This window comes from Aotus nancymaae, unplaced genomic scaffold, assembly GCF_030222135.1.
Source record: "Aotus nancymaae isolate 86718 unplaced genomic scaffold, 86718_ANA_hifiasm-v0.15.2.pri h1tg000057l, whole genome shotgun sequence".
NCBI lineage: Eukaryota > Metazoa > Chordata > Mammalia > Primates > Aotidae > Aotus > Aotus nancymaae.
Window position 1 is genome coordinate 47,223,997 of NW_026988471.1, and position 1,153,433 is coordinate 48,377,429.

At 39.2% G+C, this 1,153,433-nt stretch overlaps 6 protein-coding genes, 1 non-coding gene and 2 pseudogenes across 22 annotated transcripts; 4 read left to right on the forward strand and 5 right to left on the reverse strand.

Annotated features, from left to right (window-relative positions):
• Positions 1–45,300: 45,300 nt before the first annotated feature.
• Positions 45,301–123,510, forward strand: PPP1R21 (protein phosphatase 1 regulatory subunit 21). 2 transcript variants are annotated; one of them, XM_012465469.2, is made up of 22 exons: positions 45,301–45,527; positions 56,199–56,267; positions 59,736–59,882; positions 62,665–62,766; positions 63,968–64,132; positions 64,308–64,366; positions 65,340–65,434; positions 69,456–69,508; positions 70,002–70,151; positions 73,779–73,880; positions 73,971–74,059; positions 78,449–78,585; positions 83,962–84,054; positions 92,157–92,284; positions 96,267–96,419; positions 101,055–101,147; positions 103,709–103,951; positions 110,629–110,661; positions 112,158–112,274; positions 116,267–116,365; positions 118,544–118,672; positions 122,828–123,510. In XM_012465469.2, exons 1-22 carry the CDS (start codon positions 45,471–45,473, stop codon positions 122,855–122,857), a joined length of 2,343 nt encoding a protein of 780 aa, XP_012320892.2. In that variant the 5' UTR covers positions 45,301–45,470; the 3' UTR covers positions 122,858–123,510. The 2 variants fall into 2 exon arrangements, with proteins under 2 accessions (XP_012320892.2, XP_064220131.1); XM_064364061.1 differs by lacking the exon at positions 45,301–45,527 and adding an exon at positions 54,487–54,584.
• On the reverse strand, positions 107,049–107,152 carry LOC135269761 (U6 spliceosomal RNA). Its single transcript, XR_010338024.1, has one exon. It is a non-coding gene; the product is annotated as a U6 spliceosomal RNA (small nuclear RNA).
• A 13,305-nt stretch (positions 123,511–136,815) lies between the features above and the next one.
• On the forward strand, positions 136,816–200,659 carry STON1 (stonin 1). 2 transcript variants are annotated; one of them, XM_021675819.2, is made up of 4 exons: positions 136,816–136,898; positions 181,766–183,742; positions 192,688–192,890; positions 197,389–200,659. In XM_021675819.2, the coding sequence occupies exons 2-4, from the start codon at positions 181,813–181,815 to the stop codon at positions 197,461–197,463; spliced, it is 2,208 nt and encodes a 735-aa protein (XP_021531494.2). In that variant the 5' UTR covers positions 136,816–136,898; positions 181,766–181,812; the 3' UTR covers positions 197,464–200,659. The 2 variants fall into 2 exon arrangements, with proteins under 2 accessions (XP_021531494.2, XP_064220132.1); XM_064364062.1 differs by lacking the exon at positions 136,816–136,898 and adding an exon at positions 137,454–137,497.
• Positions 200,660–219,290: 18,631 nt separating this feature from the next.
• On the forward strand, positions 219,291–302,117 carry GTF2A1L (general transcription factor IIA subunit 1 like). The gene is made up of 9 exons (XM_064364067.1): positions 219,291–219,311; positions 222,419–222,520; positions 222,724–222,847; positions 243,862–243,917; positions 246,495–246,579; positions 247,587–248,176; positions 281,251–281,508; positions 283,161–283,250; positions 301,848–302,117. Exons 1-9 carry the CDS (start codon positions 219,291–219,293, stop codon positions 301,953–301,955), a joined length of 1,434 nt encoding a protein of 477 aa, XP_064220137.1. The 3' UTR covers positions 301,956–302,117.
• Positions 234,415–234,917, reverse strand: LOC105726158 (translationally-controlled tumor protein-like; annotated as a pseudogene).
• A 3,516-nt stretch (positions 302,118–305,633) lies between the features above and the next one.
• Positions 305,634–369,086, reverse strand: LHCGR (luteinizing hormone/choriogonadotropin receptor). 7 transcript variants are annotated; one of them, XM_012465478.3, is made up of 11 exons: positions 368,697–368,897; positions 350,845–350,916; positions 348,770–348,844; positions 345,375–345,449; positions 343,367–343,441; positions 343,201–343,278; positions 332,539–332,607; positions 327,402–327,476; positions 323,143–323,328; positions 318,964–319,044; positions 305,634–310,961 (listed from the first exon to the last, which is right to left on the reverse strand). In XM_012465478.3, the coding sequence occupies exons 1-11, from the start codon at positions 368,861–368,863 to the stop codon at positions 309,809–309,811; spliced, it is 2,106 nt and encodes a 701-aa protein (XP_012320901.2). In that variant the 5' UTR covers positions 368,864–368,897; the 3' UTR covers positions 305,634–309,808. The 7 variants fall into 7 exon arrangements, with proteins under 7 accessions (XP_012320901.2, XP_012320897.2, XP_012320895.2 ...); XM_012465474.3 differs by lacking the exons at positions 318,964–319,044; positions 368,697–368,897 and adding an exon at positions 369,002–369,086; XM_012465472.3 differs by lacking the exon at positions 318,964–319,044.
• A 73,034-nt stretch (positions 369,087–442,120) lies between these two features.
• LOC105726151 (uncharacterized) lies at positions 442,121–974,600 on the forward strand. Of its 6 annotated transcripts, none has more exons than XM_064364281.1 (6): positions 442,121–442,197; positions 834,159–834,243; positions 904,475–904,598; positions 952,403–952,552; positions 971,511–971,714; positions 972,344–974,600. In XM_064364281.1, exons 2-6 carry the CDS (start codon positions 834,174–834,176, stop codon positions 972,486–972,488), a joined length of 693 nt encoding a protein of 230 aa, XP_064220351.1. In that variant the 5' UTR covers positions 442,121–442,197; positions 834,159–834,173; the 3' UTR covers positions 972,489–974,600. The 6 variants fall into 6 exon arrangements, 5 of the variants coding, with proteins under 5 accessions (XP_064220351.1, XP_012320890.2, XP_064220353.1 ...); XM_012465467.2 differs by having other exon boundaries at positions 971,511–971,623; XM_064364282.1 differs by lacking the exon at positions 442,121–442,197 and adding an exon at positions 450,826–450,942.
• LOC105726153 (C-terminal-binding protein 2-like) lies at positions 526,589–527,586 on the reverse strand (annotated as a pseudogene).
• On the reverse strand, positions 578,969–773,202 carry FSHR (follicle stimulating hormone receptor). 3 transcript variants are annotated; one of them, XM_012465479.3, is made up of 10 exons: positions 772,954–773,202; positions 686,070–686,141; positions 631,433–631,507; positions 628,878–628,952; positions 605,331–605,402; positions 603,462–603,539; positions 598,301–598,369; positions 598,116–598,190; positions 585,131–585,316; positions 578,969–580,422 (listed from the first exon to the last, which is right to left on the reverse strand). In XM_012465479.3, exons 1-10 carry the CDS (start codon positions 773,106–773,108, stop codon positions 579,177–579,179), a joined length of 2,103 nt encoding a protein of 700 aa, XP_012320902.2. In that variant the 5' UTR covers positions 773,109–773,202; the 3' UTR covers positions 578,969–579,176. The 3 variants fall into 3 exon arrangements, with proteins under 3 accessions (XP_012320902.2, XP_012320903.2, XP_064220138.1); XM_012465480.3 differs by having other exon boundaries at positions 628,878–628,949; positions 772,954–773,190; XM_064364068.1 differs by having other exon boundaries at positions 773,124–773,162.
• Positions 974,601–1,153,433: the final 178,833 nt, after the last annotated feature.

Genomic DNA, 1,153,433 nt, shown 5'->3' on the forward strand with positions numbered 1-1,153,433 from the left:
AGAAACCCATCTCTATTAAAAATACAAAAAATTAGCTGGGCATGGTGGCACATGCCTGTAATCCCAGCTACTTGGGAGGCTGGGGCAAGAGAATCACTTGAACCCAGGAGGCAGAGGTTGCGGTGAGCCAAGATTACGCCATTGTACTCCAGCCTGGGCAACAAGAGTGAAACTCTGTCTCAAAAAAAAAAAAACAAAATAGAAAAATTAGCCAGGTACAGTGGTGAACACCTGTAATCCCAGCTACTCAGGAGGCCGAGGCATGAGAATTGCTTGAACCTGGGAGGTGGAGGTTGCTCTGCGCCGAGATCCCACCACCGCACTGCAGCCTACATGACAGAGTAAGATCATCTCAAAAACAAAAGAATGTCATCAGGAGCTTTATGCCAATAAATTCAACAACTTCAGCAGATTAAAATGCAACAACAAGAAAATCCAAACTAAAAATGGGCAAAATACCTGAACAGACACCTCACCAGAAAAGATAAACAGATCACACTCATTGATATTTACCCAAATGAGTTGAAAACATGTTTAAACAGAAACCTGCACACAATTGTCATAGCAGCTTTGTTCATAATTGCCAAAACTTAGAAGCAAATAAGATGTTCTTCAGTAGGCAAATGTATAAACTGTGGTACATCCAGACAACAGACTATTATTATACAGCAGTTTTTTAAAAAGCTATCATCAACACATCTCCAAGAAGATACACACATGGCCAAAAAGAACATGAAAAGATACTTGACATCACTAATTACTAGGGAAATGCAAATAAAAATAACAATGAGATACCACCTCATATCCATTAGAATGGCTACTATTAAAAGGTTAAAAAAAAAACAACCAAAACTAAATGACAAGTGTTGGCAAGGATTAGAACACTTGTACAGCCACTATGGAAAGCAGTATGGAATTCAAAATAGTTCAGTCACTGTGAAAAGCAGTATGGAACTTCCTCAAGAAATTGAAAGTAGACCAGCAATTCCACTTCTGGGTACATACCCAAAAGAATTGAAAGGTTCTCAGGCCAGGCACAGTGACTCACACCTATAATTCCAGCACTTTAGGAGGCTGAGGCAGGCAGATCACAAGGTCAGGAGTTCAAGACCAGCCTGGCCAACACAGTGAAACCCTGTATCGACTAAAAATGCAAAAATCAGCTGGATGTGGTTGTGGGTGTTTGTAATCAGCTACTTGGGAGGCTGAGGCAGGAGAATCATTTGAACCTGGGAGGTGGAGATTGCAGTGAGCCGAGATCATGCCACTGCACTCTAGCCTGGGTGACAGAGCTAGACTTCATCTCAAAAAAAAAAAAAAAAGGTTCTCAAAGAGATATTTGTTTACCCATGCTTAACCAAAAAGTGGAAGCAACACAAATGTTCATTGATAGATTAATGAATAAAATATGGTACCTACATACAATGGATTCTTTATTTTTTATTTTTTGAGACAGAGTCTCACTCTCGTTGCCCAGGCTGGAGTACAATGGTGTGATCTTGGCTCACCACAACCTCTGCCTCTTGGGTTCAAGCGATTCTCCTGCCTCAACCTCCCAAGTAGCTGGGATTACAGGCATGTGCCACCACGCCTGGCCAATTTTTGTATTTTTAGTAGAGATGGGGTTTCTTCATGTTGGTCAGGTTGGTTTCGAACTCTCAACCTCAGGTGATATGCCTGCCTCGGCCTCCCAAAGTGCTGGGATTACAGGTGTGAGCCACTGCACCCAGCCTATAGAATAGATTATTATTTCACCTCAAAAGAGAAGAGACTTTTGACACAAGCTACAACATGGATGAAACTTGAGGATATTATTGTAAGTGAAATAAGCCAGTCAGAAAAAGAAAAATACTGTATGGTACCTACAGTAGTCAAACTGATAGAGACAGAAAGTAGAAAGATGTTTGCCAGGGACTGGAGGAAGAGGGGAATGGGGAGTTGTTTAATGGGCCTGGAATTTGAGTTTTGCAAAATGAAAGAGTTCTAGAGATTGCACAACAGTGTGAATGTGCTTAACACTACTGAAGTGTACACACAAAAATAGATTAGTAAATGTTATGTACATTTTATCACAATTAAAAAAACAAAAAAATGAGATATCAAGCTATGATGGAAATTTAAACACATATTACTAAGTGAAAGAAGCCAATCTTCGACTTAGTTAAAAGATTCACTTACCGAGCCTTAGAAGGCTCACTTCTATGATTCCAACTACAATCTTATGTCGCCTAGCAACAGGAATACCTTCTGAGAAAAGTACCAGGCAATTTTCTTATTGTGGGAACATCATAGGGTATACTTACAGAAACTTACATGGTATGACCTACTACATAACTAGACTGTGTGATATATAGCCTAGAGCTCATAGGCCACAAACCTATGCAACATGTTACTGTCCCAAATACTGTAGACAATGGTGACACAATGGTATTTATGTATCTAAACAGAAAAGGTACAGTAAAAACAGTATAAAAGAACCCAGGAGGCAAAGGTTGCAGTGAGCTGATTGTGCCACAGCACTTCAGCCTGGGCGATAGAGAGACTCCATCTACACACACACACACACACACACACACACAAGCACACAAAATATATATGTATAAATAGTTTGTTATTTAATCCTCACATTGACACTATGAAGTTAATGAGGTAAACGTTACCACTTATAGATGAAGAAACACAGACTTGAGGAGTTTAAATTGCCCACAGTTACACTAGTTAGTAAATGATTAAAAAAACAAGTCTGATTCTAGGTTTTGTGCCTTAATTACCAGGCTTTACCGCCTCTGGGTTATAGGAATATACAAGCACAAGAACATATTTGACCATTGATTCATTTACTAAACAAATCAGCACGAAGCACTTTTTTTTTGAGACGGGGTTGCCCTCTGTCACCCAGGCTGGAGTCCAATGATGCCATGTTGGCTCACTGCAACCTCCACCTCCCACATTCAAGCAATTCTCCTGCTTCAGTCTCCCAAGTAGCTGAGACTTCAGATGCAAAACCACCACCCAGGCTAATTTGTGTGTGTGTGTGTGTAAACAGGGTTTCTCCATGTTGGCTAGGCTGGTCTCAAACTCCTGGCCTCAAGTGATACACCTGCCTTGGCCTCCCAAAGCACTGGGATTATAGGTGTGAGCCACTGCACCCAGCCATAACATGAAGCACTTATTAAATGCCCACCATTCTACTGGGCCTTGGCAGTTGGTAGTGAACAAAAGTCTCTGCCCTCATGGAGCTTGTATTCTTGTGGGAGGAGAACAGACAAAATAAGAAATTGAAATAAAATAAGAGAAGTGATAAATGCTATGAAGAAAAACAAGATGACGAAGAGGAAGTAAAACCAGGGTGACAGTTGCTATTTTAGATAAGTTGGGCATCTGAGCAGAGCAAGAATGGAATGATGTGCACGAGCCCATTTGCAGGTATCTAGAGGAGAAGCCTCTAGGCAGGAATGAGGGAAGGTCAAGGAAGGGCAGCCCTTTGATGTGTTTACAGGAACTGCAAGAATAATAGCTACTGTACCCGGAGGAAGCTGTGCAAAGGAAAGACTGATAGGAGATGATGACATTCAGGTTCCAGGGACCATGTCACGTGTAGAGCTCTGCAGGTACCATGATAAGAACTTAGAATCCAAGATCAGGGGAGTGAGGGAACAAAATGTACATTTCAAAGAGCCACTATTGTGTCCTGACACTTGAAGATTGCTCCTAGCAAATCTTAAATACAAATTCTTAGTCAAATATCTTCTGAGAAAACAGTATATCCTATGTACTCTAACCTGTTATAGTTACCCTTCAAGCCAAAATAACTTCTAAACCACGAAACATATAATCCAGGAAGTTAAGAAAGAGTTGTTTCTCTAAACTGGTATCCATACTACTGTACGTTATTTAATTATTTACTTTTTTTTTAAGAGACAGGGTCTTGCTTTGTCTCCCAGGCTGGAGATCAGGGACAAGATCATAGCTCACTGTAACCTCAAACTCATAAGCTCATGTGATTCTCCCACCTCTGTCTCCTGAGTAGTTAGGCCTACAGGCATGCATCACCATGTCCTGCTAATTTCTTTTTTATTTTATGTTTTATTTTGTAGAGATGGGATCTCACTGTGTTGCCCAGGCTGGTCTTGAACTCCTAGCCTCAAGCACTCTTCCCTCCCTGGCCTCCCAAAGATTACTGTACCTTATTAACAAATGGTTTTATATGATAAAATCTTACCTATTCTCATTTGTAAAAAGGGCAGCCTACATTATTGAAAAGTATATTGAAATAGATACTACTTTTAAATATAATTGGAACCAAAGCATCTAAGTTTTTTAGGACATTAAGGGAATAGAGAGGAGTAACTTTATAATTGGCCTATCCAATAGATTTCATTAAGTAATTCAAGCATTTTCTTAAGGTCTTGCTTACAGTATTGAATCTCTTAAGTAGAGTAAAAGTAAGTAAGAAGCTTAATCTTAATCAAATTATAATACAAGCAATTCTACAACATCATTTGACTCAAATGCTTACTAATCCTTCAAGTAACTGCCAGCCAGCACACACTTTAAGAACTCAGATGTTTTGGTATCTTTCTAGTCAAATGAACAACAAGCATGTCAGTAGGAAAACTTCCCCTCACATCATATTGATTTAATTTAAAGGACTCCCACCCACTTTCTGCCTTCATTTGCACACCAATCTGAATTCTTAAAGGAAATTATATATAAATTTTTTTTTCTTGAATGAAAGTATTTGAGTATAATTCCGTGTTTCCTTGCAATTTGATTCTGTGTAAATACTATCTTTCCCTTCTTTTAAATGAATTTTCCCCAGGAAATGTATGGTCAGCTTTAATTCACTTTAAGAACAATCGTTGTTTATTCAAATGAGAAATTACAATGTTTAAATACTTTCAGCCAGCTGTTAGAAGAGGCAATGGTGTACTTATATATTTCAACTGACATACTACTACTTATACATTACAGCTGACAACTGCATACTACAGGCTCTTTATCAGTGGAGGTAAAAGCATGGCCATATATAATTCATTAGTACTCTCTCTCTCTCTCTCTCTCTCTCTAATTGCTTTCTAGTAGAATTGCAGAAAGGAATTCTCACTCTCTTCTGTTTCCCTTGGGGGTTTGCTTTTGTTACGACTCAACTATAAGCTTTATATGGAGTTGCAGCTTTTGAAATAGAGCATTAATTGGAAGGAATTATTCAATTACAGCAGTTGTGGCTATACTGTATACTGAATATTTACCAAGAAAAGAAAGCATTTAACAGATGATTTAATATAGCAGCTTGGCAATAATGAAACTGCAACCGACACTACAATTGCATAGCTCATATCTTCGATGGCTGACATATTCAAGAGTACATAATATAAATTTAAAAATGAAATAAAGTCTCTTAGGCTTGATTTTCAAAGCACTGCAAAATGTGTGAAGTTGATTCAAAAGTAATCAAAGAACTTATGTTTGTTTACTATCTAAAAATGTGTGAGATTTCTCCAACTGCTTGATTTTAAAAGTAGGTATGTTTTCAACTTTAATCGATTTTAATTTTTTACTCTTTCAATGCCTCATGTATGTACTCTGCAGTCTTATTATAAGGCTGTCCTTGAAATTGATGCTTTGGAACCACTTCAGGTACTTCTCAGATAAGCACCAAGAAGAACCTGCCTTGTGTGAAATTCCACTCTGTAACCAATGGTGCGATAATGAGCTGCCGGCTAGTCATTTTCTGCCTGTAATCTATTCAGCTTTTCGAGTGCTGACCAAGTGCTTGGCAGGGAATGGCTTTGGCTGGGCTAGGATTGATTAAATGGATGTGAAGACAATCCATATGCTGTCAAAAACATTTTTATGGGCAAAAATCCACTACTAATACCTGCAATATTGGTTCTGCAAGAAATGGAGAAAATGTTTCATCAAATTTATTATCTCTATGTTAAAGAAACGAAACAAAGGAACGGAAACACTTTGCTACCAACTCTTGAGTCGTCTTATTGGTGCTGTCTTGACAAAGAGATGCCATTCTTTTATTTGCTATGATGTCACCTTTGTCCAATCATAACCTTCCTTCTGAGAGTAGGATAACTCCGGAGACAAGGTGAGTGACAGCAGCAAGCAACGCAGCAGTCACTAGGCAACAAGATCCAGCCTTCGGTGGAAGAGGATTTTAAAACATTTAACCCTCACACTGACTGGGTGTCTTGTTGCTGAAATGGCAGTAATCTCTGGACAAAGGCCTAATGTGAATAGGCAGCTTCTTTCTAAAGCCATGTTTTTTCAGGCACTGTGAGGAAACTTCCTTCTTAGACTAAGAACATTGCTCAGTTTGAAAAGACTGGTAGAGTTAGAAATCTTTAAAACTGCTTTTTCAGGGGGTCGCAGTTTAAGCCACATGAGTATCTCCTCAGTGTGTTTAGAACTGTTACTCAATTGTTCCCCGTAAGCCAGGCTGCTGCACAGGTCTGTAGGCTGTGCTCTGCACAAAGCCACACGACAGAAGGGGGTGAGTAGGGCTGAAATCAGCCTGTGCCCCTTTGACAAGACATACCCTTGTTAGGGCAGTCTGGTTTCTTTATCTAATTGGTTGCCCTGATGGGGCACCGTTTTGTAATTTGTCTGCCTGGAGGAGGCTCTTTTTCCTGATTTGCACAGAATTGCTCAGTGAGCTCTTAGGTGGGGGGCACTGGAATTACCTCGTTTCCCCCACTAGCCAAAAGTTCGGCAAGATGATCTCCTCTCTTTCATTTGACTCTTGCTGTAGAATTTAGCACAGGCTGGACAGACCCAGGTGTGGACTGGTGGTGGTGTTTCCAAACTGGATTTCCAGAATCACTTCATTCAGATTGTTTTGGTTTATTTCCAGAAAAAAATATCATTTAAAATTTTTCTCATGGAGCAAATGTTTTGTCAGTTTGTGACAGCTAATTGTTTAATATTTTTTCTGTCCCCAAACAGTTACACAGTATAATGATTTTCTTAAAATAAACCCTATTGTTTTTTAGTCGGATCAAAAAGTGATTAACAGGCATTTATTAAGTAGGCTCCTTGAGAACAGTGGGTACCATGTTTCTCTAACAGTGTCTGGCACAGAGTAAGTGTACATATCTCTTTGCATAAATGAATGAATCAATTGGCTAATTAATCAACAGTATTCACTTAGGGGAATCCAATAGGAGAGTTATATAATACATTGGAATTGTCAGGAAACCTATACTTTTTTTTGTTTTTGTTTTTGAGAAAGGGTCTCATTCTATTGCCCAGGCTGGAGTGGAGCAGCATGATCATAGCTCACTGCAGCCTTAAAACCCTGGGCTCAAGCAATCCTTGCTCTTAGTCTCCAGAGAATCTAGGACTACAGGCATGTGCCATCATGCCCAGCTAATTTTTATAGAGATGGGGTCTTGCTATATTGCCTAGGCTAGTCTCAAACTCCTCAACTCAAGCCATCCTCTTGCCTCAACCTCCCAAAATGTTGGGATTACAGAAGTGAGCCACTGTGCCTGGCCAAGAAACCTCACAGGTTATCCGGCACCACAGTTGTTTTGCAGTTGAGGAAACTGAGACCCAAATAACTAACCAATTCATACATCTAGTTAAAAATAGCCAAATGTTCCTATAATTAGCCCAATGTGGAAACTAATTTAGATTCCAATCATGTAGAGAGCAAAAGTCATTTCCATTGACCTTGCTATATACCTTACCTAGTATCATTAAACCTGTATTCAATGTTGGTGCCAATATAGTTTATGACCGTAATGAGTCTGCAAAAATAAAACGTGGATTCTGTTCAGAAATAACCAGGCTGTGCTTGGCTCACTATAGCCACTTTTCTTCTGGAACATATCTCATATTACAGTGATTATTGCTTTGCAACATGTATTTTGTTCTGTCACTGAAGGTTTTTACAATCTAATTAAGGAGACAGGACTAACACAAGATAAGTTAGAGAAAATACAGCCGAAGATTTGCTAAGCCAGGCATTTTACATCTTATCTAATCCTCACAAAGGGCAGAGCCAGGATATCAAACCAGTTTTCTTACTCTGAAAATGTTTTATCCTGAAACCAATATTTCCCAAACTTGTCCTTCATATTTTCCATACTGTCACCTGTGCTATTTCTTTAATATTTTTCTTTAGATTGACCCACATTTTATCTTAGTGTTATTCTAAGTCATAATACTCCTTAATGTGTATGACAATACATATTTTCCCTAATGTACATGAAAATAAATATATAATTCTTAATATATTTTAAAATGTTAATGTAGTAGTATACTTAAAAATGTTTATTTGTGTGCCTTCAGCAGTACAGTGTCACTCCTTGGGAAACAGCAGACTATACTGTGCTTTTAAATGTGGAATGACATTAACCATTGTTGAGTGATAAGCAATGCCATAAATTGTCCAAAAAGGAGAAAAGCCAGTACTGACTTAGAACTGATTTAATTTGACCCTAACAAGATCTTCATGAAATTATGTTAGATATCACAGTCTTGTGTTCAAATTTAGCTGCTAGTTCAAGCTTTGCCATTAAATGGCATGATCTGACATCCTTCTGTTTCCTCATAAGTCAAAGAGAAGATTGGAGTAGACAAATTCTGAAGGCCAACATTCTAGGAGCTCAAATCATCTGCATTCGTTACTTGTCTCTCCAGTCAGACAAAGGATCCCTGCATGCTGGGAGATTCCCACACAGGAACTTAAAATGTGATGGAAACACAGTGGCCATGGTAAACATCAATACGATAAAGTTCCCATTAGTGACTTTCAAATGATTTCTCTAAAGAACAAGACTAGATGTGTTGTTAACAAGACATATTTAAACAAAAATAAAAATACTAAAAATAAAGGACTAGACAAATATAGCAAACAAGCCTCCCTTGCAAAAAACAAAGGTGGTAAAATTAGTATCAGACAAGACAGCATCTAAGGCAAAAAGCTAGAAGAAGAAGAGATATTTCTTTTTTTTTTTTTTTTTTTTTGAGACTGTGTCTCACTCTGTCTCCAAGGCTGGAGTGCAGTGGCACAATCTCAGCTCACTGCAACCTCGGCCTCCTGGGTTCAAGTGATTCTGGTGCCTCAGCCTCCCGAGTAGCTGGGACTACAGGCATTCGCCACTACACCTGGCTAATTTTTGGATTCTTAGTAGAGGTGGGGTTTTGCCATGTTGGCCGGGCTAGTCTTGAACTCTTAACCCCAGGTGATCCCACCCACCTCGGCCTCCCAAAGTGCTGGGATTACAGGCATGAGCCACAGTACCTGGCCAAAAAGGATATTTCATGTTGACAAAAGTATAGCCCATGAAGATGTTATAATATTCGTGAATACTTATGGCCAAAACAATTAAAGTAAAAATTGTTAGAAATACACAGAAAATTTGACAAAATCATAATTAGAATGGAAATTTTCATAAATCTTCCTCTGGATTTATAGAATACATTGTATAGAGCAAAATAACTAAGATAAAGAAAGTCTGAATTATATATATGCCTAGTAAGCTTGAAAATATATATCCTTGTCAAACAGATATTTGAAAAGGTGAAAATTATACCTTTTTTAGTGTCACATTTTCTGACTATAGTGAAATGAAACAGGAAATCAATAATAAAAGGGGATTTCCTTCCCACTGAATTACATTACTTGAAGTTAGTCATACAAATTTAAGTCAAAGAGGAAATCAAAACTGAAATTATAGATAATTTAGATATTAACAAATGAAAATATACAGTAAAAAATATCAGTATATTCAGGGGAAATCCATAAAGTTAAATGCATTTATTAATAAACATGAAATGTTGGAATATTTGAAAGAAGGTAGAATAAACAATAAAATAATATGAAGGAGAAATTAAGAATTAATGAAAGGATAAAAGCAGAAGCTAATTTATCAGGAAAACAAAAATAGGCTTCATATGTAAAATCAGGAGGTGTTAGTTTGAAGCACAATGAAATTGAGAAACTTTTTATAAGTCTGATTATGAGAAACCACAGATATACAATGATAGAAGTGGAAAGGGAGTGTGATGATAGGCACAACAGAATTTTTGTTTTAAGAATGTATATAGTTTTACACTGATAAATCTGAACATTTAGATAAAATGAACAATTTAATAGAAAAATTGAAAATCCAAACAAACCAATTACAATAGACAAATGAAAAAGTTTGTCAAACACCTACTACTTCCATTCCCAGCAAAACACCAGTCCGGGGATTTCCCAGTGAACACTACCAGTCTTTTCTAGGAGTTTCTCTCTTGTTTCAACTGTTCCAAAGAATAGGGAAGGAAGGAGAATGTCTTAGTTTATTTTAGAAAGCTATAAATACCTGGTACCAAAACCAACAAAACATTACAAAAATGTTACAGATCAATCTCCAGAATTGTCCTTTTTCACCTATAAAACTGGCATGGCTGATGTAACTTAACACTGGCTCCATGTTGGTAGGTGCACACATTGGTACAACCTTTGTATCAATGAAATTTTGAGTGTTCACATTTAACCTAGAAATTCAATTTAAAGGAATTTATTTCAAGAAAATGATAAAGCAAGTGTGCAAAAACATATAAATATTTTAAAAGTGCATTGCAACATCCATGATCTGTTAAGTGCAAAAAAAAATTATAAACAGAATGTGTAGTACTTACCTATTTGTTTAGCAAAAATATAACAAATTTGCTTATATGTGTGTTTATACATTAAGAAGTCTAAAAGATTGCTAACAAATTAAGAGAGAACATCTCTGGTGTAACTGACAGGAAGATACTTTATATAATTCTGTATTCTTTGAATTTTTACACTGAATAGAAGAAATAAACATAAGATTACCACTTTTGTAACTACATAAGTAGGTAGCTAAGTAAATATATAAGCAAATAAATAAATGAAATAATATAAACAAATAAATAAAGCTATTAGATAGTTTTCTCCTCTCTCATGTTCTTACCCCTCAAGATCAAATATAATTTTTGACTCTACTAATTTCCATTATTATCATCATAACAATTTTGTTGGCTCTATCTTTTCCTTTTCTTGATTCCTGCTTCTTTGGAAGGTCCATCTCTAGCCATAGTCTAAAGTTTGTCCCCAAATTTTTGTTTCTTCAATTTTGTTTTGTTTGGTTTTGAGATGGGGTCTTGCTCTGTCACCCAGGATGGAGTGCAGTGGCGCCATCATCGCTCACTGCAGCCTCAACCTCCTGGGCTCAAGCAGTCATCCAACCTCAGCCTCTTAAGTAGCTGGGACTACAGGAGCATGGCACCATGCCTGGATAGTGTTTTATTTTTTGTAGAGACGGAGTCTCACAATCTTGTGCAGGTTGGTCTTGAACTCCTGGACTCAAGCAATCCTCCTACCTCAAACACCCAAAGCGCTGGGATTACAGGTGTGAGCCACCTCATCTAGCCTGCTCCTTCAGTTTTTCCAATAATGTTTAGGTCATTTAATACCCTGTAATAATTTTTTTTGTTTAAGCTAGTTAGAATGAATTATATTTCTTACAGCAAAACCCTGATCAAAACCATAACAAAAATATTTGTTCACAAATTTGGCTAATTTTGCAGATATTTTTAAGGCTGCATTATCTCAATCAATAACTGAAAAGCAAAATTGAATTATTTTATGCTACATAAAATTTGCTACACCAAAAATTACATTCAACATTTTGAGAGGCCAAGGTGGGTGGATCTCCTGAGCTCAGGAGTTCGAGACCACCCTGGGCAACATGATGAAACCTTGTCTCTACTAAAATACAAAAAATTAGCCAGATGTGGTGGTGAGCACCTGTAGTCCCAGCTACTTGGGAGACTGAGGCAGGAGAACCTCTTGAATCCAGAAGGTGGAGGTTGCAGTGACCAAGATTGTGCCGCTGCACTCCAGCCTGGGCAACAGAGGGAGACCCTGTCTCCAAAAAAATAAAACCAAAACGAAATAAAAAAGAGTTGGATGGAAATCAGTGATCATTGGGATTATGAGTAGTAAGATTCCTAGAATATGTATATGCATGGAAATTATGAAAATGGTGATTAAAAATAATATCAACAATCTTTATTTATTGAGGAAATTCTTTGCTCACTTTTTGTATAAAACAATGAGAGAGCCTGAATGGTAATGCAGAGACTCTGAGTGTGTCATGAAACTTACGTGTGTTAGGCAAAATAATGACCCCACAAACATAGGCCATGTTCTAATTCCTGGAGCCTATGAATATGTTACCATCATATGGCAAAGAGGAATGAAGGTAGCAGACGAAATTGTTTGCTAATCAACCAAATTTAAGAAAGTGATCCTGGATTATCTGGGTGAGCCAGATGTAATCACAAGTTCCTTAAATGTGGAAGAGGGAGGCAGGAGAGGGACCATGAGAGTGGTGTTATATGAGAAAGACTCACCCTGGCATTGCTGGCTTGAAAATGGAAGGGTCCCATGAGCCAACCCAGCCTCTAGAAGCTGAAAAGGGAAAGGAAACACACTCCCCTTTAAAGCCTCAAGAAGGAACACAGCAGCCTCACCAACACCTCAGTTTCGACCCAGTGAGACCCCTTTCAGACTTCCCACTTTCTGATAATAAATTTATGTTGTTTTTAAGTCATTAAGTTTGTGGTAATTTGTGATAGCAGTAATAGGAAACTAATATGATAAGTGTCTTGATCTCTTAGTAAGAAAACACATTTTCTAAGATTTCCGGCAGCACTTTGAAAGGCCAAGGCAGGTGGATCACGAGGTCAGGAGATGGAGACCATCCTGGCTAACACGGTGAAACCCTGTCTCTACTGAAAATACAAAAAATTAGCCAGGCATAGTGGCACTTGCCTGTAATCCCAGCTACTCGAGAGGCTGAGGGAGGAGAATTGCTTGAACCCGGGAGGCAGAGGTTGCAGTGAGCCAAGGTCACGCCATTGCACTCCAATCTGAGCAACAAGAGCAAAACTCTGTCTCAAAAAAAGAAAAAAGATTTCCTCCAAGAGTATCCTGAAAGTGTGGGACAGGATCACCTTTTTAGAGGTATTCTAAGCATTTTTCCAGTAGAGTTAATAATGCAAAATATAAACACATAGTATCTGTAATCATCTCTTTCAGGGGTCTTAAAATGATATGATAGCATCAGAAGAAATTATTTGCATGTTGAACTTTTCATTTTTCCCTGTTTCCTAAAATTAATAACATTTTGCATCAGCCAATGACACAGGTTGAAACCTTCCCCTTTTGCCAGTGGTAATTGGAACTTAGGTCCTGGCTGCCTGAATGTTCCTAAGTTCCCCAGTCTTGGAGGGATCATCTTTTTTAAGTGAAATTGTTAGTATTGAAGTAGAATTGGGCCTGGCATGGTGGTTAACACCTGTAATCCCAGCACTTTGGGAGGCCAAGGCAGGTGGCTCATTTGAAATCAGGAGTTCAAAACCAGCCTGGCCAACATGGTGAAACCCTGTCTCTACTAAAAATACAAAAATTAGTCAGGCAGTAGCGGCACTTGCCTGTAATCCCAGCTACTTGGGAGGCTGAGGCAGGAGAATCACTTAAGCCTGGGAGGCGGAGGTTGCAGTGAGCCAAGATTGCATCACTGCACTCCAACCTGGGTGACAGAGCGAGACCCTGCCTTAAAAAAAAGTAGACTTGACTTCACTTCTCCTGAATATATGGTGGTAAATCAACATCATTGCCAATACTTCCAGTGATTCTGAGCCCACAGGGTTGAACAAAGATGACTTTATTTTTGCCAGAGATACTGGTGACCAAATTTCCACTGATTTTTCTTGATCTCCACTCTGCATTTTGCCTCTCGTCTCTGTTCACCATTTTATATACCTTGCTACCCAATTAGATATTTTCCTTTCCAATCTCTTCACTCTCCCAAATACTACTGTGACTTAAGGCAATGGCCATAGCAGGCTTCATTAAACGTTTAGAGCAATGGAGGGTTGCACTGCATAAAACGCAGACAACCACTTAAGATTGACTATTAGAATTCCTTACTTTTAAATGTATGTTGGCCATTTTCAGGACTAGGGAACAACACCACTTTGACTGGGGCTCCAGCCTCCTGCTATGTATGATGCTGGTTCTTCTCTCTTCTTCCCTTGATCACCCCTTTCCTCTTTAGTTGAAAGCTCCCCAAACCCCAAATTACTGCATATTTCTCAGGGAGAACAGTTTACTTTCATCTCTCCCCACCTTAGGCCACCCAGCTACCTTACAAGAGTCTTATGTTTTTTTGATTTTTTGAGACAGTGTCTGGCTCTATCACCCAGGCTGGAGTGCAGTGACACAATCTCAGCTCACTGCAACCTCTGGCTCCCAGGCTCAAGTGATCCTCCTACCTCAGCCTCCTGAGCAGCTGAGACTACAGGCACCCACCACCATGCACAGCTAGTTTTTGTGTACTTAGTATCGACGGCGTCTCACTATGGTGCCCAGGCTGCTCTCAAACTTCTGAGCTCAATGTGATCCACCTGCCTCAGCATCCCAAAGTACTGAGATGACAGGCATGAGGCACCACGCCTGCCAGCCTTATCTTTTTTTTTTTTTTGAGACAGAGTTTCGCTCCTGTTGCCTAGGGTGGAGTGCAATGGCATGATCTTGGCTCACCTCAGCCTCTGCCTCCCGGGTTCAAGTGATTCTCCTGTCTCTGCCTCCTGAGTAACTGGGATTACAGGCATGTGCCACCATGCCCAGCTAATTTTGTATTTTTAGTAGACACGAGGTTTCTCCATGTTGGTCAGGCTGGTCTCGAACTCCTGACCTCAGGTGATCTGCCCACCTGAGCCTCCCAAAGTGCTGGGATTACAGGTGTGGGCCACTGCTCCTGGTCCAGACTTATCTTTTTAATAAAACTTCACAAAGGGATGTTCCAAGACATGACACTTCTTCCCAAGGGAATTTTGTTTTGTCAGCTTGCTGCAACAGTTGTTCTTCTCCCCTACCCAAGTAATTTAGTAATTTAAAACTTGTATACTAAATGTCAATTTCATAGAATATGGAACGTATCTCAATTTTTGAAGTAAAACAAGAAATTAAAAAAAAAATCTCTACTGCATTGGGGCTACCTCACACGACAACCCCAGTTCCAAAAGGTGCATGTGTACTTTTGCTCTCTTTCGTGGTTAGGGATACTTAAGTGGAAGCTTCAGAAGCATTGGTCTTTTTTTGTTTCACTTTTTCATAATAACAGTTTTCAAGCTAATGCAAAAGTAAGACACAAAAATATAATAGAGTTTTATATATTTAAAATCCAGTTTCAGAAATTATCAACATATGGCCAACATTATCTCAAACAAATCCCCCTCATTCTCCACCCTCTCCCACACTAGATCATTTTACAGTGAATTTCAGATGTTATATTCTGTCCGTAAATACTTCATTATTTATATCTAGAAGATGAAGGCAAATATCTAGATGATGTTCAAATGTCCCCAATTGTCCCATGAAAGTCATTTTACAGTTGTTGAGAAGCACTGTTTTCAGACATTATGTCCTGTTACAATCCGAAAATACACACATTTATTAAATCCTTTCATGAGAGTAGTTGCCACTCAATGATGAAGAAGAAATATTGTTCAAAGACTAGTCCAGCTTTGTTTATTTCATTTTTTTTCTTTTTCTGGAGCAAGCCATCTCCAGAATAGTCTATTCTCTAGGCTGGCTGAATGACATTTTAATTTGCTCCATGAGCAGTCTCAGCCTCACAAAACAACCAACAAACCACTTAATTGTACACAAGGCCTCCTTCACACCTGGGCCCTCTGTTGCTGAACAGGGGAGGTTTTAGAGAATTTGTGCATTCAGGAGTCAAAGAAGAGACAGAGTTGTGCAAAGGAAGGCCAACTGAGGGGATGGACTCTCCAGGGAGGGGTGACTACTACCAAGTCAAGGCTTCCTCACTACCTGAACTGCCCAGCACTGTGCACTGGAAATCAAGTGATTCTACCAAGTGAAATGTAGCCACTGTTTGCTGTGAGCCCTGAGGGACAGACACTTGTCTTGCTGACCTTTGAATCTCCAGCGCCTAGCTCCAAGCTAGCAAACAGTGGACTCTTATGAAGACTGAGGTTCTAAGTTCAGATTAGCATCCTCCTGAAACTGGCAGCAAACAGGTGCACTGGGGGAATTGGAGGTCTTGCTGGGGAGGAGGTGTGGGAGGTGGTAGCAAGGGTGGGCAACTTGAATTGCACCAGCCTGGGGAGTATCACCCAGAGAGGTGACTCACAGATCCAGCTCTTTGCCGTGAGGCAGTTAGAGGTGAGATATTGATGCAAAGTGAATGGTCAGAGGGATTCGTTGACAGTGTTTGTCTATTTTAAAGATGTGCCCTGATTTGGCTAACCCTGCAACCAATAAATAGAGACAGAATTTTTTTCTTTATTCTCTCCCTCCTTATTTCAGATGAATGCTGTATGGTCTTTTGTTCTTAAATAGCTCTTTAGGGATGGCCCGGGAACTGCCAGAATCAGGGTTGTGGTGGGGGGAGGGGCGGGCCAAACTGGAGGAGGCAAAGGCTGGGAATCCAGCCAGACATGCCAGATATGCAGGGGGAGTTAGTTGAGAATCCTCTGAATGAGAGTTAGAGGCTTTTTTCACCAGATGTAGAAATTTAGATAAATGTGCTATACTTTTAAAGTTCATGACATTAATTCTAATATGGTTCTCAGGGCTAAAAACAAGTAAACAAAAATATCTTGGAGGAATGTAGCCTTTGCATCTTCGGGGATTGGTGCAGGACTTGACACATGGTAGGTGCTCAATAAATATTTGTTGAAGGGATAAAAGGGTAAAATTAAAGAACAGACACAAAAATGCATTTCAGTTCTCAAAGCTTTTATTAAAATGGCAGATTTGCCTGTATTTGGCTATATTTGCTACAGCATGTGAACCAGTGAACAGAAAGTGGTTTGAAGTCTTGCGAGCTCTTTTAAGCAGCAAACAGATGTATAAAATAGCAAACTAATCCCAGAGAAACCCTCACAACGAAAATATCATGGTAGGGTAATACACTGTCTAAGGACAAGTCTGAGTAGATTAAGTCTAAAATATTCTTCAGTTTTACTTATTGTATTGTATTGCGATGGAGTCTTGCTCTTGTTGCCCAGGCTGGAGTTCAGTGGCGTGATCGCGGCTCACTGCAACCTCCACCTCCCAGGTTCAAGTGATTCTCCTGCCTCAGCCTCCCAAGTAACTGGGATTACAGGGACCCACCACCACACCCAGCTAATTTTTGTATTTTTAGTAGAGACCAAGTTTCACCATGTTGGCTAGGCTGGTCTTGAACTCCTGACCTCAGGTGATGCACCTACCTGGGCCTCCCAAAGTGCTGGGATGACAGGTATGAGCTATTGTGTCTGGCCTATTCTCCAGTTTTATTAATTTGAGTCTGGTTGAATAAGGTTCCTTAGAAGAGAACCTTATAAGGAAAATAGGAAAATAAATACATAAAACAAAAACCCAATGTCCCAAAATGTATGGGATGCAGATAAAACAGTGTTTAGGGGGAGGAATTTATAGCCAAAAGTCTACATTAGAAAAGAAGAGAGATCTCAAATTAATAACCTAATCTTCCACCTTAAGAAACCAGAAAAAGAAGAGCGAACTAAGCTCAAAGGAAATAGAAGATGGGTGATCATCACGATGAAAGGGGAAATAAATAAAACAGAAAAACAATAGGGAAAAGTAAAGAAACCAAAAGTTATTTTTTGAAAAGATTATGAAAACGGGTAAATCTTTAGCTAGCCTGATTAATGACTAAGAGAGAGAGAGAGAGAGAAGATACAAATCACTGAAATCACGAATGAAAGTGGAGACATCACTCCCAACTTACAGAAATTAAAAGAATTCTAGAGGAATACTGTGAACGAGAGTATGCCAATAAACTAGTTAATATAGGGAAACACTCCTAGAAAGACATGAATTACTGAAACTGACTCAGGAAGAAATTTTTTAAAAATGTGTGTGCATAAACATTTTTTCTGGAAGAGTATTTACCCTTTGAGGATTATTTTTCTTCTAACATTATATACAATGCAGGTAAAGGAATGAAGTACAGATAAAAAAAAGAGAGGAAATAACTTCATGACCAAAGGTAAGCACACTGATAACATTTTTTTTTAAGAGACAGGCTGAAGTGCAGTGGCACAGTCAGAGCTCTCTGAAGCCTTGAACTCCTGGGCTCAAGCAATCTTCCTGCCACCACCTCCCGAATAGTTGGAACTACAGGTTTGCACCACCACATCCAGCTAATCTTTTAATTTTTGGTAGAGACAGAGTCTCGCTATGTTGCCTAGACTGGTCTGAAATTCCTGGTCTCAAGTGATCCTCTTGCCTTGGCCTCCCAAAACACTTGGATTACAGGTGCAAGCACCCAGCCTACCAACAACATTTTGAAGTGAAACCTGCAAATATGTGAACATGTAGATATATAACAGGGTGTTAAAATTGGACTCTTCTCGCTTACTTTTGGTGGAAGCCCCAATACCCACATCCTAAATATCCAAATTGGGTGCCTATTCCTCCTATGTAACCTATGCAGAGCCAGCTTGAGAGATTATGAAACTGGTTCTGCAGGAAATAAGCGGTCAATGAAAAGTGAGGGCTGAAGCGTTAATGAGCAAGGATTTCATGGACAGCCTGTGAGTGGGCCGGGTCCCACCTTCCTCCCAGGGAGGGGGTGCATGCCCTCATCCCAAGCCAGTGAGAGGGCCTTCCAGAGACCCCTTTAGAGAGTTTCCCATGGGTTCCCTGAAGTTTGGGGACTGGTGTGTCTGCCTTTTGCCAAGAGAAGCCTACAGGTGAGACTGTGGCTAAAACTAAATGGGGGTGGCAACGAAGTGATAGAAGTGACTGACAAAGATGCCTGAGTTTTACCAGGAAGCCATGTGGACCTGGGAGAGAGCTGGCCTGGATTGTTTTAAAGGAGAACCGCACAAGAGGACTCCTGAGGAGGGGGTAAAAGGCCAAAAAGAGAAGGTTAAAGTAAGGGAGGCTGCTGGAAACCCTGGGCTGAGGGGACAAGTGGAAGCTTCCAGCTGGAGGAGAGACAGCGTCCTCCACAAAGGATTTTGGGGGCAACTTGCAAAAACACCTGCCAGAAACAGAGCCTGCAAAGGTGCCTCTGTCACACCCTCAGGAACCAATGATGGCTCAGGACAGTGCTTGCCAGGAAAGATGGCGTCCTTCCCCCCATCCCCATCCTCAGGGACCACCTTCAGGAGCCAGACACCGAAGGGAAGAGGACGAGCTGTGAGAGGGAAGATGGCAACCACTAATCCTAACTCCCCGCTTCTTCAGTTTGCAAGCTTGAAGTAGGCTGGCCTGGAGAAGGAGAGTCCCTTTCAGTTGAAAGCAGATCACATTGGGCTGGACATTTTAATTATTGAACACAGTCCAATCACTGAAAGGGAACAGAAGGGTTTGAGATCTGCCTAAGATTTTAACCAGGGGCAGGAAAAGGGCAAATCCCGAGAGTAAATTTAAAATAAATGTAGGAGAAAGAAAATTGCTGCTTCATTATTGCATTTGTACTTGTCTTGTTTAACAAAGTAATAACAAATATAAAAAAGGTGAGTTTTTTTTTTTTGTTTTTTGAGACAGGGTCATTCTGTCACCCAGGCTGGAGTATAGTGGTGCAATCTGAGCTCACTGCAGCTTCGACCTCCCAGGCTCACCTTAGCCTCACAAGTAGCTGGGACTACAGGCACCTACCACCACGCCCAGCTAGTTTTTATATTTTTAGTAGAGTCAGGTCTCACTATGTTGCCCAGGCTGGTCTCAAACTTCTGGGCTCAAAGTGATCTGCCTGCTTTGGCCTCTTAAAGTGCTGGGATTACAGGCATAAGCCACGATGCTGGGCCTAAAAATTATTTTTAAACAAGTTTTGAATCATACTGGGTTCTTCTATATAAATAAAATGACTTAGTATATGTAGAGCTCCTGGCATGATGTTTGGCACATAATAAATGCTCCGTAAGTGTTAGCACTATTGTTATTACTACTGTTTTGTAATCTGCCTTTTTTTCACTTAATATATCCTAAATATATTTTTATGTCAATAAATACGCTTATGGCAGATAACTAGAACATTAGTTCCACACCATTCTATTTACTAATGTATCCTTCCAGTTACAGCAGTGCTTGGCACATAGCAGGTAATCAATGAACAATTGTTAAATGAATCATTTCAAATGGATGCAATGCAGTGCTATATGGAATGTACAATATTTACTCATTGATCTGTTATGATTGGTTAGAATATGCTGGAAACAACCATATTGAGGTGGATTCTAATGTTTCATTATTAGAAACCAGACTCTAACAAACATCTTTATTTTTGCATCTTTGTGTATATCCCTAATTGTTTTCTTGGTATAAATTCTTAGAAGAGGAACTGCTAGGTCAAAGGGTATGAACATTTTATTCAACCTTTGAAAACTGTTGCCAAATTGTCCTCCAGAGGGATTTTGAGGTTAAGGAAGAAATAGAAATTTCCAAGTATAGAGATTATTTTTATTATCTTTGCATATCTCTGGATATTTCCTAGTTCCAAGAGTTTGGCATGGCTTTAGCCCAAAAAGGATTTCTGTAAGAAAGGCCTTGCAGAAATAAAATAAAAACATATTTCGGGAACTTTTTCTAGGGCATAGTTGACAGAATAAAGTGGAAGGGAAAACAGAGCATTCAGCAATAGAAGCAGCTGTAAGTAAATCCTCAGCCCAAGAAACCTCAGCTCTGAAAGGAACAGAGTTCTCTCCTGGCATCACAGAAATGAATTACAAGTCAAAATACAACTATTTTTTGAGCATACTGGGTATGGCACTGTGTGGTGGTCATGGACAGACTGTGCTCGGCACATTCCTCCCTCTGCACTGACTTTAGAATGCACTGGCCTGTCTGCGTTCCCGCTCTGTCCCCTTGCCGCATGCCTGGACTGTAAGCTCTCCAGGAAAGGGAACTTGTTGGTTTCATCTTGCATCCCTGGCACACAGCATTATATGTTTGCAAAACTGAACAGCGCTACCCTAGGACAACTCCAGAAGGATTGGCGCAAACTCTGGAAAACACACAAATTTATATGCATTTGAATGACTAAAGTCAAAAGTGTGAGAAGCTAAAACACCGCCATCTTGACTCCTCACATTAGAGACTCAAGCCATTTGGAGGGTTTTGAGCTCCTTATCCTCAGATGGGTCTGCTGTCCCCAGATTTAGTTTAGTACCAGCATCTGGTCACAATGGATCATGGTGATGCAGCTTCCCTCTGCTCCCTTGCATAAAATAGCAGCCTAAGATTGACGCTCAAATGATCTTGAGCCCATAAACCAAGCAACCCAAAAGATTCCCTACGTCTCTTAGAACCTGTGAGTTGAATCTGTATTTTGGGGCTGCAGGAGGTTCCCCAGACATTGTCAGTGGGTAAAACAATGTGGTAGAGATGGCTAGCTGCCTACCCAAGATCCCTTCACGGTGGCTTTCTCACTATAGAGCCCAATATTATTAGAGACAGCAAAGCACCTAACTAAAAAGTTCTATTTCCAGGCCTGCTTTGAGGACAGGTGTGGCCAATGAGATTTAAAGAGAGTTGCTGGGTGAGACTTCCAGGGATAGTCCTAAAGGAGGTTTATTCATCTACTAGGTGGCTTTGCTCGGCCTGCCTTCCTCCTTTTTTACTTTTTCGTACCTAGATCACATACACAATGGTTGGAGCTTCAGCAACCATTCTGTTACTGTGGATTTGAAGATAGAAATCAATGCTAAATAGGGGTGTTAAAGCAGAAAAGATAGGAGGGTTGGACAAACCAACGTAAGACTGCCAACTGTCAAGTTTATCTTATTTGAGAGAAAAACAAACCCCTATCTCATTTAAGCTATTGTCAGTTGAGGACTCTGTAGTAGTGACAAAGGTAATTCCTAATGAATGGCTTTCTGTGAGTTGAAGGGCACTGTACTAAGGGCACTTTGTAACTTTTTTTTTTTCTTTTTTTTTTTGAGACGGAGTTTCGCTCTTGTTACCCAGGCTGGAGTGCAATGGTGCGATCTCGGCTCACCACAACCTCCGCCTCCTGGGTTCAGGCAATTCTCCTGCCTCAGCCTCCTGAGTAGCTGGGATTACAGGCACGCGCCACCATGCCCAGCTAATTTTTTGTATTAGTAGAGACGGAGTTTCACCATGTTGACCAGGATGGTCTCAATCTCTTGACCTTGTGATCCACCCGCCTCGGCCTCCCAAAGTGCTGGGATTACAGGCTTGAGCCACCGCGCCCAGCGTAACTTTTTTTTTTTAAGAGAGATTGCATTTTTGGTTGTCACAATGGATGCGAAAACTACTTGGATTTAATAGATGAGAGCCTAGGAGGTTCCATCCCAGATGTTCATGTGGATTTAAAACAACAACAAAATATTTATAATCAATTACCTGTGCCTTGAACCTAACTTTATAGTTTCCATGTAAAAACAACATTTTTTTTGCATGGATTCAGACATACCTAATTTTCTGTGAGTTTAACTGTTACATAAAACAAATAAATCTTGAACTTTGCTTTTTGGACCTTTACTAGGGTTTGTTCACCATTTGCAGAGTTATGTCACCATTGGCAACACTAGCTGTATTCAGTATAACACACTTGTATTAATCTGTGTTTATACTTGTCCCGTTTATGGTGGATGTATGAATAAGTGTAGAATTTGACCCCTTCATCCTATCTTCTGGGGTAGCTGGTTCTAAGCATTTTCATATTGAAATACATATTACTTTAAGTGACTTCCCTTTTATTTCTCCTTTGCATCTTTCCAGGGAAGGCATTATGATGATTCTGTTTTTGAGAAGGTATATGTAGGTGGATTACATTATCTACAAATTTAATTTCAGGATCATAATAATTGATCTACAAATTTAGGAAGGCGAGAACTTTGATCTTGACCATGACTGTTATCCTAACTGATACCAATGAATACACACTCAGCCCTTTGTCTGCCTTCTTTGCTTTAGTGCTAAGAGGCAGAAAGGACTGGCAATAGCAAGCTGAGTGTTTGGGGTCCATATTTCAAGCACAACAGGAGTGATTTTTACATTCATCTGTGGCAAGCCTGGGTTTGGACAAAAGTGCAGAAGATGCCTCCTATGCAAGGTCACTTCAGAGCTAATTCTCTCTGAGGGTTAAGTATTAATCCAAAATCTTCCATGAACTATTCTGTACACATTCGTTTATCAGAGGACACAGATTGGGATAGGACTCTCTGCCGATATGGGGGAGGCAGGGAGGAGACACAGCTCTGGAACTCCAGGGGCTCAGAAAAGGAAGGAGGGGGAGGTGAAGAAACCGCACTGGCCATCTGGGGGTAGGAAGGAGTGCCAGGGGAAGCAGCATGCACAGGACCACTGAGAGGACCTGTGGCCAGCGATGCCAACCTCACCGTCCGCCTTGGTCAGCTTGCTGGGGTGACTGAATTAACCACATCTCTCTCTCCTTAATTGGAGCAGATAATTGGCAAGCTGGCTTTGTGCACAGGAAATGTGTTCAGATAGATTTGGCGGAGTGTGACAGGAAGAATGGGGACCACCTGATCTCATCTTGTGCCAAGGAGGCAACACAAAGCAGCAGTGTCTCCTATGGAGCCTGGCCCAGGCAGAGCAGGGGGACAGAGAGCTCTTGCAAACTCACAGGCCAGTGCTCCCTTCAGGAACCTTGCCTGGCTGGGCTGAATCGGGAGGATGCTGGAGCAGCTGACAGCCGGCCGGGAGCCCTAGGGTGGGATCTGTGGTTAGGCTGCTTTGTGACTTTGGCCATGTAATTTAACCTTTCTGACAATTTCCTTGTCTGCAAAACAATTAAAAAAGAAATGTTATAGCGCCTTTAAGATTGTGTCACTCCATCCTATGCAACCCACAGATGTTGCTTGAACGCCTACTGTGGGTAGAGCTGCTCTGGGAGCTCTGCCTACTTCCTGTTGATCCCTTGTAGGAGTAAGAGGAGGTTAAAACACAAATATAAACAATAAACAAATCACCGCAGGGCCATTTAGATCTTCACCCTCTCCCCAGAGAATTCTTCAGCACTTTTGCTTCAGATTGGAAAATATGGCCAGACCATTTCCCCCAGCCCTTTGCCCAGCTCCTTTCAGAGGTGCCCCTAGGAGAAGGATCGTTTAGAGATAGTTGTTGCCAGGACGACAGAAACCAAACACTGACAGAAGTGTCACTATTTCTAAGGATGTGGTGAGCGAAGTGCTTGCCTGATGACCGACCCCATGACCGCCAGAGGCTCTTTTCTAGCTACTTTTTGGAATCTTTATCTTAGAAAATGCTTTGTTGTGAAACGCTCTCAGGTCCAGAAAGGATGTGAGGGTCAGTCAGCAACGCATTCGCAACCCCCTAGCACACACAAGCCCATAGTCGCACACACAGCACTGTGGAATAGCAACTGTTTTTGAAGGACTCATCCTCATTTGCCCCGGCTTAGAGTTGGTCTATAAGGGCTATTTCCTGGGGATTTCCACTTGAACTGCAAAAAGCCTGGTCCCAGCTCATGCCACATGGAGGACAGAGACAGCTGTATTTCTTGTGTGACTTTCTCTGTGGCAAGAGATAGATGAAGGGAGTCAAGGAGAGAGTTTGTGTGACCTTCAGGATTGTCTACAATCCTGAGCATCAACATAGCAACAGAAGCATTTTGTAACTTGTGTTCCTAAGGGTAAGTTTAGGACAAATTACCAAAGTGCACAGAATACACATTTGTAACTGACATTATTATCATTATTTTGCTTTTAGCTTAAGATTTATTCTTCATGATCTAGCAGTTATTCAAATGAGCATTTTATTTTAGTAAAATCATTTGGCTTAGAGCTATCCATCTATTAATATTACCATTCATTACAAACTTTGAATGCAGACACGCATTTGTATTTTTAAAATTAATCTTAGTTATCATGCATAGTTGGGTTTGAATTACAGACACTTGCAAGCTCATAAAAACTGTAAAGGGGATAAATTCATAAAATTTATTTTGCAAATAAATAAGCTGTAAGAATCATCAAATATCTCCAAAGATAAAATGAATCAGGGAGTCACATGTCATTCGCATGACTGGCTTGTTAATCAGAGATTCCATAATTACATTCCTCACTGAGCTGAGTCGTTGTGAGGCTTCAATATGAATATCAAGTTCTTGGTGCCCAGTAGGCATCTAATACATGAGAGTTGTTATTAATATGTTTAATACTCAAAAACAGACATACCACATACCTACAAAGACACACACACACACAAACACACACACACACACTTCTGGTCCTTTTACAGGGATTCCATCTTTGGTGGAGACAGATGGATACCCCCTTCAGACTCTGAGCATGAACTCTGACTATCTATTCTTTGCTTTTTTGGAGCCTGGGTCATCTGAATACAGTAAATATCCCTGAGAGCCTTTGTGAGTTCAGCCCTGGCTAGGTCAGCCCCTGAACACACACTACCAGGCTAACTGGGAAAACAAAACATCTAAGTATGAAAACCAGCCCAGACTGCCTCTGAGTAAGTAATAACTATTCTGTGGCATAGGTGGAGTTTGAACTTCAAGATCCATCTGGAATACAATTGTAAGTGCTGTGCAGAAAGACTTTGTGGAGTCAGGTATAGTGGCTCATGCCTGTAATCCAGCACTTCGGGAGGCCAAGGCAGGCAGATCACTTGAGCTCAGGAGTTCAAGACCAGCCTGGGAATTATGGCAAAACCCCATCTCCACAAAAATAAATTAAAAAGTAGCCAGATGTGGTGGTGCATGTCTGTCATCCCAGCTACTTAGAAGGCTGAGGTAAGAGGATCACTTGAGCCCAGGAGGTGGAGGCTGCAGTGAGCCATGATCGTGCCACTGCATTCCAGTCTGGGTGACAGAGTGAGACACTATCTCAAAAAAAAAAAAAAAAAAAAAGACTTTTGTGGAAGAGGTATTCTTCCTGCTGGCCCTGGAGGAGGAATATCTTCAAAACTGCCTGGAAGTTCCGGCTCCTGTCTGGGGTGCACCTGAACAGGACCCTCTTTTCAAGCCCTGTCTGTTGCCTCTGCCCACATAACTGGTTCCATAGCCACACTCCTCATTTCTTTTCCCAAATAGAATACGTGCTTATGTACATGGCTTTTCACATGCTGTACCCTGTACCTAGAATGCCTTTCCTCCCATTCCCCCTAAAACTTCGATCGAAGCTTAGGGCCACCATGAATTGCTCTCCTTCACTCAAACCCTACATCTGTCTGGCAAGACATCCAGGTGGGTTTCTACATGCTGCCTTCAGAAGACACCTAGAATCTGCCTTTCAGTCACTGTATTAGTAGTGAATACCTAATCTCTGAGTATGTCCTCTCCTACCCGAATCACTATAAGAGCTTCCTAAATGTTCCCTGCTTCTGCCCTTGCTCCTCTAGCCCCCTGTCTGCTCACAGCAGCCAGAGTGACCTCCTTTCAACACAGTCAGATCACGTTGTATCTCTGCTCAAAACTCTCCAAAGCAGGGGTGGGCTGGAGTGGCAAGCATTGGTTAGTGAGGGCCAATTCTGCACATCTCTTCCCTGCTCTATGGTCAGGGATGCCAACTGATGGCCTGAAATAGGCCAAGGTGGGAGATTTACACCACAGAAATTGGCAAATGCTACAAATCAGGCCTCTTTTTTTTTTTTTTTTTTTTGAGAGCTGGTTTGCCTGCATACCACTGCTCCTATGATGGTGCATTTCTCTTAGAGTCAAAGTCCAAGTCTTTAAAACTACCCACGAGGCCTTCCACAGTCTGACCTTATCTCCTCCTTCCCTGCCCTCTGCTCCAGACACACTGACCTTGCTGTTCTTCAAACATGTCAGCAAATTCTGGCCTCAGGGATTTTTGCCCTGGCTGCTCCCTATGTCTGGATCACTTCCCCTCAATAACCATACCTGGGCTCTGTTTATTTCTTCTCTTCTGGAAAGTTCTTGCTCAAATGTCACCTTCTCCATGAGGTTTACCTGATCATCTCCCCCAAAATGCTAACTCCCTCTCCAACTCTCCTGACCTCCCTACGCCATTCTATTTTCCCCACAGCATTCTAACCCACTATAGGATGCACTTACTTACTTATTCTATTTTTTATTAATATTTATGCGCTGCGGCACCCCTCACTCCCACCCCACTAGAATGCCAGCTCCGTGAGGGCAGCACCTGTTTTCTTCCCTAATGCATTCCAGCACTTGTAACAGAGCCTGGCACATAGAAGTCACTTGGTAAGCATTTACTGGCTGACTGGCTAACCTGACCTTCAAATCCCCACCTCCTCTGTAAACCTTCCCTAAACTTAGCATCTTCCTCTTCTCCATCCCCAGAAGGTCCAGCAGGCCTCTCTATGTTATCAAAGTTCTCTTTGTACCTGAAGCTGCAAAAGTGCTTCTGTTGCACCATAATGATTTTCTTTTCTTTTCTCTTTTTTTTTTTTTTTTTTTTTTTTTTTTGAGACTTTGAGACAAAGTCTCGCTTTGTTGTCCAGGCTGGAGTGCAATGGCACGAGCTCGGCTAACTTCAACCTCCACCTCCTGGGTTCAAGAGATTCTCCTGCCTTGGTCTCCCGAGTAGTTGGGACTACAGGCACATGCCACCACTCCGGCTAATTTTTGTATTTTTAGTAGAGACAAGGTTTCACTGTATTAGCCAGGATGGTCTCGATCTCTGACCTCATGATCCGGCCGCCTTGGCCTTCCAAAGTGCTGGGATTACAGGCGTGAGCCACCACACCCGGCCAGGGCTTCTGCTTTTTATTGGAGGCCACAGGGAGTCAGCCGAAGCTGCCCCCTCTAAAGGATTTTCTTGAGGGGGAAGTAGCAGGATTAGATATGCAATTGAAAGAAACCCTCCCTCTCTCATGCTCCCCCTCAAGCCCTGTGTCCTCTGAAGGCCTGGCTCACGGAGCAGGAAGGTGGCTTGGAGCCCAGCAGGCACTCAGTGTGTGGCAGGAGGGAACGGGAGGCCCAGGTGTGTGCAGGAGAGTGGGCGCCTGGGCCTGCAGAGCTCATGGCATTTTAGAGCGGTCCCCTCATCTTCGGGGTCTTCCCTGCCACCGAGGTTTCTGAAGGTCGAGGCCCCTCGTCTGTCCCTAGTGACGCCCCTGTCCACACGGGCCAGCTCACTCCTGCTCTGCCAGCCAGACCTACCCAGGACAAAGAAGGGGCTGTGCCCCTGCAAAGAAGGGTGACTCGACACCTTTCCCAGCCACCAAGTGAGGACGAGGGGTCCACACCCAAAGCTAAGCCCCAGGGGGAGTCAGGATGTCCCAACACCGGATGTCCTGTAGAAGCCGCGTAGTCATCTTCCAGTTACGAATTGCCTTACCTGTTCTGCTCAAACAGGAATTGTTTCCCCAAAAAGACTCGGGTATAGTGGAATGAGGTCACCAGAGACGTGCCTAAACGATGACAAACACCGGTCCTGGGCGCGCCGAAACCCTGGTAACCAGTTACTCAGACTGCGGGGCTGATTTTATCTTTCCTGAAGCAGCCGCGGAGCAAATTCAGTGAGGGCGCGCCCCCTGGTGGGGATACGAGGTTCTACCAGGCAGAAAGGACCGTTCTGGCGAGCGACTCCTGTGGGTCGAACAGAGAACGGAAGGAGGAGGAGGTTTCCGGATGTTCTCAGCGGCACAGTCATGGTCAATACTCAATAAATATTGATTTGTTGATTGAGATATGAAATAAGAGTGATTAATATAACCATTAGTAATCAAGGTCTTGGAATGTGAGAATTTTAATAAAAGGTAAACCATCAGCCAAGGCAGGAAGAAAGCAGGGAGAGTTGGTCTCTGGTCTGATAAGAGAGGTAACTTTGAGAGTGCTCATACACTTTTTGCTTTGACATTGTGGGTATTATAGCCCCTCTTTGTTTACCGAAGGCAGCCAATTTTATTTTGAAAATTTTCACATATATACAAAACAGAGGAAAGAGCTATAAATCCCCATATAGCTACCACCCAAGTTCTGGAATCAAGTTTTTATCACTCTTGCTTTAAGTATCCGTTTTTATTTTTTTATTGCTATTTGTCCCCTTTAAGTATTGTAACCTCGACACCACATCACTTTACTCAAAATTCTGCAGTATGCATTGCTGAAAACTGTGGGCATTTTCTTTTTTTCTTTTCTTTCCTTCTTTCTTTCTTTCCTTTTTTTTTCTTTTGAGACGGAGTTTCGCTCTTGTTGCCTGGGCTGCAGTGCAATGGCAAGATCTCGGCTCACAGCAAACTCTGCCTCCCAGGTTCAAGCGATTCTCCTGCCTCAGCCTCCCAAGTAGTTGGGATTACAGGTATGAGCCACCACACCCGGCTAGTTTTGTATTTTTAGTAGAGATGGTGTTTCTCCATGTTGGTCAGGCTGGTCTCGAACTCCCGACTTCAGGTGATTGCCCTCCTTGGCCTCCCAAAGTGTTGGGATTACAGGCATGAGCCACCACGCCCGGCCTCTTTTTTTTTTTTTTTTTTTGAGACAGAGTCTCACTCTGTCACCCAGGCTGGAATTTAGGCTCACTGCAACCTCCACCTCCCGGGTTCAAGTGATTCTCCCACCTCAGTCTCCCAAGTAGCTGGGACTACAGGTGCACAACAACATGCCCGGCTAATTTTTGTATTTTAGTAGAGACGGAGTTTCTTCATGTTGGTCAGGCTGGTTTGGAACTCCTGATCTCAAGTGATCTACTAACCTCTGCCTCCCAAAGCGCTAGGATTACAGGCATGAACCACCGCACCTGGCTGGCATTTTCTTACCTAGCCACATGCCATTATTTCATTAAAAAATTTTGTAATTCCTTGGAGTCATCTAAACCAAGCTTGTCCAACTCGTGGCCCCCGAGCCACGTGTAGCTCAGGACGGCATTGAATGCAACTCAACACAAACTCAAAACTTTCTTAAAACATCATGATTTTTTTTTTGGTGTGATTTTTCTTTTATCAGCTTATCAGCTATCGCTAGTATTAGTGTATTTTATGTGTGGTAAAAGACAATTCTTCTTCTTCCAATGTGGTCCAGGGAAGCCAAAAGATTGGACATCCCTGATCTAAATGATCATACAAAGAGTCTACATGTAGATGTACTTGAAAACTTACTGCAGTTATCTGGTTGTTAGGTCTAAGTTTCTCTTTCTCTTTCTCTCTCTCTGTATCTCTCTGTCTCTGTCTCTGTCTCTCTCTCTCTCTCTCTCTCTGCACCTCCCATTCCTTGTCCTTCCTCTCCATCCCTCTTAATTGACTTATCCTTACATATAGTGAAATGCCCAGGCACTAAGCATACAATTCAATGAGTGCTGACAAATTTACACACCTGGAATCCCACGCCCTCATCAAGATGGAGAACATTCCTGTCACCTCAGAAAGTTACCACCTGTGCATTGGCAGCCATCTCTGTCCTCACCCTCAACCACTTCTCTGATGTCTTTTACCATGGATAAGTTTTGCGTGTTCTAGAATGCTATATAAAGTGCATGCTTGGCCGGGCGTGGTGGTTCACGCCTGTAATCCAAGCACTTTGGAGGCCAAGGTGGGCGGATCATCTGAGGTCGGGAGTTCAAGACCAGCCTGACCAACATGGTGAAACCCCGTCATGAAAAAATAAATAAATAAATAAAGTGCATGCTTGCAGTATGTAGTCTTTTCGAGTATGGCTTTTTGTTCTCAGCATGATATTCTTGAGGTCCATCCGTGTTGTCACTGAGTTGCATGCCACTGTGTGCATTCAGTACAATTTGTTTATGCATATTCCTCTTACTGAACATCTGGATTGTTTCCAACTTGGGCCATTATGAATAAAGCTGCTATAAATATGTTTGCATAAATCTTTGTATGGACATATGTTTTCAGAGTGTATACTTATGTTTAGCTTTGTGAGAAAGCCTTGTCTCTTCTCATCTAAAGCACCTCTTGGTCTCTCTTTTTGTTCAGTTGTCCAATAGTTCAACATTCTGCACACTTCCATCAGCTCCCTTTTGGTATCCCTTACCTGGTTCCTCCTCTGATCCCTAGTTTTTTTTTTTTTTTTTTTTGAGACATGATCTCACTCTGTCAGCCATGCTGGAATGCAGTGGTACAGAGTTTACTGCAGGTTTAAACTCCTAAGCTCAAGCCGTCCTCCTACCGTAGCCTCCTGAGTAGTTGGAACTACAGGTGTCTGCCACCATGCCCGGCTAAGTTTTAGAAAAAGGTTATTTTTTTTTTTAGAGATGGGGTCTTGCTATGTTGTCCAGGCTAGTCCTGAACTCCTGGCCTCAAGCAATCCTCCTGCCTCAGCCTCTAGAAGTGCTGGATTACAGGCATGAGTTACTGAGCCCAGTGAAAATTCTGAAAGAAAATGCTGGGAGTTTTTATAAACTGGAAGTTGTATCTAAAACCTGGAGGACGGAGGCAGAGGTTGTAGTGAGCTGAGATTGCACCATCACATTTTAGCCTGGGTAACAGAGTGAGACTATGTCTAAACAAAATAAATAAAATAAAATAAAACCTGTAAAAGATGCATGTTAGTCACTTTGGCAGGAATGACTCAGAATCAATGCTATATAGTTTATCCTGCATCTCATCAGAAAGCATGTAAATGGCATGCTTGCCCCACTTGCAGTTAATATGACTGATGAGTAGATCTAAGGAGTGGAAGCCTGATTGCCCACTGTATCCTCCATCAACCCCTCATCGATTGGCTCCAGATGATCTTTGCTTTGAATCAATTTCTTTGTTAAAAATTACAAAATAGCGGTTTTTAAAATTCTGTCCTCCCTCCAAATTCATTATCTGGAATTCTTCTGTAAAGCAGCTTCTTTATCAACTTTCCCTCATTGTCATTTGGCAAAGGCAGGAAAATGTGTAACTATTTGTCTTTAATTGCTACAGGTGTGTACCACTAGCAGTTTTAATTTACTAGCAATTTTAGTTGTTAGTGAAAATTTTTAACCTGGCTTATTGATTGTTAGAAACTTTCTAAAAGCTAAGACAAGAAAAGCTCTCATAATGAAGTATTATTCAAAATATAAATATGAGAGCTCCCTCATCTTGCTTTAGAAAAAAGACACATATAGAAAAACACTGACGTATCAAGGGACTTGGATCCACTCTGAGCTAAACAGTTATAATTGTAATGATAATAACTCCTAACATTTAGGGAACATTTCTTATTGATTTAAATTAATTAATAATTAAATGGAGTTAATGTTTATGATAACAGTTATAGAGAAAAGAAAAGTGCTAGTCATTGTGCAATCTAGAAGGCTTTAGTCAAGTTAGATTTAACTTTTCCCCTTGAGGAAATCATAGATTTGTTTTATTTAGTTGATATTTATTGAGCATTCCCTTCATTGGGAAAACAAAGATGAATTAGACCCAGACACTGTGAGGCCTCAAGGGGCCTAGTAGGTGAATTTCGTCTCACTGGTTCCTGGGACTTCCTTTGGCCAAATATTTATGGTCTTTGTTGTGATATGTACAAAGAACACCCTGAAGCTGTTGGCAACACAGCTGTTGGTCAGATATCACCTGCCAGGTGACAAATACATAACCAGCTCTGGGATGGGGGAAAGGAGAAGATTTGATTGGTAGCATTTGCCTGTTTCCAAGGTGCCAATACTCCCACCATGGCCCATTTCAAGCTGCCAAAATAATGTCACTGAATGCAGAGTTGCAAAGATATGCATAGCACACCATTATATAATATTTCCACTATACAGATGCAATAGAGGTAAATAACTTGGCAAGCATAGATAATGATTAAATAGAGTAAAATAAGGAAGGGATGAGCTTTGAATATTTATTATTTTTGTAATATACCTTATTTAGTTGTAAGTTTATGTAATTTAATTTTTAATGATGGCTATGTTTAACGAGTGGCTGGTACAATTTCTGAAAATTTAACAATTAGCTCTTGAGAGCCACTATGAGCCCGCTGCAGCACACCACTGCTTACACTCATGCAGTATTACCAGATAGCCACTGTAATATACTCACAGAGCTGGGGACTTGGAACAGCATGGCTGGGTTGACACTCTGAGTGGGGATGGTCAGTGGCCTTAGAGCATGGTAGAAGAGAGAAACTGGGTATAGTAATACGGGTTATTTCCTCCTCTCATCTGTTGGAGTTATTTAGTTTCCTTCTATTACTGTAACAAATTACCCCAAACTTAGTGTTTTAAAACAATACAAGTTTATTATCTCCAAGTTCTGGAGGTCAGAAGTCAGAAAGGTTCTCACTGGGCTAAAATTAATGTGTCTGCAGGGCTATGCTGAAGGCTCTGAGAAAGAATCCTTTTCCTCACCGTTATCAGCTTCTAGAAGCCACCCACATTCCTTGGCTTGTGTCCTCCTTACTCCTTACTCCATCTTCAACGTTGGTACAAAAATTAGCAGTGTTGGTCAAGTCCTTTCCCATCACCATCTCTTTGGTTTTTGATTGGGAGAGTTGATTAGCAACTTTAACTCCATGTACAAACTAAATTCTCTTTTGCCATGTAACCTAAAACATTTTTAGGTTCTAGGGACTAGAATGTGGCTATCTTTGGAAGGCCATTATTCTTCCTAACACAGGGGTGCTGACAGATATCTCCAGCTGGCTCTGTACACACTGTACTCTGGAAGGATTTTCTAGAGAAACCAAGAACCTTGGGAAGTGAAAGGCATAAAAGTATGGCGGAGGGACCACAGAGGAAGGAGATGAAGGGAAGAGAGCTCAGAGGGAGAAGGTGAAACTGCAAACCTATCCAGAAGTGGGCAGAAACACAATGGGAAAAGTAGAAAACCACTCTGTGTTTGTGGGAGTGTCATGTGACTGCTTTCTTTCTGATGATGGACCGCCCTGCACTCTTCCAGATGCTGCAGGCACAACTGGGGGCTTACTCAGGCGTCCCTGAATATACAGGGCTAACTAAGACGCAGTCCTAGATCAGCACTGTGGCTCATGCCTGTAATCCCACCTGGGAGGTCAAGGTGGGAGGATGGCTCGAGTCCAAGAGTTTGAGACCAGCATGAGGCAACACAGTGAGACCTCAACTCTACAAAAACAAAGACAAAAAAAAAAAAAAAAATAGCCAGGCATGGTGACACATGCCTGTAGTCCCAGCTACACAGGAGGCTGAGGTGGAAGGATCGCTGGAGCCTGGGCCGTCAAGGCTGCAGTGAGCTGAGATCACACCACTGCACTCAAGCCTAGGCAACACAGCAAGACGGTCTCAAAAAAAAAAAAAAAAGAAAAAGAAATTTAGTTGAGGGCACATGAATAAACCTGGTATAATAGTCACTTAAATGTCAATAATGGTCCAAATTTTAAAAGTGCTAAAGGACATCCAAAAAAGGGGAGGAGGTAACGTTTGAGAAGCAGTCACAGAGGTGATGGGGAGCAGTGAAGAGGGTGTGTGTAAAGACACAGGGAGTGCTGGAGAAGCTGGTTGAAAATCAGAACTATTGAAGTTGAGTGCAGGACACAGTGTAGGGCCCAAAAATTTGGGTCTTTTCCCCGGGAATAGAAACTTGTTTTTAATCTGTGAAGCTTCTACCTGTAGCAAGAAAGAGGATGGATTGGAGTCAGGGAAAATGGTTAGAAGGCCATTTCTAAGTAGACTAGCAACCTCAGATGAGGCTCATGATTGCTACTATTTGTGGAGCTGTGGAGTAAGGCACACCACTCTGCACCCAAAGGGTTACTTAAAGAGACCAAAAGACCTGTGCTCTCACTCTGCCTCTTTATGTGATACTGGCAAGGAATAAAACAGTGACATTTGTAGTAGAGTAAGAAAATAAACCGTGGACAATTGTAAAGCATTTTTGAAAACTGAAGACACAAGTGGGTGGGTGATGAGAAGTTGCTTAGTGGGTACAAGGTATGTTATTCGGGTGACAGATACACTGAAAGCCCAGGCTTTGCCACTACACAATATATCCATCTAACAAAATTTCACTCGTACCCCTTAAATTTATACAAATTTTTAAAAATCAGAAAACAAACCTGAGGACATAAACATGCACATGAAAATATGTTCAATATATGCATTAATTTGTTCATCACAGTGTTATTCACAATGGAAATGAAATGGAATCAACCCAGGTGCCCATCAGTGGTGGGCTGGATAAAGACAATGTGGTACATATACACCATGGAATATTACACAGCCATAAAAAGGAATAAAATCTTATCCTTTGCAGCAGCACGCATGCAGCTGGAGGCCATTGTCTTAAGCCAATTAAAGCAGAAATAGAAAACCATATAGCACACGTTCCCATTTATAAGTGGGAGCTAAACATTGGGTACACATGGACATGAGATGAGAACAATAGAGGCTGGGGACTATAACACTGGGGAGGAAAGAAGGGGGACAAGGGTTGAAAAACTACCTACTGGGTACTACGCTGGGTGACAGATTCAGTCATACCTCAAACCTCAGCATCACACAATACACCCTTGTAACAAACCTGCACATGTATGGCCTGAATACAAAATAAAAGCTGACATAAAACATGTTCAATATTACTAATTTTCAGGGAAATGTAAATCAAAATCACAATGAGAAAGCACTTCTCACCCATTAGCTCAGCTATTATTAAAAAAATTAAAAAGCATGTTCTGAATCACTAATCATTAAGGAAATGCACATCAAAACCATAGTGAGAAAGCACTTCTCATCCAATTGGTTGGCTATTATTTAAACAGTAACAACAAAAAAGATAATAAAAGAAAGTAACAAGTGTTAGTAAGGATGTGGAGAAATTGGAACCCTTGTAATTTCTGGTGGGAATGTAAAAGAATGCAGCCACTGTGGGAAACAGCATGATGGTTCCTCAAAAAAAAAAAACAAATTAAACATAAAATTACTGTATAATTCTGCAATTTCACTTCCAGATATATCCCCAAAACAATTGAACATAGGAACTTGAATAAATATTTGTGCACACATATTCATAAGAGCGTTACTCCCAATATCCAAAAGTTGGAAAAAACCCAAATGTTCATCAATGGATGAATGGATAAACAAATATGGCATATACATACAACGGAATATTATTCATCTTTAAAAAGGAAAGCTATTCTAACACATTCTACGACATGGCTGAACTTTAAAGACAATATACTCAGTGAAATAAGCCAGACACAAAAGGACAAACATCATATGAGTTCACTTATATGAGGTCCTAGAATAGTGAAATTCATAGAGACAGAAAGTAGAAGAGTGGTTGCCAGGGGCAGGGGGCAGGAGGATGACGAGTTATCATTTCAGGGATATGGAGTTTCAGTTTGGGAAGATAAAAAAAAGTTCTGGATGAGGCCAGGCATGGTGGCTCAGACCTGTAATCCCAACACTTTGGGAGGCCAAGGCAGGCAGATCACAAGGTCAGGAGTTTGAGACCAGCCTGACCAACATGGTGAAACCCCGTCTCAACTAAAAATACAAAAATTGGCCAGGCGTGGTGGTGGGCGCCTGTAATCTCAGTTATCTGGGAGGCTGAGGCAGGAGAATCACTTGAACCTGGGAAGCAGAGGTTGTAGTAAGCAGAGATCATGCCACTGCACTCCAGCCTGGGCTACAGAGTAAGACTCCGTCTCAAAAAAAAAAAGTTCTGAATGGATGGTGGTGATTGGACAATATGAATGTACTTAATACTATGAAACCATCTACTTAAAAATTGTTAAAATAGGAAAATTCATGTTGCATATTTTAACATACACATATGAACCCCCTTCCACATACAGATACAAACTGAGGACTAGTCCCCACCTCCCCACCCTCAAGGGCCAAATTTAATCTAATACATTCTGCCCCCTATATCTGATCTGGTCACTCACTGCTGCTCCATACACATATTTGTTTTACACCCAGTATATAGAAAGGACAAAATCAGAGTTTAAAGGCTGAACAATGGAAAAAGGGAAGGCCTCATTTTCTTAAGGCTTAAGAAAATAGAACTCTTTAAAATCCAATTTTAACAGGTTATCAAGTTTAATATCTATTAGATGTTGAACTAAATAACAGAGAGGCTCTCCAAAAGAAAATGCTATTAATTTGGGAATAGAACATTGCAGTGGGAATACGTATGAATGCCATAGTTAACTATGTGTGTGTTCAGGGAGGTAAAGGAAGACAAAGGTTTTTAAAAGAAAAAAAATGAGAAGGATTACACAGTTGTTTCAAAAAAATTATCTTTGGCTACAAAGATCAATGACAAGGATAACGCCAGTCCAGGGTTGGGCAGGCAGTTGCTGGGTAGCTGTCCCCCTGAAATATTTTTTGTTCAAGGTTGCAATGGCATTTGTGTAAGGCATGGTTTTTCCAGAGCCTTTTTTGCTACCAGGTATACAAGTGTGAGAACCCTCTTTTGAAGGCCTCCCCTGACTCTCTTTGTTAAGGTTTTTTGTTTTTGTTTTTAAGCACTAGTGACTCCATTTTTATTGTGACAACATAGGTTCTCAAGATTATCAAGATTAACACATTGCTAGTATGTGCCCTTAATATGATATATTGAAAATGATACTTTATATCCTGAGAGTGACAGTAAAATAAAAAAAACAAAAAAGAATATGACATTTTGGGCCGGGCGCGGTGGCTCACGCCTGTAATCCCAGCACTTTGGGAGGCCAAGGCGGGTGGATCACGAGGTCAAGAGATCGAGACCATCCTGATCAACATGGTGAAACCCCGTCTCTACTAAAAATACAAAAAATTAGCTGGGCATGGTGGTGCGTGCCTGTAGTCCCAGCTACTCAGGAGGCTGAGGCAGGAGAATTGCTTGAACCCAGGAGGCGGAGGTTGCAGTGAGCCGAGATAGTGCCATTGCACTCCAGCCTGGGTAACAAGAGCGAAACTCCGTCTCAAAAAAAAAAAAAAAAAAAAAAAAAAGAATATGACATTTTATCTGTTTTTCCTCCCAAATGTTTAACCCCAGTAATCATATGAAAACAGCCAGATCCCAATTGAGGCATACTGTACAAAATACCTGACCAGTATTCCTAAACAGTATCCAGGTCAGTAAAAACAAGGAAGTTTGAGAAACAGTCACGGCCAAGAAGAGAAAAAAAAAGTTAGAAAAAAACAACAAAAACGCCTTAGGGAATATGAATAAAGTATGCACTTTAGTTAATAATTATGTAAAAAAGGGGGAGCTCAGACTTGGCACGATGGCTCACCCCTGTAATCCCAACACTTTGGGAGGCTGAGGTGGGCTGATCACTTGAGGTCAGGAGTTTGAGACCAATCTGACCAACGTGGTGAACCCCTGTCTCTACTAAAAGTACAAAACTTAGCCAGGCGTGGTGGTGGGCACCTGTAATCCCAGATACTTAAGAGGCGGAGGCTGCAGTGAGCTGGGATTTCACCCCTGCACTCTAGCCTGGGCAAAAGAGGCAGACTTCTGTCAAAAAAAAAAAAAGAGGCGGGGAGCACTTTTCTCTTAGAGATGTATACTAAGATATTTAAGCATAAAATAATATAATGTCTGAGATTTATTTCAGATTAATCAAGTGAAGTGAGAGAACATGGATGGAGTTATAGACCTGAAGTTGGAAACGGTTGAGACTGGGTAATGGGTACATGGAGTTCACTATACTCATTTTTATTTTTGCATGTCTTTTAAAACTGTCCATGATAAAAAGTTATAAACTTTAAAAAATCTAGTATGCTAATTTATATAAATCTGAGTGCTATATGTGGCTATTTCCTGCCATTAAATAGGGAGGCAAAAAAAAAAAAAAACAGTTTTGGGAGAAGGGAATAAACAAGAATGAAGCAAAGATAGAAGGGGAGAAATGGTAAGAGTTGAGATATGAGCCGTAAAATGTTACTGTGTCTGCTTCCCACCTGCTCCCTGAGACTCTGCCCTTGGATTTTGCAAGCAAAAAAGAGTAACCCCTGGATACCTATATCAGCCCCCACCTTAACCCCCTATTCCCCTTCAAACAACTCCAACACTACGTTTTTGAGAAGGTACAAGTTCAAACAACTGCTGAGAAATATTAGGTTTGCTTTGGCACCTCACCCCGGTCTAGAACTCATTCTTCTTCTTTTTAAGCTAAAGAGTAAAGAGTTTCCCACATGGGGGTACTTAGCCTAACTTAGGGAAAGTACAATCTGCAGTAGAGGTGGAGGACCTGGGTCCTGGTTTTGGTTCTGCTGTGCTGCCATGTGATTTTACACAAGGTACGTCAGGACTCTGAGCTTGTTCCATCGGTCTTCTGTGTTGCTGTAGCTGAGATAGGAAAAGCACTGGAGCAAAGCCAAAAACAAAAAAAAGGGAGTTGCAAAACTACAAAGTACAGAATTCCTATTTTTAGTAGGACTTCTCAAAGTTGCAAATCATCAAATTTTGTTCAGACTTTTGCCTCAGTGAACACTTATTTGGAGCTAGCTGCTCAAGAGAAAATCATGTAAAGGAAAGTTCTTTTCTTCCTTGCCTGCCCTTCTCCCCTTTTCTTTTCAATTTAAGGCAGAGTGACATGCATTTTTGCACTGGATTTAAAAAAAAACACAAAAAACAAGGACAGTATGTCATAATAAAAGGCCCACCTGGTGCCTTCCTTAAATCTTCCCCTACGTCCATCTATATATACATTCTTAGTTGTTCGTTAGCCCAGTAATCAAGTTTGGTAACCAGCCATAGGGACTGTGAAACCAGGCCAGAGAAAATCTTTGCTTAGTTATTTTAGTGACTGTTTGGGGAAGTGCTGGTGGGGCTAGCTGGTCTTCCAATATCACGGTAGAAGCTGCCACATTCAGCAAGTTATCATGAAGTAGAATGCATGATTTAAAGGACGTGGAGAGAGCTCTGAAACTTGAAAGAAGCTCTTGATTTTCAAGTGTATGCAAACATGGAAAATGTATCTCATAGCCAAGATAGTAAACATGTAACTCTACTGATCATTGTTTGTATGACCAAGTTCCACACTGTTCTTGATCTATATACATTTAGTTCTCATTACTTATAGTGGTTGTGCTCTATAAATTGCAGCAAACACTGAATTAGCAAATCACATTACTCCTAAGGAAAATACAGGGTTAGGTAACTGTGAGCCTCTGGTCACAACATTTTCATCAGCTGATCAATATGTAACTTTGTTTTATGTGTGTTTCTGTTTAAAGAGACCTTACTAATATATACTGTTAATTCATTAACATCAAACAGCACTATAACTCATGGCCAAATAAAACTTATCATACATCTGTATTTTCTCCATAAGGCACATCACAGCCTTCTTGTGCTTAGGAATACCGGACGGCCCTTCAGCACTTTGCCTGCAGGCCATTTTAAACAGCAAAATCACAGACAGAAATGAAAAAAAACAGATCAGCAAAAGGATCACACATTTACAACATGAGAGCGGAAACAAGAAAATGAGCTTTGTCTTCTTTGACTGCAGCTGGGAATGTGGGCTTCCAGTGACTCAAATCTTTTCACCGCTCTGTGCATGTCTGCAAATGACCATGAAAATGTTATAAGTATTAATTTTGGGGTTACAAATAAATTTTGGCTAATAGGCAAATTTGCAGATACAGAGTCCAGGAATAATGAGGATTGACTGCAAACACTACATACTAGAACCTGCTGTATAAGTCGGCAAAATCCCATTTTTTGCTCCCATTATGTGAATTTTTAGGGATGTGAAAGGTTAAATAAGCAATGTATTCAAATATGAGTCACTCACTGTTAGATTGGGTAGATTATTTAGAAAACAACATTGCGTTTAAAATAGTCCTCAATTAAGAGTTCAAGGCCAGCCTGGCCAACGTGGTGAAACCCCATCCCTACCTAAAAAACAGAAGAATAATACAATAAATTTGCTGGGCCTTGTGGCATGTGCCCATAATCCCAGCTACGACGGAGGCTGAGGCATAAGAATCGCTTGAACCCAGTAGGTGGAGGTTATAGTGAGTCGAGATTGTACCGCTGCACTCCAGCCTGAGTGATGGAATGAAACTGTCTCAAAAAAATAAAATAAAATAATAAAATAGTCTTCACATCAGGAGTTATTCTTTAATCTTAAAGATTTGATATCCATCCTCCATATCATAGGTTCCCAAGCTTCACTCAGTATCTCACTTTTCATCTTTGCATCAGCCATTCTCTAAAATAATAAAATAGGTATGTACCCCTCCACTACTATGCAGTTTTCTATCTACTCACCCACCTGCCACATGGCTCAAAAGTATCCAATCTTTGTGGTATGGAACATCCTCCACATAAAAGTGATGTAGCCTTTCAGACAGGACCTGATGGTTCCCATCTCAGTCCCCTTTTCTGCCCCAGGGCCCAACTTAATCTCGTACAGTCTCCTACATGAGAGCTGACAAGCTGTTCTGTATCACTGTCCCTCCATGATGCATAAGGAAGCCACCAAGTCCAGTTTTATGCCAGATCTATTGATATATGAACAACACAAACAAAACTTTTTTCTTGTTCATGCTGTGTGACCACAATTGATTCATATTATTCTTAGGTATTAGAGAAAATGGAGCCCCTCCTTTCTCTATGACAGATTTAGTCTTCCTCAAAAGTCTGTACTCCACTGGAAGAGCAACACCTAACTCAATTAATACTATCCTAGTCTCTTCAGTGAAAAGTTTTCTTTTGGTTTACAACAGTCCCTCCTTTCAGAAATGCTCATTTGTTCTGAGTTGTCTTCTCCCTCTTGCCTCCCAAGATGGCTTCTAGGTAAGTGCCCTCAAGAGCAGGGCAGGGAACCTTGATCTTCATCATGTGAGTCCCAATGCTGCTTTCTGACCCTTGCTGGCCTCTGTGGTGGTGTGTTCCTTGCTTACCCTGGTGGCATCTGCCACAGAAATCTTTATTTGGGGAAAGAGTGATCTAGTCTCTATTGGCTTGGTCAGGACCTAGGGGTCCTCCCAGCTAACCTGCCTGTTCTGTGTAACTAAAACCTCAAGCTAGATCTCACTGTCCCAGGGATACACACCTGACAGAAGCAGGGCCAATCAGAGACTCTCCCTGACATTTTTCAAACTGGAGCTAAGCAATCTGGTTCCTCTCTGGAGGTAATGAAGGCAAAACCTTGAGATGGAAGGCTCAGTGCAGTGGGCAACTATGCTTGCTACGCTGTGGAAATTGATATAGACCTGCAAGAAGAGATAGAGTGAGAGCTGAAGCAGCATTTAGATTTCTGGTCTAGGTTGTGCCTGAAGTCCTGTATCTCCTAATTTCTTCCTGTTTTTCTGTGAGTTAGCCACACGTCCTTCCAGTAAATTCCCTGAGTCCAAGCTAATTTAAGTTCAGTTGCTGACACTTGCAACTGAAATTTTAAAAACCCAAGCAGTATGTTTTTAAATGACTTAATTATGATAATTCCCAGCAAATCTTCCTTCACACCATTTCCCAAAGTATACTATGTTTATAGGTTGAAAATTATTGCTGGCAAACATGAGACAATAGAGATTTTTAAAAATTTTATTGTGAAATGTAATACCAATACAAAAAAGTACACAGAACAAATATGTACCTTGTAAGGAATCATCATCCTGAAGTTAGCACAGCTATGTCAATATCACACAGGTAAAAAATAGAACACTGCCAATATCCCCAAAGCCCATCTCATTCCCCATGTGAGTAGTTACCATTTCCTCCTCCCAAAAAGTAATCATCCTCCTTTTACAGTTGTCACTTCTTACTTTTCTGTTTTATCACCCAAGCATGCACACCTGAACCTTTGAGTTCTATCATTCTTTGAACACCATGTAAACAAAATCATACAACATAATTTGTTTTTTATGATCAGACTTTTGCTTTGGATTGAGACTTATCTAAAATACTGTAGCTGAAGGTCAGTCTTTTTTGTTGCTGTTTAGTATACCATAACATGAATAAATACTCATTTACTTATCCATTCTGTTGACAGACATTTGGAGAGTTTTTTGTTTTGTTTTGTTTTGTTTTGCTTTGTTTTGAGGCTGGAGTGTAATGGCCCAATCTTGGCTCACTGCAACTTCTGCCTCCAGAGTTCAAGTGATTCTCCTGCCTCAGGCTCCCAAGTAGCTGGGATTACAGGTGCCCACCACCACGCCCAGCTAATTTTTTGTATTTTTAGTAGAGACGGGGTTTCATAATTTTTGCCAGGCTGGTCTCTAACTCCTGACCTCAGGTAATCCAACTGCCTTGGCATCCCAAAGTGCTGGGATTAGAACGTGAGCCATTGAGTCGTTATCTTTTCAAATGAGTGCGTAACACCAGATTTTTTTTCTAATTGACTGTTCCAGTTGACGTTCCTACCAGCATTTTATGTGAGTTTCTCTTGTTTCATAGCCCCGCTAACACTTGTCTCTTTAATTTTAGCTGTTTGTGTGGTGTGTGCAGTGGTGTATCACTGTGGTTTGAATTTCACTTCCTCTTGATTATTAATGGAACTGAACATCCTATTGCCTGTTTACTGGCCATTTGTCTACCTCCCTTTGTGAAGTGCCTGTTGAAGTCTCTTGATCATTTTTCTACTTGGTTGCCTTTTTTTCTTATTGATTTGTAAGAGCTCTTTATATATTTGGATAAGAGACCTTTCTATGTTGGATATATATATGTTGAAAATATCTTCTTTCACCCTGTGGCTTGCCTTTTCACTTGCTTAATGGTGTCTTTTTGGTAAGAGATTCTTAATTTTAATGTATTCACATTTATCAATTGGGAGTTTAAAACAATGCATCCTGATACAGCAACCAGATTCAGTAGCGCAAAATAAAATTCTAAATTCAGTAAAATGAACTTATACAGGCTCTCTGGCTAACATTGCACATTCTTTCTTTGGAATGTTATTTCTGGGATGGCAACTTTTTAAATAAAAAATTCCATTATTTTACATATCATTGAGATACAATACTTAATTCTGCCTCTTGGTGGTGCCATAGAAAACTAAGAGTAATAATTTTAAAAATTATTGTTCTGAAAGTTTGCTGGACAGTGGGAGCTGGCTATGAGCAAACTGACAACTATAAACATTTTTAAAAGTTTGTAATTTTCTTACACACTACAATGGCTGAAAATGCACATAGGCTCAACCCTTCACTATAAATTCCTGGCTTACTAATAGTCAAAAACAGCACTAACACTTTTTTAATCATGAAAATTTTCAAGTATTCTAAAGTGCCAATATAAATTCCTGTACCTATTACCTAGATAATAAAAGTTAAAATCTTCATATATTTACTTTAAAAAATTAAAGATATAAAGAGAAAGTTTGTGCTCCTTTGCCCTCTTCAGTTTCATCTCCTTTCTCTTTTTTTTCTTTCTCTTTTTCTCACTGAAGGCAACTGCTATCCAGAATTTGATGTGATCTCTTCCAGTTCTTGTTTCTGTATTTTTAGTACATGTGTCCATGAACAATTAAAATGTAACTTTTCATACTATAGTATACTGCAATTTGCTTTTTACATTTAACATGGTTTTGCCATGTTGATATATACAGATATATATATAGGTCTAGGTTATTAATTTTAACTGCCATATTGTAATTTCTGAACATATACCCTATATTTATCAATTTCTCTATTAATGAACGTTTTAATGTTGCAATGCATACAATACCTAGAACAGTATCTTTAAAAAATTTAAATGAATAAGGCAGGCTTTTCATTCAAGCAAAATCTGCCTAAAGTATCTGAGGCAGATTATTTTTGCTTCAATTCTCTTTTTTTCCCTGTTCATATCACTATGCATGCATAGAAGGAATCAATACCTGAAATATCTTAAAGGTTTTTTACTCAATCTACTGAAAAAACCTCTGATGTGGTATGTGTAAAGGGGTAGGAGTGGGCGGATGGAGTCGGTAGACAACGGACACAAAGAAATGTCAATGTCAAAATACAAAAGACAGTGAAGGTTTGGAGCCGGGGACAGTGGCAGCAGCAAACGTTACAAATCTGAGGGAGGTCTGAGAGTTTACAGTGCATAGCACGTCCTGTGCTATTATATGTGGATAGCAAAATAGCCGAATACACAAATCTTTCCATGCTTGTGCTGAAAGACGTAACCATCAAGCGCCAGGCGGTTGCCATGGGAACCAGGGGGTGCGTAGAGTCAGCCAGAACTCTTGATGCACTTAGAATGTTTCTTCTTCCCGCCCTCTGCTCTTCGCAATTATCGTCCCTCTCCTAGGTCCTCCGCCCATTCTATTGGCTCTCATGATTCTCTTCCCCTCTTGATTCTTTCCTTCTGCGTTCCAGGTCGCCATCTTGGACCATGCGTCAAGATGGCGCCCCCGGTCCCAGAGGCACAGCCCAGGCACGCCGGCGAGGCTACGCACGCACGTACTCGGGAGCGAAGAGTGGGGCGGTGACGCCAAACGTCGCCCCGCCTTCTGTAGTCGCTCCGCCCCCGGTTCCACTCCGCCTTCCTCCCACCCCGCGAACCCGGAAGTGGAGGAGGAGGCGCGGCGGCGGTGGCCAAGAAGGCAGAGACTGCCTGAGCTGTACCCCGGAGCGTGTCTGGGTTTGGGGGCGGGAGACAGGCTGAGCCGCCTAGGCGGCCTGGCCTGGGAGGGGCAGGGGAGGCCATGGCCTCGGCTGAGTTGCAGGGGAAGTACCAGAAGCTGGCTCAGGAGTACTCGAAGGTACCCATCGTGGGCGGGGAGTAGGGGTCCCCCGCCCTGTGGCCTCGGGTTGCCTTGGCAGCGACTTGTCGGGACCGAGGGGTACTGCGGGGAGGGGGGCACGCGAGCGCACACCACCTTTCCCCTCCGCCGCCTCAGTCCACCATTACGGTACCTCCACCTGCAGCTCCCAGGAGATGGGGCCGGGCGGTGTCTGCGTCCGTGAGCGTTTCTGCAGGAAGGAGCTGGAGTTTGATTCTACCTTTTCACTGAAGTAGTGGGCTTGGGACTGGGATGTCAGAAATTCTGGCTTCTTGCCTCTGGTGCTGGCCAAGAAGGGAAGGGAAAGGTGTGGACCACTCCTTACCTCGCTGCTTCCTCAATTTTCTCAGCCCAGGGATGGGAAAGATCAACCTTTCTCCCCTCCCACAGGGATGATATGAGGTTGAAGACATTTGTCTTCCCCCGAAGCAATTCGAGAGGGTAAACAGAGACATTCGGGTAAACTGCTTCACTAGGCATGGGTGATTGTGAATGTATTCAGTGCTATGGCAAGAGGTTGTCAGGAATGATTTTGAAAGCTTGAGTGCTACGGCTGTGTCCTTTTCTTTCTCTTGTCCGTCGGTCACCTGGAATGGGGCAGAACACCCAGCAGGTGCTCAATACATATTAAGCAACATGAGGACCTGCCCCTTTGTCGTGTTTGTGTCATCAGTCTTTTAAATGATAGAACCTTTTCCTTGGAAAGGATGATGCTGCGGTTTCTGGGTAGGGCGTTTCTAGCTTAATATTCTTATGAAGTTATTAAAGCAGATCTTACATCTTTGGAAAATTGATTCAACAGTCATTAAGCTTAGTTTTCAGTGATCTTGGCATTCATGGAGTCAGTAGGAAGATGGTAATCCCATTTTGCAATGTGGAGAAACTGAGACACATTTTATCCCTTAAGGTTTCATTCAACAAATAGCAAAATGAAATATTCTTTGAAAAATAAAACCTGTGCCTAAACATACACACTTAAGTCTTCACCATCAAATAGGAGCCTTTTGAGATACTACACTTATTTCAGTGATGCTACCATTAGCAAAACTTCGTTTCATTTCTATGTGAAATTGTCTTAAGAGCCTGTGACACAATGTTAGTGATGGCAAGTCTTCATATTTTGAGGGAGTGTTTCCTTGCTTGACGGGCCAGAAGTTGTTTGGAACAAATCCATGTGATGAAGGGAGGTGGGTGGAGGTTGGCAATGCTCAAATTTGGCTCTACTATTTTTGGTTGAAAATGTTTCACGATCAACACCTGTGAAAAGAAGGAAAAAAATAAAATGTTTCTTGAGTATAAAGGAAGGGGACTGATTTTCTTCAAGTCAGCAAGCTCTGAAGGCCATTCCCAATGGCAAGAGAAGAGTTCCAAAAATGTTTTGACATTGCTGAAATAATTGTATAGCCTTCCAGAGTAATAAAAACTGAAAAATTTTTTTGATATGTAAGCTTGTTCGATGGACACTTAATATGTGCCCCTGTGAGGAGTCCACCAGGGTCTGTTGAGTAAGGCAGGGTTCCAGCTTAACAAGTCACCTTTAATGGAATATTCTAACGTAGAACATAGTTATGATATAGTATGACAAGTATTAGTTCAGTGGGACTACTGAAGACATTGGGTAAGTGTTAAGGTTATATTGGGGATTAGATAAAAGGAAATGAAACAGTCCATGTTTTCTGGTATGAAAGCTCATTAAGATACATGGCAGAGAGTGGTGAAATGAGGTTGGAGAGGTAATTTGGACTCCATCATGAAAGGTTGTGGATGTCAAGTAAGAAGAGTGAACTTTACTTTTTGAGTAATGGAGAGATGCCAAAGGTTAAGCAGGGGAGTGACATTACTTTTAGGAAGGACACTGATAACTGTGAAGGATGAACTGAAATAGGGAAAGATTAGTGGGAGAAAAGCAGACAGTAGACTGTCGAAATAGTTTTGGGGAGAGTAATGTAGGATTATATAAAGTTAGTGACTTTTGGGCTATAGAGAAGGGGCTAGATTTAGGAATTATGGTTAAAAAATACTTTTCAGCTTTCCTTTATTTTTTGAGTGCCTGCTGTGTGCAAGGCACTAAACTTACGAAAGATATAAGGTACTCATCCTTGTGTCTCGTTCATTCTTTGGGACTTGGTAAGTGTGGGAAAACTCAGAGTTGTCCCTGCAATCCTGAGGTGAGGGAACAAGACTACTTCTGACACGAGGGCTGCAGAAAGAAGAGCCAGTTCTGAGTGAAGGGCTGGAAGAGAGGTTAGATACAGTCGAGGAGTTACAGGGTTGGAAGGCACACTAAATTTGTTATTCACCTATTAGTATGAGGTGATGTTGGAAGTAATAGCTGAAACTTTCTAATGGAGATGGGCTGGCTAAAAGTCAGGACAAAGGCCAGCACTTTTGGATTAAGTCCCATCAAGATGCCCTTTGAGAGTTAATCAGGGTAGAAATTGGGAAACACCTGTGGGAAGGATGTGCTTGGAGTAGGAGAAGATGCTAAGGAGACCGTAGGAGGCCTGCCAGACTTGGGATTATCTCCCTTGTTGGTCCAGGCCAGTTTTCATTCTGCAATGTGATGGGAATTTCAGAACACAAGAGAACAGATCGTGGTCAAAAGATTTCTTGTGCTTTTTATTCCCTGTCAATTCTAGTAGCAAGCAATTTCTAAATATGATCTATGGTTTCTCCAGCCCTGTGCCTAAGGGTATTCTACCTTTTTGTTACCTTCCCTGGTACCAGAATTGTGAGCTGATACTGAAATCCAGTTACATAATTTTTCTGCCTTATTTAGGATACAAAAGAAAAAGATGTCTTCTTAATCTTTAGAAGGAAGCCCATCAAGAGAGCAGCAAGCATGGTCCCTAAACCAAGGACATTGGCAGTCTTCTCATTATTCCTTCATGTAATATCTCAGCCTTTGTTTCAGGAAAGGTCCCATCCCTCATAATCTCTCCTCTTGAAAAGGAAGAAAAACAAACTAACAGACAAATAGTGGTCTGAGGAGCTCCCATTAAAGCGACTGAGTCTAGTTAGATAAAAGATGAACTGTGGAGATCAAAGCAGATGAGAATTGCTGAGGCAAGTAGGTTGCTGAAAGAAAGTGTTATGGAAAGGTTAGTAAAAATGGAGATTAAGACCCAGTGGTTTGGGCAATTAGAAGGTCATTTGAAGTTTTTGAAATTTCACGTTTAATAGAGTTTGGGGAGGGAGAATGAATGTGTGTAGAGGTGGGTTTTCAGACGTTTGTGAAGTTAAATAATAGATGCAAGCTACCTCCTTGAGATGTGAGGGAAAGCTAATCAAGACCTCAGTGACTACATTATAAATTAAGGATGAAAGACCATTTCTGACTTGCTATTTCTTCCATGACCTGCTCTGCCTCTGATGCTCTGTTGTATCTCATTACGGAGAAGAGAGGCAAAAAGTACTCAGTTCTGGCTTATTTGATTTTAGCCTGCTTTCTTTGCGGGAGCACTCTTGCCTGGCACCTATGTGTGTGTGTAAGCAAGTTTCAAGTTCTAACTGTCTTCCCAATGTTTGTGTTACCCTGGGTCAGTGATTCTCAAAGTGTAGGCCCTGAAACAACATCATCTGGGAATGGGTTAGAAATGTAAATTCTTGGGGTTGGGGGGATGGAGACAGCAAACCATCAACACATGTATATACCTATACAACAATCTTGCAGGATGCAGGATGTGCACATGTACCCTAGAGCCCAAAGTACAATAACAACAACAACAAAAAATGTAAATTCTTGGGTCCACCCTGCACCTACTGAATCTGAAACTAGCAGTGGGACTCAGCAATCTGTGTTGTAACAAACCTTTCCATGATTGGATTCATGTTAAAATTTGAAAATCATTGCTCGAGAAATGGCATTGGGATAGTAGCCTTGCCAGAGATAAAGATGATCTGTTTAAAGGTCTTTTTTTTTTGAAGCAATAGATGCCAGCAGGAAAGCCAGACCTCCATTATTTCTCTACAGTTTACTTTGCAACTGATGCTTCCTTTACTTACAGAGGGGATTCCCTTTGGGAACTTTTTAGACTTGTAGTCTTAGTACACAGCTACTTATACTGGGAGAGGGTCAGTTCATTTCATCCAGCATGTTTGCTCTCCAGATTGGCAGAACCTGATTAATGACCCAATCCTATAGAGAAATAGACTCAGGAGCTGGATGGGATTAAAATTGAGTATGAGTGTTTTTGTTTGTGTATTTGTTTACCCTGATATATAGACAGGATTCACCAGTAAAGTTGGGTTGAAAAATAGGTTTGTGTCTGGGCACTGGTGGCTCACGCCTGTAATACCAGCACTTTGGGAGGCTGAGGCAGGTGGATCATGAGGTCAAGATTTCAAGACCAGCCTGGTCAACATGGCAAAACCCCATCTCTACTAAAAATACAAAAATTAGCCAGGCATGGTGGCGGGCACCTGTAATCCCAGCTACTTGGGAGGCTGAGGCAGAGAATTACTGGAACCCAGGAGGCAGAGGTTGCAGTGAGCTGAGATTGCACCACTGCACTCCAGCCTGGGCAACAGAGTGAGACTATGTCTCAAAAAAAAAGAAAAGATAAATAGTTTTGTGTTTAGTGGTATCCAATGGAAGTTTCCATGAGGATGAAAATATTCTGTATCTGTGCTGTCCAGCAGGGTAACCACTAGCCATGCATGGCTGTTGAGCACTTGAAATGTAGCTAGTGTGACTGAGGAACTGAATTTTAGGTTTTATTTAATTTAAACAGCTACTTGTAGCTATTGGCTACTCTGTTGGACAGTGCTAATTAGACTCTGGGTCCGTGCATCACAGATGTAAATGTCTAAATGACTCACTTGTTAAACTGCAGATTTTGGTTTAGTAGGTCTGGGGTGGGGCCTGAGATTCTGCTTCCAGGTGATACTGTTGCAGCTGTCCAAAAACCACACTTTGGACAAGGCCCTAGAAAGACAAGGGGCAGCCTCCTCTGACTCTTTAGTTTAACTGATTTACTCACCCATTCACTGAAGGACAGCTAAACTGCAAGGGTTGGGAGTGGGGGTTTGGACCTCATGAATTTCTCTGCATGGGAGCAAGAGCAGGAGAAAGGATGCCATTTGAGGCAGATGTGAGAGTTTTTTCCTGCCTTAGTGACAAAGTAACCCCAGCTATTGCTGCATAATATGTAGCCTGCACAAACTTTATCCCTATCCTGGGATAGGAACAAATAAGTAGGCAGAAAGAAAGACTAAGTAGGATTCCCAGTAATTTGGAGTACTTACAATGTTAGAACTGGAAGGAGTTTTAGGGATCATCCAGGCCAAATACTGCAGCTGGGGTCTGCACATATCTTCAGTATACTGAAGCTTTGAATCAGGGTTTTGGTGCGGCGTAGGGTTGTCTTACACAAATCACTTCGTATTGAAGAAAAGGCTGTATGTTTAAAAGTTGATTTTATAGGGTTGTAAAATATGTGTAAATGTCAAAAAGTCCATTGCATGAAGACAGCCATGTAAAAGTGATTCTAACATAGAAGATTGTTGAGGATTAGCTGAGAAAATGCCTATGAGTGATTCATCTCACTTTCCCCACAAACTCTTCCAACAGTTTGTGATTGAAGGTAATAGCCATTTAGCCTATCACATATTGTCAAAGTGGCATGAGAGAAATCATAGTGAGCTTACCACCACTCTCTGTCCCAGGAGCAACAGCTGTGTGATAGCCCTGACTGAAGTTGGAGTATTCCAGAAGCAGAGTTATATATAGCAGGTCTGGGCACTGGTCATTAGAGAGTTAGTCTCAAGGCTTTTGAGGATTCTTGGTGTCCAGTAGGATCATGAGGTTCAAATTATTTGGAGAGTCTTAAAAGAAACTATTAAAGTAATTACAATCTCTTATATAATGTATTACATTTAAACACCTTTATATGTAGTATAATTTATTAATTTAATTAATCAAATTAACTGATATGATTAATTAAAAATTTATTGAGTTCCTTCTCTATCCATAGCGTTGATCTTTCATTGTAGGGAGGAAATACAAGGAAGTATACTGTAGTCTTTACCATGGAGAATAGTTTAAGTTGGCAGTGGGAAATAAATACAGAATTTATTTATTTATTTTTTGATTTGCTATCTACCAGGCTGGAGTGCAGTGGTGTGATCTTAGCTCACTGCAACCTTCTTCTTCTGGGTTCAAGCAGTTCTCCTGTCTTAGCCTCCTGAGTAACTGGAATTTCAAGTGGCCACCACCATGCCCGGCTAATTTTTGTATTTTTAGTAGAGAGGCAGTTTCGCCATGTTGGCCAGGCTGGTTTTGAACTCCTGACCTCAGGTGATCCTCCTGCCTTGGCCTCCCAAAGTGCTGGGGATTATAGGTATGAGCCACCATGCCCAGCCTATACAGAAATACATATATTCATAAAATGTAAAATTTACTATTTTTAGAAGTAAAATTAAAACTGAGTAGTTTAATAAAGAGATGTCTTGTTTTTAGCAAGTGTGAAAGGGACTGAGGCGCAGACTCTCGGTGGGCCAGAGGGAGTGATTAGGAAAAATTATGAAGGAAGTAGGGCCAGAGGTAAAAAGTAAGATTCTGGAGAACAGGTGGGATTTGGTTGGCCAAAGTGAAGAAGGGCTGTGCTTTCAAAGTAGAGGTAAAATGAATCAGAAGTTTACAAAACAAGGAAAAATGAGATTTAAAAGGATTAAGAGGGATTCAGAGGTACTCTTTCCCCACTGAATGGAACAGAAGAGCTTGGTGCACAGCTGTTGAAAATAGGCTCTATCATCTGCAGGAGAGTTTTTCTGTACTAATAGAGGCTTCAGGGCAGTTGTTTCTGAGTTATGTCATATGCATTGGAGTCTCCATTTTGGGCTTCTAGAGGCAGTAGTGACCATCTGGTAATCTTATGCCTATATCTAAAACAGAAGCTGTTCATTTATCTCCCTTCTGTGGTGAATGCTGGTGCAGAGAAAGATAGATTCTAAAAGACCAGTCTGGCCAGATGTGGTGACTCATGACTGTAATCCCAGCACTTTGGGAGTCTGAGGCGGGCAGATCACTTGAGGCCAGAAGTTCAAACCAGCTTGGCCAACATGGCAAAACTCCCTGTACTAAAATTACTAAAAATTAGCCAGGCGTGGTGGCGGGTACCTGCAATCCCAGCCACTCAGGAGGCTGAGGCAGGAGAATTGCTTGAACTGGAGAGGCAGAGGCTGCAGTGAGCTACGATCACACCACTGTATTCCAGCTTGGGCAACAGAGGGAGACTCAATCTCAAAATAAATAAATAAATAAATAAATAATAATTTTATAAAAGACCAGACTGATGAAAGCATCTCAGTGTTTTACAAGCTTCTCATTCAGTAATGCAGTAAGAGTGGCAGAAGTGATGCTGAAGTGCAGAAAAACGTTAAATGCCACAGAGTAGTTAAAATGGTAAGAGTATGCAAGCTTATCATTTTCCTCCTTTTCTACCTGCTAAGTAATAGAAAGACGTTTCAGATAACAGTTTCTAAGAAAGCTGCCTTGTCTGTTAAATGGTTCCATTGAAGCCATGTTTGAGTTACCAGTTAAGCAAAAAAAAATTTCCCAAGAAAATTCTAATTTTTTTGTTATAATCAGTGATATTAAATTCCTAACAGCAGTAGCTCCAAAGGTTCATTTTGCTTTTTAACAAAGTGGCCTATTCAGTTTGCTTTAAATACTCTTCAGTGTGCCTTAGAAATGATGAGGTTCTTTTTCTTAAAATTAATTGCTGTGGTTTTGGTCTTACAGGAAATTATCAGTTCAGTGGACTTTAAGCTTCATTCTTAGTCCTTGAAGTAGTCATTACGAGTTTCAAATACCACACAAAGAAGACAGGAAAGAGATTACAGATCAAAGTTAAGACAGGGGCATGGAATCAAATCTAAAGACTAAAGCAGTATTTTTTTTGGCGGGGGGGCTACGTGGGTTTGGGAGTATTTACTGAATTTTGCTATTTAGATAGCACATTATTCAAGACTATGTTGATATTTGCTTAAAAAGTAGAACACTACATCATGGAAGTCAACATTAAAGAGCTCTTTCTCTCTTTTGAACTACTAGAGCGTAAGAGGCCACACAGTAAATATTTTAGGCTTGAGGCTATGTGGTTTCTGTTGCAACTACTCATCTCTTCCATTGTAACTCAAAAGCAACCATAGACAGTATATAAATGAATGAGTGTGGCTATGTTCCAATAAAACTTTTAAAAATAGCATGGCAATTTGGCCCTCAGACCATAGTTGGCCAACCCCTGTTCTAGAGAATTTAATGTCTTCTACTTTTTTTTTCAAGCAGGAAATACTAGTATTGCTAGTTATCTTTTAATATTTTATCTTTCCTTTTAAAGTGTAAGTTCTTTGAAAATAGGGACTACATCTTTTACATCTCTCCCCCATATCAATCACGGTGTACAATGCCTTACACCATGCACACTATAATAAACAGAGCTGTTGTCGTTTTGAATCTATTCTAATGGTAAGAGCTTTATTTCCATTTGTGGAGCATTTTATAGTTTAGAAAGTTCTTCGACATAGGTTTCTTATCTGGTTCTCCCAGTAGCCTCAGAAGAAGGACTACAAGAGCTTCTAAATAACATACAAATAAGACATGTAAAAGATTACAGATCTTTACCTGTTCTAAATACCAGAAGAGGATCTGTTATCCCTTACATGTCTTCTTTGTCTGGTGTTTAGAATGGATACATTGATTTACCCATTTTTTTTTTTTTTTTTTTTTTTTTTGAGATAGAGTTTCACTCTTGTTACCCAGGCTGGAGTGCAACGGCGCGATCTCCTCTCACCGCAACCTCCACCTCCCAGGTTCAAGCAATTCTCCTGCTTCAGCCTCCTGAGTAGCTGGGACTACAGGCATGCGCCACCATGCCTGGCTAATTTTTTTTTTTTGTATTTTTTAGTAGAGACGGGGTTTCACCATGTTGACCAGGATGGTCTCGATCTTTTGACCTTGTGATCCACCCGCCTCGGCCTCCCAAAGTGCTGGGATTACAGGCGTGAGCCACCGTATAGCTGAAGCTCAGAAAGGTTAAGTGAATTTCCCAAATTTATATTGTCTAATAAATGGCAGAGCAAAGATTTGAGTCTGCTTTCTATTGTAATGAACTGTCATCTCTAACTTTCTAAAAATAGAAGAATCTCATCTTTTTAGTCTGTCTTTTGCCCAAACTGTTGAATATCCTGCAGTATTCCTGCTTTTTAATCTCAGAATCTTAGCTAAATTTTCCATTGAGTTTTAAATATTCAGTTTAAGATTTAGCATTCAAATATTCCCATTCTTTTGGCACAGAAAAGGGTCATTTCTGTTCTCTGTTCTCAGGAGACAGATCTGAGCTATGCAGAATTAGAAAGATTTTTTTTACATTTTTTATTTTTAATTTTAGAGAGAGTTTTTTTTTTTTAAAGCTCGCATACAAGAATGTCTCATTCTTTCAGTTTCTCAGAGAAGAACTGGGTCTTTCATGGTCTCTGCACTGAGCCCTGGGAATATTAGTCTGTAAACGTTTTGCTTCAGCTACAGTGAACTTACGTATTTATACTTAAGTGCTCTATGTTCTCTTTGGTGAGGATACTTTCCTCTTATTACGGAAGTAAATTTTATCTTTTAAAACCCTGCCAGTGGTGGTTATACAGATGTATACTTAAGTAAAAATGCATTTAGCTGCATATTTTCTGATTTGTATACTTTATTTAAAATAAAGTTATTCCTCAATATTTAATAATTAACTGTGAAATAAAGCCCAAGTTTTACCTCTTTCTCTAAAGGCATCTCTCACCTCTCCAGCTCACTGCTTTTTTCACTTAAATGTAGCTTTGAGAAATAGCCAATATTGTCTAATTGGCATTGTGACTCTGGAGTCCAAACTGGTAGAGTCTGAATCTCAGCATTGCTACTTAACTTCTCTGTGCCTCAGTTTCCTCATATGTAAAATGGAGGTAATTAGAGTAGCCACTGCATAGGATTGTTAGCATTAGATGAAGTAATACACGAAAGTACTTAGAATGGTGCCTGGTTTGTAGCGAGCATGCAGATGTAAGTGGGTATTATCATTAACTTTTAAATGGCACCTGCTTCTTAGTTGCTTTTGTACACTGCCCCAGCTGATGCCTGATAACAAGTCTACTATTCCTGAGGCCAAATTGTCGATGGTGACATTTGCATGTCTAATATTAGGCACAGTGTCCTGCTGGGTATGTTCATGCCCTACATTTTTATTTTCTGTGCAATTCTAACTTCATAATTAGTCCAGTTGTATATATTTTACAAATGAATGGTGTGTCACAATTTCAAGGAAAATGGCATATTCAGTACTGTATTATTTATTGTATTGGTTTTTATTTAAGGATGGGACTTGTTTTCATAGAGTGACACACTAGAAATTGGGGGACTGGATTTTAGTCCTGGTTTTGCCATTGATTTTTTTTATGACATTGGGCAACTCGGCCTGTGTGTCCTTATCTGTAAAATGGTAAATTGTTGTATCTACTACCCTCTTTAGGTCTAATACTTTTTTGTTCTCATATATATGTGAGAAGCTATTTAGTTACTTAGTGTAATGATGCCTGTAAAACTATTGTGATTTCCTTGATATAACCAATTGCTTTATATTAAAAATTGATTATTGCTTTTTCTGTTTTCAGCTTCGGGCTCAGAATCAGGTTCTGAAAAAAGGTGTTGTGGATGAACAAGCAAATTCTGCAGCTTTAAAGGTGGGCAACAGGATATTTGTGTTGCAATGGTTAAGTTAGCATTTGGTGTTGCTCAAAGCAGATCCAGTGGGTTAAAGGTCCACCTCTGACACTGATTCACTAGGGATAAGAAACAGTAATACAGTTTTTTGTGGTTAATTTTCCTACTTGCTTAGGTAAGAATATGGTGTACTTTGATTTCCTTAGCTAAAAATTACAAAAAAGGTATTAGGTGACTTTGTCTAATGTATTTCTCCTGTGCCTCAAGGCCTTTACTTAGCTCAGTTTATCTGAATTAATGGGACTTCTTATCAGTGGTCATCACAGACAGCTCTCTGGGGGAGGCTATGTCATACTCCTCTTTGAATCCCTCTTACGCTGCAGATGGGAGGCTCTAATAAGTGAGTTCGATTGTGTGAATCATATAGTCCCTAAATCTTGCCTTTAGTTGAGCTATTTAGTAGTAATAACCTGTGTTAATCAGGACGCTCTTTGAGTGATACATTTTACCATCAGCACCTTTGTTAACTAAGGGGTGATATATGATAAATGAAGGAATTTGTTTCTGCCTCTTTCTAATAGATATGTGGTAAATATTGCTTAGTGATATTTTTAAATGAATAGTTTAATTCTAGGATTTGTAGTTCTTCTTGGCCAAGTTTCAGTTAAATATACTGCCTAGCTCACTCTTTTGCTCTTTCCCTTTCTTGCTTTCTCTGCTCTCTTAAGACAGATGGGATTGGGATTCCACTTAGAGGAATCCTGTCTCTTTCTGGAGAAGCCCCTGATCACTAATATGTCTAAGATAGCTCCACTTAGGCAACGATGCCCCAGAAGTATGTCATTTTACGTCGCCAGTTGTTGGATACTACGGGAGAGAATTCTGTCTCTGAGCATCTCCTCCTCAGGTGCTGCTACCGCAGTCTCAGGGCTGAGATGATTCTGAACACCCCACCCATACTACCAGGCTTTCTGCACCCAAGCCAAGATGATTAAAAAAGAAGCTTTATAGTCAGGATTTATTAGTCAAGTTATTATTTTACAAAAATTATTGAGAAATGATCATTGTATCTCCTAATAATATTTAAACCTTTTGCTGGGGTAAGTCTTTCCTAGTTTGTCCTAGTAGCCTGCACTGGTGTTTTATGCCCTCCTGTTGCTGGTTGTGTTTGATTAACTCTGTGACGGTAGCAATGGTGAAAACAGTGGTAGGAGTGGTGACAGCTGGTTCTATTGATTGAGCACTCACTGTATACCAGGTATTGTGCTAAGTACATTATATCCATTACCTCATTTAATGTTCACAACAACCCTATGAGGTCAGATAGCATTATCATCCCCGTTGCAGAAACTAGAGTTTAGCAAGAGGCCGGGATAGATATTTTCTGAAATTAATGATTGGGTAATGGAGTTGGAGCATTAGTTCATGTTAAGAATTATAAGCATAGTTATATATTATAAAAATATAAATTATGAGAAAAATAAATTATTTTTTGTTTTACTGTTTATTACAGTAGTCATTGTAATTATTTTAAAATAAGTGACAGTTTGCCAGTTTGCTAGACAGGACTATTAGGATGTCCTGTGTTATAGTAGGCTTTAATTTTATTGGGTTTACCCCTTCAGTGAGCTGTTTGGTGTAATCAATGTTTATTGATTTGAGTTTTTAAAATTTGAAAGACATGATAATTTGGACATGGGCTAGGCCTAAATTTACCTTTGAACTACAGGTAAAAATTAAGGTTACAAAACAAACATTAAAAAAAAAATTTTCTCCTTAATTGGAGCATATTGTTCCATCCCTCTAGCAGTATTCCAACATGCCGATAATATCAGTAGAGTGCAGACACCAGCCTGTGGTTTTTAGGCTGCTGTTCCTTTTTTTTTTTTTTAAGACAGGGTCTCACTCTGTCACCCAGGCTGGAGTGCAGTGGCACAATCTCAGCTCTGCAACTTCTGCCTCCCCAGTTTAAGCAATTCTTGTGCCCAGCTTATTTTTGTATTTTTAGTATTTTTAGTAACTTCGGAGTTTCGTCATGTTGGCAAGGCTGGTCTCAAGCTCCTGACCTCAAGTGATCCACCCTGCCTCAGCTTCCCAAAATGCTGGGATTATAGGTGTGAGCTGTCGCACCTGGCCTAGGTTGCTGTTTCAATGTAGTGAAATCATCTATTTGTTAAAACGTGACCTCCATGTTTTATAATTGTTTGTTTTATAATGGGTTGTTTCAGTGAAACTAGTAAATATATAGTTCTTTATTTTTTTATTTTCTATTTTTTTTTTAAATAGAGGTGAGATCTCACTATGTTGCTTAAGCAATCCTCCTGTCTCAGCCTCCCAAAGTGCAGGGATTACAGGCATGAGCCACTATGCCCAGCCCAGTTCTTTAAATATACAGTAATATATGGCCATCTGTGTTTGATAATCAATGAATAAAAAGTTGTCAGAACATCATAAGTAAAATACAGTTAGAATAATTCTCTTAAAAAATAGAATGGAACTAAATATTTCTCTTTAGTTTCTCATTTTCTTACCCCATTATGGCATAAACAGAACAAAATGGTCAGCAGAGGGTGTGTCAAAAAAGGTTAGCAGAATATTTTAGATTTGGTTTCTATTGTCATTTAGCTTTAAAGTGAATTAATATAGAATAGCATCTAAAAATATTTTTGATATGGTAATATTGATTTTTATCTTTGATATGTCAGAATAGTTGAAGTAAAATTAAGTGTGTCACAAAGACTTTATTTTGACTAATTTAAATTCAGGGAGGATTTACAGAAAAAATGGAATACAAATATATTTCTTCCCAGTCTTGTTCACTGAAAGGAATTATCAGTAAATCTGAGGTTGTCTTTAAATATCTAAGTTTGGCCAGGCACGGTGGCTCATGCCTGTAATCCCAGCACTTTGGGAGGCCAAGGTGGGGAGATCACCTCAGGTCAGGAGTTTGAGACCAGCCTGGCCAACATGGCAAAATCCCGTCTCTACTAAAAATACAAAAAAATTAGCCTAGCATGGTGGTGTGCACCTGTAGTCCCAGCCACTTGGGAGGCTGAGGTACAAGAATTGCTTGAATGCAGGCGGTGGAGGTTGCAGTGAGCCGAGATTGTGCCAATGCCCTCCAGCTTGGGCGATAGAGCAAGATTCTGTTTCATAAGTAAGTAAGTAAATAAATAAATAAATAAATGTCTAAGTTTATAAGTTTGTAGCTCCAATCTTTGTGTCTGTTCACTGTCATAGGATGTTTAGTTGATCGTGATGTTACTTTAGTATAGTTGTTCTCATTTTTAAATTTACTTGGTTTAGCCAAAAGATGATCTTTTTACAAAGTGCTAAAAACTTAAGAAGTGAAACAATATACATACAAACTGAATTTCCTAAAGCAAGAGGTTTTGATTATATTTTGGTAAAACAAAAATAATTTTTAATAAAATATCTAAACCTTACAGCTAAACTGTGAGGACCAATCTCTTTTCACTTTGATATAGGAGCAACTGAAAATGAAGGATCAGTCATTAAGAAAACTACAACAGGAAATGGACAGTTTGACATTTCGAAATCTGCAGCTCGCCAAGAGGGTAGAACTACTTCAAGATGAACTAGCTCTAAGTGAACCACGAGGCAAGAAAAACAAGGTAGGTTCAAATACAGGCAAGTTAGTGTGACCTTGTGCTTAGTCACAGACACCTACAGGCCATCCTGGTTTTAACAGAAGACCCCACTGCTGAATTATGTTGTTGTTTGTTTGAGACAGGGTCTTGCTCTGCCGCCTAGGCTGGAGTGCAGTTGTGTGATCTCGGCTCACTGCAGCCTCTGCACCCGGGCTCAGTGATCCTCCCACCTCAGCCCCATTAGTGGCTGAGACTAGAGGCCTGCACTGCTATGCTCGGCTAATTTTTGTACTTTTTATAGAGATGAGGTCTCACTATATTGTCCAGGTTGATCTTGAACTCCTGAGCTCAAGTGATACACCTGCATAAGCTTATGTGCTAGGATTATAGGCGTGAGCCATCATGCCTGGCTCTGAATTTTTAATGTTCTGTTGTTACACATGGATATTAGATTGAGAAAGGAGACATTCATAATTAATATATATTAAATGTTAGGGACATTTTCATATGAGAGTCAATTTTAAAGAATTTATTAGGACAAATGTACATAATTCGTTTAGTGGCTGAGAAGAGGTAATGGAATATCTCATATTAGCCAAAATTTTTGACATTTTTTGGTTATACCAAGTTGCTGTTAATCCAAGGTTGAGTAGATAAATGAGGGAGATTGTCAAAGTGTTACTACTCATTTGAAAGTAGCAGTTGAAACACTCGTACCTTAGGTTTGTAAGTTTACTGCAGATATATTTTCTTAGCATTTATTCTTATGAGGCCAGTTTTGTGTTCTTGTCTTAAGATTTAGAGAGGAGTTTTTTCCCTTATGGTTTTATATGGTGAGGCAATATTCTTACTTCCCTAAGATGGATAATCTGGTACTTTTGAACATTCTGTGATTAAGAAGTTGCTTTTTTGTTTTTTTAAGGGTAGAGGTAGAGGTAGTGATTGAGTTTTTAAGTCCTGTATGTATGTAGACTAACACTCCACAATGTATGTATTTATATATGTATGTATGTATTTAGTCAGTAACAGTAGAATGGGTAGAAGGGAAGGAGAAGGCACATAGTGACTCTGAAGGAGCGTAGAACGGCCAGAAGAGCACAGGCTGTAGAGTTAAATCTAGGCTTGAATTCTTTGCTTGCCTTTTATAAATCTATGACTTTCGGCACAATTTTTAACCTTATAATCTTAGTTTCTCTATCAGCAAAGTGACAATGAGCTTATCAGGTTTGTTGTGAGGATTCTGTGGGATCATGTAAAAGTGCCTAGGGCCATATGTCCCATGTAATGGGCAGTTGCCATAATTATTTATTTATTTTTATTTTTTTCGAGACAGAGTCTTGTTCTGTCACCCAAGTTGGAGTGCAGTGGTGCGATCTTGGCCCACTGCAACCTCTGCCTCCCAGGTTCAAGCAATTCTCCTGCCTCAGCCTCCCCAGCAGCTGGGATTACAGGTGCACACCACCATACCTGGCTAATTTTTGTATTTTTAGTAGAGATGGGGTTTTACCCTGTTGGCCAGGCTGGTCTTGAACTCCCAACATCGTGATCTGCTTCCCTCAGCTTCCCAAAGTGCTGGGATTACAGGCGTGAGCCGCTGTGCCCAGCCTGCCATAGTAATATGTTAATAGTTTTCCCATATGCATTTCTCCACATAGGAGCATTTGTTAGAGTGGTAGTGCTGAAATAAAGGAGGCAACAGGGAGGGCATAACACATATGTATTAGAATCACTTAGGAAACTTTTTCAGGATATACATACCCTGGAAGTTCTGAAAGACCTCTGGGGAGAGAGTAGTTATCTGGACTTCAAACATGCCCCTCAGGTTCTTAATATCCCTGCCTAGGACTGTTTAGCAGAGGTTTGGGTGTAATACTTGAGAATTAATTTTAATTAAAGCTTATCAAAATTGGAAGCACTGAGGACCCTGAATACGTCATTCTGCGGTGTTCCTTAGGCACCTCTTGTTTTCCAAACGTGATGGATATTTAATTCCTTTTTATATGGTTACTGCATTTTCGAAGGGCTTTTAAATCACTGATTCAAATTGGATCAGTAGGTGACTTCATTTTAAGTGAGAAGTGAGACTACAAAAAAGGCAGAGAAGGGTGGTGACTGATGTCTGAACACAGTTTCATTGTTACACTGTTCCTTGAATAGTCTCAGTTCTGTGTATTTCATGGAAACAAATGCTCATTATTAGATCTTTTAAATAGTGCTATTCTTCTATGTAGAACAAGTTCATATTAGTAAAAAATTAAAAGGAAGGGAATTTTGAATAATCTTTGAGAATTTTCCTATTTATGGTAGCTTTATTTTATATATATTTTTTAACTTAGAAATTTACATGAACTTTTGTATAAACTTTGTGGATGCTGTTACAGAATTTATTACAATTTCTCATGGAGTTTAACAACTCAGACTCATGAAATTGCTATAACTCTCATTTTCCAAACCAAAATATCAAATTGAAATTGAAATGATATTTATGAGCATATTTTATATTGCTGGAGCTTTCTGGGTCTGCTCCATCCTCCAACAGAACTACTCCTGAATTCATCTGCAAAGAATAGTAAGTCTTATCTGTTCTTTTCTCTTTCAAGCTTTCCTGCTTATTACAGTATTTGCAGTTTCAACTTGTGTCACGTAGGAAAAGTTAAATGATGAACTGTATACCTTTTGCAGGATTGTTTGAGAATGATGAACACATAGAAGAGACAAGCTTCTAAGGTGATAGAGAATCTTTGTACCTTAGGATGTTTCTCTAAAGGATGAAAGTTATGTGGACATAACTTATTCTTTCCATCAGAAAAGTGGAGAATCTTCTTCTCAGTTGAGTCAAGAGCAGAAGAGTGTCTTTGATGAAGATCTACAAAAGAAGATAGAAGAGAATGAACGGTTGCATATACAAGTGAGAAAATCTTTCTGTTTTCCTATATGAATTAAAAAATGGGTCTGTGATCTTTTACTGTGGAAAAGCTAATGCAGATAAGAGTGTTTTGTGTCTGCGTGGGTATTCTGTGGTCGTCGGTGTCACTTACTCATTTCTTAAGTATCACACGTATCTTAATGTGGATGTGTGCTTTGAAGTTTATGCATTTGTTCAGAAGACAGCAGAATAGCTTTATAACTTAACAATGCAGAAATATGCTGAGCATTATTCGTTTTATATAGGAAGTGATTACATGTATAATTTAAATGGGAGCTTATCAATAAGTGGTATTTGCTTCCCCCCCTTTTTTTTTTTTCAGGAATAGAGGTATGCTTTTTAATTTACTGATATTTAGTTGGTTTTTATCTGTACCCCTGTTAAACTATAAGGTCTCTGAGGGTATGAACCATGTATGTTTTCTATACCTAGTCCCAGGACAGTGTCTCACTTACGTCAGGCACTCAGGTATTTATGGAATGTTGAAAAGTCATTGCCTGCCTCCAAACCATTGAGCATATTCTAAGAGTCATAGTGCAGAGAAGGGTGCATATATAACCTCCTGATTTTTTTTTTGTCAAGTGGTCGGAAACACACAGACACAAACACACACACACACAGACACACACACACACACATTTCAGTCTTTGAAAACATAAAGTTTTTGACCTCAGTGTATTTTATATCTGAGTATTCATAATTCTTTACTAGTATTGGACTCTAATTACAGGAAAGAGCTTTATCTGTTTTAAGAATAACACCTGTATTAATTTTGATTATTTCATGTGAAAGTTAGCTTAGTAGAAAAGTTACATTCTGATCAGTTGAATTCTATGTATGCCAGACATCGTTTAAAACAGAAATTCATGAGACTGAGAGGTAGGAGGTGCAGGCTTTACGGAGGTTTCCTACATTTAAATCTCATTTCTACTATATTTTAGCTGTGAGACATTAGACTACTTATATAACTCTTTTAAGCTTGAGTTTCCATATCTGTAAAGAGGGATAACAGTAGCTACTTCCGATATACTGTGAGGATTTAATGCGATAATGCCTGTGTGGGTTTAACATAGTCAGTGTATGGAACCATATGGAAGTTGCTCAGTGAATAGTCACTGCTATTATTTTTCTCATTTATGTATATTAGGATATTGTGAGAGAGAAAATGGTCTTCTCATTTTAGTTTTTTGAAGCTGATGAGCAGCACAAGCATGTGGAAGCAGAGTTGAGGAGTCGGCTGGCCACTCTGGAGACAGAAGCAGCCCAGCACCAAGCTGTGGTTGACGGTCTTACCCGGAAGTACATGGAAACCATTGAGAAGCTGCAGAATGACAAGGCTAAACTAGAAGTAAGCCCCATTTTGAGAGCACACTAAAAAATAGTTACGGCTTTTGTATTAATTGTCTATGCACTTTATTGAAGAGTTAGTCATTTCTGGTGAGACTGTTGCCTGGAGGGTCTTACTTAGTGTGCTCCTATCTGTAGCCTGAGCCATCCGCTTTTCTTTTTCTTCTGAAATTCAGGTAAAATCTCAGACTCTAGAAAAGGAGGCCAAGGAATGTCGACTTCGAACGGAAGAATGGTATGTGAAAACTTGAATTCCAAGAGGGTTCTGCAGTGAGACTCAGAAGACTTCAATTTTGATTGTAGCAGCTCCTCTGTCTTAACTGTCTTACATTTAAAAGGAGGAAATGGGAGTAGTAGTCTCCAGGGTCCTTTTCAATTCTCAGATATCTGGGGCCTTAAGCGTTCTAGAGTGGCCTATGCATTAGTCCTCAGCCTGCAAGTGTTTGGGGCCGTGGCAGATGGTGTTCTGGAGCTCCTGCACTGAGGACTGGAGTCTTTCTGTTTGAAACTACTCTAAACAGAAGGGGCCTCCGATAGTCCTAGGAAGGAAAACTGACTGATCATCACTATGCCAATCTTTTAATGGTACATTTTGAATGAAATGGAGGTTATGTGATCTAATTTGGAGATATATAAGTCTTAAAATCAAAATATTATTTAGACATGGTAAAGGTATATTCTAACATTTATTTGATAACATATTTTAGGTTTTAATAGGATCAATCAAATGAATTTCTCAAACCAGTTTTGTTGCATTGGTAGAATTATATGCATGTTTTAGACGTGTACCTGTGTGCATAAAACTAATTATCAGCTTTTGAGCTCAAGGGGAAAAGAAGGCTAATATATATACTCAAAAAAAAAGATGTCTGTAGCGATAGTAGGATGAATATTTATGTGTTGTAAAGAGAACATTTATGATTTTGAAGTAGCTCTAAGATTAATTTGAGCTTGGGGAAATACATGTAAGGTTGTCTAAGATCCTAGGACTATGATAAATTCCTCCAAACTTCCACATCATTCTCCAGACGTCCCTGGGATTTTGGAAGCCAGGCTAGCATTTTATCTTCATCTTCTAACAACTCTCTGCCAAGAGTATCCCAGATGTCAGGTACAGTTCTCTGGAAGCCTACTACCAGCTGTTGAGGGAACAAACAAATGAAGATTCACTCAATGATTGAATGTGGCTTTGTATTTTTTTCTTGCAGTCAATTACAGTTAAAGAACCTTCATGAAGATTTGTCAGGTAGATTAGAGGAATCCTTATCGATCATCAATGAAAAAGTACCTTTTAATGATACAAGTAGGTATTATGTACAGTTTTCCATTATTTGTAACTTTGAACCTTTCTGTGGTAGCCAACTATTTAATTTCTAATCTATTGGGCAAAAAATTTAATTGGCCTAACAGAGGATTGCTTTCTTTTTGTTCATTTGATCGGCTGTGGCAGTCATAATTAACAGGAAGATTTTAAATTGTCATATAACTACTCCAAAGCTGGTCTTCTTGGAAGAAGTCTAAATCCACATTTTTTGATGACATGTATTTAGCATTTACCAAGGTAAAAAAACAACCTTCACATAAAAAGTTGAATACATGTACAAGAAAAATTGTTGTTTGAGGTGGGGGAAATGAGGCTTGGCGGTGGGAGTTAAATCTTCTCAAACTGATGTCTTACCCCTTGGTCAATCCCCAGCAATAGTTAGGAAGCTAGATTGGTTAAGCCTTACTTCCTGTTCACGCTGGGAATGGTCTGGTAGTTACATTCCTAAGAACAACAAAAAAGAAGTTAAAAATATATTACTTTACATGTGTAATAGGTGCCAAATTTGCAACCTTTAGATAAGAATTAAGTCAAAACCTCAAAAACAGAGATAATATTTAGATTTTGAAACTTATATTCAAATTGATGCACATTTCCTTTTTCTATAATCACATGATTGAAATTAATATTTTACTCCCCCTAAATTTGTTTTAGGGAGGACCTAAAAAAAGAAAGAGGAAAAAAAGAGAAAAACAACAGGTTTTTTTTTTTTTGAGATGGAATTTTGCTCTTGTTGCCCAGGCTGGGGTGCAGTGGTACTGTCTCTGCTCACTGCAGCCTCCACCTCCCAGGTTCAAGTGATTCTCCTGCCTCAGTCTCCCAAGTAGCTGGGATTACAGGAGCCCACACCTACACCTGGCTAATTTTTGTATTTTTAGTAGAGACAGAGTTTCACCATGTTGGCTAGGCTGGTCTCGAACTCCTAACCTCAGGTGATGTACCCGCCTCGGCCTACCAAAGTGCTGGGATTACAGGTGTGAGCCACCGTGCCCAGCCAAAAAATAGCAGTTTGATTTAAGATTAAAGTCAACCCATGTCATCATTGTATAAAAAATTTAAATTCCCCTTTGAAAATAACACCTGTTTCTAGCTTCTACATTAATGTAAATACTGCTGGATTCACTGGATTTGAAACCGTGGCATTACATTTTCCCTTTAAGCTTTGTCTCAATTCATTAATCTTTAGGTTCTAAAAATTTCCTTCTGAATCTTGGATTTATCCTTCCTTTTCTAATACTAGTTGTCACCCTGTTTTAGGTCCCTTTCATTGTCACGTGTGGATTATTACTTTTAGTCCTGAAATATTTAGAGATCATTTGCTGAGTTCCTAGACAGTTCGGTATCATAGGGGATACAAAAATTTATAAGTCAAAATTTCTACCTTAAGGAATTTGTAGCCTGGTAAGGCAGAGACAGATACAGAAATGTCAAAAATATAAACTAGACTGTGCCATGAAGAACCTCCTGGGGTTTCAGAGAAGGAGATATTACTGCTGGTGGCATGGTATGGGGAAGTCTTCCCAGAAAAAGGGTGCTTTGAGCTGGGTGGGTGTGTGAGCAGGTTTTATTGGGCAAAGATAAGGGTAAAATCCAAGGAATTACATGTAGTGTGGTATATAGAACAAAAGGTGTCAATCGTGCCCTCAGGAGCAGTAATCAATTCAGTACGACAGGAGGCTTAGGGTGTGTAGGATGTGGAGGGCAAGGAAATGTAAGTTCTGAAAGGTACAGTGGGACTAGACCCTGGTGTTCTGGTCTAGGGACTGAGAACTTAATTCATAAGGCCATGGGGTTGTTGGAGACGTTTTTGAGCCAGGGGACGTCATGATGCTATGTGTCTACTCACAAGGTTAATCTGGCAACAGAGTGTAGATTACCTTGGGGTAGGATAAGGGAGTCAAAGACTATTGTGATGATAGTCCTGGCATGCTATTATGAAGGCTTAGCCTGGGTTGTTGGGGAGATGCAGAAGATCTTATGGAAGGAGAAGGAACAGATTGGTCCTTTCAAGGAGACAAGGGAGAAAGAGGCAGTGACTGGGAAGATGGTGATGCAGTTGACTGAAAGGAAAGAGGTAGACAGGAGCAGGTTTATGTGAGAGACAACAAGGTTAACTTTGTTGTTTAATGTTCTGACAGATGGGTTGATATCTATCTATCTAACTGTTGAGTATGCCTTTCTAAATGAAAGACTAGACTTCGGGAGAGAAACTGATGTCAACACTGTTGGCCGAAGGAGCCCTTGTGTTGGGATTGGTGGGTGCACAGTGCAGTCAGGCCTGTGCAGGGTCCTTGGCGAGTTCTCCATCCCAGTAATCAGGAGACGGAGAGGAGCTGTGGAAATGGGGTGGGGTAGAAGCTGGAGAAGGGAGTTTCAACTTGGTGGTGCAGGTCAGTTCTGCACATTGCATAGAGAGGTCAGAGGGTGATGCAGCAAGGAGACTGGGTTTGGTGACTGGATTTTGTGGCCTTGAGAGGACTAGTATCCTTTGCGAGGAGCACTTCTGTGCAGGGTGTAGGTGGACACCAGATTGCCAGCACGGGAAGTTGAGGTGAATGGGTGCTCAGGAAACAGGCAGAGCAATGCTGTTTTATGAGCAGTGGGGATGAAGGAAATGAAGAAGGATGAGAGCCTGACAGATGGGCAAAGTGAAAGAAAAGGCTGCATGTGTCAGAGACAGGAGTCAGGGCAGAAAATTAAGTGTGATATAAGTAATAGAAGACGCTCACTGTGGAGACAGTTAAATGAGCTGCAGCAAATGCTTTATTTGTAATGAGGAGATACTGAAGATGGAAGCAGGGAGTGATTATATGCTGAGGTCTTAAGGGGGTCAGAAGCAGCTGCTGTTAAGGGCCTGGGAGGACAGTTAGCTGAGGAAAGGATAGGTAAGCAGTAGACCGAGGTGGAGGATGGGGAGTGTAAGAACTCTTGCTTTGGCTCTGTTCTTCTTGGCAGAGTAGGGAGAGGCCATCCTATCCATTGGGTAGCAGGGAAGAGAGGAGGAATGGTATTAGAAGCTTAGAACAGAAAAGGTTTGGGATAGATGTCATGGGAAATAAAATAGGCACATAGCAATGAAATTGTGGATTGCTGAGTAGAGTTGAAGCCCTCTGGAGTTAGACAGAGTAAATTGTAGTGGACCTTACTCGGGATTTGTGTTAGCGAATGCATTGTTGAAACAATGGACCAGGCTGGGAAGCAAAACAAGCAAGGCTGAAAGATGGCTGATAGAAGCCTGCAGAGGTATTGGTAGACAGGAGACCAAGCTGGGAGTGCAAAGCCCAGTGAGTAGCAATGAAGACATAAAAGAGAACTGGGTGAGTATGTCACAGGAACGTTCCAAATCAGTTTTGGCACTGGGGTCACTCTGACTGAGAACCTGGGCAGAGGAGGGCAGGTTTGAGTGGCTGAAGGGATGAGTAGAGATGAGGAGAGATGCAGCTTATTAAGGAGGAGGTTGAGGAGGCGTGGCTAGGTGTGAGAAAGCTGCCAGAGATTAGTGACAGACCAGGGTAGAGAGGAAGACTGAGATAGATAGTGATGCCATCTGGGAAAGTTAAGATTGAGTCATTGGGATCCACAGTGGCAGTGATAGATTTTTCCAGTAGTGTAGTGTCATGAAAACGGTATTTTTGGCTGATTAGTGTGGCGGCTTTGTGTAGGGTTATTTCAGAAGGGAGAATGACTGAAAAAGCAAGAACATCATGAGCCTTTCTAAGTAGTCTTGATAAGCCCAAAGGCAGTATTTGAAATGATTTCTTAGAAATGGAAACAGGATTTGTTCGGGTGTTTTTAAGCCTGAAGTTAAAAAAAGATGGGAAGTATTACTTTTTCTGAGGAACCACTGATTCTATGTAAATTCCATTATTCTGTACTGTTGATCATTTTAAATTCTTATGTAAAGCTGATTTTGCTTCAGAGAATTCATTATTTTTTAGTTAAGTTGTTTTTCGGTATATGTGAAATGAGAGACTTAATGTACATTCTTTTTCTTTTGTAGAATATAGTCAGTATAATGCTCTGAACGTTCCACTCCACAATAGGAGACACCAGGTAAAGGATGAAGTACATGTTTTTATTTTCAGTTATGTATACATCAAACTTTCCAGAAAGAAGAATTAGTTGTTTGGGCCTCTGTATAGTGCATTCAGTCATTGTGTTTAACTGTTGCCTTACATGTTTCTCATACATTTTATTCAAATGTAGCTTGCTTTTTATTGCATTCATAAGTTACACAGATTTTTGCTGTCTCTCTTGTCTGATAACATTAGAACCAAATTATGAGATGCATTAATGTTTTGAGCCATACTTTTTTGTAGGTTGGTAGAACTTAAGTGGTCTGGGTTAAGTGCAGGAGGTGTATTTGCCAAAACTGGTGGCTTTCTAATTTACTTAGATAGAAATATTAAAATTCAAGTGGGAGCAGATGAATTTAAATTAAGGAATAATCACACTAGGATTCAAATGTTTTCTCCAGAACAGACTCGATAAAGTTCTTTTGGGATAATAATGTGATAGTTGACTTTGTGCATGTTTCATTTTAAAGCTAAAGATGCGTGATATTGCTGGGCAGGCCCTGGCTTTTGTTCAGGATCTGGTGACGGCTCTTCTGAACTTTCATACCTACACAGAACAGAGGATTCAGATTTTTCCTGTTGATTCTGCCATCGACACCATCTCTCCATTGAATCAGAAGGTGAGTTTAATTCAGAATACATTTTGTTTGCCCTGAGCAAAATAGGGAGATATTACTTGTTTTTAGACCACTTCTGTGCACCATCCAAGTACTGCAAAGGACATGGAAAAATAAAAGTCATAGATTTTACTCTCAAGATAAAATATGGCAAAAATGGAGAGTCTTAAGAAATTAAATACTAGGGAAGTGTTTTAGTCCATTTTTATGTTGCTGATAAAGACATACCAGAGACTGGGCAATTTACAAAAGAAAGAGGTTTATTAGACTTAGAGTTCCACATGGCTGGGGAGGCCTCACAGTCAAGTCAAGGAGGAGCAAGTCACATCTTCCATGGATTGTGGCAGGCAAAAAGAGTGCTTGTGCAGGGAAACTGCCATTTTTAAAACCATCAAATCTCATTAGACCCATTCACTATCATGAGAATAGCATGGGAAAGACCCACCCCCATGATTCAGTAATCTCCCACTGGGTCCCTCCCACAACATGTGGGAATTATGGGAGCTAGAAGATGAGATTTGGATGGGGACACAGAGCCAAACCGTATCAGGGAGGTTTTTTTTTCTTTTGTTTTTTTTATTGAGGCGGAGTCTCGCTCTGTCGCCCAGACTGGAGTGCAGTAGCGCAATCTTGGTTCATTGCAACTTCTGCCTCCTGGTCCCAAGCAATCCTCCCACCTCAGCTTCCCAAGTAGCTGGGACTACAGGTGTCCACCACCACTGTGGCTAGTTTTTTTTTTTTTTTTTTTTTTTTTTTTTCATATTTGTAGTAGAGCCAGGTTTTCACCACGTTGGCCAGGCTGGTCTCGAACTCCTGACCTCAGGTGATTTGCCCACCTCAGCCTCCCAAAGTGTTGGAATTACAGGCATAAGCCACTGTGTCTGGTTCCTAGGGGAGTTTTTTAAAGACCTCAGTATGAATGAGTGGTATGGCCAGTAAGTGGTATGAGATCACCAGGGAAAGGAGGTTGCTGTAGGTGGTAAGGTCTGGGAAAGATGTTTTGGAGATTTGAATTGTCTTGAAAAATTAGCAGGGTTTGAATAGGAGAGATGTGGAATACACTTTTTCCCCCAGAAGAGAGAATGACATGAGCAAAATCATGGAGGAGGAAAACATAGGGAGTGTGGCGGGCGGGGTAGTGGGGGTGGTTGGGAGAGGTGAGGCATGGGGAAGGAATAATGAACAAACTGTCTTGTCTGGAATGTGAAGTCCTTAGATGGAGAGGAATGGGAAGTAAGGTTGAAAAAGAAAAAATGACTCCAGGTTCTGAAAGGCCCGTAAGAGCAGGCCAAGACATAGACCTTCACTTTGTTTGTAGGATTGAGGCCTTTGTAGCTTTTTGATCAGGGGGTGACATAATGAAAACTGCCATTTTATTGTTGGAGAAATTAATTTGCTGGCCTTTCTCTCCCTGATTGTACTCACAGTGTAACTTCCTTCGTGGGGCATGTTTAGGAGCAAAACAACCTGTGTGGTGTAGTTGACTTTTTCCTTCCTGCTGAGTTATGGAGTGGGAGGCAAACTGCTTTTCCAGTTGAGCTTGGGGGGCATTTTCAGGGTTAATGAGGCTCAGACAGGGTTTAAATGTCACTTCCTTCTGTCCATGTGCTTTTTTGGGGCCATTAGATTTTGTTCTTTTCTTTCCTTTTTTTCTCCCCTGCTAATCCTGAAAAACAATTTAAGGTAGCTTACAAAATTTCATTTAACTGAAAAGGATAAAATAAATCTTAGTGAGTATATTAGCTATGTATTGCTATGTGATAAATTACCCTAAAACTTTGTAGTTTAAAACAACAAACATTTACTATCTCACAGTTGCTGCGGGTCCAGAATGGAGGAGCTAGTTCGCTGGCTCATGATCTCTCATAAGGTTTCAGTCAGGATGTCACTGGAGCTGGGGGATTTGCATCCCAGGTGGCCCACTCATGTGCCTGGTGAGTTAGTGCTAGTTGTTGGCTGGGAACCTCAGTTTCTTATTGCCTGGACCTTGCCATAAGGCTCTTTGAGTGTCCTCATTAATGGCAGCTAACATTTCTCATAGTGAGCGGTCTAAGAGAGAGCAAAGTAGAAGCCCCAGTGCCTTTTATGGCATAGCCTAGGTAGTCACACATCATCCTTCTGCAATATCGTATTAGTCGCACAGATCAGACCAACCTTGAAACAATGTGAAAGGGTAACACACAAAACCAGAAATACTAGGAGGTGGGGACAATTGAGACCATCTTAGAAGCTGGCTCTCACAGGGTGGAAATTAAGGGAAATTGCTACAGATATGTGCTCTAAGTGCCTTGCGATGTGGCAGTCTGAAATATGAGTCATGCTACTTCTTACATAACCTGATTCTTATTCCCTACTTCTTTTGTGCATCATGCAGTATTTTCAGGGTTTGAATAGTGTTTATGCCCGTAGGTCCCCTATGTGCCTATTAGTGCAGCAAAGACTTGGACTCAGGAGTCAGACTTCCTGGGTTCCAAGTCCAGTTCTGCCACTTTCTCAGTTATGTCCCCTTTGGAAATATACCCTCTGCGCTTCAGTTTTCTCATCTTTAAAACGGGAGATATACCTACCTCACAGGTAAGCATATCTGAGGATTAAATAAGATAATACATGTAAAGCACTAAAAACAGTGCTTGGCATATAGTAAGTACCCAATAAGGATTAGCTCTTAGGATCATCATCGTTATGCCTTACACATAGGAAGCCCTCAGTAGGTGCTTGGCTTTCATCAATTTTGGTCTGACTCTACACATCTATTGAAGTTTGTAAAAATTAAACATTGGGCCTTTGAAATACTCTTTAATATCACTGTGGGAAAAAGCTTTCAGAAGACCTGGATAGGGAAGACAGTACTGCAACACTTTAATGTAGTCATGCTTTCTTTTATACTTCCTGTAATATTAAAAAAATACTTTCTGACCAGGCATCGTAGCTCATACCTGTAATCATAGTACTTTGGGAGGCTAAGGCAGGTGAATCGCTTGACCTCAGGAGTTCAAGACCAGCCTGGGCAACAGGTTGCAGTGAGCCAAGATTGTGCCACTGCACTTCAGCTTGGGAGACAGAGTAAGATTCTGTCTCCAAAAACAAAAAAAAAATGTTTTTATGCCATTTTGATAATTACATTCTTGGAATTTGTTAACCCCAAATACTATATACAATAAAAATAAGCTGTCCTCAATAGGCTTGTTTTTTAAAAATTAGGTATATAACACAAAAACTTTTGTCATACAGTCTTATTTATTTTTCTTTTTAAACTGGAAACCCCCTATGGAGAAGCAGGTGTTCAGGGAAGCTGACCTGTTGGTCCTAGGTTCTAATGCAATATCCCCTCCCTATTTCCTCTGATGCCTGCTTATTAATTGTGTCACCTCTCTTCTAGTTCCTCAATTTAGAATGGGATAGGGACTTGTGGGTATCATCTGGGACTATTAGAGGGGAACATCTGTGTTTGGCTTTTAAGCCAAATTTCCAAAAAAAAGTTTCCAAAACTTGAGCACAGGAGTTCAAGGCTGCAGTGAGCTGTCATCAGGTTTATAATGTATGTTTATTATTCGGTGGGTCCATTTAGAAATGTGTTGATGTTTGTTATTTTCTAGTGATTTAATTCACAATTCTTTCCCTCCTATTTAGTTCTCACAATACCTTCATGAAAATGCATCCTATGTCCGCCCTCTTGAGGAAGGAATGCTTCATTTATTTGAAAGTATCACTGAGGATACTGTGACTGTCTTGGTAATTTTCTTCTTGTTTTGCTTCTGGAACAGTGGGAGCTCCTCTTTGTCCAGTAGCACTTTTAACTTGGAAATTATTTTTCTTTTCCAGGAGACAACTGTGAAATTGAAAACTTTTTCAGAACATTTAACCTCCTACATATGTTTTCTTAGGAAGATTCTTCCCTATCAGTTAAAAAGGTAGTTACCCCTGGAGGCCAGGGAACGTGGGTAGTTGTGGGTGTAACCTGATCTGGGCTGGCGTTAATAAAATAGTAACTTGTGCCTCTTGTGATTTGCCAGACTTTTCTGCACCACACCCAATTTGGACTTCCATGAAAAAGGAAACGCATGGTTGAGCAGCATGAGCTTAAATTTAAGGAAGTTGAATTGCAGTCAGTTATGGATTTTCAGTTGCTCTGTACTGTGGTTACCATTGTTATCCCTTTGCGGTTAACATCTAGATGGGTGTTAATAATAGTTTCCTTCTACGTTAGGATCTATACATTTTAGGTTTCTTTGAAATGGTATATTTTCTTACTTTTGTTATTAGTGACTTGTTATAAACTAAAAACCTTATCAACTCTAGCCCTTAGAGGATACGTCATTTAGTAACCTTTGATATTCTACCTTAAATTTCCAAAAAGGCAGTGAAAATAATATATATTACTGGAAATTTTATAATATTGCTTGTAAGTTTTGATACTTTTGTTTTAAAAATACCGAGACAGCTATTCCATTTAAATTTTTTCATTCTAAAATTTAGCCTCTTTTTAAAAAAATCAAGCCTGGGAGTGGTGGCTCACACATGTAATCCCAGCACTTTGGGAGACTGAGGTGGGTAGATCACCTGAGGTCAGGAGTTCGAGATCAACCTGGCCAATATGGTGAAACCCTGTCTGTACTAAAAATACAAAAATTAGCTGGGCATTGTGGCACATGCCTATAGTCCCAGCTACTTGGGAGGCTAAGGCAGGAGAATCACTTGAACCCGGAGGTAAAGGTTGCAGTGAGTTGATATCGAGTCATTGTACTCTAGCCTAGGCACCAGAATGAGACTCCATCTCAAAAACAAACAAACAAAAATCAAAGAACAATACAACTGGAACATAAAAGACAGAATATTTTACGGTAAAATAAGGTTTAGAAAATAAGTGGGTTGGCTGGGCATGGTGGCTCATGCCTGTAGTCCCAACACTTTAGGAGGCCAAGGTGGATAGATCCCCTGAGGTCAGGAGTTTGAGATCAGCCTTGCCAACATGGTGAAACCCTGTATCTATTAAAAATACAAAAATTAGGCCGGGCGCGGTGGCTCAAGCCTGTAATCCCAGCACTTTGGGAGGCCGAGACGGGTGGATCACGAAGTCAAGAGATCGAGACCATCCTGGTCAACATGGTGAAACCCCGTCTCTTCTAAAAATACAAAAAATTAGCTGGGCATGGTGGTGTGTGCCTGTAATCCCAGCTACTCAGGAGGCTGAGGCAGGAGAATTGCCTGAACCCAGGAGGCGGAGGTTGCGGTGAGCCGAGATCGCGCCATTGCACTCCAGCCTGGGTAACAAGAGTGAAACTCCGTCTCAAAAAAAAAATACAAAAATTAACTGGGCGTGGTAGCACACGCCTGTGGTCCCAACTACTCAGGAGGTGTGAGGCAGGAGGATCCCTTGAACCTGGGAGGCGAAGGTTGCAGTGAGCCAAGGTCACATCACTGCACTCCAGCATGGGCAGCAGAGTTAGACTCTGTCTCAAAAAAAAAAAAAAATTGGTTTATTACAGATACTGAATATAGTAGGCCAGGCATGGTGGCACATGCCTGTAATCCGAATACCTTATGAAGTAGAGGAAGGAAGATCACTTGAGACCAGGAATTTGAGAACAGCCTGGGCGCTATAGGGAGACCTGTCTCTACTGAAAATAAAAAGAAAACTTGCTGGAGGTGGTGGCATATGCCTGTAGTCCCAGCTACTTAGGAGGCTGAGATGGAAGAATTGCTTGAACCCAGGCGTTCAAGGCTGCAGTGAGCTGTTACTTCAGCCTAGGTGATAGAATCCCCATCTCTTGAAAAAAAAAAAAAAAGAAAATATATAAGTAATTGTAGTACATAGGTCCTTGTAAAACTAAAGTAGTAAGTTTAGCATTTCAAAAATATAAAATTTTATTATTAAAAAATTTACACACACACACACATACAAATATGTGTGTGTGTGTGTGTGTGTGTGTGTGTGTGTATATATATATGTATGTATTTTTTTTTTTTTTTTCAAGACGGAGTCCTGCAGCACTGTCGCCTGGGCTGGAGTGCAATAGCACGATCTCGGCTCACTGCAACCTCTGTCTCCCGGGTTCACACGATTCTCCTGCCTCAGACTCTCAAGTAGCTGGGATTACAGGTGTATACCAACACCCGGCTAATTTTTTGTATTTTTAGCAGAGACGGGATTTCACTATATGAGCCAGACTGGTCTTGAACTTCTGACCTTGTGATCTACCTGCCTTGGCTTCCCAAACTGCTGGGATTACAGGTGTGAGCCACCATGCCTGGCTAAAAGAAATTAATATATATTAAGAGACATCTTTCCTAATTCTAACCTAACAAGGCATTTCAGTAACCAAATTCTATGATTTGTGCATATGATAGGATTTTGGGAATCAGAGAATTATGGTTTAATAATTATGAACTAATAGTTTTATTTTAGATCCTTATATGTTAATAGTTCAGTATAACTAAAGATTTTTTGAAAATCAGCTCTAGAATTTAACATAAAAGTTGAATATAACTTTGATTTGGCTTTAAGAAGAATTCATTTAAGAACCATTGCACAGGCCGGGCGCGGTGGCTCAAGCCTGTAATCCCAGCACTTTGGGAGGCCGAGGCGGGTGGATCACGAGGTCAAGAGATCGAGACCATCCTGGTCAACATGGTGAAACCCCGTCTCTACTAATACAAAAAAAAATTAGCTGGGCACGGTGGCGCGTGCCTGTAATCCCAGCTACTCAGGAGGCTGAGGCAGGAGAATTGCCTGAACCCAGGAGGCGGAGGTTGCGGTGAGCCGAGATCGCGCCATTGCACTCCAGCCTGGGTATCAAGAGCGAAACTCCGTCTCAAAAAAAAAAAAAAAAAAAAAAAAAAAAAGAACCATTGCACAAACATTTACTATTTGAAAAGGTTATGAATTTTATCCTGCTTCATTTTTTCCATGATTATATTTTTTAAAACACTGGATGAATTCTTTCATAAGCCAAGATTTCTACTTTTGGAATATTTTGTCCCATATGCTTTCAACCCTGCTTCATGAGTTATTCATGTTTTTCGGCAATTTTGGGAGCATTGGTTTAAATACCACTTTATAGCCAGTCAACTTGGCTTCATGCCTGTAATCCCAGCACTTTAGGAGGCTGAGATGGGTAGATCATGAAGTCAAAAGATCAAGACCATCCTGGCCAACATGGTGAGACTCCATCTCTGCTAAAAATACAAAGATTAGCTGGGCGTGGTGGCACGTGCTTGTAGTCCCAGCTCTTCATGAGGCTGAGGCAAGAGAATCCCTTGAACCCGGGAGGCGAAGGTTGCAGTGAGCTGAGGTCGTACCACTGCACTCCAGCCTGGTGACAGAGTGAGACTCCATCTCAAAAAAAAAAAAAATACCACTTTAATTGACAAGATGACCTGTTATTGAGTAGTAAATGGGCTTAGAGTGGAATGAAGCTGTCTGCTGTAGATAAAGTAGAAGAGAAGTTGCAAGGGAGAGGGAATGAATATGATTATGACTCCTATGCTACCTTTTTTGGCTTTGTATGAAAACCTTTTTTTTTGCTTGATTACCTCCATATTTTAAAATGAATAGTTAAGACACTATTTTTTTTTAAAAAACCTTATAATTAAGTTTTCCCATGTAACTATTTAAAATTAAAAATGGTAAAATGCATTTTATGAACATTAAGCATTTGCTTTTAAATTTGAGCCTCTAGATTGTAAATCTGTTTGACTGTATTTTGATCGGGCACAGTGGTACATGCCTGTAATCCCAGCACTTTGGGAAGCCAGGGCGGGCGGATCATCTGAGGTCAGGAGTTCGAGTCCAGCCTGGCCAACATGGCAAAACCCCAACTCTACTGTGAAAATACAAAAATTAGCTGGGCGTGGTGGTGGGTGCCTGTAATCCCAGCTACTCAGGAAGCTGAGGCATGAGAATGACTTGAACCTGGGAGGTGGAGGTTGCAGTGAGCTGAGATTGTGCCACTGTACTCCAACCTGGCGACAGAGTGAGACTCCATCTCAAAAAATAAAGAAAGAAAGAAAGAAAGAAAGAAAGAATAAAAATATTTTAATGTTTTGTGCTACTCTCAGGATAAATAATGAACATGTGCCTTTATCTGTTATTCCATTGAATCCTCTCTTATTCCATTGGTATTTGCAGCAAGCAGTGTATGTATCATTATGTAAAAAAATGAAGCCATACAAATGAGATCAGATTCCTTTTTCTGCAGTATCTCTCCTTGGATATAGTTATTTGAGAATTTAGTTGGCTGCTAATAGCTAATTGAAAATTGTTTGGGATGCTCACTTCTTAAAAATCTGCCTATTCCTAGTTTAGAAGAAGAATGTGAATCCTCTCTTTGCACATCTGCTTTAAGAGCCAGGAATCTAGAGCTGTCCCAGGACATGAAAAAAATGACAGCTGTGTTTGAGAAGCTGCAGACTTACATAGCTCTTCTTGCCTTGCCAAGTAAGTATGTTTGTTGCTCATGGGTCAATTTCAAGAACTTAAGAGTACAAGAAGCCAGAAAAGGGAGATGGTTTAGCTAAGTAGAGTGAGAGGAGCATAGGATCTGGCATCAGGAAAACTTGAATTCAAATTCTCTAGCCCTTTATACATTTATGACCTTGGACAAAACTCTTGGCCTGTCTGGACTTCTGGTTTCCCATATATACAATGGAGTTAAGTGTTGTGATTATTGAGTTAAATGAAGAATGTACAGACAGGGGAGGTGACTCACATCTGTCATCCCAGCATGTTGGGAGGCTGAGATGGGATGATTGCTTGAGGTCAGGAGTTTGAGACCACCCTGGGCAACACAGGGAGACTCTATCTCTGCAAAAAATTTAAAAATTAGCCACATGTGGGGACACTTCCTTGTAGTCCCAGCTACTCTGGAGGCTGAAGTGGGAGGATCATTTTAGCCAAGGAGGTAAAGGCTGCAGTGAGCAATGATCACACCACTGCACTCCAGCCTGAGCAACAAAGCAACACTCTGTTTCCGAAATAAATAAGTAATAAAAATAAAGTATGTAAAATATCAGGCATTGGACATGTGTTAAATATTAATTCCCTTCCTTTCCTTCCTATTTTTGTATAGACGGGAAGAAATCAAAAGAATTTGTAGCAGCTTTCCAACAAATAGCATAGGGGAGCTTTAGTCGTAAAAAAAATGCCATTTGTTCCCCTTTGGCCTAGCTTAAAAAACAGTGTTTTTGGGTAACTGAATGGACTTCAGTTTAAATGACACTTTAAGGAATGCCATAATTTTTCTGGTACTGTGATCTTTTTAAACAGCATTATTGTGATATAATTTACATACTATACGTGTATTAAAGTTTACAATTCAGTGGTTTTTAGTGTGTTCACAGGGATGTGCAAGTCACTACAGTCAATTTTGGAATGTTTTTATCACCTAAAGAAGAAACCCTCTGTGTTTTAGCTATCACCTCCCCCCACATTCCCCTGTTCTACCCCTCCCTAGAACTTAAGTACTAGTAATTTACATTCTGTCTATATATTTTCCAATTCTACCCATTTCGTATAAATGGAATAGTATAAAATGTGGTCTTTTCTGACTTCTTTCAATTACTGTTATGCTTTTAAGATTCATAAAAGTTGCAGCATGTATCAATACTTAATTCCTTTTTATTGCAGAATAATATTCCATTTTATGGATATATCCATTTTACTTAGCCATTTGTCATGTATGGACATTTGGGTTGTTTCTACCTTTTGGCTATTACAAGTAGTGATGCTGTTGACAGTCATGTACAAGTTTCTTTGTGGACATCTTTTTTCATTTCTTTGGGAGTATATAACGAGGAATGGAATTGCTGGGTCATGTGGCAACTCTGCTTAACTGTTTGAGGAGCTGCTAGAGTGTTTTCCAAAGTGCTGTACCCTTTTACATTCCTACCAGCAGTGTATGAGGGTTCTAATTTCTCCACATCCTCTTCAGTGCTTATTATTATTTGGTTTTTTGATTTTAGTGGGTATTAAATGGTATTCATTGTGGTTTTGACTTGCATTTCCCTAATGGATAGTGATGTTGACTATCTTTTCATGTGCTTATTGGCCATTTGTATTATCTTCTTTGGAGAAATGTTTATTAAGATCCTTTCTCCATTTTTCAGTTAGGTTGTCTATCATTGAATTTTAAGAGTTCTTTATGTGTTATAGATACAAGTCCCTTGTTGGATGTATGATTTGCAGTATTTTCTTCCATTTTATAGGTTGTCTTCTAACTTTCTTGATAGTGTCCTTTGAGGAACAAAAGTGTTTAATTTTGATGAAGTCCAATTGTCCATTTTTGTTTTTGTTGCTGATGGTTTTGATGTCATACATAGCCAAGAATCCACTATTGGCCAGGTTTGGTGGCTCATGCCTGTAATCCCAGCACTTTGGGAGCCCAAGGCAGGTAGATCATATGAGGTCAGGAGTTCAAGACCAGCCTGGCTAACATGGTGAAACCCTGTTTCTATTAAAAATACGAAAACAAATTAGCCAGGCATGGTGGCACATGCCTGTAATCCCAGCTACTTGGGAAGCTGAGGCAGAAGAATTGCTTAAACTTGAGAGGTGGTTACTGTGAGCTGAGATGGTGCCATTGCACTCCAGCTTGAGCAACAAAAGCGAAACTCTGTCTCAAAAAAAAAAAAAAAAAAAAGAATCCGCTGTCAAATCTGAGGTTATGAAGAAGACTTACTCCTATGTTTTCTTCTAAGACTTATAGTTTTAACTCTTACACTTAGGTTTATGATTCACTTTGAGTTAATTTAATTTTATTTATTTTTGAGATGGAGTCTTGCTGTGTCGCCAGGCTGGAGTGCAGTGGCACGATCTTGGCTCACTGCAACCTCCGATGAACCCAGGTTCAAGCACTTATCCTGCCTCAGCCTCCCAAGTAGCTGGGACTACAGGCGTGTGCCACCACGCCCAGCTAATTTTTGTATTTTTTGTAGAGATGGGGTTTCACCGTTAGCCAGGATGGTCTCCATCTCCTGACCTCATGATCTGCCTGCCTCTGCATCCCAAAGTGCTGGGATTGTAGGCATGAGCCACCATGCCTGGCCCAATTTTTTTTATTTTTTAGATAGTGTGTTGCTCTGTCGCTCAGGCTGGAGTGCAATGGCGTGATCTCAGCTCACTGCAACCTCCACCTCGTGGATTCAAGCAAGTCTCCTGCTTCAGCCTCCTGAGTGACTGGGACTACAGGCATGTGCCACTGTGCTTGGCTAATTTTTGCATTTTTAGTAGAGATGGGGTCTTACCACGTTGACCAGGCTGGTCTCAAACTCCTAACCTCAGGTGATCTGCCTGCCTCATCCTCCCAAAGTGCTGGGATCACAGGTGTAAGCCACCACACCCAGTCTCATTTTGAGTTAATTTTTGTATATGGTGCAAGGTAAGGGTACAACTTCATCTTTTGCCTGTGGCTATGCAGTTGTCCCAGCACCATTTGTTGAAAAGTGTATTCTTACTGAACGGTCTGTGTACCCTTGTGGAGAATCAGTTGACTGTAGATGTATGGATTTATTTCTGGACTCTCAGATCTGTTTCATTGATCTGTCCTACACCAGTACCATAATATCCTGATGATTGTTGCTTTATAGCAAATTCTGAGATCAGGAATTATAAGACTTCCTACTTTGTTCTTCTTTTTCAAGATTGTTTTGATTATTTGAGGTCCCTTACAATCCTGTATGAATTTTAAAATCCTCTTGTGTTGATTTCTACAAAGAAGTCAGTTGGAATTCTCATAGGGATTGCATTGAACTTGTAGATCATTTTGGGGAGGGTTGTGGGTTGAATTGTGTCCCCCAGTGTAATATGTGGAGTTCTGACTTTCAGTACCCATATATGTGATCTCATGTGGAAGTAGCATCTCTGCAGATGTCATCAAATTAAGATGAGGTCATACTGGATTAAGGAGAGTACCAGATCCAGAGAATGGGATCCTTATAAGGAGAGAGAGATTTGGAGAGACACAAAGAATTTGGAGACAGAGACACAAGGGGGAAGGTCATATGAAGACAGACATAGGGATTGGAGTTATGCTGCCACAGCCAAGTAACATGTAGGGCCAACAGAAGCTGGAAGAGGTAGGAAATAATTCTCCCTTCAGACATTTGGAGAGAGTGTGACCCTGCCAACACCTTGGTTTTGGACTTCTGGCCTCTAGAACTGTGAGAGAATAAATTTCTGTTGTTTTAAGCCACCTTGTTTGTGGTACTTCATTACAGCAGCCCTAGGAAATTAATACAGGGAATATTGCCATCTAAGCTTAAGTTATCTGATTCATGAACATAGTATATGTTTTTCCATTTATGTAGCTCTTTAATTTCCTTAAACACATCTTCTAGTTTTCAGCATATAAGTTTTGTGCCATGATGCTTCTCAGAGGATTCAGCCTTGAGATGTACACAGTCACCCTGGTATGATGATGGAGACATGGCTCTCCTTCATCGTCTCCTTTCCTGATCACACCCTGGTTTAAGCTCCACTGATTGCTGATTGATTGCTCTCATTTTCAAAATGCCATAGAGCATAAATTGTCTACTCAGGATATCAATTCAGTTTGGGCTCTTTCACAGGTATAGTTATAGACCTAGTGTATACCTAGCAGATGTAGCTTTTTGAGGTTAGTGTTTGAGTTTCATTCTGACCCCAGGAGGGCTCTTCTTAGCCATTTCTGTTTCTGGTTCTCTCTGGTGAACAAGCTAGCCCACAGTTTAACTTACATCTCTAATAAATCTACCAATTTTTTCTTCATTGCTTTCACTACAGCTATAATTTTTTAGAGTACACCCTTAGGCTTGAACTTTTCCACACACTATTACACATTAAATCAGTTCCTTAAGAAGAGATTCAGAGCTCTTGTTTTAAAGCTTGCTTATCTCCTGGACTAAATCTCGGGGCTGGGGACAGTGGCCATACTTTTCTCTAAGTGACACACCCTTGTTAGAAACTGAGCAGTTAGTGGAGGGGGAGGGTAGGGCAGCAGCCACAGATCTCCCTGGTCTACCTCTTTCAGTGTGGAACTCCTGTTGATGAACTGGGGCAAGGGTGACCAGGGCCCCACTTTTCTTCGCAGCATCATGCCCAAGGTAGAGCCTCCATCCTAGGAGTAGGGGCTGAGTGTAAGAAGGGAATGTTTCCCACTGTCCACACTTGCCCAGATCTTAGCGTCAACAACAGGTAGCTGGGGGCAAGAGGAGAAATCCATACCTCTCTGGGAGTTGGGAGAGAGGAAGTCCTGTGTTCTTGGCTATACCTATTGGGAATGGAGTTTCTGTCTCCCTGAGCTGGTGGAGGGAGGTAGTGATTCTTGGTTTAAATACCATAGACTCTCAGTGTTCTTACTGAGCTGTTAGAGATTTTCTTGAGTAAATCATGTGCTGTGTTGCTCTTAGAACCATTTCCAGAGACTTTAAGTGATTGTCCTTTTTGTAAATTTTACCAGTTTTGTGGAGAGCAAGCCGGTCCATAGAGCTCCTCATGCTGACATGGCAGAAGTAGAACAAAATCTGTTATATAGTAACAAGATAAAAATTCACAGAGAATTTCATTTTACAAAGAATCATGACAGACTTAATCCTGCTTAACGACTTAATTTTGTTTCACAACCATTAAAAAATATTTGTGGACATAGGAGATTCAAATCAGTTATATGTGTTTATGTTTATCACTATTATGTCTGAATGTATCTGCCAAGATTTTAAGAGCCATTATTTCTAACACATTACAAGCAGTCTTCATTCTCTATCTTCCCAAAAGTAGAGGGATACAGTAGGCAGTCCATTTTTCAGGAAAATGCTTAGATTTGTGATTTTGATTTCCTAGGTACAGAGCCAGATGGACTACTTCGGACAAACTACAGTTCTGTCTTAACGAATGTTGGTGCTGCTCTGCATGGATTTCATGACGTTATGAAAGGTGAGCCTTGAAAAAGAACATAAGCTTAAAACCTTTGCCCCACTTTCTTCGATCTGCCTGAATAAGATTTAAGCAAACATTGCCAAGGGTAACAGACCCCAGATAAAGGCTTAGTAGCATTTGGCTTATGTTGAGTGCACAGCTCACTGCCTTCTGCTTTTCCCATCTGCTTTATTTCTGGAGGTAAACAAAGTACTGAAGAGAAATCCTTGTATACAGTCCTTTAATCACAAATACATTACACTGACTTCAGGCAGGTGTGTGAATTGTACAAAACCAGACATGCTATTCAGAGGCCTTTAGCAAAATACGTTGTACTTCTTAGACCCCAAGCACAAAAGAATTGAGGAAACTAAGGCTTCAAGTCCCCAGAAAGAATACACTAACTTTCCACCATCCTGTGCATTTTAATGTTTTAAATGCCTTTTTAAAATTTGTCTTGTTGGGCATAGCCTTAAGAAATGAAAGTCTGATTTTACACTTTGGTCAGCTTTCAATTGCTTCTGTGTTCCTAAGAATATAGTCCGAAAGGCAGAGGGGAACTTTTTAAAGCATTTCATATGCTTCTTAGTGTGTGATTCTGAGTCCTGACTAATCTACAACTTTGCAATTGCCTCTAGGTTTTTTTCCCTTTCTTTTCCTTTTAGAGACTGTTAGGGTAGGGAAAGGAGGGGAAGGAGAAAGGAGCAGGAGCAATCACTAAGGACTACTGGAAATAGTCCAGGTGTCTAGATGATTCATTGTGTTTAGTTAACAATTAGTGACCAATTACTAATTGCACAGAGAATAATTTTTAAAAACTTAAAGCTGTGTTTCAGAACATGGATAAGAGAAATATATGGGGGGCACCTAATCTATGGCACGGGGGTTCATTCTTCATCTCAGCAGTATTACCCAACATCAGTTTACCATTCAGTCTAGAGTATGGGCTTTTCTGTGGCTTGTATTCAATTATAAGGAACGTTATTTTGTTTTATCTTTTTGAGATTGAGTTTTGCTTTGTCACCCAGGCTGGAGTGTAGTGGTGCGATCTTGGCTCACTGCAACCTTCACCTCCTGGGTTCAAGTGATTCTCCTCCCTCAGCCTCCCGAGTAGCTGGGATTACAGGTGTGCACCACCGTGCCCAACTAATTTTTATATTTTTAGTAGAGATGGGGTTTCACCATGTTGGCCAGGCTGGTCTTGAACTCCTGACCTCAGGTGATCCATCTGCCTTAGCCTCCCAAAGTGCTGGGACTACAGGTGTGAGCCACTGTGCCTGGACCCAATTATAAGGAACTTTGAAAGTTCCTGTACTTACAGAATTAGGCTTGGTTTCAGAAATCACAACTTAGATAGGCAGTATGTGTAGCAGTTAACAATATTCAACTCTAGTCCTGCAGAACTTAGTTTGATCTATAGAAAACCCAAGAGATGGTGCTTTTTTCCTGTGCAGCTTTTGGTTTGAGGAGCTGAGATTTAGTCATAGTCCTCAGTTCCAGAACTTTACTTAACCTAGAACCAGGCCATTGAAACCACAAGTACCTCTGTGTCTACAAGTTTTTTAGTTTTGTTTTAAAATTTTTCCTCTGCTGGCTGGGCGCAGTAGCTCATGCCTATAATCCCAGCATTTTGGGAGACCGAGTGGGAAGATCGCTTGAGCCCAGGACTTTGAGACTAGCCTGGGAAAAATAGGGAGACTCTATCTCTACAAAATGAAACAATAAAATAAAAATAATAATACATTTTCCTATGCTAATAGAGGTTGAGCATCCTTAATATGGAAATCTGAAATCCAAAATTCTTCAAAATCTGAAGCTTTTCAAGTACCATCATGACACCACAAGAGGAAAGCTCCACATTTGTCCTCACATGACATGATAAAGTTGCAGTCAAAACTTAGTTTCATGCACAAAATTATTAAAAATATCGTACAAAATTACCTTCAGGCTATATGTATATGGTATATATGAAACATAAATGAATTTCGTATTTAGACTTGGATCCCGTCCCCAAGATACCTTCTTATGTATGTGCAAATATTCCAAAATCTGAAGAAATCTGAAGTCCAAAACCCTGCTGGGCCTAAGCCTTTTGGATAAGGGATTCTTTTTTTTTTTTTTGAGATGGAGTCTCACTCTGTCACCCAGGCTGGAGTGCAGTGGCACGATCTCAGCTCACTGCAACCTCTTCCTCCTGGGTTCAAGTGATTCCCCTGCCTCAGCCTCCCAAGTAGCTGGGATTACAGGCATATGCCAGCACACCAAGCTAATTTTTGTATTTTTAGTAGAGACGGGGTTTCACCATGTTAACCAGGATGGTCTCGATCTCCTGACCTTGTGATCTGCCTGCCTCAGCCTCCCAAAGTGCTGGGATTACAGGTGTGAGCCACCATGCCCGGCCTGGATAAGGAATTCTTTTTTTTTTTTTTTGAGATGGAGACTTGCTTTGTCGCCAGGCTGGATTGCAGTGGCACAGTCTCGGCTCACTGCAACCTCCACCTCCTGGGTTCAAGCGATTCTTCCACCTCAGCCTCCCGAGTAGCTGGGACTACAGGCGTGTGCCAAAGGCCCGGCTAATTTTTGTATTTTTAATAGAGGCGGGGTTTCACCATGTTGGCCAGGATGGTCTTGATCTCTTGACCTCGTGATCCACCCGCCTCGGCCTCCCAAAGTGCTGGGATTACAGGCATGAGCCACCGCACCCGGCCAGGGATTCTTAATCTATGGGTTGATAGATTGGTCTCAGGGTAAACAGGGATTTATAAAAATGTGTATCTTACATGGAATTAAAACAGGAGTGACTTAATCATTCAACAAGTGGCATTTTGTTTGGTAAAAGAGGAGTATATGTGCCGGGTGCGGTGGCTCACGCCTGTAATCCCAGCACTTTGGGAGGCCGAGGCGGGTGGATCATGAGATCAAGAGATCGAGACCATCCTGGTCAACATGGTGAAACCCCATCTCTACTAAAAATACAAAAAATTAACTGGGCATTGTGGCACATGCCTGTAATCCCAGCTACTCAGGAGACTGAGGCAGGAGAATTGCCTGAACCCAGGAGGCGGAGGTTGCAGTGAGCCGAGATCGTGCCATTGCACTCCAGCCTGGGTAACGAGCGAAACTCCGTCCCCAAAAAAAAAAAAGAGGAGTATATGTAAAGTCACCCCCAAATGTTGAAGGAGCTGAGAAACCAAAGAAGGAGGCAGATAAATCCCATTTGTTGGTATAGGGTAATTTGTTGGGGGAGCTTATAGGCAGAAGAATGGTCTTGGGGGCAGTTATAAGACAGGAAGATCTTCATACTGCAACCTTCCAGACTCAGGGCTTATATCTTGAGGGAAAAGTACATATACTCTGGAAAGAATGTGTAGCTGGGTAGAGCATCACAGCCTGTGATTTTTGTAACAGTATCAAGGGTGGTTTGGAGGAAACTTATAGTGAATACATGTTTTTATATGAAGAGTGATATATCAACTAGACATTTTGAAGGTATTCCCAGACTCAGGGTTAGCCAGAAGTTACATGGAGGATTAGTATTTAAAAATAAAGACACTCAGCTGGGCGTGGTGGCTCACGCCTGTAATCCAAGCACTTTGGAGGCCAAGATGGGCAGATCACCTGAGGTCAGGAGTTCAAGACCAGCCTGACCAACATGGTGAAACCCTGTCTTAAAAAAAAAAAAGAATTAAAAGAAAAAAAATAAAAATAAATAAAGACACTCTTTTTTTTTTTATGATTCCTACTTTATTCTAAAGTGGCTATAGTATAGTCTGTAGTTCTAGTTATGAAAATATATAGACCAATGTTTCCCAAACTTTAGTATGTATACACATCATCAGAAGACTTTCTTTTCCCCCAACTTTTATTTTAAGTTCAGGGGTAAATGTGCAGGATGTGCAGGTTTGTTATATAGTTAAACATGTGCCATGGTGATTAGCTGCACAGATCATCCCATCACCTAGATATTAAGCCCAGTATCCATTTGCTGTTCTTCCTGATGCTCTCCCTCCTCCCATCCTCCACCCTCCATCAGGACCCAGTGTGTCTTGTTCCCCAGCATTCTCATCATTCAGTTCCCATTTACAAGTGAGAACATGCGGTATTGATTTTCTGTTCCTGTGTTAGTTTGCTGAGGATAATGGCTTCTGTCTCCATCCATGTCCCTGCAAAGGACTTGATCTCGTTCCTTTTTAAGGCTGCATAGTATTTCCATGGTGCATATGTACCACATTTTCTTTAAAATAAAGATACTCCTTTTTTTTTTTTTTTGAGACGGGATATCACTCTGTCACCCAGGGTGGAGCACAGTAGTGCAATCTTGGCTCACTGCAACTTCTGCCTCCCAGGTTCAAGCAATTCCCCTGCCTCAACCTCCTAAGTAGTTAGGACTACAGGTGTACTCCACCATGCCAGCTAATTTTTTTTGTATTTTTAGTAGAGTCGGGGTTTTGCCGTGTTGGCCAGGCTGGTCTCGAACTCCTGACCTCAAGTGATCCTCCTGCCTCAGTCTGTCAAAGTGCTAGGATTACAGGCATGAGCCACTGCACCCGGCCCAATGTTATTTTTCTATGAGAGTTAAAAAAAAAATCCTAAAATTCACAGGAAACCGAAAAAGGGTTTCTGTTTTGCAGCCAACCAAGACCATGCTTCTGTCTGTAAGTTCCTCATAATAAAGCATCCTATGCCAACAAACTGGATTCATCTGCCTCCTCCTTTGATTTCTCGGCTCCCTCAGCATTTAGGGGTTGCGTTGCAAATACAGCCTTTTCAAGGAACATATTCTAAGTTGGCCTGAATAGCCCAAGCAAACAGCACAAAGAATAAAGCTAGAGGCATCACATTCGGACTTGTACTGCTTTATAAATTCATTTAGCAAAATAGTGCACATAGTATTTTACCCTTCTCTACCCTCTTCCTTGTAAAATACAATGAGAAACAGAACAAAGTGCACATCGTTCCAACCCAAAGTGCTGGGATTACAGGTGTAAGCCACCACACTTGGCCCACAGTGTCTTTATTTTAAATGCTAATCTACCATGTAACTTCTGACTAACCCTGAATCTGGGAATACCTCCAAAATGTCATATTTTATTTTTTTAAATTTCTTTCTTTTTTTTTATTTTTTTAAATTTCTTTTTTATAGAGGTGGGGTCTTTCTATGTTTCCTAGTCTGATCTCAAACTCCTGGGCTCAAGTGATCCTTCTGCCTTGGTTTCCCAAAGTGCTGGGATTACAGGATGAACTACCATGCCCAGCCTAATGTATTACTCTTTATATAGTAATACCTGTTCACTGTAAGATTCCTTCAAAACAACCTTTGACGCTATAGCAAAAATCTTAGGCTATGACTTCTGTAGCCACCCACACGTTCCTTCCAGAACACACATACTTTTTCCCCAAGATAGAAGCCCTGCATTTCAGGGGTTGCCATGCAGAGATCTGTTTTGCAGCCACCCAAGACCATGCTTCTGTCCTTCTAATAAAGCATCCTATGCCAACAAACTGGATTCTTCTGCCTCCTTTGATTACTCGACTCCTTAAGCATTTGGGGGTTGTGCTAAAAATACAGCCTTTTCAAGGAACATATTCTAAGTGAGAATTGTCTGATCTTTGGTCTCAGAGGTCTAAAGTTGGGTAGACTCATAGGAAACATGAAAGGAAAAATAAATCTGTGGTCTCAGTCACATGATTCTTTTGTACATTTTGGAGTTAAAATTTAATGTCAAGAAACACTCTAAATAATTTAAATGTTTGTACTAAAAGAATAAACATTTATTTATTTATTTATTTTGAGACTGAGTCTTGCTCTGTTGCCCAGGCTGGAGTGCAGTGGCATAATCTTGGCTCACTGCAACCTCCCACTCCTGGGTTCGAGCAATTTTCGTGCCTCAGACACTCGAGTAGCTGGGATTACAGGCACATGGCCACCTCACCCAGGTAATTTTTGAATTTTTAGTAGAGACATTATATTTTTGCCATGTTGGCCAGGCTGGTCTTGAACTCCTGGCCTCCAGTGGTCCACCCACCTTGGTCTCCCAAAGTGCTGGATTACAGGCATAAGCCACTGCTTCCAGCCAAGAGTAAACATTTTGATTTCAAGAATGACTATAATCAAGCTACAATAGCATTGTTCTTAGTATTGTAGTTTTTTCATGAGTACCTTAATTACTTACCATCAACCAAGATGGCCAACCAACCAAATTGTATTATAACATTGTATACTTCCAGTAAAATATTGAGTAAAACTGTCTCTGATCTGTAGAAAGAAAATGTCTGTTAGGGATGAGGAAGTTCAGTATACAGAAAGCATTCAGTACTTATAGACTGTTGGTGGAAATGTAAATTAGTTCAACAGCTATGAAAAGCAGTTTGGAGATTTTTAGAGTTCAAAACATAGAACTACCATTCGACCCAGCAATCCTACTACTAGGTATTAACAATCCCACTACTATGTTTACCGTTTGGGTGATGGACTCAATAGAAGCCCAAACCCCAGCATTACACAACATGCCCATGTAACAAACCTGCACATGTACTCCCTGACTCTAAAATAAAATATAAAAAACAAACATAACAAAAAAGCATTCAGCATCCTAATTGAATTTTTATACACTTGGATATCTTATGACTATATTGAGGATAATCATTTCTTTTCAAAAATATATTGAATGTAATAGTAATGTGCCACCAGGCACAGTGGCTCACGCCTGTAATCTCAACACTTTGGGAAGCTGAGGTGGGCAGATCACGAGGTCAGGAGTTCGAGACCAGCTTGACTAACATGGTGAAACCCCTTCTCTAATAAAAATACAAAAAAATTAGCTGGATGTGGTGGCACACACCTGTAGTCCTAGCTACTTGGGAGGCTAAGGGAGGAGAATCGCTTGAACCCGGGAGGTGGAGATTGCAGTGAGCCAAGATTGCTCCACTGCACTCCAGCCTGGGCAACAGAGCAAGACCCTGTCTCAAAAAAAAAAAAAAATAGTAATGTGCCAATTGGTTAGTTCCTTTTCTGTGAAAACTGTACCACAGTAATGTAATATGTTAACAATAGGAAAAACTGGCTAAATGGTATAATGAAATGCCATAACTTTTCTATAAGTTTAAAACTATCCTCAATTAAAGGTGTATTTATACAAGTATATATAAATATAGGAATATATTAATAATTTTAAAATTCTCTAGCCTAGTTTTAAAATGTTAGTGAAAATAATCTCATTCATGAACCATACTAATTTTGAGTTAAAATATCATGATCATGTCAGGTTAAATCTCAAATACTATTTCTTTCCAAATAGTCTTATTTCCTCCATTAATTATCTGTAGTCTAAAATCAGCTAAATTTCTTGATTCTGAATAAATGATGTTCTGTATGTACAGAATTGCTATAAAATGTTCATGTTTTGTAATTTAAATATATATAATTACAAGTGTGTACGTTAATATGTGCTAATTGTGTATATTAATATGTACAATTATAGATAATATAATTACTATATATGTGTATATATATTCCTCTTCTTTGCTTTCCTAACCACAGGCCTGTATTGTAATATTCTTGGACTGGAGATGGTAGCACAGGAAGCCAGACGTTGGAGTATCCAATCCTTATTTGGCTGTGCAGATATTTCTCATTGCTAATTAGGGTGTGCACTAGAAAACTAGCTATGGTCCAGTAAGGATTGTGAGACACTGTGGTTGTGCTGTCTATTCTGTTCCAGCCTCATGGGTTGTTCATATAAGTACAAGATAATTTCTCCTTAGTGCCTGTTACACTATCAAAACAGTGGTTTTAAACTGGGAAATACTGGTGAGGATCATTTACTCAATGTTAGAATTAATACTCAGATGTGGGAATCAAACCTGTGAGCTGGTGACTGTAGTAGAGACAGCCAAGATGTTTTCAGTGATCCTTACTTCTCTCTGTTCTTTCCATGTAGATTTGTGACCTAATTGATATTCAGTGCAATCCTGACATTTAAGACGGTTCTTTGTCAAATTTACTTTATAAATTTAGAGGAGTAGATATGAGAAGTGAATGGGCTGGTTATCTGTATGTGACTTATATATAGATAATAATGATTAGATAATAATCAGTTTTCATTTAATTGCTTTTATAGATATTTCCAAACATTATAGTCAGAAAGCTACAATAGAGCATGAACTTCCAACAGCAACACAGAAGCTGGTAACAACTAATGATTGTATCCTGTCATCAGTAGTGGCATTAACAAATGGAGCAGGAAAGGTAATTCTTTTCTGGCCTATATTGATGTTAAAATTCTTAAATATGTGATTTTTTTTCTGAATGAGATAGGAAAATAGAACTGTAAAAGGATTTTGGAATATAAGGCTTTTTTGTAAAATAAAGTTGTCTCCCTTTCCTCTGCTTTCTACCCAGTATTTGCTCTGACTTACTGTTATTATTTTAAGAGAGGGGTCTCTTGCTATGTTGCCAGGCTTGACTCAAACTCCTGGACTCAAGGGAGCTTCCTCGGTGGCAGGGACTATAGGCACATGTACTGCATGCTGCTTCCCTACCTAATGTTTAAAACCATGTGACAGTGACGGTTTAGCATTTGTCTTGAGTGCATAGATCACTCCCTGTTTATGTTTTAATGCAGTATTGGATGATTAGAAGATTCTAGGTAGTCTCAATATAGATCCTTATGTATATGAAGGGTCATATAGAACACTGTGCACATACAAAAACAGAAAACAAACCCACCACAATATACATTCCATTAATATTTTGTTTTTTTCTCTCCTAGTGTTTTTGTATGTTTGTTTTTTGTAATTCTCGTGATAATGCTACCTCTGTGGTTTTTTATCTTAACAAGTACTTTAAAGTGACTTCAACATGTGTCTTTTCATTGAATCTTTAATGGTAGGTCATGGATTATTTAATACTTAATTTTCACTATAAACTGACCAAAGAGCAGTTTCTTTAAGAATCCTTTGATAAGCCAGGTGCGGTGGCTCACACCTGTTATCCCAGCACTTTGAGAGGCTGAGGCAGGAGTATTGCTTGAGCCCAGGATTTCAAGAAGAACCTGGGCAACATGTCAAGACCTCATCTCTACAAAATTAAAAAATTAGCCAAGCATGGTGATGTGCATCTGTGGTCCCAGCTACTTTGGAGGCTGAGGTTGGAGGATTGCTTGAGCCCAGGAGGTTGAGGCTGTAGTGAGCCGTGTTTGAGCCACTGCACTCTAGCCTGGGTGACAGAGCAAGAAAATCCTATCTCAAAAAAAAAAAAAAATCTTTTCATCATGGATATTTCTATTTCAGCAGAAGTTATATTCTCAGATTGTGTGTTCATGTATCTGTCATCAACACCTTTAATGATTGAGATTTCTCTGAGAACTTCCTATATGTATGAAACCAAAAGGACTGTATTCAGAACTATCTTAGCCCTTTTATTTCAGCAGACTCAGCATGATTTCCAAAGGAAATGCTTATCTCTGTATCTGTATTTATATACTATTCTGCTTCTGACAGACTGACCATAATAGGAACAAATTTTCTTCAAGTGATTTAGAATAGTCAGAAATAATCACAGATCATGTTAGACATTCCAGTGTCATCTTTTCCACAGTTAGACTAGTCTTGTGACCACTTGCTATAGCTTGGGGTCATGATTAAAACATGTTATCTTTAGATTCTGTCAGCTTAGATCTGTGTGGACAGGATTCCTGAGCCGAGGACCATCCCCATTGCCTCCTCTTTCACCTCCTTCATCCATGGCATGCCAGATGCTTTCTGAGAATAATCCTAACTTGATTCAGTTGAGAAAAATTCTGAAAAGAGAGAACATTGGTATTATATGAGTCTCTGTATTTGCCAACTTTAATGAGAACTCTGAAATATGGTATATTTCATAGTTTATTTTAGCTTTACTTTGCCTGAAACCATAGAATGTCATCTCAAGGAAAGGTATCTGATCTTCACTCTGAAATGTTAATAAATGGTTTTCAACTAAAATATTTGAACTAACATTAGTTGGTGTCAGCTTAATATTAAATACTTAGCTGATATGATTTGATTAATCTAATTTTACAGTTTGTAATTTCCTTAAGAACCCAGTAGGAAAGTATAGTATATTCATATTAAAGAAAGTTTGGAAAATGTAGAACTATTAGAAAGAGGAAAGAAAATAAACCTTACAATATACTACCATGATCCAAATGCAAACACTGCGTGTATCCATGTCATTCACAAGGACTATATAGCCCAAGATTTTTGGAATCCTCACTTTATTGAATAACACCTAATACAGAATTTCATTTGATATAGTAAAATATCAGTGAAAAATATAACCTTTTAGACCATTAGTGATTAATTTTTGAGCAATTTTTTGCCAAAGTAGAATACTCTGTTTTACAAATCACTTTTTAAAATTTATCAAAATACAGTATTCTTTAATGTATACAAGACTGTAACTTTTCTGGCCAAAACATTTGGCTGAGGTGAGAGTATTGCTTGAGCCCAGGAATTCAAGACCAGCCTGGGCAACACGGCAAGACCTCATGTCTACAAAATTTAAAAATCAGCCAATTATGATGGTGTCCCAGCTGCTTGAGAGGCTAAGGTAAGAGGATTGCTTGAGCCCAGGAGGTTGAGGCTGCAGTGAAGCCTCGTACCTGAGCCTCCCAAGTCGCTGGGACCGCAGATGCACACCACCATGCCTGGCTAATTTTTCAGTTTTGTAGAGATGAAGTCTTTCCTTGTTGCCCGGGCTCGTCTTAAACTCCTGCACTCAAGCAGTACTCCCACCTCAGCCTCTCAAAGTTGGGATTACAGGTGTGAGCCACCGCACCTGGCTTATCAGATTTTTTTTTTTTTTTTTTTGAGAGGGAGTCTCACTCCGTCACCCAGGCTGGAGTGCAATGGTATGGTCTTGGCTCACTGCAACCTCCAACTCCAGGTTCAAGGGATTCTCCTGTCTCAGCCCCCTGAGTAGCTGGGAATACAGGTGTGTGCCACCACACCTGATTAATTTTTATGTTTTTAGTAGAATCGGGGTTTCACCATGTTGGCCAGGCTGGTCTCGAATTACTGACCTTGTGATCTGCCTGCCTCAGCCTCTCAAAGGTCTGGGATTACAGGCATGAGCCACTGTGCGCAGCAAGGAATTGTTAAAGAAACTGCACTTTGGGCTGGGCACAGTGGCTCATGCCTGTAATCCCAGAACTTTGAGAGGCCGAGGCGGGTGGATCACCTGAGGTCAGGAGCTCAAGATCAGCCTGGCCAACATGGTGAAACCCTGCCTCTACTAAAAATACAAAAATTAGCCAGGTGTGGTGGTGGGTGCCTGTAATCCCAGCTACTTGGGAGGCTGAGGCAAGAGAATCATTGAGCTCAGGAGGTGGAGGTGGCGGTGAGCCAAGATTGCGCCACTGCACTCTACCCTGGACAACAGAGTGACTCCGACTCAAAAAAAAAAAAAGAAACTACCCTTTGCCCTTTGGTAAGTTTATAGTGAAAATTAAGTATTTAATGGTCCAGGTGATCATGACCTACTATTAAAGGTTCAATGAAAAGACACGTGTTGAAGTCACTTTAAAGTACTTGTTAATATGCAAAATCACAGAGGTAACATTATCACAAGTATTACCAAACACTGTAGATTCAAAATCATGGCTGAGCAAAGTTATAGTCATAGATCTTTGTGGCTGCTGACATAGAGTTAACAACTGTTAAATCTGTAAATGGCAGTCTACTGAATTTTCAATCTTTTTTTTTCTGTATTTGTAATTTATAAATTGAGATTTATAGAATTAAATTTAAATGGAGGTTGCATATTCAAGATTCTATGTTATATCTTCTGTTAGAGTATGAAATATTCAAAGTTAAAATACAAATGGAATCTAGAAATCCAAACATGGATATTTTGAGAGCACTGGTAGAAATTAATGAGGTAAAGAGCTCATGAAAGTCACCTACAGAATAAATCAGAATTGGTCTTGGTTTTCAGGAAGAAGAGAAATTGTCTACAAAAGGACATGTCAGAAATCTGTTCTGACTATTTATACTGGTGTCCTCTTTTTATTATAAACCATTGCCTAGGTATTCTCAAATAAATAAATGTGGACTTTGGGGCAGGTGTTGAAATTTCATTTCTGTTTCCATTCTCAGCATCTTTAAACTTTACTGCAAAAACTATTAGATATATATTTTAGATATATTGTTGGAAAACAAAATCTATTTTCTTGTCACACTTTATTTAGATTGCATCCTTCTTCAGCAACAATTTGGACTACTTCATTGCTTCACTGAGCTATGGACCTAAGGCAGCGAGTGGATTCATTAGTCCTCTTTCAGCCGAATGCATGCTACAGTATAAGAAAAAAGCTGCTACCTATATGAAGTCTTTGAGAAAGGTTTGTTAGCTGCTGTTAATATTTAAATCAGAGGAAACATCAGAAATTATTCTAGAGAATGGCAAGATTTTTTTCTGCAGTTTATATTTTTGACATTTTTTACGATATTGGGGTATAGGTTGTTGGTGGGTGTTGGGGGAGGCCTGTGGGGAAGAGGAAGTAATAGGACCCAGACTTTACCTGATAAGCAGCATTGCCTGTATTCATAGGCCATGTTGGACTCATGTCCCGAGTGCTTGATAGAGTGCCTGGGCTGAGGTAGCCAGGCAAACAGTAAATATTGAACTTTAGAAACTCTTAAACTTGTAGAAACAGAAAAAAAAAGAAATATGTGTATGGTTTTTTTTCTGAATAAGAATATGTAGTGTTGCAATAAACATCAGAAGATACTGCAGTACATTAAGAAAATTGTGGGCTGGGCACGGTGGCTCACGCCTGTAATCCCAGCACTTTGGGAGGCCGAGGCGGGCAGATCACCTGAGGTTAGTTCAAGACCAGTCTGGCCAACGTGGTCAAACCCTGTCTCTACTAAAAATACAAAAAATTAGCTGGGCATGGTGGCAGGCACCTGTAATCCCAGCTACTCAGGAGGCTGAGGCAGGAGAATCACTTGAGCCCGGGAGATAGAGGTTGCAGTGAGCTGAGAGCACACCATTGCACTCCAGTCTGGGCAACAAGAGCAAAACTCCGTCCCCCAAAAAAAAGAAAAAATTGTGGTCACCTGTAATCCCATTTAGAAAACAGTATATTTATATCCAAAAAATGTTAGTGTATGTTTGCCTGCACATGCACACACATACTATAAAAAGCAGAATGTTGGTCGGGTGTGGTGGCTCACGCCTGTAGTCCCAGCACTTTGGGAAACTGAGGTGGATGTATCACGAGGTCAGGAGAGCGAGACCATCCTGGCTAACATGGTGAAACCCTGTCTCTACTAAAAGTACAAAAAATTAGCCAGGCATGGTGGCATGTACTCAGCTACTTGGGAGGCTGAGACAGGAGAATTGCTGGAACCCAGGAGGCAGAGGTTGCAGTGAGCCAAGATCGCGCCACTGCACTCCAGCCTGGGTGATAGAGTGAGACTCCATCTCAAAACAAAACAAAAACAAGCAGAATGTATTTGGGTGCATGTACTGGCACATGTATGCACATACTATAAAAAGCAGAATGTATTTAGGTGCGTGTACTGTTTTAGAATTTTTTTTTCTCAATGCATTGTGGATATATTTATATATATCTCTCAAAAATTGTATCTATACATGACTCAAGGGACATCATTAAAAAAGAATGAAAGGAATAATAAAATATGAGATTTATAAATTACTATTATCTTTTTTTATTTTTTAGTTACTCCTTGCAGGGCAGGGCTAACTTATAGACAGTGTGCCCAGAACTGCCAACTTAGTATTTTATTCTGTAAATGTATAATTTAATGTATTCATTGCTGGTAGATATTTAAGTTGTTGCCTGTTTTTCACTGTTACAGTGCAGTGCTACAGTGGATATTCCTGCACATGCAATTTGTGCATTTTACTTTTTTCTCTTCATTCCTTTAAACATTTTAACTATGCAGTGTACAGACATGTTCTTATATTAAATTAGATCATTACAGCTGTAAATTATAATCCCTAATTCCAGGTCCTCTCTAGAGGTAGCCGTAATTATCAGTTCGATGTGTAACCTTCCAGGCTCTTTGAGCAATTATAAGCTTGCTTCCTTCCTTCACTTTTCTTTTATTCTTTTCTCCTTTTTTCTTTCCTTGTCTTTTTTTTCTTACTAAATGCATGTTTCATTGTGCAATTTGCTTTTTTTGTTTAAAATATGTTTTAGAGACTGTCTATATCATTACATGTTGTACTCACTATATTCCTTTTAGATATGGCATAGAATTCTATAATGTGGATGTTCCATAGTTCGTTTAGGTTTCCCTTAACTGGTAGGCATTTAGGTTAATTCCACTTTTTTACATTCACAGTAATACCGCAATGGATAGCCTTGTAAATGTTTTCTTGGGCACGTAGGTGGAATGTGAAAAGTAGAATAGACCATGTCACTTGTACATTGAAGTTTTTTATTTTTTATGTATTTTTTATTTTTTTAATAAAGACAGGGTTTCACAATGTTGGTCAGGCTGGTCTTGAACTCCCGACCTCAGGTGATCCGCCTGCCTTGGCCTCCAAAGTGCTTGGATTTCACGTGTGAGCCACCACACTCGGCCGCATTTGAAGTTTTAATAGTCATTGCCAAATTGTCCTTCAGAATGGGCACTCTGAAGGATGCTTCCAGCAGTATAAAAGCTACCTATCTCCCTATGTGAATTGCTGGTTCAGAGTCTATGAATGTTTCCAATTTTGGCATGTTTTTCCAGACTATACTTCAGGAAGGTTACCTATTGGTAGTTTACCAGTAGTAGAAATATGAATTTAACCCATAAATTTAATATTTGTCAATCTCAGAGAAGACAGGTTTCTTGCTGTTGTTTTGGTTTGCATATCTTTGCTTGTTAATGAGGTAGAACGTCCTTTCATAGTTATCATTTGTGTTTATTGTGTAAATTATCTGTCCAGCTCTTTTACCTATTTTTAAATAAATGTTTCTCATTAGGGTTGAATGAGCTCTCTCTATATGAAGAATGTTAATTTTGTGTTTATGTGGGAAATATTTTCCTCTAGTTTGCTGTGGTATTTTTTTCAAAATAGAAGTTTTTATTTTTGTGTCATCAGATAGGTCTTTTTCTTCATGGTGATGATTCTTAGCCAGGGTTACTTTCCAAGGTAGAAATATTCACCTATATTTTCTTCCAGCATTTTTACAGTCTAAATTTTTGGATTTGTACGGGCAGCCTACAGTAGCTGGAAAAAATACATAAATAAATAAATTTTTAGATTTGGATCTTTAATTCATCCAGAATTTATTCTGATATAAGATGTCAAAGAAGGATCTAAATGATTATTTTTCTCAATAATTAACTGGTTGTCCTTGTACCATTTATTTAGTCCATGTTTTCTCCATTCACTTAGAAATGAAATATTTGCCACATAATACATTTTTATATGTGCTTTTGTGTGTTTCCGGATTTTCTGTTCTATTCTTCATCTGTCTGTTTTGATGCAAGTTCATAGGGTTTTAGTGTAGCTTATATAGATGCTCCTTGACTTATGATGGGATTATGTCCTGATAAGCACATTGTATGTTGAAAATATTACAGCCAGGAGTAGTGGCTCATGCCTGTAATCCCAGCACTTTGGGATGCCAAGGTGGGAGGATCACTTGAGTCCAGGAGTTGAAGACCAGCCTGGTCAACATAGGGAGACCTGGTCTCGCCTGGCATGGTGGTGCATGCCTGTAGTCCCAGCTGTTTGGGAGGCTGGGCTGAGTCAGGAGGAGCCCTTGAGCCTGGGAGGTCAAGGCTGCAGTCAGTCGTGATCACACCAGTGCACTCCAGCCCAGGGCAACAAAGTGAGACCTTGTCTCAAAAAAAAAAATCATGTTGAAAATGCATTTAATGTACCTAACCTACCAACCATCATAGTTTAGCCTAGCCTACCTTAAATGTGCTCAAAACACTTACATTAGCCTACAGTTAGGCAAGTCATCTAACATAAAGCCTATTTTATTTTATTTTATTTACTTATTTATTTATTTTTGAATCGGAGTCTTGCTCTGTCGCCCAGGCTGGAGTGCAATGGTATGATCTCAGCTCACCACAACCTTTGCTTCCCAAGTTCAAAGGATTCTCCTGCCTCAGCTTCCCGAGTAGCTGGCATTACAGGTGCCCACCACCACTCCTGCTAATTTTTTTTTTTTTTGTATATTTAGTAGAGACAGGATTTTATCGTGTTGGTCAGGCTTGTCTCGAACTCCTGACCTCAGGTAATCCACCCACCTCGGCCTCCCAAAGTGCTGGCATTACTTGCATGAGCCACTGCACCGGGGCCTTATTTATTTTTGAGATGGAATCTCACTCGCTCTGTTGCCCAGGCTGGAGTGCAGTGATGCAATCTCAGCTTAATGGAACCTCTGCCTCTGGGGTTCAAATGATCCTCCTGCCTCAGCCTCCTGATTTGCTGGGATTACAGGTGTGCACCACCACACCCAGCTAATTTTTGTATTTTTAATAGTGTCAGGGTTTCACCATTTTGGCCTGGCTGGTCTCAAACTCCTGACCTCAAGTAATCCATCCCCTCGGCCTCCCAAAGTGCTAAGATTACAGGGGTGAGGCACCACTCCCAACTGATTTTATAATAGTGTTGAGTATCTCATAACTTATTGAAAACGTACTGAAAGTGAAAAACAGAATGGTTTTATGTATGAGTACTCAAAGTATGGTTTCTGTGGAATGCATTGCTTTTGCACCATTGTAAAGTCATTCAATCGAACCAAGCTAAGTCAGTGACTATAATTGTTACAAGTTTTTAATTATTTTTCTTTTAAAAAAATTATCTTTCTTTTCACATGTATTAAAATAGTCTACTTTGACATCTGAATTTATTGTCACACCTTGTTTAGCATTCTTTTTGTATGTTGGATGCAGGGGAGGGCATTTATAAGCATGTAGTAAATGCATGAGTATTTATAAGCATGCAATCTATAAACAATATTTTTTCTTTAATTCTCCTGATGCTTTCTTCATAGCCCCTCTTGGAGTCTGTGCCTTATGAGGAAGCACTGGCAAACCGCCGCATCCTTCTCAGCTCTACTGAAAGCAGAGAAGGCCTTGCACAGCAGGTATGGCACTGGGAAAATCATGAAAATTGTTAAAGAACAGAAATGTTAAATTCCCCGAAGAAAGTTTTTAAGACATATAGAATGATTCAAAAGTCTGCATAAATAGACATGTGAAATGAATTGTTTAATACATACTAAAAAGCAAATAGACATAATTTGTTGAAAAACATGTTGACACTCTAAGTCATCTTGATTCAATTGGTGTTATAATTGGACCTAAAGTAATATCAACACACTTTGGCCACGATGATTAATTCTTTTTTTTATGTACTAGATTTAAATGTCTGAAATGCTAAAATAAAAGAGGGGGCAAGAGCTAGTGACTCTGAGTTATTTTCATTTCTTAAAGGAGCAGGAAAGAAATATTTGCAATATTTAGTAGTCAGTTGAATTTGGGGAGTTGGTGAGAGTGGGAGGCACTGTCTTTTTCAGAAAAAAGGAAAAAACTATATATATATATGTATTTGTCCACGGTTGCTGGCTTGTAACTCCCATCGTCCTTGTTACAGTAAATAGAATCTCTCTCTCTTTGACCTTCTTTTGCCCTCCTTTTACTTGCCTAAGGCAGGACTCTAATCAGACTATAGGGCATTAGAGAGCATAAGACCCTCATTCTAGAGGAGGTCCTGCCCCATACCCTAGAGGAAGAAGTGCTGCTGCACAGAGAAGAATCTAAACAGACAGGGCTTGTTGGGTTTTGTTTTGTTTTGTTGAGATGGAATCTTGCTGTGTCACCCAGGCTAGAGTGCAATGTCGTGATCTCAGCTTGCTACAACCTCCATCTGCTGGGTTCAAGCCATTCTCCTGCCTCGGCCTCCAGAGTAGCTAGGGTTACAGGCGCATACCACCGTACCCAGCTAATTTTTGTATTTTTTATTTTTAGTATAGACAGAGTTTCCCATGTTGGCCAGGCTGGTCTTGAACTCCTGACCTCAAGTGATCCCCCTGCCTCGGCCTCCCAAAGTGCTGGGATTACAGGCGTGAGCCACTGCGCCCATCAGGGCTTGTTGGGTTTAGATCCAATGACATTTCTTCATGGTTGCCAATCATGCCTATCCAATGCAGTATCCATAAAAAGCCCAAGAGGGCGGAGTTTCGGAGCTTGTGAATAGCTGAACACATGAGGTTCCTGGGGGGTGGCATGGCCAGGGAGGGCATGGAAATTCTGCACCCCTTCCTCTACTTCACTCTGTAAATCTCTTCATCTGTATCCTTGGTAATAAACCAATAAACGTGTTTCCCTGACTGTTGTGAGCCACTCCAGCAAATTAATCAAACTCAAAGAGGGAGTCATGGGAACCTCAACTTAAAGCTGATTAGTCACGAGTTCTTAAGGTCCAGACTTGTGACTGCTGTCTGCAGTGGAGGCAGTTTTGGGAACTGAGCTCACGATCTGTGGAATCTAACGCTATCTCTATGTAGATAGTGGTGGAATTAAATTAGAGGACACTCACCTGATGTCCACAACAAAACCGACGACTTGTTTGTTGGTGGGGAAATATATCCACATACTTTGGTGTCACAAAAGTCTTCTGTACTGATTGTACAGTGTGAGAACAGAGAAAAAATGATTTGAGAGTCTTTCATAGCAAAAATATACCTTAAAAAGTACTAGGACCTTAGAAGCCTTCCTCATGCCCATTTCCAGTTACTACTCTCCTCTCCCCCAAAGATAACCATTCTCCTGCCTTTTAGCACAATAGATTAGGTTTTCTTTTTTTTTTTTTTTTTTTTGGCCTGATACTGAATTTTTTATTAAATGCAATTATGCTCTTTCAGGTCTGGCTTTTTTTGTTCAGCACAGTATATGGTATTAGGTTGGTGCAAAAGTAATTGCAGTTGTTATTACTTTAAAAAAAATGGCAAAACCACAATTACTTTTGCACCAACCTATAGTTCTAATTGTTCCACAATTTTTGTATTCTCTATTTTTTAAATTTTAATTAAATGGTTGGTTTAAGTTGCTGTGCTTTGATAATTAGTGACGTTGCATACCTTTTAATTTGTTTCTAGTCTTCTTCAAGTCTGTTGTTGGTTTTCTTTTTTTGCCTTTTTCTGTGTTGAGTTGTCTATCTTACTTTCTTTTTTATTTTATTTTATTTTTCTAAGACGGGGTTTCACCATGTTGGTCAGGCTGGTCTTGAACTCCTGACCTCAGGTGATCCGTCCGCCTTGGCCTCCAAAGTGCTTGGATTACAGGCGTGAGCCACCACGCCCAGCCTATCTTAGTGATTTTTGAGAATTCTTTCTATGTTCTAGTTATTGGATCTCTGTTGGATAAATGGTTTACAGATTCTAATTCGATTCCGTGTTTCCTTTTCTCTTTTGATGTTTTTTGATGAGTAGTTTTTTTTAAATCTTACTGTAGTTTAATTTCTCGATTTATGGTTGTGCTTTTTGTATCCTGTCTAATAAATCTCTCCCTATTCTAAGGTCAAGGTTTATTATTATATTTTTACCTCTGTGGGGTAGTTTTGGTTTATATTCTGTAAAATAGTTTTTTGGCCACTAAGTTTTATCTGCTTTATTCCCTAAGATACAACACTCTGTTACTTTTCAAGGTTCAACAAAGTTTGGAAAAGATTTCTAAACTGGAGCAGGAAAAAGAACATTGGATGTTGGAAGCACAGTTAGCCAAAATCAAGCTAGAGAAAGAAAACCAGCGAATTGCAGATAAGCTGAAGAGTACAAGTAGTGGCCAGTCGGTTGGGCTGGCCCAGGAAAATGCTGCCGTGTCAAACGCTGCTGGCCAGGATGAAGCCACAGCTAAGGCTGTGTCGGAGCCCATTCAGAGCACCAGTCTAGTGAGTGTCTTCTTGGTTGCCCTCAGTTTTCTCTTAAATGCTAATTGGTAATGATCTAATGTTCAACATTAACCATTGTGTTAGTTCATTCAGGCTGCTATATCAAAATACCATAAACAGAGTGTCTTGTAAACCACAGAAATTTATTTCTCACTGTTTTTGAGGCTGGGAAGTTCAAGATTAAGGTGCTGGGAGATTCACTGTCTGGTTAGGGTCTGTTTTCTGGTTCATAGACACCAGTCTTTTCATGGTGTTCTCACATGGCAGAAAGGTCAGATGAGCTCCCTGGGGTCTCTTTTGTAAGGGGCACTAATCCTATTAGGTTACTTCCCAAATGCCCTACCTCCTAATACCAGCACCTTGGAGGTTAGGATTTCAACATGTGATTATGGGGGTGGGAGGGGACACGAACACCAGGCTACAGTAACCATCTTAATTACACATTAGTTCATAACAGGAGTGACCCATATGCTTTAGAAAAAAAGCAGGGTAGTAAGCAGGATGTCTCCTTCAAAAAGTAACCATTAAATTTCCTGTGATTTTACATGAGACTTCCTCATGGTGAGGACTATGTTCCTGGAAAAGATACAGTAAGTTAAATTTAAGATGATTCTGAGGGACCAGGCGCAGTAGCTCATGCCTGTAATCCCAGCACTTTGGGAGGCTGAGGCAGGTGGATCACGAGGTCAAGAGATCGAGACCATCCTGGTCAACATGGTGAAACCCTGTCTCTACTAAAAATACAAAAAATTAGCTGGGCATGGTGGCGCGTGCCTGTAATCCCAGCTACTCAGGAGGCTGAGGCAGGAGAATTGTCTGAACCCAGGAGGCGGAGATTGCGGTGAGCCAAGATCACGCCATTGCACTCCAGCCTGGGCAACAAGAGCGAAACTCCATCTCAAAAAAAGAGAACCACAGAAAGCCACGAGTGGTGGCTCATGCCTATAACCCCAGCACTCTGGGAGGCCGAGGTGGGTTAATCACTTGAGCCCAAGAGTTTGAGACCAGCCTGGGCAACATAGTGAGACCCTGTCTCTACCAAAAGTGAAATAAAGCCAAAAGAAGTAATATTAATAAAAAAGAAATGACCACAAATACAATTTTTACCCAATTTTATATGATATATTCCTAGAGAGTATAAAGCTTTGTAATATACATATATTATAGAAACCCATCAGGTTGTTTTTCATGAGACAGAATGTTGGCGCATAATCTTGCAACTTTGTATTTCTTGCCTTATTGGTAATTGCAGTGATTTAGAAAGTGAAGAAACATTTCTGTTGATGTTATAGAACTTTTTACTTTCAAAAATGTTTTCTAATTATACTATTCTGCTCACTGAAAAAATTAGGAAAATATAGAAAAAGAGAAATCAGGAAGGAAAAACCCTCATAATCAAAGGAGTCTTTTAGGTGTATTTTCTTTAACAAGCATTTTTTTTTTACAAGCTTGAGGAGCTTGAGAGCCACGGTGCTTCTTGAAGATCCTGTCCTAAGGCGTGTGCTTTTCTGCTCACTTTACTCCTGTAGCTCACTGATGCTATTGAAGAGCAAGTCATGGTTCTTCCACTTAATTCAGAGCATACCTGCTAGTTAAATATACAAACCAGATTTTATCTTCAGACCTTATCACATCTTAACAGTGTCAGAATCTCAGATGATTGTGAATTTTCCTAGATATGGTAATGATATTATTATTTACCTTTTAGAGATGGATTTCAGTATACTTACGGTAGGGTATCAAAATGTCTGCAACTTATGCTCACATGTTTAGAAAAAAATACATCCACCCAGATCAGTAAAGCAAAATGAGCATGCTAATAATTATTGAATCTGGATAGTAGATATACAGATGTTTACTATACTTTTCACCCCCAACTTTTCTATATGTTTAAAATTTTTTATAATAAAATATAGAGGAGAAAAAAGAATTATTGTTTGTTCTTGCAGGTATGGGAAAAGAACAAGAATTAAAATTTTTAGAAAAGCAAAAAATAGAAAATAATAAACATTTAAAAATAAAAACGAAACAAAAACCCCAAAACAACAACAAGAGTTAAAATTTTTAGAAAAGCAAAAACACAATCAACAAATAAAAACTTCCTAGTTTGGTTGTCCATGAATGTTCGTGACCAATGGTCATGGTGACCTTGAATGGTCACCATGCTCAACAGGGCAGCCATGTAGTGGTCACCAAAGGCAAGTCTTTGTCCCAGCCACAGGTCCTGCATGTTGGCTCTAATAGGGCAAGATGACAGTTTTTACCCCCATATCAGTGGTTTAGCGTTAAGCTACAGTATGTAAATGAGGTAATGAGAGGGACATTCAACAAACAAAAGAATTCCAATATCCATCCAAGTGGCATTTAGGATACTGCCCCCATTCACTTGCCTTTAGACTTTTCCTTCAGAGTCTGTCTCAAATGATGGGGTCTCACCCTTCATTGTGTCTGATTTCTTCTCCCCCAGCTCCATTGCCTGCATTCATTCCTTCCTTCTTCTTACACTTTCATTAGCCGAGTTGGTGGTGGCCAGACTAGACCAGGGAGTGTGCTGCAGACAATGACATTGTAATTATAGTAATCGTGTGGCTGACACAGGTCTAAGGACTTTCCAGAGTATTAGTCAATCAGTCAATCCTCACACAAGATTACAGGTATATCATAACTCCATTTTATAGTTAAGGAAACCAAGGACCAAAGAGAAATAGCTCACATGAAGTCACACACTTGATAAGTGATGGGATGTCTGATCCCGTGCCCTGCACTCTTAGCCAAGATGGCCTTATGTCTGATCCATGTTAGAAAACAATTAGATGGCATAAACTCATTTGTTAGCTGGGTATGGTAGCCCACCCCTGTTGTCTCAGCTACTCCGGAGGCTGAAGCAGGAAGATCTTTTGAGCCCAGGAGTTTGAGACTGCAGTGAGTTATGATTGTGCCACTGTATCCAGCCTGGACAACAGAGTGAGGCCCTATCTCTAAAAAAAACAAAAATTAAAATTAAATAAACTCATTTGCTTACTGCCTCCCTTACTGAGGTTAATAGAATTGGTAACACTGGTGTATATATATATATTTTATAAATTAATAAAAATTTTAAAACATGGGATGCTTCATGAATTTTCATGTCATCCTTGAGCAGGGGCCATGCTAATCTCTGTATTGTTCCAATTTTAGTATATATGCTGCTGAAGCTAGCACAATGCTGATAATATTTGAGTTGTTAATGTTGGTTGCTGAAAGTTTAGGATTATCTTTTTATTTGAACATTTTCAAAGGAAAGCCCTATTCTTACATATGTAAGTGAAAGATATTTCTAGGGACATGAAAAATATTTAGTACTGAACACTATTGGGCCATAAGTGATAATGACCTTATTTGGGTTTGGTGACTTTAGAAGTTGCTATTTAAATCAACTAGTTAGTGTAGGGGCAGAAAGGACCTGATACCGTTCCACCTATCATAAAGGTCACAGCCAGCGCTCCTGTAACAAAAGACAGGTTAACTACCAAAAGCAGATTTCTACCAAAAATAACTTGGAATCTTGCCTTGCACATAGTGCAATAGAAATAAAAAGAGATGGAGTTTTCTGCTTTCCTTGTTGTTTCTACTTTTCAGCCTTTCTTTTTACACCCACACCCCTTAAGTGACCCTTAAGTGAACTAATTGTGTAGTTGTGTGTGTGTGTTTGTCTTTGTGTCTTTTCTGTCTTCTTCCTTTTGGGTGTTGGGAGCAAGTTTGTGCCCATTTCAATGTTAATAGATTAACAAAGGAAACTCATCTTACAGGGAGATTACTTTGGTTTAGACACTTTGAGGCTGAAAAAGTAACCTCAAATGGAAACTTATTTAACTCTTGAAATGTTACAGAGTTAGAAATGTTTGTTATTTTTAGCGAAATACCTAGTTTTATAATTTGAGTATTCAACCACCTATTATATATTATTAAAAAATAGCAATAATCTTAAAGTAAAAGTACAGAACAATACACATTTCTGTTTTTTGCTGGAATTGAAAATTAAATTAATAGATTTTTTTTTTTTTTTGAGACAGAGTCTCACTCTGTTGCCAGGCGTCAGGCTGGAGTGCAGTGGCTTGATCTTGGCTCACTACAACCTCCGCCTCCTGGGTTCAAGCAATTCTCCTGCCTCAGCCTCCCGAGTAGCTGGGACTATAGGCGCGAGCCACCACCCCCAGCTAATTTTTGTATTTTTGGTAGAGACGGGGTTTCACCATGTTGACCAGGCTGGTCTCGATCTCTTGACCTCGTGATCTACCCGCCTCGGCCTCCGAAAGTGCTGGGATTACAGGCATGAGCCACCGTGCCTGGCTAAATTAATAGAATTTTTAAACATATATTTTAAGTATAAAGATGACATTATCAGGCCAGGCACAGTGGCTCAAGCCTGTAATCCCAGCACTTTGGGAGGCCGAGGTGGGTGGATCACGAGGTCAGGAGTTAGGGAGCAGTCTGGCCTACGTAGTAAAACCCTGTCTCAACTAAAAATACAAAAAATAATCTGGGTGTGGTGGTTTGTACCTGTAATCCCAGCTATTTGGGAGGCTGAGGCAGGAGAATCAAGTGAATCTGGGAGTGGAGGTTGCAGTGAGCCAAGATCGTACCATTGCATTCCAGCCTGGGCGAAAGTGCGAGACTTCATCTCAAAAAAAAAAAAAAAAATCCTGAATAATCAAGCCACTAGTGTTAACATTTTTTTCCTACTAAATGTCATATATAGTTGAGATCGTACTACATAAAATTTCAAATCTTAGCATAATGTTAAAACATTGGCTGGGCATGGTGTCTCACACCTGTAATCCCAGCACTTTGGGAGGCCAAGGCAGGTGGAACGTGAGGTCAGGAGTTCGAGACCAGCCTGCCAACATGGTGAAACCTCATCTCTACTAAAAATAGAAAAATTAGCCAGGCGTGGTGATGCACACCTGTAGACCCAGCTACTCGGGAGGCTGAGGCAGGAGAATCGCTTGCACCTGGGAGGTAGAGGTTGCAGTGAGCCGAGATTGCCCGATTGCAATCCAGCCTAGTCACAGAGTGAGACTCTGTCTCAAAACGAAAACAAAAACAGACCATAAACATCATTATGAGAAACTCAGTATAAACTTATTGATTTCATAGTATTCCATATCTATTATACCTTAGTTTACCTATGATTGGACATTGGTTATAACTTTTGCTACTTTAAATAACATCTTATTTCTATGTATAAGATTATTTCTGCATGTTAAATGATTACCTCAGGATGTATTCTTAGGGTTGGAATTACTAGATCAGAAGACATGAATATTTTCAAATTCCTTGATTTTTATTACCAAATTATTTTTTAAAAGGACTATCAGTTTATACTCTTGTTAGTATCATATAAGAAAAATGTTGAAGTAATCTGTGTTAAAAGTTTTCCTTGCATTTATACAATACCATGCTTTTGAAGAACTTGGGGCTGTACCACGTTTTCAAATCATAACCCGGGAGTAAGGGGGTGAGGGTGAGCAGGTGAAATGGATGTTTCCTTAGAGTTTAGTTTACAAAATGCAGTCATATTGGAATATGTAAAATTAAATTATTAGAATATTATTGCAAGCAATTTTTAACTAAAAGAAAATAATTGCTACTTCCACTTCATTGAGTAGAAAAATTATGGCTCTTCTATTTTAAAAGATCTTAGCAAAGACTCTTATAGAGCCAGGTGGGCATAACATTCATTAGTACACATTCAGTTGATACACTCTCAGTGTTCAGACTAATACTCTGGAGGATATTATTTAGAATACATTAAGACTGTTTATTGGATGTCATCTCTTATTTACAGAATCCATTGACAGTGAGTTTCCAGTAGTTTCCTTGTCATTGTACCCAAGCACATGCGGCACCTCCACCTTGAACAATAACCTGAATTTAGTAATCATGACTATCTGTTTTTGAAATCTTAAACTGTAGAAACAAACTTTAAAAAGATCTAGCAGCAGCCAGGCATGGTGACTTACACCTGTAATCTCAGGAGGCTGGAGAAGAGGTTGACTTGAGCCCAGGAATTCCATGCTGCAGTAAGCTATGATTGCGCCAATGTACTGCAGCCTAGGTGACAGAGGGAGACCTTGTGTTTAAAAAAAAATTAGAAAAAAATCTAGCAGCATTTTAATGTGTTTAAAATTACATTTTTGTTTTTATTTAAATCTGAAATTTATGCTTAGTCATAATAACATTATATCAAAAGTAGATTTATTTATTCTTTCTCCTTTTGAGTTTTCAACCAGTGTTTACTATTTGCATTTTCTGTTTGGAATGTTTAATTACTATGGTCATCGTAATTTACCCCTTCTTGGCTACTGCTTTGGAAATAGATGAAGGATTGTGGCTAAAAGCTGATCTCCTCTCTCCCAGATGATTTGTTGGGTTTCAGTGAGAATGGCTCATCAGCATTTTGATAGAGGATTTAGTGATGACAATTACTGGTTACTGCCTCATGGCAGAAATAGTAAGTGCAGTTACTTATCTCCGTGTCCTGTAGTAAAAGACAGTCTGAGAATGATCTTCTAGTACTGTACCCTCAATGCTCTATAAAACAATGTGAACAGAGAAGAAAAAATATTACAAGTGTATGACCTATTGTGCTTGAAATGTACATACTGTGTTCTAATATTTTTTTCCTTATGTTCTAGATTGGGACTTTAACCAGGTCATCTGACAGTGAGGTAATATGTGCTTGTCATCATGTTGTTTCTTAGTAAATATCTAGCAGCATGTCTGTCAACAAAGTCCTGCAAAAGCCATCTTGGTCCAATTGTTAGTATTTTTTCCTGACACTTCTGTCAAATGTGGAGGTAGTGTTTTCCACCTTCATCGATGGATCCATGTTGCTTTTCTCTCGTTTTGTTTTGACAGTCACCAAAAAATTATAGCCTGTTTTTGTAATTGCCTTTTAGAGGGACTTGCCTTGGAAATTTGACACGGTGTGGCTCCTGCTTGGGCCTTCATTCGTTGGCCTTCTACATGAGGCTGAGAGTGTGTTAGTCCTCCCATTGGGCAGCCAGGAAAGCACAGCTTAGCAGGCCTTCCCAGGGCCTTGATGAACAGTCTACCTGGTAGCTCTTTCTTGCCCTCAAAGCAAGTGATCCCAGGTCAGATTTGGCCTGTGATACAGGTTTGCACTTTTGAATTTTGAAATATTCTAAGATGTAACTTTATTTTTTTAAAAAAATATTTATTTGTTTATTTTGAGACAGAGTCTTATTCTGTCACCCAGGCTGAAGTGCAGTGGCATAATCTTGGCTCACTGCAACCTCTGCTTCCCAGGTTCAAGTGATTCTCCTGCCTGAGCCTCCTAAGTAGATGGAACTTCAGATGTATGCCAACGGCCTGCCTAATTTTTGTATTTTTAGTAGAGACAGGATTTCACCATGTTGGCCAGGCTGGTCTCAAACTCCTGACCTCAAGTGATCCACCTGTATTGGCCTCCCAAAGTGCTGGAATTACAGGTGTGAGCCACCACACCAGACCACTCTAAGACATAACTTTATAAAGAACTGTTAAATAAACACTGAAGTCATCCAGCTTACCACTGGCAAACTGGTTAATATAGTTCAAGTAAGCTGGTAAATTCTTTGATTGCTGTATTTATTCTTACAGATAATCATGAACTTCTGCATGTATTTTTAAACTAAACAGGATGTCATTGTTTGAGTCATTAGTAGAACTATCAGTCTGGGACAAAGGCCACAAACCGTTCAATATAGAAATAGTTTAATTTATTAGCGTGTTTAAGAGCATTAGCGTTGTCTTAAGATAATTTTGGAGAAAACAAGAATGTTTGGATTTTAGTGATTCCAATTAATATGCCCCTTTCCCCTGCCCTCTTCCAATTGGAGGAAGGCATAGGAGTCAGATACACATTTTGAAAGTCAGGTTTGTGGCTAATAAAAGCTTGATGGAGGGGCATGGTTCCAGTGGGCTTCCCAATACTTCAGTTCTGTTCTCTTGAAGCCATAACTTCATTCTGAAATAGAAAGGATGCTGAACAAAAGAAATTTGGAATATAGACTCACCTGATATTTCTGAAGTTTCTTTGAGGGGTAGGAAAACTGATTCCCCATCAAAGTTCAAGTGAAAATGTATGAAATGTTATCTTTTATTTTTTCTAGAAATGGTTCATCTCACTGGCACTGTGTATTTGTATTTGTGTTCTATTTAGGTTCCAGATATGGAATCTCGTGAAGACTTAATCAAAAATCACTACATGGCAAGGATAGTGGAACTTACGTCTCAGTTGCAGCTGGCTGACAGTAAATCAGTGCATTTTTATGCTGAGGTGAGTGTAGATTTAATTCGATTGGTGGTTTTTTCCCTAACCCCTGTAGGAATTAGGTCACTGCCCTGTTTTCCTGCTATTCACTGTAGGAAGTCAGTGTCTGTGTGTTCTACATCTGTACATGTCTATAACGTTGGTCAGGGTTCATATTGACTAGTCTGTACCCAATCAAAAATCTTTATTTCGATAATATAAGACTGATTTGAGGCCAGGCACTGTGGCTTATGCCTGTAATCCCAGCACTTTGGGAGGCCGAGGCAGGTGGATCACCTGAGGTCAGGTGACCAGTTTGAGACCAGCCTGGCCAACGTGATAAAACCTGGTCTCTACAAAAAATACAAAAAAAATTAGCCAGGCATGGTGGCAGGCGCCTGTTAACCCAGCTACTCTGGATGCTGAAGCAGGAAAATTGCTTGAACCTGGGAGGCGGAGATTGCAGTGAGCCGAGATCGTGCCATTGCACTCTCCAACCTGGGTGACAGAGACTTCGTCTCAAGAAAAAAAAAGAAAAAAAAAAAGGACTGATTTGTCATTTCCAAGTTCTTACAGAATAGCTGAGAGACTTACAGGTAGCCTTTCCTATGATACATTATATATGTTTTGGAGGATTATTATTAAAGATTACTTGCTTTAGCATATGGACAGATAGACATTCATAGCTCAAGGAATTTTCATATTGGCAAGTTAAAAAGCAAAATATGCCTCATTTTAAAAAATACTCTTCAATAGCTAAATGATAGCTTTGTGGAAATGAATTCCTGTAACTGATAAAATGAAAAATCTTAGATTTTAAAACTTTTAAAAGATACAAAATCTTAATTTTTGTTTCATTTTCTTCTCTTACCAAATAATTCATTTTTATAAGAGAATTAGAAAACCATGATGTGGGCCAGGTGCAGTGCCTCACACCTATAATCCCAGCACTTTGGGAGGCCGATAAGGTGACTCACTTGATGTCAGGAGTTTGAAACTGGCCTGCCCAACATGATGAAAATTAGCTGAGTGTGGTGGCGCATGCCTGTAATCCCAGCTACTTGGGAGACTGAGGCATGAGAATCATTTGAACCAGGGAGGCAGAAGTTACAGTGAGCCAAGATTGTGCCACTGTACTCTAGTCTGGGCAACAGAGTGTGATGCTGGCTTTTTTTTTTTTTCTTTTTTTTGAGATGGAGTCTTGCTGTGTTACCCAGGCTGGAGTACAGTGGCGTGATCTTGGCTCACTACAACCTTTACCTCCGGGTTCAAGTGACTCTCCCACCTAAGACTCCTGAATAGCTGGGATTACAGGCACCCACCATCATGCCTGGCTAATTTTTGTATTTTTTTAGAGACAGGGGTTCTACCATGTTGGCCAGGCTGGTTTTGAACTCCTAACCTGAGGTGATCTGCGCACCTCAGCCTCCCAAAGTGCTCAGATTACAGGTGTGAGCCATCACACCCGGCCGAGACTCTGCCTTAAAAAAAGTTATTTCACTATGCAATAGCATCTATAAAATTATGTACAATTCATAGAATTGTCGGGGGAATGAAGATAGAAAGTAGAGATATCAAAGAGTAGGAAACAATGATAAGATAGAATGGATGCGGCTCAACATAAAAGAATGCCTTCAAGGTCTCTGATTTAAAACTTTATATTAAAAGGTCCATTATGGATGGCAGATAGACAATTATAATGCTTAAAGTTGGGCCAGGCGCGGTGGCTCACGCCTGTAATCCCAGCACTTTGGGAGGCTGAGGCAGGTGGATTATGAAATCAAGAGATCGAGACCATCCTGGTCAACATGGTGAAACCCCATCTCTACTAAAAATACAACAAATTAGCTGGGCATGGTGGCGCGTGCCTGTAATTCCAACTACTCAGGAGGCTGAGGCAGGAGAATTGCCTGAACCCAGGAGGCGGAGGTTGTGGTGAGCCGAAATCACGCCATTGCACTCCAGCCTGGGTAACAAGAGCGAAACTCTGTCTCGAAAAAAAAATAATAATAATGCTTAAAGTTGTTAAAAAAAAAAATGGAAAAGGAGGTCAGGCATGGTGGCTCATGCCTGAATCCCAGCATTTTGGGAGGCCGAGGAGGGCAGATCACGAGGTCAGGAGTTCAACACTGGCCTGACCAACATGGTGAAACCCCATCTCTACTAAAAATACAAAATTAGCCAGGCGTTGGTGGTGGGCTTCTGTAATCCCAGCTACTTGAGAGGCTGAAGCAGGAGAATCCCTTAAACCCAGGAGACGGAGGTTGTGGTGAGCTGAGATTGTGCCATTGCACTCCAGCCAGAGTGAGACTCTGTCTCAAAAAAAAAAAAGAAAGAAATTGAAAAAGAAAGGATAAACCCTTTATTGAGGCCTGACTTTTTGATTTTCTCTTATACTAGAGTTGAAGAGGTTGATAGGAGACCAGCTGCTGAAAAGTAAAGAGGTGCTTTGCATCTTTTTCCTGCTAAAATAAATCATGTGCTTAGCTCAGTGTTGTTCACAAGCAGCCAGTGCATACATGTTTGATAAGTTGATGATCAATAGTGACAGCTTGTTGGAATGCATGAAAGGGGAGGACAGCAAACCGAATGACTAGCTGTGGAAATGCTGAATCACTAAGCCAGCAGCGCAGCAGGCATGGATCCTCATTGTTTGGTTCCCTGAGTTAGTGTCTCAGACTCGATTGTCCTTTTCATGAGGACCCGTGCCATGCATGTCTGTTTTCCTCTTTGTCAGGTTCATTGCTGAGCACAGAGTAGATGTTTGGTTAATAGGAGGCAGTTGATTTGGTTGGCTAAACTGTCCTAAAATTTTGTAAGAAATGCAATGAGTAACAGGAATTTTTTTAGGCTGTTTTATTTCCAAGAGATTTAGTTGTTTTAGTAAATATCTTCTGTGCAATTGTGATTCAAGAATTTTTAAACTATCCTGTTTTTCCTTATCGGTAAACAGGAAGTGGTGACCCCCTGCATGACTTTACTGCTCTGAGCGCCTTATGTTGACATAGCATTTGGATGTGTCTCATGTCTCAACAGATCCTCCTTGTCAGTGGTCTTATCAGAAAGTTTAGTGAGGCTTTTAATCTCCCACCCGCTTTGAACAATATTTTGAAATAGCATTTTTCTTTTTTTGTTTTGATCTACAGCCTCTCTGGATAGAGTAGATAAAGAAAGCAGCCTGGGATCTTTGCAATCCTGTGTTCATTTTTTCCCTTGCAGGTAGCATGTAATCCGTAGGGTAGGTCCGTAAAGCTTTTATTGCTCCTATAATGTGGTCTCTAATGAAGGACTTAAAACACAAGAAAAGTACCTTAGGATCCATAATGCATGGTCAGAAGCTCCCAATAACTTTTGAAATAATCACTTCCCTTTTTATCTAGTATAAATATAAATGAATCCTAGATAAATGTAGAAAGTTCTTACGTTTAACCAGGCATGGTGGCTAATGCCTGTTATCCCAGCATTTCAGGAGGCTGAGGCGGGCAGATCACTTGAGGTCAGGAGATCGAGACCATCCTGGCCAACATGGTGAAACCCTGTCTCTACTAAAAATACAAAACTTAGCTGGGCGTGGTGGTAGGTGCCTGTAATCCCAGCTACTCAGGAGGCTGAGACAGGAGACTCACATGAACCTGGGAGTTGGAGGTTGCAGTGAGCCGAGCTCGTGCCACTGCACTCCAGCCTGGGCAACAGAGTGAGACTCCATCTCAAAAAAAGAAAAAAAAGAAAGTTCTTATGTATTATGTATAACCACTGGTCATCAGGCTAGAGCAAAGAAAAAAAAAGCATTGATCTTAAGTTGGTAGACTTCTTCCCTTACTGAAATGACAAAGATGGGGCCACTTCTTTCTTATGTGTACTCTAATGTGTGGCACAATGCCTGTAGATATTCAACAGGTTATCTGTGGAATGAATCAGTAACTTTGGCTTTGGGAAGTGTTTTTTAACAACCTTTCCTGAAGCAAATTGGGTTTTAGAAAATGTTCCCTCTACTAATAGAATGTTTTCTGATTTTGCAGTGCCGAGCACTCTCTAAAAGACTGGCCTTGGCTGAAAAGTCTAAGGAAGCATTGACAGAAGAAATGAAACTTGCCAGTCAGAACATCAGCAGACTTCAGGTGAGTTAAGTGTTACCTAAACGGTATTAATGTTTTTTCATCACAAGTTCTTTGAGGCTGGGCGCGGTGGCTCACACCTGTAATCCCAGGTCTTTGGGAGGTTGAGACAGGTGGATCAGGAGGTCAGGAGTTCGAGACCAGCCTGGCCAACATGGTGAAACCTGTCTCTACTAAAAATACAAAAATTGGCCGGGCGCGGTGGCTCAAGCCTGTAATCCCAGCACTTTGGGAGGCCGAGGCGGGTGGATCACGAGGTCAAGAGATCGAGACCATCCTGGTCAACATGGTGAAACCCCGTCTCTACTAATACAAAAAAATTAGCTGGGCACGGTGGCGCGTGCCTGTAATCCCAGCTACTCAGGAGGCTGAGGCAGGAGAATTGCCTGAACCCAGGAGGCGGAGATTGCGGTGAGCCGAGATCGCGCCATTGCGCTCCAGCCTGGGTATCGAGAGCGAAACTCCGTCTCAAAAAAAAAAAAAAAAAAAAAAAAAAAATACAAAAATTAGCCAGGCATGGTGGTGGATGCCTATAATCCCAGCTATTCAGGAGACTGAGGCATGAGAATCTCTTGAACCTGAGAGGTAGAGGTTGCAGTGAGCCGATACCATACCACTACCCTCCAGAGCAAGACTCTGTCTCAAAAAAAAAAAAAAGAAAGTTATTTGATAGCAAAGCAGCATTTCTTTTCCAAAGGTATCTGATCTCTAGATATGCTTTTCTAAGTATAATCTGATCTCTGGATATGCTTTTCTAAGTAACCACTGTATTTCTAATTGATTTTGAAATAACATCTTCCTGGGCATGGTGGCTCATGCCTATAATCCCAGCACTTTGGGAGGCCAAGTGGGCGGATCACAAGGTCAGGAGATTGAGACCATCCTGGCCAACATGGTGATACCCTGTTTATATTAAAAATACAAAAAATTAGCCAGGTACTCAGGAGGCTGAGGCAGGATAATTGCTTGAACCTGGAAGGTGGAAGTTGCAGTGAGCTGAGATCTTGCTGCTGCACTCCAGCCTGGGTGACAGAGCAAGACTGACTCTGTCTCAAAAAAAAGCAAAAACATGTGGTCTGTTTGGGCTTTAATTTAAAAAATTAAAAACAAACAAAAACAAAAAACACAACATCTTATGTTAGGCAAAAAGTAGTTGTATTGTTTCTCTGACTCGATTCTAATTTTAAATCATTTTATAGTCAGCATTTGCTTAAATAATACTTTACTCAGAATCTTTCTTTCCCCTTCCTTGTACATAACCATCATGGTGGGTAGGCTTGTTCTGTACATATTACTCTGTTTCTTTTCTTTCCTCTTTCATAAAATGGATCTAAACTGAAGGGTGGGGCTATAACATAGTTCTACTTACCGCCTGGTTTTAAACATTTGTTTTCATGTTAATAAAAACATGATGATAGGCAAGGAATAAACATAGCAGTACAGCAATACCCATTTCTTCTTTGCTTCAGGTTCGTTTATCAAATTAATTAGGCACACAGGATTAGATTTTAAGTGGTGGAAGATAGCATGAGAGATGGGAAGAGAGATGAAGGGGGCTTCTTTCAGGAAAGGTGCTGCCGGGAGGGCTGTAGGCCATTGAAGTGTAGGACGGGCTATGTGTTGTAGGCCTCACCTAGGGCTTGGCAAAACCTGAGGGCATTTGGAAAGATAATGAGGGCCTATGGCTTTTCTTATATTTTATACCTGGCATAGAAAGAAAACCTTAAATTTTTGCAAAGACGTTATGGACATATTTTGAAGGCTGAGAGAAACTTTTTCCCATTTCTTTTAACTTTGTTCTCTTGCTAGGCCTGTGCCATAACCTTCGTGTTAATTGATCAGATAGACTATCTTGATAGGTTGCTTTTCCAATTAAAATAAAAATTTTTAAAAATTGATTTGAGTTGTACATGTTTTGGGGGGTACATGTGGTATTTTGATTGTTTTGATACCTGTGTACAATGTGTAATGATCAATTCAGGGCAATTTGGATGTCCACCGCCTCAAACATTTATCTTTGTGTTGAGAACATAACAATTCTTTTATGTAGCTATTTTGAAATATACAACAAATTAGTATTAACTGTAATTTCCCTACTCTACATTTTTCTTTTGTGAATTAAAACTTCAGAGTGGTATGACTAGTGAGGTATTGATTTTTCTCTCTTTCTTTGCTATTTAGGATGAGCTGACAACTACCAAGAGGAGTTACGAGGATCAGTTAAGTATGATGAGTGACCACCTGTGCAGCATGAATGAGACATTATCCAAACAGAGAGAAGAGATTGACACACTAAAGATGTCCAGTAAGGTATGTGAGTCTCTCCGAAATATAATATTTAATGTAAAGTGTTTTATTGTTATGCATTTCAGGAACAAAAGGACATAAGATTTAAAGTGTTTGTAAGGGCCAGGCACAGTGGCTCAAGCCTGTAATCCCAGCACTTTGGGAGGCTGAGGCGGCAGGATCCCTTGAGGCCAGGAGTTTGAGAGCAGAGTGGGCAACATAGTGATACTTCATCTCTACAAAAAAATGAAAAAATTAGCCAATGAGGGTGTGCGCCGATAGTCCCAGCTACTTGGGAGGATGAGGTGGGAGGATTGCTGAAACCCAGGAGTTTGAGGTTACAGCAAGCTATGATTGTGCCACAACACTCTAGCCTGCATGACAGAGTGAGACTCTGTCTCTAAAAAAGAAAAAAAAAAGTATCTATAAATAATTTTCCTTACTATCATTTGTCCTTTTTTCCAAAAGTATGTGTTTTTGGCTGAGTTAGAAGCTGAGAAAGTCTGGCCTCTAGGGCTTTAATAGTGTATCAGCTGTTTTTTGGCATTTTTGGTGTTTCTGCTCCTGTTGCATAAGAGTTTGGGAGACTCACAAAGGGCTTTAGGAGGGGGACTGCTCTTTATTATATAAGACTTAAAGTGGTAGTGTTGAAGAGTAAACTTTAGAAAATTTGTTCTCATAAATATTCATGTAACCTTGGAATGTCATACCATTTTAACTAGATTTCCTTTGATTTCATTTCCCATAATCCCTCTGCTTGCCCAGACTGAGATAGTAGATGTTGGGTAATATGTTTAGGCTGAAACGCATATCCACACACTGTGTCTTTATTACTGTAACACTGTATATACTGTTTGCCATGAAAGGTAAACTTTGAGAGGCCAGGTGCTCACTCAGTTGGCATCATATCATGTGCTTAGCCCATTTTTGTAATTCAGTATTACACCACCACCAGCTGGGATTTACCATCTCCAGCCTGCAGTCTTTGAGATCTGCTGCTGCCCCTTTTTAATTCAGCAGGCGTTTATTGAGTTCCTGCTGTGTACACTGGGGAGAAATAGAGATGAAGAAACCATGGCTTTATTTTAGCAGCTGCTAGTGGTGTAAGGACAGCATTCTGTTCATTTGGGGTCTTCTTGGAAAATATATCATGTTAATGCATTGGCATCTGCATTACATGATTTTGTTTATCAACATAGTTTCATGATATTCATTGACTTCTTGCTGCTTTGGAGGGTGTCTCTGATGCTTTTCTGGGCTGTTTCTGTGATAATTGTAACCATCCAATGTGATTCTCATTATGGTTCTCCAGTTACTTGTGGTTCAGGAAACTTGAGCTTGTGGGTAGGGAGTGGGGGGTGAGGAGCTGGTCCTTTTGAGGAAAACCTCCTTTAACCTTTTAGTTCCTTGATAATCCATATTCCAGCAGAGAGATATCTAACTCACAAATTATATTCTTTGGCCGGGCGCGGTGGCTCACGCCTGTAATCCTAGCACTTTGGGAGGCCAATGTGGATGGATCGCCTGAGGTCAGGAGTTCAAGACCAGCCTGGCCATCATGGTGAAACTCTATCTTGATTAAAAAAAAAAAAAAGTTAAAAACAAATTATATTCTTAGTAGTGGTAGAAAACACACACATTGGCCTGGTGCTGTGGCTCATGCCTGTAATCCAGCTCTTTGGAAGGCCAAGGCAGGTGAGTCACTTGAGGTCAGGAGTTCAAGACCAACCTGGCCAACATGGTGAAACCCCGTCTCTACAAAAAATTAGCCAGGCTTGGTGGCAGGTACCTGTAATCCCAGCTACTGGGAGGCTGAGGCAGGAGAATCGCTTGAACCCTGGAGGCAGAGGTTGCAGTGAGCTGAGACTGGGCCACTGCATTCCAGCCTGATCAATAGAACGAGACTCCATCTCAAAAAAAAAAATATTGAGGTGTACAAAGTGAAGATACAGTCTGGGCGCGGTGGCTCACACCTGTAATCCTAACACTTCCTAACACTTTGGGAGGCTGAGGCAGGCAGGTAGCCTGAGCTCAGGAGTTCAAGACCAGCCTGGGCAACATGGTGAAACCCCTTCTCTACTTTAAAAAAAAAAAAAGAGAGAAAACACACACATTGAAGAGGTCACGTTTTGGGTTTTCTCATGGTATGTATAATTTATTTTAGCGTAGTAGTATGAGAAAGCCTATATTATTAGCACCTAACATTTGAAAAGAAGTAGCATAATTTTAGAAAACTTTCCAGTCTCTGGAACTTCAGAAGTATTGGTTTTGAATTGAGAAGGGTACTGTTGAATACAGCAAAGCTCATTGTCCTGAAGGTAATTGGATTGCAGCTACTTCAGAAGTTAGGGAATTTTCTTTTCTTTTTGTTTTTGAGTTGGAGTTTCAATCTTGTTGCCCAGACTGGAGTGCGCCTGAGCTCACCACAACCTCTGCCTCTTCAAGCAATTCTCCTGCCTCAGCTTCCCAAGTAGCTGGGATTACAGTCATACATATCACGCCTGGCTAATTTTTTGTATTTTTAGTAGAGACGGTGTTTCTCCATGTTGGTCAGGCTGGTCTCAAATTCCTGACCTCAGGTAATCCACCCGCTTCTGCCTCCCAAAGTGCTGGGGAGTGCTGGGATTACAGGCTTGAGCCACCACGCCCGGCATAAGTTAGGGAACTTTCAAGTTTTCTTTGACTTTTTTTTTTTCTTCAGATGGAGTCTCGCTCTGTCACTCAGGCTGGAGTGCGGTCAGTGGCAAGATCTTGGCTCAGTGCACCCTCATCTGCCAGGTTCAAGAGATTTTCCTACCTCCCTAGTAGCTGGGACTATAGGCATTCATACCACAACTGGCTAATCTTTTTTTTGCACTTTTGCAACAGGGTGTCACCATATTGCCCAGACTGGTCTCAAACTCCCAGGCTCTAGTGATCTGTCTGCTGCAGCCTCCCAAAGTGCTGGGATTACAGGCATAAGCTACTGCATCCAGCCTCTTAGAGCTTTTTGATCTATTCCTTAAAATACTTGCCATTAATAAAACTCTAAGAGACCCTTCTTCAATTTGAATTTATATTGTTCATCTTTCTTTGATCATGCTGTAATCCTGTATTTTGCTTTTCTCCGCTCATAATTTACATTGCTATAGCATCATCTTATGGTTGACATTGTCTCCATTGGATACCAAGTAAACATCCTCAACCATTTGTTTGCTATGATCTTGCTTTTAGTGTTTGTATTCTGCAAGCATTTCTTCCATGAAGAAAATATATTTATGCCTAAGAGTTAAATACATGAATTTAAATAGAATGTATTCCTAAGAAGTGAGCCTCTCCAGAAAGAAGAAAAATTAGAAAATCCAAACGTCCCTATTTGAGGAAACTGGGAATATGTTATCTTCCCTCTGATTTGTTCTCAGCCAGTATCCAGCTGACTTTTGACATAATCAGTGCCATTTGGGTGTGTGTTAGCACATATTCAGAGTTATCACCTATTAAGACCTTTAAAAGATGTTTAAATAATAACAAGACATGTTTAGGCTAACATTCTTTTATTCGACTTCTTGAAATCTTCGACTCTCTTGTCTTTGGAACCAAGTGAATTTTTGCAGTTTTGATAAATCCAAGATAGTAGCTTTTTTTTCTTTCTTTATTTCCTGTCCTAGGCCCCCAGAGGGATAGGGTCTGTGGAAGCAGAGAGTAGAGAGAGTTAAAAGTAACAAACTGGGCTGTGCCTGGTGGCTCACGCCTGTAATCCCAGCACTTTGGGAGGCCGAGGCGAGTGGATCACCTGAGGTCAGGAGTTTGAGACCAGCCTAACCAACATAGTGAAACCTTGTCTCTATTAAATACAAAAAATTAGCTGGGCTTGGTGGTGCGTGCCTGTAGTCCCAGCTATTGGGAGGCCTGAGGCAGGAGAATCACTTGAACCTGGGTGGTGGAGGTTTCAGTGAGCTGAGATCACACCGTTGCATTCCAGCCTGGACAACAAGAGTGAAACTCTGTCTCAAAAAAAAAGTAACAAACTGCTTTGTGATTATTGAATAAAAGTTAACATGAAAGGTTATCAGCTATTCTCCCTTTTGGAAGCTCAAGTGTTCAAAAGTGAAATATGGCTTTCAGACAGCTTAGTTTATAAACTTTGTTTTTGTTTTTTTGATGTTTGTGTTCTTATTGTTGATATTTTTCTTTGCACAGGGGAATTCTAAAAAGAACAAGAGTCGATAGTTTTCAAATAGCTGGTTGGCGACTGTTCTTTGCAGAGCTGCTCCTGCTGCACAGAGCCGCAAGGCTGCGACCACGTCCATGCTGGCTGCCTTCAGGAAGCTGAAGTATTGTTGGACCTAGTACACTAGTCAGTGTTGGAAATGGCCTTGAAATATTTAAAACACATTTGTAACCAGTGAGACAAATATAGAAGTTGATGTCAGCAGTAAATGGAAAACAATACATATATCATGGATATTGTAGGTTTCCTTATGCTGTTTTTACTGTGCACTTTTTAAAATTAGGTTTTAATTTCAGTATGTAAGAACAACAAATATTTTGTATACTTTCAAACTCAATTATATGGTAATCGATTTGGTATATATGGAATAGATATATGTTTCTGGAAAAAAATGCATAAATTGTCAAACTGTCATTACTACTTACTATAGTTGAAAGCATTCTCCAGATTCTTTTTAAAAGATGTGTTCATATTTCTCTCTCTCTCTCTCTCTTTCTCTCTTTCTCCCCCTCTCCCCTTTCTCTGGTAGGGAGGGAGCCTTGCAAACTTCAGATCCTGTGGGTTTAGCATCATTGTCTTCAGCTCTTTGATACCCTGTGTTAGAATAATAGCTAAAGGAAGTTCATGTCAATAAATTCATACTTATATCACACTTTCAGTCTCTATGAAAATTTGTTACAGGAAACTGAACCCTATTAAAGTCAGCCTTTACAAAACATATCATGCCAGTTGACTTAGGTGTAATCCTCTGATTCCTTAAATTGGAATAATTGTACAGTTAATCCTTTAGTACAGCTCTTGAGTTTTGCCTTGAAAGCTCCTTTAAACCACACTTTAAGCAAAGAGCCTGAGCCCTTGAAAGCTTTCCTTGGCTTATATCGTAAACATTGTGTTGTATCAGTGTACATCTCAGGAGTGGCTCTGCCAGCACTCTCCACCCCTACTCCCGAGGCCCTAAATACATTACTCCTTTCTGAACTGCTTATAAAGTCCCATTTCACCCCTGTGTCCAGGTCTCCAGATTAGCTGAGGGTTTCTGAAACCCCTTCCTCCTTACCACCCCACCCGTGGCTCCATCTCCCTTGAGGCTACTCTAGGCAGTTGCCAGTCACCCTCTTAAATGCTTTATTCTGGAGTTTACCTGAGAAGCCATCACTGGTTTCCCTGTGTGCTCAGCACAAAAGCCAACTCCTTGCCCTCTGCCCTAAGTCCTCAGCTGCCTGCCACACAGAGAGACTCTGGTTGTTAGGCCCAGTCCTCACCACAGTGAAAGCATTTGGATCCTGAGTTGGGGGATCTCTGGGTTGGTTCAGTCCCATTCTTCGAAGCGCTTCATGTCCCTAGCCCCCCTGCCCTTTCTCTTTTCTCTGCCCTGTCCATTGTCAGTTTTCTATTAACTCAGCCAGCTGTTTTCACTGCAGCTGTGATTAGGCCCCCAGATACCACCAGGGAAACATCAAAGAGCTATGCCGGGCCTGGCGCGGTGGCTCATGCCTGTAATCCCAGCAATTCAGGAGGCTGAGGCAGGGGAATCACTTGAGGCCAGGAGTTCAAAACCAGCCTGGCCAACATGGTGAAACCCCATCTCTACTAAGGCTACAAAAAATTAGCCAGGCGTGATGGCATGTGTCTTTAATCCCAGCTAGTTGGGAGGCTGAGGCAGAAGAATCACTTGAATCCAGGATACGGAGTTTGCAGTGAGCTGAGATCCCGCCAGTGTACTCCAGCCTGGATGACAGAGTGAGACTCTGTCTTTTAAAAAAAAAAAAAGCCATGTTGATTAGCTCCATCATGAACTTAGGGTTTCGAGCCCCTGCCAGCCTTTCATTGTTCCAAGACAGTCCGGGTATTTTTAGTCCATTTTTATCCTAAATTTCAATAATGGCTACACCACTTCTCTCCTTACAGTCTGCCCCCTTCAGTTAGGATCTGTGTCATCAAAAATCACAGCCTGTCAGAGTACTTCTCAACTGTCTCACTGCTTTATATATTTACCTATGCTTCCCGTTCTCCCCTGCTTCAGAGGCAGAGGTGTCTCTGCTACCCTAAAGCTATAGTATTTGATGCCCTTAATGCCAGACCTTTTCTACTGCTTGTTTTTCACTTTCAGATCTTCAATTTCTCATTCTACCGATTCCTCTCCCTCAGCTTCCAAACAAATTGAACTTACCCCATACTTTTTTTTAATTAATTTAATTTTTTTGAGACAGGGTCACACTCTGTCACCCAGGCTGGAGTGCAGTGGTGTGATCACAGCTCACTGCAGCCTCAGCCTCCTGGGCTCAAGTGATCTTCCTGCCTCAGCCTCTCAAGTAGCTAGGACTATAGGCATGTGCCACCACTGATACAGCTTGCTGACAAGATTTGTCTAAGATTGCAACTCTTATCCCTTATGCTTCTGTTACTCTTCCCAGCTTTATTTTACTCCTTAATACTTACAATCTAGCGTATGATGTATTTTGCTTATTTTTCTTATTTATTACCTGTTTCTCCCTCTAGATGCAGCTTCAACAAGGCAAGTGTTTTTGTCTTGCTGCGCTCCCTGTACTTAGCACACTGGCTAGCATCAGTGAATATTTGTTGAATGAAAGTTGATTGGGCGGGATGTGGGGTGTGAGAGAAATAGAGAAGTCAGAGATGAAGCCAAAGGCTTTGGTCTGAACAAACTTTACTGAGCAGGAGGGTTGAGAGAGGAGCAAGTAGCTTCCACCTGCTTGTAATGGAAGCTGGAGTCCTAGAAGTACCTTTGATTCCTCCTCACCTCACACATCTCATTGGTCATCTTACTGAATCTTACAGCCTTTACAGGAAGGAAGTTTCTAGATACTTTTCAGATATGGTTCCCAGCAACCGTATCTCATACATACTATTACTATCCCCAGTTTACAGAAAACCAAGGCTTAGAGGGACTAAGCAACTTTTCCACAGTCACATGGTACCTGTTGGAGCCAGGATCAAACCCAGTCTAGTCTGACTCAGCTTGGATTATTGACTACTGTGCTATGAGCCTTTGAAATTGGGGCTTTTCCAGCACTTTGGGAGGCAGAAGGAGGTGGATCATGAGGTCAGGAGTTCGAGACCAGTCTGACCAACATGGTGAAACACCGTCTCTACTACAAATACAAAAATTAGCTGGGCATGGTGGTGGGTGCCTGTAATCCCAGCTACTCAGGAGGCTGAGGCAGGAGAATCTCTTGAACCTGGGAGGCAGAGGTTGCAGTGAGCCAAGTTGTGCCACTGCACTCCAGCCTGGGTGACAGAGCGAAACTCTGTCTCAAAAAAAAAAAGAAAAGAAAGTGAGGATTTTCACCTCCTTCAGGTACTATATATTTGGAACATAAAATACTAAATTTTGGTTGGGTGTAGTGGCCCATGCCTGTAATCCCAGCACTTTGGGAGACTAAGTCAGGAGGATCGCTTGAGCCTAGGAGTTTGAGACCAGCCTGGGTAACATAGGAAGACCTCGTCTCTACAAAACATTTTAAAAAATTATCTGGGGGTGTTGGTGCATTGCTTCGGTTTGAGCTACACAGGGGGCTGAGGCAGGAGGATCTCTTGAGCCCAGAAAGTCAAGGCTGCAGTGAGCCATGTTCACACCAGTGCACTCTGAGTGACAGAGCAAGACTCTGTCTCAAACAAAAAAGGGGGGGGGGGGCGGGGGGCGGTGGCTCACGCCAGTAATCCTAGCACTTTGGGAGGCCGAGGCAGGCGGATCACCTGAGGTCAGGAGTTCAAGACCAGCATGGCCAACATGGTGAAACCCCCATCTCTACTAAAAATTCAAAAATTAGCTGGGTGCAGTGGCATGCACCTGTAATCCCAGCTACTCGGGAGGTTGAGGCAGGAGAATCGCTTTCACCCAGGTGGCAGAGGTTGTGGAGAGCTGAGATCATGCCACTGCACTCCAGCCTGAGTGACAGAGCAAGACTCCATCTAAAAAAAGAAAAAATATATATTAAATTTCTCAGCAACTCCAGCAGTATTTCATTCAACATCCCCCTTCTACATCTTCACTAAGTACCCCTGAGACTCCTTTCAGTCAGCTTTTTTTTTTTGAGACGGAGTTTCACTCTTGTTGCCCAGGCATGTGCTACCATGCCTGGCTAATTTTGTATTTTTTTTATTTTTTATTTTTTTTTTTTGAGACGGAGTTTCGCTCTTGTTACCCAGGCTGGAGTGCAATGGCGCGATCTCGGCTCACCGCAACCTCCACCTCCTGGGTTCAGGCAATTCTCCTGCCTCAGCCTCCTGAGTAGCTGGGATTACAGGCACGCACCACTATGCCCAGCTAATTTTTTGTATTTTTAGTAGAGACGGGGTTTCACCATGTTGACCAGGATGGTCTCGATCTCTTGACCTCGTGATCCACCCACCTCGGCCTCCCAAAGTGCTGGGATTACAGGCTTGAGCCACCGCGCCTGGCTAATTTTGTATTTTTAGTAGAGATGAGGTTTCACCATGTTGGTCAGGCTGGTCTCGAAGAGACCACTTCCATGACCTCAGGCGATCCACCTGCCTCAACCTCCCAAAGTGCTTGGATTACAGGTGTGAGCTACCGAGCGTGGCCAATATCTGTATTTGTAATCAAAGTTTGTTTTTTTTTTTTTTTGAGACAGAGTTTCGCTCTTGTTACCCAGGCTGGAGTGCAATGGCGCGATCTCGGCTCACCGCAACCTCTGCCTCCTGGGTTCAGGCAATTCTCCTGCCTCAGCCTCCTGATTAGCTGGGATTACAGACACACACCACCATGCCCAGCTAATTTTTTGTATTTTTAGTAGAGATGGGGTTTCACCATGTTGACCAGGATGGTCTCGATCTCTTGACCTCGTGATCCACCCGCCTTGGCCTCCCAAAGTGCTGGGATTACAGGCGTGAGCCACTGTGCCCGGCCTGTAATCAAAGTTTTGAACTTACTTTGAGTTGGGCTGTTCTTAAACAGTTATTACTAAGATAAAATAAGGAAAAACAAACAAAACAGACCCCCTGATCCTCCCCCCATTTCATGCGCCCCACAGAAAAACCACTTCCATTCACTATTTTGTTATCTATGTTTCCAAAATGGCATGCTACCTTTGCTCTTCTTAGGCATTATTAATTGAATTTACAGTTGGAAGATAAGTATTTGTCTGTTTCATCTGCCTCCTCTTGGCATCTCTTACATACACATACATACACTCACTGTTTAAACTAGTTATGCTGACATTTGGGTCTAGGTGTGTGGCTCATGCCTGTACTCCTAGCTACTTAGGAGGCTGAGGCAGGATGATTGCCTGAGCCCAGGAGTTCGAAGGCTGCAGTGAGCCGTGATTGTGCTGCTGCCCTCCAGCCTGTGCAACAGAGTGAGACTCAGTCTCTAAAAAGACATGGAAACCAAAGGTCAAGTTCGGTAGCTCACACCTGTAATCCCAGCAGTTTGGGAGGCCGAGGTGGGCAGATCACTTGAAGTCAGGAGTTTGAGACCAGCCAGGCCAACATAGTGAAACCCCTACTCTACTAAAAAATACAACAAGTAGCTGGGCGTGGTGGCATGTACTTATAATCCCAGCTGCTTGGGAGGCTGAGGCAGGAGAATCACCTGAACCTGGGAAGCAGAGGTTGCAGTGAGCCTAGATTGCACCACTGCACTCCAGCCTGGGCAACAGAGTGAGATTCTGTCTCAAAACAAAAAGTCAAAAACATTTGGACTCGGTCAGCATTCGGCATATACTTCAATTCAAATACTGGTGATAGCTGAGTCATGTAATGTACTGTGATTATTTTTACTTTCCTGTACAACTCTGTTTTCCCTGGAGTCTTTTTTAAAAAATTATTTACTATGTTTTCTATGGTACTTAGCACTAATTTATTCCTAACTTCTCTCCCAGGTGTATAGCGCTCCTCGCAGTGTGGTCAAATTCAGTTGGGTGTTCAGCCAACTTCATTTTCTTCAGGAAGTCTCTTCCAGAACCCATTGACCTGCTCCAGACTGTCTCGTTTGATCTCTGGGCTGGCAGCACTGCTGTTGTCTTGGGATTTGCCTTCTTCAGTATCCTGGGCATCAAGTATCTCTCACCCTTAACCCTTTCTTAACTCCATGAGCCCTTCCAGTGACTGCCCTGTCCCTCTACTTGTGTTTACAGCTTACCTCTTGAAAGAATTATCTCTCTTGTCTGGGCCTCTCTTGACATGGCAAGTGAAAACTCAGAGGAGATTCTCAGTCTATACACAGAATAGGGATTGAAATCTGCACAGGAGTGAAAACCAGAAAAAAAAAAAAAAAAAGACTTTTCGTATAATTAATCATTTATTGCAGGCCAGGAGCAGGGTTCATGCCTGTAATCCTAGCACTTTGGGAGGCCAAGACAGGTGTATCACCTGAGGTCAGGAGTTCAAGACAAGCCTGACTAACATGGTGAAACCCCGTTTCTACTAAAAATATAGACCTCAGCTGAGCATGGTGGTGTGTGCTTGTAATCCCGGCTACTCAGGAGGCTGAGACATGAGAATTACTTGAACTCAGAAGGCAGAGGTTGCAGTGAGCCAAGATCACACCACTGCACTCGAGCCTGGGTGACAGAGTGAGACTATGTCTCAAAAACAAAACAAAACAAAATCATTCATTGCTTTCTGGAGAAGATGGAATTTTCAGAATTGACTGAAACAAAACTTCCTGCTTTTTCCTGATTATATCTTACACGCCCATTGTTGAAAATTTGGAATGTTGGGCCAGGTGCGGTGGCTTACACCTATAATCTCAGCACTTTGGGAGGCCGAGGCAGGAGGATCGCTTGAGCCCAGGAGTTTGAGACCAGCTGGGCAACATAGGGAAATTCTATTACTATTAAAAAATACATATTAAAATTTAAAAAAATTTGGAAAATGAGGAAGAATCAAGAGCAGAGATTTAGCTATTAACGTTTATGTTTGTTCCTGCTTTTTACTTCATGCATATATAAATGTGTTTTTAATCAAAGTTGGACTTATAAGAAATTCCAAGTGAGAAAAAAAGTTGGATTATGTTATAAGAAATTTCAAATGAGGCCTGGCATTTTGGCTTACGCCTGTAATCCCAGCACTTTGGGAGGCTGAAGCGGACAGATCACTTGAGGTCAGGGGTTCGAGACCAGCCTGGCTACATGGTGAAACCCTGTTTCTACTAAAAATACAAAAATAAACTGGGCTTGGTGGTGCTCACCTGTAATCCCAGCTACTCGGGAGGCTGAGGCAGGAGAATTGTTTGAACCTGGGAGGTGGAGGTTGCAGTGAGCCAAGATCACCTGGGCAACAGAGGAAGACTTCATCTCAAAAAAAAGAAAAGAAATTTCAAATGAGGAAAAAAAAGTTATTTAATAGGAAGAGAGGGAGTAAATAACCTGGTTGCATAACTCTGGAGGGCACCATCCACATCGTGTTCAATAGAAAACCCAGCAATCCTGGGTTGAAGGGGTAAGAGTCTCCAGGCACAGCTTAAGATACTGATAAATAGCATTTGTTTTGTCATACCTTTTGTCACCAACCACCCCCAAATTTAGTTGTTACATGCAATACTACTCACTTTGCAAAGCTGATACAACTACTGGATTCTTCATTGCTTTTGGTAAGAAACTAACTCTATCAGTTCAACTAACACAGATTTTTTGGGTTTTTTTTTTGTGGTGGGGAGACAGAGTCTTGTGCTGTCACCCAGGCTGGAGCGAAGTGGTATGATCTCAGCTCACTGCAACCTCCACCTCCTGGGTTTAAGGATTCTCATGCTTCAGTCTCCTAAGTAGATGGGATTACAGGCAGGTGCCACCATGCCTGACTGATTTTTTGTATTTTAGTAGAGATGGAGTTTCACCCTGTTGTCCGGACTGATCTCAAACTCCTGAGCTCAGGCAATCTGCCCAATCCACCCGCCTTGGCCTTCCAAAGTGTAGGATTACAGGCATGAGCCACCATGCCCAGATGAACTAACACAGATACTTTTTTTTTTTTTTGAGATGGAGCCTCGCTTTGTTGCCAGATGAGTGCAGTGGCACGATCTTGGCTCACTGCAACCTCCGCCTCCTGGGTTCAAGTGATTCTACTGCCTCAGCCTCCCAAGTAGCTGGGATTACAGGTGTGCGCCACCACGCCCAGCTACTTTTTTTTTTTTTTTTTTTTTTAATTTTAGTAGAGACAGGGTTTCACCATGTTGGCCAGGCTGGTCTCTAACTCTTGACCTTGTGATCTGCCCACCTTGGCCACCCAAAGTGCTGGGATTACAGGTGTGAGCCACCGTGCCCAGCCCACAGATACTTTTTAACAACATGACCACTTTTTAAGTTCATTACCCTTTGAAACAAAACGAAACAAAACTTACCTACAGGATTTCTAAACAAAAATTTTAAAAAGAATTACAAGGCCGGGCGCGGTGGCTCATGCCTGTAATCCCAGCACTTTGGGAGGCCAAGGCGGGTGGATCATGAGGTCAAGAGATCGAGACCATCCTGGTCAACACGGTGAAACCTCGTCTCTACTAAAAATAGAACAAATTAGCTGGGCGTGGTGGCGCGTGCCTGTAATCCCAGCTACTCAGGAGGCTGAGGCAGGAGAATTGCCTGAACCCAGGAGGCGGAGGTTGTGGTGAGCCGAGATCACGCCATTGCACTCCAGCCTGGGTAACAAGAGCGAAACTCTGTCTCAAAAAAAAAAAAAAAAAAAAAAAAAAAAAAAAGAATTACAAAGAAGACACAGTTAGCTAAGAAAACCACCAAAAGAATTGGAACAAAAGACTCTCACCAAATGGCTATGAATTTAAGCCTTTATAATTCATAAAGAACATATGAATTCAGACAGAAAAACATGCAGTTTATAGTTTTATGTAGCATTAACCCTGGAAGTTGCTCTCAGATCTTAAAAGGCTTCAAACTCTTCTGTTACTTTTACATATGAATATAGCAACATAGTTGGTTGATGATGGCTAAGAAAACATCTGGCAGAGCCATATTAACAAGGGAATAGTTTGTTTTATGACAGAAGAGGAAGCTTCTGTTCTCGGCTAAGAGCCATGTCCTCAGATACCATGGCAATAAATGGAAAGCTTGTTGGTAAGTGGTTGCCTCTTTGTCTTAAATTTTTAAGCAGTTTAGTAGTTAGCTCCAAATTAGGAAATTAACTGGCAATCAAAGCATTGGAGCAGGAAAACCCATTATAGCTCTTCCAAATCTCTGGGAAAAAAAAAAGGTTAGAGAGCATTAGGATAATTCTTTATAAGAAGAGGAATATAGCAGGGTGTGGTGGCTCAGGCCTGTAATTCCAGCACTCTGGGAGGCTGAGGTGGGCAGATCACTTAAGGCTAGGAGTTTGAGACCAGCCTGGGCAACACGGCAAAACCTCACCTCTACTAAAAATAAAATAAAATAAACCCTAGCAGGCTGTGGTGGCATGTGACTGTGGTCCCAGCTACTCAGGAGGCAGAGGTGGGAAAATCACCTGAGACCAGGGAAATCAAGGTTGCAGTGAGTCAAGGTTGCAGTGAGCCAAGATTGTGCCATTGCACTCCAACCTCGGTTACAGAGTGAGACCCTGTCTCTCTCTCACACACACACACACACACACACACACACACACACACAAGATTAGAATAATCGACTGGTAGATGGGGAAGCATGCTGGAATCTGTTGGCTTGTTTGCAGTTATAGGGGCCTCAAAAAGTATCTCCCCATTTAGAACCTTTGTGCTTGTATTACCAGTGGCTTTAATTATCTCTCAACTCAACCCCACTGCTTCCCGAAACACTGGATAGTTGTGGAATAGCTAAGTGGTGACATCTTATAGGCCCAAGAATAGAAATAGTGCAGATCTATAACTCGATCAAGACAGTTTCAGGTAAAAAGAAAAAAAAAAAAAAAGAAATAGCACAGACCAGTTAACAAAGAGCAAAATGTCATTCACTTACATCTTGCTGAGATGGTGGAGAATATTCTTACTTTCTTTGGCTTTCCTGTATTTCTTTAGGACACCACTTGTATCGTGGTCAACTGTCAACGTATCTCATGTAGTTATTGTCATGCATGCCATTTCCTGAACAGCAATAGATGCTGTGAGGCAGGAACTGTGCCTTATACTTACTCCCCCACAGTGCCTAGGAGAATGTCTTGTACACAGTAGGTTTTCTTTCTTTTTTTTTTTTTTTGAGATGGAGTTTCGCTGTTGTTACCCAGGCTGGAGTGCAATGGCGCGATTTCGGCTCACCGCAACCTCCGCCTCCTGGGTTCAAGCAATTCTCCTGCCTCAGCCTCCCGAGTAGCTGGGACTACAGGCGTGTGCCACCATGCCCAGCTAATTTTTGTATTTTTAGTAGAGACAGGGTTTCACCATGTTGACCAGGATGGTCTCGATCTCTTGACCTCGTGATCCACCCGTCTCGGCCTCCCAAAGTGCTGGGATTATAGGTGTGAGCCACCACGACCGGCCCGAAGGTTTTCAATAAATGCTAACTTTGATACATTTTAGAAATCAGGCCAAGGGACTGGCCAGCTGTAGCAATGGTCAATGTAGCTCAACTACGTTCAAGGGTATCCCATCTTCAGGACAAAGGACAGTCAATTTGAGCCATTCTGAACTGATTATCCTACTTCTAAGTATTACTGATTTCAACTGGCATTTCCAGGGAAGATATAGGCTTTTTATTTATCACTGGAATTTTCCATCCAAAGAGTATTTGGGTTTATTTATAGAAAAAAAAACCGTTTAAAAACAGTGTGCTTGTTTATCAAATATCTGAGCAAAATGCGTCATGCTCTCAAGATGGTAATTTTTTAATTTTTTCTATTTCATTTTAACTATTGTTGAAGCCATCCACTGGGTAATTTTATGGTTTTCAAAAGAGCCGTATTTGTTTTGTTTGTTTTTTCTGAGATAGAGTCTTGCTCTGTCGCCCAGGCTGGGGTGCAGTGTTGCTATCTAGGCTCACTGCAACCTCCACCTCCTGGGTTCAAGCGATTCTACTGCCTCAGTCTCCCGAGTAGTTGGTATTACAGGCATCTGCCAACACACCCTGCTAATTTTTGTATTTTTAGTAGAGATGGGGCTTCACCATATTGACCAGGCTGCTCTTGAATTCCTGACCTCAGGTGATCCGCCTGCCTCAGCCTCCCAGAGTGCTGGGATTACAGGCGTGAGCCACTGTGTCCGGCCAAAAAGCTGTGTTTTGAATGAGTGTTAAAATGTAAATAGAGATTTGCTGTTGCCAAATTTTTAGAGAGGAATGTTCCTACCAAGCATTAGGACTCAGCGTGTCCCTCCCCTTGGATGTATATTAAATGATCCTGACAGCTTCAGCTGACATGAGTTTTGAGGAATTCGAAGCCAATCTATTAGGTCATATCTACAGATACTTTGGAGACCTCTTGTTAAACAGTGGGGAAGTTCTAAATGTTTCCGTGAAAAAGCTGCCAGGAAGAGAAATCTGCTAATAAAAAGGAGAATGGCATAGTTCGAGGGTCTACTTATTGTAAAGCAGGGCAAGAACAGTAACTGGAGTAAAATGAGGTCACAGCTGTGATGAACGGCTGCGGTGGCTTAGCTGTTGAGGCCAGGCTAAGCTGTTTACCACCAGATTTTGATATGAAGGGACACTACCAGAAAGGATCCTGTGGACATACGTGGTGAAGTTGCAAGAAATAAATCTTCATTCATGAAACTGGCAACCTTTGGGGCAATGTTGAATCACACAGAAGGGGAGGACCTGTCCTTTGCAAAAGATAAAATGGTTTTCGACCAACTGTATTTGGTCTTTAGAAAATTATAGGCCTATTTGTTTTGCAGAAGTGTCAAAGTTTCCAGAAAAGATTTCTTTCACCAGGTGGCTACCCACTAATAAAGGCCATACTCCTTCTTTCAAAGATGACAGAATTTAAAAGGTGCATACAGAACTCTATGTAAATGCAATGATGATTACTGTTTGTCATATGTGTCACTGCTTCCTGCATGAGTCCTGTCTCCAGTTAGCAGTGGCACTTTCTGAGATGGGCTGGTCTCTTTGGAAGGCCCACTGGTGAAAAGTGGGCTGGACATAGGACCCAAAATGTTCAATTTGGGGGTTCAATTTGAAGACCCCAAAATGCCTGGGGCCAAAGCACGAGGACAACGAGTTGCCACTTCTCTTTTTCTTCCCTTCCTCCTGGTCCTGTTTCCTGCGTCCTCCTTGCTCCACTTCTCTCAGCATCTTACCGGGAGCCTGACTTAGGGGCCCAGTACCTGTCTGGTTCCATGGAACAATCTCTGACAAGTCAACCAGCCAGTCAGTTGACTGGAGGAAGGCAGCTGGACGAAATGAGAGGCTGAGAAGAAACCAGTCTTTTTCTGTGTTTAGGATATATTAAGCATAAGCACAATTAGCAGTTTTATCTGAGAATAAAAGTATCCTAAATAGTTCCTGGCTGCGTGATTTCAGGCCCTCAAGGAGTGCCCTCTTGGAATGTCAGTTTTCGTCCTCAAAGCCCTGAGCACAGGTTCTTAACACTGGCTGGGGGTCCAATAGGGTACTGAATATATTTCCAGTTCATCTGGGAACTCCAAGGTCAAAAACAAGGCTACACCTGAAAGAACATTTAAAAGAGAATTACTGTTCTGCAAAAGAGTGTTCACACATTTTCACCAACTCTGGGTGCACCGCCTATGAGTTAGCCCGGCTTCTCAAGGAAATTTATGGTTAAAGAAAAAAGAATTCTCTCATTTCCTTTCCATCTGCCAGCATAGTAGTACTTCAAGTTGAGATGCTCACCAGGGCCTCCTAACCCTTCTCCTTGAATGCAATTCCTCTCTTCCCAGGTAGTCCATCCTGCATACCTTTGAACCAGTATTTCTTTTTCACCATTTAGATTCCTCAAGGATTCACTGGCTGCCCACTGTACGCCTTCGCTTAAAAACTTTCAGGGATTTCCTATATTCTGCTTCGTGCCCAGTTCCACCTTCCCATCTAAACATTGCCCACTTCCCCTAAGCCTTCCAGTCTGGCCAATCTCCAAAGCACCATGCCCTGGGGCCTAAAATGCCCTCTTCTATTCCCTCTGAGCCTATTCCAACCCAGCTCAGTCTCTCATCCTGGGTTTGGTGTCCCTCCAGGGTAAAGGGGTTGGGAGGGAGGCAACTTCTTTCATTCTAACTGCTCCCAGTGAGGCATCCCTACTTGAGGAAGACGCTGAGATGCCAAGTGACTTGCCTAGAGTCATTTGCCAGCCGATGATGGAATAGGGACTACAAGCCACCCTGCAACCTCTCTTGGGAGAACAACTCCCCTTCTCCCTCTCTCTGCACTCTGCAGGCAGCACAGAGGAGGCATCTTACCGCCTCCCCGCCCCCATAGCTTGGCCCTCACTAAGCTATCTTGTGTCCTTCCTCCTGCTTAGATTGATTCGCCCAGGAAGGTGGGGCTTCATCTTTACCTTTCAAAAGTAATTCTTTAGTTCTTCCGATCACAAGGTGGGTGGTGGGGTGGTGCGGGAGGGGGTACAAAACAAAACAAAACTCCATGAAGCAACTTAAAGCACGACCACAAAGGCCCTCCATCACCGCCACCCGGAAGTGAGGACAAGGTCTGGGGGTGCTGGGTGGCTTCGGACCTCCCAAGGGTCCAAGCTATCTGCTTCAAGGGGGCATCGAAGAGTAACTCATATACCTACACTCCGTCCCCGCACTTTTGCAGGAGGGAGGGCTCTCCTTTCCTGTGGGAGGCTAGAGACTCCGGGACAGAAGATGCGCTGGAGGGAAGAGAATGGAGAGTCGGACACCAGAAAAACTTTGGGCGATTCAGGGTGGGAACGAAGGCGTGAAGAGAGAAGGGAGGCTCAGCAGGGGAGGAGGGGCGGGCGCGGGAGTAGGAGGAGTCACTGCGCTGCGGCCGCCCCTCCCCGCCCTCCACTCGGCGGCCCGGGGCCCTCCTCCCCCTCCCCCTCCCCCTCCTCCCCCTCCTCCCCCTCCTCCCCCTCCTCCCCCTCCTCCCCCTCCTCCCCCTCCTCCTTCTCTTCTCTCTCCTCCTTCCTCTCCCGGTGTGGATGGCGGCGGCCAGATTCGGAGTCCCAACCGCGCTGCCGGTGAGTGACCAGCCCCGGGGGACAGAGACGGGGAAGTCTGGGAACCCCTTCTCCAGGGTGGGGCCTCCCGCCGTCTCTGGGAAAGTTTGCGGGCGCTCCGGGACACGGGCATCTCCGGGGCCGCTCGGCGCCTCCCCATCTCCCCGCGCCCGCGCTGGCCGCCCCCAGAGGCGCCCTGGGGCCCGCAGAGGGGTGGCCCCCCAGGCAGGGACTCCTCGCCTCCCCTCTGTTCTGAGGCTGCTGCTGGGACCAGGGTCCGACTGTAAAGAGAAAACTCAAACTGCAAAGAAAAGAATATCGTCTCAGTTCTGCAGGTGGGGGCCGGGGCTCGTTCTCACCCGCGCGCGGCCCCTTGAGCTCTCGGACCCGGCCACCAGCTCTGCGCCCTTCACGCCTCCCTCGAGGCCTCTGTGTCTCTCGCCCCCAGACTCCTACTTCTTTCTGGCTGCTGTTATTTGAGCTGCTGCTCCCTCCCTTCTCCCTGGGACTTCAGCTGGTGCCTGCAGCCCGGGAGTCCCCTCCTGCCCTGGAAGGCAAGGAGTCAGGCCAGGGGGCCACAGCCGCGGGGGCCACCACACTGGCCCGCATATTTCCTGAAGGTATGACATTCACTGGGTATTGGGGTTGGACCCCTGGGACCCACAAACTGAGCCTTGTGGGTACGGGAAAAATTAAAATATATTCCTCCTTAGGATGTACTGCTTCTGTTGGTTTGGCATCTTTTTGTTTTTAACCCCCTGTGCTTTCTTATAATAATAATGATACTTAATGTAATTAGCATTTCTAATATCTAAAGACAGAAAAAGGAAGAAAATAGTAAACGGAAGAGATAGAATTCTTGCTAAAAATACTCATTTTTGACTTCAGTCCACACTCGACTGTTTTCCTGAGAGATAGAATTTCAGTGGAGCTTGTTTTCAGACTAACCCCAAACATGATTACAGCCTCCTCCAGGCTAGAAGTTTGAATTTGCCTGACATGCACCACACTGTTGGTATTCCCAGCCTGGCATTCCCATCTGCATAGCTCTAGTCTCCCTCCCAACTCCCCCCCACTCCCATCTTTCTCATAAAAGGGAGCTGTGAAAACAAGGCAATGGGAGAAGCTCAAATGAGCTGGACCACGTAATAAAAACAGCCCTACTTATTTTAATCCTGAAGCTATGGCCTCCCCTAGACTCTGATTGGGTGGAAGAAATGTTTAGTTCATTTGTGTGGTTTTTATGTCAGTAGTTATTATGATTGAATCAGTGTTTCCATGGCAGGCTTGCTTCTCTTGGCACCATGGGGAGCCTATTAATTCTCAGATGGGTCTGGACAGATAAGTCTGGAGAAATTTTTTTTCAGGGCTTGACCTGGGCTGATATTGCAAACCTCTGCACACTCAGAACCAGAGCAGCCGGGAACAGCCTAAGCTGGGGTTTTCTTTCACATGACCTGGGAAGAAAAAGCTCTACCAAGGAGTGAACAGGGTTGCTGGGGGATGTTGGATGTTTACATTTTTAGGAAGAACACACTTCTCAAAAACTTTAGCCATTTCTGTTTCCATACAAACAATAAATATGGCTGTAACAAATGTAGTAGATCAGATTCTGAACAACCCCTTAAAAAACAGGTCCAAGTATTGAACCATTTGGAAATAAAGATTTTATTTTATTTGAATTCCACTGGAAATAAAAGAGTTTATGTTAAAAAGGATGTAATTCACCTCTCCACTGATTCAGATTGACAGTTCCCCATTGGTATGAATCAGTTAGGTTTTACTGTGGTCTCAAAACATCATTGAGGCAGGGCACGGGGGCTCATGCCTATAATCCCAGCACTTTGGGAGGCTGAGGCGGGTGGATTACTTGAGGTCAGGACTTTGAGGCCAGCCTGGCCAACATGATGAAACCCTGTCTCTATTAAAAATACAAAAGCTAGCCGGTCAAGGTGGTGGGTGCCTGTAATCCAGCTACTCAGGAGCCTGAGACAGAAGAATAATCTGAACCTGGGAGGCAGAGATTGCTGTGAGCTGGGAGATCTTACCACTGCACTCCAGCCTGGGCAACAGAGCGAGACTCTGTCTCAAAAAAAAAAAAAGCATTGATAGGAAAGTGTTGTGCCTTCCATTCAAAAAGTAAGTCCAAAAAAAAAAGCAAGAAAAGGAAAAAAGTGAAGTTCTGAACTTGTTTGGCCCTGTTGCTTAGAAAAACAATGTACTGTGTTCAGATAAAAATCATCAGTTTCTTCCTCTTCCTGAGAATTTTTAATAGTGCATTTAATATCCTGGAAGTCAACCTTATACTGTTTAGAGAAAAGTTGCCTTTCTGCCTTGTCCAGCTTTTGCACCACCTCATGAACTATTGTTAGACTGGATGGTTTGCCATGGGCACAAGAGTCTGCCCAGCAGTCTGAGGAAAGGCTGGGGATGTAATGAAGGCCATGGGGGCCTGGACCTAAGAAGCAGGTGGTCTGGATGGTGAGATGAAGGTTGCATCTCCAGACAGCCATAAAAAGCAGCTGGTGATCATCTGGACAGGTCAGATGAGTTGGAAATATCAATACATGAAGTGTGGGACTGGTGGAGAGGAAGGTAGGTAGAGGTGGTTAAGAAGCAAATGACACAAATAACGAAAAGGCCGGGCACAGTGGCTCATGCCTGTCACCCTAGCACCATGGGAGGTGGAGGCCGGAGGATCACTTGAGGCTGGGAGTTAAGACAAGGGCAACAAAGTGAGACCCCATCTCTCTCTCTCTTTTTTTTTTAAAGATGGGGTTTCACCATGTTAGCCAGGCTGAACTCCTGACCTCACGTCATCCACCCACCTCGGCCTCCCAAAGTGCTAGGATTACAGGCGTGAGCCACCATGCCCAGCAGAGACCCCATTTCTTAAAAAAAAAAAAAAAAAGGAAAAAAAAGCTGGGCTAGGTGGCTCACGCCTGTAATCCCAGCACTCTGGGAGGCCAAGGCGGGTGGATCACGAGGTCAGGAGATTGAGACCATCCTGGCCAACATGGTGAAACCCCATCTCTGCTAAAATACAAAAAACTAGCTGGGCATGGTGGCACACACGCCTGTAGTCCCAGCTACTTGGGAGGCTGAGGCAGGGGAATCTCTTGAACCCAGGAGGCAGAGGTTGTAGTGAACCAAGATCGTGCCACTGCACTCCAGCCTGGCGACAGAGCGAGACTCCATCTCCAAAAAAGAAAAAAAAAAAAGAGATGTAGGCTGGGCTAGGTGGCTCATGCCTGTAATCCCAACATTTTGGGAGGCCGATGTTGGTGGATAACTTGAGATCAGGACAAGATGTCTGATCATAAATGATTGTCATTGTATTATAATCTGCCTTCTCCCTGGTAGCTTTTAATATTTTCTCTAAAATGTTCCACAGGTATGTCTAGATATAGATTTAGAAAATTTTTCCTACCCAGCAGTCAGTGAGCATTTGTGATTACACAAAATTGTGTAGCTGGGCATGGTGGTGCACACCTGTAATTCCAGTACTTTGGGAGGCTGAGACTGACTGATCGCTTGAGCTCAGGAGTTTGAGACCAGCCTGGGCAACATGCTGGGACCCTGCCTCTATGAAAAATATAAAAATTAGCTGGGAATGTTGGCGTGCCCCTGTAGTCCCAGCTACTTGGGAGGCTAAGGTGGGAGGATCCTTTGAACTCAGGTGGCAGAGGTTCCAATGATCTGAGATCAGGTTACTACACTGCAGCCTGGGTGACAGAGTGACAGCCTGTCTCAAAAAATAAATTTAAGAAAACCTAAAAAACACATTTGTGAGGATTTGTGATTACTCAGTGAGCTGTGTGACCTTGGGAAAATTGCCAGTTTCAGTCTCATCTATGCAATATAAATAATGATAGTATGTATTGCAGAGATATTGTAAGGAGATAGTACATGAAAATGTTAGAATAGTCATGGTGCAGTGGCTCATGCCTGTAATCCCAGCACTTCGGGAGGCTGAGGTGGGCAGGTCACCTGAGTTCAGGAGTTCGAGCCTGATCAACGTGGCGAAACCCCATCTCTACTAAAAATACAAAAATTAGCTGGGCGTGTGGTGGGTGCCTGTAATCCCAGCTACTCGGGAGGCTGAGGCAGGAGAATCGCTTGAACCCAGGAGGCGGAGGTTGTGGTGAGCCGAGATCGCGCCACTGCATTCCAGCCTGGGTGACAGAGTGAGATGCCATCTCAAAAAAAAAAAAAGGAAGAGGAAAGAAAAATGTTAGAACATATAAGGAAGAAGAACACAAAAATTGTTAGCTATTATGATTATTTTTATATTTTTTCAGAACTTCTGGGCCATCTTGGATTTGACCAGTTTATAAAAATGTTAGTTTGTCTAGTTGCACACATACAGAAACTCCTGTTGAGATTCTCTTTGAAACTGCATTCAGTTAATACTGACATCTTTACGATGCTGGCTCTTCCCATCTTCTCCTTTAATTCAGGTGAATGGTTACTGGTGATTTCCCCTATAAATGTCTTCTACAACTTTTGCTGTATTTATTTCCTATAGGTTTTGCTGATATTTTAAACAATATCTTTTGTCCTAGTATATTCTCTTAGTTTACTTGCTGGCCCATAGAAACAAATATTCCTGATTTTTGAATTTTGTTTTTTTACCCAGCATCCCAGCTGACTTCTCTTATTAGTTCTAATAGTCTGCATATAGATAATTCTTGAATTTTCTATGTAGACCATTGTAAAACAACAATAATTTATCTTTTCCATTTCCGTGACTCCTACATCTTTTTCTTTCCTTGTTGCATTGGGGTAGGTGGATGCTCCAGTACAGAGTTCGATAGAACTGTGATGGCGGGCACCCTTGTCTTACTATCTTTAACTTAAAAGAAAAAGAAAAAGAAAATTGTTCTTATATTGTTTGGTATCAAGCTTACATTGGCCCTATTAAGTTGAGCGACTTTTCCTCTTTCATATATGTTTTTCTTTCTTTCTTTTTTTTTTTCTTTTGAGATGGAGTCTCACTCTGTCGCCCAGGTTGGAGTGCAATGGCACGCTCTTGGCTCACCGCAACCTCTGCCTCCCGGGTTCAAGCAATTCTCCTGCTTCAGCCTCCCAAGTAGCTGGGATTACAGGTGTGCACCACCATGCCTGGCTAATTTTTTGTATTTTTTCTTTTTTTTTTTGAGACAGAGCCAGGCTGCAGTGCAGAGGCGCGATCTCGGCTCATTGCAACCGCCACCTCCTGGGTTCAAGCAATTCTCCTGCCTCAGCCTTCCGAGTAGCTGGAACTGTAGGTGTGCACCACCATGCCCAGCCAATTTTTGTATTTTTTAAGTAGAGACCAGGTTTCACCATGTTGGTCAGGCTGGTCTTGAACCCCTGACCTCATGATCTGCCCACCTCAGCCTCCCAAAGCGCTGGGATTACAGGCGTGAGCCACCGAGCCCAGCTATATATGTTTTTCTTAAACAATTTGTAACAGATAAAGATTATCTGTTTATTTAATTTTTTTTTTTTTTTGAGAGGGAGTCTCACTCTGTCGCCCAGGCTGGAGTGCAGTGGTGCAATCTCGGCTCACTGCAACCTCCGCCTCCCAGGTTCAAGCAATTCTCCTGCATCAGCCTCCCAAGTAGCTGGGACCACAGGCTCCCACCACCATGCCCTTCTAATATTTTGTATTTTTAGTAGAGATGGGGGTTTCACCATGCTGGCCAGGCTGGTCTTGAACTCCTGACCTCGTGATCCACCCACCTCGGCCTCTCAAAGTGCTGGGATTACAGGCGTGAGCCACTGCGCCCGGCCCAGATGATTTTTTTGTTTGTTTGTTGCCAGGCGCGGTGGCTCACGCCTGTAATCCCAGCACTTTGGGAGGCCGAGACGGGTGGATCACGAGGTCAAGAGATCGAGACCATCCTGGTCAACATGGTGAAACCCCGTCTCTACTAAAAATACAAAAATTAGCTGGGCATGGTGGCGCATGCCTGTAGTCCCAGCTACTCGGGAGGCTGAGGCAGGAGAACTGCTTGAACCCAGGAGGCGGAGGTTGTGGTGAGCCGAGATCGTGCCATTGCACTCCAGCCTGGGTAACAAGAGTGAAACTCCATCTCAAATAAATAAATAAATAAATAAATAATAAAGACGGGGTTTCACCATGTCGGTCAGGCTTGTCTTGAACTCCCAACCTCAGGTGATCTGCCCGCCTTGGCCTCCAAAGTGCTTGAATTACAGGCATGAGCCACCACGGCCAGCTGATTTTTTTTTTTTTTTTTTGAGACGGAGTTTCGCTCTTGATACCCAGGCTGGAGCGCAATGGCGCGATCTCGGCTCACCGCAATCTCCGCCTCCTGGGTTCAGGCAATTCTCCTGCCTCAGCCTCCTGAGTAGCTGGGATTACAGGCACGCGCCACCGTGCCCAGCTAATTTTGATTTTTTTTTTTTAAGAGATGGGGTCTCACTATGTTGCCCAGACTGAAGTGCAGTGGCTATTCACAGGCGCGATTCCACTACTGATCAGCATGGGAGTTTTGACCTGTTCTGTTTCTGACCTGGGCCGATTCACCCATCCTTAGGCAACCTGGTGGTCCCGCACTCCCGGGAGGTCACCATACTGATGCCGAACTTATTGTGGACACCTGATTGGTATAGCCACTACAGCCCAGAACGCCTGGGCTCAAGCGATCCTCCCACCTCAGCCTCCCAGGTAGCTGGGACTACAGGCACGCGCCACTGCGCCTGGCGATATTTTTTTAATCATATTTTTGTTCAATGTTTTGAAGTGTCTGAATGGGAGGATATGGTATTATGATATATACTGGTTTTTATTCACGGTTCCTGGCTCATAACCACCCCCGCATAGCCCTTGTTACAGTTTTTTTTTTGGTTATAATATTGGGTGTGTTAAGCCTCAGAGGCAGTCCTCTGACCTTCTCCTGCCCTCCTTTCACTTACCCCAAGGCAGGACTGTAATGAGAGTGTTCCACCCAATGCCCTGGAGGAAGGAATGCTGACCCAGGAGGCTCATGGAGCTTCTGGATAGCTGAACACAGGGAGGTTCCTGGAGGTGGTACACCCACGCAGAGCATGGAAGGGCGTGCCCCTTCCCTCATACTGCCCTACACATCCCCTCATCTGTATCTTTTGCAATATTTTTTATAGTAAAACAGTAAATCTAAGCAATTTTCCCTGAGTTCTGTGAGCCGCTTCAGCAAATTAACTGAACCCAAAGAGCAGGGTCTTGAGCCTCGACTTGAAGCGGGTCAGTCAGAAGTTCCTGAGGCTCAGACTTGTGACTGGTGTTATACCTGAGCGAGTCAAGGAATGCACCAGACTCTGAGATTGAATTATGAGTCCTTTATTTTAGCTGGTGACCAAGAGGTGACTAATGCCCAAAATTCTCTCGGCCCCGAAGAAAGAGTCGGGGGGTTTTTTATACCCGTTTGAAAACGGAGTGGGGAGCCTAGCTGAAGCAAGTTTTTCACAGAAGAAGAGTAAGCAGAAAGTTAAAAGATAAACTAGTACATGAGAAATAAAACAGTACCAGGTGCAAGGGCTAAAGCTGTCATAAAAAGACATACAACTTACAGATATGGGGGCTCTGGGTACTCGACAGCACCTGCATTCCCAGGCTCTGCTGGTGCCACTTAACTCAGCCTCTTATCAGCAAATGCACTCCTGGATGTGCCCGGTGTTACCTGCTCCAGCTACGTACTACAGTTACATACTTAATGAGGGGAATAACTAATATGAAGAAGCTATGATGGAGTCTGTCCGGTTCAAGAAGCTAACAAGAAGCCTGAACAGCTCTCAGCTAAGGAAGAGTCAGTTTAAGCTAACAAAAAGCAGCTTATCTCACTGGCATGTGGGGAGGGGCAGTCTTGGGAACTGACCCCTCAGCTATGGGATCTGACACTATCTCAGGGTGGATAAGTCCTCAGAGGACACCTAGCTGGTGTCTGTTGCTTTGTGTATTTGGAAAAAGCCCCCACACTTTTGGTCACAAGAAGTCTTCTTCTGTGTTGGTGATTATTGTGGTGTGAGAGTGGAGGAAAAACATGGCTAGAGAGTTTTTCTTACACAAAGGGGTATTTCCAACCCAATCCATCATACTGACTGAGGTTCTTAACTCCTAATTTAAAAGTTTATTTTGGGCTGGGCATGGTGGCTCATGCCTGTAATCCTGGAATTTTGGGAGACTGAGGCAGGCAGATCACTTGAGGTTAGGAGTTCAAGACCAGCCTGGCCAACATGGTGAAACCCTTCTCTACTAAAAATACAAATTTAGCTGGGTGTGGTGGCACGTGCCTGTAGTCCCGGCTCCTCGGGAGGCTGAGGCAGGAGAGTTGCTTGAACCTAGCGGGGTGGAGATTGCAGTAAGCCTAGATCTTGCCACTGCACCCCAGCCTGGGCAACAGAGTGAGACTCCATCTGAAAAAAAAAAAAAGCTTATTTCGTTATATGTAAAATGTAATAGAATACATCGAAGTAGGCTGGGTGTGGTGGCTCACGATGTGATCTCAGCACTTTGGGAGGCTGAGGCGGGTGGATCACTTGAGGTCAGGAGTTCAAGACCAGCCTGACCAACATGGTGAAACCCCATCTCTACTAAAGACAAAGCAAAAAAAAGTTGTAGTGGTGCATGCCAGTAGTCCCAGCTACTTGGGAGGCTGAGGCAGGAGAATTGCTTGAACCCAGGTGGTGGAGGTTGTAGTGAGCCAAGATTGGGCCACTGCACTCCAGCCTGGGTAAAAAGAGTGAAACTCTGTCTTAAAAAAAAGAAACCCAAAACAGGATACAGCAAAGTAAGTACATATGCATTGGCTCCTATATGGAAGTCTCCTGCTACTGAGAGAATGCACCCAATAAGAGGTCTGAATAAATAATACTGTGTGCCACTGCTACCATCTGGGACCCTGCACCCTTACTGGGGTGTCTCACCCTCATCTGGCCAATGTTCTCAGGCCAGAAAAGATCTGAGTTTCCCAACCGTGCTGCTCGAATCCCTAAATGCTGTCCTTTAGATTCTCTATAGTAGATCAAAACCTCATGCTCAACTAGCATCTTAACTCACATCTATGTTGAAAGGAAAAAACTTGTGGAAAAGTTCCTGTTGTCCTTGGAGATGAAGATGATGTTCTATTTCTGCTGGGCATGCCTGTGTACATTGTCTTTTAACAGTGCAGAGACTTTTACATTGAGCAATCGATTCTTTACTTGTGGCTGATTCCATCTCTGGGAATGTTGATTAATATCAGTGGAGCCTATTTATAGTGCTGAAAGAAATCTACACAAAGATATTTTCCCCATAGTCCTTGGCCTTCTCCTCTGGCCCTTTTAACAGCTTTATCAGTGTCCCTCTTTGTAGTCAAGCAGATCTGGGTTTGAATCCAAGCTTTGCCACTGATTAGATGTGTGGCCTTGGGCAAGTTACTTAACACCTCTGAGGCTAAATTGTCTTCCTTATAAAACAGTAATAATAAGATCTACCTCAAAAGGTTGTTCTGAAGATTGAGATAACTGGAAATAATATAAGCATTATTAGAAACATTATAAGCTTACAAATGTTAGTTTCCTCCCATCATCTCCACTACCCTACTCTGATTCTTTCCGAGTAGAAATGTGCTTCAGGAGGTCTAATCAGTTTAGGTATGGTGGCTCATGCCTGTAATTTTATCACTTTGGGAGGCTGAGGTGGGTGCATCACTTGAGGCCAGGAGTTCGAGACCAGCCTGGCCAACATGGTGAAACCCCATCCCTACAAAAATACAAAAATTAGCCAGACATGATGGCGCACACCTGTAATTCTAACTGCTCAGGAGGCTGAGGCACAAGGATTGCTTGAGCCTGGGAGATGGAGGTTGCAGTGAGCCAATATCACATCACTGCACTCCAGCCTGGGTAACAAAAAAACAGAAGGTCTAATCAGAGACACTTTTGGGGAGTGGCCATGGTTACACCTAATTTCTTCTTCTTTTTTTTTTTTTTTTTTGAGATGGAGTCTCGTGCTGCCACCCAGGCTGGAGTGTGGTGGTGCGATCTCTCCTCTTGGCTCACTGCAACCTCTGCTTCCTGGGTTCAAGCGATTCTCCTGCCTCAGCCTCCTGAGTAGCTGGGATTACAGGCATCTGCTACCACACCCAGCTAATTTTTGTATTTTTAGTAGAGATGGGGTTTCGCCATGTGACGTCAGGTGAACCACCTGCCTCAGCCTCCCAAAGTTCTGGGATTATAGGTGTGAGCCTCTGCACCTGGCCATATTTGGATTTTTTTTGGTAATCAATTTAGATTTATTTTGGGGTGAATTTCTGAAACTTTTTGGACAGCCAGTTTATTTTGCTTCTGTACCAGCTGTTAGTAGCCCTCCCAGCCTATTGCTGGATCTTTCTATAGAGTAACTATGTTGTCACTTAAGAACCATGTCCCTCTTAACCAGAAATATCTCTTTGCCTTATTTGTTGGTGCTTCTGCCTTTTATTAGATAAAAATTCTTTATTTCATTCTTAATGATAACTGTTTTTTTTTTTTTGAAATGGGGTCTTGCTCCACAGCCTAGGCTGGAGTACAGTGGTAGGATCTCAGCTCACTGCAACCTCCGCCTCCCGGGTTCAAGCAATTTTCAGCTTGCCTCAGCCTCTCCAGTAGCTGGGACTACAGGCATGCACCACCACGCCCAGCTAATTTTTGTATTTTTAGTAGAGATGGGGTTTCTCTACGTTGGCCAGGTCTGTCTTGAACTCCTGGCCTCCGGTGATCCACCCGCCTCGGACTCCCAAAGCTCTGGGATTATAGGCGTGAACCACCACGTCTATAACAAAGATAACATTTTAAATGCAAAGACCCCAGAGAGACTATGTCAGGTGTAAATATCCCATAGATCCACTTCTGGGACTAGGTTTTCCCAGGAGGGACTATGAAGTCCCTGAGTGATTGAGGAGTAGGTAGGGGTAGGGAATCAACAAAGAGGTGGCCAGAGGAGACAGAAGAACTGAAGGTATTTTTTTGAGAATTTTACAAGACCTAAAATCTGTTTTATAACAGTCATTTATCTGGGCCCTGTGGAATCTGTATTTGGCTCAGAGCATGTTGCTTTTTACAAGTGTCAGAAATAATAATGATGATGGCTATGACTATTCTTTTTTCTTCTTCTTTGGAGTGTGTGTGTCTAGACCTCTGATCATGACTTTTTAAGTAGAAGAAAAGACTGTCATGAAAATAAAACATAATTGGAATTATGGATTTGCCTTCATATAAATATCTGTGGCTCAAAGCACAAAAATAGCTTTTCCATTGCAGAGCGAAGTCAGGAGTTTCATGAGATATTGAGCATTGATAATCTAATTTAAAACAGCTATGGCCCAGAAATTCAGAGACAGGGCTGACACATCGGCCTCTGTTCATACCTTTGAGTGTTTTCTTCCTAGCTTATGGTAACTCATATTCAGGGACAACTTGGAGGGCCGGGTAGGTAATAAGGCCATAAGCGTTTTTGTTTGTTTGTTTTTTTGAGACAGAGTCTTGCTCTGTTGCCTAGGCTGGAATGCAATGGCATGATCTCGGCTCACTGCAACCTCTGCCTCCCGGGTTCAAGTGATCCTCCTGCCTCAGCCTCCCAAGTAGCTGGGATTACAGGCACACGCCACCATGCCTGGCTAATTTTTTATTTTTAGTAGAGATGGAGGTTTCACCATGCTGGCCAGGCTGGTCTTGAACTCCTGACCTCAAGTGATCCACCTGCCTTGACTTCCCAAAGTGCTGGGATTACAGGCATGAGCTCCTGAGCCCGGCCATAAGGTTTGATGCTACAAACCTTGTTTTTGTTGGCCCCAGTTTAGTGTTAACAAGAATGTAGAGAAACATTTTAATCTCAAAATTTTGCAACCAGGAATCCCTCCTAGTGCAGCTCCAGGCCTGTTGCTCATTCGTGGCTTGAGGCCGAGCCTTATAAATTTTGTGAAAATCCCGGTACCTCTGTTAGTCTTGGCTTTAACAGAAGGTGCCTAGTTGAGGTCATTCTCAATAGAACACTGGTGGTCAGGTGCTCCTGACTTTCAGAAGAAATTACCTTGTTGAAAAAATGTGATGAGGCTTTCCTGGGAACTGTCTGATAGGCTCGGACTTGCCTAGGTCAACAGGTTTCTTCAATACGGCAGGAAATTGTTAGTTTAGGCATCTGACATCATCTTTATCGATCATCTGACTATAAACTCCAAGTGAGAATGACTCTATACCACATGCAATGGGGTTTAGCCAGCTTTCAGCAGCCCCTGCTTGTCGTCATTGGCCTCCTCTGCACCCACACATTCCCATCTCTGCTAGGTGTTCCAACTTAACTGCTCACACGTGTGCACCCATACAGGTGTGCAGACCCCGGCCAGCCCCGTGTCCCTGCTACAGACTCCTGCCCCTAGCGGCCTGCTTGCCTTCTGTCTGACCAGAGGGGCCCCCTTTCTGTGATTCTCCTCAGGGCTGCCTCAATTTGCTCCCTTCCTTCGGAGACGGAGACACACAGAATCTCCTCACCAGACAGGCACTGGCTCCTTAAGCAGTTTCCTCATCTGCCTGTGCTCCTCACTCTCCATGGCTGTGAACCACCTAGTTCCTTTAACTTTATCCCTCCTGGAACTTTTATGTTTGTCTTCTGATTTGTTACTTTGCTTGGACTTGACTTCTGGGTGCCTCCTGGGCACTGACCTCACTTTGTTTAGGACTTCTCTACCTCCACCCACTTTTGATGTATGTGGCTTATGCATTCAGCCCCCACTTACTGAGCAGGTGCTCTGTGTCAGGCACCTACATATCGCAATTGGTCATGATGCCAAGGCTGACATTACTTTCTGGGGCCACCCAGTCACTGTGGAGAATGATAAGGGTGATGTTGCAGTTCTGCAAAACTTTGGGGAGATTTCCCCATGCCATGAGAGAGGTATATGAAAAACAATTCCTTCTCTCCTCTTATATTTCATACTTAAAATATAAATGTGTGGGGAAAGAGTTGTCAGGTTTCCAACCTTGTCTTTCCTGAGTTCCTGCCATAGCCTCCTATCTGACATTCTTGCCGTCAGTTTTACCATCCTCTGGTCTGTCCTTCACTCTTTCTAAAATTCTGATTTGATCCTGTTTATTGTCTCTTTTAAGTCTTTTCACTGCATCCTCATTTTCTTTTGGATAAAATCAAGCTCTATTGTGAGACAGAGTGTCTTCTTTGACCTCACTTGGCTGTAGTTCTCTCTCCCTGTGTCACCTGCATCAACTCCTGGCTCTAGCCTGCTGTCTACCTCTAGTCAAGCTGTCTCCTGCCTCCCTGTCTTTGCACACGCACTCAGCTCTGTGCACTCTGTTCTGCCTGAGCATATCAGCCTTCAAGATTTAGCTCTGAAGCTCATGCTTCCTTGAGGCCTTTGCAATATTCCAGGACCTACAGCTTTGTCCCCATATCACAATTATGGACACTTGCCACCGTCATTCCTGCCAATCTTGATTAGACATCTGGCTTTGGGTCCTCACAGAACCCTGGATTTGGCTTTATCGCATGAACAAAGTACTTCAGAATTGTCTCCTAGACAGAAAATGCCCTAAGCTAAAGGACTATGACTGTATTTTTATTTGCAGCAGTGTATAGTATAGTTTTGAGTTCTTAGTCGATGCTGTTGAATGAATACATGGAAGAATTATTATTATTTAGAGATGGGGTCTCGCTATGTTGCCCAGTCTGGTCTGGAACTCCTGGCCTCAAGCAATCCTCCTGCTTTGGCCTCCCAAAGTGCTGGGATTACAAGTATGAGCCACTGCGCTTGGTCATGCAAGAATCGATTAACACACACCTTCCACTAGACTGCATGAACACACACTAAGACGTAGATCCTAATGGGAAGCTTACTTCAAATCTTACTGAGAATATTTACAAAGCACATAGTAGATGCTTAGTGGGTTTCTGTTGAGTCAAATAAAGAATGAATGCACATGCACACAAACTATGGAAAATTTACTCCAAAATACACTCAGAATGCACATGCACACAAACTATGGAAAATTTACTCCAAAATACACTCAGAAGAGAGGCATAATGTAACCTTGCTTCCTTTTTTTTTTTTTTTTTTTTTGAGACGGAGTTTCGCTGTTGTTACCCAGGCTGGAGTGCAGTGGCGCGATCTCGGCTCACCGCAACCTCTGCTTCCTGGGTTCAAGCAATTCTCCTGCCTCAGCCTCCCGAGTAGCTGGGACTACAGGCACGCACCACCGTGCCCAGCTAATTTTTGTATTTTTAGTAGAGACGGGGTTTCACCTTGTTGACCAGGATGGTCTCGATCTCTTGACCTCGTGATCCACCCGCCTCGGCCTCCCAAAGTGCTGGGATTATAGGCGTGAGCCACCGCGCCCAGCCACCTTGCTTCCTTTTAACTAACTACTGTATAAAGAATATGGGGCTGGAAAATAAGATTAGAGCTCATGTTTATCTTCTCAGATGTGTTACTCCAAATGAATCATTTGATCTTTTGGGACTCTTATTTCCTTATCTCTCAAATGAAATGTTAGAAAAGATAATATTTAACGCCCATTGAACATTCTAACTTCAATCATTGTTAGGCTTAAAGTCAAATGACCACTGCTTTTCATTAAGTGTCATGAATTTGGGACTCTCATTTTTTTTTTTTTTTTGAGACGGAGTTTCGCTCTTGATACCCAGGCTGGAGTGCAATGGCGCGATCTCGGCTCACCGCAACCTCCGCCTCCTGGGTTCAGGCAATTCTCCTGCCTCAGCCTCCTGAGTAGCTGGGATTACAGACACGCGCCACCGTGCCCAGCTAATTTTTTTTTTTTTGTATTAGTAGAGACGGGGTTTCACCATGTTGACCAGGATGGTCTCGATCTCTTGACCTCGTGATCCACCCGCCTCGGCCTCCCAAAGTGCTGGGATTGCAGGCTTGAGCCACCGCGCCCGGCCGGGACTCTCATTTTTAAGCCTTACCATGGACCATGTTCATGACAGGCCCTTAACACTGGGCTGCAAAGATGAGACCAAGAGATGGACCAGAGTTTGCCTAAAGTGAAGCAGGAGGCCAAGACCTAACAACTGTTAAGCAAACACAGAGCTACGGGGCATGGCCAGGATGAGAAGCCCTGAGTGAGGCAGGGACAGCAGTCAGTGTCCCATGGCAGTGTGGGGTCAAAGCGGGCCTGAGATCACCAGGAAACAAGCGTGGAAGTAGGCTGGGCAGTGTGCTTTCAGGGATACACTGAAAATGTGCCCTGCTCTCAGGAAAGACTTCCAGAAATCTCAGTGCAAGCCATCAATGCCAGCTGTTTGTCTCAAGTTATCTGAAGGCTGGGTAAGTGAAAAGTGTTCAGATTTAGTTGATGTCCCCCAGAGCATAGATAGAAGCCAGGAGGAGGTTAATTTGGGGTTAACAGGAAGGAGAAGAGTTTAATCTTGTCCACATGATAATGAGATGAACTCACTTACACAGTAATGAGGTCTCTATCATTGGAAGAATTTACACAGCACTGGGTAATTCCTCATCAGAGACGTTGTGTTAGGGATTCCTGAATTGTGAGGGTTGGACTAGATGTGGCTTAAAGTTTTTTTCTGCTTCTCATGTCCTTACCAAATCAGGTCTAGGTAAATACTTCCAGATTGCATAGCTCTTCCTTTTGTGATATGATCTCGGCATGCCCTGATGTTCTGGTGGTCAGCCTTTGGGAACTCTTTAGTCTTTGAATGTCCCCCTTAAAGTGGAGTTCCTTGAGTGGGACCTCTTGTGCCAGGATGTGGCTTGGCCAGGGCCTTTCTAGGGACATGACACAATTTTTACAGGTAGTGGACTTCTTTATTATTTCCTCATCTGTTTTCTTGCTCTGAGCTGAGCTGTGAAAGCACATGGGATTGAGCCTCGGCTGCTTCTGGTACATGCTTATGCCACCTCAGGTGATGGGAGACTTTCTTTCCCTCCATTTTACTGGAGACCCTGGGGTAAGTGGAATCTACACACTGACTCTGAAGCTCTGTGCTGGAAACTTCCATGGCCTTCCATTCTTGCTTTCTCAAGAGCCTCACATTTTACCCCAAATGCTTGCTTTCTCTGTCTTTTGTTTCTTTTCCTCTTTCATTTTTCTTTCTTTCTCTTTTTATCTTTTTCTTCCTTGAGACAGGTCTCCCTCTGTTGCTCAGGCTGGAGTGCAGAGGCACGATCTTGGCTCATTGAAGCCTCTGTCTCCTGGGTTCAAGCGATTCCCAAGCCCCAATCTCCTGAGTAGCTGAGATTATAGGCATGCACCACTATGCCTGGCTAATTTTTGTATTTTTAGTAGATATGGGGGTTTCCCCATGCTGCTCAGGCTGGTCTTGAACTCCTGACCTCATGTGATGTGCCTGCCTTGGCCTCCCAAAGTGCTGGAATTATAGGCATGAGCCATTGCGCCCAGCCTCATTTTTTTTTTCATCACTTCTTTCTCAACCCTCCGTGCCCACTGAATACTACAACATTTTTACTGTGCAGTGTTTTTCTTTTCAAACTCTTGGCCCTCTTGGTATCCTAGTGAATAGGAATGTGGGCGGCTTCAAAGCTCCTTTGTGTACATGAAGAAAAATGCCCAGAGAAGTTAGTGATTTGCTTAATTTACTGGCAGAGTCAATGAGCCCGGAACCCAGATTTCTTGACTTTCCTCTCAGCCTCTGTCCTAGAGATCACAGTGCATTTACTAATAGCACTGGAGTCACAAAGAGCAGCAAGCTGTTTTCCCTCTGTGTGGTCATTGTACCAAAAGAATTTATCCGGGAAATAATCCCAGGCCTCCGTAGACTCAGTGAGACCACACTGAAGTAAACTAAAAAGAATAGCAAGAGCAGTAGAATTTATCTAGTGCTTCCTATTTTTCAAAGAAACTTTCCAGTCCATCACCTTACATGATGCTCCCCAAAGCACCCTGAGGTAGAAGAACCCATCCTTGACCTTTGTAGGTGAAGGTCAAGGATGGAGTCCAGGCTTTGGGTGTGTAGAGGAGGCTATTGGTCCGCAAACCTTCCATGGAGCTATGCTTCAGAAAACCAGGGAGAGGGAATGAGTTGTTTCCATCTGGTATCAAAAGTGTGGAGACCCTGAGTGCGGACCTAGGGTTCTGGTTTGTCAGTTGGTTTAAGAAGCAGCCTAGCCTGGGTGCGGTGGCTCACACCTGTAATCCCAGCCCTTTGGGAGGCCAAGGAGAGTGGATCACCTGAGGTCAGGAGTTTGAGACCAGCCTGGCCAACATGGTGAAACTCCTTATCTACTAAAAATACAAAAATTAGTCAGGCATGGTGGTAGGTGTCTGTAATCCCAGCTACCTGGGAAGCTGAGGCAGGAGAATGACTTGAACCTGTGGGACGGAGGTTTCAGCAAGCTGAGATCGCGTCACTGTACTCCAGCCTGGACAACAAAGTGAGACTCCACCTCAAAAAAAAAAAAAAAAAAAAAAAGCAGCAGCAGCCTAGTGCCAGGTTTGGAGGTAGGAACTCGGCTGGGGGTGGGCAGGGGTGGTGGGGTAGTCTCTAGTCCACAAGATCAGGCCAACTCCAGCTGAGCAGGTTGGGAGAATATAAGTCTAGACAGGAGGGAAGAGTGCTGGCTTGGGAGCCAGTTGTTAAGACATGGGACAGCTGGGCAGTGGTCCTCTGGGCAGTGAGGTGGCTTCTAGGATCTAGTAGATGCTCTAGTTACGGATTCTGAAGTGTGGAGCAAGACTTGCTCTCACCGCATGGGAGTCTTGTCAGAATCTTAGGTTATTCAGTCGTTTATTCAGCACCTATCAACAAGCACTCAGTAAATAAATAACATCTTAAACATATTTATAGGCTGAGTGCCGTGGCTTACGCCTGTAATCCCTGCACTTTGGGAGGCTGAAGCAGGTGGGTCACCTGAGATCAGGAGTTTGAGACCAGCCTGACCAATGTGGTGAAACCCTGTCTCTACTAAATACAAAAAAATTAACTGAGTGTGGTGGTGCATGCCTGTAATCCCAGCTACTTGGGAGGCTGAGACAGGAGAATCACTTGAACCTGAGAGTTGGAGGTTGCAGTGAGCCGAGATTGCACCACTGCACTCCAGCTTGGGCAACAAGAGGGAAACTCTGTCTCAAAAAATCGAAAAACCAGAAAACCCCATATAACTGTTCTTATGAAGATATATATGAGATATATATTTATAAATATTCTAAATTCTAAGTAAATATAGAATGTATGTATTCTTTTGAATGCACATAACCACACCATGGGAATACATAATATTATCCTGTATTTTATGAATTAGGAAACCGAGGCTCAGGATGATAATTAGTTTGCTCAAAGTCCAAAGTTCCTGTTTTCTGAATTCTTTCACTGATGTTCATAGTTGCTTTCCACATGTTACGCAGTTCCTAGATTTCAAGGTGTATGTCTGGAAGGAAAAAAAAGAAAAATGCCTTCAGAGTTATTGCTCAAGGCATTACTTTATCTTTAGGGACTGGAAAACCTAAATGCAGAATTGAAATTCAACTTGAGTCCTTTTTGTTAAACCTCCAAGTGAGCATTATATGGTTGGCGTTCACTCTTTTTCTTTTTTTTTTACTTAAAAAAATTTTTTTGTAACTATTTTTGTCTTTATTTTACTGGTTTCTGTATTTATTATTATTTTTTCAACTTCCAGATCATTTTAGATCTGGGGGTTACATGTGCAGGTTTGTTATCTGGGTGGCATTCACTTTTTTTTTAAAGATGGGGTTTCACCATGATGGCCAGGCTGGTCTTGAACTCCTGAACTCAGGTGATCCACCCACCTCAGCCTCCCAAAGTGCTAGGATTACAGGCGTGAACCACCACGCCCGGCTCTGGCATTCACTCTTTAAGTCAGTCAAGAACAAGTCTTCTTCTTAAACTTGGAATTAACATCTATGCTCTGGTGTGTCCTGACCTGTGTCAGGCACCCTAGTTATGTGGCCAAGTGGATCATCACAACAGGGAGAATGGGTTGGGCTATTACTGGGGGTTTCCTGGGTAAAGTGGTAATGAGTGAGAGGCTTGGGGACAGAGTGCAACTAATTTGAGTCCTCCTGCAGTGAAGGGAGGTCACTGCTCCAATGCTCCTAGGGTTGAGGTATGCAACTGAGCTCAAAAGTCAAGTACTCTTCCCTATCTTCCATGGCCTGTGCCATGACTAAGGGCCAAGCTCCTCTGCCCCTGCCCCTGCCCCTGCCCCTGCCCCTGGCCTTGTCCTGTAGGCTCAGCTCGATGCCCTAGATACCTTCCTAACCTTCAGATAGTAAAGCCTCTGCTCCCTGTGGCTGCCTGCCTGACTCTGGGGGCGGGGGTGCTTTGATGGAGATCCTGAGCTGTCTGGCGGTGAATTTTCCTCTGACAGAATGTCCTTTTGCTGCTTCCTCTCCCTTTCCTTTCCAGTCAGAAGCAGCTAGTCTCCCGCACTTTCTTTGGCATGGCTCTTGCCTTGCAAGGAGCATGTAAAAAACTCTGGGATGAGTCAGAACCTGGCTGAAGTGTCAGGTACATTTACCAAACATTTATTGGGCTCCAGGCCCTCAGCCTATGCCAGGGCAGAGAATCCAGGCATGAATAAGATCCTATCATCCCCTGTGCTGGAGCTGCTCTCAGCCTAGAGACCTGAGGAGACACCCAGTGCCCAGTGTGACAAGTGCTGTTGGGATCTCCAATCTGGATTCTTGGTTAGTCACCAACTTCACCTGCTCTGAGGGTTAGTTCCCGGTGTCCTGTGTTCTGGGTGGACTCTTCAGGTCCTGACATCTGCTGTGGAAACCCAGGTCTGCTTTCTGTGGCTGCATCGCCTGCTGCTCCAGTGATCTGTTGTTGTAGAGCAGGTACTCCAAAATGTTGAGGTTTTCATCAACAGATGAGTGAATAAACAATGGGGCATGTCCACACAATGGAATGTTATTCAGCCTTAAGAAGAAATGAAATACTGATGTAAGCTCCTGTATGGATAGGCCTTAAAGACAAAATGCTATGGGAAATAAGCCAGACACAAGAGGACACGTACTGTATGATTCCATTTATATGAGGTACTTAGAGTAGACAAAATCATGAAGACAGAGGGTAGAATGGTGGCTGCAGGGGCTGGAGAGAAGATGAATGAGGAGTAATTGTTTTATGGGTACAGAGTTTTCGTTTGGAAAGATGAAAAAGTTTCAGAGATGGATAATGGTGATGGTTACACAACAATGTGAATGTATTTAGTGCCACTAAAGTGTACTCTTACAGGCTGGGCGCAGTGGCTAACACCTGTAATCCCAGCACTTTGGGAGGCTGAGGTGGGCAGATCTCCTGAGTTCAGGAGTTTGAAATCAGCCTGGCCAACATGGTGAAACCCCGTCTCTACTAAAAATATAAAAAAATTAGCAGGGCATGGTGGCGCGCACCCGTAATCCCAGCTACTCAGGAGGCCAAGGCAGGGGAATCACTTGAACCTGGGAGGTGGAGGTTGCAGTGAGCAGAGATGGTGTCACTGCACTCCAGCCTGAGTGGCTGAGAGAGACTCCATTTCAAAAAAATAAAATAAAATAAATAAAAGTGTACACTTACAAATGGTTTAAAGGGTAGATTTTATCACAGAAAACATGCAGAGGTTGAAAACCACAATTTAATATTTTCTCTTTTGGTTCTGTGGGTTGATTGGGCTCAGCTGAGTGGTTCTTGCTTGGGTTTCTCATGTAGTTGCAACCTGATGGCAAATGGACATCCAAGGTGGTGCCCTGGAGTGGCTGCTCCATGTAGCTTCTCTATCTGGAAGAGTAGCTGGGCTTCTTACATGATATCTCAGACTCTGACAAGTCAGAAACGGAAGCCTTTGGGTCACTTCAGGGTTGTGACCAGAATTGTCACAGCATCATGTCTGCCACATTGTACTGGTCAGAGCAGTGACCAGGGCCCACCAGATCCAAGAGAAGGGGAAACAGAGCCTTCCTCTTGATGGAAGAGGGACAAGGTGACATTTCAAAAGAGCTGGGGATGACAGATATTGTTGCTCTACCTTGGAAAACCTCTGGCCTGAAGCACGGTTGCAGGAGTGCTCAAGAGTTTAGGCAGAAAGGCAGCTTCAGGGGGACACATACTTCTCTGTAGACCCTTTCTTTCTTTCCTTTCTTCCTTTCCTTCCCTCCCTCCCCCCTGCTTTCTTTCTTTCTTCTTTTTCTTTTTTTCCTGGAGTTTTGCTCTTGTTGCCCAGGCTGGAGTGCAATGGCAGGGTCTCGGCTCACTGCAGCCTCTGCCTCTTGGGTTCAAGTGATTCTCCTGCCTCAGCCTCCTGAGTAGGGGATTACAGGTGTGTGCCACCACTCCTGGCTAATTTTTGTATTTTTAGTAGAGGCAGGGTTTCACCATGTTGGGCAGGTTGGTCTCAAACTCCTGACTTCAAGTGATACACCTGCTTCAGCCTTCCAAAGTGCTGGAATTATAGGCATGAGCCACTGTGACCACCCATTGACCCCTTCTTAGGAGAATTGATCCTCATAGATTGTTTGAGTTTGAAGGGACCTTGGAAACTGCTTGCTAGCAGTGACTTGTTCTTAAGGCAGAGAGAGAAGCAGAGTTAGAAGAAAACCTAAATACTGGCCTCATGGTTCCCAGGAGAGGCAAACAGCTGTGGGGACTTCACCCAAAGAATTTCTACATGCTCTGAGCAGGAGTACAAAGTCTGTTGGAGAGATGGGTTTGGGGAGAGAGCAGAGCCCTGGGTGGTGTCCAGTCAAGATCAGCCATCACCTTAGAGGTGGTGTGAGCACCTGGTTCTGCTGGGCTGGATCTGTTAGGAGCTAGTGAGCCTTGCTGGGCTGGGCTGTGCATAGATACCTGAGATGACTTGGGCTTCCTTAGGAGACTGAGTGTTATTCCTTTATTTATTTATTTATTTATTTTTGAGACAGAGTCTCTGTTACCCAAGTTGGAGTGCAATGGCACGATCTCAGCTCACTGCAACTTCCACCTCCCAGGTTCAAGCAATTCTTCTGCTTCAGTCTCCCAAGTAGCTGGGATAACAGGCGCCCACCACCATGCCCAGATAATTTTTTGTATTTTTAGTAGAGACAGGGTTTTACCATGTTGGCCAGGTTGGTTTCGAACTCCTGCCCTCAGGTGATCCGCCCACCTGGCCTCCCAAAGTGCTGGAATTACAGGCATGAGTCACCGTGCCCACCTGTTACTTCTTTAAATTGGACTCAGAGTTGGAAGGAAAGAGGCTAGCCTACCAGGGGCTCAAGCGCCCAAGGTTGAAAGTTAGAGATCTGTAAATTTACATATAGGCTAACGTTGAGAATGTCAGTTGGCAAATCTAGTCATTGGCTCCCACGTATGCGTTTCTACTCAAACTTTGCTCTAAGTGCAAAATTCTTTGGTAAAGCCTTTGGTAGTCTTTGAAATTCAATAAAGTTCACAAGCATTTTGCAAGCCCTCCCCATAGATTTAGAGACATGAATATTTATTTTTGTGTGTGCTGAAATCTGCATTTGAGACTAAGACATCACTAAAGTAAATGCCAATCTTTTATAACTAGTTTGGTTTAATAAAGAATTTTAAAAATCTTTCTCTATTTTGAGTATTGTTCAAGTTGTTACATATTCGTACACATATATATCAATGGAATTCCATGGAAGTAGAGAGGAATAGAAGCAGACGTGCTGTTCTCTGTAATTCAGCAGTACTTGCCCATGTCCACAGTGATGCGGACATTTCTAGGTGAGCTTGATGGTCAGCAACAGCTTAGGACTGGCCATGGACAAACCAATATGCCTTTGATTTTGTGGCACACACACAATACTGTGAATCTCTGATCAGTGGCTGTGGCCCAATTTGGGCTGCCAGAGAAGAGACCTGCCATAGCTATGATCATAGGGTGTGTAATTGGATTTTGTGTCTGCTTACTGGGGTGAATAAAGCCAGGTGGGAGAAATTCTTTTATGCTGGTGTTAACTGGCACAAGACCAAATAACAGAAACATGAGCAGAGGATACAACGGCGAATGGCTGGTTTGCTGCCCCATGTGTTTGTTTACTCAAGCAGATGTCCTTTCCACATGGAGCCTTCCTTGCTCCTGAGCCGGGGCTGCATGTGATACTGTTCACTCCTAACCTTCCAGCGCACTTTAGCAGAGGAGGATGAGGACATTTTATCTTTCATTTGTTGTTTTCTCTGGTCTTTCCTACCAGGTTATAATGAGCAGGAATCTATACAGGTTGAGCGTCCCTAATCCAAAATCTGAAATCTCCAAAATCAGGACCTTTTTGAATGCTGACCCGAGGCTGAAAGGAAATGCTCAATGGGGCATTTCAGATTTTGGACTTTCAGATTAGGGATGCTGAACTGGTAAGTATAATACAAACATTTCAAAATCTGAAAAAATCTGAAATCTGAAATGCTCTTGGTCCCAGGCATTTTAGATAAAGGATATCCAACCTGTAGTAGCAACAGCTTCTATTTAACATCTCCCCCATGTACCTGGCACTTTACAGATGCTACTTTATATAGTATGTGCAAGAACCCTTTAACATAACTGCCTTACTCCCTTCAGGTTGCTATAACAAAAAACAGCTTAGATTGAGTAGCTTATAAGAACAGAAATTTCTTGCTCACAGTTCTGGAGGCTGGGAAGTCCAGTATGAAGGCTCCAGTGGACTTGATGTCTGATGAGTTCTTGTTCCTCATAGATGGCACCTTCTGTGTGTTCTCAGATGGTGGAAGGGACGAACAAGCTCTCTGGGGCCTCTTTGATAAAAACACTAATTTTATACACAAGGGCAGAGCCCTTATGACCTAATCAACTCCCAAAGGGCCCACCTCTTGCTACTATAACATTGGGGATTAAGTTTCGGCATATGAATTTTGGGAGACATAAACATCCAGAGCATAGAAGTAACTAAGGTTATCTTTGTTTCACACCTGAGAAGACAGGCTCAGGGAATTGAAGTAACTTGCTCCATGTCGTTGCTAGGCAGCGGCAGGGCTAGGATTCAAACACAAATCTCTCTAACTTCTAAGCCCTTTCCCTGCCATACCACCACAGAATCAGACCTCTGTGGTTTCCATGGTGCTTAACTCAGAACCCGGCACTTAGGAGATGTGGTCTTCACTGAATGAATAAGCAGGGGATGTGTAATACAAGAATTTGTAACAGAACCTTTGGCCAACATTTCCCCAAGGCCCAGCATCCGAGGGTAGAGATCCTGGGTGACTCTCTCTGCAGATGTAGTCCTTCACTTCTCATACAGGCCATTCCAATCTGAATGTAGCTTGTTTAGTGTGTGGGAAGGAATTACATTTTAGGGTATTAGATATCCTTTCTGGGTCATTTAGCTACCCGTCTCCTCTCAAAACACTAAAAACAATTACACAGTAATTAAGATAAATTACTTGACCAATTTTCATAGCAAAGTGCTTGGTTTCATTTACCACCCCCTCCCCTGCCGCTCCCCCTCCCCCTCCCCCACACACTGAACTGTTAAGTCCTGATATCCTTTTCATAAACTTCAGGACTTTCTGCTCATCTTCAGGAAGGACAGTGGGCCTGCAGGAGAGAGAGGGAAAGGAGGAGATTTGCATATTTAAAATGTGTGGTCTGAGCCAAACACCCTTCAGCTAACTTTATCTCACGTCTTTTCCCCGGCTTCCTTTGAGAATTCAGAATCAAAATCCGGGCATCACCATCTAGTGACCACGGGCCCTGCACCCCAGCCCAACCCTGGGGACCCTTTGGGGATCATGCCCTTTCTCATTTGTCTCTGAGTGCCCTGCCCTTTCCACTGAAGAGCCCACGGAACACATGCCAGCAGGCAGCCCTGAAAGCAAGCCTTGTTTGCAGGTCTTTGCCTGAACGAAGGCTGCTTGTCTGCCTCCTTCTGAAGGCCAGGGGTGGGCTACATTTTTTGGAGAGTAGGAAGCCCTGGGGTCCTCTTTGTGCTGCTCCTGGGAACAGAAGGTAGGTAGGGTATGAAGAGGCAGCCATTGCTAGGGCAGCCAGAAATCGGTCCACACAGGAAACAGCACAGCTCCACAGCTGCAGTGAGCAGAGCTGCAGAAACCCAGGAGTTGGGTGAGAGGGTCGGGGGTAAGATCCAGGCCTCTTCCCTGGGACCCAGCATCCATACTGGGCAAGCAGGCCACATGCTCCCTTGCTTCCAGATGGGCAGCCTGGCCTCCCTAAAATTGGCCTCCGCTATATCGCCACTCACCTAATGAGCGAGCCCCAAAGTCTTTCCTTGTCTCTGCTCTCTGCGGTTCTTCAAAGACCCGTGAGGAAACTTTTCTGCCCTGGGGGCTCCTCCATCTCCTGGTTTTACCTTAGCCTTTCCGGGTGTGTCTTACTTTCTCCTTTTCATTTCCTCTTCATGTAAAGTGACCCCACCCTGGGGCATTTCCCATTGTCTTGCATTCAGCTCTCATTTAGCCCTGAAAGACTCTCACTCTATACTTCTAGCCCTTGGTTTTCTCTCTGGGTACGGCCTCTTGTCTAGCTTCTTGAATGAGGTTTCCATGTGGGGGTACTTCAGAGCTGACCAATGTGTGTAAAACCAACTCCCTGTCCTGCTGGTTTTAAGCACATTGGTCAGCTCTGAGGTGCCCCCCACATGGACTCTGTCTTACTGTCACTCAGGCTGGAGTGCAGTGGTGCGATCTCAGCTCACTGCAACCTCTGCCTCCCGGGTTCAAGTGATTCTCCCGCCTCAGCCTCCTGAGTAGCTGGGACTACAGGTGTGTGCCACCACACCCAGCTAATTCTTGTATTTTTAGTAGAGACAGGGTTTCACCATGTTGGCCAGGCTCATCTCGAACTCATGACCTCAAGTAATCCACCCACCTTGGCCTCCCAAAGTTCTGGAATTACAGGTGTGAGCCACCACAGCTGGCCTCACGTTACTTTTGATTAGTCTTTTTCCGAGTTATTTTTGACATCTCCGTGTGCTGTTTTGACTTGCTTGATGAAGTAGTTCTTTTCATTTTACACATTTTTCAATTCAGAACACACTGGGATTGCACCATGACAGTCTGTTGTCAGAGAATGAGAGACCAATTCCGAGTTGTACAGAGACCTCAGAACTCTCAGTGGAGGCCCCTGCAGGCTCGGCATCACCTTGCTGCTCAGGAACCCCAGGCTTGTAGCAAAGGTGAATGCAGATTTGAACACCCTGCCCACACTTGGGACAATAATTTGTTTAAAGTGCCTACTGTGAGCAATTTTGCTAACGTTAATTTATTTGGTCCTTGTGAAGTAGGTGTTACTTACTTTCACTTTACAGAAGAGGAAATTGAGGCCAAAAGATCTGAAGCAACACTGCCTCAGAGATGCTAAGTAGAAGACCTGCCATGAGAGGCCAGGAGACTGGCATGAAAGCCAGTGATGCTAAATCCCTTTGCTCTTCTGCCTTCTTGGGTTGAGCCTTTGCATTGGCCAGAGCACAGAAGCCTACGAAGGAGGAGCTCCTTTTTTATTTATTTATTTATTTATTTTTTTAATTGCATTTTAGGTTTTGGGATACATGTGAAAAACATGCAAGGTTGTTGCATAGGTGCATACGTGGCAGTGTGATTTGCTGCCTTCCTCCCCTTCACCTGTATGTGGCATTTCTCCCCATGCTATCTCTCCCCAACTCCCCACCCCCTGCTGTCCCCCCCCCACTTCCCCCAACAGACCCCAGTGTATAGTGCTCCCCTCCCTGTGTCCATGTGTTCCCATTGTTCAACACCCACTTATGAGTGAGAACATGCGGTGTTTGATTTTGTGTTCCTGTGTCAGTTTGCTGAGAATGATGGTTTCCAGGTTCATCCATGTCCCTACAAAGGACGCGAACTCATCTTTTTGATGGCTGCATAATATTCCATGGTGTATATGTGCCACATTTTCCCTGTCCAGTCTATCATCGATGGGCATTTGGGTTGGTTCCAGGTCTTTGCTATTGTAAACTGTGCTGCAATGAACATTTGTGTGCATGTGTCCTTATAGTAGAACAATTTATAATCCTTTGGATATATACCCAGTAATGGGATTGCTGGGTCAAATGGAATTTCTATTTCTAGGTCCTTGAGGAGTCACCACACTGTCTTCCACGATGGTTGAACTAATTTACACTCCCACCAACAGTGTAAAAGTGTCCCTATTTCTCCACATCCTCTCCAGCATCTGTTGTCTCCAGATTTTTTAATGATTGCCGTTCTAACTGGCGTGAGATGGTATCTCAATGTAGTTTTGATTTGCATTTCTCTAATGACCAGTGATGATGAGCATTTTTTCATATGTTTGTTGGCCTCATGTATGTCTTCTTTTGTAAAGTATCTGTTCATATCCTTTGCCCACTTTTGAATGGGCTTGTTTGTTTTTTTCTTGTAAATCTGTTTTAGTTCGTTGTAAATTCTGGATATCAGCCCTTTGTCAGATGGGTAGGCTGCAAAAATTTTTTCCCATTCTGTTGGTTGCGGATTCACTCTAATGACTGTTTCTTTTGCCGTGCAGAAGCTGTGGAGTTTGATTAGGTCCCGTTTGTCTATTTTGGCTTTTGTTGCCAATGCTTTTGGTGTTTTAGTCATGAAGTCCTTGCCTACACTTATGTCCTGAATGGTTTTGCCTAGGTTTTCTTCTAGGGTTTTTATGGTGTTAGGTCTTATGTTTAAGTCTTTAATTCATCTGGAGTTAATTTTAGTGTAAGGTGTCAGGAAGGGGTCCAGTTTCTGCTTTCTACATATGATTAGCCAGTTTTCCCAACACCACTTATTAAACAGGGAATCCTTTTCCCATTGCTTGTTTTTGTCAGGTTTGTCGAAGATCGGATGGTTGTAGATATGTTGTGTTGCCTCCGAGGCCTCTGTTCTGTTCCATTGGTCTATATCTCTGTTTTGGTACCAGTACCATGCTGTTTTGATAGGAGCTCCTTTTAATTGGGGTTCAGAAGTTGCCCATCTTGCTACCTGCAGGTTCTGTGGGTGGAGAGCAGACCTATAGGCCAGGCAGATGGCTGGTTGAGACCATGAGTCCTAGCACTATGTTCAACACAGGGAAAGCTTCCATTAAGAGAGCTTCCTCCTTGATAACTTGGACAACACTTGATTGTCCAACATATTGGGTGCTCACTTTTCCCAGAGAGAATAGGCCAAGAGTTCAGTGCCACTTACTCATATTGTAGATGAGAGGCTGAATGAGCTCACCCTCTGTAGTAGGAAACTGAGGAGGGTTCCCAGAGGTCTGTGAAGGGCAGATGACCAGGTGTGGTGACATGGTCAGGTTGAGGGGAGACAGACTGTGGCCCCATGGCCCTAGCCAGAGTGCCCACTCTGCAGCATTGCAGAGACCCATTCCCATGGGAGAATCTGAGCCCCCTGATTTCTCCACCTTAGCCAGGAGAGGCCTGGGGCCTGTGGGTGGGAGGCTTGAGTGCTGACAGTCAAGAGGGACTGTGATGAGAGCTGCCAGGTGCCACTCTCAATGACCAGGAGATGCTCTGGGGAAGAAAGCCCTTGCATGTTTGCCAAGGTCAAAAGCAAGAGCTCATTCCAGTCATGGTCTGTGTGGAAGCTCTTTGGTCTGCTGTTTGGGAAAGCAAAGGTAGGGATGTCCTCCTATGAACACTGCTGGTGACCCAGGGAAAGAATCTGTGGTTCTTGCTTGTCCTGAGTGATGCTAAGAAGCTGCTCTAGGTACAGAGCCAGTCCCCATGGTCATAGCAGACAGTTGGCAACAGAATACAAAGACCAAGGTATCCAGAGGTAAAGGTGGACTATGTGTTCCCTGGTCTCAGACACTTGTATCTTCAGCAGGCTCCTGAGGGTTCTGAGGCACACCCTCCGTGTGTGTGTGTTTTTTTTTTAGACAGGGTCTCACTCTGTCATCCAGGCTAGAGTACAGTGGTGTGATTTCAGTTCACTGCAGCTCAACCTTCCACGCTCAAGCAGTTCTCCCACATTGACCTCCCAAGTAGCTGGGACTACAGGCACCTTGGCCTCCTAAGTAGCTGGAACTACAGGCACATGCCACCATGCCTGGCTGATTTTTTTTTTTAACTTTTAATAGAGATGAAGTCTCACTATGTTGCCCAGATTGGTCTTGAACTCCTGGACTCAAGCAATCTGCCCACCTCAGCCTACCAAAGTGCTGGGATTACAGGTATGAGCCACCGTGCCTGGCCTCCATGTGGGTTCTTAAGGAAACCTACCTGTTTCTCCTTCCTCTTAGAGGCCCATGACAGGCTCTGGGAAGGATTGCCATGAAGAGACCTGTAAGCCCTTTCTGATAAGGATTTCTCAAAGGCATTTGACCATGGATCTTTCCCCACAAACCGATTAACTTTTCTCCATTTAGAAGAACTGGTCATAGCAGACAGTTGGCAACACAATATAAATACATTCTTGAAGATAGTATCTTGAAGAATGTCTTCAAGTTTAAGTTACTATCACAAAATGCCATAGACCAGGTGGCTTATAAGCAACAGAGATTTATTTCTCATAGTTCTGGAGGCTGAAGTCCAAGATCAGGGTACTAGCATGGTTGGGTTCTGGTGAGGACTGCAGATGGCTGATGTCTCATTACCTCCTCATGTGGCAGAAAGAGAGTGAGCTGGATCCTCTGGCTTCTTCTTCTTAGACGGGTACTAATCCTATTTATGAGGGCTCTACCTTCATGACCTCATTACCTTCTAAGGGCCCTACCTCTAAATACCATCACATTGGGGTTAAGGTTTCAACATAGGAATTTTGTGGGGACACAAACATTAAGCTTAGAACAAAGGAGGATCCCTAAGCAGGGAATTGGGCCCAGGGATCTAAGACAGGGCAATGTATGATCAGATCCCCAGGGCAGAACAGAGGTATGGTAATAAATTAGGCAGAATGGAGACACAGTTCTAGAAAAGGATTCATAACAAGTTGTCTTGATGGTAAACCAAACTCCAGAGTTGGGGCTCTTTAGCTTCCTCCTGACTAGAGAAAGCAGGTGTTCTAAAGGTTAGAGTAGGGACAAAAGAGAAGAAAGGAAAACTAACATATATTGAGTACTTTTATGAGGTGTTTTACTGAGGTAAAATTAATATTGCCATTTTACAAATGAGGAAACTGTGGCTCAGGGACCTGCTTAGCAAATTTCTCTAGCATCTATGGCAGTGACACAAACATGGTATAGATACATCATGGAAATGTCATGATAATAAGGATAAAATTCTAAAATCAGAATGCCCACCAACTTTAAATCTTTTCTTTGTTCATGTAATGACCATTTCCTGGGACTGGCCAATTTGGGTTGCATTCTCTTCTTATTACTGTCAAAGGTAAACACAGCTGGACATTAGTTAAAATGGTGAGAATTGATTTTAATTGGTAATAACTATTGCAACAGGGAAAAGAGTCTAGCTTGAACTGAACTCAATTTCCATTTGTACAGAGGTGACTGGGCATTTTATTTTTTATTAAATTTAATTAATTAATTAATTTCCAAGATGGAGTTTCACTCTTGTTGCCCAGGCTGGAGTGCAGTGGCGCCATCTTGGCTCACTGCAACCTCTACCTCCCGGGTTCAAGTGATTCTCCTTCCTCAGCCTCTCAAGTAGGCGGGATTACAGGCACCTGCCACCATGCCTGGCTAAGTTTTCTATTTTTAGTAGAGACAGGGTTTCACCATGTTGATCAGGCTGGTCTCGTTCTCCTGATCTCAGGCGATCCACCCATCTTGGCCTCCCAAAGTATAGGGATTACAGGTGTGAGCCATCGCGCCAGGCCTGTGACTGGACATTTTAAAGGGGGAATGAGCTCAGGGGAGTCAGGGAAGTGAAAAATTACAAAAAGCGGGAATGAGGGGTTGGTTCATGTAAAATCCGTCTGGGTTTGCAAACTGGCATTTATCAAAGTTAGGCTCCTATCCTCCCACTGAAGCTGGAAGGCAGGGGCCCTATCTTCAGGCTTTGATTGAAACAAACGTTGAATTCTTCAGGCAGCCTTACGTTTTCTCAGGCAGGCACTTTAAGAGGGTCTGGTGTTGTAGGGGTGTGGTCTTGAGCCGTTACAAACTATATTAGTGTTTGTTCAAGACGTACGGGCTGAAGTTGAAAGGCCTATTCAAGAAGCAGGCACTGTGCCTGACTAGAATTTGGTCGAAGAGATAATTTACATCACTATTCTCTAAATTTAGGAAATAAACAGATTATTATGAGAAGCTTTTTTTAAAAAAAGCTGACACCAAATTCATGTGGAAAATTGAAGGTTAAATGCCATAGGGGAGGGGCAGTGTTGAGAAATTGAGCTGGAACCAACACTGACAATATTTGAAGGCATGGTTAGGTTTTGCTGGGGTTTAATATTTTACAAATGTTATTTCCTGTACATAGCTGAACTAAATACCACACATGTTTGTGATTAAGCATTATGAGCTGCAGAACATACGTGCTAATTATATGGTTCATGCAGCCTGTGGGCACTTTTCCCATGATCTAAGATGAAGGTGAGGCTTCTTAATTTTCCTTAAGGTTTTGGGTTTTCTGATGATTCCTTTTTGTTCCAAACTTTTGCTTTCCCCTTTAGAAGGAAACCTCTTATAGGAATGATATTTTATTTATTTATTTTTTTGAGATAGATAGAGTCTTGCTCTGTTGCCCAGGCTGGAGTGCAGTGGCATGATCTGGGCTCACTGCAACCTCCGCCTCCCGGGTTCAAGTGATTCTCCTGCCTCAGCCTCCTGAATAGCTGGGATTACAGGTGCCCACCACCTCGCCTGGCTAATTTTTGTATTTTTCGTAGAGACGGGGTTTTACCATGTTGGCCAGGCTGGTTTAGAACTCCTGATCTCAGGTGATCTGCCCACTTCGGCCTCCCTGTAATTCCAGAGTGTTGGAATTACAGGCGTGAGTCACTGCACCCGGCAAGGAATGATATTATAAATACTGTCACAGCAAGTCCTTAAGAAAATCTTCACAGATGCATTTTTACAAACTGGCCTGCCCCTGACTTTGGCTTTGTTTCCAGGATGTACAGTCTGGAATAACAGTGAGGGGAGCTAGATTGCAGACCTCCAATCATACAAAACCAGATTGAGGATTTGGAAATGCTGCTCCAGTTTAGTTACAATGTTGCTCTTGAGAAGTCTGGCGCTATAGGGAGTCTGAGAATTCCTTATTTGAGAATCAGCCAATGGAACCACACAGACACTGACATTAAGACATTCTTTCTCAGATTATGCAGCATTGTTACAGAGCAAAGAAAAGCCACAGGCATAAAGGACTCAATTCAGCCCTCTGCTGAAGGAAGAGAGGGTATTCCTGAGGCTTGGGTAGGAACTGGCCTAACAGGGACAGTTTGGTTGGGTTGATACCAGGAGGCTACTGAAAAGTGCTGGTGAAGCCTTCCTGAGCTCTGGTGAATACCTCCTCAGCATCAGTCCTTTCCCAACATCTGGCAGATATAGAGGAGTCAGACGTTAGGGACCACATTGGAGGGTGCTTTTCCCCACAGATACATACTCAAGTGGGGACAAAGTCTTCAGCTGCAAATGCTGTTTCGTCACCACATGCATCTAATCTGACTTCAGCAATCTATAAGAGAAGGTAGAACTTCATATTTACATTTTATTTGAGTGGCTTATGAGGAAAAATAGAGGAAAACTGCAAAGAACAGCAGAAGTAGACCCTTGAGGATGGAGGGGAGTAGGGGATGATGGTGTGGGAGGGATGGACTTTGCAGGGAGTTACACAAAGTTTGGAAAATTAGACAGTATACCAGTATCGCCACTAGAAGAGGAGTAGGGCACCTAAATATATTTATTAGACAACAATTCTGAGAAATTGTTCATCACTAAGGGTAGGACAGCCCATTGATGCAGTCAAGAAAAGGCAGGAAATAGGGCGAGCTGAGTTATGAAAGCCATTCTCAGAAATGACCCAAATTTATACTGAGCTGTTGTTCTTGAGCAACCTTGGGGAAAATTATCACAGAGTCTGCTTTTCCCACAGCCTGATGTCCAAGGGGCAGATACGTGTGGTGGGCTTGCTGGAAAAATAGGCTCTTCTCAGGTGAGAACAGCATCCTTCCAATCTAGAGCTCCTGGCTCCAGGAAGTGGTGGTGCCTCTACCCTGGTGCTGTTTCATTAGTGAAGAGTAGGGTGGTGGAAAGTGCAGAAAACGCAGGACCCGGGATGCTAGCAAAGCATTGGATCTCTCTGGATCTCTGGGATGGTGGACTTCGGGATCAGACAGACCTGGTTACAGTCTAGGTTCTACATCTTACTGGTCGGCGACTTTAGGCAAGTAGCTTAACTTCTCTGAACTTAATTTTCCTTTTCTACAAAGTAATGATAATATTACTCATGAGATTGTGATTATTAAATGAGATCATGCCTATACAGTTCTTAGCACACCATAAGCACATAGCTATTTGGCAAGTGTTTATTAGTGTAGTTAATTGAACAGAATGCCTTCAATGTCTTCCTAACTCTAAAATCCAGTCGTTCTTTGAACTGGGGAAGGCAGTAGAGAGATTTAATTTGTGGAAAAGTGAAAAGACCATTTAAAATTATTCAATCAGAAATGTATTAAGCTATGTGTATTTGTGTCAGGCATTTGTAGACAGTGTGGAAAATGTCTTAATAAATGAGACATGCTCTTTACTTGAAAAAGCTTCAGTCTGACTCTCAAAGAATATATGAAATTTTTCCTATGATAGCTTGAAAGACTTTATCCTTAAATTCCTTTTTGTGAAATCATTTTTCCATACCAGTGCTTCTTATTTATAGGGCTTGTTGCAAGTAATTTGCAATATTATTACAGATTGAGTTTCCCTTACACCAAATGCTTAGACCAGAAGTGTTTTAGATTTTCTTTGGATTTTGGAATATTTGCATCCCCAAACCTAAAATGCTGCAGTGCGCCTTTCCTTTGAGTGTCATGTTGCCATTCAAAACATTTTTAATTTTGAAGCATTTCAGATTTTGGGTTTTGGAATTAGGGAATATTCAACCTGTAATAATATTTAAGGTATTATTGTTTGTGAAAGATGTATTTTTAAACGATTTAGAGTCAATTCATGATAATCTCCATAATAAGAATTCCAGGCTGGGTGCGGTGGCTCATGCCTGTAATCCCAGCACTTTGGGAGGCCAAGGCAGGCAGATCACTTGAGGCCAGGAGTTTGGCCAACGTGGCAAAACCCCATCTCTACTGAAAATACAAAAATTAGCCAGGCATGGTGGTGCATATCTGTAATCCCAGCTGCTTAGGAAGCTGAGGCAGGAGAATCACTTGAACTCGGGAGGTGGAGGTTGCAGTGAGCCAAGATTGCACCACTGCACTCCAGCCTGCGTGACAGTGAGATTCAGTCTCAAAAAAAGAAAAAGAATTCCAGTATGATTTCTTAAGTGGGAGAACGGTGGAGTGTAAGAACTGTGTGCAAGTGCAGCCTTTGTTCATGTTTCCTGTGAACCCTCCTATTACTGATCACCACTTAAAGTGGTAGGGACAATTAATTAGTTCAGGGCTTCCCTAAATATGGGGAGTGCTAAATTCTGGGTACATCCAAGAGCATGTGCTAGGCTTCTAAATGCCATTTGTCACACATGTTGAGGTCTAAGTTTGCAAACCACTGTTTCCTAGATCCTTGTTATTCCTGGTGTGAATAAGTGTGTGTGTCTATTTTTAATTTCTTCTTCAGTTCAGTGCTTTGAAAACACGCAGCTGAAAAAAATGTCTAATAGTTTCAAGAGGAAGCAAATGCTTCCCTAGAAACCTTTGAACCTCAGAAATGGATTTCTAGAAATTCTCGTCATAATATATTCTTCTTTTCTTTCTGGGCCCCATTCAGAGTCTTAATGTTTTGTCTGTCTCTGAATTTTTTTTTCCTTTTTTTTTTAGACAGAGTCTTGTTCTGTCCCCCAGGCTGGAGAGCAGTAGCTCGATCTTGGCTCACTGCAACTTCCACCTCGTGGGCTCGAACTGTTCTCCTGCCTCAGCTTCCCAAGTAGCTGTGAGGAGTGCCACCACACCTGGCTAATTTTTGTATTTTTGGTACAGACAGGATTTCACCATGTTGGCCAGGCTGGTCTTGAACTCCTGGCCTCAAGTGATCTGCCCGCCTCAGCCTCCCAAAGTCACATAGGCATGAGCCACTGTGACTGGCCTTGTCTCTGAATTTTGTGTGGAATTGTCCTCTAGGAGTTTGCAGGGTATTCCAGATTGAAAACAGACCTTTGAAAAGTATGGGGCATGCAGGCTGGGATGGAATCCACAGCTAAGGAAAAAGCCAGGGAATCAGAATAGAGGAATCTTGGCTATGGAGAAAAGCAGCTGGGGACTTGGCGCCAGGAGTCCTTGGTTCACAGCTCTGCACTAACTGGACTTGAGACCTTGGGGAAAGTGCCCAAATGCTGTGGTCAGCTCTGTATTGTCACGCAATTTAAATGAGATGTTGCCTGTTGTTGGAAATAGATGCTCGGTACTGCAAGAAAAATTAGCACTGAGACAAAGGATCTTTCAGCAACGCAATTATTACTTCCTGGACTGCGGGAAGGGTACTCTTGCTAGCCATTTTGCCACAAGAGTACAATGAACAAAGGAAAACACACACATTTATTCATTACACATTTGGGGTCATCCTTACTGCTGTGTCCGCTCTCCGTTGGCTGGAGTCAGACCTCACAATTTAAACTAAAACCCGATTGGCTAACAACTTAAAACTTTTCTTAACAGGTAAAAGCAGTGGAGAGCTGGGACATGCCTGTGAGCATATCCAGCATAGATATCTTGGTTAAAGTACAAAGACATAGAATGTACTACCTGCCTGTAAGCATGGCATGTCTAACAGCTACATAGGATAGGGCCTAACAAAGTTATTAGCACACTTATTTTTTAACAAGAAAGGAAACTTTAAAAAGGAACTTTTCTACTTCCCACACCTGTGAAGGGCCTTCTGGGAGGCACAAGTACATATCTAGACCAACTCTACTTGTAACGCAAGAACAAAACAAAACTTAAGTTACATAGATGTTGCCACTTGAATACTTTTGGATTCCAATGTCTCAAAGTGCATAGGGTAAAGTAGCAGATGACTGAAAAAGATGCATCTAAACTTCTCTGAGTGTTCTTATCTTTTGGAGACCCAATAGGCTTCTAACAGACCAAGGCTCTGGACAGGGTGTGGCCCTCCTTTCCTATGAGAGGATTAGGAGGGAAGGAAGCTGCTGCACGGAACTGATCTTAGTTGCTGACTTTGTGCCAACTGGCTGGTGGGGTTTTGAGACCAGAATAGAAAGATGAAGTCATATAGAGGGAGGAGGTGAAAGAGGTGAGAGAAATGGAAGCGAGTGTAAAAAAGATTGATAGGCTGGGCATGGTGGCTCATGTCTGCAATCCCAGCACTCTGGGAGGCTAAGGCGGGTGCTGACCATGAGGTCAGGAGTTCAAGACAAGCCTGGCCAACACGGTGAAACCCTGTCTTTACTAAAAATACAAAAACTAGCTGGGTGAGGTGGTAGGTGCCTGTAATCCCAGCTATTTGGGAGGCTGAGGCAGGAGAATCGCTTGAACCTGGGAGGCAGAGGTTGCAGTGAGCCAAGATTGTGCCACTGTACTCCAGCCTGGGTGACAGAGCAAGACTCTGTCTAGAAAAAAAAAAATGATAAAGGAAGATAGCAAGAGATTCAAGAGGAGAGGAAGAGGAGCACAGTGGGAAACAGGCCTCCCCTTGACAGTGGGAAATCAGCTGCTGACTCCAGAACATTATCAGACTTCTAGGACAAAGGTTTGGGTTCCTGTTGGGCACCATATGAAGTTCTGTTTGTTTGAATAAAACTCACATCACATTTGCCGAGTGCTTTCTATGAAAGAGTCCTATACAGGGGTGAAAGGTGGACAGTGAGGGGGTAGGAGTGCACTTTACATAGATTTGGGGTTCAAGGTAGGAGATTTTTTTTTTGAGACTGAGTCTTGCTCTGTCGCCCAGGCCGGAGTGCAGTGGTGCGATCTTGGCTCACTGCAACCTCTGCCTCCCAGATTCAAGCAGTTCTCTGCTTCAGCCTCTTAAGTAGCTGGGATTATAGGTGGCTGCCACCATGCCTAATTTTTTATTATTTGTAGAGACGGGAATTTCACCATCTTGGCCAGGCTTGTCTTGAACTCCTGACCTGGTGATCTACTCATTCAGCCTCCCAAAGTGCTGTGATTACAGGTATGAGCCACCATGCCCAGCTGAAGTAGGAGATTTTTGTGTAAGGTTTGCTTTCAAAAAATTCAGGGCTGCTTAGAAAGTAATGGGCTTGATTTTCTTTTGTCCCGCTTATGGAAATTGGTTTATTTGCCTCATAACAACCCAAAACTGAAGACACCAACACTACTGTTGCAAATTTTGAAGCTACAAGAAAAACTGAGGAGGCGAAATTTTTGGCGTACATCAGAATCGTATTCAGTCTGAAATGGAATTATTTCTTCTTTTTCTTTTCTTTTTAATAAACCCAACTAAAGTAAATATTTTCCCAAGCTCTCACCCTATAGGAGGAGTTATTTTGGCTGGATGCCTTTTGAAGACGGTGAGATGGAGATGGGTCAGAAGTAGTGTTGCTGATTTCCCACCTCTGAGCCTCTTGGTGGGTCCCCTTGAAACTGTGCTCTCTCTGCTCTGAGGGACGGTGCTTCCTGGCAGCTTCAGTCTAAGAACAGTGACAGTGAAATGGCTTCCAGAGAGCCAGCAGCCTGGGCCACCCTCCACTGTGTGTTTTTGTGCCCTCAGGAATGTGTGGATGCAGCAAATGACAACAGTGAATGCTCTGTCCCTAGCGAGCCCCAGGCCCTCTCACTCTTTGTGTTGGCTATTTTCCAAGGTTGAATGACTGCATTGGTTGAAGCTTCATTATCCACAAGGGGAGGCAAGACAGTGGGCTGGAGGGAGAAAAATAGGCCTTTCCCATGGGCATGATTCCAGCAGGTTTTGCATTTTTACATCAGTAGGTCTCAGGGAGTTTCATTTTCTGTCAGTTTGGACATTTGCCCTATCCCAGCTATTTGGGAGGCTGAGGTAGGAGGATCACTTGAGCCCAGGAATTTGAGACTGGTCTGGGAAACATAGCAAGATCTCTCCTCTGAAAAATAAATATCCCAGCACTAAAGCCCATGTACTTAGTGGTAATACAATTTCTGCTTTTGACAAAATTTTCCACTGGGTGTCAACCACCATAGCGTCGCTTTAGAATTGGAAAGGACCATAGAGCTCATTCTAGTGTAATCACTGAATGTCTGGGGAGGCTGTGCACACAGCTAGTGAGTGACAGAGCAGTGCCCAGAATTTGGGTTACCCAAGCCCCACATCAGTGTTGTGGTCCTTACACTTCATTGCCTCTGGTGTTATTAGAATAATTTCAATAATTTGTTGTATCAAGTTGGGCTGAAGTGATCCTGGTTTTTCCATGCCTAGGTATATACTCAAGAGAAATGATCACATGAAACTTATACAAATAGAGGTTCAGAGCAGCATTATTCAAAATAGCTAAAAAGTGGAAATAAACCAAATGTCTATCAACTGATAAATGGATAAAGTGTGATATTTCCATGCAGTGGACTACTATTCAGCCATAAAAAGAAAGGAAGCACTGATATGTGCTACAACATGGATGACCTTGGAAACATTATGCTAGGTGAAAGAAGCCATATGTTGTATGATTCAATTTATATGAAATGTCCTGAAAGGTAAATTCATAGAGACAGAAGTTAGTTTAGTTGTTTTCAGGGCTGGTGGGAAGGGGAGTATGTGGAGTGACTATAAATAAGTATACAGGGTTTATTATCAGAACGATAAGAATGTTGTAGAATTTGGCCAGGTGTGGTGGCTCACGCCTGTAATCCCAGCACTTTGGGAGGCCCATGTGGGTGGATCACTTGAGATCAAGAGTTCAAGACCTGCCTGACCAACATGGTGAAACCCCGTTTCTACTAAAAATACAAAAATTAGCCGGGCGTGGTGGTGCGTGCCTGTAATCCTAGCTACTCAGTAGGCTGAGTCAGGAGAATCGCTTGAACCTGGGAAGGTTGCAGTGAACTAAGGTCACATCATTGCACTCCAGCCTGGGTGACAGAGTGAGACTCCATCTCAAAAAAAAAAAAAATTGTTGTGGAAATTGATAGTTGTGATGGTTGTACAATTCTGCTAACATACTAAAAGCCACTGAATTGACACTTTATTGAGAATTATATCTCAATAAAGCCGTTATTTAAAACATCCTGGCTCTACCTCTTATTTATGTATTTATTTTTTTTTTTTTTGTCTTTTTGTTTTTTTTCTTTTTGTGGAGAACAGGGTCTCACTATATTGCCCAGGCAGGTCTCAAACTCCTGGGCTCAAGCTGTCCTCCTGCCTCTGCCTCCCTAAGAGCTGGGATTACAGGCATGAGCTACAGCTCCCGGCCCTGGCTCTACGTCTTACTGTCTGGGCCACTTTAGGCAATGAACCTAAACCCAAGTCATCTCAGCTATGAAAGAGGAATAATAATACACTTCACAGGGTCTTTCTGATAACTGAGATTGTGAATTTGAAAATGCTTCTAAACTGTAAACTTCACGTATTTTTGGGCTGTCAGTGGGTTATAAATTCATTATAAATTGGATTTTTAATCTTCTCCTCTTGTGTTTTTCACAATAATAACAAGATCTGGGTACATAGTGATCACTCAGATAAAGATTTATTGAATTAGGCCACTGCGGTGGCTCACGCCTGTAATCCCACCACTTTGGAAGGCCGAGGCCGGCGAATCACGAGGTCAGGAGTTCAAGACCAGCCTGGCCAACATGGTGAAACCCCGTCTCTACTAAAAATACAAAAATTAGCTGGGCATGGTGGTACCTGTCTGTAATTCCAGCTACTCAGGTGGCTGAGGCAGGAGAATCACTTGAACCCAGGAGACGGAGGTTGCAGTGAGCCGAGATCAGGCCATTGCACTCAAGCTTGGGCTACATAGCAAGACTCTGTCTCAAAAAAAAAAAAAAAAGATTGATTGAATTGATTCAAATGTATTCCAGTTTCATTCAGTTGTGGTAAATGAAACTACATAACAGGAGAGCTACTCTTTTAAGAGTTTTTAAGTGTACAAAACAGTATTATGAACAATATGCACATTGTTGTACAGCAGATCTCTAGAACTTTTTCATCTTCCGTAACTGAAGCTATATCCATTGAACAGCAACTTTCCATTTTTACTTCCTCCCAGTTCCTGGCAACCACCATTTTACTTTCTGCTGTATGAGTTTGAGTACTTTACATACTTCGTATAAGAGGAGTTATGTAGGATTTGTCCTTCTGTGATAGGCCTACTGCACTTAGCATAATGTGCTGAAGGTTCATCTATGTTGCAGCCTGCATCAGAATTTTCTTCCTTTTAATACTGAATAATATTCTGTTGTATGAATAGGCTGCATTTTCTGTATGCATCCATCCACTGATGAACATTTGGGTTTTTCCATCTGTTGACTATTGTAAATAATGATGCAATGAATATGAGAGGGCAAATATTTTTTCAAGACCTTGTTTTCAGTTCTTTTGGATAAATACCCAGAAGTGAGATTGCTGGATCATATGGTAGTTCTATTTTTATTTTATTTTTATTTTTTGATATGGCATTTTGCTCTTGTTTCCCAGGCTGGAGTGCAATGGCATCATATTTGCTCACTACAACCTGTGCCTCCTGGGTGCAAGCAATTCTTCTGCCTCAGCCTGCCAAGTAGCTGAGATTAACTGGGCACCCACCACCATGCCCAGTTAATTTTGTATTTTTAGTAGAGATGGGATTTCACCATATTGGCCAGGCTGGTCTCAAACTCCTGATCTTAGGTGATCGGCTGTCTTGGCCTCCCAGTGTGCTGGGATTACAGGCATAAGCCACTGTACCTGGCCCTATTTTTAATTTTTTGAGGGCTTTCCATAGTGTTCTTCATAGTGGCTGCACCACTTGACATTCCCACCAACAATACACAAGGGTTCCAATTTCTTATATCCTTGCCAGGATTTGTTATTTTCCTTTTTTTTTTTTCTTTTTTTTGAGACAGAGTCTCACTCTGTCACCTAGGCTGAAGTGCAGTGGTGTGATCTCGGCTCACTGCAACCTCCACCTTCTGGATTCAAGCGATTCTCATGCCTCAGTCTCCTGAGTAGCTGGAATTACAGGCACCCGCCACCACACCCGGCTAATTTTTGTATTTTTAGTAGAGACGGAATTTCACCATGTTGGCCAGGCTGGTCTTGAACTCCTGACCTCAAGTGATCCACCCACCTCAGTTTCCCAAAGTGCTGGGATTGCAGGCGTGAGCCACCTCGCCCGGCCATATTTTCATTTTTTAAAAAGAAAATAATGGCTATTCTCAAAGGTATGAGGTGATATCTCATTGTAATTTTGATTTGCATTTTCCTGATGATTAGTGATATTGAACATATTTTCATATACTTTCTGGCCATTCGTATGTCTTTTTGGAGACATATCTATCCAAGTACTTTGCCAGTTACTAAATTGCATGATTTATTTTTTTGCTGTTGAGTTTATTGAGTTCTTTATGTTTTGGATATTAATTCCTTATCAGAAATACCGTTTGCAAATGTGTTCTCCTATTCTTTATGTTACCTTTTTACTTTGTTGATTGTTTCCTTTGCTGTGCAGAAACTTTAAGTTTAATGGTGTCTTACTTTTCTGTTTCTGCTTTTGTTGCCTGTGCCTTGCTACCATATCCAAGAAATGATTGCCAAGACCAATGTTATGAAGATTTCCCTCTGCGTTTCTTTCTAAGAGTTTTATAGTTTTGGCCGGGTGCGGTGGCTCACCCTTGTAATCCCAGCACTCTGGGAGGCTGAGGTGGGTGCATCATGAGGTCAGGAGTTTAAGACCAGCCTGACCAACATGGTGAAACCCCATCTCTTCTAAAAATACAAAAATTAGCCTGGTGTGGTGGCACGCACCTGTAGTCCCAGCCATTCAGGAGGCTGAGGCAGGATAATCGCTTGAACCCAGGAGGTGGAGGTTGCAGTGAGTCGAGATTGTGCCACTGCACTTCAGCCTGGGCATAGAGCAAAACTCCATCTCAAAAAAAAAAAAAGTTTTATAGTTTCAAGTCTTATGTTTAAATCTTTTATCCATTTTTTTTTTTTTGAAAGTGCAGTGGTGCAAACTCAGCTCACCACAACCTCTGCCTCCCAGGTTCAAGCAATTCTTCTGCCTCAGCCTCCTGAGTAGCTGGGATTACAGGAGCAGGCCACTAGGCCTGGCTAATTTTTTTGTATTTTTAGTAGAGATGGGGGTTTCACTGTGTTGGCCAGGCTGATCTTGAACTCCTGACCTCAGGTGATCTATCCACCTCAGCCTCCCCAAGTTGTTGGGATTACAGGCGTGAGCCACTGCACCTGGCCTCTTTGATCCATTTTGAGTTGATTGTTGTGTATGGTATAAAACAAGCTTCTCCAACCTGCAGCCCACAGGCCACATGTGGCCCAGGATGGCTTTGAATGCTGCCCAACACAAATTTGTAAACTTTCTTAAAACATTATGAGGTTTCTTTTTTCTTCTCATCTTTTTTTTCAGCTCATCAGCTATCATTAGTGTTAGTGTATTTTCTGTGTGGCCCCAACACAGTTCTTCTTCCTCTTCCTTTTTTTTTTTTTTTTTGAGACAGAGTCCCTCTCTGTTGCCCAGACTGTAGTACAATGGTGTAATCTCAGCTCACTGCAATCTCCGCCTCCCAGGTTCTAGTGATTCACCTGCCTTAGCCTCCCAGGTAGCTGGGATTAGAGGTGCCTACCACCATGCCTGGCTAATTTCTGTGTTTTTAGTAGAGATGGGGTTTTGCCATGTTGGCCAGTCTGGTCTCGAACTCCTGACCTCAAGTAAACTACCTGTCTTGGCCTCCCAAAGTGCTGGGATTACACTTTCAGGTGCAGGTGTGAGCCACTGCACCTGACCTCAATTCTTCTTCCAGTGTGGCCAGTGGAAGCCAAAAGGTTGGACATCCCTGATACATGATAACAGGTTAGTTTCATTCTTTTGCACATGAATATTGAGTTTTTCCAACACCATTTTATTGAGACAAAGTTTCACTCTCGTTGCCCAGGCTGGAGAGCAATGACCCAATCTTGACTCACCGCAACCTCTGCCTCCCAGGTTCAAGTGATTTTCCTGCCTCAGTCTCCCAAGCAGCTGAGATTACAAGCATGTGCCACCACGCCCAACTAATTTTTTGTGTTTTTAGTAGATATGGGGTTTCACCATGTTGGCTAGGCTGGTCTAAAACTCCTGACCTCAGATGACCTGCCCACCTTGGCTTCCCAAAGTGCTGGGGTTACAGGCATGAGCCACTGCACCCAGACATCTTTTCTTTTTTAATATAGGCATTTGTGGCTATAAAATTCTGTCTGGATACTGCTTTTGCTGCATCCCATAAGTTTTGGTGTGCCGTTTTCATTTTTTTTTGTCTCAAGATATTTTCTTATTTCCTTTTTTATTTCTTCTTTGATCCATTGGTTGTTCGAGAGTATGTTGTTTAATTTTCACATATTTGTGAATTTTTAAGTTTTCCTTCTATTATTAATTTCTAGTTTTATTCCATTGTGGTTAGAAAAAATGTTTGTGTGATTTCAATCTTCTCACATTTGTTAATATTTGTTTTATAACCTAACATATGATCTGCTTTGGAGAATGTTCTGTGTGTGCTTGAGAGGAATATGTGTTCTGCTGCTGTTAGGTGGAATGTTCTGAATATATCTAGAGTTTCATTTAGTTTATAGTGTTCAGGTCCTCCGTTTCTTTAGTGGTCTTCTATCTGGATGTTCTATGTATTGTTGAAAGTGTGGTGTTGAAATCTATTATTAATGAGTGGCTATTTCTCCCTTCAGTTCTGTCAATGTTTGCTTCATATATTTGGGTGCTCTGATGTTGGGTATATGTGTGTGTGTATATATGTGTGTGTGTGTGTGTGTGTGTGTGTGTGTGTGTGTGTGTTTTGAGATGGAGTCTCACTCCATCATCCAGGCTGGAGTGCAGTGACACTATCTCAGTTCACTGCAACCTCTGCTCCCAGGTTCAAGTAATTTTCCTGCCTCAGCCTCCCGAATAGCTAGGATTACAGGTGCCTGCCACCATGCTTGGCTAATTTTTGTATTTTTAGTAGAGATGGGGTTTCACCATTTTGGCCAGGCTGGTCTCGAACTCCTGACCTCAGGTGACCTGCTTGCCTTGGCCTCCCAAAGTGCTGGGATTACAGTTGTGAGCCACTATTCCTGGCTGGATTAATGTATATTTATAATTGTTATGTCTTCCTAGTGAATTGACTCTTTCATCGTTATATAATGTCCTTCTTTGTCTCCAACGATAGTTTTTGACTTAAAGTTTATTTTGCTTAGATATGGCTACTCCTGCTCTCTCTTGGATATCATTTTCATGGAATATCTTTTTCCATCCTTTCACTTTCAGCATATGTGTGTCTTTAAATCTAATGCGAGTCCCTTATAGACAGCATATAGTCGAATCTTGTTTTTTTATTTATTTTTAATCCACTTAGCCAACAACAGAGTTATAATTTTTTTTTTTTTTTTTTTTTCCGAGACAGAGTTTTGCTCTTGTTACCCAGGCTGGAGTGCAATGGCTCAATCTTGGCTCACTGCAACCTCCGCCTCCTGGGTTCAAGCAATTCTCCTGCCTCAGCCTCCCGAGTAGCTGGGACTACAGGTGTGCGCCACCATGCCCAGCTAATTTTTGTATTTTTAGTAGAGACGGGGTTTCACCATGTTGACCAGGATGGTCTCGATCTCTTGACCTCGTGACAGAGTTATAATTTTTAAGCATTTCTTTGAACTTGGTTAATCTGTAAATCTGGATGCCTTTATATCCAAATATTTATCAGAACTAAAGACCTTTAGTAACTATTCCCCCCTTTATTTTATATGCCTATTTTCTCTTTATTATTATTTTTTTAACAGAGACAATATATTTGATTCCTTGACAAGACCATAATCTGATCCCAAAGATGTGCTCCACAAACCCAGGCAACTGGGTCACCTTTGATGATGATCCTTCTTTCCAATCTTCTCAAAAGTCGAAGAATTTTCCTCTGGAGAATCAAGGTGTCTGTAGACCAAATGGACTGAAGCTGAACCTTCCTGGCCTCAGGGAATTTCCTAGTGGATCTTCTTCCACCAGCAGCACCCCTCTCTCCTCCCCCATTGTAGACTTTTATTTCAGTCCAGGACCTCCAAGTAACTCTCCTCTTTCTACACCTACCAAAGACTTCCCAGGTTTTCCTGGCATCCCCAAAGCGGGGACTCATGTGCTTTATCCCATTCCGGAATCATCTTCAGACAGCCCACTCACAATACCAGGAGGAGGATCTTCCTTACTGCCTCCCAGACCAACCTGTTTATCTCATGCCTTGTTACCTAGTGACCACTCTTGTACACATCCAGCTCCCAAAGTTGGCCTTCCAGATGAAATTAACCCTCACCAGGCTGAAAGCCTAGAATTCCAAAATGATGATCTTCCCCAGTTTCAGTATTTTCGAGAGGACTGTGCTTTTTCAAGTCCATTTTGGAAAGATGAAGGCAGTGATTCCCAGTTCACCCTTGACCCACCAGGCAGCAAAAAGATGTTCTCATCAAGAGACAGGGAGATGCCTATTGATCAAAAAAGCCTAAATAAATGTTCACTCAACTATATCTGTGAGAAGCTTGAACATCTCCAGTCAGCTGAGAACCAAGACTCACTTAGAAGTTTGTCTATGCACTGCCTATATGCTGAAGAAAATGCCTCTGCCTTTGTCCCCCACACACTCTTCAGGAGTCAGCCAAAAGCTGGATGGTCTTTCATGCTGAGAATTCCTGAGAAGAAGAATATGATGTCTTCCCGACAATGGGGACCAATTTTTCTGAAAGTTTTGCCTGGAGGAATTTTGCAGATGTATTATGAGCAGGGATTAGAAAAACCATTTAAAGAGATACAGCTTGATCCACATTGTAGGCTTTCTGAACCCAAGGTTGAGAACTTTAGTGTAGCAGGAAAAATCCATACTGTGAAGATTGAACATGTGTCTTACACAGAAAAAAGGAAATACCATTCTAAGACAGAAGTGGTTCATGAACCAGACATAGAACAGATGCTGAAGTTGGGGTCCACATCGTACCATGACTTCCTTGACTTTCTGACTACTGTGGAGGAGGAGCTGATAAAGTTGCCAGCTGTTTCAAAACCAAAAAAGAACTACGAGGAGCAAGAAATTTCCTTGGAAATTGTGGACAATTTTTGGGGTAAAGTCACAAAAGAAGGAAAGTTGGTTGAAAGTGCTGTGATAACTCAAATTTATTGCCTCTGCTTTGTGAATGGGAACCTGGAATGCTTTTTAACCTTGAATGATATTGAGTTGCCGAAGCGAGATGAATCCTATTTTGAGAAGGACTCAGAAAAAAAGAGGATTGATATTCTTGACTACCATCTTCATAAGTGTGTGAAAGTACAAGAATTTGAGGAATCAAGAATCATTAAGTTTGTATCTCTGGATGCCTGCCGTTTTGAGCTGTTGCGTTTCAAGACTTTGTATGATGGGGATGATCTTCCCTTTTTCTTGAAGTCTGTAGTGGTTGTCCAGGGAGCATATGTGGAACTTCAGGCTTTTGTCAACATGGCCCCATTGGTGCAGAGGTCATCCCATGCTGGTTCCTTAAGGTCCTGTGACAACATAATGATACACTTTCCTGTCCCATCGCAGTGGATCAAGGCCCTTTGGACCATGAACCTCCAGAGGCAGAAGTCTCTGAAAGCCAAAATGAACCGCCGGGCATGTCTGGGGAGTTTACACGAACTTGAATCTGAACCTGTCATTCAAGTCACTGTGGGGTCAGCAAAATATGAGAGTGCCTACCAGGCAGTGGTATGGAAGATAGATCGGCTTCCAGACAAAAATTCAAGTAAATATTCAACACCCCGTTTATTTTCATGGGAAATAGCTTAAATATTTTCACCTTCCTCCTTGGGTTGAAACCAGGTAGAGACAGCTGGCAATTTGTCAGCTGAAGCCATGCTTTGGGGTGGGAGAGGGAACATTTAGCTAAACAGCTAGTTTATTTGTTTCCTTTTGCACCCATTTCTACCAGGTAAGTTTAACTGTTTAACATTTAAAAAAATATATACAAAATACCATGCTAGGCTAGGAATTTGTTGTGGATGGCGGCACTAAGAGAAAATTCACTGATATCCATGGTTGAGATTAACCCATCAACTTCAAATGCTAAAAATGTTTCTAATATAGCTGAGATTCCCTAATTATTCTTTGAAGATCTGTCATTGTGAATGTACCAGAACTTTTTTGCATTCTCAGCCAATACCACTTCTTCCTTAGGTTTGCTCTCCGCTCTTTGAAATAAGACTGCTTTCATTTTTACCCAAATTGATTTTTGTTGACTGAATTCACCTGGTCATCTCAACTGGTATTGCTTTTGTATTTGAGACAGGATTTCACTCTGTTATCCAGGCTGGAGTGCAGTGGCATGATCATGGCTCACTGTAGTCTCTACTTCCTAGGCTCAAGTGATCTTCCTGCCTCAGCTTCCCCAGTACCTAGGATTATGGATGCATACCATCGTGCCTAGCTAATTTTTTGTTTGTTTGTTTGTTTTTTAGTAGAGACGGTGTCTTCCTATGTTGTCCAGGCTGGTCTTGAATTCCTGGGCTCAAGGTATCCTTCTACCTTGCTAGGATTACAAGTGTGAGCCACCTTGTATGGCCTTAACTGGTTGTTTTAGAATTAGGTGGACACATTTGAGTGTTAAAAATTCAGTTAATTTTTAAAAATTTTGCAAAGAAAACCATTATCTAGAAGTCAGAACTTGAAAAGACAGTTATAGTACCGCATTTATTTTGGAGTAGTAAGTTATTGGTAGGCATAATAGAATAAAGTCAAAAACCAAATTTTAAAATTAGAGCTGTTCCCTATTTTAGTTTTGAGTTTTTTTTTTTCCCTAGCAGAGTTTTTTTTTTTTTTTTTTTTTTTTTTTTTTTCCCTAGCAGAGTGCTGGTCACTAGTCTCTTGAATTAAACTGGGGGCAGGGTTGGGTGCCCTGAGTTGATCCATCCATCCACCCATCCATCCAAACCTTTACTGAGCATGTACTGTGTACCAAATGCCACATCAAGTGCTGGGGATAAAGATAAATAAAAATCGGATCCCTGTTTCCAGATGGCTCACAGCTGCTGTAGTCCTTCAGAGAAATTTAAGCTTGCCCCTCCAGGTTGTGGACTTAAGAGGAAGCGTTTTTCTTTGGGGTAGCCTTAAGGCAGTGTTTCTCAAACCTGACTATATTATTATTATTATTATTATTATTTTGAGACGGAGGCTCACTCTATTGCCCAGGCCGGAGGGCAGTGTGATCTCACTGCAACCTCTGCCTCCCGGGTTCAAGTGCTTCTCCTGCTTCAGCCTCCTGAGTAGCTGGGACTATAGGTGTGTGCCACCATGCCTCGCTTATTTTTGTATTTTTAGTAGAGATGGGGGTTTTGCCATATTGGCCAGGCTGGTCTTGAACTCCTGACCTCAAGTGATCCACCTGCCTTGGCCTGGTGTTGGGATTACAGATGTGAGCCACTGCACCTGGCCAGACCTGACTATATTAGAATAGCTTGAGAGCTTTCAAATAATCTCAATGTTCAGACTCCACTTCACGCTAGTTAAATCAGAATCTCTCGGAGGGGAGGGAGCCAGGGGCCAAGTATTTGTTTGAAGATCTCTCCAGGTGAAACTAACATGTAGTCAAGGGGAAGAACACTGCTCTCCAGGTGTTGTGAAGTTGTAGAACCAGAAGAGCAAGCCCCAGACTACAATTGACTTGGGCAGCAGGGACCGTACCCCGGAGGCCATGGGACCACCTTGTCTGTGACTCTCTGTTTGCTGGTTTAGCATCTGTTGACTGTTGGAGCTTGAGCTATGGGCAGGATCTTGCAGGTGAGAGACACAGGTCTGGTGAGCTGAGGAGCTCCAGGACGCTGTGCAGAGGGAAGTTCCTATACTGTCTTCCTTCCTAACACCCCACACCCTTCTTCATTAATGCCAACTTTCACCCCACAGCATTCTCAAGACTTGCATTAATTATGTTCTGTTTCCCCAAACTGGCAAGGATAGCTCAGACTTAGGGCAGGGTGAGGTGGTGATGGTGCAGTGTGGTCACACTGAATGGCCTCAAACAGCATCTTCTGATTAACTCCGCTGTGTTGGGAGGGAAGGTCAATATCTTCCATGATATAAGCTACGAAATTAATGTCTCCTGCTTTCTTCTTTTTTTTTTTTTTTGAGATGGAGTCTTGCTCTGTCGCCCAGGCTGGAGTGCAGGGGTACGATCGGCTCACTGCAACCTTTGCCTTCCGGGTTTAAGTGATTCTCGTGCCTCAGCCTCCCAAGTAGCTAGGATTACAGGCATGCACCACCACACCTGGCCTAATTTCTTACATTTTTTTGTGGAGGCAGGGTTTCATCATGTTGGCCAGGCTGGTCTCTAACTCCTGACCTCAGGTGATCTGCCCACCTCAGCCTCCCAAAGTGCTGGGATTACAGATGTGAGCCACCATGCCCGACCCCTGCTTTCTTGTATAACTTGGCTAGAGAGGCAAACTGAATCATGTGCAGATTATCTTTATGCCAGGGAAACCAGTTTTGAGGTCTTCATACAAGGTTCATAATGGTCTATTCTAAAAGTTATTTGTGCTAGTTTTAGGTTAGAGGGGTTAAACAAAATCAGAGTATTGGCTTTCATTTTGCTAAACAAAAAGGGAAAGAGAAGCAGGCAGAAAGGCAGACAGGCTGGAATGGCTACTGGAACCTCCTGGATCTGCAGGCTTCCTGTGAAATATGGGTGATAAACTAACTCCTGCTGTTTTCCGTTGATCCTAGAGATGGTCACAGGGACTGGAACAAAAGGTGCAAAGCAGTTTGCATAGACTTGAAGTGGTAATTATGCTATTGAGAGAGCAGCACAACTGGCTCAGCCTGCAGGCTTGTCCACCTGGTGTCAGAGGCCCCGTCTGTAGTCCATTCCTATTGCTCTACTTAGAGCAGGTGCATTCCAGGAGGCCCTGAAGGAACTAAGCCCTTGGCTAAGCCTGGCCAGGGTAACCACAGTTTTTTTTTTAAACTGAGAACCCATACCAATCATCTTTCTTAATTTTGGAAGTACAGACATGCATAAAGCTTCTTGTGAAAATAATCCTGTTTATAACCCTGCATTTTTTTTTCAGAGTTAATGGTGTAGTTAACTGAGTCAATTTATTGAGAAGGAGGCTCACTCATTTATTCCACAAACATTTACTAAGTTTCTTCTAGTTATAGGCTGTGTGCTGAGTGCTTATGAGATACAGACATAAACATGATTCCTATTCTACCAGACACTTAACTGTCTAGAAGGTAAGACAGACTCCGAAGCAGCTACCCAAAGGTACTGTGGGAAAGTGCAAAGTTTCAGGCTTGTACAAACACGAACACTTATGGATCCCAGAGGAAAGGGTAATAAACTGCCTGGGGACTAGGGAGGGCTTCCTGGAAGAGCTGATGCCTGGGAGAGTCAATAGAGTTTCCATCAAAGAAACAAACAGCAGAACAACAGGTGTGTACATGGGGGATCTTGCCTAAGTTTTAGAGCCGAGGGAGTGGTGGGGGAAACCAGTGGGCCATGCTGTGGGATGTGAAGTTTGTGTGTCACCAGGTCCTCAGGGTTGTTTTCAGGCATGACTGCTACAGAATAATATCTTGTTTCAGAAAGGCTGGCGTGCAGTGCAGAGGAAATATTTAGGAGTAGATTATAGACACACGGAAGTTGGGAGGAGGTGAGGGATGCTGAGCAAAGGCAGTGGCAGTGAGAGGCAAGGGATGGGTGAGTGAATTCAGAGGAGGTGCCCCCAAATGATGATAGATTCTCTATGGGCATGAGGGGAAGGGAGGGGATGGGAAAAGTTCAGGGGCTCTGACTTTGGTGAATAGGTGCGCAGTGGTGCCATTAGCTTAGATAGCCTGGGCTCTTCTCATCATCTATCCTTTTAGAATCTGTTTCCCAGCCCTGGTCTCATGTTAGCATCATTAAAACTTCAAACACATATCCATATTTGGGCCCCATACCCTACTAATCAGGCTCTGTGAAGGTGAGGCCCAGTTATTGATGTTTATAAAGGCTCATGTGGCCAGAGTTGAGAACTACTGACCTGGTCCCCTAGGCAGGGATCATTCTTGCTCTTCGTATCCTTGTGTCTTCTAGAGCTCTATTATTGTTCTCCCATGAGTGTTTATTTTTGAGATGGAGTCTTGCTCTGTCTCCCAGGCTGGAGTGCAGTGGCGCCATATTGGCTCATTGCAACCTCCGCCTCCCGGGTTCAAGCGATTCTTCTGCCTCAGCCTCCTGAGCAGCTGGGACTACAGGCGCATGCCACCACACCCAGCTAATTTTTAGTAGAGACAGGGTTTCACCATGTTGGCCAGGCTGGTCTCGAACTCCTGACCTCATGATCCGCCCACCTCGGCCTCTCAAAGTGCTGGGATTACAGGCGTGAGCCACTGTGCTCAGCCTCCCATGAGTATTAGCAGTGGAGCTCACCAAGAACAATGACAAGAATGGACATTTCCAGAGAAACTGGCTGGACTTGATCTTTGCCTTCAGGAATTCTTTTGTAAGACCGTCATATCACCAGGCCCACACAGAACATTTTACAAGCATTTCAGTCAATTACACGGTGATAATTCACTGAACAAATCCTTTGGGATCACAGCTGCTTTATTGAGATCAGGTCTGTGCACAAAGAGGAGGCCCAGGGAAAACGCAGTGGGGCTGTGTCAAGTGGAGTCCAGAGGGCATGGTGCAGCTGTGAGCCTGGCTTAGGGCAGGACATTTCTGGGATTACAGGGCCCTGCCCCAGGCTTCTCTGTTAAGGGGGTGGGGAGAGTAATGCAGAGTGAGAGGGTGCCAGGGCAGGCTATAACCTAATTTGCCTCTTGAGAAGTATGGAAAGAATAAGGTTGGAGCAGAGGGGAAATCTGTCCTAAGGCAGTGCTTCCCAAACTTTTGTGTGCCCAGGAATCACCTTGTTAAAATGTGGATTCTGACTGAGCAAGTGGGATCTGGAATACTGTGATTTCTGGCAAGTGCTGATGTGATGCCAATGCATCTAGCCCAAGGAACACACTTAGAACAGCAGGATCCCAGAATGCATCTCTATTTTTCTATATGACTTTTAGGTCAGTTGTGCATTTAGAGAACGTAAAGTTTTAAAAAGCTCTTTACAATTTTATCCTTTTCAAGGTAGCTTCTGAAAAACTTGCATTATTTGAAAAAATACTTCAAAAATGGAAACTGAAAGAAAAAATATATTTTCTGCCTCAGCCTCCTGAGTAGCTGGGACTATAGGCACTTGCCACCATCCCTGGCTAATTTTTTTATTTTTAATAGAGATGGGGTTTCACCTCCTCTGAATTCACTTACCCATCCCTTGCATCTTACTGCCACTGCCTTTGCTCAGCATCCCTCACCTTTTCCCAACTTCCCTGTGTCTATAATTTACTCCTAAATCTTTCACTTTCAGCACTGGAGTGCAGCAATGAGATCTCAGCTCACTGCAACCTCTACCTCCCAGGCTCAAGTTATGCTTCCACCTCAGTCTCCCAAGTAGCTGGGACCACGTGCCTGGCTAATTTTTTGTATTTTTGGTAGAGATGGGGTTTTGCCAGTTGCTCAGGCTGGTCTCAAACTCAGCTCAGGCAATCCACCCGCCTTGGCTTTCCAAGTGTTGGGATTACAGGTGTGGGCTACTGTACCTGGCAAGAATATATCCACTAGTCTACACTCTAATTATAAAACCGTTTTTTGTTTTTTTTTCCTTCCTGGGAATTTGAGGGATCAGGACTGACCTTTTTTATTGGGGAAATCACTTACCTGTGATTTCTGGAAAGGTGGGGAGGGTTGCTGGTCCCTTAATGTCTCTTCTAACAGCTTGTCAATGCTTAGTATTTCTTCAATAGTGGGCAAGTCTTTCATTTTACAACAAAGGTTTGCCTGAGGCAGTAGCTCACAGACTTTATTCATACTAAAGTGTAAAGGACAGTAGAGGAGCTTAGGCTTCGTTGGGCTGGTAGAGAGAGAGAGAGAAAGAAAGACAGCTGAAGACAGATGAGGATGCTGGTTAGCCAGAGGATGTGTAAATAGTGGCACAGAATTAGAAAGAGGAATGAGAGAGGTGGAGGATTGATTAAATATATTTACCCCTAACTTCCCAATTTTTCTTTTTCTCTTTTTTCTCTGCCCTGTCATCAGCATATTGGTTGCTCTCTCCTCCTCCACTTCTGTCATCCTCTTGCCATTCATTCCCTTCGGCCCTCTAACAATTCAGTTTCAGATGTAAAATATTTTGGTTCAAGAGGGACAGATATCAGTTAGACCTAAGATTCTGTAATTTACATTCCCTGTCCTAAGGAAAGGAATTATGTTGAGAGAACAATGACCAAAGCTCGACAGTTCCCCCTGGTGGTCAGTACTGAGACAACAGGATTTTCCTCTATCTTTTATTCATTAATGGGTGAATTTGACAAATATCCATTAAGCCCCAAACATGACTGACATTGTGCTAAGGACAGACCTGATACCTGTATCTATGGAGCACAAAGTCTGGACAGGGAGTGTGTTACTAAATACTGTAGAGGATTTAGCATTTTCAAAAGCCATAAAAAATAAGCCAGAAAACTTGAAAAAGGCTTTCTTTTACCATTTTTAAAGAAAAGCGAATAGAAAGGTTTTGTTTCTGAAATTTTTGGAGCACTAAGTCTTCAACTTGGGTTTAGTTTTTTTCTTCAATTTTCATCATAAAATTTCCCCAAATGGTTTTTTCTTGTGAAGTGTATCAAATCAGATCATATCTAGTATCATTTTTAACTCTGAATGTGTAGCATTCACAGTCTCTATATGAGCAAAATTATAGTAACTAAATAATACTGGCTTTAGAATTGAATAGCACTTTGAAAAATAATATGTCTAGCTCATCTGTACCGATATAGAATGCTACTGCCTCAGTTCTGTATGCCTATGAACTGGTTAATCCTCACAACAACCTTTATAAGGTTCAGGTTATCCTCATTATCCTCATTTTCAGATGGAGAAACTGAGGCTCAGAGAGGTAAGCAATTTGTAACCCTAGCCTTAACCACTTTGCCATAACAAGACTGAAAGAGTGCCTGCATGAAGTGTTAATGAACTTACTGTATCCTCACTGTAGACAGAGGACTAGAAAGAGTAATGGAGTATGGAATCTCTCTGGGTGTGTGTGTATGAGAATGAAGTTATCACTTGCCTGCAGTGATCTGGGTTGTTAAGGGCACCTCAGAGACCACTGTTGTCCTACCCTACCTGTAAGTGGTAGAGATGGCTAATGAACATCTGTTGGTTAATTAACTGATGACTTCTCAAGGCTGTTTACAGCCTTAGAATCCTATTAGTCTCTCTACAAGAAACAGGTTGTATGGAAGAAAAGGCAATTTATCTTTTAAGAATTAAGTGAAATCCTTTAAACTCTTGTTTTTGTGCCTAAAGCTATATTCAGATGGAAATGCCTTTTCTCCAGCTATGTCAGTGCTACAGTCATTTAATCTGCCTCTGGAAATTACTCTTATTTCATACATTTATTTAAGTAAGGATAGCCACATTGGATATGGAGATGCTATGAACAATGCAACAGAATCACAGAACATTTGTAAAGCTGCTACAGTGATTACAAAGAAAATACTTTTCATTTCCTTATAACACACACACGCACACACTTTCTCTCTCTCTCTCTCTCTCTCTCTCTCTCTCTGTCTCTCTCTGTCTCTCTCTGTCTCTCTCTCTCTCTCTGACCCTCATCTATAATCTTTGAGTATATCCAGTATCTCTGGATCTGGCACCGAACCTGGCCTGGCATAGCATAGATGCTGAATAGGTGACAAGTTGAATTGAGTGAAAATCAATATTAGATTAAAATATTAAAGGCCAATATGCCCATCTCTACTCTGTATAGCTGTTGCAGTCAAAGTATTTTGGAAAGATGAGTGAGAATTTTGAAAGATGAGTAGGAAAAATAATTTGTTCCACTGAAAAAGGAATTCTTGGTTTGGAACGTTTTCTGAAAAGTTGTTTAACTTTTAAAAATAAGAGTTTTAAAATAATATGATTTAATTTGGGCTAGAGTTTATTTTTGAGTTATCTATAAATAGATGGTAAGACAATGAAAAAGTTAATAATTATAAGATGTTATTCAGTCTAAGAAAAATCTGCTTGTACAGGCTTGAGCACATTGTAGCCAAATTATGTTTAATATAAATATTACTTTTATCTTTTAATTAAGGAAAACTTAATTAAGTTTAACAATATTACTATATTGTTTAATATAATTTAAACATTAATAGTAATTAATATTTTTAAATATAAACATTTAGCAGATTATATTAGTATAACATAGTAATTATAGTATAATATATACTAATATTATAATCTGCTAAATATTATAGTAATATTTCTAATTAATAGTAATATTTCTAATTGAAAATGTTTTTAGGAGTTTATCTGTGCATGCATATAGTAATATATTTTTTATTTTTTTATTTTTAACTTTTACCATTCTTATTCAAAACAGTAATAAAGTCATACTTGTTTTAAAGCCGGTACTTCAAAATCGCAGACAGCTTCCCCCTAGTTAGTGCAAAATTGTAGATTTTCATGGTATGTTGTTTAAATGAAATTTGCACTGTTGCAGTGCTAATCAAATTCCTTATTAAGGAGATGAGTGCCTTTTTTATTCAAGAAAAGTGTTCAATGGCCATAAAAATACTTTGACTGTTTGATTTTTTTTTTCCCTCAAGGTCTTGATCATCCCCATTGTCTGTCATACAAATTAGAGCTTGGATCAGACCAAGAAATTCCCTCTGATTGGTATCCATTTGCTACCGTTCAGTTTTCCATGCCTGACACCTGTGCCTCAAGGACAGAGGTCAGGTCTCTGGGGGTGGAGAGTGATGTCCAGCCACAGAAACATGTTCAGCAGCGAGCTTGCTACAACATCCAGGTACATCCCACAGCTTCCAGAACTGTCACCTGATTTCGCTTTAAATATTTGTTTTGCTGTCTTTTGTAACCGTGTGTGTGTATGTGTGTATATGTTTGGTGAGATTTGCCCTAGAGAGGATCTCAATTATGGAAACTTGAATGGCCACCATTGAACTTAGTTCTTCCCATCCATTCTGTAGAATGTTGGGAACACTTGATAATTTAGCTCTTAATGAAAAACAGACATTAAAAATGAATCTACATTTTAGAAGCATATTTATTTAAAAAGTTTTGGTGTTAGATAGAATACCATTTCTCAAAATGTGTGCTGCAGAACATATGTCCCATATAATTACCCAAGAGAAAAATAAGTTGGGGAATGCATATACTAAATTAATGTTAAAGGCCCCGAGAAGTCCTGCAATAAAGAAAAGTGTTAAACTTAGTTAACTCAGCTCTCTCCAACTCATTGGCTATGGTGTCTTGTCTATCTGGGTATGTGTATGTAAAACACTTATCCCTATCTTGGGGAATAGTATTCTGTGGAGCTTGCTTTAGGAAATGCTGAGTTACTCTATTATGGTAGTTTGAAGGTTTTTTTTTTTTTTTTTTTTTTTTTTTTTTTTAACGATGGTGTCTCACTGTGTCACCCAGGCTGGAGTGCAGTGGCCATGATCTTGGCTCACTGCAACCCACACCTCCTGGGTCCAAGAGATTCTCTTACCACAGCCTCCTAAGTAACTGGGATTATAGGCACCTGGCACCATATCCAGCTTTTTTTTTTTTTTTTTTGTATTTTTAGTAGAGATGGCGTTTCGCCATGTTGGCCAGGCTGGTCTCGAACTCCCAACCTCAGGTGATCTGACTGCCTCGGCCTCCCAAAGTGCTGGGATTCAGGTGTGAGCTACCACACCTGGCTTATGGAATTTTTAAGTTTTATTTTAAATTTTTTAATAGAGATGGGGTCTCATTATGTTGGTCAAACTGGTCTTAAACTCCTGGCCTCAAGTGATCCTCCTGCCTTGGCCTCCCAAAGCTGCTGAGATTACAGGCATGAGCCACTACGCCCAGCCTGGTATTACGGTAGTTTTAAATGTTTGCCATCAGCTCTTCTGAATTCTTAGGCAGATGAACTAAAGGAGGACATACACTTACATCTGTTTCTAACCTTGTTTTCCTTTCTTATCCTCAAGTTTAGTAGATATGTGGATATTCTTTGCCACATATTTCTCACAGTATCTTGAAATGATGACATATCTTGCTGGTTTTAAGTTTTATGATTTTTTGTTTGTTTGTTTGTTTTTGAGACAGAGTCTTGCTCTGTTGCCCAGGCTGGAGAGCAGTGGCACGGTCTCAGCTCACTGCAGCCTCTGCTTCCTGGGTTCAAGTGATTCTCCTGTCTCAGCCTCCTGAGTGGCTGGAATTACAGGCATGTGCCACCATGCTCGGATAATTTTTTGTATTTTTAGTGGAGATGGGGTTTCATCATGTTGGCCAGGCTGGTCCAGAACTCCTGACCTCATGATCCGCCCGCCTCAGCCTCCCAAAGTGCTGGGATTACAGGTGTGAGACACTGCGCCTGGCCTAAAAGTATTTTTTAACTAGAAAATATTCCAAAAATCACAAAGATTAAACAGTGCATTACAGACAGGTGGTTCAGTTTAGAATTTATGTTTCCATTTTGACTTTCATATGAGCAATATTTTATGATTTCTAATAGCATTTATTTTAAAGAATTTAAATTTTGCCTGTGACACAGCCTAAGAACGTGTCCCTCGAATAGCCTTTAAAATCTATATGTTGCTTGACTTGTAGCAATGATTAATGCCATTCTGATTTTCTACTCATTTATTTCTAATAAAAATAGTGATATTATACATGACATCATTAATACCAAGTGGGGCTCCTATACTATAGTAATACAAGTCAGGATTTTTCTTTATTTTGGACTATCTGTTTAGAAGTCTATGTTTGGGTCCAGTTACCTTTTTCTTTTTCTTCTTTTTGAGACGGAGTGTCACACTATGGCCCAGGCTGTAGTGCAGTGGCACGATCTCGGCTCGCTGAAATCTCCACCTCCTGGGTTCAAGCAATTCTCCTGCCTCAGCCTCCTGAGTAGCTGGGACTACAGGTGTGTGCCTTCACACCCAGCTAATTTACTTTGTATTTTTAGTAGAGACGGGGTTTCACCATGTTGGCCAGGATGGTCTCGATCTCCTGACCTTGTGTCTGCCTACCTCGGCCTCCCAAAGTGTTGGGATTACAGGCATGAGCCACTGCGCCTGGCCGCCAGTTACCTTTTTCTATTATAAAAGTAATGGGGGCTGGGTGCGGTGGCTCACGCCTGTAATCCCAGCACTTTGGGAAGCCGCGGCGGGGCGGATCACCTTAGGTCGGGGGTTTGAGACCAGTCTGACCAACGTGGAGAAACCCCCTCTCTATTAAAAATACAAAATTATTAGCTGGGCATGGTGGCGCGTGCCTGTAATCCCAGCTACTCAGGAGGCTGAGGCAGGAGAATTGCCTGAACCCAGGAGGCGGAGGTTGCGGTGAGCCGAGATTGTGCCATTGCACTCCAGCCTGGGTAACAAGAGCGAAACTCCGTCTCAAAAAAAAAAAAAAAAAAAAAAAATACAAAATTAGCCGGGCTTGGTGGCACATGCCTGTAATCCCAGCTACTCAGGAGTCTGAGGCTGGAGAATCACTTGAACCCAGGAAGCGGATGTTGCAATGAGTCGGGTTTGCGCCATTGCACTCCAGCCTGGGCAACAAGAGTGAAACTTTGTCTCAAAAAAAAAAGATAGGTAGTGCTATCCCGTTGCAGCCCCTTCAGAACTGAAGGATGCATTTCCCTATAAGCTGGGAATTGCCCCCGGCTGAAGATAGCTGCCTTCCCCGAGGTCACGCCTCCTTCCTGGAATAGATGCTGAAGTGTACAGACCCTTTTGCATCAACTTGGGCTAACTCTGTAGGGTCAGCCCAGCTTCAGCTCTCCAGAGCCTGGGCAGAAGCCTTCATTATGACTGCATTGCAGCCCAGCTTCTCTCTCTGCCCCTTTAGCTTCCCTTCCTGCCTCACTTCCCCACTAGTGTTGACCTTGCACTCTCCAGTAAACTTTCTGCACATAGATCTCCATCTCAGCATCTACTTCTTGGGGAACCTGACCTATTATACTAGGTATATAAAATTATGTGTGACTGAAACGTGGGTCCAGTGCGCATGGAGACTGCTTTTATACTTATTTTCCTAGTCACAGGATATGCCAGATTCATGCAGTTTTAGTGGACAATTAAAAATTACTTTACAAGACTGGGTGCGGTAGCTCACGCCTGTAATCCTAGCACTTTGGGAGGTCAAGGCAGGTGGATCACGAGGTCAAGAGATCGAGACTATCTTGTTCAATATGGTGAAACCCCATCTCTACTAAAAATACAAAAATTAGCTGGGCCTGGTGGCTCATGCCTGTAATTCCTGCTACTCAGGAAGCTGAGGCAGGAGAATTGCTTGAACCTGGGAGATGGGGGTTGCAGTGATCCGAGATGGTGACACTGCACTCCAGCCTGGCAACAGAGCAAGACTCTGTCTCAAAAAAAAAAAAAAAAAATTAATTTACAAAGTATCTCTAGCTTTAATAGCATTTACTAGTTGATCTGCACCTGGTGGCAGTTTCAAAATGTTTTCTTCCATTTAGTAATTATCTGTTGTAGTTTCAAAGTGCCAGATACTGCTCCACATGCAGGGACACAGCAGTGTGAACAGAGAGACAAGGTCCAAGGTCCCTGTCCCTATGGAGCATAGTTTCTAGTGGGGGTAAACAAAAAATAATTAGTAGATAAATAAATAAATAAATAATATGATTTCAACTAATGAAAAATTCTAAGAAGATACTGAAATAGGGTAACAGGATAGAAAGTGACTGGAGGGCTTTATCTGGGATAGTCCTGCAGGACCTCCATGATGATGTGACATTTGAGCTGAGATAAAAATGACAAAGAGCAGATGGTTTGGCCCAGCTGGCTCACTATTAGGTTGCTGCAAAAGTAATCACAGTTTTTGCCATTAGTTTTGCACCAACCTAATAGTTTGTAAGCTGGTTTCTTTCAGTTAGAGAGAGAATTTTGGGTATATTATAAATCTCAGGGAGCCAATGGCCGGATATATGATACAGCCATATATCCAGGGGGGAGGGATAATTGATCACATGTCTGTTCTAGCCAGATCTGTGTTTTTCTCAATATATATATTCTGTATACATTTTATAAAAACCACTTTTGACTTAGAAGACAGCTTTGGTGCTCTTGAAGATTTGACCCTGGCGGGGAGGATCTGGGGAGACTCTTGTTCAAAAGGAGAGCAGAGTGTTCACTTGGAAGCTACTGCAGGAGGGTAGAGGGCTGTGTCTGTGTCCAAAGGGCGAGGTTTTTGCAGTCTGTGCTGGATGTATAAAATAGGACTGAAGAGGCGTGAGTGCTGTGTTGCATTGTTAATGTTGCCTGTGTTTTGCTTTTGCATAACAGGTGGAAATAGAAAAGAAGTGGATTAAAATCGATGGCGAAGACCCAGATAAAATTGGTGACTGCATAACTCAGTAGGAGTAGCAAGAGTTTATGATGACACCCCACTTGTCAGATATGTAATTCAATGAAACCACACACAAGTCCTGCTACTGCATCACGGAAATGACTTCTGAATAGTGGTTTTAGGACAGGTCTGATGGCTGTGTTTAGAGAAGTTTAGATCTAAAACTGAACAATCTGTATTTTATGCTTTTCATATGCTTTTGTCCTAGGGGTTTGATCTAAAATGTTTCTATAATTTGTGTGATGTTTAGCTTCCTGTAGAAACTCAAAAGCACTGTTACTCGTTGTGTGACCCCACAGCCAGTTTGATTTTTGATTACTCAGTGGCTGATTGTTTTGCACCCTGGATTACTGAGCTGCCGTCTTTATTTTTTCCCATCTCTTCTTGCTGCTTAGTTCCTGTACCAGAGGGTAAGGCAGTCAAAGGAGACATGAACCTAAATATTAATTTTCCCTCTTGCTTGCCTCTGAAATGTGGCTAGGTGTAGAATGATGTTGAAACCACAGGCTAAAATGTAGATCTGGAAGTATCTATGCTTTTGAATTACTTATTTTCCTGTCTTCTTACCACATTGCTAAGTAATAATTGGCTATATTTGGTACCTGTCTCTCTCCTACTGTATTGTTATTTTCAAAATGTGTTTGTATTCTGGTGTGTGCTGCAAAGAAGCTATTTCTGTTGTCCTACATATTTTAGTACAAATCACTGACATATTTCCTTTCACTTGGCAGGATTCCTTTCAAAATGGAATCTGAGTATTGGACACTAGTTAGCATATTTATATATTAAATATGAATTTTTAAAATTTATGAATATTATTTTCCAAAAGTACAGACTCTAAGGACGTATTTTGATAAAATATTATTGTAATGAACATGCGCCTCTCTTGAGTAGAAGTTTAAATCACATTATGATTATTTTATACTAGTTCTGCTATCGTGCTATTTTATGCTAATTCTGCTTAATTTAGAGTATTTTTCATTAAAAGGTGAGCAAAGTGAAAGATACTTGGTTATTTTACCCAGATTTCTAAGAGGCAACATTTTTATTCTTCAGAGTCAGGTAAATGACTGTAATAGTTTGGTTTCTAATGAAAAGTCAATAGCATTAGCAGTTATAATTCTGTTCATAATTTCCTTTTAGCATTTACAGTAAAAGGGGAGAATTTTAAAATTTATGAAATTTATATTCCAAATATCATTTTTAGTCTGAAAAACAAACTCCCCCATGTGGTATTAATATACCTTCAATTTATGTTGAATCTTAAATAAGGAGATACTTTTCTCTATTGGCTAGATTTGTTTTGAGTAAAAACTGATGTAATGTTCTTCCAAAGAACATTTAGGTGTTGGCCTATAGAGTTTATTTCATATGTTTTATTTAATATTATATTACATTCATTGTAATCTGTTCAAAAACAGATTAAGACAAACATGATGGTCTGTATCAATCAGCAGATTTTATTGCTCTTCATTATTTTACTGCAAAGGCAAAGAATGCAAAAGGTAATAGTTGAAAGGAATTGCTATTGCTGTTTTTATTTTTTATTTTTTTTGAAATGGGGTCTCACTCTCTTACCCAGGTTGGAGTGCTGTAGTGCGATTTTGGCTCATCTGCAACCTTTGCCTCCTGGGTTCAAGCAATTCTTGGGCCTCAGCCTCCTGAGTAGCTGGGATTACAGGCGCAAGCCACCATGCCCAGCTGAAATTCTTTTGTATTTTTAGTTGAGACGGGGTTTCACCATGTGGGCCAGGCTGGTCTCAAACTCGTGACCTTAGGTGATCCTCTCGCCTTGGCCTCCCTAAGTTCTGGGATTACATGCATGAGCCACTGCGCCTGGCTGCTATTGCTCTTTTTAACTTCATTTAATGCATTGCTTATAATATCATATGCTTGAGGCGCACTGTTGATATATAGTAGGGCAAATCTGTGTGTGTATGTCATTTAAAAAAATTCCATCACCTTTTCTTATCATCTGGTGTGGGCGCACTCTAGAGTGACTTCAGTCTGCTCAAAACAAATATGGAGGCAGCCCGAAACTGATGCTGCCCACAGTCTCAGTGAAGTTAGCTGGGTTAATTACTACCATTCCTTTCTACGTGTTTTGTGGCATCCTGCCCACAAAGAACTCACAGTCTAATTAGGATGAACCTAATGACGATTTACACCTCAAAATATATTCAGCAAAGGGTTCACTTAATCGCCCCTTATGCTTCACAGGTTGACTAGTATCTGTGGGTACCTCCCTGCCAGGGTTATTCACTCACAAGCCACTGGGCCTTCAGGACATCTCAAGATTCAGAGTTGACAATATAATAGCAAAAGCTGGACTAAAGCCCAAATGGAGTGTCTGTGGCAATGCAGAGGCTGATAGCATTAACAGCAGGGTGCTACAGCATAATTGTTAATTTGCATATCTATTAGGATTCTTAAATATTCATTGCTTAGTATTAAATTACCATTTTGTGTAGGTAGGGGAGGCTTATTCAATTCTTCTGACCTCAGAACAGGCAGGAGGTCAAATGTGACTACAGAACTCTAGGTGAAAAATCAGGTAAGGTTCAAATTAAGCAGAATTGCCCTTGCCAGAATAGCGATCTTCAAAAAACTCCTGCTTTTAAGGGAGGGGAGAGGGAAAGGAAAGGAATAAGGGAGGAAATATTCCTTTTCTAGTATTTTGCTGTAGATCAGTCCATTGTGAGTTTAACCATTTTGGGGTCAAATGGGCAGACTTCCAAGGAGTTGACCAGTTTGTGACTAGTCTGGTCACCTTTCCAGTTATAGGATCATATTAACTATGTAAATGAATTTATGGGTAGATTATTACATGATCAATTGTGCAGATCTGAATTTAAGGACATTTCCTTTTTCTGTGGGAATCACAGTTTATTATCCATTTAAAAAATATGTGTAAAAAAGATACTTTCCAGCACATAAAAAAAGGCTGGAATTTTCAACCTGACATATATATTAGACAGTTCTAGGATGTTAGTTCCCTTCATTCTAGAGCTGTGCTTGTGATACAGCCCCTTTTCTTATAAATTCAGTTAGAAGGCCTTCCTTAACAATGACTATTATGTTTTACTTAAAATACGGTTTTATATTCTGTCAATACAAATATAAAACAGGTTGAGCCTTAATCATGTAACAAAATATTTTGTAGATTACATATTGATTTTTCAAAAATTAAAAATGTATTTCAAATGATTCTTACTGTGCTATGAATTTATATCTTATGCAAGACCTGGGGCTATTTTTTTTCTTAAGGTAGGAAATCAATTTCAATAACCGTAAACAATTGACTCTCTGTCAGGCATATGTACACAGCTTGACTATTAAGGAGTCAGTGACCATGACCTCCTGGCATATACTGGAAAAATGACACCATCAAAGTATAGTTGATAATGTTATAAAGGATGATTTTAAAAATAGGGTATAATCATGACTCATAAAGATATGAAATGAATATGTGCATAAGATTTTATTTAACTCATTAACTAATGAGGGAACTGGTAAGATGTTACAACTGGTTCCAAGGAGAATTCAAAGAACAGAGACATATATAAGAAGTAGGGAATTCTGAAATGAATTTGCAAATAGATGTAAATTGGATCCATCCATAGGGCAATGAACAATAATTTCTCCTACCCTAACACAATCAATTTGCATTTATCTGGACAAGGATTATTTACATTATCATCAGTTTTCTACAATTTACAGAGTTGTAAAATAACTCAAAGACAGTGACAGTGTTGATAACCTGGATGAATAAGCTAGACGGGACTTCTATTCAAAGTCTTTCACAACTTTTCCCTGAATATAGGAAAAACTTTGTCCACAGAACCCCATGGAATTTTCAAACTTTGGCAACTTGTAGAGTAGTCCTGTAGAATTAATTGGCACTTAAGAGCTGCGTTTTTAAAGTTTAGAAAACCAGTTTTACATAATTTTACAGAATATATTTCAGGTAAAGTGTACCTGTGGGTGGTAGGGAGTTGGGGAGAATGGAGGGGAGTTGTGAGGGAGTGGAGGGGAGTTGTGGGGGAGTGGAGGAGAGTTAGGGGGAGTGGAGGGGAGTTGTGGGGAGTGGAGGGGAGTTGTGGGGGAGTGGAGGGGAGTTGTGGGGGAGTGGAAGGGAGTTGTGGGGGAGTGGAGGGGAGTTGTAGGGGAGTGGAGGGGAGTTGTGGGGGAGTGGAGGGGAGTTGTGGGGAGTGGAGGGGAGTTGTGGGTGAGTGGAGGGGAGTTGTAGGGGAGTGGAGGGGAGTTGTAGGGGAGTGGAGGGGAGTTGTAGAGGAGTGGAGGGGAGTTGTGGGGGAGTGGAGGGGAGTTGTGGGGAGTGGAGGGGAGTTGTGGGGAGTGGAGGGGAGTTGTGGGGGAGTGGAGGGGAGTTGGGAGAGTGGAGGGGAGTTGTGGGGGAGTGGAGGGGAGTTGGGAGGAGTGGAGGGGAGTTGTGGGGGAGTGGAGGGGAGTTGTCAGGGAGTGGAGGGGAGTTGGGAGGAGTGGAGGGGAGTTGGAGGGGAGTGGAGGGGAGTTGGGGGAGTGGAGGGAGGCCCTAGTAGATATGAAGGTGAATCAGTGCTTATAAAAGACCAACCTAACAAGGTCTCCACCCTCCTTTTTACAAGAAATCTGCCTTGTGTTGAAATTAGATTTTTATTTAGCTACTAAAGTTAATATTCCAAAATGGCAACAGTACTTCATAGAAGCCAGATAATTAAGCGCCATTGTAGCCACTTCGAGCACTCAACAAAGATTGGCCCTAGTTCTTCAAGAACAACAAAAGGAATGAGTGGCAAAAACTGACCATATCTGTAGCAACAGTCCTCAAAATGCCATCAATCGGTTCTTCTCTGTTTTTTTTTGGTAGTTGGTATGTAGCTAAGTTCTTTACTGTTTTGTCTCAACTCTGGCTAGACTGTCCCACCACTTTTGTGTGGACACACGGTGGATTTTGATGTTGTCTTTCCTAGACCCTCCCCATCCTCTCCAGCTACTGTATTCCAAGGAGCTTTTGTGCCCTTAGCCAGGGCCCTAAAACGTAGGGTTATGTGTATTCTGTTGAACCATAAATAATCGCCAATATTTACCTTTCTTGATGGGAGTTTCACAAGCTCAATTTAATTCTCCGCATATTTCCCTGGGTCATATGATACAAGCATTTTTTGTTATTCTGCTTAGAACTGGCATTGAAATATGAATGTGACTCTAATTTTTAAAGCAAGACAGAGTTGCTGGTCAAGAAGCAAATAGTTGAATTACAAAAAAAAAAAAAAAAAAAAGAAATTACCAGCCTGGGTAACAAGAGCGAAACTCCGTCTCAAAAAAAAAAAAAAGAAAAAAAAGGTAAAAAAAAAGAAATCACAAGCTACAGGTAATATTGTGCCTTTAGAATCTTGTTTCATCTGTAAGAAAGAGGACTACTGATTAGATTAATTGCCCCATGTTTTAAAGTATTTCAGTTTATTTCCATGAGACTTCCTGGGAAAGAAAGGCACAGCATTGTTATACTCTGGGTTTTGCTGCTTCCCCTTCATGTATCTGCACTCGCACAGCCTTCCAAACGTCAGAGGGAAGAGTGGCTTCTTTAAATAATATGCTTGTGTGTGTTGACATTTTCCTGAGAAGCCGCTTTTGTGGAACCCAGAATTGTGAACGCCACGAAATGTAATTTGCAGTACACTCTTGAAACAGAAGAGGGTGCTCTCAGGCAAGCTAATGCTACCCAGTGCTAGAAACATTAGCATTTGAATTTCGTGGTGCCTGTATTATGATTAGTACAAGATCTTGGGGGCATTTAATAAAGCATTTCAAAGCATTGTGAGTCCAGTGGAGTATAATTAAAATTAAAGCAGTAGACAAACACATTAAAGTCTTCTTAATGCCTAGTCTAAAAATGCTGTCTAATACAATTTTACACATCCCAAAGATTTAAATACTGTGCTTATCTCTAAAATTTCGAACTGTTACAGAGACAGAAAAACAGTGTCTTCCTTCTCTGCAGATTTCAAACAAACTTTTTCTAATGAGAGTTAATAAACTCAACATCTTTCTTTAAAAGATTTATAAGATATTATAATTAATTCATCCTGCTTTGGCATGTATCAAGGTCAATGTGTTCTCTAAAAATCTCCAGTCCAGGATTTTACTTTCAGCTTCTTAGGTAAGAATAAGAAGATAATCATATATCAATATAGCATTTCATGCTACCTTGACTCAGGGACAAGCCTTAGTACTGTTTCAGTCCTCAGAAAACAGTAATGAGCACTGTCCTTTTCAAGAGTGGCTCTATATTTCTCTCAGAAATCTTTCTGGGTGGATGTTGTCATTCTTTTATAAAGCCTGTTAGGACACTGTCTTTCCAAAAGTCTTATATCATGAGTAAGTTTGTGAGTATAGCTGCATTCCCAAAGACGTCTTCTGAAGTACAGAAGGCTTCCTTAAGACATTGGCTGCCACACTTTGCCACTCTGAGTCACCTCAAAATGGTATGTGACCTTCCTTCCAACTAGTCATCTTGCTGATCGTTTCAATTTTTTTAAGTGCTTACTATATGTCTGCATTTTTTTAGGTACTAGGGATAAGGAATTACAAAGACAGTTAATTCTTGCTCTTATAGAGAGTATATAATAGTGGGGAAGTCAGACAATAAATATCAAGTTGTGATTATTGCTGTGCAGAAAAGTAAAGCAGGGTAAAACAGTAAAGAGTAGTAGAAGTGTGCCATTTTAGATTGGTAAGGGATGTTCTCTAGGTCATGTTATCTCTAGGATGAGGTGACATTCTAGCAGTGAGACTTGAAAGAAATGAGGTTAGAGTGCCACCCAGATCCCCAGGGAAGAGTTTGTCCAGCAGAGGGCTCCACTAGTGCACAGGTGCTGGACTCTGGGGGTGCTAATCCATCAGAGGAACATCACAGAGGACAGATGGCTGCTGGGTGGCTATATCAGAGTGAGCAAGTGGGTGGGACGGAGGTGGAAAGAGATCAGAGAGATTGTGGGGAGGTGGGGGAGGCAGACCACCTAGGGTTTTGTGAGTCATGGATTTTATTCTGAGTGAGATGGGACCCCCTGGAAGGCTTAGTGCAGAGGAGTGATAGGAACTTCATTACATGTTAAGATGATTCTATGCTCATAAAAAGGAAGCAGAGAAAGTTAAGTCTTGCAATAACTCAGGTGTCTTAGTCCTTTCCTGCTGCTATACCTGAGACTGGGGGATAGCAGAAATTTCTCACAATCCTGGAGGCAGGGAAGTCCAAGATCAAGGTGCCAATAGATTCAGTGTCTGGTGAATGCCTGTCTGTTCCTCATAGTAGGCATGTTCTTGCTCTGCTCTCATATGGCAGGAGGGGCAAAAGGGCTCCCTGAACCCTCTTTTATGAGGGCACTAGTTCCATTCATGAGGAGAGAGCCTTCAAGCCTAATTATTTCCCAAAGGTCCTACTTTTCACTACCATCATCTTGGGGTAAGGTTTCAACATATGAACTTTGCGTGGGACACAAACATTCAGATGATAGCACCAGGTGAGAGGTGATGGTGATTGAGGGTGGCAATAGGAGATGAAAAATGGTTGAAGTCGGAACATATTTGAAATGTAGAGCCAATAGGATATGCTGATGGATTAGATGTGGGGTGTGAGGGAAAAGAAGGGAACCAAAAACAACTGCCAGATTTTTGGCCTGAGCAACGAAAGAATAGATTGTTTTTATGGAGGCGGGGAAGAGTGTTGTAGGAGCAGGTTTTGTGGAGAAAGATTGGGAATTCATGTTTGGATGTGTTAACTTTGAGATGCCTATTAGATGTCCAATGGAGAGAGTAAGTAGCAATTGAATGTACAAGGCAGGAAAGAGTGCTGGGATAGAGATGCAACTCTTAGAGATATCAGCACTTTCAGCCGGAACTGACTGAGATTACCTGGGAGTGAATATAAAATAGAATAGAAGTGGACTGAGAATTGAGCCCTTGGGCTCCCTGGAGTTTAGAGGTCAGGAAAATGAGGGCAATGCCATAAATGACATTGAGGAATAGTAGCTGGAGTAGAAGAAAAAAGAGAATGGTATTTCAGCAGCCAAGTGAAAGAGGATGTAATCAGTTTCCTCAAATGCTGCTGCTAGAGTAAGATGAGGACTGAGGGTTGACTACTGGATCTAGCAACATGGAAATCGGTGACATTGACAGAAACAGTGTCATTGACGTGACAGCAATGGAAGCAAACTCAAGCAGATTTGGACCCAGGGAGTAAATGGCTTTGTAGCAAAATTTCCTTCTACCCTCTTCAGTTCTGTGGTTGGTCCAATAATTAAACTGACATAAGACAGATTAACAGGAGAAAAGCATACCAATTTTATTTAATATTTTTACATGTACATGGCAGTCTTCAAAAGGAAAATGAAGACCCTAGGAAGTCATTAGGCCATGAAGCTTGTATGCCATTTCATGCAAAGAACAATAAATTATGGGGGATGTGACAAGACAGAGGGGCTTGGGCTCGGGGCATTAAATTGTAGGACAATGCCTAGGAAATACATGGGAGAGACTAATGAAAGACGAGGATCATTTTAGTTGGTTTGACGTGGAGGTCCGTTTCAGCATCAACTGCTAGTCTCTGGTGCTAGGAATGTTCTTCTCTTCCTAGTACAGGGAAGGCAGCTTTTTCATGGAAAATTTTATGATCTGTTTTTAGGTAGAAATGAGGAGGTCAGAGAGCCTGTGTTAGTTCATTTTGCATTGCTATAAAGGAATACCTGAGACTGAGTAATTTATAAAGAAAAGAGGTTTAATTGGCTCACAGTTTGGCAAGCTGCTCAAGCATGGAACCAGCATTTGCTCAGCTTCTGGTGAGGCCTCAGGAAGTTTTTACTCATGGCAGAAGGCGAAGAGGGAGCAGGCACGTCACATGGTGAGAAAGAAGCAAGAGCAAGAGGAGGAGCTTCCAGGCTCTTAACCGGCTCAGCATGAACGAAGAGTGAGAACTCATTATCGCAAGAACAGCATGAAGACATTCATGAGGGATCTGCCTATGATCCAAACACCTCCCACTAGGCACGTCTCTAACATTGGAGGTCACATTGCAACGTAAAATTTGGAGGGGAAACATCCAAACCATATCAGAGCCGTCCTGCATGAGCTGTTTCTCAAGCACCTTCAGCTTAAAATAATCGATATGCCAATAAGCATATTTTGGGGTGGCATATTCTGAATCCCTTCAGCACTCCCCCTTTTTTTGGAGATAGATTCTTGCTCTTGTTGCCCAGGCTGGAGTGCAGTGGTGCTGTCTTGGCTTACTGCAACCTCCACCTCCCAGGTTCAAGTGATTCTCATGCCTCAGCCTCCCGATTAGCTGGTATTACAGATGTGTGCCACCAATGCTGGCTAATTTTTGTGTTTTCAGTGGAGATGCGGTTTCACTGTGTTAGCCAGGCTAAACTCCTGACCTCAGGTGATCCACCCACTTCTGTCTCCCAAAGTGCTGGGATTACAATCATGAGCCACCATGCCTGACCCCCTTCAGCTCTTTTGAGGAGTTTTGCTGTCAATGTGAACACTGGGACAGTAGCTGGGAAGGATGAGATTTTAACACTTCCCTGACATCCCTTAACCTTGATTCTTTGTCTGCTCTTCTCACTCCTTGTCATTATTATTATTTTTATCTTCTTGATGTTAACTCTTGCTAAAATTTTCTCTTCCCTATTGTTAATGCTTATAGAAAATGATTCCTTGTCATCTTTTAGCCCATGTCATCTGAATCATTTGCTGTTTCTAGGATAGGTTCTTTGACTATGCCAACTTGTATTTCTTCAGAATTTTCATTAACTATATGTGTGGTGTTGCAGGCATTACACATTTTAAAATAAATTTAGCCATTGCTTCAATCACATCCTGCTTTGTTTTAAAATTTTTCTTGGTTGAGTTTGACAGGGTCAATGTCATTTCATATTAGGATGGCAATCCCACTTCAAATTTTGTTATGAAATTCACAATAATTATAAACCAGTTGCTGGTTTCATAATCTTAAGAATGCCTATGAAGTGCCTGCAGGATAAAAAAAGCACACCTACTTATTCATAGTTTTTATAACTACCTAATGGTTTGAACTTTGATTATTATAGTTGACGTGATAATATTCTATGTAAGTAATTGTTCAGTAATTAACAAGTGAATTTTAACAAAATTAAAGTATCTGTGAAAGGTACAATTTAGGCTACTGTGAAATCATTCTATTCATGTGATATTTCATTGTTTTGATTCATTGTTTAAACTGTTTTGTATGGTTTAATTAAGGAGGGCATCGAAATATGATTTCATGACTCACAAGGCTTATAGCCATACAAAGGGAATTTCTTTTCCACAATGCTTAAAGATGGGAAGAACCACGAGAACAAATATCACAGAGAATACACTTGATAGATGAAGTACATTAACCATATAGTGAGTGAGTTCCAAAATTACTAAAGTCTAGTTGCTCAATTAGGATGAAAGCAGGAAAGTAAAAGCTAGTTGAAGTGTGAGGTATGAGTGTAAGAGAGGATCTTGGGAGAGATGGCTTGACCAACGCAACAGAGATCCCTGAAGACACGGGAGGTCCCTTCATGCCAGAGTGCAGGTGTTGCTGGTGAGGCGTCGGAGATGGGCCCAAAGGCTAACAGGATGTAGCCCTGCCACACCTGGAGCTCATGATGTTCGGAGAAGCAACTCAATAGAGTGCAGTCACGCCATGGTCTACGCTCTCAAAGTATCTGTCAAACTCTTAGGTTTGTAGGTAAGTCATGCATTACTTACCAATGGGAAAACGTACAACATGAGAAATGTGTTGTTAGGACAGTTCATCGTTGTGCAAGCACCATGGAATTTACTTACACAAACCTAGATAGTATAGGCTTTACCTTATAGTCTATTGCTCCTAGGCTACAAAGCTGTTTTCAGTAACAGCATGTTACTATACTGAATCCTGTAGGCAGCAGTAATACAATGATTTTGTGCATCGTAACATATCTAAACAAAAGATACAGTAAAAATGTGGTATTATAATCTCATGGGGCTACTGTTTTATAAGCAGTCCCTCATTGACAGAAACATTGTTATGAAGCACACGACTGTATTTTGGAGTCCAGTACTTGAAGTCAATAGCTCACATACCGGGTCTGACAAGGTGTAATGTAACATTCTCTAAGAAGTGGGAGTACATTGCAAGTTTTTATCACAGTAAAACATATGTCACTCATAGCAAACTGTATATGTGTTTGGAATAATTTCAAAGCTATGTAACAAAAACAACTCTCAATTAAAATAGAAGAATAAACTTCAATTTAAAAATATTATTACTCAAATATGGTAAATATTTAATGTATAAAGTAGTGAAACAAAACTTACTAAACAAAAATATTACATCTTGCAATTCATACTCCATTTTAGCCTTTTAAATTTAAAGGTAAAAGTAAAAACTCTAAATAGACAGAATGACAGAATTGAAGTAATGTAAGTTTGGCCAGGCACAGTGGCTCCTGCCTGTAATCCCAGCACTTTGTGAGGCTGAGGCAGGCGGATCACCTGAGGTTGGGAGTTCAAGACCAGCCTGGCCAACATGCTGAAACCCTGTCTCTACTAAAAATACAAAAATTAGTCATGCATGGTGGTGGGCTTCTGTAATCCCAGATACTTGGGAGGATGAGGCATGAGAATCATTTGAACCCAGGAGGCAGAAATTGCAGTGAGCCCAGGATTGCAGAGATTGTGCCACTGCACTCCAGCCTGGGTCACAGAGTGAGACTCTATCTCAAACAAATGAACAAAAATATTGGCCAGGTACAGTGGCTGACACCTGTAATCCTAGCACTTTGGGAGGCCAAGGAGGGTGGGTCACTAGCGGCCAGGAGTTTGAGACCAGCCTGGCCAACATAGTGAAACCCCATCTCTACTAAAAAAAAAAAAAAAAAAAAATTAGCGGGATGTGGTGGCAGGCTCCTATAATCCCAGCTACTCTGGAGGCTGAGGCAGGAGAACTGCTTAAACTCGGGAGGCAGAGGTTGCAGTGAGCCAAGATTGCACCACTGAATTCCAGCCCGGGAGACAGAGCGAGACTCTGTCTTAAAATAGAAAAAAGTAACCTAAATTCTATTTATCTTTACAATCACAATTTATTTTAAATCTATTGTTTAAATCCAAGAATACATAGTACCAAAAGGAACAGAGACAAAAATTTCACCTGGATCATTATGAATCCTCAGATGAATATGGGTATCAGTCCACATGGGTCAGAAGGGTATAACTGGGAGTTCTCCAAATTAACTTCTACGTAGGATACGATGTTTATTATATGCTAAGAAACTAAAAAAAAAGTTGCTGATTTGAATCTTTCATATGCATTATTAAAACTCAACAGTAATTGTACCCATTGTTTAGAATGTATGACAATATTAAATAAAAAATTGGTGCAGAGGGGAGGTAGAATATTTAATTGTAGACATTCCTTAGAATTGCCAGAATGTGGTGATAATCAAAAGCAGACTGACTTTCTGTTGTTTTATCATTGTATTTAAATTATCAACAAACAATGCTTCTCATTACTGCCTGTGCCCAGGACTGCTCACTTCCCCATAGTTGGTACAACACTGGATGACAAATACTTCTGCAAATTGGCAGTGATCCAGTGGTGAAAGGAAAATTAGTGATGCAGCCAGGCATGGTGGCTCATGCCTGTAGTCCCAACACTTTGGGAGGCTGAAATGGGTGGATCACCCGAGGTCAGGAGTTTGAGACCAGCCTGGCCAACATGGCAAACCCCATCTATACTAAAAGTACAAAAATTAGCTGGGCTTGGAAGTGCATGCCTGTAGTCCCAGCTACTCTGGAGGCTGAGGCAGGAGAATTGCTTGAACCCGGAAGGCAGAGGTTGGAGTGAGTTGGGATCATGCCACTGCACTCCAGACTGGGTGACAAGAGTGAGATTCCATCTCAAAAAAAAAAACAAAAAACAAAAAACAAAAAAAAATCAATGATGCGAAGGAGAGAGAGAGAGAGAGAGACAATGGCTAGGGCCAAGTCTCTGGGCACATGAGAGGAGAAGGGACCAGAGGCACCAGCAGGTGAGCTGACAGATCAGAGCACAGACAGTTCATCCACAGCAATAAGAGGCAAGACAGAGTCTATAGGTACAGATGAATGCAGGCCTGTCATCTAAGGTGTTCTTTCTTGGTTTCTTTCTCAGAAGTGGAACTGGATTCAGAGACTTTTCACAGTCCCAGAGACAGAGGATCCTGTTTCTTTAAGGACCCTTTATTACCTACTTTAATTTTCTTTTTTTTCTCTTTTTTTTTTTTTTTTGTTTGTTTGTTTTGTTTTGTTTTGAGGTGGAGTCTCACTCTGCCACCCAGGCTGGAGTGCAGTGGCACGAACTCAGCCCACTGCAGTCTCTGCCTTGCAGGTTCAAGCGATTCTCCTGCCTCAGCCTCCCAAGTAGCTGGGACTTCAGGTGCCTGCCACCACGCTTGGCTTATTTTTGTATTTTCTGTAGAGATGGGATTTCACCATGTTAGTCACGCTGGTTTCAAACTCCTGACCTCAAGTGATCTGCCCACCTTGGCATCCCAAAGTGATGGGATTATAGGCTTGAACCACTGCACCTGCCTAGTTTTATTTTCTTGAAAAGTTTAATCACTTTTAGTATCTGTTCTTTACTGGTATTTTTTTTTTCTTTTTTCATGATAGAGGTTGCCATGGATGTCACTGGTATTAATGCTTGACTGGTATCAACTATACTGATCCAAAAGAAGACATTCTTGTGATTTTGGAACTAAGACGATCAATTCCCTTTAACAGGGAATAAATGGTTAAGGCAGCTCTGATTTGGGAAATCCATTTGTGAGCACTCTAGAATTTTCTTTTTTTGCTTTTCATCTCTGAGAGAGACGCTACGGAGCTGCGAGTGGCCGGGTGGGGTGGGAGATGCCGCCTCGGAACAGTGCTTGTCCTTTTCTGTAGAGTTTTATTTTGATATTTTCACATTGCTCAGAGAGAATTCCACCCAAAGGTCCTCAAGTGCCATGAAAAGGACAAGGAAAGAGCATCTTTGAACAGTGGCATTGTTAAATGCCAAGAGCCTGCCTCTCCAGTGGATAATTTTGAGATATTCTGAAACACTTTTCAAAGGCTTTGCTAAGTACTCATTGTGGAAAAGGACACATTCTATATTAAACTCACACTGGGATCAGAGATGGCCTTGGGTAAGACTGTGAACTAGACGATATCTGTAGCCCTCTTTTTGTTGCTTCTTCCTCCATTAGTGATGCTCCAGCCCCTTCCCCCATACCTCTTCAAGGCTTCTGGGGTCTTTCCCCCTCCGTCTTTTTGCCTTATATGATTGAGTGCCATGGAAGGATAGATATCAGTAACTTAGATCTTGGTGTTCTGCTGCAGACTTTTCCAGTGTTGCTGCTTATTCCTCCATACCCACAGACCTTTAACTGCTTCTCTGCCTTCAGTGTGGCTTTCCTCCATCCTCCAGTCCACCCTTTGCGCTGCAGTCAGTAAGGGACATATTATCTTGCCTTTGCTTATCAGTGAGCCTTAACTTTTGCCACATCTTGCCTTTTTCTCTATCCTCCAGCCAAATCAAACAAAGTGCTGTCATTTCCTCAAACCCATCATGTTCTCAACACACCGCCCCCCGCCAACCCCGTGTTCTCAAACCCCAAGCTTTGGCTGATACAGTGCCCTCTCCCTGGAATACTCTTCCTTGCCACCTTCCTCTGTCCCTTACTCATTCTGCATATCTCAATTTAGGGACCAGTTCTAAGAAGCCTTCCCTGGCCCTCCCCATTCAGGTTAGATGAAACTCACAGGTAATTTTTTTTGTACTAATCCCCTTATATTGTAATTACTTGCATCTTTTTCTTTTCCCTCCACCTTCTATGAGATTTTGATTGGGGTGGCTCTGCCTACAATTATTTCTCTTTTTCTAGGAAGGGAACATCTGCAAGGGTGGTGGTAGGTGATGGTAGTAGCAATGCCAGTGGTATCGGGCTAATCCCCTGGCCAGAGATTATGACCTATGTGTTCAATAAGAAACACTACATGAAGAATGATAGGATAAATTTAGATGAATGCACTACTTTTCTCCCTACAATAGTTGCATTTTAATCCCTAACTTTATCCCACCTATCGGCTAGAAATTCCATTTTTTAACAGCTTAAGAATAAATTCATATCAATAATAACTTTGAATGAATGTTTTTCATATTTGAGGTACTATGCTAGGAACTCAAGGGGCATATAAGAATGAATAATACACAGCCTAAATCCTCAAGAAATGTAAAATCTATTACACTTATGGTTGCAAATGCCCTTTAAAAATAAACACATACACATATCCAAGGGGTTGAAAAAGATTAAAATATTTGTTTTAAAATTTGATTTAATCCTGTTTTTGAAAGCTGGTAAAAGTGGAGAGGAAGCATTCTTAGCTTTATAACAACTACTGTTTATCTGGGATTGTTTTCTAATACCCTGCATCTTACAAAAAAAGTGTTATTTCTCTCTCTCTCTCTCTGTTTCTTTCTTTTTTTTTTTTTTTTTGAGACAGAGTCTTGCTCTCTTGCCCAGGCTGGAGTGCAGGGGCATGATCTTGGCTCACTGCAACCTTTGCCTCCTGGGTTCAAGTGATTCTTGTGTCTCAGTCTCCCAAGTAGCTGGGATTACAGGTATGTGCCACCATTGCTGGCTAATTTTTTTATATTTTTAGTAGAAAAGGAGTTTCACTATAGGCCAGGCTGGTCTTGAACTCCTCGACTCAAGCAATTCAACCACCTTGGCCTCCCAAAATGCTGGGATTACAGACATGAGTCACCATGCCTGGGCAAGGAGTGTTATTTCTCATTGTGAAATGAAAACATCTGTCTCTTGTTAAAGGTATCTTGGAACACTTGTGTAACTGTAGAACACTCTTTTTCTGGCCAGGCCTGGTGGCTTACGCCCGTAATCCCAGCACTTTGGGAGGCCGTGGCGGGTGGATCACAAGGTCAAGAGATCTAGACCATCCTGGCCAACACGGTGAAACCACATCTCCAAATTAAAAAAAAAAAAAGAAGACTTTTTTCTTGTATTTGAAACAATATCCCCTGCTTAATTTCCTTGACTTGTCCACATAACAATAAAATGTAACTTCAAATGAAAAACATTCGCATAAAGAATCATTCGCTAGCTCATCCCATGTATATACCTATAAGCAAACACAAGTATTTGTTAGGAACCTTTCATGTGGCCAGCACAATCCTAGGTACTATGATTTACGGAATAAATGGAACTGTACAAATTACAGTGTACTTAAATTTACAGGACCACGATGTTGCCCTCCTTTAAAGATGAAAGAAAATGCAATCATAAGTAGGGATGATAGTGGCGGGAAAGAGGCCACAGTGGTTTTCTGTAGTGTTTGGATAGAATAGAGTGGTTACTGTCTAAAAGTTTTCTGTCTTGATGACCCTTTCTTGGTCCTTTGGGTAGATAAAGCAAGCACTTTTTATGATTCCTCTCTGCGACCATTGGTATTTCTGGGTTGCCAGCTTCTCCAGCACCCAATTTGGGATATGGGAGGCAAAAAGAAAATCGGAGAACTCACTGCTACGTGGTTCTTGGGATTGCGAGGTCCATAATTGGTCTGCCACCTTCTCCCCACTTTTCAGAGTCTTCTTATGTTTGTTTAGATAGATAACATTTTAGCTGTTCGTAGCAGAATGAATAGGAAGAAATGTGTTTATGTTGTCCCTGCCTCTCCCAATATTTGAAGCATCTAAGACAGCAGAAAAGAACAGTCATGATGCTGCCATTTACCCCTTATAAAATAAGACAAATTAGGAAATAAGAAAAGCACAGGTATCTAGGGAACAAATCTGGTTGGTTTTCTGCCTTAAGTTCAGATTATTTGTCTTTATCTCCATCTTGTCCAGGGTGGAGAATTAACTGGAGACAATAAACATTATCCTTGCTAATATTTCGTGTTCATGTATGATAATATGCATTATGATTAAAGAAATGAAAGTATAATCATTTGTTAGCTAGGAAATTACTGAATCCTTATCAAGACCTTGATGAGAATGTTGAAAAAGTAGTGATGAGGAAAATTGTGTTTGAAGTCATCCTGCATACTTTTAATGAGTTAATTATAATTAGCAATTATATACATCTCTTGAATATTAAAATATTTTGAAGTAGGCAGTCATATACTCATTAACAGTGTTCCACTATGTGATGAGGTCACCAGTGGGCCATTGCATTGCATCATATGGTCACTTTAACTGAAATCTTGTTGGAGTGGGAGGAGGAATTAATCATGGTGGAATAGAATCTGATGTTCAAATAAAGCAAGTTGATTTTGGAGCTGTATTAGAAAATGGAAAATGTTACAAAAGTGCAGAGTATAAAATAAATCAGAACTGCCAACACTGTCACCATTTCAAAGTTACAGGGTGAGGCAGAGATTATTTGGATTTTCATTTCCTATAAGATGTAAAGGATGAAACAGAGTCAGAGAAACACAATACTTCTGGGTTTAGTTCACTGGTTACAGATGTTCAGAAGTTAATTATGAATATTTGCTACCTTAAGTCATATGCTGAAATACTAACTTGTATTTTGATCACCAATAAATAATTATTTAGGGAGTATACAGTTATTGAAATACTTTGTATTTGACTATAAAGTTTACTATGTAAAAATGGGCTGTCTGTAAAATATTTTTTCTTGAATTTTTGTTTTTTTTGAGATGGAGTCTTACTTTGTCACCCAGGTTGGAGTGCAGTGGCTTGATCTTGGCTCACTGCACCTCTGCCTCCTAGGTTAAAGTGATTCTCCTGCCTCAGCCGCTTGAGTAGCTGGGATTACAGGGATGCACCACCATGCCTGGCTAATTGTTGTATTTTTAGTAGAGCTGGTCTGACCATGTTGGCTAGGCTGGTCTCGAACTCCTGACCTCAGGTGATCTATCCGCCTTGCCCTCTCAAAGTGCTGGGATTACAGAGGTGGCCACTGCACCCAGCCTTTCTTTACATTTTTATCCAACAAAAGGACTTCATCAATATGGCCTTTGCTCACAATAATCAAAGTAAAATTATTTCTTTACTTTCAGAGAGTATCACTAACACCTCCAGACAAAAGTTATGAGAACATATGGGGAAGAAAATTAATCTGATTATTAAAATTTCCTTAATGTTGCAAAACTGGTATTGATTATCAGTGATAAATATATATTATATATTATGGTCTCTAAACAAAGTAGGAGAAAAATGAAAATCTGATGCTCCAGACTGTGTTGGCCAATTAAGGAGGAGCTTTATGCTTTGGCAGAGGTGTAATTTCAAAGGAATAAATACTCAAAGAAGGACTAAGGTTTGGCATTTCTTTTTTATTCTTTATTTGCTAACAAAAAATATTCACTGTAAAATTGCCTCACTGAGGCTTTAGGATCGTGAAATTTCAATTTTAGCATCAAAAGTAACTTGTGGGCTGGATGCAGTGGCTCATGCTCATAATTCCAGCACTTTGGGAGGCTGAGGTGTAAGGATTGCTTGAGGCCAGGAGTTCGAGGCTGTGGTGAGGTATGATCATACCACTGCAGTCCAGCCTGGGTGACAGACCTAGACCCTGTCTCTCTCTCTAAAAAAAGTGGTTTGTGTATGCAATGACTTCCCCTGTGAGTTTAAAAAATTGACAAAAGAAATGTAACCATCATGACTATAATATTCTGCTTGTTTCATGATAATTTGATAAGCTGTCAAACAAGTTTTAAAAGATTCTTTTACATACTTTACAAATGCTCTTTTGACTGGTGAGGGCACTCAAGACACTTGAGATCACAATGAGGGACAGTTCAATCAGAGAATCGACCCTGTTTTAGATATCTCACACTGTGTAACAAATTATCCCAAAATATAACTGCAAATAAAATTACAAATATTCATGATCTCATACAGCTTCTGAGTATCAGGAATAATCTAGGAGGTGCTTAGAGGGTAGATTTGATTCAAGATAACTCAAAGATATGTAGTCAAGCTTAATAGGGCTGCAACCATCTGATAGTTCAACTGGGGAAGGATCTATTTCCAAGCTTATGTGACTGTTTGCAGATTTCTCATACTTGCTGACTGTGGACTGCAGTCTCAGTTCCTTGCCACATAGACCTCTCCATAAGCTACCTGAGTATCCTCATGATACAACAGCTGGCTTCCTCCAAACTGAGAGAGCTGAGCCCAAGAAAGAATCCACAGCCACAAATAACCTTATCTCAAAAGTGATATGCTATTGCTTTTTCTTTATTTTACTGGTAAACCATGGTACAAGGTAGGAGGGGACAACACCAAGTAGTCAATACTGGAAGGAAGGATCACTGGCCCCCATGATCCTTGAAAACTGGCTACCACAGGTTCATGTGGCAGATTTGCAATTTGGATTCACCTAGAAGTTACATTAAAGCATACCTCCTCTAGTAGTCATTACCTGTTACTGGGAAGAAATGACTAGTGACCATTCAGACTGCAAGGGGCAAATGGAAATTTGCTGTCATTTCTCTGCTAGCATTATATAGCCTCTCCATAACTTAAGTGTACTGAGTGTACTAAGAAATAACAACTCAACTTTTAGATACACTTTTCATGGGTACCAAGATCCAAGAATAATTTTAAAAATATACATGATCTACAATATAGTTCTGAGAAGGGTATAATGTATAATAAAGTAAAACAGTATGCTGTCACAGAAAGTTAGGTGATTACCAATCCTATGCATTTAGAAATCAAGCTTTAAAACCTTGCTATGAAAAAGATGGAAAACAAGAGACCCTTTTAGCTTTCTTATTTCCCAGCTTGAATAATTTAATTGGATTTTATAATATCAGTAGGAATCAATGACTGCTTTTAGCCTTCCTACTTTGGGTGAAAGATAAGTCACTTTGAACATTCCTGGTAGTAAATTTCCAGGTAGAGAGATATAACCATTAAAAATTACCATATATACTTCTTGGCTTTTTGTAAAAGAAATTTCTAATAGTTTTCAATGTGGGAAAGTTTTCTAATGGGTGTCATATAAATCAGCTACTTGAAACTCACAAACCATAAGGTACCTGACCCAGGCAAATCATATACCGAGTGATAGGACATAAACAGCTCTACTGCACTTACATGCACAAATACATAAATAAACAGCCAATTTAAAATCTAATAGGATTTTTAATCATCAAATAACTTATCCATCTAGTTAGGTCTAGACCTATCTGCAGGCTAGAAAGGCTGTTTAAAAGGCAGAGTTGTGGGCCGGGCGCGGTGGCTCAAACCTATAATCCCAGTACTTTGGGAGGCCGAGGCGGGTGGATCACGAGGTCAAGAGATCGAGACCATCCTGGTCAACATGGTGAAACCCGTCTCTACTGAAAATACAAAAATTAGCTGGGCATGGTGGCATGCGCCTGTAGTCCCAGCTACTTGGGAGACTGAGGCAGGAGAATTGCTTGAACCCAGAAGGCGGAGGTTGCGGTGAGCTGAGATCGCGCCATTGCACTCCAGCCTGGGTAACAAGAGCGAAACTCTGACTCAAAAAAAACAAAACAAACTAACAAAAAAAGGCAGAGTTGTGGACAAGTGCGGTGAGCCATGCCTGTAATTCCAGCACTTTGGGGGGCCGAGGCTGGTGGATCACTTGAGACCAGCCTGGGCAACATGGTGAAACCCTGTCTCTACAACACACACACACACACACACACACACACACACACACACAGCTGGGCGTGGAGGCTGAGGTGGGTGGGTTGCTTGAGCCCTGACTGCATTCCAGCCTGGGCAACAGTGTGAGACCCTGCCTCCAAAAAAAAAAAAAAAAAAGAGTTGTGCCTACAGATGGTGACTCCTTCCCTCCAGGTTATGTGTGCTTACATCTTCCCTCAGCCTTAGCTAAGTAAGAGATGCCCTGCCCTTCAGGAGAGAGAATTATTGCAGGTAAAGAGCTGATGATTTCTGCCCAAGGAAGAAAAGGAGACAGGAAGGTATGGGCTGCTGACTTTATTTTAGCAGTGGTTTACCACCTTGGCTGTATATTAGAATCAGATTCTGCCGAGTGGGATTCAGGCACTAAACGTTTTTTAAGCTCCCCAGGTGATTTTAATGTGCACCCAATAGTGAGACTCTTTGTCTTAGGTCAGAGGTCTCATTTCAGCACTCATCAGAATCACCTGGAGAGGATGTTAAATTTATAGAATGCTAGGCCCCATCCTCCAGTCAGATTCAGGAGGACTAGGGTGGGACCCATCATTTGCATATTTAACAAGTTCCCAGATGCTGCTGATGCTGCTGCACCACGCCGACAAGTCTTAGAAAAATTTGGCTCTTGTTATATTTTTATACAACAAAAAATGGAGTTCAGCTGTGAGTGGGGTGTAGGGGGAGGAATGAAAATTGGTAAATGCAGAGGACAGATACCACTAGTCTCCCTTCTTTTCTTCCCCATCTTCTTCAAAGCTGAAGTTAGACTGAGATCTACCCCTGCACTGCCCCTCCTCGATTTTCTTCATTTTTCACAGATTGAGGAAATAACCTGTGAACGGCCCAAAGCTGGCTAGGTCCAACCTAATCATCCGTTTTAGCTGGTCTCTTCGCTCACACAGGCCGACTGCCTCTCCGCCTTGGCCCCCGCCTCCAGTTGAGCCCAAGCCATCCATTAACTTTTCTCTCCTACCCAGCCACGCCCCCGCCGTCCTCCGCGGTTGCGCACGTGATGTGTGCATCGTTCAAAACGTGCCCCCTGTCTCCCTCTTCGTGCGTTGCCTGCTGCGCAGGCGCAAACGGCCAGGTGCTGGAGGTGCTGTCATGGCCTACCTCAACCCGGTGGTAAGGAGGGCTTCAGGCTCTGTGTAGAGGGAGCGCCCTAGGACTCTGGGTTCACGGCAGCTGAACCCTGCACACCCTTTTGTTTCCCCTGACACTTTACAGACTGTCATAAACCCTCTTCCTTGGGGGCTGAGGCTCTTCCTCACCTCTGTGTCGGAGGAAGAGGATGAGGGCCGGTAATTCAGCAGGAAGTTGGGCCAGCCCCGCTGGAAGAAAAAGTGTCCTTTTTCTCTTTTCACCCAAACTGAGGCTATCTAGTTGGGTGTTTGTTTAGAGGTGGAACTCACCCTCAACCTTGCTTGTTTCCTAGATGTTAGTAAAACCCCAAGTTCGGTTGTATTAATTTTACTGTGGACAGTGTTAATTCCAAGCTGTATTGTTTACTGCTTGAAATAACAATGTGATACCTTATGTTAGTTACCTCCCCGCGTGATTTTAGTGTCTTCCCCTACCCGCCCATTTCGTCGTCCTTTAACATCTGAATGCTTAAGTGTACAACCTATATACATTGCCCTCCTACCCCTAACGGACACTTAATTTGCACAGTGAGAATTTATAGTCTCAGTGGCACTTATGAGACCATCAGTCTTAAAAACCTGAATCAAAGAATACAAATTGAGGATTCATCTTTAGTAGCAATTCATCTCAACAGACTTCACATTTCGTGAAAGGCAATGTGCTTGTCCAGACCTATGTAATTTTATGGGTTCCGAGTATAATATTTGCAGTATAAAAGCTCCATTTTTAGAGAGTTGCTACTTTAATTATATCTGTTTTATGATAGCGTGTTTTAAGATACATAAAATACGTATACTCTGCCTGAATATAAGCTTACTGGCTATGCCAATTTACCTGATGTGAATTCTATGAAGGAGTGAGTGTCTGTGTTTTAAATAGAGAAGTTGACATGGACTAGATATGGTTTTAATAAAGGTAACAGGAAAAGCAATACAAAGTCTGTGGTCCTAGAAGAGAAAATATGTTCAAAATCTATTTTGATTTTTGAAAAATTGTGTTCTAATGGGTACTTCTTGACCACTGCTGTGTAAAGATGTTTTCAGCTCTAGGAGTTTTTTCCTTCAATGTTAAGTGTGATCACACTAGCTGGGACTACCACTGATGCATCAATTTAGTATGCCTTTATCATGATAAACTGTTTTACAAGAAGCAACTAATTTAGGGGCATTTAGTCTTAGTACATATGCTTGTGAATAACATTATTAAAATGTTACTGATTGGCCTATTCATATAGGCTTACCCTTGGTCTTTAGAAGGATTAGTTTAAAGCATAGCTGCTTTTGTGGGCCGGGGACGGTGACTTACGCCTGCAATCCTAGCACTTTGGGAGGCTGAGGTGGGCAGATTACTTGAGCCGAGGAATTCAAAACCAGCCTGACCAACATAATGAAACCCCATCTCTACTAAAAATACAAAAAATTAGCTTGGTAAGGTGGCATGCGCCTGTAGTCCCAGCTACTCCACAGGCTGAGACAGGAGAATCACTTGAACCCAGGAGGCAGATGTTGCAGTGAGCACAGATCATGCCACTGCACTCCAGCCTGGTGACAGAGCAAGACTCGTCACAAAAAAAAAAAAAAAAAAAAAATGCATAGCTACTTATGGCATGAGCAGGAGTATTTTTTTGTTTTGTTTTGTTTTTTAAAGACATTCCATCTTTTTATTTATTTATTTATTTATTTTTTTAAAGACGGAGTTTCACCATATTGGTCAGGCTGGTCTTGAACTCCTGACCTCAGGTGATCTGCCCGCCTCAGCCTCCCAAAGAGCTGGGATTACAGGCGTGAGCCACCGCGCCTGGCTGAGCAGGAGTATTTAAGAGTATTTATTTATAGGGTAGTATGAAAAGGCAGTCCTAGAGTTTCACAATTTTCATTTTCATTTTGGCCTGATTAAGCAATTTGAAATAAAAGCAACTCAACTAAATTCTTGCTTTGCTGTTTCTTGCCCGTGGAACTTCCACTAGGTCAGTATTGTCAGCACATAGCATTGCCGTTTTGGCCTGGGGGCATAGTTTATATAGATTTGAAGGGCTGAGTGTTTTCACGTACCCCTTTTTTTGTTGCCATAACTAGTGTTTAATCTGGGTAGAAGTCTGCTTAATTTTGTTGTCATGGCATGTTTGACTAGGAGGTATTTTAGAAAGTTATTTAGTCTCTTCAGTATGCACGGTGGATGGGTAAGGTTCGTTTGTGCCCTTCTTAGGTTCTGTTAGGAAATCCATTTTGGAACAGTTGTATTTGACAATGGTCCAGAATATGTATTTTTTGGACTGGGTGTATTTTGGAAGCGAGATGGACTTTGATTGCTCTATTTTAAATGCTTACCCAGTCTTCTGGCTTGGAGTTTATTTACATTTGTGGAAATAATACAGTGAACCCTAAAAAATCGCCTTTGGCCACTTTGATCAAAAGGTAAATTGAAAACAGAAGGCCTATTTCCAGCTGCCTTGCATTAATTTCTCTTTTTAAAAGGAGTTGAGGATGTTAAATACTGACACAAAAGGCAAGTAACATGACAATAACCATACATCTTTGAGATTATTAGCTCGTATGTTATTGTGTTCCTGTAATTCAGTCTTGTAGATAGGCCGAGATTATGGGTCTGAAGCCAACACAATTTATGGAAAGCTAAGACTGTATTGGGAATAGGAATGTACTTAGTAAAAGTTTTTATGGTGACTTTACAAGACTAGTAGGCATACTGCATATATTTTAAGGCTAAATATGTTCAAACTTGAGAAGTTAAAACTTTTAACAGGTGGGGTACAGTGGCTTATGCTTGTAATCCTAGCACTTTGGGAGGCTGAGGTGGGTGGATCACAAGGTCAGGAGTTTGAGACCAGCCTGATCAACATGGTGAAATCCCGTCTCTACTAAAAATACAAAAATTAGCTGGGCATGGTGGCATGTGCTTGTAATTCCAGCTACTTAGTAGGCTGAAGCAGGAGAATTGCTTGAAACTGGGTGGTGGAGGTTGCAGTGTGCAGAGATCATGCCACTGCATTTAAGCCTGGGTGACAGAGCGTGACTCCATCTAAACAAAACGAAGCAAAATAAAATAAAACTTTAACAATTTCTTTTATATAGCCTAAACTCTACAGATCTGTAATCGAAGATGTAATTGAAGGAGTTCGGGATCTATTTGCTGAAGAAGGTATAGAGGAACAAGTTTTAAAAGACTTGAAGCAGGTTTGTAGCCAATACAACTTTTTCTTCCTGTCTTTTGTTGTTTTTTCAGTGCACAAAATTGATATAGTTCTGATCTCTCAAATTATAGTTTAATACTTTATTCATTGTACCATCAGGATGACAAGTTAATTTTTTAAAAACTTAAAAAAATAATTACATATGTATATCTTTTTAAAGCAAACTTTTTTTTTTTTTCTCTGCAGCTTTGGGAAACCAAGGTTTTTCAGTCTAAAGCAACAGAAGACTTCTTCAGAAATAGCATCCAGTCACCTCTGTTTACTCTTCAGTTGCCACACAACTTGCACCAAACACTGCAATCGTCAACAGGTTGGGTACAATTAGTAAATGAGTACTATTTGTATCTTCAGAATAAATTCTCATTTGGGGGTGTTTTTCAATTAGACAAGGTAATGTTCTTAGGGTGAGAAGGCTTGGATACCTAAATCATTTCTGTTAAATGAACACAGTATAAATCATTGCTCCATGTAATTATTGATTACAAACTCAGGTTGTTCAAACTAGTTTTTAAGTATTAAATTCCACAAAGGTGATAAAGCCTTTCTTTAGAGGAAAGTCACATAGTTTGTTGGCTGTTGGGAGCACCCATTGGTAATTTCAGATAATTTGATTGGGTCTAGTCAAGGATTTGAAGTAGCATAGGGAAAGGTGAGTGCTTGCAAGTTTGTGTGTTCTCTTTCTCTTACTTTTTATATGTATTATAAATCCATTGTATTGGAAGCAAAATGGAGAGTTAACCAGAATATGGAGATTATCCAGGCTACCTCACTGTTTTGGATATATAAAATGATGGCTAGAAATTGACCATATGTATTTATTTTTATTCTTGGACTTGAGAAATCTAGGACTTCTGCTTTTAAGGGAAATATTTGTCTATATTATGTGTATCAATTTAAACTGGAAAGGACTAGCTAATAAAAGATAAAACACAAGAGTTTTCTATCTTTGTAGGCTTGATTTCTCCTCCGATTCTTATAATCTTTATGCTACTCATGTGTGTGGCTCATGTGTGTATATATAAATGCATACTCACATACAGACAAGTTTTATTGGATTTAGCTGAAATTCAGCAGATTAGTCTGCAAGAAGTGAGGGGAGATTTTGGATTAGATTGTCAATAAGTAGATAGTTCTTTGCATGCTTTGGAAAATTCACATGAAAATCACACGGGCCAAGGTGAAGAGAACATTGTAAGGATACTTGTACTTCTTTTACAAAATGGGAGAATTTGCATGCAGCAGCAATTCTAACATATAAAAATGAATAAATTGACAATGAATGTTGAATTACCAAATACAAGTTTCATCGAATACTATGCTTATAAAGTATAATTTTGCTCTGTAAGAATTAGTCTTGGCAGTTTTAATTGTTAAGTTGACACATTGAAACATTTTTCATCAGTTGGGTTTTTGGCTATGCTTTAATTTTTAACTACTGTTTCATTGGGACATCCCTTTTTCTGTTTAAATAGCATTCTTTTGGACTTTTGTTTTCTTTATCACTGTTTTATTTATTACAGAATGTTAACAATTTTTTTTTAACTTACGGTTGGCATGAGGGTGTGGTGGGTATGGAGGAGGAAAATACTTGACTGTTTTTTATCAAAAGAGGCTGAGGTGGGTGGATCACCTGAGGTCAGGAGTTCTAGACTAGCCTGGCCAACATGGTGAAACCCTGTCTCTACTTAAAAAAAAAAAAAATACAAAAATGAGCCACGTGTTGTGGCTCATGCGTGTAATTCCAGCTACCTGGGAGGCCAAGGCAGGAGAATCACTTGAAGCTGGGAGGTAGAGGTTGCAGTGAGCCAAGATCACATCATTGCACTCCAGCCTGGACAACAAGAGTGAAACTCTGTCTCAAAAAAAAAAAAAAAAAAAAAAAAGCATGGTTAACACTTCTAAGATTCTGTCATTCAAAATTGCAATACTTGATTTTGTCGCAAGATGGTAATATTACCAGTGATTTAAATAACAAAATAGTCTTGCAACTAATGTATCTACTAGCTTGTTTTTACTCAGCACCTTATTCTGTATCTTAGCAGTTAGAATAATAGAAATAATTACATTTTAAATGGTTTTTCTCCTTATTCTCTTCTACATCATTTATAAAGAAGAGGTTTAAGAGGAAGTACATTTATCCCTTAAAAGTACGTTATAGGCCTGTTCCTGTCTCTCTTCGTCTTTAGGTACTGAAGAATAAGATTCTTGAAATAAATAGTCTCATAAAATTGAAGTACTTCTTAATTATATCTTCTCATGGTATGCTTTTAAAAGCCTGATTAAAATAATTTCTACACCCTTTTTATCTCTTTTGATAACAAGTTCACATTAAATCCACAATTCAATAAGTCATTTACCTTTGTTCTATCTTAAAATTTGTTTGCCAAATCAAAATCACAATGAGATACCATCTCACACCAGTCAGAATGGCTATTATTAAAATGCTGGAAAACAGATGTTGGTGAAGTTGCAGAAAAAGGGCACCACTTATGCACTGTTGGTGGGAATGTTAATTTGTTCAGCCGCTGTGGAAAGCAGTTTGCAGATTTTTCAAAGAACTTAGAGCTACCATTCAACTCAGCAATCCTATTACTGGGAATTTACCTGAAAGAAAATAAAGTGTTCTAACAAAAAGACACCACACTTGTATGTTTATTGCAGTGCTGTTCACATTAGCAAAGATATGGAATCAACCCAACTCATAGATGGTGGATTGGATAAAGAAAATGTGGCACATATATACCATGAAATACTATGCAACCATAAAAAACAGAGAAAGAATTGTCCTTTGCAGCAACATAGGTGGTGCTGGGGCCATTATCCTAAGTGAATTAACACTGGACCAGAAAACTGTATACCACATGTTCCCACTTATAAATGGGAGGTAAACATTGGGTACATACAGACAGAAAGGTGGGAACAGTGGGGACTTCAATAGGAGAGAGGGAGAGAAGAGGACAAGGATTGAAAAACTACCTGTTGGGTACTATGTTCACTATTTGGGTGATGGGATCAATAGAAGCTTAATCCTCAGCATCATATGATATACCCATGTATCAAACCTGTACACATGCCCCCTGAATCTAAAAAAAAAACAACCCAGAAACTTGTTTGCTCTATCATATGTTCTTTGTTTTTGATTTGTTTAGTAATTTCCTGTATCTTCATTTCTCAACTTTGGTCTCAGGACTCCTTTAAGCTCATAAAAATTAAGGACCCCAAATAGCTTTTAAAATATGGATTGTAAGTATCTATTTACCATATTAGAAATTAAAACAGAAATTTAAAAAATATTGGTTTATTTAAAAATTCAATTACATATTAACATAATAGCATATATTTATGAATAATAACTCTCCTTAGAACAAAAAATAATTAGTAAGAAGAGTGGCATTGTTTTACTTTTCTGCAGGTCTTGCTAATGTTGCTTAATGAAGTCTGCAGAATTGAGCTGGATTCTTATCTATTTCTGTTTATTTTAGATACTTTTAAAGTACCTAAAGTCTACTCTTTTAGCAAAAACCCCAAGTGCAGTACAACATTATTAAGCAGAGCCCTCGTGTTATCTATTAGATATTTAGACTTACTGATCCTATGTATCTGTGACTTTGTATCCTTTAGCCTACATCTTATTTTCTCCCTTCCTGCCTCTGGTAACTGCTATTTTATTCTCTATCTCTGAATTTGACTGTGGGGTTTTTTTTTTTTTTTGACATATAAATGAAATCATGCAATACTTTGCTTTTTGTGTCTGGCTTATTTCACTTAATATAAAGTCCTTCACATTCATCTATGTTGTGACAAATGGCAGAATCTCTCTTAAAAAGCTGAATAATATTTCTGTGTGTGTGTATACAGACATACCAGATTTTCTTTATCTGTTTGTCCATTTGCAGATACTTTGGTTGTTTACAAATCTTGGCTATCATGAGTAATGTTGCATTGAACATGGGAGTGTAGATATTTTTATGAGGTAGTAGTTTAATTTCCTTTGGGTATATATCCCATAAGAAGGATTGCTGAGTCATGTAGTAGTTCCATTTTTAATTTCTTTAGGAATCTCTGCACAGTTTTATACAATGGCTGATCATTCTGCATTCCCACTAACAGAGTACAGGGGTTTCCTTTCCTCTGTACTTTCACCAGCACTTGTCATCTCTTTTCTTTTTGGTAATAGCCATTCTAACAGGTATGAATTGATATCTTAATGTAGTTTTGACTTGTATTTCTCTGATGATTGGTGATGTTGAGCACCTTTTCATATATTTGTTAGCTGTTATTACGTTGTTTTTGGAAAAAGATCTATTCAGGTCATTTGACAATTTTTGAAAAGGGTTATTTGTTCTCTTCTGTTATTGAGTTGTGTGAATCTTTTAATATATTTTGGATATTAAGCCCTTCTTCAGATATATCGTTTGCAAATATTTTCTTCCAATCTGTTGGCTGCTGTTTTATTTTGTTATTTGTTTTCTTTGCTGTACAGGAACTTTTAAATGTGATGTCTCTATTTTATTTTATATTTTTTGGAGACAGGGTCTTGCTCTGTCATCTAGGCTGGAGTGCAGTGAAGTGATCACAGTTCACTGTAGCCTTGACCTCCCAGGATCAATTAATCTGCTCATATCAACTTCATGACTAACTGGGACTACAGGCACACCCTGTTATGCCTGTCTAATTTTTAATTTTTTTGTAGAGACTGGGTTTTGCTGTGTTGCCCAGGCCAGTCTTGAACTCTTGGACTGAAGCAATCCTCCCACCTCATAGATACCATGAAATATATATACTCCCACAGTGCTGGAATTACAGGTATGAGCCATTGTACCTGGCTTATTTATTTCTGCTTTTGTAGCCTGAGGTTTTGGCATGATATCCAAAAAATACTGCCAAGGCCATTGTCAAGGAGGTTTTCCTCTGTGTGTTTGTCTTGGAGTTTTATGGTTTAAGGTCTTATATTTAGGTCTTTTATCTGTTTTGAATTGATTTTTATGTATGGTATAAAAATAAGAGTACATTTCATTCTTTTGTGTGTGGAAATTCACTTCTCCCAGTAGCAACCATTTATTGAAGAAACTAACCTTTTCCCATTGTGTCCTCTTATCACCCTTGTTGAAAATTAATTGACTATATGTGTTTGGGTTTATTTCTGGGCTCTCTATTCTGTTCTGCTGGTCTCTGTGTCTGTTTTTATGTCAGTACCATACTGTTTTGATTACGATAGATTTGTAATATAAACAAGAAAATGTGATACCTCCAACTTTTTTTTTTTCTTCTGAATTGTTTTGGCTATTTGATGTGTTCTGTGGCTCCATATGAATTTTAGAATTGTTTTTTTCTTTTTCTATAAAGAAAATCATTAGAATTTTGATAGAGATTTTGTTGAATCTGTATTTTGTTTTGAGTAGTATGGACATTTTAATGATATCAGTTCTTCCAGTCCATGAACACCAGTATGTTTCCATTTATTTGTGTCCTTCAGTTTCTTACATCGATGTTTTATAGTTTTCAGTGTATATATCTTTTATGTTTTTTTGAGAAAGGGTCTGGCTCTCTCATCTAGGCTGAAGTGCAGTGGCACAATCGTGGCTTACTGCAGCCTCCACCTCCAGGCACAAGCCATCCTCCCACCTTAGTCTGCCAAGTAGCTGGGACTACAGGCATGTGCCACCACATCTGGATAATTTTTGTATCTTTTGTAGAGGCAGGATTTCTTCATATTGCTGAGGCTGGTCTCAAACTTCTGAGTTTAAGCAATTCACCTACCTTGGCTTCCCAGAGTGTGCCTATCTTTCACCTTCTTGGTTAAATGTATTCTTAAGAATTTTATTTTTAAGATGCTTTGTAAATGAGATTGTTTTCATGATTTTTTTTGGATAGGTAGTTATTTGTGTACAGAAATGCCACCGATTTTTTATGTTGATTTTGTATCCTGCAGCTTTACTGAATTCATCCTCTTTGAATATTTGGTAGAATTCAGCCATTAAGCCATCGGGTTCTGGGCTTTTCTATGTCGGGAGATTTTTAGTTACTACCTCTGACTCTTTATTTCTTATATCTGTTCCTAAATTCAATCTGTTGTGATACGTTGTTTTTGTGAAAGTATATGAAGAAAATCTGGCCGTCCACAGATATATAATTGGGAAAAAGAGAATAATTTTAATAGTATTTTCAGATAATTGATACTACACTAAAACTCAACAAATGGTAGTTTCTGAGAGGTTAGCTGCATAATGGAATCTGGAACAACAAGGAACTTTTTGGAATATTTTATTGGAGTTTATTGGTATATCTTGCACTCTGAATGGCTCTTTAACACATGTGTGATGTTGTAGTATACACTGGTTTATTTGGAAAATATTGGTTTGCTGTCATGCAGTTGAAACAGTGTTCATTATACAAGATAAAAAAATCATATTCATTGATGTAACTATGCATCTCATCCATTGTGGTTGATATGAATTTCCCAAAGTTAAATTTTTGCTTGAAAACTTGAGTTTTATCATTGGCAAATACATGCTGTTAGTTTTTCTTGAAGTGGTGGGCATGCTTAGTTTATGTTTAAAAAAAAGTCTGCCAGATACCCAGTTTGAATAATTATAGTTGCTGTCAGTTATTCTTTCAAGTAAAAATGGTGTTTCTTGAAAGAAGAGGCTCTGTTTTTTTCTTTTCAACTTTTATTCTAGCTTCAGGGGTACATAGGCAAGTTTGTTACATGGGTATGTGTCATGATACTGAAGTTTGGTTTACAAATGTGTAGTACCCCCAGGTATTAAGCATAGTATCCAATAGTGAGTTTTTCAACCCTTGCCCTCCTCTCACCCTCATCTCTCTAGTAGAGACCAGTTTCTCTTGTTGGCATCTTTATGTTCATGGGTACTCAATGTTTAGCTTCTACTTGAAAGTAAGAATATGTGATATTTATTTTTCTGTTCCTGCATTAATTCACTTAGGATACTGGCTTCCAGCAGCATTCATGTTTCTGCAAAGGACATAATTTCTTTGTTTTTTATGGTTGCATAGTGTTCCATGGTGTATATATACCACATTTTCTTTATCCAATCCACTGTGGATGGTCACCTGGATTGGTTGCATGTCTTTGCTATTGCGAATAGTACTGCAATGAACATGAGAGTGCATGTGTCATTTTGGTAGAAAGATTTCTTTTCTTTTGGATATATAGCCAGTAATGGGATTGCTGGATCAAGTGGTAGTTCTATTTCAAATTCTTAGAGAAATCTCCAAACTGCTGTCCACAATGGCTGAACTAATTTACATTCCCACTAACAGTGTACAAGCATTCCTTTTTCTCCGCAGCCTTGCTAGCATCTGTTGTTTTTGACTTTTTAATAATAGCCGTTTTGACTGGTGGTATCTTGTTGTGGTTTTGATTTGTATCAAAATCATTTTGAGATGGTATCTTGTTGTGGTTTTGATTTGTATTTCTCTGATGATTAGTGATGTGGAACATTTTTTCATGTATTTTCCACTTCTATATCTTCTTTTGAGAAGCATCTGTTTATGTCTTTTGCCCACTTTTTATTTTTTCATTTATTTTTTATTTTTTTCTATTTATTTATTTTTGAGATGGAGTCTTGCTCTGTCGCTAGGCTGGAGGGCAGTGGTGCGATCTTGGCTCACTGTAACCTCTGACTCCCTGGTTCAAGCCATTCTTCTGCCTCAGCCTCCCGAGTAGCTGAGATTACAGGCATGTGCCACCATGCCCAGCTAATTTTTGTATTGTTTTTAGTAGAGACAGGGTTTCGCCATATTGGCCAGGATGGTCTTCATCTCCTGACCTCGTGATCCGCCCACCTTGGCCTCCCAAAGTGCTGGGATTACAGGCAGGAGCCACTGTGCCTGGCCAAGAAGCATCTGTTCATGTCTTTTGCCTACTTTTTAATGGGCTTATTTGATTTTTTGTTGAATTAAGTTCCTTATAGATTCTGGATATTACAACTTTGTCAGATGAATAGTTTGCGAATATTTTCTACCATTCTGTTGGTTGTCTGTTCACTCTGTTGGTAGTTTCTTTTGCTGTGTAGAAGCTCTATAATTTAATTAGGTCTCACTTGTCAATTTTGTTTTTGTTGCGATTGCTTTTGAGAATTTAGTCATAAATTATTTCCCAAGGCCAATGTCCAGAATGGCGTTTCCTAAGTTTTATTCTAGGATTCTTATGGTTTGAGGTCTTAGATTTAATTCTTTAACTTATCTTTGCAACTGAACGCAAGTTCAGTCACTCACTACTTGCAGAGTCCAGTTAACAAGAGAGAGGTGTGGTAGAAAGAAAGTGACTTTATTTCCAAAGCTAGCAAAGAGGAAGTGGCTTGATTCCTATCCAAAGCAATCACTTTCAGTTTTGGTGGGGGAAGTCAAGGGTTTAAAAACATAAAACTTGATATGAAAGGCATGCAAGAATTATACTGAGTACAATGTCTGTGTGTCTTGTTCTATTGGCTTTCTTGGGTTCTAGTCCACCTGGAGCGTGGGCTAGAGTCATCTCAACAATGGTGAGGTTGTGGACTAGGTGCCTTGAGTTTATTGCTGCAGTTTTGCAGCTGGGTCCCCAGGCTTGGTCTGTTTGTATTAAGATTAGCCTCTAGAACTTCTAAGTAGACACGTAATTAGATACTAGCATACAGTTGGATAAATGTGAAGGGAATATATGCAGTGAGAAACGGAAGGACATGGGGTCTATTTTCAGGCTAAGGGAAAAGGCTTTTGTAGTTTGCTTCAAGGTTAGGTCTTGAATCCCAAGGGAAAGGAAAAAAAAGTTTTAAAATGTATTTTGAAGTTAGGCTTCCCAGTTATATCTTGAGTTAACTTTTTTTATATGGTGAAAGGTAGGAGTCTAGTTCATTCTTCTTCATATGGCTAGCCAGTTACCCCATCACCATTTATTGAATAGGGAGTCCTTTCTCCATTGCTTATTTTTGTTGACTTTGTCAAAGATCAGATGGCTGTAGGTGTGTGACTTTATTTCTGAGTTCTCTATTCTGTTCCATTGGTCTATGTATATGTTTTTGTTTTTGTACTGTTGCTATGCTGTTTCGGTTACTATAGCCTTATAGTCTGGGTTGAAGTTCTGTAATATGATGCTTCCAGTTGTGTTCTTTTTTTGCTTATGATTGTTTTGGCTGTTCAGGCTCCTTGTTGGTTCCATATGAATTTTAGAATAGTTTTTTTTTCTAGTTCTGTGAAAAATGACATTGGTAGTTTGATTGAATATGCAGATTGCTTTAGGATGTATGACCATTTTAAATGATATTGATTCTTCCATTCCATGAACTTGGAGTGTTTCTCCATTTGTTTGTGTGATCTGTGATTTCTTTCAGCAGTGTTTTGTAGTTCTCCTTATAGAGATCTTTCCCTCCTTCATTAAATGTGTTCCTAGGTATTTTATTTTTGCATGTGGCTATTGTAAATGGGGTTGTGTTCTTGATTTGGCTCTTAGCTTGAACGTTGTTGGTGTATAGAAATGCTACTAATTTTATACATTGATTTTGTATCCTGAAACTTAACTGAAGTCATTTATTAGTTCTAGGAGTCTTTTGATGAAGTTGTTAGGGTTTTCTAGGTATAAGACCATATTGTCAGCGAAGAAAGATAGTTTGACTTCTTTTCCTATTTGGATGCCTTTTACTTTTTCTCTTGAGTGATAGCTCTGTACTTCCAGTATTATACTGAATAGGAGTGGTGCACTTGTCTTGTTCTGGTTCTCAAGGAGAATGATTCCAGTTTTTGCCCATTTAGCATGCTGTTGGCTGTGAGTTTGTCATAGATGGCTCTTATTATTTTGAGGTATGTTCCTTCAATGCTTCATTTCTTGAGGGTTTTTTTTTTTATTTAATCATTAAGTCATGTTGGATTTTACCAAAAGCTTTTTCCATGTATATTGAGATAATCATAGGTTTTTGCTTTTAATTCTGTTTATGTGTTTTAATTCTGTTTATTGTGTTTGTCAATAAATCACATTGATTGATTTGCATATATTGAACCAACTTTACATCCCAGGAATAAAGCCTATTTAGTTGTGGTGAGTTAACTTTTGATGTGCTGCTGGTTTCAGGTTGCTAGTATTTTGTTGAGGAATTTTTGCATCTATGTTCATCAGGGATATTGGCTTCTACATTTCTTTTTTCATCATGTCTTTTCCAGGTTTTGGTATAAGGGCAATGCTGGCTTCATAGAATGAGTTAGAGAGGAGTCCCTTCTCCTCAACATTTTGGAATCTTTTCAGCATATTTGGAGTAGTATCAGCACTTCTTTGAACATCTGGCAGAATTCAGCTGTGAGTCCGTCTGGCCTGGGGCTTTCTTTGGGTGCTAGGTTTTTTATTGCTAATTCAATTTTGGAACTTGATATTGGTCTGTTCAGAGTTTTATGTTTCTAGGAATTTATCCATTTCCTCTAGATTTTCTAGTTTGTATATGAAGAGGTATTCAATAGCTTCTGAGGATCTTTTATATTTCTGTGAGATTGGTTGTGATGTCATCTTTGTCATTTCTGACTGTGCTTATTGGAATCTTCCTTTTTTTCTTTGTTAATGTAGTTAGTGTTCTATCAATTTTTTTTATCCTTTCAGAGAACCAGTTTTTGGTTTCATTGATTCTTTTTTCCCCCTTAATGATTGCTGTAAGAAAATCATTGGTTCTTTGTATGGATTTTGTGGTCTCAATTTTGTTAAGTTTCACTCTGATTTTATTTGTTTTCATCTGGCTTTAGGGTTAGTTCTTGTTTTTCTAGTTCCTGTAGGTGTGATGTTAGCTTGTTAATTTGAGATCTTTCCAACTTTTTGTAGTAGCCATTTAGTACTATATGGTTTCTTCCTAACACTGCTTTTGCTGCATCTCAGAGATTTTTGGTATGTTGTCTGTGTTTTCATTTATTTCAAAGAATTTTTTGATTTCTGCCTTAACTTTGTTGTTTATCCAAAAGTCATTCAGGAACAAGTTTTAAAATTGCCATGTAATTGTGTGATTTGGAAAAATCTTGGCATTGATTTGCTTCTTTGTTGTCTTTGTTGTTTTTTGCTTCCAACTGTATTAGTCTCTTTTTATTCTCTTGGTAGTGTCTTCCAGAGTTAACTACTTCTGTTGTGGGTGATAAATGTATAAGACTCCACTTCAGATGTTGATTCTGCTATGAGTGTGGTCTCTTCCTTTACTCAACTGAGAATTAAAACTTTTTATTCTTTTTAATATTCCAGTCTCAGAAGTAATTCCCTCTATAGAGGTTATCTAATGATAGTCTTATTCGTCCTAGTAGTGACTAACAGCCAGGCTCTAGCCTCTTCAGGAACGCTACAGGATGGATTTAGCATAAATGTGTATTAAACTAAAAAGGCATTATTTCAAATGTGTTTAAGTGCATTGTATTTTTAGACAACTTACATGGAATGTTTTTCTTAAAAACAATGCTTCCAGTGGTTGGGCGCGGTGGCTCACTTCTGTAATCCCAGCACTTTGGGAGGCTGAGGCAGAGATTGAGACCATCCTGGCTAACATGGTGAAACTCTGTCTCTACTAAAAAATACAAAAAATCAGCTGGGCGTAGTGGCACTTGCCTGTAGTCCCAGCTACTCGGGAGGCTGAGGCAGGAGAATTGCTTGAACCTCAGAGGCAGAGGTTGCAGTGAGCCGAGATCGTACCACTGCACTCCAGCCTGGTGCTTGGTGACAGAGCAATACTCTGTCTCAAAAAACAAACAAACACAAACAAACAAACAACCAATGCTTCCATGCCAAATACATAATGGTCAAAATATATGAAGAGCTCAAGATGACATCAGTCCAATTTGTCTTGTCATTGTGTTCATGTGGATGATAGGCAGCAGGCAGTTATGATGACAGGTGTTAGAGCCAAAGTAATTGCCAATTTGTTAACATTTTTCCATTTCTAAACCATCTTTAAAGAAAATCACATATGGGGTCATACCATCTTCATGGTATAGCAACCATTTCATCTGGATTCACATTTTTACCAGTAAAAAACTGGTAGTTGTTGAAATTAGTAAGCTGTGCTTGGTTTCTTCTGTAGCTTCTGTCATAAAAGGTTTTACTATTTAGGTCACTGTTCTTCAAGTTGGCCTTTGATTGATTTTATGTAATATTTGATGTACTTCTTGTAGGCTTCTTTTGTGAGGTTTGTTTCCTGCAAGTGGTGGTTCATGACAGTATCAACATAAGTGATTAATGTGCTTTTGATACCTTCACCCTCAGGGCCTTCTGTGGAGGCATTTCTGTCAGTGTTACCCTCTGTCCTACTGACCATCTTTCCCCCAACCCCCCACCCCACTTCCAGGCATAGCTCATCTGCAATCTCCCAGATACTGTAAATGTTGGAGAACATCTCATGTCTGGTAAGGTCTGGGTAGATAATCATGATGTCGGCTGAAGGGAGACAACAGTGGTGCTGGCTTAGCAGGATCCCAGAGATCAGAGTGAACATGATGCAGCTGGAACAGTGCTTGGTAGGAGGGAGGAGCGGGTGGAAAAGATGATTTCTATTTTTATTCCTCTGTGGTCCATGAGCATGGTGTGATGTTAATTTTTTTGAATTTATTGAGACTTGCTTTATGGCTGAGCATATGGTCAGTTGTGGAGTATGTTCCATGTGCAGACGAGAAGAGTGTGATTCTGTGGTCAATGGGTGGAGTATTCTGTAGATGTCCATTAGGTCCAGCTGGTCAAGTTTAAATTCAGAATTTCTTTGTTAGTTTTCTGCCTCGATGATCTGTCTAATGCTTCCAGTAGGGTATTGAAGTCCCCTACTATTATTGCATGGCTGTTTAAGAGTTTTGTAGGTCTAGAAGTACTTGTTTGTAATTCTAGGTGCTCCAATTTTGGGTGTGTGTAAGATAGTTAAGTCTTCATGTTGAATTGAATGCTTTATCATTATATAATGACCTTCTTTGTCCTTTGTTACTGTTGTTGGTTTAAAGTCTGTTTTATTTGATAAAATAATAGTGACCTCTGCTCTTTTTCTATTTTCTATTTGCTTCGTGGATCACTCTTTAGCCCTTTATTTTGAGCCTATGAGTGTTGTTAACATGCGTCTTGTTTTTTATCCAACTTGCCATTTTGTGCCTTTTTAGCGGAGTGTATAGATCATTTACATTCAAGGTTAATATTAATATGTGAAGTTTTGTTTTTATCGAGATGGAGTCTCGCTCTGTCACTCAGGCTGGAGTGCAGTGGCACGATCTCAACTCACTGTAACCTTCCTCTCTGGGTTCAAGAGATTCTTCTGCCTCAGCCTCCCAAGTAGCTGGGACTGCAGGCGAGCATCACCACACATGGCTAATTTTTGTATTTTTAGTAGAGACGGGGTTTCACCACGTTGGCGAGGCTGATCTTGAACTCCTTACCTCAAGCAATCTGCCTGCCTCCGAAATTGCTGGAATTACAGGCGTGAGCCACTGTGTCTCTGGCTATGTGAGGTTTTGAGCCTATCATGAAATTGTTAGCTGATTGCTTTGTAGTTTCTATTGTGTGGTTACTTTATAGGGTCTGTGGGCTTATGTGTATTTTCATGGTAGCTGGCATCATTCTTTTGTTTCCATGTTTAGAACTTTCTTAAGGTGCTCTTGTAATGATGGTCTAATGGTAACAAATTCCCTTAATGCTTGCATGTCTGGAAAAGCATTTATTTCTCCTGTGCTTGTGAAACTTAACTTGGCAGGGTATGAAATTCTTGGTTGGAATTTCCTTTCATTAAGAATGCTGAAAATAGGCTCCTAGTCTCTCCTGGCTTGTAAAGTTTCTGCTGAGATGTCTGCTTTTAGCCTAAAGGGTTTCCTTCTATATATGATCTGATATTTTCCTCTAGCTGTCTTTAAGATTTTTTCTTTAGCATTGACCTTGGATAGTCTGGGAGGGCAGGGGCCATGAAAGGTGGGACCAGACGGGGCAGATCCACCTGCAAGTCCCCCAATGGCAGGTACAAGTGGCGGGTACAATGCTGAGGGATAATCCAGTGGGCAGCTACCAGGTGCCCAGGGTATATCTAGGCATGGAACTGGGAAACCTCCTTGGCCTCAAGGTCACTGCACAGTGATAGGGGGCAGCCTAAACTTCAAATCCAGGGTAATGAGTGCTCCAATACCTGGAGATCTGCTTGGGAATGGAGTGGAGTGGGCCCCCTGCATCAAGATCTCTGCATAGGAAGGGTGGGATGACTCAAGCTATTGGACCAGGCAGGCAGGTGCTATGAATGCCTGGAGATCTGCTTAGGTGTGCTCTTAGCAGAGAGGGCACCCTTGTATTAGGATCTCTGCACAGGAAGGGTGGGTTAGGTCAGGCTGCTAATCAAGGTGAGTGGGTACTCCAAATATCTGGACATCTGCCTGCGCATGTAGTGGAGATGGCCATGCTGCACCATGATCTATATCCATGAAGGATGAATGGTTCATGCTGCTGGGTCAGGCAAGAGGGTACCCTGAATGCCTGGATTTCTGCCTGGATGGAGCAGAAGGGACCCCCACTTCATCTTGATCCCAGGGGAACAAGCAGGGGAACAGAGTGATGGCACATGCAGATCAGTTTCAGGTTGCCAAGCTGGCCCTGGCTGCAAGTCTCATTGCCCAAGAGAAATTGCAGCTGTAGCAGTTTTCCTCCCACTCCAGGCTTGCAACAGGGAAGAGTATAATTCCAGCACCTACTTCTGAGGTGCTTTTCACCTCAGAAGTGGTTGAGGCTGTGGAGGCTACTACCCTGCTCCAGAGTAGGCAATCCAGTCTCTGGCCGAAGACAAATGCTTGTGTGACCATGCAGCTGGGTTGCCTAGAATGACTGACTTGTATGTACCCACATTAAAAATGGCATCCTGTGCTTGGTCCTATGTCTGGGAAAGTGTCTGCAGCTTCTCCTAGTGTTTTTCCCTCACAGTGTCTCCAACCCTCTCCCCAGGTTAGCTCCAGGGTTTGGGAGAAAAAAAAGTTCTCCCTCAGCCTGGGTTGCTTTGATTCCCAGTGGAAAGGTGAGTCACTGAAGGAGGCTGTCTTTCTCTCTCATGTACTGGGGTTTCACTTACTTTTATCTGTCAAATGCCATCATAGTGGCTGTTTGCTGGGATTCTCGTCTCTGGGATTTGGAGTGTCTTTCACAATTCCAGTGGATTCCTATTTTCCTTCTTGAATTAAAGCTCACACCATTGATATTTACTGTCTTGTTATTTCCAAATGGCTAAGGCATGCTAAAAGGCATTAATTTGCCACCTTAGGATAAAAAGGCCATATTAACTCCCATCTTAAACCATGGCACAAATGCTTTTCCTTGTACTTTTTGTGTACATTTGTATGCTGCAGAAATGCTTCTTCCTTCTATTTCATCTCATAAAATATTAAAAGGAAGTATACCTGCTAGTTGAAATTTAGTATAATTAATAATTCTTAGATTATGCAAAGGACTTTCTTATCTTAAGTGAAATAGGTTTGTGGTGGTTTCTGCTGTTTTTGTCTGTTGTGTTTTTTAACTGTGAATAGCAATGGAGAATACAGTGACCACTTGCAAGGTTTGGTGCTACTCCCTTAATTCATGCTAAGATGCCTATAGTTTTACTTGTTATTGCTTTTGCATTATTACTACAAATGTCAACAAAACCAAATAAAAATACTAAATAAGAAAAAGGCACATTTTGTTTTGGTATTATGAAAATAGTTGTGACTTTATGAACACCATGGAAAGGGTCTTAGGTACCCTCAGTGGTTTGTATACTCTGAGAACTGTTGTTCTGCACTTAGGGTGACTATATGTAATTTATAATCTAGTTTTGAGAGAGAGAGAAATTGGATTCTATTAATAATTACCCCAGAATAACAGGTATAAACTGAAACTGTTCTGGGAAAACTGGGACGTGTAGTCACTTTATGATTGCCTTATTTCTAGGGAACTTCAAGTCATCTTCTGTATTTGGTCTTCATGTCACATGATCTTTCTAAAATGATACTATCAGTCATTATGGAAAGAAGGAAAGGGAAGAACAGGGAGAAGAGGTTGTGATGGCTTTCATATTTGAGCATTAAAACTCCTAAAATATAGGTGCCAACTATATGTCCAACTGTTCTTGCACTTAGATGTATTGAAAATTTCAGTAATGTGGTTGGTTCTTTAGGTGATTTGAGAGTTAGAATATTGTTTGGTCATCAGGAGACAAATTTATGCTAGCGAGTAGTCATAAAGAAGAAATTCACCTGTTTTTATATTTCCTGAATTGTGTAATTTAAATATTAAGATTTGGATTGGTTCAAAGCAGATCCAAGAATCATAAAAACGTAACTGCCATTTTGTATCAAATAATTTTTGATGTTGAATAAGAAACAATACACTTATGAATGTGGATATTGCTATGCTATATTAGTGTATTACAAAATTTTTAAAATTATGTTTATGGAATTGAATTCTTGCTATGTTAAAATTTATTGTTAAATTTAGTATTTCTAATGAGAAAAAAGATGCAATATACCAGAATCTCTGGGACACAGCTAAGGCAGGGTTAAGAGGGAAATTCATAGCACTAAATGTCCACATCAAAAAGTTAGAAAGATCTCGAAGTAAGAACATAACATCACGATTGGAAGAATTAGAGAAGCAAGAACAAATCAATCCCAAAGCTAGCAAAAGACAAGAAATAACCAAAATTAGAGCTGAACTGAAGGAAATCAAGACATAAAAAAACCATTCAAAAGATTAATGAATCCAGGAGTTGGTTTTCAAAAAAATTAATAAGATAGAGAGGCTGCTGGCTAGACTAATACAGAGAGAAGATCCAAATAAACACAATTAGAAATGAGGAAGGGAATGTTACCACTGACCCCACAGAAATAAAAATATCCATCAGAATCTATTGTGAACAACACCTCTACGAACACAAAACTAGAAAACAGAAGAGATGGATAAATTTCTGAACACATATACTCTCTCAAGACTTAACCAGGAAGAAATTGATTCCTTGAACAGAACAATAAGTAACTCCAAAATTGAATCATTAATAAATAGCCTACCAACCAAAATAAAAGCCCAAGACCTCATGGATAAACTGCTGAATTCTACCAGATGTACAAAAAAGAGTTGCTACTATTCCTACAGAAACTATTCCAAAAAACTGAGAAGGAGGGACTGTTCCCCAGCTAATTCTTGAGGCCAGCATCATCCTGATACCATAGCCTGGCAGAGATATGACAAAAAATAAGCCTTCAGGCCAATATCACTCATGAACATTGCTGCAAAAACCCTCAACAAAATACTTGCAAACCGAATTTAGCAGCACATCACAAAGTTAATCCACCATGCTCAAGTGGGCTTTATCCCCAGAATGCAAAGTTGGTTCAACATACTCAAATCAATATATGTGATTCATCACATAAACAAAACTAAAGACAAAAACCAAGTGATTATCTCAATAGATGCAGAAAAGGCTTTATATAAAATTCAACAGCCTTTCATGTTAAAAACTCTCAATAAACTAGGTATTGAAGGAACATAACTTGAAATACTATGAGCTGTCTGTGACGAACCCACAGCCAACATTATACTGAATGGGGAAAAGCTGAATGCCTTCCCCTTGAACACAGCACAAGACAAGTATACCCTCGTTCACCACTCCTATTCAACCTAGTATTGGAAATCCTAGCCAGAGCAGTCAGGCAAGACAAAGAAATAAAGGACATCCAAATAGGAAGAGAGGAAGTCAAACTGTCCCTATTTGCAGATGATATGATTCCATATGTAGAAAACTATAGTCTTGACCCAAAAGCTCCTCCAGGTGATAAACAACTTCAGCAAAGTTTTAGGATACAAAACCAATGTACAAAAATCATTAGGATTCCCATACACCAACAGTAGCCAAGCTAAGAGCCAAACCAGGAAGGCAATTTCATTGCCACAAAAAGAATAAAACACCTAGCAATATAGCTAACCGGGAGGTGAAAGATCTTTGCAATGAGAGTTACAAAACACTTCTCAAAGAAATCAGAGAAGACACAAACAAATGGAAAAACATCTCATACTCATGGATAGGAAGAATCAATATTATTAAAATGGCCATACTGCCCAAAGCAATATACAGATTCAATGCTATTCCTATCAAATTACCAGTGTAATTCTTCACAGAGCTGGATAAAACTATTTTAAAATTTATGTTGAACCAACAAAGAGCCTGAATAGCCAAGGCAATCCTAAGCAAAAAGGACAAAACTGGAGGCATTACATTACCTGACTTCAAACTATACCATAGGGCTATGGTAACCAAAACAGCATGGTACTGATATAAAAACAGACCCACAGACCAATGGAACAGAATAGAGAGTCTGGAAATAAGGCTGCACACCAATAGCCATCTGATCATTGACAAAGTAAACAAAAATAAGTAACGGGGAAAGGACTCCCAATTCAATAAATGGTGCTGGGATAACTGGCTAGCCATATGCAGAAGACTGAAGCTGGACCCCTTTCTTATACCACGTACAAAAATCAACTCTGGATGAATAAAAGACTTAAATGTAAAACCCCAAACTGTAAAAGCCCTGGAAAACAACCTAGGCAATACCATCTTGGACATAGGAATAGGCAAAGATTTCATGACAAAGACACCAAAAACAATCACAAGAAAATCAAAAATTGACGAGTGAGGTCTAATTAAACTTAAGAGTTTCTACACAGTGAAAGAAACATCAACGGAGGAAACGGCATACAGAATGGAAGAAAATATTTGCAAACTATGTATCTGATAAAGGTCTAATATCCAGCATCTATAAGGAATTTAAAAAAATTTACAAGAGAATACCAGTCCCATTAAAAAGTGGGTAAAGGACATGAACAGATAGTTTTCAAAAGAAGATATACATGCAGCCAAAAAGCATATGAAGAAAAGCTCAATATCACTGATCATTAGAGAAATGCAAATCAAGACACAAGGAGATACCATCTCACACCAGTCCGAATGGCTATTGTTAAAAAGTAAAAAAACAATAGATACTGGTAAGGTTGCAGATAAACGGAAATAGTTATACACTGTTGGTGAGAATGTAAATTAGTTCAGCCATTGTGGAAAACAGTATGGCAATTCCTCAAAAAGCAAAAAGCAGAACTACTATTTGACTCAAGAATCCCATTACTGGGTATATACTCAGAGGAATATAAAGCATTCTACTGTAAAGATGCATGCGAATGTTCATTGCAGCACTTTTCACAATAGCAAAGACATGGAATCAACCTAAATGCTCATCAGTGACAGATTGGTTAAAGGAAATGTGGTACATATACCCCATGGATACTATGCAGCCATAAAAAAGAATGAGATCACGCCTTTTGTGGGAACATGGATGGAGCTGGAGGCTATCATCCTCAACAAACTAATGCAGGAAAGACAACCAAATACTGCATGTTCTCACTTATAAGTGGGAGTGAGGTAATGAAAACTTATGAACACAAAGAAGGAAACAACACACACTGGATCTACTTGAGAGTGGAGGGTGGCGGGGGTAGAGGAGCAGAAAAGATAACTACTGGGTACTGTGCTTAATTCCTGGGTAATGAAATAATCTATAACAAATATCTGTGACATGAGTTAACCTGTGTAACAAACCTTCACATGCACTTCCGAACTTTAAATAAAAGTTTAAAAAATTTAGTGTTTCTAGAACATAGACGTGAAGACCAAAGTTATGACGCTTTTAGTTTGAGTAAAAACACATACTCATTTAAAACTTGTTATTAAAACCATCTCGAATATTAAAATTTTTTTCACTTACATTTACTGGCATATATAACTTGTGAACATATAAAAATACTGTATATAACTTGTGAATTTAGTATGAAAATTAAATAGGAGCTGCATGAAATTTCATTATAAAACTATTCAATGCATTTATTCCAATGTCTACAAAGAAACTTTAAAAACTCTGTTATAATTCTGTTTAATTTCTTTAAATATAGTGAATTATCTTTCAGGATTTATTGCAAGGTATCTAAAAGAGGATGATTGTTGCTATTTTTTCTCAAGAAGTTCATTTAATTGCTTTAGACAATGTGTTAACAGATTTTTGTTTCCTCTCAGGCTATGACTTAAGCTGTAGCCGCTTAAGCTTTGCTCACTTCAGCTAATGAAGACTAATACCATTGTGTTCCTGCCAGTCCAATTCTTTCTATTTTAGCTGTTCTAAAATAAGCCTGTTAATAAGCATAGTCATAGGTGAACAGAGAATATAAGTAATTATGTGCTTCATTAACCATCATTCTGCAGCCTTTCTTCTGTTGTTTTAACGCAGAAGGAATGGTTAATTTAAAAAATGTTTGCTTTTATGAGTTGTTTGTTTTACGTGGTGGAGTCATTCTAATGTCAGAAACAGATCTTTAGGGCAATTTTCCTTAATACAGTATGTGAAAAACAGGCAATAATAAATATCACATTAACACATATACATGCTAAAAAGTTCTTGTTTTTATTAAAGATGAGGTGAAATGACATTCTAACAGCCATATTTAGTCATGTTTAGGTAAAATGAACCTTGAGTATCTAAAGTATATTGATCAGCTGAGACCCATCTACTGTAGTTATTAAGTTTTCTTTACACTTGTTTTTAAATGATAAATTACATTTACAACTAGCTGGTCAATCTTTTAGATGTATTATAAATGAAAGGCTGGTTAGTATAGAAAACTGGCAGATAATAAAGGAAAGCTATATGAGATTGTAGCTTTAATGTAGATCCAGTTGTCATTCTCTTGGGAATTTGTTTTCTTACATATTTTTAGCAGTTGAACCTGTTTTATTGCAGAGACTTTAGGAGACATGTTCTTATTCATTTGTTCCTAAAACTATGCAGCTGTGCTTGCTTACTTGACTAAAGTACCTTAAATAACTTTTCATAAAATAATGAGTTGGAATTTATTTTGAATGTATACAATTTAGAATGGGTTAATGTTGGGTTACATATTTATGCCCAATATTGTAATTTCTTGGAAATGTGCCACTTTAATAAATATTACTTTTTCTCTCCAATGAAAGGTTGTAATAATAGATTTGGTGTTTCCTTGACTTACTAAGGACAATCTAGGTGTTTTGTTTTGGATTTCCAAAGTACAATGTAGTTCATTACAATGAGATATTTTCTTTTGGCACTTAAAGGAGTTTATTTGTAAAGTCTTTATCTAAAGTTGTTGGAAAAATATAATTACTTTTTACTTCACTTGGAATCAGGAAGTTTAGAATTCACCATGGTTTAACCTGTTAGTGATAGAAAGTATTTTTTAAAAAATAAGCTATAGTTAGTGGTTTTATTAAATTGGTAAATTCTAATGAATGTGTATTTATTTTGTTTTCTATGCAGCATCATTAGTTATTCCTGCTGGTAGAACTCTTCCAAGTTTTACCACAGCAGAACTGGTATGTAGCTTACTTGAAATGTATTTTAAAAGACATGCCCCACTTTTAGTGAGTGGTAGCAAAATGCTGAACATAGATGTAATTTCTAATCCTCCAGTTGAAAGTGAAAAGATATGGCTGGGCGCGGTGGCTTATGCCTGCAATCCCAGCACTTTGGGATGCTGAGGCAGGTGGATTGCCTGAGATCAGAAGTTCAAGACTAGTCTGGCCAACATGGCAAAACCCTGTCTCTACTAAAAATGTAAAACTTAGCTGGGTGTAATGGTGGGCACCTATACTCTCAGCTACTCAGGGTACTGAGGCAGGAGAATCGCTTGAACCTGGGAGGTGGAGGTTGCAATGAGCTGAGATTGTGCCATTGCACTCCAGCTTGGGCGACAAGAGTGAAATTCTGTCTAAAAAAAAAAAAAAGATGTGGTAAAGGGTGGAGAGACAGAATAGCATCTATAGCATAGAAGTAGTAAGACTCAGAAGTTCCAGAATTGACATTTTCTTGCCAAGTTTTCCTGTCTTTCAGAGCAGTTGTTAGCATCTTCCAAGACTATACCTACAAGGTTAGGAAATGTCTGAAGTGATGTTGTATGGGGTTTTAATACACTGTATAATGTTATATGCTTGTTACATCCTAAATAGATAATTTTGAGGGTTTTTTTTTCTGATTTTTTTTTTTTTTTCCCATCCAGAGTGGAGCAACATCATAGTTTTTACTTTAATTAAACTGGAATATTTTGGTCATTTTGTACCTTTGTGAAATACAGCTTGTTTATATTTTTCCCCTAAGGACTTAGAGGCAGAAGATAAATTGACAAGTTAACATAGAAAATCAGGTAGTTTCTTGGGTAGAGAAGAATAGCAGCTTTTCACTTTTATCTTTCTTCCATGATACTGGCAGTATATAATCTACTGACTGTTTTGTTTTTTTTTTATTTTCTTTCAGCCCATAGGTTGCCTTTTTAGGGCAAATGCTTAGTGGGCTAGTTATCCATTTCTTCACTAGGAACAGCCAAAACCACACTGCTTAATAGGATTTTTGGAAAGAATAGTGCTGCTTTTGATAGGAGACCAATGAAGAAATATCTCTGCCTTTGGAATTCAAGGAAATATCTTTTTTCCTGTTTAAATAAATAATATGCTTGTATGAATAAAAAGTAAAAATAGGCTAGGCATAGTGGGTCACACCTGTAATCCCAGTGCTTTGGGAGACTGAGGTACTGGGCAACATAGCAAGATCATATCTCTACAAGTTTTTTTTTTTTTTTTTTTTTTTTTTGACAGAGTCTCACTCTATCGCCCAGGCTAGAGTGAGGTGGCATGATCTTAGCTCACTGCAACCTCTGCCTCCTGGGTTCAAGTGATTCTTCTGCCTCAGCCTCCCGAGTAGCTGGGATTATAGACGCCTGCCATCATGCCCAGCTAATTTTTTGTATTTTAGTTGAGACGGGGTTTCACCGTGTTGGCCAGGGTGGTCTCAAACTCCTGACCTCAAGTGATCCACCCACCTTGGTCTCCCAAAGTGCTGGGATTACAGGTGTGAGCCACCATGACCCCTCTACAAAATTTTTTTTTTAAAATTAGCTGAGCATGGTGGTGTGTGCCTGTAGTCCTAGCTACTTGAAAGGCTGAGGCAGGAGGATCACTTAAGCCTAGGAATTGGAGGTTATAGTGAGTTATGATTGCACCACTGCACTTCAGCCTGGGCAACAGAATGAAACCCTGCCTCTTAAAAATAAAAGAGCAAAACAAATTTATAAATAAAAAGGAAGAGCTCTGTAGTATTACATTCCAAGAATAAGTGTTTTAACTGTTTGATGTTTATCCATCCAGACTTCTTTCATGAAAGCTATATTTTCACAGTAAAAAGTAGGAATAGTTTTTTGTTGTTTCTGTAATTTCTGTTTTTCAATTTAGTGATGTAGATGGACTGGTTTCAATTTCAGTTAATACAAATTGGCTTTAGTGGATGTAACACAGTTTAACAAATGTTTGTTGGTGCACATTTGAATTATTTCCAGCATTTTTCTAATATAGTATTCCATGATTATGCTTGTATATATGTCTGTGAGTTTGTGTAATAATCAGGATAAATTCCTGCAAGTAGAATTCCTGGGTCAAAGGTCATGTGTGTTTTCTGTTTTGGTTTATATTGCAAAAATTATCCTCCAAAAGGATTGTACCAATATACATTCATACCCTGTTTGAGAGAACCAGTTATTTATCACATTGTCAACAACACTAGATGTTATCAATCTTTCAAGTTTTTTCAGCTCTGAGAATCAGTGGCCCTGCAAAGCTATGTCTTGGGAAAGATTTTTGAGTCAATGTTTATACTGTTCATTAGGACTTACTGGCTTCATTGCTAATAACTGTAGAATAGAATTCCTCTTGATCCTTAATGGGATGAGCTGAAAACAATATTAAAAAGCTATTTTATTCAAATAATTCAGCCCTAATGTTAAATGTTAAGTACTGTCAGACTGTTGTCTAGAATCAGATTATTTGACCCCTTATGAGATCAGGGAAAAAAGGATACAAATAAAGTCCTTTTCTAACTTTCTAATATAAATTTCTTATATCTAGGGCACTTCAAACTCCAGTGCAAACTTTACTTTTCCTGGATATTCCATTCATGTGCCAGCAGGTGTGACACTACAGACTGCATCTGGTGAGAGTATATTCTAAGAATATTTTTATTTTTAGCATTGGTACTAGTTTTTGGACATTAAGGTTCATGATTTTTAAATAAACTATATACCAGAAGTTATATAAACCTTTAATCGATTTTAGAAGTAATGATAAATGGTGGTTGTTATTGTTATGGAGGCAGTCTGCCACAAAAGACGCTATATAGGCCTGTCCTGTATTTCATTCTCAGTTCTCTTTCCCAACATTGTATAGAGGTTCTTTGTATATATTTTTTCTAATTCAAGTCAGTTATCTAAATTTTAACCAATACAAAATAAATAACTTACCTGCATTCCTGCTAGCTCTAATTACAAATTAAAGATTAGGTTGATCAATCTTTGCCCCCTTTCTTATTAGAGATTGCATGGTCTGATAGATCATCCAAGAGTTTGGAGGTTAACTAATCTCTGCTTTTCAGAGCACCATCTCTTGATTTTGAAGAGGAACATACCTCTTCTTTGGGTTGTTGTAAAGTTTAATTAAGTAAAGCACCTAACTCAATGCTAAAAAATTAGTCCTTTTTTTTTTCTTTTATAGTGTTATTTTAAAGGAAAGAAGAAGAAGAAATTTGATTACTTTTGAAATCATTAAACTCTATTTTGAGTAGCATTGTCTTGTTATATGGCATTTTAAATATATGAAGTATATTTTACATGATTATGTTTGTTAAAATCCAGGTTTTGATTGATAACATTAATTTATCAAACAATGGAAGAGGTTCATGGATTAAATATCGGTGGCCTTTATGTATCTCAAAGTGTGCCATATAAGCAATTGTGGAAAAAGGCTGGAATTAAAGCAAAACATACATAATTAAAAAAATAAGAATTATATATTGATTGAAGAAAATCCAAAAAGTCCTAGAGATAACCACCATTAACATATTGGTATATTTTTGCCAGCCTATTGTGAATGAGATTTTTTTTGGTTGTTGTCAAGAGAAATTTTAATTCTATTATACTTACAATTTTGTTTTCTCCTTTTAAGGTCACCTTTATAAAGTCAGTGTACCAATTATGGTGACACCGACTTCTGGAAGAGCAGATATTCTTCGGCAACCAATTCAGCAAGTATTTCAACAGCTTGGCCAGCCTTCAGTAATACAAACTAGTGTTCCACAATTGAATCCATGCTGTCTTCAAGCAACTACTGAAAAGTCACAGAGAATTGAAACTGTGCTACAACAACCCACAATTCTGCCTTCTGAACCAGTAGATAGAAAATACTTAGAAAATGCCACCAGTGATACACTTGTATATCCTGGAAATGAACATAAAATCATGCCTGAAGTTTTGTTGAGTCATCAGGAAAGCTCTCACTATGTCAGTCTTCCAAGTGCTGTATTTTCTCCACAGGTCTCTCAAACAAATTCTAATGTGGAGTCAGTGCTCAGTGGTTCAACTAGTATGACTCAGAATCTGCATGGTGGGTCCCTCTCCATGAGCCCTCTTGGGGCTCTCCACCAGCACGTGACTCATACTCAGCCTCATATTCTTAAAAATAGGACGTATGGACGTGATTCTGTAAAGCAACCAAGAAATATACAGGAACCCAGCAACATACTTGTATCAAAGAAGGTATAGTTCTGTGTCCAACTTCTTGGTATCAGGAAGTTTTTTTTTTGTTGTTGTTGTTTTTTCCTTTAGAAGATTATTTTGTTTTTTCCTTTAGAAGATTATTTCGTTTTTCTAGTGATTTAAAAAAAATTTTAATTGTGATAAAAGACACATAACATAAAATCTACCAACAACCATTTTAAAGAGTACAGATCAGTAGTGTTAAAAAAAAAAAGTAAAACAAATTGAAAATAGATTAGTTAAGGGATATTAATCAAGAATCGATTAGGGGGTAGTGGTTGAGAACATAGACTTTGAAACTACAGTAGGTTCAAATTCTAGGTTCACTACTTACAAGCAAATTATGCAACATTACTCTCTGAAATTAATGTTAGTCTTTAAATTGGTCCTAATGCCAATTCACATGTGGTACAACCTAGAATATTGTTTCTTTATTGTTGTTTTTAATATAACCATCAGTTCTTAAAATATTCATGCTCAGCATTTCTAAATTTTTCATTTCAATAAATGAATTAGAACACTTCTTTAGAGAAAATACAGTTGTTTTAGAAGGTAATCTATTTACCAGTCTCTTACATTGGGAAACTTATTTTTTGTCTGCAGATAAAAATTAAAAGACCCAGAAATCCAGACCAGTAGTTTACGGAATGTTTTGAGATAATTAATTATCAAATGTAATATACAACAGAAGCCCACAAAGTACTTTTTTCTTTGCTCTACCTAATTTTTCTGAATTCCTATATGGAAAGTTTTCCCTACATGAGGGATTATCTTGCTAGTAATTTTGTTTCTCTCTGCCTACTAAAATGCAAGTTTTACTTGATTCCTTTTGGAATTGAAACCATTAAAAATTGGCTTCTAGTTAACTTTTGATACTGAAAATAGGTCTGAGTTATTACTTTTCAAAGAATTCAGAGTAATGGCAGACAGATTAATGGAGAATTTTGGATTATAAAAATTAAAGAAATATTGTATTTTTTTTTTAACAACTATGAAATACCTCTTGTGACTAATTCTATTTATACAATTTAGGACATGTGACAAATACTTAAAGGTTTTTGCTCCTGCTAGTGGTTTAGCCATCATCTAGAGCCAGTGTATAAATCTGTAGCAATAGACAGTTAATTGTCACCTTAATATTTTATTTTCAGGATATTTAAATTTTTCTAGTTAGGGAAAGATATAGGGGGTATAGTGAAAGGCCATGAACAAAGAAAATGTCAGAAACTATTTGACCTGTTTTAGAATGTTTCAGATATTTAATGAAACCTGTTCAAGATCTCCTAGCAAATCTGATTTTAGTTTTTCTATAAGTATTCATATTAAAATGTTTTATTGAGTATTTTTAATTATTTTTAACATAATAGATAAAACTTAGTAAATAATGTAGGCTAAACTAATTATGAAACATTTGGTTTTGAGGTAAAACTAGTTGCAAGTGTAAAATGTTTGTTTTTACCACTGCTACTTTTGGAGACATTTTTCACCTGGATTCTGTATGAACTTGGCAGATTTTTGGTGTGATGAGTCAAGAACTTATTCTACTGTTATGTATTGTATGTCATCATATACTTTTTCTGCTATTTGGAAATAGATTAGTTAAGGGATATTAATCAAGAATCGATTAGGGGGTAGTGGTTGAGAACATAGACTTTGAAACCACAGTAGGTTCAAATTCTAGGTTCACTACTTAGAAGCAAACTATGCAACATTACTCTCTGAAATTAATGTTAGTCTTTAAATTGGCCCTAATACCAACCTTGTAATTTTGAGAATTATCAGAGATAATATATATGAAATATTTAAAGCTTCTGGTACCATAGAAGATTTAGACTAGTACTATTATGGCCTATGGGCTTGTACTATATTGGGTAGCTTTTCATGTAAGTTATTTGTTAGTTTTAAAATAGGTCTATATCTAAAACACAAAAATCCAAACATTCAAGAGTATATATAAAATGCTTATTTATTTAAGTTACCTTTAAGATAGTAAGCAATTTGGTAAGTTTATGCCGAACTAATTTTCAAAGAATTTATAAGTAGTTTTTCTTTTTATATGTAGCTTAAAACAAGTTATAATTAGTATACTTGTTTAGTTTTCCTGTGTTGTAAACTGCTAGAGAGCTTATGGATCTATAGGTTTAAGAGATAAGGATCTATGTGGGTTTAACATTCTGTTTCACAGAATATATTCTTGACAGCTTTTGATTCTGCCCCTGGTAACTTCTGTTCTATTTTCATTGTATGAATTTGACTATTGTAGGGACTTTAAAAGTGGAATCATACAATATTTGTCCTTTGGTGACTGTCTTATTTCACTTAGCATAATGTTTTCAAGGTTAGTCCATGTTGTAGCATGTGTCAGAATTTCATTTCTTTTTAAGGCTGAATCATGTGAGTTTGATAACTTTTAAATTTTATAAATATTCCTGGAATCTGTTCCTTCTTCTCCACTCCTGGTGCCGTTGTCCTAATTCTTTCTCATGTGGGATAATTGTTTTCTAACTAATTTATCAGTGTGTAGTCTCTTCTACTTCTTACTCTGTTCCTGCCAATCCATCCATCCTAGAGGTCAAAGGCCTAGTTTTAGGGATCAGAATTGTTTTGAATCCTTTCTCTATTCCTTAGTAACTATATGACTTAGACAAGTTACTCATTTGTAAAATAAAGATAACAGAATCCACCATATGATTGTGGTAGGGATTAGTCAAGACAATCAATGTAAAGTGCTCAGTGCATGTTAGCACTCTCTTCCTGGTGGCTTCCAGAGATCTGTCCGAAATGCAGCCTGATTGTGTCTTTTCTCCACTTAACACATCACTGACTGTTCATCACCTATAATAAATAAACTTCAAGTGCCTTGATATGCATAGAAGAAGCATATTATGCGTTCTTTCTCTGCCAAAATTTCCTATTTACTCTTCCTTCCTCAAATGCATAGTACTTTATTGTGAACACGAAACTGTGAGCGATTCTTGATTTTTAACCTTGTTGTCTCCTACTTCTCTTTTTTTTAAATCACAGCCCATGATATAAAGAACCAATGTTTCCTACTTCTCTTTTTGCTTTTTGTTATTCTCTCTATTTGATGCCTGGATTTTCTTCCCACCATCCTTTCCTCGGGTTAATTCCTGCATATTCATTACTTCCTGCAGAAATCTTCAGTACCTCTCCACTTAACTTTTCCTTCATTATTAAATTGGATGTTGCTCTTCTGTGTTGTCATAGCACCTGAAACATGTGTCTGTCATAATGTAGCTCAAAGATATATTGAAATGTTCTGTTTGCATTGACAGGCATATTTATCTTTGTATATGCAGTAACCTAAGAATCTATGCACACTCATGTGTACTAGAGTATAAGCTTTTAAGGATAGGATCTAGAATTAGTTTATTTGGCTCAGTGGTTCTCAATCCTGGCTGAATGTTAAAGTCATTGGGCCATTAAAAAAAAAATGGAGGTCTACTCCAAGAGATTTAAATCTAATTGATCTGGAATGGGGTCTGGTCATCAATATTTAAGGGCTTCTGAGGTGATTGTAATTGAAAGGCTAAGAACCACTGATTTAACTCAAAATCAATGTCTGAGTGAAAAATGTAGAGGATAAGCAATATATAACTTCTAAGTAAGAATTTTCATTTTTCTTACAAGTCCACACTGATATTCCTCTAAAAGATAAAATGTTCTATCAATAATTATTTGACTTTAGAATTCATTTAAATTGAGTAAATACTTTTTGAGTCACTATTGCCATTATGAAATTAGTATATCAAAATCAGAGATGTTTAAACCAGATATGTGACTTTTTCTTCATTATAAGAAGAAAGCCAATTTAACAAAATAATTTTTTACATCTTTCAAAATATATTAAGATATATTTCATTCCAAATAAGAGTGGAGTAGCATGGGATGCTACTGTACATGGTCAGGTAATATATAATTATCATTGTTACTATATTGTAATAGATTAAATTCCTATTAAGAATTAAAATATGCCCTGTCATTACAATTATAGACCACTGAATTTGACATAGTTTAGGTTGAAAATATGAAAAGAATGTGTCTTATAGCTTAGGCTTATCTTATTTTACATATTTCTCCACCTATGGGTATGAAGTTCTGTGAATCTTTACTAGCCATTGGAAAAATATGGTTCTTTCATTGGAGTAAAGCTTAAATTGCAAAGACTGGAAGCTGGATTTGGCAAACAAAGCTTTATCATGAGACATCCTATTTACTTATTGTACTACCCAGTCACAGAAGCCACATACAATCAAAGACACCTTGGTTAAGCTGAGAATATTGGACATTATTGAGCTGGTTTGTTTTAGAGCAGAGAAAGAAAACGGAAGCATTTCCTCTGTCAGATGACATCATCTGCATTAGAATTGTTGACATTTATTTCATGTCTGGCTGGAATTTATAGAAGTATCAGCAGCGACTTTCCTTTAACATTCAACAGTATAAAAATACCAGTGCTTCTTAGGCTGCCAACATCTGATTTTAATCATTATTTGTACATTGATACCATCAAATAATTTTTATGTTGTGAGCTCTTTTTTTTTTAATTGGAAGCTGACATCTTTGTAATAATGAAAAGTTTGGCTAGTAAAATTTGATACTGTACATTATTAGAGCTCCTGAGATGCTTGGCAAAATATGGTTTTGCTGCTTTAGTAAAGAAAGCATTGCTGTCTATTTCAGTATATGGCATGCATTAGTGCTAAGACACAGCCAATAATTCTAAAAGAAGACTCATCTTCTGACATAAAACTCAAATATATTAGAGCCAAGGTTTTGAATTATTGTGTTTCCCAAGACATTTATCAAAAAATGTAGGCAGAATATTAAATTCTTTATGCAGAATTTTTCTGGCTTTCCAAAGGACAATGCTTGAAGCCCTTGCTTGATCCTTGGGGAGACATTTACTATTTTTGAGAGGGAGCAAAAGCCCCCTCATAACAATTTGACCTAGAGGAGTTCATTGATAATCTATGTGGTGGATATTTGGCTGTATGAAAGACTTAAATCTTTCTTTTCATGGTCCTGCAGCATCAATTATGGATGTTTCTGCACAACTCCTGGCTATTTTGGTCAAACTACCACTTCGGAAGAGATTAGAGTCAGATAATCATGTGAAGTTTTCAATACTTGGTGGAAGTGCTTCTGAAGAAAAAAGTTGAGAATAACTCTTTTGCTGTTATTGAAATTAAATTTCATTTGTAATTTTAATCCTCTCCCAGAGTAAAGAGGATCTCACTGACTGAAGGAAAATAGAATGAGGCTACATAAATTCAAGTAGAAGAATCTTGGAATCTTCAGTATTCCTTCATAAGCTTATGCTTATCTGGCAAAGTAACATAGAAGCTCTGATTCATTTTTCAACAAAAGATCTTGTGGCTTAAGGTTTTCAGTACTTGTTGCTATTAAAATGAAAATCCATGTCGGGTGTGGTGGCTCACACCTGTAATCTCAGCACTTTGGGAGGCTGAGGCGGGTAGATCATTTAAGGCTAGGAGTTCTAGACCAGCCTGGTCAATGTGGCAAAACCCCATCTCTACTAAAAATATAAAAATTAGCTGGGCGTGATGGCAGGCACCTGTAATCCCAGCTGCTCAGGAGCTGAGGCAAGAGAATTGCTTGAACCTGGGAGACGGAATTTGCAGTGAGCCAAGATCCTGCCACTACACTTCAGCCTGGGCAACAGAGCGAGACTCTATCTCAAAAAAAAAAAAAAAGCAAATTTCAACATATGGTTTCGGCCTAGGACAAATCTTATACTAATTGACCTTACTATTATTATTTTGTTTATTTATTTTTGAGATGGAGTCTCTGTCACCCAGACTGGAGTGCAGTGGCTCACTGCAACCCTTGCCTCCAGGTTCAAGAGCTAATTTTTGCCCAGCTAATTTTTGTATATTTGGTAGACATAGGGTTTTCACCATGTTGGCCAGGCTGGTCTCGAACTAATTGACTTTAAAATAACTCAGATTTAAAGAGGTATGATATATATACAATAAAATTCATCTTGTAAAAGGTATATAGTTTTTAGATGTACCATATGAATTTTCACAAATAGGAAGTTATATAACCCTACCTGACATAGAGAACATTTTCATTTCGTCAGAGTTTCCTCATGTGTCTTTTTTAGTCAATACCCTCTTTCTGTTCCCAGTTCCTGGCAGTCACTCACTGATCTGTTTTCTTTTGGGTTGGGTTTACCTTTTCCAGAATATTAGATACAATCATGTAGCATGTATTTTTAGCATAATGCACTTGAGATTCATCCATGTTGTTGCATGTATCAGTATACTATATTGTATGGTTGTACCACATTTATTTACCAGTTAGATATTTGGGTTGTTTCCAGGTTTGGTGTTTGTGAATAAAGCCCCTGAAAGGGCTGGCACTGGGTAATCCCAGCACTTTGGGAGACTGAGGTGAGTATATCACTTGAGGTCAGGAGTTCAAGACCAGCCTGGCCAACATGGTGAAACCCTGTCTCTACTAAAAATACAAAAATTAGCTAGGCATGGTGGCACACGCCTGTAATCCCAGCTATTTGGGAGGCTGAGACATGAGAGAGGATTGTTTGAACCCACTGAGCTGAGATCATGCCACTGCATTCCAGCCTTGAAGACAGAATGAAACTCTGTCTCAAAAAAGGAAAGAAAGAAAAAGAAAGAAAGAGAAAGAAAACAAAGAAAGGAAAGAAAGAAAGAAAGAGCCCCTGGAAACATTTCTATGCAGGTTTTGTGTTTGTATGTGCTTACCTTTTATTTTGAGTGAAAACTTAGGAATGGGGTTGTTAGGTAAGATGATAGATGTATGCTTATGAGAAACAGTCAAATTCATTTCCAAGGTGGCTGTATTTATTTCCACCAGCAATGTATGGTGGAATTTTGCATTTCTACCAGCAACGTATAACATTTGTTGTTACACCACATCCTTGGTAGTCAACACTATCTGTTGGTAAGGAGAAGTTTTTAATTTGATGAAGTCCAGTTTATTATTTTTATCTTTTGACTTCTACTTCATGTGTCTTACCAAAGGCTGCAAAGATTTTCTTATATTTCTAAAAATTGTATAGTTATAGGTTTTACATTTAGGCCTATGATTTATTCTGGCTTAGTGTTGTATATGGTGCAAGGTTAGGATTAATGTTAATTTTTTTTTTTTTATTTTGGAGACAGAGTGTTGTTCTGTCGCCCAGGCTGGAGTGCAGTGGTGTGATCTCAGCTCTCTGCAACCTCCACCTCCCAGGTTCAAGTGATTCTCCTTGTCTCAGTCTCCCAAAAAGCTGGGATTACAGGTGCCCACCACCATGCCTGGCTAATTTTTTGTATTTTTAGTAGAGAAGGGGTTTCACCATATTGGTCAGGCTGGTCTTGAACTCCTGACCTCAGGTGATCCACCTGCCTCCACCTTCCAAAGTGCTGGGATTACAGGTGTGAGCTGGTGTGTCCAGTCAGCTCATTTTTTTTTTAATATATGGATATTCAGTTGTTTTAGCATTGTTTGTTAAAAAGACTACCCTATCTCACTGAGTTAGTTGTCTGTGCATATTAAGTATCTAACGCACTTCACCTTTAGTGAAAATTACTACATCTGGGTTGGTTTATTACTGAAGGTTTGTTCTGTTTCATTAATTCATGTGACTATCTTTTCACCGGTACCACACTGTCTTGATTATGGTAACTTTATAGTAAATCCGAGCGTGTGAATCTCTTAAATTTGTTTTTTTTCCCAAATTGTTTGGATTATTCTAATTCCTTCATATTTCCATGTAAATGATAGAATGTGCTTGTTAATTTTTTTTTTTTTTAAAGAGAGAAAGAAGGAGAGAGAACAGGAGTCTTGCTCTATTGCCCAGGCTGGAATGCAATCTAAAAATAGGTGTTAAAAACCTCTTTTTTGCCGATAATTGTGCTTAACAGTGGGGACAGGAAGGAATAAGAGAAGAAAATAACAAACAAACAGCCAACCAATATTTCACTTAAGTCTGTGAAATGCTGTGCAAATACTGAAGAGTGATTTACTTCCAATTATGTGGTCACTTTCAAAATAGGTATAATGTGATACTGAGAAAAATATGTTCTGTGGACCTGAAGTGAAGAATTCTATAAATATTCACTGAGTTTACTTGTTCCAGGTCTGAGTTCAAATCATAGATGTCCCTGTTAATTTTCTATCTCGTTGATCCATTGAATATTAACAATATGGTGTCAAAGTCTCCCGCTATTATTGTGTGGGAGTCCAAGTCTCTTTATAAGTCATAAAAAAGTTGTCTTATGTATCTGGGTGCTCCTATATTGGGTGCATATATATTTATGATCATTGACTCCTGTTGTTGCATTGATCCTTTTACCATTATGTAATGTCTTTCTTTGTTTCTTTTAGTCTTTGTTACTGTTAAAGTCTATTTTGTCAGAGATGAAAGTTATAACTCCTGTTTTTTTTTTTTGCTCTCCATTTGATTGGTAAGTCTTCCACCAACGCTTTGTTTTGAGTCTTTGTGTGTCCTTGCTTATGAAATGGATCTGGATACAGCGTACCGATGGGTTTTGACTTTTTATTTATTTTGCCTATCTGTGTCTTTGATTGGGTCATTTAATCCATTTAAATTTAGGATTAATCTTGATATTTGTGAGTTTAATATTGTCATTTAATGCTAGCTGGCTATTTTGCCCATTAGTTGATGTAGATTCTTCATTATGGAGATACTCTTTACCTTTTGGTAAGTTTTGGGGATGACTGATCCTGGTTGTTCCTTTCTGTGTATAGTGCTTCTTTCAGAAGCTCTTGTAAAGCAGGCCTGGTGGTGATGAAATCTCTGAGTGCTTGCTTGTTTGTGAAAAATTTTATTTTTCCTTCATTTATGAAGCTTAGTTTGGCTGGATATGAGATTCTGGGTTGAAAATTCTTTTCTTTGAGGATATTGAATATTGACCCCCACTCTCTTCTAGTTTGTAGGGTTTCTGCTGAGAGATCTGCTGTGAGTCTGATAGGCTTCCCTTTATGGGTAACCTGACCTTTCTCTCTAGCTGCCCTTAGAATTTTTTCCTTTATTTCAACCCTGGTTAACGATTATGTGTCTTGGGGTTGCTCTACTTGAGGAATATCTTTGTCGTGTTCTCTGTATTACCTGGAGTTGAGTATTGTCCTGCCTTACTAGGTTAGGAAAGTTTTCCTGAATAATATCCTGAAGAATATTTTCCAGCTTGGATTCATTCTCTTCATAACATTCAGGTACACCTATCAAACGTAAATTAGGTCTTTTCACATAGTCCCGTATTTCTTGGAGACTTTGCTGATTCCTTTTTACTCTTTCTTCTCTAATCTTGTCTTCTTGTTGCATTTCATTAAGTTTGTCTTCAACCTCTGATATCCTTTCTTCTGCTTGATCCATTCAACTGTTAAAACTTGTGCATACTTCGTGGAGTTCTCGTATTGTATTCTTCAGTTCCATTAATTCTCTTATATTCTTCTCTAAATTGTCTATTCTCATTAGGGTTTCGTCAAACCTTTTTTTAAGGTTCTTAGTTTCTTTGCATTAGGCTAGGACATGTTCTTTTAACTCACAGCAGTTTCTTATTATCCACTTTCTGAAGCCTAATTCTGTTATTGAAACATACTTGTTCTCCATCAGGCCTTGATCCCTTGTTGATGAGGAACTGTGATCCCCTATAGAGGGAGAGGAATTCTGATTTTGGGTATTCTCAGCCTTTTTACGCTGGTTTCTTCCCATCATTGTGAATTTATCCACCTGTTGTCTTTGTAATTACAGACTTTCAAATTAGGTCTCTGAGTGGATGTCCAACTTGTTGATTCCAAGTGCCGGAATCTGAGCAACCCACTGTGCCGGCTAAAACAGCAGCATTAAGATTGATGGTGCTTTTCTGCCCGGGAATCTCCGGTCTGGCTTCCTTCTTGAGTTCCCTTTTTCAATCAGCTGAATAGACGACTCTGCCTTCCCAGAGCTCCAAACGTTGACCAAAAGGGGACCCAGTCCCGTTTACTCTGCACCAAGAACTGCTGCGCCAGGGCACTGGCAAAACCGCCGTGCCAGCCACAAGAGTCGTGCTAGTGACCTGTGGGGCTCCTCCGCTGGGAATCTCCTGGTCCGTGAGCAACAAATATTCGTCTGAAAGTGTGGCATCCTCTCATTCTCTGCCCTTTCACTGGGAGCTACAATCCTGAGCTGCTAGTAATTGGCCATCTTGGATCCCTCTCCGTTTGTTAATTTATAAAAAGAAAAGTTGCTAAGACTGATTTGGGTTGTGTTGATTCTGTAGATCAGTAAAGGGAATTGACATCTTCACAATATTGAGTCTTTCAATTCATGGACCTAGGTTTTTTTTTTTTAATTTAGGTTTTTGACTTCTCTTACTAATGTTTTCTCATTTGCAGCATATACCTATTGTACATATTCTATTTTTACCTAAATATTTCATGATTTTGGGTGCCATTATAAATGGTACCTAAAAATTCCATCAAGAACATTTTTATTCTTATTTCAAGCCTCTTTTGCATTACATTTTTAAAGATATATTTTAATTTTTAATTAATTCATTAGTTTGTGGAGACAGTCTCACTGTGTTATCCAGTCTGGTCTCGAACTCCTGGCCTCAAGCACTTGTCCCATCTTGGCTTCACAAAGTGCTGGGATTGAAGATAGATGAGCCACTGTGCCAGGCCTAAAATAAATTTTTTAAAAGGTAGAAAAAAACCTAAAAATTTCTAAGTCATTCGAAGTACATTGCCACAATATTTTCAAAAGAGGTTGTGCTGGTTTTTCCTGCCACCAGTACTTTGATCAGTTTTGCCACATAGTTGACAGTATATTGCTACTGATTTTTAAAAATTTGATTTTTCTCGTGCTAAAATACACATAAAATTAACCATTTATTTTATTTTTAAATTGTTTTTGCAATTTTTAACTGTATAGCTTAGTGGCAGTAACTATATTCACATTATTGTTCAGCTATCACCACTACCCATATCTAGAAAATTTTCATCTTCCCAAACTCCATGCCCATTAAATAGCAACTCCCCATTTCTCACTCTCCCAGTCCCTGGCAAACAACCATTCTACTTTCCATCTCTATGAATTTGACTACTTTAGTTACCTCATATAAGTGGAATCAGACAGTATTTGGCCTTCTTCATTTAGCATAATATCTCAGGGTTCATCCACGTTGTAGCATAGTATTCCATGGTATATGTAACACGGTTTCTTTATTTAGTCCACCACCTGGGCTGATTCCATGTCTTTGCTATTGTGACTAGTACTTGAATAAACATATGAGTGCAGATATGTTTTTGGTAGAAAGACTTCTTTTCCTTTGGGTATATATCCAGTAATGGGATTGCTGGATTGAATGGTTGCTCTGTTTTAAGTTCCTTGAGAAATCTCCAAACTCTTGTCCATGGTGGCTGAACTAATTCCCACCAACAGTGTACAACCATTCTTTTTTCTCTGCTTGCTGGCATCTCTTGTTTTTTGACTTTTTAATAATATCCATTCTGACTTGTGTGAGAATGTATCTTACTGTGCTTTTGATTTGCATTTCTCTAATGATTAGTAAGATGTGGAACATTTTTTTCATATATTTCTTGGCTGCTTCTATCCCCTCTTTTAAGAAGTATCTAGTCATGTCATTTGCCTACTTTGTAATGGGGTTATTTGATTTTTGCTTGTTGAATTGTTTAAGTTCCTTATAAATTCTGGATATTACAACTTTGTCAGATGCGTAGTTTGTGAATATTTTCTCTAATTCTGTAGGTTGTCTGTTTACTCTGTTGATAGTTTCTTTTGCTGTGCAGAACCTCTTTAGTTTAATTAGGTCTCACTTGTCAATTTTTGTTTTTGTTACAATTGCTTTTGAAGACCTAGTTATAAATTATTTCTCAAGGCTGATGTCCAGAATGGTGTTTCCCAAGGTTTTTCTAGGATTTTTTTTTTCTTTCTTCAATTTTTTAAAATTGCATTTTAGGTTTTGGGGTACATGTGAAGAACATGCAAGATTGTTGCATAGGTACACCCATGGCAGTATGATGTGCTGCTTTCCTCCCCATCACCTATATCTGGCATTTCTCCCCATGCTATCTCTCCCCAGCTCCCCACCCCCTGCTGTCCCTCCCCTATTTCCCCCCTATAGACCCCAGTGTGTGATGCTCCCCTCCCTGTGTCCATGTGTTCTCATTGTTCAACACCCACCTATGAGTGAGAACATGCAGTGTTTGATTTTCTGTTCTTTTGTCAGTTTGCTGAGAATGGTGGCTTCTGGGTTCATCCATGTCCCTACAAAGGACACGAACTCATCGTTTTTGATGGCTGTGTAGTATTCCATGGTGTATATGTGCCACATTTTCCCTGTCCAGTCTATCATCAATGGGCATTTGGGTTGGTTCCAGGTCTTTGCTATTGTAAATGGTGCTGCAATGAACATTCGTGTGCATGTGTCCTTATAGTAGAATGATTTATAATCCTTTGGATATATACCCAGTAATGGGATTGCTGGGTCAAATGGAATTTCTATTTCTAGGTCCTTGAGGAATTGCCATACTGTCTTCCACAATGGTTGAACTCATTTACACTCACAACAGTGTAAAAGTGTTCCTATTTCTCCACATCCTCTCCAGCATCTGTTGTCTCCAGATTTTTTAATGATCGCCATTCTAACTGGTGTGAGATGGTATCTCAATGTAGTTTTGATTTGCATTTCTCTAATGACCAGTGATGATGAACATTTTTTCATATGTTTGTTGGCCTCATGTATGTCTTCTTTTGTAAAGTGTCTGTTCATATCCTTTGCCAACTTTTGAATGGGCTTGTTTGTTTTTTTCTTGTAAATCTGGCTTAGTTCTTTGTAAATTCTGGATATCAGCCCTTTGTCAGATGGGTAGGCTGCAAAGATTTTTTTCCCATTGTGTTGGTTGCCGATTCACTCTATTGACTGTTTCTTTTGCCGTGCAAAAGCTGTGGAGTTTGATTAGGTCCCATTTGTCTATTTTGGCTTTTGTTGCCAATGCTTTTGGTGTTTTGGTCATAAAGTCCTTGCCTACGCCTATGTCCTGAATGGTTTTGCCTAGGTTTCCTTCTAGTGTTTTTATGGTGTTACGTCTTATGTTTAAGTCTTTAATCCATCTGGAGTCAATTTTAGTGTAAGGTGTCAGGAAGGGGTCCAGTTTCTGCTTTCTGCATATGGCTAGCCAGTTTTCCCAACACCACTTATTGAACAGGGAATCCTTTCCCCATTGCTTGTTTTTTTCATGTTTGTCAAAGATCAGGTGGTTGTAGATATGTTGTGTCGCCTCCGATGCCTCTGTTCTGTTCCATTGGTCTATATCTCTGTTTTGGTACCAGTACCATGCTGTTTTGATTACTGTAGCCTTGTAGTATAGTTTGATGTCTGGTAGTGTGATGCTTCCTGCTTTCTTCTTTTTGCTTAGAATTAACTTGGCCATGTAGGCTCTCTTTTGGTTCCATATGAAGTTTAAGGTGTTTTTTTTCCAGTTCTGTGAAGAAGGTCATTGGTAGCTTGATGGGGATAGCATTGAATCTGTAAATTACTTTGGGCAGTATGGCCATTTTCATGATATTGATTCTTCCTAACCATGAGCATGGAATGTTTCTCCATCTTTTTGTGTCCTCTCTTATTTCGTTGAGTAGTGGTTTGTAGTTCTCCCTGAATAGGTCCTTTACGTTCCTTGTTAGTTGTATTCCTAGGTATTTTATTCTCTTTGTAGCAATTGTGAATGGCAGTTCCTTCTTGATTTGCCTCCCTTTAAGTCTGTTATTGGTGTATAGGAATGCTTGTAATTTTTGCACATTGATTTTGTATCCTGAGACTTTACTGAAGTTGCTTATCAGTTTCAGGAGATTTTGGGCTGAGACGATGGGGTCTTCTAGATATACAATCATGTCGTCTGCAAATAGAGACAATTTGACTTCCTCCTTTCCTATTGGAATACCCTTTATTTCTTTTTCTTGCCTGATTGCTCTGGCTAGAACTTCCAGTACTATATTGAATAGGAGTGGTGAGAGAGGGCATCCTTGTCTAGTGCCAGATTTCAAAGGGAATGCTTCCACTTTTTGCCCATTCAATATGATATTGGCTGTTGGTTTGTCGTAAATAGCTTTTATTATTTTGAGATACGTTCTGTCAATACCTATTTTATCGAGGGTTTTTAGCATAAAGGGCTGTTGAATTTTGTCAAAGGCCTTCTCTGCATCAATTGAGATAATCACGTGGTTTTTGTCTTTGGTTCTGTTTATGTGGTGAATTACATTTATAGACTTGCATATGTTGAACCAGCCTTGCATCCCCAGGATGAATCCTACTTGATCATGGTGGATAAGCTTTTTTTTTTTTTTTTTTGAGATGGAGTTTCGCTCTTGTTACTCAGGCTGGAGTGCAATGGTGCGATCTCGGCTCACTGCAACCTCCACCTCCTGGGTTCAGGCAATTCTCCTGCCTCAGCCTCCTGAGTAGCTGGGATTACAGGCATGCACCACCATGCCCAGCTAATTTTTTGTATTTTTAGTAGAGACGGGGTTTCACCATGTTGACCAGGATGGTCTCGAGGATAAGCTTTTTGATGTGCTGTTGCAATCGGCTTGCCAGTATTTTATTGAAGATTTTTGCATCTATGTTCATCATGGATATTGACCTATAGTTTTCTTGTTTAGTCTTTGCCCGGTTTTGGTATCAGGATGATGTTGGTCTCATAAAAAGATTTTGGAAGGATTCCTTCTTTTTGGATTATTTGGAATAGTTTCAGAAGGAATGGTACCAGCTCCTCTTTGTATGTCTGGTAGAATTCAGCTGTGAACCCATCTGGACCTGGGCTTTTTTTGGGTTGTAGGCTCTTAATTGCTGCCTTGACTTTAGACCTTGTTATTGGTCTTCAGGATTTTGACTTCTTCCTGGTTTTGGCTTGGCAGGAGGCAAGTGTCCAGGAATTTATCCATTTCTTCCAGGTTTTCTAGTTTATGTGCATAGAGTTGTTTGTAATAATCTCTGATGATGGTTTGAATTTCTGTGGAATCTGTGGTGATACCCCTTTATCATTTTTTATTGCATCTATTTGATTATTCTCTCTTTTCTTTTTTATTAATCTCACTAGTGGTCTATTTTATTGATCGTTTCAAAAAACCTGCTCCTGGATTTATTGATTTTTTGAAGGGTTTTTTGTGTCTCTATCTCCTTCAGTTCTGCTCTGATCTTAGTTATTTCTTGTCTTCTGCTAGGTTTTGAGTTTTTTTTGATCTTGCTCCTCTAGCTCTTTCAATTTTGACGATAGGGTGTCAATTTTAGATCTCTCCTTGCTTCTCATGTGGGCACTTGTTGCTATATATTTTCCTCTAGAGACTGCTTTAAATGTGTCCCAGAGATTCTGGTATGTGGTGTCTTTGTTCTCATTGGTTTCAAAGAACATCTTTATTTCTGCCTTCATTTCATTGTTTATTCAGTCAACATTCAAGAGAAAGTTGTTCAGTTTCCATGAAGCTGTGTGGTTCTGGGTTGGTTTCTGAATTCTGAGTTCTAACTTGTGCACGGTGGTCTGAGAGACTGTTTGTTATGGTTTCCATTCTTTTGCATTTGCTGAGGAGTGATTTACTTTCAATTATGTGGTCAATTTTAGAGTAGGTGTGATGTGGTGCTGAGAAGAATGTATATTCTGTGGATTTGGGGTGGATTTGCTTGGTCCAGGTCTGAGTTCAAGTCCTGGATATCCTTGTTAATTTTCTGTCTCGTTGATCTGTCTAATATTGACAACAGGGTGTTAAAGTCTCCCACTATTATTGTGTGGGAGTCTAAGTCTCTTTGTAAGTCATTAAGAACTTGCCTTATGTATCTGGGTGCTCCTGTATTAGGTGCATATATATTTAGGATAGTTAGCTCTTCTTGTTGCATTGATTCTTTTACTATTATGTAATGTCCTTCTTTGTCTCTTTTGATCTTTGTTGCTTTAAAGTCTATTTTATCAGAGATGAGAATTGCAACTCCTGCTTTTTTTTGCTCTCCATTTTCTTGGTAAATCTTCCTCCATCCCTTCATTTTGAGCCTTTGTGTATCCTTCATGTGAGATGGGTTTCCTGGATACAGCACACTGAAGGGTTTTGGCTTTTTATCCAATTTGTCGGTCAGTGTCTTTTGATTGGGACATTTAGTCCATTTACATTTAGGGTTAATATTGTTATGTGTGAATTTGATACTGCCATTTTGATGCTAGCCGGCTGTTTTGCCTGTTAGTTGATGCAGATTCTTCATTGTGTTGATGCTCTTTGCCATTTGGTATGTTTTTGGAGTGGCTGGTACTGGTCGTTCTTTTCTATGTGTAGTGCCTTTTTCTGGAGCTCTTGTAAAGCAGGTCTGGTGGTGATGAAATCTCTGAGTACTTGCTTGTTCACAAAGGATTTTATTTTTCCTTCACTTATGAAGGTTAGTTTGGCTGGATATGAAATTCTGAGTTGAAAGTTCTTTTCTTTAAGGATGTTGAATATTGGCCCCCACTACTCTCTTCTGGCTTGTAGGGTTTCTGCAGAGAGATCTGATGTGAGTCTGATGGACTTCCCTTTGTGGGTAACCTGACCTTTCTCTCTGGCTGCCCTTATCATTTTCTCCTTCATTTCAACCCTGGTGAATCTGATGATTATATGCCTTGGGGTTGCTCTTCTTGAGGAATATCTTTGTGGTGTTCTCTGTATTTCCTGGACTTGAATATTGACCTGCCTTGCTAGGTTGGGGAAGTTTTCCTGGATAATATCCAGAAGAGTATTTTCCGGGTTGGATTGATTCTCTCCGTCACATTCAGGTACACCTATCAAACGTAGATTAGGTCTTTTCACATAGTCCCATATTTCTTGTTGACTTTGTTCATTCCTTTTTACCCTGTTTTCTCTAATCCTGCCTTCTTGTTTCACTTCATTGAGTTGATCTTCAGTCTCTGATATCCTTTCTTCTGCTTGGTCAATTCGGCTGTTGAAACTTGTGCATGCTTCGTGAAGTTCTCGTGTTGTGTTTTTCACCTCCATCAATTCACTTATATTCCTCTCTAAGTGGTCCATTCTCGTTAGCGTTTCATCAGATATTTTTTCAAGGTTCTTAGTTTCTTTGCAGTGGGTTAGAACATGTTCTTTTAGCTCACAGAAGTTTCATATTACCCACCTTCTGAAGCCTGATTCTGTCATTTCATCACACTCATTCTCCATCCAGTCTTGTTCCCTTGCTGGTGAGGAGTTGTGATCCCCTGTAGGAGTAGAGGTGTTCTGGTTTCGGGTGTTTTCATCCTTTTTGTGCTGGTTTCTTCCCATCTTTGTGGATTTATCCACCTGTTGACTTTGTAGTTGCTGACTTTCTGACTGGGTCTCTGAGTGGATGTCCTGTTTGTTGATGACGAAGTTATTTCTGTTTCTTAGTTTTCCTTTTAACTCTCTGGTCCCTCTGCTGTAGGACTGCTGAGGTCCACTCCAGGCCCTGGTTGCCTGGGGATCACTTGCAGCAGCTGCCGAACAGTAAAGTTTGCTACCAGTTTCTTCTTCTGCTTTATCCCAGAAGGATACCTGCCAAATGTCAGTCTGAGCTCTCCTTTATGAGGTGACTCTTTGGATATACAGGGGTCAGGGAGCTCCTTGAGGAAACAGTCTGTCCTTTATAGTAGCTCAAGTGCTGAGCTGTGAGCACTGTTGTTCATTCAGAGCTGCTGGGCAGGTAAGTTTATGTCTGCAGCAGCAGAACTCATAAACCCCTTTTTTTCCCCAGGTGTTCTGTCCCAGGGAGTTAGGGCTTTATTTATGAGTCTGCTGTGCTGCTGCCTTTTTTTTTTTCTTCAGAGCTGCCCTGCCCGACAAGGAGGCAGCCTAGTCACTCTCTGCCTGCAGAGGCTTCGCTGAGCTGCTGTGGGCTCCGCCCAGCTGCCGTGTGATCTTCCCTGCAGTCCTGTTTATATGGGTGTAGTTAGAACTGCCTCGGCAATGGTGGCCCGCCTCTGTAATGATGGACTCTCTCTGTAATGGTGGGTTGCCTCAGCAACAGCAGGCTGCCTCAGCAATGGCGGACTGCCTCCGTAGTGGTGGAGTGCCTCGGTAATGGCAGACACCCCTCCCCCAACAAGCTGGACTGTCTCTGGTTCAGCTGTGCTTGCTGTGAAACTCTCAGCCCAGAGCATTTCCAATTGCTGTTTTTTTGTTTTTGTTTTTGTTTTTGTGGGGGTGGGACCAGCTGGGCCTGATCACCTGGCTCCCTGCCTCAGAGCCTTTTATTTGTTAAGTGAACAGTTGGCTCTCTCCCAGGTGTCCTGGTCTCCTGTTGAAAAAGCACCAGGATCTGTGTGATTTCCCATGCGGCGACCCACTGCGCCAGCTGAAACCGTGGCTCTGAGATTCATGGCGCTTTTTTGCCAGGGAATCTCCCGGCCTGGCTCCCTGTTTCAGCTCCCCTTGCTGGCTAAGTGGGGACACAGTCCCATTTACTCTGCACTGGGAACCGCTGCGCCGGGGTGCTGGCAAAACAGCTGCGCTGGCCAAAACAGCTGCACTGGTGACCCATGGGGCTCCTCCACCTGGGAAATCTCCTGGTCTGTGGGCAATAAAAATCCGTCTGGAATTGTGGCGTCCACTCACTCTCTGCACTTTCACTGGGAGCTGCAATCCTGAGCTGCTCCTAACTGGCCATCTTGGATCTTCCTCCTGCTATATATTTTCTTCTAGACACCGCTTTAAATGTGTCCCAGAGATTCTGGTATGTTGTCTTCATTCTCGTTGGTTTCAAAGAGCATCTTTATTTCTACCTTCATTTCATTATTTATCCAGTCAACATTCAAGAGCCAGTTGTTCAGTTTCCATGAACTGTGTGGTTCTGAGTTAGTTTCTGAATTCTGAGTTCTAACTTGATTGCACTGTAGTCTGAGAGACTGTTATGATTTCTGTTCTTTTGCATTTGCTGAGGAGTGATTTACTTCCAATTATGTGGTCAATTTTAGAGTAGGTGTGATGTGGTGCTGAGAAGAATATATATTCTGTGAATTTGGGGTGGAGAGTTCTGTAAATGTCTATTAGGTTTGCTTGGTCCAGGTCTGAGTTCAAGTCCTGGATATCCTTGTTAATTTTCTGTCTCGTCGATCTGTCTAATATTGACAATGGGGTGTTAAAGTCTCCCACTATTATTGTGTGGGAGTCTAAGTCTCTTTGTAAGTCATTAAGAACTTGCCTTATGTATCTGGGTGCTCCTCCTGTATTGGGTGCATATATATTTAGGATCGTTAGCTCTTCTTGTTGCATTGATTCTTTTACCATTATGTAATGTCCTTCTTTGTCTCTTTTGATCTTTGTTACTTTAAAGTCTATTTTATCAAAGATGAGAATTGCAACTCCTGCATTTTTTTTGCTCTCCATTTTCTTGGTAAATCTTCCTCCATCCCTTTATTTTGAGCCTTTGTGTTTCCTTCATGTGAGATGGGTTTCCTGGATACAGCACACTGAAGGGTTTTGGCTTTTTATCCAATTTGTCAGTCTGTGTCTTTTGATTGGGGCATTTAGTCCATTTACATTTAGGGTTAATATTGTTATGTGTGAATTTGATACTGCCATTTTGATGCTAGCCGGCTGTTTTGCCCGTTAGTTGATGCAGATTCTTGATTGTATTGATGCTCTTTACCATTTGGTATGTTTTTGGAGTGGCTAGTACTGGTCGTTCTTTTCTATGTGTAGTGCCTTTTTCAGGAGCTCTTGTAAAGCAGGTCTGGTGGTGATGAAATCTCTGAGTACTTGCTTGTTCACAAAGGATTTTATTTTTCCTTCACTTATGAAGGTTAGTTTGGCTGGATATGAAATTCTGAGTTGAAAGTTCTTTTCTTTAAGGATGTTGAATATTGGCCCCCACTCTCTTCTGGCTTGTAGGGTTTCTGCAGAGAGATCTGATGTGAGTCTGATGGGCTTCCCTTTGTGGGTAACCTGACCTTTCTCTCTGGCTGCCCTTATTATTTTCTTCTTCATTTCAACCCTGGTGAATCTGACGATTATGTGCCTTGGGGTTGCTCTTCTTGAGGAATATCTTTGTGGTGTTCTCTGTATTTCCTGGACTTGAATATTGGCCTGCCTTGCTAGGTTGGGGAAGTTTTCCTGGATAATATCCAGAAGAGTATTTTCCGGGTTGGATTGATTCTCTCCGTCACATTCAGGTACACCTATCAAACGTAGATTAGGTCTTTTCACATAGTCCCATATATCCTGGAGACTTTGTTCCTTCCTTTTTACCCTTTTTTCTCTAATCTTGCCTTCTCGTTTTATTTCATTGAGTTGATCTTTGACCTCTGATATCCTTTCTTCTGCTTGGTCAATTCCGCTGTTGAAACCTGTGTATGTTTCACAAAGTTCTCGTGTTGTGTTTTTCAGCTCCATCAATTCACTTATATTCCTCTCTAAGTTGTTTATTCTCGTTAGCGTTTCATCAAATATTTTTTCAAGGTTCTTAGTTTCTTTGCAGTGGGTTAGAACATGTTCTTTTAGCTCACAGAAGTTTCTTATTACCCATCTTCTGAAGCCTGATTCTGTCAATTCATCACAGTCATTCTCCATCCAGCCTTGTTCCCTCACTGATGAGGAGTTGTGATCCCTTGTAGGAGGAGAGGTGTTCTGATTTCGGGTGTTTTCATCCTTTTTGCACTGGTTTCTTCTCATCTTTGTATATTTATCCACTTGTTGTCTTTGTAGTTGTTGACTTTCAGATTGGGTTTCTGAGTGGACTTCCAGTTTGTTGATGATGAAGTTATTTCTTTCCGTTTCTTAGTTTTCCTTCTACCAGTCAGGCCCCTCTGCTGTAGGACTGCTGAGGTCCACTCCAGGCCCTGGTTGCCTGGGGATCACCTGCAGCAGCTGCAGAACAGTAAGGGTTGCTGCCAGTTTCTTCTGCTATCTTTGTCCCTGAAGGATACCCACCAGATGTCCGTCTGAGCTCTCCTTTATGTGGTGACTCTTTGGATATATGGGGGTCAGGGAGTTGCTTGAGGAGACAGTCTGTCCTTTATAGGAGCACAAGTGCTGAGCTATGAGCCCCGTTGTTCATTCAGAGTTGCTGTGCAGGTACTTTTAAGTTTGCTGCAGCTGAACTCATAAACCCCCTTTTTTTCCCCCAGGTGCTTTGTCCCGGGGAGTTATTGCTTTATTTATGAGTTTCTATTGTGCTGTTGGCTTTTTTCAGGGCTGCCCTGCCCAGAGATGAAGCAGCCTAGTCACTGTCTGCCTGCAGAGGCTTTGCTGAGGTGCTGTGGGCTCCACCCAGCTGCCATGTGAACTTTCCTGCAGTCCTGTTTTTATAGGTGTAGTTAGAACTGCCTCGGCAATGGCGGCCCACCTCTGTAATGACGAACTCTCTCTGTAATGGCGGTCTGCCTCAGCAATGGCGGGCTGCCTCAGCAATGACAGACTACCTCTATAGTGTTGGAGTGCCTCAGTAATGGCGGACGCCCCTCCCCCACAGTGCTGAACTGTCCTGGGTTCAGCTGTGCTTGCTGTGAAACTCTCAATCCAGAGCGTTTCAGATTGCTATTTTTTTGTGGGGGTGGGACCAGCGGAGCCTGATCACCTGGCTCCCTGCCTGAGAGCCTTTTTTTTTGTCTCCCAGGTGTTCCAGTTGCCTGTTGAAAAGGCACCAGGATCTGTGTGATTTCCTGTGCGGCAACCCACTGCAGTGGCTGAAACAGCCGTGCTGAGATTCATGACGCTTTTTTGTCCAGGAATCTCCTGGCCTGGCTCCCTGTTTTAGTCCCCTTTTCTATCAGTTGAATGGGCGACTCTGTCTTCCCCGAGCTCCAATTGCCACCTAAAACGGTGCCTGGACCCGTGTATTTTGTATGGAGAACCGCCACGCTGGGGCACCGGCCGAAACGATGGCTCTGGCCGAAAGAGCCGCGTTGGCCAAAACAGCCGCGCTGGCAACCCATGGGGCTCCTCTGACTGGGAATCTCCTGGTCTGCAGGCAATAAAAATCCATCTGGAAATGCGGTGTCCACTCACCCTCTGCGCTTTCGCTGGGAGCTGCAATCCTGAGTTGCTCCTAATCGGCCATCTTGGATCCATCCTTTCTAGGATTTTTTATAGTTTGAGGTCTTACATTTAAATCTTTAATTCATCTTGAGTTAAGGTTTGTATATGGTGCAATGTAGGAGTCCAGTTTCATTCATCTGTATATGGCTAGCCAGCTATCCCATCACCATTTGTTGAATAGGGAGTCCTTTCCTTATTGTTATTTTTGTTGACTTTGTCAAAGAGCAGATGGCTGTAGGTGTGTGGCTATATTTCTGAGTTCTCTATTCTGTTCCATTTGTCTACGTGTTTGTTTTTGTACGAGTTCCATGCTGTTTTGATTACTGTCACCTTATAATATGGGTTGAAGTTAGTAATGTGATGTCTCCAGCTTTGTTTTTTATTTTTGCCTATGATTGTTTTGGCTGTTCAGGCTCCTTGTTGGTTGCATATGAATGTGAGGATGGTCTAGGATTTTATTTTGGTTGATAGGTTTTTTACTGATTCAATTTCATAATTAGGTATTTGTCTATTTAGAGTTTTAATTTCTTCCTGATTCATTCTTGGGAGATTGCTTTGAGGAATTTATTAATTTCCTGTAGATTGTCTAGTTTGTGTGCATAACTGTGTTCATAATAGTCTCTGAGGATCTTTTGAATTTCTATGGGATTGGTTGCAATGTCACCTGTGTCATTTCTGCTTGTGCATATTTGATCTTCTCTTTGTTTTTCTTTGTCAATCTAGCTTGTACGTGCTTGTATGAGAAAGCTCTTATATCTCCTTCACTTATGAAGCCTAATTTGGTGGGATATGAAATTGTCAGTTGGAATTTCTTTTCTTCAAGAATGCTGGAAATAGGCCTATAATCTATCCTGATGGGTAAGGTTTCTGCTGAGAAGTCTACTGTTAACCTGGTGGGTTTCCCTTTGTACATGATCTGACTTTTTTCTCTAGTTGCTTATATATGTAGTATTGACCTTGCATAGTCTGGTAGCTATATGCCTTGGTAATGTTGATTTTGTATAGTACCTTGAAGGTGTTCTCTCAATTTCTTGTATTTGGATATCTACCTTTCTAGCAAGATTATGGAAATGTTCTTGAATTATTCCATCAAATATGTTTTCTAGTTTGTGTAGTTTTCTTCTTTCTCTTTCAAGGAATGCCAGTAATTCATAGATTCGATTGCTTTACATAATCCCAATACCACACTGTTTTTATTATTGTAATTTTATAGTATGTTTTAAAATCAAGAAATGTAAGACTTTCAACTTGGTTCTTCTTTTTCAAGATCGTTTTGGCTATTTGGCATTCCTTGAGATTTGAATTTTTGGGTAGATTTTTTTCTTTTTCTGCAAACACACTTGTTGGGTTTTTGATAGACATTGCATTGAATCTTTAGATGGCTTTGGATAATAGTCACATCTTAATCACATTGATTTTTGAATCCATAAACACAGGATGTCTTTCAATTTATTTTTGTCTTTATTTTCTTTCCGTAACTTTTTGTTGTTTTCAGCATATACAAGTCTTTTGCCTCCATGGTTCCGTTTGTTCCTAAATATCCTATTCTTTTTGATACTATTGAAAATGGAATTACTTTCCTAATTTTCTTATTAAGTTTTAAACTATTATTTATTGAAATGCAGCTGATTTTTGTGTGTTGATTTTGCATTCTACAACATTGTGGAATTTATTTATTAGTCCTAAGAGTTTACATGTCTATGTGTATGGAAACTTTAGGGTTTTCTATATATAAAGGCATATCCTCTATAAACAGAGATAATTTTAGTTTTTGCTTTCTAATTTTGATGTCTTTTGTTTCTTTTTCTTGCCTAATTGTCCTAGCTAGTGCTTTTAGTATTCTGCTGCATAGAAGTAGTGAAAGTAGTTGTCCTTCCCTTCTTTCTAATCTTAGAGAAGAGGTTTCAGGCATTTACCATTGAACTATCTTTGCATCCCAGGAATAAATCTCATTTGGTCATGGTGTAGGATTATTGTAATGTGCTATTATATATATTTGCCAATATTTTATTGAGGATTTTTGTGTGAATATTCATCAGAAATATTGGTCTGTAATTTTTATGTTTTGTCTTTGTCTGACTTTGGTATCAGGGTAATGCTTACCTCATAAAATAGGTTTGGAGATATTCTGTCCTCTTCCATTTTTTGGAAGAGTCTGAGGATGATTGGTATTAGTTTGTCTTTAAATGTTTGGTATAATTTGCTAGTGAAGCCAGTTGTCCTGGATTTTTCTTTGTAGGTAGGGTTTTGATTATTCAGTCTACTTTCCAGTTAATAGACTTATTAAGATTTTTATTTCTTCCTGATTCAGTCTAGATTGTGTATTTCTAGGATTTTTAAAATTTTAAAATAGATTATCTGATTTGTTGTGGTGTAAGTCACAAAAAGTTTACTCCTTTACAACTTTGCCCTCCCCTACTTTGTCTTATTGCTGTTACAGATTACTTCTTTATATATTATTTACCCATTAACATAGTTTTTTATGCTTTTGTCTTTTAAATGATGCAAAAGAATAAAAATAATTATGAACTAAAGTTACATTAATACTGATTTTTGTATTTGTCCATGTATTTACCTTCTCTTAAAGTTCCTTATTTTTCTGTAAAATTGGTAATGATGTCCCCTCTTTTATTTATAATGTTATTTTATTATTATTTTTTTGAAACAGGGTCTCACTCTGTTGCCCAGGCTGGAGTGCAGTGGTGCAACCTTGGCTCACTGCAACCTCGGCTCACTGCAACCTCTGCCTCCTGAGTTTAAATGATTCTTGCGCTTCAGCCTCCTGAGTAGCTGGGATTTCAGGTGTGCTCTACTATACCTGGCTAATTTTTGTATTTATAGTAGAGTTGGGGTTGTGCCATGCTGGCCAGGCTGGTCTCTAACTCCTGGCCTCAAGTGATTCACTTGCCTCAGCTTATCAGAGTGCTGTGATTATAGGTGTGAGCCACTGCGCCTGGCCCTTATTTATAATTTTAGTTGGGTCTTCTCTTCTTCTTATCAGTCTAGTTATAAAAGTTTATCAATTTTGTTGATCTTTTTGAAGAAGCAACTCTTGGTTTTGTTGATTTTTCTCTATTTACTCTCATTTCTGTGTTTTCTTTTTCCTCTAATCATTATTGTTTCTTTTATTCTGTTAGCTTTAGGTTTGATTTGTTCTTTCTAGTTTTTTAAGGTGTAAAGTGAAGCTGTTAATTTGAGATTGATCTTTTTAAATGTAAGTATTTATAAGTATACATTTCCCTCTTAGCATTGTTTTCACTGCATCCCCATCCATTTTTTTGTTTTTGTTTTTTTAGGTGGAGTTTTACTCTGTTGCCCAGGCTGGAGTACCCAGGTGCAATATTGGGTCACTGATTCTCTTATCATTATGTAATTAAAATTTTTTTTTTCCTTTTTAAATAACAGTTTTTGACCCAAAATCCATTTTATCTGGTGGTAACATAGCCACTGAAGCTCTGTTTGTTTTGATTTGCATGGAATTTATTTTTCCATCTTTTCACTTTCAGCCTATTCATATCCTACATCTTTAATCTCTGATAGAGAGCATATAGTTGGATCTTGTTTTTTAATCCATTCTTTCAAACTATGTTGTTATTGATTGGAAAGTTTAATTCATTTACATTTAGAGTAATTACTAATAGGAAAAACTAAATTGCCATTTTGTTGTTTTCTACATGTATTTAGCTTTTCTGTGATTTCCTCATTTATTACCTTCCTCTGTGTTTAATTGATTTTTGGTTTCCCTTGTCTTTTCCTTTACGTACATTCCATAGATATTTTCTTTGTGGCTACTCTGGGTATTACATAGAATATTTTAGGCTTATAATGATCTATTTTAATCAGATACCTACTTAAATTCAATCACATACAAAAAGTTTACTCCTTTGCAACTTTGCCCTCCCCTACTTTGTCTTATTGCTGTTACAGATTACTTCTTTATATATTATTTACCCATTAAGATAGTTCTTTATGCTTTTGTCTTTTAAATGATGTAGAAGAATAAGAATAATTATAAACTAAAATTACATTAATACTGATTTTTGTATTTGTCCATGTATTTACCTTTACCAGATAATTTTACATTTTGTGTAGTAACATTTTGTTACTATCTAGCATGTATTCATTTTAATTTAAAGGACTCCTTTTAATATTTCTTGTAGGGAAAATCTAATGGTAATGAATTACCTTGTTTTTTATCTAGGAATGTCTTAATTTATCTTTCATTTTTTAAAAGATGGTAAGGCAGAGTTTATTCATGGGGATCAATGGTAGTAGGAACTACTCTAGCTGGGTTTTGCAGTGGGAGAGAGAGACTGGACTCAACCCCCTCCCTTATTTTTGCAAGATAATTTTGCTAGATACAGAATTCTTGGTTGATCTTTTTTTTTTTTTTTTTTAAACACTTTAAATATGTCATCCTACCTCTGTGGTCTTGAAACTTCTGCTGAGGAATCTGCCAAAACACTTATTGAGGATTCCATATACATCGATCGATGAATTGCTTTTCTCTTGATGCTTTAAAGTTATTTAAAAAATTTATTTCCGACTACCGCATATTCTCACTTATAAGTGGGAGCTAAACAACAAGACCACATGGACACTAGGAGGGGAACCATGAACATGGGAATAATTAAGGGTGGAGAGTGGGAGGAGGGAGAGGATCAGAAAAAAATCCGTACTCATTAAATACTATGATTATTACCTGGGTGATGATATTATCTGTAAACTAAACCCCTGTGACACATAGTTTACCTACATAACAAACCTGTACATATATCCCTGAATCTAAAGTAAAAGTGAAAGAAAAAGAGCAAAGTTCCATTTAGGAAAGAGATCTCCCTTGTAGATGCATTAAAATATTACACATTCTAAACTGAAACTTGGCTGGGCACAATGGCTCATGCCTGTAATCTCAGCACTTTGGGAGGCTGAGAAAGGAGGATTGCTTGAGTCCAGGAGTTCAAGACCAGCCTAGGCAACATGGCAAAACCCCACCAGTACAAAAAACACAAAATAATTAGCTGGGCATGGTGGTGCCCTCCTGCAGTTCCAGCTACTCAGGAGGCTGAGGTGGGAGGATCGCTTGAGCCCAGGAGGTCAAGGCTGCAGTGAGCTGAGATTGGGCCACTGAATTTCAGCCTGGACAACAGAGTGAGACCCTATCTTAATCAAAACTGAAACTTAATCCTTCAAATATGTTTATTTTACTTGTCGTAAAACAATCTACCTGTAAGTATAAAACTGTAAAACACTATTATTTTCCTATTTCGAAATCTCTAATATAAAAATGTATCATATGAAAATAATTTTTTAAAACATGAAATGCTATATAATAAACATTTAAAAATTATTTTTATTTTTATTTATTAGACAGGGTCTTGCTGTGATGCCCAGGCTGGAGCGCAGTGGCAGGTCATAGTTCACTGTAGCTCTGATCTCCCGGGCTCAAGTGATTCTCCAACCTTAGCCTCCTGAGTAGCTGGGACTATAGGCACACACCACCATACCTGGCTAATTTTTAAACGTTTTTATTTTTAGTAGAGATAAGATTGGTCTTGAACTCCTGAGCTCAAGTGATCTTTTTGTCTTGTCCTCCCAAAGTGCTGAGATTACAGGCATAAACGACCACACCTTGTTTAAAGGTATTGTTTTTAAATTTTAATTTCTAATTATTTGTTGCTACTATACAGCTATACAGTTGAATTTTGTAAATTGACCTTATATCCTGTGACCTTGTTAAACCCACTTAATTTTAGTAGTTATTTTGTAGACCTTTCGTGGTCTACATAAAGCTATGTAGACTGTAATCTATTTTGATGAATAAAAAATTATTTCTTCCCAATCAGAATCACTTTTTTTTTTTCGTGGCTTATTGCACTGATTAGGACTTTCAGTACAAAGTTAAATAGGAGTGCTGAGAGCAGAGATCTTGTTCCTGATCTTAAGAGGAAAGCATTCTATCTTTCATCAAGTACTATGTTAGCTGTATGGTTTTAATTTTTTTTTTTTTTTTGTAGATATCCTTTATCAGTAGAGAAAGTTTTCTTTAATGTCATTTTTTTGTTTTGTTTTTGTTTTTTTGTTTTTTATCATCAGTTGATGTTAAGTGAAAACAATTTTCCCCTATATCTATTGAAATCAATGGATTTCCTTCTTTCATGTTTTGATATGGTGAGATACACTGATTGACTTTTGAATGTTCAACTTTCAAATGGATTCCCAAGATAAACTTCCTTCAGTCATGTTGTGTTATTCATTTTGTATATTGTTGGATTCAATTTGCTAAGATTTTGTTGTGGATTTTTGCCTCAGTGTTCATGAGGGTTACTGGTCTGTAGGTTTCTTTTTTTGTGCTGGGTATTAGGGTAATAATAGTTTCGTAAAATGAATTGCTCTGTATATATATCTCCCCTGTTTATATTCCCTTAAAAACCTTCCCACAAAGAAAAATTCAGAATTTTTCTTCATGGGAAGGTTTTTAAGGTAATATAATTTCTTTAACTGATACATCTCTTTAGGTTATCTGTTTCTTCTTGATTAAGTTTTGGTAATTTCTTTCAATGAATTTATCCATTTTAAGTTGTAAAATTTATTGAAAATTGATAATACATTCTTTTAATGCCTTCAGGATCTATTTAACAACCCTTCTTTAATTTTTAATACTGTTTGCTTGTGTCTTCTGTCTGTCTCTCTTGCTCTCTCTCTGTCTGTCATGCTAGAAGTTTTTCAATTTTTTTTTTTTGAAACAGAGTCTCACTCTGTTGTTCAGGCTGGAGTTCAGGTGGCATGATCTTGGCTCACTGCAACCTGTGTCTCCTGGATTCAAGTCATTCTTGTGCCTCAGCCTCCCCACTAGCTGGGATTAAGGTTTGTGCCACCACATCTGACTAATTTTTGTATTTTTAGTAGAGACTGGGTTTCATCATGGAAGGATGGTCTCCAACTCTTGACCTCAAGTGATCCACCTGCCTTGGCCTCCTAAAGAGCTGGGATTACAGGTGTGAGCCACTTCGCCTGGCCAGGTTTTTCCATTTTATTGAGAATTTCAAAGAATGAACTTTTGGCCTTACTGATTTCTCTCTCTCTCTCTCTTTTTTGGTTTTCAATTTCACTTTTTTCCCTTTTAAACTTTTTATTGTTTCCTTCCTTCTGTTTACTTTGGACTTATTTTGGCCTTCCTTTTCTAGTTTCTTAGTGTGGAATATTAGGCAATTGATTTGAGATGTACTTATTTTCTGATAAAATAATTTAATGTGATATATTTCCCTCTAGGTACTGCTTTGGGTATGTCTCAAAAGTTTTGACATTATGCTTTCATTTACATTCAATTAAAAGTATTTTCTAATTTCTCTTATGATTTAGTCTTTGACCCTTGGGTATTTAGAATTGTGATGTTTAATTTTTAAATATTTGGCGGATTTTCCAGATATCTTTCTGTTATTGGTTTTTAGTGTAATTCCTTTGTGGTCAGGGAACATACTTTATGTATTTTAAATTTGTCAGTGTTTGTTTTACGTTTCAGAATACAGTTTATCTTGGTGAACATGATGTGTGCTCTTGAAGCTATTTGGTTATTTTTGAGTGGAGTGTTCCATATATATATTAATTAGGTCAAGTGGGCTGGTTGCATTGTCCAGGGTTTCCATATCTTTACTGAATTTCAGTTCACTTTTTCTATTGAGTACTGAAAGAGGAATGTTAAGTCTTCAGCTATGATTGTGGATTTGTCTATTTCTTTTTTTACTTTCATTACTTTTTAGTTTATGTATTTTTGAGGCTGGGTTTATAGGTGTGCAAGTATTTAGGATAGTAATCTTCTTCAGTTGATCCCTTTATAGTTTTGTAATGTTTTTATTTATCTCTGGTAATATTTCTGGTTCCAAAGTTTATTTTTTTCTGATATTAATATAGCAGTTTTAGGTTTATTTTGATTAGTGTTTGCATGATATGTTTTTTTTCTGTTAATTTACTTTTAACTTACCTGTGTCATTGTATTTAAAGTGAATTTGTTATAGACAGCTTATGGTTGGGTCTTGGTAATTTAATCCAGTCTGAATGTTTTAAATGAGATGTTTAGGCCATTTATATTTAATATAGTTATTAATCAACTTGTCAGGGTGTGTGTGTGTGTGTGTGTGTGTGTGTGTGTGTGTGCCTCCTTTTTTTCTGTTTTCCTTAGTGCTTTTGATTCTTTTCTTGGCCATGTCACATCTACTGATGACCCCTTCAGATGAAATTTTTGCCGTGATATTGTGGTGTTTATTTTTAGAATTTTGTGCTGAAATTCTTATTTTTCTTTTTTCTTTCTTTTCCTAACTCCTCAAACTTGTTATCTAGGCTGAAATTCTTTATTTGTTTATGCATTTTTTCCCCGCTTTTTTCACTAGATTATTTGACATATCAATCATAGTCTGACAATTCTGAGTCTGGTTCTCTTGATTGCTTTGCTGTGTGATGGTTGGTTTTTGTTGCTTTTTTGTTTATTATTATTATTTTTGAGAAGGGTCTCACTCTGTCACTTAGGCTGGAGTGCAGTGGTGCAATCACAGCTCACTGCAGCCTCAACCTTCCTGGGCTCAGGTGATCTTCTTGCCTCCACCTCCTCAGCATGCACCACGAGTCCCAGCTAATTTTTTTTTTTTTGTATTTTTTGTAGATATGGGATCTTGCTGTTTTCCAGACTAGTCCTGAACTTCTGGGTGCAAGCAATCTGCCAGTTTTGGCCTCCCAAAGTACTGGGATTACAGGCTTGAGTGGCCATGCCCAGCCTCATTATTTTTGATTGAATGTCAGACATCTTATATAGGAAAGGAGAGACTGAGGTAAATAGTATTTATAGTTGGAAATGGGCATTACTCTTCTTATAGAGAGATAGTTTGTATGTCTCATCTGTAAGGGCTATCCCTTCTTGGATTTCAGGCTGCTTCAAGAAAAGTTGTGATTTTGTAATTTATCCAGCTTTTATTCATTCTTAGTGTGGTAGAGGCATTCTTTTCAGCTTTTACATTATGGGCAGTAGGCCCTCTAAGATTTCTCTTATTCTTAGCAGACTAAAAATTTATTTTATTTATGTAATTTGGACTTGTTTTCATTTTTGGGCACATAGCCATTAATTTTTGCATTCATGTGATATTACTTATATTTCATCTGTGAAGGAAATCTGTTTCCAATGTAGTAAAAATTAATTACATGTAAACATAGAATTTTAGTCTATTAATTTGAATTTTTCTACACAGGATTATTTGTTGGGAATACTTTTTTGAGGATAATTATTGGTAATATTCATATGGGTTTGAATCCTAGAAGGGCAATTGTCCACTCAGAAAATAAGTTGCATATATGCATATTAATAAAGTTGTATCTTAAGTTATTGAGATGTGTATTATTAAACATCACCTATGACTTGCAAACTCAGAAGAAAGATGAATAAAGGGCATCTGTTCAAACCTTAGTAAAACTTCTTGGCTTTTATTAGGGGTCTTCTTGACCCTGCAGATTCCCAAGACTTCCCAGGCTGATATGATGAAGGCTCTTTGGGTGCTGTATTACTCTTCATTCCTCTCTTCATAGCCCCTAGCAACCTTCATTTTACTTTCTGTTTTTATGAACTTGCCTGTTCTAGGTGCCTTGTATAAGTGGAGTTGTATAAGATTTGTCCTTTTGTGTTTGCCTTATTTCAGTTAGTAAAATCCTTTATATTTCTTATTCCTTTCCATATGCTTGGGCTACACTTCAGTACTCCAGTCTTAAAGCTAATGTAACCTGTTATTTATGCAATATGTGTGTCAGTATATGTATGGGTTTCCAAAACAACCAGCATTATAGCATCTGGAGCTTTCACCAAGTTTTCAAGGGGCCTCTGACTTCTCCAAAGAGGTTAAGAATTACTACTATAGATTCTGTAGCATATATAATCATATAAAACAGCCCCTGATCTTAAGGTGCTTGAAATTATATTGATCTTTGTCCTGTCTATGACAAACTAATGGGGGGAGGAGTAATATAGTATGACCAATATAGAAGCCTACATAGAAGAGTGAAGAGTGTAGTCTCCATAATCAAACTTGGGTTTGAATCCTGGTTCATGTTTTCCTGGTTTTGTGAGCTTGGTAGGCCATAGTATCTTATTTCTCAGTGTATTACTTTCAGGTTTAAATTAGAAAATTCCTATAAAATACTAGCAGAGGGGTTTATTTGTTAACTGTGCTAGATGAAGGTAATGATAAAAATAATAGCCGTCTATGTGACCAGAGGTGATTACTGAATTTCCTTTGTATATTTTTTATTTTTGTTGTGGTGAAATATATATAACGTAAAAATTTGCTATTATACCCATTTTTAGGTGTACATTTCAGTGGTACTAAGTAATTCACAGTGTTATGCAACCATCACCACTCTATTTCTCTTTTTCATCTTTTCAAATAGAAACTCTGTACCCATTAAACAATAACTTTCCATTCCCCTATTCATAGCCCCTAGCAACCTCAATTTTCCATTCCCCTATTCATAGCCCCTAGCAACCTCAATTTTACTATCTGTTTCTGTGAATTTGCCTATTCTAGGTGCCTCATGTAAGCAGAATCATATAAGATTTGTTCTTCTGTGTTTGGGTTATTTCACTTAGTATAATTATTTACATTTTTATTTATCCATTAAGCACAATGACATTTGTCTTTTCTCCTTCATTGAATTATTTTTTAAAGTCAAATGAAATAGTTAAAGCCTAATAGGTACTACATAAATTTAAGATGGTATGTATAAAAACTGGTAAATATTATCTGAAAGTAATGAACTCAATTGCTGTCTCCTTATGATTGTGAGTTACTTTATAATTTAAAAAATTATTCCTACATTACATAGAAATGCTAGGGGTATTCTAAAATTCAAAGTTAGGTTTCAATGTTTAAGGCAGAAATTTGCTTGAAGTGACCATTTGTGGAATGTCTGTTAATTTTAAATTTGGATTCAATATTTTATATAACTTATTTGACCTGAACTTTATTGTATTTCTTTCTCTTTTTAGGATTCTAATTGTCAGGTAGATTTAAGCATTCAGGTTACCGATGATGATATTAATGAAATAATTCAAGTAGATGGAACTGGTGATACATCTTCCAATGAAGAAATAGGAAATGCAAGAGATGTAGATGAGAATGAATTTCTAGGGATTATTGATACAGGAGATCTGAATGTACTTGAAGAAGCTGACAGTATTTCAAATGAGGATTCAGCCGCAAACAGTAGTGATAATGAAGACCCTCAAGTAGACACTGTAGAAGAGGTGAGGATGACTTTTGAGTTGAGACTTTATTAATTTGTAACATTTCTATTTTATTATGCTTTGGAACCAAAAGGAATAGCAAGATTAATCTTGACTTACTCTTCTAAAATAAGACTTATTTGGGGCAGGGCATGGTGGCTCATGCCTGTAATCCCAGCACTTCGGGAGATGAGGCAGGTGGATCATTTGAGGTTTGGAGTTCGAGGCCAGATTGGCCAACATGGTGAATCCCCGTCTCTCCTAATAATGCAAAAATTAGCTGCACGTAGTGGCACATGCCTGTAAAGCCAGCTACTTGGGAGGCTGAGGCAAGAGAATTGCTTGAACCCAGGAGACAGAGGTTGTAGTGAGCCAAGAAGTGCCGCGGCACTTCAGCCTGGGCAACAGAGCAAGACTCTGTCTCAAAAAAACAAAACAAAACAAAAACAAAAACAAAATTATTTATATGGTGGGATTTAAACTTTTAATTTTCAACTGTAATTTAAAACCAGTATTAAGTATTTGGGAATGGGCTTCTCTATTGGTCTTAACTAGAGGTAGTAGGTGATCTAGGGAATGGGAGTGGCAGTTAAAGAAGGCAGCCTGGGTAGAAACATATAGTATCTGCTCTAATTCTAATAAATGTCATAAAATCCAGGTAGAGTGTCCTTATTAAAAAGTATATAAGTAGTATTAGCTATCATTTATAGTAGCCTTACATATGTGCCAGGTATCATACTAAGTCTTACCTGCCTTATCTTAATAGTCCCAATGTCCTATGGGTCTTATTGCTAGCCTGATTTTACACATGAGGAAACTGAGATATGGAGAGTTCTAGTAACTTGCCCAAGGTCAGTTTTGTAATTATTAAGTGGCCAAACAAGGATTTACTTTTTAATTATTATTATTATTTTTTGAGATAGGGTCTCGCTCTGTTGCCCAGGCTGGAGTGCAGTGGTATGATCTTGGCTCACTGCAACCTCTGCCTCCTGGGTTCAAATGATTCTCATGCCTCAGCCTCCTGAGTAGCTGGGATTACAGGCACACCACCATGTCCAGCTAATATTTATATTTTCAGTAGAGATGGGATTTCACCATGTTGGCCAGGTTGGTCTCAAACTCCTGGCCTCAAGTGATCTGCCTGTGTCGGCCTTTCAAAGTACTGGGATTACGAGAGCTCGGCCTTTCAAAGTGCTGGGATTACTGCACCCAGCTCAAACAGGGATTTAAACTCAGGCTGTTTAACTTTTAAGTACAGTTATTTTCTGCTCCAGGTTCCTTTATTTCTTTGTTTTGTTTTTTGAGATGGGAGTCTCGCTCTGTCGCTCAAGCTTGAGTGCAGTGGTGCAATCACGGCTCACTGCAGCCTCAACTTACTGGGCTCAGATGATTCTCTTACCTTACCCTCCTGAGTAGCTGGGATTACAGGTGTGTGCCATCATGCCAAGTTAATTTTTTGTATTTTTGGTAGAGATGGGATTTCACCGTGTTGCCCAAGCTAGTCTCGAACTCCTGGCCTCAAGCAATCTGCTTGCCTAGGCCTCCCATAGTGCTGGGATTATAGGCGTGAGCCACCGTGCCCAACCAAGTTCCTTTATTTCTATGTATCTCTTTATCTTTAAAAAATTTAAAGTATCATAAAATTCCTTAATGAGATCATCTTTCATCTTTAGGACCCTTTAAATTCTGGAGATGATGTTAGTGAACAGGATGTGCCAGACCTGTTTGACACGGATAATGTAATTGTCTGTCAGTATGATAAGGTACTGTATTTATGTTTTGGACTTTGGGTTCTTTAACTTCATTTATAGTAAAAAGGTATGTAAAACGATGGGAAATATGGTGGTGAGTTACACTTCACAGTTAATAGAAACAGCAGTTTAATTCTGAAAATTCTGAGTATGTGTTTTGGGCCTAGCACTGTGCTATGTGATCTCAGTGATATCAAAAAAAGTGATAGTCCTTAAGGAAGTAATTATCTTATTGAAATAAGATGTTTCTTTTGGAAAACTAGAAAGACATACAATGAGATGGTAGGTAAATCAACAGCTAAAATATGTGACAGGTAAATCAAATGCTAAAATATGTGGAATGTAAATCAAATGCTAAGATGAGTGACATGTAAATCAGATGCTAAGATATGCAGCACAGATAGTAAGCCCTAGAAGTGGCTAGGAAATGTAAGAAATCATTCGTAGTTGGATTTCACCACAAATCCTTCATGGGTAATGTGGGGTTTTGAAATGGACCTTGAATGATTTGTAGGATACAGGTAAATACGGAGAATAAGCATCAGAATAGAATAGCCCAGTGAAAAGCAGATAAATGAATGGATATGGTATGTACAAGGGACACTGAAGAGACAGCTCAGGTTTGAACAAAGTGTTCTCTTATTAGATGAACAGTACTAGGGAATGAAGCTGGGTTGGGAGACAGAGTAGGAAGCAGATTAGAATATCCTGCATGCTAGTTGGAACAATCTAAATTTGCTCTGAGGGACATTAGCCTTCTGAGAAAGTTATTGAGAAAATCGTAATTGGGTTTCAAAGCTAGATGTGTTTGATTTGGAAAAAGCAAATGGTAAAAGTGGGTAGGGCAGACATGAAGTAACCAGAGCCCAGACTGAAGATGGCAGGGTAAGAACATGGGAAAGTCAGAGGTAATGATGGAAGAATCAGTGAGACTTGGTCATTAGTTGAAGGTGTCTCAGGTTTCCAGCCTAGAGATTAAGTTAGTAGAAGTTTAACTCTAGCAACTAAAAATAATACTGCTTTTGTTCTTTTTAAAAAACACTACAGCTGTGATTATGTAGTCAAATGGGGAGTTTTTGTTCTTAATTCATGGATATTTATATTCTTAAAGTAGCTTTGAGATATAATTAACTTAGTAAACAATTCATCTATTTAAAGTATACAATTCAATGTTTTTTTTTTAGTATTATTCATGGATATGTATAACATGTATCACAATTTTAGAACTGTTTTGTCATCCCCAAAAGAAACCTCATACTTTTAATTCTCAGTGCAGCATCTCCCCATTTTCCCCACTCCAAGCCCCTAAGCCTAAGAAACCACTGATTTACTCTCTATTTCTATGGATTTTCCTATTCTGGAATTTCATATAAAGGGAATTATATAATATGTGATCTTTTGTTCCTGACTTCTTTCACTTAGCATGGTGTTTTTAAGAGTCATCCATGTTGTAACATGTATCAGGTCTTCATTTTTTTTTAAAAAAAGCTGAATAATAGTCTATTGAATGGATATACCACATTTTCTTTTTCCATTTGTCTGTTGATGGACATTTGGGTTGTTTCCACTGTAGGGGAGAAAAAAGTAATACCTTTTTCTCAGCCATTGCTATGCCCCTGACTGAGGCACCTATAAAAAAGACAGATTAACAAGAGAAAAATCAAATTTATTTTAATGTACATTTTACTGACACAGGAATCTTTAGAAATGAAGACCCAAATAAACAGAAAACTGTTTTTCTGGACAGACATACTGAAGTATGATTGCAGGAAAAAAGAATATGACCTAATGGCAATAAACTGGAGGGAACTTAGTAAGGCCTGTTTGTTCAGATTATTTGTGTCTCTGTGTCTTCAGAAATAAGGATACTTATTTTCCTTTGTGTATAGGATAGGGACTGCTGTAATAAAGATTTCATGACTTACTTTAGAGGAAGATCAGATAATTCTTTTATGGCCTGCTTCAGGGGAGAAGGGTGAGGGCAAAATTAGAAAGACTTCCCTGCTACTGCCATTTTTTCAAATATTAGGATACCAGAACACATATGGGGTGATGTGTTCTGAACCCCATAGATACCTTTTTGCTACTCTGAATATGCCTCTATGAACATTTGTGTACAAGTTTTTGCATGGATATATGTTTTCAACTGTCTCGGTATATACTTAGGAGTTGACCTCCTGGCTTGTGTGGTAACAGTTTAAGGAACTGCTAGACTATTTTCCAAAGTGGTTGTACTATTTTACATTTCTTGCTAGTAGTATATGAGGGTTTCAATTTCTTCACCTCTTGGCCAGCACTGGTTGTGATCTGACTTTCTAATTCTAGCCATTCTAATGGGTGTGAAATGGTATATCATTGCAGTTTTGATTTGTATTTTCCTGATAACTAATGCATATTTATATGTTTAGACTTTTTTTTTCCAGTCACAATTTGAATATATTTGGGGAAAACAAGAGGTAATGTTTTGAATTGCTGTAAAAAGAAATCTTTTTCTCTGAAAATAAGGTGACTTTCTCCCCTATAACATTTTATACAAATAGAAAAAAGCAATTTAGATACTGAATAGAAATATAAACATAAGAAGGAATAGGGGATAGAAAAGGAACAGTTCTTAGTGTGTAACTTGTTTTAGTTTCTTATAAACAACATATTGCCTTCTATAAAGAGAACATTATAAGGCACTTAATTATATATTCATTCCATAAAGTCTCATGAAGAATTTTCTAGACCATTCTGGATATGATATCCTTTGTTTGCTGCAATGTGGAAGACGGCTTGTAATTAATTACATAGTACTTTGTATTTTTTCGGTGTGTTTTCTCATATATTATCTTTTGCTGCTTATAATAACCTTATGGAATAGATAGAGGTGATATTAAATATACACTGCTAACAAATCCAGTATCTGACAACACTTCTAATTAGTGAATATTTTAAGAACAATGGTAAAAAAAATAATGGAAAGCAGGGCATTGGGGAACCATTGAAACATTTTAAAAAAAGGAGTGATGGGCCGGGCACAGTTGCTCACGCCTGTAATCCCAGCACTTTGGGAGGCTGAGGTGGGCAGATCATGAGGTCAGGAGTCTGAAACGAGCCTGACCAACATGGTGAAACCCTGTCTGTATTAAAAGTACAAAAAATAAAAATAGCCGGACATGGTGGCACACGCCTGTAATCCCAGCTACTCAGGAGGCTGAGGCTGGAGAATCTGTTGAACCCAGGAGGTGGAGGTTGCAGTGAGCTGAGATTGCACCACTGCACTCGAGCCTGTGCTACAGAGCGACACTCCATCTCAAAAAAAAAAAAAAAAAAAAAAAAAGGGAGTGATAATAGTCAGAAGATAGCCAAAAGAATGTATCTATAAGGTCAAAGTGGGATGAGAAACATTGTTATAGTGAATCTTTGTAAAAGAAAAACTTTCCAGTGCTGGTCACTGGTTGATTTGTTTGAAATAGTATTGAATGCATTCCAACTCAAGTGAATTGAAAGAACTTTCAGTAGTCTTTTTTAGAGTTTTACTATTCATTGTGTTTTATGGGCTCAGCACACTTTTGCTGTGCCATTCTGCTAACTTACTCAGCTTGTTTTAAAGACAGGTAGTATCAGTTCCTCTGGGAAAGTATTACAAATGCAGAATCCTGAGTCCTACCCCAAAGTATTGGATAAGAATGTATATTTTAATAAGACTCCTAAATGATTTGCATGTCCATTAAATTTTGAGAAGCACTGTTTGGTTTCTTTGTTATATTCTATTTGGATTTGGTTAACGGGTGGAATTTATCTTTAAAATTTATAGGTTAACAATTGGGGAAAACTTTGAAAATATAAACATGTACAGTGGAAAAGGGCTAAATGAAGGCCACTGGTTCACATACTGGGTGAGAGTTAGTTAAAGAGTATGGATATTTTATTTCAGAGGCCTAGAAAATGTCTAAAGTTAATATAAAGATTTAAGTAATAAAGATATAGGGAAAATTAATGGTGAAATGAAACCTTTTACTACAGATAGTAGTGTTCCGTGCTACAAATAGGACCCTATTTATAGTGGAATATGAAACCATTTGAATATCCTGTCTCTTCATTTGACAGTTTAGCAGATTTGCTTATAGCTGACTTTATCCCTTAGAATGCTATACAGTGATTAATTTCTAGGTGTGTAGCATGGTTTCTTTATAGATACAGAGAGAGATACGTATACATGTGTATTTATATATAGTATCTCTATATATCTGTGTATCTCTATATAATAGTCTCTTTATACATTTGTACATTTCCTTCTGTGAATAGATAGTGCATACACATGTTTAAAAAATCAAAATACTATAAAAAGGTATACAGTAAAAAGTCTGGTTCCCATTCCTTCACCATTTGTGCTTTTTATTAGTAGCTCCTTTTCCTGTCTTGAATGCAAATAAGTAGTTATGTTTTCATAGAATTTCTTTATTCAAATATAAATACAAAAGATAACATAGTTAACCCTATATTCTGTACCTTGCTTTTTTTCTTTTAACAACATATCTCTCAGATCTTCCCACACAAGGAGGCTTTCTTTGTGATGATATTTTAATAGTTGTATAATATCCTATTGTAGGATTATTAAAATTTATTTAATCCTCTACTGATGGATATTTGTGATTTTTCAGTCTTCTGATTTGAATTACTATGTACATAAGATATTTTCATAATGTGTGCACATATATCTATGAAATAAATCCTCAGAAATGGGATTCTGGGTCAAAGAGCAAATGTATCTGGTTAGGTATTCCCAAAATGCTCTCTAAGAGGATGTTCCAGTATGTACTCTCACTACAGTGGTTTTAGAGTGCCTGTTTTTCTCTACCCTTCCAATAAAGTGTGATAAAAAAATTGGATCTTTGCTATTATGAAAGATAAAAAGTGATACCTTGTTGGAATTTTTCACTTTCCATGTGTTAAAGGGTCATTTGTATTTACTTTTTGTGAACTGCTTATTCATAACCTTTGTCTTTTTAAAACATTAGATTATTTGGTCTTACATTTAGTGATCTCTTAGAGCTCCATATTATTTTGGGGAAGATGAGATTTTTGTTATACACAGAAGTATTTTTTGCTCAGTTATTTTCATTGCTTTTTGTTCTTAATGTGCATATTTTGAATCTGTCAGTCTTTAATTTTATGTCTTCTGAATTTTGAGTGAGGAATAAAAAGTTCTTTCTTACCTCAGAGTTTTAAAGGGAAGCTCATGTTTTCATCTAGTATTTCTTTCTTTTGTTTTTTAAATTGTACTTTAAGTTCTGGGGTACCTGTGCAGGTTTGTAGATATACACATGCCATAGTGGTTTGTGGCACCTGTCAACCTGTTACCTACATTAGGTATTTCTCCTAATGCTATCTTTCTGCTAGTTTCCCATCAGACCCCGACAGGCCCCAGTGTGTGATGTTCCCCTCTCTGTGTCCATGCATTTTCATTGTTCAACTCCCACTTATGAGTGAGAACATGCAGCGTTTGGTTTCCTGTTCCTGTGTTTGCTGAGAATGATGGTTTCCAGCTTTGTCTATGTCCCTACAAAGGACATGAACTCATCATTTTTTGTGCCTGCATAGTTTTCCATGATGTATATGTGCCACATTTTCTTTATCCGGTCTATCATTAATGGGCATTTGGGTTGGTTTCAAGTCTTTGCTATTGTGAACAGTGCTGCAATAAACATATCTGTGCATGTGTCTTTATAGCAGAATAATTTATAATTCTTTGGGTATATACTCAGTAATGGGATTGCTAGGTCAGATGGTATTTCTAGTTCTAGATCTTTGAGGAAACGCCATACTGTCTTCCACAATGTTTGAACTAATTTACACTCCCACCAACAGTGTAAAAGCATTCCTATTTCTCCACATCCTCTCCAGCAACTGTTGTTTCCTGACTTATTAAATGATCGCCATTCTAACTGGTGTGACATGATATCTCATTGTGGTTTTGATTTGCATTTCTCTAATGACCAGTGATGATGAGCTTTTTTTTTTTTTTTAAATATGTTTGTTGGCTATATAAATGTCTTCTTTTGAGAAGTGTCTGTTCATATCCTTCACTCACTTTTTGATGGAGTTTTTTTTTTTTTTTTTTTTTTTTGTAAATTTGTTTAAGTTCTTGGTAGATTCTGGATATTAGCCCTTTGTCAGATGGATAGATTGCAAACTTTTATTCCTATTCTGTAGGTTCCCTGTTCACTCTGATGATAGTTTCTTTTGCTGTGCAGAAGCTGTTTAGTTTAATTAGATCCCATTTGTCTATTTTGGCTTTTGTTGCCATTGCTTTTGGTGTTTTAGTCCTGAAGTCTTTGCCCATGCCTATATCCTGAATGGTATTGCCTAGGTTTTCTTCTAGGGTTTTTATGGTTTTAGGTCTTATGTTTAAGTATTTAATTCATCTTGAGTTAATTTTTGTATAAGGTATAAGGAAGGGATCCAATTTCAGCTTTCTGCATATGGCCAGCCAGTTTTCCCAACACCATTTATTATATAGGGAATCCTTTCCCCATTGCTTGTTTTTGTGAGGTTTGTCAAAGATCAGATAGTTGTAGATGTGTGGCATCCTTTCTGAGACCTCTGTTCTGTTCCATTGGTTTATATATCTGTTTTGGTACCAGTACCATGCTGTTTTTGTTACTGTAGCCTTGTAGTATAGTTTGAAGTCAGGTGGCATGGTGCCTCCAGCTTTGTTCATTTTGCTTAGGATTGTTTTGACTATGTGGGCTCTTTTTTCGTTCCATATGAAATTTAAAGTAGTTTTTTTTCCAATTCTGTGAAGAAAGTCAGTGGTGGCTTGATGGGGATAGCATTGCATCTATAAATTACCTTGGGCAGTAGGGCCATTTTCATGATACTGATTCTGCCTATCCATGAGCATGGAGTATTTTTTCCTTTTGTTTGTGTCCTCTTTTATTTCCTTGAGCATTGGTTTGTAGTTCTCCTTGAAGAGTTCCTTCACATCCCTTGTAAGTTGTATTCCTAGGTATTTTATTCTCTTTGTAGAAATTGTGAGTAGGAGTTCACTCATGATTTGACTCTGTCTGTTATAGGTGTATAGGAATGCGTGTGATTTTTGCACATTGATTTTGTATCCTGAGACTTTGCTAAAGTTGCTTATCAGCTTAAGGAGATCTTGGGCTGAGATGATGGTGTTTTCTAACCATACAGTCATGTCATCTACAAACAGACAATTTTACTTCCTCTTTTTCTAATTGAATACTCTTTATTTCTTTCTCTTGCCTGATTGCCCTGGTCAGAACTTGTAATACTATGCTAATAGGAGTGGTGAGAGAGGGCATCCTTGTCTTGTGCTGGTTTTCAAAGGGAATGCTTCCAGTCTGTATGATATTGGCTGTGGGTTTGTCATAACTAGCTCTTACTATTTTGAGATACGTTCCATGAATACTTAGTTTACTGAGAGTTTTTAGCATGAAGAGCTATTGAATTTTGTTGAAGGCCTTTTCTTTTTTTATATATATTTTATTGCATTTTAGGTTTTGGGGTACACGTGAAGAACATGCAAGATTGTTGCATAGGTACACACATGGCAATGTGATTTGCTGCCTTCCTCCCCATCACCCACATCCGGCATTTCTCCCCATGCCATCCCTCCCCAACTCCCCATCCCCGCTGTCCCTCACCTAGTTTCTCCCACAGACCCCAGTGTGTGATGCTCCCCCCCCGTGTCCATGTGTTCCCATTGTTCAACACCTGCCTATAAGTGAGAACATGCAGTGTTTGATTTTCTGTTCCTGTGTCAGTTTGCTGAGAATTATGGTTTCCAGGTTCATCCATGTCCCTGCAAAGGACATGAACTCATCATTTTTTATGGTTGCATAGTATTTCATGTTGTATATGTGCCACATTTTCCCTGTCCAGTCTATCATCTATAGGCATTTGGGTTGGTTCCAAGTCTTTGCTATTGTAAACAGTGCTGCAATGAACATTCATGTGCATGTGTCCTTATAGTAGAACGATTTATAATCCTTTGGATATATATCCAGTAATGGGATTGCTGGGTCAAATGGAATTTCTATTTCTAGGTCCTTGAGGAATTGCCATACTCTCTTCCACAATGGTTGAACTAATTTACACTCCTACCAACAGTGTAAAAGTGTTCCTGTTTCTCCACATCCTCTCCAGCATCTGTTGTCTCCAGATTTTTTAATGATTGCCATTCTAACTGGCATGAGATGGTATCTCAATGTAGTTTTGATTTGCATTTCTCTAATGACTAGTGATGATGAGCATTTTTTCATATGTATATTGGCCGCATGTATGTCTTCTTTTGTAAAGTGTCTGTTCATATCTGTTGAAGGCCTTTTCTGCATCTGTTGAGGTAATCGTGGTTTTTGTCATTGGTTCTGTTTATATAATGGATTATATTTATTGATTTGCATATGTTGAACAAGCCTTGCATCCCAGGAATGAAGCTGACTTGATCGTGATGGATAAGCTTTTTGATGTGCTGCTGGATTCAGTTTGCCTGTATTTTATTGAGGATTTCACATTGATGTTCATCAGGGATATTTTTTCCATTTGAAAAATTTTCTTTTTTTGTTGTGTTTCTGCCAGGTTTTGATATCAGAATGATGCCAGCCTTATAAAATGAGTTAGGGAGGAATCCCTCTCTTTCTGTTGTTTGGATTAGTTTCAGAAGGAATGGTACCAGCTCCTCTTTGTACCTCTGGTAGAATTTGGCTGTGAATTCGTCTGGTCCTAGACTTTTTTTGGTTGGTAGGCTATTAATTACTGCATCAATTTCAAAACTTGTTATTGATCTATTCAGGGATTTTATTTCTTCCTGGTTTAGTCTTGTGAGGGTGTATGTGTCCAGGAATTTATCCATTTCTTCTAGGTTTTCTATTTATTTGCGTAGAGGTGTTTATAGTATTCTCTGATGGTAGTTTGTATTTCTGTGGGATTGGTGGAGATATCCTCTTTATCATTTTTTATCGTGTCTATTTGATTCTTCTCTCTTTTCTTCTTTGTTGGTCTGGCTAGTGGCCTATCTATTTTGTGTATCCTTTCACAAAACCAGCTCCTGGATTTATTGATTTTTGGAAGGGTTTTTGTGTCTTTACTCCTTCAGTTCTGCACTGATCTTAGTTATTTCTTGTCTTCTGCTAGCTTTTGAATTTGTTTGTTCTTGATTTTCTAGGTCTTTTAATTGTGATGTTAGGGTGTCAATTTTAGATCTTTCCTGTTTTCTTTTGTGGGCATTTATTGCTGTAAATTTCCCTCTACTCATTGCTTTTAATGTGTCCCAGGGATTCTGGCACAGTGTTTCTTTGTTCTTTTTTTTTTTTTTTTTTTTTTAAGAAAGAAAGAAAGAAAAGAACGAAGAAGAGGAAGAAAAAGGAAGAGAAAGAGAGAGAGAGAATGGGAGTATTTCTTTCTTGCCCAGGCTAGAATGCAGTTTAGTAATGGGTATTGAAAACCTCTTTTATACCAATAATTATACTTAATGATGTAGACAGGAAGGAATAAGGGAAGAAAATAACAAACAAGCAGCCAACCAATATTTCATTTAAACCTATGAAATGCTATGCGATTACTGAGGAGTGATTTACTTCCAATTATGTAGTCACTTTTGGAATAGGTGTGAGGTGGTAATGTATGTTTTGTGTATTTGAAGTGGAGAGTTCTATAAACGTTTATTAAGTTTACTTGTTCCGGGTCTGAGTTCAAGTCCTGAATGTCCTTGTTAATTTTCTGTCTCGTTGATCTATAGAATCGTTAGCTCTTCTTGTTACATTGATCCTTTTGCCATTATGTAATGTCCTTCTTTGCCTCTTTTGATCTTTGTTGCTTTAAAGTCTACTTTATCAGAGGCGAGAATTGCATCTCCTGCTTTTTGTTTATTTGTTTATTTTTACTCTCTGTTTGGTTGGTAAATCTTCCTCCTTCTCTTTGTTTTGAGTCTTTGTGTATCGTTGCATGTGAGATGGGTCTGGATGCAGCATACTGATGGGTTTTGGCTTTTTATCCAATTAGAATATATATAAGTTTAATACTGGCATTTGATGCTAGCTGGCTGTTTTGCCCATTAGTTAGTGTAAATTTTTCATTGTGTTGATGCTCTTTGCTTTTTGATATATTTTTGGAAAGGCTGGTTGTTCCTTTATATGTCTAGTGCTTCTTTCAGAAGCTCTTGTAAAGCAGGCCTAGTGGTGGTGAAGTCTCTAAGTACTTGTTTGTTCGCAAAAGATTTAATTTTTCCTTCACTTATAAAGCTTAGTTTGGCTGGATATGAAATTCTGGGTTGAAAGTTCTTTTCTTTAAGGATGTTAAATATTGGTCCCCACTCTTTTCTGGCTTGTAGGGTTTCTGCTGAGAGATCTGCTGTAAGTCTGATAGGTTTCCCTTTATGGGTAACCTGACCTTTCTCTCTGGCTGCCCTTAGTATTTTCTCCTTCATTTCAACCCTAATAAATCTGGCGATTATGTGCCTTGGGGTTGGTCTTCTTGAAGAATATCTTTGTGGTGTTCTCTGTATTACCTGGAGTTGAATATTACCCTGCCTTGCTAGGTTAGGAAAGTTTTCCTGAATGATATCCTGAAGAGTATTTTCCAACTTGGATTCATTCTCTTCATCACATTCAGGTACACCTATCAAACGTAAATTAGGTCTTTTCACATAGTCCCATATTTCCTGGAGACTTTGCTCATTCCTTTTTATCCTTTTTTCTCCAATCTTGTCTTCTCGTTTCATTTCACTGAGCTGGTCCTCGACTTCTGATATCCTTTCTTCTGCTTGATCAATTTGACTGTTTAAACTTGTGCATACTTCGCGAAGTTCTCGTGTTGTGTTTTTTGGCTCCATCAATTCACTTATATTCCTCTCTAAATTGTCCATTCTCGTTAGCATTTCATCAAACCTTTTTTCAAGGTTCTTAGTTTCTTTGCATTGGGTTAGAACAAGTTCTTTTAATTCACAGAAGTTTCTTATCACCCACCTTTTGAAACCTGCTTCTATTATTGGAACACACTCGTTCTCCATTAAGCCTTGTTCCGTTACTGATGAGGAATTGCAATCCCCTGTAGAGGGAGAGGCATTCTGATTTTGAGTATTCTCTGCCTTTTTAGGCTGGTTTCTTCCCTTCATTATATATTTATCCCTCTGTCATCTTTGTAATTACCGACTTTCTAACTAGGTCTCTGAGTGGACGTCCAACTTGTTGATTCCCAGCGCCGAAATCTGAGCAATCCACTGCGCCAGCCAAAACAGTGGTGTTAAGATTGATGGTGCTTTTCTGCCTGGGAATCTCCGGACTCTGCACCAAGAACTGCCGCGCTAAGGTGCCAGCAAAACCGCCGCGCTGGCCACAAGAGTTGCCCTGGCGACCCGTGGGGCTCCTCTGCTGGGAATCTCTTGGTCCATGAGCAACAAATATTCGTCTGAAAGTGTGGCGTCCTCTCGTTCTCTGCACTTTCACTGGGAGCTATGAGCCCGAGCTGCTAGTGATCAGCCATCTTGGATCTCTCTCTGTGTTTCTTTGTTCTTATTGATTTCAAAGAACATCTTTATTCCTGCCTTAATTTCGTTATTTACCCAATAGTCATTCAGGAGCAAGTTGTTCAGTTTCCATATAGATGTGTGGTTTTGAGTGAGTTTCTGAATTCTGAGTTCTAATTTGATTGCACTGTGGTCTGAGGGACTGTTTGTTATGATTTTCATTCTTTTGCACATGCTGAGGAGTGTTTTACTTCCAATTATGTGGTCAATTTTAGAATAAGTGTGATGTGTTCCTCAGAAGAATGTATATTCTGTTGATTTGGGGTGGAGAGTTCTGTAGATGCCTATTAGGTTCGCTTGGTCCAGAGCTGAGTTCAAGTCCTGGATATCCTTGTTAATTTTCTGTCTCATTGATATGTCTAATGTTGACAGTGGGGTATAGAACTCTCCTACTATTATTGTGTGAGAGTCTAAGTCTCTTTGTAGATCTCTAAGAACTTGCTTTATGAATCTGGGTGTTCCTGTATTGGGTGCATGTATATTTAGGATAGTTAGCTTTTCTTGTTGCATTGATCTCTTTACCATTATGTAATGCCCTTTGTCTCTTTTGATCTTTGTTGGTTTAAAGTCTGTTTTATCAGAGACTAGGATTTCAACCCCTCCTTTTTTTTTGTTTTCCATTTGCTTTTAAATATTTCTCCATCCCTTTATTTTGAGTCTGTGTGTGTCTTTGCATGTGAGATGGGTCTATTGAATATAGCACACTGATGAGTCTTGACTCTTTATCCAATTTGCCAGTTTGTGTGTCTTTTGACTGCAGCATTATCCCATTTACATTCAAGGTTAATATTGTTATGTGTAAATTTGATCCTGTTATTATGGTAGTAGCTGGTTATTTTGCCTATTAGTTGATGCAGTTTCTTCATAGCATTGATGGTCTTTACAATTTAGTATGTTTTGGCAGTGGATGGTACCAGTTGTTCCTTTCTGTGTTTAATGCTTCCTTCAGGAGCTCTTGTAAGGCAGTCCAGGTGGTGACAAAATCTCTCAGCATTTGCTTGTCTGTAAAGGATTTTATTTCACCTTCACTTATGAAGCTTAGTTTGGCTGGATATGAAATTCTGGGTTGAAAATTCTTTTAAGAATGTTGAATATTGGCCCCTACTCTCTTCTGGCTTACAGGGTTTCTGCTGAGAGATCAGCTATGAGTCTGATGGGCTTCCCTTGGTGGGTAACCTGACCTTATTCTCTGGCTGCCCTTAACATTTTTTCCTTCATTTCAACCTTGGTGAATCTGATGTTTATGTGTGTTGGGGTTGCTTTTCTTGGGGAGTATCTTTGTGGCATTTTCTGTATTTCCTGAATTTGAATGTTGGCCTGTCTTGCTAGGTTGGGGAAATTCTCCTGGATAATATCCTGAAGAGTGTTTTCCAACTTGGTTCCATTCTCTGCATCACTTTCAGTTACATTAATCAAATGTAGATTTGGTCTTACTGCATAGTCTTATATTTCTTGGAGGCTTTGTTCATTTCTTTTCACTCTTTTTTCTCTAATCTTGTCTTCTCACTTTATTTTATTAAATGGATCTTTTATCTGTGATATCCTTTCTTCTGCTTGATCGATTTGGCTATTGATACTTACGTATGCTTCACGAAGTTCTTGTGCTATGTTTTTCAGCTCCATCAGGTCATTTGTGTTTTTCTCTAAGCTGGTTTTCTAGTTAGCAATTTGTCTAACCTTTTTTCAAGGTCCTTAGCTTTCTTGCATTGAGTTAAAACATGTTCCTTTCGTTTGGTGGAGTTTGTTATTACCTACCTTCTGAAGCCTACTTCTGTCAATTCATCAAACTCATTCTCCATCCTGTTTTGTTCCCTTGCTGGCAAGGAGTTGTGATCCTTTGGAGGAGAAGAGGTGTTCTGGTTTTTGGAATTTTCATCCTTTTTGCGCTGGTTTCTCCTCATCTTCATGGATTTATCTACCTTTGGTCTTTCAAGTCGGTGACCTTCAGATGCAGTCTCTGAGTGGATGTCCTTTTTGTTGATGTTGATACTATTCTTTTCTGTTTGTTAGTTTTCCTTCTAACGTGCAGGCCCCTCTTCTACAGGTCTGCTGGAGTTTGCTGGAAGTCCACTCCAGATTCTGTTTGCCTGGGTATCACCAGTGGAAGCTGCAGAACAGCAAAGATTCCTTCTTATTTCTTCTTCTGGAACCTTCATCCCTGAGGGGTACCCACTAGATGCCAGCCAGAGCTCTCCTGTATGAGGTGTCTGTTAGCCCCTACTGGGAGATGTCTCTGAGTCAGGATACAATGGGGTCAGGGACCCACTTGAGGAGGTAGTCTGTCCCTTATTAGAGCTTGAATGCTGTGCTGAGAGGTCTGCTGCTCTCTTCAGAGGTGGGAGGCAGGGATGTTTAAGCCTGCTGAGGCTGCACCCACAACCACCCCTTCCCCCAGGTGCTGTGTCCCAGAGAGATGCGGGTTTTATCTGTAAGTTCCTGACTGGGGCTGCTGCCTTTTCTTCAGAGATTCTCTACCCAGAGAGGAGAGGCACTCTGGCCGGGTCTTACTGAGCTGCAGTGGGCTCTGCCCAGTTCGAATTTCCTGTTGGCTTTGTTTACACTGTAAGGGTAAAACCACCTACTCAAGCTTCAGCAATGGTGGACTTCCCTCCCCCCACCAAGCTCGAGCGTCCCAGGTCAAGCTCAGGCTGCTGTGCTAGCAGTGAGAATTTCAAGTCAGTGGATCTTAGATTGCCGGGCTCTGTGGGGGTGGGACCTGCCGAACTAGACCACTTGACTCCCTGGCTTCAGCCCCATTTCCAGGGGGAGTGAATGTTTCTCTCTTGCAGGGATTCCAGGCATCAGTGGTGTATGGAGAAAAAAATCCTGTGGCTAGCTTGGTGTCTTCAAATGGCTGCCCACTTCTGTGCTGGAAACCCACGACCCTGGTGGCATAGGCATTGGAGGGAATCTCCTGGTCTGCAGGTTGCAAAGACCATGGGATAAGCACAGTATCTGGACAAGAGTGCATGGTGTAGTCCCTCATAGCTTCCCTTGGCTAGGAGAGGGAGTTCCCCAACCCCTTGCACTTCCTGGGTGAGGTGACACCCCACCCTGTTTCGACTCACCCTCTGTGGGCTGCACCCACTGTCCAACCAGTTCCATTGAGATGAACCAGGTACCTCAGTTGGAAATGCAGAAATCACCTGCCTTCTGCGTCGATCTCGCTGGGAGCTGCAGACCGGAGCTGTTCCTGTTTGGCCATCTTGCCAGCCTCTAGTATTTCTTTTTTTCTTTCTTCTTCTTCCTCTTTTTTTTTTTTTATATTCAAGTGTTCATTCATTTGGTGTTTGTCTTGGTTTATAATGTAACATATGGTTTCAACTTTTTATTTTTTTTTTCCAGGTGGATACTCAATTTTCCTAACATTTTTTGAGAAGTCTATTTTGTCCCTAATGTTACGAAATGATTCATCATCCGCTACTGCATTTCAAAATGTATTTGGGTCTACTTCTTGATTTTCCGTTTTGTTCCATTGGTTTGTCTGTCCATAGGCCTATGCTACTCTGATCTAATTATTAAGATTTTTAATATTTGGTAAGGCTAATAATTCTTTACTAATTTTTTTTTGCAGAGTTTTCCTGGATATTCTTGTTTATTTTTCATATTAACTTAATAGTCATCTTGTCTGGTTTAAAATAAAACCCTGTTGATTATTTTCATTGAGATCACATTAAATGAATCAAATTTGGTATTTTAATAATTTTGGCAAGGAATAGTTTGCAATTTTGGATGGGGTGTCTGGGGGAGTGCTTATTGAGAATGTAATAGGGTAAAGGTTAGAAGGAGGTAAGGGAATGAACTGTGAGGCTATTAGGGTTTAAGCATTTTAGACAGAAGGAACAAGAAGTACAAAAAGCCTGAAGTAGGAGAATGCCTGTGTCTTCAGGGAACAGTGCAGAGGCCAGAGCAGTAAGTGAGGAAAAATGAAAGATCTTGTAGTCCATTGTAGGGACTTCAGTTTTTGGATGGGAAGTCATTGGAGAGTTTTGAGAAGAGAAATGATATCTGATTTATGTTTTTAGCAGACACTCTGGGTATCCTGTTTACAGTAGACTGAAAGTGGGTATTGTCAGGGAACAAGGGTAAAAACGGGAACTAGTTATGAGGCTATTGTATTTATCTGGGCAAGATAAGATGATGGCTGAGATAAGAGTAACAGTAGTGGAAGTGGTAGAAGTGTTTGAAATATTGATATATTTTGTAGATAGAACTAACATTTACTGATGGATCTGGTTATGAGATGTGAGTAGCAAGCATAAAGAATACCTCTAAGATTTTTGACTTGAGCTCTTGGAAGAATAAGTGGTCATTTCCTAATGTGATGGGGAAGATTGTGAGGTTTGGGGAAGAGAGTATAGGTGTCATAGTTTTAAACTTGCTTCAGATGTCGATTTGACATTCAGGAGGAGATGCTGAAGCAGTTGAATGAGAATTTGGGATTTAGGGGAGAGGTGTGAGCTAAACATACATTTTTGGAGTGAACAGTATATAGATGGTGTTTAAAGTCATTAGACTAGGGTCACCGAAAGTGAATATAAGCAAAAATAAGAATTCTGGTATACTTTAAAATTGAGAGGTAAGGGATATAAGGAGGATTCAGTAAAGGAAATTAAGGAGTGGCCAGAGAGTGAAAAACCAGAGGGTTCTAGAAGCCAAGTGAGGAGAATATTTCAGAGGAAATAGTGTTGAGTACTACCAGTAGGTCAAATATTTGTTCAGTTTATTCCTATTTATCTGTTTGATTGTGGTGTTCATTGGCTTATTCCTTTAGAATGTCTTCTAACTGTTACTTCTATGTGTGAAGGCTACGAATTTCTGTATATTAATTTTATATCCATATTCTTAGTAATTTTTCATTGATTATTTTGGATTTTTGAGACATGCAATCACTGTATTTGTAAATTTATTCCTTCCCAATTTTTATATCTCTACTTATCTTTTCTTGTCTAATTGCATTGGCTAGTACCTCTAGAGTGTTTAAGAAGTTGAATAATAGTGGGTATCCTTGTCTGTGTTCTGACTTTAGTGAGAATGCTTTTAGGGTTTTTTCCCACTAAGTGTATCACTGGCGTTTGGGCTGAGATATGTGTGTGTGTGTGTGTGTGTGTGTGTGTGTAAGACAGTCTTTTATTCTTTTTTTCTTGAGTTTTAAAGAATCTAAAATGCAATAGTTTTATTAAATACTTTTTCAACATTATTAGAGATGATTATATGATTTGTTAGTAACTCAAGTAATGTGATTTTTATATTAATGAATTTCAAACACTGAGCTATTGTTGTATATCTAGAAAAAACATAGTCACTAGATAAAGGTACCACAATGAGTTGTTGCTTCTCTTGTTGTTCTCCTCCTAATTCTGGTCATATTTTATTGCCTGTGCTGAGTTTGGGATTTTGGTTGTCACTGCTGTATTCCTAAGAGATTTTTAAGACATGTGCAAGTGCCTTTGCAAGACAATTTGGGAATAAAACTCAGAAAAAACTGTATTAGGACTTAAACCCCTCTCCCCCACAAAAATAGGGGTTTTTCTTGTGTGTTTTCTTATGCTTCACAAAATGCATGTGAATACCAGTCACAGCTTCTCTTCCTGGATTTGACTATTTGCAGTCAACAACTAGGTTTAAATTTTACCCTTAATATCAGATCATATATTCCTAAGGCTTTTAAACAGTCATTTGCAGTTTACTTAGAGGTAGCAATGATTTTATGGCTTCTTACCTCTTGAAGAGTAAAATTTCTTATTTTTTAAAAATTTTGTCTGTCTAGGCTGATTTATGGAATCTAGAAAACAGCCAGCATAATCTAATATATTATAAGCTGTATCTTCTGACCTTGTTCAGTGCTTTATTGTGACTTTCTTTCTCACAATGAAGTATCACTTTTTCATTTCTGATAATATTAGCTACATCTTCTCTGCTTATTCCTTTGCAGACATACTGGACTCTTTGCTGTTCTTGAACAATCCAGGCATGCCTCTCTTCAGGACTGCTCACTTTATTATTATTATTATTTTTTTATTTTTTATTTGTACCTCATCAACATTTTTTATTTTGTGGAGAGAGTCTAAGGTTAATTGGCAGTATAGTTGTAATAGTAGATCGAATAATGTCTGTTTTACAAACATTAACATCCTACATTACATGTATGAACCCCAAAAATCTGAGACAGGTCTCTTAAGATTTTTTTAAAATTGCATTTTAGGTTTTGGGGTACATGTGAAAAACATGCAAGATTGTTGCATAGGTACACACATGGCAGCGTGATTTGCTGCCTTCTTCCCCATCACCTATATCTGCTCATTTCTGTTCCTTTTATCTGGAATGCTCCTGAGTCAATATCTGCCTGGCTTTATTCCTTATCTTCTTTAAGGTTTTTGCTCAATTATCACCTCAAATGACAGCTTAATATTCTAAATAATTTACTTATGTATTAGGTTTCTGTCCATCCCTATTAAAATGTAAACTCTTAAAAGGCAGGGATTTTTGGACCGGGCGCGGTGGCTCATGCCTGTAATCCCAGCACTTTGGGAGGCCAAGGCAGGTGGATCATGAGGTCAAGAGATTGAGACCATCCTGGTCAACATGATGAAACCCCATCTCTACTAAAAATACAAAAAAATTAGCTGGACATGGTGGCGCGTGCCTGTAGTCCCAGCTACTCGGGAGGCTGAGGCAGGAGAATTGCCTGAACCCAGGAGGCGGAGGTTGCAGTGAGCTGAGATCGTGCCATTGCACTCCAGCCTGGGTAATAAGAGCGAAACTCTGTCTCAAAAAAAAAAAAAAAAAGGCAGGGATTTTTTTTTTTGGTTTTGCATATATAGGATATATGTTTTTATATATAAAATACACAGTATAGAAAAAATTATATGTATCTTTAATATATCTCCAATGCCTAAAACAGTGTCTAATACATAGGAACTCAAATGTTTGTGGAATGAATAAACTATCTTGAGGAGGTTTTAGTTTTAAGGTACTCACTTTTAGGGTGAGAATAATCTCATTTACTGTAGCAAAGAAATGCAGGTGATCCTTTAACTTGTAAAATTAATTAATTTAAGCTATTTTTCTCCCCCCAGATTCATCGAAGCAAGAACAAATGGAAATTCTATTTGAAAGATGGTGTTATGTGTTTTGGAGGGAGAGACTATGTATTTGCAAAAGCCATTGGTGATGCAGAGTGGTAAACCTTGTGAGCTCAGTACATTTTGTGAACATCAGTTGGACTATTTGCATATTGTAAAATTCATTTTTATTTAAATATAGTCCAGCACAGAGCTGCTCAAATTTTTAGTTCACTGTATGGAATTTAATAAAATTAAAATTCAGATGCAGATGCAAATACACAATTTTATATGTATTTTGTTTTATGTCTTAACAGAGTTTTTAAAAACTCTCATTCTATACCATTACAAAGCATAGATGCATTAGGATAATGGAACATGAAGAAGTATCACAATACTTTTTTCTTGAAGTAAAATTCAAATCACACTTCAGTTCCCCTTCATGGTAAAGTCAGTTTCAGTTATTAGATTGGGACCAGTATTCTTCCCACCTCTCACCAAACCATGTTATAGAAGGTCCTTGGAAGTCGTTTAAGTAGTGGGATATTCAAGAGGTCTTCTTTGGGTTTTTATTCTGCACTGATCATTGGAGACATGCTGATTGTTTAAGCCCAGATGGTCCCTTGGAGGCAGATGCCTATAGTATTATTTGAACATAAAAATCTTTGCTGAGGCTAGGATCCCTGTAGCTAAGGATCTGCCTCTCTGGACTTACCATTTGGCTAGGCCATTCTTCTTTATATTTCTGGGGAATTGTGAGGAAGTAGGTTAGGTTCCTTTTCTACTTCTTGAAATTTCAGACTTCTGTATTTTTCCTAATCATGGTGAGTTTTTCTTTCTCCCTACTTTTTCTGTTTTTTTGTGTAGTGGAAGACCCCTTTGCAAGCCCTTAGCTCTTTGAAGGCAGTACCTCACTCTCTTAACAGGGATCTCCTATTGATTTTAGGCTTTCTAAAACAAAAGTCAAGAAGAGATGTTCTCTTCAGGAACTTCTGCTTTGGCAATCTTATCTGAGATACAGAGGCCTTGAAATCACAGAGAGAAAACAAAACATCGAAGAAATAGCCCTCAATTTCCTGTAGCAGTAAAAACAAAGCAAACTAATATTCTAATAAATTATTCTATAATACTGTCTTCCTTAGTAGATTCACATCTCTCAAAGAAATATTTTTCCCATCACTCTGCTGCTCTTAACAGGTGGGGCACATATGCTTTCTACGTCTAGGAGCTCTATTTTTATCCCTGAATGGTGTTTTTAGGGACATTACCTATCACACAAAAAACAGTGCTGGGATGAGTAGGTTATGGCCTATTAAAGCTCCTTAAGGATTTGATACCTGGATCTGACATCTTTTTGAAAAGTAACCCTATTGGGGAATTTAATTTTTTCCAACACTTGTTCTTTCTAACGAGGAGGCTCAGCTATTGGTATATCTTCTCAAAATCTGGATGGATCTCTTCTGGGCCTTGGGCAACGTGGATGGGGTATTGTCTCTGGCCTAAAGTTGACAACTGCATGAGGATTCAGTTAGTTCTAGTGAGTGGGCTGGTCTCCTAACTGTATTCTCCCACTAGGCCCACTTCATCCTTAGAGTGATTGACCTTTTCTTTATTACTGCTGCTATCCCAGATCCTTCTCTGGATCTTGAGAACTCCTAGGAGCTATGGGTTGTTTTCAAGGTGTTGCCTTCCATGAAATGTCTGTATTCTCTACATGGAAAGCGAAAAGAGAGCTGTTTGCATTTGTCTCTGAAATACCCACTCCAGGGCTGAGGAGTGTACTTTCTTCTTCCTGTTTTCTTCCAGGCTCACCCAGTCATTCTGTGTTTGCCTTAGGCAAATTTTATTGCAAATTAAGGGCTGAATTTATTGATAAGGTATACTCACCTGGGAACTGGGAATTAATGTGTTGGTTCAAGTTCCTGGCGGAGGCAATAATATTTGTTTCTAAAATGCCTTTCCTCTTTTTCAATGTGAACTTTAAAATCTCATTTTACTTTAGTGATTTTTTTAAATGGCGTATTACAAATGCTGTTATTATATTGGGCCTCTTTATTTGTGTAGTGAATTTTATCATTAAAGAACACAGTCATGGTTGTTCATTTGTGTCTCTGCTTGCCCTCATGCCCCTTGTCTTTTAAAAATGGAAAAAATCAATTTAAATGTATGCTTACCACAAAACAATAATTTTCCTTGCATGATAACATAAACCGATTAGATAGTTTCAGTGGTGACTATGGAGCTAATTAAAAGATCACCAAATTATTTTGGATCTGTTACTTTTTTATTAGTCTCAGATAATGCTAGGAAAAATCCTAGTTCTTGAGAAGTCGTCTCAACAGTGACTTTCACGTTTTTTGGCCAGAATCTACACTAAGAAATAGAATTTAACAACTCAGTATATATTTGCATGTCCATTGTCACACGTAACACAAATGAAGCAAAAATTTCAGAAAATCATGCTAGCCTTTAGCATGCGATAGCCTTCTGACATCATCTATTTGATTCTGTTTGTTTCATTAAAAAAAATTGATGGTGTCCCACTAAATTGATTTCACTATCTACATTTTTAACCTGTGTAGTAAAGATAAAGAGACACTAGTTCATTTTAAAAGAGAAAATTATTTTTCAATCCCTATAAGTCAGGAGAGTTTACCTGAGACTTGGCTTTGTTATATTACTTTTACTTCAGGAACCTCTTTATTATGTCTAAGGTAAACATTTCCTATTGCATTTTTGTAACGAAATACTTAAAGTAAGTTTCTTAAGTTCTGATAAAGATGGTCTCTTGGCAAATGTCATTTCTGTACTCTTTTATAGGTAGAGAGATTTCTATGCCAGTATACTTTGAGAATTTCTCAAGTGTTTTTGTTAGCATGCTGTAATTCTTTCTTTCCTCCTTTCCTCTTTTCCTCCTCTCCCTCTTTTTTTTTTTTTTTTTTTGGCAACAAGGTCTGGCTTTTTCACCCAGGCTGGAGTGCAGTGGTGCTATCTCAGCTTACTGCAACCTCCGCTTCCCAGGCTCAAGAAATCCTCATGCCTCAGCCTCCTAAGTAATTGGGACTACAGGCATGTGCTACCATGCCCAGCTAATTGTTGTATTTTTTGTAGAGACGGGGTTTTGCCATGTTGCCCAGGCTGGTATCAAACTTGTGAGCTGAAGTGATTTGCCTCCCAAAGTACTAGGGAGCTCAATACCCAGGCTGGTATCAAACTTGTGAGCTCAAGTGATTTGCCTCCTAAAGTACTTGGCCTCCCAAAGTACTAGGATTACAGGTGTGAGCCACTACACCTGGCCTATGCTGTAGTTCTTTGTTGCGTACTTTTCTCTTCTCTCTGTAGACTAAGAAGGTCTGGCAGAGTTTGCACAGTTAGTCTCTTAGGGACTGACCAACTGACCTTGTCTAGTACCTTTACCTATTTTATTCAATGTGCGAAACACCTCAGTCATGGTTATAATATATGTAAATAATCACCTCTCTGGCTCAGACTCCATAGAGCAACAAGACATTCTAATTGACACACTCAGTTTTAGTTACTTAGGTTGTGCAGGAAAATGAATAACCTAGAGTGAATAGCATCAATTAATTGTGGTGCATGAGGCGGGAAGGGATTTAGTGGGAGATTTTATTCTGACTCACATTAGTAGGTTAATATTATCCTGGTTTTCATGTAAATACACTCTAAGCCAGGTGGGAATGTTGTGATTTATAACTAGAAAGCTAAATTGTTAGTAGAAAGCCCTAGGTAATAACTCTTAGGGCGAAAAAGATAAAAGTATTGCTCCTTTTGTGGAAAAGATTATTTCTAATTATAAACACATTTATTGAAATCTTGGTGACAGAGATACTCAATTTACATATGGACTTACTACAATTTGAGGAAACCAAAATCATGCCCTTTACAGCAAATGTTATAAATGGAGGAAAAAATACCATTGCCTTTTAAAATTGTTTTGTAAATTTAGATGAGTTATTCCAGATGAATTAGCCCCTCTTAGCCATTTTGCAACCTGCCAGAGATAATACCAAATGTTTGTTAAAAAACTACAAAACAGAAATATAAATTTATTGAGTATTGCATTTTTATGACTTAGGTATGAGAAATTATACAGAATAAGAATATGCATGCTTTCGATGAGACTGTCTCCTATAGGAAATACTTCTTAACTAGGACAATTTTATTTCGGTCATAAAAATGAATCAGCTTAAAACATTATTAATCATCTATGATGTGTAAGATTCTAGATGTAGTCGGAGACAGAAGAGTGTATCACTAAAAAAATTCCTATCATAGGTGAATAAGAGGTGTACTTGTAAAGATAATTAATACTCAGCAGTGTAGGGTAAGTGACAAATGAGTGATGCAGAGGAGAAATGCTAAAGAAGTCCAAAGAGAGAGACCATTGTGAGTTATGTATTTATTATTTATGCCCTACTTTGTTTTGGATAAAGGAGGAGTCTTGACTATAGTGGATTAGGGAGAAAGTAAAGAGAGTTTAATTTTTTAAAAATGAAAAAGATAGGGCGGGCATGGTGGCTCATACCTGTAATCCCAGCACTTTGGGAAGCCAAGGCAGGAGGATTACTTGAAGTCAGAAGTTCAAGACCAGCCTGGGCAACATGGCTAAACCTCATCTCTACATGGAGAAAAAAAAAAAAAAAAAGCCAGGCATGGTGGTACATGCCTGTAGTTCCAGCTACTTGGGAAGCTGGGTGGGAGGATCACTTGAGCCCAGGAGGTAGAGGCTGCAGTGAGCCAGAGTAGATACTGGAGCTCTCTGAATATTAGGCTAAGCTCTAAAATTTAAATTTATAGGTTGGATGAATTGCTCAGGATTTTTTTTGCAGGTATATAATAAGGTGAAATAGGATTTTATAAAGATTAATCAGTGGTAGTGGGTATAAGAGTATGGACATGGGAAAGATTGGGTATGAATACAAATTAGGGAGACTGTACAGGAATAAGGGGAAAATGACCTGATATGTGGATGTGGCAGTAGGAATACAATTTTTTTTTCAGTTTATGTTTATATGGAATTTTTTTTTCTTTTTGAGACAGGGTCTCACTTTGTTGCCCAGGCTGGAGTACAGTGGCATCATAGCTCACTGCAACCTTGAATTCCTGGGCTCAAGCGATTCTCCTGCCTCAGCCTCCTGAGTATCTGGGACTACAGGCATGTTGCCACCACACCTGGTGAATTTAAAATTTTTTATTTTTGTAGAGATGGGGTCTTGCCAAGTTGTCCAGGCTAATCTTGAACTTTTGGCTTCAAGTGATCCTCCTGCCTTGTCCTCTCAATGTGGCTGGGCATGAGCCACCATGCCTGGCCCTGGAATATAAACTGGTGTAGAAGACAATTCAAAAGAATAACTGATAGAGCTTAGTAACTGAAGAATATGGGAATGAGAATGAGGGAGAGAATAAACTGTGACTCCCTGTGTTAAAACTTAAAATGTAGACAATAAACATCAGTTTTTGTGCAAAGGTAATGAAAGTTATCGCCAGAGTATCTGTACAAGTATCTTGGTCTCAAACTGCATTTGAGTGTGTAATTTAAATAAAGTTTCTCCACAAGAATAGATTTTATTTTCCCCTTTATGCTTTTTTGCTTACTTAGCTGTTCTGGTTCTGGGATTTATATATGAATCAGAAAGTTTATGTTAGGTATACAGCAACATGACTAATTAGTATTCTGTTATATTGCTGAGACAAATCTTAAAACACTAGCTTGCGAGAGAGGCCTGCATCTAAATAAAGACAAGTGACTTGTTATGCAGCAGAAAAGTCAGAGATGTGAAATCACAGTACAGGGAAGAGATTTTATAAAATTTATAATGTTAGGATCTCTTTGAATCACTTTGCACAGTGGCATAAGGATTGAAAACAGATTGGATGTGTAGAGTGTCTAGTTATGTCTATACATTTATATAATAAAATCTCAAAGGAGTTAAAAACAGGAAATAGCACAGATATTAATTGATAGAAGAATAGAAACAATGTTCTATTTATACAGCGTAACACTAATCAACAATGAAAAGAAATGAACTACCAATTCAAGCAATAACATGGATGAATAGCAAACACATTGGGTTGAGTCAAAGAAGCCTTAAACAAAAGAGTATATACTATATGGTCTGTTTATATGAAGTTATAGAACAGACAAACTAATTGGAGGGAGAAAAAAAAAAAAATCCATCCTTACCTCTGGGGCTGGGTGTCAGGAATTAACTGGGAAGGGGAATGAGGGAACTTTCTGAGGATGATAATATTCTATTAATGTCTTGACAGTAGTTTGGGTCACATGGTGTATGTATTTCTCAAAACTCATTAAATGGTATGCTTAAGATTTGTCCATTTCTCTATATGTAAATTTTATCTAGAAATGTAGATAAATATCATGGCTAGTAATAAGAGTGCTAAAATGGTTAGGGCTGAGTACTGATGTCTGCAAATTACACTGAAATACATAAAAAAATAAGATGATAAATAATGATAATTATATATATGTAATGAAGCTAATATGGTAAAATATTTTTGAACCTAAATGGCGCTGTATGGGGTGTTCACTGTACAATTCTTTAAATTTTTCTGCACATTTAAAAATGTAATAAAATGTTAGGGAAAATTTAAGGAACTTTGAATTCATATTGAGCCCTTGGATAACTGTTTTACCCATATGGGAATAAGTAAAATACAGTGATTAAGAGGCTAGGGTCCTGAATCAGATTTGAGTTTAAATTCTGTTAGTTGTATCTTTTATTTGTTTTGAGAACTTTGGCAAATTATAGGTTTTGCTTTCCTACAAAATGTGAATAATATCTACATTGTAGAGTTTTATGAAGATTAAATGGGTTAAATTATATAACATTTATCAAGATGTTTGGTGTAGCTTTCAGTAAGAGTTACTTTAAAAAAAAGTCAGAGGAGCATAGAAAAAACACTAGTTAAAACCATAATTTTGTTGTCCTATAAGATCCAATTTCATAAGTAAAAATATCTTCTAGCAAATACTGAACGTATTTTTCTATATTCTCCAAAGGATAAAAATGATGAAGCTTAATTATTTTTAAATATTTAGACATTTTATTTTTTTATGCAAATAAAAATATAAGCTCTAGAAAAAATTGTTTTCATTATGTGTTTCATAACTTCAGAGTAATTGTAATTCAGCACATTTGTAGTATACCATTGCCAAGATCTTGAGGTAGGAAGCAGGAAAACAAAATGGACTGAGACAGGATTCCTACTCACGAGGAATTCATAGTCTACAGCTTAGTGTTTCAGTAAGCAAATAGGCTGAAATGTGCTTTTAGATGTTTACTTTAAATAAATAAGTAGAATCCCGACAGGGGATAGATAAAAGTCTGTATAATAGCACAAATAGAACTTTCTGTGGTGACAAAAATATTCTGTGTCTGTGCTGTCCAGTATGATAACCACTAGTCACATGTAGCTATTGAGAACTTGAAATGTGGCTAGTGCAACTGAGAAACTACATTTTTCATTTTATTTAATTTTAATTTAGCCACATGTGGCTAGTGGCTACCATATCGGACAGTGCATCTCTAGAGTGTGTTTTTCAAGCTACCTGAGGAAAAAGGCCAGTTATTTTAAATTTCTGATCTCTTATGAACTAATATTTTTATAGAATGTAATACAAATTACAAAAATGAAAAAAAGATATGCAAAATACCACCTCAATTTTTAAAAATATTAGATTCATCAAACAAAATTATAAATTTCTATAAAAATTTCTAACTTCAGTATTTATGTCATCATGTACCAGTGACAGATAGTTTTTAGAATGGTAGTGGTCATAGACTACACTTTCTGCTAGGTAGAGGTCTCTTGTCCAATGTACCTACAAATAAATAATTTTCTAAATCCAACCCTTTATGATAAAATTACTGGTACAGGTAATTTTTTTTTACAGGTTTAAGAACAATTCAATAAGGCAGTTACTGATGTAACGGTTAATATTCTTTGTAGCAAGTCTTGTCTAGGAGAGCTGTACCTTGACAGTGCAATGCAGACAACTTCAAGGTGGACTGAGAAGGCTTATTTGATCCAGTGAAGCCATTTTTGTAGTTGGAGGTATACACTGAAAAATCCTTCCTTCTGTAAAGTTCAGCCCGATGTTTACAGCAGCCAAATTTGCCTAGCAATAGAAAGAAGTCTCTTCGGAATGTCTTAGTGAATATTGCATACAGAAATGGATTGGCACAAGAATTGATGGGATAAAAAAGAACCAGTAAAACTTTAGAGTTGGTTACTGTGATAAGAGGCATTTTGAAGGCAGCTGAGATGGCAAAAAAAGAGATAGGTGCCATGCAGGTGAAATCGGTGAAGATGAGGATTGCCATCTTCTTAGCGATCTTTGTATCTTTGTTGGTAGCCATTAATTCTGGGTTTCGAACTGCAAAATAAATTTTAATGTAGCAAGCACAAATTATGATGAAGGCCACCACATTGAGAATCAGGATGGTTAATACATAGACTTGTGAGAGAGTAGTTTCCACATCCATGGGGAAGCAAATACTGACCTTCATGTAATTGCTGACACCCACAAGGGGCAACATAGCAATTAGAGAAGAAAAGAGCCATCCTCCAAGCATAATCAGAATGGCATGTCTTAATCGCAGCTTTTGGTCCAGGTGAATAGCATAGGTGATGGTGTGCCATCTTTCTAGAGTGATGACGGTGAGAGTGTAGACAGAAAGTTCACTTGCGAATACAGTGAAAAAGCCAGCAGTGCTGCACCCACTCCCTGTCTGCCAATCTATGGCATGGTTATAGTACTGGCCTTTGGTTTGGGAATCAACTGAGGCTATGAGCAGCAGATAGAGCCCCATGCAAAAGTCTGCAAAGGAGAGATTGCACATGAGAAAACGAGGCACTGTAAGTTTGTAACGACTTGTCAGGAGAACAAAAAGGACAGTCATGTTTCCCATGATGGCTAGAATATTAATCAGCCAAATCAAGACTCTAAGGAAGTCATAGCCCATAATATCTTCACAGGGATTAAAAGCATCTGGTTCAGGAGCACATCGGGGTGTCTTGGGTAAGCGGAAGCCATAATCATAGTCCCAGCCACTCTGTTCACTCTCAGCAAATATGGCAGGATAACTGTAAGAAGAATTATTGGCTTGATGTAAGAGATTTTCTCTGAGTATTAAAACATTTCAAGAATTATTCATGTGTTTTTTTAAAGCCAAAGAAACAAGGAAACAGCCACAATAACCTCAGCCTTACGTTTATTTGTTAAATTATTTGAGAACTCTTATTTGATGTCGGAGTTCCCTAAGAAGGGAATGAAAAGCCATTTAGACTATATATACATATATATATTACATTGATGCAAAGACTTAATGAAGCTGTTTACAAAGGATGATTTTCTTTGGAAAAGAAGTTTAGAAAGACAATCTATGCTTGCTAAATCTAAAGTAATCCTTTCTTGGCATTTTCTTAGCTATTTATCTCTCATTTAGTTGCCAGCCAAACTGCTACCAAGCTGTTTGTGTGTTGCAGAACACAAATAGAACTGGAAGGCTCACGTTGAAAATCATTAGCTACTGGTGGACTTGTTTGTACTTAAGTCCCTGGCTAATCAAATAGTCCAATCGAGAAATAGAAACCAAGGATAGATTATTAGAAATTTAGGAGCAGAGGAAGAATATAGTTGTGGACAATAGGAAGAGGTGGTGAAAACATTACTATTTAGGGGTATGAGTCAAAGGCAGAGGGAGGATGACGAGGTAGTCTTGTCCCTAGTAGAAGAACAGTCCTTTCTTTGCCACTCCTTTCCAACCCTACTGCTACTTTCTGAGTTTAGGTTTTTGTCCTCTCTTATGGAGCAATTAGTTTTCTTCCTGATATCCTTTCTCCAATTTTAGCCCTCTCCCTAGTCCATTTTGTATGTTCCTTCTAGAATGGCTTTTCCTGAATTCAAAGTTATTAATTTCATTTACCCAAATCAAACCTGCCCCAGGTTCTCATTGGTTGAGATAAAATCCAAACTCATTGTGATGACTTCCAAGGCTCTCCTTGATCTGGGTTCTGCCTATCTCTCCAACCTCATCTCTAAGAAGCACTAGTGCTGCAGAATTCAGAGAATGGGCTCGAGTGAGACTGTCAGGATCCAGTCCTAGCACAGCTCTTACAGGCTGTATAATCCCAGGAGAGTTAATTTATATCTGTGTGCCTCAGGTTCTTTATTTGCCAAGTAGGGATAATAATCATACCTTCCATGTTAAAGTTGTGCTAATAATTGAATGCGTTCATACATGTAGAATGTTTAGAATAATTCTTGAAGCAATAAATATTAGGGATTCTTAACATTATCTCTTGCAGATCCCTCGTGCAACCTTCCCTTTGGCCACATAAAATGACATGTAGCTCTCTGAATAAATTCTACTGTTTCACTCCTTTGTCTTTGTACATACTTCTGGCTGGAATTTTCTTCCTTTTCTCATTTCTCTGGTGAATTCCTCCTCATCTATAAAGATAAGTTCTCCTATAAAGGCTTTCTTGATTATACTCCCCGAGTTTTATTTATCCACCTGCCAGAGCTGCAGTTAGTACAACTGCAATTATCAAAACATATTGCAATTAAGTGATGATGCATATCTATCTTCTTTAATTGTCTATTTGCCTCTTGAAAACAGAGCACTAGGTTTTACTTATTTCTGAAATCCCAGTTCCTAGCACAGTTTTGGCTCAGTGTTCATTCAATAAATGTTTGTAGAGTGAATAATTCTAAACCAGGATGATTCTTGCTATGAAAGGAATTGAGAAGATACAGGGACAATGAGCACACAGCATCATGCATGTAGGCTCAAAAGACATTTTTGTTTTTACCCATCTTCTGTTAATATATTAGGAACTGGAGAAATGGGCACAATTTTTCTGTCAAGGACATTACAAATATATATTTGTAATATATTTTTGCATACTACATGAGGAACCTTATGGTTCTTACACATTAAAAGGATATTTTTCTCTACTCTCAAACCTAACTTCTCATGTTCTGTATTTTAAGTGCATACCTAGTTCAGTGAGTGGAGGAAATAATAAATTGGAAGAATACAATACTGATGAGAATGAACACAGATTTAAAAAAAGAAAAAAATCTGTGACCTGGGACTCCAAAAATGTGTTAGAGTATTGTGAAGCCCAATTTGGAACTAGAGAAGGGCTGCTGCTATGTACAGAAGATCACATAGGAACCTCCCTTGTTTTATTATTAAATATTGTTATAACCAGCACATTTGTTTGTCCTCTTCTCACAGACATCAATATAATTACCATTTTTAATCTTTAAAGGGAGAAGATGGTTATGAAGAACTATTAAAGAAAATAGATCATTATTTTCTTAGCATTAGAAAGGTTTTTAGGCCAGGCACAATGGCTCACACCTGTAAACCCAGCACTTTGGGAAACCAAGGTGGGCGGATCACCTGAGGTCAGGAGTTTGAGACCAGATGGCCAACATGGCGAAACCCCATCTCTACTAAAAATACAAAAATTACCCAGGCATGGTGGCCTGTAATTCCAGCTACTCAGGAGGCTGAGGCAGGAGAATTGCTTCAATCTGGGAGGCGAAGGTTGCAGTGAGCTGAGATTGCGCCACTGCACTCCAGCCTGGGCGACAGAACAAAGCTATCTAAAAAGAAAAACAAAAAGGCTTTTAAAGACCATCTCATTGAATCCTTTCACTTTATTGGTAAGGAGACCAAGATTAAAGGAGGTAAGTGACTTGCCCAAGGTCTCTCGGGGATAGTGACAGTGGCAGCATGAGGTCTTCATAACCACAGTTCAGAGACCTTTCCCTTAACTTTACCCTCTCTTACTGTTTTTCAAAGTGTGGTCCTTGGACCATCTCCATCGCAATCACCAGGGTATTTGTTAAAATGCAGAATCTTGGCTTTACCCCAAACCCTGAATAAAAAATCTCTAGAGACAGAGCCCAGAAATTTGCATTTTAAGTACGTTCTCTGGATGATTTATACAAAGTAATAACCTTTGTTAAATCAGGTGAAAACGTTCCAACTATTCCGGATTTCCTTTACTCCTTTTCCCTTATCAAAACTACTTGAGCTGTTAGAAACATTATTGTAAAACTTCTGAAATTTCTGCAATGATTTCTGATTAAATTTATGTCAATAAGAGGTCAAACATGTTTCCTCACTTCCTCTTGCTATCTGGTCCTTTGTCCTTTCTTTTTTTTGCCCTAATGGGCATGTGTCTAGCAATTTTTCTCCTTGGTGATTTGTCTTCAGACTAAACACCCACCTGCTGTTATTAGATTTGTGTCCTGGGATTGCTCCTGAGGGCAGCATCATACTTAGTGACAAACCCTAGCATGGAGCTGTTGTTAGTATTGGGGGCTATGCAGGGAGTATGAATGGACTCACACGGGCTTAGTAATATTGAATCAGAGGAAGGAGAGCTGTAGCACCGCTGGTCCAGTCACAAGAAAGAAAGGAGAAAAGATAGGAATTTTAGGAGGACAATAGGGCCAGCCATAGGGGTAAGAATGCATTATCTTGGGGAGAATAGATAAGGCTTAGTGGTGAGCTCTAGAATTTCTAAACTCTAGGGACTGAGGAATGGCTATCTGGTGGGAAGTAGGAGGTAGATTTATCATAAAATGCTTTCACAAGGAGAACGCTCTTTTTACTTAGATTTTATGTTAATTTCAGTCAGTTTTGGAGATGCTAGAGATTAGGGACTTGTCTTAAAGTAGTGTTAGCATAACAAACTCAAGGTTATATATTCTCATATATAACCTGGTGAGGATTATATTGAAGATGGGTTAAAGTTTCCCTCAAACCACTCCTTGGTGCTATCATTAACTATACCCATAAATGCTTTCCTGTTGATAAGAATTAAGCCACGTGGTTGCAAAAGAGTTGTGTAGAAGGTTACTGATAGAATACTGAGTAAGAAGAGTGGGAAGGGTGAAGAAAGGCTGCTGGAGGATACATGGTGTCAGACTTAATGCGAGAAAGAGAAAAGGAAAAGAAGGAGACAATAATACTTATTTACCCTTGGTGTTGTCACATTGCTTAGAGGAGAAAGGTCTCAAAAAGGATAAATTTTGCCAGTAATACTCAGTGTTACTGGAAGGTTACTGCCAAGGATTCATATCCTTGGAATGGAACCCCAAAGTCCAGGGTCATTCCACCACACCACCTTGAAGCATCTGTATTACTTGGAGATTGATAGGAAAAGAAAAGAAGAGAAAATTTCAGAAAGAGATTGGCAGAGTGTCTTAAAGGAGCACTCAAGGGGATATAATAAAACTTCTAAATCTTAGTAAATGTGGCATAGGGACACTGGGATTATCTTATTTTTAAAATATATTTTATTGCATTTTAGGTTTTGGGGTACATGTGAATAACATGCAAGATTGTTGCATAGGTACATACATGGCAGTGTGGTTTGCTGCCTTCCTCCCCATCACCTATATCTGGCATTTCTCCCCATGTTATCCCTCCCCAACTCCCCACCCGCTACTGTACCTCCCCTAGTTCCCTCCCACAGACCCTAGTGTGTGATGCTCCCCTCCCTGTGTCCATGAGTTCTCATTGTTCATCACCCGCCTATGAGTGAGGACATGCAGTGTTTGATTTTCTGTTCTTGTGTCAGTTTGCTGAGAATGATGGTTTCCAGGCTCATCCATGTCCCTACAAAGGACATGAACTCATCGTTTTTTATGGCTGCATAGTATTCCATGGTGTATATGTGCCACATTTTCCCTGTCCAGTCTATCATCGATGGGCATTTGGGTTGGTTCCAAGACTTTGCTATTGTAAACACTGCTGCAATGAACATTCGTGTGCATGTGTCCTTATAATAGAATGATTTATAATCCTTCGGATATAAGCCCAGTAATGGGATTGCTGGGTCAAATGGAATTTCTATTTCTAGGTCCTTGGGGAATCGCCACACTGTCTTCCACAATGGTTGAACTAATTTACATTCCCGCCAACAGTGTAAAAGTGTTCCTATTTTTCCACATCCTCTCCAGCATATTTTGTCTCCAGATTTTTTAATGATTGCCATTCTAACTGGCATGAGATAGTATCTCAATGTGGTTGTGATTTGCATTTCTCGAATGACTAGTGATGATGAGCATTTTTTCATATGTTTGTTGGCCTCATATATGTCTTCTTTCATAAAGTGTCTGTTCATATCCTTTGCCCGCTTTTGAATGGGCTTGTTTGTTTTTTTCTTGTAAATCTGTTTTAGTTCTTTGTAGATTCTGGATATTAGCCCTTTGTCAGATGGGTAGATTGCAAAACTTTTTTCCCATTCTGTTGGTTGCTGATTCACTCTAATGACCGTTTCTTTTGCTGTGCAGAAGCTCTGGAGTTTGATTAGGTCCCATTTGTCTATTTTGGCTTTTGTTGCCAATGCTTTTGGTGTTTTAGTCATGAAGTCCTTGCCTATGCCTATGTCCTGAATGGTTTTGCCTAGATTTTCTTCTAGGGTTTTTATGGTGTTAGGTCTTATGTTTAAGTCTTTAATCCATCTGGAGTTAATTTTAGTGTAAGGTGTCAGGAAGGGGTCCAGTTTCTGCTTTCTGCACATGGCTAGCCAGTTTTCCCAACACCATTTATTAAACAGGGAATCCTTTCCCCATTGCTTGTTTTTGTGAGGTTTGTCAAAGATCAGATGGTTGTAGATGTGTGGCATTGCCTCTGAGGACTCTGTTCTGTTCCATTGGTCTATATCTCTGTTTTGGTACCAGTACCATGCTGTTTTGATTACTGTAGCCTTGTATAGTTTGAAGTCAGGTAGCGTGATGCCTCCAGCTTTGTTCTTTTTGCTTAGAATTGACTTGGCTATGTGGGCTCTCTTTTGGTTCCATATGAAGTTTAAGGTGGTTTTTTCCAGTTCTGTGAAGAAGGTCATTGGTAGCTTGATGGGGATAGCATTGAATCTGTAAATTACTTTGGGCAGTGTGGCCATTTTCATGATATTGATTCTTCCTAACCACAAGCATGGAATGTTTCTCCATCTTTTTGTGTCCTCTCTTATTTTGTTGAGCAGTGGTTTGTAGTTCTCCTTGAAGAGGTCCTTTACATTTTTTGTTAGTTGCATTCCTATGTATTTTATTCTCTTTGTAGCAATTGTGAATGGCAGTTCCTTCTTGATTTGCCTCTCTTCAAGTCTGTCATTGGTGTATAGGAATGCTTGTGATTTCTGCACATTGATTTTGTATCCTGAGACTTTGTTGAAATTGCTTATCAGTTTCAGGAGATTTTGGGCTAAGATGATGGGGTCTTCTAAATATACAATCATGTCGTCTGCAAATAGAGACAATTTGACTTCCTCCTTTCCTAATTGAATACCTTTATTTCTTTTTCTTGCCTGGTTGCTCTGGCTAGAATTTCCAATACTATATTGAAAAGGAGTGGTGAGAGAGGGCTTCCTTGTCTAGTGCCAGAATTCACAGGGAACGCTTCCAGTTTTTGCTATTCAGTATGATACTGGTTGTGGGTTTGTCTTAAATAGCTTTTATTATTTTGAGATATGTTCTGTCAATACCTAGTTTATTGAGAGTTTTTAGCATAAAGGGCTATTGAATTATGTCGAAGGCCTTCTCTGCATCTATTGAGATAATCATGTGTTTTTTTTGTCTTTGGTTCTGTTTATGTGGTGAATTACGTTTATAGATTTGCATATGTTGAACCAGCCTTGCATCCCCAGGATGAAGCCTACTTGATCATGATGGATAAGCTTTTTGATGGGCTGTTGCAATTGGTTTGCCAGAATTTTATCAAAGAGTTTTGCATCTACGTTCATCGTGGATATTGGCCTGAAGTTTTCTTTTCTTGCTGAGTCTCTGCTGGGTTTTGGTATCAGGATGATATTGGTCTCATAAAATGATTTGGGAAGGATTCCCTCTTTTTGGAGTGTTTGGAGTAGTTTCAGAAGGAATGGTATCAGCTCCTCTTTATATGTCTGGTAGAATTTGGCTGTGAACCCATCTGGACCTGGGCTTTCTTTGGTTGGTAGGCTATTAATTGCTGCCTCAACTCCCTGTTTCAGTCCCCTTTTTATCAGTTGAACAGGCAACTCTGTCTCCCAGGCATTCCAGTCACCTGTAGAAAAGGTGCCCGGATCTGTGTGATTTCCCATGTGGTGACCCACTGCGCTGGCTGGAACAGCTGTGCTGGAGATTTGTGGTGCTTTTTAGCCCTGGAATCTCCTGGCCTGGCTCCCTGTTTCAGTCCCCTTGTTATCAGTTGAATGGGTGACTCTGTCTCCTCCGTCTTTCCAGTCCCCAGCTGAAAGGGCGCCTGGACCCGTGTGAGTATTTTGTGTGGAGACCCGCCGCACCGGCCAAAACAGCTGTGCTGGCGACCCATGAGGCTCCTCTGCCCAGGAATCTCCTGGTCTGTGGGCAATAAAAATCCGTCTGGAAGTGCGGAGTCCACTCACCCTCTGTGCTCTCTCTGGGAGCTGCAATCCAGAGCTGCTCCTAATCGGCCATATTGGATCCCTCCCTCGGGATTATCTTTTGAGGCATGCTCTTTTACAGTTGAAGACAAGTAAAATGCCATGGCAGCCAGCATTTATAGCAGAAAAATGTTAAAAATTAGTCAGTAAAACAGGAATGTAGCTTCCATCCAATGTATGTTAGTGATAGCATTAAGGCTAATTTTAAGCTCAGGAGCATAGTGGTCAAGGTGGCCTAAGTCTTCTTTAAGAGAAATGGCTACTTATAAGCTACGTTTGCAGTTAGTTAATCTTTGTGGAATGCTGACCATGTGACTAGTGAAAATTCTTACAAATGAAGCTGTCAGTTCTATGAGCCTTTAGTGACATCAAAATACCTGCAAATTTTTAATTTTTGAGGAGGATTTAATATATTTGTAGAGTAAATATTAAGGAACATTTTAAAATCGTTTGTTTAAACAGTTTAAACAGTTAAAGAGATACCTGAGTAACTTGATGCCAGTTGCAAAGAAAAAATTCCCATTTTAAAACTATTAAAAGATGCTTTGCAACAGCTCCCCAACCAAGATTTGTATCAAAAGAAAATAATTGAGGCTGATAATAAGGTGCACACAGAACAAGATATGACTTCTGAATTTCCTTACATGCAAATACTTACAGTGTTTCATTATTTTGTTTCCTTACTGTGCTTTCACATTGTTTGGAAAAGTTTTTAGAAATGGAAAATGAAAAATTCTGTCTGAAAGAGAAGAGGTTATAAAAAGCATTTGAGCTTTTGGTCTTCAAACTAAACCTGATTGTGCATCTATTTATGCTTTGTTCATGCAAATTCTTTACCTATTACACCAGCATCTTGTTCTGCACCATTGTCCTAACTGAAATGTTTCCTGAGGAGAGAGTAAAGGCTTCTGAATTGTCGTTAGAGTGCTTCCAGCTTAGATGAAATGCTTCTGAATACTAAGCGTTTTGTGTGGGCACTAGAGACGAAAAAACTTAAATTTGTCATATTGAATCAAGGATTTTTCAATGATTACTAAAAGCTGCTTTTATGGTGTATTAAGTTTTGCTCCTTACCACTCTCCCTTCCCCATTGGCTTTGATTAACAAATAATCATTCCGAGTTCAGGGTTTTGAGTTGTAACTGGGCATCTTTTTTGTAAGGATTTGAAGATACTGGACCTGACATTGTGATGTGAATTTCAGGTTATTTTTTCTTATGTGCAGAAACACATGTAGGTGCTCCTTACTCCTCCGTCTTTCCAAGAAGTTTGGCCTATGGAAAGGGGAAAAATACCAATGAAATAAAACGAGGCCCCTTCTTACCTAAGGGAGCACTTACCTAGGGATGAAATTTAAGGGAGATACAAATGAATAAATAAATAGGGTACAAGCATTCCCTTTTCTTTGGCAGCCTTGCCAGTGTCTGTTGTTTTTTTCATTGTGGTTTTGATTTGCATTTCTCTGATGATTAGTGATGATCAGCATTTTTTCTTTAGAAGACATACAAGCAGTCAACCAACATATGAAAAAATGCTGTTCTGTTCATGCCCATTGCCCATTTTTTTAAATGGGGTTATTTATTTTTTTTGCTTGTTCATTTGTTTAACTTCGTTATAGATTTTGGATGTTAGACCTTTGTCAAATGCATAGTTTGTGAATATTGTTTCCCATCCTGTAGATTGTCTGTTTACTCTGTTGATAGTTTCTTTTGCTGTGCAGAAGCTCTGTAGTTTAATTAGGTCCCACTCATCAATTTTTGTTTTTGTTGCAATTGCTTTTGAGGACTTAGCTAAAACTTCTTTGCCAAGGCTGATGTTAAGAAGGGTATTTCCTAGGTTTTCATCTAAGATTTTTACAGTTTGAAAAAAGGGAACACTCATACACTGTTCCCTTTTCTCAAATTAGTTCATCCACTGTGGAAATCAGTTTGGAGATTTCTAAAAGAACTTAAAGCAGAGCTGTTATTCAACTCAGCAATCTCATTACTCAATATATGCCCAATGAAATAGATCATTATACCAAAAAGACACATGCACTCATATGGTCATTGCTATGCTATTCACAATAACAAAGACATGGAATCAACCTGGGTGCCTGGATTGGATAAAGAAAATGTGGTACATATATACCATATAATACTATGCAGCCATATAAAATCATATCTTTTGCAGCAACATGGATGGAGCTGGAAGCCATATAAACGTAATTCACCGCATAAACAGAACCAAAGACCAAAACCACATGATTATCTCAATTGATGCAGAGAAGGCCTTTGACAAAATTCAACAACCCTTTATGCTAAAAACCCTCAATAAACTAGGTATTGATGGAACGTATCTCAAAATAATAAAAGCTATTTATGACAGACTACACCAATATCATACTGAATGGGCAAAAACTTTGAAATCTGGCACTAGACAAGGATGCTCTCTCTGACCACTCCTATTAAATATAGTATTGGAAGTTCTAGCCAGAGCAATCAGGCAAGAAAGAGAAATAAAGGGTATTCACTTAGGAAAGGAGGAAGTCAAATTGTCTCTATTTGCAGATGACATGATTGTACATTTAGAAGACCCCATCATCTTAGCCCAAAATCTCCTGAAACTGATAAGCAATTTCAACAAAGTCTCAGGATACAAAATCAATGTGCAGAAATCACAAGCATTCCTATACACCAATGACAGACTTGAAGAGAGGCAAATCAAGAAGGAACTGCCATTCACAATTGCTACAAAGAGAATAAAATACATAGGAATGCAACTAACAAAAAATGTAAAGGACCTCTTCAAGGAGAACTACAAACCACTGCTCAACAAAATAAGAGAGGACACAAAAAGATGGAGAAACATTCCATGCTTGTGGTTAGGAAGAATCAATATCATGAAAATGGCCACACTGCCCAAAGTAATTTACAGATTCAATGCTATCCCCATCAAGCTACCAATGACCTTCTTCACAGAACTGGAAAAAACCACCTTAAACTTCATATGGAACCAAAAGAGAGCCCACATAGCCAAGTCAATTCTAAGCAAAAAGAACAAAGCTGGAGGCATCACGCTACCTGACTTCAAACTATACAAGGCTACAGTAATCAAAACAGCATGGTACTGGTACCAAAACAGAGATATAGACCAATGGAACAGAACAGAGTCCTCAGAGGCAATGCCACACATCTACAACCATCTGATCTTTGACAAACCTCACAAAAACAAGCAATGGGGAAAGGATTCCCTGTTTAATAAATGGTGTTGGGAAAACTGGCTAGCCATGTGCAGAAAGCAGAAACTGGACCCCTTCCTGACACCTTACACTAAAATTAACTCCAGATGGATTAAAGACTTAAACATAAGACCTAACACCATAAAAACCCTAGAAGAAAATCTAGGCAAAACCATTCAGGACATAGGCATAGGCAAGGACTTCATGACTAAAACACCAAAAGCATTGGCAACAAAAGCCAAAATAGACAAATGGGACCTAATCAAACTCCAGAGCTTCTGCACAGCAAAAGAAATGGTCATTAGAGTGAATCAGCAACCAACAGAATGGGAAAAAGGTTTTGCAATCTACCCATCTGACAAAGGGCTAATATCCAGAATCTACAAAGAACTAAAACAGATTTACAAGAAAAAAACCCATTCAAAAGTGGGTGAAGGACATCAACAGACACTTTATGAAAGAAGACATATATGAGGCCAACAAACATATGAAAAAATGCTCATCATCACTGGTCATTAGAGAAATGCAAATCAAAACCACATTGAGATACTATCTCATGCCAGTTAGAATGGCGATCATTAAAAAATCTGGAGACAACAATGCTGGAGATGATGTAGAGAAATAGGAACACTTTTACACTGTTGGCGGGAGTGTAAATTAGTTCAACCATTGTGGAAGACAGTGTGGCGATTCCCCAAGGACCTAGAAATAGAAATTCCATTTGACCCAGCAATCCCATTACTGGGTATATATCCAAAGGATTATAAATCAGTCTATTATAAAGACACATGCACATGTATGTTCATTGTGGAACTGTTTACAATAGCAAAGACCTGGAACTAACCTAAATGCCCATTGATGATAGACTGGACGAGGAAAATACGGCACATATACACCATAGAATACTATATGGCCATAAAAAACAATGAGTTCGTGTCCTTTGTAGGGACATGGATATATCTGGAAACCATCATTCTCAGCAAACTGATACAAGAACAGAAAAATCAAACACTGCATGTCCTCACTCATAGGCGGGTGTCAAACAATGAGAACACAGGGACACAGGGAGGGGAGCATCACACACTGGGGCCTCTTGTGGGGGAGTAGGGGAGCGACAGCAGGGTGTAGAGGGGCTGGGGAGGGATGACATGGGGAGAAATGCCAGATAATGGGGGGATGGAGGCAGCAAACCACATTGCAATGTATGTACCTATGCAACAATCCTGCATGTTCTGCACATGTACCCCAGAACTGAAAGCGCAATAAAATATATATATGAAAAAAAATGATGCTTTCTGATAAGGATTAGAACAAATCATTTGAGATGCCAGTTTTGTATTCTATTTTGCAAATGCTAAAGTGGCCTCTAATTCAGTTTACCCATAATTGGCTACAAAGGTCTTCTAGCTGCACAGTGAATCAACTATTTGGCAGCAGTTTTCACAAGGAAACAGAAGAGTTTGTTTTCTTTTTATCTATCTGAAAGTGATCCCATGTCTATGGAGTTGGGCAAGAAGGCAGGGAGTGAAGGGGAATGGAACTGTCTACTCACTGAGTATTTCAAAATCTGAATTTCTGCCACAGCTTGGGCAGGCTTTAACTTTTATTTTTTACTTACTCTTTTGTTGGCACGTTTCTAAAAGCACAGCAGTGGCTGGGGTAAGTCAGTGTGGCATCCAGGAGATTGACAAATTTTTCTCTCGATGGCAATTTTTTTAGAGAATAGGATGACGTCGCAATTAGCGTCTGAATGGACTCTAGGCCATGGCTCGGCAGGGCCTGCAATTTGGTGGAAGAAATATCCCTGAACAATAAAGAGGAGAAATGCTTTTTATTTATTTATTTTATACATTTTATTCAGAGAATGGAACCTCCCTCAACAATAGTATCATTTTAGGCTCTGAGAAATCTTTCTTCATTCTGCTTTTCCCTTAATTCTCCATTTCAATTACTCTCACTAAGATCTGAATTCAAAAAAGCGATTCTGTATTTTTTCTCATGTGCATCTCATTATTGTTTTCAAGGTTAAGTATAACTCCTTGTACCTACCATACATTAGCATTTCTCTTTCTCTCGCCTCTTCCAACTCCTTTACCCCACCCTCTCTCTTCCTCTACTTCTCTCCACTTAGCAGAAATGAAATAATCACTTGCTTTATGAGACAGCCAGCACATGCAGTTATATCAGCTTTTGTGCTCTACCCCAGGGAGAATTATTTAGGGCTTCAGATGCTTCAGTCTTTGATTGATTAAGCCCTGCAGGAGAGGTTTTCATGAAGCATAGGCTGGTTACCTTATTAAGAGCTGCTGTGTGGCATTAGCCATCATCTACCTAGGAAGTGAATGCATGTTCTCTAATGCAAACTTGATTCATCTGTTCAAAGCAAGCAAACACTCAGCCTTGCAAGCAGAACTGTGTGGAAAGCTCAGGCTTTTTCAACAAGGTCCTGAACCCTTTGGTTTTACTAGACTTGAGGCAATGTCCAAGAAAATTCCTAGCACATTAAATGTTAGGAGAAGGAAGAGTCAATGGAAATTAAACAATTCTGCTCATCTTCTAAGTGGCTGCTGCTGATGCCCCACAAAACTTTTCTGGCAGCATAGGTCCCTTCAGCAATCGTCCCCAAACTTGGTGCTCAGCGCATGGGAGGGACCAATAGGTGGTTGATGGAAGATTAATTTGACAACATGGAGTGATGATGGTGTAGGCCCTCAATGGAAAAATTAAGGCAGCAAAATTTGTCCCAGGGGCTTCAGACTTCTCTGCTTTTGTGTCCCTGTTGATTAGGTAACCAGGGTTCTCATTCTGCTTTATAGGGTTTTTATCTCAGGGCTTGAACACGGGACTCTTTGAAGATCTGGTGGATTTTTTGTTTGTCTTTTGAGTGGGTGCATTTAAAATTAGGTTCTTAGAAATGGTATGGCCTCATTACAAGGCAGTGAACCTCTGATAGTGGGTTTTCAGTCTTAATGACAGACTAGTGGATGGGGGAAATACTTTGTGAGTGAGGGTGGAGTGGATGCTTTCAGATACGATTCAAATCCTAGGAATATAATGAGAACAACCTCTTGGGAAGGAAGAGACCTGGGTCTGGTGCTACTGTTTTGGACATGAGAGTGTAGGGGTCTGTAGTGCCCACGGTCACTTCTAAGCAGCTGATAAGCAGCTCTTTAAGCAAATACTGTCATGCAGAGGTCTTGGGAACACAGTGACTTTATTGTGTTTTGTACCTGAGCCAGAGGGAACTCTCTTTGTTTTCCTAGTGACCAAGTAGAGGGCCAGCTTGCTGTAACAGCTCTGCCTACAGGATGTGCTAAACTGGAGAGTATTTAGCCAACCTACACGATTTGGAGTCTGGTATACTTTGCACATGAGACATACAGAAAAAGACTCCTGGGATAAAGTTGCCAGAAGTTGAGAGAGGAGAAAGCAGTGGGCGGAGCCACAAAATAGTGGAAGTCGTAAGTAAACAGAAGTTATGAGGTTGAGTGGAGATTAGAGGGAGTTAGGATTGACAGTGGCAGAAGTTAGGAAGCAGAAAGATGTAGGAATTTTAGTGGCAGGAGTTAGGAAGTATAGTGGCAGGACTTAAGAAGTAGACAGTAAGAACTGGACAGTAGCAGGAGCTAGGAAATAGATGAAGTCAGGAGTTGACAGTGGGAGCTAGGAACTAGCACAGTCAGGCTCAGTAGTGGCAGGAACAGGAAGTAGACAGTCAAAAGTGGATAGCAGGAAGGAGTTAGGAAATAGAGTGAGGGGCTGAGAGGGGCAGGAGCTAGGAAGTAGACAGACTTTGGGTTTTATAATGGTGGAAATAGAAAGTAGAGCCATGAGTTGATCTTGGCAGGGTCTACAGTATGAAGAATAACCAGGACAGTTCATTTCCTTCCCTTGCTGAAAACTCCAAAGCCTCCCCATCTCACTTAAAGAAAAGACAAAGTCCATATAGTGACCACAGCCCCCCAGCCTCCGCCACCCCATGGTCCAGCTCTCTGCCACAGCTCTGTCCTCATATTCTATGACTCTTTTCTTGGCTCACTCTGCCATATTGGCCTCCTTGCTGTTCTTCAAATACACGTCGTAAGATCCTGTCTCAGACCTTTGCTTTTGCTGTTCCCCCTCCTGGAACACTTTTCCTGCAGATAATCACATAACTTGCTTCCTTTAGGTGTTCGTTCACATGACACTTTTTCAGGATAGTCTTCCCTCACCATCCCCTTTAAAATGGCAATTTCCCCCTCTAGGGAATGAGTTTTCCCCTCTACAACCAATAGCATTTGGACCACTACATATTTTATTTACTTATTCAATCCATGTCTATATTCCCCTTTTTATGAAGGCAGAAGTGTTTGTCTCTTCTCATTCTCTGCCGTTTCCCTGATGCCTAATCCAGTGACTACCACATAAGTGGGTTCATAAGTTAGTGAATCAATGGATGAATAAACAAATGAAGTGGTTACCCTGCTCACCATTTTTCTAGAACTTTCGTTCATTGTAAAATGACATGCCTGTTTATTGCTTTGCCTGTTTGCTGTTGTCTCCATTATGTGACTGTCATCTCGTTAAGGGCAAGGACCAGGGCTATTCTGCTTACTACTGTCTGTTCACAATGGTGCCTGGTACATAGGATAGGTTCAATCAATGTTTGTTGGATAAATAACAGCTGCTAGAGCAGAGCGTCGTGGACTGCCGCCTCTATGATGGGGTAACCAGTCGCACTATGTTAGAGCAGTGCAGTATCTGGAACTCTGTTGTGTTTCTCCCTAAAGCCTGACTGCAGCTTCAGGTCTCTGCAGGATGTTGGAGGTTTCAGGCTTCTCAAGGCTTTGTCAGATTCCATGTTCTGTTCCTCCTAAACCCCTTTTAACTGAGAAAGCCTGGCCCTAATCCTTGCACCCTCAGAGAGTCTGATAGCAGTTCAGCCCGGTCCAGCCAATTGCCAGGGGCAAGCCAGATCTCTGGCCTTCGATTTCCATGAGTGGATTCCAGGTGGGTAGCCAGCCCCTCTGCCAGCACATGAGGCCACTCCCCACCCATATTTGATGTTATAGGTTGAATTGTGTCCCACACTCCAAAAGTTCGTATCTTGAAGTCCCCAGTACCTGAGACCTTATTTGGAGATAGGGTCTTTACAGAGGTATTGAAGTTAAAATGAGATTATTGGGTGGGCTCTAATCCAATATGACTGCTATTCTTATTAAAGGGGCAATTTGGGCCAGGTATGGTGGCTCACACTTGTCATCCCAGCACTTTGGGAGTCCGACGCAGGTGGATCACGTGGTCAGGAGTTCGAGACCAGCTTGGCCAGCATGGCGAAACCCTGTCTCTACTAAACATACAAAAAATTAGTTGAGCATGGTGGCGGGTGCCTGTAATCCCAGCTAATCGGGAGGCTGGGGCAGGATAATTGCTTGAACCCGGGAGGCAGAGGTTGCAGTGAGCCGAGATCGCGCCACTGCACTCCAGCCTGGGCGACAGAGCGAGACTCCATCTCAAAAAAAAAAAAAGGTTGCAATTTGGACACACACACACACACACAATACCATGTGAAGAGTGGAGTTATGTTGCCACAACTAGAAGAAGCTAGCACGAGCAAGGAGAGGCCTGGAATAGACGCTTCCTTCACAGCCCTCAGAGGGAGCCAAGCCCTGCTGACACCTGGATTTTGGACATCTAGCTTCCAGAACTGTAAGACGAAATTTCTGTTGTTTAAGCCTGTCAGTTTGGGGTGATACACTTGGTCTTTCCAACAGCAGCCTTTTCAGTTGTAGAGACTGATGCCCCACATATCAGCCTGGAGATGACATGGAGGGATGCCCTAAGCCGTCCTGTTGGGGTGCACTGGGCAAGGAGGGGAGGCAGCACCCCTCTACTCACAAGATGCTGGGCCCCGTGGCCCCACGGAAGGCTCCATTGTGTATCCTCTCCAGATGTACATTTTCCTTTAGTACCCTGTGGGGAAGGACATTTTCCTTAGTGGAGTTTGTACCTCATGTGTAAGCGTTCATAGCTGCGTCTACACATGTTTAGACCAAACTATGTGCATGGTATATAGGGTTAGAAGGGAAAAAAGGGGGAAGTGGAGGGAGAGTGGAAGAAAGACAAGCTAGTCCTTGATGAAATTACGAAATTGCTGGCATGTGTGTTCGGCTACATCTGTTTCCTTCCATTCCCCCGTCACTTGGTAGAACTCTGTTCTACAGCTTAAAGTCTCACCCCCTCCTGTCTTGGAGTTCTGAAAGTTCACCACCAGGCAGCCAGGTAAGGATGCAAATGCTGCTCCAAGAGGCCAAGGCTGAAGGGCTGAAGTGCAGCCTGCTCTTTGTTAGCCTCTCAGCCATTGTGACCTTGGATGTCTCAGAGTGTGCTAATAGTTATATACTGAAGTTTGCAAATACTTGAAAAAGTAGGGTTCGTTGAAAGTTATCCCTTTTCTCCTGACCTCACACAGACAAACTGTTGGTTTTCCTCCCATCTGTTTTATTTTGCTCTGCTTCTCTTGCTCATCTTGTTTCAAAGTTATACCTTTTGTAGTGTAATTTGCATTCTTTTTCTTTCAGACATGCATTTCTCAGTGGGTGAGAAAAAGAGGACTTACAGCCTCTGTAGAAAATTACCCCATAACCTGAGTGCCCCATGGGGCTATGCAGTGTAAATGATCATTGCCAGGTGTGTGTGAGTCATGGAAACAAAAGTGTTGAGGGCCACTACTCTCAAGGCTGTGGAAGAAGCTCCTGAGGGCTCTGCTGCCTTTAGCTCAAAGTCATTCAAGCTAAACTTCTTAGGAGCAGCACATCCTGGTCCTGCTAGGCAGCCTCTGGTCTGGCCCCTGACACTGGTATCTCCAAGCACAGGCCCTTCTCTGGGTAGCTGAGGGAGCTAGACGAGGAATCCCTGGGCTCAAGCCTGCCAGCCTTCTTCTGAGCACTTCCTCTCTGTAAGAGAATGGTCATGACTCACAGTGCATCTGAAGCACCCCGAATGGTGGGCGCAGTATGCCTCTATCATCGGTGTGATGATTTCAAGCATAGGAACGTGATTCTCTTACCACCATTACAGTATACACAGCAGAGCAAACACAGTAACACCCACTCCCCACCCCCTTGCCATTTAAGAACTGCAAAAGCCCTTGCATCTCACTCTCTGGGTGGCTGTTTTCCACGTTTCTACTAAGCATTTTCTTTGGAAACCCTCAGCCGTTTCATCAGAATGCACCTGTCAGTCTCACATTATCCCATCCCCTGGGTGTATTTCCACTTTCAGAGAGATGAGGTTGTCAGAGTCAATTGCTGTTTAAAATCTAAATCAAAAGAAATTTTTCTTCCTAAACCTCCATGGCTCTTCTTCCTGAGGTTTGTTTTAATTATGTTCAGTTATAGTTATAAATCATGGAAACTGGGCTCTGTGAGAAAATTGTTCTTGTGTCAGCCCAGTCAGACTAATTGTTCAAATTTCAGAGTATTTCACATATTTTATTAAAACCCAGATCTTTCTGTATACTGATAACTCTGTATTATGTAACTTGGTCAAAAAATAAATCCATTTCCCCCCTTTTCTTGGGGGTCACTTTTGAGAATTCTCCCAATGACGTGACCTTGCTGGTGTGAGACACACATGCAGGATGACCTTTTGAAGCACAGTGGAAGAACCCACAAGCGCCACCAAAGCTTTCCCAGCTGGGTGCTCTGGGAACAGCAGACACTGACTCCCGCACCCCTCGGGTGCCTCAGGGCAACCTTCTGGGACTGCTCCTGTCTTTCCCTTGCTGCTTAGTAAGTCAAATGTTTGCTAACTTTGCAGGACTTCAGTATCATTGTGTTCTGAACAACTTTGAACAGGTCTATTTATGAGGAAGGGCTGAATGTATAGTTTGACCATTTTGCTTGACAGTTTTGAAAACTCCTCCTCCCTCCCTGCTTAAACTCTTCAATGGGTGGCCTTGCCCTTGGAAGAGAATTCAGACTCCTTTCCCATGGCTGCTCAATCCTGCTCCATCTCCTCCATCACCAGTCACCTCCTTGCTAAAGACCCTCCAGTCACACTGGCCTCCTCTTAATTCCTGGAACTTACCAACTTAGTTCCTTTTCAACTCAGGACCTTTGCACATCTGCTCCCTCTTTCTGTAGCGTGCCCCCCTCACTGTTGCCACAGTGGAACCCTGGTCATCCTTCAGGCTCAGCCTAAATATCATGTCCTCAGTGAGACCATCCTGAGTACCTTGCCTAAATCAGTCACCCCTCATACTCTCTCAGATCTCAGTAATGGGTTATTTCCTTCATAGTATATATTACTCTTATAATAATTTTATCTATTATTTATTGCTTTTTTTGTCTGTCTCTTCTGATAGAACAGAAACTTCATAAGGGCAGGGACTGTGTCCACTCTACCATCACAGACTCAGTACCTAACATAGTACTTAGTATGTCAGTGGTGCTTAGTAAATGTTTGTTGAATGAAATGAAGTTTGTTCTTGGCAAACTGACTTATGTTCTTGGTTTCCTCTTTCTTGCAACAGTGAGATACAGGGTATACAATATGTTGACGAATTGGACTTTTCACAGTTCATACCCATTTTGGCATCTCTGTAACAGCTGAAATTCTGCTAACCACCTGAAATCTTCCCTCCTAAATTTCTGTTTTTCCTGAACTCACACAGACATACTGTGTTGGTTTTCCTCCCATCTCTTTTATTTTGCTCTTGCTTCTCTTGTTCATCTTGTTTCCCTTTAATTTAATATTAAGTTCTCTTATTTTTCCCCTGTTCAGGTAACCTCAGCCACACAGGACTTCAGCCATCCCTTCTATTCAGATGACCCTGGCATTTGTGTCTCTAGCCCTGCCCTATCCCTTCCATCCTTCCATCCTTCCTACTCACAGATGAACCTTCTTAAAGCACTCATCTCATATTTCCATCTCAGAACTTTCAATGGCTTCTCATTTTCTGCAAAAGAGAGTCTAAACTCTTTACTATGGCATCTAAAGCCCTTCCTGTTTTGTCCCTAACTCACATCTAGAAAGTACTATTTGATGGTCTATGAACACATCCTATACTTCCTCATCTGGACCATTCTTCTTGCTGTCCTCTGCTTGGAAGGCATTTTCCCTCTATTTTTGCCTAAGTTATGCCCAGCTCAAAGCCCCCCCTTTCTCAGAGCCTTTTTATAATTTCCTTTCTTCTTGCCTTTGAAATACCAGAGGACTTCACCTCTTTCTTGGGAGGCTTCATGTTTTGGCTTCTGTTTTAGTTAGTATTTAATGTGCAGTTGATATGCCATTTGGAGATGCTTCCTCCTAGGCTGTAAGCTCCTGTAGGGCAACACCAGGACTTAATCATCTTCATTTCTGCTCAAAATATAGCATGTTTCTTTAAACACAGCTGATGCTTGGTAAACATTTGTTGAGTGAATAATGGAATGAGGCATCTGAGAGGACTGTGCCAGGAGATTATCTAAATGCCTCTGGTTTAAATTTGGCAGAAACCGATTCAATTGGCCAGACTGAACCCTTCATTAACTTAAGGGTTCTTGTTAATGAACCTTTCATTAAGTCATCAAGTCAACAAGAACATGAGGGCAAATTTACCCCATAATAGGAGAACAACTTAAAAAATTTTACCATTTCTTGGACACTTAGTATGTGCTACTATGCTGTGCTAAGCACATAAAAATATAATCTTGTTTAATTGTTTACCCATAATTAATTACGTTATATAGCACAAAATAAATAAGCACCTACTATATGCCAAGCACTGTGTTAAGTACTGAGGATATGAAACAGATCTTTTCATTTTGGTGGGGGTATCTTCAAAACAAGCCTATTAGTGGATCCATTTTATGAATGAGGACACTGTGGCTTAGATAGGTTAAGTAACTTGCTCAAGGTCATACCAGCTGTTAAATAGTGGAACTGGAGTTTGAGCCCCCATCACTGTCTCTTAAGTCTATTCTTTTAGCCACCAAACTATATAGCACGAAGAATCTTTGGTTAGATATCTATAATTAATAATAAATAGAACATTGTAGTAAATTGTGCTACCCAACTTTAGACTGTACTACCCAACTTCAGACTGACAGCATCAGCATCTCCTGAAGCTTGTTAAAACTGCAAATTCTCAGGCCCTACCTAGTTCTACCGCAAAATTTTTGGGAGTAGGGCCCAGGAATCTGTGTTTTAACAATCTGCAGGTTCTTCTTAGGAGTGTAAAAGTTTGAGAAGCATTATTACAGATCATGTTTTATACAACTTAATTATTTTAAAAGCCTTTTGTTTATTTTCCTTAATTTTGACTTTAATTGAACTTTCAATGTGCTCTTCGTTTTTATTATGCACAAATTGTAGGGTGACTGTCACCTCATCCTGTACTTGCTATGGTTCAAATGTCCCCAGCCCCACAATCTTTGTGAATGTGCTACTCTTTTAGAAGAGGATCCATAGAAGGAAAGAGAGGTTGAGAGCAATGAAGGAGACAGTGGCGATGCTCTTCTTGAGTGAAATGCTGTTAACATGAAGAACTGAGTAGGGTGTGGTGCAAACACAAATCTCCCTACCTTGTGGAAAATGAGCTTCCTCCTGCACTAGCAGCACAGAGATGGGACTCTCTGAGTGGGTCTGTTGTGGCTGATTAGGCTAGTAGATGGTGGTGGTATCTGATTTCTCTGCAGTGGGGCTAAGGGAAGAATTTCTTTCTGAAATTCTGTTACTTGTAACACACCATCAACCTGAGTGAGGGGGCTAGAGAGGGAGGCACGGAGTTGGAGGAGGCATAAAGTAGGGTGTTGAATATTTCAGTAAACTGTCAACTTCAATGTATCCAGGCTGCATCTGTCTTTGAAATCAGGGTGCTCTGGGGTTTCCAGCCACCCGGTTGCCTAGTAACATGCATGAAACACTGAGGGCTAGCCACTTGAAAGTTTATTTTTGCCCTGAGTTAGTTGCTGAAGATTGAATGTGATCTGGTAGCAAGAGTAATATTTCATTTTTTATTCGTGAGCTGGGGAAATAAGCAAATACTTACAGTGAAATCACTGTCGTACCATTGAACGCATGACTTTGTACTTCTTCAAATCCATTTCCATATAGTTTGCTGAAGGAGGGAGGAGAGGGTTTAGGAATGGGAAGAAACTGAAAGAAACAGTTTGGAAACACACATTCTTCCTCCTGTAACATTTATTACTAAGACCATTACAGGCATTTATAATATCTAGTTCTGTTTCTCTAACATTTTAGATTCTAAGGGCCTGGGTGGATGAAGCTGGTCTTTTTGCTCTAGTTTATCTCTACCTCCATCCTCACCACCACCATCAATTTACGAAGTTTTATTAAGTGCCAGATACTTCATCAGCCACTCTGTGTGTATTTTATGACTTAATCCTTATCATTATTTCCATTACACTGACAAGAAACCTAAGCCTCAGTGTGGTTATGTAGTTTGCTTAATGTCAAAGGAAAACAGTGGCATAGCTGGGATTTGAGGCCAGAGTTGTTTAACACTTAAGCCTTTCCTCTGGTTTTGCAGGACTGTGTGGGCATATGAGTTTTCTGGGTGTTGAAAGCTGAGGGCAGAGGCAGCCTCCAGCACTGAGCCAGCTTTTTTTTTTTTTTCTTGGTTGAGTAGGTAGTTTTGCCGATGTCAAATATGGCTCTACAACCAAGATTTCAATGTCTGTAAACAGTTTTTTAACGACATTAGTAGACAGTGAATCAATTTATTTGGGCATAACCAGCATTTAAAAAAACTGCATAGAAAAGAATGAAAAGTATTAGAGCATTTTGCAAGTAATTAGGGTGTCAATTTTTATGAAATTTTATCCCACCATTTTTATGGTATATACCTATAAATACACACACGCACATGCACGCACACACACACATATATATACTTCTATCTGGAATAAGACATAAGAGGGTCCTTAGAACACAGATACTGGAAAATGACGCAAAAGGGCCTCTAGAGAGGATCAAGCAGCACATCTTCATTTTGCAAAGAAGGAAATAGGCTCAGCAAGGGAAAGTGACTTGTCTAACGCCCACAACTGGCATAAATGCAACCAGAACATGCTTTGGCTGGGGCTACTTCCAGCATATCGATTTTGCTGATCCTTTTTACTTTTCCTGCCCTGATGTCCTCATAGCCTAGCCATCCCCTTCCTGCAGGATTGTATTCCATGTCATGTTCTCAGTGGGGCCTTTACTGGCTGCCCTGTTTAAAACACCAATTTCCTATCCCCGTGCTTTTCCTATCCTCCTTCCCTCATTTGTTTTTCTTCCATTGCTTTATCATCATCTGACTCTTGATTATATTTTACTTGTTTATTGTTTACCTTCTCCAGGAAAACATATCCTCCTGTATCTAGAACAGGGCCTGGCACCTGGGAGTATTACAATAAATATACATTAAATGAATTAGATGACCAAATGGGAGTATGTCAGATGAATTTCTTGCCATAAATCATAGCCAAACAAGTTTGAAAGCTACTGACTTAGATGGAAATATTTGTATAAGTCCTTTGTCAATGATGAGGTGAAACCCACATGAAAAAGGGCTGTCGTGTGATGTAAAGTTAAGCTCCTTGCCGGGGACAGGCTGTGGGGTGTGACTTGAGAAATGGTTCAGAAACATGCTTCACTTTTTCCTGCTCCAGGGAGCTGTTGTCTACAAGGCCTCTCTAGTCTTTGTTAAATAAAATGAGCATGGAACTTCACTTTGGGGGGTGTGTGTATGCGTGTAATATCAACAGCATGTATGTACTCTGTGTATATATGTATGTATGCTCTCCTCCCACCAACCCATAACACAGCTGAGACTAACCAATATATAAATAAAGGTATGACTCATGTTGAAATACAATATTTAAACTCTGAAATTCAGAAAAGATAATTAGAGATTACAAAATAGTTCTTAAGTCTCCTTGTTAGATTTAGTTCAAAGAGGGCAGGGGAGCATATTTAATTCATTTCTTAAGCCCCTGGGGCCTCACAGAATGCCTGGTACCTAGCTCAGTCAATAGCCTGGGTAAGGCAGCAGCTTTGCCCGACCCCGGGATGGGAGGCTTCCAGGGCTTCCAGGGCTTCCCATGCTCTCATATGCTTCTTCCAAAATTCTTCAGAGTTTACAGCTTCACATACTAGCTCTCCCATATTGGATTACTGGATGCCACTTTCAATAGTTTTCTTCTCCTTCTATATTGTAGAATCTGAGAACATAGGTACAGGGTTGATACCTGGTGTCTTGTATAATTATGCACAACCTTGTTGCCTCCTTAGCAACTCCAATTCCCTGGAATTCTTTTTTATTTTACACTTAGGATATTATTCTTTGGCAGTCTCCTGCCTTTTAGGGGTTGAATTCCTTTATAGCAGTCTCTTTTAGATAAAGGAATCACACCCTTTTAAATTTGATTTCTTAGACTCTTGCCCAGTATTTGTCAAAGCTTTCTCTTCCATCCAATGAATTAGAATCACCTGGAGCTGCCTGTCAAAAATGTAGACTCTGACCTATTAAATCAGAAACTAGTAGTGGTATCCAAAAACATGCAGTTTTATAACAAGCTCTCCCAGTGAAGCCTTCAGTATGCCAGTTTGAGAACCCTTGCCCTAGGGTATATCATAGGATGATACTGTTCTCATCATTTCAATGGGGCAAATCAGATGGTCGTTGCTTAGAATTGTGTCCAGAGTCTAGTCCCTGAATTGCTTTCTCTACCTTCTAAGTGATAGCACTACATGTGTAGTTGATGAGGAAAAAGCAGCCCTTGCTTTGTTTTCACCAAAGCTGCTAATAGTAATCTAGATGCCCATTACTCTTCATGGTTGCATGTTGCCCTGATCCTTGTTTAGATACATGTTAGGATTTTATGCTTTTCTCTTACACTAACAGTGTCATTGCTGTAAATGTACCCTTGTGGTTAAGTCTGCAGGCACTGAACCCAATTGCTTGAATCCCGGCTCTGCTACTTACAATCTGAATTACTTGGGGCAAGTCACTTACCTTCTCTGTGCCTTAATTTCCTAATCTGAAAATATAATAATAGTATCAACCTCATAAAGCTATTATAAGGACTAAAAATGTAAATACATGTTAAGCACTTATAAGTAGGTTCTGGAACACAATAAATGCTTAATGTGTTGGTCCTATAATTATTATTATATTTTGCAGTAGCCTCCAGCTTTCTGACCAGAACAGAGGGAAAGGGTCTCCCTTTCCAAGCTCTGGACAGGATTTCTATCAAATACGGGCATCTTGTTTAACTGAACTATCATCTTTCTCTACTGAGGTAGGCGGTCTTTCTCTTTCTGGGTAGAGCAAGTCAGGTCAGTGGCTTGGGCTGCCCAGATGTACTCACACACTAAAGAATCTGTGCTAGCATCATGGACTTTTTTGCCTTTAGACATTTTCCATGTCTTTTTTTTTTTTTTTTTGAATAGCTTCGGTCCTGCTTGTCTCAACTTTCCAAACAATGTGGCCCACTGTTTCAGTCACACACAATAGAATGCACTGCCTTGTTTTGATTAAAAAAGAAGCTTCCTTACTTTGGAGAAATTACAAATCTGAGTGGGAGACCTCATGCTGTCAGACTTGAACAATGCTTTTAATGCCCTTAAAAAAACATCTGGAGAGTCACTTCAGATAACATTTTTCTAAAACATCATGGTGTCAGAATTAAATAAGTAGGGCTTCCTTTGCTTTACTTTGAGGATTTTGTCACAGGCACAAAAATGAAGATTTTCACCTCCCCTAACTTCTCCTCTATTAAAATAGCTGTACCTAACTTGAAAGCATCGTCTAGGCTCTTTACTCAACTGCCAATAATTGTGAATCAAACAGACAGAATGGCACCTTTTTGTTCAAAATAAGATTTGGGCTTTAGATATTAATCACAGATGATACTCTGGGTCTGAATGAAGCTTTATAATGAACTCCAAATACTCCTGGGGCTCTAAAAGCATTTCTGGGGTTCTAATATGAACAGTATCAGATATTCTTCTATAGTTTCCTTTTGGATCACCTGGTTTCTGGATGATTGCAAAGAAGAAAGCTTAATTTATGTTTACAGATACTCAGGGTCTCAAAAAAGCAGCCCCATTGCTGAAAGGCAAATCATACTGTTTTAGAAAATATCTTTTAGAAAATATGGTGGTATATTTGTAAGCAAATTTTTATCAAATGACTATACAAACAGCATTATAAAGAAAGGGAATCCTAAATTCACTTTCCCTGTATGGAACTTCACTGAAGTCCTTTTACAGCTGAATAATTTCTCATGTATGAAGACACTTCTCTAGTGGATGTGCTGGCAATGGTTAAATGAGTAACTGTCTATGTGCTGCTGTAACCCTAGTTATGAATCAGAGTCCCCCCATTTCTGGGGGCTCACAGTCTCTATAGCAAGGGATCCCTCTCCCCGTATGGCTGTGCCTCCTGCCTCTCAGAAGCACTGAGTTTTCATGTTTCCTTCTACCTCAGCCATGTTCATGTCAATTTATATGACTTTACTGTATGTAATAATAAAAAGAGTAACAGGCATCAGAAAGAATGATAACATTAAAGGATTCTAATATGTTGAATAAGTTTTTTTAAAAATCCACATTCTATAATGATACTCAAAAAGCGACAGACCAAGAGAGAATGAGGAAAAGGGGAAAAAAGGGAGGCATCTTCTTTGCAGAATGTTGTTGGCTAATAAATGTAGAAGAATGATAGCATGTAAAAACTACCATTTTGTAACTCCCTTTGTAACAACTGAATAATCAATGGAGGCTGAAACCATTGGATGAAAAGTTGTCGGCCAACTGAATAGTTACAGAAACTCAAAGTGTACTACCACAGTTTACTTAGTAATGACAGAGGAAAATGTGCTCTTACAATAGAGATCTGGCAGTCACTGCCTTAACCAAGCAGCCAAGTAGTGGAACAGTGGGGCATAATGTACTTCCTGGTTTGATGTAGTGGCAGAGACACAGCACCCCTTTGCAGTGTTCTTGTAGAAATACTTGACCTGAGTCTAGTCATGGCAATGTAGTCAGCTGCATCCCGACAACTGTCTTGGGCTTTTCAAAGGATCCTATGTCATACAGAATGGAGAAAGGAAGCTGGACAGTTCAGGAGATGCGGGGAGATGCGGGAGGTGAGGTTGGGAGGACAAAGGGAAATAACAGCAAAAAATGCAATGCATAAACTTTGATTGTTTTAAGAAAATCTATAAAAGACATTTTCATTTGAATATGGACTGTAGGTTAGATAATATTATTACGTTCATGTTGATTTTCTTAGGTATGACGGCACTGTAGTTATATAGAATGTCCATGTTTTAGGGAGATACATGCTCAAGTATTTAGGGATGAAATGTCATGATGTCTATAAACTTCTTTTTGATGGCTTAGCTAAAGGGTAGTGAGTGGTATATACTCACATACAAAGAGATGGAGTGGGTGTGGCAAGCTGTTAATAGTTGATGAATCTACATAAGGTGTATAGGGGTGTTCATCACACTGTTCTTTCCATTTGTCAATGAAAAGACAAATGGAAAGTGCCTCAATTTGTCAGTTAAAAATTTCTTTTTTTTAATTGCATTTTAGGTTTTGGGGTACATGTGAAGAACATGCAAGATTGTTGCATAGGTGCATATGTGGCAGTGTGATTTGCTGCCTTCCTCCCCTTCACCTATATGTGGCATTTCTCCCCATGCTATCTCTCCCCAACTCCCCACCCCCCGCTGTCCCTCCCCTATTTCCCCCCAACAGACCCTAGTGTATAGTGCTCCCCTCCCTGTGTCCATGTGTTCTCATTGTTCAACACCCATCTATGAGTGAGAACATGCAGTGTTTGATTTTGTGTTCTTGTGTCAGTTTGCTGAGAATGATGGTTTCCAGGTTCATCCATGTCCCTACAAAGGATGCGAGCTCATAGTTTTTGATGGCTGCATAATATTCCATGGTGTATATGTGCCATATTTTCCCTGTCCAGTCTATCATCGATGGGCATTTGGGTTGGTTCCAGGTCTTTGCTATTGTAAACTGTGCTGCAATGAACATTCGTGTGCATGTGTCCTTATAGTAGAACGATTTAAAATCCTTTGGATATATACCCAGTAATGGGATTGCTGGGTCAAATGGAATTTCTATTTCTAGATCCTTGAGGAATCACCACACTGTCTTCCACAATGGTTGAACTAATTTACACTCCCGCCAACAGTGTAAAAGTGTTCCTATTTCTCCACATCCTCTCCAGCATCTGTTGTCTCCAGATTTTTTAATGATCACTGTTCTAACTGGCATGAGATGGTATCTCAATGTAGTTTTGATTTGATGAGATGTGATATTTTCAAGATGATCTAAAACAACTGGCCTGCTCCAGGTTGCTATGTATGAGCCTTTAACTGTGATTAATTGTAATTGTGGTAATTGTATAGTTGACACAAAGTGATTTGATTCACACAAGGAGGTAGTAATCCCATGGAACAGGCAGAGACAGAGGCATGTCAAAGTGAGTATGTCAGACTATGACCTGACTAAGGCTGCTTGGCTGGTCAGACACAGAGCCAGGACTGAAGCTCAGGCTTCCAATTTCAACACAGTAGAGAGACCCAGTAGCCTCTGTGCTGTGGCTTGTCATGGGTACAGCCTGGAATCATCATGCCTTTCCAGACATCACTTCTCTGTAGGGTCTTAGAAAATTAATTGCCATGACCTTTCCTTTTATTTGTGGAGTTGAGATGTGAATCAAGATTGTCTCTTTTTTTGAGACTGGTATGACCAATCATGTAGAGTATTTTAAGGTAGTGAAGCTAAATCCTGCTTATTTGGGGAGGAGGGGCATTTCAAGGTGGCCTCTTGAGGAGATTTAATAAACAACTAAAGTGGCTATGAAGGGACATAAGAGCATAATGCATAGTTTTAGCATTAGCCCCACTGAGTTTCTCCAGCATAAGTGACTTCACTTGTTTTCATTAAATGAGCTCACAGTTGGTAAAGATTTGGGTAAGGGGAGGGCAAGACAGGTTCTACAAAAAGCAAAATCTCAAGTACCACTAATAATGAAAAGAGAAGGCTTGCTTTCATTATTTTCTAATTAGAGAGTTGAACTTTATAGCTGAGAAAAGAAGGCTTTCCTTTCTAAGTGTATTACCCTTTTTCCAGCAGGGTGCTCCACATGATCCTTTGCTTATAGAAGGGCCCATTCAGCAGAGAACAAGTGCCAGGCAAGTGACTAATCACTCCCCTTCCAGATGAAGGGCCAAGAATGAGAAGGGGGATGGAACTACAATGTCCCACAGGCTCTCTGTGAGACACGGAGCCTCAATCTTTATTAACTTCAGAGTGGGGCAATTACACCCTACAGGCATGCACTATTGTTCTTAAAATCATGACCAAAATAAGTTAATGGCCCTGTCACAAGAAAACCATGAAGCTCTCTGTGTACATTCTGAAGTATGATGTGTGAGAAGGAATCTCGTTACTCCTTGAGTCTGGTGGGGTGGCCCAGTCGTGTGAGCTCATAGTTACCTATGGATTATCCCAACATTCATTTTCTTCTTCACCCTCCTCCATGTCTTCTGCCCTTTCATTCTTACTTCACTTCGCTCCCGTCATTGTACATTTACTTGGAGGAGTACCTCTTGGTCCCTGATTATTTTTAGATTTAGGTCAAAATCGAAGAGAGTTGTGGATATTTGTGATCTTTGAATAAAGGCTACTTTATTGGGTGGATTCTTTTATTACTTTTTTTCAGCATTACTTCCAAGCCTGTCCCCTTGTCCTGGCATTTAGGAGTCTCTGCAATTCAATGTCCTCTCCATCTCAGCCAGTTATCTAAACTTACTTTCTGTTCCTTAAATAGCATGTTTACACCCAAGAAGTAAGCCTCACTCTGTTCTCCTCCTGCCATGCTTTTGCTCCTGCTGTCTTCTCACTTGGATTCCTTCCAAGACAGAGAACATGCCTTTCTCTGCATGTGGCACCACATAATGGTTAAGAACATGACTCTGGAGCCAAACTGCCTGGGTCCAAATCTTGGCCTGGGATAGGATAGTGATGCTTAACCTCTTGGTGCCTTAATCTCCTCATCTAAAAGTAAGGTCTACAGTTCCTACCTCATAAGGTTGCTAAGACTTAAAAAGTACTTAAAAACAGTGCAGGTATTTAATAAGGGCTACATAAATATTAGCTGCTATTACCACATTTACCCATATAAATGTTACTGATTCTGTGAGGTCTAATTCAAGTCTATCAGCTCCACTGTGAAGCCTCTTCTGACTTTCCCAGCCCAAGAGGACTTCTCTAAGATCTTATTTCTAGGTACCACACACTCTCATAGTGAATATCTACTAGCTTGTATTATTCTTTCATTCTTTCATGTTTTTCCCCTCATAGAGATTATGAATTTCTCCAGGACATAAATCTAATCCTATGTCTTTTGTGTTCTCAATATAGACATGAAATATCCCAAATCCTAAGGCATGTGATACCACCTGATTCGGAGTTTGGTTGGTGAATACCTTGTTTTTGGTGGGGGACATGATGAATGAGTAGTTCCAGATCCATTATGCAGTGGTTAGTTGAAAACACTTTATAAGCAGCTGGTAGAGCTGTGGTGTGTGAGGAAAGTGGCAGGGGTAGAAAGACTGTTGAGAAATATTTCTAGGATCAACAGGGTCTCCTTCCCATTGTTCAAGAGTTACAAGTAAAGAGTATGGGTTATTTTGAAATTATTTGTGGTTGCTGCTCTGTTTTCTTTTGATTGCAGTAATCTGAGCTGAAGCTACATGGTCACAGCTTTGTAACATGACAATTATACATGTAAAATTATACCTATGAAAAATAAAAGTACTATACAAAGGCAGTGTACCATGGATACCAATTTTTAGAATCCAGTGATATAAAAGAGAGTCCTCTGAGATGGTCTCTTCTTTTGTTTCACATCTATCTCTTCATTTCAGAGTCATTCCAATCCATGTTCTTTCTCTTTTCTTTAAGGGTGAGCTCCTTTATTCCCTCATCACAATTTTGCCATGGGCTGTAACCAAAGCAGAAAGAGTGAGAGGGATATGGATTTGAGGAACAGAACGGTCACTGGGCTTTAGGTATAAAGAAATGAGGCCAGGCACTGTGGCTCATGCCTGTAATCCCAGCACTTTGGAGGGCTGAGGTGGGCAGATCATGAAGTCAAGAGATCGAGACCATCCTGGCCAACATGGTGAAACCCTGTCTCTACTAAAAATACAAAATTAGCTGGGTGTGGTGGTGTGCACCTGTAGTTCCAGCTACTCAGGAGGCTGAGGCAGGAGAATCGCTTGAACCCAGGAGGTGGAGGTTGCAGTGAGCCGAGATCTCGCTACTGCACTCCAGCCTAGTGACAGAGTGAGGCTCCATCTCAATAAATAAATACATGAGACATGGTGCCCAGGATACTGCTTCTGAATGGTGGGGCAGTGGAAGGCACTCATGTGAAGATGTATGGCAGGGATTCCAGAGGGAAGGAAGTCAAACAAGTGTACTGTGAAGAACATGGATTGAGTTACTTTAGTGCAGTGCTCCTTAAACTTTAATGTACCTGTGAATCACTTGGGATCTTGTAAAAAGCATATTCTGAGTTAGTAGGTCTGCAGTGAGCTATTTATAACCAGAGGATATAGTTTAGATCTGTGTTTCTACCCAATCTCATTACAAATGATAATCCTCAATGTTGGAGGTGGGGCCTCGTGGGAGGTGACTGGATCATGGGGGTGGTTTCTCATGAATGGTTTAGCACCATCCCCCTAGTGCTGTTCTCATCATAGAGTTCTCATGACATCTGGTTGTTTGAAAGTGTGTGACACCTCCCTGCTCTCTCTGTTTCTACTGCTCCTGGCCATGTGAGGTGCTGGCTTCCCCTTCACCTTCCATCAGGATTGTAAGTTCCCTGAGACCTCCCCAGAAGCTGAGCAGATACCAGAATCATGCTTCCTGCAAAACCTGCAGAATTGTGAGCCAATTAAACTCTTTTCTTTATAAATTACCCAGTCTCAGGTGGTTCTTTATAGCAATGCAAGACAGCTCTCAGAAGATGCTAAAGATGATGGTTCATGGACCATACTTTGAATAGTGAGGCCCTAGGAAACACCATGAAAGGGATAGCCTGGTAACTGATAAGTAACTGTCAAATAAAAACACGTTATTTTTAAGTATTAAGGGATAGAGAGAATGGGCGTAGATAGAGTTCAGAAACAAAGTGAGAGGGACCCAAGAGGAAGGCAAAAAGGAGAGAGACAGAGCAAGGTCCATTAATCAACTACTTTTCCTACTTGGAGAATATCCTTCCAAACTCTCCTCCATTGAAATCTTGAAATTTCTGTGCTTTTTTTCAGCCAGGAAAGCCACTCCTCTCTAGACTGTCTCTTCCCAGCCTTAGAGCATTCTTCATTAATGCAGTGAACAATTTCGTAAGTTTGAAACTCAGTCACTAAAAATCCTTAGGGCCTGTTTGGTTAACTTTAAACTGAATTGGTTGGTTGGTTGTCACGTGAACATATGACCCAGCTGTGATCTTATACAACTCAGTTCACCCTTAGCATTTTAGGTCAAGTAGAATGTCACCAGTGAGTGAGGAATGTGGTAAAACACGAGAAAGAGCTCACCTCAACCTAGTAGTGAGAATAGCAGGAGGCTGTATGGCAGAACATGAATCTGGGAGTTTACTCACAGTGTTATGGATTCATTATTCATCCCTTGAAAAGCATTTCCTGGTATGGTGGTTATGTGTAAGTTATCACAAATTTCCCTTGAGGAAAGAAATGAGAAATATTTACTTTCCAAATTTTAGCTGCAAATAGGAAACTGTTATGCATAGCAATCAGCCTGTTACTTACAGAATGAAATTAATTTCAGAGGAGAAGATCTTCGTAACATCTGGAAACTTTCTGATGCCTGTGTTACAGATGCTTCTGTGATTAGGGACAGAGTAGTGGTGTGGGGAGAGAATGGGTAAAAGTGATTGTTATTAAGACATAAAGATAACAAGGGAGAAGAAAGGCACTTAGCAAATACGACTGTCACATTAAATTTAAAAATATTGAGTTTGGCGTTACCAGGACTACTTTTAGCTGAGAAAGATTGTTGGAATTCAGAAGTCCCTGATGCTATGGGAAAAGATGCTCTAATGACTCCTATTTAGATATCTGGGGACTGGGACCAAACTTAGAGGTCTTTTTCATTTATATTTCCAGCCTTTCTTTTATTAAATCAATCACATTTTCCTACTGTATTGTATTCCATTTCCTTTTGGTAATTAGTTTATTACATGCTCTTGATAGCTCTAGACAGTATCCTTAAATTTTGGAGTTTTGATTCAAATACTTCAAAAAGATTAATCTTATAAATCCATATTACTCATTATTAAAAATCTTCCCTTACTTAGCTACATTACAATTCAGGAAGTTCTTCTTTGCATCTCATTGAAATCACTAAACATTCTTTTGGTGTTTGGAACTATTCAAGGCTCTTCTTTTCATCCCACCTTTTATTTAGCCTCTGAAGAGGAGAGAGGCTTAAGTGACAGGTGAAATTGAAGAATATTTTATTACAAGAATGGGGCTCCTTCAGAGTCTATGCATCTGGAGTTCCACCGAGTTTTAGATTCACCAGTCATGGGTTCTGGACAACTGATGTGAACTGTCTGCCATCCTGGTGACAATGAAACAAAGCCAGGTTTCTCTTCTGGCTCTCTCTGCTTGTCCTCCTTATCCAAAAGCCCAGGTCATACTGGATCTCTGCTGTATCTACAGCTGGGGATTAGACTGCAATGTGTACTTGGGTTGGGAGAATATCACAGTTTTGGATTAAAATACTATCTAATGAAGACAATGATTCTTAGATAATAAGTGGCCAAATTTGGTTCTGGGGTTTTCTTTTTTTTTCCAAAGTAGTTGATGCTATAGTATGCTTATGTCCTCTGTAGATGCCCTGGAGGTTTGGGAAAGCAGAACACCCGAGTTTGGAATTGTTCAGTGTTAGAATTAACAAAGGAACTATACCAGTTCCAATAGCAGCTTTGTAGGAGGCCCAAGAGCAAGACTGATGACGTGAAATAGCAGAGAGATGTCCCTTCTCTCTGTTTTCCTATTTTCTGGGCAGTGATGGGAGGTGGACTTTACAGTCACTGAAGAGTTTACAAAATTTAAGAAGAAAGAGAGGATGTCTGTGTTAGGGGGACTTAAATTTTTCTTTGTGAATAGGGATGACTTGATATGTGAGAAGATCCATAGTGATAAATTCATAGATTTCAGGAATTTTGGTACTGCTGGCAAGTTAATGATTGTGGCAGGCTACAGTGGAACTCAATTTCTAATGTTAACTGATAGAGTTAATGGGAAGTAGAAAATAGTGATTGAGTTTACATGGCACAATGTCTACCTTAAGGCAATACTAAAACATTTTTATTTAGTGAACAAATGAAAAAAATGAGATAAAGGAGATCAGTAATTCTCAACCAGTGATAGGAGTCAAATCAGAATTGCCACTTTCCCTTTCACCTACTCTCTGTTCACCTTAGAGATTCTGATTTACCCTTTTTAAAGTGTTGTGACCTCCATCTCCCATGCTCATTGTCAATGCTGAAAATCATTGCAAAGGAGTGATGTTCTTCTCAGGTGTATAGGACAGATAAAATGTTGGGAATCACTTACTTGTATGCAAAAGCACCCAGCATGGTGGCTGACAAGAAATGCCAATTAAATTTAAGTCAGAAGGCTGAAGAGGAACATGCAAATAGTGCTATGTATATGGTTAAACAAAATCTTCCCAACCTCTTCCTTGTTTTGATTTTCATCAGATGCCCATCTTTTCCTCCCCAATTGCTTAAAAAGGAAAATTTCTCACAAGTATTTTAATTGGGGAAGATTTGTAAATGCTCCCGGCTCAATGTGTATCAGATTTTTGGTGTTCTGGATCAGTCTGTAAAGAGAGAGGGGAAAAAAGGCAGCTGTTTAATACATGTGAATTATTTGGAATGTGTGAGATCGTGGTCACCAGAAGTTGTTGACTGAAAATGGCATCAGCCAAAGGACCTTCATACGATTGTGAGGACCTCTAGCAACTCTGGGGGTGGAAATGGCTTGGTGAGAGCCGGTTCGCTATTTCCAGGAAGCACAGCTCTCAAGCTTCTGAAGAGGCAGGTATAAGGATCAGAGCAAGGAGTCTGTCTCTGCACCCTCCTGCCCCCCTCCCCAACGTCAGATAGCACCAACATCCAGGGCTCCTGGCTAAGTATATTCTGTCCAACTGTGGACCGTGCACGCTGAGGATGATGAGAGATTCCTCTTTCAGGAGAGTTGAGCAGATTACCTACTCTCCCTTGTGAGCAAACTGGTCCTCTTCATACTGGCTAGCAACCACATGAGCAGTTATACAGAGGGGCACCAGTCTGTGGAATGGCACAGGGCAAAGGCCGGGGGCTTCTATTTGGGGAGATTTTATGCTCATTCTGTAGATAATTTGCTATGTGATGATGCCCAGCCTCCTAACTTCCTTGAGCTACTGTCTCTTCTGTAAAATTGGTATAATAATATTACGTAGTTTTCCTGCCTCACAGGTTAGTAGGTATTGAGTAATAGAGTAGGTAGAGGCAGGGCTTTGCAAAGTATAAAATACAGTCACATACCACTGTGTTGTTATTCCTCCCCTCCAACTCCCTCATTCCTCTGACTGTGACCCTATAAAAAGTAGTCAATAAAAGGCCAGTAAATGCCTTTGGCTTTCTTAATCCAGGTGTCAGCCACCTGAGGAAATCATAATTCCTTTGTTCTATAGAGAAAATGTAATGTATTGGTTAGGAGCATGGCCTCTGGAGTCAGCTTGGTTTTTCATTCTGATTTTACTAAGCATATGACCTTGGATATGTCACTTAAAGTTCTCTGTGTCTTGGTTTCCTCATAGTGTTGTTTTTGGTAAATAAATATATGTGTCTGGTTCACAGTAAGGCCTCAACCAGTGTTAACGATAGTTATAATGGTTGCTGAAATTAGGAAGCTGAATGATTTGTCTTCGGTCACACAGCTGAGAAGTAGCAGAAATTGGGTATGACCCAGTTTTCCTGACTCTAAGTTTAGTGCTTGTTCCACCGCACTACACTTACCCACCGCTTGTACCTGTTTCCATCTTCTCAGTCCTTTTGATTCTTAGATGTGAGTGATTTTTTGTTGTAATTATTTCTACAACAACTGAGTCAAGCAATCATAGGCCATATAGGGCCTTATGTGGGTGGGATGGAAGGGACTTTTATCTCTAAACATCTTTTGGGCTGGGTGTGGTGGCATACATCTGTAGTATCAGCTATGTGGAAAGGAGGTGAGAGGATCACTTGAGCCCAGGAATTTGAGGTCAGCCTGGGCAACATCGTGAGACCCTGTATCTTGAAAGAAAGAAAGAAAGAAAAAATTAAAAGAAATTTAATAAAAGACTTTTGAGGCCTGACCCTAGCCCAGGCATTCATTCATTTAACAAACATTTATTGGGCACCACATGTGGCAAGCATTGTTCTACATGCTGGGAATACAGCTGTGAACAAAGCAAAAAGAGCCTTCATGGAGCTAGCACGCTAGTTTTAGGACCTTCTTTGGGAATCCATAAACTTTTCATGAGAATGCTTCATGTTTCTTTCTGTTGATAAATGTTGCTTTGCATCACGAGAAGCTTTATTTATCATTAGCTGTCCTGGTGGTTCTCAGTATAAGTTGTGTTTTAGCATTACCTGGGAAGTCTGTTAAAACTGCAGCTTTCCAGGTCTGGGACAGGACTATCATCCACAATTGTAATAAGCCCCGTGTGTGATTCTGCCTCTCAGCTAAGTCCAGACTATGTTTTTGCACTTACTCATTATTTTGGATTTCTCTGTAATTGGTGAGTAATCTCACTTCCCTGGCTACACTGTTATCTCATGGTGGACATTTGTATTTTACCTCCTCTGTATTCTAGCAGCATTTGGCCCTGTATTGGACACATGGTAGTTGCTCATGTACTTACCAATTAATTATTCTCTTTAGGTAATTATTCACTGGATCATAAAGAGGAGGACCTTGTGGTATAGTGATAAATGCAGGAGCTTTGAAGAAAGACAGCCTGGTATTGGATCCCAGTCCTGCCATGGTCTAAAACAATCTTGTCCATCCCACAGCCTGTGTACCACATGCGGCCCAGGTTGGCTTTGAATGCGACCCGACACAAGTTTGTAAACTTTCTTAAAACATCATGAGGGTTTTTTGTTTGTTTTTTTGCTCATCAGCTATTGTTAGTATAAGTGTATTTTATGTGTGGCCCAAGACAAAAGACTGGATACCCCTGGTTTACAGTGTCACACTGGTCAAATTTCTGTGCCTTTCCAAGCCTCCATTACTTCCCCTGAACAAAAGGGATAATTACCTCTACTCTGCATGGTAGCTGTGAGGATTAAATGACACAACATAGAAGAAATGCCAAGCGCAAGAGCTCAAAAAATGTTTGATGCTTTTCCCCTTCCCTTACTTTTGAAACTCCAAAGTAGGTGAAGTTTGAGTGCTCTTCTGGAAGCTCAGGTTTGGACCACACAAAGCAGCAGTAGGAGGCCTGGTTTGGAAGTCACCTGATTTGATTTCTAATTCCATCTCTGGCACTAACTTGCTGTGTGATGTCAGGCAAGTTAGTTAACCTCTTTAGGCCACAGATTTATCTCTTGAAAAAACTGAATTGAGCCAGTTTTTTCCTGTCCTTTTTGTGATTTAGGGGAAAAATGAGACTTTGGCAAGGTTTGTTCCAAAACATCACAATAACAACAACGAAACCCAACAAGCCCAACACACACATGCCTGTTACATAGCTTTTACATTGTAGGTATTCAAGAAACATTTACTGAATAAGTGAATGTACCCAGACAGCCCCCAATGAACCAATTTGTGATCTCTAGGCTCTTTTCCAAAGTTTTCCACTATCCCAAGTACTCCATACCCTCCATTCCATAGGCAAGAGCTACTTGGCAGGACTTCACAATGTCAATTTTGATTTCTATCTTTGTGTTGTGATGTTTCAGAGTTTATACAGCTCCCAGGGAGAAGCAGTTGTCACCATAGCAACCTACAGGCCACTGCAGTGAGAAAAATTAGTGCCTGCCCAGACCTAGTAATTGCTGTAGTATTTTCCTCTTGGATTCCAAGCAGTGGATGCTTGAATACAAATACCAAGGGGGCTCCAGCCAGCGAGGGTAATAGTGTACAGCAATAAACTGTCTATTAGCTGATGCTTACATTTCAGACAAATTGAGGAGGTTGTCAAAGGCATTAGCTTCTATCCTTTCCAGGGAATCACTCTGAGAGATTTCACTAGGGAAGAGAGGGAGGGAGAAAAGAGAAAGAAACATGAAAGAAATGACTGTGTCTGCATGATAATGAGCTGTGTGTGTGACCCAACAACTGGGGATTCCACTGTGTCCCCCTGAGAAAAACAGGGATGTACAAATTGTCCTCACATCATACAGTGCTAACATCTCCCTTTAGGAGCACTGACGGGCACCTACAACCCAGGTGTAGTTGAAATGCAAGTTTTAGTAACCCCTGTTTATGTGACAGGTTTTTCTCTTATTTATCTCTGACTCAGAGCCACAGATTGTTAGAACTGCATAGGCCCTTTGAGAAAATCTAGTCAGATTCCTTTGTTTTACAGCTCTGGAAATTAAGGCCCTGAGAGGAGAGGCAAATAGTATTTATATTAAGGTTCAAGACTAGGATGTGGATCTCTGGGTCTTAATTCTGTCACTCTAGTGAAGCTTTAATATGGGTTGAATTATTTCAAACTCTTAACCCTTGGTTTCTCAAAATCTTGTGTTGAGGCTATTGCAAGGTAGTCAACTCCTGCACATGATATCCATCATGAATTATAATTATCTGCTTCCTTGACTGTTCTTCTCACCTGTGAGCAAATTGGGGACAGGGAGTATATTTTATTCACTTCTGAATAGAATATTCTGGCTTCATATTGCTTGACACAGAGTTAAAAGTACAAATGAATGAATGAACAAGTGAATGGAGTAATGAATAATTGATGTTTTTGAAAAAGACACAAAAATAAAGGAACCAGCTTTGTTATATACGATTTGCAAGCATGTAGGTAATGTCAGTGTTTCCGTCAAATCCCAACATAAGCTACCATTTCCTGCCAGTTGAGAAAAATGTCTCAAACTCACAAAGTGTACATTTGCTTATTTCTAAGGTTAAGACTCACTGAAGACTTCAGACTTGATGAGAGCATTAGCCCACAGAAAGGCAGAGCCTAAGATACCTAATGTCTTTTTTGAACAACACAGGAATGGACGGCTCTTGGTCTGGTTCATCTTATTCCTGCCTAATGGTTTGCTTATTTAACTGTAGCTGCTTTTCTCAGTAGGAGGTCTTAATGTATTAAAAGTTATCAAAACTCAACATTCCAACCTGAGAGCAGAAGAGCATGGGTTAGGCTCAAGTAAACTGACATGTCTGTAACCTGCAGTGAATTTCCTATAATATGCACTAATTCTTGAAGAATTATTTTAAATATTCTAATTGCTTACCAATACCCTAAAGGGCAATAGAGGTTCCACAAGGAGCTAGGATTGATAGTGTAGCATCTTCTTTAGAAATGCAAATCTGCTTCCAAAGTTCAGTGGATTAAGATTAGAGATGCACTGTAAGAACTCAATAGCCATGAGGTCCTTTGACTCAGGCTATTATTAAGAAAGATGCTGGAATACTGGGCTCTTGAGAACATTTTCTCTCCAAGCATGGGAACTTTGGTCCTAGAAGCTGAAACCCAGGGGCGAATGATCGAAGTTACATCTGATAAACATGAGATCATACGGCATTATCGGGGTGCTTTACACTTTTGATAAGTGCCTTTCATCAATATAATTGTAAATATTGTGTTTTGTCATATACTTTATATTTTAGATAAAAAGATTATCTTCTGATGCACAATAAACTTCTAACACATTTTTTTCTATGTGGGTGTTATCTAAAAATGTGACACAAGAGAATAGCTGCTCTAGCAGAAGGAGACTTTTTATGATTGGAATCTATCTTTTTCTCTGCTTAAAAGGTATATTATCACTTATAAAATACATTCAGTTCTTTGAAGCAAGGTTAATTATCTGGATTTTAATGACTCTTAAAAATCATACCTTTTCTTCGAAAATCTCTAGTTATTATTTATATTACAAAGAAAAAATATTCAAGTATCTTAAATACAATTTCTCTCCTAGAAAAATTATCCCCTTTCAACTGTGTTTTCTTTTAGAAAAAATTCATTATTTCAATTATGAATGTCTTTTGATATGCAGTAACTTACTTACATTTTTATGACCTCATTAAGTCCTCTGAAAGCTTGAGATGGGATCACTTTGACAGGGAGGTAGGCGAGTGATCTAGAAAAGAAAAAAGGAAATCCAAAAGTTTAAGATTTATGATTCGGTGCCTTTAAAGTTCATGAATTAAGTGTGTATGTGTATGTGTGTAAGAGAGACAGAGAGACTTCAGCATTTCCAACAACTGGATTCAGGCTGAGGATTCTAACATATCAATGAAGAGATGTGCCATGACTTATTCTTGGTCTTTATTAAAGAGTATGTAGTTTTGTGGTTAAGATTGTGAATGTTGAGATCAGACACACCTGGGATCAGATCTTCACTCTCCCACTACTTGGCTATGTGATTCTAAGCATGTTATTTATGCCCTCCAGTTCAGTTTCTTTGCCTGTAAAATTGTGATAATAATTCCTGCTTCACAGGGTTGTTGTGATGATTAATCAGGATTATCCATGTAAAGAACAAGGCTCGGTGCCAAGTATATAGTTAAATAGTTCTAGAGTGGTCCTATAGACTTGATTGGGAAGATGGACAAAAACTATGTTGAGTAGAGTGGAGAAATGAATGGTGAAAATGCAACTGGAAATTATGCAGGCAGGAGAACAGAAGACTTATTAAGAACATGCCCCTGTCTTGATCTCTACTATCTTTCTCAGGTAGCCTATTTCAATATTATCCCAAATAGACAACTTTAATCCTATGGTTAACTCACATGGGCATCTCATGTCACTTGGGGGGAATGTCTATGAGATCATTTCCTTCAGGAATTCACATATACCCACGGGAACAATCTAAGTATTCTTGAAATTGAAATGAAAGCTATGCCGTACTTAAGATTTGAGAAAAGAGTGACACTCAGAAATCTAAAACCAGCATAGGATGATGTGTGAATGCTAAAGGAACTGGAGGTTAAGATAACTCAGGAGAAAGCAACTGCAAGGCAGGGGTGAACATGCGGCCAACATTTATTGAGCATCTACAATAGTTTAATGTTTTGGCCCAAGGACTGGCAGAGAAGAAGGGAGTGGGCAAGGATATTTCAGATGGGAAGTGTGTATCAGGAATATGAGAACAAAGGTGAGAGATGTTGTCTTGTTTTTAACATGTCTATGCAGCAAAGACTGTTTTAAGCTGCTAGGAAAGAACACCTCCATGATGGGCAGATGAAAGTAAGCTTTCTTACAGTCCCAGAAGGGACTTGCTACAGGTGTAAGCTGCTGTGTGAATTATACACCATTTGTGACCTTATTTTACCCACTCAACAATGGTATGAGGTGGGTATTTCCCTTAGATAGCAGAAGAAATTGGGTCACAAAGAGATTAAGTAAGCTGAACAAGGTTACAACCAAGCAGAATGACTCCAGACACCCATGCCCTGTGCAATACTGGGCCAAAGCATATCATTCTTAACGCACTGTCTTGGTGAACAAGGTGGAGGGACAGGCATTGTAACCTTGCTTCTCCTGAGAGGAAGCATGTCACATTCTCTCTATTCCTTCCACAAAGCAGTTTACTGGCCGTTCCTTCCTAGGTGCCAATGCAGAGGAATTTCAGAAATTTCATTTCAGAAAAATATTTTCACTCAACAATCTCTTAGAAATGATACAGCCTAGAGAAAATAATCCAACTTTGGTCTCTGATTCTATTGCCGAAGTCATTCCCACCAAGCACATTGTTCAACACCCAAACTTAAAAACAAAGGATCTAAGAAGAACAGGGACAGTGTGGGGACAGGTCTTCTTGTGATGGCATATTTGCTTTCTATATTTCTTCTGGAATCATGTTCGCTTGGCTTCCTGATTAAAAACACAGTTTTATTGCTCTCTGCACTGCCAAACCAATAAATTTCCAGAAGAGAAAGCTGTATTCCACTGTACCCCATGCAGCATCAATAAAACTGACAGCCAAATTCTGATTCCAGAATCTTTATTGCTGGGGATAATGCAGTGCGGAACATATTTTGGAGAGTGTTTACATAAAAGCTTCAACAGAACCCTTCAGAGCTGTTTATTCATGCAAATGGAGCCCAGAAGCTGGAGTCTCTCAGCAGGCAGCCGCCTCCTCCAAATGGGAGCATGGTGTGACTCCCAGAGGAGCAGTTTGGTTCAGATTTGACCAGGGAGGTTGCCTGAGCTTTTGATTGATGTAGGAAGGAGGGATGAGGAGCAAAGGTTGGACAGAAGTACGAGAAACTGTAGATCATGCAACGGCAGTCTCCAGTGGCTACAGAAGCAGCCCTGGTGCAAGCTGAAATTTTGCAGCATTGACATTGATGCTGCAGAGCAGGAAAGGCAGCAGTGGGGAGAGTAAAAATAGAGCCTCCCCTATAAAAGAGACACTAAAAGAACAGCAGGTGACTTTGTGGATGTGACTGGGTCAAGAGAGAGGCTTGGGGGCCAGGGAATGGGGAGAGAGGTGGGGTTAGACAGGTGCACTGTGCTTGTCACAACAGAGCGTTCTCATGAAGCAACACAGAGAATGCAGTTCTGTGAATCCAAAGCCATTTTCCCTACTGACTTATGTTTTTATTTCAGAGATGTTACATCTTCATTTCTGATTTGTCTTTGGTTGGTCTCAGTTCCTAAGCATTCAAGTGTCTGTCTCCTGAATTTATTAATAAATTTTATGATTTGTTAATAACTATTTGAATGTACTCCCTTTAAAGGTGCCCCACTCTCTAACGGATGCGTCTGTAATTCTTTCCATGATGCCAGAAACTTTTACCAATGTGAACAATGATCTTAATAACCCTGCAATTCCACTTCTGTATACACTGAGAGAAATTATCAAACTGATTCTCAAACTGGCACAAGGAATCTTTTACAAACGTTTTCTTCACAGCATGGGGGCATTAGGGGATTGGAGGCAACCTGGGTGTCCATTACTAGGTGAGGGAGTAGGTAATATTTGAACAGTGCACACCTAATTGAATAGGAGAGCATGTAGAAGTGAGAGTCTAAAGGCACACAGAGTAGCATGGGTGGATCTTCAAATCATGAAACTGAGATAAACAAGTGAGAAGTTACTGAGATATACTATTTGCAGAATTAAAATATATGTACATAAAACACTAGATGTTAACCTCCTCCTGCACATCAACATACACTAGGATTGTTATCTAAGGAGTTGAGAGGAACAGAAGTGGGAGAAGGAGAGCAAATAAATAACTAAAAACAGAGATGTACTTTGAATAGACTAGTGATAATGTTACTTAAATGAAGAAATATGACCAGCTTAACCCTCTGTACCAGAGAGACAAATGGAAAATAAAAAGGTTTTATTTTGATGTATTGACTACCTGCTTGCTTACCTTTCTTCCTTCTCCTTCCTCTCTCCCTCCTTCTGTCCTTCCTTTCCTTTCCTTTTTTTTTTTCTTTGAAGTTAGGCATACTCGTATTCCAATAATTTTGTGAACTACTGTGGAAAGGTCTAGCTGATATCATTTGATATAGAGCAGAAGCCAAGGAGAGCTGAGGGCAAAAATGCCTAAGGCAAGGACGTTCAGCAGCTCTGCTGCCCAGGGTCAAAAAAGGAATGAAAGCTATGCATATAGCAAAGAAAATAAAGGAAGGGCAGAGCCCTTTCTGTCTCAGCAAAAAAGGGTGACACACCACAACTATGCACCTCAGATGGGTGGTAAATAATTAGGATTATTGGGCAAATATGAGGTTAAACTTGCAGGGTGGAGAGTTCTCTCTTGAAAGGTGACAGCTGTGAAAAATATTGCTCTAGAACTATGCAGCTACTTAAATTTATTATATTTTCACAGTCCTTTTTACTGTTTTGAAGTTTTGTTTTTAAATAAATTGACGATGTAATGCAGGTGGCACCTTGCCCAAGTGCCTTTGCCACAGATGTTGAAACAAATGCTTCAATTGGATTACAAAAACTGCATTAGTTTCCTCAGCTCTGGAACCTCCATCTATTCATTAATCCCATCTGCAGGTCCCCACCCCTTTTAGTTTTGAGTTAAAGTTGAAATAGAAGCAGTCTGTACTCCTTAGGGCTGGAGTTAAGTCATTTACCCTAGTGTTGGGATCTTGGGATTGGTCATAACTCTGGTGAGGCTCGTGCATTGTCTAAACTGGACCCAATAATATTAATATTTGGAGGGCAGGAGTGCACCCGAAGTACCTACCCACATGCTATGCTGGTGTTTGTTTTTGTCTCGACTTCTTATCCTATAGCTTGCTTGGTCTCCCCATCCTAGGAGTCCATCTAGGAGTAGGGCTCCTTCTAGTTCCTGCCTTCTCTTCTTCTGAGTCACCGGATCCTGGTACCTCTATCTCTACTCCTTAGGGGACAGTGCTGCCCTAGAACACTTCCTGGTTGCTGTCTGGTTAGGATCAAGCTAGTATCTCTTACTGCTTGGTTCTGACTTTCAAACTGGGGCCCTTGGCACAGATGGTGACCCTATTTTGGTACTACCCAGTGGAGTTGGGCTAGTTTCTGTAGTGGATTCTGTGGTGGGCTACCCAAATCACTCTTCAGTACTGAGGCACCAATTTCACCAACTGCTAGGAGAGATTGGGTGGCTGAAGCTCTCAGCTCAGTTGCTCTCCTAGAATTATGCTTGCAGACTGATGTGGTTTCGGTCTGTGTCTGCCCAAATCTCATGTCAAATTGTAATTCCCAACGTTGGAGGTGGGGCCTGGAGGGACGTGATTGGATCATGGGGTCAGATTTCCCCTTTGCTGCTCTTACGATAGTGAGTAATTGTGAGATCTGGTTGTTTAAAAGTGTGTAGCACCTCTCCTCTCTCTCTTCCTCCTGCTCTGGCCACATGAAAATGTGCTTGCTTCCCCTTTGCCTTCTGCCATGATTGTAAGTTTCCTGAGACCTCCCAGCCATGCTTCCTTTACAGCCTGCAGAACTGTGAGCCAATTAAACCTCTTTTCTTTATAAATTACCCAGTCTTGGGTATTTCTTTATAGCAGTGTGAGAATGGACCAGTACACAGACCAAGATTGCTACCTTGCTCAAGATTATGTCTTCTCTTTTGGGCAGCCTTCATCCAATGACTGGACAATATATAGAATAAAGGCCTAGCCCCATGCCTTCAGGTGGGACTACTCAGAAGGACCGTCCTATCTTCAGAGCTTCTTCCTGTCAACTCTTACCTGGGCCCTGACTTGACTCCCTTCCCAGCAAAATCCAACTGCAAAGTACTCAGTGCAGCTGTGTCAGAGTCTAGTGACAGGAAAATTTATAGCATCCAGATAAATCTAATTATTTTAAAGAAGATAATGCCACCTTATCATGTCCTCCCTAGTGGTTTCAAATGTCTCCTGGGTACCCAGGATTGGCTCTTGGGCCCCTCTTCTTTTTTTCCTTTTGAGTTTAATAACACAAATGGCCTTGGAAGGAGCCAATTTGCCTAGTTTAATTTTTATCAATGAATCCTCAAAGTCATGTTACCTGGAGAGCTTCAGTCAGGAGGGCTCTAGTGTCTCCCTTTAAGAAAACAGAAGATTTGTTTTGTATGTTATATGTATTAAAAATTAAAAAAAAATCTGGAAATCCTTGCTTACAAAAACCTATCAATTGGAAGACAGGCATTATCAAAGATTTCTTTGTTCTATTGAAGAATTTACTGCAGGGTTACTTTAAATAGCAAACTCCTTGGGTTAATGGAAAATAGAGTTCAGTGGACACACTCTTTTTAAAGACAGGTATTGCATAAAGCAAATAACTGTAGGTTTCTCACCTCCCCTTGGTTTTTCAGAACTTGAGTACAAGATGTTTCCTAGGACAGGACGGCCTTCTGAGGCCCACAGGCTGAGCAGGTGCAGAGGGAAAGAAGAGCCAGGGAAGAAATCTAGCACCAATCTGGGGTCCCCAAAGACTGTATAGGGTCTTTGGTCACTTACCAGAGCATTTACTTTTTCTTCTGCCCAACACACGGCAGAAGTGAAGTGTTTTTATTCACTACCTTCTAATTGTTTTTCTTAAAAGCTATCTATATTATTGATTTAAGAAAGCTGCAAACATCCATCCATTTTCCACAGATAATTAGTTTATTGCCAGAGCTACATCCTGAATTCTAAAACACTACAAAATCAGATGAAGGGAAAAAAGAGAGAAACCGGAGACAGTCAAAGCTTTTTTGCCTAATGAACTTGTTGAAATGGGAGGAGGTTTATTTAAATATTTAAATTCAAAAGAATTTGGTGTTTTCGTATTTATTAAGATCTTGTTTTACACTTAACAGTGTCTTAAGAAGTTCTGTGTTCTTTTCAAAGGTGCTCACAATTATAATAAACTTGCTTTCATCTTATAATAAAAAATAGCTTTCTTCTTTTCAAATGATTTTAAATATTCAAGCTTTCAAAGGCATCGATCTATTTGGTGGCTTCATTATAGGGCGTGTCTTCACTTACTGGCCTATTGTTTTCAGCATTTACCTAAAGGGAACTGAGGCTTCAATGGTAACTGAAATACGAAGTTAGTATAGGTGAACATCCAATATGTGAAGCGTTACAGCAGAAAACTTTGGAACATGCTTTAAAAATCCAGGTGGTTTTGATTATTGTTGACTACTCCCTGCACTTATTGTATTAGGCTCAAGGAATCAGAGTGAAAGGGTTGCTTACAAGCATTTGGTCCAACCCCTCACTTCACAGAGAAAGAATCTTAACTTCAGAAAAGGGAGATGACTTTTTTGAAACCACATGGCAATTCAGAGGCAAATCTGGACTAAAGCAAAGGTTTCTTCATCCCTGGTTTGGTGCTGTTGTCCTCCACCAATCAAGTCACATCAGTACTGTTCATTTGGATGTTTGTTGATACACTCTACTACATGATCCTCTATTTTTTGTGTGAAAACTTAGACTCCTGAACAGAGCCATCAGCTTCTTGAGGACATAGCTCAGTTTCAAGATGCACCTCAAATCCCTGTTTCTCCATGAAGCTTTGGAGCCTACCAGAATGGTTTTTCTCTTCCTCTATCCTCCTCTGCACTTAATGACTACACTATTTTTTCCCCTTCAGTATTTGAGAATTTACTGGATGCCAGGCATGAACGTTTCCTCTGTTCTCCCATTGAACACCCAGTCTCTGGTAGATTCTGCTTTCACATTATCTCTTACTTCCAGCCCCTTTATTCCTTACCCACTGCCACTCTTGGCCATTATTTTCTCCATATGGACTATTCTAGAGTCTCCTAATTGGTTTCCCCTCACTCCATCATTGCTTTCCCCTGATTACTCTTCCTGACAACTCCTGCTATGTCATTCTCATGTCGAATAGCTTCTGTGCCTCCCTCTCAGCTAACCTAACTATCTACAGAAGTCTTAGCCTTGCATTCAAAGCTCAATCTTTATTCACCAGTTGTATATTGCCCTTATGTAACCAACACACTGGACTTATACTGTTTCATATGGCAGCCATTAGCCATAGTGGCCACTGAGCAGTTGAAATATAGGCCAGTCTGAATCAAGATGAGCTGTAAATATAAAATGTATACTGGCCAGGCGTAATGACTCATGCCTGTAATCCTAGCACTTTGGGAGGCCAAGGTGGGTGAATCACAAGGTCAGGAGATTGAGACCATCCTGGCCAACATGGTGAAATCCCATCTCTACTAAAATACAAATAATTGGCTGGGCATGGTAGCCCATGCCTGTAGTCCCAGCTACTTGGGAGGCTGAGGCAGGGGAATTGCTTGAACCCAGGAGGCAGAGGTTGCAGTGAGCTGAGATCGTACCACTGCACTCCAGCCTGGTGACAGAGCAAGACTTCATCTCACACACAAAAATAAAAAAATAAAGCATACCAGGTTTGAAGACTTGGTAAGAAAAACAAATGTAAAATATCTCAGTAATTTTTGTATTGATAACATATTGAAATGAGAATATTTTGTACATACTAGACTAAATGAAATGCTTTATTAAAGTTAATTTCACATTTTGAAAACATTTAAAATGTGGGCACTAGAAAATTGAAAATTACTTGTGTGACTCACATTATATTTCTACTGAACAGCACCTTCCTAGACAAATCAAACTATTTGTACTTCCTGAACTTGACTCACACTTTCCTGACGTCATTCATGGTTCCTGCTGTTTGGCACATCTCCCTTCTTTGCTGGTCAAATTCTACCCTGGATTAAAGGTCCATCTCAGGCACTACATATTCTATGGAAGGGGACTTCGTCACCAGTTGCACTTGCTTTCTCTCTTGGAGACACATAGTGTGGTAGTTAAGAATGCACACTCTGGAGCCAGCCTGCGTTCAAATCAAAATTATTCCACGTCTATAAAATGTGTATAAGCTAAAAAAAAACAATGTTTACATAATACTAATACAGCATGCAGTACAAGATAAGAACTCAGTAAGTATTTTTATTCATAATTCACAGCTGCTCACTGTCAAAGGGTTAGGCTACCTAGGCCATATTTAATGACATATCTATTTCCTTGGCGGGGGTAGGGGTGGGTGGGTTCCATACTTTGGAAATGATTTTTCTGTTTGTCATGGGTCAGTCACCTTTAAGTCTATGGCATGCCTATGGCTTGTTCCTAACTCTTGACTCTCCTCTGATTAGTACAACTGAGAGGGAGAATAAACACTCCCAACTGGTGCCTTTCTTTTGGGCTCAGATATCTCTTTTAGGCCTTGTCTGATAGTCTTTTTAAGACATGATAAAGAATAACCTTCCATTAAATATTTCAACTCTAGAGAGCCACTCTGCAGATTTTGCATTTGAGCATTGATTGTTTCAAAGTTAAGTCAGTTGAAACTTTCCCATTGGAAAATACAGTTCGAGTGACTGTCCTCTAAGACAGCCATTCCAGAGCACCCAAGAAGTTGTGAGGAGTTTATGTTTTATCATGTGAACCAAGATGTTAAGAAGATTCTCGGATAATGGATTTTTCAAGTCATTTGTGCAACAAGTAAATTAAAAATATAAAGCCTCAGAGGAAAGTAGTAAGTATATCTAAGCCCTTACTCAAAACCCATTTAAGGTTTTCTAAAGAAACAAAATAACCCAATCTCTGTCTCTTTAAACTAGAATTTGAAGAGCAATAATATAACATGACAAGAATAACTCTGGTAAATAAAACTACATGTTGGATTCTCCCTGGGGAATGTCTGCATCATCTGTAATGATTTCTTGAAAATATTTTTCAGAAGCAGAGAATATTATGTTGTCAAGGCAGTGACATTACAGATATGGTTCAGGAAGCTCTTTCATTAAAAACTTTTCTTTCCCAACACTGAAAAACTTTTTTTTAAGTAAATGTGTAAAATCTGGTTGCAACTGATATGCTACATACTTTTATTGTTTCTCATTTCTCTTTCTTTCTTTCTCTCTTTCTTTCTTTTGTTCTTTCCTTCTTTCTTTCTTTCTTTTCTTTTCTTTCTCTCTTTCTTTCTTTTCTTTCGTTCTTTCTTTTTGAGGCAGAGTCTCGCTCTGTCGCCGAGACTAGAGTGCAGTGGTGCAATCTTGGCTCACTGCAACCTCTGCCTCCTGGTTCAAACGATTCTCCTGCTTCAGGCTCCCAAGTAGCTGGGCCTACAGGCATTCGCCACCATGCCCGGCTAATTTTTTGATATTTTTTAGTAGAGACGAAGTTTCACCATGTTGGCCAGTCTGGTCTCAAACTCCTGACTTCAAGTGGTCCGCCCACCTCGGCCTCCCAAAGTGTTAGGATTACAGGTGTAAGGCACTGTGCCTAAGAATGGGTTTTAAGTGCCTGAAATTACTGGTGTGTGTGCCTTCACTTTTTACTAACTCATCCTCTCTGGTAGCCACCATTATCAGGTTGCCTGTATCAAAAACGTCCCCTTCTCTGGAAGTACCTCAGAGCTGGTTGCATTATGGTAGAAGAATCTTGCTGACTGAAGATTGATTCTATGCTGGGTGTGCATGGGTCAGTCAGTTTCTCCTTTTAGGAATTTGAAATTTATCATAGAGGGACAGAGAGGAGTCGTCTTTGGAACGGACTCACTGTAAATCTAGGGAGAAGCTCCCTGAGCTCCTTTTGCTAAGATGCCAGATATTCTCCTCACATCTTCACAGCATACTTCTACCTCCCTATCCTTCTATTAAGTTAATCTCTTATGATTAAAATTGTCAGAATTGATTTCTGGTGCTTGCAAATGAAAAGACTTAGCCAGAGCCCCACTCAAGGTTTCCAGGGTGAAGTAATCCACTGTTCTATGGACAGTCCATAACACAGGGCACATGCTGGTGCTCAGTGAGACGATCGAAGGCTTTGAATAGTGATTCCTCAGTGGCCTCTCTAAGCTGGCAAGAACTGAGCTTATAGGGAGCCATGTTAGCCCCACTGCTCCTATAGAGAATGACCCTTAAAGCACTACACAGTTCAAATGACACTTCCACCAAGGCTTCTTTGTTATTCTGGCTAGAAGAGATGATTCCCTGCTCTGAACTTCTATCTTGTTTATAACCTTTATCTAGCATTTATCACATTCTCTATTTCTCTGTAGTCATTTGAGAACAAGATCCCTCTTCTACAGCTGGAAGACTATAAGCTTCTGGAGGGCAGAGATGGTGTCTTTGGATCCTGTATGCTATCTTGTACATTTCAGTACACAGTTCCTGAATGGCCAACAAGTCTCACCTGAAGGTTTTTTGTGTGTCCAGTCTGAGGCTTAGGGATGGGGAAAGTGGGGTGGGGTGGTGGGGGGCAGCGGGGAAGATCCAGAATGGGTTTGGATGCTGTAGCTGGGCAGACAGGACCAAAATCAGCCTATAATCAGGTATTAGGAGGTATGTGTCAGGGGCAGGGACAGCTCAGTCTGGGCTGAAAAGGCCAGAAATTAGACTCAACGCAATAATGAGCTCTGCTATTTTGGGATTCTAACTTACTTACTTTCCAGGTTGAGAAGATATAGTGGGTCATTTTCTCTAATTAACACCTCCCAGGAACAAAACTGTTCCATCAGGCTTGCCCCTTGGATGACAGATACTTACTGTTCAACCTCACATATGGGCTGTGGGTTTTTTAGTCTTCTCTGCATCATCAGATTATTACAGTAATACCTTGTAGTTATGTGAAAACTTTATTTCCATAGTTCTGGCTTTTTTTTTTTGGTCTCATTTATCTTCACTATATCTGCCCCCTACTCAGGGTCAGGAATCATCATGTCCCTTTTACAGACAGCAAAGAGATTTTATCATTGAGCCAATACCTACAGTACAGATTAGGGAAAGGGGACCTGGTGCTAGAACCCAGTTCTGCCCAGTCTGTTCTACTTATCAGTTTGAATAATTTGGGGACTGTGTTGGACCCTATCCTGTCACACCAGAGCATCCTCACCTCTGTGGACAAATGCTGTCTGCTGCTGCTTATGAGGTGGAATTAGGAACCCAGGAGTAGCGTAACCTGATTGCATCAGAGTCAAGGACAAATGTAACAGCAGTAAGGGATTAAATCTTCATTCTGAAAGTTGAGTTTTATTTATAAATTGTACTTTTCTGAATTTGGCTCAGGTGGCATTAAAGAGCTGAGGTTCAGGGCCACATAGCAGCTGTGAGTGGTTTGCTAGGAGGGGGTGTCATCTCCCAGTGAGGCAGAAGCTGGGAGTAAATGAGGACCCTGTGGAGAAGCAGCTAGAAGCTGCCCACCAACTCAGAAAGCCCACCTGCCTGGTGGGTGGGATTATTTTAATTCCTTTCATAAGAAAGAAAGCTGGTGGGAATTTGCTAAAATCTGCATTAAATATGATTTTTCTGCAGCCAAGGGGAGCTGCCGGAACAAAGCACATATGCTCCCATGGAGCCAGCCCTCTCGGCTGTGGAAGTGAGCAGCAGGGCTTCTCTTCACCACTGTGACTCAACTGGCTTTAAAACCTCAAGTGTAAGATCAGAGTTACACATGGCCGCCAAGACACCATTTGGTGCAGTCACTCTGGGAGATTATATTTTGGAAAGAGACCTTTGTTGCTTCATTTCAAGACATGAAAAGAAGCCAATTGAGGGGCTTAGGAAGAAGATAGAGGTGGGCAAAGGAGCAGAGCTGGAGCCTTGAATTAATCTGATTTACTGCTTTTGAAATAAAAAAAAAAAAAATAGAAGAAAAAAGCCCAAGGAATTATTGCTCTCCAACGAGGGAGCTGGGTCCAATGCCAAGGGGATCTGTGTGTGAACCTTTTGGCTTTACACTTGCGTTAAGATTTTGGGAACTCTGTTGCTTTTTTTTTTTTTCATGTCTTGCTAGGGGCTATCATTCATTTTCCCCAAAAGAGTGATTTTTAAACAAATAAAATCTAGTGCTTCCTGAGCTTGTCCCGAGGAGTCTGTGTATCAGCAAGGTCAGGTTTAAGAGTTGCCTTGAAGGCATGGCTGGGAGAGCTGAGTCAGAACTAAGGTTCAAGATTAACCTCAACCTTGGGCCTTTGTTTCTTTAGGGGTGGTTGTGGTGGTGGTGGGGTGGGCTAGGGAGGTAGGACATGAACTTTCTTAATTCAGAGATTTTTTGGTTGGCCCAGCTTTAGGAAAGCTGAGGGTAGGGCCACGCTGTCTTACTTCCAAGACTGTGGTAGTCTTATTTCTGTCTGTGGATTCTTTCCTGGGGGCTGTTACCTTGTGTCCTACAGCGGGAGCCCATCTTTGTCAATTCAGGCTGCCTTGGTGGTTTTTGTTTGTTTTCAGTTTGTTTTTATTAAGGGATCTTGGGCTAGGAATTGATTCTTCCCTACTGAGTGAGTCTAAAAAATAAAATGAAAACAATCTAGATGGAATATACTAATATAGGTAAGTTTCAAAGTTGATATTTCTGCTATTTCCCATTCAAATGATAGACTGGAAGCCTACAAATTCTATTATAGGACCTGGATGCTGACATAACACAAATAGCTCCCTTCACAACCTATAGCATTTTCTCACTTCCCCATGTCTAAAATGGAGATTTAAAAAATGAGATATAGATGTAATACATGCTACCTAATGTAGGCATGCTTCTTTTTTGTATGAGTTAATGTTCCTATTCAGCTATCCACTCAGTTTAATCATGAAACTCAGTAAACACTTTAATTATACACATGTGAAATTCTGGGAACCCTGAGTTGAATAACACCTCTTTAGGTGGTTCTTACTCTGGCACAATGATTCTAAACCAAGGGGTGGGGGAGGAATTGCCCCCTGCCCCCTCCAGGGGTCATCTGGCAAATGTCTAGAGATACTTTTGGTTGTCACAATTTGGGAGGGCAGCGCTCCTGGCATCTGTCAAGTGGCCACGGATACTGGGAAGCATTCTACAAGGTACAAAACAGCTCCCATAACAAAGAATGATCTGGCCCCAATTGTCAATATTACTAAGATTTAGAAACCTGCTCTGGCAGAAGAGGCACATGTTGAACAAATGGTTGCATTATGGTGGGATATGTGCAAAAATATATGTGAGCCCAGGATATTGAAGTGACTATGTGGAGGGGGAAGCTGGAAGTGGAGTGGGGTTGGGGCGGTGGGCATCAGGTAAGGCTTCATGGGGAAGTGACTCCTAATCATGGTTTTTACTTAACGCCTTTGCAACGAATCATCAAAGAATGACTTTCGTTGAAAGCTTATTAGTCAAGAACTCCATACTGGAATTTTTCTTTTTTATTTTTTTGGCACAACCTCTGGGTAATCAAAGCTCTCTAATAACTTTATGTCTTCTCTTAAAAAATATTTCCCCCTCAAAGCCTGGGAGAGGGATACAGATGAAAGAATTTATTCAGCCTTGTTCCTTGCTTCTTAGCAGGGATCTCTAGTTGACTTTAACCTGTAGTTCTTCCACCAGGACTCCTCTTTAAAGCTTCTTAAAACTTGGCCCATGAAACCTTCCCTTGGAGATTTCCGTTCATAGTGATTAATTCATTCTCTGAATTCCTTGGACCCTGTTGACTCTCTCTACACCTACACCAGTCTCTTGGGGATGTGTTTCCACCGAGATTGTGGGCTCCTCAGGGACAGGAACCACACCCTTTACATGTACATCCCTCTACGGCATTGAACATTGTTTTGGACCCTGACTTACACTGCAGGTGAGAAGAAGAGGAAGATACTCAAAAAAGATGTCAGGAAAGAGTAACACTGGATTGATATGAACATTGTATTAGGTTGGTGCAGAAGTAATTGTGGTTTTTGCCATTGAAATTAATGGCAATTACTTTTGCACCAAGCCAGTATCTTGCCAAAGCCTCTGGATTATGTCTTATAACATAGTCTAAAAGTTTAATTTCTGTTCAGTAGGTACAACATGCAAAAAAATAAATTGCCATAATTATTATTAGCATTTTCTTACTAACAGATTTTTCAGAAGCTGTTTCCATATCAAGCAGATCAACCTTTCTGTTGTCATAGAGACAAAGATCTTTATATAACCATGGGCAAGGTGAGAGCTTTTTCTTCTCCTCTTTCCAGTTGCCTAGAACTAATAAGAAAGGAGAGGAAATTTTTTAAATCGATTTTTTTCTTTCTTTTTTTTTCCCAATTAAAACAAATGAAATGTGGGAGGCCATTTTTTTTTTTTTTAAATCACATTTTGGATTTTAAATACCTATGTTTTTCATAAAATATGGAAGGGGAGGAAAGATTTGGACAATGCCATTTTCAAAATTTGTAAGCAGTGGGCTTGTCAGTGTCAGTGATAAGCAGTTATAATCCATGTACCTTGGGTTTTTTTCTTCTTCTTAAACCAAATAGTGAACTTCAGATGAAGGTCTTAGGTTACTAGGGGCCCAAATGACTAAAGCATAAACTAGCATCTATTGAGGGGTTGATGCTGAATTCCAAGGTGCTCTGTGGAATTGCCTCCTCCAACCCTGAGAACTTGGAGTGCTCCCCTTCTCTCTGCAGAGGCTAAGTCTATAATAATTTAGTGCAAGACCACATCATCTTCTCTTGGAAGCCTTATCTCATAATTTAAGATTTCTTTTTTTTAATGAACTGATAACTTGCCATTTATAGCAGTTTTCTGTGGCATAATTACTGTTCATCATTTCATGCATTCACCATCAAGAAAAGAGGATTTCAGTATGAACCTGTCCACTTTTCCTGTCCTTTGCCTTAATACTGAGTTATTTCTTTACCCAAAGGTCTTCTTCCCTCAGGACTCAAAAGTATCCTTATTCGTTCTAAGATTAACATGTCCCCTATGTTGTTAGACTGATGCTCTCCTCCTACCCCACTGAGATTTAACTCTAACAATTATTAGTCTTTCCTCATTCCCTGTATCTTTAGTCTGTCCTCCATGGATTCCTTCTTCCAGTCTTCTTTGAGGAAAAAATAATCTTCCTCAATTCTGCTTATTTTCCATCTGCCTCTGGATTTAGGATTTTAATTTTTGCCTTTTTGCAATAAATAGATGTTATACGTGCTTTGAGGGGATGGGGAAGGGAAGTGTATGGCACAAAGACATTTAAAATATACGTTTTCCTGTCTCCCTGGAGAGCTGTGCCTTGGTTCTCAAGCTTTAGTATGCATCAGAATCACTTGGGGAGCTTGTTAACATGTAGCCTGCTGGACCCCAACCCTGGAGTTTCTGATTCAGTAGGTTGGGGCTGGGGCCTCAGAATATGCAGTCTAACATTTCCCAGGTGATGTTCATACTGCTGGGCTAGGACCATACTTAGAGAAATATTGCCTTAAAGTAACAACCCTCTCTTTGCTTAACATGCACCTCTCTCGTCATATGGATGTTGATGTTGTTACGTTGTGCCAAAAGTCATCCTGTTTTGGCTTGCATAGGCTCAACCTCCACAGAGTGACAAGGGCATCTCTTGAAAGATGAGGGCATCGCTCAACCATCTGGTGCTCAGGGAATGCAACCTTGTGAGGGTCAGCATGCATGGCTAAGGAGGCTAGATGACTGGCAGAGGCTGTTCCTGGTGGATGCTCAGGGTCTCCACCCCTAAACCTAGTCAGCCCTGTCAAATATTTCTGAGGGGTTCTAGGATTCCTGAAACCCTGCTGGGAGGCAGCAGGAGAAAATGTTTTTTTTTTTTTATTTTATTTTATTATTATTTTTTTTATTAACTTCAGCCTTTTCCAGGGAAGGGGTCCCCACCTGAGAACAGCATGTGGCAGCAGGAGCCCTTAAGAGATCTCTCTCACTGAAAAGCTGAATTGAAAAGGACCTGGGGCTTGGCCCACCCAGTCATGCCCCCAATGGGAGTTCTTCACTGAGTTCTAATTTTGGAGGAACTGAGTGTGTAAGTGTGTGTGTGTGTGTGTGTGTTTTATTAAGAAAGCGGTAGTTTTCTTACAAAGACAAGCAACTATAAAAAGATAATGAATAGATAAAATCCTGAATTGCTACTCAATAGCTGTGGGACCTTGAGCAAGTTTCTCTTTGGATCTCAGTTTCTTCTAATCTGCATGATAAGCAGCAGGCAAGTGAGAAAGTCTGCTAGTGGTACAGTCATTCATAGAAACAACACGGCAGCTTGTCGGGGATGGACCAGGGCTGGAACTTGAAAGGCCTGTGCTATGGATTTGTGAATTGATGGAAACAAATTCTATCAGCATGGTCCATTCCTTCAGGGAATGGAGCTGGCAAGATAATTAATGGAAACTAATTAATATGAATCCCTCAGTCCTTAAACTGTGTCTCTCAACCACAATCATTCCCAGGCCTTTAACTTTTCCGCTGAAAGAAGCCTGGCCTTCTGGGAATGATTGTGGTTGAGAGGGTCAGGGAGGGTGAGCCTCCTCTATGAAACAGGCTGTTGGGGGTTCAAAGGAAATGGCAGAGGGGGTGGTCTCCTTCCTTCCCCAGCACAGAATTCCATCATGTCTAATGGTTAGGAGATGATCAAGACCTCTACCAGCCTTTTAGATATTCTTGTCTTTTTTTCTTTCTTTTCCTTCCTTTGAAGGAAAAGAATTGAGATGTAAATCCTATAGTATAGAATTTAAAGTGGACAATGCAATGGTTTTTAATATGTTCACATGCAATTGTCACTACAATCTAATTTTACAAAAGTTTCATCACCCGCCACCCCATACCCATTGACTGTAGTCACCCATCCATGTCCCCACCTCCGGCAGCAACTAATCTACTTTCAGTTTATCTGGACATTTCATGTAAATAGGATTATAAAATATGTGGTACTTTTTTTTCTAAACGGGAGAAAGGAGACCTGATGACACCCTGATACACTAGCACTAAAGGCTCCCCTTCTCCTCTTGACCTCATCACTCTGGAATGAACACCCTCCACCTGCTTGCTGGTGTATACAATCCCTCAATCAGGCCTGTGAGTGTGGAGGTGGTGGTGGTGGTGCATGGGGTCCGGCGTCTGGGCACGGGGCCTTTGGTCCATTTGACCATGAGACTCAAGTGTAAGCACATCTGGGCCCGGTGGAGCAGCGGCTTGTATGCTCACTAAGAGGCCCGTGTGACCGCACCAGCAGTTCCAGTTGACAGATTAGGTCACCCTTGGCCATAGGGCCTGAGCACTCCATTCCTAGAGGACCACAGGGTGCCAGAGCCCACATTCATCTTCCCTGACATGGCTGGCCCAAGGCTCATAGGCCTGTGACTTCTCTGGCAGAGGCAGCTGCTGGTTGAGGAGCATCACACCCATATTCCCTTCCAGCAGCGGCAGACAGCAGGCCTTCTCCTGAGGCTCCTGAACAGTTCTACTCCCGGAGCCGCAGCCCCAGCCAGCGGGAAAGAGCCGGGCTCTCAGGGGCATGGGGTTGCAAAAACAACCACCAAGCTTTGAGTTCTCATCACCCTAAAACGTGGGGGAAATTTGATAGGGCAAAGCGTCTTTCTCCAAGCTTCTAGGGAAAGGGGGCCACAAGAGAAGGGAGGGAAGGTGACACAGAGCGACTGAGGGTCCTGCAGCGAGGGGGCCGCGACGGGAGCGCTGTGTACTCACAGTCGAGTGAGACCGGCCGCGGGGCCGGGGCAGCGCAGGGCGCCGTCGGGCGTGCAGTTGCAGGGCTCAGGGCAGCAGCGCGCCTCGCGCAGCGCTCTTGGCAGCGGCGGCAGCGGCAGCAGCAGCAGCAGCTTCAGCAGCTGCAGCGCCAGCAATCGCTGCTTCATGGCCGGCGAACTGGGCTTCTGCGGCTTTCCAGTGTCTTGGACGGCCTCGGAGTGCAGCCCGCACTCCTCTCCCCGCCTCTTGACCTGCCCTTCCACACACCCTTCCCTGCCGGCCCGCCCCTGCCCTCCCCTTCTTACCGCGCACCCCGCTGAGTCTGCTCTGCCTCGATCTGCGTGCCCAGTGACCCCATCACCTCCTTCCTGCTACTTTCCCTTGTCTTGTCCCCTACCATCTGCAAATGGTCCTCGCTATAGGAGGCAGAGAGATTTATTTGGCTTGGTCCTGTATCTCTTTAATAGATTAGGAGGTCACTGACAGCAAAATACAATTCCGATTTATTTTTATATTCCCCTGGCTTCTACATGACAAGTCCTCAGTAAAGATTTGTTGAATGAATGAATGAAACTGCATAATACTGGTAGCGGTTGCCCCATAGAAGGCCCAGGATAGGCTAGACCTTGTAACAGGTGCTCTGCCTCACATCATGTCTAAGCTCCACATTGAACTAGCAGGGTGTTTACAATGAGAAAAATGTCCTGAGAGGTATGTGGCTTCCCTGAAGTCACATGGTTTTTAAGTAGTGAAACCTGGAACTCCTGTCTATCACTTAGCATCTCTCACCATTGTAAAAAACTGCTATGTGATCTACATACCAAGGGACTTAGAAAGGAGACAAAATTTTATGGTAATCATGGGGATGCATAATATCGCCTCTTTGATTTGACCATTCCTTCCTTCCAAGGACTCTGTTTGGATTCTAGAAATCCTAGCAGTTTCGCAGGAAGAGGAGGGCTTTGAAAGCTGGGAAGGCATCTGAGGCTTTAAAGAGAGGAAACATAATAGATTTCTTTCATTCTGAAGCCAGCTTTCAAGAGTGGGCTCCCTCATTCACCATTCTACAGTCTCTTGCTCAAGGAGGGTAGATTATTATTATTTAAAAAACTCGTTTGGCTTTGCCCATATTGTGCTAGATGGCACAAAAACAATGCTTATGTCTATAATATTGTTTTCTCTGGATCCTCTCATCAACTGCTTATCTGATGACTCCTCACCCTTTAATACCTCTGCATGGGCTGTTCCCATTATTTTCTCTTCCTTTTCTGTTATTCCATTAGATAGACTCCTGATTGTCTTTCAAGACTCAGTCCAATGTCATTTCTACTTTGCATCTTCTCTGACTCAACCTCGTTGAGTAGTTGTGGCCTTAACACCTGGTTCTACAGCCTGTAATCTAACACACTGTAATTATGGGTTTAATTCTGCTTTCTCCTGTCTATTCATCTTATTGTCACCCGAGCATGTCATAGCTTCTAGCTCCTAGTAGGTGTTCCATATGTATCTGTTGAATAACAGAGTGAATAAGTAAAACCCAGGCCCAGATTTGTAGCAGATGCTCAGTAAATTATCTGAGAAGAGCTTAACAGCCTCACTTGCTTTATTCTCAACCATGCTGGATCTGTCTGGATATGTATAAAGTAATTATCCATGACTGCTTTGGGGTCATGTTTTCTGTTTGCTTTTAGTTTTGTCAGATTTTGGTAGGGAAGCTGGGGTAGCAATGGGATTTTTAAACATTTCCACCATGTGTCTTGAATGGAAGAGAGAAGGAATGAATAACTCAAGGTGACTGAGTGGCGTTTCTTTCAAGTCTGATGTTTATGTGACTTTTTTTTTTTTTTTAAACTCTGTAGCGTATCTGTTATATAAAAAAAGTTTGCTCCTACCTACCCCTGAATCTTTGAGAACCAGGGATATCCCAGGAAGAATCATTTAATTCTGTACTCTAATTGGAGGAGCAGGCAATCAGAACACTAGGATTTTCCTTCTGGTTCTGCCGTCAATCATGAGATTTGCTCTTCAGTCTCTTCATCTGTAAGAAGGATTGAAGTTCACTATCCCTAAGGCTCTTCTGGCTCTAAAATGCAAGGACTTTCTAAGCAGCAACTCTAGCATTGCTAGTGGGAAGAATTGGATTGTATATGTTGACGTCTTATAGCTTGTCTTGGATTGGAAATAAAATCCTGTTTATGGAGAGCTGAGGTTGTTCATTTGGAAGAAAACTCACAACTGTAATGAGTTTTCACAAAATTTTACTATCTAGATTATTTTCAGTTGGATCTTAATTATCACATCAGTTCTTGCAATGTATCTATTATAATAAAATCATATTGATTCATTTGTTATAATCACAAAAGTTTGCAACAATAGAGTTTACCTATCTTATTCATTAATACTCATTAGAGTATTTTTAAATCCAAAGGACTTTATTTCATTAACTATGGTTATAGCTACTTTGTCACAGAACTTCAAACCAGCATGACCCACAAAGATTGCTAATTACATTTTAATGATAAAATAAAATTCACAGAATTCACAAGTATTTTATTCTACTTTAGAGATAGAAAAATATAGTATCTGACACTGTAACTCAGAAATTGCAATTAAAACTCTCCAATGTTTTAGAACAGAGCTGCTCATATTTTAGGGTGCAGAAATACCATTTGCAAAGTTTTAAATACAAATATTCCTAGAACTTTCCCCAAGAGATTCTGATTCAATAGATATAAAGTGGGGTCCAATAATCTGTATTTTAACAAGATTTCTCATGTAATTTTGATGCATGTAGTCCTAGAGCACAATTTGAGGAATACAAAAATGGAAATTCTAGAATTAAATTTGCCTTAAGAAGACAAAGCTCAAAAATCTTTATTAAGCACTTCGAATGAAGCCTAATAATTTCGATGCATTTTTTTTTTTTTTGAGACAGAATTTCACTCTTGTTGCCCATGCTGGAGTGCAATGGTGCAGTCTCAACTTGCTGCAACCTCTGCCTCCCAGGTTCAAGCAATTCTCCTGTCTCAGCCTCCCGAGTAGCTGGAATTATAGGTGCCCACCTCCACACCCACCTAATTTTGGTATTTTTAGTAGAGACGGGTTTCACCATGTTGGTCAGACTGGTCTCGAACTCCTGACCTCAGGTGATCCGCCTGCCTTGGTCTCCCAAAGTGTTGGGATTACAGGCGTGAGCCACTGTGCCTGGCCTTGATGCATCTTAAAAGAAACCTTGATGTGTATAAGTACATGCATAGAAACAGTATATTCTGTGTGCATGTGTTTAAATGTCTAAACTTATTTAATTGGTTTAATTGCCAAAATTTATTTATTTACTTATGGAATGAGCAATGTTACAAAATCATGGAATCTATTTTCTTTATGCCACACTAGGTCAAAACTCAATAGCACCTGAAGTTACACTAAGACATTGGAGTTGAAAGACATTAGCAAAGTAATTTTTAAAAAAAATTTACTTTAAGTTCTGGGGTACATGTGCAGAACATGCAGGTTTGTTACATAGGTATACACATGCCATGGTGGTTTGCTGCACCCATCAACCCATCATCTACATTAGGTATTTCTCCCAATGCTCTCACTCCCCTTGCCCACCCTGCCAACAGGCCAGTGTATGATGTTCCCTCCCTGTGTACATATGTTCTCATTGTTCAACTCCCACTTATGAGTGAGAAAATGCAGTGTTTGTTTTTCCATTCCTGTGTTAGTTTGCTGAGAATGATGGCTTCCAGCTATATCCATGTCCCTGCAAAGAACATGAACTCATTATTTTTTATGGCTGCATTGTATCCCATGGTGTATATGTGCCACATTTTCTTTATCCAGTCTATCTTTGATTTGTATTTGGGTTGGTTCCAAGTCTTTGCTCTTGTAAATAGTGCTGCAAAAAAAATATGTGTAGAATGATATATAATCCTTTAGGTATATATACCCAGTAATGGGATTAGCAAAGTAATTTTTAAAACCTTAAGTAGAATAGGCAAGGTTTTTTTATTCCTGAACACATACCTTGTTAGTACAATAACTGATATTTCTTCTCACTTAAAAGCAGTGGTTTTACCTTTCCTTTGGAGGAAAAGGTGAATGTAGGCAGAGGAAGAAAAAATTGCTTAAGAAAAGAAAAATACAGTTACACCTCTGAGCTGTTCACCTTTTTACCTGGGGTAAAAAAAACTAAACAAAACAAGGAGAACAAAAAAGTACTGAAAGTTACACTCTGAAATTTCATGCAACTTCTTTATTGCTTGTTTGGAAATTTCATCTCTGTTTCACTGTCTACATAATGTAAAATCAGAGCTGTGATCATCTGTGCCACCTCTAACACTGCCCTGGGGTTCTTGTGGATCTCAGGGGGAGTTTGAAGCTGCAGGCTGATAGGCAGCTGGGCCAGTAATTGGAATGTGATGATTGGTCTGGGGCATGAGAATTCTTCTCTGAGACTGATGGAGAGAGAGTTGGAGAAGAGGCCTTGCATTTTTGGTCATGTTGCTGGAAGGATGTGAAAGAATTAGGGGCTGCTGTCCTTCTTGTCTCATGGAAAAAGCCTATTTGTGCTGGCAACACCTGGAGAAAAGTAGAGATGAGAAACAGATGGGGGCAAACAGTCTTGTTAATGTCCTTTTACTTCATGGAACTGGTCATGCCTGAGGCCAGCTCTATCCTTGGACTTCATAAATAATGAGCTGACACACCCCCCTCCTGCTTAAGCTAGTTGGAGTTGAGTCTCTCTCACTTGCAACCAAAATGCATCATCTCTACTATCAGCCTTTGCTGTGAACTTTATTTAACCTGCCGACTTCCCTCATCCCTTCACAGTTAGGAGAGAAATAGGGCTTTTCTATTCTTATCTCTGTCATAGGACTCATTGTAGTCATAGTGAATTTTCCCCTTTGCATGGACAGCCTTTATCACTGTACTTTTGGGAATAAACAAGTCAAATGAATGAGTGAATGAATGAATGAATGAGGCTTGAAGAATGAATTATTGCTTGTCTGGAAATTTCATCTCCGTTTCACTGTCTACATAATGTAAAATCAGAGCTGTGATCATCTGTGCCACCTCTAACACTGCCTGAGGTTCTTGTGGGTCTCAGGAGGAGTTTGAAGCTGCAGGCTGACAGGCAGCTGGGCCAGTAATTGGAATGTGATGACTGGTCTGGGGCATGAGAATTCTTCTCTGAGACTGATGGAGAGCGAGAGTTGGAGAAGGGGCCTTGCCTTTTTGGTCATGTTGCTGGAAGGATGTGAATGAATTAGGGGCTGCTGAATGAATTAGAGGCTTTAGAGTTGGGGGTCTTACTCTGTCACCCAGGCTAGAGTGCAGTGGCATGATCATAGCTCACTGAAGTCCCAAAGAGGCAGTGTGGTAGAACCACATTATTCCTCTTTATAGGGAAACTGCATTTTGTTGCATAACTTACCAAACATCATTTTTCTTTTAGGGAAGGCCTCTTACTGAGATCTTGGTTTAGCAATTAAACTTCAGGCTAAAATATTAGACGGGGCAACACAAGGAAAGCAAGAAAGCTTTCTGAAATGATGATATAAATCAACAAAGAAACAAGATTTGATTGTTTAAAATTGGTGTCAAATTTATGAAAGCGTGTGGTACAGCATCTGTCCCCAACCTTTTTGGCACCAGGGACTGGTTTTGTGCAAGACAGCTTTTCCGTGTATGGGGTGAGTGGCTGATTTCAGGATGAAACTGTTACACTTCAGATTGTCAGGCATTATATTCTCATAAGGAACACAGAACTTAGATCCCTGCATGCGCAGTTCATGATAGGGTTCGTGCTCCTGTGAGAATCTAATGCTGGCACTGATTTGACAGGAGGTAGAGTTCAGGCAGTAATTCTTGCTTGGGGGATGCTAACTTCCTGCTGTGTGGCCTGGTTCCTAACAGGCCACCCAATGGTACCAGTCCAGGCCCCAGGGTAGGGAATCCCTGTACCACAGCATAGTGTTTTTCTGCCGTGCCAATTGGCAGTATTTAGGAAAAAGGGATCAAGGCTCAAGAAATTTGGGTAAAATTACCTCCTTCTCAGGTTTAAAAAAGTTAAATGAAGTTCCTTACTAAAGAGTTTCCCAGAACTATTTTTATTTTTACTTTAGAGCTGGGGTCTTACTCTGTCACCCAGGCTAGAGTGCAGTGGCATGATCATAGCTCACTGAAGCCTCAGCCTCCCAAGTAGCTGGGACCACATGTGGCTAATTTTCTTAATTTTTAAAGTTTTTGTAGAGATGAGGGTTTTGCTTGTTGCCCTTGCTGGTCTCGAACTCCTGGTCTCAAGCAACCCTCTTGCCTTGGCCTCTGAAGGTGTTGGGATTACAGGTGTGAGCCACTGTGCCTGGCCTCACAGAACTTTTAGTATGCATTCTGGATCTCCAAGAGGGCCATAGTTATGCAGGGACTGGTGTTTCTTTAAGAAACCTTAAGAATACTGACTTGGGAATATGCTTTGAGAAAATTAACTTTTTCACAAATTTTCAGGCACTTGAATTTTATGGCAAAGAACCCCTTCATTGGCCTGGAAGCCAGAGCTGACCTTGACATCCATTTAGCAGACTGATGTGTGGACCTGGTGAGGATAAGAAAGATCATCTGGATCCCTATTCTTCTCCCCTCCATACCCAACACAGATATTTAAGGTCTAGAAATTCCAGTGTTATCAATACATTCCTTGAGGCCATCGCCCTTTCCAGGCTCCTTTTTGAAATGAAAACAACACAGGGTGGGAACATTTTGAGTCAATTGTATCTTCATCTGAATTATTGATTTTTAGAATAAGTTTGGAAGACCCCAGGGTGGTGTGAGAATACTGGGTATGTAGTGCATAGGAGGTGGGCCCTCCAGAAGAAAGGGAGGAATCCCCATAGGAATTTCCCCCATCAGAGCTGGGCCAGGAAGTGGACCCTACATACAGCTTGCTCTCAGATGCATTCAGAACCCAGAGATTAGGGAGAGTGAAGAAAACCCATGTTTTACTCTTGGCTTGCTTTGTGTGGATGCAGTGGCCCTCTTTTCTCATTCTCATCCTCAGCCTATGCAGGGTCTGCTTTCAGGCATGCTGAGACGCTGCTTGCTTGGATGCCAGCTCTATTAGAGATGCACTATGCGTATGCCTGCTGCTGATAATATCTGTCACATTGAATTATGCCTTCTGGACATCATGTAGCATGCAGACAGAGAGGCCAGTCATTACCCTAGGACTAATAAGGTCCTTACAGAAAGGGGAATCTCCTTCAAAGAATAGTTTAGAAATAGCAGGGGTACTGAATTGTGCATGTGGGGCTGACAGACTGTGCAAATGCTGCTCCTGTTTTCACGAAATGAGAATTCTTTTGGCAAAAGGAGGAGCTGATTTGCAGAAGTGCTGAGCATGCCCGAGAGAGATGGGAGTGACCAAGACCAGGAGTGCCATTTGGATGTACAGAGTTGGGATGACCATCTGCCTAGAGAGATTCAGGAGGCAGCTGAACTATGCTCATGTAAAGCAAGAGAAACACTAAAATGGGAGGGACAAATCTGGGAATCCTACATTCGTGATTGTCAAAGTTTAAGAATCACTTTTGGTAAATTCCTTAAGAGATGGATCTGGAGGGCGCATCTTGGGAGATTCTACTTCTGTATACTTGACATTGAGACAGGAAATGTGCATTTAAAAGGTGTCCAAGGTGACTTTTATGCAGGGAGAAATGCCTTCTGGAAAACACTTCTTCAGAGTGATAGAGAAACCCATGGAGAAGAAGAAAGGGCTAAGGACGGCACCATGGGAATATCTGTACCCACAATGGGGAAAAAGAGGAATCCAAGGAGCCAGGAAAGAAGGTGGAGGGGCCATCACAGAGGTACGAGGAGAGTGGAATATGCAGTGGAATCCACCATCCACCTAAGAAACAATACAGAGGACAGGCAAAAACAAAGAAGTTTATTCCTCCTTGAAATGGAAGACATGAAAATTAAAGAAAACCTTATGTATGACTTTATTCCTAAATTAGCCAAGAGAAAAGTCACTTAAAGGAAGCACCAAATGGCAGAGAAATAATTATAAAACATATACTCATGCATTTAAAATGATTTAAGCCTTTTGGAAAGCAATATGGTAATTCCCATCTAGAGCCAGGCATATGCGTATATCCCGCAATCAGTGATTCTAGCACTGAGAACTTTCCAAAGAAAATAACTGAATGCAATAAATAAGCCATAAGAATGAAAATGTTCATTATAGCAGTATCTATATGACAAATTTGGAATACCCTGAATACTCAGCAAGATCACAGTGATATAAAGACATTATGATTCACTTAATGAAGTATGTAATAATTTAAAATAATTTGGCTCATTTAGCGATACAGAAAGGTTGTATATTGAAAAACGTAGAATACAAAGTAATATTGTAAATACAATAATGTAAATGGTTTTTGAGAAAAAAAGTGGACGGTAATTTCCTGTCCCAATTTGGTACCTTTAAGTCAGTTAAGTACATGTACCATTTACCTGGTAGCCTATAAAGCAAGCCAAGGCTACTAATGGGTATTCCTGGCAGTAATAAGGTGCTCAGATGGCCAAAATAGCTGTGTAAATATCCTAAATCCGCTCCTCTCCAGGTTCCTTATTGATTTGGTTTCCAACTCTTCTCCCTTTGTCTGGTTTATGATGCTACCACTGACTCCATACTTTATAGTACAATCTGTTCTTTCACAGTCCTTTTACCTCCTTCTCAGACTGCTTGGACCAGCTCTCCCAGTTTCAGACAATCTCGGCTATTAAAGCCCACGCTAACAGCCCAATAATGAAAATACTTCTGTTTGTTTTTACTTATGAAAAATTGCATCAAAGTAATGTTCATGCTAAAACTAGCCAAATGGCTTTCAAAAGCTAATATTGTCAGATGTGGTAGCTCACACCTGTAATCCCAGCACTTTGAGAGACTGAGGCAGGAGGATTGCTAGAGCCCAAGAGTTTGAGACCAGCCTGGGCAACATAGGGAGACCACATGTCTGTAAGACATTAAAAAATTAGCTGGGCCTGGTGGCACAAGCCTGTGGTCCCAGCTACTTGGGAGGCTGAGGTGGGAGGGTCATCTGAGCTGGGAGATCAAAGCTGTAGTGAGCCATGATTATGCCACTGCATCCCAGTCTGGGTGACAGAGTGAGACCCTGTATTAAAAATAAAACTAATAATGAAAAATATAACACTTGCCTGCACAGTTTCTGTAGATCAGAAGTTTGGGACAGCTTAGCTGGTGGAGATGGGCAGGGTCAGGGAGAGGATCTGGTGGTCTTTGTATATTCTCTGTATACAAAGTTTCAATTAATAGATCTGTTTTTAGCTCCACACTATATCCCTACCTTATGCAATAACTTGAATCTCCAAGACCTGAGACTTTCTGCTAATCCAGTTCAATGCTTATCAGATCTTATAGATTCTTTCTGTAGGGCTTTCAGGGCATACTGCTACATTAACTACTGCTTCTCCATCTGCGTACCTTCCAAACATTTGTTAAAATCTTTCACCCACAGTTGTGCACTAGTTCAGGTCCTCCAAGAGGCAGATACCAAGATGATAATAAATGTGCAAGGATTTTATTAGGGAACTGCCTGTTGGAGAGAAAATAGAGGGGAGCCGGAAAAGACTTGGAAAGCATCAGACTGAGATGAGAGTGAAGGAGAGAAGAAAGAAATGCCGAGTGGAAGTGTCCTAGACCACAGTGCAGTCTAAGGCAAGTTCAACAAGGCTGACAAGAATACTTGAGTCAAAGCTGGCTGACCCTGGGAATGGACCTGCCTTGATTTCTCTGGCATACTCATTGAGTAATGATTAGCTGAGAGCTCTCCTGGGAAGCATGGCTTGGATCAAGATCAGCTGTGGATTTGGCTGGATTTCAGAGCCCAGCAGTGGGGATCCTTGGTCAATTTGACTCCCATAGATACAGGCATGAGTAGCCTCATGGCAACGAAAGACTGTTTTTTCTCCCTTTATCTTTTGGGTGTGTTCCTTTTTTGTAGGGGAGGGTATATTCTTTAAAAAAAAAAATCTTAATTGTAGTGGTGTTTAGGAAAAGACAGGAAATAAATGGTTACCTTTCAATGTTCATTTATTTCAAAATAAATTAAAATATTTAATACATATTAAAATTATTTAATTCATTTACTAGATAAATGTTTAATAACTATTTAAATAAATTATTTTATTTAAAATAATTTTCTCCAACATTTCTGTAATATGTTCATACTTTTAAAAAAAGTTTAAAAGAGGAGACAGTGATTAGAAGTGTCACAGGCAGAAAGCCAGGGGACTTGGGGGCGGGGGAAGATGGAGGCTGAGAAAGCTTGTGTGACTTGCTAATTAGGAGACTGGTTATTGGTGAACTTATTGCTGATTCCACTGTTATGGGGTGAAAGCCACCTTGAAAGAGACTGAGTAGATATAGAAGAGTGAGTACATTTAGACCAGTCTGCCAAGGAATCTGGTAGTAAAGGGAGAACAGGGAAGAGAGCATTAACTTAGGGGTGTGCTCAGTATTTTAAAACATATTTCAAAAGAAAGGGGATTTTTTTTTTTTTTTTAGGTTAGGAAGTTCCTAACAGTTTTATCAGTAAACATGAAAAAGAGCCAGAATGGAGGGAAAGACTGAGTATGCAAACAAGAAAAGACAAGATTGTAAGAGCATGGCCTAAGAGGAGGTGGAAGAGGGAATGAGGTCAGTGTGAAAGCTAATTCAAAAGGCAGGAGGGCAGCCGGGTGCGGTGGCTCATGCCTATAATCCCAGCGCTTTGGGAGGTCGAGGCAGGCGGATCACGAGGTCAAGAGATGGAGACCATCCCGGCCAACATGGTGAAACCCCGTCTCTACTAAAAATGCAAAAATTAGCTGGGCATGGTGGCTTGCGCCTGTAGTCCCAGCTACTCGGGAGGCTGAGGCAGGAGAATTGCTTGAACCTGGGAGGTGGAGGTTGCAGTGAGCCGAGATCGCGCCACTGTACTCCAGCCTGGTGCCTGGCGACAGTGCCAGACTCTGTCTCAAAAACAAAAACAAAACAAGAAAAGAAAAAAGCAGGAGGGCTATCTCTCCTTCAAAGACAGGAGAAATGAGATGCAGACCTAAAGATGTCTCAGTAGTGTATCAGTTAGGTTATCTTTTAGTTGCATGAAGCAGAAAATTGACTATTGTGGCTTAAATAAGTAGGGTCTAGGAGGTAGGTAGTCTAGCATTGATACAACAGCAGTAAGATGCTGCCAAGGATTCAAGATGCTTCCATCTTTTTTGTTCTATCATGTTCCATGAAGGAATGAATGAATGAGCAAAATAATGGAAGAGAACTAGAATACTTCCATTGAGACTTTTTTTCTTTCAGTGAAAAACAATGTGAATGATCAAACTGTAGCAAGTTGGCTAAATAATCTAGTGTGTTAACAATTTGAATATCACATTGCTTTTTAAAAATATGTGAATGAAGTAGGAACATGAAAAAATATAGATTGTATTATATTGAGTGAAATAAAACCTTAAAATAATATGGGCATGTTGACTGCAATTATGAAAAATTTCTATCTTACAATATTAAGGCAAGGAGAGGCCATCTTGATTCTCACTTAGGTTTTGTGTTAAGGAGGGCTAGATTTTTTCTTTTTTCATGATTCTGTTTCTAGTTCACTGTAAAGTTGTTAAAATAGATAATTACAAAATTTAAAAGCCCATATGAAACTTTCCTTGAGCTTCTCTAGAAGAAAGACACTCCAAAATGCAAGCATGGCCATCAAAATATCATTGTATTTTACACACACACACACACACACACACACGGATAGTTACTACATTCTGATAACTAATTAGCTTCCAACCGAAATGTTGGTGTGATTGAAATCTCTTGCGAATTTACTTGGCTGGTGATCAGTCTGCAATGAAGACTAACTTAGTTTCTGGGGCTGTAAGAGTTGCTGGACAATGTGGTACCACCATGTGGTTCATGAAGGCCCCTTTGCCAAATCTCTGTCTACCTCCTTCACAGGCCTGAGATTCTTTTTCTGGGGAGCAATGCTTTTCTTTATTAAAGGAGAGGCATCATGACCTTTACACTACATGTAAATGATTATGCCTTTCTAAACGAAGAGTTTTAATATCTGTGAGGGACAAAGGGTGCCAAAAGGAGAGGCTGGGTACGCTGAAATCTAGCCCCTTTTACTCATGCTGAAGTTAAAGCTAGATTCTCAATTCAAATGATTTTTCATCCCTCACTTCTGAATTATCTTTCTTCCTTTTATTGGCGCAAGGAATTACGGGACTGGAAAGGGCTGGGCATGGCCTTCTGTTTATCCTCCTTCCCTCCATCAGTGACTTTAAATCATTCCAGTGAAGTAAGTATCTCCTATTTTTAAGCACTAGAAGAGGATTTTCTTTAACATCTCTCAATCATACATTCTTTGACAAGACTCACCCTAGAAATACTTCTTTAAGCCAAACTTCTTAAATTCCTCACTTGCAATGTTACAGCTTGTTTCTTGTTGGATTGCCATCAGAGATTAAGAATTCTTAATCACATTCCTTCAGCACTTTTAACTGGAACTCTAGCCTGGTGAAGGATTATCTAACCCTCCTTTACTGGTGAGACTCGAAAGTCTACCAGTGTGCTCAGAGACCCAAGAACTCAGAGGCTGATGGATACTCCTTGTAGGTTTTGGTTTCCATATCTGAAAAATAGGAGAGCAATATCTACCCCCACCCACCCCCACATGGACTTTGTAAAAACCCAGTAAGATAATATGACTAAAAATACTCTGGGGAATACCAACAAATGGGAGTTATTATTTAAATACTTCTCTCTTTTCCTTTGAGTTTTGCTTTGCCACAGTTTTCATCCTCCTCTTCTACAGCACTGGCTTTGCTGTAGAAGAGGAGTGACATGGCATTCCATCAGGAGCCACACAGCTCTCCAGCGCCCTCCCTCTGCAGCTAGCTTTTCTACTGACAAGGGAATATTTGGCAATGTCTGGAGTCATCTTTGGTCATCACTGCTGGTGGATAGTGCTACGGGCATGTAATTGGTAGAGCCAGGGATGCTGCCAAACATCCTAAGATGCATAGGATGGCTCCCCTCCCATGACAAAGAATTATCTGGTCTAAAATGTCAGTACTGCTGTTGTTGCGAAGCTCTGCTATAGATAACATTCAATGAAGTACATATCCTTCTTTCCTTCCTTCCTTCCTTCCTTCCCTCCCTCCCTCCTTTTCTTCCTTCCTTCCTTCCATCCTTCCTTCCTTCCTCCCTCCCCTCCTTCCCTTCCTTCCTTCTTTCCTTCCTTCCACAGTTTTACCAGGTATAAAGGCATAATTCATATACAATGACATGTACATACTTAAAGTATACAGTTTGATGATTTTTGATTTCTCCACATGTAAAACCATCACTATAATCAAGAAAACGAACCTATCCATCACTCCCAAAAGATTCCTCCTGCCCTTTTGTAATTCTGCTCTCGTTGGGCCACCCATCTCAGCTTCCCAGCCCCAGTCAACCACTGATTTGCTTTCTGTCACTTGAGATTAGTTTGCATAGTCTAGAATTTTATATAATTGGCATCATACATTATGTACTTTTTTTTCTGGCTTCTTTCACTCAGCATAATTATTTTGAGATTTATCCATGTCATTGCTGAACTACTTATTCTTAAGGAAAGATAAGCTTATGGTTAAGAACAAAGGGTCATGACTTCTAGGTTTTGGGGTCACTACTGGACGTTATTTTGATGATTTTGCTTTCTGGATGGATGCCTCACTTAGCTGTTCCTTCACCTGCCCCCACAATCACTTTTCCTTATCACAGTCCTTAATACCTGGCCAGTGAGCTACCTCAGTGGTCTTCTAATAGGAGACTCTGTCTCTAATTTCTACTCCCCTTAACTTATAAAACTTCATTCTTCTTTTCTCCTCAGAGAGAATCTCAGAGAGCTAATTTGTGGGATACCAGTTTGAGAAATGCTGCTGTTTTGTTTTTAAAATTCTGCATTTCAGACTTAATCCATGTGCAGTATACACACACACACAGAAATAAATCTTGAGACACCATCTCTAATCAGCACAGCTTACCTGGTTTCTGCCTACTTTGGTGCTAAGAATCTTTCCTGGAATTATATCTAGTTAAGGTATCCGTATTTAATAATGGGAAGAATTCTTTCACCAGGGACTTTGAAGACTATAAAAAAATAGTCAACGATAATTAAACCCACACATTATTATGAGAAGTATGTAGATTTTACTACATCGTTAGCCTAGACATACTTCTATACAGCAATGACATATGGTTTTGAAGTGGAATTCTTGAATAAATCTCAAGTTGCTCCTTTCAAGATAACTGAGAAAAATCTTTATTCTTAAGAATACAGTCCTCTTTCTCATCTGTTCCACAGTTTTCTTTCCCATTTAGCTTAGTTATATAGGATATGGCTTATTTTCTCTTCCCACACAGTCCTCTGTGGGGTTGGTCATTTCTTTATATTAATGCTTATATCACTTTTCTTCAGTCACTTCTTGGTATTTGCATCTGTAAATGCTCCAAGTTCATTTTAAGCATCAAGTATAATTAATATTGCTGAGGAGGCTTTGCTCTCCTCCTGGCAACTTGTTACCTGGAAATGCTCTCTTCTGTTTGCGATAGGCATTAGTTGTTTTGCCTACTTAGTATCCTCTTCATTTGGTAATAGTGCTGTGTTCTTTTTTGGTGTGGGAGGACGCTGTGTCCTCTTTTTAATGTGTTTAGTTAACCTATTGATCTAAGTGCTCCTTGACCTTCGACTCCCCTACCCAAGAGGTGGCAAGCACATACCTGGATTATTCTATAAGATGCTTTCCTGGGATTTTGGTCTTCAGTGGAATGACTTGTAGATAGAGGTGGCTGGAGATGAGTCATTCTTCTTTCTTCTGTGAGGTTCTGACTGAAATTCTTGGAACTGCTGTTTTCCTATCCTTCTTGAGGGCTGACTGTTCAGATGTTTTTTCATGTATAGGACATTACCCAATGTTCTCTCCTCCCAATAAACAATTTTTTTCCGTTTTCCTTTAGAGTAAGTTTCAATTGCTTACAACCAAAGAACCTGATGGTTGTATAAAGTCTCTCTACTTTTCTTTCCACATGTGATCTTTTCTGTTCTTTGCTGTGTTGCCCCAAGGTGGAAAGGATTGCTTTATTCTTTTAGCAAGAAGTTTGACTTCCTAATTGTGGAAGCCAATCCAGTAAGAGATTTCCCCAACCTAACTGGCCTTAGTGACCTCACTGAAGAGACTCTGTTGAGTGCCCTTGAGAGCAAAAAGAGGAGAGGGAGAGTGCTTTTCCTCAGAGTCTAACAGGACACCAGGACTGGAAAGGAGGAAGTGAGGAGACTCGGGCTCAGCAATGTAAGAGCCCCTTGCCTAAAGTGATGGCAAGATTTCAGAGAGAGGGTGAATGGTGAACCTAGGGATGCCTGACTTTAGGCCCCTGTGCTCCCAATGGCATTTAAAAAAAAATCAGCAGAGAGATACCAGAGTTCATCATGGGCTGGGATAATGAGGCTGCCAGCAATGACTATGATGGACAAGAAGATAGAGGCCCTGATTTTCTGAGCACCATGGAAGACCCCTGGATAGGGAGACCTTGAGGAGAAAGAAGACTCCTGTAAATGCCTGACATTGAAATTCTTGCAAGTCTAGGAGCATGTGAACTCAAATGGAAAGTAATTTGATTTAATGAAAATAAAGAAAGAAGATTATTTTTGGCACATCCCAGTTTGTAGATTGAGATTCATAATGGTTGTAGGCACTTAAAAATCATCATCCATGGCCGGGCATGGTGGCTCAGCCTATAATCCCAGCACTTTGGGAGGCCGAGGCGGGTGGATCACGAGGTCAAGAGATCGAGACCATCCTGGTCAACATAGTGAAACCCTGTCTCTACTAAAAATACAAAAATTAGCTGGGCATGGTGGCACACGCCTGTAGTCCCAGCTACTTGGGAGGCTGAGGCAGGAGAATTGCTTGAACCCGGGAGGCGGAGGTTGTGGTGAGCCGAGATTGTGCAATTGCACTCCAGCCTGGGTAACAAGAGCAAAAAAACTCCATCTCGAAAAAAAAAAATTATCATCTAGAAAGTAATGAGTCTACTGAGTGTCAACTCTACTCCAAACATTAGCAAGACTTTCCGTGGGTAAAGCAAAGACTTATATGGTCCTGCCTCAGTCTTCTGAGAACATGTAGCCTACTTGGAGACAGAAGATTCTAATAGCTAGGAGGAAGTTAGATCCTTACCAGAGATAATCCATCAGGGTCTGATAACAACTTAAGACCTACCACCTGTACCTAATGGCAAATAAATGGCCGGGTCAATGAGCAGTGAGTTCAGCTGCTATTATATTAAAGGGAAGTGAGAGAAAAAAAGAAAAACAAGAATTTAATGTCTTTTGTTTTCCTAAGAGTGAGTTTGCAGGGCTGATTGTTTTAAGGAAAGGAGCAGTTTATTTCTGCAGCTCACCACTTCCCAGGGAGCACATGCTTTGTGAGCCTGTGGTCTCAAGATTCCCCCATCCAGAGTAGGGAGTCAGGCCACTGGAACAGCCTGCAGAAATCAAGCAGGTGGGTAATGTGCTCAAAGACGTTTTGTGCTTACCCTTTCCCCTGTCTTCCCAAGTATGCAGCACTTGTCCAGATCAATGTCAGAGGAGCAATAAGACCCAGCAGGCAGGGAATTGCTGTGGAATTAGGGGACTCAGAGTGACTTTGTATGTCAGGGATGTGAACCTCTGCTTCCATGCCAGTATCCAGCACAAGGTTGTTTGAAAGCCTTGCTTAAAAAAAATCTCAAGATATGCCCAACTTGGAGCTCTTGGCTCTGATGTAAGCAAAGTGAAGAGATCAGATCAAGTCCCTTGGTTCCTTAGAGATCCATACTATGAAATTGTGTAAGTAGGGAAGGGATTCGAGTCATGATAGTGTGGAGTTAGTCTTAGGGTGTTCTTGGACAAGACATGATATCTTTTTGGAGCTTGGTTTCACTGTCTTAATTTTATGGTAAAATGACTACAAGAATGTGGGCAGAGCTTTAATCAAAACTGAACACAAACATCTAATTATCCTACATTAATACATTAAGGAGTGGTTATTTGCTTTACAATGAAAGGATTGTCCCCTTTATTATAATTCACAATAATATCCATTTATAGGGCAATTGAACTTTCATTTGAAAATGGAATTTGGTTACTGCATGTTCTTGCTCATAGGCAGGTGTTGAACAGTGAGAACACATGAGCACAGGGAGGGGAGCATCACACACTGGGGTCTGTTGGGGGCAGCTAAGGCAGGGACAGTGGGGGATGGGGAGGTTGGTGAGGGATAACATGGGGAGAAATGCCAGATATAGGTGACAGGGGGATGAGGCAGCAAACCACTGTGCCATGTATGTACCTATGCAACAATTGTGCATGATCTGCACATGTACCCCAGAACCTAAAGTACAATAAAAAAAAAAAAGAAGAAGAAATGGAATTTGGTTTGCAGAATGTGATTGTGTTTTCAGCTTTTAAAGAAAGTACCAGTTATAAAAAGGGAGTTCTGCATGTCTTCTTGCTCTATTCCCCTTTTACCCCTCCACGCACTCCCTCCTTCTCATGAAAATTGTAAAGATAATGTTTACATGGTGCTCAACAAATGTTTAAGATCTGAGCTAAAAATCCAAATCGATGATAGGCTCATCACGAAAGATGTACTAGGGCTCATCCTCCAGTGGCTTCTAGATTGGGAGGGGAGAAACCTGGGGTCTTGTCCAAACTTTGCCTTGAAATAGCTGGGTTCCTTTGGGTAGGTCTTAGAATTGCAGAAACTTTGTATTGGAATAAAATTAGGGATCATCTTGTTCAACCTTCTTTTGATGAAAGCATTTCATCTACAATATCCCCAAGTGAAGAGTATCCAGTCTCTTCATGTTCTGGGCCTAAGTGTGTTCATCTGTACAGTGAGAGGAACTGATCTCCAATTTGAATCAGGGCTGAAAGTGAGGCTAGGAGAATCGAGAAACTGGAGGCCAGGACTCTGAAGACTAAATGTAATGACATCACAGTTTGTCAGGGGCCAAGCCCTAGGTATAGGGTCTAAGGAATTCTCTCTGGAGAACAAAACTCTATACATACCTTCCCTCTTCACAGGTCCACCCTCTTCCGGTCAATAGATGGGGAAGAGTTCTGAGACTTTTAGACACTTAACAGTGTCTACCTCAGCATTTCTGAAGAAACACAAAGTTAGGATGTCGAGTGAGCTCTCTTCATATTTGAACTGAACATTATTCCAAGGTTGTGCAGCCTCAGCTGGCCTCTTCCCCTTTGCGTCGCATCCTACCTCCTCCTTATACCCTCCCACCCCCATTTCCAGCTTTTTTACAGCACACAAACTGCAAACCTCAAGGGCATGCAGTTGAGTCTGGCTGAAATCCGCTGAGTATTTGCAGGGTTTATCTGAGGAAGAACCCTTGGGTCATTGTCATGGCAATTTTGATAATCCTGACAACGTGCAGATGTGGCTGTTCATGGCAATCTGAGAATGCCTCCCACTTTCCAGCCTCAGCACTGCTTGGGGCAAATGGGGCTTGCTTACTTGCTTACTCCTTTTTGCATTTTTTGTGCCAAAAAATAAAATAATAAAATAAAAAAGAGTTCACAAAATGTCAGTTATAAAAATCCTGTGCCAAAAAAATTTCATCAAAAACTTCATCTGGAGTGAGAAAAAGACTCTAAGAGGGTTGGATGAGTCACCAATAGGACTGGAGTCCATTTCTGCATATTGCTTATTTGTTCTCTGTTAATATGTCTATTCACCTTCTCCAATACCACCCACCCGCCTCTTCCACTCAGATCCAGAAAATGAACTCAAGGTCACAGATCTTTTCCAGTCATCTCTTGATGTCTCCAGTGCTCAGCCCTGTGCCTAGGAATTCAGTAATGTTTGCTGGATAAATGAAGAGGAGGGCATAAGATAGCAGAGAGATTTGCAAGGTGACTCCTGATAGAGATTGAATGAAGGTAGGGATTAGTAGTGTGAAGAGACAGGGGCTTATAGGCTTTGAGTGTTAGCCAAAGCTCTTGATGTAAAAATGTGTGGAGAATTAGACTTGTAGAATGCTTAGAGGCAGGGAGACCAGTGAAGAGCATGAACCTGTTTTCTTGAAAAAGTACAGAGTGGAGAAGAAAGTGCTATAGGCACTTTGGGAGCCTGTGTTATTGCAGGTCCATTCATCTGCCCAGGACCACAGCCAGGAGAGATTCAAATGCCTAAAGAGTTGGGCACCAACTTGTACATGAATGTTCACAGGAGCATTATTTAATAGCTAAAAAGTGGAAACAGAAACAACTCAAATGTCTATCAACTGACAAATGGATAAACAGTTTGTAGTATATCCATGTAATGGAACATGATTTTTCAATAAAAAGGAATGAAGTACTGATACATGCTCCAGCATAGATGAACCTTTAAAACATTATGCTAAATGAGAGAAGCTAGTTGCAAAAGGACATATGTTGAATTTTTCTATTTTTATGAAATGTTCAGAATAGGCAAATCCATAAAGACAAAAAGTAGGTTAGTAGTTGTCAGGGGCTGGGGGAGGGACAAATGGGTAGTAACTGCCTATGTGTGTGGGGTTTCTTTTTAGGGTGATGAAAATGTTCTAAATTACATAGTGGTAATGGTCGTATAACTCTGTGAATATGCTAAAACCTACCAAATTATACACCTTAAAAGGGTGAATTATGTCTCAATAAAGCTGTTATTAAAAAATAAAAGAGTAGGGCTGGGCTGGGGCCATGACCACCATCTTCACAGATGTCAGTGAGTCAAGCACCATGTTTTAGCTGAAGCGTGTTTTTGAAGGCATCCTGAAATGGCTGCCTGACTAGCAACCACCGTACAAGGGTGACCAGCTCCTGGTGATGGCAAGACGATGCATGAACTTGGCTTCCCCAGCCACAGGCCACAGCTACATGTGGCTGGCTTTCTGGGTCAGGTCAAAGACTCCTTTGAGGCCATGCATATCAATCCCTTCCTTAGCCTGCCAATGCTGCCTGATGTGATGAATTCCCAGGACTCAGGAAGCATCACCAATAAATAAGCCTTCCAGTGAAGACATGTGACCTAGCCCAGAAAGGCCTCAATAAAAGAGAATTGGGTATCTAAAAAAAATAAGTAAATAAATAAAGAGTCATCCACCTGACCTAAGAGTTTAAGTCTCTTGGGCTTGGAGAAGAGTCATCAGGGATCACAAAGAATGAGAATAAACTATCAGACCCTTGAAGAAGGTTGTTCATGTTAGTAAATAATGTGTGTGTGCAAACTAATTCACAGGTCCACAAATGGCTGTCTCATTTTTCTTTCCATTTATTCCAAATGTGAGCTAGTTCAAATCCAGCTTGGGCAGGGTCCACTTGATTCTGCAGAGTACTCTACTACTTGCCCTAGCTTCTGCTAGCTGCCCGCCAGTAAAGGAACCTCAGGGATACCCTGGGCTCTTGTTCCATGTGGCTCAGGAATCTTTAAGAAGCATCTGCTCTTCATTATAGCCCCTTGTTATCTAGGACTCACTCTCTGCTGGAGGACAATTTTGAGTGATGGACACTGTTTTGTCTTCAAAATGGCCTTTTACTTAGGTTCTCATCCATGGTCTTTAAGTCGAGCTGTGAGCCATGATGCCATTAAAAAGTGAGACTTCTTGGAAGCTGCCAGTGCTGTGCTGGTAAACCAGCTTTCTGGAAAAGAGATTAAGTAACTAGGAAATGGCAGAGCCAGACAGGACTAGAGCCTCTGTCACTCTGACTCCAAAGCAGGTGATTTTAATCACTGGACTGCTCATAAAACACATTAGTTCATAAGTTCCCTTACTGAAAGGTCTTCAGAAAGGAAATCGCTCAAGCCATGAGACATCTTGGACTAAATTAAGCTGAGAAAGTGGATGTCATTCTAAAACTATGGCTGATCTCAAGCTACTCACGTGATGTCATTGAATGTAGAGTGTGGATGAGAGGAACATGGTTGGCTCTTGAGAGGTGAAAAGAGCCTTCTCCAGCACGTCACCGCTTTCAGCACAGCCTGGTGGCTCTTTTACCAGCTCTTCAGATACATTCAGATGGATTTATCCATGGGTATTCAGAACACATGAAAAGTTTCCATTTTATTTCATATTGCTTATTTATACTTGTGCAGGCACACGGAACCAGGGATAAGTTATTAATGAGGAAATAATGTACAGGTTTTGTCCTATAGTAAGCTACTGGCAAAGATGGGGATTACATTCCAGATTTCTGATGGAAACCATTTGTTTGTTATCCTGTAAATTTTTGAAAGCATATGACTATATAGAGTAGATCCGTCTAAGTTTATGTGGAACACAAATGAAAAAGAGTGGACTTATTTTTACATATTTTACCAGGTTCCTGCTTGTCAGTGTGGTTAAGAAACCTGAACTTGGGCATGTCATCAACTACTTTTCTTAGGTTTTCATCAACCCTTTGTGTTTTTTTGTTCTAAATTAAAAACTCAAGGAAAAACTATCATCAAAATCTAATTTTAGAACAATTTTAAGAACCCCCCAGCAGAAACTCTGTGTACATTAGCACTTACTCTTTCTTCTTGCTCCCTCCTCTCACTCTCCTGATCCATCCCTAGGCACTACACTATGTTCTGTTTTTATGGATTTGCTTATTCTGGACATTTCATACAGTATGTGTATTTGTGTGTGTGTAGCTTTTCTTCACACAGCATACTATTTGCAAGTTTCTCCATGTCATAGCATGTGGTAGTACTTTATTCTTTTGTATTGCTGGATTATGTTTTATGGATATACTTTATTTTGTTCATCTATTCATCATTCAGTTGAGATTTGGTTTGTTTCCACTTTTTTTCTGTCACAAGTAATGCTGCTATGAACATTTGTATACAAACTTTTAGGTGAATGTAAGTTTTCATTTCTCTTGAGTGTATATCTAGGAGTAGAATTGCTATGGTAACTCTATTCTTAACTGTCTGAGGAACTGTCCAACTGTTTTCCAATATGGCTGTATCAGTTTATAGTCTACCAGTCGTGTATGAGGGTTCCAGTTCCTCCACATCCTCAGCAACACTTCTTCTTGTCTCTGCTTTTCATTATAACCATCCTAGTGGGTGTGAAGTGGCATCTCATTGTGGTTTTGATTTGCCTTTCAGTAATGATTAATAATGTTGAACATCTTTTTATGTACTTATTGGCCATTTATATCTCTTCTTTGGAGAAATGTCAATTCAAATCCTTTGCCCATTTTTTTTTTTTCTTTGAGACAGGGTCTTACTCTATCACCCAGGCTGGAGTATAATGATGTAATCATGGTTCACTGCAGCCTCAAACTTTCAGGCTCAAGTGATCCTTCCCACCTCAGCCTATCAAGTAGCCTGAACCACAGGCTCACGCCACCATTTCCAGCTGATGTTAAAAATTTTTTTTTTTTTAGTGAACATGGGGTTTCACTGTGTTGCCCAGTCTGGCCTCCTCAAATTCCTAAGTTTAAGATATCCACCTCAGCCTCCCAAAGTCTGGGATTATAGGTGAGGGCCACAGTGCCTGGCCCCCTTTGCCCATTTTTAAATTGAGTTGTTTTTCTGTTTACTGGGGAGTTGTGAGTGTTCTTTATATATTCTAGATACAAGTATCTTGTCAGATATGTAATCTGCAAATATTTTTTCCCATGCTGTAGGTTATCTTTTCACTTTCTTGATTGTACCATTTGGTGCACAAAAGTTCTTAATTTTGCTGAAGTCTAATTTATTTTATTTTCTTTTATTACTTGTACTTTTGGTGTCATATCTGAGAAACCATTGCCTAACCCAAAGTTACAAAGATTTCGTATTTTTTTTCTAGGGACAGGGTCTTGCTCTGTTACCCAGGCTGGAGTGCAGTGGCATGGTCAGAGTTCACTGCAGTCTCCAGCTCCTAGACTAAAGTGATCCTCTGGCCTTAGCCTCCTGAGTAGCTAGGACCACAGGTGCATGCTACTGTGCCCAGGTCCCAAAGTTACAGAGATTTACTCCTATGTTTTCTTCCAGTGACATTACAGTTTTAGCTCCTATATTTAGGTTTATGATCTATTTTGAATTAGCTTTTGTGGATGGTGTGAAGTAGGAGTCCAAGTTAGTATCCAGTTGTCTTAGCACCATTTCTTGAAAGACCATTTTTTCCCCACTGAATTGTCTTGTCACACATGTATAAAATCATTTATTCATAAATGTGTTTATTTCTAGACTCTCAGTTTTATTCCATTGACCCATACACCTGTCCTTATGTCAGTACTACACTCTTGACTACTTGGTTTTGAAATTATTTTACCATTAAAGGTAAAATAATACATTAAAGGTCAAATACTTTTTATGCATCTATTGATATTATCACTTGGTTTTTATACTTTATCATATATTAAATCGATTGACTTTGGTATGTTAACCCAATTTTGCAACTCCTTTCTGCTTTCAAGCCTTTAGGATTTGCTATGCCCATGAAAAGTTGAAAAAGCTTGGTTGCTGTCTTCTGTTGCTATTTGAGGTTTTGATTTTAAATTAGGCTTAACCTAAAGGTAACCATGTATAAATATCTCGCCAAACCTAATCTTGGGATTTACTCCCAGGGGAAACTGGGATCTGACAACTCTGCATCCTTTAGGGGCAACAAAATGAACAGTTATCTTGTCCAAGGGATCAGGAGTAGAGGTAGCAGAGCTAGATCTGGTATATAGTCAAAGGTGTTGAAGCTGGGAAATGATAATGGTCTGAACATCATTGAGAGTCACAGATGTGTAAAGCTGGGCTTTGGGCAGGGGCCAGAATGGAGGGAAGAATGGGCAGACTGGAGCAGGAGACATTTGGTAAAGTCATAAAAGGAAAATCTGGGACCATATTGTTTTATACCACTCACCTGGGATTGATTGCCCCTGTTAGGCTTTTAACATATTGTGTCCCAGTCTCTTCTCTAGGGTAACACTGGACTTGTTTCAATACTCTGCTCCTAGCAACCTTGGCTTTGTCAGTTCATGCATATTCCTTATATCTGTCTTTGGCCACTGGGTTGGTCTGTGGCTCAATGACTGGGAAGGTAGAGGCTACTTCCTCTGAGGCCTCAGACTATTGATGATCAACCCCTTTAGGTCCCGGGATTTGGTCCTTTCACCTCATGCCCAACATGACTGTGGGTAGATTTAAAATGGCGTCCACTTTCTTGGCTTAATTTAGCCCCAGACTCCTCTTGGCCTGGATCATTTACTTTCTGAAGTATGTACAGCCAAGGATCTTGCAAAGTAATGTGAGTATTTTAATGGGTGAGTTGGCAGTCCAGTGACTGAGAGTATCAACTTTGGAAACCAAGAGACAGGAACCCTACCATTTGCTACTTAACCTCTCTACATCTCAGTTTCCTTATCTGCAAAATGGAAATCCTGTGAGTATCTCCCTCACAGGTTTTATTCAAGATGTAGTGTACATGGAGTTCCTAAACAGCGCTTAGCTGTTCAATAACAGCTGTTGCTGTAGCTAATGATGATGGTGGTACAAGTGCTGTGGCCCCTCACTCTCCTCTGATGATTATCTGACACAAGCCCAGTTCACTTTGGAGAGTAGAGTAAGTGGCTTTCTAGCATGCACATAAAAGTGGAAAAACAAGAAAAGAATGGAAAAATTTGTTGACAAGTTTGTATGGCTGTGCATAGAAAATAAGCTTGCATTTGCATTTGATTTAGTTCTCCAGTCAAGAAAATGCTAATGAGTTTGATTAAATGGTGGTGCTTAATCTTGTAGCTTAAAAGGGAAAAGAAGTCATTAGCAAGTTTATTATTATTATTAATACTTACGGTAATCAGGCTCATTTGTAGAGGCTGATTAAAAGTAAATGTCCACATGAAAAACACCTGGATTTAAATTAATGAAAACTGGAGCCCCAAATACTTCCAAATATTTAAGATACTCATGTGTGGTACCACAATAAGATTAAAGTGATTAAGTTACTGGCAATATTTAAACAGGAACATGTGTATGTTTTATCTTTGTCTCTCCAAATAAGAATAGGGAGTAGGGATTTCCAAGTCTGATTCCTCAATAAACACTTTCCAGTTTTCTTACTCACATATTTGTAGTTTCATTCACAACTTTTGTTCCTTCTCTGATAGTCACATGGATTTTCACACATTCTAACAAGACCTTATAGAAATGCTTCAAATGAAGACTCCTTTGAAGCAGCTTATCATCAGTCATTCTTTATTAGCTTATAGTTATACTGAAATTAAGCACTTAATGTCAACTTACACATGAGATGGTAGATCCTGGCAGGTCATAGAGCTCTTGGAAGAAATATATTGTCTAATTTTTGGCCATGCTGCCATTTAGTCACCTGCCAAGACATCAAATCTCTTAGCAATGGCATACCCTCTTTTAAGAAATATGTATTTTCCAAAAAAGGAAATGTTTCCAAGTTCAATGGGGTAGGGTAGTTCTCCCCTTAACTTCATTATCTGGTGCATCTTTTGGAAAGAGCTTCCAAGGGTTCCTATTTCTTATGCCTTCAGTTGTTCCTTTCTCCTGCCTCTACCCTTTCTGCCTGGGAAGGTGCTCAGGTGATTCCAGCATCCTAACGTCACTCCCTTGACAAAAGGGCTCCTCTTGTTTTCCTTCCCTCATACTACAAGACCTCTCAAAAGAGTAGCTTGTTCCTGCTGCTTTCATTCCCTCTTGCTTCATTTACTCTTCCTTCTCTCCTCACCAAACGTGCTCTTGAAAATATCAATGAACTCCTCTGCTCAAACCACTCCTTCTCCTTCTTGATCATTTGGTCCTGCTCAGTACCCCCTTCCTTCTCAGAATACTTTGTTCTTTTGAACTGAATACTGCCCTCTCCAGGGATCCTCATGTGAGAGGTGCCCTCCCTATGCATGGAGGAAAGAAGCTCACTTATCCCTGAAGACAACACAGGATTGCTAAGAGAAATCTGATAAAACAAATCTCTTTGTTTCCCCCAGTTTATTACACTTACCTCATACTCCCTTTGTTCTATTTTATATCTTCACAACTTTCCACTCTTCATCAAACCTAGTACAAAAACACTCAGTTTTAACCACTTCTTCAGGTCTTCATTTTCTAATAAAAGCTCCTGTGTCACATAGACACATGTTAAATAAATTAGTATGTTTTTCTTTTGTTAATCTGTCTCTTGTTACAAGGCCTCAGGCAATGAATCTACAATGGGTAGAAGAAAAAATCATTTTCCTCCTCTACAAAGGAAAAAAGCAGAATATGAGGTTGAAAATGTAGATTGGGCCCACATCCTCCAGATATGCTCAGATATACTGTACCACAGTAGAAAAATCTCCTTCCAGCATTCTTACATAAAATGGAGCTGATAAAATCCTACCTCTCCTATTGATGTAAGCATTGGATGAGGTAACATACACAAAGCAGCTAGCATGGTGTCTGGCACATGACAAGTGTTCAGTGAAGGTTTGTGGTAAACTATGAATAGAGAGTGTTAATGAGGACAGTCGTGATCAGGACTATGCTTCCAAAGTACTTAATTGATGGCAGTGGATGAAGGAGGACGTAAGAGTAGATGGTACAGGAGACTGTGGTGAGGGGCCTGGTAAAGAAAATAATGCAAGAGAGACAATGAGCAAGACTTGGCACTGGGTTGGAAATAAGGACAAAGGAGAAGGGGTCAAAGGTGACAGTGAGGTTTCAAGTTTGGTGACTGGGAAGAAGACAGTATAATTAGCAGACAGAGAACATGTGACTTCAGTGTTGGTTATACCAAATCTGAGATTGTTCTGGAAACTTTAAGAAGAGATATCTTGCATGCAGTTAGAAGATCAATCTAGCACTTGTGAAAGATTTCTGGAATATAAATAAAGACGAAATGAAACCACTCTCTCTTCACACATGTTCTGTGTTCTCCTGACTTTGTGCTTTTGTTGGTTCTGTTTCCCCACTTAGAATGCCCTTCCTTCCTTTCTCTACATATATAAAATCTGGCCATCCTTCTGGGCAGTCTATTCTAGGAAGTGTTCCTTAACCCTCACTATATAAAAGCTGTCCCTTTTTCTTCCAAATGGTCATAGGGCTTTATCTGTGCTCTTCTCTGCAGACATAATTATCTACTTGCATTAAAAATACCAGGATTCTATGCATCTGTATTCTCCCCTGCTAGGCTGTAAGCCCATGGAGAACAGAGTCCCTTATTTTCCATCTTGATATCATCCTGCAATAGTGGGCACACTGCCTTGCATGTAGTAGGAATTCAGTAACTATTTGTAGTATGAATGAATGAATGAATGAGGAAATGTCATTAACTAAGTAAAAGATTGAGTTGTAGGGCAGTCCTCCAAATTTATTAAGTCATTAAAATTTATCTTTGGATGATATCTAGATGCTTCTTGCTGGGCCCATTATTCTTTTTCACAGTGTTTCCTTGCCATTCTTTAAGCACTTAGGACCCTCCTACTCTCCCCATTTCTACAACTTTGTGACCCAAGGCAAGTCACATAACTTCTCTCAGCCTCATCTCCCCAGACATAAGATAAGCATGATGTCACTATGTCCTGGGTTGGTGTGAGGACTAAACATATGACTCCTACATAAGTACATGTATTATGTGTCTAGCATAACACTAAGCATATAGGGCACACTCAGTGATTGTTGTTTATTTCCTCTCAATTTTTTCCCCTAAAAAAGTTGCTTTCACAGAAAGGTTTAAAGACTAATAAAGATGCTCATCGAGTTACCATTCTTTCAGGTATTTGCATTTTAGTTAATTAGCTCAATCATTCATTCCTTTATTCCATATTAATGGATTTTTTTTTGTGTGGGCCTCTGTGTATTTCAGAGACTGTGTTAGCTTTAACAATTAAAAATTAAATAACAAAATATTTGGGGTCAGATGTCACTGAAATTTTACCTAGTAGTTTGAACCCAAGCACACAGAACTAGAAGGATATTTGAGTTAGCAGTGTACTATACTCTATATATTAGAGTATCTTTTGAGTTAGCAGTGTAATATACTCTATATATTAGAGCATCTTTCCTGTTTGAAAATTTCACTATCGATGGAATTCCTAATTTGAGAACTTTATTATCTCTGAAGGCAAGGACGGAAGGAAACTCAGGGAAGGCAGCACTCTAAACACCATAGTCTTTCTAAATGTTGCTGTTTTGTCTTAACAGGCCTCTGTTTTTGTAGTAAAACTATTTGATGGAGGTACATTTAGCAAACTTCTCTAAGGTTTCTGGGCCTCATGATAAAATGATTCTGAATATCCTGTGCTGAGAAACACTGTGAGCAGCCAATGATTTCCTTGGGACTGTTTAAGCCATAACAGAGATAGGTCTACGTGCAGAGCTGGGGGAATTCAGGAGACAAGACATTGAAGGACCAGGGTTGCAGGAGGGTGTTGGTGATTAGAGCAGGGACACAGCCCTTCTGGATTTCTTAGCACTTTTTATACATCCAAGGGGTGGCGTAATTTCTACTCACTTTACAGGTGGGGAACTTAGAAGCATAGAGAGATTCAAGGCATCTTTTATCTGGCTCCAGCTTACCTGTTCATCTTTATCCTCAGTCCCTTAGTATCACCATCTGCAGCAATCACATCACCTTTTTTATTATTCCCTAATTGTACCATGTTTCTCTCCCAACTTTGCTGTAGAAGAGGGAGATATACTGATCCCAATTTACAGATGAGAAGACTGCAGCTCAGAGAGCTTACACAATGTGTGCTAGCTTACCTGGTTGGTCAAGGCAAATCTGGAGCAGAATTTAGGCCTATTGGCTGCCAATCCATTTCATTTAACCTCTCTCCTTTCAGATCTTAGGAAAGCAGAGATCCTAGGAGGACCCTTCAGTGCACATTTAATCTCTACACCCAGGACAGCAGACATAGCAGATGGAAGAAGGAAGGAAGCACTACCTATCACGCTCTACTTATTCCTTGCCCAAGGATTCTCCTTTTGGCAACTTAACCACTTTCTAGAGTCAGCATTTAGTGATGGTTGTAAAAACACAAACAATTTAGCACACGACACTCTGAACTGTAAACTTGGTAAATAGGATCAGGGGGAAGATTTAAGTGGAAAGGACAACTGCTATAAAGACTTAACAGGAATTCATTAGGCTTCACAGATAAAGCAGATAAAAGATCCATAACCACAGGCAGGAAGTGAAAGGAAAATCCTAAATCGTTAAGATGCAATGAGGTCCTGCCACAATTCATTAATCAGATCATCCTCAGGGACACTGGCTCAAGAATTCAAAGGAAACCAGAGCAGGAGGGCTTCAATGGCTGCCATTTTAGATGAGAGCAAGGTCTTCCTGGCAGGCACGGATGTGTCAGAGGTTTACTATCATCCTCTCAATACCACCATTCCTCCTTTGACCAATTCTTTCTATTCTTTATGGTACTATTATTTGCTTTGTTGCTGTCATTTATGCTTGCTCCTTTTCTTTGTCCTCTCTACTTCTTCACTTTCCTCTCTTAAAAAAATTCCTGGGAGGCCGAGGCGGGTGGATCACGAGGTCAAGAGATCGAGACCATCCTGGTCAACATGGTGAAACCCCGTCTCTACTAACACAAAAAATTAGCTGGGCATGGTGGCGCGTGCCTGTAATCCCAGCTACTCAGGAGGCTGAGGCAGGAGAATTGCCTGAACCCAGGAGGCGGAGGTTGCGGTGAGCCGAGATCGCGCCATTGCACTCCAGTCTGGGTAACGAGTGAAACTCCGTCTCAAAAAAAAAAAAAAAAAAAAAAAAAAAAAAAAAAAAATTCCTGTTCTTTTTCTTCTCCACCTACCTCTGCCTTTACCATCTCTCTCTCACCTTCTCTCTACATATTTCAATTTCCCACCCTCGTCAGACTCTCCTTGGACTTCCTTTTCTCTCTTCTTCACCCTCATCTCCTCCTGCCTCGCATATTCTCCCTGTAGGATGCAGCACTTTCTCCAGCCTGCTGTGTGCAAGCTGTGTGTGGGGGCGAATCTACTCAACACTCTTCTTTGTCTTTCTCACATTTCTTTTAGCATTTTTGTATGACTGAGAGAAGCAGAGGGGTAGAGCATAAAATAACCAGTTAATTTGGTCCTAAATTGTTTGCTTTTATCGTTAAATTAGATGTCCTCAGATTTCTTTGTAAAATCCAAACATAAGTAGGCTGAAAACTATCTCACTGTTCCTTTGGAAATTTAAAGGGATGCAGTTGAAGAGAATATTAACTATTATGAAATGTATTTTTCTCCTCACATTGATTAGCCCAGATTTTTTTCTGGAAAGAAAAATGCTGGTATGACTTTTCACTCTCTATTCTGTCCTTCTCCCAGGAGGGATGTAAAAGATTTTCAAGAATTGAGTAATATTTTATTGCCATTTTTATACAATTTTCAAAGTAATTGCCTGTAAGTGGAAAGGAACAACTAAAGAACGTAGGAGCAATGCAGTGTCACTTTTAATAAATCAAAAGGGAGGGAGAGTGGGTATTGTCAAGTGGCAGAAGGGAAACTGCTCAGAGAACAAGCTGTGTGTGTGTCTCTGTGTGTGTGTGTGTGTGTGTGTGTGTGTGTGTATTGTTTCTGCAGCATCTTGAAGATCCATTCTAGTCTCATGAGTTTTCTACTGTGCTCCCTTTTCTATTTCTGTGCTCCCTCTCATAGTAAAGCTCTGGATGAACCCAGCACACGTTTGGCTGCAGTAAAAAAGCAATTTTTCATACACCAGGGGGCTGCAATTTGAGTTTTGTAATGATTAGTGATTTCCTCCAGTTGCAGTTGACCCCCTGCTCATTTTTATATAGTAAATGTAAAAAGGAAAGGGAAAAACTTGACAGTGCTGGTTGATTGAAAGTCCAAGAGGAACTTTCATGCAGATAATACATTGAGAAAAGCCAGGGTGCTGGGAACTTCAGGATGAAAAAAGAGAGAAATAGAGAAAGAAAAAAAAATCATCAAAGTTCCCTGAAGTCTTTCTGATTGTGAATAAAATGTATGTATTTTTCAGGCTGTTTGATGTGCTATCTCCACATTTAATGGATTTTCACCTTCTTCCTAGTATTATGTTTTCTCTTTTCTTACTTCTTTTCTCCCTTATTTTCCCCACCTGCCTATCTTTCTCCTTCTCCTTGCTTTCCTTTCCCTTCCCTCCAGAAAAAAAGCTGTAAAATGTCTCTTGAAGAGGCAGACTCTGTAATGGTGCCTGGTTGTCATGGAAACACACAGATTGCAAGACCTTGAATCTGGCCACAATGATCTCGAATCAGACCCTCATTGGGTCAGAGGCTAAGGCTGTCACTAGAATTTCTGGATAAGGGAAACCAGGAAATGTAAGGTTTTCTGAGGCATAAGTCGGTGCCCACAGAAAAAAGCTGGAAAACGTGGCATCTAAATAGTTGTTTCTTTTGTTTCACACTCTTCATAATTACATTTGCTGTTAAGAATATAGATGAATGTGGCTGTCAGTGTGACTGAAAAAGAAGCATAATAGCAGTATTTTCTTATTATTCTTTATTTATAAAATGATACGGTTTATATTTCTGAGGAAGGGTCACAGTTTGAAGACATTTTGCCAACTCTCTCATATCAAACCTGGTGCAAAGTTTTGCTTTTTCAATAGAATAAAAATGTTTGGTGATTTTATATATGCTATCGTCATCTTTCTTCTCCTAAATCAGTAACATCACATTTTCCAAAGTATGTCAAATTTTATTGAAATTGTTTCATATTAGCCTAGTATTTCAAGCTAGGTAATATGGGTGCCACCTCTGTCTCAGACCAGGTCTCTAGAACACTCAGTTTTCCTTTCTCTCCACAGCTCCATATGGTGTCAAAGGTCATATCACTCTGAGAAATTAGGTACTGTTATGGATAGAGGCCAAGGGAATGGGCTAGTTAGGTGAGGACTGAGCAAGATTTACTAAGACCTGTGACCTCTTTTTAGTTTGGAAAAAATCTCATCTCTCTTTTGATTTATCTCAGAGACACTCTTCTTTTCTTCTTTCACCTCCTCATCCCCCAAACTGATTCTCCTGTTATTCATTTGCAATGGACTCTGATGACTCCGGAAGCCAAAAGCTTAAAACCATTCAAAACTGGTCCTTTTCTCATGATGGCCAGAGAGTTAGCTCTTTAAATCATCCTAGAAAATAAGGGAAGTCTTACAGTCCACTCTTTAGAAAAACAGCAACAATGAATGCAGTCAAGTTTCCTATTAAAACAGATAATCAATATTTTGACCATACAATCTAAAAAAATACTCTTTCCTTCAATTAGTTGAGCAAGCAGACTGAGTGATGAATGCGTAAATGGTAAGAGATTGGTGAATGCTCCTGTCAGGTGACATATTTTATTCCCTAGGATTTTGTGAGGCATGTATGATTTTGCAAAGCTCTCAGGAGTGGAAGGGAGTCATTGCTGCAGTCTGTGGCTGCTCACCAAGGGCTTACTCAAACTGTCTTTAGCACACACCAGGGTAGGCAAACCTCAATTGCCCAGATACTCCATTAGCAGATGCTTCTCCACCAGTTATTCCCCCATCAGCTGTGTCAAACCTCAGCTTTATACTGGTTCTTTTCACTTAGCGCATAAAAGACTCAAGACTTCTCTATTTTTAAGAAGAAAAAAAGAAAGAGGGAAACAAACAAAGTCCAGTCCTTAGCTTCATGCCGCTCTTATTAACCACTCTCTTATTAAATACCTTTCTTTCCCTTGGTGGCCAAAAAAATTTTTTTTTTCTGCAGTACTTATTTATTTATTTTTTATTGTGGTAAAAAAATATATAAATTAAATTTACCATTTAATCATTTTTAAGTGGATGGTTCTGTGTTGTTATATATATGTATATTGTTGTGCAGTCATCACCACTATTTTCAGAACTCTTTTATCTTCTCAAAATGAAATTCTGTACTCATTAAAAAAGAACTCGAGGCTGGGCACAGTGGCTCACGCCTATAATCCCAGCACTTTGGGAGGCCGAGGTGGCCTGATCATGAAGTCAAGAGATCGAGACCATCCTGGCCAACATGGTGAAACCCCATCTCTACTAAAAGTACAAAAATTAGCTGGGCGTGGTGGTGCACGCCTGTAGTCTCAGCTACTCAGGAGCTGAGGCAGGAGAATCACTCGAACCTGGGAGGTAAGACTCCATCTCAAACAAACAAACAAAAAACTTGGCTGGATGCGGTGGCTCACGCCTGTAATCCTGGCACTTTGGGAGGCTGAGATGGGCAAATCATGAGGTTGGGAGTTGGAGACCAGCCTGGCCAATATGGTGAAACCCTGTCTCTACTACAAAAAAAAAAAAAATTAGCCAGGCGTGGCACACACCTGTAATCCCAGCTGCTCAGAAGGCTGAGACAGGTGAATTGCTTGAACCCGGGAGGCAGAGGTTGCAGTGAGCCAAGATCGTGCCACTGCACTCCAACCTCACCATTCTCCCTTTCCCACCAATCCCTGGCAACCACTATTCTATCTCTGTTACTCTGACTATTCTAGGTACCTCATACAAGTGGTATAATATAATAGTTGTGTTTTGTCTTGTGTGTCTGGCTTATTTCACTTAGCATAATGTCTTCAGGGTTCAACCATGTTATAGCATGTGTCAGAATTTCCTTCTTTTTTAATGTTTAATACTATTCCATTATATGTATACATCAGATTTTGTTTATCCACTCATCTGTGTGATGAATATTTGGGTTGTTTCCTCTTTTGGCTGGTATGAATAATGCTACTATAACATTGCTATATCTGTTGGAGTCTCTGCTTTTAGTTCTTTGGGGTATATATTCAGAAATGGAATTGCTAATACAGCCAAACATTTTACTTTTGTTTTGCTTTTCAAAGTAGTCAAATTTCATAGTTTTAAAAGTCAAAAAGTTCTAGATGGCTTAAAAGAACAGCAGTCACCTGTCCTGCCTCTCTTCACCCAGACCCCTTCTTCAAAATCATCCACTTTAAACTCTTCAGCTATTTGTTCTGTTAACCATATTTACAAATTTCATATGGATTTGTTGATTTTCCTACATTAGACATTGCACTCATTTCCCACTATAGAAAATAAAGAGTTAGTTCTTACATATCATTATGGTAGAATGTTTGAAAAAGTGGCTACAACAAATTCTCCCATCTCGCATACGCCTTTCCAAAGTGCCTTTGTAGCTCCTCCTATCAAGAGGTAGGATCTATTTTTCTATCCTTACAATCAAGATTGGCCATATGACTTCCTTTGACCAACAGAGTATTCTGGAAATGACCCTGTGGGGCCTCTAAACCTAGACTTCAAGAACCCTTTCACCTCTGCTGTTGGAACACTGCTCTGAGGCTGTCATGTAAACAAGCCTGATCTAATGACTAAAGGGTGATAAGATACATGCAACACAGACAAGGTGTCCTAGCTGAGATTCTTAGGCCTACCAGTAGACAGCCAGCACCAGTCCCAAAACATGAGCATGAGGTCATCTGGAGTCCCCCAGATAGCAGCAGCCATATGAGTGAAGAACTGTCCTAGCCCAGTCCAAATTGTTAAGCTACAGATTAGATTCATAAGTAGATTTCAGTTGTTTTAACTAAGTTTTGGGATGATTACACAGAAATAGATTTCTGATATTATTCATTGCTTATGCATATTTCATCACCTTATATCTTCTTCATATAATTTTATAATGCATTTGATCACATCTATATTCATTATTTTCATAATTAATAATTGTCAACATAACTACTGTGTTAACATTATTCAATGCTGAGCCCAGAGCGATGTTATGAATGCCTCAACTTTTCGTTCTTTTTGTGTTTTTAAATTTACTTACCTTTCTTCCAGTCTCTTGCTAAGTCTTCCTACATCTTTCAATAACTCTATAAAATTATTCTCAATCCATTTTTCCACACTATAAGCCTATCAGAAAATCTATCACTTTTATTTTCTTCTGGAAATCTGTCTCTCAGAGCCTTTTTCTTTTCTGCTTTAATCTGGACTGGCTGCTCTATAAAATGGCTGCCCAGCTGTTGTCATGGATTTGCTTTCTTATTATAGTGGGAATTCTACTGACTTCCTTTATCCTGTGTCCGCTGTTATGTGGATTCCGTATCTTCCTCTTTCTTTTTGGCAGTAATTATTTTGTTTTGTAGGAGCTTATCCTCTGGAAGTTTCCTGAGAAAGAATGCATAAGAAGTATATTTTTTGAGACCTTGCATATAAGGAAATAGCTCCATTTTCACTCTTGATTCATAGTTTGGCTGGGTATAGAATTATGTTAGGCATTTTTTTTTCTCAGATTAGTTTGAAGACATACCTCACTGTCTTCTAATTTACAATGTTGCTGTTGAGAAGTCTGATACCATTCTTATTTCAAGCTCTTTGTATGTCATTTGTTTTTCTTCTTAGAATCTTTTCTTTATACTCAGGATTCTTAACATTTATAGTCATGTCATGCTGTGAATTTCTTTTTCAGCATTATATGAGGCCTTTTGACTTCTTTATCTGAAAATTTGTTTCCTTCAGAAATACTCTCATATTTTTTCTTTGACAATTCTCCCAACCACCCTGTATTTTCTCTGTTTATTAAGAATTTAATAACTAGATCTAAGAGGTCAAACATCTGAAATGAAGAATTCTTTATTGATATGTCTTTTTAATTTACCTCCTATGAGATATCCTCAACTTTGTCTTTTAGTTATTTCTTTTTTTATTTAAATGTTAGACCCACATATTCAACTGCTTGCACATCTACACATGCTTGTTTATTCAGACTTTTCATATTCAACCTGACCAGGATTAAATTCATATTTAGCAAAAGTCCTTGTTGTCTATTCTCTGGCTGAATGGAACTACCATCTTTCAAGGAAACCCAGCTCTCATTGACACCCTTCATACTCATACCCTAATTCAAATCCTGTTTATTCTGCTTCTTTAATGGTTCTTTAATATTAATTACTCTTTAACACCCCTACCTCTGCCCTAGCTCAAGCCATTGCTGTATTGTTCCTGCATTATGACAATGCCCCCTCCACTTATATCTCTGATTCCTGGGTGTCTCCAGTCTAATACATTTTTATATTGCAACCAAATCTCGACATTAAAGTCGAGCATCACTTTCCCCACCCTTCACTATGCAGCCTCCTGTTCTACATTTTTTTCTTACCTCTATTACACTTTTCTTTTTTTTTTAACCTTGAGTATTGTAGTTGCCTATTTCCTTGCTTAGCTTCCACTACAGGCCCTGAATGAATTTAGGGCAGGATAATTGTTGTTACTCAGCAAGTTCACAATAAAGATTTATTGCAAAAATCTCTACCTACTGAGGTAGAGCATTTGGTTTTTGGATTACTGTTTCTGTTAGAATATTTTCTCTCATACTGAGCTGGAGTTTATTATCCTCGAATTTCTACTCATTCATTATAATTGTATTCTATGACTATAAGCCCCAGGTTTTCTAGAACATAATATCTGAGTTAGAATATTTGCTATTTTATATGCTATCACAGGGTTCTGGAAACTTTCAGCTCTCAGTATTCAAACCATATATCCTAGGTAAACTCTTACACTTAGAAGTGGCACAAAAACTATCTGTGTCTTGATTTTTGGTTTGGAGAGTTTGGGAACTGCATGGTAGAGAACCAGTCTAATCCCACCTGCTTAGCACAGATATTGAAGTCAACAATTATGTTCTTCTTTTCCCTAGGTTGATTTTTTTTTTCAGGTAAAGGCTCATAGATTGCTCTTTACTCACCTCTGGATCTCTGTGCCCCTATTTAAAGCATGCGGTGAATCCACATGATGCTACCTGTGCAGAACAGATGAGACAATCTCTTCCCTGCCTCTGGATACTGACCTGCTTTTAACACAGCCCAAGTTTGCTTTTGCTCTCTAGGTACAATCATACTATATTTATGACTTTTAGGTTTTTCTATTTCAACCTATGATATCAAGACATATTTCTTACATTGTACACTTGAGCATTGAGTTTACTCCTGTTAAAATGCATCTGATTGGTTTTGAACCATCATGTAATGTCATATTTTGCTCTGGATCCCAATTCTACCACCCAGTGTATTCTCCTGCCCTCTCAGCCTTGTAAGAACAAAATAATGTTAGTTGGAGTTATTGGCCTGTACCCAGTGTGGCTGGAACTTCCAAGGACATTTGTTAAAATAGAATTCTTCTTGTAAGTTGTTTTCCTCTGATGCTGTTTGCCTTGTGAATACCTGTTTATGGTTTGAATTTCACCCAGTATTATATTTCAGAGCAGGAACCTGGGTCAGAAAAGTATCTTTTGAGCTAACATGTAATTAAGGAATATAGTTCCCTAAGAAATAATTTTCCTCCGTAATAGAATGGAGGCTGTAGTCCTATTCAAATAGCAATTCCAATATTTTCTCATAGTTTTTCTGTCATGTAAGCATTTGCAGGTCCATTTTAGTAATAAGACAACTAGTTATAAATCCTCTATCTCTAGTCCGAATATATTTTTTAAAAAACTATAGACTTCGATGTTCTCAGGGGCAGGGCCAGGGGCAGGGGCAGGGATGATGCTTTTTGTTTCTCTATGAGGCCATTCTTTACCCCCCATTCCCCTCCACAAAAAAAACTTCCCTAGATAAATAAACATTTTTCTGTCTCCTATGCCTATACCATCTCATGTGTTAGCTTTTCCTTCTGGAATGTCTCTCCCTTCCCCATTCACTGTGGCCTAAATTCCTATTCTTTCTCAAAGCCTAACTTAACTTCTTTCACATCTTTTGAGACTTCCTTCATATTCAGTCATGCCTCAATTTTTCTTCACCTTGAATTCTTAAGGTACTCATTATGTTAACTATTTTTTCTTGAAACTGACTTAAATGGCTGGGGACTGTGGCTCCGCCCATAATTCCAGCACTTCAGGAGGTCAAGGCAAAAGAATTGCCTGAGCCCAAGAGTTTGAAATACTGACTTAAATGTCACATTGTTTTCTTATTTAAAGGATCTAAATATGCTAGTATTATCTTCTGAGATGGATTATAAACTCTCTGAGGGTGGGGAATGCTTCTCCTTTTTCTATGAGTCTCCCTACTACTCTTTGCAGAGTTTCAGGCACATTATATTAATCTAGTTGGATTGAAATTTTGGAAATCTTGAGGAAAGGAAATGAATCTAGGAAAACAAGGCTGAAGGATCATTACGTTTCTTTAAAAACAAGCACATGGAAAGAATATGCTCTTTGAAATCTTTAGAGGAACATGTCTCAGAGCTGCTGCAATTTTTCACAAAAGCATTCTAATTTGAACATCTGCCATCACAAGAATTTTACGTTCCTTCTATGGGCTCATCAAACAGTGAAAGGGCCGTGAAGGAGAGGCTGTGATGGATGGTCCAGGGAGCCTAACCCTAGCCTTGGCACAGGGCAAGGCTATGAAACTGCGTTTTTCAAGACCTAGTGGGGAACATTTGGAATTTCTCCTGTTAACACAAGGGACATATAATTTGATTTTTTATGTTTTGTACTTGTGTTTTGCCAGAAAAAAAGGAGAGTCCTTGGATATATTAGGAGGGTTTTATCACCTCCAACCATTTGGTTTCAAGGTAACAATACATGCTTCTTTTTTCTATTACCCTCATTCATTTAAACCAGTCTGGGAGGTCAATGCTAACGGATCAGGTCTGACTCTGTTTAAAAAGCCCAGTTTATAGTTGGCCTCAGCAGGTCATTTTCTCCTCACAGAGCCCTACTTAAGCAATGGAAACATTCACTTTCTTCATTAGATGTTTGACATTTATCAAAATATTTTATTGTGCTATGTATTATAGTTGAGCCTGCTATCCATTATGAGTGATTTATACCTTTTAAATACATTTCATATATATTTTTAGGGGGTTACTGTAAAGAATTAAATTTACTCAATGAGAGGTCTGACCTTTGTCCCTGCTTCTGGAAGACAATCTCTAACCCTTGGACTTTCCAGAGTGATAGGAGTGTCTTTGCTATTTATAGTGGATTCCTCAGACTGCACCTGACCTGATAGTGAATGCCAATGAGAGGACTCAAGGGGAGGCTGTCTACGCTAGAAAGACCAAGCATGTGATTTGATGGTTTGGGCTTTTAGCCACCTGATATCAGCCTTACCTTTTGGGAGAAGAGGGAGGCTGGAGATTGAGTTCATTCAGGAGGGTGCTGATTCAATCAATTATGCTTGTATAATGAAATAAACAACAACAACAACAAAACCCTGGGGACCTCTGAATTTGTAACCGGTGTCTTAAGTGAGAGCAGTCTTATGAGGACTGTATCCAAAGGCTGGCCTTTCTCTGACTCATTGTAGTAGTCTATCAAGAAGCAGCAAATAGAAGAAGACAAAAAATATTTACGTCAAACTATGAAACTCAGGTAACTCAACGTAATTTTTTTAACCCTATTTTTTTTTTTTTTTTTTTTAAAGTTCCTTGTATTTTATTTTGTAAGAAAACTTGTACAGAACCACTGAGAAAGAAACAAAGCAGTGCATAACAGAGACTAAACAGTACCCCGGATGACAGGATGAAAGACATGTAATTTTAAACAAGGCATTCAATTTTTTATTAAACCTGTTAGGTATACAGAACAGACCTGTTATTAGTAGTCTTATTGCCTTAGCAAAAGGTAATTTTATGATTTTATTAGATGACTTCTTCACTTGCATCACATGAAGTAGACTTACACCTTAATTCCTTTCTGTTATAGTGTATAAGCATTAGAAGACAGAACTCAAATGTCTGTTGGCTGTAAAAATACTAGAGAAACTCATCTATAGCATGTAGAATACGTATTCAGTTATTTATTATTTTAAGTAAACCACAAAACTATTTTACACAGTAATGGTGACCACTTAACTTTGCATTTAATCTACAATATATAGTTCATGTTACATTTCCCTTCACTTGAACTCACAAAATATCTGTAAAGCGAATGAATGTGAGTACAGTTAAAATATTCTTACTCAATAGTAAGTTGAAATTTTTTTTTTTTTTTTATTGCATTTTAGGTTTTGGGGTACATGTGAATAACATGCAAGGTTGTTGCACAGGTGCACACGTGGCAGTATGATTTGCTGCCTCCCTCCCCTTCACCTATATCTGGCATTTCTCCCCATGCTATCCCTCCCCAACTCCCCAACCCCCACTATCCCCCCTCCCCCCCAACAGACCCCCGTGTATAGTGCTCCCCTCCCTGTGTCCATGTGTTTTCCTTGTTCAACACCCGCCTATGAGTGAGAACATGTGGTGTTTGATTTTGTGTTCTTGTGTCAGTTTGCTGAGAATGATGTTTTCCAGGTTCATCCATGTCCCTACGAAGGATGTGAACTCCTCCTTTTTAACGGCTGCATAATATTCCATGGTGTATATGTGCCACATTTTTCCTGTCCAGTCTATCATCGATGGGCATTTGGGCTGGTTCCAGGTCTTTGCTATTGTAAACTGTGCTGCAATGAACATTCGTGTGCATGTGTCCTTATAGTAGAACGATTTATAATCCTTTGGATATATGCCCAGTAATGGGATTGCTGGGTCAAATGGAATTTCTATTTCTAGGTCCTTGAGGAATCGCCACACTGTTTTCCACAGTGGTTGAACTAATTTACACTCCCACCAACAGTGTAAAAGTGTTCCTATTTCTCCACATCCTCTCCAGCATCTGTTTTCTCCAGATTTTTTAATGATCGCCATTCTAACTGGCGTGAGATGGTATCTCAATGTAGTTTTGATTTGCATTTCTCTGATGACCAGTGATGATGAGCATTTTTTCATATGTTTGTTGGCCTCATGTATGTCTTCTTTTGTAAAGTATCTGTTCATATCCTTCGCCCATTTTTGAATGGGCTTGTTTGTTTTTTTCTTGTAAATCTTTTTTAGTTCATTGTAAATTCTGGATATCAGCCCTTTGTCAGACGGGTAGGCTGCAAAAATTTTTTCCCATTCTGTTGGTTGCCGATTCACTCTATTGACTGTTTCTTTTGCCGTGCAAAAGCTGTGGAGTTTGATTAGGTCCCATTTGTCTATTTTGGCTTTTGTTGCCGATTAACCCTATTTCTCCTACAACAAAGCTGGGTAAAGACTGGAGGGTTTTTTTTTTTTTTTGGTTTGTGTTTCCTATGTTCAACTTAATGCATAAAGCTTTTGAGAAAGCACCCTTATTTCTAGGCAGGGGACACAGCCCACACCCTCTAGGAATTTAGGATAAAAAATGTTGGAATCCTGAATGGCTGAAGGTGGTGGTGATGGTGAAGTAATTTCAGATCTCTTCTCAAGGTGGAGCTAATTGGGCATCTCCTTTTTTTGTAAATGTAAGTGCAATGGGAATCATGGGATTCACTTCTTTAAGGTAACTGTAATTAGTCAATGGGAGAGGCCAAGCTGCTATTTAAAAGGTAGGTGGAGTGGTAAGGGATGGAGTGGGCAAAAATGCCTCCCTAGTGTTCTCTGCTTTGTCTTCTAACCTCTCAGCCCTTGGAGGACCTCTTTCCTTATTTTTCTTCTTCTCATATTTGCCTTCCCCCACATTGACCTTTTGCTATTTACTCTCTCTTCCCTTTCTTTCTTTCGTTCTTTCATTCTTTCGTTCTTTTCTTGACCTCTGTTGCCCAGGCTGGAGTGCAGTGGTGCAATCTCGGCTCACTGCAACCTCCGACTCCTGGGTTCAAGCGATTCTTTTGCCTCAGCCTCCTGAGTAACTGGGATTACAGGTGCCCACCACCACGCCCAGCTATTTTTTTTTTGTGTGTGTGTATTTTTAGTAGAGATGGGGTTTCGCCGTGTTAGCCAGGCTGGTCTTGAACTCCTGACTTCAAGTGATCCACCTGCCTCGGCCTCCCAAAGTGCTGGGATTTTAGGCATGAGCCACTGTCCCCAGCTGATACTTGCATTTTCACAAGGACAGAAGTCTTAAACCTAGAGGTCAAGCATGGAAGGTGGAATTTCCAACCTCATTTGCTGTGAAACTATAGATGCAGAGGCCTGAGAACTGCTCCGTGGAAGTCTCCTGCCCAGGTTGACTTCCACCCCTCACTCACCCTAATGCTGCATTTCAGTGAGGACTCAGGCTACAGAAGGGGCTATTATTCTTCCTTGAGATGGCCTGGAAAAGAAAAATTAATTTTGGTAATACTTTAGACAGGAGAATATAGGAAATTTGTAAGTGATTCATGAATCATGTTGGCTCTCAGCAGCAGAATTGTGAGGTGATTCTGGAGAGTGTGACCTTGAGTAAGCCCTTCAGAGAAAGTGGCTTGAGGCCACAGCTAAATATATTGAGACTGAGTGAAATCAAGTTAAGGGCAATGGAAGCCAGCCTTAGAGGCAGCAGATCTCTTGTGTAAATACACAGAAAGGCCCGTGTGTTTCCGCAAACAACTGTGGAATCTTGGACAAATCACTGTTCCTTTCCAGACTTGGTTTTCTTTGGTGAGTCAGATGTTCTTTAAAGACCTTTTAAGCTCTAACAATGTCATGATTTTTAGTTCAGGGGTGAGATTAGGAACAAGACAGATAGCCATCAAAGAATAAAAAATTTACATGAGGTAGGCTACTTTGGAAGCCCAAATATAGTGTTTGTGGCCTAGATATTTTATATACATACTTTCTGCTTTGGGACAAAAGGAGAAGAGCTATCCATGGATCTGAAATCCAGTGCTTCTTGATGGTGGGGCCAGTGGAGAAAGTAGAAAGTGGGAGTGAATGCAATTGGCAAGGAGAAATATGAGCCATTCTTCAGCTTTGCTTCTCATTCTATTGCTGCTACATAGAGAAACTCACCTGTAAAGAGAAGAATATCTGGAATATTTTTTTAAATTATTTTATGAATGTTTATTGTGATGGTATCTTCTAACCAATCATTTTATGTCCAGGGACGATCCTCTGAACTGTGAACAAGCTAGTCTTTATCCATCTTTGAAGTTGTCCTACCTCTTCTTGTGATCTCTCTCATCATGCATTCTCAGTGCTCCCCTGAAAGGAAGCAATACCTTCCTATTTAATGGCAGCAACCTCTAGTTTTTCTGAAGTTGGTGCTAAGTGGAGGAGAATCTCTTGTGGGCTAGGGCTTGGGGGATTAGACTGTTCACAGATTCATCTTGCTTTTAGGGTTTGTTTCTTGGATAAAACCAACACAAGTGGCCGCATGAGTACTCTGATCCAAGTGAGATACAAGTTTTTTTCCCTTGCTTCTCAGTAGTCAAGCTGAGCCAAGACTATATTTTCTCACAAAGTAGGACTGGAGTAGACCTAACCCCACAAGCAGGATAGTAGTGCAGTGCTCTTCCATCTGATTTATCTTTGGAAGTGATGTATTTGGGGAGCAGGGAGAAATACTTGTGGTAGTAGTGCTTAGCCTTTCCTTGATGATCCCTGAGTAATTTAACCACTAACCCACATCTTTATAGCCAATTCAGAAAGTCAAAAGTCCAGTGATTAACCAGTTTTACCATTTTTGGAAGACCTGACCCTTAGAGTCTCTCTCAATCTTTACTTCCCAAATGATTTTCAATCAGTAAGCTTTCTCTTTTAGAGGAGCTTCAGTAAATACAGTTTACTCCTTGCTGAATTTCTGGTGGTGGTGTAGCCCCTTCAAGAGAGACACTTCAGGCAGTTAGTCACTGATTTGGTCTCTCACCAGCTGAGGGTCAAGTAACTACCATACAAAGAACACTATGAATCTAGACAATTTTCTTTATAAATACATATTTTTTGAGTGCAGACTGTTCTTACCCTCTTCTTCAGATATCCTTGGGAAAAGACCTAGCCTGGCCCCTTTCATTTCAAGCTCCTGGTCTCTCTTTATGGGAAGGACATCATCTTTCACATACCACCTAGGGATGTCCACCCAGACATCTAGACTCTGATGTGTAGATCTTTCATTTCTTCTCATAGATTAGCCTATACCTTTATTACTGAACACTAACAATGACCCTTCATGAGACCGTTTTTAGTTCCAGGAGTGGCCTTCAGAGAATAATCAGTCTTCATGGAGTAACCATAACAGAACATAATGTCATAACCCTAATAGTCATATCACATTTACGGTAATGAGGAGCATTTTTCTACTCACCCCACTCCCAATGACTGCCTAGAGCAGTCAAGATGCCTTCACTGCTGCTGTTCAAAACTTCTTTATTCCTCTTGCACCACTTATAGCAGAACCCAAACTCTTTTTTCTTTTTTTGGAACTAAGCTAATCTATCATGTCAGGACCAAACTCTAAGTGGTTGGAAAAGAACTGATAAACTAAATTCCAAGAAGGTGCTCCTGGCTAAAAACAGCTCAAGGGATAATTTAACTTTGGAGTAACAGTGCTTTCAACCCAAATGAGCCAGGCTCTTAAAGTGAAGTTTAGTGATTGTTGCAGGCCACTAGGAAGATATTTTGGGTCTGAGAGACTTTCCTGGTTCAACTTAAATCACACATAATAAGTAGAAGCTTATTCCAGTTATGCCTGTATGATGTCTGCCTTGAGGCTAGTTGCTTGGGCTATTCTTCAATAGAGTGAGGGGTATTTGGAAGAAGTAGATTCCTACTAGGAAGTCTCTCATTCTGCCATTATTGAGCTTCTTACAGTGCTGTGTATGTGGTAGTATACGTTGGGAGGTGGTAGGTGGTGGTTCACTGCAGTGTGCTAGAAGATATTCCAAACCTTAGGTAAACATGGCAACCCTTCTTGGAGCATACATTGTTTCTTGAATATGTGGGAAACAGTGAGATTATTTATTGAAACCTTAATTTGTATTTTGTGTTTGAAGACATGGAAGCATCAGAAAGAATGAGAACAATTTTTTTTTTTAATTTTCCTGAATTCTGAGAAGGTGATTGTGGTCTTGCTGCAGTAGCAGCTTGAAGATGATCTATCTTTCAGTCTTTTCTCAAAACTCTAAACTCTTTGAAATTGTGCTAAGGGCATGTGTGTGTATATGCAGGGGTGGAAGGCTATGAAGAAAAGAGTTGGAACTGACAGAGAAAGGAGATTCTCAGAAGCTGGGAAGGGATGCAGGGCTATGAGGGGCCTGGTCCCCTTTCCTTGATTGGCATCTGAGAATGGCAGAGGGGAGGCTGGCCTTGGGTGCTGGGCTGTAGCCTCAGCAAAAGTCCCAGTGGTAGAGCTGAAGCTTGGCATGGAATGTATGGAGCTTCCTCACCCTCTAACTCTGAGGGCCATGCACAGTTGGGTTATGAGCCCAGTAGTGGTAACCTGTACAAACTAGGAACTGGAGGCCCTTCCTCAAATACCCTGTCCCAAACACCCTGAGACCTTGAAAGTACTCTGGGAGATATAGATGTGCATATAGAGTTACAGGATTGAATAAGATAATGTCCTGCCAATCTGGCATAGAGAGGAGGGGGCCTACATTAGATGTAGTTTTGCAGAAAAAAATGGAATGTTTGTGGAAAACTTGGTGTATTGGTTATCTATTCCTGTGTAACAAATTACCCCAAAATTTGGTGTGTTAACAAACCCTGTAATCCCAGCACTTTGGGAGGCTGAGGTGGGTGGATAATTTGAGCTCAGGAGTTCGAGACTAGCCTGGGCTACATGGTAAAACCTTGTCTCTACCAAAACTCCAAAAAAAAAAAAGAAAAAAAAAATCAGCTGGAGTAGTGGCATGTGCCTATAGTCCCGGCTACTAGGGAGGCTGAGGTGGAGGATCACTTGAGCCTGGGAGGTGGAGATTGCAGTGAGCTGATATTGTGCCACTGAATTCCAACCCAGGTGACAGGGTGAAACCCTGTCTCAAAACAAAACTGAATGCTTAGTTAGATGTCGCTGGCTCAGGGTTTCTCATAAGATTGCAATCAAGGTCAGCTGGGGTTGAAGTCATCTCAAAGTTTGACTGGGGGAGGATCTGTTTCCAAGCTCACTCATGTGGCAGGCCTCAAGTCTTCTCTGGATATTGACTGGAGACCTCATTTCTTGGCCCTGTGGACCTCTCCATAGAGCTATTATTCACAACATAGCAACTTGATTCCCTTAGAGAAAGGGCAGAGAGAGAGACAGAGAGAAAGAGAAAGAGAGAGAAAGAGAGAGAGGAGAGGCGGATAGATTGGGAAAAAGAAAAGACAAGGTGTGGAGAGAGAAAGAGAGACGAATACAGAGGCATATTCTTTTTGTAACCTAATTTCGAAAGTGGCATCCCATGGCTCTACCACATTCTATTAATTAGAAGCAAGTTGGTAGGTACAGGTCATACACAAAGAGAAGAAATTGTACAAGGACATGAATACCAGTCTGTAAGGTGATATTCACCTTACAGACTGCCCACTACACCTGGGTTTGAGACGGCAATTTTGTTCCTTCTATACATAACCAAACATAATTATGTTATGGCATAGAGTATGTGATTCTGGGGTTGTTAATTTATGCACTTGCAGTACAGAGCATTTTGGAAGCTTTGCATTCATATGGTTCCTATACTTAAGGAATTGGCCCAAGTAAGGCTTCTACCCGAAGGACCTGGTTACTATTGGGGGCTGTGGAAAGACTGTAGGTAGGTGAGAAGGAAAAGAAAACATGTTTTACAAAATACTTTATTTTGCTGAATACGATAGAAGAGAAAAAGGAGGAATAAGACATGGCCTTGCTCTCAGATATGACACGGTTAAGTTGGAATCTAGGAGACAAAAGAGAAAATAGTGCTAGGTTGAATTTAAGCCAATGGTCACAAGAAATGTTCATACCAAATAGTGATAGATGGGTGAGGCAGGGCAGAATGTCAGAGGGCTCCACCTCATACTGAGGAAAGATTTTGAAGAAAAGGTGAAATGTGACCTGCATTGGAAATTGTGGGGGTGGTGGGGGTGGAGGTGGGGGCAAACAATGTGGGCAGGGGCTTAGAAAGAGGAAGAATGATGTATTTGGAAACTGACTTAGTTGGAGGGCAGGTTTATGTGGAGCCTGGGTCCTGGATTTTTCATCATTGTTTTGTTCCTCATCTTCAGTGTGTTTTGGGGGCATATCCTGCCTGTATAGCTCTGTCCTTAGTGGCAATGGAGAGGCCGGAGCACGGGGTGACCCCGGAGAACATGGCCCTTCTTTAGGTAGCTTCCTGGGGGGCCCAACATTCCCTAATACCCTATCTAATGTCACACTGCTCACCATTGTGATTCTGGGATGGAAACCTGAATATGAAGCATTTTTTTCTTTCTCTGGAAGGGATAGCCTTTGGGGGCAGAGGGGAAATTAGCTAGAAAAAAAATCAAATAGTCTCATCTGAAAAAACAATGTTTAATCAAGGATCTTGAGGAAATAACCAGCTGTTTTATGAGCAAATTGGCTATCCTTTTGGAAAGAGTTAATGTACCACAAGGAACACAATTATTTTTAGAATCCTGAGGAAGCAGGGATTTGTTTGAAGCTCCAGATTAAAGGTGGATCCAAGGTTCTATGAGGTGATGGGCAAAGAGACCAAATTAAAAGTTTTCTGAACTTTGAATTTGTGTGATTTGTAAGAAAGAGGGGCTGTCTTATTTTATGCATTTTATTTCCTAGATGGCTTGTCAGAGCTTAGATGTCGCACTTTGGGGATTTAATGAGTTGACATTTTCACAGGCTGATAATTAATTTCTGCTCAGAATGGGGCCAGTGTCAGCTCATTCTTCCTTTCTGATCCAGAGCCAGGAGTGTGAGGTCTGCGTTCTGTTTGTCTGACTTTCTCAGGAGCTGGCACCAGGCAGAAATGGATGCCCATAGGCTGGGTCACTTTTGTGGTTGGTTGAGAGGTGAGTCTTGCAGAATGAGATGGACCCTGGAAAATTTAGGGAGTTGGAATCTTTTATCTCTGTTCACCCAAACAAACAGAGTTACTTTGCCTTTTCCTCTCCTCATAGTAAAGAGTTGGTTAAGTCATGAAATTGCTTTTAAAAGAATCCAGCAAATATACATTAATATTCATCTATATACTATTTGCTTACTCACTCACTTACTTACTTAAAATACTTATTTTAATTTTAATCTGATTTTTTAGGGGAACTCTTGTCTGTTGATGTAGAGCCAAGACTCCTCTTTAAGAATGTATTGCTAATTATAATTTTGTGTTTTCTTTCTTGTATAAACATCTCCCCTAAATGCATCATCTCTGATTTCTAATTTTAGGTTTTAAAAAAATGGAGTGGAAGTTATAGACACTTGCAAGGTAAAATCTTAATATTTTATGATTATAGTTGTCTCCACACCTGACTCACCTAGTTTTTATTAGCATGGTGTGATGTATATTTTTCAATGTATTTTGCTTCACTTTTTAAAAATAGAAACATTCTTCCTTTTAACACTTATTTGATTAATATACACCATATTTTATTGAGTTAGATATTTATATCAACACCTGAAACTGACAAAACACATTTGGGAAAAGACAATTTACTTTTTGAAAGAATACAACTAAATTGGTAGGATGGAAGGATGTATTTTTGTTTATCACTTGTTAGCTTTGAACTCAGGTGCTGTATGTTTTAAAGGGAATGAAGGATGTCAGCTCATCTAGAATAGGGATTAGCAAACTTTTTCCATAAAGGACCACATAGTACATGTTTTAGGCTTTGCAAGATCTACAGTTCCTTCTTTTTTTTTTGAGATGGAGTTTTTTGCTCTTGTTGCCCAGGCTGGAGTACAATGGCATATTCTTGGCTCACCACAACCTCCACCTCCTGGGTTCAAGCAATTCTCCTGCCTCAGCCTCCCAAGTAGCTGGGATTACAGGCATGGGCCACCACGCCTGGCTAATTTCATATTTTTAGTAGAGATGGGGTTTCTCCATATTGGTCAGGCTGATCTTGAACTCCTGCCCTCAGGTGATCCACCTGCCTTGGCCTCCCAAAGTGCCAAGATTACAGGCGTGAGCCACTGCACCCTGCCAAGACTCTACAGTTTCTATGGGCAACTGCTCAACTCTGCCATGGTAGCAAAAAAGCAGCCATAGACAGTGTGTAAATGAATGAGTGTGGTTATATCCCAATAAAACTTTATTTCCAAAAACAGGCAGCAGATGGGATTTGGCCTGAGGACCATAGTTTGCCATCTCCTGATCTAGAATACTAGTTAAGCTGAAGTAGATTAAGAGAGTTGCTATTCCTCTTGATTCACTCTACCGAATGTTTATTAAACATAAATTGCATGCCTACCTTTTCGTATCTGTGATAGACAGAGTAAGGACGTGGCTCATTCTTCCTAGCTATAATGTGATGCATGCCTTTGAGTTCATTCTGCTGTGAGCTTGATGTCCTTTCCATGTCCTTTTCATCTCATGGCACATTTCAGCCTATCTTTCAAAACATAACTCAAAAATTACCTCCTCAGGGAAGCCTTCCCTGTCTTCTGGGCCAACTTCAATGGCCCTTCTCTGGGTTGTTGCAGTTATCATCCCCTGCAATCTCCCAGCCTGGTGCTTATCATGCCGTATTGCAGAAGATGGGCTTCATGTCTCTCTCCTTCAAACCTGTAACCTTTTTGAAGGCATGAACTGAGACTCAGTCATGTCCATATACCTTTGTACAAAGCAAGCATTCAATAAATGTTTGTTGAATAAAGGACAAAATCAATGTGGCAAAGCATGAAATAAATAGACTATATGAATAGCCATTGCTATTTTTTATGTGTATGTATTTTGACCTTATAACTTTTTTCTTTTATTTATTCACTAAGAAAATGGAGGGAGTGTGGCAGCAGATCTTGATAAGTTTTTCCATAATTTTCTCATAAAAACAAATATACTTATTTCTTATTTATATACATTTTAAAATTTACATACATTAAATCATAAATGTAATATGTGTATATAGCTTTAAGGTCAAATTGTGCCACAAGGTTTGTGAGGCAGGCACTTGTTTGGCTGTTCGCAGCCACTGTCAATCCCTTTCTCCGTTGCTTGCTTTCTACCGCAGAGGGCGAGAATCCAGATTCTCCCTTTACCAGCCTCTCTCATGGGTAAGGGTGGCCATGTGACCCAGTTCTGGCTAATGAGATGTAAGGGGGACTCTACTCAGGGTCTTCCAGGAAAGATATTTTCCTTTCTAATTGTGGTGAAGACTGCCAGGTATCTGTTTTTTTGTTCCTTCCTTTTTTAAGAACTTTTAAGTTTTAGCTGTGCATATGGCTACTAGGAATAAATACTGCATTTGCCAGCCTCTTTTGTAGCTAGTTGTGACTTTGTGACTAGGATATAAGCAAAAGTGTTTTGTGGCAGCTTTCAGGAGATTTCCTCAAAAGAAAACTCTCATGTGCCCTTTTTATTCCTCCTTCCTCCCTCCTGCTGGCTGAAATGTTGACATGATAGCCGGAGCAGCTGTAACCTTCTGGAACCATGACGTCACCTTGAGAAAGGAAGCTGTGACTAGAATGACAAGAGAGAAGGAGCCTTGTTATCTGAAGAGATCACAGAATAAGTAGAACCTCATATCACCTTAGACTACCTACCTCCTCTAGAGTGGCTAGAACAAGATTTTGCCTTGTACTAGACATTTTAATTTTGGGTCCCTATCACTCATCACCAGAATGAATCCTAACCGATGCACTAATGACAGGAAAGAGTTGCATGAAGACAACTTTCTCGCTCAGTCATGGGCAATCTGTCTCCCATGTTCTGCCTATGAACATAATGTTTGCAGCTGTGGCAGCCACCTTGCAGCCCTGAGTGAACAAGGTTGAAAAGCAACACACTGAGAATGGTGGAGCGGAAAGCTGGAAAGCAGTGAGTCCTTGGTGATGCCCTGAGCTGATGAGTCCATCTATTTCTGCACATTTTTAAAAAGTAAATAAGTATCCTCATGTAGTAATCTACCGTTAGTCCAGTTTCCTGCTACTAGTATCTTAATTAACTTAGTTTACACAAATCCGTAGTTCCTTGTCTCATGCCTGCTCATCCTGATTCTGTCTCTGGCAGGGAACGACTTTCAACTCTTAGCTGCTTTCCTTTGCTGTTTAGCTAACTGTGTAAAATAAAAAGATGACAATTTTGCTCTCTTAAATCACTCCTTTTACACTCTTCCTTAATGTCTTAATGTCTCTTCTTCCGTCTCGCACTATAGCTAAGCCACTATTTTTGTTCGTTATGACTTTGTCAATATTATTTGCAGCTGAGACATAGTGTTCTACAATTTCATTTCTTTTCCTTTGCAACTTTGGCATTGGAATTGTTAATTGACTTCCTTTATCTTTCCTTAATTTTCTATATATCTATCAATAGTTCATTCCCATATATTTCACTAAAGTTGTAAAACTCATTATTCCATTTAAACACATGAAGTAATCAAACAGTTCCTTTATCCCTGTAGGAGACCTCTCCCTGGGAGCCTTCACTCAACTACCTCAGACTGGCTGCTATCTCAGTTTGCTGCCCAGTTATCATCCCAGGATTCTTTTGACCTCTTTCCTGTGTTGGAGTCTCTATTCTTGATCCTCGTGTCTCCTTCTTTCCTGGTTTTCTCAGTTGTTTGGCTGGAACACATTTTGCTGAAGCTTTCTAAAAAAGAATACATGGGAAATTTTCATTTTTTTTTTTTTAAAGATTGAGCATGTCTAGAAATATCTTTATCTGACCTTCTTACTTGATTCATGGTTTGGCTGGCATAGAATTCTTGGCTGGAGATTGTTTTCCCTCAGAATTTTGTAGACATCTTCTTTTAGATTCTGCTGCTTTTAAGAAATAGGATGCTATTCTTACCTGCTCTTTTTATTTGTCTGGAAGCTTTCAGCATCTTCTCTAATCTCCAGTGTTCTGGAATTTCATGGGGATGGCTTGTGTCTTTTTTTGGTTTATTTTATAGGATATTTACTAGGTCATTTCAATCACCATTTTAGTTCCAGAAAGTTCTTTGCATTATTTCTTTTATTGTTTCCTTTCCTCTGACCTTCTGTGCTCGATTTCTAGAACTTACATAAATCTGATGTTGGATTTTATCTTCTGGATTGACTATTTCCTCTTTTCTCTCTTATCTTCTACCTATGCCTTTTTGTTCTAATTTCAGAAATATTTCTTCAACTTTGTCTTCTAATATAGTAAATTGTATCAGTCCATTTTCATGCTGTTTATAACATACCCAAGACTTGGTAATTTATAAAGAAAATGAGGTTTAATGGACTCACAGTACCACGTGGCTGGGGAGGCTTCATGATCATGGCAGAAGGTGAAAGGCATGTCTTACATGGCAGCAGACAAGATAGAATGAGAGCCAAGTGAAAGGGGAAACCCCTTATCCAACCATCAGATCTCATGAGACTTATTCCTTACCATGAGAACATATGGGGGAAATTGCCCCCATGATTCGATTATCTCCCACATGGTCCCTTCCACAACATGTGGGAGTTATGGGAGCTACATTTCAAGATGAGATTTGGGTGGGGACACAGCCAAACCATATTATAAATTTAAAAAGTATGCCTTTATGTTTTTAATTTCCAACACATCTTTCATGTTCTCTAATTATATTACTTTATATGGCATTTTGCTATTCTTTCATAGATTTTTTATTGTATCTTTAAGATAGCATTTTTTGAGTGTATTTGAAATTCTCTTCTGCTTCTTGCATTGTCTCTTTTCTTTTGAGTTTCTTTTGTTTGTTTGTATCTTTGTCTTTTATGTTGGAAGTTTCCCTCAAATACCTGTCCATTTTAAGAGGAAAATGCTAAAAATATAATTAGAAGATGCACATGAGGGAAAAGGGGTTGTACCAAAATATGGGTGATGACATGCAGACTTAGCTGTTTCACTGGAGGACTCCTAAATATCACCACCGCTAGATTTTTTTTTCTTGAGCTGGTTGGTTTCTGCAGAGGATGCTCACATCTTCTTCCTGGAAGTATAATCTTGGTTCCTAGGGTTCCAGAAACTGGGGATGGGGTGATGTCTCACCACTTAGTATGCTAACTTCCAATTAATTCTTTGTCATTATTTTTTATGCGTGTGGGGTTTTTTGTTGCTTTTTTCATTTTAACAGATTTATTGAGGTGTAATGGACATATTTCTTTGCATTGTTTCACCTCCATCCTCTGTTGTATAACCCTCTCCTCACTTCTTCCCTGGAAGGGGAATCTTTAGAAGTCCATGGTGATTTCAATTCTTATGTTTTTCTGAGGTCTACAGCAAAAGCCACCTTGACTCCTAGTTTAGGTTTCAGCTTTCTGTGGTATGACAAGTAATTTACCAAAGCCCATCTACTCTCCAGTTTTCACAATTTGAGTATTATCATTATTTTAATGTGATTTGAGAGGAAGTGGAGAAAAATGTACATCTTCAATCTGCCAAGTTTAACCAAAAGCCCTAAAATAAATAGTTATATTTTACCAGCATTAATACCATCAATTCTTACTACTTATATGTGGGTCTCTGGAGCTGTTTGAAAGCTAGGGGTTAGGAGTAAAGGATGTACGTACATGTGTGCTTTTGTCTGTTTGTATATATGTAAGGTTATAATATGAGATTATGTGTGTGTGTATGTGTGTATTGGTTAAAATGGAAACAAGTGTGTTTTCTGGGTAACTATAAATAGAATTAAAATGATGAGTTCCAGGAGTTCGAAGAGTGAGAAGAAGAGCAGAAAAGAGAAAGGAAGCAAACCTGTAAGTTTTGGAGTGTTGGGGTTCAGAACATGCTACCCCCAAATGTGGTACTTTGGCAGTTGAGGGAACAGCAGAAGAAAGATCTCTTTGACTTTCTCCTGCTCTTCTCCCCTAAAGCAGGTCATAAAAGAGTTCTCTGATCTTCCTCTAAAGTAGTTCATAAGACCCTCATGTGAGAAGTGCCTACCCTATACTCAGAGGAAAGGAATATCCTTATCTTTGAAGCCACGGGAGCACAGAGAAGAATCTGAACAAACTGGCTTGGCTAACTAAGTTCCCCTAAATCATACTGCACTAGTCTAATCAAATGCCTCTACAACTATCCAGTTCTTAATCAAACTTGGCATAAAAATACAGAGGTTTCCCTGATTCTTTGTCTTTTCATTCTGAAGGTGACTATGTTATGTAAAACTTGTATTAAATAAATTTGTATGTTTTTCTCTTGTCTTTTGTTATAGGGGCCTCAGCCATGAACCTAGAGATAGGTGAGAAAAGCAATCTTTTTTCCCCCTACAGGGGTAACGTTCTACCTGAATGAATGTTTCCTTTTCTTAACCTGGCCCATTAGCTCATTTCTTTAAAATATAAACACTGTGAGTAGGGAACTCTCTCTACTACCTCACTTGGTGACTTTGGACATTTTCTTAGAGTTCTCGAGGTGCCCAAACTTCCTCTTCCTTCTTACCTTCTATGTAGGGATCTGTTTCTGCCTACTTCTTGAATAGATTCTGAAGATACAAAATGCTGCTGCCCACCTCCTCCTCCTCCTCCTCCTCCTCCTCCTCCTCCTCCTCTTCCTGCTCCTCCTCCTACTTCTTCTCTTTCTCTCTTTTTCTTTTTGAGACAGAATATCACGCCATCACCCAGGCTGGAGTGCAGTGGTGTGATCTCAGCTCACTACAACCTCAGCCTCCCAGGTTCAAGCAATTATAATGCCTCAGTCTCTTAAATAGTTGGAATTACAGGCACATGCCACCATGTCCAGCTAATTTTTGTATTTTTTTTAATAGAGACAAGGTTTTGCCATATTGGTCAGGCTGGTCTTGAACTCTTGACCGCAAGTGATCTGCTCTCCTTGGCCTCCAAAAATGCGGGGTTTACAGGCGTGAGCCACAACGCCTTGCTTGTCTTCTTCTTTATAAGCATTCAGCATCTCATTTATTTTCTCTAATAACTTATAATGTAGGTCTAGTTTTTTTCCATCTTATAGATGGAAAAATTAATATTTAGATAGATGCAGTCTTTTTCTCAGACACAGAGATAACAAGTAGCAGAGCTATGATTTGAATTTAACTGCTCTGGGTTTAAAGTTCATACTTTAACTAACATACTACACTGCTTCATTGTACTAAATTGCACGAGTATTCATTTATAAATATATAAAATGAGAACATCAAAATCAATTTGATGAACACACTGGTATTTGATGTACACATGTTGGAATTTGATGTACAAAGTAAAATATAGATTCTTGCTGAGGTAGGAGTACAGCTCTTCTTTTATAAAAATTTCAAACTTTTATTTTAAGTTCAGGGGTACATGTACAGGATGTGCAGGTTTGTTACAAAGGTGAGTGTGGACCGTGGTGATTTGCTGCATAGATCATCCCATCACCCAGGTATTAAGCCCAGCATCCGTTAGTTATTCTTCCTGATGCTCTCCCTCCTCCCACTCTCACCCCCTGATAGACTTCAGTGTGTGTGTTCCCCACCACGTGTCCATGTACTCTCATTATTCAGCTCCCACTAATAAGTGAGAGCAGGTGGTATTTGGTTTTCTGCTCTGGCATTAGTTTGCTAAGGATATGGCCTCCAGTTCCATCCATGTCCATGCAAAAGACATGATCTCATTCCTTTTTATGGAAGGATTGCAGTTCTTTTTTTTATTAAAAAATTATATATATATATAATTGCCCTTTAGGTTCTGGGGTACGTGTGAAGAACATGCAGGATTGTTGCATAGGTATATACGTGGCAATGTGATTTGCTACCTCCATCCCCATCACCTGTATCTGGCATTACTCCCCATGTTATCCTTCCCCAACTCCCTACCCACCACTGTCCCACTCCTAGTCCCCCCCACAAAGACCTCAGTGTGTGATGCTCCCCTCCCTGTGTCCATGTGTTCTCATTGATCAATACCTGCCTATGAGTGAGAACATGCAGTGTTTGATTTTCTGTTCTTGTGTCAGTTTGCTGAGAATGATGGTTTTCAGGTTCATCCATGTCCCTACAAAGGACACAAACACATTGTTTTTTATGGCTGCATAGTATTCCATGGTGTATATGTGCCACATTTTCCCTATCCAGTCTATCATCGATGGGCATTTGGGTTGGTTCCAAGTCTTTGCTATTGTAAACAGTGATGCAATGAATATACATGTGCATATGTCTTTATAATAGAACTATTTATAATCCTTTGGATATATACCCAGTAATGAGATTGCTGGGTCAAATGGAATTTCTATTTCTAGGTCCTTGAGGAATCGCCACACTGTCTTCCACAATGGTTGAACTAATTTACACTCCCACCAACAGTGTAAAAGTGTTCCTATTTCTACACATGCTCTCCAGCATCTGTTGTCTCCAGATTTTTTTAATGATTCCATTCTAAATGGCATGAGATGGTATCTCAGTGTGGTTTTGATTTGCATTTCTCTAATGACCAGTGATGATGAGCATTTTTTCATATGTTTGTTGGCCTCATGTATGTCTTCTTTTGTAAAGTGTCTGTTCATATCCTTTGCCCACTTTTGAATGGGTTTGTTTTATTTTTCTTGTAATATTCTATTGGTTGCTGGTTCACTCTAATGATTGTTTCTTTTGCTGTGCAGAAGCTTTGGAGTTTAATTAGAACCCATTTGTCTATTTTGCCTTTTGTTGCCAGTGCTTTTGGTGTTTTAGTCATGAAGTCCTTGCCTATGCCTATGTCCTGATGGTTTTGCCTAGGTTTTCTTCTAGAGGGGTTTTTATGGTGTTAGGTCTTATGTTTAAGTCTTTAATCCATCTGGAGTTAATTTTAGTGTAAGGTGTCAGAAAGGGGTCCAGTTTCTGCTTTCTGCACACGGCTAGCCAGTTTTCCCAACACTATTTATTAAACAGGGAATGCTTTCCCTATTGCTTGTTTTTGTCAGGTTTGTCAAAGATCAGATGGTTGTAGATGTGTGGCATTGCCTCTGAGGCCTCTGTTCTGTTCCATTGGTCTATATCTCTGTTTTGGTACCAGTACCATGCTGTTTTGATTACTGTAGACTTGTAGTATAGTTTGAAGTCAGGTAGCATGATGCCTCCAGCTTTGTTCTTTTTGCTGCGAATTGTCTTGGCTATGCCGGCTCTCTTTTGGTTCCATATGAAGTTTAAGGTGGTTTTTTCCAGATCTGTGAAGAAGGTCATTGGTAGCTTGATGTGTATAGTGTTGAATCTATACATTACTTTGGGCAGTATGGCCATTTTCATGATACTGATTCTTCCTAACCATGAGCATGGAATGTTTTTCCATCTGTTTGTGTCCTCTCTTTTTTTGTTGAGCAGTGGTTTGTCGTTCTCCTTGAAGAGGTCCTTTACATCCTTTGTTAGTTGTGTTCCTAGGTATTTTATTCTCTTTGTAGCAATTGTGAATGGCAGTTTGTTCTTGATTTGGCTCTCTTTAAGTCTGTTATTGGTGTATAGGAATGCTTGTGATTTCTGCACATTGATTTTATATCCTGAGCCTTTGCTGAAGTTTCTTATCAGTTTCAGGAGATTTTGGGCTAAGAAAGAGGGGTCTTGTAAATATACAATCATGTCATCTACAAAGAGAGACAATTTGACTTCCTCCTTTCTGAAGTGAATACCCTTTATTTCTTTTTCTGGCCTGATTGCTCTGGCTTGAACTTCCAATACTATATTGAATAGGAGTGGTCAGAGAGAGCATCCTTGTCTAGTGCCAGATTTCAAAGGGAATGCTTCCAGTTTTTGCCCATTCAGTATGATATCGGCTAGGGGTTTGATGTAAATAGCTTTTACTATTTTGAGATACATTCCATCGATACCTAGTTTATTCAGAGTTTTTAGCATAAAGTGCTGTTGAATATTTTCGAAAGCCTTCTCTGCATCTATTGAGATAATCATGTGGTTTTTGTCTTTGGTTCTGTTTATGTGGTGAATTATGTTTATAGATTTGTGTATGTTCAAACAACCTTGCATCCCTGGGATGAAGCCTACTCGATTATGATGGATCAGCTCTTTGATGTGCTGTTGCAATCGGTTTGCCAGTATTTTATTGAAGATTTTTGCATCTATGTTCATCATGGATATTGGCCTGAAGTTTTCTTTTCATATTGAGTCTCTGCCAGGTTTTGGTATCGGGATGATGTTGGCCTCATAAAATGATTTGGGAAGGATTCCCCCTTTTTGGATTGTTTGGAACAGTTTCAGAAGGAGTGGTACCAGCTCCTCTTTGTGTGTCTGGTAGAATTCAGCTGTGAACCCATCTAAACCTGGGCTTTTTTTGGGTGGTAGGCTATTAATTGCTGCCTCAACTTCAGCCCTTGTTATTGGTCTCTTCAGGGTTTCGACTTCTTCCTAGTTTAGACTTGGGAGGGTGCAAGTGTCCAGGTATTGACTTATTTCTTCCAGATTTACTGGTTTATGTGCATAGAGTTGTTTGTAGTAGTCTCTGATGGTAGTTTATATTTCTGTGGAATTGGTGGTGATATCCCCTTTATCATCTTTTATTGTATCTATTTGATTCTTCTCTCTTTTCTTTTTTATTAATCTTGCTAGTGGTCTGTCTATTTTGTTGATCTTTTCAAAAAACCAGCTCCTGGATTTATCAATTATTTGAAGGGTTTTTTTGTGTCTTTTTCTCCATCAGTTTTGCTGTGATCTTAGTTATTTCTTGTCTTCTGCTAGATTTTGAGATTTTTTGATCTTGCTTCTCTAGCTCTTTCAATTTTGATGATAGGGTGTCGATTTTAGATGTTTCCTTGCTTCTCATGTGGCCATTCATTGCTCTAAAATTTCCTCTGGACACTGCTTTAAATGTGTCCCAGAGATTCTGGTACATTTTGTCTTCATTCTCATTGGTTTCAAAGAACATCTTTATTTCTGCCTTCATTTCAGTGTTTAACCAATCAACATTCAAGAGCCAGTTGTTCAGTTTCCATGAAGCTGTGCAAGTTAGTTTCTGAATTCTGAGTTCTAATTTGATTGCACTGTGGTCTGAGAGACTATTTGTTATGATTTCTGTTCTTTTGCATTTGCTGAGGAGTGATTTACTTCCAATTATGTGGTCAATTTTAGAGTAGGTGTGAGGTGGTGCTGAGAAAAATGTATATTCTGTGGATTTGGGGTGGAGAGTTCTGTAAATGTCTATTAGGTTTGCTTGGTCCAGGTCTGAGTTCAAGTCCTGGATATCCTTGTTAATTTTCTGTCGCATTGATCTGTCTAATATTGACAATGGAGTGTTAAAGTCTCCTACTATTATCATGTGGGAGTCTAAGTCTCTTTGTAAGTTGTTAAGAACTTGCTTTATGTATCTGGGTACTCCTGTATTGGGTGTGTATATATTTAGGATCGTTAGCTCTTCTTGTTGCATTGATCCTTTTACAATTATGTAATGCCCTTCTTTTTCTCTTTAGATCTTTGTTGGTTTCAATTCTATTTTATCAGAGATTAGGATTGCAACTCCTGCATTTTTTTTGCTCTCCATTTTCTTGGTAAATCTTCCTCCATCCCTTTATTTTTCACCTATGTGTGTCCTTGCACATGAGATAGGTTTCCTGAATACAGCACGCCGATGGGTTTTGACTTTTTATCCAACTTGCTAGTCTGTGTCTTTTGACTGGGGCATTTAGCCCATTTACATTTAACGTTAATATTGTTATGTATGAATTTGGTCCTGCCATTTTGATGCTAGCTGGTTGTTATGCCCATTAGTTGACACAGTTTCTTCATTTTGTTGATGGTCTTTACCATTTGGTACATTTTTGGAGTGGCTGGTACTGGTTGTTCCTTTCTATGTTTGGTGCTTCTTTCAGGAGCTCTTGTAAAGCAGGCCTGGTAGTGATGTAATCTCTCAGCAATTGCTTGTTCATAAAGGATTTTATTTCTCGTTCAGTTGTGAATCTTAGTTTGGCTGGATATGAAATTCTAGGTTGAAAGTTCTTTTCTTTAAGGATGTTGAATATTGGCCCCCACTCTCTTCTGGCTTGTAGGGTTTCTGCAGAGAGATCCACTATGAGTCTGATGGGCTTCCCTTTGTGGGTAAGCCGACCTTTCTCTCTGGCTGCCCTTGGCATTTTTTCCTTCATTTCAGCCCTGGTGAATCTGACGATTATGTGCTTTGGGGTTGCTCTTCTTGAGGAATATCTTTGTGGTGTTCTCTTTATTTCCTGCACTTGAATATTGGCCTGCCTTGCTAGGTTTGGGAAGTTCTCCTGGATAATATCCTGAAGAGTGTTTTCCAGCTTGGATTCATTCTCTCCGTCACATTCAGGTACACCAATGAAATGTAGATTAGGTCTTTTCACATAATACCATATTTCTTGGAGGCTTTGTTCATTTCTTTTTACTCTTTTTTCTCTAATCTTGCCTTATCATTTTATTTCATTGAGTTGATCTTCAGTCTCTGATATCCTTTCTTCTGCTGGTCAATTTGGCTATTGAAGCGTCACGAAGTTCTTGTATTGAGTTTTTCAGCTCCATCAATTTATTTGTATTCCTCTCTAAGCTGTTTATTTTCTTTAGAATTTCATCAACCCTTTTTTCAAGGTTCTTAGTTTCTTTGCATTGGGTTAGAACATGTTCTTTTAGCTCAGAGAAGTTTGTTATTACCAAGCTTCTGAAGCCTGTTTCTGTCAATTCATCAGACTCATTCTCCATCCAGCCTTGTTCCCTTGCTTGTGAGGAGTTGTGATCCCTTGGAGGAGGAGAGGCATTCTGGTTTTGGGTGTTTTCATCCTTTTTCTGCTGGTTTCTTCCCATCTTTGTGAATTTATCTACTTGTGTTCTTTGTAGTTGGTGGCTTTCAGATGGGGTCTCTGGATGTCCTTTTTGTTGATGATGAAGTTATTTCTTTCTGTTTCTTAGTTTTTCTTCTAACAGTCAGGCCCCTCTGCTGCAGGACTGCTAGAGGTCCACTCCAGACCCTGCTTGCCTGGAGATTACCTGCAGTGGCTGCAGAACAGTAAGGGTTGCTGCCAGTTTCTTCTTTGGTTATCTTTGTCCCAGAAGGATACCCACCAGATGTCAACCTGAGTTCTCCTTTATGAGGTGTCTCTGGATATATGGGGGTCAGGGAGCTGCTTGAGGAGACAGTCTGTCCCTTATAGGAGCTCAAGTCCTGAGCTGTGAGCTCTGTTGTTCTATTCAGAGCTGCTGGGCAGGTATGTTTACGTCTGCCACAGCGGAACTTATAACTGCCTTTTTTTTCCCAGATGCTCTGTCCCAGGAAGGTGGGGCTTTATTTATAAATTCCTGACATGCTTCTGCCTTTTTTCAGAGATGCCCTGCCCATCGAGGAGGTAGCCTAGTCACAGTCTGCCGGCAGAGGTGTTGCTGAGCTGCCATGGGCTTTGCCCAGCTGCTGTGTGAACTTCCTTGCAGTTTTGTTTATAGGGTTATAGTTAGAACTGCCTCAGTGATGGTGGTCTGCCCTAGTAATGGCAGACTGTCTCTGTGTGGCGGACTGCCTCAGTAATGGCGGACTGTCTTGGTAGTGGCAGACTGCCTCAGTGGTGGTGGACTGCCTCGGTAACAGTGGACGCCCTGCCCCCCCTACAGAGCTGGACCGTCACGGGTCCAGGTGTGCTTGCTGGTCTTTGTGGGGGTGGGACCGGCTGAGCCAGATCACCTGGCTCTGTGTTTCAGCCCCCTTTTTTTTTCAGTTTTATGGGTGACTCTGTCTCCCAGGCGTTCCAGTCGCCAGTTGAAATGGTGCTGGATTTGTGTGAGTTTTTGTGTGGAGAACTGCTGTGCCGGCTATTTGCTGTGCTGGAGACTCATGGTGCTTTTTTGCCTGGGAATCTCCTGGTCTGTGGGCAGTAAAAATTCATTTGCAAATGCAGTGATCACTCACCCTATGCATTTTCACTGGGAACTGCAATCCAGAGCTGTTCCGATTTGGCCGTCTTGGATTGTCCTCACTCAGGAGTGCAGTTTGTAAGGGAGAAAGGCATAGCTCTTGTCTTCAAAGAACTTACCTTCTACCTCTCATTGTCAACATCTAGAATTGGGAAAGACAAGACTTCAGGACTTCAGGTATAGTGTAAAATCTTGGTTTAAATAGTAGTTATGTTACTAAGAGCCAAACCTCTTATGGGCTTCACAGGTGTGAAGATCAGTAAAGAGAATGAAAAAGAAGGGTTTACCACCACCCTATATAATAGTTAATTATATCCTATGTAGATAATGCAGTATCATATTCTATATGTTAAATGCAAGGAAAATGAGGACTGTAAAGCTGAGTGCCTTAACCAGCATTACATGACTAAAACTGAGTCTTCTGAAGATCAGCCCAAGGTTTTTTTCTTTCACTGACATATTTATCCAGCCCTATATAGTTTTTAAAGCAGCTATAATGTAAATAATGAAGGTAATATCATTGTCATTTTACAGATGGACAAACTGATATGAAGAATTATTTTCAAAGACACTTTTAGTAAGTGCTATTTTAGGATGCATCTGAATGGTACCACCAATTTCTAAGCAGCTTGGGTCTATAGGATGGAAGAAGGGGTCTCAAGATGGAGGGAGGAGCAACCAACATTAATTGAACTTCTACTGTATGCCAGACAGCCAGACACTGTACCAGAGGTCACATATGATCTTGTTTAAACCTTACAACTGTACTGAGAGGTTATTATTTTTATCTTCATTATGTGAATGAAGCTCAGAGAGGCTATGAAACTTTCCCATTGTCACACAGACCTTCAGGTGTCATTAAGTGGGTTCATTTTATTAACACTTGACAACGTTGATATTCAACTCCAGGACTATATAATTTTAGAGCCTGCAGGAGTATGTGTTGATAACATTTTCCCCAGTGTCTGTGACTTAACATTGAAATTTCTATGGCTTCTTAGAACTGAAACTGAAGGTAAGCTTCTCAGCAACCACTCTGCAGAGATTCCTCTCATTTAAAGAGTACACTCATATCTTTTTCTCTCTGTTCTGAGAAAAGGATAAATCGTGTATTTGAGCAGATGTTTCTTCAGTGGCTACTCAAATGATGGCTTTTTTCTTTTTTTCTTACTGCTAAGTCCATAGACATATTTTTAATTGCTCTGCTTTTTTTTCCCCTTGCATTATAAAAGCCATGCTGTGAAAGTTATCAAAGTGAAGAAATTTTATTCATCTGATAAACTCTCTGCCTCAGAGATATATTTTGTTGGTTTGGATTTACTCAAAAGTATTATAAATAAAAGATTTAAATATAAAATGTATTTTATATGGAAATTCAATAGTTAAGAGGCCCACAAAATTTGCCAGATGTTTGGTGAAAAGCTAGCAGTTCAGGTGGGTAAGTATTTATTGCTTCCTATAGGGCCATATGAGTTACTTGGGAGCCATGAAATAAAAAAGAGACCCTTGTCTGCATTGGAGAAAGACAGTGTAGTGGCATTGACTTCGTAATTAGGGGAAAAAACCTAACTATGAGGATGTTCTAACATACATTTCTCCCGTCTCAAAAATATCTTCTTATTCTAAAGATAATGACTTTGTATTTTCTTTTGCTTATGATGCTGTTTTTTCCCAGGGAGTTCAAATTTTATGCTTGGAGGGTGACCTGGGGAGAAGTTTACTAGACATGAGTTTTAGAGTATGTAAATTTTAGGGCCATTTCTGGAAGCACATATTGGCTGTTGTCACGGATGAGGTGAATGAGCTGCTGCCCACGTCCGAGGGCAGCCTACAAACAGCACCACATAGTCCTCCCAGGACTAGTAACTGAGATCCAAGTGGGAATTAGTTCTTTTCCCTTCCTGTACTTCACAAAGCAATTGAAGTGCATTCCTCAGCTTATCATATTAGAAGTGCTTTCCAATGGACTTCTTTTCTTTTCTTCTGCTTAAATTGAAAAAGCTGCACATTTTCATTATTTTGGTTTGCTTTCTAATTGTGCTGAAATGACAGCTAGTTCTGGATTTTCCCCAATTTTTCTCTATTTGTTTCTTCTTTTTTTTTTCTTTGGATCACACTAGGCACATGTTCACATATGGGCTTTAATTGATACTCTGCCTGGGAATTGGTGTGGCATCATGGGAAATATAAAGGAAGTGAAGTGATCACCTATATTAGAGTGATGAGATTAATATACTCAAATAATCTGAGGAGAAAATAAGGAGTAAGTACAACTGGATTCTTATGCCTGCAGATATTAGGTGCTCAAAAGCATTTATCGGTTTAGTGATTGAGAGAAGTCAACGATCTAGAAGCCTGAAATAGAAAGAGGTTCAAGCAAGAAGAAGGATTTAAGCTGGATTTTGAAAGATCAGCTGTATTTAGATAGATGAGAGGGAATTCCTACCCAGCAGGGGAGAACATTGAATGAAACTGAAGAGTTGAGCAGTGGCTTGATTCGTGAAGGGGCAAGTTAGAGGATCTATCTGAATCAATTGGAGTGTCATCTTGGGGAGAAATGAACAACATAGCTGTAAAATCTATACATTTCTGCACAAGTCATCCTGGTTCTTGTTAGTTACTGTTGTTTCCTGTCTGTTGGCACTCCTAGGCTTTGGGGAGCTCCCTGCAGGATTTCATCTATCCCTGTAAGCAGCAGGGTCAGAGATATACTTGTTTAGAAAAGCAGCAATATAATAATAGAGGAAGTATCTTCAGGTCCTATAGGGTGTGTGTGTGCTAATGAAAAGAGGAATTACTGAGTCCCTAACCCCTGGCACCAAACACAGGATAGCTTGTGTCAGCATTTCTTTGGCGTAAATTTCCTCCTTGCAGAATCTTGCATTGTATTTCAAAATTATGCAAAGAGGTTTTGAGAAGCATAAAAAGGATGCTTAGTTATCCCTTTATTGGTGAGTAAATTAGATGGTTATAAAGTTAAATAAAACCCAGAAAGTTCCAACTGCGTTTTTCTTAAAATCCTTTGTCAAAACAAATAGCCTTGAAATGAACATAAAAACTTAAATGGCATTGACTCTAATGAAACATGGAACTTAATGAAGTTGAAGTGCTATGAGCATATTGGGAAAGCAGGGCTGCTTTTATCTTACCGGAATGTTTATGTCCTTGCATGTCTCCTAATCACACTGTGGTAACGTCATTTGGAGAAAATGCTTCAGGAAAGATTGCGAATAAAAACCAAAAATAATACAGCCGCAAGTTAACAGAAGTCAGACCAAATCTCTTGTTAGTATAGAGGGCACTGGGCTGGAAGAATACTATTGGAGATGTCTCTGATCATATATTTGGGTATGTGAATGTTTGGCAACATGCATACAGGGGCTCTCAACTATTCCTGGGATAGCATCTCAAAATCTACCTATTGGAAATGAATGCCTTTATCATTCTCTGAGAAACCAGCTTCCTATCCACTGTTTCTTATTTCTACAAGTGAGTCTCCCTCCAGGCACTCGGACCTGAGGCTTTGAGTCACCCTTAGTTCTTTCCTCTCTCCTCCTATACTCCAAAGTTACTAAATTTTATCAGTTTTTCTCTCAATGCTTTAAAATCCTTCTCATTCATTCCATGGCTATAGCCATGACTCAGCAACTTCTACCTCATCCTGCTCAAAGTGGTCTGATTAATCATCCTAAACTCCGTGTCACCTGAATATAGCCCACAGGCTAATCCTGATAGTCAAGGATTTGACTTTACCACCCAGTTCCAACCTGCTTTCCAAGCTCATCTCCTGAAATTTCTGTATGAACATGAGTCCAATTCTACCATAAGACTGATACTGCATATTTTCTACTTAAACATGACTTGTTCATTTTCTCACCATTCTCTTGTTTTTTTGTTCCTCTAATTAGGATGCTGCCTTTATTCCTCACTACTTATGCAATTTCTTGCAAAGCAATGGTTTGTAAATTTTTTGGTTATCCCTTCGAGAATCTGATGAAGGCCATTAACTTTATCCCACAAAAATGTATCTCTAGAGGGTTCATTGAGACCTGAAACTCCATTCAAGTACTCCTTAGGAGAACACTGATCTTAAATTAAGAATCCTCGCTCAAGGTCAAGTTGAAATTCGCAAGCCTCCATGAAACTTACCTAAATCACTCTGGCTAATGGTGATAACTCCTTTACCTTTCCCCTCTCTTCTGAACTTCACTGAAATTTTTCATTTCATTTGGTACTTACTGAAGACCATTGTGTGTTGTTTGTTTTCTTTCTATGCACATGCCCTATGTACTCAAATAAACTAAAAGCTCCTTGACGGTAAAGCCCTGCTGCGTATCTCTTGGAATTGTATATACTCAGTCTTTGTTGCTTTGATTAGTCAAAGAATACAGTCAGGCATATATGGGAATCAGCTTTTTTCTTCTTCTACTCTAGTTGCTGTAGAACAAGTTCTAGAGAGTCCTCTTACGCTCACTATGTTCACTGGGTCAATTAGAACCTGAAAATTCTGGAAGATCTCTTGATCTGTAAGTTTACTGGAATGATTACCAGAGTGACCACTGGTTACAAAATTCCTGATCTAGAAAGAATAAAGGAAACTGGCAATGTTGATGTTTAAGGACCTTTTCGGATGTCACTTAGTATAAGATACTGGCAAAATTGTGAAGATGATGCATGTGTTCTTGCTGTGTCCCCTTTCCTTTTCTCTATTTTCAAGGCTCACTCTTCTCTGACATTATGTACCTGAAGTATCCCCTCTCCTAACCTGAATCCTAGGCTTAATGGCAGATTCTTTATTCTTTATCCTGGGATTACACAATTAAAATCTTATTTCTAATTATGGCATGAAAAAGATTTCTAGTTAAGATAGTCCAGGCATCTGATAGTGTGTAAGTATGGCTCATACTTAAAATCACACCATGGAATTGAACATCTGTACCATTTTCTTTCATTTCTAATACACACACATATAAACACAAACACATATGGAACTGCCTTCTGTGTAGCGGCTCTACAGTCTTAATAACACTGGTCATTGATTGAGGAAACCCTTTCCTAATTTTCTCAAATAACCTGAACCATGAAGCCTCTACCACAATCCCATCGTGTTCTCTGGTAGAGAACGAATATGCAGTAGTAGGAAAGAGGTGATAAGGAACTAGAGGAGTGACACATTCTAGGTTTAAATTTAAGAAGAGTTGGTGTAGATGTAAAAGTTGAAGGAGTGCTTGACTTACAAAGCCTAACAGCAGCAAAAGCTATCTATCTATTACAGGCAGCCACAATCAGCGGCCCTCAAACTAGTCTGGGTGACAGATCACCCGGACAGGCCAGTGTTCGTTGCTTACACCATACTCTTTATGGAGCACCATAAAATGGTGATTTATTTCACTCCAGCAGGCAAGCAAGGAACAATGTTGCTAGCAGAAACCATACTTGTATTATATGTATGCAATAGAATCTCACCATCAAAAACACACTTGCAACATACAAAATGAAGCATGACACCTCAGTCTGGAGTAAGGAAAGAATGACTTCTCCAGGCTGCTAACAGAGAGAGAAGGCCTGCAGATATTAGGCATGGCTGCAGCCCTCCTAGAGCAGTGACCTGAGTAGAAGTAAAGTCAGTGGCCAGGGCCATCTGGAGGACAAAGAGCCCTTTCTCCCCCATCCCCCACCACCCCTTTTCTTTGAAATTTTTAATTTGTATTTTTGTAGAACTATATAAGTCTCCGGGTTCTGATTTAACCAAGGAAAGATAGAGAGGGTGTCCTAAATAATTGCACCCTGATTTCCCGATCACCAGGTGGGACTGTTTAATTTGATTTAAAACAATAAAGAAATATGATGTTTCTTGCATCCGGGTGCCATGGGGCAATTCTTATCTTTATATTTTTGGTTCTGATTTCACAGTTGGGACTGGTCATTGTGAACATTGCCTATATGAAGTCATGATTTGAAGAATTCCTCCCATCACTGTGTTGGACTTTGGCTTAAGTGCACCCTATTGTTACATTTCTGGTGATCACATAAGCTGCTCTCTGTCTGGGTGTGCTAACTAGAACAAAGGGACAGCCTGTAGGGGTTAGAACATGATGAAGAAACACTTATGTCATTTTTTTTTCTGTGAATTGGGGCAATATTATCATCAATCAAAGTCACTTGAGGAATGCCTGGGTTCAGTTCCCACTGGATAACACAGAGGTTGAGACCTATAAAGACAGAACAATGCTTCTCAAACTTTAGTGTGCATGTGAATTACCCCAGCATCTTGTTAAAATGCAGATTCTGACTCATTAGGTTTGGGGTGGGGCCTGTGAGTTTCCATTCTTAACCAGCCCCCAACTGGGGCGGTCCACAGACCACACTTTGGGTAGTAAAGATACAGTGTTTGACAAAATTTCTGTTCCATCTCTTCCTCTAACGTGCTCTTTGATCTTTAAGTTATTTAAACGTTCTAGATCTCAGCTTCCTTAACTGTAAAAGAAGAGAATTGGCTTTTACATTTCCAGGAAGGACATTAGTTATGTTTTGCTACTCAGTATACATTGCCTTTTCCTAATAGCACTTCGATTTCCTTTAGGGAAATTTACTGCCCTCCTTTGTGTGCAGTTTTGATGGGTAGATAAGTCTCAGGGCCTTCTGTCCATCATGACAGCTGAAGGAAATTCTAGAAGCTCATTTCCTAAGATCTCTCTTTCACAGCCTAGGTATAGCAAGAGGCAGGTGAGGACCAAAACTTGGTGTGTTGGTTTCTTTTTCTATCAGAACTTTGGTCTTGAGTAGAGTGAACCTAAGGTACAGGAAGAGTCAAAGTTCAGCTCTTCCAGCTCTGGGGCCTGGGCTCAATTGACAGTAAGACCTTCTGAATCTCCTCATTTCTGTCTTTCCAAACTTGGTTCCCTAGTCTTGCCTTCAGTATTGTGAGCAGCACCATAGCTTTCCAGAATATTCTCTTTTTACTTACATTACCACTTAATCTAGAAAGCCCATTTCTGTTGCTTGCAACCAGAAATTAATATACTCCTCTCAGCTTCTGGCTAGAGAATTGTAGGATTTAAACCCTGAGCAGCTTATTGATGAATTAGATTACTGTTTTCAAAAAGAAAAGGAAAAGGCGTGAGAATATTTTCCCTAAGGAAAATCAATGGTTTTGAAATCTCAGCTGTGTAGTTGAGAGTAGGTTACCAGTGCTGGTGAGGGATGTAGATTATTTTCCAGCAAATCATTAATTGTAGTAAGGTAATGAGGTTATTCTTGAGAAACAAGTGAAGATGGAGATGGAACTTGTGCTTCAGAAGCAAGCAGTGAGGCTCCTAATGAGGCTTCTTGGACCTAATTATACTTGGAAATGCCAGGGAGCATTTATAGTCTGCTTACTTTGACCCTAGTGCAAAAAGTTTTCTGAGAAGCCCCAGTGTTTGCTTTCCAAAACTGAGAATAGTAGCTAAAAGCTGGCAGAGAAGATTCTGAAGAGCAAGACCATGGCTAAGCAGTTACAGAGCTGATGGCTCAGTCATCTTGAGTTGCAGTTTAAGGAATGAAGTGTGGGGTGGGCTGCCATCTTTGCAATTTGGGAGACTTAGCCATTCTACCCTTCAGGCTTTGGAGAGTCTGAGGCAACTGAGACTCAATGACAGAAATAGGATTCAGAATATGGGTAGGAATAAAGATCATCAAAATTCAGAAGAACAGAAAAATCCAATCCAAGGAAACTAAGAATCAACAAAACAATATAGGAGCTGAAGGATGAAATAGCTGGTATTAAAAAGGAACCTAATGATCTGAAAGAGCTGAAAAACACAATACAAAAATTTCACAATGCAATCACAAGTATTAACAGCAGAATAAACTGAGATGAGGAAATAATCTCAGAACTTGAAGACTGGCTCTCTGAAATATGTCAGACAAAAGTAAAGAAAAAAGAATGAAGAGGAATAAACAAAACCTCTGGGAAGTATGGGATTATGTAAAGAGGACAAGTCTGTGAATCACTGGCATCCCTGAAAGGGAGGGAGAGAAAGCAAACAACTTAGAAAACATATATCAGGATATCATCCCTGAAAATGGCCCCAACCTTGCTAGAGAGGTGAACAATCAAAAGGTCAAAATCAAATCAGACCTGCCTTACAAGAGATCTTGAAAGGAACACTAAATATAGAAAGACTGCTACCAGCTAATACAGAAACACATTGAAATACACACACCAGTGATATCGTAAAGCAACCATACCAGTAAGCCAGGATAAGGAGATGCCATCTCATACCAGTCAGAATGGCTATTACTAAAAAGTCAAAAAATAACAGATGCTGGCAAGGTTGTGGAGAAAAGGTAAAGGTAATACCACCATGACAGGATCAAATCTGATAGACACATTTAATACTAACCTTGAATATAAACAGTTTAAATGTCCCCACTTAAAAGGCACAACGTAGCAAGCTGGATAAAAAAGCAGGACCTAATGATATGCTGTCTTTAAGAGACCCATCTCACATGTAATTACACCCATAGGCTCAAAATAAAGGGATGGAGAAAAACATATCAAACAAATGGAAAACAGAAAAAAGCAGGTGTTGCAATCCTAATTTCAGAATTAAAACAAACTTTAAATCAACAAAGTTCAAAAAGACAGGGGCATTACATAATGATGAAGGAGTCAATTCAACCAGAAGACCTAACTCTCTTAAATATATATGCACACAACATAGGAGTATCCAGATTCATAAAGCAAATTCTTAGAGATTTACAAAGAGATGTTGGCCTCCACACAATAATAGTGGGAGACTGCAACACTCAACTGGCAGTATTAGACAGATTGTCAAGGCAGAAAATTAACAAAGATATGTAGGACCTAAACTCAACATTGGATCAAATGTATCTGATAGACCTCTACAGAACTCTCCACTGAAAAACAACAGAGTATACATTCTTTCCATCGCAATGTGGCACATACTCTAAAATTGACCACGTAATTGAACAAAAAACAATCCTTAGCAAGTGCAAAGGAACCAGAGTCACACCAAACACACTCTTCGACCACAGTGCAATAAAATTAGACTGAAAAAATTGCTCAAAATCATGCAATTACATAGAAATCAAACATGTTCCTGATGCATGACTTTTGGGTAAATAATGAAATTGAGACAGAAATAAAAATAATTCTTTGAAATTAATGAGAACAAAGATACAACATACCAGAATCTCTGGGACACAGTTAAGGCAGTGTTAAAAGGGAAATTCATAGCACTAAATGCTCACATCAAAACATTAGAAAGATCTCAAATTGACAATCTAACATCACAACTGAAAGAATTAGAGAGGCAAGAACAAATCAACCCCAAAGCTAGCAGAAGAAATAACCAAAACCAGAGCTGAACCTAAAGAAAGGGAGACATGAAAAACCATTCAAAAGATCAATGAATCCAGAAGTTTGTTTTCTGAAAATATTAATAAGATAGGCCACTAGCTAATAAAGAAGATAGGCCACTAGCTAATAAAGAAGAAAAGAGATAAGATCCAAATAAACACTATTAGTAATGGTTACCATTGACCCCACAGAAATAAAAATAACTATCAGAAACAATTATGAATGCCTTTATGTACAAAAACTAGAAAACCTAGGAGGGATGGATAAATTCCTGGACAGTACATTCCCAAGACTAAACCAGGAAGAAATTGATTCCCTGAACAAACCAATAATGAGCTTCAAAATTGAATCAGCAATAAATAGCCTACCAACCAAAAAAGCCCAGGACCAGATGGATTCGCAGCTGAATTCTACCAGATGTAGAGCTGATAGAATACTACCAGTTCTAGAGAAAAGACCTGGTACCTTTTCTACTGGAACTATTAAAAAAAATTGAGGAGAAGGGACTCTTCCTCAACTCATTCTATAATGTCAGCATCATCCTGATACCAAAACCTGGCACAGGCACAACAGAAAAAGAAGCTTCAGGCCAGTATCCATGACAAACATTGATGCAAAAATCCTGAACAAAATACTTGCAAACTGAATCTAGCAGCATGTCAAAAAGCTAATCCACTATGATCAAGTAGGCTTTATTTCTGGGTTGCAAGGTTGGTTCAACATATGCAATCAATAAATGTGATTCATCACAAAAACACAACTAAAGACAAAAACCATGTGATTATCTTAATAGATGCAGAAAGGCTTTAGATAAAATTCAACAATGCTTCATGTTAAAAACTCTCACTCCCAGCCTCTGGTAACAATCCTTCTACTTGCTATCTCCATGAGTTCAATTGTTTTAAGTTTTAGCTTTCACAAATAAGTGAGAACATGTGATGTTTGTCTTTCTGTGCTTGGCTTATTTCACTTAACATAATGACCTCCAGTTTCATCCATTTTGTTGCAAGTGACAGGATCTCATTCCTTTTATGGGCTAAGAGTACTCAATTATGTATATTTACCACATTTTTAAAATTCATCCATCTATTGATGGTCACTTAGGTTGCTTCCAGATCTTGCCTATTGTGAGCAGTGCTGCAACAAACATGGTAATGCAGACATCTCTTCAATATACTGGATTCAGAGTCCAAAGTGCTCACCATGTCACCTCTTTTCAATATAATAATAGCTTTTCTTTTTGGTATACACATATAAATGGGATTGCTAGTTCATGTGGTAGCTCTATTTTTAGATTTTTTGTGGAACCTCCAAACTGTTCCCCAGTGTGGTTGTACTAATTTACATTCCCACCGACAGTGTATGAGGGGTCCCTTTTCTCCCCATTCTTGCTAGCATTCATTATTGCCTGTCTTTTGGATAAAAGTCATTTTAACTGCGGTGAGATGATACCTCACTGTAGTTTTGATTTGCATCTCTCTGATGAGCAGTGATGTTGAGCACCTTTTCATATGCCTGTTTGCCATTTGTATGCCTTCTTTTGAGAAATGTCTATTCAGATCCTTTCTCCATTTTTAAATTGGATTATTAGATATTTTTCCTATAGAGTTGTTTGAGCTCTTTTTATATTCTGGTTATTAATCCTTTGTCAGATGGGTAGTTGTCAAATATTTTCTTCCATTCTGTGGGTTTTCTTTTTACTTTGTTGATTGTTTTCTGTGATGTGCAGAAGCTTTTTAACTTGATGTGATTTGGTTTGTTCTTTTTTGCTTTGGTTGCCTTGCTTGTGGGCTATTACTCAAGAAAATTTTGCCCAGACCATTGTCCTGGAAAGTTTTCCCAGTGTTTTCTTGTGGTAGTTTCAGAGCTTGAGGTCTTAGAATTAATCCATTTTGATTTGATTTTTGCATATGGGAAAGATAGGGGTCTAGTTTCATTCTTCTGCATACGGATATTCAGTTTTCCCAGCACCGTTTATTGAAGAGACTGTCCTTTCTCCAATGTACATTTCTTGGCACCTTTGTTAAAAATAAATTCACTGTATTTGTTTCTGGTTTCTCTGTTTTATTTCATTGGTCTATGCATTTGTTTTTATGCCCATGCCATGTGTTTTGGTTAGTATAGCTCTGTAATGTAATTTGAAGTTTGGTAACATGTTTCCTTCCATTTTTTTCTTTTTGCTTAGGATAGTTATGCTTTGGCTGTGTCCCCACCCAAATCTCATCATGAATTGTAGTTACCATAATCCCCACATATCATGGGAGGGACCCAGTGGGAGGTAATTGAATCATGGGGTTGGTTATCCCCATACTGTTCTCATTATAGTTAGTTCTCATGAAAACTGATGATTTTATAAGGGGCTTTTCTGTCTTTGCTAGGCACTTTTTTTTCCTGCTGTCTTGTGAAGAAGGATGTTTGCTTCCCCTTCCACCATGATTGTAAGTTTCCTGAGGCCTTCCAAGCCATGCAGAACTGTGAGTCAGTTAAACCTTTTTCTTTATAAATTACCCAGTCTTGGGTATTTCTTCATAGCAGCATGAGAATGGACAAATACAGTAAATCGGTACCACGGGGAATTGGGTGCAGCTCTAAATATACCTGATAATGTGAAAGCGACTTTGGAACTGGGTAATGGGTAGAAATTGGAACAGTTTGGAGGGCTCAGAAGAAGACAGGAAAATGTGGGAAAGTTTGGAACTTCCTAGAGATTTGGAGGGCTCAGAAGACAGGAAGATATGGGAAAGTTTGGAATTTCCTAGAGATTTGTTGAATGGCTTTGAGCAAAATGCTGATAGTGATATGGACAATAAAGTCCAGGCTGAGGTGGTCTCATGTGGAGATGAGGAACTTGTTGGAAACAGGAATAAAGGTGGTCCTTGCTATGCTATAGCAAAGAGACTGGTGGCATTTTCCCTCTGCCCTAGAAATCTGTGGAACTTTGTACTTGAGAGAGATGATTTAAGGCATCTGGCAGAGAAGTTTCTAAGTGGCAAAGCATTTAAGAGGAAGCAGAGCATAAAAGTTTGGAAAATTTGCAGCCTGATGATGTGATAGAAAAGGAAAACCCATTTTCTAAGGATAAATTCAAGTCCACTGGCTCCAAGCTCAGCACAGCACCAGGACTTGCCTAGGAATCACAATCCTTGTGGCCTAGACTGTCTTTCAAGTTTATTTATTTATTTATTTTTTTGAGACAGGGTCTCACTCCATCACCCAGCCTGGAGTACAGTGGCACGATATTGACTCACTGCAACCTCTGCCTCCTGGGTTCAGTGATTCTCCTGCCTCAGCCTGACAAGTAGCTGGGATTACAGGCATGCACCACCATGCACAGCTATCAAGTTTATTTGGAATACCAGAGCACTTTAGCCCATGGTGGCAAGGCTTGCTGAACTCAAGTTCCAACTGTTGAGATGGGCGATTCCCCTCCGGCTGGGGCTAGTCTAAATGCTCCCTTCTCTGGGAACCAGCTGAGTTCCGTCCAGTGTTGCTTTCTGCTCTTATAGGGCAGCACTGAGTTCCAAAGCAAAGCCTCACAATCACTGTACTCTTCCTCCCCAAAGCACAGAGATTCTGTGCCACGTGGCTGATGCTGGGGTGTGGGGGAGGGTTGGCATTGGTGATTCAAGCCTGCCCTTCCTACCCTCTTCAGTGCCTCTTTCAGTTGTATAAAGGTAAAAACAGGTACTGTGATTACTCACCTGATTTTTGGTTCTTATGAAGGTGCTTTTCTGTATGGATAGTTGTTCAATTTGGTATTCCTGTAGGGAGGACGATTGGTAGAGGCTTCTATTCAGCCGTCTTGCTCTGCCTGTCTGCTCTGAGATATTTTGTGAAGTGACAAAAAGCATGAAAAATATGTATAATGACCCCATTCATTGCAAAAAAGTGTGTATATGTTCATATATGATTGAAATACGTAAGTAAGTAACTTAAAGGAAACCTTAAGTTGTCATCCCTTTGGAAAGTGGCATGTATTTGGATGCGTTGGGGGGGGTGACAAAAGAGACAATATTCTGTTTTACACTATGTATCTATACTTATAATTGTATCTGCATCTATACCTATGTCTTGTCAATGTTGATATAGATTTCTAAATCTCTATTGTTTTGGGCTTTGAGTTCATAGAGTACTTATGTAATAAAAATGACCTTTTTAAAGAAAAAAAATTAAGCAAGCATTTCTTTTTTTTTTTTTTTTGAGATGGAGTTTTGCTCTTGTTACCCAGGCTGAAGTGCAATGGTGCGATCTTGGCTCACCGCAGTCTCTGCCTCCTGGGTTCAGGCAATTCTCCTGCCTCAGCCTCCCGAGTAGCTGGGATTACAGGCACGCGCCACCATGCCCAGCTAATTTTTTTGTATTTTTAGTAGAGACGGGGTTTCACCATGTTGACCAGGATGGTCTCGATCTCTTGACCTCGTGATCCACCCGCCTCGGCCTCCCAAAGTGCTGGGATTACAGGCGTGAGCCACCGCGCCCGGCCGCTTAAGCAAGCATTTCTAAAGCCTCGGCCCTTCAACCTAGTCCTGACCTAGTCCTGGATTCATTCAGAAAATTATCACTGTCAGTACAATGAAGGGGATGGCAAGAAAAGTCTAGAAAGGAACAAATGGTCACTTCTTGGACCTGGTTCCGTCTTTCATCTCCCATCTTTCCAGTGTAACATGTAGAGGTATAGAGCATCTGGCGGCACCTGTGTGTGCTTTCCCAAGCTTTTCATAACTCCTAGTCAAAATACGCCTGAGATTATATCTCTAAAGTGGGTGGTGTCCAATTTGCAATGTTTTTCCAATGCCCTGTGTTCCTGTGCTTGGCTGATGTCCCTGGTGCTGCTCAGCATGCTCGCTTGCTTTCTATAGGTGGAATAGCAATCTGTCTTGCACTCTGCTTTGTACTTGCTTAATGGAACCACAAAGGAGAGCTTCTCATGCTGGGACCAGGACTGCAGACCATGAACTCAAAGCCTGTACTTTGTTTATCAAATGGAATAGCTCTGTCAAAGGGATCTGTTGGGGATGTTGGCCTTATTTCCCAGGAAAAAAAGATAAACAGCCCACATTCAGCATTTGGAGTGCTGTGAATTGGCTCATGCTAATTAGAGGTTGGGGCTGGCATGGCACCTATACCTCAGGATGTGAATCACACCTTCCACACAGGAAATGTGTGGAATAGAGAAGTCAGAAAGACAGAAGCTTAGGGTTGTCCCCTCAGCTTTTCTATGGGGATATTCATTTATTCAGCAAACACTTATTAGCTTTATGGACTCTGGTCTGCGTATGGAATTAGTCACTAGGCACATATCAAAGCCCACCACTTCTACAATTGTTCTCACATTGCCGTCCCTTGCTTGTTTTGATTCGTTGTTCCTGGCCTGCTTTCTATTGCCCTGGCTCTCTGCTCTGTTGGTTGCACCCTTGCTCCCTTAAGTGAGTGTTCTAGGACCCACTTCATTTGAAGGACCGCCTAGATATAATTTGCCTTCCCCAACCCACAGCTCTGTTCCTGGATTGTGATTTGCCCTTGGTTCTTTGGCTTGTTCCTGGCCCACAGAAACCAAATGAGCCTGGTCAATCCTTTAGGATATTCTGGGCAGTGGAGGGGATCAGATAGTTCCGTAGCCAGGCATTGTACTGGGGACTATTGGGAGTGGGGGGAATTGGGGCTACAAAGATTCATTATTCATTCATTCAAAAGAGAGAAAAGTTTTAAAATACATAAAACATATAGTCTGTCAGATGTTGAGAAGTGCTTTGAAGAAAAATAAAGTATAAAGGGAATAAAAGGTACTGGGGTAGGAGGAGGGATAGAAATTTAATAAGGGATTCAGAAAAGGCCTCGCTCAAAAGGCACCAGTGAGAGTCAGCATTGTGGATTTCTTGGGAAGAAGATACTCCAGATAATGGGAAGAGTAAGAGCAAAGGCTCTGGAGTGAGAGCCTGCCTGGAATGTTGAAGAATGAGAAGGCCAGTGTGGGTAGTGAGAGGGGAGAAGAGTAGGGGCTATGAGCCCAGTAATATAATGGGTAGCCAAAGTGTGTGGGGCTTTGTAGTCCCTTAGGAGGACTTCAGCTTTCATTGCCAATGAGGTAAGGAAGACAGTCACTACTAGTGGCAGTCTTGTGAATCAAGATGAACACTTTGCAAGTATACTACATTTGGATCATCTCATTTGGGTTGATGAAACATGTGTCTTTGCAAGGCTGATGGAGAATAGCCATCTCTGCCTGGGGTTGTTGGGGAAGAACTGAGCCTGGAAGTATGAGGTGTTTTCCAGGCAGAAGAACTAGCGTGGACAAAGACTAGTATGTGTGACATCATGATATCTTCAAAGAATCCATAATTTTAATAGTTTGCTCAAGAAGGCAGAACAAGGGTGGCGAGGCAGGAAGGGAGCTAAGGGGAGCCTATTGAGTAAGCAGGCAGCAGATTAGTCAAGCCTTATATGATGTAATAATGTGGTTAGATTTAATCCTACAGCCATGAAAAACCACGAGGGGTTTACAAATAGAGAAATGTAATTTACTCATTGGGAAAATGAACAGAATTTTACTCTTATACCTCAGTTTTCACATAAGAGTAGTCAGGCTCAGGGTCTAGAAAAAGAAATGAGATTGAGTTCTCACTTCTCAAACTGTCTCACTTTCCTGATTTATCAAATGGAGTTTTTATCTGCTTTATATACCTCACCAGGTTGCCATGAGGAACAAAAGAGATAGTGTATATGAAAGGGCATCGCTGTCTGCAGAGTGCTCATTATCCCCGTTTTCACATCCCCGTGATCCAAGAGTGGGATTGGTGGAGTTGGTGAAAGAATTGGGCAGTGTACTCAAGTGGAAAAATGCACGGCTCTTGAGTTGGACATTAGTTGGAATCTTGGCCCACCACACACTGGCTTTGTGACCTTGGACCATGTGAAAGACCACTCTGAACCTCACTTTACCAATCAATAAAATGGGTTTTTGCTTCCCAGGATTGGTGTAAAAACTGGAGACAGAGTGTTTGAAGTGCCTAGCCCTGTGTGAGGTCCAGAGGAGAAGCTCAGTGTTGCCTGTTATTTTCTGAGCGTGATCATGGTAAACACACGATCAGAAGGACACTTACAACAGCCCTCCTATGGGCAAGAATCTGTGTCTGGTGCTGTGAGATGGAGCTGTTGAGCTGCTTCTTTATTAGTGAGGATGTATTTGTGCTGGCCTCCACCTCACCTGGGCCTGTTTGTGCCTGTGGCACACTGTACATCTGTGGTCAGGGTACATTTTGGATACATGGAGAAAGTGTAGCTAATGGGCCTCCAGGGCACCAGGCTCATGGCTGATATGATGAAAACTGCAGGCTCTGCATGTCTAAGCTAACTAGCTGCAGCCCATCTTAATGGCCTTCGATTCAGACAGGCCAAAGGGAAATGGAGGCTGAAACACGAGTTCATAGAACTAGCTCATAATTTCCTGCTACTGAGGGAGAAAGGCTTATTTTGTCTGAATTTAACAGAACAATTGTCCACATTGATTGAATTTTCTAAAAATCTTCTCATCTCCTTCCTCTGTTTTGTTTCAGAGCACATGGTTTCACATTTAAAAGACAGAAAGAGAAAAATTACTGTCCAGCTGCAATTTCTCATTTGGCAGGCACCCAGCCATTTTCTCAGGATTTGACAGAATATGATCTCTCACTTAACTCACTTCTTAATACTGCCCCTGGGCAAGACTGAATTGAATCAGACCCTGGTGCCAACATTATCTTGGTTGAAGCTTCACACCTACGGTTCTTCCTAAAGATTGTTCAGTGTGGCCACAGTGGACTCTGAGAAAAACAATCAGAAAACAATGCACTTGCCAAGCTGAAACAGGGCTCGCTGTCGTTTCCATCAGGGATGCCTTTTAACAGTTCTCCACAGTCATTAGTTATTCATTCATTCGATAAATAATTAAGCACCTAGCCTGGTGCATAATGCAAATAGTATAATCTATGGCATCTTCCCTCAGGGAACTTGCAATTTAGTAGAGAAGATAAGATGTACACAATTAACTAGGCTCTCATGTGGGAGCACTAAGTGGATGAGAAATAGTAAAAGTAGGCTTTGAAAGCAGGGAAGACGACCTTTTGCTAGGAATTATTTCATGGAGCAGGTGGAATGGTTTGGGTGGGGAGTTGAAGGAGTGGGGTATGCAGAGGTCAAGATGAGTAGGGATTGGTTGGTATCCCAATCTTAAGTGTTGGGAGGAATAAGAATGGTGTGCTCTATAATGACTTTTAAAATTAAATTGAAGTGGTATCATTTGGAGTAATGCAGTCCAACAGCCTGAAACTTTTAAAGAGCATGCATAGAGGGAGATGGATTAGGAAACTAAGGGTAGCGATGGATGTGGTGAGAAAGGGTGGGATTCTAGGCATATTTTGGACATTCCAGAATCATCTTAGCTTCTGTATGTGCTGCCTTCCTAGAAGATCTTTGTCTTTCAGTGTTTTAAAAGATACTATTGCGGGTAATTGCTATGTGTGACACAGACATGTTCCCTCACTCCACCTATGGCACTATTGCCCTTTGAGTTATGGCTCTGCACCATTTCCAGCTGTGTTTCCTTAGGATCATAGAACCACAGAATGAGAGGGCTGGGTCCTAGGGAGCTTATTGTCCAATCTCTCATTTTACAGATGAGGAAAATGAGGTTCATGGAGAGGTAAACTGGCTGATCTAAGGCCTGACAGGTAGTTAGTAGTAGAGTGGGACTAAAACCAGGTGTCCTGATTCTGAGTCCCATGACCTTCCTAGATCCTCCCCCTGTATCTCTAAAGAAAGCCAAGATGTGCTTCTTTGTGGCAATGAAGAAGAAGCACATGTATCAAACTCATTTCTTCTTGTTCAATCTAGTCTTTCCAGTTTTCTTTGCAATTAGGTGTGGCCATGTGGCTGAGTTCTAGCCAGTAGAATGTCTGTGGAAGAATGAATGCTAACTCTCAGGCTTGGCCCATTAAAGGCTTCCTTACACAAACCTCAAACTCTTTCCCCATTTACTAACTAGATATTGATGCCCAGGGCAACCTTGGAAGCAATATATTAAAGATGGAAGAGCGTCCGTTATCCTGGAACCTTGAATGACTTCATGGAGGAGACACTCCTACCCCACCTTCCCATCCTGATTATAAATTCTATTGTGTAAGCCACTGAGATTTGTGGGTGTGTTAAAGCAGCTATTATTATCTTAACTAATTGCACCTTGTGACTTTAAATCTGGAGAGAAGGACTTCAGTGAGACCAACTGAATAACTTAATATGTGTCCCCTGCAGTTGGACTTGGGTTTGACTCTTCTCCAAGAAATCTAGAGAACAAGACTCTTTAGGAGCAGCCTGGGATGGATGGGTTGAGATTGGCCTGCATTCCAAGTATTTATCAGGGCCAAAAGGGTAAGTGTGGGCCCAGGTGACGAGGGGCAGACATATGCTGTCTCTACTATTACTGATTAAACAAATATAAGTTTGATTTGCTTATTAACTTATAGAGTTTGAGGTACACTTAAATTTATACCCTGAAATAAACAATACTGAATGAAAAGCACAGCACAAAAGAGAACAGCCTGTAGCTTGTAAAAGCACGAGCAAAAGCGGTGATGGGAGGCCTAAAATTAGACCATCTGAGAGCGTCCCATTAACTGTGACACATCTGCGGTGTGGTTGCAAGGCAGGAAAACGCTGCCTTGGTCCCACGAACTCCTTTCCAACATAGGGGTCTCGTAAAGAGGGCTTGTGTAAGCATCTGGGAAAGGTCGGTGACCTCTGCTCACAAGATCTGGGAGGGTCTTTGCAGATGGAAGCTGGCAAGACAGGAGAGCATTGCGGACGGAGATAGTTGAACACCTCCTGCTCTGCCTACATTCTCAGAATATAGGGTAATCGTGGTTGCCTTATGTCCACAGTGCTTGGGAGATAAAAGCCCCTTGATGCATTGTGTGTGGTCAGACTTGGTGGCACCCTACCTGCTGCGTTCCAGTGCAGCTGCGTATTGGTAATGATCAGTGGTAACACTTGGTGTACTAGATTAGCTTCTTTTAGAAGAACCACCTGTTTCATTGTATTCTAATAATGCATGCCTCTCCCCCTGGCTATCTTGTCCCACAATAGTTTCAATACCTCCCCCATAACTCCCCTACCCCCGCTTTCCACCCCTCAATTGATGAGTGTGTGCACCTAATAAAAACCCGTAGAAACCAGAACTCGGGGCCAAGGTGGTCCTTGCACTTTACCTTGGTACACTGGACCCATGCTGTGACACTATTTCTGTGTCTTTGTCTTTATTTCCTTTCTCAACCTCTTGTCACTGCCAGGGCTCGGGGAACCCATGAACAAGGTTGGGACTGGTACCCAACGGGTAAGGACCAGATACTGGCCATGCAGGAGAAAAAATATGCCTGGAGCTGTTCTGACTCCTGTGCAAGTGAACTTTAAGGGAAGAAGACACTGATATGAAAAGAGTCTCTGGGTGGTGGGAAAACCTCAAGTGGAGGAAGAAGCAACAGTAGAGGAACTAATGGCAGTGCCCCAGCATTCGAGCTGCAAGGCAGGAGGAGCCTCCAAAGAACCCTGAAATCACTCACAAAGAAAGACTTAAGTTTAAAAATTAGTTAGGCCAAGGGTAAGATGCCACGTTAATATCCTATCAGTCAAAAGCTTTCTGAGTCCCTTTCTTCTTCTCTCTCCCTAATGTTCCAACTGTGGAGAGGTCAAAGAGAAATGAAGCCAACTGTATGTCTTTTCTCAAGGCAGGAAGCCTGCCTTTCATAGGTTTCTAACTGGTAAAGAAATGGAAAGGAGTCTTAACTAACCATCAATGAAGATGGAAGTGCGGATTAAGATATTGGAATGGAAATTCTATTTTCTCAATCGAGTTTGTGTTTTACCACAGACAAATTGCCTCAGAGACCAAATTACATCAGAAGCCCTAACAGAGTTTTTATCCAGTGGCATGGAAAAATTCCCCAGATGATAAGTTTTTCAGGGTCAGTGGGAAACAAAGAATAAAGGTGATTAATTCATCAAGTGATAGTTTAAGGTGACACCACCAGTTCCAAGCAGCATGATAAGCTCTTGAATGGAGTATGGGCTGGATGTTAAGGAAGCACATGTGAGAGGCACTGAATCAAGACCTGCTGGAAATGACATCAAACTGGAACCTAATGGAAGAAGCAGACTAGAGGTGGAGAAGGGTTGTCCTGACACATAAAACAGTGAGCAAAGGGGACTTTAAGGAGCTGGGAAAAAAAATGCACCATGACTGGAATGCAAGAAGCAGGTGGTCCAGAGTGTTGCAGAAGCCAGCTGGTAGTAAACATGTTGAGAAATTTGAATAAACCTGAGGGACCTTGGAAAGTCTTTGAAGGATTTTAAACAGAGGAATGACATGATCAGATCTGTGTTTTAGAAACATTTCTCTGGCTGCCATAAATTGATTGGAGGAGGTAGGAGTGGAGGCTGAGAGACAGATTAAGAGACTTCACAGGTGTATGATTTTTGCCAAGAGTGCTCAGCTGCTAGGTGGAAGATGTTTAGATTTGTGTAGTGTCATGGATTGGTCCAGGAGGTGTATTGGAAGAATGAAGGACATAGAACCTTGTCAACCCCTACTGCTCTGTCTTCTGGAACTTCAGCTCTCTGACCACAAATTCCTCTATATCAGATATTGGGAAATGATGGCCCATAGGCCAAATCTAGTTTGTTGCCTGTGTTGTATAGCTCTCAAGAATAATTCTTACATTTTAAAGTGGTTAAAACATGATTTTTTACTGTACGAAAATTATATGAAATTCAAATTTGTGTCTATACACAAAGTTTTATTGGAACACAACCACACTCATTTGTTTATGTATCATCTATGAACCTTGAATGTTTTACACCTCAGTGGCAGAGATGAGTAATTGTGACAGAGACCTATGGCCCTCAAAGCCTAAAATATTTATTATCTGGATCTTTAACAGAAGGTTTGCTCACCCCTGCCTTGTATCCTCAATCTATACTTAAAGTATTTCTTCTTTCACTTTCTCGTCTTATTAGAATCAACTTTGGCTTCATATTTTACTCACATGGGGATCTTAAACAGTTCTAATACGAAGAATTCATTCTGAGAGAGATTCAGATTTAATTGGCCTGGGGATATGGCCTGAGCACTGGATTTTTAAATATTTATCATGTGGTCCTAATGTGTATCTAAGCTTGGAACCCTTGCATAATAGAAACCTGCATGCCCCAAAGGGCATCTCTTAGGTGGACGCTGTTTTGTTCCACATTTCACACACCTCAGGGCGGGATATGGGTTAGTATCTATCCTGCTTCCAGGCCATGAATTCCTTTCTGTGTTTCAAAAATGTTAGGCTTGAGAGTTAGCCACTCAGCTCTGTATACCCTTGCCATTTACTGGTTTATCATGGAGATTTCTTCACCCCTTTTATTCATTAATTTTACCATCTGACTTATAGTCTAATTCCTCTTATAATTCTTGGTGACTTAATCGTCAACATAAATAAACCATCCAGTGCTTGAGACCTTGAGTAGTTAACACTACTCATCTTTTTTTTTTTTTTCTTGAGACTAGTTCTGTCTGTTGCCCAGGCTGGAGTGTAGTGGCACAATCTCAGCTCACTACAATCTCTGTCTCCTGAGCTCAAGTCATCCTCCCACCTTAGCCTCCCGAGTAGCTGGGACTATAGGCACACGCCACCATGCTCTGCTAATCTTTGTATTTTTGGTAGAGATGGGGTTTTCACTATGTTGCCCAGGCTACTGTAGAACTCCTGAGCACAAGTGATCTGCCTGCCTTGGCCACCCAAAGTGCTGGGATTACAGGCGTGAGCCACTGCGCCTAACCAAACCTACTAATCTTTAATGATCATTTTCTTGCCTCCTCCTCAACCACAAGAACTTATGGCCACACCTTGGACTCCAGGACTGCCATCACATATAAAATCTTAAGTTGTGCTACTTTCCAACTTAACTTCCCACCCTTCTAGCTTACTTGCAGAAGTGTGCCCATTGCTTTCATTTCAACCTTACTTAAATCTTCAATCCATTCATCCTCCCTCTTCCTCCTCCACCACTTTCTTACTGTCCATCAACTTATAGGCTTTTCATCCTTCTTTGACTTGCCTAGATGCCGTATTTATCTTTATAATCACTCATCTGTAACTTAGAGATGATAATGACAGGGCACCCACCTTGTAGAGTTGTGATGAGGATTAAGAGAGTTAATTTTTTTAGAGTACTTATGACAGTCTTTGGCATACATGAAGAAGTTCACTAAATGTTAGCTGAATGTCACTGGAGAAAACATACCCCACGCTGACTCATTTTATTCAAAACTTGTGATCATAAACCTTAAGTGAATATTCTACTCTGCTGGTGATCCTACTGTGTTTCATTGGTAAATTAGCCTTTCACTTACTCCTTAAGAGGACTCTTTCACACCACCTGTTTTCTCAAAACTCATTTATCGTCACGTCTAGCTGATGACCTTACCTCATATTTTAGAATACATCTAGAATAAAATCCAGACTTCTGAATATGACTCATATGGTCTGTCTACAGAATCTTGCTGTGACTTGTAACTTCCTATATGTGGCTTTCCCCCTCCGTCTCTGGTCACCTCTGTAATACACCAAGCTCTCTCCCATTTCAGGGCTCTTGCATTTCAGGGCTCTTGCACATGCCCTTTACTTTGCCTGGAATACTTTCCCTCCAGTCATCTCATGGCATTTTCTCACGTTTTGGGGTCTATTTTGAATGCCATCTTTTTAGACAGACTTTTCTATTTACATTAGTTTTCTGTTGTTGCCATAACAAATTTCTATAAAATATAGAGGTTTAAATAATGCAGATTTATTATCTTGCACTTCTGGAGGTAAGAAGTCTAATATCAAGGTGCTGGCAGGACTGAGTTCCTTCTGGAAGCTCTAGGGAGGGATGTGTTTCCTTTGCTTTGCTAGCTTCTAGAAGTCGCCTACATTCCTTAGCTTGTAGTCGCTTTTATTCCACCTTCAAGATGTGCAACAGTGAGTCATGTCCTTCTCATGCTGCCATATTTTTGGTTCTTCTTCCAATTTCCTCTTCCACCTTTAAAGACCCTTGTGATTACATTGGGCCAACCCAGGTACTCTAGAGTAATCTCCCAATTTGAGGATCCACTGATTAGAAACCTTAACCTCATCTGCAACCTTAGTCTCGTAACCTGACATATTCACAGGTTCCAGGGATTAAGATATAGCCACTTTGGGGTCCATTATTCTGCCTATCACACTACCTAAAGTAGGCTTCCCTAATATTCTCTTGCTTAGCTCTTGTTTACTTTCATGAAACTAATCACAAATTTGAATTTATTTCATTCTTTTCTTGTTCTCTTTTTCTATTCTTTATCAGAACGTATTCTCTAGTAGGGCAGGAACCTCTCTGTTTTGTCTTTGTGTCTGTAACAATTAATACATTCTCAGTAAACATCGATTTAGTTGATGAATGAACAAAGGAAGAGTTGTTGAAAGGATGGAGCATGGAATTTAAATTGGAAAGAGATGCAGGTGAAACCTTGAAGAGGTAGTGGACATTCAGACTTCAGAGGAGTAGCTAAGGAGAGCTGCTGGAAGGTGGGAGGCTGTGCACTGAGAGTAGGACATTGGAATACAGATGAAAAACACTTAGGGCAATTTTAATAGCTAGGGAAGTTATTCTGAATTATCTTTGGGGAGGTCATGGGGTCCTTTGAAAATAAAATAGCAAGTATGGGCTCTCTCTCTGGGAAAATACGCAACTTATGAATAAAATTTTGCATTTACTTTAGGAAGCCTAAAGTTTTCCTCATCTTCAGTGAATGAAGGAGTGACTTGGAGGTCAAAAATGACATTATAAGGAGGATAGAGTTATCGTGGTTAATGGTATGAGCCTTAAAAGATACTTCCTTCCAACACTCCATCATAGCACTTTAACTTATGCCAGAGCTGGTAATAGTGAGTGGGTTGCAAAAAAGAGACATATGGGCCACTTATAATTGGTTACTGGGCCAAGATGGGACAAAAGGAAGTGAGATTTTCACCCCCTCTTTATTTTAGTATAGAAAGTATAATGTATGCTATAAAGCGATAAAATAACTACTCAAGCTATCAACACTGTTCTTTTGGGACTGCATGCTCTTTGAAAATGAAGCTAGCGGGGAATGGGTAAGATAGCTGTAGCCATAGACTCATGCAAAGGAGATGATAAATGTTGAATCTGGGGACAAGGATCTTCTGACAACTGTTCTGAAAAGCTTATATTTCACAATTCTCACCACAAAGCATGGAATGGAATTTGAAGCTTTCATGTGATCCTAAGGAAAGAATCTCTTATTGTTTATTAACTTTACAGGGTTGAGAATGAAACACAGAGATAGCATTTATAGTTGCTAGATTTCAGTATCAGTTAGATTTATATCCTTGCCAGGGCTGTGGCTAGTTAGAACATTGTTTGGGAAGGAGTGGAATCTAGACAACTGAGATGAGGGTTTCCAAGGAAATCCTGGGCATTTGGAGACTCTGGTTCTCCAAACTGCTCTAGGCATACCACACGACCCTTTCCTTAGGGGAGAAAACTGGCAGTTCTCCCTCATTCTCAGTGGCAGAGACCCTGGTTGCTCCTTAATATTCTTTCTCCCTTTCTTCTAGACAAATGAAAATTCCAATTTTTTTGAGGGTCCCCAGGTTTCCCAGAGTAAAGATTCCATTTTCCACACCCCTTGCAATTCAGTGGGAATGATGTAGCTAAATTTTGGCAAATGGGATAAGAGTGATTGGTGCAAATTCCAGGAATGGATTTTTCCCTTCTCCTCTTTTCTCCTTCTTACTGGCTAGAATTCAGTTATGTTAGCTTAGACCAAATCAATGTATTGAATCCTTAGGAGCCTATTGGACATAATGGAACAATAAGATAATAGAATCTGGGTTCCTGGCACTATGGAATGCTATATCAGCTCTGGGTCACCTACCTAGACTTTTACATGACAAAAATATAATCCTGTCTTGCTTAAGCTATTGTTATTTGAGGTTTTTGTTACTCCTATCTGCCTAATTCTTATCCTTCTTGTCATTCACTCAGTGAGGTAGGGGAGGAATCTGATGATTTTGTCAAGTAAACTGCTTTATGAATTATGGTTCCTGTTCCTGTGAATCTTCCTTCTGCTGATTTAGAGGTCTTGATATCTAAAGGTGAAATTCTTTCATCAGTGACAGGATGAGGTCTGAAGAGGTTGAGACTGCCACCTGGCTCGTGTTAGGCTCCTCACACCATTTGCAACAGGAAAACGTGGTTATGAAGTTGACTGGGTGACTCACCTTGATTACCGAGGAGAAGACAGGTGGCTACTACTTAAAAAAATGCATGCAATCTGAGGAAGGCTTTATGGTGTCAGGCCACGTGGTCAAGGTTAATGTATAATTGCTGTGTCCCTCTACAGGAAAAACCATCAGGGGCTCAAACCCCTTAGAACAGTCATTCCTCCTGTCACGACAACCTCAGTTGGTTCTTCAGAGGTTCTGGTTAAAGGTCAGAGGAACATGGAGTGGATACTAGAAGTCATGGAAAACTAAACATCAGCTGTAGTATTATGTCAGCCAGAGAGATGAAGTTACAGCCTCTACTTGCATCTTCTCTCTTAATGTATAACATTAAAAAAAAAGTTTTTCTTGCTTTTTCTTTTTTCTTCTCAGGTTACTTGGGGCTGTTTAACATTTGTTTATCATTTAATACATAAGGGCAGACCGTAGAGATATGATCATGAGAAGTTCTAGATCTAGAGCGTTCTAGACCGTGTGTGTGTGTGTGTGTGTGTGTGTGTGTGTGTGTGTGTGTGTGTGTCCTGGGCCGCTACCAGGCAATGGATCATGGTAGTTATTTATTTTTATCTGCTGATTATACTTTCCTGACTCCCTTCCCATTCCTTTTTCTGGTAACAGATGCTGTTACCCCGATACCATTCCAGGCTGGGACTTCAAATAGTATCCCACGCCCTGGTTCCAGGGATAAGTTGGGCCAATTACAGTCTTTATTCCAGAACTTCTAAACTTCAGCCAAGGCATGGGCAGATGGAAGGCTGTTAGAGCTGAATCACCTAGGGTAATGCCTTTGAATGAAGCGCTGCAGGTTTCTGCTCTTGAGATTTCTAACACTTTGATTTGTATCTCCCCATGCCTGACAGTTCAGTTCTTCTTGCAATTTTGTAAATGATCTCAAGCTGTTCTCAATTTTGTATTTATGTTAGGCAGAGTAGTTTTTTGTTGCCTGCAACCAAAAGACATTAACACAGGATCCGTGAAGTCCAAAGTTAACGTGGGCTTCACGCCTTATCTAGTAAAGTTCAGATACTCCCACTTTACAGATAAGAGAAGGCAAGTGACTTTTAAAGGCCAGCCAGAATATTGGCGGAGCCAGCACTGGCACCAGCTCATTTGACTCTTTGTTCAGTACTCTTTGAACCTAATTTATATTATGCTCAAACTGCTTTCTCTAATGAAAACACAAATGGGTTGCCTTTTTCTTCAAAGCAAAGTGAATGTAAATACGATGGTACGGGCTGTGAAACAAGGGAAAATGTGAATCATCTTTGTCCACATTGGGCTTGGAAGCAAAATAGCAAAACATTCAAAGAAACACAACAAAACCTGCAAGTGTTGATTAAAGACAGAACAAATTGTCCCCAAAGTTTACAATGTAAAAACAAGGCAAATCCTGAAAATTAAGTTGACAAGCATATACAGCAGCGTGATTTTTTTCTTAATTAAACTGACAAAGATCCCCAGTTCCACATAAATCAACAAAAAAGCAACAAAACTCAGCTCTAAAAGGGAGGATACTAAGAGCTGCTGAAAGGAGAGTGCAAGAAAAAAGGAATGTAATGAAATCTACACTTTACTGACTTGATATCCCTGGAGTAGGTGGTTGGCTGGGGGCCAGGTGGGCGGGGGGAGGTGAAGCAAAGTGAAGTGAAGTGACAGCGAAATAGTGGGCTCTACAAGTTAGTTTCTAGTGTCATCCCTGGCAAGAGGTACATGACACAGGCACAGTGACTACCTTTTTCTACCTTTTGAATAAAAGAAATATGAAATAAAAATAAAGATGAAAAGAAGTGTTACAAGAACAAAGGAGAGCTGACCCCACAGAGAAGCCTGCTCTGAGATAAGAGGGTGGGCTGTGAAAGGGCTTGGCATTGTGTCCATCTGTGTCCTCCTGGCACCACTCTGGGTGGGGGATCCTGTGTGCATATGCTCCTCTTCTTCCTCCATTCATTGCCTCCTGCCTCCCTCAGTGGCTTGATTCTTAGGAGATCCTCCTGATGGATTCTCTTCATGGCTCTGTTGAAACATTGCACAAATTCAAACCATCTTTTAAAATTCATTTTACTATATATAAGAAATAGCTTAATTTTCAGTAAACAGATGCAAAATACATATGCCCCCTGTACTCACCAAGTCATCACCAATTAATAATGGCACTGTTTCTCAATGAGTTTTTTATTGCATCAGAATTCTTTTTTTTTGAGACAGAGTCTTACTCTGTCACCAGGTGCTAAGCTGGAGTGCAGTGGCACGATCTCGGCTCACTGCAACCTCCGCCTCCCGGGTTCAAGCAATTCTCCTGCCTCAGCCTCCCGAATAGCTGGGACTACAGGCGCATGCCACCACGCCCAGCTAAATTTTGTATTTTTAGTAGAGATGGGGTTTCACCATGTTGACCAGGATGGTCTTGATCTCTTGACTTTGTGATCCGCTTGCCTTGGCCTCCCAAAGTGCTGGGATTACAGGCATGAGCCACCACACCCAGTCCTGCATCAGGATTCTTAACGCAGCTTCTAGCTAGCCATACAAGCCACTCAGAACTGGCCTATGTTGTAAAACATGTTTGCCATTTCTGAAAAATTAGAAGAGTAGGCTTTAGAGACAGATGGGTGAGAATTTACCTGCTATGTAGCCTTGAGCAAGTAATTGAACTACTCTGAGCCTCATTGGTAAAAACGATGCATATGTTGTACTAAATCTTACCCTGGATTTGTTTTAATCAGGTATGGTAAGACACACAGATATGGGAATGATTGTCATGAAGTAAGACTTTTATGTTTAACATATCACTAGCAATAGGAGGTGTATAGCACACCATGCAGGGCCATGTGGGGGAAGTGCCAGACTGGGACAGGAGGCAGAAGGAGGGTAAAGGGAAAGAAAGTGCAGGACAGAGCATTTGTTGTGGTTTTTGTGGGAAGGAATGGGTGGTTATGTTGACCAGGTTTGGTATTGCCCAGTTTGTAAAATTTTAGCTGGCTCCAGGGTGTAGGGGCTGTTCTAGTTGTCTGATGCTTGATCCTGGGATAATTTGGGTAGAGGAATATTACCTCCTGGTGTATCAAAGCCACATAAAGGAGCTAGTTCAGAGTATGGGCTCTGGATTGGTTGGTTTGCCTATCACAGGCATGCCCCCAGTGAACAAGTCCTTTACTGGCTCTAGGAATTAGCTAGCCCTAGGAGGGGCAGTCTGTCAGGATTAGCAAGTTCCCAAGATGTGAAACCAATATAAATTACAAAAAATGTTTAAAAAACCAACAAGATTGATATAGTTGTCCTAAAGCTTAAGGAAACACATGCAGCTGGATCGTATTTATAGCTATTAATTGTTTTTTTCCTACCTGTACTTTTCCTTCACCTCCCTGTTTCCTATGCATTGAGCACAGTGCAATACCCAAGAAGAGCTAAGTGAGGGGAAAAGAAGCTGAAGTAGCCTGCAGAGGGTTTCCAGGTTTTGTTTTTAAATGTACAAGCCTAACAGACAATGTAGAGGTTTTCCAGAGGAAGTAGAAGAGAGAGTTGTGGAAGAAACAGAGTGGTTAGAAAAAGCAAAAGGAAGGGAGGGCTTTCTTTAGGTGAAAAAAAAAAAGATTCCCTACTTCCTCTAGAGGTTCTACATGTCTTTGAGAAGCTGGGATCTAGGACCTACTTCCTGATGGGACCCCAGAGAAGAATGGCTGCAGGTTCCCTGCATCTCTAAGTGGGGTTCCCTGCATTGGCCCTGTTTAGTATGCATTGGAAGATGGAGTGAGCTACCAGATGAGAGATGCCTTGTCAGCTGGGACAATGGATACACCTGACGGAGGCTGTGTGCACACATGACCCAGGCTGGAGGGCTCTAAGTACCTTGGCACTGTGTATTGCTCTTGGATTGTCAACACCCAAAAGATGACTGAGGTGAAATTCTATGCCAGCCTGGTAGGATGGGCGCTTAAAATAAAAATTGATTTATAGGATCCAAGATGGCCGAATAGGAACAGCTCTGGAGTGCAGTTCCCAGTGAGAACAGAGAAGAGGGTGAGTGATCACCACATTTTCAAACGAGTTATTACTGTCCACAGACCAGGAGTTTCCCAGGCTGAAAAGTGCCGTGAGTTTCCAGCATGGCTGTTTCAGCCAGCACAGCAGGTCTCCTCACAAAAACTCACACAAATCTGGGCAGCCGTTTCAACTGTCTCCTGGAATGCCTGAGAGACAGAGCTGCCCTTTCAACTGAAAAAGAGGATGCAGAAACGGACCCAGCTGATCTGGCTCGGCAGGTCCCACCCCCACAAAGATCAGCAATCGGAAAGGCTCTGGATTGAGAGTTTCACAGCAAGCTCAGCTGGACCCAGGATGGTCCAGCTCTGTTGGGGGAAGGTTGTCTGCCGTAACTGAGGCAGTCCACCACTACTGAGGCGGTCCACCATTACCGAGGCAGTCCACCATTACCTAGGCAGTCCGCCATTACTGAGGCAGTCCACAATCACCGAGGCAGTCCGCCATTACTGAGGCAGTCCGCATTACTGAGGCAGTCTGCCACTACCCAGGCAGTCACCCATTACCAAGTCAGTCAGTCATTACCGAGGCAATCCACCATTACCAAGGCAGTCCGCCATTACACAGGCAGTCCACCATTACTGAGGTAGACTGCCATTACCGAGGCAGTTCTAACTATACCTCTATAAACAAAACTGCAAGGAAGTTCACACAGCAGCTGGGGAGAGACCACGGTAGTTCAGCAATGCCTATGCTGGCAGACTGTGACTAGGCTACCTCCTAGCTGGAAGGGCATCTTTGAAAAAAGGCAGCAACATGTCAGGATTTTATAAATAAAGCCCCACCTTCCCAGGACAGAGCACCAGGAAAAAAAAGGCAATTATGAGTTCCACCACAGCAGGCTTAAACGTATCTGCCCAGCAGCTCTGAATGGAACAACGGAGCTCACAGCTCAGCACTTGAGCTCCTATAAGGATCAGACTGTCTCCTCAAGCAGCTCCCTGACCCCCATATATCCAAAGAGACACCTCATAAAGGAGAGCTCAGACTGACATTTGGTGGGTATCCTTCTGGGATGAAGATAAGAGAAGAAGAAACCGGCAGCAACCCTTACTGTTCTGCAGCCACTACAGGTGATCCCCAGGCAAGCAGGGTCTGGAGTGGACCTCCAGCAGTCCTACAGCAGAGGGGCCTGACTGTTAGAAGGAAACCTAAGAAGTAGAAAGAAATAGCTTCAATATCGACAAAAAGGATGTCCACTCAGAGACTCCATCCAAAAGGCACAAACTACAAAGACCACAGGTAGATAAATCCACAAAGATGGGAAGAAACCAGCACATAAAGGATGAAAACACCCAAAACCAGAACTCCTCTCCTTCTCGAAGGGATCACAGCTTCTCACCAACAAGGGAACAAAGCTGGATGGAGAGTGAGACTGATGAATTGACAGAAACAGGCTTCAGAAGGTGGGTAATAGCAAAATTCTCTAAGCTAAAAGAACATGTTCTAACCCAATGCAAAGAAACTAAGAACCTTGAAAAAGAGTTTGACGAAATGCTAACGAGAATAAACAGCTTACAGAAGAATATAAATGACCCAACGGAGCTAAAAAACACAACACAAGAACTTTGCGGAGCATACACAAGTTTTAATCGCTGAATTGACCAAGCAGAAGAAAGGATATCAGAGATTGAAGATCAACTCAATGAAATAAAATAAGAAGGCAAGATTAGAGAAAAAAGAGTGAAAAGAAATGAACAAAGCCTCCAAGAAATATGGGATTATGTGAAAAGACCTAATCTACATTTGATAGGTGTACCTGAATGTGACAAAGAGAATGATCAAAGCTGGAAAACATCTTTCAGGATATTACAGGAGAATTTCCCCAACCTAGCAAGGCAGGCCAATATTCAAGTCCAGGAAATACAGAGAACACCACAAAGATATTCCTCAAGAAGAGCAACCCCAAGGCACATAATCGTCAGATTCACCAGGGCTGAAGTGAAGGAAAAAATGCTAAGGGCAGTCAGAGAGAAAGGTTGGGTTACCCACAAAGGGAAGCCCATCAGACTCAGAGTGGATCTCTCTGCAGAAACCCTACAAGCCAGAAGAGAGTGGGGGCCAATATTCAACATCCTTAAAGAAAAGAACTTTCAACGTAGAATTTCATATCCAGTCAAACTAAGCTTCACAATTGAATGAGAAATAAAATCCTTTATGAACAAGCAATTGCTGAGAGATTTTGTCACCACCAGACCTGCTTTACAAGAGCTCCTGAAAGAAGCACTAAACATAGAAAGGAACAACCAGTACCAGCCACTCCAAAAACATACCAAATGGTAAAGAGCATCAACACAATGAAGAGACTGCATCAACTAACGGGCAAAACAACCAACTAGCATCAAAATGGAAGAATCAAATTCACATGTAACAATATTAACCTCAAATGTAAATGGGCTAAATGCCCCAATCAAAAGACACAGACTGGCAAATTGGATAAAAAGCCAAAACCCATCAGTGCACTGTATTCAGGAAACTCATCTCACGTGCAAGGACACACATAGACTCAAAATAAAGGGATGGAGGAAGATTTACCAAGCAAATGGAGAGGAAAAAAAAAAAGCAGGAGTTGCAATCCTAATCTCTGATAAAATAGACTTTAAACCAATAAAGATCAAAAGAGACAAAGGAGAGCATTATGTAATGGTAAAAGGATCAATGCAACAAGAAGAGCTAATGGTCCTAAATATGTATGCACCCAACACAGGAGCACCCAGATACAAAAAGCAAGTTCTTAACAACCTACAAAGGGACTTAGACTCCCACACAATAATAGTGGGAGACTTTAACACTCCAGTCAATATTAGACAGATCAATGAGACAGAAAATTAACAAGGATATCCAGGACTTGAACTCAGACCTGGAACAAGCAAACCTAATAGACATTTACAGAACTCTCCACTCCAAATCCACAGAATATACATTCTTCTCAGCACCACATCACACCTACTCTAAAATTGACCACATAATTGGAAGTAAATCACTCCTCAGCAAATGCAAAAGAATGGAAATCATAACAGTCTCTCAGATCGCAGTGCAATCAAATTAGTACCCAGAATTCAGAAACTAACTCAGAACCACACAACTTCATGGAAACTGAACAACTGACTCTTCAATGTTGACTGGATAAACAACGAAATGAAGGCAGAAATAAATATGTTCTTTGAAACCAACGAGAACAAAGACAAATGTACCAGAATCTCTGGGACACATTTAAAGCAGTGTCTAGAGGGAAATTTATAGCAATAAATGCCCACATGAGAAGCAAGGAAAGATCTAAAATCGACATCCTATTATCAAAATTGAAAGAGCTAGAGTAGCAAGATCAAAAAACTCAAAAGCTAGCAGAAAACAAGAAATAACTAAGATCAGAGCAGAACTGAAGGAGATAAGACACAAAAAACCCTTCAAAAAATCAATAAATCCAGGAGCTGGTTTTTTGAAAAGATCAACAAAATGGACAGACTGCTAGCCAGATTAATAAAAAAGAAAAGAGAGAATAATCAAATAGATGCGATAAAAAACGATAAAGGGGATATCACCACCAATTCCACAGAAATACAAACTACCATCAGAGATTACTATGAACAACTCTAAACCAATAAACCTGGAAGAAATGAATCAATTCCTGGACACTTGCAGCCTCCCAAACCTAAACCAGGAAGAAGTCAAAACCCTGAATAGACCAATAACAAGGGCTGAAGTTGAGGCGGCAATTAATAGCCTACCAATCAAAAAAAGCCCAGGTCCAGATGGGTTCACAGCCGAATTCTACCAGACATACAAAGAGGAGCTGGTACCATTCCTTCTGAAACTATTCCAAACAATCCAAAAAGAGGGAATCCTTCCCAGATCATTTTATGAGGCCAACATCATCCTGATACCAAAACCCGTTGGAGACTCAACAAGAAAAGAAAGCTTCAGGCCAATATCCATGATGAACATAGATGCAAAAATCTTCAATAAAATACTGGTAAACTGTTTGCAACAGCACATCAAAAAGCCTATCCTTCACAATCGAGTAGGTTTCATCCTGGGGATGCAAGGCTGGTTCAACATATGCCGGTCTATAAATGCATTTCACCACATAAACAGAACCAAAGACAAAAAAACCACATGATTATCTCAATAGATGCAGAGAAGGCCTTTGACAATATTCAACAGCCCTTTATGCTAAAACCTCTCAATAAACTGGGGATCAATGGAACATACGTCAAAACAATAAAAGCTATTTAGGACAAACCCATAGCCAATATCATACTGAATGGGCAAAAACTGGAAGCATTCCTTTTGAAATCTGGTACTAGATAAGGATGCCCTCTCTCACCACTCCTATTCAATATAGTATTGGAAGTTCTAGCGAGAGCAATCAGGCAAGAAAAAAAAATAAAGAGTATTCAATTAGGAAAAGAGGACGTCAAATAGTCTCTATTTGCAGAAGACATGATTGTATATTTAGAAGACCCCCATTGTCTCAACCCAAAATCTCCTGAAACTGATAAGCAACTTGAGTAAAGTCTCAGGATACAAAATCAATGTGCAGAAATCACAAGCATTCCTATACACCAATAACAGACTTAAAGAGAGCCAAATCAAGAACAAACTCCCATTCACGATTGCTACAAACAGAATAAAATACCTAGGAATACAACTAACAAAGAATGTAAAGGACCTCTTCAAGGAGAACTACAAACCACTGCTCAACAAAATAAGAGAGGACACAAAAAGATGGAGAAACATTCCATGCTCAAGGTTAGGAAGAATAAATATTGTGAAAATGGCCCTATTGCCCAAAGTAATTTATAGTTCAATGCTGTTCCCATCAAGCTACCTATGACCCTCTTGACAGAACTGGAGAAAACCACCTTAAACTTCATATGGAACCAAAAGAGAGCCTGAATAGCCAAAACAATCCTAAGCAAAAAGAACAAAGCTGGAGGCATCATCCTACCTGACTTCAAACTATACTACAAGGCTACAATAATCAAAATAGCATGGTACTGGTACCAAAACAGAGATATAGACCAATGGAACAGAACAGAGGCCTCAGAGGCAATGCCACACATCTACAACCATCTGATCTTTGACAAACGTCACAAGAACAAGCAATGGAGAAAGGATTCCCTGTTTAATAAATGGCATTGGGAAAACTGGCTAGCCATGTGCAGAAAGCAGAAACTGGACCCCTTTCTGACATCTTACACTAAAATTAACTCCAGATGGATTAAAGACTTAAACATAAGACTTAACACCATAAAAAACCTAGAAGAAAACCTAGGCAAAACCATTCAAGACATAGGCATAGGCAAGGACTTCATAACTAAAACACAAAAAACATTGGCAACAAAAGCCAAAATTGACAAATGGGATCTAATTAAACTCCAGAGCTTCTGCACAGCAAAAGAAACAATCATTAGAGTGAATCGGCAACTGATAGAATGGGAAAAATATTTTGCAATCTACCCGTCTGACAAAGGGCTGATATCTAGAATCTACAAAGAACTAAAACAGATTTACAAGAAAAAAGCAAACAAGCCCATTCAAAACTGGGCAAAGGATATGAACAGACACTTTCCAAAAGAAGACATTTATGAGGCCAACAAACATATGAAAAAATGCTCATTGTCACTGGTTCTTAGATAAATGCAAATCAAAACCATGTTGAGATACTGTCTCATGCCAGTTAGAATGACAGTCATTAAAAAATCTGGAGACAACAGATGCTGGAGAGGATGTGGAGAAATAGGAACACTTTTACACTGTTGGTGGGAGTGTAAATTAGTTCAACCACTGTGAAAGACAGTGTGACAATTCCTCAAGGACCTAAAAATAGAAATTTCATTTGACCCAGCAATCGCATTACTGGGTATATATCCAAAGGATTATAAATCATTCTATTATAAAGACACATGCACACGTATATTAACTGCAGCACTGTTTACAATAGCAAAGACTTGGAACCAACCTAAATGCCCATCGATGATAGACTGGATAAGGAAAATGTGGCACATATGCACCATGGAATACTATGCAGCCATAAAAAACGATGAGTTCGTGTCCTTTGTAGGGACTTGGATGAATCTGGAAACCATCATTCTCAGCAAACTCATACAAGAACAGAAAATCAAACACTGTGTGTTCTCACTCATAGGTGGATGTTCAACAAAGAGAACACATGGACACAGGGAGGGGAGCATCACACACTGGGGCCTGTTGGGGGGAAGAGGGGAGGGACAGCAGGGGGTAGGGAGTCGGGGAGGGATAACATGGAGAGAAATACCAGATATAGGTGATGGGGGGATGGAAGCGGAAAACCACATTGCCATGTATGTATCTATGCAACAACCCTGCATGTTCTGCACATGTACCTGAGAACCTAAAGTATAATAATAATAAAATAATATATATATATGTAATTTATTTTTAGAAAATAGAAAGGTACACTATTTCATGTACCCCTGAGTCTGGACTGAGATTTATATCTGCTATGTCTGTGAAGCACTTAGAACAGTGCCAGGCATACAGTGAACACCTTCAACCATAGGTAGTTACTAGGAAAGTTACTTGAATGCTTTTGAAAAAAATTCATTATAATTTGCATAACTGTCCCAGTAAAACTACATTTTTTTCTTCATGCTCATTGTCTGCCTGTTCCTACCCCAGTCTCATTTATTCCCACTTTTCTGCAGCATTCTGTCCCAGAAAACTGACTTTTATGGGCTGCCTGGCCCAGTTTCCTTTGCTGTTCGGCTTCAGGGTGCGGCTAACCAGGGGGAGTCATGAAGGAGCTGGGAGTGTGGCAGAGAAAGAACTGGGGGCTTTCTTACCAACTCCTCCTTGCTAGTCACCAAGGGTCTGGTTGCATCCCTGGGTGAGGACACCTCCTGCTGGGAGGCTCCCCCTTCACCTATGATTACAATGATTTCTCCCTTGCTTGTTCAGGCCCCAGAGTGGGCATGGCTTTCTCCAGTGGTTAGTTCCTTAAGCTCTCACTCTGTTCTCTACTGCTGCCTGCTCCTCTCAGGGCAGTCCTTTCATTAGGTTCTCTCCATTTGAAACATGTAAGTAGAATTGTTTTTTGCTAAGACCTTGACCAATAACATAAGCAAGATTATTCTTTTGGTTGTTTTTCTAGCAATGGGAATGGTTACAGTGATCTGGTCACTTTGTCCAACTCAGATTCCATTAAGACCCATGGCTCCTATCAGTCAGCATGAAGGCTGATTGAGACTCTGGGTCAGCTGGCACTGACAGTGTTTGGTGGAACATGGGAAGATGTATACCCAGGGCCTTAAAAGGTCTTAGCAGCAGTTTGACTGGGTTCAAGTTTTATTTCTCCCTGTGATTTACTTATACTTAGATAATTTAAATAGCCTAAGTGTTCATTTCCTCATCTATATGAAAACTATTTAGTATTCATCTCCTAGGGTGCATACTCCTAGGGAAGATAAATAAGATAATGACGGAAAGAGCTGAGCACATATGCATTAGCTTCAAGTATGTGAATGTGGTTAGAGGTGTTGCTCTTTGGTAACAGCAATTGGTTTCCGTAAAGTCAAGCCCTTGTCTTAGCTGCCTTAACATCTTTCTCTAAGTTAAAAAGGTGCAGGTTCTCCCATCCTGGAAATGCCTACTGTAGAATGGGACTAACAGTTCAAAGCCCTCGCCTTATCTGTCCAGCGCAGAAACTTCTAGAAACAGAGAATCTTTCGGTTCTTGGTGGTCACTTCCTGGGTGTGACTTTTGAGGCAAAATGAAAGTCTGCTCCAAGCTTGATAGTTTCATTAAATCTCTGTTACCTCGAAAGCCCTTTCATAGATTGTATAGTGAGAATCTGGGCCCAAGGTGACTCGTGGTTGAAGAAACAACCCAGCTCATAATTCTCACTACTATACCAGTGACCTACAACTAAGCCTCTCCTAAAGACATGCTGTGATGAAGCCCTGGAGGAGAGGTTTGGGGTACTAGCTGCTCAGAGGGGTGGGGATCGTGGAAGGAATAGGCAGCTTCTCTAGGGATTTTTCTAGGAGTAAAATCCTTGAGGTAGGCTAACTCGAGGTTCATTTTGGTTAACAGTGTGGCACTGGCAGTCTTTTCTATGCAGGAAGAGGAGTCTGGGAAGTGATTCTCAACACTGCTGCACCTGGGAATCATCTGGGGAGCTGTAAGAAATTAATTCTTTAGTTCCACTCCAATTCCTAGAGGGCAGTGTCTACCTTGTATTACTAAATAATAGCCCTCTCCTTAGGGCCCTTTATGTATAAATATCTGTTTGCCTTTCAGGTTTGTATCTCTGTTCACTTCACAGGAGGAAGTAAGTCTTGTTTTGAGGCCTTATTAATTCTAGTGAAGATCAAATGTTAGTCAAATATTGACATAGGTTGGATATTTGTCCCCACTAAATCTCATGTTGAAATGTGGTCCCAGTGTTGGAAGGGGATCCCTCATGAGTGGCTTGGTGCCATTCTCATCCTTGCAGTAATGAGTGAGTTGTCACTCTATTGGTTACCATGAGATCTGGTAGTTAAAAAGAGCCTGACACCTCTTCTCCTTTCTCTTGCTTTCTCTCTCACTTTGTGATACACTGACTCCCCTGTTGCCTTCTGCCATGTTTGTAAGCTTCTTGAGGCCTCATCAGAAGCAGATGCTGGCACCATGCTTCTTGTACAGCCTGCAGAACCGTGAGCCAAATAAACCTCTTTTCTTTATGAATGACCCAGTCTCAGGTATTCCTTTATAGCAACACAAAATGGACTAACACGAATGCTAATGGAGACAACTCATGCCTTTGCTGCTTCTTGCTGTAACCTGTCATGCTCCTCTGACTTTAGGACAAGTAAATGAGTAGGGAAAAATAGGGAGGAGGAAGAGCTTTGTCATCTGATAATCAACAGTTATTCCATTCTTCTCTGTGATTTCCAAGCACAGAGGTCATCTGAGCTGGTGCATCTGTGTGGGCACTCCTGTCTCTTGGCTATTCCTGGTGTTAATTGGTTTCTGGTTTAGTAGCTGGAGTTTTGCTTCCTTCCCCTCCTGCATGTTCCCTTTCCTCCCCACCTATCTCCCTCCTTAGATTTAGCAGCCTTCAACACAGTCCTTGGTACTCAGCAGAAAATGAATGTATTCATGAGTGAGTACATGAATGCATATGCCTGTCCTCCTTGCTGTGGGACTCTCGGGGGACTGCACTCCAGTGAGTTACTGCCCTTGTGTGCTGGGCTCATCATCACCAGCATATAGATTCTCAGCAGGAGCTCAGCCCCCAGTGGGAGCTTCCTTAGGTGAGGTCCTTGTTACCTGATCCTCTTTCTGTCCTGGCTAATATTCTCTGCCATTCACTGCCATGGTCTGTCACAGTGACCAGCTTGTCAAGCCCAGCCAGATGGTGACCATTGGTCCCACTGAGAGATGTCAAAATGACCATCCCATGGGCCTTTGCTAAGGCAGGGAAGATGCTTTCCTTTAAAATGATGATTTGAGACCAAAAATACGAAGTGAAACAAAGCCTGACAATCAAGCTGGGATTCTAAGCTAGGTGAACAGGAAATCTTCTTGTCTCTGGGTGCTAATTAGTTCTTGTGACCTTGGGCAAATAGTCACCATCTCTGGGACTCAGTTTCCCAGTATGCACATTTAGAATAATGAAATACATGATTTCTAAGGTCTCTTCCAAGATTTGTTCTCTGTACTGCTCTGCTACTGTGCCTTTTAGACAGATGTTACTTTGTTGGTTGCTAACCACCCGCTGCTCTATTTGGGGCCCAGGAGCCTGTAGTGGGAAAAATGCTTAAAGTGTTCTGTGGGAAGACATTCCCAGCCTGACGATCTCTGTCTCTGATGGAGGCCACGGAGCCCCTGTGTCATGCCCCTTGCTTCTGGGGCTAAATGTTCTTGAAAGGGAGTTCTTTTAGAAGCAGAGGCTTAGATGAGCTGAGAAAGGTGACTGGGCTTACAGAACAGAGCTTGATTTGGAGGAGATTTAGGGCTTCCCCCTCCCTCAGTCCTCCATCCATCCATGTCTTTCCTACAGCACAGGTAGGCCAGTGGAGACCAAACTCCAGGTCTTGTTTGTCTTTTTTCTCTCTAGATGCCCTGGCCAAGACAAGGATACAATTCAACTGAGATAGCATTTGGCAGCAAATCTTTAATATGTCTTTTCTACTCATTGATATTATATCTCTGTTAGAGTAATTTACTCCTTACAGTAATTTTGCCTCAGTTTGTTCTACAGAGAGTGTTATTTTAATCATCCTTTCAGTTATTATTAATGAGGGCTCTTGGAAAAAAAACAGAAGATTCATTTAAAATTATCCCCAGTGAATTTAAAAGAATAGGGATGTGAATACAGACGAAAACAAATCAAGGTGTGCCATAGATGTATTAAAAGACTATTGTTTGATAAATTGGGAACATAATGGTAGCACTAATGGCAAGGTTCAGGCACACTCTTTCTTACTGAACTTGTCCTGAATTGCCCCTTCCTCTCTCCTGGCTCCTGTCTCTTCCCTCATTGCTGCCTTTGTGCCTCTGTTAACGCTCTTTCTTTGTTCTGTTATGCTGGACCCATATCCAAAGCTCTCCAGTCCAAAGGATTCTTTTGATTCCTACCTTTCCCAACTTTCTTTAAAACTGATGTCTCCATCTTCAATGATCAGGGCAATATTATCTGTAAACATGCCCATAATGTTAAGAGGTGCTACTATTAGTTTCCCAATATACTAATAGTTACTCTGAGAAGGGCATGGAGTTTTATGAACAAAGGTCTCTGGGGAATGCTGAGCTAAAGGTAAAAAGGTTTCCCCCCACCAGGATTTACCAGAACCTTTAACATACTATTGTGCTTAGTTGTTAATCTCCCAATAGGAAGACAGAGTATGCGGCTTTTCCGAGTCCCTTGGTTTAACTCCAGTAATGGGGATACTTAATGTAAGCATTCATGGAATAATATGGAAAACATAAATCTTTCTAAAAATTATATAGTCACACTGCTGGAGCTTATGGAGATTGAAATGTCTTTCAAGATCTGGAAGGCTCCAATGAGGTTTCAAGTTGTTTATATCCAGAGTTTAGGGACTTTGGTATCCATTTGGAAACAGAACTCACATACTCACTGGGATATACTCCTGTGCTGCTACCATGCTTAATTCTCTATCTCCAATTCAACTCAGTTTTCATGAGAAAGTTAATTTGTCCGAATAAGCTAATGACTGCTATCTCTGGTTGAACACAGTCTTGTTCCAGGCCATGACAAAGACAACTAAAATAACATTGAGTGTGCTCCCATTTGGTCTCTAATACAATCAGTGGCCCCTTCTGCACAAAGTCGGCTTTAGCACCACTTCCATAAGCAGGGGCTATCTGCCAGGCAGCTTTAGTTAAGGGAAAGATTGGGAGAGGCTGTCTCACAAGTGAACTAGGATAGTACACTTCTTGAGCACAAAATACACATACACACACACACACACACACACACACACACACACACGCACCCCTAATATGTTCTAACTATCAAGACTGTAACTGCAAAGGCACTGTCATCCCATGTGGGAAGAAGCACAAAGTCACGGCAAATAATGTATGTTGAGATTCAGTTGTCATGAAGCCTCAGGTGATCAAGTCCACAGTCTCCTGGTGATTTGCTTAAAGCAAAGAATCTCAGCCCAGGAGGGGTCTGTGAATTATGGTCTTAGTGTTGAAATGCACCTTGTGTCTTTAAGATAGTGAGTGCCTTGATTGCTTTGCATCTGGATTAGTGGGTATCTAGATGGTACTTGAAAGTGTGTAGCAAATTGTTGTGATAAAACACACCTTTTCAGTCAAGGAAAAAATCTCTTTCTAGGTTTGAAGGAAGGAAAGACTGATTGTATTGTAGGTTCTTTGGTAGATGAGTGCTTCACTTTGGAGCTTCACGACAGGAGTTTGGATGAGTCAAATGCCTCTTTGCTTCTTTACTTCCATGTGGCCTCGGCTGACTCTCTGGGAAACATGCTGCCAGAGAGGCGCAGCATTGACTGTCTTTTTCAAAACAGTAAACTGACCCAGCATTCAGGCTTTGTAAAAGCAAATTTTCTCGTAGTCTTAGTTTTAGAGCAGTTGGAGAATGTGATCATATACGTGGGTTTGAATTCATCAAGGAGCTTCAAGCTCTATTATGGGAGAAATCATCTTACATGTCATAAAGTGCATGTCTCTCGTTTCTAAGCATGATGGGATATTCAGGGGGAATGATGGGGGAATTTGTATCAAGTGCTGATAAATAGAGAATGGGATGAGGAAAGCTGACCTGGACAGCAGAAGTTAGCCCTCCAGGCCAGGGGATCCAAGACATTTTGACCATTGCCTATCCAGATTGTTTGGTGTCAGTGTCCAAAGGGTCTGATTTATGGGTTCAGATGTGCCAAAACACAACTTTGAAGTTTTATTAAGCAGTGGTGATTCTGATTGATTCTCTGTGTTAAGTATGTTTCTGGTGGAAGCTATATAGCATGGCTGAAAGTGAACGCATTTGGGAATCTGACAGACCTGAAAGGGAATTTTTATTTTACCACTTGCTACATATTTACCCTGTATTAGTCAGTTCTTGCATTGCTCTAAAAAGATACCTATGACTGGGTAATTTGTAAAGAAAAGAGGTTTAATTGGCCCATGATTCCACAGGCTATATAGGGAGCATGATGCTGACATCTCAGCTTCTGGGAAGGCCTCAGGGAAACTTTCAATCATGGCAGAAGGCAAAGGGGAAGCAGGCATTTCTTCTAAAGCCAGAGCAGGAGCAGGTGGGTAGAGGTGCCATATGCTTTTAAACAACCAGATCTCATGAGAACTCACTATTGCCATGACAGCACCAAGGGATGTGGTGTTAAATCATAAGAAACTGCCTCATGATCCAATCAACTCCCACCAGGCTATACCTTCCACACTGGAGATCATGATTTGACCTGAGATTTGGGCGGGGACATAGATCCAAGCCATATCAGGCCCTTAGATTTATTTTTGCATAAATTTCTAGGAGGCCCAATATTCTCATCTGCCAAAAGAATATAATAATACCCACTTCACAGGGTTTCTTGATTATATTACAAGATGCTGTTTATGCAGAGGTTTAAAAAAACACCAGACACTTCCCTGGCTTTCAGTAAACTTCTCTCTCATTTCTGATCAGCATTGTGGGGGGTTTTACCTTTTAGTTTACAAAACCAGTAGACTTATATTGGTACACACATCTCCTCTCACTTCTCCCTCTCCACCTCATTCCTTGTCCTCTTTTACTAAAAGGGAGAAAAATAATGGGGAAACAGTTGTAGCGAGAAGCTCGAATGTTGCTTGATGTGTTTTGTTTTTTCTTTTGAGTTCTGATAATTCAGTTATTGCTGTTATTATCCTGTTTACTTTAGGAATATGTCCTCCTCTCCACCATTCCCTAATTTTAAATTGCCCCACCTCAGACATGGATATACTCAAAACTCAACTTGGAAGTTTTACTTGTACATGACCTAAGAAGACATTCTATGAGAAGACATCTTTCCCAAGAAAATAAAAATCATTTCTCTCGATTCTCTTAGCACAGCTGAAGCAGCTGGAATTTTTAAGCACTACTAAATATTAGAGGACAACAAATAGGAAATGAAAACAGAAGGATAAAAAAAATGTTGGTTTACATACTTCAGATTTCGGATCCTGCCGCAAGTAGTTTGCGCTCAAGGTTTTCAGGCCCTGTTCTTTAATTCTTCCTGATAGTCAACAGAACGTTGTGTGTGTGAGGGCAGGGTGTGGGGAGGACAGAAGGATGGGAAACAGCGTGTATGCGGTGGAGGGACTAGCGCAAATTTACAGGCTGTGAGCTCCTCATTCTCGCATCCTTGTTTCTCTTCATTTGGAGGTGACAGCTAACACACGCCACCCAGATATATCACAGCCACTTTTCTACTTTGTTTGTTGTCCCCTGAGGGTTCAGACTTCCAGTTTAACAGGCAACAGCTTACATTCCCAACTAGTTAAAGCCAAGAGTGATTGAGTCTGTAGGTGAGCTCCTTCCCTTTTCACACAGAGAAAGGTCTTCCTTTTGTGAGCTCTAATGATAATAGTCGTAGCATCTATATAATTACAATATTCACACACGGCAACTCATGTCTTCCCCAAGATTTCTCAAATGGATAGCAAAGGATGATCTAGAGGAATCCATTTGTGGAGTCCAGTCAGAGGAGAGACTAGAGAGATTAGGCCAGAAGGTCAGAGATTCCCTGTGGGAAAGTTGTGGTTAAAGGAGAAATGGACTTGTAGTTCCAGAGACAGGTCACCCCTAGGAGTGTTGGTTGTCATACAGGTGTGTCACGCAGGAGCTAAAACATTATCATCCCCAAGTTAGAGACCCGGTGCTTGGGGGCCAGACCATGCATGGGCCTCACTTGATGGTAGGGTAGGGGCTTCGATAGAATCAGTAAGTATGAACTTTGTGGGCGCAGGCCTTGGCAGGGCTGACCTTGAACTTTCCAGGGGCAGAGGTTGTTAATGGCAGCTGAGAGGGAGTGCTGAGGGAATAACTGGTCCTCTCTCTTTTGGTCTTGCTCTTACCTCTCTGTGATTCTTTCTAGAAAAGATTCTAGTCTTTTCTCTACTTTCCCAGCTCTTCCTTAGGGCTAGATGCATAAAATTCCCTTGAGTGCCTATTAAAATTGGTTTCCTGGGACCCATTCTAGTGATTCTCATTCTTTAGGTCTGGGCAAGTGCTCAATAGTCTGAAATTTTAACAGCCACACCAGTTGACTATGAAACAAGTCTTTGAATCCCACTTGACAAAGGTTACCTTAGGGGACTACAAAATCTAGACCTGGATTTTATTTGCCTTTATTTGAAGGAGTATTAAACTAATCTGTTCTTAAGAATGTCCACATGCCATTTATAACTCTCGGCTAAACATGAACTTGCAGTTGACTTTCTGACTACGTCATGGGCATTAGTCAGGAGTTAAAACTGGTGTGAGAAAAAGCTATCATTGTAATTCATCAGATACATACGTGTGTAGTTCATGGCATTACACTTATCTGTGTGCACACACAGGGTTCATTTATCCTGAGTCTGAGTAGCCGAGATTGTCATTCAGGAATTAAAACCCATTTCTATAAATTGATAGTGGCTGCTGCTGCTCCTGACTGTGGAGTGAAATGAACAATCAGAAATGTTAATGTTTCTCTGTTTGTGTCGTTATTGCTGCAGTGCGATGTTTCCCAGCCCCCTCAGCTCCAAACTCTCAATGTCTTTGCAATGTTTTTATTTAGTGAGGATATGCATAGCAAATGTTTCCAAGGTATTAAGATGTACCAGGCTTCAAAGTTTACTAATTTCTTCTTTCAAGTGTGGAGCAGAAGAAATGTTTAAGGAGACTGGTTGACTCTCTTCAGGTAAGCGATGAGCAGCCTCTGGCTTCCTTCCTTGTGATACTTGCTGAGATGCTTCTGGAAAGTCAGGGCTCTTCTGAAAGGGCATGGTGCTGCTACAGCCTGCCATGGTGGTGCTGCTGGCTGATTGTGCTGATTCTAGCTTAGCCTTGTGATTTAATTCTGTATTATTATTTTTTTTCAGGTCTCTCTTTACGTCATTACATTTAGAGGTCATTTGTTATGTGGTTGATGAAGGCCAATTCTACATATGTATTCGTTGGTAGTACTGATGTCTGAGATCTTAGACACTAACCAGGTGTGTGACTTTCGACAAGACACCAAATCCCTGAGTCCTTAGTTTTCTCACCTTAAGACTGGGGATGGTACTTGTCTTATCTTCAAAGTCTTTGGGAGGTTCAAATGAGAGACTGGGTGGGGAACTTCTTGGGACAACATTAACTTGACCATCCAAACAGTCCTGTTATTTTAGGCCTGGTTTTAATGGAAAGCTATGGTGAGAAAATGCATCACAGACTTTATGTTGATGCCTGATGACCAGAACCCAGTTCAAAATAAATATTTTTATAAAGTTAAAAAATTAGAACCAGCAGCATTTGGAATCTCCTTTCTTCTTGATAATGATCTGTTTCTTGGTTTTCAAAATATGTGATTCCCAGGAATCTCTTATCTGAGGAACTCAATGTATGCATGAGTCCATTTATCTGTACCATCAACACAGGAAGTAACCAATAAAATCTAAAGAACGTTAAAGAATCATAGCTCTAGAAAGAACCGTGTTCCAATGGTGACAGCAGAGATTAAGAACTTGCTGTGATCTATGAGGAACTTAAACAAATTTACAAGAGAAAAACAAACAATCCCATTAAAAAGTGAGCAAAGGATATAAACGGACACTTTTCGAAAGACATACATACATGCAGCCAACAAACATAGTTTAAAAAGTTCAATATTATTGATTATTAAAGAAATGCAAATCAAAACCACAATGAGATACCATCTCACACCAGACAGAATAGCTATTATTAAAAAGTAAAAAAATAACAGACGCTGGCGAGGTTGCAGAAACAAGGGAACAATTACATATGGTTGGTAGGAGTGTAAATTAGTTCAACCATTGTGGAAAGCAGTAGGGCGATTCCTCAAAGAGTTAAAAGCAGAACTACTGTTCAACCCAGCAATTCTATTACTGGATATGTACCCAGAGGAATATAAATCACTCTACTGTAAAGACACATGCATTCGAATGTTCATTGCAGACTGTTCACAATAGCAGACATGGAATCAACCTAAATGCCCATCAATGACAGATTCGATAAAGAAAATGTGGTATATATACACAAGGAATACTATGCAGCCATAAAAAAGAATGCAGTCATGTCTTTTGAGGGAACATGGATGGAGCTGGAGGCTATTATCCTTAGCAAACTAATGTAGGAACAGAAAATATGTTTTCACTTACAAGTGGGAGCTACTTGATGAGAACTCATGAACACAAAGAAGGGAACAATAGACATGGAGCCTACTTGAGGGTGGAGGGTGGGAGGAGAGAGAGGAGCAGGAAATATATCTATTGAGTACTAGGCTTAATACCTAGGTGATGAAATCATCTGTACAACGAACCCCCGTGACACGAGTTTACCTATATAACAAACCTTCACCTGTGCCTCCAAACCTAAAATAAAAATTTTTAAAAAAGAACTTGCTGTGGTATGCCAGTGTTGTCATTGGTCATTTGAAATGTCCAGTTTCATGGAATATTTATAGCAGGAACCATAAAGCTATTTATCAGCTGGGTGAGTTGTGGTTTCACACACACCCCTTAGGCAATTAAAAAGTCTACAATTTAGCATATGCTAAGTATATATCAGTAGATTAAATGTTGCAATATCTGTCCCATCACTGGGAAATACCTGTCTCAAAGATAGGTTGTTGGCTGGATGCGGTGGCTTATGCCTGTAATCCTAGCACTTTGGAAGCCTGAGTGGGGAGGATCGCTTGAGCTCAGGAGTTCAAGACAAGCCTGGGCAACAAGGAGAAACCCTGTCTCTCCAAAAAAAAGAAAGAAAGAAAAGAAAAAAAATTACATAAAATTAGCCAAGCTTGGTGGCCAGCACCTGTAGTCCCTGCTATGCAGGAGACTGTGGTGGGAAGATCACTTGAGCCTGGGAAGTCGAGGCTGCAATGAGCCAAAATCACGGTACTACGCTCCAGCATGGGCAACTGAATGAGACCCTGTTTCAAAGAGAAAGGAATAGGTTGTTTAATGTCTTTGTCAATATCTGCAGAGTTGAATTGCATTAATATTAGGTTCATCCAGGTGGGAGTAATTAAAATACTGCTACTAGATTAGGAATTGGTGGAGACAAAGGTTTTGGTATAGAATCTACCACTAACATACTATGCAAGTTACCTTTTCTCTGTTCTAAAAACAGCACATTGGCAACTCAGCCTATCTCAAGATTTTTTAGTGTACTGAATGTGAAATTGCCTAGAAAAGTTTAAAATATGGGACAAATATAAGGTATTATTTTGATCTTTCTAAGAGTTGTAACATCTCTGAGTTCATTCTTTAAAACAATTGTTTTTTTTGAGATATAACATGCATTTCATAAACAGCATACATCTTAAGTTACATGAGCTCATTAATTTTTAAAAGTTTATTTAAAAATTTGAATTCTTTAAAAAATCTTCTCTGCTGCACCTTATGTGCTTGACCAAGAAGGTGTTATTACAGTAGGTTATGTATTAAGATTGGATTCATCCAGGCATTAAAGCTAATGTAATAATGTTACTGGAACAAAAACTAGCTTCATGTACACATGTCTCTTATCAGTATTGTGTATGTGCATTTAAGTATTTACATTTGTGAGCATATGGATGTTAAAAGACCAAAATTATGAGTTACAATAAGTGTGTGTGAGACCAAAATAGGAGTTATGATGTGAATGTGTGTGTGTGAGTGTGTAGGGTTATTTCAACTCTAAAGGGCAAAGACCCAATGAAGAAGTAAAAGGATAAGGCTACATGTTTCTTGACCTCAGCTGGAATGGGAAACATCCCAGGTTCTGGGGTGCAGATTCTTCATCATCATGGGCTGCTGCCTGGTGTCTTTTTAAGAGTTTTTAAGACATGGTATAACTGCTTCTCTATTCATTACTCATAGTTTCTTCTCTTTCATAACTATGTGCCTTGCCCATGAATTCAGCATGCCTTGACTTTACCTTTCCATTAAGGCATCTTTTCAGCTGTGGCTTTTACTAATAATGGAGGAATCTTTTCCTATGTTTCTTAGTTCAAATTTCAGAGAGAGAAAATGTTTTGTATAGGCTGCTATCCAGCCTACTGTTTGTCTTTGGGTTGAGAATTCCACTACTGGCCCCATAAACTATGACTAAGGGGTGTGTGGGGAAGTCACTTGTGGGACAAAACATGGCAATCTATGTCTGTCTCTTGAGCAGGGATCATAGGCTGCAAAGTGTCACTAGAACACATGGAAATTAACAGCTTTATTTTTAATTATTGAGGGTCATGCTCTGTCACCCAGGCTGGACTGCAGTGGCGTGAGCATGGCTCACTGTAGCCTCATCCTCCTTGGACTCAAGTGATCCTCCCTCCTCAGCCTCCCAAGTAGCTGGGACTATTATATACACACTTTTTAAATTTTAGAGATGGAGTTTCACCATGTTGGTCAGGTTGGTCTCGAACTCCTGACCTCGTGATCCACCTGCTTCAGCCTCCCAACGTGCTGGGATTACAGGCATGAGCCACCATGCCCAGCTATATATATATATATTTTTGTAGAGACAAGGTTTTGCCATGTTGCTCGGACTGGTCTTGAACTCCTGGGCTCAAGTGATCTGCCTACCTTGGCCTTCCAAATTGCTGAGATTACAGGTGTGAGCCACTGCACATGGCCAACAGCTTTAACATTAGTGAAACTGGAGACTGGGGTATGGGGTACCCTTAATGGTCACGGTAGATAACAGGACACTCTGATAAAAGAAGGAAAGGATAGGAAAAAAAGAATGCTACAATAAAGGAGATTAAATTTCTCCCACTCATTCTGTAGAAACAGGACTGTGTGTTCAGTGCTGAAAAATCATGAACCAAGATAAGTCAGCTGAACAGGTCACTATGGTGGCATAGCTCATGGGTTTACCATAGGGTGCTAGCTGCAGCAGAGAGGAGCTCATATTGTGAGAAATGAGTTAGCCCTGGCAGATGTTGCTTCATAAAGAAAACTGTGACTCATAAAGCAACATTCAGATACGAGTGAGATGGATGGCATCTCCAGGCTCAAGTATCCAGGAATTCCCATGTCTCTGTGTAGTTTATCCTTACTGTTGAAAATACGTGTGTGTAGTACTGTATTTTCTAATTATCTTAACATAATTCTGTGACATGAATGCTCCCAGTATTTTAGATGTACCCAGGAGAAAAAGGAAAAGAGAGTAAGCTGGAGAGAGGGCATTATCCCTGGCATTATTCCAAGAAACAGAATGCCTGGAAGAATTCAGAAAGTTAACATGGAGGGAGGTGCTGCCTGGTTATATTTCTAACAAAGTAATCTAGATTTGACATTGAGTATATGCATAAGATTAGAGGAAATTAACTAGAGGCTGTGGCAAGAGATACTTTGAATGTTTGCTTAGCCAGAGACAGGCACGTCCCTCATGAGGCTTTTGTCACTGAGATCCCATTTGTGCGTCAGGAAGAGGGAGGTCCCTTCTGTCCTATTATACAGCTTTGGGGGATGAGGGCAGTGCTGAGAAGTCTCAGCTGCTTGTTTCCAGCCGTAGTGCTCAGGCTCTCTCTTCTTCCATCTTAGCTTGCCTTAGGCCTGCCCTCATTCTTGCTCAAGAGCAACAGCCAGGTTAATGCCTTGGTTTACACTGTCTGTGCCAGAAGCAGCTCTGGATGTCACATGGCTGCACCAGATTTCCCTGGCAGCATGTGTCTGGAGGATTACCTATCTGGAAGTCTTACAGTTGCCTAAAGCTCTGGAATATTCTCTTTTCTGGAGCATCAAGGAGTTTAGGAGACAGGGAAGAAAGAAGTAGTTAAAAACTCTTTACCTATTGTCAGAAGCATTTACCACCTGTACATGTGAGTGATTTTAAATACATAAAGCCATGTGGGGGTGCTCCGGTTATGAGAGATGCAGGTTCCTTTCTTTGGCCTGTCTGCTGAAAGTCCATGGTAGGTCGGGGGGCTCACAAGCAATCAGACAACATTTAAGTGATAGCTCCTCCAAGCCAGTAGATGTGCATGGCAAAGTCGGTTTGTCATTTTGAAGCCACTGGCCAAGCCTGTGTTTTTTTTAGCAAACTCCAGGAGCTCAGTGGAAAAGCCTTCTTGTGCTCTGTCTTCAGCTGGACCTTTGCTAAGGGAGGGTAAGGATGGGCTATTTGGCAAGCATTTTCCTTAGCAATTGCAGGGGTGGTTTTTAGAATTCATTAAACATGAGCTGAGGAGACCGGCTTAGGTTTGCCCTGTGATGTTAACTTATGGGGCAAGGAGAATTGGGAGATAGGGCGAAGAGAATCTGAAATTAGGAATATGAAGGGAGCAAGGCTCTTTCTACCTGAGAACTGCAGTGAGCAATAACCTGTGGTTAGCGATACTCCTCAATTTTGAAAACAGTCTATATAATCTGTACCAACGTTTTGTCTGCACCCTGCTTTCTCCTGCTTTGTGCTGCACCTGCTCCCTCTTTCACTGACCTTGCATGCCCACACAGCCTTTTTTCTTTTGTCCAATAGTTTAGTGACCACATCAGTGTAACTCCATTTGTTCACTATCACTTTTGAAGGAGCTGAGTGGTTGGCTCCTGTAAGCTATTTTACCGAGTCACCCAGCTAACGTTTCTGAGATCCTGCTGTCCTCATCTCTCCCCTTGCTCCAGAACCTACCACAGCCACCCATGACTAAATCATGAAATCTGTACTCCTCCATCAGTCTCTCAGTGTCTCCCATGATCTACCTATTCCCATGCCTCTGCAATTCTTTTTCCCACTTCTCCCCAAATAGCACTGTCCATTTCAGTCACACCGTCCCCACCTCTGTTCCTTTACAGGGGATGAGCTCTCTGTCTGCATCAGCCCACCTGGTAAAGGCTAATCCGGTCTGCCAAGTCTGCCTTAAATCTTACTTTTGACAAAGCTCCTGTCTTCTTCTCCCTGTATTATTTCTCCTTGCCCTGAGTAGTCAAAGAGCCAGCTGCTTGAAGAGAAAGTTATTGTTTTTAAATTTGAAAAGCTTTGCATTTTATATATATATATATATATATATATATATATATATATATTTATATATATTATATATATATATATATATATTTATATATATTATATATATATATATATATAAATAATTGCACTTTAGGTTCTGGGGTACATGTGGGGAACATGCAGGATTGTTGCATAGGTACACACATGGCAATGTGGTTTGCTGCCTCCATCCCCATCACCTATATCTGGCATTTCTCCCCATGTTATCCCTCCCCAACTCCCTACCCCTCGCTGTCCCTCCCCTAGTCCCCCCCAGCAGACCCAAGTGTGTGATGCTCCCCTCCCTGTGTCCATGTGTTCTCATTGTTCAACACCTGCCTATGAGTGAGAACATGTGGTATTTGATTTTCTGTTCTGTGTCAGTTTGCTGAGAATGATGGTTTCCAGGTTCATCCATGTCCCTACAAAGGACATGAACTCATCGTTTTTTATGACTGCATAGTATTCCATGGTTTATATATGCCACATTTTCCTTGTCCAGTCTATTGTTGATGGGCATTTGAGTTGGTTCCAGGTCTTTGCTATTGTAAACAGTGCCGCTATGAACATACATGTGCATGTGTCTTTATAACAGAATGATTTATAATCCTTTAGATATATACCCAGTAATGGGATTGCTGGGTCAAATGGAATTTCTATTTCTAGGTCCTTGAGGAATCACCACACTGTCTTCCACAATGGTTGAACTAATTTACATTCCCACCAACAGTGTAAAAGTGTTCTTATTGGGAAATAAAAAGCTTTGAATATTAAGAGAAATATGTGAATGTATACACCATGGAATACTATGCAACCATAAAAAAGGATGAGTTCACATCCTTTGCGGGGACATGAATGAAGCTGGAAACCATCATTTTCAGGAACCTAACACAAAAACAGAAAACCAAACGCTGCATGTTCTCACTCATAAGTGGGAGTTGAACAATGAGAGCACATGGACACAGGGAGGGAAACATCATACACCAGGGCCTGTCAGGGGGTGGGGGGCTAGGGGAGGGATAGCATTAGGAGAAATATCTAATGCAGATGACGGGTTGATGGGTGCAGCAAACCTCCATGGCATGTGTACCTGTGTAACAAACTTGCACGTTCTGCAGATGTACCCCAGAACTTAAAGTATATATATAAAAAAAGTTAACTGAAAAAACCCCACTCTATCTAGTTTATGAAAATGTAAAAAAAAGAAAAATATGTGAATGACTTGAAGCAAAAGTTTTGTTGTTATTGTTGATGTTTTGTGAGAAACATTAAACACAGAATAGGAGAGAATGCATGATGATTACTGGGGAGTTTTTGGAGGTAAGAATTTTTTTCTGGGCTGTTGGTGAGGAGTTTTAAGAGAAATAGGAGAGGAAAACAAAAGAGTTAGAGCTACTCTTGGGCCCTGCTCAGACCCTGGGTTAGGAAGATGGAAAGTAGGCACTTCTGGATAGATTTGGAGTCTGAGACCAGAGGAGGCACACACCTCACTTCCTGGGGGAATTTTGGGAGGAGGAAGCTCAGCAGGGTGCCTTGCCCACAGTGTGATGGCTTCTGAAGCATAGAAATGGCAGCAGGTAGTTTTAGGCTGAAAGAGGGCCTGCATTAGACATCCTCCTTCCCTTTCCACTGTGGTCTCATTTGGCTTCTATAAGGCATGGGGAAGATCTAACAAGTCTCTCAGATAATGACTGTTAAAACCTGTGATAAGGATTCACCTTGGGATAGGTCAGGGAGCCCAAAGCAGATGCTGCAGGGTGGATATTTCAAGTCTGAGAATAAATTAGGGAGAAGTGACTGGGGCTGAGAGGGCCAGCAGAGCCAGTAAAGGCCAAGGTGTAGGCTGGTGAGAGAGAAATCTGTCTTTCCTGGGGCAATCCCAAGCTTTGCTTATGTTAAGAGAAATGATGACAAGATACTCCTGAGGAAAGTGAACTTGGACCACTCAGTTATTAAGTATGATGAGTGCTATGAAGTAAGTGAATCAAGCGTGGAGACAGAGGATTATAGGTGTAATGAGCTGCACAGGTGGCATTGAAGTTGCGGGCAGGATGAGAAGAAGGCAGTCGTGCAGAAGAGGAAGGGTTCGAGGCAGAGTGAATGGCACATGAAGGCTCTGGGAGCAGAGGGAGCAGGGAAGCAAGTTGAGTTTGGGGAACTAAAAGAACTCACCAGCATCTGGGCTGCAGTGAAGAGACAGATGGAGGCAGGTCAGGCAGACATTGTGGCCCTGGAACTGAGTTTGGATTTTTGTCCTCAGTGCAGTGGGAAGCTTTCAAAGCAGTTTGAACAAAGAAGTGACATGGTCTGCTGGGCTTTTGAAAGATTACTGTGGCCGTTCTGTAGAGCCCAGATTAGAGGGGCATTGAGAATGGAAGCCTGGAGACGAGATCCTCCCACTCATACAGGAGAGCCTGATGTATTCAGTTTCTTTTCTTTTTTGGTTCCTTCGCCCTGAGCATCCTTTCTGACCTCTGGTTTGGTATGAGACTGAAGTGCCTTAAAAGACTTTTAGGAGTTCAGTTCAACTCAGTTAATATTTTATTAAATATTTACATGTATGTGTCCCTGAGCAAGGCACTATAGGGGATGCAAGAGACAAAGATCTGATGTCTGTCCCCAAGGAGCTTTTTCCAGAAAAGTTTGTTCAATGCAGTTAATAGTGGTCTGTGCTGAGTGCTAAGGGATGGGTCTTGCTGTGTGAGGCCAGAACACTTCACAGAGGAAGTTCATGTTGTATTTTAACCACATGGGATGGGTTGGGGACAGAGGTGAGAAAGGGCATTTTAGGCTAAGAATTAGTCCTATTCAAAAGTAGGCTGCTGAATGCTATGCTCAATATGGGTCAACAGTGTGAGCTGGCTGCAGAGAAAATGTCATTTAGGTTGCCTTAATGAAAACAACTATTTCCTCCTTCCTTTCTAGAAGGAAGGAGGAGATAGTTGTGAGGTGTTCTTCTGACCACACACAGTTGTTATGTGAAGATTAAGGTAGCTCTTTTATTTATTTATTTATTTCTAAGACCGGGTCCTACTGTCACTCACCCAGATTGGAATGCAGTGGGATGATCAGGGCTAACTACAGCCTTGACCTTCTAAGCCCAAGTGATCCTCCCGCCTGAGCCTACCAAGCAACTAGGGCCACAGGCATGCACCACCACAACTGGTAACTCTTTTAAAGAGGGTTGTAGACATAGAATTGGATGGATGTGTTAGTCTGGGACCTCTGAGAAGCAGATGGTCATATGGGATTAAACATGTAAGGATTTTTTTTTCAGGGAAATGCCTTGAGAGAATATTAGGAAAAGAGCCAGGGAAGACTGGGAGAGCCATCAGACCACAATACAAGTCTGACCCAGATTGCAAGAGGGAGGGAAGGCAGTTGGATGGAAGCATTCCAGACTACCATGCAGGCTAAGGAAGGGTTAGCAAGACTTTTAGGGAGTCCTTGAACTGGCAGAGGTGTCCTGAGTTTCTCAGGATTTTATATCACTGATCCACTTAAGCATTGAGTAGAGACAGCCTAGGGCAAGCGTAACCTGTGTACAAACATGGTAGTCGATATCTGAGAAAGGAGCCATAGGCATTGGCAGATTAAACTCTGTAGCTAGGAGACTGAGAGGCTCACAATTATGTCTGCCTCCATAGGGTGGCTGTGGCAATGGGAAAATTCAATGCCAGACGTGCTGTGTACAGAGCGTGAAGACATCTCAGAGGTGACCTTTATTATTCATTATTTCAAAGAGTTTTTTTAAAAAAATGTGACATTTACTTATTGATATACCATATGCCAGGGATACCAATAGGAAAGAAACAGACCCTACCCTCAAGGAGCTCGTAATCTAGAGGAGAACAACAGTTTTTAACGCAGGCTGATGTGTGTACCAAGATGGCTGTATGACAAAGAACACCAGGAACACAGCTTGATGGTGATATTGGTGGTTGATAGGGTCACCAGATTCCTAGAGGGGCTTGACCTGGGTTTTATGGACAAACCGCAAATCTTTAGATACAGGTGGGGGAAGGGATTCCACTAATATGAAGAGAGGCATTGTATATGGAATGACATTTAATTTTTATGTCAGTAACATAACTGGGTTATTTTGGCCCAAATTTTTGGAAACCATGAGAAGATAGATTTGGGATAAATATAAGCAGAACTTTCTAAAGGACAGAGAAAGGTGGGATAGGCTTGCCTTGGTGAGTTTCTAGTGCTGCTAAGATCTAGCTGGGAAGCTGTTCACAAGGACAGAGTCAAGTCAGGAAAGGATAGTTTTGGTTTTGGAGAGGACTTGAATCCTTAAGATTTTGTATTCAAAGGAGCCTTTTCTGCCCTATAACACCCAGAAGAAGGGTACCATGACCCTTGGGAAAGTAGGCCACTTTCTGTCTATGACTGTCTGTCCTCCCCCAGCCTCACACTGCACACTGGCCTGCAATTTTCTTTTGGCCAGGAATGGGGACAAATGGGCTTATTTCTTGGAAAGGCCAATTTTAATGCCCAACTTGTGCCATACAACAAAGGCCAGGAGTCCCAAGCCATGACTCTTTCTCTGGCTGATCAGAACAGAGATTTCCATCAACACTTGCCTTATTGTCCTCTCCAAAGAAGAGAGTGAGGTCATGAACATGCATGATGCAATATAATTATAGCAAAGGCCTCCCAAAACTCTATCCTTCCTGGAGAAGCCTTCCCTGGAGGCTTGGTAAGTATGAGAGGCAATAGACTGCTGATCAGCAAAGAAATTATCTCACATATGTTCCTGACAGGGTTCATTTTTAATAGAATCATATTCTAGTTTAAATCTGTCAGAAGAACCCATAACCAAAAAGATGTTCATTTTTCAGAAGAAAAATCAGAGAAGTCACTAAAGTGACAATTTCACATCAAGTGACATAGTCATAAGATATTGCTGGTAGTTCTAGAAACTGTGTGTCTTGGAAAAAGCAGTGGTCTTAGTCCCAGCACAGCCATGTGCTGGTTGTGGGGTCCTGAAAAATGTCAGTCTTTCTGGGCCCCATTTTTCTGAGCCCCATTTTTCTGATCTGTAAAACAGGTATCAAATACCTCCTTGCTCCACTGCTGCCCCTGAATCATTGTTAATTGCTTCTGTGTCTGTGGGTCCCTTTCTGTGGACCCAAAGCTCCAGGAAGGAGCATCCCATTGCAGCATCCAGGCCCTATGCTTAGCCTGTGTTGGTGAAGGCTGGAAGAAACAAGTCTGCCCTTTCAGTCTCTACAGTTTCTCCTGAGACTCCCAAAGAAAGGAATTCCCCTCAACAGGAAGATTTTGGGATCAATAGATGGCCAAACATAAAACAAAACAGAACAAATGGCAAGAGGTCACTATATTTTCTCTCCAGAATTTGTGAAATTGATAAATGTATATGAAAGTATTTCATGCCACTAAAGTACTCTGCTAATACCAGGATTTACTGAAGTGATGATAGTTGTCTTTTCACATGTTTTATCTCACAGATAGCTTTCATTTTTTGCTCTTCCATTTCTTTGCTTTAATTAACCTTTCCCAAAAAGCCCTTCTGGACTGGCCATCTCAGCTTCCAGTTCTCCCTGAATGTCTTCAATACTCCAGTCTTCCCCAGTTTGTCCTGTTGTGTTTGAAGTCTTGAAGAAATGAATTGATGATTTTCACGCTGGGTTCCATAGAGAGTTAGGGTTTAGCCTAGCCAGGGGCTGTTGAACATACGGGTACAAGAGAGACTGAAGGGTGTTGCAGCCCAACACCAGCATCTGTCTGCTGAACAGGAGTCTGGAGCTAGGATGGTCTTCCATAGTTGTCCTGAGTTGGGCCAGATTGAACCAAGTTAGCTGGACCGTTAATGCCAAATGGTTATATTTGATCAGTCTTTGAAAGGGGGCCACCCAGAGAAGGGAGTATAATTTTGGTTGAGGGGCTCGCAGCAGCTGAGGCAATCTCTGGAGGGCTGGTGGCTGAAGGCTGTCTGCTGTCCTCAGCCCCAGCAACTGTGGCAATAAGTCCTCCCTTAAGAGGGGATCTGAGTAGCACATGGCAGTGTCCACCCCAGCCATCCTGTCTGCTTCCCCACCCAGCTTCAGCAAGAGAGAAGCAGCTCTGCTTTGATCTATTTTATAGAAAGATGTGTTCTCTTGCTTAAAAACTTTGGATATCACTCCTCTTGTCCAATTGTTTTACTTTTTAGGTGAGGACATTGAGGACCAGCTTGTCTGATTCCCAACAAGGTATCTTTTCCATTATACCTTGGCTGGCACCTCTTTTTTTGGAGGGGAGGATGGAGTCTTGCTCTGTCGCCCAAGCAGGAGTACAGTGGTGCGATCTTGGCTCACTGCAACCTCTGCCTCCCAGGTTCAAGCCATTCTCCTGCCTCAGACTCCTGAGTAGCTGGGATTACAGGTGCCAGCTACTGTAATCCACCACACCTGGCTAATTTTTGTGTTTTTAGTAGAGACAGTGTTTCACCATGTTGGCCAGTCTGGTCTCGAACTCCTGACCTCCGATGATCCGCCCAGTACCTCCTTATTTCCTGTCTTTATCTCTGACACCCCTAAGGACAGACTAGCTGTGGCAGACACTGTTGGTTTCCTGGAAATACTTATTCTCTCTTTCTTTTTTACTAACAGAACATCAGTTTGTGCTCAGTGGCATGTGTCTAGCTAAAGAACTTGATTTCCCAGCCTAGCTTGCAGCTAGTAGTATGGGAAATCTGGCTCATGGGAAATATGCTGAGGGTTTCTAGGAAAACTCTACTTTCTTAATTTAAGCACCATCCCTTTACTTCTTCCTGCCACCTGGAATGCAGACATCATGGATGGAGATCTTGCAGCCATTCTAAGAATGAGGATAAGGTTTGTATCCTAAGAATGGCAGGGCAGAAAGCTGGAAGTGCCCAGGTCCTAGATAACCTTTGTGGAGCTCTCATCTGTCTCCTCTGCCCTTATGTTATGTGAAGAAAATAAAAAATCCCTATCTAGTTAAGGCTGTTTGGAATTTGGGCTGTTAAACACAGTTCCAGATAGATAACACCAAGTTAAATGGAGAAGGCAGGATCTTGGACCTGATACATTCAGATTAATATCTTTAATGGCCCTTGTCTCTGAGGCATCCTTGGCTTCCTGCATGAAGACTTGATGTAGGTAAAGGACAATGGATTGGGAATTTAGAAAATGGAGCTCCTACTCCAGTTCCACCATTCACTAGTTGTGCAAATTTGTACAGGTCAGATAGCCTTTAGGGGCTCAATTTCACTTATTATAAAGAGAGAGAGTAGATCTCAGTTTCCTTTTATTGCTCTAAGTCAGTTTCTCTCGTCCTATGACTCAGTCTACACTGAGAATGGATCACGTAGAGTCATACTTAGGCAATAGTTTCAGGTTAAGAAGTTGTGAGTGTGACAAAAATGTGTGAAATATTTTTGCTTTTAAAGGTTATTTCTTGCTAAGTATTGAATATAATACAGTTTACTAAGGATTTTCTTCATAAGAATTCTTTGTATTTTTTTGTGGGTTACTGACTTAATTAGTGTAATTAAGCACAATTACAAAATTAGTGTAGATCTATATAATTGGGTATAATTAGGTAACTACATCATGTAATTAGAGACTTGAAAATGTAGTACCATTTTAGAGTTTTTATTCTACTTTGTCAAAAATTGTACCAAATCTATGTAGATCATTTAAGAAATCCAATTCACCTTACAGTTGAATGGGTTTTATTCCTGTAAATTACTAACAGCACTTCCCCCCACCCCATTAGGTAAAATAGCTTTGTATTGTTTTTCAAATCAAACTTTTTTTGGTCATAGAGTTAAAATAAATTTCTTTTATACTTTTTTTAAAAAAGAAGCATACGACTAAAAGAATCAATTAGGGGGTTTGAAACATGAAAGAATTCCTGGTTTCCTTTTAGAGCATGTAAAATAGAACGTGATGAGCTTAGAAAGAGTGATTTGAATTCTGAAAAAGGAAATCCAGATATAGTATTTCATGAGTGGAACTGAAGTTATATCATCAGTATTTGGAATTATATTGACTAATTTTTGTGTACTTTAGATGTAAATAAGTTTTCTTTTTTGACAAATTCATTGTAGGGGTTTCAAGATGTCAGAAATGCTTCATATTTGTGAGTCCTCCAGTTATACAAATGGATTTGCAAGAATGGTTCTTAAGATAGCATCCAGAAAACTTCAACATGAATCTTTTGCTTCCTTTTCATTAGAAAAAAGAGCATGTCTCACTTTCCTGTGAATAGACTAAGAGCTGTAAGCAGCTGCCATATTGGTGGAGTAGGAAACCATAAAGAACGGCTCATATTTGAGGCACATTGAAGCAAATGACATGGCCTCTACTGCTCCCCTTCCTTAGAACTTGAGAGCAGCCCCTATGATGTAGAGAAAGTGTCCTGAGCTGGGAGTTCACATACTTAATTTTGATGCCAGTTCTGCCATTGACAAGCATTGTGATTTTTCTGTTTTTTTTTTTTCGCTTGGAATATATGTACCTAAAAAGTGGTTCCTTTAGTTTGTTTAGTTGTATCAAATGGACAAAGGGTATGAGAAAGGGAAAAGAAAACCATACAGTACTATATTTGTGTTAGGTTTAATATTCTATTATTATTTGGGAACAGTGGGTATCTTTTTGGTGCCTTTCCATTTTCTTTATGTAAATCATTACTTAATCCTCTTACTCATGCAAGTGTAGCTTTTTAAAGCTGTCGGGGGTCTTGATAAAATATCCTTATTGTGCAGTTGGAACTGAGGCCCAAAGAAGTCAGATGGCTTGCCAAAGGTTGAAAGTTAGTTTGCAGCAGAGCCATTTTAGAATGCAATTCTTTCGATTCCCAATCAAGAGCCCTTTCCAGTCACCCTTAGTACACATGGCTAGTACTGTTCTTGGGAACTGAGTGGAGTTGGGGACACCATCTGCCCTCACTGGAATATCTCTGGGAGGAGAGCAGACATTTTCTCGTATCGACATTTTCCCTAGAGAAGATCTGAATGTTGATGCTTTTCAGTAGTTCCCTTTCCTAAAAGGTGGGAGGAGGCAGGCATTACATTTGGTGAGCTAATACAAAGCTTTCCTGGGGGAATTATGAAAACTTGGGATGAAGATGAAAAGCATATGGTGAACTGGCTCTGCTTTCTGCTGTGTATGTGGGCTTATGCGGTGGGTGGTACTCTGAGGATTTGAGATGAGAATGGAGGGGGAGAGGTTGTTACGGTTGTGAAAGAGGCTCTGTCAGGTAGTTTTTTATCCTGTGGAGGGAGGTGGCTTTGTGGCTTTGGCTAGAGCAGGCTGAGTGACAGATCCAGAATGATGGGCTGTAAGTATAGTATCATGTTCTTGTAACACTATGACTTCTTGTGGTTAGTTCAGTGCTAACTCCTGAGATGGTTAGGTCTGCCAATGTGCCTCAGGAACTTTTTCTTACAATGGGTAGAGAGTACTTTTCCCTCAGAATTTGTTAAAGATAATAAAAAGATTCATTTTGGATGACTAAGCCCACACTATGGAGTGGATATGTAACTTACAGAGGAGTTAAATATAACTTATAGGCAGAACTACAATCATTTATAGTATGATTTTTTATTACCTCATCTCTCCTTAATAAGAATTGGAAAAACGCTAGCCATCCCTGGTTTCTATTCAGCTTCTCTTCTTTCAACACTTTGCTTTTTAATTTCTTGTCTGTGTTCATTGCAGTTCACATTCCACGCTGAATTGCCTTAGAATGGTTTCTTTATTGAATGACGGACTTTATTATTAATTAAGGAGACTTTTCAGCATCTTCTCATAGAATTCTTTAAGTTAAGACTGCATTTCTAAATGGACTGCATCTCTGAAGCTCTAGTTATCTTAATGCCCATTCCCACTGTTCCATGCCATACTAAATCTTCTAATTCACACTTTAAAAAATTCTTGCCACTTTCTCATACTGACAAAGTCTGTTGGGCTTCTATCTCTGCACAGAGCTGGACTGCCTAGACTCGTGCTATAGTAATAAGAAGTTTTTCAGCCCTTAATAAGAAGGTTTTTTTGGCCAGATAAGAACAAAGGCCAGGGAGTTTAGTCACTGCCTGTAAAAGAGTGTTAAATCTTTTCATATTTGGTTTGCTGAACAGTGAAATTATATATTTTTTCTACTCTGAGTCAATAATATTGTGTTTTTTGTTTAATTATTTTAAGCCCACTATATTGTTAAATCAGAAACTGCAAAGGGTCTGGGATTTTACTCTACCTGCAAACTAACAAGTTAGCCAGCCACAGTGTGTTGTACACACGCGTGCGCGCGTGCGCACACACACACACACTCTGCAGAAGATCTCTGAGTTAGAGAAAAAGAGTCATATATACAGCAAAAGCTGTGGTCAAGGTAATTTCTTAGCACTAGTTCTCCAAGCCCCATATCCACAGGTGACATGGTGAAGACCAGATTGTAGCTATATGTACAGTGGGGTGCATTACAGGAGAGGAACCCCCAAATTAGGAAGTTCTAATCTTATATTTGGGTGTTGACAATCTGCCTATCCTTCATTTCTGAGTTGGCAACGTGCCCATCATTCATTTCTTAGTAAAGACCTTATGTTTAAGAAGTAAGTCAATCTTCTCCAGGTTGTGGTAAGAGATACTCTGGAATATCTCTGGGGAAGGGTCTTTAAGCTATGCTACGTTGGTCAGGAGACAATTCCTTCCTCTGACCTGAAGAAATATATCATCTCTAGTTTCCAAGGTTGTTTGCTATTCTTGGAAGAGATAGCTTGGGATTTGCAGACAAGCCAGACTCATGGAGGATTATTTTCCAACATACTGGTGGGTAACATCTTTTCCATAAACAAATAAATAATCACAAACCAAAAGCATGTAAACATTTGATACCCCTCACAACTTACAGGATAGACTCTAAACTTCTGAGCTTGGCATTCAAGGCCCTTCACTTCTTGTCCCTTTCTACAGTTCTCCATTTCTAATCCTCCACTTGGACATGCCTGGTTTTCTCATTGCTGGCTTTTTCTCATTACACAGTTTCCCTTCATGGCCTTTGCTCACTCTTTCTCCTACTCTTGGAGTGTCCTCTCTCATCTCCTTTCTGCCTTTCTGAATCTTCCCCATATTTCAGGAACTACGATTCATCATCAATCAAACATCCATTCTTTCTAGTTGTAGGCTAAGTACATCTTCCTATTTGAGCTTATGTTAAAATTTGAAATCCATCCTCTGCCAAGAAGAGAATGTGATCTGATTTCTGTACAAGGAGACTAGCATCCCTGAGGCCTAGAACTCACCTATTTTAAGGTCAGATTACAATTGAGAATAGGGTGAACCACACTGGTCTGGGTCCTGGATAGCCTAGTGACTCAACTCCTCAAAGCCTCCTTAGATTGAAACAGGATTCTGAGAAGGCCAGGGCTGTGGATACTAGTCTGGTTGTCTAAGTCCAGGATTAAAACATGCCCCCAGAATCTTTACTTATGTCACACCTCCAGCTTTAATCTGACTTCTAGAGAATGGCTTCTCTGGGACCCTGATTCAGTAGGTCTGAGAAGGAGACCTGAGAATTTGTATTCCTAACAAGCTCCCAAGCAATGCTTATGCTGCTGGCCCACAGATTCCTCTTTAAGAAGCGGAGGTCTAGATAATTTTTAGTGATCAAGATGTGTGTGGATATGTGTGCATGCATGTGAACCTCTGCAAATGATATTTCCCTAGAATTAGAATCCAGAAAAAGAACGGATGTTTTCTGAGCATATTACGTTACTTAATCTTCACATGAGAAGTAGAAGTTTTTTTTTCCTTTCCATTTTGTGCCTGTAAAGACTGATCTTAGACAGGATAAATGACTGTGTGAAACAAGCTAGAGAGCTGGGATTGACATTCATTTCCCTTCATTCCAAATCCCAAGTCTGCCCATAGCACTAAGTTCAAGCCTGATATTTCAGGTCTCTGACTAAGAACTTGAACTAACACCCTGAGACCATGGACTCTAACTAACTAGGCAGTGCTTTCAGCTGAGGTCCGCTGTGGAGCAGGCAGTCGAGGGTATGCATGTGGTCAACTTGGCTCTAGTTGCTGAGAGGCCCCTTGCAAGGCAAGATATCGCATGCATGGAAGGGTTCCTGAAAGTTCACAGAGCTTTTCACCTACTTTGTAATTTTCTCCAAATTATCCAGACAACTTTATCCTCTGTAATTTTCAGAACCTAATACCTTTTAAAGTCTTTTCTCAATATTTTACTCATTACTCTCTTGATTGGGTTGTTTAGCTTTTCTATTTTGAGATGCAGTCTTTTTTTTTAATTGTATTTTAGGTTTTGGGGTACATGTGAAGAACATGCAAGATTGTTGCATAGGTACACATGTGGCAGTGTGATTTGCTGCCTTCCTCCCCTTCACCTATATCTGGCATTTCTCCCCATGCTATCTCTCCCCAACTCCCCAACCCCCGCTGTCCCCTCCCCTATTTCCCCCCAACAGACCCCAGTGTGTAGTGCTCCCCTCCCTGTGTCCATGTGTTCTCATTGTCAACACCTGCCTATGAGTGAGAACATGTGGTGTTTGATTTTGTGTTCTTGTGTCAGTTCGCTGAGAATGATGGTTTCCAGGTTCATCCATGTCCCTACAAAGGACACGAACTCATCGTTTTTGTTGGCTGCATAATATTCCATGGTGTATATGTGCCACATTTTCCCTGTCCAGTCTATCATTGATGGGCATTTAGGTTGGTTCCAGGTCTTTGCTATTGTAAACTGTGCTGCAGTGAACATTCGTGTGCATGTGTCCTTATAGTAGAATGATTTATAATCCTTTGGATATATACCCAGTAATAAGATTGCTGGGTCAAATGGAATTTCTCTTTCGAGGTCCTTGAGGAATCGCCACACTGTCTTCCACAATGGTTGAACTAATTTACACTCCCACCAACAGTGTAAAAGTGTTCCTATTTCTCCACATCCTCTCCGGCATCTGTTGTCTCCAGATTTTTAATGATCGCCATTCTAACTGGCGTGAGATGGTATCTCAATGTAGTTTTGATTTGCATTTCTCTAATGACTAGTGATGATGAGCATTTTTTCATATGTTTGTCGGCCTCATGTATGTCTTCTTTTGTAAAGTGTCTGTTCATATCCTTCGCCTACTTTTGAATGAGATGGAGTCTTGCTCTGTTGTCCAGGCTGGAGTTCAGTGGCCCTATTTCGGCTCACTGCAACCTCCACCTCGCCATTCTCCTGCCTCAGCCTCCCCAGTAGCTGGAATTACAGGTGCCCACCACCGCACTCAGCTAATTTTTAAATTTTTAGTAGAGACAGTGTTTTGTTATGTTGGCCAGGCTGGTCTTGAACTCCTGACCTCAAGTGATCTGCCTGCCTTGGCCTCCCAAAGTACAGGGTTTCCAGATGTGAGCCACTTCACCTGGCTGGGTTGTTTAGCTTTTAACCAAATGGCATATACAGGTGGGCAGCGAATATCAGGAAATAAGAACCTCTTGGGGTTGGACAGAAGTACCACCCCTCTCCCTTGGCCTCCTTCCATCTCTACTCCTTCTCCCAGTCATACCTTTTCCTGACCACACCCGCAGTCTCTGTGTGATCTCAGCAGGGTGGAGTCTGGCCAGTAAGCCATGAGGAGGAGATTATTTCATGTGCTCACCTTCTGATTCTCCCTTTCATACTCCAGGGGATCCCTAAAATGGCATCAACTCCCTGGGCCATCGACTCCATGGAGGCCCCACCAAGAACAGTATGGTAGCCACTGACTCTGCCTAGAAATGTGTCAGAGCCACTTGGGAAGCTTTATAAAAATGCAGATTCCCAGCATTACCCTGGTGATTCTATATTTCTGTAAATGGGCACCTACAGTGTTTATTTTTAGAAAAGCTTTCCGGGTGGTATTGATACAGCTTGTTCTTTGATCAAGGTTTGGGAACCTTGTGTGTAGAAGGAAAAACACCCTCATATCAGGCTGGCAATCAAAGCTGAACCTTGTCACCACTTATTCCTGGTGCCCTGGGCAGATCATTTCCCCTTTCTTAGGCCACTGTTCTCACACCTATAACATGAGGAGTTGGGTTAGGTAATTTATTTGACTCCTCACAGGTTTAATTTCCTAAGACTCAGTTGGGTTTGCTTGGCCCTAAAAAAACCCATCCTAACCTCAAAATCACCACATCCTGTAAAGCATGGCTCCTTGTTTAGCCCTCGCTTATTTCATCCTCAGATGCAAGACAGATGGTCTTCCTTTCTTCCTTTCAAGGTTGCTGCAGTTGTTTATGTCCACTTTGAGGACTTACCTTCTTCCTTATCAGTCATGTGGTGACACTAGACATTATCATTTTCAGAGTAGTACTGTTTTAACTGGCTTAATTCAATTTAGCTTAAATTGACTCAGCATTACGATATGTCTAGCACTCTGCAAGAGTTTATGAGCTATGGTTCCTGCAGATGAGTGGTTTGTCATCTGGCTGGAGAAACACGATGTCAGTACGTTGAACTTGGCAGAGACTACAAATGGGATTTTAGGTGCTCAGGGATGGGAAGATTGGAGTGGGCTGGAGGAGTTGGGAGGATTCACAGAGAAGCTCCCCAGCTTGGTTTCAGCCAAGTCTTTAGCACAGGTAGAGGTCAGGTGGGCAGAGAGAAAAGGAGAGGCTGATACAGGAAGGAAGATCATCCTGGACACATATCCGGAATGATCTGTAGAACAGAAGGGAGACTAATTGGAAGGAATGTCCTGTGGAGTACGAGATGAGGATGGGGAGGCAGATTGGCGCATTAAAGGACTCAGAACAGAAACCATCAAGAGAGTAAACAGATGACCTACAGAATGGGAGAAAATATTTGCAAACACTGCATCTGACAAATGTCTAATCTCCAGCATCTATAAGGAACTTAAATAAATTTACAAGAGAAAACCCCATTAAAAAGTGGGTAAAGGACAGGAACAGACACTTCTCAAAAGAAGATATACATGCAGCCAACAATCACATGAAAAAGCTCAGTATCACTGATCATCAGAGAAATGCAAATCAAAACCACAATGAGATATTATTTCACAGCAGTCAGAATGGCTACTTTTAAAAGTCAAAAAAAGACAGATGCTGGCAAGTTTGTGGAGAAAAGGGAACACTTACACACTATTGGTGGGAGTATAATTTAGTTTAAACATTGTGGAAAGCAGTATGGTAATTCCTCAAAGAGCTAAAAGGAGAACTACCATTTGACCTAGCAATCCCATTACTGGGTATATACCCAGAAGAATGTAAAGCATTTTACCATAAAGACACATGCCTGTGAATGTTCATTGCAGCACTATTTACAATGGGAAAGACATACAATCAATTTAAATGCCCATCAGTGACGGACTGGATAAAGAAAATATGGTACATATATACACCATGGAATACTACATAGCCATAAAAATGAATGAGGTTATGTCTTTTGCAAGAACATAGATGAAGCTGGAGGTGATTATCCTTAGCTGCAAATCTCCTGGTATAATATAAAGAAGCAAACAACAGACGCTGGGGTCTACTTGAGTGGAGAGGGTGGGAGGAGGGAGAGGAACAGAGAAGATATCTATTGGGTACTGAGTGATGAAATAATATGTACAACAATCCCCCGTGACATGTGTTTACCTATGTAACAAACCTTCACATGTGCCCCCAAACCTAAAATAAAAGTTAAAAAAAAAATAAAGGACTAAGACACTGTCCCATAGCAAAAAAGGATCTGAAGCAGATTCTTGAATGAGGCAAGGAGTGATCAAAGCATTATATTTTAGGAATATAGTTTCAGGCGGAGGCTTACACGATGGTCTAGAGCAGGGAGATAGCAATTGTAATATTAGTCAAGGAGCTAATCTGTGGCTGTGGCTGCTACCCAGCAGGGAGCCCATTTCTGGGTCTGCTCTTCCTTCTTTGGGCTGATGAAAACCCCTTGTCTTGTCCCCTGGTACAACAGGATCTCAGTCAATTTAGTACACACGCAAACACTTATTTGTTTGTAGCACTCAGGCTGCATAGGGATATGAAGACATCAGAAGAGGTACCCTCATTTCAAGAAGACTGTAATCTAGTAAATAGCTGTGATCCTGATCAGTAGGTCCTGGCGCTCTGCCCGTGAGGTTTGAGAATTGTCTGTTTCTTTCACACCCATTCATCCACCCTTCTTCTGAGCACCTCACTGTGCACCAAGAACTATTAAAAGTGCTAAGGGAGGCCGGGCGCGGTGGCTCACGCCTGTAATCCCAGCACTCTGGGAGGCTGAGGCGGGCGGATCATGAGGTCAAGAGATCGAGACCATCCTGGTCAACATGGTGAAACCCCGTCTCTACTAAAAATACAAAAAATTAGCTGGGCACGGTGGTGCGTGCCTGTAATCCCAGCTACTCAGGAGGCTGAGGCAGGAGAATTGCCTGAACCTGGGAGGGGGAGGTTGCAGTGAGCCGAGATCGCTCCATTGCACTCCAGTCTGGGTAATAAGAGTGAAACTCCGTCTCAAAAAAAAAAAAAAAAAAAAGTGCTAAGGGGAATTCAAGTCAAAGTAACCATCACCTGCTAAATTGTGAGATTTCACCATAAGTGAAATGGAAGCCTAAGGAGGAAGAGAACATTGTGATGAGAGAGGTCAGAGAAAACTTCTTGGAGAAAGTGAGTCTTCATGTAGCAAGGCAATAGGAGGTGCCCAGAGCAGCACAGTCCAATAGTCTACGATACAAGTCACAAATGCCATTTTTAAGTTTTCTAATAGCAACATTGAAAAGTAAAAAGAAACAGGTACAATTAATTTTACTATGTTTTTTAACCAAATTATTCTTTAATCTATATTATGTTGACATGTAATTGATATAAAAATCTTCGTGATCTAGGGCATATTTTGCACATACGGTACATCTCGATTTGAACTAGTCGCATTTTGAGTGCTCAATAGCCATATGTATTGGGCAGCACAGTGGGGTGGGTGGGTGAGCAATTCCATATAGCTGTTGATCCCTAAATGGCTGATCTGGAGGAGGGGACTCTGGGAATCGGCTAGGTGGGCACAGCTGTTGTAGGAGGGAAAAGACTGGTCCATGAAAGAGAAGGCTGTAGGAAAATGAGGAATAAAAGTAACTGTTGAGTTCTAGGGAGTTAAAAGACTTGGTGCAGGGAGGTATGCTCATTTTCTGACACAACAAACAAATTCTAAACGGCTCTGGGAGAAAAGAGGCCCTGAATAGGAGCTGCATTTCTAGAGAAATGAGAGTCCTTAAAGCTGTCTGAATAGAAAATAAGGTTATCATTATGCCTTATCATTAGAAGAGAGAAGAATATTAAAAGGACTCAGTTCAGCTTGAATAAAAAAGATAAATTTCAAGTAAACTGGCATACAGTTTATCCATGACTGGATTTGCTGTAATAAAGTCAGTGAGGGAATAAGCTGGGTGATTTACAGGGAGCCTGCTTCTGTAAAATTTACAAACTGCTGTGATAAAATGTCACCTTTTATGATGCATTTCACCCTGGTTGCATATATAAAGGGCACTGCAATGGAAAGAGTTGCAAAAACAAAGCAGCAGCCTGGCTCCCCAGCTGCCTCTGTCTGCTTTTCCAGCAGAATTGGGGATTTATGGAAGATGACCTCCCCACTCGCCTTTTCTGGTTCTCGCCTTTTCTTGCAACCAGTGAAATTGCACCATTTCCTTTAGTTTTTATTTTGTGACCTGGGGTGAGGGGGACTGCTTTCAATAATGTAGACTAGGAAAACTTGAGGCAGGGTAGGGAAGCATCAGATGAGGGAGGAGAAGACTATTGATTCTAGAGGTTTCCAATCCAGTGGGGAAGGCAAACACACACATGAGTGATTGAACACCAATGTAGCAGGGTTGAATTTTTCATACAATCCATGCCATAATTCTTTAATAGATCAAAGTGTATCTGCTATGAGTCTCCATCTACCTGTTTGATGGGAAATTAAATCTTAGTCATTATTAGGGTTTCCTCCCTGACTCTGTGAGATCATGGAAGAGTCCGGGGCTTACCTAGTTCCCCAGACTGGGGAGGAGCCAGATCCTTGGTCCATGGTGTTTTCATTTTCACATTTGCCCTCTTGTCTACGCAGTGGCCATATAGAGAGTGATCCTGTCCCTCTGTCTCCCAGTCATGATGCTCTGGAGGAAGTCACAGAGATACGCCTCTTATGCCTCCCCCAGTGACTACAGACTGCCATCCAACAGCCCCCAATCTCCTACCCCACCCATCCAGGGCACTGCCTCTGAGTGAGGGCACTAGAATCTTGCCTTAACCTCTGTCTCGAAAGAACTTCAACTCCCCTCACCTCTGTTGGCTTCTCCCTTTCTCCTCACAGCACTCATGTCCATGTCCATGCTTCTCCTGCAGCCACCTGACCTCAGTCTTCCTTAATGGGTCTGAAACTTAAATCCCTTCCCTCCTGAATCTCTTTTTCTCTCTCTCTCTCTCTCTCTGTGTGTGTGTGTGTGTGTGTGTGCATGCACAAGCATGTTGGTGTTTGTAAAAATCAGCTTGGATCTTGGAAAGAAAACATTGTTATTCCCCTTATTCTCAGGTGGATATAGGGAAAACAATGTTCATACTAGTTTCTTTCTCAGTAATTCTCCCATTTATACTAGGTAGACAAGGATAAATGCTTTAATGGGACTAGAAGTATGGTGCCTTGGCATACCAGGGATGCAAGATTACTTCAAACATGGTGGAACTAAGGAAGGCTGCATGGAAGAGGTGAGACTTGATCAAGGTTGTGAAGGCTGGGAGAAGTTTGCTTTGTGCAAGAGATCATTTCAGGTAGAGGGAAAAGCTTGAATCAGGCCTGCAGTTTGGGAGATGGAGCCTGGGAAGGATATTTATTTGGTTGGTGTATGTGGGTGAGGTAGGGGGCTGGGGGAGGTGGGAGTGGGCTGGGGTGTGAATGAGTGGAAGAGAGGTGGGTGGCTATTGTGTGGGGGTGCTAAGCAGTATAAAAAGTAACATGGCTCTATCGAGTCTTTAGGTAATTGGCAGTTTTCAAGTAGTAGAAATAATTTCATTTATAAAACTGGATATGTAGGTGGCACTGAAAACAAGAATGCTTTTCTGAGATACTGCCACAAAAATGCTTGTCCACCAGACACCAGAGAAAATCCAGGCAGTCATAGCCAAACGGGTACTTAGATAACTTTATCCAAAGTGCACTCCTTTACGTTCACTTACCCAATACCTAATTCTTCATTGCACTAAGGGCCTGGGGCAGCATGTGTACCTTCCAGTGCCCGCAACCCTGTCCATTAATAGTTCTGTGTGCAGCAGTCAATGTCAAGTCCATGCTTATTGACCTGCATGATCCTAGGAGGGGGAGGACTGGTCTCTCAGAAAACAGAGCCCAACAGAGGCCCCCGGGGTTGCATTGGCTTGGGAGGTTGGCAGCTGCAGGCAGGCTTGCTGGAAGGAGAACCTCAGGATATGGTAGTGGAGACCCATGATGTAGTTAGTAAAAGTTGGAAACAGACAAAGCAAAAAATCAATCCCTTTAGAAGCAAAGAGAATTGGGAGAAAATTAATCCAGGGATTGGGTAAGGTAAGTGGTTTAGAACCAGTGCTGAACCAGCAAAAGCATGCTCGCATTCCTCAGCTACCGGCTGCTTGGTACATACGGTGGTGGGTGGGTGTGGAGACTTGCAAGGACTACAGACCTAGTTTGCTGATGAGGGCATAGAGTTGTCTGGTTTGAACTTTACCTTCCCCTGAGTTGTGAACTCTCTCTTAGCTGAAGGAGGGAAACATCAGCTTCCTTGTTCCACTCCGGCTTTGTCAGAAAGTGCCTGGGGAGTCTCAGAGAGTGGCCTGGACAGTCCCCTCTGTGCAGTCACAACCAGTCACATCTGGATAACATCTGAAACTCAAATTGTTGGGCTCAGCACTTCTATGCCTCGGTTCCCTGTTTTCCTAAGTCAAGTCAGGCTTTGGGAACTGTCTATTAAGTCCCTGTCAATTGCAAATGATATATCTCCCAAATTAAGAGTTTAACTAGATTTCATTCTGGGAATTGAGCAAGAACTAGCAATAATTTAGCTTATAAAACTGTGGTTTAATGAAAGTATAAGACAATAGGCCTGGTAGAGGCTTTTTACTATCATAAGATGAGAGTTTCTATGGGCTGTTCTGACAGATTTACTGTTGTTTTAACTTAATAAGCTATTTCTGTTTTAGCGTTGTTATTGCTTCTGCGGTTATAGGACACTCTGTATTGCTTTATTGTATTATTTATCCCTCCCTCCCCCTCAATTTTTGTGATGGCATTTTTCTCTTTGCTTAGCTTGTAAATATACAAATTTTCTCTGATCCTCCCGACTCTTCCAAGCACATGTAGAAACAGAGCAGCTTGTCAGCACATGGGGTAGAATTTGCCTGGTCTGCCTGCCTGCCTCCGTCCGCTCCCCCTTCCTTTTTTCCTCCCTCCCTCCCTGCCTCCCTCCCTCCCTTCCTCCCTTCTTGCTTCCTGCTTTTTTCTTTGCTCCCTTCTTCCTTCCCTCCTTTCTTTCTATTCTTTCAGTTCATAAGGGCAGCTTCTTCTTGAAGTTGGCACCTTCCTCTCAAATACTTTCGATTAACTTCTTGACGCTATCCAGATAAAAATAACATTAATAAGGTCTTACTCTTGTAAAGCATTTTTAGCTTTTAAATCTGTTGTGATCTTTATGACTACTTTCAGTGGTGGGCCAAGCATGTTTATTATCCAAAGCATGTCTACACATTGGAAAATGAAGTTCTAAGAGGATAAATTAGCTGCCCATGATAATCTAGCGGGTAAATGGCAGAGTATAGATCAGAACTCAGGTTTCCTGGAGAGTGGTTGAGGTATGTCCAAGAATAGAGTGTTGGGTTGAGAGAAGCAGCACCTTCCAGCAGCAAGGACTAATAACCAAAGTGGTAGTCTGTTGGCTGCAGAATCCTCTATCACTGGTTCCATTATTAACTCAGATGATACAGACTTTTCCCCCAACAACCCTTAAAATTCCCCAAGAATTGTAGCTGGGAAGGAAAAGTAAATCCAAATCTGCTTCCTTCACTGTCTTTGGACAGAGCTGGTCAACAATTTGATAGGCAGAAAGGCGGCCACAATTAAGTAGAGTAGGGTAGTTAGAATGTTGGCCTACAGCTCGTTTAAGGAAAAATATCAAATCTAGTAGGGAAAGGAATAGAAAGAGAAGCAATACTTACTTGTCCCAGGTACACTGTTTTAGTCAATCCTTTTAACAGTTCTGCAAGGGAGGTGAGTCCCAGCTTACAAAAGAGAATCAGAAAGATCAAGCAGCTAAGCATGTGGCAGAGCTGAGATTCAAACTTTCCTCTAAAACCAATAGCCCTGGGCACCTGTCCATGTCTGTTTCTGCCCTTTCTTCTCTTCAGGTACTCAGAAGCTATATCCTTAGTGAGAGTCTTCATTCTCTCCCAAGCCTAGGGGTTAAAAATTTAAAAATGTGGCACATATACACCATGGAATATTATACAGCCATCAAAAATGATGAGTTCGTGTCCTTTGTAGGGACATAGATGAACCTGGAAACCATCATTCTCAGCAAACTGACACAAGAACAGAAAATCAAACACTGCATGTTCTCACTCATGGGTGTTGAACAAGGAGACCACATGGACACAGGGAGGGGAGCATCACACACTGGGGTCTGTTGGGGGGAAATAGGGGAGGGACGGCAGGGGGTGGGGAGTTGGGGAGAAATAGCATGGGGAGAAGTGCCACATATAGGTGAAGGGGAGGAAGGCAGCAAATCACACTGCCACGTATGCACCTATGCAATAATCTTGCATGTTCTTCACATGTACTCCAAAACCTAAAATGCAACAAAAATATATATATATATATATATATAAAATTTTTAGCAGCATCTGATTGTCTCTGAAAGAGATGAAGGGTCAACAAACCCAACCCTTTTGGCTCTGTTTGAATTTTAAAGCCTATGACGTAAATTAATCTGTTAGATTAATTTCTTTTTAGAAGACGGTAAGGTGTGAGATAAAGTGAAATGACTGTTCCTGGAGTTTTAGGCAGTCCATCAGGCTCCAGTCCTTGCTCATCTGCGTCTGTCAGCTTCTGGTTCCTGAGATAGAATGTGAAGATATGTTCTGGTTTTAACATTCTGGGTTTTTATGACTGAAATCATTGACAATGATTCCTATCTGGGCCTGGCCTCTGTGCTCTGTTCAGGAAGGGCATACACTCATGTGTGCTGCCCATCTGTAGATTTTCTATTTGTTGGAGCCGGCTTCTACCCACCTCACTTTCTGCTTTCTGTGGATAAGTCACAGCCTTCAGAGAATTTCCTGCCCCAAAGTCCCTAACCCAGCTGAAAATCCATGATTAAGGGAAGGGAGCTTCAGCCTATCAGGCTCACATTCTCTATTATGTCTCCTTTTGTTTTCCCTTCCCTCTATAGACTTCAGAGTGAAGATTTCTGGGATTTGAGTATCAGAATGACAGGGAGAGGGTGATTTTTTTAGAGATAGAAATTCTTAATCTGAAAAGACCCAGTTTATCTCTGTAGTTTACTGAGCTGTCGTGTAATGTCAATTTTCCCCTCACCGTGTTCCTTCTTTTCTTTTTCTTCCTTTTATCCCTTTCTTCCTTTTTAAATCATTAATATTGTTTTTATTGAGAATTTTCCTTTGGGGCCCCTATGAGAGGGAATGCTAAACAGGATAGATCATGGAGGTCCTCCCAGGAGCCATTCTGATACTTTTAGGGTCTGTTCCCAGTGTGGTTTAGAAGTGTCAGCACTGCTAACTTGGTGTTGTCCTTCTTGATTTCTTATATTCTAAAAGACTGTTTTTACTATTATTATTGGTATTCTTTTTTATGCTCTTTCAGCATCAGCATTCCTAGTTCCAGATGACTACCTGATTTATCACCAATGTTTTAATTTTAGCCAATTCTGCTATTTCTTTGAGCCCCTACTTAGCAGCCCAAGTCTCAGCATCGTAACTCTGAGAAGAGAATGTATAGGGTATGGGCCCAGGCTCTGATATGGCTGGTTGCAACTCAAAGTAATTATTCTATAAGCACTAAATTCAGTTTGCACCAAAACCCAGCCCCCAAGATCAAGAATATAACCAGTTTTTGGCAATGATTACAGACCCCAGACAAAGGACCTGCCAAAAGTTTTGAGAAGGAGACAGATATAGTCAATGTATTATTTTATGAAGTATTTACTGAGATTTTGAGATAATTCAGGTCTCAATTGTGTTTTATTAATCTATGAATCCCTAGTGTAGAGCTCAGCACCCAGCATGTAGAAGCGTGAATACTTTGAGTAGCATTAATGAATAAATGAATGAATAAGTATGTGCATAGCACTGATTGTAAAGAGGAGAAATCAGAGGTTGGAGCATTTTCGAAAGGCTTTTGTAATAGTGAGATAAAATGACAGTGATTGATCACATATGGAAGGAAGAAAATAATAAAAACTGATTTTAGGTTTATTATTAAAACTTTAGAGAATGGAGATATTATGTCTTTAGAAATGCAGGATTTAGATAAGGGACCAGGATTGATATGGGGAAGGGAGACGTCAACATTTGTATAGGCATGTTGGGATTGAAGTGATACTGGGGCATCCAGATGAACACAAAGGAGACTGCAGGAGAGAAGATAGGAGGTCAGAATAGGAGGTCAAGACAGAGGTCAGAGCTGGGGGTGAGGATGCTGGAATTCTCTTCTAGTAGGTATGATATTTGCTGTGGGAGAAAATGAGATATCTGAGGGATGGAGTGCAAAGAAAATCAAAGAATGGCTGAAAAATGTGGCTTGATGAGAAAGCAGTCTTTATATGAATTTGGTGGGTCTGACTAAATATACTTTAGTCACATAGAAAGCTAAATTAGTTATGGTACCATTTCCAATGCCATATGCCAACTCCTAATGACCACTGTTTAAAAATATACTGTCTGAAAGGAAAGAATAAATTTTTCTTTGTGATATGGAGATCCACCCATTTAGCCACCCATCTATCCATCCTTTTATTCACCTACACCTGCATCCATTTACCTGTTCATCTCTCCATCCACCCATCCATCTTTCTATTCATCCATCCATCCATCCACTTATCCACCTATACCCCACTTACCCATCCACCCACTTGCCTATCCATAATCTCTACATTTATGGCTGTTCTAGAATAAGCCAAGGAATAGGGACTTTTTAGCACTACTGATAAATCTTAACACTCAATTGATATTAAAGTGAAATTTTACTTGGAGCAAAATTGTCAAACAGACCTAAACATCAAAACTGATATTTGGACATTTTCCCTCTTACTTCTTCAGACCCTGAAGAAATAAACCTGAAAAAGGGAAATAAATCTGAAAAAGGGATTCTAGAGCCTTCAGAAGTCAGATGTCAGTCTTAAAAATGTTTTACAAACCTCAACAGTGAACTTTACACACTTTACTCTTTTTCCTTTCTCTCAGCAATTCCATTCTTCCTTCTTTGTGTCTAGGGTCTAGATCTTGTTTATTTCCCTGTCTATGGGAAATATAGTGATTGACAGTTTTTAATATGGGTGGGTGATCTAAGAGCAGAGAGAGTCCCATTGTGGTGGTTGGTGGGAAGGAGTGGGTGGATGAGCTGTTTTATGGGTAGAGTTTTCATTCCGGATTCTGGAAAGGGTAATATGAAAAATGTTTAGGGGTAGGGGCATCCAAAAGAACAGGAGAAGAAAACTCCACCTGGTCTGTTGCTTAGGTCTGAGATGGTGGGAGATCCCTCTTCTCTTCATTCTCTATCTCCTCTTCTCTCTTTCTTCTCCTTCTGGTCTCTTCTCATCTCTCTATGCTGGAGTGAAATCACTGACCCACTCCAGTTCAGCTTTCTTAGAGATTTGGGGTCAGCTATGTTTCCTCTTCAGTGGGGATAAGGATGGGTCCAGCTCACTCTCTATCTCTCCTGTGTTCTTGGTCCCTATCCTGTGATCCCAGAGGAGGAAGGTTAGAATGGTCTGTGCTTATAGCATGGTAGAAAACTTACCTTGTTCCTCCTTATAAGTTAGTTTAAGGAACCAATCATGAGGGGCAATTCTGAAGGGCTGCATTTGCACTGAGTCTGTCCACATATGTGTTCCAGTGGTATCACCTTCTCACCATCTCTGCCTGCTTTTTCTTCTGCTCTAGATTGTACAAAAATATGATGCCCCACAATCTGCTGTATCCTTATGATAATTTTCCTTCTGTAACCACTTCTCCTTTGGAGTCCTCATATTACCAGCTCAGTGCAGCTCTGCCCAATCCTGATCTTCCCAGATGATAGGTTGGTCTCCAGTCCAACCCCCCAAATAAAACGAAACCTAGAATAAAATCAGCCTCAGAGTTTCATTCTCTGGGGATCCTTTTGTAGCTGGCCATCTGTATTAGTCAAAGGGGTTCTTACTTTATAAAAGGAACTTGGAATGATGTTTTACCTTGAAAGGCCAATAAACACTGTACTTGGCTAGTAGGGATATATATTGGGCAGAGGCTCTTCCCATAGTCCCTCTAGGCTCCTTGTGACAGTTACTGTGGCAAGGCTGGTCTTTGCACAAGTCTTAGCAGTTAAGAGCATGGATTTTGGAACTGAACAGCCTTGGTTTGAATCTGGCCTTGTCAGTCCTCATCTGTATAACCGTAGATGATGTCTTTTACTTTTTAAAGCCTCAGTTTATGCATTACCAAAATGCTGATGTTACTTGTCTCATAGAGTTTATTGATGTGAGGGTTAAATGGGATAGTTACAATAGCTATTTACCTATGGATGCTTAGTGGGTACCAGGAACCAGCCTAAATGGTCTCTGCAGGAGCCACGTAATTTTGTGCTCACAATAACTGTATTATGCCCATTTGGTAGCTGAGGAAGTTGAGGCTAAGAGGGGCAAATAACTTGCCAAAGATTCATAATTAGCAAATGGCAGAATTGGGGATAACTCTAACAGTATGATTCTGCAGCTGTGCTCTCAACTAGTTCACCGTATGGCCTAGATTATGAGAGTCCAGACTTTTGCATGTGGTTAGGACTCAGTAAGTGTCAACTATTATTGTATACTGCTCCCTCAAGCCCAAATTTATTTGGTACTTTTACTCATTAAATTTCTAGAATGTAAGCTCGATGAGGGCAGAAATGGGATTTTTGCCTGCTTTGTTTACTGTTGCATTCCCAGTCCCTAAAACAGTGTTTGGTATAATTCTATACCAAGTCAAAACATTCACAAAAGAATGCATTTACTCACTCACTCATCCATCCATCAACAAAGATACTGAGCATCTACTATGTACCAGACTTTATGTCAGGTGCTAGGATAAGATAGCATCCCTTACCTTGTGGAGCTTATAATCTGGTGAGGGAAACAGATTTATGAACCAGTAACTCAATTTAAATATAATATATTTCAGGGTGTTACCAAATGCTAGGGCAAGTGGAAGGGACCGTTCTCTTCTCTTTTAAGCTGCTGCCTAATTTTTATTTAGTGTTGCCAGCTGATATTCTTCTAGTCAGCAAATTCCTATCAGAGTTATCTTGCATTCAGCTGGATGAGGTGTAATTTCCTGCAAACAGAAGGCAGGAGACAGGGCTGTGATTGAAAGTGCTTTGCCATGCTAGTTGTGCACTGCCCAACCCCAGGGGGTGACATTAATGTAGACTATGATGGGAATGGTGCCATCATAGTTTTGCAATGTGGTGGGCCTGTGAAAGCTGCCTTTAATTCAGGGCCTGGGAGATTGGAGATGATTTAGATAAAGCCTTTGAAGGTACTTACTAATGCACTTTCTGGGTTGCAGTGACCTGTCTAGAGGGCAGGACATGGTCAGTCAGTAAGCAGTGTGAACAGACTGCATTGCTAAAGGAAATAAGCTCTACTGGGGTATCATTGCTGCTTAAGACCAATTGAGTGTGGGCCACAGTGATATCATCAGGGACCTGACTATGACTTCTAGGTTTTTTCTTATGCAAACTTGGGCCTCTTTATTTGCCACATATCCCCACTCAGCACTATATTGGAGTCTGGCAAAGTGGGATGCAAGCCCAGCCTTTGACAACCTTCTGGGATTGAAATTAGCAGGATTTTTTTTTTTTTTTTAAACAAGTCTTCTTATGCTTTCCCAGGTCTCTCTTACTGGGTGGGGAGGGGGAAGGGGTGAGAAACTTCTGAAATTCATTACCCTGGGGTGGCAGGGACTCAGTGCTCAGGGTACACTGAAATTTTAGCAGAAGACTGGAAAAGAGCAATACTTGCTCCTAAAGGGAAGAGGATGCTGCAAAAGGGATTTAAGTCTTGCTGACTAGGCTGTGTCCCTTACGTTACATTAATTTGTCTAATGTAGTGTGTCCCTTACATTAGAACTTGTGGATCTGCCCTGTGTCTGGATATAGGGTCTCTTCATAAGCCCTATAAGGGGACCCCAAAAGGGGTCAATCCTGACCCCTTATATCTAGGATCTGATGCCACCGTACAGGGTTTTGAGGCACACCCCAAGCTTAGCCAGTGTTTTTCACCTGGCTCAGTCTCCTTTTCTTATATTTGGATCTTCTCCCATGGCAACTTAGTTCCTGTCTTCTGTCTTGGGGACTCCAACAAATGGGTAAGAATTTCAGAGTATGCTGAAAAGAACTCTGCTTTGGAAAATTAGAAAAATTAGAATATGCAAAATTCTCTCTAGATTTGGGCTCTGCCACTCATTGACCACATAAGTTTTGGAAAAGTTAGTTTTCCTTTGTGGGTTATTATTTCTCCCATATCTTTAAATGATATTACCATGTAACTTAGGAGGAGCTCCTCCTCTCAGACATCTTATGAGCATGCAATGGTCTGAATTTCTGTGTTCCTGCAAAATTCGTATGTTGAAATCGAATCCCCAAAGCAACAGTATTAAAAGGTAGGGCTTTCGAGGCAACGATTAGTTCATGAAGACCCAACCATCAAGAATAGGATTTGGTGCCTTTATTAAAGAGGCCCAAGGGAGCTTACTTGCCCCTTTCACTATATGAGGACACAGTGAGAAGATGGCCGTCTATGAATTAGAAAGCAAACCCTCAGCAGACACTAAATCTACTGGCATCTTAATCTTGGACTTTCCAGCCTCTTGAGCTATAAGAAGTCAATTTCTGTTTTCTTGTGAGTTTATGATATTGTTATTGAAACCTGAATGGACTAAGATAGAGGATAAACCAACATAACAAACTACAAGATGTTTGAAGTGGTATTTGTTCTATATGTGAAATATGGTGGCTTGTTTGCTGTTTCAGCACAGTTTGGCTTGATTCCATGGATCTATGGACACAGAAAAGTGCCTTTTAGTCCCCAGACATCAAGGATTGGGCCCTACCCATGGAAAGGAAATAGTGGCAGCAAAAAGCAACTTCAGTCTGCTTTGGAATAAAAATGAAAATATTCTATTAGATCTGGATTCCCAATGGACTACCTTAGTTGGAATAATACTGGCTGCTTTAAGAAATAAATTTCCAAAGTATCAGTAGCTTAACATAGTAGAAATTTATTTCTCTCTGTTACAGTCAAATGTACGTCTTCATTGTTAGCGAGTGAGTTTTCTCCTTGCACTGTTTAGAGACCCAGGTTTCTTCCACTTTGCAACTCACCATCCCCCTAGGGCAGTGGTTCCCGCCTTGGCTGATCATGTGAATCACCTGTGGAGCTTTAGCAACTGATACCAGGATCCCACTCCAGAGATTCTGGTTTAATTGGTTTTCGGTGTGGCTCTTGTAATGGGATTTAAAAAGGCTCAGGGGTGTCTTATGTGTAGCCAACGCTGAGAACCACTAGCACGTTTTGGAGTTTGTACTTTTGGCCTTCAGAAAGGGAAAGAAATGGTGAAGATGGTGAATTTACTTCTTAAAAACCTCAGCCCGTGGTCGATGAGGACACTACTTCTGCTCACATTCCATTGGCAAGAGTAGCTACGTGGCTGTCCTGGGTGCAAGGTAGGCTGTGAAATGTAGTTTCAGGTTGGGTGATATTTTCTACCAGTGGCTTTATACTATGGCAAGGGGACATGCATTTTGGTCATTTATTTATTTGTGTCCTGGGTCCAACAGGTTGACTTCCCCAGACCCTGTGAAACCTGACCGGTGGCACAGAAGCTTAGGGCTGCTGTTAATTCAAAGAGCCCTTATGCGGGAGTAGATTGGGGGGGATATCACCTGATTGCCCTGGATTTGGCCCACCCCACATTCTTGTCTACATCCAGAGGGGAGTTTGTTATGTTTGTTGTAATAGAGTGTTGTTTTCGCAGGTAGGCAAATGTGGTTAAAATCCTCACTTACTGCTTGCTAAACTTGTGATTCTGGGTATGTTAACATCTTTACTCTTCGTTATTCCCAAATGTATATTATGTATAATTACGTCGATGCTGAAATGCTTTATTATAGTACAAAAATGCCTACCTTGTTTTTAAATAAGAGAATGTCTGTCATGGTGCTGGAAAGGACAGGCATAGAGCAGGGGTGGGATCTTTGCAGACTCTTCTCACTAAAGGGAGTTGGGAGGGGCTCTCTGTAGTGGCTGGGAAAGAGGGAGTGAGGAGAGAGGCTGTGTTTTACTCACAGGTTAAGAAACAGCCTCAGGACCACACTTCTCTTATAAGATGGGTCAGGATGCCCCCAGCAGGCTAGAACCTCCTTTAAAGTTGGGGATCAGGCTCCTTTTATCAAGCCAGGGACACCAGGTATGAGTTGCCATCCCTTTTCTCTGCATCCTCCCAGTGCTAACTGCCCCCAGTAAGGAGAAGACCTTACTCCTGGAGTCCTGTGCAGCTTGGGTGTGAGACCTCCTTCTAGAAACAAAACTGTCTGAACAGGGGAGGGGCCCATCCTGAGTCAGGCTGGAGGCACCTGCTGGGGCTGCTGAGGCTGCCGCCTGGGGCTGTAGATAAGGAGAGATGGCAGAGATAGTAGGAAGCCTTCCTGTTAGTGCCAACAAAAGAATAGCTAGGCACAGATAATGCAGCCTGTCATTTCCTAGCCTGGAGTGTGACAAGACTGGCTTTGTGTGACTCAAATTAATTCTCTGTGTGTCTGTGTATTTGGCATGGGGGAAGGGGTGGGAGAGTCCGTGGAAGGAGGGAGAGGCTGGGGCAGGACTTGGAAACTGACAAAGAGTCTTTTGGGGCTTTCCCATTATCTGTTTCTACACCTCTTTCCTCTTCAGCTACCAAGCACCTTTGGAATTCCTCTATATCCCTTCCCTTGGTTGATCTGCAGTGAGCTGGGAGTGGGATTATCCCAGGTTCTTCCTATAATGATTATCTCCTAAGATCCCAAGACAGGAAAAGTGAAGCAGCATCTGCTCAGGGGCCACTGCTTGCCAGCTGATGCTATGAGTGTGTCTGACATTCCAGGCAGATGGTATCAATACCCATTGGGAAAAATCTTGCTCACATTGTAGTTTGTGTTTTGGGGCCCTGAAGCCCTCATCTTTTTGCTTCTCCTGGTATTGAGAGTCTGTAGGGAAAGCTTCTGTCATAAAATTGCTGAAAATTATATCAAACACCTACTGTGTGCAATGCACTGTGTTCAAATATATTTTCTAGTGATGATTAAGGCTTCACAGCAGATATTCAGGATATCTATTTTTATCCCATTTATACCACTGAGGAAAATAGTTTCAGAGAAGGTAAGGGATGTGCCCAGGGTCATGTGGCTTGTTAAAAGGTGCAAAACTGTCTGGTTTCAAAGTTGCCTCCTGCGTGCTCTGATTCCCAGCTGGTTTTCTAAAACATCTTTATAGATGAACAATGAATTATTGTATGTAAGAAATGGGATGCTATTTATGAGACAGAGTTTTACAGTCATAAACCCAAACATACCACTCTCTGTCCTTTTGGAAAAAATCATGGTTCTGTATCAGAAGTCAGAAAATTTAAACCCTAAGATCCCGACGTGCCTGCTGTGCCTCCTTGACCTAAGATGACACCCTATTATTTTGGTACCATCATCAGCAAGCCTGTTCCCTTTTGTCTGCTCCCTCTGACCAACCAGTATGGGGCAGTTATGCTTTTTTTTCCTCTCTCTAAACTATGCTGTCTTCCAGTTCTAAGCGGGTATTCCACCACGAGGATGTGGCAGTGGAGGCGTGAGCCCCCGCATATGGAAGGATCAGAATTTCTGAAGAGATGTGTATTTTTTAAAGCATATTCAATATTATATTTGATTTGTTTAGTCATGATACTTAAATTGTGGTGATAATGTGTATTAGTCCATTCTCATGCTGCTATTAAATACATGCTCCAGACTGGATAATTTATAAAGGAAAGAGATTTAATTGACTCACAGTTCTGCATGGCTGGGGAGGTGTTGGGAAACTTACAATCATGGTGGAACGGGAAGCAAGCACATCTTTCTTCATATGGCAGCAGCAAGAGGAAGTGCATAGCAAAGGTGGGGAAAATCCCCTTATAAAACCACCAGATCTTGTGAAACTCACTCACTATCATGAGAACCTTATGGAGAGGTAACCACCCCCATGATTCAATTACCTCACACCAGGCCCCTCCCATGACACTTGGGGATTATGGGAACTACAGTTGGAAATAAGATTTGGGTGGTGACACAGCCAAACCATATCATAATGTTAAATAATATTAAAGGAATACATGAAATGTAAGTTTATCAAAAAGGACCATAGATTAAAATTTTAAGAAGTATAGTAATTTAAAATAAGGTTTGAAAGATGAACATAAAGTATCTCACCTTTCTCAGAGTATTTTAACATGTGGCTATGACAAAGGATTGACGGGATTTCTACAGTGGGTCAGGTCAATGAGGGAAATGGGGGAGAGACATTTTAGGAGTAGGAGACTTTTCAGCAGCCCCAAATTGTACTCCATGGGGCCCAGTGAAGGGGTTGAAAGCATATTGGGGAGATTCAAGTCCTTTGTGCCCTTCTTGACCCTCTGAATAGTATCTTTGACTCCATGAAGGTTCTTTGCTCCTTGGGAAGCTGCTGCCAGGCCAGAGTGTTTGTGGCGAGGGATGAAGATGTGAAGGACAGAAGACCTTGTTTGGAATGGAGAGAGAACCCATCAGATCATTTTGCTCTAATTGTCTGAGAGACTGAACTAGACTATTGGTTATAGCCATTTTGCTTATAACCTGTAGAAGGAAGAAGCAGGACTTGTGAGGGAAAGAGAAGAACACCGCCTTCTCTATATCTAGACTAACTCATTGGGGAGATCCGTTCTCTGCCCCTAGAGGCAAATGCTGGCAGGCTCATGGCCTCCATGCTTATCTTTAGGAAGTAGGTGGTCCAGCAGCCCCTATCATTCACACAGACTCAGTTCAGGAATGGGAACAGCCAGTCTAAAGATATATATCAAAATTCTTATCTAGACCAACTGAAATATTTCCCTGCTCTGCCCTCAAGATTGCACCTCCTCACTTCGGGAGTTTTTGAGTGGGAATGGGGGATCTTGCCCTATGTTCCCCTCTATTCTCTCACTACCTTTTTGCTGCTGTTTTGATTCCCCCATGAATTGGTGTGAGAGGGAGGGACAGAAGAGGACAGTTTTTACTGGCTGGGTGGATATGTGCTTCCGGGGCCTGGAAAGTGTCTCTCTGTTGAGTGCTTTTGTAGGTTCTTTGGGGTTTTCCTACTGGGCCCCTCTCCCTGTCCTCCTATTTCAGGTGTTCCTTGGGACTCCTGCCTCAGCTTCTGGACACTGGATATACTGCCAGCCTCTTACTGGCATCCCTCTCAGGGCCCACGAAGACCTCGTGTCTTTTTTTTTTTTCCTGAGTGGCTCACATGTCACTCATGGGCTTGTTCCTTTGCAGCAGCCTCTCTCAGCTATCACCACGCTGTTGCTTTTTTTAAAATCAACTTCTACATTTCCTGTGCCAGAGTCAGACCTCAGTCTATAGTCCTTTGTGATCTTTCTCAGACATGAGCCAGGCACCAGTCCCCAGTGTTCTCTGTTGGAGAAGCCACACAACAGTGCATCCTGAGTGGTTGCCTTGGAGACCCTCTTTGGTGAGTTATTAGAGGCAGCTCATCCCTATCCCTGAAACGAGAGTGGAGTGGTGAATCACATCCTAAAACCACTCCCTTCAAAGAAATTTTTAACTTTAACATGTGGCTATGACAAAGGAATGCTGGGATTTCTACAGTGGGTCAGGCCAATGCGAGAAATGGGAGAAGAGGCATTTTAGGAGCCTCTCTCAATCAATTTAAGATCCTTCTATGACTCAGTTTTGTATCCGTAATCTGGTTGAGGCCTCATGGAACAGATTCGTCTTCATTCTCTTTGTAAATTCTTACACTGTGCATGTCTGCCTGGGAGGCCTGCCTTCCACTTCCTTTGATATACTGCTATCTGTCGTTTTGGTGCCTCCATCAAAACTGAGGCAGATGCGTTCTGTTCTAATATCCTGTGCATGATCCATCTGATGTTGGCTATTGTTCCTAAAGTACCCTGTCTCTCCGAGTGGAGACACAGGAGTCCTAACAGTGCTCTAAGCATACCTACCACACCACGTAACTGCCATATCCACAAAGCAGTGGGGTTTGGGGATGATGCAGCTGGAAAGGGCAGAGGATATCAGAGTGGGATGGGGGGATAAGTGGATGGAGGAAAGGGACCTCATATCCCCCATGGTGATAGAGTCCTTTGGATGAGACTTTGACCCCATATGAGCTGACTGCAGTATCCTAGGGAAAGGGTATAATCTTTGGATCACATCAGCCTAAATCCTAAACTCATTGGGACTTAGCAAGGACAAGCTGCCCACCTAGAAAGAGCAGGAGGCAGCTTTTTGTGATGCTAATGCCTTGGCTCACACTGTGGAACCTCCAAAGCCTATCTTCCTCCCTGGCCTTGATTCAGCCTTTTCTCAGCTCCTTGCTGAGTTACAGCTCTGTGTCCTTTGAAGTAGAATATAAAGGTGGACTGAGCTGCCCAGGCTTACGCAGCTTTCAGAGGCAGAGCCCAGGCAAGAGCATAGGTTGCTTGCCACCTGCTGCTGGAAGTCCCAGGGAATGTGCCCATTGCCAAGAAATGCCTCCCATCGTGTATGCATTCTGCCTAGTGGAAAAGTCCACTTACCCGTTAGGGTGAGGGCCTCAGTATAGAGCTCCAACGAGGCTCATAATCTCCTTTAGAACCTCGGAGCTTTGGTCTGTTGACTCCTTGCCTTTGAAGCAACACTACACAGGGGCTGGGAATCCTGTCAGGGATTGAAGTGAGGGGACCTACATTTGAATCTCTATGTTTAAATTGCAAGTTGTAACATGGTGAAACCCCCCTCTACTAAAAATACACAAATTAGCCTGGGTGTGGTGGCGGGCACCTGTAATACTAGCTACTTGGGAGGCTGAGGCACGAGAATCGCTTGTACCCGGGAGGCAGAGGTTGTAGTGAGTCGAGATGGCACCACTGCACTCCAGCCTGGGCGACAGAGTGAGACCTTGTGTCAAAAAAATGTGATGTGATATGATATAATACAATATAATACATACATTGCAAGTTGTATAACCTTCAGCAGGTGATTTTTCCTGGGCCTTAGTTTTTCTGTCTGTAATTTGGGAGTAATGGCAACACAATTATGAGATAATCCATGTAAACCATAAGGCACATAATTATCTCTATAACTGCTAACTTTGATCAAATTACTCAGTGGCAACCCATAAAGAAATATACTTGGCACTTAGCAAACACAAAACAACTGCAACCAAACACACACACATACAACATGCACACACACACGCACATACACGCCATTTGCATATATAACACGTTCTACAAATGACGGAGGTAGTGTGGGAGAATCTGTGTTTGGAAAAGACCCTTAATTTGACAAATATAGAATTAATAATCATGCTCATGTAATTTTAACACAGTGGAGCGCTGTCCCCTTCCAACAAGTACGCATTGTTTTGTCTTTCTGGAAACAGCATTTTCCTAAAAGTAGCTTGGATTAGCAAGCAGGCGTCAGTGATAAGGAATCTCGCTTAACAGGACAATCCTGTCTTGGAACCATGTCTGATGCCCAGTTTCCTTACCCCACACCTCCCAACCCCTCAACCCCATCTTGTTAATATTTACAGTTGCAGTTTACTGTTCTAGTACAAAAAAGCCAGAAGTGCTCTCAAATTGCCTCATAAAATAAACTCAATTTAGAAAGTCTTATTCACTAAGGATTTATTAGCTCCTCACACTCTGGAAGCCTGGAGTTTTATTTTGAGCCAGTTAGTTGTGCACCCAAACCGGCTGAGTAATTCTACCCTTGAGACAGCAGGCCAGTTGGATGCAAGAGTTTTTAAGCTGCCAGCAACTTCCCCTTTAGCTTACGGTCGTGTGTGTGTGTGTGTGTGTGTGTGTGTGTGTGTGTGTGTGTGTTGTGGAGGTGGGTGCTGCTTTTCCCAGGGTGTAGCCATGACCCAGAAAGCCCAAAGTTTTAACCACTAGATGTTGAGAGTAAGGGTGGGACAGACATTTCTACAAGATCATTACCAAAAATGATTTTCAGTAAAATTTACAGATAATACAAGCTCCATATGTGGTCAGAGGGAGGATGGTGGTAATGCAGAAAGGTTGCAATGTGAAGAGTTAAATCCAAGTGGGAGGCAATCTTGCCGGTGTGGTCTCAAGAGGCTGGATGAATAACTGAGCCAAGAGTGGAGAAGGACAGGTCAGGGTGCACTGGGTTGGTCAGGAAAGGCTTCATGTCATAAAAAGACAGGATTTTAACTGGGCCTGCAAGCTTGGGTTTATTTGGACAGGCAAATAGGAAGAGGAAACACTTAGAGTATTATTAAAAAGACCTCCATTTGCTTTGGTGTTCAGCCAGGACTTGTCTGCCATTTTAAGGGGAAACTTACTGATTTCAGAACTATGCTCAGTGTTAGCTACAAATACCCACACCAAGTATTTGGGAACGTAAGGATAAAGGAGAATTATCAGAAAGCTATCTCTATCTCTTCCTACTTTTTACTCTCCCACCTAAGGCTAAAAAACTAAGTAACTCATGCAGGCTAAAGGAAAAATACAAGTTGTAAGTTACACATGTATTTAGCAGCAACCTATCTCCTGAATTTTTTTGGGGGTGGGGAGGTAATTCAACATCTACGAAACTCACAGATTTGGAAGTCAGCTCCAAACACCCCTGAGGACAAAGGAGAGGACATGCCACAAGGCCTGTCTGTGAATATCACTCTGCAGGAAATAATAGTGGGGGTGTCTTCTGGCCAGAATCTATTTTGAATTAGTTTTGTGAAAATTGAGATTGCTGATGTGGCAAAGTCTAGGTGGGGATTGGGGAGATGGGGGGTGGGGGATGGGATAGTGTGGTGGTGGGGCAGGGTTGGGGTGGGAATAAGGGTGGAAGGCCGGAGTTCTGCTTGAAGCTGATACTCTGAAAAGTTCCCCAAAAGAGGAAGAACATAATAGAATCTACAGTCAGGAGCCACTCAGTGTAGAAGCAGTCTGGCATCTCAGTTATGACCCTGGAATATCAAGAAAAGGCTAAAAGATGTACATTTTGTTCTGTGTAGTAAGTTAGAAAAGAGTTTTTAAAAGTTTATAAAAGTTGGTCAACAATGTTGACACATCAAAGGGGAAGTTTGGGATGTCCACATCTGGGAGAAGAGAGTGGGCCTGTCCTGAGAGCTTACTCTGTTAGGTGCTCTCAGCCATTGCATCATTTGGTCATCATAGCTCTGGTGAGGTATTCTTTATTCCATTTTTCCTTTGGGGAAACTCAGGCTCAGAGATACTAGGTAACTTGCCTGTAGGCAAATAGTAGCTGAGGAAGGATTTGAACCCACTTCTTAGGGCATTACAAATCATATCACCATTTATGTAGAAACCTTGTTTTTCAACAATGTGCAGGACAGGTTTCGTTACTCCTCTTTGTGGGTCCTCTTCCAGGCTGCCTGAAATAATGCCATCTGAGGACAGGCACTGGCTTGGTTTAATGTGAGTAATCAATGCCTTGTGCCCCCTGATATTTAATAAATGTTTTCCAAGGCTAGAAGGAGAATGAGAAGTGGTTCATCTACAGTGACTTGCCCATAATGAGAATTCAATAAATGTTATCTCTCATCATGATGATGATGATAATGAAGATGATTAAATAATCTCTGCCCAAAAGGATTTCCCCTGACAGACTATTGATTTCTGCAAGAGAATCAGCCTAATAGGATAAAGATTGTCATCTCAGCATCATTAGTTATGAAGCATTTATGAAATGAAGATGAAGAAACAGGCTCTGTAGCCCAGAGCTTAACTCCCTGATCTGCTGTATCCTGATAGTGCTACGGGGCTCTCATCTTATGTCATGAAGGGCAACGTATATCTCTTAGTAGTTTTTGTTCTTTTATGCAATGAGAAACATAAGAGGTTCTTCTCCTTCTAGAGCTAGGATAACTTTCTAAATGCTCTAGTGGAGGTTTTCTTTAGGAATATACACCGCTTTTCAATTCTGCTGAGCGACAAATGTTTTCTTAGCTGGTAACAAGCTGTCCCTTTGCATAGCTGAAGCACATCCTCACTTGACCAACTCCTCCATTCCTTTTGTGAAGGTGAAATACTATGCAGAGTGAAGTTCCCATCTGGGGCTGAAAGAAGACGAGGGGACAGCATCTTTTAACCTTGATTTCCACACAAGAACACCAGAAGGGGAGTTAATTACCAATTAGATTGTGCTGAAAGTAATTGCTAGAAAACTTCAGTGGGGACAGAGTTGATGCCTGGGTTGATGTGGTCAGGCAAGCTTCTTGGAGGACATAGTCCTGAACTAGTGGGGCCCGAGATAGTCCTCAAGGTAGATAAAAGACTGTTTAGCTTTGAATCTCAACTCTATCACTTACTCATGACCTTGGTAGCTTTCTGCATCTTTCTGTGTGTCAGTTTCTTCATTTATTAAATAGGGATAATAGTAACACCTACCTCATAGATTGCTTTGAGGATTAAATGAATTGGTAGATCTCAAGTGCTGAAAACAGTGCCTGACACCCAGTAAAAGCTGAATAAATATTAGGTAATTTTATTAAAGACTGGGGAGGTTTGGGTAGTCAGGGAGGAGAAGCCAGATCTCAGAGGCAGGAAAGAGAATTCAGGTCAAATTTACCTTCCCTCCCAGCCAAGGCAGGAGACCTGACTCTTCCCATTCCCTACTGACACAGCCGAGGGCAAAATGTTTTCCTTTTGACATCCCTGAAGACATAAGTGCGTGACTCCCTTGGTGGCTACAAGCTGGTAAACAGTTTTCTAAAGAGCTTAGTTTGCTTTTTTGGAAGATATTTGGGCCTGGGGAAATGCTGGCCCTGAGGGGGACATTTGTTTCTCTTAGAAAACATGGCTTGTTGGAAATTCAAAAGACTTGACTGCTCAGCTTCACTCAAAGCTGTGCTTGAGCCCAGCTACTGGTTTCCATATGAGACTTGAGGGAAGACCTGGGTCTCACCTGAGGTTGGATCTGTTCTTAAGACAGCACGTGAGTTCTTTTAAACATGCAACAGGCATTTATTGATCATCTTCAATGTGCCATGTTTCTGCCTTTGTGGAGCTCACAATTTATTAGGTGACATAGACAAGTAAAGAGGCAATTACATTGTAGTGTGACAAAAGCTCTCATGAGAGAAGCGTAGAACACTATGGAAGCAAGTGGGAGACACAGCTGGCCCAGTCCCGGATGGTGGAAGAAGAAACATGTAAATGAAGACCCAAAAGAGGGCTGGGTGTGGTGGTTCATGCCTGTAATCCCAGCATTTTGGGAGGCCAAGGTGGGCGGATCACCTGAGGTCAGGAGTTTGAGACCAGCCTGGCCAACATAGTGAAACCCCATCTCTACTAATATAAAAATTAGCTGGATGTGGTGGCACATGCCTGTAATCCCAGCTACTTGGGAGGCTGAGGCAGGAGAAATTGCTTGAACCCAGGAGGGAGAGGTTGCAGTGAGCCAAGATCTGGCTACTGCATTCCAGCCTGGGCAACAAGAGTGAAACTCTGTCTCAAGACACCCGGAGGAGGAGGATTTAGCCTATAGCTGTGGGTTTAGGGAAAGGGTGGGAGTGTGGGAAGTAGAAGGAATGTCTAAGAGGCTGTGAGTACTGACCTGTGGACGTGGGCCAAGGTTAATACTGTGTGTGCATATATGCAGATGTGTTGTATGTGTGTGTGTAAGGCGAAAGAAACATGGGATGGGGTGGTGCAGTTTAGGATAGTCAAGAAAGACCTGATCTGGATTAAGGAGGAAAAAGTCAGCTTTTATAATGTCTGACTGGCCAACTTTGGGTAAGTCCCTTCACTTGTATGGAACTTGTAAAATGGAGAGAGTAATAATATAAATTTGGCCTATTTCCCAAGGCTATCTCATAATAGTACATCTGAAAGAGCTTATAACATATAGTAGTACACATATTTAAAGAATTATTATCACGTTATATTTCATTTAGGAATCATGTTATGATTTCATTTAGACTATAAATCTGTAGTACTAGGAATATGTGAATGTGAATGATTAGGAATCATGAACAGTATCTTTAATATTTCCAATATTATTATTAGAGGCAGAGAGGTAGGGCCTCTGTTTATGATGGTGGGCAGTGTTTGCATGTGGTCAACCAAGCTGTCCATCCCTCCTGCCTCCACCTCCTCCACCTACTTATACACAAAAGGTGGTGACTGACAGAATATATTAAAAAAATGGAGGCTATGTTTCTCCAAATCCAATTTACAGAACAGCAATTCTTGTGATTACTTTTCCATTATTGGTTTACAGTTATTACTTGTCCAGATGGGTCAGGCAGTGGTGGGAGCATTGTGGATGGTGGGATAATATAATACAGTAGGGAGACTTCCCTGCAGAGGGATGATGGGGAGGACTTCAAAGACAAGCTCCAGAAATAGGGCATATGGAAGCCAATCTGGTCATGAGAAAAGTCAATTAATCTTCCATTCTGACTGGAAGGCCATAATGTGAACTTGGCAGGTTACTCTCCTTCTCAAAGTCTCAGTTTTTTAATCTGTAAATTGGAGATAATAATACCAATTATATATATAATAAGTATGTCAGATTTTATATAACATCAATAAATGAGTGAGGTGACATCTATATAATATGTCAGATTTTATATAACCCATCGAGAAATGAGTGAGATGACATAACTGGCTTACAGGATAATTCAAAGAACCACACATAATATAGGCAATAAGGAATGCTGAAATGAAATTTACAAATAAGTGCAAACCGAGTCTATTAAAAGGCAACAATCGATTGCATTCCGCTGAGGAGATTCATTTGCATTTCAATGGATGAAAGTTATTTGCATCGTTGTCAGTTTTCTGCATTTTACAGTGTCGTAGAATAGCTAAAAATAATCATAACCTAGATTATGCCTTGTTTTCCATTTATGACACCCAGTAATCTTTTCGGTCCATTTTAGTCTTTCTTACAATTTTCCCTCACTTAATTAAATAGAGATAATGCATACAGAGTGCTTGACAAAGAGTAAGTGCTCAATCAATGCCAGCTATTATAAAAATCATTGAAATAATAGTAATAATAAAAATTTTCTGCACTGCTGGCAGAGTTCTCTCTCCAAAGTACAGCTTTGTTCATGATAGCTTCTTCTCACATTCAGTGACTCATCATTGTCTCTGAAATAAATTCCACACTTCTTAGCTAGATATTTAAAGTTCTTTGATCTGTTTCCATCTAAACTTGCCAGTCTGTTTCCTACACATAACTTTCTGCAAGGTCTGTCATGATGCCTAGAATTTTACCACTTGGGTTTGATCTTTTTTGATATTGAAGAGTTTGGGGTCTTTAAGTGCTCCCTCGGAAGATGCAAATGTCACCAAGAGGGGATTTTGCCTGGAAATGATCTGGCAGCAACATAGTTGCCCAAATTAGCAAGCGTATTAATATGCTTGGGCTGCCCTAACAAAATGTTTAAGCTTGGGTGACTTAAACAACAGACATTATTTTTCTCACAGTTCTAGAGGCTGGGAAGTCCATGATCAAGGTGCTAGCTGAGTCCATTTCTCATACTGGTGCTCTCTCTAGTGCAGATAGCTATCTTCTTGGTATGTCCTCACATGGCCTTTCCTCTGTGCATGTGGAGGGGGAGAGAGTTTTCTGATGTTTATTCCCCTTTTGATAAAGGACCCAAGTCCTATCATATTTAGGTCCCCGCCCATATGACCTCATTCAACCTTAATTGCCTCCCTCAAGGCACTATCTCCAAATACAGTTACATCAAGGGGTTAGGATTTCAACTTGTGAATTTTGAGGGGACACAATTCAATCTATACAGCAACATACTAGAAGATAGAGTGTAGTCAAAAATGGAGACTGGGGCTGAGTGCAGTGGCTCACATCTGTAATCCCAGCACTGGGAGGCCAAGGTGGAAAGATCACTTGAGCCCAGGAGTTCAAGACCAGTCCGGGAAACATGGCAACATTCTATCTCTACAGAAAACACAAAAATTAGCTGGGCATAGTGGCGCATGCCTGTGGTCCCAGCTACTCTGAGGCCGGGGTGGGAGGATCACTTGAGTCCAGGAAGATGAGGCTGCAGTGAGCCATGATCTTGACATTGCACTCAAGCCTGGGTGACAAAATGAGACCCTGTCTCAAAAAAGAGAAACGGGGAAGGCTGGCTTCACCATTGCTCCACAGAATTATTCTGCTGAGTTTTCTTTGTGATGAGATCAACACAGCTCTTACTTAGAGGACTCTGAACCTGACTCCCATATCCCAGAACAGGAGCCCTAGCTGGGGAAGATGAAGTGTGGGATTAGGTTCTCTTCTGCCAGTCTCAGCCTCCAGTGGGTATTTTTTCACTTAAGCTAAAAACTGGGGACAGCTGCCTAGGACTGACTGAGCTTTTCACTGGAAGACAAATGCCCAGAAATGCTACTAAGTTCTCTTGAAAGATTCTTAAGCTTCTGTGGTTTGCTTTTTTGAGTGGCTAACACATATGATTTTCTTTGTTCATACTTTTGATTTTTGTTCAGACATGTTTGTTTTAAAAACATTTTCCATTTGTACCACTCTTTAGGGGCATTAGAGGGGATCATTTGGCTTAATCAGAATGTCTAATCCGTCACATCACTAATAGGTTAAAAAAACTGCAAAATGGATGCCTGATTTTGGGGTAGCAAAACACTTGGAATTAGCTAATGAGGTTTTCGATTTGGGAAAAGTATTACTTCTTTTTCAAAGTGTTATATGCAAAACTCAATTACTAAGATTTATAGGAAGACTTTTGGGTAATTTGAGTAGCAATTTCAGTAGGTACTATCATATGAAATTGTCTGCTGAGTGGGTAGATATCACTTTCTATTATTACGGTTTGTTTATTGGGAGCCATGTGGGATGAGAGTGTTCAGTGGTGTGCACATTAAGTTGAGGCGGTGAAACATAGTGAAAAAGAAAAAAAAAATGACCTGCTGGATTTGGAGGCTAATAGACCACAGCTTGTCACTAACTAGCTCTGTGACATTGGTTAAGTCCCTTAATTTTGTAGGCCACAGTTGCCTTCTCTGTAAAATGACTGTTGATAACCTCTCAAGTTCTGTAGTAGTTAGAGTAGCTTTAGCTGTTGTAACGAACTCCACAATTCCAGTGGCTCAATCCAATAGAAATAAACTTAAAAATACTTTTGGCTGTTGATGTTTTTTTTCTTTTTTAAATGAAATTTTTAATTGAAGTAGGGCATGCATGCTGAAAAATTCACAAATCAAAAGTGTATAGCTCAATTAAGTTATGAAAAAGTAAATACCTTTGTAACAACATTCCAGAAACATTTTCTTTAGCTCTCAAATCACTCCCACCTACAAATTCTTCAAAGCAACCACCATTCTGACTTTGAAAATCATAACTTAGTTTTACTAGTTTTCATATACCATATAAATGAAATAATATATTGCCACCGATACGCATAAAGTACGTATACTTCTGTGTTTAACTTCTCTGAGAGAGCTATAATCATGAGATTCATACATATTGTTGTATGTAGCAGCAATTCACTAATACTGATTGTTTTATGGTATTCTATTATATGAATACACCAAAATTTATCCATCCTCTGTTAGTGGATATTTGGGTTATTATGGATAATGCTACTATGAACATTCTCAGACATTCTTCTGGGGTGTGTGCATGTGTGTGAGTGTTGCCCATTTCTATAGGTACAGATTTAGGCATTGCATTGTTAAAAAGACACTATTTTCAAAGTGGTTGTACAAGTTTATTCTAACAGCAGGATATGAATGTTCCTGTTCCTCCTCATTTTCACCAATGCTTGGTATTGTTGATCTTTGTAATTTCAGCTACATTGGTGGGAATAGAGTGACATCTCATTGTATTTTTAACTTACATTTCCCTAAGGAGCTCATAAGGTTAGGAAGCTTTTCAAACGTTGATAAGCCATTTGAACATTCTTTTTGTTAAGTGACTGTGTAAGTTTCTTACCTATTTTTATATTGGGTTGTTAAATAAACAACCCAATATAAAATAGGCAATCCTTATCTATTCTGCATATGGGCTCTTTGTCAGCTCTATGCCACTATAATTTCTTTTACTACTTTTTATTAAAAACGGCAGTGAATGCTAAATGTCCACCTTTATGATAAACAAATACTTGAGTGTGAATCATGGCAACTCACACTAAAACAAAATATACTTCTGATAGCCATTATTTTTCTGTTTGGGACATTTTAAAATCTCTTTTTTCACAAAACAAGAATGTATCTATACGGAGGCTCAAAATAGGCCATCCTTTTAAACAAAAAGGCAATGATTCACAAAAGGCTATGAATAGAGCATGTAACTAGTTGATACAAATCTAATAGGATTTGTTAAAATCAGTCACATCTAATTCATCTGAAGTGTTCTTGTATGAAATATCACATGAAGAAAAGACTTTATTAATGTCTAAAAAAGTGGGTTTGCTCATAGGCAATCTGACAAATTTCCTGAGACATAAGGAAATGCAACATTATCTTCTTGAACCCTTTTAGTTCAAGACTTTCCACTCAATAAAGAGCAGAGGATCTGAAACTGAAAAAATATGTTTGAGTACAAACAGCTTGTGAAACTTAACTTTCTTTTCATTATTAGAAGGTTTTACTGAACTTAAACCAACTTATCCGCTCAGTATGTAGTTCAGATGTGAGAAGACGCTTCTCTGTACAGGAGCCTGTACTGTCTTCAATCCTACGTGTCAAGTGTCTACCACAGGCAAATGGTTTTCTCCCGATTTTGTAGTAATACAATCTTCGTATTAGCAAAAAGAGGTAACCAGCTCCTGTAGACCAAAGGGAACAGAGTCACAGGCTAAGGGATTTCCTCTTAATATTTTTTATTTTGATGTTTGAACTCTTGATGCAACATTCTAGAACAGGGTGTTCAGGACCTGCTATGCCTAAGGGACTGACAAAGGCAAAAACTCTGTTTATTTGGTGTGATTTGATGCACAGATGAAAAACATAACACACAGTAACAGAAGTTGGTTGTTAATAAATCACATCCTGGTCTTTCAGCGCTTCCGTAAGCAGATGACATTTTCAGTTTTCTGTATTTTTTATTTTGATGTTTGAACTCTTGATGCAACATTCTAGAACAGGGAGTTCAGGACCTGCTAGGACCAAGGGACTGACAAAGGAAAAAGCTCTGTTTATTTTGTGTGATTTGATGCACAGATGAAAAAGATAACCACAATAACAGAAGTTAGTTGTTAATAAATCACATCTTGATCTTTTAGCGCTTCCGTAAGCAGATGACATTTTCAGTTTTCTAGCTCTTGTAGTTTTAACACTGCAACATCAATGATGCATATGTCCAGAATCAGTTAAAAAGACTGTCAAATTCTTTTAGTTCATCTGATTTTCTGTATGAGGCAGTGTGAGGAATAAGGATGAAATTCGGGGTAACTTTCAATGGACCCTGAGCAAAGCTAAAGGGCTCTGATTCGTGCATGTTGAGGGCTGCGCCTTATATCCTGCTCTCTGTGAGGGCCTGTTCTAAAGCTTTCTCATCCACCAGGCCACCACAGGCTGCATTCACAAGTAATTCTCTCTGTCTCATTTGCTTTATAGTAAAGTCATTGGTGAGGTTGTGGTTATGTTCGTTGAAATTGCAGTATAAGGAGAGGCAGTCATTCTGATGCACCAAATCCTGCAGGGCATAGACCCTCTGCAGGCCTAGGGGTGCTCTATCCCACCCTGCAAGTAGGGGTTATAAAATATGACACTGAATCCAAAGGTCTTGGGTTGAACTACAACGGTCTGCTCCGTGCTACTGAAGCAGATGAGGCCCAGCATCTTCCCAGGGATGTAGGCTGCTCCTGATCCACCTCGCAGATCTGCTCCACACTCTGTACTGGCGTGCCTTCTCGCAGTGCCTGGTACAGCCACAGTTCCTCTGGTACAGATTGCTGATGTAGCAGATGGTGGAGTCGGATGTTTCTTTCTCGGCTTTGGAAGGGATGTTGCACACAGCAATCCCAAGTTCTCAGGTAGCCTTGATGTCCACATCGTCCTGGCCACTGCCTAGCCACACAATCACTCTCAGGACCTTGAACTTCTCCGGGTCCTCCATGGTGACAGTGATTTTGTGGTAGGTCATAGCACCCAAGGCTTCATCTAAAACCTTCTGGTGGATCTCTTGCATGGACTGTGCATCACAAAAGGTGACGGTGGCCAGGTCCTTCAGGATGGGCATCTCCACGGTGCATTTGCAGTGGTCCAGCAGTGCCGCAAGGGGTGGGGTACCTGGGGGTGGATACCTTGACAGATTCTGTCCAATTGCTGTCTTTTGACCTTGTGCTTATCCACAGGGGCCATTCTTTATGGAACTGTGCAAATCTCAGATCAAAAGACAAAGCGATCCTCTAAGAACTTAGGGGAACTTGCAGGAGTCTGTGTGCATGGTGCCATTATGAACCCAATATAAATATGTCCACTAACTCTATAGACTGATGACTGATGTGATTTTCTCTACTTCACTTTGAATGTCCTAAAGATTTTGCTTTGTATTACTCTAGAGCTCATATATATTCACATTGTTTTATCCTCATTCAAATTTATACCCTTTGGTATTACAAAATACCCTTCTCTGACTTTTTAGCCTGAATTCAACTTTACACAATATTCAGATTGTGATTTTTTTCTTTTTGTATGTGTTTGCCTAATATATTTTTGTCCATTCTATTATTTTCAGCTTTTCTGAGAATTTATATTCAGCACAGAATTCAATTTTATGTTGTGATATAATCTGAATATATCTTTTTAAAGAGGTGAGTTTAACTCTTTCACATTTATTAATATCATAAATCTAATGCCCCAGTCCTCTATTTCTTTACATAGTACCTATTAGATATGGCCAATGGATAGAATGAGGGCATATCTTTTCTTCTCTGTTTCCTGCTCTGCTTCCTGGTACTACAATTATATTATCTTTCTTACTGTTTGCCTTTGTATCGTTCCATATAATTAGGTCTTTGATCTGATTTTTTAAAAGTGTATCCTTTATCCTCAGCAGAATCATTGTGTCTACCATGCCTCTCATCTTTTTCTCTTCCTCTGTTGATTTTTGTTAGTTATAACAATTCTACATTGTCAGGGCATATAACATTTGCATTTTGTACTGTCTTCACTTGGCATTTGTTTTATGCTTAGTAATTCATTTAAGAAAAGGGGACGTTGTCTTGTCTTTTCTAGTAATCTTTTGGTTGGATGAAGTTTGGCTTCTAGTAGATTCCTGATGCAAATAAGATTTATGCAAATAATCCAATTTGTAAAACTACATCACAGTTTCAATAAATATAAAAATCCTTGGATCTCACCTTCTTTTCAGAAGGTTTCATAGGTATTGTGCCACTCTCTTCTACCACTGAACATGGCTATGAAGAAATGTGAGGCCAGGCTATTTTCCCTCTTGACTTTGTGACTCTAATTTTTGTTGTTGTTGTTTAGCCTAGTCAGTAGCTTAACTAGAAGTGGTATGTTTTATGATTGGTTTGGGGAGTGCAGTGGCGCAATCGCAGCTCACTGTAACCTCCACCTCCCGGTTCAAGCGATTCTCCTGCCTCAGCCTCCCAAGTAGCTGGGATTACAGGCACGTGCCATCACGCCTGGCTAATTGTTTTGTTATTTTTTTTTAGTAGAGATGGGGTTTCACCATGTTAGCCAGGATGGTCTCGATCCCCTGACCTCATAATCCTCCCACCTCGGCCTCCCAAAGTGCTGAGATTACAGGTTGAGCCACCATGCCTGGCCTCTTTCAAGGAGTATATGTTATCTCACACGTTTTGGAAGCTGCAGTTTAGACTTTCTCTCTAGAATCTGTTATTCAGCTCCTTCCTGCATGGCCCCTTCTAAATTACAGTTGTTGTTTGCAGCTCTTGAATTTTTGTAGGGAGAGGTGGTGTGCATTTGGGTGTCTGTCTGTGCTGCTATAACAGAATACTCAAGACTGGGTAATTTATAAATGATAGAAATTTGTGTCTCATAGTCTGAAGTCTGGGAAGTCTAAGATCAAGGAGCTGGTAGATTCAGTGTCTGGTGAGAGCCTGGTCTCTGCGTCCATGGTAGCTTCTTGTTGCTGTGCCCTCTGGAGGGGAAATAATGCTGTGTCCTCACATAGCCAAAGAAACAAAAGGACAAAAGAGTCAAATGCTATATAAATCCCCTTTAAAGGCCTTAATTTCATTCACAAAAGAGGAGCCCTCATGACCTAATCACCTCCTAAAGGCTTTATCTCTTAATACCGCTGCATTGGAGATTTTGAATATGAATTTTGGAGGCACATAAACAATCAAACCATCCCATTTCACCCCCAATCCCCCAAAATTCAAGTCCTTCACATATACAAAATGCATTGTTTCTATCTCAGTGGCCCCTAAAGTCTTAACTTATTGCAGATTGAACTCAAAAGTCTGAAGTTCAGAGTCTCATCTAAATATCATCTAAATCAGATATGGCTGAGACTCAAGGTATGATTCATTCTGAGGCAAATTCTCCTCCAGCTGTGAGCCTATGAAATCAAACAAGCTATCTGCTTCCAAGATACACTGGTGGAACAAGCATAGGATAGACCTTCCCATTCTAATGGGGAGAAATAGGAAAGAAAAAAGGGGTAACAAATCCCAAATAAGTCTGAGACCTGACAAGGCAATCATTAAATCTTGGGGCTTGAGAATAATCTCTGACTCCAGGTCCTTTTTAGACACTTGAATGGGGGTTGGGTGCCCAAGGCTTCAGGGAACCCTGCTCCATGGCATTGCTGGGTACAGCCCATGCTACAGCTCTCATGGGTTGAGGCCTAGAGCCTGTGGCTCTCCTGGGCTAGAGTTGCACATTGGTGGCTCTACAGTTGTTCAGTCTTGGGGGAAGCCACACCCCCATGGCTTCACAGGGCATCCCTTTAGTGGAGACTCTCTGCAGTGGCCCTGACCCAGTAGCTCTAATGGGCATTGCCTTAATGGAGACGCTCTGTGGTGGCCCACCTCTGTGGAAGTTCTCTGCCTGGACCCCAGGTCTCTCCAAGGCACCTTTTGGAATCTAGGTGGCAGTAGCCATGCCTCCTCAGCTTGTGCATTCTGTGCACCTGCAGAATCAGTACCACGTAGACACCACCAAGCCTTATTGCTTGTGCCCTCTGGAGTGGTAGCCCAAACCACACCCAGGATGGCTAAGGATTGCTGCATTAGCATATGTGGAGCAAAAACTTGGGGTGGCCCTGGGTAGCAAGTCCCAAGTCCTATGGATGCCCTGCGCTCATCCCTTAAAACCATTCTGCCTTCAAAGCCCTGGTACTCTGACCTATGGTGAGAGTGGCAGGCTCAAAGATCTCCAAAATACCTTTCAGGTCATTCTTCCATTATCTTGATGAATAGCACCCAACTTTCTTCTACTTATACTAATCTCCTTATCAAAATGTTTGCTTGGCTGCATCTTTGGTGTTCTCTCCAGAACATGCTTTCTCATTTTTACAGGCTGAGAATCTTCCGATTAAATTCTAGATCCCTTTTGGTTAAAAATTGTGGCTTTAATTTTTCTCTTTGTACATTTTACTGTTAGCAGTGAAGAATAGCCAGGCAGCCCCTTCAATACTTTGTTCAGGGATTTCTTCTGCCCAGTATCCTAGTTCTTCACTCTTAAGTTTCATCTTCCATAAAACACTAGGACAAGGACACAATTCAGTCAAGTGCTTTGCCACTTATAACAAGGATGGCCTTTCCTCCAGTTTCCTATATCATATATGAATACCTATTTCCCTCTGGTCTTTAGTGTCTTTATTTCTACCAACATTCTGTTCACAACCATTTAGATAATCTCTCAGAGAAACGAGGCTCTTCCTAAACTTTCTTCTTGTGAGCCCTCATCAGACTCTCCTGTAATGCTCTGTTCACATCAATATAGGCTTTTTCTTGCCTGTTCCTCCAAACTCTTCCAGCCTCTGCCCATTACCCGTTTCCAAAGTCACGTCCACATTTTTAGTTATTTATTATAACAACATCCCACACTCAGTATCAATTTTTGTCTTTGTTGTGTTGCTATAATGAAATGCCTGAAACTGGGTAATTTATAAATAATAGAAATTTATTTCGCACACTGTGGAGGCTGGGAAGTCTAAGATTAAGGCACAAGTAGGTCTGATGTTTCGTAAAGGCCCAGTCTTTGTCTTGTAAGATGATGCCTTGTTGCTGTGTTCTCACATGGCAGAAGGTGGAAGAGCAAACCGGGCCTGGCTAGTTTCCTCCAGCGGAAAAACCTTCCTAATCCTATTTACAAGGGAGGAGCCCTCATGACCCAATCACCTCCTAAAGCCCTACCTCTTTGGAGATTAAATTTCAACGTGGATTTTGGAGGGGCACAAACATTCAAGGAAGGGATCTGAGGTTTTAACTACCTTCCACTTTTGCTGAAGGTGGACTTGCTTTTTGTTTCTCTTTGTTTTTGCTACTTTTGCATAATTTTGTATTTTTTTTCCCAAGACAATAAGAAGGAAATATTGCAACCTCCTCTGAGATCAAGATCCAGCCACTCTGTTTCAAAAAAAAAAAAAAAAAAAGGAATTGTTGATTCTTTTGCATCATGTTCAAATGATCATTTCAAGGTTCCTATAGGAGGACTCCGGGACGATGGCATCTGGCAGTGACTAGAAATGTCCCTCAGCATGGCTGACTCGAAAGAAGAAAGTCTACCACTCCTGTGACTAATTTATCACTCTGATTTGTTTCTCCACTTCAGCTGGCATTTAAGTGATCACATCCATAGTCTTAATTTTTAAAAATCTGATGTATAAGATGTAACAAGTCTCTCTTGTTTTCTTCTAGAAAAAAAAATAACTTCTTTAACTTTTTACTGTCAGATGGTAGAAAACAGACTGTGAATCAGTGTTTGAGATAGTATTTTGGAGAAAACCTGGGAATAAAGTTTGAACTTTGGTCATGCTTGATTGGTAGCATGATAGCAAAAATATTTTATGATTTTTTTTTCTTGAGTCAGCTTTTCTTATAAAATGATCTAAGATCTAGCCTGATGAGAACAATGAAGAGATGAAGAGAAAGATGAAAGTAACCTCTGGTTTGTGATTTTTGAGAGGTTCTTGAAAACATCCCTGATCAAAAATGTGTCCTCCATGGGCTTTTCTTCCTGTTTGACTTTGCAAGGATAGCAATGATTTCCTTTGAGCCTCCTCCTGCAGTCCTTTTTCAAAATGCAGGTTTTCACAGGTGAGGCAATGCACCAAGGACATGTTTTTAAGCAGCAGTGAGCTGTCTCTGAGCCTGTCTTCTCGTCTGATTCACACGATAGTTTTTTGCACAAGATTTCTCCAAGAATTTTTTGGCTCTTGCCTCAAGAGAGGCGGCCACATTTTGTGATTGATGCTGGACTAGCCTATCAATCCAATGGATTAAGCTGTAACATGAAGTTTGGGTACAAAGGTGGGGTTGAATACTTTTACCTCTCTCTTTCTGTCAGGTTTCAGGTTTCAATACCATCTCCCTTCTGCTCAGGTGATTGGTCAGAGCCCGAAACTGGTTAGCTTCAAAGAGAGGGGTAGAATGGGGTTAATCAGGTCTAAAACAATCTGAACCCAATCTTTTTACATTTTTTAATGGTCTCAGCTGTTTCTCTCATTCGAAGTTGATAGTCATGAGTATCTTTGCTGCAATATGTAGATAAGGGAGAGAGTAACTAAGGGATCCTTTCTTTGACCTTGAACATTGATCCCACTCAGCCTTTAATCAGAGCTGTGCACAGGCGTAAAGCATTCTTGTGCAGCTGGGAACAAAATGGTACTCTGATTTCCATTCTGCATTTGTTTTCTGTGAATACCTTCCTAGAACTTTGCTGGGAGGGGCTGCAGTAATTAACTGGGCAAGATGAGGTCATTCTCTGGTTCCTGACCAAAATATTGTTATACGTAATAATAGCACCTGGTACTCTCATCCTAACTTCTAAGGTAATCTCATTGAGACATAAAGACCAAGGGCAGGAAATGCTCTGTAGAAAGGGGGAAGAGGCCACCAGCTGAGAGAAAGAATTCCTGGAACATGGGGTAGTGGACTAGGAGAGCCTTTGGGGCAGATGAATGTGTGTGAGGATGTGGGTGGTGGGGCTGATGGCAGCAGAGGATAAACTTTTTAAATCACTGCATTACCTTGTGAAAACATATGGCTGATAATATTATCTTGTTTACAACTCTACAGTGCCTCCCCATTGCTTGTTCTGAGGATCAAGTCCAAACTCTTTAGCAAGAAACCTCAGGCTGGGTGTGGTGGCTCACATGTATAATCCCAAGTGGGCAGATCTTTGAGGTCAGGAGTTCAAGATCAGCGTGACCTACATGGCGAAACCCTGTCTCTACTTAAAAAAAAAAAAAAAAGGAAAAAAATTAGCTGGGCATGGTGACATGTGCCTGTAATCCCAGCTACTTGGGAGGCTGAAGCAGGAGAATGAATCCCTTGAACCCAGGAGGAGGAGTTTGCAGCGAGCTGAGGTTGTACCACTCTACTCCAGCCTGGGAGACAGAGCAAGACTCTGTCTCAAAAAAAAAAAAGAAAAGAAACCTCTGCTTTGATGTGGACACTGTCTCATGATGTGTCACACCTCACCCTGTTCCAGACACACTGACCATTAATTCTTAGGCTAAGCAAATCCTGCATTAAGGGTCTCAACCTCATTTGTGCTGTTCCCTCTCACAGTGTGATTCCCCTGCAAATACCTACTTTTCCAGTATGTCCCTGTTTAATGTCCCACTTCAGAGAAATGTAGTAGGTGTCCTCTGTTTAACCCAAGTTTGCACATAACTCAGGTGTGTAACAGATATGGACTACTGTATATTCTATATCTCAACTATCTTAACTTTTAAGCCTTATTTTGTCTAATGGTGGGGAAGAACCCCCGCAATCTTGTTAATCCATTAAACCCAATCACTTCCAGGATTTTCTCTGTAATTCCAGAATTAAATTTAGTCATCTGGGATGTTTTTTCTCACCTTTAGGTCTCCATAGGGATATGTCTAATTTGTGGGGGTGCTTGCAAATTGTCAAGGCATTTGGGAGGGTATCAAGTCCTTGGTCTCTAGCCACACAGTGTTTATTTCTGTGACTGCTTTGAGGCTTATCTCTAGTTATGGTGTTTGTCCTGTTGGCTTCTATCAAGGTGTGCCATCTCGTCGGATCATGGAGGGGTGGTCATTTTCAAGAGAGAATTAAGTACATTCTCATATCCTCTGTAGTAGGGCAGTCCACCACCCAACCCCTGATAATATGCTGCTTTTCCTGGTCATAAGACATCCACGAAATGTGCTGACTTTCCCTCTTACAGTTAACTCCTGGGACCATGTAAATATGTAAATTCACTCTTCAATTATTTTCCTTTTAAAGCATTATCATGGAGTAATCTGATACTCTGAGCCCTTCATGTTTTCTGATTGATCCTCAAGTGTAGGCTTTGAGAACTCAGAAAGCTTTTATTTCTCAAGAAACCCAGCTCTTGCCAACGAAAGCTTTGGTTTCAAAGTCAGTTTGCTCTTAGAGCAAATTTAAAAGTGTATTTTGGGACTCAAAACCTGTGAATGGACTGTTTCTTTGTCTTTGTATTTCTATAAAAATTCTGTTCATTTTTTAGAATATAGAATTCTGACTGTATAGGGGAGAGTCACTCTAAGAAATTGTAGGATATGGGGAGGAGTACTTTGTTCAGGAAATTAATCCACCACGGAAGGAGCTCCAATGTCAGGACTGGATCAGGCCCCACTGTTTTAGTCTGAAATTATGTACTGAAGTGACTTGGGTCTCTATTCGTGTAACATTTGTGCGTCCCAACAAACTCTGAGCTTCACGAGAGATCTAAGACTGTGTCTGTCTTGCTTACCACCAAAGCCCAAGCTCTAAGTACAGGACTTGTCAGAGTGAGCTTCATGAGAGATCTAAGACTGTGTCTGTCTTTCTTACCACCAAAGCCCAAGCTCTAAGTACAGGACTTGTCAGAGAGTAGGTGTTCCACAAATTCCCAGTAAGTAGTTGAATAATGTGGGGAGAGAGAAGAGATCAGTGAGGTAGCAGGAGGGTTCTGGAACGCAGGGGCAGAGTTGGGGGCTGAATGAACAAAAGTGGGAAATGGCCGCAAGCTAGTTTCTCTTGATGAGTGCGGTGATGTTTGTAGTACAGTGAGGGCTTAAATATTGCTGTGGAGCCCATTGGTTCAGAATCTTTGTGCTCGACATAGATTTCAAGTAAGCATTGGAGTTCATCTGGGAAGAAACTCTGGGTTAGTACTCATGTTCATGTAATGAAGGACAATAGCAGAAATACCTCATCTGCCTGTAGGCAGCATTATTTGCATCCAAATGTGGAAGGCTACTTAAAGGATCCTCCCCACCCCCACCCCTTTCCCTAAACATGGACCTAGCGCAGTTCTGGCTCACTACAGAGAGGGCTGTAGGTTGCCATGGTGAGGAGAGGGCTTTGTAAAGTTCTGCACTCCTCTCTGTAGCACTGAGGTCAGGGCTTTCCTGCAGAACACGCAGGCTGGCTTGAAGAAAACAAGTAAGTTAAAAATAGCAAGTGGGTAATTCACCTTCAGGAAATTTGTGAGTGTTGTGTGTGTTTTTGTAATTTGAAAAGCATATCTGACTTTTATCTTGTCAGAATTGATTATTTTGGGTTTTAAAAGGCAATACACTCAATCAGGGAGCTAAACTGTGGAAATTCCTGATGTGAAAGCAGATGGTGCAATTTCTTACTCATTCGGTTCTCAGGGAATCCTGGCACTTTGCTGGTACTCCAGAAAGAGGGATAATGTCATTAGACTTGCTGTGTCAATTTATTTTTCCCCAGAAAAGGACACAAGAGGAAAATGGAAGCACGGCTTAGCTAAATCTCTGCATGACTCAAGCTCCAGAGGTTGGTGGCATGACATTGGCCTTGGAGCTTGACGTCAGAGAGAGATCTTTAGAAAACGGATTCAGAGACCAGGAGGGGTTCTCCAAGGCCAGGTTCCCAGCCTGTTTATTTTACAGTGAGGAAACTGAGGCCCAGAAAGTGAATTGACCTGATCAAGCTGGCACAGTTACTTGACTAGGGGCAGAGCTATATGTTAATTAAACCATGGCTTCTCAAACACTTATTTTCATACAAATCACATGGAAAACATGTTAAAAATGCAGATTCTAATTTATGACATTAGAGTCATGGTCTAGAATCTGCATTCTGACATTCTCCCAGAGGATATTGATGTTTCTCTATGATGTTTCTACACTATGATTTTTTAAAAAATTATGTTACCGGGACCTAATCGCAAGCCATTTCTGAGTACCTCCTTCAGAAAGGATTGTGTTAAGACATGGGAGGAAGGCTTGGAAACTCAAGGCTAGTGACCTGGCATGGATTCTCACCAGGGCATGTCCACTAAATAGAGTATGTCCCGTAAAATCAGAGAGGCCAGGTCTGGCTTATAAGGCTCTGACTGTTCAGTTCATTTTTTTCTCTTTCATTGTTGACTTTGTCACTGTTTTCCTGCTTCTCCCATGGAATACAATCTGAGAAAGATAGGATATGTGTTAATTGTAGAGACTTCACAATAATCCCCTCCAAAAAAATAAAAAAATAAAAGAGAGATTACTAGGTATTCTGTGGGATTCTAGGTATTCTCTAGTATACCCATCTGGATTATCTGATGCTATCGTGGTCTTTTCCTCTCATTGTTTATGAGCTGGTTTTGAATCTCTTTTAAGTTGTATAATAGAACCTAAGCATAATGCCAATGATTCTTGCCCCATGAAATGCAATGCATTATTACCATGTGGATATTGACCACATCTATTTTAAAATTTATTTTGGCATTCCTGATTGTCTATATGTTATTTGAATTATTTGCACTGAGTGTAACATTTTACTGTTCTCTCATCAATTAATAAGTTATATAAAATATTTGACACAAGTTCCTTTTATGTTTTATATTTGTGCAGGAGTTACAACTTTACCCTTAAAACACTGTCCTTTAAAATGAACTTTGATTATTTAGCTGAATACCTTTTCCAAAAGAGGTAAAATTGAATTTGCTCTTTAATGTGAAAATCTAGGGTCTTAATTTTCAACATTTATGTGACACTTAGAGTCACACCATCTTGTGGAGCCTCAAAGGGTCTTAAGTTACTGATGAGCCAATGAAATCTCAGGAAAATGAAGAGATTTACCCAGGGATACGTGGCCAGGTGGGATAGAGAAAGGAGTCTCCTTTTACTCACACTACCTTTAGTTTTTGTGTATTTGAATGACCCACATCTTTCTTCACCATTGTCCCAATCGGTGAGTTGACTAAAGGTAGAAGAAACACAGACATGTGGGAAGGGGCCCAAAGAACTGGTGCTCTCTGCCTGTTTTATGGACCCTTCTGGAGAAGAGGTCAAGAAAAATGGGGAGGCTGTGCCTTGCTGTGGATAGATTTGTGTCTCCAGTTGTTTACCTGAGGCCTGTGGCCTGCAAAGATACAGCCATGAAAAGTCTCTCTATAGCTAAATGGCTCAGTGCCATTGCAGATGGACATGGCCATGATGACAGTGATGACAGTCATAAAAATTCTTGGAATGAGCATGTGCTCTGGAGTCAGATGGACCTGAGTTTAAATTATGCTCTGTTCATAACAAATTGTGCACCCTTGGTAGAGTTGCTTAACCTCCTCAGAACTTTGTGCTTTCCCATTTTACAGATTAAAAAACAATCTCATAGAATTATTGTGAAGAATTTTTGAGATAGCATGAAAAGCACAATGTAGTTCCTTGTCAGTGTTCATCAAACGTTCTTTTCCCTTTTTTTAATCTTCACTTTTGCCAAGAAATACGTTCATTTACATTCAACTCTTTACCCAGAACAAAGTTAACTGCTCAATGACATTTACTGAACACTTGCTATGAATCCAGCCTGTGGTAGGGACTATGGGGTATACAGAAATGTAAACTTTCCCTCTCCTGCTTTCAATGAACGAACAGTCTAATTAAGGTGAGGGTAGTAACTGACCTGGAACAAATAAAGACATCAGTGCATTGAGAATTTGGAGACGTGAGGCATCAGTGAGGGTTGGAAAAGCAAAGGGGAGGTGGTGGGAGGGAGCATGCTGTGGGGAAGGAATTGGCTTAGCCCTCAGAGAGGGTGCTAGTGGAGAGCAGTGGGAGCCCAGGTGGGGAAAGCAGGCCTGTGCAGGCTTGGAGAGAACCTTGGATGCAAAGCTGAGTAGCTAGGTCTTGCTACAATAGATGACAGCAACCCCTGGCGGGTTCTGAGCAGAAATAACTGACTGTGCTTTGCAAGCCCAGATGTTGCCCTCTGGAGTTTCTTTTATGGGATTTTATTTGTTATTGAGTTCCCTGAATTTCTCCTGGAGGCCAGAGATGTCATTTGCTGGTCTGACACTGATTCGAAAGTTGACTCTGAGGAGTGCTGAGGAGGAAGCTGATTTTTGTGGGAAGAGATGACAGTTTAAATGCCCCATGGAGGCAGCTCCCTCAGATTCCTCTACATCACACTGTTTTTCCTCTGAGTGTCTACATTTTCGATTACTTTGAGCAGGAATATGTTATCTGTAATTTTTCATTATAAGTCTGATTAATTTTTTTTTGCTTTGCAGTCTCAATTTAATGAAACAATATAATCTTGACTGCTAAAAATTGAGCTTTGATACTCTAGTCAGTATTTTTCATTACCATTGTCATTTCTAGATAAGACTCTTGATAATAGAATTGCATATGAGCACTTTATGAGAATTTTGACAAACCTCCATTCAAAACCAAGGCAATTTTCAATGACTTAGGGAGCCGATGCTGTGAGCCTTGGGTGAAAGGGATGAGGGCGACTACCTTTATATGGACATATAACTGCCAAGGGTTAGCGTCAGTGCAGGTACAGTGGCAGATCATCATGACCATGCACACATATTTGTCAGTGATTGAAGTGGGAGACACTGAGCCCTGGAGCAAGGGGAGATAGAAAACATGTACATGAGCCACTTGGGAGGGGAGACAAGGGGCCATTTACGGAGATGAGACGTAGAATGCAACTGATAAATGATATTGATGGAAGCAAAGCCAGTATAGCTGCCAGCCCCTAGAGTGACCAAGATGATAAAAAATAAAAATAACAGATATCCTTGCTGAGTATTTTACATATACTATTTAATCTGATTTTATAGATAATGACAGATCTGCATTAAAACCCTGGTCTTTGTGAGGCTGACAGCTGACCTCTTCACAGCATTGCACTGCCTCCCTAGGGAGACATATTCTAAGTAGAAGGGATCTTGGCTTGAGATTAAACTATTACCGTAGGGTTCGGATGAGTCCCAAGGAAAGGTGGGTTGTGCTTGCCGAAAATCTATTTGTGTGGGAGACTGGAGAGTGTCTGGGAATGAACAACTTCTCAGTGAAAGAGAGAGAGAGCTAAGTCTTCTCTCTCTCTGGACAGATCACTCTCCAACTGAAATGGGGAACTGATTTTGAGTATAGACACAGACCTCAGGCCATCTCTGGTTCGGTCTCCGTAGAATGATACCTAGATACTAGGAATAATAGGATGATTGCATATGATGATACCAAGATGTTAGGGATAAAAAGATTAAAGACTGGGTTAAATGTATCCTCAAGACCACAATAAAGTGATGAGGAAAATAAGATTCTTGTGACAGAGGTGGGAAAAAGTTCTTTGAAAGGTTTGGAGTAGAGGGACCCTCTGTGAACTGCCTATGTGAGGAAAGTGGATGGGGAGGGAAAGGGAACCTTATAAACCATGTCCCCATTCAGTGTTTCATAAACACAAGCAAAATTATTTTGAAAATACATTTTGGTTTCCTAGGCTGTATCTCTTTAACTGTGACTTCTCTCTGAGGTGTCTGCTAGGTTGGTCATGGTTTTGTAGATTTTATGCCAACACACTTGGTATTTGCCACAATACATCATGCTCACAAGACACTTTTGTATAAGTAGGCATTTTTAACCAGGAAAATGGGCCTGGTTCAAAGGGTTATAAGTATGAAGTATCAGCAAAATTGAGAAAACAGAACCCTGTCTCTTTTTTCTCTCTTTTTAAATTTTTCTGAGATAGAATCTTGCTCTGTCATACAGGCTGGAGTGCAGTGGCATGATCATGGCTCACTATAGCCTCAAACTCTTGGGCCCAAGTGATCCTCCCACCTGAGCCTCCCCAGGAGCTGTGTGCCACCACACCCAGCTATTTTTAAACTTTTTTTTTTTAAATCAATATGGGGTCTCCCTATGTTGCCCAGTCTGATCTCAAACTCCTGGACTGAAGTGTTTCTCCTGTCTCAGCTTCTCAAAGTGCTGGGATTGCAGGCATGAACCACTGTGTTTCCTCTCATTTCTCATAGTGATGCTAGTCGATGTTGCAGCATAGTAGCAAATTACAGAAGTTTGCTGTTGCTTGAATTTCATCGAAGTATAATTTTACTGGTCGTACATTACCCGCTATGGAAACAAGAAACAACTTTGTCTTTTTCTTGAACTCACCAAGAGGTGACCAGGGTCAGTTTTACTTCCCACCACCAATCTTCCATCCCTGTAGAAAATGTAACCTTGACCCAAATAGAAAAATTTCTAAGAGATTTTTGGATGAGTGACCCAATATTCATTAAGTCCCTTCTCTATTTGAGTACCAGCCTCTGTGCCTCCCTTCTTGCTTTAATATTGGGGACCACATGTTAGGCCTTTGATAAATAACTGTACATCAAAAGAGAAGAGACCTTGACAGTCATCAGAAGCATCAGAAGGTGGGACCCATCTCTGTCTGTCATATGGCCATTGCCCTTGTAACAAACATTCTTTTGTTATAATCAGACACATCATTTGGGTAACTCAATACCCCTAGACTCAGTTTACCTGTAAAATGAATGGGCTGAACTAGATGGTTTCCAAACTATATTTTTAGGCTTTAATGTTCTAAGAGTCCATGGTTTCAGGCATAAACAATAGGCAATGAAGGTCTCCCCCTTATCTTCCATTATGCCACAGCTGACTGTAATTCTGGCACTGTTTTTGAATCTTGTATTTAACATAGAGTCCAACTTGATTCTTGATTCTGAGAAAACTGGTTTCCATAGAGAACTGGAGTGAACAGTTCTCTCTCCTTAAATATTTTTGGCTAATTCTGTAAGAATACCCAGCTGTCCAAATCTCTCCTGGGTCCTAAAGGAAATATGAGAGCTCACGTAGGCACAACAGGTCAAAATTAGGAGAATTTAGCTGAATAATGGCAACTGGTGGGACCAGCCGTTGATGTTGGTTTACACTGGTCACTTTCCCAGTGATTGTGGCAGTAAGTCGGGAACTCCACAGAACCAAGATCATAGAACACATGGGCACTGCAAACCTGGGATGGGAGAGGAGATGCCACAGAATGTTCAGCACGAAAGCAAACACAGGTGCTAGAGGTAAGAGTCTCTGGCTTCCTGTTAAGGGACAGAGTTAGGACCCTATGACCCAGCACAATGCTGGGTAGCTCAAGGGTCCTATCTCAGTCTCTTTAGGTCAGCTCTACCCACATGAAGCCAGGGACAAGACCAGCTGTTGGTCACTTTGAACAATCTGACATAACTTCTCCTTCTAAGCCCTATTGTGGTCGCTGAAAAATATCACTCATGCGTCGAGATGCATAAATGTTATTTGAAAACCAGCACTTATTTTCTGGTGATAAAAGAGTTGTCTTTCTTTCATTATTGTTCCATCAACTCCAACTCACAAAGGGGATCAGATTTCAAACAGCACTCAGATAATTGCCTGCTCTGGTAATAAAGAGGTTATAGTCTCTTCTGTTGTGATGGCAACAGAACATTTTAGGAATTTCAGCTCCCCTCTGGCTTCTTCACTTGTGTTGTGTTTTTGGGGAGGGATTCTGGATCTGACTCTCTTTGTCCATTTTCTCCAATTAAATTCCCCTGTAACTTTGTTCCAAATAATTTAGATGAAGGATCAAAATCATGTGCTAACTGGTCGATAGCACTAAAGTTTCTGTCTGGTTTTGCCTGGAGGGACTTTTAAACCACTTTCTGGGAGAATTGGGGTTTAGCTGTTGTACTTGGTTCTGGCTTTTCGAAATACTTGCCTCTCCTTCCTGTTTGTTTCTCCATAGTGGAAGGAACTATCCTTAATTCAGCTCACTGCAACACTGGCCCATCTATCCTTCCAGCATGAAGGCTGTTCCACCAGCCCCTGGGGCCTCCCCAGGGGTTCCTTTTGCTGCAGAAAACAGGTGGGCTGTGGAGGTGGTCACTATCTTTCTCCCTGTACATTCCCTTCCAAGTCCTGGCACAGACCACACAGGGGACACTTTTTGAGAATGTCTGTTGACAGGTATTGATAATTACACCTGGACTATAAGAACAAACCAGGACCATTCTAGGCAAACGGGGATGTATGGACCCCACACCAATGGGCTAGGCATTCTTTGGCTGTAGGTCTTTAAATATGCCATTCTGACTATCTGGAATGATCTTCTCATATCTTATCCTGGTTAAGTCCTCTTCATTCATTCTTCAGGTTTCACTCTGGATGATGACATTTCTTCTAGGAAAACTTCCCTGATCCTCCCCAGGGCTGATTAGAGACCCTACTTCCAAAATGTCCCCTTCCTCCCACCAAAAAAAATAATTAGAATCAATAAGACTTAATATTTGCTAGCACAAGAGGGTAACAATAATCAATAATAATTTAATTTTACATTTACAAATAACTAAGAGTATAATTGTATTGTTTGTAACAAAGGATAAATGCTTGAGGGGATGGATGTACCATTTTCCGTGATGTGATTTTTTTTTATATGAAAATGTTTCTTTGATTCTTTTTTTATAAATATGAAGATTTTTATTACCCAGCCATTTTAAATATTATATATATAAATATGTATATATTATATAAATATATATGTATATAAATATATATATATTTTAAAATGGCTGGGTTAAATATATTTTAAAACGGCTGGATTATATTTTAAAATTAAATATATATATTTAAATATATGTAAATAAATAAAAAGATATATAAATATATAAAAATAAATATAAAACATATATAATTATATATTAATATATATGAATTAATATATATATTATATAGTATATATACTATATATGTATACTATATAATATATATACTATATTATATATATTTATATATATTATATATAAATATATATAATATAATATATATAATATATATAATATATAAATATATATAATATAATATATATATTATATATATTATATATTTACATAAATAATATGTATTATATATTATATATATTATTTATATATAATATTAATATATACTATATATAATATATATATTTTAAATGGTTGGGTAAAAAATAAAAAATATATATTTTATTGCACTTTTCTTGGATACATGTGCAGAACATGCAGGGTTGTTGCATAGGTACATGCAATGTGGTTTGCTGCTTCCATCCCCCCATCACCTATATCTGGCATTTCTCCCCATGTTATCCTTCCCAACCTCCCTACCCACTACTGTCCCTCCCTCATTCCCCCACACAGACCCCAGTGTGTGATGCTCCCCTCCCTGTGTCTGTGTGTTTTCATTGTTCAACACCTGCCTATGAGCGAGAACATGTGGTGTTTGATTTTTGGTTCTTGTGTCAGTTTGTTAAGAATGATGGTTTCCTCATTTCTCCATGTTCCTACAAAGGACACGAACTCATCGTTTTTTATGGCTTCATAGTATTCCCTTATGTGCTACTTTTTCCTTGTCCAAACTGTAATCAATGGGCATTTGGATTGGTTCCAGGTCTTTGCTATTATAAACAGTTCCACAATGAACATACATGTGCATGTGTCTCTATAATAGAATGATTTATAATCCTTTGGATATATACCCAGTAATGAGATTGCTGGGTCAGATGGAGTTTCTATTTGTAGGTCCTTGAGGAATCTCCACACTGTCTTCCACAATAGTTGAACTAATTTACACTCCCAACAATAGTGTAAAAGTGTTCCTATTTCTCTACATCCTCTCCAGCATCTGTCGTCTCCAGATTTTTTAATGATTGCTATTCTAACTGGCGTGAGATGGTATCTCAATGTGGTTTTGATTTGAATTTCTCTACCAGTGATGATGAGCATTTTCTCATATGTTTTTTGGCCTCATAAATGTCTTCTTTTGAAAAGTGTTCATGTCCTTTGCCCACTTTTGAATGGGCTTGTTTTTTTCTTGTAAATCTGTTTTAGTTCTTTGTAGATTCTGGATATAAGTCCTTTGTCAGATGGGTAGATTGCAAAAATTTTTTCCCATTCTGTTGGTTGCCGGTTCACTGTAATGATTATTTCTTTTGCTGTGCAGAAGCTCTGGAGTTTAATTAGATCCCATTTGTCTATTTTGGCTTTTGTTGCCAGTGCTTTTGGTGTTTTGGTCATGAAGTCCTTGCCTATGCCTATGTCCTGAATGTTTTTGCCTAGGTTTTTTTCTAGGGGAATTTTTATGGTGTTAGGTTTTATGTTGGAGTCTTTAATCCATCTGGGGTTAATTTTAGTGTAAGGTGTCAGGAAGGGGTCCAGTTTCTGCTTTCTGCACATGGCTAGCCAGTTTTCCCAACACCATTTATTAAACAGGGAATCCTTTCCCCATTGCTTGTTTTTGTGAGGTTTGTCAAAGATCAGATGGTTGTAGATGTGTGGCATTGCCTCTGAGGCCTCTGTTCTGTTCCATTGGTCTATATCTCCATTTTGGTACCAGTACCATGCTGTTTGATTACTGTAGCCTTGTAGTATAGTTTGAAGTCAGGTAGTGTGATGCCTCCAGCTTTGTTCTTTTTGCTTAGGATTGTCTTGGCTATGCAGGCTGTCTTTGGTTCCATATGAAGTTTAAGGTGGTTTTCTGCAGTTCTGTGAAGAAGGTCATTGGTAGCTTGATGGGGATAGCGTTGAATCTATAAATTACTTTGGGCAGTATGGCCATTTTCACAATATTGATTTTTCCTAACCATGAGCATGGAATGTTTTTCCATCTGTTTGTGTCCTCTCTTATTTCCTTGCATGATGTGATTATTGCACATTGCATACCTGTATCAAAACGTCTCATGTACCTCATAAATATATACACCTACTATGTACCCACAAAAATCAAAATTAGAAATTAAAAAACCAACAAAACTTCCCCTTCCCTGTCACAGCCATCACATCATTGTGCATGTGCACATGTTCTTTCTCTCGTATGCACACAGGGCTCTGGGGCTGGGCACGCTATTTACCTTGACTCTGCGGCATAGCAGCTAGCTTCTTGATTGCAGCTTAGTAAACATTTATTGAATGCTTCACTGATTTCCCTCCTCCTTTCCCTCCCTCCTTCTCTCCTTCCTCTCTTCTGGTACCTTGAGTCTTGAGTGTCCTCTATAGTATTTTCTGGTATTTAGTTTTGTTATGGCTTACTTCTGGTTCCTCTGTTCCTTAGTTTTCCTCCTCATCCTTTTTACTTCCAGCAGCCTTATTCTTTTCTCTTCTCTGCTTCCACTGTGTCCTGTGCTACATAGCTCAAATTCTCTTCTCACTCTTTCCCCATCTTAAAATAGTGACTAAGCTGAGTAGCTGCCTCCTTTTGTGAAAGTGCACTCCAAGGATAAAAGTGTCTAGGCGATATGACCTTGGTATAAGAAAAATAGGAGCCCAGAATTTGCTAGCCTCTAAGATCTCTGCTTGTATTTTGAGTCAGTGATGAATTAATTCCCTTTAGCAGGTGTGCTTGCTTGTAAGTCTTTACCTCTGCTATCTCCCTTTATGATTTGGTCCTTTTCATGACTGTAGGTTTGAAGTAGGATGGCTGCTGGGGTGACTTCTATTCCTTTTTTTTTTTTTTTTTTTTTATTGCATTTTAGGTTTTGGGGTACATGTGAATAACATGCAAGGTTGTTGCACAGGTTCACACCTGGCAGTATGATTTGCTGCCTCCCTCCCCTTCACCTATATCTGGCATTTCTCCCCATGCTATCCCTCCCCAACTCCCCATCCCCCCACTATCCCCCCTCCCCCCCAACAGACCCCCGTGTATAGTGCTCCCCTCCCTGTGTCCATGTGTTCTCCTTGTTCAACACCCGCCTATGAGTGAGAACATGTGGTGTTTGATTTTGTGTTCTTGTGTCAGTTTGCTGAGAATGATGTTTTCCAGGTTCATCCATGTCCCTACGAAGGATGTGAACTCCTCCTTTTTGATGGCTGCATAATATTCCATGGTGTATATGTGCCACATTTTTCCTGTCCAGTCTATCATCGATGGGCATTTGGGTTGGTTCCAGGTCTTTGCTATTGTAAACTGTGCTGCAATGAACATTCGTGTGCATGTGTCCTTATAGTAGAACGATTTATAATCCTTTGGATATATACCCAGTAATGGGATTGCTGGGTCAAATGGAATTTCTATTTCTAGGTCCTTGAGGAATCGCCACACTGTTTTCCACAGTGGTTGAACTAATTTACACTCCCACCAACAGTGTAAAAGTGTTCCTATTTCTCCACATCCTCTCCAGCATCTGTTGTCTCCAGATTTTTTAATGATCGCCATTCTAACTGGCGTGAGATGGTATCTCAATGTACTTTTGATTTGCATTTCTCTAATGACCAGTGATGATGAGCATTTTTTCATATGTTTGTTGGCCTCATGTATGTCTTCTTTTGTAAAGTATCTGTTCATATCCTTCGCCCATTTTTGAATGGGCTTGTTTGTTTTTTTCTTGTAAATCTTTTTTAGTTCATTGTAAATTCTGGATATCAGCCCTTTGTCAGACGGGTAGGCTGCAAAAATTTTTTCCCATTCTATTGGTTGCCGATTCACTCTATTGACTGTTTCTTTTGCCGTGCAAAAGCTGTGGAGTTTGATTAGGTCCCATTTGTCTATTTTGGCTTTTGTTGCCAATGCTTTTGGTGTTTTGGTCATAAAGTCCTTGCCTACGCCTATGTCCTGAATGGTTTTGCCTAGGTTTCCTTCTAGTGTTTTTATGGTGTTACGTCTTATGTTTAAGTCTTTAATCCATCTGGAGTCAATTTTAGTGTAAGGTGTCAGGAAGGGGTCCAGTTTCTGCTTTCTGCATATGGCTAGCCAGTTTTCCCAACACCACTTATTGAACATGGAATCCTTTCCCCATTGATTGTTTTTTTCAGGTTTGTCAAAGATCAGGTGGTTGTAGATATGTTGTGTCGCCTCTGACGTCTCTGTTCTGTTCCATTGGTCTATATCTCTGTTTTGGTACCAGTACCATGCTGTTTTGATTACTGTAGCCTTGTAGTATAGTTTGAAGTCCGGTAGTGTGATGCCTCCTGCTTTGTTCTTTTTGCTTAGAATTGACTTGGCTATGCGGGCTCTCTTTTGGTTCCATATGAAGTTTAAGGTGGTTTTTTCCAGTTCTGTGAGGAAGGTCATTGGTAGCTTGATGGGGATAGCGTTGAATCTGTAAATTACTTTGGGCAGTATGGCCATTTTCACGATATTAATTCTTCCTAACCATGAACATGGAATGTTTCTCCATCTGTTTGTGTCCTCTCTTATTTCGTTGAGCAGTGATTTGTAGTTCTCCTTGAAGAGGTCCTTTACGTTCCTTGTTAGTTGTATTCCTAGGTATTTTATTCTCTTTGTAGCAATTGTGAATGGCAGTTCGTTCTTGATTTGGCTCTCTTTAAGTCTGTTATTGGTGTATAGGAATGCTTGTGATTTTTGCACATTGATTTTGTATCCTGAGACTTTGCTGAAGTTGCTTATCAGTTTCAGGAGATTTTGGGCTGAGGTGATAGGGTCTTCTAGATATACAATCATGTCGTCTGCAAATAGAGACAATTTGACTTCCTCCTTTCCTAATTGAATACCCTTTATTTCTTTTTCTTGCCTGATTGCTCTGGCTAGAACTTCCAGTACTATATTGAATAGGAGTGGTGAGAGAGGGCATCCTTGTCTAGTGCCAGATTTCAAAGGGAATGCTTCCAGTTTTTGCCCATTCAGTATGATATTGGCCGTCAGTTTGTCATAAATAACTTTTATTATTTTGAGATACGTTCCATCGATACCTAGTTTATTGAGGGTTTTTAGCATAAAGGGCTGTTGAATTTTGTCGAAGGCCTTCTCTGCATCAATTGAGATAATCATGTGGTTTTGGTCTTTGGTTCTGTTTATGTGGTGAATTACATTTATAGACTTGCGTATATTGAACCAGCCTTGCATCCCCGGGATGAATCCTACTTGATCATGGTGGATAAGCTTTTTGATGTGCTGTTGTAATCGGCTTGCCAGTATTTTATTGAAGATTTTTGCATCTATGTTCATCATGGATATTGGCCTGTAGTTTTCTTTTCTTGTTGAGTCTCTGCCGGGTTTTGGTATTAGGATGATGTTGGTCTCATAAAATGATTTGGGAAGGATTCCCTCTTTTTGGATTATTTGGAATAGTTTCAGTAGAAATGGTACCAGTTCCTCTTTGTATGTCTGGTAGAATTCGGCTGTGAGACCATCTGGGCCTGGGCTTTTTTTGGGTGGTAGGCTCTTAATTGCTGCCTCGACTTCAGACCTTGTTATTGGTCTATTCAGGGTTTCAACTTCTTCCTGGTTTAGGCATGGGAGGAGACTACTGTCCAGGAATTTATCCATTTCTTCCAGGTTTTCTAATTTATGTGCATAGAGTTGTTTGTAATAATCTCTGATGATGGTTTGAATTTCTGTGGCATCTGTGGTGATATCCCCTTTATCATTTTTTATTGCATCTATTTGGTTATTCTCTCTTTTCTTTTTTATTAGTTTGGCTAGTGGTCTGTCTATTTTGTTGATCTTTTCAAAAAACCAGCTCCTGGATTTATTGATTTTTTGTAGGGTTTTTCGTGTCTCTATCTCCTTCATTTCTGCTTTGATCTTAGTTATTTCTTGTCTTCTGCTAGGTTTTGAGTTTTTTTGATCTTGCTCCTCTAGCTCTTTCAATTTTGATGATAGGGTGTCAATTTTAGTTCTCTCCTTTCTTCTCATGTGGGCACTTATTGCTATATATTTTCCTCTAGAGACTGCTTTAAATGTGTCCCAGAGATTCTGGTATGTGGTGTCTTCATTCTCGTTGGTTTCGAAGAACATCTTTATTTCTGCCTTCATTTCAGTGTTTATCCAGTCAACATTCAGGAGAAAGTTGTTCAATTTCCATGAGGATGTGCGGTTCTGGGTTGGCTTCTGAATTCTGAGTTCTAACTTGATTGCACTGTGGTCTGAGAGATTGTTTGTTATGGTTTCTGTTCTTTTGCATTTGCTGAGGAGTGATTTACTTCCAATTATGTGGTCAATTTTAGAGTAGGTGTGATGTGGTGCTGAGAAGAATGTATATTCTCTGGATTTGGGCTGGAGAGTTCTGTAAATATCTATTAGGTTTGCTTGTTCCAGGTCTGAGTTCAAGTCCTGGATATCCTTATTAATTTTCTGTCTCGTTGATCTGTCTAATATTGACAATGGTGTGTTGAAGTCTCCCACTATTAATGTGTGGGAGTCTATGTCTCTTTGTAAGTCTTTAAGAACTTGCCTTATGTATCTGGGTGCTCCTGTATTAGGTGCATATATATTTAGGATCGTTAGCTCTTCTTGTTGTATTGATCCTTTTACCATTATGTAATGTCCTTCTTTGTCTCTTTTGATCTTTGTTGCTTTAAAGTCTATTTTATCAGAGATGAGAATTGCAACTCCTGCTTTTTTTTGCTCTCCATTTGCTTGGTAAATCTTCCTCCATCCCTTTATTTTGAGCCTTTGTGTATCCTTGCATGTGAGGTGGGTTTCCTGGATACAGCACACTGATGGGTTTTGGCTTTTTATCCAATTTGCCAGTCTGTGTCTTTTGATTGGGGCATTTAGTCCATTTACATTTAGGGTTGATATTGTTATGTGTGAGTTTGGTCCTGTCATTTTGATGCTAGCTGGCTGTTTTGCCCATTGGTTGATGGAGATTCTTCATTGTGTTGCTGCTCTTTACCATTTCGTGCGTTTTTGGAGTGGCTGGTGCTGGTTGTTTTTTTCTATGTGTAGTGTCTCCTTCAGGAGCTCTTGTAAAGCTGGTCTGGTGGTGATGAAATCTGTGAGTACTTGCTTGTTCACAAAGGATTTTATTTTTCCTTCACTTATGAAGCTTAGTTTGGCTGGATATGAAATTCTGGGTTGAAAGTTCTTTTCTTTAAGGATGTTGAATATCGGCCCCCACTCTCTTCTGGCCTGTAGGGTTTCTGCTGAGAGATCTGCTGTGAGTCTGATGGGTTTCCCTTTGTGGGTAACCCGACCTTTCTCTCTGGCTGCCCTTAGTATTTTCTCCTTCATTTCAACCCTGGCGAATCTGATGATTATGTGCCTTGGGGTTGCTCTTCTAGAGGAATATCTTTGTGGTGTTCTCTGTATTTCCTGGACTTGAATCTTGGCCTGCCTTGCTAGGTTGGGGAAGTTTTCCTGGATAATATCCTGAAGAGTATTTTCCAGCTTGGATGCATTCTCTTCGTCACATTCAGGTAGACCTATCAAATGTAGATTAGGTCTTTTCACGTAGTCCCATATTTCTTGTTGACTCTGTTCATTCCTTTTTACCTTGTTTTCTCTAATCTTCTCTTCTCGTTTTATTTCATTGAGTTGATCTTCCACTTCTGATATCCTTTCTTCTGCTTGGTCAATTCTGCTGTTGAAACTTGTACATGCTTCGCGAAGTTCTCGTGTTGTGTTTTTCAGCTCCATCAATTCATTCATATTCCTCTCTAAGTTGTCCATTCTCGTTAGCATTTCATCAAGTCTTTTTTCAAGGTTCTTAGTTTCTTTGCATTGGGTTAGAACATGTTCTTTTAGCTCACAGAAGTTTCTTATTATCCATTTTCTGAAAGCTGATTCTGTCATTTCATCACACTCATTCTCCGTCCAGTCTTGTTCCCGTGCTGGTGAGGAGTTATGCTGCCTTGTAGCGGGAGAGGTGTTCTGGTTTTGGGTGTTTTCATCCTTTTTGCGCTGGTTTCTTCCCATCTTTGTGGATTTATCCGCCTATTGACTTTGTAGTTGCTGTCTTTCTGATTTTGGTAATTTTAAGTCTGCAGCAGCTGAACTCATAAACCCCCTTTGCTTCTCCCCAGGTGTTCTGGCCCAGGGGTTTAGCACTTTATGTTTTTCAGCTGTGTTGCTACCGTTTTCCCTGCCCACAAGGTGGCAGTCTAGTCACACTCAGCCTGCAGAGGCTTCGCTGAGCTGCTGTGGGCTCCACCCAGCTTCCGTGTGAGCTTCCCTGCAGTCCTGTAGGTGTAGTTAGAACTGCTTCCGCTATGCTGGCCCGCCCCTGTAGTGACGGAGTCTCTGTAGTGGCGGGTTGTCTTGGTTACGGAAAATTGCCCCGGGAACTGCAGGGTGTTTCCCGATGGAGGACGCCCCTCCCCCACAGAGCTGGACCATCCCGGGTTCAGCCGTGTTTCCAGAGGGACCCTCTTTGTCCTGTAATCTCTTGGCTTGCCTCCTTGCCACAGTTCCCCTTGCTGGCCCAGAGGGGACACAGTCTCATTCACTTTGTTCAAGGAGCCGCTGCTCCCCGCCCCCCGTGCAGGCCAAGCGGCTGCTCCGGTCCAACCAGCGGCGCTGGGAATGCGGGGAGCTTCTCCGCGCAATTAAAATCCGCTGCCCTGTGTGCCGCTGCGTCAGCTGAAGCAGCGGCTCTGAGATTCCTGGCGCTCCCTTGCCCGGGGGGTCTCCTGGCTTGGCTCCCTGCTTCAGTTCCCCTTTCTGGCTCAGAGGGAACTCTGTCTCTCTCGCTCTGCGCAAGAAGCCACTGCCCTCCGCTCCAGGGCGTAGGCTGAGCGGCCACTCCGCTCAAACCAGCGGCGCTGGAGACCCGTGGGGCTTTTCCTCCTGTGAATCTCCTGGTCTGTGGGCAGTAAAAGTCCGTCTGGAAATGCGGCGTCCACTCACCCTCTGCGCCTTCTCTCGGAGCTGCAATCCCGACTTCCTCTTAAGTGGCCATCTTGGATCGATTCGACTTCTATTCCTAATGATAAATTTCATGTGAATCTTCAAGCATTCCAGATCTTAGAATTGTGCAACATTGTTTTTGGTCTTCTCAGGCACCGGAAATCTGAGATGCATGGAAAGATACCCTGCTTGGCCTAGATAGTCCTCAAAAAGATGAGGCTTATTTGGAAGGAGGCTATTCTGTAGAAATCAAGCTTTCTTCCCTGTGCTGCCCCTTTCGAGTCCACTTTCTTCTTTAGTAGAACTCTGTTTTTAGGCAGTTTTGCTCTTTGTATTTGTTCTCTTTTTCTGACTTAATTCAGAGCCACAAATGAATCTGGTATCTCTGCTCACTGCCGGCTTATCTAAGCTTCTTTGCCACCTTGTATGCTTTATGACGCGTGACTGCTAAGGAGCCTGTATCCCCAAACAGAAGGCTAGACATCGGTATGCCGCAGCCAGCTGGCACTGGCCCATGAGCACCAGTCCCGTGTATCTCTCAACTCAGCATTTGGTGACATCACATCAGTGGTTTGAAATCTGCCATAGTGGGAGTATTTACACCATGGAAATCAGCAAACTTGGCAAACACTACAAATCGAGGGTTATGTGCGTATTCATGCGCCCACCTTGTTATTAAACATTTGCCAGTGCACCACTCACTGGCTAAGGCATCACAATTCTAGCTCTGTGCTGTCCAACATGGTAGTCACTAGCTACATGTGGATATATACATTTAAATTAATTAAAATGGAATAAAATTAAAAATTCAGTTTCTCAGTCTCCCTAGCAATGTTCAAAATGCGTAATATTGTAAGCACATGTGGCTAAGTGGCTACTGTATAGGTACAGATATGGAAAGTCTCCATTATGACAGAAAGTACTGGGCAGCCCAGACTAGCTGTTTCGTCTGTTAGATGTTTGGTATCGTGGTCCAGTCTGAGGTAGTAGGATTAGAGTTGAGTATGTGTTGTCTCCTCAATTCACATATGCCAAAGGCAGTTTACACTGCAATCTATAGATTAGGGGGTCAGCAAGTTTTTTCTGTAAAGGCTTACGAGTACATTTTTGGCGACTGGACCATACAGTCTCTATTGAATGGTCTGTAACTATTCAACTTCGCTACCATGGTACAAAAGCACCTACAGGTGGTACATAAAAACATAAGCCTATCTGTGTTTCAATAAAACTTTGTTTACAAAAGTAGGTAGTAGGCCAGATGGGACCCATGGGCCATAATTTGCTAAGCCCTGATCTGTACAGAGATCTAGTTTTTCAATGTAACTTAGAAATATATTTGAAAAATCCCATTTGGGTACATTTTAAAGTGACCAAATTCATTCAATTTTAAAAACTTCACTATGCAAAATTTCAAACAGACACTAAAGTAAAGACGGTAGTATAGTGAGTTCACATGTACCCTGTCACCCAGTTTTGACAATTACCAATATAAGGAAAATCTTATTTTGACTACCCACCTCATTATATATTATTTTTGTGTATGAGAACATTGTATATTAAAATACAATAAAAAATTCAAAGAACATTTAATAAAATAGGAGCTTTTTAATCTGCACAAATCAAACTTTGGATATTTTCAAAAGCAGGCTTATCTTATGGTATTTGATTATCATCAGTGACTCCTGGGAACCAGGCATTCTGAATTCATGCTCTAAAAGCATCTCTTCCTCCCAGGACAAGAGGCTCTCTCCACCTTGGTAGTATGAGGCAGAATTGCACGTCATGAATTTGCTTGCAATATTAAAAATGAAATGGGCTGTGTGGAGCATGCAGGAAAATGCTTTTGCTTCTTTGTATTATCTCAGCCCCTGGGCTTTTCTTTAAGCCCAGTCCTTGTCTCTAGGGAACAACACAGGCATATTACAACGCTGCTGTTAGCTTGGCAGCTGTTCAAATGCAGAACCCTCCTCTTGTCCTTTCCCTTGCACATCCCCCTGACTTTTGCTGTGAAGAGGTCTCAAAGATGGGCTTTCTTTCAGTAGAGAGAATCATAGAGTCAAAGCAAGTTAGAATGGAAACGGGCCTTCATGAGTATATAGCTCAACTCTCACAATTTACAAATGCTTCAGAAGGGCTCAGAGAAGTAGATAATTTCCCCAAGGCCACACAGCTAGATTCCAGCACAGCAAGGTCTAGGATTGAGTCTCCTGATTCCTAGTTCAGCACTGGTAAGGAAAAGAATATGGAAGAGGGAGTCTTGTACCACATCACCAGCTACTTCTTTGCTCTGAGTTCCACTCACTTGGGCCCTGTTAACCTATCTTGTTTTCAGCTGACTATTAACTAACTACCCAATCCCTGGCTAAAGCATGTCACCAACTCGAATAGCAGCTGATGGTGTTACATCTCTCAAAGAAACTGTGTTATAATGGCAGTGCCTTGGGCATAAGATTGATGCACTGATGCTAAGGAGAGCAAGTGAGGGCTTTCAGCTTGTCCTTCCTTCTTGCAGTATCTTTCTCTCCTCCTGGCTCAAATCAAGCTCTTTGAATGAGAAAATCTACCTCTTCTCCACCACATACACACAGAGATACCACCTCCACTAATAGTTTAAGAAGCTTCTTGTAACCCTAGGATAAGCTCTGTTCCCCAATGAATGATTCACCCCTCCCCGAATAGCAAGAGTCAGATTTCAGTGACTCATGTGATGTTTAAACATTAACCCAAGTGGTTTCTTCCTTCTCTGGACTTCGATTTCATTAGAGAATGGATCAGTGACTGAATCAGCAAATTTGATGAGTGATTCGCAGGGTCCTCTGCTGTTAAAATGATAGATGATGGCACTTCTCTGCATAAAAAGCTCCAAAAGCTTTCTATTTTCACTGGAATAAAAGGCAAATTTCTTCCTTTGCCCTCAAGGCCCTGCATGCTGCTCACCCCTCCACCTCTCCATTTTTCCCTCATGCCTGCTCCCCATTGCAATGCATCTGTTCAGGGTCTGAAAGCTGTTTCTCATCTCAGACCTTGCACATGCTCTTCCTCTGCCTAGAACGCCGCTCCCTGGCTTTTCAATGGACTAATGTCACGTCCTGAGAAAAGCCTACTCCAGATCAAAAATTAAGCTTCATTAGGCTCCATAACACATGTTCTCTTTTGTGCCACTGATCACGTATACTAGTTTGTGTTTTTGCTGATTTAACATTTTTCTCCCTGCTTTGACTTCAGTTCTATGAGGAGAAGGGCCACAGCTTATTACTAAATACCTAAGCCTACCATTACGCCTGGCCAATCAACATTAGATATATTTTTCTAATTGTCTCATCCCTGCCCCTTGCAATTTTTAATTTTTCCCAATCACTTTGCAAACTCTTTGTATTTAGGAACCAAGATTTCTACTTCTTGTGTTTTTATCACAGTACCTAGTACAGGGCTTATTCAATAGCTGTGCCCACAACTTGAGGAGAAAAATGCTGTCCCCCAAAAAAGCGGACATACCCTGACCATGTGTATGGAGGTACATGGGGCAAATAAACTCATTCTCGGTAGAAATGAATTTATAAGACCTATATGATGTACTCCCAAAGCCAAGATTTGGTAATAATATGGTCCCCAAAATACCTGAAAGTTGTGTTTAAAAATGGGTAAGGCTGTAACTGAGGAAAAAAAAAAAAGAAAAACTCAAACACAGTTTTTACTGTATAGAGAAGGGACTGTGGGGCTCACAGCTCAGTGAGATGTTCCTTTAGTTTTGGAGTTATTCTATGTAGAATGTAATTTAATTTTTTTTGAAAAACTAATTTTTAGAGCAGTTTTAGATTCACAGCAAAATTAAGCAGAAAGCATAGGGCAGTACCATATACCCTCGCCCCACCCACCCGCAGCCCCCCACCACATCCACAGCTTCCCCCACCAGAGTGCACATGTGTCACCATCGGTGGACCTACACCGACACATCATTATCACCCAAGTCCGTCGTTTACATTAGGGTTCACTCTTGACGTTGTGCATTCCATGGGTCTGGACAAATGTATAATGATGTGTCCACCATTATGGTATCATGCAGAGTATCATGATATGGTACCATCCCTAGAATCCTCTGTGCTCTGCTCTTCATTTCTCTTTTGTTCGTAATCCCTGGCAACTGTTGATTTTTTTACTGTCTCCGTAGATTTGCCTTTTCCAGAATGTCATATCATTGGAATCATGTGGTATGTAGCCTTTTAAGATAAGCATCTTTTGCTTAGTAATATGCATTTAAGCTTCTTCTGTTGATACAGTTTTTTTAAAGCTATAAGATTATCTAACCCAGCCTTTTTTCAATGTGTGTTTCATGGAAGGTCACTGAGCCCCTAGGTGAAAAAGTGATTCATGGTCAATTAGGTTGGAAAACCTGACAACCCTTTTCTCCTTTGGGAGGGTCAAGTTCACATCGGCATTATTAGCATCACTTAACCCACCGTTTGCCTCAGAGACTGTTCCAGAAAGAACTATTGATCACTTGCTACAGGACATGGTTCACGAAGCTCTCCTCTAACCCAGTGCCTTATTTTATCCCCCTTTCCGTTTTGATTCCTGCTCAGACAGTGGCTCCCTTATGCAGGGGGGAGATCCCCTAAGTGCCAGGCAGGCGCAAAAGGCCTCAGCCTAATTCCATATAAATAATGAAGAAGAAAGTAACTAGAAATATAACCATAGTTATTAGTTATTCATAGGTGATCTTACTTCTTTTACTAATGCCTCTCAGGTCAGAAGTGTGAACCTGGTGCACCATTGTGAAATGAATGATTCTAAGTCAAGTTGCTTTAAGCCCTCTGTCACGCCCACATAAGGGCTGCTGGAGGGCACCTTGGCTGTGGGGCAGCGCCAGTGCTGGGAAAGCGCCCGCTGTTTAGCCAGCTAGGGAAGGAGATGTCCAAAATGGCCGAGACGTCTCCTTCCTGGGGAAGTTTGGAGAAAACTCCGCTTCTCCAAGCTCTTGTGATAAGGCCTGATAGCTGTCGGGTGGACCCATAGACATCCGGGGCTTAGCTGTCTCTCTGCGATGCTGTGCTTCAGTGGTCACGTTCCATGTCTACTCTCACGTTCTGCTTCTGCATCTGGTTCCATTTTTCTTAGAAAAGATACTCAGTAATAGTAATATAAATCTTAATGTTTTAGTTCTTTCTTGATAAGTATGGAAAAAGTGCTGATGCATTATGCTCCTTACCTCACTTGGGGTGCCAAAAATTCCTGAGCCCCTACCTGAATGACACGTGGTGTACTTGACCCTATCACTGCCACGCCCTATCTACCCTGCCCCTAGTCTCCAACCACCAAGAACATGCCCTACCTACCCTGCCCCCAGATTTGCAACTCAATAAAAGTGAGAGCGTCCTGGCATTTGGACCCACTGCTGGTCCCCGCGATTTGGGTAGCAGTGGACCCCAGGACCCAAACTCTCTTTTCTCCATCTCTGTGTCTTGTGCCTTTTATTTCTACAATTTCTCATCTCCGCACCGGCTGGGAGCAGCTCACAGACCCCTGTAGGGCTGGACTCTGTACCCTTACATTATCTTTGACTCTCCTGGTGGAAATAGTACCAGAAAGTACTTCACAAGCAGTATTTTAGCAGTACCGCATGGTCTGTGCCAAATTTATCTGTCCAAATGTTGCTGTGGTAACAACACAAACAGCCAAACAGTAGATAACACAAACTGGCAGGGAGAACAAAAATTTCTTTTAATAAATGCATGGCTGCCTTAGACCGAGCACACTCATGGTATGTTAATTTAAGGTTGTGGAGGAATTAAAAATGTTTAAGACAGACTCACTAGTCTGAAAGTTTACCAGTGACTTATGCTTTTGGAATAGATTCATGTATATGTCTTTTCATATTGCACGGTTGTTGGTCATTTGAGTACATGTCAAACAAGCTAACATTGGAAACTGGCCAATATCTGCTAATTTTGTGCAAGTCTGACACTGTATTGATATTTCTGCTCAAGTTTGGTAGCTGGAACATTCCTCCTCTGTTGTCTGAAGTAGGAGCTCTTATCATGTCGCCTATTAGCAGTTGCCCCAATGGACAACGTTCTGCTGTTCCATGCTCTGAGTACGTACAACCTCTTCCTTCTGTCTGCAGTATTCTTCTTCCTCTTGCCTGAAAAATGTTCCTCCTTCAAGGCCCAACCTGGGTGTCTCTTTTTGGTGAAGATTTGTGGGACTCCAAATTACTGTCTTCCACAGAACCTTCTGTGTAGAACCTTGTCTGATTTGTATTTACAGCTTTCATTTTTCTCACTCTTTCACAATTTCTTGTCATGTTAGAATGCAAGTTTCTTAAGGATAATTACAACATCGTATTTCTCTACCCCAGAAATCAACCCCATACCTGGCACATGGGTAGACATGCTATAAACATTTGTTCAATGAATGAAGGAAGGAATGGATAAATCAATCACACAAATATATAAGTCCTTAAAATCAGCAATTAATGTTTGGGTATGAACAAACACAAGTCTTGCTGATTGCTTTTTAGGCTCAATAAGCATCAATTTGATGAGCTAATCCTTTCAAGTATAATAAGCATAATTTAGATTTTTAGGTTTCCAACGAAATGATCAAAACAGGCACACGCTACTAATTCTCCTCCTAATATCAAAAGCTTGTTGTTTCGCAGTTTTAGCTGTGGCAAGGCACACATACCCCCCTTTTTTTTCCCTAATTAACTCCATCTACCCTCAAAAGTTTAGGAGTTGTTTCCTTATAAAAATGACTTTATAGGCCGGTCGCGGTGGCTCACGCCTGTAATCCTAGCACTTTGGGAGGCCGAGGTGGGCAGATCACGAGGTCAACAGATCGAGAACATACTGGCCAACATGATGAAACCCCATCTCTACTAAAAATACAAAAATTAGCTGGGCATGGTGGTGGGTGCCTGTATTCCCAGCTACTTGGGAGGCTGAGGCAGGAGAATTGCTTGAACTCAGTAGGTGGAGGTTGCAGTGAGCCAAGATCGCACCACTGCACTCCAGCCTGGCGACTGGCGACAGAGCGAGACTCTGTCTCCAAAAAAAAAAAAAAAAGACTTTATAAAGTTAAGCAAGAGTTAAGGTTTAGGGAAACAATGTAGGTATTTGCTTTTCCTCTTTTTACCGTTAGCTATGTAAAACATCTCTCAAATTTCCTGGGTTTCATTACAGTTCACTTTAGTGCAGAATACAGTGTGAGACGGTGATAGAGAATACGGTGTGAGACGGTGATAGAGAATGTTGAAGTTTTTCTTTATGCCTTTCTTCACTCCTCTGGTTTTTCTTTCCCTACAATAACACAGAAGCCCCATCATTGTAAGGCTGCTGTCTTGTTTGGTTCCTGGTATATTCCCAGTGCCTAGTCAGTGTCTGCTGTCTGGTAGTTTCTTCAGAAAAATATATTTAGAACAAATATGCGCTGAAAGATATGGTCAGAATAGGAGGGAATAGGCACATGAATACAAGTAGTGACCCTAGAGAGAGATGGAGAACTGGGATGATTCGCCATCACTGCAGATACAGCGCTGACTCCCCTGGGAAACAGTTAGATACAGGGCATTGGGAAAGGAAGGGGTTAAAGTAGCAGCAAAGTGTGGAGCCTGATGGATTGAAATGATGAGGAAAGAGAAATGAAGTTGGGAGCAAAGTTGTGATCTCTGATTTGGGTATGTTGAGTTTGAAGTTCCAATGGGAGATAATCCACAAGACAGAAAAATGTGAAACAGAGCTTAGAGTAGAAGTCAGGAATGGATATACAGCCATGATGGTCGAAACCATAATGTGATAGATTGTCAAAATAAAGTCAAAAAGGGAGAGAAAGGGAGCCCCAAGTTAGATCCTTGGAGGGCACATACGTCGTTGGGAGGCATGGAGAAACTAAAAACTAGAAGCGTTATCAGAGGGGTACAGGTCAAAGAATTCAAAATGAGAGAGAGTACCTCGTCAATGGTGTTAAGAGCAGCAGAGAAGCTCTTGGTGTTTGTTAAAAATGATTATAGAATTTTGCATTTAAAATACATATATTTGTTTACTATGATGGTAGCAGTTTCCATAAAATAATGAGTAGCGGGCAAAATCTAGATTGCTAAAGGACTGTTCAATGCTTATCTAAGATACTTCACATTGTTATTTGTAGCTTATAATAGATGTTCAAGAGATACTTGTTGTTTGTGAAATAACATTCACATTCTTTTTAGAAGCAGATATTTTTGTTGGGGAGTACTTGCTTATATTGCCTCTGGAACAACTTTAATGAACGTGAGTCCAGCACTTACCTGAAGCTGTGATTATCTACACTTGTCTGCATTCTGGTTTGTTTCTGGTTTTCACCTGGAGCCTCACTGGATGTCAAGCTCCAGGGTGCTAAGAGCAATGTGAGTCTAAGTATATTTATATTGACTTAGTAGATGCCTAAATCTCCAAGGAATTTTAAAATTATATCATGTTTTATGTAATGTAAAGTTAATGATTTTATTCATAAATTATTTTTGGAAGTTTGCTGAAAATAACATAAGCAGTGGCTTAGCTCACAGGTAGTAGGCTTGCGGTTAAATCTGGGGCTTGCGGAGAAGTATCTAAGATTTACTGTGTAGCCTGCAGTTACTTGATTTTACCACTAGATGGCGATCTTGTATTAGCCTGGCAAGTTGCCCACTAAAAGCGGGGAATGAAGTCAACTACAGGTGGTTGAAACCTATTACATTGGAGTAGAGAAGGTTTTTTGATGTTGTGAAATAAAATGATTGATGATATTTGAAGTAATAAAAATTAGAGAATGTTAATGTTCTGACTCTGTACAGACTATGATGAACTGAGAACACTTGAGTATCTGGTTAGAAACCTACAGTGGGGGAAATATGGAGAATACGGTTTTAAGAAGCCCCAAATCTGCGTTCTAGTTCACCTCTTGCTGCTTGCTTGTGGCATATTTGGCAAGTCATTTTATTTCTAAGGGCTTCAGTTACTTCACCTGTAAAGTGGGAGACGATGATATCTACCTCGTCAGGGGCTGTGCCAGTTTTCCCCAAGACCTTTTCCTGTTATTTCAGTGGTGGGGGAAAAAGAGATGGACGTTTAGTGTGTCTTCAGGAAGAGAAGAAAGAAGTCACTAAGGAATCTTGGATGGTCATTGTTAACTTTTTTTCTAATTTTAATTTTCTTTTTTGGTCAGGTGGATAAAGTCTTAGTAAATGATGTTTCTCTCATTGGGAGAATCAGAACTGAGAGACTGAGAGTCTGCTACAGACGGAGACTAGAGAAAGGAATAGAGAAAAAAGCTGAAAGGAGAAATGTTCTATAAAGGCATTGTGGGGGGTGTGTGTGTGCACGCGCGTGTGTGTGTCTGTGTCTGCATGTGTGTCTACTTAGATCTAGAGCCACAGAAAGGTGGAGAAGTAGAGTGTTCATTGTTGCTGGGAATTCCATTATTATTGATTAGCTGAGTCTTCTTAGCTGTTACTGAAGTCTCATAAAAAACCATGATGATAGTCTTGTGCCCTAATTTTACAGTTGAGGGACTTAAAAAGGGCTTGTAATATATCTTTATTTAGTGTTAAGGCCTTATTTTCAACCTCAGAGTCAGTATAATTAATAATGGCAGTGGGTTTTATTTCATAATTAATCAAAGGGTCTTGTATGAGGGACATCTTAGCCATGTATGCAGAAATTACTTGGCTTATAAATTGATATTATTTCACTAGGAGAAAATAATATGTTTAGTGGGGTGAATTTCTTGGAGGCTCAAGTTACGACTGTTTTTCTCAGTTTTCCACAGGATGCTATTCAAATGCTAAACTGCCTTTGGCAGAGAAAAGGATTTTGATTCTGTTCTCTCTGATCCTGAAATTCCATCATGAAGCCATAGAAAGTGTCTTGCTCAATTTCAGAGTAATTAGTGATTACCCAGACTTTATTGAAGGAACTGGATTGTATCCTTTCTGACAGGAGAATCCATGAAAGACTTTATCCTAACCATTGTCTCAATCTTACTGGAATAGAACAAAATCAAAATAGATAAAGATTTGATCATTCCTGGAAGGAAAGAAAAGATAAAGACTTGGGAGTTTGAAAGCATACACTGAGATAAAAAAATGAATTAGATGAGGGCAGGAACTGTACCCTACAGAGGATATGGTTTTGTGGCTGTCTATTCAGTCCCCTCATGAGTTTCTGCCTTTGAGAAATTTTTGGTTTTTGTTTATTTGTTTTGAGATAGGATCTCACTTTGTTGCCCAGGTTAGAAATAGTCTACAGTGGCATGATCATAGCTCACTGTAACTTTAAACTCCTGAGCTCATGATGCTCCTCCTGCCTCTGCCTCCCAAGTAGCTAGGAATACAGGCATGCACCACCACACCCAGCTAATTAAACATTTTTTTAGAGACAGGGTCTTCCTATGTTCCCCAGGCTGGTCTTGAATTCCTGGCCTCAAGCAATCCTCTCACCTTGGCCTCCCAAAGTGCTGGGATTATAGGCATGAACCACTGTGCCTGCCCCGAGAAATGGCTAAAAGTGGTCAAATATTCTCTCTCTAATACCTCTTGTGAACTTTGATCAAATTAAATTGATTCTGAAACTCTCTCTTTGGATTGAGGATGGTCGAGAAAGCTGTGTAGCCTGCGTTCAGCTAGAACATACTTAGCTCTGTACTTAGCCAAGATAACTTTTTAAAATAAACTGTAGAATGGAGGGTATTAATGACAGAGTTTTTATTAAATAGCCTTAGTATTTTTGGAGTCCCATATGGCTCAAGTCTTTGCATATTGTTGGTATTCTTTTCTGAACCCAACAATGGAGAACAACAGTGGAGAAAACATTGGCAGATCTCAACCATTTTCATTAGCTAACATGAAAATGTGAGGACTCTTAGGAAGATGAATGTATTTGGCTGTCCGGCTGGGAGAAATGGCAGCCTGGAGAGGAGGAAAGCCAGGGACATCCAACGGATTAGATGAAACACTAGAAACAGCTTTCTAGTGTTTGCTTTTTTCCCTCACATTACTCTGGGTGACTGGTTGCCTAGATCTGTGGGCAAGAAAGCAACAGAATCAGGCAGAAGTGGCAGGGTAACATCAGGGCAGCTCTGGAGCCAAAATGTGAAGCCAATAGTCACTTTCCCTGGGTTCCCCCTGAGCCTTCTTGCCTTCTTCTTCTACCCAGTGGACTAGGAAATTACACAGGCTTTCTGTTCTTAAGAACACAGCTGGTGATGAGAGGTCAGAGAATGCTTGGTGGAGTGGTGGTAGGGACTGGGGAATGGTTAAATTCATATTGCAACCTTTGAGACTTTCTACCTTGAAGACGATCCTCCTCCAACTCACACAGATAAAGGGCAAGGCCTAAGGTTTTACCCCTCTTCCAAGTAGACATTATTGGCAAAAGCAGTCATTATTTGCAAAAGAAATGGAAGATGAGCTTATGAGAAAAAAATGGTAAGATGTGAGTAGTAGGAGTTCTGTCAAAGTAATATAACAAAATAAACAAGCTAAACCAGAGGAAACAGAATGGACAACAACTTAAAAAATAAATATAGTAATTATTCTTAAGGACATAAAGGAGACTCTTCAAACAAACAGGGAGAAGCAAATATGAAGAACAAATTGGAGATATTGAGTGTCTAAATATAATTGCTGAAATTACTCAGTAGATGGGCCACATATCAGAATGCATACAGCGAAAGAACAAATCAGTAGACTGAAATATTGAAACAAGAAACTTTCTCGGAAGACATTGGAGAAGGATAAAGAGATATAAAGACTCAAGTCAACAGATATGGAGGACTGAAGTTGAAGAGTAAATATCCTTCCAAGAGGTTCATGTAGAAAGAAAAAAAGGCCTCAAATGGAAAGGACATAGGGAGTTGACTAGAGAATAGTTGACTACTTTTAGCCATTTCTCAGGGTGGGCACCGTGGTACATGCTCCTGAATAGGAGAGGTGACCTCCTTACATAGGGATGTTCTACAGTAACATTAAAGAATATTAAAGAAAAACAGAAAAATTTAAAAGGCTTCAAAGACAAAAAGCATATTACCCAAAAGGAACATGAAAATTAGATGACAATCATAGTTTTCAGCAGCTATGTTAGGTGTGGGAAAGCAATGAATTAATATCTTCAAAGTGTTGAAGAAGAAAAGAAGACAGTAAAACTAACATTTCATAATGGACAAAATTATTACTTAATTGTGAGATTTGAAATACAGATATTTTGGGACGTAAAATGTCACAGAATAATTGCTATCAAGGAATTTATTTTGAAGGAACTCCTGGAGGATGTATTGCATCTAGAAAGTTAAGTGCATTTTAGATGAAGCAATTAAATCCAAAAGGATGCAATGACTCCAGGAGGAAAGGTGAATGAATAGTGAACAAACACAGAACGCACATTGAGTACACAAAATTTATTTTTAAAAATTAACCATGAAATTAGCCCACAAAGGATTTATCATTGAATCCAAAGAGTCAGCCTCATACAGACCAGTTTTTCTCCTCTAAGGAAACAGTTCAACAATCAGAAATGATTCAAAGCAACTTAGGTATTTATTGGCATTTCTTAAAGAATGGTGCAATGGTCATTCTTATACGTGTCTTCTTGTGCATAAGACTAAGTCTTCTTTGGGGCATATTCCTAGAAGTGAGTAAGTCTTATGTGCATTTTTACTATAGCCAAATTGATCTCTAAAATTCTATAAATCCCTACCCATGAACTAAAATTTGGAATTTCATTGAATTGCATTAAACATTCACGTGGGAGTGAATTGATATATTTGTAATATTGAAAATTCACATTGGTGAACATAATTTATCTCCTCATTTACTTAGGTCTTCTCTCAATAAGTTTTATATTTTCTTGTGCAAGTCTTGTCCTTATTATTAGATTTACTCTTGTGTACCTTATAGTGTTATTGTGAAGATTTTTTTCCCCTTTTCTACTATATTTTCTAACTGTTACTAAAGAAACATAATTAGATTTCTTTTGTGGATTTAAAATAAGTTGAGATTTAATTTGCATACAACAGAAGGGATACATATTAAGTGTTCGTTTGATTGGTTTGATAATTGTTTACATCTGTGTAACTGCCAAACAAAACATAGACTATTTCCATTATTATAGAAAGTTCTCCTTCTCAGTCAATGCTCTATCCCCGAGATGACTGCTTTTAGACTGATATCATTACACATCAGCTTTTTCTGTTCTTGGACTTTATATATATGGAAAAATACAGTATTTACTCTTTGGCTCTGGCTTCCTTCACTTAACACAGTGTTTTTCAGATTAATTTATCATTCTGTGGTATATATCAGTAATTTATTCATTTTTATGGCTGAGTAGTGTTCCATGGTATAAACATATCACAATTTATTTATCCACCTTTTGATAGACATTTGGATGCTTTTCTAGTTGGTTTTTATGAATGAGGCTGCTGAATACCTAACTTTCTGTTATGTATATTCAAAATTTCTCTTGTGTAAGTAACTAGAAGTGGAGCTGCTGAGTCCTACATTAGATATGTTTGTCCTCCGCTCTTTGTTGGGTTGTTGATCATTTTGTTGTTTATTTGCAGGAGTTCTTTATGTATTCTGGAAATGAGTGCTGGGTTAGATCTGTGTGTTGAATGTTTTCTCTCAGGATTTGCCTTGCCTTTTCATTTTCTTAATGTGTCGTTTGATGAACAGAAATATTTAGTCTTGATCAAGCCCAATTTATAAAATTTTTTAATGTTAGCACTTTTTGAGTCCCGACTAGAAAGTCTTGGCCTCCTATAAACTTATAAAGACAGTTTTCCCTGAAAGTTCTATAGTTTTAGCTTTTAGAAGCTAAAAAGATATACTTTTATCTTTATTGTGTTTTCATTCAGTTATCGCTGTTTTATTTTTAGCATATATTCTTAACTAATGTATTTTTTCTACATCTAAAGTTATGATATCTCTTCTCTTATCCGAAGCATCACAAGGACTTATATTTATCTCTTAGAGCCCCTATTTCCCTCTGGCTTTACTTCTCTTCACAGGTCTGGGGTGGACAACTGTTTTAGTCATCATATTCTGGAAAACCTTCTCTGTCCTTGCGTTTGACCAATGTTGGCAGATAGGGGTCACAGTTGTGCCCTCTAGGGTTACAGCTGCATTTTGCTAAGGTAGTTTCTATGGCTAATCATGCCTTGCTGCCGGATCCTCTGTAACCCACTGTTAGACAGGGGCTCACACTGGGCTCTGGCACTAGAGGAGTGCAAGTCATGTGACATGGCTGGGTTGCTCTTTAATGCTCCGTCATTTCCTTTTGGCTGTTTCTTCTCCTTAAGCACCCATGTCCCCAGAGCTTTAACACTGCCCATCTGGCTGCCCAGTAAGCTCTAATTCCACACAGGTTCACTCTGGCTCCCCAGTGCCCTGACTTTTCTACCTCCATCACACAAGTCCTGTGCGCTCGCATTCCTTAAGGTAAAGCAATGTGGTGCGAGGAGCTAATTAAATCACATTAAAGACTGTTCCTAACAACCTTTATATTTCAGCTGGACCGATATTTGTGATATGTGGGCAGTTTCTGACGTTCTTTCTTATACTCCAACTCACACATTCTTTCCAAAACTAGGTGTTTCCCTTTCACTATTCATGTGATCTTGAAGAAATTACTGAGAATTCTAGACAATTGTAATTTCTTCAGTTGTAGAAACAGTGAAGGATAGAGTTCAAACTTCAAACTAGTTTAAACTAGGTCTTTGGACATGTTTCATGCTCTTTCCACCATCATGCATCTGACTGATAGGATGGGGATTTCCGGTGTTGTAAGGTACTGATAAGGAGATTCCTTTTTTTGTTGTTCTGTTTTATTTTATTTTTTTTCTTGAGATGGAGTCTTGCTGTTGTTCCTTGGGCTACAGTGCAATGGCATGATTTTGACTCACTGCAACCTCTGCCTCCCAGGTTCCAGCAATTCGCCTGCCACAGCCTCCTTAGTAGCTGAAATTACAGGTGTCTGCCACCACACCTGGCTAATTTTTGTATTTTTAGTAGAGACGGGTTTTCACCATGTTGACCAGGCTGGTCTGGAACTCCTAACCTCAGGTGATCCACCCCACTTTGGCCTCCCAAAGTGCTGAGATTACAGGCGTGAGCCACCATGCCCAGTCATGGAGGAGATTCTGAATTAATGTGAGGAAACAGGTAAGGGAAAGAGGAGAACTCGGGGTGGGAGTAGTGAGCTTTAACCTCCTCTGAATCACAATGGCACAATGGAGGACACTGCTGAACAGACATTTAACTCGTAGATCACAGTGACCTAACTAATTCATCCACGGTTGGCAAAATGTACATTAATTTGTTAATTGTAAATTTCCTTTCTCTTTAGTCATTAAGTGATATAAGCACAGACCTCCTTTTTATTCTATTGAGGCTGAGAAACATAAGGATTCTGGAGGATCTTGGGGAAATATCTGAGATTCGTAGGCAATGGTAAGTTTTGCAAATGTCTGCTAGACTTGAAGTAAGTGGTAGAATACCTGAAATCAGAATTGGTTGTCATATGTACTGCAGAGGCACACTAGAGGGTAGAAGGGATTGTGGAAAGTCTAGTGCTTTGCAACTTGACAGATCCTTGACCGTCCTGTTTCAGGTAGCATCTGCTCCTTCCCAGATTCTCCTGATGACATCCCTCCTTCATTTACTTATATTAATAGCACTGTCCCAATCCGTTATATTGCTTCTTTCTTGTTTATTGTCTGTCTTCCCCACCAGAATGCAAGCTCCATTTGGGCAATGGCCACCTTGTTTATTGTGTATCTGTCTGTATCCAGGAAGTCTGACATAATACACTATGAACTCAGTAGCTATTGAGTGAATGAAATAATGAGAAAATCCTGTGTGATCACTTGCCAGCCATATAATGCTAGTCAATATTTTCAACTTCAGTTTCTGCATCTGTGAAATTGGATAACACAAATACTCACCTTGCTCCATTGTTGGAATAATTACCTGAAATCGTGATGTAAATTCATAGCATGATATTGCAAGTGTTAGGGCTCAGAATGTGAGACCCCCACAGTATAGTGTCTTGGCGTGATAAGTAATGTGAACTGGAGGAAACTGAAAGAGCCTCAGAAAAAGTCTTTCTGGACTTCTCCCACCTTTCTTTCTCCTGCTCGCCTTTCTCCCCCAAGGGAGACCAGAGAAACTAGAATTCCTCTTCACTCCTCTTCCCTAAAGAGAGCCATAAAACCTGGACATGTTACTCTAACCTTCCCCTGACTTTCTGTGAAGGAGCTAGCCATAAAGAAATTCTCTGACCTATCTTGTCTGATAAGAGATCATGAAGCTCTCATTCCACAATGAGTCCTGCCCTATACCGAGGAGAAAGAGGTGCCACACAGAGGCCAAGAAGAATGCGAACAGACAGATCTTGCTGGGTTTCCTCCCTCTGCCTGCTACCATTAGCCCATACCCTTTTTGTCCAAATTTGACACAGCTGTCCATTCTTCACTGAATCTGAGCATACAGATGGACAATTGTCTTTGATACTTGGGTCTTAATTTCTGAAGGCTCCTGTGACATGTACAACTTTGATCAAATAAATTTGTATGTTTTCTCCTATTCATCTTTCTCTGCCAACCCTAGGCGGGTTGAGGAAACTTTCTTTTTGACAGATGCATGATAAGAGCTGAACTAATATTAGCTCCTTTTTCCTAAGATGAACCTCTGTCTGAGTGGATGTCAGTCAGTAGAAGAAATCAGATGAGATATTGCCATTTTGCCTCCAGTGACTATGTTTTGAAGAAGGTAAATAAATGTGTAAAACTCCAGGTAGGACATCCTGCTCTCTCATTGGGCACAGTGCCCTGCCTGGTAAAACTGAATTTGGTAAAACCCTCTGTGCTCTCACAGTAACTTGTTCAAATGAACATGCAGGTAGAATTATGTTTCCTTGTCTATTTCCTGAGCTAGTCTGTGTGGGGGAAGGAAGACATTTTACTAATTTTTGTAATCCTGCTGCCTAGCACAGTGCCTGCTTCTTAGTAGGTGCTTAATCAATGGGCATTGAATGAAAAGTGATATTTGAGCTGAGTTTTTATAGATAAAGAAGGCATATCCAGGGAAGACATTCTAGGCAGGGTGCATATCATGTGCAAAGGCATGGCAGCCTAAAAGGCAAGGCATGCTCCAGGAGGAAAGCTGAGGGATTTGGTAGAATAGCAAGGGAGCAGGGAGTCAGCTTCCGAAGGTGAAGACTTCAGAGGTGAGGGGGCTATTTCTGGAAATTTCAAGATCAGGATTGTGGCTACAAGTTACCAAAGTCTATGAAAGTGTAAAGCACTGGGAATGGGTAAGCCAAAGCATCATGAGGCTAAGATCCAGGCTGGGTGATCCACAATGTTGCTGAGGTCTTGGGGAAGGTGCAGCAGTGGGGAAGGAGATGGCAACTGAGTTAGGTGCCAAGGGTGCTAATAAATATTGAATGATCTGAAGGACAGAGCCAGGGCCGAAGTGCATGTGTCCCAAGTGAACGTGACAACACTGGCCTGCAAGCTGTGCTTTGAATGGTTTTCTCAGCCGTGGGGGATGGAGAACACTGACTCACCTCTACTCCTTCATGAAGATCACCACTCACATCTGCAGGACTCGGGCAAGGGCGGAAGCGGAAGTCCTGCCCTGCAGAGCTTCTTTGCTCTGTGTGCCCTGGTTGCGCTGAGCATGCATTATGCCACTCCAGCCTGCACCTCTGAGTTCTGTTTACACCCTGCAAACAGCCATCCTCAGGCCTGTGGTGTGCACACTGCAGGTATAATCCACCCTTGGGCGCGGAGGGTCAAGGGAGATCTTGAGTATTCAGGTAGGAGATTTTGGGGCCTCAAGTATCAGAGCATGTTCAGTGCACGTTTGTGTGCTCGTGTCCCGTTGGCATCATGGCTCCCAGATTCCTTGCCCGTGGATGGAGCATGGCCAGAGGAGGGCAAGAGAGAGCAGGGTCCTCTAAAGCATGGTGTCTAGGAAGGGGGCCACACTTCTGCCTGCATCTTGCTTCATTACAGACCGGCACTCAAATGTGAAATGCCTGAATGCAGCAGAGAAAATAGCCACGGCCATGCAATGGTCTTATTCATTCCCAGAAAATGGTGTCTTTTAGGGATGAACAAAGATACACTTAAAGATTGTTCTTCTCTGGAGGAAACACCTTAGAGCTGTCAAATTCCTTCTTAACTACACTGGCTCACAGTCAAGTTTGGCTGATGAGTTAGGGCTCTCCTGAGCCAGAGTACATTTCATGGACTTTTATTTTTCTCTCTCCCTGGCTTCTGCTGAGCTCAGCTGCATTCCAGTCAGGGGGTGGCCTGTGCCTGGGATCAGGAAGAAAAAAGGCATCACAGGGAATTAGAAAAAGTTCTGCTCAGTGGAGCACTGAGCTTTGCTTTGTGACTCTATTTTCCTTGTTCATCTGATTAAATTCATATCATCAAGGCTTCAGCGTGGACAGTGAGCATCAGCTGTGTGATAATGCAGTACCTGGTCAGCTGCTGGCCTAGTGTTGCTGCAGTAGTGTCTGATCTAGGCTGCTGCCCTTATTCATGTTAAGGCTAGTGCTTCTAATACCTCTACTTTTATGTAACCCTAGGAAGTGGATGCATTCAGTTGTGGCAGTCATTAAAGCGACAGTCCAGACTGGAACCAAGGGATTTGAATTCTACACGTGTTCTGCCATTGTTTAGCTGCATAACCTAGATAGGTCACTTAACCTTTGAATGGTAATTTCTTCTTTTATAACAAGGGAACCGTATCCTCCTTTCCACCTACAGGAATGTTTTGAGGTTCTAATAAGCTGATGTCTTCTGGAATGTGTAAAAAAAAAAACCCATTGAAATATAGGAGATTATTATCACTATGGTGTGAACCATTTATCATATTATTTGAAAGTGACAGCCCCACAGGAAAGCAGCTTTGCTGTGGGGAGGGCAGAGAGCTGATGGTGGGAGAGAATTGGAGTGAGGGCTGGGAAACTGGGAGAGTGGAAAAGGGGGAGGATGAGGTGCAGCAAGCCGTTAAAGGAAATGAAAAGTGACTGAAATTCAAGATCTAGTGTTAAATACTGGGCTAGGCGATCTACACATACAAGCTCAATTAATACTTATTACAACCTTTCAGGTATCTTTTTTTATTCTTAATCATGCTGCTTCCACCCCTTTAGAAACAGAGAAATTGAAATGATTCAGTTTCCTGTACTTTTTTGTCTTCATTTCTTGCCACTCTCCCTCACCCCGTCTTCTCTGCTTCAGCCACATGGACCTTGTTTTTCTGGAGCAAACCAGGTTCGCTGTCCCTTGGCTTTTATGCTTGCTGTGCCCTTTGCCTGGAACACTCTTCCCTCAATATCCGCACGTCTCACTTTGCGTTCCCTGCAGGTCTACTCAAGTCACCATCTCAGGGAAGCCCCCAGTGTCACACATCATGTCCCTCTTCCCTGATTTATTTTTTTGTCACCAGCATTTGTCACTGCCTAACATCCATGCATTTTACTTAGTTTGTGTGTCACTGGTCACCTCTACTAGAATATATAGGACAGCAATTTTTGTTTATTTACTACTGTATTTCCAGTGACTGGAATAGTGCTTGCTTTAAAGTAGGCACTCAGTAAATATTTGTTGAATGAGGGAATGCATAAATGGAAAACAGAATTGTGTGGGCTTGTTCAGAGTTAGTTTTTGATTTCTCTAGGTGGCTTCCAGTGATATAATTTATCCCCACACCAAATATTTGCATAGCTCCAAATACTGACCCTTATGTCTTTGGTTAGGCTCCCTCTCACAAATAAGTTTCTTGACTGTTGATCTAAAGCTATTCACTGAAATACACAGAAAACTGCCTTATACATTCCAGACTTCCTAGGAAGGAGGGCTTGATACACTAGCCTGATGGATCTGTAGTCAATGCTCCAACAGTGCGAGGTGGAGGGAGGGCTTCCTGGGCCATTTCCTGAAGAAGCCTTGGCTTGTGGCACTAGGAAGCCTAGGCTGGTTGCAGAGCATACTGCACGGGGAATAGATGAAGGTGAGAATTTTTCAGGGGTCTCTGTAGGGATGTGGTATATGAAGGTTTCCCATTACTTCATAGATGGAGGCAGTCTATTCTTCATGACATTTTTCACATTTTCTTTCTTCTTTCCCTCCCTCCCTTTCTTCATTCATTCCCTCTCTTCTTCTCTGCCCTATTCCTTTCTTTCCTTTTTGCTCCTTAGTTCCTTTTCGCTTCCCTTCCCTATGCTTTCTGTGGCGAGGAAATGACCTAAATCTCTTCTGGGTAGAGAGCATTTGCGATTACCTCAAGGATATAAGAGGAGCATGCAAGAGTGGAGTTAAAGGCCAGGAGTTCTGTACCTTCTATGGCAGTCATCAGAAGTCAGTGCACCCAACTTGTTCCCTCCCAGTGGTACATTCAGACATTAGAAATCAATACAAACAGATGTGGAAGAATGCGAATTCTCATAGTTCTTTCAAAGTCTTAAAAAACCAGCCCTGATACTAATTACCTAGAATGGGAAGTTTTTAGGCTGACTCCTCAGTTCAAGAGGGCTGGCTCTGTTTAAGTGCGGGCTGCATGTTTGTGTGTGTGTATTGGCGGGGCAGGGTCATGAGCATGCTGTATGTATTCCCAAGTCCCATGACTTAAGGGGGAAATTATAAGGAAGAACTCTTGTTTGAAGTCACAGCTGGATTCCAATCCATACTTGATTAGTATTAATTATATTACCTCGGACAAGTCATTTCTTCTCTTCATTCTCCTGATTTCTCATCTTTGAATGAGGGCCTTGGATAAGTAAGTTTCTTGCGGTCCTGAAATTCCATGACTGTGCAATAGGGAGTTAAGCCAGACTGTCCTTGGTAGTGGATGGTGCTGGGCACAGTTTTCACACTTCCTAGGCTCATTCTCCAACCCAAGTTGCAAAGACACATAAGAATAATTCTTCCAGCTCCTGGGCCACAATGCCTTCTAACTTGTTCAGTTGCAGGAGGCAGGTAGTTATTTGGGTGGCCAGCTCTTACTAGGTGCCCTGGGTGGCCTTCACCTTCACACTCTGCTGGCAGCCTGATTTCCAGAATAGAAACACAAAGCTGTTTGGTAGCTTCATTCTTTTGAGATAGAAATCTTGTGGTACAGGTTTTGCTGCCTGTGAAACAATAACTTTTAAATCTTCCTTGGCCAAACTACATCTTTGAGCAACTCATTAATACCTGGCAGTTTAAACGACCTTTGCTAATGATACATGGGGGAAAATTGTCTGACAGTTCTTTAAGTGCAGAGCTGACAATGTCCTTTTCATCTTACTGTGTGGAAAATATAACCACAAATAAGATAATTGTTTACATTCTTCTTTTGTGTGTGTTTAAGGAATGTCTCAGGATTCAAGGACTCCTGTGATACAAAATAACAAAAGGAAAGGAAGCAAGAGCACAACAAATAGATTGCTCCTACAGACTTTGGGATTTAGTATATTTTTGAAGCTTATCTATTCCAAATCAAAATGATCAGGGGCTGTGACTAATGCTGTTGGGAAGAATAGAATATGATGAAGACCTTGGGTCATGAAAAGGATCAAGCTGTCTTTACAGTTTATGTCTGACACGGGGAGGTGTTGGGGTCATCACCTGCGGGGGTCTGTTCCACAGATCCCAGCTGCATGACAGATGAATAAAGTACACTGACAAACAGATATTATGCTTTGCCAGTTTGGCTGAGGGTCTGTGGCCACTTACAGTGCTGTAAACAGTTGTGACTGCTGGCCCCCACCAGGCAGTAAGACTCACACTTATTCAAAAAAGTTTAATTGACAAAGGCTTGAGTCAGTACCACTAGAGTGAAAGATTAAAGAACAGGTTCCCATGCTCAAAGCAAATACCATTAGAGGGTAATCTCCTTGGTTGACTCCCAACCTTCCAGAGGCCTATTTGGCTCAAAGGTTAGTTTTAAGACTACATGAGTAAATAAGTTATTTAGGTAAACTCCCCCACATACTCTAGCTGTTTGCTTTACTATTAACTAAATATAAAGGGGATTTAGGCTGCCCTCAGCTGAAACTTCTACTGAAACTATGAAAAAACCCTTAGGCCTTCCAAAAGGGTTTGAGACTATATTCTTTAACTTTCTCTAATATTTTTCCCTTAATATTTTTTGCCATCACCCTGAGTGAATTCCCACAAGGAGGCTTTAAATATCTTCAGAAATATTTTCCATTACTCATTTTTTGAACTAGATCTGGGGACCCCAGACCATGGTATGTGGAGGTATGGGAAACCTAGACCATCATGGTATGTCCATTGGGCTTTTCTGCTGGTATCTAAGACTGAGCTCATTCAGTGTTTGGAGTTGAACTCTTTGCAACAAGTTTAATAGGTTTTCTTAAGACAAAGAAGAACAAGTATTGGCACAAAGAGACGCAGTTAGGACCTGGCTTTCTTTCATGTTGCCCCTCTCCTTGATATTTGTCTTGCTATTCTCTTTTTCCCTCATGTCTCCTCTTTCCTATCCTGGTGCATTTCTTTTATTTGTTACTTCTTTTTTCTTTTGTCTCTTTTCTTTCTCCTTTTCCTTTTCCACTCCTATTCTCAAACAGGATTTCATGGACAGTGTAGGACTCTAGTGGTTGCCTTTAGATCTAAGTAGTTTCTAGGGTTTGTTTCAGGGAGGGATGGAACAGACTACATGGAGAGAAGAAGCTGTACTGCAGGTTATGGTGGAGGAAGGAGGAAAGAGGGATGAAGACAGGAGATGTGAGGTGTAAAGTTACCATATGTATCCTGATCTTGAATCCTACTGGCTTCACCCCATGAGAGAGGATTTGGGTTGACTTGGCTTGGAGGATGAGGTTGCCTACCCATTCATTCCCCCTCTTCTAGTACCTGCTTTCACCTTCCTGCTGGCAGACCTGCCTTCCACTTGAGGCTGAATGTGGCAGAGGCTCATTTTGTGACTTCTCTTGATCAGGGCAGCAATCTTAGGTAATGATTAGAAAGGAAGGCTTTATTACAGCCTTTAAGGAGAAATTTAATCCCTTTGAAAAGAGAGATGCACAGAAGAAAAGACATCTCTTTATTTCTGGATTTGGTCATGTCTGCCTGTTGCATCTGGAACTGCTACAGCAACATACTATTATGAGGGAAGACATGGCTGAAGATTCCAAAGATGGCAGAGCAAAAAGATGGAAAGGTCCTGGGTGTTCGAGATCATTGAGCTACCAATCCAAGCCTGGAGCATTTTATGTGTAACTGGCCTTTTTTTAGAGTTCTGCTTTTTGCCACTGAAAGCATTTTGATGAGGGTCAGCAAATACAACCTAATAGTTGAGCTTTATTTTGTGTGGACTTTTATTTAGTCTCTATAATGGATTCAGTTACATTTTAAACAAACAACACATCCTATATATTTGTCTTCTTTCTTCAGTGTCCCTTAGTATGCAGTAGCTGAAAGTTTTTTCCCTGCTTGTGCCTTTACCAACTTTCCTAATAAAATAAAATACTTTATGAACCTAAAGCTTGTGGCCATCAGTTTCAATGATTTTTTTTTTTCTAATTTTTCTAATGACATGTGATACCGACTTAAATAGGCACAGTACCGCCTGTGGTAAGAGTTGCAGTATCTTGGTGATGGAAGTGCCGGGGGCTTTTCCTCTTATTCTCTTCCTTTCTCCATTTATTCTGTCAGAAACAAGGTCTGAAGGGTTCCCCAAGATTAGCGCATGGAGCCTTGTAATGAAATAGTACTCTCCAGTGCCCCCCATCCCATCCCCTTTACCAGAACTACTGCATCTGTATGCGACAAGATAAAAATTGATTATCAACTCGTGTATCTAGTTCATCTCTTCTCTCTGCCCCTTCACTCTGGATTTACTCATTCAGTCTCCTTGCTCTGACCCCGCCAAGGAGGATCCTACCTTGTCAGATATTCTTGGGATTTAGTCAAAGGAGTATGTGGAGGAAAGTGGGGAGAAGGGAAGACAAAATGAGAGGCTTTCCAGGATGGGGCTGAAGGAATTTATGATGGGTGAAAATTTGAGGAAATAGACATGGGAGCAGGTCCAGTGTGTGGTCAGGGATAATAGGCAAGGATTTCATTGAGTTTGTACCAGGATGGCCAAATGAAATGTTCACAGCCGATATCCATCCTGAGAGATCAGCACTTGTTATTAATATTTTCAGTATTACCCATGGAGATATGGGTACTTTAAGGAATCTCTGGGAGCTATTGTCCTCTTCATGGTTTTTGAGATTTGCAATAAAAACTTAAAAAATAGAAAAAACCAACTTGTATTAATCTGAAACGTGTGTGTGTGTGTGTGTGTGTGTGTATGTGTATGTGTATGTGTGTGTGTTCCCTCTGGGTCACCACTCTGGGACTGGATCGCCACTCCAGGAGGTACAACTTTAGAGGTGTTACCTGTATAATTGCCTTTAGGGGGAAGAGTGATTGATACACTGGCTTTCAATAGTTTTTATTATAATACAGGAAGTGTAGGATGTTTGTCTTTCCTTTCAGATTTGTCTAAAGGATTTAGAAGCACTGAATTTAGCTTACCCATAAATATGTTTGCTTATTTGAGAAAAGTTTCATCTCTTACAGGAAGTATTATAGTGAGGGAAAAATGTCTTCTGAGTGTCTCTTGCTGTATATTTGTCTCTGAACACATTCTTGCCTATCAGAGCCACGATTTCTTAAAGTGATGTGTCATCAGCAGCTATGTTGTAGGATAATTAATACTCTATTGTATTTTTAATTTAGCTGCAACTTGCTTTTGAGTCCAAATTCAGAAATATGTAGCCTGTGGTCGAAAATAAGGAAGATGAATGACTGCAGCTGGAGCTGGGACAGCCCAACAGTGCAGCAAATGAGTGCACAGGGGCTGGGAAGAAAAATGCTAGCTGAAAGCCCTTTATTTTTGTATAGTTCTAGATCAATGCTCTCCAATTGAAGTGTACTGTAAACCTTAAATGCAAGCCACATATGAAATTTAAAATTTTCATATAGCCACATTAAAAAACATTAAAATAAATAAGTGAAACTAATTTTTAAATGTATTTGTCCTGATACCTCCCAAACAACATGGTCCTAGTATGCAATCAATAAAATGATTATTGAACTATTTTCCTTTTTTTTAATACTAAGTATTTGGAATCCAGTGTGTATTTTACACTTACAGCACATCTAAGTCCAGGCTAGCCACAGTCCAGGTGCTCAATAGCCACATGTGGCTAGCAGCCACTGTGCTAGACAGTGAAGCTCTAGACGATTTACAAGAACAATTATTTTATTTTGCACTTGATGCTCACAATATATGGAAATGGTGCCAGTTCACATGGGAAGAGATGATTGCTTTTTCTTCTGGCTCTATAAGGACTTCCTCATTAATGCTTTTGGGATCAACTTTTAAAATGTTTGCCAAAGGGTAAGAGGAAGAAGGACTGGCTTCTGACATTGAAAGAGGAGACTCAGAGCTTTGTGTGCTAGCCAAGGCACAGAGCTTGGTGAAATTTATAGTAGATATTTATGACCTAAATTATCCAGATGGGGTCATTTATAAAATAGATGTGGGTAGTATGGTTATTTATCAAGAACAATATGCTATAATGGAATGAGTTCTAGACTGAAGATCAGGAGAGGGCACTAGTTCAGGCACAGGTCTGGGACGAGAGAAGTAAACTAACCTTTACCAAGCCAGTTACAGAACTAGGCACTTCACAACCATTTTCTTATCCACTTCTTACAGTAGGCTCAAAAGTTAGATATATAACCAGCTCTAGTTTACAGAAATCGCAGCTGAGCCTAGTGAGGTCAGGTCCTGGCATATTGTGGAGGACCTGCTGTGTTCTTAACCTTACAGTCCATATGCATGTCATATAATAGGTGTTAGGTTCAAGTAGAGAAGCAGAACCAGTCATATACTTGCATGCATGTAGATATATGTAGGTGGTAAATATTTATTACAGACTTACACATTTGTGGGGAACTGGTTAAGCTGTGTTTGTAAGGATGTCTCCACAGCTGATGCTGGAGCTTGATGTCCTCAGACTGGGGCGATCATAAAGGCAAGATCACAGCATGCTGGAAGCAGCAGCACAGGTAGAACTCCACAAGCACTCACTGAGCCCTGCTTGCATTCTTATTGCCTCTGACCTTGGTGATAAAAGTGTCCTGCAGAAGTTGGATCCTTTATCATGGAGTTTAACAAATACACCTGGCCCAGGACCAGTCTGCGAACCTGAAGGAGGATGCAGGGAAAGGTGGAGCAATTGCAGACCCAGCTGCTGCTCCACAGGTAGTGAGCTGAATCAGCATCAACAACAAAGTGTGCCGAGCTACAAAATGGCTGCCATTTCCCTCTGCCCTCCTCTTTTCCTAGGTCTTCACTGTGGCTCACCCTAGCTGGAAACACATGAGGAAGGGAATTCTGGGAAAGGTATTTCAAACCTATCCACGTTGACACCTTACAAAGGCTTCACATGGGTTTTCAATAAATATTTGTTGAATGAATGAATAAATGAATGAATACCATGGTGCTTCTCTTGGAGATTCTCTGGGAGTCGGAATACCTAATCCTGGCTCTGCCTCTTACAAACCAAACAATTTTGAACAAGTCATTTAACTCTTTGAGTCTTGGTTTCCTCATTTGTAAAACTCTAAGAATATTCCCTGTCCTGTTTATTTAACAGAGATTAGTTGAGATAAAATGAACAAAAGCACTTTGAACATAATGTTCAAAACCAACATACATAAGGATAAAACATATGATGTAGTATTGTATTTTTTAATGATTATTGTTGTTACTAATATTTCAGCTTCCCAATGTATCACATGGAACTAATAGTTCCTGACCAATTTACTCTAAAGGTATGCCAGGAAGATTAAATTAGATGAAATATGTAAAAGCACTGTCAGCTATCTGTGGCATACTCTTCAAAGGCAAGACTGAGGTATCATTCATCACTCAGATACATTTTCACATTGTGTTTTGCTTTTGGGTCAAATGACTTAGAGGGACAAGTATGTGACTGGAACCATTGGTGACTCTGGGAGCTGAAGAGCAGTGGCCATTCCTTGGATGGGAGTTGTGGGCAGTGGACGAGGTTTCTGTCTTATAAATTTGGGCTTGCATTTCATAGCAGCCAAACTTGCTCAGTAGAATGAAGAAATCTCTGCGGAAGTTTTTGGTAAAGATGGCATAGAGGAAGGGGTTGGCACAGGAGTTGATGGGGTAAAACAGGACCAGGAGGATCTTTGCCTTGGACACAGTGATGAGGGGCACCTTGAGGGAGGCAGAAATAGCAAAGAAAGAAATGGGTGCCATGCAGACAAAGTCGGTGAAGATCAGCATGGCCATGCGCTTGGCGATCCTGGTGTCACTAGAGGAGGACACGATGTTGGGGTTCCGCACTGTGAGGTAGATGTGGGTGTAGCAGCCACAGATGACCACAAAGGCCAAGACATTGAGCACAAGAAGGGACATGACATACAGCTGTGACAAAGGGCTGTCAATATCCATGGGCAGGCAGATGCTCACCTTCATGTAACTGCTGATGCCAAAGATGGGAAAGAGGGCAGCTGCAAAAGCAAAGATCCAGCCCACCACCATGACACTGGCAGCATGACGGAGCTGTACCTTGCAGTCCAGCTGCATGGCATGGGTGATGGTATACCATCTTTCCAAGGTGATGGCTGTCAGAGTGTAGACTGACAGCTCACTGGCAAAGACAGTGAAAAAGCCAGCAGCATCACAGCCTCCTCCAGTTTGCCAGTCAATGGCATAGTTGTGATATTGGCTCTTGGTGTGGATATCAACTGAGGCAATGAGCAGCAGGTAGATTCCAATGCAGAGATCAGCAAAGGCCAGGTTGCACATAAGGAACCGGGGGACTGTGAGTTTATATTGGCTGGTAGTTAGGATCACTAGCACTATGATGTTCCCAGTGATGGCCAGGATGCTGATAAACCATATCAGGATTCTGAGGATGTTGTACCCCATAATATCTTCACATGGGTTGAATGCATCTGGCTCAGGGGAGCAGGTCACATCAACCACTTCATTGCATAAGCCATAAACAAACTCACTGTACATCATGTCAAATTCTCTGCTGTAACTGGACTCATCGTATTCTGCCAGGGAGACTCTCTGACCCTTAGCCTGAGTCATATCATCGACTTCTTGCCTTAAAATAGATTTGTTGCAAATTGGATGAAGCACAGAGCTAGAAAAATACAAAAAGAAATAGAATCAACATCTCAGATCCAGAGTAGCAAATACATCATTGTCTTTGTGCAGGGTAGAAATGATGGGTTTCTTCCTGAGATTTTTTTTTCTTATCACATCATATCTGCCCTTCAGGCTAAGCTCAAGGGTTAATGCTGCTTACTGTAAGTGAATATAACAACTTGTATATATATTACTAGAGTTGGATGACCCACTGGGGAAACCATCTTGCCACAACCTGAATGTGGGGAGGAAGGCGCCTGAGACTAAGCCTTGCTGTTAAGTGAAAATAATTTATAGACCTGGTATCAGCACTGCCCTTTTCCTTCTCCCATCTCCATCCAGCTATCTCTTAATATGCCTGGGTAGCGCAAACTCCTATTCCTTTACACTCAAATCACTGGGAGATCCAGACTGTTCTCTCACTCAAATGAGAACTTATTTGCTTCTCTTATCTGCATAAATTAGGGGATCAGAATCTGTAGTTATTTCCCAGCCACCCCCTACTCCCTGGCTCTTTGGTACTCAGGCTATTCGGAGGCCAGCTAATTCGCCTGAAATGTTATCAGGGTCTTTCCTGTTCTTTATTATCTCACTTTCTGGGGGCCACAATAGGCCCCAGGCATGTGTTTGTCTGCAACATAAGCCTGGCTCTCTCATATTAGTTTTCTAGTGAGTTCCCCAGAGAGCAAGTACAAGTTGCAAAAGGACATAATTTATTCTGAGAATGTAACTCATCCTCTGGGGAGCCTAGCTGTCCTTGGGCTCACTTTACTGCCTTTAAACCCTAATGTACAAGAGGCCTTGTCAACAGGATAGAGGTACGTACAGAGGGATTTGAATGAAATCCAAGTGATAAATACTCAATCCATGAGTACACCCATAAATATTCTACTCCAGAGTAGTGTCTCTCAATACTCTGCATGTAGAGTTGTGGAAGGTAATACTGCTCTTTGTAAGTAAAGGCTTATGAAATGGGACTATTTTACACTGGGACCTTTTTGGATGGAAAAAAAATCACACATACACATTCCTACCTTTCTCTCCTTCCCCAAGGGGTAAGTTCACAGCAATATTAAGTGACTGTTTTCCTTAAACCTTGACATAATCTCAGATATAAGTAGGGAAGTGAGCACTAAAACCCTCATAAGAAGGAAAGAGGTTGCTGGGAGAGGGGAGGAGGTAGACTCCATCTGATGCTAAAGGATGAGTCCTGCCAGGAATTCCAACCTATTATACATGGACTGAACCTTTCCTTATCCACCTGGATGAAAAGGGGCTGTTAGGAAGAATGCTCTCCTCTCTCACCCCTAGAAGAGTGAATTGAATTGCCAGGAAGTCATTTTCCCTTGGTCCAAGGGATTTTTTTTTTTTTTTTTAAAGACTAAATGATTAACATATACAGAATTGCAAGCGAATGGAAACAGAGCCCAGAAAATGTTTTGGTTTCGTCAGCAGTCTTCCAACAAAGGTGAGGCAGGCTCCATAATGGGCATAGAGGGGGTAAGAGGGTTATCCTGTGGTCCTTAGGCTAACTCTGGACTCCTGAACCCTGTCGGTGAGTTAGCTGCAGCCTGATTCTAGGAAGAGAAAGTAAGTAACCTGGTACTTGCTGACTGCAGTTTGGTTCATTGGCCTTAGATCTGACTTAACTCTCCAGAAATAGCCTTCACTTCCTGGGGCTTATGGTCAGCATCTGTGAAGATTTTTATTGTTGATACAGCTGTCCACATATTTTAAATATTGTGCTTCCCTTTTCTGAAACAGAGGTGACCCACTGACATGAAGTAAGGAGAAAGGTAAATAACTTATGTCTCTGAGACAAGAACAGAAACAGAAGTGGAAACTGAGGGACGTCGGGTCTTGCCTCTGCAGTACCTTGGAAAATCCTAACTATCATAAGGAGTTGGGAATTCAGTTTAGGGTCAGTTTGAAAAGTGGCACTCTTGGACTCCGGTCAGTCAGTGAACAGATGCTTGGGGGAGGCGTGGCAGTGTCCCGCAGCCTGAGCTTTGGAGGCAGCAGACCAGATTTGGACCTGTTTGCTCAGTGTAGGTCAAGTTATTTAGTATCTCTGAGCCTCAGTTTCTGTCTCTGTGAGAAAGGAGTAATAATATTACCTCGTGGAAATTAAATGAGATAAAGACACAGAGTGTTACAGTGCTTGTCAGTGAGTACTCAGCAAATGTCAACAGTATGAACCGTTTTGTATTGTGAAAATGTGGATGCTTCTACAAGTTCCTCTTCGTGACGGTGGTTACTTATGGAATTCTTGTCAAGGTCTAGGCCCTATGTGCGTACTTAGAATCATATGCCACAGCACATCAATTTAACTCTTCTTTGTGAAGAAATGGTCTTCACAACACTGAGTTGTGAAGAAACACAACTTTTATTGTATTTAACAATAAAAAATAATAAAAGCAAAGTAATGCAAATTGAATACAGAATTGTGACAGGGAAATATCTGGTTCAATGACAAATGAAGAGTGTAGTTGATTGGAACTTTTGGAAAGAGTCCAGGAGGACCACGGGCCAGCGTTTTAGTCACAGGGGCCTCATGTTTACACTCTGGGCATTATTTCCAAACCAGGATCAGAAAAATAATTTCATCATACAAGTTAAAACTCGAATCCCACTACCAAACCACACTCACTATGATATACAATGAAATGACACTATTGAAAAAATACATCTGAAATTACCTTCTGAATAGCATAATTTGTGTGTGAATTTGATAAAGTCAAATATTCATTGCTAAAAATAGAAAATAAAAACCACCCTTTGCAATTGTTGTTACTTCATTTTGGCATGTTGTGAAAGAACCATGTTCCTCTCCCTTGCAGTACCCTGACAGGCCTGGATGGTATGAGCGCTGAGTGGTCTGGAGGGATCAGAGGAGGCCTCATGTCCTGGGACAATAGAAGGCAGATGTGGAGATTCTGGTGGGGAGAGCCTTGAGGCCATGTCTAGAGGAATCTGAGCAACACTATGAGATAACAAATTGGGGTGTGTTGGAGTTGGGCCAGATGGCACACGGCAAGCTGCTCTCACAGTGATCTTAACAATTCTTTACTTCGTTTTTTTTTTTTTTTTTTTTTTTTTTTAAGACAGGGTTTTACTCTGCTGCCCAGGCTGAAGTACAGTGGCACGATTATGGCTCACTGCAGTCTTGACCTCCCGGACTTGAGCAATCCTACCATTTCAGCCTCCCAAGTAGCTAGGACCACAGGCATGCGCCACCCCACCTGGCTAATTTTGTTCATTTGTTGTAGAAAAGAGGTCCCACCACGTTGCCCAGGCTGGTCTCAGATTCCTGGGCTCAAGGAATTACTCTGCCTTGGCCTCCCAAAGTGCTAGGATTATAGGTATGAGCCACCTTGCCTGTCCACTCTTAATGTTCTTTATTTCTCCTTCAGGGTATTCAGTTCCAGGGACGTGGTGGAAAATTGGTATCTTTCTCACTCTAGATAGAATAATTCTTGTCTGCAATATAAAAGAGGCAAGCCTCTGCTTCAGCCCAGGACTGTAAGAATTCTGGTTATTGGGAAGACATTTCCTGGCTCTTGAGCTAATCTATGAAGAGTGCCCATTCTGGATAATATCCCAGTGATGCATGAGAATTCTGAAAACCAGCTATTTTTCTATAAATCCTCCAAAAGGGTCTGAATAGAGACTGACAGCTACTTTGAAAATATTTTAGAGTGTGTGCTGTTTTGTTGCCTTTTTTGTTTTGCTTTTGAGCAAGAGAGATGTTCAAACAGACCGGTCAATGTATGTTAAACGTTGACTAGTAGAGGAGATTGTTAAACAGTGAAATAATATCATAGGAAAGCTGTATTAGTTTTAGGCTACTGTATAAGAGTAATGAAAAGCCATCATTTGATGAGTGCAACTACATGATATGGCTTGTGTAGGTGAGCTCAGGAGAGTGAGAGAGCTTTGAGAACTCTGATACTCAGTAAGTTCTTACGTCCAGTGGATTGTTTCAATGTCTGAAATGTGTATGCAATCTCTAAGGCGACTTTCTCTTCACTGTCTCCAGATCCTGTCGATGATTACCTCACTTTTTTTTTCAACCAGTTAGCCACTAGGACTTGTCTCTGTTTAGATTGTCCTCTTTAAGACTGGGCTTCCTTGACCTGGCTTTCTTTGAAAGCCAAAGTAACAAGATGTCTTAAACTTTGTCCTCCCCGTGAGGTCGTAAGATCCCGAGGTGGATTTGAGAGGCACAGTGTGATTGGGATGTGCTGCTGCAGACATGTACATCAGTCTCTGGCATGGGATTTATGTATCTCCCTGCCAAAGATGACATGGATGAAAGTAGGCTGGGGCATTTATCAGGTGCAGAGTTTGGGACTTGAAGGATTAAATCCATAATGGTACGAAGGAAAAAGGGAACAGATATTATGCACCAACTCTGAGTCAGGCACTATGCTTAGGATTTTTAACATTTTCACATTTAGTATTCGTATATGTTCTGTCCCATGGGTAGCCATCTCCTGTAAGCCCATATTCAAGGAAATGAAAGAATTCAACCATTTCTCACTCTCCACAAAACTGAATTTTTGACCCAGAATGTGCCAAAGAACTTGAGACAGGGAACTCTCTCCGCCGGTAGATTCTCTTCATGTCACAGATAGGTAGAAATTGTGGAGTAAGTTCTACACTGGGGAAATGCCCAAGCAGGGCTCGAAGGATGGACTCACATTTGTCGTCTCCAGTTTGCAAAGGCACAGCAATGGCTGGGATAGGTGAGGCTGGCTTCCATGAGGGCGACAAGCTCTTCCAGACTAGGAAGTCTTTTTAGGTTGTAAGTCGACTTGGCCCTCAGCTTCTTAAGATTTTCTAAGCCATAGCTGGGCAGGGAATGGATCCTTGTTCTTGAAATATCTCTATAAAGAGAAAAGGTAAATATAACAGGATTATTATGGACTTAAAACTTTTTGTTCTTGGTTAGCAGGCAAAATAGCAGACACTCTAGTGATTTTCTTATGTGGATGAAGGAGAGAGACTCTGGTTCCTCCATCACGCCTTGGCCAGATCAATATTTGGCTAATAGGACATTTGGTTCTGTAGGAGTCCTGGTCCTTCTGTTCCTTGTGGGAGGAGTTAGATAACAGGCCACTCTGATTCCTGGATATACTTATATACTGGCTAATTTGGGGCATAAGTGTTGCTGGTGAGTAGAATTAGCCACCTTCCCTTCTACAGTCTATTTGTACCTGCTAATTTGCATGGGACTAAGAGATTGAGACCATTTGCCTGTACCATAAAACCAGCTATAAAAATATTTCTGATGAGCTGGAGTAGAATCTGTGGCCAAATTTCAGAAAAAGGGGCAAGAAGGAAACACACAAGGGGAAGAAGAGTCTGGCAGGCAGTAGGGGCAGTCTTAGCACAAAGTCCGAGTGGCAGTACAGAGTGGTGGTTATGAAGTTGGCATCTACAGCAGACCTGCCTGCATATGTACCTTGCCCCTCTCCCTGTTAGATTTATAACCTTGGTCAAGTATGTCACTTCTTCGTGGTTCAGTTTTCTCAGCTGTAAAATGGGAAGATAAAAATCGTATCTACCTCAGACAATTGTTGTGAAAATTAGATGAGTTAAAGTACATGAAGAACTTCCTAACCAACAGACAACACTTAACGTCTGGCAACTATTCTTAGTAAACATTGCACAGAGTGTGAGAAAGAAACAGTTGTTCTTGTTTTGTAGGAAAGTCTGCTTGTCCATTAGACCTCAGCACAAATGGCCAGTTTTAACCAGATCCCTGCCCCTGATGGGCTGCAAGTTCTATCCTTTCTGGCAGCAACACCAGTGATGTGGGTGCTTTTCTGGCAGCACCGCTGGTAGCTGCAATCCCCAAAACCAAGACAAGCTGGTGAGAATGAGGAGATTTAAATGGCACCAGCTTGGACCTGTTGGGGCCAACAGCTTGGCCATGAGTGGGTGCTTCTGATGGGGATGGAAGCAAGTGATGACCAGGATGAGTTCATTTCAGCATCCCTGGGGACCCTTGGATATACTTGAGGAAGAAGAATCTTTTAATGTTGGCATTCCCTGTAAATCAAAGCAGTAGGCACTCAGAGTAATGAATCTTGGGGGTGTGAATATATATTTGCTACCCCATATGCTCTCACAATCTGGTAAAAATTTCATTTTCAAAGTCTTCTTTTCATTGTGTAATTATCTTGCTCAAAAATTTATAATGGCTTCCTATTGTCCGGTGAAACCCATCCCTAACTATTGCCCTATTTGTCACTTCCATTTCCCAAGCCAACTTATACTAGTTTGTTCGTACTTGATGTCAATATTTCCTCATCTCACAATCCAACTGAGTTTCTCCCAAACCTCGGGAGAAATAATACTCACTAAGTCCATGTCCTAGTTCTGATCTCCCTGATTTTGCAATTATATTTCACAGGTAAAATCCTCCTTCTTTCTGAGATACTGTCTTTATTGGCATCATATTCTCTTTGATACATTTTCCTCTGACATCTCCTTTGACTTCTATTTGATATTTTTTGTTTTACTTCTCTTTTATCTGTTCTTTAAATATTGGTATTTCTCTAAACCCAGACCTCTTCTGACTATACCCAATCTTTTCAGGTGATCTCACTCATTCCCTTAGTTTCAGGCACCAGTCATGTGCTGATGGCTTCCAAAATGTGTATTTCCATTCAGATCCTGCTCCTGAACTCCAGGTCCAGATAATCAATTCTTTGAACCCCACCATTTTGATGACTTGTAGGCATTAAAACTGAACTTACCATCTTTCTTGTAAATATGTTTCCTCCTTGTTTTTTTCCATCTCAGCAAATGACTCTTCCAATTTCCCCTGTTGTTCATAATGGAAACCTGGGCGCCATCCTTGACTCCCTCATAGGACATCAGTCTCTTGTTCTCTCAAGCCTAACTTTTAAATGTGTTTTGAATTGGTCTACGTCCCTCCTCTCCTGTTACTTTGGTCTAAGTCACTATAATCTCTGCCTAGACAAACACAATGGTCTCATAACTGTCCTGATGACCATCGATTGCAATCTTTATACCACAGATGTAAAAAGTGCCTATCAGGTTGTGACTTCCTGCTTCAAACCCTTCAATGACTCCTCATTGCTCCAAGGATGAAGGACAAGTCACTGGATAGAGTGTCGGTCATTTGCCTGATTTCTCTCACATCCATGTCATGCCCTTCTCTGCGCTCTGCTCTGTGTTGCAGGAGGGATAATCCCTGCAGTTCCGTTTCCCAGGTACCACCCTATCAATCAGCTTTCAATTGGATTTAGCAAATGGCACTGGTGGGAGATTGAAGGGTAGGTAAAAGGGCATATCTCATCCCTCCTTTGACTCAGGCAGCAACTAAGTCTTTTCTGTGACTCCAGCTCTCACTGAACAGATTCTCAGAGGATCCAGCTTCTACCAGTTGCCCTAGTTCCTGGACATCAGTAAGATGATTTCCTCATTTGTTCCTCAAGTCCTAGGGTTAGTAGTGATTAATATTGCCATTCTCTGGACTGCTGTACTTCCAGACTTACATTCAGGCAGACTTTCATTTTCAGAACTAACAGTTACTTTTATGATATATATACACACTCACACACATATGTGTGTTTGTGTCTGTGTGTGTGTGTATGTGTGTTTTACACATAGTCCCCTCTTTGTTAGATGTCAATTAGATCAAATATCCCATATACTTATTGATTTTTTTTTGCTTCTTTGTTCTGTCACTACTGAGAAAATTGTATTATAATCTCCAACTATGATTTTGGATTTGTATACTTCTAGTTTTGTCAATTTTTGCCTTATATATTTTTGATGACTTTTTAAGGCTCATACAAATTCAGAAATTTTATACCTTCCTGGTAACTTTCTTTATATCCAGTAATACTTGTTTCCTAGTTCATTGGAAGTTCCTTCTTATTTGCTGGTTCCTCCCTGACCTCCAACTTTAGGAGCACCCATGAACTCAGCACCCATACTTTTATTCCTCCATCTTCACTTACTCTGTAGGTAAGCTTATCCAGTCTTATGACGTAAACACCATTTATGTGCTGATGGCTCTAAAATTTGTATTTCTAGGTTACCTCTTTCTCTTGAAATCCAGACTCATATTCAATTGCCTTCTTATAATCTCCACTTGTATGTCTAATAGGCGGGTCAGGCTTTGGATAATAAAAATGGCCTTCTCGATCTTTTCTGAAAACATGGCCCGCCTTTCCAGTTGTTTGTGTAAAAACTTTGATGCCATCCTTGACTCCTCTCTTTCTCTCATAACCCATATCAAAACTCTCAGAAAACCTTCTTGACTTTATATAGCACATATGTCTGGAATCAAATTACTTCTCATAACACTCATTGCTGTCACCAAAGGGTAAACGTCCTGGTGTTCCAGGGCATCTTATCTAGCTCCCTCCCTTGTATTATGATTCTTCAGATTTGGGGTCCCTGGAGATCAGAGTCTGGCCCAGAAACCCTGTTTCTGTGAAGATTCTTTGCTCTCTGCTGCTGTCCCTGCCTTCTTTCCATTTGTACTTAACATTGTTTTAGAGATTGTCAACTTTTTTCTTTGCTACAGGAGATCTGTCTGGTTTCTCTCTTTTGGCTATCTCTCTTCTAGCCAGTTCTGTTAGTGACACTTGCCCTGTTTTCTGTGACCAGGGTCTTATCTCATCTGGCATTTGGCTTCCTCTTTTTTTTTTTTTTCAAACGTGGAAAGAGCAAAGGCTGAGACCCAACTCCCTGTTTTGTCTCTAACAATTCAAGACTCCATCCAAGAAATGAGATTAAAAGATTTTAAAAGTCTTTTAGGAACAATTTAGACCAAGGCTATCATTTCCTTTCATGAATATTTTTCATATTTTTCCAAATGAGGAATACAAAACAGATGATTTTTCTTAATTATGCCTCCTCCTTGAGTTTATGATATAAAATTGGATTAATTGAAGATTCTAAAGAAAAACAAGTTTTTATATTTCATGGAATATCATTGTATTATGTCATAAACTCTGTGGTGGATTAAAGATGACTGCAAATTCTTTGACACTCTTTCTTATCAAGGGAAGAGTGTCAAAGAATTTGCAGTCATCTTTAATCCACCACAGAGTTTATTTATTCTCCCCTTGAATCTGGGCTGAACTGTGATGTCTTTGGATAAAAGAGTATGATAGAAGTGTTGCTATTCATTATAGACTTAGCCTTTAAGAGCACTGATATCTTCTACATTGGCCTTACAGAGTCTTTGGCTGCCATGAAAGATCTCTGAATACCCTAAAGCTGACACATTAGTAAAAGCCTAAACCATGCAGAGAGGTCCTGGGGAATGAGATGCCATATGGACAGAGTTAGAGAAGGCACCCCCCCCACACACACACCCCAATAAGCACAGATGTGTGTGCCAGGCACACAAGTGATGGGGACAACTTGGAAGTGGACCCGCAGACAGTCAGCCACCCATGCTGACAATGCATGGATCAGGGACAGCCATCCAAATGTCTGACACAAAATTGTGAGCAAAATGGAATGGTTGTTTTAAGCCATTAAATTTTAATGAGGCAACAGAGAACCAAAACAGACTCTGTTGAGGTCTTCATAACGTTTAACAGTTGAAGACGTAATTTTTCCTTGAAAGCCAGTAAGAATGCAATAGCATTACAGCCTACATACTTTTTGCCTCTCTTACCACTTACTATCTTTTGTTTTATGTACCAGCTATTTGTGTTTTATCTCTTCTTGAAGGTAGAAGTCTCTAGCATTCTCAGAAGTACCTTTCATATAGTAAGTATCTAGAAACTTATTGCTTTGTTTGAAGATATACTGGGGAGTGACATTGTAGAAGGATTAGGAGAGGAAATAGATCACCCCAGCTGACTGATGTCCTCTGACTTCCAGAAATTGCAGAGTCTTGCACCTTGTGTTATGTCTTCAATTGTTTCCTATGGTTGTCTTTTCATGTATGTTTGTCTCCTCAGTCAGATTTCAGGTGCCCTGAGAGCAGACATTATTAAGACACTTTTGTGTTCTGTACCATTTCTGGCATAGATTTGGGCTCATAAAATCTACTCAGTAAGTAGTTGTCTGATAAGCAGAGATGCTTCAGCATTGTAATAGAAATGAGAGGCTGGAGAAAATTTTATAAAAGAGCTAATTCTAAGGGGAGATGAATGGAAGGCAGACTCAGAAATCCAGAAATCTAGACTTGAAGTGAGCTCAAGAAAATGGTTCTTCTGCAGCAGGTGATGATATGGGACTGAGAATATCGAAGTTACCAAGAAAGGGAGCAACCTTGTGCAATGTCAACAGAGAGACAGACGTGCCTTGTGGAGTAAGTAGAATGATACACTGGGTGGATTGACTTGAATGCAATCCAATGTTTAGGTGTTAGATTGGGAAGCCTCCTTGGTAAACTTCATTGCCTTTCCATTTGCTCAGTGTTCTGGAGCTAGCTTGTTATTTTGGATTCCTTCTTATCACAGCTACAAGACATATGTGCTGCTGCCATTTGCACAAGATGGGTTTGCTGCTGTGAGAAGAGGCATCTTGTCAGTGTCCTGGGATTGAGATCTTTCATTGGTAGATGTTGAAGGAGGGAGCTCTTGGTAGGAAAGAGGCAAAGTTACTTAAAGTTCAATAAAGCAAATTTTTAAGCAAAAGTGGTTCCTGGATGACAAGGAAATAAGTCTTTGTGGAGGTGTTTACTTAAAGCTTACTGTCTGAAGTGATCAAACATAGGACCTGTCAAGACTTCCAAATTTTGGACTGACAGAAAATACAACATATCTCTAGTATCTCTATGGATTAAGAAAATTCCGTAGTAATTTATATTAGCAGGGACAAAGACAAGATAAGTAGATCTCGTTCAGTGTGACTTGAGACTTAACTACAATAGATTCCCTTTTTTGCTCTCTGTTCTCCTAAAACATGCACACACACTCATGCACACACGGGTCTATTTGCTGGCTACAGTTCTTCCCCATGGCCTAAAAATCTTATGATTGATTTTAATTCCTTTGTGAAAACACTCTCCATTTTCATGATGCAAATATACATGGGGAGAATAACAAAAAAAGACATCAATTATTCACATCTTTATGGGAGTACATTATTGAGACCCTGATAGTTAATTTTTGTCAACTTGAGGGCATTAAAGGATATTCAGATAGCTGGTAAAGCACTATTTCTGGGTGCCTGCGGGTATTTCCAGAAGAAATTGGCATGTGAATCCATGGACTGAGTAAGGAAGATGTGCCCTCATCCAGAAGCTGGGACCCCCTCCTTCTCCTACCCTTAGACATCAGAACTCTAGGTTCTCAGGATTTTGGACTAAGAGATTTGTACCGGTTCCCCTCCCTCACCCCCTTGGATTCTCAGGACTTTGATCTCAGACTGAGAGTTATACCATCAGTTTCTCGGTTCTTGGGCCTCTTTCTTGGACTGAGAGTTATACCAGTGGCCTCCCTGTTTCTGAAGCTTTCAAACTTAGACCAAGTCAGGCTATAGCTTCCCTGGTTCTGCAGCTTGCAGAGAGCCTCTCCTGGACTCCTCAACCTCCATAGTCATGTGACCCAATGTCCGTAAGAAATCCCCTCTCCTCTCTCTCTCTATTGTTTCTGTCTTTGAAGAACCTTGACCAATACAATGACCGTTCGCTAAAGAGAGGCTTGGAGAGAGGCCCAGAACACAAATCATGGCACAGTGAGGGGAATTTAGAATAGTTATTCTGGGCAATCACACTTTGAGGAGTAAAGGGAACCATGGGATGGGATTAGATCTCTGAGCCTTGAAAGTCAGGTGGAAGAGTTTAGGATTCACATGAGCAGAAGAATGGTTTATTCAAAACTGGATTTTTATAAGATTAGTCTTGATAACCTTGATACCAGCATATAGTGGGTGTTCAATAAATACTTGGTAAACTAATTGGAAAAAGAAAGGATTGAGGGTAAGAAGGGGACCAGGTGGCTATTGACAAAATTCAGGCCTAGGATAATAGAGGCTCTCTCCTCCCACACTATCACTTCATGTGTTAAAAGCCATTGTGTCACATGATGACAAGAATTTATTAGGCATTTGCTCTATATTACTATAGCCATTTGTGGACATTTCTGCAGCAGTTATTGTACTGGGAAGCAATATTCATCCCTTGTCCAGATGCATAACAGTAGATACTGTTGCTTTTACATCTGTTTCTTACATCTTGCCAGACACACAGTAGGTGTTCAATCAACATCCACTAAATGTATGCCATGTAAGACCTGATGCTCTTAATGAGTACCTGAGAATGTGTACTTTGTTCCTGCCCTTGTGCCTGGAACTGGTAGGCTGGACAAGGGGGAAGGGGTAGTTGTGGGCTGGTGTTTTTAAACTTTACCTTTCAAGCTGGTCTGTTCTAATGATTTTTTTTTTTTTTTTTTTTTTTTTTTTTTTAAGACGGAGTTTCGCTCGTTACCCAGGCTGGAGTGCGATGGCGCGATCGCGGCTCACCGCAACCTCCGCCTCCTGGGTTCAGGCAATTCTCCTGCCTCAGCCTCCTGAGTAGCTGGGATTACAGGCGTTCGCCACCATGCCCCACTAATTTTTTGTATTTTTAGTAGAGACGGGGTTTCACCATGTTGACCAGGATGGTCTCGATCTCTTGATCTCGTGATCCACCTGCCTCGGCCTCCCAAAGTGCTGGGATTACAGGCGTGAGCCACCGTGCCCGGCCCTGGTCTTTCTTTTAAAAATATCATTTCATTTAAAATTTCAACACATGCTATATTCAGACAGTGAGTGATTTTGTGAATTAAAACCTGAAAAGTACCAATGGAGACCCCATGGGATTATAACTTGCACATAAGAGATTAAGTAATTTTAAATTGTTTCAACACTGTTAGAATTCTTTGTTTTGAGATACAGAATAGCGACAGAGACTGCATGGATAGGTAGGTAATAAGAGGCTGAGGCAGGAGAGGCAGGAGTTAAAAAGCACTCCGTGCCCCATTTAATAAAGTGTGTTATAGCCAGTGCCACACATTTGATTTGAACAATTTCTATTTTTCCCAGCAAAGATGTTATTACAGGTCAATCATTTCCATAAGTGAGAGCACATTTCTGGTGTATACTACACCGACAGATGGCTAGAAGACCTCTTTTTCATGATCCCAGGCTGGATAAAAAGGCAATTTACTATCTATAGGACTGTGGGTACACTGGTAATGGAAGAGAATCATTCTTATACAAATAACTCAGTGTTTGAATCTGAACTATCAAATGAATCTGAGCTATAGCCAAATCAATTTGATAAACCATCAGAATATGATTGTACTGACTCCAGCCTGCAAAGGCAATGCATTAAATTTTCCCCACAGGAAACTGTTTCCCAAAGAAACAGCGATTGCTCGATTGCTTAAAAAAACAACAAACAACAACCTTGAGTGAGTTCAGAATATCAGGTAAAAACTCAGATGGCTGCTGATGTTCAAGGTCAAGACCCATAAGGGGAAAATGAGGATGCTGAGCTCCTCCTCTGAAACTCGATGAAGCTTGTTTGTGTGCCCCTGGCTTTCTCTGCATCTATCTTTCTTTGCAATGGAATAGTGCAACCTTGCACCCTCAGGTGTTCAGAGGCTTCCTATTCTTCACTCAACTAGAAATTTTGCCTTCAGGAAAGGTGCCATCATCAGTTTGAATGTTTGGCCCTTAATTTTCTTAGAATTCCTTGCATATATCCACTGGGGAAAAAGGACTGAGCCAGTGAGGGAGAAAGATTCACCACAGTTGGCTTGTGGAGGAGATATTTTGGAGACTAAGCAAGACTTCCCAATTCCCAACATGGGTCCTAGGGCAGTGATTCTCAGAATGCTCTCTGGACCAGCAGCATCAGTTTCACCAGGAAGATATTAGAGATACAAGTTCTTAGGCCTCAACCCTGACCTGCTGAATCAAAAATTCTAAACATAGGGGCTGAGTGTCATGACTCATGCCAGTAATCCCAGTGCTTTGGGAGGCTGAGGCAGGAGAATCACTTGAGGCCAGGAGTTTGAGACCAGCCTTGGCAACATAGTGAGTCCCTTTCTCTACAACAATGACAAAAATGGCTGGGTGTGGTGGTGCACGCTTCTAGTCCCAGCTACTCAGAAGGCTGACACAGGAGGATCACTAGAGCTCAGGAGTTTAAGGCTGCTATGAGCTATGATTGCACTGCTGCACTCCAGCCTTGGTGATTAAAAAACAAACAAACAAAACAACCCCCTAAAACCCACGCAACTCTGAAGATGCTGCTCTGGGGCAGCTGAGAACCACTCACAGCTGATGTGGCTCATAGCTGAGTCTACTGTGGGAGTTGCCCTCAGCTGACTTACTCCTCCACAGGCATTTGGCTCCTCCCCAGGGACAGCCTGCACCCAGTGATTCTTGATATAGAGGACTTGCCCCTTACCTTAATTCAGTACAACTTTGAAGGACCATCTTAACTCCAGATCTTCCCATGAGATCAGCTGAGCCTTTGGTTGCAAATGAGTTACCCTGATTCTGCTTCCATCAAGCATTCCCTGTACATTCTGAGAGCACCCTCTAGTAAACCTTCTGCAGGCAGCTATATCATAGTCTTTTTGTGTGTATGTGGGAGGGGAAACAGCAATCTGACCCAAGGCTCAGTCATGATCAGCATGATCTCCACTTACTGTGGTCTGAATGGCCTTTGCATACCTCCTACTCTCATCTCTTAACTCAATCACCTGAGGTGGGCTGGTCTACTGCACACCTGCACAAGCACCTCTCAGGCCAGGGTTTAGATGGTTTAGTGTATCTGGTTGCAGAAGTGGGACATGGAATAGGCCAGTTGTCTTCTTGCATCTCAGGTCAGCAGAAGGAGAAGCTTGAAGGACATCTGTGGACTAACCTGAAGGCCTCAGAGAAAAGGTGGCTTGATGTTAAGGTGAAAGGTGATCAGTTCTTTTGGCCCCAGGGGGAGGAGAGGAAATTAGTAATTGTAGGCGGGGCTTCCAGCCAGGATCCTGCACTGAGATGAAAATATATGGGAATGCATTATCCCTCTCTACCTTTTTAAGTCATTAGGAGTGCTTCATAATTCCATGAATTTTCTGTAAATTTTATTCACTTAATTCTAGACAGATGTGTTCCTGTGGTAAGAAGGATAAAACAATAGGCCTATAACTTGAGGACCTTGCAGAATTGTTTCTGATGCTTTCACAGAGGCTCTATGGCCTGCATTCACAGTGGGACTGGATGGGGGAATTCAAGTTTTGTGTTCTCTGTTAAAAATTCTTAGGAGATACATTGTGCAGTGTCTTAACCTGGAACCTGCTTATGCAGCCTCAGGAGATGTTCTTCTGTGCCATGTTTATGTATCATTGACCGGCGTTCTTAGACTGGGAGGCTGGTGTTAATAGTTATTTTCCTCTATTTTAGCTCACAACCAGTTGCAGGGGGGCTCAATGAATAACTTTTAGATGTTCAATTAAACCTACTTATGGCAACATGGTATGATGGGAACACATGGAATGTGAGGTAGAAGACCTAGTTTCTGGTCCAAGCTCTGCCCCTTCTAGTAGCAGTATGATTTTTAACAGGTCACTTCCATCCTCTGGTTCTGATTTCTTCAGCTGGATAATAAATGAGTTGGGGGATCTCATCCAAGTTCATTGTTCTCAGGAGCAGACAGTAGGTTAAGATGCTATAGATTCAATATTGTGCCTGGTACAGGTCACATATGGAAACACACCCATCACTGATATATTCTGCCATGAACAGATAGAGTTGCCTACTTAGGAACATTCAAAACTCTTAGGGCTTTTTGCTAATGGAAACTGACATGCTGCTATTGTAGGGGGTCAAAGACATCAAAAGTACTTTGTCAAAATTCATTTGTCTCCCGACTACTCTAAGAACGGGGAACATGAACTAAGTAGTACAGGTTCTGAGTACTTTGTATACTTGAGTACATGGTCTACATGCCCAACACTCTCCATTGTACTTCTTAGGCGTATCATGACTTGATATTTTAAGTTGTATATTTAATGTATTGCCTGACTCCCCTCTGTCCCCACCACCAGTGAGAATATACGCTTTCTATGAGGAAGGACTTTACTTTGTTCCCTGCACGTTGTATAACACATGGCACAGGACTGATGCTTTAAAATTTATTTGATGAGTGAAAAAATATTTGTGTGTGTGTGTGTGTGTGTGTGTGTGTGTGTTTTATGCTTCAAATAGTATTAGGAAATAGATAGTGTTTTTAAAGCCATTTTTTGGCAAGGAAACAGAAGCTTAGAGAGGTAAAAGAACTGGTCTAAACCAAGGCAGTCTGCTCTGTATCTCTGCTTTAATCACACTATTGCTCCATTTGCACAGGTGGCCTATCTCTAGCCAGGCATTCTTGAATAATCTTTGAACATGGTCAGGGTGACAAATCTACCCTAAAGTGTATATTTCTTTCGTCAAAGCAGCAGAATCTCATGTACAGATCACAACACACCCTTTATCACGAATAAAAAATACTTATGGAATTCTCACTCTCCATACCAGATCTAATTCTAGAGGTATACAGGTTCCAGCCTGAAGGAGAATATTAGCTATTTGGTGAAAACAAGAGTGATGCAGATAGATGGTTGGTTGGTAGGTGGGTAGATGACCACACATGGTAGCCTATGCTAACTGCCAAATAAGAGGTTCAGTGGGTGGCTTCCAAATGCCTGACTTGACTCTCGGCAGGCTACGTAAGGATCATCTAGTAAAACTGTAGATCTATTAACATGCCTATCTGTTTCTTTGCTCACCATTCCTTCTTGTACCTCATTCCCTCTTTTTGGGTTCCTTTGTTTGTCTTGAAGTACTTTCTTCAGTAAGTGTAGTAGGTCTTGCTTAGAGCCCAGGAACACAGTTTTAAAAAGCCTTTTGGTAATTGTGATGCAGATTGTCCCCCGACCAAAGAAGCCATAAAGGCCACGAGAATCACAGGAAGAAGTCACTGATGGCTGAGGTTGTCAAAGAGACTTGAGGAGGTAGAACTTCGGAATGATCCTTGATGGAAGGGGCAGTGTAGGTAAGAAGAGAAACGGAGAAAGTCACTTTTGGAGGGAAAGATGGAAGTGAGAAAATGACAAGAGGAGACATCCTCATGAGGGCTATGAGGCATGGAATGTATCCCAAAAGATTTGAAAAGAGGATCCAAAATAATGAGTATGTAGGTCTCATTGGGTTGAAGGAACCTTCTGGTGTTGAGGATGATAGAGATTTGTGTTTTCCTTTCCAGGGAAGAGACATGTAGTCAAGTGGATGTGAGTCTGTACCATGAGTCAGATCAGTTTAAATCCCTGCTGTAACTCTTGCATAACCTTGAGTGAGTGAATTAACCTCTCCAGGGAAGCCAGTTTTTCATTCTGTAAAATGGGAATAATAGCTCCTACCACAAAGGGTGATTTTAATAATTAAATGAGAAAATGCATCTTAACTTCTTAGAACACCATCTGACACTGTACGTGCTCATTACATGTTATTATTAGTGTTGCTTTTTTTATGGAGAGTTAGATTGTGGATAAGCCTTAAATTGTCTCTATAAATCTTTGCAGATGACATGAATAAAAATTGAACTTGCTGGCCAGCCCTGCCTTGGAAGTTCTCCCTTAGCTGCAGAGAGTTGACTTCTAACTTAAACAAACTGAGCTCTTACACACAGAAATGGGGAAAGCTACTCACAGAACGACTGGTCCAGAGGCTCCGTGGAAAACATCATTAGGCAATTCTTTTAAATTATTGTTATTGCTTAGATTCCTGGGGATGGGTTGAAGAAAGAGGGAGGAAAACATAAAGCCACATAAATATTGCTGTTGTAAGAGCCATTTCCCTTTAAATGGGCTGGAAGAATAGTCAGGGCTACTTACAGCTCATCTAGTTGGGTTCCATTGAATGCACAGTTGTGTATTTCTTGAATCCCATTCTTATTCAGCCATCTGAAATAAAAGGCCTATTAAAAAACCAATAATGTCAGATGCAAACAATACAAGGGTTTCATAATTGGAAGCACTGAGCAAGGGCAGACAGCACAGGTTAGTGGAATAAAGAAAATGCCACCTTTTAAGCTTGGGGATGTGGCTGGGAAGAAGACTGATTTATTGCTGCATAATCATTTGTAACTTTTGAAGTTTGCATTATGTGCATGTATTGCCTATTCAAAGGAATAAATGAAATCCAAGTTTGAAAAGGCACACTTAGGCAGAGCAGCCTGAATTCTTTCACTCTAAGGTCTTCACACACGTCATCTGTGTGTAGAGATGCAATGCGGGGAGCAGACAGATCTTTCTCATCCTGAAGGACAGGAATCGTACAATTACTGAACAAGTGTTTATAAGACAGAAAAAGAACATTCTATGTCACCTTTCTCTAAGGGCTTAAGCCTTTCACCCACAATCACCCACAGCAGCAGGCCTGGCTGTCGTCAAAAGTGATCTAATTAAGTTGTCAGACAACCTGAACATCTCCCGTGACCCGTAGGGACCTGGTTATTGGAGGTTTGTGGAGGTGGCTCTGGGTTAAGCCAGAAAGGAAGAGAAATCAATTACAGAGAATGTGGGCTGTGGCAGGGCGAGGTAATGTGAATGGGTAGGGGAGGAGGTTCTCGGGGAGGTGGAGATGGGTATAGAACAGCTATCCTGATTGCGCTAAGAAGGTCAATGAGCAGGGTTCCCTGGACAGGGGAGCCCAAGGACACCTTGGGCTACAGCTCTGCCTTGCTCTGCTCCTGAGTGGATCTGAGAACAAAAACAGATACCAAGGTCAGGAGGGCTTAGCCTGAAGAGCCTCTGACCACCTGCTCTTGTTTTGCTGTCAGGTTCTTTTCCCTTTTCCCAGCTTAGTGGGTTTGCAAGTAACACTGTTCAGAAAGCTGACCCAGAGAAGCTCTTGTGTGTCCACCACTCTATTTCTTGGGCTGCCGTGGGTAGCCAGAAAACACTTAAAATCACAGGAGAACAACTGTATGTCTTTTTCCTCCTCTTGAAAACTAATTAGCTAAAAAATCCAGAGAGGAGCAAGGTAAATCTTTTAAGACATTCACAACCAACTGGTGGGTTCTGATGGCAAAGAAGTGGCTATGCAACCTCATGCCGTTTGAGAAAGCATCTCCCAGGCACATCCGGACTCTTGACAGTTGCAGAGTAGTAGGAGTTGCTGTGGCAGCTGCCCCCAACCTGTGGGATGTAGATCCCTGGGGGATTTGGATCAAATACAGGATTCAGCAAACTTTTTCTGTAGCGGGCCTGATACTAAAGTTTAGGTTTTATGGGCCGAAAGGCAAAAATAAAAAATATTATATAAGTACCTTAGGTACTTATAAAACAATTTCCACAATTTTTTTATTGACCAAATTTAAAGTGTAATAATTGAATACTTCTTTTGTAATGTAGGTCTAATATTATAAATAATGTTTTCTGGGGGATAACATTTTGCTTAATTTAGATCCCATGTTAATGTTTCCTGTCTTAGCTCATGAGCTGGGTTTCCTCTGGGTTATATGTAGTTGGCTGGCCTTTAATTTAACATGAGGGGTGTACAAATCCATACAGCCTCCACCTATTTTCCTAGAGACTAGATAATTGATATTTCCTGCATATAACTGTCCTGTTAATCGATGTTGCTATAATCAAATAAAACATAAACTAATTTTAAATAATTATTGTATTCAAATATCCCTTTGTCTTTATGGATTATCTCAATCAACAGATACCTTCATGTGGGGAGGAGGATGGTATTTCTTGATATCAACAGTGGATCATCACACAAAAAACAAATTATGTTCAGAACTGCTGTCCTTGGGTTTATGTTAGTCTGTGGGAATCTCAAACTAGTACCATAGGGAAACCCACATTTGTCACGCACAACCCTGCTCTCTTAAGAGAGGAACTACCTATTTTAAAACCAGATGATGATGATGATGACGACGACGACATTAAGGATGACTACAATAACTTGGCAGAACATCAACTAGGGAATAACTGAATCACAGGCCTACCTTAACCCTTTTGTGTCTTTGGGGACGAGACCAGTGTGCTCACTCAGCAGAGGCTCAGGAGGCTACAGAAGCACACTCTGCTGTCCTCCTAAAGAGTGGAGGTGCTGGAGACTCGGCCCTTTAAAACTCATTGAGGGGCAGGCAGGGGAGACGAACTGATTGAGGAACAGAGGAAACACGCATGAAGCAGGCCTCTCCTGAGGCCAGAGTGTGCTGGGAGCTGTTACTCGTGTCATGTTTTATTTCTTCGGATTTAGGATATTCTCCTGGCTGGCCATAGCTCGGTGCTTTCCCTATTCATGCTCTCTGCTTACCAGGGCAGAGTGGCGGTGGGGAAGGGATCAGAAGCTTCTGCACAATGGGTTTTTATTGTTCATTTCTTAGATTCACTAGGCAAGTGTCTGATAATCCTTCATTGCTGGCTACTTTAAAACTATATTTATATTTACTTTTAGAACAGGGCCTCAGAATTTTTTTTAACTTTTAGTTTCAGGGGATCATGTACAGGTTTTTTATATAGGTAGTCTGCATGTCATGCGGGTTTGATGTACAGATAATTTCATCACCTGGGTAATAAGCATAATACCCAATAGGTATTTTTTCTGATCCTCTCCCTCCTCCCTCATGTAGGCCCCAGTGTCTGTTGTTCCCTTCCTAAAATCCATGTGTTCTCGTTGTTTATCTCCCATTTATGAGAGAACATGTGGTATTTGGTTTTCTGTTCCTGTGTTAGTTTGCTTAGAATACTGGCCTCCAGCTTTATCCATGTTGCTGCAAAGGGCATGATCTTGTTCTTTTTTTATAGCTGTGTAGTATTCCCAGAATTTTGAAAATTGCTATCGATAGAATACTTTGTCAGTCATCAGTGCCACTGTCACGCTTTTTTTCCTGAGTGTGCTCAAATGTCCCCAGGGGAAGAAAGCAACCCTGCATCAAAGCTGCCAGACTAGAAACAATTGGAGACTTAAACTGTGTTGAGTATGAATGATCTGATTTTATTGTCTATAGATTAAGGGACAGCCACAATAAGAACAATATATATTGTTTCTACAAATAGGAATTTATCCTTTAGAGATGTGTCTGACAAACATTCACCCTTAAAAGAAAACTCCTTTCCTGAAAAATGTGTTCCTAAATTCTGAGAAATCAGTGTCCACAAACAGGAGTTAGTAAAGAGCAGACAGAATCTGTATGTTCCTTTTGTAGCTTTGGGTTTGCAAAGGTAAGTCAGAATTTCTTATTTCCTCAGGTTCTTTGGCTCTAGTTGGGGAGAGTTGAGAGCAGGGCACTTAGAGTGCTTTGCCTTCTGTCTTATGGTCTGGACAAAAAAACAGGTCAATGATACTGTGAGAATGATATGAGCACACTATGCAAAACTATGAGAATGATATGAGTACACTCCCACTTAATTATATATTTTCTATAAAAATGAATGAGTTTGCCATATTATAACATTCATTTTAAGTCTCTGTATTTAAAATAAACATATATTTCAGGCAAGATCCAAATAAACATAAACATCCTGGTATAACTGATTACATGTATCACTAATCTCCCTCTGTGATGTAGCCCAGAAATCCTTTTACTGTTGTGTTTTGCAACAGGCCAATAAGACTCATGTACTCACTGTTTTCCACAGCTCTTTGTGTTATAGTTTTATTTTTATAAAAGGCAGGTAGCCTTCACAGCCTTGATTATTCTGTTCCCTCTGCATGCCCTTTGCCAACTCCCTAGCTAACTGCCCCTCATCTTTGAAACCCATTTTAAAAATAACTTTTTCTCAGCTTACTTTCCCTTATTTAACTCTACCTTTAACTCTGGCATCACAGGCTAGTCAGATTAAATTATTCATTCTTTACTCTTAGAATAATTGCTTTTTCTTTTACTTTGTGTATCATTCATTCTGCTTGCATTTTTTGCTTTCTCTTTCTCTTTTCTGCACTCCATCACCTCATCTCAACACACACACACACACACATCCCTTCACTTCAAATATGAGCTTAAGTGAAATGATTCAGTATTACTCACCTGTAGCTTTTGTCCTAATACCTATGTATTTTGAATGCATGCCTTATTCTATTTCTAAGCTAATCTGTTTTCAAACTTTTTCTATTGTTCTCTACATCAAATACAGAGTTTAGCTTTACTGATCAAAGTGTCATAATCTGTCTACTATTTCTTTATCTTTTAACTGCTGGGTCTCTGAATCATATAATTGAAGAGGGCTACAATTCTTTATGGACTGGAGCTTATCTTTTGTACATATAGGCATATTTTAAAAACTCATATTGGTATATGTTTTAAAAAACACAACAATTTGTAAAATATATAAAATGCTTTTCATATCTTACAGATGTAATTGCAATTACTGGGTCCCCCAAAAGTCATTCTGTGCATCTGAGTTTCATGGATCCCAGGCATACTTAGGTGGCCCATATTCTCCTATTTCTTGGCCATCCTGGTGAGTGGATAAACTGCTACAGGGGCTACTGGCATAAAAGATTAGAAGGTCTTTCATTAACAAGACAGAGTGCATTTAAAAACTCTCCCAAAAGTCAGAGAGAGTAACTCAAGCTCATTAAAAAATTTAATCGTTTTAAGAAAATGAGAAGTCATCTTATGCTCAGCATGGGCCTGAACAGGAGCTGCTTGGAATGGTTATGAGGGAATCACCATATCTTCCTGATTGGGCTTCCTTCCTGATCTTTTTCTTTGGGCAACAAAAGCCTTGCCAGGCAATAACTAGCTTTACTGATGCATGAGTTATTCTGTCTTTTGGAACAGATGTTGTATCACAGGACTCCATCATTCAAACAGCAATTTTAAATAGTTGAATCACACCACAGAATCATAAATTATTAACATGACTCCACATTGTGATTCTGAAATGTAAAGACAAGAGAAAAAAAGAACCAGAGCGTGATTTAAGTGGAGAAATGCCAAAGTTACCCGAATAAAAAAGGAGCATCCAATTATAAGAGATCACTAAATGAAAAAGCAAATGTTACTCTGTTGGATTTTTTCCCCTTACTTACAGAGTCACACTTTCAAAACTCAGCCCCGCGAAAGAATTTCTTTCAATTGTGTGGATGTTTATGTTATCTTGAATGTCTCTAGAAGAAAGTACAGACAAATAGATATTTACATCAGTCCTACTCATGTAATCTTCCCACATTTAGTGTAACTGGCATAATGTGGTCTTTAGCTTAGGTAATGTATTAATGTAGTTAGCTGTTGTTTAGCTCAAAGTTTGGGGATAAAATTGTCTCTAATTTATATTTAGTATATTAGTTCTTACAAATGGAATTGTAGATATTCAGTGTCCTCCCTTTTTTTTTTTTTTTTTTTTTTTTTTTGAGACGGAGTTTCGCTCTTGTTACCCAGGCTGGAGTGCAATGGCGCGATCTCGGCTCACCGCAACCTCCGCCTCCTGGGTTCAGGCAATTCTCCTGCCTCAGCCTCCCGAGTAGCTGGGATTACAGGCACGCGCCACCATGCCCAGCTGATTTTTTGTATTTTTAGTAGAGACGGGGTTTCACCATGTTGACCAGGATGGTCTCGATCTCTTGACCTCGTGATCCACCCGCCTCGGCCTCCCAAAGTGCTGGGATTACAGGCGTGAGCCACCGCGCCCGGCCCCCCTTTTTTTTTTTGAGACATGGTCTCTTGCTCTGTCACTTAGGCTGGAGTGCTGTGGTGCCGTAACAACTCACTGTAGCCTCGACCTCCCAGGCTCAAGTGATCCTCCCACCTCAGCCTCTGGAATAGCTGGGACTACAGGTGTGCACCACCATGACCAGCTAAGTTTTGTAATTTTTGTAAAGTCAAGGTTTCACCCTGTTGCTCAGGCTGATCTCAAACACTTGTGCTTAAGCGATCCGCCTGCCTCGGCTTCTCAAACTGCTGGATTACAGCTGTTGGCCGCTGTGTGTGGCCCACTTTTTTCTTCTGAAGGTTTTCTTAAATAATTTTACCCTAATGTAACAAAGCTTTCACCTCCTAACTTCTATGTTCGTCTTAGTTGGGCCTTCTCCCCATCTCAATCCCCTTCTTACAGCTAGTTTCCTTCCCTCTGTTCTCCTTGGGTCTCAGAACAATTTTATCTTTGATTTTTCTTTTCCTGAATGAAAGGATGGGAAAAGTCTCATTTTCTGTTTGTAGTACTCATTTCCCCATCAACATTCCCTCTTAGGTCTGATCTAACATGTAGAAGTAAATGTAGAAGTAAGGGCTATAGCAGTAATGTAGTAAACACCTTGGAACAATATGAGAAATTCTGAAAGATTTTCAATGTTTTTCTCTTTCTCTTCTCCCTCCCTGCTTAGCTCCTTCCTCCCTCCTTAGCTCCTACACCCCTTCCCCATCTCTTCCTTTTGGGTCTGTCCATATTCTTACAATTTCGCTATCGGAAATAGTTGTCGTGACATGCTACCTTTTCTCTTCCTTTTTTCAAAATACAAATACCTTGGGAAAAGGCAAACGCAGCCTGTCATTAATTCTTTAATATGAATATGTGTGTTAGATAGTTTCTTTATGCCCAGGGTAGCATAGAAATTCTGGAAAGAAGAGGAGAGGATGCTGGAATACAAAGGGTGTTGTGTATGTGTGTGGGGGGCAGTAATTAAAGCACTAAATAGTGAAAAAATGAGCAACTTTTTGATTTTGCTATATGCTGGTTTGGTGAACAATGCTCTTATTGAGGGGTCTGTCAGTTTCCTCCAAACTAATATTGACTGGCCTGCAGGTAAAATCAGGGACCTCACTTCTGGCCTCCTTATCTTTGCTAACCCAGAGCAATGCATTTGGAGGATGTAGACTACACAATGCATATTAAAGGCCCACATGGCTGTTGGCCAAGACAGATACTGAGTAAAGAGTTGGTAGTCAGGCAAGGAAAAACTTACAGTATAACCTTTTGGAGAGAATGAATCTTGTGAACATCGGGAAGGTGCTTAATACCTGTGTTGGATATTAACCTAGAGAGAAACAAAATGAGAATGAGTGAAGATGAAGCTGGCTGTTTAAACAGTTGTTAGAGCATGAACTTTCCAGGATCAAAATATCAATTTTGAACCATCAGAAAAACCTATAAGAAAAGCCCATATATACCTGAATTATGCTCATGTTTTCTATTTTAAGGTCATTCCAGGGTCTTAAAAGCTGGTGATTCCTTAGAGAAAAGAAACTTACACTTCAGTCACAAAGAGATTAGGATGCCACAGTATACATTAAAAAAAAAAAATGAAGATTGATAAGTTAATCCAACCCTAAAGCACCTTCCAACTAGTAACAAAATTTTCTTAAATTATCCTGTTTCCAACCTCATCATACTTGTTGGAAAACTGTGCCTTCTTCGCTCCAAGTGATTCTCTCGGGATTAGAGCGTGAGATTTCATGCCCTATGACCCTAGGGTATACACGTGACCTGAGCTGGTCCAATCAGACTCTCTCCTGGGATGTGGTTGGAGGTTGGTTAGAGCTTCTGCTGTCATCACCCTTAAGAGAGGGTTATAAATTTCTACAGCTGAAAATTGCAGACCTACCCTGGATCCTTCCCAAGGTCTGGTTTTATTGGCCTGACTTTCCCAGGAAGCAGAGCCTGAGAAGAAGGCTAGCTGTAAGTATATATTTCATAGTAAGATTTCAGAGCAATCAGGACAGGGAGTGAAACAGGGAAGGAGGGAAGCTAAACAATACCAGCACTACTGACGACTAGTTCCTAATTCCAAGGACTTGATTTAGGATATTTAAAAAATGGATCTCAGAACTGTTGATTGGAGTGGGGGATAGTAGTGAGGGAAGGATATGTCCATTGACTCCTATTTCCTATTGGTAAAAGCTGATTCCATGGTGTTAATTCCCCACTTATGGCTTGCACATTTGTGAATACCCAGCAAGTTCCTGATGAGCATCTCTCACAGTGGTGTCCAAGAAGCCCCAGAGCAGGAAAGAAGAGGTGTACAAGGCTAGGCTGGGTGTTGTTCAGTTGCACTTGAATGAAGCTGGATGAAGTTTGGGTGGAACTGGCTGCCATAATAATGGTGAGGGTTTTTAGAGGCACATACAAATTACTGGACACATTGTTCTTTGTCATTTTCCTCACTCCTGTGAGTTATTTAAAATCCTGCTATCTCTCTACTCCCATTTCCCTTTTCTATATGTGGCTATAAGTTGGAGGTGGTGATAGTTACATGCAATCTAAAGAACCCTTATTGATATATTCATCATTGTGAAGGACCATATGTCCTTTTGAGGTTATGACTCAAGAAGATTTGGTGCCTTGTTCTCTGCTTCTGTATTTAGAGAGGAAGTGACTCCAGTTTATGGGTTCTAGGTGATGGTTCTCAGAGTTTTTTTCCACCGTCTTGGTTCCCTGACATCGACATCAAAGGTCTCTTGGGCAATTCTTTTAATTACTTCAACAGCCCTTGAGTTGGTCTCCCTTTGCTTTTTATCCGGGAAAAGAGGTTCTTTATGAAGAATTTGTTGTGGTGTTAATTCACTTAAAAATTATATACAGAAATATAAACTCTTTTGAGTGTAGAGGTCTATGAGGTAAGAGAAATACCTATGTAACCATGAGCACAGTACAGATATAGAACAGTGCCATCACTCTCTAAATTCGCTCGTGTTTTCCCTTCGTACTTCACCTCTTCATCTACTTCATATGCCTAGCAAGCACTGATCAGTTATCTGTTTCTCTAATTTTGCCTTTTCCAAAATATTAAATTAATGGAACCATCTATGATCTTCCCCACTAGAGCTCAAAGATGCTCTTCACTCCACACAGCCACTGCCAGGGTACGCTGGAGTGGTGATGTCAGTGATTCAGGACTGTTTTTTCTATCTCTTCAGTGCCTCTTTCAGCTATATGAGGTTAAAACCAGGTACTGTGACTGCTCACCTAATTTTTGGTTCTCATGAAGGTGTTTTTTTTCTGTCTAGATAGTTGTTAATTTGGCATCTTTGCATGGGGGACAGTTGGTGGAGCTTTCTATTCTGCCATCTTGTTCTGTCTCTCTCAGTGGAATCATCTAGAATGTAACTTTTGGGTCTGGCTTTTTTCACTTAGCCTAACTTTCTATTTTTCTTGATTCATTCACAGCAAAGCTTCTAGAAGGAGTTGTCTGCACGTACTGTCTTCATTTTCTCATATCCCATTGATCTTCAACCTGTTCCAATCTGTTTTCATCCCATAACTCTTAAGTGAAACTGTGATTGTCACGCCAAAGTCTACAAATTCACTAACTACCCAACTCACTAACTACTACAAACACTTTAAACGGTCACTTTCTTAGACCTTTCTGTATCATTTAGTATTTTTTTTTTTTGCTGAACTCTCTTTTCTGTTGGTTTCTGTCATTTTGCACTCTTTTGTTACTGCTGCTTCTCCTCTGTTACTCCTTGTTAGCATTCTTTGTTGATTCCTTTTCCTCTCTTTGTACTCTGGGTCTTTTGTGTCTCTTCTCTATACTCTCACTACATAGAGCTTGTTTCCTGTGATATTAAGTAGTATCAATATTGTTACTACTAGATTCATACTTGCTCTCTACCTCGCTAGTCTATTGCTAATTAAAGCTTATTTTGTGTATCCTCCTGAATGTCTCACTGACATAGCCAACTAAATTTGTTCCCCTCATTATCATCTCCATCAAACCGCTTCTCCTCAATTATTCTCCACAGGTAGAATTGCCATCCATCAATTGTAATTTGACAGTTAAAGTTGGCTTGGCTTCTTCTTTCTTAAGTTCCAATATCTAGTCCGTCTCAAAGTCCTCTTAGATTCCATTTCCAAAATATGTCTTGACTCTATGCAGTTTTGCCCATCTCCACTGAAACCATTCTAAAAAAAGCCCTAGGAATTTCTGTAATATTATCCTCCTTTCTTTCCCAATTCACTTTCCATACAGCATACTCTGGGAATTTTTTTCAAAAATGTAAATCAGACTGCTTTACTCCTTGGCTGCTAAGGCTTTAGTTCATTCCCATGACACTTAGAGTAAAATTGACACTCCTTACTGCCTCCTCTTGCATCTTTATCTTGTGCTATTTCGCCAGTGCACTTTATCCCCAGTGGCTTTCTCTCAGTTCCTCAGATATATTAATTTCTTTCCTTTCTCCAGATATTTGCATGTACTTTCTCTAGAAGGCTAACCATCCACTCTTTACCTGGTCAACTTCATCTCACCCTTCAGAGTTTAGTTACACATGTCACTTTTTCAGAAAGGAGCTCCCTATATGCCAATAATCTAAATTAGGGCCCCTGATTTATTCTCAGTATAACTGTGTCCTTTTTAGCACTCCTCAAAACTCTGAGCCATATACTATTTTGTGATATTTATTCAACATCTGCCTCTTCAATCAGATTGTGACTCATATGAGGGCAGGATTCATGTTTTTCCTGAAAACTCAGTGTTGGCACAGTAGTTGACACATATAATGGGCTCAGTGTTTATCAAGCTCTTTATTCCAGCTAATATGCTATGTGTTGTCAAGAGATGAGTTTACAAGGAATTATTCACTGCCTATGTTTATTACACCTTACTCATTTGATGTTATATGGGTAGCAGTTTCCCTGTCTCTCTTAGTGAATGAATAAGTTTTATATAATTGAAGGAATGAAGAATTCATGATTGTGCGATAAGAAAGTTACAAATGCATCACTTAACATCAACAGCATGAGCTTCCATAGCCCCTGTACTTACGGAATATCTATAGATATCTGTAGATGCACATTGAGATTTTTGGTCTTTATAGAAAGAAAACAGACTGCAAAAAATGGCTAAATTTATTGCAAAAAATGGCTAAAATTATTCCAGTAGTGCTGAGTTTAAGGTACTTAAAAAGATCTAGTGACCATCTAGTGAGATGGATTATTGGTGATAATTCTGTAGCTGAGACTCTCTAAAACCCCAAGATAATACAGGAAATGGAGTTCGGATGAACACTTAGTTTTCAATTCATTTTTCCCCTCTGATCAATAAATTCATGTCTGATGGAGGCTGGAAGTGGGTAATCAGCTAGGAACTGTATGTCTCAATGGGTTTGCTTTTGTCAAATGACTGTTTGCTGCAAAATTATTTTGATTCACTCAACCATGGTTTATCTTCAAAAACCAGTTAAAGGCCTGAGGGTAAAATGTCAGTGAATTTAAGTTCTGCAAATGGGTCTTTTAGAGAAAGGTAACTGACTCAGAGTTTTCCCTCTCTGCAGCCAGTTTTACATTCTAAGCTAGTGTTAGCATCTCTAATGCCTGATTGTCCTTAATCTTTAGGTTGTAATAATGAAAGTGAGCTTCTCTCCCATCAGGATGAACTTAGTGGGGTCCTGTAATTGCTGGGAAACATTCTCACCTATTCTGCACAGGATAATATGCTTGCCTTTCATAAACAGGTGACCCTGTGGCACTGAGGCTCCTTGTCCTAAACATCATTTGTGCTTTTATTAATCTTCAGTACTGTTTATGGGCTATTATTTTTTCTTAAATTAACAGGGTCTGTGTTTGCTTGTGTTGCACTGGACTATGTGCCATCCTTCCATAAAACCTCCATTTTATACAAGGAGGAAGCCAGAGACAGTGTGCTGGTTTCAGGGAGTTTGTGAGTGAATTAAGACTAGCACAGATGAAACACTTAGAATGGTCTAGTGGCAAACTGTATGCTACTGATTGTGAATGCCTTATGAGTTCAGAGAAGGGGCTGGAGGAACAATATGGGCTGGAGGAAAAAAGTGAGATATCTTAGAAAGTATAGAGCCTACTAGCCTAAATTAAGAGTAGCAAGTGTGCATATTTGGACCACACAAGGTGGTCGAAAGGATGGGAAGCAGAGGAAAAATAAAACTAAAATCAGGGAGGAGGCAGAATTTCAGAAACTTTAAAGCTAGATAAAGAAGTGTGGTAAGGACAGCATGGGCTTGATGGGCAAGCATTAGAAGCCACTTTTGGGGGCTGCAAGGGGAAGCAAGAAGACTTGAGGGTTCCCTGAGCAGAGGTCGCCCATGTTTTTGCCAGCCCATCACCTCAGGACTTCACAGTAATAATGAGACCAAACAGATGGTAGCTGAGAACCAGCTGTGGAGGTGAACTCCTAACTTACTGGAGTAAGAAAAGTAAACCAGGAGAAAGGACAAGACATCCCTTCTTATTACACATGACAACCAAGTACATATATATATTTTTAACCTCTATTCCATACCAAATCTGCCATGGCATGGAATGATCAATTCTGAGACTGTGTGAACCAGCTCTCTCTTAGTCTAGGACTTAAGGCAGCCACAGAATTCATGCTATGGCTTGAGTAGATCTTTGAGATGCTTTAGGCAAATTTGATTAAAGGAGAGGATGCTGCCAGTTGTGTGTCCAGTTTATCGTTTTTGCCAAAGCACATTTCCTAGTAACCAAGGCTGAGGATTTGGAGTTGAACTCTTTTCTCTACCTACTAATTGGTTTCCTATAAAATAGGATTTGTTTGCTTTTAAGCCATTTGATTCTTTTATTCTCTTACATTTTTAATTACATTTTTAAAGTCTCTTGTGTAACGCTGAAGTTGACTCCTTCCTCCTGACCATTCTGAGAGAAGTCAGGGTGATGATGGATAGGAATAGGAAGAGTGGGCTGATCTTAATAATATACAGTTGATTCTCCTTATTCACAGCAGTATGTTTTAAAAGTCACCTCAAACATGGAATTAGTGAATCACTGGCCTCAGGGGAAATTCAGGGTTAGATTCCTTTGAGCCTTTGGTCAAAACATATTTGTCATGGTTTGATCAACATATAACCTTGTTTTATGTGTGCTTCTGTTTAAAGATACCTTATTTAATACTTATTATTGATTCATGAACACGGAACTCATGTTCTGGAGTACTATAACTCATATCTGAAGGAAGCTTATCTAACACACATATTTTTGGCACATCACGGCCTTCTTGAAGTTAGGAACCTAGATGGCACTTCAGTACTACACATGGAGGCCTTTTAAACAGTAACATCACCAACAAAAAGCACAAGCAAGGGGAGAAAAGGCACCAGATAGACCATGCAAAGGGCACTTGCTTTTGAGCATGACAGCTGAAACAAGGTGTCAGCATGCAGGCTTATTCAACCTCAGTTGGGAACCTATGTCAAGACACTCAAATTTTTGTCTTCCTGTGCAAGCACATGTCTAAGAATAGTGCAAAAGTGTTTCAGGTATTGATTTTGGGTTGCAAAAACATTTTAACAAGTAGATTAAATAGCAAATATAGAATCTGCAAATAATGAGGACCATGGTATATGAAAAGACTCCTTATTTTATGAGGTTTGCTAATATTGATATTTCTATTAATTACAGAGCCTTCTTAACTGGGAATTTGCATATCTATATACAACATGGTAAAAGATGCTAACATATGCTTTCTGAATCATTAAATAAACATTTGCTAGGTATAGTATCACAGAATCTTGGAGTTAGATGGCAGAGCATGTAAGAAGGTGTATTGAAAAGTCTTCGACTTTAGGTTTAGAGACCCTGGCTTCCAGTGTTGTCCCTCTAGCTACTGGATAACACCAAACAGTTCACTTAGCTTTTCAGAGTCTCAGTTTCTCTCTCTAAAATGATTTTGTGTAAGAAATTATGTTAGAGAGTAGGAGAGCCCGGTTTCTTGCCTTTTCAATCTCAATTTTCAAAACTAGAACTATTTAACTCTCATATTTAACTAGGACTCTTTGTCTCAGTCTCCACGGAAACCAGACTCCCTAGTAATCAGGGGAAATTGAAGGAGCTCTAGGGTAACATTTCCTAGAGGTCAGTCCTATCGGCCTGGCTGCAGATTCTCTTTGGACCTAGCATCCTAGATTAGCAATCAGACTCTGTTTTTGAGCAGGACATAGCTTCAAAGGTACTAGCTCTGGTGCCAGATGGTTTGGTTTCAAGTCCTGGCTTTATCATTTTTTAAGATGTGTAGCTTTAGGGGTTAGTTGAAGTCTCCAGGGCTCAGATCTCTTACCTTTTACACAGGGAAATAAGATTTACCTTTTAGGAAAAATTAGCCCCATGTCCAGGCACTGTTACTGCTGTGGTCATGTTCCAGCCTTATATTCCAGTTGCTGTATCTGAGACTCTGATTTCCTCGATCCACTAGGACCTGGGTCATGTCTTACATCTCCCTAGTTCTCTTGGGTGCCGAAATACTGTTTCCTTGTCTGAGTCCCTGCGCGACCTATAGGACACCTGAGTAGGCTGATGGCATAACTGGTAGAAGCCACAGTGGAGTTTCCCAGATTCCTCCTGCCCTCTTTCTCTAATTGCCTTCTGCTTCCTTCTGATAAACCTGCCTGGATCAACCTTTCTATCTGTCTTTAGCCTCTGGCTCCTGGCTTTTCTGATCAGGATCATACTATCACTTAGAGGTTTGTTGAAGTCAAGGAAAATTACTACCCAGAGTTGATAAACTAAAGATGACTTGCACATTTTTCTATAAAAAGACAAGTGATCCAAATTTGTTGAGTTTTTCTAATACAAGTGGCTGTCAGAAATAAGGGTACTAAGCAGATATTTTCTAACTAGACACAATTGATTTGTCTTTTTAAGGGAAAGGTAATATATTAATAATTGGGAGGAAAGCAACAGTTTTGAAAAAAAAATCTGTGCTATGGAAAAAGCACTAGGAAAAATGTATGGAAATTGCTTATTTATTGCAGAAAGTGATGTATTTCCTCATGTATGAAGGCTCTCATGGTATGTGTTTTCAACATAAGGAAATGCAATTTTCCAACAAGTTTAAGTTTTTCATGGAGTTTTGGATGCTTTCACTAAAAATATAAAAAAATTCAACATTTTCCAGGTAGTTTCCAGGTACTAGTAAAATTCAGCTGGTCTATTTTTTCCCTAACGTCAGCCAGAACATCTGATTGATGTTAGGGAAAAAATATACTAGCTGAGTTTTATAAAAGTTTGCATAGAAAGATATAAACACTAAGTATGATGACTCAGCGAGTATATGTATGGAGCTGTTCTTCCATTGGATCTACCTATTTTAGTGAAGTTTCGTTCTCAGCTTTGACAGCCATTAAAATCTAATATTACAATGACCTCTTAAACTAAGGATTAAAAAAAAAGCACATCCCATGAAATTTCTTTGTCTAAAATATTGTTATTATATTTAGTGAGAGCAAAACAGGTTTTTGTGCTATGTGAACTGGTATATAATAAGATAAGAGGAAAATGTAGAAGCGTTTTATTCATCTTGATTTCATTCTTTAAAATAGTATTTTTACATGTGTGTGTAATGCACACAAGATTGCAGTCATGTGTATCTACTTTATCAATAAACTTATTTGGGGACTTATGCTTTATTTGTTTATTTGTGTGTGTGTGTGTGTGTGTGTGTGTTTGTTCACTAATGGGGTGAGGAATCAAGATCCTACTGTCCGATGTATAGGATACTTGGTTTGGGAAGAGAAACTTGTAATTCTGAAGAGCTGCCAGGTGGAAATGGTAATAGATATGTGCTGTTCTGTTCTGGAAGTAGATATAGGATTTATAATAATAATGGTCAACATTTATTGAACACTTCCTATGTACCAGGTACCGCACCAAGCACTTACCATCGATTATTTTATGTATTCCTCTTCACTACCTTAAGAGATAGGTAGCACTACCATCCTCACATTAGAGTTGAGGATGCTTAGCTGAGAGAAGTCCAGTAGCTTTCTCAAAGCCACGTAAGGAGAGGCAGAGCTAGAGGTTGAATTTAGATCTTTCTTAATCTAAAGCATGGGTGGTTATTGTTGTCTTAACTTAAAGACAGATTCTAATTCATTATGGCAGTTGCCCAACAAGAAATGGATTGTTGTGCTAAGCATGGGCTTCCCACCTCTGCAACCATAGAGTTACTATGTCCAAGTAACTGTATGGAAGGCTTTATTCCTGAGGAGGGCCTTGGACTCTGTGACCTCTAAGATGCCTTCCAGCGTAGAAACTGAACATTTCTCTAGAAACAGTATTTCCAGAAGATACAAACACTTTGCTTATGAATGAAATGCTACAATGGTCAAATAAGTTTGGGGAATGCTGGGTTAATAAGGTTAAGCAGCTTCTTTGCTGCAGGATTCTCAGAGCCTTTACCATGATATTACTCACTATAAATTTTTAGGAGAAGGAAATACTATGCTGGCTTTCCCCAGACATGCTGACTTTGGACTCCCACTTCACTGTATAGTATATCCTGAGTTTGATGTTTCCTAGTTCAACCTTGGAAGCTCTGCTAAAAGCTAAAGCATTTATGCCAACTTCTTTTACTGTAGACTAATTCTTTAAAGATGCTATTACTATTAGGACATGGTTGGTAAACTTTCCTTAGGTAGAGTATTCCATCAGTCAGCACACTCCATTCTTCTACCATGCTGTACATCAGAACGTTCACAATATACAAAATCAGAACTATATTGGTGAAAGGGCAGACTATGTCCAGTGAACTTTGGTTTACTTTCTAGCAGCAAGTTTGCATACTTTAGGATGGACCTCTTAGATTACAACTAGGAGAGGTAAAGCAAAGGACTCTGTATAAGTACACTAGGCTTGTAAATGATGCCAGTCACAAGGTCAGATTCCTACTCCTAGTCCAATAATGAACTTCTACATGTAACCAGATTAGGATAAAAAGAATCATGGCAAAGTAAGTCAAAAGGGAACTAAACCGAGGAGAAATCTTTGACAAAATAGGCCTGACTTGCATGTAGAAAAATAAATAAATGAAGTTTGTGATGGGCTGTCACTATTGATGTTGTTTGTACTTTTAATTGGGAGCAAGCTATGGGATATCTCTGTGGCTAAGGCAGAGCTCAGTGTAGCCGATGTCATAGTTGGAGTTTTCCCTGAGAAACAAAGGTAGAAAAAATGTTACATTTCAGGTTTCCGGAAACCAGTTACACAATTCTTAATCTCTCATGCACACTGGGCATGAAAACAGTGTGGAGAGTTGAATTCGGGGAGAGATTCTGTGAGCAGGGTTTCTGGAGAAAGCTGTGGATTTTCCCCTTCCTATCCCTGTGCCAGCGCTGCTTGCTGCTTCACTTAGGTTGAAAGAGGGACTTTAAAAAGACCATGTAGAAAGTGTCATAACTGCCCCCTCAGGCTTGGGGAACACAGTGACCAGGGTCTGAATTTGGGCTGAGCGAGCAGCTGGCTAAAGAAACACTGCTAACTGAAAAGAAACTGCACTCCTAGGAACTGGTTACACAGGTCACAAATCTGACCCAGATTTTTCTCCTAAGAAAAAAAGACTCAAAAATAAACTTGCCTTGTTATTTGTGTAGCACATACCGGACAAAGGCATTTTATAGGATTTCATTTGACTTCACAGTAGGCTTCTAAGGTGAGCATAATTATGATTACCATTTTACTGATAGGAGAGGCAAGGCTCACAGAGAGTAAATGACCTGCTCAAAATTTCTAGATCTGAATCAGAAGTAGTAATGGTTAACACTCACCTATTTTATTGCCACAAGCTAGACACCATTGTAAATGTCTTACCTGTATTAAAGTCATTTAATCCTGCCAATAATGCTAGGAAGAGGTACTATTATAATCTTTATTTTATAGATATGAAAACTGAGGCTTAGAGAGTGGAAATTATTTAGCTTGTCTGATGGAAGGTAGGGCAGATGGAACCTGAACCCAGGCACTCTGGCTCCCCTGCCTCTTGGTGACGTTGCTTCCATCATCCTGTACTGGCTGTATAAGAACTTCTAAAACTTAAAGCTACCTCTAGGTGAGAGTCACAGCAAACAGAGTTGCCAAGCAGCAACCTTTTGAGACCTTCTTGGATGCTGATGTTAGAATAACTTTAATCAAACTACCAATTTGTGGCAAGCAATTACTTTTAAATTACATAAGGGAGTTGCAAAAGAGTTAATATTTTAAACAGTTTGCACACCCTTCCCACAACTCATTTCTAATATTAATTATTTAGAAAGCTCTTTCTTATGTACACTTCAACTTAGCCCAAGAAGATGATCACAAATTCCTAGTGGCGAACATATTAATAAAGTGTCAATGTTGTGCGCTGAGCACTGGGCATGTTGGCGTTGGCTTCATCCACATCCTACATCCCTCTAGCTGTGCTGTGTTGGGAGGCAGGATGAACTGGGTTGGAGTCTGACATTCCTGGGTTCAGTTCTTAATTCTATCAACTATGTAATCTCTGAGTTTCAAAGACCTCCTCTGTAGATTGGGAAAAATGCATACCTCACTGTTCTAGAAGATTGGAACGTAATGTGTGTGAATAGAATGCTTAGTTCAGAGTCTGGCATCTGGTAGACGCTCAATAAATTCAGTTGCCCTGAGCCTTCTTCCCCAGTGTAATTTCTTAATCCCATTTTGTAAGTTTGGGCCAATACAGTCAGCATTTCTGAACCTCAAGCTTCTTATCTGTAAAATGGAGCCACCAGTAAATATTTCACAGGTCTTTTGTAAGACTAGTTAATTAATACAAAGTGAAAGTGCTTTCTGCATTAAGATTTCTGTTACTCATGCCCGTATCAACCAGCCATGCCTTATACAACTAGCAACGCTTGCATTTGTTGTTTGCTTTTAACTTTGAAAATGTTCCCACACCCAGTTTCATCTTGCCCCTTCCTTCCTCATCTCTCTTTACAATAACCTTTTACTAAGAAATGAGGGAGTTATGGTTTTTCTCCATTTTCCTTGAGGCCCAGTGTATTAGTCCATTCTCATGCTGCTATGAAGAAATGCCTGAGATTAGGTAATTTATGAAAAGGAGAGATTTAATCGATGCACAGTTCCTCAGGGTTGGGGAGGGCTCAGGAAACTTACAGTCATGGTGCAAGGGAAAGCAAATGTGTCTTCTTCACATGGCAGAAGCAAGGAGAAGTGCCGAGCAAAGGGGAAAAGCCCATTATAATACCATCAGATCTCGTGAGTACGCGCTCACTATCACAAGAACAGCATGGGGGTAACAGCCGCCATGATTCAGCTACCTCCTATGAGGTCCCTCCCCAACACATGGGGATTACAATTTGGATTACAAATCAAGATGAGATTTGGCTGGGGACACAGAGCCAGACCATATCACCCAGGGAGGCCCTGTTACTTGCTTACAGGTTCTCACAGGCAGGGCCAGGGCTGGAACCTGGGTCTTTGGCTCTTCTGTAGAGAAAAGAGCTTTTCCCTGATGGCTTGCTGAATGCATCTGTGTCCGTGTGGGTCCCGTGATTTGGTCCTTGTCCAGAGAGACCATGATGGTTCCCCTGCAAGTCCTTCAAGCATGCCAGGCTCTTTCTTCTTAGCACTGCTCTCTTTGAATTCCAAATGGGTGATGGAAAAGCTCATTGCCTCTTGAACTAGATGTTATTTGTGGATTGTTTGCTGTGGGTGAGCTCGTGATTAAACCACAGCAGAACGTTTTTGTGATGTCTGTTGAGGACGAAAATATTCTTCCGTGGAGCATTTGTCTCTTCAATGTTCATACTCTGTGATGCCCCAAGATATTTCTCTAAAAACAGCAGCTGCTCCCCTTTCTCTACCCAAACAGAAAGGTTCCAACCACCCTGCCGATATTCTTATGAAGGGCCACTGTGTGCAGACCCTGTACTCTGTGGTGGCTGAGAGATAAATAGGCCATAGCCTTTGCTCTGGATTGGATGTCAGTGGAATCTAGCGGGGAAATCTCCAGCTAGTTCATGGCTTCCTGGTCCTGATCTGGCTAACTGGTGAGTCCCTGGATGTATTCCTCCTGCAGACTTGCCCTTTGGAAAGACAATGTTCCTCCCAGAAGGACAAATCAAGAGTTTGGGGGCAGCTGGGACAATTCAGCTAGAACATTCCTGTACCAGGATCTTACAGCCTAAGAACACATGTTATGAAAGATAAAGTAGATGAGATGAACAAATACATGGAAGCAAGGAAACAGTGGATCTCTCCCAGCAAGTATTTTGGAGTGGAGTGAGAACCAGGTGCAAGCACCTGCATCACAACCAGGTTTCTATGAAAGAAAAAACGAGTAATCCTCCCTCCCTGCACTGGGGATATAGTGATGTAGACAACCTGGTCCCCCCCCCCGCCCCCCCCGAAGTACTGCAGAATCTGGCTGAGTTCATTTGAGTGACACTCTCCCTTCTCTCTGTGTCCTTACGACCCTGGCTGCATGCTGCCCTGCCCTGCCTCCTCTAGCCCATCCCATGGAGATGGTAGCTGTTAATGTGTGGCCTGTCCCAGGGATAATTGCAAATCTAAAAGGGTCTGAAAGGACAAAGATATCTTTTAAACCTCCCAACATGAGTCTTTAGTGATGGAATAAGAGGCAGCAGTTTATTTTCCGTGGGGGTGGAGTTTTGCCTAAATTCTCTTCAGTTTGCACTGTCCAAGCTGTCATTCTGCCTGTGCCCCAGGCAGGCCCTGCTGAGGATTTCTCCTTCCCAGGCCAGCTCTAATGGCTGCTGGGTGCTTTCTACCTCTTAAACATCATTTTCACATCCAGTGCCTCTCAGGCTCTGCTGAGGTGGTTGTGAGAACAAATTTGTCAGGGACTGAGGTGACAGGGATACATCCGTGACTGTCCTTTAGCTCTAGGAGCTGTACTTTAGCAGTCCTTAATTTATGAACAATTTATAGCTGATTTAAGTTTCTTACTGCTTCTGCAGGATCTCAGCGTTTAAAGGCTCTGTTTGAATCCTAAGGAAGGATTTGAGCCTCATCTGGGAAGTGAAGTGGCTGCAAGATGCTGAATGTTCTTATCTTGCAGAATCACTTCCTCTTTCCATATAGGGCCCCTCGTGTTGGGCCTGAATATGCTGAACTCAGGACAGGCAGTGACACCGGGAACCCCAGATTCATGAAGGTCACAGTTTGGAAACCGAGCACTGGAGGGCTAGAGTAGATCTGAGAAGATTTTTCATTTTCCGCATTTGACTCACCTCTTGAAGCATATTTTGTTATTTTCAGTTTGCAGATGAAGAAACCGAGGTCTGAAGGGATTAGTACATCGCTGGCTGATGGGGGGTATCTGATGAGGATGATACCAGCGAGAAGAAATAAATCAGAGCTGAGCTTTACTAGGTTAATCTGAGACTTGCTTCTCACCTAATCCTCTTTAGAGTTATCCTTATATCTGACTTCTGGTGATGAGAGAGACAGGTCTTATTTCAAAATTAATGAGGTAAGGATACACCTACCTTGTAAGAAGGCATATCCTATGAAAATTAAATTGCAGCAAATCTGCAAATGGGCAGAATAGATGATCACCTATGTGCTATTTGAGTGGGTCCTGTGGAGCTTTTCTCTCCCTCTTGGAAGTCCCCCTGTCAGGGAGTCCATCATTACCAACTCTTGTGTTTAGCATTACCTTTTTCAGGTTCCTCTTTCAAAAACACAAATTCTGCTTGAAAGGAGACTATCAGAACCTGAATATGTTGATATGAACTGATGGATCAAGTGATCTCTTTGCTGATGGAAAGGAATTGGGCTTCTTGCAGGAGAGAGAATACTGAACAGGTTAGAGGAGAAGAGGGAGGAAAGGTTAGCAGCATGAAAATGTCACCACCTTTACCCTCCCTGAAGATGACAGGCTTACAGTAAAATCTCACCTTGAACATCAGTGTTCTGGAAGGAAGAGCTGGCCACATTTTCCTAGAGTTGACAATGGTAGGCAAAGTTGGCTCTGCCAGACAGATTACTGAGAAAAGAAGCAATTGTAAATCTTGATTGTGCCCAAATATCCTCGTAGTCATGGCAACATCCTTAGATACTTGCAACACTGACAGCAGGGAGATGGCTAACATTTTCTTCACTATAATCACAGTCCTGTATAAGATGACTGAATTCTTGATGAGTGATATCTGCAGGATGACTCTGTGTGGGAGGTGCTAAGGGGAGGGTATTGGGGGAAGAGAGGCTTTTAGGGGTTACTAAAAGTAAGTGGACAAAAAAAAAAAAAAAAAAACCACTCGACCACTTGGATCCATGTCTAACCCAGAGGTGAAACATATTCCAGTGATTCTGTCTTGGAAATGTGTCCCATTGAACCATGCCTTTCTAGCCCTCTAGGTGCCACCATTACTGTATCCCTGGATTATGGCAACTGCCCTGTGATGGTTAATATTGAATGTCAACTTGAATGGATTGAAGGATGCAAAGTATTGATCTTGGGTGTGTCTCTAAGGACGCTGCCAAAGAAGATTAACAATTGAGTCAGTGGCTGGGAAAGGCAGACCCACCCTTAATCTGGGTGGGCACCATCTAATCACCTCCAGTGTGGCTAGAATATAAAGCAGGCAGAAAAATGTGAAAGGGTTAGACTGGCTTAGCCTCCCAGCCTACATCTTTCTCCCATGCTGGATTCTTCCTGTGCTCAAACATTAGACTCCAGGTTCTTCAGCTTTGGGACTCAGACTGGCTTCCTTGCTCCTCAGCTTGCAGATGGCCTGTTGTGGGTCCTTGTGATCATGTGAGTTAATAATAGTTAATAAACTCCCCTGCACATACACATCTAACCTATTAGTTCTGTCCCTCTAGAGAACCCTAATACATGCCCCTTAACAGGTCTCCCTGTAGTATAGTCTGTATCCTGTTACCCGGGCAATTTACAGTCCAAATCATTCTCATTATGTCACTCTGCTGCTCAAGAATATGTTATAACTTGTTTCTTCCTATGGTGTTAGGCCTACATTTCTCTGCCTTAATTTTTCTCCAAATCCTATCCAACCCAATTCATCTAAATCTAGTCATCATCCTTCCCACTACACACCTTCTTTTTAGTTGGGACTCAGCTTCTTTCCATCCTTTATCTTCTCCATGGTTCTTGCATTCTATGCATTTAAAGTACTCATTTCTTTCTTTCACAGGAAATTTATTCCTTTAAATCTTTCCAAATCATATTTATCACTCAAGTTCCAGCTACGTTACCCCCAAGATGCCCACAAGAATCTTTCCCTGACTAATCTGGACTGAGGCACAGGGTCAGTCTTCTCATTCACAATCTGCGCCATACAGCTCTCCAGAGGCACTGCTATTTCCAGTTGTCAACATTTGATAGTCTTTTCTCCCCAAAAGACTGAGCTCCTTGAAGTGAGAGCTGTGCATTGATAGCTCCTATATCTCACACAAGCCATTCCTTTCATTCTTTCTCAACCACACTTTCTTTTTATTTTATTTTTTATTTTAAAAATTTAATTAATTTTTTAAATTGAACTTTAGGTTCTGGGGTACATGTGCAGATCATGCAGGATTTTTGCATAGGTGCGTATATGGCAATGTGGTTTGCTGCCTCCAGCCCCCATCACCTATATTGCTCATTTCTCCCCATGTTATTCCTCCCCAGCCTCCCTACCCCTTGCTTTCCTTCCCCTATCCCCCCACCGCAATAGACCCCAGTGTGTGATGCTCCCTCCCTGTGTCCATGTATTTTCATTGTTCAACACCTGCCTATGAGTGAGAACATGTCTCAACCACCCTTTCTAAAACATGACTCCCTGCTTTATTTTTCTTCATAGCATCATCACCACCTGACATTACCCAACACTGTTTGACAGGACAGATAAAGCCTCTGCCCTTATCGAGTTTACCTTTTAATTGGAGAGACTAATAGCTACAGCAAAGCCTGGGGTGTATTATGACCTCAGTAATTGGCTGTTGAATGATCGGTTGAGTAAATGAGTTCTTATTGATTGGCGAATTCACTTCAAAAAGGATGAAGGAGAAATGGGGAGCCACCAGGCCTTTCCACCATGCACATGCTACCATAACTTCTAAAAATGAACCCAAATATGGCTCTTTTTCCACCATCATAGAGAAGTGAACATAGGTAAGCACCAAAGGTATAAGAATGATTCATTCTGTAAAGACATTGCATCCTCCTGTCAGAAGAGCCCTATAACCAAGGACTGTAACAAGTCAGCTTACATCTCCTGTAAAATGGCTGTGTCCTGCTTACCCTGTGGATTGTTGAGTTCAAATGCAACAAAGGATGATAAGTGTTAAATTATAAATAAACATAAAAATGGGAAGTATTATTCAACCAGCTGTTTGTGTGAAAAACTGGAATTATCTTGAATGGGATTGGCAAGGGAGGTTGTGGACCACTAGTGTCGAAAATAAACATAAAAGTCAGGGTTAAGAACTATTAGAACTCTGCAGGATAATGTAGTTTTGCTTGTTGGAAGGACCTTTTTGGATATGTCAGGGGTTCTGTAAGAAAGTTCCTTTTGTCTTTTGAGAAACATGAATGGTGTATTTCCATGAGAGAATGCTGAGTGGTGGATTTTGTCCAAAAAAAGCAGTTAAAGAGGCCTTCAAAACCTTAGGAATAATGGAAGGGAAAAGAAACATCATCACTACCATCACCACTATCATCATGATGATCATCATCAAATCAGAAACATTTCTTATGCCTGGATGATGTACCAGAAGCTTTACAATCAGTATCTCATTTAATCCTACACTGGTCTTAAAAGGTAGGAATTACCATAATTTTATTTTTTCCTTTAATTATTTTTTTAAGAAGAGGAGAGAGCTGAGGTACAAGGAGATGAAGTCTCTTGCATGGGCACCCTAACTAGTAAATCACAGGGTCAGGAATTTGATAAGAATGAATAATATTTGTTGTGAATTTTCTAAATGTCGATCATTTCGCTAAACACTTCATTTGTTTTAATTTAATGAATACAATTCAATGATGCAAGGAATGTTAAGATTACTACTTTTCAGAAAAGAAAGTGAAGCCAAATACGCAAGCTTATGCAGCAAAAGAGGGAAGGAGCTGAGACCTGTGCCCAGACAGGTGGGACTAGAGTCTGGGTGCTTCCTCACCGCTCTCAGCTGCCTCTTGACTCCCTGCCCTCTGTCCGTTTGCCGTGCTACTCCAAAAAACAGTTCAGCTTTTATAACCAGAAAAGCTCCTTTCAATACTCCTACTAGACCAAATTAAAGGGAGGAATGCAGAAAAGAGAGAGAGGGACCTAGCACAGGGTTGGGAATGAAACAGCCTGGATTGCTGAGGGGAGTCCCAGTGAAAAATCTCCTGGAATTGTTCCCAACTGGAGAAAGCAGATGGCATTGCAGCCATTAACAGGCATGGTAAGGAGGTCTAACAGGCCGACATCTGGGTGGAAGATGGCTGTTAGTGGGGCATGGGGGTGGGGCCTACAGCACTGTGTGAAAGGTTTGCTAAAATGGCACTATGGTTTATTGAGCAGCAAAGCAAGAGAAACATCCAGCTGCCTGAGAATGACTGTGACAGGATGCAAAGGCAAGAAAATATTGTGTAAACTTTATTTACAGATCAATAGATAATCTTTCATACACAAAAGGTCAGCTCCAGGAAGGCAGAGCAGTAAAGAAAGAAATATTGCCTGTAAATACAATATTGACTTTAAAAAATCCACCCAGATGAATCCTTTGATGCATATTCTTCAACTTAAGGAACATTTCTTTATTCATGAGGTTTTTTTCCTAACCACTTCAAGTTCCTCAGCGAAGCATGAAGGCATTGATGAAGAGCACTGATTTCTAGTTGTCTTGAATTCTGTGCCATCAAATGAGCAGCGTGAAATGGCATCAACAGGGAGAACTTCAGAACAACATTTTTAAGGACGCATGTGCAGCAATTAGGACGTTCAAGTCAAATAGCGACTCACCCCTACCCCTTGCAATCTCCTGCTTCAGTGGCTGTGATGATTAACATTTATCCTGGCTTAAGAAAAAAACAAAATGAAACAAAACAAACAACTCAATCCTACTGGTACCCACTGGATTCCTTCATCCATTTTGCATTTTTTCTTTGTCTTGAAGCAAGTAGTTCATCATCCCAAAGAATATCTGAAATCATTGCCATCTACCTCTACCTCGCTGCTGGATTATAAAGCTGTTAAGACTGCTGCTTAGATGAAAATAAGCACAGAAGATGTGCTATGGACTGAACTGTGTCCTCACAAAACTTAACTGTTAAAACTCTCATCCCCACTGTAACTGTATTCGGAATGAGGTCATAAGAGTAGGGCTCTAACCTGTGGGGATTATTGTCCTTATATAAGAAAAGACACCAGAAACTCACTCTTTCTCACTCAAGTCTCGCTCTCTCACTCTCCTCTTCTCACTCTCTCTCTAACGGTACACAGGGAGAAGGCAGCTGTCTGCAAGCCAGAAACCAAATTGGCCAGTACCTCTTGGACTTAACAGCCTCCAGAACTGTCAGAAATAAATTTCTGTTGTTTAATCTATTCAGCCTATGGTATTTTGTTAGGGTAGCCCAAGCTAACTGCTGTAAGATGGAAGCTTAACTAGGTTTCGTTTCTCTGACAAAATCTTTCCAATTTAGAAGACTACCTATGAATTTAGGTAATCCCTCTTAGCAGTTTGGAAAATATTTCAAAGGGCTAGAGAGTCTTAGCCATATATGTATATGGCAACTCTGCCCTCCAAAGGCACTTCTACATGCTATATATATATATGCTATATATATATATGCTATATATATATATGCTATATATATATATGCTATATATATAAACCTGACACACACACACACACACACACACACACACACACACATATGGCAGGCAGAAGTGCCTTTGGAGGGTAGAGTTGCCATGCACTGAGGAGGAGCACACAATTGGGAAAAGTCCACCTTTGGCAATAAGTCAGAGGCTTAAGATAGAACACTCTTAGTCTCAACTCCCTGATGGGAGATCTACATAGCAGTGGATGTGCAAACATTTTGTACAGTGTAGAATTACATAACTGCTATGAGCTGAACATTTGTGTCCTCCCCAAAGGTCTATGTTGAAACCCTAACCCCCAATGGGGATGATATTTAGAGGTGGAGCCTTTGGAAGGTAATTCCAGTTAGTTAAGGTCATGAGGGCAAGATCCTCATGATAGGGTGAATGATCTTACAAAAAGTGGAAGGGAATGGGATCTCTCTTTCTGTCTGTGTGTATGCCCCAAGGTCAGGCCATGTGAGGATATAATGGGAAGATGGCTGTATGCAAACCAGTAAGAGGGCCCTGACCAAGAACTGACTAGCTGGCCCCTTGATTTTGGACTTCCAGCCTCCAGGACCATGAGAAACAAATGTTTATTGTTTAAGCTACCCAAGCTACAGTAGTCTGTTAGAGCAGCTCAAACTGACTAAGACAATGATATGTTATTTTTCAGAGCAATCAAGGAGAATCCCTCGACAATGACATAATCCATCCCAAATACTACTTGTGCTTTTCTTTCCTCAGGTGTAGTTAGAGAGCAGGTTTAAAATGCCCTGGGAACAATAACCTTCTCTCAGAAAAAGATGTGGCTGGAATCAGTCACCTCCAGCTTTGTGTGAACTTGATACAGGACTGAGGACTACTCAACACCCCAAAGTGAGACAAAAAGATACAAAGAGGAGGATGGACTTAGTGGCAGATGGCACAGATTTCAACCTTTTTCAGAGGCAAAGGCATAGCTGTGTTTTCTCTGTTCTGCCAAGGATCTCCCTCTCTCCCTTCCTCTGTCTGTAGCTGTGCTTTCCATGCCCACATCCTTACAAGTTCAAGTATTTCTCCTGCCCTCATCACCTAAGGGAAGGGCCAAGGGTCCTCATTAATAAGAACAAATGGTGCTGGCTGCAAGGTGTTGGCCAATATTGAGGTCAAATTCTGGATCCTTGGTTTCAAATTTTGCAATGATCCCTCATTTCTCATTTACCTGTTCCCAATCCACCATTCTCAGATATGCTATTATTACCTTGGGCTAGGGAATATCTCTATGTGATGGGCTGGTTTTATTCTTGGGTCTGTCTTTGGTAGGGGTGCTTTGCATTAGCCGTTTTTAATAGTTTATGAATGAAGGTGCCTCTGGGATGCCTCTCCATGTCCTAGAGAGCATTTTTTCTGTCACTGAAGGCTCTAGGGTCCCCATATTCCACCCTGGCATTTTCCAAAACAAAGAAAGGGAAGGATCTGGAAGGGAGAGATGGAGTTGAGAGAAAGAAGGAAAGAAAAGAAAGAATGAAGGAAACTAACTTGGTAACAGGTGCTAATAATTTTATATTTGTATAATTCTCTGTAGTTTTTATACAAAAACAATTTGCAAAGTGTTTTTTATTAAAGGCATAATCTTATTTGGTTTTTACAACCACTCAATTTATAGATAAGGAAACTGAGGTTTAGAGACAGTAATTAACTAGCTAGCTAATAAATATCAATGTTCTATTTGGATTCCAGTCCTTCTGAAGTCATAGTTTTTCATATATAGGTTCTTTTTCATTCTGTTCATCTAAATGCAAAGGCATGCTCCAACTTCCTCTTTTTGAACCTATGCCAAGCACTTGCAGGTAAAAGCTGAAGGTCTTAATCGGCAGCATAATTCTCTATTCAATACTTACTAGAATTTTTCTGAGGATGGGATGGTAGACTTTGAGTAGTTGACCAGAAATAATTTGTCTACAAATACATTTATTAATGTTTTTGAGCACTTTGTAGTTGACAAATTATTTTCATATCTAAATCTCATTTGAGGCTCATATAAGTCACGTGCATCTCGGTAGTCCAGTGATTGGCCCAAGATTTCTCAACTATTGAGCGCTGGAATCAGGATGAAGCCTTAGATTTTCGGATTCTGAGGTTCATGCTTTCTCTGTTGTCACGTTTCCTCCACTGCTGTGTGCCTAGGCAGGTTAGCCTCTGCAGAGAGCATAGCAAAGCCTCTGTTCCTAAGGAACATGATCAACTTAGAGATCAAGACTTCCAAGCCTGAAACTAGAAGAGCTCATAACCTTAACCTCTAAGCAGGACTGGCTACATAATTTGTAGGATGCAGTATAAATGAAAATGCAGAGCCTCTTGTTTAAGCATTTCAAGATGGTAATAGCAGAGAATGAAACCCAGTGTGCAGTCCTCTGAGTGTGGGGGCCCTTCTGATCACAAAGTTCTATGTGCCCATGAAGCCAGCCTACCTCTGACAGTAACTCAGAAGCAGATGACCTTGTTTCTCTTTTTCAGACCCTTTTTGGGGTACCTATCAGAGAGCAGAAGTTTCAGGTCATATGGACTGTCTTCTATTAAGTCTTTTATTCCCTAAGTTCTCATTCAGAGAGCTAAGGCACAGGATGGCCCAGTGTTTTCTTATTATACCTGTTAACTCCAGTTCTTATGAATGAAAATTTAGACACAGAATCATATCATCATTAATAGCTAATATTTACTGAGCATCTACTATGAGAGGCACAGTGCAAAAATTTTTAAATACTTTAAACTGATTGCAAAAGTGGCTTCAGTTCTGTATCTTCTCTATCCCTTGTGTTGTGACTTTGCAGCTTTTCCCATCAAGAAGTAACATCTTCATCTTTTGAATTTGGATGATTCAGTGAATTGTTTTGGCTAACGGAATGCATCAAAAGAGATGGTGTCCTAGCTCAGAATTTTGGCCTTAAGATGCATGCAATCTTCAGCTGTCTCTCTTAAAACCCTGGGATTGCCATGAAAACAAGACTACTCTACTACCCTGTTAGAAATGAGTGCCTCTTGGAGGAAAGCTGAGTCATCCCAATTGAGACCATCCAGCGGGGCCAACCTCCAGTTGACCTGCCAATTAACAGTAGATGCATGAATGAGCTTAGCTGAGGTCAGGTAGACATAGTTCAGATCAGCAGGACTATTCCGCTGATGAACTCACAGACAGATGAAAAATCATAAATAGTTGTTGCTTTAAGCCTCCATCTTTGGGTAGTGGTTGATTTTGTATGATTATGATGCTAACAGATAACAGGTACACATGCATTATTATTATTTCCATTCTCTTGATGAGGAAACAATATTAAGTCCATACCTATGATCACTAGCTAGTAATTGAACCCAGAAAGTTTAACTCCAGAGTCCAAATTCTTATCTGTTATTTTGTGGGGTCCCATTATAACACTCATGGCTCTGTCAAGCCCTCAGCTAATCTGAAAGCCATTTGGGTGGAGGAAGCAGTGCTTTTGCTGATAAGGGCAGGCCCAAAGGACAGAGCCGAAACACTAGGAATCTCTGCTGATAAAATACCATGTCTGTTATTAACCAAAACATACAAAATAAAATGCTGTAATTTGTCAAAGGAAAAATGCATGTATGCAGAACAAGAGAGACAATGACTTTGAAGTCAAGGTCACAAGCTAAATGCTAGCAGAAATTTTGGCTGCATCTCATTAACACTAAATTATGACTGAGTTCTGGAAGAGGTCCATGTGACAATCCCATTAATGCAAATGGCATTTCTTATGTCTGTTTTTGCAAATGAAAACAAAATGCAATTATATTAGTAGAATTTGCTCATTAGACTAAACTAAAATCCATCACCAAGTATCTCTCCACCTCCACTTCTGCCCCTACGACCATCCTTGATAAAAAGCAGTTGCTCCCCAGAGACAAGTGAGCCTTTTTGTAAAATAGGGTTGAACAATGTAATCATAATGGGACTATCAAAGTACATGAGTTCTTACAGATATCGAAGGTTGGGAAGGTTCTGGAAGGCCTCAGCATTGATGTAGAGCAGGTTGTTGGCTTTTTCAATTCTACTGTAAAAGAAGAAAAAACATGCTAGTGATCTCAGTGGTAAGGAATGCTATAGTATTTTTTCACATTTTGCAGAGTACATAGTAAATCATTCATCCCATCCATACATCCACTCATCTATCCATCCATCCATCATTTCAACAAATATTGAGGAAGCATTCATTCTGTGCCTTTTATTACACTAATCTGTGCAAACTAAATGTTTAATTCTCATTACCTGGGCCCTGTCCACTGGAGGCAAACAGAGCATTGGCTGGGTGAGTTGTCTTCACCCAGAGCAGAGCTGCATCTTTTAGCAGTAAGACTCTTTCAGGATTGGAGGAGGCTAAGAGGGTAGGAATGAGACTGATATAGGGAAATGAGCTTTTGTCTGGTTGGGAGGCAAGAGAAAAAGGAATGAAAAAGAGCAAAAGTAGGTGAAAAGAAGATAAGGAAAAAGAGTAAGGGGCAAAAATATATCGGAGGGAAAGAGAGTGAAATGGCAAAGAAAAATGAAAGTTGGGAGAAAAACAATATCTCTTTGCTTTTAACGATGAAATCCAAGCATACAGTAGCTGGGAAAGGCCATTGATTCCCTTTATGCAGTAGACTGAGGCTGCTCACTCAGAGCTCATGGAAAGGGGTGACTTCTGCCCTGTGTTGGCCTGTGCTGTTTCTTGATCAACAGTCTGGAAGTGAGCATGTTCACATTTGGATTCCAACACAGAGAGCCTGCCCTTTCCTTGTCTTGCTGGATCAATGTGTATTTGCAGAGATGCTCTCTGTTAATTATTTCCTTCCTGTTTCATTAGCTTTTATGTTGCTGTAACCTGTAGCTACCCAGATCTAAGTACTAGGCAATTAATCATTTTAAGTGCAGTCAGTGCTACATGGAGGTGAGCACCTCTTCATGCAAGAAAGAGATGAAAGACCCAAACCATTACCTTGACTGTCCATTGAACTGTATCAAAGGATGCCTGTCTGACCTTGCCCAGAGGCCTGGCTGCCCTTTGGTTTGTTTCTCTGATAATCTCTGTGGGTTCTTCCCAACTAGGCCAAGCAGAAAGAGAAGAAAGGAAGAAGCATGAAGATAATGAGGAAAGAGAGGGAGAACATCAGTTGCAGAATGCAGAGGCAATGAGGAAAAATGAAGGTGGGAGACAGAGAGGGTAGAGGAAAGGAAAAGGGAGAGTGGAATTGCCAAATGAACAGAATGAGTATCATTCCTAAAGAAATTCACACACACATATGCACACACATACACACAGTGTGTATGTATTTGTCCCCTACTGATATTTGGCAAATGCTAAAAACAAAATCCATCCTTGTTAAAAAGATACAAAGAGTCAAAAGATTAATGTTCAAGTTCTTATTCATGTGTGGATTTAGGCGGGTGACTTTAGATAAGCCTTACAACTTCTCTGTGCCTTTCCTTCTTCATCTGTAAAATCAGGAGGCAGTTCATTGGCCTTCCTAAATGTGTTCCATGGGAATTTTGTGAGATGGTAATCAACAATCTCTAAAAGAAAACTTTCCAGGAACATTCGTTGACAAACATTTATACAGTATCCTTCTTGGAGATTCTAAACGTGTACTAGCATATTATAGACTCTGAAAAGTTTTCTTAAAATAAGCAAACCTATCTAATTTTATTTACCTAATGGTTCTTAGTCTCATTTGACCCTAAAATGTTTTCCTTTTGTAAAAATACTTAATAATTTCCTGAGTTTTTAGTGATACACAGAATATACATTGAAAAATTGTAGACCAGTCCCTAAAGTCTCTTCTGGCTTTGACATTCTGTGATTCTATGAAATAATTTATAGTAATTATAAACTGGTATAAAACAGAAGTGGATCTGTGTGAGCAGTGCTATTACATAAAACTGAAACATTAAGAAGAGAAAGTAAATTTGCTGGAGTATTAAAGGAACTAAGGATCATTATAACATACTCACTCTAGGCCAGTCAATATGCTAGATCTAATTGACATTTATCATTTCTTTTATTCATCACAGCAATCCTACGACATATGTAATTTTATTATTTCAGTTTTATAGATGAGGAAACTAAGTCTCAGATAGTTATCTATCTTGGCCAAGGTTTCATGGTAAATATATGGCATAGGCTAGTAGTCAGACAAGGTCTAACCAACTTTAAGTACATCATGTGGGACTTATTTTGGGCTTTGACTGGAATAACTTTGAATGAAAGGATGACATAGAGGTACTTGCACACAGTCACTGGCAATGTTCTTGGGTCTATGATGCAAAAAATGATGACAGGCCGGCACAGGATGAGACTAGGCTCTGAGCTGTGGCCTGCATCACTAGATAGAGACACATTACAGTGCCTTTTAGGCTGACTTAGACAGCCTAAAATCTTATAATGACAATCTAGGGATCTGAGGCCATGGCAGAGCCAGGGCTTCCTAGGAATATAGGAGAACTTTAAGGATATTTTCAAGAATGGCCATGAGCAAATTCCCCAGGCTTCTTGCTTACATTTCATGTAACTTGGGAAGGTTGGAGAACACATCTGCCTCTATCACCTCCAAGACGTCATTCTGAGAGATCTCTCTGTGGAGAAAAAAATATATAATTCAATCCAGTTAAGTTACACTCCATGAATATTTTTAGGGCTCAGCATAGAGCCTTGTGCCTTGGAGGATTCATGAGACACACAAAACTCCTTTCTGCCCTCAAAGAGGTCAGCTGTAGTAATAAGACAAAACTAACATGCTAGATGCTAACACTTAAAGAACAATGGGAGAATAAGTCGAAGGCAGTGGTTCACCCTGGAGATTATCCAGTCTACAGATGTAGAAAGTGAGGTCCAGGAAGGAAGAGATTTGCTTAAAGAAATTTAGGGAACATACAGGATGAGAACAAAATTTAAGTTCCCCAGACCGGGGGTCAGTAAAGCTTTTTTACAGGGCTAGATAGCAAATATTTTTTTGGCCTTTGCTGTGGTTATTTGTTCTCTGTCACAACTGCTCAACTGATGTTGTACCTCAAATGTAACCATAGGTAACACATGAATGAATTAGCCTGACTGTGTTCCAATAAAACTTTATTGATAAAAACAGGTGTCAGACTGGATTTGACCCATCGGCTGTAGTTCAGTAACACTGCCCTAGATCGTTGAGTTGTTTTCTCTCTGCTGATCTGGCTTTTGGAGATGAGAACCTCAATCTAGTCTCTTTAAAATAAACATATGTTTGTCGGCCACATGAATGTCTAACGCAGGAACAGAAAACTGCATGTTCTCTGCAGTGGGAGCTGAACAATGAGAACACATGGACACAGGGAGGGGAAGAACACACACTGGGGCTTGTCATGGGGAAGGATTGAGGGAGGGAGAGCATTAGGAAAAATTGCTAATGCATGCTGGGCTCAATACCTAAGTGATGGGTTGATAGATGCAGCAAATGACCATGGCACACGTTTACCTATGCAACAAACCTGCACATCCTGCACATGTACCCTGGAACTTAAAAACTAAGAAAAATAACAAAATAAACATAGATTTAAATCCCTTCCCACTCCAAGCCATAACTTAGGTGGAGGTTGTTGCAAGGCTGTTGGCATTAATGATGTCTTAGCCTAGAATATCCAGAAAAAGATTCTTCAGGTCTCAGCTTTTTTTCTCCCAGAGTAATCTGAGGGCAGAGGAGAATGATGTCCACTATGCAGAAGCCCAGAGGTTATGAGGAGACAGGGCAGCGTAATCAGTTAATATTTATAAAGTGTCTCACAGATGAAATGTGCTATTATTAGGCCTCCTGAGGAAGACTCTTATGCAGTTTTAATGCGGCAGCTGAGAGTGTCTCAGGAAATCTCACAGGCAGCATGCACTCAAATTGGCTGAGGTAGAAGTGCTGTCTGCTGGCCTAGGATTTAGCGGAAGAACTCTAGAAAGGCTCTTGAAGAAGAGAAAGGCCTGGAGGGGAGGGAAAAGAGAAGGCCCATGGGGGAGGGGAAGTGTGACTGTGAGCAGCACCAGTGTCTGTGAGGGGGGCCAGTGACATCTGTGGCTTGTTAACCCAGTGGTGGCAGGGCTGTTTCTCACAAGCCTCGCACGAATGAGGAGATATTTTGTGAGAAGAGTTCCTCTTATTCCATAATAACATCTTTCATGATTCATTTGGCAAATTAAAGTCCTTACCATTTGCACAGTTGAACATGGATAAGGGTAGTCTATGTGTGTTTCTAATTATGTTTATATCTAATTATATATTTTAATATATATTATATTCAATATATTCTATATATAATATATAATCATCTATATTATAGTCTATATAATAATATAAAATTATATATTATTTATAATTATTTTTAGTAATTATTTTTAATATATATAATAAAACCTAATTATATATATATGTAATTACATATATGTACACGGAGTTCTGGGAGGTACAGAATTGAGAAGGAAGGGGAAAGGAATGGAAGAAGAAAGCATTTATTTGAATACAGTAGAGTGAAAGAATAGCATGGGGTAGAGAATAAAGCATGCAGGAAAAGGCGACATAACAGGAAGGGCTCAAATGCAAATAAAACCATCTCCTCCAAAAGCTATCTCCAGGTTCACTAGCAATTAGCACTACATTTGGTCACCACTCAGAGAGACATATGTTCTTGCCCAAATTCATGTGTTGAGAATTCCCTTATCTGGATTATGTTTCAAAAAGAAAAAGAAATTATTAGAATAAACAAAGTAAAGAAACACTTCTAAATTAGCGATTTCAGAAAGTAGTCCATATTTTAATGGTCTCAACTTCAGAGACAGTACTGGGTGTTAGGGTTGAGTAGGGGGATGCCTTTGGCTAGATGAGGACTGGGGGCAGGTGAACAGGGTACAGTCATGGAAAAGTACTTCATTGAGAAATTTAGACATCTTGTTCTGATCTAACCCAATTCTGTCTCTAGTTATTACTATTAAAATTTATTGAGTGTTTACTGTTTATCAGTCACTTTACCTGCATAATCTGCAATCCTTTTGACAAGCCTGTGAGGTTGGAATTTGTGTCACTACATTAGTTAAATGGCCCCGCCTGTATGAGGGACCAACTGTGGCTAACAGAAGGATTCACAGACTTTCTTCTACCCACCCTGCCTCCTGCACCATACCGAGCACCCCTCTGGACTGGGAGTCTTTGTTGTAAAACAAGGGGATAGATGAAATGATTTGTAAAGTCTTCTCCAGAACAGTGCAAGGAGCCTTCATCCTCAAGCACAGAAGCACTGTAGAAGATGATTTTCAGAGATGAGTCTCTCCTTTCCTCATCTTCTAGGAGAGTGCTTCTCAAATGTTAACACACATGAGATCTTTTTAGAATACAGATTCTCACTGGGAAGGTCTCCAGTGGGGCCTGAGGTCCTGCATTTCTAATAGCCCAGGTGCTGGCCGTACTTTGTATTGCAAGGTTCTTTAGGGAAATAGTAATAATATGCTACCAGGCTTTTTGCTGCAGTGTAAATATTCATGGGTGGATATGAAAAGTGTGATAGAGGAGCTCCAGGGGAATGAAGTACTTGGTTTACAAAAATCTGCATTCCCTCTGAAAAGCCTTCCTTTACTCTACCACCATTGAAGCTTTCCTATTGTTTATGTTCTCACAAGACCTTTTTCATTTCTCAGTTAAAGCAATCACCACCAGGTTTTGTTATTGCTGTTTTTGGTACTTGTATAATTCATCTTTTTTTTGTATCTCCAGCATCTAGTGATAAGTTGATATGTAGTTAGTGCTCAATAAATGATTACTGGATGAATAAATGGATCAAAGCATAGACTAAGGAAAAGAAATCTTCAGGCCTATGAATGTCATCTGCTAAACTGAGGGAGGTGAAGTTTGTCTTCATCTAGTTTGTCTAGCCCAGCCTAGCTTATTTATAACTTAGGACTTTGTTCCAGGGAATTTTACTAATGCAGAGTATAACATGCAAGTGACATGCACAAATATTTGGTCTGCTGACCTAATAGTATCTGAGTACCTTTATCTGTGCCTCTCTGGGTCACAGCTCTCTCCCTAGGCCTTCTCTGGCTATCAGATGAGGTCCTTGAATTGACAAAACAGCCATAGAAAAATTGAACAGGAGAAAGGACTGGCCTTCACATATTACATTGGGTTTGCATTCTGCTTTTTCTCCCTCAGTAGGCTAGGAACTGCTGGAGGACAGTGACATTGCCTTGTATCTTAATATTCCTGCTCCCAGTCAAGTGTTTGCTGAATGAATGAATGATCTTTGAGAGACTATAAAAGATTTTCCACCTTTGCTTTTGTGCAATAAAGGGGAGAACTAATTCAACGAATGTTTGACAAATTTTGATTAAGTAGCTTCTGTGTTTCAGGCACTGGGAATCTAAAGATGAATAAACTGGATCCTGGGTTTCATCAGTCATCTCTAACTCAGTGAGACTAGTATTCCAGGCTTTCCTAAATGGATGCTATCTGTATTTGATGGGGTACATTTGAGTTACTAGAAAAAGTAAAACTTTTGGTATATTGCTTTTCAGTATAACAAGACAGAATATGTGTATATAGTAATTCATACTGTATATGTAACACATATATGTGCTATATCTTGTGATATTGAAATGCAATATGCATATAATGTAATTGTAGCTATAACATTTCTAATACATATATATCACATATAAGAAGGCAGGTAAAAATTCCTATGAAAATATGTTCCAAAAAGTTCATAAAGCTCTCAAACCATACATTTCCACCTTCCTTTAGAATTAACTGAACAGGAACTATCCAAGATGGCTGAATAGGAACAGCTCTGGAGTGCAGTTCCCAGGGAGAATGCAGAGGTCGAGTGATCACCACATTTCCAAACGAATTTTTACTGCCCACAGACCAGGGGATTCCCAGGCAGAAAAGTGCCATGAGTCTCCAGCATGGCTGTTTCAGCAGGTGCAGTGAGTCCCTGCACAAAAATCCACACAAATATGGGCTTCTTTTCATCTGGAGCCTGGATGGTCCCACCCCCACAAAGACCAGCAATCTGAAATGCTCTGGATTGAAAGTTTCACAGCAAGCACAGCTGGACCTGGGATGGTCCAGCTCTGTGGGGGTAAAGTGGTCTGCCATTACCGAGGCAGTCCACCACTACCGAGGCAATCCACCATTACTGAGGCAGTCCGCCATTACAGAGACAGTCTTTCATTACTGAGGCAGACTCCCATTACCAAGGCAGTTTTAACTATACCTCTATAAATAAAACTGCAAGGAAGCTCACACAGCAGCTGGGCAGAGCCCATGGCAGCTCAGCAATGCCTCTGCTGGCAGACTGTGACTAGGCTACCTCCTCGCTGGGCAAGGCATCTCTGAAAAAAGGCAGCAGCACATCAGGAACTTATAAATAAAGCCCCACCTTCCCAGGACAGAGCACCTGGGAAAAAAAGGCGGTTATGGGTTCCACTGCAGCAGACTTAAATGTACCTGCCCAGCAGCTCTGAATGGAACAACAGCGCTCACAGCTCAGTACTTGAGCTCCTATAAAGGACAGATTGTCCCCTCAAGCAGTTCCCTGACCCCCATATATCCAAAGAGACATCTCATAAAGGAGAGCTCAGGCTGACATCTGGCGGGTATCCTACTGGTACAAAGTAAACAGAAGAAGAAACTGGCAGCAACCCTTACTGTTCTGCAGCTGTTGCAGGTGATCCCCAGGTAAGCAGGGTCTAGAGTGGACCTCCAGCAGTCCAAAAGCGGAGGAGCCTGACTGTTAGAAGGAAAACTAAAAAACAGAAAGAAATAACTTTGTCATCAACAAAAAGAACGTCCATTCAGAGACCCCATCTAAAAGTCGCCAACTACAAACACCACAGGTAGATAAATCCACAAAGATGGGAAGAAACCAGCACAAAAAGGATGAAAACATCCACAACCAGAAAGCCACTCCTCCTCCAAGGGATCACAGTTCCTCACCAGCAAGGGAACAAGGCTAGATGGAGAATGAGTCTGATGAACTGACATAAAACAGGCTTCAGAAAGTAGGTAATAACAAACTTCTCTGAGCTAAAAGAACATGTTCTAACCCAATGCAAAGAAACTAAGAACCTTGAAAAAAGGTTTGACAAAATGCTAATGACAATAAAGAGCTTAGAAAAGGATATAAATGAATTGGTGGAGCTGAAAAACACAACCCGAGAACTTCACGAAGCATACACAAGTTTCAATAGCCAAATTGACCAAGCAGAAGAAAGGATATCAGAGATTGAAGATCAACTCAATGAAATAAAATGAGAAGGCAAGATTAGAGAAAAAAAAGCGAAAACAAATGAACAAAGCCTCCACGAAATATGGGACTATGTGAAAAGAGCTAATCTATGTTTGATAGGTGTACCTGAATGTGATGGAGATAATGAATCCAGGCTGGATAATACTTTTCAGGATATTATTTAGGAGAACTTCCCAACCTAGCAAGGTAGGCCAATATTCAAGTCCAGGAAATACGGAGAACCCCACAAAGATATTCCTCAAGAAGAGTAACCCCAAGGCACATAATCATCAGATTCAACAGTGTTGAAATGAAGGAAAAAATGCTAAGGGCAGCCAGAGAGAACGGTTGGGTTATCCACAAAGGGAAGCCCATTAGGCTCACAGAGGATCTCTCGGCAGAAACCCTACAAGCCAGAAGAGAGTGGGGGCCAATATTCAACATCCTTAAAGAAAAGAAATTTCAACCCAGAATTTCATATCTAGCTAAATTAAACTTCATAAGTGAAGGAGAAATAAAATCCTTTATGAACAAACAATTGCTGAGAGATTTCATCACCACTAGGCCTGCCTTACAAGAGCTCCTGAAAGAAGCACTAAACATAGAAAGGAACAACCAGTACCAGCCACTCCAAAAATGTACCAAATGGTAAAGGACATCGACACAATGAAGAAACTGCATCAACTAATGGGCAAAGCAACCAGCTAGCATCAAAATGGCAGGATCAAATTCACACATAACAATATTAACCTTAAATGTTAATGGGCTAATACCCCAGTCAAAAGACACAGACTGGCAAATTGGATAAAAAGTCAAAACCCATCAGTGTGCTGTATCCAGGATACCCTTCTCACATGCAAGGATACACAAAGGCTCAAAATAAAGGGATGGGGGAAGATTTACCAAGCAAATGGAGAACAAAAAAAAGGAGGAGTTGCAATCCTAGTCTCTGATAAAATAGACTTTAAACCAACAAAGATCAAAAGAGACAAAGAAGGGCATTATGTAATGGTACAAGGATCAATGCAACAAGAAGGGCTAATGATCCTAAATATATACACACCCAATACAGGAGCACCCAGATACATAAAGCAAGTTCTTAATGACCTACAGAGACTTAGACTCCCACACAATAATAGTGGGAGACTTTAACACTCCATTGTCAATATTAGACAGATCAACAAGACAGAAAATTAACAAGGATATTCAGGACTTGAACTCAGATCTGGACCAAGCAAACCTAAGAGACATTTATAGAACTCTCCACCCCAAATCCACGTAATATACATTATTCTCAGCACCACATCACACCTACTCTAAAATTGACCATATAATTGGAAGTAAATCACTCCTCAGCAAATGCAAAAGAACGGAAATCATAACAAACAGTCTCTTAGACCACAGTGCAATCAAATTAGAACTCAGGATTAAGAAACTATCTCAGAACCACACAACTTCATGGAAAATAAACAACTGGCTCTTGAATGTTGACTGGATAAACAACGAAATGAAGGCAAGAAATAAAGATGTTCTTCGAAACCAACGAGAATGAAGACACAACATGTCTGGGACATATTTAAAGCAGTGTCTAGAGGAAAGTTTATAGCAATAAATGCCCACATGAGAAGCAAAGAAAGATCTAAAATTGACACCCTATTATCAAAATTGAAAGAGGTAGAGGAGCAAGATCAGAAAAACTAGAAAGCTAGCAGAAGACAAGAAATAACTAAGATCAGAGCAGAACTGAAGGAGATACAGACACAAGAAACCCTTCAAAAAAATCAATAAATCCAGGATCTGGTTTTTTGAAAAGATCAACAGAACAGACAGACCACTGGTCGGATTAATAAAAAAGAAAAGAGAGAATAATCAAATAGATTCAATAAAAAATGGTAAAGGGGATATCACCACAGATTCCACAGAAATACAAGCCACAATCAGAGATTACTACAAACGACTCTAAGCACATAAACCAGTAAACCTGGAAGAAATGGATAAATTCCTGGACACCTGCACCCTTCCAAGCCTAAACCAGGAAGAAGTCAAAACCCTGAATAGACCAATAACAATGGCTGAAGTTGAGGCAGAAATTAATAGCCTACCAACCAAAAAAAGCCCAGATCCACATGGGTTCACAGCTGAATTCTACCAGACATACAAAGAGGAGCTGGTACCACTCCTTCTGAAATTATTCCAAACAATTTTAAAAGAGGGAATCCTTCCCAAATCATTTTATGAGACCAACATCATCCTGATATCAAAACCTGGCAGAGACTCAACAAGAAAAGAAAACTTCAGGCCAATATCCATGATGAACATAGATGCAAAAATCTTCAATAAAATACTGGCAAACTGATTGCAACAGCACATCAAAAAGCATATCCATCACGATCAAGTAGGCTTCATCCCGGGGATGCAAGGCTGGTTCAACATTCGCAAGTCTATAAACATAATTCACCACATAAGCAGAACCAAAGACCAAAACCACATAATTATCTCAATAGATGCAGAGAAGGCCTTCAACAAAATTCAACAGCCTTTATGCTAAAATCTCTCAATAAACTAGGTATCGAAGGAACATATCCCAAAACAATAAAAGCTATTTACGATAAACCTACAGCCAATATCATACTGAATGGGCAAAAAGTGGAAGCATTCCCTTTGAAATCCAGCACTAAACAAGGATGCCCTCTGGCACCACTCCTATTCAATATAGTATTGGAAGTACTAGCCAGAGCAATTAGACAAAAAAATAAATAAATAAATAAATAAATAAATAAATAAATAAATAAATAAAAACCGTGTTCAGTTAGGAAAGGAGGAAGTCAAATTGTCTTTATTTGCAGACGGCATGATTGTATATTTAGAAGACCCCATCATCTCAGCCCAAAATCTCCTGAAACTGATAAGCAACTTCAGCAAAGTCTCAGGATACAAAATCAATGTGCAGAAGTCACAATCATTCCTATACACCAATAACAGATTTAAAGAGAGCCAAATCAAGAACGAACTGCCATTCACAATTGCTACAAAGAGAATAAAATACCTAGGAACACAACTAACAAAGGATGTAAAGGACCTCTTCAAGGAGAACTACAAACCACTGCTCAAGGGAATAAAAGAGGGCACAAACAGATGGAGAAACATTCCATGCTCATGGTTAGGAAGAATCAATATCGTGAAAATGGCCATACTGCCCAAAGTAACTTACAGATTCAATGCTATCCCCAACGAGCTACCTATGACCCTCTTCACAGAACTGGAAAAAACCACCTTAAACTTCATATGGAACCAAAAGAGAGCCCGCATAGCCAACTCAATTCTAAGCAAAAAGAACAAAACTGGAGGCATCACGCTACCAGACTTGAAACTATACTACAAGGCTACAGTAATCAAACAGCATGGTATTGGTACCAAAACAGAGATATATACCAATGGAACAGAACAGAGGCCTCAGAGGCAATGCCACACATCTACAACCATCTGATCTTTGACAAACCTCACTAAAACAAGCAATGGGGAAAGGATTCCCTGTTTAGTAAATGGTGTTGGGAAAACTGGCTAGCCATGTGCAGAAAGCAGAAACTCGACCCCTTCCTGACACCTTACACTAAAATTAACTCCACATTGATTAAAGATTTAAACCTAAGACTTAACACCATAAAAACCCTAGAAGAAAACCTAGGCAAAATCGTTCAGGAAATAGGCATAGGCAAGGACTTCATGACTAAAACGCCAAAAGCATTGGCAACAAAAGCCAAAACAGATAAATGGGATCTAATTAAACTCCAGAGCTTCTGTACAGCCAAAGAAACAATTATAAGAGTGAACCAGCAACCAACAGAATAGAAAAAAATTTTTGCAATCTATCCATCTGACAAAGGGCTTATATCCAAAATCTACAAAGAACTAAAACAGATTTACAAGAAAAAACAAACCCATTCAAAAGTGGGCAAAGGTTATGAACAGTCACTTTTCAAAAGAAGACATTTATGAGGCCAAAAAACATATGAAGAAATGCTCATCTTCACTGGTCATTAGAGAAATGCAGATCAAAATCACAATGAGATACCATCTCACGCCAGTTAGAATGGCGATCATTAAAAAATCCGGAGACAACAGATGCTGGAGAGGATGTGGAGAAATAGGAACACTTTTACACTGTTGGTGGGAGTATAAATTAGTTCAACCATTGTGGAAGATAGTGTGGCAATTCCTCAGGGACCTAGAAATAGAAATTCCATTTGACCCAGCAATCCCATTACTGGGTATATATCCAAAGGATTATAAATTGTTCTGTTATAAAGACACATGCACACATATGTTCACTGTAGCACTGTTTACAATAGCAAAAACCTGGGACCAACCCAAATGCCAATCAATGATAGACTAGACAGGGAAAATGTGGCACATATACACCATGGAATACTATGCAGCCATAAAAAATGATGTATTTGTGTCCTTTGTAGGGACATGGATTAACCTGGAAACCATCATTCTCAGCAAACTGACACAAGAACAGAAAATCAAACACCGCATGTTCTCACTCATGGGTGGGTGTTGAACAAGGAGACCACATGGACACAGGGAGGGGAGCATCACACACTGGGGTCTGCCTGGGGGGGAAGAGGAGAGGGACAGTGGGGAGTAGGGAGTTGGGGAGGGATAATGTGGGAAGAAATACCAGATATAGGTGACAGGGATGGAGGCAGCAAACCACATTGCCATGTATGTACCTATGCAACAATCCTACATGTTCTTCACATGTACCCCAAAACCTAAAGTGCAATAAAATATATATATAGATATAGATATATAAACAAAAAAGAATTATCTGAACATTAGATCCAGAAACTTTACAATAAAGTTGAGACCTGAGTTTGAGTCCTGCCTCCATTTTCTCCTAGCTGAATAACTGTGGGCCACTGTGAGAGTCTTCTGAGCTTTGATTCCTCATTTATAAGATGGGAATAATAACTACTTCAAAGGCTTGTCAAAGGGATAAAATAGGAAGGGGTGTGTGAAAGTACAGTGCTTGTCACATGGTAAACTCTAATGTTAACATGCCTGGGATTGCCTGCCTTCCTCTCTTTATGGAGTTTCGGACTGAATTCATCTGCAGCTGGGAGATCTTGTGCCAGTTGACCACTGTGCTGTGGTAAAACTCTCCAGCAAAGGTCCTAAGAATGCTGCTTTAAGCTTTACATAGAGGAATTCAGGTTGTTCCCTTAACCTCACCTATAAAATCATTTAAATTCTTAAACCAGGCTATGTTATTATCCTAACCCCAGCCCTGTTCTAGGTCTTACAGTGAGATTGCCCATCTGGTCCACTGGCCACACAAAGGAGATTAGGTAGAGCAGGCATATGCCTCAACGTGGATTGTCTCCACCACTGAAATCATAACCTAAAAAGCATGCTTTTTCCTTTAGGAGAGGGTCAAGATGTGGTGAGGATGTTGCCAAAGAGCTGGTTTCGCCTCCTTAGATGATAGTTGGGAGTGCTGCCCTTTCCTGACATGCCTGAGACTGTCTGGTCTTCCCAGATCTGCTTCCTTCCCATGGGCAAGATGAGTCTTTGATGGAGTCATCCTAAAGATACCCCAAAATGAGACGGAGATAAAAGTACCTTCAGTGGCTCAGCCTAATTCAGAAATTGGAATTAAATGCTCTTGCTTTCAAATACGTCAACAACAAACTATTGTGTTCATTTTTAGTTTTATCTTAATTTAAACTTTAAGTAATCTAAAATTTGATATAATACATCTCCCTTTCTTCCCTCAGCAGATGAGAAAAGGGACTAAAAATCACAGTCATACTAGCTAATGTTTATTAAGCACTTAATGTGTCAGGCAATTTTTCTGTGCTTCATATTTATGAAGTTGCTTAATCCTCACATCAAGTTTGTGAGCTAAGTGCCATTCTTAGCCCCTTCTACAGAAAGGCTGGCACACAGAAGTTAAGTAATTTCCCCAATAGCACAAATAAGTCAAAGTTCCAAGCAGCAACTCATATAATAAACACCTTTTAGTACATTTTCCGTGCAAGTATAAAGCATATAAGATGGTAAATAGTACTGCCTTTATTATATACATCTGCAGTTTGGTCAGATGTATGAAAAGTTGTGAGTGCAGAGTCAACAGAACAAGTGGAGGGCAGTGTGGGAAGGATGCCAGGTGCCCAACACAGCCGAGTAAACAGTGGGGCTTCAGTACATTTTATTGTAAATATCCCTATACACCGCATTTCCCCCATCACACTCTCTCTAAATGTCAGCATCTCTTAAGCCTGTCTTAGTGTCCCTCAAGCTTTTCCTTTTCCTGTTGACACACCCTGGGGCCACCTTATTCCCCACAGCCTCTGTTAGGACCTCTCTGCTGATGAATTATACATCATCAGAATGAGCTTCCCTCTGAGACCAGCATCCCTTGTCTGCAACAGCCTAAGACACACATGTTTTGTGAACCCATCACAGACAATCGGTCTACAGCAGCTTAATTCTTTTCCTCTCCCAACTGTCTTCTCCTCCCCAGTCATGACCCCAAGCCAGCAGCTCTGTCTGACATCCCTGCTCGCCCACTGGACTAACCTGTTTTGAATTCTGGGGTCACCTTTGACTTCTTTCCACCATTTAGTGTTCAAACAGATCTTAAATTCTCTCAATTAATCACTTCTGTATTTCTTGCAACCCTTCCTTGTTTCCCACCATCATTGTCAACACTTGGAATTTCCACTAGACCAGCAGTTTTTGACAGTCATGTTAACGACTCAGAAGTACTCAAGAGTGGTATGATGTTGGTCATGGGTCATCTTTTTTCAAACAAATTAAGTGTATCAATTATTAATATTTGGGAGAGATTTAAGGTTATGTACATAACATGCATGACTAAGAATGGAGGGACAAGTAGAGAAGACTGTGAATTGGAAGCTATATGAGTCCATCCCTACCTGGACACAGGAGTGCAGCTAGTTCTTGTGCTTGGGAGCCATGCACAGGATCATTATTTGGGAAAGCAAATGGAATTGAAAGAGGATGATAAAAAGTGAAGGAAGGGCCCGGAGCACTGGCTCATGCCTATAATTCCCGCACTTAGGGAGGCCAAGGTGGGCGGAAAACTTGAGGTCAAGAGTTTGAGACCAACCTGGCCAACATGGGGAAACCCTGTTTCTACTAAAATTACAAAAATTAACCAGGTGTGGTGGTGCATGCCTGTAGTCCCGGCTACTTGAGAGGCTGAGGCATGAGAATCACTTGAGCTCAGGAGGCAGAGGTTGCAGTGAGCGGAGAACATGCCACTGCACTCCAGCCTGGGTGACAGAGCAAGACTATCTCAAAAAAAAAAAAAAATCGGTGAAGGAAGGACAAAGAGATTTTCTGGCAGTAGAACCAGATTAGAGTTGGAAGCTAGAAAAGGTAGTCAATTTCTTTTTTAAACAGGAATTTACTGAGTTCCTAGTGATGAAAGACAAGGAGTTTGGCAGGTAGTAAGGGAGTGGATATCCTGTGTAGAGGAGAAAGAAAAGGCAGGTTGATCAGGTCATTTGGGTTTGATGTGACCTGACAGCTTTGGCAGAGGCAGAGGAAAGTGAGGTGTGAGGTTGGAGTAGCCTTTGACACACAAGGGACAGGGACAGTAAATTGTGCATCGGTTTGGGGCACTTGTAAGTTTGAGTTCTATAACTCAAGGCTGAAGGAATAATGATGACAATGATAATAATTAATCTCTATTGGATGTTCGCTGTGTAGCAGGCACAGTGCTAAATGCTCTGCATGGGTAATCTCACTAATGGCTTTGTCTCATCAGGGCCCTGCTGACTCATATTTGCCTTGGTTTACACATATGTGTGAATAGCACAATGAACCTGGAAGACAGACAGGCCTGGATTCAAATTCTAGCTTTATCATTGTCCAATCATGTGACCTTGGACAAGCCAATTAATAGGCATGACATCTATGTTAATGGAGATAATTAATATGCATGACATATTAACCCACCTGTTAGGATTTTTTGTGAGAATTATGGAGATAATATATGGCATGGAATAGATTGCTAAGTCCTCCAAAATCAATTTCCCTCCTCTTATTCCTGGGAGCATAGCTGGACTACATTTCTTGACCAGTCTTACTGTTAGCTGTAGCATTGTGAGAAGAAAGCCCTTCCTGTGGAAGGTGAGTAAAAGTGACGTGTGCTATTTCAGGCCTGGTCCTGCACCCACCATTGTGCTCCTCCATACACTGCCTCCTTTTTAGCTTTTGCTTGGAGGTGCCCAGAACAACCTTGAAAGCCACAGTTGAAGACAGTAAAGCTGCTTTTGCCCTCGGGTCCTAAATACAGTGCTGAGGAATATCAACCTGACCTGGACTTCTCAATGAGAAAGAAAGAAACTTGTTCTGAAAGTCCCTGACATTTGGGAGTTTGTCATCATATATCCTACTCCGATACCTAAGGTGAGAGTCTAGCCCCGTCTGTGGTTGTTAGTACTTGTTCAGCAAATGCTCCTTACGTCCGGGCAGGGTAAGAGTTTTACATCTACCATCTGGTGAAAAGTGGGTACATACATTCGGTGTTAAATCAGTTTTTATTGATGGATTAATTAGTATTACTTGGCCAATTTGAAGAAAAGAAATAACCAAAAAGTCTTCCTCAAAACTAATTCTATATTTGACCTAATTTAGCCAGAGACTGCTCTTCCTCAGTGACACAGTATTTGCCACCTGTGATTGAGCTGCCTGGCCTCTCATGAGCACATCAGGCAGCTGTTGTTGAATTACAGGCATTGGCTATTTTATTCCCTTTTTCAAATGTTTCGTGAAAAAACAACAACCACAACAAAACTCTGGCATGCCAGAAAGAACTGTTTAAGATGGGGACTACTAAATCCATTAGCGCACAGAGCCTGGGAGGGTGTTAAGATTAAGACATTTGAACCCCCAGCTCTCTAAGCTCCAGAAATGCACAGCTGCATGAGGATAGGTCTCTTGAGTGGTCAGAAGGAAGCCCTTCATCACTTTGGCAAATCACTGGAGCTTTCTGAGATCCATTTTCCTCTGTAAGATGTTGCGAAGGTCCTCCGTCCCTCAGTACATTTTATACTCAATCCTTTGTAGTTGGCTGGGCTGTTGAAGATCACATGAATAATGCATGTCATGCACTAGGAAGAAAAGCACATAATGTTATGCAAAGGTCATGCTGCTTACTATTATTTTTATTATTTCAGTGGAGTCAGGGGGCCTAGGTTCTAGTCCTGACTGCCACTAACTAACCACTCTCCTTGAATCAAATCAGTTACCTTCTCTGGGCCTTTGTTCCTCATCTATAAAACAACACTGTTGATCCAAATGATCTCCAGGGTCCCTGTTAGTCCTGGAATTCTGTGATTTTAATTATTTCTGTGATTCTGTTATTAAAAGGCAGCCAGCCTCATCTCATTGGCAGTCCTCCATGACAGCCAGCTTTCATTTTTAACAAGCTGGGGTGCGGTGGGGCTCCATGAAGCCTCCTTCTTAAGGCGCTGCATCTTTGGGAGTAGCTCTGTGGCGGACCTATGAGGGAGCAGCAGCGGGGTAGCCAGCAAGGGCCATTTACCACTTGAAGCGCTGGACAAGGGTGAGAAAGGACCCCTGACCTGAGCCATTATTCTCCTGAAGACAGCATATGTTTTATTGTCAGCTTAAAGAGGGATCCATTGATACCCACTATAAGCCAGTAAGCCGGTGTTGATTTCCTCCTTGACATATGTCTTGAGTCTCTTTGCTAAAGAAATAGCAAGTGTGTGTGTGTGTGTGTGTGTGTGTGTGTGTGTGAGTTATTGGAGGCTGTCTTGTCCACTGCTGCCACCTCAGAGCACCCCAAAACCTTCCTTAATAATTCTCTCTAGGTTTGAATGTGTTTTTTTGATACCATACCTGTAACATAATCCCCCCTTCCCCCAATGGCTTTCTTCCTGCTTCCAGCCTCTGTTTTCACTCTGTAATTCATAATTACTCAATTTTTTATGGCCCTCCATTTTCCACCTCATTAACTCTTATCTTGGCATGAAAGAGCTTCTTTATGAGCCACAGTGAAGGAGCAACAAGGAGCTCACATTTGGCTACTTTTGTATTTGAGTCACATTGATGGTCTTATTTTCCTCTTTGGAATCCTTGAGTGTAGCACCCCATAAGTGCCCTGCATGCAAAGCTGTTATCCATCCTGCCCTTGGCAACCATTCAGAAATTTAGGGGTCTGTATTCTCTGACTTCATATTTAACTGGTTTTATATCCATTTCTGAATAGTAGTTATCCCCCATCCCACTCTCAAATTATAGGCAAAAGTCCTATTCCTGCACCTCCTTTGCCTCCTATCGATCCTGAGACTGTCCATATTTTTACAGTGAAGGGACCTGCAAGGTCAGGAAAAAGGAATGGTTTTTAAAGCCTTCCTTTTTTATGAGACTACCAATGCCTAGAGAAAAATGCCATCATTCTAGGGAGGAATAAGAAGAGTGGATTAATTTTTAACGTGCACCTTTTATGTGAGTGATTCAGCCAATTAAGCCACCCAAGATGTTGGGGATCAACAGCCTGGCTCAGTATATGTTCAGGCCTTTGCTGTGCCTTGGGACCCCTTCTTTAAATAAAAGCTTAGAGAGTAGCATCGAAAACAATGGAATAGCTCCTATTGAGGATGGAGGGGTGCTGGTTGTGTGGGGAGGGTTGGGAGAAACCGGATCTCATTTCTCATGTTAGCAGCTTCGGAAGGGGTCCTCTGTACCCCTATTGATGTGCATAATTTAATTGTGAAGTACACATTTGTCCTTTACTAACATAATTTCAGGTAATGGGGATCCTGTTAGAAAGACGCCTTTTAGAAATTTTGTTTTGTTTTTTCAATGACCCTGAAATTAGAATTTCAGAGTAATCGGCACAGGAAGAGATTTTATCAGCTATCTCCTAGATTGATTTTCCTACATATGCCCCACCTTCCCTTTTTTCAACACATAAAGTAACAAAGATATAAGAAGCTGTAATTACATGACTAATTAATAATGGAGCTGATCTAGGTTAAGATGCTCTTGATCTATGATGGTAGGAGTGTATTTTCATTAATCTGCTCAAGTTCCATGGGTCTTGCTGGAGTTGTAGAACCAATGGGTCAAAGCTATTACTTCTAGGGAAGGGGTTACCTAGGTTATGAGCCAGGCAGCAGAGGCAGTATTATGTAACCATATAAGCACTTACTAGCTGTGTGAAGCTGATGAAAGTTATTTAGCCTCTCTGAGCCTTGGTTTTCTCATCTTTGAAATGGGGATAATGGTATTTACCTGTATAAAACTTTGTGAGAATTATTTATGAAATAATTACATGTTAAGTATCTGAACCTTAGTAATTGCTAAAGGAATGGTATTTATTATTATTGTTGTTATTTTCTATAAGAGTCTGGTCTAGTGACTATAAATCCCTTAGGGTCAAGGACTTTGTTACATTCATAGCTTGCATTGTGCATGCAGCAGGTACTCCATAAATGTGTGTTGAATGAACAAATGACATCCTCAGGCTTGAAGTCCTTTGCCTTATATTGAGTAAAGTAAAATCCTTAACGCTCCCACCTGAGCAGTGGAGTAGGAAGAAAACCCCATTCCAATTTTAAGGCCCAACCTTTAAAGTTTTCTCCAAGGAAGCCTTCCCTTATCCTCCAGAATTAAGACATTTTCCCTGCTCTGAGCTTGCCTAGCACATTGCTTTTGCCTTTATCAAAGTATTTTATCATAGTCAGGCTGTCACACCAGCTGCACTTATGTTTGTAGGCCCCTGAGTGCTGGAGCTGTGGCAACTGTCACATTCTCCATAATACCAGGCCCCTCAAATCACACTTGGCAGTCTCTCAATTTTTATTTAGTTGGAGGGAACAGGAATGAGCAATACTTTATTTCTGGTGCCAAATCTCAAATTCCTTTGCAGGCCTCTTCTTCATACATATTCAGAAGAACATAGTTTCTGCCTTCAAGGAGCATCTAATTGAATAGAAATTGTACTCTCTTTGGAGTATATAGTGACCAGAGAAACTGACTTTCAGTGTTTCCTGCTAATAGCTTGGAACATAGTAGGTGCTCATTGTGTGATCATTGACGGGTAAAATGAATGAAAAAAAGCAAAAGCGGATATTTTGTTTGCTAGTGAAGAATAATAAGGCACATAAAAGTTAGGTGATTTACCCAAGGCTACACAGCAAGTTAAAGATAGAAAGAGGAGCAGAATCTGGGTCTGCCAACTCCCATGCTGGTGTTCCTTCAAGCACGCAATGCAGCATCCCAGTGTTATGGATCCTGTCCCCAATTTTCAGCTGTGAATAGCCACTCCCTTCCCACTTGTCCGTAATACGTTGTCTTTATTTTTTTCCTAAAAATACAAGTATTTGGAGAAAAAGAATACCTTCTGACCAAATGTGCCTTTGGTGGAAATTCTGGGACCAGTTTATTACATCAAATCCTTATTTAGATTTCAGAATTCATTTGAATACATTAGTTTTACAATTTGCATATCTAATTATGTTTTCCTCTGTCACCAACCACAAGCAATTTTCCTCTTTTTAGTATCATTGTGTCTTTAAATGCAAGACATAAGACACAGGAATTACCATAGCAACTTGCTTTCCAATTAGACCGCAATTGCTGACAATCAATATGATTAGACAAGGTCACTGACTAAGTAAGCCCAATAGTCCTTAAAGAGAGCTAGAGATGTGTAGGGACTATGAGGAAATGTGAAAACTACTGGAAATCTCTCCCAGAGTTGAATGTGATTTTTTTCATTGCTTGCTCCTTGTATATCCTAAAGATATGTCTTACAGTAGCAACAGTTTATAACCTGCCAATAAGAACCTGGGAAAGGATGCTAAAGGATGTTCGGTTATGGCTGGTTTTTCTTTTCTTCTAGTACCCAAACACTGTGCAAAACTAAAGAGAGAAAATGACCAATTTGAAAGCGAGAATAAATAGTAGCTGAAAGGGGAGTTGATGAAGAGGCCAACGCAGGAAGGCTGTTTTCAGCTCAGATAAGGAACAGGGGTACTTGAGAGGAAAATGGATGGAACACAACCGAGCTGCCTGCACTGGGGGCTGTGTGCAAGCTGCAGCCTGGCATATAGCATCATGGGAAGCATGGCTGACCTTTCACCCAGCATCCCTGGGTTCCTTTGAGAGCCCTCCTCCCCGCTGTTTCCCTATACTAGTCTCTGCTGTAAGAAAAAAAATATTTGCCCCCAAGTGTCAGTGTCTGAGGACTGATTAAAGTCTGATTGGAGGGGAGGGGATTAGATTTTAATAGGGAGCAAAGCTTTAATAAGGGGATTCTCAAGAATATGGGGCATAAACGAGCAGGGACTGGCGGTATTTTGAAAGCTTTAAGTCCTTTCTGGAGTCCCTTATATCACATCTGTCACCTACTATGATTTCATAGCAGGCTGGATATAAATGAGCTTTAGGTCCTCAGCCACTGGAGGAAAAGATGAAGTGAGGTAATTGTTCTAGCGGCTGAATCGTCGACGCCTCTCAGGCACAGTGTAACACCACAGAAAATAAACGCAAAGCCAGCTATCAGGGAGTATTTGTGTTGAGGAAACAAGACCCAGAGTCTGGAGGGCTCAAGTGTCTAATATCTGTAGGAGAACTTACAGTGATGGACTTTCTGGCTGCCACTCCCTCAGGCCTCTCCCCTTCCCCAGTTATTCTTAACCTGAAGACTGAGTAGGAAGAAGCCAGTTCTAACACATGGGAGGATGAGGGCTGGAGCTCATGAAAGCTGGTGAGATGAGGCCTTGGATTTTCTGAGTATTGCCTGACCCCCTTCCAAGATCCCAAGGAGTTAAGAAAAGTCTGATGAGCAAAGCCTGTGGTCAGCTTCCCCAAATCTCCTCTATTATGGCGTCACTGTGTCCCTGTGGATACCTTTAGAGCAAAGCAGTGTATGCAGGTGTCAATAGCCAGCATCTAGTTTTAGTTTTCCATTTGCTTATTAGTGGTGTGGACTGGGACAAGACCCTTTAGTTTTCAAAATCTCATGTGTACAGTAAGTAAATAACTGTCTCTTATCTATTTCATACAATCAACATTAAGATTAAATTATGTCTGTGAAAGCATTTGGTAAACTGTAAAGCATTTAGCACATAAACACCTTTTTGGAATGATTAGAATGATTATTATCACTGGTGTTACTACAGTTAGTTTTCTTCGATGATATTGCGATTCCATGCCCCAATCTATATTCCTCTTTCAACTTTCCATTATGCTTTTCTTCCCATTTTTGAGATGAAACTCATAATAGACTTGATAAATGAACTTTCAGATCTATTAGTCTAGACCTAGCATTTCTTTTTTTTTTTTTTAATTTTATTTTTGAGATGGAATTTCGCTCTTGTAGCCCAGGCTGGAGTGCAGTGGCACGATCTCGGCTCACCGCAACCTCCGTCTCCCAGGTTCAAGCGATTCTCTTGCCTCAGCCTCCTGAGTAGCTGGGATTACAGGCATGTGTCACCATGCCCAGTTGATTTTGTATTTTTAGTAGAGACGGGGTTTCTCTGTGTTAGTAAGTCTGGTCTTGAACTCCTGACCTCAGGTGATCTGCCTGCCTCAGCCTCCCAAAGTGCTGGGATTACAGGCGTGAGCCACTGCGCCTGGCCTAGACCTAGCATTTCTTACCCCTGGAGAAATATATGGAAGGGTTAGATGGAGGGTGACATTTAACACAGAAGATGGTGTTAGAAGGTGGAATTTATGCATTAGGGATAAGCCAGCGAAGGTATTTTATTTTAACATTCTCTTCTGGGGCAACAAGCCCTCCCAGTGCCCTTCACGCAATGCTGCAGATGGGGCTCCTTCCTCTACTTACACAGGTGGCTATCTAGTGTTAAATTCTACATGTTTCAATGTCTTTAAGCATTGAATGAGCATTCAATGTCTTTAAGGCTGGTCTTTATAGGCTTGATACTTTATATGAAGCATTGCTCTTTTAGAAATTGGGATGACTCTGTTAAACTATGTTCTTTATTGCTGCTGAAAGGCAAATCACTGGTAATTATAGGAGAGGGAGGGGGACAGAAATGTTAACAATGTCCTAAAGAGGTCCTTGTATGCAACTTGCTCCCATGGGCATGGTTTTCTTACGTGCTTTATTTGATTTCACATTGCCTTTCATTTTCAAAGGGCCTTTGCCAGTGACAGAAGAGACCAAGGACAATTAGCATTTTATATGTATATTAACATCACGCCCATTCAAGGGGCAAAGCCGTGGAGTGTAACTCCTCAGTGGTATCCTCTTCTCTGCCTCCCACTAGGGAAGTGTTTTAGATTCAGAGAACTTCGTGGCTATGCCTGTCTTGGCTCTAACCACCCCTCCGTTCCACTCCAACTTCCATAAGTCGCATTTAAGGCTCATGTTCCACCTTGACTTCCTAATCCTCTATCAAAACATCAACCTGTGAGATCATCATATTATGGAATTACAGAACTACAGAATAATGCTTACTGAGAGGAGGGACCTAGGAGATGATTTATTTTGACTCTCTCAGGAATCTAAGGCTTCAAAAAAGTGACTGGTCCCAGTTGTTCAAAACCACTCATGGGTGCTGGCGGTGTATATGTTACTATTTCCAGGCAACAGCTTTGCATTTTAAGAAAGGACTATAGTCATTAAACCATGAGGAAGATGAAAATTTCAGGCACTCTGGCAAGCCAGTAGGAAGAGAAATCTTTGAGCAAGTAGAGCTTTAGATAGGTATTTCTTAGATCATAAGATGTAGAACTTGAGAACTTTCACTTGAGGTGAACACCATTAGCAAGTTTAAGCATGTAGATTTCATTAGAAAAGTTGAGCAACACTTCTCTTACTCCCTCTCTTTCTTTTCTCTCAAACCCATGATCGATACATGGATAGGTAGATATAGATACTATACTGCTAAATTCTAACAAAAAGAAAGGTAGATATATGTACCATATATTTTAGATTCTCTATTATGGACATTAACCAACATCTTTAGCCATGATTATACTACATAGACACTCCCACTGGAAACATGTATCCAAATTGTGATGAGAGGCACAGTGGCTGATTTTGTTCTCAAAGAAATTATTTTCTTCCTCTTTTGGGGTCTGAAATTTATTACCACAAAACAAAAAGTAGACTTGTTATCTTTGATCTCTGTTTCATCATCTCCAGTCATCCTTTTCTATGTTCATTTATTTTGTTTATTTATTTACTTTCCACTCTCCACTTAAACATTGGGCCACTTTGAAGCTTTGAATGTCTTCCAAAGCTTTACTCAAAAAAACCTGGATAAATTCTCTTCCTAAGGATTTTTGATGCTGGCTATCAGTTTTACATTATTTTGCTTTAAAATCTCAGCTTTTAAAAGCCCATTGAACATTGGAATTTCATATTCAATCATGGTTTCCCAAGTTTAAAATATGGTTCTTCATCGATGCAAGAAATCCTCAATAAAATACTGGCAAGCAAATCCAGTAGCACATCAAAATACTTATCCACCACAATCAAGTTGGATTCATCCCTGGGATGCAAGACTGGTCCAACATATGCAAATCAGTAAATGTTATCCATCACATAAGCAGAACCAATGACGAAAACCACATAATTATCTCAATAGATGCAGAAAAAGCCTTTGATAAAATTCAACATCCCTTCATGTTACAAACTTTCAATGAACTAGGTATTGATGGAACATACATCAAAATTAGAAGAGCTATTTATGACAAACCCACAGCCGATATCATACTGAATGGGCAAAAGCTGGAAGCATTTCCTTTGAAAACTGGTACAAGACAGGATGCCCTCTCTCACCACTCCTATTCAATATAGTATGGGAAGATCTGGTCAGGGTAGTCAGGCGAGAGAAAGAAAGAAATGGTATTCAAATTGGAAAGCAGAGGTCAAATTTTCTGTTTGCAGATGACATGGTTCTCTATCTAGAAAACCCCATTGCTTTTAATAAAGGACTATAGTCCTTAAAACATGAAAAAGATAAAAATTTCAAGCACTCTTGAGAGCACTCAGCCCAAAAACTCTTTAAGATGATAAGCAACTTCAGCAGAGTCTCAGGATTAAAAATCAATGTGCAAAAATCATAAGCATTCATATACACCAACAGTAGACAAGCAGAGAGCCAAACCATGAGTGAACTCCCATTCACAATTGCTACAAAGAGAATAAAATACCTAGGAAAACAGCTAACAAGGGATGTAAAGGACCTCTTCAAGGAGAACCACAATCCAGTGCTCAAGGAAATAAGGAAGGATACAAACAAATGGAAAATCATTCCATCCTCATGGATAAGAAGAAGGAATATTGTGAAAATGGCCATACTGTCCACAGTAATTTATAGAGTCAATGCTATTCTCATGAAACTACCACTGACATTCTTCACAGAATTAGACTACCTTAAAATTCATATGGAACCTGTTAGACAAGATGATACTAAGCAAAAATCAGAAAGCTGGAGGTATCATGCTACATGACTTCAAACTATACTACAAGGCTATAGTAACCAAAACAGTACGTACTGGTACCAAAACAGACATACAGACCAACGAAACAGAAAAGAGACCTCAGAAATAGGACCACACATCTACAACCATCTGATCTTTGACAAACCTGACAAAAACAAGAAACGGGGAAAGGATTTTCTATTTAATAAATGGTGCTGGAAAAACTGACCAGCCATATGCAGAAAACTGAAACTGGACCCCTTCCTTAAACCTTATACAAAAATTAACTCAAAGTTGATTAAACACCTAAATGTAAAACCTCAAAGCATACAAATCATAGAAGAAAACCTAGGCAATACCATTCAGTACATAGGCATAGGCAAAGACTTCATGGCAAAAACACCAAAAGAAATTGCAACAGAAGCTAAAATTGACAACTGGGATCTAATTACACTAAAGAGCCTCTGCACAGCAAAAGAAACTATCATCAGACTGAACAGGGAACCTACAGAGGGGAGAAAATGTTTGCCATCTATCCATCTAATAAAGGTCTAACATCCAGAATTTACAAGGAACTTAAACATATTTACAAGAAAAAGGTAACCCCATCTAAAAGTGGGCAAAGGATATTAATAGTCACTTCTCAAAAGAAGACATTTATGCAGCCAAGAAACTTATCAAAAAAAAAAATTACTGATCATCAGAGAAATGCAAATGAAAGCCACCATGAGATACCATCTCATGCCAGTCAGAGTGGCAATTACTAAAAAGTCAGGAAACAATAGATGCTGGTGAGGCTATGGAGAAATAGGAACCCTTTTACATTGTTGGTGGGAGTGTAAATTAGTTCAACCATTTTGCAAGACAGTACGGTGATTCCTCAAGTATCTAGAACCAGAAATACCATTTGACCCAGCAATCTCATTATTGGGTATATACCAAAAGGAATGTTAAATCATTCTATAAAGACGTGCACACATATATTTATTTCAGCTCTATTTACAATAGCAAAGGCATGGAACCAACCCAAATGCCCATCAATGATAGACTAGATAAATAAAATATGGTACATATATAACATGGAATACTATGCAGCCACAAAAGAATGAGATCATGTCCTTTGCAGGGACATGGATAAAGCTGGAAGCCATCATCCTCAGCAAACTAACACAGGAACAGGAAACAAAACACCATCTGTTCTCACTCATAAGTGGGAGTTGAACGATAAGAAGACATGGACACAAGGAGGGGAACAACACACATGAGGGGCTGTAATTGCAGGGGGTGAGGGGAGGGAGAGCATCAGAACACATAGCTAATGCATGTGTGGCTTAAAACCTAGGTAATAGATTGATAGGTGCAGTAAACGACCATGGCACACAAGTATCTATGTAACAATGTTCTGAACATTCTGCACACATATCCTGGAACTTAAAGTAAAAAAAATTAAAAAATTAAAAACAAAAAGTAATAAAATAAAATGTGGCTCTTGCTTTTTCCCCCCAAACACAAAATCCTCATAAATGTAACATACTTGGAGATAGAGAGAGGAGAAAGCTAGAACAAGACTGATGCTGAGGAAGGATGATGCTGAAGAAGGATGCTGAAGAAGTCTGAAGGTCAAGCTTAGAAAGGCAGCAACCATATGCCAGACATGCCTTTGTTCCATCTTTGGATCAACTTCTCTCCAATGGTACCTTCTGTAAACTGGAAAAGACAGTTTACTGCTATGTTAGACAGAGAATAGAGTCAGGAGTAGGAGAATCACATTCTAGTCCTACCTATTCTACAAACTAGTTGTTGGCTCATGGGCTAGTACATTAAATGGGGCCAGGTAATTTTATGATTTACATAAATATGATAATACCTATATCACTTTTCTAGGATGATGTGAGGATCAACTTAGCAACATGTGCTGAATAGATAGATAAAGAGTAGGTAGGGAAGTGTTTTGAAAAGTCAGCTGTATTCTGACAAAGGCAAAGTATGCAACAACTGTAAGCCTAATTCTCTCACCTGGCTGTAGAGCTGCTATGGTGGTGTGACTTGCTCAGTTTGTGATCAGACTTACTCAGTTCTAATTTGTATTTTCTTATATTTAAAGGAGATGGTGATAAAGTATCCCATAGACTAAAACAATGATGTTGGGAGTTCTGGCTGACATGAAAATCTGAGATGAAAACCTCTCCAGATCCAGATCCACAGAAATGCTGAATCAAATATGTCAAACATTTAACAAAGTTTTAGAAAATTTAGAAACTCCATCTTCAATATGGTCAGAATGCGGAGCATACACTGAAGCCAAAAACAAACGAAAATTTTTAATTAACATAATGGCTGGGTCTTGGAGCTTCAAAACCCACTTGGGAAGATGAGCCCAAGTTCCAGACTTCTTTGAGAAGAACTAGAGATGAACTACTTGCATAAAGTCTGAAATAAGGAAAAGCTTCCCATTAGAGAAACTGGGGACTTTAAACCAGGGGAAACATCAAAGGAGTATCCTGAGGCCCTTGGTGGAAATAGTCACCTGCAAATATTTTTAACCTCAGGCCAGTGACACATGATTATGTTGGGTGAGAATTCACAGCATCCACTGGGTACAGTGACCTCAAGAAACTAATTTAAATGTTAGAACTGGAGAAAATTAAAATGCTTGATAGCAGCAAATGTTAGGATATTTTCATACCTAGAGCTCCGGATTCCCATTGAACAGGCTTCATCCCTCCTGCTTCTCACCCATTTCATGGGATGAGGGTAAATGTTATGAACCATAAAAGGAATTACCATACTAGAGAGCATATTTATGCTTCATTAATTGAGAATTGTTAAGAAACTGTAGGAGATTTTTAAATAAGTGCTTTTAAGTGCTCAAAGAGACATAGAAAGATAAAAGAAATTAGAAGAAAAACAAGGAAGTATGAAAAAGAACCAATTTGAAAAAAGAAGTAATGGAAAATACTAATAGAAGAATGTAAAGTTAAGGTAATTAGACACTCAATAAATGAATAATAGAATAAGTATAAACAATGAAATTAATGAATTGGAAAATGGATGAGGCAATCACTCATAATATTGCTCACAAACAAAATGATGTTAAATTGGAAAGACAAGTGAAGAAATGTAGAGGGTAGTATAAGAAATTACAACATAGTCCTAACCGGATATCCAGAAAGAGAGAATGACAAAAGAGAAAGAGGATAAAAATAACAATAAAAACATTTCTAGAATGGAGGAAAGACTGCCCCAGTTTAAGGAAACCACTAAACAACAAGTATTAAAAAAATCCACACTCACTATTGAGACTACAAAGAAAAATATCTGAAAACCCACCAGAGAGGAAAGACAGATTACTAAAAATTAGACTGACAGCTGACTTCACATAAGCAACAATAGATATCGAAAGATAATAGCTTTATGTGCTGGATAGAAAGTATAGTTAGCCCAGATTTATGAGTTCATTAATAGTTCAGGAGGGGTAAAGAAGACATTTTCAGCTGTGCAATAACTGATGAAAGCAACCACTCATAAATTTTTTTTTTTTTTTTGAGATGGAGTTTCACTCTTGTTACCCAGGCTGGAGTGCAATGGTGCGATCTCGGCTCACCGCAACCTCCGCCTCCCAGGTTCAAGCAATTCTCCTTCCTCAGCCTCCCAAGTAGCTGAGACTACAAGTGTGTGCCACCATGCCCAGCTAATTTTTGTATTTTATTAGTAGAGACAGAGTTTCACCATGTTGACCAGGATGGTCTGGATCTCTTGACCTCGTGATCTGCCGGACTTGGCCTCTCAAAGTGCTGGGATTATAGGTGTGAGCCACCGCGCCTGGCCATAAATTTTAACTAAAAGGACAATTAAGCAATTTTATTCAACAAGAAGTAAATTATACCCAGAAGAAACAAATAGAGTTTAAGAAGCAAAGTCTCTGGTAAGTTATAGTAATATTAAATACTTACGCAGTTAAAAATAATACTAGTTTTGGGGAACTTAAAAACTAGATACAACTAAAATACTGAACAAAAACGACATAGAAAATTGCAAGAAGGACACTAGAATTAAAGCATTCTAAGGCTCTCATGTTGTTCAGATAAAGCAAAGTGACACTGATTAATTTTGAGACTTGATAAATATATTTTTAAGAATTGTAAAGCAACTATAACATATTATGAACAGAACATATAACTTCCAGAACAACAAAGAAGGAGAAAAGGAGGGCTAAAGAAATTGTAGTAACATTTCAAGCCCTAACAGGAAAGATTCTATTATTGTATGTGTATTTGTGAACATTATGTGCATATGTGCTGGATGAGTATGTCTTCTGAGACTACAAAAAAGGTCAGGAGATTGAGACCATCTTGGCTAACATGATGAAACCCTGTCTCCACTAAAAATACAAAAAATTAGCCAGGTGTGGTGGCACTCACCTGTAGTCCCAGCTACTCAGGAGGCTGAGGCAGGAGAATCGCTTGAACCAGGGAGGCAGAGGTTGCAGTGAGCCAAGATCATGCCACTGCATCCAGCCTGGGCAACAGAGCGAGACTACATCTCAAAAAAGACAAAAAAAAAAAAAAAAAAAAAGCCTTCTCTATTTCTGTGAGGCCCTGTACATGTCCTAACTCAATCTGAAGTATAGTTTTCACATCCGTAGACTCAGAATGACGTCTTTTTTTTTTTTTTTTTTACAGGTTATTTTGTTGCAGGAAGTACAATTATACATGTTGCCGCACTCAATAGATTCTTTTTCTCTGGGAAACCAGGCTGCAGGTGCCTCTAGGGGCGCTTTTACATCTCTGTTTTCTGGTCAGGTTTTGAAGGAGCCCAAGGCCTTTCTTTTTCTTGTGTTGCCAAGCTTGTATTCTGAAGATGTGATGTCTCTTACATTGATTTCTCTCTAATGATATTCAACATCCATCGACTATAATGACAACCTATCGCAGAATCCCTTTCAGAGAAGTCTCCATCTGCAGCACTGTCTAGACTTAGCCTTTGTGGAGGAGGGCACAGAGCGGCATAAAAAGGTCAACAGGGCTCTACTTTCTTATTATCTTTCCAAAATGTTTAACCAAAATTTACTTTTCTCATGAAAGTGACTTCTTGCCAATCTGTTTTTATTTGGCAAGGCCTTCAGTTCAGACTAGACGTAACAGGATCCTTGCAGGATTCTACTGTTTTCCACATTGGAATCTGAATTCTTTCCACTATCAGTCATGAGTGAGTTCTAGTTTTCTTGAACTATGAATTCTTTCTTGTCTCTTTTAATATTTTATTGGCCATCGGTTTCCCCTAAAACATTTTGTCAACATACATTTACGTGAAAAAAGTAGGTTATAAAAGAGCATGTGTAATATAATCTAATTTTTTAAATATATATGTAAATAGAGAAAAGGTTGTGGAAAGCTGTTCATCAAAATATTAACCATGGATATCTTATTGTAGAATTATGTAAAATTTTTGTTCTTTATAACTTTCTACATTATTTGGTTGTTTTTTTCTATAGCGGGCATATATTATTTTAATAATCGTTAAAAAAATCCTTTCTTAATTGTGAAAAACAAAATCTGAAGCACTTCTATAAGGGGCAGCAGCTTGGATCCACAGCTTGGAGTGTCTATAGGTTCTGGTTAACAATGTGTATACTGGAGTTTGGTGAGCTTCTTGAAAAACAAATTTGATGGCTACTTTGCTTTTCCTATTCAATTGCAAGTAGGTTTATTTAAAAAAAAAGGCCTAGTGAAGTGTTTCAGAGGTGGCCATGGACATACTGTGAGATGGTGAGACCAGCATGGACTTCTATCTTGTAGATTGTGTACCTCAGACCAGGGGAGTGAGCTTTCTTAGAACAGTACCTCCCTATCCTAACCCTGCTCTAATTTTTCTCCCTGACCATCTCCGGAACTTATCATCTTACTTTCTATATAAGCTACTCAATTTTAAAAAAAGAGTTATTGTTCATTTGTCTGTCTCCTGTTCCAAGAATCTAAACCATATGAAGGCAAGGATCTCTGTCTGTTTTGGTCAATGTTGTCTGTGGTGTCTAGTACACAGCATGTGCTCCGTAAGTATGGTGTTGAAGGTAGGAAGGAATAAATGTGAAATGGTTGTCTATGTGGAGAGAGGTATGGTACAGTGCAGGCAAGGGACTGGCATGAGTGGAGATAAGAAGGTAAGAAAAAGAATAGCATGGGCATGGGGCCATGGGGAGTCTGACCTGGCTGCAGGGAGGGTCCTTGAAGATGAATAGTAGCAAACAAAGTTTAATGATTAGACTGGGAAAAGATGATAAAAAGGGCTGGAAAATAAAACAGAAGAGAATCAAAATAAGGGGTGAGCAAACTCAAGGGGATGGGCTGAGAGCAGTGCAGGATTTCCTGACGTGGCCTTAAATCAGGGCTCCGGCATTGATTGATACAGAAGCATTGATTGATTTACTGTAAAGGAAAAGTGGACACTGGTATGAGATTTGGAATAAGAATGGGCTAGATGGTTTCTTTCATTGTCAGTCTGTGATCATATTACCTGAGGCAAACATTCCGAGTTTAAAGGCTTTGCATTTGGAATTATTTTCTCTTCAAACTACCTGACAATGCAAGACAGCTATACTTATGCAGAAACAGAACACTTAGGGAGACATAGACCTTTTTCTTCAGGCTTCTTTGAAACTCTAATTAAATGAAATGGATCTGTGCCTCGTGCCTAGCTCTGATGTTTTTCATACAGTGCATTTGGGAGGCACACCGTGAATATGTATTTGAGTATTTTGGTGGTGCTCATTTGTGATGAGTTTGGATAGAAATGGAACTCACTCAGGATAAAATGTTTACATGCTACAATGAGCACGCCTTTGCTGTTTCTGAAAAGAGACAGCAAGCCTTTTTGCTTAGCTGAGCTTCTGAGGGTGACATGTCAGAGAGCTCTTCCTGCCATGCAGAAATCATGAATTATACTAGAAAATGGAAATTGTAATTAGGATGGGCAGAACTGAGACCCTGTCTTCTTTCCAGATATGTGCATATCTGTTATAAGATTTCCAAGCTCTCATGAAGAAGTATTTTAGTCTTCATCTTCTTTGACTGATGGTCCTAGAGGATTTTACTTTACTATTTCTAGATTATTCCAAGGGAGGCCCAAGATAGGTCTTTCCATTCTAGAACTGAAAGGAAGTCTGAGGAGGTCTATACCAGGCAATGCATTATTTCCTTGAGATTATCCCCTTGACATCCTTACCTGAAGGGAAGAAGATAGACTCTCTCAGCCTTAGGGAACCTGTCTCAGACATTTAAAGAAGCGAAGAAAAAGAAAACACACTGGAGAAATGGTGCAATGATAGTAGCTTAAAGGACCTTAAGCTAACCAGGCTGGGCGCGATGGCTCGTGTGTTTTATTCTGTCATGTTGGGAGGCCAAGGCAGGCAGATTGCTTGAGTGTAGGAGTTCGAGACCAGCCTGGCAACATGGCGAGACCATGTCTCTATAAGAAATACAAAAACTAGTTGGTATGTGACCGTAGTCCCAGCTACTTGGGAGGCTGAGGTGGGAGGATCACCTGAGACCAGGGAGATTGAGGCTACAGTGAGCTGTGATTGCCCTGCTGCATTCCAGCCTGTGTGACAGAGCAAGACCCTGCCAAAAAAAAAAAAAAGGACCTTAACCACCTGCTCACTAGGTATATATCCATTCATTTTAGAAATATTTCTAGGGGCATAGACAAGAAAAGTTTACATTCTTCCATATCATATTGCATGCTATAGAGTCCTTAATATGAAAACTTACCTTCCAATTTTTGGAAACTTACCTTCCAGTTTTTTTCCCCCAGTGACTTAGTTCTGAGGTATTAACCCTGTGACTCAAAGCTGGTCAGCCACCCCTGTCATTAAGGATTATTTGAAATGAGAAACAAACCAGACTATTATCAATGGGGGAAGGAGAAGATTTTGCATGCTAAAGAAGGAATGATAAAACAAGAGCAGAAAAACACAATATCCTGAAAACAGAATTATCAGAGCAATGGGCTAAGTCTCACAAGGGGCAGGGAAAATAATTTGACAAAGGTGGGAGTCAAAATTCAATGCCATTAATAAAAACCTAAAGAATTCATTGCCATTAACATTTTCTCCTCTATTTAGGATGATCACAGAACCTCCACATGGGTTTATATATTACTATATCTTTTGAATTCTTTCAAAAGACATAGTTTTGCTTTTAATCACTCATTAGTGAACGCTGGAGCAGTAATTTCCTTTTTTCATGACTTCAAATGGTGCATAGTAAGCTCTAAAGAGCCACATGTATAGATGAGGTTTGTCATTCCTAGATTCCAGGGACAGGAGCAGGTTAGTGACAGAGGCAGAGGTTAATGAGAAAGGCCTGAAGATGTGGCATATTTGGTTCAGTCAGACTTTTCCATTTTCATATAAATAGAGGATTGCTAAGAGGCAGAGACTAGCTATAGTGTATGTACTGACCAGACAGTCTATTTTTTTATGCCTAACATTGACAACAGTTTATGAAAAAAGGAAGAATATAGCAGATTCTATAGCATTGGAAGAAGCATACCAAAACCATCCGATTTCTACAACTGAGAAAACCAAGCTTGAGAATAGCCATTATTCACTTGACTTTCTCTAGAGAAGATCAGGAAAACACTGTTCCTTTTTCAATTGGAGCAGACTATGTCTTTTTGTGGCTTCATTCCTGTCCGAGTTTAAGGAAGGATTGAGAAATTTTACTCTATCCTCAGCAAGGGGAAGCACTTCTTAGAGCTAAGAGCTCTGGTTGCGCTAACCTATCCCAGGAATGGTTTGCCACTTCTCCTATATGTGCTTCTGATTGGGATGGACAGAGTAGGGGGTGGGTAAGTGGTGTGCACATTTATTATTTACTCAGTGAATGCAATCCATAACAAAAGAGAAACTGAACAATTAATAATAGCCCTAAAGTGAATTTTATATGTATCCTGATTTGGCTATGTAATTAGGCTGAGATAAATGGCATATATGAATCTCTGATTTCTCTGGTTCTCATAAGCCCAGGCTAAGGTATGTCCATTCTTTGGAGGCCTGACTTGACTTCAGCTCTCCAAGTCAATGACAGCAAGCAGTTTTAGATGTAACTTGAATCTGTCTATTCTGCAGAGACTACTGTGCTATCAGGACATTGATGGACACATTCCTAGCATCTTGCCTAGATAATCATGGGTGGGGCATAAAAAGAAAAAAAAAAAAAAACACATGTTCTGATGAATTCAGATACAGTTATCCCAGTGCATGAAGCAGCTTCTTTTCTTCTGTTCCTCTTTAAACTTTCAGAGCTCAGTGGGAGCCACTGTGCATAAACGTAATCAAATGACAAGGATTGTGGAAACCTGCAACCTCTTTAGGCAGACCTCACATTCCCAGTATGACTTTGAATCTGATCATTAATATCTGCCACTCAGAACACTTTCCCCTCTCTTCTTTGATAATGAAAATCCTACTGTCTCCATAAAAACCTTCTCCTGCTTCTCTGCCTCATATAGATCTAACGCCCACCTCTTTCACCTGCTTGAGCACTCAGGATCTGGACAGCAACATTTGGGGGTTGCTGATATTTATCCTCTATTTTACATGAATTCCAATTCTATAACTACATTATAAATTTCTTAGGTGTTAGAACCAAATCCTATCTGTTCTTTTAACTCCTCATATGGAAGACTGGCAGCAATGAATGGATAGCTAGATTGATAAAAACAGTTTAGGAACTACTAATAAGAATGCATATAAGTATATAAGTGATGTGCTGTTTTCTTTCTGATTATATAAAGTCATAAACAGCTGGGTGAAACTCACATTTTCAGGTGGTGAGGAGCACCTATTTTGTTTATTACCGTTTCCTCCAGGAACCTTCTCGCCCTCCCACCTTCCCTCATTCCTTTTATACACCACACTTAAAATTGGAGGCATAACCTTCTTCAAGAATGTGCAAAACGGGAACATGGTAATGAACTCTTGTTGCCGCTATAAACTTGATGAATGGCTTGTGGAGGAAGGGCATTAAATGGCAATCTCAGTCCAGTGATTAGCTCTGCGGCATTCCTCCTTTGGAACTCATGCAGACCAGCGTCGATTTCATTCTGCTCTAGGTTTCCTGTGGGCTCCATCAGGTGTGCAGAAATGCTACTGGGCCTTGGCTGGAGGGGTGGAGGGGAAAGGAGCAAAGAAAGTCTTCCTGTTTTTTTTTTTCCCAGCACTCTTACTGCCTGCCTTCATCTCACCTCCCCCAACCCACTTCACTCACAATCGTAGCTGTGTTTGATCTGGAAGAAACCTTATGTGCTACATTGACCTGCACTTTTTCTCTGACCTTTGCCCACCTTAGACTGCCAGGACATAAATGGCTATATTTAAACTCCTGCTTCTTGCCTGAGATACAGATTTTCTGTCACAAGAGGGAGTGCTCAGGCTCAATTAGCCCAGATGAACCATACAATGGGCTCCTGAAACAGTTTTATGTGAATTGTGTTTTTCAGTGTCCAGCTGTGTTTCCTGAGCACCAAGAGAGGGGCTTTCAGAAACTGCAACAGTACTTTTATAAGTGACTAATCGTACTAAAAACTGAGGACCATTTTAACAATTAAATATGATCTGACAATGACAAAGAGAATACAAAAACTGTTTTTTTCCCATACTCTATCATTCGGCTAATAGCAGTGAATTACATGTTTGTTCTGTGCTTTTCTCTAATTGTTTCCTGTGTATTTTATCAACAGGAAATGAACAGAGGGTGTGTGCCATTTCTCTTGTATCCTCTACCACACAGGTCCCAACACTGGAATTGTATTTCACAGACCAGCAGCATTGGCTTCGCCTGGGAGCTGGTTTAGGCAGCAGAATCTTAGGTACCACCCAGACCTACTCAATCAGACTGTCCACTGTAGTTAGATCCCCCAGTGATTTGTATGCACATTAAAATTTGAGATGCTTTATGTAGGAGACATTGAACAGGAACTCATGAAATGCTCATTGAATTTAACTATAAGAAAAATCCTCTCTCGCAGAGATGAAATCTTGTATCTTGGCTAAGAGGTTCTGGTTGAATCTACATGTCACTAGAATGTTAATTTCAAGCCAAGGCAGAGAGAGGTAGGCAAAAACAAGAACAAAGAAAGTCAGCAAGCCTAGTTAATTTAGGAAATTTTCTTTAAAAAAATATTTTGTTGGGACAGCTTGGGTCCATTTTTATTAATGGATACACCTTATTGGAGCATTTTCCCTATGGCGTGGAAAAGGCCAGCTTTGCACTTGGATTTTTACTGCTTGAATTAGACATCCATCCACTTCTAAACCATTCTTCTTTTCCCCCAGTGCCACGTGCTCAAGGCTGAGTGGGAAGTATGAGAAATGCTGAGCAAAAACATCTGCATATGAAGGTTGCCTACTTGGCAGAACTTTAAGGGTTACTGATTTCTTCAGACTTGGACACACTATTCTGTACTGATGTGACTATAAGACGCTCAAGATCTAATTTATTTTCATAGATGAGAGGCAACATGGCACAAAACAAAGCATTATATGGAGAAAGTACATAGGATGTGGTGTCAGAGAAAACTCATCTGCATGATTTCCTAAATGTTAGTCTCAGGCCAGTTACTGCATTTCTCTGAGCTTCATTTCCTCACCTGCGAGACAGGCACAAATACTTGCCCCAGCTACTACTTAAAGGTTGGTGTGGGAGATTAATAAGCTAATAGGTATATGAGATGTTTTGAAATTATAAAACAGGATAGCCACATGAAGATATTAATGCTACTACTACAAACAAAATTACTCTGAATAACTCTGAATTTGTGTTTGTATATGTCCTACTTCTTTCCGTTAGGGAGCAAGGTTATCATTGTCCTATATCATATATTATCTGGGCTACACTTGTTGCATTCATAAATATCTCAGGACAGATTAATGCATGAACTTTGGAGGAAGAATGCCTGGGTTCAAATCCTGGCTTCATCGCTTATCAACTGGGTGCTGTTGGGCAAGTCACATAACCACTTTGGCTTCAACCTGCTCACTGTAAAATTTGGATGATAATAAGATTCTTATGATCAGATAAGACAATGCACATAAAGTGACTTAGCTCAGTTTCTGGCAAAATAATCACGCAACAAATGGCAGCTGTGATTATTGTTGTTAAGCAATATGAGAACTCCTTGAGTGCAGGGACCATGTATCTTCATCTTTATTGCTCACAGCATCTAGCAGTGACTAGCACATAAATTTCATCAAATCCTGTCCTCATCTAATTAGCACACATTTCGTAGCTCAAGAAGAATTTGTTGAATCATTGACTGGTGGATGGATTATTCTTCTCTTAGTTCTTGGTGTCTCTTACAGTTGCTCACAAGTAGACCCGAACAAACACTACAGTATATTTGTGAGTCAGAAGGAGGTGTACTCAGTCAGAGGAGGCTCATTAGCTCTACAAGCCTCATCTTCACAGATATGCAGGGACTGATGGAAGTCGCAATCTTTTACTCTGTGAACCTTGATAAATCACTTGATGGATTAGCTGGTGTCATTTATCAGCCTGCACTTGTCTTGACTATTTAACTCACGTCTATAAATCTCCTCTTAAAAAGCCTCAACCAGTGATCTCAGATTTGGGCCTCACATCTTTAAAGTTGGCATGGAGCTTACTCTCTATGTAGAATTGTTTTGTTTTGTTTTGGGACTGGGTGCTGCAGTAAACCACCACCCTTTTTCTCCCAAATCAAATGTTTGCTTTACTAAATGAAAAGTTATATCTCAACTGCCTTGATTGGACTGAGAGGTTATATGTACATGTGAAGAGAAGCAGAAAAGGAAATTTAAGGGAAAGTATGAAAGGAGTACATTTTAAACAAGTATGTGATGACTGGCACCTCAATTTTTAACATTCAGTAAAGAAAAAGAAAAATAAAACAGCCTGAGTTTCTACCTGGTCAGAGAGTGAAGAGCCCATCCTCAATAGATGGGATCTTTATAGTACTAATGTCAGTGTGCTTATGGGATGATCATCCTGCTCTCAAATCTAAGTGTATGTACACACAGACTTTGCAGTCCAAACAAGTAAGTCAGCCGGATATGGTTTTTAATGTATTAAAGCAAATGTATTTAAGCATATGTTCCATACTGACTAAAATCCCACCATTAGCAATTCAGTCCTTTGGATTGGGCATTACCCACGTGATGATTTTTGAAAAAGCCAAATTGTGTTGGAGGAGGCAGTTCCCAAACTCCTTAGACTTTTGGTGTCAGTAAGTTACTCAGATGCTGCTATGCTTACTGGGAAAGAAGAATTACAGACAAGATTTAAAAACCTGAGAGCTTGTCTTAAGAAAGATAAGGTGATAAACATTTTATTAGCTTGATTGACTACCATTTTTCAAATCTGTACATATATCAAAACTTCTCATTTTCTAGCTTATTATTACTATTATTTTCTTTTTTGAGATGGAGTCTTGCTTTGTTGCCCAGGCTGGAGTGCAGTGGCATGATCTTGGTTCCTGCAACCTCTGCCTCCCAGGCTCAAGTGCTTCTCCTGCCTCAGCCTCACGAGTAGCTGGGTTTACAGGTGCCCACCACCATGCCCAGTTATTTATTTATTTTTTTCTGTATTTTTAGTAGAGACGGAGGCTCACCATGTTGGTTAGGCTGGTCTTGAACTTCTGACCTCAAATGATTCATCCACCTCAGCCTCCCAAAGTCCTGGGATTACAGGTAAAAGCCACCATGGCTGGCCTGTACAGCTTAAATATATACAATTTTTACATGTCAGTCATATCTCAGCAAGACTGGAAAGAAAAAGTTTGGGATGATAAAAAAAAAATAGGAAAACAAAAAATAAAAAGTGGTTTTCTTAAAAAAGTGGGGCTCTGAAAAGTTGGGAAAGGAACCAAGAGGTAGAGACAACAAATTAATAAACTTCACCTGCTGTTATAATTCCAGTGTGCCTAACCCTGTGCTAGGTGCTTTGGAGGAATATGAGAAGAGGGAAGGGGCAGGATTAGTAGTCAATGTATGTGTAGTTCAGGCTGAGATACTATGAATGGGAAACAGAACAAACATGCTCTCCTTATTATTCATACCTTGAATTTGTATGCACTTTTAACTATTCAAAGCGTGCGCACATCCAAGTGCAAATTATATGTTTATAAAACATTTGGCAAAACAGTTGCTATCTCTCTGCCCAGACTCTCTCAGAACCTGAGACCCACTGGGATGGCTAACTTCTGCTTCATTCGTTTAGGCTCCTCTGGCATTTATTCCAAGCTCCTGTACTTTTCCTTTCTGCCTGTTTAACTTCTGGAATGGTCTGAACTATAAAACACATCTTTGGTTATTTGATTGCTGCGTAGGCTGGCCAGGATAACTCTGAGCACTGAAGGGGAGATTTATGAAGTATAAGATTCAGGTAATTTATTTGTTGGAAGGTGGACAGGCAAGTGGGTCCATATTCCATTTGAATCTTTTACTGTTTAAAGCACCTTATTAAGTCATAAACAGCCCAGATGGATGTGGTTGTGATGGGCATGGGCTAAATGAGGAAATAAAAATAAGTAGTTTGTGCATTGATTGGAGCTTACCTTTAGATTGCTTCTTTTTATTTTAAAGCCATCTATTTGAAAAAAATAAAAGCTAGCAAAGTCCCCAGAGCATAGCCACAAGGATATTTTTAACTTGAGTATTATGCTGCCTTAATTGTATCTTCACTGGATAGACATTGAGTTACTGGCAAGGGGGAAACAAGGCCAGTTCATTGTCTGGTATATCTCTGAGCACCGACAAATATAATTCACTGGAAGTTCTCACACACAGTTTGCTTTGTCAAGGAGAGTCCAAAGCAAAAGTGTGGCTGAAACAGAGATCGTAAAAGATAAGATAACCTCACTTGGTTGTTGATTAGAAAATGGAGGAAGATTGTGTTTGATGGCAAGTCAGAAACGCCTTGAGTAACCTCTGTTCTATCGTGGCACCTGGAAGTCTTAGCTGCTGAATGAAAGTACCAAGCAGAAGTCACCAGGACCATGAATGCTTGGAGTATCAAATAGCCAAGAGGGTGGAGAATATTAGAGATTACTGATGTAAATAAGGGCATATCTGTGCTCTCTCAAGCCAGGGAGCGTCTATGACATACATCTTTATTACCATAAGCTTATTAGCTCACAGTGTGGTCCTCTTGCTTGCATTCTTCCTATATTTTCTTCCTTGTAATCTCTTCCAGCCAAGGAAGTCCCACTCTATCCTTATGGATAAAGCATAAGTGACTGAGGTGTGAAGAGTTAAAATGAGTATAGGGTTGGGGGCATCTATAAAATTACAGATCTCAAAAACTCTGCTTTCTTTATCAGACTCATAAAGCCCCTACTCTAATATATAAAAAGGAATAAAAACAAAACCCAAATAAAAGAAAGAAGCAAAAATCCAAACATATAAATAAAAAGCTAGTAACTTATTCCCGTTCTGATCTGGGCAGTTCTTAGATGTTGTAGAGTTTATTTTAAGGACACACCTAGCAAGTTAAAAATAAGGAGACTTAATGGAAACACTAAAACCACATCAACCCAAAAAGTGAGAAGAAAAGAGCTTCTTGTGTTCTTGGTTGAAGCAATAAATACAACAAAAATAGTTATTTTCGGAATATTTATGAAGAACAGGAAATGACATAAGGACTTTCACCTTCTAGACATAACTCATGTTGGACCTGGGTCAATAATAACAACTTGATTGGCCCAACTCCTACATTTCCCAACTGATAACTAAGTTAATTTGCAACTTAACAGCCAGCTCAGTTTGCAAGCCCTTGGACTACAGCTACTCTCAGCAGGAGCTTTACTCAGAAATGAGTTAGCAAGCTGGAACTTGAAAGTAAAATAGCTCCGAGAAAAGGTTTCCTTCACTCTATGACTATAGCAGTAGAAAATGACTCTAGGTTCTGGTTTATGGCAGTTTCAAGGGCTTAGGCACAGACATCCTCTCCTCTAATAATAAATGTCACCAAAGGAAGTTAATAGCTTCAATTTTCCCATCAATCCCTCTTTCACTTTAGTAGGAACAAGAAGGAAAATGGTAGATTCCAACTAAAAGAAGCCTTGTGTAGCAGAAAGGACCAGACTACCTTGGGTTTAAATCCTAGCTTCACCACCTAAGGATCCTCTGATGTTGCTTGGTTTCTTACCTTTTGTGAATGTCAGTATCCCTGTTGATGAAGTGTGGATTAACTGAGATGTAGTATTTAAAACACTTGACCCAGAATAGGTGTAGAATAATTGTTGATTTAAAAATCAACTTTGTTGAAGTATAATTTGACAAATAATAAAATGTGTTCATTTTAACTCTTCCATCTGTAACTACTACCACAATCAAGATACAAAATATCTTCACCACCTTAAAAATGTTTCCTTGTCTGCCTTCCCAGACAATCCTCATCACTACCCTGGGAACCAGGCAACTACTAATCTTTCTGTTACCATAGATTAGATTTTCTTCTTTTTTGAGTTTCATATAAATAGAATCATATGGTATACCTTCTGTGTCTGGCTTCTTTGCTTACTGTAATGCTTTTGAGAGATTTATCCATGTTGCTTTACATATTAGCAGTGTATTCTTTTTTATTACTGTTTAGTATTAAGTTGTGTGACTATCATACCATTTGTTTACCCATTGACATGCTGATGGATATTTAAAGGACTTTCTGTTTGGGGCTATTATGAATACATCTGTTAAGAACATTCTTGCAGTCTCTGTGTGGAAATATATGTATTTATTTATCTTGGGTCAATATAAGAAACTTACCAACTGTTTACCAAAGAGGTTGTACCACTTTAAATTCTCACCAAAGATGTATAAGTGTTCCAGTTGCTCCACAGCCTCACCAATAATCTAGTATTATTAGCTTTTACTTTTGGCCATTTTAGTGTGTATGGAATAATATTTCATTATGGTTTAAAATTGCATTGTGCTAATGACTAATGAGCATTTTTTCATGTGCTTATTGTCAATTTGTGTTTCTTCTTTTGTGAAGTTATCTGTTCAGATATCTTGCCCATTTTAAATTAGATTGTGTGTCTACTTATTTTTTACTCCTTTAGATGTGTAAAGATACATTCTTGATACAAGCCCCTTTTCAGATATATATATTTACAAATATTTTCTCTCATGTGATTTGGTTGTTATTTTTTTGATGGTGTCTTTTGTTCCTTTTTTTTTTAATTGTGTCTTTTGAAAAGCAAAAGTTTTTCCTTTTAATTAAGTCCAGAATAACACTTTTATTTTTAATGTGTTCTACTTAAGGAATCTTTGCCTATCCTGAAATTGTAAAATATTTTCTCCTAACAGTTTTAAAATTTTAGTTTTTGCATTTAAGTCAATTATCTACTTAATGTTAAATTTTGTGTATAACATGAGGTAGGAGTGGGGTTTATTGTTTTTCCTATATGGATACAAAGTTGATTCAGCATCATTTGTGGGAAAAAACCTATTCCTTCTCTATTGAATTCTATAAAATAAATTCCTTCAGGATATAGATGATGAGAGAATTTTCCCAACTCATTTTATAATACAGATAGAACAAAATCAAACAAGAAATGACAAGAAAATATACAGACTGATACTGCCACAAATATAGATAAAACATTTTAAACAAAATATTAGCAAGTCAAAATTTGTTAATGTGTGTGGACCATTTTTAACAAATACAAATCAGATCATGTCACTTTGTTGCTCAAAACATCCCATTTAATCTCAATCACACTGACACCCAAATGTGTCCCCATGGTCTATCAGGTCCTATATGACCTCACTTCCAGCTTACTCTTTGATCTTATGTCCTGTGAATCTCCTCTTTGTTTTATTCTTCTCTAGCTACAACATGTAGATACACTTTACATGCTCATGAATGTTCTTTGTACAAATTGGATTCTGACTGAACTATCATCTACCTCAGTGGTTTTAAACTCTAGGTGTACATTAGAATCATCAAGGGAGATTTAAACAATGATTAATGTTTAGACCCTGCCCTGGATAAATGGAATAAAAATCTCTGGAAATGATATTTGGGTATGTACATTATTTTTAAAGTTCTCCAGGGGATTCTAAAGTGCAACGTAAGAAGAGAACCACTCAACATCATTTCCTTGTTATTCCCAGGGTCTCAAATCTCTTCCCATTTGAAGATCTAACCAGTCTAATACTGGATTTCCTTTTTTTTTTTTTTTTTCTTTTTTAACCAGGAGCCAGTAGAATCATCAGACTCTCCTTTTTGCTTTCAGTAAGTAGGACTCAAGGCTGCTTTGCCATTAACTCCCAGAATCACAGAAGGTTGGTTTAGGAAGGAACTTAAGTCATCTAACAAGGAGATTCTCTGAGGGGCAAAGCTGAGTGGAACCCATATTTTCTAGCACTGTTGCAGTTACAGTTACTTGATTTACTTTCTTTCCTTTTATCTGTGCTGAGTGATCCTAAAGAACGGAGAATTGGAGGCTCCTCAACTTTTTTAATGTGCTTGCAACAATTCTCATTCAATAAATCTCTTTCTCTAACAGTCCCTCTGTTAAGTTAACTTTTCTTTCCCCAGTGATCTGGGGGTGGAAGCTGGAGTGTCAGACTAGTGTTCTCATTTTTATATGCAAATAAATCACTTGATTATATTTTTTGTCCTTATGTTATCATGAATATTTCAAATGAATTTTATGTGGTTCATATTTATGGTTTGGGAGCTATTTCACATTTTGGCTCATCGCCACCTCATCTGCATATACCATATCTCAGCTGATGTTGATTGGTCTCATTTACATATTCATCATGCTCCTATTTTGAAAGATATTTTGTTATAAACTAGCTTTTCCCCCCACCTCCAGTGTTATAATAACACATAGATGTGTTTTTAAATTGAACTCATTTCCATACATAATTTTTCTGGTTACCATAAATCACCGTATTGTCACCTACTCCCCCAACCCTATTCAGTGTAATCTTCACACTTTATACCAAGCTGACATATGGCTCCGAAGTAATTAAAGACAATGTAAACAGTTTACAGTGCACTTTGCAAAGCCACTTCACATTGCAGAGTTTAATGATTTCTTTTTTTCCCAGCAAGTCTCAAAGCAGTGAAGAATAGGGAGGTTTGAGATAGTGATGCAGATAAAAGCTAAGGTGTGAACAGTGACCATTTCATTTCTAATGGAGAAACTTCTGTTCTTGGTTCTTCAAAAAAACAAGGTCCTTTCCATGTTGACTTCTGATAGAAGTAGAAGAGGCTGGGTTAAGCTGGGCTGATGAATAAGGAAGAATCATCAGCAAGGGTTGGGGCATTGTTTTCCTAATCATTCTAACAAGATGAATAGGGGAAATATAAATTAATCAAATGCCCATATTGTGTCAGATACTGAAGTTGAGTATTAAGGGCCATGACAACTCTATTAAATAGACCTTAGTATTAGCATTTTACAGATTAGGGAGATGAGGATTAGAGAGGTGGAAACATTTGTACTACATAGAGACAGATCAAAAGAGAGAAAAAAATAAAGATGTGTGAAGTCAGCATCTCTGCAAACTAGTCTAGTTCCATGTAGGTGAGATGCATTCTATTTTGCAATATCTTTTCCTATTGTTTACCCACTGTGTTAGCTTGTACAGAGAATTTGATCTATTTAAGCCTGCTTTCTTATCCATAACATAGCACTAATGAAGTTACCTATCTCTTGTGTGTCCAGGAGGATGAAAAAAGTGATAAATGTAGCTCTGTGGGTGGGCCCCAGCAGGTATGCTCCCAGGCCAACCTAGCAGCTGTGTGCCCATGCCTTGGTATAAGAAATAGCCCACAGGTTGCTTTGCTACTGGCAGACATGCCCCCAGCCTGGCCAATTAGCCTTGCACCCCATCCTGGATCAAGAAACAGCCCCACAATCCACTCAAAGAAGGTACACAGCTGCATGTCAGCCAATAGGCCATGCAACCATGTCCAAGGCCTTCAAAACATCCCTGTGCGCCACTCCAAGCAGACATACCCCCAGGCCAGCCAACTAGCTATGCACATATATCTGGGCCTGAGAGATAGCCCCATGTAGGCATGCCCTTAAACCAGTGGAGAAATCATACACCCATGCCTTTGGTCAGAATAACAGCCACATTAGCCCCAACCCCAGTGAGCCAGACCCTGAGTTGGTCAACCCATTGTTTGCACACATGTACCCGTGACCTGAGGAACAGCCTGGCAAGCCTACCTCTAGTGAAGCCACAGCACAACAACCACAGACTCTCTCAGATTAGGCTGCTGAGACTGTTGCAAACATCACTAGTATGGATTACAGCAAAACAAATGACACAGAGACTACACTATTGTATCCACCTAGAACCAAAGTCAAAGCACGTCACCAAAACAACACCCCAAGACCCATCCAAATGAATGTCTTTCCTTATAAAACCTATTTCATAAAATTGCAAGAGGTGATTGTTTGACCAGATGCATACAAATCAATGTAGGGATACATCAAAGATGGAAAAGCAAGGAAACATGACACCTAAAGGAACACAGTAATTCTCCAGTCACAGACCTTAACTACAAAGAAATATATAAAATGCCAGAAAAGAACTGAAAATAATAATTAAGGAAACTCAGTAAGATATAAGAGAATATAGATAGACAATTTAATCAAATCAGGGAAGCAACTCATAACTTGAATGAGAAATTTGGCAGAGAGATGGAGTCAAACAGAAATCCTACAGCTGAAGTTGATTAATAAACATATAAAAGGAACCAACTGAGAGCTTTAACAACAGATTGACCAAGAAGAAGAAAAAATATCTGAACTTGAAGACAGGTCTTTTGAAAGAACATAGGCAAAAATAAATAATAAAATATAATAAAATCTATAGAATTTATAAGGCATTGTTAACCACATAAATATTCATATTATAGGAATTCCAGAAGGAGAAGAGAAAAGAAAATGTATAGAAAGCATATTTAATGAAATAATAGCTGAAATTTTCCCAAGTCTTGATAGAGAGATGAACATCCACTTCCAAGACTTGGGGAAAAAAAAATCCCAAAAAGAGTAACTCCAAAGTCCTTTCCAAGGCACGTTACAGTCAAATAGTCAAAAATCAAAGAAAAAGAGAAACTTGTGAAAACAAGAAGGGAAAAGCCTCAAATCACACACTAAAAAATCCACATTGGATGAAGAGTAGATTTCTTAGCACAAACCTTATGGGCCAGGGGAGAACAGGATGATATATTCAAAGTATTAAAAGAAAAAGCTGCAAGACAAGAATATTATACCCAGCAAAGCTACCCTTCAGAAATGAAGGGGAAAATAATCTTTCATAGACAAGAAAAAACTAAGGGAATTGATCACAACTAGACCTGCCAAACAAGAGACTCTCTGGAGTCTTCCATTGGGAAGTAAAAAGACTGAAACCAACATCATGACAATATGCAGAACTCTAACACTCACTGTTAGAACTGATACACAAAGGACAATGAGAAAGGAATCAAGGCCATCACTACAGAAAACCACCTAATTGCAATAATACAAATAAGAGAGGAAGTAAGAAGCAAAGGATGTATATAAAACAAGCAGAAAACAATTAATGGTTGGAGTAACCTATTAATAGTAACTAATAGTAATGGTAATCTTGACCTATTAATAGTAATCTTGAATGTAAATAGACTAAATTCACCATTTAAAATATATAGACTGGTGAAATAGATGTGTTTTTAAAGACCCAAATATATGCTGTCTATAAGAAACATACTTTACCTGTAAAGACACATAGACTGAAAGTGAAAGGATTAAAAAGAGATATTCCTTGTAGACCCAACACAAAGCAGGAATAGCTATACTTACATCAGAAAAACAGAGTTAAGTTAAAAGATGTAAAAAGAGACAATGATTAACATTATATAATAAAAGGATCAATTCAGCAAGAAATTATTACAATTGGAATATATATATATTATGTTAGGTATATGTTAGGTATATATATATAATCAATATATATATATAATCTTTATATATATATAATCATATATATATATAATCTTTATATATATATAATCAATATATATATATAATCTTTATATATATATATAATCAATATATATATATAATCTTTATATATATATATAATCAATATATATATATATACACCTAACACCAGAGCATGCAGATATAAAAAGCAAATATTGTTAGACCTAAAGGGAGAGATAGATCACAATTCATTAGTAGTTGAAGACTTCAATACCCTACTCTCAGCATTGGACAGATTGATTAGAGTGAAAATCAACAAAGAAACATTGGATTTAAACTGCATCACAGACCAGAAACTTACAGAACATTTAATCCACCAGCTGCAGAATACACATTCTCATCATTAGCAAACGAAATACTTCTCAGAATAGGCCATATTGTTTCTGTCAGGACAATAAACAAGTCTCAAAAAATTTTAAAAAATCAAAATCATATCAAGTATCTTAGAATGCCACAGTGGAATAAACCTAGAAATCAATAACTAGAGAAACATTTGAAAGCATACACTACATGGAAATTAAACAGCACATTTCTGAATGATCAATAGGTAAAGAGGAAATTAAGAATAAAATTTAAAACTTTCTTAAAACAAATGAAAATGAGAACATAACATACCAAAACCTATGGGACACAGCAAAAGCAGTATTAAGAGGCAAGTTTATGGCAGTAAACCCATATATCAAAAAACAAGAAAGATTTCAAATAAACCAATTAACAATGCAGTTCAAGGAACTAAAAAAGCAACAAACCAAATAAAAAATTATTAGAAAAGTAATAAATATCAGAGCAGAAATAAATAGTAAAATAACATAGAATACCAATGAAACAAAAAGTTACTTTTCTGAAATGATACACCAACTTGAACAAACCATTAGCTAGACTAAGAAAAAAGGGAGAATACCCAAATAAAATCAGAAATGAAAAACATACACAATCACAGTAGCAGTAGTAGTAACATTACAATGGTTACCACAAAAATACAGAGGCTCATTAAAGATTGCTATGAACAAGTATACACCAATAAATTTGAAAATCTGGATAAATTCCTAGACAAATACAACCCACCAAGGTTGAACCAAGAAAAAATACAAAACCTGAACTGACCAATAATAAGTGACAAGTTTGAACAGATAATTGAAAATCTCCCAACGAAGAAAAGCCCAGGACCAGATGGTGTCACTGCTGAATTCTATAGAACCTTTGAAAAAGAATTAATACCAATTCTTATCAAACTATTCTAAAAGTTGAATCAGAGTGAACTCTAACTCATTCTCATAGGCTGACATTGCCCACATACCAGACAAGCACATAGCAAAAAAAAAAAAAAAAAAGAAAAAAGAAAAACCACAGGCCAATAACCCTGATGAAGATAGATGCAAAAATCCACAGCAAAATACTAGCAATCCCAAACCAACAAGACATCAAAGAGATAATACACCGTGATTAAGGGAGGTTTATCTGGGAAATGCAGGAATGTTTTAACATATGCAAATTAATAAACATGATACAGTACAGCAATAGAATGACGGACAAAAGTCATATGACCATGTCAATAAATACAGAAAAAGCATTTGGTAAAATTCAACATGATTTAAAACTCTCAATAAATTAGGTGTAGAAGGAAAGTACCTCAACACAATAAGGGCCATATATGACAAACCTTCAGCTAATATCATCTAGATTGAGGAAAAGCTTTCAAAGGGAGGGAGGACTACTTGAAGTGTGGGAGGATTTGCTCTGTCTTTTACTACTACACCCCACTTTGAGAAAACCGTATCTTGGAAAAACCCTAAATTAAACCAGCCCAATATGAACTGAATGTTTGCAGTAACAAAGGAGTCTTCTCTTTTCAAAGGAAATCTTCATCAGTGCTGTAAATATGTCAAAGGCCTATTTGCATTCTGATGTTTATTGTAGCAATATCCGCAATAGCCAAGGTATGGAATCAACTCGCATGTTCACAAAGAAATGGATAAAGAAAATGCTATGTGTATTATATATATATTAATTATATTATTTAATATTAATAATTGACATTAATATATTAGTATCAATATATTACATTATATTTATAATATATATTATAAATATATATGACACACAATGGAATACTATTTAGTGATGAAAGGGAGCAAAATTCTGTCATTCACAGCAACATAGATAATCTTGGAGGATATTATGTTAAGTGAAATAAGTCAGGCACAGAAAGGGAAATATTGCATGTTCTCACTCATAGGTGGTAGTTAAAAAATTCGACTTCAAAGAAGCAGAGAGTAGAAAGAGAGTAGAAGAGTGGTTATTGGAGGCAGGGAAGTCTATATGGGAGAGGGGATACCCAAAGACTGGTTAATAGATATAAAAGTACAGCAAAATAGGAGGAATAAGTTCTAGTGTTCTCTATAATTAACAATTACTGTGTATTTTGAAATATGCAGAAGAGGAGATTTTGAATGTTTCCAAAACAAAGAAATGATATCCATGTGAGATATGTTAATTACCCTGATTTATTACCCAATGTATATATGTATCAAAATTACACACTGTTCACAATTATTGTATGATTATGTGTTACCATGATTATAAATAATATAATTATATGTTAATTAAAAATAAAAGAAAAAGGAAAACTGTGGAACAAAAAACAATAGAAAAAAGAGGTTAGACATGAAGAGTTTTTTAGTGTATGTGGGTGCATGGTAGGGCAAATGTGGGAGATGACATGATCAGATATAAATTTAGAAAATATTACTGTATGTTGAACATGGATGAGAAGGAAGAACATGCTGGTAAATGGGGACAGCACAAGTTGAAGGCTGTTGTAGTCACACAAGTGCTCTGGTTTAAATGTTTTTTCTCTTCCAAATTTCCTGAAAACTCAATCTCCAATTCAATATTGGGAAATGTGGCCTTTTGAGAGTGGTTTAGGGCCCGTAACACAAGGGCCTCATCATCATGAATAGATGAATAGTTGCTTCTGCTGGCTTTTCAATTTTTCTTGCTGCTTTAGTTCTTTTAATTTTGACGTTAGGGTATCTATTTTAGGTCTTTCCTGCTTTCTCTTTTGGGCATTTAGTGCTATTTTCCTCTATACACTGCTTTAAATGTGTCCCAGAGATTCTGGTATATTTTGTCTTCGTTCTCATTGGTTTCAAAGAACATCTTTATTTCTGCCTTCATTTGGTTATTTATCCAGTAGTCATTCAGGAGCAGGTTGTTCAGTTTCCATGTACTTGTGTGGTTTTGATTGAGTTTCTTAATCCTGAGTTCTAATTTGATTGCACTGTGGTATGAGAGACTGTTACAATTTCCGTTCTTTTGCATTTGCTGAGGAGTGTTTTACTTCCAATTATGTGGTCAGTTTTGGAACTGGTGCGATGTGGTGCTGAGAAGAATGTATATTCTGTTGATTTGGGGTGAAGAGTTCTGTAGATGTCTAGTAGGTCTGCTTGGTTCAGAGCTGATTTCAAATTCTGGATGTCCTTGTTAATTTTCTGTTTCGTTGATCTGTCTAATACTGACAGTGGGGCATTAAAGTCTCCCACTATTATTGTGTGGGACTCTAAGTCTCTTTGTAGGTCTCTAAGAACTTGCTTTATGAATCTGGGTGCTTCTGCACTGGGGGCATATATATATTTAGGATAGTTAGTTGTTTGTGTTGCATTGATCCAGCCACTCTCAAAAGGCCGTATTTCCCAATGTTGAATTGGAGATTGAGTTTTAACAGGAAATTTGGAGGGGAAAAAACATTGAAACCAGAGCACTTGTGTGACTACAACAGCCTTCAACTTGTGCTGTCCCCATTTACCAGCATGTTCTTCCTTCTCATCCATGTTCAACATACAGTAATATTTTCTAAATTTATATCTGATTATGTCATCTTCTACACTTGCCCCACCATGCACACACATTCACTAAAAAAACTTCATGTCTTTCTTTGTCTCTTTTGAATTTTATGGTTTAAAGTCTGTTTTATCAGAGAATAGGATTACAACCCCTGATTTTTTTTGCTTTCCATTTGCTTGGTAAATATTCCTCCATCCCTTTATTTTGAATCTTGTGTGCCTCTGCACATTAGATGGGTCTCCTGAATAAAGCACACCAATGGGTCTTGACTCTTTATCCAATTTGCCAGTCTGTGTCTTTTAATTGGGCATTTAGCCCATTTACAGCTAAGGTTAATATTGTTATGTGTAAACGTGACCCTTCTGTTATGATACTAGCTGGTTGTTTTGCCCATTAATTGATGCAGTTTCTTCCTAGCGTCAATAGTATTTACAGTTTGGTATGTTTTTGCAGTGACTGGTACTGGTTGTTCCTTTACATGTTTAGTGCTTCCTTTGGGAGCTCTTGTAGGGCAGGCCTGGTGGTGACAAAATCTGTCAGCATATGCTTGTCTGTAAAGGATTTTATTTCTCGTTCGCTTATGAAGCTTAGTTTGGCTGGATATGAAATTCAGGGTTGAAAATTCTTTGCTTTAAGAATGTTGAATATTGGCCCCCACTCTCTTCTGGCTTGTAGAGTTTCTGCCAAGAGATCCGCTGTTAGTCTGATGAGGTTCCTTTTGTGGATAACCTGAACTTTCTCTCTGGCTGCCCTTAGCATTTTTTCCTTCTTTTCAGCCTTGATGAATCTGACGATTATATGCCTTGGGGTTGCTCTTCTCAAGGAGTTCGTGGTGTTCTCTGTATTCCCTGAATTTGAATGTTTGCCTGCCTTGCTAGGTTGGGGAGGTTCCCCTGGATAACATCCTGAAAAGTGCTTTCTAACTTGGTTTCATTCTCCCTTTCATTTTTATGTACCTCGATCAAACGTAGATTTGGTCTTTTCACATAATCCCGTATTTCTTGGAGACTTTGTTCATTTCCTTTCACTCTTTTTTTTCTCTAATCTTGTCTTCTAGCTTTATTTCATTGAGTTGATCTTCAATCTCTGATATCCTTTCTTCCACTTTATCTATTTGGCTATTGAAACTTGTATATGCTTCATGAAGTTCTTGTGCTATCTTTTTCAGCTCCATCAGGTTGTTTATGTTCTTCTCTAAAGTGGTTATTCGAGTTAGGTTTTCATCTAACCTTTTATCAAGCTTCTTAGCTTCCTTGCATTGAATCAGAACATGCTCATACAAGTTTGAGCTTTAGCTCATTAAAGTTTGTTATTACCCATCTTCTGAAGCCTGCTTCTGTCAATTCTTCAAACTCATTCTCTGTCCGGTTTTTTTCCCTTGCTGGAGAGGAGCTGTGATCCCTTAAAGGAGAAGCAGCATTCTGGTTTTTGGAGTTTTCAGCCTTTTTGCTCTTCTTTCTACCCATCTTCATGGATTTATCTACCTTTGGTTTTTGAGGTCAGTGACCTTTGGAAGGGGTCTCTGAGTGGACTTCCTTTTTGTTGATGTTGATGCTATTTCTTTCTGTTTGTTAGTTTTCCTTCTAACAGTCAGGCCCCTCTGCTGCAGGTCTGCTGGAGTTTGCTGGAGGTCCACAACAGACCCTGCTTGCCTGGAAATCACCAGTGGAGGCTGCAGAACAGCAAAGATTGCTACCTGTTCCTTCCTCTGTTGCTATTAAAAAAAGCTTTTGGGAATGGGTTCTCTCTCTTCTCCTCTGCCATGTAGGGACATGTTTGCATGTTTGTCCCCTTTTGCCCTTTTACCTTCCACTATGTGAGAACTCAGCAAGAAACCTGTCACCAGAGGCTGGAGCCTTGATCTTGACTTTCAAGTCTCCATAACTGTGAAAAAATAAATTTCTGTTCCTTGTAAATTATCTAGTCTATGGTATTTTGTTACAGCAGCACTAATGGACTAAGATACCAAGGAAAGATCGTGGTAGCTGGAGAAAGACATGAGTGGACAGGCTAGACAGACTTGGTCTTATACTGTAGTTCAAAGTTGCTACATTCTGATCTTGGCCTAAAAGAATAATCAAGGGATCTGATAAACTATAAATTCTGAATAAAATCTGATAAATGCGCTGTTAATATTATGAATATAGAATTCTGGTTTGGAAAAACTTGGAAAGTTCTGGAAAAGCTCTGCAGAAAAGTAAGCATTTCATCTGGTCCCTGACTGACAAGCAGGATTTTATGAAGTGAAATTTTAGACAGAGGGACAGCATCTACATAAGAACAGTGTGAAAGTATATTTTGTTCATTTGTTTATTTATTGTTTCATTCCCCTGAAATTATTTTTAATCTCTTTATGTGCCAGACATTGTCCAAAGAACAAGCTGTTACATTCTAAATATGCAATATGATGTCTGGTAATAATAGTGCTTGGGGAATAGAAAATTGTCCCACCTGGTGAGAGTGTAAGGTACACAGTGCATATGATGTGAGATAAAGGGTTTTGATTTCTGTGCCAGGAACTTATGACTTAAGTCTGTAGCAAGGAGGATCCATAGAGGTTCTTCTGCAAGAGAATTTGAACAGTGCAAATCTGGCAGCAGAGTGGCAGGAAGATTGCAGCTGGGATAGGCATGGCAGCTTCATACAGTAGGCTATATAAATGCTGAAGAGATTTTGGGTCTAATAGCAGGAATGAGAAGAGGGCTGGATACCAGAGTACATTTGAGAAGCAGTCAGTAGGACTGGAAGAGCACCTTGGCATAAGGCATACAGAATGCACCTGCATCAAGGAAGACTGGATTTTCCTTGCTTGGGAACCTGGGCAGATGGTGACATTATCACTGGGCGATTTGGGAAGATGAGAAATTTAAGGATAAAGATATGCTAGTTCTGAGTATATTGAATTTCAGGTATTTGCAGTTCACTCAGGTGTAGATGTTTAGGCATTTTTCTAATTTAAAACAAGAATTATGGTCTCAAAAGAGAGGTGAAGGTTGCAGATGAAAGTTTAGGAACCCAGGTATTAAGACATTATCCGACAACTGGCCATTCAGGGGTGGAGTTAGAAGAAAAGAAAATTCCCAAAAGTAGAGCTCTAGAATTCCTAAATTTTTGAAGGGCAGTTAAAGAACAAGAGAGATGAAGAGAACTGGATATGGAGCAATCTGGGAGGTTAATAGGGAGGCAGGAGAGTGTGGTGTCCCAGAAGTTAAGTGGGGAAAGGGTGTTGAGAAGCAGGACATTAATGGTTAATGAAATAAGCTACATATAAGGTAAGCAGAAGAGGATAAAGGAAGTCATTGGATCTTGTAGCTATGGTATTTTTGAGATCTTTGATAGAATAGTTAAATAGTGTTGAAGAATTTTTGGCCAAATAGCAAGTGGGTAGGCTAAGAAGTGATTGAAAAGAAAGGATAGAGAAGCAGTGAATGAAGGCAGCTCTTTCAACACAGTGGTCTTGATGGGGAAGAGAGAAAAAGGTAGCATGATAGGAAGGTGGAATTTATACAGAAAACTTTTCCTTTTTTTCTTTCCAATATGGATAGGTGAAAGTTGGTCACATGTGCAGAATGAATGAAAGGGACTTTGTGATTTGTGGAGAAGGAGATAGTGAAGAAAAGGGCAATAGTTACTAAGTTCAGGAAACTGGTTAACAACTGGAAGAACACGAGTGAAGGAGGTAAGTCTGGAAAGGAGATGAGAACTTTTTGGTGACCAACGTAGAAGGCAAGACAAGGGACAGAGGTGAGCATGGAGACTGAGGGATACCAGAGTCTCCTCAGGTTCAATCCAATGCTGGGCCCTTTGCTAGAAAATGCTTTAAAGCCTAAGGGTATAAAAAGGGTGAAATAAAAAAGACCGATTTTATTTTTGGCGTCTCACTGTGTCAGTACGGGCTGATAAATAAAGCCATGAGGTAAAAATGGACAAGCTCTGTCTGGGCAAGTTGAGTTACTGAGCCAGCTGCTGTTCTCTTGGATCGTTGCTTTGTCAGCTCAGTTCCACCATTCGTATTGCTACGGAAGGTCTTGTCTGATGCTGAATACCCGGTGAGGGGTCATTCACACTTGCTGGATTAAATTTGATTAAAGTAGCTTATTTGTGACATCTGAAATGCTTGTCTTTAGAATTTGATGTAATTATTGTGATGTTTAGGGACACAGGGATATCCAATAATCATTTAGTCTGTGTTAGCTACAGGCAAGGGAATGGTGAATTCATCCAGGAATACATCTTAAGCATAAGCTCTCGAACTGTACTCTTTCCCTGATTTCCTTGGTGAACTCTGTTTAGTTGAGTGTCCCCATCTTCTAAGCCCTGTGATAGTTGAATGTCTTCAATGAGGTAAACCCTGGAAGATTACAGATCTTAAATTGGGCTCTCCTCCAGCTTGGGGATAGAAATTGGAAATCACGTAAGCCCCTTTTTAAAACTCCCCTCTTAATACACATATGAGGAAACCAAGGCCCTAAAAGATAAAATGCTTTAATCAAGGTTATGCAGTAATTTTATATTAAAACTAACACTGAAACCAGGATTCTGACCACCCTCCTTTAAGCGGGTGGCTTAATTGCTGGACATAATGACATCTATACTTTGTGATTCTTTTGTTAAAGGATTCCTTTCTTACTTCTTCTGACTTCAGCAAGTACTAGTCTTAAAGGGATAAAAACAAATGAAGACGATAAATTTAATGACTTCAACAAAGAGAAACACATGAACTGAAGGTTTGCTTTCTTGCCTTGCTTTCATTCCCTTCTGTATATACTCTGTTTATTCATTGCTATACTTACTGGCATTAAAGTCCTGAATCGTGGCTGTCTCACTGCAGAGAAGAACATATCTCCCTGGCCCTAAATGCCCAGGAGGTGGTACCAAGAGCTTTCAAAGGGAGGGTGGATTACTTTAAGTGTGGGAGGATATCCAATAGTCTTTTACTGTCTTTTACTACTGTACCCTACTTTGAGAAAACCATATCTTAGAAAAACTAAATAAAACCAGCCCAGTGTGAACTGAATGTTTGCAGTAACAAAGGAGTCTTCTCTTTTCAAAGTAAATCTTCATCAGTGCTGTAAACTTTCCTAGTACTTTTAAATGTTTATATATCAATTATTACTTGCCTGCATGCATACCTTGGGAACAAGAAGGCTAGAGAGTCCCTACAGCACAGATGTTAAATCCTGCTGTCAATTAAAAATCAATCATAAATAGTAGAAAGTATTTTTGAAAGAGATTGAGTATCTGCAGAAAAAAAAGAGGCTTTGATTTATGAAAATTCCACTCACAGGTACTCTGGGAACAACCCCTTATTTGAGAAATGAGGAAGATTGCTTGGATTGCTCTTTTGCTCATTTCAATGGCCTCACTGAAAGATTCCACACTATCATTTAGACACCATGGTGAGACAAAAAAATGTGAGGAGATGCAGAAAGTTTGGCTGGTCATGTCAGTCTGGCTACTAAGTACAGTTCATCCTACTAGATGTGATCTGAGGTTACTTTCTCTAGCCCCCTTGAGGCATTCACTCACAGCAGTGTCAGGTACATACATTCTCTCCAGGTCCCCAAATCCTGAAAATGCACCTTTTGGGATGACTCGAAGCTTGGTGAGGACAAACCTCCTGCAAAGAGAGTAGAAATAAAATATCACAACCTATCCACTAATAAATAATTGAGTTGCTAATGTATTAAGACAGTATCAGCTAACAGCTAACAACACATAGTAAGTGCTTGCCATAAAGTAATGTTGAAATTACTTTTACACTCTCTTAATCCCCTCTACAAAGTGGCGATATTGGCACTATTAGTCTCTCCATTTTGTGTAAGGAAACTAGAGTTTAGGGAGAATAAAAAACTTACCCAGGGTCATATGGCTGATACATGACAGAGTTGGAGTATGAACCTTGCTGGTCCCCACACCTTATGTTGCCTTCGGTAGTCCTGTGTGAGGCCTGTTCTCTTTCTCTACTCCACCCCCCATTGCCTCTTCCTTTATTGTAATTCTCAGCTGACCTTGCCTCCTATTCCAAGATGAAAATAAAATCGATAGAAGAAAATATCCTTATGATCTCCTAGGGCTCACTGACTGATCAACCTGCCTGCACCTGTGCTTTACACACATTGCCTTCTTTCCTGGTGCAATGAGTGAACTGTCCAGGGTCCTGTCTAAGAATAGCTTCCCCAATATGCAGTAGATCTATTTCCCTCTCAGCTAGTCCCAGTAACTGCTATGACAGTTTTCCATTTTCTTCACACATTTCATTCACCTTTTCCCCCTTTCTTTCTGGATTCAGCTTACTAATATAAAAACATGCCATAATGTTTCTCATCTAAAAAAAGTCTTCTCTTAACCTCAGCCGCCTCCAGCTTTTGCCATTTTCTTCTGCTTGAAATATTTGTCTCACGCCTGCCTCAGAATTCCTTCCAATGGCTCCTCATCTCACTAGGGGAAAAATCAAATTTGTTTACAAAGGTCTTCAGTACTCTACACGAGCTTTCTGCTTTTTATTTCCATAGACCCTGTGTTCTCAATTTTGACAACAACCCTTTGTTCATCCTGGTCTTGTCACAGTGTCCTTTAGCAATTCCTTGGACATGCCAGGTTCCTTCTGGCTTAATGTTTCCACTTTTGCAGTTCTCTCTGATTGGAACATTTCTCTCCCAGATATCCTCATGGCTTGTTATTTGCTCAAATGTTACCATTTCAGTGAAGCTTTCCCTAACCACCTATTAAAATAATAATCTCCCAAACTTGGCCCCAACCCCTCTTTCCTGCTGCTTAAATTTTTTTGTCATAGCAATTCTGACATGTTGTATCTTCTGTTTATCTTTGTGTATTTATTTATTTATTTATTTAACTAGAATTCAAGTTCCATGAGGGCAGAAATGTTGGCTTGATTTGTTGTGACTGTATACCAAATGCCTAGAACAGTGCCTGACATGATAGGTAGTCAATAAATATTTGTTGAATGACTGAATTAATGGCTATTGAGCATTCTGAAAATTCTGGGTTTGAGATTGTAGTTACAAGTGACGCTTTGGAAATCTTCATAATAAGAATATTATTCTTTCCCCAGCCTTCTTCCCTCTGGCTTTTTCTTGATTTGTAACTGATTATTAGGGATTTGGTTTTCTTTAATCTTTAACACTTCCTTTTATAAGGCAGTCTGTGAGCATGAATTGTAATCAAACACCATGGACTTGGATAATTTTATAAACATTTTGTTGCTTTAACCGTCTATTATTTATTGTTGTTAGTGAAATTTCTGTTTCAGATAGAGCTGCTACTCAGGCAATCAAGTCTTTCTTTTTCACCTTGCTTGTGCTTGGCTACAAGGTGTGCCAACCCTATGGTGAAGAATCATGAGAGAGAACCTTGTGTGCTATTGCTGTCCTGTAGGAGTTTATATTCTTGCTGGAAAGGCAATACCAGAAACTTTGGAACTGCTAGAAAACAGTTGAGGCCTATAGTTGATATAATAGCAATAAATTTATACAAGGAATAAGATGAGAAAGATCCCAAAGTACACAAATATATAACAGAAAGATTGTTAAGGGTGAATGAATTTTGAACCCAAGCCTCAAAAATATTAGTTCATACTAAAAGCATTGTCTTGGTTAAGCCATTTAAATAAAAGGTGATTTAATTTAAGATCACAGAAGAGTATCTACTTCTAGAATATCCATCTAAAATGAATCAAAGTTAGCTCAATACTCTACCTTAGTTGTACTCACTTAACCTTGGTTAATACATACAAGTTCCTTTTGTTCCTGTTTAACACAAGACAGAAGAATGATGAAAATAAACAAATAATTAAAGGTAATAAAATTGCTTTAAACTACTCAACACTCTGAAAGTGTCAAGGAAATTGTAACATTAAAGTAAAATATTAATTAATGAGATGCATGGAGAGTGAGGTCTTGAATAACTGACTCTTGTATTTAATAACATCAACTAGAAAGCATTTTTTGATTCAGCCCAGTAATGTGCATGTTTTCTAAAATTTTCAAGGACTGTGTCTGCATTAAGCAGTTCAAAATTATTAACATAATTAAATATTTTTGATGCTTAAAATCTTCATTGACCTCTATTTCCTAAAATGTTATAAATTAGATAATTTGAAGATATTTTCACAAAAAATTACCCAGAAGTCTTCTATAAAACATTACAAATATTATTTTAAATGCATAGCAGAGCTTGAAAGGATATGAGAAATCCCCAGGGGCCCAAAGTAAAGCAGCTGAATACCAGACGGACCCCTGAGCAGTGGTGAATGCAGCCAGAATTCTAAGAGGGTAAAGTAAAACCAAGGTATCCTGGGGGAGTTTCTGAACTTAGAGGCAAAGGGATTTATGCTTTAGTGCCAAACTGGTACATGAGATGAGACGTGGAGAACAGAATGTGAAGATATCTTTTCTTGTCATCTCATACACATTCTAGAAAGGTATAGAAAATGGAGAACCAGTTATTTAAATTAAAATGAAATAACATCCAGAAATGTTTCATAACTTATGAAAGATATAAATCCTCAGATTCAGAGATCTCAACAAATCCCAGGGAGGAAAACAAAAATCCACTGCCAGATACCTATGAATTAAAACTGTAGAGCCATTAAAGAAGATGTTTTAAATGCAAATGGAGGGAAAAAGCCTGTCTTCAAATAAAAAAATAATTAGAAAACCTTGTAAAAATATCTCCAAACCTATTAGAGAAAATAACTGCCAATTTAAAATTCTATAATGTAGAAAATTATCATTGAAATGTGAGGGTAAAATAAAATGATGTCTGAACAAATTTAATTAGCTATGAATAAACTTTTAGAGAAAGAATTTCTTTAAAGGATAAGAAAATTTAATTCAGGAGGAAGGCGCAAAACACAGGAAGGAATAGTGGATGAAGAAATTAGTGTTTTCTATTGAATAGGTGAGTTTCTTAGTTCATTTGTGTAGCTACAAAGAAAAACCTGAAACAAATTTATAAAGAAAAGAGGTTTATTTCACTCATGGTTCTGCAGGCTTCACAAGAAGTACGGCATCAATGTCTGCTTCTGGTGAGGGCCTCAGAAATCTTCCACTCATGGCAGTAGGGGAAGGAGAATAAGCATCAAGTGGCAATTGACGAAGGATGAGGAGGGAAAGGTAGATGCCAGGCTCTTTTCAATAATCAGCTCTCGTGAAAACTAATAAAATGAGAATTAACTCATTACTGCAAGGATGGCACCAAGCCGTTCATGAGGGATCTGTGCCTATGACACGGACACCTCCCACTAGGTCACTTGTCCAACACTGGATATCAAATTCCAACATGAAATTTGCAGGGAGCAAATATAAGTGAGTTGTCGTAATGGCTGGAAACCCTACGAAGTCAATAAAGAACACTAAAAACATACTGACCAAGAACTAGGTTATAAAGAAAATTAGTATTTAAAAATTACTTTCTTTGATGGTGATGCAATTAAATTACTTAGAAATCAGTAATAAATATAATTAACTCTCCTCCCCTAGTACACATACACCCATATGGAAAAAACAAAAACAAAACCAAAAGCAAAGCAAACCAACCAACAAACCAAACAAACAAATGAACACGCTTTTAAATCATATATGGGTCAAAAGAGAAATTACAATTAGGAATCATTTAGATTGAACTATAATGAAAATACATATCAAACATATCAAACTCATGAAATATCGTTAAATTGCTACCTATAGTAGAAATTTATAGATGTAAATTATTGTACCAGAGAAGGAAAGAAAAGAATTAGATAAGAAATTAATGAGCTAAGCTTCAAGTACAATAAACTACTAAAAGAAAAATAGAATTGTGGAAACAGAAAATTATGAACCCAATATTTTTTTTATTGCATTTCTGGCTAGAACTTAAAGTGATACTTGAAAGATGTTTAATAAGAAATGGTAAAAGCGGAGACTGTTGATAGAGATGTTTGAGAAGGTAAACACTCAGATAGACATTATAATTTCATATTAGATAAAGCTTAAGTTTAATCTACACTAACTTGCTATTTTGAAATTATAAGGTTAAGTTTTTCTTTGAGTTTATTACTGAGATGGGTAAGAAGCTTTCTACTAGTAGCAAAAGGCTTACTGAAATGGTTTAATGGACTCTTGACCTATGATTTTAACACTCAAAATGATTGTTATAGAGAACTAACTTATTTGAATGTTTACTGAAGAAAACTGGATTTACCACTTAACATTGTAAACTCTGCCTATTATAGAAGGCTTATTTTAACCAGCAACCTTTTGATATTTCATTATGACATTGTTGATCTAGTCCTGATTAACAAATTCAAAAGGTATGCACACATTTCCTTTAAATCAGAAATATAGGTAATGGTATTGTACTTAATAAATTTTCATTTTTGAAACAAAGTAAATGAGAGTATAATAGATAAAGTTTAGAATACGTTGCACCACAATTTACATCTTACTGATGCTTTCACATTTTTCTCTCAGAACTGGAACAAGACAAAGATGCTTACTCTTACCACTTTTATTCATAGTTATACTGGAAGTTCTAGCCAGAGCAATTAGGCAAGAGAAAGAAACAAAGGTCATACAAATGGGAAAACAGGAAAGCAAATTGTCCCTGCTTCCAGATTGCATGATCTTATATGCAGAAAAACCTAGACTCTACCAACAAACCCTTAGAACTGATAAATGAATTAAGTAAAGTTGTGGGGTACAAAACTAATATACAAATTCAGTAGCATATCAATACCTAAACAGCAAACTGGCTGAAAGAGAAATCAACAAGGCAATCTCACAATAGCTACAAAAAATACCCAGGAATAAATCTAACCAAGGACATAAAAGACTTCCACAAGGGAAACTACAAAACACTGATAAAAGAAATTAAAGAGGATACAAATGTTAAAACATCTCATGCTCATGATTCAGAATAATTAATATTGGTAACATGACAATACTACCTAAATCAATCTACAGGTTCAATGCAATCCCTATCAAAATGTCAATAACATTCTTTACAGAAATAGAAAAAAATCTTAAAATTTGTATGGAACCACCAAAAACACTGAATAACCAAAGCATTCTAAGCAAAAAGAACAAAACTATATGCATCGCATTATCAGACTTCAAAATATACTACAAACCTATAGTAACCAAAACAACAAGGTATTGGCATAAAAATAGACACATAGACCAGAAGAACAGAATAGAGAACACAGAAATTAATCAATGTATTGATGTCCAACTAATTTTTGACAAAGATGTCAAGAACACTCATTAGGGAAAGGACAGTCTTTTCAATAAATGCTGCTGGGCAAAAATGGGCGAAGGATATGAACAGATACTTTACAAAAGAAGACATACATGAGGCCAACAAACATATGAAAAAATGCTCATCATCACTGGTCATTAGAGAAATGCAAATCAAAACTACATTGAGATACCATCTCACGCCAGTTAGAATGGCGATCATTAAAAAATCTGGAGAAAACAGATGCTGGAGAGGATGTGGAGAAATAGGAACACTTTTACACTGTTGGTGGGAGTGTAAATTAGTTCAACCACTGTGGAAAACAGTGTGGCGATTCCTCAAGGACCTAGAAATAGAAATTCCATTTGACCCAGCAATCCCATTACTGGGCATATATCCAAAGGATTATAAATTGTTCTACTATAAGGACACATGCACACGAATGTTCATTGCAGCACAGTTTACAATAGCAAAGACCTGGAACCAGCCCAAATGCCCATCGATGATAGACTGGACAGGAAAAATGTGGCACATATACACCATGGAATATTATGCAGCCATAAAAAATGATGAGTTCGTGTCCTTCGTAGGGACATGGAAGAACCTGGAAAACATCATTCTCAGCAAACTGACACAAGAACACAAAATCAAACACCACATGTTCTCACTCATAGGCGGGTGTTGAACAAGGAGAACACATGGACACAGAGAGGGGAGCACTATACACGGGGGTCTGTTGTGGGGAGGGGGGGATAGCAGGGGGGTGGGGAGTTGGGGAGGGATAGCATGGGGAGAAATGCCAGATATAGGTGAAGGGGAGGGAGGCAGCAAATCATACTGCCACGTATGCACCTATGCAACAACCTTGCATGTTTTTCACATGTACCCCAAAACCTAAAATGCAATAAAAAAAATAAAATTAAAAATAAATAAATAAATAAATAAATAAATAAATAAATAAATAAATAAATGCTGCTGGGAAAACTGTTTTATTACTATGCAGAAGAATAAAACTATATTCCCACCTCTCATTCTATATAAAAATGACCTCAAAATGAATCAAAGACCTAAATGTAAGACCTGAAATGATAAAACTACCAGAAGAAAATGTAGAAGTGCTTCAGAATATTGGTCTGGGAAAAGGTTTTATGAATAAGACTTCAAAAGCACAGGCAACAAAAGCAAAAATAAACAAATGCAATTACATCAAACCAAAAGGTTTCTTCACAGCAAAAAAAAAAAAAAAAAAAAAAAAAAAAAAAAAAAAAACAGAATGAAAAGATAACCTACAGAATGGGAGAAAGTATTTGCCAACTACTCCACCTGACAGAAGACTAACTCAAACATCTCAACAGCCAAAAAAACCTACAAAAAAGTCTATTAAGAAAATAAGCAAATGATCTGAACAGACATTTCCCAAAATAAAACATATAAATGACCAACAAATATATGAAAACATGCTCCCTAATCACCAGACTGCAATGAGGTATTGTCTCACCACAGTTAGGATGACTATTCTCAAAAAGACAACAAAATAGCAAATGTTGGTGAGGATGAAGAGAAAAGGGAACAATTAAATACTGTTGTTGGGAAAGTAAACTAGTACAGACTCTATAAAGAACAGTATGAAGTTTCATCAAAACAAACAAACAAAAAAAAAAAAACTGCAAATAGAGCTACCATATGATCCAGAAATCCCACTACTTGGAATTTATCCAAAGGAAAAGAAATTACTATATCGAAGAGACATCTACACTTCAGTAGCCAAGATATGGAATCAACCTAGTTGTCCAACAAGAGATGAATGGATAAAGCAAATGTGGTATATATACCTAATGGAATACTATTTAGCTGTAGAATAAAATCCTTAGCCAAAGAATAAAATCCTGTCATTTGCAGCAACATGGGTGGAATTGGAGGGCATTGTGTTAAATAACACAAGCCAGGAACAGAAAGTTGAACACCATATATTCTCACTAATATGAGGGAGCTAGAAAAAGTTAATCTCAAAGAAGTAAAAAGTGGAACAGAGGATACTAGAGGCTGGGAAAGGTACGGGGAAAAGGATAGGGAGAGATTTATTAAAGAATACAAAATTATAGTTAGATAGAAACTCTAGTGTTATATATTATAAACTCTAGTTCTATATAAACTCTGGTGTTCTATTTCAAGTAGCAAAAAGGATATTGACATTCCCAACAAAAATAAATGGTAAATGTTTGAGATGATGGGTATGCTAATCACTCTATTCTGATCACTTTACACTATATGCATTGAAACATCACTATGTTCCCCATAAATATGTGTAATTATTATTTGTTAATTATAAAAAATACATTGCAAAATTTATGTTTACCTTGAGACAGGAAACCTAAAAGAGTAGAGAGAAAGAATAAAGATAAGAATAGAAATATTAGGACTAGAAAGAATATTTGTTCATAATCAGCAAAGAATAAAAACTGAGAGAGAAAAAACCTCCCAAACAATTAGAACCATGAAAAGTGACACTTAACTAAAGATATAATGATTTAAATTAGAGAACACTAAGAACAATTTTATTACATTACTATTTTTCTTTTTTTTTTTTAAATTATACTTTAAGTTCTGGGGTACATGTGCAGAATGTCCAGGTTTGTTATATAGGTATACACGTGCCATGGTGGTTTGCTGCACCCCATCAACCTGTCATCTACATTAGGTATTTCTCCTAATGGTGTCCCTCCCTAGCCCCCATGCCCCAACAGGCCCTAGTGTGTGATGTCCCCCTCCCTGTGCCCATGTGTTCTATTGTTCAACTCCCACTTATGAGTGAGAACATGCAGTCTTTGGTTTTCTGTTCTTGTATTACTTTGCTAAGAATGATAGTTTCCAGCTTCATCCATGTCCCTGAAAAAGGACATGAACTCATCCTTTTTCATGGCTGCATAGTATTCCATGGTGCATATGTGCCACATTTTCTTTATCCAGTCTGTCATTGATGGGCATGTGGGTTGGCTCCTAGTCTTTGCTGTTGCGAACAGTGCCACAGTAAACATACATGTGCATGTGTCTTTATAGTAGAATGATTTATAATCCTTTGGGTATGTACTCAGTAATGGGATTGCTGGGTCAAATGGTATTTCTAGTTCTAGATCCTTGAGGAATTGCCCCACTGTCTTCCACAATGGTTGAACTAATTTACACTTCTACCAGCAGTGTAAAAGTGTTCCTATTTCGCAACATCCTCTCCAGCATCTGTCTCCTGACTTTTTAATGATTGCCATTCTAACTGGTGTGAGATGATATCTCAACGTGGTTTTGATTTACATTGCTCTAATGACCAGTGATGATGAGCTTTTTTTCATATGTTTGTTGGCTGCATAAATATCTTCTTTTGAGAAGCGTCTGTTCATATCCTTTGCCCACTTTTGAATGGATTTGTTTTTTTCTTGTAAATTTCTTTTAGTTTTTTGTTGATTCTGAATATTAGCTCTTTGTCAGATGGATAGATTGCAAAAATTTTCTCCCGTTCTCTAGGTTGCCTGTTCAGTCTGATGATAGTTCCTTTTGCTGTGCAGAAGCTCTTTAGTTTAATTAGATTCCATTAGTCAGTTTTGGGTTTTGTTGCCATTGCTTTTGGTGTTTTAGTCATGAAGTCTTTGCCCATTCCTATGTCCTGAATGGTATTTCCTAGGTTTTCTTCTAGGGTTTTTATGGTTCTAGGCTTTACATTTAACTCTTTAATCCATGCTTGAGTTAATTTTTGTTAAGGTGTAAGGAAGGGATCCAGTTTTAGCTTTCTGTATATGGCTAGCCAGTTTTCCCAACACCATTTATTAAATAGAAAATCCTTTCCCCTTTGCTTGTTTTTGTCAGGTTTGTCAAAGATCAGATGGCTGTAGATGTGTGGTGTTATTACTGAGGTCTCTGTTCTGTTCCACTGGTCTAGATATCTGTTTTGGTACCAGTACCATGCTGTTTTTTTTTACTGTAGCCTTGTAGTATATATTTTGAATTCAGGTAGTATGATACCTCCAGGTTTGTTCTTTTTGCTTAGGAGTGTCTTGGCTATGTGGGCTCTTTTTTGGTTCCATATGAAATTTAAATTTTTTTTTTTTTAATTCTGTTAAGGAAGTCAGTGGTAGCTTGATGGGGATAGCATTGAATCTATAAATTACTTTGGGCAGTATGGCCATTTTCATGATATTGATTCTTCCTATCCATGAGCATGGAATGTTTTTCCATTTGTTTGCATCCTCTCTTATTTCCTTTAGCAGTGGTTTGTAGTTCTCCTTGAAGAATCCTTCATATCCCTTGTTAGCTGTATTACTAGGTATTTTATTCTCTTAGTAGCAATTGTTAGTGGGAGTTCACTCATGATATGGCTCTCTGTTTGTCTGTTATTGGTGAATAGGAATGCTTGTGATTTTTGCATATTGATTTTTGTATCCTGAGACTTTGCTGAAGTTGCTTATCAGCTTGAGGAGATTTGGGGCTGAGATGATGTGGTTTTCTAAATATACAATCATGTCATCTGCAAACAGGGACAATTTGACTTCCTTTTTTCTTGTTTCAATTCCCTATATTTCTTTCTCTTGCCTGATTGCCCTGGCCAGGACTTCCAATACTATGTTGAATAGGAGTGGTGAGAGAGGGCATCCTTGTCTTGTGCCAGTTTTCAAAGGGAATGCTTCCAGTTTTTGCCTATTGAGTATGATATTGGCTGTGGGTTTGTTATAGATAGTTCTTATTATTTTGAGATACCATCCATCAATACCTACTTTATTGAGAGTTTTTAGCATGAAGAGCTGTTGAATTTTGTTGAAGGCCTTTTCTGCATCTATTAATATAACTGTGTTTTTTGTCTTTGGTTCTGTTTATGTGATGGATTACATTTATTTATTTGTGTATGTTGAACCAGCATTGCATCCCAGGGATAAAAATGACTTGATTGTGGTGGATAAGCTTTATGATATGCTGCTGGATTCAGTTTGCTAGTGTTTTATTGAGGATTCTCACATCAATGTTCATCATGGATATTGGCCTGGCATTTTCTTTTTTGGTTGTGTCTCTGCCAGGTTTTGATATCAGGATGATGCTGGTCTCATGAAATGAGTTAGGGAGGATTCCCTCTTTTTCTATTGTTTTGAATAGCTTCAGAAAAAATGGTACCAGCTCCATTTTCTACCTCTGGTAGAATTTGGCTTTGAATCTGTCTGGTCTTGGACTTTTTTTGGCTGATAGGATATTAACTGCTGCCTCAAATTCAGAACTTGTTATTGGTCTATTCAGGGATTTGACTTCTTCCTGGTTCAATCTTGGGAGGGTGTATGTGTCCAGGAATTTATCCATTTCTTCTAGATTTTCTAGTTTATTTGCATAGAGGTGTTTATAGTATTCTCTGATGGTAGTTTGTATTTCTGTGGGATTGCTGATGATATCCCCTTTATCATTTTTTTATTCTGTCTACTTGATTCTTTCCTCTTTTCCTTCTTATTAGTCTGGCTAGCAGTTTATCTATTTTCTTGATCTTTTCAAAAAACCAGCTCCTGAATTCATTGATCTTTAGAAGGATTTTTCATATCTCTATCTCCTTCAGTTCTGCTTTGATCTTAGTTATTTCTTGTCTTCCACTAGCTTTTTCTTTCTTTCTTTTTTTTTTTTTGAGACAGAGTTTCGCTCTTGTTACCCAGGCTGGAGTGCAATGGCGCGATCTCGGCTCACCGCAACCTCCGCCTTCTGGGTTCAAGCAATTCTCCTGCCTCAGCCTCCTGAGTAGCTGGGATTACAGGCACGCGCCACCATGCCCAGCTAACTTTTTGTATTTTTAGTAGAGACGGGGTTTCACCATGTTGACCAGGATGGCCTCGATCTCTTGACCTCGTGATCCACCCACCTCGGCCTCTGAAAGTGCTGGGATTACAGGCGTGAGCCACCGCGCCCGGCTTTTTCATTTGTTTGCTCTTGCTTCTCTAGTTCTTTTAATTGTGATGCTAGGGTGTCGATTTTAGATCTTTCCTGCTTTTTCTTGTGGACACTTAGTTCTATAAATTTCCCTCTATACACTACTTTAAATGTGTCACAGAGATTCTGGTAGGTTGTGTCTTTGTTCTCAGTGATTTCAAAAAACATCTTTATTTCTGCCTTCATTTCATGATTTGCCCTCTGCTTGTTACCCAGTTCCAAAGTCAGTTTTATATATTCAGGTGTCTTTTCAGCAATGCCTCACTCTACTCTTAACAATTTACTGAATTAGTCCATTTTCATGCTGCTGATAAAGACATATCTGAGACTGGGCAATTTACAAAAGAAAGAGATTTAATGGACGTACAGTTCCACATGGCTGAGAAGGCCTCACGGTCATGGTGGAAAGCAAGGAGGAACAAATCACATCTTACAAGGATGGTAGCAGGCAAAGAAGGAGCTTGTGCAGGGGAACTCCTCTTTTTAAAACCATCAGATCTCATGAGACTTATTTGCTATCATGAGAACAGCACAGGAAAGGCCTGCCCCATGATTCAATTACCTCCCACTGCATCCCTCCAATACGAGCCAAACCATATCAGCTAGTAAAAGAAGGAATGCTCTCCAACTTTTTATTATGTGGTTAGTGTAACATTGGTAACAAAACTAGACAGGGACAATAAAAGAATGAAAATAATATATGGACAGTGTGCATTTAGTAGAATCTAAATAAATAATACATTATTATCAATATGAATGTGTCATAGCATTCAAGAGTTGCTAAATATTATAAAGCTCTATCAAAGAAAATTTTCATATAAATAAAAGAGAAAGCATCATATGATTTTCTTAATAGACATAGAAAATGTATTTGGTAAAAATGGAAATCGATTATTATAAATGTTTTAAGACAAAAGAAAATTCTTAATCTGATAAGGGGTAATTCTATTAAACACTAAAATAAATATCATCCTCAATGGAGAAATTTTAGACACTTTCCACTTAAAATTGGAATGAGACAATGGTGCTCTTACCTCCTCTATTTCATATTGTGCTAGATACCCTGGCCAACACAATAAGAATAGAAAAAGAAAAAGTTATGTCAGAATTACTGATGAAAAACTACCATTACCCACAGAAAACATCACTGTCTACACACACACACACACACACACAGAAACTGTACTCTGTTACCAATCTAAGACATCACTGTTAGAACTAATAAGAAAATCTAGTCAGATAGCTGGTTATATGATTAGTAAACAAAAATTATCCACCCATATTACTTTAAACTATTTCAGTTACAGTGACCACAAAACAAATATAGTAACATTAAGTATATTAAACCAAATATAGTAATATTAAGAAATTAGTCTAAGAAAAAACATGCTCCAGGATTTAGGAGAATTAATCAAATACTTAATTGGAAAAAAATTATAAACCCCAAACAAATAGAAATAAGCACACTTATAAATAGGAAGTTTCAATATTGTGAAGATAATCAGTTTTAATCCACATTAATATATAAATTAAATGCAAGGCCATCTAAAGCACAGTTGTTTTTTTGCTTATTTTTGTATGGTTATCTGGAAATTGACTAGCTTATTAATAGTCACATGAAAGAGCAAGTTGTAAAGAATAGCTAAAGCAATTTTAAAGAAGTAGAACAAGATTGAAGGGATTGGCATACAAGGAAAAACGATTTTTCTAAAGTGAGAGTGATTAAAATATTGTGATATTGACAGAGATTTAAAAAAAAATAGACCAGTGGAAGAGAATAAAGAGCACAGAAATAGACCACAAACAAAAGAATACGATAAATGACAGTGTATAATCAAAAATCAATGGTGAAAGATATGGACTAATCAATAAAGGATGCTAAGACTATTGATTTTCCTTGTGGAGTAAACTAAGACCTTTACTTATTACCATATTAAATCTCAATTCCAAGTTTACTAAAGATATAAATGGGAAAAGTCAAGACTTTAAAACTTTTAAATAAAACATCTGTTCAGAAGACTTTCTTTAAAAAGGACACAAAAACTGTGCACTAAAAATGAAAAGTTAATAAATTTAACTACATTAAACTTAAAATTTCTGTAAAACAAAGATACATAAACTGAACTGTAGTTTATGTATAAGCTTCAGATTGGAGAAAGATATTTGCAACACATGCAAGTAAAGTATATAAAGACATTTACTAAATAATAAGAGAAATACAACCTAGTAGAAAAATTGGCAAACGATATGAACAGGTGATTTATAGAAGAGAAAATGCAAGAGATCAATAAACATACATAAAAAAGATGTTCGACTTCACTAGTAACCAAGAAAATGCAAGTGTAAACAGTATTTGGATACTATTATGCACCATTATATTGGCAAACATTGAAAGGAAAATCTCACAGTATCCATGCTGGTGAGGCTGTGGAACAGTAGGATATTTTCTACAATCTTGATGGAAGGGTAATTTGCTACAACTGCTTTCGAGAGTGATTTGTCAATATGTATTAAAGTAGAAGATACAAAATGCTCTTGGACCCAGTTATTGCATGTCTTTCTCTCTGCCACATGTGCACCTGGGGACAAAGAAAACATTAATCATAGCAGCTTCATTACTGAGAGCAAAAAATTGGAAACACCTTAAGTACCCTCAAATAAGAACACGAATACACATTAATATACTGTGGTATACCGACACAGTGTCAAATTTTAAAAGAGAAAAAAGGCATAAACTGAGATGCATGGAACCAGTTGGAAAAATTCCCAAAGTATAATGTTCAGAGCAAAACCCAAAAAGTTGATAAGATATATCTACAACATGAACAGAACGATACAATTTTGATAAAGGTTAACAGCATGCAAAATAATATGGTATGTTGTTTTGTATTAATCATGTCTTTTTATTTTGTATTTTTGATGCTTTGACATCTTTGGGCTTTGCTGACCCTGGAGAACCTGCCATTCCCAGTAGTGGTGGCTAATTCCCAGAGACAGCAAACAACCGGTTCGAGAATGCACCTTTCATATGCAAACCAACCAAACCAAAGTCTATACTCCCAGCCACCTCCTTTACAGGGTTCTTAACACTCAAGGCGTTATTCCCCTACCTAATTACCTAGGTCCCGGGTTTGCTAAAGTCATTCAAACCTGCTTACCTGGTCTTTGGCCTGTTCCTATGGAAAGCACAATGAGAATTGTACCCACGCTTCCCCCTTACTTTCTCTACCTTGTGATCGACCCTGTGCTTCTTTGTGTCCCTCTCCCTGCCCCGGGGTATGAGTCCTTTCTCTTGGTATCTGTGAGTATAACAAATGATCTTTTCAACAGTAGTTGCCTCTTGATCTGTTGACCTCACCATTATACATGAATAATAATAAAGTCTGTATTTTAAAACATGTTTAAATATGCATGTATATATATCAATTAAAAAATTCTGGAGATGACCAACACCAAAATCAGTATAGTCACTTCTGTGACAAGAAGAGAAGAGATACACAATTGTATCTAAAACATCTTATATTTTTTAAAAAATACCTAAGCAATTATGACGAAGTGTTATGATCTGGCGAAGCTAAGTGGTGTATTATGGGTGTTTATTCTAACATTCTCTATATTTCATGCTTGAAATACTTCATAATTAATTTTTCAACATTGAAATTCTCACCAGGGCATATCCCAAGCATCATTTATTAATTCATTTGTTTTTAAACAGCTGTTTAAAAGTATCACCACATCATTCTTGTCAGATAATACCTTTACCCCACTCTGTTAGGGACATAAAGTGCCTGAGTGAATTTTGTAAAGATTAAATAATTCACCAAGATGACACTAAAAATTTTTTTTTGTCACTGTACTGCAGGTTACTTAATGTCTCTCCCATGATAAATGAGGTGAATGGAATTTACATTTTCTTCCCTGAAATTGGGAAGCTTTAGGATTCCCTTAAACTCTGTCTCTGTTAGAGATATTTCATATTTTGGGCAGCCCATTCACCCTTGGCCAAATTTAATTTCCCTTTCTGGCTTAAAGGAGAATGGTTTAAAAGATTCCATAAAAAGCTTTCTTGCAGTCTGGAAAACAGCCAATATTCTTTTTGAGAAAGCTGCCTTTTTATGATGGTCCAAGTGTAAATGACACTGGGCTCTGTGTTCTTTGAATTTCACACAAGTTTAAAAGTTAAAGTGAGAACAGCTTGGCAAAGGATTTACAGAAACACAATTGATTATCTTCTTGGCCTCAAAATGCTAAGGAGTTTTGTGCTTCACACTCTTTAGGTCACACTCTTACTCTTATTAACTTTCTGGGAATATATTTAGGAAAATGATGCAAAGAGGTAGATTGAACTAAATTAGGAAATAATCCAGATAAAAATAGAATGTAAATAACTAGAATTGGCTATTTATCATGACCCAGCAGATGATTACCCCACTTACAAAATTATCTGGGCATCTAATTGGTTGGATTTCTCATGTTGTTACACATGGGTTTTGAAGCCAGGTGGGGCAGGGAAGAGCAGTTGTTAGGTAGTAAGAGGGGCTTCCATATATAATTTGACCTTAAATTAAACAACAGGATTAGCTATCAGCCACCTTCAGGGTATGCAAGTAAATGCAGAAGATTCACCAGGGACGCTGCTAGGGTTCAGATATTTGTCCCCTCCAAACCTCATTTTGAAATTTGATCCCCAAGGTTGAAGGTATTTGGATGGTGGGAGGTGTTTGGATCGTGAGGGTGGATCCCTCATGAATAGATTAATGCTTTCCTTTGGGGAGGGTGAGTGAGTTCTTGGTCTTTTCCCCCAAGCTGGTGGTTATAAAGAGGCCGGCACCTGCCCCTAGTATCTTGCTTCCTCTCTTGCCGTGGGATCTCTGCACATGCCAGCTCACCTTCACCTTTTGCCATGAGTGTAAGCAGTCTGAGGCCCTCAGCCGAGGCAGATGCCCTGAGCTTTCCAATTATCGGAATCATGAACCAAATAAACCCTTCTTTCTTTATCTATTCCCCAGCCTCTGGTAGTCCTTTATAGCAGCACAAAATGGACTAAGACAGGTGGCAGTCTCCCAGTGAGGATTCTAGAAAGAGAAGTGTCATTGTTCTCTACATCCCTTTCATGGTATAGAAGTGGTGGTTGTCATTCACCTTTAGCCACATGTGGGAAGTATTAGGAGAACTAATTAAAGAGGGTGGCATGTATTTCCTGCAATTTGGGGGTGCAGTAGTGGAACATGACCCAGGTCTGACCTCTAAAGATGATAAGTGGCCAGTTGCTTTGAGAGTGTTTCAGGTCCACAGAAAATTGGGAGAAGATGTGAATTTTCCCTTGAGCCAGACCTGGAATCAGTAGAAGGGATCTGGATTGCTCATCCTAAGAAAAATGGATTTGTCTGTACAGTTGATTGATGCCAAATTAGTGGTTGTGTGGAGTGGACTGCTGGCAACCAGTGAGAAGAGATATTACTCTTTTCAGGAATTGCAGATGGAGTGGGGTCTCCAGTATGAGGAGTCCAGAAAAACTCACAGGAGCTCCTATGAAAATAAGAATTTGCTTTTGGGTATCTGCTATACCCAAAGAGCTCCAAAGCCAGATGGCCACTGTGCCATTAGTGTTAAATCCATCTCCTTTTCCCCTCTAATCTTCCTCACTCTTTGGTCCAACCTAGGTGGGGCCAGAAACAACAGCAACTGAATGTAGGATGGGGAAGAAAGAAAAAACTTCTTCTTCCTCACCATCAGTGGGTTTCCAAACCTGAAGCAGGCCCATATGGTAGAATACAGAAGTTCAAAATAGAGTGAAAGAGGAGGGCTTTAGTATTAGATGGCACTGGCTTTTACTGCACTCATGAAACTGGAACAGCTATGGTGCTTGCCCATAGGTTCTTCTGGGTATGAAAAAACGAGTCGACAGAGTAGATTATGATTTTTGAGTTGGTAAAAAACCTTCTCCAAGCCATTCTTTGTAATCCTTTATCTGTGGGAGAAAAAGTATCATGGGCTTAAGTGGGAGAGGGGATAGAAAGACCTGAAAAACATTCTTACTTCTATTTTCCTCTCTCTTATTTAGCTATTACATGGGCTGTTGAGCAATTTAGAAGAGAGAGGGAAATTGGACTTTACCTCTAGGCAGGATTTCAGTTAGCCAAGAAATGTTTGCAAGTCAGGGCCCCAGCCACAGGGATTTTCCACATAATACCAGAATGGTTGGCCAAAGGAGGGAGAATCCAATCGTCTAGATATTCAGTTTCCATCAGATCATTTTTTTCAGCTAAACATTCAGTTAATCTGTCTCATGTAGGTATGTCCACAGGCTACTTAACTTATTACAGGATGTTTTGTATTGGAGAGAAAATTTATGTTTACGGGATAGAAACACATGAGGCCGGCACCACTCCAAGCCCGGTTCTAACCACACCTCGTTGTCCCTGAGTCTCCCTCCATGATTTTCCCTTAGAAACCTTTCCAGGGGGGTGATTCTCCACCTTTATTGCCTCCCAGTGAACAAATGCTTTCTATAGCTGTTTTGAATCTGCTTTCCTTTTATTTCCATTTATGTCCCCGTATCTCAACATCTGTGCTAGGTTGATGAAAGGGATGTAGGCACTACTGCTTGCTGTGTATCACTCCTGACTTTATTTCCTCCTTCATACACCCTTTACATAGAGGTTGTGGAGACTCTTCTTCCTGGCTACTCCCTCTCTTGTTTGCATTGGCTGGTTATGGAATTGCTCTCTTCACCACTTTTAATCATCTGATCACCTTCATCTTCTTTCCTGAATCTGATACCTGATTTATAAGCCATTTATTTTTAAATAGCTCCTGGATGAAGAAGCCACATGGTGAAGAGAAAACATCAGTAGGGTTGAAAATTAGAAGTCTGAGTTCCATTCTGGCTCTGCCACAAGGTACATACATGACTTGGAAAAGTCAAGTCCCCTTTGTAAACTGTGGACGTTGGACCAAATGCTCTCTAAGGACTCCAAGATAAATTTTACGATGTGGTTATATAGTGGAATCCTCTTCAAGTGCGCTCCCATTTCATCCTTATTCTGTTTAAAGTAATAAAGATAATTTTGTGTCAAGTGCTCAACACAGAATGAGGCCCATCCTAGGGGATTACTGAATAGTAGCTAGCCCTTTTACTCTTGTCAAGGTCAACATCTCCTGAGCCTGCACCTTCCTTCCCATTTATCTGTTGCCACCCAGGACTGACCTTCATGCCCTCATGTCTTCAGCCTTGGCTGTGCCTACCAACAGGTCTTCCTCCTCTGGTTTCTAGTATCCAATCTGCCTCATCTACCATGATTAGCGTGTTCCTCCTAAGCACTTTTGCCACAACACTCTCCCACTCAGCAATGAGACAAAACAAAAGCCCACAAAAATGAAAAACAAAGTCCCTTCATTTGCTCATGACTGCCTCTAAAAATCTTAACTCATTTGTCATTTACTTTAAACACACCACAATCTGTCTCCACTTTCTTTTCAACTAAAAGTTCTACTCCTCCTCCATATAAACTCAACTCTAGCCCTGCTCTCACCATTTATTGGCTTGTGTTTTATTTGTACCAAAATCCCATGGGTTTAGATTCTCCTTCCCTGTGTATATGGGATGGTTCCATAGAACAGGAATTTGTCTTGATTCCCGAGGGCCTAGTCAGTGCTTTGCATATTTCAGGTATTAATAAATATTAGAAAATGGGGGGTTATGTTTATACTGGCAATTGCTCTAAGCTGAAGACATTTTAGCATCTCATTCTTTAAACCATAGAAATTTTTAGGCCCTTAAAAATTATCCTAAACATATAAATCAGTTTTGTTTGAAACATCATCTAGAGCATATATGTATTATGAAAAAGGAATCTAGCTTTCAAAGAATTTAACACAGACTTGATGAAAAATATAGAAAGGTTTTCTTAGAATATAGGAGAACAGTTGGTATAAAGTAAAAACTATGAATTATTGGCCCATGAATGTAATCCAACCCAAGATATGTTTTTTTTTCAGCCCATACCACATTTTAGAGACATTTGAATAGGTGCCAGCACTTTACATTGTAAGAGTTCATCTGAAATTGCAGATTTATGGCTTCTCTTGAAGATACAGAAGATCTAACAACACTGAGCTGCATTCTCACATAATCACAACTGGCTATAGTTGAGTGATGGGTGACACCTTATACATGGCATAAGTTATCAGTCAGAGTCCCTGCTGATCTGTTCTTCTGTTTTGTAACTTAGGACTTTGAGTTTGAGATTTCTGGTACCTGGAAAGCTACAGTCTGAATGGGCTTTTGAACTCAACGATTCTCAACTCTGGCTTCATTTTATAATCACCTGGGGAAGATTTTTTCTTACTATAAATGCCTGAGCCTCTCTTCTTGAGGTGGGTGCTATCAGGCATCCTTATTTTATTGCTTTTTATTTATTTATTTATTGAGATGAAGTCTTGCTCTGTCACCTAGGCTGGAATGCAGTGGCACAATCTCGGCTCACTGCAACCTCTACATCCTGGGTTCAAGCAATTCTCCCACGTCAGCCTCCCAAGTAGCTGGGATTACAGACGCCTACCACCATGCCCTGCTAATTTTTGTATTTTTCATAGAGACAGGGTTTCACCATGTTGGCCATAGTTGGCCAGGCTGGTCTCAAACTTCTGATCTCAGGTGATCTGCCTGCCTTGGCCTCCCAAAGTGCCGGGATTACAGGTGAGGCACTGCGCCTGGCCCAGGCATCCTTATTTTAAACGATCTCCAGATGGTTTTCATGCGTAGTCAAGATTGAGAACCTGCTTTAGTAGGATGGCATAAAGAACCAGCAGCAAGTTGCTCTGATCAGTAGTTTAGGGTCCCTGTGGGCATGATGGAAACGTTTTTTTTTTTACAAAGCTACTCCTATCTGAAATTTCTCTCCTTACAGTCATGGGTCAAGGCATTGGAATAACAACACAAATAAATAGGATATATACATATTCCATTGGAGAGCCTCTTCTTTGTTCAATGGAGGTTAGGCTTTTGGGTAACCGGGGCCATATCAGGATGGAAAGGACTCTTATTTTATCTCAGGTGTATATAGTATATAAATAAGGGTAGTGTATATAACAGTAAAGAAGAGCACTGGATGGAAGTGAGACAAGAAAGCCAGAGAGAGGAGTTCACAACGAAGGACCAGAAGAGATATTGAAAGAGTCAGAGAGCATTCACTTGTTCTTTTGACAAATATTTACTGTGTTCCTGTTCATATGTCTGACACTGCTCTAGGCTCTGAGGACATGATGATAAAAAAAGACAAAGTATCTGCCCTAATGAGCTTATGTTCTAGCCAGAGAAATAAGCAATCAGAAATAGTTTGAAAAAATAAAAATGTGTATAGTCAGGAGGCAATTACTTTGAATGAAAAGAGGATCAATCATGCATAAAGTAATACAGATAAAAAGAAACAGTCCTTTAGAATTATCTACATGCATATGCATAGATAGGTGGTGGATGGATGGATGGATGGAGACGGAGGGAGAAAGGGAAGGAGAAAGATGTGGGGGACTAACATATACTGTTATCCATTTACAAATTATTTATTGAACATCTACTAAATGATACACATTATGTTTCTCAGAAAAAAACAGTGATAAGACAGACACATTTCCTTCTCTACCAATTTTAATTATATTGAGAGAGATATATGTGTAGTCTAATAACTATAGTATAGAGTGTGTGGGGATGATGACAATGGTGGCATTTAGTACTTGCTGTATCAGGCACTGTGCTAAATATTTCACTTGCATTATCTAATACAATCCTCAAAATCATCTTGTGAAGTAGGTAACTATCCATACTTGTGTCCACTTACAGATGAGGGCATTGGCTAAGCACAGTTTAGTAACTTGATGAAGGACACAGTTAGAAAGTGGCAGATGTAGTTCCGAAACCCAAGGCTGGTCCCTAAGCCCATGCTCACAAGTCTGCATGTGTATATGGTGCAGAGGGATAAGAGAATGGGACCCAGGGCTGGTACAATTTTAATGAGGGCAAGCAGAATGAGTGTTAACCAAACAGTTCTGGAGCTTAGATGTTTCTTTCAAAAGTAGGACCAGGTAAGCTAATTCGAAAGAAAGACAGCAGTTGTCTGAGGTTGTGCTGGGACTGAGGAAACACAAAGATGCCCCAAGAAGGGGAAAGGAGAAATTTCACCAGAAATTTTTCAGAAAGGCAGTCTGGTGTAAAATTAATTCAGAATTGGATTTTTGTTACTCTAGATTCTGCACCTTGGTCGGGACAATTCAGGGCTGCCCTTACTTTTACTCTGTCAGTGTGAGTAAACAGAATTCGACTTTAATGATTCCCTGTAGTTTCAGGCAGAATGACAAATGCATTATGCCTCTAAAGCAGTTCTTTAGGTGCCCTCAGTTAATATCCGTCCGATTTAACTGTGAATTTTATTGACAATATTTAGCTCAAGATGCAATAATGTGAGGTGACTGTCACATAAAGGTCGGTTTGGGTTTACTTCTGCTTAGATATAGAAGGATTAACTAGGGGTAAACTTCCTTCTAGAATCCACGAACTCCGGCTGACTGACAGTCACCGAGAATGAAGCCACAAGGAAAGCTGATCACTGCTCCATGAACCAAAGATAAATTTAGGTCTTTCATAATGCACTTAAACTAATTTCCGTATTCTATTTCAAAGTTTTGCACATTTTATCAGAAAACATTGCATCGAATAATTATCTTTTACTGACTGTGTGAAATACAAATGTCGAACGCTCAAATGAACCATTAGAAATAAAAACCAGTGCATCAAACTATAATAGATTCAGAGAAAAGTGAACAAGACTTAGCGCTCAGAATGCAATCATACATTCAAATTCACTTCTAAGAGAATAAATATGATACTTATTATATGAGTTTGAGGAATGATTTATTTAATTATTTAATCTTTGTGATGATAACCTGATGATATCTATACCTATCCCTTAAGAACAACATGTATTTTGGCAGAGGGAAAGATTCCCTGAAAAATTTAATTTCCTCTGTAGGGAGAGAATGAAAGTATCTTTTTTTTTTTTTTTTTTTTAGCATTGTTTCTTTCAAATATGAACCAGAGATTTTTACCAGAAATCAAGATAAATAACTGCTTTGCATCAGAAGAACATAAAATAATATCAAGGACACATTCTGCTTCTTTAGATACTATTAGCACAGAGCAAATCCTTTAGCATACATGTTGAAATAGAGGAAAAGCAGTTTATCTTTTATAGTACTTAATTGGTAAAAATAAGTAGCGATGGCCAACTGAATCTCAGAGACTCTTCATTAAAAAATACTGAAATCTATAAATTCTCATCTCTAGAGTAACTGTGTGTGACAAAACAACAGCTCATCCAGGCTCCAGTGCAACAGCGATATAATAGGATCAAAGCCTTGCATTTAACAAAGAAAGCGTGTCTCCAATTTCTAGAAAACACTGGTATATTTCATGTTACTCTAAGAATGAGATATGTGTCTTGATTTTTGACAGTTCATAATTTGACAGCAGCTATTAATCTAAGAAATAAATATTTCTGTTAAAAGGGGCCTTTGCACTAATGTAAGTCTGAAAAATGATAGTGAAGAGCTGAGTCACTGCTGCTGAGGATGCAGGTGTACATAGTCTGCACCAGGCTTTTCTAATTCTGAACTGTGTGTACAAAGCATGTAGATTCTAGCTAGTGGGGACACTGACCACTTGAAAAGGACTTATCTGTGGCTAAGAGGCAAAAAGACCAGGGGAAATGACCTACCATTTATCTAGGACCTACCGTGTACGGTCATTGTCCAAGGTTGTTTATCACGTGATCTTGCTTTTAGTTCTCACTGCAGTGCAACAAAGCAAGTTTTATTTTTTTAATTAAGCTCACACACAGTAAAATTGAGTGCATGTATACAATTCCATGAGTTTGAACATGTGCATAGATTCATGTAACCACCACAATCAGGATACAGAACAGCCCCATCACCACAAAACTCCCTTGGACTGACTTTTTGAGGAAACACTGTCCCTCCACTTTCAACTCCTGGTAATGGCCAATCTGTTCTCTGTTACTATACCTTTGACTTTTCTAAAATATTATATAAATGGTATCATACAGTATATAACATTTGAGAGTAGCTTCTTTCAGTTCATTTGCGATTCATCTGTTTTAGTTGTATAGGTCAGTACATAGTTTGTTCCTTTTTGTTGCTGAGTACTATTCCATTGTATGAATATACCACAGCTTGTTTACCCATTCACCTGTTGAAGTATGTTTGGGTTGTTCTTGTTTTTGGTTGATTATGAATAGAGCTGCTATAAACACTTATGTGGAGGTTTTTTATGAATAGAACTTTTCATTTTTCATGATAAATATACAGGAGTGAAATTACTGGGTCGTATGGTAAATATGTTTAACTATATAAAATTTTCTAAATTGTTTTCAAGAGCAGCTGTATCACACTCGACTCTCAGGAGGTATTTATGAGAGTTCCAGGTGCTCTACATTGTCAGCATGCAGTAGTCAGTTTTGTTTTGAGCTGTTCTGATAGCTATCAAGGCTCATCACATTGTGGTTTTAAGGAATTGCTTAATGGCTACATTATTTTTTAGTGTTGAACATTTTCTTTTGTGCTTATTTGCCATTCTTGTATGTTTTTTGGTGAAGTATCTGAGTCTTTTCCATGATTAAAAAAATTATTTTTTCTTGTTTTCTTTCTGGAGTTTTGAGAATTCTTTATATATACTGGATACAAGTCCTTTGTAGACATAGGGTTTACAAATATTTCCTCCCAATCTGTAGTTTGTCTTTCATTCTCTTGAAAGTAGCTTACATAGAACAAAAGTTTTACATTTTGATGAAGTCCTACTTACCATTTTTTTAAATGGATCATATTTTTGATGTCATGTTTTAAAACTCTTTGCCTAAAATCTTGGAGCTTTTCTCTAATGTTTTCTTCTAAATGTTTTATAACTTTTATGTTTTACATTTAGATTTATAATACAATTTGGGTTAATTTTGTGTATGGTATGGGGGTTAGGACATTAAAAAAATTTTTTTTGAGACACGATCTTGTTCTGTCACTCAGGCTGGAGTGCAGTGGCATGATCACTGCTCTCTGCAGTCTTGACTTTCCAGGCTCCTGTGAAATTTTCCCCTTAGCTGACTTAGTAGCTGGGACTACAGGTGCATGCCACCATGCCTGGCTAATATTTGTGTGTGTGTGTGTGTGTGTGTGTGTGTGTGTGTGTGTGTGTATGTCACACCATGTTGCCCAGACTAGTCTTGAACTCCTGACCTCAAGTGATCCACCCAACTTGACCTCCCAAAGTTCTGGGATTACAGGCATGAGCCACCATGCCCAGCCAGTAACATTTTATTTATTTATTTTTTATTTATTTTGTTTTATTTAGTTTTTTTTAATTGTATTTTAGGTTTTGGGGTACATGCAAAATTGTTGCATAGGTACACATGCAAAATTGTTGCATAGGTACACACATGGCAGTGTGATTTGCTGCTTTCCTCCCCTTCACCTATATCTGGCATTTTTCCCCATGCTATCTCTCCCCAACTCCCCACCTCCCACTGTCCCTCCCCTATTTCCCCCCAACAGACCCCAGTGTGTAGTGCTCCCCTCCCTGTGTCCATGTGTTCTCATTGTTCAACACTCGCCTATGAGTGAGAATGTACGGTGTTTGATCTTCTGTTCTTGTGTCAGTTTGCTGAGAATGATGGTTTCCAGGTTCATCCATGTCCCTACAAAGGACACGAACTCACCGTTTTTGATGGCTGCATAATATTCCATGGTGTATATGTGCCACATTTTCCCTGTCCAGTCTATTATCGATGGGCATTTGGGTTGGTTCCAGGTCTTTGCTATTGGAAACTGTGCTGCAATGAACATTCGCGTGCATGTGTCCTTATAATAGAACGATTTATAATCCTTTGGATATATACCCAGTAATGAGATTGCTAGGTCAAATGGAATTTCTATTTCTAGGTCCTTGAGGAATCACCACACTGTCTTCCACAATGGTTGAACTAATTTACACTCCCACCAACAGTGTAAAAGTGTTCCTATTTCTCCACATCCTCTCCAGCATCTGTTGTCTCCAGATTTTTTAATGATCGCCATTCTAACTGGCGTGAGATGGTATCTCAATGTAGTTTTGATTTGCATTTCTCTAATGACCAGTGATGATGAGCATTTTTTCATATGCTTGTTGGCCTCGTGTGTCTTCTTTTGTAAAGTGTCTGTTCATATCCTTCGCCCACTTTTGAATGGGCTTGTTTGTTTTTTTCTTGTAAATCTGTTTTAGTCCTTTGTAAATTCTGGATATCAGCCCTTTGTCAGATGGGTAAACTGCAAAATTTTTTTCCCATTCTGTTGGTTGCCGATTCACTCTAATGACTGTTTCTTTTGCCGTGCAGAAGCTGTGGAGTTTGATTAGGTCCCATTTGTCTATTTTGGCTTTTGTTGCCAATGCTTTTGGTGTTTTGGTCATGAAGTCCTTGCCTACGCCTATGTCCTGAATGGTTTTGCCTAGATTTTCTTCTATGGTTTTTATGGTGTTAGGTCTTATGTTTAAGTCTTTAATCCATCTGGAGTCAATTTTAGTGTAAGGTGTCAGGAAGGGGTCCAGTTTCTGCTTTCTGCATATGGCTAGCCAGTTTTCCCAACACCATTTATTAAACAGGGAATCTTTTCTCCATTGCTTGTTTTTGTCAGGTTTGTCAAAGATCGGATGGTTGTAGATATGTTGTGATGTTGTGTTGCCTCTGAGGCCTCTGTTCTGTTCCATTGGTCTGTATCTCTGTTTTGGTACCAGTACCATGCTGTTTTGATTACTGTAGCCTTGTAGTATAGTTTAAAGTCTGGTAGTGTGATGCCTCCTGCTTTGTTCTTTTTGCTTAGAATTGACTTGGCTATGCGGGTCAGTAACATTTTTAAAAATGTATGCTCCAATCCTATTTGTTTAAAAATACTATCCTTTGCTGGTGAATTACATTAGATTCCTGTTCAAAAATTAATTAATTACAATTGTGTGGGTTTATTCTGTTAAAAGGATAGTTTTATGAGTCTATCTTTTTGCCAATGTTACATTTTCTTGATTATTGCAGTTTTATAGTAAGTCTTTAATTTGATTAATGTGAGTTCTCTGATTTGGTTTTTCTTTGTCAAAATTATTTTGACTGTTTTAATCCCTTTTCCTTTTCATATAAATTTTAGAAATCAGCTCATTTGTATCTACAAAAAATCCTGCAGTGATTTTGTTTGGAATTATATTAACCTACGGATCAATTTGGGGAGAATTAGCATCTTAACTATGGTGAATTTTCTGATTGTGACCACAACACAGTATGGCTTTCTGTTAATTAGGTCTTCTCTGATTTTTTTCATCAGCATTTTTAGCTTTCATGATACAGGTCCTATATCTATTTTATGAGGTTTACAACTAAGTAAGTGTATGTTTGTGAACACTAATAGTAATAATGGTAATAGTTCACTTTCATAGTGCTTGCTCCATTGCATGCTCTTTTACACATATTAACTTATGTGATTTTCACAACAAACCTATGTAGGTACTATGATCATTCCAAGTTTTTAGATGAGGAGGCCTAAGCACAGAACATCCAAATGACTTGCCTAAAGTCACAAAGCTAGATAGAAGATGGTAGTGCCAGAATTCAGTTCTAGGAACATGCTTGCTCTAGCATCCATGGTTTTGGCATTTTGCTTTCCTGCTTTTAAGAGTAAATTGATACAAAAAAGAAGGTGGAATTATACTCAGAGGCAGACAATGAGTATTAGCTAGTCAACTTCAGAAATTCACAATACATCCTCTTTTGATTTCTTCAGCTTCAGAGGCTGCAAAATAAAAAACTGTTCAGTCATCATTGCAACTAAGGTGGCAATATAAGATACTTCTTATGGAAGTCTTTGGAAAAGAATTCTCATTCTGAAATAAAGGAAAGTCTCAGGAGTAGAAAGTCTTTGTGTTTCTCCCAAAACCCTCAGCTAATCTTTCTACCTGGATGAGATGCATGTATGCAGCTCCCATCCTGTGATCCTGAAGATGGGAGACAAACGCTAAGTAAAAGTGGAGTGGAGAGAGGGATAGATCCCAGATTCCTGATAAGATCCTTGTATAGGCTGGGTGCAGTGGCTCACGCCTGTAATCCAAGCACTTTGGAGGCCAAGGCGGGCGGATCACCTGAGGTCGGGGTTCAAGACCAGCCTGACCAACATGGTGAAACCCCGTCTTTAAAAAAATAAATAAATAAAATAAAAATTAAAAAAAAAAAAGATCCTTGAATAGTTAGCTCTGGGTTGTCTACAGCTGGGCCTTTTGTTATGTCAGAAAAATGTATCTCTATCAGTCTAAACCATTATCATTCTAGGTTTCTATCACTTGCACCTGAAAGCAAATCTAACTGATACGCTGGGAGAGTGTTTACAGTGAAAGAAGCACTGAGGAAAGCTGACCCCCAAAAAAGGCACCATGGAAGAAAATCAGTGAAGGAGATTGAGAAAGAATGATCAGGGAGCTTCAAGGAGAACTGGAAAGTGTTGTGTTAAGAAATCAAAGGAAGCCGGGCGCGGTGGCTCACACCTGTAGTCCCAGCACTTCGGGAGGCCGAGGCGGGTGGATCACGAGGTCAAGAGATCAAGACCATCTTGGTCAACATGGTGAAACCCCATCTCTACTAAAAATACAAAAAATTATCTGGGCATAGTGGCGTGTGCCTGTAATCCCAGCTACTCAGGAGGCTGAGGTAGGAGAATTGCCTGAACCCAGGAGGCGGAGGTTGCGGTGAGCCGAGATCGCGCCATTGCACTCCAGCCTGGGTAACAAGAGCGAAACTCTGTCTCAAAAAAAAAAAAAAAAAAAAAGAGAAATCAAAGGAAGTATAGAATTTTTAAAAGACTAGTGATAAAAATGGCAAGTGCATCAAAGAGATATAATAAGATAAAAACTGAAAAGTATGCATTGGGTGTAACCATTGAGAGGTCATGGGTGACTTTATTAAAAAAAATTTCTGTGCATTGTTGAAGAAAACATTTGATTGCATTGTTTTGGTGAAAGATGTGCAAATGTTAAGGAAGTAAAGACAACACATGTAAAATAACTTTCTAAAAATTTTGGATGAACCAGGGAAGAGATGTTGGAGGGTAGCTAGAGGGAGAGAAAGTCAAAGAAAAACTTTTTTTCCTGCCAGTTGTGAGTGACTCAAACATGTTTATAGGCTGGAAAAGAAAGAGCAAGTTAGGAGAGCAGGGAAGTATGATAATGTGGAGTCCCTCTAGAACTGGGAGTGAACGGCAGATTGGAAGAGACGCTAATCTTGAACAGAACTGAAGGACTGTTGTCCACTGAGACTAGAGAAAATTAAATAGAGAAGGGTAAGATTGTAGTTAATTCTAATGATAAGAAAGCGGAAAACGAAGAGAAAAAGAGATTATGTTGGAGGGCTCAATTTTCTAAATTACAAAGAAGGCAAGAACATTTACTTCATTTGTGCGGGTAGGGTTCAGAAGAACATATGAGAAGAGTAGTAGGGATTTAGTTCCTGAATGAAGAGTGTCTTTGTACATTGTCTGTTGATTATATCAGAATATCTGAAACAGAATATCTGAAACTTTTTATAAATTTCAGGAATCTGAAAATCCATAATGAATCTGAAGGAATCTGAAATCTATTAAAAAAAAAGAAATTTACTTCTTACAGTTATGGAGTCTGAGAAATCCAAGGACAAAGGTCCGCATCTTATGGTGGCCTTTCTGTTGGGGACTCTGTAAAGTCCTAATGTGGCACAGGGCATTATATGGCAAGAGGACTGAGTGTGCTAGCTCAGGGGTCTCTTCCTCTTCTTCTAAAGCCATCAGTCCCACTGAAGCTCCCATCAGAGCCCTCATGACCTAATCACCTTTTAAAGGCCCTACTTCTCAATACTGCCACATTGGATATTAAATTCCAGCATGAGTTTTGGAGGGGACAGATATTCAAACATAGCAAAGGTAATCAACAAAGAAGCTAATCAAGGGAAACTAAGTATGATGGGCCATGTGGAGGGCCACCTATAGTCCAGGATTATATACAAAGTTTTGTATTACTGGCTATTTGCCCAGGTGTGTGCATTTCTACCAGCAGTGAATAGTGACCTGGGCATGAGGGGAAGAAGTTGAGCTGTGGCAATGATCCATAGTCATCCTCCTTTGGGACTTTACTGGGAAGGTGTGGGACAGCAAAGAAGTACAAAAAATTAATGCTGACGAGACAGTAAAGTGGAAGTTTATCAAGGGAGTCTAAGTCTATAAAAGGGAGGGAGGCCATGAGGTGTGTGACAGCCTGGAAAAAAACTAAATCACTATGGGGTTGGAGTTTGGCTAGGAGGTCAAAATCAGGACATGTAGTGTTAACAGCAATGTGAGAGTTGGTAAGTTAGGAGGTGTGGATCGTAGAATAGAGAAGTGCAGTTAAATGCTCATTAGGGTAGACCAGTACTGGGCAATAAATAGAATGATATCCTCTGAAAGTGAGTGCTAAAGTTCAGTAAAGTGAGTCTTTAATAGAGTTAACATAGTCCAGTAAATAGAAAGTCAGTTATTGAATGGATTAGCTTCATGGGCATTGAAATCCAGGATGATGTATAATCTAGTATAGCACATAATCTATTATTGAGTTGTATCTGAAGTAATATAATAATATATATTTATTTATTTAATTCCATCATGTAAATATTTCTATAAAAATCTCCATGATTTTCAGGATTTCTGCCACCTAAACCATTTGCTATTCTTTGACTTAAAGTAGAGTGAGAGAAAGGATGGAAAGGCATGTTGAAATCAGATTGTAAAAGTTGTTAGTTTATCTCAGTGTTTCTCAACTTTTTCTCCCATTATTGCTTCCCTAAGGCACTTTTTCTACATACATTTTTTTCTCTAATCCTACCCCCTTTATTCACCCATGAAAATTTAATACCACAGTTATATTGTATATCTGTTTATGCACTGTATGTATATCTGTTCTTTATAATAAAAGGCATAAGGACTGTCTTACCTCCTATCCCCTCCCCAAAACAATTTTTGCCTCCTTGGGAGGAATTGCTCTATTGAGAAGAAATTTCCTAGGTTTGGATGTTGCTTGAAAGGAAATAGGAGCCCCTGAGCATATCTAGGAAGGGATTAATATAGAAACATTGGTGTGGCTTCTCTTATAATTTAAAAGATCCTCTCTTTTGTAGAAATTAAAGGATCATAAATAAACTCAAGCTTACCTCAAAAAGTAGTATTGACAAATCTCTCACAATACAGTCACAAGACAAGATTTAGAAACAAAGGTAAGACCTGTTTCAGGTACAACTACAGAGGCCTCCTCTGCTTGTGTTCTTCAAAGCCAAGTACTCAGAATTTGCTTTGCAGAACCCTCTGTGGGTAAATGTGATCCTCAGCATGGATCTGGGGGAAGCGGGCAGCCAATAACTGACATCTGTGGATGTCAAAGGGCACATTCTGAGATGGCATCCCTATAGAACAGATGGCCTGCCTCTAGTAGCTGGCTCATCGGTACAGTGAGGTCCTATCCATATCTTTTAAATCGAGGACAAAAATGGCAGGAAAGGGAGGGACAAAGTCTCTAAAGAATGTGTCTGATTCTCTTGGCCTTACTGGAATAACCTACATAAAGGTCAGAGTCTTCCTCTCACGATAATCAGGGATAAGAAAGAAAGACCACAGTGATGGCTCTGTCTATGCCCAGGAGGAAATTTGGAATAAAGACAGATCATTTTATTGCATTGTGAGTAGAGGACAACAGGTGCTTTGTTTTGTTTTCTTTTAGTGTGACTTGGTGCCCACTGGTTTTCCCCAAAGCTCAAATGCCATGGATTATTGTGACTAGGTGGGCTATTTTTTTTAATCCTCTAAAAAGATATCGAAAGAATTCACTATTATCATTATGATTTCAGTGTGTAAAGGCTTCGGGGAGATGATAGTATCAGTAATCATGCCAGAGAAGCGTATAGAAAAGGTCATTATCTAGCAAACTCTTACCTGGAGGAAGATTAGAGTAGATTTAATCTTTGCAAAATGCTGACCCCAGGCTCCGTGGCCCTTGGAAGAAAAATGGTGATCCTTGAAACTGGAAAGTTGCTTTTCTTCAGCCTCTCAGCAGGCTGATCAGATTAAAAGGTACCTTGACTTTCTGGTCAGCCACTGCCACTTCCTGAGCATAGGCAGAGGATTGCTATGTGTTGGGTAGAAACAGGTGGTGCCACAGAGAGACCCCCCTGAACCAGAACTCTTTGTGAAGGGGGAAGAGTTTCCTTTGTTTGGTCAGAGTTCAAAACAATTCACCATGGAAAGTTGTCCTGAAAGCCATTCTGCTTCCTTTCTGTTTTATATCCATCAAGGCTTTTCTTTTAGATAGAAAAGAAGAAAAGCTTAAGAAAAAGAAAATGTTCTTGTTCAGTCTTTTCTTTGCATACTAGTGGAGCTGTAGTTTCGACAGAACTAGGTTGACTTGAGAAATTAATAAGGGAAAAATGGTTTGCAGAAAGATATCACGTTCCAAAGGGCATGTGGAGTGGCATGAGAAACAGGTTGGAAGATGACAAGAATGTAAAGAGAACCAATGTTGCTTCAGTTGGGTGTTTTTTTGGTTCTTCTCTATCTCTGATTGTCATCCTCAATACAGCAGGGTAGAGAGAGAGGGGAGTAGTCACCTGCACCCCAGCACAGTATTTCCACCAGTTCTGCTTAGCCCCAAGGTGCCCCCTCTTGGTATGGGGTGGGAAAGGGATGGGGGGCACAGAACTCACTTGTGACAGAGAGGAGACCAACTTTCTAAAAACTTCTGAGGGCATGTGGAGAATGAGAAGGGCTTGGCAATGGAGACTTGTGAATTAGAGGTAAGAATAGCCAGGTAACAGAAACACCTGCTTTGAGCTGAGAAATCCATAAATATGAAAACTTTGGGGGAAGGGTCTCATACCATCAATTCTGGACTGGGTGAGGGAAGGGAGTGAGGACTGAGACCAATGACACTTTGTACTTTTCAAACAAACACAAGCACAAAGCACAAAGCTTGAGTGTTTTCACCAGTGTAATCTAGGTTATCTGCATATTAGGAACAGCCTTGAAAAGTGAAAAAGGGAGCCTGTATTGAAAACAAGGGACAGTTTTCTCCCCTTTGCCTTGGTGTGCTTGGGGAGTGCTGCTTGCATTGCTGTATCTTAATCATGTTGCGTTGGCAAACTCCCCTCCTTAGTTTACTCCACCACCTGCTGCCTTCCCAGTTACTCCTGAGCCTGGATGCGTGTTTCTGCAGTTCCAGGGCAAGGTGAGGGTTCATTACTTAATGCCTTAGAAAGTCAGGCCCCTCCCCTTTTGTGCTTAAAAAACAAAGGTTGGCAATTAAACTTCAAAAGTCTTGAGGCTGGGCAACAATAAATAAAAAAGATTTAAATGAGAAAAACAACTAAGTTTCTGCTCTCTCAGAAAGATCGGACTCTGTGAGCTGACTCTCATTCATGTGCCCTGTTGGCTCTCATTTCCCAGAGGCCCATCCCAGTCTCAACATTGATACATTCAGTTTTTTAGGACAAAGCACTGCTGTCTTTGTGAGCCATGTTCCCCTGCCAGCTAGCTGGGAGCTGCCCCTCTCAAGGCCGCTGAGCAGACAAACAAAGCTCTGGGAAGAGGTGCATCTGGGTGTTTTGACCTCTCTCCACCACGTGAGGCTGGCTGTTGTTTCAAGTCAATGACGTTGAAGAACATTGACTCAGACAAGATTTCATGACAAGGTGAGGGTTCTCCCCTTCCCTCCCAGTCGGCAAGCTAGACCTTACTCCCGAAAGCAAACTGTGCAGTCATAAACAAATCACTTAATCCCTCTGGATCTCAGTTTTCTTCCCTGTAAAATGAGCATATGACTATCTGCTCTGCCTTCCAAGCAGCTTATTAGGAAGGCCAAAGGAGGCAATATTTAATAGCAATTAGAGACAACTTTCAAGTGCAATGTAGGGAGTATGAAGAGAAGACTCTCTACCTGCCCATCTCTCCTTCCTGAGACCTCAGGCCTGAAATATCTTTAAAAGGAGGCAAGCCTTAATGCTCAGCAACAAGATGACATTGGAAGTGGGAACACTCCAGGGACGAGATATACAAGAGCACACTTATACCTAGGAGTGAGTGAATATATCAGTGATGTCTCTGGGAGCCAGGTTTGATGGAGGAAGGAGAGAGAAAAGCTCCTGCAGTTGGCCCACAGATAGGGGATATGGGTGCAGGGGGAAGGGCAATGATGGGAAAAAGCTAAAATTCCAGAATAAACTGCAATAATTTTACTGGGAATGGATCCTGCCATTCAGGGATTTTCTTCAGAGGTAGAAGTTGAAATCAATTAAGAGAGAAGAAAGACATATTTTACCCTATTCTGCTTTTAATTTTATACAATATAAAGAGACAGCTTATTAAATTCAACCAAACTGCAGACTCATGAGCATGAAGCAATGTTCTTGACACTGAATCTATGTCACTGGCTGTTCCCTGCATTTTGCTTATTAGGACTCGTCCAGACAAATAAATTCAGTGTGCTTAATTCTCCAAAGCATTGCTTGCCTGATGGTTGTGGCTCCCTCTAATCCAGAGCTTCCTAACCCCTGTACCACTTCACATTGGTGGGCTGCGAGGAGGCTACATATGTGCAAGATGGCCAGTCCCTCAGCAATCTGCAGCTCTGTGGGGTGTGGGGCAGCCTCTTGCCTTACGCATCCTGTTGCTGACCATAATGAACCATACCTTTATTATACTAATTTGCTTGTACCATTGTGTGGGGAAAAAAAAGTTGGAAAGCATTATTCTAATCTGTTTTCTACAATATCTAAAGACAGCTCTTTCTAAATGAAAATCCTATCTCATCATCTCATCATTACCTTTCCATGACTCCTTATCACCTGTAGAATAAAGTTCAAGCTCCTCAGCATTTATGAACAATTCCTGTATGATCCGGTTCCTGCGTTAGTCCCTAGTCCTGTCTTCTGCTCACCTCAAGCTGCTTGCTCTTTCTTGAATGCACTATGTTACTCTTAGCTCTAGTTTTTGTACATGCTATTATTCCCTCTCCTTGAAATGGCCTCCTTTCCTAGTTCTCATGGGGATGTCCTCCCTTCCTTTAAAATTCATCTTCCATATTTTCTCCTCTGGGCAAGTGCTTAGGCTCTGCTAAGATCACCATGCTGCCTTGTGCACACCCATCTTATAGCCCTTATCTTACTGCCTTCACTTGTGGCTGGCCCAGCTGTTTCACTGTTATAATTAGCCCCAGGAAAGCAGGCTCTGTATTTCACTCATCTTGTGTCTTAAAAATTACAGGTGTTTCATGAATACTTACTGGAAAATAAGTAATCCATCTATGATGGTAAAGAGAAACAATTTGGTTATGGAATGAAAACTGATTGACAATGGTTAATCACAAAATTAATATTAATAGTCATTACCTTTTATTGGGAATCTACCCTGTGGCAAGAACTACTGGTAGCATATCTTCTTATGCTGTAGTCATTCTGATAATCCTACAAAGTAAGAACTACTATTCCCAATTTTATAGGTGAGGAAAATGAGGTTGAGCGAGACCAGGTGACTTTCACAAATTCACATAATTAATTAACAGCAGAGATGAGTACAGACAAAGTATTCCTGATTCTGATGACAGATCTCTTTCTTCCTCCCAACCCATGGCTTTCAAATGAATACTGAAAATATTTTGAGTACACATTCTTTACCTGGAGACATGAATATTATGATCATGAATGTTTTCTGTCAACCAAGAGGCGCCCAGTGCAAACATTATTTCTGGGTATGTCTGTGAGGATGCTTCTGGATAAGATTAACACTGGAATCAGTGGGCTCAGTAGATTGCCTTCTCTAATGTGAATGAGCATCATCCAATCTGTTGAGGGCCTGAATAGAACAAAAATGTTGAGGAGGATATATTCATCCCTTTTGTTTCCGGCATGCCTGCTTGAGCTGGGCATTGTTCTTCTCTTAACTTTTAACTGTGATTTATATCAATTACCCTGCTTCTCAGGTCTTTGAATTCAAACTGGTACTATACTACTGGTTTTCCCGGGTCTCCTGATGGCAGATTGTAGATTGTGAGACTTGTCAGCCTCCATGATCATGTCAGCCAATTTCTCATAGTAGATTTCTTCCTATATGCATGTTCTATTGCTTCAGTTTCTCTGGAGAACCCTGACCTAATACAAATACATATCCATACCTGGGTGTATTTGCTCTCTGTCTCTTACATGTCTTTTGCTCCTCTCACTCCTTATTCTTCCCTACTCTGGCCAGCTATGCCCAGCTTAGAGTTCTGGCATCTTTAGATGTGGCTATAAAGTAGGCAGAAGTTGGGGGCCCACTGAGTTTCAGCTATATTCTGCCTATAATTCTCCTGCCAAGAGCCTCTCATGGAGAAACTGAGCTTGGGAGTTTTCAAAAATGGAAGCAAAACAGAACGAGGCGTGTTTGTAAAGGGAGAGTAAAGAGACCTGCATTCCTGCAGGGTGTGCTTTTGAGAACACTGAGCAGGAGTGGAGGGGTGATTTGTGGCCTGGAGGCAATGGAAATGAATGAGAATGAATAGGGTTGAGAGGATATGCTCAAGGGATAATTAAAAATGAGTCAAAAGTTTAGATCTCTAATTAGGTGTGAGTCTTTAAAGAGTCCTTTATATATTCGTTCTCTAAACATATATAACTTAATATGTGTCATAAGGAGAACAAAGGAACAATTAGGACCAAATTCCTACATTTGCGGTGCTCATAGTCCAGAAAAGTAGATGGCATTAAACACACCTGCTGGGTTTAAAATGTCAGAGGACATGTCCTCACCAAGGGAGGAGAGGGCAGAGGAAGTGTATCTGCCTGGGATTCTGGGAGTGAGACGGGGAAAGGTATGCAGGGGATATCTTGAAGATCCCCATAGACAAATGTGAGTATATTTGGCTGTGCATAAAAGGAGGAGCAGAAATTCTCTGGGCCAGAAAGATGAGCATTGTGTTCCAGGCCAAGGGCAAAGTTGAGAACTTTGATGAGACTGGGAAGAGTGAGCAGCTTGGTGTTGCAGGAGCAGAGTGGGTGGGGGACAGAGGAGAGAGACAGCTGAGAGGGGAGCTGGTGTGAAGAGCTGCCTTTTATGCCCATAGAAAAATGTGAACTTTCTACCATGAGAGATGAAGTCTCCTTTAAGTGTTTTAGCTGGGTTGGGGAGAGGAGGTGCCATGGCCAAATTTATGCTCTTTCATACAGATAATTCTGACTACAGTGTAGAAACAGATTGCAGTGGGCAAAGCTGAATGGTGAGAGAGCCTCCCCTGAGGTTAAGGGCATGGAGGACACAGTGGTCGTTCTGTTCATAGAAAAGGTAGGGGACTGGGGAGAGAGTGTAGTGAAACAGGCCATGTCCAGTTTTAACTATGTGGACCAGGCACACTGAGAGTTGGTCCAATAAAGAGACAGCCATGTGCCATGGAACGTTTCCTGCACCTACCACAATCCTGCATAGTTCTGTATCACATCTTCTAAGAACCTTCTCCAATATCTCAGAAATTGCTTTTTCCTTTACGCCATTATGATGGGGAGATGGGAAGCAACTCTGCTAAATTAGGAACATGAAAATAAAATTTTAAATTGGGAAAAGAGTAAGGTATCCTTCTGTGAAAAAGATTAAAGTCTTTCCACTTCTAAGAAATCAAGACAGATCTGTTTCAATGGGACTAGAGGTAGAGAATAAGAAGAGAGCCATCCAGAATGAGAGTTTGGGCTGTGCAGGTGTCAGATCATGTGAGAGCATTTGAGAGGCAGGGTCAGGACAGTTGCAGGAGGAGGTCAAGAGGAGTGCATTTGGGAGCAGGGTTTGCATGTGGATATTTAGTAAACTGAGTCACGCAGGATTTCTCATGTTTTTATGTTGCTTATGCCCTTCATATTTAATATGTCATTACCCAGGAACAACAGCCTACATTAACATGATGCTTCCTATATGCCAGGCATGGTCCTAAGTGTTTTTACCTTTGTTAGCTTATCTAATCTTCTCCGTATCCCATGAGGTATGAACAATCTCCCTCATTTTATAAGTACGAAAACTGAGGCCCAGAGCAGAGAAATCCTGGGAAGTGTCAGTCTCAAGATTTAAACATGGGCTGTCTGGCCTTAATGCTGACTCTCTTAACCACTTAATATACTGCCTCTGCACATTAAAGTTCAGTAAAACTTTATGTGAAGAACACTTGAATTGTAAATCATTTATTTCTAGGTGGGGATATTACATCCGTCAATATTCCATAAAAGTAAATCAGCTGGCACAGTTCAAGGAAAGGAAGGGATGGAGTTTCAACATCTAGTTAGTTGTTAGTTGACTGCATATTTGTCACCCTCATCATGTTTTCAGCCTCTCGAGGATCAAGAATCCTATTTCCTCTGTTTCCCTGTCACAGCTGGTATAGGATTTTGCAAAAAGTAGGTGCTTATAAATGCCTATTAGTCAATTTTTCACAATTTCCCACTCTTGTCAGACTCAGCAAGCTGCAATTTCTCCCATGGTGTGGAGTTGCTGCTGGGCAGTGACTGTCCAGCCAACATTTCCAGCCCCCTTGTATCCAGCTGGGGCTGTTTGGAATTCTGGCAATGGAATTGGGTGGAAGAGTCACCCAGACAAATGTAGACTTTGTTGGAAGGAAAATTAATTTTTGTTACATGAAGCCACTGTAACTTAAGGGGACTGCTTGTTACAGCAGCTAGCCTACCTTTATTAACATGCTGTGGTTAATAAGGTTTTTCAAATGGAAGATTATGAATGGAATAAGTTCTTTAAATGGAAAACTGGAGCCCTGCTTTATGTATGACCTATGGCCATGTGGCTTGACTGTAGGCAGAGACCCCCCTGGGGGCTTGGCTTTGTCTGGATTAGTTCAGTTATCATTATCTTGTCCTTATCAAGCCATTAGGACACGTGAGAGCCATGTTCTATACGTTGGAGAGAATAGCAGCCCCAGAGCGCTTCTCTGGCAGACAAAGGGCCATTGTATAACCAGGCATTACTTTATTCCTTCCCAGTAGCTGTTCTGCCTCCTGAGTTCTTTTTTGGCCTGCCCTGTGAGGGAAACAGGTGAGGGAAATTTTTGTTTTAATCCACTGTCCATTCTTCTCCCCAGGTGTTTTCGCCTTTAAAATGCTTTTGGTCTTTGAATTCAGACCGATCATCCTTTTTGCCAAAAGAATAATCATCTACTTGCGGCTCAGCTGGTCACTTCATTTCTCCAGTCGGCTGAGGAAAGTATTATTATTAGACAATTTTTCTTCTCTCTAAGGGGAAAGAGCAGTGATTTGTTCCTCTGTTCAGGTCTCAAAAGAAGGTGAAAAATATCCTTTTTCTGGTGGCTTTTGTCTGAACAGTGCGCACAGTGGTGGAGGAAGCCGTTGTTGCCTGGATGGCGGGTTTATTGATTGAGATCATATATGATGGGGCCTCTCCTGACACAGCTCTGCAGCTGGTGCTCCCCATGGCTCTTCAGCAAGGGTCCATTATGAGTTTTCACAGAAGACTCTGGGAACCATAATGGCTTAGTTGGCAGGGAAAATCTCCATATTCTTTATGCTTTCCTACTGAGCTCTGCTTCTACAACGTCTCTTTATCCTCTCTCAGTAATTATTTCTTACTCTCCAACAGTACATTGTCTTTACAAAGTGATTCCATGTGAATCATCCCATGGGATTCTTAGAAAATCTTGGTGAAGGAAGTGGGGCTGACGGTATTGCCCCTAACTTATATAAGAGGGAACTGAGGAAAGATCAAACAATTGACTCAAGGTAACACAGCTTCCAAGTGACACAGTAGCAACTGGAATCTCTTATACATTCTTTTCACCTCATGGTGTCACTTCTCATGGAATATGAAATTAATGCTTTGGTTATGTATGTGAACTTCCTTTAGTTGGAGTCCTAAAACTCAGCAAAGAGAAAAATCCCATCCTATTACATTTCCATTCACAAAACTGTAACTAGGTATGACCAAAGTACTTCAGGGTAATGTACATGTATTGTAATAGACAGTGAAGTTGAGTAAGGGAAATGCCATTGTTTTTTCTAATAGAATACACAAATAGAACACACACAATAGAATACGCACGCAATAGAACACGTAAATATTTATGATGAAACAGTCATGTCTGGGACTTGCTTTAAAATAATGCAGTACAGGAGGATTTGGGGAAAGTTGGCAAACATAGATGAAACAAGATTAACCATTTACTGATAATTATTGAAGCTGGGTCTTCGGTACATTGGGGTTATTATGTTACTTTTTGTACGGTTTTGAATATGTTAGAAATTTCAAACAAAATGCTAAATGTATAAAGATACATTGATAGGTAGAGATTTCAAAACAAAATGTTAAATGTATAAAGATGCATTGATAGGTAGAGAAGCCCATGTCTTTGAAGTCTTTAAGCAGAAGTGGCAGATCACTTTGTGAGTATATTAAAGAGAGTATTAGGAGAGAGGATCCCTGCAACCACTAGAACCAAATGCTGACTTCCATTTAATTTTTATTTTGGAGAGAGAAACATCCCAATAGTTAACTAAATAACAAGGATAGTAAGACCTTCTTGCCCCTGTAAACTTTTGTGAACAATGCTTTATTAAGTTTTTAGGTTGCACCAAGATATTTTAATGAGCTTCTCATGCTGCATATTTGAAAGGTACATTAGTGCAAAATGGGCCATTAGAGATCCAGTCATGAGAACTTTTATTCCTGAGACAAGTCCCAAATGCTCAGTTGGGAGGAAGCAATTGGAGGGAAAAGAAAAGCCTCCATGTATGTGGAAGGGAAAGAAAACGGGCCAGTTAACAGACCATGTATGAGGAACAGGCAGAATGGGAGTCAGGTCAGGGCTCTAGGGGTTATGACTAAGGGGTGACAATGGAGACACTGTGGGAAGGGTGTTCTTCACTACCAGCCTTGACTACCAGTGACCTTGAGCAGATGCCAGCACCTCTATACATGTGAGGCTCCAGGTCCCCAGAGCGAGTTCTGCCAGACAGGGCTAAGCCATTTTAACACATTGCTTGTCCCACTGCCAAAACACAATTGGAAATCTCTGGCAGATGGCTGCATGCAGCTCTGTGCAAGTCTGGTAGGCACCAGGGGTGAGAGGCTGAGCCCTAAAAAAAACTAAATTCTAAGCTTCTATGAGTTCTTATAGCCTTGGTGCTGGAATTTAAAAGGATGATTATTAATGAAAATAGTTAATCCAGCAACATACCCACTTTATGTTCTAGGAATCTGTGGATTTGCACAGACAAGAAGAGAGCTAATGTTAGCTCAGCGGGTTAAGAAATGAGATTTAAATGAAAAAACCATTCAAATCTTTTTTTGTTTTGTTTTGTTTTTCTTTTGCCCAAATGCATTTTTCCCTTTTACTTTAACCCATGAGAACAAGATTTTATTCATTTTTTCATTTTCCCTATTAACAATTAGTTTTAATTGAATTGAATAATCCTATTAGAGACATAGCTTCTGGTTTTCTATTTTGACAGTGACATTCTTGTAGACAGTGGTTTCTGAACTTAAACTGTGCCCAAAAAGGCCTCAGGACACTTTGAGGGAAGTCTTGGCACCCAGGTACATAGATCTCCACGAGTGCCAGATGTGTTGGCAGTAAACGCTGCCCTTCCATTGATCATCAGCAAAGTTCCTTAAATGTTTTTATACTCATTGCCTCCTGTCATCCTCAAGTGACCTCAGAGTTGTCTCAAGTGAGCCTTGTCACCCTCATGAAGAACATGGAATAATTAAGGCTTAGAGAAGTGGCAGTTTGTCAAGAGCTCATTTTTCTGGCTTCCAGGTCACACCAGCAAAGCATGCTGCTTCTCCACCTGGCAGGATGGTTATCCTCCCAGCCTCTCTCACTAAAGACTTGCTTCCCAGAAAATCTATCTTCTTACTCCACTCCTTGGTTACCACAGGATGACACAGAGACCACTGTGCAAACAAATAACTTTGGCATCCCAGCATCTCCACATCGCCAGATCTACCACCTGCACTTAGGGAGGTTTGCTGGCTTTCACACCACAGGGCTGAGCATTATCTAAATGCTAAACATGGTGATTAGGGACTTATCAACTCTACATCCCAGGGAGCTTCTGTGAACTCACACATTCATTCTAGACCAAAACAGTATTCTCCCAATGCATTACTTTTACATAACATGTCAGAACCCACTTGCAAGGATTTCCTTTGTTTATAAACCATAGTCTTGGCCATTGTGGAAGTGCTTCAGAGAAAAAAAAGAATGAATGAGAAGGTTTTCACATTAACTGGAAGTTCTGTTTTCAGACTGGCTGTAATACTAAACAGCCATATAACCCTAAGTAAGTGAACTACTGTTTCTGAATCTCAGTTGCCACAACTATGAAAAATAAACAGGAGAGTAAGTACCCTTGTAGGATTACTGTGTTACTCAAAAGGGATAATATGTGTAAAAATGCCTTGGAGAGTGTAAAAAAGACAATAGCAACAATCACAGTACTTTTATACTATTGAAGAAGCCAGAAGTTGGGATGGTTTATCTTTCACTCTGCCTTACGGAAACTGAGGCACCCAGAATTCAAATAAAAGTGGAAATTGTTTGAGGGGGGCATTCAAAGCATACTAGGCCCAGAGATGAGTATTGTTACAATGATCATACAACCTTTGATTATGGTAGAATCAATGTGGCATGAGGAAATGAGGATCCTTTGAAAGGTAAGGCAACATACAGAAAAAGCGATCAGTGCCCAATGCTGAAAACCAGAGGGCTAGAATTTGGTTTAAACCATTTGGTCAAAAAGTTTGTTTGGCCCCATGCCTGCCCTTAGAACATGATCCAATGAAAGCCCAGTTCTAGTGGACAAGATTGTGCATGGAAACGAGCTGGTTCCCTTAAACCTTAGAGTGGTGTGTGGAGAAAACCTGGCATACGGGATGACAGGGAGAGAGAAGAAGGACTTGGCCACTTGTATGAACCTTCAGGATCATACCAGGCCAAGCTGATCCTGAAGGGTCCTGTTGGATCCAACAGGATCCAACCAGGCCACCTGGAGACACCACAGCAGAGAGAGAATGTAGCATCTGCACACACTTCCTTAATAGCTCTGGAAATGTTTTGAACACCAGCTCTGAACACAGCGTTTTTTACATGTGAAACGTGTCCCTGTGATGCTTACTATTTTCTCACTCCTAGGTCAAGGTCATTCAACACATGTTTATTGAACACCTTCTGTGGACCAGACACTATTCTAGCTCTGTGGAAAGATGGTAAGACAGCCAGCATGGTCCTGATTTTTATGGACTGTGTAATCTGGTAGAGCAATACTCGTAATTTGGAATAAGTGCTAGGGTGAAAACAAATATGGGGCTGTTTTTGAGAAGACGAGGAAACTGTAAGGAAAAGTTTCTCTTGGATGTGGCTGATTTTAGGTAACTTTTAGTGATGGAGCTGGGATTTGAACCTAGGTGCCACATGCTGCTGGAGACAGTCTTCTTAAATCGTGCTCTGCTGTATCATGAAAAGAGTAAAGAAATCATGCTATCATGACCTGCTGGCCCTGTTGCGTCATTTGTGAGAATCAGCTGTAGTGCCATGGTGTCTTCATTCATTTTGCTGACTGATGGAGGTCCAGTTATGGTGCAAAGTGCTGGAACTAAAATGATGAATATGATATAAATATTACTCTCTAGGACCTCAATCAAGGTACAGGAGAGAAAACTGCAATTTGGTGTGATATGTGCATGATATATGTGAAGGGTTGGTTATTGGCGCCCCGGATAAAGGGCAGCTAACTGAGCCTTGTGGGACTTGAAGCTTTCTTTCTTTTTCTTTTCTTTTTTTTTTTTTTAAATTGTACTGTAGGTTTTGGGGTACATGTGCAGATCATGCAGGATTGTTGCATAGGTACATAAATGGCAATGTGGCTTGCTGCCTCCATCCCCCTGTCACCTTTACCCGGCATTTTCCACCATGTTATCCCTCCCCAGCCTCCCCACCCCCATCCCTCCTCTAGCCCCTCCAACAGACCCCTGTGTGTGATGCTCCCCTCCCTGTGTCCATGTGTTCTCATTGTTCAACACCCACCTATGAGTGAGAACATGCGGTGTTTGATTTTCTGTTCTTGTGTCAGTTTGCTGAGAATGATGGTTTCCAGATTCATCCATGTCCCTACAAAGGACACAAACTCATCATTTTTTGTGGCTGCATAGTATTCCATGGTGTATATGTGCCCCATTTTCCTTGTCCAGTGATAAATCAAAGAGTTTATCATTGATGGGCATTTGGGTTGGTTCCAGGTCTTTGCTATTGTAAACAGTGCCGCAATGAACATACGTATACATGTGTCTTTTTAATAGAATGATTTATAATCCTTTGGATATATACCTAGTAATAGTGGGAGACTTGAAGCTTTCTGAGAGGAGGTGACACTATGCTGAATCCAAATCCTACATTTGTATCAGAATGAAACAAGTCATCAGGACAAAGGAGAGAGGGAGGAGACTATTTTTGGTAAGGGGAGTATCTCATACAAAAACCTGCAAGTAAGTGAGATCTTGGCAAAAACCTGCAAGTAAGCGAGAGCTTGGCATTTTTTAGTAACTGTAGCAGAATCATCTTGGGTAGAGCAGAGGGGTGGGGAGTTCATAAGAACTGAGTCTGATGTGTGAGCAGGAGTCAAAGCAAGAAGACTTTTTTTAGTCATATTGGTAAATTTGGACTTTGTCCTGGAGGAAAATAGGGAACCCTGAGAGGTTTTAAGCAAGGGACTGAAGCAATCAAATTTGAGTTTCCAAAGTTTTCTCGGCTGCCATATGGTGGGGATGAGATAATGGCTGACCTAGGAGTTTGAAGGCTCCTGACACTCATGTTACCTAGAGGCAGTATGGTAAGGTGGAAGATGTGGGCTCTAGCCTTAGGCAGATGAGAGTTTTAGTCTTTGTTAGGCTACTTATAAGCTACCTGTTCTCTGAAACTTAGTTTTCTCCTCGTAAAATGAGAATAAAAATAGGACTTCCTAATAAACCTGTTGTGAGGATAAAATGAGGTAATGTAAATGCACATAAAGTTCTCAGCACTGTGCCTAACACATGGCTAAGTACTTGATAAATGATAGTTGAAAATGTCAGCTAGAATTTTTCTTAACCTCCAAGTATGTAACCAATAGCTTTTTATGCACCCACATTTTGCTGACTTTATTCTTTAAATTTTTTAAATTTAAATTTTATTTTTAATTGAAAAATAATGGGGTATAATGTGATAGTTTGATGTACATATACATTGTAGAATGGTCAAATCAGAGTTCTTAGTGTAACTCTCATTTCAAGATTCTGGCCTCTTTTCCCAACACCTGCTTTGTTGGCTCAATTAGAAGGCAAAATGAAAATAAAGGAGCATTCACACCCTACCCCATTCTATTTCTGTTTGAGACTTTGATATGAGTGGAAACATTTTCAATCCAGCTAACTCTAGGAGGAAAAAGAGAGTGTGGGAGAGGGAAGCATCCTTCCCTTTCTTTGTCTACCATTGTGTAAAACTTGGCCCTGGCACTTAGTGAACCCAGTCAGTGTTAGCTAGAATTGTTACAGGCCTGGTTAGAGTTTGGCCATCCTAAGAGCAGGTCAAGAATAAAGGTTGACAGGAGGAAATTCTGTTTTAGATTAAAAAAAAAAAATCACCGAGGGCAACTGTGGAATATCTAACTTCTGTGTTTAATATTCACCCTTCCAGACTTCTCAGTTGTACTTTCCAAATCAAAGTAATCCTTTCCCTGACCACAGCACACATCATTGCATCTCTGGTGTGTCATCACTGTCATTAGGGAGAACCTCTCTAGTGAGTGGGACATATCCTACACATGTACTGTGATAGAGCTTGCTCTGGCTCTACTGTCTGCATAATAAGAGTGTACTGATGACAAGGTGGATACAAACAATAATTAGTTTCTAAGTGGATAGTCATGTTACCTTTTGCTTTTCTGGAATTCAATATGACTCATAAAAATGAGCAGTGCTCCTGTGTATCTATGCTGAGGACCATAAGAGTTCTGAAGGCTGGGGTTTTATTTCAGGTAAATGGAGTGTCCTTTTTGGAAGCACTGTGCCATAAAGCTGAAGAAGGATCAAAAAGGTTCAATGATATCAAAAGCCCAATAATTGTGCACCAATGAGATTAAGTATAGCAGCACCAAGGAAAAATCATTTAACCTTCTCACTCCTGCCTCACTTTCTGTTTTTCAAATTTCTTTGCTGTGTGCTCTTATCTTTGTCTTTGCTGTTTAATTTTCTTGACCATTCTTGAGAGGGAATTATTTCATTTGTTTCACTGAGATCGTGTTATCATTTGTATGTACCTCCATAAGCTCTATTTTGCATGACAGTAATGCTCACCCATTGCAGCAAAGGGATAGAAAACCCAACACAAAGGAGATGTATAGAATTATTTTAGGAAATTATAAAGGAGCACCACAGTTTAATCACTTAGCAAATATTGCTGAGCCCTGAAGTACAAACTGGGGTATGGGAATCAGACGATTTAAAGGTGTCTGGGCCTACCTGATGAGTAGGTGTAGCCAATAGCCCTGAGACATCTCTTGGGAAATGTTAATTTGATGGATGGTTGGGTGGAAAGAGAAAAAGCTAAAAGGGTGTCTCCACTCCAAGGTGGTGGACTTGTGCCTGAGCATTCTGCAGAGAGGGTCTCCAGGTAGAAGCTGAGAGAGATATTCCCAAGGAGGAAAGGATGAAGGAGTGGAAGGGAGAGCAGTGGGGAGGTTTCAGAGACACAGCCAAGTCAAGAGGCTTCTGTGACTGGCTGACTGAATGGGGTTAAATGGGGGAAAAGATGCTTTCTCCCCGCCTCAGCTCAACTAGTGAGCTCAGTCACAAAGGGGTCCCAGCACTAGTTGCACCTTGAGAAACAGTGGCTTTGGCACCCTTGTGGCTCTCACTTGGCAGCAGTGGGACTGGAGAGGTTTCATGTGAAGTGGCTTCATGTGAGACAGGAATAATACAGGGTGGTCAGGGGAGAATAGAAAATTCCAGGCAGCAGTTTCACGTGACTACAAAAAGAGAGCTGTCGAAATAGCTGTATAAGCTAGAGGCTGATTAAACCCTGAAAACCAGGATGTGGGCCATGCTGGCTAAGACCGACTGGACCCAAAGTGGCACTGGACTTGACCTAGGTTTCACCTAGGACCTCATTATATGCTCATTAACATACTCAGTCACACACCCACCAGCACCATGTCAGTTTCAAGAACAACCATATTTGGTGTAAATGTGAGAGGCACCACAGTTTTGAGAACTCTTCACCTTTTTCCAGAAATCTTCATGAATATTCCACCCCTTAGTTTTAAAGAAACCCATAAAGATAGAAGCCAAACCCCTTTGGATGGGATTCTCTCTCTTGAGTACACCCGCACTCCTCTTTCTTAACTATGTACTTTTTGCTTTGCAATAAATCTCTTTACTTTCTCTATTTTCCAACTTGTCCTTGAATTCCTTCTTGTGATGGTGTTAAGAGCCTAGACACCAACAGGATGGAGGTTCCACCAGTGTTTGGGGACCTCCACCAGTTACAAGGGCAGTGGACATCAGTGAGTAGGATAAGACTACTTACAGACATGTGATCTGGACCCCAGAAATGTCCAGTGTAATTCAGGGACCCTTTAAGAATGAAGACTTGACATTATTGGGGAATAAGAGAGTGGGGAAGGAAGCTAGAGCCTTTATAATTCACTGTTACTTCAAAGTGATTTTTTGCTACTGTGCTTGTAAGTGTGAGCAAATTTAGGTTACATATATTGGTAAGCAGTGTTCCAAAAGCAAATAATACGTACTTTGGCCAAATGCTGAGACAAGAAGGACCATCTTTTTTTTTCCATCTTAGTTCTCTAGACACTTACGTGCTGGAAACCTAAAATATTTTCTTAATTTCCGTTTCACGCCCATCAATTCAATTTGTCTTGCACCTGCAAATTATTTCTTTTTTTTCTTTTTTGCAATGACACATTTTAGATCACTGGTTTGGTTTGCTTTCTTTGACAAAACCTGTTATCACAGAATTATCTTGCAGGATTTTTGTGCAAATATTATATAAACGTTTAGAACAGATTGCCACTGAAATCCCAGGTAACATACACACCTTTGGACACTCTCCCTTTACAGTTGTTATGATTTCAGTTTTCAACATGAAACCAGTGGACAGAAGTACAAAAATGAGGAAAGGAATCCAGACTCAGGGTGTGTTTCTGATTTCACACGTAGAGCCAGCATGTTGCACAACCTTGCTGAACCTCAGTTTGCCCATCTGCAAACTGGGGCTAAGAATAGTCTACATTGTAGGGTTACTGTGAGAAATTAATGAGAGAATGTGATTACAGCAAGTGGCAGCAGCAGGTATATAGTGGGTTCTATGATGGTTCTTTAAAGAGGAAGGAGGCCAGGTGTGGTGGCTTACACCTGTAATCCCAGCACTTTTGGAGGCCAAGGCAGGTGGATCACTTGAGGTTAGGAGCCCAAGACCCACCTGGCCAACATGGTGAAACCCTGTCTCTACCAAAAATACAAAAAATTAGCTGGGCATGGTGGTGCACACCTGTAACCTTGGGTACTTGGGAGGCTGAGGCAGAGGAATCTCTGGGACTAGGAGGCGAAGATTGCAGTGAGCTGAGATCGTGCCACTGCACTCCAACCTGGGGGACAGAGTGAGATTCCATCTCAAAAAAAAAAAGGAAAGGAAACTGTTGCAACCCTTTATTTTAGGTACAGAATTTCATCTCCTAAGTCGGGATGGTAGTGAAATTCATTATAAATCAAAACTTGAGGAAAATGTATTATGTTCCCTTGTGGATAATACTGATGAATTCTGGTTTCTGTTGTTGGACAGGATGGTCTTGTGTAGTTGGCTGACACTTAAATAAAATAAGTCAGGGAAGAATGTAGCACTTCAAATTGTATTGATACAGTGATATAATATTATGTCCTTGAAAAAGTTAGAATTTGTTGGTGTAAGTTGCATTCCATAGCATTCTAGCAATCTCTAGAATCAAGAGATATTGTGGTCTAGCTGAAATAGGACGGACCTGGAGCTAGACACGCTTTCTGGGTTCAAATCCTGGCTCATTCTCCTACCAATTATGCTTTGGACATATCATAAAACCTCCCTGAGCCTCACTCTCTTCCATGAAAAGAGTTGCTACAAGGCCAGCTCTTCGAAAGTTGTTTTAAAAAGGCTTACCACGGTTGCTGATCTTTAGTGGATGCTGAGTATATCTTTGTTCTTTTCCACTTTGCTTCTATATTTTTAGGTCTAAACCAACATTATACCCACACAGGTTGAACAAAGAATATAAGAGTGAGTTGCTCTGCGATATGCTAGAACACTAGCGATTTTTGGTTTTTCTTATAGCTTAATAAATTATTAGGAATAAGAAGTTCTTTTAAGACTTTCAGACCGCAAGTGATAATAAACCAAATTATTCTATCTAAATGGTCATCCTTTGAAAGAAGAATTGCTGAAGTATGTGACAAGTTGTTTTGGATAATAGGTGGTCAGTAAAGTTCTTGTGTGTTAGGGAATAATGTGCTGCTATTTATTGAGCAGCTTCTATGTGCCAGATGCTGCTGAGTGATTTCCATAACCTACCTTTGGCCTTCAAAGTTTTACCACTTTGGATCAGAGTCTATTTCATTATTTACAAAGTGTATACCTTTGGGGAAGTCATTTAACATCTCTGACCTCCAGTGTTCTCATCAGTATAAAATAATAATCTCTATCTTCCTTTGTGGGAACCAAATAAGTTAATGCCAAAGTGCTTTGTAAACTGAAAAGTACCCTGTAAATGGCAGCTATTATGAGTGAAAAAAAACTCTCAGGAACAGAAATTTGGCATGTATTGATGTCTCTCAAAGCCCCTAGTCCTGAGCATCTTTATAGTGGAAAGCAGTGCAGGAAGTGGGCTAATTGTTTATTAGGTGTCTGCTAGATTCCAGATAGTCTCTGGGGGCTGTCCTTACCTAGCTGAGGTTCTGGGTATCAGTCCAGACTTCTGTGTGACTTAATGACTTCCTTTGCCCTAAAGTTGTCATTCTGGATATCCTGGTGCTTATATAGATAGCAGCTCAAGGAAGAGCTATGTGCATTGCAACCTGAACTCCAACATTGGAGCCTGTCAACAAAAGACTGGTTGCCACCACATCAAAGTCCCTGAGTCTTTCATTTTTAATAGCAATGATTTCTTTTTCTTAAGAAAAATATCCATAAGGTAGTATTTCTTCTCTGCCTCATCTTTTTGTGATCTGTGTCTTCAGGACAAAAATAAACCAACACCCTTTCTCTTGAACAGGATGTTTCACCAGTTATTTATTTATTTGAGAAAATTGTCATCCAAAGCACTTCAGTCAAATATCCTTTTGTATTTACCCTCCAGATACCTGTTCAGTCAGGCAACATGCATGCCCCTGCAAATTGCTCCTAACTAAAGAATCAGAGCCCTTGCGGTAGCCTATTTTCTTTTATCCACTTTTTGGTGCTTTTCAAATCCTGGCGTTGATGGTGAGAGAGGTGAACTTTTCCTTTTTTCAGCTTTAGGATAAAATATGCTTTGCGTAAAGCATGTTCTGAGCATTTTCCTTTGTTCCTTCATGATAGAAAGAAGGAGCTGAAAACAGACTGACAGACCTACATGGGCATATTCTTGGCTTACACAGCAATGAGCTGGAGCCTTACTGATTTTGCTGACAGAACTGTCATCTTCCTAATGCATAAGGGGTGGGGGGAGGTGGCTCTAGCCTTCTCTACAAATGGATTCACAGGGTGACAACAAGCTTATGAAACAGTGAATCAGCTTCCATGGTTACTACAGTCGGGGTCTTCTTTCACTTATCTCTTGCTCTCAATTCTCATTACCCAAAAGTCTGATCACTTCTTCCTTGAAAATGTGTCTTGGATACATTATTTCTTCTTAACTTTTAGTTTTATCCTGGCTAAGAGTCTTGGACTCCTCACGACTAAATAACCTTACGGCCTGCATTCTGTCTCCTCCATTTTACTAGTCTCTCCCTTTTCCAATTTGTCTTGGACACTTACCCTCAAGAGAACACTCCAGAAACATGATTTCCAACTCCTGCTCCAGGATGTGCAATAGCTTTCCATGGTCTGTTATATGGAAGCTATTATTCTCTGCTTCACTTTAAAGTCCCTCCTGGTGAAGAGGGCTGACTCACTTCTGCTGAAGATTAACACTCAGGATCTTGGGTTCCAATCTTGGCCTTGCCAAATCCTGGCTCTGTATCTTGAAAAGGTCATGTCACCCTTCTAAATTTCAACTTCTACATTTATGAAATGAAGGGTGTCTTGGGGTTATGAAGACATATGGAGTCTGTCTCCCTAGCTCACTATCATCCCCTTCTCCAAGTACTGTAGTTTTCCTCTTCCCTTGCTTTCCTCCCTCCCTCCTTTCCTTTATCCTTCCTCTCCTCCTTCCTTCCTTTCCTGCACATTTTGGTTTGAGATAAGACACATGCATAGCATAAAGAATTTAAGAGACTTATATACCTGAGTCATATAGAGTCTATTTTCCCTATTTTCAGGTCTGTTTTCAGGTCTGTAAACTCTGTTTTAAAAGGAATCGTGATTTCATGTTTTAAAATAGCTAAAAGCGAGAATTTAAAATGTTTTCAGTCAGGTGCGGTGGTTCACACCTATAATCCTAGCACTTTGGAAGGCTGAGGTGGGCAGATTGCTTGAGACCAGCCTGGGCAACATGGCAGAATACTGTCTTTACAAGAAATGCAATAATTAGCCAGGCATGGTGGCTCACGCCTGTAGTCCCAGCTACTAGAGAGGCTGAGGTAGGGGTATTGCTTGAGCCCAGGAGGTTCAGGTTGCAGGGAGCTGTGATTGCATCATTGTACTCCAGCCCGGGTGACAGAGTGAGACCCCATCTCAAATTAAAAATAATAATAATGATAATAAAATGACAAATATTTGAGGTGATGAATATGTTAATTAGCTTGATTTGATAAGTCTACAATGTATATGTGTATTGAAGCATCCATCACATTGTTCCCTACATGTTTATATAATAATTATTTGTCAATTAAAAATAAAATACAAGTTTCAAATCAAAGGAATCATGCCCTTCAAGCAAGATTCAGATACCAGAGACCTCCATTCAGTGTTACTCCCCAGGGGAGGGAGATGAGGGATTCAGCAGAAGCACTGGGAGAGGACAAAGCAAGGAAGAACTATGCAGAATGTTGACAATAAAATGAGCAGTTATCATCAGGGGAGAGAGGGTTCTCTCTGCATCTTCACTAGACATACTAGAGTACGTGGCTTAAGCCTGTAGCTGTAGGGATCTTGCTTAGCTATTAGGAGAGTTTTTTAAGCTATTACTGAGGTATAATGTAACTCTTCAAGAGCTCTTGAGTTTTCTTGAAGTGTAAGTTTTTAGTGTAATGGTCTAAGGGCAGGGGATGGGCAAAAGTTTAACCTGGGTGGCATCAAAAAACCAAAATGTAATTAAATATCCAAATCACAATTTTTAGGCTATAGAATTATTTTTGAAAGTATAAAGACTTGTTCCTAGGTTAAGTCTGTCTCACGATCTTCATCCTCCCTGCTTTGTTTCTCCCGCATTCTTCCTCAACCTCGGAAATGGTAGCTTCATTTTTTTTTAATCGTTCAGGTTTATAACCCTATAACCATTTTGACACTATTTTCTCTCATGTCCCCAATCTGATTTGTCAGTAATCTTGTTGTCACTATCTTCAAACTGTGCCCAGAATCTGACCCCTTCTCATCACCTTCTCTGTTATCACATTTATATGATCTATCATCTCCTCTCAGATGGATTATTTTAATAGTCTCCTAAGTGGTCTTCCTGCTTCTCCTTTGACCTCCTTTAGTCAACAGTAATTTTCTTAAAGCTTTAATCAGATCACATCCTTTCAACCGCTTCCTGCCTCACCCTGAAGGGAAACTGGTGTCCTTACAAGGGTCCACCAGCCCCTCATTACATGCAACCTTCTCTGTTACTCTCTGATCTTATCTGACACTAATCCCTGTCCACTCATCCATTCCCGTCACCCGTCACTAACTTGTTTGTTGTTCCTTATACAAGCAAATGTGTTCCTGCCTCAGAGTCACTGCTCTTGCTTGTCTGTCTACTGGAATGTTCATCCCTCAGATACCCACATGGTTCCGTCCATCACCACATGTAGGCTTTACTCAATTGGTTGTTTTTCTGCTGGGCTTCCTGGACAATGTATCTGCCATATCTGACCCTCTCTATTCCCTTTCTTTGTTTTATTACTTTTTTAGTAGTGTACATCATTGTCTAGCATAGGGATGCTCAATCTTTTGGCTTCCTTGGACCACACTGGAACAAGAGGAACTGTCTTGGGCCACACGTAAAATGCAGTAACACTAACAATAGCTAATGAGATTTTAAAAATCACAAAAAAACTTATAATATTTTAAGAAAGTTTACAAGGTTGTGTTGGGCTGCATTCAAACCTATCCTGGGTCTCATGCAGCCTGTGAGCTGCTAGTTGAAAGCTTGATTTAACATATTATATATCTCATTATCTGTTTTTCATGTTCGTTATCAGTCATCTGCTATAGAATATCAACTCCATGAGAGCTGATCATCTCTTCCTGTAGTCAGCTGTGTTCTCTGCTGTATCTACAGCATGTAGAGTACTGCCTCACACACAGTAGTCAATCAATAAGTATTCGTTGAATTAATGAATGAATTGATGATAAACAATCTCTGCTTTCTTCTTTCCTTAGGAAATAACATTCAATTACCCAAGGAATCTAAAATCTATCACTGCCTCAAATTTGTAGGACTGTTGTTGGTTGTAAATATTGGACTTAGATAAGGAAAGCCAGGACCAGCTATGCACTTCAATTTAAAGTGTTCCTAACTCCACGGTCTTGCCACTAGCTGTTGTGGTACAGTTGAAATGTCAGTTTCTAACAGGCTTAAAGACTAGGAAACTGTGGATGGCTGATGAGCTCAATTAACCTCTGCTATTCCTCCTCCTGGGGTTGGGTTTAGGGGGCAAACTATCCATAAGTAGACACTGGGTATTTCTAGCTTATTCCTGCTGCCACTTAATCATAACAAGCCAGAAGAAAAAGCCTGGTAAGAGAAGCACAATTTCCACTACCCATGTGGGATTCCTAGAATCACAAATGACAAAGCGGTAAAGGATCTCTGGAAATGGTAAACTGGAAAGGTGTCTTAGTCTGTTTCATGGTACTATAACAGAATATCTGAGACTGGGCAATTTATAAAGAACAGAGGTTTATTTGTTACAGTTTTAGAGACTGAAAAGTCCAAGAATAGGGGTCCCATGTCTGGCAAGGGTTTTTTTTATCCCATGGGGGAGGGTGGAAAGGCAAAAAAGGAAGAGATGGGAAGGGGAGAGAGAAGGCCAGAAGGGATTGAACTCATGTTTATAACAAACCCCATTCCTGCAATAATGCAATAATATAACAATATTAATCCATTTATGAGAGTTCTCTGCCTTCATGACCTAAACATCTCCCATTAAGCCCCACCTGATACAATTGTTGCATTGGGGATTAAGTTTCCAACACAAACTTTGGGGGCCATATTCAAATAATAGCAAAAGAACAGTAAACTAGACATGAAGCTGATTGTAGTATCAAATGATTGAGTGACCTCAGGTGTAGTAATCTCCAGGGCTCAAGTTTTCCTTCTGTTGAGTGGGATTGGAAGGAACTGGGAATCACTGTGTTCAATTCTGTCACTGTATAGGGGAGTAAACTGAGGCCCAGACAAGTTCGATGCTTTTCTTAGGTTGTATAATGATGTACTCTTGGTACTGCAGTCACTGCCCAGGTCTTCTCACTTCTAATCTTGGGTTCACTCCTTGTCCTAGGACATAACTCTCAAGATGGAATGTGAAAGTGACAGAGATGGCTTTCAGGCCTCCCTCACAATGAGGCATTCATGCAGTATCTCTGCTTCCTAAATTCATCAGATAGAAAGAGTATTCACTTCTGTAAGCTGGTCCAAGGATGGATATGGGAAAACTCAGTAGAAGGAAAGGGAAACATGTGGGAAAGACAGAATAATAATCTTGGATGAAAGAGTTGGGTGCAGTGGCTCACGCTTGAAATCCCAGCCCTTTGGGAGGCCGAGGCTGGTGGATCACTGAGGTCAGGAGTTCGAGACCAGCCTGGCCAACATGGTGAAACCCTGTCTCTACTAAAAATACAAAAATTACCTGGGCATGGTGGTATGCATCTGTAATCCCAGCTACATGGGAGGCTGAGGCAGGAGAGTTGCTTGAACCTGGGAGGCGGAGGTTGCGGGAGCCGAGATCACACCACTGCCCTACAGCCTGGGCATCAGAGCAAGACTGTATCTCAAAAAAAAAGAAAAAAAAAGAAAAAAAGAAAAAGAAAAGAAAAAAGGGTAAAAGAGTCTTACAGTAGCAAAATAACTGAAATATCTAAGCATATAAAATAATAGTGATGAGAAGTAACAAGAAAAGTGCATCACGGAGAAGGAGGAAAAAAATTGAACCTGTCCCTTCGTTTCTCCTGAAATATTCCATTTCTTTCTCAGTGACCATCATCACACTAAACACACACACACACACATGCACACACACACTCTATCTACACACAGATACATCTTTTTATCTTCCCTTATCTAAATCATCCAAGGTAAAGGTCTACTGACATCCATACAATGAAGTTTCCTTCTCTGATACACGCTCTCATCTTGCCAATCCTGCCTCTGCTATATGTCTTCTCTGAATTTCCCCAAGAATTTTGTATCTTTTGCGGCAGATTGATTTGTGCTTTATTTATTTAGAGATGGAGTCTCACTCTGTTGCCTAGGCTGGAGTGCAGTGGTGCGATGTCTGCTCAATGCGACCTCTGCCTCCTGGGTTCAAGCAATTCTTAGGCCTCAGCCTCCTGAGTAGCTGGGATTACAGGTGCATGCCATGATACCTGGCTAATTTTTTGTATTTTTAGTAGAGATGAGCTTTCACTATGTTGGCCAGGCTGGTCTCAAACTGCTGACCTGAACTGATCCACCTGCCTTGGCCTCCCAAGTGCTGGAATTACAGGCGTGAGTCACCACACCTGGTCAGTTTACTCTTGAACTCAGATCTGTGTCTAGTTTTTCTGTGCTTCATGGTGACTATCTCAGTGCATGCTGAATAGACTATTGTTGAATAAATGAGTGAATAAATGGGTGAATTTTCTTAAAGTAATAAAGTAAAATTATAAGAATTTATAATTGATACCACATGCACACAAATGGACCAAATACTGAGAAAAAAACTTGAAAGATATTGTATTAAGAAAGCTATTCATGAACAAAATAAAGGAACATAATAATAAGGGTAAAGAAAAATGAGTAGCAGGAACCTAAACCCTACAGTGAGCTGGAATCTTGAAAAAAAAAATGCTAAGACCTACAAAGCTGACTTTTCATCTTTATTCAGGTCAAGCAGCAAAGCAAGGGATGATGAGCCTGCTCTACTGTAACACTCACAGATAACAACACTAAAGTACCTGTCTTCTGTTTGACTTCTACCTTCTTAATCAGGGAGAATTGTCCAGCAAAGTGTCGAATAGTCTTTTTTTTTCCCTATAAAAATGAAGTTCAATATGTGGGAGGAGAGAGAGCAGAAACAGCTGCTTTAAATGAGTATCTAATTCAGACACAGATGAGTGACATCTCAAAGCTCTGGAAAAACTTGGACATGTGAATAGGAAGCTTCTTAATCATTGAAGGATGACAAAGAATAGAAGTGATATCAGAAGACTGGAGAATAACATGTAATGTTTCAATTTTTCAGAAGGTAGAAAACAGAATTTAGGAATTTTAGACAAGAAAATTTAACATCACTTTATTATTTTTTCATAATCCTAATTTCACATTCCCATCTTTGAGGGTTGTTAAAGCATATGAATCATCCTGATTGTTTATCTGTTTTCTGTTTTTTTCCCCAGTTATCTGTTTCAAATTCCTCTAAAATTTTTGTCCCAAACTATACTTTTGTTTTCACTATCCCTTTCCCCTGACTGTCTTGCTCCTCACACAGCCCCATAAATGCCTCTGTCTTCCACTCTTCCTCACACCTCACGTCATCCATTAACTCCTAAGGATTCTGAGTCATCCCTTGCCTCCCTGCCCTCACAGCCAGGCCAGAGAGCCTGATTTCTATTTAGTTTCTAGTTAGTAGGGGCTGCTAAGTAACCTATCCACAGGATGACTTCCATGTCCTCAGAACTCTATGGAATGCAGATCTTCAGTACTAGAATAGTCAATAATTAGAATCACTTGTGTATTTCTGATTCCAATAGGATGATAAGTATTTCTCGATGTGCAGGTCTCATTGGAAGCACTCAATTAGTCCTCACCGATGTGAGCAGCAGATTCAGAGATAGATGGGCCTTTTTGTGTACAAGGCAGGGAAATAACACCATGTTAGGATTGCTGACCATTCTGGAGCTGAGGATGTAGCATGGTGTCCATCACTGACCGGGGCCTACAAATCCCAAGATACTAACTGAACATTTTTAACATTGTGGAGCTGTGTTTTCAAATATAAATGATACATATATATAAATGTGAGATGATGTGTTATCTCAAAAGCCTTTAGTTTATATAGTATTCTCAGAAATTAGAATCCTGACACACCTCCAAGATTCTGTACAATATGGTCTGGCAGAACCCACTGAGGTCGAAATTCAGGAAACTTAGAGTTGTAAAACCTGGTTATTTTAAAATACTTAAGTTCAGGAAATTAGGACAATTTATAATTTCAAGTTTTCCAGAGGGAGAAAATTCTTCTATTTCTCCATTTCTTTAACATGTTTTATTTTATTTTGTTTTAAATCTTATTTGTGCTATGCTATAAACTCTCTTTCTCAAAGGACTGTGATGTCTTTAAACAGATATGAGCAATGTCTTGAGATCTTACTTCCTGGGTTCAAATCCTGGATATACCACTTAGGCAAGTTACTTAATTATTTTGTACCTCAGTTGCTTTATCTGAGAAAGAGGATAATAGAGGGGTCTACCCTGATGTGTTGCTAGAAGGAATAAATAAGATGGTACAAGAAAGCACTTAGCGCTTTCTTGTAATAATTGGGCTCACACATATTAAGTACGTACTATACTTAATATTTGCCTATATTGTTATCATGCGTGGAGTCTCTGCTCTACTTCCATTTTGCTATATGTCCTTGGGTAAATCACTTAATCTCAGTTTCCTCAATGGCCAGGATCTGGACTCCCTGATCATTCCAAGTTCTGGTCTTGATTATCTGGTAAATGGAACACTCTGGCCTTCCTTCTGCTCTCGTGATAGTCATTCTGTCAGCCTAGAGAAGTCAATTTAATTTAGTTCAATCCAGTCCAATTTAATTCAACTCATTAATTCAATTTAGTGCAAGTCATGAATTTCATTTATTCAAAAATATCTCTTGAGGTTTAAGACATGCATAATACTTTCAGACCTATGTTCTTACAAATCTGAATGCCTTTTGAATCTTTACATCTTTCTTAGTGGAGAGAAAATAAGACACTTTGTCCCTCAGGGACTTAAGGGACTTATCCTTTAAACAATCTTTAGGAAAATGACATTTACCCAGTTACTCAGAAATGTACTTCTGATTTCTAAATGGTTCTAATTATTTCCTACTCCAGGGGGATGTTCCTTGAGGCTGATCAGTCTTCCCTGGAGGGTGTAGCAGACAAGCTACTCAACTTATGTGAAAATAAGAAGGGGGCTGTTACAGAGTTCAAACTACAGCAAAATAAACAAAGCTCCAATTACGATTCTGGGGAGGTAAATGGGCTTTTCCATTTAGTAAAAAAAAAAAAAAAAAAAAAAAAATGATTTCTCCTGGAGTGTTACTTATACCATAATGATTATTAGAAGGAAGACAGCTTAACAAAGTGATGCAAAAATGAAATTAAATGAGCCACATATCAGTATCTGGTGGGCTCACCTGAAAGCAGAGTTAGAAAAACACAATAAATGGGGAGATAGGATATTTAAAACATATTTGTAATATTTATTATTTATACTCAGTCCTTTATTCATTTGTTATTTTCTTTCTTTAAAAGAAAGATAAGTTGAAGACCAATAAACAAGATGATAAATTCAAGTTAATTTCAGGAAAAGTTATTTATATCTAATTGGAGCTTATTTGCTTTTATGCGTGAAAGACTAAATTAACACTATGTTTAAGTAAGTCAGAAACATATGATGTTGAATCCAAAGACCCTCTAGGTATAGTGTGATCTGAGCCAGTCCCTACTCCAGGCAATAAAAATAAATAAATGAATAAAAAAATCAATTCTTTGCTAAAAGACATTTGTATTTCTCAATTGCAAACTAAGGCAGAGTCTATATTCAGTTATAGAGATTTGAGAAGCCATTTATTTCACCTCAGCAAGTTTCTCTACACCACTTTTTGGTTCTTTCTACCCAAACCTTCACACATTTTTAAAGGAACTGCATTATTTGTTGCTGTATTATCTTGAATGTAAAGATATGACACGGCAATGCTTCAACTACCTTCTCCCCACTCAAGCACTGTACTTGGCACATTTCTAGAAATAAAATAGATAATTCAGAGAAATAATATTTTCTTCAGGAGTGAAAATTATGTCATTGATTTGCTGCTGTTTGATTCGTTCTCCAGAAGTTCTTTCTACCTACTATGCATTCTCTCTTACTATCATATATGTAAGTCCTTTTTTATACCCAGCACATGTCTCACCCCTTCAAGGAAGTGTCCCATCCTATGTTTATTCTAGTGTAGTTACCTCTTCTTTTAAAGAACTTCTGCAGGACTCAAATATTGCTCTGCCCTTCCTATCCTTATGTTATCATGTGACAACCTGAAAAGCTTTGTTCTATTTTTCTGTGTTTGTGCGTGCGTGTGTGTGTGTGTGTGTGTGTGTGTGTGTGTATTCTCTTTAGCTGCGTTAAAAGGGTTTTTGTGTCAGGGCTGAATCCTTGGCTCTTAAATCCCAGCACATGGCAGTATACACTGTAAGTGTTCAACAAAGATGTGTTGCCTGTAGTTACAGGTCTTGGATGATGTACTGCTTTGTTTAGAGTCTCACTGATTTGCTGTGAAGATGCTGAACTCGGAACTTTGATATTCTTCTTTTGGCTTGTTTTCCATTTGGTACAACTGCCTGCTCTCTGTTGCTGAAATTACTTCAGTCAAATGGTCAGGCTGTAAATACTCAGGCAAAAGGTCATTTTTGTTTCTATCCTGCTCAGAAGAAAATAAATCTGTTCTTCCCCTTTAATCTAACAAACCAAAGCAGTACTGGAAAGCATCCTTTTTTTTTAGTTGTAATTCTATTTTAATGTTTTGCTCACCATATCACACTATTTAAGAAACTGTTATGTCTGCCAAAAAGAGCAGTTACTGGCCTTATTTTGCAGGTGATAGAGCCATTACCATTCACCAGATCAGTATTTAGGACATGCATACTGAATTATTTAACACTAATAATGCACATGGAAAACATTAAAGTAAAAAATGGTATAAGTAACTTCATTGCAATACCATTTATTTCCTTCTGGCTTGCCCAACTATTCTCTTTTGTTCAAGGGCACACCAAGAACTTCAGAGATGATAATCCTGGGTACCTAACTGCTTTGCTTCTTTCGACCACAACCCACTTACTCTATTTTGCTTGGTCAAGAACGTAGTTGTGGGATTGACTTCCAGCATGACAGTTTAAGAGCTCTGCTGTCCTTGTTCCATAGAGAAACTGATAAAAATTATAAACACCAAACAAAAACTACTCAGTTTCTCGAAATTATCCTAAGGCAAAAGAGCAAAGGAGAACACGTTTATTCAAGAACATTTATTAAAACCCAGTAAAAAAAAAAAAGGCAAGTTTGTGGTACTTGAACCAAGACCACTTGCTCCCTTTCTCCTCCCACCTCAGAGTGGGTGAAGACCCCACTCCAGACTGCTGCAGTAAAGAACACAGAGTTCCCTCTTCCCTAGCTCCTAACTATAGGACTTTCTTCCCAAGATAAGGAAGACTTCAGCATGTCTCATTCTTCCGTCAGCTGCCCGTTGCTAAGGCTAAGTCCTGTGCAACTGCAGTTAAGAGGGGAAGGTTGTTCAAGCCACACTTATGTAAGCAAGATTCTACTGTGACCATGACTTGCTAAAAATATGGGTCTCTGATACCTCTTGTCCCAGTTTATGTGGCAGCAGATCCATGTCAGGAGAGTCAAGTTAGAAGATCTCAAGCTAATAACCTCTTCCACTGAGTGCTTAGCTCCTAGACTGGTGGTCTCTGAGAGAAGCTTGCCATTTCTGAGCCCAGCTAAGAGATTTTGACTTGGAGGAGAGGCAGGCTGTACAACAGATTACTGGTCTTTTTTTTCCCCTCAAAGGAACAAACTTTATTTGCAATAGAATGTGGAGAAGTTTAAGCCAGAGAGCATGCTTGAGAACAATAGAGGTTATGGTGACAGGCAACTGGAAAATTCATTGAGTTAATGAAGCTCTAATTTAGGCCAGGTAGATAGAACTGGGTAAACCATACAACTGTAAGGAGCCATCTGGGAGACAGAACAAATATTAAGCACTAGCGTCAGAATGATCTCTTTGAAGGAACCATGATCGGATTAAATTAATTTGCAGAGAAATTTATACCCCAGGGAATTGTTGAGAACAATAGCACTGTCTGATTGTGATTAGTGAAATCTAACAACTGGGTGTGGTCAGGGAAACAGTGGAAGAGAGCCCTATCTGTACCACCATTATCCCCCATGACTGAGCAATTCGAAGCTATACGTCCTTGAAGAGTAACATAAGAGGCTTTCGCTAAAGTAACCCACAAGGTCACTAAATAAATAAGTATGTAAATAAATAAATAAATGAATAAATAAATGCCACATAAGGGGGAACCAATAAGCAGAATGCTGCAATATATTATTTAAATGTGAAGTTTTCAGCAGAAAGTTGCAAGGCATGAAAGAAACAAGAAAGTATGACCCATAAACTGGAAAGAAAGCAGGCAACAGAAACTGCCAATGATAGTGATCAGATGTCATATTTAGCCAACAAAAAATTCAAAGTTGCCATAATAAATATATAAGTAAAGGAAAACATGATTAAGGAAATAAAGGTATAAAAATATTGCATCAGATAATGACTATCAATGAAGAAATTAAAAATATTTAAAAAAACAAATAAAATTCTGGAGTCAAACAATAAAATAGCTAAAATTTAAAAAATCACTAGAGGAGCTCCAAAGTAGGTTTGAACTTGCAGAAGACATATTTAGCAAACTTGAAAATAGATCAATAGATATTTGCAAGCCAAAGAACAGAGAGAAAAAGGAATGAAGAAAAATGAAAAAGACTTAGATAAATGAAGGGCAAAATTAAGCACACCAATATAGGCATAATGGGAACTGTAGAAGGAGAGAAGAGAAAGAAAGAAAAAAATGAAAAAATAATGTCTGAAAACTCAAAAATATTTTAAAAAATAATGCCCTACACATCTAGGAAGCTTGATAAGCTGCAGTAGGTGATAACACCAAGAGACACGTAGACAAACACATCATAGTAAAAATGCTGAAAATCAAAGAAAACCTTGAAAAGAGCAGGAGAAAAATGACATTACTTGTAAGGAAATCCAGTAAGATTATCAGCTCACTTCTCTTGAAAATATTGGAGGACAGACACTGTGCGATAACATATTTAAAGTGTTCAAAGGAAAAAAAGTCAACCAAGAATACCATATTCATATTCACTATCTTTCAAAAATGAAGGCAAAATATTTTCCAAGATAAATACAAACTCAGAAAAATTGTTGCCAGCAGACCTGCTTCATAATAAATACTAAAGAAAATTCCTGACACTAAAGCTAATAACCCCTAATGGTAATTTGAATCTACACCAAAAATGGTAATGAAGTAATCTAAAAGGACTCTATAAATACATATTTTTCTCATTTCCTCTCTGATAGGAAACAGAGTTATATAACAATCTCTCTCTCTCTCTCTCTCTCTCTCTCTCTCTCTATCTATCTCTCTCTTTCACACACATACACACAAAATGGAATTAATCTATTGAAAATCTGAAGCTTATCCTCATGAGATGATGTATATATGGTAAATCTTAGAGCAACTATCTCAAAAAAAAAATTAAAACACATAGTAAAAAGTCATTAAAGAAATTAAAGAACAACATTAGAAAATATTCACTTAATGATAAAGAAAATATTAAAGCAAGAATAGAGAAACAAAAAAAAGATGAGACATAAAAACCAAATGGTGAATGTAAATCCAACTATATCAATAATATAAAATATGAATAGATTAAACATTCAATTATAAGGCAGAAATTTTTAAACTAAATTAAATATGATCCAACTGTGGTTTCAAAGGGACGCACATATTGGATTCTATAACACAAATAAATAGGTAGGTATGTCATGCAAATAGCAACTACAGGAAAGCTAGAGTTGCTAAAATATCATCTAACAAAAGAGACTTTAAAGCAAAAAATGTTACTAGAGATAAAGAGGAATATTTTATAATATTAAAAAGTCACTCCATCAAGAAGATATAGCAATGATAAACATATATGTACTTAACAACAGAAAATAACTGAGGCAAAACTCAACAGATATTAAGGAAGAAATAATGTAAAAATAATACTTGAAGGTGTCAGTACTTATTTTCAATAATGGACGCAACCACTAGACAGAGTATCAACAAGGATATAAAAAACTTGTACAATGTTATAAATCAACTAGACCTAACAGACATATATAGAATAGTTAATTCAACAATAAAAGATACACATTCTTCTTAAGTTCACATGGAATATTCTCCAAGATAGAATATTTGCTAAGCCATTTAAAAAAACGGCAATAATTTTGATTGAATAGAAATAATACAAAGTATGTGCTCCAACTACAATGAAATGGAATAAAAAATAAATATTAGGAAAATATTTGGGAAGTCACAAATATGTCAAAATTAACAAGCATAGTACTCAATAACAAATAGATGATAAATTAAAAAAAAAATGAAAACAGAAAACATGAAATGAGAAATCCTCCAAGATGGCTGAATAGACACAACTCTGGCACACAACACCCAGCAAGAGAGACACAAAAATCCAGAGATCTCCTAGCTCCAACCAAGGTACCAGGTGCATTTCAATGGGTCTAGTCCAATGGTGAGAAAAGCCCAGGCAGGGCAGACCGAGGTGGGGAGGGGTGCTGCTTCACCCAGAAAGTGCATCTGACCAGTGAGTTGGAGGCTCCTCCTCTGGCACTCTGGTCCAGATACAACACTTTCCCCAAAGCCCCAGCAATACACAGAACAGGGGATCTTTGCCAGTCAAGCACCAGGAATTACAAGCATGGAGTTGAATAATAATCTAGGATGGTGTCCCGAATTGGTGCACAGACCTAAACAGACACATAAGCCTGAAAGTCTACCAGGAGAGCCTCCAGACCGAGCTATCACCTCCTGCCCCTGCCCAGAGAGAGAGGGAGCTGTAAGCAGGAGGACGACAGACAGAACAGCTGGGTGGGCCCCTACCCCATGACTGGAAGAGAGGACGCTGAAAGGGGGAGATGGCCAGGTGCAGCTGGGTGGGTCCCTCCCCTCCCCCACAAACCCCAGAGGGCTGAAGCTCTGACTCTAGCAGGTTGCGCAGCCAGTACCACAGTCTGAGCTGAACCCTGAATGATACAACCCAGCAGAGGAAGGGCACAACCCACCATTAGAGGGGTGGGGCTGGGCTACATATTTTAACAAAAAACACAGGAAGCCTACATAGCAATGGGACGGCATTGTTGACCACCCAGCAACACCTCCAGGTTAGTGGAAGAGGTGGTCCTAATCTCCCAGGTAAACATAAAAGGAAGCTTCCCTAGTAACCTGAAGGAGTCCCTAGAAACCCAGTAGTGCCTTGGCAGGCAGACAAGCAACCTCATCAAGGATCTTCCTGAGACCACAGCCAGGTAAATCCATGAAGATGGGAAAAAACCAGTGCAAAAAAGATGAGACCATCAAAGACCAGAACACCTCTTCTTCAAGGGATCACAACTCCTCAATAACACAGGATCACAACTTGACCAAGAAAGAGTGCAACGAATTGACAGAAACAGGCTTCAGAAGGTGGATAATAACAAACTTTTCTGAGGTAAAGGAACACATTCTAACTCAATGCAAAGAAACCAAAAACCTTGAAAAAAGCTTAGATGAAATGCTAACTAGAATAACCAGCTTAGAGAAGAACATAATTGACTTTATAGAGTTGAGAAACACAGCACGAGAACTGCGTGAAGCAAACACAAGTTTTAATAACTGAATCGATCAAGCAGAAGAAAGAATATCAGAGATGAAGATCAACTCAATGGAATAAAAAGAGAAGGCAAGATGAGAAAAAAGTGAAAAGAAACAAACAAAGTCTCCAAGAAATATGGGATTATGTGAAAAGACCTAATCTATACTTGATCAGTGTACCTGAATATGATGGGGAGAATGAATCCAAGCTGGAAAACATGCTCCAAGATATTATCCAGGAGAACTTCCCAAGCCTAGCAAGACAGTCCAACATTCAAATTAAAGAAATACAGAGAACTCCACAAAGATATATTCCTCAAGAAGAGCAACCCCAAGGCACATAATCTTCAGGTGCACCAGGGTTGAAATGAAGGAAAAAATGCTAAGGGCAGCCAGAGAGAAAGTTCAGGTCACCCACAAAGGGAAGCCCATCAGACTCATAGCAGATCTCTTGGCAGAAACCCTACAAGCCAGAAGAGAGTGGGGGCCAATATTCAACATCCTTAAAGAAAAGAACTTTCAACCCAGAATCTTATATCCAGCCAAACTAAGCTTCGTAAGTGAGGGAGAAATAAAATCCTTTATGGACAAGCAATTACTGGGAGATTTTGTCACCACCAGACCTGCCCTATAAGAGCTCCTGAAAGAAACACTAAGCATGGAAAGGAAAAATCACCAGCCACTGCAAAAGCAAACCAGCTGGCAAAGACCAAAAATGCAATGAAGAAAACGAGTCAACTAACGAGAAAGAATACCATCTAGTAACAAAATGGCAGGATCAAATTCACACATAACTATTAACATTGATAAATGGCCTACATGCCCCAATCAAAAGACACAGACTGGCAAACTGGATAAAAAGTCAAGACCCCTTGGTGTGCTGTATCCAGGAAACCCATCTCACATACAAAGACACAAATAGACTCAAAATAAAGGGACGGAAGAAGATTTACCAAGCAAATGGAGAACAAAAAATAGCAGGGGTTGCAATCCTAATCTCTGATAAAATAGACTTAAAACCAACAAAGATCAAAAGAGACAAGGACAGTACATAATAGTAAAAGGATCAATCCAACAAGAAGAGCTGACTATCTTAAATATATATGCACCCAACATAGGAGCATCCAGATACATAAAGCAAATTCTTAATGACCTAAAATGAAATTTAGACTCCCGCACAATAATAGTGGGAGACTTCAACACTCCATTGTCAATATTAGACAGATCAATGAACCAGAAAATTAACAAGGACATCCAGGACTTGAATGCAGAGCTGGATCAAGGGAACCTAATAGACATATACAAAACGCTCCACCCCAAATCCACAGAATATACATTTTTCTCAGCACCACATTAAACTTACTCTAAAATTGACCACATCATTGGAAGCAAATCACTCCTCAGCAAATGCAAAAGAATGGAAATCATAACAAACAGTCTATCAGACCACAGCACAATCAGACTAGAACTCAGGATTAAGAAACACACTCAACCCGCACAACCACTTGGAAACTGAACAACTTGCTTCTGAGTGTTGACTGGATAAACGATATGAAGGCAGAAATAAAGATGTTTTTTGAAACCAATCAGAATGAAGATGCAACTTACCAGAATCTCTGGGACACCTTTAATGTAGTGTCAAGAGGGAAATGTATCATAAAATGATAAAAGCTATATATGACAAACCTACAACCAATATCATACTGAATGGGCAGAAGCTGGAAGAATTCCCTTTGAAATCAGGCAGTAGACAAGGATGCCGTCTCTCACCACTCCTACTCAATATAGTATTGGAAGTTCTAGCCAGAGCAATTAGGCAAGAACTAGAGATAAAGGGTATTCAATTAGGAATGGAGGAAGTCAAACTGTCTCTATTTGAAAATGGTATGATTGTATATCTAGAAGACACCATAGTCTCAGCCCAAAATCTTCTCAAACTTATAAGCAACTTCAGCAAAGTCTCAGGATACAAAATCAATGTGCAGAAATCACAAGCATTCCTATATACCAATAACAGACAAACAGAGAGCCAAATCAAGAGCGAACTCCCATTCACAATTGCTACAAAGAGAATAAAATACCTAGGAATACAACTAACAAAGGATGTAAAGGACCTCTTCAAGGAGAACTACAAACCACTGCTCAATGAAATAAGAGAGGACACAAACAGATGGAAAAACATTCCATGCTCATGGTTAGGAAGAATTAATATGAAAATGGCCGTACTGCCCAAAGTAATCTATAGATTCAATGCTATCCCCATCAAGCTACCAATGACCTTCTTCACAGAACTGGAAAAAAAACCACTTTAAACTTCATTTAGAATCACAAGAGAGCCCGCATACCCAAGACAATCCTAAGCAAAAAGAACAAAGCCAGAGACATCACACTGCCAGACTTCAAACTATACTACAAGGCTATAGTCATCAAAAGAGCATGGTACTGGTACCAAAACAGAGACATAGACCAATGGAACAGAACAGAGGCCCCAGAAGCAACACCACACATCTACAACCATCTGATTTTTGACAAACCCGACAAAAACAAGCAATGGGGAAAGGACTCTATGTTTAATAAATGGTGTTGAGAAAACTGGCTAGCAATGTGTAGAAAGCAGAAACTGGACCCCTTCCTGTCACCTTACAGTGACATAACTCCAGATGGATTAAAGATTTAAACATAAAACTTAACACTATAAAAACACTAGAAGAAAACATAGGCAAAACCATTCAGGATATAGGCATAGGTATAGGCAGGACTTCATGACTAAAACACCAAAAGCAATGCCAATAAAAGCCAAGATAGACAAATGGGATCTAATTAAAATTCAGAGCTTTCTGTACATCAAAAGAAACCATCATTAGAGCGAACCAGCAACCAACAGAATGGTAAAAAATTTTTGCAATCTACCCATCTGACAAAGGGCTAATATCTAGAATCTACAAAGAACTGAAAGAGATATACAGGAAAAAAAAAAAACAGACGACCCCATTCAAAAGTAGACAAAGGATACGAACAGACACTTTTCAAAAGAAGACATATATGAGGCCAAAAAACATATGAAAAAATGCTCATCATCACTGGTCATTAGAGAAATGCAAATCAAAACCACATTGAGATACCATTTCACTCCAGTTAGAATGGCGATCATTAAAAAATCTGAAGACAACAGATGCTGAAGAGGATGTGGAGAAATAGCAGCACTCTTACACAGTTGGTGGGAGTGTAACCATTAGTTCAACCATTGTGGAAGACAGTGTGGTGATTTCTCAAGGATATAGAAATAGAAATACCATTTGACCCAGCAATCCCACTACTGGGTATATATTCAAAGAACTATAGACCATTTTACTATAAAGACACATGCACATGTATGTTCATTGCAGCCCTGTGTACAATAGCAAAGACCTGGAACCAACCCAAATGCCCATCAATGATAGACTGGACAAAGAAAATCTGGTACATATACACCATGGAATACTATGCAGCCATAAAAAGGGATGAGTTCATGTCCATTGTAGGGACTTTGATGAACCTGGAAACCATCATTCTCAGCAAACTGACACAAGAACAGAAAATCAAACACTGCATGTTCTCACTCATATGTGGGTGTTGAACAATGAGAACTCATGGACACAGGGAGGGGAGCATCACACACTGGAGGCAGTTGAGGGGGGTAGGGGAGGGAGAGCAGGAGTGGGGAGGGTGGGGAGGTTGAGAAGGGATAACATGGGGAGAAATGCCGGATATAGTATGCAACTAAAGTAAAATTAAAAAAAAACAAAACAAAACATGAGATGAATGAAAATTAAGACACAACATACTAAACTTATGGAATCCAGCTAAGGTAAAGCTTATAGAAAAGTTTGTAGCTATAAATACCTATATTTGATTAAAAAAATCTCAAATTAATTCCCCAACCTTTATCATAAGACCCTGGGAAAAGAAGAGCAAATTAAATCTAATGCAAGCTGAAGGAAGGGAATAATAAAGACTATAGTTGACCCTTGAACAATGTAGAGGTCAGGGTTATCAACCCCCATGCAGCAAAAAATTTTTGTGTAACTTTGAATCCCCTAGCACTTAACTACTAATAGTCTACTGTTGACCAAAAGCCTTATTCATAATATAAAAAATTAACACGTTTTATATGTGTATTACATACTGTATTCTTACAATAAAGTAAGCTAGAGAAAAGAAAATATTATTGAGAAACTTAAGGAGGGTGGGATATCTATTTATTAAGTGGAAATCGATCATCATAAAGGTCTTCATCCTTGTCATCTTCACATTGAGTGGGCTGAGGGGAGGAGGAGGACAAGGGGTTGATCTTGTTTTCTTGGAGGGCTGGCAAAGGTGAAAGAAAACATACATATAAGTGGCCTCATATAGTTCATAGTTACTCAATCTGATAAAAAGGCATCTACGAATAAACCACCGCTAACATCACACTTGATGGTGAGAAACTGGATGATTTTCCTTAAGATCAGGACAAAGACAAGGATGTGCACTCCTACTACTTCCATTCAATACTTACTGAAGTTTCTAGCTAAAGTAATTAGATGAGAAAAAGTAATAAAAGGCATACCGACTAGAAAGAAGTTAAACTATTTCTATTCATGGATGACATATTCCTGTATATGGAAAGTCCTATGGAATCTACTAAAAACTATTAGAACTAATAAATGAGTTCAGCAAATCAGTATACAAATCAATATATAAAATGAATATACTAAAATCAATTATATTTCTCTATACTTGTAATGAACAAATTAAAAATAAAATTAAGAGAAAAATTTCATTCATGATAATATTATAAAAAGAACTCAGGAATAGATTTAACAAAAGAAGTATAAAACTTCTCTCTTGAAAACTGTAAAGTAATGATTGAAAGAAAATTAAAATAGACAGGACAACATTACATATTCATAGATCAGAAAACTTAACATTGTTAAGATAGCACTACTCCCTAAACTAGTCTACAGGTTCAATGCAATCCCTGTTAGTATCCCAGCTGATTTCTTTGTAGAAATTGACAGGCTGATTCTAAAATGTATATGAAATTGCAAGAGCCTCTAAATAGCTACCATCCTGAAGGAGAACAAAGTTGGAGGATTGTATTTCCTGACTTCAAAACTTACTAAAAAGAAACAGTAATCAAGATAGTGTGATAGTGACACAAGGATAGATATGTAGGTAAATGGAACAGAAATAATGACAGTCCAGAAAAAACAAAACAAAACCCTATATCTATGGTCAAACTGATTTTCAATAAAGTCCCCAATTGTTTAGTAAGGCACAATTAAATATTCACATGCGGGATTGAAATTGGACACTTATCAAACATCATATACAAGAATTAACTAAAAATAGATCAAATACCCACACGTAAGAGCTAAAATTATAAAACTTCCGGAAGCCATAAAGATGTATATCTTCTTAATCTTGGATTTGGCAAAGGATTATTGGATATGACACCAAAAGCACAAACAACAGAATTTAAAAAATACTTTGAATGTTATCAAAATTAAAAACACTTATGCTTCAAAGGACACCTTCAAAAAGTTTAAAGGCTCACATAACGGGACAAAACATTTGTAAATTATACATGTGATAAGGGATTTATATCTAGATTGTACAAAGAACTCTCACAAGTTAATAATAAAAGACAAATAACCCAGCTGAAAATAAAGCAAAGAATCGGAATAGACATTTAGGGAAGAGATATAATTGTCCAATAAGCACATGAAAAGATGCTTGGCATCATTAGCCATCAGGGAAAAGCAAATAAAAATCCACAATGAGGTAGCACTTTATTCTCAAGAGGATTGCTGGAATCAAGAAGTCAGATATTAAGTAATGATAATAACGTGAAAAAATAGTAAACTTCATCCACTATTCATGGGAATGTAAAATGGCTCAGCCACTTTGGAAAAACAGTCTGGTGATCCCATAAAGGAGTAAACATGAATTGGCTATCGTACTCCTAGGTATATACTAAGAAAACTGAAAACATATGCCAATGCTAAAACTTGTACACAAATGTTTAAAACAGCATTATTCATAAGAGCCCAAAAGTGAAAACAACCTAAATGTCCATCAACAGATGAATGGATAAACTAAGTGTGGCATATCCATACAATTGAATATTTTTTGACCCCTAAAATAATAGTCCTGATAACATTCTAATTTGAATGAACCTTGAAAATACTATGCTAAGTGAAAGAAGACACTAACAAAAGACATTATATTGTATGATCCCACTTATATGAAAGTCCAGAATAGAGAAATCTATAGAGGCAGAAAGTAGACTAGTGCTTGCTCAGGATGAATGGAGGATGGGTAGGAAGGAGGATGATAGCTTACATGTATGGGTTTTTCTTTTCAGATAATAAAAAAGTTTTTTTTTAAAAAGCCATCGAAATGTAAACTTTAAATGAGAAGATTGTATTGTATGTAAGTTATATCTCAAAGCTGTTTTTTATTTTAAATAATGCAAAAGTAAAACAAAATACCAGTGGAATTCTAATGCTCATAATATCTGGAAGATGTTTCCTTGGGTGTGTGGGGTATGAGGTAAAGGTGGTAGTTGGAGGTCATCTGCACTTCGTATGAGTAGAAAAGTGTTTTATCACCAAGTCTGCCCTAGAAGCTTAGAAATAGCATGTTTAAAATTATTGGCTTTGGCAATAAAGGGCAAACAATGCATTTAACTACCCACATGATCTTAGACAAATCATTTCATTTCACTGGGCTTCATTTTTCATTCCTAAAACAAGGGGAAGGGGGTAGTATATACTGTCTCAAGTTCATCTTGCAAAAAGTTTTCTAATTTGAAGAACAATGTGGATTTTCCCAGGAGACTTGGCCCACATGGAACTTTAAAAAGGGATTTTGGTGTCTACCATCTATTTTAGGTTGTCTATAGTACCTTTTTTAACCCTTAAGTTCCTCTGGGTGTATATGGAGACCCATTTGCCAAAGCGTATTTTCAGTTAGCTACGTTTTATTAAATCAGTTTCCTGAAGTGTGGAAGGTAGAATACTTAGAGTGATACAAAATTGGAGTGCCTCTGAGCACCTTTAATATGTGTGTGCATGTGAATCGCTAGAATGGGGGTATAGCATGCAGCATTTTCCAAACCAAGCTGACCATGGAAGACCTTTTAAAATTTTACTTTTTATGGAATGTCCCATAAAATTAGGGTTCTGAGGAATATACTTGGAGAAATGCTAAAGGGCCAGGCTTTAAAAGCTTACAATTTTTAAGTTCCAAGAAATTTTATGTTTCAAATACAGAGTACTGGAAATTAGGGCAAACTTTAAAGCTCCAAGGATTGATTTATTAATGGTGGTATTGTGATAAGTAGCAGAGGATATATTTGGGGGCAACTGAGCCAGTTTTGTGCTTCTCAGATTGTATTACATAGGGAACTATGGATTTGTCAGGCAGCTTTGGCCTGAATATTAAATCACATCTGATGTAGTTTGGATATTTGTCATCATCCAATTCTCATGTTAAAATGTAATCTCCAAGGTTGGAGGTGGGGCCTGGTGGGAGGTGTTTGGGTCTTGGGGGTGGATCCCTCATGAATGGCTTGGGTCATCCCCTTGGTTTTAAGTGAGCATTGCCTCGAGTTCACACAAATCTGGTCATTTGAAAGTGTGTGGCATTGCCCTATCCGCCGCCCCAACGTTCTTTCTCTTGCTCCCGCTATTGCCATGTGATGCACAAGGTCCCACTTTGTTGTCTGTCATGAGTAAAAGCTCCCTGAGGTCTCCCCAGAAACAGTGATTTCAGCTCTATACTTCCTGCACAGCATGCTGAACTGTGAGCCAATTAAACCTCTTTTCATCATAAATTACCCAGTCTCAGGTATTTCTTTATAGTACTGCAAGAATGGCCTAATACAAGATCCAAAATGAGAAGACAGAGGTTCAATTGCCCATATCTAGAAATAAATCTTAGAAAAGGCTATAAGGTCACAATAGATCAGTAATTTTTTTTTCCTGAACTCTATGGGGTTTTTGAAATACCATCATCAAGGTTTATCTAATTCAGTGAGGAGCGTTTAGGGAGTATTTACAGTGATTTCCTGAGCCTCCATTATCCTCCATTTTCACATGGCATTCACTTCTGCTAAGCCTCTACATCTGCAGAAGATCAGCTATTCAACCTGCTGAGAGTCAATTACTTCTGGGCACCATCTTCATAAGCAATGTGTAAAAGACAACAGAAACTTAGAGCTAGCCCTATCTATTGCCTGCTCTATAGATAGGCATACATATTGCCCAGACAGCTTCTTGACACTTGACATTAGACTGCTTCTGATTACTTTGTAATTTATTTCTGGAAATGGTCATTGCATTTACTTTTTAGGCCTTCTACTTATTCACAATCCCACTGATTCAATCTCTATCTCTCCTCCTCATTGAATAGTTGCTCGTATCCATGGGTGTTAGGCTGTTCTTGCATTGCTATTAAAAAATATCTGAGACTGGTTAATTTATAAAGAAGAGGTTTCATTGACTCAGGTTCTGCAGGCTATACAGGAAGTGTGTGATGTGGCATCTGTTTGGCTTCTGCAGAGGTCTCAGGGAGCTTTTACTCACGGTGAAAGTTGAAGAGGGAAAACAGGCATCTCACATGGCAGAGCAGGAGCAAGGTAGGGGGAGATACCACACTTTACAACAGCCAGAGTTCACGAGAACTCACTCAAGAGAACAGCACAAAGCCATGAAGGATCCGCCCCCATGACCCGAATACCTCCCACCAGGCCCCACTTCCAACAATGGGGATTACACCACAACATGAGATATAGAGGGGACACACATCCAAACTATGTTGCCAACCCTGGCTAGGTGCAGGAAAAGAATATAGTGCTAACCCTCAGTTTACTATATATGGGAGACAAAATAATACATAAGTTCTGTATCAAAGATGAGTCCAGCATTGTGCATATGTAAGTGCTCAGATGAAGAGTTTAGACTTTTACTTTAGGAGTTCAGAATAAAAAGAAGTCCTCTGTCTCTTTTTTTTCCTGGTTTGTACAAAGACTGGGCATTTTAGAATCAGGTATATAAGAGATGTCAGTTTCAATTCTGATACTGAGAAGCTGAGTGACTTTGGACTAGTTCTTAATTTTATTTTCCTTATTTTCAAAATGAGACAGTAATAGCTACAGTGCAAAATTGTTGGGCAAGATGCTATAGGTGGCATGCGGCATAGTGACAGAGTAGGACTTAGTAGATGTACGTTACATTCAGTCTTTCCTTCTAATTATTATTTGCTTGAGAAGCCCTTTCATTTATTCTTTCAACTCATATATGTATCGACTGTTTACTCTGTGCCAGGGACTATTGAACATGTTGAAATCTTTGCCATCCTTCAACTTTAGTTCTAGTTTCTAGTGACGGAGTGGTGGGAAGGAAAATAAATAAATGAAAACATTCAAGTTATAGTAAGTTCATGAAGGAAATAAAAGTGCCACATGCTACAGCAATGGATGTGTTACTATAATAGAGTGGTCAAAAAGACTCTTCTAAGGGGGGTGACATTTGGGTAGAGTCTGAAAAGATGAAAAGTCATCTCTTATCATCTCATCAAGCTGAAAGATGTGAAGAGGAGTGAGAAAAATATTCTGGGCAGAAAGAAAAGTAAGTGAAAAGATCTAAGGTAGGAAAGAGCTTAGTGTATCTGAAGAGTAGAAAGGGTCCAGGGTGACAGGAAGAGGTCAAATCATGGGGTGCCTTGTAGTCAAGGCAAAGCACATTGGCTCCGCAAGGAAAGATAATTTGTCTGTTTTGCTCACTGCTGACTCTCCAGCACCTCAAACAGTGCCTGTCATAGTAGGCAGTCACAAAACATGAGTCTAATAAATTTTATTCTAAATGAAGTTCTATGTAATTGTATGCCATATGCTTTTGAAATGTTTCTCTAGCTGCTGCATAGGGGATAGACTATTAATTCAAGTGAAACAGGGAATAGAAAAGGTGGGGGGATATTGCAGTAGCCCAGGTGAGGGATGATGGTGGATTAAGCTAGGGTGATGGTAGGGGCGATATGGATAAGTGGAATCTTTGGAGCTGTATTTTATGTGTCAAATCTCCAGCACCTGTTGATGGATTGGATTTGGGAGTGAGAGTTTGATGACACGTGCATTTGTACAGATAATGAAGCTTGGAAGAAGAGATTCTGTGGAGCTTGAGGGAAGGCAATTAAGTGTACTATTTTCTATTTACTGGTTTTGAGATGCTTGTAAAAGAGTCAAGTGGAGAAGTCAATGTTTCAGTTGAATATTACATGTCTCAGGCTCCATAAGGCAGTCAGAAATGGCACACATATTCTGAATATAAGTTATATTTGAAGCTGTCTGAATGAGCTCACCATACAGAGAGAACAGATGCACGACAGAAGAAGGTCCAGGATGAAGCCTGGGCACTTCAACATTTAGAGACTGAAAAGCAATAGAGAATTCAGCAGAGAAGACCAAAGTTTGGCCTGAGTTGTAGGAGGAAAACTAGTGTGGTTATCACAGAAACTGAAAGTCAAACGAGGAATGTGTGTCAAGTACTCTAATGGTGGCTTGCATGGAGTGTTCCTGAGAGGTGTGTAACATGTGAACAGAGAAGTGACCACTGAATCTGTCATATGAATTGTGCACATTCCCCTTACATTCAAAGTTGTAAGATGCAAGATGTAATATAACCACCATATAAAACACATGGAAAATAAAGAGAAGTTTATTGGTACCTGTGACAAGAAGAATTTTCAGCTCATTGGAACCATGGAGACAGAGTCAGATTGAGTGGGTGAATAATGAATGGGAATTCCTGGGTAGAAATGGCATATTAAACAAACAACTATTTGTTTCCTCCCGAAACTCCACTGAGAAGACAATAAGGGAATTTGGTTTTTAAATGAATAAAGCAACAAGGACAGAAGGACAAGAGCAGGAAGATTTTAGGATTGCAGAGATGGAGGAATATGGTTCTGGAACTCGTACTGACAGCATCCCTGAAAGCCGAATTAGAATCTGCTTTTCACAATGTGTTCCTCTGCTATGCAAGCACATTAAAGGTTGACAAGTGTTAAATGGTAGATTCTAGAAAATGGAATCCTAAGCCAAAGTGATTTATACTGCCATCCCTAAAACACTCGGGATTGGAGACGCTGGGTATCTCTAGGAGCAGGGCAGGGGTGGAAATAGGGTAAAATGGATAAAATAAAGAGTATATTTTATAAATATATAAAGTATATTTAAGAGACATCCAGCCTTTTCCCTCGGAACAGTCAGGGGAGTGCCCCTACCCACCTGAGCAAAACCCCAAAGATTTACTCTTTAGAGAGCATAAAATGGAGTTTCTGGACTTGAGGATGCCAGGTACCACTTATGACTGCTGGAGGCTGAGGCTCTAGTTCTTTTCCCAGCCACCAGAATGCTGGTAGTCAGGACACCATCCTCCAGTAGGAGTTTGGAGGAATCTTCTCCAGGAAATTCAACCACTCTGAGTCAAGACATAAAGATTTTGTTGCAGCAATTCCCCCAACAAACAGCCTAGCGGTTTCTTTTATTGAGGTTCTTACATCTGCTGCTCTTGTTGCTCCTCTTCCTCCAGAATCTTACCCCAGACATCTGCTTCCAGGGCTACTTTGTAATTTTCCTATCTGACAGCGTAACTGCTTGTGCTTCTTTCCCCTTGTTTCTAGTATTTGTTTGGGGGAATGAGATGCCATTCCAAGACTGTGTGTTCTTATTAAAGGAGTTCAGTAGATTTTCACAATCAGGGGTGTGATAAGCAATTTTGCTACTGTATGCAGGATTCCAGATGACCTCTTTGCTGTTCATCATAATTCTCATATTTTCTCTCATTGCTTTTCCAGTTTGTTTTCTAACTTAAAACAATGTTTCGTGTTGCGTTTTCTACTGTCCCCTCCAATGTATTTACTTACAGAAATGCTACACTGCTTGCCCACAAAACAAACAGCAATTAAATGAATGTTTCTTCCTTTCCTGCCCTGACAAGAAATTTGCTTTGATGGTACATGGCAGTGGCAAGGGTTTGGTGCTGACTGTGGATACCTGCTCAGGCTGTGATCTGATGGTGGACAGTGATCATTCTTTTGCTTTTAATTTATTTTTCTATCCTAAAGCTAATATAATCAAGCAAAATAATTTGAAATTTAGAGGACAAGGAAATTACTTATAAGTTCAAGATCATTCAGTATTACTGTCCCCTTATGCCAAAGGAGAATTTTTTAAGGGGTGCCACTTTTGGAGGCCTATGGGTTTTGTTAAGATTAGCTCTGGTCTGTTACTGGATTCAGGATTATCCCAGCTGCTTTGGGGGAAGCTGGCATACACAGCCCATTGACAGGTAAACTTTTACCCAACAGACATAAAATAGTATCTGTGAATACAAGCAGTTTTGGAAAAACGGGGAAGTTGGCAAAGGAAACAATGCAGCCTCCGTTTCCCCTTTGGTGCTCTTTTCTACCTCTGTGTTAACCTTTTATCCAAACTCAAAAGATTCAGTCCATTGCATTTTGAAAAATTGAAAACTAGTTAAATATTTGGACATCTTTCCATTGAACCCCATCGTTAATTTGCTGCTTGTTCATTACATTTTAGTTCAGGTCTGTGCCCTTCTTGTAAAATAAAGCAAGGATTTGCTAGGTTTAAAGCAACGGAGTATTCTGGAAGTGACCCTGTATAGCTCCTGAAATCATCCCAGGGTGGTCAAAAAGACAAATCTAGAGGGGACTGGCTAATGGCCGTCTTCTCATCACCTCTCTTCTGGCATTAGGCAGGTTCAGATTGCACAAAGTAACAACCAGTTAATTGTCAAATTAATGATGATTTTGACAATGACTATTCTGAATTCCAAGAGAGATAGTGATAGTTGCGGGTAAGAGCAAGGAAAAACATTGTTATTGCTTGTTTGAGTTCTTCTTCAGCAGCTTCATGAGAACAGGGAGTTTGCCTTTCCTGTCAATTGTTTTCTCTCCAGTGCCTAATGCAGAATCTTGTACATGTATAATTAGTAAATATTTGCTGTACAAAAAATCTTCATGAAAAATGAGCATCTTTTCTTTGGTCTCAAAGGTGAATAATACTGGAGTAGGAGAATATAGTCAGGCTGGAGAAAATAATAGTACTTGAGTAGGGGAATATAAAACATATTTGGAAGCTGGGGAGTAGAAAATAGCACAGAGAGCACAGGGTTGAGAGGATGGAGAGAAGAGATGAGACAGAAGAGTTAATTTGAGGCCAAAATACAGTGGATCTGAATGCCAAACTTGTGACTTTGGATTTTTGTTCTGAATTTGCGCCATTGGTGCCTACAGAGGAATTAAACCAGGATGAGATTTCAGAGCAGGGATCTGGTAGGAAAGAAGATGGCAGTCTCAGAGACCAATTCAGAGGCTACTGCTGTGAGATGATAAGGAACCACAAGAGGCAACGCCATCTTCTAGGGATGTATTCCTATCTTACGAACCAAAATTTTGTAGACTTTATTAAAAGGGACAGAATATTTGAAATTGAAGCCACTTCAGAAATCCTAGTGTTCAAGGATGTGGCCCTTTCATATAAGGAGCCTTTCTTTCTTGTGTCCTTATTCCAGGAAAATTCATGAGGGATGCAATTCTCAGTGATGAATCAGCCCCTGTTTAGTTATTAAATCATTGCTGGAGATAGGAGCCCTCACAAATTATTTGTTAAAAAACCCTCACCAAATTGAAAATAACAGGACAGGTTTGTGTGGGGGTTTTCCATGCTGCATCTCAAAATAACACAACCATTCAGCTCAAGGGAAACATACTTACTCCCTAAATCCCCCAAGTGATATCAGAGGAGCTTAAGGATTACACACAGCTGCTGGAATCTGTCTAAGGCCTGGACAAAGTCTTTTGGTTTTAGGAAGTTTGGTGCCTGAAGATGTTTGTAAAATTAAAGCATTTGAGAATTGAAAAAATCTCAGCATCATTTTACATCAAACTTTCATCAGTCTACTGATGAGTTTTCTCTCAATATCCTCGATTTGTTGATCTTTCTGTTTCATCGAAACAGTTAAACGTTTGAGGTCCCTATTTCTTAGAAGTTTTCATCAAGCTTGCCATTAGAAAGATACAAAAATGGGCTCAGCTGTCCATTCTTCATGGTTTCTGACACAGGACTCTGTGATAACTATGTTGGCTCTTGCTGAAAAATGTCTGAGAGAAGATATGAAAGAAAGTGGACTCATGTCACTCTGAAGGCTAAAAATGTAATTGAATTCAAGTGTATAGCACAGGTTTGGCTGCTTTATTCAAATATTATTTTGCATATCCTTTGAAGATTTTCAGATCAGCTAGCCTATTTCATACCAACGAACAAGGTAATGGCATGTTCAGGTCAGAGATACAAGACATGCTCTGACATACTTCAGTGAGAGGTCAGATTAAGAACAAACATCTATATCTCATTATAATCAGGTCCTCGGCAATTAAAAATAATTACTCTCTTTTCTAGCTGACCTTGTGGGCTATATAAGTTAGAATCTAGTCTAAATAAAGCTAAATTGAAGAGTCTAAATCTAAGAGCCTAAAAAAAAGTATAGTCCAATCAACCACAGTGACTAGATAACCCAATTAGTGGCTTTGGAGAAGGATAATCAAAAGTTAAATGAATTTCCCATTTGCTGCCAAGATGTCCTACTTTTGAAGCATAGGCTTCTTTAGTAGAGGACTCAGATGAGGAAGGATAGCATGCACCTTTAGGTAAACAAGGGGGTTTTATCATCACCAAGCAAGTACACTTCTGTGCTATCAAACCCCTATTCTTCAATTGCTAATAATGACTCCGTAAATTATAGCTCTTAGCCAATTCTCAGGATAAAGTTCATCTTCTACTTTAAAAGATTCTTTCCCTGCAATGTAATTTCCACTGTTTCTCTTTCCAGGTACTGCATTCTCTAGCTATTCCTTTAGTCGTTTTTCTGATTCTTCTGCAGGGGATATAAACCTCCCTTTCCCCCAGCCCAATTAAATTCCAAATGTTGGACATAGATATATCATTTTTCACAAAAGTAGGTGCAGGATTTTATGTCGAGAGAAAGGATTATGTATATATTAGTGTGAACACAGTGATGTTTGTTTCTTTCAAAGAAGTATCTAAACAAGGCTATAGGAGACTCCAAACATGGGCACCCAGGGCAATTTGCACAGTGGGGTGTTTGGTTTTGATAATCACACAGAACTACAGCAATCAAAGTACATCCAAGGAATATAGAAAACTTAAAACTCAGGGTCTAGAATCTGACCTTAATTGGCAAAAATGATTTTTTTTGAACATTTCTGTCTGGTTTAAAGTGATTTTGTTTGGGCAAAATCACTTTCCTCTTTTCAATAGTTTTGTTAGGTATAGAGAGGCAAGTATTACTACGTAAGTCAAAAAAATTGAGTGATGTGCCTGGAGTATAGAATATTCAACTTTTAACTTAGTAGACCTTGTTTCTAGTCAATGTATCTTTCTTTCTGTATAAATTAATGGATTCTGGAATCACACACAAGCATTTTCTTAAAACAAAAACATAAAAAAAACAAGGAAAATAATAAAGCTATCAAATCCTATACTAGTTCACTGCAGGAGAAAGCAATAATCATCTTTTATGAGAATCTTTTATTCAATACTGAGGAGCAGAGCAAATAAACAGATGTAATACCTCCTGATTTATTGAACCATTTGTTCTACATGTAATTGAAGGTCCAGAACACACATTGTATTGAACCAGACACACTAAGGAGTACAAAGGAAATTTTCACTGCAATTGAGGAAATAAGACAGATCTGAAAAATTAAATGCAAGGCAAGATTGATTAAGTGTGAAATGAACTGCACCAGTGTTTGAATGAAAGCAAGTTTAAATAAAGACAGAGTGGGAAGGGAAGACTTCATGAAAGAGGCAACCTTTGAGCATGATGATAATAAGTAGGTTGGATTTCAAGATACAAAGAATAAACTGAGAATAGTACAAACAAGAGGCATTACATAAAGACACAGAGAAGTGGAAATGCACCAACTCTTCTTGAGAACAAGGCCATATCAGCTTGTGGAGTAGGCTCCTGTTGGAGAATAAAGTCAGAAAGATGAGCTGTTGAATGATTTTGAACTGGGAAATCACAACATGGTGGATGTGGTATTTTATGGAGAAAATAGAATGATGGTGTGCAGGCTAGTTTGGAGGAAAGAGGGATTGATAGGAAAGAGATGAATTAGAAAGTAATTATATAATCCAGAATTTAGATTGTCAAGGCCCAAGCAAGGATGATGGCAATTTTTTTAAAAAAGAATATTATTATCAGTAGTAGAAATACGAAAGGAGTTTGTAAACTGATTAGGTGGATGATCGGAAAAGTTTGAAACCTATATGATGAGAAGTAAACTGTTGACATTCAAAAATGAGGAAGTTAGGAGTAGTTTTCATAGTTTTGTAATCCATTGTTTGATCTTTTCTTTCTTCACCTCAGAACAGGTAATACCTGGTTACCTCAGGGTTACCAATAGTCTATACTTCAGAACCATCTCCTTCATGAGAACACAGCACATTTTAAAATACTTACTTCTCAGGCACAAAGCAATAAAAACCCACCCAAGGGTCCTTTTCTAGCTGTGATATTGAGAACTGAATTGGAGAGTCAAAAGGTCTGGGTTGTGGTTCAGACTTTAGAAGGAATTTATCCTGGTGCCTGGGGTTGGATAGACTACCCTTTCCCAAAGTGCTCTGTAGAATGTTAGCCCTCAGAATGCTCTTAGAAAATGGTGCAGTTAAGCATGTTTATAAACATCAAAAAATCTGTTTCACTGTTGGACATCACAGAACGCCTCAGTACAGCAAAGGCTACCCTTTTTGTACACAACTGATACAGTCCTCAGAACTAAGGACCTATCAAAGCCTCACCTAGACATTCTTTAAAATTCATAACTAAATAATGTATGGTTATGGAATATGGAGATCTAAACCAGGACAAGAAAACAAGGAATATAAGGCAAAAAAGAAAGTAAAGGGGGGAAAAGATAATTAGAAGTAAATGCTAGTGAAGTGAGATTGCAACGAGATATGGGAACTTGCTATGAGGACAGGGTTTAACACAGGTAGTCTATAATATAATCTCAGGACAGGTTTCCCTAAGACAAGAATGACCATCAATAGACCCTTTTCTTCTTCAGTATTATAATCATCTGAACCTGCTGAAGAAAAAGATCATTGCATCCATACTGTTGCTTAGACTTCAAATTTCAGATGTAGAATGGGTGTTTGCATTCTCTTTAGGAATTCTAACTCCAGGAAGAATAAAATAAGATCAAAGGCACTTTTCTAGATTCACTGACAACCTCTAGGTAAAGCTGAGTTTCTAGGATAAGTCAGAAACCACAATTCCTTTGACTATGGTTAGAATGAACCTGCTCCCTGAGTTCTTGGCAAATATCGACAGCGTTAAGGGACACATTCTCTTATCCAGAAAAGTAAGTCCATGGAAATTAAGTGCTTCATACACTGGGGGGAGATTATTCTTAAACAAATCGGAGGTTGCAAACTACCTCAGAGTTACAAAGATCTTTATATCAATTTTCCAAATCAGTCTCATACCTCTTGACTGACTTGATCCTCATGAAAGCCCTCTGTGGTAGGCAATTTTTGCCTGATATTCTACAGTTGAGAGCAACATTATCCTCATCAACAATAACAACAACATGAGAGATATTGTACCAAGGGTTTTACCTGTATTGTCTCATGGAATACTCATAGCAACTCTGCCAGGTAGGCATATATGGTAATTTCCATTACACAGCCAAGGGTCCAGATAACAGGGTTAAAATTTAATGGCAAATCCTGGGTTTAAACTCAGTATCTCAAATTTTAGACACTGTGCTCTACCATCTCTGACTCATCAAAACCATTTTAAGGCTGCCCATGAGTGACCCTGCTCACCTAGATTAGTAGTTTCTCCATGGTGCCTGTGGCCTTAGGCTGCCTAAATCCCACTCAAACCAGTAATATTTACCCAATCTCTCAGCTGTAGTCTAAATCAGAAGCGGGCAATATATAGTCTAGGGCCAAATTTGGCTTGCCCATGTTTTTTACGGCCAATGAGCTAAAAATCTTTCTCAGAGTTTTACATGGTTGAAAAAATAAAAATAATGCTTTCTTTGTGACATGACAGTTATATGAAATTCAAATTCTGTGTTCATAAAGTTTTCTTGGAACAAGTCTATGTTCATTAATTTACATGTTGTTTATGGCTGCTTTTCCGTTACTGTGATAGAGGTGAATAGTTGCAAGAGATTGTATAGCCCATAAAGCTGATTTCTGGTTTAAAAAATAAAGGACTAGGCAGGGCGTGGTGGCTCATGCCTATAATCCCAGCACTTTGGGAGGCCGAGGCGGGTGGATCACGAGCTCAAGAGATCGAGACCATCCTGGTCAACATGGTGAAACCCTGTCTCTACTAAAAATAACAAAAATTAGCTGGGGATGGTGGCGCATGCCTGTAATCCCAGCTACTCGGGAGGCTGAGGTGGGAGAATTGCTTGAACCCAGGAGGCGGAGGTTGTGGTGAGCCGAGATCGCGCCATTGCACTCCAGCCTGGGTAACAAGAGTGGAAACTCTGTCTCAAAAAAAAAAAAAGGAAAAAAAAGTAAAGGACTACTTTATTTTTCCCTAGAATAAGAAAGGTACAGAGTCAAATGATGTTCATGTCATATGGCATGCAGAGGAGATATAAAAGACTCAAGTTTGGATCCCAGCTCTGCTATCCAGGAGCTGCAGGGATAACTGCCCAAGTTACTCACCCTGTTTGTGCTTTGGTTTGTCTTATTTGAAAAACAGAGCAATAATACCAAAATTGCAGTTTTTTGTGAAGTTTTAATGAAGTAGTATATGCAAAACACAGTGCATAAAGCAAATAGTAGGAGCTCCCTAGTAAATGAAATCTACCTTCCTGTTGATGGTGCTTCTATTCTTTTAGCATTAAGATCAGCATGTGCAGATCATAGGAAATTACCAATGTTTGTGACATCTAGCAGATATATCAAATGAAATGAAACTGCTGCAAGGTGAATGGAACGATAGGATAAAAATGTACATAGTAAAATGTAGGATTGGTTTTCCACCAGGTGAGCCTGAGTGACAGTGAAGCTGTGACACATTGATGGATTAAGCAGTTGTGGTCAATGAAGTCCAATAATCCATCTACCTACATTTATGCAATCATCATTAAAGTCGATACCCAAACCTGGAAGTCTATAAGGTGAATTAGAGATACTTAGTTGAGCAGGCCATTTCATCTTTCTTCTGCCAGTGTCTTAGATAACCTTGATTCGGTCTTTTTAAGGAAGCAGAAATAAAGGCAATTGTGCTTTCATTCTAACGGTATGTCCAAGTTCTAATTCACTTGACATTTTATCTGCTCTTCAGTGATTAACACACTGACCTCAAAAAATTTTCCTTTTTAAAAATTTAATAGACAAAGAAAAATTTCTCTTCTTAGTACACCTTTCCAAGAAGATTACAAAGCCAAACTCTAGGATGGTCCAACTCAAGCCCTACCAATGAGTGTGGAGAGGAGAGAATCTTGAGGAAATTGGGTATCTGGGAGAGCTTCTAAAGCTCTTAACTATACTACTTCTATAGGTGGGAGAAAATGGTACCAACTGCCAAACGCTTTCTTTCCCTTTCTTAGTTTTATGCAACTTTGTCTTCTGTTACATACACTGAAGTAAGGGAATTGACCCAGAGCTAGCCTTTGTCAAGATTGTGAAATTTGTTTCTGGTGCTCTGTCCATCATGCTCTTTCCCACAATCTGTTTCCATACTATCTCAATACCTCATGCTTTCTTTCCTTAGTTGCAAAATGCTCTTGGCCAGAGATATGTTTTAGTCATTTATATCTTAGTATTATCTTTTTTCAAAAATTCATTATCCTGCTCCTCTCATAGTAATTCATACAAATATACTTCCTGAAGGTTTAAGGTATAGGGGTGAATTTTCTTTCTTCTCTTTCTTTTCTTTCTCTTTTCCTTTCTCCCTCCATCTCTTCCTCTTTTTTTTCCCCTATATTTTCTTTGCAGAATAAAAAAAGAAAATTTCTCTTCTGGTAATGACATTTCAGAAAGCAGACAGGCTAGTGTGGAATCACCCTAAAATTAAAACTTGTTTGAGGCTATTTGCTTTATCAACTGGATGGCACTGATTGGCCCACATAGAAACATTGGAAGAAGTGGAGTATGTCCCAGAGAGGTGGAAATTTTGGTGCGGGGGGGGGGGGGGGCATCTATATCTTTTAGTGTTCACAACAATTTAGCCAAGCAGGTTGCATTAAAATGGCTTCAGAAATGAGGAACTTGAGGCTCAGAAGGGGTTAAGTAATCATTCAGAGTCACTTAGGAGCAAATGACTTTTAGGAGCTCAGGTACATTGGCCTTCTCCAGTGCTTATATTTATCTAATAAACCAGACTGTTTTTGTACATGGGCACATTCTTCAGCATAATCAGGAGTAACTGTCTAATCTGAGACAGTGTAGCCAAAACACAGAACTGGCCAGCTATCTGCCCTGCCTCTGTAGCTGCCTCTGGATACGAACTGAAGACTTGAGATGTTAAGGGGAAAAGTGGCAAGCAGAGTCAACCAGGTCTGTAATTCTGCAACTCATTGTCCCTGGGTGAAAATCTGAAATGCAACACTAACATGTTTTAGTGTAAACATGGTAATTGGTGAACTGAAGAAATTACCATCTTCTTCAATTAAATACAAATCGTCCATAGGTTTAAGTGACAAAGATTGAAACAGGCTTCTGTTTAAAATCCTTGGAATAAAAACAAAGAGGGTATCTAAAGTCCCTGAGTCCCAACTTGCCAGTTCTCAGAGGAAGCAGTAACTGGACGATTTGCCTCACTTTTGCTCTAATGGAGTAGGACACAAGGGATTGAGAAAATAAAACAAAATAGTAGACTGTGAGTCAAAAGGCCTGATTTCCAGTTTTGGCTCCATCTTAATTCATCATGAGAGTTCGGAAAGTCCTCTTTACTCTTCAGACACCAGCTTTCTAATTTACAAAAGAAAGAGATAGAGTGAAATCGTGTCTAAATTCCTGTCCAACTCTAGAAGTCTACTTCCTGTTAAAATAGTTAAGTAAGTTTCTAAATTATTAATCACATTTTTTCCAGCTGTGTAAAAGATTATCCTGTATTTCTCCATCTCTCTGCTTCTTTCCTATCTTTCTTTCTTCACACACTTTCTCCTCTCCACCACCTCCTTTTTACCACCAAAAGTAGAATCTAAGTTCAGGAATTATTTGCTGGTATCTTCAAAGCTGCAAAGACTCTGGCCTTTTAGATTCAGTGTCCTGAGGCGACATACCTTGTGTATTCTGCTTACAGCAAAGCCACCTTTCTGCCTCCAATTCTAGGTCTCCTAAGTTTCTACTTTGCCATCATTTTCCTTTTCTGGTTCCACTAAAGAGAGTATGAAACCAAAGAGCAAATGCAGTGAAAAGACTAAAAACTTTTCCCTTTGCCTTTGGATTCAGGTTTTTACACTGCTGTTCCCTGACAAACTCTCATCTAAGATTTTTGGAAAGCCACAGGCAGAAGGGTTGGGCTGGGGAGTCTGTTGTTTTATTCAGGACTTCGGTCAAGGGGAAGAAATGTTTCAGCCTGACAGATATTAGCCTAATGTAAAAATAATAATAGTACCCAATGCACAAATGCCAGCCATGCAGTTGTTCCCACTCCCTCTGATACTCACAGCTCAACTGCATTCCTCGGGAGGTCAGAAGGAATCTCTGTCACCTTGCTTTCTTGGCAGAGAAAAACCCTGTTAGAGCAGTGACAGATCCGATGATGACATCCTGATCCCAAGCTCAGGAATGCCAGCAAAGAGGCCAGAAGCAGGGCCATCATTATGCATTCATTCACCTGCTTTCTTCCTGTATTTGCAGAGAAAACCTCCACAGATCTCAGAAGCTCCACACAGTGCCCTTATGAAAAGAGATCTGACTTGAGAACTGGTAGGGTCATGTGACCCAATAAGGGATTGTTTTTTTTTTTTTTTTTTTTTTTTGGTTACTTCCAGCTGAATAGCCAAATCCCTGTGTACCAGCAGTGATTTCTGGGGCAAGATAAACTACTGCATTTTCCTTCAAGAATGGGTTTCTTACACCCTGACCTAAGGAACACAGCAAATAGAACCGTTATGCATGCCTGGAATAGTCTGCAATATTTCATTGCAAAAGTCTCCTTGCTGTTCACCATTCTCTTCTCAACAGAGTGACATGATTGACTTTCTCCAAAGAAGACACAACCCGCCATATGACACATCACTAAGAGGGCTAATAATAAGTGAAGGGCTGGGGCTATTTTCAGTCTTCAGCATGAGTTTCGTCAGACCACCTGAGAGAAAACTAGCCCTTCTGGGTTGTATTCAGTGATCCTCTTTTTTTTTTTGTGCTGTAATTAATAACCAAAAATGGCACTATTCAGAAACAGGCAGGTGGGTTAGCAAACCCTAGGCAGATTTCTGTAGGTGGGAGGTACATCTGATAGGGTTATCTGCAGGGATAATTGACTGAACTGAGTGATCTAAGAAATCGGCTATGTTTCCAGCGGGGATTTAGTAAATGCCAGAATATCCACCCCCTCATGCATATCTTGCCTGCCTTCTGTCATTTCCAGACTCTGAAGATTGCCCTTGCCTTTTGGCAGTTGGCATAAATGAATTTATTTAATCTATGCTTTTAACTTAGTTTTAAATGTTCCCTGAGGTGACAGCCCAGCACTTTTGTTGGCATTCCCCTCCTTGATAGTGAAGGATCCGAGGAATGTTTGGCAACGCTTTCAGAAAAGTGACTTTCTACTTTCAGTTCTAGAACCTATGAAGATTAAAAGGCAGAATATTCTCTAAGATCCTGCCTAAACTTATTACCTGCTAAAATTAGCTTCAATACTATCTTTAGATAATTAGTTGCATAAAACTGAGCTTCATGAAAATGCTAAAAATATATACCTATCCCACCCCTCCTTTCCTCTCCTCTGCCTTACCAAGGAAAAACATGTAACGAATGATTAAATTATTAAGAAAAAAACAGAAGCAAGTGATTTGCTGGGTAAAGTTGATCCCTAGTTTTTTCTGGGAGCAACTGATTTATTCTAATTCTGGAATTGGCAGACAAAGGCAGTATCTATCTGGACTTCATATTTTTAACAAATTGGCTAACGTGAACAGTTAAATTAGTTTGCTTAACAACTGAACCAAGAAATTATAGTATTTCAGATGTAGATGGAAGTTAATTCAATCAACCAACTAATACTTAAGTTTACTTTAAGTATTCATATTAATTTAAAAGGGTTTTCTCCTCTGTACTTGAATAATTCCAGTGACAAGAAACTCACTACCAATTAAACATTTTACCCAATTCCTCTGCCCCAAAAGCCCCCACCTAGCTTTTGGAGAGCTCTGTAATTAGTCTTTATATAATAAGCACAAATCTTTTTAAAATTGAAATTTTTATTTTAAAAGCTATGTCATATTCACAACTTACAGATAACATAAATGTAATTTATTAAGCATAATAATGCAACAAACAGTTGTGGGCTAGAGAATAAAGGACATAGCCAGTGCTGTTGCATCTACTTGGTAGATTTTCCTTTATTACCTTCTTATGTTCCTATGCCCAAGGTGACCATTAATCTGAATTTTGTGTTTATTATTTCTTTTGTTTTGTAAAATTAATCTTGTCACCAATGTATGTATCTCCAAAGAATAAGTTATCTAATTTCTTGCTTGTTTTTAGATTTTATACAAAGTCTATGACTCTTTAAGTAGTCTTTTGCTACCTACTATTTTAAGTAAATTTTCTTCTTAAATTTATTGTTATGTTTTTTTAGGAATTTTTCATTTTACTTAAGTTTTAAAAATCATTGTCACAAAGGTTTTTAGTATTCCCTTTTTAAATCTATTCTAAACAATTTCTAGTATTGTTTATTTCTGTCTAATATCATTTTATGAATCAACCTTACCAGAATTCTCTTTATTATACTTGTTCTTTCAAAGAACTAACTTTTGCCTTAACCCTTTGCTGATCCAATTCTATCTTTATGCTTTGTTTCCATGATTTTTGCTTTTATTTTTCCTCTATTTGTTTGTTCCTTTCTAAAACCTTTTACTTATATGTCAGATCATTAGTTTTCAGCCTTTCTTCCTTTCTAATAACATATTGAAGCTGTAAATTTTTCTGTAATTTCTGCCTTGGCCCTCTTCTACAAGTATTGATAGGTAGATCTTTCATTACAACTTATTTTTAAGTATTTCTCAATTTCCCATTAGGATTTCTTCTTTGGCACATAGATAATTGAGAGGTGTGTTTTTGAAATTTACAAACTTCAGAAATATTTAAATTTATCTTTTTTGTTACTGACCTCCAACTTAATTGCATAATGATTGGAGAATGTGGTCTGTATTGATTCTATTTTTCCTCTAAACATGTTGAGATGTGCTTTATGGCTTAGTACACGAGTTAATTTTTACAAATACTTAATGTGAGTTTGAGAAGAATCAACAAATTCTCTGTTTACTTGTATCCAGGTTCTATTTTTGCCCCATAAATTCAGCTTATTATTTTCCTAAAATCTTTATATTTACTAACATTTTAAGTTTTACTTAAACTAATTGAGATATTTCTATTGAAATTTTACATGATCAGGATGATACAAATCTGTATAGTCCTGTCGGTTTTTCTTTTTTTTAATTATACTTTAAGTCCTGGGGTATATGTGCAGAATGGGTAGAATTGTTATACAGTTATACATGTGCCATGGTGGTTTGCTGCAGCCATCACCCCGTAGATCTGCATTAGGTATTTCTCCTAATGCTATCCCTCTCCTAGCCCTCAACCCCCTGACAGGCCCTGGTGTGTGATGTTCCCCTCCCTATGTCCATGTGTTCTCATTATTCAGCTCCCACTTATGAGTGAGAACATGCAGTGTTTGGTTTTCTTTTCTTGTGTTAGTTTGCTGAGAATGATGGTTTCCAGCTTCATCCATGTCCCTGCAAAGGACATAAACTCATCCTTTTTATGGCTGCATAGTATTCCATGGTGTATATGTGCCACATTTTCTTTATCCAGTCTTACCTTAAAGTCTTTGTTATCTGATATTAAATATAAATATACCAGCTTTTTCCACCTTTGTACTTTCAACCTTTCTGTGTCTTTATGTTCTAGGTGTGACTTTCATAATCACTTAACTGAATTTTGTGGTTTAATCCATTTCTACAGTCTCATTCTTTTACAGGTAGGTTTAGTCATTTACATTTTATTGAACTATATATAATATTGATCTATATAAATGCTTATTTTCTACCATGCAACATGCTGTTTGTTCTAGTTTTACATGCTTTTTTTTCCTTTTATGCTTTTTGCTTTATTCATTGAGTTTATGTGTGTGTGTGTGTGTGTGTGTGTGTGTTTTGGTATGTGTGCTGTTTTTAAATTGCTTTCTGTTTCGTTTTCCTGTTTCATTTTGTTCCATTTACTGTTTTGCGAGTTTTAGAACTTTCTTTACAAATGTTTATGGTTACTCTCTGACTTTTTATCTTTGACTTTTATTCATGCTTTTACTGTACACTTAGCCCTTTTACTTGATGAAGTTTAATTTTTTCAGTATTCTGGCTCTCCTTCTAATAAATACATGAACTTTACATTTTTAAGGCTACTCACTGGTTAGGTAACATGCATTTATTGTTATCCGCGATCTTAGTTTTGCCATTATTATATACACTCATTATTTTATACATTCAATATTTGCTTAGATTCCTTGCCACTTTGAAGCATGTCACTGGAGTTCCTGGGAGTTTATTTTCATTTGCCTTTGCAGATACTATATTGCAAAGCCTTGAGAAGCCTTATAAGCATTCCTTATAACCAAATATAATCTCATTCCAAAAAAAGCCCGCAAATAACTGGAGACAGCTAACTTCACAGATATGTTAGTAAATGTTCAACAACCAGCTCTCCAGAAAAAAACTCATTTGTAGCACTTGTTAATTTCCATGGTGTAACTTCTCCCTCCACAGCTTATATCAAGCTACCCACGTGATGTCAGCCAGGCTGCAAAATTCCCAAACATTTAGCAATCTGCTCTTGTGAGCTGGTAGGAGCTGGTTCCAGCACATCGCCAGCTATTTTGTACTTCTTGAATCATCTTTTTTATTGAATCATCTTTTTTACTTGTTGAGGCAATCTCCATTCCTTATCTGATGTAATTTTAAATGTGCTGCACTTTATCTGAATTTTCATTCTAGAATAACCTCCAACGTCAGTTGCTTTACCTCAGGGGCTAGAACTTACAGTGTTGTTCTGGGTTGTTTAACTCCAGCTAAGTGGTATGCGCTTTATGAGCGCTCATACAGACAAAGTGTTTTAGAGTGTGAATATATATGGCCTGCTCTCAGAAGCAGCTATCTGGAGTTGCATTCTTTTTCCAGAATGAGGAGAAAGACTATTCATACTAGAATTAGAGAACTGGGCATAGCTGTTTGGCTGCAGTATTAAGTGCAGAAGGCAAAGAAAACCGAGGCTTTAACATCTTAGTAGGAGATTAGTGGTGATAAACTGGAATTAAATGCCTTATTACTAAATGTTCAACCCTTAAAAGTTATGTGGAATACAGATCTTTTTTCTACCTCTGTAAATCTCCCACCTGACCACCTTCATTCTTTTAAACTTATCACTGGCACTCTTTGCGTGTCCTCACAATTTTTCTACTTTATGAAGAAATTTTTTTTTGAGGGTATTTCCTAGTTCTTCCTTATCTCAGATGACACCTTGCATTTGGTACCACCTTCAGGTTGCTCAGACTTCCACAGGGATTAAGAACTATGCAAACAACAGGTGGTGATGATTATGATGGTAATGTTGACATCTTAGGAATCTATCTGTTAGGAATTGTACTAAAAAGTCAAGGTCCATTTTAGCTTCATGATTTTATAACTTAAAGTTTCTTACATCTCAAAGATCTCAAATCTCAACACTGAGGCAGTAGCACGTTTTTACACCACAGGGCTGGAAGACTAAATAGATCTTTCAGGCAGATTTTATTCCTAAGGCTTTCATGGTTTCATAAAACTGTATATAATTCTTAATCAGGGAAAATTTGTCACAGGTTAGATAATTGAAATGGTTTATAAACAAATCTGTGAAATTAATTTCCTGGTCAGTTTTTCTTTTCATGGTAGTCATGAGAAGCTAAGGTCTCTGGGGTCAATGGGAAAGCACTTGTGTATCAATTTGGCTGGAAAGAAAGCCATCCTAACAGTGATGAAAGTTACTATACAAAGAACAATCTTCTACAGGTAGGAGAGTAGAATGAGTTGAGGTAGAAAAATTTGTCCAAGGACTTTTCTGTCTAAAGGAAACTTGATCTAAAGAATATAAGACGATGTTGTTTCCTTCCTTGTATATTGAAACAGTTGCATTTTGATACTTAACAAACAACAATCATCATGTCTGAAAACAACCACTATTCATTTCGTTTGTGATTCTGGAGGCTAGCAGTTTGGTCTGGGCTTTCAGTTGAGCTGTTTTAGACTTGGCTGTGATCAGCTATTGAGTCATTTGGGAGCTAGCTGGTCCAAGATGACTTTGCCTGGGATATCTTAGCTGTGCTTCACATTCCCCAGCAGACTGCCTTGGTGGTATTCATCTGGTGGCATTCCAAGAGGCTCAGAACTGCCACACTACACGTAACTTTTGCTGTGGTCTGTTGGTCCCACCAAGTCACAAAGCCCAGAACAGATTCAAGGAGTCAACTGGATTCTGTTGACACCACCTCTTGAGGAGAGAAACACAATGTCACATTATAAAGTGGTGTGCAAACAAAGGTGGGCATAATGACAGCCACTTCTGCCAACACTTTACCACAGGCACCCCAGCACTTAGAGGACATCATTGTCCATGCTAGGCAATCTTTACTTTCTTTATTACTGTTTTTCAAAGTAGAAGTTAGGCGAGCCAATAGAGAGACTGACAGCAATAATGTCGAAGACTCATTTTCAGCCTATAGAAATTTGTTCAATTACTAACTAAGCATGTTGCTATCCCAAGAGGGAAAATAATGTAGGTTGGTCTTTTTAAAATTATGACATTATGAAGTGACCAAAGACATTTATTTGCCATTCAGAAATTCTTATTTGGTAGGTTTTTATAGTTTAAAAAACAAATTCCTTTTCTATTTAACACATTATTATCCTGTAATTTCAATTATTTCTGTGAATCTAATGTAGGCTTACTATAATATGATAGGCTTTAGTAATGTATACTATGAGATTTATGGCAGGAATAAAAATTCCTTGTAATATGGAGAGACCATAAAGATATAGCTTGTGAATTTTTAGTACAACACGATGATCTTTGAACACTAAATCTTTCAAGTTAGCCTCCTTAAATTCACATTATTATTATTAGAACATTGTAGTTCTTAGTACACTTGTTCTTTTACACATTAAACTTTCATGATATTTTATTGCTCTATCACATAATTTATATTATGCCATATAATATAAATTATACCACATAATATAAATTATATTATTCTGTATAATACAAATTAAGGATAGAGCATATAGATGGAATTAGATGGGATTATGTAAGTGTAGCAGGCTATCATATATGAGCCTAGCATACTAGCAGTACAACCAGCCACACCTGGCCTCTTGGGGCATGGCATACCTTTTCCTTACTGAGACAGGACAGTCATGTAAGCCATAATGTTGATCAACCCTCTTTGCTGAGCAGGGCACGACCTACACAATGGCACCTGGTGGCCCTGCACTCGGGGGCTCAGGATGAGTGCTGGTGATGAGTGCTAGACCTGGGGAGGATAAGTTCATTGGATACTGGCAGTAGAGGCTGAGGAGAGGCACCTGACAGACTACTCAGAGTGTTGGGAGGTGGCCAGCAACCAGCAAAGGAAGGAGCAGTATGCTGGAGATGGAGACCTCGGCTCCAGTCATAGCTTTGTCCTTATTGTAGAATCTCAGGACGTTGCAGTTATCTGGAAGTGCGTTTCTTCTTTCCAAAACGGGGGTGTTAGCACTTAACTTAAAGGGCTCTCACAAAGATAAAATAAGAGAAGCATGCGGAAGTACTGTAAGAGAGCCTGGTGTGAATGTATTATATTATTCTCCTCCCAGCTGTTGTCATGACAGGGAAAAGTAGACTGCTCATCACTGCAAAAGTAGGCCTTTTCAATGGCAATTTTCCAGTTTGCCTATGTAGTGAAGGGGTGCGTGGACTACTTTGGCCCTATGGATGTTTGGACCTCCACACCACTGACCCTGCCTGAGCTGGCCGCCACAATTCTGCCATTGGTAACACGTACCTCCACTCACCTGCACTTCCCCTTTTGAACCCATTCTCCCACTCAGGACTAGAGGAGGTCAAGGCCGACCTATTGCAGGCAGAGTGAAGATTCACCTTATTGGACTTGTCCTTGATCTCTTTGGATAACAAGTGAAGTGTATGGACCAATTTACATAACAAAAATGTTACTGTGAAAACTAATCAGAGGTGGGGGAAAATGTAATTGTATACTTGTTGGGGAATTTGGTGCTGCTTTTGGTTGAACAAAGTGGATTCTGAAATTCTTGTATTAGTTTAATTTCTTGCAGAGAGACAGAAGCCTTGGTCTCTTTAAAAAATAAGATGGCCTATAATCCTAGCACTTTGGGAGGCCGAGGTGGGTGGATCATGAGGTCAAGAGATCGAACCCATCCTGGTCAACATGGTGAAACCCTGTCTCTACTAAAAATACAAAATTAGCTGGGCATGGTGGCATGCGGCTATAGTCCCAGCTACTCAGGAGGCTGAGGCAGGAGAATTGCTTGAAGCCAGGAGGCAGAGGCTGCAGTGAGCCGAGATCTTGCCATTGCACTCCAGCCTGGGTAACAGGAGCAAAACTCCGTCTCAAAAAAAAAAACAATAAGATGGAGTAAATCTGCATCACATTTTAGCTGTAGCAAATGATCTGTAGGTCAGTGTTCTTATTCCCACATTTCTATATTTCAGAGTAAGCAGAAATTGAAGGGGGGGCATGATTGAGAATTGGGGTACACTAATATGGAAGTCTTATGTTTTGACATCGGGAGTCAGTGGGAAGAAGGGAAGCAGTAGTCCCTGATTTGACCAGGGAAAGTTTTATAAAAATCTCAGGGCAAATAAGTGTTCTTAGAAATACTTGTAGTAAGACCAGTATTAATATAAATCTATACCCAATACCTGCAAAAGAAGTTGGGTCCTGGGAGTTGATATGTATCCATCTAGAATTGTTAAGCATGCTCTGAATGAAGAGACCGCCTCAACAGGCTTTGTGTAAGCAACAAGGCTGTTTATTCACTTGGGTGCAAGCAGGCTGAGTCCCAAAAGAGAGTCAGCAGAGGGTGGTGGGATAGGAGCTTGTTTTATAGGTTGGGGGTAGGTAATGGAAAGTTACAATTTAGGGCAGTTTTTTTGCAAGCTGGAGGGGTGTTACAGGATCCAATGTCACAAGGTTGACCTATCAGTTGAGGCAGGAATGGTGGTAGAATGTCACAAGGTCGGTTAATCAGGCACTGCAGGAGCTAGCTGTTTTTCTCCTTTTGTGGTTTTTCTGTTACCTTAGACTTTCTGGCTCTGGGAGGCCATCCGGAGGTGTACGTGTGGGTCACAGAGGTCCATGGCTTCACTATGATATAGTCCATGGTGCAGTCAGTTCAAAGAACCTTGCAGAATACCGACCCTTCCCTTGGAAAACTCAAACATTTAACTGTGACAACATGACTGAATCATGTAACATTCTTTCCTTCACAGGCATATAATCAAATTAAAGTATAGCATTATACTTAGTAGCTAGCTATGTATGCTGTAGTGCTTGAGGAAACACTGATTTTAAGCTGAGCTGGCAGTGAAGATAAATAGATTTGGCAATTTTCTAGCTTATCTGGTTCTTGCACTTACTTAAACCTCTCAATCAAACTCCTAGTTAAACAAAATATTTTAAATATGTATATATATGCAGCATATACACATATTCAAGACATAACAGCATCTCAGGGTAGGGTCATTGTTTATGAAAGCGGGAGTGTCAGTTGTCAGCAACACAGCACTGCAAGCTGAAAATCCAAGGCCTGTTTTCTATTTTTATACTTTGGAATGAAGAAAAATAATGCTGCGTTTCCATTATTTATGAACATGGTTAAAAAAAGAAGCAGTGAAATTTCACTGCTTTCAAAGAATAATTTATTTTGATTCCACACGGGGCCTTTTGCCTTTCTTCATAATCTCCCCTTCCCTGTGGGTACCTCAGGCAACCTTGGTGGTATGAAATCTTAGCTCCTGCTGGGGAAGGGGAAAGAGAGCTGGTGAGCTCTGACTGGGAGTGTTCACTCAGCTTGGGAGGCAACCGATTAATTGATCAGAAATGTATTGAAGGGCTGCAGGCAAAACTGAGGTATAAAATGGAGACTTTGTCCTCAAGGGATTTACTATGAGAGCAAGGAGTATAACAAGAGGAGCCCATTTATAAGACATGGAGCGTCACATACCTAAATTGTTTGGAATTCAGATTTAGGCTATGAAACAGCTTCTACTTATTTTGTGCTAATTTTGTGCTGGACATCAGGCTAAATACTGTACTTATATAATCTCTGATCCTCATTCCAACCTTACAATCCAGCCGATTATTCTCATTTTGTGGATAGAAAGGGTGAGGCTTAGAGAGGTGAAGTGAATGTGCCCTACCTAGGTCACACAGCTGGTGAGTGATAAGCATAAGCTTCCAACGCAGGTGTTACAGTTTTCAAGCTAGCACCCTACTCCTTGGGGGCAGCTCTGTCCTAGAAAGCCAGAGCAGCAGGGAGAGGGACCTAGGGACCAGACCAGGAAGCAGCAGGCTGAGGCTGGTTGACTGGCAGACTGACACTGACTTCTGCAGGACTGCACAGCCACCCTTTCTGGGGAGAAGACCCCTCCCTTGGTTGCCTTGGTGACCCAAAAAGACCTTGGTCCTTCTTTTGTTTCTGCCAGATGGTCCTGCTGAATCATTCCCACCTCACTGTAGCTAAATTACCTGCCTTAATTCTATATTTTTATTTCTGTGGCTCTGACATAATGGGAAATAGCTCAGTTTTAATGCTAGTTTTTAGAGTGAGATTTCTAAAGAAATGATTTAACTTATTTTGTAAACCAGAACAATTTTGAGAGTGAAAGGAGACTCTGTTAGTAATTACTGCCAGGACTATCCCAGGCATCCAGGACTTAAATCATTCTACCAATATGGGATCAAAGGATATAGTTAACATGGAAATGAGACCCACATTATTCAAACAAGAACATCTTTAGGGCATCGAGCAGCCAAGTGGAAGTGAACGCCATTAACAGCAAGAGTGATTATCTGCTGCCTGATATCAGGGCACAAATTTGGGCAACTCAGTCTTCAACCTTCACCCACCCCTTACTAAGCCAAGGCAGCGCTGATTTACTGTGTCAGGGTGACACTGTTATGTGGAAACCTCTTGCTTACTGCCAGAGTTAGTGAACTTGCACTGTTCTAACTTACAGGATTTAAATAATTTCTAATCTTTGAAGACCTTTTAAATCTTTTCTGCTTAAAATTTACAAATTGAACTGCAACCACAAATACTGATGTTTACCCAAACAGAAAATCTGGCAAGAATCTGAAAAAAATCACATAATGACAAGCTGGGCTCCAAAAGAAAGAAAGGAGGTGAGGCATGGGGAGGGAAGAATGGGAAGATGGGAGGAGGAAGGGAGGGAGAGAGTTCAGTCTAGGTGGTTTTAAACCAACATGATCCAGGAACATCTTCCAGTGTGACAGTGGCCTTCTAACACAAGACTCCTCTTTTCAATCCCTGACCCCCTTGTCATTTGTTCTTTTTGGGCTGACACATGGGTGTTGGTTTATGACAGCATCATTGATCAAATGACACGTTGTCTTCTATTATGTCTGGTAATAAAAAGAGACATAAAAATGCTTCTTGGAATAACTTGACAGTGTCAATTTAGATAGTAACTTCCAGTCCTAAATCTCTCTGGGAATGAAAACAAATTCCATTTATCTAAAACCAAGGTGTTTTTCATTACTAATGATGAAAATAATGCTTACTCTGAGATGAGAGGGTCATCAATAATTCTCATCAAACTACCTTTAATGAGGAAAGAGTTTTCCAAAGAGAGCCCAAATAAGGTCAACATTTCTTTGGTGTCCCTTATTTTATATTATAAATGTATGAACATTTTACATTCTCTTTTATAATATAGTCATGTTTATTTTACTATCAAATTTCTCAAAATATTTTTAGTGAGAGATATGTGCAGAGATTAAAAATGAGCCATTTTTATTCTGCGGCTTCATGTTTCCCTTTGGCATCATGCCAGCCCCTTCATTCTGAGAATGTGGGGATAAAACCACCCCAGAGCAACTAACAGAAGGGAAGAGTTAATTATTTTAAGAGTTATAGACACAGATTTTTGATGATAAAAGTCAACTGAGAATCTAGAAATACTAATTTAATTTCAAAGCTTTAAAAAAATAGTTTATTAAACCAGAAGCACAGTATTGAATAAAGAAGTTACTCTGATGATGTTACTACACATATTGGCTGACAAGGAAGATAGGGAGAGGATACACAGAGAGAAATGTATACTAAAGTCTTTGTAAGGACCAAATAAAACCTTTAGTGACCCTTTTCTTCCAAAATATTCCATTATCCATAAGTATTCTCTTGGTTTTTATCAGAAAGATAATTTATAATTTTGAAATTCAGGATAAGTAGAATTAAAATGAAGAATGAAGTCACAAAATTGTATGTGAAGTTTGTTTTTGTTTTTGTTTTTTGGAGATGGAATCTCACTCTGTTGCCCAGGCTGGGGGACTGAAGTGCAGTGGTGTGATGACAGCTCACTGCAGCCTCCACCTCCCAGGCTTAAGTGATCCTCCTGCCTCAGCCTCCTGAGTAGCCAGGACTACAGGCATGTGTCACCATGCCCAGCTAGTTTTTAAATTTTTAGTAGAGTTGAGGTCTATCTGTATTGCCCAGGCTGGTATTGAACTCTTGGCCTCAAACAATTCTCCCACCTTGGCCTCTCAAAGTGCTAGGGTTATAGGTGTGAGCCACCACACCCAACTGAGGACTTTTAATAACTCTGAATTTACTTTTCTTTTTCTGTTGATGGAGACTTGTTTTTATTTCTTGGAGGTAAGGACAGATGAGTATAAACTTGAGCATTCTTGAAGTAGACTTAAAACAGAAAACGGATGTACTTTCAAACATTTTGATTTTCTGATAAGAACAATTAACCTCAGGATAAATTTGTTGACATAATATGGTCTTTCATTATACATTACTGTCAGCATCCTAAAAACAATAGCAGCAACAAACAGAAAACCAAAAATGAATGACCACCTTAAAGTCAAAATGAAACACAATAAAACTGAAGATGTTGATAACATTAAAGGAAAAAGGCAAACTTGATTTTATTTAACATTGTCTTACTTTTTGAAATTTCAAGTATGTTGATGTATATAATTAAATTTATTTTCACAGTGGAATTGTTTTACAATCATTTAGTCACTAGAGTCCAGTCTTGCTTGACACATGAGAGATTTTGTACCCAAGAGTGCATAGCACCATTTCCACCATATGCTTTGAGAATGATTGAAAACACAAAGGCCATATCTGCCATGTTAGTGCTCGTCATTCATTGTCCAGATCTCTATTGAGTTCTCCCTATGTCTTAGGCACTGTGCTTGATGCTGAATAATTTAAAATGGATATAACATACTCCCTATCTTCTTATTTCACAGTCTGGAGTACAGACTGTGAAGGTGTGCTGGATTCTGTTAGGTGAACTTAGCCAAAGATGGAAATTTTATTTCCCAGGACAATAATTTCTCTGACTGGTTTTTTGAAAGAAGAACTTGCTTGAAATCTGCTTGCAGAAATGAAGTAGAAATCATTACTCTCAGAAGGTTGTTACCATGGACTATGGTGATAGATAGATGCAGAAATGCCCAATGGGCTCCTCCTCTTTCCCTCCAGCTTGTCTTCAAACAGTGACCCCAGGTCCACCACCGAGTGCTTGGCTGGGGACACACCAAAAGTGCATCTCTGCATAGGCAACTCTTTCCAGGAGAAACAATTTTCACAGCTCTCCTTCATGAGCTCTCCTTTGGTGGTCTCACTTTGATGGCTTTTTCAATTTCATTTCAAGTTCCTGCTGGTTGATCCACACCTTTGCTTCAAAGCACCTGTCTGGTGACTATTTTTTTTTTTTGACCATCCAACTCTCCCTTCTAGATTTTCTTTTCCTCAGCTCCTCGCATATTTGCATAAGGGCTAACTCCTACAATAAATTCTTTATTCCCATAATACTTATAGTGAATCAAATTTTCTGTCTGAATGCTATACAAACCCTTACAAGAGGATATTATAATGAAGACAGCTAGGGGGCATTAAGGAAGATCAGAAAGGAATAATATCTCACCCATATTTGGTGGTGCCATGAGCCTGATCAGGGAAGGCTTCTAGGACTAGGTGAGGCAGGCCTGGCAAAGCTGGTAAGGGCATTCCAGAGAGATGGTATGTGATATGGTTAGGCTCTGTGTCACCACCCAAGTCTCATCTTGTAGCTCCCATAATTCCCATGTATTGCGGAAGGGACTGGTAGGAGATGATTGAATTATGGAGGCGGGTCTTTCCCATGCTGTTCTTGTGATAGTGAATAGATCTCATGAGATCTGATGGTTTAAAAACATAGGAGTTTCCCTGCACAAGCTCTCTCTTTGCCTGCTGGCATCCATGTAAGATGTGACTTGCTTCTCCTTGCCTTCCACCATGATTGTGAAGCCTCCTCAGCCATGTGGAACTGTAAGTCCAATTAAACCTCTTTCTTTTGTAAATTTCCCAGACTTTGGTGTGTCTTTATCAGCAGTGTGAAAACGGGCTAATATAGTAAATTGGTTCCAGTAGAGTGGGGCATGCTAAAAAGATATCTGAAAATGTGGAAGCAACTTTGGAACTGGGAAACAGGCAGAGGTTGCAACAGTTTGGAGGGCTCAGAAGAAGATAGGAAAATGTGGGAACATTTGGAACTTCCTAGAGACTTGTTGAATGGCTTTGAAAAAATGCTGATAGTGATATGAACCATAAGGTCTAGGCTGAGATGGCATCAGATGGAGATGAGGAACTTTTTGGGAACTGGAAAAAAGGTGACTCTTGTTATGTTTTAGCAAAGAGACTGGTGGCGTTTTGCTCCTGCCCTAGAGATTTATGGAACTATGAACTTGGGAGAGATGATTTAGGGTGTCTGGCGGAAGAAATTTCTAAGCAGCAAAGCATTCAAGAGGTGACTTGGGTACTGTTAAAGGCATTCAGTTTTAAAAGGGAAACAGAGCATAAATGTTTCAAAAATTTGTAGCCTGACAATGTGATAGAAAAGAAAATCCCATTTTCTGAGGAGAAATTCAAGGTGGCCACAAAAATTTGCATAAGTAAGAAGGAACTGAATATTAATCACCAAGACAATGGGGAAAATGTCTCCAGGGCATGTCAGAGACCTTTATGGCAGCCCCTCCCATCACAGGCCCAGAGGTTTAAGAGGAAAAAGTAGTTTCGAGGGCCAGGCCCAGGGTCCCTGTGCTGTGTGCAGCCTAGGGACTTGGTACCCTGCATCTCAGCCACTCCAGAAATGACTGAAAGGGACCAACATGCAGCTCAGGCTGTGACTTCAGAGGGTGCAAGCCTCAAGCCTTGACAGCTTCCATGTGATGTTAAGCCTGTGAGTGCACAGAAGTCAAGAATTGAGGTTTGGAAACTTCCACTTAAATTTCAGAAGAAATGTGGGGTTGTAGCCTCCATAGAGTCCCTACTGGGGCACCACCTAGTGGACCTGTGAGAAGAGGGCCACCTTCCTCCAGACCCCAGAATGGTAGATCCATAGACAGCTTGCACCGTGTCCCTGGAAAAGCCACAGGCATTCAATGCCAGCCCAGGAAGGCAGCTGGGAGGAAGACTGTACCCTGCAAAGACAAAGGGGTGGAGTGTCCCAAGACTATGAGAACCTTCCTTTTGCATCAGTGTGACCTAAATGTGAGACATGGAGTCAAAGGAGATCGTTTTAGAGCTTTAAGATTTGACTGGCCTGCTGGATTTCAGACTTGCATGGGGCCTGTAGCCCTTTCATTTTGGCCAATTTCTCTCATTGGGGTTGGCTATATTTACCTAATGCCTGTACGCCCTTAGTATCTAGGAAGTAACTAACTTGCTTTTGCTTTTACAGGCTCCTAGGCGGAAGGAACTTGCATTTTCATGAATGAGATTTTGGACTGTGGACTTTTGAGTTAGTGACTTTGGGGGACTGCTGGGAAGGTATGATTGGTTTTGAAATGTGAAGATATGAGATTTGGGAGGGGCCAGGGGAAGAATCATATGATTTGGCTTTATGTCCCCACCCAAATCTCATCTTGCAGCTCCCATAATTCCCATGTCTTATGGGAGGTACCTGGTGGGAGATGATTGAATTATTGGGTGGATCTTTTCTATGCTATTCTCATGATAGTGAATGGGTCTCAAGAGATCTGATGGTTTTAAATGGGAGTTGCCCTGCACAAGCTCTCTCTTTGCCTGCCACCTCCCAAGTAAGATGGTACTTGCTCCTCTTTGCCTCCCACCATGATTGTGAGGCCTCTCCAGTCCAATAAAACCTCTTTCTTTTGTAAATTTCCCAATCTTGGGTGTGACTTTATCAGCAGTATGAAAATGGACTAATATGGTAATGCAACCTTGTGGAGCTGCAAATAATTGTGCATGACCTGATCATGAGGAGAGGTGTGGTAAAAGTTAAGTTTGGAGAGGTGAGACAGGAGCCAGATCATAAAATTATTTTATGACTGACGAAGGAGTCTGTGTTATATGGACAATGGGGTACCTTGGAGTGCTTTAAAGTAAGGAAGAGATTGATGAGGTTTACTCTGGAAAATTTCTCTGGCATCTATATAGAGGCTGAATGGTAGACAAAATTAAAATCAGAGGGGCAAAGAAGAAGCCTGTTACATCAGTCCAAATTAAAACAAAATGCAAACCTTACTAACGGAGGGACAGAAGAGAAAGAGGGAATGTCACCCTATGATGGGCTGAAGCATGAAATTTGTGAAAGATGCTGAGAAGGAGAGGTCAGAGAAGTTGTAGGAGAATCAGAAAAGAGTCTGAACAAAGGGAGGGGAGAACTTTAACAGAGGGAAATGGTCAATAGTGTAAGGAAATTAGGAGGACAGAGAACTGCCCATTCTCTTTTAACCATGTAGATATCATTGGTGACCATAGGTGAAGTAGTTTCTGCCATATTTGTTTTATTATTCTTTCACTAGCTTTCTGGACATGGGAACTCTTGAGAAAACTGCATTGCAAATACAGCAAACCTCTGCAGTTAAGGGAACAAAACACCCTTAGCTCCAGTGACCAGTTAACTTTTCTTAATAACAGAGTCCACTTCTTCCAAATACAGAGGTTGATCAAGGCATCAGAAGCCTCCTTTTCCTCTGACCCTTTGCCCTCAAGTAGAACTCAATTCTGACTTTTTATGTGTCCAGCCATTTAAAACCTTTTAATAACTTGGCAATAAACTGAATGATGATGGGGAGAGGTGGGAAAAGAGGTGGCTTTTCCTAAATCTGAAGTTTACTTTGTCTTGACCTCTTTAGTCAGAAATAGTGTGTTTTGATTCTCTGAATGAGCCATCATCATTTTTCATGAGGCCATGCATGGGGTGATTCTCCATTGCTCTCTCTGCTGTAGAACTCATAAGTGGCTGCCCTCTGCCCAGGTGACCCTGAGGAAGAAACTTCACCATGTTAATGGGAAAGACCACAGAATCTGAAACCAGAGGATAAACTTCCTCTTCTTTACTAGTGGTTGAAGCTAATTATTCACGCCACAGAAATTCATTTTATGATTTGCGTTCTCCTGATATTTTTAACAAATGTTAAATTAACAAATGTTAATTTTGTCTTTTTTCTTTCTAAAACATCTCTAAAAATCTATCTATTTAGTTTGTAAAGAGTGGAATAAGCTACAGTTTCCATGGAGCAATCTCTTCCTCCCACAGAACCTGTGACTGAGGAGTGGCTTTTGCTATGTGCTTGTGTGTTAACCCGGTTGCTTTAGGTTAACCAGTAGCTTGTTACAGAGAAGGAGCAGTTTGAGGCGCCAAAAACTTTCCTCTTACACAGACAAATTATGAGCCTGGAAATGGCCATTCATACTTTGAAATCCTGCTGTTAAAATGCAAACCTCCTAACCTAGGCAACAACATTCACCAACACATGGCCACCCAATAGATGTGAACTGCTTTGAGAGAAGTGGCCATGTTTTATTTACCTTGTATCTCTAATTCCAAGCACTGTGTCTGGCACATTTATCAGATAAATGGTAAATGTTACTGGAGTCCCCCCCCCCGCCCCCGCCCCGTTATTTTGCTCCTAAAATGGGTACAAAATGTTTTATGAATAAATTTTTTTCAAAATCCATCTTTCTCCTAGTTTTTTCTTCCAGAGGGGCTCCCCAAGGAAGGCTTAGAGGTTCTTCAAACTAATCTTGGTAGTCACTTGTTATCCTGTCCACCAACTCAGCTCTAAACCATTGGTTTCCCCCAATGCCACATTATCATGTTATCTTATAATTCATTTCTCCCGGCTGCAAGTGAGCACAGTCTCCTCTTCAAAAGTACAGCTAAGGCCAGATTCATTTATGGATTGCTGATGAAGTAATAGAAGAATCACCCCAAGTATAATGTGCATTGTCACAGCAGTGGCCGCTTCTGTGACCCACAGACACTAATCCGTGAGCCTGAGAAGGTTTTATTTCCTCTTCCATTTGTTTCAAGGGAACTCTAGATAAGTCACTGGCAATAGTCAACAATGTATTTTCCCAAGTCGGCAGTATACTTCTTTAAACAATGCCATTTAAGGAGCATTAATTATTAAACCTGCTTTTTAGAACAGTTATCACAATCTTTAAGGGCACATTCTCACTTACTGTGGATGGATCAAATTTACCCAGCCAAAAAATGCAAACTTCAGCCTACACCATCTGCATTCACATTTGTGGGGGAATAACAGTTTTCTCTGAGAGCAATTGTTGGCATTTATATGATGTCTGAGTAATTCTGTTGATTTCCCCAAAACTGAGGAAGTTGGTGTCAAAAGTTTCTGATTCCCGAATAGCAGTTTTGTCATTAAAGTACAATTAAAACATTTATCTTGATTGGAACCCCATTATATAAGTATATATTGAATTAAATGGATTTTAGAATCTTGTGATTAAGGAACCCTTTACTCTTAATAATTGCTTCTCAAACAATGGCAAATAGAGAAAACGGTAATGGTTAGAGAAGTTCCTCTAAAATTCTGCATCATCAGCACATTATTGTTGCTGTTACTTGAAAATAGGAAGTGGTGGTATTTCATCTTAATAGAGAAGAAAAATGGCTCTTGATTCTTCCCTGTTCTTGTGTATACTCTTCCCTTTCGAATCATATTCATAATATGAGAATCCCCTGCTTCTACAAATCTTACTCAGATGAAGCAGTGTGTTTCCATGAGAAAAGCATAAACTGGGAGATCTGTAACTTCTTCTCATGATTTTGGACAAAAATATTTGGGCTACAGTTTCCTTATTCAGAGGGGGTGATAGGTTTGTCTTCTCACAAGTCAATGTAGGACACAGAGCTATTCCTTTACTCACTGGTGAACCTCTCTTGGGGAATTTTGGGTGCTGGGAAATAGATGGTTCTGCATCTGTGGGTAAGGCACACACAAACAGGAGTGTGGGCCTATGTTTGGGTTCCAGTGGAAAGGGGCTGAGAATGGAGGCTCTGCATGTATCTGAGAGTTGACTCCAGGACCAAGGTTTTCAATAGTGGAGAATCCTTGAAAGAGCTGTGCTACTCCCTACTTACTGGATGCTAGGAAATGAGCATACATGATCTGTGAGTCTCAGACTGGAGCTCATGGACAAAAGCTTTCAACAGCCCAAATGTTTCATAAAAGAAGGTTTTAAAAATTATGTTGCATTTCAATTATAATGCAATGCATGACAGGCATATTTAGGCATTTTAAAGATCACTCATTCCAAGAATGGAACACACTTCCCATGCGGACATTTACATTTGTTTTTATAAATGTTATTTTCACTAAATGAAAGTCAAATGGTGTCAGGGAGTGATGCATTAATGAAAGTATCACAGGAAGACACGTGATGGGAGAGCTGAGCCATCAGAGGGCGTAAGGGCAGACATGCCCATCAAATTCACAATATGCTCCTGCACAGGCACTCCAAAATTGTACAGACACCCTCTACAGATCCCATCTTTGAACAAGCCAAACTGTCATTGCTCATTCCCTGTAAGCATGGCCAGGCACATGAAATGAGACCTGCTTCTGGCAATCAGGATTTATTTAATGAAAATTTCAATAATGCTGCAATCATAACCTTCTTTTCAAGCAAACAAGACAGCATTACAGAGTTATCAAATGACACTTAATTAAAATTGGCACTTGAAGATGGTTTGTTCGCAATGTTTTGGAAAAATATGAGGACTATTTGTTGTGAACCAGCAAGCAAAGCTTTGAAATAATTAATAACATACTTATGCTAACGGGCATTATCTGAATTACTGAAGCCAAAATACCAACAAAAAATTATTCAGTACAGAACCTGACCTGAGGCTCATCTTTTTCCTATTAAAACCAACACTGAAGATCTAGTTTCAGCAGGACAACATGCTTTATCACAGTGAATTAATGGTTTTAATTTGAATTTTATTGGTCTTATAGTTTAGTTATTACATGTTTTTAATGTATATGTTTGGTTGTGGTTTAATGATTTTTGAAGGAGTTTATAGCTAGTTTTAGTCAGTACTGGAAATCCACAGGAATGTTTTTCTCTTTTAAAGGGATCTATGCATCATTCAAATTTTGGAGGTACTGGTACAGGGGTTAAGAGCACAGAATTTAAAATCAGACCTGTGTTCAAAACCTGAGCTCTCACTCTTAAAAACTGTGTAAATTTGAATGTGTTATTTAATTGAATTGTGTTTCATTTTCTTGATCTGCTAAAATTGATATACTGAAAACAATAATCACATAATTATAATTACAATAGCTTACATCATTGGAATAAATAAAGTAATAGCTCCCCAGTGTAAAGATTTCTGGCATAGAGTAAGTGCTTAATAAAAGTGAGTCATTGTCATCATCCTCATTTTTTAAACTTTGGTCTGAGAGACCCAAGAGTTGGCACAACCAGATAAGAAGGTAGAGATGCAGGCGGAGCATCTGCTAGGAGTCATTGCTTTCAACAGGAACAATTTTTTAAAGGTTATTGGACTGCAGAAGCTGCAGGAACTACCATTGTCTCTGGAAGCAAATGAGGGTGTGTGTCTGTGGAGACCGCATTGCCCGGAGGTCCCACCCCCGCTAACAGCACTATAGCATTAGTCACCTCTGGGGAGGAAAGCAGTTGTTTCAGTCTTGTTGTCTCTTAGACTGATGCATCCAGAACTGTGTTGACCTTCTCAGCACAGCTCCCTGCCCTGTACTCTCACAGTCACCCTTGCATCTATCCCTTTGTGTAGGTTTTCAGGTCTTGGCTCTTGATTTTCTTCAGATTATGTCTGCTGTGTCTATTCAAGGGACATCCTAGCCTCACCCATTGTGTTTCTTGGGACCCCTGTGGCTGTCATTCCCTGTGGGTTTCCCCAGATCCCAAAAGGGGAAATCAGAGCCTTCCTGGGAATGAGAAGGCTGGCGGGAGGAATTCATGGTGTAAATTATTTTCTCCTGTTGTTCTCCTCCTTTAATGCCCAGGGTTTGTTGAAACATATCTTGAAGATATATTTCATAGAACTAACAGAAGTCCTGATCGATTGTCCAGTGGGGTTCCTTCAACCCTAGCCTCCTCCTTCAGTTGCTGTTATCACAAGTTTCTCAGATTTGGTTAGGACATCTCAGAGCTACTGCCTAGTGAATCTGGGGAGAGAATGGGGGCCAAGGTTGGGTAAATATCAAAGAGCTAGGCTGATCTTGATGAAAAGGAGACAGGATGCTATATGGATAATGGAGAGAGAAGTAAAAGGATAGGCTGTTTCAGCTTTGCAGACCACATAGAATGTTCACTGTGATGATTTAAAACAAACAAAAAAAACACTTGCAAACCTGGTTGAAATCCCATAGAAAGCCAGCCTGATTCCTTCTCATGTGGTCTGTGGTGAGATCTGCTGATGTGGGCATCTGGTTAGAGTTGCATTAGCATGTAGTACACATACCCCTCTCTTCCCAAACCACAAAACCCTCTGGACAGATTTTTTCCTCTCCTTCTTTTTCCAAGAGCATCTCAAAGTCTTTCTGTGATCCCAAAGGGCATGAATTATTCACCGTATATAGCATCAAGCTTTCAAAAGCTTACTTTTCAAAAAGTAAAACTGCCCAAACCACCCAATAATTTGCTTCTGCCTTCATTTTCATTAGCTGAACAACATCTTTAGAATTATTACGCACTTTCCTTCCGGGCCATCTTTTTGTTGGTTTGGTTCTCTCTCACTTTAACACCCGCCCTCCCCCTGCACCACCAGTAATGTAGAGGGTTCATCCTGTCTTGCCTCTGGCATGTCCAGGCCAAGGCTGTGGTTTATATATGTCATCAGGTTTACATGTAAATGTCACCATCTTCATTTTAAATACCTTCCTGACCATACATGGAAAGATATGATATTGTTCTTGCATAGTATCAGCCCAGCTGCAAATTCTAATGACAGAAGGTATTGACCACCTACCTGCATCCCTTTAGCATTTCTTAAGATTCAGGAAGCACCACAGCTTAAGTTTGTATTCCCACACTGCCATTAACTTAAGTAGGGACTTTGGCCAGTAGTGAAGTCTTTCTGAGCCCCAGTTTTCTCGTCTGCAAAAGACAATAATAACTATCCAGCAGCATGGTGAAGGTTAGAGACACAATGTCTACCCAGCACACAGCATAGAGAAAGTATTTAACTAGTGGTGTAAATATATATATATATTTAATTTTTTTTTTTGAGACAAGGTCTTGCTCTGTTGTCCAGGCTAAAGTACAGTGGTATGATCATGGCTCACTGCAGCCTCGACCTCCCAGGCTCAAGCTATCCACCTACTTCAGCATCCTGAGTAGCTGGGACTACAGCCAAGAGCTACAATGCCTGGCTAATTAAAAAAAAAATTTTATAGAGAGGAGATCTCACTATGGTTGCCCAGGCTGGTCTTGAACTCCTGAGGTCAAGTGAGCCTCCTGCCTTCGCCTCCCAAAGTGTTGGGATTACAGGAATGACCTACCACATCTGGCCTAAATAATTTTCTTGATCAAGCTGGGTGTGGTAGCATGCAACTATAGTCCCAGCTACTTGGGATGCTGAGGTGGGAGGATCGCTTGAGCCTAGGACTTCAAGTCCGGCTTGGGCAACAGAGTGAGACTCCTCCTCTTAAAACAAAATTGCTTTATTTATTATCCATAGTCCAGATTAATGTTACTTTAGCTCCTGGCTTCACTGATCGCAGCCTTCCCATATTAAAAAAATAAAATCTGGCATGATCCTTTTGTGTTTGCAACAGGATGCAACATATGCTAAGTGCATTTGTAAGTAAATACTAAGACCAAGAGACAGTAGCAACTTGAGAAGAAACATTGTAGCTTGATTGTTAGAAGTTCAGGAGCTAAGAGTCATCAGATGTGAGTTCAAATTCTGTCTGGGTCACTTACCTGACCACGTGACTTTGGACAATTGATTTCATCTGGGATTAATTTCATCTTCCTAAGCTGATTTCCTCATGTGTGAATTGGGGAGCTTAGAAGCACCTACCCAGTTGCTTTTGTGATGATTAAATAAGATATTGGATATAAAGTATGTAGTCCAGTTCTTGACACATGATAAATGTTTGCTTTTAAACTGTAACATTTACACAGTATGGCTGTCCATTTTGTGTTTTCTCCACAGCTATAGAGAAATGTTGAAAATGTGCGAAGGGGAAAAAGGAAATGCCACAGGCAAAGTGATCTGGTGTTTTCCAGAACAACTTCTTTATTTTTTTCCTCATTTTATTATGATGCATTTAATACTTACAAAATAATCAATGCATGAGCTATGAGTCAGAATAATAAACATACAACCTAGGAAAATACCTTTCAGAATAGTTGATTCAATCCTTGAAATGTCTGTAATTTTTCCTGATTGCATTTCTCTTCCTTACTCAGAGGTAACCACTATCTTTGTTTTTATTCCCCTGCTTTTCTTCATAGAATTACCACATATGTATGTATCCCTAAACAACATATTGTTTAGTTTTGTTCTTTTTGGGCTTTATGAAAATGGTGTTACACTGTATATGTTCCTGTGAAATTTGCTTTTCTCAGACAACAGTTCTTTCTAAAATTCCAAAAGGAGTGTTTGTGGCTGTCATTCTTTCATTGTATTGCTGCATAATATTCCATTATATGGGCAATCTATTATTAGACTAACTACCCTCCTGTCAATGTAGATCTAGAGTGTTTACAGGCTTTTTTTGTTATGAATTGCCATAAATATAAACCTGCTGTACATGTTTCCTGTGATTCTTTTAAGTTATTGTGTCCAATAGGATAACCACTAAACACAAAGCTATTCAGCACTTGAAATGTGGCAAGCTGGGACTGGTATGTGCTCTACATATAAAATACACATCAGCTGCTAAAGACTTAGAACAGAAAAGGAAAATGTCTAATTAATATTTTTTATACTGATTGCATGTTGAAATGATACTTTGGTTATGTTGTGTTAAATTAACCGTATTTATTATTGAAAGTTCACTTTTTAAACTATTTTGAATGTATCTATGGAGATTTCTAAATTTCTTGTGTGGCTTGTATTAAATTTCTATTGGACAGTGCTGCTTTAGGGTATGGATAATGTATTCTTAGGAGTGGAACTTCTGAATCCAAGGGTAATCTTCATTATCAGTTTTGCAAGATGAGGTTAATTTTACTTCCAAATGGTTATTTGAATTCTCATTATTAGTGTATAATCCTCATTGCTCTACATTCTTTTCATACTTGGTATTATCTGATTTTTAATTTTTTGTCATATTGGTGATTGTAAATTGTATTTCATTTGGCTTATTTGAAGTTCTCTGATTACCATTTCAGGTAGATTTTTTCCCCACATATTTATTAGTCATTTATTTTTCTTCTTCTGGAAAATGCTTGTTAATATATTTTGACTATTTTTATGTGGGTTTTTTGCCTCTTACTTGTTGAATTTCTGTAGATATTTTAAAATGGAATCTCTGTTCTAATTTTCCTCACAGTTTATGGCTTGTATTTTCATTTTCTTTCTGGAATATTTTGATGAGCAAAAGTTCTTAATATTAAAGGAGTTGTTAAAATTTTTTAAAACTCTAATGAAATATTTTCCTTTTATGGTCAATCCTTGTTTCTCTAGCCCAAAGTAATAAATATATGGTTGAAAATTTTACCTTCTACATTTAAGTCTATAATTCATTAGAAATTGCTCTGTGTATGTGTCTTGGAGGTATAATTTCAAATTTTCCATATGAGTAGCCATTTTTTTACATCATGTATCAAATAGTCCCTTGTCTTTCCACATGTAATGCTACATCCATAAGTATAGTAAAATACATCTATGTAAGGTTTTGTTTCTTGTTTATCTTTTCTGTTCTAGTGTTATATTTATCAGCAAATTCCCATTGCTTTATTTATTATAATTTTATGATAAATCTCTTTCTCTAGTAGAGCAAGAACCCCTTCCTTAAGAGTATTAGTTTTTCTTGGCCTTTGGTCTGTCACATAGATGTTAAAATGAGCTTACTGAATTTATTTTAAAAACGTCTTGAGATTTTGATGAAATTGCATTCAAACTATGTGTCAATTTAGGGTTAATTTATGTCTTCATGGTATTTAGTCTTCTAATCCAAAGTCATTGTATATCACTGACCTCCAAGATCACTTATGTAGTTCTTCTTTACTGTCTTTAAAGCAGGTTTTATAATTTTTTTCAACAAATGATTTACCTATCTTTTATTCATTGTGTTCTTAGGCAAAACATGTATGTTACATTACTGTTTTTACTATAAGGATATCTTTCTAAAATTATATTTTCTTACTATTGTTGGAGTAGAGAAATGAAATAATTTTATACCAATATTTTTATCTAATTATATTTTTAAACTCTTACTACCATTTTGTCTGTAGACTCTTTTTAGTTTTCATTGTAAATAATGACATAATTTTTAAATAATGAGGTGTTGTATCTTTCATGCTAATCCTATACATTTTACTGTTTTATTCTTATTTACTGAGATCACTAAGACCTCCCATACAATACCTAATAGAATACATTCAATAGTAAGCATCCTTACCTTATTTTTTATTTTAAAATGACAGTTCCCCTATTTGAATATCCAGTGGATCATGGCTGTAGATTTTTTGGTGGACACAGTCAGGTTAAGGACTGTTCAGTCTTTTATCACTTTGCTGGAAATTGTTATTATAAATGAATGTTGAATTTTCTTCAGCTATTTTCTCCATCATTAATATGATCATTTGGTTTTTCCCCTTTTAATGTTAATATGGTAAATATATGAGTAGATTTTCTAATGCTATATTAGTTTTGCAGCCCTGTGAAAAATCCAGTTTGATCATTACATTATTTCATTTTCAAACAATGCTAAAGGTAATTTGCTGTTACTTCATTTAAGGTTTTTGCATCGATATCCAGTTATCCAATTCTTATCCTACTTAGCCTATCAACTGCATTTGATGAACTTGGTCACTCTTCTTTTCCTCCTGCATGTCTGGTTACTTCCTCAGTCAGCATTGCTACCTCCTCTTTAGCTTCCTAACTCCACTAGTGAGTTAGCCCCCAAATCAGTCCTTGGATCTCTTTTCTTTTCTATCTACACACACACTCTTGGTAATGTCACCAAGTTGCACAGCTTTATAAACCAGCCATTGACTGATGACTGTCAAATATATAATCTCTAACCTGTGCCACTCCTCCGAATTCCAGACTCTTATATTGAACTGCCTATATAATATCTCTCCTGCATGTCTAATTGACATCCAAAGGTTGACCTATCCAAAATGGAGCTTCTGTTCCTCCCACAGCCTCTCCTTTTAGGAGATGGCAATCCATCTTTCTGGTTGCTTGGACCAAAAACCTTGGCATCTTGCTTGACTTTAATACTTTGCATTCAATCTGTCAGCAAATCCCATGGACTCTCCTTCACAATAAATCCGGAACCTAGCCATTTCTCATCACTTTGACTGCTACCACCCAGTTCCAAGCCACTGTGATTTCTCACTTATGTTTTGTGATAGCTTCCTAACTTGTCTCCTGGCATTTGTTTTGCCTTTTCAGTCTATTGGCATCATAAATGTCAGAGTGGTATTTTGAAAATACAAATCAGGCCAAATTCTCTTCCAATATTACATTATATTTTAAAACTCTTACTAATGTTTTGTCCATAGACTCTTTTTGGTTTTCATTGTAAATAATGATTTAATTTTTAAATAATGAGGTGTTGTATCTTTCATGCTAATCTTTATACATTTTCCTTTTTTATTCTTATCTACTAAGATCACTAAGACCTTTTATACAATGCCTAATAGAATACGTCCAGGCCACTTTCTCACTCATAGTAAAAAATGAACATTTCTTATAATATCTTTTGTGTCCACCTGATCTGGCATCCCATAGCTGTCAGATCTTATTGCCTGCTATGCTCCTTTGGGGTCATTCTGCTTCAGCTGCATTGCCCACCTTAGTGAAACTATCTAGGCATCCATCAATCCCAGGCCCTTCTTGTTTTCTGTTTCATCTGCCTGGAATGCTTTCCCTCCAGGTAACACATGGCTCCTTCCATGACCTCTTCCTGGTCTTCACTGAAATCTTTCTCCATGCCATACCTATCTAAAATTAATACTCTTTCCCACTCTACTCCCTTTCCTCATTTATGGTTTTATTTATTTTCCTTATTTATCATAATCTAATATACTATATGTTTTATTTACTTATTTATTGTCTGTCTTCTTCCAGCAGAATATAAGCTCCATGAGGTAGGTGTCTCTGTTAACATTTGTAAAAATTACATGTGTGCCTGAAAACTAAGTGTTAGTTACAACATTCTTCATATTCATATTCTTCATTCTTCATATTCATTAATTAGGCTGGCTAATATTTAAATCTTCTCTATGCTTACTAATTTTTGGTCTATTTGATTTATACATCACTGAATATGTTAATATCTCCCACAAATGGAAGAATTTGCCAGTTTTTCCTCATAGTTCTTTCAGTTTTTGTGGTATATTTTTTGGGATATCTTACGGTAGTACAAATTTAGAATTATTACATCTCTCAGGAAAACTGAACCTTTTTTTCATTATGATGTAATCTTTAACTCTGGTTTTACATGTATTTGTGGGAAAGCCTATTTTGACTGATATGATACAGATATGCCAGATAGATATCTAGGCTAATTTGCCTCATATGTTTATTTCATCTCTTTATTTCAACATTTCTGCGTCTTTATTGTGAGGTTGCTTCATGTAAAGGGCGTATATTTCTTGAATTTTTGTAATCAAGTCTGACAGTTCATGCCATTTACTCAGAGAGTTCAGTCCATTCTCACTTACTGCAATTTCTAAAATATTTTATTTTTACCACTTAATTTTTAAGCTTTCTATTTGTGTCCCTCTGTCTCAGATTTTCATCCTTTCTTGTTTTATTTGAATTGATTTATTCCCCCTATTCCATTATCTCCTCCTCCTCATACATATTTGGAAGAGATATACTCTACTTCTATTTTTAATTTTAAAAATTCTAACATCCACACTTTATATACTTAAGTGTAAATTTAGAGTTTTTCCTCTCCTTCAAAAATATAAAAACTGTAGAATAATTTTCTATTTATTATGAGATAAATTTATAGAGAGAATGCATGGACTGTAAGAGAGATATGAAGGAATAAGAAGGTTTCCACTGACTCTCTCTCCTTCTATATTTTTCTTCTATACTTCTCTTCTATATTTTTCTCCATAGAATTTATCATCATTTGAGTTTGTTGTTTATTGCCTGCCTTACTCCTCTAACATGCAAATTTCACAGGGACAAAATTTTTTAACAGTTTGTTTACTCTTGTTTACTCAATGCAGCAAATAGTTTTTGCTTATAATAAGTGCTCAGCAAATATAGTTGCTTTTATGAATGCTTCAGTTGCAAACACATACTTCAAACCCACGTGATATTGTTGTTTAGCCTTTTAAACTCTTTTATTTATTCTTAACATCACTAATTACATCCCTTGGAAGCTTTAGTATAGGTCTGTGGATAGCAAAGTCTCCAGAGGCACCTGCTCAGGTGAGGCAGGGACTTGAATATCTGGAAGGAGGGATGAGGAGCTGGACAGTGGTGCTATGGGAGTCACAGACAAAACAGGACAGTGGGACCCAAACACTTCCATGACATAATGTTGGTACTTTAACACCTCCAGGAGGGGGTGCCCATAGAAACCCCTGCTACAGCTGCATTTCTGACTGTACATGTATTTAAATTTTTGGCCCCACAGATCCTATGGCATTGCTCACTAAGCCTTCATTCTATTTGGCTGTCAGAATGCCATCCAATCCCTATCGGTTGGCTCTGGCAAGAAAGCTTGTTTATTCAAATAGCAAAGAAGAAAAATATCTCTTGCTGCCTCTCCCTCCCCCACTTGTTTTCTCCATGTGTCTACTTATTTGTTTCTCAAAGGTAGGGAGAGGGATAGGCTTGCCTTTTCCAGCACCCCCTTAAGGTCCTGAAACCACTTCTAAAAGGGGAGGTCCAATGGATAAATATATTTGCATAGTTCACACAGATTTTTGGAAATTGTTTTTTATTTTATTTTTAAATATTTATTTTTTCACACTCTGCTTGTCAGCATGACTACTGATGTTTCTTTGTGTGGCAGGGCTGCATTTGACCCAGGCAAAGAGATAAAGCTGTGTGGTCAATGAGCCACATGTTTACAGCCTTTTGCAGAAATGGCTATAGCCTATCGGTGTTTCTTTCTTCAGGGGTTACTACTGCTGCCTAATCCCCACTGACAATTGAACTTATAAGAATTATTTCCCAGGTCTTAGTTGTGAGCATCAAGGAGGCAGCCAAGGTTGTCTAGGCAATCCCCTCCTAGCTTTATAATAAGGGATTGTTTCTATCTTCAGAGCTGCTTCTAAACTTAAGGAAAGCACTCATAATTTATCTGAGTGTTAAGAGTCAAAGGTTCATTGAGTCATAGAGTATTTCAACATTCAGACTGATATTTTGGCAGTGGATATCATACCTCTGGGAACTGGGAAACAGAAGAGAGAGTGCTCTTCTTCCCTGATCTCTTTGCCTTGTTTTTGTGTATGCATGTGCAATTCCTTCCCTAGTCATTTGGTTCCAGGATGTTCCAGAAGGAAGAAATATCAGAAGCCATTATGCAGTTAATTTTTCTCTTTTAAGAAAATTCAATTTTACTACACTCCGAATAAAAGAAGCAAATGCATGAGGTGGAGATGTAATTATAGATAGTAAGTAAGCAAATAGCTGTGAGTCATAGAGGAAACTCATAAATGTGTTGACCATGGATATGAGTTAGTAACTTGAGAGGTACAACAGACCTAGCTAGAATTTGCAGAAATTTTGTTGAATATAGATCCAAATGACGGTACAAAAAAGAGTGTGACTTGTTGATAAAGGATGATGGAAAGCAAAGTAAATGTCAAAAATCCCCAAAGCACGAACTATGTCACCTTCAGATTGATAGCTATGCCATATCTGAACTGTTATGTACCCCTATTCTGGCCCATGTGTCCTTTGCCCAAAATACACACTCTTAACTGCTTAGAGTGCTATTGGCCACTTACAGTATAGCCAAATAAAAAATTAACTGGGAGTTAGTCTTAGCAACAAAAGGTCATCACTTTCCGTTGTCCCTTTTCTTTGTTTGCTAGTCCCCAGATGGTTATTATAACATTCAGTTTCATTGCATTTCCTTTCCTATCTCATCAGTAAAGAGTCTTGGGAGGGAGTCTCTGGAGTCAAGACAAATAGGAGACTGGAAGTTCTATGAGGCTAAACATATCATATGTGAAAGCTGTGGATGTTAGACATGCAGTCCTCAAAAACGTATCTGGTCATGCCTGCTTTGTCTAGCTCAGCAGAGTTGTGGACTATGGATGAGGGGTTAGTCTACCCTGACATCCTCTTTTCTCTGGAAATTGTTCTTTCTCCACTATATTCTGTGATCCTAGTAGGACTTTCTATCATAGCACCCAGTCTCATTGGCCATTGGTATAGACATGTGACCAAGATCAGCAATTTTCTTATAGTATCCATAGTGCCTGGTTGAACTGCCTCTGCATTTATAAACAGAAAACTATGAACTGAGGTTTGGCTTTCCTGCCTTAGAGGGTACCACTTTCTGTAGAAGGAGGGAACAAAATCAGAGAAAGTAGATTTAAGAGCTGGATGTACATGTAAATGATTGTATCAGCATCAACTTCTTATTCTAGTTCTCATTGGCCCCAGAGCTGCCCTTGTTCCCTTAGTGACACTTTTGTTTCTGTGAGCCCGTCCAGTCAAATGGGATGATAAGCCTCTTTTAGTGTGAGCCACTTTCTATTGACTTTCTGTTACATACATAAAGATTCCTGAAAAAATATAAATCACTCATTAGAAGTAGGGTATTATCAGGCCCTAGAATTCGGAACTGTTTGACTTCAGGTGGTGTATGATTGATAAGATTGACTTCTTGTGGGGTGGGAAAGTGATTTTATTGTTATTTGATCCCATACCAGATGGGTGAATGCTTGCCTTTTATCTCTTGGTGTCATGTATCAATTAAACATACCAAGACAGAGCCATTGAGGGCTTGGGAAACTCTTGTAGGTTTATTAGAGGGTATTGTTTTTTTCTTAGTTATCTGGGAGTCCAAGTGAAGAAACAAGTCTTATTAGTAGCTAACATGACTAAAACTATAAAGCACCCTTCTTGGTCCTGTCCAAACTCCATCCTCTGCATGAAGCATTTCCTAACTACTCCAGCCCACACATTTATTTATTTATGGGTTCATTCTTCAAATATTAGCACCTACTGAACATCAGAAATTGGGCAAGGTGCCAGATATTTCTACTGCCTCTATTGTTTCTAGAACATGGTCTTTTAATAATACAGTTTCTTTACCAATGTTGCCATTTAAGAACATAATGAAACCTGAAATCAGTGGCAGCTGAATGAAGGAGCTCTGGCCTTGTGATAGTCCTATTAATTCAGAAGAATCACAAAAAGCAAGATACACATTCAGCAACATTAATTGAGTACCTACTATGTAAATTTGACATGACTTCTGCCCTCGGGGAGTTCTTAGATTCTGGGAGAATTGTTAGAATCACACATGGGGGTCATTGTGAATTATCAGGAAAACTGGCTTCTGGGTTTTTTTTCACAGAGATTATATTTTCATATTTTCATTCTCTCCTAAAAGCAAATCAGGCCAAGAAACATGATATATTCTGAACATTTGGGCAAATGACAAAGCCACAAAATCACCCTGTGAACAGAAAGAAACCTTTTTTTGCTGCTGAATAAAATTTATTTGCAGTGTTGGTATTCAACTCTCTCTACTATACATTTCCTAGTTCTCTGTGTTCTTACTATAAGATTACCAAGAGTCCATTCCAATGGCCAAATAAATTTATAAGTTTACTGTCTTATTCATTCATTTATTTGTTCATCAAGTATTTATTAACTCATGTTACGTAGCAAGTTGTATGTCAGGTGAACCACAGGCAGCATAGAACTGAGAGTGAGGAAACTTAAATTACCGATCCTGTTTTGCAACTGTGTTTCTGTGTGACCCTGGGTGAATCATGAAAATGCTTTGAATCTCAATTTATTTATTTGTACTTCACAATTACATAATTAGCCAGGAACATACATGAAATAGATATCTGTGAGTTCAAAATGATATAAATAAATGGTCAAATAAATGGAGGAAAAGAAGCAGATTAGAATAACTTTAAATAACAAATGTAGAAAGACTAGATAAAATTATCATTAGATGATTGCTGCAGACAAGATCCACAAGTAAATGCTGAAACTTTACACGGGATATTTGCATAGCCTCAAAGTATCTCCCCCCAAGTATTTATTAAATAGATTGGTGGTTTTAACATGTCTGCAGATTCTTTCATAGTCCTTTTTTCAGGAAGTGGACCTTAATTCCTCTCTCCTACAATGTTTGCTGGACTCAGGCTCCCTCTAATAAAGGAAATAGGAAAATATATCACTTTCAGGTGGAGAAACCCGGCAGATACCACTGTACCTAAGTGATCATGGTTAACGTCACCAGTACTGTCACACTACATTGTGTAGCCCCTGAAGAAGAAGTCTTCATTAATGAAATGAATAAGATACATTACTTCTGTGGTATTTTTCCCCCAAATCTATAACTTAACCCCACTCTAATCATGAGAAAACATCAGACAAAGCCAAATGGAGGGGCATTCTGCAAACACTCAACTAGTTCTTTTCAAAGGTGTCACAGTCATGAAAAATAAAAACTAAGAAACTGTCACAGATTGGAAAAGATTAAAGAAAATGCAATGTAGTATTCTATATTGACTTCTAGAACAGAAAAAGGATTAGTGGAAACCAGAAAATTTTGTAAAATCTGAATAAAGTCTGTAGTTTAATAGTACAGCATCAACATTCATTTCTTAGTTTTGATAAATGTTTCTTAGTTACATAAGATGTTAATATTGGGGGAAGCAGGGTGAAGGGTCGATGTGAATCCTCTGAACCATCTTTGGAACTTTTCTGGAAATCTAAATCTACATCAAAATAAAAAGTTTAAAAAATATTGTATCTTACAAAGTTGTTTAAGGAACCTCTTCAATAATATTTGAAAATGCCTAGAAAAGATCTAGTATTATACTTAAATATAAAAAAGCATTTTTCTTATTTTATTAGAATTTAAGTTCTGGGGTACATGTGCAGAATGCGCAGGTTTGTTCCATAGTTATACACATGACACAGTGGTTTGCTGCATCCATTACCCCATCATCTACATTAGGTATTTCTCCTAATGCTTTCTCTCCCTCAGCTCCCCACCCCAGAACAGGCCCTGGTGTGTATGTTCCCCTCCCTGTGCCTATGTGTTCCCACTGTTCAACTCCCACTTATTAGTGAGAACATGCAGTGTTTGGGTTTTCTGCTCTTGTGTTAGTTTGCTGAGAATGCTGGTTTCCGGCTTCATCCATGCCCTCAAAAGGACATAAACTCGGACTGTTTTTGTATATGTGCCACATTTTCTTTATCCAGTCTATCATTGATGGGCATTTGGGGTTGGTTCCAAGTCTTTGCTATTGTGAACAGTGCCACAATAAACATATGTGTGCATGTGTCTTTATAACAGAATGATTTATAATCCTTTGGGTATATACCAAGTAATGGGAATGCTGGGTCAAATGGTATTTCTAGTTCTAGATCCTTGAGGAGTTGCCACACCGTCTTCCACAGTGGTTGAATTTATACTCCCACCAACAGTGTAAAAGCATTCCTATTTCGCCACATCCTCTCCAGCATCTGTTGTCTCCTGACTTTTTAATGAATGCTATTCTAACTGGCATGAGATGGTATCTCATTATGGTTTTAATTTGCATTTCTTTAATAACCAAAGATATGAGCTTTTTTTCAGCTGTTTGTTGGCTGCATAAATATCTTCTTTTGAGAAGTGTCTGTTCACATCCTTTGCCCACTTTTTGATGGGATCGTTTGTTTTTTCCTTGTAATTTTGTTTAAGGTTTTGTAGATTTTGGATATTAGCCCTTTGTCAGATGGATAGATTGCAAAAATTTTCTCCCATTCTGGAGCATGCTTGTTCACTCTTATGATAGTTTCTTTTGCTGTGCAGAGCTCTTTAGTTTAATTAGATTCCATTTGTTTATTTTGGCTTCATTGCCATTGCTTTTGGTGTTTTAGTCATGAAGTCCTTGCCCATGCCTATGTCCTGAATGGTACTGCCTAGGTTTTCTTCTAGGGTTTTTATGGTATTAGGTCTCATGTTTAAATCTTTAATCCATCTGGAATTAATTTTTATATAAAGTGTAAGGAAAGCTTCAGTTTTCTTCATATGGCTAGCCAGTTTTCCCAACACTCTTTATTAAATAGGGAATTCTTTCATTGCTTGTTTTTGTTAGATTTGTCAAAGATCAGATAGTTGTAGATGTCTGGTGTTATTTCTGAGGCTTCTGTTCTGTTCTATTGATCTATATCTCTGTTTTGGTACCAGTACCATGATGTTTTGATTATTGTAGCCTTGTAGTATAGTTTGAAGTCAGGTAGCCTGATGTCTCCAGCATTTTTTTTTTTTTTTTTTTGCTTAGAATTGTCTTTGATATGCAGGCTCTTTTTTGATTCCATATGAAATTTAAGGTGTTTTTTCCATATGAAGAAAGTCAATGGTAGCTTGATAGGGATAGCACTGAATCTATAGATTACTTTGGGCAGTATGGCCATTTTCACAATATTGATTATTCCTAACCATGAGCATAGAATGCTTTTTCATTTATTTGTATCTGCTCTTATTTCCTTGAGCAGTGGTTTGTAGTTCTTTTTGAAGAGGTCCTTCACATCCCTTGTTAGCTGTATTCCTAGGTATTTTATTCTCTTTGTAGCAATTGTGAATGGGAGTTCATTCACGATTTGACTCTTTGTCTATTATTGGTGTATAGGAATGCTTGTGATTTTTGCACTTTGACTTTGTGTCCTGAGACTTTGCTGAAGTTGTTTATCAGCTTATGGAGATTTTGGGCTGAGATGACAGGGTCTTCTAAATATACAATCATGTCATCTGCAAATAGAGACAATTTGACTTCCTTTCTTCTTAATTCAATACCCTTTATTTCTTTCTCTTGCCTGGTTGCCCTGGCTAGAACTTTCAATACTGTGTTGAATAGGAATGGTGAGAGAGGGCATCCTTGCCTTGTGCTGGTTTTCTAAGGGAATGCTTCCAGTTTTTGCTCATTCAGTATGATACTGGTTGTGGGTTTGTCATAAATAGGACTTATTATTTTGAGATGGTTTCCATCAATACCTAGTTTGTTGAGAGTTTTTAGCTGGAAGGGCTGTTGAATTTTGTGGAAGGTCTTCTTTGCACCTATTGAGATAACCATGTGGTTTTTGTCATTGGGTCTGTTTATATGATGGATTATGTTTATTGATTTGCGTTGTTGAACCAGCCTTGTATCCCCGGGATGAAGCGAACTTGATTGTGATGGATAAGATGTGCTGTTGGATTCAGTTTGCTAGTATTTTATTGAGGATTTTGCATCAATGTTCATCAGGGATATTGGCCTGAAATTTTCTTTTTTAGTTGTGTCTCTGCCAGGTTTTGGTATCAGAATGGTGCTGGCCTCATAAAATGAGTTAGGGAGGACTCCTTCTTTTCCTATTATTTGAAATAGTTTCAGGAGGACTGGCATCAGCTTCTCTTTGTACCTCTGGTAGAATTTGGCTGTGAATCCGTCTGGTCCTGGGCTTTTTTTGATTGGTAGGCTATTAATTGCTGCCTCAATTTCAAACTTTGTTATTGCTCTATTCAGGGATTTGACTTCTTCCTGGTTTAGTCTTGGGAGGTTGTAAGTGTCCAGGAATTTATCCATTTCTTCTAGATTTTCTGGTTTACTTGCATAGAGGTGTTTATAGTATTTTCTGATGGTAGTTTGTTTTTCTGTGGGATCGGTGGTGATATCCCCTTTATCATTTTTTATTGCATCTATTTGATTATTCTCTTTTCTTCTTTATTAGTCTGGCTAGTCTTCTATCTGTTGCATTGATCTTTTCATAAAACTAGCTCCTGGATTCACTGATTTTTTTTTGAAAGGTTTTTTTTGTCTCTATCTCCTTCAGTTCTGCTCTGATCTTAGTTATTTCTCATCTTCTGCTAGCTTTTGAATTTGTTTGTTCTTGCTCCTCTAACCTTTTAATTGTGATGTTAGGGTGTCGATTTTCGATCTTTCCTCCTTTCTCTTGTGGGCATTTAGTGCAATATATTTTCCTTTACACACTGCTTTAAATGTGTCCCAGAGGTTCTGGTACATTGTGTCTTCATTCTCATTTGTTTCTAAAAACAACTTTATTTCTGCCTTCATTGCATTATTTATCCAGTAATAATTCAGGAGCAGGTTGTTCAGTTTCCATGTAGTTGTGCGATTTTGAGTGAGTTTTTTAATCATGAGTTCTAATTTGATTGCACAGTGGTCTGAGAGACTGTTATGATTTTTGTTCTTTTGCATTTGCTAAAGAGTGTTTTACATCCAATTATGTGGTTACTTTTAGAATAAGTGTGGTGTGGTGTTGAGAAGAATGTATATTCTGTTGAGTTGGGGTGGAGAGTTGTGTAGATGTCTATTAGGTCTGCTTGGTCCAGATCTGAGTTCAAGTCCTGCATATCCTTGTTAATTTTCTGTCTCATTGATCTAATATTGACAGTGGGGTGTTAAAGTCTCCCACTATCATTGTGTGGGAGTTTAAGTCTCTTTGTAGGTTTCTAAGAACTTCCTTTATGAATCTGGCTCTTATATTGGGTGCACATATATTTAGAATAGTTAGCTCTTCTTGTTGTATTGATCCCTTTACCATTATTTAATGCCCTTCTTTGTCTCATTTTATCTTTGTTGGTTTAATGTCTGTTCTATCAGAGACTAGGATTGCAACCCCTGCTTTTTTTTTCTTTCCATTTGCTTGGCAAATAGTCCTCCATCCTATTATTTTGAGCCTATGCCTGTATTTGCACATGAGAAGGGTATCCTGAATACAGCACACCAATGGGTCTTGACTCTTTATCCAATTTGCCAGTCTGTGTCTTAATTGGGGCATTTAGCCCATTTATATTTAAGATTAATATTGTTATGTGGGAATTTGATCCTGCCATTATGGTGTTAGCTGGTTATTCTGCCTGCTAGTTGATACAGTTCCTTCATAAGATGGTCTTTACAATTTGGTATGTTTTTGCAGTGGCTGGTACCAGTCATTCCTTTCCATGTTTAGTGTTTCCTTCAGGAGCTCTTATAAGGCAGGCCTGGTGGTGACAAAATCTCTCAGCAGTTGTTTGTCCATAAAGGATTTTATTTCTCCTTCACTTATGCATCTTAGTTTGTCTGGATATGAAACTCAGGGCTGAAAATTCTTTTCTTTAAGAATGTTGAATATTGGCTCCCACTCTCTTCTGGCTTGTAGGGTTTCTGCCAAGAGATCCACTCTGAGTCTGATGGGATTCCCTTTGTGGGTAACCTGACCTTTCTCTCTGGCTGCCCTTAGCAATTTTTCCTTCATTTCAACTCGAGTGAATCTGAGGATGTGTCTTGGGTTGCTCTTCTCAAAAAGTATCTTTGTGTTGTTCTCTGTATTTCCTAAATTTGAATGTTGACCTGCCTTGCTAGATTGGGTAATTTCTCCTGGATAATATCCTGAAGAATGTTTTCCAACTTGGTTTCATTCTCCCTTTCACTTTAAGGTAAACTGATCAAATGTAGATTTGGTCTTTTCACTTAATCCCATATTTCCTGGAGGCTTTGTTCATTTCTTTTCACTCTTTTTAACTCTAATCTCATCATCTTGCTTGAGTTGATCTTCAATTTCTGATATCCTGTCTTCTGCTTGATCAATTCAGCTATTGAAACTTGCGTATGCTTGATGAAGTTCTTGTGCTGTATATTTCAGCCCCATCAGGTCATTTATGTTCTTCTCTAAACTGGTTATTCTAGTTAGCATTTCATCTAACCTGTTTTTAAGGTTCTTAGCTTCCTTGCATTGGGTTAGAACATGCTCCTTTAGCTTGGAGAAGTTTGTTATTACCCAACTTCTTCTTGGAGAAGTTTTTTTATTACCCACCTGCTTCTGTCAGTTCATCAAACTCATTCTCTGTCCAGTTTTGTTCCTTTGCTGGCGAGGAGTTGTGATCCGTTGGAGGAGAAGAGACATTCTGGCTTTTGAAATTTTCAGCCTTTTTGCACTGGATTATCTCCATCTTCATGGATTTACCTGCCTTTGGTCTTTGAAGTGGGTGACCTTTGGATGGGATCTCTGAGTGGACATCCTTTCTGTTGATGTTGAAAGTATTTCTTTCTGTTTGTTAGTTTTTCTTCTAATAGGCCCCTCTGCTGCAGGTCTGCTGGAGTTTTCTTGAGGTACAGTACAGACTCTGCTTGCTTGGGAATCACCAGTGGGGGCTGCAGAACAGGGAAGATTGCTGCTGTTTCTTCCTCTGGTGGCTTCATCCCGGAAGGGTACCCACAAGATGCCAGCCAGAGCTCTCCTGTATGAGGTGTCTGTTGGCCACTTTTGGGTCAGGGAGCCATTTGAGGAGGCACTCTGTCCCTTATCAGAGCTTGAAGTTTGTGCTAGGAGATCTGCTGCTCTCTTCATAGCTGCCAGGCAGGGATGTTTATGTCTGCCAGAGCTGTACCCACAACCACCCCTTTTCCCAGGTGCTCTGTCCCAGGAAGGTGGGAGCTTTGTTTAGAAGTTCCTGAGGGGCTGCTGCCTTTTTTCTGAGATGCCCTGTCCAAGGAGGAGGAAGTCTAGAGAAACAGTCTGCCTGCAGAGGCATTGCTGAGCTTCTGTGGGCTCTGCTCAGTTCTAACTTCCCAGCAACTTTGTTTACACTGTGATGTTAAAACTGCCTACTCGAGCCTCAGCAGTGGCAGATGCTCCTCCCTGCACCAAGCTTGAACATCCCAGGTTGAACTCAGACTGCTGTGCTGGCTGTGAGAATTTCAAGCCAGTAGATCTTGGCTAGCTAGTCTTCATTGGGGTGGGAACTGCTGAGTCAGATCACTTGGCTCCCTGGCTTCAGCCCTGTTTCCTGGGGAGTGAATGGTTCTGTCTTGCTGGCATTCTAGGTGCCACTGGGGTATATATATATATATATATATATATATATATATATATATATATATATATAAAACTGCTGTGGCTAGCTTGCTGTCTTCCCAAACAGCCACCTAATTTTGTGCTGGAAACCGAGGGCCCTGGTGTTGTAGGCATTGGAGGGAATCTCCTGGTGTGTGGGTTGTGAAGACCATGGGAAAAGCTCAGTGCTGGGCTGGAATATAGGGAACAGTCCCTAATAGCTTCCCTTGGCTAGGAGAGGGATTTCCTTGACCCCTTGCACTTCTCCAGTGAGGCGATATCCCACCTTGCTTCAGCTCGCCCTCCTCGGGCTGCATCCGCTGTCCAACCAGTCTGAATAAAATGAACCAGGTTCCTCAGTTGAAAATGCGGAGATTACCCGCCTTCTATGTCAATGTTGCTGGGAGCTGCGTACTGAAACTGTTCCTATTTGGCTATCTTGCCAGCAATCCAGATTTTTTCTTTTTCTTATGGAGAAACAGAAAGAGTATACAGTCAGGATGGCTGCTGGAAAATGTAAGAGATAAAGGAAAATATTTTAAATAACATTCTTACAAGGTCCAAAATCATTTTTTAACTCCTGCTTATAAGAATGTCAGCTCCGTGAAGGGACATGATTTTGTTTCGTTGAAGGCTGTATACCTAGCCCTGGAGCAGTGCCTGGCACACAGCAAGTGCTCCATACTCATTGTTGAAGAATAAATGAATAAATTAATTAATCAATGCTGTTCTATATCGGTCACCAGGTGAGGCAGTATTGGAATGTGACAATAGCAGTGAGGAGAGATTATAAACCCACCAAATCATGCTTAGGATGTGGGAGAATAATCCCAGTCTTAGTCTGTTTGGTAGGGGTGAGGGGTGAGGTTTAGGTCAGAGCAAGATGAGGTTTATTAAAAACAGGAAGAGTGCGTGAGTGAGATGTTTTGGGAGAAGCCGGATTAAAAACAGCCAGAAGAAAAAAGAACAGTTAAAATGCAGAACTTGAGGTGACTCAGCATCTGGAGCAGCTCTCAGGACCTTTGGCCTTTTCCAGAAGTCAGACTGCTCCTTACCAAGTTCTCAGTTCCTCATATGAGGAACTTAAGGGTATCCTCCCCTCCACAGAAGTCCCCATTACTGGAGGTATGGAAAAACTGCTATCTGAATATAAACAAAACCCTCTTGTTACAATTAGACAGGGATATACCCAGGTACACAACACACTTCATCCCAGTACAATTAGGAATATGGATTTATACCCCAAAATGGGTTCCAGCTCCTCAAAGAAAGCATCTTCCACACTCATTTGGGGACGAGGTGGAGGATATATTTCACCTGCCTTCATGTAGTTGTCTAAATTGTAGAGATTGCTATGTTCTTTCAGAGTTGGGATATGCCGTTTAGTATAGCAAAACAAAGTGCAAGCAAGAGGAATAAAAGCAGAGTCCTGAGTCTTAGGCAGGCAGTTCCTTAATTGCAGGGAACATTTCAACCGTGTTTTCTAGTGCACAACTGTTTACCAGGGCTGGGGAGCTCATTCTGCAGGTCAGCCACTGGTCAGGTCCTGGCTGTAGTGTTTTTTGGTGAGGGGGACTCTGTCCCCTACAGAGCCCATAGCAAGAGCACAGTGGCTTTGGTACCGTTATCAGAGGCCCCACAGAGGAGTGTCACCATCTCTTTCTCCATTTATGTAACACAGAATAATTAGCTCTTCCTTTGCCTTCTTCAGATTGATTTCATTTCTGAGGCTGAGCTCCTGCTTCCAGGCTATGACCATTAATGTTGAGTTGCAGTTTCCAGCAGAAAGTTTTTCTGAGAGTTGGTAGCTCAGCTGTTTCATTTCATAATGGGTGGGAATGTGGCAGGCGGGCTGTCAAACCTGATGCAAATGATATTTTATAAAAAGTGGTTTAAATTGGCTGAAGCTGTTTTTAGACTGATCAGTTAAAAAATATGTAGGGCATCTTTCTGACTTGCAGGAACACAGCTCCCAAGAACTGGATTTTTCATCACATACTTTGTGAGAGGTTTGTAGGTGGGCACGGGCTCATCAGAAAAAGCAAATGAGGACCTGTTAATATGGGAACATGTAAATTGGGTTCAGGCTGCCCTCCGTTAATTGAAAAGGATATGTGAGCTAAGAAGGGAGAAAAGGAAAGCTGTATTGGAAGGAATACACTTGCATGCCCTAGAGAAATAAGCCTTGTACTTGGTTCTCCCCAGGCTATTAGAAGAGTTGCAGGAATTCTGCCCCAAGACACAAGAGGCAGTGTTTCTTTAGCTCCTGGGATTACAGTTGCTCTCATTTTTGGCAGGACCTGAAGAAGCAAGTGATGTTTTGACCCCTGATAAACAGATTTCAAGAGTAGCAGCAGCAACTGTGGAAGGTTACCTTTCTGAGTTTTGCAAAGAATAGTGCTCTTGAGATAAGCAGAAATTCAAAATTCCACTGAGAAACTTAGGAATTTTTTTTGAGACAGAGTCTTGCTCTGTCACCCAGGCTGGAGTGCAATGTTGTGATCTTGGCTCACTGTAACCTCTACCTCTCTGGTTCAAGGAATTCTCATGCCTCAACCTTCCGAGTAGCTGGGATTACAGGCGCCCGCTACTGTGCCCGGCTAATTTTTGTATTTTTTAGTAAACACGGGGTTTCACCATGTTGGTCAGGCTTGACCACAGGTGATCCACCTGCCTCGACCTCACAAAGTGCTGGGATTACAGGCGTGAGCCACTGGATCTGGCCTCGAATTTGTTTTATATTAATATATAATTATCTAAATGCTTTTCTTCTCCTCCTTTCTACTCAAATCTTCCTTTCAGCCATTTTCCTGGGTCTGGGCCAGTCTAGATACAGCATGCATGCTGTATCTTGACCTGCCAACTCAAGAGATACGCTCCTGAACAGAATGCAACTATTGCTTTGCCACTCTTATTAAGTCTGTGGAATTCGACTCTTAGGAGCCCATCTCTTGTATATAAATTTAGATGAGATGCAAAATATCGAACATACATATATTTGGCTTCACATAAATATTGGAAGTTTGTGTGGAAATGGTTAATATGTAAATGCCTACAAAATCTCCCTCCTCTTTCCTATTCTCAGAAATTCTGTGTTGTTTTATTTGGTATTGCTCCGTTTCTTTTATGGATTCTTTCTGGGACTTAGAGAATGGAGAATTTGAGAGGCAGAGGAAGAGAGGACCAGAGGGAGATAAAAATAAAGTTTTAAGGGTGGCTTCAGGTGGTTTTGAGGAGAGGTGTGAGAACAAGGGCAGAGTATGCAGTTTGCAGACTGCAGAGGGAAGGTTTTCATTTAAAAATTTTAGGAAATGTTGCTATTGATTACAATCTTTTGCATTGTGTTAGGTGTTAAAGAACGAAATAAGCATTGAAGCTGAACTACTTTTTAATTATTTTGGTTGCATGGACTATGTTTTTGTTTTTAACTGCAATCCCATTTTGATGCCAAGCCATGTGGATCACAGCATTCTAAGCATTGTACTTGTTTTAACTAGTTGGCCAATCCACGTGCATCATGTCCACGTGTCTACTCTCTTCCTTCCTTCAACTTATGTCAGGCAGAGTAAACGTTGTGGTTTGGGACTTAGAGAAAGGAGAAATTTATTTGGGAAGATAAAAGATGGGAACAATTTATAGGAGTTTGGGTGTTCACTATGATGGTAACCAGGGGTACAAGAAGTATTGGGAGAAAAGACTAACTCACACAGGAGCTTTAGTAGATCCAGTTTCTTGCCATAGCTGATCTCCTGTCTGTTTGGCATTGCAGCGTATCCAAATGCTGGCCTCAGCCTTCCTGGTGTTTCTTCATGTTCTATTGCAGCACTCTTACTTGCTTCCTTCGGGCTGTTCTCTCTCATCCTTGCACTTCTTCCTCAGTTCTGGTTATGTATCTGTCTTGGCTCATGCTATCACCATCACTTGGAAACATATTCTCAAGAATGTAAACTCCAGTGATCTATGAAACTTTTTCAGGTTCCCAAGTCCTCAGGATCTTTCTATATTCATTGTACTCCTTTAAAGTACTCATTATTTTACACAGTTTAATAATTCGAATTATCAGATGTGAGAGTTGAAAGGACCCTTAGAGACCATATCTAGCCATCTCCTTTCATTTGTTAGATGGGACACCTGAGCTTGGAATATATGTTAACATGTCTATAAACTGAAATTTGCTGTAGAAATAGTAGTTATTATTCTTTGAGTGGCAGAGCTGCATCTAGAAGCTCAGTCCCCTGACTCTTTTCTGCTCTGTTATATCAAGCTGCCTCTACTAAATTGCTCTCATTCTATGTAAGCCTTGTCTGCCCAGCTTGTGGTGAGAGAACGTTTAGAAAGAAGCCTCATCTAGCACCTACCATGTAACAGCCACATTTATTACCGATACTCTGTCAGATAATATATCATTCTTATTTTTACAAATCAGGACAGTAAACTTCAGAGAGGTTTAAACATTTTCCCAAGGTGACACAGAAATCTAAAGACTCAGCATTCAACTGCAGACTTGCATAATTCAAAGGCGGTGTGTCTCCTTTTTCTTTCCTCTTTATCATGCTCCTTGAGGTCAAGATGATTTTTTTCCTTTTGTTTCTCTCAACATTTATGTCATCTTTGACCACAATGTATTATTAACCTTAATATTCTACTTCATTGATGGCTGAGTCATCCACGGGAAGTCTCTATGAACCTTTTCTTTTGTTTTCAATGAACAATTTCCAAGGAGGATTCATTTCACAAATTCTATTTTCTAACAGTCCATAATCATTTAAAAAATCATCATCAGATTAAAATAACTTCATGTGCTATGGCTCTCTGGAGAAAGATGTGAGAATTTGGCTCATGCTTTGTACTCTTTAGTTGAAAGTTACTCTTGAAATATAAAGGACAATTCATCGTAGTTTATAATGGTTGAATTCTGCATGATGATTGGCAAACACAGAAATGGTGTCGGGAGCTTTAACAGCTCACACTGATTGGAAGATGAGTTGCTACCTGCTCCATCACAAGAATGTAGATACTGACAACCTCCCTTCTGCACAGTGCGTAAATGGCAATGACCCGCGAACGGTGGGCTTTGGTCAGCTCAAGGGGTTTCCCGCTTTCTAGTGTCATTTTTCTTTTCTTTTGAGACAGAGTCTCACTCTGTCACCCTGGCTGGAGTGCAGTGGTGCGATCTCAGCTTGCTGCAACCTCTGCTTCCTGGGTTCAATCGATTCTCTTGCCTCAGCTTCCCGAGTAGCTGGGATTACAGGCATGTGCTGCCACACCCAGCTAACTTTGTATTTTTAATAGAGATGAGGTTTTGCCATGTTGACCAGGCTGGTCTCGAACGCCCGACCTCAGGTGATCCACCCATCTTGGCCTCCCAAAGTGCTAGGATTACAGGCGTGAGCCACCGTGCCCGGCCTCCGGTATCATTTTTCGTCTCCTTCAGAGGACCTTCTTACTGAGCCTGGACATTTTTTTCCCTGGATCCCGCCAGTTGGCTTCATGAGATGAGATGCACCACATGACACCTTATCCTGAGGCGGCCCTAAAAATGTATTAATGTTTCTGTTCTAGGCCAAACCTACACTTTAAGAGGGTTGTTAGAGGTGATGCCTTTAATCCTAAAGACTGAGTGTAATTTCGGATTCTTGGTAGAATGAGAGGCTAGTGAGAAGGTTGTTTTTGGATGAGTCTGTAATTAAGCAGAGGAAAGGGAAGGAATATATATTTTAGGCCACAGTATCCATTGATTACTGTACATTGAAAACATACCCTAATTTGTAATAAAGTAATAGTGGCGTGAGCTAAGTGGAAAATGTCCAAATTAGGGGGCATTTAACATCTGACCAGAGTCATTTTGAGTCATCCTTTGTCCTGCTTGCAGACTGTACTCTATGTGACTCTGGCCTCTTTTTGTCATTTGCCTAGGTAGGTATCACTGCTACTGATGAGTAGCAGCCACACATTCACCTGGTCTCTTATCCTTTCCTTATTTTCTTTTATTCTTTCTGTGGCAATGACTAGTGAGTGATTTAACCTCAAATGGCAATCTACACATTCAGGAAGGACCCTCAGGCATTCAATATACATAACAGGGTACCCTTCATTCAATTTTATCTGTCACCTATCTTTTCACCTAATGGTATGAGAGTCTATTTGCCAGACAATTGCAGTTTGGACTATGATTTTGAATAATATCTCTGGCAAATGGGTTTCTTCAGCCTCTGGGAATAGCATCTCCTTATAGCTCCCCTAATGCCCTAGTGTTTATTCTTATCACTGCCAAAGTGCTCTCCCATTCATCTGAACCGTCAACTTTCCCAATAGCCTGTCTTTTAAAATAGCAACCATGGTCTCTCCATGTCGCCTGAGGACAGAAAGGTATAAAGTACATTTTCTGCTTCTATAGCATGCAGCTGCTAGGAGAGGAGTTGTTGACCAGGGCACTTCTCTATCTAAAGTGATACTGCAGAACCTTGGCTAATTAAAGAAAATTGGGTAGCAATCATGCATTCTCTTCCTTTAGGTTGGAGGGTTTGTCCCTTGACATTCTGTCACCAACCATTTATTTATCCTTTAGTGTTCTTTTCTCTATCTTGGGTGCTGAGGGGCTCTGAAGCAACTTAAAACATATCCTTGCCCTTAAGAAGTTTATGCCTGTAATCCCAGTAATCCCAGCACTTTGAGAGGTGGAGGCAGGCAGATCACGAGATCAGGAGATAGAGACCATCCTGTCCAACATGGTGAAATCCCATCCAGGCGTAGTGGCACATGCCTGTAGTCCCAGCTGCCTGGGAGGCTTGTGAGGCTGAGGCAGGGAAATCGCTTGAACCCAGGAGGTGGAGGTTGCAGTGAGCTGAGATATCACCACTGCACTCCAATCTGACGACAGAGGGCAACTCCATCTCAAAAAGAAAAAAAAAAAAAGTTTACAACTGAATTCATCTATTCAAGAATATGTGTGTAGGCTACCTATTATACACATCACATATGTCAGGGTATTAAGTGAGTAATATGTGGGCTTATTGAGGGATCACATGTAGTAAGATTAGTTATACACAAAACATACAATACCTTATGAAATAAATGACACAATAGTGTATTACAAATGTTCAGAGGCAAGGATTACCTAGCTGTCTTGCATATACACCACATTTTTCATGTACAACGTCAAACTTATTTTGCTTTCATCTTTCCTACCCCAATTTGCTTCTCCTTTTGTCTTCTTCAAATAATGTCAATCAAGCCAATGGGACTAAAATATCAATCTTTGCCATCTTTCTCTTTTACCTTCCTTTTTTAATCCAATTTTGTCAATTTTATATTACACTTGTCGCACGAGATAGTTTCCTTCTTCTCTTCATTACCCTCCCCTTCTCCAAGGGTGTTCTCTTTTCATCTGTAATTTGGGTTCTTGGAATAATTTCTCAATGATTATCTGTATATATGGTTATGGTTTTGTGGGCCACACAGTCTCTGTCACAGCTACTCAACTTTGCCATAGTAGTGCAAAGCAGGCATACTTAACACATAAACAAATCGGCGTGGCTGTGTTCCAATAAAATCTTATTTATGAACACATATAGTTTATATTTGTTCTTCCTTTGTTTTTTCAAAGTTAAAAATGTAAAAACCATTATTAGCTCGCCGGTCATACACAACAAATGGCAGGCCAAGTTTGGTCTACAGGATAATTCCTGGCATACAGAGCCTTGATCCCTCCTAACCTCCCCGATGACTCAGTACTTTCATTTTTTCATCTTCTTCCCAATCCTTTGTTTCTGCCACAAAAGACCATTAGCCTATTTCTGTGCATGCCATATACGTTTATATTTCTATGCCAATGATTTTTAACCTTAGGTGCCACATGGGCAAGAATATCCAATAGTGAATCACCGAGAATCTTCTCATATCCTTGAAACTGACCCAAGAGACTGTGTTCCCTGTTTCAGAAAGCTACATCCCTGTGAACATCCCATTGTTACCTCCCAAATTATCAAGAACAGTAAAGGGTCTGAGATTTTATCCCTTTTGCATTCACCCACGATCAGGAGTTTGTAAAACTTTCTCCCATTTAGACTTTATTCTTAAAACAACCTGCTGAGATTTCTAGTGAATGTCCATGCATTATTTTGAGGCTTTTATGAATTCAGTTATGCTGAGAGTTCCTTTTCCTTGCCTTTGTGTACTCCTGCAGAGTTACTAATACACAGGTCCTATTGTTAAGTAGTTTAAACTCATTTACTAGTATTTTGGAGTTCCTAGTGATAGCTCGTCACCTCATTTTGCAGCAGGAATTGTGAGTTCTTGGTTTTCTAGATGATCTGTTTTTATGGGGGAATTTGAGGAGGCTCAACAACTATGATGCTGTGTAGTCTTCTCAGAGTCCCATCATTTTTTTCTTTCACTTTTAAAATCTATTGCCCTTCATTATTTTTTACTCTCTGAAGTATGTTCAGCCTCAGGACCTTGCTTAGAACATTTCTTATTTTCTTTTGTTCCATTTCTAGTTTCTACCCAGGCATCTGTCCCAGAATATGGACATTTTATAAGATGCTATAATATGAAATGTCATAAATGGTAACATCTTAATTAACTAAAATTCAATACCACCTGAAGTTATTGTTCATTTTATACTAAATCTTCTCTTTTAGGAATGAATTAAATAATTTTCTATAATGTGTTTCACTATCACTCAATGAAAGCTAAAAAGTAGCCTAATAACAATGATAGAAAAAATTGTCAAGTTATACTTTATGGTGAGTATTAGTGTCTTTAGCTATTTGTAAAGTTAATGAATGGCCAAATCACCTTTGAAAGGCCATTGAAACGGAGAAATACCATGGTTTTTCTGGCTTTTTATCTAGCTATTGGAACCTAACTTATATGCAGAAGCATGTAGATTCTTTCAAGCCTCATTGATTTCTTGAAGATAAAAAAAGTACTGAATATTTATATCATAAAAGTCCTCTTTTAAAATATAAGCTTCTATAATATTATTTTTTTATGTTGTAAAATCTCTGAAGATATGCTGAGTCCAGTGGATCTGACTATCTATTCTGAGTAAGATGAGGCTTTATTAGAAGTATGACCTGTTTGAATATTATATTAGTGTTCTTTGGTGCTGTAACAATTTACCACAAATTTAGTAGATTAAGACAACACAAATTTATTGCATCATCACAATTTCTATTGGTCAGATGCTTGAGTGGGCACGACTGGATCTTCTGCTGAAGTTTAACAAAGCCTAATTCCAGGTGTTGGCAGAGCTACATTCCTTACTGGCACTTCTGAGGAGGAATATGCTTCCGAGCTCATTCAGTTTATTTCTTGAATTCAGTTTCTTGCAGGTTTTTGAACTCAGGTCTTTGTAACTTTGCCGGTTGTCAGCCAAGGACTGGTATTTGCTCCTAGAAGCCATCTGCATTCTTTCATGCTTTCCAAGTAGTTCTAAACATGGCAGGCTGAGTCTCTCTCCTGATTTGAACCTGTATGACTTCTTATTCCACTTTTCTCTTGCCTCCTGCTAAAGGGCATTCTCTGCTTTTAAGGACTCACGTGATTAGATTTGGCCACCCAGATAATCCAGGAAAATCTCCGTTTTAACATTAGTAACCTTAATTATATTTGCAAACTTACTCTTGCTGTGTAATATATTCTGATACCAGGGTTTTGGCATGGACCTCTTTGGAGTACCATTCTGCCTACCACCAATATTGCTACTATCTTTATTTCTTCATGGCTAGAAAACCTGTTGGGACAAGAATAATAATTAACAGCATGAAAATAACTTTTTATTTATCATGACACAAGAATCTTCACATCACCTTCTCTTCGTCATCCTCATGAACATTCCATTTCAGACTATGTGTCTGATATAGATTAGATAGTTAATAGGTATACCAGTAGGTAGCAAGGAAGGCCTTCATAGAAACCATTCATTGGTCAATGTTTCCTATAAAGGCCACAGACAACTCTACCCATATGGTTTCTTTTCAAAACCTCTTACATCTTTGTTATCGAAAGAAAGGATGGAATATCAAATTCCCCTGGCAAATGACAAAGACATTTGTTTCTAATTACCCTAGGGAATAAAAATAATGGCTAAAATGTATTGTGCCCTTAATATTTACCAGACTGTTTGATTAATTCTTCACATTTATTATCACATTTGATACTCATAACACCTCTGTTAAGTAGATATTATTCTCTCCGGTACAGAGATACGGAGACATTAAAGAAGTTCAGAAATATGCTCAAAACTAGTAAGTGGCAGAGCTAAGATTTTAAAATCCAGATGTAAATTCCATGCTGTTTAGAAAACCAGTATTTATTTTTATTAAAGTTATACACGAAAATATTTTAAAGAGTTATATAAGACTTGTTGCTTATCTAACTTTGCAGGGACATGGATGAAGATGGAAACCATTGTTCTCAGCAAACTAACACAGAAACAGAAAACCGAACACCACATGTTCTCACTCATAAGTGGGAGTTGAACAATGAAAACACCTGGACACAGGGAGGGGAATATCACACACTGGGGCCTGTCAGGGGGTAGGAGGATAGGGGAGGGATGGCATTAGGAGAAATACCTAATGTAGATATGTAGATAATGGGTTGATGGGTGCAGAAAACCACCATGGCACGTGTGCACCTATGTAACAAACCTGCACATTCTGTACATGTATCCCAGAACTTAAAGTATAATAATAAACCAGAAGTCTTTTGTCCACATGACACCATGTTCAACTCTGAAAGCTTTTTTAAAAAAGCCCCCATTTTACACTTCTGTTGGAGAAATTCTCTCAACTTTTTAAAAACTTCTATTCTCTCTATTGAAATTTTAAATGCATTCGATCATAGTTTTAATTTCCAAAAGATTTTTTTCTTTAAATGTTCTTTTCTATAGCATATTGTTCTCAGTTCTCTGAGGATATTAAGATATATTTGTATATTATTTTCTTCTTTTCTCCAAGTTGCTCTTATCTGTTTGTTTTGGTTTCTGCCTTTCAAGTCGAGATTTTTCTTAGTTTTCTACTGATTCATGACTCTGTTCCTATTTAAGAGGATAGAAGCTGCGTTTGCATGGACTGGTAAATTGTGGGCTTTATTGCATAGTATTATAATGAGACTTTTTTGTGGGCTTTGTTGAGTGGTGTTATAATAGGGAATAACTCATGTTACGGACTTAGGCGTTTTCACATTTCTACTCTTACCAGTGCTACTGTCCTCCAGATCAGAGATTCTCCTCTCTGGAGGATAAATCTCTAGTCTTCTTATAAGGAAGGACATTCACTAAGTCAGAGAGATGATCTTGGGATCCAATCACTTTGTATCCGGACTTGGAACTGACCACTTGCAGGCCCACTTTACCCCCACTTCTAGGGAACAGAAGGTAATTGGTAATAGATGATGCCCCTTTCTGAGCCTTTCATGGTATTCTGCAGTATGCATCTGGTTGCTTTTAACATTCTTTTCTTCATTTAAAATTGAACTTTTTGGTTTTGCTTCCATGCTTTCCAGCTTTCACAGTGTTTTGCCACTGCCTCCTCTCCTTGTCTTTATGAGTTTATGTCTTGTGAAAATTCCTTTTCTATCCCTTCAGCAAGTGACAGACTAGGAGCAGAGGGGAACACTTGTGCTCACTCTGCCATCTGCCATCTTTCACTGGCATCTGAGCCAATTGCATTATTGACCCAGGCCTGTTATCCTCTCATGCCCTACTCAGTTGACATTGGCAGTCTGAATTGTTCAATTTGATGAACAAACAAGGATAAAGGGTAAGGGTAAGAAGAAAGGCACTTACTTACTCAGGGCCTGTAGAATACACTGGTGTTGAGCGCAGATTTTCAGATGCAAATATCGACACTCACACTTTCCTCCCCAACAACGGCCTTTAGAAGCAGCTGTCATGCTACCACTCCTCTAAGTTTAGAAAAGGCTCATACAAGTAGTATAAAGATTGTGGTCGAGTATTCTCTATGCTCTTTAAGGAAGAGAACCAGAGTCTTGACTAATTGTGCCTCCTCAAGAAGAAAGAAAGCTAATTACGTGTATAAATCTAATCTAAGCATTAAAGCAAGATATCCAGGTTTTTCTCTCCTCAGCAGGAACATGCCATTAAAAAGTTACCAGGGATTCTGAAGGGAGATTGGAAATTGGTGTGTTACAGTAATCAGTGGAAAAATTTTAATGGAAAAGCTTTAGTTCCTTTGATTCTGTACTTTTTCTTGAGCTGATCAGTTATTTAATAACTGCTCTCTAAGTACAAGCTCCAGGCCGGGCGGAATGTGAGGCCCATGGTGTGAGAACTAAAAAGAGATACAGAGTAGCATCTACCAGAGTGCTTGGAACATTTTGGCCCTTGCTAATCTTTTATCAAATTCAGAACGTGGGCATTTTTCCCAAATAGCATACTGTCTAAACAGTGAAGCAAAGGCCTTTTGTGAGACTGCATAGATGCAACAAAGATTTAGATAGTTCTAAAAAAATTAGAGTAATAATCAGATAAAAGTTAATTGCTAGCGTGACTCTCTTTTTATGCATGCCTAAAAAACTTGACCAAGTTGGGGGGAGAATAAATAATTGTCCGTGGAAATGTTACGTAAAATATTCAAGGCACTGAGTATTGTCTGGTATGGCTGGAGATGACAGGATTGTATACGATGACCCTTGAACAACATGGGTTTGAACTGCATAATTCACTTATATGCAGATTATTTTTCAATAAATACATTGGAAGATTCTTTGGAGATTTGTGACAATTTGAAAACATTAGCAGATGAACTTCATAGTCACATTATGTCCTGATTATATAAAACATACATAGATACTAGTCATTTTATCATTTATTACCGTAAGATATATACAGATCTATTATCAAAAAGTTAAGTTTATCAAAACTTAGGCACACAAACACTTACAGACCGTACATGGTGCCATTCGCAGTCAAGAGAAATGTGAACAAATGTAAAGATGCTTTATTAAATCATAACCACATAAAATTCACTGTAGTACATAATGTGCTATTATAATAATTTTGTAGCCATCTCTTGTTTCCCTTGTGGTGAACTCAAGTTAGCTCAAGTGTCTGCTTAAAATGCTGTGTGAAGCTAATCATCTCCTTGTGAGCAACTTCTCCAGTAAAAAGTTTTTGCATATTTTTCATCTTTGTTTAGTGCAATACCGTAAACTTTGAATAACACCATGGTATCCATACAAAGTGCCATTAGTGATGTTGGAAGTGTTCCCAAGAAGCAGAAAAAAGTGCTTTACAAGAAAAAATTGAATTGTTTCACATTACAAGAAAAGGTTGAATTATATATATATTTTATTGCATTTTAGTTTTTGGGGTACATGTGAAGAACATGCAAGATTGTTGCATAGCTACATACATGGCAGTGTGGTTTGTTGCCTCCATCCCCATCACCTATATCTGGCATTTCTCCCCATGTTATCCCTCCCCAACTCCCCACACCCCGCTGTCTCTCTTCTAGTTCCCCCCTACAGGCCCCAGTGTGTGATGCTCCCCTCCCTGTGTCCATGTGTTCTCATTGTTCAACCCTTGCCTATGAGTGAGAATGTACGGTGTTTGATCTTCTGTTCTTGTGTCAGTTTGCCGAGAATGATGATTTCCAGGTTTATCCATGTCCCTACAGAGGACACGAACTCATCATTTTTTATGGCTACATAGTATTCCATGGTGTATATGTGCCACACTTTCCCTGTCCAGTCTATCATTGATAGGCATTTGGGTTGGTTCCAAGTCTTTGCTATTGTAAACAGTGCTGCAATGAACATTCATGTGCGTGTGTCCTTATAATAGAATGATTTATAATCCTTTGGATGTATACCCAGTAATGGGATTGCTGGGTCAAATGGAATTTCTATTTCTAGGTCCTTGAGGAATCGCCACACTGTCTTCCACAATGGTTGAACTAATTTATACTCCCTCCAACAGTGTTAAAAGTGTTCCTATTGCTCCACATCCTCTCCAGCATCTGTTGTCTCCAGATTTTTTAATGATCACCATTCTAACTGGCGTGAGATGGTATCTCAATTAGTTTTGATTTGCATTTCTCTAATGACCAGTGATGGTGATGAGCATTTTTTCTTATGTTTGTTGGCCTCATATATGTCTTCTTTTTTAAAGTGTCTGTTCATATCTTTCACCCACTTTTGAATGGGCTTTTTTCTTGTAAATCTCTTTTAGTTCTTTGTAGATTCTTTGCCAGATGGGTAGATTGCAAAAATTTTTTCCCATTCTGTTGATTGCCAGTTCACTATAATGATTGTTTCTTTGGCTGTGCAGAAGCTCTGGAGTTTTATTAGATCCAATTTGTCTATTTTGGCTTTTGTTGCCAATGCTTTTGGTGTTTAGTCAGGAAATCCTTGCCTATGCCTATGTCCTGAATGGTTTTGCCTAGGTTTTCTTCTAGGGTTTTTATGGTGTTAGGTCTTATGTTTAAGAAGTCTTTAATCCATCTGGAGTTAATTTTAGTGTAAGGTGTCAGGAAGGGGTCCAGTTTCTGCTTTCTGCACATGGCTAGCCAGTTTTCCCAACACCATTTATTAAACAGGGAATCCTTTCTCCATTGCTTGTTTTTGTCAGGTTTGTCAAAATCGGATGCTTGCAGATCTGTGGCATTGCCTCCGAGGCCTCTGTTCTGTTCCATTGGTCTATATTTCTGTTTTGGTACCAGTACCATGCTGTTTTGATTACTGTAGGCATGTAGTATACTTTGAAGTCAGGTAGTGTGATACCTCCAGCTTTGTTGTTTTTGCTTAGAATTCACTCGGCTATGCGAGCTCTCTTTTGGTTCCATATGAAGTTTAAGGTGTTTTTTTTCCAGTTCTGTGAAGAAGGTCCTCGGAGGCTTGATGATAGCGTTGAATCTATAAATTACTTTGGGCGGTATGGCCATTTTCACAATATTGATTCCTAATCATGAGCATGGAATGTTTTTCCATCTGTCTGTGTCCTCTCTTATTTCATTGAATAGTGGTTTGTAGTTCTCCTTGAAGAGGTCCTTTACATCCTTTGTTAGTTGTATTCCTAGGTATTTTATTCTCTTTGTAGCAATTGTGAATGGCAGTTCCTTCTTGATTTGGTTCTAAGTCTATTATTGGTGTATAGGAATGCTTGTGATTTTTGCACATTTGATTTTGTATCCTGAGACTTTGCTGAAGTTGCTTATCATTTTTAGGAGATTTTGGACTGAGACCATGGGGTCTTCTAAATATACAATCGTGTCATCTGCAATTGGTTTGCCAGTATTTATTTGAAGATTTTTGCATCTATGTTCATCATGGATGTTGGCCTGAAGTTTTCTTTTCTTGTTGAGTCTCTGCTGGGTTTTGGTATCAGGATGATATTGGTCTCATAGAATGATTTGGGAAGGATTCCCTCTTTCTGGATTGTTTGGAATAGTTTCAGAAGGAGTGGTACCAGCTCTTCTTTGTATGTCTGGCAGAATTCGGTTGTGAACCCATCTGGACCTGGGCTTTTTTGGTCGGTAGACTATTAATTTCTGCCTCAACTTCAGCCCTTGTTATTGGTCTATTCAGGGTTTCAACTTCTTCCTAGTTTAGGCTTGGGAGGATGCAAGTGTCCAGGAATTTATCCATTTCTTCCAGGCTTACTGGTTTATGTACATAGAGTTGTTTGTAGTAATCTCTGATGACTTGTACTTCTGTGGAATCTGTGGTGATATCCCCTTTATCATTTTTTATTGCATCTATTTGATTATTCTTTCTTTTCTTTTTAATAATCTGGCTAGTGGTCTATTTCGTTGATCTTTTCAAAAAACGAGCTCCTGGATTTATTGCTTTTTTGAAGGGTTGTGTCTCTATCTCCTTCAGTTCTGCTCTGATCTTAGTTATTTCTTGTCTTCTGCTAGGTATAAGTCTCTTTGTACGTCATTAAGAACTTTATGTATCTGGGTGCTCCTGTATTGGGTATGTACATATTTAGGAACATTAGCTCTTCTTGTTGCATTGATCCTTTTATCATTATGCAATGTCCTTCTTTGTCTCTTTTGATCTTTGTTGGTTTAAAGTCTATTTTATCAGAGACTAGGATTACAACTCTTGCTTTTTTTTGCTCTCCATATCATTGGTAAATCTTCCTCCATCCCTTTATTTTGAGCCTATGTGTATCCCTGCATGTGAGATGGGTTTCCTGGATACAGCACACTGATGAGTTTTGGCTTTTTATCCAATTTGCCAGTCTGTGTCTTTTGATTGGGGCTTTAGTCCATTTATGTTTAGGGTTAATATTGTTATGTGTGAATTTGATACTGCCATTTTGATGCTAGTTGGCTGTTTTGCCTGTTAGTTGATGCAGTTTCTTCATTGTGTCAATGCTCTTTACCATTTGGTATGTTTTTGGAGTGGCTGGTACTGGTTGTTCCTTTCTATGTTTAGTGCTTCTTTCAGGAGCTCTTGTAAAGCAGGCCCGGTGATGATGAAATCTCTGAGCAATTGCTTGTTCGTAAAGGCTTTTATTTCTCCTTCTCTTATGAAACTTAGTTTGGGTGGATATGAAATTCTAGGTTGAAAGTTCTTTTCTTTCTTTAAGGATGTTGAATATTGGCCCCCACTGTCTTCTGGCTTGTAGGGTTTCTGCTGAGAGATCCGCTGTGAGTCTGATGGGCTTCCCTTTGGGGGTAACCCGACCTTTCTGTCTGGCTGCCTTAGATTCACCAGGGTTGAAATGAAGAAGAAAATGCTAACGATTTTGTGTCTTGGGTTTGCTCTTCTTGAGGAATATCTTTGTGGTGTTCTCTTTATTTCCTGGACTTGAATATTGGCCAGCCTTGCTAGGTTGGGGAAATTTTCCTGGATAATATCCTGAAGAATGTTTTCCAGCTTGGATTTGTTCTCTCCATCACATTCAGGTACACCTGTCAAATGTAGACTATTTCATGACCATTCACCCTCCGCGCTCTTGCTGGGAGGTGCAATCCAGAACTGCTCCTACTCGGCCATCTTGGATCCCCTCCAGTTGAATTATTTGATATGCACCATAGATTGAGATCTGCATTTGTAGTTGCTCATCATTTCAAGACAAAGGAATTCAGTGTAAGGACCATTACACATAAAACAAAATGAGGAAATTAATAAAGCCATTGCTGTAGCTACAGCAGCAGGCAAAAAAGCCTTGTAGTTTTTGCAAAATACCTTTTTAATCTCATATTAAAAATATAGCTTTCACATGGGTGCTGGATTGCCATAAGAAAGGTATAGACTCTAGGTGTAGACTCTAATATGATTTGGAAAAATGTGAATTCATTAAATGACAACTAAAAACCAAAGCAAAGTGAAGAATCTAAAGCTGGAAGATTTAATGACAGCAAAGGATGGTTTAGTTTTTTTTTTTTTTTTAGATGGAGTCTTGCTCTGTTGCCTGGCAGGAGTACAGAGGTGCCATCTCGGCTCATGGCAACTTCTGCCTCCTGGGATAAAGTGATTCTTCTGCCTCAGCTTCCTGAGTAGCTGGGCCTACAGGCTTGTGCCACCATGTCCAGCTAATTTTTGTATTTTTAGTAGAGATGGGGTTTCACCCTGCTGGCCATGATGGTCTTAATCTCCTGACATCATGAACTACCTGCCTCGGCCTCCCAAAGTGCTGGTATTACAGGCATGAGCCACTATGCCTGGCTGGTTTAATATTTGTATAAAGAGATTTGGCTTAAGAAAACATGTCACGATAACAGGAAAAAAAGCAGCTTCTGCTGATCAAGAGGCAGCAAAGTTCCTAGATGCCATTTAAGGAAATCATTGAGGAGAAGGAATATCTGCCTGAACAAGTTTTTAAGGCAGACAGAAGTGCCCAATTTCTGATAAAAGCAACACAAAATGCATTTATTAGAAAAGAAGGGCATACACACCAGGATTTAAAGCAGGAAGGGATTAGTTAACTGCCCTTATCTATAAAGCTGCTAGCAACTCAGCCTTAAGGGGAAGAGATAAACATCAGCTTCCAGTCTTTCAGTTGTACAACAAGAAGGCCTGGACAACAAGAACTGTTTTTCTAGATTAGTGTCATTGATGCTCTGTTCCTGAAGTCAGGAAGCACCTTGCCATAAGAAACTGCCTTTTAAAGCTGATTTGATATTAGACAATGCCCTGGCCACTCAGAACTGCATGAGTTTAACACCAACATTAATGAAGACTGCTTTTGACTTCTTTTAGAACATGCATCCTTCTATGACATGGGCACTGAAACTAAAGCAAATAGTAGATAAAGCATTAGTACCTACAGAAACATTTTTAGGGAAATGAAAAAGCAAAACGTCAGGCAGAAATTATGATGTATTTCCATAAAGCTACAGGGAGTGTGCCTGCCTCTCCTGCTCCCCCTTTCTACCTCTTCCACTTCGTCCATCTCTGCCACCCTTGAGACAATAAGACCAATTCCTCCTCTTTCTCAGACTGCTCAGTGGAAATGACAAGGATGAAGATCTTTATGATGTTTCACTTTCACTTAATGAATAGTAAATATATTTTCTCTTCCTTATTATTTTCTTAATAACATTTTCTTTTCTCTAGCTTACTTTATTGTAAGATACAGTATATAATACATATAACATATAAAATATATGTTAACAGACTGTTTATTAAATTGGTCAAGCTTGTAATCAACAGTAGGCTCCTAGTAAGTAAGTTTTGGGAACCCCTAACTCCTGCATTGTTCAAGGGTTGACTATATTTGGAATCTCAAAAAATTTTTATGATGAACAAAGGCAAAAAAAAATTGTATCTTAAAGCATTCATTTCTAATTCATTTTTCCTACTTTTTCTCAATGAAATGGGGTATAAACATTGGCATACCAGGCTTATAAAAATTATATATAAGGCATTTCTGAATAAACTGTTTTGACTAGATTAACTGTATTGTTCAGCCAAAACCCCACTAATATAACAGGTTTGAGTGGCCTTTGGAAATCTTAAATGCTTTAACTTCAACTTTGGTGAAATCAATGTATTCATGTTGTCTTGTTATCATGTGAATACAGTGATAATTTAGGGCTTAATTTACAAGACTAATATAAGTTGCCTGAGAAATTTTATACCATGAATCTTGTGATAATTTTAGTCTTGAAAAATATATGCCATTGTTCAAGAGAAAATATTTAAACTGGCTTAATATGAGTGGCAGACATTGTTTATTGGCACTTAATCTACATCCACCATTCTATTGGTAATACTTTCATCAGACCCTCTTTTTAGCTGGGCTCAAGGGAAAGTCTTCCCATGGAAGATCTCCAAGAAGTGTTAGAAGACAGAATGGTGGTAGAAGTCAGTCTGCCTCTGCTGCAACTGAGGTAGAAGCACCAACCCTGGTTGCAGTAGGGTTGTACTTCCTGTTTAGTCCTTTGGTGGCACCAGCAGCAAGTATCATCCTTTGGGCTCTTGCAAGGGCACTGGAAGCTGCTTGATTTCTGGGCAATATCACCCTCTCTCTTATGCGGCCTTAGAACTTCCAACACTTTTCTAATTTCTTGCATAGTTAAATTTCAAAAATTTAACTATGGAGAGTTGAATTTTTCTCTCCATAAGCTATGTACACTGTTTTCTGTTTACCTCCCTGAATACTGGCTGATCAAAACCAGAATTCCTTAAAACTAAAATCATGATTTTTCTGTATCCATAGAAAAGTGTTTTTCTATGATTTCTGGGTGTAGGCTTGATGCTCTGGTTTCTCTACCTATTGGTCTTCTAAAGAAATTGATTTGGTCTTTTTTGAAGGTAATATATTTAACTACATAGATATTATTTTTATGTAATCAAATAGTCTTCAACCTTATTCTAGTTTATATTGTATACAAATATACCACACTTTATCTACTTTCCTACTATGTAAGATAAATATTTAAGTGTTCTTGATTTAGTTATCTATTGTAGCATAATAAATTACCATCGAATTTAGTGGCTTAAAACAATATTTGTTATCTCACAGTTTCTGTGGGTCAGAAATTCAACATGGCCTAGTTGGGTCCATTCTTCATCTGGGATTCTTTCAAGGCTGCAATCGAGGTATTGGCTGGGGCTGTAGTTGCTGGCAGGATTCAGTTCCTCATAAACAAATGGACTGAGTGCCTCACTTCCTCATTGGTTATTATCCAGAAGCTACTCAGTTTCTTGCCACATGGGTTTCTTCATAGGAGGGCTCACAAAATGGTGGCTGGCTTCATGACAGAGAGCAAGAGAGGAGAGAAGAGGAGAAAAGAGAAGAGATAAAGAGAGGCGTCATGCTCTTTTATAGCCTAATCTTATAAGTGACATCTCATCACTTTTTTCATATTGTATTTGATAGAAGCCAGTCACTATGTGCAGCCCACATTCAAGAGAGGAGGGATTACACAAGCACTTGAATGACAGAAGGCAGGGATTGTTTGAGCCATTTCAGAAGGTGCCAACAACGTTATTTTCCTAACTAAACGGTCAATTTCTTGCTTTCTCCTTTAGTTAAATATTAATGAAAGTTGGGCTTGTGTATGGTATAGAGACAATCTATTTAGTTTCAATGACTGAACATATAAACTTATAAGCAGTAATAACAGAAAGCAGAGCAAATAAAGCCACCTTTCTTTTTTTTTTACCCTGGAATATAAATTTATGTCTTGTGATTGCAGTTAAAACATCATTAGTTTTTACTAAAATCACCACATCAATAAATCACCTTAGCTATTACCAGTTTATCTGAGAGATTTTCTGTTGTTACAAAGGAAACTTAGGATCTTCAAGTCAAACTTCACTCTAGGATTCATCCTCTAATGGCTATAGAAATAGAAAATGTGCCACCTGCAGACTTTTAGATAAACTGATCCCCATTTCTGCTGGGCGTGGATATGTCTGCTTTTAAAGGGATCTTTTAAAATTGCATCATGCTTGCACTTCAGTCTCTTCCCTAAATCCTGATAAATAGCAAAGTGCTCTCTTTGGATGGGGGCACGTTTCTACTGTTAAAGATGTTCACACGGAACCCCCGTGCTATCTCTTAGAAGTCCTGCCAATGCTTTCATCATTTCAAATCTAAAAAGGGCTTAAAGTGACTTTGTTAAAACCCTCTCTATGAAAAGCTAAAATCCTTCAATAAGTCAGAATGAGATGTACAGCTATATAAAGACACAAGAGTTACATGATTTTCCAGGTAGGAAATGTGTTAGCTATGTTTTACAGTATTACGTTTGAAGAAGAAAGTTTTAATATAAATTTGATATATCTGAGATATCACCACACATATTTTAATTATACACATAAAAATTTGGTGCAAGCATTTGCCCTGCATGAATGCAGAGACAGGATTACATAGGCAGTTTAATTTGAAGAGCAGTGGGCAAACCAATACCCTAAAAAATCTGTACCGTAGTTCCCTCTTATCTGCTGGGAATATGTTCCAAGACCCCCAGTGGATTCCTGAAACCAAGGATAGTACCAAACCTTGTATATATACTTATGCTTTTCAATCTGCTAACCAACATGGCTGCTAAGTGACCAGTGGACAGGGAGGTTATACATTGTGGATGTACTGGACAAAGAGAAAATTCATGTGGGGTGGGGTGGAGACAGAGCAGGAGGGTATGAGATTTTATCATGCTCTTCAGAATGATGCACAATTTACAATTTATAAATTATTTCTGTAATTTTCCATTTAATATCTCTAGACCATGGATGACCATGGATAACAAACCATGGAAAATGAAACTGGGTGAGGGGGGAATACTGTACTTCCAGTTTATGTCATTTATGAGGCAACCCTCTGGATGAATTCATTGTCTCCTTTGCAAATGCAAATGCCTCTGGAAAAAGAAAACAAGTAGTAAGTAATTTTCAGAATCTAGTATCTTTGGGTAATTTTATCTTTTTTTTTTTTTTTTTTTTTTTCCTATAGGACTATTCTTGACAGATGGCAGAAGGTGAAGGGAAGGGAGCTGATTGCTTTCCTCAGACGACGAAGAGTGAGACTCATGGGGCAGGTAGGTCATTAGAGGTAGATGGCACACTAGAGGGAGATGAGTCCGGCATTTGTTTCTGAGTTGGATACTGTGTTAAGTGTGATATACACATTGAATAATTCAATCCCACATCTGTCTTGCATGGCTAGATGGGGCAGAGCTGGGGTTCAAGTCCAGTTCTGACTCTAAAGGCCATGCTCTTTTCATAACCCTTTCTCAGAATAATTCTGCATGCGAGGTGTGAAGCCCCAAAGATAGAATTGGCAACTTATTTTGTTAAGTGTATGTAAGTTTAAAGTCAGAGTGAGAGAACCATCCCAACAACTTATTTTGTTAAGTGTATGCAAGTTTAAAGTCAGAGTGAGAGAGCCATCCCACACTAGAAATAAAATGTCTGCATTACTGCCTTAGAGAAAATAGAAAAACTACTCACATTTGAATCCACTTCCCTTTCCCAGGGAAAATAATTTGTTTGTTTGGTTCTTGTAAATTTTCTGTCTTGCATGGTCTAGGCCATTTGGCATAGATGGCTCGGAATGGTGAGGGGCCACATTTGCTTCTGTGCCTCCTCTCCTTCCTGCAATTGTCAGACCAAACTATATCCTCAGAGGCAGAAGCAAACAATAATTGATGCTTATATGATAATCCAGAGACATCAATCAAATGTCAAATTGTGTTCATTGGCTTATTTATAAGAAGGCAAAAATATGCATCCCATATTTCAGAAATAATTTTAATATGTTTACTTTTCTAAACACTGGTGCCTAAATACATCAATGTTAACTCATGCTTTGACATATTGCTTAATTATAAAAAATGTCTACGAGACACTTGGCTTGATTCTCATCCTCAAAGATTACTACTTTTGCTCATTTAAAAAGTATTTATTGGAATTGGCTGGCAAGATGGCCGAATAGGAACAGCTCTGGTGTGCAGCTCCCAGTGAGACTGATGCAGAAGGCAAGTGATCTCTGCATTTCAACTGAGATACATGGTTCATCTCATTGGGACTGGTTGGAAAATGAGTGCAGTCCAAGGAGGGCAAGCTGAAACAGGGTGGGTTGCTGCCTCATCCGGGAAGTGCAAGGGGCTGGGGAACTCCCTCTCCTAGCCAAGGGAAGTCATTAGGGACTGTCCCCTCCACTCTGGCACAGATAATGTGCTTTTCCCACAGTCTTCACAACCCACAGAACAGGAGAATCCGTCCAGTACCTGCAACACAAGGGCCCTGGGTTTCCTGCACAAAACTGGGCAGCCATTTGGGAAGACACTGAGTTAGCTGCAGCAGTTTTTGTTTTCATACCTTAGTGGCCCCTGGAACACCAGCAATACAGAACCGTTCACTCCCCAGGAAAGGGGTCTGAAGCCAGGGAGCCAAGCGATCTGGCTCGGCGGGTCCCCCTGTGATGAAGACCAGCAAACTAAGATCCACTGGCTTGAAATTCTCACAGCCAGCACAGTAGTCTGAGTTTGACACGGGATTTCTGAGCTAGGTCGGGAGAGGAGTGTCCACCATTGCTGAGGCTCAAGTAGGCATTTTTAACATCACAGTTGGGAAGTTTGAACTGGACAGAGCCCACGTTAGCTCACCAAGGCTTCTGCAGGCAGACTGTGTCACTAGGCTCCCTCCTCACTGGGCAGGGTATCATCTCTGAAAAAAGGCAGCAGCCCATCTGTGACTTCTAAATAAAGCTCACATGTTTCTGGGACAGAGCAGCTGGGAAAAGGGGCAGTTGTGGGTACTTCAGCAGTATTAAATGTCCCAGCTGTGCAGCTCTGAAGAGAGCAGTAGATCTCCTAGCACAGTGTTGGAGCACTGATGAGGAACAGACTGCCTCCTCAAGTGGCTCCCTGCCCTCTGTGTATCCTGACTGGGAGACACTTCCCAGAAGCAGCCAGCAGACACCTCATACAGGAGAGCTCTGGCTGGCATCTGGCAGGTACTCTTCTGGAATGTAGCTACCAGAGGAAGGAACAGGCAGTAATCTTTGCTGTTGTGCAGTGAGCCCTTGCTGGTGATTCCCAGGCAAGCAGGATCTAAACTGGACCTCAAGCAAACTCCAGCAGACCTGCAGCTGAGGGGCTTGTTAGAAGAGAACCTAACAAACAAACAGAAAGAAAGAAATAGTTCTGACATCAACAGAAAGGACATCCATTCAGAGAGCCCATCCAAAGGTCACTGACTTCAAAGACCAAAGGTAGATAAATCCATAAAGATGGGAAGAAATCGGCACAAAAAGGCTGAAAATTCCAAAAACCAGAACACCTCTTCTCCTCCAAAGTATCACAACTCCTCACCAGCAAGGGAATGAAACTGGACAGAGAAGAAGTTTGATGAATTAACAGAAGCAGGCTTCAGAAGGTGGCTAATAACAAACTTCTCCAACCTAAAGGACCATGTTCTAACCCAATGCAAGGAAGCTAAGAACTTTGAAGAAAAGGTTAGACAAAATGCTGACTAGAATAACCAGTTTACAGAACAACACAATTGACCTGATGGAGCTGAAAAACACAGCACAAGAACTTCATGAAGCATACACAAGTTTCAATAGTCAAATCAATTAATCAGAAGAAAGGACATCAGAGACTGAAGATTAACTCAATGAAATAAAGTGAGAAGATAAGATTAGAGAAAAAAGAGTGAAAAGAAATGAACAAAGTCTCCAAGAAATATGGGATTATGTGAAAAGACCAAATCTACATTTGATGAGTGTACCTGAAAGTGAAGGGGAGAATGAAACCAAGTTGGCAAACACTCTTCAGGATATTATTCGGGAGAAATTCCCCAGCCCAGCAAGGCAGGCCAACTTTCAAATTCAGGAAATACAGAGAACAACACAAAGATACTCCTCAAGAACAGCAACCCCAAGATACATAATCATCATATTCACCAGGGTTGAGATGAAGGAAAAAATGCTAAGGGTAGCCAGAGAGAAAGGTTACCCACAAAGGGAAGTCCTTCAGACTCACAGCAGAAACACTATCAGCCAGAAGAGAATGGGGGCCAATATTTAAAATCCTTAAGGAAAAGAATTTTCAACCCAGAATTTCATATCCAGACAAACTAAGCTACATACGCGAAGGAGAAATAAAATCTTTTAGTTACAAGCAACTACTGAGAGATTTTGTCACCATCAGACCTGCCTTACAAGAGCTCCTGAGGAAGCACTAAACATGGAAAGGAACAACTGGTACCCACCACTGCGAAATCAGCACTTGTAAAGACCATCTACACTATGAAGACACTACATCAACTAACAGGGAAAATAACCAGCTGGCATCATAATGGCAGGATCAAATTCCCACATAACAATAATGAACCTTAAATGTAAATGGGCTAAATGCCTCAATTAAAATACACAGACTGGCAAATTGGATAAAGAGTGAAGACCCATTAATGTGCTATATTCAGGAGACCCATCTCACGTACAAAGACACTCATAGGTTCAAAGAAAAAGGATTGGAGGAAGATTTACCAAGCAAATGGAAAGAAAGAAAGAAAAAAAAAGCAGAGGTTGCAATCCTAGTCTCTGATAGAACAGACTTTAAAGTAACAAAGATCAAAAGAGATAAAGAAGGGCATTACATAATGGTAAAGGGATCAATGCAACAAGAAGAGCTAGCTATCCTAAATATATGTGCACCCAATACAAGAGTACTCAGATTCATAAAGCAAGTTCTTTAGATACCTACAAAGAGACTTAGACTCCGAAACAATAATAGTGGGAGACTTTAACAACCCACTGTCAATATTAGATCAACGAGACAGAAAATTAACAAGGATATGCAGGACTTGAACTCAGATCTGGACCAGGTAAACCTAATAGACATCTACACAACTATCCATCCAAAATCAACAGAATATACATTCTTCTTAGCACCATATAGCACTTATTCTAAAATCCACCACATAATTGGAAGTAAACACTCCTCAGCAAATGCAAAAAAATGGGAATCATAACATTGCCTCTCAGACCACAGTGAAATCAAATTAAGACTCAGGATTAAGAAACTCACTCAAAACCATACAACTACATGGAAACTGAACAACCAGCTCCTGAATTACTACTGGATAAATAATGAAATGAAGGCAGAAATAAAGATGTTCTTTGAAAACAATGACAACCCAGACACAATGTACTAAAATCTCTGGGACATTTTTAAAGCAGTGTGTAGAGGAAAATGTATAGCACTAAATGCCCACAAGAGAAAGGAGGAAAGATCTAAAATTGACACCCTAATGTCACAATTAAAAGAACTAGAGACACAAGAACAAACATATTCAAAAGCCAGCAGAAGACAAAAAACTAAGATCAGAGCAGAACTGAAGGAGATAGAGACACAAAAAACCCTTCAAAAAATCAATCCAGGAGCTGTTTTTTTAAAAAATATATCAACAAAATAGATAGACCACTAGCCAGACTAATGAAGAAAAGAGAGAGGAATCAAATAGATGCCATAAAAAAATGATTAACGAGATATCACCACTGATACCACAGAAATACAAACTATCATCAGAGAATACTATAAACACATCTGAGCAAATAAACTAGAAAATGTATAAGAAATGGATAAATTCCTGGACAGATACACTCTCCCAAGACTAAACCAGGAAGAAGACAAATCCCTGAAGAGACCAATACAACGTCTGAAATTTAGGCAGTAATTAATAGCCTACCAACCAAAAAAAGTCCAGGATCAGATGGGTTGACAATCAAATTCTGCCAGGGTACAAAGAGGAGACCAACATCATCCTGATACCAAAACCTGGCAGAGAACCACTGAAAAAGAAAATTTCAGGCCAATATCCCTGATGAACATTGATGCTAAAATCCTTAATAAAATACTGGCAAATCGAATCCAACAGTACATCAAAAAGTTTATCCATCATGATTTTGTTGGCTTCATCCCTGGGATGCAAGGCTGGTTCAACATACACAAGTCAACAAATGGTAATCCATCACATAAACAGAACCAAAGACAAAAACTACATGATTATCTCAATAGGTGAAGAGAAGTCCTTCAACACAATTCAACAGCCCTTTATGCTAAAAAATCTCAATAAACTAGATATTGATGGAATGTATCTCCAAAAAAAAATAAGAGCTATTTATGACAAACCCACAGCCAATATCATACTGAATGGGCAAAAACTGTAAGCATTTCCCCTTGAGAATGAGCACAAGACAAGGATGCCCTCTCACCACTCCTATTCAACACAGTATTGGAAGTTCTGGCCAGGGCAATCAGGCTGGAGAAAGAAGTACAGGTTATTGAAACAGGAAGATAGGAAGTCAAATTGTCCCTGTTTGTAGATGACATGATTGTATATTTAGAAAACCCCACTGTCTCAGCCTAAAATCTCCTTAAGTTGATACGCAACCTCAGCAAAACCTCAGGATACAAAATCAATGTGAAAAATCACAAGCGTTCCTATACACAATAATAGACAAATAGAGAGTCAAATCACAAGTGAACTCCCATTCACAAATTGCTACAAAAAGAATAAAATGCCTAGGAATACAACTAACAAGAAATAGGAAGGACTTCTTCAAGGAGAACTGCAAACCACTGCTCAATGAAATAAGAGATGACACAAACAGATGAAAAAACATTCCATGCTCATGGTTAGAAAGAATCATTATTGTGAAAATGGCCACACTGCCCAAAGTAATTTATAGATTCAGTGTTATCCCCTTCAAGCTACCATTGACTATCTTCACAGAATTGGAAAACAAACAAACAAACAAAAAAAACCCTAAATTTCATATGGAACTAAAAAAAGCCTGCATAGCCAAGATAATCCTAAGCAAAAGAACAAAGCTGAAAGCATCATGCTACTTGACCTCAAACTATACTACAAGGCTACGGTAATCAAAACAACATGGTATTAGTACCAAAACAGAGATAGAGACTGATAGAACAGAACAGAGGTCTCAGAAATAATGCCACACATCTAAAACCATCTGATTTTTGACAAACCAGACAAAAACAAGCAATCGGGAAACGATTCCTATTTAATAAATGGTGTTGGGAAAACTGGCTAGCCATATGCAGAAAGCTGAAACTGGATCCCTTCCTTACATCTTATACAAAAATTAACTAAAGATGTATTAAAAATTTAAACATAAGAAAACCATAAAAGAAAGAATAACTAGGCAATATCATTCAGGACATAGGCATGGGCGAGGCTTTCATGAGTAAAACACCAAAAACAATGGCAACAAATGCTACAATAGACAAATGGAATCTCATTAAAGTAAAGAGCTTCTGCACAGCAAAAGAAACTATCATTACAACCAACAGGCAACCTAAAGAATGGGAGAAAATTTTTGCAATATACCCATTTGACAAAGGGCTAATATCCAGAATCTACAAAGAACATAAACAAGTTTACAAGAAAAAGACAACCCCACAAAAAAGTGGGCTAAGAATATAAACAGACACTTCTCAAAAGGAGACATTAATGCAGCCAAAATATGAAAAAAACTCATTATCACTGATCATTAGAGAAATGCAAATTAAAACCACAATGAGATACCATCTCATGCCAGTTAGAATAGTGATCATTAAAAAATCAAGGGACAGAGAACCAATCCCAGATGGCCAAAGAAACAGCTCTGGATTGCAGTTCCCAGCAGAAACCCAGAGGGTGAGCAATAACCACATTTCCAAACAAATTTTTACTGCCCACAGACCAGGAGATTCCCAGGCAGAAAAGCACCATGAGCCCCCAGCATGGCTGTTTCAGCTGGCACAGCAGGTCTCTGCACAAAAACTCACACAAATCTGGGTGCCTTTTCAACTGGCAAATGGGAACTCCTTGGAGACAGAGTTGCCTATGCAACTGAAAAAAAAAAGGGGAGTGAAACAGGGAGCCAGGTAATCTGGCTCAACCAGTCCCACCCCCACAAAGACCAGTAATATGAAACGCTCTGGATTGAGAGTGTCACAGCCAACACAGCTGGACCTGGGATGGTCCACCTCTGTGGGGGAAGGGCATCCACCATTACGGAGGCAGTCTGCCACTACCCAGGCAGTCCGCCACTACCCAGGCAGTCCGCCATTACAGAGGCAGACTGCCATTACTGAGGCAGTTCTAACTATACCCCTATAAACAAAACTGCAAGGAGGTTCACATAGCAGCTGGGCAGAGCCCACGGCAGTTCAGCAACACCTCTGCTGGCAGATTGTGACTAGGCTACCTCTTTGCTGGGCAGGGCATCTCTGAAAAAAGGCAGCAGCATGACAGAAACTTATAAATAAAGCCCCACCTTCCAGGGAAAGAGCACCTGGGGAAAAAAGGTGGTTATGAGTTCCACTGCAGCAGACTTAAACATACCTGCCCAGCAGCTCTGAATGGAACAACGGAGCTCACAGCTCAGCACCTGAGCTTCTATAAAGGACAGACTGTCTCCTCAAGCAGCTCCCCGACCTCCGTATATCCAAAGAGTCACCTCATAAAGGAGAGCTCAGGCTGACATCTGGCGGGTATCCTTCTGGGACAAAGATAGCAGAGGAAGAAATTCCCAGCAACCCTTACCATTCTGCAGCCGCTGCAAGTGATCCCCAGGCAAGCAGGGTCTGGAGTGGACCTCCAGCAGTCCTACAGCAGAGGGTCCTGACTATTCGAAGGAAAACTAAGAAACAGATAGAAATAACTTCATCATCAACCAACAGGACATCCACACAGAGAACCCATCTGAAAGTCACCAACTACAAAGACCACAGGTAGATAAATCCACAAAGATGGGAAGAAACCAGTGCAAAAAGGATGAAAACACCCAAAACCAGAACGCCTCTCCTCCTTCAAGGGATCACAACTCCTCACCAGCAAGGGAACAAGACTGGATGGAGAACGGGTCCGATGAATTGACAGAAACAGGCTCCAGAAGGTGGGTAATAAGAAACTTCTCTGAGCTAAAAGAACATGTTCTAACCCAATGCAAAGAAATTGAGAACCTTGGAAAAAGGTTTCATGAAATGCTAACAAGAATAAACAGCTTAGAGATGAATATAAATGAATTGATGGAGCTGAAAAACAGAACATGAGAACTTCGTGATGTGTACACAAGTTTCAATAGCCGAATTGACTAAACAGAAGAAAGGATATCAGAGATTGAAGATCAATTCAATGAAATAAAATGAGAAGGCAAGATTAGAGAAAAAAGAATAAAAAGAAATGAACAAAGCCTCCAAGAAATATGGGATTCTGTGAAAAGACCTAATCTACATTTGAGAGGTGTAACTGAATAAGCTGGAAAACACTCTTCAGAATATTATCCAGGAAAACTTCCCCAATCCAGCAAGGCAGGCCAATATTCAAGTCCAGGAAATACAGAGAACACCACAAAGATATTCCTCAAGAAGAGCAGCCCCAAGGCACACAATCTTCAGATTCACCAGGGTTGAAATGAAGGAAAAAATGTTAAGGGCAGCCAGAGAGAAAGGGCAGGTTACCCACAAAGGGAATCCCATTAGACTCACAGTGAATCTCTCAGCAGAAACCCTACAAGCCAGAAGAGAGTGGGAGCCAATATTCAACATCCTTAAAGAAAAGAACTTTCAACCTAGAATTTCATATCCACCCAAACTAAGTTTCATAAAAGAAGGACAAATAAAATCCTTTATGAACAAGCAATTGCTTAGAGATTTCATCACCACCAGGCCTGCTTTACAAGAGCTCCTGAAAGAAGCACTAAACATAGAAAGGAACAACCAGTACCAGCCACTCCAAAAACATACCAAATGGTAAAGAGCATTGACACAATGAAGAAACTGCATCAACGAATGGGCATAACAACTAGCTAGCATCAAAATGGCAGTATGAAATTCACACATAACAATATTAACCTCAAATGTAAATGGGCTAAATGCCCCAATCAAAAGACACAGACTGGCAAATTGGATAACAAATCAAAACCCTTCGGTGTGTTGTATCCAGGAAACCTATCTCACATGCAAGGATACACATAGGCTCAAAATAAAAGGATGGAGGAAGATTTACCAAGCAAATGGAGAGCAAAAAAAAAAAAGTAAAAAAAAAAAAAGCAGGCGTTGTAATCGTAGTCTCTGATAAAATAGACTTTAAACCAACAAAGATTAAAAGAGACAAAGAAGGACATCACATAATGGTAAAAGAATTAATGCAACAAGAAGAGCTAACGATTCTAAATATATACGCACCCAATAGAGGAGCACCCAGATACATAAAGCAAGTTCTTAATGACTTACAAAGAGACCTAGACTCCCACACAATAATAGTGGGAGACTTTAACACTCCACTGTCAATATTAGATCAACAAGACAGAAAATTAACAAGGATATGCAGGACTTGAACTCAGATCTAGACTAAGCAAACCTAACAGACATTTACAGAAGTCTCCACCCCAAATCCACAGAATATACATTCTTCTCAACACCACACCACACCTACTCTAAAATTGACCACATAATTGGAAGTAAATCACTCCTCAGCAAATGCAAAGGAACGGAAATCCTAACAGTCTCTCAGACCACAGTGCAATCAAGTTAGAACACAGAACTCAGAAACTAACTCAGAACTGCACAGCTTCATGGAAAATGAACAACTGGCTCTTGAATATTGACTGGATAAACAATGAAATGAAGGCAGAAATAAAGATGTTCTTCAAAACCAACAAGAACGAAGACACAACGTAACAGAATTTCTGGGACACATTTAAAGCAGTGTCGAGAGAAAAATATATAGCTATAAATGCCCACATGAGAAGCAAGGAAAGATCTAAAATCGGCACCCTATTGTCAAAATGGAAAGAGCTAGAGGAGCAAGATCAAAAAAACTCAAAAGCCAGCAGAAGACAAGAAATAACTAAGATCAGAGCAGAACTGAAGGAGATAGAGACACAAAAAACCTTCAAAGAATCAATAAATCCAAGAACTGGTTTTTTGAAAAGATCAACAAAATAGACAAACCACTAGCAAGATTAATAAAAAAGAAAAGAGAGAAGAATCAAAGAGCTGCAATAAAAGATGATAAAGGAGATAACACCACCGATTCCACAGAAATACAAACTACCATCAGAGACTACTACAAACAACTCTATGCACATAAACCAGTAAGCCTGGAAGAAATAGATAAATTCCTGGACACTTGCACCCTCCCAAGTCTAAACCAGGAAGAAGTCAAAACCCTGAATAGACCAATAACAAGGTCTGAAATTGAGGCAGAAATTAATAGCCTACCGACCAAAAAATGGCCAGGTCCAGATGGGTTCACAACCGAATTCTACAAGACATACAAAGAGGAGCTGGTACCACTCCTTCTGAAACTATTCCAAACATTCCAAAAAGAGGGAATCCTTCCCAAATCATTTTATGACACCAACATCATCCTGATACCAAAACCCGGCAGAGACTCAACAAGAAAAGAAAACTTCAGGCCAATATCCATGATGAACATACATGCAAAAATCTTCAATAAAATACTGGCAAACTGATTGCAACAGCACATCAAAAAGCTTATCCATCACAATCAAGTAGGCTTCATCCTGGGGATGCAAGGCTGGTTCAACATAGTCAAGTCCATACATGTAATTTACCACATAAACAGAACCAAAGACAAAAACCACTTGATTATCTCAATAGATGGGGAGAAGGCATTTGACAAAATTCAACAGTGCTTTATGCTAAAAACTCTCAATAAACTAGGTATTAATGGAACATATCTCAAAATAATAAAAGCTATTTATGACAAACCCACAGCCAATATCATACTGAATGGGAAAAAAGTGGAAGCATTCCCTTTGAAATCTGGCACTAGACGAGGATGCCCTCTCTCACCACTCCTATTCAATATAGTATTGGAAATTCTAGCCAGAGCAATCAGGCAAGAAAAAGAAATAAAGGGTATTCAATTAGGAAAGGAGGAAGTCAAATTTTCTCTATTTGCAGATGACATGATTGTATATCTAGAAGACCCCATCGTCTCAGCCCAAAATATCCTGAAATTGATAAGCAACTTCAGCAAAGTCTCAGGATACAAAATCAAATGTTCAAAAATCACAGGCATTCCTATACACCAATAACATACTTAAAGAGAGCCAAATCAAGAACAAATTGCCATTCACAATTGCTACAAAGATAATAAAATACCTAGGAATACAACTAACAAAGGATGTAAAGGACCTCTTCAAGGAAAACTACAAAGCACTGCTCAACAAAATAAGAGAGGACACAAACAGATGGAGAAACATTCCATGTTCATGGTTAGGAAGAATCAATATCGTGAAAATGGCCATACTGCCCAAAGTAATTTACACATTCAACGCTATCCTCATCAAGCTACCAATGACCTTCTTCACAGAACTGGAAACAACCACCTTAAACTTCATATGGAACCAAAAGAGAGCCTGCATAGCCAAGTCAACTCTAAGCAAAAAGAACAAAGCTGGAGGCATCAGGCTACCTGACTTCAAAGTATACTACATGCCTACAGTAATCAAAACAGCATGGTACTGGTACCAAAACAGAAATATAGACCAATGGAACAGAACAGAGGCCTCGGAGGCAATGCCACAGATCTGCAAGCATCCGATTTTGACAAACCTGACAAAAACAAGCAATGGAGAAAGGATTCCCTGTTTAATAAATGGTGTTGGGAAAACTGGCTAGCCATGTGCAGAAAGCAGAAACTCGACCCCTTCCTGACACCTTACACTAAAATTAACTCCAGATGGATTAAAGACTTAAACATAAGACCTAACACCATAAAAACCCTAGAAGAAAATCTAGGCAAAACCATTCAGGACATAGGCATAGGCAAGGACTTCATGACTAAAACACCAAAAGCATTGGCAACAAAAGCCAAAATAGACAAATGGGACCTAATCAAACTCCAGAGCTTCTGCACAGCAAAAGAAACAGTCATTAGAGTGAATCAGCAACCAACAGAATGGGAAAAAAGTTTTGCAATCTACCCATCTGATAAAGGGCTAATATCCAGAATCTACAAAGAACTAAAACAGATTTACAAGAAAAAAACCCATTCAAAAGTGGGTGAAGGACATCAACAGACACTTTACAAAAGAAGACATATATGAGGCCAACAAACATATGAAAAAATGCTCATCATCACTAGTCATTAGAGAAATGCAAATCAAAACCACACTGAGATATCATCTCATGCCAGTTAGAATGACGATTATTAAAAAATCTGGAGACAACAGATGATGGAGAGGATGTGGAGAAATAAAAACACTTTTACACTGTTAGTAGGAGTGTAAATTAGTTCAACCATTATGGAAGACAGTGTGGTGATTCTTCAAGGACCTAGAAATAGAAATTCCATTTGACCCAGCAATCCCATTACTGGGTATATATCCAAAGGATTATGAATCATTCTACTATAAGGACACAGGCACACGAATGTTCATTGCAGCACTGTTTACAATAGCAAAGACCTGGAACCAACCGAAATGCCCATCAATGATAGACTGGACAGGGAAAGTGTGGCACATATACACCATGGAATTCTATGCAGCCATAAAAAACGATGAGTTTGTGTCCTTTGTAGAAATATGGATGAACCTGGAAACCATCATTCTCAGCAAACTGACTCAAGAACAGAAAATCAAACACGGCATGTTTTCACTCATAGGCAGGTTTTGAACAATAAGAACACATGGACACAGGGAGGGGAGCATCACACACTGGGGTCTGTGTGGGGGAACTAGGGGAGGGACAGTGGAGGGTGGGGAGTTGGGGAGGGATGCCAGATATAGGTGATGGGGAGGAAGGCAGCAAACCACATTGCCATGTATGTACCTATGCAACAATCCTGCATGTTCTTCACATGTACCCCAAAACCTAAAACATAATAAAATATATATATAAAAAAACAAGGGACAACAGATGCTGGAGAGGATGTATTGAAATGGGAATGCTTTTACACTGTTGGTGGGAGTGTAAATTAGTTCAGCCATTGTGGAAGACAGTATCTCAATTCCTCAAGGATCTAGAACTAGAAATACCATTTGACCCAGCAATCCCATTACTGGGCATATACCCAAAGGATTATAAATCATATTATAAAGACACATGTACATGTATGTTTATTGCAGTACTGTTCACAATAGCAAAGACTTGGAACCAACCCAAATGCCCAGCAGTGATAGACAGGATAAAGAAAATGTGGCACATATATACAATGGAAAACTATGCAGCCATAAAAAGGGTGAGTTCATGTCCTTTGTAAGGACATGGATAAAGCTGGAAACCATCATTCTCAGCAAACTGACACAAGAACAGAAAACCAAATACTGCATGTTCTTACTCCTAAGTGGGAGTTGAACAATGAGAACACATGGACAAAGGGAGGGGAACATCACACATCGGGGCCTGTTCAGGAGTTGTGGAGCTAGGGGAGGGATAGTATTATGAGAAATACCTACCACAGATGATGGGGTGATGGATGCAGCAAACCACCATGGGACGTGTATACCTATGTAACAAACCTGCACATTCTGTACATGTACCCCAGAACTTAAAGTATAATTTTTTTAAAAAGTATTTATCAGGCACTTATTGGATTCTGAATAGAGGTGTAGAGGCTAGAGATAAAGCAGTGAACAAAGTCATCTGAGACAAGAAGAAAAATAAGGCAAAAAGTTAAAAAAGGCTAGATGTGTTGTGCAGACTTCTAGTACTATAGGATTGCAGGGAGGAAGACCAGGGGGTAGGGGAAAATTGGGCTTGGAGAACTTTTCACTTGGCCAAATAGAGACAGATTTTAATTTCCAGAAAGGTCTAAATGTAAACTTAAAAAAAATCTAACTTATTCTTTCATAATGGCTCATTCACACATCCATCTCCACAGGTATATCAGCCTGCTACCATCCATCCATCCGTCCGTCCATCCATCAACCTTCTATCCATCCATACAACCACCCACCTATACATTCATTCTTTCAATAAATACTTGAGTGCCTACTATATGCAGGACAAAAGGTTGAGTTCTGTTAATATAACGGAGAACAAAAAGGGAAAACCTGGCCCTCATTGAAAGACTTACATGTAGCCAAGTGCTATAGAGGAAAATAACAAAGGGTTATTTGACAGAATACCTATTGGAAGGCTTATTTTAGGAGGTGGCATTCATGCTTGAAACGTGACACATGAGAAGGGGTAGCTAAGTGAAGACAAGATAAATGCATTGCACACTCAGCATCGAGCCTTCATAGAGAACAAAGGTGAGGATGGGATTGGCATGTTTAAGAGGGGAAACAAGGCCAGTGGGGTAGATACATTGGGAGTTAGGGTGGCAATCATACGGGATTGGAGAGCGGGGCGGGAATCAGACTACTGTTGTTTTGTGAGCCTTGGTAAGGGGCTTAGAATTTTATTCTAAATGCAAAGGAAGTCACTGAGTGGTTTTAAGCAGGCGGTGATCCAATTTATGTTTATAAATATCCCATTTATTTTTATAAATATCATTTTGGCTACTGTGTAGAGAATGGATTGAAAAGGGAAGAGACTGATGAGAGACTACGTGGAGGTTTTAGCTACAGACCAGGTGAGAACATCACAAGCTTTTCACCTGGCAAAAGTAACATCATAAAAGTAGAGTCCATAGTCTAACTTGCTTCCATTTATCTGAAGCACTTTTTAAATTCAGAGATCAACTGAGCAGTGGGAATTGGCTTTTCTGGAGATCATTCTGACCCAATAAATATTCAAAGTCAGTATCTAACCCACACTGGGGTCTTCATTCCTGGCTGTCCAATACTACTTCTCTTCTTTTGTCCTCCTCCTCCTCCTCCTCCTTCTCTTTGTTGTTGATATTTTTTGTCCTCCTCGATTCCACCAAATAATATTTTTTATCTCATGCCACATCTACTCTCTCATATTCCAACTCAAACATATTCTCAGACATCCTAGTCAAGTCAAAGGGTAGAGACTAACCACAGTATGTACTATGCACAGAGCGGGAGAAGAAATAGTTCTTATATGATCAGTGAGATTATATCATATTCACCATATAACAACATGCATAAGAAAACAGCTAAGTAATGAGAATTATGATTGCCAAAGGAGGGTGAAGTCAGTGGGTGAACTAGGAGGTGAGAGGAGGCAGTTGTTATAGACAGGAGGAAGGTTGGCCTTGAAACCGTCTTATATCAATCATGGACCAATTACAGGGCCTATGAGAGAAGAGAAGCAAATCCTGTTTTACTTTAAGGGCATCTACACCAAAGAGAGGCGGAGGAGTGGATGTCTAGGACACAAATTCCCTAGACCGTGTCTTAGTCTCTAACCCCCATCATGACGGGCTAATCTTTATGATCTCATCTAAACTTAATTACCTTCCATGAGCCCCATATCCAGATACCACCATTATATTGGGGGTTACAGCTTCAACATAGAAATTTGGAAGGGATACGATTTAGTCTGTAGCAGGTTGTATCAGGTCCTCTAGGACATGTCACAGCCCTTTATACTTTCTTTTCACAATAATTATGAAATATGAATATATATTATGTGATTATACTTGTTACATAAAATGTAATATTTATATTTATTTGTAAAACTATTTAATTCATGTCTGGTTCTTCCATAAAACTAAGCTCTGTCAACACAGTGACTGAGTTCTTTGCTCATTATTCTGTATCTAATGGTTTAAATGATAGGTGCTCTACATGTATTTGCCTAATGAATACGTTTAAATATGAAGCATAATATAAATTTATATTTAAAAACATTTTGTAATTCTTCATTAATATTTTACTCTTTACATGTGTTGTAATACATGTATTTCATTGCTAAGAAGCTTTGAAAACACTGACCTATAGAACTACCCAGGAATTCCTCTCTCTATAAACTCTTCTATCATTTGCATTATGGGCAAACTGACAAGAGTTTACAGTGTTACATAAAACTCACCATAGCTTGTATTTGACAGCTTCTATTATAAAAATCCCTTTTAGTCCTTCGGGCTAGAAAACCCTAAAGGCACACAGGACCCCCCTACAATCTTGTTTCAATCTACTCTCTAACTCTCTCACTTGTTCTCCTTCAGTCTGCTGACTCCTCTGAAGACCGTCTGCTGGTTTACCTGTTTCAGAAACATACCCTACAACGATGTCTTTGCTGCCTTCCTTGTGCTGAGCTTTCCCCAAGCTTCACATCCAGAATTCTATTTAATTTTCTCAATGATCCTATGAGATAGATATTGTTATACAAATTTTAGCTGAAGAAATTGTAGGTCAGAGAAATGAAATAACTCACCCGAGATAATGACATGGCTAATAAGTGGCAGACCCGAATCTCTACCCTAAAGCCTGTATTCCCCAACATAATAGCTTCACTTTTGAAAGAAAGTCTCTACCCAAGTCTACCGAAATATTTGAGGCCCAAAGTGGATCACATTTCCTCTATAAAGCTATTGCTATACACTTTAGTTCAGTGAGTCATCTCTTTTTAAAAACAATAAAACTTACCATATGTACCCTATGCACTAGAACTTCTTTTAAATTCTTACATATAAATTATTTTACTCAGTGCTCTCATTGACCTTATGAGTTAGGATAACATTTTAACAGACAAGAAACTGGTTTCAAAGTGACGGAGTCATTTCATTGAAGTTCTCAGAGTTAGCATAGTTCAGAGAAAGGGCTTAAACCCAGATCTGTCTGATCCTCGATCTAGAGCTTTTACCCTCTTGTATAACTTCCCGTTTTAGCAGCACCACCTGCTCCACCAGGCCTGGCTGGTTATGGGATAACATTGAGCATTTAAGTCATTAATGTTTAGAAAAAAATAAATAATGACAAAGGATGACCGACACAAACAACACAGATTCATGTTAAAGAGTATAAATTAAGTGTTCATATTAATTTCCTGTTGATACTATAACTACCACAAACGAAGGGACTTACATTGTCACACGGTTGTTATCTTACAGTTCTGGAAGTTAGAAGTCCTAAAAGCAAGGTGTTGGCAGGGCACAGTCCTTCTGGAGACTCTAGGAGCGAATCTGTTTGTTTGCCTTTTCTGGCTTCTAGGGGTTGCCCACATTTCTTGCCTTATGGTTTTATTATCTGTCTTCAAAGTCAGCAGTGTATTATCTTCTAATCACTTTGTCTCTGACCTTTATGCCTTTTTCTTAAAAGGACTCTTATTACTTTGGGTTCATTTGAATAGTCCAGGATAATCTCCCTATCTCAGAATTCTCTGCTTAATCACATGTCAAAGCCCCTTTTGCCAGATAAGGTAACATATTTATGTTTTGGGGATTAGGACGTGAACATCTTCGGGGTCCACTGTTCATCCTACCACAGCAGTGGTGGTGTATATGGCATTCTGCTGTCAGTGGCTAAGGAGGAAGAGTTATGGACTCTTTATTGGATCCATATTATGGCATTGTTATTTTAGGGGAACAGAGTAACATGAATAATGGGAATATTCCACAGGGAAAATAAAGAGCTATAATGGTGAGATTTTAGGCGCTGCTACCTGCAACATTTTCCAAAAAAATTTCCCGTTGTACTGACTCAGAACACCAACCTAGGAAAAATACCCAGAGAAATTTCTCAGTAATTCCTTGCTAGGGCTATAAGTACGGTGATCACACATCCTCTTTGTGAACCTCATATTGGAGTGCTAGGATTAGAGATGTGGCCAAATAGCAGGGCTGGGTCTGCTTAGCACCTCTCCAGCTGAAATGGGCACACCCGTTTTTTAAGTTGTAGAGGTGTGACATCCAAGGGACTGACCTACTTGTCCAAGTTTTCACTGAAAATAGGTTGAATGGTTGGAACTAAATCTGTGGTTACTCAACTCTCAGTCCAGTGCTCTTTTCCAGCTGACTCACTGAAATCAAGAAATGTTTTAAAATGCAATGGAGAGAAAAGAGGTGTCAGCTAGGAGAGAACAGAACAGAGTACAGAAAGAGGACTTGTGTGGGGAGTTAGTGGAACACCAGATTTCTTTCTGTGCTTCAGTTCTAAATAGGGCCCCACTTTCCATAATCTCCTCTTGGTTCCTTTTTCCTCTCCAAGAAAATGACAGTCTATGGTGGGGCCCATGGTATTAATGCTTGGCACAGGAAAGGCTAGAGTTGATGGAGGAGTACAGCAAATGCTTTTGCTCTCACTTCGAGTCCTGTTTGAGTTGTTCACATGACTTAGAAGTGAAATGGTTAGAGGGGCAGACAAGTTTCTTCAGCCAAAGAGAATGTTTCTGTTTGTTATACAGAATGTATCATGGTATCCAATTTCCACGTGATTAATATTTTTGAAAACTGGACTCTAAACCTGAAGTTACTTTACCCTTTCTAATTCTGCAGCACAAGCAAAATGCTGAATACTGATATTTTGAGGTTTCTATATCAAGCACTCAGAACAAAGATATAGATGTAATTCTAACATCTTGCAAATAGAGATGCAAATAGTAAAAGAAATAGATGACAGGCATTTGCAGAGCAACTTAAAGGAAATAAATCTCTTAAAGAATATTCAGGTAGTTAATTTTAACTACAGAGGTGTTCTTGGAGTTGTTGGGTATCTGATTATTGCATTTAAGATCCTGATATCCACATTTGGTGAACTGGGTAAGATAACACTTGAACAATGTTGGTTTAACAAAATGTATTTAAGTCTTAAGAAGCTGCACATTAACAGTTTCCACTCTGGAAGACAGTTATGGCTACAGCATAAGATTTGCTCCAGCCTGTACAATGTTTCCTAGATATATTTATTTTATCCACACTGACACAGGCTCTCTTATTCATCCATAATGACATGGCAGGGCTGATGGGCTTCCCATTCCAAGGGAACTTGCCTTTAAAAGGAGTCTGAAGGGAATGATAGTCTACTGTAAGTAATGCAGAATCACAGGTAACAATGGAGAAGATATTTGGGAGGAAGAGGATTTTCTCCTACAAACTGTATCTTATATCCTGGTATCCTGGTATTACATTCTTCCTTACCACCAAAAGGAATTTAAATGTTCATTTCTTTCAGTGCAATATGTAAGTATTTTTCTAATGCCTCAAATGCTGGAATGCATACTGATCTGTTAACAGTTGACTTGGGAATGGACTACCAAAGACTGATCAGCTATCATTTTCCAGTGCTAGGGCCAGGGCTGAATCAGCAGCCTAACGACCTACCAGCAGCTGGAACATCTGGAACGACATCAGAGGTGTAAAGAAAACAATTTCTCATGGCCAGGTCTCAGACTAATTCAAACACAAACAAATTCGAACTGATGATAAATTCACTTTGGCTCTCACTCTTGTGTTAGAAGCATCGAGTCTCTGCCAGGACAACTAGTATGGCTGAAGGCAGAAAGTTAAAACAGCAATTAGACGGCACTAATATGGCTCCAATATAATCTCTCTCCTGGTTTGGAGTCTCTGCCTGCCAGGGCTCTTGGCCACCTTCCCAGGGCTTAATTGCATTTTGCAAGTAGCCATGGCACACTTGCCACTGTATCTCCCTAACTAATTTCAAACACAGTCCTCATATCCAATTCAGTAAAAATGAGCTGAAATACCTCTGACACAAAAACGAAAGTGTTATCTAGTTTAAAATTGGTTCAATTAAGAGAATAGGTGGTTCTGGAGGGGAAAGAATAAGGGGGCGAAATAGACAAATCATAGCCTTGAATTCTAAAATTTTCAGTAAAGCACTGTAGAGGCATGGTAAATGATAAGATGTTTAATTTAAACATTAAACATGGCCATTGTTTAATGTTTATGTGCATTTTTAGGTGGAAAGGATTTTAAATGTGATTTGACCTTGTGGTAATTGGGAGGCATTAGCACTTAGCAGAAAGCACACTCTTCTTATTCTGGCGACAACTGGCTTTAAGCCAGATAAACTGAGTTTTGTCTCATCTGTGCTACTTACTAAGTATATGAACTTGGCGAAGCTCCTTGGAAATGCTGTATCTGCCTGGCATGGTGGCTCACGCCTGTAATCCCAGCACTTTGGGAGGCTGAGGCAGGCAGATCACCTGAGGTTGGGAGTTCGAGACCAGCCTGACCAACATGGAGAAACCCCATCTCTACTAAAAAAAAAATAGACAATTAGCCAGGTGTGGTGGCGCATGCATGTAATCCCAGCTACTTGGGAGACTGAGGCAGGGGAATCCCTTGAACCCGGGAGGTGGAGGTTGCAGTGAGCTGAGATTGTACCACTGCACTCCAGCCTGGCAGCTGAGCAAGACTCCATCTCAAAAAAAAAAAACAGAAAGAAAAATGCCATATCTCCATTTTTTTCACCAACATATTGAGGATAAAAAAAATGTCTCATCTAATCTGTGGGGCTGGTTACTAAAATACTTATGAAATTACAAAGTAAGTTTAAGGTTTTATATTAAAATCTAACTAGTAAATATTTTCAGTATTTCTTGCAAAATAAATACATGTCCATCTACTGCAGTCATCTATAGAATGATGCGGAAAGCTGGAGGAAGGTAAAGAAAATGGATGAGTTTTATGGAAGACAACAACATGGCCAAGAAAAGCACACTGGGAATTTCACCTCTTTGTGCTAATTCTAGTAGAATAGGCAACAGTACAGCAAAATGGAGCTGCTAGTCCACCAGTTGACAACATCTATTGAGCACTTATGGTATATTTAACACGACACTACCCATTGTGGGAATTATAGAACATTCTAGTTTCTTTCTTTAAGGATATTATAATCTAGCTGAAGAAATAAGACCCAGACACTATGTCATTAAATGAGAAAATATATAGTAATAATTAAGTATACATTTCAAGAGGAGTAAGAGTTAAAGTCCTAAAGAGAAAGAAAAAAAATTAAAAGAAGGTTTAAAGAGGCATCAAAGAGAAGATAGGATCTGAATAGAACCTAAAAAGATGGATATGATTTGAAAATAGAAAATATGTAAAAGCTTAGATATTTCAGTAGAGGAAAACATAGTGAGTAAAAGTATAGAGGAGAGAATAAGGATGATGGAAAGAGAGGTGGCTATATTAAATAAAATGTGACTTATAAACTTCGTTTATAGTTCCTATGTAAGCAGATATGGGGACGTTTCCTATCAAAAAGGCATTGTCTGTTAAAGACCTATACCAAACACCGACTATGTAATTCATGAATGTCTGAATCTTCCTAAAAGATAACAGGAAGGATGGATAAAAAGACTGACCTGAACATAGAATATTTCAAATGCAAATGAACAGATGAAAATTAAAAGACCAAATCTAAAAAGAGCAAGAATCAACTGTCAAAGTCAAGTTAAAGAAGCAAGAGTTCAAAGTTCTGAAATCAAGGTCTAATGAGTTCAAGTAAGAGCAGAATCTTCAGAGAGAGGCGGTGCTGGGGGGGTGGGGGTTCCTGAATCTTTGTCTTCAAGGCCAGCTAATCATCATAACTTGCATTTATGAGCCAAAGGAAGATATTTGAGAGTCTGACTCAAAGACCTGGGGTGGGGCTGGAAGGGAGACCATTAAGTTAATAATAGCTCTCACTAATCAAATTCCTCATTGCAACATTAACCCTTTAAGATCCAAGACATAGGAAGAATGTTTTTATGCTCACAGAACCCAAAAAATCATAAAGCCTGAAAGAGGCCTTAAATAGTCTTATTATATTTCAGACGCATTGTAAATACTAGTATGTTTGGAGGAATCTGTGGAAAGATTTAACTCTATGGTCCAGAAGAAAACAATAATTAAACTATGTTTTGGAGCATCAAACTTTGACTTCTAACAGTTACAGGGAAATGTTAATCCCTATAATCTCCCAGATCATTTGAGATAATGGGAGACCTTTAGGGAGGAAAACAGAATTTTACAAAGCAGAGAGTGTCTGCAATGAGTGTCTACAGGGTAGTCTTAGATAGATTTAGAAATTCTCTGTGCAGCTTTCTCCAGAGAGACCAGCATAGTTATGTGGAGTCTATCAACGCTTTTGCAAAGGTAATGCTTACAGTACTTGTGGTCTTCTTACAGCAACCTCAACCTGAAGACCAAGTTTGGCAGAGGTAAAAAGGAATAAATTCAGGGAAATAGTTGTGACAAAGCCTATTTGCCTCATTAACAAATGTAGGGAAGACAAGTCAGAATCTGTGAATTAGACTGTTACATAAAATAATGATCTGGATTTAATTAATCTGGGTAACCTTTCATCCTTGATACCTTTGGTTCTATCTTAGCCGTAAAAAACCAAAGAATAGATGAGCAGCCAACACATCAATTGAATTAACATGTGAAAAAAAAATCTAGATTCTTACTGCATGCCTTAAACCAAAATAAATTCCAGATGGACTGAAGTTTTAAATATAAATAACAGAAGCTTGAGAGCAATAGAAGAAGTAGGTAAATAATTATGTTATACTTGGTAAAGGAGAACTGCCTAGGCATATCTCCCAAAACAAAGCTCATAAGGGAAAGTAGTGATACATTTGATAACATAAAAATTTTAAATTTACTAAGGCAAATAAACTCACAGATACAATGAAAAGGCAAGTCACAGTCTGGAAAAGCATTTATAACACATATAAGAAATTGATTTTCTTAATATTATGTATTCATTTATATATATATATATGAGATTATAAAGATTTTCCTTAATATTTAAATAAATTGTATAGGCCAATGAAAAATGATAGCCCTAGAAGCAAAAATAAATCAAAAGAAATAATATTGTCACTAGTGATCAAATAAATGCTAATTAACAATAAAATCATATTAAGGCTTTGAGATTATAAAAGAAAAATACCTTGTGTTAATAAAGGTATGGTGAAAATACAATTTCATATACTGAAACAGTAATAGTTGAATTTTATTAAGTGCTATGTATCAGATCCCATTTTATATTTGTATGTATATTTTCTCTACTTCAGAAAAACGTGATATTTTATACAATATGATATTTTACCTATTTTTCAGATGTAGGTACTAAGGAAAGTTCCAGAACTTGCCCAGTGCCTTCAATCAGATGAGGTTGAGCTAATATTTGGACTCAGAAGCTACTAAGAGGCCATGTTTACAGCTTTCATCACTCAAAAGCTACTTTCAGTTCTGGAAAATATAAATGGGTAATGCCTTTCTAAGAGACAATTTGGCAAAAATCAATTTAATTACAAAGGTTGTTATACTTTTAACCCACAAATTCTTCTTTTAGGAATATAATTACGTGAGAAAAATATAAAATTACGGGCCGGGCGCGGTGGCTCACGCCTGTAATCCCAGCACTTTGGGAGGCCGAGGGGGGTGGATCACGAGGTCAAGAGATCGAGACCATCCTGGTCAACATGGTGAAACCCCGTCTCTACTAAAAATACAAAAAATTAGCTGGGCACGGTGGCGCGTGCCTGTAATCCCAGCTACTCAGGAGGCTGAGGCAGGAGAATTGCCTGAACCCAGGAGGCGGAGGTTGCAGTGAGCCGAGATCGCGCCATTGCACTCCAGCCTGGGTGACAAGAGCAAAACTCCGTCTCAAAAAAATATATATATATAAAATTACATGTGCAGAAATATTTGTTATAGTATGGAGCATAGTGAGAAGGTAATGAAAATATGAAAGAATTAGGAAATGGCATGTAAATGTAAAGAACAGCTATAGTGGAATATTATGTAGATATTAAAAATGATGTTGAAATATATTTAATGATCAGAGATACACACTTTGAGTTCCAAAAGCATGGCACAAGCGGTTCCTGTATTCAAATTGCTGCCAAGTCCAATTACAAGCCCTATTGATGGTAATGACATTCTTCTTATTACTAACATGTATAGAGCTCTCTATGTACTAAGCATTTATAAACAAAAAGTATTTTCATTGCCATGGACTTTATATTCTAGTGGAAGAGACTGACTAGAATAGAATAAAAAGGAAATATACAGTGTATGATAAGGACTAAAGAGAAAAACATAAAGCATATGCAACATTGGTAAAGACAACTAAAATAGACAGAGAATGACTAGGGGCTCACAAAAGAGTCAGCTCACAAAAGAGAGCTCATAAAAAAGTCAACTTTTTAGCCAACAGAGAGGAAACGGAAATACAGCATCATGGACTAATTTTCCTGAGTTCTGACACCTAGTTAGAACAAAAGGTAGAACACAAGTACTCTGATCCTACTATGCTATAAATGGAAACTTCAAAAGAATATTATCTAATTATTAAGAGTACTTATTTATGGATGTTGAGACATGCTGATCTTTTTGAAAACTACCATGTTTGCTGATGTATAAGATGCATGTTGTCTTTTTAGTGATGCTTTGCATGAGCATTACATTGGTGAAGAAACAGAAGAGTGGCCTATTAGACAATTTTTGAGTAGATTTCAAGGCACACTAAATCTGACTCACATCTTTGGCTTCTGCTGTAGTTGCTGTACTCCAGCTCCATACTTTAATTTTTATAATGATAACATTTATCTCCTAGGTATGAAGTCTCCAGAGTGGCTTCTCCTGTGGACTGCCCGTACAATGACACCACTATGACTAAAGCCACTGGATTTCCCCTTTCTATGCTCTCTACTCCTCATGGCCCATGTTGAATTAATGGCCAAATTGAATCACTTTTACTTTCATCATTTTCACACATATGTCCTCTGTTTTCCATTGTCATGACCATGGTCTATTTAGGCTTTAAATTTCTCTCTCTTTACTTGACATAGGCATGACACCAGTCTCTCTGTTCTCTCACAATTTATCCAGGAAACCACCTTCAGACCTTCCAGTTAACAGCTAGATTCTCACCAAACCCAATCAGATCATCCTCCTGACAATGTCGCCCCAGTTCCCAGGGTTAGTGTAAATTCCTCATCGTGACACTCACGACTAGAAGTGGCTGACATTTTTCACCTTATCTTTTACTTTCCATTGCATATGTTTCATAGCCCAGCCATGCAACAGATAACAATGCTCGCCAACTAATCTCCTTTCTCCCACTTTATGAAGCTTTTTGCCATTGAGCAGGCCATATGGCTCGTTCCGGTTAATTGGCTGTTAGCAGAAAGAACATACGTCATTTCTGTGCCAGGGCCTAGAAGAACAGGTGTGAGTTCTCCATGCTTCTTTATTCTCTTTCTGAAGCAACAGGAAAATTGCACGTTTTGGATTCTGCAGCTACAAAGTGGTGGAATCTGAGACCTTGTTGATCGATGATGAATATAATATGTGAGCAAAAAACAAGTCATTGATGTACGTTGGTGTGTTGCGCTACTGGGATTCTGAAGTTAATTTGTTACTACACATAATCTAGCCTCTTTAAACTAGTACATCAACCAAAGTAGATGAACTCACCAATTCCTGCACCACATTGTGATTTCCCTTATTCTTACCATTGCCTTTGTGTATCTCTCCACTGAGAACATCTTTCTCTGAATGATCAATTCCTCCATCCCCACATTGCCTTATTCTAGTTATTGACATATTTACTCACCCTTCCAGAACCATCTCTAACGTTAATCATGTCTAGGTGTTTGCCCAATCAGATGTCATTTAACTTTCTTCTAATCATAAGGAGGCTTGATGGTTAACTTTTTTTATTGCTATTCACAAATTCTGTCTCATCCTATGGTTATTGGTGTACTTATTTTTCCTCTCTGTTAGAAAGAAGGTCCTTCAGAGGACTTGAGTTATACTTATATGTCTCACCTGCACAGGCCTTTGTATCTAAGTTTCCTGGAAAATATTTGTGAAACTCAGTTGAAGACTCAGAGTGTTCAATATAATTTTCAAAAATTCTACCGCAGTAACTAAAATATATTTTTGATATTTAGAGAACTATCACCTACACATTGATTTTTACACAGATTCTATTACTTTCCTGTTTCTTTTCTGTTTCCATCCTGACAGGGTGAACTCTTTTTTCACTATTGTCTTCTCTGGGCCTAGCACATTGCTTGGCACAAAATCAAGTGCTAGATAACTTACGGGTGAATAAAGAAGGATTCAGTACATAAAACACTACTGTATTAAAAATTAAGTTAGCTAACACCTTATTGTTTACAAGACCTCCACAGCTGAAAAGAGCATTTGATATATAAAATCAGAGTTTTAGAGGTAATAGTGACTTCAGAATAAGAAAAATGAAAACTAAATTTAGAAGAAGTTGTTATATTTTATAAAGGATTCTCATGTATGTTCTCTTAGTTGATTGTTGAAATCATCGTCTGCAGTAAGCAGATATTATCCCCACTTTGGAGATGAAAACACTAAATCATAGAAAGCTTCAGTGGTGACTTGCATAAGGTCAAACAGCTGGTTAAAAACTTTCCCAGGTCTCTTAATTCCTGGTCCACTTCTCTGCATTCTACTTGTTATCACCTTTATCTAAGTTCAAGACAAGGGACATCTTTAGCATCATCGTTATGCCTGTGTAACGTGTTATCTTGGCAGCAGAAGCTAGGTAAGTACTGTAGCTGAAGAAGGCATATATGTACGCACACACACGCACACAAACGTAATTATACAAGCCTCCTCCAGTCTGGGCCAAAATAGAATTAATCCTGTGTTCGTTGCCGGTGAATGCGGAATCCTTCCATCTCAGTGTTGTGTTTAAGAATAAGTCAGTTTACATGCTCTGTAATTGAATGTCAGGAAATATGAAAATATATTGTTTTATTGCTACTGTTCATTGATTTATCGAAGTGATTTATTGTCGATGGACATGCAGTACAACAAATCACTTTGCTGACACCATCAGCTGCCTTAACTAGGTTGTCAGTTCACGACATTAAAGGTAATGGATAGTGATTATTTTACAGTAATGGGTTTAATCAGCACTTTGAATGACTTAGCAGTCATGTCAGAGGAGAGCCAACTCATCATTTATCAAGGCAGCATTTTGTTTACCAACATCATCTATAATTCACTTGATTGTTGACAATCATCAGCAAATACCTCTCAGGCAAAGTTTTATCAGAGATGGAAATCTGCACAGCTGCAGCATGCTATGTTACCCCAAGGGGCTGCCTCAGCAGACACAAGTGGGGAGGCATGCTCTTACCCCGGCCCAGAGAGGTAGATTCCACCAAGTGGACTTTTAGTCTTTTCAAAGAGGGTAGGATTCTTTATGTTTCCATCTCCTCAACCCCGATCCCACAGGATCTTCAGTAATGCAGAAAGTTTTCAGGTACAAAATCTATGAAGGTAGGAAAGTGAGAGGCACATGATCTTGTGTTAAGCTTGAGTCCGTTTAACGTAGCTAAATACATCATCCTGGCTCTGCCACTTGTCACCGTAGAAGCCTGAGCTGATCCTCTACTGAAATATCAGACATGTTTAGGCAGGTTTGGTGACCCAATGGGACAGACGTAGGAGTCTGTTTTCATAAGAGATTGTACAGTTTCCTACAGGAAAGCTCAACAAAATGCCAGGACTTATTTTAACCCTTTGAGCACCTGAAATTTATCTCTAGGGGGAAAAACACATGCATGCAACATTCTACATATAATTTTAGTGATTTTTCTCTAAGTCTAGCCCTGGGCAGTAAGGTAAAGTAATTAGGACCTTGGATTCTGGAGGAAAGCACACTTGGCTAGCACATCTGCTTTGCCTATTGCCAGTTGTGAGACCTTGGGCAAGTGACTAAACAAACGCCTTTCAGTTTCACTTTCTACTTGGCATGTTATGCAGCGCATGCACAAATCATACTCTCTTTGGTGCTGAAGGGAGAAGGAAAGTGTGGAGACAGTCTTTCCTGGGAATCACAAAGGAGATATTCCAGAAATTGGAGCCTGAAGTGTTGAAGACAACTTTGCCTGCTTCACCATGTAATTGGGGGCAGGCTCTACTTTTGAACCTGGACAACTCCTTTTGGCCTGGATAAGTAGTCTTTTATCTATACAAATCCCAAGGAAAGAGGATCACGTCCAAGAAGGAGGGACTGTTGAGAATGGCTACCATGATGCTGAAATTACCCTCACATTCCTGTGCCGGGATCAGGAGACAAACATGTACTGACCCCTAAGGAGTGGCATCCTCTGACCCCTGGAATAGTGGCAGGGATTTTTTAAAAAGGTGAAAAAGAGACCGCTAAATCCCGGTAGAAGAAAGTGATGATGCAGCTCACCTAACAGCATGCACTTTATTAAACATTTCTTTCCACCTATTTCATCATCTGCAAAAAGCTAGAAAATATTCAGATTTAAACAACCAGCGTAAAAAAGAGAAACCAATAAAGGAAACTTTTATTGCTTTTGAAACAACCCCATTTCTTTATACCTCCATAATGCAACACTAGTTGTCTGTCTCTGCCCTGGCTCCAGGAAATATTAACTTGAAAGTTTTCCCTCTATCAAAACCATCTTGTCTCATCTCCGGATGATAAGCAGGACACTCGGGAAGGAGGTAGAGGAGAAGAATAAGGGGTCTTCAAAATGAGTTTGTTCACAAGTAAAAGCTGCTAGTGCAGAGATGTTTTCTCATTTACTAAACTCCTTCCTGCCACAGGCTCCTCAGAAGTCTCCAAAATGAGAATATGCCCACTCAAACACCAGTACATCCCACTGGGAAGGAGTGTCCCTTAACAAAAGCAATGTCACAGGTCAGAAGAAATGAGAAGTTCTCATAATCAGGAAGTATATACCCCTTTCTCTCCTGCTGCAAGGGAAAGGATGGAAGCTGGGCTTATTAGTCCCTTCTCATGATGCTAATAAAGACATACCCACAACTGGGTAATTTATAAAGGAAAGAGATTTAATGCTCTAATAGTTCCACATGGCTGATGAGGCCTCACAATCATGGCAGAAGGTAAAGGAGAAGAGCAAAGGCACGTCTTACATGGTGGCAGCCAAGAGAGGGTGTGTAGGGGAACTGTCCTTTATAAAGCCATCGGATCTCATGAGACATACACTATCATGAGAACAGCATGGGAAAAACTCACCCCCATGATTCAATTACCTCCCACCAGATCCCTCCCACGACACATGTGGATTATGAGAGCTACAATTCAAGATGAGATTTGGGTGGGGACACAGCCAAACCATATCACTGGGCTTGCCCTTTTTCTCTGAAAATCCAAATGCTCCATTAATTAAAATTTGAAGAAATTTAAATAACCAAAGTTTTCTGTTCAAGTGCTACACACAAAGCTCAGAGGTTCTGAGAGATTTCAAATCGTCAATCACTGTTTTGAGAGGCTGCACATACATAAGAAGAGCCACAACATAACCAGGTGATCAAACAGATTTACAAAGAGGAGATATTAGTGTGGGCTGAACAAGCCTTTGAAACAAAGTGGGCCTTGAGGAAACAATCGACCACAAAAAAGGTGAGGAGAATCAAGAAGACAAAAACTGTATCAGCAAAGCTTTGAAGATGGAATGTTTTGAAGAATAAGGTGGTCCTCATGAGGATAACTTGATTTGGCTACAAGTGTGTGTATTTGAATTACTTCCTGAAAGCATGTGAATATTACTGTAAGTTTTGATGAATAACACATGACTCGTATCTAATTTTCCATCCTTCAGAATTGACTGGATGGGTGCAGTAGAGCAAAGTTGTGACAAAATAGTAATTGCAGTGTTGCAAATTTCCTTTCGGAAAAATGAGGGCGTGACCACTGTCTCCAAGTGGTACTTTTGCTATCAAACATGGATTCTTTAGATGTTTTAACAACTGGACCATTCTACATTTTGGACAGGATATGTTAACAGTTTTTTTCTGAACTAATTATAAAATTTTAATAGAAATAATGCATCCTATATATACTCATTGTAGATTTTTAAGTGAAGATTAAAAAATGAAGAAAAAAATTTGTAACCTTACCCTTTTCTCTCCCAAAGATAAATATTTTTGTGTATTTATTTCAGACTGTGTGTGAGAGAATGTATGTGTGTTAGAATATGATGACAAAGGATGTGCAATGTGTGGTAGATTGTATGTTTCCCAGTGTGTCAACCCTCCATGTATGCTATCCCCTGGTAGAGTGTCCCTTCCCACGCTGACTCTGGGGTTAGCTGTGTGACTTGCTTAAATCAATAGGACATCAGCAAACAGAAGACTTGGTCATCAGCTCCAGATCTAGTTTTCTTGAGAATAAAAGACCACATTTATAGAAAAGTCCAGTCATCCCACTTGTCCCAGATGAGCCAGGCCTCGAGTACCCTGTGGCTGCATTGCATAGCATTGCTGCATGAGTCATCCCACGAGAATCCCACGGAACGGCTTCTTAGCCAACCAAGAAATTATGAGATATAATATACTGTTATTTTAAACCACCAAATGTTAGAGTGTAACTGATGCAGTGTTTTAAACCTGATTTTTCATTTAGTGTACTGTGAATATTTGTTTTTGCTCTTAAGTAGAATTCAGAAAGCTAATTTTTAAAATGATTTTATCACATTCCATTACAACATGTACCATAACCTGTTTAACTAATGTCTCATTGTTTGACATGCTTACAATTAATTTTTAATACCCCATTGGTGACTCCCTAATGCCAGTTCTACTATGTCAACTTATTTTAAAACAAGTTTATATATAATTACCTTCTAAGCTCTTTGAGAACAGTAGCTATGAATAAATAAGCGTTTCTCCCTCTTAAGCTCTTCCACTGTGCATGGCAAACAGTGTTCAAAATATTTTTTGAATGAAAAAATGAATAAATATGCTTATAAATCAGTTAGAAAAATAGCATTTAAGAATAGCCTATACATTTTAATACAATGTTACATTCAGGCAAGAAATTATAGAGAAAGCTTGCTGTTGGTAGACTCTTTTCTCCCACTTCAAACTTTCATGCTGTCCAAAACACTAAGAAATGAGCATTTTTATGAATTCATTGTCGTGGCATGAAAACCTATTAGCCCCCTGCCCCATTCTTTCAACGTCTTGTTTAGAGTAGAGGTGACAACCAGCTAAAACGATGAAAACATTTCTACTAAATTGATACTCTGCTCTGTTTACCATCCCCAAAAATGTGTATGTTCATGAAGAAATAGTTTGTATTTCCTCAAATCGTACTACATTTACCCATGTTCTGACATTTATGACAAGAAAATAATTCGAGACATTTACTATTTTAGAGTTTCTGTTTCTTTAGTTCACTCTGTAAATAAGGATAATTCAGAGATGGGCATATTGTGTTTCTCAGTAAATTATCATCTATCATTAAAGTTAATCCAATATTCAATTTAGGTTCAAATTGAAATGTTTTAAATAGGTAAAAGAATCAAGATGACAATTCTTTTCCCATTAACCTTTAGGGCAGTTTCTTTTATATTTTGTTTCCATTGGATAAGGGAAAGTACATTGTAATCTTCATTTTAAATTAGGTTTTAAAGCATATTTAATCCCCAGGTTAAAGCATATTATTCACATTTAAAAGAGAAAATGAACAACCTTAAAGATGTCAGCTTCGGACTGAAACCACAGTGGAAATAAGCTATTTGGATAACACTATCTAAGAGGTACCAAAACTTCAAAAGATATCCCTATAGTTTCAAACTCTGACCCAGAAAACCCTTTTTCTTCACTGCTTTTCATGGTGAACCATTTTGAATATCTACTCGTTTTACTTTACTTTCCCACAATGTCATTCTCTCCGTTTGAGAGGCAGGCCCAGGAGTGGGAAGGAAGGCTCAAAAGGAAAAACTAATTGAGCACAGCTTGTTGCCACCTTAAATAGAATCTATTACCAAATTTTACAGCTAACAAAACTGAGACTTTGGTGATTACAGAAGCAATCAGTTACAGAGTTGACACTCAGACCTCTCTAGATCCAAAGTACATTCTTTCTTAAACTGAGCAATCAGAAAGCCTAGATTCTAGTTATGGTTCTTGCAATCCTTGTGAAGTCTTGAGAAGATACATAGGCTTCAGCTTCCTTATCAGCGACATAGAGATTAAAAAACCTTTCTTTCCTATTCATGAGGATAACCTCACCTTTCCTACCTATTTCGTGAGGTTAGTATGATATGGTTGAGAATATGTTTTAAAAATGGAAACATCATATGGAAATACATTGCCTTAAGTTCCAGGTTCTGAATGATGGGGAACACTTTGGCCATTGCTTTGCATTATGGCGGGTCAATTGATTTTTTAGTGGTCATTTAAACTTCCCACCTGCGAAATGGGGATATGGCATTTGCTCAGGTCTCTTAATCCTGTATATTAAAAAGGTGTTTAAAAAACCTTTGGGTTTCTTTCAATGATACTGCTTGTTTATAGAACCTTTTTTTTTTTAAATGGCAAATACTAGTTTAATATTCCAGCACTTGGAACTTTCTTCTCCTCCAGAGGCAATATTCACTTAGACAAATAACATGCTCCTATGAGATTGAACCATATGCTCTTGCTGTGTTTATAGGGCAAAAAGGTTAAATACCAGAAATTTCATATAATTCAGCCTCGCATCTCAAATTATTATTTTTCTGTATACATGTCAACCTCCCTTCAATTCTTCCTTCTTTCCTTCCTTCCTTCCCTCCTTCCCGCCCTTCTTTCTTTCCTTCCTCTTTTTCTTTTCTTCTTTTCTTTTTTCTTTCTCTTTCTTTCCTCTCTCTCTCTTTCTCTCCCCACCCCACCCTTCTGCCAGGCTGCCATGCAGTGGCATGAATACAACTCACTGCAGTCTTGAATTCCAAGGCTCAAGCAGTCCTCCCGCCTCGGCCTCCCAAAGTGTTATTACAGGTGTGAGGCACCACACTCAGCCCATGTTTACCTTTTAATGTGTAAACCTATATCTATTCTGCTTCCCCAAAGATAAATAATATCATTATGTTTTACTGTTAACAAATATTATGGAGTAATAACATTTTCTTTTTCTTCTGCAACCTAGAATGCTGACTCACCAGATGATACAGCTCAGAAGCTTGATACAGATGATACAGTCATGAGTAAATACTGTATCCCCATTTTGCAAATGGAGATTTGTGGCATTTCAGTGCTTGGGGTAAGAGAAACCAATGCAGACCATTCTTAGGAAGAAAGAAGAGTAGGGAAAGGAGGACATTGTGACCTGGGCCAGGTAGGAAAGAGAGAAGGGGTACCAAGAGGATTCCAGGGCTGTTTCTCTAGGGAATCACTTTCTGTAGGAATGGAGTTCTGACTGTTGAGAAGATAGCCATTGAGAGTAGGGAAGGCCAAACTCTGAAAATTTCAGGGCCTCTCTCCCCAAATCCCATTTTACCACTTACTGCAAGTATTACATCATTCTCATGGTGAAAACAAAGGTTAGTGATTTCACTATGATTTGTAATCTTCAGATTTAAAGTTTACATATTATATGCTTTTTTCATATTTTTTCTACAATTTAGTTCTCAAAACTGAGAGTATAATACTAGAATGCCCGGTGAGGTAGATATTTCTAGATCTGTCTGTGAAACAATGCCAAGGAGAGTGGAGTGCCTCCGAAACTGTGGAGGAGGTCCTGAATGGCAGCTGTAACATCTGTAAAGGCAGTAGTGGTTACCCAGGGTCATTTCATGAAAGGTGAATTTACTACACATTACAAAGCAAAGATCTTGGGAGGAAATAAATGGAAAAAATGGGTGATCCATTTTTTTTTCTTTTATTTCTTCTCCCAGTTGATTATGTGTTGAATACTGCTGGACTGTTTTTTGCTCATAGGCATTGCCTGTATAACATTAATGATTGCAAAAGTGGTATCAAACACATATTGAGCACTTTTTATATGACAGGTTCTCCAGGCAAAGATGAACATGTATATCTCATTTATTCTTACAAAATTCTTGCATGAGAGGTAAGTCCCCATTTTGCAGAAGAAAAACATCGAAATTTAGAGAAGTTAATTACATGCATTTCAGAAGCACAGAACCAAGACTTGTATCATGATCTGTCTGACACCAAAGGCAGAATCTTCAAAACGATGCTCTGTGACCTGTAGGTCATACCACTCTGATAAGCCTATGAAAGGAAGAATCTGGCCACATGGTTCCATGACTTAGGAAAGAAGGATGGGAGCTAATGCACGTAGGGAGACAAGACTGGTGAAATAGCCAAGTATTCTTACAGTTTATATATAGAAACAAATCTCCATATCCCTACAGCCATTGTATCAGATAGTCATCTTCATTAATTCCAGATTAACTGCCTGTTCATCTCCAGGTGATTCTCTGTTCTTCCCTTTAGAAATCTAAACAATTTTTTGAGTCAAATAAAATAGAGATCAACACAAACCTTCATGCTCTTTCTCTTAAAGTTGGAAACATTGGCATTAAAACTTAAATATTTCACTGGTCTTCACTGGCCTAATATTTCTTCTCCTACATTGATTTTGCTCACCTTGGAGGTGAATTTGAAAGTGGATTAATAATATTAGAACTTATGTTACTATGGTGACCCAGGATAGAAGGGAGATTTCCTCCCTTCAGAGCTCGATATTGAGAAGTCTGCCTATTTGTCCCTGTCTTTTACAAAAGCTCATGGTGTGATAGAAGGGATAACGTGTGGGAAGAAGCATTATTACAGACACATTGAGAGAAACGCAGCTTTAGAACTGGCCATTCTCTGCTTCTGAAAGGTCCAGCTGCAGATAATTCTGTAGCTCATGTTCAAAGACTAATAAAGTCTTGGATGGTTTGAAATCTGACAACTGTACTGAGTTATTTATTTATGGATGTCTGAAGTATATCCACAGGTCTCATCTCTTTTCTGTCCCTATTCATCCCTAAGTAATATCAGTCTCAGTTTTAAAATACATCATATTAAAATGGCTCCTAAACTTTTATCTCCATCCAGAAATCTCCCTGAACTTCACTTTTAACCCAAATGCTCTTTGGCTAGTGTTGTCAGGTGAAATATAAGATGCTCAGTTAAATCTGAATTTCAGATAAACAATACGTTATGTTTAATGTATGTCGCAACATTGTATTTACTTATGCTAAAAGATTTTCATTGTGTATCTGACATTCAGATCTAACTGGGCATCCTTTATTTCATTTGATAAATTTAGTAATGCTAATCTTCAGCGAAAGACCTCTACTTGGATAACTAACAAATGCTCGTAGCTTAGGATGTTGAAAGTGGAACTCCCACATTTCCTCACCCAAACATGCATCTCTCATGGTCTTTCTTGAACTTGAACTTCTGACCTCAGGTGATCCACCCACCTCGGCCTCCCAAAGTGCTAGGATTACAGGCGTGAGCCACCGTGCCCGGCTCACGGTCTTTCTTAATTCTGTGAATGACAACTACATTCTTCTGATTACTCAGACCAAAACTCTTGACTCATCTCCTTTTTTGTGTACTTTATTGAATCTAAATATAAATGGTTTTGATTCTACCTTTATTATCTGTCTAAAATCCAATCACTTTTACTGCATTCATTGCTACTACCTTGAATCAAGTCACTGCCATCATCTGCTGGATTATTTAAAGAGTTCCCTTCCTTTTGCCCCTGTAGTGCTTTTTCCACACTGAAGCCAGGGTGATTCTTTTAAACCAGAGCACATCAAAGAGCTCTAATTGTGAGTAAAAGCCAGAATCCTTAAAATTGTCTACAAGGCTCTCTGTGCCCAGCTCCTCCACCGCCGCCATTGCTGCAGCCTCTCCTACCTCATCTGCCAACGTTCTTCTACTGACTTGCTCTGTGCCCTCTGTGGTGAATGGGGAGGAGCGGGGGAGGTGGGGTGGGGGGTGGGGCAGTCTACTTATTGTTCCTCAAACCCAACAAATCTTTGCTCTGCACTCTTCTTTATCTGGAAGCATCCTTTCTCCTCATATCCATGGCTTGCTCCCTCACAATGCCCTTCAGGTTTTCAAATATCTTATTAAAGAAGCCCTCCTTCCTCTTCTACCCCTCAACATTCACCATTCCAGTTATGTATGTTGTTTTATTTTTTTGCATATATGTTCACCGCCTGACATATATTTGCTTTTTTTTATTTTCAAGCGTGTGAATATAACCTCTATGAGGGTAGGAACTTTCTGTGGTAGCCCCAGAACTCAGGACAGTGCACAGCTCAAAGTTGGTATTCCAGGAAAATGAGTTGATTTAATGAATGAAATCAACAATTGCTTTGCAGCAGTCATATGCAGAAAAATCCCACATGAAGGTTAAATAGGCATATTAATGTGCGTGTAAATTGGAATATGCACATTTGTGTATTTAGACATATAGGAATAAACATCTCTGTGCTTAGGTGTGGGTCTCACATAATCTCGGTATGCTTCATGAGAAGAATACCATCAAACATACCTTTCCTTCTCTGCTCTTAAGTCTGGTGTTACTACCAGAAATCCATTTGTGCCTCTGTCTAAAGCTTTATGTGTCTATAGTTGGATTTTTTTTTTCTTTTTGCTTACTTTTCTAGAGGAGACTTTAGTGAGTTCTTTTCCTTAGTCTTTTAGGTAATGCCTCCCTGAGTCATATATTATGCAGTGATAACTGTTTATCTGTCTCTCCCTCTTTCTCCTGGCATCTGTATGATTTCTTTTAATCACATTCCCATTATCCTCTAATTATGGAAAATTGTTATATTAAATATAATTTCTACGGGTAGCCACAGGGTGGCATTCATGTTCTTTGCTATCATTTTAATGACTGATAGATTACAAGGTCACTTTGAGTAGATAAATAGCCTATAGATTCTTTCCAGTGAGGTTCACATTCTGATTTTTCATATTAACACTTGCAAATTGCAGAACTTATTATGCTTTCCCACCCATACCTCATTTTGCTTCCAGCACCTTCAGTCCCTTCCTGCACGAATCCAAGATGACTCTATCAGGTGGCTTTGTTTTAATATTCACCTCTGTCAAAGAGAATCTAATGAAAGCCAGAGCAGACACTGCCTCGGTATTCATTTCAACTCAGCCATCATGGGAAGATTTGCCAGCAGCCTTTAGCACAGGGCTCCTACTGAATGCTTGCTGGTGAACACTAAACTGAATAGCAAGTAGGATCACTCACCCCAACAGGCTTGTGCCAGTCAAGGTGGACCCTCCAGATGAGCAGAGTCCTCACTAAGGCACTAAAGCCATCTACGGAATATTTAAACATCACTTTGATTATCAGAACACACACACACACACACACAGAGAAATGTTTATATGGGAATTTCAGCTCTGATAAAGCATTTGGAATGTATTTTAGAGATGCAGAACTTACTCCTTTTGCTCTAGAGGGGGGCATTCTATTCATTCATTCATTCATTCATTCATTCATTCTTTTAGGTAATCTAATTATCCTTCATTCACTTATGGTGAGTTCATACATCATTACATATTTTATCACATTAATTTATCAAATATTTTTCCCATTTTGGAGATGAGGAAAGTGAGTTAACAGTTAACAATTGAAAGCAACACTGAGAGAAAACTACAGAGGTGAAATAAACATAAAGGACTTTTGACTAATTATTTTTTTGCTTTTCACTCCCCACAGTTGTTACCTGAGTGATGTAAACACCTCTTGCCCTCAGGTACCGTATAGCTTGAAATATCACCATTTTCTCGCTATCTTGCACGGAATTCTTATAAAAGGGGCTCTCCCGGCTTTCCTCACTCCAACTTCATCTCCATCTAGTCCACCCTACATGCCCTTTCTGGAACCATCTAACTAAAACTCTGCTGTCATTTTTTTTTTTTTCACTCAGAAAAGTAGAATATCATACAAAACTCAACTGTATTTTTACTCCTCATTCACCCTTTAGAATTAATTTGCTGAAAATTTCTTTCTCCCTTTCTGAATAAATATCTTAGTGATCCTCTGTGAATTTTCTGGGTACTTATAGGTAATAGAAAGTCCTATGCTTTCCTTAAATCACAATTATAAACTCAATACAGAAACCAGGATATCCATCCCAGTATATTAAGTAAGACTTTAATCCACATTTAATAGAAATGCTTCTCTCCTTTCACCTACAGCTAAGCTTCCTGCCTTCAAGGAGTGGAGTGCAATCCGATTCACTTTTTTTTTTTTTGAGACGGAGTTTAGCTTTTGTTGCCCAAGCTGGAGTGCAGTGGCATGATCTTGGCTCACTGCAACCTCCCTGTCCTGGGTTCAAGCAATTCTCCTGCCTCAGCCTCCCAAGTAGCTGGGATTACAGGTGTGTGCTACCATGCCTAGCTAATTTTTTTTTTTTTTTTTTTTTTGTATTTTTAGTTAAAACAAGATTTCACCATGTTGGCTAGGCTGCTCTCAAACTCCTGACCGAAGGTGATCCACCCACGTGGGCCTCCCAAAGTGCTAGGATTACAGGTGTGAGCCGCTGCACCCAGCCTCAGATTCACCTATCTTACTGCTCACATTTTCTCTTAGTTGCAAGATGCTGTTAATGTTTTTCAGGATAGTGCATATAAGAAGAGAAGTAGCGGAACTAAAAGTTCTTACTGACTGGCGTAAGAAGATAACTTTACTTTCCCAGGCCTGGAAGATGCATAAAGGCAACTCTCTAATGGCATTTGTGGGTTCTCTAGATGCTCCTTGGCTTGGTCCTCTATTTTAACTCACAGCTCCAGATGCCCCTCAGTTTCTGTCTTTTTTTTTTTTTTTTTTTTTTTTTTTTTTTAAAGCTGTCCACTCTAAACCCTCTGCTGAAATGCCATTGCCCCAAAAGCAAATCTTTTGACCCAGGATCATTTAAAACACGATCACAGGCTCAAATTCTCACCATAGTTCCATATCTGGCCCCCAGGATTCATGCATCTTTGACCATCAGTGGGGAATAGTAGTTACTCCCTCAAGAATTTTACTCTGCTCCCATGAGATGCATTAGCTGGTCTCTCATCTCTGGAATCTTTCAGACTAAGTCAGCATCCTTCCTTTATATTTTCTTTTCTTTTCTTTTATTATTATTATTTTTTGAGACGGAGTTTCGCTCTTGGAACCCAGGCTGGAGTGCAATGGCGCGATCTCGGCTCACCGCAACCTCCGCCTCCTGGGTTCAGGCAATTCTCCTGCCTCAGCCTCCCGAGTAGCTGGGATTACAGGCACGCGCCACCATGCCCAGCTAATTTTTTGTATTTTTAGTAGAGACGGGGTTTTACCATGTTGACCAGGATGGTCTCGATCTCTTGATCTCGTGATCCACCCCCCTCGGCCTTCCAAAGTGCTGGGATTACAGGCCTGAGCCACCGCGCCCGGCCTCTTCCTTTGTATTTTCTAGCTGCAGAGAATGCTTTCAAATTCTGACTAGTCTCATAGATCACTTCTCTAGTTTTGAAATTAAGGCTCCCTCCTCTAAAATCCATTGCTTTGTTGCATTTCGTGCAACACATTTTTGTCTTCCTTGTGAACCAGTTGTCAAACTGACTTTCTAGAATCTTTTTGAAAAATCTGCTCCTTTGTCACCTCACTTTTTAATTTGATACCTATTTTTTGGCCTTCAAATTTTAATCCCAGTACATATATATATTTTAAAAGATTATTTAGATTCCAAATTGTGAAACTGGTAGTTCAGCCTAGCCATCTCACTGAAGATAAAACACAAAGCAACTTGGAAACTCAAAACTCTGAAAAGTGATATAGCATATTTGAAAAGAATCCAATATAAATTCTTAACCTAGAAACGTAGTAAGCAAAATTATAAACTCAGTGGATTTAATAGTATATTAAACATAAAGAGAAAATTAGTGGAATGAGATACAGACTGAATAAAAAATCTATAAAGAAGTACAAAGAGACAAAAAAATGGAAAATTCAGGAGACTGGGGAAGAGAAAGATGACCCAGTCTGGGCTAATACACACTTGAGACAAAGGGAAGAGAGAATAGGACAACCACATATATTTGAAATGCTAATGTCTAAAAACTCTCCAAAATTGATGAAAGACCTCAATCTATAGATGAAAAAAATTCAACAAGATAGTAAAAAATATTTACTAGTTAAAAATTAATACCTAAACAAATCATGATGAAATTACAGAAAATAATAGAAGACATCATTTTAAAAATAACCTGAAGGTGGGTGGTCAAAAGATTTCCTTCAAAAGATCAATATTTTGACTGAAATCTGATCTCTCAAAAGCACTGCAGCTTTTGAAAATTAGACTAAGGCAATGCAGTAATATTAAAATGGTGGAGGAAAGTAACTGAAAACATAAAATTTGAGCCCTCTGACATACCCTTTAATAATAAAGGTGAACATGACAACTAAATGCACTGTTTGATCTGGGACTAATTCTGGATCAGAAAACACCATGCTATAAAGGATACTATTAGACTGGACAAGGAAACTGTGGCACATATACACCATGGAATACTATGCAGTCATAAAAAACGATGAGTTCATGTCCTTTGTGGGGACATGGATGAATCTGGAAACTATCATTCTCAGCAAACTGACACAAGAACAGAAAATCAATGCTGCATGTTCTCACTCAGGCGGTTGTGGAACAATGAGAACACATGGACACTGGGAGGGGAGCGTCGGACACTGGGGTCTGTTGTCGGGGGGGCTAGGGGAGGGATAGTGGGGGGTGGGGAGGGATAACATGGGGAGAAATGCCAGATATAGGTGACGGGGGGATGGAGGCAGCAAACCCCCTTGCCACGTATGTACCTATACAACAATCCTGCATGATCAGCACGTGTACCCCAGAACCCAAAGAATAATTTAAAAAAAGGATACTATTGATTCCTTGCAAATACTTGAGTATGTACATTAGATACTTGCTACTCACAGGACCGTCTGAGGATATGCCTCACCTGTGAGTTTGTTAAATTATGAGCATAATCACAGGCATCATTCCAGACCTAGTGGATCATTTTCGTATTTTAACAAGATCCCCAAATGGTTTGTATGTACGTTAAAGTTTAGGCAGTACTGTAATAATTATATTGTATTTATGTTAAATATCCTGAATTTGATGAGTAAGAAAATGCGATACATTGGAAAATGTCTCTGCTCTCTTGAGGTGTCTGCTGATATATTTAGAGTTGAAGGATCATGATGTTTGCAACTGAATCTAAAATAGTTCATCAAAATAATGAATGACAATAAGTAAAAATATATAGCAATAAGAAAATGCATTGTTACTGTGAGAGACAGTGTAAATATGGCAAAATGTTTCTAATTGGTGAATGTAGGTGAAGAGACAGGTGTTCATTGTGCTATTTTTGCTGTATGGAAAAATAGCTTTGGAAAACAGTTTGGACAACATATTCATTAGGATTCAAGATACACATAATGCCTATCCCAACATTCCACTGCTAGATGTGTATCCAAGAAAAATGTTTGTGCAAGTCTACTAAGACACGCATGCAGGAATATTCAAAACAGTTATTATTTGCCGTGATCACAATCTGAAAACACTCAAAGGTCCATCAACAATGCAGTGAATAAACTGTGACATATATAATGGACTATTATAGACTATTACAAAGCAGTGGAAATAAATTATCTATAATTACAGATAATATTCATGATTCTTATAAATATAATATTGAATGCAAGAAAGGAGAGCTAAAAGAATGTATGCTGTATTTTATTTCAGTGTGTAATTTTATTTCAGCTGACAGAGGCATAAGTGCTAAAAGTATAAATAAAAGCTAGCAATTTATCAATGCACATGTCAAGATAGTGGTTACCTGTAAGAGAGAGGGAGATGGTTGCAACTGTGGAGGAGCATGTTTAAATTTTATATTTTGGGAAGAGTCTAACTTTTGAACTGGGGGCTGATTCTATGGATGTTTGGTTTACATTAATTCATTGAGCTGAACATTTATGTTTTCTGTACTTTCTGTATATGTGTTTTATTTCCAGACAAAAGAAAGTTTTAAAAAATGAGAAAAAATGATTACTCTGGTTGGTATGTGGGAAATGTACTTGAAGAGATAAAAACAAAAATGGGCAGATAGGAGGAACTCGTCATATTCTATGAGATAGATGGTGATGACAGGTACCAGTGAGGTAACGGGAACAACAGAAAGATGTGGATAGATTCCAGACAGTCTGGAGATAGAGTCAATGAGACTTGTCAGTGGAATGCATGTGCAGACTCAACCTCTCACCTCCAAAACACTGTATAAAGAATAGCATCTTGGTTTTTGGATGGAGTAACTATGCAGATGATGGGACCATTGACTGAAATGGAGAACAAGGAAGGGACAGTTTTGAAGGGAGAAATCAATAGTGTATTCTGGGATGCAAAGAGAGGAGACAATGGGATCAAGACCAAACGTTGGGGCATTCAGGTGAATATGGTATCATAAAAGCAAAGATAAAAGTATGTTTCGAGAAGGAGGAATTCATTGAGCAAGATGAAGATAGATAAGTGTCTTTTGATTTTGGCAAGATGATGATTATTAGTAACTGTATTACAATAAGAGCAGTTTCTGTCGAGACATAGGTAAGAATAGTAGCCTCCTTGAACTGGGTAAAAAAGACACTGGAAATGAAGAGTCAAGAAATCAAGAATTGTAAACTCTTAAGACATATTGCTGTGAAACTGAAAAGATAAATAGTGTTGTAGGATAGCTAGAGTATGACATAGGGTCATTTTTTTTTGATAAAAAAGAAACAAGGACACATTTCTAGTTGATGAGAATAATCCAATGAAAGGAAAATTATGATGCAGAAGAAGAATGGAATACTTCTAAGAATGAAGGATGAAATCCTTGAGTACAAAAGAGAAGAGAATACAGGTGATAGTGAGCATTTATTATGTGGTAGTCATGGCTCAAAGAGCTAGAAGTATACAGCATAAAAATTCATTTTCTGCCTTTAAGGTCAGCATAGAGCAGTAGTAAGACAGATGAGTAAACTAACAATTGTAACATAGTATGCTGTTAAAATACAGGAACGCTTGGAATTACTCTAGGATTACAGAGCTCAGCCTTGGAAACGGGATGGGGAAGATGTTCTCAAGGAACTCAAAGGATGCATCTAATCTAACCAGGTGTAACAGGGATAAGTAAACGTTCTTTCACAAATTCACCACTGCTAAACTTATCAGAGCATCCCTTCCTCCAAACACGCACGTCTGAACCTTCACCTACATCAAAGCATCTGTCATTTGTCTCGCGTCGTGCTACGTTGTTATGCATGTGCTGTTCATTTTCTGTGAAATGCTTTTTCCTGCCTTGTGAATGTCTACATATCTCAAAACTCAGCTTAAAGGCCAATTATTCTCTAGTTTGCTTTCTAATTCTACAGGCAGAAAAAATTGCTTTTGACCCTGGGCTCCTGTGGCACTTTCAGAGTGCCTTCATGTCATGGGTGATTTGTGACTTTTTAGGGAGTACCATACCATGGTTAAGCATGTGGACACACGGTAGCTATGCCATTTACTAGCTGTGTCATGTTAGGAAAGTTCCTCCATCTCTCTGTGTCCCAGTTTTTCCCTTTCTAAAATGTGGATAATCAAACCAACCTACCGCGGTAGAAGTGAGAGGGATATAAAAAGAGAACGAAGGCGCAGAAGATGTAGAAACAAGAGACACCCAAGGGGAAAATTCCAGACCCTGAGGGTTTGCTTGGAGGTCTGCCTTCCTTCCTTGACCAGCCTTGCCCAGCTTTCCTAAGGAAGAGATGAATATATGTGCTGGAGGGAAAACTGGTCCTGGTTTCTATCTTTGAAAATATAACTGCATTGCCTATGAATTATGTGGATTATGTGTGATTCTAGAAATGAAACCAATTTTATTTTTGACAAGGTCTTTTTTGTCTTCTGCATTCTCTCCCTTATTTTTTTAAGTGCACTGTCCATTTTGCCAATTTGTTCCCATAGAAACCACTGAAAATTTATAGCTTGTTTAAGTGGATCTGAGAAGAGGCACAGGTTGTTGTGGGTATTAAATTAGTTTACAATTCAAAGCACTTAAAGTGGTGTCCAGCAAGTGAAAATATGCTCGCTAAATCTTAGTTATTATTATGATAATTATGTTTTTTCCACTACGTTGATAAAAACCCCTCTTATTTACTTTTATTTATTCTTTGCATCCTGCCACTCTTCTACCACCCACCGACTTGCTCTTAAATGACATAAAGGAGCACAATAGAGACAAACAGAAGAAACAAATGAGCGGGTTTCCCTCCCCACTACCCAACAGGTTTTTATAGCAAGGCTGTTTTCTTGGTGTCTCCTTTGGGCTTAGCATAGATTTGGACATAAAGCACACAGGGCATAGTGTTATTTTAATAATTGTTATAAGTACTTGCCTCTAAAGATTTCTAAAATAGCAGAACTATCAGGGGCAGTGCATTAAATCCTTAACACTTCAGTGCAATTGCTAACAAATCAAAGGTTGGCAGAATAAAATATGGAGCTAAAAAAGTTGAGTTTCCTTGTTACGGAATCTTTTCTCAGCATCCATGACCATAGTCAGTCATTTAGTCTCTGCCTAAACCCCAAATTGGTTATCAGGAAACCTTTCTGGGGAGAATTTGAACACTGGGTGCCAGAGAGGAAGTAAGAGACAAAGAGGAGACAGGGACAGAAAAGACGGAAGGAGGAGACACCCAGGACAAAAATTTCAGATTTCTGTGGGTTTGCCTGCCGGTCCTGCCCTGCTTGGCCAGCCTTAGCCAGCTTCCCCAGAAAAGGAGTAATATATGGACTGGAGGGAAAATTGGTCCTGATTTCTGTCTTTTGAAATCGTAAGTGTGATGACAGTGACATCTCTGTGATTTTAGGAAGGAACATGGTTTTATTTTTTGACAAGTTCCTTTTGGTCCTTCGCATTCTCTCCTTCTATTTGTTTGTTAAGTGCACTGTCCATTTTGCCTATTTGTTTCCATGGACACCATTGACAATTTACAGGTTGTTTAAATGGATCTGAGAAGAGGGAGTAGTAATAAATAAAGCTCTGACATGCTCTGGACTTTCATCCTCCACCTCTCTACTTACCATTTAGCAAATCAACTCTTACAGTAATAATGTAAAAACAATTTGACTTTTTTCTTCCTCTGTGACTGGCGGGAGGGAGGTAAATACACACCAATCCTTATCTCTTTGGAATTTCAGTGAAAGTGGTGGCCAATCTAAGGAGAAAAAGGCATTCTCGAAGGAATCTATGGATTATTAGTTGGTGTCTGGCCCACACACAGCTGTTAGCACTTACTCTTTCTCAGAGTAACTAGGGAAACTAACTATGGCTCCTGATATGATTGCCAACAGCAGGGAAGAAAGAACTGAGGATTTTGTCATTTTCACTGATAGTGAAAAGGGGTAGATGGAGCAGAGAAGAGATGGTTGCTGAGAAAGACAACAGACAGATGCCAAGAGTAGGAGGCTGAAGCCCACAAGGGCAATATCTGGCTCTGTAGGGAGACCATCTCCATAGCAGCCACAGCAGAGGGGGCAGAGCAGAGAGCAGGGGCCTGGGCCACCAGAGACTAAGGCTGGCTCAAAGGAAGGCGGTTGCCTTTATTCAGAGAAGTGCTGCTCAGATTTAAATTAAAAGAGGGAGAAAGTAAGGGAGGGCTGTGACTCATAAGAAATTTTAAAAGGAAAGGGAAGCGAGGTGAGAGAACAAAAAGAAATGAATACAGTAGACATAGACATAGAGATGTAGAAATTCAAAGCTATGTTCAAGGAAAACAAAATCAGTATTTTCCAAAGGTACATCTTACAAGATTGACTCATACAAAATTAGTGATTGTCTGTCTGCCATTTTTCCAGCATTCTGCTAGGCACACTGGGGAAAAAAAATATAAAGGTCAAAATCTCTACCCTCCAACATTTGCAATGGATGAAAGAAAGCTTGAAAAACAAGTTTCTCCATCAAATATCATAGGTCTTTTCTGTTAGGGAAGAAAGTGACAGCTCAAACAGAAGTTGGTAGTTGGGTGAAGCCCGACATCGCTTGAGAATGTAGCCATTCTTGTTGCTGTTGATTAGTGCTGAATCAGTTTCAACCTAGAATGTCAAAATGGCTCTGGTCAAATCCTTTGGAAAATAAGGAAGTTGAAGAAAATGTTTTACGATTTCTGACATGGTAATTAGTTAAGCAGGTTAGCTTTACAATCAAGTCTGTTCCCAGCCTTGAGCCAGATATTTGCTCTAAGGCTTAGTTTGAATTTTATCTACTAAGACCCAGGAGGTAGGAGACCTGGGGAACCAAGAAGAGGCTACCAGGCTGAACAGCTTAGAGCTCTACTCACAAGTTGGATATTCCAATTGGCTCAGTGTAGAAGAGGGGTGGAATCTTGTCTGACTCCTCTCGCACTCCCATATACAGAGAGATTAGAATTTTTAGGCAGAATGGAGATGGCACTTTTACAATTTAGAGTGCTGAAAACCACCATGGCACGTCTATACCTATGTAACAAACCTGCGCATTCTGCATACGTACCCCAGAACTTAAAGTATAATAATAAAAGTAGATTTGTGGCTGATAACCCTAATCAAAAGGAATCTTTAATAGTGGAATCTAGAGTGCCAAAAAAGAATAAACTTTGCACCACACATGTAACCATCAATTTGTGAAACTTGCCTTATAAGGCATTCTATGGAAAATAAAAACAGTTTAGAATGCTGAAATACATAGAGTTTGATGGGGTATTTTAAAGAATAGCAAAGTACTCAATCTATGTATCAATTCAAGTAGCCTCGAATTGCCCTGTGATGATATGATGTAAGGTGCTCTGAATAAGTCAGGTAACAGAATAACTGATTGGAAAAATTAGATAGAACTAAAGGTCCAATAGGGGTCTAATAGGAAGCAAGAGAAACTTTTCAAAAAAAGCTGGTAAATATGGGCCACACCTTTGAGAATCTCAAGGAATGAGCCAAGTAGACCAAGTAGATAAAGTATCCAGCAAATGACATATTTCTATACAAGATGCTGAGAAACCTGTCTATTGACAACCTTATCAGTTGGACAGAAGAGACGAAAACAGATGAATAGTCAGATAAATATTGCATATAGTAATTATGCACCAGCTATAAATATGGTAAGTTGATGTTTTCTGCCTCCAGGGAAGTGCAGTTAAAATTGGGATAGAAATTTTGATGAGAGGGGAATCAGAATTCAGGGAACCCGAGTTCAGAATTTTAAATAGCCCTGGAGATTGGGTCATGATCATAAAGCATTATAGACCACCAAGGAGAACTTTATTTTCTCACGTCACTCCTGTGAGGTTTGCACGTGAAGAGGTTAAGATTCTTTTCTGCCTTTTTGTTTCTAGCAGTAGGATTCCTTGGGCTATGATGTCCATTTGTGTTAAAGTATTTAGCCACAGGCAATCTGGTCTGGTTGCTTTTTCTTTGCTTAGATACTGCACTGAAGTAATAATAAGATTAGCTCGAAGAAACCAAAAATCTTGACCCCTGTCTTTGCTGAAAGTTGTTCTCTAATGTTAGGGAAGTGTAAATTCCAAAGCTCAATCCTGTGATATAGACAGAAAAAAGAAGCCTAAGCATACCTCAGAAAGATATCTCTGCTAGTGATTTATGTTTTCTGCTTTGTAAGCTGTGATAGAAACATGGTCTTAGATATGAGGATCATGTGTAATAGCCTAGTGTTCAAAATATATATCCCCAGTGCAAGCTTTCCCCACTCTGAGTTGCTGTAGTTTTGGTTAACTGTTTTCTTTCTTTTATTCCTGAAAAATCTGTTTCCTAGTATATGACACATATAGGTCAATATGATCCTAGGAAGTGGCTGCTCTCCCTCCATCTTGATAAGGCAAACAAGTAAAGGAAGCAATTCCCAGTGGTATGCTTTGTTGCAAATTAGTCCAGAACTTGTAGGGGAGGGGAACTTGGACTCTCTACCTCATGCTTGCATTGTGCATTCTTGTGCATCCCTCTTCTGGAATTCTTCCTTAACATCAAAGTGCTCAGGACACATTTCTACTTTAAAATATTACCTGGGGCTGGGCACAGTAGCTCATGCCTATAATCCAGGCACTTTGGGAGGTCGAGGTGGGTGGATCACCTGAGGTCAGAAGTTCAGGACCAGCCTGGCCAACCTGATGAAACTCAGTCTCTACTGAAAATATAAAAATTTGCCGGGTGTAGTGGCACTTGCCTGTAATCCCAGCTACTCAGGAGGCTGAGGAAGGAGAATCACTTGAACCCAAGAGGCACAGCTTTCAGTGAGCTGAGATTGCATAATTGTACTCCAGCCTAGGAGACAGAGGGAGACTCTGTCTCAAAAAATAAAAAACATAAAGTATCACCTGAGTTTCTTATCACTTGCTAGTTTGAGTCTAGATTTCCTAGCATAGCATCCAAACCCTTTTGTAGTATGACCCCAAACATGCAAAGCTTCTCTAATCCTGTGTGACCACTGATCGTACATCCCTAGAACTACACCCAGCCCACCACACTTTCATTTCGTTTTGCCTTTGAATAGTCTGCCTTCTCTGTTTGGAGTTTCACTATTTTGTTCTCTGTATCATGTTTCCTCTCCAAGTCTTCTTCCTGACCTACTCATTCTCAAAAATCCAGCTTAAAAGTCATCTCTGTGAAGTCTTTTTGAGTAACTCTCTTGATCCTAATGTAAAAAAATGATCTCTTTACTTGTCTCTTTTGTTATAAATTGGTTCATTCAAGGTCAAGGATGGTGTCTTCTTAACTTCTATATTCTCCAGTGCCCAGAAGAGTGCTTAACACATACTAAGTACCAGTAGAAAAAAAAAGAGAAAATAACGGATACTAGTGAAATACAAATATTGGTAAAAAGATACTACCTTAAAATTTCATAACTACCTTTTGACTACACAATCATATTTCAATTTACATAATTACATTACCAGATTCACTTTGTTACTGGAAAATAAAACTATTGAAACTCAACAGTAAATCACAAAATTCAATCTTTTTTGTTAGTCTATGGAACTTCAGATTTACATGATATGGATCATTGTTCTGATTATCTCTTTCTGCATAACAAGTCACCCTACTGCCTAGATGCTTAAAATAAAAATTTATTGTTTTATTTAAAATGTTGTAGGTCAAGAATTCAGGAAGAATTTTACTGGACAGTTGGTCTCTATAGTTGAGAGTGTAGGATCTCCTTATACGTGGGCATTTTGGTGGTCCTTGGCTTCTTTCTATCTCTCCACGTGACATCTTACCCTCCAGGGCCTCTTAACATAGCCTGGAGTTCTCCCATGATGATTTCTGAGTAGTTATACTTCTTACCTGGTGGCTGGTCTCCCACGGGCAGGAAGTGGGTGCTGCCAGGCCACTGAAGGGCTATCCCTAGAACTGGCACTGGTGGCTTCCTCCACATATTATTGGTCAGAACAGTAACTAAGTCTATCAAGTTCAATCCCTCTTAATGGGATGTGGTGAAGTCACATTGAATAAAAGCATTTAAGATGGAACATGATGTTGTGGTTATGTATGAGAAATACAGCCAATGACACAATTAATATATATTTGATAAATCAGTGACTAAAGGTCCTTGTCATAAACCTCAATTAACCCTCTAGAAATGTTCACTGTCTCTCACGCTCACCAAGTGTAATCCAGTATAAGCTTCTTTCTGTAGCCTCTCTGCCATAGAGATGGAATCTCTGAGGTAGAGAAAGAAATCCGAGTCTGCTGTTCTTCACCTTGATGTTTCGATTGCACATATATTATGAAGTATACTACAGAATACAAGTAAAAGTCACTTTTGCTTCATATTGTGAGTATTCACCCTTGCATAACTAATTTTCCCACAAGGCGGCTTTAGGTAAATTCATGAGTAATAGAGCCTCACTGGGTTAAATAGAAATAGGAGTGTTACCTCATGTTTTCCCTCATAAGTGGGAGTTGAACAATGACAACACATGGACACAGGGAGGGAAATGTCACACACCGGGGCCTGTCGGTGGGGTGGGGGGCTAGGGGAAGGATAGCATTAGGGGATATACCTAATGTAGATGACAAGTTGATGAGTGTAGCAAACCTCCATGGCCTGTGTAACCTGTAACAAACCTGCATGTTCTGTACATGTATCTGAGAACTTAAGGTAAAATTAAAAAAAAATTTTTAAATAAAGAAATAGTACTGTTAGAGACCTATCCCTAGCCTTTGAGGCTGACTGCAAATAGAGCAGGTTTTTTAAGCTGTGAGTTGTGATCCTATTAATGAGCCATGAAATCAGTTTAGTGGGTTGGGGCTAGTAGTTAAAAAAAAAAAAGAGAACAGAATAGAATACAAAGTGTTAGTTTTATATACATAAGTATGTATAGGTGTGTTTTTGTGCATGTGTATGAGTGTGAGAACTGGATTACAATGTGATCTCTATTTCTAACTATGAGCCACAGTCAAAAATGTTTTAAAGCCAGTAAAATAGAGCATCTGTGTCCTCTCGTGAACCCTCCCTTGGTACCACTTTCAAAGGCAAAACATGGGACTAAAGGGACCATTGGTTTGATCCAGCATGGCATTTCTGATGTTCTTATAAAAAATATTCTGTTTGGGGCCCAGAATGACAAATAGCTCAGAGTCCAATAGAAACATCGTTTTCTAAGAGAAGGGGTTGCTTTACAGACAGTGTGCAGCAAAATAAATATCTCACCTCTACAGCTTGTGCCCTCTATTACCAATAAAGAGTTTTTATATAAGATTTTTTCTCTTTCTCTTTTCAAACTTACATTTAGTTGAATAGATTTCCCAAGAGCTTAATTCTTCACCTATCCAATGTTTCTGACCCTTGACAGGCTACAAGAGATGGTTCTGGCTAGACTCTGCAGTACTGAAAATGCCTGGTTGTGCAGTGACAGCCATGTCTGATTGGACTAGTTGATTCTTCCTGCACCATTCTCAGCTCAAGTATGGGAGTCTTCACTTAGAGGTGTTTATTTAGTCTCTGCTCTGCCATCTGCTACTCAGTCTCCTTCCTTCCTGCTAAATATTTTACCACTCCTATCTTATCTACACCTATAAAGGAAGAATGCTTTATTTTAGTGTCTATTTTTGACTCTCCAAATTAGGTCCCTTTAAGATCATAATTTGTTATGAATAGTAAATAGAGTTAATAATTTCCTTTTCAAATATGTGGTTTCACTTCATATTCAAAACAATCTTGTGTGCTGGTTATTACATTTTCATTTTAAAGTTGGAGAAGTTGAGGCTTAAAGAGGTGATGCTGCTTGTCCAAGGTCATACAAATATATTAAGCAGCAGACCTAAGACTTGAGTTTTGGCTTCAAATCCTGTACCATGCTGCCTTTGGCCAGAAAGGAAGAGGTCTGAGCTAACTTTCTGGACTTGTGAATTTTCTTGACTTTATTTTTAGGTTTCTTTCCTAAGGATGCCTTTAGGGCATTCATCCCTTTATTAATCCAGCTCTCAAAATCAGGAGATAGTTCAGATTTTGCCCTACTTCTAGAAGTCGATGTCACTGCAAAAAAAAAATAAATAAAAGTTATATTAAGGAAAGTATGTAATGAAAGCCAAGCAGAGATAGTTCACATAGAGAGATGTACCTTGTTTGTTTTGGGCCTGCTAGACTTTTAGACTTCTGTTCTTAATTTGATTTTTTTTTTTTTTTTTTTTTTTGAGACAGAGTCTCAAAACTCTGTTGCCCAGATTGGAATGCAGTGGCATGATCTTGGCTTACTGAAACCTCCACCTCCCAGGTTTAAGCAATTCTCCTGCCTCAATCTCCTGAGTTGCTGGGACTATAGGAATATGCCACTACACCTGGCTAATTTTTGTATTTTTAGTAGAGACAGGGTTTCACTATGTTGGCTAGGTTGGCCTCAAACTCCTGAACTCCTGACCTCAGGTGATCCACCTGCCTTGGCCTCCCAAAGTGCTGGGATTACAGCATGAGCGACAGCACCCAGCCTTAATTTGAGAATGTGGTGAGTGAGCCCCCAAAACATTGGTATATATCTTAGTCCATTGTGCTGCTATTACAAAATACCCAAGACTGGGTAATTTATAAAGAACAGAAATTTAACTCCTTACAGTTCTGGATGCTGGAGGTCCAAGACACCAGCAGCCATGGTGTCTGGTGAGGACCCATTCCTTACATGGTGCCGGTTAGCAGTTTGCATATATGGCAGGAGGAATGGAAGGGCAAAAGGGGATGAACACTGCATCCTTTCATGGTGGAAGAGCAGAAGAGAGTGAACCCACTCTTCCTCAAGCTTTATAATATGGGCCCTAATTTCATTCATGAGGTGCCACCTCCTAACTTAATCACCTCCTAAAGGCCCCACCTCTTTATACTGTTATATTGGTGATTACGTTTTAATATATACACTTTGGGGGACACATTCAGATCATAGCATTCCATCCTCCCACCCCACCCAACAAACTTTGCAGATGCTGATGGATATTGCCAATATCTCTGCTTTGGCCTCTAACGGGGACACTGCTTTTATTGGAGTTACTTTTAAAATATAGACTAGGTCTTCCAACTGCTGCTGTTGCTGCTGCAAAAAAGAGATGATTCCTAAAGACCATACACCCAAATCAGACTCCAGAGTCCCTTGGTGGATGATTTCCTTACGTAGCTCTCCTGCTATTCATCACATGACAATAACTAGCCTACCTTATCCTCATTTTCCATCAATTACTAAAAATCTCCAGAACTTTCTACACTTTAGAATTCAAACTCAGCAAAATTCCCCTGATCCAGAAAGAGCTGTTGTTACCCCTAAGAAAAATAGTTAATGCTTGCCTTACATCTGTGTAATCAAATGGGCTTTGCAAATTATTCTTTCCTAGAACAGAGAGATTCTCTGCCCTAAAGGCAAAGCCCAGAAGCAGAAATGACTTATATCTTTTAAAATGGCAATTTGTTTTGTTTTTTGTTTCTTTGCTCTCAGAAATCGGTTGGCCCAGTCTTTGCTGGATTCTCCGTTATGCAGAGCATTTTACATCTTGCCACTGCAATTGTCCATAAATTCACAATCTTCTCAACTGTTAGCCAGTTGTTTATATATTTGTAAGTTGAGTGAAGTTGGGAACACCAATTTCCCTAACATTTGGGTCATGAAGAAAGCACATGTGTTCCTGTAAGCCAATAGGCACTAATCTTCAACCTCTTACATTCCCGAAACTTTCCGTTAAGTTTTCATTTGATGTTAGTTTTGACTCATCTCCTATCTCATATACATAGCCTCCAGCTTGTATCCTCAGTAAGGTGCAGAGCATGTTGGCCAAAGGCCAGAGGCACACTGTTCCTTTTCTACTGTCTCTTCCTCCAAAATTCTGGAGCCTAAAGATAAAAGTTGGGAAAGCAGCTTTTTAGTGCTCCCACCTAGTCTAAGTTCTGTCTGCCTTAGGCCTGGAAGTCCATCAGCAGACCAGTAATCTTGCTCAGCTGTATATATTGATCAGATTACCAAAATAACAGCGGAATTGCCAATTCATTTCTGTCAACTTTGTTCCTTGCTCAGGTCATACCACCTGGAAGGGGTCCAAATTGTCTTTCCTAACATTTATTGTGAAAGACAGCTGTCTCTGTAACTTCCAAGATTCCCTCTTACCAGCTAAGCTGGGATCCTGGACCAAACTCCTATATGCACTTACACCAGCTAGTGTCAATTTGCTGACAGCTGACATTTCTCACTGCCAATCATTTATGGTAGCATAGCCTATTTGGTTAAGAAATAATAGGTCTTAGGAAAGGAGGAGAAATAAGACTGAGTGAGAGACGAAAAAAATTGTGATTCTAAAATTATTTAAAAAAGCAGTAACTAAAATGACTGAACACATAAGGGCCAGGCTTTTGGATTATACTTGCAGTATGTCTGTTTGATTCATGTATTTCTCTCTCTCTCTCTCTCTCTTACACACACACACACACACACACACGGCAAACACAAATAAAAAGTCTTGTCATAACACAAGGCCACTAAACCCACCTTTGTGATTCACAAAGCAAATTCAATATTACCACAACATTCTTCCTTGCTTACCTGGCATCCATCATGATTCTCATTAGGCTTGTAGCCTTTTGTGAGATTTACTAATATGAATGAGGACTAGATTGGTAGATAACAGATTATAAGTCCTTTCTCCCTTCCCTTCCCTTCCCTCCCTTCCCTTCCCTTCCCTCCCTTCCCTTCGTTCCCCTCCTGCCTTCTCTTCCACTCCTCCCTTCCCTTCTTTTCCCTCCTCCCTTCCTTTTCCTTCCCTCCTCCCTTCCCTTTCCTCCTCCCCTCCTCTCCCCTTCCCTTCTTTTCCTTCTGTCCTTTTCTTCTTTTAAAAAATTTTCATTGAACACCTACCATTCATGTTGTAGTATATAAACTATATTACATTTTGCCACTGAATGTTCAATAGAGGGCCTGGGACCTGTGAGCGTGTGGTATATGATGAAGAAATGCTGAATGCAAGGATAAGATTCCCAACAAAGCCACAAGAGGAGCTACACTTAGTTTGCTTGGGCACACGTGTGTGTGTGTGTGTGTGTGTGTATCTGTATATTTTAATATGGAAGATTTAGGGAGCAGTGATTTGTTTTCTGCCTTGCTTTGACTACGTCTGTAATGGCTACTGCAGAGAGAGCTGTAAGCCACTGTCAGGAAAGAGAAATACTTTAAGGGAAGATGAGCAATAAAGACAGGGAGGTTTACTGCTCACAACTTACACAATTATAGACCCCAAACAAGAAGCTACTTTATGGTCCCAAGCTTTCTAGTTGTTTTTTCAAGTAAAGTGGAATGAATAAGCTTCTAACATTCCCTTTTTAAGAGCTGTTCCTGAATTTGGAATATTTCTTTTATTACAATCAAGGGAACATATATCAGGATAAAGTAGTTTGTCCAATTCTACCCCAATACCACAGCCAGTAGGTCTATGAGGGAAAGCGGACCCAAATCCACATCTGTCCAAGTTTCCAACTTGGAAAAGTAAATTTAAGCCACAATCTCTCAAACTGTTCTATTTTACCTAAGATTATGGTAGCTACAGAGGAAATAAAACACTGATATTCTCTACCCTTGAGACTTTTTTTTTTCCTTGTAGTGAGCTTGGTTCAATTTAGATGGAAGAATTGTCTTTTATCTTTCCTGCTTGTAAATAGTAATATGTAATCTGATTGGTTCAGCTGTCAATACCTTTACATTTCTTCCGTGACAGCATAGTTGCACATATGCCCCAAAGTTTGAGATCTTATTGCTAATTTGCCAGATTTATTGGGTTATTTTTTTATTACACTCTTCAGGGGCAAAAGTAGAAAAAAAAATCCAATTTCTGATGCAGCTTTAATCTAGTGAATACTGCTGGGAACTAATAGAAATGCAGCCATAAATTCAGCATGCACAAAGAGTGCTGGATGGGGGGATGGAGATAGAAAGGAGATTTGTTCATGTCAGACTTAGAAAGCTGGCATCCACATTTCTCAATGATCAGGGATACAATATTTACAGAGGGGCACAAATGGCAGGGCAATTTATGACTAATCCATTTATGTTCTTGGGTCTGCAACAATTATTACATGAGCTTGATATTATGTTCTTTAATTATGAAGCTTCAGGTCCCAGAGTGCCCAAGGAGCCATCCTACTTCTGAAAAGACTCAGGTCAAGTGGCTGCTATTGTCATCTAGACCTGCAATCTTGGGTAGCTCTCTTCAGTAATCTTGGCTATGAGGTGATTGTGAAGGGAAAAGACAAGTCATCCTGCTCAGTGGCCTGAGAACCTGCTTTTTTTCTTTCAGTATCTGCAGTGCCTAGAACTGTGCCTGGATAAAGAAGACATGAAGTACACATTTGTTGAACTGAATCTCTCTTAATGTCTAGTAGGGGCTGCTGCTGTAACCTTACCCTTATGAGTTCCACAAATATTCATACACTGAGAGAGTCCCCAGAAAAATGAGTACTATAATGATTAAGAGTATTATTATAGTTTGAACTATGATTTGTCAACTTGACTGGGTCTTCACCCAGATACCCAGATAGCTGGTAAAACATTGTTTCTGGGTGTGTCTGTGAGGGTGTTTCTGGAATAGATTAGTCTTCAAATCAGTAGACTGAATAAAGATAATCCAATCCCACTCCCTTAGGTGGGCAGACACCATCTAATTTATTGATGGCCAAATTAAAACAAAAAGGTAGAGAAAGGTTAAATTTGATCTATCTTTCCTTAACCTGAAACATCCATCTTCTGCAACCCTCAGACATCTAGAGACATTTGTGGCCCCTCCTTGTTCTTGCTCTTTTGGCCTCAGACTGTTAGAGCATCAGCTCCCCTGGTTCAGTCCTTTGGACTCAGGCTGAATTATACCACTGGCTTTTCTGGTTCTCCAGCTTGCAGATGGTATGTCGTGGGACTTCCTGGCCTCCATAATTGTGTAAGTCGATTTCCATTATAAATCTGTATATATGTGTATGCTGTGTGGTTCTGTTTCTCTGGAGAACCCTGACTACTATAAGTACTATTTAATGTCCCATTTTCTCTAACTGGGCTGGAAGAAGTAGAAAAACAGATTCTTTTTTTGTCTTCTCTATCAGAGCTTTACGTGAGTCCTGGTGAATTGCAGAATCCTCAAAAATGCTATTGCTTTTATAGAATGTTTTTAAATGGCCTTTTCCAGTCCTGATCCTTAATCTACTCATTGAAATCATGCCTCTGGCCATCTTTAAAAGTCCTAAATCTACACCAAGGAAGCTAAGTTTCTAACGTTCATGTCCAGAATACCCAGATGTAGTGAGAGAATATGCTGTTCTGAGGCAGTTCCCAGATGCTCCCTGCTATTGCACCCCTGTTCCTGAGCACAAGCTCTGTCTAGAACTCCAGACCCTGCTGGTTACTGCCTCTTAGTTCCACAGCACTCAGCCCAGGCTCATGTTTCCTGGGAACCTTTCGGTGCACTCCACTCTGGGATAGGCACCATTCCCTTGTACTCCTATAAATTTCTTTGTGTTCACGAACTCTATTACTTGCTTCTCTGATTAAGCTATTGACTTTAGTTTCCCTTACACATATATATATACACAGAATTATAAACTCTTTAAAAGCAGGTCATGAATTTTATTCATCTCTATTGCCTGGGGATGCAATACATATTTTTGAATAAAAAAGTGAAGCTGTTCCAAAGACATTATCCACTATGATTAGGCAAATGAAAATATGGTAGAAGAAGATAAAGAGTGGAAAGGCTGCTTTGGGTACTTGTTGGATTGATCTGATTTGTAAAATCACTAAAGTCCTAGGTGAAGGATGGGCTGGGCTTTCTAGTCACTGGGATGATGCCTCCCCTTCTTCCAAAAATGGTTCCATTCCTGTGAGAAGAATGGAACAGTTCTGGTCACTTTCCTGAGCATAGAGATAAATACTCCCCCAGATTATTCTGTACACAGGAGGCTTAAGGATCAGTATATGCAAGGCCAGACTCACAATAAAGGGCAGCACAGCATCCTTTAGCCCTCGGTCCCACTCTACCATCCTGAGTGCATAGCTACACTGGATCTGTCCAGATGGGCTGACTACCACTAATGGGAAAAGAAGGTATAGTGAATTTCATAGAACAAAACAACTTTACAACCCTGAGGGAAAAGATAATACTGTTCCCACAAGCATATTAATACCTATTGAGCCTCTCATTCAGATCTGTGTGAGGTATTATTCTATAAGTTATGTGAGGTTGCATAGACAGGCAATAGTAAAAGATATATGACCCAGTTCCTTCTCTCCTGGGGCCCTGAGCTTACAATATGGCCAAAGACAGGGAATAGTACAGAGCCACATATGTTGACATATTTATTGAAAGGCAAATAAAATCAAGTATCATAAATGCACATTCATTAAATTACTATGAGAAGATCTGATGAAAAAAGTCAGTAATGAATGAAGTTATCAAGAGTTGAGAGGTGAACTTACACTCTTCAGGTTCCAAGGACATTGCAGCCCTTCAGGCTTTGTTTGATTCTTACCATTAGGCTTTCTCATATATGCCTCCAATCTTCAAAGTTATCAATTATCTGGCATCTGGCTCATAGCTGCTATCTCCACCCCACTGCCTGCCATGTTTTGGGGGTGATTTCAAGGTCTGTGTGAGCAACTTGCTTCAAACCTTGTACTCTTTGTTTCTTAATCTCCTCAATCTTAGTGATGTTCATATCTACCCATCTTCAGAAATGCTTATGTAGAAACACTGGGGTGCCACAGCCTTCAGACATTGAGTAGAGGGGAAGGAGTCAGCAAAGGACAGTGTGATAGCAAGAAAACCAGGAGGGCATGATATCACAGCAGAAGAAAACATGGTTTTTGGAGACACAGTGGGGTCAATTGTGTCAATGCGACTGACAGATTAAGAAAATGAGAGAAAAAATGGCTGTTGGGTTAATTAGTATGTTTGAGGTCAAAAGACAAAGTTACAACAAATTTAAAGATTCAAATTGGCTTTTATTTGTTATTCTAGAATAAGGCAACACCTCATTCTAGGTGTTGAGATTTTTCTGATGAATTTTTCTAGAATGATTTTTCTGATGAGCTAACCAGAGGAGGTTGGTTTTACAGACCCAAAAGGGCAGAGGAAAGCAGAAATAGAGAACAAATAGCTGATTGGTCATTTCCAAGTTACTTTTCTTGTAAAGGCTGAAGCAGAGGAGACTTCCTTATCACACCCACTAAAACTGGCCTGTTTAGGGATTTGGCTATTATTTCTCTCTCTCCTGATTTCTTGGAAGGTCAGTTAAACAATTTAGTTTCCACTTGGTGGCATGGAACTTTAGCATGCATGACTCCATTTTGGTTTGGTCTATTGGGAGCTCAGTCCAAACCAATGGCCTCCTGTAAATTTTATTTAACATTGATACTCTTGTCAAGTACAACTTAAAGCCTTCAGAATGATATGCTGAACCAAGCAAACCTCTGAGTAAATGCTCCTAGGAAGGTGCTACTGACTGGGGGCAGAGGGAACAGGAGGAAATGAGCCAGCTTGTACACCATGGGGAGTATGATTTTTGACAAATTGAAATGACGAATCAGTTGAAGAACAGATCCCAGGAGATCATACTGAAGTCTTTAAATAATACTCTAAAAATGTTGGAGGAAAGTTAAGTAGCCTAAGAAGGTCAGGATGACTAAAACCAGTGTCAATTGGGTAGAGACAGGTAGATAGTAGAAACAAACTGGAATTCAAATGAGGATCAAAACTGAAACTAAATATTTCCTGAACATATGCTGGTCATTGCTCATTAAACAAAGAGGAACTGAAAATTGGATTAGAAAAACAACTTTAGGGTGAGAAAGGGATATATAGAAAGGAAGAAAAAGATTTGAGGCTACAGAGGAATTGAGTAGTTAATACTAGACTCTGAAAAGGTTTTGTCACAAGGCAGAACAAATAGATGGAATGTATATAATCTCCTTAGCTGACCACGACCCTGTGTTCAGACTTTCAGTGTTACGTAGAGAAATAAGAGAGATTAGTTAAAGCACTCTGCCTAAACAGAGCAGAAGAGTCACACTCTTTCCTGAATTATAATTAGACCCACAAGTACAGTGTTGCTTTGGGCCAACTATTGAATTCTCTGAGCCTCAATACATTTATATGTAAACTGAGGGGTCATTTACTCAGTAAGTCCCAGGAAGCCAGTTACTTTCTCATCTTTTCACTGGCCTGCCAGAAGGAAGTTAATTATCAAACTGGCCAAACCCAGAACAAACTTTGTTCCAGTGAGGCATATATACATTGCAATGGAGCTGTGGGCCCAGCAGAAGGGAGCTTGAAATAGCAATATCCAGAAAAGAGGTGCTGCTGAGACTCCATCTTTAGCCTCATGCATTATGCCTTTGTTTTAAAAAGAGGCACAAATCTAAGGAAGGAACTGGAACAATTTGCTCTGGGCTGGTGACAAATCCTGTGGGCTGGTTCATGGCAAAAGGAGTTGCTATGTCGTTGTCAGTTCCCTCCTCTCTCTTTTCTGATGTGTCAGGACAATACACAGGCTTCTTGTTTTAACTTATGTGATCCTTTATTAAACATGAATTGGAAACCTACTGTGTTCTGGAAATAGAAAAATAAACTTGGATGCCATGGTCTCTGCCCTTGAGGAATTCCCAGTCCAGTGAGGAGGATAAATATACATAAGAGAGAGTTAAAATAACTGTATGTACTATAACACCTGTATAGTCCATAATGTCGGTATCTCTCCAAACTCCAGTCCACCTGGCCTGTATGGACACTATAGATAATTGACTCTTGGGAGTTCTCTTGTTAACTCTGCCCACATCTGTGTCTTCACTGGACTCTTTAACATTGTGAGTTTGCCATCTGTAATTCTGGAAGAATTTTCAGACTGATATGAGTAGCAAACATTTTAAAGTACCTACTTTAAGTCATGAGTAATCCACAAGGCAGGTTATTAGTGTCATTTTACAAATAAGTAAACTGAGGCTCTGAGAGTTCATATATTTGAACTGAGAGTTCAAATAAATTATCTGATTCAGTATATTTCAGAATCATTTAGAAGGTTTTTTAAAGTAAAGAGTGCTGGTCTTTACCCCCTGATTCATTAGGTCTGGGGTAAACCCTTAGAATCTGCATTTCTAACAAGTTTCCAGATGATACTTTAGTAGTCTGGGGACCACACTTTGGTAACCATGGCTCTAGTGTTGAAAGCGCCTTCACAAAAATTAAAAAACAAAATGAGAAGATTATGACAGTGAAAGAGATCTGACTTAACAAACTCTATCTTGCCTGTACCTCCAAATTGCCCTAGGTCATTCCTGAACATGGACTAAGCTTACTTTAGGAGAAATTTAGTTTATAGTTAAATGATAATAGCTCTTTCCAAAACTACATTAGTGAAACTAATGAAACACTACTAGGTTAGGAGAATGAGAGGGGCCTCAATTCTGTAGGTGTAGCTAAACAATTACCAGCCATGATTCTGGAGGTCACAAGATTTGCAACTTCCCCAGTTACTCCTGTAAATAACATCACTATTGAAGAACCTAAGATTGACCTTTTAAGATGTCTTTTCAGGCTTTTGCATTTCTGACTATGACTCCACTCAGACCAGCAACTCTTCTGTGGCTCCTACCCAAAGGTGGACTCAGTGCATGAGGACTGTTTTCCACACTTCCATGATTTCATCCCCAACCAATCAGAAGCACTCACTCCCTAGCCTCCTGCCTGTCAAACTATCCTTGAAAAATCCTAGCCTCTGAATTTTGAGGGAGGCTGATTTGCATAATAATAAAACTCCAGTTTCATGTTTTACCAGTTCTATGTGTATCAAATTCTTCCTCCATTGCAAGTCTCTTGCCTTAATAAATCAGGACTATCTGGGCAGTGGTCAAGAAGAACACATTGGGTTGTTACAGTATTTGTTAGTATCTGGCACAGTGGTTTATGAGACCAAGTCTGTCTGCCTGTGATAACTATGTCCTTCTACTATGCCATACTTTCTTTTCTTGCGCAAGTATTGTTCTTAATGTTTCTTTTATGGAAGCTTAGCTTAACAACAACAAGAAGTTACATGGAATTAATTTTAGCAAAGAGGGACACTTTATTGCCTTTTTCAAATGGAATTTCCATACATTCCAGGATGCCTAGGATAGTTCTGGTTTTTGTCTATTAATCTGGCATATGCATATTAGTTTTCCGTTTTCCTCCAATAAGTTTTCAAAATTGGATAACACATTATAGGGCCATTCTACTTTCAGAGATTCACAGCTCAACAACTCACATTCACATTTAAAGACTCCAGAAAGTACTTGAAAAGGTTTTTGAACTTTATTTAACACAGTGTTCTCAAATTTATGTAAGTATGGGACCCTTTTATTCTATACAGGTTAACACCTTTTAATACTTTGGTGAATGCTGACCTACATGCATTTTTTTGTGTTATCTTTTTACGTATGTGTACAGCTAAAAAGTGGACTCATAAGCATTATATCTGACACTCTATATCCTTCCATGGCACCTTGCTGGGTGCATGCCAGGCTCCCAGTCAACGTTTGTTAATTAAAATTGATTTAGGCAAAAATAAATCCCATATTTTTTGAGTAGAAACATTACAGGACAGGGAGATATTTCAGTGTTACTCACACTCTACAGAGATGTGAGCTGTGAACAAAGCATTACATCTGGGGGAAGCAAACCTAAGGGGCCATATCATCTTTCAACTCAGCTTTAATCTTCTGAGGTGAGATAGACAAATAAGAGCTTCCTCACACTAATGGGCTTATGATTATGAAACTCATCACCCTAGAAACTTCCTCTTAGTAAGCCAATGAGAGAGAAGGGAGTCTCAGCTTTGGACATATCTGTATCCATGCTGGTTCCTGGGTGACTTTTTTATTTACCACCTGACTGCTGACTGATAGGCAGAGACAAAGGGCAAGGAATGCTATAGACCTCACACACTTGGGGTTGGAATGGACTTTGTTCACTGACGTTATTCATTAAAATAAACTAATAAATCTCCCACTTATATAGAGCTTGCTAGGTGTCTGGTACTGTGAAGAACTGTTATATATACATGCATACACACACACACAAACACACACCCAGCCTTATCCTATTTATAAAAGTGGATTTGTAAAATATTTCATAGGTTGTACAATTACTATACATATAAGCCAGTTGTATTTGCAAAGACAGAAATCTTTCTTGGTCCCAAGTCTACTTCTTAATACCCATAGACAATTCTCAAATGACTGTCCAAATGCCAAGGCCTAATTCTACAGCCATTCCAAAATCCACATTCTCTTTAAAGATGAACCTAACTATCCACTTTACTTTGGTTAACTTTCTTAACCTCATGAAACGACTTACACACCCTCTCTAGGATGACTTCCTTCAACCTCTGTCTGGGCTGATAACCCTTCCATATGGAAGGAGAAAATCCTGGGCTAAGCTCTAATGTATCACTTATATTATATTGAAATTGTCTGTTTGCAACATCTGTCTCCAGTGAGTGCCAGACAGGGATGGTGTATTACTCATTTATGCACTATGACCAGGGTCTAATGCAGTACCTGACATATAATTTCTGTTCATTGAATATGTGTTGAATCCAACTGAGCTTTCTATAAGGGGTCTCACCTGCCATTGAACTCCTAGAACACATATTTCAACAGGGGTGAAATGCTCCCTTAAGAAGGTAAATAGACATACTTAAAAAGTGATGATAACCCAGGAGGCGGAGGTTGCGGTGAGCCGAGATCACGCATTGCACTCCAGCCTGGGTAACAAGAATGAAACTCCGTCTCAAAAAAAAAAAATGTGATGATAATGTAGAAATTAAAATGATTGTATCTATCAAAGGGCCACAGTACATAAACAGATGTACAGTATATTTTGGAATTACATTTTCATGGCAGAGTGTGATTTTTTTTAGTAAAATGGTAGAAAAGGCTGCTTGGCCAGTGATTGTTAAAAAAAAGTTGAGAAACACTGCACCTGAATAGTGTTTCCCGAAAAATGGTTGAGAGGTTCTCTCTCCAAAACCAGCTTGAGAGTTTGCTAAAATGTGGATTATAGGCTCCACTGCAGATTTCCTGCCTCACTCACTTGGAAGGGGACACAGACTGACACACAGCAGGTGCTCAATAAGTGTCTGCTAAATAATTGTTTGCTCTCCTAACTTCCCATTTTCAGAACAATGACAGGACATCTTTTTGTAAAGATTCTTTCTTGTCAAGTAAGCTTTGCATCTTGCTGACTGTCTTATATTCATCACATTCATTACTCAAGGAAAACAAAATAGTCTTAGTTGATCTATTGACAATGGAACAGCATCCACATTGTGGGAAAAATCATGCTCACTCAACTTTGCCTGAGTTAAAATGTTAAGCTGGGACAGACACCACATTCTCAGGCCCCACTGTAACTTCAGAATGTATGGTAGGAAAGAAGTTTCAAATTGCTTTCTTTCTATCCTCAGCCAGAGGTCACTACTTCTAGAAGTTCCTACTTGCACAGTTACCACATGGCTTAACTGCTCCAAAGGGCCCCAGCTGAGCCAGGGAAATCAGCTTTCTAAAGGCATTACAAACTTGTGTGAATCACAAAGAGACACACTGTCTCTTCAGAGGATTAGGAGATTATGAGCTGCTTCATTTCTATCTCCAGTTATTAATATTCCTGCCAACGCTAGCAGTACCTTCTTGCTTTTCTCCCTTGGGTGAGCTCTTTCATCTCCTTCTTCTTCAACTCTAGTTTTTCCTTCTGCTATATACCTTGATCTATTTATTTCCTTCATTCCCATTCAGTGTGTCTGCTTTCCTTTGGGTAATTATCCTGAATTATTTAATAGTTGTTCCATTTTTTTCCTGTTCATTTTATCCCCTTGTTTTTGTTCCTTCTTGGTTTGTCTGGGTTTCCTTCTGCCCGCATATGCAACTCATCCAGAATTCCTCCTCTTTCTAAACCATAAACCATGATGGATTGCATCTGAACACCAGAGAGGAGACGCAGCCCTAGATGGGCAGTTAGGGGAGGAGCATGCACCAGTGACTGGCTTTTAGGAAATAACTGATGTGATCATTTTTCGGGGAGCACAGTAGGCAGTCTATAATTCGTAATAAAGATTCCTCTTTCCGTGATCTTGCTAGACTACACAGAACTTGGGTTCACTGTGTCTGCAGTTTTCAAACTTTTTTACTGAGCTTTACTCCTGGCAACTCTGGGTCAAAGTAAAAGGGGAAGTACTTTTGTTTTTAAGAATAATTCTATTCTAACTTTTTTAAGTTTTTATGTTTGTCAACAGCTGGGAAAGTAGTTTTCAAAAGGAGGAAATCCTTTTTCCACATGGCTCCACACAAATATACACACCCTCATAGACATCTGGGAAACTTGTGACATTAGATAAGTTAAGCCTTTGGTAATCTCTTCCTAAATGTTGCCTTTCCTTTCAGGAGCCTACCCATGGAAGGCACCCAGTGCATCCTCTAGGCTTCTCTCTCCAAATTGGAAGAAAAGAATACTATAGGATAAAAATGGCTAGGTATGGAATGAGAGCCTCCTACCAAGGAAGACTGCAATTAAGAAGCACAGAAAGGGAGCCTAAACTACTATAAGCATTTCAATCTTCCGGCGATCCAGTTGGGGAGAGACTTTAGCGGTAGCGACAGGTCACATTGATATTCCCTAAATCCTTGCTGTTTTTTTCCTCCTTGAGCAGTACACAGAGGAGGAAACAGCCATGGGCATTTTGATATCCTTTGTCAATTGCTGCTTAGACTGCTCTTCGGCCTAACTTTGTGATAGGGATGCTACCCAGTTGGGTACTTGCTTCATCCAAGTTGACATTCCTTCTGTGGCCATTTACATCTATTTAATCAAGTATGAAGCTTATTCATTCACCAATATTTTCTCAGTCCCTATATGCAAAGCAAAAGGAAAGTTTCACTGAATGACACAGATGAAAACAAAATCTAGTCTTGCGTCTCTGCATTCATGGCCAAGTGTCTGTCCTCTAGTAGGAGAGAAAATGTATTCCAGTATTCACTAAATTATTGTGTCTTTAGAACAGTAAAGCCACATGGTGGTGTTATTGCGTATTTGGTGGGATAGTGAGTTCTAGGATGAAACAAATGTGGGAAACATAAAACAACACTGGGAAAATCATAGGGAAGTTAAAAAAAATGGTTTTTCACTGCAAAGTCTTGCAGTGAAATCTTTGACTTGCTAATGACATAGGAGCTGATTCTTCCAGAGTTTTTCCAGATTTTAACTTGGGAAAGGCTGCCTAGTCCAATGTGGATCGTGGTTAAGTATTACAAGAGAGACATTACAAATTTGGTTTGAGTGAGTAGATCATTTTGATGCCTGGAAAATCAGTAACTCCAGAGAGGGTTGTATTTAATTAAGTTGAACTCTTAAAAGATGGGTAGAATTTGGAACTGGAATTTGTGAGGGCACAACATGTAGAAGAAGGGCACCTGAAGATAAAATTAAAGAGGTAGAAAACTACACAGATGTAAAAGATTAGGTGAGGTAGACAGAAGAATAGCTTATGGAAAAGTCAGTGGTCGTGGATGAAGGCTGAAAAGATAAATTAAAATTCTGGAAGATTTGACTCAGATGAAGAAGCCTGTGTGTGTGTGTGTGTGTGTGTGTGTGTGTGTGTGTGTGTGTGTTTGTGTGTGTGTGTGTATTTGTTTTGCAGTAAAAATGATAAGCACTTCCTCTTAATAGTCTAAACAATCCTCCAGGAACAATGATCAGCACAGAGTTTAAAAGTGTAGTCAATGGAAAGAGACTTAGTAGTTTGGGTCCTTGAACGAGGTGTTCATATTGTACTGATCCCCTATTTTCCATCTGAAAACAACGTAGAGGATCATAATGACTCCTTGGGTTACTGTGGACACTAAATGGATGTTCCATGTCATATGTTCAGTATAGCGTCTGATCTATATTTGTGTGTGTATATTTTCTCTCTATATATAACCTAGTGAATATTAGTTGCTTGAGTTCATAGTTTCTGTGAAGGGAAGAAAAGTATAAACAAAGACTACAAGTATTTTTTTTAAATGTAAAACACTGGTCGATTTCATCTGCTTTGACCAGTATTTGTTAATTCTTTCATTTGTAAAGATTTCCTGTGACCCAGATTTACATTTATACTTACAAATTTTAAATATGGAAATCTGAACTTGTCACATCTCATTTTCTGTCTTTTGAAATTTTACTTTTGGTAATATCTGCTCCAACTTTAGTGGGTTTGTGGCAAATATTTAACAAACAGCTCTCTTATATGTCCTATGACACACACACACACACAAATGCGCGCACACACACACACACACACACCCCACCACAAGATTATGAATCTTACTGACATAAGGGATGTGTGGCACATGATTTACAAATCATAGTAAAATAGCCAATATTCTTTATGGGAAATTCCATAAAGCCAGTTGATTAGCATAGAACATTTCTGTTGAATTCTTTTATCTGTAGACAACCTATGGTTGTAATTGATGAACAAGTATACTTCCAACCTAAATACTGGCTGAAATTTCTCTTTACATAAGAGAAAGATGAAAGTAAAACAATGAAAATGCATATAAAAATTTGTTTATCAATGACATAAGAAACTGTTGAGTCAGATAAAGTTTTTGAATATTGAAAGAATATTTCCTAAAGTTTTTGTGCCACTAAAAATGTGAAAACTAGAGAATGACACACGTAAGTAAATGTGCATTGTTACTATTTTCTCTATCATTTTAAAAGATCTAGACAATCAACCAAACAATGAACTAAACTTTGATTTTAAGGTTTGCTAATTTCTGTAATGTAGGTACTCCCACCATGGCCAATTTGAATAAAAGTAAAATGTAGTGAGTTAATAGGAAGTGATGGGTTTTAAGAATTTGTTTTAAATATAATTTACTTGTAAATTTACAGAATTTAATTTGAAATAATGACTGTGTTTAACAACTGACTTTCGTAATTCCTAAAAATTTAATAGTCAGATATTGAGGGTCATCAGATATCGAGAGTTTTTGCTAAAACTGAATTTTATAAGGAAGTGCACAGATGGGCCTAGGAGAAGGTTCTGGAGTCTGACTAGTTTGGCCGACAAAAGAACCTTTGTCACATTGAATTAGCTGGAGTTGGCACTTATGTTTATGGTACTGGGAAAATGTTCTCATTGTGAGATGTTGGAATAGCCCTCTCTCCTGCTCTTCCCTCAGCAATTTCTTGTGTTGTGAAAGAAAGATTTTCTGCTTTGATTTTCCAGCACAGACCTGCCTCCACTAGCGCTATTTTAATTTGGTTCTACAACACCCCTCAATCCTGCCTGCTCTAATCTCATCACAGTATGTTCCAATAACATTTCTTGGCTCATCTTTTGCTACTTGGCATCAGCAGTTCTAAAATGAATGCTGTATTTCACGGAGAGGCACATGATCAAGTACTAGTTAAAACATCACAACTATGGTCACTGTTTTGGGGGTACTCAGCGTTTAGGTTTCTGTAACAAATTTCATGCACGGAGATTTAGCCATTTCACTTGCTTTATAATTTTGCTTAATGATTAACCTGTAGTTCCAATTTACATCATCAAAATGATTCTTTCCAGAAAATGTCAATGATAACCTGCCATGAGTTATTCTTAGGACCTTCTCAAAGATGCTATATGCAAATGAGGAACATCTGAGTTTGAGGGCATCATTTCTCCAATTTGATACTTTTTATAAAGCTGCATCACTCTTTTCATAATGCAGAAGTGACTGAGGCCAAATGGAGGAATTTTTCAAAACCATTCTGAAAGCATAGAAATACAATTGTCTGTATACCAACCACATCCTGCTGTGGTTAGAGTTAATTCCCATGACTGAAAATGGAGATATCAGTAGCAATTGCATAGGTGTGGCTATCCACAGCGTATTTAAGTTATGGAAATATTAGTCCCCAGGTTTAAATACCTCTGTATTTCTCCCAGACTGCTCTTCAAATGATACAGTAGGTTATTGGGACCAGGATTCTTTAGTTGGCTGTCCTGCAGGACAATATTTAAAGGTATATTTCTGTATCTAGACTACTTCCACTGGAATCTGCTGAACTGATCGGTTTTTATTTCTTAGAACATACTTGTGTTTTTCAATTTAAACTGTTTTTTTTTTTCTTTTCAGTCCACTATTGCAAGGGCTTTTCTGCATTGTCATTCCAAACTACAAGACAGTGATTATTTATGTCATTGGCAGCTTGTCAATGCCTCTCATGTGTTTAGGGTTCTTTTCGTTTCCCTCTTCCCATCTTACACAAAGACAAATGTTATCCCTCATCTTAAAGGTTAATATGGGTTATAAAATCCCATGATGTCAAAGGCAGGGCAGTAATTTTTATGAGCATTAATACCCGCATTGTTTACAGAGTACAGCAGGGATGAGTTTGCTCACCACCACATGCAGGCTGAGAAAATTAGGACAAGTGCATGCTTAATCATTTCCCAAAGAAACAGAAATGCTATCTTTCTCAAATGTTCCGCTGAGAAGGATGCACTGAATGTTAAAAATATAGGTATCCAATTACCAAATGAAAACTGAGCTATATATTCACTGTATTCTTCACCTAAAAAGTTCCATACATAATAATCTTGCCATCTTTTCAAACTTTTTCTCCTTCCTTTCTTCCTCCTTCCAGGTATCCTTCTGGGCAAGTAAGTGATTTGCCTATTGGCAGCTCAATAAGCTTTTCATAAAATGGAACCAAATGTTACAAAGAAATATGCCTAAGGTTCCCTCTGGGACTCAATGCTAAGGCATGGCTGGTGTAAATATAATATATATTGTGTAATGGTGTAAATATAATACTCAAATGTTGGAGCCAAGTATTTACCCATCTCCTTGAACGATTTTTTTCTGACCTATCAATTGTCTTTGCAGACATAAAACAATGGCCACTATAAAAATGGAAAATATTGAATACTCATTTTTTTTTTTGAGATGGAGTTTCACTGTTGTTACCCAGGCTAGAGTGCAATGGCATGATCTCTGCTCATCGCAACCTCTGCCTCCTGGGTTCAAGCGATTTTCCTGCCTCAGCCTCCTGAGTAACTGGGATTATAGGCATGCGCCACCATGCTCGGCTAATTTCTTGTATTTTTAGTAGGTTTTCTAGACAGGGTTTCTCCATGTTGGTCAGGATGGTCTCGAACTCCTGACCTCGTGATGTGCCCACCTCGGCCTTCCAAAGTGTTAGGATTACAGGCGTGAGCCACAGTGCCTGGCCTAAATTCTCATCTTAAATCTATTTCTCTCAATCTCCATAACCAAACTCATCTGTATTATTGTAATAACGTTCTAGTTTGTTTGTTTACTGTTTACATTTGTTGTTTATGAGAGATTGGTTTCTCTCTGATCACAGTGTAATTCAATGACATGGGGTTGTTGTGCATTAGTGCGTAGAGGTTCCTCCACCACGTCTATAGCTGTACACATTTCATATTCTATGGTTTGCTTAACTGGTCCTTATTTGTAGCTACCTATTTTCAATCAATTATTGTTACAAAAAATGCTATAACTTTACATACACATAATTTCATATAGATATAAATGTATATAAATTTCCCCAAATAAGGTTGTTGGGTTAAAGGGAAACTGTATGCTTTGTGTTGAATTGTGGCTCTAGAAAGATATGTTCAAGTCCTAACATTTAGAACCTGTGAATGTGGCTTTAGTTAGAAATAGCATCTCTGAAGATGTAATCGTTAAGATGAGGATGTACTGGGTTAGGGTGAGCCATAATTCAATGACTGATGCCCTTATAAGAAGAGACAGAATTGGACAGAGATACACAGGAAAAAACACCGTGTGAATATGAAGGCAAAGACTAGAGTGATGCATCTGCTAACTAAGGAAGAACAAAGATTTCCAGCAATCACCAGAAGCTAGTAAGAGGCAAGGAAGGATTCTTCCCCAGCACCTTGATTTCAGACTTCTAGCCTCCAGAACTGTGAAATAATAAATTTCTGTTGTTTTAAGCTACCAAATTTATGGCACTCAGTTATGGCAACCCTAGGAAACTAACACAATACCTTTGTAATTTTGATAACTTTTCCTAGATTATGCTCCATGGACACTGTATCATGCTGTCCTCTCACCAGCAAAGAATGGCAATGGTTCCTGTCCTTCAGCCTCACCAGCAGAGGATGTTAAACTTCTGGATAACTTATCATCATCTATCGGGTAGGCATCAGGGTAGTTTTCATTAGTGAGTTTTAATTTATCATCAGTGTAGTTTTAACTTATATTTTCCTTCTTATGAGTGTTTTGTCATATGTTTAAGGGCTATTAATATCTCTTTTTCTGGGAATGCTTTGTTTATATTTTTTGTCATTTTTCTCTTTGGCTATTGTTGTTTTGTTTCAATTCATAATTATATTAGAGGATTAATTCTTTGTGGCATATTTCGTAAATATCTTTCCCAGTTTATCATTTGTCCTTTGAAATACCAATTCACTAAATTTTTGTTTACACTAATTTATTAATAGTTTTTCTGGCTTCTGGAATTTGAATCGTAGTTAGGAAAGATTTTCCTACTCCTAGCTTATAAAGGAATTCATCTATGATCTTTTATTTTTTTTCTTCATCAAAGCAGTTCATTGGAAATTTTGAAAGGATAAAGTTGGATTCAACTTTATCTTTTTACAGATGGTACATAGTTTATTTCAACACCATTTATGCTTGAAATGTTACCTTTATCATATACTGAATTCTCATATATGTTTGGATCTATTTCTGGAAATTCTATTTTGTTATATTGGCCTGACTTTCTATTCATGTGCCAATAGAAACCTGCCTTACTTTGTGAAGTTCTGAAATATGTTTTAATATGTAAGCCATCTAGTCAATTTCACCATTAACTCTCTCTAATGAACCTACTCCAATTAAGCCTCCATCTACATCACTTTACCCAAACTGCGGTCATCAAGATTTCCAATGAACCCCATGTGGCTAAGACAAATGGTTGCTGCTCAGTCCTCAACTAAATAGATTAGTCATTGATGTTTGACACAGTTGAAGAGTTCCTCTTGAAAATACTTTCTTCAGTTACAGTCTTCTCTCTTGGTTCTCTTACTACTTCACTGGTTGTTTCTTCTTAATCTCCTTGCATATTCTTTTCATTTCTCTGACCTGCGCATGCCCTATAAGCGCCATGGCTTAGTCTTCTGACACCTCTGTTCTTTCCATACTCATTTTCTGAATGATCCCATTTAATCCATTAATTACCAACTGTATCCTAAAGACTGCCATAGTTTATATCTTTTACCAGGTCCTCTCCCATGAACTCTAGACTCATATATCCAATTGTTTATTCAATATTTCTACTTGTACTTAAAAACTACTCTCTTCAAGTCTCAATTCATGGTTTCCCTCTACCAAATATGTGCTTGTTTTTTTCAAAGAAACCAAAAATCTTAACTCTTCTTTCCCTCTCACAACTCACATCTATTACATCAGCAAATTCTGTCAGTTCTAACTTCGAAATATTTCTGGAACCCAATCTCTTCTCAATGTCTTCACTGCAATGCTCTGGTGAAAGCCCTGGCTTCTTTTGAGAGGATTTCTGCAATACCCTCCCTGCCTGGTCTCTGCCTCTCCACATAGTCTATTCTTTCCACTGCAGTCAGATAGATTCTTTGTAAGTCATAAGTCAGATCATGTTGCTTTCCTGCTTAAAATTCACCACAGGAGTATCCATCTCACTTAGAGCAAAGGAAAGGCCAGAGTCTTTGCCATGACCCAAAGGCCCTAAGACAATGTGAGCTTCACAGTGATCTGATCTCCTTCCACACTTTCATATTCATTTCCAGCTGCAATGCCTCCTGGTTGTTCCTCACACCTGCCAGCTACTCTCTAATATTTTATTTCATTAAATCCTCACAAACCTACCATGTCAGGATTACCATCCTCACTTAGCAGATGATAAAGGGACACACAGAGTATACTATTCTTCCCAAGTCTGTACCATTAGTAGAAAACAAGGCCTCTGATAGGGGTTGGCTCTGTGTCCCCACTCAAATCTCATTTTGAACTGTAATTCCCCAGATCCCCACATGTCAAGGGCAGGACAAGGTGGAGATAATTGGATCATGGGGGTGGTTTCCCCATGCTGTTCTTGTAATAGTGAGTTCTCATGAGATCTGATGGTTTTATAAGCATCTGGCATGTTCCCTGCTTGCACTCACTCTGTCCTGCTGCCCTGTGAAGAAGGTGTCTGCTTCTCCTTTGTCTTCTGCCATGATTGTAAGTTTCCAGAGGGATTCCCCAGCCATGCAGAACTGTGAGTCCATTAAACCTCTTTTCCTTATAAATTACCTAGTCTCAAGTATTTCTTCATAGCAGTGTGAGAATGGACTAATACAGGCTCTAACCCATATCTCTTGGACGTTAATTCTAAATGCTTTACTTTCTTTTTTGATGGGGTGGTGGGATGAGGTCTCTCTCTATTGACCCGGCTGGAGTGCAGTGGTGTGATCACAGCTCACTGCAGCCTTGTCCTGCTGGGGTCAAGCAATTCTCCCACCTCAATTTCCTAAGTAGCTGGAACTACTAGCATGTGCCACCACACCCAAATAATATTTGGGGGTGTGTGTGTGTGTATATATATGTGTGTGTGTGTATATATATATATGTGTGTATATATATATATAATATATAATATATAAAAATACATATATATTATATATAAATACATATATTATTTATAACCACAAATATATTATATATACAAATACATATTATATATATATATACGTAAAAAAGGAAGTATTAGTGATTTTGGTAAGATGCGGATTATGCAGCAAAATATAAGAAGATGTTGTTGCAGAGGAAAACTTACTATAGCAGAAGAGGTACTAAAAGCTTGTTTTTTAATACAGGAATTCTTTTCTAGATCTTTTCAGAGAGACTATTGTGGGGCATTTTAATTCAGTGCCCATATGTGAATAAACTAATTTGCCTTTACATGGTACCCTTGTCATCACCTCCGTTGTCAGATCAGACAGGATGTGGAGAAAGGTGAAAACTTATTTTTATCCAGGCTCATGAAGCTTAAAAAACTGTTTTCATTTCTTAAGTTTAGAAGGTTTATCTAGCAACTCATCTCCCTAATTCTGCTTATAGTCAGGATAAAAGTTAAGTCGCTCCAAAAGATAATGGTGTGCCTATAAGCTACCATCCCAGTATCAATTCCATCAGCAGGTCAAGGGGACAGCACATTGGTTCCCGACTCTGAGTCTATCCACGCTGTCACACCAACATTCCTGCATCCTCCTCACCTCAGGCAACTCTTCCATAGCATCTCCAGGGTTAGTCGAGTGGCTATGGCATCATCCACTTGGGTTTAGTGCTGCTCCTGCTATTTCCTTGTGACGTCATCTGCTCTGTCTATAATTGGTGCTCCTCTCTCCTAAGACCTGACTCTACAGACTGGGGGTAAGTCTTCTCCAGCTTTCTCTGATCTGTTACCTCTAGTCTCCTACAGTGCTATTCATGCTAACATTCTTTATTTTACTTATTCATGACAGATTGTTTTTTCCTTCTAGGAACCTAAATAGTTTCACTAGAGACTATGATAGAAGCTAATTTGATAGAGTATAATGTATTACTGCTCCATGCTTCCGTGGTAGAAATAAAACTACTCAACTTTGGGAGTACACAAGAATTGCTACATATTTTTTTTTGTTTCTTTTCAAGCAGATTAAATCTAACTCAGAGCCTCAATCCCCATACGTAACAAAAAATGTAAGCTTACTTTTCATTGGGAGCCCTCCATGAACTGAAATAAGCCAGGTTTCTCATTTAGAGATTTTGCATGATCAAAAGAGTACCTAGGTCCCGCTTTCTGAGATCTCATGGCTGCCAAATAGCTAGTCAGGGAGCTGCATTTCTATGCATTGTGATGTGACTAGAAGCCCTGGGGATGAGCAAATATTTAATAAAAGTATATGTAGGCCAGGCGCAGTGGCTCACGCCTGTAATCCCAGGACTTTGAGAGGCCGAGGCAGGTGGATAACCTGAGGTCAGGAGTTGGAGACCAGCCTGATCAACATGGAGAAACCCTGTCTCTATTAAAAATACAAAATTAGTTGGGCATGGTGTTGCATGCCTGTAATCCCAGCTTCTCAGGAGGCTGATGCAGGAGAATTGCTTGAACCAGGTAGGCGGAGGTTGTGGTGAGCTGAGATCACAACATTGCACTCCAGCCTGGGCAACAAGAGAGTGAAACTCTATCTCGAAAAAGAAAAAAATAAAATTATATGTAAAATAATAAATGAAACAATGAGCAGATAATTCCAGATGCTCTTTCCTATATCACTGTGACCTGTGATCCCCACTTTCCTTTGGAATCAGTTCGAATTCCCCGCATCTCTGCTGTAGTCTTCACAGTGGTAAATGACACAGTAAGAGAGGATCAGAGAGCTCTGTGCTTTACCTGTCATAGTCCACTACCCTGGTAGGTAGGTGGGGGCCACTGTTTCTCCCACTTTACAGAGATACAGAGATTTTAAGTAACTGGTGCAAGGTTGCACAGAGATTAAATAGCAAAGACAGGATTTGAGCCCAGACGCTGTGGTGCCAGAGTTTACCCTCTGAACACATGCCATTAATCTCACATAAGCCCAGGAAGTTGTCAGTCTTCTGACTCCCACTTTACAATGGCAGAACTGAGGCAGGTGTGAGCTCTTTCTCTTGCTTATGATTACTCAGCTATGAGAGGGAGAATAGAGTCCAGACCCGAGCGTAGACCTTCCAATCACATAGCCCTCGTTTTGGTTTCTCTGTAATCCTATAGACTGGTTGTTTAAACAAACAAAATTTATATGTTAAATCCTAATCCTCAATGTGATCATATTTGGAGGCTGGGTCTTTGGGGGTTGATTAGGTTGTGAGGGTAGAGGCCTCATAAAAGGGATTAGTGTTCTCATAAAAGAGACTGAGACGGCCTGCTTGCTTTCCTTGCTATGTGAGGACACAATAAAAAGACTGCAGTCTATGAACCAGGACACTGTGCCAGTGCCTTGATATTGGACTTCTCAGCTTCCAGAACTGTGAGAAATCAATGTCTGTTGTTTATAAGTCATCCAGTCTGTAGATTTTGTTACAGCAGCCCAAACAGACTGAGATACCTGCATTTCTCTTAGTTGAGAGGGTAATGGGGCACTCTTGAGAGGGTAATGGGGCACTCTGTCTGCTGTGTATCTCAGAGCTCCCTCTTACAGGCAGAGATGAGCCCAGGTGGGAGCAGCAGGGCTAGGAAATGTGCACAGTGGAGGAGCCCAAGGGGATCGAGTGATTAAGGTCACCTGTGCCTCGTGCATGCTTCACCATGACCCTATTTCTTAGCATTTATAATCGGACACAAGCCAACAAGATGTAGACAAATACCCAGAGAGATAGAGACATCCCTTGTAGAGCACACCAAGAGAGAATACTCTGTCTCAAGCCAGGCTAAAAATATACTGTTTACAGCACACACCCTCCCTCCCTCCCTCCTTCTGCAGTATCTCAGAAACAGAGGCAGAATTTAATCATCTCATCCTCCGAGGTGAAGGTCTCTATGGTTTAATATGCACACATCACAGATTTCAAATTTTGCTGCTGAAATTCAGTCTTCAACAGAAACCTAGCTGTCTCTTTGACTTGAAATGTGTTCTAAAATGTATAATAAACGTCTATTGAAACCAATAAAGAATCTCCAGAAAATGCTGGTTTAACCCACACAGCCAATTCTCTTTTTCATAAATTCAATTTGTATTATTTGGTTGAAGAGGCTGTTCTCTGAGCCCTGACATAAGTGAGTGCTGGGGCTGCTGACACTCAGACCAGAGTTTGCATGGAAAAAAATCTTGGGGGAGAAAAAAAATCACGTATAATAATGGATCTCATTTGTTAGGTTTGTCAGGCCGAGCCTGGCTCCAACCTTCTGCAAGACTTTCCTCTCCACAGCTGAAAGCTCGGGATCAACAGGATTGGTCCTTCCATAATCCCTGGATCCAAGATACTCCAGCCCACCTCTGCTTGGGATGGGAGTGTGTGTGTGGTGGAGACAGCTTGGCCCTGGAAGGAGACTGCTTCTGGAGTGTGCCCAGTTCTCATAAATAAACTCATGTCATTTGTTTCTGAAAACTAGTCTTCACATTGTTATCTTGATTCTAGCACAGAACTCCCAGCTCCTTATGCTCAAGTCCCTGTTTGCCTTCCTGTTTAGTTCCCTAATTTTTCACAGAATGGAGAAACCCACCTGCTTATGCTAATCCTCCTATTCACCAAATCCAGAGTTTCTCAACCTTGGCACTATTTGTATTTGAGGCCTGATAACTCTATTGTGAGAGCTGTCCTGTGCACTGCAAGCTATTTAGCAACATCCTGGCTCCTACCCACTAGACACCGGTAGCATCGTTACCCTAGTCATGACAGTCAAAAAACTGTCTTCAGACATTGGCAAATGTTCCCTGGAGGAAGCAAAGTAAATTGGTGCTGGTTAAGAAATAGTGTTTTGGCCGGGCGAGGTGGCTCACGCCTGTAATCCCAGCACTTTGGGAGGCTGAGGTGGGCGGATCACAAGGTCAGGGGTTTGAGACTAGCCTGGTCAATACAGTGAAACCCCGTCTCTACTAAAAATACAAAAAATTTGTTGTGCTTGATGGCTCATGCCTGTAATCTCAGCAACTCAGGAGGCTGAGGCAGGAGAATCACTTGAACCCAGGAGGCAGAGGCTGCAGTGAGCCGAGATCATGCCATTGCACTCCTGTCTGGGCAACAAGAGCGAAACTCCATCTCAAAAAAAAAAAAAAAAAGCAAAGAAAGAAATAGTGTTTTAATTCCATTCAGGGATAAGTGCACTGTTTTTGCACCCCAGTGTGGTTCCAAGCAATTGCCAACAGACTTCTATGACCTCAGGGCTGACTGATACAAATATAACGTAAGCCTTGAATGTGCATCACCAATGTCATTTTCAATTCTCTAGTTACTGGGCGTGGTGGCTCACATTTGTAATTTCAGCAGTTTAGGAGGCCAAGGCAAGAGGATCGCTTGAACTCAGGAGTTTGAGACCAGTCTGGACAACACAGTGAGATCTTGTCTCTAGGAAAAAAAAATTAGCTATGTATGGTGGCTCATGCTTGTAATTCCACCCACTTTAGAGGCTGAGGCAGAAGGAATGCTGGAGCCAAGGACGATGAAGGTGCAGTGAACGGTGACCACACCATTGCACTTGAGCCTGCGTGACAGAGTGAGACCCTGTCTCAAAATCAAACAAATGTAAATAAGTAAATAAATTTTCTAGTAGATACATTAGTGAAGCAAAAAGGAACAGGTAAAATTTATTTTAATATTTTACCCAACACATCTAAATTATTATTCTTATTTCTATTCGCAATTCTTTAACACTTGGTGTGTATTTTACATTTACAGCACATCTCAATTTGGATTAGCCACATTACAAGTGCTGAGTAGCCACATATGGACAGTGGCTACTGTATGAGCAGCACTAATGTAGATTTCTAAAATATCCACTCCTCTTCAATTCATTCTGAAAATCAGAATCTTAAAGTGATAAGCCCCAATAAGCATGGGACTTTGGTCTCAGCAGTACCTGGTTTGAATATTTCTATATCTCATTCTGACATTGTGAACTTAAAATAATTGATGTCTTTGAACCCCAGCTTCAATATTTGTGTTAGGGAAATAATAATAGTTGCTCTTTAAAGAGCTGTTATGGTAGTGACATGACATAATGTACTCAGTGCCTGGTACAGAGCGGGCACTTAAGAAGTGGGATAGCTCTGTTTTCTGAACCTGTGCTATCATCAGAGAGAGAATTTGAGTATTCAGTTCCCCTAGTCTAGCCTCATTGCTTGAAGCAACACTCATGCTCCATCTTTTGGACACAATGCCCTGTGCCTAATTGGACACTCGGCATGCATGCAAAAGACTACATCATCCCAAATAATTCAAGATTATTTTTTCTTGTTCCTGTCCACTGGCTGTTAATTAAGCCATGGTTAGCTGTGTCTAAGAAAAATTGCAATTAAAAAAATTACTGAACTTTCTATTTTTATTTAAACTGATATTTGCTCTTGTTACTACAAGTCAAATAACACAAGGTAAAAAAAAAATAATCTTGAATGCATCTTCTCCATCAATCAGGGTCACTTGTACAGAGCAACCTATTAAGCCACAGTAACAGTGCTGTATTACTGGCAGATTTCCTTTGCAAAGACATACAGTCAACATTCTGGCTAGTGTTAAGAAGAGAACAAATGGCTGGACCAATTTGGCTACATGGTTAACTAATCCATCCATTTTGTGTTCTAATGAAGGGGATGCATAAAAGATATAAACTTAGTATCATATCAAAGATGAAAGTATATCTTTAAAAAGTATAGCTATTACATTTTCACATACATTTAGTTCACAACTCGTAACCAGGAGTTGTGGTGTCCAATGCTTATGATAGGAAGCTTATAGTCTTTCTGTGCAGTATTTATTTCTTCATAGTTTTCCTACCTGTGCAGGAGAATACCTCCTTCCTTCTGTGTCAATCTCTTTTCACTTGTGTGCAAACATGAACTGCTCAGCACAATGTGCTAATTAAAACACCCATTTTGCTTGAGTTGTCTTTGTCGAAGGCTTAAAGAAGGCTTGTGTTTCGCTTGGATCGCCATGAGGTTATTGTGAGAAACGTATCAGGATTAGTTGAGAGACATATTCTAAGTGTCTACCATGTGTCAGGCACTGGGGTTAGCCAGATGATTAAAGGACAGTTTGTACTCTCAAGGACCTCATGGTCCAGGAGGAAGCAGCATGTAAATAAATGATCAAAAGCGGATATGCAACTCATAATGTACAGGCCATTGGGAGCACAAACCGAGGAGCAACTTTTTATTCATTCACATCTTTATTGAGCACCAAGTATGGGATAGACAGGCACAGGGTGGTAAGGAAAAGTGACAGCAAAAATAAAAGATCAAAGGTAAGAAAGGCATATATTCTGGCTTCTTTTTCTTTGTAAAATTGTTCCTTTTTCCAGGAAGAAAATAGTAAATGAAATCTTCTGATCTCTGTGTTCCACCATATAAATATTTTTTAGATTATCCCTTTTCTAACAGCTATTTGATTCTGAATTTATGTGTGTACTCAATTAAACCAGACAGTCCTCCACCCTCCCCCAAAAAACCCTAATGATTTACCTAAACATTTAAGGCTACTATAAATATTAATTTCCCTGGCCAAATTAATAAAGAGGGGGCTCTGGTTAATAGAGTTGCATGTATGCAAAACATAATTTGATAATCCACTTTCAGTTAAATATTATAAGACAATCAACTTAACTTTAAATCTCTCTTAAAATTACTTTATTCTCTTTTTGCTAAATTAAAATGTTCTTCAATATCTTGGAGGGTCTTAGAACTTTACCATACATACTACTACTAATAATAACTTCACAATAGAAATGTGGACTTCTAGTAGACATTTAAAATATGTCTCTTTAGAAAAGAATTGTATCCTAGATAAAGCCTTTATATAGCAAGCTTTTCCTCTTCAAATTTGTTTTTAATTTAGTCTCACAGTAGTCCTCTGAGGTTAAAACATTATTACAGTATTATTTTTCTCATTTTACGAATAGATCAACAGACTACAAAAGATTAAGTGACTTGCCTGGGGTTATGTAAAATAACTTTACTGGCAAAGCCAGGACTGTATCACAGGTTTCCTGAGTCTCAGTCTCTGAGCCTAATCAGAGAATTTCTACTTATTTTACCTAAAATGTGTCTAACTTTTCACTGATTCTTCGGCAAGTTTCTATCCTTTAAATATTCTAATATCATTCCTATTTACCTATTAGTTGAGAAACTTCAGAGTTTGAGGTAATCGATCATTGACTATCTATTAGGTATAGGATGGCTACTTACAAAACAGGCAGAAGAATTGCTTTTCTCAAGAAACCTGGAATGTAAATATTGATGTATAAGATTACGTTCACATGGGTTAGACTAATTATAATGCCTAGCATGAAACCTGTTAGTTGTCGTAACCAATGAGAGTATTATGGTTGGAATTCGCCACACAGTTATACCATCTTTGGTCCTAGAGTTGATGTAATACTGGCAAGAGGACAGACAAATAGACCAATGGAACGGAGTAAAGTGTTCAAAAATATACTCATGTCCACAGTCATCTGATATATAGCAAATATGTCATTACAATTCAGGAAGGAAAGGATGGTCTTTTCAGTAAATGGTGCTTACATGGGTTACACGAATACTCATATGAGTTACATGGATACTCATATGTGAAATAAATATAACTTGACTTCTGCCTTATACTATAGGCAGAGTAATTTGGGATTAACCATGGACCTAAGTGTGAAAGGCAAAGGAATAAAGCAGCCAGATGATGTAGGAGAATGGCTTGGTGTCTTTAGGGAGGCCCAATCTAATCATACAGGTCCTTAAAAGTGGAAAAGAAAGGAAGAAGAGTGGTCAGAAAGATGAGGCAGGAGAGGGGCTCAATCCACCATTGCTGCCTTTGAAGATGGAAGGAGGGGGCTTTGAGCCAATGACTATGGCAGCTTGCAAGGTGGAAAAGACAAGGAAACAGATTCTTAGAACATCCAGAAAGCAGTATAGCCCCAATGACAGTTTTATTTTAACAAACCGAGACTTGTGTCAGACTTCTAACCTAAAGGACTATAAAGTTATACGTGTCTGTTATTTGAAGACACTAAGTTTGTGGTAATTTATTATGACCACCGTACAAAACTAAAAAACAAAAAGGAATTTAAAAACAAAACACTCCTATTCCTCCTTTATGAAGAATCTTAAAAGTGACAGTTACCTGCTTCATTTAAGCCTATTTACTCTATCCCTGGAGAGCTCACAGAACTCCATTTTACCACCATTCATCTTGTTTTAACTTATACTTCTACTGGATTGTGAGTTATCTGTAGGCATCTTTATATCTTCCATTGTATACATGCCAGGCACTGTACATGTGTACATTTTATATACTAGGTGCTCTATGCATGTTTGTAAATTAAATTGAATGATTTATCTGCATGAGAGGCAGTGACCAGGAAAGACATGATTCCACTAATGTGTTCGCTTAGCTTGCTTAGCAAGCTTTCCACTGCAAAGATACATTAATGCTAGTAGTTCTGAATAATGAAGCTGAGGCTGTTTAAAACAGGAGGCTGGCATCAGATGAAACATTCCCATATCATTCTACATTAAATAAAACATTTACCATTTCATGCTTCTTTCCTGGTAATTTTGCCTTGTCCTTCACATTAGTGATTTGTTCCACATGGCCACTCATTTAGGATAATAGCAGGCCAAGAGGCGTGACAAACGGAGACGGGCCATACCTGATCACCAGTATTCCATTATGCTTCCTTGAGCTGTAGGCCTGGTAAAACTATCTGTATCTTAAAACAAAGGAACTGTGCTTGAGTCTACATATTAGGAATTCAACGGCTGCAGTAGCAGCGATCGCATTATATAGCAGGTGGACAGACATGGCTATAAAGGGAGACCACAGTCAAAATGAACTGTTTTTCTGTGTCCAGGCAAACAACAAATATTTTCCAGCACCTATTTTATGTGTAGCCCTGCCATAAGTACTGTAAGGGGATAGGAGGGAGAGAAGAAAGATGCTTTATACTTCACAAATATATAATACAGTGGGGAAAGAAAACATTTAGGAAAAGGAACACAAGGGTGAAACCAGCATATGTAATAAAAATTCAGAGCAGGGAGAGAGCATTTCACCAGGAAGGCTTTGGAGAGTTGGTAGGAGTAAAGGCAGTAGTAACATTTAACCATTAAGTTGGACAGCTAAAGATGTATGGTGTTGATATGTGCAGGGAACACTCTAGGAAACGCTCTCAGCCCCATTTGTCTCTAGTAGGGTTTGTCAAGCTCTGCTCTATTGACCTTCCAGTCTGTGTAGCTCTTTGTTGGGGAAGGGGGTGGGGCATTGTAGGATGTTTAGCAGCATCTTTTGCCCCTACCAACTACATGCCAGTTACTTTACCTCTCTTTGAAGTTATGACAACCAGAAGTGCCTGAGAAGCAAAACTGCCCCCAGTGGAGAACCACTGTGCTGGAGTAAAAAGTTCACAGACAGGAGACATGAGAGTTACATGCCATGTCAAAGAGGTGGGAATTTCATTCTAAAGGTAATGAGGAAGCACTGAAAACATTTATGCTGGAGAATGGCAAGCTAAAAATTGTTGTTTGAAGGCAATTTATTTGACAGAAGCACCCAAGAAAAACTGGAGGGAGGTTTTGTAAGGAAAAGAAGAACAACCTAAATGCTGTCACAGTAGTCCAAGCATAAAATGATGAGGTTTGGTAGCAGCAGAACCAGAGAGCACTCAGGGGCTACAGGTCTTCTTTTTATTTTTAAATTTTATTTTAAATTCAGGAGGTACATGTGTATATTTGTTACTTGACTATATTGCATACTGGTGGGAACTGGGCCTCTAGTGTACCCACTACCCAGATAGTGAACATTGTACTTGATAGGTAATTTTTCAACCCTCAACCCCTTCTTCCATTCTCCCTACTTTTGGAGTCCGTAGGGTCTATTATTCTCCTCTGCATGTCCATGTGTACACATTGTTTAGCTCCCACTTATAAGTGACAGTGTGAGGTATTTAATTTTGATTTTCTGTTTCTGAGTTAGTTCCCATAGGATAATGGCCTATAGCTCCATGCTGCAAAGGACATGATTCATTCTTTTCATGGCCGAATAGTGTATATCTATTCCATGGTGTATATCTACCATGTTTTCTTTATTGAGTCAATCACTGATGGACCCGTAAGTTGGTTCCATGACTGCTATTGCAAACAGTGCTGTGATGAACATATGCGTGCAGATGCCTTTTTTTCTATAATAATTTTTTTTCCCTTGGTAAGTACCCAGTAGTAGGATGGCTGGGTTGAATGGTAGTTCTATTTTTAGTTCTTTGAGAAATCTCCATACTGTTTTCCATGGAGGTTGAACAAATTTACGTTCCCATCAACAGTGTCTAAGTGTTTTTCTCCACGTCTACACCAACATCAGCCACAGACAACATCAGCTACAGATACTATAATGCCCTACAACTTCAAAGTACTTTTATATTTAGATCAGCTTTTCAATACCATATTTTATATGAATACCAGGTTCTCTGAATGACTTTTTCTTACAGGAAAATGAAGCAGCAGAACTCCCTGGACCAGCGTGTAAGCTTCCCTGAAGAGAGGAACAGCCACAAGCAGCATCTAAAGCAATCTGTAGCTCGGGAACCTTGGCTAGGAAGGATTCACAGATTGCTGGTTAGAGAAAAGCAGTGTAGCAGCATAGAACCAGGCATGTGGTGCAAATTTCTTTGGGACTATCTTTCAGGCCCATGGAGAGAAACTAGCAGCAACTTCCAAGCCACTGGAAGCCTCTAAAACAATACATTTTCACTTTCACTCCATTCTGTCTATACATTTAAAATTCATATCCAATTATGGTAAGACTATTTTAACAAGATTTTTTATAGTGAAATAGCAATGAAAGGAAAAGAAGGGGACTATATCCTTGGTTCTCCATTCCATGGCCATTTTTGAAGCTCACTGAACCCAGCTTAGAATTTTGGAAAACCTGTTATTGTGGCTAAGCTCCGTGGAAGGTCACTTCCTTCATGTTTTAAAAGCAACACTGAAACTCAATAGATAAGTGTTCATGTTAGGCTACAATGATATAATTAATTAGGTTTCCTCAATTGAGTAAAAATTCCATAAGGGCAATGACCACATCATATATTGTTATTCTCTACATCTTTATACAGTAAGATATGGGCAGATAACAGCTTACACTTGTTACCTGCCTAGAGTTAAATTCACTGTTACTCATCAGAAAAAATGACACGTGAAAAGAATAAAGTTCTTGATACCACAGGTTGAGGAAGTGTTCTACCTGAGAGAGATACGGTGTATTACCTTGGAACACAGTCTCGGGAATCAAACTGGGTTCAGTTCCTGCATTCACACTTTTATGTGTATGAACTTGGGAGATTCGTTCACTCTCAGTGCCCCAGTTCCCTTCTCTCTTGTTATAAAATGGGGCTAAAATGATATCTACCTTACAGGGGAATTATAAATAATTAAGGGATTTATATATACATATATGCTTGATAGATGAAAACTATTAGAATGGTGAAGACAAATTAAATATATATATATATATATGTTTCAAAACAATTATATATATATACATATAAAATTAGTATTTTAAATGTGCTGGCTAAAGGGACCCCCTAGAAAATCCTTTGGTATTATAAAGAATCACCTTATAATTTATTATTTAGTGGTAGTGGATACATATTAATTTACTGAAAACACAGATCCAACAAATCATGGATCATCTAGGAGTCAGCAAAGGGCAGGAAAAGCAAGCTTTGGGGTCAGGCCTCAGCTGTGACACTGATTCTCTCTATGATCGTGCTCTCTTAAGCCTCATGTCCTTACCTATGACAAGGCCATGATAACCACCTCCCTTATTAAGAAAATTAATGTGTATAAGTCACCTACTGCGGGGTTTGGGACACAGAGAAGTTTAGTGTCTTACCAACCTGTCTCAAGAAAAGAGACTTTGGTCTGTGTGACTACATATGTCTCTCCTAATCTTAGAAAACATTAAAAAAATCTGAGAACTACTGGTAGAAAAGTTCTCATTCTCCATATAAATGCAAAAATATTTCCATCTCAGTGACAATCAATCTCAAATGCATGTCTCTTAATCACCTTTACTTTTTCCATCATATACATCAAGTAAATGGGCCTGATTCAAGTGGGCTACAAAGCTTGCTAGGGAAAGGAGCAGCTAAAACATTAGAGAATGAAGTCCTGCATTATGATTTCTGAGGAAGAGCCGTATCTGCTTTGCAGCAGTCACTTCCATAGCCCATGAAACTCATTTTTTTATTGACTATGGAATGTAGACATACAGTCAAAGGATTTAAATCAATTTTTACAATCGCTTTCTTGAACTATCATTACCTCAATAAGATTCATAGCTGTAGCTGATTTGGAGAGAATTGTGACTAAAATATCAGAGCTGCAGCTCTTATGGAAAAAATTCTCTCTGTAGATTGTTATTTTTCTGACACTTAAAAGCCTAATGCCAGAAAGAAATGAAATCCCATTTTGCATCTGCCTGTTTAAATGTGAGCTTTTAACTATCATAATTCCCAAGCCTGGCTTCACACGTATCACCTTACTCCAAACAGAACATTGGGATTAATGGCCTGGTATTAAAAGCAGAAACAAAAAGCAATTGCTTTGGGAGGCACTTAAGTACAGTAATACCTAGCAGAAGAGACGGGTTTGATCCACAGCTGAAAAGCTAGTTTTGCATTAGTTATCAATGCAACAATGTTGAAAAGTAATAGAACATTCTTCTGTTTACTGGCATTCTGAAACTATGGATGCAATTTATTGTTTAACCCTTGAAAAATTGGATTCATTTTCTGAAGCATTGAAAATCAATGGAAAAGATCAATCTAGGTATCTCTCCAACTTCACTCTTTGCTAAATACTAAACTTCTTGACAGGTGGGATTCCATGTAATGTTATTAGCCCTCATAAGAGCCACAACACTCAACTGACAAAAGTCCTCACTATGCCTGCACAAGGAAGTAGGCAGGAACTGGGGACACGCAGAGGAAGAAGAAATGATTCCTGCCCTCAGGTACCAGTAGGAAAGGGCAAAACAGATGTCTTAAAGTACAAGTAATAGAAAACTGATGTCTAATTCTAGACTAATTGGAAAACAAGTAGACTACTGGCTCCCTTCTTTAGATATTGGAACTGGCACAAAAGGGAAAAGGAGGGGAATGGGTTCCAGAACAGTTTTATCAGACACAATTAAAATACTGTCAAACACTTTGAGAATAAGATGATTTGACCTCTGGATGTTTGTTTGGTGGAGGGGAACTGAAATTGGGCTGAAAACCAAGAGAAGGATGTGGGAATATAAAATAGACTGCAACATGAGATGAGGAAGTGGACATTGAGGGTTATCAGAAATCATTTCCTAATCATTCTCTTTCCCCTCTTTTATATTGAGTTGAGTGGATCATCGCATGCCTAATAGCTACTATGGGAGAGAGAAGTAGCAGATCTAGTCCAGTACCAACCATATATAGCAAGCTCATATCAGCATGGAAATTAGCTGATGGATAGATGCTATACCCAGGACCACAGGCATGCTGTTCTGATGCAGACCACCCTTCACCCTGCTTGCTAGTACCTCTATCTACAACCAATGGAACCAATTAAATAAAAGGTTGGTGAAGGACCCCAGAAAAGAGTAGTGTCTGAGACTGAGGTATTAGGAGATTTTCTGGAGTCAAGAGATTCCTATGGGAAAGGTGAGCGATGTAAAAAGGAAAGGTTAAACTGGTAATCTCAACTAGCAGGCTAGACAACTGAGTTGACAAACTATTGCAGGAGACATCAAGAAGAGACAGATAAAAAAATTCCACCATGAGCACAAAACTCTAGAATCCTCAGAGAAACAATCATAACTGGTGAATATTATCATCTATCTAACCACTTAACTTCTCTGGCAATTGTCCTGAGTGCTTACAACAAATGAGGAAGTGTTCATTAGTGAAACACTAGTCGTGTACAACTACTCTGGTCAGGTGCAGCCAAGAAGACAGGGCTCTATCTCTCCTCAGCTCCCAATCAAGGGATGTGGTGTCTCACTTAGAGGGACAGGACACTAGCAGTTCTCATTAATCCTAGTTTTAAGTTGCAGAGGCTTATGTCCTGGTAAGTATGGTTTAGAAGCTAGGGGTTCTCTTTCACCCATCTCAAACTTGAAAAGTGGAGGCTCTATCCCAGGTGTGTTAGGCTGAGAATGTTGGTCCTAATTTCTCTTGCCCCAGCTTGTTTATAGGGCCTATATTCCACACCGGGTTAGGAAAGCTAAAGAAACCATAGTCTAGTGCCTACACCCAGCATCCAGCTAGTAAAGCAGGCTGCCATATAAGAGAAGCCAGCCACTGATTCTACCATCAACTTCAGGGCTGTGTGGTTCAGGGATTCTTATCAAATAGGATAAACACAAAATGAACTACAAGTAGGATAAAAACAAAGGGATCCATACCCAGACATATGATGGTAAAAATGGTGAAATTCAAAGACAGAAATTTTGAAAGCAGCAAGAGAAAAACGATCCCTTGCAAACAAGGAAAATTTAATAAACTTAACAGCTGACTTCTCATCAGAAACAATGGAGGCCAAATTGCAGTAAATGACATATTCAAGTACTGAAAGAAATAAACTGTGAACCAAGAATCTTATCTCCAGCAAATATTTTTAAAAAATAGTCAAAGTAAAAGTGTACTGAGTAGCTAAGAAAAAAACAAATCATTCCTTCAGATCTACTTTATTAAAAAACACGAAAGGAAGCTCATTAGGCTGAAAGCAAGTAAACCTAAATGGAAATTCACATCCAGATGAAAAAATAAGAAGCAAAGGTAATTATATAATTCTACAACATTATATATATATACACACATACATTATATATAATATATATACACATATAATGTGTAATTATATACACATTATACATATAACATATACATATATATATATAATGTGTGTATATCTATAATGTGTAGAAATTATATATACACATTTTATATATATATATACACAAAAAATATATATGCACACACACACATATATTTCTTCTCTTTTCTTAATTGATTTAAAAATAATTTTTACAAAGGCTGTCCCTTCTCCCCCCTCTTTCTCCCTCTCCCACCATGTGACATACCGACTCACCTTTCCTACTGCCATGACTAAAAGTTTCCTGAGGCCTCACCAGAAGCTGAGCAGATGCCAGTGCCATGCTTGTATAACCTGCAGAATCATGAGCCAAAATAAACCTATTTTCTCTATAAATTACCCAGACTCAGGTTTTCCTTATAATGATGCAAAATGAAATAGGACTAATACAGTCAATGAGTGAGTGTTGAGTGAATATGAAGACCTAGAACATTACTGTATGCTACTATAGATTTTGTAAACACTGTACACTTAGACTACACTAAATTTATGAAGAAATGATTTTCTTTCCTCAATAATTGAACTTAGCTTACTGTAACATTTTTACTTCATAGACTTTTTAAATTTTATATTAGTCCACTCTCAGACTACTATAAAGAACTAGCTGAGACTAGGTTTATTCATAAATGTATGAATAAAAGAGGTTTAATTGACTCATAGTTCTACAGGCTGTACAGGAATTGTGGCTGAGAGGCATCAGGAAACTTACAATCTTTGTGGAAGGGGACGCAAGCACATGTTACCAAGGTGAAGCAGGAGAGACAGAGAGAGAGAGAAGGGTGAAGTGCCACATGCTTTTAAACAACCAAATCTCATGAGAACTCACTCAATATCACCAGAACAGCAAGGGGGAAATCCACTCCCATGATGTAATCATGTCCCATCAGGGCCCCCACCCAACATTAGGAATTACCGTTTGACATGAAATTTGGGTGGGGACACAGAGCCAAACCATATCAAATTGAAATTTTTTTCACTATTTTATCATAATAGTTTAATAAACACATTGTGTAACTAGACAAAATACTTTATTTCTTTATATCCTTTTTCTATAAGCTTTTTTCTGTTTCTTATTTTTTTTTAATTGCTAAACTTTTTTGTTAAAAAACTAAGACAGACACACACATTAACCTAGGCCAAACAGGGTCAGGATAATCAGTATCACTGCCTTTTACCTCCACATCTTGTCTCACTGAAAGGTCTTAGAGCAATAACATGCATGGAGATATTATCACCTATGATAAAAATGCCTTTATCTGGAATATCTCCTAAACAGTCTGCCTGAGGCTGTTTTACAGTTAACTTTTTTTCTTATAAGTACAAGGAGTATACTCTAAAATAACAATAAAACATACAGTAAATACATAAATCAGAAACATAGTCATTTATTGTCATTATCAAGTAATATGTACTGCACATAATTGTATGTGCTTTGCTTTCACACAACTGGCTGTATAGTGGGTTTATTTACACCAACATCACCATGAACACATGAGTAATGTGTTGCTGTGCTACATTATGGTGACTATGAAATCACTAGGAAATGGGAATTCTTCAACTCCAATTATAATATTGTGGGACCACTGTCACATATGTAGTTCATTGTTGGCCAAAATATTATTTACTGGGTGTAACTATATTAATATACATATATTTAAATATTTAACTTCAGTTTGTCAATTGTACTATTCAAATATTAATTATCCTATCTTATTTTTCTCTGCTTTATCTAACAGTTACCAAGAAGGAGATACTATAATCTATAATTATAATTGCTGATTTACCTATCTCCCCATAATTTTGTTGATTGTCACTTTATGCAATTTGGGTCTATTATGAGGCTACATATATATGATTTTTGACTTATTCTCTTGCTCCACTTATAAGCATAAAACAGTGTATGCTGTTATATGTCTATATAATATAAATAATTTCACTTTAATTTTGTAAGAAATATTTTGTTTTTGATATGCCTGGTATACTTTTTCTATTCTTATATTTTCATACTTTCTAAGTTTATCTCCGGTATTAAACATGTTTCGGTATTTTTTACATTAATTAAAATTCTATTATACAGTCTATAGTACTTTATTCGCAAATTCAAAATTTAAATATTTCTGAAAATGGAAATCTTTTTCATAACTTATGCAGCAGCGATACCAAACTATCTTGAATTAATGGTGGCAAAATCAAATTTAAACTGTCAAGGAATTGTTTCCAGTAAAATAAAGAAACATTGCTCCTATACAGTTCTATTTCTCTTCCATTTTTTTTCTTTATGCTAGTGTTGTTAAGGATATAACATCTATACCTGTTCCAAACCCCAAAATACTCTGTTATATATACTTTATATCATTTTGTGACTATTAAATAAGCTGAGAAAAGAAAGGAAAGCAAGGATATATTTATAGACTTTGTTATATTAATCTTATTTACTATGTCTAGTTCTCTTCATTTGTTCTTGTGGATTCAAATTACAGTCTTGTGTCATTTTCTTCCTCCAATAGAGCTTGTTCTCACCAACCTTCTTTGTGCTACTATTGTCAAATATATTGCATTTCTGTATGTTACAGACCAAACAATCTAATTATATACATTTTTAAACAACCAGATTTCATGTGAATTCAGAGTAAGAACTCACTCATTACCATGGGACAACACCAAGCTATTCATTAGAGATCTGCCCCAATGACACAAACATCCCCTACAAGGCACACCTCCAACATTAGAGGCCACATTTCAACATGAGATATGGAGGGGATGAAAAATATCCAAACCAAATCATTGACTCACCCAGAGCAACTTCCAGTCCTGCAATCTCCATTTATAATAAGTACCCAATGGGGTATACCATTAAAAAACATCTTTCATACCATATTTTTACTCTACTTTTTCTATGTGTAGCTATGTTTATATATAAAAATAGTTACCATTGTGTTACAGTTGCCCACAGTATTCAGAAGAGTCACATGCTGTACAGGTCTGTAGCCTAGAAGCACTAGGCTATACCATATAGGTGCGTAGTAGGCTCTACCACCTAGCTTTGTGTAAGTACACCTTGTGATGTTTGCACAATGGTGAAATCACCTAATGACACATTCTCAGAATATATCCCTGTCATTAATATTCAGAATCTATAAGGAACTTAAATCAACAAGGAAAAAAAAACAAATAATACTATTAAAAAATGAGCAAAGGACATGAACAGACTCTTCTAAAAAAAAAGATACATATAGCCAAAAACATGAAAACATATTCAACATCACTAATCATCAGAGGAATGCAAATTAAAACTACAATGATACACCATCTCATACAAGTCAGAATGGCTATTACTAAATAGTCAAAAAATAATAGATGTTGGAAAGGATGTAGAAAAAAGGGAATGCTTATACACTGTTGGTGGGAATGTAAATTTATGCAACTCCTATGGACGACAATGTGGAGAATTCTCAGAGAACTAAAAATAGAACTACCATTCAACCTAGCAATCTCACTACTGGGCATCTACCCAAAGAAAAATAAATTCTTTTATCAAAAAGATACCTGCACTCTTTTGTTTATCACAGCATTATTCACAATATGAAAGTGTCCACCAACAGTGGATTGGATCAAAATAATGTGGTACATATACACCATGGAATACTACACAACCATAGATAAAATGAAATCATGTTCTTTGCAGCAACATGGATGGAGCTGGACACCATAATTCTGAGTGGAAAAAAAATGTGGAAACAGAAAGTCAAATACTGCATCTTCTCACTTATAAGTGGGAGTAAACAATGGGTACACATGGATATAAAAGTGAAAACAATAGACACTGGGGACTTCAAAGGAAGGAGGGAGGGAAGAAAGGTTGAAAAACTACCCGTTGGGTACTATGTTCACTATTTGGGTGATAGATACACTAGAAGCCCAAACCCCACCATTACATAATATATCCATGGAAAAAACCTGCACATTTACCTTCTTAACTTGCAATGGAAAAGGAATAAAGTACACTGGAAATGTAAATACGTGGGTAACTATAAACAATTTTAAAAATAAAAAACAAAACAATGACATTCTTCACAATAAAAAGAACACATCCCTATTGTCAAGTGAGGCATGACTGTATATAATTTAAAATTAATACAAAGAAAACTTCTTTTACATATATACATACATATAAAATTAATCAAAGTTGATGATACATTTGGCCACATGTTAAGGGACAGAAAAGAAACACATCAAAATATGTAAGTTGCTGATAATTTTCTAGTTCTTGCATTAGATGGAGGGCTCCAAAGTGTCTATTATACATAAATAAATTAATATGTAAATAAGCAGACAAGAAACCAAACCAACCAATAAAAGTAAGCTATGCATGGAAAAATAGTTATAGTGTATTATGATCCAAGGATTAGAATTAATCAAAATTTCTGTATCTGAAGTACAAAAAAGTAGAACAAAATTTTAAATGTAAGTGTTGGACATCAGGGAAGACAGGAGAGAAAGAAGTGCCAGTTATCCTTAGCTCATCTAGACTCAGACAACAATTGTAGTGGTAGAAGCTGTTGAATGTGACTATTTTGGAACTCTAAAGTCTATCAAAGGCTTGTAGCTTCCAGAGCAAGGCATGGACACTGAATCATGGTTGATTTTGATCAAGTTCAGCTTTTTGTGGATAACAGCTACTTATCTCTTTGTCCAACTCTGTGTCAGGCAGCCATGTTTGTGATCCTAGAACAGCTTATCCACAGTTTGTAGGAGTCATCATGGGCAATAAGGATCTTGTCCTTTGCATATTGGAGATGTGTTTTCTAATTACCGATTGCTACTTTTGATCATGGAAGTGCAGACATAGAGGCAGGCTGCCATTGCTACAATGCCCTCTGCTATTTTTACAACATTTCTGGCTGAAGTGGATTCCAGAAGATATAAAAGGCCAGTGCCTATGTTTTGTTTTGTTTTTTCCCTTTATTCTTTTTTGGAAATCAAACATTTAAGGACTAGGACATTCCAAACCAACCATATACAATGGGGAATTTAGAGAGTTATCACATATGTCTAGGAAGGAAGAGAGGTTCAGAAAACCTTAATTATACATCTCAGGCTGATGCCTGGCACAGAGACATCCTCTAACAATCAGCAACAAATAGACAACAAAACAAAACAGTAAACTCTGGGAAAATACAGGAAGCTTTTCTTCTAAAATTAGAAATAACAAGATAAGGATGCTTCCTTTCACCACTTCAATTCAGTGTAGAAGTTCTAGTCAGTACAATTAGGCAAGAAAAAAAAAAGAATTCAAACTAAAGTAGAAGAAGTAAAAATCATTTCTGTTTGCTGGTGACATGATCTTATATATAGAAAACTCTAAAGATTTTACAGAGGAAAAATATTGGAACTAATAAATGAATTCAGAAAAGCAGCAGGATACAAACCCCACAAACAAATATCATTTGTGTTTCTATCCACTAGCAATAAATAATCCAAAAAGGAAATAAAGAAAACAATTTCAGTTATAATAGCATCTAAATAAATAAAATAATTATGAATTAACTAAAAAGCTGAAAGACTAAGAACACTGAAAGCCATAAAACACTGCTGGAAGAAATTAAAGAAAAAAATGAATAAATAAAAAGACATTTCATGTTCATGGGTTGAAAGACTTTATATTGTTAAGATGTCAATGCAACCCAAAGCAATCTATAGATTCAATGCAATCCCTACCAAAATCCCAACATCTTCTTGAAGAAATAGCAAACTTCAATCCAAAATTTATATGAAATCCCAAAGGACTTCAAATAGCTAAAACAATCTTGAAAATGAATAAAGTTGGATTACTAATACTTCTAGATTTCAAAATTAAGTAGTAAGCTAAAGCAATCAAAGCAGTGTGATTTTAAGATAAAGGCAGATGTATATACAAATAGAATAGAAAGTCCAGAAATTGACCCTCATTGCATACGGTTGGATGATTTTTGACAAGGGTGCCAGATTCAACAGAGAAATTATAGACTTTTTAATAAATGGTACTGGGAAAAATGGAAATCTTTATGCACAAGAATGAACCTTTATGTACAAACTTACACAAATATTAACTCAAAATGTATCACAGACCTACATGTAAAAGCTAAAATTATAAAACTTTAGAAGAAAGAGTATGAAAAAGAGTTTTTGGACATTGGATTTGGCAATGGTTTCTTGGCTACAACACCAAAGATAGGCAACCAAAGGAAAAATAAACAAATCAGACTTCATCAAAATCTAGATTTTTTTTTTTTTTTGCATCAAAAGATACTATCAACAAAGTAAAAATGCAAGCCACAGAATGGGAGGACATATTTGCATCACACATGTGGCAAGGCAGAATATATACAGAACTCTGAAAACTCAACAACAATAAAACAAACAACCTAATTCATAAATAGGCAAAAGACCTAAAGAAACATTTATCCAAAGAAGGTATACAGATAGCCAATAAGCACATATAAAATATCAATATGCTCAACATCACAGGTATTTAGGAAAATGCAAATCGAAACAACTATGAGATACCACTTCACAACCATTATGATAGCTATTAAGGGAACAGAAAATAACAAGTGTTGGCATGGATGTAGAAAAAATGAAAACCTTGCACATTGCTGATGGGAAAGTAAAATGGTACAATTGCTGTGAAAAACAGCAAAAATGTTTGGGTTCAAAAATGAACCCAAATGTCCACCATTAATAATCAAAATATGATGTATATATATATGCAGTAGATATATATACCTTAAACAAGGAGATTCTGTTACATGCTATGACATGGATGAAATGTGAAGACATTATGATAAATGAAATGTCAGACACAGAAGAAGAAATATGTGATTCTGCTTTTATAAGGTACCTACATTAGTCAAATTCACAGAGACAGAAAGTAGAAGTTATTATTGGGGCACAAGGAGGGGAAAAATGGGAAGTTATTGTTTAATGGATACGGAGTTTCAGTATGAAATGGTAAAAAAAATTCTGGAAATAGATAATGGTGATGCTTTCACAACAACGTGAATGTATTTAATGCTCTTGAACTGCACAGTTAAAAATGGTTAAATGATAAACTTTATGCTATACATATTTTACCATGATTTTTTTAAAAAAGAAAAAATGTAAGCCTAAATTTTCACAAATGAGCAACATAAATGTTCCTTAATTAAATGCTATAAAATTTAAAATTATAACAAAAGCATAACAAAAATGTCTATTTCTTGAAATCAAAAAAACCCTCTTACCAAGTAACACTTTAAAGAAGAAAATTGAAATAAAAAATACATAGAGCTGAATGACAATTAAAACGTTAAATGTCAAACTTTTCAGAATAAAGCTAAAGTAGTTATTGGCTACTGGTTTGAATTCAAACATTAGAAAAGTAGCAAACAACAATAGCAGCAAAATAGTGAAAAAGCAAATGACCTAAGCTTTGTACTAAACTAGAAAGATAGCAAAGGAAGGAAAAAATATTAAAGTTAAGGGTATAAAACAAGAAATACAAAATATCTCACAAAGATAATTAATAAATTAAGAAACTGGTCCTTTAGAAGATTAATGGGATAGAAAAATTTTTCCAAGACTTAAAGGAAACAAAAAGTTGATACAAATAAGTATTTAGAGTACTAAAATGTATGTATAGAAATATCTATAAAGTTTGAATAACACCATGATTTGTTTGAAAAATAGAATATAAACAAACTTCTAGAATAAATATGAAATAATATTTAAAGAAAATATGAATAGACCTATAAACATTTATGGAATTTAAATGGAAATCACAACATTTATTTACAAAAAGACTTAAACCCAGATAACTTTATGGTTGAGCTCTATAAAATTTTCAGAAATAATCCTTTTTTAATGAAGGTTTTTACCAGAATAAAGATAAGGCAACCTGAACAAGTAAAAAAAAAATCTAGTAAAACAAAAGTAAATTTTACAGATATCTATAAAAGACAAAATCCTAAATGAAATATTAAGTACCTGAGGATAAATGTTCACATACATATCATAATCAAGAGGGATTTGTCCCAAGAATGCAAGTCAGAAAATGTGGTTGACATTATTTTCCCCATTAAAAGATAAAGGAGAAAAACACACAATTATGCTAATCAATATATATAAAGCAAGTTCAAAAGCTATTATTATTTTTAAAAAACCCAACACATAAACTTTTAGAAAACTGGAAATAGGTGGTAATTTTCTTATCATGATAAAGATTATCCAATCCGGGCCTGTAGCAAGTACCGCATTTAGTGAAAAAACTGTAAACATCATCTTTAAAGTGAAACTATGACAAGGGTGTTTCCTGCCATTCTTACTGATTGACAGAGTTCTTTCTTTCTCTCAATCCCTTTCTCTCTCTCTCTCTCTCTCTGTGTGTGTGTGTGTGCATACATATGTATGTATATATGACTTAGAAGGTGTGGTAGGCATAGAGATGGACTGTTCATATTCTCCTTCAGCAAAAGCCTTGCCACCAGCTGTGGGGAGTGTAATCAGTAGACAGCCTTCAGCAATCTGCTCCTTTAGGGCTTTGCTCACTTTCAAAGAACAGAGTCACTTGAGGTCATGCCCTTCTTTGATCACCTGTCACATAGTGATTGAACAAAGCAGTACATAAAAAGGCCTGGCTCTTTTGACCCACCAGAGGGCAATTCTGATTAGGAGTTCACATTTTAGACCTCCTTGTTGAGATGACTGGGGCTTTGTTGGATCTGCATAGCAGTTTCAATTTCTCTCCTTCCCTTATGCTGAGACCTCCTCTTTCCTTTCACAGGTGTTGATTCCCCCAACAAACATCTTGATTTTTTTTTTTTTTTGAGACAGAGTTGCGCTCTTGTTGCCCAAGCTGGAGTGCAATGGGGCAACCTCAAATCACCGCCATCTCTGCCTTCTGGGTTCAAGCAATTCTCCTGCCTCAGCCTCCCAAGTAGCTGGAATTATAGGCACGTGCCACCATGACCAGCTAAGTTTGTATTTTTAGTATAGGTGGGGTATCTCTATGTTGGTCAGACTGGTCTTGAACTCCTGACCTCAGGTGTTCTGCCCACCTCAGCCTCCCAAAATACTGGGATTATAGGAGTGAGCTACCAGGCCCAGCTGAATTCTTAACTCTATCCCAGAATCTTCTGCAGATGAACCCAAAAGAAACAAATATATGATCAATGACAGAAAACATAATGAAATTAAGTGTGTTTAGAAATGTTGCTGATTAGAGGATCAGTATTTTTTAAAAATCAATTTTCTGGCTATGTTGGACTAGCAATTTACAGATTGAATTTCTCACCAATAACAACTAAGAAGGCAGGACAAAATTGCAAGACATATGTTTGAAAGAAAGAGAGAATTGAAAAGACAGTAATAAATCAAGAGGCCAGGATAAGCCAGCTTTCCCTTTGTTGCATTTGCAAATTTATTATTAGTGCAACCAGTGAGACAAAGGAGCAGTGCATAAAGTAGCTGTTAAGAGTCAGAGAATCTTAACAGAAATTTTAGCAGTCCCACTTTTAGGGGAAAAGAAAAACCACAAATAAACATCTGTTTACTAAGGTAGAGTTAAAGAAACTATGTGCCACTAACCCAAGAACCAATCAATAGTAATCAAATAAAATAGAAAGCATAGGATCAAGCCTACATCTAAAGAGGACACCAGTGTGTAATACAGGCATCACATATTAGTGGGGTAAAGAATGGATTTCTCAAGAAATGATGTTGGAAAAATAGGTTCACTGTGCTGAAAATCATAAAAACAAAATTTTACCTTTATCTCCCAACTGAACTCCAAATGGATTAGAAGCCAAAATGTATAACTCTAAGTTAACATAAGAAAAATATAAAAAATTGTGTCATCTTGGAATAATAAAGAAATTTTTAAAGAATACACAAAAAATACTTTCAAGGAGAAAAATTGATAAATTTTCACAAATTCAAATTGCACAGTTCTCTTCACTGAACTATAATAATAGACAAAGTTACTGATTATGTGACAAGAGTTGAAGGTGGTATTTGCTTCATTTAAACAGACAAGTGATTGATAGCTGTAATATAAAACACCACCTGGAAATAAGTAAATGACAGAAAACCCAATAGAAATTTAGGGAAAGCATATGAACAAGGAAGTCACAGAAAGAGACCAAATGACAAACATGTAATGATAATGATGAAAATATTGATAATACTTTGGGAGGCCGAGGGGGGTGGATCACGAGGTCAAGAGATCGAGACCATACTGGTCAACATGGTGAAATCCTGTCTTTACTAAAAATACCAAAAAGTTAGCTGGGCATGGTGGTGCACACCTGTAGTCCCAGCTACTTGGGAGGCTGAGGCAGGAGAATTGCTTGAACCCAGGAGGTGGAGGTTGTGGTGAGCCAAGATTGTGCCATTGCACTCCAGCCTGGGTAACAAGAGCAAAACACTCCGTCTCAAAAAAAAGAGAAAAAAAAATTGATAATAATAGTGATGAATAATACTATTGTATTAGTCCATTTTCACACTGCTATAAAGATACTGGGTAATTTATAAAAGAAAAAGGTTTAATTGACTCACAGTTCCGCATGGCTAGGGAGGCCTCAGGAAACTTACAATCATGGCAGAAGGTGAAGGGGAAGCAAGGCGTGTTACATGACAGCAGGAGAGACAGCAAGCGAAGGGAGAACTGCAAAACACTTTTACAACTATCAGCTCTCCTGAGAACTGCCTCACCATCAGGAGAACAGCATGGGAAAATCGTCCCTGTGATCCAATCACTTCCCACCAGGTCCTTCCCCCTCAATTACAGGAATGACAATTTGAGATGAGATTTGGGTAGGGGGACAGAGCCAAACCATATCGATTATGTTCCTAGGAACAAAGTACATATATTAATTTTACATATATTAATCTATAAAGCACTCATCACAATCCTCTGAAGTAAGTACTATCATAGATAAGGACCTGTCTTCATGAATATCCTAATTAGATACCACTTTACAAAACTTGCATTAGAAAAAATAAAAGAAAGTTGAAGGAGACCAAGTGTTGAGAATATGAGAAAGTAGGAGTGCTAATGTACTCCTGTGGAAGTTTTTAATTGAAGGATATATTATTGAGAACAATGGGTCCGCACTCAGTGAAAGTAAGTATGTGAATACCCTATGAGCTAGTATCACAATCTCTCCTTTATATCCCAGCTCCACAGTGAGACCTGCACAATAAGGCACATTTCATAATTGCTTATGGTAAAAGTAGGTTAAGAACACAGGTAATCCTCACTATAAAACAAGAAAAATGTAATATGTGCATGTGGTAGAATACCATACAGTTAAGAAATTAGACATATACATACCATCGTGGAAGAAAGTTGAAAACAGCAGGAAATGCGTACACAATACCTTTCATGAAAACCAAATACATACACGTAACACCAGTTTTAAGTTCACATGAATATCTAAACATATACGTTAAGATGAGTTTGATGATTATGTACTCAAAACAGTAGCGCTTAAACAGGCAGGAAAATCGGAAAAGTGACAGGAAATGACAAAGGGGTGCTGCATTTAAGAGACAGAATAAATATTGTGCTATTATTTTGAGTATATTATACATTCAGTTTTTTTAATAAACATTAGGGCCTAAGTGAAAAAAGAAGGAAGGAAGAAAAGGAAAGAAGGAATGAAGGAAGGAAGGGGCAAGGGAGGAAAGAAAGGAGTTAGGGAGTGAGGAAGGAAATCCTATCACAAATCAATTTAAACAGGAAAGTTTTATCTCACATACTTGGAAGACAATCCAGTGGCTCTGTCTCCATGTCACTGAGTGTCCCCTGGGATGCTCTACTCTGTATGATATTCATGCTCAGGCTGGCAGCAAGACAGTTGCAGCAGTTCCAGTTCCACCTGTACCCAACAATGTTCAGAAAGAGAGTGAGACGATAGTTTTCGGAGGCTCTTTTAGGGAAAGAATGCTCCCCAAATACCACAGGAGACTTCGACTCCAGTCCCATTGGCCCAAATTTGGTCACATGTTCTTTCCTGAAACAATCACTGGTAAGGTGATCAACCACTTTTATTTCTAAAAAACTGGTTTTACCAATAGATCTAGAAGTGGGGCTGGCTCCCCTAAGGCTGTGGTTCTCAACGGGGAGCAGTTTTGCCTTTCAGGGGACAATTGGCAATGTCTGGAGACATTTTAAAAAAATGCATCACAACAGGAGGTCAGTTGCTATTGGCATCTAGTGGATAGAGACCAGAGATGCTGCTAAATATATTGCAATGCACAGTATAAGCCCCCAAAACAAAGAGTTACCCAGTCCAAAATGTCAGTATTTCTGCCCTAAGACATACAGCCTCTAAAATTGCTGAAGAACATAAATGGAATCTCTAGATAGGAAGAACAAAGCATAAATAATTACTTGCAAATAAAATGTTTCGGAATTTTAAATACAAGGGGAAAGACTACAGTGGGAAAAAAAAAATGTTTTACTCCATTTGGTGGAGGTGATGGATAGATGATTTTCAAAGCTATTTAGAGGATAATTAAGGTCACCGTGTCTGATGTTCCACAGATGTCAGTTTGTACCCCAACCTTGAAATATTCTAGCTATATAAATTTGGCAAACTATTTAATTCTTCTGTAAATTTGCTAGATACAGCATCAAAATATAGAATTCAGTTGCATTTCTCTATATAACAATAAATAAATCAAATACGAAATTTAATCAAAGTATGATTTACAATAACATCCAAGAAAATCCTATAATCATATCTAGAAAAATACGTATAAGAATTCTACCTAGGAAGTTAAAACAATTAATAGTAAATTAAAAAAAATTAAATGGAAGAATATACTCATGTCATGGTTTGGAAGACTCAAAAGTAAACAGATTAAATGGAATTCCAAACAAAACACCACCCTATTTTCTCTTAGGTGGTCTATAGTTTTAACTCTTGACTTCCTTTGGGATATATCATCTATAAAATGGGAATAACAGTGTCTATCTTATAGTCATGGTGGTGGTAGGTTTAAATGAGATAATCATGCAATGATATCACCATACTGTCTGTGATACATTAAAAAATCAACAAATGCTAGACATAATTATTAGACATTAGAATAAAGACACTGCACTAAAAATAATTCTTGAAAGAGGGAGAAATTTTCCAGGCTTTCAATGACAGATGAAGAGCATTGCAAATAATACGTTAATCCTAGGCAAAATCCTGAGCCCTGAAGTAATATTCATTAAGGGAACTATTAGTAATTTTGTTGGGTTGAAGCTAAGGTTGAATGGTTAGAAGTGTCACCTGTAAGAGGTTGGAGGGGTGAGCAGAGGGTACAGCAACTACCTTCCCACACTCTTAAATTGCTATTTGGCTTTATTTTAGTTTTAAATGAATGGCCTCCTTTTCCTTTTAAAACTCGATTCTAAGTCATCTCTGATATCCTTGGATTTTCAAAACTGACAGAGGATATATCTGGGGAGTGGTTTAATTTGGAGACAGGGTGGTGACTGTAAGGAAAATTACATATTTTCTGAATAAAATCAAGTCTTAATTCTGTAAATTTGGTGATGGAAAGAGGTGTTGCCCATGTTGTCAAAGTCCGTATCAAGAGATCAAATGGGGCAGGTAAAATCTTGGGGTGATCTATAATTTCCAAATCACTGACCCCTTCTCACATGAAAATGCTTCAAGGGATCCAGAGGTATTATTATTTGGAGCCCAGATGGAGAGAAGAATGAGAAACCATGAGACTGAATTAAGCCCAGTGAATTGTTTGGCTTTAAAAGGACCAAAAAAGGATGTAGATTTTTGAAAGAAACAAGGTCACCTATAAGAACAGCTTTTTAAAGCATTTAATGGGGGAAAAACAAATTACTAGATAGAGATTAACCTTTTTCATTTTCCTTAAAATTCTACATTGCAAGGATGAACAAAATGTGGAAAAATGCAGCAGAATGGACATTATCTTGTATTTTATTCCAAGAGAGTAGAGATTACAAATTTCAGAGCTGAAGAAAAAGACATTTATCCCGCCAGCTCTGGGGTGGGAGGCAATATGCTTTATACTTCATTTCTATTCTAACCATCAGGTCTCCAACAGTTTTCCCTTAAAATACAAAAATGAAAATAAATTGCATTCAAATGTACAATGAAAGATAAGAAAGATCTGGTTTGTTTTTGCTATTTCTTTATAGTTCAAATATGTCTAAGCCTCTTTTTTTCAGAATGACAAGTGCTCACGGTCTAAGATGTAGTCAGTCTGTGTCTCCCAGACGGTTTAGCAATCAGCAAGTTGCTGTACTGTATTTTGAGGGTAAAATGAAGTCAGGTCGGCGGCGGGCAGGGTCATGCGAGCATTCTTGTACAGACTACACAGGGGACAAAACACACAACCTGATTGGGGTTAGAATCCACATTCACTCCATGGCATGATGAAATCACATATTATTCTCTGGGGTCCTTCCAGAGATACTCCAAGGAATTGCATGCTCCACTCTATTCTCACCACTCTGTAAACATCAAGTCCAACCTAACATAACACTGGAAAAAGTCAAGAATTTTGACTCCTTTCAAATATGTCTTCCTGTAAGCTTCACAGCAGTTGGTTATTACTTAGGGGCTATTCCAGAGTATACATATTGGAGGAAGAACACACACAGTGTGTGTACAAGTGGGATTCTGCACTGCTTTTGATAGTACTGATTCATATTCAAAGGCTACGCCTCCTGTGCCTCCCCAGGGATAGGACCCGTGTTTTTGTTTTGGAAATGCTAATAATTGCTACACAATTTTTTTGCAGCATGTTTGTACCACCTAAACTGATGTTTCCTTAAAACATTCTTCCTCCCTCCTTTATTAATTTTTCTTCTTTTTTATAAATAAAATTTTAAAGAAAGAAATTATATGTCACTACATTACTTGACAATAGAAAGTAAATTTTAAAAAATGAAAACAAAAACTGTTACTAACTTTCAGCCAGATTCAGCTGCCTACCAAAATCTAAGCCTGCAACTTGACCTTTTTTTAATCAAAAAGGACATTAGTAAATGTTCATGAAATTTTAATCTCCAAAGAATCTCATCTTTGATGTAATTAGAGGGAATGGAAAGAGAATATATACATATTTTTAACAATGTGACTCAGTGTTGGCCACTGCCCTGTCCATGTGACACAAAACAGTTCCTATTTGGTAGCACCAGAACAGAAAAACACTGAACTCAGTATATTTTTACAAAATCATGGTCTCAGGGCCAGCTCATGACAAATCTGCTTGTCCACGCAGCAAATACTCACTGCACATATACTCTGTGCTGGTCACTGTTCTAGACTCTGGTGATACAGTAGAAAACAAAACCCACAAAATCTCTCTTCTCATGGAATTACACTGTAAAAGTTGAAAATACACAAATAAGTTATAAGAAAAATACATAGCAAGTCAGGAGGAGATCCATGTCATAGAAAATAACGAAACAAGTATTGAGGATAGAGTGCTGGGTGGTTATAACGGGAAAGAGTACCTCTGGCAGCAGGAACAATAAGCGCAAAGTGCCTATGTGCTCTGCTGGAGGAACAGGGAGGGGGATGCTGGCTGGAGAAGAGTAGATGAGGATGGTAGAGTGAGGAGTGGTGGAGTAAATGGTAGAGATGAGGAGAGAGGGGTAATACGAAACTGAAATATGGACAAATCATGCATAGCCATGCAGGCCACTTTGGCTCCTACTCTGCAGAGTGGAATAACAAGTTGACTGAAAATTGCTTGACTGCCCAGTATCTCCTTGTAGCACTTTTCTCCCTCTTAATAGTGGTATTTCCACTCCTATTCCCCCTCAGGTGGTCTGCGGTTTTAACTCTTAGTTTCCTATGTGGTCGTGTTCTCAGGAACAGATCTGAAAAGCATACTCAAGATGAAATGAAGGTCTATTATCTCTGGAAAGTTGGTGGGGGGCATTGCTTTAATGCAATTTCTCTTCTGATTGGATTCATGCTGAGTTAGTTAGGTTAATGCTCTGCTTTTGTGTCCCAGTGCAGAGTCGAAGAACAAAACCCTTTTGCAATTTCTATTTTACATATCCACACTTGGGTGCATGGATTAGTTATCTAACCAGAAGGACAAGGGAAAAACTGTAAGGAAAAATGTGCAGAAAAGGCACGTTAAAATAGCTTCAAATGTATGCAGAAATATAAACTTGGGAAAACTATACAAGATGAGTCAGAGTTGAGCTATAAACTTTGTGATTTCTAGGTTGGAACAAGGAAGATCCTTGCAGATAATAGTTTTCCATGGATTTAAGCAGTGAAAGAGCTGGCTACATAGTATGGTGGCTTAAAGAGAGTTGAAAGTCTCCCCTGGTTGCCAAATACATCTCATATTCTATTATAATGCAGGGAAATTGTATAGAAGGAATTGATTATCAAATGAGGGTTATCTGGGAGTAGTGGCTTAATACCAATTAAGTAATTTATACCATAGCTGGAATTAATCTATCTGATTATTTTATCTTCTAGTAGGAGGTAAGACCCAGCATGTATTATTTCAGGAAGAGAGGAAAGGGGGAAGTTAAGGGAAGTTTCAAAAAATAAGACTTTATCTATGTGGGGCTTTCTACTGAAAAGTCATGACTAAAGCAAGTGTGTGTGTGTGTGTGTGTGTGTGTGTGTGTCTGTGTGTGTGTAGAAAAATAAGAACCATACTGTGATAGGGTCTTGCTTATTTTCTCAGCTCTGAAAACAGCTTAGCACATAGTAAGTGCTCAAAATACATTTTTGAATTAATTTACTGAATAAACAAACAGGGAAAAGGTGAGAGGGAGAAAGTAGGATATAAATGCCTCTAGGGTAGGGAGTTTTTGACCAAGGAGAAAAATGACTACTTGAAGGAACTTTCTGAAGACAGGAATGCTGAAGTGTGTTAGCAAAGGGTGATAAAACAAAATGCATAGGGACAGTGTAAGGATAGATGTCATCTTTACAATCTGTCCCAGATAATAGAAAACACTTTGTCTGAGTATCAACTAGACATGACATTGACACCAAGAGTCCAAGGGTGGGTCGGGCCTAGGGAGTCCTCTGTCTCCCCATTGCCTCTGAGTAAATAATGGGCTGTGATCTTGTTTCAAGAGAGTGTTTTTGTGGCTCAGGTTTCATAGGGGTTTAAGAAGTTGTTTATGTTTGCAGAAACAGAGAGAAAGAGAGAAATCCATTAGAAATATGCTTTGGTAGTATTTTTAAACGTTGAGTAAACAGCACTGTTCTAGAATTCTAGTATTATAAATGGGCTGACTACTCTATCAGGCAAATCTAAATTTGCACGATGCTCGTCATCTGTATATTGGGGAAAGCATCTGAATTGCCTGGGGACCTTTTAAAAATATAGGTCTCCAGGCCCACTGATTTATATCTTCTGAATTATAACTTGTTTCTCATTTTAAGTTGAATCCCTCCATGTATTTCTGAAGTTGGCATCCTGGCAATAGGAAGCTACCTGGGTAGGAGTCAGAGCCACCTTTGGCAAATCTCTTAGACTTTCACATTTTATCTTTCTCCCTTGAAAAACAGAAACTCTAACAGCAACTTCCCTTATCGTATGCAATACTGCAATGTCCCATACACAATATACAGTTAGCGTACAGTTATACCTTGTCATGCATCATCTCTATAACCTTGGTTCCATTGTCCTCTTAGTTATTAACGTGTTTGGTATAAATGACCACCTATCTCAAGGGACAAGATTGTTAAAAGCTTGGACTTTGGAGTCGGGTATTCAGAATACTACACTGCCAGCTATTTGCTGGGTAATTTATTCAAGGTCCCTGAAGCTGGCTTCTGTGTGTGTGTGTGTGTGTGTGTGTGTGTGTGTGTGTGTGTGCGCGCGCGCGCGTAGGGTTTTTTTTCTCACCTGAAAAAGGAGGATAACATTCATACTTATATCACAGGGTTGGTAGGAGGATTAATATAGTTATGGTGCTCTGGAAGCACTCAGTATCATGCCCAGCCAGAACAAGAGCTCAAATTTTGCGTTCACTGCTGTTGCATTGGTATTCGAAACCACAGTCACAGTGTGAGACGAAATTGTGTTTTAGGTATGAAAGGAACATACAACAAGAGGAATCAGTAGGGAAGTTACGATTGGAGACAATTTTAAGTGTAGGGTCAGAAACCTAAGTTTCTGAAAATAGTATGTTTAAGGTCAGGTGATAGGGGACAGGGAGTTTGGCTATGCATTTGGATATAAGCAGCCTATAGTGAAGTTCATCTCAAGAAGGCATTCTCAAAGTCTGCTCAAAACATTGAAATTTTAAAGAACCTATAAAGCAAGGCCAAGCATGGCTAAATAATTTGCCTGAGGTCTCAGAGTTAGTGGCAGACGTAAGATGAGCTGAATTCTAATATGTTGCACTGATGTTTAACATAGTCCAAATGAGTAAGAAATAACTATAGCAAAAGTAGTTACTGAATGTATCCACATTTGTGCTCCACATCCATAATTTTTAAGCCTGCTGAACTGCCACCCTATACCAATTTGGTCTCTTTGGTTTACAGCATATGACAGTAACTGAAATATGGGGGAGGAACGTCGGTAGAGATTTATCAAAATCAGTTGAGGGAATACCATGCCATTGAGGTGTGTAAGAGCATAGAAAGAGTTGAGAACCACTGTTTATGTTTGGTCTTGCCTTGAGATTTTTTTCTATCAATTTTTTTTTTTTCAGTAACCCATTATTTTGTGTCTTGAATGTAATTTCATGCCTGCCCTTAGTACCTGAAGAATGATGTTTGTGTGTGCTAATGAATCCTGGACTGACATTCCCACCAGGATGGGCATAGTGCAGAATGCTGAGAGGCCAGGCTGGGTAGTCACTGGAGCATTTGAGATGCAAATCCAGTCCACATTCTGAGAAAGAAAAAGCAAGAAGTTCTGTGAGGGTGGCATCTGGAATTTACTGCCTTGACACTCCAGTTGACCGTGTTGCCTGAAGAGGAGAATAAGAGCCCTGCTTCTGGTTCTGAAGGCAGCTGTCAGTAAAGAACCAAGCTGGAGAGAGTTGGAAAATAGATACTCATGAGACTGGGCTGTTTCTGTGTCTGTTTCCCAGCTCTTTCCAGGTGGAATGAAAGAGAAAAGCATAGAGGAATCATTATTCAAATTAAGAGCCAGAGTCAGACCTGAACTGCAGCAGCTGAGCAACAAATGGCAGTGGGCAGTCCTTGCAAGCGGTCTTCACAAATTAAACCAAGCACCCTTTATGAGAGCTATGCAGAGAGAAAGGCCAGTGCACGTGCAGGGCTTACTTCACCACGGCACCTCCTCTGCCCCTCATCTCCATTCTCAGATCTGTTTTCAGGCCTTTATTCCCTAAGAAGCAACTAACAACAATACAAACAGCTAACAAATTTTAGCAGTTGCTGTGCTGAGCCGTTTGCATGCAAGATGATCTCCCTTGGAAGACACCATTTTAAACCTTCATTCACAAACAAAGGAACTGAGACTTCAGTAGGATAATTCCTGAGAGTAGGTTGTGGATATGGGGAGGGAAATTGACGTGTGAAGGTGAAGAGACATTAAAAGGTCTGAAAGTGGTTTGTGTGAGCTTTTTGTAGGAGGTGCTTACTACCTTTTCTGCTAGAAATGTGTTGGTAAAAACAAAGGAAATATGAATAAACTGTGGACTTTAATCATCATGTACCAATATTGGTTTATTAATTATAACAAATGTACCATAGTAATGTAAGACGTTGATAGTATTAGGAATTGGGTGAAGGGTTTATGGGAACTCTTTGTCCTATCTTTACAATGTTTTTGTAAATCTTACACTGGTCTAAAACATAAAGCTATTTTTTAAAAATAAGCATGGTCCCTGACCCCATAATATCATTATGGGGTGCTGGGAAAGACATACTGGTTGCTGAGAAGTAGAGGTGGTTGAATCAGGGGACTATTCAATACTCTTCAAGAGATTATGGCACTTTGGATTAGAGTGATGTGCTATAGATGTAGAAAAGAATGGATTTCAGATTTATTCAGAAGTAAAAAGAGCCGAATTGGTGAATGTTTGGAAATAACATTAGTTCAGACTTGTGCAGGCTGATGAATGGTGATTCATCAGCATTGAGAAGATATGAAAGGCTTATGATTCCCGGGATGATCATGATTTAGATATATTTACATACATATAAATATATATAACATATAAGTATATATATAAAATATATAATATACATATATTTTTAGTTCCCTCATATAAAATGGAGCTAGATGAGAAAAGGAGTCCTTTTTACCAGGAATTTCCCCTTTTCAAGACTCTGGAGCAATGCTGAGGAACTAAAAGGCCAAGATGGCAATTTGCAAACCACTGAACCACAATAAGCCACCTCTTCAGGAGGCCATTAAGTCCTCAGTATTAAAGACAGTCATGGTATTCAATGCCCCCTCTTTACGGGAGGGGTCTGGCATGGAGGTAGATGTGATGCAGAATATATGTTTGCATAGACAGCTTATGAAATGGCTGGAATATGAAATGAGTCATGGGAGATCCCAAATTCAAGGGTCCACAGAGACCAAAAAGAATTGTGGAGGACTCTATGGAAGCAAATAAGGCTCCAGCTACTTCTAGTACGTGTCAGGGAGAAAGATATGGGAGTCTACAGTGACCATGTGGCATTTATATGAGCACACTTACTTGCCTGCAATATCATGTAAAATGTTGGAATACCATTTTTAAAAAGGGAGACTTTAAAAAGAGAATAATATCATCTAAGAGAGAAATAAGTTAGTTGTAAACATTTGGAAAGATAAACTATCTAGCAGAATCATATGCTTTAGCCTGATTTCTCAAAATAGAGTTTTTCAAGATAAAGATCCAATCATTAGCATTTTAGATTTATGATATTCATTAGACTATAAGAGAAGGTCTATTTCTCAGAACAGAATGAATCAAAGACAGCTTTCAGGCAAAGACTAGGCAAGTGTATTAGTTTCAAACAACAATGACACCCTATGGCAACAGATAAATCAATAAAAGGTTTCTTAAGATAAATTCTTATATATTATGCTTAATTAGCTCATATATATTAAAAGTGTTTTTATGTTACGGATGTAGTGAATGTGCTTTAAGTGCAAGAATGATTTAAAGCACCCCAGGGTGAGGAAAAAGTAGAATGTAGCAAAGGCAAAGGGTGTGAGGTCATCCATTAACCTACTTACATAAACAGGCTGCCTCATTCATTCACAGAGCCAGTTTGCTATGTATGTATGTGATGTCAAGGGACACAGCAGTATCAGATGCCCTGTCTTCCCCTAGCCGATACCCCTCACAGAACTTTAGCATACACAGGCATGACAATGGTCCCTCTCCAGTGTTTCTGGCTAGAAAAATTCTACCCATGACCCCTGCAAGAAAGGAAACTTTGCTCAGGAGCTGCCACTGATTGGACCAAGAGTGGATACCTTCCTCAAGAGCAGTGTCCTCAAGAACACCTATGAACTTACTGATTAGCCTCATAGGCCTCATAGCCTAATCAGTAAGTCCACAGGTGTTCTGGTGCAAGTCATTGTAAAAATGGTAAGAATGATGGCATGGGTTATAAGGTCAGGTGCTTACTGAATTTTCATAGCCAAATTTTAGAAGATTTTCTAGTTAAAAATTAGAAGACAGAAAAACAGATCCAATTCTAAATCTGGAAACTTGAATCATCAAAAGCCAGGTTAGCAAAGCACAAATTGATAGTGATCCTTTTGCATACTACATTTCAAACAAACCATTTTGGTTCCCTCTAGGCAGGCCTACATGCTGGCTGTAGATGTAATATTGACTTCTTAAACTCAGAAATTTATATTGCTTTTTGTTCTCAAGTATCATCCAAGGCAGTTTGAATTCTAGATCTACCTTATGAGGTTACTGCTCTTCCCCTCCTCCCCAAATTGAGATAATATCTCTGAAAGAGGTAGAAGTGATGTTCCTCTAGGGAAAAAAGGAAAAACACCTGAGGACTCATTATAACCCAGTGGCACAATGGTGTGGAATATAAATTTTAGGCCTCAGGCAAACTTTTGCAAAAGTTCATCTCCTTGGCAGAAAAATTATCTCCAGTGGATGAGCCTTTCCTATATATATATATCTTGTACCTCTAAATGACTGAATTTTAGTGCTAACAGGATATCTCATTTGTTTCTATCCTTGTTTGTTTGAGATAACTAAAGCACTGATATGATATCACCCAGGCATTTGGGGGCAGAGGCAAAACTACATTCCAAGTTTCTAACTCCCTCCTGATGGGTAATCTTTCACACTACCACGCTGTCTCTAAGGCCAGCTCTCCTAGTTCTACAGGGCACCATGCATCAGCTTCATTCGACCCCATCCTATTGTGCATGCCAGAAATTACTCCTGCCTTAGTTTAGTTGAACTCCTCCCTCTAACAAGGAGCACTTATGTAGACACTGTTCCAGGATCTCCTATCTCAACCAAATATGAGGTTCTTAACCTGGATTAGTCTTTCTTTCCTTAGCTTCAAGGATTACAAACCTCTTTCAATTTTATGCACAGTTTGTGCCTAAGTGCCCCCTGTGTAAAGAACCCATGATTTTCATTAAAGATATTAAGAACCATGGCTTTAAAATGCATTGTAAGCCTAACTTTTGGCTCTCCTGAATGTAATGAATAGTATGCCTCCCACTATAGTCTACTAGGAGTCTGCATTGATTAGATATGACAAAACCTTTACAGAGAAATAGAGATATTATTACATGGTGCCTCAGTTGCCATTGGAGTATTTGGCTCCAAATATTTCTTGCAAATATGTCCTGTTTCTTGCTTGAATCTTATGGTAGATGGGACCTTGTTCCCTGATGAAAATGTATGGTAGGCATAGGAGGTAAAGGAGAAAGCAGCACCAGAAGCTCACGTATCCACAAAGATTGAACCAGACTTGTCTAATAAACCTCCGAGAAGCCTTTCCTGGTAACTCTTAGAAAGCAACAAATCGAATCTATTTTCTCTAACCATAAAACTTGATCCGTTCTACAGAACACAGCTAATTTTTATTTTTGGGCAAGACAGTCCTTCTGCACAATTTGTTAACAACACAAAATGATAGCACTTAAGACATGCAAGGCTAATCTTTAGTCCTCTCATCTGGCAGGGGAGATAACTGGGACCCAAGTCACTTCTCACTGAGCACCTACATATCTTACCCTCCTTAGTAAAACCTAAGGACCAAATAAGGGAATTACCAATTAATATTTTGAGTTTAATACCAACCTCATAGTGTTCACTTTAAATTGTGAGGCTACATTCAGAAAATGGACAACTTGTTTGGACCAAAGGAAAGGGTGAGAATGGATTTGTGCAGAATGAGTTCTACAAACTCCCTGTGCTCTGACACCTCTCACACATCAGTCCCAATGGAGAAACAGTGTCTGCACTACGTTTAGGAAGCATTACAATCACTTACTGTGCATCGTTAATTTCTAGTAAGTATTTGTTGAATACATACTAAAGGCCAAGTGACATGCTAATGTTAAAGATAATACATATAAAACAAAATCAAAACCAAACAAAAATTACAATCTTTGCATCCAAAAGTTCATAATCTAGTAATGGTATTTATGCCTGCTATTTATTGAACACTTACCATGTGGTAGGGACTTCCTTAACAATTTCAGCCTTTTATCTCATTTAATTTTCTTAATACTATGAAACAGTTTAAGAGCAAAACTTGTTAGGCAAATTGACCTTGACTACATGTTGAGGTTTTTAAAAAATTTGTTAACATAGAAACTAACAAAGAGAAATAAGAGAGCTGAAATTGAGTTAACAATGAAGGAGAAATTTTATATGTTCCATAGTTGGGGTTCCCAACCCCAGGGGCACAATCAGGTACCAGTCTGTGGCCTGTTAGGAACTCGGCTGCACAGCAGGATGTGAGCAGTGGGTGATCCAGTGAAGCTGAGCCCCACCTCCTGTCAGATCAGTGGCAGCATTAGATTCTCACAGGAGTGCAAACCCTACTGTGAATTGCTTATGTGAGGGATCTAGGTTGTATACTCCTTATGAGAATCTAATGATAAATGTAATGTGCCTGAATCATCCTGAAACCATCCCCACCCCTACTCCTGTCAATGGAAAAACTGTTTTCCACAAAACCAGCCCATGATGCCAGAAAGGTTGGGGACTGCTCTTCTACAGCAGTGTTTCTTGTTGTGTAGTCTAGGTATTAGTATCAGTCTGCAAACTGTTACTTGTCAAGTCCAGGTAAGTTTAAAAATCGAGACAAAGTTTAGAAACTTTAATAGAAGTGTGACATTGCTGTGACATTCAGTGATTCATTGAAGGTCTCATCTCATTGAACAGGACATAGATCATTTGTGTGTTTCTGGACTTACATGGTGAATTGTTTGTAGTGGAGTGTAGGTAAACTGACTTTCAAGAAAAAGCAGCAAACCACAACCAAAAAACCTCACTTTGACTTGTAGCCTTGGCAAATTTATAATGTAAATACTCCCACATGGTTGATTTCAAGCTACCAATGTGATAGAGAGAACAGAAAATTTAGCAATCAGCATTTCTGAGCCAGCATAAGCTGACTTCAACACATCATTGGGTGGTATGAGCTGTATATTCGTCCTGCATGATAGGACCACTTATTAACACATGACAGATTAAAGGAAAAAGAACTTATCTTTCAGAATTACAAAAAACAAATTATTGGCTAATTGGACATTGTTGTGAATTCTTCCTGTTTTTATTAGTAGGCCTAAGTTAACCCTAGATGTAATGGTTTAGGGCCATCTTAACAAAGACGCCAGGTGTGAAGATGAAAATTTAGCACACTTATCAGGATCCATTCCTCTACTTTCTCCCTGTTCATTTTATGACAGCTTTTTATTTTTATTTTTACATTAGTTTCCACTGTTTACTTCATTAAAACTCAGTAGGTAGTTTTCACTGTAGAGCCAAGAAGTAGACTAACTGGAGGTCAGTGGTCTCTTTCAATCCAGAGATTCATGACCTTCAATTCTGCTAATTTTTTCTTTTTTCTTATTTTGATAATTTCCTCTCCTCTATTTTTTTCTCTACTGTTGTTCTTCTAGAACAACAGCTTTCTTGCCATTTTTTTTCTCTTATTTTCTATCTCTGAGTCTTTCTTTTCAACTTTCAGATAGATTTCCTCCACTATATATCTCAACATCTCTATTGACTTTTAAAAATTCAGCTAGTATATTTTGATTTCCAGTAGCTCTTGATCTCTGTTCTTTGATTTAAAAATAGCATACCATTCTTCTTTCAAGAATGCAACATTTCCTATTATTTCTCTGAAGATTCTACATTAGTCTCATTAATTTTTATTTCTTCTGAGTTTATTTTTTTCTGTGTATTATAAAAAGTCTCTCATGTTGGAAGCTTTTTAAACTTTTGGTGATTCACTGATGCTTGATCTTGTTTTAGAGTGTGGCTCTAGAGATCCAGTTGGAACCATTGTGTGTATTTGCAGGGATTATCAACTAGTGAGTGCCTCTGTGGGGCAATGAGGAAGAACAGGCTATCCTGATAAAGAGGCCCACAAATGTAAAATCTGCAGGGTTTATTCTCTGGTTCAGTTTCTCTAGAAAAAAACATCCTGTACTTTCCTGCCTAAGGAATAATATTGGGTCTCAGTGCTCTTGGATCTGAAGGGCACAAGGTCCCTGGGAGTTTTCTCCATTTTCTGCATAGGCTTTCACTTAATTCCCTTGTTTTCAATGTGGTATCTTTTTTGCCTTCCTATGTAACTGTATCAGTGGATTGAAGTCCCCCTTTGGTTCAATTTCTTTTCGTAATATATCTCTGATCTCCTTCCTGGATTATAGAGAGTTGTTTGTGTAAGATGACTAGGGGGCCACAAGATTAAGCCTGCCCAATAGGCTTTTAACTACTTTTGATTTCTGGGATTCTGTAGCACAAATTTATGGGCATCCTCATCTACAGTGATGTAAGGTTCAGCCTTCTCCGTTTTAGTAGCTCTTCTATTTGATTTTCATTAAACAAAATTTGACTTCTCATATATTTTATTAAAAAAATCTTTCCCATTAAACATTTTCTCATTTTTCTTGTGGATTTATGCCTCTTTTTGTACTTTTCTTCTTGGTTTTAGAAGAATATGAATAAAAATGTGTTTAGTTCCAACATGTTACCAAAAGTAGGGTGTTTTTAAGTTGTAATTCTTATGTCATAAGACCTTGACCAGCTTATGAAAATGAGCCAATTTTGTACTTCATTTTCAGATAGATATTATTAAGGCATGCGGTTCTACCAGCTTAATTGCTGAAAATCAGTTCTCTAAAGAGCTTTTCTGTGATTTCTTAAGGTACTGTTTATTTAAGATCTGGAAACCTACAGTAACCAAAACAGTATAGTACTGGTACAAAAACAAACACAGACCAAATGTAACAGAACAGAAAACCTTGAAATAAAGCCGCACACCTACAGCTAACTGATTTTTTACAAATTCAACAAAAATAGCAACAGGGAAAGGTCTAATCATTAAAATAATGCTGAAATAACTGGCTATCCACATAGTAAAAACTTAAATTGAAGCCCAGCTATCACCATATAAAAGATTAAATCAAGATAGATTAAAGACTTAAATAAAAGATGTTAAACTGTAAAAGTTCTAGAAGAAAACCTATGAAATACCCTTCCACACATCACCTTTTGCAAAGAATTTATGACCAAGTTATCAAAAGTAATTATAACAAAAAATTGACCAGTAGGACCTCATTAAAGAGCTTCTGCACAGCAAAATAAACTATCAACAGAGTACAGAGACACCCTACGGAATGGGAGAAAATATTCACAAACTATGCATCCAATGAAAGGTCTAATAACCAGAATCCATAAGGAACTTAAATTAATGAGCAAAAACCAAACAACCCCATTAAAAAGTGGGCAAAGGACATGAACAGATACTTCTCGAAAGAAGAGATACATACAACAACAAACATGACAAAATGCTCAACATCACTAATCAGCAGAGAAATGCAAATTAAAACCATAATGACATACCATCTCATACTAGTCAGAATGGTTATTATTAAAAAGTCAAAAAGTGACAGATGCTGGTGAGGATGTGGCAAAAGGGAATGCTTATATACCATTTGTGGAAATGTAAATTAGTTCAGCCACCATGGAAAGCATTCGGACATTTCTCAAAGAACTAAAAATAGAACTACCATTCAATCCAGCAATCCCATTACTGGGTATATACCTAAAGAAAAATAAATTGTTTTATTAAAAAGATACTTGTACTTGTATGTTTATTGCAGCACCATTCACAATAGCAAAGTCATTGAATCTACCTAGGTGCCCATCCACAGTGAATTAGATAAAGAAAATGGGATACGTATACATCATGGAATACTACTATTCAGCCACAAAAAGGAATGAGATCATGTCCTTGCAGCAACATGGATGCAGCTGGAGAGCATTATCCTGAGCAAATTAACGCAGAAACAGAAAACCAAATACCTCATGTTCCCACTTTTGTAGGACCCAAACATTGGGTACACATGGACATAAAGATAAGAATAGTAGACATTGAGGGTGGAGGCAGCGGGGCAAGGAATTGAAAACTACCTGTTGGGTACTATGCTCACTACCTGACAGGTTCAACTGTACCCCAAACCTCAGCATCACACAATGTATCACCCATATGACAAACCACATGTATCCCTGAATCTAAAAAACAAAGAGTTGAAATTTAAAAATAATATAAATAAAATCTTAAAAATGATCTGGAAACCTTGTTTTACAACCAAATCTCTATTCTGATTGCCAGCTGTTGTCCTGAGAAGGAAATGGGGTGGGCAAAGCAGGCCTCTGCCAGGCAATGACTGGCCTCCTCACTCTGGCTGTGGAGATGACTGTGATCCGCTCTGATCTTCCCAAGACATACTTCATGCTCTCCCTAACTCTCCATATACAATTGCAACCAGTGAAATATGTTGAAAGATAATGTGATTTAAGTCTTAGATATGACAGAGCTACAACAAAGAAAAAAAAAATTATCTCAAAAAGTTCACAGGTCTAAACCTCAAAAGGTTCTGTTCTACACTTCTGGTGTGCCATTATTGGGTTTGGGCCAGTTCACTCCCTACTTCTAATCAGTTCCAGTATTTCAGAGTCCAGTGGAAATTGACCCACATTGCCCAGAGAGGATATTTTCCTTCAATATTTAAAGACAGCCTGATTTCTGGCCCCGTAATTAATCTCCCGTTTTATGATTAACACTCATTTCAGGGGAAGCCCCGTCAGTGTCACTCACTAGAGTGTGGTCTGACTTCACAGACTTTAGGTTTCCATAGATTGAGCTACTCAGACTTACCCCATGCCTATGCAGAATACCAGCTAGCCAGTTCACACTGTGTTTGGCCAGGTTCATCAGCAAATTTTCTGAATCTTTACTCTAAATAAGGAAAGCCAGGATAAGCCTTTCAGTCTCCTCTTACTGTAACTCTCTCTCTCTGCTTCAGATCAAAACAAATAACCCAATTTTAAAAAGGGGCAAAACATACTTCAGCAAAGAATAAAGAAGGATGGCAGATAAATACAAGAAAAAAACATATAAAAATTTTGGTAACTAAAGAAATGTACATAGAAACAACATGGCTACCATCTCTTATCCACTGCAATAGCTAAGATTCAAACAATAGCAGAAACATCAGCTGATAAAATCAGGTGCTTACAAGATTGCAGAACACTGGATTTCTAATACATCACTAGTGGGAATGTAAAATGGTATCACCACTCTGGATAACAGGCAGTCTCCTATAAAATTATTATAAATCTACACTCAGCATATGTTGTCATAGCCATCATACTCATAGGATTTTACCCAAGAGAGTTGAAACTATCCATACAAAATCTGAACATGAATGTCTGTAGCAGCTTTAGTCATAATTGTCCCAAGGTGAAAATACTCCAAACGTCCATCAACTGGTGAATGATTAAAAAGATTAGATACATATCTACAGAGAGAGTACTTAACAATAATAAACAGTAAAAAGGAACATGCTACATATAGGTAACAACATAGATGAATCTCAAAAATATCGTGCTAAGTGAAAGTAGCCTGACATGAATGCCTGTATGATGCTGTATAATTTCATTTATATAACTTTCCAGAAAAGGCAAAACTACAGGAACAGGATAGATGACATGTCAGTGGTTGTCAGCAGCTGGGAAAGCAGAGGAAATTGATTTCTAAAGGACATGAGGAAACTTTGTGGAATGACAGAACTATACTGTATTTTGGTTGCAATGGGGGTGATACATATTTGAAAGTAAATACTTCAGCCCTAATCTAGCAGCTTGAAATGAATGTAGCCCAGAACAGCTTGACTACAGCTTCATGAGGGGCCTTGAGCTAGAACCACCTAGCCAAAGTGCCCTCAGTTTCTTGACCAACAGAAACCATAAGATAATAAATTGTTCTAAGCTGCTAAATTTGGAGGTAATTTGTAATGCAACCATAGATTAATATATGTTATATATTAAATATATTAATATAGTATCACACATTAAATTTATCCATGTGTTATATTAATATATTTATTGCATATTATATAATGTTATATATTAATATATTATTCTAGTATATGTTATCTTTTTTTTTTTGAGACAGGGTCTCAGTTGCCCAGGCTGGAGTGCAGTGGCATCATCTCAGCTCACTGCCACTTCAATCTCCTGGGTTCAAGTGATTCTCCCACCTCAGCCTCCTGAGTAGCTGGGACTACAGGTGCATACCACCATGGCAGGCTAATTTTTGTGTTTTTTGGTAAAGGGGGGTTTCATCATGTTGGCCAAGCTGGCCTTAAGTGATTCACCCACCTTGGCCTTCCAAAGTGCTGGGATTACTGGTGTGAGCCACTGCACCCAGCCTTATAGTATATATTGTCTAATATTACTTAAGTAGTGGACATGTCAGACTATGTTGGATTTTTAAGTCATATATATGTATTAACTATTTTTTTGTTATAGCTTATCTACTGGCCTATCTACCTATCTTTATTCCAACATAATCTGCATGGGTTTAGATCCACTGAAAAATATACACACTGACCTTTTGTAAACAATACTTTCAGTCTGAGTCCGAAATATTATAATTTGTATTATTTTAGTTTGCTTCTTTTCCATGACTGCCTTTTATATGATGAACCTAAGAAAGAGGCTTGTCACAATGATTCCTTACGTAATTAAGAGAGGGGTTTTCTTCAAAATGCAGTATAGTATTTGGCATAAAAAGCTATAGTTTTAAACTAGTCATAATTTTTAAATGGCAGCACATTTATTTAATCATTGTTTTGTGAGCATCACTTCTGTTTCAGACACCAAGCCAGACATAGAGGTTATACTGCTGTAAGACATAAATGTCATCTCCACCTCCATGAGACTTGCGGTCTAGAAGGGAAGAGAAACATTAAAGGAATAAGCCAACAATTGAATATCATTGTGATAAGATGCCATGAAGGAGACAGGTAGGATTCAAATTTTTCAGTTTAAAAATAACTTACGGTTTTTATCAGTTATTTCTGTATAGAGGAAAACATTAGTTGGTTCATGATTATAAAACATATTTATGCTGATTTGACCAAAAAAAAGAGAAAAATTTAAACAGATTTAGAGAAAAAAGTGAAAGTTACTCCAGAAGGCCTTATGTCCTTTTGCCCATAGAGGCGTTCCTTCCTGCCTTTTTTTTTTTTTTTTTTTTTTTTTTGATATTTAGTTTGCAAACTCCATTTTATTCATAGTTTGTGGTTTTTTTTTTAATTAGTTCACAAATCTAGTACATACCGGGATTTAAAACTGGTTATCGCTTTGATAATCAGAAGCCTCTGGTATAACATAGTCTCCATGAAAACATATTGTAAAACAGGGAGAATACACAGTAATAATCTCTTTGAAAACAATGGTTGCAAATATCCATGTTTCTAAGAAAATTATACATATATATGTGTATTTTAAGCAAGTTATACCTCTTACATAAATTCACACAGTAGAAGGAGTGTGCAATCATAATGCTTATTTTATGAAAACAGTGAAAATAATTAGGACCTAAATGCTTTTTAGTAATTAGAGTCCTCTTGTATTGGATATAGAATATAAAGATATTTTCCCTAATTTGCAACTATACTGGTCACAAAGAGCTGAAAAGTGGGTCAGTAAGTAGAATTGCCATTACTAAGTAAGTTTAAAATAAATTCTTCAAATTTAAAAATGTAAACATTGTGAAGTGTTCCAGTCCCCCCAGCTAATTTAGGAAACTGAGCAAGAAGAGTCTTCAGTTTTTAAATAACTTTTTTTTTTTTTTGGAGATGGGGTCCTGCTCTGTCGCCTAGGCTAGAGTGCAGTGGCATAATCAGTTCACTGCAACCTCAAATTCCTGGGCTCAAGCAATCTTCCCACCTTGACCTCCTGGGTAGCTGGGACTACAGGTGTGCACCACCATGCCCATCTACTTTTATAATAAAATTTCTTTGTAGAGACAGAGCCTTGCTATGTTGCCCAGGCTGGTCTTGAACTCCTAGGCTCAAGCCAACCTCCTGTCTTGGCCTCCCAAAGTGCTGGGATTTCAGGCATGAGCCTCTACACCCAGACTTAAATGAAGATTTTGTAAACTAAACTTATTTTTGTGAGATGGTCATTTTGTTTTAACCTAACATGGTTTAGAGATTATTTTATGAACTCTAAGCATTCTGGTTCCTCAGTTTTCTGGTTCCTCACTTTTTTAAGTGGGAGGAACTGGTTCTGTGGCTGACACTACAACTGAGGTTCCTCATAATCAGCAGCTGTTACATTGTGACCTACATCCTGCTCCACACCTCGATAGGCTCAATTAGGTATGTTGATCTTTCTGTTAGCAGCCACATGGGTCTGCTATCAGCAACCAGCAGCCATTTCTAAGGGCCCTGAATGGCCTTCAAGTTGTTTATGAGGTTGATGTGAGCTGAAGCAGGATGGTGAGAAATCAAAGAGGTGGCTGCCCTGGGACTGAGCCGCTGTTGTCTAGGCAACTTTATTAAGAACCTTCTGTTCCTGGGAAAAGGAAGCCTAAATTAACTCTTGAGTTCTTAGAATTAAGACTTTTAATTCTGTATTGGTCTTTGGCATTTAAGAACTTTCTACTCTTTCTAATGGAGTTATTTTTACCTTGCTCCGGGCCCTAACACATTTATCAAGTTGTATTGGTTTTAAAGATCTCTTAATCCTTCATATACAATTTAAAACAAAGTCTTTTACGATTCAGATGCTGGTATATTTATAGAATTAGCTCTAACTTCAAATTCAAAGATCAAGTTCTGATTTAACCTCCAGTTCTAAGATTTTTCATACAAAGAAAAACCCACAACAAGTGATTTTTTTAAAAGCATGTTTCTTCACCTAAGTATAATGTAAAAAAATCATATGCATTCCCTAAGTTTTAGCAGTGGCAGCCTCACGATTATAAATTATAGCATGCAATGAGTTATGTGCTGCATTGGAAAACAACATATCTTCTTTCAATATTTCCAACATGGAGAGTTTCTTCTCCAATGTTGGAACAGGAAGCTATTTGTTCAGTTGAGCAGGAGACAGTAATACTTGATCTTTTATGTAAATATTTACTGTGCACCGGGGACTGTGTTAGGTACTTTGAAGGTATGAACTCATTTAATCCTCGTAACAACCCTAGGAGATAAATGTACTTGTATCCTTATTTTATAGATAATGAAGTTGAGACAGAGAGGTTAAGCCCAAGGTCACACATGAGTATGATTTGGAGTCAGGACTTAAATTGAGGCATTCAGGCTCCAGAGTCTATGCTCATTATTCAGTACTTCCCAAAGTGGCCAGCTTGTGCTTAGAAGTTACAGTATAGGAAAAATTGCCACTTTTAAGTGCTGGAACACACTTAGCACACTAAATGCTCACACTAAGAGAGGTGTATACAGAGACTAAGACCAAATTATAAAATTGCAGGTCAGATTCATATCTCCCAGCTCAGTTTATTTAGGACATCTTCCCATTGAACCGTTGAGTAAAATGGTAGCCTGGATGGTCAGCATTATTAAATTTTCTCCTCCTCTCTCTCTTACTTGACAAAGCATAGACTCTGGAGTCCACTTTGAGTCTTGGCTTTATTTTATGGTTTGTCTTTTTTTTTTTTTGGTCCATTATCTTTTTGATTTTCACATCTATGAAATTGGTCTGCTATTCCCACTGCAAATTCAAAGGAGGTAGAATATGTGAATGTTATGTAAAATATAAAACACAAATAATTTCAGGAACTGATTTTTTCTATCTATATGTGGAGCAGGTGACCACTTATCTGGTGAAATTTGAAATCTTCCAAGAAGGCCTTGCTTTCTTCTAATATATCTCAGTTTTTAAAAATCAGTGCTTGAAATCCCACTATTAGTGAGCAATTGTTTTAAGTGTTGAAGATTTTGAAGAACTGATTTTTTATAAAGCTAATACCAATGACAGGCATAATTGTTAAACCTATTCTGCCAATGCATTGGGAATTTTTCAACAGATACTAGACTGGCCCTGTAAAAGACAATCAGTCACCAAACAGGAAGAGGGCAATAGGAAATATACACCTTACGGATAGTACATTGCTGCTAAATCCCAGCCTTGAATTATTTGAAAGCCAGATCTCTGTGTCTCTTCATTAATAATGTCACTGTGATAATCTTTATAATTCTCCTATTGCAAATTTGATTGCAACAGTCTCATTATAATCATATTTCTGTTCATTTACTATGTATAGGTGCATACTGAGCACACACTCTGTGCTGTGCACTGTTTAAGATGGAGCACATACAAGGGTGGGTAATAAAGACAAGGTCTAGTGAGAAGAAGGGACCATAAGCAGGTGACTGTTGCACAGTATGATGAGGGATAAGAGAGGTGACAAGTGCAGGATGCCCTGGAACCACACTGGAGGAAAACCTAACACTGCCTTTGAAGGTCTGGAATCCTTTCTCAGAGGAAATGATATCTACTGTAAGAACAGAAGCAAAAGAAAAAATTAGGCAAAGCTATGGAAGAAGGGGAAGTGGAAGATTGATGTTTCAGGAATGGCACATTCAGTGTTTCTGAGTTGAAATAGAGCAATACAGATTCAGAGAACTGAGAGTTCTCCAAATGACTTAAGCATAGAATGTAAAGATAAGAAATTTGATTAAAAGGTTAATAAAGATAAGGCCAGTGAAGACCTGGTAACTCAAACAAAGAGATTTGAATTTTACCATTATTTTTATGAGTATTGATCTAGGAGGCCAGATTAGATTTTGCATCTTTCATGGTTCCAAAGGCTCTCTGATCTCATCTTCTACAATTCCCTCCCCTGCTACCCAGCACCGTGCTGTAGCCAGCTACATTCTCGTGTTATTACCCCTGCAGTTGTGTTCTATCAGTCTTGCCCCTTCCCCAACCCATTTCCTTCAGGACTTTGCTGAAATACCAGCTTCTCAGTTAGACCTTCTATCTTCCTCTGATTTTAAGACCAAACTTCCTCCCTAACCTTTTCTACCTGTACTTCTCCTACTGACTTCCCCTCTCAATTGTATTTGCCACCTTTTGATAAAATTCGTAATTTTTTTTTTTTTTTTAGTTTTTTTCTTGAGTTTCGCTCTTTTTACCCAGGCTGGAGTGCAATGGCGCGATCTCGGCTCACTCCAACCTCCGCCTCCTGGGTTCAGGCAATTCTCCTGCCTCAGCCTCCTGAGTAGCTGGAATTACAGGCACGTGCCACCATGCCCAGCTAATTTTTGTATTTTTAGTAGAGACGGGGTTTCACCATGTTGATCAGGATGGTCTCGATCTCTTGACCTTGTGATCCACTCGCCTCCGCCTCCCAAAGTGCTGGGATTACAGGCATATTTATTTATTTGTTTATTTACCTGTTCCTCCACTCCACCTCCAGTTAAAAAGGAGGTGAAAAATGTAACCTCCATGAGCTCAAGGACTTTTTTCATTATGTCTCCTGGATATAGAACACTCCCAGGAACATGGTATGAGGTAAAATATGTATACTTGCTAGATGAAAAAAGAAAAGATTTTTAGAATGGTCACTTTAGCTTCAATGTGGAGAAAGGATTGGTGGCAGGCCTGAACAAGGAAGGCCAGCTGGAAGCTACTAGAGAAATCGAGACAAGGGATGGTGGTGAACTATACCATAGAATTAAACAGTCTTCAAAATTGAAATCAACAGGGCTTAGTAATTCATTGGGAATGGTGGTAGTAGTAGAGTTGGTGATAGTGTAATAATAAGGAGGAAGAAATACTTAATAGTGATATCCCAGTATGACAGATTGAATTATTTGTAGAGAAATGTTTACTCTCATCCCCATTAATGTTGGATTTGGTGCTGAGGCTCATTTTGGCCACTGGAATATTAGCAAAAGCCGTAAATGTCCTGGTGCAGTTTTGTGTGGCTCTTGCACTTCAATAACCCGGTATCTGAAGGAAACGCTCAGGGTAGTCCCCAGAAGATGTACCTGTGGAGCAGACCTGGTTCCAACTCATAACTTGAGCCATACTAGTGGATCTCTAACATGAAGCAGAGCTGCCTAGCCAAGTTCACACAAGATTAGCCAAGTGAAAATCAGCCTTTAGACCCACAGGCATGAGATTAAATGCTCGTATAAACCAATGAGTTTGGAAATAGTTGTTATACAGATCATTTTTGCAATAGCTGACTAATACACCCAAGGTTCTGGCTTAGGTAGTTACTAGATAGTTGGTGCCTTCTACAGATACAGGAAATCTACAAGAAGGAGCAGGTTTAGAGAAAATAATCAGTTTAAATTTGGACAGACTAGGTTGAAAGTGCTTCTGCGGCATCCAAGTGCTTTTGTCATTAGGTAGATGGATAATTTGGTCTGTAGCCTAGGAGTAAGAACTGACCAAGAACGATGTTTGGCAATCATTACAAAATAGCAGATGATGGAAGCAATGAAAGACAGTGTAGAATGAGAAAAGATCCTAGGACAGAGACCTGAGAGGCAGTTCACTTTATAAAGGATATGCAAAGCTCTTTTGAGCTCAAGTGCCTAAAGCTGGATTTTCTATGCAGGTTGAAGGCAGCAGGGTATAGACTGAGAGCATATGTTCCACTGTTCTGGTTTGGGGGCTAAATTCAGCAAGTGTGTCTTAGGTCCAGAGAGTAGTTACACCTCACAATTTCTCCGAGTTTGATTATGTCCTGTTGGTCACATATGCCACAGCTCTCAACAGATATAACAACAAGCACAAAGGACTGAGAAGGCCACTTTATATTGCCTTTTTCTAGGCTATATGCAAAGGCCATTTCTGAACTCCTCGTTACGGAAACACATAACAAGTTGCAAGTTCCTTCTGATTATCGAGAAGGACAAGGAAGGGCAGAAGTGTTCTTCTCTGCTCAATGATCCATGCAGTTTGAACAATATCTATCGTAGGCAAATTCAAGGCAGAGATAAGCTGAGATGTATAGCTCGGCAGCTCTCATAAATGAATTTAGTTCAGGTTGAATTAAGGTGATCTGGGAAAATGTGTTCCAAAACGATTCTCTTTAGTATTGGGGACACCAAATCATTGTGAAAAATGGTTTAGCACTTTTGGTAAATGTTTCTATTATAGCCTCATAATTCTATAGAAGTTAGACTAGGGACCTCTAATGAGCTTATTGAAATGGTGAGCCCTAAATGCTATTTAATATTTGCTGTCCCTTTTCTGAAGGCAAAAAGATCTCTTCATTATGTTTTTGCTGACTGTTCTCAGCTCTCTAGTGAATGAGTAGAAGGACCGTATTTTCCAGGCAGGGAACAAAGCAGTCTGTTAAAACTAGAAATTACAAATGATTGTTCTTGGTGAATAAGGGTGATGGCACTTGAAAGAGACAGGGGCTTTTTCTGCTGGAGAATTCTACAAGCAACATTTTCAGATTTTATGGAAAAGGTCAGGTGCCAGATTTCTCTCACTGTTTACTTATCAACCTAGGCCAAATTCAACTTAGAACTGTCTGAATCCCTCTTCATAATGTGTTGCAGGGATCAAGGAGATGTCAAGGCAGCCACGGAAGGTTTCAGGGCATGGCACACATCTGGAAAAGAACTAAAGAAGTATGATTTAACTGGAGACTGAAAGGGAAGGGATTAGATATCTACATTCGGTATAATTGGGAATCATTAAGTATTTCAAACATTTGGAAAGCATGAAAAGATTTATCTTTGGAAAAGATCACTTGGGTAACTGATTGAAAGGAAGAAAGAGTTTGTAAAAGTCAATCAGTTAGGACCCTATTGCAATTGAGTTGTCCAGGTAAGAGAAACTGATAGGTTTTATTAATGTGAAGGTGGTGGTTAGTACATAAAATGATGTATTTGAAACATAATCAATAGGTAACCTAGGCAGGACTTGAAAACAGATGCAGAACAAAGAAGGAAATTGTAAGAATCATCTCGGGAGGCTGCCCAAACTCTAGAAGAGGTCCAGTTTCTACTATTTAGTTAGTTAGTTAGGGTGCAAAGTGGGAGAAGTTGGTACAGAAAGATTATTGATTTGGTTTTGGACATTTTAAGAATAAGTTATTATTAAGACATTAAAGTGTAGATATCAAGTACGCAGGTGAATATATTGGTCCAAACTGTAGAAGGTAGTCTGGCCTGGAGATAAAGATTGGTGAGTATTTTGCATTGGTGGTAATTAAAGCTAAAGGCATAAATATATTCTTGTAGGGGGAGGATACTGAGTAAAGGTCTTGGACAGGACTAAGGGCCTGAAAAATGTAATGCTTAGGAGAGGAGGAGATGTTAGAAAAGAGGGTGAGCAGTGAGAAGGAGAAGAAACAGGACAATGAGATACCTCAGAAGCCGTGAGATATCTCATTCAATTAGTGTTCTATGAGTGTTGTAAGAAGAGGGAAGTTGAGCTATATCGATTAAGATCAACATTGAGACACATCCCCTGGATTCAGTGACATGGAATCATTTTGTGAAGCAATGAAGAAAAGAAAAGAAAGCACATTTGAGTGGAATATGGATAATGAGTACATGTAACATCTTATGAAATTTGACTCTGAGGGAAAAGAGAGAGACAGGGTATTAGACGAATCAGGAGGGAAATGGCATGTCAAAAGGGGTTTTTGTTTACTTGTTCTTTATATGGGATACATTTAATCATGTTTAAAAGCAAATAGGTTAAGAATGATAATAGTGTAGTGGGAAAAAGGATTTCCATTATTTCTAAATAATGGAAATTATTTAGAAAGTGGTATACTTCAAGGGTCTAGCAAGCGCAAAGGTAGAGCAGGGCGTGTGCACTGAAGATGGAATGGCAGTGTAGGTCACTGCAGGAGGAGAGGGTCAAGGAAATCAGTGGTCAGGGTGTTGGACAGGGAATTCATGTGGATGATAAAGTGCTCAGATTTACAGCAGGACTTGGAGTGGAGAGAAGGGCTGTGGACCAAGTGCCAAAGTCTATAACTCATAAGGGAGCACAATCAAGCATGTGCTAAAGACAGCAGTGAGGAAGGGACAGAGTGGTATTGCTGTACGGCCTAGAAATCAAAGCAGCAGAAATTTTCATTAGAGGCTCAAAGAAATGGAAGAGAGTAAGGAAGACACCTCCACCTCTGAAGCCTAAAGTCACAACTGAGAGGGCTGTATGAGAAGTAGGATCCTCAAGGAAGGTGCATGTTCAGTTAAAACCAGGCACCCTGGGATGTTCAAGGGTGAGACTGGATTTTGGGGATATTTTTGCTATATGTGAAATAGCAGACCCACTGCTTACTATGAAAGGATTAGCATTCCAAAAATAATAATTATAAAATTGTAAGATTATTCCAAAAATAATCTTATAAAATTTCTTTGCTAAATACTTAAATTACTAAAACCAACACATAGTAAATTTTTAAAAATTGATTTCTCAAAATTTATCTAAATTTGCCTTTGGTCAATTCAAATTGAGTTTTTAAATTAATGTGTCTTATTTCTCTGTATACTACACTTTAGAAACAAGTTGTTTCTGTCTGGGATATTCATGATCTTGCTATTTTCTTAATACTGAAAATAATTATAATCACATTTTCCTTAAGCATTATACATGGCATATCTAATTGTGCAGCTGGAGGACTTCATCAAACAGCCACTTTAACAAAGAAAGCACAGCTTTTATTTGAATGGGGATTTCCAGTGCACTCAACGCCAATGTGCATGGTGGACTGTTATGTAAAAATGCAAGGTTGGGCTTCACCCTGAAGGCAGTGGGTCTTCTAAATGGATACAGTTTGGTAGGTGTCCAATGGCTCCCTACAGATGCACACAGTAACTAGAACCTCAAGAACTCCTACCAACTCAACCAAGTAGGAGGACTGAAAGGCAAAGTGTTAGCACCCAGATGGGCATACTTTTCATTGTTACTTCTATATCTATCTGTATTCATTTCTCTTCCTTGGAATGTACTCAGCTCTATTCTGGGGAGCTTAGAGAATCTTATCCTATCATCAGAAAGTTGATGAAGGAATGAGAGATACTGAAGAGTGGGCAATTTTAATTAGAGACATTTGAATAACATGGAAACTGAGGACAGAATTTATAAAATGAGTTACTTGTTGAACCAGAGCTTTCTGGATCTCAATTTGCCAGTTAGCTTTGGGCCTTAACATATCATATAGTGTCATTTTCATTTCCATTTTAAATGCCTAGAAGTGCTTTATTCATAGACACCTATGTTGCCAACTATCTTTTTAGAAACTGGCTCCAATTTTTTCCCCTCTCTCCAATACATAACAAGCATGTATGCTATAAATTGCCAAAAAAGAAACAGGCACCCATCCCTACAAGATTAGCTCTAAAAAGCCACAATCATCACAGCCAGTGATACAAACTTCTATTCCTAATTGGCTATGGGGAGTAGGGATATGGTTCTTGAGACCTGAAAGTCACACAGACACTAGAAAAATGAAGAGAATGGTAATTTTCCAATGTCCCTGATTAGAGCCATCTGTGCTTCCCCAGTGTGGTTCCCCTAATGTATTCTAATGCAAAATATCCTCTCCCTTTGTTTATTTTGGAACACAGCTGTTGCCTTAATTGAGCCTAACAGATAATGGAAATACTGTTGCTTTCCCTCCCCTTCTCCAAACCAGCAGTTTGTGGGATTTGAGGGAGATGGAAGGGAATCATCTTTGCTGCTGGGAATCTACATGTTTGTTTTAATTTTGCTAATTTTGTTTTGTTTAAATAAAGAGGGATGGAATATATATGTATAAATGTGTGCACATACATGTGTGTATCTGACTTCTCTTGGAATTTGAACTTTGGATATATGCTTTTCCCTGAAGTCTTTTGATATATATATATATATATATATATATATATATATATATATATATTTTTTTTTTTTTTTTTTTTTTGCCCATATTGTTATCACATGATCCATTCAGTGATTCAAGATGGACTTTCAAAGACTTTTTTTTCTAGCATTTATCTTCTCCAAACAGAAGGAGATACAATAATAAAGACTGGGTGGTTTGCTCTTTTCCCACTTCCTACCCACTCACCTGCCCACCTCCCCCACCCCAAAGTCACTGCATGCTGCTTTGAGCAAGTTAAACTATTTCAAATTCTATTGTTGTCTTGATCTCTAGCAATTTACTTATATCATTACAGGATACTTCAGACTTCTGAAATTTAGGTTTTGTGGGCATGAAACATATACAATCTTATGGGCTCTCATGAATGAAAAGAATGCAACTTTTAAAAACTAACCAGTAGCACAAAATTTATAATTTTAGAAAAAAAAAAAAACAGAATATTCTTATTAAGTTCCAAAAACAGCTCTACAGAAACTTTTTCCTGTACATTTTCACTTCACACCTTTTACTTGTTCATTAGATAATGAGTTTTTAATGATTTTCTGTTGGGAGAATAAAAAGACAATTCAGTCTTTCCTAAAGGTTTTTAAAATTATTATAGTTAGTGTGATACACAAAAAGTGTGACTTCACACAAAATTGTACTTACTCTTTCTAGCCTGGCTACAAATTTGTGCTGTAAAATACAGAAATTCCAAAAAATTTATACTATATGAGTTTCAGCAAAAAAGAAAAAATAAAATGTACAAGGTTTCCTACACAATGTAACTGGTTCTGGAGTTGACCTCCTGCCGTAAACTATAACACTGGACAAAATATATGAGACTGACATTGGTATTAGGAACAACTGCAATTCCTGAGAGAAAAAACATCACACAAAATGTGCCTCACATTCACCATGGCTCTCTGATTGGGGCTGGTTTCCTGAATCTGGCAAGAGATAGAGTCCAAGCAAAAGCATAATGAGTGCTATTCCTGAGGTGAGAAGGTAGAGATGGAACTGGGGAGTGCTGAAGCCCATGGAACTTTCTAGGCAGGATATAGGAAAGGACAGAATTCTACATATGGGGGACCATAGAAATCTGTGTGGAGTTTCCTGTAGGACCTTAGTGAAGGCTTGGGCTGCATATGTATGGGGTGAGAACCCTTGACTACCAGCAGAGAACAGCCACCATGGAGTGGAAAAGTGAAATAATGATACCAAGGGTCACACAATGCTGGCACAAATAGGTGCTCTAGCCCAGTCAGAATGGCAAAATCCTGTAAAGATCCAGTCTTTTATCTAAGACACTAGAAAGTACATACCTTTGCAGTAAGAATACCCTAGAATAAGGGCAACTCTAATGAAACTTAAAACCAAATCTCAACAGGATCATAGTTGCCAAACTATTAACTCCCTGGCCCCCAAAACAAAACAAAAATAGCAGCAGCTCAATACTCCTCAAGTTGAGATTTGGGTGGGGCATAGCCAAACCATATCGTATCATTCCATCCCTGGCCCCTCCAAATCTCTTGTCCTCACATTTCAAAACCAATCATGCCTCCCCAACAGACCCCCAAAGTTTTAACTCATTTCAGCATTAACCCAAAAGTCCACAGTCCAAAGTCTCATCTGAGACAAGGCAAGTCCCTTCTGCCTATGAGTTTGTAAAATCAAATGCAAGCTAGTTACTTCCTAGATACAATGTGGGTACAGGTATTGGGTATACACAGCCATTCCAAATGAGAGAAATGGGCCAAAACAAAGGGGTTACAGTCCCCATGTAAGTCTGAAATCCAGCAGGGCAGTCAAATTTTAAAACTTCACAATTATCTCCTTTGACTCCATGTCTCACATCCAGGTCACACTGATATAAGAGGTGGGTTCCCATGGTCTTCAGCAGCTCTGCCCCTGTGGCTTTGCAGGATACAGCCTCCCTCCCAGCTGCTTTCACAGGCTGGCATTGAGTGTCTGTGGCTTTTCCAGGTGCATGGTACAATTGTTGGTGGATATACCATTCTGGGGTCTGGAGGATGGTGGCCTTCTTTTCATAGCTCCACTATACTGTGTTCCAGTAGGGACTCTGTGTGAGGGCTCCGAGCCTACATTTCCCTTCTGCACTGCCCTGGCAGAGGTTCTCCATGAGGGCCCTGCTCCTCCAGCAAACTTTTGCCTGGGCAACCAGAAGTTTCAATGTATCTTCTCAAATCTAGGCAGAGGTTCCCAAACCTGAATTCTTGACTCCTGTGCACCTGTAGGCCCAACACCACAGGTAAGCCACCAAGGCTTAGGGCTTCCATACTCTAAAACAACAGCCTGAGCTGTACATTGGCCACTTTCTGTCATGGATGGAGATGCTGGGACACAGGACACCAAGTCCCTATGCTGCACACAGCCTGGGGACCCTGGGCCCAGCCCATGAAATCACTTTTTTCTCCTGGGCCTCCAGGCCTGTGATGGGAGGGGCTCCTGTGAAGGTCTCTGTTATGGGCTGGAGATATTTTCCCTATGGTCTTGGGAATTAACACTAGGCTCCTTGGTACTTATGCAAATTTCTGCAGCCAGCTTGAATTTCTCCTCAGAAAATGGGTTTTTCTTTTCTATCACATAGTCAGGCTGCACATTTTCTAAACTTTTATGCTCTGTTTCCCTTATAAAACTGAATGTCTTTAACAGCACCCAAGTCACATCTTGAATGTTTTGCTGCTTAGAAATTTCTTCCACCAGATAACCTAAATTATCTCCCTCAAATTCAAAGTTCTACAAATCTCTAGGGCAGGGGCAAAATGCCGCCAATCTCTTTGCTAAAACGTAACAAGAGTCACCTTTGCTTCAGTTCCCAAGAAGCTCCTCATCTCCATCTGAGACCACCTCTGCCTGGACCTTATTGTCCATATTCCTATCAGCATTTTTGGCAAAGCCATTCAACAAGTCTCTAGGAAGTTCCAAACTTTCCCACATTTTCCTGTCTTATTCTGAGCCCTCCAAACTGTGCCTATTACCCAATCTCTACCTATTACCAGTTCCAAAGTTGCTTTTACATTTTCAGGTATCTTTTCAGCAACACCCCACTCTCCAGGTACCAATTTATTGTATTAGTTTATTTTCATGCTGCTGATAAAGATATACTCAAAACTAGGAACAAAAGAGGTGTAATTGGACTTACAGTTCTTTGTGGCTAGCAAGGCCTAAGAATAATGGTGGGAGGTGAAAGGCACTTCTTACATGGTACAGCAAGAGAAAAATGAGGAAGAAGCAAAAGTGGAAACTCCTGATAAACCCATCAGATCTCACGACACTTACTCACTATCATGAGAATAGTGTGGGAAAGACTGGCCCCCATGATTGAATTACCTCTCTCTTCGTCCCTCCCATAACACATGAAAATTCTGGGAGATACAATTCAAGTTGAGATTTGGGTGGGGACACAGCCAAACCATATCACCAAGTATAAAGATGAGTTGAAAAGAGTAAAATATAAACTGGCTACGATATTAATTATATGTAGACTTTGATAAGAATACGATCACTAAAAAGTAATAAAAAGAGATATAACTAAAAACTACAAAGCCAACATGGGAAATAAAATGGAATACAATGGATGCTTAACCCAAAGACACCTGTAAATAGTGCAAAATAGGGTAAAAAGAATGACATGGATAGAAAAACTATCAAATTGTTACACTTAAATCTGACCATATCAATATTACATTAAATGTAGTAAACTAAATACTCCAATTAAAGTTAGATATTGCCAGACTAGATAAAATAGCAAAGCCCACACATATAAAAGTGAAGCACCTTAAATATAATGACAGAGATTATCTGAAAAATTTTGGAATATAATATGCCATATAATAGCACAAGAAAGAAAAAGAATATTACACATAAATATGGCCACTTCATAATGATAAACAGGCTAATTCAATGAAAAGACAAAATAATTATACATTTGTATGTAACTAAAAACAGAACTTCAAAATTTTTAAAGCAAAAGTGGACAAAACTAATGGAAGAAATAAGTCAATCTATAATCATAGATTCACCATATTGGCCTGGATGATTTCCATCTCCTGACCCTGTGATGCGCCCACCTTGGCTTCCCAAAGTGCTGGGATTACAGGCGTGAGCCACCGCACCCAATCAAAACACATCTAAATAACTCATGAGTCAAAGAATAAATCACTTGGGAAGTCAGAAAAATTTTCAGAATGAATGATAATGCAAATATAGCTTTTCACAATTTGTGGGATGCAGCTTAAGCAGTTTTAGAGCTGTGTGTATAGCTATAAATGAATATTTTAAAAAAGAAATTAAGTTTAAAATTAGTAACCTATATTTGTACATTAGAAAGCTAAGAAAGCAAAGGAAATTCAAATCAAAGTAATCAGAATAAAGATAAGAATAAAAAATGGAGTAGAAAAATAAAGTCAACAAAAATAAAATTTGGTACTTTGAAAAGATTACCAAAATTGACAAATCCATGCATATCTTAACAGGAAGAAAAGAGGAAAAATACAGATTGCCCATGAGATGAAAGAAATAATCCACTACAGATTTCAGAGCCCTAAGAAAAGAATGGTAAAAATATTGTGAATAACTTTTTCAATAAATTTAATAAAATAGATGTAATGGAAAAGTTACTTAAAAGCCCTTCTTGCTAGTATTTATAAAGGTGAGATAGAAAATATGACTATTATATTTCGGACTGAAATTGAATCCATAATCAAAATCTTTCCTGTTACTATAACTTCCCATGTAATATAACATTATTTCATTAGTAAACTTCATCAAACATATAAAGAAACAAAAGGAATCTTAAACTCTTCAGATAAAGGAAAAAAGGAATACATACCCATATTTTTTATTATACCAAAAACTGTCAAAGCATTATAATAAATCAATACCTCTTATAAACCTAAAAAAAATCTTAAAAATCTTAGAAAATTGAATCCAACAATATATAAAAAGGTAAAATGTCATGCTCTGTCAAGTGGATGAATAATACAAAAATTTCATATTAATCATTACTCAACATTAATCTTTCTAAGTTAATAGAATAAAAGAGAAAAAAAGCCTTTTATTATCTCAATAGAAGCAGTAAAAGCATGTTACAAAACTCACTTGGGATAAAAATTTTCAGCAAATTAAAAATAAAAAGAACTTTCTCCATTTAATAAAAGGGATCTGTGGATATATTGAATGTTTTTCCCTAAGACTGGGAAAAAGCAACAATGATCATTCTTAACTATTTTATCCAGTATTATCTTGGATATTCCAGTGTGTATAATAAGGCAAGGTAAGGGGTAAAGATTAGAAATATATTTTCTATATGTTCTTTCATATGGAAAATATGAAATAATGTCTCAAAATTATGAAAATTAATAAGCAAATCTGATGTTATACATAAATGAATAAACAATTGGCAAATATGGTTCTTATAATAGCATCAAATATCAAATATCAGATTCTTAACAAACAAGAAAATATGTGCAAAACCTCTATAATGAAAACTATAAAATATTGCTGAGAGACTTTAAGGACCACTTAAAAAGTAGAGAGATACACCATATTTGTCAATTAGAAGATACTGTTAAGATATCAATTATTTCCAAACTGACCTATGCAATTCCAGTCAAAATCCAAGTAGGCATCTTAAAGAATAATGGGAGCTAATGAAAAAATAAATTGCTCTGCGTAAGTAGAAATCTTCTCTTAAGAAAAAAAAGCAGCAAGAAACCGATGAAAAATGACAACTGCCACTAAGTTGTGTTTTCCATGACACAATAGAGGTGATGGCGTCTAAGGTGAACTGAAGAGCAGACCTGTCTCTGAAGGGTCACACCTACTGACTTAGTGTTACTTGATATGTGGAAATGGTAGTAATCAGTATTATGAGTTTCTGAATTTTCAAAGGAAGCTAGAAATTATTTATGTGAAAGTTTCTAATTTTAATTTTCAGAATAACTCAACCCACTTTTTTCTCACCATGAGAATGGGAAAGATTAGATGTCTGAGAATCTGAGGTTCATATTCCATCATTATGTGTTCCAGTATAGACTTTAAGAGATGGTGGTCTGCAAAGAAAATAGTCATTGGGGGATAGAGTTGAGTTGGAATGTAAAGATCTAAGCTCATAATTTTTAATATGTATTTAATACTTTCTATGTGTCAGGCAGTAAATTTAGTAACTATTTGTGTTTTAGAAAAGAAAACTGAGTCTTCAAAAAGTAGCACATACAGGTAGGAGCTGACGTTTAAACTCAAATTCGCATGATTTTTGAGCATAAGCTGTCAACCACAAAACTGTTTCTCCCCCATACTGAGTAGGTATCTAGAAAAAGTCCAAGTTAAGGAAGCAGCACAAGTATGGGGTGGAAGTTAGAACTCAGCGCAAAGCATACCTCTCATCTTATTTGTGTTGTTTCCTCCCAATTGCCACCAACAAGAAGAGCACAGCTTTGTATTATCATGTCAGAACCTAGACAATCAGCACAGTTACTCTTCGCATTGAGAACATCCTCCGGGAATGTCATTCACTGTTTATGACTTATCACTATCTCTGCAAGCAAAGCTCATATTCTCAGCTGACCTCAGTGAGCATAGTAATTTTCAGACATGGAACTAATAATCCACTTGAGCGTCTGTGAGTCCAGTGGAGTGAAATGCATTATCCACTACTGTGTGTGATTAAAATCAGAACAAGAAGGCAGGCTCAGGAGGCATAGTGAAGCCCAGGTATGCACAGGGGAAAACTGGTTATGTTTTCCAGCTTGCCTGCCTCCCAGGTCTTCCACCTCCATCACTTCCTGGGAACCTCCACCACCTCTGCAAGGATCCTAATGTGGTTCAGGGGATGAAGACCCAAGGATACAGAATATTGTTCCAAATAAAGATGGATCCTTGTCCTCAGAGAGCCAAGGGGACACTCCTGCTCCCAGAGGGCTCTAACCAGATAAACAGTTGAGTTGGTATTTATTAGTACAGCATGATGGTAGGAAATCCATAGACAAATGTGGATGCTTAGCCAACTCCAGTAGGCATGGGCTCTTGGCTTCCCAAGATGCACTGCTGGTACCTTCCTTTCTTTAATGCCTCTCTCCCATCCCTGGCTGCACCAATCCCTTTATTATCCCAAGTCTTACATGGGAAATATCAGGAACAAAGGCAAAGCAAAAATAGTCATGAGATGTTTGAAAAATGTCACTAAGAGGAAGACTGTTGAGTGTGTTTGTTTAAGGCAATTTTTTGCCTTAAACTAATTCGGTGGACTAGTCTTCAGAACATTCACAGCTAGTGGGTAGAACACATACTGCTGTAATATAACAAATGCCACACAGAGATGTACACCCAGTGCTTTCCTTACCCCCACCTTCCAATTGGCTGCAGGTAAAGGTAATCACACTCTAGAAAGCCTCAGACATTGAAGTTGGGGGCAGGGCAAGACAGCTTGAGCTCTGCACGTGCCAAGAGGGCCATTTTCCAGCCCCACACCCTACTCTGTTGTGCAACGCAAACTCATCTATAATCTCCTACCTAAACTGGAGCCGTTTTAATGGTAGGACTTTATTCCCTGTGGTTGGTACATTTAGATTTTCACTGCCATGAGATGCCTTCTCTTGGTTCAGTCAAGCAGAGGCATCTCACAGGTTGATTGGCATGTGCCTTAACAGGAGAGTGGCCAACATCCAGGATAGCAAAGGAGTGATGCCTGACTTGCAGATGTTTCACCTTGATGGAGCGTCTGATGCTTTGCTGGTCCAACTCTTCCTGTTTTGTAGAAGAGGTGAGCTTCCCAATCAGATGAGTCTGGGTTTGAATTACAATAATGAATGTCCTTGGGCACATTACTTAAATTCACCAAGTCTTAATTCCTTCACATGTAAAATTAGGACAATAATACTTGCACTACTTAAATCATAGAGTTGTTGTGAGTAGTTAATGAAACCATGCCCACAATCTGCTTAGCACAGGGTCTAAAACATAGTGAATTTTCAATAAATGTTACTTATTGCACCAACTGCCACCCAGTCACATATAATAGATGTTCATTAAACACTGTGCAAAAGTAGCAAGGGAAATAGACAACATGAGAACATGCAAATGTACATCCTTTAAAGCTGAAGTTACACTTATAAATCAAACTCATTGCATCTTTTCTTCTCAAAACTACCTTTCCTGGGACAGAGAGACTATATGGTACACTGGCAGGAAACAGACTATATGGTACATTGGCAGGAAACCTGGCATGGCTCTGACTCCTGCTTTGTTAAAGAATGGAAACCTTAAGCTTTAGTTGTGCTGAATCTGTGAGATCTGCCACCTCTGGATGCACAAACACAAAACACAACCACATAATGCGGTGTGGAAATTAAGTATGATACGCTATATCAGTTCTAGGCACATTAGCAGATATTGAAAATGGTTTCACAGTTAGACATTTTCAATGGATGATAAATAAGGTTAATGGATTGTGACTGAAATACTCCTGCCCTCTTAAATCTTCCAGGAAGCTTTTAAAACTGGTAAATACATATTCTTCATGATGGCTTGCTAAAGTCTGCTCTGATTCAATTGCAAGCTGCTTAGGACTGTGCAAAATGCAAAAACCTGCTTGCAGAAACATCCAAACCTTGGCACTTAAAAAAAAAAAACATTGAAAATTATGCTTTAAATCATTAAGCTTTCTAGCGTTTTTTGAAGTCCTATACATTAGCATTGGCCTGGTGTTAATCTTTTAAGAATAGAATCCGAGCAGAGTATTTTGTTTGCCTGTTTATCTCTGGAAGTTTCGGAACGCTCAGGTATGTTCCTTGGATTGATTTGTGTAATACTCCACATTATGTGGAAAGTCAGAGAGATTTTGAGCCACAGATCTTGTCATCTTGTAGGATGCAAGGTCCCCCACTTTAAGACACTTAGCCATGAGTGAACCAAACTCACTTGGGTCAAAGGAGGAATAGGACAGAAAGCACTGTCACACCGTGTGAAGTTACCTATCATTGTTTCCTTAGTGTAACTACAAAGGCTCACAAATATATTCCATGAAGAGCATTATGATCCAGTTATTTTTACCAAAGTATTCAGTAGTTATCTGCTGTGTTGCCCTCTAGTGATAAGAAATCATCAATGGCAAGAAACCGGTGGCAGTGGCATCTCAGCAGGATAGATCAAACACCAGGAACGAAGAAGAAATCAGAGGCAGCTGCAGTTTGCCGTGGAGCTGGTGAGCCCGTGATGGAAGAGTTTCATGGAAAGAACAGTGAAGCACGAGAAATATTAAGACAGGAAGGAGAATTCAAACTGAGACTAAATGGGTGTGTCTTACTTCCCGAAACTTTCTAAAGCGTATTACCTTTGAGGCAAAAAGGGAAGAAAGCCATTATCTTTTAACCCATATCCTGGGGATTACAGAAGTGTTTCTACTGGAAGACCAACATAGCTGTGCTATACAGAAGGATGCTTTAATTTGTGTGGAAACTCTGGGTTCAAGCCACTTTCCAGCTAGATGGGTTTTTTGTTTCTGTTTTATAAACATTTTTTTTGGTCTTGAGATTTTAATTGTATCTTTTGAAAAGGGGAATATTCAAATCTGCCTCACAAGATTTCTTTTCTATACTCAGTGAGATATAAATATTTTATAAACTTCAGTTCTATACAAATGTCAATTATTTGCACCAACACAATCATTAATTTCTCATTAGAAGATAACCCAACAAGACAGAGTTTCTCCTTCAAAGGAGCTCAAGTCCAGAGACCTTAAACTAACATGAGTACCAATTCCTGGTGGATGGACTGGAGAAGCAAGTTCACCTAAGTCATGCTTTCATCTTATTTCAGTGTAGCCTCCACAGCATCCATAATAGTAAATTAACTAAAATCAATATTTCTAAAATGATTTGCTAACAGTAATGGTGAATAAATTATTGTTTTTTTTTTTCCTTAGGAATATTCTCAAAAGATTTAAGAGATTTAGAAGAAATGAGTCCTGGAGACCAAGCATTATACAGCTCGGAAGTGGTTCCACTTTTTTATTTTTATTTTTTTGTTCAAAAACCCTTAACATCTCTGCCAACCTGGGGAACAGATAAAGAATTACCAGTGCTTTGTTTAAGCTAGACTTGACTACAAAACAAAACAGAAAATTACTATCTATTCTTATTCTCATTTTATAAAGGCAAGATCATTTTAACACCCTTCCTTCAAAGTTGGAAGGACATAATCACAGTGTTTTCATTTTTTTAAATAGCATCAAGAAAAGCATACTTAAAGAAAAGTTAAACACTGCCAAGGCTGGTAGTGTCTGCACACCTGCACTTGAAAATAGTTTACATAAATGGTGCTGGGTACATCGGTCTTCTAAGACATCTCCCAAACCCAGTTACTTCTTGCCTTCTTCTCTCCTATAAGTAGCTACATCATCTCAGAAGCAATAAGGACAGATGAGACTATAAAATTTATATTCTTAGAAGCTTGTAACCCTTGTTATGGCACTTCCTGGATTATTTCTCACTGCACCGGGCATTTGACAGCCACACTTTCCCCCATGCATGTCTTTCATCACATAGAAAGCAAACCACTCAGGATAATGGAATAAAGTACCACATTAGGATCTGTAAGCATATGTGTATTTATTCATAACAATCTTGAAAATAATTTAAGGCATTTAAATCAATTGCACATGTATTCACCATATAATTTAATTAGCGATTATAGAAGGTACCATGAGAGCTTCTATTACACTGTTTCTATCACAAATAATTACAAACAAAAAAATATTTGCACCATTAGGAATGGTATTCTCTCTGTAGACTGTAAGAGGGCAATTTGTTTAAAAGCTTCACTGATGTCATATATGCAATAGCTATTTGTCATTTCAGTGAAATGCTGTAGGTCTATCTCTGTTAAAGGGAACACTGTCACTGTAGTGCTTCACATGATATAAATATACATAATGAAGCCAATAGAGTTAGGCAATCGCTATCTACTTAAATGGTCTGATTTTAAAATCAAATGGAATTTGGGGAAAAGGAGGGGGGAAATATTAACCACGATTTTTTATATTTACCATAATAATATCCACCACCATTTAGTATATACCCATTTGTTCCGGGGTAGGGTACTGGATTTAACATATTTGATGCCTCCAGTTCTTCTTACGAATAACTCCAATTCTTACAAGTAATCCCAATGTTACTCATGAGGAAAGTAAAACTCAGGCAGTACTTTATGTAAATTGTACAGGGTCAAGTTAGATGCATCAGAATGTAAAATTGTATAAAAATGTCCATATTATTTCCACTATAGCACATCACTAAGGTATAGTACTTTAGTGTAAATAATAAGTGAAAAATCCACTGTGACCTGCTTTTGCATTTCCTCTTAACAAGAGCCAAAAGAGACTAAATTATACACTGCTAGGTGCAGATGATCCCATGAACAGTTATATAAATTCAGATCTATTCACTGTTTCTAAATTTCATTGCAAATATTTTTGACTACCTTAGTGAAAGCAAACAAAAAATGAATTTCTGTCTCAACAATGTTCATAAGAAAAAATGAAAGACATTTTTTTCTTCTTCCACAGTCAGAGACCAAACATAGTCAAAAGACCTTTTCATTCATGCAAACTAATACTGAACTTGATTGAGACGGTCAGCATATGACCTTAGTTACTTCCTCTTTCCTCTCTCAAATATTTTTGATGAGTTCCCAAAAGTATAGCAGGCTCACCTCCCAACCCATTTCTTTGGAAAAAGCACAAATTCATCTGGTAAACAACTGGCGAGTTTTTCAAATTGATACTTCAATACCTTTAAAAGTAGTCCACTTTTGTTTTTTCATAATTTTATCTTTTACTTTAGATTCAAGGAGTACCTGTGCAGGTTTGTTACCTGTTATCTGGGTATATTGCATGATGCTGGAGTTTGTGATATGAATAATCCCTTCATCCAGATAGTAGGCATAGTTCCCAACAGTTTTTCAACCCCTTCTCCCCTCCCTTCTTCCCCCTTCTATTAGTCCCCGGTTGCCATCTTTATGTCTATGAGTATCCAATATTTAGCAATGTTCTATTGTAGCTATCTTTATCAGTATCCAGTGTTTAGCTCCCGCTTGTAAGTGAGAACATGTGGTATTTGGTTTTCTGTTCCTGTATTAATTTGCTTAGGATAATGGTCTTCAGTTGCATCCATGTTGCTGCAAAGGGCGTGATTTCATTCTTTTTTATGACTGTGTAGTATTCCATGGAGTACAGTCAACTCAAATTGTTAATTAATAAAAAATTACATCTCTAAACAAATTCTAAGAGTGACTGCTTTATTTGGAGCTAGTGTATTTCTATGACTCTGAAACTATTATTTATGTTGTTGGAAAGGGTTGCATATCTGATATATTTCATTGTGTATATGTCCCTCAGGAATAGGACTTTACCTGAGACTTTATCATTGTAAGAAAGATACTATCTGAATGGAACAGTATTTTTTTTCAATTGGTATAAACTGAATAAAAATATCTGAAAGATTTGTCGTTTGGCTCTAGGGAACCACAATGCATATTAGTATTAAAAAGGCTCTGAGAAGTTCTGTAATAAAAAAACATATTTACATTTCTTTAACTGAGCAATTATGGTCTGAAAGTATTGCACTATTTTCCAGCACTTCTGTTAACATCCTGCAGAACAGTTACAGTGGACACAGAAATGTGCTATCCAGATACCCCTGTAAGGAAGGACTTCTTGATCCAGCTATCAGCTCTTTTAGGGTTTGCCTCAGCGACAGAGAGATTTACCCAAGGGTCTGCCTCTTCCAGTGGTAAGGAGGGGAGTGGCTCTGTATCCAATAGCTTACTGAAGTGCCAGTGTAAATGCCTAGCCATTCTGGCCAAAGGTAAGATAGCTTTGACCTGCTGCATATAATTCCAAGGCTCTCCATGAGGTTGAATAAGGTTTTATTGTGCTTGAATGGCAGTTTGACTTTTCCTCTGCTTAATCCTTCTTCATCTCCCTCCTTTCCATGGGGTTGATCTCAATAATACCTTAAACACCAAGCTCCACTTCCGAACTGTTTCTAGAGAATCCTACATGTGAACTTGTTACCAGGAGTGGTCTGAGAAAGCAAGGAATAAGATGGGATTTTGAAGCCAGGTAATTTAGTACACAGCAGGCAATGGCGACTCTGCTATTGGTGGTAGGGAAAACACAGAGGGCTTCCAGCACCAGATGCTAGTGAATTGTTTAAATTCCTTTCAATACTGAACCAGGATGATGTATTGGTGAAAAAGAATGCAATGTCTGGTGTAATTTATCAGGTGTATGAGAAAACCAGAGGAAGTAGGAACTACATTGATATGAGATAGGATGACTATTGATTGCTTAGCTCCACTGGTATCTACCACCCATCCCCCTAAAAAATAAAAGAAAGTTATGAATGGCTACCAGGCAAATGAAAGCCAATTTTACAGTCAGATTCCCTGGTAGCTTATAAGGATTCTCGTATCTTTTGAATTTGGAATGAGGAAGGGAAAGTTGTAGACAGGACTAGGACTTACAGTCACAGTGGCCAATCTGTGACTAATCAGAGGAGGTTAACTGCTCAACCAAGGCACGTCTATTACTCCAAGGTCAAGACATTGTCTGGGAAATATGTGGATGATGGATATCATTCTACTCTGTTAATTGGGGCACAGGAGCAAGAAGAGGATAGCACTCTGGAGGCCTTAGTAAAACACAGAATCTTCAGAAGATAGGAGATGTATCTTAGGAAGATTCAGGGCCCTGCCAGATCAGTAACATTGTTAGTCAGTTAGTGTTCAAGCGTATTTTATAATATCTCATACAAGTAAAAGACAAGTTATTGCACATTGTACCTCCACTGTGAAGAAGGAAGGACAACACCGGGAGGCCTCTTCAGGTTCTGGAGGTAACATGTCCTACACTCAGGAATATAGCTAAAACCCAAACACCTGATGGCATGAAAAGCTACCAGTTTTGAGCAAAACCCAGAATAGGAAAAGACTGCACATCAGGTCGAGATTGTGCCGTTTGGGCTATATGACCAGACTCTATGGTAATGGAGGCACCAGTGGTGATGTCACGTGCAACTATGGAGACCCAAGTAGGAGTCTTCCAGTGAAGATTCCTGGGGTTCTAAAGTGAGGCCAAGTCATCAGCAATATCAATTTTATGTTGACTCCCAGTTTGCTGTCTCATCCTGCTGGAAAAGGAATACCTAGTGATGAGACAGTAAATGGCCATGCATCTGGATTTCTTATCAAGAGCTGAGTTCCTTCAAATCCGCCAAGTCATAAGGTGAGGCAGTCCTGGCGTTGCATCATAAGATGGGAATAGCACTTGATATATTTGGGATAAAGTATTTTTGTCATGAATGGGGCACAAGCAAACTGGTAACCCTAACTCCCATGTTGTCACAATGGTGCAACAGAGCTTCTTCCTCAGCTCATCTATATGGTCAGATGAAGAATTATTTAAGATCAGGTAAGAGAAGAACAAAAAGCCTAAGTTTGGTTTGCAGATGTGTGAACTTAGTATGTGAGTGTAAGCCAAAACAGATGGCAGCTGCACAGCAGTCTTGCTTAGAAGTGGCCTTGAAGGACAGTGGTAAAGGTAAACATCTCAAGGGCTGGAGTGAGGAAATTGATTTTCATCTTGTGTAGAAAGAGAAGTGGTTTGAGATTAGCGTATACATAAACTCATGGAAGGGGTAAAAGGTCTGGTCAGCTGACCAGGAGCTTAAAAAAAGAGACTTGGAATTTGGGGGACAAGATCTAAGCTAGAGGGATGTGGAAAAACAAATCTAGGAATGAGCATGAAGTGGGATCTCTGTGTTAATACCCACAAAAGAGTACTCAGCAGGGAAGAGGCAACATGTGACTGTGTAGACAGAACGACTTGACCATTTTTACCAGTCAGCCTCATTCATTGCCCACCCCAGGGTTGGCCCAATAAGCATATGAATGGAGTGGTCAGGGTTGGAGAGATTGAGGCTGTTCAGGGGCTTAAAAGCATGAGCTTCTGTTTACAAAGGCTGATTTGGTTATTTTGCTGCTGAGTATCCACCTGCCAGCAACAGAGATGAACACTGAGACCCCGACGTAATGATATTCCTCAAGGAGAGCAACTAGCCACTTGATAGCAGCTTGACTACGTTGGAACAGTTCCAACCTGGAAGGACCATGTATTTGTTCTAATAGTAATGGATACATATGTCAGGTATAAGTTTGCTTTTCTGACTGTTTCATAAGTCAGTACCAGTTTTTCAGAGGCTTATATTTAATCTGCCCAAATAAAATCTTAAATACAACCATGATGTCAGACCACAGGACTCATCTTAGACAAAGTAAATGTTTAAGTGGGCCCATTAGCATGGGATACATTGGTAAATCACATACTATACCATCCAGGAGCTGCTTTACAAATAAATAATTGGAATCATTTGTGAAGGTCAGCAGAGATGCTACCTGAGGGTAAGAGAGATTGAGAATAAATAGCAGAGGGAGGGAAAAAAAAATCAGGGACTGTTGTTTGCAGAACTAACTTTCATCTTCAAAGATTCATCCAGAGAGAGGGGCCTGCTCGAATGCTAGAGAAGCTGCTTCCTGAAGGAATATGACCCATGTCTGAGCAGCACAAAGGGACTCCCTGTGAGAGATAGAGATATGCTGTCCAGATGCCTTTTCAAGGAAGAAAATTTTGCCCTAGCTATTAACACCTTCAGGGTTTGCCTTGGCCACAGAATTTTGCCTCTTACAAAGGCTAAACCTTCCCAAGGCAGCCCATATGCAATGAATGATGGAACACAAAGTACAGTGGCCTGGCTCATGCAGACAAATGCAAGACAGTTCTGATGAGCTGCATTAAACATAAACCTTCCAAAGGGGTAGATTGAAGGTTTTTTGGACCTGAATCACAGTTCAGCTTTTCCTCAGCCCATTCTGCTGCCCCACTTCCTTTCAGAGTGATTGATCCCTAACCTCCAAACTCAGTTCTAAGCATCTGCTTCAGGAAATGTCACCCATGACAAAAACTGGTGTATAAAACACTGAAGTGGGAGAAGTTGTACTAGAAGATTGTAAGAATGAATTGTGTTCTTCTTACTAATCAACCCCTTAAAAATAGTAAGTATCTTAAGATTATTACAGCCTTATTTCTATTTAAAACCTTTTCCTGAATTTTATTTTAATTAGGTACATGTGGATTAAAATAAGTTTAATCTTTTTGAAAGGAAGAAAGAAAACATTGTATACTTTCATGCAAGGTATTACTAAATCTGGAAACTAATATAAGGATTTTTATGGCAGTGTAGGTTGCCATGTTGACTGTAAGTGGCTTAGAATCCTATTGAGGGGCAAGAAATATGTGAAAAAATAATCAGAATTACAGTTACAGTACAATGGTCATAAGGCAGTACACGGTTAACTTCTAAATGAGGGAGTAGAGCAAATATATGCTGTAGGAGCTGGAGTCACAAAGGGAGGACACTCAAAAGACTTAAAAAATTAAAAATAAGAAAATAATAATCTCAGACTGAAGTGTTTGGAATCGCTAGAAAAATAGAGGGCTTTGAGCTGAATTGGCCCCTCCCTTTTAAATATAACTACTCCTGTATAAGAGATCAAAATGCTTGCAAATTTATTGGAAAACTGCACATTTGTAAGACACAGTACAGTATTCTACAGATAGCATTTGCTATGTGCTGAATCGTGTTCCCCCCAAAGGTTATATGTTGGAGCTCTAATCCCCAATGTGCATGAATTTGGAGATAGGGTTTTTACAGGATAATTAAGGTTAAAGGAGGTCATGAGTGTGGGGTCTTATTTGATAGGATAGGAAGCTTATAAGAGGAAGAGTGAGATCTTTCCCTCCCCTTGATGGCAGAGAAGAAAAGCCAATATATAGGACCTGGCGGGTAGGGACCTAAAGCAAGCCTAGGGAAGAGTCCCCGCCAGGAACCAAATTGGTCTCAGCACCTTGGCCTTGGACTTCCCCACATCCCACAGAATTGTAGGAAAATAAATTTCTGTTGTTTAAGTCACCCATTTTATGATATTTTATTATGGCAGCCTGAGCTGACTAAGACAGAAGTTGCCCTAAAAGGAGAGGCGGCCTCTTCCCTGTCAGAGTTTATTTTCTGCCAGAAACAGAAAACACTGGCAAGACCCATGTCAAGAAGGGAAATGTTCCAAACGCATGTGTTTTATATGAGTAGGAGAAGAGAAAGATAAAATACACACATATAGCCCACTTTATTTTCGTTTGATATACCAAGTTTATTTGATTATATTTTAATCCTTTAATTCAGTAAGTACAAAATAAGCAGGTTGTGTGAGAGACATAAAGAAAGGAAAATACTCTTTAAGCAGGAACAAGACCCTACAGAGAATGTACGGCGGTTTGGAGGGTAGGGCTAGTGTAGGGGGAAATTGATGATATAATCTCTTGATTTAAGTAAGAAAGAGCAATTAAAATGAACAGAAGCCACAGGACCTAAATGCAGAGCTGCATTTACATAGAAACAAGAACATTTCATGTTCAAGAAATGTCAGTTTTCTATAAATACAGAGGTTCAGTCATTACCACCAGAATTATTCATCATACTATGATTCAAAGCAAGATGAATATACTGGGCCATCATTTGGACTCCAATCCCAAAAAAGGCCTTTAATGCATTTTTCAAAATCTCTTTGTCCATTCAAAAATAGAAGTTTGCTGAGTATCAAATAAGGTCAGAAAGAAAATGCACAAATTTCTTTCTCAGTTCAAGTGAGTAAGGACTAGTTACCAAAAACATTTGGGGCATTTAACTGACTTGCATAAATTCTCATTTTTAATTTATTATAATAAATCTAAAATGTGGTAGTGGAAGAATATTAGTATCTGAGCTCTCATTCTAATTTTCTGATTCCCATCCAGGCTTCAACATTTTCTCTTTTTTCTTTCTATAATCTACCTCTCTATGTCATATTCATTCTTCAAGTCCAAACTGAGATTCTCAGTTCTTCCACAAAAGTATTATGATTTGTTTAGGAATTTTTAGGGGACTGTGTGTGCGTGCGTGTGTGTGTTCAAATACCCATGTGCATTCTTGTGTCTTGCTCAGGGTTTAGTGTACACTTTAAAATGTAAATCTCATTCCCAATCTTGACTTTCAGGATTCGTTTAATGTATTGTTTCTTTCATTATTTCTTTACTACCATCGCCTTTATTCTCTCAGTCTGGAGCTCCAATTAGACACATTATATTTATCTTGAATATATGATCCAGGATTTCTAAATTTTTCTCTTAAATGTTTCATCTCATCTCCATTTGATTCCACTTTTGCTACCAGGCCACCAATTTTGTCTTCAATAGTGATCATTCTAATAAGTTAGTTCAGTTATAAACACATATTTATATTTACTTTTCAAATACATCTTCTTATTTTCTATTATTTTGTCACAGCATGCTAAGTTTATATTACATATAAATTACTTTCTCTAATCTGAGATTCAATAGGATTGTTTCTAAAATCTTTCTCTGGCATCTCAATTATTTTTCTTCCAGGACCAGTCTTTGTGTTCTCTTTATTTCATGGTTTTGGCTTTATTCAAATGAGTGGTGGTTCTTGGTGGTGTTTGTTCATACTGACACTTGTACTGGGTTAATGGAGCCACATGACATGATGTGTTCCTGAATTTCTTCTACTCTTTTCTTCTATAGATGTCTACTCTGAATGGAAAGGCATAAATAAGTTCTGAGTGTGTAGTCAGGTTATTTCAATCAACATCCTGTTCTTTAGGCACATGGCATGGAGTTTCCTCAGGTTTAGATCTACTTATTCCAAAGAAGAGATTTATTCTGTTGGTAGAGAAATTTCATATGTTTCTCTCATCAGTAGAGCTGTTGCTGTCTCTCTCATAAGAATTGGGAGTTATCCCTCGTATTGAGTCTGAGCCCTCCCCTGGTGGTCAACATATTTTCTTCACTTTTTGGATTTTAGCCTGGGGCAAAATGTTTTTATGTCCACTGCTCAGCGTGTGTGTCTGTGTGTGTGTGTGTGTGTGTGTGTGTGTGTGTGTGTAAAGGTCAAATAGCACAATTACTTTAAATATAATTCTTTAATATTAAAAAGTTCTAATGGATTGCTCCAGGGACACTTTTTATATTTTTATGTTTTGTTTCATGTATTTACTTTGAGCTTGGTATTTCTCTGTGTCTGTGATTATCTTCATGATAATTTTCACTTGCTTTTGTGTTATGCTGTGATTTACTGAGTTTCATCAAGTCTAATCCATCTGCTTTTTATGTCAAGACTCTCCTAAATATCTTCAATTTTCTTGTTTTCCATCTGTTATGAACCATGTCTTCATCTCAATCTGATATGAAAGTGTATATTTTTATAATTTATTATATTTACTTTATTGACTGGACAAATATAAATGAGAAAATACATCTTTTTTCTCCACTAAAATGTTAATATCTAGGTATATGTGAAAAATAGCAAAAAGGAGGCAATTTTTTTATTATTTTTATGCAGAATTAGATCTTGGCCATATCTTAAAGCTACATGGAGCCCCAGGTTGTTCATTACTGGCTTAAGACGGTTACACTCCCAGGGGTATTTGCATTTTAATAGGGAACTCTTGTAGCACAAAAGCCTTTAAGACCAAAAGAAATTAATCTCTAAAAGTGAAATTTGAGATATTATGACAAAGCTCTTGGGGCAAAAGAGAGTGAGGAATTTTTAAATGGCAGAATTTCTCTCTACTTTCAAATTACATGATGACTATCATAAGACAAGCTTTAGTAGGGAAAAGCAGGAAATCCTATGACCCCCATATTTCCCACAGGAAGTAAAATTTATTTTTAAATAGTCAAAAATATTAAAGGACTGTCAAAAGCACACCAAATTATTTACATATTTTGAAAAACATACACTATGGCTCTTTTAATTTTTATATAGTGTATCACTGTATGAAATGCTACTTTGAACTATTATCTAGTTTATATAATCTTCTTTCTTCTAAAACTCACCAAAGAGTTTATTCAGATGATTTGTATTAAGTGTGCAATATTAAATGACACCATGCAATATGAAATGACATTCACACCCATATAAACTGATACAGTGCTGCATGTGACTTCATGTATTTTAGAAAATTAATAATAATTAATTTCCCTGAGTTAGGCAAACTTCCAAAGTGCCAAATGCCCACAAATGAGACTGAATCCATGATTCTAAAACATATGATTAAAACTAGATTTTTCCATTAAGACACAGTGGATTAGATAAATGACATGTTTTAAGCTATTATAGACTCTAGGTTACCCACTACTTTTTCTTTTCTCTTTGATTAAACCATATACAAGAGTAATACATCTTAGGTTTCCTTTTCTCCTTATATTCTTGTACATTTTACTCCTGAACCTGGCAAATAAGTAGAAATGGTGAAAAACACCCTCTAACCCTAGCACTTATTGTGATTATAGAAGATAAATTCCTTACTTTCTATTTTGATTGAAGAAATAATAGAAAACACTGAGTTGAGAAACAGCAAGAAAGAGAGATAAATAACATTTCTGTCCCTAGTCAGAGAAACCTAAAATAGAATTGTGACCCCAATGCAACTAGAATAATTGCTTAGTGAGAATATATACATGTTGTTTTGCAAAATGATAAACATTTTTCCTTTTATTTAAGCAACATAATTGTCTTTATTAAAAACCCAGTTAGGAACTGGAGAAAGATGCTTTTTTTCCTCATTATGAAATATAGACTGGAGTATTTAAATATCCTACTCACTAAATGGAAGGAAAACATATTAAAAGTTGTATATCCTCAAGTACTTACAAAGACAAACATTTTGGGTCATCTTAGGCAACCTGTTGTCTGAACTCTCTAAGTCTTAATCATAACACTTTCATATTTATATTAATTAAGACACAGCAATTACTGATTTTACTCCATCAAGTAGCCATTTTCTTAGAAAAGTCTCCTCTCCATGAATAAATGAAATATTTTTACCATCAAACAATTAAATACAAGATTTTGGGACTATTTTTTCTTTTTAGCTTAGAAGAATTATCTATCTGGCTTTTTGCTTTTAACTTTAAGAAGCATTATCACAGGCTGCTGTGGAAATAGCAGATGTCACAGATAAGAAGAAACTCTTTAAGTCATGTGTCACAGAAAGAGCAGGTGCGCCCTCAAGGAAAAAAAAAATCTTGTTTTCATGCAATTATCTTTTTTAATGAAAATAAATGAAGGAGAAAAACTCACAAGACCATATCAACATCACCATCTTCTCTCTTTCTCCCTCTCCCAATCATTTTCCCTGAAAATAAAGCAGCTCTTGAACCTCTTCAATTCTTGAATCATCTACTAAGTAAGCACTCACCAGGATAAGTACTGAAATCTGAAAAGAATCCTACTGATTGAGTTTCAAAAGCAGCCATTCAACCTTATAAGAGTAACTTCTTTTTAATTAAGAACTGAACAGTAGGTAGATTACAAGAGGCTGGTAGAACAGATAAAAGAAGGCATTAGAAATGCAAAGAGAATCTTAGATAATAGATGTGAGAAAGCATTCTAAATATACTGGCCTTAAATGCATTTTATGCTATAATTCAAGAGATCAGATGAGGAGAAAATTAGAACATTATAGTCCAGAATAAGAAATTAAGATACTTAGATCAGAGAAGAGGCTGAAGTATTTCATAACTGTGCTCTTACTCTTTTACAGAAAAAAGAACAATGGGAAAATCGAAGTGGTTTGAAGAAAAGTGTAAAAACAGTAGAATCCCTGCAAACCAGTTGGCTGATACTGAGAAATTTAAGTGTCATAACTCAGTAAGCCTAATCTGTGAGTGGTATGAGTTGTAAAGTGTTGAGGATTAAACTCTTCATTTGTGCTGTGCATGTTAAATAATCCCAGCTTTCCTCATTTCTTCTCCCATCAAGAATTCTTTCTCTTTTTCTACAGTACTTATTTATATTGTAACATTCTTCATCTTCTAACTCATCTCTTAATACTCATCCTTCTTTTTTCAGTCAATGGTATCAAAAGAAAAGAGAGAGATGATTAAAAGGAGTCAGTTTGTCACCCACTGATGCTTCCAGTAGGTGTTTTAAACAAAATACACTTCAGACTGGACCTGAAGAGTAGCATGTATGTTTTTAAAAATATAAACATGTAAGTTTTAAATTCCTGTGTATTATGCAAGTCAGAAAAAAAGAAAGGATGTCTAGAGTGGTTAGGAAACACCAATGGAGGAAGATGGACTGAAATTTGTTTTGAAAGGTAGAGAAGACAAGTGGTAAGCAGAGGGACAGGAGGGCAAATCAAGGAAGTTGAAGATCAAAGGCATAATGATAGGAGTATGAGGTATTCTTCGAAGGAAGCCTAGGCTGAACTTCCAGAAATGTAAATCAGATCATGACTCTCCTTTGCTTAAGAATCTTCAATGATTTCTCATTGTAAATAGAATAGAATACAAATCACTTATATGACCCTCGAGACCCTATATGATCTAGTTGATGTAGTTCCTACCCAGTGCTGAGGTATCATCTATTATTTCTTTCTTGTTCATTCCAGTGCAGCCATTGGCCTTGTTTTTGTTTAAATTATTGATTTGTTTAATTGATACATTGTAATTGTACATATTTACGGAATATGTTTGACGTTTCTGATGTTTCAATACATATCTATATAGTATCATAACCTAATCAGGATAGTTTGTGTATTCATCACCTCATGCATTTATTATTTCTTTGTGGTGAGAATCTTCAAAAGCCTCTCTTCTAGGTATTTTTTAATATACAATATTTTTACTCTTAACCATAGCAACCCTACTGTGAAGTAGAACATTAGAATTTATTCCTCCAATCCAATTATAACTTTGTAACTGTTGAACCATCTCTCCCGGTCTTTCTCTCTCCCCTCTCTTCCCCAGTTCTCGTAACCACTGTTCTACTCTGTTTCTATTATATCAACTTTTTTTTTCTTTTTTTTCTTTTTTCTTTTTTTTTTTGAGACGGCGTTTCGCTCTTGTTACCCAGGCTGGAGTGCAATGGTGTGATCTCGGCTCACTGCAACCTCCGCCTCCTGGGTTCAGGCAATTCTCCTGCCTCAGCCTCCTGAGTAGCTGGGATTACAGGCACACACCACCATGCCCAGCTAATTTTTTGTATTTTTAGTAGAGACGGGGTTTCACCATGTTGACCGGGATGGTCTTGATCTCTTGACCTCGTGATCCACCCGCCTCGGCCTCCCAAAGTGCTGGGATAATAGGCGTGAGCCATCGTGCCCAGCCTCAACTTTTTCTTTTTTCTTCTTTTCTAGATTCTACATATAAGTGAGATTATGCAGTATTTGTCTTTCCATGTCTGGCTTTTTTCATTTAACATGATGTCTCCAAATCCATCCACATTGTCACAAATGACGGTATTTCATTCTTTTATGACTAAATAGTATTCCACTGTGTATATATACCACATTTTCTCTATCCATTCATCCACTGATGGACACTTAGGTTGATTCCATATTTTGGCTATGGTGAATAGTATTGCAATAAACACAGAATGGATGTATGTGCAGATATCTCTTTGACATAATGATTTCATTTCCTTTGGATATATATCCAGTAAATTGGGATTGTTGGAAAGACGATAACACACTTAAGTACACAGACCAATGACACTATAAAGCAACCATACAAACAAGTCTGCATAGTAACCAGGTAACGTCATAATGGCAGAATCAAATCCACACATAACAATACTAACCTTTAATATAAACAAGCTAAATGTCCCCCAATTAAAAGGAACATAGTGGCAAGCTGGAAAAAGAAGCAAGACCAAATGATATGCCATCTTCAACATATCTGTCTCATATGCAATGACATCCACAGGCTGAAATTAAAGGGATGGAGAAAGATCTAAGCAAATGGAAATCAGAAAAAAGCAAAGGTTGCAATCTTAATTACAGACAAAACAGACTTCAAACCAACAAAGATCAAAAAGACAAAGAAGGCATCACATAATGATAAAGGGTTCAATTCAACAAGAAGAGCTAACTATCCTAAATATCTATGTACCCAACAGAGAAGCACCCAGATTCATAAGCAAGTTCACAGAGACCTATGAAGAAATTTAGATTACTATAGAATAATAGTGGGAAACTTCAACACTCCACTGACAGTATTAGACAGATCATTGAGGTGGAAACTTAACAGATATTCAGGACCTGAACTCAACACTTGACAAAATGGACCTAATAAACATGTACAGAAACCTCCTCCATCCTAAAACAACAGAATATACATTCTTCTCATCACGACATGGCACGTAGTCTAAAATAGACCACACAATTGGACATAAAACAATTCTCAGCTAATTCAAAAACAAAAACAAAAAACACAAAATCAAACCAACCACACTCTTGGACCACAACAGAATAAAAATGAATTCAACACAAAGAAATTCTCTCAAAGCCATACATTTACATGGAATGTAAACAACCTGTTCCTGAATGAGTTTTGGGCAAATAATGAAATTAAGGAGAAAATAAAGAAATTCTTTGAAGCTAATTAGAATGAAATTATAACATACCAGAATCGCTGGGACACAACTAAAGCAGTGTTAAGAGGGAAATTTATAGCACTAAATGCCCACATCAAAAAGTTAGAAATATCTCAAATTAATAACCTAACATCACAACTAGAAAAACTAGACAAGCAAGAGCAAACCAACCCCAGAGCTAGCAGAAGACAGGAAGTAACCAAAATCAGAGCTAAACTGAAGGAGATTGAGACATGAAAAATCATTCAAAAGATCAATGAATCCAGGAGTTTTTCTTTGAAAAAGTGAATAGGATACATCACTAGTTGGACTAATAAAGACAAGAGAGAAGATCTAAACAAACACAATTAGAAATGACAAATGGGACATTACAACAGAAATACAAATAATAAAGACTACTATGGATACCTCTATACACATGAACTAGACAAACCAGAATAAATAAATTCCTGGAAATATGCACCTTCCCAAGACTGTATCAGGAAGAAATTGAATCCCTGAACAAACCAATAACAAATTTTGTAATCAAGGCAGTGATAAATAGCCTACCAACAAGAAAAAGCCCAGGAACAGATGGATTCATAACAAAATTCAACCAAATGTACAGTAAAGAGCTGGTACCATTCCTCCTGAAGCTATTCCACAAGATTGAGAAGGAAGAATTCCTTCTCAATTCATTCTGAGGCCAGCATTATACTATTACCAAAACCTGGCACAGACACAACAAAAAAATAAGACTTCAAGGCCAATATCCTTTATGAACATGGATGCAAAAATACTCAACAAAACACTAGCAAACTGCATCCAACAGCACATCAGAAAGCTAATCCACCATGATCAAGTAGGCCTTATCTCTTGAGATGTAAAGTGGGTTCAACACACATAAATCAATAAATGTGATTCATCACATAAACAGAAGTAAAGACAAAAACCACATGATTACCTCAATATAGGCAGAAATACCTTTTGATAAAATACAACATTCTTTCATGTTAAAACCCCTCAGTAAACTAGTTATTGAAGGAACATACTTCAAAATAATAAGAGCCATCTATGAGAAACCCATAGCCAACATTATACTGAATAGACAAAAGCTGGAAACATTCCCTTTGAAAACCAGCACAAGACAAGGATGTTCTTTCTCACCACTACTATTCAATACAGTATTAGAAGTCCTGGTCAGAGTGATCAGGCAAGAGAAAGAAATAAAGGGCATCCAAATAGGAAGAGAGGAAATCAAACTATTCCTGTTTGCCTATGACATGATCCAATATCTCAAAAACCCTATAGTCTCACCCTAAATCTCCTTCAGCTAATAACTTCAGCAAAGTTTCAGGATACAAAATCAATGTATGAAAATTAGTAGAATTTCTATAAACCAACAACATCCAAGCTGAGAGACAAATCAGGAATGCAATCCCATTCAGAATTGCCACAAGAAGAATAAAATACCTAGGAATACAGCTAATCTGGGAAGTAAACGATCTTTACCACAAGAATTACAAAACACTGCTCAAGGAAATCAGAGGTGGCACAAACAAATAGAAAAACATTCCATGTTGAGGGATAGGAACAATCAATATTGTTAAAATGGCCATGCCACTCAAAGCAATTTACAGATTCAATGCTAATCCTATCAAACTACCAATGACATTCTTGACAGAACTGGAAATATCTATTTTAAAATTGATATGGAACCAAAAAAGAGCCTGAATATGCAAGTTAATCCTAAGCAAAAAGAACAAAGCTGGAGGTATTACAACACCCGACTTCAAACTATATTACAGGGCCACAGTAGCCAAAACAGCATAGTACTGGTATAAAAACAGATACATAGACTAATGGAACAGAATAGACAGCCCAGAAATAATGCGACACACCTACAACCATCTGATCTTCAACAAAACTGACAAAAACGTGCAATGGAGAAAGGACTCCCTATTCAGTAAATGGTACTGGGATAAATGGCTAGCTATAAACAGAAGATTGAAACTGGACCGCTTCCTTGCATTATATACAAACGTCAACTCAAGATGGATTAAAAACCTAAATGTAAAACATGAAACTATAAAAACCTCAGGAGACAGTCTAAGAAATAGCATTTTGGACTTAAGAATTGGTGAAGATCTCATGATTAAGATGACAAAAGCAATTGCAAAAAATGTAAAAAGTGACAAATGGAATCTAATTAAACTAAATAGCTCTGCATAGCAAAAGAAACTATCAACAGAGTAAACAGATAACCTACAGAATAGGAGAAAATACTTGCAAACTATGTATCTGATAAAAGTCTAATATCCCTATAAGGAACTTAAACATACTTATAAGAAAAAAAATAAGAACCTCATTAGAAAATGGGCAAAGTACATGAACAGACTTTTTTTTCAAAAGAAGACATACATGTGGCCAACAATTATATGAAAAAAATGCAAATCAAACCAAAATGAGATACCACCTAACACCAGCCAGAATGGCTATTAAAAAGTTAAAAACAAAATGCTTGCAAGGTTGTGGAGAAAACGGAATGCTTATACAGTCAGTGGGAGTGTAAATTAGTTCAACCATTGTGGAAAGCAGTGTAGTGGTTCCTCAAAGACCTAAAAACTGAAGTACTATTTAACCCAGGAATCTCAATACTGAGTGTATACCCAAAGGAGTATAAATCATTCTATCATAAATACATATGCACACACATGTTCATTACAGCACTAGTTACAATAGCAAAGATGTGGAAATCAACCTAAATGCCCATCAATGGTAGACTGGATAAAGAAAATGTGCTACATATACACCATGGAATACTATGTATCAAAAAAAAAAAAAAGATTATGTCCTTTGAACATGGATGGAGCTGGAGCTCATTATCTTTAGCAAACTAAGGCAAGAACAGAAAATCAAATACCGCATGTTCTCACTTATAAATAGGAACTAAATAATGAGAACCAATAGGTACAAAGAGGGGAACAACAGACATTGGGGCCTACTTGAGGGAGGAGAGTAGGAAGAAGCAGAGGATCAGCAAAAATAACTATTCTGTATTATGCTTAGCACACAGGTGACAAAATAATCTGTACAACAAACCCCTATGACACAAGTTTACCTATATAACAGACCTGCACATGTACCCTTGAACGTATAATACAAATTAAAAAAAAATCATTTGGCTGTAGGTACATGAATTTATTTCCGGGCTTTTAATTTTCTTTCATTAGTTTATGTGTCTGTTTCATGCCAGTACCATACTGTTTTGTTTACTATAATTTTGTTATATATTTTGAAGTCAAGTACCATGATGCTTTAAGCTTTGTTCTTTTTGTTCAGGATCGTTTTGGCTATTTCAGGGTCTTTTGTGGTTCTATATAAATGCTATGATTTCTTTTTTTCTATTTCTGTAAAGAACATTATTGAATGTTTTGATAGGGATTGCATTAAACTATATATTTCATTGGGTAGTGTGGCCATTTTTACAATAATAATTTTCCAGTCCATGAATACAGAATATTTGTGTCCTCTTCCATTTCTTTTGCTAAAGTTTTAAATGTAGAGATCTTTTCCCTCCTTGGTTAAGTTTATTTCCAATTATCTTCTTTTGTTGCATCTATTAAAAACATAATTTTTTGACTTCTTTATGAGGTAGTTCACAATTGGTATATAGAAGCATTGCTGATTTGTGTATCTTGATTTTGTATTCTGCAACTTTCTTGAATTTGCTTGTTACTTTTTTTTGGTGAAAGTTTTAGAGTTTCCTATATATAAAATCATGTCATCTGCAAATGGACAGTTTGACACCCTCCTTTCCAATTTGGATGCCTTTTATTTCTTTCTTTTGCCAGTACTCTGTTGAATAAAAGTGGTGAGAGTGGGCATCCTTGCCTAGTCTCTGATCTTAGAGGAAAAACTTTCAGATTTCCCATTCAGTATGCTGCTACCTATAGAATTGTTATATATAGCCTTTATTGTGTTGAGGTATATACCTTCTATTCCTATTTTATTGAGAGTTTTTATTATGAAGGATGTTGAACTTTGTCAAATACTTTTTCTGCATCTATTGAAATGATGGTATATGGCTTTTGTCTTCCTGTTAATGTGGTATATTACATTTATTGGTTTCCATATGTTAGATCATACTTGAATCCCTGTGAATGAATTTCACTTGATTATATAAATCTTTTTAATATGCTATTGAATTCATTTTCTATATTTCTTTAGAAATTTTGCATGTATGCTTATCTGAAATACTGGCCTGTAGTTTTTTTTTAAGGTTGTGTCATTGTCCTTGTGTCCAGTTTTAGAGTTGAGGTAATGCGAGACTCATAAAATGAGTTTGGAAGTATTTTCTTCTCTTTAGTTTTCTAGAATAATTTGAGAATAACTGGTGTTAGTTAAGTGTTTGTTAAACTTCAGCAGATAATCCATTAGGCCCTGGGATTTTCTTTGATGGAAGACTTTCTCTTACTGATTCAATTTCCTTACTCATTATTGGTCTGTTCAGATTTTCCACTTCTTTATAATTTTAAGGTTGTATGTGCCCAACGATTTGTCCCTTTCTTCTGTTACCAAATTTGGTGGCAGACAGTTGCTCATAACAGTCTCACAACTCTTTGTATTTTTTTATATTTTACTGTAATGTCTCCTTCTGCATCTCTGATTTCATTTATTTGAGTCCTCTCTGACCTTTAATTTTCTGGGCAATACCAAATTGTTTCCACTTTAAGGTTATATATTAGACTTTTCCTCTTACTGGAATGTTCTTCCTTCCACCCATCTTTTCATGCCTGGCTTCTTGATATCCTTCAAGTCTCATTCCAAATATTGCCTCCTAGGCAAGCCTTCTTCCACCATGTCTGCCAGTTTCACTCCAACCCATTAATTTTACTTTCTTCTTAGCAGTTATTATGCTTAAAATTTAGCAGCTTGTATCATAGTGTTTAACAGTGTCTCCTTCATCACTCCAAATTCAGGTAGAAGATGGGCAGGAGAGAACAGATCTTTTTGTTTTTAAATCTTTCCCAGTGTTGTATCTCTAGCATCTAGCCCAGGTTCTAGCTTGGTGCCATAGTCTGTGAACTGCTTGTTACCAGTTTGCCAAAAGATAAACCAACACAGAACTTTCTATTAAAAAAAAATCAGCTAAACCAAACAATGTTCCTAGTGACTTAGTTGGTTTATATTCTGACACAAACTTCCTTTCTGCCCACGGACCTCTAACAGTTTCTGGACTGCTATGTTCTACTGACTACACCTTGAGTAGCATTGACCTAGTTTCTAAGAGGGGCTGGAAGATTTCATTTCAGCAAAAGCTAAAAGTAACAAAATGTGAGGGGTTTAATAAAATACTTGATAGTTATAGTAGATTGTTTATATTTCAGGTATTATAATCAGTTATAATTTCTTAGTAAAAAGAATTGCTTGTACTTAGCTTGTGAGAAGTAGGGTGGTATCATCAGAAAAGTCTATTAATAGCTATTAGAACCAGGTGAGAATAGAGCATGAGAGGAAAGGCCAACCCACTGAAGCAGCAGATAAAGCTTAATACCAGAAGTCCTATTAGAAGGTAGGACAGACATGGGAATGTTCTAATGACAGCTAAGGAGAGCGTTATTTCGTCTTCCCACAGAGATTAGCATACGGTACACCAAATAGAAAAAGAATTCGAGGCCGGGCGCGGTGGCTCAAGCCTGTAATCCCAGCACTTTGGGAGGCCGAGGCGGGTGGATCACGAGGTCAAGAGATCGAGACCATCCTGGTCAACATAGTGAAACCCCGTCTCTACTAATACAAAAAAAAAAATTAGCTGGGCACGGTGGCGCGTGCCTGTAATCCCAGCTACTCAGGAGGCTGAGGCAGGAGAATTGCCTGAACCCAGGAGGCGGAGGTTGCGGTGAGCCGAGATCGCGCCATTGCACTCCAGCCTGGGTATCAAGAGCGAAACTCCGTCTCAAAAAAAAAAAAAAAAAAAAAAAAAAGAAAAAGAATTCGAAACTCAAAACGGTTAATGAGCTTGAAAAACACCTTTCTATACCTACATAATCAGAGGCAGTGAAGATTTCCATAAAGGAAAATAAAAAGTTTAAGATTCCAATAAATCACTAAAATTCAATTGTTACAATAACTTGCATTTATGGAGTAGTGCCTATGTACTAAGTACTGTGGCATATCCATTATATCAATGAATGTCCTCAGCCATTCTTTAGGGCAGAAACATATGTTATTCACTTTAACTGAGGCTTAAACATGTAGGAGGTAGCAGAACCAGTATTTAAACAAAAGGAGTCTTAAATGAGAGTCTATGCTCCTAAAATCTATGCATACAGCCTTCCTATATAAGAAGCTTAATCCCAAATAGTCACAGTAAAAAAAAAAAGTCAGAGAAGGAGTCAAGAGTAAGATTCTAAATACCAGGTCATGGGTGAGATATGAGATTGAATGCAGGGTGATAAGTGCTGAAAAATAGCTGTTTACCAGAAGACCCATGAAGCCCAAATGTCTACAATTAGGGATTATTTTCTTTGGTTCTTGAAAGTTTTTCCTATTACCAAGGTCTTGTAATAACAAGGGAGAAATAAAAAGTTCTGAAACTTGCCTCCTACTGTATCAGAATCTCTGAATTTATGAATCTGAATTTTTTAAAAGCTCCCCATGTGATTCTGATGAACAGACAAGTTTGGAAACCATTGCCTCAAGCTAATCCTTTAGAAAAAATGGTTGGGAGTTTGCTCAATGACAGACTGGTGGTGTTTGGACAGTGAGAAAAAGGTAAGAAACAAGAAAGCATTAAATAGAAACAACATGATCTTTCCTTGCCAAGAAGAATTTTTTTAAACACTTTCTTATCTCTTTCAGGGCACTGAGGGACTTGTAGCAGACTGACCCAATGTACTAAATAGAAGAGTAATTGCATATTTGACAGGTCCTACTTTGTCTCTTGGAGGAACAGGTGTCTTAGGGATAGAAAACTCAAATGAATACAGTATCATCCTGTGGACACGGCTGGAAGACAATGGTAAGTGTCACTACACGTGGAATAGCATCAACAATGTCCTGTGCTAAAGAGAATGGACATGGTTTACCAGTAAGTTCTTCATATCAAAATCACATATATTGGGGACTTTTTTTTTCTAATGATGAATTGATATTCTGCCTGCTATTTTGGCATGTCACTGTGACTCTTACACTTATACAATGGAAAATGCAACTACATGGCAAGAATCCTTGGAAGATTGTATTAGTCTGTTTTCACATTGCTATAAATGACTACCTGAGACTGGGTAATTTATGAAGAAAAGATGTTTAATTGACTCACAGTTCTGCAGGCTTAACAGGAAGCATGACTAAAAGGTCTCAAGAAACTTACAATCTGGTGGAAGGCAAAGGGGAAGCAAGGACCTTGACCTTCTTTACATAGTGGCAGGAGAGAGACAGTGATGGTGAACTGCCACACACTTTTAAAGCATCAGATCTCATGAGAACTCCCCTACTATCATGAGAACAGCATGGGGAAAACCACACCCCTGATCCAATCCCCTCCCACAAGGTCCCTCCCCTGACATGGGGGTTACAATTCAACATGAGATTTGGGTGGTGTATTAGTCTGTTCTCACATTGCTCTAAGGAAATAGTCAAGACTGGATAACTTATAAAAAAAAAAAAGTGGTTTAATTGACTCACAGTTATGCATGGCGGGAAAGGACTCAGGAAACAGAATCATGGTGGAAGGCGAAGGGGAAGAAAGGCACCTTCTTTACAGGGCAGAAAAATGGAGTGAATATAAGCAGGAGAAATGCCAGCTGCTTATAAAGCCATCAGATCTCACGAGACTCAGTAACTATCAGGAGAACAGCATGGGAGAAACTACCTCCACGATCCAGTTACGTCCACCATGGGTCCCACCCATAGCACCTAGAGATTATGGGGATTATGAGGATTATAATTTAAGATGAGATTTTGAGTGGGGATACAGCTAAACCATATCAAACATGAACAAATACTGGGAAAATCTCAGAAAGCAAGTAGGTCTCAAATTGAGGCTCAGCTTCATGTTCTTCTCTATGCCCATTTGTGGCCCTGAGTACAGCTGAGATTTTTTTTTTTTTTTTTTTTTTTTGAGATGGAGTCTCTTTCGCCAGGCTGGAGTGCAGTGACATGATCTTGGCTCACTGCAACCTCTGCCTCCTGGGTTCAAGCAATTCTCCTCCTTTAGCCTCCTGATGGGACTACAGGTACCTGCCACCACGCCCAACTAATTTTTGTATTTTTAGTAGAGATGGGGTTTCACCATATTGGCCAGGCTTGTAGCGAACTCCTGACCTTGTGATCCACCTGCCTCTGCCTCCCAAAGTGTTGGGATTACAGGCAGGAGCCACTGCATCTGGCCTGAGAACAGCTGATTTTCTATCAACCTATGTCCACTGGTCAGGTGTACCTGTTAAAATATGCCATGAGACTCATAATGCCTTATCTAACATTGGCAATATCCATTATATTCAAGTATTGTTTTCAAGTTAATTTAACCTAAAAGAGATCAGGAGGAGCAGCAAGACTATTTTAAGAAAGTCCACATTATAATGAAATATGAATTATCCTTTATCTGTAGCTCTTAATGCAGTACAGAAGATACTAGTTCATTTGTATCATTAGATAATGATGATGCTGGTAATAACACTTCATATTTGACATAAGTGAATTCTAAATGGAAGTCTTAGAGAAACAGTGAAAATACGTATATTTTTTACCGAGTTTCAAAGTATTTACACAAAATTTATTGATTACTTAACTCATAACTATAAAAGTAGAAACAAGAGGAAGCTTATGCCAGATGTTTGCCTAGGATTGGCATATATTTATTGGAAGATTATGAGAGTTATTGAGAGCAAGTCTAGCCATTGTCTGTTTAATTTTTTAAAATTATAAGTATCAGAAAAGTTTACTTGATTTAGAAGGTTTAAAAATGTCATTATTTGCACAGTACATGCAAGCAAGAAGATTTAACTGTCAGTAGTTTCTAAGAAAGTGTAACATTAGGTTATACGAGTGTGGGGGAAACAAAGACATTTTCATTCATTAAATGTGTGCACTATCATGTTGCATGATATTTAATGGATGAAATGTGAGATTCATAATATTAGCATGGGTTAAATTCAGATATTTATGTTTGGATACTCACATGAAATCTATGTGCACAGTCTGTGCTTTCAGCAAAATGGTGAGAAAATATATCTAATTTATTTTAAAATAATTGATATATATGCTTCATTACAGGTGAGAAAGTAGAGGAAAGTACATGAGAAGAAAGACTGAGGAAAAATAATAAATATTTGTAAACCTGAAATTGGTTTGAGGTTTGGCACAAGTGCAAGATAGAGTTTAAGATTATTTCTTATTCCATCTAAATAAATCTTCTTAGGCTGGGTGACAATATATAAGGGGATATAATCTATAAAATGTTTTAAATCGAAGCAGGTGCCAAGATGGCCAAGAGAAGCCAGAACTGGAATGCAGCTCCCAGCGAATGAGACACAGAGGGCTAGAGGACTTCACGATTCCAAACGAGGTGCCGGGTTCGTTTCTGTGGGACTGATAGGGCTCTGAAAATAGGCCCAGGGAAGGAGCCACAGGGCGAGAGCTGCCCAGGGGGGCATATCAAGACAGACTGGGGGGGAAGGGGGCACGTGTCACCACCTGAAACTTGCAACCAGCTCGGAGCCTTGGGGGACTTAACCTCCTCAATGCTCCAAATCGGATTCTGTGCTTACCTCATCCGTCCTGCAACCCATGGTCCACCAGAGCCCTGCCAGATGGTGGGGCGCCATGGGTAGTTGACGCAAATCTGAGCAGCGGCTACCACTGGGCGCAGCAAGTTGTCACAGGGACCTGGGCGGGAGTTTGAACTAAGGCCAGCAGGATGGACCGTCCCACAGAGGGAGGCAGAGTTGAAAGCAGGGAAACAGACCATAAGGCTGGCAGGCCCCACCTCCACAGAACTCAAAGTGAAGCCCTCGCTAGAAAGCTTGGCAGCAAATACACCAGCTTCACCCCAACCAGGAAGATCCAGCTGGGGAAGGAGAGATGCCATTGGGAAGGCGGGGCCAATCTCACCTGCAAACACTCCAGGAAAGGATAACCCACCCAGCAACCTGACTGAACCCGAGAGAGCCCAGCAATGCCCTCTACAGGCCAAAAAAGATACAGCTACAACCTCAACAAAAAAAAAGTCCACTCAGAGATGACTCCTGAAACCACCAGCTTCAAAGATTAAAAGGAAATAAATCCACAAAGATGGGAAAAACTAATGCAAAAAGGATGAAATCATCAAAGAACAGAACACTTCTCCTCCCAGGGATCACAACTCCTCACCATCAAGGGAACAAAAAAAGACAGAGAATGAATGTGACAGATTGACAGAAGCAGGCTTCAGAAGGTGGGTAATAACAGAATGAATGTGACAGATTGACAGATGTAGGCTTCAGAAGGTGGGTAATAACGAAGTTCTCTGAGTTAAAAGACCATATTCTAACCCAATGCAAAGAAACTAAGAACCTTGAAAAAGAGTTTGACGAAGTGCTAACTAGAATAACCAGCTTAGAGAAGAACATAAATAACTTGATGGAGCTGAAAAACACAGTACGAGAACTTCCCGAGGCATACACAAGTTTCAACAACCAAATCAATCAAGCAGAAGAAAGAATATCAGAGATAGAAGATCAAATCAATGAAATAAAATGAGAAGGAAATATTAGAGAAAAAAGAGTGAAAAAAAAATGAACAAAGCCTCCAAGAACTATGGGATTATGTGAGAAGACCTAATCTACATCGGCATACCTGAATGTGACGGGGAGAATGACTCCAAGTTGGAAAACACTCTTCAAGATATTATCCAAGAGAACTTTCCCAACCTAACAAGGCAGGCCAACATTCAAATCCAGGAAATACAGAGCACACCACAAAGATATTCCTCGAGAAGAGCAACCCCAAGGCACATAGTTGTCAGATTCACCAGGGTTGAAATGAAGGAAAAATCCTAAGGGCAGTCAGAGAGAAAGGTCGAGCTACCCACAAAGGAAAGAACATCAGACTCACAGTGGATCTGTTGGCAGAAACCTTGCAAGCTAGAAAGGATTTGGGGCCAAAATTCAATATTCTTAAAGAAAAGAACTTTCAACCCAGAATTTCGTATCTGGTCAAACTAAGCTTCACAAGTGAAGAATAAATAAAATCCTTTATGGAGAAGCAACTGCTGAGAGATTTTATTGCTACAAGACCTGCCTTACAAGAGCTACTAAGTACTAAATAGGGAAAGGAATAACTAGTACCAGCCACTGCAAAACGTACCAAATGGTAAAGAACAATGATGCATTGAAGAAGCCACATCAACTAACAGGCAAAAACAATCAGCCAGTAACAAAATGGCAGGATCAGATTCAAACATAGCAATATTAACATTGAATGTAAATGGCCTAAATGCCCCAATCAAAAGACACAGACTGGCAAACTGGATAAAAAGTCAAGATCCATCAGCGTGCTGTATTCAGGAGACCCATCTCACACACAAAGACTCACATAGACTCAAAATAAAGGGATAGAAGAAGATTTACCAAGCAAATGGAGAGCAAAAAAAAGCAGGGGTAGCAATCCTAGTCTCTGATAAAATGGACTTTAAACCAACAAAGATCAAAAGAGACAAAGAAGGACATTACATAATGGTAAAAGGATCAATGCAACAAGAAGAGCTAAGTATCCTAAATATATATGCACCCCTTGCAGGAGCACCCAGATACATAAAGCAAGTTCTTAAAGACCTACAAAGAAACTTAGACTCCTGCACAATAATAGTGGGAGATTTTAACACTCCACTGACAATATTGGACAGATCAACGGGACAGAAAGTCAACAAGGATATCCAGGACTTGAATGCAGATTTGGACCAAGCGGACCTAATAGACATTTACAGGACACTCCACCCCAAATGCACAGAATACACATTCTTCTCAGCACCACACTGCACTTACTCCAAAATTGACCACATAATTGGAAGTAAATCACTCCTCAGAAAATGGAAAAGAATGGAAATTGTAACAAACAGTCTCTCAGATCACAGCACAATCAAATTAGAACTCAGGATTAAGAAAAGCACTCAAAACTGCACAATCACATGGAAACTGAACAACTTGCTCCTGAATGATGAATGGATAAACAATGAAATGAAGGCAGAAATAAAAATGTTCTTTGAAACCAATGAGAATGAAGACACAATGTACAAGATCCTATAGGATACATTTAAAGCAGTGTCTTGAGGGAAATTTATAGCAATAAATGCCCACATGAGAAACAAGGAAAGATCTAAAATCGGCACCCTATCATCAAAATTGAAAGAGTTAGAGGAGCAAGATCATAAAAGCTGAAAAGCAAGCAGAAGACAAGAAATAACTAAGATCAGAGCAGAACTGAAGGAGATAGAGACACAAAAAACCCTTCAAAAAATCAATAAATCCAGGAGCTGGTTTTTTAAAAAGTTCAACAAAATAGAAAGATGGCTAGCTAGACTAACAAAAAAGAAGAGAGAGAAAAATCGAACAGATGCAATAAAAAACAATAAAGGGAATATCACCACTGATTCCTTGGAAATAAAAACTACAATCAGAGATTACTACAAACAACTCTTTGCACATAAACCAGTAAATATTGAAGAAATGGATAAACTCCTGGACACTTGCACACTCCCAAGACTAAGCCAAGAAGAAGTTGAAACCCTGAATAGACCAATAACAAGGTCTGAAGTCGAGGCAGCAATTAATAGCCTATCGACCAAAAAAAGTCCAGGTCCAGATGAGTTCATAGGTGAATTCTACCAGACATACAAAGAGGAGCTGGTACCATTCCTGTTTAAACTATTCCAAACAATACAAAAAGAGGAAATCTTCCCTAACTCTTTCTATGGGACCAACATCATCCTGATACCAAAATCTGCCAGAGATACAACTAAAAAAGAAAACTACAGGCCAATATATATGATGAACATTGATGCAAAAATCTTCAATAAAATACTGGCAAACAGAATCTAACAGCACATCAAAAAGCTTATCCACCACGATCAAGTAGGCTTCATCCCAGAGATGCAAGTATGGTTCAACATATGCAAATCTGTAAACATAATTCACCACATAAACAGAACCAAAGACAAAAATCACATGATTATCTCAATAGATGCAGAGAAGGCCTTTGACAAAATTCAACAGCCCTTTATGCTAAAAACTCTCAATAAACTAGGTATCGATGGAACATATCAAAAAACAATAAAAGCTATTTACAACTAACCCACAGCCAATATCATACTGAATGGGCAAAAACTGGAAGCATTCCCTTTGAAATCTGGCACTAGAGAAGGATGCCCTCTCTCACCACTCCTATGCCATATAGTATTGGAAGTTCTAGCCAGAGCAATTAGGCAAGAAAAAGAAATAAAGGGCATTCAATTAGGAAAAGAAGAAGTCAAATTGTCCCTATTTGCAGACGACGTGGTCGTATATTTAGAAGACCCCATTGTCTCAGCCCCAAATCTCCTTAAGCTGATAAGCAACTTCGGCAAAGTCTCAGGATACAAAATCAATATGCAGAAATCACAAGCATTCTTATACATCAATAACAGACAAACGGAGAGTCAAATCATGAGCAAACTCCCATTTACAAGTGCTACAAAGAGAATAAAATACCTAGGAATACAACTGACAAAAGAGGCAAAAGATCTACAAAGGAGAACTACAAATCACTGATCAAGGAAATAAGAGAGGACACAAACAGATGGAAAAACATTCCATGCTCATGGTTAGGAAGAATCAATATTGTGAAAATGGCCATACTGCCCTAAGTAATTTGTAGATTCAATGCTATCCCCACCAAGCTACCATTGACCTTCTTCACATAACTGGAAAAAAACCACTTTAAACTTCATATGGAACCAAAAGAGAGCCCACATAGCCAAGACAATTCTCAGCAAAAAGAACAAAGCGGGAGGCATCACGCTACCTGACTTCAAACTATACTACAAGGCTACAGTAATCAAAAACAGCATGGTACTGGTACAAAAACAGAGATATAGACCAATGGAACAGAACAGAGACCTCAGAAGCAACGCCACACATCTATAACCATCTGATCTTTGATAAACTGGACAAAAACAAGCAATGGGGAAAGGATTCCCTGTTTAACAAAGGGTGTTGGGAAAACTGGCTAGCCATATGCAGGAAGCTGAAACTGTACCCCTTCCTTACACCTTATACAAAAATTAACTCCAGATTGATTAAAGATTTAAACTTAAGAACTAACACCATAAAAATCCTACAAGAAAACCTAGGCAAAACCATTCAGGACATAGGCACAGGCAAGGACTTCATGACTAAAACACCAAAAGCAATGACAACAAAAGCCAAAATAGACAAATGGGACCTAATTAAACTTAAGAGCTTCTGCACAGCAAAAGAAACAATCATTAGAGTAAACTGGCAACCAACAGAATGGGAAAAAATTTTTGCAATCTACCCATCTGACAAAGGGCTAATATCCAGAATCTACAATGAGCTAAAGCAGATTAACAAGAAAAAAGCAAACAAACCCATTCAAAAGTGGGCAAAGGATATGAACAGACACTTTTCAAAAGAAGATATATATGAGGCCAACAAACATATGAAAAAATGCTCATCATCATTGGTCATTAGAGAAATGCAAATCAAAACCACAATGAGATACCATCTCACGCGAGTTAGAATGGTGATCATTAAAAAATCTGAAGACAGCAGATGCTGGAGAGGATGCGGAGAAAAAGGAATACTTTTATACTGTTGGTGGGAGTGTAAATTAGTTCAACCATTATGGAAGACAGTGTGGCAATTCCTCAAGTATCTAGAAATAGAAATACCATTTGAGCCAGCAATCCCATTACTGGGTATATACCCAAAGGATTATAAATCGTTCTATAAAGACACATGCACACGTATGTTTATTGTAGCACTATTCACAATAGCAAAGACTTGGAACCAATCCAAATGCCCATCAATGATAAACTGAATGAAGAAAATGTGGCACATATACACCATAAAATAATATGCAGCCATAAAAAAGGATGAGTTCGTGTCCTTTGCAGAGACATGGATGAACCTAGAAACCATCATTCTCAGCAAACTGACACAAGAACAGAAAACCAAACACTGCATGTTTTCACTCATAGGCGGTTGATGAACAATGTGAACACTTGGGCACAGGGAAGGGAACAACACTCACAGGGCTAGGTGGGTGGGTGGAGGGGAGGGGAGGGACAGCGGGGGGTGGGTGGGGGAGGATAGGGAGGGATAACACCCAGAGGAATGCCTGACGTAGGCGACAGGGGTGGTGGGGATGGAGATGGCAAACCACCATGGTATGCATGTACCTATGCAACCATCCTGCAGGATGCAGGAGGTGCACATGTACCCCAGAGCCCAAATATAATTAAAAAATAAAATAAAATAAAATAAAAATGTTTTACATCACCTAACTCTTTCACCCAGATGCATTTAGTGTGGCTGGAAGGCTCTGTTCAGGAAATGAAGGTTTCTAAATTGTGACTGGTTTTATCAGAGGGTGAATCTTTCCAAAGAGAGAGGACTGGGGATGTGAGGAAAGGTTCTGGCTGGCAGCAGTAGCAGACTGTTTCACACTGCCAACAGCAGCAGGAGAATAAAATCTAAAAATGAAATGTGTTTTTGAAGGATGCATCCTCTTTGTCTTTTCCCCAGATGTACTCTCTTCCCATTGGTTTACCATACTCTCTTGGCTTGGATGACCACAGTGAGGATGAGACATAGAAAGGAAAACTAAGTCTTTGAGCCACTTAATAAAATGCTTAATTATTAGTGATGCATAATGTTTTCATTCTTATTGCTTTATATAGAATTTCAGGAAAGATTTTGGAGGGGATAGATCTCTGGTCCTTGTATCTGATTTCTGCTTAAGCAGACATCTCTCCCAGAACCTATTTGGGAGCAAGGAGAGAAATGGAGTCAAAGGTGAAAGCTAGCATGAAGATGATTTATTCCAGTAAAACTTGGGCAATGCATCCCCGTCACCCTGTCAGCTGTCAAAAATGCCACTGGTCTTTTATTTAGTTGTTTCAGTACATACTCCTGAAAATCATCAATCTTTGGAATTGGCACTTTAATTAAAACCTCAAGGGAAGGGGTTGGTATGAATTTGTGCACAGGTTTAAGTGTACATGTGTGCATTTATATGCTTTTGGAGTTTGTGTGTGTGCCTATATGTTAATATATTTTTAATATATATACATTTCCTAATGTCTTTATACACTTAGGGTTTATTTAAAGCCATATTTATGGTTTTGAGAAACCTATTTATAATCATACTGAGATACATCAAAAATTGTAATACATAAATGCATTCTTTGAAGGAGACCTATTGTAAATCCCATAAAAACATTTATTCTAAAAACAAATGTTTATTTCTAAGCAAAATATATACATATATATATTCAAAAAACCTCAAATATTTATTCTAAAGGTAGGTTATTCTGGATAATCTAACTTTTTGTAATTCTTAGGCTTTTTTGGTAACATTTTAAGTTTTAAACAAGAAACCTCTGTATGACAATAATGACTAAGGTCAGGCAAAAGAACAGTTAGAGATGAAGACCCTCTGAAATGGCCCAGTGTCTAGAAAAACTAATGTCTTAGGTCTCTACCTCTGGGAGAACTCTGGTTAGATTTTCCACAGATAGCTTTGCCTTAGCAAGATGATAGTATTTCTGATTTCCTTCTCATCTTCCTTATTAGTGGCATTCTTCATCTTGGGCCTGAGTCACCCTCTTCTGCTATCCCCTGGTTAACCAGTCAGACCCTTCTCATCTGGTACCTAAATGGGTGCACACTTTTCTAAGACGAACTTCTCTCTATAAACCCCAAAATCCATGAGAAACTTCCTTTCAAGGAATTGTCTTTAGGTAATATCCATGCTGAATAATGCTAATCACTGTAAAAGTCTGATGAAATATTACAAGGGGAATTTCCTTAGCTAGGGAAGAGCCATGACCCAGACAAGAAATTGTCTAAAGGAATGTCAGAGTCCAATAACATGATCAGTGAGACACATAAAGAGAAAAAATAACCAAGCTCCTTTCCTCCAAACAGCTCACACTCTGATTGGGTTATCCCTCCACAGTGCAAAGAAATATGTGATGCTTTTTCAATAGTGCAAAAAAAGTATGTGATTGTCAAGACTGTATTCTAAGTTACATAAACTGGAAGGCCAAGCTGACTATTCGTCCTGACTGTTTAGTGTACACACCATGAAAATTCATCCAGCAGGACCCATGCCTGCTCTAAGGGACCCTTGTTTGACAAGCCACAGTTGCCCTCCAGATTGACCCCCAAAACCAGTGATTCTGAAGAGGAAAGTTCCAGACCAGTTTTCTTGAGTCAGTAATAAACTAAGAGGGACATTGTAATAGCTAATAGAGGAATCATCTGCAATTAGGGTCTTCTGGACAACAGAATATTACAAAAGTAGGGATATATGATATTTTAGGAAAACCACCAGAAAAAGCAACTCTGAACGGCAATGAAATAATCAATGGTTCCGCTTTGCTGTGCATGCCAAGGCTGAATATAGAAAAAAATGTATATGTATGTTATATTTCTAGAGTCTCCATTCTTTGTCTCACAGCGATGGATTATCTTTGGCAAACTGTGGCATGTTGGCAATTGTCACCTTGCATACAGATGCAGATAGGTATGGGCTGGTGAAGATAAAATAGAGGCGCTGTGAGAATGGTGTGTGTGAAAGTAGGATAGGACAAGTGCTTTTCAGAGTCACAAGAGTGAGGGGACAAACCTTGTATAAGGCCAAGAAGAGACTATTGTAGGGGCTCTACTGTATTAATTTGCTAGGGGTGTCATAACAAAATATTATGCCACCAATTTGGTGGCTTAAACAACAGAAATTAGTCTTTTCATGCTTCTGGAGGCTACAAGTTCAAGACCAAAGTGCTGGCAGGGCTGGTTTCTTCTGTGGCCTCCCTCCTTGGCTTGTAGATGGCTGCCCTCTTGCTGTCTCCTCACGTGGTTGTCTCTATGCACACATGTTCCCATTGCCTCTATGTCCTAATCTCTTCTTGACAAAAACACCAGTCAGATTGAATTTGCATCTCCCCTAATGGCTTTGTCTTAATTTAATCACCTCTTTAAAGACCCTGTCTCCATATACAGTTACGTTATGAGATACTGGAGGTTAGCAATTTAACATACGAATTTTGTAAGGACACAAGTCAGCTCTTAACACCCACATTACCATATGCTACAACATGCTATTGTCAAATCCAGAGATTAGCTTGGTCTCCGTTAACTACGCAGATGACCAAAGCACTAAGGCTGATTTTTTTTGTTTCTTTTTCAGCATTTTAGCAATAATGGCTCCAGGCTGACATATCTGGGATTTTATTCCATGTATTTTCTATTTCTACCCATTATGCTACCTCTACTTCCAGTTTTATCACACAATTATTAATGACCACCTCTGTAGTATATCTCTGTCCTCAAATGTTGGTGGACATTTGATATTTGGTTTAGATCAGGAATTACAAATTAAATCCCTACAGGGAATGAGTAGACAGCACAAATGATGAAGTTGGCCCAGCACAGTCTAATATGAGTGTTGAGATATGTGGTGAACTGGAAATCAGAAAGCACATAGCCCTTCTAAAGGGAGATGTGCTGCTGATCCCTACTTGCTTGGAGCCATGTGGAAATTCTGGTAGTGCTAGGTTTTCTGATTGTTCTGATGAAGTTGGGAATATAGATTTTAATTGAATACTTATATATATTTTTAAATTTTTGAACTATTTCAAATAAAATACTGTGCTGGCCCCCAGTCTGTACTCCTTCATAAATATTGTACTTTACATCTACAGGTGAGCCAGTGAGATAGAGAAAGGTTGTATCTCAGAAGGTGAGAGTGAGAAACCATCCAAGCCATCTGAATCAATGCAGAAGGCCTCATGGAAGTGGGGGTGCTTGAGCTGGGTTTCAATCATGAGTAAAAAAGTGACTTCTAGTTTTAGGATGTGGTAAAGGCAGAAGCACATGTTACATTTAGGAAATAGTGAGGACTAACTCTTAATTGAGAATGAAAACTATCCTTCTATAATGTGAAACCAACGGGTATTCATAGTTTGGTGTCATTCCTGGTTGCATTTCCTAACTTCGTGATCTTTGCCTAATCAAGAATAGTAGGTGAGAGAAGAAAGGAACACTAAAAAGGACTGCAGAGTAGAAGTTCACAGGCGTTTTTTTCCCTGTTAAGGACCATCATATGATCTCTGCAAGTACTCAACTCTGTGGTAGCATGAAAGCAGCCATAGAGAAATGAATGTGGTTGTGCCCCAGTGACATTTTATTTACAAAAGAGATAGTAGGCAAGACTTGAGGGAAAAGAGACACTAATGTAGGCTAAGGGTAGGAGAGGAAGGAAGCAGCATCCAGAGAGAGGCCCTAAGTAGTGCCAAGCACAACTCTGGACACTCTCGAAATGACCAATATGTTTTTTTTGAAACTCTGTGGAAGTATAAGAAGTGAAGGAACCAGTATGGTAGAGAGACGATGGATAGGCGACTTCTTTAAAATGCAGATGTAAGTGAGGGTCACTATATGAAAAAAATAAGATCCAAATGAAATGAGACACCAAGTCTATCTGAGGAGGCCAAATGGAAGAAGAAAAATCAGAGCATGGAGGTCAAACCATTCAGAAACATATCAAACATTGGAACAGAGAGGATCCAGTGGTGTAACAGTAGGTGATGATAAAAGCCCACTGCAAAAAACAGAGCTCATAAAGGGGATATGGACTCTTATTTTACTGCGACTACTTCTTTAAACAAGGAGCTGATCAATCTCATTAACCAAGCCCTGTTTTTTCTTTCAGCAGCAGCCCCAAATTTCTTTCTTCATCTCTAATCAACTATTCCAGCCCTGAGAGGCATCCAGGACAATGAGAAATGATGAGGGGACATGAGCCTCTGTAGGTGTTTCCGTGCTTCTCCCTCAGCACCAGGCATACTTGCCATCTCTCCTTATTTTTGAAAGCTTTGTCTATTCCAGTGAGGTATGAATGATCCCACAGGCACAGTATGGAGTCTACAGAGTATTAAGCCTTGCAGATGTCATTAAGGCAAAGTTCCCAGCTGAAGTAATGAATGCAGCCAGCAGGAGACTCAGAGAATTGAGTTTATTGAGGGGATTGTTGTAGTCTTATTATCTAGTTTAACAATTTGGGGATCACCAAATCACATATCATCATAACTCTCTTCTTGCCAATGTTTTCCCCTTCTCTTTCGAGACCTGCCACTGAATCATTTCACAGTATGCTTTAATGACAGTGGATATGGGATGCACTGTGGTTTTATAATAAAGCTGCAGCTGCCAGGCTTGGCTAAAGAATTACAAGGTCTCTTTTTCAAGCATAGTGAAATGAATATCCCATCAAAAATAACACCTTGGATTTAAAATAAGGGTGCTTGGATACAAGTTGCAAGAACCAAATTCTCTTTTAGTTTTTCTTCTGGAGTAATTCCTAAGCCCTGAGACAATGCCCTTTGTGTGAAGTACAATATGAGGTGCTCACTGGCTTAGGGTAAAACTGACTGTACTTGTCGTCTCCATCTTCCACAAGCCCAGCTGATGTTTTATTAACATCCCTGTGCAGGCAGCACCTGGCTCAGTGCCTCGCACATAAGAGTTGCTCAGTAAGTGGGAGGCAGGTTGGAGGGATGAATAATTACTGATTTCCCTTGTGTTTCCCAGGTCTTGGGAGGAAGCCAGTTAATGTCCTCTTCTCTTGTTATTTACTTTGCAAACTACCATTAGAATTGGGATACGTTCCAGAGAAAGCTTTTTATTTAGCAACATGAAAACCAGGCAACCTACTTTTTTGTTCTCAAATTTGAACCACTGCTATGAAAATATTTTGAATTGATAGACAACTAGAACTTATTTTCTGTACACCAAGCTATAGGCTATCAACTTAAAACTTGAGGGTTTTTAGTGAGGCTAGTTAACGTCCGTTCTATGACCAGTACTGATCACAACTTTATAGTTACACGAGGACCATCATGTGGTTGGACATTTTCTCATTCTGAGAAGCACAGATAGGCTCTTTTTGAGCATACATTCTCTATGTTTCTCCTTTGTCTTCTCTCTGCTGTTTCTGCTAATAATTAAAACTTATGAAATTCAGGACTAAATCCAATAGTTAAATAATTTATTGTATATTTAACAGACAAGCTGTACTCTTCACTTACTGAAGGTACAATTAAAAATACATAAAACTTTAATTCATACAATGTTTAATTGGTAGGTTTGAAGCCAATTACAGTACCAGTGTACTCTTTCCCCAATTTTAACTCCTACATTAGTTTTCATTAAAAATGTTAAATTAAAAGAAATTGCCATTAAGTATCAGAGAAAGCTGTCACTGAACCTAGCAGGTGGTATCTGTTAGCAAAGCTATGATCACTTAGGAAAATTCTTCCAATGGAATCATGTCTTGATAACTGCCGTTAAGCAACAACAACCCTACGGCCCCCAACACATACATCCTGCGATATCCTATACTAAAAGCTAAAGCATATATCCAAGACAGAAATTGGAAAGTCTTAAAAAATAAAAAAAATAATGAAATAAACACCAGTTAACAATTGTATGACAATAAAACTGGCAACCTTTGGAAAAGACAAATAATGTTCCCTAAGACCCAGGATTACCCAGCTTAAAATTTTAAATGCTGCTGGGTAGTGTCTTCCATACTCTTGATTTTCTTTCTTTCCCAGAAGGTCTTTCACATTTCAGAAAAAGGAAAACAGTCAAGGTCATTAATAACATTGAACCCCTGGTCTGAGGCATGAAAGTGATCTCTGCTCCTTTCTGTTTCAGTATATCTCAGGAAAGGGCTATAATTACTATTAATAATCTGAATCAAAGAAATTCTAAAAACTGTAATACTCTCTTTTTGTCTTATTCTTTTTCTCCAATTTCTATACTCTCTGTACTTCTTTATCTAAAGGCACTGAGTGAAAAAATATTTTGTACTGGAGGGTGAGGAAAGTGGCACACTCTTATGGTGAGAATATTAAAAATTATTTTAGCCATTTTGAAGTATACATTATTGTTGATTATAGTTACCCTACTGTGTAATAGAACACCCAGAACTTACCCCTCCTATCTAATTATCTTTGTACCTGCTAACTTCTTCTCATCCTCCTCTCACCCCTCCCCAGCCTCTACTCTACTTTCTATGAAATCAACTTTTTAAGATTTCACATATGAGTGAGATCATGCAGTATTTATCCTTCCATGCTTGGCTTATTTCACTTAATATAAAGACTGCCAGTTCCATCCATGTTTTTGTAAGTGGTAGACTTCTCCTATGGCTAAATAGTATTCCAGTGTGTATATATACCACATTTCCTTTATCTTTTATCCACTGGTGGACATTTAGATTGATTTCGTATCTTGGCTATTATGAAGAGAGCTGCAATAGACATGGCAGTGCGAAGTGCAGGTATCTCTTCGACATAACAAATTTTATTTTTTGGATATATACACAATAGGATTGTTAGAGCCTGTAGTAGTTCTATTTAAATTTTTTTCAGAAGCCTCCACGCTTTCGTCCATAATGGCTATACTAATTTGCATTCCCACCAACAGGGTATAACAATTCCCCACATTCTTGCTAGCATTTATTATTTTTTGTCTTTTTGATAGCCATTTTAACCGGAGTGAGGTAACATCTCATTGTGATTTTGATTTGGATTTCCCAGATTAGTGATGTTGAACATTTTGTCATATACCTGCTACCCATTTCTATGTCTTCTTTCGCAAAATGTCTATTCGGATACATTCCCTTTTTTAAATTGGATTTTGCTATTGGATTAATTCTTTATATATTCTAGTCATTAATCCCTTGTCCGATACATAATTGATGAATATTTTCTCTCATTCTGTAGGTTGTCTCTTGATTCTGTTGATCGTTTCCTTTGCTGTGCAAGAGTCTTTTTTGATGTAATTCTATTTGCCTATTTTTCCTTTAGACACCTGTGCTTTTGAGGCTTCACTAAAAAAAAAGAAAGAAATCCTGTGGCTCACATCTGTAATCTCAGCACTTTGGGGCAGAGGTGGGCGGGTCACCTGAGGTCAGGAGTTCAAGATCAGCCTGACTAACATGATGAAACTCCATTTCTACTAAAAATACAAAAAATTAGCCAGGCGTGGTGGCACGTGCCTGTAATCCCAGCTACTTGGGAGGCTGAGGCAAGAGAATTGCTTGAATCCAGGAGGTGGAGGTTGTGGTGAGCCAAGATCACACCATTGCACTCTAGCCTGGGCGACAAGAGTAAAACTCCACCTTCTCAAAGAAAAAAAAAAATCCTTGCCCAACCCAATGTCATCAAGCATTTTATCTGTTTTATTCTAGTAGTTTCATAGTTTTGGGCTTTACATTTGAATTTTAATTCATTTTTATTTTTTGAAAGCGGTGAAAGATAGTGGTCTAGTTTCATTCTTTTGCATGTGGATATCCTAGTTTCTCAGAACCATTTATTGAAGGCACTGAATATATGTTCCTGAATATGTGCTCTTGGAGCCTTTGTTGAAAGTCAGTTGGTTGTAATTGTGTGGATTGTTTTTCTGGATTCTATCTTTTTAGTACTTCTTCTACTCATTCAACACAGACTCTCTAGAACTTCCTGGTAAATTCATTTAAAATAGATAGTTTTAGATCTCTGAAGAGAACAGGGATTAGAATCCCTTAGTCTAAGGATTATGTGGTGATGCTCACTGGATCTGCTATTACATTTTCATGATAGCAAGTGCCCACTAGACTGGGGAATTGGACTAGATCGGTAAGTTTCTTTTCACTAAAATTCTGTATTATATTCTGACTTTATATATTATATAATAAAAAAAGTTTTAAAAATGAGACACCACATCACCCCTGCCATAGCTTAGCCTGGCCTACTACTTCTTAGACAAACAATCTGAATTTTGCTCTTAGTTGGTCTTTTTGCTAATTATATGCCTCTTGTTCTATTCCTTCATACTAACTTTGAAAACCTACGTGCATTTTTCTTAGAATTGTTATTGGGTTTTGTTTTGTTTTTGGTGTTTTGATTAACAAACTATGTAACTGCGCAAGGAAAATAGAAGTTTGCCCAAGTTTTGAGTAGTCTTCCTCAACTCTATTTTTCTCCATAAGCACTATCATTTTTAGTGATCAGTTTTGCGGATGGTAAGATTTTTCAGGAATGTATATATTGTGTTATGTTATGACTTATAGTTTTGAAAAAACTCAACTAGTGCCAACAGGCTTATAAAAATGCATTGGATTTCTGTCTCAAAACCTTTAGAAATTCTTCTTTATCCCTGGCATTCTAAGATTTCATGATTTGCCTTTTCGTGGGGCTTTTTTCATTCATTTTGTCATGCACTCAGTGGGAACTACTTTTTATCTAGAGTTATAGGCTTTTCAGTTTAGGAAAATTTTCTTGTATGATTTCTTTGATAATTCTCCTCTTATCTTTTTTTTTCTAGGACATCTATGACTACAGTAAAAATGGATGAAGATTTAAATGAAACTTCCTCAGTTATATAATCCAAACTACAAAAATAGAAGTCAAAGGAGATGCCAGGTGTTAGTCTAAGAGTTGGCATATATTTTTGAAAGTGCTGTGAGGTGCATTACAAGTCTTGCCATTATTTGTTTACATTTTTCAAAAGCTAAAAGTCGTCGAAATAACCAAAATAACTCAGACTATTTCAAAAGCTCATTATTTGCATAGTGTGTTCATTTGAGCAAGAGGAAAGTCTGACTGCTAAGAGTTGCTAGCAAAGGAGAAAAGTGGACTATATGTATAAAGAAGGGAACGAGAAGGTTGCACACAAGTAGTAATGCTCTCCACCAGCCAGTGCTGCTATCCCTAGTTGCTGGGAATATGGGCTGATATATAACAACATCCCCTTTCCTAGAAAATTTTCTGGTCAACCAGGAGCTTCCTCTCCTCAGGTGCTATGCAACCACCCCTTGGAGTTCAGAATTTAGATGTTAACTGATATCAAGGTTTAAAGGCTAAATGCTTGTGTCAAAGTGAAATTGATTCAGTGGTGCAATGTGTACTCTAGAGTTTTCACTATGAGACCAGACTTAAAGAAGTCTCTGAGACGAGATTCTTGTGTAGGTTTTTTGTCTTGCCTATCCTGCATTCCTTCACTCTCCTGAAGGCTTTCCCTCAATCTGTCACTTGAACAAGAATCCCCTCCCAGGCTCTGCTTCTGAGGTACCTGACTTAAGACCACAATTATACTTTTAAATTCAAAGAGCTTTTCCCCGCTCTGATTACTCTTGTTTGTAGTGTTGTGTTCTTGTTGCATGAATGTGGAAATTTTAAAGATCTCGTTCTGTCTACTGCATAGTTTCTATTTTCTTTTTATATGGTTGCTTTGATCTCTATTTCATAATTAAGTGTTTTCTCAAATGACTCGTGACTTTTGGCTATTCATTCCTATTTAAGGTAAGGATACCATAATTACTTTGGAAGCTATATTAGTCAGGGTTCTCCAGAGAGACAAAATCAATAGGATAGTGTGAAAATTGTCAGAATAAAAATGGAGTCACTTGTGTTAATTCAAAATAAAACAAAACAAAACTCTGACAAATAGAGCCAGGGAAGACTGTGAAGAGAATGTTCTCATGTAATAACAAAAAACTGCAAAAATTACTTGCACAAAGGTCATTGCAACCTTACACAAAAAATACTTTTGTAAGTACATCTGCCTAGCAACTGCCTGTCCAGCCTTGGACTGGCTTCACTCTTGTTACTGATCTTTGTAGCCATGGAAAATAATTTTAAATCAATATATAATCCTTCTTATTTTTCCTTTAAAAGCCTTTGGCTTCCTTTGCCTCCCTGAATATGCACACAGTTTACTGTGACATGTGTATTCCCACTGCAATGCCATACTCCCAAATAAGTACCTTTTTATTTTAGAGATCCTCTCTTTGCTTGTTATTTAGATTGATGATAGACAGTAGATAGAATGATTGATAATAGATGAGAGGGAATTTATTTAGGGGATTGGCTCATGCAATTATAGAGGCTAAGAAGTCCCACAGTTGGCCATCTGCAAGCTGGAGACCAAGTGAAGCTGGCAGTGTGGCTCAGTCCAAAGCCCAAAGCATCAGAACCAGGGAAGCTGATGATGTAACTCTTAGTTCAAGGTCAAAGACCCGAGAACCCAGGGGACAGCTAGTGCAAGTGTCAGAGTCCAAAGGCATGAGAACCTCAAGTTCTGATGTCCAAAGGCAGAAGAAGAAAGAGGTCCAGCTCCAGGAGAGAGAGTGTGTGAACACATTCACCATTCCTCTGGCTTTTTGCTCTGTCTGGGTCCCCAACTGGATGTTATCTGCCCACATTGAGGGTGGATCTTCCCCATCAAGTTCACTGACTCACAGTCCAATCTAGTTCAATCTCCTTCAGAAACACCCTCATAGACATCCAGAAATGATGCTTTATCAGCTATCTAGGTATTCCTTAGACTAGTAAAGTTGACATCTAAAATTAACCATCACAGAACCTATGTGTGAATGGTGGACTCCTCCTTGGTGGACATTATTTGTAAACAACTTTAGTGGGCACTGGCTTATCACTAGGCATGCCAAATTGCTTGTCTTTGGGTTGGTTCAGCTTCTCTGGAGAAGTGTTCCTTTTTTCTGACTTAGGTTGTGGAAGCTCGCCTGCCTGACAGACATTCTGAAGGGCCTGCTGAATCATTATTCAGGGGACAGCTTTCATTTTGTCCTCTTCTTACAGTCTGCTTATCCTTGCCCTTTTTAAACATAATATATTTGTCTCCCAAGCTTCTCCGATTTCATTTTTCTAGAAAACAAACCTACCATCTCCTGGTAAGAGACAGAGTAGGTAAGGGGTAATCACAGCTCCAATTGTTACAGTAACTTTCATATAAGCCCCTTACTTTTACAGCTTTACCCCTTTAGTACAGCATCCCAATAGCCCTGCTAATCCTCATCAGCACACATGTGTTTATAATAGATCTTTGACAATATTTTGTTTAAAAACTTATGTAGTGCTATCTGCTAGTGCAGGTCTAAGCACTCTATAAATACAACTTTTTTCAATATCACAACAATCTATGAGATAATATTATCTTCGTTTTATAAATGAGGCAACTGAGTGAAGGGTAACTTGCCCAAGGTCACATAGCTACTAAATTTTTGATTTCAGGCAGTTTGCCTCTAAATCTTTGTTCTTAGTTTGCTGTATTGTTCCCCTAATGTTGGCTCACTTGCCATTTTGCCAAATCTTCATTATGACGTGGGGTTATAAATGTCCAAGTTTACTGAAGGTAGAATTTCTGTTTCCAATATTGTTCCGGGGTAAATTACATGAGAAAGGGCTTACCATGATCTTTAAGTTGCTCCTGTGGTTAAAGTTTTAGGGTAGACATAATTATTTTCCCTACAGACTTAAACATCTGGTTAAAACGGCAGGAGTATTAGAATAGTATAACTTGGAAAAAGAAGAGAAAAGTCATATGCTTGCATTGATTAATTCCTCAGGGATTTTTATATCCTCTCTGAGTCTGGGCAATTCACCTGACTCTTTAAAAACCAATTTTCATGAATATATAGTTATACTAACAAACTATACATTTAAAGAGTACAATGAGTTTTGACCAAAAAACAGTGAAAACTTCAAAACCTAGATGATGAGTATATGTATCATATCAGTATTCTCTTCATTCCCCTTTGCAGTCCCTCCCTTTTACTCCCTTCCCTAACTGTCCCCTGCCAAGCCAACATCCCCTTCAACCAAAACCCATCTCCCAGGATTTTCTGTCACTACCAATTAGTTTGCATTTTTCTATAATTCCATTAAAATGGAATTATGGAATCACAAAGCATGTATTTTTTTGATTCGTTTTCTTTTTCTCAGAACAATTATTTTGAGAGCCATCTATGTTTTTACATGTATTAGAATTTATTCCCTTATTTTTAATTTTCATACATTTAGTGTGTAAGTTTTGTTACATGAATATACTGCATAGTGATGAAGTCTGTGCTTTCAGTATAACCATCATGCAAATAGTGTACATTGCACTCATTGGGTAATTTATTCCTTACCTCCATCCCACCTTCCCACCTTTTCTAGTCTCCAATGTCTGTTACTCCACTCTCATTGCTGACTAGTGTTTCATTATATGGATATGCCACATTTGTTCATATATTCCCTTGTAGACAGATATTTGGTTTATCTGCAATTTCAAGCTTTACAAACTAAGCTGCTATGAACATTTGTGTAGAAGTGTTTGTATAAGCACATGCTTTTATTTCACTCGGTTAAACATATGGGAGTGGAGTGGCTGAATCATTGGGTAAAAATACAATTAACTTCTTAAAAAAGTACCAGACTTCTGTAATGTGTTTATACAACTTCATATTTCCATCAGCAGTGTACGTGCATTCCAGTCTCTCTACACCCTCATTAACATTTTGTATGGTCAGTCTTAATCTTAGCTATCCTAAAAGGGATATAGTAGTATTTCATTGAGGTTTTATTTTGCCTTTCCCTAATGACTAGTAACATTGAGCACCTTTTCACGTATTTATTTGTCATCTCTGTGTCTTTTCTGGTGACGTGATGGTTGACTTTTTTGCCACTTACTATTTATTTTCAACATTGAGATTAGAGAGTTATTCTTTATATATTCCAGACACAAATCCTTTATCAGATGTATGCCTTGCAAATGTTTTCCTTCAGTCTGCAGTTTGTTTTTTCATTTATCTTAATAGTGACATTCAAAGAGCAGTTCTCAATTTTGACGAAGTCAAATTTACAAACTTTTATTTGTCCCACTGAAGGGTAGGTTCAGAGTTGTACTTAAATCACAACCTAGTGCATTCCCCATAAATTCTGTCTCTCAGGAGTAAGATTTCCACTTAACCTATCCTACATAAAAAGATACATTCTCTCATCCCAAGGGATCCAGAAAGAGTAGCCCCTAACTCTCACCTTCAAGAGCATTTTTACTAGTGAATTTACCTTACAGTAAATTTTAGAGGCAAATTTTGGGGAAATCTCATTAAGGACTTTGTTCTATGCAGTTTTTAGTCTCTTCTTAGGTTCTAATTAATTCTACATTTTCTACAGGCTATAAGAATTCAATCCACTTTTCTCTACTCTACTTTCTGGGTTTATTTCCTAGCAAGCCTGCCTACAGAGTAAGAAGCCAAGTTTCTGTTTTCCCTTTCTTAATGTCTTGAGGATAGGCACACAGACCCTTTTTAATTTAAGAAGTTTAGTACTAATCACTGTGGGAAAACAGATGGTAATAGCAAAAATAACATTACCAGGAAAGTTACAAAGGTTCTAAAAATTTTACAAAATTCTTCCAGTGTGTTATCTAGTCCATGGTTCTTGGCTCCCTCTAAAAGGCTAACAATCAGCCTGTTGTCTATTGTAGGTGGGGCTTCTCGTTCACCTCTAGCAAAGTTTATTTTCTTCCACACATGCCATTCTTTCTAATCAGAGAATGCACTATTTCCTGAAGATTCAATAAAAGAAAACACTATATTCCCTTAAGTGGGAAATTTCTATCTCTGCAGGCATTCCAATTTGGTGATAGCCATAGTCCCGACCAAGAATGATTCCTTTTATTTACAGACTTGGGAGTTACCCAGTGGAACCCATACTAGGAAGTCCTGGGAAATAAGAAAAATCCAGATACAAAAATCTCATTCAGTGAGTTTCTAGAGACTAGAAAAATAAACTTTCAGTTTCCAGAAATTAGTAGCTAGATTCTGGGGATTTCCTCCTTCTAGAACCTCAGAGAGAGAGAGAGAGTAAGTAAGGAATGATAGCTAGTCAGGGGTTAAGACTGTCAGAAATTATACATAGCAACAAAACATTCCACATATAGACAGTGGAGAGTTATACTTCAATGGCTGGAGTTGGAAATGAAGTGTTGACTTGAGCCAGTGAGAGAAGCCAGAAATGAGGCCATAATCCTGGATAGCTGAGTCCAAATGATAACATGAATTGAGCAGGGGTGAACGCAGAAGTCATTTGGTGGCACTGATTGTAAAGAGTAGGATCAGAGGGTCATGCCAGCAGCATGGTAAAATATTCTGAAGTCTTTCCACATTTGGCTATACCTGGTTCTGACTTCTCTTTCACCTAGTTTGCCTTAAAGGTGACCTCCTTTGTCAACTGTCTACTCTTATAATCCATGGTCTCCGTTCACTTGAATCTGTTATATGAGTTCATAGATAATTACAGGTGGCAGAAAAACTGAGTGATCCTCTAGTTCAACCCTCCCGTTTGACACATAAGTAATCAGATACTTTATGAAAAACAAACATAATGAGACACATATGACATTGTGATGATTCCATGAGCACCCAACCAGATGTCAACAAGCCTTGAGGAGACTGTTCCTCAAGACCTTTCTACATCATGGATTCATCCTGTATAATACCTGCCTTCCCTTTGTAATTTCATAGTTCAAAGATCAAATGAGATGATGCTTATGAAAGCTCTTTACAAATTATGAAGACTGCGGGGAAATAAAACCCAAGACTCAGACAGTGATGCATGCATGTTTAAAATTACAGACTGGATAATCCTAGGAAACAGAATTTAGAGAACTTGGGGAAGCTTGTCTGTAGCACATATTTAAAAAGGAATGAGCAGCAATTACCTATAAGCCAGGGAAAAGGACACAACAGTAACAAGAACAATTGCCATTTACTGAATGTGTATTTTGTTCTTGGTATTATCATCTAATTTTATTCTCGAAATGACTGTATACGTGATTACCTCTGTTTTACGAAAGAGGTAACTGAGACTTTGAGAGGCTAGGAAAATCCTCCAAGTTCAAGCAATTAGGAGCTGATACAAGAACTGGAACTTATCAGTCTGACTGTAAGCCCATATTGTTAACTGCCCACATGACTTTACATCTATAATAAAAACAGAACTTCTTGGAGGTGGTTCAGGTCACACACACACACACACACACACACATATATATTTTTGGAGATGAAGTCTCATACTGTCACCCAGGCTGGAGTGCAGTGGCATACTCTCAGTGCAACTTCTGCCTCCCAGGTTCATGTGCTTCCACTAGGATTTTTTTTTTTTTTTTTTCCCAGTATAGATAGGTTTTCACCATGTTGGCCAGGCTGGTCTCGAACTCCTGACCTCGTATGATCCCCCCGCCTCAGCCTCCCAAAGGGTGGCATATGTTTTAAAGTGATGGTCATCATGTTCAGCCTACTGCTTCTGAGCAAGCATAAGTCTGATTTCATGACTTACTCAGTAATTTCTGAGCAGGGGGTGTTAAGTACTTATGACAGTGATGCCCCAGGAGAAAGTGAGTGCTACAAAGAACAAAGCAGGCTCTCCAGGGGAGATCTTAGTCAAGGGCTGAACAAATTATCCAATTGCCCACCAAACACACATTTAAGGGAAAAAAAAAGAGTTATTTCTTCTGACCTACTGTTTGGAAAATGGGATGCGAAGTTGCTTCATTAAAAGGGGAGAGTGGAATCCTCTACGTTGCTGATAATGCTTCAGTGAGAGCTGCAGAGGCACTGGCCCCAGTCAAACAAGAGAATTAACTTAAGCTTGGGAGTCATTTTACTGGATTGGATAAACAGAGAAAACCACTTCTCTTCTTCAACCTACTCACTCCCCTGCAGAAACGTCTCCTTAGCATCAAAGTTCTGACTATCTAAGACCCAGACAGATATTCTAAGGGAAAACAGCAACTACTTTGAGATTCCTGTGTGAATAGAATTAAGAAGCATGAGAAATTTGTGGGTTTTAGTTTTCTAACAGCAGAAGCCAGAAGTAATAGATTTAGACAAAAACTTCTTTAGATCCAACCACTAGAGTTATCAAAAGGAAATTGAACTGAATCTTCTGGTGGCCTGGAAAATTCAGCTTGGTGACCCCACCTTAGAGTGCTCATATATACTGAATGAGTTAACTTTGTGATTCTAAACCAAAGGCTATTTTGCCCTCTCGGGGGCAAAGTTTGGAGACATTTTTGATTGCCATAACTAAGAGAGTGCTACTGGCATCTAGTGAGTAGAGATCAAGAATGCTACTAAACATTCTACAATACCTTGCAACAAACACACCAAAGAATTATCCAGCTCAAAAGTTCAACAGTGCTGAGATTGAGAAACCTTGTGAGAGTACAAAAATGACACTCTGAGGACAGTACCTGGTACTTAGTCACTCGCAGTGTCAACTACTGCTTTTATTACTTCAGAGACAGCGTAACATAGAACCACTCTGCTGAGGAAGCTGCTCCTGCTGCTGCTGTAACCAAGCAGTCAACTCTCCAATTATCCCAGCTACTTAGCTCATCATCTGGCTGTAACTACTCCTGCTTCCAGGAACAGAGTCCTGCAAAGTTTCTGATTCTTGGCATCATCAGCTCTTGGGTCAAAGTCTAGTGTTGAAGTAACTAATTGGTGAACTGCAGATTGCTGACTGTGCTTGAGCTAAAGGCAGAATGGCAAGGAGAGCATCTAACATGTTTGGCTTCTGTAATGGGAGGTTGGACCTGCTTCCCACCAAACTTCATAATGAGGCGATTCCCCAAACACAGGAAGAAATTCAGTTAGACAAAAAGAGTAAGAAATTTCCATTACATTGAGATATTGCAGTCGGTGATTTGTAAAGTGATAGAGATTATTATGAAAATTACTGACAGAAAGGAAAACAGTTATCTTCTATGTTGTTCTAAAACAGTAGGGAGTTTGTATAGAGAAATATAACTAAGAGAGAATGCCACCATTCAACACATATGTTCTTAATCTGAATTTACACTGAAATTATTAGGACTGAAGTTATTCTTAACGTTTCAATTATGAAGTGGCTCCTTCTAGCCTATATTTTAGTGACTTTTCTGCAGTATTTGACACCTTTGACTCTATTGTTTAAAATTCTTTATTCTGTTGATTTATGCAATATCCTTGTTGAATTTTTTTGTCTGGATTCTTCTTTGCTTGTCTCTTAATTCCTGAAGTCATTTAGGGTTTAATTCTTAGTTTTCTTCATATTCTGCATACTCTTTAATAGCTATTGTCTATGTCCTGAATTCTACATCAGCTAAGGCTGAATGATATTTACATTTAGGGCCTAGCTGCAGATCTCTCCATGAAATACTAACCCATTTAGCCACCTACCTACTAATCATCTCTACTTGATTATCTCAAAGTTAGCCTGTCTAGAATTGACACTATTATCTTTCTCCTTCACCCTTTTCCCCATATTTTCTATCTTATTTTGTGTTGCCAATACTTGCTAAAACACCGAAATAAGATAAGTGGAAAATATTTTAGATTCTTCTTCTCCCTTATGCCCATATTCAATTAGTAATTAGGTCCTTTTGACCCTATGTATCTAATATACTATATTTTCTCCTTCTCCAACCAAAATTACTTGTTTACGTGTGTTGTAATTACATTAGATAATAAATTTCATGAAATCAGGAAAACTTCTGATTTTATATTCACAGAACTAAGGGCAGAGACTGCCTATGGTAACATGACTTAATTTTAAAGATAAAACTGTAAACTAATAAATAATTTTTCTATTTGTTTCAGGAAACTATTGCAGTCCAACTTATCCAGGCAACCAGTTTGCCCATCTGGGAAAACAGTTCTCTTATTGGACAATATTATTCTCTCTTGGGCAAACAGCTAAATTTTCGGGCAACTGTTTTCTCACAAAGAGCCTTATGTCTATCTTAAACTATTATGTCATGAATTTTGCCTAATCTTGACAACTACACACCTTAAAGACCCACCTCAAACCATTTGAATCCAGTCCCCCAAACCCTATAAATACCCTTCTCTGATGTCTCCTTTTGAGGCTGATAAAACCCTGTCAATCTGGGTTTCTCCCTACTGCAGTATGTTTAATAAATTCTGCTTTGCCAAACGACAGGTTTATGGAGGATGTTATAGCGGAGCCAACAATGAGAAGGTCAAAACACAATCTTTGACATATAACAGAAGCTCAATTAAACCTTTTTTTTTTTTCATTAAGTAACTAGGCAGTAACTCAGGCAGGGGTGTTATATGAGAGAAATATAGAGGAAAGGGAGAATAAGAAGGTATTAGTAAAAAGGAAAAAAAAATTGAGTATACAAGAGTCCTAGAAATCCACTAAAAGACTAAGGGAATAGAAGTCACCCTGAAATAGAAGAAGCTTAGAGCTCCATGAGATTGTTAATTTATGAGGTTGGCCAATCAACTGTGCACACATATGTGTTAGCCTCTATAACGTGTCACATAGAAGGGAAGTGAGACTATCTGATAGATCTCACAATAAACAGCTTCAATTTTTTCAGTATTTTCTTTTCCTATAGGAAAAGCTTTTTCTGTATTTCTAGTCTAGGCTGAAGCTCAAGATTTGCCTGTATGGGCTAATGGGAGATAAACATACATTCATTTAAACCTTCAGTGAGTATTTAGTATTTGCTATGTAAAAACACCATTCTAGTCTCTAGTAACATTGAGATGAATACAAAGGGGGCGGAAAAACTAAGGGGTTATTTTATCAAAGAGAAGCAAATGAAGGAAATAACATTTTACAGCTATACAATTCTAAAAGTGCTCATTCATGTTCATAAATTTTCAGGTTATCTTCTGTTGACCCTCAAAAGAACCTATAGGAGGCAAAATCATCTTCAAAGAAGGTTCTCTTTACTTCACACGGACTCATAACTAACTTGGTTAAGTACCCAAGCCTAGAAGGCATTGTCAATTGCATTTTTGTTGCAGAGCAAAAACAACACTTTTGTTGTTTAAAGGAGTGGAACATTGAGTAATTCTTGAAATGGAAAATGACTCTGCATATATCATTTAGTATAATTATGGCCGTCACCAAAAACTGTCTGTCAAGCCAAATAATTAGTAAAGCTCTCCAGTGTGGTAAATCCAAAATGCTCTTGGTCATTTACTTCAGTATGTGACAGCTTTTACTGTCAGTAAATATTTCTTAGCAACAAATGTTAAATCTTCCTCATCACGTGAATACTAGGTCTCATTTTCTTGTTCTTGATTCAATAAAGATGATGACAATCTGGCTACTCAGGAAAGAAAAATGTTAGAGGCTTACACTAATTAAACCATTGGCATATTTGTTGAGGTTCATAAGTCACTGAAATATACCCTATAAAATGAAACATACCTGCAACACAACAGAATAGTAACAATGCCAAGTTATATAAAGGCCAAGAGGCTCAGGAGAAAAACAGCAATGAGAAGTGGAGTCCAACACAATGTGTGAGAGAATCAAACGTGTGAGCCTGGAACAGAATAGAAAGATGGGCAAAAAGAAAAGGTGGGGAGGGAAGGAAAGCAGCATGAAGGAAGGATGACTGAGGATTATTTTCAGGGTAAAAATTAACTGTATTTATTTATTTAATTAATTTATTTTTTGAGACAGAGTCTCACTGTTTCCCAGGCTTGAGTGCAATGGCACAATCTCAGCTCACTGCAACCTCCGCCTCCCAGGTTCAAGCAATTCTCCTGCCTCAGCCTCCCAGGTAGCTGGGATTACAGGTGCGCACCACCATGCCCGGATAATTTTTGTATTTTTAAGTAGAGACGGGGTTTCACCATGTAGGTCAGGCTGGTCTCGAACCCCTGACCTTGTGATCCATCCGCCTCAGCCTCCCAAAGTGCTGGGATTACAGGCATGAGCCAGGGTGCCTGGCTAACTTTATTTATTCTTAACACCAGAGATCTATATGCTACTTAAAGATATTTATTAAATAATTATGAGTAATACATACTTATTAAAATATAAATACATTTAAGATAGAAAGAACAACAAAAATCACCTCTAATTACACCATTCCCTCCAGTCCCTATTGATGTTTTAGTCACGTTTAATTTCAGACTTATTATGGGTATTTTAAAAGGCATATTTTCATCTAAATATAGACTTGATTGTGAACTTTTAAATTATTGCATATGATTTTTTATGTTAATTATGCATTTATTTGATCAAGTATATATACACACCAAAGTTGTATTTAATACTTTATACATAGTTTGATCTTTGAATAACTTTATATTTAGAATTTTTATAAATTGTTTTGCTACTAACATCTTTGTACATAATACTCTTTTTCTGTTTTGTAGTCACTGAGAATGGAGTGAAATGAAGTGGACAAAACACAGACTTTGGAGTTAAATAGAACTGGTTTTGATTTTCAGTTCTACCACTTATAGCTTGTAATTTTAAGCAATGTGTCTGACTTCTCTTGAGTCTTGGTTTCCTAAAATATAAAATAAGCATCACTATGGTTACTTTGTAGTACTATTCTGAGAATGAGAATTAATAACTGCAAAGTGTAATGTGCTTAGAACATTCCCTGACACACAATGAATGCTCATTAAATAACAATTATTATCAATTTATTATTAGTATTAAACCTGATATTATATGGTTCTCTGTAGGAATAATGGGAAATACCCCAGGGTGGGGGATGGGGTTAGGAAAATGTCATAAAAGAATATGTGAAAAATAAATTTGAAGTTTGTAGCTTGACTTAGTAGGATGTGAGTATCTATTCAAATTCTACCTTTTAGTTTCTCAATAATCAAGATTGTTTTATGATTGTAGAGCAAGAGAGCATTTTAATGAAAGCAATGTTCTGAGAAAATCAATAATTAATCTTGTATTTTTTCCCAGGTTAAGTAACTTTCATATTAACATTTCCCTATCACATTTCACATATTCCACATTAATCCTTTGATTCTGACTGTAGCTTTCCACTTATGTAGACTAACTTCTATTTAAAACTTTGAGATGATTCCCTTAGATCCTATTCCCTACTCAAACACAGATAACTCAGTTTGGCACAGAAAATAAATATTTGGAGTTGCCTAACTACACATCAGAAAAACAAACAAAAAAAACAGGAACAAAAATTCTATCCAGAATGCCAATTGCAAATCTTTGTCTAGCAAAATAAATTAAATAGCTGAGTCCTGAAAGGTGACTGCACAAAATACCTGGGAAGGTATTTTATCACCAAAATCTTAATATATATATTTTTTCATTCATGTAAGTTCTTCAAAGATTTATTCTCTCAATTACCAATCAAAAGAACTCATAAAAGGAGAACCAGTGGACCAGGCAGGATTAGAGCTGCCTGGGAAGATAGATGCACTGGCTATAGCATCTCAGCTTTAAACAACCTCACTTGCTGCTCATTCCTGGACCAAGTGACAGCTAACAGAGTGGCTCATGATTAATCATTTGGATTTTTTTTTAAAGTTCCAAACCCTGCTTCTTAGGTTTTAATTAAGATTGAGACTAAATGTCTTGATTCTTAAGTCTAGTTTATAAGAAGTCAGATACTTGGTTCCTTTAAGGAAAAACAAAGAACAAAAACTAGTAACATACAAAAACCTAAGAAACAGTTTTTAAAAACCCATTGAAATGTGTTTTCTTTCCAGAAAATTAAAACGCACACATCCACACACACACAAACAGAAGAAGAAGATGACTGTACTCTGATTTTGGCACCTTTACTGAAATCTGTAAATATTGTTATTACTTGCTTGGGATTGGATTTCTTTCTTTTTCTTCCTAGGAATGATTGGTAGTTGTAAACAGTATTTGTTTGTTGAGTTTTCATAATATTCTTAATAAGAGCCTTGAATGGCCTTGCCTTCCCTCCATCAATTGCTTTTCCATGAATATGTCACACACGTCAATGAATTAAAACAATATGAGCTTAGAAAATTAGCATCTAGAATTCACTTAAAATACTTTTCATAAAAACACTTTTCTTGATATTGAAATAGATCCACATAATTTTCTTTTTAAACTCTTTTTCTGTTAGAGATGTGTCCTAAAATTTTACATGTTTTTTTCTGCCCTCTAGTCTATTCAGCCACCCATTATTAATTATTTATAAATACATACTTACATATGCTAAGGGAACTTCCATTTAAAGGCATTCAACGTTAAATTCCTTTATAATGTCTATACTTAATAAGGTAAAAGGAGTGAGATAAAAGATATGGGAGCAGGGCACTGACTATGTAACGAGGGTGAGTGGGGGCAACAAGTTGGGGGGTTGGAATATTTGAAAGGAGCCATGGTTAGGGTACATGTCAACACACTGTGTAAACCAAAAGTAAAATTCTAAGCCCCCAAAGCTGATGGACCCCCATCTCAGCTAAGGGCATTCCAAAGTAAACCTGAAAAACTAGTTCAGGCCACGTTGGCAAGGGATAGTTGAACATGCCTCATCATACACTCCTCCCTTTGGAATTTAGGCACAACTAACCAGCATTCATATTAAAACAGAGATCTTAAGAGTGATAAAACAGACTCTGTGTAGTAGTAAGATACCAAATTCCAACTTGACTGCAATATAACCTCACATGGCAGATAGCAGGCCCTTAAGGAAATTGCATTTTTACCCCCAAATATGTTTCTTTGAAATATTTTGAAATGGGCCTGCAAAGCTGTCTCTTATGGGGGAAATCTGCAAATTGCTGAAACTGTATCCCTTCCTTACACTATACAAAAATTAACTCCAGATGGATTAAAGATTTAAACATAAGACTTAACACCATAAAAACCCTAGAAGAAAACCTAGGCAATATCACTCAGGACATAGAAATAGGCAAGGACTTCATGACTAAAACACCAAAAGCAATGGCAACAAAAGCCAAAATAGACAAATGGGATCTAATTAAACTAAAGAGCTTCTGCAGAACAAAAGAATCTGTCCTAAGAGTGAATCGGCAACCAACAGAAGGGGAAATTTTTTTTCAATGTATCCATCTGACAAAGCACTAATATTCATAATCTGAAAAGACCTTAACCAAATTTATAATAAAAAAACAACTCCATCAAAAAGTGGTCAAAGGTTATAAACAGACACTTCTCAAAAGAAGACGTTTATGCCGCCAACAAACATATGAAAAAAAGCTCATCATCATTGGTCATTAGAGAAACATAAATCAAAACCACATTGAGATACCATCTCACACCAGTTAGAATGGTGATCATTAAAAAGTCAGGAGACAACAGATGCTGAAGAGGATATAGAGAAATAGGAATGAGTTTGCACTGTTGGTGGGAGTGTAAATTAGTTCAACCATTGTGGAAGACAGTATGGTGATTCCTCAAGGACCTAGAAATAGAAATTCCATTTGACCCAGCAATCCCATTACTGGGTATATACCCAAAGGTATATAAATCATTCTATTATAAAGACACATGAACACATATGTTTATTGTAGCACTGTTTACTATAGCAAAGACTTGGAACCAACCCAAATGCCCAAGGATAGACTGGATAAAGAAAATGTGACACATATACACCATGGATTAGTATGCAGCCATAAAAAGGATGAGTTCATGTCCTTTGCAGGAATGTGGTTAAAGCTGGAAACCATCATTCTCAGCAAACAGACACAAGAACAAAAAACCAAACACTGCATGTTCTCACTCATAAGTGGGTGTTGAACATGGACACAGGGAGGGGAACATTACACACTGGGGCCTGTTGGAGGATGGGGGGCTAGGGGAGGGATAGCAGGGGGTCGAGGGATAGGGGTGGGATAGCCTTAGGAAAAATACCTAATGTAGATGACAGGGTGATGGATGCAGCAAACCACCATGGCACCTGTATACCTATGTAACAAACCTATACGTTCTGCACATGTACCCCAAAACTTCAAGTATAATAAAAAACAAAAACTTTTTCCTTTCCAGGTTTTTTTCCCTCATCCAGGAGATAAATTTAGGGTCTGGCACCTTTTTAGGTCTGATGAGAGCTCTGAAGCCTGCTACTTGGAGGTTTCATCTGCATAATAAAAACCTGGGTCTCCACTACCCCTTATCTAGACACTCCTTTCTATAGAGTCCAGGTCTTTAGATAATAACTTAGCTTTTTCAACCAATTGCCAATCAGAAAAGCTTTGAATCCACCTGTTAGCTGGAAGCCCCTGCTTTGAGTTGTCCCATCTTTCCATCTTTGTAGATAGAACCAATGTACACCTTACATGTATTGATTGATGTCTGCCTGTAAAACTTCTACCCTCCTGATATATATAAAATCAACCTGTAAACCAACCATGGGCAAATTTTCTATGACCTCCTGGGGTTGGCTTATGGGTCATGATCCTTAAGTTTGGCAAAGAATAAATTTCTTCAAATATTTTATGGAGTTTGACTTTTTGCTGACAACCGTTTCATTGTTTTTCACTTTTATTATCATACCTAAAGCAATTTTTTGCCTTCTTATACTTTTCCCTCACCTAACTGCTGTCCCCACTCCCCTTATAGCTATTTCTACATTATATGTACATCTGTGTTCTATACATAAAAATTTATTTTTACTCCCCCACCCCATCTACACTCCCTTATGAGTGATATTGTTCCCAATGAGAGTTTACTGTATTTAAGTGATAGATTGGGCAAATGATGTGGTATAAGAGAAATTTTATACGTCACAAAGGATTGGCAGGAGTCAGGATTGATGGGTTAACTGAATGGAAAACATCAGAGTCAAAGTCCTTTGTTTTGTAGTTCTATAAAAGAGGACACATCTTTTAGGAGGAACTACTAGGTGCTATATTGGCAATGTGAGGTCAAATCAGGTTTCTGTTCACCTGTTGTCCATGGATGTCTTTCCCATTACGTCCACATGAGATTCATTCATTCATTCTTCTGCTAATACTTATTCATCAGTTTCTATGTTGTGTGTTAAAGAGGTTTCTATCATCTGTCCATAGAAAAGTGAATTACTTGCTATAAAATCAGAATTATGTCATGCACTGGTATTGCTATACAGGTTTTCAAATAATTCTGCTCATTAGGCTTCTGCTGGTCTCTTTTCATATGATCCAAGTCAATTATTGCAGAGATTGTTTCATAGCCTTATATATCAAGTTTTAATTCCTATAATTGGACTCTTTCTGAGTATAGGAAGGGTTCCTTAAAGAGATTCCTTAAAGAGTAAGAAGTATGCTTCGGGTTTGGTGTGTTACCAGATGAATTGCATCTCTCAAAAGGGTATGTTGAAGTCCAAATGCCCAGTACCTCAAAATGTGATATTATGTGGAGATAGAGTCGTTGTAGAGGTATACAAAATAAAAAAGTCATTAGGGTGGACCCTCATCTAATACAAATAATGCCCTTATAAAAAGGAAGAATTGGACACTTCATCAGTCTGGTAAGGATTCAATTGTAAAACACCATACGCTAGGTGGTATTAAGTAAAAAATTTATTTGGAGGCTAGTGGTCCAAGATCAAGGCACCCTCAGGGCTGATGTCTGGTAAGACCTCTCTTCCTGGCTTGATGATGGCCAGCTTCCAGCAGAGTCCTCATTTGACTTTCCTTTTGTACATACACCAAAAGAGGCCTCAGGAGATCTCTGGTATCTTTCTTTTCTTCTAAGGACACCAATTCCATCAGATTAAGGTCCCACACTTACGACCTCATTTAAAATTAATTACCTAGTTATAGGCTCTACCTTCAAACAGAGTCACACTAGTGTGAGGGCTTCAACATATGAATTTTGGAGGGACACTATTCAGTTCCTGGCAGATACAGGGACTAATGCAGACAAGTGAAGTGATACAAAGAGAAGACAGTCATCTGCAAGCCAAGGAGCGGGGCTTGGAACAGATCCTTCACTCACAGCCCTCAGAGGGAACCAACACTACCAACCTGTTGATTTCAGACCTCTAGCCTCCAGAACTGAGACAATACGTTTCTGTTGTTTAAGGCATCCAGCTTGTGGTACTTTGTGATAGCAGAACCCTAGCAAACTAATACAGTGATCCTCTCATGGTCTCATGATGTAGAAGCAGTTTATGCTAGCCTCATGATCATTAGCCTGAGACACTGGAGGTCTAGCTCAAAAGAGGAAAAGAAAAATTACTAAAGCCAAAGTCTTCTGTAACAAATTTTGAAACCAAATATCAGACTAATAATTGGCCCATTATTCTACCTTAGGCAAAAGTACCCATATACAGACTTTGCTGTTGGCAATCCACAGGAACAGCAAAGGCCATTGGAACATTTGCTGTTAGAGTGAATGGAAACTGTGGCAATGATGGGATTCAAGACACACTACCCTAAAATATGGCACCTTGGTATTTTGGGAAACAGAAGCAGGAAAGCCACTTTGACCTTCCCTTTCCTCTTCTCCCCAGAAGCAGATCATAACACTCTCATCTGAGAGGTGCCCTCCCTGTATCTCAAGGAAAGGAACATTCTTTCTCCAAAGACACAGGGATACAGAGAAGAGTCAGAAACAAGCAGGCTTGCTAAATCCACCTCCCTAAGTTTATTACCATTAGATTATAGCCCCTTTGTCCAGTCGGACTTCTCTATGACCTCTTCATCAAACCAAAGCATAAAAATACACAGGTTCACCTGTTTCTTTAAGTCTTCATTTCTGAAATCTCCTGTGTCACACAAAATCACATAAAACTCAAAGAAAAGTGCAGGTTTTCTTTCTGTCAATCTGTCTTTAGTAATAGAGTCCGCAGCCAGAAATTAGCAATGGATGAGAAAAAGAAATCATTTCTCTCCTATGGAAGCTTATACTGAAAAGTAACATAGGGAGCTACATGGCCATGGTGGAGAGGAAAGAGCAGTGTGAAGGATGAGGATGCATGAGTGAAGAAGGAGTTAGAGATAAGCTTGATTTAAGGATGCAAGTGAAGATAAAGAATCTTTGGGATGGAGAAATGAACAAGGATCTTGAGAAGTAATGAATTCATTAAAGGGATGATAACAAGAAAAAAATCTATGCGTAGAAAGTTGCCAGAGAACATAGGGAACCCATGGAGGAGACTGGTCAGGATTGGAGAAATTAGAGATCAAGTGAAACTTCCTGCTGCATATTCCCAAAGAAGGTCATTTACCTCTTTCAAGGGCAAAAGGTCTCAGCTGCTGATCAGGTGAAATTACCGAAATTCTTGGTCTCCTTTTAGCAAATTGTGTCTTTTCCTGCTTTCTTACACTTTTTGGCTAAGAGACAACCTCTCTAACACTGCAACATGGAGCCAGAATTGACTGATGTGATACTGAGGAATTAACAAAAACTAACATACATAAGTTCAAAGATTTAAAAAGGAGATACAATGTATTTTAGCCATCTTAATACAACTCATCTTTTCATAGTAATCTTTACAGATCTTCTAATTTTTCTGTGTCTGATACAAAATATTTCTCTTAGATTGTCTTCTCTGTCTCTCTCTAAAATACTGTCAGACCCACATGTCTCCATCTGATTGTGCTGCTGGACAGAAGATTTTTAGTCCTCTATTCCACACTCAAAGTAGCTCTTTTTATGGCGGTGGTTACATTACGATATAATGAAAGTTGTTTACTTTTGCTCAAGTAAGAGAAAAAAAATGGAGTGAAATCAACTGTGATTTTTTTTAATGCTAACTTTTCCTATTTAGAAGATTGTTACTGATGATACGGCAGAAAACATATTGCTGTATTAACAAGGTCACTCAGTCACAAAATCCTATTAATGTGGAAAATGACAGAAGCAAGCTGTGTGGTGACAAATAAGGCAAATTCTCACCTTGTATTCTTCAGATTCCTTGTTCAAAATCACATGGATGGCAGGAAAGCCGAGAAGAAATTCAAGAGGTGTGCATGACTCTGTAAAAAACATAATTCACATATCATCAGTAATGACTTTTATAATTTTATTTTTTATTTTTTGAAAAAATTACGGTAGCAAAGTAAATCAGGGAATGCAGTTTCAAATTTATGTTCATATAAAAGACTTATCTACAGAAGTATAAAGAAACCTGTTGAGTAGAAATTTTCAAAATAAACAATATACATTTATAATATAACTGACATGTTTACTTTTTTTAGAATTAAAGGCACCAAAAAGTCATTTGCATTTCGAATGATAGTAAATGCATTTCAGATTTAGCTGTCAATTTAATGAAGCCTCAAATATTGATTTTAGCAAAACAGTAAAGTAGGAAATAAAAGTAAAAAGGATTATTATAATGGTATCCTAGAGGGAATAACTATGGTCACTTCAGTCAATGAGAAACTGACTTTAGTGGTTGTGTCTAGGCAAATAAAATTAAAGATTGCCTTGATTTAGCTAAAGTAGGAAAAGAAATCTTGTGAGTTTATGGCTTCATAAATTGTTGTGAATGCTTAACATCCCATGAAGAAGAAGCAAACACTGAAGCTACTTCATTCAAGAATACAAAACCAGTATACCTAGGCAAAAGCCTTGTTATTCAGATTGAGCATCTTGTTATTCCGTGTTTGCATTGCTGAAAGGTCTTTTTTGACTATTCTCAAAGCTTTTTCAGTTAGATATTACAGACCATTTTACTTCTGTGTTTTAAACACCTAAGAGTCTGACCTGACTTCATAGCTAAATGAAACCTTTGTATATAAGATTATTTATTTTAATGATTTATGACCTTTTGATGTATTATTTATTTTAATGCTTTATGACCTCTTGATGAACACAGATAAATTACACACATGTGGGAGAATAGTTTATTCTATTATTTATTCTATTATTTATTGTTGGAAACTTAACTGTTTGGCTCCAAATACTTTCATTTCTCATTGGAAAATGTTAGGACAATTAAAGTTAGGTGTTTTGTTTGCTGTAAAGTTGACATAAAGTAGGATCACACAAAATTCAAAGTTTTACATAGATCGCCCAGTCAATGGGATATCGTGACTTACCCCACAAAAAATTATACCTACAACAGTCCTGTCTCTCCATATTCCTTTAGAATTTCTCAAATAAGAAAGAAAAGCATAGTGTCACAGCTTCGATTATCTTATGTATGTTTCAGCATCAGTTATTGATATAATTACTTTGTTTTAAGGAATAGAAAAGGTGTAATACATCTTTTTAACAGGACGCTTGCTATGACTCCTATCTGTAATATTCATGCCATGATATTCAACTTCTCTGGGTCTAATCTCTAGACATTCAGGTGTACTTACATGAACACCAGTTTAGCCAGTAATGACTTGCTCTCTTTGTTGGCTTAGGCCACTCACTTGCCTTTATTTTTGATCCCATTGTTTTCATTTTTCAAAGGTATATATCCTGTGATTCCAGCTTACTATAAAACCTTAATGATCAAGATTTTCAACTTATACACGTTCTTTTTCATGTACAAAACAGCAGACACTAGATATACTACACAGTCTTCTCAGATAAAACATCAGTCATGCATCAATTTTTGTTTCAGTTACCGGGATGCATCAGGGTAAATTAATGTCTGGTATTTTAAAAATAAAGGTCTCTAACTTTCTAATTCCATTCAGTTTTTCCCCATTGGATCTGATTTGTATTTTTTCTGATCTTACTTTTTAACCTATTGTTAACATGTTTTTATTATAGTATCTCTTTTGTAACAAGGGATAGTTTACTAAATCAATAAAGGTTAACATATGCTTATAAATGGTTTAATAATCAGTTAAAAACTTCTTTGTTGACTATTGTGATAAATTATTTTGAATTTGGTTCCTATTTCCAATGAATTCAAACTATGAAGAAAGAGGGTGCTAGAGACATGCAAAAATTCCAGATTAAGAAACAATAACATATGAGTAAGAACAGATGATTGTACTAAATGTATTCAGCCCAAGAGGAGAAGGATGGCCTCATTGTGACATGTAAAATGGGCCATGAAGAAAGGTGGACTTTAGCTAATTTGGGGAAAGACAATTTATAGAATGGAATTAACACAAACCAAAAAATTAATTAGGAAAGAACATATTTAAGAATTACCAAATTAGAACCATCCCCAAAGAGCTGAGGGTAGATAGAATTGGTTAAATAATGACATTAGGTATTTCAATAATAATATATTCAAACTAACTGTAAATTGTGGATAGAAAAACTATAAACTGATAAACACATTCAACAACTAATTATTTGAGAAGAACAATATTGTAGGTAAAACTATTATAAAAATTGGAAAAACAATATTATTATAACTGAGGAAGTACATAAAAAAAATCACAGATATGAAAGAACTTATTTCAATAAAAATAAGATACCATCTGCTCAACAAAAAACAAATAAGTCAAATTATAAAGTTGCAAAAATTAAATGGGAGACATATTAGCACAGGAATGAATTCATAGATTAATTAAATTGAAAAAAGATACATAGGAACCCTATATATATGTGTATGTGTGTGTATACATATGTGTGTGTATATACATGTATGTATGTATGTATGTGTGCGTGTGCATATATATATTTAAAAACTTTATGACTTTATAGAGATAGCAATTCAGATCAGTTAGAAAGATTATTCAATGACTACTGTTAGGCAACTGGCTGATCCATTAGAAAAATAGAGTTAGATTTTATTTTCTCATACCATATGTCGTGGAGAAATAAAAATTTTAAAAATGAATACATAAAATTGCTAAGAAAAAATACAGACAAATATTTATACATTTCTGGGATGCAAAAAGGCATTCAGAGAATGACTCAATTTCTCCAAAGAGCTAATACAAATTTTATTAAAACAAGCAAGCAAACAAAAAGTAATGAAGTCTATTTATTTAAAAAACAATAGAACAAAATCTGCTTTTTACGTATGATTGAAAAAGTAAAAAAAAGTTATAACCACTACTTTTCAGTTACTAAAAATCTAGCTGTATGGCATCAACATGAGACACATACATGCACACACAGATATTTTTTCCTTTAGAAGAGATATGGTTTTGAAATGTTTGAGTGTACGTTTGTGTGTATATGTGCTACTGTCCACACACAAATACATACACACATATGTATGTATCTCTAAAGTTTTTAGTCACCACTAAAAAGAAATGATTGTGATATAAATAGAAGGGGAATGTTTAAAGGATATTGGATGGATCGCAGATTCCCTAGAAGGGTGGCACAATAAAAGGAATCAAGGCAGGCTAAGTGATATAAACCATAACCCAAATCCTGTTTAGAAGCCTTTTTCACTGCCGTTACTGCCTCTGGAGATGCTCTCACTGTGATTGCTGGAATGAATTCTCCTGTGACCTGGCTTCTTTGTGTCACATCCGATTAGACAAACCTGTATTTTGGATCCTAGCCTTGGCTATCAAGGGACTGAGGGAAAACAGCTATTAGATTTCAATTTCTATAGCGGGAGGCAACCATCATACACATAACAGATTTATCCCTCAAAAACAAGAAGAACGAACCATGGATTTGCAGATATGCACGTGTATGTGTCTCTGTGTATGTGCTTAGGTTACATTTATTTTGCTATGTGTAACATGATACTGCCACTATGTTCATTTAAAATATCTTATATACTGATTTGGTAAGTATTTATTGAATAAACACCAAATACCTAATTGTGTTGCAAACAAAAGGTTTTTTTTTGCCCATTCAGAAATGTGTAGTCTAAGAGATAAGATTAGCCTACATGGAATATCTAAGGAACACTAAGACAGTATATATAAATTTTGCACCTGATAATTGCTGCTGAAAACTAAAAAAGAGACAGATTTAAGTAATTGGAATAGATGAGAGGCTTCATATTAAAAGTACTGACTTAAAATGGACTTTGAAAGATGGATAATATTTATTACATGTTGCCTATATATCAGTATATTCATGTAGATATGCATATGTGGAAAGGCATGTTTTTATTAGTAATTATGAATATATTTTCATACAAAGGATACACTTGGATAGTGAGTTAATTGCTTAATAAAGTGTATATAGATCATTTTGTGGGTGGATTCAATTTTTCTCAAATAATCCTTTTACTTTTGTAATAATGCCCTATAATAACATAATTTTATAAGTTTTTGATCAAGTGTATATACATAAAGAATAGTGTACAAGTCACAAGTGGGCACATCTTAACGAATTTGCACAAAGTGATCACACCATATAATCACCACACAGATTAAGAAATACGACATTTCCAACATTCTAGAAAGCCCTGCTTTTCTCTGTCCAATCACTGTCTTCAACATGAACATCCATTATCATAGCCTTGCCTTCTTCAGAACATTATATAACTGGGATCATACGGAATGTATTATTTTGTTCTAGCTTCTTTCACTCAGCATTGTATTCCTGAGATTCACACAAGTTACACAAAAGTGTTTTCCCCCTTCATTGCTATGTAGTACTCCATTGCATGAATGTGTTACAATTTATCCAATTTATTCATTTTATTGCTTGTGAATTTTAGCAATATGGTTTCTGTGAACATTCTTTGTAGTGTACGCATGCACGTCTATTTGGCAAACATTTACGAGTGAAATTTCTAGTCATAAGATATACCTGTAGTAAGTTGTTAGCAGATATCACCAACTGGCTCACGAAAGTAATGACTCCAATTTACACCTCTTTCTACTGTGTATGAGGATTCCAGTTCTCCAAATTCTTGCCAATGCTAAATATTACCAGTTTATTTTTGTGTGAGATTGTTTAATATTCACCATTCTGATTTTTGTATAGCAGCTTCTCATTGTCATATTACCGTGGATTACTTAGAGGATTAATAAATTAAAAAACCTTTTAATATGTTCTTTGGACATTTATATATCCTTTACTTTTTTGATGAAACACCTGTTCAAGTCATTTGACCATTTTGCTACTTGGTTGCCTGTTACTGATTTATAGTTATTTTTATATTCTAGATGAGTTTCTCCTCTGCTCTCTAGCTATCTATGTTGGAAATATTTTCTATTTACCTTTTCAGTCTCTTAACCATCTTTTAATTAACAAATATTGTAATTTTATTCAGGTCCAATTTATCAAATTTTTTAATGTTTCACATTTTGGGTTGTCTGTTGGGGTATGTGTTTTAGGTCGTGTGTTGGGGTATGTGTTCTGTTTAAAACACTATGGTTATCTAGTTGACCAAACATCAATTACTCATAAAAGCATAATCTCACCAATGGACTGTAGGGAAATATTTTTCATAAATCATATGACCACATTTGTGTAAGTCTCTTTTTAGTTTCTCTATTCTGTTCCAGTGGTCAACTTGTATATCCTTGCTGGTCTAGATAACTATCAGCCTCTCCAGATGGCAAATGATGGTAACAGATTGACTTTTAGGCAAAAGATCAAATCCAGAGCATTCCCAGGGAAATTGGTCTCAAGTGGTCTAAAGATAATGCCCGAAGAGTGTTAATACAGTCTCTTTATTTTTTATTTTATTTTAGGGGGATGGAGTCTCAGTCTGTCGCCCAGGCTAGAGCAGTAGTGGATCTCAGCTCACTGCAACCTCTGCCTCCCGGGTTCAAGCAATTCTCCTGCCTCAGCCTCCCAAGGAGCTGAGATTACAGGTGAGTGCCATCAAACCTGGCTAACTTTTGATTTTTCAAAAGAGACAGGGTTTTGCCATGTTGCCCAGGCTGGTCTCTAACTCCTGACCTCAAGTGATTCACTTGCCTCAGCCTGCCAAAGTGTTAGGATTACAGGCGTGAGCCACGTGCCGAGCCAATATAAAGTCATCTTCTCACTTCTTTCCTCCAATCAATCACTCTCTCATAAAATTATGCTGTTTTCTTCATTATCATAACTAATAGTTCAGGCTTTCAGTTCTTCCCTAGGTTATTTTAAACCACCTGCTTTTTTATCCCTGTTTTCACAATTTTAACATAATAATCAGTTCCCTCTTCAAGTACTTTCAATTAATTCATTTCTTAAAAATATGGCCCAGCATCTGCCTATGAAAAGCAGGGCCATTGCTTACATTACTGTTTTATCTCACCTTTTTTCCTCTTGCATTAATTTGCCAGCACAGTCAAAAATAGTTGCCCAAAGCTTAAGGTTTCAGTTTCACAAATCTGTGCCTTTACCCTTGTATTCCTCTGTAAAGAATTTTCCACTCACTTTCTGACAAGCTCTTTTTCATTCTTAAAGTCTCAGCTCAAATTAAATATTCTGTATAAAGCTGTTTCTCATTGCTACCCAACAGAAGTTAATCATTTACTTCTATTTACAGGGTGCTAACTGATATTATTTCTACTATATCTTCGTATGCATCTTTGTTTCCCAATATCCAGCAAAATTAGATCCTTGGTTAAGTGTTGGGTGAATTGAATCAGAATGATGAATTTAGATTTCCCTTAACATCATTTACTCTTCTCCACACAAAAACACCAAAAACAAAACAAAATACATATTATAATTAAATGTTAAACATTAAAGTTTACACATAGTACAAGAAAATAAAATTGATATTAAACCTCATAATACAGAAAGCACAAAAACAAAAAAGAATGTATCTATAAAAATATTATAAAAGTGTTTAAAAAACTTTTTAAAGTACACTAAACCTCCACATACCCATTAATCAGATTAAAAAATTATCAATATCTTATAATATTTGTTTCCTCTCTTTTTATATTTTTTCCTTTGCTGAAGAATTTAAAAGCAAATCAAAGATGACAGTGTATGTCACATTTACATGTATCAGAATTTTTTAAAACATGGACATTTTTGTATAAAGCTCTACCATCACCATCACTGATAGAGTAAGCAATTTTTGGTGTCATTCAATATCCAGTCAATGATGAGATTTCCATAATTTCAAAAATGTCTTATTAAGGTTGGTTTATTTGGATCAAAATTCAAATAAATTCATTCATTGCATTTGTTCTTTATGTGTCTTGTGATTCAGACACTTTTATTCCTTCTGTTGTTCATCTAATTCTGTTATTTAACTCCCTCATGCTATTGAGTTTTTGCAAAAACTGGATTAGTGATATTTTACTTTCCAGATTTGTTTATTTGCTTCTTTTTGTTGTCATTTAACTAACTTCCATTTATCTACTGTAAATTAAGTTAGCTGTGAATCTAAATTAGATTTACTTTCAAGGTTTTTATTTCATTTGCTTGTTTTCCAAGAGTTTTACAGATGATGTGTTTCATATTCCATCACATCTCAGGACCTTAGTTGACAGCTTAGTTCACCTTTAGTGATGCTAAGACTCATGAGTGGAGACAGGTCTTGGCAACCTAATCTTATCAGATGAAGTATCTCTTAACCTTTCATCTGAAGCTTTTGTTAATTTACAATCATTGCCTGAATTCACTATTTTTTTTCCACTGGGAGTTGCAAAACAGATTTCCCACTTTATCATTTCTTCCACATTTGTGCTGGATTTTTTAAGCAAAGAGGAACTTTCCCCTCAGCCCCAAGAGATATTTGATTATCTTGAAATATAGTGTATGCAGGAAAGGCAGGATAATGACTTTCTTTTTAATAGTCAGTGTTCAAGAGTTGTTGCCTTAGTTACATCCTATGACACTTACAGAGGCATGTTTTCTTCTTTCTCTTTTTTAAACTCAAAATCATTTAGAACTCATTTTTATATATTTAAATCAGTTGCACTCATCAGATTTTTAGTGCTCAAATTGCTCTTCCTTTGACCAAAGGAGCATTTCAACGTGTTTCTCGTTTTCTTAAGATAGCCCATTATTCTTGAAGACATCCTTGTTTTCTGGCACAAGAAATTTTAGCCTTTAATCCTATACATTCCAGCCTAGACTTGAAATCAGCCTTTTCTCCAAGAAGCTCTGGGTGCTAAGTTACTTATTATTAATGTGTTATCACTGATTCTAGGCTTCCTAAGGGGACAAAGCTAGCAAATACATAGTCTTGAAAATAAGACAAAATATTTGAGAGTCTATACTGGTATTTCTAATTCATATGCAATATTACAGTATTTTTACATAATTTACTTGATTTTATCCTTATATCTATTTTGTTTTATACTAAAACTTCTGGCTCCTAAAAGCAGTAGTATGATTTTCAACTTGTATTTTCTATAATGGTTAAAATGATAGTATTACTATAACTACTAATAATTAAACTACATAATTAAATTCAGCACATAAAATTATGTAAAAATAGAGTAACATGTATCCTATAAGACTGTATAGTTCAAATCCTGTCATCTAAAGTCACTTGAAATAACTCATCTCTGTGTCTTTATATAACAACTAGTACACAAACTCTCAATCGAGTATGAAGGAAGGATAAAGGCATTTTCTGAAGTAAAATAACTCAGGAAATTTACCTACCATGTTTTTTACGTTAAGAAATTTCTTGAAGATTTCCTTCAGTAAGAAAAATTAAAATAAAATAAACCAAGAAAGATTTTGGAATCTGACAATATTGCATTAACTTTAAGAGCATAAGAAAGAGACTTGCCCAAATGGCATACAGCTGGGATCCTAGAGATCAACCAGCCCAGACTGCAAAGGGTCACCAAGCCTTAGGAAGATAGCTGAAACAAAACTATATATTCCATGGACAATTTTAACAGAATGCTTGAGACAGTGAAATAAAGATATAAAAAAGGTATTATATAGAAGAAATAGAGAAGAACAATTCGGAAAACTCAAAGTTCTATAAGAAAGGAAGCAAGTTCAGAGAACACTCACTGGCTCTGCAGTGAAACTTCCCAAGCTAATAACTTGATTTCACTTAACGATTTCTAGCTTCTTGCATCAATATGTTTACAAAGCACAGAAGATTTAATTGTGCTCATGGAGAACATACAGATTAGCAACATTGTCTATGTAAAAGAATTTAGGAGACAAAGGGGGAAAGCGAAAACAGGTACATTAAATATATCCTCATTCTACAAAGTCAAGAGGAACGCTTCATGAAATAAACAACTGAAGATTTTAGTGTCCTATTCAAATATACAAAGGATGTTTATAATAATAAAGCACTGAAGCAGAAACTATTAAAATCTGTGGTCTTCGTGGGAGCAGAAGAGTGTGTACCGCTGGGAAAGGTAACTTACTTTTAAGTGTATTAGTTCATTTTCATACTACTATAAAGAACTGCCCGGGAGTGGGTAATTGATAAAGGAGATTTAACTGACTCACAGTTCAGCATGGCTGGGGAAGCCTAAGGAAACTTACAATGACGGTGGAAGGTGAAGGAGAAGGAAGGCAGTTTCTTCACAAGATGCCAGGAAGGAGAAATACCGAGAGAAGGGAGAAGGCCCCCTTATAACACCATCAGATCTCCTGAGAACTCGCTCCCTATCACGAGAAAAGCATCAGGAAAACCACCACAATGATTCAATTACCTCCACCTGGTCCCACCCTTGACAGGTGGGGATTATGAGGATTACAATTCAAGGTAAGATTTTGGGTCAGGATACAGCCAAACCATATCAGCAAGCCATCTTGTAGTAATAGATTAATCATGTGCATTGAATACATTGATTAAAATATATACTATTAATATTTACAGTAGGAGTATTAAATGGGAGAATGACCACTTCAGGAAATGTATCTCACAGTATCAGGCTGGTGAAAATCTCCCAGGATGCCCATTAAAGGATAAATTATTGAAAGTAGTGAAAGAATGGATGGTCCATATGAAGGCCAGAAAATCAAAATACTATCTGTGAGTAATTGGTGTGCCTAAATGAATAAGAATAAATGATATCAATAAAATAGAAGCTGTATTCAAAGCTTGAAGAAAAATGTTCATACCTGATATAACTCTCAATCAAAAGACAAAAATGGCTTATTCTACAAGAAGTAAGTTTTACAAAAAGTAAACTACAGATCTGAATAAAGATCTGAAATTAGAACTACAGATCTGAATAAAGTTATGAAATTTTAAAATGAGAGTGAGATTACAACATCCTGTCAGGCTTTTTTTTAAGTTGACTTACAGAGACAAAGACACTGAGATATTGGAAGACTTCCCTTTCCTAATATTTGACTAATATATGAGCACCTATATAGAGCTGAGTAAACAAAAATAGTGATACAAGAATTTGAGATGGAAACAAATTGTTTTCATATGAAAAGGTCACAAAGAAATATTCAAGGATTAAGAAAGTATTTTTCCAATGAATATCACATTCTGAAACAAGCACATGAAGGGAAGGTAGGACAGGTATGGCACTGACATTGAAAGCAAGGGTTTGAAACCGTATCTCCTACTAACATTTTGATCCGTCTTAATTCCTGGTTCCATGTGGCTGATTTTGTATGTCTAAAACTTCTAGCTTTCTGCCAGAAGCAAACACAATTTCTCTCTGCAAAACAATAACATCATATTAAGGCACCACTTATTTTAAGGAGCTTTAATACAGAATATTAAATACATGATTAGAGGTAGCTGGAATTTAGCATGAAGATTCACACACACACACACACACACACACACACACACACACATTGAGAGAGAGAGAGAGACAGAGAGAGAGAGAAACATAAGAGACATACAGGCCACAGTGAAAAGGTCTAACATATATGTAACGAGAATGTCAGAATGAGGGCAGAAAAAAAATGGGAAGACTAGTATTTGCAGAAATAATAGCTGTTTATTTACCAAACTTACAAAAAATATCAAGCCACAGAACTAGGAACACTAAATGAAATAAATATAAAGAAAAGAAAGCTTGAGCAGAGCATAGTAAAACTACCAAAAAGCCAAAGTACAAGAGAAAATCTTAAAAAGGCCAGAAAAAAGACATAATACCTAAAAAGAAGTGATAAGCATATTGGCTGATTCTCTAAAAAGAATTAGCAACCAAATAATAAGACGATATTCTCAAAGTAGCTGATAGAAAACAGCTGTCAATCTAGAAGTCTACGCCCAGCAAACATACCCTATATAAATGAGGATGACATCTTCAGAGACTCTAAAATCATTAGAATTAATTACCAGCAAATTTGCAACAAAGAAAATACACTTCTGGAAGAAGAAAAATGACCTCTGATAGAAACTTTGAGGTGTAAGAATTAATAAAAAAGAATAAGGATAAATTTGAATCATTTTAAAAGGATGTCAAATTTATAAAATTAAATCATTAATAATAGTTTTGTTAAGTGTTGAGAGAACTAAAATTCCACAAGCCATCACTATTATTGGAATAAAGTGGACCCTTAGTTCCTGAGACAGCTAATTTCTTCTTTATATTTATTCTGATATGTAGCCATTAAGGACCTCCCATTCTTGATGAGAACTGAACTCTACGTTTTGTCTCTCTGCATTCTTAATTCTGTAGAAAACTCTTATTTTCAGGTCCTCAGCCACATCTTCTAGGATCAGTAGGTGCCCTAAGGAGTAGTTGATATGCACATGTACCCTAGAAACTATAATAAATTTTTTAAAGTCACAGTAAACAATTTATTGAAGGTATTATGAGACAATCTGGGAAATATGAATTTTGACAGTTTTTAACATTACTACTTTCATGTTAAATGTCTTGGGTATGATAGTGACCTTGTGTTTATGGTTCTTAGAAGATACATGCTGAGGTATTTAGGGTTGAAGTGTTGTTAAAACGTGAGGACTAAACTCTGATTATTTTCATCTTTCCCAAATTCCTATCTAAGGGGGCGGGGGAGTCATGCCCTACAAATCATAAAGTCTCATCAGATGGGTTTTATTTAACCCTATAGGTTGTGACTTTCCAGCCTGACTCTGTCATAACATTACGAGACAAGGAAGAAAAGAAAAATATTTTACACAACCCCACAAAAAACATAAAAGAAACTCTAATCCCCACTGTGATGGTATTAAGGGGTGAGGCCTTTGGGGTGATTAGTTTATGCAAGTGGATTTCTCATTAATGGAATTAGCACCTTTAAGAAAGAAAATCCAGAGAACTCTCTTGCTCTTTTTCCACCAGGTTAGGATACAAAGAAAAGTTGGTAGTCTGCACCCTAGAAAAAAGCCCTCACCAGAACCCAGCCGTGCTGGTACTCTGATCTGGAACTTTCAGCCTGCAGAACTGTGAGAAATAAACATTTGTTGTATAAGCCGCCTGGTCATTGTTAATGTTATAGCAGCCCAAGCTGATTTGAGAGTGATCAAGACAAAACGTTAACTAGTATATGATATAGCTGTGCTGAAATACTTAAGGAAAAAATATTTGCAGGCTGAAAAAAAAAAAGAATTTAATTGTAATCTAATTTTTTTTTCTTTTTTTTTGAGATGGAGTCTTGCTCTGTTAGGCTGTAGTGTAGTGGCACAATCTTGGCTCAGCGCAACCTCTGCTTCCTGGGTTCAAGCAATTCTGCCTCAGCCTCCTGAGCAGCTGGGATTACAAGCACCCACCACCAAGGCCTGCTAATTTTTGTATTTTTAGTAGAGACAGGGACATGGTTTCACCATGTTGACCAGTCTGCTCTTGCACTCCTGACCTCAAGTGATCTTCCCTCCTTGGCCTCCCAAAGTGCTGGGATTACTGGCTTAAGCCACCACACCCAGCCACTGTAACCTAAAGTTAGAAGTAAGATTGTTAACATGCTTTTCTCTGTTTTTGTCTGGGGGAAAAAAACCCACCAACACAGAAAAGGATATGGAGTAGTGATTGTAAAACCTCAGAGTGTGTGGGCATCACCTGGGGGGCTCTAAATGTGCAGATGGTTGGCTTTGTCTTCACAGATTTGGTGTCGATTGGTTTAGGGTGAGTCCCAGGCATCGCTAGTTTATTAAAGCCTCCCAGGAGATTGCAATGTACAGACAGAATTGAGAGCTAATGAGGTTGAGGTAAATAAGTTGAAAGTTATTTTAATGAAGTTATTAGCATACGGTAAATTCAGCTCTGTATCAGAGTATATCTTTTTAAAAGAATACCTACAAATTATTTACAAAAATTACTCACATACAAAGTCACAAAGAATCTTCAGTCAAATCTAAAATGTTAAAATGACATAGTCTAGATTCTCTAATCACAATATAACACATTGAAAACAAAATATAAAACACATTTTAACAACTAAATCCAAAGCAAAAATCAAACTAACACAATATTTAGAAAATAGAATAAGGATGAATTATAAGGATTTTAATTATTGTTGTAATTATTATGACAATATGTAAAATGTATGACTATAATTTTCCTCAGAGAAAAATTAACACAACCACCTAGTAATAAAATAATTATTTTATTCCAAAATCAGACAGAGAGTGGAAAGGAAAGCATTAAAGCAGCTAGCTTGTGATTCATTTATTTCCTTTAGTGGATGTATACATCCAGAGGAGAAAAAGGATGATCTGGTTAATCTCCTTGTCAACTAGACTTCTGGATAAACAGAACAAGAGTATTTGTTGAGAGGAAGAGACCTTATCTACAGGATTTCCTTAGGAGAACATTACTAGATAATGGGTTACTTTTTTTTAATTGCATTTTAGGTTTTGGGGTACATGTGAAGAATGTGCAAGATTGTTGCATAGGTACACACATGGCAGTGTGATTTGCTGCCTTCCTCCCATTCACCTATATCTGGCATTTCTCACCATGCTATCTCTCCCCAACTCCCCACCCCCCGCTGTCCCTCCCCTATTTCCCCCCAACAGACCCCAGTGTGTGATGCTACTTAAAGTAAAAAATACATATATTTGGAAATATGAGGTATGGCTCACTGCAAAGTGGCAAATAAGCTATGTAACTCTGGGTATAAAATAGATATTTTAAAATTATTATTTATTTATTTTTTAACCTAACTTCAATGCTCCTCTTGCTATATAAAGTCACTTGGAACACTCTTTAGAGACCTCATCTGTTATTCTGGACTAGAGTGCATGTTTGATGTGGAAAGACGGCATGTGAGAATCACTCTCAATGTCTCAGACTGTTTTTGGCTTTGTCTGAACACTTTGGAGTCCCTTTATCCTTGATACTGTTGGCAAGGTTTGATCCTGAGTAAGATCTATGACTTTGGGGAGTCCGATTTGGCAATCTGATTATTAGTTTTGGCTCAGAAAATAAAGAGAAAAATAAATGAATATTGTCTCCAAGATTTTAGAGAGAGGATAATACAACAAATGTAAAGAATGTAGTGAAAATAATTGATAAAAATAAAATCAGAAATTGATCCATATGAAAATAGAAATTAGTTGTACTGATAAATCCAATAGTTATTTTATGTGGAAATAATCAAATTAATAAATAGTCTATTTGTTAAGAAATTCCCATCAGTTATTTTTCGGGCAGTTCCCTCCTTTCTGCCCCTCAAATTTTGTCTGTGTCAGCTTGCCCAGGCTTTAATCATTCCCTCTTCACTTCTGCAAGTCTATCAAGCTCTGATGGGGCTACCTCTGTGTTATGAGCTGGGTAGTTCCTCCATACAGTCAACTCGGACTAGCATAGGGCTCACCCCACTTCCGTACTTTTGCTCTTAGCATTTACTTCTTTTGTCCAGTGTTGTAAAACAGTGGTTTCATTTCCTTTGTCCAGTTTTATAGTTGTTTATTAAGGGAAGACAGATCTGGTACCATTTACTTATTCACAGCAGGAAAAAGTATATTTAAAAGCAAAAATAAAGACAGACAGAAAGAAAAAGTAAAAAGGAGCAAGACAAAAAAAAAAATCCAAAAAGGAGAAGAAAAAGGAGAGAAAGAATACTCAAATTCAGTAAAGAGTACAGGATAAAATTTCACATCCAAATACAAGTAATGGAATGATAAATGCTCTTGAAAGACATGAAAAAAGAATTAAGTTGATTTAAATAGTCACACAAATTTTGCAAACATCAACAAAATAGATAATCCACTAGTTTATAAAGAAACAGAAAAAATGTTTAATTTAAAAAGAAAGAGGAAATATAATAACAAATATGTGAAAAATCTAAATATATACAAACACAAATTTTTTATAATTTTTATAATTATACATTTAAAATATGGATAAAATTAGTTAATTTCTAAAAAAAAATTATAAATTTCCAAAATAAAAGTAATAATCTTGGACAAGATTGTATACATTCTAAAAAATAAAACTAAAAACCTAGGAAGGCCTATTTTTCAAATTTAATTTGATTATATATATATATATATACACACACACACACACACACACACTTTTTTTGAGACAAAGTTTTGCTTTGTTGCTCAGGCGGGAGTGCAATGGCAAAATCTCAGCTCACTGTAACCTCCGCCTCCTGGGTTCAAGCTATTCTCCTGCGTCAACTTCCTTAGTAGCTGGGATTACAAATGCTCACCACCCCACTGGGCTCATTTTTTATATTTAGAAGAGATGGGGTTTCACCATGTTGGCCAGGCTGGCCTTGAACTCCTCACCTCATGCGAAACATCTGCCTTGGCCTCCCAAAGGGCTGGGATTATAGGCATGAGCCACCGTGCCCAGCTGATCTAATTGTTTTGATTGACAAAAATTATATATATTTGATCTTGCTCCTCTAGCTCTTTCAATTTTGACGATAGGGTGTCAATTTTAGATCTCTCCTTGTTTTTCATGTGGGCACTTATTGCTATATATTTTCCACTAGAGACTGCTTTAAATGTGTCCCAGAGATTCTGGTATGTTGTGTCTTCATTCTCGTTGGTTTTGAAGAACATCTTTATTTCTGCCTTCATTTCATTGTTTATCTAGTCAACATTCAAGAACCAGCTTTTCAGTTTCCATGAAGCTGTGCGGTTCTGAGTTAGTTTCTGAATTCTGAGTTCTAACTTGATTGCACTGTGGTCAAGCTACCAATGACCTTCTTCACAGAATTGGAAAAAACCACCTTAAACTTCATATGGAACCAAAAGAGAGCCTGCATAGCCAAGTCAATTCTAAGCAAAAAGAACAAAGCGGGAGGCATCACACTACTGGACTTCAAACTATACTACAAGGCTACAGTAAGCAAAACAGCATGGTACTGGTACCAAAACAGAGATATAGACCAATGGAACAGAACAGAGGCCTCAGAGGCAACACAACATATCTACAACCATCCGATCTTTGACAAACCTGACAAAAACAAGCAATGGAGAAAGGATTCCCTGTTTAATAAATGGTGTTGGGAAAACTGGCTAGCCATGTGCAGAAAGCAGAAACTGGACCCTTTCCTGACACCTTACACTAAAATTAACTCCAGATGGATTAAAGACTTAAACATAAGACCTAACACCATAAAAACCATAGAAGAAAACCTAGGCAAAACCATTCAGGACATAGGCGTAGGCAAGGTCTTCATGACCAAAACACCGAAAGCATTGGCAACAAAAGCCAAAATATACAAATGGGACCTAATCAAACTCCACAGCTTCTGCACAGCAAAAGAAACAGTCATTAGAGTGAATCGGCAACCAACAGAATGGGAAAAGATTTTTGCAGCTTACCCATCTGACAAAGGGCTGATATCCAGAATTTACAAAGAACTAAAACAGATCTACAAGAAAAAAACAAACAAGCCCATTCAAGAGTGGGCGAAGGATATGAACAGATACTTTACAAAAGAAGACATACATGAGGCCAACAAACATGAAAAAATGGTCATCATCACTGGTCATTAGAGAAATGCAAATCAAAACTACATTGAGATACCATCTCACGCCAGTTAGAATGGTGATCATTAAAAAATCTGGAGACAGCAGATGCTGGAGAGGATGTGGAGAAATAGGAACACTTTTACACTGTTGGTGGGAGTATAAATTAGTTCAATCATTGTGGAAGACAGTGTGGTGATTCCTCAAGGACCTAGAAATAGAAATTCCATTTGACCCAGCAATCCCGTTACTGGGTATATATCCAAAGGATTATAACTCATTCTACTATAAGGACACATGAACACGAATGTTCATTGCAGCACTGTTTACAATAGCAAAGACCTTGAACCAACCCAAATGCCCATCGATGATAGACTGGACAGGGAAAATGTGGCACATATAACACCATGGAATATTATGCAGCCATCAAAAACAATGAGTTCACATCCTCTGTAGGGACATGGATGAACCTGGAAACCATCATTCTCAGCAAACTGACACAAGAACACAAAATCAAACACCGCATGTTCTCACTCATAGGCGGGTGTTGAACAATGAGAACACATGGACACAGGGAGGGGAGCACTACACACTGGGGTCTGTTGGGGGGAAATAGGGGAGGGACGGGGGGGTGGGGAGTTGGGGAGAGATAGCATGGGGAGAAATGCCAGATATAGATGAAGGGGAGGAAGGCAGCAAATCACACTGCCATATGTGTACCTATGCAACAATCTAGCATGTTCTTCACATGTACCCTAAAACCTAAAATGCAATAAAAAGTAACCCATTATCTAGTATAAGTTGCCAATAAATCTCTTCAAAAGGTAACTCCTTTCTAATACATAAGTGGTTTTCATGCTGTAAAATTACATTTTAATATATGATATGTATTGCTAATTTCCTGTTTGATATAAATCATTGATGGTTAGCTTTCTTTTTTTTTTTTTTTGAGACGGAGTTTCGCTCTTGTTACCCAGGCTGGAGTGCAATGGCGCGATCTTGGTTCACTACAACCTCCGTCTCCTGGGTTCAGGCAATTCTCCTGCCTCAGCCTCCCAAGTAGCTGGGATTACAGGCACGCACCACCATGCCCAGCTAATTTTTGCATTTTTTTTAGTAGAGACGGGGTTTCACCATGTTGACCAGGATAGTCTCGATCTCTTGACCTCATGATCCACCCATCTCGGCCTCCCAAAGTGCTGGGATTACAGGTGTGAGCCACCGCGCCTGGTCCAGCATTCTCTTGATAGATATTCTTAATATTTATACTTCAATGAATGAAACATAAACTCTGTTCAATTGCTTCACACAGGTATACATCAATGAGTCTTTCAATGGTTCTTCAAAAGGGTATGTGGGCAATTCTTTTGAAAAAAATATGCAAAACAAAACCACTTGCAAATAAGAAATAAATGAGCTTTAGTCTTCTCAAATACCATGTTTCTTCAATTGGTGAAGATCTATATTATTTTTCATGTTTTTATTATCAACTATTCCTCCTAGGATTAATCATGGATATTGAACTTATGTCAAAATTAAATTGAAATACATGGTAAACTCAGTTACTTTGTCTTTGAATCGAGGTTGGGTCAGAACTCATCCTGTACTCATGGCAGTTCTGTTTATCAGCATCCTCCTCTGTGCTCTCTGCTTAGGTTTCCTGCCTGTCACTAATGAAGCTGTAAGGACAAAACAGACTTAAGGCTTTGTCTTTATCTCTGAAAAATAAGTAGCGATTTTCTTCTTTCTTCTCAACAAACATGTTTACCACAAGATAAGTGTTTTATATAGAGAGGATGAAAATCATTAATTGCTCCCTGCCTCTCCTTTTTTTTTGTAACAGATACAACAGAAGCAGGTATCAGAAAACAAAGCAAAAATAAAGTCCTCTGATACAAACTCAGATCAGGTTCAATTGACTAGAGTGTCTTCCTCTTGTTTTCTATGAAAGTGTTTTCCTGTCTAAAGCTTATCAAGAAATGCAGCCTCAAAATAGTCTATCTTTTATGATAACATGTCAGATTCAAAATGTATTTTTTGGAGTGAGCAATGCTGGGAAATTAAAAGATAAAATTAAAAGGAATATCAGAGGGAAATTAGTATTTTCACCATACAGTCATTCATAAAATATTCTTAGCAGAGTGATAAAAAATAAATAGAGTTTTATTCCAAGGAATAGGAATTCAATATCAACCTTTGTTTAATGCCTTAGAAACAACAGGGAGGGAAAAACCATTCATCACCCACAACCCACAATAAAACCTTGTGAAGTAATAGGAAGAGCTTTTGCTCAGCCAGCCATCTGAATGGGAGCTGGAAAATAAAGAATGACTTGAATTGGTCACTAAGTAAATAAGAGAAATTCTTGGATACCAACTCTTGAAAGAACCAACTGCTACTCAAACCAAGTCTCCGCTTCAGAATTTTTTTTTTTTTTTTTTTTTTTTTTTGAGACAGTCTTGTTCCATCACCAGGCACCAGGCTGGAGTGCAGCGGCGCAATCTCTGCTCACTGCAACCTCCGCCTCCCAGGTTCAAGCAATTCTCCTGCCTCAGCCTCCTGAGTAGCTGGGACTACAGGTGCACACCACCACACCCAGCTAATTTTTGTATTTTTAGTAGAGACAGGGTTTCACCATGTTGGCCAGGATGGTCTCGATCTCGACCTTGTGATCCACCCACCTTGGCCTCCCAAAGTGCTTGGATTATAGGCATAAGCCACTGTGCCCAGCTCTGCTTCAGATTTAAAATCTGCCTCTTCAACTAAAAGGGAAACAAGTTACCAGAAGACCCATATTATGTGAAAATGGTGTAACTGTGTCAATACTACATTAAAACTAATAAAAGTTTCATAAAAGGAAGCTTGAGTAAATTTTTCATGGCATTCAATTCATTCTTTACCATGCAGTATGCATTATGGTTAAATCGTTGTTCTTGGGAATACAAAACAGCTCAAGTTGGGTTGAGGAAAATTTGGAAATATTTGGAAGAATATGCCAAATTTGCTTTTTGACATAGCAATATTATGTCTAAGTATCTATACTAATTTACACTGGAAAATATATGAAAAGACTCATGCTCAAGTGTTTTATTCTGCTATTATAATAGTGGAAGATTGAAAACAACCCAATGCATGAAATACACAATGACTGAACAACTTATGGTATACTAGCACATTGAAATACTATGCAACAGTGTACAAAAATAAAGATCTCTATCACAGATATAGAGGGTTCTCCATTACATATAATTGAAAAAAATCAAGGCATAGAAGAATATATAAAACATATTACCTTTGCTAAAATAAAGAAATTATGTAATAATATATCTAAGACACATAGGCTTAACTTTACAAAAAGAAACAAGACACTAGAAAGATGAACCAAAGTGTCTTGTTTCTTTTTGTAAAACGTATTTCTTCTTCCTCTCCTTACCTATGAGGAGGAAGAAGAAATAAGATAGAGGAGGCAAGTAAAGATGAAAGTTTTAAAATATATAACTTGGTATAAAGCTTTTCATTCTTAAGTGTTTTTAAAACACCTGAAATGAAATCTAATAAAAACAGAAAGCAACATGTAAAGTTAAAACCAAAGCAAAAATAAAAGAATTTAACTGAATATTCAGTAAGTGATATAAATCACACAGAGATAAGAATTTTTTTAAGCAACTTTGAAACACCTTACTTTAGTTGTTTTGATGTAGAAAATAGTAACAACTAAAAAGAAATCAAACTTTAATCAGTAGTCTAGTTGAGAGTGGTAGTATTGATACTATCATTTTGAAACTATATATAGTAGATTAATGCAAATAAGTAATTTTGTTAAGAAACAAAATTTAGCTTAAGATAAAAACGATACAATTGTAAAATCCAAATCTTGACTAAAACAACATAAATTTGAATTGGAAATATATGTGTGAACTGTGAATATTTTTTTCTTTCTAAAAAATACTTATTTCTTGGTCATTCCATGAAGCAATGATGACTCAACAGCAATAAGCGTATCTAATGCCTGGAGTGCACCATTTAAATACCATAAGAAAGCTGAGCAACTTGAGGTAATGAATCATTCCATATTTGGGTGGAAAATATATACAATGAATTTAAAATATCTAGTTGTAATAGAAATCCAGAGAGTGATCAAAGATAAATGAATTCTACCAAAGGGACATAGGAACAAACATAGTGGAAATCTGGCCGAGTGTTAGAAGATTGGCACATGAAAAATCATAATGAGTACAATCAATTGTAGTATATTGAAAATATACAAATTCATGTGTTCATAAGGTTACTCAAAAATGTAAAGGGTTGGGGAAAACAAGACAGAAAACCAGCCAAAACGCAATAGGAGGCAACGAGGGCATCCACTCCTTCCTTAGAAAATTAACAAAAGGAGAGGTTAAACATTTATCATGTCTTTCCTCCACGAGTTCTACTTCCACATAACCAAATGGCCCAAGCTAAAGAAGGATTTTTGTTTATTTGTTTTTTGTGTTTTGAGGAAAGAATAATAATTAAAAAAAAACCTAGAGAATGTCCTTTTCAACCTCTGATAAAATAATTGATTCAGGCAATTATTATCAGTGGATAAAAAAATTGTGGAAAATTGACAGATTGACAGTGAACTTTGTAGTGATTGGATAAATCAACTATCACCTGAATCCTCTGATCAATCTTAGTAGCACTGAAAGCAAGTCAATAAAACCCCACTTTTCTCTTTACGTGAAACATGAAGTGCAGAGTACCATTTTTGAAGCATTTTTGATTAAAAAAATAAAAAGAGTAAACTGGAATCTATTTAAGTTTTTATCATTAACTTCTATTTATATGAAATATAAGGAACAGTACAACACTAAGAGGAAGTCGAGAGACAAATGTAAACAGAAGACATTCAACAGCAGAGCTGATTCCGCATCTGTGAAAAGTCAATGGCATAAAAACAAGGGAGGGCATCAGCTCCTGCTTAAAATCTTAAGATGACATGACAGTCAAAAGTAAACTGTGAACAAAATGTTGCCTTAAAAATATTATTACAATGTGAGCATGAATTACACATTGTGATCAAGAAACTGCTTTTTAAAATATTTGACAATGCAAGAAAATGCCTACATAGATGCCTACTGAATACTGAATGGGTGAACTGTCATGAAGTCTAGCATTTATTTTATAATACTTAGGTAAAGAACAAAAGCAAAAGGATGGATGAAATCAATATGACAAAATGTTAATAATGTTATATCTGGGTGATGGAAACTTAGTTAAATACTATTCTATTTGGTGTATTTAAAAAATATTGTAGTGATTTTTAAGCTTCAAAATCAATTAAAATTATTGTAATTATTTCTTTTAAAAATTTTTATTCATTGAATATGGATAGACAAAATTAAGAAAAGATCTGGAAAACAGTCAACCTCATACTCTGGGCTCAGTTACTGCACCATTCTTGGTTCCAGGTAAAGTTGAATAAAAAACGCAGGTCTCAAATAGTGCAGATATAAAAGGGAAGATGCACTCTGAATTTTTTTCTTTCTTTTTTGAGACAGAGTCTCTCTGTGTTGCCCAAGCTGGAGTACAATGATACAATCTTGGCTCACTGCAACCTCCGCCTCCCCAGTTCAGCACTACCCGCCCCAGCTAATTTTTGTATTTTTAGTAGATATGGGGTTTCACCATATTGGCCAGGCTGGTCTTGAACTCCTGACCTTGTGATCTGCCTACCTCAACCTCCCAAAGTGCTGGGATTACAGGGGTGAGCCATCAAGCCTGGCCTGCACTCTGAATTTCTAATGAGACAGAAGCTCTTAGAGAGTCATCTAAAGTAGTTCATATTGTATATTAAATACTAGTATGGAAAAGTAAATATATAACAAAAGATGGACTACCTAAAAATTGCATTATAGGGGAATTTGTTTTCAAAAATTTTGATTTTTGAAAAACTTCTGATTGTAATTAATCCACTTTACTAATATAGAAAAGCTGAATGTTAACCCTATATTACTTTCAAGAAGGGATCATGAATTTGAAATCACAACTTAAAAAATAAACACACACACACTTAACCTGGTATATACTCTGTGCCAGGCACTGCTATATGCCCTAGAAATACACAAATATGATGTGGAGAAGCTAGAAGTTTAATGGTGAACACAGAAATCTGAATATTTAAGATTCTCAGGCTAAATTTGAAATAATGAGGAGACAGATAAAAGTAATAAAATAATGAGAAGATAGATAAAACAATTTTTATCAGGTCATTCCCAAGAGGAAAAATGCTTTCAACGAAGAAAAGCATGAAGCAGAGAATTGACATGGAAGTCTATAGAGTATTATGAGTAGCTCTGTGTTGTTCAGGCTCCAAGGCAAGGCACCAATTGTTGAATGGATCTTACTTTGAAATAGAAGCCCGAAGCAGATGAATAGAAGAGAATTCTTCATCTGTGAAAGAAATAATATGAAATCAAATTATCATAGATAACGACACCGAAGAACCAAAATTTATTGACTGAGAAGAGCAAAAAGTCAAAATACACACATGTGAAATACACAATACACTATGAAGAAAAATAAAACTATTGTTAAAGTCAAGTGTCTTATTGTTCTATTAACTTTCAAACATTGCATATGTGTACTTGTTTGTGTATTTAAAATGTATAAACAAGATATGAAAAGTTAGATAAACAGAAAAGGATGCCTCTGTCTAAACAATCACATGATAGAGGGAAAAGTGTTTCAACATAAATTTAATACTTGCTGACCATTTCTGCATGTTGAATCATAATTCAAGCACATATAAGAAACCATTATAGTAGAACGATTTATAGTAGAACGATTTATAATCCTTTGGATATATGCCCAGTAATGGGATTGCTGGGTCAAATGGAATTTCTATTTCTAGGTCCTTGAGGAATCGCCACACTGTTTTCCACAGTGGTTGAACTAATTTACACTCCCACCGGACACATGCACACGAATGTTCATTGCAGCACAGTTTACAATAGCAAAGACCTGGAACCAACCCAAATGCCCATCGATGATAGACTGGACAGGAAAAATGTGGCACATATACACCAAGGAATATTATGCAGCCATTAAAAATGAGGAGTTCGCGTCCTTTGTAGGGACATGGATGAACCTGGAAACCATCATTCTCAGCAAACTGACACAAGAACACAAAACCAAACACCACATGTTCTCACTCATAGGAGGGTGTTGAACAAGGAGAACACATGGACACAGGGAGGGGAGCACTATACACGGGGGTCTGTTGCGGGGGAGTTGGGGGGACAGCGGGGGGGGGGGGAGTTGGGGAGGGATAGCATGGGGAGAAATGCCAGATATGGGTGAGGGGGAGGGAGGCAGCAAATCACACTGCCATGAATGCACCTATGCAACAACTTTGCATGTTTTTCACATGTACCCCAAAACCTAAAATGCAATTAAAAAATAAATAAATAAATAAATAAATAAATAAATAAATAAATAAATTTATACTGAAAAAAAAAAAAAAAGAAACCATTATATTCTAATGAAACTTTAGGGTGAATCATTATACAAAATTAAAAATCCTATCATATTATAAATACCTATCCTTATACATTTTAGGCAAGTTTATTTTTGCATATAGTAGGTTTTCTTAAAGTTGATCCCAACTCCACTAATAATAAGTTGAATATTTGCTCAATTCTGTAATCATGGTCATGAGAGGACCATACACTTTCATAGTCAGATCTAAAAGTCAAGATGTAAATGAAGAGTTGACACAGCATTGAAAATAACTGTTAAATCTTCTTAGGGGCAAAATTCCAGAAGTTAGTTTGCTAGCAAGTTAAAGCTGATATCCCAAGGTACTAATTGATATGATAGCACCATCAATTTCTTCAAGATACCTGTGTGTCTGGGATTTTAACAAGGTGACATATTGAAGAAAGAGGTAGAAAAACATGAAGTAAGAAATTTAGTATTTTCTGTTATGAAAAAAATTTTAAGGTAAGAATCTAAAAACAAATTTTTTAATTATATTTTCAATACTGTATTCCTTTCCTATTGTATATTCTAAATTTTAAAAGTAACACATTTGCATTGAATATACATTTCTCAAATTCTATGCCTATTCAGAGAAGGCATTCTAAGAAATGGAGTTTCTGGCTTAAGTTTCAATAAGCTAACTATAAAATCAGACTTATAACTAATGTTTTCTACTCTACTCAAGTATGATCAGCATTCAGTCCATGAAGAAAGTGTAGCAGTTGAGCATCCATTCCTTTGAATTAAAGAATTTAGCAGGTCCATTTAGCAGCATCACTATAGAGAGAAGCATAACCATAAATTTAAAAAATGCATTGGGTTGGTATCAACAACTGAGGATGATAATAAAAAGTAAAAGATGAGGTTGATGGATTACAGAAATTCTGTTGGGAGAGAAAATGAAGAAGCAAACTAACATGTAATAAAGTTAGCTGTTGAAGGTCAAATAAATTTTACAGTTTTTATTTTATCTTTGCTATGGGTATGTAGCTTTGTCTTTCAAGTTTTATAAAAGGAATTTTTGGTAAAGGTTTTAGTGCTTTAGTATGGAAAGTTCATGGCCTAAGATATGCCATATATTAATGATGAAATAGTGGGTTAATTTCCAAATGAACCACATCTCATGTAAGAGATAATATGGCTTGCTGCATGCAGAGGCAATTATAGGTTTAATATATTTGGTGTTGGACATCAATCTCGCTAAATAAATCTTACAAAGGTACCTGCAATTCAATGGTAAAACCTCAAGTAGAAAACCAGCAAAGTTTACCCAACAAAAGTAACACAGAGATTTATTTTATTGTAGCTCAAGAAGGATTCTCAAAGAATGTTCAAGGATGTCTAGCTATGATAATCTATACTCATTGTACTAAGCCTCCTTGACCTTACACAGCTTCCTGTGTCTCACACAGCACCTATGGGATTGTAAAAATTCACAGTTCTCTTCAATGTAAGTTTTTGTAGCATCACTGCCTCCAGATAGACAGATGAATAATTCTTATACTCACTTAAATATTAGAAAATGTATTTCTAGTGTGCATCCATAGCCTTCTATAATTAATTCAACTTTTTAAATGGTGAATAAAGCTTACAAGGGTGACCATAGCAGCTACACTGAAAATATGTACAATTCTTTGATTTTGGGGGAATTCAACTCATGAGCTTACTCAGAAAGGAGGAAAGCAGATTTGTTTAAAAATGAAAACACCTCCCTTCCCACCTCTTCCCCACTTCAGGCTTCAGTGCTTATTCCTTTTGCTTACTTCCCATGCATCTTTTCTTTTTTTTTTTGAGACGGAGTCTCACTTTGTCACCCAGGCTGGAGTGCAGTGGCGCGATCTCCGTTCACCACAACCTCCGCCTCCCTGGTTCAAGCGATTGTCCTGCCTCAGCCTCCCGAGTAGCTGGGACTACAGATGTGTGCCACCACGCACTGCTAATTTTTGTATTTTTAGTAGAGACAGGGTTTCAACATGTTGGCTAGGCTGGTCTCAAACTCCTGACTTTGTGATCTGTCCACCTCGGCATCCCAAAGTGCTGGGATTACAGGCATGAGCCACCGCACCAGGCCTCCCGTGCTTCTTTTAAGTATCATCATTATTCTGCAACAAGATTCCTTAAAGAGGTCAATGCTGGTGTACATAACCTTGTTATGTAAATAGAATTTTTTAATTTAAATTCTCCATCTTCTTTTTCCCTCGTATATTAATACATATGTATAAATACACATACTGTATGTATAAATATACACACATATGCATACACATACATACTATCAGTTTAGCAAATACTGATTTTTCATTCAAGGCCTTTGATATGCTCTCTTAACAGTTTCAAGACTGATTTCCACAGAAGATATCTTTCATATTTTGGAAGGAGTAAGATTTGAATCCTACTATGAGCTCATTCACCTACCTTAAGTTAGAAAAAACAGGCCTGGCAAAAGCATGTATATTCATGTATAGACGGCACCTAGGTATGTATATCTATTGTTAGCTTTATACTTTGTTTCCCTAATGTGTAAATCTGAAAAATAATTAACATAAAAGAAAAAATAATCATGTTTCTCTTTTAGTATCTTTAATAATATAAAGACTAAAAAGTCATACTATAATGAAAGGCATCTTTATTGATTAACATGCTGAAATGCTCTGGCTAAATGTGCAATATTCATTTCCCCGTGTGGTTTCCTTGTGGAGTTAGTGCCTCTGTAAGTCAGTAACAGTCTTCTCTGTCTGAGAGCATGCTCCCCTGACTTTCTCAAACAGTTATCTAAAATGGCTGCCTAATGGGCTGGCCAGATGACTTCAAGTATGAAAACCTCTTTCAGCCTATTACAAGGTAATTTTACCTAATGGGCTTTCATATCAGTCTGTTCCTCTGAGCTGCACCCCCATCCTCTATTCCACTGCCCAACTTTGGCTCTGAGCCTAAGTCATCAAACCCAAATATTTAAAAGCATTATAACCCTACTTGAAACTACTTACATTTTAATTTTGTATAAAACTTATATAGACAACCTAACAGCCCAACTTGGCTCCAGACAGTATCATAATAATATACAACATAGCTAAAAAGGCATTTCAATTTTTTCTAATTGGCCTTCATATGAAAATGAGAAAAGGCTTTCAGCCTACTAAATTATTCAGTGGTACTATGCATTCTCTAAATTTATTACTCTTAGCTGATACAGTTTTTGACATAAAATAAATGTTAGAATCTGAACTAAAAATGCAATAAATAGAACTGTCTTTATTGACAATGGCTGTAAAAAAACCTTCCATTTTCATACTTCACTGGTATCATCAAATCTGTTTTGATTAAAAGTTTAACAAATAAAGTGAGAGAAACAGATCTAACAAAAATAGCATTCAGTACTCTAACTTAAGGACTATGTGAGGGCAAGTAATCACATATTTTTGGTTAATTGCTTCACACATATTCTTGTTTTTAACACTCTTGCAGCAAGTAAGACAAGACTACCAAATGTGTTATGGAAGTATGTCAAAGATCACATATTACCCTACTTGGTTTTTGCGCTGTTATAGTTTACAAAAAAGATAAGCAAAAGTAATGAAAGTAAAATCGGATGAAAAATATCTCTTAATGCAGTTTAAAAAAAAGCAAAGTTTTAAGTTACTCATTGCCCTCATCCATTTTTAAAATTATTTCAACACTTAAAAACGACTCTTATTTTATAATCCAATGGTTTCTTCATCTTCCCCTTAATTTAAATTACTTCGGCCTTTGACACAGTTGTCTCCTTTCTTCTTGAGGTTTTTAATAGGCTCACTTAAAAATGATGATAATGTAACAATACTGACAAACATAATAAATAACATTTATTGAACACTATGTTTCTGAGACTGTGTTAAGAGCTTTACCTGAATTATCATTTGTTAAATCTTCACAATATCTGTAGATTTATGTAATTAACCCCTTCCTACACTTGAAGAAACTGAGACCCAGAGGAAACAAGTGACTTAAATGTTCCAGGGCTACAAATTCATACACAGGCCTCTGGTTCCAGTGCTACAGATCAAGTATCTTTAGATGTAAGTCAGATGTTACAGTTTGGCTCAGAGCCCTCTGGGCTTCCCTGCTTGCTCATCTCATTCAAGTGTATGCTCGAATGACACACAGAAAGAAATTTCCTCAATATCCCCTTTAAAATAACACTTTGTTTCTATTCTTTAGCATTATTTTTATTTTTAGAGTGTACTCTCTGCCAATATATTAAATATCTACATGTGTATTTTTCCTCCTTGCAATAGTGGAAGCTTCAAAAGGATGGGGATTTTGTTTTGTTCACTACTGTATCCCTAATGCCTAGTGTAGTGATGACACATGGTGGATTATCAACTAACATTTGTGAAAGGGAGGGAGGGAGGCAGGAATTAATAAAAAGGAGGAAAGAGGAGAGGAGAAAGAATAGAGGAAGAAAGGAAGAAGAAAGGAGGGAAGAAGGGAGGAGGAAGAAACACAAAAAGAAAAACACGGATTCTGCCAGGCAATCTTTCTACAATGCCTCATAACTCCTACTGTCTATTTTTTTTTTTATTGTTGCTCTCCCTTTGTGGACTCCTTATTTTTTATTTGCTTCCTAAATATAGGCATTATCCAAGGCTTTCTTTTCATGGTTTCTTATTGCTTTCATAATTCCTGTTTTCCCGCTCCATTTCTCCTATATTTAAGAAACCAGATTTACTTATGATTCTTACAGTTATGAAGTCCTGATATCACAGAAGTTGAAAACTTTGAAGTTGAAATTTCTTCCTGCTCTCTGTTAGGGGAAGTGAAACCCACGGAGCCAAGAATTCATGGATTCTTTTTCTTCCTGTAAAAGTGTAAGAATGTTTGATGAGGAAAAACTCAATCAAAGTTTATTCTCGTAGTTTTGTAGCAGTAAGAATAACTGACACACAATGTGTGCTAAGACACTCGGATGCCATTCTAGAGGCTTTAATGCATGTCTCATTAGATCCTCATGTAAACTCTATGATGAAGATTATTATTTCACTCAAAGAATATAAGGCGTCCTATGACTGCTTAGATCCTAGAATATTGACTATCCCATATCCTTGAAAGGAAGTGAACTGAAGTGACCGTATTTGGGATAATAATGCAAGGATGGGGACAGTTAGGGATTCAAGCAGGACATAAAATCTAAGCCCTAAATTATTGCCAATTCAAAGCATTGAATCAAATTTCTAACAAAATGCAAAAAAGAAAACTGACACACCTAACAATGACAATAACAAAGACATACATAAAATCGACAGTTTTGAGAAAAAAAATTAACTAACAATTCAAGAAAAAACTTTCGCAAAGCATATAATGATTAGATATCATTACATAAACATATATTGCTACCGCATCTGGATTAAAGTGAAAAATTACAAGATTTATAGTTATTTAATTTCTTAACCCTAAACATTCCTAGGAATTGTTAGTTAATTCCCCTTTGAAATTGATTGTAATTCAATTCCAATGTTGTGCATACACTATTCTAGACATTTATATGGGAACCACAATATTTAATCACTACCCAGATGTTTCCAAAGAAATATCCCAGATGGTAGACACTAGTTCTGAAAGATCCAATTTGTGAAATTTTCAGAATTCTTATTAAGCTAAAACTTCTATCCAATACATAAAACTAAATTAGAACGACTAGTGCTCTCTTTTTGTTTTTGTTTTCCTACCTGATTTTGCTTCCTTTGTGTTTTTTTTCTATTTATATTGTCAATACTCTAAACCAGCCTTCTCAAGTTTCATTCGTAGTATTGTAATAAGTATTCTTCCAACTGCTCACACTTTTCACTCAAAATCACCTCTACACACAGACATTGAATGGAAGATACACTGTGTTTAGGAAACCTGAGGTTTTCCATTACTCTAAGGATAAATTCCAAATTATTTAAACTATAATCTGATACCACCAGGCATATTGAATATTATCTTTCAATATTTGCCAAAAGAGAAGCAACAATACTCATTGTTCCAATTTACACTACAACTACCAAACCTGTACTTGGTGAAGACTTGATTCAAGCCTCAACATAAATAACTAAGGAGTACAATGTCCTGATCTCAATGGCCTAAGTTGCCGTATTTTTTTTTCTTCTTTTAAAAATGTAAAGCTTCACTACTCTAGTCTCTTGTTTAGTTTGAGTTCACCAATTTAATGAACTTTTCCTTTCAGATTTGTTCTGACATAACCTAGTTTTCTGACCAGGAGAACCTCAATAAAAGGACTAAAACAATTTATATTTAACAGAAGTGAGGTCAAAAATGAATTCATCTATGCAAACTTATATGTTTATGTTTTATTTTTAATAGACATATGGTGATCATACATATTTATGGGGTACAGTGTGAGGCTTCCAATATAAGTACGTTGTGTAACGAGCAAGTCAGGGTAATTAGCAAATTCATCAAACACTTGTCATTTATTTGTGATGAGAACATTCAAAATCATCTCTTCCAGGTATTTTGAAGTACACGTTATTGTTGACTATAGGCACTCTATTGTGCAATAGAACACCAGAAATTATTCCCCTATCTAATTCTAACTTTGTATCCATTGACCATCCTCTCCTCAGCCCCATCCCCTCTACTTTCCCCTCTACTCTCTCCTCTGGTAACCAATATTGTACTTTCTAATTCTATGAGGTCAAATTTTTGAGACTCCACATTAGTGAAATCATGGGTGTATTTGTCATTCTCTGCTTGGTTTGCTCCAATTAACATAATGTCCTTCAGGTTCACTCATGTTGTGCAAATGATAGCATTTCATTATTTTTAAGGCTATATTTTGTGACATGGTATATATATATCTATATATATATACATACACACACACATATATATATACACACACATACACACACACACCATATTTTCTTTATCTATTCATCTGTCGTTGGATACTTAGTTTGATTCCATATCTTGACTATTGTGAATAGTGCTGGAATAAATCTGGGCGTGCAGATATCTCTTTGATACATTGATTGATTCAACTTCCTTTGGATATATACTCTGTAGTGGAATTCTTCAATATTTTTTATAGAGTTGTTTGAGCTTCTTATATATTCAGGTTATTATTATAATTTCTTTTTAGATGGATAGTTCGCAAATATTTTTTCCTGTTCTGTGGGTTGTCTCTTTACTTTGTTGATTGTTTTCTTTGCTGTGCAGAAACTTTTTAACTTGATATGATCCCATTTGTTCATTTTCCCTATAGTTGCCTGTGCTCAGTAAATCCTTGTCCAGTTCAATGTCCTGGAGAATCTCCCCGATGTTTTCTTTCAGTATGTTCATAGTTCGTCAAGGTCTTAGACTTAAGTCTTTAATCCATTTTGATTTGATTTTTTTATGTAGTGAGAGATAGGGGTTCAGTTTCATTCTTTTACATATGGAGATCCAGTTTTTTCAGCACCATTAATTGAATAGATTGTCCTTGCCTAATGTATGTTCTTGGTACTGTGTTTGAAAATAAGTTCACTTTAGATGTATGAATTTGTTTCTGGGTTATCTGTTCTGTTCCATTGAGCTATGTGTCTGTCTTTATAGCAGCACCATGCCATTTTGGTTACTGTAACTCTGTAGTAAAATTTGAAATCAGGTAATGTAATTTCTCCTGTTTTGTTCTTTTTTCTCAGGATAGATTTGGCTATTCTGGATCTCTTGGGGTTCTATACACATTTTGGGATTGTTTTTACTATTTCTGTGAAGAATGCCATTGGTATTTTGGTAGCAATTGCACTGAATCTGTAGATTGCTTTGGGGAGTATAGACATGTTTACAATATTGATTCTCCCATTTGATGAACATAGAATATCTTTTCTTTTGTATGTGTATCCTTTTCAATTCTTTCGTCAATGTTTTAGATATTTCATTGTAATAAACTTTCGCTTTGGTTAATTACTAGGTATTTAACTTTATTTGTAGGTATTTTAAGATAAATTACTTTTTAATTTCTTTTTTAGATTTGTCACTGTTGCCATATAGAAATGCTATTAATTTTTGTATGTCGATTTTGTATTCTGAAACTTTATTAAATTTGTTTATCATTCTAATATTATTTCGGTGGAACATTAAGGATTTTGCAAGTATAAGATTATATGATCTGTAAACAAGAATAAGTTGACTTCTCTTTCTTTTCCATTTGGATGCCCTTTATTACTTTATCTTGTCTGATTGCTCTCACTAGTCTTTCATTACTATGTTGTATAAGTAGCAGTGTGGGCATCCTTGTTGTGCTCCAGATGTCAGAGGAAAGACTTTCAGTTTTTCCCCATTCAGTATGACACTAGCTGTGGGTCTATCATATATGGATTTTATTATGTTGAGGTATGTTCCTTCTATACCTCATTTTTTGAGGGTTTTTTTAATCATAAAGGAATTTTGAATTTTATCAAATGCTTTTTCCACATCAATTGAAATGATTGTATAGTTTTTTCCTTTATTCAGTTGATACAGTGTATCACATTGATTGATTTGTGTATGTTGAGCCATCCTTGCATCCCTGGGATCAATCCCACTTGGTCATGATGAACGATCTTTTTAATATATTGTTGAACTTGGTTTTCTAGCATTTTGTTGAAGATTTTTGCATCAAAATTCATCAGGGATATTGGCATGTAGTTTTTTTGTATGTGCTTGTTGGTTTATTTTTGATACATCTTTGGTTTTGGTATCAGGGTAATACTGGCTTCATAGAATGAGTTTGAAAGAATTCTCCCCTTCTCAACTTTTTGAAATAGTTTAAGTAGTTTTTTTTATTAGTTCTTTATATGTTTAGTAAAATTCAGCAGTGAAATCATCAGATTTTTCTTTACTGGGAGAGTTTTTATTAAGGCTTCTTCTAGATTTTCTGATTTACTAGTATACAGTTGCTCATAGTAGCCTCTAATGATCCTTTTAGTTTCTGAGATGTTGATTGTCATGCTTAATTTCCATTTATATTTATTTGAGTCTTTTCTCTTTTTTTCTTAGTCTGGCTAAAGGTCTGTCAATTTTATTTATCTTTTCAAAGAACTGACTTTTTGTTTCATTGAACTTTTCTTAATTTCAATTTCATTTTTTTCTGCTCCGATATTTATTATTTATTTTCTTCTACTAATTTTTGGTTTGATTTGCTCTTATTTTTCTAGTTCCTTAAAATTCATTATTAGGTTGTTTATTTGAAGTTTTTCTTTTTTCATGTAGGCACTTAACAGCTATATATTTCCCTCTTAGTACTGCTGTCACTGTATTCCATAGGTTTTGGTATTTTGTGTTTCCATTATCATCTGTTCCAAGAAATTTTTCAGTTCCCTTCTTAATTTCTTCATTGACCCACTGGTCATTCAGGAGTATGTTGTTTAATTTTCATATGTTCTTATAGTTTTCAAAATTTGGAGTTGATTTCTAGTTGTATTCCATTGTGGTCAGAGAAAATATTTGATATCAATTCAATTATTCTGAATGTTTTAAGACTGCCTTGTGGGCTAACATATAGTCTATCCTTGAGAATACTCTATGTGCTGTGGAGAGGAATGTGTATTCTGTAGTCATTGGACGAAATGTTTGTAAATATCTATTAAGGCCATTTGGTCTACAGTGCATATCAAGTCTGATGTTCCTTTGTTGATTTTCTGTCTGGAAGATCTGTCCAATTTGGAAAGTGGGATACTGAAGCTCCAGCTATTATCATATTGGGGTCTATCTCTGTCTTTAGCACTAATAATATTTGCTTTACCTATCTAGGTGCTCTGGTGTTGGGTACATATATATTTACCATTGTTATATCTTCTTCTTGAATTGACCCCTTTATAATTTTATAATGACCTTCTTGTCTCTTTTTATAGTTTTTGTCTTGAAATATATGTTGTCTTCTGTCTTGATGGGTTGTATTTGTGTACAAATACCAGTAGCTACTTCTGCTCTTTTTTGGTTTCTATTGGCATAAAATGTCTTTTTTCATCCCTTTATTTTCAGTCTATGTTTGACTTTATACAGGGAGTGTGTTTCTTGTAGGAAATAGATCACTGGGTCTTGTTTTACAATCCATTCAGCCACACTATGTCTTTTGATTGGAGAGTTTCATTCATTTACATTTAATGTTACCATTGATAGAGAAGAACTGTCATTTTGTTACTTTGTTTCTGGTTGTTTTGTAGTCATTTCTCCCTCCCTCCTTCCCTCCCTCCCTCCCCTCTTTTGCTCCCTCCTTCCCTCCTGCCTGCCTTCTTGCCTGTATCTTCCTTTTTCTTTTCCTTTCTTTTCTCCTTTCCTTTCATTTCTTTCTGGTCTGATATTCGTTATTTATTTTCTTCTGCTAATTTTTGGTTTGGTTTGCTCTTACTTTTCTAGTTCCTTAAAATTCATTATTAATCCAATTAGGCAAAAAATAATTGCTTAACATGGAGTAAAGCAAACTTCATATTCTCAAAAGACAAGCAGGTATCTTTTTAAAAGTTATTATTATTGTTTCACTAGAAAACAATAACTAGACTCTTAGCTTCTTGAATGCAGATACATTTGACCCTTGCATAACATGTGTTTGAACTGTTGGGCCCACATATGCAGATGAAAAAAATATAAATACAGTCACCCTTCTATACATGTTCCACAACCACAACTGAATGTGTATCAAAAATATAGTCAGTCAGCTACTTCAGAAGCTGAGGCAGGAGTATCACTTGAGCTCCCAGGTTCAAGATTACAATGAGCTATGACCACCATGGCTCTCAAGCTTAGGTGACAGGGCAAGACCCCATCTCAAACAAACAACAATATTTAGGAGATGCAAAACCCATGGATACAAAGGGCTGACTTTTCATATGTGCAAGTTCTGACGGGCCTACTGTGGGACCTGAGTATGCACTGATTTTGGTGTCTGTGGGGGTCCTGGGATCAATCCCTTTTGGATGCCAAGGGAAAACTTTACACTGTTTTTTGCCTATCTCCCAGAATCCTAGAAGAATAGAATGTATATATAGGTGCTGAATCAATACTTACATATTTCTTTGGTAAGAAACTTCATTTGTTTTTAAATTATCAAGAGATGGAATAAGTTACATGGTGGTGCTTATTGAAAATTTAAAAGTATATTTTTCATAAACCAAGGAATAAAGGCAGTTTTACCCTACTTTTTTGAGGAATCCACTGACAGCAACTGAAATATCAAAAATAAAAGGATAAAACTTCTCTAGTATCAATAAAACAAAGAAAATGCCACACTCCTAAATATATATATAAAGAATATAATTAATAATGTATAATATGTTTATTTTATAATATATATTCAAAGCACAAAATATAAAGCATATCAAGTAACATAGTACTATGAAATTGTAAGGGAATGTATTGAGAGCTAACACTTTCCTCTTCAAAGTTCACTGGAATGTTGCTTTCCTAAACCTTGTAGTGAAAGACCATTTCTTGAAGTAAAGTATGGAAAAGGAGGGAGAAAAGATTGTACATTTCAGATTGCAACACAAAGAGATTGTGCCCAGGACACTGCTATGGGCCATGTCAATCATGAATGTGGAAAAATATATTCCTCCAGGAGAGTGTTGGACCCCCAAATTATGCCCCTAGAACCTTTTTTTCATTTTCCCATGTAACCAAGCAGCTTAACTTCAAAATGCATTTTAAAACTTTTTTCTTTTCTCCCTTGTCTTGGCATGAAACCTGAGAGCAAACTGCAGAAGCCTTTTCCCGTAACCTTATAATAGACTGTAAATCCCTCTCTTTCCCACTGCATACCCCCTTCACATTTATCTAACTGTATGCTAGTATTTAATTACGTGCTTACTTAGAAGTTCCAAGGGCTAATCTTGAGATGGACAAAGCAAGCCTGGAGACTCAGCTGCATAATTCCAGAGATTACCTCAAAGAGACTAGTCAACAACCTGGTCATTGTTGAGATGACTCCAGCCCATGTTCCAGGTGGAATGAGACTCAAGATAGCCACATAAATAAGACATGCAGACCTTGTACTCAGCACAATTCCTGCATGTCTCCCCATATCAAGTTCCCCTTTTGAAACCCTCGCCTTCTCCCCAGAAATTCAAAGTGGTTACTTTGGATGAAAATCTGGGAATTTCCCCATTACTAGTTTTGGTTAATAAAGTAACTTTCTTTTTAGCATACCTTGCACTTGTCATTGAACTCTGTAAGCAGTAAGCAGCCAGACCTGTGTTCAGTTACACCCAAACCATTGTTCAGCAAGTATTGAATCCATACAAAAATAAAGAATAATCAGACAAAAAGTCATAAAAGACTTCCCCATAGAAACTAGAAACAACAACAGTAACAATAATAAAACGAAACCAAAAATTGGGAAAATGGAGTACCTGGGTAAAGAGTTCATGAGGAAAAGGCAATATTTATGCAAATTAACATTAAGATTTTTAAACAAATAATTTTCCACAGGCATAATGACAATATGGTGACTCTGTAAAAATTACAGAGACTCAGGGTTCAAATGCAATAAGCTGAAAGGGATGAAGGGGGGCTGACAGAGCAACGTGAAAACATAGAAGAGAAAAATGAAAACATACCACAGCTAAAACTCACATGCAGTACAGACTATGATTAAAGCTAAGTAAAATACATGATGGATAGCTTGAGGAAAATGTACAGTATGAAGTGGAAAGAAAATTGTAAATATTGTTAATTGAGATAATGGATGTAGAAAACAAAAAGGATTCAACATCATAAGTGCTCCCAAAAGTAAAAAAAAAAAGGAGAGCAATTTTGAAATAAAGACTTGGATATGCAAATTGAAAGAAAATGTGTTTCTGATAACACATATTGAATAATTACAACACTGAGGCATAATTAAGTAAAGCTACTGAACTTTAAATATAAAAAGAATCAAATAAATATTCAGGTAGAAAAAGCATGTCATAAAGAAGGAAAAAAAAATCATTTTGGCCTTAGACTCTAACCAAAGTAACATATTTACACCAGAAGACGGTGAAACAATGTCAACACAGTTCAATGAGGTAAATTAATCTTAGGATATTTACTCTGAGGCAAGTTGTTCTTTAAGTATAAAAGACAAACATGCATACTTGAGTCATCCCCATAAGACATTTCTAAAACAAAACCACTATAACTATTAAGCCACCAGCCTTTCTACTATTAAGCAGCAAAATCCAGTCTTTTAAGAAAAAGATCACATTAATGACTTAACAGTGGAGAAATTATGGTGAACACTGATTCTATTTAAATATAAAACTAAGATAATGAAGATTAAGAGTAGATTTATAGTATCAGAGCAGAATTTTAATGTTATAGCCACCATCAGTATTAATAATAAGAATAGTAACAAACTGAGAGAGAGGAGTATAAGAAAGGAGTAAGAGACAAAGTGTAATTATATTAATTTATCCATCTTTCATAGCTCAGGATCAAGACCCTGACTGAAATTAATACACATATTTTAGAAGAGCAATAAATATAAGCTTTCACTTTTTTTTTTATTTTTTTAGAAAGAAAGAAAGAAAAATAAAGAAGAGGAAGAAAAAGGAAGACAAAGAGAGAGAGAGAATGGGAGTATTGCTTTCTTGCCCAGGCTAAAATGCACTTTAGTAATGGGTATTGAAAACCTCTTTTATACCAATAATTATACTTGATGTAAACAGGAAGGAATAAGGGAAGAAAATAACAAACGAGCAGCCAACCAATATTTCATTTAAACCTATGAAATGCTATGCGATTACTGAGGAGTGATTTACTTCCAATTATGTAGTCACTTATGGAATAGGTGTGAGGTGGTAATGTATGTTTTGTGTATTTGAAGTGGAGAGTTCTATAAATGTTTATTAAGTTTACTTGTTCCAGGTCTGAGTTCAAGTCCTGGATGTCCTTGTTAATTTTCTGTCTCGTTGATCTATAAAATCGTTAGCTCTTCTTGTTACATTGATCCTTTTGCCATCATGTAATGTCCTTCTTTGCCTCTTTTGCTCTTTGTTGCTTTAAAGTCTACTTTATCAGAGGCGAGAATTGCATCTCCTGCTTTTTATTTATTTGTTTATTTTTACTCTCTGATTGGTTGATAAATCTTCCTCCTTCTGTTTGTTTTGAGTCTTTGTGTGTTGTTGCATGTGAGATGGGTCTGGATGCAGCATACCAATGGGTTTTGGCTTTTTATCTGATTAGAATATATATAACTTTAATACTGGCATTTGATGCTAGCTGGCTGTTTTTCCCATTAGTTAGTGTAAATTTTTCGTTGTGTTAATGTTCTTTTCTTTTTGATATATTTTTGGAAAGGCTGATATTGGTTGTTCCTTTATATGTATAGTGCTTCTTTCAGAAGCTCTTGTAAAGCAGGCCTGGTGGTGGTGAACTCTCTAAGTACTTGTTTGTTCGCAAAAGATTTAATTTTTCCTTCGATTATAAATCTTAGTTTGGCTGGATAGGAAATTCTGGGTTGAAAGTTCTTTTCTTTAAGGATGTTAAATATTGGTCCCCACTCTTTTCTTGCTGTTCTCATTAGAGTGAGTTCTCACAAGATCTGGTTGTTGAAAAGTATGTAGCACCTCTCCCTTTACTCTCTTCCTCCTTCTCCAGCCATGTAAGACATGCCTGCTTCCTCCTTGTCTTCTGCCATGATTCTAAGTTTCCTGAAGCCTCCCCAGCCATGCTTCCCATAAAACCTGTGGAACTGCGAGTCAATTAAACCTCTTTTCTTTATAAATTATCCAGTTTCAGATAGTTATTTATAGCAATGTGAGAACAGACTAGTATATCAGTTGTTCTCACATAGAGGTGGGTGCTAAATAATGGGGCAAACAGACATATAGTGTGGAAGAGTTGACACAGGAGACTACAAATGTGAGAGAGTCAGGGAGTGAAGGTTACCCATCGAGGCCGGGTGCAGTGGCTCACACCTGTAGTCCTAGCACTTTGGAAGGCCAAGGGGGACACATCATCAGGTCAAGAGATTGAGAACATTTTGGTCAACATGGTGGAACCCCGTCTCTACTAAAAATACAAAAATTAGCTGGGCGTGGTGGCACACGCCTGTAATCTCAGCTACTCGGGAGGCTGAGGCAGGAGAATCACTTGAACCTGGAAGCGGAGATTGCAGTGGGCCGAGATTGCACCACTGCATTCCAGCCTGGTGACACAACAAGACTCCATTTCAAAAAAAAAAAAAAAATGACCAATTGGGTACAATGTTCACTATTAGGGTGTGTGTACACTAAAAGCCCAGACTTCACTACTACACAATATATGCAGGTAAGATATCTACACATGTACCCACAAATCTATAAAAAGTAAAATAAAATGGTAGATTTATATCATTCTACTTAAGAGATCAAAGTAGTTATATTAACTTTTTAAAAAGATCAACATGCTGGCCTCAAGAAAGCCAGTTTAATTATAAAGACTTTTACAGATTAAAAATAAATAGATCAAAAAGATACCCTGCAAACAATAATCAAAAGGAGCTTGGAGAAGATATAACAATCCTACATGGGTACTCACCTACCTAACAACAAGGTTTTAACATACATGAAGCACCAAAAAAAAAAAAAAAAAAAAAACCTAAACAAATTTAAATAAGTGGAAATCATGCAAAGTATTTTAAGTGACTATAATGAAATTCTGTTAATAATGAAAGATGAAAGAATTTAATCTCTAAGAGGGTGGTAACTTCACTTGTGTTCTTCACAGATATATTTTTAGTGACTGGAATAGTGCCTAAAAGATAATAAGCCATTAATAAATATATGTTGGGCCGGGCTCGGTGGCTCACGCCTATAATCCCAGTACTTTGGGAGGCCAAGGCATGTGGATCACGAGGTCAAGAGATTGAGACCATCCTGGTCAACATGGTGAAACCCCGTCTCTACTAAAAATACAAAAATTAGCCGGGCATGGTGGCGTGCGCCTGTAATCCCAGCTACTTGGGGGGCTGAGGCAGGAGAATTGCTTGAACCCAGGAGGAGGAGGTTGTGGTGAGCCGAGATCGCACCATTGCACTCCAGCCTGGGTAACAAGAGCGAAACTCCACTTCAAAAAAAACAAAACAAAACAAAACAAATATTTGTTGAATGAAAAAAATGATCAAGTTTGGCCTTATTTCCTCTATCTGTCTAATGTGCTTGCTTCTGCCTTCTGCCCTTCTGCTGGACACCCCCAACAGATGCTGGCACTATGCTCTTGGATTTCCTTATAAATTACCCAGGCAGTGGTATTCTGTTGCAGCAGCAATAAGCAGACTAAGACACTGATATAACAAATGCTTCCCAAATCTCAGTGTCTTAGCTACCCAAAGTTTGAATTCTCATTCATGTCACATATCCATCATGAGTCAGCAGTGGCTGTACTACACCATGAAGTCACACTGGAACTCAGTTTGCCATAACTGTCTTAAATATTTCTGAGTGTGGCTGAGCAAGTCACAGGGTCAAGCCTGCCACCAATGAGAAGAAGTATTAATTATCCCCAGGGAGAGGTAACAAGTAATTTGAACTATAACACAGTCAGTAACAAATAGAAAGTCATTCTTTGTTAAATAAAATATACTACTATTCTCAGGCAGAGTAGATCTTAAAACTCAGATCTTTTAAGGAAAAGAACACATTCTTACTTTTCTCAATGAGAGATCTCTAGCTCTGTGACTTTCCTCTTACCTCTATATACCCTGCAGTGCTTTGCACAGTTTTTTCCACATAGCACGTATTCATTCAAAACATGCGTCTTAAATTGGACTAATTTGATATATCAGCCTATGGTAAGATGTTGTGTTTAAAAACACATTCTGGTGGAATACTTTTTCCTTTCTCTCTCCATCTTTACCTCCTTCTATCCTTTCTTCTTTTCTTTCTAATTTTCTCCAAAATGAAAATACCTTCTAGAAGTCAGTAAGAAAAAGAGGCTATTTATACATGAAAGTAAATAAGGCCATAGAGTTTACCTAAAATAATTTCAGAAGGCCAATAAAATTTTAACAATATGCTTAACTGGCTGGGTATGGTGGCTCACTCTTGTAATCCCAGCACTTTGGGAGGCCGGGGGGAAGATCATGAGGTCAGGAGATCAAGACCATCCAGACCAACATGGTGAAACCCCGTCTCTACTAAAAATACAAAAAAATTAGCTAGGTGTGGCAGTGCACACCTGTAGTCCAAGCTACTCAGGAGGCTGAGGTAGGAGAATTGCTTGAACCCAGGAGGCGGAGATTACAGTGAGCCGAGATCGAGCCACTGTGCTACGGCCTGGGTGACAGTGCGAGATTCTGTCTCAAAACAAAAATAAAACAAATAAAAATATGCTTAACCAAAATTGCCATTAAAGAAATCCAAAATCCAAAACAAAACAAGATAGTTTTCTCCCTTTAAAGTCATCAAAAATTTAAAAATATTGCAAGCCCAGTTCTAGTAAGAATACATGGAAGTTTATACTGTTAATGGGAGTATAAATTGCTATCACTATTTTAGAAACTATTTTGGCAATATCTATAAAATATTTTTATACATACACATTTTTATTCAGAGTTCCATAGCTAGTAAGATAAGTATACAATGTGGTTGACAAATTATCTCACAATAAATGAACGAGTATATTCACTTTAGCACAGTCTGTAGAAACAAAAAACCAGGACAACCTAAATGTCCATAAAGAGTATAACCTGGGAACAACCTAAATGACCGTACTAGGGATACAATGGTAAATTACGCATTTATTTAAAAATACCTATTACATTTTTACGTGCATATATGTAATGATTTATAATATATATTAAACCATATCTTATATTGAAAAAACAATGCATATACAAACACACATATATATGGTGGCATATGTGTAGAATTATTTTCTGGATATACATACAACACATATTGGCAACAATGGTTATCTTTGGAGATAGGCAATGAAAGAAGATTTTTACTGCTTATTTGTATATTTCTTTTGGTTGAATTTTCAAAGCATTCCTTTGATTTTCAAAATATCAGTGAACTTATTTGTATGTGGGATATATGGACCATTACTGTGTCTTCCTTTTTCTATTTTTAAAAACGTAATAAGTGTTATACATATGAACATGGTTTATTGTTTTGTCTGTTTAAAAACATATTCTGATTTGTGAAAAAAAAACCAGGCAACAGAGACAATAAAAACTACAAAAAAGAAAATAAAACTAGCATAGAATTCCACTTCTGGGACCATATCTTTTAAAAATACATGACATATAGAAGAATAATCAGCATCAATCACAATTCATTCCTGTAGGTAAAAAATGATAACTGCTCTGTCCTTGAATATTACACACACCTGGTACTCCTATGACACATACGCAAAGATGGAATATGGGGTGGAGAGAGAGAATGTGTTTGATATTATTAGATGACTTGGCACAAAATCCCTAAATCTAAGGCACAGTTTTGCCTTTACCAATGTTATATGAGAAAGTTGCAAAAAGGAGCACTGCACTTGTGGGTGATACTTAGGTGTGATAGAACATGTGGTGACCAGCCCTTTGAACTGATTGAAAATATGCTAGGAAAGTCTGTTCTGCCCCAATGTGTCACCTGCAAATGTCCAACCCAGCAATTCTTCACAGTTAGCTGGAACACAACCAATTTAACATCTTTCCCTACAATTTAGAACAGTAATCTGTGTTAAAGCTCAAATAGCCGTGAGGGGAACAATGTATTAAGCTGTTATCAGCCATCGAAATCATAGTGTAAATTTGTTTGTAAATTCCTTTTGAAAAAGCACAGAACATTAGATGAAAAGAAATGGTAAAGCTAAAGAGAGGTGGTATTAATATTGATAGAAAAGATTCTTGGTCTGTTTTTGGTTATCGTATCCCTGCTTTTTGCATTATTACACAATGCATTCGATTTCTTTCTGGCAAATGAGTGTGCTTTATGTAATTATGACTAATCCTTCTGGTGTTTACTTTTATCATGTTCTCACTTTCATTAATGTTTCTTTGTCTTAGCAAGTAGGAGAGTAATTAGAACAAGGCAAAATTTATTTTATTTTTACCTCTACATTGTGCTGACAGTGAATCCTCTAAGTCCATTGCTTTTGAGAGTAAAAATGATGGTTAAGAGAAACATATTGAATCAGTATTGGTGGGAGTATAGCCAGGCCCACCCACTGGGTAAATGTAACCACCACCTGAAACCTAGAGATTTTTGATGAATAAAGATAATTATGAATAATACTGCATACCTTGCCTATTTCAGAGCATATGGCAGGAGCTCTGCAATGCCAAGAAAAGAATGTTTCTGTCTGCATGTATTCTGTTTCACTCAGAAGCTTTACCTACATGTGACTCACAGAAAGGTAAGAAGGATTTTGCTGCACCATGCTGACAGAATTCACTGCAACGGCTGATATTCTAAACAGAATCATCAGGAGTTGCATGAAATTAAATTTCAATCTGATGCCAGAACTGCAAAAGTAATTTAAATTTGTACAGTATTTCTACAGACCATGCTTATGTAGTCATAAATAGGAAATGCTAACAACCAGCTTGATTTAATTCGTTGAATTTTTTTCCGTGAAATTATTTAAGATTTTTTTCAAAGGTCTATGTTTTTCTGGCTACTATTTGTAATAAATAATTAACTCCATGCTGACAGAAAATCATTGTTTTGGGGAGACAAATTAACTCTTTCACTTATCCCATTGAAAACAATGAAGTGAAATATACATTCCTTTTTTTCCTTTGCATGCCTCCCTGCAATCTCTTTCAATATGACTCCTCTGTCTATGTACCTAATGTCCTTAATTGCTCAATCCTCCCCTATTCCCAACTAGTAATATCTCACTCTGGCAGTACCTCATGAACCTCAACTGTTCCAATCACTCTGCCTTACCTAAAGATTGCTAGTCTTCGTCTCAGCTTCTCAAGACTTCCCTCATATTAAAGGACAAACACCTCATTTTATCAAGTAATGGCAAAACCGTAGGTGAAATATTTAACTGATTACTATTCTCCAGTAGCCTATTATTGTTATTATCATGTTGCATAACAAAGTACTTCCTGACCCCATTGGTTTATAACAGTAAGCATTTATATTTCTTCCGCACAGATTTAAAACTTAGCTGAGGTGCTCTGCTTCAGGGTCAGTTGACCTTTGTTTTGGGCTCTGGTGACATAACTTTTTGAGGGGCTTAGACTAAAGGGACAGTGACTTTCTGGAGCATGCATTCCTCATGATAACCAGAGAAACATAAGAGACTGAGGAAATACATTTAAGGCCTCTGCTTATATCCTGTACACAAGTCTTTCTTTAGTGAAAGCAACTTGAATGATCCAACTCAATATGAAAGGGGTAGGAATATATACTTGACCCACCACAAAGCAGTGCAAAGTTAGAAGGCAGAAAAAGAGTAAAGAATTGAGAATCTGTATACCCTTCAAAGAAATATATTTCTTCTTCTGTGGGAATTTACTGCAAATAGCATTGTGGTTTAAGTGAAAGTATAATTTATATTGGTAAAAAATGTTGGCTTATTGTGATTTGATGTATTTCTCCAACTAATTCTCACACTGAATCTGGTGAATCCCATGAATTACATCCTATGGGTGTTCTATGTCATCAGTCATACAATAAGAATAAAATCTAATAGTTACTCTGTGCCAGACACTGTTTTATGTGCTTTAAGCCCATTAACTCATTTAATTATCACAATAATTCTACCAGTTAATTACCATTTTGATCCCTTTTGACAGGTTAATAAAATGAGGCACAAAAAGATTTACCAATTTTCCCAAAGCTACATGTCATGTTATATGACATATATACACACACACACACACACACACACACACACACACATGCATACTCTAGCCCCAGATCCTAAACTATTGATAGACTGAATATGCAAATGGACAATGACCAGACCATATATGAAAGTATAACACTGACCTATAACCTGCAGTAATATAGCTAGAAAGCTAATCCCTTATCTATAATAACCAGCCCAGGAGGCCAACCTGTTATAAATCAGAACTGCAGAAAGTCAGACCGTTATCTCAAGTAACAATCCAAGAAGCCAGAAAATAACCCTTGTAACAATCAGCTGAAAATAACCACGAGTTGATTAATAACTGAGAGCTTCCCTAATTTTTTTCTCTGCTTTGAAAAAAAAGGACCACTCAGATAAAGCCAACTATGCAGCCCTAACCAATCACATAGAATCCCCTGTTTCTAATTAGCCAGCCTACAGCTTCCCTAGTCCAACAACCTCCTATTAGGTCATACCTGAAGCCTTCTCTTTTTTCCACTATAAAGCTTTCCCACTCCATTTTTGTCTTCGAGTCTCTCTGCCAAAACACACATGATGGTGGTTGACTCAGTTGCTATAGCAAGTTTCGAATAAATAGCTTTTGCTATTCTCATTTTGGTTGGTCTTTATTTTTACACAATCATAACAATATCCATCATACTTAATTTAATAGAATCTGTGTACAGTATATCTAACAGAGACTAAGACTACAGTTATCACTGCAAATGGCTAATAACTGGCTCTTTTAACATTTAATTTTGATAATATGGTCCTAGTGATACTTGATATTTAGATATGTATATATACATATATATATACCTACAGAAATTCCAAGTCAATAATAATCAAAACAATATTAACAGTAATATAAAAAAACAATAGTTACTTTATTAAGCACTTATAAATACCACATACATTATTGAAACCATTGCTTAGATTAGTTTGTTGCAAACTTATTACTGGGAGTATCTTTATTTTGCAGATGGAAAATTAAGGCTTAAAAAGGGCAAGCAACTTGTAGATCCATATATTGCTTGGAAATTATCCAAATAAACTTTAATCCTGGTAGTTTAATTCCAAAGTACAAATGAAGTGTATCAACGCCTGGCATACAGTAGAAATGCAACTTAATAAATACTTATAAAATAAAAGAATTATTAGTTAATCAACTGTCAACACTCAGTAAAACCTACACTGACCATGAAACTCTATCCATCAAACCCCTTGGAACTTACTTAAGATCCACTGTTTCCCTGCATCCTCTTTTTTCACATGCATATTATTTGTGTTAATCTGCCTTTTTCATACGTGTATAACCAGATTCCTCATTTAGATAAGACTATCTTAAGAGCACACAAACATTTTTGCTTTTCCTCCAGGGTTTAGTTTAACCAGGTGAATGTTGTGAACACTCAGTAAACGCTGGGGAGAATTGGGTACATGATTCTGTGCTACCTACTTGCCTCTGTGCCTAGTGAATCTGCCAGTCACTGTTGGTAGCTTCAGCTCTACTCCCTCACCAAATCCAAATCCAAAAGTCTACAATCTTCCAATTAAGCAACCATCAAATCTTGGCTGAGCTCTATGTGTAATGTGGAAAATTTTGGCTAGGAGGTGACTTTCTGACCACCACGTGTTGTGAGAATACACTTAGCAATAAAGTGTTGGAAAGCCAGTTTTTCAATTCTTCAGCAGGAGAATTTAGGGAATGGGAATCTTGATGTACATATGAGTTAGAAGGTAGAGCTCATTTTCTCTGAAGAGCTTGAGATCCATTGGAAGGAGACCATGAAAGGTTGACTTGTAATAAACATCATTGATAAATATCCTGATAAATATCAAAGCCATGATACAAGAAATATATTGAAGTAAAAAAAGTTTAAAATTTTTTTTAAAAAATCTCCAAGGATGTCAAGATGACTGACAAAAGGTTCCCAGCACTCGTCTTCTCCACAAACAGGGACCAAAACAGCAAGTATATCATCACACATCAAATAGAGCATCTAAGAGAAAACAGGAATTCAACAGAGAAGTGACAGGGGACCTCTGAGGCATAGGAGAGAAAAGCAAACCAGCCAAACTGGCTAGGATCAGCTCAGAGCCAGGAGAAATTACCCTTACTGGAAAAAAAGATGAGTGAGAGATTTCCAGCAATCCACATTCCCACCACAGTCTCCTGCAATCCTAGCCACAGGAGAGCCCCTCAATCCTTGTGGATGCTCAGACAGTATAGGAAGTTGCTTGGAGTCCAAGAAACAGCATCGCTCCACATAGGGAGCTCACACTGAGTCCAGTACAGTCTGTGAGATCCAAGCAGCTGTAGCACAGTACCATTTTGAGAGCCCAGAATCCAAAAGACAATATCCTGCCCTGAGATTCAACAGTCTCTGCATCTCCACATCTTTGAACCTCTGCTGACATTGCTCCACCACCACCACCACATCCACCCAGAGGGCTGCAATGTTGTGATGCTAGATGAATCCAGTGATGTGGCCAGGTTCCCAGTCCTCTAACCCATATGGTGTCCTATACCCCAGGGAACAAGTAGTGCAGCACACCAAGGATGCTGTATACTGGGACAATGGGAGTTAAAGGGATATAACCTCAGAGCCTGAGAGCTATCTCCCCAAGGCCACTGCTCTGATAGTAACCATGCTTCCTCCAAAGGTGGGGCTACAGTACACCCCTGATAGCACCTCCTCACACCATCTAGGGGCCTGAGGACAGGCCTGCTCCACCCAAGGCCACTGTCACTGGTGCCTAAGTATACCATTTAAGTGTCTAGGGATTGACTCACCCCACGCACCACCTCCAGCACTCATGTAAAGCATGTGAGGGCAGGCTTCCCAAGCCTGCTGCCACCAACACCTCTAACACCCAGTCACTAGGGACTTGCCCACCAAGCCTGTTGCTGCCAATGCTGAACATACCACATGGGGGCCTGAGAGTTGGTCAGCAGCTACAACTAAACTATGAATGCCACACATACTTTCAGGAGCCAGAGAACCCACCTTCCCATCCAGCCCACTGCTGCAACTGCTAGTACCTGAATAAGCTGCTTAAAGCCCCAAGGACTGGCCCACTAGAAACTGCTACCATTAGTGCCTTACCACCACTATTACCCACACAAGTGTGCCATTCAGAAGTCCAAGGACCTGTCCATTCCACTGCTCCTACCACTGGTTCTTGATTACCAGCTTGGCTGGCATACATATCTCAAGCAAAGCCTCACACAGCCTCTACTACCAACTACAGACCAGTTCATCAAGGGGCTCACAGACACCACTTATTCTGATTACAACAAAAAGTTTATACAATGACTACGCTGTTATGCCCCACCAGAATAAAAGACAAAGCACCTAACCCAACCAACAATACAGGTACATATACAGGAAAGTCTTCCCCACAAAATCCAATCCATAAAATTGGAACAAGTGACTGTTATACCAAAAGCACTAAAATCTGTCAGTAACAGATCCAAACAAAAAGAAAATCTTTGAAATGCCTGAAAACGAATTTAAAATAATGATATATAAAAAGTCAGTGAGATATAAGCGAATACAGATAAACAATACAAAAAAAATCAAGAAAAAAAATCCATGCTTTGAATGAGAAATTCAGCAAAGAGATAGATATCATAAAAAAGAACGAAACAGAAATCCTGGAATTGAAGAATCTAATGAATAAAAGAAAAATACAATTGAGAGCTTCCACAATAGACTACATCATGCAGAAGAAATAATTTTTGAACTTGAAGACAGATTTTTTGAAATAACCCAGTTAGACTAAAAGAAAAAAAGAAAAAAGAGAAAAAAGAATGAGGAAAGGCTACATGACATATAGAACACCATAAAGCAACAAAATTTTCTAATTTTGGTTGGTTCAGAAGGAGAAGAGATGGGCAAAGGCATAGGAAATCTATTTAACAAAAAAAATATGAAAACTATCCAAATCTTACAAAAGATAGAGACATTGAAATAGAGGGCTCAAAAATCCCCAAACAGATTAAATCCCAAATGGTTTTCTCTGAGGCACACCACAGTAAAACTGCAAAAAGTCAAGGACAAAAGAATACTAAAAGCAGTCCCTACAAAGGACATAAACTCGTCATTTTTTTATGGCTGCATAATATTCCATGGTATATATACGCCACATTTTCCTTGTCCAGTCTATCATTGAAGGGCATTTGGGTTGGTTCTAGATCTTTGCTATTGTAAACAGTGCCACGATGAATATATGTGTGCATGTGTCTTTATGATAGAATGATTTATAATCCATTGGATATATATACCCAGTAGTGGGATTGCTGGATCAAATGGAATTTCTATTTCTAGGTCCTTGAAGAATTGTCACACTGTCTTCCACAATGGTTGAACTAATTTACACTCCCACCAACAGTGTAAAAGTGTTCCTATTTCTCCACATCCTCTCCAGCATCTGTTGTCTCCAGATATGTATGTATACTTCTGAGTGGTAGATTACCTGTAGTTCACCTGTAGTTCACTCATCATGATCAATTTAAATGGAAACATACTCTCAATACACCAAATTTAATTTTAATCGATTGTTATCTAACCATAATGTGCTGTTACAAAGAGTATTGTTCATATGTCAATGCTTCTAAATCACTCTGCACATGTTGTGAAGGTGGGAGTAACATTTGGAATATTTTATTCGCAAAAAATTACTGTGATAGTGAGGCAGAAACATGAAAAATAATTTCTTTTGACAGAGATAAATTGATCAATGTATTAGTATATGTTACATAGAAAACTATTTCCTATGAAAAAATGATCTAGGGGAATCTGAAAGGTATATTGAAAGTTAATTTTTCAAATGTTAACATAAAATACTCTCACGTATTAGCATGATTTCAAGGAGAGAAACTGTTTTTGATACTATAAATAAAATTCAGAAGTAACAAGGATCTTAAACTATATGTGCTATTTGGCTAAGTACTGCTTACCAAGCTTCAAAATTATGGTAATTTTCAATCCTGAGGTTTTGTTTTTTAAATTTATATTTTAAATAACAGTTAAGCACATTTTATGAACTGCAACACTAAGAAACCATCTGCACATTTTTATATAGGCCTCTTAAATTTTGTCAAATTTGTCAGTTGCTAAGCTGTGGTTTTTCAAATCTTTGAATGGTAGCTCTCAAGGCCAAAAGCCACTGTGGTTGTAGGTGAAAACATTCCAAATGTCTATCGTTACTTTAATGGGCATTGGGAGAAAATGAAAGCATAAAATAAGAGGTGTGTCTACATACTGCTAAGATATCCCATAAATGTAGAGAATTTAGTCAGTTGTTGAAATGATTCTGTGGGCTAGAAGCCACCAAATGTTGGAGGGCTGATGTTACTTTTCATATCGATCTACAGATGGTATTTGCTAAAGGTCTTGGCCCCCTTCCCACCTGCTTAACACATATACCTAAGTGTTCTTGACTGGTTTGTTACTGGGAGTATCTGGTAGGGGTAAAAATTCTGATTTTGTATAAAGTTAGCCTAGGCCACATAGATTATTCTTAGCCTGGCTTGTATTTATGTGTCACTGAACAGGCAGTGGCAGTCAGCAGAATTCTGTCCTCAGCTTGCCTTTGAAGTGTGCTTCTCTTCTGTTAGCAATAAATGCCCAAGAAAGTGTTTCTTCAAGCCTAAGCACACTGGGCCAGGATTTTTGACCTGGAACTCAGCCCTGTTGAAATTGTGTATTGGGTGGGGGGATAAGCAGGAGGTGGTGGCAAGGAATTTAGTCCAGAAATCTAGCAAATTGTTTTTAAACTTTCAGTTTCATCAAAGTACTTTGAGTAGTACTTGGTAAAAATTTAATCTAAGATGTTCCCTTTATCTTTTTCCTTGTATTGTATTACCTCATTTCTTATCATTGTTAATATTGTTCATTTCAACTAAATCATTTTATCTAATTATGACTGGCAAAACAGCAACATCACTAACAAGATAATAAGAAGTAACCTATGGTGAGCATACGTGCATATATAAACATATATGCTACATATTTTTTCTTAACTATTTGTGATATGTAAATAATTTAGCAACTCCTGAGAACAAGGACAGTCTCTTATACAACTACAGAACTATCAACATCAATTGACATCAATACAAGGCTATTATATAAACTGCAGATCTTACATTTTGAAACGTTTTCCTCAATAATGTATAGTCATTCCCTCCCCCCAAGTTTCCGTCTAAGATTCAATCCAAGATCACTCATTGCATTCAGTTGTTTGATCTCAGTTGTCCCTCTAATCTGGTATATTTCTTCAGTTATTTGTTTCTTCTTTTATCACCTTTTATTTTTCTTTGAAGAGTACAAGCTAATTATTTTGCAGTGTATTTGGGTTCATCTGAGGTTTCTACAAGATTAATTTCATGTTATGAATTTTATGGGCAGGGATAACACAGAAGTGATGTCATGGATTTCCCTTTTGAGAAGGTGCAGGATGTGAGTTTGTTCTGTGACTGATCATATTAACCTAAATCCCTTGGTTAAGGTTGTATTTGCCAGGTGTCTCAGTGAAAAATTCCTATATATTTTCTTTATAATTAATCAATGTTTTGTGGGAAGACATTTAGAATCTATGTGAATATGCTGTTTCCATATCAAAATTTTGCTTACTAGATTTAGCATCCATGGATGATTCTTACCTGACTCAAGTTTCCTATGATGCTGGCCAAGTGGTGATTTTTTTCTCTATGCTTTTTAACTGACATTTTACTACAAAAAAAGACCTTGTTCTTCTCCATTTGTCAGTTTATATAATTATATCATAGGTCCATAAACTCTTGTCTCAATTTGATAATTTATAGTCTGTGTAGACATGGAGATACAGTCCTCAAATCTTTCAAGAGAAGTTGGTCTGAGCATGGGGTTTTGTGACAGACTCCAGTTGCTGTGTCTTTAGATACACTGTTATGTTCACATCAAGATTATGGTCTCCCAGAGCTGCTCCTGGTTAGAGCCAGGGTGTGGCAGAGGCATTGGGCCATTTGCACCCAATACAAGACTGCTGTAAAGGGACAGTCTTCGCTAGGACTGCTATCAATTTGCACAAGACTCTTTCTCAGAGCTCCATTGCAGACTGCAGCTCTTCCCATGCAATCTTCCTTTTTTCCTCCTCTCCTGTAACAGGAGTCAGTCTCTAATTGCATTGGTGGCTCTCTCTGTGTACTTCTATTCTTTATCCTGCACAGGCATTCCCCACAGTAAATCACTGTACTTCTAATTCCTCCTTGGGTTTGTTTTTTGAGGACAGAAACTGACATATTCTGCTACTATCACTATTTCTTCTCATGCTAAAATTACTGCAGACTGACCAATAGAGTTGCTTAAAGCTGGCTTCTGTGTTCTTTTTTACTTCATGTTTTAATTTTGAAATAATTGTAGATTCAATCAGAAGTTGAAAAAAATATAGAGAGAGTTACTGCTGTGTAACCTTCACCCTGCTTCTCTCAATAACATTTACATAACCATCACACAGTTATCAAAACCAGAATATGGAAATTAGAAACAGATTAAATAAACTGCAGACATTTTTTTTTCAGATTTCACCTGTTTGTCCATGCCCTCATTTGTGTGTGTATGTGTGTATAGTTCTATAGAATATATATTTGTGTGATCACTGCCACAGTAAGGACACAGAACTGTTCAGTCAACTAAACCAAGGAAATTTACTGGAGATTCCTTTTTGAAGCTGTAGTCTCCCTCCAAATCTAATCCCTGGAACCACTAATATTTTCTCCGTCATCATATTACTATCTTGAGAATGTTTTATAAATGGAATCACATAGTATATAACTTGTTGACATTTAATTTTACTTCATTCACCTAACACTCAAGAGATCCATCAAGTGGTTGCATGTACCTTATTGAGCTGTTTCCATTGATGCTGTTTACTCATCATAATATTACTCATTTTAAGCAACCATTGATGATTCTTTCCTGACTCAGGTTTTTTTAATGATTGTAGCCAAGTAGTAAATTTATTTCTACACTATTAACTGGAATTTACCGCAAAAATACTTTTTCTTCTCCATTTGTATATATATATATTCATTATATCATAGATCCATGGACTCTTCTATTAATTTGATGGGTTATATTCTGTGTAATCATGGAAATACAATCCTCAGATCTCCTTTTATTCTTTTCCTTGCTGAGTAGTATTCTACTGCATGGATATATCACATTTTGTTTTTCCATTTGTGCATTTGATGGCATTTATGTTATGTTTCTGGTTTGAGGCTTACACAAATGTTCCGCGATGAACATTCATGTCCAATTGTTGAGTGTGTGAACATGCATTTTAATTTTTCTTAACTAAATACTAAGGAGTCATATGATAATAACCCAGTCATGGCTGGGTCACATGGCAATTGTATATTTAAGTCATAAAAAACTACCAATCTGTTCTTCAGAGGGGCAATATCACTTTATATGAGTGCTTCTTTGTCGTTCTGATATAACCCGTCATTCTTTGAGTGCTTTATAAGTTTCTGGCACAATATGATATTTCAAGGTTACTTTTGCCTCCTCTGCTCTAGAATCAACCAATTCCCCAAGCAGCTCTAGTTCTTTTTAGTAAAGAATGGCATTTAGAAACCAAGATATGGGCTCTAGGTATGCTCATTATCAATGCATTGTGTGCACACACACATACACATCTATATTTATCTCTAAATCAATTAATTTAGAATTGATTAATTGATTTATCTAACCTTGAATTTATACTACTTCATTCAACTCTATTCCAGCATCACCAAGTCCATTCTAGTCTCCTCAATTTGTATATTTTTAATTCCTCTAATAGTGAAAAACCTGGCTCCTAGTATTTTTAATATATGTAGTTTATGAATCAACTTAGTCATAGAGTACACAGAGAGTAGTTTCAACAGTTTTCACTCATATCACATAAGAAATACCTACCCATTTAGTTCAGTATCTGTATGGCAAGTAGATAAAACATAGTGTTGAAATTACTTGGGTTATTTCTTTTTTTCCTTATTTGATTGTAATAAAGTCATTAATAATACAGTTAGTTTCATTTGTTTATGTTTCTATCCCATTTTATAGTTTTTGTCCACCCTTGATAATATCTCTATTCCTATCTATTCATCCATCTATTTCTGGTGCAATATTCTGCTGTTGGATTTGAGCCTAGTGTTATATATAAGCAAAAACAAATCAGGTTTATTTTAAAAAATGTTTCAACTAAAATAGTTACAGGAAAATGATATATCTCCATGATGATTAAAGTCTGTGTGGACCCTTTCAATACTGCATACTGTCGCTCACTCTTATGGGTATCTATTACCCTTGATGCTTATCGCTCATGTGCTTTTCTTTTGACGGGTAAGGGGTGTAAATATGTATCCCTAAACATGTTTTTACATGTTTTTGAACTTTTTTCTTTTGATGGGGTTAATGGTATTCAATTTGTTTCTTATTTACATTTATTTGTTTTTAATTTTTTTCTGTAATTTCAAGCAGTGCTGCAATAAACCATCTTGTGCTGTCTCCTTGCACTCATGAGCAACAGATTCCTTAGGTCCTTGTGGGTAGATTTGCTAGGTTATAGAGCACAGCAGGACCTTGAATATTGTTGTTCATTATAACATCAATGAAACACATGATTCGTGGGGGGTACTTTCTGTGTGAAGTATGTATGTTCTCCCCATGTCTGTGAGGGTTTTCTCTGAGTACTCTGGTTTCTTCCCATATCCCAAAGATCAAGGTAGTTGGCAGGTCTAAATTGTCCCAGTCTGAGTGGGTGTGGAAGTGTGTATGAGTGTGCCCTGTCTAAAGTTGTTTCCCATCTTGTGCCATGAGCTGCTGGGATAGACTCTGGGCACCTGCAACCCTGAACTAGAACAAATGTGTAAATAATTATCTTACCTGTTTTTATTAATCTTTTTAAAATGTATGCATAGCTCACATTTTTCAATGTTTATTATAAGTGTTTTAGGTCTTTATATAAAATTTGGTGATGGTTTGCGACCAGAAAGGTGCTGTAGGAACTTACCTCTAGTTTGTATCAGTTAGCCTATGATAAAAATTGATTTTGTTATATGTTGTTTCACTTAAAATTGCAGTTTCCAAGAAACTGTCAATGCTATTAAGTGAGAGCTTACTGTACAGGCATCTTTAATTTCATGCAGACACTGTTTAGGAGCTTTTCAAAATGCTTCTACCGATTTACACTCCTACTGCAAGTAAGTAAGGGTTCTAGTTACTCTATATTCACCAATAATTGCTATTGTGAGAAAGTGAATATTTTTCAATGAAGTTTGTAAAATAATAATCTCATTTTGCTTTTCATTATCTTGAAAATGATAAGTACATTTTGACATCTTTTCATACTGGCCAGTAGGGTTTACTCTTCTGTGAGCTGCTGATATGGCATCTTTTTTATATCTGTAAATCAGTTTTATAATCTTTTTCTTATGAATTTAGGTAGACTTTCTGTACTTAGAATTCTAGTCAGTTTGTAATTAGGTTTTGCAAATATCTTCTTACTACTTTGGCTCCTCCACTCCCACTTGTTAAATATTTGTATGGAAAAATGATTTTAATATTCTTTTATTCTTACCACTTTTTATTTATGTTCTGTATTTTATGTCTTATTTTAAAAATTCTTCCCAAGCCTTACATCACAAAGATATTTCTTTATATTCTAAGACTCTTACTCAGGTTAAGCAGTTGCTTTACATTGATTCTGGCTATTATGTGAAATGGAGATCACATTTTCTTTCCCACTATGCACTGGGTCAAGAATTATTTCCAAAATCATTTCCCCATTTACCTGCAATTTACACTTATTTCATATATCCAGTTCCACATGTGTGTGAGTAACTTTGTTGGCTTTCTATTGTACTTCTTTGTTAATCTGCTTCTATATGAATGTTCACTTTTTTCATTAAAACGTGTTCATAAGATTTACTACAAAAAATTCTTCTGTTCTTCAGAATTTTTTGGTTTCATTTCTGCATATTAATTTTAGAATCAGCTTGTCAAATTTAATTAAAATCCCTGTCAGAATCTTTTTGGGTTTTCACTGAAAATATAGATGATTTTATTGAGAATTGCCATCCCCATGATATTGAAACAACTGCTGAACATAATATTTACTTTACATGTAGGTCATCTTCAATATTTTTCAATAAAGTTTTACAATTTTCTTTAAAAAATATGAACATCTTTGTTTATTCTTAATCTTAGGATTTTTTATATTTGATGGTGAGACCAGTGATAGATATATACTTTAAAATACATTTACTGCTGTTGCTAGTATATAGAAATGCGATTTATTTTTTATGTGGATCATACATGCTGATATGGTTTGGCTGTGTCCCCACCCAAATCTCATCTTGAATTCCCATGTGTTGTGGGAGGAACCTGGCGAGAGGTGACTGAATCATGGAGGCAGATCTTTCCTGTGCTGTTCTCATGATAGTGAATAAGTCTAATGAGATCTGATGATTTAAAAAACAGATGTTTCCCTGTGAACACTCCCTCTCTTGCTTGCTGCCATCCATGTAAAATGTGACTTCCTCCTCCTTGCCTTCCACTATGATTGTGAGGCCTCCCCAGCCATGTGGAGCTGTAAGTCCATTAAAGCTCTTTTTCTTCCCAGTCTTGAGGATGTCTTTACCAGCAGTACGAAAATGGACTAGTACACATGCCTTCTTGATTTCTCATTAATGCTCATCATTTGCCTGCAGATTCTCTTTTTAACTATGCCAGAAAGGAGATCTGGTACATTATGAAATAGAAATAGTGATAGCAAGTGTCTTTGTCCTATTCTTAAAACAAATGTGTCTAATGTTTTACGTTACTATGACTTTGCTGTGGATTTGTGGATACTCTTTATCAGAAAAAAAATTCCCCTATTTCAGTAATTTCCTGTTTTTTCTTTTTATTTATGTTTATTTATATGTATTGGTGTTAAAGTCTATTAAATGCTTTTAAAGCAACTATTGAGATGATAATGTGGATTTTCTCCTTTAATCTGTTTATGTGGTGAATTGCATTAACAGATTTTTATATCTAAAGCCAACTCTGTATTCCCAAGATAAAGCCAACATACAGATGACACATATTGATTTTCAAATTAATTCCTAGATTCAGTAGCTGATATTTTGTTTAGTAATTTTGCATTAATATTCATTAGTGATATTGGCCCATAACTTTATAGTGCTGTTCTTGTATGTTTTAATATCAATGTCATGTTGGCCTTGAAATAATTAGAAAGTTCTACCTCCTTCTATTTTCAGTGGCCAACACAGCCATACTGTTACCCACAGTTTGACTGAAGTTTAAACAGGTTTATGTATGACAATAGGGCCCTGATCTCTCTTTCCTTAAAGCAGTTGCTTTAGAAAATTTGTAATTAGAAATTCTTCCCTTGTCTCTTTGAGATGTAAGAAATAACACTAAGAGAAAAACTATTGTAGATGACAGGAGGTGGGGGATGGATGCAGCAAACCACCATGGCATGTGTATACCTATGTAACGATTCTGCACGATCTGCACATGTACTCCAGAACTTTAAGTATAATAAAAAATAAAACTAAAAAACACCCTCTATAACCTCAGAATCTGTCTCTCAAAGACATAGGAGCCATCCCTTTGAAATAAAATAAATATTGAACTTATACTGATATTTCTTCAGTCATCAATTTTCAACATTTCTATTTAAACTCCCCAGTACCATATGTGCATATCACCTATCTTCTTAAATAGTTATATCAATTTGGGGGAGGTAAAATGCATGAAAACTCTTGCTAATCTTACCAAACAACAAATAACATATCAGTTCTTCTACTTCCCTTTTTGCTTTTGATTTGTTCCAGAGTCTTCCTCCCTCCTGCTCCCACATTGTCTGACTGCTTTCTCCATCCCCTCTACAGCTGACCTCCTTGCTCTTCTTAATCTTCACCCTGGGAATTCCTTTCCCTTCTCTTTTGCATGAAAGCAAATGCTTTTTTTTCTGGGTTGTATCATCTTATCCTCTTGGTTTATTGTTTTTTTTTTTTTTTTTTTTTTTTTTTTGAGATAGAGTCTCACTCTGTCACTCAGGCTGGAGTGCAGTGGTGCAGTCTCGACTCACTGCAACCTCCAACTCCCAGGTTCAAGCACTTCTCTTGCCTCAGCCTCCCGAGCAGTTGGGTTTGCATGCCCACCACCATGCCCGGCTAACTTTTTTGTATTTTTAGTAAAGATGAGGTTTCATCATGTTGGCCAGGCTGGTCTTAAATTCCTGACTTCAGGTGATTCACCCGCCTCAGCCTTCCAAAATGCTGAAATTACAGGCGTGAGCCACTGTACCTGACTGGTTTACACTTTTTGTATTTTTTTCTTTAAGATTTTGGGTATCAGTTCTAGGATGCATGGCAGACAAAATGTCTCTACTTCACAAGTCACAGAATATCCTCATTGTATCTTATAATTGGTTGACAAATTAGTTAAGCACAGAATTCTGAGTTGGATAGAACTTTTATTCAAGTTTTTGAAAGCATTGCTTTCTTATCTTCTATATTTAGCCATGTCCACTGAGAATTCTGAAAACAGTGTGACTTTTAATTCTTTTCCTCTGTGACCTAATTTTATCACCTCCCCTAAAATAGTCTTTTTTATTAGTAGAATTATGAAATTTTTAGATGATTTATCTTAATAAGAATTTTATATATTTGTTTTCTTTTATTAATGATCTATACACTCAGAGGACCCTTTTGATCTGGAAACTCAAGTCCCTAAAGTCTAAGAAATATTTTGATTTATTCATTTCATAATTTACTCCATTTTTTCTTTTTCTCTTTCAGAAAATACTATTTTTCATTTGAAAGTTATATCTTCAGGAAGAGTCATCTAATTTTGATCTCCCTCTTTCTCTACTTTTGCTATTGTTCATTCATTGAATATTTGTTCTATTTTTTAATTTACTTAACTCCATTATCTAAATATCTATTAAATTATTTCTTTTATATATTTTAATTCTCAAGAACTATTTTTTATTCTGTAATTAATTGTCCATTTATTTTAGGATCCTGTTTTTTCATGTATAAAATATCCTCTCTTATCTCTGGTGATATTATTTGTAGTTTTTTTTTTTAAGCTTTCTATCACATGGCTTATATTTCTTCTTTTTACACTTTTCTTGTTTTGCCTTTTCCTCTTCTTCTTTTCTTTTTTTTTGAGTCAGTCCCACTCTGTAGCCAGGCTGGAGTGCAGTGGTGCAATCTCAGCTCACTGCAATCTCTGCTTCCCGGGTTCAAGTGATTTTCCTGCCTCAATCTCCTGAGTAGCTGAGACTACAGGTGCGTGCCACCACGCCCAGCTAATTTGTGTATTTTTAGTAGAGATGGGGTTTCAACAGTTTGGCCGGGATGGTCTCGATCTATTGACATCATGGTCCACCCACCTCAGCCTCTCAAAGTTCTGGGATTATGGGAGTGAGCCACTGCACCTGGCCGTTTTGCCTTTCCTTTTATGCTAATGGTTTACTAATATATCTGCCATTCTTACCTGCCTTCCATATCCAAGAATGAGACCAAGACATTGAAAGTTTGATTGGAAACTGTGTGCATGATTAGGAATTTGGACCAGAGAAATTCAGTGGAGAGTTATCAGTCAGAAGCTCTGACATTAAGGTACCCAAAGTGTCAGAATCTCAATATACCTGAAGCAGTATCTCTGAAGTGATTATATATTTTTAGATTATCTTGCAATATTCTGACTGGGTAGGGGACTGATTATAGGCCTGTTTATAGATTTTTTTAAAGCTCGAATTATCTCATCACTTATTATAAATGAGAAAGTTATTTTGAAATAGCAGAAGTCAATAGACTATAATTCCATAAAGAAAGTCTGGGGACACATTTTGGGTTTCCAAGCAAATCCCCTCACTAGGAAACTGTACTTACATTTACCATATTCTGCAATGTACTTTTTCTAGTATTCAATTTTTCTTGTTCTCTCTAACCCTAAGTTTCTGGCAATGCAAATCTTCCCTGTGGCTCTCGTCATTAGGCTGTCTCAAATAGAATTTTAAAAGGCCCCTAAGCCTCTTCCTACTTTTTGGTCCTCATCTGGTCCTGATAACAAGCTCCTTTGACTCATCATCTAAGAATGTATACCTACTTTGCAATACAAGTCTCTTTATCGCTACTTAGGACCAGGCCATGGATCTGGCACCAGTCTCTGCTTCCTGAAAAGTCCAGTGAATATAGTCCAGAGTCTCTCAGCAATTTTCCTGGAGCTCTTTTCACACATTTTAGGATGATTGTTAATCAGTCCCTTTCCTTTTCCCATGGGGAAAATGTTGCAAAGAGATTTTCTCTGAAAATAAAGCTCTGTCTTGGCATTTCAAATCTTTTATACACTCCCAAGGTAAAAATTGAGCTACAAAAAACAAACTGGCCTTCAACACACTTCCTTTCAGTTTTTCCTTAGGTGGTTCAGCATCTAGATATTAGACATAGTGTTTGGTCTAGGCATCTAAAGCTTCAGACACAACAGAAATGGAATCTTAATTTAAGATCATGTTACCTTCTCCTTTATCTCTCAAATGAATTATTTCTAAAAAATAAATAAAGAAAAAGATAACTGCTTACAGGTATGTTCTGGCCAGAGGTCTGTATATTTCCATATCATCCAGAAGTTTATCTCGTTTTTGTTATGTTGTGTTTCAATTTGTTTTTGACTCTTGGTATTGGTAGATTTCACCCTTTTGGTTCTTCCCTCTGTGGTCAAGTTAAGGGCAGAGAAAATCCCACTTTAATATCACGTTTTGTGGGGACTTTCACATGATCTTCATGAAATCAGTATGTTAGCTTAGTTTGGTTTATTTTCCCCCAATGTTCCATGATTTGAGGTCTCTCCAAACCAGGGTTTTGAGTGAAGACTCTTTTCTTCTGCCCCAGTAGGAGATGAATTGCCATCTTGCTATGACTGTTAAGGAAGAACTGTAAAGCATAAATTTCTCCTTAAACTGACCCTTAACCAATATTTTGCCTTTCACGTCACCTTTAAAGGTATCTGGTGCCATCAAACTGGTGTATCCAAACTAGACACCAGTTTGTTTAATGGGCTACCACTTTATCAACCTCTGCAGTTATTTGACCTTCTTAGACACCAACTTAACTCATTTACAAAAGAACTGGTTGTGCAATCCCATGTCAAAGGTTTTATTGCTTCTTTTAAGTCATCAAATTAAGTTTGTCCAAGGTGGAGTTGAGTAGCCACCTAAACTTTCAATAAAATTAGTATACTAGCTTTCTATTCTGAAAAAAGAAAGATATTCCTACTGATCAAGATCTCATTTCCTAAAAAGACTGAGCAATTATGCCTTAATGCACAGATCCTTGTACTGACACATTTTTAGTTGTCTGGAAACATTTTACTGCATTTTGGATGTAATGTATTTTAACTGTCTATTGGCACAGATTTATGTGACCCAAATAACAGGACTTACAGTGGTCCTGTCAAAGCTTCATCTTAGTAATTTCAACTGGGAAAATTTTATTTTATTTTCCAAAATTTTTTAAGGAAACGTTTCTTGAAACAAAAAAGATCCTAATTATTATATTCAGTGTTGATCTATGAAATAAGCTTAAGGGGATTTCATTTGCATATCTCACCAAGGGGCTGCCACATGTATTAGCTCATTAGCTCTCCATTGTTTCCCTTTTCCCTGGAGATGACTATTTGAAAATGGGTTTAAACTGATCATTTCCCCTTTAACTCACCCCCAAGTCTAATGCTAATCATAACTAGAATCATTGGACTGCAAAATTAGCATGAATATAGATGAAGGGAGTCAGTATTTACTGAACATCTCCCATGTTTCAGGCACTAGGCTAGGTACTTTATATGCATTGTAAATGAAGTAATTTTCAAACAATCCAAAGAAGTAGGTACTATTCTTCTGATTTTCTAACATTAATAATGAGGAACTGGAGGCTTGAATAGCAGGGTCTTATAGTTAGTAAGTTGTGGTCCCAATACTAAATACTAAAATATGTTCCTTTCACTTCAAATCCCATGCTTCGTGCTTTACATAGCTTTCCACAAAGGTCAACATGGAGTAAAAGACCCTCCAATTTCACAGGTAATCTCTTGAGGGCTGACTAATTTATGCAACCTGCTCATGGTTTCTTTGGGGAGAGCTTCATCCTCTATGAATGAATGAAACTTAATTTTCTTGCCTGAGCAGATAGAAAAGTTATAATGCAACTTGTAAGGACTGTCAGAGAACCAAAAGCATCTCTCTCTTCCATATGCATACATGTGCATACACACACACACACACACACACACACACACACGTCACATCAGATGACCCCACAAAGCAATTACATTATAATGGATTTGAGTGAATAAACTATCAATCCTACGAGCCATAAATAAAGGCAGAAAGCAGATTTTGACAATGACCCAACGAATTTATCTTATTATTATTATTTTTCTGCTTAAAAACAGGTGTGTAGGTTAGACTTGTGTTCTGTGCTTGGATTTAAATCATGTAAAATTTTAATAAAGTCAACTTTCAAGTTGCTACATCAATTTCAGTGAGCTGGAGAAGACAAAAAAACATAAAAGGAATGAGTGCTGTTTATAAATATTGGCAAATTAATATATACTAATGATATTTTTTGAAGACTTTGATTTGATATTGTAATAACCCATTCTTTGTTAAATGAATATGGGAACATGTTCATATTACTTATTAATATAAATAATTAATTAATATAAATGATTACTATAAGTAATATAAATAAATAATATAATAATTATTAATACAATTACTTATTAATATAAATAAAAATATAAATAATTAATATAAATAATTATTTTATTAATATAATACTTATTAATAAAATAATTCTTTTTTATTAGTATAAATAATATAAATAAGAACATGTTCATATTATTAATTATAAATAATAAATAATATTAATATAAATAATTCTTATTAATATAAATATTTATATTACTTAATATAAATAATTACTTATTAATATAAATAATTCTTTTCCTAATAAAGCCTGGATGGATTTATTAGGAAAACTATTCCCAGTCCCTGGAAAGGCAAACAAAGACATTATTATTAAATGAACACTTTTTAAATTCAAATATCCGTCCTAATGCCCTCTACTTCTTTTGCATGAAAACTGTTGTATTTGTGGAAGTGCAGACAGGTTCAATAAAATACAATTTTCTGGCCCTACTTCTCCTTTTAAATAATAATTCCTCAGAGATGAGAGGTTTGAGAATGAGAAACTAAGATTATTACTTATATTTTGGTTTATTTTTTGGTAGAAGCATAAAAAATACGTAAATGATTTTTGACCTTCTCTCCTTTAATAAAGTGATAAATTCAAACTGTTCATCTAAAATGTCATCTAAGAAAATACACATTGAGTTCACCTTCTTTGTGGTTGAAGAAAAACATATGAACATCGATAACTTAAACACACAAAATGCACAGATGCAAACACAAGATTGAAGTCAACTGAAAACTTATTGTAAAGTCAAAAATGAAGGAGAATATATTTTAATAAATGTTTTTTTAAGCAGATACAGTTTCTATATGTAAGAACTATAGATGTTTAACTGGTCAATTTATATCATGCTATGACAGACTTCTTTTTACTATTCTCTAAAAAATTCTCATTTTTAAACATTGTACTATTAATGTGTCTGCATCTGATAATCTAACCTTGGGTTTTCAAAGATAAGAACATTCATTTATTCAAAAGCAAAATTAACTTTGGAGATAAATAACAATATAAAGACCTCACAGTCAATTTAATCTATACAAAAAGATAGCAATTTGTAAGATATTACTATGACTTTGACCAATAATATATGTTACATTTATGTCCTGCTTTAAATCTTCAATCAGTCTTTTCCATCTGTCAAAATTTTATGGCTACTGAAAGATAAAGGCTCTGTTGCTATGGTAATTATTCCATTACCTAGGTGACAGTGTTCAAATGATGTCATTACTGAAGTGATCTAACTCATGAAACATTTTTAGTTTTTGTTATGGATAGGCAGAGAGAAAACTTATTAGTGATGCAAATTCAAGAAGGCTAGAAGAATGTTACTTTTCTTAATACACGGGGTACTCACAAATGAGAATTAGAAGATAAATTCTAATTTACCTTCATCAGCATTTCATAAAGCTGAAAGAAGAGAAAGAAAGACTGCATGTGCAGGGAAAAATTAAAAGATAGTAAGGTGTTCTACTGAAAGAATAGTAGAAAAGACATCCTATTTTAAAATATTTCCCCTATCTCTTCAATTGAATCTCATGTGTGTAGTTATCAAAAAAGAAACCATGCACTTTTATTTTTGTACAATGATCTAATTCTTAAACAGAGAGCTGTATACAAAGAGATACGGAGAAGGACACAGAGGAGGAGAGGGAAATGGGAAATCAGGTGGATAAAACAGCAGAAAAGATCAGAAACAGGGTTACAGGTCACCATTCAGAATATGATAAAAGGGAAATCAGAAAGCAAAAAGGAGGCAGCAAGAAGGGTGAATCAGAGTTTCAAAAGTTTGTCAAACTTCAATAGGACTTGTTAGGAGGTGAATGCCCTGTGACCAGAGCTGATTCTGTCTCATGCAAAGGACTTTTAGATGTTGTCAGACATACAGCATAACACCATCCAAGCTTACCAAACAGGTAAGGTTGTAAAAATTGTTCCCAAGAGACAGAACAACTGATCAGATACTTTGGGAAATGTCTTTTGAGCTCAGAGGAGTCTATAGCCAACCATGCTCTAATGACTGCGGATAAATTACTGCCCACCAAAGGAAAGACATACCAACATTTCCTATATGAAGAGGGTAAAGCATTTCTTCAGAGATCCTTTCTTTTCTTGTGTTTTGGTGTTCTTGTCTACATATTGGCTTACCTTGTTCTCTGATACAATAAGGGTTGAATTATGAAGCTTGAAGAGAATAGAGAAATCCTAGCTGTATATTTTATACGTAAGGGAAAAGGTCCAGAGAGCTTCCTTGACTTGCGGAATGATGGCTATAGTTAATAATACTGTGTTGTGTACTTGAAATTTGCTAAGAAAGTAGATCAAGTGTTCTTAGAACAAAAAAGGGAACTATGTGAGGTGATGTTAATTAACTTGACTGTGGTAATTATTTCACAATGTAGATGCATATCAAATTATAATGCGTACATCTTAAACATATACAATCATAATTTGTCAATTATACCTCAATAAACATGGAAAAAACTCCAAGTTGTAAGACAAGTGTACACCATTTAGTCATATAATACCTATTCGAGGCTTGAATCCCTACTAACACCTGCTAGCCTCTCAGTCTGACACTGCAGAGCACAGGAATTCATTACAGCAGGAGGGAGCACATTCCATTTTGGCCAAGTTGACACAATCCACTGAGAATAATGCAGTTATATAAACCGATGAGAAAAACAAATCTATGAGGACTTAATGTGTTGGTCTCTCATGATATTTAAATTTTGTAACACAGACATGGAAACAGCAAAGCTTTCCCCAAAAGCTCAAATGGCAGAACTCCAGGCACCAGGATACTTAGGCTGGTGGTGGGAGGACAGGGGAAGAGGAATCTCTCCTAGAAACCACACAAATCACACTGCAGGGGGGTGAGGGAGGTCACTGCTCTCTTTATTTATGTCTATAGCTTGTTTGGCTTAATTGGGGAGGGTGTGCTTACACACTGTGCACACATTTATTTTCTGGAAACAATATGAATCAGGCAGAATAGGAATGGATGCTAGCCAAAAGCTCAACCAGAGAAACAACAGCTGCTAGGGCATCACCTCACTTTGTGAAAACTGGTAATGGACCCATTAATTGTGGTGTTTTAGGCAACTCCCAGAGCTAATGTGAAAGCCATTCTCTGATTAATAATTAGCCTTTATTCAATTAACAGTTTCATGCATCTTGTTCTTGGTATGTATTATATGACTTGACATTGCACTTAGGACACAGTTTTCACAGGAAAATGTGGCATGGCAACAATATTACTTTACAAATGCCCATTGGTTTCAAATTCTATCAGGTTTCGTTCTTTCCCCAAGGCATGTGGGAGGACATAGCAAAAGCTGGAATCTAAATGTCTAAAGCTCAAAGTAATGTGTCAGTTGAACCACCATCATAAATCAAGCTCATTAACAGCATCTGATAAAGCTTATCTGCCTCACATCACCAGGGAGGCACCAGCTAGCAGGGCCTTTGTAGACAGAATATCAGCAGATACCATCATTAGAACTCAGTAAAATAGCCATCCATGGAACAGCTTGCAGCAGTTGTTTCTGTATCGTAATTACAGAAACGATTACAGTAGCAAATATTAAAAACGGTGCAGTTATGTATAATTTCTACAACATCTAATTTACCAGCAGAAAAACAGTAATATAAGCATTGCCCAGTGATGGGACAAAGCAATTTTCAGTCAAGATGTCTAAAAATAACATCAGTTTTCTTACAGCTGGATTCATTGTTAACACGGTTTGCTTAGTCTCTTGCTTGAGAGAGCTTATTCAAGACCTAGGTGACAACTGTGTTAGCTAACATGTGATTCTAATGGACTTTTAAGACAAAATAATATGACTTCGGGATTCCCTGAAAAGCTGCAGCTTTGTTAAAGGCCACCAACAGAAGGTAATAAAGTCTCATAAGAAAGGCACCACTTGTTTCAGCCAGGGAACAAAATTACGTATTTAAATTCAACATGATCTACTTCCTTGGAGCCCCCATTTCCCATCCTGGCACTTTATGCTCCTATCCAATCACCTGATATTCTACTACTTTGGATCCGTACCAATGCTATTCTATTATAGTTTAAGCTCTTGGATGGAAGGGACTATAACTGATTCATGTTCCTAATCTCTCCCTCCCCAGAGAATCCAGCACCATCCTAAGCACAAAGTAAATGGTATACATGTTGGTCAAATTAAACCTGAGCTGTGAGGTTATACAACATAAATTAAACATTACTCAGAAATGTTAGAAAAAACATAACGTGGCCGGGCGCAGTGGCTCAAGCCTGTAATTCCAGCACTTTGGGAGGCCGAGGCGGGTGGATCACGAGGTCAAGAGATCGAGACCATCCTGGTCAACATGGTGAAACCCCGTCTCTACTAAAAATACAAAAAATTAGCTGGGCATGGTGGCGCATGCCTGTAATCCCAGCTACTCAGGAGGCTGAGGCAGGAGAATTGCCTGAACCCAGGAGGCGGAGGTTGCGGTGAGCCGAGATCGCGCCATTGCACTCCAGCCTGGGTAACGAGCAAAACTCCGTCTAAAAAATAAAAATAAAAATAACATACAATGTCTGTACCCAGATGAGATTGAATTTATTCACTGAAAGCAACAGTTCTCAATCCTGGCTGCTCACGGTATCATCTGTAAGGCTTTAAGACAACTAAGGTGCCAGCCTACACCATTTCAGTCAGAATTTCTGAGACTGAGGCCTGGACATACGGATTTTTAAAGCTTCCCTGAAAGAACCAGGGTTGAGAATCACTGACTTAAAGGGTATGAGTAAACATACACTGGGAGTGTAAGAATGGAAAAGAACTGATTTACTAGGAGTGAAGAAATAGCTTCCTTTGTTCTGTGTCTTTGGGAAGGCGCTAATTCTCTGGCTTTCATTTGGTCCCACTATGAATTTAAGGGAGCTCATTACCTATGCTGTAATTCATAATTATTTTTCAGAACAAAATGACATGAGTATATTGCAACACCACCACCAGAAATACCAGTCTTGTGCCTATTGGCTTAATGAGTCACAGTTCTCAGCAGTGGGAACCAGGAATTAATCTTACTAAAAAGCTCCCCAAGTCACAAAATTGATCTTTGGATAAAAATGACAAGAAAGGATTACTTTTGCAGTCTAATCTAGGAAAACAAATAAACAATGGGAAAACAAAATATTTCTTAAAAGCAGTATAGTCCAGATCTTGATTGCTAAATACCATTCTCCAACAAGTTTTTCCTTGAGGAACCTCCTTGGAGAAATGCTAATTCTAAGATTGAGAAGGGTATTATATAGGATAAACCTGGAGCATCTTGTATGGCCAGAAAATAAGAAAATGTTCGAAAACATAACTTAAGTGAACATGCCAAAGGGAACAGGAGTCAATATGAAAGAATTTCCAGTGGCCAAACATGGATCAGTTTGAGCAATATAATAAACAGCAAAGTACTGAATGACAACCACAAGTATAAAATAACTATTTTCTATAGATTGAATCTTGATGTCCTTGTTCAAATGCCTGTATTAAAACCTACTACTCAATGTCATGGTATTATCAGAAGTGGGGTCTTTGGGAGGTGATTAGGTGATCAGAGTGCAGCCCTCATATATGGCATTAGTGACCTTCTTAAACAGACTACAGAGAATGCCCTCACCCCTTTCCAGCATGTGAGGACACAACAAAAATGCAGCCATCTACAAAGCAGGACATGGGCTTTCACCAGTCGGCAAATCTGCAAGTGCTCTGACCTTGGACTTCCCTGCCTCCAAAACTGTGAGAAACAAATGGTGGTTGTTTTTAAACCATCTAGTTTATGGTGTTTTGTTTTATCATCCTAAACAGAGAAGACAATATCCATGGGTCCATATTAATATAAATGAGTAACTAAAAATTTGGGCAAAGGGACAAATTTCCCTTAGAGAATTTCAAATAAATTATGTAGACACCTCTTCCTCTAAGAGGTGCAGTATCACTTCCATCATATTGGGTGTGGGCTGCATTTGGTAACTCCTTCTAAAGAAAGAGCATGGAAAGAAAAATCATCTCTTTACAGTGATTATTTGAACCTGAACCAAACAATTACAGTTAATATCACCAGTGATGTCATGCTGCTATCACATTCCTCTGACAGGATGAGATGGGATAGGCATGTCACCTCTGAGGTCTTCCTACTCCAAAACCATAACTCCTGTCTGATCATAACAGAAACATCAAACAAACTCAAACTGAGGAACATTCTAGAAAACACCAACCATGCCTCAATATGGCCTACATCAAGAAAAATAGGAAAGACTGAGACACTGTCACAGAGTGAGGACACATGGTGATTACATGAAGTGTAATACTCTGAATTGTAGCTGGAAATAGAAAAGAGCATTTGTGGAAACACTGGTGAAATCTGAACAAATTCTGTAGTTTAATAATAGTCACGTATCAATGTTAATTTCTCAATTTCACAAATGTATCATAGTTAATGCAAGATATTAACGTTAGAGAAACTGCATAATAGATATATGGGAACGTTATGTACTATTTTTGTAAATTTAATCTAAATCTAAAAATATTCAAAAGTATAAAGTTTTAAAAAATTGTATTCAAAGAAATTAATTTAGGCATGAAAATATGGTCAATATAGAAATTTCTTACCTTTAGGTCAAAGATATTTAAAATGTTTTGAGATATAAAATCTTCGCTATTGATTCCTTGTTAACTTGGCCAATAAATATTTTGCATATGTTTATATATATATTCATATTTAATATATTAAATATTCAAACTTTTAAAAATAATTTACACTTTTCATTAAATCAGTATGGATCTAAAAGACTGCAAAGTGTACATTGTACTTGATGCCACAACTGACCATCTCCTGCACCACTTCCTAGGACCATTTAGCAGAGAGGCACACTTGCTCTTTTAAAAAATAAACCTAGGTCAGACACATCTAATTAAGGGCCCTGGAGGAGTGTCAATTCTGAAAGAACACACCGCATGGCTGCAATGTGTTATAAATGCTTTATAATTGGTTCATATGATGTTTTTTTCTTGAGGCTTAAATTCTATCTCAGAACAGAACTATACCCATGCTTACTGGTGTATGTTTAGTACCTATATTTTTATATTTTATTTTATTTTTTAGAGACAGGGCCTCACTCTGTCACACAGGCTAGAGTACAGTGGTGCAATCATAGCTCACGGCAGCCTTGAATTCCTCCTAGGCTCAAGTGATCCTTTTGCCTTAGACCCTGGAATAGCTGGAAGTCCACACACATGCCACCATGCCAAGCTAATTTTTAAATTTTTTGTAAAGATGGGGCCTCACTACGTTGTTCAGGCTAATGTAGAATTCCTGGCCTCCAGCAATGCTGCCACTTCAGCTTCTCAAAGTACTGAGATTACAGATGTGGGCCATTGCACTCTAGTTTATCCTTCTGCTATGTTATTTTACAAAGTTAAAGTTTCTCCAAATGAAAAGGAAATCTCCTTAGCTAAAATTTCAAATTAGAAATTTCTTTGCAATTTTTGCTGGTTTCACAAATTAATATTTTCAAAAAGCAACCTACCCACCCTGTTACTTGCATCCAATATCAAGCCTCCTAACTGGTCTCTCTTGTCCTCTTATGTTGAGCTCCTTCCTACTTTCAGGATATTCATTTTGTGCTACCAGTGGTCACTCTGAGTTCAAATGTGAGTTTGTCACTTCCTTCGGTACAACCCTCTCACGGCTATCGACTGTTTACATGTTAAGTTCAAGGTTCTTAGATTGTCCCACTAAGTTCTCCCTTTTATGACTCCTACTAATTCTCTAGAAACTGTGCAAAAGGAAGTAGCGGTCATTCCCATCTTAATACCTTATGCTGTAATATTTCTAAAACACTTAATGCCTAAACACACAACATGTCTGTATGCACCAGTGCCTTCCCTCTTGCAGTTCCTTTTGTTTTCTTCCCTTCTTTAACTGGTAAGTCTATAATTATATTTCAATATTAATTTGAAGTGTCCCTAACAATACTCATGCAACCATCCTCCTTCTGCTATAAACAAGCATTGCCTCACCTTTCTGATTCCATATCACCCTTAGGTATACCGCAACATTCATCATGCTGGCTTTTAGTCTTCATTATACAAATATCTTTCCTTCCACTAGACAGTAAGCTGCTGTCTTATTCATCTTTGTATCCCCAGGGAAGAGTACAGGGCCTGGTACACAGAAGGGATTCAAAACTTTACCAAACTGCTCAAAATAGAAATTCCTGCTCATTTAAACTAAAATAAACATTTTATTCCTCAAGGGGTCCTCTAATTACCTAGAGTCACAATGTATCTTCAGGGCTAGATTTAAACATTACCCCCCTTCATACATACTTTAAATCAACAATGTTACAAATCTGCATCCCCTGTCAATTTTTTTCTGCTAAGCATCAATCTTGTATTTTTTTATTTCTACTTGAATTTCCAATAGATACCTTAAATATAATCTGTTTTTCAAGAATACTTCCACTATGCTTGCTTAAATGAGATCTAGGTTCCTTTATGTTCTGGATGTTATGCCAGAGCTGAGCATGTAATCCTCAGTAAAATCAATCCCTGACCTCAGGGAGTTTATAGTCTCATAAAATATTACATAGAGGGAGCCATGTTTCCTGTGGCAGAACTAAGCACCACATGCTGCTGGAGAACAGGGAAAAACTCTTAAGTCATGGAAGGTTTTCCAGGGAAGATGACACTGGAGCTGGGATTTGAAGGATGGTTGAAAATTACCTAGCTGGAGAAGCAGAAAAAGGGCATCACAGGTAGAGAGAGAATCAAATGAGAAGGAGAAGTATGTGAAAGTAACGCTGGCAGGAGGCAGCTGAATTGCTATGAAGATCTCATAGCAGGTGATGTGTCTGGGATGAATGGCACACGTGTGAATGTATAGGGACATTAGGTGAGAGATAAACCTTGAAGGCCCTTGTGATTAATTACGCATTGTGTTCCATTATTGGAACGCTAAGCTTGTGGGAGTTATTTATATCCTACTGCTCAAGGTCATTGCCAAGGTCTAATTTTTCACACACAAAATATTGCAGCTTCTGACATAAATGGGTTGAGTTTAGAAATTCAAATTTTTATCTGGAGGTAATCAGGAAGGTATCAAAGAATTTTAATCATATTTATATATTAGAAAAGTCTCTGCAGCCAAATGGTCTAGCTCATCGGATACCAACCCCATGTAGCCAAACAAGCTAAGATTCACTGGCTTGAAATTTTCGCTGCCAGCGCAGCAGTCTGAAGTCGACCTGGGATGCTCCAGCTTGGTTGAGGGAGGGCTGTGTGCCATTACTGAGGGTTGAGTAGGTGGTTTTCTCTTCAGAGTGTAAACAAAGACACCAGGAAGTTCAAACTGGGTGAAGCCCACTGCAACTCTGCAAAGCCGCTGTAGCCATACTACGTCTCTAGATTCCTCCTGTCTGGCAGGGCATCTCTGAAAGAAAGGCAGCAGCCCGTCAGGGGCTTATAGATAAAATTCTTATCTCCCTGGGACAGAGTACCTAAGGGAAGGGGCAGTTGTGGACACAGTTTCAGCAGACTTTAAACATTTCTGCCTGCTGGCTCTGAAGAGAGCAGTGGATTGAGCTCTGCTAAGGGACAGACTGCCTGCTCAAGTGGGTCCCTGACCCCAGTGACTTCTGACAGGAAGGCACCTCCCAGCAGGAGTTGATAGACACCTCATACAAGAGAGCTCCGGCTGACATCTGGCAGGTGCCCCTCTGGGACAAAGCTTTCAGAGGAAGGACAAGGTAGCAATCCTTGCTGTTCTGCAGCCTTGGCAGGTGATAACCAGGCAAACAGGGTCTGGAGTGAACCTCCAGCAAACCCCAGCAGACCTGCAGCAGAGGGATCTGACTGTTAGAAGGAAAACTAACAGACGGAAAGGAATAACATTGACATCAACAAAAAGGACAGCCACACAAAAACCCCATCTGAAGGTCACCAACATCAAAGACCAAAGGTAGATAAATCCACCAAAATGAGGAAAAACAGCACAAAAGGCTGAAAATTCCAAAAACCGGAATGCTGCTTCTCCTCCAAAGGATCACAACTTCTCGCCAGCAAGGGAACAAAACTGGATGGAGAATGAGTTTGATGAATGGACAGAAGTATACTTCATAAGGTGGGTAATAACAAACTCCTCTGAGCTAAAGGAGCATGTTTGAACCCATGCAAGGAAGCTAAAAACCTTGAAAAAAGATTACAGGAATTGCTAACTAGAATAGCCAGTTTAGAGAAGAATATAAATTATCTGATGGAGCTGAAAAACACAGCACGAGAACTTTGTGAACAATACACAAGTATCAATAGCCCAATCAAACAAGCAGAAGAAAAGATATCAGAGAATGAAGATCAACTTAATGAAATAAAGCATTAAGACAAGATTAGAGAAAAAAAGAATAAAAAGAAATGAACAAAGCCTTCAAGAAATATGGGACTATGTGAAAACACCAAACCTACATTTGATTGGTGTACTGGAAAGTGACATGGAGAATGGAACCAAGTTGGAAAACACTCTTCAGGATATTATCCAGGAGAACTTCCCCAACCTGGCAAAACAGGCCAACATTCAAATTCAGGAAATACAGAGAACACCACAAACCTACTCTTGGAGAATAGCAACCCCAAGACACATAATCATCAGATTTACCAAGGTTGAAATGAAGGAAAAAAATGATAAGAGCAGCCAGAGAGAAAGGTTAGGTTACCCACAAAGGAAAGCCCATCAGACTCACAGCAAATCTCTCTGTAGAAACCCTATAAGCCTGAAGAGAGCGGGTGCCAATGCTGAATACTTATAACGAAAAGAATTTTCAGCCCAGAATTTCATATCCAGCCAAACTAAGCTTCATAAGTGAAGGAGAAATAAAATCCTTTATGGACAAGCAAATGCTGAGACATTTTGTAACCACCTGGCCTGCCTTACAAGAGCTCCTGAAGGAAGCACTAAATATGGAAAAGAAAAACTGGCACCAGCTACTGTAAAATGTACCAAATTGTAAAGATCATTGACACTATGAAGAAACTGCAACAGCTAACAGGCAAAACAACCAGCTAGCATCAGAATGGCTGAATCAAATTCACGCATAACAATATTAACCTTAAATGTAAATAGGCTAAATGACCCAATTAAAAGACACAGATTGGCAAATTAGATAAAGAGTCAAGACTCATTGGTGGGCTGTACTCCAGAGATCTATCTCATGTGCAAAGACACACATAGGCTCAAAATAAAGGAATGGAGGAGTATTTACCAAGTAAATAAAAAGCAGAAAAAAAGCAGGAGTTATAATCGTAGCTTCTGATAAAAAAGATTTTTAACTAAGATCAAGAAAGACAAAGAGGGGCGTTACATAATGGTAAAGAAATGAATACAAGAAGAGCTAACTATCCTAAATATATATGCACCAATACAGGAGCACCCAGATACATAAAGCAAGTTCTTAGAGACCTAAACAGAAACTTAGACTCCCACAAAATAACAGTGCGAGACTTTAACACACCACTGTCAATATTAGACAGAATAACGAGACAGAAAATTAACAGGGACATTCAGGACTTGAACTGAGATCTGAACCAAGAGGACCTAATAAACATCTACACAACTCTTCACCACAAATCAACAGAATATATATTCTTCTCAGCACCACATCACACTTATTCTAAAATTGACTGCATCATTGGAAGTAAAACACTCCTCAGCAAAGGCAAAAGAACAGAAATCATAACAGTCTCTCAGACCACAGTGCAATCAAATTAGAACTCAGGATTAAAAAACTCACTCAAAACTGCACAGCTTCATAGAAACTGAACAACCTGCTCCTGATTGACAACTGGTTAAATAACAAAATTAAGGCAGAAATAAAGATGTTCTTTGAAACCAATGAGAACCAAGACACAATGTACCAGAATCTCTGAGACACATTTAAATCAGTGTCTAGAGGGAAATTTATAGCACAAAATACCCACAGGAGAAAGTGGGAAAGATCTAAAATCAGCACCCTAACATCACAATTGAAATAACTAGAGAAGCAAGAACAAATAAATTCAAAAGCTAGCAGAAGACAAGATATAACTAAGATCAGAGCAGATCTGAATGAGATAGAGACACAAAAAAGCCTTCAAAAAATTAATGAATCCAGGAGCTGGTTTTTTTTAAAAGATCAAGAAAATAGAATGCTAGCCAGACTAATAAAGAAGAAAAGAGAGAAGAATCAAATAGACACAATAAAAAATGATAAAGAGGATATCACCACTTATCCTATAGAAATACAAACTACCATCAGAGAATACTATGAACAAGTCTATGCCAGTAAACTAGAAAATCTAGAAGAAACGGATAAATTCCCGGTCACATACAACCTCCCAAGAGTAAACCAGGAAGAAGTCGAATCCCTGAATAGACTAATAACAAGTTCTGAAATTGAGGTAGTAATTAATAGCCTACCAACCAAAGAAAGGCCAGGACCAGACAGATTTGCAGCCTAATTCTACCAGAGGTACAAAGAGGAGCTGGTACCATTTCTTCTAAAACTATTCCAAACAATAGAAAAAGCAGGACTCCTCCCTAAACCATTTTATGAGGCCAGCATCATCCTAATACCAAAACCTGGCAGAGACTCCACTAAAAAAGAAAATTTCAGGCCAATATCCCTGATGAACATTGATGTGAAAATCCTCAGTAAAATACTGGCAAACTGAATCCAGCCACATATCAAAAAGCTTATCCACCACGATCTAGTCAGCTTCATCCCTGGGATGCAAGGCTGGTTCAACATATGCAAATCAACAAATGCAATCCATCACATAAACAGAACCAATGAAAAAGACCACATGATCACCTCAATTGATGCAGAAAAGGCCTTTGAAAAAATTCAACACCCTTCATGCTAAAAACTCTCAATAAACTAAGTATTGTTGGAACATATCTCAAAATAATAAGAGTTATTTATTATAAACTCACAACCAATATCATACTGAATGGGCAAAAGCAGGAAGCATTCCCTTTGATGACTGGCACAAGACAAGGATGCCATTTCTCACCTCTCCTATTCTACATAGTAATGGAAGTTCTGGCCAGTACATTCAGGCAAGAGAAATAAATAAAGGGTATTCAATAGGAAGAGAGGAAGTGAAATTGTCTGTTTGCAGAACGCCTGTTTGTATATTTAGAAAACACCATTGTATCAGCCCCGAATCTCCTTAAGCTGATAGGCAATTTCAGCAAAGTCTCAGGATACAAAATCAATGTGCAAAAATCACAAGCATTCCCACACACCAATAACAGACAGAGAGGCAAATCATGAGTGAACTCCCATTCACAGTTGCTACAAAGAGAATAAAATACCTAGGAATACAACTAACAAGGGATGTGAAGGAGATCTTCAAGGAGAACTACAAACCACTGCTCAAGGAAATAAGAGAGGACACAAACAGATGGAAAAACACTCCATGTTCATGGTTAGGAAGAATCAATATTGTGAAAATGGCCATACTGCCCAAAGTAATTTATAGATTCAATGCTATCCCCACCAAACTACCATTGACTTTCTTCACAGAATTTTTAAAAACTACTTTAAATTTCACATGGAACCAAAAAAGAGCCCATATAGCCAAGACAATCCTAAGGAAAAAGAACAAAGATGGAGGCATCATGTTACCTGACTTCAAACTATACTGCAAGGCTACAGTAACCAAAACAGCATGGTACTGGTACCAAAACAGATATAGAGACCAATGGAACAGAACAGAGGCCTCTGAAGTAATGTCACACATCTACGACCATCTGATCTTTAACAAAGCTAACAAAAGCAAGCAATGGGGAAAGGATTTCCTATTTAATAAATGGTGTTGGGAAAACTGGCTAGCCATATGCAAAAAACTGAAACTAGACCCCTTTCTTACACCTTATATAAAAATTAACTCAAGATGGATTAAAGACTTAAATGTAAGACCTAAAACCATAAAAACCATAGAAGAAAACCTAGGAAATACCATTCAGGACATAGGCATGGATAAAGATTTCATGACTAAAACACCAAAAGCAATGGCAACAAAAGCCAAAATAGACAAATGAGATCTAATTACACTAAAGAGCTTCTGCATGGCAAAAGAAACAATCCCCAGAGTGAACAGGCAGCCTACAGAATGGGAGAAAATTTTTGCCATCTATCCATCTGACAAAGGGCTAATATTCAGATTCTACAAGGAACTTAAGCAAATATACAAGAAAAAAAACAACCCCAGCAAAGAGTGGGTGAAGGATAGGAACAGACACATAAAAGAAGACATTTATGTGGCCAACAAACATATGAAAAAAAGCTCATCATCACTGGTCATTCAAGAAATGCAAATCAAAACCACATTGAGATACCATCCATCTCATGTCAGGTAGAATGGCAATCATTTAATATTAGGAAACAACAGATGCTGGAGAGGATGTGAAGAAATAGGAATGCTTTCACACTGTTAGTGGGAGTGTAGATTAGTTCACCCATTGTGGAAGACAGTGTGGAAATTCCTCAAAGATCTAGAACCAGAAATACCATTCGACCCAGCAATCCCATAACTGGGTATATACCCAAAGGATTATAAATTATTCTACCATAAAGACACATACATATGTAAGTTTATTGTAGCACTATTTATAATAGCAAAGACTTGGAACAAACTCAAATGCCCATCAGTGATAGACTGGATAAAGAAAATATGTCACGTATACACCATGGAATACTATGTAGCCATAAAATAGGATGAATTCATGTCCTTTGCAGGGACATGGATGAAGCTGGAAACCATCATTCTCAGCAAACTAACACAGGAACAAAACCAAACACTGCATGTTCTTATTCATAGGTAGGGGCCGAACCACGCGAACATATGGACACAGGGAGGGGAACATTACACACCAGGGCCTGTTGGGGGTGGGGGACTAGGTAAGGGACAGCATTAGGATAAATAACTAATGTAGATGACAGGTTGATGGGTGCAGCAAACCACCACGGCATGTGTATACCTGTGTAACAAACCTGCACATTCTGCACATGTATCCTGGAACTTAAAGCCTATATATACAAAAAAAAAAAAAAAAAAAAAAATAGAAATAAAAAAAGAAAAGTCTCTGAAGATGCGAGAGGAGAAAGAAAAAAAGTAAGGTGGAGAGAAGAAAGACAACATAAGCAGTTACAATTATATAGGCAAGAAGAAATTAGGGTGTGAATAAAAGAATGACAATGGGTATAGAAAGTAAGGGAACCAAGCAAAGGTAACATATGGAGCACTTGGTGACTAGGGGTTGAGTACATAGGAGGTATCTAAGAAGACCCTAGGTTTCTGACTTGGACAGCTGGTGCTATTTCAAAAGACAAGGGATACAGGAAGAGGAGCAGGTTTGAGGAAGTGAGTTCTGTTTTAAATTTGTTTGGGTCAAGCCCCTGTTGGCATTCAAACAGAAAATGTATTTGATAGTTTCTAGTATTGGCCAAGTGGTACAATTAAAAATAACTCACTGAGATTGTATGCATTTGCATAGTATCACCCAAAGTGAAAAGAAAGAAATACCTAAAAATGGAATCTCAATGAACATCAACATTTAAACAAAGAGAAGAGAAAGAGGAACCCTAAATGATAAATGAGAAGGCACAAACAGAAGGTAAGAGCAGATCAGGAGAGTGTAACAGAATGTTATCAGAAGAATAAATAGAAGAGCAATTCTGAAGATGAATGATGTGTCTAATCAACAATGTCAGAGTCCACAGAGAGATGAAACGAGTTAAGATTAAAACTATTCCTCGCTGACATTATGTTTTTAACCATTTGCTTAGTTTATATAAAATTCTTATATGTGACTTACTCAAACGTTGTGATTGGCTTTAATTTGGTATGTATAAACGGTTTTTATGACAAAAGAGGAAATTGGTTTTATTACTTTTCTCAACTCACCATAATCTGGAAGATGCTGTCATCACAAATGCTTAGTATTCCAGTGTCGGTATGTGAGAAACCACATGATAATCCCAATTCCTGGTTCCTATGTATTATGTATTAAAAAGGTCTCTGGAGACGCTGAGGAGAGGGCTTACATTATTCGAAACTTTCTAACACTAGGATTTCCTCCCTTCCCACTTTTTAAATAACCCCACTTCAGTTGGACATGGAGTTAGGAAATTTGCATCGTAGACCTGAAGATGTAAGTAACTAGTTGTGTGCACTAGAGAAATCATTTGCTTTCTTAGGACATTTTTGTTCATGTATATAGTTATGGACTTGAGTTGTTGAGAATAAATGGATTGAGATAAACCAAGGTCTGGAAGCACTAAGCCATGCTTTTAATTGAACTGCTATACTAAACTTTCACCAAGCACACATATCCTTTCTTAAAGTTACTCTTGATGGAAATGGGCCCTTTGCCAGTCCCTTTCAGGCTGCCCGTCCTCTAGGTATTGTTTCATCTTTGCTTCACTTTTCTCCTTGCTCTATGTGTTAGCTGTAACTCCTTTTTCCTCTTTAATTCCAAAATATACTTTATAAACCTCTATGACAGCATATATTACATTTACTCTAATTACAAGATGATGTGGTCATTGAGGCACAAACTTTAATTATATATATACATTTTTTTTTTTTTTTTTTGAGACGGAGTTTCGCTCTTGTTACCCAGGCTGGAGTGCAATGGCACGATCTCGGCTCACCGCAACCTCCACCTCCTGGGTTCGGGCAATTCTCCTGCCTCAGCCTCCTGAGCAGCTGGGATTACAGGCATGCGCCACCATGCCCAGCTAATTTTTTGTATTTTTAGTAGAGACGGGGTTTCACCATGTTGACCAGGATGGTCTCGATCTCTTGACCTCGTGATCCACCCACCTTGGCCTCCCAAAGTGCTGGGATTACCGGCGTGAGCCACCACGCCCGGCCAACTTTAATTATATTTTAATGTGTATCCCAAACATATAGCATATGTCTGATACAAACTGAAAATACACTTACTGATGTTTAGTGAATGTACAGGAATTATTCAGGCGAAGGAGTCAGATGTATCATGGTGTCTTTCAATAAGGTGGGAGGGAGATGCCTAGCTCGATTTGCCTGAAACACTGAATGAAACTGGAAGTCGATAGATCTGTCATTGTATAGAGTGGTGAGAGCTCTTGTGGTTCAGGACTTTATAAATGGTTTCCAAAGAAGCTTCTTTTGGAAGTCTTATTTAATTAAGTGGTATGGTGGCATCACCGACAATGAGATCCTGGAGGGCAGCCAATCTACTCACTTTGAAGCAGCACATATTGCAGTATAACTCTTCTGGGTAGGATAAACTGGGAGATGGATGATTATGGAATATCTAAACAACTGAAGGCTGATAGGCTCAAAGGCAGCAGGAGGGATGTTTTATTAAGTGCCCAATTACAAACAGGGCAGAACCTCTGTGCACACAAAAAAGCAATGGTAGAAAGCTGACTTACCGAAGGAAAATCGGAAAGGCACCGGACAAAGTCCAAATCTCAAAATGAGATCTGTCAGGCTGAGCAAAGTCAGTCTTGCCATGCATGTGATATTTTTAGATCACTCATATCCTGATCAGTTTTAAGGGACTGTAGCTTACATTTTAATGTACTGTTGTTTTCTTTTGTTTTCAGCCAAATTTGCTATAATCTTTTTCAGGGAATATCATTTGTTAGACCTTTGAAAGAGTAAGCTGGGATACATGCCATTTCCCTGTGCAAGATGCCATTTGAAAAATAGTTTGGAGATGGAGAAGGTAAGATTATCAGGCACATTTTGATAGAGTTTGAAGATACTATTATTCTAAAAATCTGGAGGAGAGACATCTTTTTATACCACATGCACTGTTGTGCTTGCATCAAGCTGCTTAATAAATGTTTAAGGATGACAGTTTATTGATCTTTTTTCTAACCGATCATATAAATGGGTAATAAACTTTATCTACAGTGTTACTTTCAAATAAACAATGGTATACTGAATAGATATGCAATATGAGGTGTAAAATATAAAACAGATGAAAAAATTTATTAACTTCTATTATTGATTCTTTCATCAAATAGAATTTTATTTGCCAATAAAATGAAGTAACCTGACCTCATCTCTTCTGGTAGCTAATTCTCATATATCTCAGGCATAGTTCAGCTTTAATTGAAAATCTATTTATAGGTACCAGGTTCTTTGGATACTTGTAACTACATATTGTAATCTTAGCTCCCACTTATTGAAGGTATTCTGGTTAATCAAAATATTAGTTACTCTTCCTTTTAGGGGGAATTTGTAATCATGATAAAGGAATTTTCTATAAAAATCTTTAAAACATCAATCAAATCATTTAACACAGCTTAAGCATCTACCATAGGCAAAATATAAGACTATCAGAATATATAGCCTCAACAATTAGTAGAGAAGAGAATGTTGGAGAGATCAATAACTATGATATAAGATATGATAAAATATATATGATAAGGGTACAATATTGTACTAAGTGAAGAAAATATAGTCAAGTTGCAGAGATTATTAGAAGTAGTATATTTAGGCCGGGTGCGGTGGCTCAAGCCTGTAATCCCAGCACTTTGGGAGGCCGAGGCGGGTGGATCACGAGGTCGAGAGATCAAGACCATCCTGGTCAACATGGTGAAACCCCGTCTCTACTAAAATACAAAAAATTAGCTGGGCACGGTGGTGCGTGCCTGTAATCCCAGCTACTCAGGAGGCTGAGGCAGGAGAATTGCCTGAACCCAGGAGGCGGAGGTTGCGGTGAGCCGAGATCGCGCCATTGCACTCCAGCCTGGGTAACAAGAGCGAAACTCCGTCTCAAAAAAAAAAAAAAAAAGAAAAAGAAATAGTATATTTAGACATTAGGTAACCATTATTAGTTGAACAGCCTTTTTGAAATCAATGCCAACCTTCTGTGATAAAATATAGATATAATATGAGGCTTATTTTTATCATACAGACAAAATACGAGGCTTACTTTCATCTATCAGAGATGATTTATCTTATAAGGTCCATTTTAATAAACAGAATTTCTGTTAAATAGTCCTGATGCTCTAGAAACCCAAAACACAGTAGACAAGTGCCCTGTTTAGCAAACAAAATTTATTAAATATTACTTAGTCTCAGCATTACTCTAATTTCCAGCATATTAACTCTGTCCCATATAAAAGTAGTTTATAGGAAAAAATATAAAGAAAATACCATTTAACACTGGAAGTAGCAAATATGTGAAATTTAGTAACTTATGACTGGATATTAATGGAAAATATTTAAAGGAACTTAATCCAATTTACTAGAACAACATACTTAGACACACGGCAGTAGAGTGAGATTTAGTTCAAGAATCATTGCTTATCATTATCTCCTATTTCGGCGTATCTTAAACCAGTACAACAGCCCTTTGATTCTAAGTTTCCATAAAAGTTTGGCACTAAAAATTAAACAGAGAACATTTGTTTTTTGTTATTTTCAAAGAATGGTGATCCTTCTAACTCTTCCTAAGAGCTACTTAGCTGCAAAAAAAAGACCATTTCAGACCACGGGAATAATAATTACCATTTCTAATCCCTTGACAGCCTTGCTTGTGACAAAAATGATGGGGAGCACTCACTTTCTAACTGCAAGGTAGGAGGTTCTTATACCTGTCTGTACCCAGGCTATGCTACAAGACAACCCAAGATCTTGCAGTAATCTGGAAAATATATTCAATAACCTGGCTATTTTTCATTGTGATATAAAATATTCAGAAATTTCAAAAGGTCTTCAAATTAAGATAGCTTTTCTAAGTGTGAACCCTTGACTTCCCATCTCAGAATCATTTGGAGGATTTACTAAAAATACTGATTCCTAGGCTCCATCTCATTTCTACTAAATCAGGTACTCTAAAGGTACAGACTAGGAAACTGACATTTTCTTCATACGTTTAAGTTTAAGAATTACTTATTTAAGTTGGGAGATGTCCCATGGAAAAATAAAAAACACAGAAGGCAATTGAAAAATTCAAATAATGTGATAACTAAAGATCTGGTTAGTTATATGCCAATAACAACCAGGTAACACTTTTTTATGATCTGCTATATTTACAGCATTTTTCATATATAAATGACTGCCCATCTACATTACAGATAAACCAAATTGAAAAGGGACCACAGAATAACTTACACTTATGAAATAGAGGCTCGATCAGACTAAAGAAACATAGTAGAAAATTTCTACACACAGACATGGTAAATTACTACATCAGACCCTTGGAGCCTATACAGATGAAAAGAAAATATAGTCATAATTTAATACTGCACACAAACTGCCTTCTGAGACAGCCAGAGCTTGCCCGCCAAATACCCCCTCCTCTCTCCTAGTATCTTACTTTTATATTCATTTTGAGGACATTGTCTTATAGAGGTGGCAATATGACTGTTAATTCCTAAGATTTTCTGGTTTATTCATAAAAAGTATGTGGAGCACCATATTGGAAAACTTAGTGTTTATAAGCTACTTTTTAAAATTAAGAATTTCAAAGCATTGCAAACTATGCAGGAATAAATTTTCTTCACTATATTTTGAGAAACAAGAAATGTGAACAGGTGAACATGTCATCATCTCATGATATTTCAGCAAAGTCACACTAGGTAAATGCTTTCCAGACAATGGAAGTTTAATGAGAGCCTGTGCATATCACCTCATCCTCAAGTAAGATCTAAAAACAAGGTTATCTGATGCACTCAAGTGACTAGTTTTAAGGATCAAAGATAATACATTCACCCTGAAGTTTCAAATAGAACTGGCATACATAAATAGATATTTTATTCTTTGATAAAGAGTCAAGAGGAAAACAGCAACAACACGGAGTGTGTGAAAGATTTTATAATTAAAAAATAAGGAAAGTTGGATAAGCATGAGATAGAAAAGGTTCTCCTATAAATAAAAGAAACTGTTGGATTGTATATGCTTTGTGCTTTCAACAAAATATAGGAAATAATACAGCCTAAAATAAGGCACAAGACTCAGATGAAAATGGAGTTGTCAGAGATAATATATGCAGGAAATAATAATAATGCAGGAAAACCAACAGCAGAAAGAATTAAAACTCTGTATTAGCTATATTAAGAGGAAATATCTTTATCAGAGTAAATTAAATAAAGAAAGAAAAATTTAGTAAATATCTAAGGAAATAGGGGAAAAAATCTTTAGAAATGTATTTGTGCAACATAAACACACTCCACTTAGTCTTTGAGATATCAATTACATCAAACATACATAAAGAAAAAGATTAATGGAAGGTGTAATATGAGGTCTTTTACTTTGCCAAGTTATTTTTTAGATGTCCTAGACTAGAAGTCAGCAGCTTTAGTCTAAATCCATCTTCCCACCTGTTTTTGTATATAGTTTTACTAGAACACAACATCACCTGTTCATTTATCTATTTAATGTCTATGACTACATACATATCATGTGTAGAGTTGAGCAGTTGTGGCACAGACCACATGAATTACAAAGCCAGATGTGAATTCACAGACCATATGAATTACAAGTCTACATATTTACTATCTAGTCTGTATTAGTTAGTTCCTTTTCATGTTGCTGATAAAGACATACATGAGACTGGGAAGAAAAAGAGGTTTAATTGGACTTACAGTTCCACATGGCCTCAGAATTATGGCAGGAAGCAAAAGGCACTTCTCACATGGTGGCAGCAAAAGAAAATAAGGAAGATGCAAAAGTGGGAACCTTTAATAAAACCATCACATTTTGTGAGACTTATTCACTACCACACGAACAGTATGGGGGAAACCGCCCACATGATTCAAATTCTCTCCTACCGGGTTCCTCCCACAACATGTGGGAGTTATGGAGAGTACAATTCAAGATGAGATTTGAGTGAGGACACAGAGCGAAACCATATCATAGTCTATACAGAAAGTGTTTGCTGAATGCTACCCTAGACCATATAAAAGCCTTATTAAATCAGCAGAACCCTGAGTTTTCATGGCTTGCATATGACATTTAATATTATATACATGTGTTATAAAGGCATCTAGAGTATTTGTTACTTGTTTCTCACCATAGTCAATCACTATGATATCATCAGTGTACTGAATAAACATAACGTGTCTCCGGATGCAGACACATTTTAAATTGATTGCCACATAGAGTGGGAGAGTTCATATTGCTCTGAGATAAAACAATAAAGGTAAATAGATGTTTCTGTCAGTTAAAACCACATTACTTTAGGTAAGTATTTTTCTAATTGGTATAAAGAAAAAATACATTGAAAAATAAAAATAACAGCTTCAATCAGAGGTACTTTTTAAATAAAGTTTATGATATGCTATTGCCATTGTTTAAGATCCATTTGTTTTCTGCACAGGACAAAATGGGCACATTTGATGAAGATGTTTGATTAAGCACCACCATCTGTTAAGTTTTTTATGAAAATACTCCCAGGGTTCTAGGGATGTAAATAGTTTTGAGTAGAGTGTTGTGGTAAGATGGGTTACCTCAGGGGACAATGGGAATAAAATGGTGAAAGAGGAATCCCCAGACCCTCCTCTTATCATGAAGACATGGATTCAACAACAATATATAGACCAATTCCATTTGTGAGAAATCAAAAACCAGTTCAGAGGCTCCTGTACTCCAGGCAAACATGAGCCAGTAGAAAAATTAATGGCACTTACCACAGTACCACCCTTTGACAGCATGAGGCAATCAGAAAACTCCCAGCTCCTGGTTTTATTGCTGGGAAGAGATAGAGAAGACTGAACTATATGTCTGACATTTTGACTTTGTGTGAGGTTGGGGGATTATTGGCTGACAGACTAGCTAGTCTTGCCAGAATCTAAGCACTGACAGGAAAGGGTACCAGGTAGAATCCCACTGAAAACAAAGGCAATAGTTAAAACTAACACACACACACACACACACACACACACGCACTCACTCACCATATTCCCTTCTCCTGACTCAGCACAGAATAAGAGAGAGAAAATGCTCAACTTCTATCTTTAACTTTGGGAAACAAAAATTGGAGAACATGTTCAATGTTTGAGCATTTTTAGGGACTGCCCAAGAAATTAGTTTCTGTCTCACCTGTTTCAAAGAATTAATGGAAACCAGCATATTCTAGATGCCTAGATACTACTAAGAACAAAAGAGATCTGGCTAGTTTGCTGTTGCTCTGGAAGACCCACAGTATTGCAAACAGAGGTCAATGCTGTTTGGTAGCCTCTCCCCCAGCTGGAAAAAAGAAGAGTAGAATGGGCATCCAACATTCTGCCTTTTGGAGGGATTGTCCAAGAAACAGATTTCTGTCTTTTCCCACTCAGAGTTTTGATAGAACCCAGCATACTCTAAAAGCCTGAGGACCATCCAGCACAAAAGTGAGCTAGGAGGCTTGAAGCAACTAAAGAGAGTCTGCAATACTACAGACACCAGAGGATGCAAAATATTATAAGCGCCTAAATAAAGAAACCAGTAAATTCCTGTAATTAGGAATTTACACACACAAGTCCAGAGAAAATATATCTACAGAAAAGGTACTGTATTAGTCTGTTCTCATGTTGCTATAAAGAACTGCATGAGAAGCTCCATCAAGATGACCAAACAGGAAAAGCTCCAGAGCACAATTCCCAGTTAAAGTGATACAGAGGGTGAGTGATCGCCACATTTCTAACTGAGGTACCAGGTGCATCTCAATGGGACTGGTTGGACAGTGGGTGCAGCCCAGTGAAGGAGAGCTGAGGCAGGGTGGAGCGCAGCCTCACCTGGGAAGTGCAGTGGACTGGACGACCCTGCCTCCTACCAAATGGAGGCCATCAGGGGCTTTTCCAGCCATTCTGGTACTCTGGTTCAGATACTGCACTTCTCCCCCGACAGTCTTTATGGCCCACAGACTAGGAGATTCCTGCCGGCCAACAAGTGCCATAGGCGGCTGTTTTAATTGGTGCCTGAAACACCTGCAAGGCAGAGTGACACATTCCCCTGAAAAAGAGAGGGCTGAGGTCAGGGAGCCAGATGATCTGGCTCAGTGGGTCCCACCCACACAAAGACCAGCAATCTGAAATGCACTGGCTTGAGAGTTTCACAGCCAGCACAGCAGTTTGAGCTTGAAGTGAAATGGTCGAGCTCCGTTGGGGAAACAGCATCTGCCATTACTGAGGCAGTCCACCATTACTGAGGCAATCCACCATTACCAAGGCAGTCCGCCATTACTAAGGCAGTCGGCCATACTGAGGCAGTTCTGACCTTAACTGTGTAAACAAAATCACAAGGAGGTTTACACAGCAAATAGACAGAGCCCACGGCAGCTCAGCAATGCCTCTGCAGGCAGAAACCAGTGAAAAAAGGATGAAATCACCAAAAACCAGAATGCTTCTCCTCCTCCAAGGGATCACAGTTCCTCACCAGTAAGGGAACAAAACTGGATGGAAAATGAGTTTGATGAATTTGACAGAAGCAGGCTTCAGAAGGTGGGTAATAGCAAACTTCTCTGAGCTCTGACTGACATCTGGCAGGTACCCTTCTGGGACGAAGATACCAGAAGAAGGAACAGGCAGCAACCCTTACTGTTCTACAGCCCCAACTAGTGATTCCCAGGAAAGCAGGGTCTGGAGTGAACCTCCAGCAGTCCCGCAGTAGAGGTGTGACTGTTAGAAGGAAAACTAAAAATCAGAAAGAAATAGCTTCAACATCAACAGCATCAACAGAAAGGATGTCTACGCAGAGGCCCCAACTGAAAGTCATCAACTTCAAAGACCAAAGGTAGATAAATCCATGAAGATGGGAAGAAACCAGCACAAAAAGGATGAAATCACCAAAAACTAGAATGCTTCCTCTCCTCTGAGGGATCACAACTCCTCACCAGCAAGGAAACAAAACTGGATGGAAAATGACTGATGAATTGACAAAAGCAGGCTTCAGAAGGTGGGTAATAACAAACTTCTCTAAGCTAAAGGAACATGTCCTAACCCAATGCAAAGAAACTAAGAACCCTGAAAAAGGTTAGATGAAATGCTAACTATAATAACCAACTTAAAGAACATAAACGACCTGATGGAGCTGAAAAATACAGCACAAGAACTTCGTGAAGCATACACAAGTTTCAGTAGCTGAATTGATCAAGCAGAAGAAAGAATATAAGAGATTAAAGACTAACTCAAAGAAGTAGAATGAGAAGGCAAGATTAGAGAAAAAAGAGTGAGACGAAATGAACAAAGCCTCCAAGAAATACAGGATTATTTGAAAAGAACAATATTAACCTTAAATGTAAACAGGCTAAATGCCCCAATCAAAAGACACAGACTGGAAAACTGGATTAAAAGTCAAGACCCATTGGTGTGCTGTATTCAGGAGACCCATCTCATGTGCAAAGAAACACACAGACCCAAAATAAAGATTTACCAAGCAAATGGAGAGCAAAGAAAGCAGGGGTTGCAATCCTAGTCTCTGATAAAATGGACTTTAAACCAACAAAGATCAAAAGAGACAAAGAAGGACATTACATAATGGTAAAGGGATCAATGCAACAAGAAGAGCTAACTATCCTAAATATATATGCACCCAATACAGGAGTATCCAGATACATAAAGCAAGTTCTTAACAACCTACAAAAAGCCTTAGACTCCCATACAATAATAGTGAGAGACTTTAACATTCCACTGTCAATATTAGACAGATCAACAAGACAGAAAATTAACAAGGATATCCAGGACTTAAACTCAGATCTGGACCAAGCAAACCTAATAGACATCTATAGAACTCTCCACCCCAAATTCACAGAATATACATTCGTCTCAGTACCACATTACATTTACCCTAAAATTGACCACATAATTGGAAGTGAATCACTCCTCAGCAAATGCAAAAGAACAGAAATCATAACAGAGCAAAGTGACGAATAGCCACTTATAAAACCATCAGATCTCATGAGGACTCACTATCACAAAAACAGAAATGGGGGGACCACCCCTATTATTTAATCCCCACCCATGAGGTCCCTCCCCCAACACGTGGGGATTACAATTCAGAATACAATTCATGATGAGATGTGGGTGGGGACATAGAGCAAGACCGTATCATCCCACCCTTGTCCCCTTCCAAATTTTGTCTTTCTCACAGTTCTAAATAAAATTATGCCTTTCCAACAGTTCCCCAACGTCTTAACTCATTTCAGCATTAACCCAAAAGCCCACGTCCATAGTCTCATCTGAAACAAGGCAAGTCCCTTCTGCCTATGAGCCTGTAAAGTCAAAAGTAAGTTATTTACTTTCTCAATACAATGGAGATACAGGCATTGGGTAAATATACGTTCCAAATGGGAGAAATTGGTCCAAACAAAGAGGATCAGGCCCCATGCAATTCTGATTACCAATGAGGGAGTAATTAAATCTTAAAGCTTCAAAATAATCTCCTTTTATTCAATGTCTCATATCCAGGTCATACTGATGCAAGAGATGGGCTCCTATCATCTCAGGCACCTCTGCCCCTTTGGATTTGCAGGGCATAGCTCCTCTCCTGGCTAATTTCGTGAGCTGGTATTGAGTGTCTGCTACTTTTCCAGATGTGCAGTGCAAGCTATTGGTGGATTTACCATTCTGGGTTCGGGAGGATGGTGGCCCTCTTTTCATAGATCCATGTGGGAGCTGTGGCAGTGCCCAAGTGGGGACTCTGTGTGGAGGCTTCAACTCCACATTTTCCTTCTGCACTGCCCTAGCAGAGGTTCTCCCTGAGGGCCCCACCCCTGTAGCAAACTTCTGCCTGGATATCCAGGAGTTTTCATACATCCTCTGAAATCTAGGTAGAGGTTTCCAAACCTCAATTCTTGCCTTCTGTGCACCTGCAGGCTCAATGACAGATGGAAGCTGCCAAGGCTTGAGGCTTTCATCCTTTAAAGTCATGGCCCAAGCTATACCTTGGCCCCTTTTAGCCACAGTTAGAGTGACTAGGACACAGGAAACCAAATCCCTAGGCTGCACACAGCAAAGAGATCCTAGGCCTGGTCTATAAAACCATTTTTTCCCTCTAAGCCTCCTGGCCTGTAATAAGAGGGGCTGCCATGAAAGTCTCTGACATGTTCTGGAGACATTTTCCGCTTTTCTTGATGATTAACATTAGGCTCCTTATTACTTATGCAAATTTCTGCAGCAGGCTTGAATTTCTCCCCAAAAAACTGATTTTTCTTCTCTATTACATCATCAGGCTGCAAGTTTTCCAAACTTTTGTGTTCAGCTTCCTCTTGAATGCTTTGCCACTTAAAAATGTCTTCTGCCAGATACTCTAAATCATCTCTCTCAAGTTCAGATCTCTAGGGTGGGGCAAAATGCCACCAGTGTCTTTGCTAAAGCATAGCAAGAATCACCTTTATTCTAGTTCCCAACAAGTTTCTCATTTCCATCTGAGACCACCTCAGCCTAGACTTCATTGTCCATATCACTGTCAGCATTTTGGTCAAAGCCATTCAACAAGTCTCTAGGAAGTGCCAAACTTTCCCATCTTTTCCTATCTTCTGCTGAGGCCTCCCAAACTGTTCCAATCTCTGCCTGTTATCTAGTTCCAAAGTCACTTCCACATTCTCAGGTATCCTTATAAAAGCACCCTACTCTCTGCAGTTCCAATTTATTGTATTAATTCATTTCTCGACTGCTATAAAGAACTGCCTGAGACTGGGTAATTTACAAAGAAAAGAGGTTTAATTGATGCACAGTTCCACATAGCTGCAGATGCTGCAGGCAACTTTTCAATTGTGGTGAAAGGGAGAGCAAACATGTCCTTCTTCACAAGGCAGTAGGAGAGAGAAGTGCAGAGCAATTGGAGGAAAAGCCCATTATAAAACCATCAGATCTTGTGAGAACTCACTATCACAAGAACAGGACAAGGGGGTACCCCCATGATCTAATCACCTCCTCACGGTCCCTCCCTCAACACATGGGGATTTTAATTCACGTTACTTTTCAAGATGAAATTTGGGTGGGGACACAGAGCAAAACCATATCAGGTACAAAGGGCACCGAGAATCTCTAGCTAGATTGATTGCTGATCCTTCTCTTTATGAAGACAGTTCATAAAGAAAAAAAGAAGGGGCTGTTCTTTAAATGTGTAGATTCCAATACAAAGTAAAAAGTCTCAGAAAGAAACAACAAATATGATCCAATCAAGGAAACAAATCTCCAGATATCAACCATAAAGAAAAACAGGTATTTGCATAACCTGACAAAGAATTCCATTTAACTAAAATAAAGAGCTCAGTAAACTATGAAGGCTATGCATGAATAAAATGAGAGTATCAACAAAAACATATAAAATATAAAAAAATAAGAATTTTGGAGCTAAAGAATACAATAACTGAATTGAAAAACTCACTAAAGGGGTTTATCTACATACTTAATTAAGCAGAAAAAATAACCACTGAACCTGAAGAAAGGTCATTTGGAATTATCCAGTGAGAGTAACAAAAATATAAAATAAAAAAGAATAGAGAAAGCATATATTTATGGAATACCATAAAGCAGACCAACATACTCATTACAGAAGACCTAGAATGAGAAAAGAGAATGAATGTGACAGAGAGCTTATTTGAAAAAATAATTTATGAAATTTTCCAGGTCTAAAGAAGGTAGAGAACATCCATACTTAGGAAGCACACAGACTACAACTAGAACTACTACTGGAATAAATTCAAGTAAGTTCATACTGAGAAAGAGTGTAACTATATCGTCAAAAGTCAAAGACAAAGAAAATTTTGAAAGCAGCAAGAGAAAGGAAACTCATAATATATAATCAGCCCAATAAGACTTTCAGCAGATTTCTCAGCAGAATCCTTGCATTCTAGAAAGAAATGTGATTATAAAAGAAAAAAAAAAGTGTGAATCTATATTCAAAGTGCTGGAAAAAGAAAATCCTGGATACCAAGAATACTATATCTGACAAACGGCCCTTCAGAAATGAAAAATAAAAAAATACTTTCTCAGATAAATAAGCTCTGAGAGAGTTTATCAACACTAGACTTGTGTAGCAAAAATTTTTAAACAGAGTCCTTTAAGGTGAAGTGACAGGATGCTAGAGTAACACAAAAGCATATGAAAATATAAAGTTTATAAGAAAAGTAAATATAGAGACAAATACAGGGTACTGTAATATTTTTTAAATGGTGCTTAAATCACTTTGAATTCTGCTATAGAAATTAAAAGAAAATACTATGAAAATAACTATAACAATGTGCTAATAGATACACAATAAAAAGCTGTAATTTGTGACATAAATAAAATGATGTGTGTATTGGAGAAGCAAAAGACTTCAGTTTTGTATGAAGTTAAATTGTTATAAATTAAATAAAAGAGATATTTATAAGATGTTTTCTAGAAACACCATGGTAACAACAAAAAAGCCTTATAGAAGGTACACAATAGAAAATGAAAAAAGAAATCAAACCATGTTACCACCAAAAAATTAATGAAACACAAATGAAGAGAAGAAGAAAGAAAAAAGAGACAAAATGTTGCAAGGTAAACAGAAAATAATTATCAACATGGCAAGAGTAAGTTTATCTCTATCAGAATAAATGTAAATGGATTAAACTTCTCAATGAAAAGACAGAGCAGCTAAATACTTTTTGAAAAAACAAGACCCAACTATATGCTGTCTACAAGAGATTTACTTTGGATTTAGGGATACACATAGGCTGAAAGTAAGGGGATTGAAAAATGATATTCTATGAAAATGGTAGCCAAAACAGAGCAGAATTGGCCATAGCTATATCAGACAAAATAGACTTTAAGTCAAAATTTGAATTAAAAAAAATAAGGACATTATATAATAATAAAAGGGCTAATTCTCCAGGAAGATATAATAATTATAAATATATTTGCACCCAACATCAGAGTACCCAAATATATAAAGCAATAATTGACAGGACAAAAGGAAGAAATAGCAATACAAAAATAGGGGATTTCAATACCCAACTTTTAGTAATCAATGAAACATTTAGGCAGGAGATTAATGAGAATACAGAATATTTCAAAATTGAACAATACTATAGATCAAATATACCTAACAGATGTATACAAACATGCTAGCTGACAATAGCAGAATACATATTCTTTTCAAGTTTACAAGGAACATTCTCCAGGACAGATCACATTAGGTCACAAAGCAAATCTTAACAAATTTAGAAGATTAAATTATACCAAGTATCTTTTCTGGCCACAATGGAATAAAGGCAGAAAGAAGGAAAAGAAGAAAATTTACAAGTACATGGCAGTTAAATAAAACACTCCTGAAAAACATCAATGAGTCAAAAAGAAAACCAAAAAGGAAATTAGAAAACATCTTGAGACAAACAAAAATAAAAATAAAACAAACAAAAATTTCTGGCATACAGCAAAACAATACATAAGGGAGGTTTAAAGTAGCAAATGACTACATTAAAAAAAAGACAGATCTAACAACAACAACAAAACTAACTTTACACCTCAAAGAACTAGAAAAATAATTAAGGCAAACTCTAGTAGCACAGAGGAAATAATAAAGAGTGAAGCAGAAATAAGAAAACTTAACAATATTGAAACAGAAAAAAATCATTGAAACTAATAATTAGATTTTTGAAAACAAAATTGACAAATTCTTAGCCATATTAACTAAGAATAAAAGAAAAGGAAGGACTCAAATAAATAAAATTAGGCATGAAACAGGAGATATTAAAACTGACGTTGTGAAAATTTAAAAAAGATTATAAATGATTACTATGAGCAATAGTAAGCCAAAATTGGATAACCTAAGAGATGTGTATATTCTAGATAAATATAACTTATCAAAACAGAATCATTAAAAAATATAAAATCTTAACAGACTAATAATTAGCAGGGAGATTCAATCAATAACCAAAAAAATCTCTCAACAAAGAAAAGCACAGGACCTGATGTCTTCACTAGATAATTCTGCCAAACATGTAGATAAGAATTAACAACAATTCTTCCCAAACTCTACCAAAAAGGAAAAAGAAAGAAAGAAAAAAGGAAACACTTCCTAAATGATTCTGTGAGGCCAGCATCACTATGTTACCAAAATCAGACAAAAACTCTACAATAAAACTACTAGCCAAGAACTCTGATGAACATAAATGCAAAAATCCTCAACCAAATGTAGTGGTCCTTCTGTGGGTGATTGGTTTCAGGACCCACTGTGGATACCCAAATCCACAGATGCTCAAGTCCTTACATAAAATGGTGTAGTATTTGCATATAACCTACACACATTCTCCCATATACTTTATTTTATCTCTAGATTACTTATGCTACCTAATACAATGTAAATGCTATATACATAGTTGTTATACTTTATTGTTTAGGAAATAACAACCAGAAAATTTGTACATGTTTAGTACAGATGTAATTATCCATTTTTAAAAAAATATTTTTGATCCATGATTGGTTGAGTCCACAGAAACTGAACCCACAGAAACAGAGGGCTGACTATACTAGCAAACCGAATTCAATAGCACATGAAAAGTGCTATACCATCATCAAGTGGAATTTGTCCCTGGGATGCAAAGATGGCTCAACATACAAGAAGCAATCAATGTGATACACCACTTTAACATAACAGAGGATAAAATTTATATGAACACCTAAATAGATCCAAAAAAAGCATTTGGCAAAATAACTCCCTATCAAACAACGACAACAACAACAATAAAAACTCAACAAATTAGACGAAAATGACTTCAACATAATGAAGTCCATATATGAAAATCTCACTAGTAACATCAGTCTCAAAGGGAAATACCTGAAAGCTTTTCATCTAAGATACGGGACAAGACAAGGATGCCCACTCTTGCAACTTCTATCTATACAACATGTTACTGGAACTCTTAGCTAGGACAATTGGAAAGAAAAAAAGACAACCAAGTCAACAATCAACTCAAAATGGATAAAATAACTGAACATACTAAAACTATATCTCTGGGTATACTTGAAACCGTAAAACTTATAGAAAAAAACATAGGATAAGACCTTTATAACATTGGCCTTGGCAATGATTTATTGTATGTAACACCAAAGAAGAGACAACAAAAGCAAAAATAAGCAAGTGGGACTACATCAAAGAATAAAGAGCTTCTACATGGCAAAGGAAACATAAACAGAGTAATAAAGCAATATATAGAATGGTGGAAAATGTTGCAAAACTTATATTTGATAAAGGGTTAATATCTAAAATATATGAGGAATTCAAATCAATAGCAAGAAAACAAACAATTTGTTTAAAAAATGGACAACAGACTTCAATGGATATTTCTCCTAAGACATATACAAATGACTAATAGATATATAAAATTATTCTCAACCTCACTAATCATCAGAGAAATGCAAATTAAAACTATAATGAAATATTACCTCATGTCTGTGACAATGGCCATTATATTAAAGAAAGAAAAACAACAAATCTTGGCTAGGATGTGAAAAATTGGAAACCTGTACACTCTTGGTGGAAAAGTACAATAGTGCAGCCACTGTGGAAAACAAAATAGAAGTTTCTCAGAAAATTAAAAATAAAATTACTATATAATCCAGCCATTTAACTTTGAAGTACTTATCAAAAAGAATTGAAATCAGGATCTGGGGTGGAGCAAGATAGCAAAATAGAAGGCTCCACCAAACAGTTCCCCACAAGGATACCAATTTAAATCTATCTACACACAAAATAAGCACCTTCTAAAGAACTAAAAGTCAGGTGAGTACTCACAGTAGTTGGTTTTAACTTCATATCACTAAAACAGGCACTGAAGTGGTAGAAAAACAGTCTTTAATCATTGACCCCTCCCCTATGCCCCGGCAGTGGAAGTGACCCAGTACACTTTTAGTAGGGGTGGCCAAAGTTTTGCTTATGTCACTCCATCCCCAGCTCCAGGTGGCTCAGAAAACAGACAGAGAGACTTCATTTGTTTGGGGGAGAGCAAAGAAAGGGAGAGGAGTCTCTACCTGGCAATCCACAGAATTCTTCTGGATCTTGTTCAAGACCATCAAGTGGATACCTCTCTGAGTCTGCAAGAACTACAGCACTACTGACCTTGGGGTGCCCCCTAAAGTAGATATAGCTTAGATCAACAACACTCAAATCCTTTCAAATATCTGGAAAGCCTTCCCAAAGTAGATGAATACAAATAAGCCCAGACTGAGAAGACTACAATAAATACCTACTTCTTTAATGTCCAGACACAGAAGGACATCTACAAGTATCAAGACCATCCAAGAGAACAAGACCTCAACAAATACACTAAATCAGAAAACAGGGACCAATTGTGAGAAAACACAGATATGTAACCTTTCAGACAGAGAATTAAAAATAACCTTATTAAGAAAATTCAAAGAAATTCAAGATAAAACCAAGAAGGAATTCAGAATTCTACCAATAAATTTAACAAAAAATGAAATAATTTAAAAGAATAAAGCAGAATTTCTGGAGGTGAAAAATTTAATTGGCATACTGACAGATGCACAAGAGTCTTTTAACAGCAAAACTGATAAAACAGAAGAAAGAATGGAATAAAGCTTGAAAACAGGCTATTTGAAAATACAGTCAGAATTGGCAAAAAATAAAAATAAAAAATAAAAGGAAAAGAATAAAAATGAAGCATGCCAATAAGATGTAGAAAATAACCTCAAAAGGGCAAATCTAAGAATTATTGGACTTCATGGGGAAGTACAGAAAAAGACAGGGGTGGAAAGTTTATCCAAACGGATAACATCAGAAAACTCTTTAAACCTAGAGAAGGATATCAGCATCCAAGTGCAAGAAAGATATAGAACACCAGGCAGATATAACTCAAAGAATACATCAAGGCATCTAGTAATCAAACACCCAAAGGTAAAGGATAAAGAAAAGAGAGATACTAGAGAGAAAAGAAACAAATAACATATAATGGAGCTCCAATATGTCTGGCATATTGAAAGTTCCTTTTCAATGGAAACTTTACAGGCCAGGAGAAAGTGGCATGGCATATTTACAGTGCTGAAAGAAAAAAATTTTACCCTAGAATAGCGTATCTTGTGAAAATATCCTTCAAAGATGAAGGAGAATTACCTTTCCAGATACACAAAAGCTGAGGGACTTTTTATCAACACCATACCTGTCCTGTAAGAAATGCTAAAGAGAGTACTTCAATCAGAAAGAAAAGAATATTAATGAGAAATAAGAAATCATCTGAAGGTTAAAAAAAGAAAAAAACAACAATAATAACTCACTGGTAATACTGAGTACACAGAAAACTAGAAATTTATAACACTATAACTGTGGTGTGTAAACTACTCTTGATATCACCTTTGCAAAAATTATAACTGAGAAAATTATGACAGTTAAAGAGATCTGGCCTAATCAACTCCATTTGGCTTCTAACCTCCAAGCTGTCTTTGTTCATTCCTAGGCACAGGGCAAACTAACTTTGGGAAGAACTTAGTTTATACTTTAACTTTGAAACAAAGACAATAACAGCCCTTGACCAAAACATACCCACTTCTTGCTTAAGGACTAGCTTGCCTTTGCAGAACTAACAAATTAGCCACAAGATTAGAAATTATGGTTTAGGAGTCACACAGCCAAAGGCTGCAAGATTCTGAACCTGCCCAAATTGCTCCTGGGGATAATATCAACCTAAGACCAGTGCTTGAGATATTTTGCAGACCCTGTATTTGATGGATGAACTGGCATCACCCAGATCAATAAAATGGTTCATCTTTTATTGGGGCCCCTATCCAGGAAGTGACTTAGCGTAAGAGGACAGCTTTGACTCCCTATGATTTTATCTCCTACCAAACCAATCAGCACTCCTGACTCACTGGCCCCCTATGGACCAAATTATCTTTAAAAACTCTAATTTCCAAGTTTTCAGAGATAAGAATTTGAGTAATTATAAAACTCTGGTCTCCCATATATCTGGCTCTGTATGAATTAAACTGTCTCTATTGCAATTCCTCTGTCTTGAGAAGTCAGCTCTGTCTAGGTAGCAGGCAAGAAGAACCCATTGGTCAGTTACACTCTTATCTTAAATAGACTAAATGATGAACCAATCAAAAATAATACCTGTAACAACATTTCAAGATATGGCCATTTTAAACAGAAACAACAAAAGTTTGCAAAGTTTAGGGACAAAGTTAAGGTATAGCAACCTTAATAGTTTTCTTTTTACTTGTGTGTGTGTGTGTGTGTGTGTGTGTGTGTGTCTGCTATCATTAAGTTATCAGCTTAAAATAATGTGCTACAAGATAGCATTTGCAAGCCTCATGTTGACCTTGAACCAAAGAATATGAAACAAATAAAAAAAAGAAGAAACTAAATTGTATCATCAGGGAAAATCATATCAAGTAAAAGGAAGATAGGAAAGAAAAAAAAAAGAAAGAAAAGAGAAAAGAAAGCAGAAAACAAGTAACAAAGTGGCAGAAGAAAGTCTTTACTTACCAATAATAACATTAAATGTAAATGGACTAAGCTTTTCAATCAAAAGACACAGAGCAGCTGAATGGATTAAAAATCAAGACCCAATAATCTGTTGCCAACAAGAAACACACTTCCCCTATAAAAACACATATAGACTAAAAATAAAGAAATGAAAACAGATATTCCATGCCAATGAAAACCAAAAAAGCAGGAGTAGCTACACTTAGCATCAGGAAAAATCGATTTCAAGACAAAAACTAGAAGAAGAGACACGGAAAGTCACTATGTAATGATAAAGGGGTGAATTCAGCAAGAGGATATGGCAATTGTAAAATATATGCACCCAATACTGGAAAATATTTTTCTGTCTGCTTTATGTTTGCTGGCAACTGATTAGATGGTACCCACACAGATTAAGGAAGGATCTGCCTTCCCCAGTCCAGACATAAATATTAATCTCCTTTGGCAACACCCTCACAAGACACACCCAGGATTAATACTCTGGATCCTTCAGTCCAATCAAATTGACACTCAGTATTAACCATCACAAGTTTCAATACACATTTCTCAAAGGAAGAAATACACATGACAAACAGGCATATGAAAAGATGCTCAACATCCTTTACCATCAGAGAAATGCAAATCAGAACTACATGGAGATATTATCTTATCTCAGTTAAAATGGCTTTTATCCAAAGACAGGCACTATCAAATGCTGGAGAGGATATAAAGAAAAAGGAACACTTGGACACTGTGGGTGGGAATGTAAATTAATATAGCTACCATGGAGAACAGTTTGGAGGTTCCTCAACAAACTAAAAGTAGAACTACCATATGATCCAGGAATCCCACCACTGGCTATCTACTTAAAAGAAAGGAAATCAATATATCAAAGAGATATTTGCACTTTCATGTTTGTTGTAGCCCTGTTCACAGTAGCTACAATTTGGAAGCAACCTAAAGAACCATCAACAGATGAGAGGATAAAGAAAATATAGTACTTATAAACAACAGTGTACTAGTCAACCATAACAAAAATGATATCCTGTCATTTGCAACAACATGGATGGAACTGGAGGTTATTACGTTAATTGAAACAAGCCAGGCACAGAAAGACAAACTGTATATTCTCACTTATTCATGGAATCTAAAAACCAAAACAAACAAACAAACAAACAAACAACCAAAAACAGAAAAAAAGAAAGAAAATTAACTTGTGGAGACGAGTAAAATAATATTTCCTAGAGGCTAAGAAGGGTAGTGGAGCACAGGAAAAGTGCTCTATATACAATAATGTTTTCTTTACTTTTTGTAAATGAGCATGCATCCATGTATTACTTTTATAATATGGAAATAAGAGCATTGTCTCAATTACAAAAAAAAAAAAAAGAGAGAGAGAGAGAGATGGGTTTCTTTCAGAGCATTTTACTTGGCCATTTCTAGCATAGTAGTCTTTACTATCTGAGTCAGTAAAACCATGTGGGGATTCTCCCATTGATGAGTACATTTTGGATGCTTCCAGGGATTGAGGAAATGATTAGTAGGTAATTTTACAGACTCATTGGTTCCATTGTACAATGGATTTTGGCCACAATGCTTATCTCCTGACTTCTGTAAGTGTCCCTTGTGGTGGCTAGGCCACAGATGATTTTCAGTTTTTCTAGATTATTTCAGCTTCAAATTAACATCCCATTAAAGAATAGGGAGTGCTTTGTTCTTCCTTGGGTTCAATCAATTTGGTGATTCATTGCAGGTCTTTTAGAAGAAGGATAAACAGAAAATTACTGGATAAACCTATGGTAATAGGATCTGGCTTCTCCTTTTTGCACAACATTGCAGGTCTGTAAACTGGCTCAGGTCTTAGAATTGGATGAAAGGCTCTAATTTTCTATCGCAAAGTAAAACTGTAGTCTCTCCACTAAATTTTGAACTTTTTGCTTATCATGGAGGATTACAATGAGTTAACTCTAATGTTAAACTAATTATCATTCCTGGGTTATGCTAAACATAGGTATGAAATACTATACTTCTCATATATTGCTAATATGTTATTTTCATCTGTGTCCACAAGTGAAATTGGCATGCTATTTTATTCACAAAATTGTATTGTCCATTTGGTATCAGGGTAATGGTGGCTTCATTATGTGACTCGAGTAGTGTTCCCTCTTTAGCTCTCCTCTAGAAGACATTGTGTAGATTTGAACTTTTTCTCTTAAATATTTGACAGAATTCTCTTGAAATCCACCTATGGCTTAACTTTTCTGTGCAAGTATTTTTGACTAATTCAATTTCTTTCATGGTTATAGGTATATGATTTTTTTCTTGAATTTGAATGTGATATTAATTTTTCTAAAATGTAGTCATAATATTTGTTTAAAATTTATTGGTATGACATTTCTCATTACACGTTCTTATCCTTATGTGCAACATCTGTTATGTCTAACTATTAAACACTGATATTTGCTCATCCCTCTCTTCTCTCTCTTACACAATTAATTTTACCAGAGGTATGTCAATAATATTAGCCACTTATAAGAAACAACTTTTGACTTTGTTAATCTTCTTTATCATTTTTAGTTATTTTCTATTCAATACATAGTTTCTATCTTTATTATTTTATCCCTTTTCTGTATTCTCTTTGGATGGTTTATATCTGGCCAATTACTAGAAAGAAAGAAATATCTCTATTCTTTAATATCCCTTATTAATAGCATTTACAAATTTGAATAATACAGATGCTACCTATGAGAGCAATGCTAACATAAAAAAATCTGAAATATGTGGTTTTCTCTTCATGATTGTTGAAGGTTAGCAAGGAAATGGTTATTGCAGGCTATAAAGTTGAAGATCTTTATTATGCAGACAAATATTTCATTATGCTGTCATCTGAAATACCTTTGAAAGCAGACTTAAAACAAGAGCTTTCATAACTCTAATAGAATTGGGTGGAAACCCTTAGAATATTGCTATGTGTTACCTTCTTTTTGTGAGTTTTTTTTTCTACTGGTGATATTGCAACATAGGCAAGTTAGAACAGGTTGCTCTGAACAAGCAGGCTTAACAGTTGATAAAATTGTGGCCTCAAGTCTTTCCCAAGCAGGTCCTATAGAAATTTTCAATTGGACAATGAAAGTGAGTTTAGGGGCAAAAATCAGAATAAGATGTTGGGCCTCCTCTTTTTCTTTTCTTGTTTTTTCTTTTTCTTTTGAGATGGAGTCTTTCTCTGTAGGCCACGCTGGAGTGCAGTGGCACAATCTTGGCTCACAGCAACCTCCACCTCCTGGGTCCTGGTTCAAGCAATTCTACCTCATCCTCCCAAGTAGCTGGGATTACAGGCACGAGCTACCATGCCCAGCTAATTTTTGTATTTTTTAGTTGAGATGGGGTTTCGCCATGTTGGGCAGTCTGGTCTTGAACTCCTGACCTCATGATCCGCTGGCCTCGGCCTTCCAAAGAGCTGGGATTACAGGCGTGAGCCACCGTGCCCAGCAAAGATGTTGGGCTTTCAATCCATTAAAGGTAGAATAAAAGAAGTCAGTAAATTAAAGAGCAGTGTGTTTAAGTACAAAAAGTATGTTTTAATGAGATTTTGCTTATTAGTTGCAGAAGACGTTCATTAGAAGCCTACTAAATGTTTTAAGAAGTTATATTTTCAAAGAAACACAAGCCACCTAAAAAACCCTGTGATTTTTTTTAAACCCTGAAGCAAAACCCTGACTTCAAACCTGTACCACCTTCAGGTAGACTGTACAAATTATCCAGCCTCTAAAAATACGCTTTTCAGTGTTTTGATTATGAAGGATAAAGACAAGAAAAGTTTCCCAAAGGACAAAACAAGGAATCACAATAGCTGTTTCCAGAGGTATTACAATACCATGAGCTACCACAAGTAAACGAGGGAACTTAATTCAGTTACAAAACAAAGACTTTTCATGACTCTTGCCTAGTGGGATTTGATGGTTGCTTCAGATTGGTAACTGCTTAATTTCCTATTCTTCCTTTGAAAAAATATTTGTAATGCATTTGTGCTATTATTAATTCATCATTATATACTGGCATAAGAGAAAAAAAGATCATTTTTTCTTAGGTTTTAATATTCCAAATCTGTGGAGCCACATCAAGTGAACTGCACATCAATTTTGGAATTGTCTTCCTGGGCATATTCACTCTTTCTACAAGGAGACAACTACAAAATTGCATCCAACTTGAAGTCCATCTCTCTGGGTGACGTACAGTCCTCTCCTTCAGGTCTTGCTGTGGCTCCTCATGTTGCAGTTTGATGTGTGGGAAGGGATTTAAACTTTTAGAGGAGCGATATGCAGTGGACTGTGGCAAAGACTGATCTTTTCCCCCTAAATATATATTCTACCCTTCTTCTACAGTTAACAGAATTTTAGTGAGGCATATGGCTCCAGTTATAAAGACAGTTTTTAGCCTCCCTTGAATCTAAATGTGCCTGTGTCCCAGCCAATAGGTTATAAGTTAAAAGTAATCATAACTTCTAGGTTATGCATTTTTTAAAAGTAGCATGCCTTTCCTTTTTCCTTTCTCTTTCCCATTATCTTTTCCCTCTGATTGGCTAAATATGAATGGCTTAGCAGGAGCTAAAGAGAAGTTATCTAAGATTGGGAGATATGTAATGCATTAGCAAGAAGAAATAAAGGCCTTTGGTCTCTAATACAGTAAAACGCCCGTATCAGTCCTAGACCATTTATTTTTGGACTCTATATGAAAGAGACATGAACTTCTATTTTGGCCTTCATTCCAAAAAATGAATCCATACTTTAATTCATAAAATGCTAATGTCGGAAATTATGATGTTTGCATGTAGATAGCTGTAAAGTTTCCCATTCTTCTTTTCACATATTCAAAATTGTACTATTTGAACTTTGAAGAACACTTGAAGCTTGTATTAATCCATTCTCATGCTGTGAATAAAGACATACCTGAGATGGCAATTTATAAAGTAAAGAGGTTTAATTGCCTAAGAGTTCAGCAACGCTAGGGAGGCCTCAGGAAATTTATAATCATGGTGGAAGAGGAAGGAAACATGTCTTTCTTCATATGGTGGCAGGAAGAAGTGCCGAGCAAAAGGGAAAAAGCCCCTTGTAAAATTATCAGATCTCAAGAGAAAACTTACTCACTATCTTGAGAACAGCATGAGAGTACTTTCCCTGTGATGCAATTACCCCCCACCAGGTCCCTCCCACAACGTGTGGGGATTATGGGAACTACAATGCAAGGTGAGATTAAGGTGGGGACGCAGCCAAACTATATCGAAGTTATTAATGAAGCTCAGCCCTCACCCATTTTGATTTGAAACATATATAGTGTCAAAAAAAATACCAAGATTGTTTTTACAGTAACTGATCTGTCCACTGCATTTCTCTCTTTGACATTAGTAATTCTCCAATACTGTTTGAGTTTCAGTGGTTATTTTAGTTATTGTTTTCTGCCTTATCTCCCTGCATTTAGTGAAATCTCTACACTTCTCCTGGTACTGAATATAATAAATCACATCATCCTCAAGCTATCTGGGAACTAAACCACTGGCATTTAAGATAATAAATTTCACAGCAAAAGCCCTTCTCTCTCTTCTACCACTAATCTCTTTCCATCCTCAGTCTATGACTAGTTGGAAATAATATTGCTTTGGTGTTGAGATTGCAGAGGATATAGAAATTCATACTTTGTGATAGTTGATAAAAATGAATTTTATCAGGAAAATGAGAAAATGTCTTCATATAATGAACTTTAGATAACTGTAGAAAATAATCTGCGTATTTACTGTGAGATGAATACTTACTCAACTAGACTAGCAGAAAAAGATATATGTTTTGGATATTTTATTACATTGAGAATTTCAAAACCCTTGACCCCTAAAGGCTTTCCAAATGCACTTAATACCCAATGACTGTTATGTGGTTTATTGTGTGCTTCCAAGAACATAAATTTTTACATAGTTGAACAAACAGTTGCAAGGAATATTCATAGGTCATATTTTGAGTCACTAGTGGAACCTGGACTGAATTTTTGAAACTTTTCTCAAACTAGTTCAAAATTTACTACATCCTATATACCTGAAAGCTTTCAATGCTGTGTATGAAGTATTATTTTACATGACTCTAATTTTCACATTTTCTTATCCTGTTTTTAGTTGGCTATGTTTTACCTTTTTTAAAAGTCTAGCCATCTAACCTTACAGCATCACATTTCTTACCCTTAGGTTGTAGGTGTGCATTGTACAGCTTACCAAATTTGAGCTATGCACATACGGTGGGTTCATACCACTAAAATTTACTAAGAATGTTAATGCAAAATACAACAAAAGAGGGAGAACTTAAACACATTAGCCCTGACATTGGTGAGCCTAGATATGTCCTTTCTAGATGTGTCCTTTGTAGATGTTAGAGGCTACCTGTGTATAATAAACGTGATCAATTAAATGTAATAAATTAAAATAAGGTGTTTAGATTCCATGGAAATGAAGTAAAGCTCATTTTATAGCCAATTATCAATATAGTAAACTCAATTTATAGTCAATTATAGGTTGGATGATATTAAGGCTTCAATTCTCTTTTTCCTAAGCATGCAGCAAGATATCTTGTATTTCCTTAAGCATCATACTTTTCCAGGATTTAGCTATTCTGAAAAAGTAAAATGATAATGGGATTCTCTTTATTGTTTTTCAAAATTAAGATTTCCTTCTTTATACTTTCAAAGAAAACAGAATTCAATTTTTTCAGCTCTTTTCCATCAATGTGTAAGGCAGAAGAACCAGTCACACCCGAAAGAAAATGTTTGTCAACGCTCAGTGGATCAGCCAAAGGAAGGTGTTTGTCAACACTCAATACACTTTTACAACTATATGGGTAGATTCAAGTACTTATAATAATAATAATACTGGACACTGATAGAAATAATAACAAATATTATGGAAATATCCAAACAAATCAATACGCTGAACCCTCATATGCATTACTTCTATCTCTCCTGCCACTTCGTCTTTATTCTGGCAATGTGCTGATTCCCCCACATTCCTTTCTGTCTTTGTTTTGTGAGGTTCCCTGTCCTGGATTAAGGTCGTGTGTGTTTGCATGTGTGTTTGTAAGTGTGTGCACCTCTGCATTGTTTTGCTTTCTTATGCTGAGACTTTATTAGCAATTCAAAGCTTTAAATATGTAAGCATTCTATATAATAGAAATATAAAAGATTCTAGAAGACTTGTTTCCTCCCTTTTTCACATCTTGAGAAGATATTAAAAACTGAGAATAGCGCCTTCAATTCCTTACCTTTCTTCCTCGTTAGAACTTCTATACCCTCTAGTTGCAGCTGCTTCAGCTTCTATTCTGACTTTCAAATTGTTCCTCTTACCTCCATTGTGTCTCCATCCTTGTCCACGTTCTAAGGCAACAAAGGGATTTCTAAATGAAGGTTTGATCACACTCTTACCCTGCTTAAATGCTTATTGCTTCAGTTGCCTTAATGTGGCATATGCGGTTCCTCATATTTGACTGTAGTCTGCCTTACCAACCTCATCCTAGCCACTCTCATCTATTAGGTTTGTAGCATGCAGCTTCTCTACTTTTGGGAGCCTATTGAAGAAATGAGGAACGAATAGCACTGCTATTTCCATCCTAAAATTGATAAAGTGCCCCTCCCCTCTCCCATCAATGCCCATTAAAAAGAAAGGCCAGGCACTGTGGCTCAAGCCTGTAATCCCAGCATTTTGGGAAGCCAAGGTGGGTTAATCATGAGGTCAAAATATCAAGACCACAAGGCCAACATGATGAAACCCTGTGTCTACTAAAAATACAAAAAAAAAAAAAAAAAAAAAGTAGTTAAGTGAGGTGGCACATGCCTGTAGTTCCAGCTACACAGGAGCCTAAGGCAGGAGAATCGCTTGAACCCGGGAGGCAGAGGTTGCAGTGAGTCGAGATCGTGTCATGGCACTCCAGGCTGGTGAAAAAAAGAAAAGAAAAAATAACGTGCCAAATTTTAAGACATCTCAAGCACTATAAAGTTGACTGTGGCTGTGTCATCTAGATCAATTGTTTAAAATACTATAAATATACACAAAATAAAAATTGTTTTTATCTTGAAATTAGGGCTCAGCATTTTTTAAAAATTCAAGTTTGAAATTCAAATAAAATAATGCATGGTAAATGCTGTTATTGAAGAAAACACACACACACACACACACACACACACCCCTTATCGATGCTTTGTTTCATCAATTATTTCTGAAGTTATTCAACTGTGACTACATTAGATTAGATCATTAACTTAAGAACACCTGATTTGGCATGAATGCTTTAAGTACAATATTAAACAGAGCTTTATTTCTTTCTCCATTTCTCTAAAATTTGGCCCTAGCAATGGTTTTAAAAATACTAGATTTTTGAACAAAAAAGATGCACAACTAACATTTCTGGAAGACAAATACATCCATTAGAATAATATAAAGGTAAACTAGCACATCAACTTTCAATCAATTGATGATTTACTATGTGTAAGGCACTAAGAATGGTAGAGAAAACAACATTGTCAGCCAGCTATCAAAATCCACCTAGTCTAGAGAAGAACAAACTTATACAAGTGGAAAGAATAAATAGCAGTGCTTACGTGAATGACACAATATAATAACAACAGCAATAAAATGATAATTAATACTCATTGAGCATTTACTATATTCTAGTATCTGTGCTAAACTCTTCAAGGTACAATATCACTGAATCCTCACATCATCTGTGTGAGATATGAACTAGCAGTATCCTAATTTTACAGACTGAGAAGGATTCAAGAGGCTATGTAACCCACACAGCTTTACTCAACTGGTAAGGGATAGAGATGGAACTGTTTCTGGAGATCATAACTTCATAATACTTAAAATGGAGAAGTTACTTTTTTTCTGGACATCACTAGGATGATGTAATTTAATGATGAATAGAATACAACATATTCATTATAAAATACATTTTTTTCTTATCTTGGGGCGCAATGAAGGCACAGCTTCCATGATTTCAGCTTATAAGAAGAGGGAGATTTCCCCAGGGTTTGAGTTCACCTTTGGTTACAATTGGTGCTCAGCAAACCTTATTTCCATAATGTTTTGAAGCCTTGCTGTATTAAGCTATATTCAGAATAAACATTGTTAAATCTAGTGTGGCACATACTCAAGATTTCAAGTTTTAAAAATCTATCCAAGATAACAGGATAAAAAACATTGCTCCTAATATTGCAGAAGTTACCATGATATTTCAAATCACAATTCTGAAACTACGTCAGCATACATGATCGTATTACTAATTGAGTCTATAGCAAATAAAGAAACAGGTGCATACATAAACATCTACTTTGATAACTGAAATCCATTTTGAATAAACAACAAACAATATATCTTAAGTTGTCATTACTGTAGTATTCAAATGAAAAGAGATTCATGAATGATTATGCAAATTTTGAAGGAACACATTCAAAATGCAGTTTAAAAGCAGTGTGCAAAACATGAAAAGATGTCTATTCCTTGTTTTCTTAGGGCAATTAAGCTACTTGCATTTCATAAATCTAATATTTAAGGAGAACGAAGCTGGTAATTCAGTTGTCATGGCACAGATATAACTATGGGAAATTTCTATAAATATTTTTAGTCAATTAGTGTTGGCCAGGGAGTTTGAAAATACATGATTCAATGGGAAAAAGACAAAAAAATGCATCCTTAAGCCATGACACAGTATATAAAGAAATAAAGAAACATGAGGTTCATTCATTCATTATTAAGTCAATAGATTCTTATCAAGCATTTTCTGTTTGCTGTGCAAGATAAACAAGTGGGTATGGCCTCTGCCCTCATAGCACTTATTTGAGAGGTGCAGAGATTCTAAGACTAATAGCCCAATTTATTATTTAAGTAAAATTATGAAAAATGCTCCTAGACATCAGAATGGAGTATGAGTCTTAGGAGAGCTCAAATTAGTGGGAGGCAAAAGAAGAGGGGGCATGGCAGGCACATCAAAGATAGATTCATTAGTGAAGCAACATTTGGGCTGAGATCTGAACAAACAAGTTCAACTAATTAGGTGAAAGAGGAAGACAGTTCTTCTGTGACGTACAATGGCAAACGCAATTGCCATGGACATAACATAGAATGGAATCGCAATGAAAACAATAACCTCTAACATTTTACAGTATTATCTATGTGCTAGTCACCATGCTAATAGTTGCACATTTGTTTATTCACTTATTTCTTACACCAACACTCTGAAGTAGGATTCCTGATTATCCCCATTTAAGGATGAGAGAAAAGAAGTGAAATAACTCCAGGATCATGCTGCTGGTCTGCGGTAGAACCAGTTTGAGCCCAGGCCATCTATTTTCAGACACTACACTCTTGATCACTACCCATCCAGTTGAGGCACTCAGCTATAATTGTCCAACCTTGATGTGAGTTTTAAACCACGATTTTTTTTATACCATGGTGAAGTATTCGTTATAGAGTTGAGTGTAATAATGGTAGAGATGTTTGAGAAAAATGCTGTATTTGGAAGAAGTACCACACAGTAGTTAAGTTTACTTTGAAACCAGACAGCCAGAATTTGACTCCCTGTTCCACTCTTCCCTATTTTCTGTGTGAAGTTGGACAAATTTTTTTGTTTTCCAAATATCAATAGCTATAAAACTGGGATAATAATGATGTTTTTATGACAGGCTTGATATAAGTTTACCTGAGACAATAAATATTCAGTATATCCCTGGAACAGAGTATTTGCTCAAAACATGTCAGCAATTACTATTAGCAGATAAAAAGATTGAAAATGAAAGTCAAAGAGAACTTTGAATGCCTTGCATAGGAGTGCAAATGTTATTTCATAAACAACAGGAAGCAACTGAAGTTTTCTGAAACAGAACAACTTAAGCATACATGATAAACTATTAGTGATAATCTATAGTTTACAAGTGTCCCCAGATTATTTAATTCAATATTTACCAGTCTCAGGGGGTGGGGGAGGTATTGATATTCTGATTACCATTTTGCAGATAATTATTAAACAAAACTTTGTTTAAATGTCTTGACCAAGAGCTCTTGGGCTTTAGTAGCATTGTTGTGATTTAGATTCAGGACTTCAAGTCAAAGAACAGTATGATTTTCACTGTAACACCACTGGCAGATGATTTTAAAACACATTGTGAAGAGGCTACATAACAAAAGTAGGGGGCAAAGCTGTTTAGGTCATTCTAAATTCAAAGCAAATTCATTTTTTAATGTTTTAAATGACAATGGGAGAGATATAGGTATCAAGTGAAGGTGGTATTGATCCCATCTCTACCATCCTTTTGCTTTGTGGCAAGTCACAGGCAAATCAATTAACCTTTGAGTTTCCTTGTTTGGGAAAAGAAAAATATCTCACTCTTGAGAGTATCCAAAGAATCAAATGAGAGCTTCCATGCCATCCTCCACCCTCCAAAAAAGCCACGATAAAACAAAAATTCAAAAGGCAAACACACATAAGATAGTATTGTTGTTTTAAAAACACAAACTTCCATTTCCAACCTTGAATTTTAAAACCTATAGGAAAAATAAAGTTTGGGCCACTGGAATTGACACTCTATCAAATATTTTTGTTTGTTTGTGTATTAGAATAAAGTCAAATATAGAGAAAACTAGGAAGCTTTTTAATGCCATTAACGCACATTAACCCATTAGTAGTAGCAGTGCCATGTTTTTAATTTATTGACACTGTTGACTAGAAATATTTTGGGTGCCCTCTTTCCTTCAGTTTGAACTGTGAACATACAGACCTGTCTTGGTTATCATATGTACTGAAGGATATTTTTCCAAGTCTAGTACTCCATCCAGAATTAATGTCTTTTGACTTTTTTTTTTTTCAAGTTTTAGGGCTTTGATTTCTGTGCTCTACCATAATTCCAGACATTCAATTATTTTCCTTAGAGAAGCAAGAGCGAAATCCTCAGGTTTTCATATTCTTCTCACCTTCCTTTATTGTTCTTAAGCCTTCTTGAGGTAGTTGGGGTTGGGATGGAGCTGCCTACTCATTCTTCTCTTCTTCTATAATCATCCTCAACTGAATTTATATCTGATAATTCCTGGTGGAAAGTTTTGAGATTTCTAAAACTTTTCTCAGATACAATGCCATACATACTAGAAATTTCTATGGGATAACTTAGTTTTGGAGAGTTTGATAACCAAAAACATATTGGAAGTCTTTATAAAATTACTGCTTTGAAAAGAAATGGAACTTTGACCTGTAGAATTTGTGTAAAAGCTAGAGCATAAGAAATTGTTTAACTGCTTGATAAAAACTTGTATTTACAACTCATTTTTCCCCATCTTCTTTGCACAAATTATATAATCTGATATCTTTCTCCTGAAAGTCATAAGAAACCAACATGAAGAATCTTTATGTGAAAAGAGAATATATGAAGAATGATAACAGACATTAAATATGTTAGAGCTTGGTTTTCTTGGAATGTTAGAGACAGCACTTTGTTTTATATACTTGTGAGAGCACTTGGCTCACATGATAAAATCTATATTACAGAAAAGCAGTCAGCACATGAAGGAATTTTATTATTCGGCAAAGGTAGTTTTGATTTATAATAAATTAGTTCTTTGTCACACTAACCACAAAGATGCTTAGAAACTAAGATAGCTAGAATCAGAACAACCTTTTGAAACCACATAGTTTAACATTCTTATTTTATACAGGAGAATTCTGCAGCTCAGAAGACAGGTGAAATGGTTAACCAAGGTTCTCATATTTCTAGTTAGAGGCTCCAACTACAACACTGAAATACTAATTGTAGTGCACGTCTCCTGTATTAAATCTCTCTCTCTTTTTTTTTTTCAGTGTGCTCCATGTTTTGTTCACCTCAAAACAGAAAGACCCTACCTGGGATTGAGTTTTCAATCATCAGTGAGAACAAGCAAGATTCTACCCTAGTTCCCAAGCTGAGTCAATTTGAAGCAAAGTACTGGATGATAAGATATACCAACAAATAGGCCGGGCGCGGTGGCTCAAGCCTGTAATCCCAGCACTTTGGGAGGCCGAGGCGGGTGGATCACGAGGTCAAGAGATTGAGACCATCCTGGTCAACATGGTGAAACCCCGTCTCTACTAATACAAAAAATTAGCTGGGCACGGTGGCGCGTGCCTGTAATCCCAGCTACTCAGGAGGCTGAGGCAGGAGAATTGCCTGAACCCAGGAGGCGGAGATTGCGGTGAGCCGAGATCGCGCCATTGCGCTCCAGCCTGGGTATCAAGAGCGAAACTCCGTCTCAAAAAAAAAAAAAAAAAAAAAAAAAAAAAAAAAAAAAAAAAAAAAGATATACCAACAAATAAAACAAAACTAATATGAAAGGAATGTTTTATGGGCCAAACACATGACTTTCACACAAGTAGAAATAGGACCAGTGTCGAATTCACTGTAAGATAGAGGAGAAAATGAATTATATATAAAGATACTTCAAATTGATTAAGGCAGCAAGAGACCAGCCAAGGACATTCACAGGCAACCTTATTAAAACATTTTTCCATTCTTCCTCCCCAAAATCTTCCAAATCCTTGACCTGGAAGGCAAAGGCATCCAGGTAAATAGAGAGCTCATACACCATTGCACATTGTCAGAGAGCAATGCCTTTTCTTTCCAAAACCCGCCAAAATTTAAAAACGTAAAAACCAGGTAAGTATGCTAAATATGGTTCATGAAAGCACAGATGATAAAAGGAAGACTAGATTGCAGTTTGAAAATCTGTGTAATGAATGCTTCTTCCTAGTAACTGCCTAAGCAAAGGGGAGAGAAAGCAGTACCAACCTGAGGAAGGCTTCCCAGCAGAACGTAGGAGAGAAATATGCTGGGTATAACTGTCAAGTTTTATCTTAGGGGCTGAAGGGCACTAGGCATTCATTGTGAGTAAAAAGTGGCATGCTGTTTTAGAAGCTGCTTTCAGGAGAGAATAAATCTGTGAAGTGGAGGGCTGTCTTCACAAGTTAAAAAAAAATTGAATGGGTTATGTTGATGTGGAAAATCTTGACCTGAACTCCAAAAGCAACCTAGAATACTTCTCCCCAGTACTTGTATTTTCTTTCAATATAGACAGCTTCTTTCTCATCCCAACACAAATTATAATCAACCACCAGGCTTAGGAAGCAGTGTGGTGTGATTAAGTCACTCGACTGCCCTCCTGTCCTCCTGCAAATATACTCGCTGAAGTGAAATGTCTACTGAAAAGTTTTTCATCACCCTTGTCCTACAGTCACGTGTGACCTCTGAAGTCTCCTGTCTTGTGTTTCTATCATCACCAGTCGAGTTGCTCAGTAGCAATGGAGGGAGAGAAAACAGGTGAAAAGTAATGGCCACTTGGGACGACAGATGAGCAAGGAAATCACCAAGGCAACTGAAGGGAGACACATTTGGAAGTCCTAAAGGAAGCCAAAAATGAAAGGGCTTCACTTTTCCCCAAGGCAGTGCACAGACAGTTTCTCTCTACCACCAAATGTTCATTGGAGTTTTCAGTGTTTGGGAAATGACAGTAACTCCACTCTGGGAAAACCACCATCCTGATCATTGCTGTCTTCCTGAACAACCGTGATAGGAGGAGTTGCATTAATGAAATCACTCATGTAGCTAGAGGGAGATGAGGGTTATGAGACTGAGAAGTGCATATTAGCAGGTTTGCTGATAGACTAAAGTCTCTTCCATAAAAGAAAAGAAGGCAATGCTTTAGGGACTATTTAAGGCACTCAATGGCCATAGGTGGGAGGCTAAAATTAGTTAGTTAGGCTATCCATTGTATGAAAATTTATGTAAAAGTGTGGCTCTAAACTTAGGAAATGGCTTTGCACCACTGGTTATCAGATTTACCAGTGAATGGTTTATTTGGCCAAAAAGGTCCAAATATGAAGGGGAAGATAAACATTGATTGCCCTCTCTATTTCTAAGGCACTCAGCATATGTACATCTTATAAATTGATCTTATAATCATTCATTACTAATAATGAACTAAACCTTTTTCACAAAATAAAATGAACCTGTTACTTCCTTCAGCCAAACATATCAAATATTCAGAAGGATTTTGAAAGATACTATAGATTTATTTATTTAGGTAGAAGCACCAGTAGAATACTGGGCAGCTAACCAGAGGTTTCAGATAGATTGGGACAAGTGTAGAGAATTTGCAAGCAAAACTTTCAGTGTTTCGTTTATCGATGATCAAGTATCTCTTGGGGGAAAGGAAATCTGGATGACAGTTTGGCTCAGTGTCAATGGGTCAGATTAAACTGAAAGGCAGACTACAGAACTGTCATTCTCTGGTGCTCGGGTTTAGAGAAAGTAGGCTGCAACAAAAATAGTGAGCAGAAACCAAAGAAGACCGCTTCTCTGTGAGCATGGTGGAATAAATGTTGGGGCTTTGGAGGGAAGAGTCAGTGAATTACATTTTTTCCTCTCCAGAATTCAAAACGAATCAAAAGACAGACACAAGAATTAGGCAGTGATTTAACAAAAATGCCTATAATGAACTATTAGAAGATAAACAGAGGCAGATTAAAATTTTCAAAAGTGTGAGGAGACAGCAGTTTATAAATCAGGCAGCTCCAGACCACAAGCAGTTTCTGGGCTCTAACAAAAGGGTGTGGGGCAAGGGAGTTACAGAAAGTATTTTACAAGGTGAAAGCAGATACAAGACAAAGAACATTTTTGCAGTAGCCTTATTTGGATCATTCCAGTGGAAAGTCTTCAGTGAGAAGTTAGTTGATGTTTTTTGATTGGTTAAGCTCAAGTTTTGTTTTACCATTTACACTGAGTTGAGTTTTAGTTTGCCTATATAAGAACACAGAGCACTGGAGCAGCTTTAGCCTAATGGCCTCCCAATTATGTGTTTTGCTGCTGCTGCTGCTGTTGTTTTTTAACAGAACCAAGCCTAGAATGAAAGACAAAGTTTCTATGTACAGCCAAAGGGATTCTACTATTGCTTTATCCATGAATTAGGCAGTCTTACCTAACTAGCTCCTGGCTCTGCTGCATGAGGCTTGCTGCATCTCGGAGACCAGACTGAAGATAATTCAGCAGGGACTGAGGCACACAATCCCAGTGACCACTGCCAAACTTACTCATCAGATATGTGCTTCGTGTCTCTTCTCCAAGGAAGAGGAAATGTGGTGGGGACATTTGGAGTACAGCTGGGTGTGCTGTTTTTCTTCCCAAGGAAACATGATGAATGGGGAATGCATAGTTTTCTCAACAATACAGAGAATACAAAGGAGTCAGCAGATGAGGGGCTAGAAATAAAAAGGGACAATGGAGATAGTGCTCTTAGTGGACTTAGTCCTCCCCACATGTGGTATAAATAACTGAGGGTATAGACCTCACACAATAGTAGCGGGGTTTGTTTTCATCCCCATTTATGGGAAGGAAGATGATGCGTTCACCCAAGGCCCACACTATGCTGGAGTGCATGCCTCATGTTTATAAAACATAAAGTTATGTTTCGAGTAGTTTTAAACTGGTATGTAGATAATTATATACAACTGAGCAAACACTGTACTGAGTTTATGGTATATATCTTACTAAGTTAATTAGAGGATCAATTATCCTTAAGGTCTCCCCATTTCAACCACTCTGAATCATGAGTAGTATTTGATTGAATAAACATTTCTATTTAAAGATTCATTACATTCCAGGCACTGTTTCCACAAAACACATAGTGATATAAATTAGATACATTCCCTGCCCTGAAAAGTTCCTAGCAAATAGAAGTTATAGATATGTAGTTAAAGAGTTGCAATAAAACAAAAGTGCATTGACAGAGGCCATGAAAAAGTAGCAAATAAAGAGGGATGTTCGGATCTGCTTGGACTTCCCTAAAAACTAAAAGTGTCCTTCTACAGGCTCCTGAAGAATAAGTGAGATGTCATCCATCGGACCTGGAGTGAGAAAAGGCATTCCAGATAGCAGTAGCAACAATTCTGATAATAATAGGATTCTCTGAGAAATTACAGATAATGCAATTACTACAAGTATAAGTCAACTAAAAGATTGACAAGAGGTAAAGGTCATGATGTAGGTTGAGGCAAGCTCTTAAAATATATTGTATGCAATGTTTGCATTATTATTACTACAATTTTATTACTTTGGCTTGCTTTTGCTCTCTTCTTCAGCAATAGATATTGCCATCTCTTGCTAAAAAATAGATGGGGACAAGATATCACCCTAGGATCACAGCAGTTTGTCGCACTTATAACGGTAAACAAATGGCAAAAAGTCCCAATCTTTCTGGGAGGGAGAGGAGGTTCCATTCTGAGAGGAGTTTAATACAGAGCTTGGTAGTTTTACCCATGTGAGGTAACAGACATTGGACTCAGTCCTACCAGCTTTTGTGGGGCTGATTTCCGTGGCAGGAGGTAATTGCATGACTAATAAATAGATTTAAAGATTTACAGTACTTTCTGACAGCCTGTGACTGACCTTGTTGTTGGCAAGTAAATGCTCCCTCAATTACTGTTTCAAAGGAGCTTGGCTTCAGCACTGACAATAGCTGCAGAAGAGATATGACCTGCCTCCACTAGTGAATGTTGGACAGAAACTTTAAGGTCAGTTTTATCACTTTGAGAAGTCCCTCATTTTCATATACGCAAGTCTTCTGAAGAAAAACTCATCTTTCTCTTTGTTCTGCCACAAAGACTCACCATTCCTGAACCACATAGATGCAGCACCACTTGTCCACAATAGCTGATTATCTCTGTCACCTTCTCCCCATGAGGCCAAGGAATTGAAAAGAATTTTAAATCAAAGGACTTTAGTTAGCTTGGCTGGAGCCCATCCACTAAGCAAATCACTGCAGAGTGGGCATCCTTCTTCTTAATATTTGTCACTATAGATAACGACACTGCCTTAGTACAAGTGACTGCTGTGGAAAATGGGATTTAGTCATTTTCTTTACTTGGGACTCAAATTATTAAGTTAGTTTGCAAAGAGCCTCTAGCATTTATTCACCACACTCAGTGTAATGAAATTGGACTGATCTAGTGGGGCTTTTATTTATCTTTCAACATGCTTATGAGTACTAAAGAGCCCCTGGGAACACACAAAAAAGGAAAGAAAGATCCTTGGAAGAAGGCAAAGTGGACTTTTGAATATCTCGCTTTATTTGTATAGGAACCACTCAAGGATTTTGCACTTTTAGAACTGACGAGGACAGTTTTTGAACTCCTAAAATCTGTAGAGTGCCACTCTGGTTTAATGAAACTGCTAGAGATTTCTCCAATAAGCAAGAAGGTGACACTCCATGGTTAGAATCAAGGGAGATAAACAGGATCAAATGTGCTTTGTAGCAGTCCCTGCTGGCAATGGTATAGTGAATGATTAGCAAGGAAGCTATTGCAAATATTCAGATCCAGACTGAGCAAATCAGTAGTGACGGGGAGAAGGAACTATATCAATACTTCCTCACTGAGTATATCCACATACCATTAATGTATATTTTATTTTTAGGGCATTATTTCTTGGGAAATATTTATTGCAATCCAAGTATGACAGGTTGGCTCATGGCTCAATGGATCATTTATGTGAAGGAAATGAATCAGGCCATGTCCCACTTTAATGACTTGGTTTGGAGCCATGTGCTCTGGGGAATGTCAGTTTCCATCTTCCTCCTGACTTTATTCCTGTGTGAAGAGTCTGGATTTTCATCTTAAAAGAAATATCAGGTGCTGGTTCTGTATAGAATATGTTGCTGCCAAGATGAAAAAGCTGCCTAGAAGCAATAATTGAAGGGTCAGACAAAAATAACTGTCCATATGGTGTTCTTATAAAATGCTCCAGAGTAACTTGTAGTTAGAAAAAGTTAGAGTTGAAGGCAAAAAAAAGCAAAAAAAAAAAAAAAAAAAAAAAAAACACAAAAAGTAATATTGAATTTTCTCTATTGATCACATGCAGAAGAGTTGGTTGTATATATTTTCCTAATATTTTGGTAGCCAATACAATTTATGGCAAAATATTTTTCTGAGCCAAAATATAAACTTGTAAGACAAAGAATTGTAGCCATGTATTTAAAAGGATAATACTTTCTTTTAAAAATGCAGTACTTTGCATCGTTCATTGGAGTGAAAACAGAATGAGCAAACGACTAAGGAATTACAGTTTGAAGTTATTCAGCAAACACATGATAGTTATTTTCATTGTTTCTGAAATTATGTCACATATTTTAGGAATGAGCACACTATAACCTTCTGTTGTCATAGATATAAAACAACCAAGACAGTAACAAAACACACACAAAAATAAACCCAACCAAAACTTTCAAACAGAAACAGGTCGCATTCCAGAGGGGAAGAATAAAAGCCCACCAACTCCACAAAAGGAAATAAAGTTTTTCTGTAGGTTAATATCGACATATTAATGGCTCACATTTCCTTAGGAAAAAACTCCAATTAGAAACATTCTGTAGACGAAGGATGGGAAGAGATAAAGTAATTCAACTTAGTTCTTTAGCACATGCAGTAAAAGCTACATTTTCACCTCCGCAAACTAGTGAATCAAAGGTATTGAGGATTCAAGTACTTTTTCCCCATCAATGGATGGCTCAAGTTCTCCAATCTAGCTCTCTTGTTATATTAGAGAAAAAGCTGAAATTGTTATGACTCACGTAATATTCCATTTATTCTGCTACTCTCACTAGATTTTCTGAATTTTGTCTGGTATCTTTCTCCCACTAAGAGGATGAACCTGTGCAGCAATTTCTCTGTTTAGACTGTGGTATGATTCCTTTTCTCAGGAAGGGAAAGTGTAGAAATGTTCATTTTTACACAGAAGTCTGACATTGGAAGCCTGTCTTTTTACTAGAGAAATAAAATGCAGATGATGATGAGGTTATAAATTTTGCAAAACTTAAAATAGTTCCTCTTTTTTCTTTTAATATGTTTATCAGCAGTTTATTTTAACTGATTACCAAATCATATGGGTGCAAGAAGATTTTCTTTAGAATGGCCAACCATTTGGCAATAAATTCCCATGGCATGTTCCTTATGAGGGCAGGAATTCCTTCTGAATGGTGAATTATCTTCTCTTTAATGTTTTATGCCATTCCCTTTCTCCTCACCTAGGAGAGGAAAGGCAGCGAGGGAAGTGGAGGAAGAGAGAAAATTGGATATCATCTCACTTAAAATTATGGAAAATTATTTTTAAAATAATAAATATATGTCCTCCTATGAACCCCAGGACTGTGCTAGTGGGGCTGCAAAGAGATTAAAAAGAAATTTAAAAAGATATCTTTCCCAAATGAAGCTCTGTTTGGACAAACAAATTTAATTTCAAATGAGAGAGCGGCATATAATTGAGGTAAGAAAGGAAGACAATCCTCAAAACTTTCATCCTCACCCTTTTTTCTTCTTCATCTTGATATTTATAATTTATGCCTTCATAGGATACCAATACACTGTGTATTAATTTTTCAGTCAAAAGAATACTAGTTAAGCAAAAAGGGAAATGGATTCTAAAAACAAAGCAGTATATAATGGAATATAAAGGCCAGCTAGTTTAAGTCTTAGGCAAAGACTAGAACAACTATAAATCAATCTCTCTCTCTCTCTTTCTCTTTCCCTCTCTCTCTCTCTCTCCCCCCCACCAAGCTCTTTTATTAATTTATTTAGGGAAATTGATTTATTTTATTTAGGAAGTTCCAGACCACCCCCACACATTACAGGTTTCCATATCAGTGCCAGTGATGCTCAGAAATGAATGACCTGCTCTTGCTCAATCTCAATTCTCAATTTCTAAGAGAGAGAATTAGACTGTCGCAGTTTGAGTAACCAGGCATGGTCAGGGGATGGGATCACAGTTTAAATTTGATCATGGTTGGTGGAGAATCAAACTGGCTCACAGTTCAGTTACTGGAGAAAAGCAGATGACTCTTGAATTGTAAAGATACCCCAAAGAGTGTTTACTATGCCAATTTGAATAATGTACTAGAAGTATAATTTCTAAAATGCCGTAGTTTATCAAGAGCTATATATATTTTTATTTCTTTCTGACACTTCTGAATAATGAATAAGAAAGTGGGATCTCACCCTGCAATGGAACAGATACACTGATTTATTTTCTGTCAGTTAGTGTGTATGTGTGTTTAAGACCAAATTATTTCTTGACTTTCTTCTACAATAGAAAATAGAAAGACAGTCAGCACCAAAGTCAGCTTCTTGCCCTTGACTCTACCACCCTGTCTGCAAAATTCTTTTACCATATGTTCATTGCAATGTTCAGGCAGATCTATATTATGCAGGAACCATATGTTGATTTTGCAATAGCATATTTTCTATTTTTCAAAATTCAGCCCACCATATTGTGGACACAGGCAGTGGGAACCTCAGTATCCCTCATTTGAATGTCAAGATGGCATTAAACATGTGTGTGCAAATGCTGCAGCTAGATATATGACTGCTTGACTTATCTACGAGCCAAGGAGTCATATATCTGCTTGTTATCTACATAGATAGATAACCAACAGATAATTCTACCTTGTTGAGAGTCCCATGAAGACACTTTGGAAAGCAACCCAAGGCAAAAGTCTTGCTCTGTTTTGGTTCTTCAACTGTCTTTTGATCTCTGCTTAACGGCTCTTGCTTTTTTCCTGTGGTTTCCAACTTAAAGATGTTTTGAAATGGACTTTTGAAATGAAAGTTGTTGGAAGAAAAGTAAAGGACAGCTTAAAAATTAAATTTGAAACATTAAAGCTGTCATCTTGAAATTATGATACATTTCCTTCCAAAGCTTTTTACATAGATGAAGCTTTATTTTGAAAAGTTGATCATTGTTATCCTTATGTTAATGTGTCTACATGTATGTTCTATATGTTCTCATACTTTTAACTTTAGTAAAAAGTTTCTTTTTAAAGGAAAAAATTATTTTGTTTTGGTTTGGTGCCTAAAACGAAATCACTCTTCTCTACCCTAAAGGGTGTATCTCATAAACTGGTGGGAAATATTGAATATTGTATATTTTTAAAGCAAAAGAAGGTAATTCACAGAGATTTTTTTAAAGGTCTTTTTTAAGGTTTTTAGAGAACTTGTTAAAAAACACCCACAACCATCTTTCAAGTCACATTTCTTCTCCTGTCTCTTCTCTCCACAAAATGCTCAGACTGCCAATTTAAAGGAAAAACACAGTCAAGCCAGATAAAAAGCATTCATATGATGAGACAGTTAATCATGGATGGTGGGGTGGTGGGGGGTGGTGACCAAAACAATCTGTTGGTTTCTTTAGAATGACTACATTTAGCATTTCTTCCCCTCACCATGAGATACGCAGCCTAGCGTTCATTAGTCCTAGGTCCCAGGATGTAAGCTTTAATCCACAGTGGTGAATCTCCCTCATTGTCAACCTTCTTTTGGTCTCAGTCTTGGGAGGGGAGCTTGGGAAGGAGGAATTGGGAACTCATAGATAAGAAAATAAGCAGAGAAATGAATAAGAATGTGAGCAACTGGAAGCTGTGGTTTAACAATGTTAAGCAGTAAGCAAGGGCTTCTGTCTCTTCATCTAACCCAAATAAAACCATGAAGACAGATAATGTTTTAAAGTGTGATTGCTAAAGGCACTTTTCAGTTTCATTTTTAGCTCATGGCATGACAACCCAGAGTTGTCATGACAAACAAAAATTAGAATAAAATATAAATTCAAACTTGTATAAATGGTGCATTTTAATTCTTCCTTACTCCTTTGTGATAGCAAAAACTAGGCTTTCGCTCTGAGTCTGTCTCCTACTCACACTTTGACCTTGGTTCCACCCATAATTATTACAGCACACAAACTGCCAGCTTTCTTATCTGTATAAAGGGAATTCTAATAGTACCTACTTTATAATTACTATTATTGAATAAAACAATGGATATATAATACTTAGTAGAGGGACTGGCTAATAGTAAGAGGTCAAAGAATATTAACTATCTTATGCTTATAATTTTTTGTTAGAAATTATGTACTTATATGTATAATATAAACTTATAATCTGTTATGAGTCAGAAAAATTGGATTCTAGTACTGGCTTTGCCACTAAGAAACTGCAAGTCCTTCTGTTAGTCACTTAACACTTCTGGCCTTGTGATAAAATGAAAGGTCTGGGTTAGATAATTGATCAGGTGACTTGTGGGACTAATGGTCTGTGTTTTATTTTTCCATTGCAAATGTTTTCTACAATGAGAATGGCTGAGCTAGGGAGCCCCCTCCATAACGTAGTTCTCATTTTCGAAATGCACAGGTAAGAAGTAAGCTTTTCTTCCAAGAATCAGTGTGATGGTCAGCACAAAGTGTCACTTTCGTGGAAGTTTCTGAGTCCACGTCCAGAAAAAAAAATAATAAAAAAAAAAAACTAAAAAAAAAGCCACTTTATTTCCTTACAATCGAATATTTTTAGAAAAAAAGCTGGTACAGTAACAGTACTGGATGAGCAGTGGGGTCTGATGGGAGTATGAATCATATCCTAAGAATTATGGAGCAGCACAACAGTGGGTGAGAGAGAGAGCACTGTGTAGCAGCAGATCTGGGTGGAAAGCCAGCAGGAGAACTTCTGTGATCTCTAGGCACCAAATCTGATTTCATATGTGGTTATGGCAGTGGAAGGTTCTAGGATACCAAAAGGATATTGATAAAAGACAGTGACTGGGAATGGGTTGGAGGAAAGTGTTGGCTGAAAACCAGAGAGTCAGTGGCTTTCATTTAGGAGGTTTGTCCATGGGAAGCTAAAAATCAAATGTGAGTGTGTTTCAGGATAGGGGTGACTAAGAGCAAAATCCAGTCCTAGAAACTGAGGTAACATTGGGATGGAGGACAGAAAAATTACAGGGACCAATTTTGGACTCCACTAATTACCATGATAGCAACCGAATATTAAAAAAAAAAAGAAAATCATCTGAAGCTAAGCTTTGTTTCAAGGACCACTCCAATATAATAATCAATAAGGTAACTTACGTGTCTCATATTTTCTGTGTTTCACTTTTCCATTGCAAATATTTTCTACAATAAGAATGGCTGAACTAGAGATCCCCTCTCCAAAATGCACAGATCAGATGTAAGCCTTTCTTCCAGGAATCAGTTTGATGGTCAACACTGAGTCCAATATGAGTCTTCGGGGAAAGGTCTACATACCAGATAGTTGTTCTGAGTCACTTAAATATGAGGTTTTGGTACAACCGATGGGTAAGAGGATAATATGCAAGCTTGCTCCGAGTTGGTCAAGGAAAGAACACTGTAAAGCATCAAAAACACCTGAGTTACAATCCTGTCCTTTCTGCTCTAATGACAGTAGAAAGTAAACTGGGTAACCACTATAACAAGTTCTTTATAGTCTGAGTCAAGGTGGCACTAGAACTAAATGTCATGGTGGACCTCTTCCCATTGCTTGCATGCAGAGATCTTAGCAAGATGTTTGGTGTCTAGATTAAAACTAGATAAATTCTGGCGAGGGTTATATTTATATTCTGAGTCAAGGTAGCACTAGAACCTCTCTACTGTTCTCCACAGTGGTTGTACTAATTTACAT

What these genes read in the sequence shown, in the direction of transcription:
- LHCGR (XM_012465478.3), bottom strand. Translation starts at nt 368,863, where the DNA reads ATGAAGCAGCGATTGCTGGCGCTGCAGCTGCTGAAGCTGCTGCTGCTG. An exon ending in AATAATGAATCCATAACACT is followed by an intron (nt 332,608 to 343,200) that starts GTGAGTAAACTC and finishes TCCCTCCTTCAG; the next exon opens with CAAACTATATGGAAATGGAT. An exon ending in AAACAAAATAATGAAACACT is followed by an intron (nt 310,962 to 318,963) that starts GTAAGTATTTGC and finishes TTCTTCTTACAG; the next exon opens with TTATCCTGCCATATTTGCTG.
- FSHR (XM_012465479.3), bottom strand. Translation starts at nt 773,108, where the DNA reads ATGATGGCCCTGCTTCTGGCCTCTTTGCTGGCATTCCTGAGCTTGGGA. An exon ending in CCGAGGAATGCAGTTGAGCT is followed by an intron (nt 686,142 to 772,953) that starts GTGAGTATCAGA and finishes CTCTCTTTGCAG; the next exon opens with GAGGTTTGTCCTCACCAAGC. An exon ending in GGAACCCAACTAGATGAGCT is followed by an intron (nt 598,191 to 598,300) that starts GTAAGTAGCCCT and finishes ACCCATCCCCAG; the next exon opens with GAATCTAAGCAATAACAATA.
- GTF2A1L (XM_064364067.1), top strand. Translation starts at nt 219,291, where the DNA reads ATGGCCTACCTCAACCCGGTG. An exon ending in TTTTAAAAGACTTGAAGCAG is followed by an intron (nt 222,521 to 222,723) that starts GTTTGTAGCCAA and finishes TTTTCTCTGCAG; the next exon opens with CTTTGGGAAACCAAGGTTTT. An exon ending in AAGTAGACACTGTAGAAGAG is followed by an intron (nt 281,509 to 283,160) that starts GTGAGGATGACT and finishes TTTCATCTTTAG; the next exon opens with GACCCTTTAAATTCTGGAGA.
- LOC105726151 (XM_064364281.1), top strand. Translation starts at nt 834,174, where the DNA reads ATGGCAGAAGGTGAAGGGAAGGGAGCTGATTGCTTTCCTCAGACGACG. An exon ending in AACTTATCATCATCTATCGG is followed by an intron (nt 904,599 to 952,402) that starts GTAGGCATCAGG and finishes CTTCTGTTTCAG; the next exon opens with ACACCAAGCCAGACATAGAG. An exon ending in AGATGCCATGAAGGAGACAG is followed by an intron (nt 952,553 to 971,510) that starts GTAGGATTCAAA and finishes GTTGCCCTCTAG; the next exon opens with TGATAAGAAATCATCAATGG.
- STON1 (XM_021675819.2), top strand. Translation starts at nt 181,813, where the DNA reads ATGTGCTCCACAAACCCAGGCAACTGGGTCACCTTTGATGATGATCCT. An exon ending in GCTTCCAGACAAAAATTCAA is followed by an intron (nt 183,743 to 192,687) that starts GTAAATATTCAA and finishes TTTTCCCTCAAG; the next exon opens with GTCTTGATCATCCCCATTGT. An exon ending in GAGCTTGCTACAACATCCAG is followed by an intron (nt 192,891 to 197,388) that starts GTACATCCCACA and finishes TTTGCATAACAG; the next exon opens with GTGGAAATAGAAAAGAAGTG.
- PPP1R21 (XM_012465469.2), top strand. Translation starts at nt 45,471, where the DNA reads ATGGCCTCGGCTGAGTTGCAGGGGAAGTACCAGAAGCTGGCTCAGGAG. An exon ending in TGGCTCAGGAGTACTCGAAG is followed by an intron (nt 45,528 to 56,198) that starts GTACCCATCGTG and finishes TTCTGTTTTCAG; the next exon opens with CTTCGGGCTCAGAATCAGGT. An exon ending in CGACTTCGAACGGAAGAATG is followed by an intron (nt 64,367 to 65,339) that starts GTATGTGAAAAC and finishes TTTTTCTTGCAG; the next exon opens with TCAATTACAGTTAAAGAACC.